We start from the raw sequence: 1,153,433 nt of genomic DNA, 5'->3' as shown, positions 1-1,153,433 counted from the left end.
GAAAATAAAGAAAAGTTCACACAGTCTGAATTGTTACTGAACAGAGCGTTTTAATTCTGTTAATGCCACAGTTGCGGGGGTGGGGGCAGGAGAAGCAAAACAAATCTATTTTGGGTATTCTACACAAAAATCCCGCACACATTGATTTTGTTTGTCCTTCGTTAATGATGATTTGCTTTTAGTTTTGTTTTCTTCAATTTGTTGCTATTTAATCCCTAGCAGAGGAGAATAGTTTCTCCATCATTGAGTTTTATTGCACTAAAGAAATCACAGAACAAAACTAAATGCCAATGCAGTTGCCTTCTAAAGCTTGGTGTACACTGAAATGCTCCTTTATAAATAATTATGTCTCTCTGGCCATTGCACCATTATTGCTTCAGACTTAAGTTCAAAAAGGATGGAGTAGAAAACTACTTTTTTTTGTTGGAAAGTTGGTGCTTAAGTCTTTTGTTCAATAAAATAAATCTGAAGCACAAAAGAGCTCGAGACCATCTTCTTTCATTGCTCTGTATCTGATAAAATGGAGGTGGGAGGCATGGTTCTTTTTGCTAGTGGATACAAGCCATGTAAACAGATGTGACCGCAGAGAAAGGGTGCAGCTGAATAGCTGCATTGTTCGGGCAAATTGCTGAAAAGAGTTTGCGCGAAATAAGTCAAGCTGCTGGTGGAGGGCTGGAAGGGTGACTGCAATAGGTCTGCAAAGCCAGACAGTGCCCGGACTCAAACGTTTCCAATTGAAACATTCTACTTCATGTTATCCTCTAGAGACTTTTTGAATTCAATAGGCTTTTACAGAGGTATGCTGCTTAGTCTCGTGCAGTACAGATGTTTGGTATTCAGATTGAACTAACCCTTAAAAGAAACACGGCACATTGCAATAGCTTTTTTTTACACAATAGATGGGATAGAAATATAACTTTCTGGTTAAGTTTTCTGAATAAATTTGTGAAAATGTATGGATGTCTGTACAATATAATGTACAATCTGTTCACAAAATCCTGTTACCCCCATGTTTGTTTTTACACGGTGCACTGACCAACAACTGAAATGTGTGGAAGAATTATGATAATTGTATTTAGAAATAATTAATTGTACAAGTTTTTAACTGTATTTAGACGTCCAGAGGATCGGTGTGAGCACCATCATTTTCATGGCAGAGAATGATCGGTCGTCGTGTTCGGTCTAACTTCTTCAACCACATGGATGGAGTGACAAGGAAGTTACTGATATCAGACATTGTTACACTTGACTCATCTGCAACAAAAGATAAAAATTCATTGTAAGAAAAACACAGGGGGTAACCAGGACTTTGTGAACATCCTGGACACAGGCCTGGAAAATGCTTTCAAGTTTTATAACTAGGACACTGCAGTGCAAGTGACAAAACATTGCTAATGCCATTATGATGGCACGCCAAACTTCTTTTGACAAATTTACACTCAGACGATAAGACAACCTAATTTGTATTTCTGCTGGAGTCTTCTTTTCTCATGCACTCTTGAGGGTTTAAGAGTCCACAACTGATGTAACTAATGGGATTCTGGCAGGGAACCAAAGGAGAGGGATGAGCAGTGGAGAGAATCTCAGTCGCTTTTACGCGAAGTGATGTCGTGTCCATCAACCTCCCCTTTAGTCTTCTCTGACAGGATTGAAGCTGCTTTTCTTTACATGAATGTGTCCCATGCATTCATGAACTCCTTTTAGGCTGCTGCCTCCTTTGTTGAGAGTTGAAACCCTGTGGCATGCCCCAGCCCTTGCTCAGCTGCCATATGGCGGGAAGGAAGGAGGGAGCCCACACTGGAAAACGAAAGAAAGGGGGGGAAAAAAAATCAAACAGCTAGAAACAGATTACTTTGATTTATTTTGCCCTTAAGTGAAGCTGTTAGGAACACACACGCACGCATACACACACACACACTGGAGTTTCAGTGGCTTGGCGCATCTGGTGCTCTAACCCACAAAACTTGAATCATTTTCTTTCTGCGAATAAAAAAATATGGGGTGGGGGGGAAAGTTCTCCAAAATGAGCTGAACGGGATTATGTTTCATTTCAGCGAGGCAGCAATCTCCATCTCTTAACAACCGCCTCGATCTTACATAAAAGCCCTGGAGCCCACTGCAAATACCGCAGTTTCCTTCCTTTTTTTTTGCGCGCTTTCTTGCTAGTTAAGTAGAGCATGGGAATGGAATCTGCTCAGGAGGATGAACCCAACATGCTTTCCCGCTGCTGCTGCTGTGGGAGAGTTTGGCCAGCTTTCGGATAGTTTGTTAAATGATCCTGAACCCGTCCAAGCTTAATGATGGCAGTCAAATTCCAACAGAGGCTGACACGACACGGTTTGCAGTGGTTTTGTTGGGGGTCCTGGGCTGAGTAGGGGCTGCTTTCTCCTGCTGTCGCTGCTTGCAGGCTCTCTCTCTCTCACTCTCTCTCTCTCTACCCCCCTCTCTCTTTGTCCCTCTGTATCTTTGGGTCAGAGGATTGAATCAGGCCTTGATAAAACCTGGAAAGAGTCTGCAATAAATCGTGAAGTGTATGGGCGACGCTGGGCTCTGATTCACATGCTGCTGGGATTACCATCACATGTTACTTACGAAGGGAAATACCAATGGCAAAACGGGCAGAGATTGCTGCTCACCAGAGTCACAGATTACACAGACTATTAGCTTTTAGAGCCGAAATAGCGTCCTCTCTCTTTTTTTAATTTCACCCACCTTTCTGTTCGGACAACCTGTGCTGTTATTGTGTCCCAACAGCTGAAGGGTAGACGCATTCAAAGCGATGAGCCAAATGTCAGTCTGGGTGCGTTACTGAGGCAGGGGAAGCTGCCCACCAATGTTGGAGGTGTGCAACAGATCAGCTTGACCAGAGGGGCAAATGGAAACTCAGGATCAGAACAACAAGAACAACAACAACAAGATTTCATTTATAGAGCGCCTTTCACGTCGGGAGGACGTCCCAAGGCGCTGGACAGTTGTGTCGGGACCCGAGCAGGGGGGGAAATGGTCAGGGTGAGGGGAGGGAAGGGAGGGAGCGAGGAAGGGGTAGAGAGTCGAGAGGGGAGCTGAAGGCACGGTCAAAGAGAACTATGTACATGTACATGTAAATGCTAACCCCCCCCACCCACCCGCATAAAGTTTAGGGTAACAGTGTTTGTGTCTGTATGGCGGAATGATTCTCTTCTCAAAGTGACTGGTCAGTAAGATTAGACTCCTTCACTAAAATGGATCTCTCTTTGTTCAAGGGAATCACAATCAGGAAAAGCAGTCTTTCAAGTGAACTGAAAGTTGATCTGAGTTTAACTGTAATTTTGCTGAAGCACAGCGAGGGGGTTAAGCTGCTAGATTTTATGGGGTTTGTGGATAGACTATATAACGTGAAAGCCAGTAAAACAGAGAGAGAGAGAGAGAGAGAGAGAAAAATGTGAGCGACATTATAGTTAGAGGCACTAACACGCTGCAGTCAATAACATGGCGCGGTTAGTGAAACAACTACGAACACTGTACATCCCAATGTTGCTGAAGGAGAGTTAAGTATTGGGAACGATCCTTTACGCCAACACACAGCAACTCCTTCAATGTTAGTGTTCAGATTGCTTGAGCATGATGTGCATGAACAGCAGAACAGCTTGATTTGACTTACAATGTTCCGTGTCACTATGCAATAACTTGATCTGCTCACATTTCTGCGCCTATAAAATATTAACGACTGAATGTGTAGGAATATTTAACGCCATATGGAACTTTGCTGCAGTATAACATAATTAGCTGCATTACTGATGGTATTTGGCTGTGCTTTTAATATAGTGACAGATGTCTCTTGTTCCTGGGTGTATACTAAGCAGATTTCCATGGGGGGATTTGCCCTTTGTGAAACTAGGGCTGCTTTTCTCATGCCACAAGTGACTCGTTTCATTTTGGAAGTTGTGAACGAGTAGCATGAATCGAGTTGCATCTTTTCTCAAAAGTTCTCACTGGAACTGGGGTGGTGTTGGGGAAAGGGAGGGGGGAGATTTTAATAACTTTCCTTAGAACTAAAAGGTCAGAATGTCGCATCCATGAAAGGGGATATTACTAGGACAAATATTCATCAGCAGTAAGTCTGACTGAAGAGTGAATGTAGAAGATTGATGGTTCCTGCTTTGTCCTCGCACTCAGTTCCGTTGGGTACCTAACACCTGTTGGATTTCAGTCGCAGGGCAAGGATGAAAAAAATTCAAGTTATCCCAAACCGTTTAAATATTCAAGCACATGCATCCACAAACAACCTCAAATCAACCACCTTATCTCCCCCTATAGATTGACTACCTTCTTTAAAAAAAGGTTTTGCCACAGCTGCAAAACTTGTCTGGGAACTTCAGCAAAAGACAATATTTGATCAGGGTTATGTATGAAGTTCAGCTTTGGTGTATTTTTGCAGTTTTTAAAAAAAATATATACCCATAAAAACCCAGATATGCAGTTGGAGTGGGAAGTGTGGGAAGAGGCCAGGGGGTGGCATGAGTTCATTTCAAAGTAATTTTTTTCACATAGTCCTTGCTGTTTGCTCTATAATAAGCGCAAGTCGTTTATATACTGGTCTTCTCCCAAGCCATGCTTTAAAGTGGCCAGTTACATAAACATATGATGAAGGAAAGACGGCAGTTCTAAAGGAGAGTGTGGGGGTGATTCTTGTTTTAGTTTACTGTCTCGTCAGTCTGTATTACTGGATTAAAGGTAATTGTTGATGGAAAAATATACGTAGGCTGCGAGAAAATAGGGGAACTACAAAATAGTTTTGATTTTCTTTAAAAAAGCAGTGGAGTCCTGTAGCTCAGTGGTTATAGCACTCGCCTCGCAAGTGAGAGATCTGGGTTGGATTCCCAGCAGGGTGAAACCTTGGACAAGTTTCCTTACTCCACACGCCTGATAATAATCCCTCAAGAAAAAAAACAATAATAAAATTGGTCACTTCAATCCACGACTGTCTGTGAGACACTGCTGTGCGCAATTGGCTGTTGCATTTCGCCCACAAATATACAATCAATTCACTTTACAGTATATTCTGTGAAGCGCATTGAGACGAAGATGTGAAAAGCGCTATATCAAATGCATTATTATTATTATTATTATTAAATCGACCTATCTAGACAAGAAATATTGTACCTCAATCTCTAAAAAGAGCGTCTGCAGCTTTCAGGAGAAAAAGGTTCCACCACATTCAACGAAGTGTGACAAACTATAAGTTGGTTAACTTCAGCAAAACGCTTGCAATAAAGTAATATTGGTACTTTTTGATGGGAAGGTGGTGGAAAAATACAACTTCCCACCGAGTGCACTCAACTGTTGAGGTAATGCATCCCCCACACCCCACCTCCCCTCCCCACACACACACAAAAGGTTAAAGGAGCCCGAATGAAAGCAGCAGGCCTTTCTGTATTTTTCCCATCTCTAACAATCTCCTAGACAGAAAAGTCATGGGTACCCTTTCGCCTGTGCACACACATTTCATTGCAGTATTCTTTTTGTCGACGCCCCCTTACATGCTAAGGTATTAACTCCAAAAACAAGGTTAAAGGAACATGAATGATGCCAGCAATCCTTTTTTTCCCCCATCTCTAACATTCTCCTGGACGGAACAGTTGTGGCTGTTCTTTCCCCCTTACACACACACACACACATACACACACACATCACACACAGAGATTTCATTGCAATATTATTTTTGTCGACGCCCCCTTATTCCTCATTCACAGGGGCTCAAACGCTCTGAGGCCAACGTTAAGTCATTCCATTCGCAGTGTCTGAACTTGCTGAGAAACCTGACCGAAAAACATGGGATATCCAGCAGCCTCAACCTTTTTAAAATATATATATATTGATAAGAAAAAAAAGGTAACTTTGTCGTTTGCAGAGACCCTCTTGCACGTGTCGTATTGCCGTGGCTCTTTCTAGGTAACGAGGTCAGGGGTGTGAGGGCGAGATGAATAATGCTCATTGTTGTGTAGAGGAGGCAATAAAAAGCCCCGTGCCTTTCACTGCTGGCTAGTGGGAGCTGCAGGGGTTAATTGTATGAATGCTAATAACTCCGGCTCAGCGGCAGATGCTCGCGTGCCTTCACAAAAATCCTTCTGCAAATTCCTATAACAAAAAAAGAGTGGGGGAGGAGGATGACTGATGTGGTGGCAACCCCCTGTGAACGAGATGCCAGAATCCCAGCTACGTGCCACCTGCCAGATCTATTGTAGTGAGATCTTAACAATAAGAGCATTGTTGATTATATATATATATTTGTGTATATATCTACATTTACACTAAGTGTAGGCACGGGTACACAAAGTCATGGCTGTAGTTCTAAGTGAGACCATTAGATACCACCAACGCAGTATGTAAAATGTAAAAATAAATATATATATATTAAAAAGCTCTCAACCATCCATCAATGAATTTGGTCATTAGCAAATCTCATTTCAACACACAAAGGTCTATGCAGTCTGTCCAACAACATAATTGCGACGTGCGTGAAACAAATAACCTTGTTGAGAATATATAGAAAATTCGCCCTGAGGAACAGAGAGAGAGAGAAACAAAATCCTGCCTCGCTAAAGATACCAATTCGTGATACACGTTTAACTTTCTGTTCAGAACATTGAAAGGAAATACTCTCAGGGCCAGATCCGCCAGCAGAAATATTTCATCAGGAACTGTTCCTTTTCGTAAATGGCCAAATAACGAAGAAACCTTACGAAATACCAGGACGAAGCAACATTGGCTCTTTTACATTTGTTTCATGTTTGTGGTATTAGTTTTGTGTTTTTGTGTTTGTGTCCATGGATTGGAAGTTCCAAGCGATCACAAGAGTTAGTCTCTTAAAGTCATTTGTTTGTGGCACGTTGCTTATTTTTCTGCTTCTGAATGCATATGTATGACTATTTTGTTGTACCATTTCAGGCAGTAACAATCACCCATACCATGCCTAACTTTATTAAAGTCTGTTTCTGATTTGGCAATCTAAGTCTTAAATGTTCTGTGTTATGGCAGAATGCAGTAAAGACTCCATGTCCAACCTAGTTAAACCTGACAGAGCTTTTAATTGTATTGTACTGGGGGATGTGGTCATGATTTGTCACCATGTCTAACTTCATTATGTGTTCATCCGTACTCGGTGCTTTAGACACCAGAGTTTATGTGTTATGCCACAATGTGGAGCAAAATCCGTATCTAACTTTGTTAGGTGGGCAGTTGATATGCTACACCAATGCAAGTTTTTGTGTAACTGCTCATAAGTTAAAACAAGAAACACTCTCAGAATTTAGGATGAAATGATCAATTTTCAATCTTTGCACCTGTATTTTTAAATTTTTGCTAAAATATATTTACATGAAGTGTAGGCACGGGTCCACAAAGTCATTGTTGTAGTCATAATTGAGGCCAAAATATACCATCAAGCAGTGGGTAACAATGTGTTTTATTGCTTTTTTCTATATTCCTCACAGTGATTATTATGTTGTTCAAATCGCATTGCCTTCAATTACACTTTCAGTAAGCATACAGATGAAGCTTGTTGTTAAGATACATATTTAAAAATTCTGCAAGTTCATATTGAGCTTTCTTCTTCATGCTGGGTCACCAAGGTAATATTAATGGTGATGATTGCAGAAGTTTATATTGGAGAACAACTGTCAGGAGAGAAACATTCTCTTTGTGAGGTTGTGAGTCAATACTGAAAATAATACAGTAACAGTTATATGATAATAATCCTATAAGCGAGAGACCTGCGTTCAATTCCAGGCAGGACGAAACCTTGGGCAAGTTTCCTTACTCCACACAGAGCCTAATAATAATCCCTCCAAAACCAAAAACAATAATAAATTGGTCATTTTCAATCTACGACTGTTTGTGGGACATTGCTGTGCACAATTGGCTGCCGCGTTCGCCCACAAATATACAGTCAATTCACTTTACAGTGTGTTCTGTGAAGCGCTTTGGGACATCCTCCTAAGCGCTATATCAAATACAAGGAATATTATTATTATTATATTTTGATACGGAGCCTTTCAAAAATGACAACAGATTGCAGTTACATTAACACATTTCACACAGGATAGTGCCTCCATAGGGCATCTTAAACCACTTTGCAGAATTTACTGTAAACAACAACAAAATTACAATTGTATAAGCGCCCTTCTCGTCGGGAGGGCGTCCCAAGGCGCTAGAAAGTGTAAAGTGTAATGACTGCATTTGGCAGGCAAAGGCAGCAACCAATTTGCACACAGCAATGTCCCACATACAGCCAGGAAGTGAATAATCAATTTTACCTGAAGGATTGTTGGCCAGAACACAGATAGAAACTTCACTCTCTTTTCAAACAGTTGGCAAGTGGTAGAAGAGCTATAAAACACACTGATCAAAACGAGGTGTAGATGAGTAAGTGAGAATCAGGATTATCCCTGATGGCTACAAATTGTGATCCAAACCTGTCTTTCACTATCAACACAATTACTATCTCCCCCCACGCATCCTCACACTCCACCACCACCACCTCAGCACAATTGGTCTGAAACTTGTTTTCAAAATGTTTTGTCGCCATCTTCAACTCCCGGTTTAACATCTGAGGGTTCAAATATTTTTCCCGGATAATATATGCTTATTGTTTCACTGGATATCAATTGAGTTAAGTCTGTGTCTTATTTTTGGATGCACTGAAAATCCACTTTCTGTGATCAGAAACAACAAACGGAGCTCTGAAATCTTTGGGCCCTACTAATGTGCCCCAGATGACAGTAGGTGGAGGGTAAGCTTTTGAGCATTCAAAAACAGGTTTAGATCATAATGTTGGCTTGGGAATCATTGCCCCACAATGATAATTATAATATGAATTGGTTTTGATTTACATTGCCCATTATTGCATTAGTTAGGACGTAAAATATTTGTGGCACAAACCTACATATCCCCAATACAAACCCTTTAAAAATACATATTCCTTTCTAAGCGTGCATCAATGAATCTATCTTTCTTTTATTCTTTTTTTCATCTTCCATTGCCAAATGGTCTTCTTGTATCACGCATCAGGCATTAAGAAAGAAAGTTGATTTCTGCTCTCAGTTCCCTGTCATTGCCACTCTAAAACTAATTATTGGTACCATCTATCTATGTGTTCCCTGTTCTGGAGCACCCATAGTGACTTTGTTGAAATCAAGAGTTCAGATTATGAGGATGCAGACATGTACTGTAACTGTGTCCCATCATTGCAAGTATGGCATGTGATTGCTCCAATGTGCTGCACCCTCCACTGATTTAGAGATGAATATGTTGACGAATAAAGATGGTCACTGCAGTTTGAATATCCGCCTAAAGTTTTTCCACAATTGTGCAAATGTAGATACAGTTCCTCTTTAAGATAGGTGAGCATTGACATAGTACAATAATCTATTTTAGAAAAATAGCAACTTATATTAGAAATTTACCCTAAATGGTAAAATGTTTCGAGGAAAGAAACAAATGGATCCTGACTCTAGATGAGTTTAATGAACAAGAGTTGACGACTGATTGGATTTAAGAAGGCCTCAGAGGTAAGGTGGAGCAGGACTGTGAAGGGGTTTGAAAGTGAGTCCGAGGCTCTTGAAATAAATCCTCTGGGGAATGGGGAGCCAGTGAGCCTGGCAAGGACAGGGGTGAAAGGTTTGTGGAGCTTAGTGTGGGAGAGGACATGAGCTGCAAAGTTCTGAATGGTCTGCAGGCTGTGGAGAGAAGAGTCGGGAAGTTGGCATAGTCTTTTCTGAACGTGAAAAAGAAGCAAGAATGCAGATAGGGTTATGTGACAATCAAAGAAAGGTGATAAGGTATAATAATACTCCTTGCATTTGATATAGCGCTTTATCAGGTCTTTAAGATGTCACACGTTGCTTCACAGAATCTACCGTAAAGTAATTTGACTGTATATTTTGTGGATGAAACCCGGCAGCCAATTGCGCACAGTAATATATTCACAAATAGTCGTAGATTGAGTTACCAAATTATTATTTTTTTAAAAGATTATTTTCATTATTATTTTTATTATTATTATAGTGCTGTATCAGTGGAACCAAAATATTGCAATTCATTTTTAATCAATTATCATCTGTACTATTTACAGGCACAATAAACATATCCGTCAGAAAAACTGAAGTGTCATGGCTCAAAAGGAATAACCACTTTCTCCTTACAATGCAACCCCCAACATTTTAATATCTAATATTAGCTCCAAAGGTTTTTATTAGTGAAATGGTACAACTGGCTCCCAGTACCATGGCAGATTAACTTTAAAATCCATGTCCTGATCTTCAAATCATTTCACAGTGTCACCTCTCCCTACCTATATAATCTCCTGCAAATCTATTCTCCCTCCCGTATCATTCTCTCTTCCAATTAGGAGTCAATTGTTCATTCTTTACTCTCTCCATCCCACCAATCTCCAGCAGGCCTGAGCTACTGGCCTCTGCAACTATCTTCCAAAATCTCTTTGCCTTGCTTCATCCCTCCCTGCTTTGAAGAGACAGATCTTTTTTGACTACGCTTTTGGTCAGCATCTTTAATTAGTCCCTTTTCTCTGCTTGGTGCTCCCTGTCATATCAATTAACCACTTGGGAGACATTTAATCCCATGTTAAAGGTGCCATATGAATGTTATTGTACAGAGATATCCCACATGACAACTTTTTGTATTCTACTCTGTCTGTTTCCTAATTGGCACTAAAAGTGTGTGTCCAGCTACCAGACATAGAACTGACACAAGAAAAAGTGAGTCTTGTAACACTGATCACAGATGCATGACTTAAGAGTGCCTGCTCCTAGTGCTCCATATGTTCCTCATTCTGGTGCTTCAAGTCTGCTTTGTTGTGGAGGATCAAGTGTGGCTGCTCCTGTGGCTCTTTTGGGCAGAATGAGGGCATCTGGTCCTTTTGCAGTCTCTGGCACTGTTACAGTATCTGGCACTGAGTTACAAACATTATGAGCAGCTTCAGAGTTACATTTGCATTGTGATGATGCTGCTTAAAACCTGATGCAAATTTAGAAAGATTTTCACAGAAAGAAGGAAAAAAAGGCAGGTCACCAGCCCTTCTACCCAGAGCATCTGCAGTACTATAGATGATGCTACAAGTACAGCTCCCACTGCTACCAGCTCCCAATCTGTGAATGTTCCAAAGTACCATTTCATTTTCCTCAGGCCAAAGGAGATATTCAGTGCCAAGAAAAATAAACCAACAAAGAAACACCTGTCATCTGGCAACATTTAACAGTTCATCTGGATAGTGAACTGAATCCATTTGCATTAATTGCAAGACTATCATTAGTTGGAAGAAACAAAAGGAGCACATGAGAACATTGTTAATCATGCATCTGAAACAATCTCATGCAAAAGAGCTGTCTTTGGTTCGTAGCAAAAAGGCGATGTTCAGACCATGCCGAGTCAATCTCGGACAACGCAACAGTGAAGAGGAACCTCAATATTGCTCAGCAGAGGTGAGAGCCTTGACCCGCCATCTGCAAATTCCAGTTCCATAGAATATGTGTAATTATGCCCTGGTGTTACCATTCATAAAATTGTTACCATTCATAAAATCCTATTAATTTAAAAACTCTGTTACCTTACTCTCACCCATTACCAACTCTGTATCCCCATCACCCCAGACCTTGCCCTGCTCCACTGGCTCCCTATTGACGAACAGATTGATTTAACGATCCTCACACTAACGTACAAATGACTTCCTGCCCGAGCACTTCCAATCTCTATGACCTGCTTACACACCGCCACTCAGCTGGATCTAGCCTCCTGCATATCTCTCTTCCCCTCCACTCCACCATCGGCGGCTGTACTTTCAACCACTATGTCCCAAAATTATGGAACTCTCTGCCTCAATCCCTCTGCCTTGTTTCATTCTTGCCTGTCATCAGATCGTATCTGGAGACCTTCCTCTTTGACTGTGCCTATGGTCACACTCTCCCCAGCTCAGCATCAAGCATTCCTAGATGTTACCCTGCATGAAGGGCGCTATATAAATGTAAGTTGTTGTTGTAGAGCTTTATTTTGACAAAACAGTAAAATTAATTTGAATTTAGCAGATGACAGGAGCTCAAATTATTTGGTTACTGAAACGTAGTTAATTAGGGGGAGAAAATTTACAAAAGTGATGAGATGTTAAAAGTAGGGACTGGGTGGCATTGCAAGTTTGTATGTGATCCTTTCACTTCTGGGACCTATCGTTTGAAACCAGTTACACTGATTCGATGGGTAAAGGTCTCTTCTGTTTGTTAGCTGTATGGGCCCAATTAAATCTTCAGTCTCAACCCATTTACTAATGTTCCCACAATATAAACTGTGCATGATTTGGCGTTAAATTAATTGGCTGTCTCGCTCCAAGAAAAAAACTAATCCTATCATAATAAAAGTACTCTCAGGTTGTGATTAAGGTATGTTAAGTAATTGAGTAGGGGGAACTTGTGTTATGTACCATTCCTGGTCATACTGGATTTTTACACAAAAGTGTAAAAGTATAGCATTGTTGCCTCTGAGTCAGACGTTTGTGTCCCACATTGGGATTTCGAACTCACAGTCTAAACTGACACTTCAGTGCAGTGATAGGGTCGTGTTGTATTGTTGGAGGTGCTGTCCATCTGATGAGATGTTAAACTGATGCCCAGTGTACCGGTTCAGGTGGATGCTTGAAGATCTCATTCGAAAAGAGAAGGCAATTTCTCTCGGTGTCCTGACCGACAATAAGCCAAATAAAATTGGCTGTTTATGGGACATTCTTGTGAGCAAAATTGTCTGCCATGTTCACCAGCAGAAACACAGTCACTGTACTTCACAGTAAAATCCTGCTAAGTGATTTGAAATATCTCAATGGCCTGATAAGGCTATATCAAATGCAAGGAGTATTATTACTATCACCCTGAGCAGCACATTAATCATGAACTGTAGCTATGCTTACCTCACACAGATCTTCTGCTCGCACAATCTGCACTAAATCCTTGATATATATAAATGTTACAATTGTTTGAGTACCTGGATTATATCACATGTCTCAAAACCTTTATCAATTAGAAGAATATTTTGAAGAGATAATACATTTGTGGAAAAGGTACTAATGTCCTAACATTATGTAAATGAGAGTACTAAATCTTTAATTCCTCTGGATATGATATGGTGATGTGAAATGGACATGTCAGTGGTTCATATAAAGGACATTTATTGGACAACATTCTAGGACAAATAAATTGTAGCAGTGTTCTGGCGAATAGTACTTTGAGAGAGAGAGAATACTTCACGTATCCGTTTGATAGCAAAGAAGTGCTTGTGGGAATGTGGGTTGGAATGGCTCGTGTTCGTGCAGAGAGAGCAAAGGTACTGGGAACGATATCTGAATGCAAATGCAACATAAATGGAAATGACACGGGAGAAGATGATATGACTGTAGGACGAGGCATCGCTAAACGGTTGTTTCTTTCTCTGCCGTGCAAAGAGAGGTGTGTACAAGGTGGAATGTCAGGGGAGGGTGAAACCAGCTGATTGCAAGTAAAAAAAAGTTTAGTGAAAGTGACAGTGGGTTGGAGGGCAGGGCCAGCACTGAAGTTAGCAGCACACCACACGCGTGCCTCAATACACTGGCAATAAAAGATCCTGGAAGAGGCACTAAGCTCTGACGACTGCACGTGTGACACTCTGCCTTTCATTGTCACCCAAAGCCTTCCTTTGTAAAAGGAGATGTTGCTATGGGAAGGTCCACCAGTATTAAACTCCCTGTGGTCAGCATTGTTCCAACATTTTTTAAAGATATAAACGTGTGCACTGCCACCAGCGAGAGACCAATGAATGCAACGTCGAAGGAGTAACAGTGGGTTCAAATCTGAATAAAGTTTGCAGAGTTACAGGGAAATATTGATCAGTTTAAAGCGCTTTGGTGCACTTATTTGATGAATGGGATACGCTTAAAGAATCGGGTACATACACGTGAACTTTGGGGGGGGGGACTTTTTATAAATAGCAAGAAAGAAATATAGCAAGTGCCGCTGTAAATAGCAAGTACTTATGGGTCCCACAATGCTGAACGTTGTTGATTATCTAATAAGGAATTGGGGGAAAAAAAAATATAATTCGTTATTGCTTTTTAGGTGTCAATGCAGTTTTAATGAACTCTGATGCTTTGCATCAGTTATGCATTGCCACCCCTTAAGAAAAAACCCTTTCCCTCCGTTGCTGAAAGTAAATGAGCTTCATTGAAGCTTGAGCTCATCTCTCGGCGGAAAATACCTGTAATACGCTGCCACGGTTGAGGGCAGAAAGTGCTTTGGAGCTGAGCAAATCCCGTGCAAGTAAGTGACTGCCAAATAAACATTGCACGTGAACTGACACACACACACACTGACACACACACGCACACACACACACAAAAACACAGTGTTTTGCAAAAAAAAATAATTATCAAAGCAGAGAGCGTGAACTGATAGAATGATCTGATCGCTGGGAATCCCTTTCAGCAGAAGGCAACGTGTCCCATTGGTGTTTATGGAGGGTTTTCTCTCCTCTCTCTCCCTCTCTCTCTCTCTCTGTGCTGAAGCTGAATGGGTGTAATTATTGGGTCGATTGGCGAGGATTTAGCGCCAGATGGCCACGGGCTTCTAAAGCTGCAGTTGCCCCGTGTTTGCTTTTGCTCCTCATAGAGGATGCTAATTCGCAGCTAAAGTTCTGAAAAGGCCTCCAAATTGTAAAACAGTATTCATGGGGCAGAATGCCCACCGGCGGTGACCCTATTACTGAACACATTCATGAGGCGCCCTCCTTTTATCCGTGATTTTCCACGCGGCGCTCCCTGTATGGGGGGATCAGTAATAGCTTTTAAAAGGCGTTTGAGTGCAGGAGAAAGGGAGAGTCTGAGCTGCGCTTCCACGTCTGTCTGGGATCCACTCAGTGACTTTAAACCCCCCCCCCCCCCCCCCACTCCCCCCCTCCTCCTCCTCCTCCCTCCCCTCCTCCTCTCCCTCTCCCCCTCCTCCACAGAAAGAGAGTCCAACTTCGAGAAAACTTGGGGCACAGTCGAGAGCCATAGAAATGAGAGAAAAAGGGGATTACACCAAGTCATAAAAAGCAACCCCCACCCTCCCCACTCCCCCCCCCCCCCCACACACACAAAAAAACACCCCGAGCAAATGCAGATGGTGGTCGATGAAAAACTTTTTTTTTTGTAGCCACAAAGATTATTTTGCCACCGTTGCAGGTGTTTATATTTGGGGAGTCAGTTTGATGGATGTAGATTGCAGACCATGACAAGATTTTCTTGTCAGCATTTCTGAACTGAGACACTTCATTCACGTGCAATGACAAGCCGGCACGAGAATTCAGCTTGTTTTATTTACTCCATTTTTGGTCCTTTGGAGTGACATTTTTTTTTTTTTTTTTTGGGGGGGACGACGGTTTTGCTGTTTTCTGTGTGTGTGTGTGTGTGTGTGGGGGGGGGGGGGGAACACCGACCAAATGGTCATTTGTTTTCACATCTGACCAATTTGGTTATGGGAGCAGTGGAGTGATGAGTGTCTTATACCCGGTGAAGCTGTGAGGCATTTTGATGTGGTCCTCTCTGGGGGTTAGTGTGTGAAGAATTTCTGGGGGGGGGCAATGGACAGGATATAACATAATAATAATAATCCCTGCATTTGATATAGCGCTTTTCACGTCGGGAGGACGTCCCAAAGCGCTTCACAGAACACACTGTAAAGTGAATTGACTGTATATTTGTGGGCGAACGCGGCAGCCAATTTCGCACAGCAATGTCCCACAAACAGTCGTAGATTGAAAATGACCAATTTAATTATTGTTTTTGTTTTTTGGAGGGATTATTATTAGGCGTGTGGAGTAAGGAAACTTGCCCAAGGTTTCGCCCTCTGCCTGGAATTGAACTCAGGTCTCTCGCTTGCAAAGTGAGTGCTCTAACCACTGAGCTACAGGACTCCACATGGGGGTGAAACGTGACCCACCAAAGAAATACGAGTTAATTTAAGTGTCTGTCTCTCTCTCTTTCCCTCTCTCTCTCTCTCCTCCTCCTAACAGAACAGTTTAATGATCAATCAAGTCAAAAACTGAACGAAAAAAGTCGAGTTAAAACAAACGACACATTCGCAGGGACTGAGGAAACAACAGTGCGATCCTGGAAATAATTCCCAAGATGGGAAGTGGTTGAAAGGAAAGGAGAACGAGAGGAAATGAGAGAGAATATCGAATTGAACGGCTTTGTGTCTCGAGATAGATAACTTTAGGAAAGTCTTCCCACACACAAAAAAAATAACCTCACATGTTGTTGAATAAATGTTCTGAGCGATTAACGAAACAAAAGTGCGCTGTTCTGCAGAAAAGGATGGAGAAAATCTGCAGAAAAGGATGGAGAAAATCTGCAGAAAAGGATGGAGAAAATCTGCAGAAAAGGATGGAGAAAATCTGCAGAAAAGGATGGGAGAAAATCTGCAGAAAAGGATGGAGAAAATCTGCAGAAAAGGATGGGAGAAAATCTGCAGAAAAGGATGGGAGAAAATCTGCAGAAAAGGATGGAGAAAATCTGCAGAAAAGGATGGGAGAAAATCTGCAGAAAAGGATGGAGAAAATCTGCAGAAAAGGATGGAGAAAATCTGCAGAAAAGGAACGAGTGAAAAGAGGAGCAGAGTTTATTAACATTTAAAGGCGCCGAAGCAGAGGGGGGGGGGGGGGGGGGAGAGAAAAGTCCGAGAGAATAGGCAACGATTAAAAAGGCGCTCCGAGCAAATGAGTCTCTTTCTTTACAAACGAGGAGAAAAGTGATCGGGAGATTTATGGGCTCCTTCAGACAACCTGCGAGGAGGTCACACAGCAGCCGTGACTGGGAGCGTCCAAAAGTTGGATCGGACGAAAAGGGAGGGGGGGGGGAGGGGGAGGGGGGGGGGTGAGGGGAGGGGGGGGGGTGAGGGAGAGGGAGGTGAGTGAGGGAGAGAGGAGGTGAGGGAGGGAGGAGGTGAGTGAGGGAAGGGGGGAGTGAGGGAGGGAGTGAGTGAAGGAGGGGAGTGAGGGAGGGAAGGGGGGAGTGAGGGAGGGAGTGAGTGAAGGAGGGAGGAGGTGAGTGAGGGAGGGAAGGGGGAGTGAGGGAGGGAGTGAGTGAAGGAGGGAGGAGGTGAGTGAGGGAGGGAAGGGGGGAGGGAAGGGAGGAGGGAGTGAGTGAAGGAGGGAGGAGGTGAGTGAGGGAGGGAAGGGGGAGTGAGGGAGGAGTGAGTGAAGGAGGGAGGAGGTGAGTGAGGGAGGGAAGGGGGGAGGGGAGGGGGGAGTGAGTGAAGGAGGGAGGAGGAGAGTGAGGGAGGGAAGGGGGGAGTGAGGGAGTGAGGGAGAGGGTGAGTGAGTGTGTGAGTGAGTGAGGGAGTGAGTTGCAGAGATTTAAGAGAAGAGGCTTTAAAGTGAAGGTGTGAGGCGCTTTGCTTTCCCTTCTCTCCGTCACACTGTTAATTCGTCCTCAGACTTTGAGCCTGGACGCGTATGCGATGGGCGCCCATCCTGCCCTGCCTTGCCCTGCCTGCCCTGCCTTGCCTGCCCTGCCTTGCCTTGCCTGCCCTGCCCTGCCCTGCCTTGCCTTGCCTGCCCTGCCTTGCCTTGCCTTGCCTGCCCTGCCCTCCCTGCCTTGCCTGCCCTGCCCTGCCCGCCCCTGCCCTGCCCTGCCTTGCCTGCCCTCCCCTCCCCTGCCTTGCCCTCCCCTGCCCGTGCCCTGCCCACTCTTCGTGACGATGTGGACGAAGTGGAGTGGAGGGGGGGGTGGGGTGTGGTCTGTGGCCCGGGGGGTGGGTGAGGGAGTGGTGTGTGGTGTGAGGGGAGGGGGGAGTGGGGAGTGGGGAGAGCAGAGCCAGGCGATTGGGTGCCGGGCCGGCGGCACGCGTCCTGGCAAAAAGTTTGGGCGAGTTTGAGTGAAGTTTTTCCTTGAGCTCCACCAGAGTGTGTGAGAGGCAGAGAACAGACAGCACAGCCCTCAACTCACTCCCTGGTCAACTGCAACACACAACCCCACTCGTTTTTTCTCTTTTATTTCTTTCTCCTTTTTTTTTCTCTCTCTCTCTCCCCCTCTCTCTCTCTCTCCCTTTATCTTTTTTTTTCCCCCAAAAAAAGAATCGTACGAAACTTTTCTATTTTGTTGTTTTTTTTTCCCCCAAAAAAAGTTTTATTTTTTTTCCCCCCCTTTTTTTTTCCTCTCTCTCTCTCCACCCCACCCCCCCCCCCCCCCCCAAACCAATTCTCTCCGCGGTGCGCCAAAGGAGGGAGAGAGAGAGAGAGAGAGGGGTGGGGAGGGGGGCGTTAAAAAAAAAGTCAGCAGCAAGTAACTAGATGTTGAAACTTTTTTTTTTGGGTGGTTGGGAGGGGGGGAATAGTTTTTTTTTGAGTAAGTGGTAGATTTTTTTTTGTGGGGGGGGGAGGGAGAAAAAAAAAGCAAAGGCTGTTTTTTTTTTTCGTCCTCTTGACTTGTGTCAAAACATCTTCCAGAGCAAATGTGTCCCGGAGTGTGAATGAGCAGAACCGAGGGCTGTGGAAGGAAATCAGCTCCACTTTTGTGCGTGTGTTTTTTTGTGTGTTTTTTGTGTGTGTTTTTTTTTGTGTGTGTGTGTGTGTGTTTGTGTGTGTGTGTTTGTGCTGTGTTTTTTTGCGCGTGTTGTGTTTGTGTTTGTTGTGTGGTTTTTGTGTGTGTGTGTTTGTGTTGCGCGTGTTTTTTCGTGTGTGTGTGTGTGTTGTGTGTTTTTTCGTGTGTGTGTTGTGTTTTTGTGTGTGTGTGGTGTGTGTGTGTTGTGTGTTTTTTTGTGTGTGGTGTGTGTGTTTGTTGTGTGTTTTTTCGTGTGTTTGTGCGTTGTGTATTTTTTTGTGCGCGCGTTTGCGTTCGTGCGTTTGTGCATTTCGTGCGGTGTGTGTTACGACTTCACAAGAAGTTTCCAGCGCTCGGAGGGAGGAAAAAGTGCGTGTGGGGTGGGGTTTGCGGGGTGGGGGGGGGGTTTGCGGGGTGGGGGGGGGGTTTGCGGGGTGGGGGGGGGGTTTGCGGGGTGGGGGGGGGGTTTGCGGGGTGGGGGGAGTTTGCGGGGTGGGGTTTGCGGATAAATAAGCGCTCAGAATTTCTTGTCGTCGTCGTTGTCGTCGTCGTCGCCGCCGCCGCTGTTGTTGTTGTTGTTGTCGTCGTCGCGGCGGAGGCGGCGATGGAGAAGCGGCGACGGGAGGTCGGACCCTCTCCCTCTCCCGCTCCGGCGCCGGTCCGGTGGCTGTGCCTTGTGCTGCTCGGCTGCCTGTGCCGGGAGGCGGCGGCCATCACCGTGAAGTACCGGGTGTACGAGGAGCAGCCGGTGGGCACGGTGCTCGGGACGCTGGCGGAGACCTTGGCCGACGAGCTGAACCCGTCCTCCCAGCGCTTTCGGGTGATGCAGCGCCTGAACTCCTCGCTGCTCGCGGTGCGGGAGGAGGACGGGCGGGTCAGCGTCGCCGAGCGCATCGACCGGGAGAGGCTGTGCAAACCCCACGCCGCCGCCTGCGCCGTCGCCTTCGACGTGATCACTCTGCCCACCGAGCACCTGCAGCTGATCCAGATCGAGGTGGAGGTGCTGGACATCAACGACAACTCGCCCCGCTTCCCCAGGTCGGTCATCCCGGTGGAGATCTACGAGAGCGCCTCGGTGGGTGCCCGGTTCCCCCTGGACAGCGCCGTGGATCCGGACGTGGGGGACAATTCGCTCCACGACTACTCGCTCACCCCCAACGAGCACTTCGCGCTCGAGGTGCGCACCCGGACCGACGGCGCCAAGTACGCGGATCTGCTGGTGATCCGGGAGCTGGACCGGGAGCAGCAGGACAGCTACCAGCTCCGCCTGACCGCCTCGGACAACGGGGTCCCGCGCAGGTCCGGCTCCTCGCTCCTCAAGATCAGCGTCGCCGACTCGAACGACAACAGTCCCGTCTTCGAGCAAACCTCCTACACCATCGAGCTCCTGGAGGACTCCCCCCGGGGCTCTCGGCTCCTCGACCTGAACGCCACGGACGCGGACGAGGGGAGCAACGGCCAAGTCATCTATTCCTTCAGTAGCCACGTCTCCCCCCAAATCACGGACACTTTCAGCATCGACCCGGACAGCGGTCACTTGACCCTCCTGAAATCGGTGGACTTCGAGGTCAGCCAGACCTACGAGATAGACGCCCAAGCTCAAGATCTGGGTCCCAACTCCATCCCTGCCCACTGCAAGATCATCATCAAAGTGGTGGACGTGAATGACAACCAGCCCGAGATCACCATCAGCCTCATGCCTTTGGGCAAAGACGTGGCTTACCTGTCCGAGGCGGCCCCAAGGGACACCTTCATCGCCTTGGTCCGTGTCCAGGACAAGGATTCGGGGCTGAACGGGCAAGTCGCCTGCCACCTGGAAGGCCACAGGCACTTCTGGCTCCAGCAAACCAACGAGAAGCAGTACATCATCAAGACCAACACCACCCTGGATCGCGAGGCCATCCCCGAGTACAGCCTCAAAGTGATCGCAGAGGACATGGGCTCCCCAAGTTTCTCCACCATCAAGTATCTCACGGTCCAACTCACGGATGAAAACGACAACGCCCCTCGGTTTGAGAAGGACACCTATGAGCTGTTTTGGCCCGAGAACAACTCTCCTGGCGCTTACATCACCTCCGTGACTGCCAGTGATCCGGATCTTGGAGAGAACGGGCATGTGACTTACACCATCCTGGAGTTCTACCTCTCCGGGAGCTCCATCACCACATTCGTGACCATTGATCCCTCCAATGGCGCCATCTACGCCCTCAGGACCTTCGACTATGAGGAGATCACCAGGATCTCTTTCACAGTCCAGGCCAGGGACGGGGGAAGCCACCAGCTCACCAGCAACACCACCGTGGTCCTGACTGTGATCGACCAGAACGACAACGCGCCCCTGATCGTTACTCCCGCTTTGCGCAACGGGACAGCCGAGGTGCCATTGCCAATGGGCACCGGGGCCGGCTACTTGGTGACCACCGTTGCGGCCGTAGATAAGGACTCTGGTGCTAACGGCGAGCTGGCCTGCACCATCCTTGATGGCAACCAACATGGGATCTTCACTATGGATGCCAGGACCTGCAACATTTACACCAACAATAGCTTGAGTTTGGTTAAGGAGAGGGAATGGGAAATCGTGGTGGTGGTGCAAGATAAAGGGACTCCCAGTCTGAGCACTGTGGCTACCTTGAAAATCGTCCTAACTGTACCAGAGGACATGTCCAAGAGCATAATTGATGACCAGAGTGCTTTAGATTCCTCCATGATCATCATCATCTCGTTGGGAGTGGTTTGCGCTGTTCTGCTCATCATTATGGCCATGTTTGCCACCAGGTGCAACAGAGAGAAGAAGGACAACAGGTCCTACAACTGTCGAGTGGCCGAGTCTACTTACCAGCACCACCCCAAGCGGCCATCCAGGCAGATCCACAAGGGGGACATCACTCTGGTGCACACAGCCACGGGTACTCTGCCCATCAGATCTCAGCACAGAGCCTCCCCGTCCTCCTCGCCGACCCTCTCGGGAATGGATCGGGGCCAGATGTGCAGCAGGCAAACCCACCACAGCCGCCAGTCACTCAACAGCCTGGTGACTTTGTCGTCTAACCACTTGCCCGAGAACTTCGCCCTGGAGCTCACACACGCCTCTCCGCCTGTCGAGGTGAGCATCTTGGTCATATTGTGCGTTTATAAGCGAGCATTGTTTGTGATATACATGTATCGTGTTCTGGGCGTAATTCTCTCTCATCCCTTGGTCGAAGATTGGGGCTATTGGGAGGCTGTAGCAGGTTGTTGTACAGCTTTACCAGGACAGTGAACAAGATGCTGTGAAAGTTTTGAACAGACCGTTCATTTTGTATCCATAGTCTCCACTTTACACTTTTTACACTTTACATTTTTCTGTGGCCCTTTTCAGAGAAAAGTTATCCACACGACAGGTGGACGAATGGAGAACATTTGCACTTGCAGACTGGTCTCGATTCAGTTTAGATGGATTCCCTGATTTGCCGTATTTTACCAGCAACCCAGTCCCAGCTCTAGATCAACATCAATAAGCAATTTATGTTGAACGTATTTATACACTTAACTCTTTTTGTCATTGTCTCACATTCGGTATGGTCCTGTTGGCAGAGGTACTGTAGTGTGTTCAATGTGATCCCAAACGCATGGATGTAGAGGTAAAAAAAAACAAATGTATAGCCCTGACAACAACATCAACATTACATTTGTACAGTGCCTTTCACGTCTGGAGGTGCATCCCTTACAGCCAAGTGTCTGAAACCATTGCATTGTCATCCGTGTAATCTTCGTACAAGCACTGGCGATCAGCTAACTCACTAGTGACAAAGTCATCACAAAGTTCAGGTCAGGTTCCCAAGTGGAGATCTGAATCATATTATGTGAATGGCAATGATAGGCTCCATTCAATCTATAAACGTGTCATTCACTCTTCATCATCTACAGCTACAGGAGTCCTGTAGCGCAGTAGTTAGAGCACTCGCCTTGCAAGCGAGACACTTGGCTTCAATTCCAGGCACAGGGCGAAACCTTGGGCAAGTTTCCTTATCCCACACGCCTAATAATAATCCCTCCAAAAAACAAAACAATAATAAATTGGTCATTTTCAATCCGTGTCTGTTTGTGGGACACTGCTGTGCGCAATTGGCTGCCGCGTTTTGCTCACAAATACACGGTCAATTCACTTTACAGCATATTCTGTGAAGCGCTTTGAGATGTCGAGAATACATGAAAAGCGCTGTATCAAATGCAAGGATTATTATTATTATCGTGTCCATTTCACGGAAACCAAAAGTCCTTCACAGTGTCACGTAAATTGCTTTTCACTTCTTTCAAAAAACGACTGGGCAGGGAATGGTGGAGGGGGGGGTGAAAGGATTCAACCCAATAAAGTTGGCTCATTTATAAGAAGAGCTAAATGAAATCTCCAGCTTTATGTTTTGTTAGCTATTCTGAAGAGTTTTTCTTTTTAAAAGTTCAAATTCAAAAGACCACTCATTCATTTCCATGTATGCAAAGCTGAAATGTCAGAATTCTGCTGAGATGAGGTTATTTTGTACACAATGTGGTAATGTTGGTGATGTGAAATGGAAGCTGGCCCCACTTGTGGGCACATCAAATATTTCTAGGTCTGTAATATGAGTGAGCAAGAAAGAAAACAAAAGTAATTGTTAAAGTTATTGGTATATATGCTGTGGCAAGCTCCATTTACTGCCCAGCAATGTACTTTAAACTTAACTTCTAGAGTAGCACCCCTACTGCACCAATATGGTATTTTTCATTTCATAACTCAGCTGTTTGTACAGCTTCTTTGCCTCTTTGTTTGCCTGATCTTAATCCTGCAGTCAATTTTTGCTTAGAACAACCATTTCCAGTATAAAACCAATTAGATTTACAGATATTTATATATATATATTATATATACTGTATAAATAAAGTGATAGGCGCTATACCAAATCCAAGGCTCATTTTTTTGTTATTATTATATGTTACAATAGTTCAGTAGTTGCTTTCTGCCAGATTAGTTATGTACAGAGTTCTAAATCTGTTCAAGATCAATTAATTATACCGTAAATTTGCCTTATATTATTGACTGTTTTACATTTTATTGTGCTTAGAATGCTGAAATGAGGAGTGATCTTTTTCAGAATTATTGGTTATAGCTCGTCAGTTACAAAAATGTGATATTTCTGATGCTGGTGTTAGTTATCTGATGCCCTTCAGTGGATTGGATAACAGTATGCACTTCTCCACAGGAATACAATATCTCACAGGACATTATAATAGAAGTTTTTTGTTTTTTTTAATTAAAAAATAGATCGATTGACACTAAGTTTCTTTCATCCTCTCTGTCACCATATAGCAAGTTTCCCAGTTGCTGAGCATGCTGCACCAGGGCCAGTACCAACCCAGACCCAACTTTCGTGGAAATAAATATTCAAGAAGTTACAGGTAAGAATTGTTTTTGAACTTGATTCCTTTCTCTGAGGATTTGCTGTGTGTCAAACAGTGTATGGTATCAATCATTTACCCTTTCCTACCTTTCTCTAGATATGCTCTTCAGGATATGGATAAATTCAGTCTGAAGGACAGCGGCCGGGGAGACAGTGAAGCTGGGGACAGTGATTATGACTTGGGCAGAGACTCTCCCATTGACAGACTCCTTGGTGAAGGTTTCAGCGATCTCTTTGTCACTGATAGCCACCGATTTCACCCAGGTACCATTTATCACATTAGTATTTGTTGTTGTTATGCTGATTTACTTGATAACTTACTTACGTTGTACAACAATACACTTCCAAAGGTTTAGTGGCATTTACTGATAGTTATTTCCCAGGAAATGTTATCCTCTCAATTATTTTACCCCTCCACCTTCTGGAGGCGTTTTCTTTTACTGGGATATACACTTACAGGCGCTGGGCATTCTCAGTATGTCACCCAAGTGACATTTTCCATGCAAGAACCTTTACAGCAAGTGTTGGCAGTCTGTTCAACCATGGGAGAAAGGGGCATCATAGCCAAGCCTGCTCCTGTCCTTGCCCAAGTTCCACACACACAGATCATCCAGCAGGGATCTCTGGTTAGCACAACCCCCAGTATTGGCAGTAATTTCCACTGACATGGCAATCTAACTCTGACTGGAACAGAAATCCTAAACCACTTTTCTTCCTCCCTCATCCAAAGGATCTGAGGCCAATTATAGCAGCTCAACACCTACCTCAGCTGAAATAAGATAATAATAATTAATGATCCTTATGTATAACACTTCCTTTCACATCAGGAGGAAATTTCAAAGTGCTTCATAGGATTTACTGTGACGTGTGTATTTTATAGGTGAACATGGCAGCCAATTTGTGCACAGCAATGTCCGACAGACAGCCATAAAGTGAATTTACTTATAGGAGTGAATCCAACCTGCAACGTTTTGTTCAATATGAACTGGTGTTCCATCAGACGATACCTTTCCTCACTAGACCATTGCGGGGAGCTTGTTTTAATATCTTCTGTCTTTGAATTTTATTGGATTTTTTTATGTTCACTGTTTCTGGAGAACATAATTGGAACATTTTAACATTTTATGACCCAGTGTCAATATCGTGCAATGCCAGACCAGGTCAAGCACTTGATAGAAGCAAGGTATTGCTTGTAATAATATGCTTCAAACCCAAGCTCCGAAGAACTTTCTCTGCTGCGCTAGTGTGACATTTTTACTTCCTGCAACTTTAAGCCAATCTGAATTATTGCCAGTTTAGTAGAATTTGGCATTTTTGTGCTGTGACTTAATTGTACCAGAAATTGGGTTGATTGCTTTCAAACCCATTTGATTAAGATCCTTTAGTGATCGATGGGAGTAGTACTGTTAGTATTGTATGCCTGGTGATAAATGGATTGTGTGATTCCAAGTGTGTAGATCTTAAAATTTCTGTCTCCACCAAAAACACAAGACCTAGTTTAAACAAAGTATCTGCCCACATTGGCAATGCATACATTGGTGTCGTGCTCTTCATTTATCTGGCTCACAGAAAATGTCAAAGTGGTAAATGCCCAGATTTACAAAAAAAACTATCAATTTAGCTTGAAATGGCCACGACTGAGGGTGTCTTCCTTTACAGTGCTGTCTGACATCTGACACTTCCTGCCCTCAGTCACATTCTGTTTTGTAAGATCTCCATGTTTTCTGGTGTTATGCTTTGGTGGAAATGTTACATTCAGTGTGTTCTGGATCTGGAAAAGATTTGGCAGGTTCATTATAAACATTCACTGCAAGTAGTGCTGCAGGAGTTATGGAGAAATGATTATAGTATCTTCTGTCGTGTGTTCAAATGTTTCTGATGTGTTGAAGGATGGCATCATGCATGATAATGGAAAGGTTTTGTTTTATTACAGCAATGAAGTTATGCACAGATGAATGCAAGGTGCTGGGCCACTCTGATCAGTGCTGGATGCCTCCATTATCTTCAGGAGTTTCTGCTGATTACAGGAGCAATTTGTTTAATCCTGGTGAGGACACTCAGCAGCTGCAGGAGGACGATTGCGACTCGTCCGATTCCAGTGGGAAGAAGAAAAGCTTCTTGACCTTTGGCAAAGAGTCCCAGAGTGAAGAGGCAGAGGATTTGGGGACCTCTTCCCTCCTGTCAGAAATGAACAGTGTTTTCCAACGGTTGCTGCCTCCCCAAATGGACATGTATGCAGAATGCAATGAGACCAATAGCGTGAGTTCTTTGGAAAACAAGAAAGGACATTTGGCAGCAAAAACTATGCCATATCCCCAAGGGGTGGCAGCCTGGGCAGCAAGCACAAATTTCCAGAATCCAGTGAGCAGTGTTGGTCTGGCCCCCGTTAATCACGTTACTCCCCAACCTGCCTGCAAATGGTTGCCAGCCATGGAAGAGATCCCAGAGAATTACGAAGAAGATGAGTTTGATAACGTTCTCAGCCAGCTGAACCCTTGCAAACGGGAGAGCAAACACGAACTCATCAATGCCAGTGAACTTGTAGCAGAGATCAACAAACTTTTACAAGATGTCCGGCAGAGCTAGAAATGATTCTGTATATATTTCTTTCCTTCCTTTTTATGGGAAACTGGAAGTTAGCAGTGTCATTGCCAACTATTTGCATTTATCAAGTAAATGTGTCTATGACTTTTATTTTCACATTAAGTATACCAATTTAAGTGTAATTAAGTTTGTATTTTAAAAATACATTTTGTACTCTATTTATATATTATTTTTCCAATAAAACATATTTTTATACTCTTATCATGGTTCTTGTGCAAAATCAGACTTTGCCTTGTAATAAAATGTATTAGCTTGTTAAATTTATTAATCACAAAATTAGTGTTATTTTGTGCATTTTACAAATACTACATTCTAGCCATGTCCCAACACATTTCTAAAGTCCAGTGGAATCCTTTAGAGTAGTGGTTAGAGCACTCGTCTCGCAAGAGAAAGGACCTGGGTTCGATTTCTGGGCAGGGTGAAACGTTGGACAAGTCTCCTTACTCCACATGCCTCAGTTTACCTAGCAGTAAATAGGAACTCAGTTGTTAGTCAATTGGTGGTTCGCTTTTCCAGGTATAATAATCCCTTCAAAAAAAATTATTTGGTCACTTCATCCATGACTGTTTGTGGGACACTGCTGGGCGCAATTGGCTGCTATGTTTTGCTCACAAAATATACAGTCAATTCACTTTACAGTATATTCTGTGAAGCTGTTTGAGACAGCTCGAAGACTTGCTATATCAAATGCAAGGATTATTATTATTAAAATGAAGATGGAAAATATGTCACTGTGATAACATCACAATTTTATATTTGCCTGCATTGCCGTAGGTTATAGGTTTACTGGATGCATGCATCAATGCTGTTCAGATTGATATAAGATGACATCAGTGATCCCAGATTTGCACTGGCTGTCCAGGCTCCAGTAATGTTAGATCATATTGTGTCCAGTGAAGTTAAGCTCAAAACAGATGAACCTTATCATACAAGTATATTTTCCCTGATTTTGTCTGTTCACCAAAATATGAAGGTATGTGTTCCATTATCTAATACAATCACTATGTAGGTATTACTATGTATGCATTTTAGTTATTATTTTAACTTTACATAAACTTTTGTGAAAGGAATATATTTTTACACACACTACATTGTAAGAGGATAATAGTTTGGCTTTTCATGCAATTTAGATCATCCACAATGAGACAAAGTGGGATAACATACAAGTGGGTTGATCTGATGCCTCACTCACAATTTTATCATTGGTTGTATTCAGTGCCATATGACAGATGTTCAGTGTGAGATTATATCTCGCAGCTCTTCATCGTGCACTCTGTATATTTCCATTTTAGGTAATTGGCTAAATCAATAAAAATTAGCTGTCAACTTTTCATGTTAAATAGGAATGAATGATTGGTGCAAATACTTCTTGAAGGTCGTACCATTGTGTGTGGTACAAATGTAATTTTGCTTTCAATTAACGTGGTGGGTATGTCCAATGAGATCCCACTTTTAAATTCCAGGTAACAATGATAACCTGCATTTACATAGCGCCTTTCATGCTGGATAGTGTCTCGGAGCGCTGAAGTTGGGGTAGCTCTTCTTGTGCAATCGATAGAGCTGCAGCATATACACCAGGAATTTTCTGGTTCAAATCCTGATCCATATTGTTTGCTAGTCTCAGCCAAGCCCTTCCTAAGGAGGTTAATGAAGGGCAAACCAGCAACTGGTCCCTTTAACAACAACAACAACTTGGATTTATATAGCGCCCTCCACGCCGGACACCATCTCGGAGCGCTTTAACGCTTTACTGGTTGTGCATGTAGAGGGACCTAACTGGGGAGCGGTCAGACCTATTTGTGATGCTTGCTGAGAATGCCTAGGCTCATACATTAAGCATGGTCACTTGGATGGGGTATCATGCTTAACTTGTGAAGAAGTCTATGTACTTACATTTTTTGGGAAGAGATGTTACCATTGCTTGATCGATGTTCCTGAAACTTATTCATTCAGCCTGACATTTAAACTGCAGAAGGTCACGATTGCATTGATAAAGTCAAAGTTGAGAAAACATTGGTGCAGTAATGATAATTTGTTTCTAGGTATGTTTAGAACAAGCGGAACAAGACATTGGGGAAACAGACACTCCTCAAGGCCTTCCACAGTGGCTCACAGTCTACCGAGTCAAATGCTGACCTGGTATCAATGTATGTGTTAAATTTGGGCTGTTGTGGACTGGACTTCTGGCGATGTATCGGCTCGGTGAGCTTGATAAGGTCTGGAGACAATGACATCTATCTCTGGCTACAAAACTGCGCATTGACATCATATAGCATTTACTTCCATATCTATATGCTCCCTCTTGATGACATCATCCGCAGACATGGGGTCAATTTTCACATGTATGCGGATGACACCCAACTCTATCACTCAGCCTCCACCCTTGACTCCAAGACCACAGAATGTCTGTCAGACAACATGTCCTGGATGAGAGCTACCTTTCTACGGTTGAACCTTAACAAGATGGAGGTTCTCCTGATTGGCTCCCGTCAGCACCTCCTCACCTTAGGCACTGACAGCATCACCATCCATGGTTGCACACTCCACCTTACTAAGCCAGTCCAGAATCTTGGCGTCTTATTTGACCCTCAACTATCCTTTCTACCCCGCATCCGTGCCATGGCCCACTCTGCCTTCCTTCACCTCCGCAACCTCGCCCAGCAAAGACAATGTCTCACACTGCAGGCCCCGTAGACCCTCATACATGCATTCATAACATCCAGGCTCGACTATGCAGACTCCCTACTTGTTGGCCTCCCCAACTCCTTCCTCCATAGGCTGCAGATCATCCAGAACACTGCAGCCCATGTCCTCTCCTGCACCAGGCTCCGTGACCCTATCACCCTCATCCTCAGCTGACTCCACTGGCTTCCCATCACACAGAGGATGCAGTTCAAGATCCTGGTCCTCACCTTCAAAGCCCTCCATGGTCTTGCTCCCCCCTACCACAGCGACTTCCTAACACTCTAACAACCCACCTGCTCACTCTGCTCAGCGGGCTCTGGCCTGCTTCATGTCCCCCACCTCACCCGCCCCACTAATGGCGGGCTTTCACCCACTCTGCCCCCACCCTCTGGAAGTCCATCCTGCAGTCCCTCCACCTCGCCCCCTCCCTTGCCTCCTTCAAGACCCACCTGTTCGACTGTGCCTTCAATCACCTTCCTTCCCCACCTATTGGAATGCAATAACAACAACAGAATCCTGGAGCGCTTAATATGCTGGTTCAACCATGTTAATGACATAGTGTCAGCTCAGACTGGCTTTCCTGATATGTTTCAGCAACAACAACAACAAGATTCCATTTATTGAGCGCCTTTCACGTCGGGAGGACGTCCCAAGGCGCTGAACAGTTGGGTCAGGACCCGAGCAGGGGGGAAATGGTCAGGGTGAGGGGAGGGAAGGGAGGGAGCGAGGAGGGGGTAGAGAGTCGAGAGGGGAGCTGAAGGCACGGTCAAAGAGAAGACAGCACGGAGGCGTCACTTCCTCTTCTGACACATAATAATAATAATAATTGTTGCATTTGATATAGCTGCTAATCATGTCTTTGAGACATCTCAAAGAGCTTCACAGAATATAGTGTAAAGTGAATTGACTGTATATTTTGTGGGCAAAATCCACTGCGTGGACCAACGGCCGGTTGCGCATTGGGCTCTCGGACTTGCTGTTCAGCTGTACCACGGATTGCGACCGGCCTGCACCTGGAGGTGCATTTGTGGATGTCTAAGACACACCCGGATGCTGATTCAGGCCTTGAGCCTCAGGAATGCCTGTGATCGATCGGCTGTTGTAGAGGTTGCGATGACCCAATGCTGGTCACGTGCAGTAGTAGTCGCATGTTTAGAATGTTTGTAAATGCAATGCTACGCCACTGAGATACAGTGCCACTTTTTAAGTATATTGGCAAGTCTAACTTGAAACGCTTGGAGGTTGCTTCCCCCTGAATGTACTACACCATGGGTGGTTGAACAAAAGGCTGTTTTTTTTAAGCACTCCGAGACACTGTCCGATGTGAAGGGCACTACATAAATACAAGTTGCTGTTGTTTAAAATTGGCTCTCATTCGGGATTAAAATTGCAGGATTCCTAAATTAATTTCTTCCTTAATCATCATGCTGTTGGTGGTTAAGAATTGGAATGTATTTTCTAATACTTCTATTTTGATTCCTTATGTCTTAAGTGTGTGTCTGTGAGTAAATAAAATAAGTGGGGTTTTGATAATGGTTCAATGGGTAAATGCACACCATTACGCATTTGTACCGACTGGTAAGAGAAAGAAACAACTTTCATTTTTACATTGCTTATTATATCAGTACATCTCAAAGTGCTTCGCAGTAATTATTGTCAAATATAGTGACTGATTTTATATACAAACATATTTTATAAACAGGGCTCCACATTTTATTTGGAGGATTCTTGGCCGGGAGTCCCTTCACTTTTAAATTGTGAGATGGGATTTTTAACGTCCACCAGAAGACAGGCAGGTGAGGTTTTGGTTTAATAGTCTTATCCAACAACAACAACAAAATTACATTTGTATAGCGCCTTTCACGTCGGGAGGACGTCCCAAAAGATAGTAACTAATAATGCAACATTCCAATATCAATAATAATAATAATTCTTACACTTGGTGTAGTTGTATTCATGGCGTGAGGGCATCTCAAAGGGTTTCCCAGATATACTGTAAAGTGGAGTGACTGTGTTTTATGGTTTAACATGACAGTCAATGTGTGTACAGCATTGCCCCAGAAGCAGATGCATCAGAATGTCAGCCTAGACTAAGAGTTCAAGGCTCGATGTGCCATTCGAACTTGTTGAAAACTCAATTAGGATTAATGGAGCAATTGACCAGGAGCCAATGAGAGGAAGTATAAAAGAACACTGGAAATGGGACAAATTGTGTGTGATGTAGAGTAGCGTTTTATTGAGAAAGACAAAATAAAGAAGATACTAACACACTTGTGACTTATATAACAGAACTCAACATTCTGGCTCAGATGTGAGAGGTGAGCTAAGCACATGATGGTACATGAGAGGAAGATTGCAAGTTTGATCCCTGAGTTAACTAATTTCATTCTGGATGATGTTGGGAGGTGTGCTCTTGTCTCAGTTTCATTGGGCTAAGCTATCTATAAATCAGCCATGTTCCTGGTCCTGATAGCTATCTGGTAACCTCTACTAAAAGGTATGCTTAGTGGCATTGAAAGGCAACCAGATTTGATTTCCTCAAGGTCAAATAACCTATCAACATCCATTGTCTGAAATTGTACATCTGGATTTGCACAACTGTTGGTGTACTCCCTGAGGAAGGAAAAGAGAAAAGGGGAGAAAATTGGAGGAACAAAAACAATGAAATGCAACATTCTTGATTCAAAATTCTAGATATTGTCAAGGAAGCTGGTGGGGGNAGAGAAAATAATGTTTGCATTTCACATCAGAAGTCCTGAAGATTTCACATCCATTCTAAATGATGCACGTAAGCCTCTTTACTTATGATTGAAGACATATTTACAATCAAAGGTCCATATAAATGTCTGGTGTGATTTTCTAGGCCCATTTGGATTTTTGTTTTACTAAAGAGATTCTTGATATTGATTCATGCAGAACTATATCAATTTAATATTCCAAACCTCTGTCTGTTTGTTTTCTTTATGTGATATATATTTATATTATAAAACACCTAGGTTAGGTTTAAAAACATTTATCAGACATTATTCTTTACATAAACAAGGCTGTAATATCTCTGATGCCTTTTCTTCTGAGGAAGACTCTTGCATGGATTTGATGCCTTAACAATTTGATGGAAGAATGCCAAAAGTGATTCTTCCTATCAAATACTCATCTTGATAAGTAAAATGAAGCAGCCACACATGCTACAATTACACTATTATTTTCTTGATGGATTATTGGAAAAGTGCATGTAATCCAAACGTTGTATTCAGTGAGTAAGCACAGATTCCAACCTTTCAAAAATAGTTTAGATATAGGACATCTCAGACAACATCCTTATCTGTTTCTGTGTGCATGCTGCATGTTAAAGAGCCAATTTTCTTTCTTTCTCCCTCTCTCCCTTTGCCTGGTTACCTAAGCTGTAGTTCATAGCTGTCAAAAATTCAAATCTATCAAACTATCTCATTAAAATTCCTCAGTCCTCTAAAAATCCCATACAGTTTCTGTACAAATGGAGTTCAACTGCTGTGGCAAAGCTTCATGGATCCATAAATAAAGACAGTGACTGATCCCTGAAGACTTACTCTTACTATGGCTGACTAAATTTACTTAGAATACTTTAACTTTCCACACAGCTGGGTTCAGCTATAGAAATACTGCACAGGTTTGGGTTTATCATCATTTAACCAAGTTAAACAAGACACACAGACGTTGTCAATTCCACTCATTATTACAATAACAGCTGCACAAAACTGAACTTGCTATAAAAAGAGCTTGTTTTTCTTCCAGCAAACCCAATTTGCTGCAATAAGTAATGCTTGATAAACTCAAGCCCAAAGATGTAAGCTACTACCAAAGTGCCTTTCATTGCTTATGTCAAAACTGCGTTACGCGGGATGATGGCTCTCCTGTTTCAAAGAAGACACTGTCTTAGATTACTACGCACAGTATCAGCAAACAATGGGGCAGTGTCTGTTTAAGACGTAAGTACAATGCCATCCATTTCACTTTAAGTGTAAAGGTCATGCATGGATGTTTTCTTGTTTATTATGCAACCTACCGAGTTCTTTGCAAACAGATGCAACTCGATATTGCTCATTTACCCTCGCAGCATTAACTTGAGGTTTGAACTTACGGAAACCTGTTGGCCTGCCAGTGAAGTTTATTTATTCTAAATTGCTTCCTGGGGGCCACAACACCTTGAGCTGTTCACAATTCACAGGAATAAATTCATATTGTGTTCTTGGAATGTGCCTGGTGATTTGCATTGCTTCACTCAAAGTTTTATAATGCAGCAGGCATTTCCCTTGAATTCATTCGCTGGGAAGGGGGTTTAGTTTTACGCCAGCCAAGGGATATGTTTGTGCTCTTGAGACCCTCTGGGATCGTAATGTTAAAGTGCACTTGCTGCCAGAGTAAGTAAAATAAGAATGCCAATTTACTAAGGCAAGCAGATGTGTAATCTAGGTCAAAGGGAAAAATACTGTAATGTTATTTGCCACAAATATTTTTTTTAGAACTTCTGTTAAAAGAATTGTTCCCATGATGTCCCAGTCCAGAAAGTTCCCATGGTCAATTCATTCTGCAGTCTACTGTATGCTGGAGTTTTACACCATAGGTGATTCAGCCTTATACAGATTATTCTCATCCCTATATTCTGATGTTTAAGTATGTTTAGAACACAACGATAATAGCAATGCTACAGAAATGAGTCACTATCTTCCAGTTACAACCCTATGAAAGATGACACAAAAATGCTCAACTTGACTTTCTTGGAGAGGAAACACCAAACTGCAATGCTATACACAGTAGATTTCATTTCGTGACAGGCTTGAATTTCAGCCAAGGTAAGTAAAGAGAAAATAGATATGCTTTTTCAAGTTTACTTTCAATAGATCTATAATGTAAAAAGAAATCACCAGAGAATGGATTAAACAAACCTGTGGACATTTCATACCGGGAACCCAAACATCACAATTTCTATTATAGGTTTTGCCCTGACATGATTACTTTTCCAGTTCTATCAGTAATAATCACGAATATACACTTGGAAACCAATCGTGAGTCTTACTGTTTCCAGGCTCAATACCCACTCACTGCAACTGCATGATAGCAGGTAACTGGAGGTACTGGACACACAATTGTCTTGTAAGCAATTGAAAACTATGAATTACTAAACTTCACAATTGTTAACCCTTCATTATAACAATCATCACCTATCAATGATAGGGAATACACAGATGAGCAATACCCCACTGACAGCTGTTCGCCTACAAAATACACAGTCGCTACTCCTTGCACTAAATCCTTTGAAGCATTTTGAGTGAGATGTGAAAAGGTACTGTATTGAATCAGGACTCTTATTGTATTACTGGAAATAAAACAACCCCCAACATAAATTAAACCAACTACTTGTTCATCCCAGTTAGAATTGCAATTATAGTGCTGCATTTGGCCTTAACAACCCCTAAATTAGGGAGGAGAAAAATCTGTCTGATCACTTCCCAGTGACCCCTGCTGGAAAAAAAACAACTTGCAGAGATTACATGATGACTGGACTAGGCTTGGCTGCGATACTCATCATCTCATCTTGCCAAAAATCACCGTTTGGCTTTGCATCACTTGGTCCAGGTACCAGATGGTTGCAACCAAATCCCAGCAAAAATCAATGCCTTCAGATTAAGAGGTTAGAAAATAATGCCTCCTTTACTTTACAAGATCTTATGGAGACAGACTCACACTGTAAAATTGGTGTTTTGTCAGCCATAAATTTTCCAAAACAGCACTGGGTTTCAGTTCTCCAATTGCCTCGATATGGAAGAGACTTGACTGCAGTATTGAAAGTGCTGATGCTGCAGCATCCCTCCATATACATCCTTGGTGCAAATGGTTTTCGTGTTGTATCTAAAGAAATTCTTATATTGACCATGTACTGTTGCATTTGTATAGCACCTTTCACGTCAGGAGGAAGTCCCAAGGTGCACAATCAGGGATTTGGAGCCAAACTTAGGGTCGGGATCGGTGAGGGTGGAGGATAGGTGGGTGGCTTACGGCTTGATCAAAGAAGAGGGTTTTGAAACACGCCTTGAAGGAGACAAGAGAAGGAGGGACCGAGGTTAAGGGAATGTGGGATGGAGTTCCATAAGGTGGGGGCAGAAAGGCTGAAGGCCCAGCCGCTGATAGTGGAGTGAGCTGGGTGGAGGACCTGGAGCAGGCCAGAGCCTGCTGAGCAGAGGAAGTGGACAGGTTTATATGGGGTCAGCAGGTCAAAGGTAGGGAGGGGTAAAGTCGTGGAGGGCCTTGAAGGCGAGGATGATATAAATTGTACTGTAATCTGTATTGGTGGACTGGTATCTTTATTTGTGATCTCCACAACCCAAATATTGGTAGTGAAGTTGCGAATTGACCAGGAACAACGCCACTTGTAATTCACAAATATCTCCTGGCCAGTGGGTGCTATTTGTCACAAGACTCCTTTGGAAGTCTGAAGACAATGTAAGAGCAGCAGGGGCTTGTAGTGTGGTAATACTTCCAGCTTGGTGGTACATTTCGAGTCTTTGGACCTGCAATATAACAAACAGCTTTAGAGGGTAGACAACAGTGTGCAGCATCCGAATTAGAAGACACTCTGATCATAAAACTCCCCTAGATTACAATGTCAGGAGAACCTGTCCATTCGTGTACTGACAGTCCCAGCTATCCATTTATAGTTCGGCTTTTAATTTACATACTTTAACTATGATACCCTCTCCAATAGTACTTTCCCTCCAAATGCATCCTCGGTGTAAATAGCTTTAGTGTTGTGCCTAAAGGCATTTCTACATGGACTATGTACTATAGCCGCTCGTGGAAATAATGTCCATCTATATGATCACAGGAAAAAAAATAATAATTGGCTATTTGAAGGTAGTGTGACAAAGCGAAAAGAGGTAAAATATTTGAATTGGATAGCGCTTAGAAGCAGAATGTTTACAACTTGTAGAGGTGATGGCTTGGTGATCGATTGTAGCACTCAGCAGAGCTGCTTGCTGCAATCCATCAAGTGCCCATCTTACTTATTAAGGAGCACATCGATTATTACTGCTCCCTGATCGTAATATACTGGATGTGTTTATGATACTGAAATCAAAGACCCTATCATTAAGTTCAAAGTTTTAGCATGGATGTTGATGCGATTTGTGGGCTGAGACAAAGGGAAGGACTATTTGTTAAGGTTTCAAGGTTGTTTGTTCATCTTGGAAGCGGGAAAAGAAATATAAGCTCAGTTTCAGAAATAAATCTTTTAATACTATTTTCATTGAGCACAGAATGGATTCTGAATTAATAATATCGTGAAATGATATGATTTCTAATTATTGCACTCTTGTAAAATTATATAATGCAATTTACATTTATATAATGCCTTATACACCAGCAGGATGTCTCAAAGCGATTGACACTGCTAGCTGGGTATGATAGTCTTATTATACATTAATATTTGGTGGTTTCGAGGGTTTTAAAGAACTACGGCGTGTTTAAAATGTATCATCTTCCAGTATTAATAGTTACCTGCCATATAAAACAGCAGCAAAATAAAGTGTGGCATATGTGAGATGTCTCACTAAAAGAGAAAGAACTAAAATGATCAAAAATGAGCCAGATTCAAAATGTTTGTCAATGCTTGTAATTAACTTCAAATTTTTAGTCTCAAATGTAGCAATTTCTAGTGGGGTTTGTTTAATAAAGAAACCAGATGTGCATTGCATCAACTCAGGAGACTCCACTCAAAGTGATCCACTTTCAGAATGGAGTTTGCATGAATCAGCAATAATGTGCATGACATATGTACTTGCAATTACTTCATGGAATCTGTATAGTCTTACTGTACATTAATATTTGGTGGTTTCAAGGGGTTAAAAGAACTGTAGAGTGTTTCCTTAATTAAAAAAATTCCCTTTAGATATCCCCACTTATTACACTCTATGTTAATTAATAAGTTAAGCTATTGTATTAAGTATAAAGTGGATGCTCCCCAGATGCTTCAGCAAGATTATCCAGTGAGTATCCAAATCCATAAAGATTGGGAATGTTTGTGCTGTGTCAAGTTAGCTGATCTCAGGTAGTTTCTTGGCTGTGAGTCTAGTTCAGCTAGTCTCATTCTCGCTTCTGCATCAAAAGTTTGTGAGTAAAAGCCCCACATCGAGACTTGAACTCCAGTTTAAGCTAATACTCCAATACAGTGCTGAGGATGTGCTGCATTGTTGGAGGTGCATTCCTTTGGATGAATCATTTACCTGAGAGGTGGATATCAAAGATCCCTTTGCACTATTTGAAAAGGAAGGAGCGGGAAAACACTGGTGGTGAGAAAAATATGTGTCTACTAGAATAATGTACTCTTGGGTGAATTGACTCAGATCGCACATGAGACTGTCCACTTAATATATATTTGAAACCAATGGATCCCCGACAGGATGCCTGCATGAATATGAAATGAATAGATAAAATGAAGTGATAAAAAATAGTGTGCAGATTTATACAGATTAAAGCATCGCGAAAATTAATATTAGAAATGAGTGCAGGGATCAGTTTATTTATTTCTATATTAAAACTTTGGTGAGTTCTACTTTGATGATTCAGCCTTTAACCACCTGTTCATATAATGCTTTGCAGGGTCATAGGATTGTGCTGCGAATCAAATTACTGACCCTAACGCATTTAAAAAATATTACATAATTCTGCACAAACAAAAAATGGTTAGTGTTAGTGTAGGCCTCCTGTTCATTGGTGGTGGTTTGGTTGCCAAGGGAATGTTTCTTGTGCAGGATGAGATTTTCTGCAATGCAAAGACTGAGGGAACTTAACTCCTAGCCCTAAAATAGTGAGATATGCTCTGTTGTGCTCACATACAGAGAAGAAATAGACCAGTATAATAATAATCCTTGCATTTGGTATATCGCCTAATCAAGTCAGAAGGATGTTTCAAAGCACTTCTCAGGATTTACAGTGAAATGGAGTGACTGTGTATTGCAAGTGAATCCAGCAGCCCAATTGCGCACAGCAGTGTCCAGCCATGAAACAAATGATTATTTTATCTGGGGGGATTGTTGGCCAGGACACCTGTAGAAATTCCCTTCTCTTTTCGAATAGTGCCATAGGATTTTTAATGACAACCTGAAAAGATAGATGAGACCTCGGTTTGACATCTCATCCAAAACACAATACATCTGTCAATGCCACCCCCCCATCCCCAGCACTGCATTAGAGTATCATCTTTGACTATGTGAGTTCAAATTCCGGACATGGGGCTTGAACTCACAACCTTCTGACTCAGAGGTGAGAGTGTCAAATAAACACATATTTGATCAAACAGTTCAGATAACATTATAAACAGCAGAGTAGTTTATTTTTATATATACTGTATGTATATTATATATTGTTTAGGAGGTTGCTTGGGATTATCAAGATAAAGGATAGCGTTGCTGTAGAATGGTACACTATCCATTTTTAGTTTCCACTGTAAGTCCTGAGTACTAATAGATCAGATATAGGATAGAGAAATGCAGAGCAAAATTCTCTTTGCTTTACCTAACAGTGTGTTTTAACCTTTGTATCTCTCGTAGTTCCAGAGAATGTCAGGCCTCCTGGGTCAGATTATTCATTCCATTTCCATTCTACACTTTGACACTGAAAAAAACTCTAATATTACAATATAATTTACATTCATACAGTACTTTTCACATTGGGAGGACGTCTCAAAGTGCTTGACACTGCTGGCTGGGAAGCAGAGCTGGGGATAGGAACTAAAGGGCATGGGAGGGGTCATAGAAATGTGTCTTGAGACCAGTCTTAAACAAGAGGAAGGAGAGAATGAGTCCAAGGCACTCTATCCACACTGCGTTTTAAAATTTAAATAGTGAACACTTCTATTTCCTTCTACCTCAAGAATTCCAAGCTTAAAGTCATAATGTGAAAACCTGACCTTCAATTGACTATAAATTGACATCAAGGATCAGCATTTCAGACAGTTAAGAAGCAGGATGCTTATAGATTGATGTGGTCATGCAATTAAAGTGACCTGGATAATGTTTGAGGAGTTTGAATATGATATCAGGCACTCCAACTACTCAATGGGATAAACCACAGGAGCCCTGGGGAAGCAGGTACTGTCAAAATCAGTTTGTACACTGGTGGCATTATTTGATCCTTATAGGGAAGCATTTTCACTGCACCAGTGTGACATTCTCATTTCCTACATTGACCATACTAACTGCTTGGATGATATTCCGTCTGTAAAGAGATTTGTCCTGTGGACTGAATACCCAGTGGATACCCAGTTAATTGTGCCTTAACTCATTTTAGGTCAGTAGAGAGAAAAGTTATCCACTCATTGGTTTGATTTGGAATCAAGCCCAGCTTTTCAAGGTGAAAACACAAAGTACTAACCCACTGACCAACCAATGCCATCAAGTTACTTATGAATGTCAACAGAACCATGGGATTGAATTACAGTCTGAACTCGTATCCAATTATTTGTTATTGTAATTTGCTGGATTGTCAACATATTTTTAAAAAAGTTATACATAGCGTGGTAAGCATGTTTGTTCATCCAGACACAACATCTGCAGTCAATTCACTTTATAGTAGAGTAGAATCCTCTTTAAACTCCAGGATGTAGTTGGGAGAAGTCCAAGATTGATTGACAGTGGACTCCAGCAATTCACGAGAGACTGGAGTTGTGCTGTCAATCAGTGAAGGGGTGGAGGAATGGGGAAGAAGAAGGGAGGGAATGGGAGGAATCAAATCACGATTGATTGATAGCTGAAGGAGCTTGTGAATGCCTATCCTGTTAGAGATGTCAATCACCTAAGCCTCCGCTAATTTGTCTCCTTCCTGTCTAATGGACCAATTAGTGGAGGCTTAGGTGATTGGCAGCTCTAAGTGGAGAGGGAGGAAGTGCCACCTTTGCTACTCTGCTGGGAAGGAAGTGGTAAGATAATTTCCGGTAAACTCTAGCGGCAGCAGCAGATGATTGTGTGAAGCGCTTTGAGACATCTCAAAGACATGATAAGGCACTGTATCAAATGCAAGCAAATGCAAAGATTATATTCAGAACTCTGCAGCCCATGTGCTTTCCTCCTGAGCCCATACCCCCATCTTCGCTTGGCTCTACTCGCTCCCCATTCCTCCACAGCTCAAGTTCAAGATCCTTGTTGTCACATTTCAAATTTTTCCATGATTTCACCTCACCCTACCTCTGTAAACTGACTCAGCCTCTCCCGTGTCTTAACCCTTCAAACATTGGTCTACTTCACATCCACTGCCCTATCCACTGCATCTTTGGCAGATGGGCTTTCAGCCATTCTGCCCATTCTCTGTAACTACATCCTGGAATCCATCCAAATCATTCCCTCCCTATCCTCATTAAAGGCACATCTCAAAACATACTCTGATTGCGCTTTCAATTATGTTTCCTCTCCCCTTCTCTCCTGGCTGCCATACCCAGCCTCGGGTGCCCATCCAACATTACCAATCACTTTGAGACATCATCCTGACATGAAATGCGTTATACAAATGTGAGTTATACTGTTTTGTATTGTTTGTGCAGTAGAGGTAATAGTTCCAAAGTTGATAGGTCACCGAAAATACTTGACATTAGGACACTATAGACTTAGAAGATTGTCTTTGGAAGCAAACTAGCAGCACAACAAAAATAATAGATATTAGATAGCGCTGTTCATGTAGGATTAACTTCAATGCTTCAAAAAAGCTAATTGGTGAATATTTTCATAAAATATGAACGCAGCCATTATTGCAGATGATGAACCTATCCGTCATGATTCATAAATTGAAATTCAATCATAATCTTAGAAACCTTTTGAGATACCAGGAAATAATAATAGTTTGATATTGTGGTTTGTTGACACTAAATCATTCATCAAAATGATAGCCCTCGCAAGCTTGTTTCTGTTATATTGATAGTCGCAAACCTCATAACTGCAGTTCAGTGAAGTGAAAAGTTTAGAAATGAGAATATGGGCAATGCAATACAAAAAGACATGAGTCTCATTTGTTTTTCAGACAAATCATGTGAATCTCCACTTTGGGTATTGATCGTGGATAGATATTTCTTCACAAAGATGAAACCAGAATTTGCATTTTCTAAACATTGTATTGGTGAATCCTTTCAGTTCTATTCATTCCCTAAATGCAGCCTGTGAGATGTTTTCAGAGTTTTGCTGTGATTAAGCTTCAGCTACTCCTGCTATTTTAATCACGATTTGGTGCTCTGGGGTCAATTGATTTCAGGAAAATTGTGGCAAATGAGACAATTATGCTTGCAGAATCAATAGTTCAGCCTTTTCCCATCTTCCTGTAGGTATGTCATCCCTTAGTTTTTTCCACTGCAGCTAATGCTGAAGATTGCAATAAGTGCTCCAAGACACTACCCTGTGTGAAAGCGCTGTATGAATGCAAGTTGTTGTTGTTGATAACCACTGATACCTTTACCTGCACTTACTGTTCCTGAATGTGTATTTACAGGGTCCATTGCTCCATATACGTAATCCCATCAATGTCCCTGTGGAGCTGTTGAAGGGTAGTTGAAAAGGGAATAATAATAATAATCCTTGCATTTGAAATAGTGCCTTATCAAAGTGCCTTGTCGACACGTCTCAAACCGCTTCACAGAATGTGAATTGACTGTATATTTTGTGGGAAGGGAGTTTCACGCTACGTTCTGGCCAACAATCCTCCAAACAAATCAATCATTATTGCTGTGTACAAAGTGGCTTTCAATACATTTGACAAAAAGTACTGTGAAAGTTTTTGAGTTGTTAAATAAAAGCAGTGTGCAAGTTCTTTTTTTAATATTTGTGTTGCATTGATCTCCATTGCTGAGTGCCAGGTTTGTCATGTAGCTATGAGTAACAAAGCAGAGGGTCATTCCTTTGTTTGTGACAGAGAGAAAATCATCATTCTGAGTTGCACTAATCTATAATAAGCCTCAGGTGCCTTACTGCTTGTCCAAACTCTCATATTTTAATCTATAAATAATTTTGAATCCAACCTCCCTCCCTCCCACCCTCTCAAAAAGAAATGGAATTAATTTAGACTTATTGATTTTGCATTGATTACAGACTGGCAGTGCAGGTAAACATACGCTCTCCAAACATAATTTTAATCAATGCCAACTTACTCAAATTAAAAATGTCTTTGGTTTACTATGAGCTGCCCAATTTTGAAGGAGCGATGTGCTCTGACAATGTGATCATAGTGCAAGCGATGTCATATTACAGTAAACCCCCCCCCAATTTACTGGACTCCGGATATCCCGAATTCCAGCCTAACTGGACCAGGCCAGGCTCTGTGAGTGTAGACTGCTGACTCCCAACTCTCCTAGCACTCACCAACACTGAGGTCTCACCATCTTTGCTGGCCTTCACAGTGGCCAGGGATATCGACTTTGACTCCGATTCTTTGAATCCTGCAAGCAGAAAATAGTTTATTCGTTGTGCTGTGCACAATTACGCTGCGTGTTTGCCTACATATACAGTCACTCCACCTCATAGTAATTCCTGTGAAACACTTTGAGTCATGCTTCCGACATGATAAGACGCGATAACAAATGCAAAGATTATCATTATTGGAGTCCTGTAGCTCAGTGGTTAGAGCACTCGCTTTGCAAGCGAGAGACCTGAGTTCAATTTCAGACAGTGCGAAACCTTGGGCAACTTTCCTTACTCCACACGCCTAATAATAATCCCTCCAAAAACAAAAACAATAATAAATTGGTCATTTTCAATCTACGACTGTTGGTGGGACATTGCTGTGCGCAATAGGCTGTTGCGTTCGCCCACAAATATACAGTCAATTCACTTTACAGTATATTCTGTGAAGCGCTTTGGGATGTCCTCTCGACGTGAAAAGCGCTATATCAAATGCAAGGATTATTATTATTATTATCTTCTGCTCGCAGAATTCAAACAATTACAGTGTCGGTACTGGCATTGTAATTACGCTTAGTGGGAAATTCCGGCTCACTGGACCGGATCTCCCCCTCCCTCATTACCCTAACAAGCTGGGGTTTTAGTATCGTGCGAACAGAGATCTAAATTTATTTCTGGTGACATTTTTGGACAAGGTGAATAAAGCATGACCTCTCCCTGATCCAGGCAAGTTTTTTTAATGTAGACCTTGGAAAACACAAAACTACATATCCAAGCACCAATAGAGCCTCTTATTTAAAACAATATAAAAATGTAATGTCCTAAGTGGAACTGTAGCAACAACCAAAAAGCAATCGGACTCAATAAGATCAGTGGCACCTCACGTATCTGAGCACATTTGGAACAAGAAAATTGGATATTTCTAAATCTAAAGGTCGAATGAGGCAAACTTGAACGTTCGATAAATTTAATAGAAATCCTGCCCAACCTGGGAAGATCAACTCAGTAATGCAATAGAGTATTATAAGTGTTAATAAGATGGCTTCAGAATTCTTACATGAAACCTTGCAATAAGGAGCTATAAATCCAAAGGTCAGCGTTTACCATGGGTGATCAATCAAGTTGTACAACAAACTCAAACAAAGAGCCAACTTTTAACAGAATTTTATATTGTTCAATTGAATGAAAATTGGGAATAATATCATAACAGACATAACTTAGCATTCCAATCGATCAGGAAAGTCTACAGGGAATAAATTTGGACCTTAGCCCAGCTGAAGGAAAAAGGCTCCTTCAAATGCTGGACTGTAACCAAGACAATAGTCTCTATTTTCTTTAAATTTGTCACTTTAGTTTTTCTGCAACTCTTTCAAATTCTGCACCACCTCCTGCTCTCCCCCTAACCACTCTGTATCTCCGCCTCTGTCCATATCACTTCAAAACTGGGGAAACCCTTATCCACACCGATGTCACCTCCCACCTCAACTACGTAAATTCCCTCCTTGCTGGTCTCTCCTGCTCCACTATTCACAAAATTCAACTAATTCAAAAATTCACCGCCCGCATTCTCACCTGCACTAAACTTCATACATCCATTATCCCAGTCCTTGTCAAACTCCAGTGACTCTCTATCACAGAGAGGATCGATTTCAAGATTCTCAGTCTTGCATCCCTTCACACTCTGGCACCTCCCTATCTCTCCAACCTGCTCTCTCCCTACACTAGGGAGTCCTGTAGCTCAGTGGTTAGAGGACTTGCCTCGCAAGCGAGAGATCTGGGTTCTATTCCTGGCAGGGCGAAATGTTGGGCAACTTTCCTTACTCCACATGTCTCTGTTTACCGAGCAGTAAGTAGGAAACCGGTTATTAGTCGATTGGTGGATCACTTTTCCGGGGATAATAATCCCTCAAATAACCAATGACAATTTGGTCACTCAATCCACGACTGTTTGTGGGACACTGCAGTGCGCAATTGGCTGCCTCGTTTCACCCACATTACAGTCAATTCACTTTACAGTTTATTGTGTGAAGCGCTTTGAGACATCTAGAAGACCTGAAAAGCGCTATATCAAATGCCAGGATTATTATTACTATTATTACTACTACCTGCTGCCTCCTTTCAACTGGCTCCGGCCTCTTCCTTATCCCCCGGTCTCTCTGCCCCACCATCGGCAGCCGTGCTTTCAGCCACTATGCCCCAAAGCCTGGTGCGTGAGAGTACACAAGCTTCAGAGCTTTGGATGATCTGCAGCTTGTGAAGGGAAGAATTGGGAAGGTCGATGAGGAGGGAGTTTCCATAATCGAGCCTTGATGTGACAAATGCGTGGTTAAGGGTTTTGGCTGCCTGAGGAGTGAGGCAGTGGCAGAGTCTGGCAATGTTGCGGAGGTAATAACTGTAATAGTGGCCGATGGTATGCTGTGAGGTTTTAGCTGGTTAGACTGCAGCAGTACCCCAACGTACACCCTGGGTTGCCCAAGCATGTCACTTGCCAACCTAGGCCTAATATTTTCCAGAATTAGGTAAGCAAGATGCGTCCCTCCAGGGAGAGAGCGTACGTTCCAGTCCAACAATTTATCTCTGGAATTTCCATGCCTAGGTGGGATGCATGGAATTCTCATATTGGTTTGTGTACTCTTAAGCATGGTGATGGGTTTCGATATGTGTCAGACCCTTGGCTGATCCCAAAAAAACAAAAACCAGGCTCTGAGACAGTGATTCAAATATGTCCCAGTGCAATCTGATTTCGAGTAATTTTCTATTTAAAATCCATCATGGAATACAATTTATGAAGAATAAAAATGAATCACTGTGGCATCAAAAATGGATGATATTGCATTAGAGTTGAAATGTCCAATTATTCTATTCCAAGAGTGTCTGATATCAGTGTTGTAAAAGTGCGCTTGTTCAACGCATCGTGGTAGAGAAAGTCCACTATTTCTTTTCTTTTCTTAGCATTTCAGAGTGTGCAGAATCTGTAAACTCTTGAATTCATTCTGAACTCTGAAGCCAGTTTTCTGCAGTTCTTAACAGTACTTATGGAAAATTAACTCCCAAATGAAGACTGTATCTGAAAATTTACCAAATTTCCAGACAGGGTGAAACCTTGGGCAAGTTTCCTTACTCCACACGCCTAATAATAATCCCTCCAAAACCAAAAACAATAATAAATTGGTAATTTTCAATCCATGACTGTTTGTGGGACATTGCTGTGCGCAATTGGCTGCCGCGTTTCGCCCACAAATATCCAGTCAATTCACTTTACAGTATATTCTGTGAAGCGCTTTGGGACGTCCTCCCGACGTGAAAAGCGCTATATCAAATGCAAGGATTATTATTATTATTATATTCTGGATGCTCTGAACGGCTAAAAAAAAATAGACCCTGGTGGAATCCTCCCCCCGATTAAGCATTATATATCTTACAGTGAGAGCTGCAAAAAAAGTGCTTGGCAAGCTGTTGAGTGCAATTCCCTTTTATGCAGAAATGGTTCTGGGATGAAAACTAACATTCAATTTTAACATTTGTGCTAAAATCCTAGATAGGGTTATTTATAAGAAAGTTACTGACAGTTCTTTTTTGCCCACTTTGGACACTTGTCGCCATGCAAACACGATTTTGACCCTACTATTTTCAGCAGCCCTTATTGATTTTTGTGACAACTTATTGAGTGGCCACTTGAGAGGGGCTATCTGGTGGGAGCTGTTTTTCTGGATCCAAGGAAGCCTTTGACACAGTTAATCACACTGCCCTTCTCAATAAATTAGCCGGTTTTAATTTTAACCCCTTCAGAGGTTCCGTTCCTATTTAATGGACTAATCTCAATTAGTATCTATGTCTCAGATAATGTCAAATTCGCTGCCTATGGGCATCTGCTCAAGGCTCAACATCAGGACTTTTACTTTTTCTTATCTACATTAATAATTTCCCATCTGCATATGCAGCCAACCAAGCATTCATATATATGACAATGTCACAGTCATAGTTTTATAAAAGAGAAGCCTATCCTTGATGTAGCAGAAGCATGGTGCTCAGAATTTGTTGAACAGGAGATAATTGGATGAGAAATGTAGTATGTGATAATTATCACTAGTGTTACTAAGCCATTACCTACTACTTTTTTCACCCCTGTTATACCACAGAATATTTTTTCTACAAATGCCTCAGTCAGCTAGTTTCAGAAATGACATGCTTGCCTCTGCATCAACAAAAATATATTTGCTTGTGATAAATTCCTCATGCTACTATTTGTAGGAACTTTGACCATGAGTAACGAGAAAGCTAAATGGTCCTCATGTGTAATCCTCCAACTTACTACATTGTGAATTTAAACTTTGAACTCTATATCATGTTGCCATAAAATATAAAATGTTCAAGACTGGAACTGCAAACTATCAGGTTCTTTGGAGCATTATTGTGCTGTGCCAAAGGGCTGAACTGCTGTTCGTGTTTGATACATTCGCCACATAGCAAAGAGATGCCAACTGAAACTTAGATGCTTCCATACAAATTACAACAGTGATTCTGGGGCTGTTTGCTGGCTATCCAAGCAGATCAATATCGATTATAGTTGGCAGCAGTTTTGCGTCAGGCAACTCTATGCTCTCGCAAAAACTCATGGTTTCGTGGGACCATGAGAAGGGAAGAGAATAGTGGGTATCTTACAACAAATTGCATTTATACACTGCCCTTCATATAGGGTAACAGCCCACAGTGCTTTACAGGGATGGGGTTGGACCTCAAGGGAGCAAGGGAAGGGAAGGAGCGTTTGAAGAGGTAGGATTTGAGATGGGAGTTAAAGACCAAAAGAGAGAGAATGGGAAGAATGAGAGACAGAGGCAATTCCAGGGTTTAGAGGCATAGAAACTGCAAGCTTAGCCACCAATCATAATGGGGAGGAGGATGTGGAGCAAGCTCAAGTTGGGGGTGGGGGAATAGGGTAGAAGATCAGAGAGATAAGGATGTGTAAATTGCATGCCATAGTGGTTGGTTTTGGAGGTGAGAACTTTCAAATGTATCCACTGAGAGACAGGGAATGGAATCTGAGATAATATGATAATAATCCTGCATTTGATATAGCGCTTTTCACGTCTTCTAGACGTCTCAAAGTGCTTCACAGAATATACTGTAAAGTGGTGACTGTATATTTGTGGACAAAAAGCAACAGCCAATTGCGTACCGCAGTGTCCCACAAAGAGTCATAGAATGAATTGACCAATTTTTTTTTCTTGATGAGCGTGTGGAATTTTGTGTGGGCGAGGAGTTTGGTTTCTGACCTTAAGAAGCATGTGGAGTCCTAGTTTTACCTGCACTATTATCCACTCTTGCTTGAAGCAATATGTTTCTCAGCAGCTCGATGAAGGTGACACGGCATGTCATGAAAAAAAATACAGGAAGAAAACGAAAGTATTAGCTGAGTTGTGAAATATGGACCAGAAGCAAGCAAGAGCAGCAGAAATTTCAATCAACTCCGTGACAGTCTGACTATTTATCATTACAGAGGAGATTGAGCTTTGTGTAACATTGCCTTGATCCAATCTTTATTAACGCATTTTAAAACAAAACAAAAAAGAAGCAATAAGTGTTGTTCTCTAATCTGGTTTGCTGCTAGTCAGTTACCTGGTAGTGGATGATCTTGCCAATCAAGTTCTGCATGTTTAGGAATGAACGTAAAATCACCCATCATTTTTCGCCCACAAAATATACAGTCAATTCACTTTACAGTATATTCTGTGAAGTTCTTTGAGACATCTTGAAGACGTGATAAAGCGCTATGTCAAATGCAAGGATTATTATTATAATGACTTATGAAACTAAAACTTTAAAAAGGCATTGCGACAAATAAATAATATATTATGTTTTGGAGGCTGAATCCAATTTTTGATTTTTAAGTGAATTCCCCCCTTAACCACCCCCCCCCCCCCCCCACTCCACACACTGCGGAGATTGTCAAAGTGATGACCAGTCGCTTCTGGAGAGAGATGAGAAGTGACTTGCATAACACTCTCTTAATGATCCTCATTATAATTTAGCATTAAATAATTAAAATACCAGTATTTCAGTGGTATAAACAGAACTTTGTGGAGTCCTGTAGCTCAGTGGTTAGAGCACTCACTTTGCAAGTGAGAGACCTGGGTTCAATTCCAGGCACAGGGCGAAACCTTGGGCAAGTTTCCTTTCTCCACACGCCTAATAATAATCCCTCCAAAAACCAAAAACAATAATAAAAAAAAATTGGTCATTTTCAATCTACGACTGTTTGTGGGACATTGCTGTGCGCAATTGGCTGCCGCGTTCGCCCACAAATATACAGTCAATTCACTTTACAGTGTGTTCTGTGAAGCGCTTTGGGACGTCCTCCCGACGTGAAAAGCGCTATATCAAATGCAAGGATTATTATTATTATTAACACTTTATGGGGAAGAGAATTGCAACACAGAAATATTTCAAGTCACGGTGCTCATTGTAACATTGATCCCTCTGATTTCAGGCCAGGCTTATCTCTCCAATTTTCTCCTATACAACTGCTTTACTCACTCCCCTCCACCCGATTAACTTGAGCTTGCTGGCCATTCCCCACCCTCTCCACGCCATCATCCGTGGCCGAGCCTTCAGATCCAACTCCCTAACCTCTGGATCACCCTTCCTCCAGCACTCTATCTCACCTCCTCTCTTTCTGTCTTTAAGTCCTGTCTCAAAACCTACCTCTTCAAAAGTGTGTATGGACACCTTCCCCCTCCCCTCTCTCAACGTCCGACCCCAATCTTGTACAGCGCTCCAAATTGTCCTACAAGAAGGGTGCTACATAAACATAAGTTATTGTTGTTATTCATTGTGTAAGAGTTAAAGTCATTCATGGTTACTAAATTAAAAATTAATCATCTATTCAAAATGGCTATTTTCTTCTTGAGATTTTCATAATAAACAAAAAGGTATTTAACTTCATATTCATTTCATAAATAAGTAACAAGCAATTATCAAAGTAGAAATGACAGAGAGTAGGAGAGCATTGTGTAAGAGTGAATAAGATCACCAACATGCAGTACCATAATAATAATAATCCTTGCATTTGATATAGCGCCTTATCATGTCTTCAAGACATCTCAAAGTGCTTCACAGAATATACTGTAAAGTGAATTGACTGTATATTTTGTGAGCGAAATGTAGCAACCAATTGTGCACAGCAGTGTCCCACAAACAGTTGTGGGTTGAAGTGACCAATTTATTATACATATACTTTTTTACGGTATTATTACCCCCAGAAAAGCGATCCGCCAATGACTAACATCCGCATTCCTACTTACTGCTAGGTAAACAGAGGCATGTGGAGTAAGGAAACTTGCCCAACGTTTCGCCCTGATGGGTATCAAACCCAGGTCTCTCGCTTGCAAGGCGAGTGCTCTAACCACTGAGCTACACCCATGCAGTGAAGGTAAACAGTTTCTAATTTTCCTTGCTCTGCTGATTTCTGGGTCTTCGCCATCTTGGTGTACGAGACACTGGGCAAAGAGTAAGAATTTTCCCATGTTGTGGAGTGGAAGAAGAGCCCATGGCAATATTTTTGCTGGATGGTGTTCTGCTGGAGAATTGTCCTGACAAACACCTGGATGTGGCTCACCTACTTCCCAATTTAGCTGCAGGAGACAAAAGAGCTGACGAGATCTATAAGAAGGAAAAATGTGAGAGAAATTGAAGTTTTTCATCCCCGCATTAAATTACTGGTGATTTGATGCTGCATAAAGTTACATCATATTGTCATAAGGGACAAAAGTGAAGCAAATAAATCACCATTAAATCATATTGTTTAATGAGCTGAGCAATGCAGCCCACAGTATTAAAAAAAAGCCTCTTTAGCAGGTCTCAATAAGTCACCAGTTCTCACATCAATAGAAATTGCATTTTGCTTTGATCTGAGCATTTCTATTTACAGATAGTGGGGCATGAAATTCTCATTTCCATTCTGCTCAGATTGGTGTCAATCCTGAAATCAATTCCAGTGCCATTGTCAAAACTTTTTATCCAGCCTTTGCCTCATGCCATCATTAGTAAAACTATCTTGTTCTCAGATCACTCAACCAATTTACCACATCATAAATCTTTCAGTCAGAACTGCCTGCCTACCTGGTGCTTTCCATCATCGGCAGTAATCTATGGGAATTCTCTTATTTTCAATATCTAATTTATTTTAAATGTTTGTATCATTTGTGCGACTGCCTTATAAGCTCGCTTACAACATTCAAATATTTATGTTATATCTCTGTCCCGTAACATCTTAAGGTACAATAACATAAATAACAGAGCCCAGAAGAATTCGAGTCCGGAAGAAAACAACCAAGTTGTTTCCATCTTTGAGTATTCATTAAGTTGACCATACGTTTCTGATTTTGGGGGAGAGTCTGCGGATGACGTATTGTATCCCTGGGGCCAAATTTTCCCTGAAGTGAGTTCAGCACCAAACTGAGCAAGAACAGTAACATTCTAAAACCGAGACACTCATCAGAGAAACACAGCCATTAATCCAACAAGCTTTTCCAGTACTGCCGGCATCAGCAATTGTGTTGAATTCCATTTTTTTTATATACATGCCCCTGGATTTGGTTTACAAAATATGGTCACCCTACCTAGGTCTTCGTAACAAATTATTTCAAGCAGAATGCACATTATATATATAAAATTTAATTCTTATTTAACTCAAGCCAAATCAATCCACACTGCTCTTGCACACCTCCTAGTGGCCAGTTTAATAGGTGCATCAGCAAAGTCAAGGGTCTCGACATAAACATTTGGATGCTTTAGTCAAGTTTAAATATTTGAGTAGGCATTTCAAAAAGCTTCTCAGTACATGCTGTTAGCACCCCTCCAGATCCCATTCCCCAGCTTGGCTGCAATATTTGTCTTTCCAGCACTTTGGGGAGTCCTCCTGACGTGAAAGGCGCTATACAAATGTAATTTGCAGTTCACGTTGAAATGCTCCACATTCCTGTATACACCTCTAATGTTGATTTGGTATAAATCAATTGACTGACATTCTACAGACAGTGTAACAGAGTTTAGCTATCTAAATGTAAATAAAGTGAGAATCTGAAAAAAAAACCTTCTCAGTTGCTGGAATGCATCCTCACAAATACTTTTTATTGGAATTGTATTATCACATCCTTGCCCAGCTTTCTTTGAGACCTTTGAATTACTGCTTGTGATTTTTTCAAATAAACTAAATAAAATTTCCACATAACTATGTGTCCAAGATCCAGCCTTGAACACATAGTTATCACTTACATTTATAAGAGATTTTTCAATGAAACGTGTCACGCATATTGCACTCAGATCTAGAAGACAACAGGCAAAGAAGCTGTGCTTCTGGGTCAAGAGTGGGTCAAAAGATGTACCTTACCTTGAAACACAAACCTGGTTAAGGACTGTATTTCCCTTCCCCCGAAACACACACACATATATTCTATGAAATTAAGAAATTGTATTGTTCCTGATATTAGAGATATTCCAAGTTTGGGGTTTGCAATAAATCTTACTGAAGCTATCGTAATTTGTCTTTTCACGAAAAATAATAATAATCCTTACATCTGATTTTAGCACTTTCGATCCAAGAGGGAGTCTTAAACCTCATGTTGGGAGCACGTCTCAAACTGTTTCACAGGATTTACTGCAAAGTGTAGTGTATTTTGTAGGGAAACCTGCAATTTATGCTCAGCAATATCCCACAAACAACCATAAGGTGAATGACTGTATCGAGGAATTGTTAATCAGGACACTGGATAAACTCCCTTCTCTTTTTGGATAGTGCCATGGGAACTTTAAATCCATCTAAATAGGCAGATATTCAGAATCTCATTTTAATGCCTCATCCACGGGACATAAATTCAGTAGAAAGGTGTGCTTCGATTTTCAGGAGTCATTGGATCATGTTTTACACATGAGACTTTTAAAATCATGGAATTGATGGTAAATGGGATGTCATCCCGATGTGAAAGGCACTATATAAATGCAATTTGTTGTTGTTTTGTTAATTACAGTAGTTAGTTAGACTGAAAGCTGTCTTAGCAATAGGAAGCAAAATAGATTATAAATGGATAAACATCTGTCTAGGACAGTGAATAGTGGAGTTCCACAATGGTTAGTTCTGTCTTCCTTCAGATTATAGCACATATAAATCACAGAGTAGTTGATTACTTGATACAATGATACAATGGTAATGATATAATGGTAATGATACTCAGGCAGGTAAATAATACAAGGAAGATAAATGGCATTTGCAAAGATCTTAACCAACTAAACAGACTGGCCAGTGAATAGCAGATGGATTTTAATATGGATGAATCAGAGATATTGGAACAAGATGCATATATAAACTGTGAAGGTGTGTCCATCAGCAGAGGTCAAAAAAAGAAAGAGAAAAGGGTGCGATTATTGATAATTCACTGTAGGTTCAAGGTCATTGTGAAGCTGCTATCAACGAAACTAATAAATGATAGATTTCATTTGAAGTACTTTCTTTACAAATCAAAATACATTATTTTAACCTTGTAGAAATCTTTGTTGAGGCTACATTTGGAATATTATTTGCAGGTTTGGGTACGCTACCTTCAAAAGATTATGGAACTCTTGGTTTATGATAGATCTGAAGAAGTGAACAAGAAGGATTCTGAAATTGACAACTTTATATTTCAAGGACAGGCTTACAGTGCTGAATTTGTCAATGCTAAGTCGATTACAGTAATTCCTTCAAAAGATATGTGGATAAAAATCTGTTTAGCAATGGTATTGGAGGATATAGGAAGATGAACAAATACTACATGGGATAGGATAGTTTCTGTGCTGTTAGGTTGGGGAGAATATGCTGTGCAGAGGGAACGTGACCAAGGTTGTATCGTGCCTTGTTTCAGCGCCTTGGGACATCCTCCTGACGTGAAAGGCGCTATACAAATGTAATCTTGCTGTTGTTGTTATAGTGGCTATTTGGAAATAGATTAATATTGTGGAGATTTTGCTTGAGAATCAAGATGTATCCATACAATATTTCTCATCCACTCCCTCTTTGCTTTCAACCCCATCTGAAGAATCTTGACTGTGCCTTCTGCCTCTGCCACCTCTTCCCTGTCTCCTCCCCTATCTCCCTTACAACTCAGCTCCCATTCCATAATGCATTTTGAAATGTTCTCCCTACGCAAAAGTTCCAATATGAAAGTCAGCCTAGCACTCTCGCTGCTTGTATCAGAGGGTTTGGGGTTCAAGCCCCATATAGGGACTTTGAACTCATAATCTAGGCTGACACTCCAGTGCAGTGCTGGGGGTGTGCTGCATTGTTGGAAGTGCTATCCTTCAGAAGAAATGTTGAAGCAAGATCCTGTCTGACTGCTCAGGTGGACATGAAAGATTCTGTGGCACGACTTGAAGAGAAGGGAGTTCCTCCCAGTGTCCTGGCCAACAATCCTCTAGATAAAGTTGATCATTCACTTCATGAAAAATACAGAATACAGACACCACACTTTACAGGGCACCCCTGTGAAGTGTTATATAAGTGCTTTTCATCCCTTCCTTAGTTTTTTCATTTTACTTATCTACTTTTTAATCTTTTCCATCTTTTCCAAATATAGTATTACTCTTTTCTGAATTCTTCTTTTTACCCAATGTTGGCATTAAGCATTATATCCCAGTCTGATATAACATAGGGCAGACATACTGTGAATCTCTCTTCTCTGTATCCCAAGAAATGAAAGCAAACTACATTAAAAAAAAATTTTTTTTAACCAATTGTAGTTTGTTCCACTTCCAGTTTGTTCCATGGTCTCCAACTCGGGTCCAAATCCTTGACTGTCCAGAACCCTGGGACGTCCTCTGAACGTGAAAAGCGCCATACACACATAATTTGTTGTTGTTGTGTCTCTAAATCAGATTGCCAATTTACTGTGAATTAGTATTGAATACTGGAACGTTCTGTGCTGGAGTCTCATATCCACTGGAAACTGTTCAGATTCCAAACTCATTCACATAGGATGTTGAGAGCTGGCAGAGACACTTTAATCACAACAATCTGGAGTGGATTTAAACTCAGGTCCCTGAGATGAAAGGATTGCATTTTAACTGATATTATCTCCCAATCCCTCTTAATGCTTTCCTTTCACTTACTGGTATACTTTGAAGTTGGTTCTTAGGGTTATCATTGTAGCTAGGGATCAAATACAAATTTTTGACTGTTTCAACTCTTTGGCAAATACAGTACATTATTAAAGTTGTAACAGCAACAATCTACATAGTACCCTTCAAGTTGGGAGGATATCTCAAAGCACCTCAGGCTGACTGGGAGATCAAGCTTGGATTGGGGGGAGAGCTGAGGAGAGGGGTGGAGGAAGGGGGAGCAAAGCACAGTTGAAGCGTTACGTTTTAAGATGTTTCGAACACGGCCAGGAGGGCTAAAGTGGAGGGACTCCAGGATGGAGTTCCAGAGAACCGGGGCAGAATAGCTGAAAGCACATCCACTGATGGTGGGGCAGAGTGGACAGGTGCATGGTGGTGAATGTATGGAACTCGCTACCCCAAAGGGCTGTTGATTCTCAGTCCTTGAACATATTCAAGACTGAGATAGATATATTTCTTATTGCAAAAGGGATTAAGGGATATGGGGATAAGGCAAGGTTAGGTTATTAGCTGGAGTTAGATTAGAAGATCAGCCATGATTGAATGGCGGGGCAGGCTTGAAGGGCCGAATGGCCTACTCCTGCTGCTACATATTATGTTATGTTATATAGCAGGTTATGGTGATGACTAAGCAGAGAGAGTGATCAGGACAGCAGAGCTGCGTGAGGTCATGGAGGTCTGGTGAAGTGAGGCAGTAGAGGCATTTTAAAGTAAGGAGAATATGGAGTTCAGTTCATTGGAAGGTTGGGAAGCCGTGGAGCAGAGGGAATACAGAAGTGACGGGGGGCTTGTGAAGTCTATTGTGGGAGTGGACACAGGCTGCAGATTTCTGGATGGTATACAGCAGTGATGGCCAACCCATGACCCTTGGGCTGGAAGTGGCTCCCCCATCCCACCCTGAATATTTGCACAGGTCTGTTTTTGATTGGTAATATGTTTTCAGTTTTTTTCTTGATTGAATATTTCTTCATTTATGGCGTAAATCAAGACATGTTCAATCAAAAAAATCAATTTTTTTAGCCGACCATAAAGGTCCTCAGCTTGTGTAGGAGGGGCTGGGAAGTCTGGTGAGCAGGGCATTAATTGAGCCTGGAGTTGATAAAGACATGGATAAAGGACTCAGAATCCCAGGGGAGAGATGTTTACGGAGCTGGGTAACGTTTATAACAAATAAAATTAAATCATTCGCTAAAACCCATCAATCTTATGCTATACCCAAGTCGAACCCTTTAGTCATTTCTCACGTCATGTGTTACATTTTCATTTACATGTGAATATAATTATCGGCAAGCACTAAAAGCTCTATTATTTATTGATTTTGATTTTATTCAGAATTAAGCTTCAAGGTTTAAAATTATCAAGGACATTCCTCATTTCTTATTTTTAGGAAATATATATTTTTATTCCCTACTTTTTAAAATTCCGAATCTATTGTAGTCAGATTCCTCTAATCACTGGTCAATCATTATATTGAAGGCATCCATTACACTGAATCCAACAGCTAAGTGTAAGCCCCTCATAAAAAGCCATACTGACTCTCTCTCTCTCTCTTAATAGATGCTTTATTATTACCTACTTCAGGGTGTTCTGAAGCTTCGGTGCCAAGCCAGGATTGTTAAAGCGACATGAAAGGCGCTATATGAATATAAATCTATATTGTATTGTAGCTGCACAGTAGAAATGTACAATCATTACATTTTACAGTAATACCTGTGATCCTCTTTGAAATAAATAATACATAATAATCCTTACATTTGATATAGCAGTTTTCATGTCTTCCAGATGTCTCAAAGCACTTCAAAGAATATATTATAAAATAAATTGACTATATATTTGTGGGCGAAACACGGCAGCCAATTGCGCACAGCAGTGTCCCACAAACAGTCACGGATTGAAGTGACCAATTTATTATTTTTTTCTTTAGCGATTATTATCAGGCGTGTGGAGTAAGGAAACTTGCCCAAGGTTTCACTCTGCCGGGAATCAAACCCAGATATATTGCTTGTGAGGCGAGTGCTCTAATCACTGAGCTACAGGACTCCACGTAATGTTTAATGGCATGATAAGGCGCTATAACAAATGCAACAATTATTATTATTATTATTGTTGTTAGCTCGTTTAGATCTGAGTCCATCATATTTGAACCAACCTCATCTTTCTGATAGTCCCTGCTCTTTTCTCCAATTTAACAGCTATAATATTCCTCTTTTTATTTTCTTCTTAACTGATCCTTTATTTTTAGTATTAGCTACAATTTGTACCTAAGTCATTTCATTACAAAGCCGTGCTTGTCAAAATGTTCCACCTGCATTATGGAACAGAAGAGCAACAAAACTCAACAATAAGAGCCAATCTTAGCAGAACAGAGAAAAGTTTCCTTTGTAATACATTGCTGTCACGGCCATGATTCTACGCTTGCAAAGTACATTCTAAAAGATGTTGTAAAAGAATGGGCACACGACAAGTAAAAAAAACCTTCCTGGAAAAATAGTAATAATAACAGTAACCAAATGTTGCCCTCCAATACGCTATCACTGATACTAGCCAATAATAGGATTATTATTATCCTTGCATTTGATATTGCGCTTTATCACATTGTTGAGGCATCCCAATGCACTTCACAGAATATACTGGAAAGTGAATTGACTGTAAATTTTGTGGGCAAAATGCGGCAGCCAATTGAGCCCAGCAGTGTTCCACAAACAGTCTTGGATTGAGTGACCAAATTGTTATGATTATTATTATTATTGTTTGAAGGGATTATTACCCCCAAAAGTGATATGCCAATCAACTAACAACCAGGTTCCTACTTACTACGAGGTAAACAGGTGTGTGGAGTATGGAAACATGCCTAAGATTTCATCCTGCCAATTGCATAACAATGATAAAATCATCCAAATTAGGAATCAAAACACCAATATACACCAACACCTTTAACCCATGCATTATTGATGGTTAGTCTTTACAACAAGATACAACAACAAGATTCCATTTATAAAGCGCCTTTCACGTCAGGAGGACGTCCCAAGGCGCTGCACAGTTGGGTCATGACCCGAGCATGGGGGAAATGGTCAGGGTGAGGGGAGGGAGCGAGGAGGGGGGAAATGGTCAGGGTGAGGGGAGGGATGGGAGGGAGCGAGAAGGGGGAAGAGAGTCGAGAGGGGAGCTGAAGGCTCGGTCAAAGAGAAATTAATTACAAAGGCCTGGACTACTTGATTGAAATAAACAATCATTCCAGGGCCATCCCATTGTTGACATCAGTGGAACAGACAAGACCAGGAATGGTGGGTCTCCACCATTCAAGGGAATTAAAATAAAGCTGCCTGTACTTAGAATTATTTCTTTCTGTTAGAGATGAGAGAGCTCTTTGAATGCAAAATATTCCCTTTGGAGTTTCCTTTCGCTTTAATGTATTGTTGGTACTGGCATTAATTGAAGGTTTCAGACATGTAGTCTGATCTACCAGACAGGTTTCACTACGCATTTCACTATGCACAGAAAGATATTGCAGTCGGGGGGGAATAACAGTTCACCCAATATTTGGAAATCTTTATCGATTAAGCCTATGGGCCTATATGAACTCACAAATACAATTCTTAGCTTTCTGCTGCATACAAGTGATAAGTACAAGATTCATAGCTGTAGGGATCTTGACTCATTTGACGGCATGATTGAAAACCTCCAACAAAAGTGGGTTTATCTGTGTCAGCACAGATATAAAGAACTCAGCATTTAGCCTATCTACAGCAAGGGATTTATTACCAGCTATCAATGGGATTGCCTGTTTCACTTCTTGTAAAATGCTCTTTTAAGTTTTCCTGTCTCCGGAACGAAGAATGGAAGATTAATTTTTTCAAAAACAAGTTTCTTGAATGGTGCTCCTCCAGGGAAGAGTTCACAGAAGCACATTTGCTCATAAAATAGCATTAAAGTGTTATTGCAATCAGAGTTTGACAAGATGGTGCAATAAAGCTATTGGAATAGTCTGAATCAAGGCTTTCATTCAAATTCCTTGAGAGTTTGGACTCTATGACCAACTCTTGGAATTCAAGAGACATTCTCCCTGTCTGTATAACAGCTAGATGATAAAGTGATCTGCTCAGTGACAAGTGACAGGCCACACTGCCACTTCAATAACACCACTTTGGAATTTCTTAGAAAAAATAGCATTTTTACTAGAAACTCTGTAATACTGTATGACTCCGAACTTAGAAAAGTGTGTTTTACCATCCTTTGTGCTCTTGACGCCACATGAACACCTACCATTATATTATTCTTATTCTTATTATAAATCCAGCTGCAGAGGGAGGCGTGCTGATATTTTGCAGAAGAATGTGAGACACTTGATTTTCACATCAGGCTCCTGTGTGTTGTGCAGTCAGTATAGGATCGCTGTCAGCATCAATCTGAGAGGAGACGTCATCCCCAATGTGTGGCCTTTATTCACACTTTACCAGCCTTCAGAATTCACAATTAGTTGTCCTCTGAATATTGTTCTTAATTTTACACACAAATACGCAGTCAATTCACTTTACAATATATTCTGTGATAAGGTATTATAACAAATGCCGGGATTATTATTATTATAATAATTGGACGGCTATCGATTTTCTTGACAGAACTTTGTTGCAAGAGCACCAAATCTGGTTTGTTAATATTGTAAATTAGATTCCAATATCAGGCAGCAAACACACCTACACATCCCTTTCTATATCTAATCACAGAGAAAAACTACCAGAAGAGCAGGCGGGACCACTTTGGGCATATCTATCTGGAAACATCCAATATAGAAAATAAATGATCCACAATAAAGTCTCAATCTATAGTTCTGCCAATGCTGCTACATGCAAAGACATTGGCAGCAAGCTTCTCCAAGTAGCTCACTTCTAGCCCTCCTGCCGCTTTATGACATTCACCATCAATAACATACTAACACCAAGTCTGACCTAACGTGACCAAAACCACTGTCAATGTGGCTTTTCGGCTGAGCAAACAAATATGGGCAACTATTTACTGAATAGCATGTAACAAGAATTCAACAAGATAATTTGGTGACCACAGTCCCAACTCTCCTCTTCCCTCCATTCCAGAACCAACAAATCGATTAGCCCCATCCTCACGCAGCTCCATTGGCTCCCCATCCCTTGTGGGAAACATTTTGAGACATTCTCCCCCTTAATAATAATAATAATAATAATAATCCTTGCATTTGATATAGCGCTTTTCACGTCAGGAGGACGTCCCAAAGCGCTTCACAGAACACACTGTAAAGTGAATTGACTGTATATTTGTGGGCGAACGCGGCAGCCAATTGCGCATAGCAATGTCCCACAAACAGTCGTAGATTGAAAATGACCAATTTAATTATTGTTTTTGGTTTTTTGGAGGGATTATTATTAGGCGTGTGGAGTAAGGAAACTTGCCCAAGGTTTCGCCCTGCCTGGAAAGATACTATGTACATTTAAGTTGTTGTTGATCTGTTTTTGCTGTTCCTATTATTATTTTTATACCAGGTTTTGCAGGCCTAGGAATACGAACCAGAGTAAGAAAACATTGATCAAAATAATTCCCCAGCACTCTGTCCCAATTTATGAACCTTGCTGTGTCCACTAACATTAGCTCCTGAGCAACACAAAGCCCTAGATTTTCTTGTCTACTTCTCTCCCAATCGAATCTGGCACCTGGAGACCTTTTTTCCAGTTCTCTCCTTCCGAAGTAAATAGCTTACATTTGTATTCGCCTCGCAGATTCTTTTCAATCATTTCTCCTCCTCTCATTTACATTATTAGCAGATATTATAGCACAGTGATTTCTCAACCTGTTCTGTATTATTCTTTGGAAGGATATTTTTAGTTTAACATGTCCAAATGTTCTCTATAGCCTGCAATTTTTTTGGATCAAGGCAGCAGAGAATGAAAAACATTATGTCCGCTTAACAAGCATCACACAGTGTTATCATGACACAGTTAAATTCTATGAATATGCAAAATATCTGCTCTTTCTGGAAATGAATGAAATGTCACAGGCATTTGGAAGTGAAAAATATGAAAACTTTACCATAGGACCTCTTGACGATCACTTTCTTGATAACCCTTTCAATGTTTTAATAATATCATTTTTCATTATTTATTCTACGATTTAAATTTCTACTTTTTAATTGAATTAATTACTTTGCTGGGAAGATCAAAGAATACATTTTGCTTCTGGCAAGTTTTGCTTCTGGAAAGTTTTTTTCTCATTTAGATGATATTTCCTAAACACAGTGGATGTACCTGTTAAAAGAATGAAGCTTTCTTGCGCTCTAATGATCCAGTATTCTTGCAAGAAATGAACATTTTAAACATAGTTAGGAAACTTGCACAGCATGCTGGAAAATGCTTTTCGATAGGCTTCTTTAACAGTTTAACAATGGGCAGCACTGGATTGAAGCAGGAAAAAATTCTATTCACCCAAATGCTTTTTACTTGCTGTCCAGGTCTCCTGAGCATAAAAACAATCCCCCATCTGAGACATTGGATCCCAAGATCACAAGAGAGGTTTGGATGAAGAAGGACCATTGTCCCATTTGATCTCACGTCTAGAGAATACTCACTCTACTGTCCTCCCAGTACAGAATCATACTTTTTTTAAAAAGGAGTCCAGTGGTCTGGCTTCAACCACCCTTCCTGGTAACATGTTCCAGTCATTAATTATCCTCTGAAGAAATAGTCCTGCTCTCTAACCTCAAATTGCCCTTGCAAGACTAAACCTGTGTCCTCTGTGCAACGTATTCTAAGATTCTCAGTAACCAGCTTAGAGTAACTGCACTGAATGCAGCTATTCTCCTTGTGGGAGAACACTCAACATCTGCCTAATGAGACATCTGAATTCTAAAGCTCACCTGTGAGTAAATTACAGGTGGAAAGGTATCGGTGCAATGCACTGGTAAATGATAACACACCAACCTTCTTAACACTGATGTTTTCTGCCAAACTTTAACAAGTAAATAGTTTGTAAACTAATCATAAATGGAAACACATTTATATTGCCTCACATAGTTCACTGAAGCAATATCAATTTGCCAGGGTTGTTTGCAGGTAGTTTTAACATTTTATTTTCAATTTTAGAATGTGCTAGGTTTTCATTGTTGGAATTTATTTTTAAAATGTGCTGATAGTATTATAAGGTAAGTAGATAATGAAACATGAGTTATGTAGTTATGCACATACAGAAATCCTGTTCAACTGAAGCTCAGTGTGCACTTAGGAGCAGTTCACTGGGCTCCAAGGGGTGATCTCTATCTCCCCTGGTAGAAACTTTGAAGAGTTGCCAAACCTGTAATCTTTAACATTCGCCTGAACAGGCAGATGGGATCTCAGTTTCATCCAAAGGACAGCACCTCTGACAAAGCTGCATACACCCAGCACCGCATCGGGGTGTCATCTTAGATTCTATGTGTTCTAAGTCCTGACGTAGGGACCTGAACCCACAACCTTCTGACTCTTACTTTTCAAGAAACAGTGTTAGCATTTGGCAGTTGTCGGTCATAATCGGAAACGCTGTGATACCTTTTGCTGCATTTCTAGTAATTTCTCAGCCAAAACTAAAGATGTGGTGCTTAAAGTCAAAGGCTGTCAGTCAATTTGTATTGTTACAGAAAACCTTGTAAATTGATGCTGGTTGTAATGGTTGTGAGGGTGGTGGGGTAGATTTATAATCACAAAAGTTTTCAAAATGCTTAAAAGCTGATAAAAAAAAACCTGGAAGTATTATCAAGCTTTCCCCAGTAGCTCAGTTGGTAAATGCGTCTTCCAATTTGATACTGAACGTTGCCATGCAAAAAAGGTCCATATTCAATTATTTTGTCTATGCTGAGTTAGCTATTTTCAGCCAGGCTGCGGGAGAGGTGCTACAATTCACCTAAGTATCCCTGGACAAGGGAAGGGAAAACCAGATAGGGTTTTTTNCTCCTGAAGGCTGCCCAATGACTTTTGGTGGAAAATGCTTCTGCTCAGGTGGCAGGAGAAAACAAGATAGTGCTTAGCTGTGATGCCACCCACAGCCACCGAGCTTGCTGCCACGTACTGTCTGCGTTCACACTTGGGTCTGATACTGAAGGGCTGTCAGGGCCTGTGGAGCTGTACAGAAGGATGAGTCAGTGCCTGTGGGCGAGGAGAGGGGGAAGTGGCAGGAAAAATAAGGTCATGCATTAACTGCGAATTTGACTGCAGAAAATGTTTCCGCTATTAGGAGGCCATAGAATTACACAGGTGCATATTGTTACTAGGGAACCTGCTGAGCTTCACTCTCTGCCTCACCAGCATTTTCATCAATCTGTCCAGGGCTTCCCAGGGAGGCAGTGGCATTGAAAATTACATCCCCTCAATTCCCAGCATATAGCATTCACTCTATAGTGAAAAAATTCCATCTAGGAAATTTTAAGACAATTTAAAAGTATGTTAAGTGGCAATTTTTTCAGGGCTGAAACCATATCTGTGCTCATATTAATTCAACCCCTTACATTGTCGGGCTCAGCCAGAAAGTACTGACATTTACCAGCTTGCATGGTTCCAGATTGACATCCAGGGCCGGAAAGAATGTCGATCAATGTTATTCCCCGTAGAGCCGCTCAATGACAGATCTTGTATGTGGCAACAACTGAGAAGCTCCCTGCTGAGTGTGGAGACTTGCTGAAATATGGGAGAAGCAACGGGACCACATTCAGATTTTACGTCTAGTTAACAACCATTTAGGAAATGGCAGTCCAAGTGTTGATATATTTTTGTGTGCTATTAACAGTACTTTTCAGATTTCGATCTTGGTTTCGCACTGTTTAGCACCCATGGATCAAAAGCATGAAATGGGTAATTCTTAGATCTAATTAACTGGAGCCACCCTGCACATTCTGAACTGTTTGTTACATGGCACAGTATACCAGTGTTGAAATTCCCACTTGGATGAGATCTTAACAACGCTGACATACAAAATCCAAAACAATTTGAATCGCCAATTTTTCAAATCTGACAAGATTCCCTGATTAACTTTTTTTATTAATAACAATAATAGTCCTTGGATTTTTACATATTACCTTTCGTGTCTGGAGGACATCTTAACGCACTATGCAGAATTTACTGTGAAACGTAGTGACTTTATTTTATGGGCAAACATGTGTCACAGCATACTAATACACACAGACGAGTTATGTTATCGTGCTGATGATTCTCTCCAAACCTGCTGCAAGGTGTAATATGTATAATGAACTTCCTTGCGTCATATTACCTTGGTGCACTATGCCAAACACACTCATTGGAAATGGATTCAAGTGTAATAGTTTTGTGGAGGAAATAATTTATCTGTTGGACTATCACCCTCTACATGATTGTATCAATGATAGTTGAAACCACAGGTTAAAAGAATCCCACGTGGAACTTAATATTTCGGAAACTTTAACAGTTTTCCAGAGCAACTATGGAAACAGGTAACTTTTCAGGATAGAGAAGGAAATTCAGGCCAATGTGGTGTGCTGGCTCTCTGAAAGTTACCCCATTCATGTGTCTTTCCCACAAAACACAGTCACTTCATTTCAAGCGTATCTTGTGAAGCGCTTTGAGACTTTTTGCTGAAGTGAAAGGCACTGAACCAAATATAAGGAATATTATTACAATCAAACCTGGCTTCAACAACCGCTAGTCTCTGGTCTCTGAGTAAAGGTTTGCTTATATATGTTATGAGGTTTGCTTATATATATATATATAAGGCTGGTCTCTGAGTAAACATTTGCTTATATATGAACCGGGCTGTTCCAGGGCAGTTGGTAACATGGGGTGGTTGCAGAATGGAGGTGGTTGCTTGAACAGGTTTGACTGTTTTTAATGTATTTCTCCTTTTCAGTCACTTATCTAATTTCGCACAACAACAAGCATTCTAGGTAGGGCATTCCATGTCCTAACAATATTCTGTGTAAAAATGTTTCTCCTAATTTCTTTTTTTGCTCTTCTGGTAACTACATTAAATCTATGTCTAGTATTTGATGGATCAAAAGCAATACACTGAATGTTGCACATAGAAATAAGGAAAGGTATTGAAAGCTGCAATGGAGGCAGAAGAGAATATAGAGATGTTTTTTGTTTAAAGAATCATGAAATGTTACAAGATATTTAAACTGATTTACATACGAACACGTTTAGCTTTGCTGTATCCTGAAAGTCTAATTTGCACAATAGTTAGCAGTGAAACCAAGTCATGCGAATGGTGACCATTTACTTGAAATATGTCACTCTGAGCCATGGGAACTCCACGCCAGTGCAATTACTTCCTGAGCGAAGTTCTCATCAGTGGCTCAACGCAAATTCTGACAAGGTTCAAAGAAAGTGATTAGAATAAATATTTTTAACATGTGAGTTGTTAGCATGTGAAATGCCCTACCTAGAATGCTCCCTGGTGTAGGCGAATATTGAAGTAACACAATTTTATAAACAAATTTCCAGTCATAGCAATTCTGGTCACCATTAAAAAAAAAGAGTTAACATATTGATAAAATGCAGCATTTCATATCAAATAATACATTTTTAAACATTATATTTTTTACTCCCATGCAGCTTCCAAATATTTAGCATAGTAAAGGAGAAGGTAAAACAGAATACTTTTGCACTAAAGTGCCATAATTTATCATTGTCTGTCTTGTAAAGATAGATCGCTTTCTTCTATTCACAGATTTGCAAAGTACTAGGTAGAGAGGGTTGTGAGGATCTGCCACTCAAAGGAATTGATCAGGGTTATACTTTCAATCAGGAACTGTCTGAGCCTCAGTGGCACACATTGGACCAGAACTCCTCTGAAAGACCTTGAGACTATATAGAAAAGAATAGGAACATCCTGGAGCAGTGCGGTGGATTACTTTCAGATATTATTTTATGTTAATGGCACGACATACAGTAAATGGAAAGTGAGACAAATATCGGTTTCTTTGCAGAATACAGCGAATGTGTGAAATGTCTTTTCTCATTTGGAAATATGTTACATCTGGACCACATCGATGATTTCTGTCAGCGAAGGCTGAGATCTTTCCGTGAGACAATTGCTAAGCTGTTTCATATGGTAGGAGAGGACCTGAGGGTATTCTCAGTGGTCAGCACCACTTTGCCCATGGCACAGCAGGACTGAGTTTCCATGCGGCGGTTTTCTTTAGATTTCCTTCCGGAGACCTGGTGTCATCAGTCCAAGTGTCCTGTAGCCAACCATCTGTGGATAGTTTGCTGAGGAGTGCCAGGGGGTTTCCACAGGGACCCAAAGAGACAAGTACAGAGATGGCAGCATTTTATGCTGCTGTGAAAACAGAATACTTTTTGCACTCATCTGATACCGAGGCCCCATCTGAGGCCCCAACAGAAAACAGACTAACATACCTGAACAGGATGGGGTTCCATTCCCTCACTCTAAACAAACTCTAACTCAGCAATTTTGTTCACTAGATGATCCAACATTATCTGACATCCAAAACAAGGGTCGTAATCTTAAAATGAGAGCTTGGATTGGGAGAAGTGGTATCAGAAAACATTTCTTTACACAAAGGTTGATGAAAATGTGGAATGCATGACCTCAGGAGGCCTAAGAAGAAAAATCAGAGGAGATGTTTAAACGGGAGATAGATACTTGGGAAGTATGGGTTTTAAGGGAGAGAGAGAAAAGACAGGGTAATGGATTAAAATATCTGCCATGGTCAAATAAACTGGTGGAACAGGCTTGACAGGCTAAATGGCTCTTTTTCTTATGTTCATATGTAAACTTCTAATTCCCAAGACAGACACAAGTTTTTGTGTATGGGTCACTACAACTTCCTTTCCTCGTGTTATTATAATTGGATAGATGGTTGAGTTGAGGGAAGAGTGAATCAGTATGGTTCATTGGGTTTTAGATCAATTTATGTATTATTTCATTTACTCTCCCTCATTTGGCATTTGCAAAGCCAGAATGAGGGTAAGACAACTCCTCTGGGATCATTTTCCCCTGAGAGATGCACATTCAGCGCAACACCATTTCCAACCAGACAGATCTCAGCCTCCTTAGTAATCACTGAGCTCCACAGATGGGTCGTGAAAATCAGATTGAACATTTGTCAGCAGACAATCAAACAGGAGCAATTTACTGGTCTGATTTTCTCAAAAATTTACAACTAAAGCATTTCATGTGGTTCCGTTTCTCTCTAACATCCTGGGTTTCATAGGGTGTGGTGGGGTGGGGGTGGAGGGAAATGATTCCAAAGTTGAACTGGTTGCTAAAAACATAATGAATAACTCTGTAACTGATTAGTGACACGTTTTAATGGAAAGAGCGTAACTCAGTTCATTAAGTGCTCGTTAAAAGACCACATGTTAGTGCTCCAGGACATTAACTTTATCACACAGTGACGCACAAATATGCATCTTATCCCATGTTTCTTGAACATGTAGATATAAGACACAGTTTATTTTTTAATGGACTTCAAAATTACCCCCGTTAACACAGTGCCCAAATTACCCCCAACTTGTGCTGTGCTCAGCAAGGCAAAACAAATCCAAATAAATATTTCAAGTCATTTATAATTTCATAAATTACAATGAATAGAAATTAATTGCATGTCATTGTAATTCTGTGCAATTTGTTTGATAATGAAAGATACCGAAGTTGTTGAAACTGGCTCTTTAAAGAATCTCTTAATTTGGTTCTTGTGGAAGTATACGTGAGGACCACTTGCATTACTGCTGCTGATTTGGAAGTAATGAGACCTTGGGCTGTCATTTAATTCTCATTAGGATATAAACCACCAAATAGCATAACAATTCAACACTAAAATACAGAATGAAGATAACTGGCTTCTAATTGAGCAGCAGGGTGACTTGTTAAGAAAACAATTCAGAGTTACCACCATTTGCAAGACTGAATCTGAACTGGAAGCAATATCTAATAATAATAATACTAACAATAATCCTTGCATTCGATATAGTGTCTTATCATGTCATTGAGACGTCTCAAAGCTTCACAGAATAATAATAATCCTTGCATTTGATATAGCGCTTTTCACGTCTTCTCGTCGTCTCAAAGCGCTTCACAGAATAGACTGTAAAGTGAATTGACTGTGTATTTTGTTGGCGAAAGTATTGGGCGCAATATGGAGCAGGAAGATAATAACATAATGTTTTGAATTCTGGGGATTCTGTTTTGTAGATGAAGATGTCATTGAAAACCTTTCCAATCAAAGTCTTTTATATAATGTAGTAGGAAGCAAAAAAAAAAGGATAGTTTAGTGTCTAGTTTCCAATTTATTAGCATTTCCAGATATATTCGAGGTGAGCAATTCAGCAGTTACTGTGCATGAATGCGTGCAGCCCGCAACCTGCTTGACGTTCACTTACGACGTATTAACAAATTGCACTGGACTTCTTAGCAAGGCAACAGCATCTCCTGAGTGTTGCAACTGTTATCAGCACCGACATCTGTCCACTGCTCCTGTTTTAAAAAAAAATGCAATAAAAAAATGATACGGTTTATCATTTATAAATGATGTACATCAATGTAAGGTGACATGATGTGTGACTCCCAGTGTGGAGTCAGTCACTCACAGCCAGTAGCAGGAGCTGGGCGCGTCGCCTGCAGCATCCCCCCCACCCCCCACCCCCCACCACCCCCAGACCTGGTGCCAGACGAGGCTCAGGACGTGGCAAATGCAGACGCTGCGCGGTTCTGCGGTCACACTCAGGGACCAGTTCACCCACCAGTTCCTCTCGGGAACGCTGGATGGCGCTGTTGATCCATTTCTGACGCACACAGTGCCTGACTTTGCTCCTGGTGGAAAGTGGTCCATCAATCACAGTTGCAGCTTGTTCCTCCCTCCCCTCCACTCCCCTCCACTCCCTCCCTCGAGAAGGTTTTGGATACTGTACTTATTTTAATATCCACGTGTTCCAGTTCTCTTCCCCCATCGATTTGCGAGCATGCACAAGGCATTTTCCAGAACCTGGTCACTTTTGCATGATTAGCAACCACTCACCACTTATTAAATAAACCTGCAGTCTTGCCTGTTTAGAATCGAAAGTTATCTTCAAGCTCTTGGATTAACTGCAACCCCTCCCACACACACACATACACAAACACAAAATCATCCTTGCTATGGGACAACAGTAGACCTATCTGTTGCTTCTCATCAAAAGTCTCTGGCTTGCAGAGACTCTTTTAATAGGCTGTCAGAGTCCCTCTTAAGAGCAGACACACTGGGGATTGCAAGTGAAATCACATTGCCATGGGTTCTGCCATTCCACAGCTCGGAGCTGACAAGGAGCGCAGACAGTGACATGACTTGCACGTTGCTACCTGTTGTAATCCAGCTAATACAAGGAGCTGCATTTTGTTTCCACCTTTAAGTACGATTACCTGTCAATATTGAAAACGGTGATGCAGGATGGAGTGTTACAAGCAATGAACCATTGTTCCGTTGTGACATTTTTTTTTGCCTGCAAATGGTTTTATCACAAGAGGCAGTCTTTCCTCACTCTGTGACATTTTGTCTTCTGACAGTTTCTTTTATGTCTACCCAGAAGACCTTTAACATTTGGGAATTACTATGAAGCTGTGGATTTGACAGCTTTATTTGGAACTGGTATATACAAAATACATTTTTGTGGAGTCCTGTAGCTCAGTGGTTGAGCACTCCCTTTGGAATCGAGAGACCTGAGTTCAATTCCAGGCAGAGGGCGAAACCTTGGGCAAGTTTCCTTACTCCACACAGAGCCTAATAATAATCCCTCCAAAACCAAAAACAATAATAAATTGGTCATTTTCAATCTACGGCTGTTTGTGGGACATTGCTGTGCGCAATTGGCTGCTGCGTTCGCCCACAAATATACAGTCAATTCACTTTACAGTGTGTTCTGTGAAGCGCTTTGGGACGTCCTCCCGACGTGAAAAGCGCTATATCAAATACAAGGATTATTATTATTATTACATGCACATATATATTTATGTATAGACCCCCAAGCCATGCCCAACACTGTATCTGTGAATCAAACCAGACACCATCTCGTCCACCTGAACTTGTAAATATACGAGGAGTCTGATACATTCACAACTACGAAATGTGGTCAAAGAAATGTTCTGGTTGTTGTCAAAGAAATGTTATGGTTGGATCAGTAACATTTCTGGTTTGGGCGAGGGTGGGAGGAAGGATACAAGGTATATTTGGGATTGGGTTGACTCCAATGTGACATGCCTAGCAATTGAATGTCAGAATCAACCCAATCCTCTCTGGTGGTCTTGGCAGACCTGTTCCTGAGCCAGGCAGGTTCGTAGTACTCCAAGGGACTCTTGATGTCAGGCTAGTCAGTCTGGCTTATTAGCAGGAGTTGGAAGGAGCAGACAAGTCACTCAGCTTTACTTAATCTTGCAAAGCTAAAGCTTTAATTGGGCTAGAGTGACCTGACCCACAGAGGTTTTATCTGCTAAACGCCAGCATCCTAAATTACACTTTGGATCCCAAATCCTAAACCTTTGAGATTAGATGATCAAGATGCATCTTTCCAAGAAAAAGCTGCAAACTCCATAGCAGACAAATGGAAACCATACATTTGTGAACTCTCGGTGCTTCAGTTTGAGTGCTCTTAAGCAATTCTGATGGCTTTGAATTCGTGTTAGACACCCGACTGACAAATAAAAACCTAGTTCATGTAGGTTCTCATGGCCTAATCACTGTACTGTACATTGTGAACTACATAGGAAGGATTGCAAAGGCATTACTATAGAAATAATGTCAAAATAGCCTGCAGTGAATTCAAGAGAGTGAGACTGCTAACAGTTCAGGCAGTCAACTACAATCTGTCTTATAATTCAGAGAAATAGGCAATACCTTTCACATTCTCTGCAAGCTGGTGTCCAACTAACTGTAGGTAACTAAGTATTCCTACCAGAATTGAAATTAGGTGCACATGGACCTTGTATCTGGATGCAAAACCACTCAAGAAAAATATGAAGCGGTTCTTGATAGTCCCCCAGGTTATTACATGTATTATGAAAGATGTAGGCATTGACATGGTGTATTGGTATAATTTACCTGTTTTACGTTACACTGATCGTTTTTTTTTAATTGAAGCACAATGTTCATCACTTCCTAGTTTATGTTCGCACCTTATGAGACACAATATGTGTTTCATGTGGGATGCTTTATTTCGGGATGGGGGGGGGTGCATTTTCTCCGTGTGGTGCAAGCTACCGACATGTACCCGAGCACTGCAGCGTGTGATTATTTTCTGTTTGTGCCAAGCGAGGTGACTTTGCAAAGCGTTGCAAGATGTCATTATTGCGCCGTGCAGTTGTGTGAGATGCAAGAATGCTGCCAAAACCCCAAACTTGTTGCAAGCGGCAACACAACGACGAGTCGAGCGTGTAATTATATGCATTACTCAAAATGCACCGCCAATGATGCGTTTTTGTGTGTGTGCATGTGTGTGTTTTTTAAAAAAAAGCCAAATAGCTCTTTCAAATTGAATGTTTATTATGCATTCGAGCTTGGTGTAGTAAACACGCTGTTCAACAGAAGATAAGGTGACACTCCAGTGGATGGTAAATGCGCCAGGAGAGGGAGAAAATGTACCTGCGAATGGCTGATCAGATCCCAGCAAACCAGCCAGGGAGCCATGCTTGACACTGGGAATCTAGTTAGTTCGGGCTGTACGCTTTGAACAGGGTAAGAGGCACTCCTGAATTCTCCAAAAAAACAACATACGTGAATGCTAACTCATGGCTTGTAGCACACTTGGCGAAGGCTAAAGGTCTTTACTCGCTCTCCCACCGGATCGCGAAACAGCAACACGTTTCTTGACAGGTTTGTATTTGTATTTATATCACCCACTCTTCCCTCTTTCGGCAGAAGTTGATCAGGTCGGGTTGGTAGTGTCTTCGTCCTTAATCTGTTCAAATGGCATCCCTTTTTTCGCCTGAAAGAAAGAAAGAGAGGGAGAAAGGGAGTGAGAAAGGGATAGAGAGAGAGAGAGAGAGAGGTCCAGGCTGATGGAGATTTCTATCCCACCTGACGTGTGTTTTGAATTATCTACGGTCCAGCTGAACACAAGAAGCTTGGTCAAGTTTGCCAACTCTTGAGCATCCTAAATCGCTAAACCGCACACTTACATACAAACAGTCCACAAATATAAATTATATTCGTTCACAAATACACGGTCAATTCACTTTACAGGCTATTCTGTGAAGCGCTTTGAGACGTCGAGAAATCATGAAAAGCGCTATATCAAATGTAAGGATTATTATTATTATAAGTCACTCACAAATACTCACTCACATACATGCATAAACACACACAGTCACTCACATTTACACAAACATAAACACACACAGTCACACTCACATTTACACAGACATAAACACACACAGTCACTCACATTTACACAGACATACACACACACAGTCACTCACATTTACACAGACATAAACACATACATTCACTCACGTACACACGACCACAAAACACATCTCCCACACTCAGATCTCCACAGACTTGTGGATTCATAGCACATACTCACACAAACCCGTATAAAGTGAAACACAGAGAAGAAAACAAAGGCAAATCTGGGTTAAGAAGTAAATAGTGAGAAAGAATATCCCTTGAAAAAAACACAATGTTGAAGGCAATCATATTTAATGAGCGTAAATTTACTAAAGGCCACTTTAATCAGGCAGCTGAATTTTTGACCTTCAATAATGCAAGGACATTCTGGTAAAAGTATTCCTTTGGGAAATGAAGAATGAAAATAACATGATGCTCTTAAGTTAGAGAGGTTTTGACTAACATATATAAGCTATATATTGTATGTATTGGCCCAGTGAAACGTAAAGATTAGAAATCAGTTTGCTAAATGATTACCATATAAATAAAGTTCTGCAGACAATACAGTAATTGGAAATTCATATTTTGTTTCTCAAAATGCGCCTTGCTGTGACCCAGACATATTGATACGCAATGACCCAGACAGACATATTCGCATGCAAGTGTGTCTTTTGCTCAAATAAAAACAAAGGTAAACAAATAAAAGAGTGCGCAGAAAGAAAGCCCCGTTAATTGGATGTCAACACATTAGGAGGCGACATTCTTCTTGTTACTAATGAGGATGAGCTGTCACCCCCTCCCTTTCTCTCTCCCTCGCTCCCTCCCTCCATCCCTCACTCCAGTGGTTTCCAGTGGTTAATGAGCTGTGTGGAGATGCCCAGTTCAGTGTTTGAAGGGCTTTTAGCCTGTGTTTCTGCTCTGCCGTGGTGCGCTCTTGTCCTGGCTTCTGTATTTCTCATGAGAAGTGGGTTGATGCAGCAGTCAGATTCCGTACCAGTTCCTTCACTCTGTTTTCAGACTGCCTGCGACCAAACAGAGATGTGAACTGTTCTGCCACAGTGGCTGGAGAAAAGACCATTCAAGCCAGTGACAAATAAACTATTTTGGTTTAGTATTCAGGAGTGGGGGAGAGGGGAGAGCTTTAGGGGCAGCTTTAGCATCCCCCCCACCCCCCCCACCCACATTATAATGCCTTCAGTGGTAAACTTAACACTGACACCAATGCAAGATGGAACTGAAAGTCATCACAGAATCTGCCTCCAGCGACTTGAGAGCTTTGCTCATTTTCTTTGCGGTTTCTCTCCAGACTAGAGCAACAGGAGCACAGAGTACACACATCATCACCGACTCCACCCGGCCATTCACAGATCAGGATATTTTATTGTTCAGCACTAATATATGCAGCTAACTTTTTACCCTTACAATCTGTAATCCGACCTGCAATATGATCTTTTCAAAGAGCCGGCAGACACAATGGGGCGAATGGCCTCCTTCTGTGCTGCATAATTCTATGATTCTATGAGCAAAATGTTTACATGGTACGGGTTAATGAGTTCTCTGTGTCCACGGCCCTCATTGTTCTCAGTATGCGACACACCGTGAAAGATTGCATGCTGAGAAACAGATTGTTTCCTAGGATTCCTCATCACACCGGATCCTGGGCTACGTTTAAAACTGTGACCATTGAGACTCATACAAACGATTATAAATCTGAGAAAGCAGATTAGTTGACAAGGCATCTCACGTCTTTCTTGCAACAATTCAATGAATCCAAACAAAAGCACATCACACTGAATAAGGGAAGGAGCAAGGGATCTCCTCGAGTCCTTAATTTTCCGTGTTTGTGAATGATAACACTGCATGTTCATTGCCGAGAGTAACTTGCTGTGGATTTTGTGCCACGATTTCATGAAGCATAATGTTATGTGTCGGAAACGCATCAATGCTACAACAAAACCCGTCCTCTGCTTAATCTGTAGGGTTTTAAAAGCCAGTGTCCAAAGTTGCAAAGTAGCCTGTTGGTTAAAAAAATGCATTCCCTTCCCTCGCTCCCTCCCTTGCCTCCTTCAAGGCGCATTCTCAAAACCCTCCTCTTTGACTGAGCTTTCAGCCACCCTCCTACCCTCCACCCTCCCCGATCCTGACCTTCAGCTCAGATCCAAATTCCTGACTGTCCATCACCTTGGGACATCCTCCCAAGGTGAAAGGTGCTATACAAATACTGGGTTCCCTAGACCTGGGTTTGATTCTCGGCGGGCGAAATGTTGGGTAAGTTTCCTTACTCCATACGCCTATGTTTACCTAGCAGTAAGTAGGAACCCAGTTGTTAGTCGATTGACGGATTGCTTTTCCGGGGTAATAATTCCTTCAATAAAATAATAATAATGAATTGGTCACTTCAATCCATGACTGTTTGTGGGACACTGCTGTGTACAATTGGCTGTTGCGTTTCTCCCACAAAATATATAGTCAATTCACTTTACGGTATGTTCTGTGAAGTGCCTTGAGATGTCTCGAAGACATGATAAAGTGCTATATCAAATGCAAGGATTAGTTTACATTACAAATGTAATTTGTACTGTATTGTATTTAGTCCGAGCGCAACTTTCACACTAGTTATACAGATTGCTAAAAAGTTAAGCGTGTTGTATGTGGTTAGATTCTCAGTGTCCATTGTATTAATTCCAGCAGTACTTGTACAATGTCAGGTTACTGGCACCATGAATTGAGTTCCCTCACTCTGTTTCTCTGCCTTCCTTGTCACTCACTGATTAACAAATGAAAAAACCATAGACATCCAAGATGCCCAACAAAACGTGATAACTTGACTGTATCCAAAACATTTGATTGGTTTGTGTCATTTATTTAAGTTGAATTATAACTCAGAAAAGAGCAACCCATGTAACGTTTGCAAATGGTTCTGTGTCTTTGTTGACATGCATGGTAAATACAGACTCCCATTTTTTATGCAAAGTTAGTTTCCACAACTTTGCAGAGAGCTATTGAGGGGAAGACGGTAGCTGTGAATGGAATCAAGCAATCTGTGGGCTTTTCCCCACATTGAGTAAGAGTTTAGTAGCTCATGGAGTCCTGTAGCTCAATGGTTAGAGCACTCGCCTTGCAAGTGAGAGACCTGAGTTCGATTCCTGGCAGGGCAAAACCTTGGGCAAGTTTCCTTACTCCACACGCCTAATAATAATCCCTCCAAAAAAACAAAACAATAATAAATTGGTCATTTTCAATCCATATGACTGTTTGTGGGACATTGCTGTGCGCAATTGGCTGCCGCGTTCGCCCACAAATATACAGTCAATTCACTTTACAGTATATTCTGTGAAGCGCTTTGAGACATCTAGAAGACGTGAAAAGCGCTATATCAAATGCAAGGATTATTATTTTACAGTGGAGACTTCTGGAGCTCTGCTTTTGTCCCATCTCTATGGAAGCTCACAAATCTGTGAAACACTGATTGTGCCCTTAGAAATGAGGAAGAGAACTGGACCAAATGTGTTTGGTAGCACTGTGATTCAAATGGCAATTTAAGTTGCTCACGCTCCTCTGAAAGTCCGGCGATAGTGGAGTCAAGAACCCTTTTGCTTAAATCACAGTTTTCATTCAGCCAATGCGTGCCTTGTAAAACATTTACTTTGTAACCACGCCACAGTCAATATAAATCAAAGGCAATTAATAGATTTTTTTTACTCTTGACGGTCGGCTCGTGAGATCCTGAGTAATTGGATACAACCTCGTAAATTCTATCCCAAATATGCCAAATGCAGGCTGTCAAACCAGATTAAAGCTTTCTTGTCCAAAGCGAAGGGGGTGATCTGGAGGTGGGTTGTTCAAATTTCGCACCTGGGAATCTGTTTAATCCTCAACCAGTCAAGCAAAGATCTCATTACTTACTCAAAGAATGAAATGATGGAAAGAAATCGTTTGGGAGTCAATGTCTAACTCCTGTCTCTCGCTTGAGTTAAACAAAACGGTGGAACAATAGCCCTTTCTCTTGGCCTAACTTAAAATCTGTTTGTAAAACCTGACATCAAGCATTGGGTTGTTTTTTTTCCCGAAGTGGGAATCGATGACAGAATCTACTTGTTGACTTTTGAGTGTTTAGAATTATTTCACAATGTTAATTTGATCATTTCAAGCAAGGGAAGGCATGTTGTTGGAAGTCAGGTTTAGAGGACACTGTACTCTCAGTCTGTTCCCTGGTGGAGTTTCTGTACTGACAGAATGTAGTTTACTTTAAAATTTCTCCACTTCATTAGGTACCATTGAAATGGACTAGGCTGCTTTATCCCACCATTCAACTGATTTTCACACTCGTGGTTAACTTTTTTTTATTATTTTGTGGAATTTTCATTGTTTGGGAATATAGTTCATGGGGATACCATTAGAAAAAGTCTGCAAAAATATGTCCACAACAAAAAAAAGCACTTAACAACCGCTCTCATTAGTTCACCTCCTCTGCCAAACATATCAAACTTGTGATAGTGATTTCTACAGTGAAGTTTCTGTATGTCAGAGGCAGCAGATATTTTCAGCAATCATAAGGACAGTGAGAATGAGTGAAAATCAATGAAACTTGGTTTAAACAAATCACCAGATGCTGTCCTTGAGTTCAGAGTAAAATAATTCTTGCATTCGAGACAGCACTTTTCACATCTTGAGAATGCAAAGGGATCTACTAAAAAGGGTTGTGACTATTTTGTACCACAACTTCATAGCCACTATATGCACGATAATGTCCCACAAAGGACCAATTAAGTGAATGGTCAATTTTATCTAGGGGATTATTGGTCAGTACACGAGACAGAACTGTTTTCTCTTTTCCAATCGTACCCTGAGATCTTTATCCTCCAGATGAACAGGTAGATGGAACGTCAGATTAAAGTCTCATCTAAAGAACAGCACCTCCAACAACACAGCGCACATCTAGCTCTGTATTGGGTGTCAGCCTGAATTATATGAGTTCAAACTCCTGAAATGAGGCTTTAACCCAGAACCTTTTGACTCAAAGGCCAGAGTCCTACCAACTGAACTAGTCTGATTGCTAAAAAAGCTAAAATCCTGGAGAAACATTTTGATTCACTGAGGACTGAAAAGAGCTTTAAATGAATTTAGAAAACCATGTGAGAAGCCATGAAAAACTTCTCTCAATCTTATCAAATGAAAAAACATCTTGAGATGGAGCCGCAGATGAGGCTGGCACAAAACTGCATTTGTTTCAGCTTGTTTCCCGTTCAATGATAGGAGTGAGAGGCACCCCTTCCTCAATCGACTCCCACTGGCTCCCTATCTCCCAGCGGATGAAGTACAAGATTCTCATTCTCACCTTTAAATCCCAACATTGTCTTGCCCCAATCTACCTGTGCGATCTCCTTGAACTCTACCAATGCAACTGCTCCATTCACTCAGAAAGCACCAGGCTGCTTCATGTCCCCTGCTCTATCTGGCCCACCATCAGTATGCAGGTATTCAGCCATTCTACAACAACAACAACAACATTACATTTGTATAGCGCCTTTCACGTCAGGAGGACATCCCAAGGCACTGGACAGTGTACAGCATTTCAGACCTGAGCTGGGGTCAGGGGTGGGGGAAGGGGGGTGACCGATGGCATGGTCGAAGAGGAGAGTCTTGAGGCAGGACTTGAAGGAGGCAAAGGAGGGTGTGAGGCGGAGTGATTGGCGGATGGAATTCCAGAGATTGGGGGCAAAGTGGCTGAAGGCTCTCCCGCCAATGGTGGGGTGGGTGGGGCGGGGGACGTGGAGCAGGCCAGAGCCGGCTGAGTGGAGGGATCGGGCGGATTGGTAGGAATTTAGGAAGTCGCAGAGGTAGGGTGGGGGCGAGGCCATGGAGGGCTTTGCAGGTGAGGACCAGGATCTTGAACTGGATTCTCTAAAGGATAGGGAGCCAATTGAGTCGGGTGAGAATGGAGGAGATGAGGTCACGGAGTTTCTACCCAGCTCTCAGGAATTTTGTCCCGGTGACCCTCTGACTCCCTTCCTCCCTCCCCTTTTCCAAGGCACATCTCAAAACATACCTCTTTGACCCTATTTTTGGGAAGCGGTTTGAAGCATCCTCCTAATGAGCTATATAAATGTAAATCTGTATTGTATTCAATCCCATTGGACAGAATTCCTGATTCAAGCATTAAGTGTTCCCCAATTATTCTGATTCATATTGCACAGCACATGGAATATTGCCCTTTTCACACACGTCACTCATCCATTCCATTGTAAAACCCTTGGTAAGAAGGAGAAGTTGTAATTTGCAGTCGGATTGGTGAAGTACAGCTATAATAAATGGCTCTTTTTTGAATAAGCAAACATAGTATTCACAGTCAGATGGCAACATCCCTGGCAAACTAGTTATGTGTGTATCAGGACTGTCGTTATCAGAGACTCATCTCAAAACTGCACAGTACACTCTGTTGCTCTGAGATAAGTAAGAGTAGACACTGAATGGATTTCTCCAGCCTGTTTGAAAACCAATTCCCTTTGAATGGTTCAGTTTTACAACTTCTACCCCGCTCGGCAGTCTGAGGAGAAAATTCCATTGAACCGGATCCAAGGTTAGTTATTTGAATAGCCACCAGGGTCAACCACAGGACTTCCTTTGAGCAGTGAATCTCTTTCAAGAGCTCTTGGCCTGACATCTTGCACTTCTTATGTACCAGATTATCACATTATTGATTCCGGTAATCTGTACTCCAGTATTAGTAATTTAATAATTCCTTCAAACGCAGCATCTTTCTAAAACCCACATAATCAAAATTAAGGCCAGCATGGGACTCAAGAGAGCCAGAAAGTTGTGAATATCAAGCTCCTTTATAGCCTTTTTAAAACAATTAGGCTTTACAGGTTTAGAGGTGTGAGGACCTTGGATTGACAACTCAGTAGGGAAATTCATCATCCTTTTCTTTCTATTGGTTGCTCCACAGAATACCTATAGCAGAAACAACAACTTGCATTTATACAGCACCCATCACGTAGTGTCTCAAGAACTTCCTCTTCAACCGCTCCTTCGATCACCTTCTTACCTCCACCTTCCCTACTCTCCACTCCTGATCCCAATATTCTTGACTGTCCAATGCTTTGAGACGTCCTCTTGACGTGAAACGCGCTATACAAATGTAATTTGTTGTTGTTGATAATATGCAACATATAATGGCTGACAAATGATCTTATTTAATACACACGAACATTAGGCTATGACGTGTGCAATATGCATACTTCTCCCGAGTTTAATGCATTTTAGAAATCGCTGTTCAAACAGGTGTTTGTGTCAAGTCCTGCTATAAACAAAGGCACAACAAACTTTGGCATTGAGCCTTTTGTCTTAAGTGCATGTTCAGTTTTGTGAAAAAATCATGCAATATAAAATCATTTTGAAAATCGGATCCATCGCAGAATATATCTTTTTAGTGGAAAACACTGCGCTGTAATAAAGCAGGAGGGAGAATAGATTGCGTTTGTATGCGAGGCAGAGAAAGATGAAAAAGTAGTCTTCATAAAGGCTGACTTAACTCTCTGGCACATCCCGTTAGATGAAACAGGCTGCCCTGCCGGCTCGGATAAACAGGGTTAGCGATTTTGCTGGATGGATTTTGACCTTGCATACTTTTGGTAATTAATTTAAACAGCATGTTACACTGGAGAATGATGAATGGTGCACTTGTTTATTGTTATTCTTGTTGTAATCATTCTGCCAGATCCCATGTGGATTGGCAAGGCTGCTTGCTCTGAGGTGTATGCACGTCTGTATATGTATGCAGCTGGTTAGCATCAGACCAGCATTTAAAGGAACCTGACTGCCTCCCCTCAGCTCAGCTGCCAAATCTTAAATAGGGTTACTCTCTCTTTTGTCAATTAATAATAATAATGGTCATTAATACTAGAACATCAGTAATGCTTCCAGACCAACCGCTCACTGAAATAGAATTCCGTTAGGTTTCCCAAAATAATTTTTGTATTTTTCCCAACAATGCGAAAATCATCACACGACCTTTAGCACTTCTACAAAGGTTCCTTATTTTTTTTAAAAAAGTGTCCAATTGATTAACTTAGGGACCCGGTTGTTAGTCGTTTGGCAGATTGCTTTGGGGGGGGTCATAATCCATGACTGTTTATGGGGCATTGCTGTCTGCAATTGGCTGCTGAGTTTCACCCACAAAATATACATTTATAAAATCCACTTGACAGTATACTTTCAGATGTCTCAATGACATGATGAGGTGCTATATCAAATGCAAGGATTATTATTATTATTAATAATATACTTCAAACTTTTCACTGTAGTGATAGTAGGCTCCTTGGGTTAGGAAATCAATGCCAGTGGCAATTGCAGCCTTTTCATTATGGTTAGGGATATAGTAAAAGTGCCATTAGAAACTATAACTTTTTTTGAGGATAAGTGTTTGTTTCTTGAGTTATTGCTAGGAAAAAACATTATAATTCTCGATGTACGCCAGTGTTGTCTATTCTCAGACACCATATTAATCCTGGAAAGTTTAACATAATAAGATATCTGTTTGACAATACATTGATAGTTTCTAGGTCATTTGATAGACTTTAAGTAAAGAGCTAAGGTCATTTTACTGCCAGCGATACCTGTAAGCAGAACACATTTCGGAGCATGAAGGAAGAAAAAGTTGTCTTCAAATCCTTTCGCCTTGAAAACCACAACTTTCCAGTAAAACGGTTTCTTTTGAAGCATTCAAGCTGTTGTTTGTATTTTAATTAACTCTTGGTTGCAACCTGTTCCCCCAGAAGTACTGACTTTTATTGGACCAACCTGTTTTTGGTCATTGGGGGTAATGAGTTGCATCTGGAAGAGGCATTGTGCAACAGTACTTGATAGATTTTGTGCTGGACACTTTTAAAGATATATGACCATTTTTCTATTCATTTGCATCATCTAATGCAAAAACAAACATCTAATGTAAAAACAAAGCATGAGACATTGGCATTGCTTCACATTGATGAGTACCTGAATATTTCAGTTATTCAGTCAAAACAAAATCTGTGCTATAAATCATTTGCATGCTTTGGTGAAAAAGGTGCAGCACTGCTTTTTGAGGTTGGAACAGTGTGAAAGGCATGCTGAATATATTTAATTTTGTATTTTCCATTATAAATATGAGCGAATTGTTCACAGGAGCCACTATCCTTTTATTTGAAATCTTAGCTTTAAATTAATCATTCTCCATTTCAAACGATGAGTTTGTGTCCACAAGCGGTCATCCTCTCATGTTCTGATTATTCAGCTTTGAATTGAGATGAATGGTATTGGTGTGATGATGATATCACTTTCACTTTACATAGACAATTTGAGGCTACAGTTTGTTTTGACAAGTTCCAGAAATGTAATGTCAGAAAGAACATTCAAGGATTAAGGTTAGAATTGACCCTCAGATAAACAGCTGGTTTATCTTTTTGTAAGAACAAGAAGGTTGGCAAGAGCAACATTTGACTATGCTCAGTTTGCCATGGAATTCAGCCTGTTCTGTGCATTCATATTCAGAACTGCCAGCAATCAAGTCTTTGCAATTACACAACTTAATGAATAAGGAGAATTCAGCTTAATTGTCTCTTTGCTATTCTTCAAATATGACCGAAGGAGCCTACGTAAAGGCCCATAGGAACCGATATTGGGCATAGGACCACATCAATATACCGTACAATAGGAGGCCATTAGGCTTGTTATTTCCTGTCAGTGTTTGCTTATCCAAAAAGCCATTCAATCCAATCACATTTCCCTGCTCTTTCCATGTACCCTCTAATACCAAATATTTGCATGTGCTTGTCCATTTTATTTAATGTTCAGTTGTACAATACCACTGTCCTTTGGAGGTCTACTTATAGGTATTCAGTCACTGAACACTATCTATTACACTTGTTTCTAAAGCAGTTGGTTCAGGAGTGGAACTTATGTGTGGTGTAAATCTAATGTGGGCATGTGTTTGAATAAATACCCAAAACCTGTTGGCGAAGGTTAGTTGTGAGAATAAACAATTTCCTAATTCTGTTTACAAGTTTAACAAGGTTGAAAATGAATGTTGAAAATAAGCATTGTTTTCTATTTTTATTAGAATACATTACAGTTAACTCCTATCAATCATTCTGTGAAGTGCCAAAAAGCATTTTTTTCAATGTTTTGAAAAATGGCGGAACTTTGCTCCAAACACATGCAAATAAGTATCTGCAAACAGATTGCAGAAAGTGTTGGAGGACATCAACACAGGCTTGGAGTATTGGAAGCTCTGTTGGCTCGTGAGAATTATTTATTGTAATATGCAAGTTAAAATAAATATCACTTGATATAAACTCATTGACTCCATATCAGTAAAAAGCACAAAGATCCATTAATAATACTACAATAATAATCCTTGCATTTGTATAGCACCTTTCAAGTGTGGAGGAAGCTTCAAAGGATATAGTGTAAAGCATACTGAATGCTGTGTGTTTTGTGGGTGGAATTGACACTTGAGAATCTTTGGTATCACATATGGTGTCCTACAGACTGGTTAATTCTACTTTCCTTCTGTTAGCAGTAGGGATTCTGAGTGTGGTTGGGTGGTCGCAGAGAATGCGATAAAGTGAAAGGTGATAAAGCTGGTTGCACGTAGAACATGGTATTGAGTACCATTTGTTCAGCATCATATTACTGGTACGTAAATGGTTCTTCACAACTTAGAGAATGAATTAAAGGAATTTGAAGACACGTGGGGCTTAGATTGTATAATAAAGCATCAAACAAAGTTTAAGTGATTCATTAATGTTATCTGAAACCAGATTAAATTGTTGAATTAAGCTCCTTCCCCTCCGGATACTATATTAAATGCAAGATTATTATTATTGTGTGTGAAACTAAAATGACCACTTTTCAGGCTGTTTACCTTCACATGGTAAGACAAGTGCAAAGACAAGTTCAAATATGGAATAATGAATGGTTTGGCTTATTCTCTGCAATTTTGGGATGATTTTCAGCTAGCGTTAATATTTCCATTTGATGTTTTGGATCTGGTTGTGAAAATGAAATGATTAAGGTACGGTATAGTAAATTTTCGCTCTTGATTTGTTCTCTGTCAGAAATGTTCTTTCTTCTTGCATGTAGGACCCAGGGTTATGGCAACACAAGACATTTTTGAAGTTGGTTCTTGCAGTGATAAAAGATTGCATGCCATATGATAAATATCATGTAATAAAAGGCGTCTTCACATCAAAGAGGTTCTTTCAAGGGAAAAGGTAGTTTGGTCACTGAATCCATGACTGTTTGTGGGATACTGCTGTGTGCAATTAGCTGTTGCGTTTCGGCCACAAATTACACAGTCAATCAACTTTGCAGTGTATTCTGCCAAGCACTTTAGGATGTCTCAATGACATGATAAGGTAGTATACAAATGCAAGGATTATTATTATTATCTTCCGGGTGCTTTGGGATATCCTCCCTACATGAAAGGCACAATATAAGTATAAATTGGACTGTTATATACCTTGAAGTGAACACAATACAATATTCTAATTCAGGCAGTTGCACTGCATAATAACCATCTGAATTCTTTGATTAGATCTCACTCCATTGCACAATTAATTATTCATCAAATATGCTGTTTATTTGGTGGGTGGTATTGCTTTGGTTTTGGTCTATTTTTCATAGAGGTTGTCAGTGCTGTCAACACTTGCCTGTTTGCTGCACAGTGAGGTTCACATCGAGGGATTAATGAACATGACATGATTGTTCCAGTTTGTTAACAGAAAAAATGCTTTCAACAGATTACAAAGATATCCTGCAGCACGTAAATATCATAGATATATATGTGCACCATGTGTCAGTATTTTTTTACTGATTGTTTATTTCCATGATTTATTTTTGTGTCTGCTCTATTTTGCTGATAGGCCAAGCCTTTTATTATGAACAACATTACATTTCATTTCTATTCAGTTTCTCTTATTTTTCTTGCCAATCACTACTTCAAATTAATCTTCTCTGTGAAGGTCTCTGTCTTTGTACCTCTCTCTCTCTCTCTTTCTCCCCTCATTGACTGTTCGAGCTATGCCTCGTTTATTTTCTATTGTGTTTTACCTCTCACACAATGGGGCAAAAGTGTAGCATGTGATGACCTAATTATGACAATGATAATTATCACATCGCAAACCATATTTTTCAGCCTAGCTTCATGCTAAACCTTCTATCTCTCTTCTACTTCTTTTTTCCTCCCCAATCCTTGTAATGGAAGAGAACTATGCCCCTGCTTCCTAACATTACTGACATTGAATTCTTTCACTCAAGCTAAAACTGCTCGGTTTCTATTTCCTTCTGTGCTGTTCAACAGGATCAGCACTCCTCACATAATTACGACCCAGCCTGTGTTCAAAATACCAAGTGCTGAAGATGGACCATATCACAGAACGATGCTGCAGATTAAATTGTCAAGTGTAAAATGAAGGATCGCCCAGTGGGTGAAGGCACTGCCATATGGACTGGCACTAGGCCATATGGTCTGGCATTAGGCCATATTAGACTGGAAGGTTGTAGGTTTCAATCCTTATCTGTGCTGAGTTAGCTGATGATAACAGTTGGGGCACTGCAATTGGTTTCAATGCCTCAGTGTTTGGGATGGAAAACTCAGCCAGGGTTTCTGCTCCTGATTGATGTCCAAGAACCTGTGCCTCAAGGTGTTCTACTATGATGATGAAGTGAAGACATAATGAGACAATATTGTGATCCTTCTCCCCCTCATGATTTAATACTTTGTCAACACTTACTGCCATGGTATTTTACTGCATTTGGAACTGAATACGCACTCTCACTGAAGGAATGCTTCCTTCTTACCTAACTTCAGAGAGGATTAGGTGTAAATTGACAAGAGCCATGGCTTGGAAAAGCTAATGTGTGTTTGGGGGTATTGTTGGAGTTTAATCAATTAAAACGCCATTGCGAGCACTGTCTGGCAAGCTTATCGGTGCTTGCCTGGTTAGGACCACTACCTGTTAGAGTTTGGTTTTGCAGGGTATTAGGAGCTGAGTGTGAAGAATCTTCCCTCCCCTTGTCAGCCCTGCAAATCCTGCAGACAAGCCAGTTTATCATCAGCTGTGCTCTAGAGTACTGGAGACCCACCTGGCTTATGAACCAGTCTAGTGAGACCATCATAGAGGGTTGACTCGACTCTGACATTGCCTTGCCAAGCAAACTTCTCCAAAAGAGACTCAGCTTCTATCCACCTCCACCCCCATCTCTTACACTAAGACTGGGCAAGACGCTATAGTAGAGCATCTCCTGCCCATTGAAGTATAGAAAGAAAAGGAGTCAAAATGCATTTTGGGGGGTGAGGGAGGGATTGGAGGAAATAATTAAAGACATTTGCACAGTGCAAATTAAATTATTTGTCTACAATCAGTCACCCTAGTATCCCCCTTCAGTAAAACTAGAAATTCAACGAGAATTGGTACCAAATTCTCAGTTGCTTTATGCTGTGAGGTAGTAACCAATTGTATCCCGCATACAGCTGCCCAAACTAAAATCCTCCAGTTTCTGTGAAAACAGCAGCAGAGAGAAAACGTGTGTCCCTTCAGAGGTTAAGTCAATCATAGACAGCGAAGTGTGCAAAGAAATGATTGTTAGTCCAATACACTTCCCCGTCTGGTATCAACAGCAGCTTTCAAGTGATGCCAAGCCCATGATAATAATAATAATAATAATCCTTGCATTTGATATAGCGCTTTTCACGTCGGGAGGACGTCCCAAAGCGCTTCACAGAACACACTGTAAAGTGAATTGACCGTATATTTGTGGGCGAACGCGGCAGGCCAAGTGATGTCAAGTCAACCGTGAGGTTGCTTTGCTGAAGGCGCTTGTGCAAGAATGCAATGCAATAGCCCTGACAACGCTTCCCCTCTGGTACCGGTCGGTGTGGCGTTGGGGAGGAGAGAACCGCTCCAATTCCTAGCAGCTCCCAAGATACGCCGTGGACAGCTCCAAGGTAGATGTTGATAAGAGTGTGATTTCACCCCAAAAGAGCCTCTGGCAACAGTGTCCTTGCACGAGTAGCAACAGCGTGAGTGTTGGGAGTGCATGCAGTGTTTTTTTTATATATATATATATATCTGTGCAATGCCTCAGCCATGTTAGAGGAGCTAATCCAGGCAGTGGTTGAGGTATGTTGTCTGCATGTGGACAGCCTGAGTGTCCCACACATCTCTGCGTGTTGTTGTTGAACTGGAGGATCCGCGGCACATGTCTCCAGCAGAGCGCGCCACACGCAGTGGGATCTCGCCTTGTGTCGAGCCCTCGGCCAGGACCAGCTGATCACACACATATTTGTGGTTTAATGAACTATTTCGGCTAATTCTTCCTGGTGGGGGGGTGGGTGGGAGTGGGGAGTGGGTGGGGGGTGGGAGTGGGTGGGGGGGTGGGGGTGGGAGTGGGGAGTGGGTGGGGGGGTGGGTGGGAGTGGGGAGTGGGTGGGGGGTGGGAGTGGGGAGTGGGTGGGGGGTGGGTGGGAGTGGGGAGTGGGTGGGGGTGGGAGTGGGGAGTGGGTGGGTGGGGGGAGAGGGTGGAAGTAGCTAAGATCTCATTATGCGAGGGCTTTTGATGCACTCCGAAAAAAAAAATACTTAACAAAAACCATGTCCTGCTGAAGAGCTCTTGGACCTGTCTTAAAATATCTTATCTTTATATACTATCCATCTGTATATATATTTATATGCCTAAGTGTAACAGCAAGCACCCAGCACGTATCGATCAGAAGGGTGCATTAATGCTCTGATAGACCATAATCTACTGTTTATTGATCAACACATTCTTTTATAAACTGTCTTAGCTCTGGGCGTCTCGTACGTGATGCTGCAATAAATGGAGCTTCTTTTTTTTCCCGACACTAAATAGCCTTTCTCCATCCCAACTCCAACACCCCCCCCCCACACACACCCCTTTAGCTCCCCCCCAAAAAAGAACCAGCGCGATTAAAAGCCGCACAATTCGCTCTTTCTCCTGCAAAATTGAGGAAGGTACCCAGAGAGAGAGAGAGAGAGGGGGGAGAGAGGGGGGGGGGAGAGAGAGGGGGGAAGAGAGAGGGGGGGGGAGAGAGAGGGGGGGGGTGAGAGAGGGGGGGGGGGAAGAGGGGAGAGGGGGGGAAGAGAGAGAGAGAGGGGGGAGAGAGAGGGAGAGAGAGAGAGGGAGAGAGAGAGGGGAGGGAGAGAGAGAGAGAGAGGGGGGAAGAGAGAGAGGGAGAGAGAGAGAGAGAGAGGGGAAGAGAGAGAGAGAGAGTGAAGGGGGGAGAGAGAGAGAATGAGGGGGGGAGAAAGAGAGAGAGAGGGAGAGAGAGAGGGGGGGTGGGGGGAATGGAGAGAGAGAGAGAGGTGTGGGGGGGGGGGGGGGGAGAGAGAGCTTGTGCTTCCTTCAGAGTCAGTCAATGCTCACACCCAGGGAAAGGAACACTACTTACACATTGTGCTTTATTTTGCAATTACGTGTGGTTGGCTTTAAGTGCAGCACCGACACCCTCTGAAGGGAGTCAGATCTCTGCCCTTGTTGGCATTTAACCCCCCCCCCCCCCCCCCACACAAAAAAAAAGCCATCTGGCGCCAGGCTCCTCCAGAGCCCCTTCATCCCTTCCCTTCCCCTTCCCATCCTTCGTAAGTGAACATCCATAGATGATCCACTGGTATTTTACGGACACCGCCAGAGGACTTGATGCATATTTGCGCCGCTTTATCGCACAGCCAACTCCTTGGTACCCCGACATAGTTTGGAAGCGAACATTTTAATAAGAGATCGTTATTATTTGCAAGTTGCTTTTTTTTTATTTGCAAGTTGCACTCGTCGTTTTTTGTCTCTGTGTGTGTGTGTGTGTGTGCAACGGCGTCAGTTCTTTTGCCTTTCGGTGATTATATTGATGCAAAAAAGCCCCTTGGTTTTCTGGTGCGTGTTGTGTGTTATTTTGTGTGTGTGTGTGTGTGTGTGTGTGTGCATTGCTTTCTTCGATTTGGATTTTCTGTCTTGATTTTAAACTACTTCCTTCCGCGTCGCTGTCTCCCGATCTCTCCCAGTGCCAACGTGTGACACCAACTGTGTGGGTGGGTGGGTGGGTGGTGGGGTGGGAGTGGGGGCAGGGTTGCAACCTCACCCCCTCCCCAAAATGAGGAGCAACTGGTTTTCGCTGCCGGATTCGCCTCTCGATTGCTTATTTAAAGCAGCTCTTTGCAGATCTCTGCGCTGGAACAACACCGACTGCCCTGCGAATACCGACCGACCGACTGAATCAGTCGTTATCGCTGAGACCCTCCGTTTCCGACGCCCCCCCCCCCCCCCCCCCCCACACGCGTGACATTTCACCGAGGCAGATAGATGCACTAACGCTGCACACACACACACACGCACACACACACACGCGAAAAAAAAATATGGACCAGTGAATGAAGGAGGACCACACCCGAGGTGGTGCGAATTTGCGGAGAGGGACCTCTTAACGTTTAGCCAAATCGCCTACACGTTAAAAAAAAAAAGATTTGGCGTTGCAGAAAAGTGCTCGGATCGCGATGCAGAGCGATGGTTTCGCAGCCGTTCTCACTAATTCGCATTGATGCAGAATATTACCCATCCGGACAGGCGCTGAAATATATGGCTTTGAGAGAGAAGTATTAAAAGCAGTGCCCCCCCCCCACCCCCACCACCACTCAAAAAAAAAACCGCACACACTTAACACCACAGAAACTAAGTAGATCTGTAACTGCTTTTATTATATATATATATATATATATGTAGTACCATTTTACGAGGGGACGTGAACTCTCGAGAAAGACTCACCCTTCATCAAAATGGGGAGGGAGGTGGGGGAAAACTGGGGGGGGGGGGTGGGGGATGGGGGGGGGTGTGGGGGTGTGGGGGTGTGTGGGGAGGAGGGGGGTGTTGGGGATGTGGTGGTGGGGGTGAAACAGGCGCACGGACCATCCACGATGGATACATGTGGCAACAGAAGAGGGATAAAGTACACGGTGGGCAAAGATTTCCACGCGTAAGTGCGCTGTGATCTGATGAGCACAGGTACCTGTGCGAGTGTGTGTGTGTGTGTGTGTGCGAGTGTGTGAGTGTGTGTGTGCGCGAGTGTGTGTGAGTGTCCATGAACCCTCCGGGCGGTCAGCACCGACTGCCGGAGCCCATTCGTGTGGCTGAGAGTGAACGGAGAGAGAGAACGGAGAGAGAGAGAGAGCCGCCGCCTCTCAGCCCGGCGTCAGATTGGTTGGGATGAGCCTGACACACGGCAGCTGGGTTCCCGGTGGCGGCCAATGCGGGGAGAGGGGCTGAGGGTGTGTGGGAGGGGGGGTAGGGGGGGGGGGGTGGAGATGGGGGGGGGGGGGGGGGGTTTGCCGAGAGGAGCCATTGGTCGGCAGGAAGAGGGCGCTACGCAAAAGCAGCAAAACCCGAGCGGTGAGAGCTCCAATCCGTCAGTGCAGCGCAGGGAACCGGGAGCGACTGGTGCAAACCGGGCAAACCGGGCAAGAAGCGGCGGAAAATAAAGAGGGATTAAAAAAAAAAGAGGGTGGGGGGAGAGTGAGAGGGAAGCGAAAAAAAAAAAATATATCGACCGAGGATCGGAGTTGAGTGCAACCGAAGGCGATCCAACGTCGAACGAGCTCTCCAACACCCGATGCCCCGCGATTGCACCGAGGATATGACCATCGGCTGTGCGGTTGGGTTTGATGCGAGACCCCCCCCCCAGTCCCGGGGAATTTGCGCGTCCCGACACCCGCGGCGGGAGGAGGAGGAGGAGGAGGTCGTGGTGGTGGTGGTGCTGGAGGAGGAGGAGGAGGAGGAGAAGAAGAGCGTCAGATCAAAGGATCTTTCCGCTGCCCATTAAAAGCAAATAAAAGTTCGTCTCGGAAAGGTTGTGCGAGGTTCGCCTTTCCTGCGCCCCTGCGATTGCGGGACTGGTGTCCATGGAAAACGCAAAGGTAGAGAGGGCTCGAAGTTAGCACAGAGCGCGCACCCGCCACCCCGCCACCCCGCACGGCAAAACACGCACAAAACGCGCACACACACACACAAAAAAAAACTTATATTATCGTCTTTATTTTTTTTTCCCCCCCTCTCCCCCCCCCCCCCCCCAAAAAAAAAAAGAGCAAAAAGGGGGGCAGCAAAAGGCGCACATCGGCTTTGGCTTTGGAAATGATTGCGTTATTTGTTCTGGTTTGCGTCTCGGTCGATCGCGTTGCCTGTCAGATCCGCTATTCGGTGCCCGAGGAGCAGGAGCATGGCACGTTCGTGGGGAATATCGCCGAGGATTTGGGATTAGACGTGACTAAACTTTCCGCCCGGAGGTTCCAGACGGTGCCGAGCTCCAGGACTCCCTACTTGGAGGTGAACCTGGAGAACGGGGTCCTGTTCGTCAACGAGCAGATCGACCGGGAGCGCATCTGCAAGCAGAACCCCATCTGCCTGCTGCATCTGGAAGTTTTCTTGGAAAACCCGCTGGAACTTTTCCGGGTCGAGATCGAAGTGGTGGATATTAACGACAACCCGCCGGGCTTCCCGGAGGCGGACATCACGGTGGAGATCTCCGAGAGCGCCTCTCCGGGGACGCGTCTGCCGCTGGAGAGCGCCTTCGACCCGGACGTGGGCAGCAATTCGCTGCGCACGTACGAGATCACCCCCAACAGTTACTTTTTCCTCGACGTGCAGACCCCGGGAGACGGCAACAAGTTCGCCGAGCTGGTGCTGGAGAAAGCCCTGGACCGGGAGCAGCAGGCGGTGCACCGGTACGTGCTGACGGCGGTGGACGGGGGGGCGCCCCAGAGGACCGGCACCGCTCTGCTGACCATCAAAGTGCTGGACTCCAACGACAACGTGCCGGTGTTCGAGCAGTCCATCTACACGGTCAGCCTGCCCGAGAACAGCCCGGCCGGGACCCTGGTCCTCCAGCTCAACGCCACCGACCGCGACGAGGGCAAGAACGGGGAGATCCTCTACTCGTTCAGCAACCACGTCTCGCCCCGGGTCAAGGAGCTGTTCAGCATCGAGCCCCGGACGGGCCGGATCGAGGTGAGCGGGGACATCGACTACGAGGAGAGCAGCCTGTACCAGATCTATGTGCAAGCCAAGGACCTGGGGCCCAACGCCGTGCCGGCTCACTGCAAGGTGCTGGTCAAGGTGCTGGACGCCAACGACAACGCGCCCGAGATCAGCTTCAGCACCGTGTCCGACTCGGTGAACGAGAGCTCGTCCACCGGCACCGTGGTGGCCCTGCTCAGCGTGGCCGACCGCGACTCGGGCGAGAACGGCCAACTGCGCTGCGAGATCGTGGGCCGAGTGCCCTTCCAGCTCAAGTCGTCCTTCAAGAACTACTACACGGTGGTGACCGACGGGCCGCTGGACCGGGAGAGCGCCGACTCCTACACCATCACCATCGCGGCCAAGGACCGGGGCTCCCCGGCCCTGGCCTCCAGCAAGTCCATCACCGTGCAGGTGGCCGACGAGAACGACAACTCGCCCCGTTTCTCCCGGGCGTCGTACGACGTGTACGTGACCGAGAACAACGTGCCCGGGGCGTACATCTACGCCGTGAGCGCGGCGGACCCGGACGTGGGCCAGAACGCCTACATCTCCTACTCCATCTTGGAGTGCGACATCCAGGGCATGTCGGTCTTCACCTACGTGTCCATCAACTCGGAGAACGGCTACCTCTACGCCCTGCGCTCCTTCGACTACGAGCAGCTCAAGGAGTTCGGCTTCACGGTCCAGGCCCGGGACGCGGGCAGCCCGCCCCGGGCCGCCAACGCCAGCGTCAACATCGTGGTGGTGGACCAGAACGACAACGCGCCCTCCATCGTGTCGCCCGCGCTCAGGAACGGCAGCGCCAAGGAACTGGTGCCCCGCGCGGCCGAGCCGGGCTACCTGCTCACCCGCCTGGTGGCGGTGGACGCCGACGACGGGGACAACGCCAGGCTGACCTACTACATCGCCAAGGGCAACGAGCTGGGGCTCTTCCGCATGGACTGGCGGACCGGGGAGCTCAAGACCGTGCGGAGGCTGCCCGCCCGCAAGAAGGACGCCGGCGCCGCCCCTTACGAGCTCCTGATCGAGGTGAGGGACCACGGGCAGCCTCCGCTCTCGGCCACCACCACCGTCCTGGTGGTGGCCGTGGACAGCCCGGTGGACCGCCCGGGGGGGGAGAGGCGCAACCGAGCCGGGAGCCCGAAGGAAAACTCCTTGGATCTGACCCTGATCCTGATCATCGCGCTGGGCTCGGTGTCCTTCGTGTTCCTCCTGGCCATGATCGTGCTGGCCATCCGGTGCCAGAAGGACAAGAAGCTGAACCTGTACGGCTGCCTGGCCGGGGAGTGCTGCTCCTGCTGCAGACAGGCCAGGAACAGGAAGAAGAAGCTCAGCAAGTCGGACATCATGTTGGTCCAGACCAACAACTCCAACGCGGCGCAGGTCTCCACGGACGAAGGGGCCTTCGGACACCACAGTCAGAATTACTGCTACCAAGTGTGTCTGACCCCGGAGTCGGCCAAAACCGACCTCATGTTCTTGAAGCCGTGCAGCCCGGCCAGGAGCACGGACACCGACCACAACCCCTGCGGGGCTCTCGTCACGGGGTACACTGACCAGCAGCCGGACATCATTTCCAATGGGAGTATATTATCAAACGAGGTAAAGACGAAACAAAAACCAAACCAAACCCAAAAAAAAACTAGTCTAAGTCTGGATTTGTACGATCAAGAACGATCACCCCCTCACCTCACCACCCTCACCTCACCTCACCACCCTCACCCCACCACCCTCACCTCACCTCACCACCCTCACCCCACCACCCTCACCTCACCACCACTACCACCACCTCATCCTTCTTGTTCTGTCTATCCCTCTCACTGTCTCTCTCACTGTCTCCTCTCACTATCCCTCTCACTATCTCCTCTTACTATCCCTCTCACTATCCCTCTCACTATCTCCTCTTACTATCCCTCTTACTACTATCCCTCTCACTATCTCCTCTCACTATCCCCTCTCACTGTCCTCTCACTATCTCCTCTCACTATCCCTCTCACTATCCCTCTCACTATCTCCTCTCACTATCCCTCTCACTGTCTCTCTCACTATCTCCTCTTACTATCCCTCTCACTGTCTCTCCACTATCCCTCACTGTCTCTCTCACTATCTCCTCTTACTATCCCTCTCACTATCTCCTTTCACTATCCCGCTCACTGTCTCTCTCACTATCTCCTCTCACTATCCCTCTCACTGTCCCTCTCACTACCTCCTCTCACTATCCCTCTCACTATCTCCTCTCACTATCCCTCTCACTATCTCCTCTCACTATCCCTCTCACTATCCCTCTCACTGTCCCTCTCACTATCCCTCTCACTGTCCCCTCTCACTATCTCCTCTTACTATCCCTCTCACTATCCCTCTCACTATCTCCTCTCACTATCCCTCTCACTATCTCCTCTCACTATCCCTCTCACTGTCCCTCTCACTGTCCCTCTCACTATCTCCTCTCACTATCTCCTCTCACTATCCCTCTCACTATCCCTCTCACTATCTCCTCTCACTATCTCCTCTCACTATCTCCTCTCACTATCTCCTCTCACTATCCCTCTCACTATCTCCTCTCACTATCCCTCTCACTATCTCCTCTCGCTATTTTGCAATCCGTTTCAGATCAGTTGCAGTTGTGGTACCTACGGGTGTGTGTGTGTTTCCGTTTAGAGGAAGGACGGGTGCAGTGATGTGAAATGTCACTCTCAATGCACACACGTCGCACCGACTGACTCCTGCTATTTTGTTTAAGTGACCTGTGACTTGCGGCACAGATTAAACTGCAATGCAATATATCTCTTGCTATTCATATAGGGGGGAGGCTTAACACTTTCACATCCGAATATCCGGCAGAAAAGCGACTCGATGCGTGTTATTGCCCATTAACCACCTCGGTGCCGGCACTAACGCACATCCCGAAGAGCCTTCCGCAATGTTTAATCCTTTGAAACTGCGTGTATGGGCTGCACGCACAGTACGCAAAGAGAGGCGACTGCTTAAAGCCTCTGTAATATTCAATAACCGCATTCTCAGAGAGGGAAAGTTAAAGACCACGACATTGTTTGACCCCCGCAAGGGCTGCCCTGGGTTTTAGAAAGGTGTTCATCGGATGTGATCCCTCGCCATCTGGAGCTTTGAACTGTCCTCCCAGTTCCCCATCACCGTACACAGCCATTACGGGGTCCCCAGTGCCATATTAGTAATGGCAATTGCACTTCTCAGTCTCGATGACAATTTCAAATAAAACCTCCGACACGCGTTAGTTAGTTAGTTAGTTAGTTAGTTAGTCAGTCAGTCCCATCTCATGTTAACTCTTCCCATCTGTGCCTGTGGTGCGGGCACTTTATACTGTTTGCTCGTTTTAACGCCTGTTGGTTGACATTATATAATGACTTATTAAAGACCCCCCTCCCGTCTCTTTTTCCCCCTCCCCCCCTCTCCCCCTCTCCCCCCCTCCCCAGGCAAAACACCAGCGAACCGAGCTCAGCTATCTGGTCGACAGACCCCGTCGAGTTAACAGGTAAACGCAACACACGTGCAAACGGGAGACATCTCTCGCCCGGACCTCTCTCCTCGACGGGGCAAATTGCAACCCATTTTTTTTTAAAAAAAAAGAAAAATAATATGAAAAAAAATTTTTTTAAAGGAAAAAATATTTTTTTTTCAATTTTTTTAAAAAATCTCTGATTTGCGTCTCGTGTCTCCCCACCCCCCACCCCCCCCCCCAAAAAAAAAAACAAAACAAAAAAAAAAAAACTGCCGATGCTTTCTTTCCAGTTCTGCTTTCCAGGAAGCGGACATAGTGAGCTCCAAGGACAGTGGCCACGGCGACAGCGAACAGGGGGACAGCGACCACGACGCCACCAACAGAGCTCACTCCACGGGTAAGTGTGTGCCGTGCAACAGAAGTTTTCCAAATGCTATTGGCGGTGATGGTGGTGGTGGTGGTGGTGTGCGTGCGCGTGTTTTTTTTTTTGTTTGTTTTTTTTTGTTTCTTTTTCTTTTTGCGTATTGTATTATATTCCACGCGGCGCCGAGTGAGCGCTGCTGTGTGGTACCCACTCTGAGCTCCGGATGCGCGACTGTCAGGTGCATCGCAGAAACACGCGAGTTGGAGGAAGAAGAAGAAGAAGAAGAAGAAGAAGGGGGTGTGGGGGAGAGGGGGGGGGGAGAGGGAGGGAGGGGGGGAGGGAGGAAAAAAAACCCCACACGCGTCGTACAGTTTGCCACGAGTTTCTTTTTTACGGGACCGAATCGAAGCCATCGGTTTAAAACGTGTTGTGTGAGAGACACTCCGGGCGATCGTACGGTATCTCAGTCAATTCATCAGTTGGCGAGTTTTTTTTTTTGTCAGGTGGAGTCTCAGAGATAATATATATATATATATATATATATGTGTGTGTGTGTGGGGGTGTGTGCGTGTGTGTATATAATCTCAGTACAGTTTGTTCGTGTGTTAACGTTGAATCTTCATTTGAAATCCCAGTCCATTCTGGTTTTGTTATATATATATATATATAATATAAAGTCAGAGCTCCTGACTTTGAAATAGTTGTATGGTTCGCGTTGTTGAGCTGGACTTTGCAAAGGGCATTGCTGTTATCTCGGTATTCTGGTCAGTCAGTCAGTCAGTTGAAATCCCTGCTTCTTGTTAATATCATTAAACGGATTAAACGCCAAACTGTCCCACAAGAAACGTCTCGCAGTTCAATCCCACTCCTTTCCTCCCCTGTGGGTCGCATTGAGCCATTCCGACCTGTGCTCATTATGGAAAACATGTTTGGTACAAACGGCTATTCAATAGCTTCCTTTATTTCTCTCTCTCTCTCTCTCCTTCTCTCCTTCTCTCTCTCTCTCTCTCTCTCTCTGCCCTCAATGCATATGCGATCTTAATGAGATCTCCGGACATGCATCCGTGTCCATCAGTCCCCCGTTTGCTGGTCGGGCGTCAAGGAATTTGGTCACAGGCGGTGGTGGAGGGTCAGTTTCAGGCAATCCACAGCACACACAGCACTTTGCTGGATGCCCTCTCCCACTTGCAGCTCACGCCAGTGGGATTGAAGTGCCCGTCGCTCCCGAAGCAATCGTTTTGCAAATCTGCTACCCTTTTTTTTGTGTGTGTGTGTGGGTTGCGTTTAACGAAACGACTAAGGGGGGGAGGGGGGGGGGGGGTGGCTTTACTATTGGAATTGCCTGTTTTCTGTGGTACTTCTCTGCTTCAAAATGGAGGTTTATTAAATACGTTCGGATCACAGAAGATGGCAGTAATGTAAAACTAAACTGCCTCCTGGGTTCCAAGTCAGGGACATGTTACACGGGTAGAATTAGGAAAGCAAACTTCTGAAATGTTTTGTGCACTGTGTTGATGAGGAGTGAACACGTTCTGTGGAATTGGTAACTATTATATCGATATGCAATATATCTGTTTGCAAATGCAGGACTGCAATAACTAAGGGAATACTGTATATACGAAGCGGAATTTTATTAAGCTTTGGTGAATGAAATATCTGCCAAATGTTTGAAATTGCTTTTTTTCCGCCCCCCCCCAAAAAAAACAAGGAGCAAACTTGCTTGGCGCTAGGTTTTTGACACAGACTGAATGAACCGATCCTGGTGTGGTCTGAACATCAACATCCCGTCAGGAGTTGTCATGTTATTCTGGACGTCAGTTTGCGATGTTGGGTATTATTCAAACAGCGTTAAGGAAACGATTTACCTGTTTGTTCGGCGTCACGTTATTCAGGGAAAACATTGCAGCCGAAGCTCTTTATAATCCTCAATCTGACTTAATCTTAAGGGTTTGACTGTGTTAGTTCTGCAAATCAAATGGGTCCTGTGTTTTGCACCCTCTTTAAAGGGACAATTCACGCTGATTCCTAACACCTAATATCTCACCAATATAATCGTATGTGTCTTCAGCGACGCTGCCTATTTGATGCAGTGTAACTCTGTGTACTTTACAGTCCGTGTGTGTGTGTGTGTGTGTGTGTGTGGCACAACATGATCTGCTACGTTGGCTGCAGTCGGGAAGAGCACTAAACAGCACTTGCAGTTTCTAGACTTTGGTTTGAATGCTGTTCTGCTCCAAGAGATGACCATCTCCTCTCTCTCTCTCTCCCTCTCTCTCTCCCTCGCTCCCCCTCTCTCTGAAGGACGTAGCCGTCCGTTTTACCTGCAAACGATGTTGAGATCTAGGGCTGTAACGTGGGATCAGTTTGCAGAAATGCTCGGGCAAGAGGGCTGCAAGTGCTTCCCAGTTAGATTGGGTGTGCTCAGCATACACTTTCGTGAGTGATGCAGTGAAACCGTCCCCAGAGGTAGTAGATCTGTGTTACACTCGCCTCTTGGTTCAGGTACACAATGCTGTGTGTCAGCAATTAGCTGGTGGGGTCGTTTGCAGAACCACTCTGACCTCCAAAAGCAATGCATAACCAGGATAACAGTCACGCATATTTGGGTGCTCTCACGTCAGTTCCTCAGTATACTATTGGAACTTCTTATACTTTAGCACTTAATTCACAGTGCTACATGCGAAAGTTTAAGATGGGTGAGATAGTTGAGAAACGTGCCACGTTAATGTAGTTGAATTTTCTTTAAGTTTAGGGCATCACATAGTGCAAGAGTACATTGGCGGGGTAAAACAGAAGAGCCTTTAGTTAGTATCTTCCTTCTTAGCATACTGTAGCTGATATGTGAGTGCTCTCATAACAATGCTTGCATTTGATATGATGCTTTATCACGTTGTCCAGATATCACAAAGGATTTTGCTGTCAAAGGTGATGATTGTATGTTTTTAGGCAAATGAGGCAGCTAATTTGTACACAGCAATGTCGCACCAATAATAATCCTTGCATTTGATATAGCGCTTTTCACGTCTTCTAGACATCTCAAAGAGCTTCACAGAATATGCTGTAAAGTGAATTGACTGCGTATTTGTGGGCGAAACGCGGCAGCCAATTGCGCACAGCAGTGTCCCACAAACAGTCGTGGATTGAAGTGATCATTTTATTATTATTTTTGTTTCTTGAGGGATTATTATTAGGCGCGTGGAGTAAGGAAACTTGCCCAAGGTTTCACCCTGCTGGGAATCGAACCCAGGTCTCTCGCCTGCGAGGCGAGTGCTCTAACCACTGAGCTACAGGACTCCACAATAGCCACAAAACCATTGGTCAACTTTATTGTTCTAATAGGAGGTGACAGAAATTGAAAAATAGTTCATTTTATCAGCACTGTGGCCCTTCAGGTAATGGTAAAAAATGTCCAGTTGTGTCAGTCTGTCTCCTTGACCAGTATATCAGCATTGTCTACACTCCCAGCAATATTGTGGCTGAAATCCGCTAAATGAGGTTCTTGAATTACCGTTAGGTTTGCAGCATTTTGGAAAGACACTGTGTGCAGTACTCAAAATCTTGATTAACCCTTTCTTATCAGTTTCCAGTCCTAATTACGGAGCTCATAAGGAATAAGAAAACGTGCAAAAATTCTTTAGCAAGCAGCTGTTGCACATCTCCTTGAAAATAAATGGACAGTCTGTTATGCAGAGACCATTCTCCCATCTTGTTGTCCCAGAAGGCACATGACCTAGACCAGGCCAAGTGGAGGAGAAAATAGAGGGAATAATATCATGCACATTTAGGAGAATTGTCTAACAGAATAACTCGGTAACTTTAAAGAACTGACTTATTACGATTTATTTACATTAAGATAAATTATGAACAAATGAAACTTATTATGTTTTTTCCCATTTTGCTTCAGATGCCAATTTGTGACTTGCTATGTGAGCTTCCAGGCAGTGAAAGCCATTTATTCTGCTTATTTCCCTTTAAATGCAATTTCCCAATGATCTATTTACAGTTCTCCCCAAAAATATTCAAATTATTGTAATCATTGCTATCAAAGGTTTTTTTAAAAAAATATATATATTTTAATTACACACAGAGGCTACAGGGAGAGGATTAATGGATGCCATTTGACTGAGCTGATATTCATGAGTGAGTTGCAGACAACAGCACCAATCAGAATATTCCGATGCTTTATTGGCATGTACAGTATTCTATTATTATTGCACTACACATTACGGAAGCAGTTATAATGGTTAAAAAAAGAAATTAATTAATGAATGGGTTATAGAGTGGAACTCGTGGCTTCACCATATATAGAAAAATACAAGGATTATTACACAAATCTTTCTCCCACCTCTCCACCAACTTGAGATATTGTCAAACGGCGGTAGGAACAGTCACAGAGCGAATGTCACCATATGTGGTGCAATGTAGAAGAGACACGTTGAGAAAATGCTAGGGCAAGCTGGACATGGGCGATTTGAAGTTATTTATTATTTATTTAAACTGAATATTTAGGGATCAGCGTTAAGATCATTGCAGTAAATAGATCGCGGGGTCACGCAGATCGCCTGGCTTGCTGCAGTCTTCAGAAGTCTTCACGATCTCTTGGATATGGTGGATGTATACAGAGAGAAGTAGGTTACGGGCAAATCCAGAAAAAAGAAACACACACAAAGTCCTTTATCAGTTATTTCAATGCATTGGCGAACACAAGTCACTGACGTTTCACAAAAGGGATACTGTCAAGATGTTCAACCAGCTTTGAACTTTTATGAAAGAACTAAAAAAAAACAGGGAGATAGTGTGAAATCTCCAGATGTCCTTTGGCAGTCGAGGGAGCAAGACTTTGAGATGGAGACATCAGATAGGAAAAATGACCCAAGGCATGGATTAAGCACACAGGGACAGAAAGTGGCCACATATAACAGTGGCAAACGTCAAACGTGACCATTAGAACATTCCTGAATTCTTTCGGGTTTTGTTCAAATGCTGGAAATTTTTAAATGCACAGATGGCGAATACTGAGTGGGTTGTGAAACCAGGGGATCAAACATAAATTGAAATTGAGTGTCGTTGCTGGCTTTTCAGAGGCTTTTCTCCCAAACCCAGGATCGAACCACTCTTTGAGGCATGAATGCACTGGTAGAATGCACTGCCTATCATTTGATTGCATTTCTAAATTAAATCTCTATTTATATAATATATATCTATATATATTTCTATGTTGATAAATGGTAATCGTGGAGGTTTCTGAGAGTTGTGAACTGCAAATGGAGGGAAAGTCTGGCTGGCATTGTGCGAACATTGAGCAGAAGAAGTCATTGAATAACAGTGGGCTTTTGCAATGCAAACCTTTTGCTCAACTCGTACGCTTTAGTAAATGTCATGGTGTTCATGTGAGTTCATTTTAAATATCAGCTTGCCTTTGAAATATTTGAATAGCTGCTGCAATAAAAGCAAAAAGAAAAAGACAATACATACCCCACGTAACTTTTATCTATATATAATATATATATATAAAACATCTATTTCCTTTCCCTGTGTTTAAAAAAAACCCTGTCCTTGATCCAGGCTGCTGTTCACGTACAGACTCTGCAACAGCTCACTGATCAGTAATTTGCTTTCAGACTTCTGCATGGCAATTACTGATGTAAGGCTGTGATCGAAGCTTGCATTTGCATCGCACGGAGCTTCTTCAATTTAACATAAAAAAGTCATTTTGAAGCGAGATTAATGTATGATAACAACCGTGCCTTCCTTCCCTCGCATCATTGTCTAATAGGCGTCGGTGTGCACTATTCCTCAGGCTGGGAGAGATGTCAGGGGAGTTAGTTGGCAAGTATGACACTGATCAGAAATCACTGCACATGGGTGCATATTTCAACGTTGCTGTCAAAACTATCTGAAGTGAGAAAGCTGGTGTCCAGACACTAGGGTTTTTATTGGACAATAGTACTTCTGTTAAGGTTGAGTCTATCACTGGCATCCTTGCCAAGCTTCATTGGCTCCCCATTCCCCCAGAGAATTGAGCTCAAAATCCTCAGACTCCGCAGACCTTGTCCTGCTCCACCTACCCTGCACTGCCCACCCCATCATGGATGGTCGAGCCTTCAGGTTTTCTGCCCACGCCCTTTGGAAATCCATCCCACATCCTTTTGACGTCTCCCTTGCCTCCTTCATGGCCTGTCTCAAGACCCTCCTCTTTGACCATGCCTTTCCCCCATCCTCCTTGTCCTCCACCCCTCCTGATCCTAACCCCCAGCTCGGGTGCAAATCCTTGACTGGCCAGTGCATTGGGAAGTCCTCCCAACATGAAAGATGCTATACAAATGTAATTTGTTGTTGTTATTGTTATTTTGTTTTACCAAACAGTTCTCCCCAAACATGGCAACATGGGCAAACTGCGTACTAATTGCAGCTTTTTGTGATACATTATTTGATATTTGAAGGGATGCGTTTATCAGTTTGTATTCTGCTCTGAATCAACCATCAGAAGCTCGTCCATGTATCTTTGATACTAAACAGAATGGTTGAATTGCGCAGTTTCTTGGATGTGTAGCCTTACAAATCTGATTTTCGCCTACTACAAGTCTAAGGAGAATGTTGGGTGTGTTTGATCCATGTGTGTAGCTGAAGGGAGTGGGGATGGGTGACATTCAATAATATCCCAGTTATTCTATTTGTAAAGCTTTCACCCCCAAATGCTCCAGAAGTCAAGAACAGCAGCGATTTAACTTGCCTTGAGATATTTTCAGATTCAATAGTGAGTACCGGTAAATGCAAGATTTGGAAGTAAAATTGGAGTGTCCCACAAACAGTCGGGGATTGAGTGACCAAATTATTATTATTTCAAAAAAATTGTGATGGGATTCTTACCCCTGGAAAAGCGAGCCGCTAGTCAACTAACAACTGGGTTGTTACTTACTGCTAGGTAAACAGTGGTGTGTGGAGTAAAGAAATTTGCCTAATGTTTCGTCCTGCCTGGGAATCAAACCCAAATCCTCTCACTTGCAAGGCGAGTGCTCTAACCACTGAAGTACAAGACTCCTTAACGTGATGGTGAAAAGGATCCAGAGGGTGTTTGTTTATCAGTTAGATTGGAGATAGCCAACTTCCGGGCGCATGAATAGAATAGTCACAAGCTGGCATCAACAACAGTGATCTGATATTTGATCTGTTCGATGATAATATGTTCTATAATGTGTTGTGTACAGATTCACATAAGAACACCTAACAATTATCAGAACAGTAAAAACATAATAAATTGGTCACTCAATCAATGACTACTTGTGGGACACTGCTGTGTGTAATTGACTGCCATGTTTTGCCCACAAAATATACAGTCAATTCACTTTACAGTATATTCTGTAAAGTGCTTTGAGACGTCTCAATGACATGATAAGGTGCTGAATCAAGTGCAAGAATTATTATTATAGTATCTCATCAGTCAGGCACCAATGATCTGAAGGCTTGCACCATCATTTCAACCACCTGCATTTCCCCTCCCCATAACCTGGTCTATACTTACCCATGATTTATAGAATTAATGCCTGATGGAGAGATGGAAATAGTATCAAATTTCTAAAACATCTAATGAATTATTCGGCGCATTTGGGAAGTTGAAGAAATTTGGTGACTGCACGTTTCTTATCAAGAAATTTGTTAAGGTATTTCACAGATGTGATACCAGTAATATAACTGGGGCATAAACGTATCTGCTCTGACGCCTTCAACATACATATACTTTTGTAAAGGGGTCATAGTCTCTTCGAAGGCAGATTACTGTCTCACAATGTGGCACCATTAAAGCACACATCGATTGAAGCATTGCTTATCAGTGGAAACCCACTAGGCTCCAAATGCATGTAAGAAAACACTTTTGTATTTACATAGACAAACGCCTGCCAATAGAACATGCAGTAACAAGCGCACGTCAATAGCATCTGCCATGGTGTCAAACAGAGCTGAGGAGTGTTTCTCCGTACAAATTAAATCAATTAGCCACAGACTCCTTCAGAATGAGGACGACGCCCGCAGAGAAATCATTAACTCCGGTATCACCATCAATAATTATTAATAGTAATAGTACGGATTATATTTTTGACCTTTACTCGACCGGATTCGATTTGTATTAAGCTTTCTTTACATAGAGGAAGCGTACAGGACCGGGAGGTTTGGTGCAAAATAAATCCTGGGTGATCTCAGGTGCATTGATTCACAGCCCCAAAGGCTGCGTGAGCGCTGAAGGCATGAATCACTGGTGGCTTGTTGTTTTTTTCCGTAAACCTTCAGTCCCATCGTGCGCCTTTTGTTTATACCACACCTTGACATGTTTTATCAGTTTATTTAAGATTTTATTTTCCAAAAGATTGAGGTATCTTAATGTCTCTACTCCGCGGGGATGTGTCATGGAAAGCCACTCTGCCTTGCTCTTGTGACAGAGAGTCATTGTACTGTGTGAAGCATTACGTGGCAGTCGCTGAGTTCAGGAGGGAGGTGGGCTGACAGGTGCACACATTTGGAAGCAGCGGAGAGTAGGGCAAATATCGTTATTTCTGTCATAACAGTGATCTTCAAGAAACAGATGTCAGAAGAAAGAACAAATAACTGCACGAGTGCGTTTTATTTAAAAAGAAGATATCGTGCGAGGAGCACAATTTAAAAGATTGCTAAAAATGCACAATTTAAAAGATCGTTGCCCACGAGAGCGTGCAAGCAAATAATGTGTTGTGCAGTTTTGGGAGCGGGGAAAATAAAAATATACATGTAATCTAATTTAAGAGTTTATTTAAGACTTTCTTTCCAAATAACTAAGGCATCTTAATGCCTTTGCTCTGCAGAGACATTAAGGTGTAAAGAAAGCTTTACATATCAGTCAAATCCAGTTGACTAAAGTAGGCTTTAGAAATGGTCCTCTTGATCATCCCTCGCCCTCTCCGCCCTACAATCGGAGGTCGCGCTTTCAGCCACTGTGCCCCGAAACTCCTCCGCCTTGCCCGCACTCTCCCCTTTTTCAAATCCCGCCTGAAAATCTTCCTCTTCGTCCGTGCTTACGGCCACCTTCCCCCCGCGCCCAGCCCGCCACGGAGTCAGGCTCTGCCACTGTTAAACGCTCTGAGATACTACCCTGCGTGAAGGGCATTATATAAGTGCAAGTTGTTGCTGTTGACTGTGTGTTTGTAGGCAAATTTATGAGTGATGAGTGGAGAGCAAAGGCATTAGGATGTTTTAATGATTTGGGAAGAAAGCGTTAAATAAACTCTTATATTGGCATACAAATATATATTTAGATAAATCTATGATTATAATTTTTGAACTGTAGATTTGTAAGACTATTTATTCTTCTTAAGAGTCTCCCATTTTCCTTGTTTGCTTGAATGCATAGCCTATAAATACAAACAGTTTTTTTTGTTCCAATAGTCAGGAAACTTAAGAAGGCTGAAACCAGTTTTTATATAATAATCTCAGTAGCGAGGAAGAATTTGCTTTGTTTGTCTCTTTCAACTCAAGGTTTTTTTTTATTCCCTCTGTCTTCAATCTTTTGTATTGTAGGATTCCCCAACCCCTTTTTGTGTTTTGTTTCTCCAGTTCATGCTGTATTTTCGTGTACATATGGTTGGGTGAATGAATAAATATGCTTCAAATGAAACAAGCTGCTCTCGTGCTAGTTTACAGTGAGTGCAGTCTGCTTGCTGAGAAAAAAATGTGTCACAGTCTCATTCATTAATGCTAAATTAATAATATCCCACTGGTCTATTCCTTGTAACTAAATAAATGTTCTAATCGGTCAATCCATCTTGTTGACTTAATGATGCCATCCTAAGTTGCTCTTTTGAATCTGATTGCATCCTAACAGAGTAAGAAATGTATAAGTTTCTGGTCATAAATAGGAAACTAAAAGTAAAGACGAACAGTATTTTTAATGCTTTTGATATTGGAATTTGTTTTAAATCGGACTAAAAAAAATGCTATTAATCTATCAGAATGTGAGGTAGGAACATAAGGTAACAGGAGCAATAAGAGAACATTTAGCTGATCGAGATTGTTCCACCAGTTCATTAGATCTTAGCAAATCTTTTGATCCAAATGCCTAGCCTTTCACTGTCCCTCTGAGTACCTTTAGTACCCAGCTATCTATCACTTTCAAGCAGTCCTACTGCCTCTAAAGCTTTCTAGGGCATTTCGCACCCTCACAACCTTTTGTGTGAAGAAATGCTTCCTGATCTCTGATGTGTATATGTAAATTAGGTAATGCAACTGTTAATATCTCAGTTACACAAACAGTGATAATTGGAAAACAGAAAGGCCTGAGGTACTTAGTGAGTAGTGATGATTTGTCTCCAAACTTTAATTTGTGGAGTCCTATAGTTTAGTGGTTACAGCACCAGCCTTGCAAATGAGAGGACCTGGATTTGTTTCCTGGCAGGGTGAAGCTTTGGGCAAGTTTTCTTACTCCACATGTCTCTGTTTACCCAGCAGTAAGTAGGAACCCAGTTGTTAGTCGGTTGGTGGATTGCTTTTCCGGGATAATAATCCCTTTTTTTAATAAAAAATCCATGACTGTTTGTGGGACACTGCTGTGCACAATTGGCTGCTGCGCTTTGCCCACCAAATATGCAGTCAATTCACTTTTCAGTATATTCTGTGAAGTGCTTTCAGACATCTCGAACACGTGATAAGGTGTTAAATCAAATGCAAGGATTATTATAATATTGTATTTTGAATTTCAATATCCAGAATTTGGGACTTTGTGAGGCTTAATTGCTGTTTTGAATTGCGTTGCCAGTATCAGATGAAAATAGTTTACCCCTTTTGCTCACGAGTTATTGCACAGGAATTAGTATTCATCTAACCCCACTGGGTTACTGTCCAGCGACAGGAAGTAAGTAGCCTATACCTTCTGGGATTCCACCTTCCCATAGCACCAAATACTGTGAACTTGACAATTGCTTGAGGCTTGAAATTTATTGTGGTCTTAGTCATAATTCCACTGCTTTGACATTTAAGATCATGCAAAATTTTTGCCCATTTTAATTTGAAAGATGACTCTTTTTATGAAGTGCAGCAAACCAGCTTCTAGATTAAGTTTGAGAATTTTCAGATATTATGCTTGAGGTGTTACCCTGGCTCATTTGGCAGCGTTCTCACTTCTGAGTCAGAAGACTGTGGGCCCAAGCCGTTCTCTGGACTTTGTGCCCACATTCTGACAGTCGAGTGCAGTGCTGGGGATGTGCTGCACTGTTTTCATTCTTTAGAGCAGAATGGAGTTTCCGCTGATGTGCTATGCAACAATCCCTAGTTTAAAAACAGTATTTACTTTATAGCTTCGTACGGGACATTGCTGTGCACAAATTGGCTGCTATGTTTGCCTACAAAGACACAGTCATTGCACTTTATAGTTTATTCTGGGAAGCACTCCGAGTCATTTCAATGATACGATCAGGTGTTATAACAAATGCAAGGATTATTATTAGTATTGTGATCTTATGTTAAGGCTAGGACCATGAGAAGTGTTGGGCACCTAATGACTGTGTGTAAATACAATATATTCCTCATAACTTGACTCTGTCTTAACTTCTCACTACACTTAAGTCATCACACTATCAATACCACTGCTACATATGTCTAAATCACCACTCCCGATAACTCACCATTGAGCCCTTTTCCCTTGGAGAGGCGAGTTATCAGGAGTTCACTGTAAATAAATGCAAAACCCACAAACTTGCCCTGTGGAGATTCTTACAGGCTAGTTCATTGTTCCAAAGAAACTTCGCCAAACACAAAATTATTGAGAAGAATAATCCTGTGAATCTAATGTAGTGCATATGGTATTTACCAAGTACACACAGTATAATTTTCCAGCTTGTACTCTTGTCTCTTGCTCAGCCAATTTCTAGTTTCCCTTCTGTTGCCTCGATATCTGACCCTCACCCTCTCTGTCTATAAACAACTCATAAGTTACGCAGAAAGTGTAAAACGTATCATTGAAAGGGCACAGTCTGGTAACAAAACTCTCAGTTCTACTCAGAATTGCCTGCTGTCATCTCATTTTTAGCATTGAGCTCGGCAACCATATGGTGCGGGAGCTCAGTTTTCATGGATTTGTTTCTGTGATAACTTAACTTTTTGTGCCTTTGCCCTTTTGACTTTTTTCCTCTCTGTTGGCGACACGACGACGGTATCTGGAACAAGCTGCAAGAGGAATGAACATTATACCTGCTGGTGCAGGGACAGACTCTTCTTTTATTGTGCTTGATAAATCTCCTCAATAGGAGTCCCAGAGGAGAGAAGAGGCAGGTTGTAAATAGAGAGCTAGGTTTAATTACATGGCTTCAGGCGCTTCAGTAGCATGAGAACTGGTGGGTTAGTGATAGAGCCGTTTCAGCTGGTATGAAATTATATTATGTACATCTGTTCATGCCCTATAGTTGTACTAACTCTGACTTTAACAGACAAAATGGATCAATTTTACGATCACTTGATCTGTGATCATGTTTGACTTCTAATAGATTCATCTATTAGAAAATTTCTTCTCTGAAAATGTAATCTTCCATTCAATTTGGGGTGTTGCCATCACTGGCTCCTTTTCAATGCCTTCTTTGTTTGCTTCTGATTAGTTTGTTTCTTCTTTTCGAATATCTGTCCATTCGAATGTCAGTGACGGAATGAGGAAAGAGCTGGTTTGGAGAAGTTACTTTTTATTATGTTAGTATTGTAAGAAGGCACATTTTTACAGTATATCTACTGTCGAAATAGCTCAAAGTGTCTAATTACTGTCATATATATTGGTTGTCTTAATAGGGAAGTACGGCAGTTCAAAGTCCTACAAACAGCCATGAAGCGAATGACCAATTTTATCTGGAGGATCATTAGACAGAAAACATGAGAATCTTCCTTCTCTTTTTGAAGAGTCTCATTTGATCTTTGATATCCACCTGAATAGGCAGATAGGATGTCTACTTTAACATCTCAGCTGAAGGATGTCATCTCCTTAAAATCAGCAGTGCTCCTCCAGTATCACACAATATTGTCAGCCTGTACCATGAGTTCAAAAATCCCGATGTGGAGCTTGAACCCATAATCTTGTGACCTGGAGATTAGAGTGCTACGAACTGAGCCCAAATGGCTAATATACCTTTGTTACCTTGGCAGAGGTCACAGTTGAGGGTTGGTTACTTGTCACCAGTAGTTGAAATGGACCAAATAGTGTTTTAATTCTTAAGCAAAAAAAAACGGCTTCACAGTATCCACACCTACCTTTGCTTGAGAATTAGAACATCATTCCAGATCATTCACGCTGAGCATTGTTTCCCAGCCATTGCTAAGAAAGGGAAATCAGCAGTGGGTAGGACATGCAAATTGGCAGCACTTTGTGCCACTGAAAGTGTGTTAAAGCACTTTGCAAAGGGGCAGGTTACCCAAAGCCAAAACAGTCTGGGGACAGAATGCTGCTGTTTGCATAATACTACTGCACAGCTTCTTTTAGGTTTGCGTTTCTCCTGGAGCTGAATTATTCCCTGGCTCTTTTCTGGTGATGAATTGACAGCAAAGGTCTGAAATGCCTAATGGTTCTTAGGCATACGGATATTACCTTAACATTTAAAATTGTACATAACTTTGGAAGATTCTTAAATTAAAACTTAAAAAATTAAACTTAAAAATTTCGAGGCTGCTTTTTCAGAGTCATTGAGAAGAATGGAACAAACCAGCTTCAAAATCAAGACTGAACTGAAGAATTTTCCAAAATTCTGCATAATCTTAAATTGGAACACAATCATCTGCATGCGAAGAACATGATCGCTATGGTGCCTTGATTCATCAGAACTGTTTGTTCTGTTCCGATTTTTATTGCAGTTTCCTCGCACAGTCAGACTCAATGATTCTTCACATAAAGTCCCTCTGATGATTTTATTAGCAGGTGCTCTTTGAACATAACTATTTGAAAAATCATCAGAAAATGACAGAGGAACCGGAAAACCTATTCAGATGAATTGAAATTTCTAAAAAAAAAAGCCACCGTGGAAGTGAGGCTTGCTCTTTCAGACCAAAGTGACATTTTCTTTGGCATTATTGTTTTGCTTTATTTTATTAGGGTTGACTCTGTAGGATATTACTGCAAAATTCCACTGTGACGTTAACTTACAAAGTGCTCCCAGTAATAAGGTGCCCCCGGTTACTGAAATCGTTCTTTCCATTTTCTTCTGTCTTTCTCCCTTTTGCAGGCCGTTCACCCAGATGCATCCTCCTCCAGCAGGGGAGGAGCAGGACAGTCCAGGACGCAGACGTCTCCACGACTGCAGTCAATGCAGCTCTGTGAGCGGCTGGCAGGAGGTGCGAATTGAGCAGGGTGCGTTGGACATTGTCAGTTCTCTCTCTTTCTCGCCCCTGTCCCCCATGACCCCAACCCCCCACACCCCCTCACCATCCCCGAGAATGGAATCCCTCCCTTCCACATAACATGTCCTCTAGGGGGTCTGGCTGAGAACTGATGAAGCTCAACAAACTAAGGCAACTGATTTCAAGTGACAGGCAGCCCTAGGACTTGAACATGTAAATTCCTGGTTGAGAGTCAACCTGAAGCTGCTTGAGCTGCTACTGGGACACCTCACAACTGTCCTTGACATCTTTAAAGGGCAGGATCGCCCAAATAAGTTGAAAGGGTACTTACAATTTAACAGTGGAGCCTTCTTAAGATCGATTCTTATTTGCCAAAACACGAGACTGTGCTATATGAGTGATGTACCAAAGAATGGCATTGTCAGTGACTTTCCTGTTTAATAATTGCTAGCAACCTGTACAATGAAACGTTAAGGGAGCATTGTTGCAAGACTTTTCAGTATGTTTGTCAATTAGGCTGATTGATGATGTTTTCCAAAATGGAATGACATCCTTGTGCCATCAGTATTTACTTGCTCTGAAAAAAATACTTCTATTGTGAAACTGAGAACAGTAATGTGTTGCTAAAGGTTTAGGTTGCAGCAACCATTAATTTCCTGAAGTGTACATTCAAAATGGTGACTACTGTGACTGTTGATTATGTGGGTTATGCCTTGTTTGTTGCAGGAATTTAGTTAGCCCGGCTCAGTCGGTAGCACTCTTGGCTCCGAGTAAGAAGGTTGTGAATTCAAGCCCCACGTTGGGACTTAGAGCTCACAGTCTAGGCTGACACGACAGTGCACTGCTGGAAGAACACAACTTTGTTGGAGTTTCCATCTTTCAGATGTGATGCTTAAACCGAGATCATGTCTATCTGTTTTGGTGGGCGTTAAAGTTTCCACAGTGTTATTGAAAAAAAGAAAGGAGTTTTTCTCGATGTCCTGGATGACAATCCCACCAACTAAAATTGATTTAGCACTTCATTGCTGTTTGTAGGATATTGTTGTGTGCAAATTGGCTGCCATGTTTAGCTACAAAATAAACAATCAACAACAACAACTTGCATTTATATAGCGCCCCTCATACAGGGTAGTGCCCCAGAGCACTTGACAGTAGTGGACACAATGCCGAACTGGAGAGGGGGTGGGCAGTGACTGTAACCACGGTCGACCTGAAGATGGGAAAGGAAGGAACAAGGTAGAGGGATAGAGGAAGAGTGTTCCAGAGTTTCGGGGTTTAGTGATTGAAAGCATAACTGCTAATGATGGAACAGAGGGCACGAGGGATGTGCAGAAGGCTGGAGCCAGTTGAGTGGAGGCAGCGGGTTGTGGGTTGAGGGGTAAACAGATCAGAGAGGTAGGGAGGTGCTAGGGCATGAAGGGATTTGAAAATGAGTGTGAGGATTTTGACATCAATCCATTCAGTGATAAGGAGCCAGTGGAGCTTGTCTAGAATTGGTGTGATAGGGATACAGAGTTTAGTGTGGGTGAGTATGCGTGCGGGGGAGTTTTGGATCATCTGGATCATTACACTTTACAGTAAATCATGTGAAACGTATTGGGATAATCGCCTGATGTGAAAACTGCTATATGAAATGCAAAGTTACTAAACAAGTAATAATAATAATAATCGTCCTTACATTTGATATTGTACCTTACACATCAGGAGGATGTCTCAAAGCGCTTGACCCATTGTACTGTAAAGTGCAGTGATTGTATTTTGTGGGTATATTGTTGTTATTATTATAAACAGGCTAGAAAATTACTAAAGGCATCACAATTACATGCATTTAGTTTGCTCACCTAATACATTAGTCTATGGACAGATCGAGGCAAGTGGTAGATTCATTGTAAAATACAGTATATTTAAACTGCAATTTAGGGATGAGTTGGTTATGCCTTGAAATGAAAGGGTTTGATCTTAACAAATTTCTCGATTTTTTTTCGCTGTAATAATAAAACTGCTGAAATGTTGGTGTGGAACCTATTTCTGCCACTAGATGTCAGTAATTCACTTAAAAATACAGTGCTGTGCAACATTTTCAACACATGCTAAAGACATCTAGTGGCAGCTAAAGCTGTGATTATCAAACAAGCAGTGTGGTTGTAGCTTGATGTAAAGAGTTCTGTTTACATGCATTTTGTGGTTGGAATGCAGTTGTTGACTTCAGAGAACTGCTAAATTTTAGTCCTGGAAGACCTGGAATAATTGAAACAAAATTCAATAAAAAACCAAAAATTATGTACAGCCTGAAAGCATCTTTAATGGAGCAAAATCATTTGAAAAGGGTCCAGTGCATTTGTTTTATGAAACCTATTTAAAAGGTATGGCATGATTCAAATGTTGGGTTTGGGCTTTCTCCACTGTGAATTGACACACTGATGTAAATGATCAGTTTTGGGCACTAAACATTATTGAAATAGGCATTTTACATTTTACAACTTCAGGGTACGTTGGAGCAAGATTACTGAATACACAGATTATCTCCACCCACATTCATTTGTTTTGCATATATTTCTGTTGAGACAGAAAGTGAATATTGGGTTTATTCATTGTCAAGATCATAGGTGAAAAGGAAACCATTGTCAAGTACTTCCACAAAGTACCTAACAGAGAAGGCAGCTGAAGGAATAAATCAATTTCCTCATAATTTTCTCTGCCAATGTTGTCCTCATCTCCTACTCGACTACGTTGTTTTCCCCTCTACTTTATTTGTTACATTTGGTAGTGAACAATGAATGACAGGCTATTCAGCCAAAGTGAAGGAGAAGCAAATTGCATCTGAACCCAATAATGTCCTTGTCATTGGTATCCAAGCATATGGATCTCCTGATTGAACAATGATTGTGGGGTTGGGGTCATCCTTGTAGATTTGTTTCTGTGTAGTACAGAGGCTTAAGTCAGTTGTTCTTAAATCAATTTCCCCCCTCCTATCACCATCACCTAACACATATGTGTATTACCTTGGCTGAAATAAGCTTCTCCACACAGACTGGGGATCAAATCTGGAATCTTTCCACTCTACAGCAGGACTAGGTCGCTGGGTAAACCCACCATGGGAATTTCTGGGTTAAAATGCTTTTAATGCACAGGATGGGAAGAATAAGGTATTTATAGGATTAAGTGCTTTCAAAGTGAAATACTTAAAGAAAGAAGATAACTATAGGGTGCATTTATTGCAAAGAACTCAAGTTGTGATCTTGATGCCATGACTCTAAAGTGTTCTGCACATTTATTTCTGGAATACTTTAATTCCTTTCACTGAAATCTTTTGCCAAGAGCTTCTCCTTCGAGTTTGAAAAAAGACATTTTGATGAAGAGGAAGTAGGCAGAAGGGTACGTATGGAGCATGTCCACTAGCTCCCATTGATTTGAATGACCAGATCAGTTGGGTCCATTCATTTTATTTTTAGCATGGTCTTTGCCAGCAAGCACTCAACAGACACAGCGTTAAAAATAAAATACAAAGATTTGCTTGATCCATTGTGATCAAATCTATGCTGGATGGTGGATGTATTCTGCAAGGATCCCTTAAGTCCCACTCTTTACCTAATGATAGAGCAACATTTCTGCTTCATATCTTCCCTGATTCTCTGTCATCTGTAGAGAAATCCTTTGATTACTGAGGGTCTTTGTGAAACAAAAGCATTTGCTAAATATAATACAAAATTACATTTGTATAGCAACTTTCACATCGGGAAGACATCCCAAGGCGCTGGACAGTCAAGGATTTGGACTCGAGCAGTGGGGGGGGGTTGGGATCAGAGAGGGTGGAGTGCGGGGAGGGTAGGAGGGTGGCCGAAGGCACTTTCGAAGGCGAGGTCAAGGAGGAGGGTCTTAGGACATGCCTTGAAGGATGCAGGGAGGGAGCGAGGCAAAGGGGATGTGGGTGAAGTTCCAAAGAGTGGGGGCAGAGAGGCTGAAGGCCTGACCACTGATGATGGGGTGGGCCGGTGGGGGATATGGAGCAGGACGGAGCCTGCTGAGTAAAAATCCAAGTGGAGGAAAGCTATTTCCTCCTCAGGAATGTAATACCTGGAGGGAATCATCCCAAGCTGCTCTCATACACCTCCTTGTTGTTGGGTCTAGAATGGTGTGTTGGGAGAGAGTCTGCCACCCTCATGTTCTGGGGTGTCCAGGGACATCTAAATTGGGGAGGGAGATAGTAAAAAAAAAATCATAAAACTACTAAAACAAATCTAAGAAAAATTAAATTAGAGTGTAGAATATGTAAGGGATAAATTCTATCCTTCGTATAGAATCATGAGGTAGAGTTCAGAGGTACTAAAGGGTGTGGCAAAAAGGCAGGGCATTGGAATAAAAGATCTGCTGAGATCATATAAACTGGGGGAACTGGCTCGATGAGCTGAATGGCATCTTGTGTTTTCTAATGTTGTTATATTCTAGAAGGAGGCCATTCAGCCTATGGAAACTGAGCTGGTGGGTGGATCTTTCACTGGACCTATTTACTCTCATCCCGATTCCCCGCACTTTCCCCATATCCTTTTAGTTTGTTTCTCTTCAAATATTCATTCAATTTCCTTTTAAATGTTATAAAGCACACCATATTCTAAAAATTCTCTTGAAAAATTTGCATGAAAGACAAATCTTACAGAGAGAATTTGTCAGCCTTCTGTGCCAAACCAATATTTTAGTTGAAAGCTTGCCTGTACAGTCTTCCACAGGGCATAGATCTTAAAGCAAATGGCTTAAGAGCAAAATACATTCAGGCTAATTTTTCTGGGCTTATTTTCTTTTTTGCTTTAGCTTCTTATATATTTCCATAAAGTCCCCTCTAAAGGGGCTTCGCTTAGAGCTCATTCCTCTAAGATTGGGGATAAACATAGATGTTAAGTTAAATTAGACCCAAAGTACTGAAAGCCTTCAGAGAAACATTAGCAAAGTTTAACATGCTATCATTATTCCACTGATTCAAAAGATTCACGTTTTAACATGAAGTCCTGCAAAAAGTCACTTTAAAAGTGTGATCTGGTTAACACATTATCGTGGCCTTGGAAGAAGGTCAGAGAAATTAATCTTAAATGACCATCGACTAAAATTTTAATCTAAGCGTTTTGACTTTAAGCGAGATTTGATCTTTTGGAACAGGTCGTAACCAATACAGTACTATTTTACACCACAATGAATGAAATTTAATCTCACTATTGAATTTAATAGGTCTCCTTATATTGTATTTTGTGCTTCATTGAAAAAAAATGCAAGTGTCAACATTTTATGGAATCAAATCAAATATTTTTAGACTAGAGTATTATTTAACTATAAATGCTATTGCTTATTTCTTCTTCAAAATAGTTTATGGAGCCCTGTCCTTCTTGGGGAGTGGGGGAGGGATAGTGTTGCAGGGGAAATAAGCACAGTCTCCTTGAGCTGAGCTGGCTCCAAGGAGATATGTTTGGAGTCCTGTAGCGTATTAGAGCACTCGCCTCGCAAGTAAGAGGACCCGGGTTCGATTCCAGGTGGGGCGAAATCTTAGGCAAGTTTCAGTACTCCACACGCCTCTGTTTACCTAGCAGTAAGTAGGAACCCAGTTATTAGTCGATTGGCGAATTGCTTTCCAGGGGGAATATTTCCTTCAAGCAAAATAAAAAATAAATTTGGTCTCTCAATCCATGGCTGTTTGTGGGACATGGCTGTGTGCAATTGGCTGCCATGTTTTGCCTAAAAAATGTAGTCAATTCACTTTACAGTATATCATGTGCAGCGCCTTGGGACGTCCTCCCGACGTGAAAGGCGCTCTATAAATGGAATCTTGTTGTTGTTGCTTTGAGATATCTCAATGACGTGATAAGGCGCTATTTCAAATTCAAGCATTATTATTATTAAATGTAGGAAATAAGTGGTCATCTAAGTAATCCTTTCCTGAACCAGGCAGTTTTGCTAATGACAGACCAACCTTTCTGACTCACCAGCAGAACTTGGAGGGTCAGAGATTCTTCCCACTTGACTTCTGCTAACTCTGAAAGCTGAAACCGTAGCAGGTGAGGTAGTCGTAGCTGGACAAGCAAGAGGAAACTTATCAGACATTACGCTCACTGGAAAGCGTGTGTTTTTAAGATGGTTAAACTCTAGCAGTACCCTAATGCACAATCTGAGGTCCCCGAGTCTTGGCTTTTGCCAACCAACACCTCATATTCTCTGGAATGAATTCAAATATGAATTGGTGCCCCACAAGGTTTCACCGAAAGCTTATTCCCGAAGGCGAAAATGAGCTCTGCCAGTCCGTGGCATCTCCATTTGGACACCCCAGAAGCTGATCTTTTCCAAGACATTAATGATGTATCATAATAAGAATGGGAACTGACCTATCTCCTTTCAAACCTGACTTTCCCTCAGACTGGCAGATTCAGGTGGGTGAGTAAATTGCTGTGATTCCAGCCTGGTATATTGACCTACACACTGGGTGCTCCAGTTTCTTCTGAAGTGTGGCGAACTGGTGCATATACAAACAGGTAGCTGTATCTCTGCAGTGCTGCTTGCTCCTCGTTTCAGATGAAATCAGATTGAGCAGATCTCTGTGTTTCAGAGGTTTAGGCTAGTTGGACCAATGGTCTGCTGATGATATTGTTACTGTGGTTTCGGACAGGATGGTAAGATCGACAGGCTGCTTCTGTCTGAAATTGTTTTTAGGCTAATTTAATGAGCCTCATTCATGAATGGTGCATCACCTGTACTCATTACTAGGATATGGCAGTATTCCTGTGATCATGAGGATACAGCTCACTTGGGAGTAGAAACATCACATCGGTGCCTTTATGAGATTGGGAGTGGGATTAAGGTACCCTGTTGGGACTGAGTAGGGGGAGCTGTCTGACCTATTTAGATCACAGTTGAAGTGGTTCTGTTATGGTTTAGGCTGCTGGCGCTATGCAATTTGCCCCATTTACATTGCAGGACAAACGTTTCGGCTCTGATGGTAACAAACATTGCCTGTGTAAGCCTGCATATGCACAATTGTTTGCAAATTGCATACAAGAGAACCAGACCTATGCCTGTGCTCGGAGAAAGTCTTTGCAGGCCAGCGATCTAGAAATAGCATCATGAGTCCGCACAGGTGGGGGCCCAAACTGCCCGAAACTAGAACGAAAAGATTGTCTCCAGAGGCAGAAGGAGAAAGGGCTAAATTGCTGGCTCCTGGCATGCTGAATATGCTGCTGCTTTTGGTCAGTGGCAGAGCTGTCAGTGATTTTGGTGATGCCGTTGAATTTGGTCCTACGTTCTTCTTCAATGTTGCCATTGATGGCAGTGCTGGTGCGTGAATTTTATTTTCCTCTGCATCCAACCCATGCTATAACCCAACTGGGGACTGCTGTATGCTGACGCTAGGTACAAAATATTGCTATAAGTGTTCTATTCCCAACGCTGACATCCTTCACCTTGATGAACCCAGAAGCCATATATAATTTAAAAAGAATAGAAATTCAAAATCCAAATTGAGGAGTTACATGCTGGTATGACGAAGGCCAGGGGAATGAGTGCACATCAGCGCCCGAAGTGGATTTGGAATCTCTATCATACAAACCATTATGGTTTCCTTGTAACAGATAAACTAATGAGGCTATTTTTCTGGTGCCTGATGTCAGCTCATTAGTGTTCTCTGTGTCTTAAAGCTGTATGGATAAGCAACCCTTCTCGGTAATCAAAGCTTGTGTGACTGGCTATGAACGGGCTTTGATATGTATCACAAGCGGTGCCTGCAGTTGCGGCAAGTATAAGTCACTCTGGGTATGAACATGAAACGGTTTCCTTCTCCAACTTAGATACATTTCTTCCAACAACGGCGTAAGTCAGCCGGGCACAAAAACAGATGACCTTTCTGCTTACGTGCATCAATAAGCAGGTTAGTCTTGCCCTTTACAGAAAATGAAGGTTTGCAGTTGCAAGAATTCACAGTGGGGAAAATCTACAACAAAACTCCATCCCCGGTTGACTTTTCTGCCGCTGAGGTACACTTATCAACATTTCTGTGAGGCAGTACTAAAAGATCTTCTTGTTTGTGTTACCGAGGGAAGGAAGGTTTATTAGAATGTTAATATCCCCTTGGCCCTACGTTTTCTCAGTGCAGTGTTACATTTGGACGACTATTGTTCACTGGCTGTACCATGGGGAGAATGACAAGCCTGAGGAAAGGTTGGTGGGCCCTTTCCATTTCGTGTTCATCCAAGTACATAAAGACAGCTCTAAATGAAGGTATTGCGGTTTTGTCTCCGCTCCAGCAGGAGTGAGAGGGAGAAAAGAGGGTGGGGGGAAATGCTAATCACGCCAGGGAAGCATTGGCAGGGATGTAAGTTTTGAAGCAAGTAGGCAACCAATGTAAGTGTGAAATCCTGCAGGCCTCAGTGGACGGGCAGCTTTCCTGATACCACAATGTAATGCCGTCTGTTTCTGATTGTCTTGCCTGTAGGTGCTGATCTCTTTTCCAATTGCACAGAAGAGTGTAAAGCTCTGGGGCACTCAGACCGATGTTGGATGCCAACCTTTGTGCCTACAGATGGTCGCCAAGGCTCTGATTACCGCAGCAATCTGCATGTCCCCGGCATGGACTCTGTGCCTGACACTGAGGTCTACGAAGCTCCAGAGCAGACTGGGGAGAAATCCTTCTCGACATTTGGAAAAGAAAAGTCACATCCATCCAATTTGGACAGGAAAGAATATGATGCGCTTCTGACCAGTACACGTGCACCTTACAAGCCACCATATCTAAGTGAGTTCTTATTTAGTTGAAAATTCACTTTCTTGGGTGTGGATTTTTCTCTGCTTTTAAAGTGACGTATGAATTTTTGGTAAGATGCACGATGAGGAACTGTGATTGAACTACTGCAAATCATAGAATCATACAACCACAAACTTCGATTGTTATATACTTTGATCCGAATTTCTTCATCCCTGCCCGTACCCTTTGTGTTAGCTTTCCTTCAATTTTCTTTTATGTTATGGACCCAGCATCAATAGCATCAGGGCAAAATGTTGGGCAAGTTTCCTTACTCCACACGCCTCTGTTTATCTAGCAGTAAGTAGGAATCCGGATATCAGTCGACATGGCAGATCGCTTTTCCGGGGATAATACTTCCTAAAAAAATAATGTGGTCACTCATTCCATGACTGTTTGTGGGACACTGCTGTGTGCAATTGGCTGCCGTGTTTCGCTCACAAATATACAGTCAATTCACTTTACAGTATATTCTGTGAAGCGCTTTGAGACGTCTAGGAGACATGAAAAGCGCTATATGAAATGCAAGGATTATTAATATTTATTATTTATAGCCACTTCTGGAGAAGCATTTCACATTTTAAACAAATGTGGGTGGGAAAAAATATCCCTTTAATTCTTTCAGTGATATTACTGAAATTATAACAGTAATAATTCTTGCATGTGACATAACACCTTATCACATCGTCGATGTCTCAAAGTGCTTCAAAATGCTATGCTGTGAAGTGTAGTGATTGTGTATTTGTATTACTCCTTTGTTGTTGATTTCACTAACTAGTGGACTATTGACTATCCTTTTAAAAACTTAGCAGAGTTTTGAAAACCTCTATCATATTACTTTTTAATTTACCCTGCTCAAATCTGGTGAATCAGTAAATACAATAGAATAGAAAGTTACATTTAATAATCTCTCACATCAGGAGGCTGTTTCAAGGCATTGGACAGTCCAAGGTTTATACCAACTAATTAAATACAACAAGTTGCACTTATATAGCGCCCTCCAAGCAGAGTAGCATCTCTGAGAGCACTTAACAGTGGATGAGCCTGAACTCTGAGCCGGGGAGATGGCACCAAGCACGGTCCACAAGCAAGGTTTTCAGGCGGGACTTGAGAAAGGGGAGAGAGAGGGAAAGGCGGAGGGATTGAGGGAGAGTGTTCCAGAGTATTAGGGTGTAGTGGCTGAAAGATGCATTTATGTACTTTTTTACTGTGAACTTTTTTAGGTAGATGTTTTAAGTGCTTGAAGTTGATATCTGATTACACTGTCTGCTCAGTTAGGTGTGGTGCATGTGATAGAGAAGTGCAGAGCCAGGAGACCAGAGTTATGCTGTCAGCTCTGTGTCATTCTGTAGCGGGGCTACGTTGTCTGCTAATATTCGCTTATGGCATGTGCAGAGTCCCTGCTGCCATGAATAAATGAATCAACTAATTAATGAATGAATGCCTTTTTAAAGGTTAGTTTAGAGTGGCAAGTCCTGCCAGCTCTTTACTGATGCTAAAAATCTTAATGTTTTAAGGTTTAATGTTCGCTTTGCACAAGCTAGCCTGCAAGTTAGTCTGCAATTATGCTACAGCTGGTGCAATGCTGAATTGATGAGACTACCTTCCTTGTGTGGTGTTACACTACATCTCTAAGTTGGGAACAAAACTTATAAAACTGTTAGTTATATTATGGTGTTTTTGTTGGTTCACCTTGAAAATCACATCAGGCTCAAATATAAGCCTATTCAAGGAATACATTTTTACAATGAATTAGTAAATTCACATATATAAATATAGACACACACACACATATATATATATATTTTCTCTTGGCTACAAAGCTGAATGTCCACTCTGTAAACCAGTATTAAACTTGGACAATACCAAGCGCGGGCACATGCTTAAAGAGGCAATAGATAGTGGAAAATGCCATTGTATTGCACCATCAAGGTCAGCACATTTACAATCAACAGGGAATCTGACACACCCATCGACCAAGGTCGGTAAATTTACCAGTGATCGGAGAATTATTCCCTCTATCTTTGCTAAAGGGAGGGAAAACAGCTGAGGGAGTGAGTTTCATGTGTTTATGCAGCCGACTAGTTTTGATATTATAGTAATAATTAATATAGTTACTGCCCATTTTTAGGCGAACTTGTCGAGTTCATCTTTATACTTGTAGGCGAATTATGTTAAAGGGTTCGCACAACGAACAAAACACATTTGCTCAGTAAAAAGAAAGGTTCTTTGGAACCTCTTCATACATCAGCTAATTTAGACATTCCATTGCAAGAGAAATAAAATCCCTTTTGAAACCTGTTTAAAAGCCAACAGATTTGTTGCTTAATCTTTATATCCCGTATGGAATATAATTGAGAACAATTACTTGCTCGCATGTTTTTTAAAAATACTGTGGGAATGTGAACAATCCTGGAAGGTTTCCTTCCACTGAATTTCATGCTCCAAACTAACTGGTTCATCTTTTCTATGCACAATGCTTCTTCACCACTAATGAGCCTTCACTTTTGGTATTCCTGCGAAATCTATGAACCCATAATTTCACAAATGTTTTCTCTGTGAAGTTAATTGCATTAAAATTTCTTTCTTTCAGTTTGAAGTCTCTTAAAACTGTACATATTATAAAATGTCCTCACAATTTATATTTAATTAAATCATTTTAACCCCATCACAAGCTTAACAAGATCGCACTATTGGGCTTATTCTTATTTCAATGAAGTAGGTGTCTTAGTTTTTAAATGGTTGTGATTTCTTGTTACATGGCTAACTAATTTATCAGTGTAATGGCCATTTATTTCAGCTCAGATGTAGCTGAAACTCTCGCATTAAAATAATGCACTTTGTCAGTTGTTCAGTGGACGATGATAAAAATGATAATCCTTGTTTTTAAGGAGTAAGTCCTTCCATGGTGGACCCACACCATCGGTGGTTAGGTCTTGAGCCTCTCCGCCCCCACTCTCTGGAACTCCATCCGACACTCTCTTCATCTTGCTCCCTCCCTTGCCTCCTTCAAGGCATGTCTCAACTACCCCTAGTTTTGGTCACTCTGGTACCCCTATCCCGTCTGCCCTCCACCTCTCATGATCCCGACCCCTGCTCGGGTCCAAATCTCTGACTGTCCAGTGCCTTGGGATGTCATCCTGACATAAAAGATGCTCTACAAATGTAATTTCTTGTTGTTGTCTTTAATATAGTATCTTATTCAGTTACCAAACTGTCTCAAAACATTTCACAGACTATAATGTGAAATACAGTGACAGTGATAATAATAATAATAAAATCCTTGCATTTGATATAGCGCCTTATCACGTCTTCTTGATTTCTCAAAGCGCTTCACAGAATATACTGTAAAGTGAATTGACTTTATAGTTTGTAAAGGAGGTGGAAGGAAATGTGAATGACATTTCTGGATTGTGTATAAATGTGGTGTGTGTTGATAGAAATTACTTTGCTTAAATAACAAATGGAAATAATTGTGCAGACTTCAATTCTTTGATTAAATCTCAGGATTGTAATTGAAGTGTATTCATGTAGTTTTGTATGGTATTTTGGGATGAGATGGGTCTTTCCATTGCTGTCCATTCCTCCCCTCCTAAGTGAAGTGTATTTCTTGCTACAATTTACAAATGAGTAAGATCATATTATCATTTGTTTAGTGTAATACGCAATCCAACAATGCATTTTTTTAATATAAAAAACAATTCTTTGTCATTTTCATTAAGTCCATGAGAAACATAACTAACATTTGTGAAAGAAAGGACATTATCTATACAGAAAAAAAAACTATTCATATAGTGGTGGATCCACACCATCGGTGGTTAGGTCTTGAGCCTCTCCGCCCCCACTCTCTGGAATTCCATCCGACACTCTCTTCATCTTGCTCCCTCCCTTGCCTCCTTCAAGGCACGTCTCAACTACCCCTAGTTTTGGTCACTCTGCTACCCCTATCCCGTCTGCCCTCCACCTCTCATGGTCCCGACCCCTGCTCAGGTCCAAATCTCTGACTGTCCAGTGCCTTGGGCTGTCATCCTGACATAAAAGATGCTCTACACATGTTTTTCAAATGTGAGGGAATATTCAAATGCAGTGATATTCAGGTTGGTGCTGGCTTATTGTTTGTTCATGCGTGGCTTTTCCATTAATTTATATGAGACAGCAAGGACTTAGAAGAAATTTGAGACAAATAATTCAACAATTTCTAAGTGCCGAGGGACCAAAACCTATCAACAATTATGTAAAGGTGGAGAGTGTAGAAACTGCATTGTGCATGGCTGGAGGAACAAAGATATTTAGCACAAATAGTACAAGTGGTATGAAGAAATAGGGAAGGTTAAACTAAGTTACAGATCTGCAATATGCATGACATGCATCCTAGTAATTCGGTCATGTACACATAATTGGGTCTAATTTGCAGTAACCCACACAATTCCACTAACCGAACGCACGTAACACTAATCGTTGGGGGAGTGGAGATTGGTAATACAATAATGTACACATGAGGGAGTGCAGGTTGGTAATACAGTAATGTACACACATGGAGTGGAGATTGGTAATCCAGGCTGTTTGTGGGACACTGTTGTGCACAATTGGCTGCGACATTTGGCCCACAAAATATACAGTCATTTCACTTCATAGTGTGTTCTTTGAAGTGCTTTGAGACGTCTAAATGACGTGATAAGGTGCTATATCAAATGCAAGGATTATTATTACAGTAATGTACACACGGAAATGGAGATTGGTAATACAGTAATGTACACATAGGGGATGAAGACCGGTTAAACCTCAACAACAACCACAACAAAAACAAGATTACATTTGTATAGCGCCTTTCACGTTGGGAGGACGTCCCAAGGCGCTGAAACATTTGATGAATGGGTGCTATTCCTCTTTCTGCATTATTTATCACTAAGTCACAAGAGTCCTTGGCCCTGCTTCGTTCCTTGTCTTGATCAATGGCTTGTGGGATGACATGTAAAGTGATGTGCTATTTGCTGATGACACCACCCTCCACAGAGTGATTAACTCCCTATCTAAAGACAAGAGGGTATTGAATTGCTGCTGGCAAATATTGACAGAATCGGACAGTAGGCTGACGAATAGTGTGATATCTGCAGCGTTGGAAAGATCAAGTCAATAGTTCTGCCAGAAATCTTAACTGTGATGTTGGCTAGCAACATATGGCTTTTCCATATAAGAGTTCAATCTATTCTTCAGATACAAACATCTGATTCCTCAGCTTGTTAATTATCTCTTAATTTACACGTGGGCTAATGAGTGGAGAAGACGGCTACACAGGCTGGTGTAAAATTGAGAATTCTCCAGAAGTGCAAACCTTATTTATCAGAGAAGAAAAGTTTTGCTAGAAACAATCTGCCAAGATAATGCTGAAACATAATGGGGTATGTCATGTGAAATCTCTGAAAGTAGGAAACTTTACATTTCATGTTGATTATGGGAAATCCCAACAGAACGTTTGATAGATCCCTTTGTCGGTGAGTTCATCAGGCTGTGGAAGATACCCACCCCTTGCTCCTAGGATCAGAGCCGTCTGAAAGTGGCCAGTCCAGTGAACTGGGTGGAGGGTTTCCTCACCACACTGGACTCAACCCTTTCTAACAGCACTGATCTGTGTGGAATTCATGTGCAAGATTATGAACACAGCAGCACCACAAGAGTTTTTTTTATTGCTAAAAGCAGAAACTTCACATGTGCCAGAAAAACAGACTGCTGCAGCAGTATCTCACCATTCCCCTCTAATTCAAAACGTCCTCCCAATGTTAATAGCAATGTTTTATGTATTACTTCTGTGAGTGGAACTCCAACTCAGTGTTGCTGCCTGGAACTTTGCCCTTGTATATAGTAGAAGTTCAAACACAAAGTTAACCACTACTTGCTGAATCAGGGCTTTTCGAGCAGAAGTTGGCTATTTCCCATCTTTCCCACTCACTGCACTCTCAACTTAGGAACATATGAATGCACGAAATCATAAAAGACCATTGCTGTCCATCCGGCTGGTTTTAAAGATTAAAAAAAAATTGCAAGTTATTTTATCTCTCGTACTCCTCAATCTGGCATTGCTAAACTAAATGAAAACCTTGCATTCTGGATGTTTTAAAGGCACAGTGTTCTGCATAAAAAGTGGTTATAAATCTTTAGTTGTCTGTCAAAAGCATGATGGGGATTCGTGAACTAAACTGCAACAAATCATAGTAATCGCCAACAGATGATGTCAATATGATAATGAATGGTGGCTAAGACTCTTCTTTTCCAAACCCCTAAAAGTTTCCCTGAAATTTCATGGAGGAAAATTGGTCCCTTTTAAATTCTTCCCCTCTCTGTAGACATCTCTGAGGACATTTCGCCCACAATATACCCAGTTAATCCACTTTACAGGATATCCTGTGAAGAGCTTTGAGACGTCTCAATGACATGATCAGGTGCTATATCAAAAACAAGCTATGTGGTTTTAGCTGGTTAGACTCCAGCAGTACCCCAATGCACACTCTGGCTTCCACAAGCCTTGGCTTTTGCCAACCTGAGCCTAATGACTTTCAGGAATTAGGTTAGCAGGATGCATCCTTCCAGGGAGAGAATGCGCATTTCATTCAAACAGCCTATCTCTGGGATTTCCATGCGTAGGTGGGATGCATGGAATTCTCATTTTGGTTTGGATCCTCTTAAGCATGGTGATGGGTTTCCACATGTGTCAGACACCGGCTGACTTAAAACAAAAATGAAATGCAAGGATTATTATTATTATTATCACCGTGCTCTCCATGAGCAACCTGTGCCCGTGACTTTTCTCTATCAGCATATTCCCTTGGCAACACAAGTGATGTTTGGAAATTATTGAGGAAATGATGATGTTCTCAGTGGTGTGTTCTCTGTAGTGCTGTATCCTGAGAGTAAATGTGGTACTACAACACATTGGAAGGTATCATAAATTAAACATCTAAAGCTTCATTATTCCTTCAGTGTGTTATTTTATGTCAATATTTGAAGCAGCAATAGCACAGCTAATTGTCAGAAATTGCCTTCTGTTTATATGCAAAAAAAATCCCATTAAATAGTTGCTCTGGAAAATATATTGTATAACAAAGTCACTTTTGTTGTGTTCTACAATTCACACCCATATTTTTTTCCCTTTCTCTCAATCTTAATGATTTTTCATATTCTCTAATTCTCTTCTCCTGGTCTCTCCATTTGTGTATATCACACTCTCTATTTCCTGTTCTTTCCCTACTACCTGGCATCTCTTCTTTCCTGTAAACTCTCTCTTACCTTTTTATTTCCATTTCTCACGAACATTCCTTCTGCCTCTCTCGCTCCCTGGCACACTTTGGCTGTCCTCCTGTCTGAGTCTTGTGAGCTCTCTCTTATTTTCTTTCTGTCTATCCTTCTTTGTACAACGACTTATGTTAGTGTAATGCATTTCACGTAAAAGAAACATCTCAAAGCTCTTTACAGAATGAGACTGGTTAGTAGTTAAATGAATGTTATCATGTAAGGCAAATTTGTGCCAGTAACATCCTACAAAAATGATGAGATGAGTAGCCAATTCAATTGTATTTTTTGAAGGTGAGTTTTTATGAGGAGGGAATATAAGGCAAGAGAACAGAAAGAAAACTCCACCACCTTTCTTTGAAGTAACAATGGCAGTGGTTTTGGTGGGGCAAGTGTTGTTCCTTAATGTCCACCTCGAATACAAGGCAGACAGAATGTAGCTGAATGATTGAATTGAAAAAGGAATTGCATGCATAACAACATTTAGTATTAACTTGCATTTAATATTGAATGTTGTTATGGAGGAAAACACAGCAGCCAATCTGCTCTGAAAGTCTCACAAACAGCAATGTCAAATTCAACTGAATTGTTCCACCAAGTGTCTCCGAGTTCATATTTTTAGCATTCAGAACTCAGGTGAAGGAAACAGATGTAAACATAGTCCAACACCAACATTGAAAACAGTAACAGAAAAATGAAATCGTCCAGAAACAAATGTCAAGCTTATCTTTACTGGTGCAGATTGGCTGCTGCATTTGCCTGAGTAACAATATTCTGTATGACATTGTATTTATTAATTTCTAGATTATGATCCTTTTCTCAATTCAGTCATTCGATTTTATTTGATTATTTGACTGTTTGCATCTTCCATTGCCTGCAGATTGTATGACAGAGTTCTATCTGCTTTTATCTATTCAGTAATCCTTGAATTTTATGTAGTGTCTAGTCATGCCAAAACATCTCAAAGTGCTTCACAGAGCTTTCTTTAAAGTGTAGTGACTTTCCATGCATAGGTGAATGTGGCTACAAATTTGCGCAGAGCAATATCCAACAAATAGGTATGAAATCACTGATCTTTTTATTTGCAGTTTTGTTAGCAAGGACAGTGTTTGTTAACTTTGCCAATTTTAAAATGCTATTATCTAGGTTTGTAGATACCTGTTATACCCTTCATATTTGCCACAGTATAACTGAGGCAGTAGGAATATAATTTGCAAACAGGTGTCTATATAGTATTGACCTTGAATTGACCTTCAGAGCAGGTGAATTTTTTTCTTTCTGCTTCATCAGTCAAATAGTAATGCACCAAATCCTTCCATCAGTTTGTATTTACATTCAATCCTGATAAACATTAATACTTTGCCAAGAAATGTTTTGCTTGGATCAGGATTTCTATAAATTGCAGATAAAAATAGCCAATCAGCAAATCTGTACTCGGAGCCCACTTAATCATTAATTTCAGCCATTTACTTCAACAAAAACAGTAAATACTGAACAAAAAAAAACATGCATTTTACATGAAAGCAATTTGACTTGTAAAATATACCGCTGACTCTTAATGGAAATTGCTGGTGAATTGGCTGTATTTAACACACCAAGCATTAGGCATGGATAATTGGGTATATATTTGACATGTGGATTACATTTTCTCTTCAAATGTTGTCCTGAGATCAAAATTGTTATATAATAACAATAAATGGGAATTGGTTTGCTGCACAGTAATTCTACTGTATATTGTTAGATTCATTAGGAGGGGGATTGGTGGACTTTAATTTGACTTGATAGAAGTGAAGAGGAAATGATTTAACATAAAACATTTATACAATGGAGACCTATAGGAAAGAATTTGATAAACTAAAATTATTTATAATTGAAATTAGTATGATCGTGTTTGCTCCTTGCTCCACCCTGCCTCTGTGAGCTGTTAACCCCATACTGGCTTGTCTGCTCCCTCTACTCGGCGGACTCTGGCCTGCTCCATGTCTCTCACCCTGCCTGCCTCACCATCGGTGGTCAGGCCTTCAGCCTTCCTGCCCCCAGCTTTTGGATCTCCAGCCCACAGTCCCTTCACCTCACCTCCTTCCTTCCTTGCCTCCTTCATGGCCCATCTCAAGACCTTCCTCTTCGACTGCTCGTTCGGTCACCCTCCTACCCTCACCCCTCCTGTACCCAATGCCAGCTCGGGTACAAATCCTGGTCTGAACGGCACCTTGGAATGTCCTTCCATGAAAGGCGTTTTATAAATGTAATTTTTTATTATTGTTGGTGGTGATGGTATTCTGCAGACTTGAAATTTCGGGAGACAAGCATTCAGAGCTCATGTCAGTTTATGAGGGTGTACATAAATTGGCTCCCATGTTTTCTTACAAATACAGTTGCTACACTTAACAGTAAAAATCCTGTGAAGTGCTTTGAAAAACTTTCAGAATTAGAAGATGTTATATCAAATGCAAGAATTATTTTAGTATAAAAATTCCATTAAAGCTACTGTGGTCCACATATCTGTCTCTACAAAATGTTCCCAATCGAATAAATGTTAAGCGAATACATAGGGCAAATACACATATAAATAAATACAAATAAGTATGTCCCAAAAATAACCACAATGATTCAAAGAACTTAAATAATAGCAGGCTTGTGTCACCTTCAGCTTAAAGAATATTGTTAAACTGCTACAGTTCTATGTAGGTCTACTTTCCTCTTCTATAAGCAAGGGTGATGGAAAATATTTTAGGGGCTTGAAATTTTCCACAAAAGTTATAAATAATGTCCAAGTCTTTCTGAAGTCTGCAGTCATTGAATTTTGAACGTGTTTGTAACTCAAAGAGACAAGATAGTAGCCATGAGCAGGATGGAGTAGAGGGTCATATATGAGGCTTATATCTTTGGTTAACTTCAGGTTTTCCACAATATCATTGTGGCTGAAAAGGTTGACTTCTCTTTGCTTTGGTCAAGTCGTACTCCGTAGTTTGTTCAACACTGCTTAGAGCACTTCCACCTGCAATCTCCTGTTTCCCTGCAGCTTTAAAGGGAGGCTGCCCATTTTGATGTCGTTGTTGAAAGTCACTATCTGCCCTTGGAAGTTGGGGAAAGTGCCATTCATAGTGCTGAGCACTGGGCGACACCATAGGAGTAGTTTAGGGGAACACAACAGTTCCAATCACTGTAGGTCTCATAGGGGGGCTTATACGACATAGCAGCAAGAGTGAAGTGGGATCTTGAGGAAAGTTGACATCAAGAGATGTTGGCGTGTGTACATTCAAATTGGTTTTCCAAGTCCATCACAAGGCATGATAAAAGTGACCACAAGCATCATGAAATTACCATTTGCCTCAAAATGACTCCAAACGTTCTGAAAAAATGTTTCCACGTGGCGATGAGATCCAAACATCCTTTTCTTAGATTCAGAAATGTTATTGTGAGGTTTATTCAGGCATTTTAGAGAGACCCTTTTTCCGTGGAAACAAACAAGCTGGTCTTGTCTTAAAGTAAATATTCTCTGATGTTGTGTGTTTAGAGAATGACTAAGATCTCCTATATTTTCAAGATCTAAGAAATATGGACCACTCCAATAGCGCAATAAATTTTAATACCTTGAGTGCAGTTACTTTCTTGTCAATAGCAGTCATGCCTGTTAAGGGTCATCTTCCAGTCCTATTCTTCCTCAAGACAGGTAAAGTAAGTGTAGGATGTAACTGTGCAAAAAGATGTCTGGGCAGAAGAAGATCTGATAAGAGATGCTGTATTAACTGTACACATAACTAACCTTTGTCTAAGAACAAAGTAGTCCTGTCTTCAGCAGAAATTACAGAAAATAAATAGAATAAAAATGAATTGCTTAAAGGAATACATTCCCTTCTTACTCTCTTTGGAGTCTACCACAATGGTCCTGTAGCGTACTGACCTCGCAGGTGAGAAGACCTGGATTTGCTTCCCGGTCAGGGTGAAACTTTAGGCAAGTTTCTTTACTCCACATGCCTCTGTTTATCTAGCTGTATGAAGGTACCCAATGATTAGTCGAGCGGAGGATCGGTTTTCTGGGGTTAATAATCTCTTTTTAAAAAAAAATTTAAAAGATTGGTTACTCAATCCATGACTGTTTATGAAAGAAACACTGCTGTCAGCAATTGGCTGCTACATTTCATCCACAAAATGAATAGTTAATTTACTTTACAGTATATTCTGTAAAGAGCTTTGAGACGTTTCGAAGGCGTGATAAGGCGTTATATCAAATGCAATCTTTATTATTACATTATTAATGGTCCTTTCTACAGTAGCCTATTGAGAAGGGAGTTTCTCTTCGGTGTCCTGGCCAACAATCACCCAAATAAAATTCATCATTCATTTCACTGTAGGAAATTGGGCTGCCGCATTTGCCTACAAATACATAGTCACTCCACAGATGTCCTCTGAATGTGAAATGTGCTATACCAAATATATGGATTAATTTTTACAAAGAAAACAAACGGAATTTACAAGTAAACCAATGATGGTCTGCCCCTCACTATACAAAATACCCATATCTGAAGGTGAATTAAGGTTTTTACAATGATATTTTCAGGCTACAAAAAGGCCAACGGAACTAGGATTTTAAGACGAGTTGCATTATTTTACTTTCTGATTCCATCATCAATTTTACAAATATAAAGATATGGAATTTCAGACCCAACATTGGATTTAACAAATCACAAAGATTTGGTACAAAAATCTATACATTGGGAGTGAATAGAAAGTTATTTGGTGTAATCGAATTATGTATAATAGGATTGAATGAAAAGGTGTTCGTTACATTGTAATCCTATACAATAAATGGGAAATTGTTTGGTATTCTGGAAATTCAATAGAATTTGATCCAATGAGAATATTTTTTGCATTGGATTAGGAGTGAATGAAAATGTGTTTAATATGTTCACATTCTGCAGCGGGGAATAAATGGGAAGTGATATCCTCAATCTGAATTTTAAATTGTGTGAGTGAAATGCAAGATGTTTAATACGGTGAGAAGTTAGAATGCTATTCTTGGATGTGGTAACCCACCTCATTAACATTGAATCCGTGTATAATAATAATAATAATCATTGCATTTGATATAGCACCTAATCAGGTCATTTAGACGTTTCAAAGCACTTCACAGAATTGTAAAGTGGATTGACTATACATTTTTGGGCAAAACGCGGCAGCCAATTGTGCACAGCAGTATCCCACAATGAGTCGTGGATTGAGTGACCAAGTTATTTTTTTGAGGGATTTTTACCCCCGGAAAGAGATCTGCCTTTCAACTAACAACCAGGTTCCTACATACTATTAGGGTAAACACAGGCGTATACAGTAAGGAATCTAAGGTTTCACCCTGCCCAGGAGTCAAACCCGGGTCCTCTCGCTTGCGAGGTGAGAACGATACTGTCTGCAAATTTCTTGCTTTTTACGGACTTTGCCAGCTTGAGGGTCACAATTTGCAATTTGCAAATCTTGCCGCAAATTACTCCGATATTCGCAAAACGAAAGTTGCAATTAAACCAACAAATCTGGTTTCAGATATTGCATTTTAGACCTCCAATGACTGTTTCTTTGCCACTGCCTTAAAGCACAGATAAGTGCAATGAGATTAGAATAGTGTGAAATGTTATCCTTTGAGATTGCTAAGAAAGATTTTTTTTCTCATCATTGAGCAAAATGGATGACTAAATTGTTTGTGATATTTGTAAAATGGCTTGTTTTGATGGGACTGGAAGTAAACAACAAATGCTATTCAGATCAATTTTGTCTAAGATGGACATGAATGGTATAAAATTATTCATTGAATAATTCCAGTTAGGGAAAGGTGTCTGTCAAGTTAGTGCCAAGAAGAGAAAATTGCTTTTCAAAATATATTTCGAAACTCCCCATAAAGCTAGTGAGTAAAAGACATCTAGCACTTATCCCACATTTAGGCAAGTCAGGTTTGCCTCCTGGTTTGTGTTGAGTTAACTGATGTCAGCTGGAGCAGCATCAAGTGTGCTGTCGTGGCTCCATTGCCCTGAGGCTAGTGAGGGAGAAATCAGTCAAGCTTAAATTCGTAGCATGCAGAACGCATTGTCTTAATATTGAAGATGGTGTAAAATTATGGATAATTGCTCGATTTAGCTTCAATTTGGAAACTATTTTGAAACAAAACTGCCATCCAAATGAAGACAGAATTTCAGGCCGCGATCACGATCCAGTAATCCTCTGCTGGAAAGTTTTTATGTATAGGTATCAGGTAACCATAGATTATGCCAGTCTGTGTTGCTCTCCATGATCAAATATCCTGAGAGCGTACAATACAATGCAGCCTAGTTTCAATGAGCTTCAGTTTTCCACGACTCAGATATAATGCAGTAACGCGGTGAACTGGTGGCATTATGTACTGTCTCCTCTTTTCATCTGGAAAGCTTTCTGCTCAGAACACAGAGGGTGAGTAGATCTCAGTGACATCAGGAAGTGAACGCAAGCAGCCTCAATATAAAGTATCCCACTTATAGCAGTTTCATTACATGTACCCTCCCCACCACCAAACTATTGTGTTCTAACAAGACTGTGCGGGGTGGGGAATGCGCAGGGTGGGGGAATGGCTACTGGTGCATGGGCTGTTGGCAACTGTTAAACTGTACCCCACTAAGGGCCAGTGCTTACAAGAGACGAGGATTAGAGAAAAGAGAAAACAAATCCCCAGCACAAAACAATGTACAATTACATTTTTAAATGCACGCCTAAGGCAGACTCATTGGCAGAGTTGATCTACCGCTGGGAAGATAAAGGTAGTCTTGAAGTAGATGGGAAGAAGACTGTGATCAGGCACCATGCCAGGCTTTGTAAGGGAAAAATGTAGGTGAAGCTAATGTAAAAGGTATGGCAGAATGCAAGTGTTTTTTTTTAAAAAAAGACCTAAGGGAAAGTGAAAAATGATTTCAACAATCAAAATAAGGACTGAAAAAATGTCACATTGGTAGTTTTGGTCTGCCTGGCCAAGAATCCTTCAGATAAAGTTAATCATTGATTTCATGACTGACGGCAGGACATTGCTATTTGCAAATTGGGTGCTGCGTTCACCTATGAAATACTCAGTCACTACACTTTACAGAAACTGGGTGAAAAGGTTTGAGATGTTGTTAACATCATAGTGATATCAAAGGCAAGAATTATTATTGTTACTATTAATTTACATGTGACTGACTGCTTCTGTCTTTCTTTCCGCAGCAAGGAAGAGAATTTGCTAGTCCCTTCTGTTGTTGCAGCATGATTTTGCACAAGCCAACGACCTAAAAGAAAATCAAAAAGAAGCATCAACTTTCCACTCCGTCATCCTGGCCGTCGATTTGTGTGTAATGTAATCGATTCCTATAATATTGGAGACAATTTTGCTAATAATGGGATCATATGCTCTCAGCAGGTCTGAGAATGATGCGATTTGGAGACTTTGGAGGTGACTGGTGTGGTCACTTCTCCGACCTGTGTGTGCCTGTTTACAGCACTCAGACTTTCACTGAGCTCTGAGCTCTTTAATCACCGACCGCCACAGGTCGGGCACCAAGAGAAGCCAACTGTACAGAAAACAATCAGACGTGCATTATAAATGCAATATCACTGTTTTAGATGTGACTGTTTTTCTATTTTTTTTGTGATGGAGTGTCCCCCAGATTAAGCCATCGTGACTGTGTCCCTTATGCACAGCGTGTCTTTCTGGTGGTCAGCCACGGGACCCACCATTATCAAAGCTCTGCAGTTCAACAATATTCTGTAGTTTATACAGTGTTACTTGCAAAACGTGTTTACTGTACTCTTTCAAAACTTCTAAATAAAAAGAAATGTACTCTTTTTTTCTTCCTGAAGTGGTGGTGTTCAGTGAAGGGATAACTTGTGATTTGCAAATATCTGAAATCCCATGTTTGTTGACAGCTTCCGTTCTTTCCCTTTCACTCTCAAGACCAATTCAGAACCGAGAAAGAGAAATCGAGAGGGCTGATGTCCGTTAACACTTAAAAGACCCACGTAAATTTGAACACTCGTAGCCTGTTTCTTAATCCTGGCATTAAATCATTTTGAGCTAGTCTATGTGCTGGGTATTTTCTCATCTTGAGTAATTGATCTGGATCCCAAGAGGAACCAGAGATTCCTTTGGTAGACAGCACCGAAGATTGTTTTCCTTTATCTCATGGATATAGCCTATAGATCCCTCTTGTGATGTCTTTTTCACTTCCACTCGGGGGAAAAGGATGGTTATTGTTTGGGGGGAGGGGGAGGTGGGTGGAAGGGGTCCAGTTGTTTAGTCAAATACACTTGAATGCAAATCTGGTGATATTGCATCCTGACAAAGTCCTGGTATAAATAGAACAGGGTAAAACTAGAGGTGAGGGAGTGTTACAAGGGCGTAACACATTTGAGCTCATCTATTGATATTTTATACACCACATGAGTGGTTAAGACATCACTATCTTGATCGAGTCACTGCTCTGCTCGGAGTGACACTTTAAGCCAGCTTTTATATTACATCAGGGTCACTCTTTTTTGCTGTTCAATGAATTCTTGAAACCAATCCTTATTTTAAGCTTCCAAATTTAACTTTTTTAAAATCAAAATAGAAAATGACAAGTTAAGGTGACGAATTGCAGAGAACAGACTTTTTTTAAAAATAAAATATTACGTACAAAATTAATGTTGTATTTTCTCACATTGTTAAATCAGTTCATTGTCAAGAAAAAAACTGTAATACATTATTATTCTATCTATACTGTAGTAGTTTATACGTGCTTAAATTAGTCAGCAAAATTTTAAAACACTAAATAAATAGTATGCTACACTGCAATCATTTGGGTTAAATCAACAAATCGTACAAAATAACAATGCAAATGTTTATTATCATGGATTAAAGTGCTGTTCATTAAAAGTCCCGTGAATGCTTTTTGTCTCTGTATTAATGGTAAAATGCCATGGGATTAGTTATGTTAGTGACATAGTGAGGTTGGAGCGTGCGTTAGTGGCAGTGTGTTGTTGCAGTGTACATATCAGTGACCGTGTGAACTTTCAATGTGTATATTAGAGACAGTGTGAGCCTGGAGGTGTGTGTTGCTGTTAGTATGAGGCTGGAGTGTGTGTATTAGAGACAGCGAGAGGTTGGAATGTATGCTCTGTTCACCATTTATTGGTGACAGGCGTAGGTGACTGCACTTATATGTTTTGTGATTCTGCATCTAACATGAATAATAACCCATATTATTATTAAAAATAAAAACTGGTGCTTAGATATTGGAATGTTTCTCTTAGAAAGCTCATTTCAAAATTGAAAGAACCAAGTCACGTAAATATTTTTTTTCTCCCATCTCGGAGATTGATGTTAAACATCAAAATGCAGCTGCTCTAACTCCGTTCTCTTTTGTCATTTTATGTTATTTTCCCTCTATTCCTGCCACGGGCTGGACTCAGGTTCACTTAGAGGAAAGCAGCAATATGAAAGGAAAAGAAAGCTGAACTTCAATGACTTTTTGCAGCAATGTAAAAACACTGTTTTCTTGATAGATATAATATTCATAGTAGCACTTTTGTGGGTTTATTTCACGGTGACATACCCTCCTTCACCTCCCGACTGTCAACCTTCACAACAGGATCAAATAAGCCTAAGTACATGATGTTTACTGTACTGTTTCAAAAGTTTTTAAACACACACAGAAACAAACAGAATGTTTTATTTAGTTACACACACATTGATACTTGTCTTCTGTTTTATATACGGTGTGCACAAAGAGGACACAGAATGTCACCTTGGCTCAGTTGGTAGCACTCTTGCCTCTGGGTCAGAAGGTTGTGCATTCAAGCTCCACTTTGGGACTTGGCTGGCATTCCAGCTGTATTATCGGAAGGTGTTGTCTTCAATGAGACACTAAATGAAGAGCTATCTGCCTGCTCAGGTGAACATTATAGATCCTGTGACACTATTTAAAAACAGAACAATTCTATTAATGTCACATGCATAGAACATGATATCAGCAATTACCTAATGACCTGAAAGTTGGCCATTTTTNAGTCCACAGGAAGTCAATTCCTCGTGCCTGTGTTTGTCACCTCCCGCCTGAATTACTCAAACGCGCTCCTCGCCGATCTCCCCAGCTCCACTATTTTAAAAATCCAGCTCATTCAGAACTCTGCAGCCCGCATATTTACCCTGCGTGGATGGCGCTGTATAAATGCAAGTTGTTGTTGCTGCTGTCACTTGGTCCAAGTACTCAAGGCTAATGCAGATTCATAGCGCATCTGGCTTTTTATGGACATCTGGAACCAGCATTATAATCAGTGCCTTCTAATAGTGTTCCAGTATAATTATTATTAATAATATTAATAACTACTTGAGAAGCATTTGAGATATTTTGATACGATAAGGTGCCAGAATTTCTTTTTTCTATGATACCTTCCTCATATGCATGATAAACACATATATATATATACACTGGCAAACATACCAACACCAGTTTGTGAATAACTCCACCTTAGCCTCCTACAGGTCACTGTTAGAGAATTCCTCAGCTATGGTCCCCACTGTTTCCTGGTCTACTTGGACTTTGTGATCAATCAAGGCTTTGGGCTCTTGAGCAATGTTGAACCCACCTTTGACTATACCTTTGACCAGGACAGTAAGAGAAAGAAACTTTGATGAAACATACTAGCCCTTATTGGCTCAAGGTGCTGAAGTATGCTATGAAGTAAGGGAAGGAATATCAACCATATTGAACTCAATTAACTCCCAACCTACTCTTCGCCCACAGAATCTCAGGAGATTTCAATTCTTTATATCTGTGAACTATTGCATTAAGAGTTTGCTCCTTGCTGTTCGGTTTTTGCTTGCTGCATCTGCCTGCTGACTTTGTGAATGCCAATTTTTGAGTGTAGCTATGGATCACATGATCAATGAGAGAGGGAAAGTGGGAGCAAGAGAGAGAGGGAGTTAAAAGATTGCTGAAGCCAAGCTACGACAGGCCAAGCCGACAAGGAAAATGATTTACTGAAAAATTTACTTTTCTTCAGAGCTATATTCTCTGATATAAATTTTAATGCAATCTTTACCAAATCCCAATTTACTCAAGACCAAGTCAATACTATTTTAGCCTTTTCTGTTATACATCAGTTTGATTTATAACCTTTTTTTTATATTTCAACGTATTACACATAACAGGATCCCACTGTGAACACATTTGCATTTTCCTAATCTTAAAATCCAGGGAAGGCATCTGGGGAAAGATTTGACTTCTTTAAAAAAGAGCAAGGAAGGTTTGTTTATACCTTAGTGTGAAATATTCACTCTTCCCTCATTCAATAAGGCTGACTCTGAAACATTGATGCATAAATCGATACACATATCATGTTCATAAGTTGGTATATGTCAAACGTACAGACATGCTCCATCTAAGAATTTACAGATTGATTTGTTTAAAAAAAACTGGCTGCACAGCAGCAGAGGTTGATTCAAAACTCTTACATTGGTTGCTTAGATTAACCTTATTAATAATTATTACATTCAGCAACGCGTCTTTCACAAGAGGATGCCCCAAAGTGCTTCACAAGATTTACTATAAATGATTGCATTCAGATGGTAGAGTACATTGTTGGGCTGCTTTCTGAGACCTTACCAATGACTGTTTCATTGTAATTAGTCTTTTTGGCTATTAATCATTATTTTTATTGTGACCATATGCTGAAAAACATTTTGCAACATTTTGACCTCAATTACTGCATTAAATTGCCACTTGGGGATAGGAGACTTGTTCTTTATTAACAAATAATAAGTCGTCCAAATGTCGCCTTCATGACTTTAATGAAAATATTTAGAAATGCTGGAGAAGGTGGCACAGTAACAGTAGCACAATGCATCGATCTGGGCTGTAGACTGTGGAGAGGAAGGGAGGGAGCGAACTTCCAATTCCCCATGCAATGGTTTCTTGATGTTTGCCTGCTGTAGATCAGAGGCCAGTGGTAAGAGCGTGTGCGATCACACACAGCTGGTTCAAGATGTGTGTTTGGAAGAGATTGTTTGCCTGCCCTTTTGATCAGCAAATGGTGAATTAACCAGGACAAAAAAAGTCCTTCAAGCTTTCTTCCTCGAACATTACTGCAAGATTGTTGGAGATATTGCTAGCAATCACTCCTAGAAGCTTTATTGAAACAAAACTCTGACCACTGCAAACTATCCCGACAGTCACAGTTCACTCACTGCCAAATAAGAATAGTAGCAGTAAATCATGGCCATTTTATTTTATAGTATTGCCTCTGTCATACGTATGATAAGACACAAAGGAGGAGGGAGGAATATGGCATACAATGTGATAACAAAAATGTGTGGTAAACATCCCCTTTAAACCCATCCTGAACAAGTTATGTTGCGAGCATCCATTCTTGTCTCACTGAAGATTAGTTTAAATATTCTTTTCCCAAAATGTAAACTTGATGGCATTATCCTTTCAACTTTAAATTATATTTTATTATTGGTTCTGCTGAATAATACATCACAATAAACATGTACAAATGTATATGTGTGTAGATTTTTGTGTTGGTGGTAGTGGGAGAGAGAATTAATTTTTCAATTTGTGACCATGTGCACCAGGGCATCAGTTTATTGTTCCCACTTTAGAAAGGGAGATGAAAATGAAAGCAGTGGATACATTCATTTGGTTGTAGAACTGAGAAAATTCAGTTAAAACCTCTGATCCTTGGTTTTAGCTTATCCCAGTCTGGATAGCAATAAATGTGGTCAAATTTGACTCATTAGTGTCTCTGATTTAGGGAGTAGTATATCAGCCAGAGTTATATGCCTGGTCACTATGAAAAATAGGTGAAGAGAAGCATCAGGATTGACTCATAATCAAATAGACTAGCAATGCCCCTTGTGGGGACTCACACATCAGGAATGTTCACTTAGAGTCCTGTAGCTCAGTGGTTAGAGCACTCGCTTTGCAAGTGAGAGACCTGAGTTCAATTCCAGGCAGAGGGCGAAACCTTGGGCAAGTTTCCTTACTCCACACGCCTAATAATAATCCCTCCAAAAAACCCAAAACAATAATAAATTGGTCATTTTCAATCTACGACTGTTTGTGGGACATTGCTGTGCGCAATTGGCTGCCGCGTTCGCCCACAAATATACAGTCAATTCACTTTACAGTGTGTTCTGTGAAGCGCTTTGGGACGTCCTCCCGACGTGAAAAGCGCTATATCAAATGCAAGGATTATTATTATTATTATTAGAGATTGGGGAATTGCTGATGGCTGTGAAATAGTTTTACAAGAGTGGAAGCAGAGAAAAGGGGAAAACATTTCCAATGATGTTGCTGTTGCCTCCATCGTGCTGGTGACTGCTGAATGAAATGAAGCCCATTTTGCTCCACTGGGCTTTTAAAGCAAAGTGGTGATAATAGCAATATTGAAATGCATGTGTGCTTCTGTAGTTCTGCATCAGTGGGACCACTGCGAAGCGAAGATGAGTAAACCTCTAGAGAACATGTTTTCTTTCTGACCGAAAGACAAACAATAACAAGAAAACGATTTGAAGGTCAAGTAATAATGTCTTGCGCTTCTGAATAAAATAAGTTCCTCCAACGTACTATAGTTCCAGCTACAATCTCCACTCAACCCTGCGGGATCTTAACATTAACTTTAAAACCCTTTTGTCACACAAAAAGCGTTAATGAGTATAAGCCATGACACTTTGTATGCTGCATGAAGCCACATGATCATAGATAATGGCTGAACCTCATCCTGCACAATTAGAAATTGTTGTTGAAAGTGAATAAATGATTAATGCTGTTAGAATAACCCCCTGAGTTTTATTAATATTCATAAGCTAAACCACACCATTATAGACAGGTGTCGCAAAACTAAACATCCTCTGAAAGAGATTCAACTCCATGATGTATTTTGTTGAGAAAACCACAGAATATATATAGACAATAGAATGCTGAGTAACATTACATGCTCACTAACAAGGAATAATTTGTCTCTGTTCTCTGAACTACTTCCCGGAGTCCCTTCGACTCGCAACCTCCGTCCCTCCCCTTCTTCAAGACTCATCTCAAAACAAACCTCTTTGACCAAGTTATCTTTTCCCAAGCACTTTGATGTCCTCCTGATGTGAAATATAAATCGCGTTGTATTGTAATAAAGTGGCCTGGTCATATAGTTTCTATTATGCAAGATGTTTAATTAACCTTTTGAGCAGTATTTAATAATACCATTTTGTATTTACATTGAGCCTTTCATGTAAAAATAAACATCTTGAAGCATTTTACAAATTATGATTGACTGGAGATGAACTCATTGTTGCTTTATAGGCAAACACTGCTGTCAATTTGTGCCAGCAACAACCCATAAACAACAATAAGATAAACTGCTGAAAATGGGGTTAAATTAGGATTAGGAGGGGAATAGAAACCAAGGTAATTGAAGAAATACTCTGTGTTTCTTTGAAATAACAAAGCCACAATGTCCCTTTACATTCACCTGAATCATAAGGCAGATGGAACTTGAAAATAATAATAACACATTCATAAAATGTACCATAAATCTGAAAATACTTAAATGCGTATGTAGAAATTGCAAAATTGAAGTCTTATCTAAAAAGCAGAAAAACCAAGAGGCCAAGCGATCAGCCAATGGTTTACTGGGAGTTGTGTTTTAAAGTGTTAAGTTAATGAAAGAAAGTCCAAGATTCAGTTTCTCAATGTGCACTTTCTATAATGAGAATGGAAGTGCATTTGAAGTGAGACTGTATCCTCCAGACGAGATAAGATTGTAAACCTAAATGATTTGTGATATTATCAAATATGTTCTCCTGATTGTCTGTAATGTTATAATTCCTATGTTTCTACAGCAAAATATGTTTGGCACAAAACAGTTACACACAATTATTGTTTCCAACAGTTAAAAAAATACTAATTGAAAGAGTCACTGCAGTAAGTATAAGATTGGGAAACAAACGGAATATTTGATCACAGATTTATTTCATGTGCTTAGTTTAAACTTCTTACAATTTGCTTTAAAAATCCCAACAGATCTGTGCCAAAATACAATTTGAGGTGTATTGTGTTTGAGAAGAGGCAAATTCTCACTGGAGATAATCTACCAAGACCATTGTGAGATGCTTTCTGGACTAAAATTGGTGCTATTGTGTAACTAGTTCTGTGTGCTAAATTAACACAAGCAATGAATTAAGAAACAAAGCAAACTTTATTGTTTCACTCCACTTCTGTAATCCTTACATTTGGTTTTGGTAATATGCCTTTCAAGCCAGGAGCATATTGTTTGAAGGATTTACTGTAATGACCTTGTATTTTGAAGACAAATGTTGCATTAATGTCTCACAAACAGGAAAAGCTAACTCCCTTCTCTTTTCAAATAGTGCCATGGGATCTTTAACTTCCACCTGACCAAGGTCCCAGAACCTTGGTTTAATGTCTCATCGATAGGTGACACCTCGAACAATACATTGCAATGCCAGTAATGAACTTGAGTCTCAACCTAGACTGTGAGCTTAAAGTCCTGATGTGGATCTTGAAATCACAAATATCTGCCTTAGAGGTGGCAGTGGTACCAACTGAGCCAGGATGATGACAAGTATGAATGTAGATGGCATGAATTGATTCAGAACCTGCTCCAAAAGGCTAAAAAAGGTGCAATAATCAAGTAAGTACAGTGAAATGAAGATCTCAATTTGTGCACATTTCAGAATCAAGTGCTTGACTCAAGCTAAGGCTGATTTCTGCTCAGTTGCACTCCATAATCAGGGATATCAAGGATGAGAGGTTTTTAGTTTTGATGAGAGACTGATGGAACTGGAGCTGTTTCCCTAGAACAGAAAGGGTAGAGAGGTGACCTGATAGAGGTTTTCAAATGAAGAAAGTTTTGATAATGTAAATAGAGAGAAATTATTTCCACTGGGTCAGTAACTAGAGGGTATAAATTTAAATAAAAAATGTGAGATTAGGGAATTGTTTTTACATAGTGGGTTGTTAGGATGTGGAATATCCTGCCTAACGGCAGAATCCCATACTATGTTTTCAGATGAAATTAGATATTATCCAAGAAAGGAAAATAAAAAAAGGTAACGTGGTAATGGCCGCAAAATACAGTCAATCAGTGACATCTCGACAACATAATAATAATATAATAATAATAATCCTTGCATTTGATATAGCGCTTTTCACGTCGGGAGGATGTCCCAAAGCGCATCACAGAACACACTGTAAAGTGAATTGACTGTATATTTGTGGGCGAACGCGGCAGCCAATTGCGCACAGCAATGTCCCACAAACAGTCGTAGATTGGAAATGACCAATTTTTATTATTCTTTTTGGTTTTGGAGGGATTATTATTAGGCATGTGGAGTAAGGAAACTTGATAAGGTCCTAATATCAAATGCAAGGATTATTATTGTTATTATAAAAAGTAGGATAATGGACTAAACAGATAGCTCTTTTAGACAGCCACGCAAGAATGGCCTTCTTCTGTCCTGTAAATGTCTGTGGTCTTTATCTTGTTACCTAAATATACCACCAGGATGGTTTGAAAAATAATTGTTCAAGTGAATTTGCAAAATTAGAATATATACTAATTTGATTCTCATTCATTTCTTTTAAGAAGACTGATAATATCTTATCTTATCACAGTGTTTTCCAGTATTTCTTTTGTTTCCAGTTCAGCAGTTTTACAGGAGAATTCTAGATATTGCACGGTCTATGCTCTGTACGTATAACTTAATAATAATCCTTACATTTGATATTGCGCTTTATAACATCAAATTGGATTAGACTGCTTTGCAGATTTTTCTGTAGAGTTATTGTGATTGTATATTTGTGAAGAGGCAAATAATTTGAAAATAACAATGTTCCACAAATATCCATAAAGTTAATGCTAACTTTATTTGGGGGATTGCTGGCCAGAATACCAGGAGAAACTCCCTTCTTTATTTGAACAGAGCCCTCTTTAACAACCACAGATAGATGGGACCTCTAATTAATGTCTCATCCAAAGGACAGCATATCCAAAATGCAGTGCTCCTCCAGCATTGCACTTGAGAGTCAACCCCAATGGCTATGAGCTGAAAGCTTTGACCTGATGCTTAAAAATAACAAACCTCTGACTCAGTGGCAAGACAGCAATGAACTTTGCTACACTAACACCTTCTCAACCTGCCTGAGAAATACTTTATTGGTTCAATTAAACTATTAATAAAAACAACATTAGATTGGTAAAGCGCCTTTCCTGTCAGGAGGACATCCCAAGGTGCTGAACAGTCAGGGATTAAGACCTGTGCGTGGTAGGGTAGGTTTAGGGTGAGCCGGACAGAGAGGTAGGAGGGCGGCTGAAGGCACAGTCGAGTTCTGGATGATCTGCAGCTTGTGGAGGGAAGAGTTGTGGAGGCCGACAAGATGGGAGTTTCCGTAGTCAAGCCTTGAAGTGATGAATGTGTGTATGAGGGTTTCGGCAGCCTGAGGGGTGAGGCAGTGGTGGAGTCGGGCAATGTTGTGGAGATGGGGGAAGGCGGAGTGAGTCATGGCACGGATATGGGGGAGAAAGGACAGTTGAGGGTTGAACAAGATGCCCAGATTCCAGACTGGCTTGGTGAGGTGGAGTGTGCACCTATGGATGCTGATGCTGCCAGTGCCTGAGGTGCGGAGGTGCGGGGAGGAGCCAATCAGGAGAGCTTCGGTTTTGCTGACGTTCAGCTGTGGAAAGTCGGCTCTCAACCAAGACTTGATGTCTGACAGACAGTCTGTCAGCACGTCAGTTGTCCTGGAATCGAGGGTGGAGGCAGAGCGATGGAGTTGGGTGTCATCTGTGTGCATGTGGAAGTTGACCCCATGTTAACTGCAGAATAAAATGAAAGCAAAAGATTACTGAATTATAATTTGTAACTCTACATAATAATATTGATCTTACCATTAGAATTACCATGTTTAGGATAAACAATGTAATTAAACATTTCTATGTAATTATCACAATTTTCACTTAATAATAATAATCCTTGCATTTGATATAGCGCTTTTCACGTCGGGAGGACGTCCCAAAGCGCTTCACAGAACACACTGTAAAGTGAATTGACTGTATATTTGTGGGCGAACGCGGCAGCCAATTGCGCACAGCAATGTCCCACAAACAGTCATATGGATTGAAAATGACCAATTTATTATTGTTTTGTTTTTTTGGAGGGATTATTATTAGGCGTGTGGAGTAAGGAAACTTGCCCAAGGTTTCGCCCTCTGCCTGGAATTGAACTCAGGTCTCTCACTTGCAAAGCGAGTGCTCTAACCACTGAGCTACAGGACTCCGACTTAACTCAGTAGAACAAAGCTCAGTGGTTAGAGCACTCACTTTACAAGCGAGAGACCTGAGTTCAATTCCAGGCAGAGGGCGAAACCTTGGGCAAGTTTCCTTACTCCACACAGAGCCTAATAATAATCCCTCCAAACCAAAAACAATAATAAATTGGTCATTTTCAATCTACGACTGTTTGTGGGACATTGCTGTGCGCAATTGGCTGCCGCGATCGCCCACAAATATACAGTCAATTCACTTTACAGTGTGTTCTGTAAAGCGCTTTGGGACGTCCTCCTGATGTGAAAAGCGTTACATCAAATGCAAGGAATATTATTATTATTATCCAATGGCGAAGAATCTTAAACACATATAATTTGGTGCCACCTAAACATGACCAGATTTCCTAGGTTAAGATTAGGAGTCAAAAGTTTGCACCATGTTCGGGCCCAGAATTCAAAGACAATAATAATAAGAATAAAAATAATTCTAGCTATTGATATAGCGCCTTATCATGTCATTGAGACTTCTCAAAGTGATTCACAGAACATACTGTAAAGTGTAGTGACTGTATATTTTGTAGGCAAACTGACACTCCAGTACATTGCTGGGTCCATTGCATTGCTCAAGGTGACATCCTTCAGATGAGATGTTAAATTGAAGTCCCATCCGCCTGTTCAGATTCACGTTAAATATCCTTTGGGCTATTTGAGAAAAGGGAGCCTTCTTCCAATTTCCTGGCCAAACTTCTCCCAGATCAAATTGATCATTCACCTCCTGGTTGTTTGTCGGACATTGCTGTGTGCAAATTGGCTGCCCACTTAACTACAATATGCACTTTCCAGTAAATCCTGTGAAGGACTTTGAGACGTCCTCCCGAAGTGAAAAAACACTGTCTGCAATTATTATTACTGCTGCATATTGGTAGATTATTTAAGAAATAAAACCAATAAAGAGAGATATGCCACACAACGAAAAATATTCTGGTTGATAAGAATGCAGGTCAAAGTATTTGCACTGCAGTGTGGGTGTCTGTACTAAGCATAGCCATGCATAACAGATCATGCATCACAGATACTGTTGAGGGGATGGATCAGTTGCACCAGTTGCCCTTAGCTTCCTGAGCCATTGTCTGCCCTGCCATGTACTCAGACAAGGTGGGTGACAAACAAAAAATGATGACCCCAGTGAATTAGTGAAATCAATAGTTCAACTCACCCCATATTAAATCTGATTGACATTACACACTTAACAAATGTGAACCTCCCGTGATGAAAGGATAATGCAATATGTCAAGGCAGTGTTAACATTTGCACTTTTTGGGAACGGTATTTCACACAGTATATTGTGTGATAAGACTAGTTCATTGGCTTCAGTATAATTACCAGTTGTTTGGACCAGATTGCAGCAGCCAGTAAATGGCTCTTTGAGCTGGTCATTAAATCAACACACAAGAACTGTTTAATGCCTGATACATTCTGTGCAAACCAACGGTGCTGGAAATACAATAATAGGGCTATAATTGGTTCTCTGTTATTATTTTGGAACTGTACTGAATGAGACCAATCTGGTTGAATATAATTGAAATGCAAATTTTATTATCTAATGCAATCTTAGTTCAATTTGTGAGGCGGGAAGTTAGTCATATGACATGATTTGCACGTCTTAATAGGAAGATGATAAATTTGGGAACACTGAGCATCTTATATACGTGAGCAACTTCCAGTCACATGATCTCCCCCAACCCATCTTGTATTTATGCATTACAATTGCCAATGGTGTATAGGTGCAATTCTGTAAGTTCTCAATAAATAATTAATTAATAAATTATGAAGTAATTATTATTAGAGACGTTTAGAAGATGTGAAAAGCTCTATATCAAATGCAACGATTATTATTATTAACCATGGATGCATTTGAACAACTTTACAGCATTTTCATTTAACTTAATGCATTTATTGTAAGTCAACTCATGGAATAGGACTCACTGGTTTAGCAGGGATACAATGAAGCAAACCAAGCTATTAAAAATAACTGGGTATTATTATCGCTTCTGAAAACTAATAGCTGCTGCGAAAATGCTATCCTTTGTTTCTCGCAGGAAGCTAATCCAAAATTTAAAAGCTTCAAATTGTAGGTGAGGGTTCTTTCCAGATTTGAGCAAAACTAGTATAATTTTAATTTCACTTCAGTTTCAGGATAAGTAAGTGAAGTATTGGAAGTGACAGTAGATTTGTTATGTTGCATTCCTTTGTGCTGGGCATAAATTGTGGGTTGACATGTTGCATATAATGTAACAGCAATTAACTACCTTTGCGTGTGTCACAAGCTCCAGACCATCCAGAAATCTTCAGCTCACATCCTTGCCTGCATTAGACTCTGAGCCCAGGTGTCTCATCCTCGCCTGCCTCCACTGACTTGGCCAGGAAACTAGAAGAAGGCTCTGTTTTTTCAAATAGCCAATCCAAGAGATTGACTTTTTTAAATTGTTGTCCTTAGTCTTTAAATGCTTTGCAGCCTTGCCGCATTCTACCTCTGTAATCTCCTTTGACTCTTCTCCCTTTGGCACTGCCTCCATCTAACTGCGGCCTAATTCATGCCCCTAGCTATTCCGCGCCACCACAATAGCCAGACTTTCAGTCACTTTGCCACTGCTCTCTGAAATACTTTTCTGAAATCCCTCTGCATTGGCCCTCCCTCTGCTTTCGAATCCTTCTTAAAGATCTACCTTTTTTCTATGCCTTCAGCCACCTCTCTTGCACACTCTATCTTTCTTCCAGCTCGGGTTTCCACTCAGCTACTGGAAGCACTTTGAGACATTCACTATTGCCTTCTTTCTCCTCTTCCCCTCACTATGTTCTCTCACCTCAGCCAGTGGCGACAGATGAGTTACTCGCAGGACTGCCTTTAATTGCTCTAACAGTAACTATATATAAGTATATATCAGTAGGCAAACATGACAATCAGCACACGGCATTGTTCCACGAACAACCATGAAATGAATGATCAATACACCGGGAGAAACTTCCTTCTCATTTTGAATACTCGATTCTTTAAAAACGTCCTTCTCGCTGTGAGGCTGTTAACATCATCCACTTTAACAAGCAGACAGAAACTTGGTCTAACGTCTTGTCTGAAAGAGGGCAACTCTCTCAGCCCTGCACTGAAAAAGCAGGTGAGACTATATATTATAAAGCCTGTGATACACAAATTCCTGAGCCTGATGAATTCATTGCACTGTGTAGTTCTTCTAATACCAGACAAATTTGAGCTTAATTCAATGCAATGATATTTCAGGTTGAAATAACTTGGCGTATTTGTGTTTTAATGGTTATTGAAACAATAAAAAACTGACATTACTTAGCTCACTAATTTTAGCTACTATGTCAAGGTGCATAAACAGGATGGGATATCAAAGAACATACCAGAAAAAATAACAAATCTTTCCTTTAGATCACCTAAAGGAAAGATTTGTTATTTTTTCTGGTATGTTCTAACCCTACAAAAGTTGCATTAAAGCAAGACAAATAATCATATAAATATAAACAATTTACCTCTCATAAAAGAGAATCTTGTTCTCCATTGCAGAGGTGAGTGGAATACATTATTAACAGGGCTGGTGGTAATAAAAAGTCGGAGCTAGTGTTAGTGAGTTTACCCACAGGAAATAGTCACCAACTAACATGGATAAAGCAGGAATTTCTCCATTAACAATACATGCCACTGCCACGATACACAGCTACGTTCACTTTACAGTATATCCTATGACGCATTTTGTAATGTCTCAACGACGTGATAAGACACTTTACCAATTGCAAAGATTATTAATACAGTATTGCAGATGATATTCAATTTTGAATTGTGACACAAAATGGGTCATCTGGAATTAACAAAAAATTCCTATCAAAATTTAGAATATTTTTGGTAATGAGTTAAAACTCACATTCAGTTGGTAAGTATTTTTGGTTCTTTTGAGTCTGTTTCTTTGAATCTATTGTCTGTCAGCCTGGCTCAGCCCTGCCTCTGAGTCAGAAAGTTGTCGGTTAAACCCTCATGAGGGTTCTCTGAACTCGTAATGAAACTCCAGTGGGAGAATGACCTCAGTGTGGAGTTTGAAGAGGAGTTTGAAAGTCTTCTATGTCAAAAATCTACTAAAATGCAGTAACGTGTAAAACCACCCTACATAAAACTAAGATAATCCCTCTTACTTCTACAATGGTAGCCTTTTGTCTATGACGACACTTGGGCACTTCCCAAGTGTCTTTTGTTATTTCACTATGTCTGTGAACATAGGGAAATTTCCATGTGTTGGGACATAAATATGAGCAATTCCTTGTCTGGTTTAAATACTCTTAAATGCTGTGATGCGCTTCTGTATGTGTCAGACACGTAGCTGACCAGGCAAAAGTTATGTTAATATTATATATTTTATGTGATTACTTCATGTGTATTACAACAACATTTATATAGCGGCCTTCATGTTGGGATGACGTTCCAAGGCACTTAACAATGCTGGCTTAGTACTTGAGCTGGGGGCTGGGAGTTGGGGAAGTGGGAAGGGAAAAAATGACCAGAAGCGTAGTCAAAGAGGTAGTTTTTGAAACACAGCTTGAACAAAGTCAGGGAGGGAAGGAGGAATTTAATTGGTTTGTCATATCCTGTATGACACAAGGGCCTTTCCCACAAAAATGTATTTTCCTCCCTTATCCCACTGTAGTTCCGGAGTTCACAGCTGGATTAATGCATTTTATTTCTTAAATTTATAACCCTGAATTGGTTGTTTAGACACGTTATTTTGTTAACCTACTTCAGTTCACAAACATTCACTAAATGCACTAGGCATATTTTTTATGATTACAGTAATTTGAGATTCTGTAAATCAACCAGTCTTCAGTATGTGTGGAATTGGAAAACTACCAGGGCACGTACTCTGAAATACATCTGGGTTCACTTTAAACTGGAATTGCTCATTATCGTCAATAACAAGATCATCTTTGCTCTGATCTTATTCTGAAAAATAGTTTTAACATTTGGTCCTAATGCACCAATTTCCCCTTTGCAATTGGAGACAGTTTCATTGCTGGTAATAATAAATAGTGATGAGTTATTCAAAATAATGCCAACTATTTTTGTTCTAAAAAGAAGTTAAGAGTTAAGGATGACTGCCGAGCTGCATACAGGAAGATGCTGGTAATGCTCTCACACATTTCATGCTGTGCTGTGTTGCCCACCAGGCTCGCAGGGAGTTCCTGAAACCTGCCATCCACCTAGTGAGGGCTCAATCAACAACATCAACTTGCATTTATATCATGCCCTTCACACGGGTAGCGTCTTGGGGTTTGCAACAATGGGGGTGCCTGATGCTGAGCCAGGGGATGGGCGGAGATGACTGTAAGTATGGTTGAAGAGGAAGGCCTTCAGGCTGATCCGAAAAAGGTAAAGGAGGGGGCAAGGTGGAGGGATTGAGGGAGAGAGTTCCAAAGCTTCGGGCCATAGTAGCTGAAAGCACAGTTGACGATGGTGGAGCGGAAATGACGAGGGCCACGCAAGAGGCTGTAGGCAGCGGAGCAGCTGGTGAAGTGGGGAGTAAGCAGGTCGGAGAGGTAGGGAGGTGCCAGGGAATTAAGGGATTTGTAGATGATGTGTGAATTGTGAAGTTGATCCATTCTGTGAGAGGGAGCCTGTGGAGCCTGGCAAGGACTGGTATGATGGATGTACGGAGGTTAGAGCGATTGAGTATATAGGCAGCAGGAGTTTTTAATTAGTTGAATAGTGGAGCTGGGGAGACCGGCAAGGAGGGCATTGGAATAATCAAAACAGGAAATGACAAATACATGGATGACGGTTTTGGCTGCATTGGGTGTGAGTTATGGTGAGGCTGTCAATGTAACGGAGGTGGAGGAAAGTGTCTCTGCTCTTGGCGGATGTCAAATGACCCACTAGGGAATACCCTCCTTGAGGTGGACGTAAATGGGGACTCCTTGGAGCTGAACTGGCTCCAAGGTGACATATTTGGCAATGGAATGTCGGAATTGAGCCCACCATCTGTGGCAGTCTCAATAGACCAGTTCCTGGGCCAGGTGGGTCCGCAGTGCTCCAGGGAACTGCTGATGACAGCAAAGCCAGCCTAGCTCATCAGCAGCATCTGGAAGAGAGGACCAGTCACTGTGGGCAGTTAGCTTCTCTGCAAGCCAAAGCCCTAACTGGTAGGATGGTCCTAGCTGGACAAGCAGCAGAAAAGCTTACCAGGCAGTGCTCTCAGTGGAACGCTATGTGCTTTTAGCTGGTTAAACTCCAGCTGTACCCCAACACAGACTCTTTCTTTCTTCAGAGTTGTCTATGCTGTATTTGACCTTCAGCCTGATACTTGTGTCAAGAATATAAAGTGTTCAACTCCTTAAAACTTATATTGCTCAGTATGATACTATGATAAGCACAATCAACCTCACTGATGCCTGTCTCATTCCAAAGAAAACAATTGCAAAATGACTACAGTGGTTTTTTTAACCATTTGTGGAGATTTCCTTAGTATTATTCATTCAAGTGTCTGTGTCAATGTGGCCAGCACAGAGTTTACTGGATTGTAATCCTTATTTCTTTCTTTAGACATGGTAACTGAGTCAGAACTTGACCTGGTCACATAGATGATGCAGCACTGTCAATCTTCCATGTTTTAGCTTTTCGTTTCTGTAAAACCAGATATTGAAGTCAATAAAAACCATTTAAAAAACACTCTGTTCCACTGCGCAAAATTGATAGTGGGTCTGGAAGAAAGGAGCAAAAGGGTTAGTGACTATTTTTTGAAGTTAGAAATCTGGAATCAGGACGAAGAAAACATAAAAGGAAATACGTAATGACAGCAAGCACAGGAAATGTTTAAAAATGTTTTATATATAATAGTTACCACATTGACTGATCCCCAGTGTACTTGAGGTGAACCCTCCAATGACCCTTCTCATGCCCGCATCCGCCAGGCCAGCCATATCGTGCTTGTATTTCTGGCCCACGGATTGTGGCATTGTACATCTGGTTAGTTGGTTTCATCAAACAAAAAACGAATGTAAAACCTGTGACCCGCTAATAGGCAGTTAAGTGCCCATGCTACAGTCTACGATCTACAAGTCTATTGCACGGCACAGCCGGTTTCTCCGATGCGATCGTTTAAAGCGGTCTCGGAGGTGGACAGGTTCTACTTTCAGAGCACTTTGAACCATCAGGTCAATCAATTAATTAATAGTGTTGTGTGGTGCATGGCTCTTTGAATAAGAAACACTTACTTCTTCAATTTGTTGACCCTCTGACCATTTCTTGGGCTGTTTCTGATCCTGCAATTCTTCCACTTTAATTTCTCGACCGTTCCCAGATTCATCTTCCTGCCTTAATGAAAATTTGCACGATTCTATTTTAACATGTCACAAATTAGTCATTCACTTCATGGCTGTTTGTGGGCTATTGGTATGTGCAAATTGGCTGCCACATTCGCCTACAAATACACTGTCACTTCACTTCACAGCAATTATCTGTGAAGCATTTTGTGTCGCTGCCACATAATAGGTACTATATCAAATGCAACAATTATTGTTTATGATAAATCACTAAACTTATCCCATCCTTTCTCAATTTGTGAGTTAAAAATCTACAGAACTTGTCAGCCCATTTAGGCAGGACATTAAGGAACTATTGGCAGACCCAGGGTTAAAACAATGCTGGGAGGTAGAAGTTTTCACTCTAAAACTAATATCACTGCATATAAATCCATTCACATGAGTCAGACTGTGTGATTAATTCTAAACAGCTGGAAATGAGGAATACATTTGAATTTACAGCTGTCCGACAAGCAGGCTGAACAAACCAAGTTTATTATGGAGTTAGTTTCCTGACGCACAGATTGCACAGTGAAATTGCAGCCAAACATAAATGGGGGAGGAGGACAGGAAGAGGCCTCCGATGGTCTTCTGCTTTCCTTCTCCCCCGCACCTCACCCCCCACTGCATCCTCCCACTAAACTGTCCTCTTTTTAAAGTTTATTCATAAACTGTACAAAAGTGGCATTTTCAACTGACATGATCAGTAAGTTAAAATGAATTCCCAAGATACGGGAAAAACTTTCTTGTCTATTTCTCCAAAACATTTAAGGAGAACACACTCACACATTGTTATTATTTTCTGTTGCCTCCTTTCTACTCAACAGGGGACCTACACTTACATGACTTACAAAATAGTTGAATTTTGTTTTGTCCCCAAAATATACAGTCAATTCACTTTACAGTATATTCTGTGAAGCGCTTTGAGACGTCTCAAAGACATGATAGGGCGCAATATCAAATGCAAGGATTAGTATTATTATCATTACATGATAATCAGACTTGCAGTTGAAGAATGGCTTATCGCATTAGAGCATCTCAGTTCATGCTCACACCTTGAACCACAACGAATGTTCCCACAAAGAGAACGGAGATGAATCATCAATTAATTCCCTTTGGTGAATTTGGACAAGGGAGAAATATTGGCTGGCAATCTAGGAATATTTTCTCCTGCCCTGCTTCTTCATAGTGCCATGGCAGCTTTAATATCCACCTCAACTGGCAGATGGAACCTCTATTTAATGCCTCCCCCAAAGGACAGTATCTTTCACCCACAAATATAAGGTCAATTCACTTTACAGTATATTCTGTGAAGCGCTTTGAGACGTCGAGAAGATGTGAAAAGCGCTATATCAAATGCAAGGATTATTATTATTATTATTATTATCTCCAACCCTGCAGCATGCCTTCCATACTACACTGGATGGTCAGTCTAGATTAAAAGATCAAGTCCTGTTATGGGGTTAACTGCACAAAAGCTACCAATCAAAATCGTAAATGGTGTAGCTCTCTGTATTAACTTCTCCTTTTCTCTAACCCTCCTTGATCGGATGAGTGAAACTGACTGCAGTTCTCTCTTGTGACTGAAGGGGAGCTATAACACTTCAGTGTAAATTACATCAGTACTAAGCTTGACTGAAATTCAATTGGAATTAAAGATGTTGTTCTGAAGATGACTATGGAATGAGCTTCATTGAAAGTTTCTGATTTTCTTTGAATCTCCTTTGAAGGATGTTGCTTTATTTCTGAACCTACAGTCAATTTGGTCCTTCAAACAACTCCTCTGCTTTCCCCTATAGGCCTTTACATATTTTAGTCTAAATGGAATTTGCTGTGTGACTCAGAACAATATTCAAATTCTTGATATTTTGAGGAATTGTCAAATATTTAATCACAACAATGAAAATACAGTGATCTGATTAGCTGTATGAAGTATGTTTAAACTTGATTGAGGACAGGAGCTGCGATTGAACAACAAAAACAACCAATTTACATTTGTATAGTGCCTTTCACGTCGGGAGGACATCCTAAGGCACTGGACAGACAGAGTTTCATCCCCAAGCTGGGGAGGGTGGAGGACAGGGGGGGCAAGCAGGGTGAGGAGAGGGAACGAGCAGGATTATAAGAGGTTAGGAGATCGCAGAGGTAGGGGCGAGCAAGACCATGGAGAGTTTTGAAGGTTTGGACCAGGATCTTGAACTGTAGCCTCTGTGCGATGGAAGCCAGTAGAGTCGGGCGAGGATGGGGGTGATAGGGTTATGGAACCTGTGAGAGGACACGGGCAGCAGAGTTCTGGATGATCTGCAGCCTATGGAGGGAGGAGTTCATGGGGCCGACAAACAAGGAGTTTGCATAGTCGAGCCTCGATGTAATGAAAGCATGTATGAGGTTTTGGTAGCCTGCGGTGTGAGACAGTGAGATGTTGTGGACGTGGGGGAAGGCAGAATGGGTCATGACACAGACGTGGGGAAAAAAGGACAGTTGATGGTCAAACAAGACGGCAAGATTCCGGCTTAGTAAGGTGAAGGGTGCATCTATAGATGGTGATGCTGTCAGCTTCTGAGGTGAGGAGGCGCTGACCAGAGCCAATCAGGAGAGCCTCGGTCTTGTTGACATTCAACTGAAGAAAGTTAGCTCTCATCCAGGACTTGATGTTTGACAGATATTCTATCAGATCAGCAGTGGTCCTGGAGTCAAGGGTGGAGGTAGAGAGGTAGAGTTGAGTGTCATCCACATACATATAGAAGTTGACCCCATGTCTGAGGATGATGTCACCAAGAGGGAGCATATAGATATTGAAGAGGAGGGGATCGAGGACAGAGCCCTGAGGAACGCCGCATGAGACGGACCGGGGGCTAGAGGAGAAACCGTTTGTGGAGATGAAGTGCAGGCGGTGTGAGAGGTACGATCTGAACCAGTCAAGGACAAAGCCGTGAAGGTTGAGGTGAGAGGAGAGATGGTAGATGAGGATAGAGTGGTAGACGGTGTTGAAAGCAGCAGAGAGATCAAAGAGGATGAGGAGGCAGAGGGGGCTCTGGTTGCAGATGGACAGAATGTCATTTGTCACTTTGACCAGGCTATTTCTGTGCTGTGGGCGGCACGGAAACCCAATTAAAGGGGTTCGTGAAGAGAGCGGCAGGGAGGAAGGAGCGAAGCTGGGAAGCAACAACTCGTTCCAGGACCTTGGAGAGGAAAGGGAGGTTGGAGATGGGGTGATAGTTAGTGAGTAGAGATGGGTCCAAGGAGGGTGTTTTAAGGATAGGAGTGATGATGTTTATGTTGGGGTGGGAACAGTACCAGTGGATAGGGAGAAATTTATAATGTCTGTGAGTAGAGGGGGCAAGGAGGTGGAGCTGGGAGTTAAGGAGAGGAGTAGGGATGGGGTCGAGGGAGCAGGTGGTCGGTTTCATGCAGGTTATAGTGGTGATGAGAGAGGAGTAGGAGACAGGTTCGAAGGTGTAGAGGGACGGATGGGTAGGGGCCAGGGTGGGAGAAGGAGATCGGAAGATCTCCTCATTATAATAATAATGATAATTAATAATAATAATCCTTGCATTTGATATTTGTCCATAATATCTCATTGTCTCAAAGCACTTCACAGGTAACTGTCGTTTTGTTTGGTGACCACACATTTTTGGCAAACACAGTGGCCAATTTGCACATAACATAGTGCCGTGCACAGCCATAAAGTGATTCAACAATTCATCTGGACCATTGTTGGCCAGGAGAAGAGAAATTTCCTGCTCTCTTCACATGGCGCCACAGGATCTTTAACATCCACCTGAACAGCTAGACTCTGTTCAATGTTTCATCTGAAGGACTGCACCTCTGACAATGAAGTATCAGCTAATCTGCGAGCTCAAAGTCCTGATGTGGGGCTCGAGCATCTAACCTACTGAAACCAGAAGTTACAAATTCTGTGCAATTTTCTGTCAACAAAACAATTTGAAAGTAACAGAACTTGGGAGTAAAATGTAAAACTTATTCCATGAAAACACACATCAAATTCCATTTTTTTNATTTAAAACACCCCAACATTGTTAGGGTTCACCTGAAGGAACACAAGCAAAATTCATGCATTTTTAATGCATTTGACTATCAATCGGTGATGTATAAATACATCTAATAGGAACAGATGTGTAGCACCTAACCCTCCAAACACGAGAACTTGAAGGACAAACATTCAGGAATTATAGAATGTTTTTATTTGGAATTCAGGTGCTTGCATTTTTGCATCAACAGAATAAATAGCCCTATTACATCAATACGTAGCTGTTTTACCTTGCTGGGGGGATTTTGTTAACCAGGTGTCTGATGCCCATCACTACTTAAAAATATGAAACCTCTATTTAATGTCTCATCCAAAGGACAGCATCTCCAACGCTGCAGAATGCCTTGCATACTACACTGGATGGTCAGTCTAGATTAAAAGATGAAATCCTGTTATGGGGGTTAACTCCGCGAGTGTTCAGAGTATCTAGACTTTGCCTGCTGTATAAAATAGGCACCAAGAATAGCTGGGGAAAATAACAATAGTTCAAAAGAAATGGCTATTTGCCTTTTCATACAACATGAAACAAAAATAAATACAAATCAAAGTTTATTTTAAAAAACGGAACAAATCATTGCTAACCTGCTTTAAATTAAACATGCCAAAGATATTTGCATTATCCAAGGGAAAAGAAAAAATACTAAAGTAAATTCATACCCTAACAGTGAACCTTCCATCAGCGTGTCGTGGAATACTTTCGCATGTCACAGCTTGGTAGCTCAGGCATGTGAAAGCGATACAATGGGTGAGGTTTTAAGAGTCAGTTAGGATTTGGAAGCATTCGAGAGAAGCTTGAGGGGCTTCATGCAGGAAGTGATGGAAGGTATCAGAGAACTGTCCCAAAGTGAGCAAAGTCTCAACATCGGAGGAGTCCAACATCTGCTCGGTGACTAATATGCAGCATCTCCATTCCTCCTTTGAAGCCATCGGTCAGCATCAGAGGTGTTTAGCCCAAGAAATAGCCTGAAATGTGATAAAGTCTTTGTAACATTCCTAGCCAGAACATTGTCACAACCAAATGGCAGAACCCATATGTCACACTTTGGAGAAAGGCTAGCCACCCACTGCTGGGCACTCCAGATTACACCAGGAGATCATTTGAGGTACAGCTCTGTATTGTTGGGTTAACCCCTGTGGAACAGCTCAGCTCTCCACTGCTTGCCCAGGAACAGGAGGCTTCACTTAGATTCCACAGGGCAGATCAAACACCACCTACTCCCATAAACCAGTCAAGTGATAAGGCAGGGCTATCCATCCACCATCCCATTCAGCAGCCACTACAAGTTACATCGTGGAAGTTGTGGGAGGATAGTGCTGTGGATTTTTTCTGATCCAGCTACAATAGCTTGAATATGGCTAATTCCAACTTCACCAAACCAATCTGACAATGATGTCATGGATATGTGGCAGAGTGCGGGTCAGACTCCTGCTCTCTGTCAACTGAGCAGGCAGGTGGGCAGCCTGTAGGGCAGGTGGTTGGGCAGGCAGCAGGGTAGGGCAGGCAGGTAAGGTTTAGGATATGTATATGGCTGATTACTGGCAAATGAAGTTTAACACAAATAAATGCAAGGCATTACGTAGCGGAAGTTAGAATAGGAAATGCATGTATTCCATGGATAAGATAGACCTTGCCAAGGGGGGAGCTGATCAACATAATGGGGTATTAGTTGACCAAATAGCTCACCAAATCAAAACAGCGTGAAGCAACAATAATAAACAATGCAAACAGGATGATGAGCTATATTGCCAAATCAGTTGAGTTTAATTTCCAGATGTTATACTCAAACTACTTAGTGCTTTGGTAAGGTTGCACCTGGAGTACTGCACGGAGTTCTGGCCACTGTGATGTAAGTGGGTTTCTCAGACCCTAGATGTAGTGCAGAGGAGCAGCAATGAGGGCGATATTCACCAATGTTAGAGGAATGAGCTATAAGTAACAATAAGACAAGCTAATGCTTTTCTTAGTCTTTTTTTCTTCTTAGTCTTGAAAAGAAACATCTCAGAGGGTACTTTATGCTGGTATATAAAATGTTCAAGCTGCAAAGGATCAGAAAAACAAGCTGGAGGTTTAAGCAAGAGCAGTAACTGAGCAGCAAAAATAGACTCCACTTATGCTGATTAAATTGTACAGAACAATCTGCCCATTTTCTGTACTCTACAGGCAGTTGATCATTATTGCATAAAGCAACAGTCCAAGAGTCACATGAATTTTACGCTTGTGAGCTTTACTCCAATAACTTCAAATGTCTTGGGTAAAGTAAAAATCTTTTTGCTTTCTATACTTCTCCACACCATTTCAGCAGGTACTGATGTCCAATTGCATGGCTGACTACAGCTCCCTAATTTCTCACCTGAGTGGTACCATCTCATGTCTGAGCCTAGAGACAGAGTGCTGGTGGGCCATTCAACCAAGGACATCACAGCCCAAGCCTGAACCTATTTCGCCTGATGTCCACACATGTGCACTGCGGGGCACCAATTGATGACAGAGCTCCAAATGTCACTGCACCTACCGAGTGCTCATTTCTGAATCACCTGCAACACTCAAATCACAATTTAGGTTGACATGGGAATGCTGCATGTTGAGTCTGGCGCATGTTCTGCCCTCTTCCTTCTCTCCTATTTACTCTTTGCTGGGTTCAGAGCCACACTGCACGATAAACCAAATGTCTTATTAACCAGAATAACGGCAGTTAGAACAGGTCATCCTTTTTAAAACCTTGTGGTCAGGATAAATCTCAACTTCAGTTTGCATCTAAGGAACTCAGTTTCTGGTGTAAGACTCAGCAATTTTATCCAACGAGTTTACCCTTTAATTGCTTTATTTTTGTTTTAATTTCACAAAGCTTGGATGCTGTGCGCAATTTCATGACATATATTTTTACAGAAAAAAGGCCCTATCGGATTCCCAAGAAATCAACAAGCTCATTCATAAAATAGCTTTACAGATATACAGTGAACCAAACTCATTACTTTATCATCATTAAGATTCATTGTAGAATTATTATGTTGCATATCACTTGTAAACATAGAGTTTTGCTTTACACCTCCTAACAAATGATGCCAGGTTAAACCACTGCTGGGAAAGAAGGATTGGGTGACATACTTAAGGCCAGAGGCAGATTAATCACTTGAAACATCCAGATTTCCCCAGCTGTTACCTTTAGTCACAAGGGATTTCAGCAAGAGATAGGTATTTTTCAGTCAAATAAAACAAAACCCAAATACACTGAACCACGTGGGTGTCACCACAACTAATAGCTTAGACGTGCAATGGGCAGTGCTTGGCCAAAAGTATGTTTTACAATAAATAGGCAGTGGTACACTAGTGGCAAGGGAACGTACTAAAGCACATAATGTACACAGAATGACTGGTAAGCTAGAAAAAGAGCCTTAGGTTTTGGTGTTACTTACAGAGACGTCAGTGACATGTACAATGCGGGTATGGCCCACAGCTTTCTGTTAGTTACTGTCCAACATGTCAACACGTTTGAATTTGCTGTGACTGAAAAACAAAATTTAGTCTTGTTTGTGCTGTACCACAATGCATACATTTCTGCTTCCTCCCCCCACCCCTTCACATCCACATAGACTTCCATTGCTTTGACTTTGTGTTCTCAAACTGCAGCACAGGAATTTGATAGGCAGCTTTCAATTCTCAAGTCAAATGAGACCTTTACAAAGGATCTCATCAAGGCTACCCGCCTGCTCCACAACACGAGTGCACTAGTTCTTTGAGACTGAGTTTTGACTGCACCTGTGACACCCTGTGTTGAATTGACGATCAGTTGCTTCACCACGGTTGCTGGGGCAGGTGCTAAAGCCTTTGCTAATACTCGAGGTGTGCTCACTGACAGTCCAGCACAAATGATCTAGATTTGCCTGTAACTCCCAACACACAGCCAGACTCGGATTTGAGAACTATTGCTGCTTGTTACAATTGCCTTCGGCTGCCTTCTGTTGTTATTTCTAATGGTATTTATAGAGCGACAACAAAAGGTTTGTGTATCTTCCCCTTCTGCTTTTTTTTAATATATAACAGAAACTTTGGAGAAGAAGGTATCAATCCCTAGCATGTTCTTCCTTACATGTGTGAGGGGAGATGTTAAGAGCGTAGAGAGAAAACCCACCGCATGTGTCAGTGAGAGCATTTAAAATTAATAATCCTGCAGCTCACTGCTACAGCTGTCAGCACAGAACAAGTAATGCTGTGGTTTACAATGAGCTCTTGCACTTATATATGCAAAAGCAAGCATCCAGAACAAGCCATTCAGTAAAATAGCACAGTAAATGTTTAAACAAAACCAAAATACTGCAGATGCTGGAAATCTGAAACAAAAACAGAAGTCGCTGGGAACACTCAGCAGCATGAGCAGGCAGCATCTATGAAGAAAGGAAAGTGAGTCAACGTTTCGGGTCCATGACCTTTCATCAAAATTGTGTTCTGACGAAAGATCATGGGCAGTAAATGTTTAGTCTTGAATCTGGGGCACTCCCTGCTAATCACTGAGGGCTCTCAAACACACACTGCCTAAGTGCCACCTCAATTTCTCCGCTCTCTCCAGTTTTTCCCTCTCATCTCCTGAAGGCATTTGATGACTTTTTCCACAAAGGTACAGTTCCTGCAGTACATCACCCGAATGACCATTCCCTGTTAAGACCCACTCCCTGTTAAGACCCACACATGAATGTGTGGGATTTAACAGGGAGTGTCAGCTAGTCCACCACAGGGGGACAAAAGCAGCCGAGAGTGATTCTGTCCTCATCTGACTTTCACTCACATGCGTGTGTCAGCCTGATGCAGAGGTAGCGCTCTCGCCTCTCAGAAAGTTGTGGGTTCAAGTCTCACATCGGGACTTGAATCGCATTGTCTAAGCTGACACTCCAATGCAGTGCTGGAGGTGGGTTGCACTGTCGGAGATCCATTCCTTCAGATGAGTTGTTAAACCGAGGTCCCATCTGCCTGTTCAGGTAGATGTTAAGGATCCCATGGCACGCTTCGAAAAGAGAAGGGATTTTCTCCTGGAGTCCTGGCCAACAAATTCCCCAAATAGAAAAAATTGGTTGCTCACTCCATGGCTGTTTGTAGGACACTGCTGTGCACAAGTAGCTGCCACATTATGCCTAGAAAGTACACATTCAATCCATTTTACAGTATATCCTGGGTAACGTTTGAAGATGTCTCAACGACATGATAAGGCGCTATATCAAATGCAAAGATTCTTATTATTATGTGCACTTTTCAATAGGCAGGAATTTCTGGGTGAGGATTTGCTTCCCAAACCTATGGCATCGAGACCATTTTGTAGTACCCCCATTGCATCACAATGATCAGCTCTGTGCAGAGTGGGGGAATCAGACCAGTGCTGTCTCCTTGTTTACTATACTGACTCTTTTTGTTATTAACGGCTCATGATCAGGTAATCTGCCTTAGACTTTACAGGTCACATCCAGGTCATGGAGCTTAATATAATTAGAGTGAATGGGGACGGCACGGTGGAGCTCCTAAGCTTGTGTGAGAATTATGGATCCTGACTGGTATCACAGGGAGGACACAAGTGGTGGTACAAATGATCTCAGCATCCTTGATGTACAGAAGGGATCATCAGCCCTAGTTGCTGCTTCTAATCACTATCCAGTGGCAACTCCAGGAAAGCATGTGTATGGATGTTGGATATCAGGTAAACCAGTGATTTATCTTATCTTACCCTACTCCTCTCCTCTCTCTCTCTCTCTCCATCCCTCCCTCCCTCCGCTCAACTAACTAAGCCTTGCTGTCCATTCTTATCCTATATGGAACGTCATTGGTGACTAAGCTGTCAGTTTTAGCCTCCAATCTTTGGAACTCCCTCGACTGCTCAGTTTTACTTCTCTCCATCTGTTTTGGAGTCCCAGCTTAAAACTATCTCTTTGACTTATGCCTATGATGCTCTTTCCCCCTCTCCTTATTCCCTTACTTGTGTTAGCATTAGGGTGCAGAATTAACATACTAACAGTGGGTCAAAAGGGGTGAGAGGTCATGGAACATATGGAGTCAATACAAAGAACGAAGGTTGAAGGAAACATGATTGGATATGTTAATAATGGGTTGTAAATGACTAATAAGAGATTGGAGGAGGGTATAGAGGGAGTGGGATGAGAGTATAAAGACAGGGAGAACAAAGAAGGAAAAACAGAAGGAAAAGATCGGAGGAGCACGAGGGAAGAGTTGATGGAAGATCAAAAAGCTTGAATACCCAGACAAGACAGATTGGAACCTCGGCTGCTGAACGTCCCGACCCGCGGTAGTATTGCTTTATTGTAATCCCTCCATGGTGTAACTTTATGGAACTAGTAAAGTTTGGCTTAATAGATTTTGCCTAAATGGAATGCTGGGTGACCTTTCTTGATATCCAACACTTGGCATCTGACTCTTTCATTACAAAGTTCTCTGATATATGTGAAGGGCGTTATATCAATGCAAGTTGTTGTTGGTTGACAGAAATGGCCTCCTACCTTGCTGGAATAAACCCCTGACATTCATCCGCAAGAATGATCTGTGCCGGTGTTACCAGCATTTTGAGGGAAAAAAATAGTACAATATGGAGGGAGGGATGCAGGAAGAGAATAAGGGACTATATCAAATGCAATGATTATTATTATTACTGTTAATAATATAATGGAAAGATAGTAGGGTGGGTATTCTGAAAAGATGAGGCAAAATGGGCCAACGGGCATTCTTCATCCAACCCAAGCTTAAGTTTGTGAATAGCTTTGTTACATTGGTAATGATGCAAGGACTATTATTTTATTAAGAAACTCTACAAACCTTACCTCATGAATTCCTGAAGGAACCTGTAATGAAACCGAATGCAATTTAATTGTATTTTGTTTGTTTTTAGCTCACGTCTGTTCAATCAATAAGAAATTGATGTGAGCTCCTGAATTTCTGGGAAGCTCGGAGTAAGAATCCAGCTGTGGAAAGTGCCAGGGCTGATGAAGAGAAGTGTCAGCCCTGTCTCTGTTGTCAGGGTGGCAGCTCCAGACACAGGCACACCTGTTCCATCTGTTAACACTCCACTCAACAGCTATCACTTTGTCTCCTTTCTCCATCAATCTTCAGCAAGACCTTGAAGCTCTTCATTCATCTGAACACAATTTGATTTTAGACTCAGTGACTCATGCTGAAATAAATAGACTTTTTTAAAAAAAATCTTTTTCCACCCTCTTCAGTGATCCCTTTTTTTTAGTTTTTTTATTGATCGCATCCTCTGTCTCTCTCTCTTGGTAGCTGCTGCTCGTACGCACAAACGTTCTTCCCGTCAGTCAGTGTCCATTGTGCCTACTCAAGGGATTTGGTCAGAACCACTCAATATTTTTCTATCACCTGATGAAATCAAAGGTTCCTAAAGGGCTTCAGCATTTAATGGTTAAAGCTGCTCTACATTTTCACAGGGAGGTCACCAAAACGCCTCTGACAGCCTGACATTCAGAAATCTAGTCACACCTTTGCTGGTGCTGACAGGAGGCGTATGGGGATGTAGCGAATCGACTGCGGATGTGAAAAACCAATGAAGCAATTCAGCTGCAGCTGTACATGATCTTACTCCTCTTTTTCCTCAAGCAACTAACATGTAGCAGCCGACACATACAAGGAGGACAAAAACGGGAAAACTCAGCGGGTCAGGCAGCATCTATGGAGAAAGGAAAGTGAGACAGTTCTGACGAAGGGTCGTGGACCCGAAAAGTTGACTCACTTTCCTTTCTCCATAGATGCTGCCTGACCCGCTGTGTTTTCCAGCTCTCTTTTGTGTTTTGTACATACAAGGAGGAGCTGTTCTTCCAACTTATTTCAGAACAACAAACAGAATAGCTGGTTCAACTCTATTAGTACCCAAGCCTTGCTTCTTGCTAACCTGTGCCTAATATTCTCCAGAATTTGGTAAACAGGTTGCATTCCTCAAGGAAGAGAGTGTGCATTTCATTGGAAACACAGACATTTTCATGTAAAGGTGGCATGCATGGAAATCTCAGTCTGGTTTGGATACTCTTAAGCATATCCATGGATTTCCACATGTATCAAACACCTGGCTGCCCAAAACAAAACAACAGGCAATGAGCATAAATTTCTATCATATGACTGAGTGTTCTGTAAGACAGCACAGGTCAGAAGTTAAGGTTTATAATGGGGATAGCATAGCAACTCATCTTTAAATTAAGGTGTAGTAGTGAAGGACAATTAAGGAGAGTTTCTCCTGTGTTCTGGCCAACAATCCCCCAGATAAAATGAATCATTCGCTTCATGGCTGTTTGTGGGGCACAATTATAATAATCCTAATAATCCTTGCATTTGATATAGCGCCTTATCAAGTGATGGAAATATTTCAAAGGGCTTCACAAGATGTATTGTAAAGTGGATTGTATATTTGGTGAAACACAGCAAACAATTGCACACAGTAGTGCCCCACAAACAGTCATGGATTAATTTTTTTTCCATTAGTGATAGTATTCACACAAATTCAGTGGGGACACTCTTTTGAGGTGAAGTGGAGGAAAGCCATATTATCAGAGAGAACAGAGTAATTTTAATTTAAATGTGATTGTGCTTTTTCCTGTCTTGAGACAGCTTGATATTGACACTGCTTAAGAAAAATTGAAATGCATTTGATTCCCCAGCACTGATATCCTGTGTCTTGAGAAGCATAGGACAAAAAATACACTTTTTTATAAACTAGATCACAGAAATATTTTTATGAAATTACTCCTTGGTGAACATTCTAAGTTTTACACAACTTTAAGATACTGAAAATAGAATGTTACACTTTATTTTACCCTTTTCAGTTTAAATTCGCCTAATCCCCAGAGGGTGATGTGCCAACGCACCTTCTGGGATTATGCTCTGTTTCCCTTTTACAATTCAAATTAATGTAATGAATGTTTTTAAAACATTAAAATCTCAGGACAGTGACCTGGTTTGCGGCTGATAAATCACCAGCACAGGGTCTTCAGTGGAGCATCGCATGTTGAAACGTCAATTCAATCATCCAGAGCCATAAAGCTGTTCTGGGAACTCTGTGCTGCTAATGTGGAACCACTCTGTCTGCTGAGCTGTAAGTGTCACTCAAGTGTTTTTTCTGCAGTAACATCTCTTTTTTTGGATCTTTCATCAAATATCAACTCAGACATACAAATAAAGTGACATGATAATGTCAAATGAGGACTGATGGTTTTAATGAGCTGCAGCTTACCATCACTACATTTCTATGAACATTAGCTTCAGAACATGTTAACTGCTGCCATCATACTGAATATGAATTGAATTTATTATTTATCTCAGGATTACTCATTGTTTCCACAGTACTTAAAAGTAAAGGAGATTGAAATTGAGCATTGAATATGAACATGTTGCCACATCTAGTCACACAAGGCCTGTTCTGCTTGCTAAAGCTCTTTGCTCACTACTTGTTCAGTGTAGTTAGATGGAGATAATTTGGGCTATAGTAGCTGAATTCTGGCTAGCTTTAACTGATGTTACTGGATAAAGATGATGCAGAGCAGACAGTCAGCTTTACAGTAAAAGCAAGACAAAGGTTTTAATTACAAGGACACTGATCCGATGACAAACACTAAATTTATGGCTGACCATCAGTCTGGGTTGTTCTTTGTTTAATGGGTCTATTTCTCTGGGTAGGTCAGCAGCTACGGTAACTCTGATCACTGACTGTCCTTGCTTCTCTTTGCTCCTTGTTTTCTTTCCTCTGTATGACACGAGGAACCCATTGTGTTTCAGTCTCTGGGGGAATGATACTAGTGCTTCACAAATGATACTAGTCCCTTTGGGGTCTATGCACATTCTATAGTGAAAATGACTGCCAAAACTAAAAGCAAAGGAAAATAACTGGAATTCAAAACAGTTTACTTGGAGGAGTGTTGCTTTGTAAGAATGCTGTTATTCGGGTTAGCTATTAAACCAGATCTCCGTCTGCCTGTTCAGCTGAACGTTAAAGATTCCATAATACCATTTGAAAAGATTATGGAGTTTCTCCCAGCATCATGGCCAACAATCCTTCACATTAATTGATGATTTACTTCATGGCAGTTTGTGGGACATTTATCCACAAATTGGCTGCTGCGTTTGCTTGCAAATTCACAGTCACTACACTTGACAACAATTCTTGGTGAAGCTCTTTGAGATGCTTTGTTGCAATAGAGCCATAGAAGTTTACTGCACAGAAGAAGGTAATTCGGCCTATCCAGTAACTGGAGCCCAAATTATCTCCTCCTAACTGCACACAACATATAGTGAGGCAAGTATAGTGAGCCTTGTATGACTAGATAAGACAGCATGTCTTAGTGTTCAATTTAAATCTTATTTACTTGTAGGAACTGTGGTAATATTGAATGACGAGGTAAACAATAAATTCAATTCATAGGAGGAGAAATGCCCTAACCTAAACTGAATGCCAATGCATCTGAGGAAATCTGTTTAATCTAGGCAAATAGCCTGCCCCACTATTTGCCCTGAGTATGCCCCTTTGGGGGGAGTTAAGTGGGGTCTCCTTTTGAGTTGATCTGGTTCCAAGGTGACACGCTTGGGAGTGGAATGTTAGAATTGAGTCAATTCTCTGTGGTGGTCTGGGAAATGTTGTATCTGAACCAGGGACTCCACAGTACTTCACGGCATGCTGATGAAAGCTCAAACAGCCTGACTCATCAGTACGACTTAAAGAGGTAGAAAAGTCACTGGGGGCAGGGAATCTTCTCACTTAGCGCATGTTAACCCTGCAACCCAAAGCTACAAGGGATAGCCTGATCTGAATTGGACAAGCAGTGGGAAATTTACCACGCTGAATGTAAGCTGTGCGGTTTTAGCTGGTTAAATTCCAACAATACCAATACCTCTGAGGTCCCCAAGCCTTAGTTTTTGTTGCATACATTCCAATTCCAATACATGGCAATGTACATGTATAAGTGAGATCCATGGAACTCTGTTTGGTTTGGATATTATTAAGCATGATGCCGGGTTTCCCCACGTGTCAGATGCATATCCCTGCAGGAAGAATAGCACCTTTGGGTGAGTTGCTGGGAGGCGGGGAATAGTACCCTGGCCTGAGACAAATCATTTGGTGGAGGAGTGAAAGAGAATGGAAAAAGAAAGTTCTGCTCCTGTTGCATGAACTGACACAACATTGTCTGCAGAGTCTCTGTCCAGTCCCATCCATCCCTGCTCTGTGATACACACTTTGTACTGGACGGCTGGCAGGAGATTACAAGGAGTAATCCAGTCGAGGGGTTCGAATGACATCAAAAGCCGTAGGAGAAATTCAAAGAGAAAGATTGTGATGAATTTAATCAGAGCCTGATGAGAGGTCTGTTCAGGGGTCAGTCAATTAATTCAATCATGGGGTTGCACTGCCTCTGTGGTCTATCACAGGCTAAGATCCAATCGCTGAAAAAAGTGTTATTTATTGATTTATAATATTTGTTACAGTTGAGGCCTGTGGCACTGTTAATTCAGGGAGTCATACTTATTTACTTAAATATGTAATGCAGTTGAAGGCTAAAAAGATTAATTTAATGACTGAAATTTATTTGTATAATGCTTATTGTATTTGAAGGCTGAACAGGAAGAGTACGGAGGGATTTTGAGCAGATTACTGCAAAAGGTAGCAGTTTAACTGGTTATCTGTTTAACTGTTTGAGGATTTGGGCATTTATGTTTAAATATTTATATAAGTATTTATTGACATTACATTTGATCAACAATGTTTCACATTAGGATGACGTGTCACACTGCTTCACATGATTCATTGTACAGTGTAGTGACTGGGCATTCTGTGGATGATTGTGGCAGTCAATTTGCCCACAGCAATGTACCACAAATAGTCATGAAGTGAATGATCAGTTTTAGCCAGGAGATTGTTGCCCACAACATCAGGAAAAATTCCCTCCTCTTTTCAAATAGCTCCATGGGAACTTTAATGTGCACCTGAACAGGAAATGGAACCTCAGGTTACCCAAAGGATGGCAGCTTCGACAATACAACGCTCCCAGCACTGTACTGGAGTGACAGCCTAGATTGTATATGTTTAAAGACCTGAATTATTTTATAATAATTATTACATTTACAAATTATTACATTTACCATGTTCACCCACAAAACACACCTTCCTGTCACTTTGTAGTATATGCTGTAGCGACGTCCTTCCAAAGTGAAAGGTGTGGTACCAATTGTTAGGATTATTATTATTATGGGATTATTATTGTCATTACACTACATTACATATTGTACAATTGACAATTGTTCTCATGGCTGCCGCCAATACATGTAACAATGTTAAGAATTCTTGCATTTGATATAGCGCCTTCTCACATTGTTGAAACATATCAAAGAGCCTTCATAGGATTTTAGTGTAAAGTGTAGCGAATGTGCATTTGTACCATTTGGATCATGTCACACCATCAAATGAATGACTATTCTTTTAAAAAAATACATAAGAAACAAATAAATATTTAAACCTTCCTTTTTTCTCTCCTTTCCTCCACCCTCCACCCCAAGAATGTATTTTTTATTCCAGCGAGTAAGAATGCTGAAGTGGCAATTGCGAGCATCTGAATGTTTCAGGTCAATTTAATTACAGGACATGGTCCTCGCCAGCACTGGGGTCATCTGGGTCCTCCTGTGCCACCAGCACTTGCTACCTGAGTGCTAATGAGTTGATAATTACGAGCTGGCAGCAGCCCCACACATCCTGTGCTCGGGCCCAGGGACTGCCATATGTTACGTTGTTGTGCTCAGAAATCTCCAGCTTCCTACAGGCCAGCATCCTGCTACTCTCTGGCAAGCCAGTCCTCGTCAAACACACGGCACATCACAGGCTTGCATTATAGGAAGTGCATTACATTTTTTATCCACTTCAATTGCACACCAGAAAATGGCCAAGGGCTAATCATTATAACTGTCTATTTATCCTGGATTTCTGATGCATTCACCGCACTTTCATGTCTATCACTACACCATTTCACAAAACTTCTGCCACATCTAAAATACAACAAATCTTCACTGAAAATAAATAGATCTTTTCACCATGTCTACAAATAGCTACTACTATTCACACTACGTGGTATATAAATGTGAGTGTTGCTATTGTTGTTGTTGTTGATGGTGTTATCATAATTTTCTTCGTCACTCCGTCCAAGTCCTAGACATCCCTCCCAAAGTGAGGTGCTCAAAACTGAACTCAGTTGTAGTATTTTTTTTACTGAGGATGCCTAAACTCCTTGCTTGATTTACAATGTTGAACTGTTGTTTCTGCGATTACCAACAACTTGTACATGAAAATCATTAAAAGGTGAGTGTTGATCAGCTGCCCAGAGAGTGGGGAAGGGAAGAGAAGGAGGCAGGGGAGGCAGAAATCATGAATCAGATGGAATCATAGTGGAAATAGCCTTCAAAGGCAGATGACAACATTTTTATTATATTTATATGTGAGATATGGTGGGGAGGGAGGAACGTTTGGAGATAACCGCTGGAAGATTGCGAAAGATGGGCTCAGTTCTGCCCAGAAACCCTCTTGGTAATTCTCTGTTTCGATTATAGAAGTTGAAGCAAGCCCTGCGCCTGTCCCCAAATTATGGCGTGAGTTTCAATTAGTCCAACATAATATAATAAAACAAAAGCTAGCCACACAAAGAAAATGTGAGTACTGGAATAAATATGCTGCGTCATACCCAAACTGTTAAACACGCACATTCATACACAGAAGACTTATCATGCTGGTTATGGGGGGAGGGGGGCTGGCACCTGGCAACTTTGAGAGCCCTGTGCTCTGCCTCCTAAAATCTACCGTTTGGTTGCCAAAGGCTAAATGCTGTTGTGCTTGCTCTGCCTGCTGTGCTGTGAGCCTCTCAGTTGACAGGCAGACTGATGCTTTACTACCCTGAGGAATATTGACAGAAACCTGAGATTACAAACTCTATGCTGCTCCATCCACCTAAGAGCTGCCTGACTGCAACCACAAGCCGTTACCCTAGAGGGGTGGTGGCAACTTCTCTATCAGATGTATCAATGTCGTCTCCCACCCACTTGGGGTTTCCCTTTAACACAGGGAACATGCAAACAGGAGCACAGCACAACACAGACACAAATCATCACACTTTCCTGCAGAGGGGAAAGCACCTTTCATCAGATAGATGCACTCAACAAAAGGAGATAACAGTATCAAAACCATCAGTAATATCTAGAGTGAAACTGGTCTGTTTTACTTTCGCTATTTACATATCAAGTGAATAACATAATTTGGATGTCCAACTATAAAGGTTCTACGGCACTGGAAGAAGAGAGAGAATAGATTGAACTGATTACGTGTTGATATCACTGGATACAGATCTTTAGATGTCACTGGTTATTTAACACAAATTGGTTAAAGACAGACTATGCTTTCTGCTTTGATTTATCACAATTCAAGTTAATCCACCTTCCCTCCCCTACATCTGCACAACACACAAGGCATATGGATTATTAATCACTATCCACTCAATCACCAGCCTATCTCGCTTGTAACCCAAACTGTACTTTAGTGAAATCTTTAATTCACTTTGAAAGAACCTGTTCAAGGCATCAGCATTCAATTGTTTATCCCTTTCTCAGTTATTGGCTGGTGGAAGTGAGTGGCGTTAAATCGAGCTAATACAGATTGGAAGCTGCATCATAGGAGGGATCTGTTACCAGCCTTCTGTGTGGGACTGAATGAAGTCCTTCAAGTGCCAGAGCTCCAACAATAACCCCATTGGGAGAGAGAGAAAAAAGCACAAACATTTGACTCGGTCCCAACTGGGACGTGGTCCCTGTTACACTACGAGTACTGTCACTGAGTGACCTTTCAACCCAAACAAATACTGCAGTTTTGGCAGCAAAGTCAGACACAACCAATAGCTGGTTTTAGTCCTGTGATACACTACCCTCACAACTCCTTCACTGAAACTATCGCAGGCAGAGAAAAAACAACCTACAAGTTAACATCATCAGATCATTTAACCTAACAAGTATTATGTTCACTGTGTAATCACAAATGGTAACATGATTTTAACACAATTACACTGTTTAAGGCTCATTTAGAAAAAAACTGTTAAACATTCTAGAAAAATACAGTCTTCGGTAGTAGCTTGACATCACATTCTTACAACCCTATTACTGAAAGGTCCCTGTATGCATTATCCTTCTTGACAATAAATATGTCAAGCAAGGGTCTAGTGGAGCTTTTACTTCTGTCAAATAAAATCATGTTAGATTTATTCATCTCTGTAACTGTGGCATACCAAGCCATGAGACTACAATGGTATAATGCAATGTAGTATATTCATATATATGTCTCTGGCAAAGGTTTGTTGGTATAAAGGGATTCAACATGTTGGAAATGCCAATTCAATTTTCCCGTATATCCCATACGCTGAAAGACAATGATCTTTACTTTGAATGATTTTAGTTTTCACCGGCTGAGATCATGTTTATCAAGCACCTCAGATGTTCAGTGGCCTCCCTCTGCCTCTACACAGTGAAACATCTTCCTCCAGAGACACAATTACAAATCCTCCTGGATTTGGTTTTAAGAAGCAACAGCTGAAAGGTGAGAACAAATAAGATGTCTCCCAAGGCACGGAGCTGAAAGCACAAGAGTCTGCAGGCTCCATGACTGACATCAGACAACAAAAGCGACAGCGGTATGTATAAACAATGGCAGTATAAGATACATGAATGCCAATTAGGAAAACATCTTTAAAATGATGCCACTCTCACCGTGCTTAAGAGTATCCAAACCAAACTGCTGAGAGTTCATTACATGCATTGTCAGTCTGACTCCAATGATAGCATTTAACATGTTCTTCATAGCTGTGCCACAGCTACAGGGTAATGGAAACAAGAGTTGTAGGTTTGGTCAAAGCTGATATACTCCCTGTCCACATGAATGGGTTGGAAACATGACAAACCATTCTATTTGAATTGTATATAAAAAAAACTATTAAGAGGAAATAATAATATAATAAATAATCTTTACATTAGATGTAACACTTTTCACATCAGAAGAATATCTCAAAATGCTCAACACTGCTGACTGGGCACCCGAGCTGGGGCCGGGAGTCAAGAAAGATGGGGAGTGGAAAGATGACTGAAAGCCGCCCCTCTGATGGTGGATAGGGCAGTGAAAATGAAGCAGGCCAGTGTTCGCTCAACAAAGGGCATGGGTTGGTAGAGATGAAGTAGGCTGTGGAGGTAGAATAAGGCAAGACCATGGAGGGATTTGAAGATGAGATTGTGAATTAGATCTGTCAGTGAATGGGGAGTCAATGAACCAAGTAATAATCCTTGCGTTTGATATAGTGCCTTATCGTGTCACTGAGACATCTAAAGTGCTTCAAAGAATATACTGTAAATACTGCCTATTTTTTGGGTGAAATGTGGCAGCCAGTTGCGCAAAGCAGCCTAAATTCATTCTTAATAGCCTGGGTTAATGAGAAAAAGTTAAGCGATTGCTTGCCAGGACCCCTTGCTCAGTGTCCAAGTGAACATTGGGTGGTGAGGGATTGGGTGGTGAGCTTCTTTTAACCTTCTCCTTAACTCTTCCAGTGAATCATTGTCCGCTTGTTTCCGATCTAATAATCAGCAAGAATAATGTTTTGCTATCTAGCTCTCGGAACATTTCAGAATTTTGAGTACCTCCATTATCTCCCTTGTTAACCTTCCCTGTTCTGGTGTAGAAACTATATTTATATTATATAAAAGATAGAGTATCAGAGGCAGTACATTATTATTAATAATAAAATGCATTTTTCAATTGTGGGATGCTCACATTTCATGAACACAGTGTGCATGTTAAGTTTTTTTNGAACATTTCAACCCAGTGCCGCGTATAACATTTCCATTTACTATCTTTCGTTAGTATTGCCATGTGCAAAAGAAAATTGTTGCAAAGGTTGAATTCATAAAATTTATTTTAACTTCTTTTTATATTCCGACAGTGACTAGCATTTGAGATCAATTGCATTGTTAGTTGCCTGATACAGCATTTTATTGTTTGTACAAAAAGTCAAACTTTCAGTGAAGAGCTGAACTATAGAAATCAGGAAAGTTCAAGGTTTGATGATAAACCCATTTTAAAGCATCTATAATTGAAACAATGTAGCATTTTTTTCTCATGTGTCAATACAATATGGAAACCGATCACCTTGCTGAAGAGTATCCAAACCAAACTGTTGAGAGTTCATTACATGCATGAAATTTTTAGTTTACCTGGAATGGAAAGACACACCATGCACTTAACCACCCAAAGTGTAAATGCAGACATACAATATAATGCAATACATTTTACATTGATACATCACTATTCACATCGGGAAGACATCTCAAAATGCTTCACAGCACTGGATGGACACTCAAGCTGTGGGTAAGAGTTAAGCGGATTGGGAAGGGGAACAATAAATGAAAGCTCAAATTGGTATGTCAAATGCAGTAACAGAGAGTGAATGAGGCTTTCACGTGTGAGAATTGTTATTGACATTAACACTGGTGTGAAATAACAGGGGTGAGGAATAGGAAAGGAACATAATCATATATAATACAGTAATAAGGTCCAACTCTAGAAATTTTCAAAGTCTAGAATAGGAATTATAGGAATGTAGTGGGTTCAAGACTGAAGTCATGACTTTGAGCTCATAGGTTTTAGTCTGATGCTCCAGTGCAATGCAAGGGACACACTGCATTGTCAGAGGTACCATCCTGCGGCTGAGGTGTTAAACTGAGGTCCAGGTCCCCCTGTTCATCTGATTCAAGACTCCATTGCCCGGATCCTAACCTGCACCAAACTCCGCACTCTCATCACCCAACCCTCACCAAGCTCTATGATACCCCTATCTCCCAACAGATTGACTTCAAAGTCCTCAACTTCACGTACAATTCCCAAGCTTTTCCTATCCCCCTCACATATATTCTCTAGAATATAGAAGAATTAGAAGTGATCCTATAGAAACCTATAAGATTCTTAAGGGTCTTGACAGGGTAGATAGTGTGAGACTGTTTCCCCGGTTGGAGAATCTAAAACTAGGGGTCATAGTCTCAGGATTAAAGGTCAGCCCTTTAGAACTGACTTGAGAAAACATTTCTTCAGTCAGAGGGTAGTGAATTTATGGAATTCTCTACTCCAGAAGGCTGTGGATGCTCAGTCATTGAACATATTCAAGACTGAGATCGATAGATTTTTAAAAACTAAAGGGATTAAGGGATATGGGGATAGGGTGGAGAAATAGAATTAGGTAAAAAGATAAGCCGTGATCTTATTAAATGGTGGGGCAGGCTTGAGGGGCCGAAATGGCCTGCTCCTACTCCTATTTCTTATGTTCACCCCTACACTCGCTAACCCAGACCTACTGCACATCTCTAGTCCCTCTGTGCCATCATTAGTGTCTGGTGGCTTCATTTATTATGGCCCAAACCTCTCTCATATGTATTGCGGTGTTCACCTTCAACACAGTTGCTACAATTTACAATAAATCCTGTGATGCCCTTTGAGACATTGCGAGAACATGATAAGGCACTATATCAAATGCAAGGATTATTATTACTATTAATATCATTACTCTGTCCATACTGAACATTTTTATTATTCCAAAGCCTTTACTGTTACTGAAGCTGAACTGCAGGCCATCAGATAGCAATCTGTGAGTGTGTTTATTTTTGTGTGGTACTAGAGTGTCTTGGGTGTATCCACTGACTGATTTCGGGAAACAGACAATCTCATTTTACAATTCTCTCTTACCAGAAAGTGTGCAGACACAGACTGACATCTGATCACATCTTCTGTGACAAGGGGAAATGTGGGGAGACCAACGGACGTTCTATATCCTGACCTTTTCTGGATAGGGTTACTTTTCCAATTGTAACAATGTGCTCTTATGTAACCGCGAAAGCATGGTCTTGAAAATCAATACCACCAACAGATTACAACAATGCCCTTAAAGTTTAACTACACAAGGCAATGAGCCGCCTGCCTCAAAGACTGGTGTAAAGTGAATATGTTCATGCGCTGAATCAGACAATGGTATCATTTCTCAAGCGAGGGAAATTGATTCCTGATATTTATCCAGAGCTGGTTTCCATCCACTGTCTTCAGTTCCTTGCTTGAAGATTATTCTGATAATGTCACGGCCTTTAGGAACAACCGTATTTTAAAACAGGCACGTGGTCAGTCAGGACCATATGAAAGGCATTGCCAAATACATACTGTGGTGGCCCTGCATCACTGTCACTCAGGACTCAAGCAAGTGTAACGGAGCGGTGCACAGGTACATCCGAGAATATGTGCTGAGCTCCGCTGCCTTTTAAAACAAATTTGCATGTTTTTTTTAAACCAGCTTGTCATGCTGTAGCATCTCACAGACCTACACAATTAATTACTGTCCACTGTAGTGACTGTTTTCTAGGCAAAAGTGCACGAAAGTGACAAGAGAAGAAAAAGATGTAAGTGATTGCTTCTTCTTGCATCTCTCCCCCACCCCACCCCCACCACTCCCTTTTCTCACTGTGCTACACTGCACCATTAAGGCCCATTAATTGCTTTACAGACCAAATCACCATCTGCATGGTGTTAACTGATGTTATTGTCCCTGTGGGACACTTTGGGTTGGAAACACTCTGGAGCTACAGGATGGCCTGGGCAGCATAAGGCACCAGAGCAGAATGGATCATCAGTTTTACAATGTAAAATGAACCTCGAATTAAGAGAACTGAGAGTCACGCATTATCTCTTTGAACAGTGCCTGTAACTTAAAGGAAAAGACTGGACTCCAAACATCTACCAGTATTTGAGGAGAACATCAGTGTAGGGTTAAACGCTGGGAGCAAAAAGTACTTACCACTAAATATGTCTCAAGTGATTAGGTTTTATCAGGAACAATTTATTTATTTTGAATAATCCCATTTATAACGCTCCACTGAGTAATTGGTTCTATATTTTAACAAATACTCAGGGAGCCTGAAAGTTAAAATGAATAGAAAACCTGGGGGAGCACTTTCTGTTTAAAGTACTCCCTCTAGATATTGAGGGAAATAATATTGTTAGAGAATTGTACTTTATTTACATTGAGGAATCCTTGCTTTTCCACTGCATCCTCCTGCTGACTGAAGCTCTGCTATGTTTTAGAAATGCAGAAAACTATCTGACAGGCTCTTAAATATAATAATAATAATAATAATAATAATGTGATATAGTGCCTTATCATGTTGTTGAGATGTTTCGAAGCACTTCACAGAATAATAATAATCCTTGCATTTGATAATAGTGACTTATCATGTCTTTGTGATATACTGTAAAGCATAAAGAATATATTTTAAAGTGAAATGACTTTATTTTTCGTAAGCAAAATGCAGCAGCCAATACGTACAGAGGTATGTGGAGTAAGGAAACCTGACTGAGAAATGGGCCTTGGATTGTCAGTCTGACTTAAATGATAGCATTTTGTCTCTAGGTTGGCAGTTGAAGCCTTGTACTAGGATTTGAGTTCATAATTTCGTCTGATGTACCAGTGCTGTCCTGGGGGAATCTGCATTGTAGGATTTGCTGTCTTTAGATAAGGCTTGAAATTGAGATCCCGTATGCCTGCCCTGGTGGATCAGTTGAATCTTAAAAATCTCATGGAACAATTCTGAAGCGGTGGAAGAACCTCTATGTGTACTACGGCCAATGTTGTTCACTTGTTCATTGGTCACTCATCTCATTGCTATTTGTGTGAACTTCCTTGCCTAGATAAACTGTTGATGTTGATTAGATTGGGGTGTCCTACCGACGTGAAAGGCACAATATAAATGTAATTTTGTGTTGCTGTTTTAGATAAAAAGAAACGCACAAAATGACCCATGGCATGAAGTGCTTTGAACTTTTTGGTATCAAGTGGCCTTTTACTTTTTATCTGAGATCGATGGAAGTAGGAGGGATGCTACAGTGGCCCTGGGCAAGAAAGAGGATAGGAGTTTTTGCTCCTGATTAGTATCTAGTCATAACCTTGTGTAAATTAATGTAAGATGAGGGCAGGATTGGCCTAGGCTGCGATGGCCCCAAAATAACCCACCATTACTTGCTGGTCATGGTTTAAGGGGAGTCAAGGTGACATATGATACCCCAGAGTGACTGATTCACAATTTAGTGGCGAAATTATGATAATAATAATCCTTCCATTTGATACAGTGCTGCACTAATAAGCTATCCTGCATGAAGGGCACTATATAAATGGAAGTTGTTGTTGTTATCACATCAAACCATCTCAAAACACAGAGTTTTCTATAAAGTTTAGAGACTGTATTTTGTTAGCAGAGGCAGTGAATATGATATGATAAGGTGCTATCAAATGCAAGGTTTATTATTATTATTAACAATTTGAACAGTAATGTTCCACAAACAGTCATGAAGTGAATGACATTTTTTTTTACCTGGGGATCATTGGACAGGCCATGGGAACTTTAATGAAAACCTGAACAGGCAGATGGAAAAAGAGAAGGTTAAAGTTTTATTGTACAACAGCATCTCAATCAATGAGGGACTCTTCTCTGCACTGCATTGGAGTGTCAGCCTAGACCATGAGTTCAAGATCCTGATGTGTGACTTAAACTCACAATCTTTTGACGCAGAGGCAAGAATGCTACCACCTGAGCCCGACTGATACTTTATATAGAGTCCAGCTGACACATTATATTTAATTACATTATAATTAAACACTATAGATAGCTTGTAAGATGAGAACCTGTAAGTGACATCATTTCGAAAAACAACTTTGTCGAGGAAACAATTTATCACCTGAGATTAATTAAAAATTAAGCCAAGGTCCCTTCCTACCTGCTCAAGTGGACATTAAAGACCATGACACTTATGATATTTGAAAAGAGAAGGGAGTTTCTCACGGGGACCTGGTTAATAATGCTCCTGATAAAATCGGTCATTTACTTAATGGCTCTGTGTGGATATTGCTGTGCACAAATTGGCTGCTGGGTTCACCTACAAATGCAGTCACTATAATTTGCAGTGATTCCCTGTGAATTGTTTTGAGATGTTTTGATGTTATAGGTGCAATAAGCAATACAAAAGGAATTATTGTTATTATTTGTGCTTACTCTTATACACCAGCTTTCTTTCGACTGAGTGACTCTCCACAAGCTAGTTTGTGGCAATAGCTTATTTTATTCACTTCAGCCACACAAGGAGAACCAGGTTTCAAAAGGAATATTTTCCATTTACTGCGGCAGCTACTTACTGATTTAGCAAAATCATTGGAAGCCTCATGTCACTGGTTAAAATTGTTCCCCTGCCTGCTCGTTGCCAGCTACAATTGATAGGAAAATTATAACTGTCAGTAATGTATACAGGCGAGATTATTACAATTTGGAAATTGCAGAAAAATAGTGTCTTATAAAACCCAGTGATTAATCAAAGGATGTTCAAGTGCTTGTTAATGGCTGGCGTGCAGCTAGGTGAGACGTTGTGAAAGAAAAATATGTACTTAAAACAGAAGAGGAGAGTTTTCTGTGTAATATCAGCCAGCGGTGACATTAACATCTGATAACAAAAGGTAGCCACTGTAATGATTTAGCCACAGGAATCAATATCCACTTTCAATATTTGGAAAGCAACTACTGGGAACCCGATTTTACTGGAAAATGAAATGATACAAGCGATTTGGTGCTGAGAAGTAGATATTGAAGGGATGTTTGGTTTATTAAGCAGAAGAGAGTGTTGAGCCTGGAGCTTGGCTTTAAATGAAAGGACTCCAGTACCTTATGCTGTTGAGCTGGGCAACTCTCAAATAAACCAAACAGCGCTGAAATGACATCACCTTTACTGCACAAGGCTTGTTGAGCATAAGATCTCTCTCATATTTTGTCCAAAGCTCTAGAGGATAAAAGGAAAACAGAATGCTTGGTGCAATCAATTCATGTGCTCTGCCCATAACATCTTTGGTGCAAAATTTTACCTGGGTCTAGATTTTTTCTATTAATGTCGAATTTCAGAGTGTCCAAAATTTGGCAAATTTCAATTTGAATTCAATCTGTTTTTTTTGAAGTTGCTTTTCTGTAGTTCTTAAAAGAATATACAGAAAAACAGCTTGAAAATATGAAGGCTGTATTTAAGAATTTGCCAAATTCTGTTTGCTCTGAAATCCTACGTTAATATGTAGAACTTTACCCCTCTAGTTTGCTGATTAATAATCCTTGCTATTTGATATAGAGCCTCATTACATTGTTGAGATGTCTCAAGCATGAAGTATAGTGACAGTTTATTTTGTGGACGAATGCGGCAGCGAATTTCCGCACAGCAATGTCTCACTAACAGCCATGAAATGAATCATCACTTTTATTTGGGGATTGTTGGCCAGGACACTGGAAGAAACTTTCTTCGCTTTTACGCCTACCTGAACAGGAAGACGAGACGTTGGTTTAGCAACTCATTCGAAGGACGGCATCTCCAACAAGTAGTGTCAGTCTAGACTATCAGAGTTCGAAGTCCCAATGTAGGGTTTGATTCCACAGCCTTCTGACTCAGAGACAAGAGTCTACCAATTGAGCCAGACTGACACTTGCAAGTCTGGAGAAGTAGGGAGTCATATTTGCACACATAATGAAATTGACCAGCCACCTACATGGTCCTGGCTTCAGCTATTCCATTTTGTTTGACACAAAGAGACTCATCCTGCTTTAAAAGCACATTTGTTGATGCGGGTCAAGTGTTCTTCTGCTGCCTGCAATAACTTTGGCAATTGTTTCTTCCTGTGTGATTGCTCTTATAAATAACTGTAATGCTGCTCTATATGCATAATTACATTTTATAATGCTATGTTATTGATAATTTAAAATTGCATTTACATTTGTTTCTTACACAAGAGAAGAGGAAATAAATCACTCCATTTAAAGAGCAGAATAGGGCTTCGCCCCGAGCGATTAATTTGAAATACAGAATGAGCGCAACAATAAAAGTTACTAGTGGCAGCACTCTCAGGAACCGTGTGTCTGAAGGTTCTGACAGAAGCACAAGGAGGATGTGGGTTCGAGAGCAACGGGCTGAGGTCTGAAACACAATATTCAGGACAGGAAGTTGCGTTTTGTGACAGTTGCTGGTAACGTTGGATGAGATGTTAATCCAAAGCCCCGTCTACCTGGTCTGTTCTGGCAGGTGTTAAAGATCCCAGGGCGTTGCTGCAAAAGAAAAGGGAGTTTTGTCCAGAGTCCTGGCAAACATGGTTGTTTTGGAGCCATTTCCAGTCACAAGTTGGTGTCACGTTTGTGTCACAAATACACATACACTACACTTCACAGCAAAATCCTGTGAAGTCCTTGGAGACGTCTTGACACCATGCTAATTAATGTGTTAGATAATAATAATATATAATTATTTGATATAGTTCCTTATCACGGCAAGGATGATTATTATTTATTATAACAGGATGTATGTCATGACAACCAGTGGGAAGTCTCGTAGTTTACATTTTCGGTGTAGTTTGGGCCCTTTGGAATATCTTTCCTACGGGTCAGAGTTGATGCATATCAACTAACAGGTGCCATGAGTTATACATTTCTGTTCCAAATATTACTTGTCCACCTCCTCTGCCACCACCCACCCCTTAAACTGCTGAATGCATCCCACCTTTGGATGAATTTGCTGGAATAACAACAGGGTTAAATTAACAGATACATTCAGCAGCTCTCATACTCTGCAAAGTCCCAGTGGGAAAGGTCATCTGAGTGTTAAATGGGGGCTTCACAACAGCGTTCATGTGCGAATTCTTCAAGCTGTTAACAATGATCATTGAGAGTGGTTTTCATCATGAGGCTAACGCTATTCAATGTAAGGTAAAGGTGCTGGAAGGAACTAATCTGTTTAAAGGGTTTTAGTAGACAAATGGATTCTTTCAGTCCTCTGTTTAATGTAATGATTTCAATAGGTCCATTCTCAGACTCCCAGCTTCAACCTAGTAAGACCATTTTTGCCTTTAGATTTAAGATCACACAGATTTGTGGAAGAGACTTAAGTTCAATTTTCACTTTTGAAGTTGATGTTGTTGAGGAGATCTCACAAAAATGCCAGTCCCGACGATTCCGGCCTGTTTTGTAAAGAGCCGGCTTCCAACTGAAGACAGAGTTTAAGAATTTCCCACAGTTTTGTGCGTAGCTTTTAAACCCAACAAAAAGCGCAAGCTGGCAAATTGTTTGTTTGCAAACCCGAAGATATTTGAAACCGCATTGTTTTTTTGCAAATATTTGTGTGATAAATGGCAACTTTATTCTGCATAGGTATTCCTGGAAGGAGGTAGGGAGAGAGAGCGAGAGAGAGAGAGAGAGAGATTGATTAACTAGCTAAACTTACCTCTTGGAATGCACTCGCTTTGCTGTCACTGGCAGCCCTGAAGTTGGTGGCAAATGAGGAAAGTAAACATACATTAATGCCAGTGAGACTGTTTGGTCCATTGCCTTCAGAAGCAGGCTGTGACAGTAATATAAATGAGAATAAACCTGCGGTTGAAGGTGAAAGTGGACACGTAAAGCTTTCATGACCTCCGTTGCCGTCAGCGAAGCAGATTTACTCCCTCTGACCTATGTGGATCTTCCCCAGCTATTAGGGAAGGCTGCCCCCTGACTGACTCACCTGACCTGCGGTGACCGAGCTTTAAGTCATTCTGTCCCCTCTCTCCAAAACCCAATCCCGGAGTCCCTCCACCTCATTCCCTCTCTCCCACCTTTTAAGTTCTCCTTAAGACTATTCTTTTCAACTGTGCTTTTAGTGAGCCTTCAGCCCCTCTGCTTCCTCACCTCCCCCACCATCAGCTTGGGATCCTAACTGTTCCTATGAAATGCTTTGAAATGTTTTGCCCATCCCCACTGACCCTGACCTTCCCCACTGACCCTGATCTTTCCCACTGACCCCGACCATCCCCACTGACCCCAAACCTCCCCACTGACCCCGAACCTCCCCACTGACCCTGAATCTCCCCACTGACCCCGATCATTCCCACTGACTCCGACCATTCCCATTGACCCCAACTCTCCCCACTGACCTCGACCCTCCCCACTGATCCCGACACTCCCACTGACCCCGACCCTCCCCACTGATCCCGACCCTCCCCACTGACCCCATCTCTCCCCACTGATCCCGACGATCCCCACTGACCCCATCTCTCCCCACTGACCCCGACCCTCCCCACTGACCCCGACCCTCCCCACTGACCCCGACCTCCCCACTGACCCCGACCCTCCCCACTGATCCCGACTCTCCCCACTGACCCCGACCCTCCCCACTGACCCCGACCTTCCCCACTGACCCTGACTCTCCCCACTGACCCTGACTCTCCCCACTGACCCCGACCCTCCCCACTGACCCCGACCCTCCCCACTGACCCTGACTCTCCCCACTGACCCCGACCCTTCCCACTGACCCTAATCTTTCCCACTGATCCCGACTCTCCCCACTGACCCTGACTCTCCCCACTGACCCCGACCCTTCTCACTGAGCCCAACCCGGTGTGAAAGGTGGTATATATTAATATCTTGTTATATGCTGTCCCCTCTTGTCACTCTCTCCGTTCAGCAGGCTCCGACCTGCTCCATGTGTCCCGCCCATCCTGCCCTACCATTGGCAGCTGGGCTTTCAGCCTCTCCGCCCCCCCACCTTTGGAACTCCATGCCATAATCCCTTCGCCTTGCTCCCTCCCTTTTCTCCTTCAAGGCATGAGTTAAGACCCTCCTTTTCGACCGTGCCTTCAGCCGCCCTCCTACCCTCTCTGCCCTCCCTCATCCCAACCCTGACTCCCCAAGCTGAGTCCTGATCCCCGATTGTTCAGTGCCTCGGGACGTTCTCCAACGTAAAAGACAAATGTAATTTTGTTGTTGTTGTGACACTCTGAGAAATTGTTACAAACCATGTACAGAGAGTTGTTTATAGCGATCCAGCTGTTACTAAAGCCAAACTGCTATGTGGGTGGGTGGGGGCTGTTCTGCAGTAACGAGAGCTGCTTCTGAAAGCTATTCTTCATTATAAGTGCAGCATTAGTATCCCAATTAACAGACTGAAGATTTGTCCCAGTTTAACAGATTGCAGATCTGGTCAGATTACTACACAGCTTCATTTTACTGTGAAGATAATGTGACACCAGAGGGTGACACGACAAGGAATAAAAGACTCTTTTTCTGATCCCACTCTCGATGATTCAAGCCTGTTTTGGATCGTTACTTCTACACTCCAACTGCCTCCGCCTTTGCAACTGTGACAAACTGGGAAAAGTATGTTCATGTACAACAATCTTATTGATTTTACAATGTTTGTTATACATTCTTTGCTACCTAAAAGCATTGTATCAAGAGGATGTAACATTTTAGCTGTAATATGTTTAATATTAAATGATACAGAAAGTTTATAAATATTTATTGTAATTAGAGGGATCATATGTCACTACAGATTTATTCTTCTGATCATGAACCCTGGACTGGAATCTGTAGGGCAGGAGATATTAAATCAGGCCACAAAACCGGTTGAATGGCTTACATGTAAGTGTGATATTGAAAAGACATATTGCCTGATCTAATTCTGTATGATATCAACCTGCATTAAAAATGGCATGCTGGGGCATTAAATATTTACTCGTGCCTTTTTAAATTTTTTAAATTATCTTCAATGGCACTTATCTGAGAAGTCATCGATCTGGAGACCATTTAGAACAGCGAGAATCTCACAAAGGCAACGCGTTCATCAGATGTGCCAAGGGTTACAATTCGATCCGTGCACCGAGACGTAATGAAGTTTTATTTTAATTGCCACTTAACGTAAGCTCAAATAGAATAGATGCAACTATGTGATGGTAATGGGGCTGCCTGCTTGCCCAGATTTTCATGACTCCAAGGCACCAATGCAAAGAGGGCACAGGTGTCCAGTGTTGTTGTGAATGGCAATTTCTGAAGCAGATGCCAGCAACGAGTTTGTTTTGCACTGACGATATTCAACAGCTGGGATTGAATACAAGGGAAAGGGTGGTAGAGGCCAGGATACTGGACTGGTTTAAAGAACAGCTTGTGGCTGCAATGGGAAAATTGTAGTTCGGAAGTTGTGATATGTGTGATGGCTGGTCTTTTTCATGGAAATGTCTCTTGTGATCTTGTGAGCAATAAGGTCTGTAATGAAAGATTTTGATGCATGATTATCTCCAAGGTAAACATGGTAAATCGACTACAGTCAGACCATTACTGCTGCCAAAACTTATAACCCTTTCATGAGGATGATGTACTCATTTCAAAATGCAAAATTTCATTGAAATATACAAAGTCGTCCTTTTGCCCAATGTCCACTTCAAAGGAAACCGATTTACTGTGTTACCACCTATATGGCATAATTATAATAGTAATAATAATAACACTTGCATTTGATATCGCGTTTTATCACATCGTTAAGACATCTCAAACGGCTTCACAGAATATATTGTAAAGTGTAAAGACTGTGTATTTTGTAGGCAAAACGCGGCAGCCAATTGTGCGAAGCAGTGTCCCACAAACAGCCGCGGATTAAGTGATCAAATTATTATAATTTTTAAAGGGGTTATTAGCCCTGGAAAGCTGTCCGCCAATTGAGTAACAACTAGGTTCCTACTTACTTGTAGGTAAACTGTAATAATAATAATAATAATAATCCTTGCATTTGATATAGCGCTTTTCACGTCGGGAGGACGTCCCAAAGCGCTTCACAGAATACACTGTAAAGTGAATTGACTGTATATTTGTGGGCGAACGCGGCAGCCAATTGAGCACAGCAATGTCCCAGTAGGAGGTGTGTGGAGGAGGTGTGTGGAGTAGGGAAATTTGCCTAAGTTTTTGCCCCCATCTGGGAATCGAACCCGGATCCTCCCGCTTGACACCCAGTTTTGAGGAATGTTGGTCAGAACCTTCAGTGTAGCAACACAGATAGACATTTCCACTGATGGCCATCTTCAACCCCATCCTCAAAAAAACCTTCCCTGGATCCATCTCTGCTTTCAAATTACCATGCCAACTCCAATCTCGCTTTTCTTTCCAAAGTCCTGGAACAAGTCATTGCTGCCCAGCTTGCTCTTTCCTCTCCCTCCACTCCCTCTATGAACCCCTCCAATCAGGTTTCCATGCTGCTCACAGTACAGAAACAGCCTTGGTCAAGGTCATAAACATCATTTTGTCCACTAGTGCCTGTCCACCAGTCCACCACTCTCTGCCTCATCTTCCTCCTTGATCTCTCTGGCAAATATCCCTTCCATTCTGCCACTGTTCGTGCTAATCTACATCTTCACTACGAGTACTGAATGGATCAATTTTGGCCCAAAGATTTGACAAGAATGCTGCAGAATGGGAAAACAAATGTTGAATGACCCCAAAGAGTCAGCACAGTTAAAGGTGACTCACAATAAATACCTGAAAAGAAAACCAAGGGTACAAAAACAGCAAGACCAAAAGGATTTGATAAAAGACAAACAATTTTCAAATCACCAGGGAACAGGAGAGAACATAGACAAACTGAGAACTGAACATCATTAATATGAATCAATACACACCAGCAGACACTGAGGACCTTATAGTAAAGGTTCAATGTCATTCATTCAAGAGAAGATCAAACCTGCATTGTCATAACATGGAATAAATCCCATGACATGATATAAAGAAAGGTCATGTCACATACTCTTTTTTATTATTGAGAATCCTACATGAAGGAGCAAGGCCCACAGTGTAGCACACCACCAATGTTGAAAAGAGTAACAGAGAATCAGATGTTAAGGCTGAGTTCAATTCATTGTAGACTACGGGAGAAGGAATACTGAAGATAGTAAAGCATGCTATAGTCTTGAAGTGCTGGGAAAGGATGAATTAGGATTCAAGGCAATAATTTAAATGCCACGAGGTTCCATTGTGTAGGATGAGTATACATTTGGGATGATCCATTTGAAGTTTGGAGAAAAAGAATCTCAAAGAATATAGTTGAGTGAACAATCATTTTATAATATTGATAAAACATAGAATGACCTGAAAGGTTGTGATGAAGAACTCAATAGATGATCAAAACTAAAGATAAGGATAATATCTTCTCTTCAACAATAAGACTTTTTGATATCCTGTTTTAGGAGAGTAAAGACGTCTTGGAAGAGCTTCCTTAGCTATCAAAGTAAAATTCAATTTTTGGATGATCCTCAGCTTAATGGGAAGTTAAGAGTTACTCAGGTGACAAAACAGAGGGAAGCTTTTTGGGGCTGCTTCAGCAATGGGTTAGATGTCTGAATTTCTTTTGAGATTAGAGGAGATACTTTGGTCCAAATATAGGCATTGAAAGTAAGAGGTGGTAGCTCAAGCTTGTAAGAGATATGAAGAGGTTGAATCTTTCAGCAGCTGTAAGAAGATAAGGATTGTCTCCATTGAATCAATTTAGCGATTCACTGTGATGGGCAAAAGGTTTTGTGTCCTGAGAGTGTGGAACCTGAAGGATGGTGAACAATAAGCCAAGGAGGTCATTGAAGTAGAGAAACGGGAAATAAGTATGCATTGTATAAGAAGCAAAATGATGTATACTGACAGCAATGCAACCAGAATAATTATTGCATTTGTATTGAGAAATATTTTATGCATAAAATACAATGCATAAAGTATTACACAATCAAACACAAAGATTATTATTTTGCGGGTATCAACAGGTCAATTAAGAGTCCGGGTTAATATATGCAGAAATATATAGACTTAGTTGCATTTTGGAAAACAAAATGAGTGCCGGGGTAACAGAAGAATGAATCACACTTCAAATTAACGTTTAAAAGTTCATGATTACTGCAACTTCACCCACAGAAACACATTTGTTTAAATAAGATGCTTGCCCTCCTAAATTTTTTAAATTAGTGTTTATGTACTGTACTATTTACTTAAAGTTTTCATTACTACAGTATTAGTCCTACACATTACAGGGCAGTGTTAATAGTCGAGGGTGCTGCTTCATTATCAGCAATGGTAAAGGTGTGACAAAGCTGCCCTACTTAGGACAACCCAAGAGCTAAACAGGCACCAACTATATAACAAGTACAGTATGTAATGCAGAATCCAGCTTAAATGGAAATCATTTTTGTTAATAACTGGAACCAGGAATTGCAATCAATAAATGTGGCTCATAATGTTTTATGTTCAGGTATTTGTCTGACAGACAGGCACACCAGGGCTTATTATAGCAATGGTTCTGGCTCAGTCCCAGCAACGCAAACAGCTTATTATGGAATCATAGAATGGAATCATTGAACTGTACAGCACAGAGGAAAGGGCATTCAGCCCACTGTTCGTTTATCAGCTCTCTGAACAAGCTATCCTGCTCACCTGACCTTTTCTCGTGCCCTTTGTGATTTTTCTTTCAAAATATTTATCTAATATCTTTTCAAAAGCTATTGTGCATTTTGTTTCAACCATAACTTTTGGCAAGCCATTACATGTCCTCTGCGTGTAAAAAGAATTCCTAAAATGGATTCCTGAGGAACTTGATTTTACTTGTTCAATGGGGAAGGAAAATTACGGTCAAGTACTGTGATTGTTTTTATAGGTAAACATGTCAGGAAAGTCCCACAAGCAGCCATGATGTGAATAATCACTTATTTTGTTGACTAGGACAATGGGACAAATTTCCTTCTGCTGTTAAACAAAGTATTGCGGGATCTTAATGTCCACATGAACAGGTAGATAGGATCTTTGTTTAACATCTCATCTTAAATATGGTACATAAGAACATAAGAATTTGCTAGGTGCAAGAAGACCAAGGTCAATTCCAGCATCCGGCAGTCGCTTGACATGCTGTGTCCCAAACTATATGTTGTATTCTGAGATGTTACTTCCTTACAGAAATCTATCATTTTTTCTTGCAAGAGGTTCCTCTGACAATATAGTGCTCTCCCACTGGGGTTTCAGCTTAGACTTTGAGTTCCGATCCTGATGTATATCTTTACCATATTTCCTTCTTGTAGTATGTCCTTGAATCATCTCAGCTCAAGAGTAGTAATAGAGATAACCATCTTGGGGTATCGTATTCTCTGCCTGCAAGAAAAAAAAATGTTTTTACGTAAAGCTGAGTGCACATTTCAAAATTTGAAATGACCTGAAGATTACTGTTTTGGGTTACTTTCAAATGGCTGAATTTACTGATCATTTTTGTGCTGTGAGTCTCCTTATAAAATGGTTACGAGGATCCACAGGGCAACAAACTAAGCACATTCTGGCAGCAATTATGAATGAGCAATTGCTGTGGCTGAACAGCAACATCAAAGCAAGAAAAACAGATAATGTTGGAGCTGCACAGCAGGTCGATCGGCACCTGAAAGAGAAAGATAGCTCAACGTTCCCAGCGTGACACTTCATTCTGAGTTATGATGAAGGGTCACATCCAAAATGTTAGTCTATATTTTTTCTGCCAGACATTTAATCAACCTACTGTCTGTTGGATAAGAAGTTAAACTGAGGTGTAGATCTCCCAGTTTCCATGCAACTGTTAAGGATTCTATAATACTGTACAGTACAAAAGAAGAATAAAAATGTTCTCGCAGGATCATGGCCAACAATCCCCCAGATATTTTATTCATTTGCCTCATGACCCTTTGAGGGATCTCGTTGTTGAGAGGCTATCGTATTCAGTCACTATAACTGACCCTAATTCCTTGAGAGTAATTTTGAGATGATGTAACAGGGTAAGGGTCTATGAAGATGCAAGTTCTTTCCTTGATGTGCATTTTTGGCATTTTTTGATTGATTTCAGATTTTCTGTTTTCCATTTTCTTATTTAGCCCTATTCACAAATGTTGAATGATTCTTAACTCGGGTTTTTTGTGTTGCTTTCATCGGTGGCATGTGTGGTGAAAGGCTAGGAGATTAGTTTTGTTTTCAGTAGGCACCTTTTCTCCTTTGAATCCAGGAGTGTGTGTGGGGGGGATCTAATTTCGAGTGACTGAGACAATTAGTAAAGAGATGAGGCAAGTTGACAATGCGTAAGTGACGCAAATGTAAATGAGAAAGAAAAAAAAGAAAGTTCCTTGCATTAGATATAGCGCATTATCACATTGTTGAGACGTTTCAAAGTGCTTCACAGAATATACTGAGAAGTGAATTGCGTGTATATTTAGTGGGTGAATAAAAAGTGACAGACAGACAGAAAGAAAGAAAGAAAGAAAGAAAGAAAGAAAGAAAGAAAGAAAGAAAGAAAGAAAGAAAGAAAGAAAGAAAGAAAGAAAGAAAGAAAGAAAGAAAGAAAGAAAAAAGAAAGAAAGAAAGAAAGAAATTTCTAAATGGGCAATGTCAGTAGGCAAGATGACAAACCTGGTGAGAAGATGGAGGGGAAAGAAAAAAAAGCAACGCAAGCCAGAAAATTAAAGAAAGCTATCCTGGACAGACATGGGAACAACGTTGGAGCTAATAGATAAATTTAAGAGATCAACAGTCTATTTTTTGTTTGTGTGGAAAAAGTTGTTTACTAGCTCCTGCTGTGTTCTGTATCTGATGTGAACTTTTATAATGGAATTCCAGATAGCATTATGGACTCAATTGTTATAATGTGGAAAGGTGTTGTGTCTCAGACCTTCTGATGGGCTTTTTTCTCATCCAAGTGAACATCACCAAAGTGTAATTGTGGATCACTCTTCTGGAATGACTCACAGTCAATTCTTACATGCTCTGACTCTGGATCCACTTCAGTCAAAATCATTCTAATATTATTCCTTCACATTTCAACACAGTTGTGAACCACTTCATAGATGCTTTAAAGACAGAGAGTACAATTTCACTGACAAACTGTCACACTTGTTTGCTGTTATCAAACTGATTAACTGGAAATGGTTCTGATTGTCCTCAATATGTCCTCAAAAAACAATACCATTTACATTGATAAAATGCCTTTCATATCAGGAAGACTTCCAAAGGTGCTTAACAATCCTGACTTGGTACCCGAGCTGGGGATAATAGTCAAGGGGGGTGCTGAAGATGAATTCAATTCAATTAAAATCAATGAATGAAAGCTTTGAATTCGCAAGGATCTTATTCATGTCACCTATACTGCGATTGTGTAAGACACTGCCAGACTTACTTAATCATTATCAAACAAAGTACATCAGTTCACTGTGTGCAAAAACAGACTCATCTGCCAGCCACAATATAAACTTTCTAATCATCAGCTACTGCAGACCGGAATTACACCGCCTTTAATCACAGCAAGACTGAAATAGAGATTAACCTGACATTAAAGGTTAAGAAAAATGCACTGATATAATCAAGTGCCCATTGTCATTCTGCTTTGGTGGAATGCATGGAATTCTCCATTTGGTTTGCTCTTAAGCATGGTGATGGGTTTCTGCATGTGTCAGACACATGGCTGACCAAAAAAATCATCACATTCTCAAATCACCCAGTTGAGACATGGAGGATTAGAAAACCACAGAAAGTGTGTTCTGTTGTTGGGTAAAGGTCACACAAGTATAGGCTCAAATTACATACGTGATCTTTCTTTGAGTTACTAGGTAAATGTGAATCATGAGGATATACACTGTAATGAGAGCATGAGGCATACACAATGCTGGGCTACATTATCACATCAGCAGATCCCCAGAAGTCATATTCAAACTCAATGCTGCAAGTAGAGAACTATCTGCAGTTCTGGTTGCCATGACTTTGGAGGCTGCCCAGATCCTATAGGAAATACAGAGGAGACCAATGTAGAGGGGTTATTAAGTCTGGGCTCCTCAGTATTGAAAAAAGGCATCTCAGAAGAGACCTTGGGATTGAGAAAGTAAACCAGGAATAATACTTTTGGATATGTTGAGAGAGCAGAACAACACAGGTTTCAATTTGCAAAGGGTCATTTCATGTCAACCACCAGGAAGAATTTCTTTACGCAGTTGATTCTGATCTCAGGCTTTCTTGGAGACAAAACACCACTGGGTGAAGAAAGCCCTTCAGCCCAATTGATCTCATCCTTCCAAAATATCCATCTTCAAATCCTCCCATCACAGCTTCAAATTGTTTAATAAATGGGTTCAGTGTCCTGGCCTCAAGCACCCTTTCTGATAACCTTCTCGAAAAGAGAAGGGAGTTTCTCTTGGTGTCCCCCAAATAAAATTGGTCATTATGAATGGAGCCGTTCCACACACAGAAGGCCCGAGTGAGTACATTCACCGGATTTACCGGATTTTTGTCCGAATCAACCGGCATATTTAAAACAAGTAAGAATACAATGAATCGGGGCTGGGCGCTTTGTTTGATTTACCCAGGATCCAGGATTGCCTATGTCCACCTAAAGCAGATTCCACTGTACAATGGTTATTATTCTAATTAACAACTGGAAGGGGTTACCAATAACGGTGGCTGAGATCAGGTCACCGGACTCATTTAAAACAAAGCTTGTTGCTTTGACAGAAGATGGTAGGATGGATATTCTGAAACTATGAGATGAAAAGAAATCAAGTCACATCCAGAGACCTTTCTTCACCCGAACCTCTCTTATAATCTGGTGAGACCATTTATATTGTCAAGTAAGAGCAGTTTATTTTGGGGGTGGAACTTATGATATTTCGTAACAGGTATAATCCTTTACATCAAATCAGTTTTGAAATTTCATAATTTTCTGACTGTGTTGGTGTTTTTAAGATCTGAAACTACATTTTTACGGAAAACATCCTGTGAATATGTATACAAATGTGACTAACATTTCAGTCAATATAGCTGTTTTTGCGCCAAATTTACCCAAGGACACAAAAGTAAAGTGTTAGGTTAAAAAAATGACATTTATAATGAATCTGCTGCATCAGGCTTTTTGATTCAATATCAATGCCATTGTTATCTGCATTGCTTTTTACTCTGTGATTATATGCATGTTTTTATAATGGTTGCGGTTTCAAGTTGACAGATGGGCCTGCCTTCCCACATTGCTAAACAAACCAATATGCTTTGTGAATCACTCACCACTGCCAAGTCTGCCTGCCTGAGTGCTGCACAGCAGTTACACAAAGTAACACAGTGTAGATTCCTTACTTTTCATCATTTCTGAGTTTGGTGTGTTGATTTTTAAAAGTCATTTTATTCATTTTTATTTCAATCATACGTGTGCCGTTTTCCCAGTCCCCCTCAATGTTTATGTCTCTTCAAGCAAGTAGAATCGGGTCATAAACACTAGTTTGATTTTTTTGCCTGTTAGACGGTCAGGGTATATTCACTTACTTAGATGTTTTTCCGTGTCATAGTAAACACCAGAGTATTAGTAACTCAGCTCAACAAAGCTTCCAGTAATTGGAAAGATATGTTGGTATCAGGAATCATTAACGTGTCCCTACAAAATATCAAACAACACATCTTTCTCCATTGGTCACAGTGTAGTTGTGAAATGTTGTGCTGTTTTTTTACATGATTATGTAGTTCCAATTTTTTTTATTACTATTGCTCAAAACATAATTTAACCAAAATTATTCCAGTCATTTTAAACTGCTTCAGTAACGTTTATAATGCACAGTGCAAATTTAAAAGTCAGACATATACACAAATGTATGCATGCATAGATGCATGCATCCATAACAGAGAAGGGAATATGGTGAAGGCTAGAGAGGGAGGATTGAGATGGGTAAAGGCTCATGTGTAGTTTAAATACTAACATGGGCTAGTTGGGTTCGAATGGTCTGTTTCATCATTATAGATTTTATGTATGTCAACCTGAGGTCTTAAAGAAGACTAACGCTTGCAATATACAACAGGGCATTAACCAAGAAAAAAGCAAAGTGAAGTCTTCCAAGTAGCAACTCCTTAGAACTGCTAAGAATTATTGCTGTAATTGCCACAATGAAGAGAGAGAGAGAGAGAGAAAGATTAACACAAAGACCAGGCCATACTTTCAACACTTGCACTGAATCTAACTTGAAATCATCAAAGCCTCAGTATTTAGCCCACAAATAATACTTTAGCTCCTGTCCAGTCAGGCTTCATCCAACTGCGTAGTTACTTTGCAATATCAAGTCACGAGGTGTAAAACATTTGAAGTCAATTGCTCAGCACATTTGCTGATCAGTCCATTGGGTCTACTCGTCTTTTATTAAATAAACTTCATCTGCTAAGCACAGGAATATTGAGGTTCAAAACATTGGAGGCTTCATGTCACTCAGGTGTCAATCATGAATTGGCACTCTTGCCGAGATGTCACTGCATATGCAGATGACCTTCAAAGCCAGTGCTGCTTCAGTGGGTGTTCCTCCTTTATCTTATTTGAAATAAACATGTTTCATACCTTTTTGGTAATTTCCAAATGTGATGATTAAAATCTCCATTTTGATCACTTTCTCACCAAGCGTGCAGTAGTAGTTTCTATTATGTCTAATGCCTTTTTTTCAGCGTCTTCTTGCACTGACTGTAGATGTGTAAATACTGGACTATGCCAGATAATTGATCATGTGAATTAAAAGTTTGACATTTCCTTCAAAAACTAGTGGGCCCCATACCTTTAAATCTAGCAAAGCATGTATATGTTACAAAAGGAATTCATGCACTGAAGTAAATTTAATTAAATCATAGGTTGGATATAAATCACTCAGTCCCTCGGGCATTGCCTGGCACTCATTTGGAATCATTTGCTATGTGACAATAGAACCCAGTTCCAATATAACCACCTCCGACAGCGTGAAAGATTTGTCCAAGGACACTTTCATCATTATGGAGTGGAAGGCGTTCATCCCTGGTTCAAATATGTTTTGATAACATCCATGCTCAGCATTTATAAAAGGTGGTTGTAAATAGGCACTGGTTATTTTTCAAGGCATTTAATCGTTTTATTATTTTATTTGCTTCTTGACTACTCTGGTGATAACTATAACTGTTAGGGATTTACATATGTAGCAAACTTTCAAGGGATAGCAAATCTTGAATTGCTATCTAAAATGGCATTTTGCATAGATTGCAAAATTTGTCCAAATTGTGCTTTTGGTTTTGGTCAGCCAAGTGTCTGAGACACATGGAACTCTATTACCATGCTTAAAAGTATTCAAACCAGACTGAGTACCATATATATATGCCGTCTACACATGAAAATGTCCCTGTTTCTGGAAGACACTCTCTCCGTGGACAAATGCACCTTGCTTACAGAATTCTGATCAGTATTAAGTGCAGGTTGCCAAGGCTTGGGGTTTTCCATTTGATATGGTGCTTGTAATATTAAAACCAAGTGTCAGTCTGGCTCAATTGGTAGCACGTTTGCCTCTGAGTCAGAAGTGTGTGGGTTCAATCCCCACATTGAGATCTTGAATTCAGTCTAGCCTGGCAAGGCAATACAATGCTAGGGGTGAACTGCATTGTTGGAGAAGCTATGCTATTCAGATGAGACATTAACCCGAAATCCATCTGCCTGTTCAGGTGGGCGTTAAATTATACTATGCAAAAAGACAACAGCATTGTCCTGGCCAACAATCTCCCAAATAAAATTCATTATTTGTTTCATGGGTGCTTGTGAGACATTGTATTGCACAAATTGGCAAATATACAGTCACTGCATTTTACAGTGAATCCTATGAAGCACTTTGAGACATCCCCCTGATATGAAAGGTGCTGAATCAAGAATTATTATTTTTATTATTATTAACATCTCCAAATATTTCACAGAAATTTGCTGTCAAGTGTTGTGAATTTATTTCCCCAATTCTCTAAGCATATTCCACAAGATATTAGGGATAACACTTACAATTTTTAGTGTATAAGAGAAGTCCTTTTTAAACAACAAAGTAAGTTGGGTATAATTATCACACTTTATTATCCTATTACACATAAATTACAACACTTTTACTCACTCTTCAAGTCTTATAATCCTATTTTTCTATTAATATAATTTGTGTATGTAAATGAGAGACTAATAAATTCACAAATATTTTTACCCAATTAGCAGTACAAATATGCCCTGCAAGTTCCAGACAAATAAGACCTTTAGTTTTGAGGTGTTAGAGGTACGTCTATTGTGGAATGTAAATGAGGTGTAATTAGCATTCTTCATTAATATGTTACATCCCTCAAAATTAGATAGGTGCCTGGGTTTAAAATTAAAATTTGCCACAGAATTTTAATTTCAACTGTCTCCTCTGAAAACAAATATTTTATACCACTGGATTTGTTTGCTGCTTCTGCGGGAAAGTGCAGTTCGATTATTCGGGCTTATACATGAAATGTAGGGAAACCAAGTCTTGATTTTCATGCATCTTTCACTGGTTTTGAGGTATATCTGAACCTATCAATTCATATCCAATGGTAATTTTAGTTCAATAGGCCGCGCCTTGCTGGAACCAGCTTGTACCCATGCAATGGATTTGTGTGATAAGTCGTTGGGCATTGCTTTCTGTTGAATTCATCCTTCCAAAATACCCATTCCTACCAACTTCCCGTTACAGCATCCAAATATTTCTTAAATGAGGCTTCTTCCAATCTTCCTGATAACTGTAATGTTAAGGTTTCTCCTACATGGTGGTTGTACACTAAATAATGCTGGTGTAGGCCTATTCTATAGAATATTTTAACATGACCATTCTGGAAGAGCAAGAGAGAGAAGGAGTTGGTGAATGTTTGAGATTATGTACAGACCTGTCAGTTGTGTATCCAAGTCCCTCTGTTCCCTTACGTACAAGCCTGGTTCTTCCTTTGAGGATCCATGAGTTGAACCTCACAGTGACCAGGGTTCCACTAGAAAGATATACTGATAACTTATGAGAGGAACATTACAAGATTTTATTTGTACTATCAACAACATTTCTGAATCACTGAGTGGTATGGATTTCAGTGACTTCAAAGATAAACCATCTCTAGTAGGCATGCAATTTTTTTTTCTCCAGACTAAATCAGATCCCCGTGATTTTGGAAAGATTAAAAATGTCAATATAAAGAGAGCTAAAGATGCAAGATACAAGCATTCTAATGTCATTGACAAATGTGGGGATTTGTATGTCACACAACTGTGCACAAAATAATTTTAAATTGTGTGCCCTTTTACCAATGTCTGCTTTCCATGGAATAAATGCACATAGTTCAATATCATCCTTAATATTCTGCCTTTTATCTCTAGAAAAGAATATACACACAAAACAACCATTTATTGTTGTACTGATCACATGAAATGTTTCTTTTAGACATTTAGTATAAGTTGCCCAAGCTATGTTTGATACTTTTAGTGCATTTTTACGCCCACCGTATATTCTTTTCATGGAAGTTTGCAGAATTAAAGATGAATGTTTTGTGTGCTTCATGGCTGGCTTCATTTTGCTCTGCATAAATATTTCAAATAAGCATAGAATGTGGATGTGGGATCTACAGGAAATGTTCTGACTTGCTCCTTCATTATTACTTCCAATAATGGTCACCATCTGGGGGAAATGAGTGGAATGACTTAGCAGGAAATCATTAACTTATACTAATTCCAGTTTCAAAAATGTAACACAACCATGACTGCACAAACTTGAGAGTTGGACTCACATGTGCTACAACAAGCCATCTCTCTGAATCTGTTCAAGGCTCTTTGCAATACATCAAAGTATAATTTGATACTTGTTTGATGGGGCACACTTGGTTCTGAGTCAGTTGGAGCCTGGAGACAATGTTCTTACTTCAACTTAACAATTAAGTATTACTTTACCTGTTTGAAAGAGTTAGACGTATTGTCTCATTTAGCCATCTATTTAGGTCACTTAGCTCTACAGATGATAAACTCCAATTTAAAAGGCTATCTGTCTACTTGTGACACAATCTTAGGTCCATTTTGTGGCTAGGATAATGATAACTTAATTGGTTTTCAACAAATTACATATCGGAATCATAAATAATTCAAATCTACAAACTTACAGTCTGGAGAGAGTGCATAATCTGTATAAAAGAAATCAAGGAAGCTAAAATTAAAATATTAGAAAAATCACTTCCAATCCTATAAAGATTTGGTTAAGCAATCTCTTTGCAACCAAGAGCAGCTCTTGAAAGATTTTTTCCAACACATATAATAATCTTCATCGTCTAAATGGCTATTTGGTGTGTAATCTCTACTTACGGGTACAATTACCAGGCAGCAATGAACCTTAGCAATACCATGCTACGTACTCCATCTCAGGTTTTTTTTAGTTTAAATGGGTGTCATAAGATGCCAACAAAAACATAAGTGAACCGGCTGTAACAATGTGCCCCAATGATGCACTTTATCTTCCAAAACATAGCTTTGTGTTTGTTGCTAACAGAAGAAATACTGGTCTATTCGAGCTGATGATTGTTAAAGAAACATTACCATCAGTTACTTGTGGCTTACTGCTTTTATTCTAATAAACAGAGCAACCAATTTTCTACTGCAGTAATAATTTTATGAAATCCTTCAGTCATTTGACATAGGAACCATTTCGTAAGTGTATTCAGTCTCATGAGTTAGTTACACAGCAATACAATATCCTGGGAAAACAAGACTGGGTCATTGAAATGTCCCTATTAGTTGTAAATATTTACATAACAATGACTATTTTCTGCTTTTTAACTAATAATAAAATAATCCTCGCATTTGGTATTGTGTCTTTCACGTCAGGAGGATATCTCAAAGCGCTTCACAGGATTTATTGTAAAGTGCAGTGACTGCGTATTTGTAGGCAAATGTGACAAGCCCACTACTCTCGAATTGCCCAGAATGTTGTTTTCATACACAACTTTAACCTTGCAATCCAGAAATTCTTAGGTACAACTTACTTTCAGGTCTCAACTAAAAAATGGATTCCACCCCCTTCACATTGATTCCCTTTAAATTGGCAATCTCTTTTCCGATTGACCACAAGGATAGCGAACAGACAGAGCAAGAAAATAAATTCCATGCTCGAGCTGTAGGGTGTGCTCTTCTGCAACTGGATTTGAGATGAATTGTTGGGGAGACACAAAGGGAAACCTAATTTGTCATATACCTCTTTCACATCTCAGGATTTCTCTGGCATTGCCTCATTTTGTACTGTACTGTGGCACTGACATTCTTCATGTTTCTGATCCATTTTGTGAAGAGATAACTTGATAACATAAATCACAAGATTTCAAACATTCAGCTTGCAGAGAGACCTAAATAATTTTTGCAGAGGAAGGGCATGGCAATGGTGGAAAGTGATTTTCATTTTAACTATATCACCATTTTACTTAATAATTAGGATTTTCTTGTAACAATGTGCCTGTATGCACTGTGACACCATCTTGCAAATAACTGGGAGAGATTCTGTGATAATTTGAGCAAGACTTCTGCAATATCGCTCTACATTTATTGGCAAATTCAGAAGACCTTGAAGAATGCATGCCTCTTTTAATATAACTAATAGAGCCGTGACATTTTGCAAAGCTTCTGAGGGATCGCTGTAGCTAAAGATTTACGTGAGTATCCTGAAAAGTAGATTTCTTCCTTTAGTGAAACGAATATGGCTGTGGCATTTCATAAAGCTTTCAGGCAGTTTTGACTCCATCGCCACAGTCTTATATAACTGCCCTCTCAGACAGCACATCGAGGGGTAGCTCACCTGAATAGCAATGAGAACCCAAAGGCATTAATTGTCACCATTGTCCGCATCCCTGCTGATACAGAAAGCAGGCAATCTTACGGTCAAATATATCACAGGAAGAAAAACACTTGCAGATCATGAAGAAGTAAAACAAACCCAAACAACTGTCATATTTAAGCACAAGTCATTGGTGTGGTGTAGTGCAGTGCTTTAAATTAAAACATTGTCTCAAACCGTTTTGTAGTCACAAACTGTATGGGTGTGGTGCAGATTTTTTTCATTCAGTTTAAGATCAGTATACGTCAGTGTATTTCAAAATAATGTTTCCCTTTTGTTTCAATGTTTCAATGCCACAAACTCACCCAACGTGATACAATGCATTGAACCAAACTAGTTGATAAGACTATTAATTAATTTGATCTATAGTCCATAAATATTAATGGTGTTTCTTTTTAATATTCTGTCATTTCGACTTTACAAATGCAGAAATAATAGGAGTTGCAAAAGACAAGAAGTGAAAATAGTCATTGGCAAAACTGTATCCAAATATAAATCAATTATTGGGGTGTTTTTTTGACCAATTCTAAGATTTTTTCTTTATATGACAAGTGGTATGCATTTACCATACTTTATTAAGTGCATTCTATCATTCTGTCGTATTGGAATTAGCCACAAACGTATGCCATTAGTTGAGGATGGTAAATTCAAGAACCCATTGATTGGGAAGCACTTCACATGAATGAACAATCTCTGAGCAATGACATGTAAATTTAATCAACATCTCAACAAAAAAATGATTTCACTAGAGGCTATTAACTGAGTCTGCAATCAGTTCAAAGACCTATATGTCATAAATGGCTGATTCGTCTTTTTGTTTTGTTGGAGAAGAATATCTTTCAGAATAAAGAAATGAGGGGGAAGGTAGGAGGTGGAAAATCCGAATTGTCCTTTATGGCAGAATCAAAGGTTGCTTGTTGGTTCTCATCGAGTGTCATCACAAAACAAATGAAACTGATGAGATTTACATTGAGATGTGTCAGCTATTGCGAAATCAGTATTTCCTATTTCAGTGTATTGAATGCTGCATTTTTCTTTTTAAAATCAACTTTGTCCTGTCCAAAACCCATCCCTTCCCTCCCTCCCCTCACCCCCCCACCCACCCCCCCCCCCCGCACCACCCCATTAAAACCCTTCATTAAAATAATGATGACCATTTTGGAGAACATTTGAGTGTTTTATTGTTATTTAACTTTTACGTACAGTTTACATCAATCCAAGAAATATATAGTATAGTTCCCTCACAATCATTCCAACCCAACACCTCCCCATCTGTTCCCACAACAAAATGGAACTTCCAGATGAATAAAACTTGCGTGAGAACGCAATCCACATTTTTAATATGTTTTATTGAATAATAGTTGATTTGAACTGAAAACATATATGCAGTGTACAGTTCGGTCCTCTACATAAACAGCAACCCAGTTGCTAATCAATCTGATTCTACTTTTCAATCCTTTGGTATTATTTCACCATTACGCTGACTGGAGCTTGCTGTATAAACACTTCATAATCTGATATAGTCAGGATAAACAAGTATTAAATGATATTTCTAAGAAGACTGTTAAAAATACCAGTCTTTGAAGCTCATTAATAGCTTGACCTGTCAAATTTAAAACCTAAAAGATCAGCCTAGAAGCATTTGTTTCATCTCTTTCCATGCAAATGAATTTGATACTTTGGCTCAATTTATCCATTGCTTGTGGACAGATTGATTTCAAGAGCTATTTAATTTGCAAACAACAGGGTCTCTCCTTTGCCGTGTTCTGCTGACGCAGCCATCTCTTCTCCCCTGTCACCCATTCATTGTATAATACTGTCATTTCTATTTATGCTGTGAGGTTTTGGGTGACAGTGCCTCATCTTCCTGACTAATTTCTTTCATTGAGGCTCGGGTCAGCGTGTTGGGATGGTACCATGACCTGAATCTCTCCAATGATGCACTTCTGGCTGCTGTAAAATGAAAATCAGATAAAAGAAAGGATTCAGTAACACTTCATCATTGTTCAAATGTAATCATCAATGGTTCCTTTTCTCTGGATCCTTGTAGCCTTTTTTGAAACAATTATGCGAGAGTTGTACACAACAACGGAGAAGACCCAGTCTCCTGAGAATATTAACTAGAAAATCAAGGCACGACTATAGGTCAAAGCAGCACAGGGAAAACAGATGGGGCAGTGAATAGAGGGCATGCAGTAATACATACTTATTAGGCAAAGCCATTTCAGCATGCTTTGGTAAAGGGATGTTGCAGCTATCTTGTGTGTTGAGATATTGATGGCTGCAGTACTCAATATTTTCGTCCTACACTGTGCTGCACATATTATGCATTGACATTAAGACTGCAGTGTTCTTTACCTCTCTGTGTGCCAACACAAAGCTGTACTTCAAAATGATTGGAAACATGTCTGCAGTAAAATATTTTTTCAAACAAAAAATTACATTTATACTTGATAGCCTTGCCACACAATTCTTTGTGCTTGGTGCAGCCAAGCAGTGCATTTAGCACAAAGGAGCTGACAATTTAAGTGCCAGTGTTACATTCATAATATGATTCAAATTCTCTCGCACTCCTTCATCTGTGGGGGATAATTTTAGGCAAGGTCACTGCTGGTCATTCAATCGAACTTCTCAAACGCTGTCAGTTTAAACTGAATTCAATTTAAAATACTGAATGGCGCCCAAGACCATATACAAAATACTATATCGAGTTAACATAAAGGTATGCACAATTGGATTTTATTCATTCATTATCTATGCGGCATTGTTAATGCATGCTGAACAGAAGTTGTACAGTTCTTAGCCCAGTAAATATGGTGATGGAACCATTTAACCCAGATTAACTCGAGAGGTGAGCCTTCACTCTCGCAAGGTAGAAGACTTTACAGCAGCATCAGGATAAAGGTTTGTATCTTGCAGGAGAGGAAAAAAAGCAAACTCGAGAGGTACAGGTCTGATCTCCTCTGAAACAAATCTATCTGTCAATCACGGAGCAATGGTCAAAAGGACCAAGTCTCAAATTCTCCTTATCTCTGGGCTAAAGGAGGAAATAATAATAATAATAATCCTTCCATTTGATATAGCACCTATTACGTTGAGAGGATATCTCAAAATGTTTCACAGGGTTTAATGCAAAATGCTGTGACTGTGTATTTTTGTAGGGGAATGTGGCAGCCATTTGTGCACAGCAGTGCCTCATGATAGCCATGAAGTTAATGACCAATTTTGTCTGGGAGACTACCAGCCAGGACATGGGGAGAAATTCCTTTCTTCTTTCAAATAGTGCCATGGGATTTTGACATCCACCTGTACATGCAATCGGGGCCTCAGTTTAACATCTAATCTCAGCACCATCAACAATGCAGCGCTTCCCAGTATTATACTAGAATATCAGACTGTGAGATCAAAGCTCCGATGTGGAGCTTGAACCTAAAACCTTCTGACTCAGAGTTGAGAGTTGTAGCAAATGAACCAAGCTGACACGTAAATAGGGTAATGAATGAAGCACCAGCAGCAGATGGAACAAAACATAGGGACAACCAATCTTAGTCTTAAGTATTCAAAAACAACTTTTAGGAATATTATTGCAGATTCATAACGAAAATGAATACTCAGCCTTTTTGTGAACAAAGGGGCATAAGATGTTATTTTTACACCCAATTTAATTTCATGGAAACATGTCCAAGTGCAATTGTTGGGAAAATATTAGGGCCATGAAAAATACCAGTTTTTACAGTATATAACATTTCTATCAAACTATTGGGTTTGGTAATCTGCCACAATCTACCAAGGAATTTATTTTGCAGTGGGGGATGAACTGTAAGCGATATAGTTGGCAGAAGACATAATTACACCAATGGGTTGTGTCAAAGGGTGCAGAGATTGTTGTTCATCTCATTCATTGGCCTTGTGCAATGAGAATGTGAAGACAGCAGAGGTATTCAGTAGTGAGAATGTAGAGGGAGTTGAGCACAGATCATATGCTTCTCCACAAAAGCTTTTACCCAATTGAAGAGCGATATTATGAGAGGTCTGAGAGCAGGTTAGCCATCTGCCCTGTCACCTGATAAATAATAAAAACAATAATCCTTGCATTTGATAAAGTGCCTTATCACGTCTTCGAAACGTCTCAAAGCACATCACAGAATACACTATAAAGTGAATTGACTGTATATTTTGTGGCCAAAACACGGCAGCCAATTGCACACAGCAGTATCTCACAAACAACCAAGTTATTATTTAAAAACATTTTTTTTAAAGGATTATTACAGCTGGAAAACTGATCCTCCAATCGATTAACAACCAGGTTCCTACTTACTACTAGGTATACAGAGGCATGTGGAGTAAGTTAATGATGCACAGCACAAAGTAACCGAATGAGATAAATACATAAAATGGGGCCAAAAAGAATTATACCTCGCACAAGTCAACTCCTTAAACAAAAAGGTTAAAGCATTTTTGTTTTAGCAGTGAGTGCTAATAGCACTTTAAGAGAATTCAGTTAGATGAGATATTGAGCCCAGTGAAGAACTAAATTAATATATATGCAATTGAAATGAGAAGATCATTGAAGCACCCTGAGTTAATGACTTTAGCGACTAATATTAATTCTCACACTGTCAAGCTGAGTAACTTTTCCAGGCCAATTGTCCCAGTGATGTTCTTAGCGTTCACCATTTTAAAAGAGTTAAGAAGGAGAAATGGACAAAAACACAAACTTAACGATTAAAGGGGAAATTGCTACAAAAAGCTCTTTAAATCTAAATCTTTTGTTCTGGTCCAGCAATTATATTCACTGAGATATTAGTGCAAAAAAAATCTTGTTGTTGTTGTTGTATCAGTCTGGTTCAGACCCTCGCCTCTGGTTCAGAAGGTTGTGGGTTCAAGCCAGATGTAATTTGAATTTAAGTTCTGAATACAAATGTTGAACTTATAGTTTAGGCTGACATTCAAGTAACAGTGCTGGGGAGCGCTGTATTGTCAGAGGAGCTGACCTTCAGATGAGATGTTAAACTGATCAGGTGGATGTTTAAAATCCCATACACTATTTGAAACTTTCGCTCAGTGTCCTGGTCAACAATACTGTAGATAAAATTTGTCATGCACTTAATAGCTGCTTGTGGGACATTGCTGTACACACATTGGCTAAAGTGTTTGTCTACAATCACTTCACTTTATAGCAACATTATAATTGTTGTATCAACTGCAATTATTCTTTATATTCTAAACTCAAAATTTTCAGTTGTAAGGAGACTCCTGATACACTATTTGACAATAGTCTGTGTTGACTCCAGCAGTTGCCAGAACAGAGACAACTGCAGCTTTCAGTTGCAGCTTTTAAATAACTCAGTAAAAGCAGAATTTTACCCGCCTCAGAAGTTCATGGCAATGCCCTGCTTGCCAACTGCAACTGGGATCTTACTGTGGGTAGAAGTGGTCCTGCACATAGCACAAAACACATCATGCTAGCGAAGTGTCTGAGATTGCCGACAATGACAGCAGAAACCTCAGAAATGACAAGGCCAAAAAAGAAACTGGTCAAACCTCAATTGTCTCTAGGACCTCAGCGTGTGATGGCTTTAGCCCTTAGAACCAATTCACCAATTTCAAAACATTAGCCTACAACTGCAGCACTCACGCAAAAAACAGTCCCAGTTTGACAGCACATTAGCAGATAAGGTTGCTAATTATTTTTCTAATATTGCTGCCATCAAATACATAAAATTCCGTTGAGGCTGTTTAGACCCTCAAGGTTCTTCTCTAACACATTTTTAATGGTGATGAAACTGGAGCATTGAGTTCCGCAAAAGCAGATGCTCCACTTTCTCGCTGTGAAGTTCAAAATTAATTTTGTATCCTAATGACCCAGTTACAACCTATAAAATAGACTCTGTTATTCATACTTTTTTAAATTAGACGGTGTCATTTTAATTATCACCCTTTTTATTGACTGTGCTCTTTACTCCATTGGAAATGAGCACAATTTTGTGGAGTGCTAATTGTAAGGGAAACAGCCATCAGCAGTGAGCTGAGTTGGGGTTGGTTCTAAACTGAGGCCTGAAATTATCATGGCTTTAAGAATTAAAATGGAAGTTTGGGTGGAATTCAATTCAATGTAAAATTAGGTTTTACTCTGGAAGCCAATTTTCCACAGTTCTTGAGCCCGTAAGCAGCTTTACAATAGTCCTATTTGTATAACCTCTCCAGGCCTCCGTCCTAGCCCACTTACTCTTATCTACTGACTGGTGTACTATTGCTATTATCAGGTCTTTCCATTTTATCATCCAACACTGAGTTTTGAGCGCTCCTGTGATATGGAATTGTCTTTCAGAAGCAATTTGCTTTCCTACTTCTCTCCTTGCTTTAATAGCTTTCAAAAGTCCATCTCTTTAACTGTTCCTTTGAATTACTCTAGATTTCTCTTACTTCTTGCTCATTGTCCACTACCTCCATTGTTGAGCTCTTTGAGACATGAAAGGCTGTTTCAATGCAAGCTGCTCTTGGTAAATAATAATAATAATAATCCTTGCATTTGATATAGCGCTTTTCATGTCGGGAGGACGTCCCAAAGCGTTTCACAGAATAGACTGTAAAGTGAATTGACTGTATATTTGTGGGCCAACGCGGCAGCCAATTGCGCACAGCAATGTCCCACAAACAGTCGTAGATTGAAAATGACCAATTTGTTATTGTTTTGGGTTTTGGAGGGATTATTATTAGGCGTGTGGAGTAAGGAAACTTGCCCAAGGTTTCGCCCTGCCTGGAATTGAACTCAGGTCTCTCGTTTGCAAAGCGAGTGCTCTAACCACTGAGCTACAGGACTCCACAGTGTCACAAATGCACTGATCTTGACCGGTGACTGCATCTTATTCCTGTAAGTTGGTAAATGTAGCAGCCAGCAGAAAATTCATACCTTCTCCCCACCTTAACAACAAAGTAAAAGCCTCCAGACTCTCAGCCTTAGCTCACAATTTTCTTCTGTCACTATCAATTCCGGCACAATGAGAAAAAAAGTATTGAGAACGCATCTGAGGAATTAATTAAAGCCAAATATCTCTTGCTGGTCGTACAGTGACCAGATCTAGTATTCATGATTACATTGCTCACACTTTGAATACATAACGCCTGCTTTCAAGCTGTGATATTTGCACCCAGTAAGTCAATTTTTAAAAATCTTTTGTAATGGTACCAATCTAACAAGAACTGTGATGTCTCTTTGGGCTTTGCTTGAATACATAAGAACATAAAAACATAAGAAATGCTAGACGGGAAAAGACCAAGGTCCATCTAGTTCGCCTTCCACCTTCTTGGCGATCACATGCACATATGTCCCAAACTACCTATGTACTATATCCCGTAATATTATTTCCTAAAAGAAAACTATCTAATCTGTGTTTGAAAGAATCAACACTTCCTGCTTCAACTGTCTACCTATGGAGCCTGTTCCACAGGTTCACAATTCGCTCACTGAAATAGTGTTTGCGTAGATCTTTTCTGAATTTACCCCACTTCAATCACAGGCCGTGTCCTCTAATTTTACTATTCTGGATAAGTTGAAACAGCCTGTCATGATCTATATTGTTAGCCCCTTTAGAATCTTAAAGACGTCGTCTCTCAATCTTCCCTTTTCCAGTGTGATGATACCCAATTTACTTATTCACTCCTCGTAATCCAGTCCTTTTATTCCCTCAATCATTTTGATTGCCCTCCTCTGTATCTTCTCGATTTCTTCAATATCCCTTTTCTACTCCGGCGACAAGAACTATACACAGTGCTCTAAGTAAGGTCTCACCAATGATTTATGCAGTGGCAGGATTACCCCACTATTTCAGCTTGCTATTGATTCTTCTGATACATCCCAACATCTGGTTTGCTTTACTTACTGCCACAGTGCATTGTTGGAAGAGCTGCAATTGATTGTCAATCAGGTCCTTTTTATTTTCTATACATATTATTTTCCATACACATTATTTTCCTTCCATTCAAATAATAGTCCCTTCCAGGAATTTTTGTCCCCATGTGAAGTACTTTACATTTCTTCACATTGAATTTCATCTGCCAACGATCTGCCCAATTCCCAAGTATTTTCAAATCCTCCTGTAACCTAACTTGTTCAGCTTCGTAATCTATCACCTTCATTAGCTTGGTATCATCTGCAAGCTTAGCCACGTGCTTGTGACTCCTAGTTTCAGATTATTTATAAAAATATTCAACAAAAGAGGTCCCAAAACAGACTCTTATGGAACTCCAGACTCCATGTGGAACATGTCTACATCTTTCAGACAAGCTGGTCAACCATTAACAACAACTTGCTTTTATATTGTGCCCCTCACACAGGGCAGCATCCCAGAGCAACAGTGTGTTGAGTTACTGAGGACATGTTTCACTAAATATATCTGACTTGTTGGAGCAACAACAACTTGCATTTAGAGCACTCAAAAGTTCAAATGCAGAGATAGTCCGCTTTCCTATCCCCCTCCAAAATGATCCTCTCCCCCCAATTTTACCCTGATCTATCTCCTACTGCATCTCTGTAAAGTGCTTTGAAACAATCTCCTACTTGAAAGGTATTAAAACGAGTAAATTATTTTTTTTCCATTGTACTGATTTTAGCAATTTTGAATGAGTGAAGGATTGAGTGAAACCATTGAATTTTGCTCCCACAGCCTTCTACTCCCAACTTAACTGTTCATCTGACTGGGATACTCAGCAAGTAAGATGCACAGTACAGCTATTTATTGTCCTCATTTGATTCCAGAGTTCACATTCTGATTTGTATTTAATTGCTGGGGGAGCATGGGAAAGTATTCAGGCTGCGATCTCGCGTGTAGCAAGAAATACCACATTTATAACATGAGGTAGGAACACATATCCTGTGCATTGCAGGGCACCTCCATTGTGCAAAAATTGTTATAAATTAACTTGTGCGTAAGAGGAAAAATATTTGTTAGTTAGGATTGAATTTCTACGTCAGAAAAGTAAAGAAGTCTGAATTTCTAGGCTCGTTTTTATATTTATGAATACAAACCACATGCAACATATATTTGATTCTTCAATGTCAGCTCTGCCTATTATTGTGAAGCTGAATTCACTGAGTTTTGGGTTATTCATCCAATGAAATGGAATGGGAGCTGGGTTTACTGTTGTGAGATATGGTAGTCTCACTCTACTAATGTGTTGTTGCAATAGTAATCATGGCTAAATCGGTACCATACCTTAAACAACTGCTCAAATGTTCCACAATTTGTATACGTTGCATGTAACATTATTTCCTTTTAGCTGTGATCTATTTACCACTTAAAAAAACTCATAAACTGAGTTCATAAATGATAAGAATGTTCACTTAGTAATTTGCTGAAGACTCCCAGTTACACTTAATAGATGAATTCATTATGCTGCAGTCATTAGCATTGTCATCTGCTCAACACTACAGTTTAAATTAAAAAAATATTATGTATAATATGAAATTCTGATGTTCTTATAATGAAATATTCTCTTGATAGTTTCCACATTGAGTTCTCGAACATGAATTATACACAAATGGCCCATTTACTCTGGTGGAGAGGTTCTGTTGGCCGCATCCCCACAGCTTTCTGCAACTTTTCAGGGAGTTCAACGGTATTTAAAAGCCAAAAAAACAGTAGCTTAGTCGAAATATACACTCCTAAAGGCACGGTAAGGTTTTTTTCCCAGCTGACACCATCCATAACTAGGGCCATCATGGCTGTGCAAGTGTGCATGCAGATAATGGAAAGCGCATTAGCCTAGTAATTACAATTGATCCACATTATGCTACACCCATCCCTTGAGTTAACAAAACCATTTCAAGGGAATTTTTCCAAAGCAGAACAGCCAACAACGAATACAGTACAATTCCCTGGATGGCAAGGCCATTCCATTACAGAGTCACTTATTTACATTTATATAGCCAGGTCTACCAAGGGATGTTCCTACTTTAAAGCATTACAAGGTTTTCAAGCAATAGCCTGGGACTGTCTAAAATGCTTTGGTAACTGCATTCCCGTATTGTAAGTTTGACTAGTCAAGTAAAAGAGGACAAGGAAATGTCATTCTACTTCAACAGGAACTTGAGACAAGTGTGTCAAGCATCCCTGGACAAAGCAAGACAGGCTACTGCAAGCTTCTGAACATCCATATCTTATGAAGCCTTCTAAGCACTCAAAACAGCACTGTTTCTTCTAGACCTGCAGTTAACTTTGTTCTGTTTATTGACTGATACTAGCCACAAATTGAAGGCTGTGCAGAATTGGACCTACATTATGCTGTTTCTCAATGGAATGATCTTAATGGACTCCAATTTGGGAATGGGGACTCCTTCCAGTAACTACCAGTATGTCATGCTGGGAACTCTATGCCAGAATGGATCTTATTGAAGGTAAATTCCCCCTAGTTCACTGGTGAGTCTAATCGGGACTCACTCAAGGTTACCAAAGGGGATTCCATTTGCGACTCAGAGTCATTATTAATGTATTCCACTGAACACAATTTAGTCCTGTTTCCCCACATTTCCCCTGTACCATATTATGTTTACAGCAGATTTGTCTCCTTCCTCTGTTGTCCAATGTTTATTTATTTGAAATTTGCAGGAACTTTCAATTCTTGCCCATAAGGTCTACAAGAAATTGTGAAGAGAAATGTGTTTCTTAACCCATTCCTTAAAAATTAATAAGCTTCAGGACCATATATTAGAAAGATTTTTTTGATAAACAGAGTTGTGGATATAATTGTTACAATAATTATAACAAGATGGAGCAGTGTTGGAGAGTTTGCTGGTCTCAGCCAGACTACATGTGAAATGATCCCAGTTAGGGGTTAGAAAGGGGAAAAAAAACAACACTCCCCCAGCACTGCACTATGTGAGTTAATAGTCCTGATGTGGGGTTTGAACTCACAACCTTCTCACTCAACGGTAAGAGTGCTATCAACTGAGACGGGCTGACAACTGACTTATTGCCAGAATGAACTAAATGTATTAATTTAGCCATTGCCAATCATATTCAGCAGTAAGCCAATTTCAAAGGGAATTTTTAAGACATTACAAAAACAGTCTCTAAATATCGAGACATGTGTCAATCACAGTGACAGGGAACAAATCAGCTGCTGGGAAAAGCTTTTTAAACATTTTGATATTTTAAATAAGGCTCCAAACAAGAAGCGATTAAACCCAACATTTCAGAAATGTTCTACGAGTTTCAATCATGTGATTTGGAGATAGTAGTTATCAAAGATTAATGGAGAGGGGTGAAGAGGGGGAGCAATCAAGTTTCCCTTTCCTCAGTAAACTCTGTTCTGTTCAAATATTTCCATTTGCAATTCCCACTGTTACTACCAAACAGTGGACTCAACATGGATTATGGAGTAAAAGATAAATAACGGGCCTGTGATTTCTGTTTCTCTCTGCACACAATACACTAGTGGCAACAAGCAAGAGGAGCTCTAATTTTTCTTGCTTACATTTCACTCTAAGTTGTCTGCACTCTTGAAGGTGATGAGCAACCCAAGTCCCCATTGTTTGTGTGTGAGTCTGAACACTGAAATTGTCATTGGGCTGCTGGACCATGGCAAACACTGTGGCCAAGCAAGGTATTTGTTCTTAGTGTGAAGGCTTTTCTCTTAATTGTTTTTCTAATTTACATGAGCCTCCCCGATGCTGACCCCCAGCTTGGGTCCGAAACAATGATTGTTCAGTGCCTTGGGATGTCCGCCCAACGTGAAAGGCGCTATACAAATGCAATTTTGTTGTTGTTTTATTTTTTTAAAATTCCCGAACTGAGCTGGGGTTATTCCTTTTTCTATCTCATTTACCATCTCAGATATTTCTGTAAGGTCCCCTCTCAGAACATCTAAGGCTGAAGAGCTCTAACTTATCGAATCATTCCTCATACCTAAGAACACTGGACAGCCCCAGTGCACTCAGCAGTCCCTTCTGAGAGATTATTCTAATATGGGAATGTGCAGGTATCATTTTATGAAAGGAATGCCAAATCAATTATTATTCTTTCAAAATCAATTTTGGATCATATATGTCAGATTGAAGAGGACTATCAGCTCTCAGTACGGTGAGAACACATTCCTCATAATCCCTGAGGCAAAGGAGTTGCGATTTATATCTTGTGGGGAATAATATCTTGAATGTTTTCTTGCACTGAATGGTAGAAAGCTGGTTTGCACCTGTCATTCCTCTGCACGGCGAGTTCCCTGTCTGTCTTACAGTCAGATGCAGCTGACAAGCCAGTTTGTCTATATCAAAATAGAGTGAGAGAAATGTAGCTTCCCTTCCCCACCTCCCAGAAGCCAGTTACAGTGAGCCACAGACTGGCCAATGGTGTGTGGCGTGGAGCCACCTTGAGGGGGAGGATAGTAAACATGGCTTTGAAAGGTTATGCACCAGTACCTCAAAGTGCATGCTAGGCTGAAGGGTATTGAGTTTTGTGCTGTTTTAAGTCTAGATTGGTGAGAATAATTCTTGCCTTTTATATAGTGCCTTTCACATCGTTCAAAAGTTCAAAGAGCTACACAGGATTTACTGTGTATTTGTAGGCAAAGGTGGCAGTCAATTTGCACACAGAAATTAACACCATGAAGTGAAGGATCAATCTTTTCTGGGGGACTGTTGGCCAGAACACCGGTAGAACACCTCCCTGCTTCAGATCTTTAACGTCCACCTGAACAGGCAGGTGGGACCTCAGTTCAACGTCTCATCTGAAGGATGGCGCCTCCAACAATGAAGCAAACCCCCAGCACAGCATCGGAATGTCAGCCCTGATGTTCAAGACCAGGAGAATTTCCCTTCTCTTTTTTTCTGAGCGCATAGTGAATGTTGAACATTTAAGTCCAGTGTAAATCTTGTAATGTAAGTGTAATGTACACATTTTCATTGATACAAAAGATCACCCCTCTGATTGCTTGGTTTACTTACACTGAGATACAATTTTTTGACTCGGGTTTGGCTGACGGTTAATATTCAGCCCCTTTTAGAGATGTGCATTGCATTATATTGTGCCAGCCACAAAGGTAAACTGAAAAGAATAATTTATTTTTGATCAGAAATACATGGGATACAATAATGGGATGATCAGCACTATATTCAAAGCATTTTCAGGTGTATTCAAAACTTGCCCCATATTCCTTTGTTTTATAACTAGGCAAATAACTGCAAGTATAAAAATATGTGTGTAAAAGATGAATTCTGTCCGTTACAGTTTTTTCAGGCTTTTTTAATGTTATAAACCAGAAATGTTATTAAACCTTTGTTGTGCTCTTAAAAACCTGTAGGGCTGAAATTCCACCTGCTCTTAGCCTGCATGACGATTGTAATAAGATTCTACAGATTTGTGGAACTTCTAAAATTCAACCTTAATTTTGAAGCCAATTCTCATTAATAACTGCAGAAATAATGAATGGGTTCCAAGTTAAGAACAAATTAGAGAGCTCTCTACAATTCTGCCTAACCTTAAATTTTAAGATTAAAAAGGTCTTAAGTAAAAGCAAAGGTGTAATTTCAGTTCTTGTATTCCTTGTTAGGAATACAATAATAGAATCAACAATTGGGATTCTATGGCAATTATTTTGTCTTCATCTTTTTGGTGAGGAGGAGGGAGGAAAATGAAATACTTTCCATGGTATTCATTGAATTACATAGCACTACATAGCAGAGAAACAGGTAATTCGGCCCAACTAATCTGTTCAACCGTTAATAATAAATAATAATAATAATCCTTGCATTTGATATAGCACTTTTCACATCTTCTAGATGTCTTAAAGCGCTTCACAGAATGGACTGTAAAGTGAATTGACTGTTTGTGGGCGAAATACAGCAGCATTTTGCGCACAGCAATGTCCCACAAACAATCGTGGATTGAAATGACCAATTTATTATTGTTTTTTTTTGAGGGATTATTATCAAGCGTGTGGAGTAAGGAAACTTGCCCAAGGTTTCACCCTGCCGGGAATCGAACCCGCGTCTCTCACTTGCAAAGCAAGTGTTCTAACCACTGAGAACTCTGAGCTAATAGTCCACATGAGCCTCTACCCTTCTATTCCCCTCTCCGATACTTGTCTATTCCCTTCTAACACATGTGTACATCATGTTTCCTCTTAAATACATTGATACTTTCTGATGCAACCATTGCTTCCAACATTCTCGCTACCCTCTGTGTAAACATGTTCCTCCGAAATTCTAATTTAGATCTGTTACTGGTTAGCTTATATTTCTGACCACTCGTTTTGGACTCACCAAAAAGAGCCTATTTATGTCCACTTTAATGAATCATTTCATAATTATAAATACTGTGATCAGGTCCCTTCTCAATCATCTCATCTCCAGAGAGAAAAGTTCTAACCTATGCAATCTGCTAACATTTTAGTAAGTCTACAATGGACTCTCTCCAGTTGGCAAGTGCTTCTTGTACCCAGGGACCTGAGAGTACATTGCAAATTGAAAAGTGGGGCCTGTAGATTGGAAAAGCAGCCGATGTATGAACTTCCACTGTGGCTTTAAGGGTTTCAGTCGATACTGAGGTTTTAGAGGTAGCCATAAATCCAATTAACAATTAACTCTATCACCTTACAGAAGCAATGCATTTCACTTATAATTGCTCTAACAATATGTCTGAACTGACTATCGGCCTTGTCACTGTGGTGAACAAAATGGGGAAATGTTTGGTCACTGGCATCGATAATGGCACTGCCAGCAAAAGCCTTTCTTGTTTAGCTTCAGCAATCTCATGCACGGAGAGAAAAAATGCTTCTGGAAATCGTTAAAGGTGACGGTGATAGTGGTGCGGGAGATTCCTCTAATTCCCCTAATCCCACATCTCTTTCCTATTTGTCCCAGATCTTGGGAAGGTGGGAGGCGAAGCCGAACTCCACGATTATTGATGACATTTATCCGGGAAAGGATGACTTTTTTAAAATGACAATGTTGGAGGATTGAAGAATTCTAATAAATCAACATGCCATCAATTCCCCCTGCTATTAAAATCCATTCACAGGCTGTCATTTTTAGAGTAACCTGCCCCTGCATGATATAATCAGAAGTGGCCAGATCAACTTACAATCCTATTTGGATACTCAGAGGACCTGGGAAATGGAGCACCCCCATTACAAATTTCATAAATGATTTTCTCAGTGGCATAGAGCTGCAAGTACAAATCCTTTTAGAATGAATGGGACAATAACATTACACTCTTTGAAACCTTTGTGGTGCTGGGATTATATGTTTCCTGACTGCATTATGCTTAACTGCTTTTGAGGCATTAAACCAAAACTAATGAAAACCAAGGACAGCACTGGTAGGCTTGCAATGATCCAGATTTTCCACTACAGCATATTTGCTTCAGATAATTTCCTCTGAGGCTTTCTGATTTGACAGATTGTTTTAATGCAGCACATACATAGTAATGTTTAAAATTCACAACATTTGCAACATCCTCTCTCAAAGATAAGGTATTGCTCTAGAAAATTGAATTGTGCAAAGTGTAAAAGGACTAAAAGGCTTAAAGGAGCACTGTCCACAGGAAAACAGCAAATTTGTGTGTGTGTGTGCAGTGGGATATTGTTTAGGGAAAATTAAGTTCACTTATCATTACCACTGACAACACAGGCTGATGAGTTTCAGCATGATTTCTATTATGGCGCTGTGCATTCCTAAATAAACAAAAAAAATGTTTGCAGAACACTATTTGCTGAAGACAATCATCCTGCAATTGTATTCATAAATATAGGATTTTTACATTATATACTGACTCTCAGTAGACTCCGAAGCATGATGTTATGGGGAGTGTCCAGTCACTGGTTTCCAAGGTGGAACAAGAGTGGACCCATAACTAAAATAAGACCTTGAATTTTACTGACCATATTACAAAAATCATTCACTCCTTGGCACTGAAGTGTGTTAGACTGGCACACTTGCAAAGTTGCTGGCACTCTCGTCTGTAAGTCAGAAGGGATTTTAACTCACATACTCTAAGCTGACACTCCAATGCAGTGCTGGGGGTGTGCTGCATTGTTGGAGGTGCCGACCTTCAGATGAGATGTTAAACGGAGGTCCCGTTTGTCTGCTCAGGTGGACGTTAAAGATGCCATGGCTCTATTCGAAAAAAAGAAGGGAGTTTCTTCCAACGTCCTGGCCAACAATCCCTCAAAATAAAATTGATTATTCACTTCATGGCTGTTTGTGGGTCATTGCTGTGTGCAAATGAGCTGCCCCATTCGCCAATAAAGACATTTTAGAGTATATCCTGTGAAGCGCTTTGAGATGTCCTGACATAGAAAGTGCTACATTAAATGCAAGAATTATTATACTGTAGGATTATTATCTTAAGGCTGCAATCTTGCTTTGTCATTCAGTAAAAATTGCACAAGCATCATTGCTAAAATCTCTCCTGAAGATAAGTGCTTGGCGATCACTCCCAGAGTGGGTGCATAAGAAGGCAGAGTAATACAACTTACTGGACGACATTCAAAAGGCTCATGTGCACCCATTGTTCTCGATGGAGGAAATTAATGCTCCATAAGAGAGTCCTTCATGAAGCTATATCATTTTCGTGAAGCTATATCATTTTCACCATTAACGAAACATAGGTTATAAATCACTTACCTTTACAAAATATCCAATGTGAGCTTCAAGCAATCATTATTGACCAAGATGCAGTGTGATTGCAGAGGAAACTAAATCCTCATGAGTGCAATTCATTCCGAGATCCCAAACTCCATTTTAGCCCATAATCTCTTTGCCTTTGGAATATAGTGTAAGCTTATCCCACAGAAGAATTCAGAGGGCAAATAGGCCACATTAATTCAAATTCCTTAAGCTTTGTTTTACTTAATTTATTGTACAAATGAAGGAACACAATTCAGAAACAAAAGGAATATATGTACCAACTCATCATGTCCATGGCTTCCCAAACGATCATAGAGAGAATCTGGAAATGGAAGAGAAAAAATGAAATGGACATGGGAATGATAACACTCACAAGTATGACACAGAGACTTTGTAACAATAACAATCTGTTTGTGAAACCATCAAGGAACTTGCAACGTGATAACTTCTAGTGGCTGTTATATCCCAAAAGACACTCCTTGATGTCATCATTTTACCATGTCACCTAGATGCTGTCCCTCACAAAGTTGTTTTCTATTCACTTCGATCAATCCCTATTTCTAACATTGTTGTTTAGGACTGGCCACAGTGTTATTGTAATTACTAGGTCTTAGAGCAATTTAAAGAGATGACCTGATACTGGATCTTTGAAATAGCTTGAAAGAACAGTTATTACGAAAATTACAATGGATTGTGTGGCTGCCTTTCAAGTCTTCCATCTCTGGTTTGAGCCCTGACGGAATTTGCTTTACAATATTTATTTCAATCTTTTTTTTTGCTGGTTGTGGGAGGAAACAGGAAGAAGAGGCAGCCACATTAAATCAAAGGTTTAACTCGACCGTGCTTTAAAATCCACAGGAAATGAAATACATTGCATTTTCCTGACTTCCAAGCTTTGTGAATGACAGATGCTTGACAAGCCACATATCTGCAAATAACATTAAAAAAAAACACAACTCTCCCACCTCGTTATTTACAGCATTTTAATATTTCACAAATTATGATAGTGTCAGTTCGAGTGTGAAATAATAATTTAGGCACAAGAGCATATGGGTAACAGTTTGATCTTCATGCATTTTAGTGCAAAGGACTCCATCCCCTTACAAGTCAATTGATATAGAACAAGCCTCACAGTCTTGGAGTTTCCATTAATATTTCAGGTGTTCACTTGTGGGCGTGTTGGGGGAGGTTGATGGGGGGGAGAAATCAGCCTCAATTAATATGGAAAATTGTTCCATGTTAATCCTGACATTGATCTCAGACAACTAATGCTGCCTTTGTTCTGCTGGAAGCTGAGTGTCTTCGATTTCAACAGCAACGTGATCTTCATAATATCACAAGATTGGTTTGGATGAAGAAAGCCTTTCGGCCCATCTGCGATTTCATCCTTTCAGAACACTCATGAGCACAAAAGCCTGAAATCAGGCATTTGCTTTTTAATATTGATTGTTTTGTGTCTCGATTCACTTAAACTGAGGAAGGTGTTAATTGAGTTGCTTCTGAAAACCATCTCCTCAAAGCAGTGCCAGGAACAGAGTGATACACATTGATTAATCCCCACTGATTGCATCCTGGCAATAGGGACATAATACATATAGTTTTAGCAGTAAAACTTCAGCAGTACCCCAACGCACATGTCCTCGTGTACAAGGCATACATATGCGAAAGTTTCATTCTGGTTTGGATATTCTCAGTGTTGGGTAAATGTTAGAGGATCCCTGTGTTTGCAATCTGAGAGAAGACAGTGGCGCCGAAAGTCAGTAATGGAATGAGGGGCATGTCTGAGGGTGTGTCTGGAGGTGGTGGAGGGTGTGTTTGAGGGTGGGGAAGATGTGTCTGAGGGTGGGGATGCTGTTCTGAGATACTAATTTAGTTCCCAGTACTTTTCTCCTCTAATCATTCTGTCCTCCAGCTCAGAGACAGCAATCATTTCTCAGTGCTGCTATCCAACTTAACCTCTCCATCATATGTGAAGGAAAAAGTAAGTGACTATCAGAAAAAGATTTATTGGCTAATAAACTATAAGCTGAAGGAGCATGGAATGGGATAAGAAGACACAGCAGCACATAAAACTGTGAATGTATTGATATAGGTAAAGATGTAACTTACCTGAATGTATAGACACGCAAATGAACATATAAATATTGACACACATACACCTTGGCACATCTTTATACAAGGTAGAATATGATGGGAAGAGAAAGGGGGTAATGAATTTGAACTTATTTCCTTGAGTTAACTAGGATTGCTAACTCATGTTATGTCAGGCTCACAAGTGCTAACCAATTTTATATGCTGCTGAGTCTTGTATATGGTGAATATATTAGGCATAAGTATATACAGAATAGAGTAGGTCAAAATCCTGGAATTCCCTACCGAACAAAACAATGGGAACAGCAGTACCTCAAGTGCTGCAGCAGTTTAAAGAGAAGGCTTCACCATCACCTTTTCAGGGCAACGAGGAACACTAGCCTTGCCAGCGTCGCCTGCCTACCTCCCCAGACAGGATGAATAAAATAAACATGGTGCTCATATATTCTACGGCCTTATATAAAATGTACAAAATATTGCCACACTCTCACTAATTCATTCACTGGGGTCAAATTGAACAAAGACCGTCTTTATAAATAACCTTTGTTCTCTCTCCAATTCCTCCCACACTTGTCTCTTGAAACCGCTTGCATTTATTTTTACCTTCCAACAGGGTATAATTTGACAGGCCGTGTGTTTCCTCTGGTATCCTGCTTAAGTGGCCAATATTCATGTGTGAGTTTTGATAGAGAGTGTCGGCAAGATATTGAATTGAACGGAATGAAATGGGTGTGAGGCTGCTCAACCCTGTCCTGTCCTCACAATACCTCCTCACACATACGTCTTAGTGTGTGATTAGGAGTGGGAACCTTTACTGATTTTCCTCTCCCTCACCCAGGGGTGATGAGGTCCAGATTGAGATCAGCCAACTCAGGATGAACACGAAACAGACAAGAGGCTGTCTCTGTTTTAATATTTCTGAAACAATGAGAATTTGAATGGATGAAGTCACTGAGCCATAGGGGGAGCGAGACAATTAACAATCATTTTAATATTGTAAGATCTGTACATCATGTGATCCTAATAATGAAAAAAAAACTGGCAGATAATTTGAAAAAGGAATTTAATAAAGCAGAGTGCAGCAAGGAGGTGAGGAAATTACATTTTAGTACAAATTACTGTCTTAATATTCGCCAGAACATATGTTAATTATTTTTCATTATTATCTGAACAGTGCTGTCTAAAAGGTCGTTACGCATAAGTTTTGCGTCATTTCAGTCTTGTTGAAATGAATTGAAGTCAGATCTGATCTGGAATGATCCGATATAACAGAAGTGATGTGAGACAAGTGAAGGAGGCAGATGGATTTGAATCAACCCATGGATTTGAATCAACCAGAGGATCAAGTAAAGGCACTGGCATATATGGTGTGATGTTTCATGGGCAGTGGGCGGATGGGGGGGGGGAATGTAGAACAGACACTGGCCGAGACACTCGGTTACACACTCACTTACTGTTTGTTACACCCAGTGACACACTCACTCACTACCTGAGTCACCCAGTGACACACTCACTCACTACCTATTACACCGTGACACACTCACTCACTACCCGCGTCACCGTGACACACTCACTCACTACCTGAGTCACTTAGTGACACATTCACTTGTTGCCCAAGTCACTCAGTGACACACTCGCACGTTTCCTGAAGTGACAACATTGTTTTTGAGGTTAAGCATGCTTTTCCCCTTGCATTAAATGAAGAAAACCATTATGTGTAAAATATCCACTAAGGCTGGACATGGTTTTGCCTCAGGCACTCATAGTGAACTGCTGACAGTAAATGGCTTTCTCAGAGCTGTAAGAGGAATGTGTGATACCGTATGGAAAGGATAGATTGTGAATGTGTGATTACCCCGTAGCTCAGTTGTTAGTGTGCTAGCCTTGCAAACGAGATTTGGTGGGGCAAAACCTTGGGCAAGTTTCCTTATTCCACGCATCTCTGATTACCTAACAGTAAGTAGGAACCCGTTTGTTAGTCGATTGGTGGATCGCTTTCCAGGGGTAATAATCCCTCCCAAAAAATGGCTACTCCAAGACATCCAAGACTGTTTAGGGACACTGCTGTGCTCAATTGGCTGCCAAGTTTCACGCACAAAATACCCAGTCAATTCACTTTACAATATATCCTGTGAAGTGCTTTGAGAGGTCTCAACGATGTAATAAGGCGCTCTATAAAATGCCAGGATTATTATATTATTATTATGTCCAGGGCAGCCATTCAAAGGAGTGTGTTGCAACTATTCTATGAATATGTTGAATTACATCTGTTTCATGCATTCTTCATTCAGGGACATAGCAGTGATAGGTTGTTGAATAGACACATGCCAACTGTCACTCAGTTCCACAACTATTACTGTCTTGTTGTCACTCTACTGGCATCATCTTGATCTTTCTCCCCACCACCCCCGCACGCACACACACACACACACACACACATAAGCACACCCAAACAGAACATAGTGTAAACAGTGGTGCAAATTTAATCGGAACTTTGACCTCAGCTCAACAACATCCACAGCATTGCATGTCTCCACATAAGTATTAGCACAGCAGAAATACTTACCTGGGAGCTGGAAGACATGGCCAGTTTGGTGGGAGGTCAGAAGGCTTGAGCAAGACACGGAGCCAAGAGTTGTCAAACAAGCAGATGCGAAGAAAAATACCCTAGGGTCTGAGGGGGTGTTGTATGATAACTCCGTGGAAAAATGGTATTGTTCTGAATCATGCAGATCAGGAAGGTGTCAGGTTCAATCTCTATTGCTCTGCCGTTTTCTGATTTTAACCAGGGAAGCTAGGGAAGGTGCTGTAATTGTCCTCAAGGCACTACAAAGAGTAAAACAAGTTGGCCAGGATTCCTACTCCAGAGGCCCGTCCGGTGATCTCTGCTGAAAGTGACACATGCAGATTTTAGGGAGTGGAGCAGATAAGTCTCGAGGTGCAAGTCTGCCTCACTTGAACGGTTCACAAACACTCAAAGCCAGAGCTCACACATGGAGAATGATCACCTGGGTGAGGTATCAGAGAGCAGGTTGCCAAGCCCTGACACCTACACGAGTCACTGATTTCATATGATAATCCTTGCATTTGATATAGCGCCTTATCAGCTCGTTGAGACCTCTCAAAGCGCTTCACAGGATATACTACAAAGCGGATTGATTGTATATTTTGTGGGCGAAATGAGGGGAAAGGGAGAGAAGGATAGATATATATAATATATACTAAAAAGCATGTCTAAAGTTGTTTCAGATGTAGCTCTGTTGAATTGCTGGAGGTTGTCTGGTCTGTAATAGGTACAAAGGAAAATGTCACTGCCAACTGAAATGTAGGTTAATGCCATCCTGCAGGCATGTCATTCAAACCTTCATGTCCAAGCTTACACCGCTAAAAGGGTTAAAGGAAGAAAGGCCAATGGCTTTCATGCACACTGAAGCGGTCAGTAAAACAGAACCAGACAATCTGTAGCCTCGGGAGAAAGTGGTGTTAATGGACCCATGGGAGGAAGGATAAAGTGACCTGGAATGAGGGCCGCTGCTTTACAAAGACTGCCTGAGGTAGAAGTAGCTGTCTGAATACCTGTCAAAACAGCTTCCACTATTCCATCTCGTAACTAACTGATAAGCTCGTGGAATACGCAAGAATGACAGAAAGGCTGACCTTTTGTTGTGAAATGTCCCGACAACATTTAGGAAGAAACCGTGCAATATCTTTAAGTGGAGTTATTCTGACAAGCTGACATGTATAGTGTACTCAGCGTTTAGAAGTGTGCAGCATATGTTCTCATTTGACTTGATTCTCCATAAAAGGGTAAGATCTCATACAAAGCACGTTGATTTTCACATCTTTGCTTGATTGGCCATTGTTAATAATAATAATAATAATAATCCTTGCATCTGATATAGTGCCTTATTCATGGCTTTGAGACATCTCAAAACGCATCCCAGAATACACTGTATAGTGAATTGACTGTATATTTTGGGGGCGAAACGCAAATCAAATGGTAATTTGATTCGCCCTCCTCTTCAACAGTACTTTCGATCTCCCTGTTTCCCCCCCCTGCCCGCCACCCTCCCCGACCCCGACCCTCAGCTCGGGTCCAAAACTCTGTCTGTCCAGTGCCTTGGCATGTCCTCCTGATGTGAAAGCTGCTTTGCAAATATAATTTTGTTGTTGTTGTTGTGGTTGTAATTGATATTACCATTGTTCGCAGACAGCAGAGTGCCGTGTTTAGCTCAAGCCTTTCTTCTGACCACTTGGTGCACCTTGTTAATAATAATAGCAATCCTTGCATTTGATATAGTGCTTTATCATGTCTTCTAGACGTCTCAAAGCGCTTCACAGAATATACTGTAAAGTGAGTTGACTCTATATTTTATAGGTGAATTGTTGCTGCTAAATAAATAAAACAATCACCAGAATAGGGAAAGGAGAAAATAAATCATACACATTGCATCCCTCCTCCTTTTTCTTTCGCTCCAACATACGAGGTTTGTAACAGCAAGTTGCAAGTAGCAAATTCTGATGGTAATCATTCGTGTGCATCACTCCAATGCATGAAAAGCTCTGCTCTGATATAATCTACTAACAGTGATGAGACAATGTATGTCAGGTCTTGTTATAGTTCAGCTTCTGCAGGTCACCATGATTCACATATGGTTCTCGGCAGAACCAGTTATTTCCTACTTTTTGTTAATATAATAGTAATAATAATCCTTGCATTTGACACAGTAACTTATCGTGTTGCTGGGATGTCTCAAAGCGCTTCACAGCATATACTGTAAAGTGGATTGACTATGTTTTGTGGGTGAAACGCGGCAGCAATGTCCCACAAACAGTCTAAATGTATAATAAATAGATATCTAATTTTTAGGCTCCCTCCCCCAAACACAACACTTTCATGTACTTTTGAATTAGATTTTGACTATTATTTGATGACTGCGTTAAAATAGACTGTCGTTCACGTGATTGTGCAGTGCAGATGTTCTAGAATTCAAAGGGCAGGCAGAAATTCCTGGGGAGCTTGTGCACTTGTAATTAGACGCAGGCGACTATAACGGTTAAACAAATAAATCAAACAAAGGCAGAATAATGCTTTGAGAAGGTGTGCACTTTAAGAGATACATGCTGAGGGAAGAGTTGAAAAAGGTGTATTTAGCAGCACAAAATGAGACGAATAATGAGACAAGATCAAAGGAGGAGCACAAAGTCAAGAGTGGTGAAGAAATGAGAATGTAAACAAAATAACAAAAGCGAAACACATATGGAGAAAAACTGTCAGCGGAAATCTGAAATTAAAAAAAGATGGTTTTAGTTACCATCGTTTTGATGTAAATAACTAACAGAAAGCATATTTCTCCTGTATTTTAATCACTGCCATTGTTTTACTTCCGGGGTCCCACTGCTGAAGTTTACTTGCTGCCACAAACAACTCTTAAGTCCAGAACAGAACTGCACCCTGTGTAGTATGCACTCTGTGGAACATTGCCATTGCCCTGGTTACACTGCTCCACAGAGTTTAGGTTTAATTTGATACTAGACACATCCTTAGGTAGCGGCGGACTCCAAACCATTTTATATCCTGAATTCACCCACTGGCTTGAGCCATGTTCAGTTGAGATCAAAATCCCTTCTTTTCCCCTCCAAAAAACAAGATGCTGCACTTGGTTGACAAGCTGTTGTGTCCCCTGCCTACAAATTGCTGGCTCTGGGATGTTGTAGGAGCTGCGTGTGAGAGACAGATTGGGATTGTGACCTTGGATACAATATTAGAAGTTTTGCTGACAGAAAACAGCAACGACATTTGATAATAATTTGTTGAAGGAACTATAAGAATCTTTGTATTTGCATCTGTAACTTTGACATATTTTGAAAGTGCTTCACAGGTACCTGCTGTAAAGCAGTTACTTTCTTCGGTACGGTACAGTAAAGACTGTATGTATATCTGTAGATGAATGCAGCGGCCAATGATCCAAGTTCCACAATAGCCATGAAAAGTGAATGACTAACGTATCTGAGGGACACTGAGGAGAAACTCCCTTGTCATTTGGAATACTATAATGGGGTCTTTAAGTCCACCTAAACAAGCAGACTGTACCCCGGTTTAACATCTCATCTCTGACAATGCAATATACTCCTCCAGTATTGCACTCAACTGACAGCCTAGAATGTGACCTTAAAGTGCTGACCCCACATCAGTCTTTGAGCTCACAGCCTTTGATGCGATTGTGGGATGAAGTGCTATGAAAACATAAGTTCTTCTTCAGCAGATGGAAATGAGCACATGGGTTGGTAAATATACTAAAACAATCTTCCTGTTCAGGCGGACATTACAGATTCTAAGACATTGAGAAGAGAAGAAATCCTGCAGAACACAAGGGCCATTAATTGAAAGACACAGCTTAATGGCTGCTGCAAGTGGCTTTGGGCTCAATTATTTGAATGAAGCCAAAGAGGATTTGGGGAAATAATTGTATTTAGTCTTAACTTGGAAGTTGTGGATCATGAAAAGGGCTTGCTGCCAAACCGAGGCTGGATTTAAGAACTTACCATATTTCTGCATCATATTACATTCTAACACAATGTGACCAATTTTATATTCATAGTATATCGCCCACCTCCACCCCAGCAGGTACCCACCACCAGCTCAGGTGGCTATCTAGCTTTCTCAAGCATTTTGTGTCCAAATGTGAAAGGGTACAATAAATATAAACTGTACTGTATGTAATTTTGTGTAATTCTATGAGTCAATTTGAACATTACGTTATAAGATTTAAGCAGGTGCGATTTAAATCCATATATAAACCATTTTTAAAAATATCTTGTGTAACTGTTCCACTTTTCTTCCCCTCTCTAATGTGCTCGATCTCAGTTCCTTGGGCACCAGCAGCTCTCTGCTGGGGACAAACTCCAGCTCTGCATGGGGCCGAGCCAGCAATTTCCAGACTGGGTCAGTCCTTGTTCAGTGAAAGCATGAAATTCCTGTCCCTGCTGCTAAGAGGGAAACAAGCAATGCCCTCTTCTTCTGAAGGTTCTCACCATGTGGCCTCTCTACACAAGTCAGCCTAGTCAGTTAGTTAGCAGATGTGTGTGTGTGTGTGTGGAGGAGTGGGAAGGGAGTTAGATGAGATTTTGCAACCGAGTTGCACCCTGTTCTCAATCAATGACCACATGTATTTTCCAGCAGGGCTCTAAGGAACAGGAACCTAGTCTGATTCCTTCCCTCCTCCCACTCCCACCTCTCCCTCACCTATTCCTCTTCTCCCTCACCAAGGATACAGAGACAAGTTGCAAACACATCCCCACTTCCCCAAACCCCACTGAAATCAGCTACTTCAACACAAACACCTTTACTGCAAGAGATGAAGAAAACCTCCAGAGTGAAAAAGGTTAATTCTCCACTCGCTCTGGTGCATGCAGTATTTGTGCACTCCTGTGTCAGGACAAAATTAAGCTTGTGGAAGTGCATCCCATGGCATGTCACATTTATTTAATTTTTATTAAATGATTTCCAAAATTAGGAACTATTTCCCGTGACCTCATTTGCATCTTATTCACTGGCGATCTCTTTTAATTTGAGTCTTGCTGCACCTCAGGGGCAACAGCCGAGGGACTCTGATAGCTGAGGTGGCGACACGAGGCAATCTGCCTCAGTGTAGGTTAATGTTTGGCAAACAGAATGAGCTTCAGTGTGGTGAATATTAATGAGCAGATTTTCATGCTCCACCAAAATGTTTGCGTGTTGAATCACGAGTTTTTTTTAAATTAAGTTCACAGGCATTTATTGCAACACTATTAGCCCTCTGCAATGTGTTCATGCTCTGACCCTGATAGCGCTTGAATAACATAGATATTAAACAACTGCACTGAGCGTGTGAGAGGTGGCAATTTTAGCCCTGACCTACAGGAAATATGGGACAGGGGAGCACACAAATGTGGCTTGTGGAGCCTTGTAATGTATTGGTTAGAGCACTCGCCTTGCAAGCGAGAGGACCTGGGTTCGATTCACAGCTAGGTTGAAACGCTAGGCAAGTTTCCTTACTGCAGACACCTCTGTTTACCTGAAGACCCTTTGGTCCAACAGATTTCATCTCTGCACAATATTTTCCCTACCGTCTCCCCATCACCGCATCAAGCTGTTTTTTAAATGAGTCCAGTGTTCTGGAAACAATCACCTTCCTGGTGATCTGTTCAGTCATTGATTCCAGTCGGAGTAAACCAAACCTTATTAAGGAATCCGGTTAGAAATTGCCTTATACAGTATTAGACTCCACTAAGTGCTCAACAGTCTTATCAGCATCATCTGAAGCATGGGGCTAACAGCTGTGAAATTGCTCTCTTGTATCTGCCATATATACAATTCTGCATTACATACAAAGCTTGTACCAGTTCTGTCCTGACCACTGCTATTTGTTGCCACTTCCAGGAATGTGCCAGTACAGTCTTGAAAGACATTTTAAAAAGGGCAGGGCACATTTCAGTGAAAAGTCTTTGCTGTGGGAGGTTGTATCTTTGAGCAGACTACAGGGGATTCCACAAAGAAATAACTAAAAGATAACAGCAAGAAATGAGTGCTAATCCTGCCAACCGCTCCAGCCTCATCTGCAGTTGTAAATGTACCACAGCACAAAGTAGATCAGTGAAAACTCTTTATAATGAACATGCCTGGATTGTCAGTGTTTTGCAGGTCTGGCTTCCTTCCAAATTGTGCACACTCTGGTGAAAATGTTATGATCATCCTTGCATTTGATACACGTTTTATAATGCTGAAATGTTTCAAAGCGCTTCATAGGTAATTGCTGTCAAGTGTAGTGACTGTGAATTGCAGTCAAGTTGCGTACAACAAGATCCCGCGAACAACCATGAAATGAACGAACAATGGATTCAGCATTCAATTATTACATGGAAAAATCTGAATTGTGTTTCAGCAGTGAGAATCGTGTGAGGACGTTTAGTCTGTTTTGCTTCTTGATCTGCTGGACGGTCATCTCAATATATCTTTTTGTTACAAGTAGAGTACTTGGTGACTTAATGGTTTTTCCCTCTCTTCTTCCATGCACATAAGAAGACAAAGATACCTCATCCACAACATACACAGTCAATTCACTTTACAGTATATTCTATGAAGTGATTGGAGACATCTCAAAGATGCGATAAGACGCTATACCAAATGCAAGGATTATTATTATTATCTCACAAAGAGTTTCATCTCTCGTTCCTGTTGCTTGCCATGCATGTTGCATTCAACAGAAAGAGACAGAGAAAGCACCTCTTTATTACACAGCAGTGAGTGACATAATTCATTCCCCCTTCTAAAACACACACACACTGGGACAAGAAAAATCAGATTCTATCAAAGAACCAAAGCAATTATACTGCACAGAATTAATATCGGCAATGGATTTCTTTATGGATAAGATTGGAACAGATCTAGCATTCTGCGTAGGAATAAAAGAAGCATTTATTTTTAAATTTCAAAAGTGATTGCATTAGATGCTCTCCCAATTCTCAGTTAAGACGCTGCCCAGTGTACTCTCAACATGCCCTAGTGGGTGCTCAAGGTAAATGGGAAATAAGCATGAAGTGTATCCTACAAAAAGCAGAAAGGACAGACCATAGTAAATGAATTGACAGAATCAAGAGCACACAAGACGAAACGTCTACCATGTTTATCTTGTTGGAAATTCAGAAGCTATTCAAACGGAAGAGGCTCAAAGAGGCATCCTGAAGCTACAGATGTTTACCCTGTGGGTTGGAATCCAAAGCACCAGAGGCAACTTCGTAACAATATCCAGTGGAGCTATTACTAAGTTGCTGTTAGCAACAGCAGCAGCAGCAGCACTGTGCTATAAACATGGCCAAAAGACAGGATTATCTGAAAGGTTAACGGAAATAGGATGCAATTTCTCCAATGATGAGTCCAAGAATCAATCCAAATCACTGTGCTATGAATATTTTGTTAATAGCTGCCACCCAGTACACATTGCATTTTAACTGTGCCCTTTCCCTTTTTACTTCACTTTATTTTACTCTCTCCTCAGGTTTGACAACCATCAGGAATTTAGTAACGGTTGAAATGAATTGTTTTGTTTTGGCCCTATCAGTAAAATCAATCAAAAATTCTTCAAGACAGTAACTGTTATTGTGCATCCCCTTCGTTAATCCCAGATCCCACAATATCTCTAGCTCCAATGTTGCCTTGAGATTGATATCTTTTCTTAGTAGCACCTGCGATCTTTAAACTAAAAGTCAGGGCTGAACTGGTATGGAGAGTGACTCTGGATGTGTGGGACAGCTGGAGACTGAAATAATGCAAATTCAGTGTTTTCAAATTGTAGTCAAATATCTGACACGCAAGACAGAGAAACCCAGATACACAAAAATTAACAAAGGCAAAGAAAAGCAAATGGGCAAAAGAGACTGAGAAATCAGACGTCATAAGAACAACAGATGGAAATAATAAACATAAGGATGTTAGAAAAAATCAAACTATGATATTGAAGACAAGAGCAACAATGCCAGCAACAACTAGCAATTATATAGTGCCCCTCACACAGGAGAGCACTGACAGAGGGAAAGGAAAGTAAACAAAAAACATTTTCAAAAAATACACATTATTTTAATATTTCCACATTTAAGTAAAATATGTACTTTTCTACCACTTTTTCACTGCCTGAAAGTAAATCATTATTATATCAACTGATATCCATCCTGGCTTCACTTTCTTCTCTCCATTCATTACAATCTCCTACAATAATTATAATATTAATAATAAGAACCTTAATATTTGATATAGTGCCTTTTATTTCAGCAGACTGTTTCAAAGAGCTTTACAGGATTTACTGTAAAAGGTGGTGACTGTGTATTTTGCAGGTGAACGTGACAGCTAACTTGGACATAGCAACGTCCCACAAACAGCCATGAACTGAAAGATCCAATTGATCAGCCATAGAGTAAACTAATCCATCTATGGGTGAGGCACTGCCTCCACCAGCTCCACTTACGCTTTCTATCTGACTCTTCTCTTGGCCAGCCTTCACATATTTCCTGCCCATCTTTTTCTTTGAACATAATTTTTTTTTTAAATGAATAAGTTAACTGAGATCAAAGGAGACTGTCATTTACATGGTGGTGGGGGTGGTGGGGGGGAGAGGGGAGGGAGAAGAAAGAATGCAGAATATCATTTAACCTTGCTGGTACACTTCTTAATTTGTCCACAAAAAGCAGTCACTGCATTTTATAATAAATCTGGTGAAGCACTTTGGGCCGTCGTCCCATCGTGAAAGGCACTGAACCAAATGTAAGGATTATTATTATGGTTAGTTCTTCTCTATAACCTGTGTTTTAAAGTCAGTCCACCCTGGAGCTTCTTCTCACCCAGGCCCTGTCCCTTCTCCTTTGATCCACACTATCAGTGGCCCTCTTACACTTTCAGATATCAATGGCAAGAGGATGTTTCCCACTTGAATATAGGCATTGTGCCAGCTTCTGAGGAGCAGGTCGTTCCACTGCTTCTTGTTTTTTCGCTGACCGAGTACCTGGGACCTCGTGTTTGGAAATTATATCAACTTGGTTCATAGCTTCTCCATGAGTATGGAGGCTTGAGCTGAGGACAGGGGTTGTCAAATATGAATTTAAGCCTAATTTTCCAACCAGAGCTTTTAAGTTGTATTCCTCAAGTCATTCAGTCAGTTGGACAGTATTGTACTTATTGTTCCTCCCAATCTCAAAATATCCTGCTCCAGATGCCCCCTGAATCCTCACTGTGATGAAATCAAAACTCACTCAGCACTGATGTGTAACACACAGCAATTTCAGATGAGATTTCTTAATAAGGAGTCCGAGATCCAAATGGAGACTCCTTGTGGTAAACAAAAAGTACATCAAGCCTACAGGGGGAACATTGCTCTAGATCATATTAGTGGGGAGTCCGCACGTTGTAAATCCTGGCATGTTTACATGAAGTAAATCCTGCGTTACAAAAGAGAATCATATGTGATGCTGATTCTTTTGAACTCATCTCTGAACATCTGTGATCCTAACAGTTATTGCCCCTTCCCGGTTGCAGTGACTGCTAGACCATTTTTTTAAATAAAACAGTCATCCACTAATTCCTTATTAGGAAATCCCTTTTGAAATCACTGCTTTTAAACCCTATTGGCTCCTACTCTAACTCATTTTTTATGAGGATCTTGAGATTGTGTACTTCTTACTTACATCAATCTTCCCTTCCTCCTACAACAATCTGTAGTCTTTTAAAATGTAAACTAACCTCTATTGCATATTGGTCGCTGGATTTGCCTACAAAATACACAATCACTGCACTGTAGAGTAAATTCTGTAAAGTGCTTCGAGACATCCTCCCGATGTGAAAAGAGAAATTTCAAATGCAGGGACTATTATTATTATTCTGAATTATTATTATTTTCAAATTGATCTTTTCCTGTTTTACTACATGGAATATTGATAATTGGTGGTCAGGTGTACTGTGGGATTGTTAGAGGTAAAGCTTTTTAGATAAATTGTTCATCCGAGGACCCATCTAGCTGCTCATGTCCATGTTAAAGAGCTCATGGCACTAGGAAAGAGAAGGGAGTTTCTCCTGGTCACATACCAATTAATTAGTCATTCACCTCATGGCTGTTTGTGAGACATAGCTATGCACAAATTGACTGTCGGGTTCGCCAAAAAATACACAGTCACTACACTAAATAGCAAAGACTTATAAAGCATTTTGAGACGTTCTATGTTTCAGGTGCTACCCCAAGTGTAGAAATAATTATGTTATGTTTAAAGCAATCCACCAGGTTTTGTTCACCACACACAAATCCTCCTGCAGAACCCTTCAGATTTGCACCCAAGGAACAATCTGAGTCCTGTTCAATATGCTGTAAATTAACAAAAAACTCATTGTGATATTCACATTTTGTTTATACAAGGGAATCGGAATTCACTGATAGTGATGGAGGCAGAGAATATTTAGAAGCTCATGTCATAAAATTGCCAAAGCTACGGACGTGCAAGAACCTCAAAGGGGTTTACACTCCAGATTGAAACAGACTTTAATTGAACTAAATTCCTGCAAATAATTTATTATTCTTCAATCATTTTTTAAAATAATCTTTTAGATCACGATTGAAGACGTTTCTCTTTGACTGTGCTTACCATCACCTCTTCCCTCCCCCACCACGGCTCTGCGTCGGGTTCCTCCACTCTTAAGCGTTCTGAAACACTGCTCGTGTGAAAGCTGCTATTTAAGTGCAAGTTGTTGTTTATGTTGAGAGACAGGTAAGCAACTAATCAAGCCACGACCTGATCAGAAGTGTTTCAGCTAGATAGTTCATAGCACGATATTTCACAAAGGTGCATTGAGCATTTTCAGACCCAAATAAAGTACTGGAACATATGTGAATAAAATAAATTGGATGTTCAGTTCCACATGTTATGATGCTTCATGCAAAAGATGCTCTGTTTTTGGATGGAGCTGTTTGTTTTCTTTGAGTGGGATGACCGGATGGTTCTGTACTGAAAACCAGACATTACATTTTTTTTCCCCAAAACACAAGTCCACATGTTCCGTTTCTGTTTGAATCTCATGATGTGAAAATCTTAACAGGCGAGGTCACTGAGATTTTTTNAGTGCCTTTTTCATCAGCAGGAAAATTAAACCATTGAGCTCACATCACAAGCCCATTCCCATTGCCATCCAGTCTCGGGAAAAACATGGCATAACACTCTGTAGCAGGTTATTCAAATCCAATATAAAAATCTACTGAAAATTATAGACAAAGGAAAGCTATTAAATGGTATATAAGTGATAAAAAGTATCAAACAAACAGTTAATTACTTTACTTGGCAGTAATCCCTTTTTTTAAAAAAACTACAGACTTTATGATGTCTAGTTTACATTTTTTTAAGAAAATGTGCAGCCAGCCCACTTGAAACCGGACAGGAGACAATCTAACCGCAACTTGCTGAACCTTCACCTCAACCACTTCCTGAGCCTAACCTCCCCCACAACCTACACCAACAATGAGCTCAGACAAGAACATCCTGATATACTCATCCAACTGCGGAGGGAATGCAACAATACCCAAGAGAACATTCCCAGGGCAGAATTTTGAATATTTGCTTCAACCTTCCACCACATAAAACATGCACATATGGCAAAGTGCCCCCTCCCTAGATATGAGACTTCAACAGAAAAATCATTTTTTCTGCTCTGAAAACTAATTATTCAAATGAACATGTGGTGGCACTGGCACTGTATAACTGCACATACAGTGCAGTTTCTCTTTGACCGTGCCTTCAGCTCCCCTCTCGACACTCTACCCCCTCCTGGCTCCCTCCCTTCCCTCCCCTCACCCTGACCACTTCCCCCCCTGCTCAAGTCCTGACCCAACTGTCCAGCGCCTTGGGACGTCCTCCCGACGTGAAAGGCGCTCTATAAATGGAATCTTGTTGTTGTCGTTGCACATGAAAAAAATAGACGAAAGAAACAAATGTTAAGAAACCATCTTGGTCTCTTCAGTCACACTTTTTTTTCAGATCTGATCAAACAAGAATTACTGTACACTTGCCAATGACTTTATGCTTGTCTCAGCGGAGACAGAAATCTTTCTCTGTGTGCAGGGCATCCAGGTAAGCGATCTATTTGCTGGTGAATTTCACAAATCCACTTCTGAACTGACATTAAGCAGATTTGTTGCACAGCACAAGCTTCTAAGACCCCTTTAACAAGTAGTATGCTGTAAACTAATACGAATCATACTTGCATTTGATACAGCACCTTTCATGTTGGGCGAGGTCTTAAACTGTTTCACAGGATTTACTGTAAAGTGTAGTGACTGTGTATTTTGTAGTGATTTATATCAGAAATGGAACCATACCCTAGCAAAAGGAAACTGGGGAGCAGAAGTTACTGATACCATTTTCTCCAATAATTTTGAGAAGAACGTGGCCTCACAGAGGTAGGTTACTTCCTGTCATGTCACTCTCTATTCTTATATAATAAATAATAATCCTTGCATTTGATATAGTTCTTTTCACATCTTCGAGATGTCAAAATGAATTGACTGTATATTTGTGGGAGAAACTTGGCAGCCAATTGCGCACAGCAGTGTCCCACAAACAATCTTGGATTGAGTGACCAAATAATTTACAACTCCATTGCAAATATCATGCTTTTGTTCTACAAAATCCATTTTAATTTAATCTCTCCTTTTGTTTGAATTGCTGCAAAGCATGATAACATGCAAAATGGCAATATTTTTTTTATCCATTTTCTTCTTGAAATGTATTAGTTACTGTAAATTAAAGCTTATGGAATGGATCAAGAAAAAGGAGATAAGCTGTAAAATATTTCTAAAATCCGAATGCAAGTTCCATTTACCAATACATGCGTTGTCAGTATAATACTTGCATTTGATGTCTCAGGTGGGTAGGTCATCTAAAAGTTTCACAGGACCTCTTCTGAGATCTGCCCATTCTGTCTATATGTAGAAACATATTCCATCACAATGGCTGGACACAAAGTTGCAGTGCCATTTGTTGGACTCTCAGTTTCCAGATGAAACTGGCGGTTAGCAAGATACTAAGTTGAATTTCTAACCTACAACCTGGCACTCCAATGGTCAATTCCGTGGATCTGTGAGCTGGCAATTCATTCATTGAGTGGTGTGGGCATCTTCATGGTGGTGTTGGAAAATGGGGTGGTGGGGGGTGGGGTGGAGGCAGAGGAGTGTCAGGAGATTACATCAGTCAAAACATTAAGATATAGACTGGCTGCAATTTTCAAAGTCAGCAGATCCACCAAGCCTACCCTCTACACGGACTATGCACAATATCGTGAATGCTATCCATCTTAATCTTGGAGGGAGTTGGAAAATCAGAGGTAAAGTTTCCTAGACGTTCGCCAAGCTAATCTAGAGAATCTCCAGAGCACCAATAAAGGTTTGGTCAATAGCATTTCATGGGTGACCTTTCCCTGGTCCCAATAGCACATAAAAATCATTCTGCTCTGTAGAGAATTTGATCAACTGTGGTTAAACAAATAAACTTATTCTTGCTCATGGAAAAATCCTCCCATGTTTTTCCCATGCTTGACTGAGTTTGATTGAATGCATTTGAGGTACTACTGTCTAAGTTTATTTTATTTCCCAAAGAAACTACCCATGTCCAATTCGACCAAACTGAGATCTAAAAGTTATCTGAACTCCTTTCCCTCTGGGCTTCCTCCCGCAATGACCTATCCTCCTCGGTCACTCTTCTCCACTGCTTCCTCTCCTCCACTCTCGATTCCCTTGCTCCCCTCTCTTCCCGAACCGTCTCCTATTCACGTAAATCAACATAGAACAACGGCCACCTCTGCTCTCTTAAAGCACAGGTGCATGGCCCAGAACAGACTTGGCTTAAATCAAACTTAATGGTCCATCGGCAGATCTGGCTGGACCTCATCAAATCTTACCGCTCTCCCCTCACCTCCGCTAAATCGTCGTTCTACTCCAAGACAATCTTGGCTAAGGGTAACCCCAGGCTCCTCTTCTCCATCACCAACCAGCTCCTTGGTCCACCCTCTCATGCCTTGCCCATCCTCACGATGCTGGATTTAATGCTGGACTTGCTCAAATCCAAAGCAAGGGTATCTGTCTGATACACCTTCACCATCTCCCCCTCTCAACCCAGCCCCTACCCTCCTTCCCTCCACACCTTCAAACCTGTCTCCTACTCCTCTCTCACTTCTACTATCTGTCGCATGAAACCGGCAACCTGTTCCCTTGACCCATCCCTACCCTTCTTCTTACCTCCCAGCTCTACCTCCTTGTTCCTCTACTCACACACATCATAAACTCTCCCTGTCCACTGGTACTGTTCCCACTCCATTAAAAACAGCTGTCATCACTCCTATCCTCAAAAAGCGCTCCCTGGACCAATCTCTATTCTCAAACTACTGCCCCAACTCCAACCTCCCCTTCCTCTCCAAGGTCCTGGAATGAGTTGTTGCTTCCCAGCTTTGCTTCTTCCTCTCCCGCCTCTTCAGGAAACCCTCCAATTGGTTTTGTGCCTCCCACAGTACAGAAACAGCCCTGGTCAAAGTGACAAATGACATTCTGTCCATCTGCGACCAGGGCCCCCTTGGCCTCCTAATTCTCTTTAACCTCTCTGCTGCTTTCAACACCATCAACCACTCTGTTCTTATCCACCGCCTCTCCTCTCACCTCAACCTTCACAGCTCTGTCCTTGACTGGTTCAGATCATACCTCTCACACTGCCTCCACTTCATCTCCACAAATGGTTTCTCATCTAGTCCCCACACCGTTTTATGTGACATTCCTCAGGGCTCTGTCCTTGGTCCCCTCCTCTTCAATACCTATATCTTCAATATGCTTGGTGACATAATCAGCAGACATGGGGTTAACTTCCACATGTATGTGGATGACACCAAACTGTACGTCTCTGCCTCCACCCGTTGACTCCAGCACCACTGCTGTCCTGACAGAATGTCTGTCAGACATCAAGTCCTGGATGAGAGCTAACTTTCTTCAGTTGAACATCAACAAGACAAAGGCTCTCCTGATTGGCTCCCGTCAGCCCCTCAACACCTCAGGCACTGACAGCATCACCATCCATGGTTGCTCACTCCAACTTGCTAAGCCAGTCCAGAACTTTGGGGTCTTGTTTGACCATTAATCATCCTTTCTACCCCACATCGATGCCATGACCCACTCTACCTTGCTCCACCTCCGCAACATCACCTGGCTCCGCCACTGTCTCACACTGCAGGCCGCTGAAACCCTCATACATGCTTTCATTACATCGAGGCTTGACTATGCAAACTCCTTGCTTGTCGGCCTCCCCAACTCCTCCCTCCATAAACTGCAGATCATCCAGAACTCTGCAGCCCGTGTCCTCTCCCGCACCAGGCTCCGTGACCTATCACCTGCATCCTCTGAGATGCTCTGTACGGCATGGAGGGCGCTATATAAATCCAAGTTGTTGTTGTTGTTATCCTCGCCCAACTCCACTTGCTTCCCATCACACAGAGCATACAGTTCAAGATCCTGGTCCTCAACTTCAAAGGCCTCCACTACTGCAGCCCAACCAACATTCTTCGGCAGCCCAAATTATCACTGGAGTTCATTCAATGTTGGTGTAAAGCTGGAACCTATCTAACACCAACCTCTTTGGTTCCAATGTGGTGCTCAATCCTGATTCCAAATTGAGAATGGTAATTTGGGAGACACTCCCTGTGTTTTTTGGTTTTAGTCTAGCCCTTCCTCATTCCAGTTTTGAGGGAATGTATATAAGGAATGCCTGAAAACGAATGGCCTGTCCCTAAATGTCCTCCTTTCCGTAGCTCCAGGGCTAAACCTGAGGAAACATATGTTTTCCTCAGACTCAGAGACATCTCTTATAATTCAGATAAAGAAGTAAAGCTTCATTTATATTGCACATGAAATGTACATTAAGGTAATTCCATTAGTACAGCCTTCTCCATAGAATGAACGGAGCAGCACAAAATTTCCATTTCCTACTATAGCATTTTTGGTGAAATGGCCTAATGAGTGCTGAATTATGGGCGGTTTAGTGCTGTGGATGTATGCCCACAAATAAGTAGGTTAGGGCTGCCCAAACTCAATTTAATTACAACTTTTTGAAGCGGTGAGGAGAGCAAGCTTTCATCCCAGCAGTTTGGGCTGCTTTCAAATGTCGAGTCTCAGAGCTCAAAGGAAAATGTCTGAATATATCGTGCTACTCAGTCCTACTTTTTTTCTTTGATCAATACAAATATGGTCATTCCTCTTCTGCACTTTTCCCTCTTGTTTCTCTCAAGCTACTAAAATTGTCATCCCACACATTTCTCTCATTGTTCTCACTGCTTTCAAACCAAAAGTCATGTCACCTAATATTTTTTCCCCTGAACCTCAAAACTACTGAATTCCTCAGACTTCCCCTCATTTTACAATCTACAGGGCTTTTAAAATCCAAGCTTGGCATCTCTTAATCATTCATTTCTGATCTTCTCTTCTGTTGTTTTCAAACTTTCTTGTCTCCTGCACATTAATGCATGTTGACATTTTATTTTCCTCAATAAAAATAAAATGGAGTTCTCATTAGATTATAATCCCTTCCCTTACATAGGATGTAGCACCTTAAAAGTCTCTCAGCTTTGCACAGGTATGTACAATCATGTTTAGTGACTGTACTTGTAGACAAATATTTGTAGACAAATAATTGGCAGCCAATTTGTGCACAGCAAAGTACCAAACAGCAATGAAGTGAATGACAAAGGTTACCTGGAGGATTTGTGACCAAGACAAGGGGAGAAACTCCCTTCTTTTTTCGAATAGTGCTACAGGTTCTCTATAACATCTCCTGATTAGGCAGATTTATGGACTTTTGGTTTAACATCACGTTGCTCCCCCAACATTGCACTGGAGTGTCAGCCAAGACAATGAGCTAAAAGTCCTGATGTGGGGAATGAACTCACAACTTTCTGGGAATGACCAGGAAATAAATCATTTGTTTCTGAGGCAAATCATTTAACTTTGCACCCTGCTAGTAGATAGAAAGGACTATTTTGCTCACTTCTGAGCAGAATATTCTGGTGCTTCTATTAATCACATGTTGGTGAGGGTGATCTGATAAAGGAGTCAAATAAGTAGGAAATTTCATAAAGTTCCCATGTAGAAAACCTGTGTGATAGATGCCATTTTCAAGTATTAGCTCCACTGAAGCAATGCCAATACCTCTTACACAGGAACCATAACCCCCTGAAGAGCCATTACTGACGCATTCTCTGATCATCAAACATTATAAATAAAAGATCCTCAGCTCTGACGTCAGCAGGTGAAAGAAAGCAATTTTTTAAGTACATTTTTTGTGAGCTTTGCTTGGAGCTAGATGAAACTTCTTTGGGAGATGCTTCTTTTTGAAAAAAATAAAGTTGGTACGAGTAGTGGCCAAACTCTGAGTTAGATCCACTTGCCAAGGAGTTCTATTTATCTTACGAGCCAAAAAGTTTATTTTGCTCACTTACAAAGCACAAGGAAAGTGTATTGCATCAGTGATAATAGTACTCTACCCACAGAGCAGAAGTAAGGCAAAACAGTGCCATCTCCCTGAACACTAACTGCCTATATCTCCTTCCATGCTTTCTTATATTCTTATGACAACCGGTGTGTGTAAAAAAAATACTCCTAACATTCAAGTGGTGCCTTTCATGACAGGAGGATGTCTCAGGCTGCTTCACTGGATATAACATGCAGTGTCTTTAAATTTTATAGGCAAATGTTGTAGGTAAATATTCACAGCAACCAACTTATACATAGCAATGTCCCACAAACATCCATAAAGTGAATGACCAACTTGATTTCTTATTGATTCTTTATTGAAATGATTCCTTATTAAAAGCAGTGTTTCTCCACAATGCAAAAGCAGCAGGTTTTTCTTTGCGAGCAAGCGATTGCAACTCCATCTTTTACATTTATTAAATCTGCCAAACAAATGCTTTAACATGATCATATATAGCTAAAGACATACAATTGAAATGATTATTAATTATGGTGGAATAATACCCACAAAAATACAACTGTAATTTCAGGTGCTTAAAATAATAAACAATCTCACTGAAATCTAGCAAAATTACAGTAATAAAATTATACAAAATCTAGATTTCCTTTGAAATGAACCACCTACAAATCCTGCATCAATATGTTATTGAATTACAAAATGTTTATTTATAGCAGCACAGATATTTGAATCACTTATTCTGAGAGTAATTTATACAACGGTAATTACCAGCATTTCATCTGGAAATGTTCTGTGCTCTTCCTTTAAAACTGAGACAGATGGACTAAAATATGAACACCATCAGTGTTATTATAGAAAAAAAGCAGCAAAGTCACAGTTAAGTAAATGACATCTTTTTAAAATGTGCTTATAATTAAACGGGTGCTGTAGCAGAAACCTTGAAACACCACAGGGTTATTTTTAACTGTATCTAAGGACTGTATGGTAGAGTTTGAATTATACAGCAAACTCCCAGGCTGTGGCCCAGTCCTGATTTAGACTCCATAATGCTGGTTTGAGTTGCACCATAATTTTTGGGTGCTTCCGGTTATGTAAGGTTGGTGCCATCTATATTCTAAGGAGAATTTTGAGGTGGGTCTGGTAACTTAAAACAAAACCTTAAGAAAAAAGGGGAAATGTATTAATTACATGGAGAGATTTATTTGCCTTTGAGGCAGTTAACATTGGCAACTCTGTACAATACAAGTAGCATAGATAACTGTGAATAGAAGCATCTCTTAATGATCTTCAGATTTATACTCTTGCTTTGCTTGCCTCTGCAGTACAAAGCTGGCTCTATCTGTGTGATAATGAAATTGGAGAATAGTCACCACTGTTTCAGGCATTTTCCGTATATATATGTCAGCCTGGCCCAGTTGGTAGCACTCTCTCACATTTCAGTGCCACCAGTGTTGTTGTGGTTGGCAGAGGATCATTTCAGTGCTGCTCCATGAGATATGAACTTCAGATTCAGCTATGATATGTGGGACAATGCCATGAACTATCTCAAGGCTGTGTCAAAACATATCACCGTATGTCATTATAGCTTTGTGAGAAAACTGATTTGCATCTCACCGTAACCCCTCAAAAAGGTTTTTAACCGGGTTCAGTCCTAGGATCAGGAGAGGAGAGGATGTTGCCCACTGGAGAAAGATCACAATTTAACCCACACATTGAGTTTTTTTTTGTTCACATACGTGATTTCTCCAGGTTGTTTTCATCCTGGAATTTCTTAGCAAAACCCCAAAATGTTTGGAATGGAATATACAGGCAATTGTAGGACTCAAATACATCTTAGAAAATGCAACAAGGGTATTCAATATAAATAAAACTGGCTTTAATCTTCAGTCAATACCTACAGATTTCCACTGAGTATTCAAACAGGTTTCTGGATTTTAAGCAGGGTGATGCTTAATACCAAGTAGTCACAGGATTATAAAATTGGTTTGGATGAAAAAGACCCTCCTCACTAAACAGAAAAGTAGCCATTTGACCCAACACTAATCTGTCTCACTGCTTGAGAAGAGTATCTTTATCACAGGCAGAGGCTACAGTTCTGGAGAGAACACCATTTGTTATGAACTCCAATTTGCTGGTTGCGGGCAATAATGTGGAAAAAGCATGAAAAGTCACAATTAAAAAGAACTACTGAATAAAAATGTGAAAACAACATAGAAGTTTATATTTACTTTTATCCATAGTGAATATGAAATATAAACCTTTAATACTTTTTAAAAAAATGCTAACCAGTCATACAAATGCATATCTAATACGAAGGTAAATATCACGAATACATTTTGTTTTAAATAAATGAATAAAATAATCGAATACATTTTTTTATAAATCATATCTATCTTCTATTGCTGGTATTTATTGCCATTATGTTCATTAAGTGAAGCAAAATCTGAAATCAAATTTTGAAGTAAATGGCAAAGCAGAATTTGTGCACTGCGAGCAACGAGTTAGACTCAAAGGCCATCCTGTGTTTCCAAACAAACGTGACGCAAGAGTAGCAATTTATAAATGTGTACTGCTATTTTCTTCACAGGGGAAAATACAAAGTCCTTTGCTTCCAATGGAATTTATTAAAATGACAAAAAGCAAAGAAATCAAACAGAATAGTTCATTAATGGGCCAATTATTTTTCACAGTTTATGCTGATTTAATGCATTTTTTCTTGTGCTGAACTAACACAAAGTTTGCAGGGTTTTTCTTTGTTTTCAGATGAGTGTCTGACACATGCAGAACCCAGAACCATGTCTCTAAGCCAAACCTCCGAGAGTTTCACATAAGGTTTTTATTTGCTTACATGGGGTGTGCACTGTTTCCCCTGAGGATGCATCTTGCTTACCTAATCCTGGAGAGTTTAGGTATAGGTTGACAAGAGCTAAGGCTTGCAGGTCCCAGAGTGTACACTGGAGAACTGCTAGAATTTAATCAACTATAACCACACTGGCAATAAGACCTTAAGAACATAAGAATTTGCTAGGCAAAAGAAGACCAAGGTCCATCCAGTTCGCCTTCCACCATCCTGGTAATCGCATGACATGTCGTGTTCAAAACTATATATTATACCCTGAGATTTTCTTTCCTAACAGAATTCTATCTAATTTGTTCTTGAATGAATCAACACTTTCTGCTTCCACTGTCTCCCTAGGGAGCCTGTTCCATAAATTTACAACTCGCTCACAGAAGTAGTGTTACTCTTCCTGTTGCTTGTTTAACTAGGTCTTCCTTACCAGTCTGAACTTTGGCTTGCAGGTTTTCAAGTCCATAGATCATTAAAATCTAGTTTGCAGCTTTGGAAAGCAGCCAGTGAGGTAAATGGGCCTCTGACATTTAGAACAAGAGATTTGGAATATAAAAGAAGGTGCGACTCCAGTAATGTAGACCACTGATCCGACTTCATTTGGTGTACATATAGTTAGGAAGGCTACACTGACCTTGGAGGGTGGCCGGCGATTTTTCACTGGATTAATACCTAGGCTGAAAGCCCTTAGCTATGATGAGAGGCTGGGTAGACTGGGGCTGCATTGCTTAGAGCAAAGGAGGTTTACCAGTTGATTTTATTCAAAGTAATGAAAGGAATTGACAAGCTAGATGGTGGTAGTCTTGGTATCTAGTTGTGGCCCAGAGGTAGAGGGATGACAGGCCAGCCAGCCTAGCTCATCAGCAGATGTGGAGGAGCAGACCAGTCTCTGGAGGCAGGGATTCTCTCCACTCAGCTCCTGTTAACTCTGCAGCCAAAGTCTTAATGTAAACTGTGTAGCCAAAGGTCTGATAAAGGGTCATTGTCCCGAAACCTTGACCCACTTTCCTTTCTCCGTAGATGCTGCCTGACCTGCTGAGTGTTCCCAGCGATCTCTGTTTTTGGTCCTAATGGGTAGGGTTGTTCTAGCTGGCCAAGCAGTGGAAACTTGCCAGAGAGTGCTTGTGATGCAAGCTGCATTGTTTCAGTTGGTTTAGCTGTGGAAAAAGTGCACATTGCATTAAAAACAAAAGGAAATTTCCATAAATGAAACTTTCCTTTTTGTTTGGTTATTCTTCAGCTTGGTTTCTGCGTATATTGAACTGACCTGCTGACCAAAAACAACTTCTGGTAATGGCAAGTATGTCACATACATCACACGGACTCAAGGGAACGGCACTCTGAAAATCAATCGAGTCCGATCAGCATTCCTGAATTTAGGTCATGAACCTCCAGATTGCAAAAATTACCAAGACATAGCTGACTAGATGGGACAAGTCCACTGCAACATCAGGTTTACAATTGTTCAAAATAATAAAATAAAATGCCTGGATTTTATTGTTTGCAATGATCTGCACCCCCCAAACCCACCCCCCCGAAACTCCATTCCCACAATCCCTCCACCTCGCCCCCTCCCTTGCCTCCTTCAAGACCCGTTTCAAGACCCTCCTCTTCGACCATGCCTTCAGTCACCCCCTTAACCTCCACACCTCTTGATCCCAACCAGTAGCTCGGGTGCAGATCCCTGACTGTCCAGCGCCATGCGACATCCTCCTGATGTGAAAGGCGCTATACACATGTAATTTGTTGTTGTTGATTTCTCAGTGGTTGTTAGAGGCCACATCCTGAGATTTTACCCTTTTCCTTCTCATTGGTTAGGGTTAGTGTTAATTGGTAAAATGCCTTGTTGTTTTATTCCTGCTCGATAAAACATGGGCAACTGTCTGGAGCTTGCTCTTTTAAAACCACCATCCATTCAGTAACTGGGCAGTGGTTTGTGTATTGATGGGATGGCAAGATCCTGCTGATCTACCCATTTCACTTCTGTGGGACACTGATATTTTAAGATCACTGGTGTGATGTGGGTACAGAGTTTAGTGTAGGTTAGAATACGGCTGAAACTAAACTAAGTACAGTGTATTTGGAGTAACCATTTTTGCAGCTGAGAGATGGAAGAAGTTATATTACTGCTGAGTTGTGCATTTGGCTGATCTATATCTACTTATCGATATGTGGTACACAAACTGTTAGTTATAATTTTGTAACACCTGTCTCTTATTTAAATTATACTGATTTTTTTGCTGCAATACAAATAAATGTTTTAATTAAACATCTGGAATTTCATAAAGTACCCTGAGCTCCCATTTATTCACTTTCTATACTTGTAGTCTGACAAACACAAAAGCATAGACACAACAACAAACAGCCACACAGATACACAAACTCAAACCCAAAGCGCTTTGGGACGTCCTCCTGACGTGAAAAGCGCTATATCAAATGCAAGGATTATTATTATTATTAAAGACATACACACAAAAATACAAAAACACACCCAAACTCACACACAAATGCACAAACACACATACTGTCATTTGGACGTGACGTAAATTGAGATGCCGTCTGCCTGTTTGGTTTGTCCCACAGCACTAATCGAAAAGAGAAGGGATTTTCTCTTGGTGTCCTAACTCACAATCTTCTCGATGAAAAAACTATCACTCCATGACCTGAGATTTATTATGAAATTCTTGGGCATGCTCTGGGCAAATTGACTGCTATTTTCACCGACAAATACATAGTGACTACACCTTACATTTTGAGACATTCTAATATAAGACGATATATCAAATGCAAGGATTATATTATTTATTTAAGGCTGTTTGAGGTAAATAGTAACATTTTATAAATTGACAGTTTCCAGATATAAGCTGAATAATTAGTTAATAGATGGTACACACTGGGGATTAACAGTTTATGAGAAGTGGGTCACGAAGTGCTGCTGACCACATAAATCCAGCTGAAGCTGTACTGCGAGGAAATATATACAGAATATATACAGGAATCACTGCCAGCTAATAAAGGAAAATCTCTGCGACTATGAAATTCAAATTAACTCCATACTTATCAATAGAAAAACCAATATTCTCTACATCAGAGCTTATAACAAAATAGCAACTGGAGGTGTTGGACGTCCAAAAGTTATGAAGAAATTTAGGAGAATCCACAAGGTATAAATACACACACATATATATACGGTTGTATTAGGTTAATTGAGACATTATTAATACCTTCAATAAATATACAGCATCACATCAATCACAAAATTGAAACAGAAGGAAAACATTTTCATTACAATTGCACAAGAAGGCTACAACTTCCCTGTTCAACTACAACGAGGGGAAGCTCTAGGGGTTAACTGTATGGTATGTCTGTCAGTGCAAGTTTCCACAGACTGAAGATGTGATGATAAATTTCACTGAAAAGTGCCTGTTAATCACAAATGTAGTCAAAACAACAGAAACAGAATTATGAACTGCCGGCAATCAATAAGTTCAGCACTTTGATTCTGACTGTTATGTTGGGATTATTCATCCATTGCACACTAACACATTGATCCTTTGATATAGGATTTTCATTATAAACATTATAAACATTATAACATTATAAACATTATAAACATATAACAAAGATCAGTAATGATAGCAATTGATAATGATAAACTCCACTATGTGAAGAATGAGAGTGAGTTATATTTCCAAACTCTTTTGGCTGCAAAGCTATATGAAAATTATTCCAGAACATTTTGACTGATTGCCTGGAGTACTCTTCAACCTTCGTCTTTTGTTTCAGTTCTGTTGCCTGATCCAGTCGCCAGTTTAAAAATGTGCCACTGTGCAGAATGCAATGCTGATGTAAATGTGCAGCAGCACATTCTTAAATGAGGAAGTGAATCAGGCAGTAGAATTGAAACACAAGGAGAAATGCTGAAGAGGACTGGAGGCAATGAGTCAAGATGCTCTGGAATAATCTCTACTCATGGAAGATAGTGGTGGAGAAGAAATCATCTAATTCACCAGATGTAATCCTCAATGAGTCATGAAACTTATTTCAGACTACATCCATAAATGGGGTTGAAAAAAGCACTCTACAGTTGGGTGTAGAGGTTGTAAAGGTTGGGTGACCACTTCATTACCTGCTGGAAGATGAGTCTTAATTCTCCAGCACGTAAACCTCATCTCTAAGTCAGAAGGTTGAGGGTTCAAGCTCATGTTGGGACTTGGAATCACATGGTCTAAGATGACACTCTAGTGTAATGCTGGATGTGGGGGTGAGGGGTGGGGTATATTGTCGGAGGTTCCGTCCTACAGATGAGATGTTCTGTCTGCCTATTTAGGTGGACTTTAAAGAACCCATGACACTAATTGAAAAGAGAAGAGAGTTTCTCCCGGTGTTCTGGCCAACAATCCCCCAAATAAAATTGGTCACCTGTTCCATGGCTGTTTGTGGGACACTTCTGTGTGCAATTGGCTGCCACGTTTCACCCACAAAATACAGTTAATCCACTTTATAATATATCCTGTGAAGCACTTTGAGACATTCCAACGACGTGATAAGGCACAATATTAAATGCACGTATTATTATTATTTTTATTATAGTGAGCAGGACAGGATCACTATTCTTCAGAGGAAGCATTAAACCGAGATCCTGTCGGCCATGTCCCACTGGGTATTAAAGATCCAATGACAATAATTCAAAGAGTGGGGAGTTCATCCGTTATTATTATTATTATTATTATTATTATTATTATTATTATTATAATATAATATTATCCAGTATCCTGGCCAACATTCCTCTGAATCAGAATTCACCACCACAAATTCAAGCCAGTTCTTTTCTTCACTGCTGTTTAGGGGTGGGGTTGAGTGGAGGGTTCCTTGCACAGATGAGTTGCCAGGTAGCTATACAACAACAATAACACACTTCAACTTGATTCAGTGCATGAAATGCTTTGAAACTTTTTCCCTGATAAAATCCCGTCTCCAATGCATGTATCAGTTTATTATTATTACAAAAGTGTCATTTCTTCCCAACTACGCTCATTCCTCTCCTACCACTCCCTTCACGAGCCCCTCCAATCGGGTTTCTGTGCTGCTCACAGCATGGAAACTGCTCTGGTCAAGGTGACAAACAACATTTTGTCCATCTGTGTCCAGGGCTCCCTCTGCCTCCTCGTCCTCACTACTGCCTTTGATACCGTGGACCGCTCCATCGTCCTCCACCGCCTCTCCTCTCATCTCAACCTTCAAGGTTCTGTCCTTGAATAGTTAAATAAATAAAAATAATCCTTGCATTTGATACAGCGCTTTTTCACATTTTCTAGACGTCTCAAAGCGTTTCGCAGAATATACTGTAAAATGAATTGATCGTATATTTGTGGGTGAAACTTGGCAGCCAATTGCGCACAGCAGTGTCTCACAAACAGTCGTGAATTGAAAATGACCAATTTATTATTGTTTTGTTTGTTTGGAGGGATTATTATTAGGCGTGTGGAGTAAGGAAACTTGCCCAAGGTTTCGCCCTGTGCCTGGAATTGAACTCAGGTGTCTTGCTTGCAAGGCGAGTACTCTAACCACTGAGCTACAGGACTCCACAGGTTCAGGTCTTATCTCTCACACCGCCTCCAATTTGTCTCCGCCAACAGTTTCTCTTCCAGCTCCTGGTGTTCCTCAGGGCTCTGTCCTCAGTCCCCTCCTCTTCAACCTTTATGTGCTCCCCTTTAGTGACATCATCTGCAGACATGGGGTCAACTTCCACATGTACGCGGATGACACCCAATTCTTTATCTCTGCCTCACCCTCGATTCCTGGACAACTGATGTCCTGACAGACTGTCTGTCTGACATCAACTCCTGGATTAGAGCCAACTCTCTACAGCTGAATGTCAGCAAGACCGAGGCCCTCCTGAGTGGCTCGCACCAGCGCCTCCGCACCTCAGGCACTGGCAGCATCAGCATCCATGGTTGCACATTCCACCTCAGCAAGCCAGTTAGGAAACTAGGTGTCTTGTTTGACCCTCAACTGACCTTTCCTCCCCCATATCCATGCCATGACCCACTCTGCCTTCACCCACCTCCGCAACATTGCTCGACTCTGCCACTGCCTCACTCATTGGGCCGCTGAAACCCTTATTCACACATTCGTCACCTCAAGGCTTGACTACAGAAATTCACTCCTTGTTGGCCTCCCTAACTCTTTCCTCCACAAGCTGCAGATCATCCAGAACTCTGCAGCTCGTGTCCTCTCCTGCAGTAGGCTCAGTGACCCCGTTACCTCCACCTTCGCCTGATTCCACTGACTCCCCATCCCTCAGAGGAAAAAATTCAAAATCCTCGTCCTCATTTTCAAGGTCCTCCTCGGCCTTGACCTCTCTTACATCTCTGACCTGTTGACCCCCTATCAACCTGTCTGCTCCCTCCTCTCAGCAGGCTCCGGCTTGCTCCATGTCTCCCGCCTGATCTGTTTTCAGGCTCTCTGCCCCTCACTCTTTGGAACTCCATCCCACAATCCCTTCGCCTTGCTCCCTCTCTTGCCTCCTTCAAGGCATGACTCAAGACCCTCCATTTTGACCGTGCCTTCAGCTGCCCTCCTACGCTTTCTGCCCTCCCTCATCCCAACCCTGCCACCATGCTCGGGTCCTGATTCCTGACTGTTCAGCGCCTTGGGACGTCCTCCCAACGTGAGAAGCGCTTTACAAATGTAATTCTGTTGCTGCTGCTGTTGTTGTGCTACATAGTTCTGTGAACATAGGATACTATTTATCTCAACGAAAATAACACCAGCTCTGCAGTGCCATTTTGTGGACTCCATCGGGCGATCTTGTTTGAAGAAAAGCTCAGAGCGCTTTTTAAAAAAATTATTTCAAGACACATGCATGTTTTAAATGTCCTCTTCATATTTCTTTAGGTTCTGAGTTGAATGGCAGTTTCGGATGTGGCCCTCTGTAAGCACCAGCTTTAGGTTGCTTGAGGAAGGCTAGTACATTCACAATAGACTGAAATGGTCTCATCCATTCCTATACAACAACAAATCACATTCCTATAACACCTTTCATGTCAAGAGGACATCTCAAGGTTTTGGACAGTTAAGGATTTGGACCCAAGCTGGGGGTTGGGATCAGACGCATTCCTATTATTCAACCAGGCTGCAACAATGTCCCTTCTCCAATCCCTTTAAACTGAGCCAGTGTTATCTGAGTGAATCTTATAGCTTTTGCCAGAGGATTCCATGCGCAATGAGGTCAGGCTGTTAAATTTCCTCCCTGGGGTTAAGACAGTACCCACACACCTGATGCACCTGGAGGCAATCATCAGTGCAAGTGGTTCAGAAAAGAGCTCCCAGATCTATTTTGCAGCAAGTCAAAAAATAGCTGTATTTACTGACATATCAAAGAGACAAACAGATGCAGGCCTGCAGGCGATGTTGTCACATGTTGCTACAAAAATGTGTTCAGGGCACAACTTATTCTGATTACTTTCTTCTTCACTTTGTATGTAGGATATGGCAAATGTACTGCTGAGCAGTTGCTATCCCTCTGTGAATGTGTATGTATGAAAAGTGCAGTCCAAAGCCTCACATTTTTCTGGCTTGTGTGAAATTACATACTAAAAGGTATGACATGCATGTAAATACGACAGTTAACATAATAATTATAACTACAGTAATAATATTACCATACTGCATCCATTCCAAAGCCCCAGTCAATGTCTGGCTCTGGTGAACAGCACTCATTCCCTCCCGCCACTTCATCAAAATGGTTGTATCTGAAGCTACCTCCCCCCACCGCCTTTCTTAGCCTGCCTTTGACAGGGATTTAATAAGAATAATAATCCTTGCATTTGATAGAGTGCCTTATCATGTCGTTGAGACGTCTCAAAGTGCTTCAAAGAATACACTGTAGAATGAATAATTGTGTATTTCGTATATTTTATATAGATTTGCACAAGCGCTGTTCAAAGTGATCCCAATGCTGCTCCTTTCTGTGGGAAAGCACCTCATCTAATCTCAGTGACGGCTGATAATAATTTGATGAGAAGTAGCATTGAGTCTATTCCTGGGAGCCATTTTGTTGCATCTTTCCTTTCTTTTCCTCTGCTGAACACATTAGTGCTGGAGGAAGCATTTAATCGTACCGGAGAACAGATTTGGGGAGAGATTCCATCTGGATCCAGATTTGTTCTACTTAGGAAGTATTTCACTCTTAACTTCAAAGTTAATTTTCCGTAGTTTACAAAAATAACTTCACACATTAAGTCTGATTTAACGATTTGCTATATTTTGGATACTCTAAAATGCAACATGAAAAGAACCATACTGGAACCCAGGTGGAAGTTTTCCCCAAGTGATTTGAGATTTCACCAACACGGGGTCAACTTTCACATGTACGAGGTTGAAACCCAAATTGACTTCTCCTCCAGCTGCGACTTCAGTTCCACTGATGTTCTATCAGCTTGTTTGTCAGACATTAAGGCCTGCATGAGCACAAACTTCCTGCAGCTGCACTCTTAAGCGCTCCGAGATGGTACCCCATGTGAAGGGCGCTATATAAATTCAAGTTGCTGTTTTTAAGATAGAGAATGTGCTAAGCTACGCACTGAGTCACAGGGAGAACACACTGTGTCAAGCTGGAAAACACTTCCTCAGGCACCAACCTCCCACCTGTAAATTGCCCAAGTAACCATTCTTTGTATGTGTTCTTACATTTGTGTTTGTCTGTCTCTCATCAAACACCAATTAGGAGGTGCTTGAAGTATTTAGGCAATGACTGATGAAGTAACAACACCAATAACAACAACTAGCATTTATATAGCGCTCTCCACACCGGGCGGAGTCTCAGAGCACTTATTAATGGCGGAGCCTGAGGCCAAGCCAGGGGGAGGGGGAAGGTGAAAAGGAAGGTCTTCAGGCGCGACCTGAAGATGGGGGAAGGAGGGGCGAGGCAAAAGGGTTGAGGGAGGACGATCCAAAGTTTCGGGGCGTAGTGGCTGAAGGCACGATGGTGGAGCAGAGGATTCGGGGGACACGGAGGAGGCCGGACCCAGTAGAGTGGAGGCAGCAGGTACTGCGTGGGGAGAGAGGAGGTTAGAGAGATAGGGGGGTGTCAAGGAATGGAGGGACTTAAACACCAGAGCGAGGATCTTGAAGTCGATCCACTTTGTGACAGGGAGCCAGTGGAGATTGGCAAGGACTGGAGTAATTGGGCTGCAAAGTGTGATGCGGGTGAGAATGCGGACGGGGGAGTTTTGAAGAGCTGAATTTTGTGAATAGTGGAGGAGGGGAGACTGGAGAGGAGGGCGTTCGAGTAGTACAGGCAAGAGATGACAAAGGCATGAACAAGGATTTTGACAGGGTGAGGTATTATCAGAGACAGGTAATGTGACAGTGGTGGAAGAAAACTGTGCTGGTCAGGGACTCAGTATGGGGGAGGAAGAATAACTGGGGATCGAACCTGATGCCTAAGTTGCGCACGGGTCAGAGAGTTTTAAGGACAAATCTGGTAGGTTGAAGAGGTCGGAACCATGGGGCAGAAGATGTTGATGGGAAGCCAAAAAGTATAGCTTTTGTCTTGTTGACGTTTAACTGCAGGAAATTTGCGCTCATCCAGCTCTTGATGTCCGGCAGACAAGTTGACAGAACATCAGGGAACTAGGGGTCGCAGCTGGAGGTGGAAAAGTAGAGTTGAGTGTCATTTGCATGCATGTGGAAGTTAACCCCGTGTCTGTAGATGACATCACCGAGAGTGAGCATATAGATGAGGAAGCGAAGGGGGTCAAGGATGGATCCTTGGGGTACCCCACAGGTGACCGGATGGAAACAAGAAGAAAAGCCATTTGCAGAAATGTAGTGCTGGCAGTTTGTAAGGCAGGACCCGAACCAAGTGAGTGCAGTCACATTGAGGTGGATGACGGAGGAAAGGCTGTGGAGGAGGATGGCGTGATTGACTGTGCTGAACGTGGCAGAGAGGTCCAGGAGGACGAGGAGGCAGAGGGAGCCCTGGTCACAGATAGAAATCATATAGTTTGTGACTTTCATGAGTGCTGTCTCTGTACTGTGGGCAGGTCGGAAACCGGACTGGAGGAGTTCGAGTAGGGAGTGGAGGGAGAGGTGTGCGCAAACTTGGTTGACAACAACGCAAGTAAGTGTTTAAGCTACAAGTTAATGCCGGAAACTGATCAGGCAATCAAAATAATTAGTACACGATCAAGCTACATGAGTTCGGCTTTGCTAAATGTTTTGTACGATGAGTAAATATTACCATCCTACTTACTATTATTTTCTCCTACTGGTAAGATCTTCATGCTCCCAAACCTTACTGTGATTGCCCCCTGAAGAAATATTTATGAATATCTTGTCAGAAATCATTATTTCTGATTTACAACATGGACCAGTTTCATTTGTAGATCGCTATTTCTGAAGCAGATTTCTGCTTAACCAATTAAGATAAGAAATTGTTCAGACTGTCGTCTTTCCACCAGTTCACCAAGACACATTCATGTGAGGTGTTTTTGTATAATTCATAGTATTTGCATTTCTTTCAAATTTTAATCTGACATTTTGCAGCGCTTTCTTTGGTTCCAATTGGGTGGCTGTATTTATTTTAACTTCACACCAAACAAGTTCGGAGTCACTGATGCCCAATGTGAAGAGACACAATTTAAACTGCAGCATTATAATATGTCATTGGAAGCCCTAATTATTAAGATGGTAGGCAATTGTAAAAACAAAATATTGAAACATACCTTATTTACATTGCAGTACGATATATAAAAAAACATATTGTATGCATGACCTATTTCTATCCAATTTAGGTGTCAGCTTGGCTCAGTTGGTAGCAACTCTCGCTTCTGGGTTCAGGTCAGACACTCCCATGTCAGGCCTTTGAGCTTACAGTCCAAACTGCTGGATTGCTTTACTGCAGCAGTCTTGCATTGACAGTGGTGCTGACCTTCAGATTAGATGTTAAATTGAAGATCCACTGTTCTAGTGGTGGAAGTTAAAGCCTCCATGACACAAATCAAAAAAAAAAGGGAGTTTGTGTTTAAAATTCTGAACGAATTTGATAAGGTGGGATATAAATAGACTGTTTCCACTTGTTGGTGTCTCCAAAACAAAACTGGTGGGGGGGTGGGGATGGGAGGTGGATGAATATAACATAGCCACAAACAAATCTGAAAGAAATCTCTTTATGCAGGAGGTCTCAAGAATGTGGAACTTACTGCCAGAAGCTGTGGTTGAAGCAAAAACCATCAATGTATTCAAGAGGAAACTTGATGAATACATGAGAGAGAAGAGAATTGAGGGAGGTGTGTAGTAGAAGGGATTAGGAGGGGCAGAGATTTATGTGAAGTATAAATATTAGCATGGACTAGTTGTACTGATTGGCCTGTTTCCATGTGTATTACTTTATGTAATTGTATTGATTCTTCTTTGCCCTGGTCAACAGCGATTCACAATAATTCATTACGGTATTAACTTTGCAGAAAGAGTTGTAGAGGGAGGGGACAAAGTGGCTGAACACTCACCCACCGACAGTGAGCAGAGAAGGGGACAGGTTGTGTGGGAGGAGGATGAAACAACCCAGAATTAGCTGAGAGGAAGGCGTGACCTCATTGACCACTGTGTCCTGTCAAGTGCATTTGAAGGTCATAAGTGCTTCGTACGAGGATTATAGGTACTAAATACACGTATTATTATTAACTTTAATTTATGCAAAAATGCCAAATCCGTGGCTATTTTGGGTCATAGAGATACCCATCAAATATGTACTAAACCAATCTGACCATAAAAAGCTTGCGCTTTTTCTCTAATGGAGCGCTCATCAGCCTGAGATGTGGCAGTGATGTATAATTATGCAATAGTTAACTTATTGAAGGTTTATTTCAACAGTCAATACCTTGACATAAGCTGTCACAGAGCTTGGCATTGCCATTCAACCTCCTATTCCTGAACTAATGGAATAATTCAAAAGAAGTCAGAACCCATAGACTTTTAGCCATACAAATTAGAGGCATAAGTGGTCTTCTAATTCATCAGAAATATTACCTGCAAGAGCATTGTGTGGTATTTACAAAGCAGGCATGGATGATGGAATAAAAGAAGTGTAGTGGTGCAGTTATATCGCAACGAACATCTTGACATTAGTAGCATTTTAAGAGCACTGGAAGTCGCCAACAAAGACATACTTGTGTTATTTGCACTGCACTACGCTCAGGTACAGAACTGCTGTGCTGACATTTCTAAGCGGGTTTTGTGGTCTGACCTCCAGTGAAATATCAAATGTTAGAACCAATTGTACAGTCAACACTTTTCTAATCCTGGAAAACTAAATGTAATCCAGCAAACCATCTTTGCAATCAGAGTGAAATCAAAGTGATGGGACATTACCTCCTCTGTTTATTCTGCACTTGACCTGCACTGCACCTGCTCGTCCCTCGAACCCTCCGCCCCACATTGGAGGTCGTGATTTCAGCCACTATGCCCCAAAACTCTGGAACACTCTCCCTCGATCCCTTCGCCTTGCCCTCTCTCTTTCAATTCCCGCCTGAAAACTTTCCTGTTCAACCGTGCCTATGGCCACCTCCCACCTCCTCGGAGTCAGGTTCCGCCACTGTTAAGCGCTCTGAAAAGCTACCCTGTGTGGAGGGCGCTATCTAAGTGCAAGTTGTTGTTGTTGACATAATTTGATAAAATATAATAATAATAATCCTTGCAGTTCATATAGTGTTTTATATTGCTGAAACGTCCCAAAGCGCTTCACGGGATTGAGTGCAGAATTGCATAAAAATGTAGTGACTCTGTATTTGGCATTGGGCATTGAATGTCATGAGTATCACAGGTAATAATTCAATCACATATTATGAGGAGCTGCAATGATGTCCCTGTTGTTTACAGTTCTGCGATGTAGAAAATAAATATTTCCCTTTCATAGCCACATAGACTGTTTCACACAACCTGCAAAGCAGAGAACTCTGGCAATTGTTACATTACATTCAGTATTTAACATTCTGCAAAGGCCAATTAGTAACTTGGTAGCTTCAAGTCATCATTGTACAATTAGATTTTATATAATAATGACAAGTCCAAAACAAATCTTCGGACAAAATACCTTGCGAGCTATGAGAAAAGATTTGGGAAGGATCAAATGAAACATGTTACTAGAAAATAAAACAGCTATTGGAAAATTTAAGATTTTAAGCAATGAAAATATGAAACCATCTTAAGGGATATAGAAAAATAAATACCTCTCTGTTAAAAAATGAAGAAATAAGGCAACACCAAGCCACAACCACAGCAACTTATACTTGCATTGGACCTTTCATATGAGTTGAATGTTTCAAAGCAGTTCACAGATATAATAATAATAATAATCCTTGCATTTGATATAGCGGCTTATCACGTCATTGAGACATCACAAAGCGTTTCACAGAATATATTGTAAAGTGTGCATTTTGTGGGCCAAATGCGGCAGCCAATTATAGGATTATATAATATAAATTATATACTATATAACTTATAATTAATAACTTAGAATTTTATAAATTATATGAGAGAGTACTGAACAAGGAAAAAAAGGATTTAAAGATGTTGACCCAAAGCACAGTCAGGGATATGCTTTCCAGAGTTTTGTGAAGGTAGGGAGAGAAGAAACAAGAGGTTTTGGAAGAGATTTCTGGAGGACAAGAATATAGTGGTTAAAGGCTTAGCAGCTGATGGTGGGAAGGAAGGAGAGAAAAGCGAACAAAAGACCAGAATTGGAAGAACAGAGTATTTGAATTCAAATGGCATGAATAATCTGCAGGCCAAGCAGAAATATTTTAAGAGATACAACAAAACAGAGACTAGTTGGAGTTGGAGGCATACAAATGTCCATTGAGGTTACAATACAATACAAAATTACATTTGTAAAGCGCCTTTCATGTCGGGAGGACGTCCTAAGGCACTGAACAGTCAGGGATCAGGACCCGAGTGGGGGGAGGGGGTGGGGGGATTGGGATCAGAGAGGATGGAAAGCAGGGAGGATAGGTGGGTGGCTGATGGCATAGGCGAAGGAGGGTCTTGAGGCATGCCTTGAAGGAGGCAAGGCTGGGAGCATTAATTAAAATTAGCATTAGAAGTGAAAAGAACACGATAGTCAGTTAGAACTGGAGACAAACAACAGATATCCAAACAAATGTATTTTGGCTACATCCATACAAATGGAAGGCCAAAGGCTATATAGATGCATTGAGAGTTAAGTGGGGTACAAATAATATAGAGAATAAGGAGTATCAGAGGTGTTAGACTAAACCTTCAAAGTGTGAGCTTTAAAGAAATGCAAAGAAATACAACAACAACATTTGTATAGCACCTTTCACGTCGGGAGGATGTCCTAAGGTGCTGGATAGACAGAGTTTCAGACCAGAGCTGTGGGTCAGGGTCGGGGAGAGGGGAGGGAGGGGGGTGGAAACAGGGAAATCGAGAACATGGTTGAAAAGGTTGAAAAGGGTCTTCAAGGTGGCAAGGGAGGGGGCGAGATGGATGGACTGCGGGATGGAGTTCCAGAGGATGGGGGCAGAGTGGCAGAAGGCCTGTCCACCAATAGTGGGGTGAGCGAGGCGGGGGACGTGAAGCAGGCCGGAGCCCGCTGAGCAGAGGGAGCGAGCAGGATCACAGGAGGTTAGGAGGTTGCAGAGGTAGGGGGGAGCAAGACCATGGAGGGCTTTCAAGGTGAGGACCAGGATCTTGAGCTGTATCCTCTGTGTGATGGGAAGCCAGTGGAGTTGAGCAAGGATGGGGGTGATAGGGTCGTGGAGCCTAATGCGGGAGAGAACACAGGCTGCAGAGTTCTGGATGATCTGCAGCCTATGGAGGGAGGAGTTGGGGAGGCCAACAAGCAATGAGTTTGCATAGTTGAGCCTCAATGTAATGAAGGTTTTCGGTGGCCTGGAGTGTGAAACAGTGGCGGAGCCGGGCGATGTTGCTGTGGTGGGGGAAGGCAGAGCGGGTCATGGCTCAGATGTGGGGTAGAAAGAATAATTCATGCTCAAACAAGAGCCCAAGGTCCCGGACTGGCTTAGTAAGGTGGAGTGAGCAACCATGGATGGTGATGCTGTCAGCGCCTGAGGTGAGGAGGCGCTGACGGGAGCCAATCAGGAGAGCCTCGGTCTTGTTGACGTTCAACTGAAGAAAGTTAGCTCTCATCCAAGACTTGATGTCTGACAGACATTCTATCAGGACAGCAGTGGTCCTGGAGTCAGGGGTGGAGGCAGAGAGGAACAGTTGGGTGTCATCCGTATACATGTGGAAGTTGACCCCATGTCTGCAGATTATGTTAACAAGAGGGAGCAGTATTTCTTGTATTTCTTTGCATTTAAAATAAGTAAGTGAAGCTTCCAAATCTAGCGACATTGACAAAATATGCTTTTGAGATATTAATCCATATTTAAAGAGTTTTCAACATTATTTTCTTTATGAAACATTTCACTTCGGTCAATGTGTTTGACACGTGCCATTAACACATGCCGCTTGTAATAAGCGCTCTTTAAATCACATTAAAGGAGAAGAAAAGTCCTGGGAGAATACTTTCCATTCAAAGTGCTGACCCAATTTATTGCTAAAAAATAATCTCATAAATATATTTATTATCCTTATTAAAATATTGTTCATTTTCATGGTTTGCAGAACCCTCTTCTCTCCTGAGCTATTCCCATCACATCAGTTACAGTGAAGTAAGTGCACAGGGTAAAAAAATTGCAGTATTTATTCCCAAACCCATTTTGTTCCTTGTACATATAAGGAAAATGTTTAAAGTGCGTTTTAAAATACTCTCATTCCAAGTTGGGAATGAGAAAGGCTTTAATTCTCAATTACCAAGGCTGCTGTTTTTCACTTGGGAGCAGACTTTCAGGTGCTTTACAGAATGGCAATTGAATTCAGCCAATATTCTATGCGTTGGTGTAGAGGCCTGAAAAAAACCTTCGGCTCTGGTAAGCACAGCTTCTAAAGTCAGTGACTACAATCTGCAATTGTTGCAACGACCTGATCTGTTTACTCCTTTCACAAAATGGTCTGTGTTCAATTATTTGTCATTTTTTTCTCCCTACTGGCACATGCCTCCCTGCCCCTGGTCTGGAGTCCTCTTGCTGGGATGAGGTTCCACGGTTGCTAGCTGTCTTCTGGTCTCCAGCCCAAATGTTGGTCTGATTCTTGAAGTTCTTCCGCAGCCGGTATTGATGTTTTTGCCCACAAAATATAGTTAGTTCATTTTACAGTATTTTCTGTGAAGCGTTTTAAGACATCTTGAAGACGTGATAAGGTGCTATATGAAATGCAAGGATGATTATTATTATTTACAACAGCATAACAATTTAATATTTGTACATTGCCATTCACTTCAGGAGATCACCTCAAGACACTTTATAGAGCCAACTGGGAGTCCAAACTGGGAAGTGAGGTAAGGTGGACAAAAGTGTTGGTGTTTAATGGTTACGTGGTTATAAACAAGCATGGTTGTTTACTATCTATCTGCTACCAATTCTCTTTTGTTACTCCCTTAATAGACTGTTAGAATATTGAAGGAATTTTTGTGACATAATGAGGGACTCGCCACAACAGTACTGGGGAACACACACTGGTTGAATAGATCAAACTGCAGCTTCATTCTTCAAGTGAACAGCCTTTGAGCTCACTGAGTTCAGTTGAGGTGGTTGTCCTTTATCAAATTGGTTTAAAAAATACGTAATGCCATCAATAAAACTAAAAATATAACAGGCAATGCATGGAACACAATACTATAATTCAAAAAGACACATGGAAACAATACGCATTAGAAATGAAGCAAAACATGGGTCATATTGTGTTAAAGATAAACGTGGACAGGAATGATTATTTGCTACGAAATGTAAACTTTTTTTTGGTTACGGCTCATTTTAAAGATTGATTCTTGAATACATCATATTGTCAGTTGTTGGTGTTACTGTAATGAGCTCAAGATTGCAATTCATTAAAAATTATGCAGAGACAGAAAAGTAATATTGTTCTGGGGAAAAATAACAATATAAACATGCAGGAATCAATAAACTTAATCAAATGTAACTTGGTCATTTGTTTGCCAGGGTGGCAGTTGCCATGAAGACCGACAACATGTGAATAACCAGAATAAGCAGGGGAGAGAGGCGTATGTTGATGTTAAAGTGCATCCACATGTAATGGAAATTAATGTAGTGTAAATGAAAAGATGCATCAAGATTGAAAAGCATCTCAAGACGGTGTATAAAGTGCCTCTTATGAAAATGTAACAGAGGGAAAATGAACAGCACCTGACACATCAATGCAAATGGCACACAACTGCCTCACATACACAACTTAACAAGATGAGACAGGCAAAATATATGTTTAATCAAATATAATTCATTTCCTCTCCCCATGATACTTGTGTTCAAACAAGAACCAAAATGCCTATGATTTACCATTTGATCCACTAATGGTAATCCAAACATCTCATGTGCACCATTAGCCTGCTGATAGAAAATAAACACATTTCTGGTATTTAGTCTTGCAAACAGTGCAGAGGGCTTTTAACAACAAAGCAACTCAGTGCCTCACAGGTATTTCTACTGGATCTATCCGGACATCTCTAACCTATTGACTCTTTTACATCTAATATTTAGAAGCCTGTTGCAGTGCTTCGATATCCTTTCAAACGTGCACTTTTTAGATAGCACAGGGTGGTTAACTGTCCACTTACATAGAGTTACATAGAACCATAGGGTATGGAAACAGTCCATGCACACTAACTATTCCATGCTGTTGTTTACACTTTGCACAAACCCCATCACTCTAGTTCTCCTCTCCTGTACCCCTCTATTCCCTTCTCCCTCATAGACGCAACTTTTCTCTGAAATACATTGTTGCTTTTTGCTTCAACCACAGCTCGCAGCAGTGAGTTCCACATTCTCTCTACCCTCTGTGTGAAGAAGTTCCTGCTAAACACCCTATAAGATCTGTGGCTAGCTAATGTATATTTATTCCTTCACGTATTAGTTTCATCAAGTTGTGAACTGTCCAGCACAGCACTGGCTGTTCATTAATTTGGAAGATCGCTTCCAAACCAAACGGCACAAGTCTATTTTACAAATCAATTAATTTCAAAAGAGGATTCTGCTTCCACACAAACCCAGCTGATAAAACTGAACTTCTTTGGCTCTAAGACAGATCCCACACACCATGTGCACAGTCTAGAGCTCTTCCACAATGTGACTTCCACACGAGGGATTACTAATTTTGAGTGGAAATCTTTGAGGCATAAGTCACATCATTGGCATCAATTTAGTTTTTGAATTTTGCAAAAGAAGACTACATTAAGTCTATCAAAGGTGTGTTTGGTCCATTGGGATTTATTTGCTCTGGATAAAGTTCAAATAACCTTTTAGTGAGTAAAACGTTCATATCTTCTCATTGGCAAGTGCCTTTTAAAGACTTTCTCCAGCACTATTTATATCACAATGATTTAAATTTCTACAGGTACTGAGCTGGTGATGCTTACAGTATCTAAGTATAATACTAAAATATCAGAGCTCCTTTTACCACAAAAGAATGTGCATCGACAGAACAACATTATCAACATGATACTATTAATATTAATGCCGACAACCTTTTATTTATTGCAGCCCCTTTAAAAAGCCTCTCATCCAATCCAAGCAGGCTCTCAAATGCACGGCTTGGCACAGATGATTAAATGATAATTCTTCATACATTTTATATGACTAATTTTTAATAAGTTCATATTATAATTGTTCATGAGAGTCAGATTCAGTTATATTTAATTCATTTTTAATAATCTGTAGTTTGCTTTTACTTCTGGCAACAGAGAGAGCTACCAAGTATGAATATGATAATAAATTAAACCAAATTAAATAGATAGAAATTCTTAGGCCTTTCTCTCAAGTGTGACCATGCATCAGTAGGTATTCTGTGCTCTCCTGTGGAATCATTGATGTTTGTGCGCATTTTGGTTTTGGGAAATAAATGCGAACATTAAAAATTTAATTTACATAAGTAGTTAATGAAAATGCAGCAAGCGGATTGGTGTGTGAGCATGCACTAATCCCCCAGTGGAGTTCCACATTCTTAGAACACAATTTAATTTCAAGTCCATGTTACCCTCATTCAGAGCTACCTACTGAAGGATACCACGCCTCATCGCTCTGCTTTCTGCCTTGCAATAGACAACATTAAGCTGTTTAAAGCACTCATGCTTCAACAATTTAGGGTAGTAATAGTTTTCTTCCTCTATTTAAGTATTTCCCCTCCTCTTACGACCTCTGCATTTCTCCTATCCGACCCACAGGCCTGATTTACCAACAACTGTGTTGAACAATGTTCCTGAACAATGACCTGAATAATGACCATTTGGTCAAGACACCAAATAAACCAGAATCTGGTTGAAGGGAGAAGAAGCAAGTCACTTTCAGTAGCAGAGGAAATTGGGATGAAATCAAATGAAAATTGGTAAGTAAAGAATATAATGACATAGAAATTTCAGTAATAATTTTGTACTGAATATTAATAATGCAAGTAGCAGAATTAGCAAATTACAACTTTTATGCCAATGCCTGTAGTAACAATTTTCCACAGAGCAAATCACTGTATGGTTTCAAATCAATCTTTTCAAAGCTAAACTCACATTCAAACTGTGGGTGGCTGTAAAGGATATGAAGCTGTGAATGCCAATTTCTCAAAGTGTTTAGAGCTCTCCTACTCTTAAAGCAATTACTTGAATTATTTGACAGAATGTGTTGAAGGCATGTGTGATAGATATGTTGGAACAGAGTAAAGCCACTGCTACCTGAGTGGGAGATACTAGGAACTAATCCCTGTAGTAGGTATCAAGCTATCTTGTTAACAGTGATTGTGCACTGGTGCTTTATAGCAAGTGTACTGACAACAGTGCAGTTGGACCATGGCTGTATAAGTGTAGTATGTGTCCAATAGAATTGATAATGCCTTATTTGCTCATTTCATAGAACATGAGGTATTCAGTAGGGTGCCAGCTGCACTACAGGAGCACCCTGACCAATCTTCACTACTTCCACTTGAAGCAAGTACCAGCCCAGAAACACTTGCTGGAGGAGATGTAGATGTTGAGAAACACATGGGGGCATAAAGGGCATTGATAAAACAGAGGAAATTGTGGTGGAAGGTGAAGAAAATCCATCTAGTTCAAAGCCCAATAGACTGAGAACCTAAAGTAAGCAGCATAGGGTTGTGGGACTGCTTTTAAGCAGAGGCTGGTATTGTACAAGAACCAAACAGAGAAGTTACTTGCTTGCATTCATAAGTCATTGAAAGGTGTTTCTCATTAATGTGGAATACAACACTCAGATATGTAGTACAACCTTCAAATCATCTTATGGAGCACCAGCCACATGCAATGGAGACTTCTATTACATGGGCTGTAAATAGAGGTGAAACATCTCTCCTGCTTTTATTGAAGAGTTATGGTCTTGATTCCAAGTGGCAGTCGGGTGGCTCCAGCCTTCTGGAACTCCCAGTCTCAATCCCTCTGCCTTGTTCCCATGTTTGCTCTTATGTCACAGCTGAAGACTTTCCTCTTCGACTGTGCTTACAGTGACCTCCCTTTTCTCCCTAGTTCGGCATCAAACTACGCCATTGTTAAGTCCTCCAAGATTCTTCCCCACTTGAAGGGCACAAGTTGTTGTTTTTGGAGAACATTTGTAGTCAATCAGAACAGAGCAATTCAGGAACCTCATAGAAGTCTTCAGCGTCTGATCAATGACCTTTGACTAGTCCAATGCGCAGAGTAGCACAGGTACAAATAGTTGGTACACGTGCCAACAACAGTTCTGTGCCTTGACTTAGCCCTGGACAAATCGCTATGGGCTCCACCTGGAGCCAACAGCATCTTCAACATCAGAGACCTTTAGGAGTGATGATGGTCCTTACAAAGGAAGCTTCTTTCCTGTACATCATGCAACTTTAAAAATTGAGTTAAACCAGTATTCTCCAAACAGCTACGACTAGCTTGTGTTCAAAAAAATGTTCTGCACCACCTTTCTGGAGAGGGCTTTGGTTACTTCATTGATGCCGCATGGCAGAAGGATGCAGCAATGAAATGTGCATGGAAGGTTTCTGTGACATAGAAATTAAGGCCATTGGCCACTTTAATTTCCACTGACATTGCTGTATAAATAGAATACTAGCCCTCGTCACCTTTCTCTTGTCAGCCTTGACTCCTCATTTCCTGTTTATCCATAAAGTCCACGTCCTTACTTTGTTCTATCATGGTTATTGCCTGGTGTAGTACCTATTGCCAGCTAACCTCTGAGGAGCTTCACAACCCCAGTCTCTCACTCTCTCCTTCCAGTAACACTAATAATAATAATCGGTACATTTGATATAGCGCCTTATCACATCTTCAAAATGTCTCAAAGCGCTTCACAGAATATACTATAAAGTGAATTGACTGTATATTCTGTGGGCAAAACATGGCAGCCAATTGCATACAACCACGTAACATAATAGTCATGGATTGAGTGATCAATTTTTTTTTAAGGAATTATTACCCCTGGAAAGGGATCCACCAATCGACTAACTATCGGGTTCCTACTTACTGCTAGGTAAACAGAGTCGTGTGGAGTAAGGAAACTTTCTCAATGTTTCGCCCTGCCCAGGAAACGAACCCAAGTCCTCTTACTTGCGAGGCGAGTGCACAAACCACTGAGCTACAGGACTCCCGTGACACCTAGTGCCTTCCTGTCAAAATTACGTTGCAGGATTCTGCTTGTGGTACAATTCATATTCGCCTCCTTCATTATAAAGCCTTTTCGACCTTCAGTTCACAAATGCCTGGTATGACATGATCCTATATGCTTGCTGGCCAACATGCTATCTCAGCTTTGGTATTTTGGACGTATTACTGCTCATTGCCCTCAAGGGATTAACAATGGAGAGATATGATAGAGGGGATTAGGAGGGTGGGGGCTCATGTGGAGTATAAACACCGACATGGATTAGTTGGGCTGAATGACTTTTTTCCATGCTGTAATTCTATGCAACAAGCTGAATATGAGATCTGAAGCAAGTAGCTTTACACTGGAAATGAAAGGAAGAGTGGTATTAATTTTTTACTGGTGGCTACTGTCTGATATTCTGCACCGTCTAATGCAACATAGTCATTAAAACTAACTTACTGATAAATACTTTGCCTGTGGTAGGTTTACATGAATAGCTTGACTTGATATCATTAATAATAATATAATTCTTCTTATTATATTATTATTTATTATATTATTTGTGCTCTGATGTTTTTGCCCCCTCCTTTAATAATAATAATACCCTTTGCATTTGGTATAGGACCCTATCACATCTTCTAGACGTCTCAAAGCATCACAGAATATACTGTAAAGTGAATTTTGACTGCATATTTTGTGGGTGAAACTTTCTTAGGGTTAGGGAGAAAACACAAGTCATCTGTACTCAGCACCATTCCTTCTTCCGTGGCTAAGTTTGTGAACTCGAGAACCATTCTAATGAATGATTATCTTGCTGATCTGCGATGGAACCCAAGTCCATTCCAATGCTTCTGGTCACCAGACCATCATCTGATGTTCGAATCAATTCTTGGTCACTGCCTAGTGCCAGAGTAGTGGCATGCCTGTGCAATGTAACCACTATAGATGCAATAGTATTTGTGCAACATCCATAAATAGATGTTCTTGTCACATGTGAATAATGCCACAGATAGACACGCTTTGCTGTGAATAATGAATTGGGTTTTCATTAATCATTCGTTGAAAGGAAAAGAGACAGACTTCTCTTTGCTGTGCTAGTCATACGAGTACCTAAATATCTCAGTAATTATGCACAGAATACATTAACAGTGGCAGCTATGAGATCAGCACCAAGGAGAAAGAGAGGCTCCTTGTTACACAGTACAGCTAAAGCAAATCATATGCTCCACACCACATGCATATCTCAAGACAGTCAAAGGCCACTGTTCCTATTAAGCGTATATCTGACCTAAGCCTCCCCCAAATTGGATGCCCTTTGTATAGCATTTATAAGGCTTTAAATTGCACTGACAATCTTCTGACAACCTGCATGGAGTTGTCAAGGAGTGCTCTGATAGTATATGCAGAAAGCACGGAGCTACAGAAACTCCTAAAGCAATCGGATTGATTTAGCATGTGGAAAGCCTGCAGGGTATAATAAAAATTGTAACAGCGAAGCACAAGACCAGAAATCATTATTTGTAATAGCCATGGTGAAAAGTATCAGTGAAACACTGGGGACTATGGATGAATCAGCAAAAGTGGCAAAAAGAATATTATTATTAATATGAATTATAATAATATTCAATTATGACCCAATTCAATTACATAGTTACAACATCAGGGAAATCTTTCTCATTTTACTTGGGGCTGATACAGGAGGGGGAGAAATAGATGTACGGTGAAATAGAAAAAAAACAGACGCCAAGCAAACGAAAATAAAATCACAAGATAAATATTAAGAGATAAATGTCAGAAAGAGACAAATAAGAAATAATAGACTTTAATGAACACTGTTTAGTTCCAGCTGGTGACTAACACAGTTAAACAGAAGATGTCAGAAGCTATTACTGAAGGGAAGACAAGACAAGTGGATCTCTATGTGCTGGTGGGATCATGACTGTGGATTTAACTGCTAGTAGTTTTGAAATATTTCATTTATACTGGGGGGTGGGGGGGCGGTCATTTTGTCCATCTGCATTAATTATGCAACTTTGACATCTATGGCAGCTCTGCCAACTGTGCCACATCTGTTATCTCTGCCAATCATTGGAGATTGCTCCATCTGTGGTCATTGTGCAGACAGTACAGACTCTATCTTAAGACACGCAACTCTATACATCTGTATATAATATTCAAACTTTGACCCTTTTCGTCTCCTTCCCCAACAGTACAAAATCTCATAACTGGCCTTATCTTCTGAGACTTTTAATACTGACCTTATAATTGATGTGTCACCAAGGCATCTGATCCATTTTGTAGAAGCCCTTTTTGTAACTAAATATTTTACCATGTCTGTGCATTTTGTGATCACTATGCACATATTCTCATCCATGCCAAAGGTATCACCGGTACAATATAGAACTTTAGAATCTGGAAACCTCTATTCACAGTAAATAATTGTTTTGATGCATATGTCTTCTGTAAAGCTACTGAAAATATTAGGTGCCAAATTGCCTCAGTTGGCAGCACTCTCACCTCTGAAATCAGAAAGCTGTGGGTTCAGAATCAAAGTTGGGACTTCGAACTCACATCTTCTATTCTAGGCTAACACTCCAATGCAGTACTGGGGGTGTGTTGCATTGTTGCAAGTGTCATCCATTGGATTAGACGTGACACCAATGTCTTGTCTGCCTGTTCAGGTGGACAATAGAAAATAAATACCACTTTTCAAAAAGAGAAGGGAGTTTCTCCCAGTATCCTGGTGAATAATCCCCTGATAAAATTGTGCATTCACTTCATGACTGTTGATGGGATGCTACTATGCAAATTTCCCCACAAAATAGAGTCACTCCATTTTACAGTGTATCCTATGAAGCACTTTAAAATGTTCTCCTGATGTGGAAGGTGAAATATCAAATGCACGGATTATTATCATTGATATCTAGAAAAGTCAATCTCTTTATCTCATCCAGATTGCATCAAGTGATCCTATATTATCATCTTAGATAACTCTGTAAAACATGGCCTCTCATAATAATGGCACAACAACAATTGGCAATTTTATAGATGAATTCATTTTGAATGAATACCTCAAACTGCTCCACATAGGTGATGGTGATCCTTGAGCAGGGAATAAACGAAAGGAATCTGAGGAGGTGCACCAAAAGTATTTTCAAGGGAGAAGAGTAATTTGAAGTAATTTTAAGAAATCTTCAAAGGGCAAATGGATAGTGGGTGAGATTTGGCCACCAATGATGGTACTGAAGGAATAAGAAACAAGCAATAAATTTATCAGGAGGGAATTGTTGGGGGTGAGTAGAACTGGAAGAGTTTATAGAGATCAGTAGGTGCAAGATTATTAAATCCTTGAGTTTGATATTATCATGTCATCAAGACTTCTCAAAGCGCTTCATAGAATATACTATAAAGTGTAGTGACTCTTTGTTTTGTTGGCGAAATGCGGCAGTCAATTGCACACAGCAATGTTCCACAAACAGTCATAGATTGAGTGACCACATTTTTTTTTGGAGTAATTATTGCCCCCGGAAAGAGATCCGCTAACCAACTAATAATTGGGTTCCTACTTACTGCTAGGTAAACAGAGATGTGTGGAGTAAAGAAACTTGCATTTGAGAAAGCTTCAAAGAATAGATAGTGGGTGAGATTTGGCTACCAAAGGTGGCACTGAAGGAGTGAGGAACAAGCAGCAAATTTATCAGGAGGGAATTTTGGGGGGTGAGTAGAACTGGAAGAAATGGAAGAGAGTCATCATAGAGTAAGAGAACTCAAGATCTCATCATAAACTTCAAATTCCTTCATGAAGCAAACCTTATGAAGGTCATGATGAGATCTTGATGTTGATCAACTGGAGTACAGTTGATCAACTGGAGCTTATGAGAATGGAGGTAATGATGTGTAGAGCTTAGTATGATAGAGAATACGGGGCTACAGAATTTCAGACAAATTGGACCTCATGGAGGATGGAGATAGGAAGGCCAGCAAAACAATTATGTCCAATACTTCCAGTGCATCATCAAAAGATTTAAACTCTTTCAGAATTCCTAAAAATAAAATTGACCAAACCTATTCCAAGATGCAAATCATTGTCAGGAATGGAAATATAACAATTACTGTATAATTCTGCCACCCAAAGTCACATGATGTACACTAGATTGGCTGAAATCCGTAAAATCTTTGCTGCTATTGCTGATTTTTTTCAAAAAGCAAGAATCTTCCAACAAGGAGCTAAATGTCCTTACTCTTGAGGTCATCAGCTAACAGGATTAGCTATTTGTATGTGCGTGCCTTAGGAAGACTGTAACAATTACTGGCAGATCATTGAAAAGTCAATGTAATCGCCTCAGGAAAGAAGTCTACCATTGTCATTAAGTAAAGGTTGACTGACCTGAAATAGGGTGCAAAGGATAAAGGTTGTTGATGTTAGCATCAGACCAATGGGGCTAGGGAAAGCAAAGGAGACAGGATGCCTTGAAGTCTCAGAGATTCAGTGGAGACAGATGAGCAAATTGGCACTGGTTATTTTTGCATTCAGTGGTATCCAATTCAAAAATGTGTACTCTCATCATGAGCAGGTGCTCTGAGGGTTACACATGCACAGCGGACTGGCCTTGGGACATCTGAGAGAATCCATTAATGGGGGCAGCTGCATGTACTCCATTATTACTGCTGGGCATTCAAGGGTAAACAGACATTGTAGCAAGACAAGTAGTTAGGATATGCAACGTGACATTCATGGACACTTGGATGATGTTGGATGCCCTCATTCCCCCGCTGAGGTTCAATGAAATGAGCCAGTGTCAATAAAGGTAATTGCTGGAGTGACCTTTACATATCCAGGCAGAGCATAGCTGATTGACTTAAGATCTCCTTTGAGCTCATTACAGTGTTACGGCACTGTCTGTTTGTTTAGCTTATACCTCCTGATGACCGAGGTGCCTTCCTGATACAGGAAGGTAGCCCTGGGATGGATTGGCATGTTCCAGTCAGATCTTATTCTCATTTACACATTAATTAAAGAAGAACCAGTCAAAGTGGAATGTGATCGATATGCAGTGCAGTATTTAAGCTGCGTGAGGGTAATAAACATCAACTTCAGTCTCCTACTATTCTATAATCATATGATAGTTGCAACTCTGCAAAGTTTAATTAACCTCACAAACATTCTGTTATGTAGTTGAGCTTCTTTCATTGAATATATTAGACGAGATTCTGCATCTTGTGTATCTCATGTCTCATGTCCAGCCTCAGAAAGTCGACAAACATTTGTGGAAAATCACAGAAAAATAGTCCAAAGTCTTTCATTTTGACAAGTCTTCAAATCTCTCAATGACATGTGTGTGGCGTATGACTAACATTCGGGAGACGTTTCTGATCTGGGACTGTTTAAATATTTCAAATATTTAAAAGAAACTGCTCAACTGACAACATGCCTGCTCAGTTGATGTTGAGACTGAACTGAATTTACTGAGGCTCAGTTTTTAGAAGTGTTCCACTATTTTCCCACAACTGTTGTCTTTGTTGTAGATTACTAAAATATTCATTCTCTTCCCCGCACAGATTCAAGCTGCTCTAACAACTGATAACAAAAAAGGTATATATCAACCCCATCCGATTTTTTCTTCCTCTGGAATTTCGCCTACTTTCAGACCTTTCAATTTTGCAAATATCGCACATTAGACTGATGTCACAAGTCATAAACAGATTATTACACAAACACACAGTAAACAGTGAATTACAATGAATCCTCTGAAATGCTTTGAGACATCCTTCTGATGTGAAAGACGCCATACCAAATGTAACGATTCTTAATATTTTGAATGATGAACGCTGCTGATTTAATTGAGGCTCCTGCATTGAAAGGCTTCCTGAGCCTGACAGAGGGTATTAAGTCCAACTCATGGCTGTCTTTGATATTGCTTCAACAATTTAAGTTTCACTCTTTCAAACAAAACTACCCTACAATCAGCAGCACAGGGCTCCATTCATATAACATGGAGGAAACAGGTCTTTAGGTCACACTGCAGTGGACGGGACAGACTCCGGACATAGATGGTTTGCTATAATGTTACATTTTTTGGTGGTGAGTCTGAATTCTGTTTCTGATAAATTACAGCTGCAGTATCTGTTATCATTTGGAAAGCTTTTTTTTGTCTGCAAAGAGTAATGCATATTTTTTCCTAATGAATGAGCTGATGTGTTTTGGGATTAATTCATACCATCACCAAAGGTCCGTGAGAACTAATCTGTTAAGGCAAACATATGATTATTTTACCACTCAACAGGATTTATAGAAGGTGGCCTTTTTTCAAGGTATTTAGGCAAGTTTTCCCACTTTTGTATTTTCTGATAGTTCTCTCACTTCTGCTTCAGATGTTTTGGATTCAAGCCCCATATCAGGACGTTGAACTCACAATCTAGGCTCACACTCCAGCACTGAACTGGCTGCCTAACTATGTGCATTCAAAATTCCGACGTCATAGTTACAATAATAATAATCCTTGCATTTGATATAGCGCTTTTTACGCCTTCTAGACATCTCAAAGCGCTTCACAGAATATACTGTAAAGTGAATTGACTGTATATTTGTGGGCGAACGCGGCAGCCAATTGCGCACAGCACTGTCCCACAAACAGTCGTGGATTGAAAATGACCAATTTATTATTGTTTGTTTTTGGAGGGATTATCATTAGGTGTGTGGAGTAAGGAAACTTGCCCAAGGTTTTGCCCTGCCTGGAATTGAACTCAGGACTCTTGTTTGCAAAGCGAGTGCTTTAACCACTGAGCTACAGGACTCCACAGTTGAACCCACAGCCTCTAAACTCAGAAGTGAGAGTGATGACATAAGGTTAGGGATTCACTTCACATTCCCTTGAAAAGTCTTAATTTCTTCAGATAAAACTGATCAACATCAGAGTGCTAAAATGGGTAAATGTAAATGAAGCTGTTGCTGCACTGAGGAGATATTTATGCCCTCTGCACCAGTTATATCCTCACTCATACAGTGGTCGCTAATATTCAGGGTGTTTTCTGTTCAAGTCAGTTTTAGTGCATGTTCGTAATCATCATGGAGGACAAATTCTGATGCTGATGGTAGGATGGTTTATATAATTGGAGTTGTGCTGACATACCGCAGAAGCGGATTTGCAGTAAGAGCTTTTATATGTGTAAACATAAGTTGCCATCCTCGCCAAATGTGGCAATGAATTCATTACTTTTCCATGTCAAGGCACTATCTCTCACAGCAGAGCTGTATTAATTATTGCATCTCTGTGCACTACAGCCTTTTTTTAAAAAAATACAAAACACTGCTTTCAGTCTGCCAGTGAAACCGAATAAACACAGTCTGCAAAACATTGCCAAATAAGGTGCCCCTCCTGTTCGAAGGAATCTAGTGGGATAAGGGACTATATTTGAATTTATTTTCTTAAAATCATCGCCTCATGTGAATTTTTTTCACATTTTGTTTGAAAACTAAATTTCATCCCATAAGTTGTATCTTTATGCAATCTTTTACAGTGCAAGCCAGTTCTAACACGCTTCACCATTGTGAGAATTCATACCATTGGAACCCATTCCCCGTGCGCATGCAGCAAAGCAGAGGTGACATTGGCCATTTTTTTATTACGTTTTTTTAATTTTAGCGTGGGAAGCAGCTAACTGTGCATTCACATGTGTAGTCACTCAAATGTGGCTTGTTATAGCACTAGTTGGTATTTTATAGATCTGACTTTGTGACCCACCAATAATTATCTGATCTACATACTGATGAATGTGATCTTTAGCTGCTCAGTTCACTCGGGTGAAAAGGGCATTGATTCTTTTAACCCCAATGAGGCCAATGCACCAGATTTTCTGTAATGTTTGGCTTCTTGACTGGAGTTGCTTTTTGAAACCTCTCACACAGATTGGGGCCCCTGCAGTTGACATGTTGGTGCCCAAGCCAAGACCACCCAGCTTCTTGTGCTCAGGGTTTATGCATCTCAGACGCTGAGAGGTGATTCTGAATTCTGACACTGCTTTCAATACTGTCTTTGCAATGTTTGAAAATCATGAGGATTCTCACACTGGAGGACTATCTGCAGATGAGATGTCAGCCTGAGGTCCAGTCTGCCTGTTCAGCTGGATGTTAAACTTAAAATAGCTCACAGAAAACTGGCCTCACAATAAACGACTGCATTTAAAGAACTTGACAAATTCTGGATGCTTCGAAATGCTAACCAACAACAATAACTTGCGTTTATATAGTGCCCCTCACAAAGGATAGTGCCCCAGAGCGCTTGACAGTGGCAGAGCACAACGCCGAGATGGGGGTAGGTGACTGTAGTGACAGTGGAAGAGGGAGGTCTTCAGACTATATTCATATATATAAATGTTACATTAATAGAGTACATCTAGACCTATGTGGAATTTTATTCCAAGACTCTTTATAGCATTCAAACATCTCAAACTGCTGCAAAATGTAATGATTGTGTACTTCAAGGCAACAGATTAGGTAATTATACTAATATAATAATCCTTGCATTTGATATAGGGCTTTTCAAGTCTTCTAGACATCTCAAAGCGCTTTACAGAATATACTGTAAAGTGAATTGACCGTATATTTGTGCGCGAAACGCGGCAGCCAATTGCGCACAGCAGTGTCCCACAAACAGTTGTGGATTAAAAATGACAAAATTTATTATTGTAATACTAGTCTTTCAAATGCATAATATCATGACTGGAGTCATTCATATAATTATGGTCATTACACTGAAGTGAATTTCTGTGTTGAAATAAATGGGGAAGGAATCAGTCCCATGTCCCAAACCTTGTTAATTGATTTATTGTTGCATTTTTGCCATTTTTATCTTAGAAAATAGAGCATTGTTTGTGGTTCTGTTTTTCAGACCATGGAGTCATGATCAGTTCTGGTTAGATCAGAAGACACAATGTGACTAACTAAGCTGTTAAAATTATTGGAATTAATTTGAAATGTTATATAAGCAAGCTGTATAACAGCTTATTCAATTTAAGTGGGTCATGTTTACCCAGGACATAACGGGTGAACATTGGTACTTATGAAATTAAACATTATGAAATTAAGTAGGACGTTCTTTATGTTGGCTACACCAACATCTGCAGCATATACTCAGCTACATGACAGCTGTTGCATTGTGCTGTTCATGACAATCTTGGCAACTTCCGCAAGTGAACATTTGCAACTGTGCTGCCAGCCTTGCCAGGAACAGACTATTTTCTGTGAAAACTGCTCCACTCCATTCATTTGAGATCCAACCTACACCTCTGTAACACTCAGTTCAGTTTCCAACACTCATAAAAGCTTAAAAAAGCTCCGTCACTCGACAGTGCTACTGCACTACAAATTACCACAGGCATGAAATGAAAACGCTTTGGTGTGACACCAAGTGTCTGAATTAAATTTAAATGCCATGTATTTTAAATGTGCAATTTCAGACCAGATGAGACAAGTTGAGTACTTTTAACTGAAGCAAGTAAAATATGTGTGGAGTTCGGTATCACTCATTGTAGTGCAAGTTAAATTGAAAAAGTAAAGAAGGAACAATTTCATAGGGCATATAGGGCGAAACACATGCTGGGCAAGTTGCCTTACTCCACACACCTCTGTTTACCTAACAGTAAGTAGGAACTTGATTGTTAGTCGATTGCTGGGTCACTTTTCTGGGGTTAATAATATCTTTAAAATATAATTATAATTTGGTCACTCAATCCACGATTGTTTGTGCTTGTGCAACAATATTAAAGGTGATATCAGCCACATGGGCCAGTGGGGAGTTGAAAGTGGTGTGTTAGTGGCTGGTAAACCATGGATGTGTCAACACTGGGTGCCTGAACTGGGTGGAAACACAGTGGGAGAGGCAAGGTCTTGCACACCCTGGGAGAGGCACAGAGAATGGCAAACCCAGATGCCTGGTATCTGATAAGAGTTAGGAAGCATTGCGTTGACATGTCAGAGTTGAAACTTTTGTGTATGAATAAAGCACTGATTCCAGAAATTATGTCTGTGTTCGGACGTTTAGTTCTATCTGACTTTGGTCTGCATTACAGTATCAAATATCTAGAATGCTCAATGCAAGACAAACGTGAGAAAGGTCTAGCACAAACTGTTAGTGTGCAATAACATATTCGAGTAACAGAGGCAATCTCATTATCCTATTCTGATCATGCAAGAAACAAAAGGAAGAACAGACAGTGTGTGTTTGGCTCTGTGTGTGTGTGTGTGAGATGACAACGTATTCTGATAATAGGAGGAAATGAAAGATCAGAAAGAACCATAAATTATTACTGAATAAAATTAAGGTTGAAAACATGGAAAGGGAATTTTATGGATGGAAAGAGAGGAAAAAAGACCGAGTGAAATTAGCATTGAAGGTCTGATGGATGAGGCGACTCATTACGAATCAAATTAAAAACAGAAAAGCTGAAATTGCATTGCGGTTGGATCAGTTTAGACGGGACAATGTTTCAGCAGAAGTAGTTCTGTGCTGAGATGTCGCACCCTTAACATTGGCATTCCTAAATACTGTTTGTGAGAAACCTGATTTTGTTAGTGTTAACAAAAATATATCACCTGCAATGATGAGTATTTCACGCTTAAAAAGCAGCTAACAAGCTCGTAAAACTGTATATAATTCAAAACGTCCATGACAAGACTTCTGAAGGCGGGGGTATGGGATGAAACATGATTTTGTTTTGGTGTGTGTGTGTGTGTGGTCAACCTTTTTGCATTAGTTAGTTCTCGTAATGCTGTGGCAGCATTCAAAAGCTTCCCCTTCATTAAGTTCATTAGCATCAGGTCTGACCTGGAATTAAACAACTTTGATTTGACTTTCTCAGCGGGTTAATGCAACGAGAATTCCTCTTAATGGCCCTTAATGTGACCTTTTAACCGGTCTAATTGTACACTTTCCTTCTTTTTGTGCCTGCAGATTTGACCTCTGCTTTCTGAGAGGTAGGAATGCTCTGCGTTGCACTGAACACAGATGATTTATCCTTTATGGAGTTATCCCCCAACATTTCTGGCCCTATGTACTCACATCTACGCTGTGGTTAAAATTAGTGAAGGCTGGAATGTTGTAACTTAACGGATTGTCACCAAGATTAAGAGTGAGATGAGGTGTTCCATTATAAGGCAGCAGAAACAGATTTGAGACATTCTGATGATTACCAGTCGACAGCTAAAAGCTTTAAAAATGTAATGACTCATCAAGTTCCCTTATTTGGTAATCTGGCCATGTTGTGGCAGGACCATATCTATTTAAATGTCAAGTAACAAAGCATGACGAATTTGATAAAAGCAACACTGACTGATCAACCTTGGGTGAAACAGGTGCTGTGTGGCTGCAGCTTCGCCCCAGAATTGGGTTTGGCATTATTTTCCTTTTAGTAGGTTATCGTTGGGTCTATTAGCCTGTTTCCTGCTACCTGGCCTGTGAAGGGCTTTATATACATGCAAGGTATTGTGGTTGTTGTTTCACCTGTGTTTATCAACCACTTCTGGGTGCAGTCATTGACCAATTGTGGGTGTGGGCAGTAACCGGTTGTGGGCACAGGAGGTGACCAGTTGTGGCTACAACAACAACAACTTGCATTTGTATAGCACCCTTCATGTAGGATAGCGTTTCGGAGTGCTTCAAGCAGTGAACAGTTGTGCCTACAGGCATTATCTGGTTGCATCTATTTCTCAGGCCAATCGCCAAGCAATCTGAAACCCTGTTCTGAACTGAACAGATTTACCAGAATCACCTCTACCCACAGCCATCTCTGAAGAAACAAATCTCGATTCAATCTGTAACATGAACTGGAATATTTTTTATGTTTGGCAGAGCTTGTGTGAACACAGAACATGGGAATACTTAATACCTGGAGTTTTAAAACTGAATATTTGGTATTAACTCACCACTGTCCTGTAGACTGCACTTTTTCACCCTCGTTGCCCCAACCATCCCCACTATAACATTTACACCACAACACCCTTTGTGGACCACCAATTCACAGTGTTTGAGGTTAAAAGTGCCACCCTTCAGATGAGATGTTAATGTGAGTCCCTGTCTGCCCCATTACAGGACTCCATGATGATTGAAGATCTTATGACCTGATTCAAAAAGAGAAGGGAGTTTCTCCCAGTGTCCTGGCCAACAGTCCCCCAGATAAAACTGGTCATGCATTTCATGGCTGTTTGTGAGATAGCTGTGCACAAAAGTACTGCCGTGTTCACTTACAAATACACAGGCACTACCATTTTACAGCAAATCCTGCAACGCACTTTGGGTCGCCCTACTGATGTGAAAGACATTATAATATTAATAGAAATAATCCTTGCATTTGATGTAGAGCCTTATCACGTCTACGAGTCATCTCAAAGCGCATCACAGAATATACTGTAAAGTGAACTGACTGTATATTTTGAATGTGAAACACAGCAGCCAATTGCGCACAGCAGTGTCCCACAAACAGTCGTGGATTGAGTGATCAAATTTTTATTATTTATTTTTGTTGTGTCTTTTTTAAAGGATTATTACCCATGGAAAAGTGATCTGCCAATTGACTAACAACCGGCTTCCTACTTACTGCTAGGTAAACAGAGGTGTGTGGAGTAAGGAAACTTGCCTAATGTTTCGCCCTGCCGGGAATCGATCCCACTTGCGAGGTGAACTCTAATCACTAAACTACAGGACTCCACAGTATAACAATGCAAGATGACGATTATGATAATAATACTTGCATTTGATATAACGTTGTATCATGTCATTGAGACGTCTTAAAGTGCTTCACAGAATGTACTGTAAAGTGAATTGACTGTATATTTTGTGGGTGAAACTTGGCAGCGAATTCCACACAGCAGTGTCCCACAATTAGTCTGGGATTGAGTGACCACATTTTTTTTTAAGGGATTGTTACCCCTGGAAAGCGATCTGCCAGTCAAATAACATCCAGGTTCCTACCTACTGCTAGGTAAATAGAGGCGCGTGGAGTAAGTAAGACTTTACCCCTCCCAGGAATCAAACCTGAGTCCGCTACCTTGCGAGGCGAGTGCTCTAAACAATACACTACAGGACTCCATTATGATTATTATTATTTATTTTTGTTTACAATGGTGCAAAGCAGTAGCACATTCACTCTCAAATGGGTTTGCTTTGCACTACGGGTAAGCAGTCTGTCATGGTTATGTGCAGACCGTGGGAGGTGCAGCAAGCATGTTGGAACAGTAGGTAAGCTCAAAATGCAATTGAATTCAAAAGAGAGCGCTCTTCCTCATTACAGAAATGTAAGGATCATAATTCTTATTAATTTGACTAAAATCATACAACTGTGATTAAAGCAACTAACATATCATCAATTAATTTAAATAATTTTTCAAAGTAACTTATTTGGATCTCATGCCTGAGGTTTATTAAAACAATTAACTTGATCATCTGTTCTAAATGTGTGACTTCAGATGTTTCAATAATGTATGAGATACATTACATTAATTATGTAGATAAATTGTTTTAGCTTCCGTTAAATACTGAGTCAAATATATTCCGCATTTCATACTGTATTTCGCGTTTGCAGTGAAAGGCTGATGTGTGGCATTTTATATTTTGTCCCAAATTGGCCCTATGCTTTGAAGCATAATTTTATTGAAACCACTCCCTAATGCCAACTTTTAAAAGATTCTTTATAAAGTACAGGGCAACCACACTATAACGCAAGTGCCTGGGTAAAAATATACCTGTAAGTATTATAAGCAAGTGTGGAAAAAAAATGGGTCATCAGTCATCACCGCTTTAGTCACTCTTGCATGTTACATGCATGTGCACTTTGTTCATTTCTTTTACAAAGTGACTTTCACAGCACTTCCTACACCACAGTGAGCGGGAAATGATTTCAGCAGTGACCTGGAAGTTGGTAATTCTTTAATTGGCAAGTCAGGGCTGGAAGCCAGGTGTAATGTATCTCCAGTTAATGCACATCCACATTAATACTCATAAAAATCCTTGTAACTGTTATTGCGCCTTTCACGTCAGGAGGACATTTCAAAGAGCTTCACAGGATTTACTATAAAGTGTTGTGACTGTGTGTTTTGTAGTTGAATGGTAGATCCAAGCTATAAATAAATTCACAATCCATGGGGGAGGGGGATTCTAAATGGTTTGTCCCGCACTTTACGTTTTCCAACTAGAAACAGACACAAATGGATCTGGAACTGTTTCACAACTTTCCAATAGAACCAGACACTCACATAAACACCCCAAAAGAACTGAGCTTATCCCTTGGACTGAACAGAAGTAAATACATCATTGTTCAAGAGCTACACCAAGTTCTTTGCCATTCCCTGAAGACCAGGAAATAATATCAGGTATTGCTTGGAACATGTAAATCAGATAGCAGTGATGAATTCTGATAGTGAGATAGCTGTAAAGAAAATAAACTGACTGGGGAGGACAGCACACACTGAAGTCTGTACAAAAGATCAAAGGACACTTTTCCCCATTAGGTGGTTACGTCAAAAGAGAGAGAAAACGAGTACTCAGTCTAGGTACGTGTTTCTTCATTTGCTTCAGGTTCACTACATTTGGCAGAAATTTCAAAATACTAATGCATTTCTACAGGCACAAAAGCATGCGTTCAGAATCCCTCGAGTGAATGTCATTTAAGAGCATGCACATATATATATATAGACATGTTTGGCACGGAATCCTTTCGAGTTTAGGCAAGTCAGTTCGTAGCTGAACCTACATCCAGAAACAAACAAACAACAACAGATTGCATTTATATACATACTGTACTGTAACAGTTAAAAGACTACTTCGCAACTTATTTCATTGGAAATTTATTCAGGAAGGGGTCTCTTCAAGCACCTCTCTGATACTGAAGAGGTTTTGTTGATGTACTGGTAGAGAAATGATTTGCACAGTTTGGTGAGTCGATAGCCAGAGGGCACACATTTAACATCATCACCGGATGCCTCTCTAAATAAGGTTATTGGAATGCTTTATACAGTCAGCAACAATAATTGGCATTTCTAAAGTGCCCTTCATATAGGATAGCATCTCAGAGCACTGTACGTACAGTGGTGGGGTTGGACACCAAGAAAAGGAGTAGGAGGGGGAGGTTACCATACGTGCAGTCGAAGAGGTTGGTCTTCAGGTGGAATTTAAGGATAAAGAGCAGGTGAGGCATAGGGAATGGGCAGAAGAATAGGATACAAGCAGGTCAGAGAAGCAATTAGGACACAGAGGGTCATGAGGACTTGGAATAGCATGGCAAAAAGGTAATGGTTGAAGCAGAATCCATAATAACAAATCTTTGAAAAAGAATAATTACAAGATTGAAATAATAATAATCCTTGCATTTGGTAGAGCACATCATCATGTTGTTGAGACATCTCAAAGTGCTTCATAGAATATACTGTAAAGTGGAATGACAGTGTATTTTGTGGATGAAACACGGCAGCCAATTGTGCGCACACAGGGTGTGGGGAAAGGGCAGGGAGTGAGACTGAGTAAATGGCTCTGTCAGAAAGCAGGAACAGCCAATGGTCTCCTACGTTATAAAATTATTGGGTAACTTTTGTGGCATTCTTTAACCTTTTCCCTGTATTACACAAGGAAAAGATTGAGGAAAACTTGTAAAATTCCTCTTGTACCTCAATTAGTACCCCAACCCCCTTCCTTTGCTAAATACGGACTTGTCTTTACTCACTGTGCTGCTCCCGAACTCCAGTTTCCCACAGCCAGCTTTTCCCAGTCAGCTAAGCTCCTTGCCAGGTTAAGAAATACAAGGAATTGACTTTATATGGCTAACCTGTAGCCTTGCAATGTGATTGTAAGTCGAAATATAATAATTATCCTTGCGTTTGATAAAGCGCTTTACATGTTGGAAATATGTCTGAAGCTCTACACAGGACAGGATATACTGTAAAGTGAAGTGACTGTATATTTTGTAGGCAAACACTGCAGCCAAGCTGAGCACAGTAACATCCCACAAACAGTAATGAAGTGAAATCTAAGTTTTACGAAATCTGTGGGTATTCCTTAAAATAATTCTTGTTCAAATTAAGGCAAGGAATGCATTAAGGTACAACATAGATTTTGTCCCTATGATTCTGTGATTCTATTCTTGGATAGGATTCAGGAAAATAGTTGTCACCTGACAGCTTATGTTTCTCTCACTTTCACCCTCTTGTTCTGTGACAGCGTTTTAACACATATCCTCTGAATTTTTCTTTTACCAAGCTTAAAATATGTTGTTCTGCAAGCTCTTTCTCCAATCTTCACCCCAGCTAATAAAGATTCAACACCCTGCTTCCCACTCCATCTCTTTCTTTTTCTAGCTACTGTGTAAATTCTTCCTTCCCTCAATCTTCCCTTGTTTGCAACATACGCAGGATTTTAAAATCCAAACCTGGCGTCCCCTGACATCAAACTGGCTCAGTTAGTAGCACTCCTGCCTCTGAGTCAAATGGTTGTGGGCACAAGACCCCACATTGGGACTTGAACTCGCTTTGTCTAGGCTGAGACTCCAACGCATTGCTGGAGGTATGTTGCATTGTCGCAGGTGCCATTCTTCAGATGAGACGTTAAACCGAGGTCTCGTCTTCCTGTTCAGGTGGATGTTAAAGATCCTATGGCACAACTTGAAAAGAGAAAGGTGTTTCCTTCAGTATCCTGGCCAACAATCCCCAAAATAAAATTGGTCATGACGTTTTGTGGAACACTGCTAATGCGCAAATGGTCTGCCACATTCGCCTACAAAATACGCAGTAATTGCACTTCACGGTAAATTCTGTGAAGTGCTTTGACGTGCAAAGTGCTATACCAAATGAAGGATTATTTATTACCATCTTAGCACTAAGGTTACCACTTGGCTAGGTTTTTTTCCACAAACTGCGACTGGTTGCAGCTTCCCATCTGTAACTGGCAATGTAACAGGTGGTAACTCTGTCTGCTCGCGAATGGAGCAGGCTCAGGGATGTCAGGGAATGGACAGGTGATTGTCTGACCCTCGGCTCCAAGATAATGGTGTGAGCCTGGGCAGAGCATGAGCAACTTGACATTGATAGCAATGGTGTACAGATGGGCAAGATAGGAGGACTGATAGAAGCAGGAGGAATTTGGGGATAGTGGCCTGGTCACCCTTTGGTACCTCACTCAAATGGCAACTGTTCACGTGTGAGCCTAGGCAGTGAGTGGCAAAAAGATCTTCAATTTTGCAATACAGCCAAGCCTAATCATGTCCTCCACTTGTGAACTTTTAATGGAGATTGTTGGACCACAACCAGAAGCAGACACCCTGCCCAATCTTCCCTTTCATAACCCTGTGGTGATGAGCTCAACTTTACAACCAACCACAATAACAACTTGCATTCAATAAAGCACCGTTCACCTTGAAGTGATTCACGGAGATGGGGAACACCCAGAGGCATGGAGGAAAAATTAAGTGTGTTGAACAAAGGCTTGGTCAACAAGATAGGTTGTCAAGTGGGTTTTGAGGGCAGGGTGAAAAGGTGCAGGAGAATGGTATTTGGGCATAGAGTTACAGATAATGATGGCATTGTTGGAAGGAATGAGGAACAAACAATTGCACAAGATTGGTTTAGATGAAAACCCTTTAGCCCATCTGATCTCATCAATTAACTAGAATCAGAAAACCAAAGTATGCAAGTGGGAGAATAGGGCTGGGGGAGATTGTGGAAACAGTTGCCATCCTGCTTTTTGCAATATATAAAATATACTTAATGCTCACTCACCTTTGTAAAAATATCCCAAGAGTGATTAAAACTATGCATTGCATGTGGCCAGTCATGCTGTCAGCATAAGAGAGTAATGGCCTTGTTTGTCACGTACCAGACCCTAAAGAATTGAACACAAGAATATTTCAAGTGTCCGGCTGAACAGAAAGCACAAATTCAAGGCCGTACAGAAATGAATTTTGCCAATGTCATTTGTTTCTTTTTCAGCAAAGAGTTAGTGTTTTTTGTTGCTTCCAAAAAGACAAGAAAATGCTGGCAAAACGTTCCAGCCAGGGAGGGGATAAAAGCACTCTCTACAGGGCATTTTTTCCCGAATGCAGAAAATAGTAGAGTTGTCAATACAAACTGAATGGAGAAGAGTTCTCTACTCAGCTTTTATACAGCTAATGGTTCTCAGCAGATCATTCAAAATCTTGAGAGAGTAATAAGGCTGGGGTCAAGATAGGAGAGACCCATGGCCACATGAAGAAGGTGAGACGGACATACCTGAAGAAGGGAGCGAAGCAGGTCAAGAGAGAGTGAAGAGAAAATGGGCATGGCGGACAGAGACATGAAGGCGTGCCTGGGGAGCATTAATGGGCAAAGGAGTAAGGGTACAAGGAGGATGAGGATAAAAATGATTTTGATAGTCTTACATTGCAAAAAAATTGTAGCATGTTGGAAGTAGTTAATGGCAACAGTGGCCAAATGCAGGTGACCTTGACCCTTCCCACACTCACAATTTATATAATACAACCTTAAAATATAACTCATATCCGACGACGAGGGCAGCATTGCTGTACCCCAGCCCAGATTAAACGGCTCACTTGTTAAGCATATAAGATTCGCAAAGGTCATTAACTAGGCTCTGGGGCGTGGTGGTTCTTCATCAGATACCAACCTAAAAATAACTATAAAGTAAAAGTTAAAAGGTTGTTCCACTGGCTGGGAATGAAATCTTTAATCTCCTCGCCAAGTACATGAGGAACTGGAAAAAATTCAACCTGGAACAGCCTGAGGGAGAAAGTAGTGACCAGAAGTTGAGAAAGGAGAGGTGGTTCACTCAAACCGGATTTTAAGGACAGGCTTTAAGGGCGCATTTTAACTGAAGTTTCTGTACCACTGAACATAGTAAAATTAGGATGATCGTGTCACAGCGCATATAACATTCTCTAATTCTACTGCAGTCCAGATAAAGGTTTCCCTTTTTTGTGAATATACATTTCAGCCCAGTGTGAATCAAGGTCGTATCAGGGTAGAGTCTTTTAGGAATCCTGTAGCTCAGTGGTTAGAGCACTCGCCTCCCCAGTGAGAGACCTGGGTTAGATTCTCGACAGGGTGAAACCTTGGGCAAGTTTTCTTACTCCACACGCCTGATAATAATCCCTCAAGATAAAAAAAATTGTTCACTCAATCCACTGACTGTTGGTGGGGCACTGCTGTGCGCAATTGACTGCTGCATTTTGCCCACAAAATATAAGGTTAATTCACTTTACAGTATATTCTGTGAAGTAGTTTGAGAAGTCTAGAAGATGTGAAAAGCGCTATATCAAATACAAGGATTATATTATTTTGTTATTATTTAAGTGTCCCCAACAATAATTAAGAGATACAATACTGAAATTTCAACACCCTTATATTTGTTTATCTCCAATTCAAAAGAGCTTTTGTTGACATGAGTCATTCCAGGTACTTATTTATTGTAAGTAGGGAATAAACTGTGTTTGAATCTGTAGTCTTGCATGAGGCTTGTTAATTATTTATTTGTGTCCTTTAGTTCTATAACAACAGTTTAAGCTAAATAATTTGCTTACATGCACAATACACAGACCTTTCAGGATTCAAAAGACTTGGACTAAGTTTTCTTTTGATCATATCTTTTTTCAATGAAAACTAGTTTAATTCTGTAAGTTCCACTTCACAACATGAAGCTCTGAATCTCACAACCAACCTTGTCACTTTTCTCTGAACCTTCCTGATGTGTCATTGTCCTTTCGTTGCCCCAAAACGGCCCAGTTTTCCAAATGTGGCCTCACTGGTTAAAATAGGCTGTTTGACATATAATTAAATACCTTTAAAATGTTTTGAATTACTTAATTTGTCTTCCTAAAAAAGCTTCCCATCAACAGGACATTTTCAATGATTGATCAATAATCACATCCAAATCTTTTCCTGTACCTACCTTGGTTAATGAACACCCATTCATTGTGTACATTTCTTTAGAGTTCTTGCTTCAAGCTCCATTACCTAACACTGCTCCACATCAAAATCCATATCTGTCATTCCTTACATCATTCTTTTAATTTGTCCAGAGCTCTTTAAATGCCACCATTTGAACCCTATCAATCTGCCTTCAAACAGTCACCTGGACCATCAAAGAAATCCCATATTCCGTGTGGCAATTCCACCAAATATTCCTATATATCCCTCTATTGCTTTCAACATGTTTCTGTCTGCTGTGGAAAACCACTGCAATTGAGATTGCTATTTGTTAAATAATAAATTATGTCTGTTAAGTGTCTCATAAGTAGTTATTTATTATTTACAGTAATTCACATTTAAGAAAAGCACATAAAAATCATTACTCAAATATAAGACCCACAAGACCATAAAGAAATAAAAAGTACTTTGCAACCTGACCCCTATTTGACAGATTTCCCCTGGGATACATCTGATAGTTTGGCTTTTACATTTGTCTCTTTCCTTGAAATGGAAGAGACTGGACGTCTGGCACTCCAGTTGTGCAGGAATGTACCCCAACCAAATATATTTATCTGGAGAAACAAGGGTACCATAGGATATTTTTTGTATCTCTCCACTTGGTATCTTCTTAAGTGCTTTACCACTGATAAGGGATTCAAGGACAAGATGACATGATTACAAGATTGTGACTATGGAAGTAACAGGAGATATTCAGAAGAAGTTCTTCTCCCAGAGGGCTGTCAGGGCAAGGAATAATTTCTCAGGGGTCTCTGGTAGACCGTAGTCAAATGAGGGGATTTAAAAAAAGAATTGAACAAGAACCTGCAGAGGAATCAACTCTTGCATACGACCTTAAAATGAGTTCATGTCTGCTCAGATGGACGATAAAGATCCCATGACATTATTTTGAAAAGAGAACAGAGAAATGACTTTGTAAGCCTCAAAACAAGGCAGCACAGAGAACAAAATAACCTGGGGATATTGCGGCTCTAAACTATTGAACTATAATTTGATAACTATGGCTCAACGATTGCACCTTTTTGAGCATATGGAAATTGTCTAGTAGAGCCCATAGAACTCATTGATCCCACAGGATCAGTCAAAAGCAATGCTCAGATATGTAGTGTGACTAGGAGGTGCCTGAGACCCACTTTCCACTTGGGGATGTATGACATGAATATTATTGAGGACAGAGATATTGGCTAAGCTAACAAATGTGATCAAGGAATTGAAGATTGACTCTTGGGGTTATACTGTATAAGGTTTTCATACAATTAAATGAAACACAGGCATATAATAGAAAAAGATACCCACTGACAGTTAAAATGAAAAAATGGTATCAGTCTGCAGCTTTATCTCGATGAAATATCTCTGCCATTTTTAACAATGACAATTGTACTTAATGGGGAATATCAATGCAGATTTCCGCACAATTTAATTTAACAATGGATCGACCAACGATAATTCAGCTCCTCCTATCAAGGGATAAAAATTAAATTATTCCAGAAACTATGATGTACTTTGGATGTTACTTTCTCTACTGAACCTATTTATGAAGTTGGACCATTTCGTCATTGAGATTCTTATAACAAAGACACCCTGTTTTAGGAGCAGCACTTAATTTTTTTACACAAATACATTAAGGCATCAATAAATAAGTTCTGAATTATCCTCCATTTTTGCAGGTCAGTGTTCCTTTTGGCACAAGGTGAAAGGAAGATAAAAGCTTATTTTGCATTTTGCATGTTTTTGAAAAATGCTTCAGGGATTGTTGGTGCTTTAAGGAAATTGAAACTTTGATTCAAAATAATACAGCAGCACCCATACTTCCAATGTTTGATATCCTTGTGATACTGCCTGGATATCTAGAGACTTGTGTCCAACAACTGGGGTGGAGCAACAACCACAACAACTTGCATTTTTATATAGCACCAATCACACTTTGCTCCGAGCAAAGAGATATTAATGTAACAATATGTATTTGCAACACTAATGATAGTTAAGCCTGGGTTACAATATAAGGCAACATCATTATAACATTACTATTAGATGTCAGCCCGGCTCAGTTGGTAACACTCTCGCCTCGGACTCAGAAGGTTGTGAGTTCAAGCCTCACATTGGCACCTTGAACTCAAAAGTTTCAGAAGAAATAATTGTCAATATTTATATACCAACAGTTTGCGTAAACAATTCCACTCTCAAAAGAGCATGTTTGGGTTATTTAAAGGAAGGGGTCAAAAAATGCTGCCAGAATCAGATCCTACTGCACTTTAGCACCTTGTGACTGCTGATTACAGAGCTGGAACGATACCAATACTGAAGTAAAATCCTTACTATTCTTACCTGCCCTTGAACCATAGTGTCAGAAGGCAAATGTGGGGCATCAATAAAAAGATAATATGAAAAAAAAATGATGTTCACCGACTTAAATACAGGTTCTGACACCATGACCTTTCATATAACACATATTACTTCTCCAACATAATCGATAACTTGAAGGGTGCTATAAAACTACAAGTTGCTGTTGTTGTTGATAACCCACATAAACCGTGTCCCTAAAATAGACTGCTTGTACAGTTCTTCAAAGTAGCTTCAGGAAAAGTGTTTTGTGTGATTTTAAAAGAAAAGGCTTTGATTTACATCTGTGTCATGTATCAGCAATTTTACTCATCAAATCCCACAATGATTAACAGGAAAACTGTTTGCAGAGGTCGGAAATGGCCGCAACGTAAATCAAGTTCTGTCCCCGAGAGTATTGATCAAACATGAATATAGTATTTCTGTATTACACTTGTGAAAAATTTAATCCTATGTTTCCAACACGAAAACTGTTTCCCTGAACAACTTTTATTTATGTGAACGTGAGCAACTAGCTGACTGGGGACAGTTTACTGCATCATAATTTATGTATGGTTAGTTCTGGTGTCACTCACATAATATCACCCTGCCTTTGCTGTAACGCAAGTTGTCTCACAATATGACAGTTCCATTCAGTATCTCAGTGTGGTCACTTGCCTGTGCAGGTCTATTATTTATCACCAGTTCCTTGACCTCATTAATGTTTATGTAGCCCAGCATCATCAACGTTGACTTGAAGTTATCTGTATCTCTCACAGTCAGGATGCAGCGCATCACCTATTGATCAATGAAGCTGTGTGCTTCCAGATTACTGTAACTAAGTGAACTTCGATTCATAAGAAAAAGCCTAACAGTGTCAAATGTCATCTTATGCCCAATAAATCTCTGTCTCCTGCTGCCATCACTGTCTGTACCTGCTCCTGTCTGCACAGCCAATATGGCTTTCCTTTTGAGATTTTTACTATAGTAATATCACAAATAGTTTTTACAGTCAGGGTGGGGAAGACATCTAGCATTTTGCAAGCTGTATCCTGTCACAAGAATGTCCAAAGTTAAAAATCAATTTTATCTAAAATTCTGCCCAATAATTTCCTCATTTACCCTTGGCAATTTGTTAGTATGTCATAATTCTTCTGAAAGACAGTATCCAACAAGAACTTAAAATCCATTATCTGAATGGAATAATAATAATGAAACTAAGCACTTGTATTTATTGGGAGCCTTTCATGTAAAATAAATGTCTGGATTATAAAATATAACTGACTTGCAATGAAAGCGACAGTTATACAGGCAAACATGACAGCTAATCTATGCCAGCAACAGTGTTGATTTCAATATTACACAGAATCTACAGCACCAAAGCAGACCATTTCAACCAACTAGTCCACGCCTACAGTCACTTCATACTACAGTAAATACTGCCAAATGCTTTGAGATATCACCACCCCACCCACCCTCCCCACATAAAATACGCTATTTTAAATGCAAGTTTATTACTGTTCATTATTAATTTTATACCAGTCTGAAATAAGCTGTGATGTGGCACTGCTAAGCATCAATGCAATGGTGTCCATTAAGCCATCTTCAAGCTAGCTTCAGGCACAATCACAAACCAGCAGTCAGGGATGGGGATTCACATCTGAGGCCAGTCTTTAGTTATTGGCTGATTCGACTGCAATTGCTAATTGATATAATTATCAGATCACAATTTTCATCCCATTAAATCCACAGAGTCTTTTGTTGAGTACCATTCGGTGAATTATTTTACTTGTCATGTGGGTGGGTATCAGTGGGTGAGAAATGAAACATTTTTGATCACCCAGTGTCAGCATCCACACTGTGAGACCAAATCGAACATGACCAAAAGCTCCTTTTATTTTGCCTTAACGATGACCTTTTGGAAGGATTTCCAATTTCTGCTGAATTATGCAGTGCATGTATGAACACATGTCCACTAAAAGCTGGGTTGAGACCAATTCCACTCATTGCACATAGAATCTTAACAGTAAACAGGGAGGTCAAATGGAAGCAGAGAAAACTTTCATCTCTCTCCGTTGAGCAACACGCAACTCAGTTCCCAGAGGGTGAAGCATAGAAAGCCACCTGATTACAATGGATCTTTTGAAAGGAACAGAGACTGTGATGGCTGATAATCTGAAATGAGAGCAGAAAAAAGGCAGATCAAGCAGCATCTGAAATAGAACCTTTCATCTCCCTCGGGAGACAGTTGAAGCAGGAATTGTTGATTCTTTCAGACACAGATTAGATAGTTTTAGGAAATAACATTATGGGATATAGTATATAGGTACTTTGGGACATATGTGTATGTGACCGCCAGGAAGATGGAAGCTGAACCAGATGGACCTTGGTCTTTTTTTGTCTAGCGTTTCTTATGTTGTTATGGTCACCTGGACTGGAAACTTTAACCTCGAGAAAGACCCTCAGGATAGGGCTGACCAAAAAACCAAAGGCAGTCGCAATAACATAAATGGGTTACGAAGAAGTGCGAAAGGAGGGCTGGATCCTGGACTTAATTAAGAAACATCTGGTAGATGCAATGGAAAACAGTATGGTTTGTGCTCTAGAAGTGTGAGTCCAGCATCAAGACTTAGAGATAATAACCCAGATTGACACTCCAGTGCAATGCTGAGTGAGAGCAGAGGTGCCATCTTACAGGTGAGACATTAAACCAAAGACCAAGGATCCATCTGCCTGTCACGCAGACATTTAAGACTGAATGGCACTGTTCGAAAAGAGAAGAGGTTCTCCCAGAGTCCTAGACAACAACACCACAGTTCAGTGCTATAATAAATGCAGTTTAACATCGTATCCAAAGGACAGCACCTCCAACAATGGTCACCCCCTCAGCATTGTATTGGAGTGTCAGCTTAGACAACATGAGTTTAACGTACTGAAATGCTGGATGTTATTAGAATGCAGTAGATGATACAAAGGTAATCACAGGCAGCAGGGAAGTATTAGAAAAGGTTAAACAAACAGAAAGTAAAACAACTGTATTGACACAGTGAAAAATAGCAAAACATTGCTCAGCTATGAAGTTGTTGAAATCAATATTAAGACTAGAGACCTGAAAGGGAAGGTCATTCACTGATGAACATTTATCTTTTATAAGAGTGTTTACTTTTATGCTTCACCAGCACTAGTGGGATCCTCCATTAACGAGGCTAACTCTAAACTGGTCATAAATCCAGACACGGGAATTTCCATGTATAGGTGGCATACACAGAACTCTCAGTTTGGACTGGATACTCCTAAGCATGGTGATGGGTTTCTGCATGTGTCTGACACCCAACTGGCTCCCAGAAAAACAGCATTGTACGATTGACTAAATATGGAATAGAACAAGTGAGTTATAAGTTGTGCATAGTGATGACCTCCTCAAATATGGAATGCAGAACCAGTCTAGTCTACCCTTCTGCAACATAGAGTGATATGGCAGAGCACTTGGCCCAGCTACTCTATCTTTGGTGCCTTGACGTTGACAACACGTATGAAGCTGATTCATTAAAACATTTAATAATCATTCTAGGGATAGATAGGATCAGATCATCAAACACCCATTCACATCATTCTATAGACAGACAGAGACACAGGTAGAGACAATACAATTTGCATTCATACAGCACTTTTCATATCGGGAATATATCTCAAACAACAACAACTTTCATTTATATAGCATCCTTCCCACAGGGTAGCTCCAGAGCACTTCACAGCACTTCAAAGCACAGCTTTAAAGCACTTTACATGGTTGGCTGAGCACCTGAACTGGCAACAGGGATGTGGTGAGAGGGCACAGGGAGGAAAGATGCCCACAAGTGCAATCAAAGAATTAAGTCTTGAGGTGGGCTTTGAAAGTGTGGAGAGCGGGACAAGTCAGAAGAAATCAGGGATGGGATTACAGAGAAGAGGTGTAGAATGGCTGAAGGTTCGCCTAATTGATAGTGGGGTGGACAGGACAAGGGGCATGAAGCAGACTGGTATTTCCTGAGCAAAGGTTTGGTAGGGCTGAAGGAGGTTGCAAACATAGGATGGGGCAAGGGTGTTAGAAAATAAAATCAGCCAAATCTGCAAGGAAATAACGCTAATTCCTCTAACCAGATATCAGACTGTTTTATTATAATTTGTTCGTTATTCCCCAATATCCCGATGGGTCAGACCAAAGGCCGGTACAATCAACAGATCTTATAACAGAATAACACCACTATAGATATCTCGAGTTCAAGAGTTCAACACTGTGTCTTTCCAGCACACAAGCTTGATTCTTCATGCTTTCAGTCTTCTTGCTTACAGCTTTCAATCTTCCATCTGATATCCTCAGTCTTAGTGTTTCTAGCTCTTAGTCTTCCATCTCCGTAGCCTTGTCTCCGCAGCCCGGGACGGTCCATCTCCCGTATCCTTGTCTCCGCAACCCGGGAAGGCTCCATCTCCCGTATCCTTGTCTCCGCGACCCGGGACGGCTCCATCTCCCGTATCCTTGTCTCCGCGACCCGGGACGGCCCCGTACACAAAGTTATCGGAACTCTTATACCAATATTCATCCAATCATGGTGCGGATATTAGATCACCCGGTCGAAATCATGCCGGGTTCATGTGAACACCTCATGGGGTGTACGTGCCTCACACACACAAACAAACTGTCCTTGAGTTTCAGTCCAGCTGCCCACAACACACTTAACTTAAAAGTTAACCAGTTCGCAACATCTATTATGATTCTAACATTATACAAAAAGTGTAAATTCTAACAAGGGCGTGGAGGGATTTGAATGTGAAGATGCGGATCTTGAATTCATCCATTGGGGTACAAATACCCTTTGCTAGACCTCCCTCTCCTACAGTGACAGAAGTAGTAAAATGTTAATATGTAACATTACTCCTGAAATGTTGCTATTGCACACTGTTCTCAATCCAAATTTTCACTTGAAAAGTTCTCCTCCGCCAACTTTCTTACTGTTCACGAGAGGTGGCTTTGCTGGTTTCCTTTTGAAAAACCACTCATGTCCATGTCTATTAACCTTGTAGGTCTTATTTTAAAAAAAACCTCTTATGTCTGAGATTTTAAAACAATTGAAGCTATTATATCTACTATCTGTGTTACAGTGCAACCGCTGGTTTGATCTCAATTGTTTCTTTGATCTGCTCGCGCCAGACATCTGGTGCAGCAAGATCAAAGAAAACTTTGGAAACCAACCATCACTCATTGGACCCGAGATAGTGCTATTGTGAGGAGCACCACAACGAGGGCAAACTTCACTGACCTCTTAATCTATTCCTATTATATCCTATGGATGTGAAATTGTAACAATCCTGCTGAAATGTGCCACATTTCCCCTGCTATTGTGAATTCCTTGAATCATTCTCTCTCAGAGGCAAATAGGAGAGTGGCCTGGCTATGGTGGTGGGGATCAGTTGCATCGCTAATGTTCCAAGCTTTGATCTTCAATATTTTATCACGACACCACTCCAAAACATAAACTGTCTTGAATAGACCCTGTGTTTCAATCCAACCTTACTTTACCCTGCTTCTGCTCCCTGCCGAGCAGGAGAAAGGCTGCAGACAACACTCCTAATGTAAAATGCATACCTTCCTTAGACTTTCACGGATAAATGTTTCCAACAAGAGCACTGTGACTGATGATGGACAAGTCAAAAAATAATCCTTGCTGAAGTTAGCACTACATTTTTAATATGTAGATTTTTCTATAACTTGCTCAATTCTTTTGCAAAAACGCATCAATGCTGAAACTTGACAAAAAACCCTAATAATAATAATCCTTTTAAGCCTTATCACGTTGTTGAGACATCTCAAGTGCTTCACAGAATATATTGTAAAGTGCACTGATTGTGTATTTTGTAGGTGAAATGCAGCAGTCAATTGCAGACAGGAGTGTCCCACAAACACTCGTGGATTGAGTGACCCAAAACATTTTTTTTNGAAGGAGGAGGATTATTACCCTGGAAAGCGATCCAGTAAACGTCTAATAACTGGGTTCCTACTTAGTGCTAGGTAATCAGATGCGTATAGAATAAGGAAACTTGCCTAAGGTTTCCTTTCCTTTGATATAAAGTAATTTAATATTTATTTTACAGGTGTGCACACCAAAGTTGGTTTTGATTTATACATGGGTGTACTGATCAAGTTGAGGGAGTGATGGTATGAGAAATCAAAGAATTTCTGCTCTGTGGCGCGTGGCAGTGTTAAATGCTTATTGGGAACAGTTAGTCTATGTGCTCTTTGTGCTTATAAATAACTCTGAAGTAATTTTAAACTGTGAATAACATGATGTTATAGATGGAAAATAACCTTTGAAATGACATGAGTTATTTATAAGAGTACTGGGACAGATTTGTGAAAATCACTGAACCAAGATTATCTAAGAAATATTGCAGTACAAGAATTGCTCACAGAGCAGAATCTTCTCTACAAAGTCAGTCGATATAGCGAGTGCAATATAGAACTTTACTGCATTACCACTTCCCCTCCCGTAACCCCTAGCCAGTGCTGTGAAGTTCTTCCAACATGAAAAGCATTATATAAATATCAATTGTATTGTATTACCTTGAATAGCTGAGCAAATTCCAGTTACAGAAGAGCACAGGTTTTGCATGCACTGAAATCAGATACACTTGAAATGATAATATATATATATGCTCACACAAAGTGTCGAGTGGACTTGATCACTTTGATACCCTAGATTTGATCACAATGAGCTTTCAGTTACAGGAAACAATCAAACCCAGGAAAAAATGAGCCCATTGAGACCAAAACTTCCACAGAACACATTCGATTTGCTCTATCAGACTCATCCTGTTCCTTTGTCAAACCGATTCATTGCTTGAGAAAAGGTTCTCCAAAGTTTTACTACGGGCCCTACAAAAAAGTAAATCACTAATCCACATGCTTCAGCCTGGCCAGCAGCCTTCCTCGACATTCGCGGTCTCAGCAGTTCAGAAACCATGCCCGAACACAACAATGATTTATATTTATATAGTGCTTTTCAAGTCAGGAGGATGTCTCGAAGCACTTCACAAAGTTGATGGGAAGCCTGAGCTAGGGGTTTGGGAACGGGGAAAGTGACCAAAGGTACAATGGGAATGATAGGTCTTAAGGTGCCTTTTGAAGGTAGAGGGGAGGTCGAATTCTCCGCAAGCTGGACAAACTCCAGTGCTACTTCATATTATGACCAAATATCTTTGCGTCATCATAATACATGGTCAGTGATACTGGGAGTTTCTCCTGGTGTCCTGGTAAACAAACCCCCAGATAAAATTAGTCTTTCACTTCATGGCTGTTTGTGGAACAATGCTGCGTGCAAACTGGCTGCCACATTGACCTACAAAATACACCGTCACTTTATACGAAATCCTGTGAAGTGCTTTGAAACATCCTCCCAATGTGAAATTAATGCAAAGTATTATTATTATGTTGTTGAAGGAGATGGTGTGAATACACAGACATAGACTTTCCATCAATAAGCCAGAATTCCTGTGTGTGGGGGCACTGGACCATCTGATTTAGAGAAAATACAGCCTTTGTAAAGTATCAACTGGATATAAAAGAGTAGTGTTAAAGTGGTACTATTCACAATGGGCTGAAAAAGGCATGTGATGTTATTATCCCTGGTGATAATTATCACATCATATTTCACATTTTTCACTCATAACGTTCATTTCCTTGTCAGGATTGGTGGTGGTGACAACAGACCCCTAATTGTTTTTTTCAGGATGTTGAAGCCTGTGAATGTGTGGTGTACCCTAAAAGATGTAGAACACACATCAGTCAAGCACAAACACAGATTCTGCCACTTGCTACTCAGAAATGGTACAAATGTGGAACTCTCAGCAGATTGATTTGGAGATTCTGAAGCACAGAGATGGGTTTCTGCATATTTCAGATAACCGGTTAGCCCCAAAATTTTATTGCTACTCGTTTTCTACAATACAGTATAACTTTTGCATTTGATACAGCACCTTACCACTCTGTTGAGATGTCTTGAAGCGCTTCACAGGCTACACTGTAAAGATTGTTTCCTGCGTGCCTGAGCTAAAAGAAAATGGCTGGCAACTGGGTTGCTGACATAGCTTTCTGTTGCTGCACAACACATAATGCGCTAACTTTATTTTATCATAGGAAACTAAAATTTTGGGTAATCCGGTCACCACAAACATTACTTCCTGCCTTGTGCATGCGCAGCACACCCAAAGTGATATAGGCAGTGACCCTTTTAGCATGAAAGCCTGTTGGGCAATGGAGATGAATGGGTCGGATCAGCACATCGCACTGAATGAGGTCCATGCTGCAATTGCATTATAGCCAAATCACGCTGTACAGAAGTGCATTTTAATACAGCCCACTGTAGCATTGTAAAAGGGCTGTTTTTCTCAATTCCTGATCTACTAATCTTTCCTCAGATGAGGCATTATCCAAAGTCTCATCTACTCATTCATGTGGACATTAACCGTCCCATCTTATTATTCAAAAGGTATCTTGGCCAACAATCCTCCAGATAATGTGGTCATTCATTTCATCTGTTTGTGTTATCGTGATGTGAGTAAACTGGCTGCTGTACTTACTAACAAATAATACATTCAACATAAATTATATGTGAAGATTTTTTAGGCATTTAACTTCAGCGGCATGCAATAAATCTTCAGTTAATTCCACATGCAAACAATCTGACTCCATAATTAAAAGTTAAAGTTGGAGTGCATTGACCTGGCAAAATTCAACGCTTATTTTGACATCCCAGCACTATGTTATAAATAGCATAATGCTGTGATAATATTCTGTCCTATTAGAGAGAGGGGCTTGAAGGGATATAGGGAGAAGGTGAGGTGGTCGGTGTGAATTGATCTCCTTCTTCTGTGAGCTGGAGCAGACTTAATGGGCCAAATGGCCTCCTTCTGTCTGTAGATAACTTTGTTTCTAAGGTCTCATCTGCCTGTCAGGTAGACACTCAAGAACATTCATGGCATTATTCAAAAAAAAAGGGAATTTCTTCTGATGACCTGGCTAACAATTCCCCCAAATGAAATTGGTTCATGGTTGTTGTGCGACATTGCTCTGTGCAAATTGGCTGCCACATTCACCTGCAAAATGCCTAGTCACTACACTTTACAGTAAATCCTGCAAAACACCTCCCAACTTGAAAGGCGTTATATCAAATACAAGCATCATTATTGATATAAAACATTCATGAAAAATGACAAGAGGAATGGCACCTGATTTTCAGCTATAGCTCCTCACCTCCACTATTGTTAATTGAGCAGCTGACATAACCAAAGGTAAATCTATTGTTAGTTCTTTCATGCATGAACATCTTGACATTATCTATAATTATTGAATAAAATGATTCCTTGTATTTGATATAGCTCCTACAATACCAAAACATGTCCAAGTGCTTCACAGCTAATTGCTGTAAAGTGACTTTGTATTTCTAGGTGAAGGCAGCAGCAATTTATGCACAGCAATGTCCTACGAACACAACATTCATGAAGGGAACAATCAATCAATTAATTTTGGAAATTGTTGCCCAGGACAGCGGGGGAAAAGAAACTCCCTTCTCTTTTGGAATAGTGTCATAGAATCTTCAATGTCTACCTGAACAAGCAGACGAGCTCTGGTTTAACGTTTCATCCAAATGATCTGCTCCAACAATGCAGGACAGCCTTAGCACTACACTTGAGTGCAGTGGAAGTTGGGTTCGATTTGAACCAAAGGATTGTACCACCAAAAATGCAGCCCTTCCCCAGCCCTTCACTAGAGTGTTAATCCAGACTATGAGCTCAAAATAGTTTGTGCAGTAAAATGTCATCTGACACAGGCAGTTTCCAGGGGTCCATAGGCCACGAAAAGTACCAGATCGTGTTTTATACCAGCTTTCCGAACTGTGAAAGCATGAGCTTTAAATGCACAATAATTGGGTAATTCATAAACTAACAAGGTTACAGGGTTCATGGTCAAAAATAGGAAGACTTCATGGTCATGGCAAGGTTGACTTATGCCAAATATCTTCAGTTTGACTGAAGAACTGCAGAACTAATCACATTATCATAGTAGGTTGAACTCCGCTTTTAAAAATCCAATTAATTTTAACATCATGTAAGTATAACAATCAAGGAGAAAGGTGAAAATAATCATCAACTTACATTCTGCACAGAGTTCCCACAATGACCTGAAATTTTGATTCAAATTAAAGTAAAATTAAACTAAGTGATGTGACACTGAATTTCACAGACTTTCAAGCAGGTCAGTCATGATAAGCACATTTCAAAGGCCTTGTTTTGCAAGATTGTGGATCTTATTTAATTTTCTTCATCAGGACAATTATAATGTAAGAATTGCATTGTTCATAAGATGCATAAGATCAGTGGAAAAAAATCAAGGTTAATACTTAATACAACAACAATAAAATTACTTTTATAGAGCTCCTTTCACATTGGGAGGACGTCCCAAGGCATTGGACAGTCAGGGTCGGGACCCAAGCATGGGGGAGGGGTGGGGTAGGGGTGAGGGAAGGCAGAGAGATGGGAGGGTGACTGAAGGCACGATCGCAGAGAAGGGTCTTGAGACCAGCCTTGAAGGAGGCAAGAGAGAAAGTGAGGCGAAGGGACTGTGGAATGGAATTCCAGAGTGTGGAGGCAGAGAGGCTGAAAGCCCGGCCACCGATGGTGGGGTGGGTCGGTGGGAGACATGGAGCAGGCCGGAGCCCGCTGAACGGAGGGAGCAGGCAGGTTGGTAGGGATGCTTAAAGAGAGAGACAGGAAAGACTGAATTGAAATCTTTGTCCAGCAGATTGTATTATCTCCTCACAAAGGGTATAAATTGCATTGAATATACATAATAATATTAGCAGTAGTATTTGATATGCATTTTCCCACAAAATACACAGTCAATCCACTTTACAATATATTCTGTGAAGCACTTTGCGACATCTCAAGGACGTGATAAGGCTCCAAATTAAATGCATTATATTGTATTATATTGTATTTGATATGTACAGTATATTGCATTTAATGTAGTGCTTTTCGCATTGGAAGGATGTTTCAATGCAACCCACAAGATATACTGTAATGTATAGTGACTGTATTCTGCACAGAACGTCAGTTTCCAGTAGTTCAGAAGCAATCTGAAACCTTGTGTTCTGTGTTAGCTTTTGGAATTCTGAAGCCACAAACTCAGTGCCAATAATTAAATACCTCATTTGGCTGGCTCGTTCAACCTTGCTGCCATTATTATTAATTCTGTGAAAGACGAGCATCATTCTTTAGGTTACAAAGGCACACACTGCATCTTCACCAAAAAAGCATCAAATCATTAATATTTAGAAGTAATTAATTACTACTGATACTATAACGATAGCCTACTAATATGAAAGCAAATATCCATTATTGTCCAAGTATTAAGCAGAGAATTCAGATGACAAGAGTTACTGAAATAAGGCAGCATGCCAGAGCTTACTAGTCAATTAGCATTTATGATTCTTCTTCTGTCCACTTGGATATGAATGAATGCCGATCTTTGAACATCAAATAAAGACTGTGATTTTGAAGACTTGAAGGTACAAGGCGAACTTATGCTGTAAATAGGTTTTAGCCTCGGCCTTAATGTGCAATTTTCTCCCTCAGTATAGCGGATTAACTCATTTCAAAACATCTCTTAAGCTAAAGAGTACTAGGGAGTTTCTTTGTGTAGGATACCTGTCAGTGATAGATAGAACATGAAGAAATGCAAAAACTAAGAACTGGTAATTCATTAGTGATTATTCTGTCAGGGTCATTGAACCTTTTGCTAAAACAATTTAAACTTACATACCTGATTAGAACCTTGAAATGTACAGCCCAGAAGGCTGCCAGTCGGCCCATTGTGTGTGTGCTGCTGTTTGAAAGAGTCCCGTTTTCCTGCATTTTTCCCATACACCTGCAAATTACTCCTTAGCTATCTGTCTGGTTCTCCCATAGAACCATTGAACCATTGAAATTCACAGCACAGAAGGTGGCCATTTGGCCCACCTTGACAGCTAATGAGAATGAAAAACTGAGGTAGATTTATTCATCATGCAAGGATATGAGAAAAGAATATTATGTGTAAAGGAAAAAACACATATGTGATACCTATGGTACTTTTGCTGTTAACCATAAAGAAATTACGCACTTAAGAGGTTTCATAAGCCAAATATTTAACTAGGCCTGTTGTCCGATTGTTTTGCTTGAGGTTACAATTGTCAGGAAGGGAATTCTTCTCATGTTCAGGCAAAGTAAGGACCTGTGTAGTCTTCCCCGACATGACACGAGAAGCAACATTAACCGGTACTTGAGGGCTGTTTCTTTCTGAGTAAGGTTTCTTGACAATTCTTTATTGTTCACAGGGTTCATTTGCTGTTCAGTTCTAAATATATATAAATGCAAGGGACAGTGTTTAACACATCCAGGCTTAATTTCCATTCCCTTCAGCCTTCAAGATCTTTGGCCTTTTTTTTAAACAAAACAGAGGAACTGAATACATTTTATTTTACATTTTACATTTTATTTAAAAAATTAAACAATAAGACACTTTTTATATCTTTAAAGAAAATATAAGCTTTGTCATAGTCTTGAATGGACTTGTAAGATAATAAAATGTTTTACTCAAATTGAAGCCCGACCACAGATAATACTGTACAATTAGATGTTGCCAGCTGGATTTTTTGAAAGGTGCAGACAGACCAATTTTAAGGTGTGCCACAAGTATTGAGATAAGAATAACTAAAATTTTACATTCTTTCCAAGCCGACATGTCCGGCACTTGTAAATGAGCTTGGATTCATGTTTACGCATTCCGAGAAGCCATACGAAAAGCAGTTGTTAAAGCTGTTCTGAAGTATGGAAAGCGGTGAGTAAACTAATGTTTACTGTTATCGAACAGCAAATACGGACTAATTAAAGATTTTACTGGGTTACCGTTTGTCTTCCAAAAAAAACTTTGGAATTTTGGACATACAGTATATAAAAACAGATTCTTTTTGGGGGGTGGGGGTCGGGTGGGGAGCAGCTGATGTCTGCCTCATGTGTAAACCTATCACCGTGCTTAAGAGTATCCAAACCAAAGTGAGAGTTACGTGTATCCCACCTATACATAGAAATTCCCAAAATATTTATTGGAATGGAATGCACACCCTCCCTGGAGGGAAGCATCATGCTTGAGTAATATTGAAGAGTATTAGATGCAGGTCGGCAAGAGCCAAGGCTTGGGGACTCCAGATTTTGCATTGCGGTACTGCTGCAGTCTAACCAGCTAAAACTGCATATCTGGTTATTGAAAGCACGGTTTGGTGAGGGTGGTCTCAGCTGCTGCTTGGCCAGCTGGGACCACCCTAACCATTAGTGCTTTATCTCACAGGGTTGACAGGAGCTGTGCGGGAAGAATCCCTGCCCCCCAGTAATTGGTGTGCCCCTGACCACGAGCCATGGTGGGCAACATGGCTAAGCATGAAATGAATGAGAGGATTGCCAGCATCTTCCTGCCCACAGCTTATACACATCCTATCCCATCGAGTGATGGTTCCACCAGTTGAGCTGTGGAGCTTGAGCAGCAGCTGCTTAGCTCTCTTCAAATCACTCAAGATGGATTCCAAATGCTGGATAAAGAAACATGCGCTCACGAACTCGGTCTCTAGATAATGCCATGCAGCAGCTGTCGCCAAGCTCAAGTGTTTCCTCATCAGTTATCTGATGGACGTTTGTCTTCAGTGTGTTGGGGGGTCCTTTATAGGACAACTTTTGACACGCCAGTCACATTGGTGTTTTCAAGGTCCAAGTCCACTTAACAAGAACACTAGGCTTACTTACTGTTATTTTACTCCACAAATTACACCACCCATTTTAGTTACTATTAGCAATGTACTGCAGAGAAATTCAACTCAGTAGATTCATGGAGCGGAACGTATGCGGAATAATATGGGAATAATATTTAGATCTGGACAAAGGTTTAAGAGGAACTGGGATTCAAGCTCAGGCTTATTGAAGACCGTCTGAATCCCAAGGTCAATTCTCAGCCTTGTCCCCTTTCACACACATTTACCTCTGGTGATTAATAATAACTGGTTGCTTATCACTATTCATTCTACATCCTGATTTCAGTTGCAACATCAATGCAATATGACGTAGGGGGAAAGTATTATAAATCAATGTTATGTTTCATTTGAAGAATTTACAGCATTGCTGAAAGGATGCTTTAAGCAACATTTTAATGGTTTATACTATATAATATAAAATATGTTTCTCTGTTGCTCTACAATCTTGTTTCTTTCAATATACATGTCAAGTCTTTGAGGACTGCAGTGGCATTTTCCTACAATATCCCAGCAAAATCCAGCAGTAGATTTATGTATTTATTATCTTCCAGTCTTCATCCATGTGTAGTGCATACACAGTGATGGGAGTGTTAAGAGGTTAGGAAACCAAGAACTGAATCAAAGGTGAAAAAAATGCAGAGCTGAGATATTGGCTGGGGATTTATGAAAGCTGTTCTCTGTTTTTCATGTATGCCAGATTTATTTATTTCAGTGATTTTTATCTACAGGTATTGCAGTAAAAGAAAGTAAAACAACATTTCAGGGGGATAATTTGATTTTTTTCTGCATATTTGTGTGACATATTAACAGTGTGCTGGAGAAAACCACAACAGCAGCAAATGTCCCGCAAAAAAGGACCCAATTTTTTTTCTGACCTCACTGCTTTGACCCCTGCCTGAACTACCCCTAAATCAAAGGAAAATGGAAAAAAATTTCCAATGTTGATCAATAAAGGTTTGCAGTGTGCGTCTTTGATCAATGAAGGAACAAAGTGATATGGAAGAAAATCCTATTGGAATAAATTATTTTTCTGGCTTCTCTCCAGATTGTGCTATAAAGAGGGACGCATTTCAGGTCTTCTATAATGTGTTGTATAATTTGTAACGTTTTTAAAATCTTGATTTAGTGGATCCTCCTATACCAGGATGGTACTTCCTGAGTGCAAGACTTAATCAGTAAACTTTGATTTCTAGTTTGCTCACTACTCCCGACTTTTTATATTCCTTTGATCGTTGTGTTTAGTGACTTCTCTGAGACTTGTAACTCACTGTTTCTGAGTAAAGCTCCCAGAAAAGGCTGAGATTTGCGCTTCACTAAGGTGAAGGGAACCAGGTGCTGCCATGAATGGCAACACAATTAGCAACTGGAACAGACTGCCAGGAAGTGTGGTTGAGGCCAGGGCACTAGACTCATTTAGAAAAGCTTGATACTGTGATGGGTGGATGACAGGGTGTATATTCTAGAGTGGGGTGGTCCAACCTTTTGGCTGCTAAGGGTTGGATGCCTATTTGAGAAACATCCGCAGGCCACATAAGCAATCTGTTAAACCCACCACCTGCTCCCTTGACCCCATTCCCGCTCCACTCCTTATCTCTCAGCTTCACCTCCTTGCCCCACTTATCACAGACATCATCAACCTGTCCCTCTCCTCTGGCTCTGTTCCCATTCCCCTAAAAATTTCCATCAACACTCCCACTTTGAAAAAATCCTCCCTTGATGCATCGCAGCTATCAAGCTACCGGCCCATCTCCAACCTCCCCTTCCTGTCTAAGGTCCTTGAAAGAGTTGCCGCCTCCCAGCTGCGCTCTTTCATCTCCACCCATGTATTAATCGAACCCCTTCAGTCAGATTTCCGTGCTGCCCATAGCATAGAAACCGCCTTGGTCAAGGTCACCAACGACATCTTGACCATCTGCGACCAGGGCTCCCTCTGCCTCCTCGTCCTCCTCGGCAGCATTCGATACGGTCGACCACTCTATCCTCCTCCACCGCTTGTCCTCCCACCTCAACCTTCAAGGCCCTGTCCTTGAGTGGTTTAGGTCCTACCTCTACCACCGTCTTCATTTTGTTTCCACAAACGGCTTTTCCTCCAGCCCCTGCACTGTCTCGTGTGGTGTCCCTCAGGGCTCTGTCCTCGGTCTCCTCCTCTTCACCCTCCATATGCTCCCCCTTGGTGACATCATCCGCAGACATGGGGTTAACTTCCACATGTATGCGGATGACACCCAACTCTACCTTTCCTCCTCTACCCTCAACTCCACGACCACCGATGTCCTGACAGCTGCCTGTCCGACATTGAGTCCTGGACGAGAGACAACTTTCTTCAGCTCAACGTGCACAAAACTGAGGCCCTCCTGATTGGCTCACGTCAGCGCCTCCGCACCTCAGGCGCTGACAGCATCAGCATCCAAGGCTGCACTCTCCACCTCTCAAAGCCAGTCAGGAACCTCGGGTTCTGTTCGACCCTGAGCTGTCCTTTCTTCCTCATATCCGCGCCACAACTGGCACCGCCTTCCATCACCTCCGGAACATCGCCAGACTACGGCACTACCTCACCCCTCACGCTGCTGAAACTCTGGTCCACGCCTTTATCACCTCAAGGCTGGACTATGGGAACTCTCTCCTCGTCGGCCTTTCCAGCACCTCTCTCCACAAGCTACAGGTCATTCAGAACTCTGCAGCTCGTGTACTGTCCCGCACCAGGCTTCGCGACCACATCACTCCCACCCTCGCTCGCCTCCACTGGCTCCCCATCCCCCAGAGGTTTGAATTCAAGATCCTCATTTTCACCTACAAGGCCATTCACGGCCTTGCTCCCTCCTACCTCTCCGACCTACTATCCCCCTACTTACCTGCCCGTACCCTCCGTTCCTCTGGCTCCGGTCTGCTCCACATCCCCCGCCCCAACCGCCCTACAATCGGTGGCCGGGCCTCAGCCTCTCAGCCCCGAGGCTCTGGAACTCCAACCCCAGTGCCTTCGCCGCCTCCTCCCTTTCCTCCTTCAAGGCCGGTCTCAAGACCTTTCTCTTTGACCGTGCCTTCAGCTCCTCTCTCGACTCTCTACCTCCTCCTCGTTCCCTCCCTTCCCGCCCCTCACCCTGACCATTTTCCCCCCAAGGCTCGGGTCCTGACTCAACTGTCCAGCGCCTTGGGACTTCCTCCCGATGTGAAAGGCACTCTATAAATGGAATCGTGTTGTTGTTGTTGTTTGTGTTTCCCTTCCAAAAACATAACATTTATGCGTTATGGAGGGAGCGGGTCGTCTAGATGAAATGGATGGAGGGGTGGGTGGGGCCAGATGTGGCTGGGGTGCCACCAGGTGGACCACCTTGTTCTAGAGGAATGAGATCAGATAGCCTTCTTTATCTGAACTAATCTTGTGATTTTGTGACAATCCTTTCGTTTTTAGGACCAGGGAGACTGATCTAGCGCATTGATCTCTTTTCAGGCTCAACAGGTCTCATGCGAAATGTGCTTTGACAAACTGAACTAAGTTCTTAGTTGAACCCAAAACTTACCACACTTTGGCACAAGTTGATGCATATGCACATAAATAGCCCCTGGAAAGTTTATAATAATAATAATAATAATAATAATCCTTGCATTTGATATAGCGCTTTTCACGTCGGGAGGACGTCCCAAAGCGCTTCACAGAACACACTATAAAGTGAATTAACTGTATATTTGTGGGCGAACGCGTCAGCCAATTGCGCACAGCAATGTCCCACAAACAGTCGTAGATTGAAAATGACCAATTTATTATTGTTTTTGGTTTTGGAGGGATTATTATTAGGTGTGTGGAGTAAGGAAACTTGCCCAAGGTTTCGCCCTGCCTGGAAATGAACTCAGGTCTCTCACTTGCAAAGCGAGTGCTCTAACCACTGAGCTACAGGACTCCACTTTGTGGAGTTTGTGGATGAAACAAACATAAATTGTTGAAATAGGAAAGTTTTTTCCTGAGATTCAGATTAAGGCAATAAAACTGGCCACAGATGCAGAACATTTACAGACACTGAGCTGAGAATACTTGGTGAGACAGGATGAAAAAAGTTCAAATTATTCAATTTTCTATCAATGCTATTCCTCAATGTAACGAGCATAAAATTAATTTATCCTTACACAAAAAAAATCAATTTATTTTAAAAGGCTTGCTAGCCTTCAAGAGAAAAGTGCCAGCACTACAGAGCATTTCTTAAAAAATAAAACATCTCATAAATTAGATATGTCTCACCCAGTACATACAACAGCACTCTGTGCAATATGACTGATGAGATGGTACAGAATGTTGCAAGGTATATTAACATATAATTTGCATGTAGTTTTTGTGCTGCTATGTACCTATGTCCCTGACTCTTCGGTGGTCTGAATACAAGATAGAATATCTGCCTCAAAAAAGCTTTCACATTAAGATTGAGCCTTTGAAATTGCAATGATTAAAAATAAATACAGTGAAATCATATGTTTTGCATTCTTGACTTCTTCCCAACTCATCAGCATTTCCCTTCAGGACTCCCGAATCACCGCATGAATCTACTCATAATTTGTCCCTAATTGGTAGCTACACACAAGGAAGTCACAGGGATGACTGATATGAGGAACTGCACCATTTCAACTGGCAGTGGTCCTCTAAGGTTTTGGGTACATGTCCTTGCAGATCTATTTTGCACCAATTGTAAATAATTACTTGTATTTACGTAGCAATTTTCACTTAAAAGAATGTCACTTAACACTTAACACTTGTATTGATGCACACCAAAGGGAAAACAATTCTGGCAAGACATTTGTAGATATTACACCACCTCTAATCTGATCTTCCTTTACCTGGGCCTCTTAGCTGCAATGAAACATCGCCAGACTACGGCACTACCTCACCCCTCACGCTGCTGAAACTCTGGTCCACGCCTTTATCATCTCAAGGCTGGACTATGGGAACTCTCTCCTCGCCGGCCTTCCCAGCACCTCCCTCCACAAGCTGCAGGTCATTCAGAACTCTGCAGCTCGTGTACTGTCCCGCACCAGGCTTCGGGACCACATCACTCCCACCCTCGCTCGCCTCCACTGGCTCCCCATCCCCCAGAGGATCGAATTCAAGATCCTCATCCTCACCTACAAGGCTATTCACGGCCTTGCTCCCTCCTACCTCTCCGACCTACTATGCCCCTACTTACCTGCCCGTACCCTCCATTCCTCTGGCTCTGGTCTGCTCCACATCCCCCGCCCCAACCGCCCTACCATCGGTGGCCGGGCCTCAGCCTCTCAGCCCCGAGGCTCTGGAACTCTATCCCCCAGTGCCTTCGCCGCCTCCTCCCTTTCCTCCTTCAAGGCCGGTCTCAAGACCTTTCTCTTCGACCGTGCCTTCAGCTCCCCTCTCGACTCTCTACCCCCTCCTCCCTCCCTCCCTTCCCTCCCCTCACCCTGACCATTTCCCCCCTGCTCGGGTCCTGACCCAACTGTAAAGTGACTTGGGACGTCCTCCCGAAGTGAAAGACACACAATAAATGGAATCTTGTTGTTGATGTTGATGTTGTGTATAACCTGAATCTTACCAAGAATATAAACTAACTCAAGTGACCTCCACATCCCCCAACGTCTCCAGGTTCATGTTTACCGTCTCATGTATTTGAGTTACAACCGCCTTCATAATTCACTGACTTAAGACTTCAGAGAGACTTGGATATTGCTTTACAAATTTGGTGGAAAAAGAAGTTTTGCCTACATCATTTATCACCCTTTTATTTAAATGGCATGATGTTTAATTGTTTAACTTTTAATGTTTAACTGTTTAATGGCATGAATCACTGTAAACCTGCTCACATTTTTAATATCTCTCTAATATCTTTCATTTTTTCTGTTCTTTCCAATAGGAAGATTTATATGTACCTCAAATGATATTTATGCAGCCCTGGTCAAAGTAACAAATGACATTCTGTCCATCGATGACCAGGGCTCTCTCTGCCTCCTCGTCCTCCTTGATCTCTCTGCTGCTTTTGACACCGTCGACCACTGTATCCTCATCCCCCGCCTCTCCTCTCACCTCAACCTCCATGGCGCTGACCTTGATTAGTTCAGATTTTACCTCTCACATCGCCTGCACTTCATCTCCTCAAACGGCTTCTCCTCTTGTCCCCGGACCGTCTCATGCGGCTTTCCTCAGTGCTCTGTCCTTGGTCCCCTCCTCTTCAATATCAATGTGCTCCTTCTTGGTGACATTATTATTATTATTATCATCCACAGATATGGGGTCAACCTCCACATGACACCCAACTCTACCTCTCTGCCTCAACCCTTGATTCTAGGACCACTGCTGTGCTGACAGAATGTCTGTCAGACATCAAGTCCTGGATGAGAGCTAACTTTCTTCAGTTGAACGTCAACAAGACCGAGGCTCTCCTGATTGGCTCCCGTGAGCGCCTCCTCACCTCAGGTCAAAGTAACTTGGTTGCACACTCCACCTTGCTAAGCCAGCCCGGAACCTTGGGGTCTTGTTTGACCTTCAACTATCCTTTCTACCCACCATCTGCGCCATGACCCGCTCTGCCTTCCCTCACCTTCGCAACGTTGCCCAGCTCCGACACTGTCTCACACCGCAGGCTGACGAAACCCTCATACACAACTTCATTACATCGAGGCTCGACTATGCAAACTCACTGCTTGTCGGCCTCCCCAACTCCTCCCTCCACAGGCTGCAGATCATCTAGAACTCTGCAGCCTGTGTCCTCTCCCATACTAGGCTCGGCAATCCTATCACCCCCATCCTTGCACAACTCCACTTGCTTCCCATCACACAGAGGATACAGTTCAAGATCCTGGTCCTCACCTTCAAAGCCCTCCACGGTCTTGCTCCCCCCTACCTCTCCGACCTCCTAACCCCCAACCACTCTGTTCGCTCCCTCTGCTCAGCGGGCTATGGCCTGCTTCACATTCCCACCCCAGCTGCCACTGCCCTGCCAACTTCCAACCCCTTACTACCCCCACTCCCCCACACAATTACCCATCCGACAATTACCATCCCTCTTTCCACACCTTTGAACTTGTCACCCCCTCCTCTGTCTTCAACACAGTAACCTCCATGAAGTCCACCACCTGCTCCCTCGACCCCATCCCCAACCCTCTCCTTAAATCCCAGCTCCACCTCCTTGCCCCACTACTCGCCGACATCATTAACCTCTCCCTCTCATCTGGCACTGCTCCTTCACCGCTAAAAAAAAGGCACTATCACCCCCACCTTGAAGAAACCTTCCCTCGACCCATCACAGCTATCTAGCTACTGGCCCTCTCAAATCTCCCCTTCCTTGAGAGAGCAGTTGCCTCCCGCCATGAACCCCTCCAATCGGGTTTCCCTGCTGCCCACAGCGCAGAAGCTGCTCTGGTCAAGGTCAAAACAACATCCTGACCATGTGTGACCAGGGCTTCCTCTGCCTCCTCGTCCTCCTCAACCTCTCAGCCGCCTTTGACGCTTGGACCACTCAATCCTCCTCCATCACCTCTCCTCCCATCTCAACCTTCAAGGTTTTGTCCTTGACTGGTTCAGGTCCTCCCTTTCACACCGCCTCCACTTCGTCGCGGCAAACGGCTTCTCCTCCAGCCCCCACACTGTCTCGTGCGGTGTTCCTCAGGGCTCTGTCCTCGGTCCCTTCCTCTTCACCCTCTACATGCTCCCCCCTTGGTGACGTCATCTGCAGACATGGGGTAAATTTCCACACGTATGCGGATGACACCCAACTCTACTTCTCAGCCTCCACCCTCAACTCCAGGACTACTGGTGCCCTGACCGACTGCCTGTCCGATATGAAGTCCTGGACGAGGGACAACTTTCTCCAACTCAACGTCAGCAAAACCGAGGCCCTCCTGATTGGCTAACGCCAGCGCCTCCGCATCTCAGGCACTGGCAGCATCAGCCTCCACGGCTGCACTCTCAACCTCACTAAGCCCTGTCAGGAACCTGGGTGTCTTGTTTGACCCTGAACTGTCCTTTCTCCCCCATATCCGCGCCATGACCGGCACTGCCTACCACCACCTCCGCAACATTGCCAGACTCCGCCACTGCCTCACCCCTCAGGCTGCCAAAACCCTCACCCACGCATTCGTCATATCAAGGCTTGATTACGGGAACTCCCTCCTCATCGGCCTTCCCAACTATTCCCTTCACAAGCTGCAGATCATCCAAAACTCTGCAGCTCATGTACTCTCACGCACCAGGCTCCATGACCCCATTACTCCCACCCTCGCCTGACTTCACTGGCTCCCCATTCCCCAGAGGATTGAGTTCAAGATCCTCATCCTCACCTTTAAGGCCATCCATGGCCTTGCCCCCTCCTACCTCTCTGACATGCTGTCTCCCCACCAACCTGCCTGATCCCTCCATTCATCAGGCTCTGGCCTGCTCCATGTCTCCCACCCGACCCGCCCTACCATCGGTGGCCGGGCTTTCAGCCTCTCCGCTCCCACACTCTGGAATTCCATCCCACGATCCCTTCGCCTCGCTCCCTCCCTTGCCTCCTTCAAGGCCGGTCTCAAGACCCTTCTCTTTGAACGTGCCTTTGGTTTCCCTCCCACCTCTCTGCCTTCCCTCACCCCTACACCATCCCTCCCCCATGTTCGGGCCCCGACACCTGACTGTTCAGGCTTTGGGACGTCCTCCCGACGTGAAAGGCGCTCTATAAATTTAATTCTGTTGTTGTTCACCCCACTATTGGCGGGCAGGCCTTCCACCACTCTGCACCCACCCTCTGGAACTCCATCCCGCAGTCCCTCCGTCTCGCCCCCTCCCTCGTCACTTCAAGACCCTCCTCTTTGACCGTACTTTCGATCTCCCTGCTTCCCCCCCTGCCCTCTACCCTCCCCCACCCTGACCCCCAGATCGGGTCCGTAATTCTATTTGTCCAACGCCTTGGGACGTCCTCCCGACATGGAAGGCACTATACAAATGTAATTTTGTTGTTGTTGTTGTTATTGTTGTATGCAACTTTTATCAATGCGCAAATATTTTTCTTTTCTGTTTTCAAAAATGGAATTGACCATTACAGTTTAGACTCAGAGAAGAGAATGAGGAATGCTGATATGCGCACACACATACATACACACATGTTCACACAAGATTTACACGTGGCGCATAATACCATAAAGCTATAGAAATTTACAGCTCAGGAGATCATTTAGCCCATCGTACCTGTGCTAGATCTCTAAAAGAGCTATCAGTTTAGTTAATTTCCCCTGCTTTTTCCCCAAACACTTACCCATGTATTTACACATGAAATACAATAGACCCTATTCCTGGGGTAGAACAGGGAAAACTTTACTTTGCTTTTAGCCCAATCTATACCAGACCTAGCAGTGATTCAAGCAAGTGTTCTGTTACCTTCATCAAAATTCTTCAGCCAGATAAACACCAAAGTTCACCAAATAGTATATCTACATGTCTTTTTTTTAAAAAAATTATGTTAATTTAAGGATTTACTTCAAATAGTTGAAATCCTGTGAACATTTGACTTAATTCCATTTTACATGGTCTGACGAGCTGTTTGATGGCTGTTAAAATTTAATCTGAAGCCCACTCTTTTCGCATTTTTGTGTATTTGTAAAACACATTGACTAATGAGTGTAATACTGTATTGACATTTAGTACCACAGTATAGATTAATTTTCTATGATGAACACAGAACACGTAACATAACTGATTGTATCTTTGTTTTAAAGCCGAACCTTATCATACATTGTGCTTTGACTTCAAATAAACTGCAAAATAGCTGGTGGCCATGTTATATTCATGAGAAACTTGATACTTTCTCTGAATATTTACCTTTGATGTGATTAGCAAATATCATATATGTGAGGGCTGGAGCTTTCACCAAGTGTGACCGAGAGCGAAGCAAACTGATTGGAGTTTAGCCGTTTCAAATGTGCCCAAGGCAAAGCATTTTAGAATGATTCTTAAATGAAATGGTGTGTGTAAAGTAATTAAGCAAATCAGTTCATGTATATATAGAATGATTACATATTTGTGTTGTTTTTCCCAGTTCAATTAATATTCAGACTTATATATGTATTCAAATATATATATACATACATATTACACACCTGCACCCCATGTCATCTTTTCCCATCTTGAGCCTAACACAATGGGCCAAGTGCGATTCAATCACTGAGAGACATTAACGATAGTGAAAATGTCACTAAGCAAATGACTTGTGTAATTAGCGCTTTTTTATGATGAGGAACTTTATGCGATTTGTGCACAACCCAAGCCCTTGACTGTTTCAGCTGATAAACTTTGCATGACACCGATTGGCAGTGTGCTGCTCCTTCTCAGTCCACCGGCAGCAAAGGAGAATGTCCATAATGAGTGAGCATATGTCTCCGACAAATGGCAGATGTTAATTTTCAAGTTCTTGCATCGCATTGACTTAAGTTGATTTTTTTTGTTGCACTTTCTGAAGGCTTAGAACGAAGCAGCAGGGCTGCATTTAATGACTTAGGTCAAGCAGCACCTATTATGCAAAGGTTGCTGTGAAATGCCTCCATGTTCACTACATACATTTTTATTACTTTAAAAATAAGTAATGACTGGAGGAGCCCTTAGCTCGGGGATGATCTCCATTACAACAGTTTTGTGATTTCTCTCCAGAGATTAGCCGAGTACACAAGCTTAGTGGTACAATCACATGTCGCTTCTGGGGAGCAGAAGCGAAATGATGTAATGGACAGATTTATTATCCCAAATATCAGCATCATATTATTTACACTAATATGTGTATAAATCATTTAATTTCCAATTACACAGCACTTGCTTCTCAATTTTATAACCTTTGACAAGGGTATGAGGTTCGTATGGGAATGCAAAATGATTTCAGGAAATAGTGTAAAGAAAGCTTTTGCAGCTGGATAATATAAATGGCAGTAATTAATTTCATAGTTTATCACCACAGGCTTGTTCAGCATATATCACATACTAATTATGCCCTCATTCTAATTATATGATTCTTGGCTGCAAATCAGTTGATAGAATAAACCCTTCAATCCACAGTCTGTTGCTTAGGATGCAAAATGCAAAGGAATTAGAAAAAGTTTTAACTAATAGAATTGTCAAGTTTGACATCCAGCACAATAGCACAGCAAGAAAAAAAACATCATTTAAAGTTGTGACGTGAATTAATATATTTTCAAACGAATCCATTTAGGCTAGTCAGAAATTGTGTTGTTCCGTTCATTTCATCAACATGACCTTTGTCAAACAGGGTGTTAACTGCTGAAGTAGACCCATAAAATTACATTAATGTTGTACATCAGTGCACAACTAGGCACCAGAGCTTCCCGTCTATTCTTTTCGTAAAGCATTGCATCTGAAAGAACAATTAATCTGTAATTGATCGTAGCAGAGCAGTTAAATACCAATAATTATAATGTGAGCCTCACTGTGTTACCAGTGATGACTAACTGTTCACTGCAATAGCTCTTCAATCTATGCACTTTCAATGTTTTTCCTCAGCCTTACAAACAGCTGAGAAATTCAGCATCACTCTTTCTCAAGCTCCCTAGGCTTTATTTAAATCCAGTAGCAATCCCCAGTATTTCAGTATTCACAGTTAAGTTCATTGGTGTAATAAAGTAATCACAAGATCACAGGAATTGAGACTAAATTAATGACAATTTTATTTTCCACAAAACAACTTCTTTTTGAATTGATATATGCTAAAATGGTAAAAACCAAACATGAGTAATAACCAATGCTGTCTGTGTACAACCATAGGGGGCAAAATGAAATCAGCTACAAATAGAAATTGCAAAAAATTGGGTTCAATTGGTGAGAAAAACAAATTCTCGCCAAATCGGGTCCTGTGTCCCCTTAATAAAAAGACTGTGTGAATGGCATGTGGTTTGGCTGATTTACTGCCCATTCTGTGCAATGAACACTACCACAGTGCCAGTAAATTCCCTAAAACTACACCAATGCCCCTTTCATTTTTCTCTCGTGGGCACTTATGGTTGGAAAGCACTAAAATAAAAAGGTTACGCCACTCTTATATATTTTTTTAAAAAGTGGTTGTTAAATTGTTGTGCAGCTATCAAAGGGCTGTGTCTCGAATCCATCTGATTCCTATGTTATTCTAGTCGATATGTGCCAAATCAGTACATCATGGGAGCTCTGTATGCAATATCCTTTTATGGTGATCCGATGACCAAGCATCTGCGATATAAGTGTCCTTCGTGGTCTGGAAGGACACATATTTAATCTGTCAAGTTTCTGCCGCAGTATAGAGCCTATGTGCCCAGTAAGACAATCTCTCTGTTGTGTGCAGGGGACAGTTATGCTTCTGAATCATCCTATTTCTATCTGGGTCTGAAACTTGATGTAAACAAACCAAATGCTCATCTCTGGAGCAGTTTCGATGCCAAATCTCTTTAGATAAATACAATTTTAGTTGCTGAATATGTCCACATTAGATGTTTTCCTCCCCCAGAAATAAGATTCATGCCCAAATTTACTTTACAAGCAGAAGATTCTGTATTCTAATATTCTCTGTGACACGATCACAAAAGGTTATTAAAGTGGACATGTGTTATAAGAATATCCTCACACACGCACATGATAAAAGCCTCACACTTATCTTCAAATCCCTTCATGCCTGGGCACCTCCCTACCGTTCTGAGCTGCTTAATCCCCAATCCACTACCCATCGCCTCCGCTCGACTGGCTCCAGCCTCCTGCTTGTCCCCCATTCCACCATGAAGGCCGTGCTTTCAGCCACTGTTCCCTGAAACTCTGGAATACACTCACTCAATCCCTCCGCTTTCCCCCTCCTTCCCCACCTTCAAGTCATGCCTGAAGAACTTCCTCTTCAACCTGCTTACGATCACCTCACCCTGCCCTCTGGCTCAGCGTCGTGCTCCGCTGCTGTCAAGTGCTCTGAGACGCTATCTGCATGAGGGGCTTCATATAAATGCAAGTTGCTGTTGAAGAGTATGATTTATCCTCTACATAACCATTGTTCTTACCAGTAAATCTGGCTTCTTTCTAGCCTCTCAGCAGTCTCCTCCAGAAATTTTCCCCTTTTCTCTACTGCCTCACTTGGCACATTGGTTCGGTCTATAGTAAGCTCAGTTGCCTGTTTAATGCCAAAAAACATAATTTCAAAGGCAAGAAAGAGGAAAAGGACTTAATTACTTTAGTTTTTCTTTACTCTGTGGTTAAGATCTGCTTTGAGACAATGAGGTTAAGGCAGGGCCTCAGGATGGAGAATCAAACATGGTGGGAATGCTGGTGAGATTGAGATTGACACGGGGCAGTGCTACACAGGGCAAGCGTGAATGAATGCAGCCCATGATTATTTACGCAACGATAACAAGTCTACGGTGTTTCACACCACTTTCCTTGTAGAATTTTGATCCCAGTTTGAACCAAAGAACTAGAGACACTTGCAGCACAGAAGATGCTCATCATGTCGGTGCAGGCTCTTCGAAAGAATGACAATCCAATCAATCCCATTTCCCTGCCTTTTCCCCAAATACCTGCAGGCTATTTATTTTTTAGATTTTTTTTAGTTCCCTCTTAAAAGCTAATATGCATCCTGTCTCAACCATGACCAACTTGATGATTTTCTTGGGTACATTTCCTTTATTATCTGAGCTTGCCCTGGGGGAGTGAAGATACCGTCCTCTTTGTTCACCACAACCCACTACACCCTCACCACCACCTTACATTTTATAAAGTGCGCTTTATGCAGGTAGTGTCTTGGAGCACTCAACAGCAGTGTAGTTTGATGCTCAGTTGAAAAGAGAGGGGAAGTGGCCAAAGGCATGGTCGAAGAGATAAGTCTTCAGATTTGATGTGAAGATGACAATGAAAGGGCAAGACGGAGCGATTGAAGTCAGAAATTCGGGGTGTAATGGCTGAAAGCACAGCTGTGAATTGTGGAGGGTCCCGAGCAGTGTAACATTATTCATGTTGTCAGTGTTATGGTTTTTGCCTCAGGTTGGAGAAGAAACTAAGCAATCTTTATGTTCGATTTTTCCTTCCACTTATCTCCATAAATAATAATTAGCATTGCAATTTTACTTAAGTGGTGAAGTTCATTATGAGATGGTGTATGAGGCAATAAATACTGACTCACTGAAAAAATGCCAAGACTGCAGGCCAAGCTTTTTTCACACTAATGCAGAAGATTTCAAAATGATACAACCTCAAAATAGACATTAGGGATTGAAAAAATGCTCATGGGGCTTTGGGGGGTGTTGGGAGAAGCAACATAATCCTCTCTGTCCTCCCCAGCTCTCACACACCAAATTGCAGCTCACAATTTTTAACCCATTAACTTTTTACAAAAAAAAAGAGAAATAGGAAACAGATGTTGGATCTTAGAAGGCCATGTCCCATTGAGGAAAATGTTTGAATAATATTGCTGTATGTAAAAAAATAACTAAAAGCAGAGGGCAAAAAGTGGCAGCCCAATGCCTGGATTGTGTATATGTGGTATTACTTCCATGAAAGCAAAAGTAGATCTGAATTAGATAGGATTGTGCCAATATTTAATTTATCCTGGAATTAAAACAGAACCTCAACATTTTCCTGATTCAGATCAACTTGGATATAATGTAAAGTGATTTATGTGTATTTTGTGGGCAAATGCAGTAGCAGATTTGCACACAACAATGTCCCACAAGCAGCCATGGAGTGAGTTTTATTTGGGGGAATGTTGGCCAGGACACTGGGAGAAACTCCCTTCTCCCTTTTTTCTTTACAGTATATCCTGTGAAGAGCTTTTAGACATAGTGCTGTGAAAGGTCACTATGTCAAATGCCAGCATTTTTCATTTAATGATAATTGCCAATTGTAGTGTTGCAATAGGAAAGGCAGCCTTATTAAGGAAAATGAGTGTAATGACAGTTTGTTCATTTGTGGGAACAAAGGTTGTATCCTCTATCTCCACCTTTCGGTACTGCAAGTCAATCTTTGAATATTTTACATTTGGCAAGTAAGGTAAAATATTCAACTGGGAATTTCACAGTGATTCCTGTCTTTTTAAGAGACTTTTCTACTGAAACTGATGTGACATTGCTTACCACGTGCTATTACAATGCCCCTTCAAGCAGCAATCTTCAGTTCTGGGGACCAGACGAGGCAGCTCAATGTTAATGTGCAGCAATGAGACCAGAGCATCTCATTTCCCTCATGACAGGTAAGGAGGAAAGGATTTAAGACCTTTCCTGCCACACTGAAAATGAATCTATAGCTCAGACACTGGTCAAAATACATCTCTTTATGTAGCAATCTCTGGTTATGGTTATAAGAAACAGCCCAAGGTCAGAATAAATGAAATATACTGAATCTAAATTAAAAAATGAAACATTGGAGGAACCTTAACCCTAATGTAGGGGAAACAAGTCTAAAATCTCTACACCTTAGTAAGCTCTAAAGCCAGTCTCTCTAAAAACTAATTCCAGATGAGGAGAATGTGATACTTGTTATGTGTGGTGCAACTTTGCCCACAAAATACGAAAAATTACATCATGTGAAGGTATCCTGACCAATAACCCTCAAATAAAATTGGTCATTCACTTCTCGGCTGTTTGTAGGACATTACTTTATGCAAATTGGCTGCCACTTTTGCGTTCAGTATATATTCTAGTCTGAATTATCGATACTTATTTCTGTATTACTGTATATTATTCCTTTTCAAATATTTACCCAATTCTCTATCAAATGTTGTGTGGTGCCTATCCTCCTTGGGGAAAAGGTAAGTAGCGTTACCTTGGAGCTAAGCTGGCTCAAGGCCAAAAGCTGGGCAATGGAATGTTGGAATTGAGTCAACCCTGTCTTGGAAGTCCGGGTGCCGAACCAGGCAGATCTGCAGTACAGCAGAACACCTCTGCTTGCAGCTCAGGCAGCCTGGCTTGTTGGCAGGACTGGGGGACAGACCAATCAATTGTACTAGGGACTCTTCCACTCAGCTCCTGTTAACCATGCAAGCCAAAGCCGTAAGAGATAGGATGGTGCTAGCAGGACAAGCAGAGGAAGCTCGCCAGACACTGCTATCAATGGTAAGCTATGTGGTTTTAGTTAGTCAAACTCTAGCAGTACCCCAGCGCACACTCTGGGGTTCCCAAGCCCACCAGCCAACCTGTGCCTCATACTCTCCAGAATTAGATGAGCAGGCTGAGTCCCTCCAGAGAGAGAGTGGGCGTTCCATTCCAGGGAAATCTCCATGCATAGATAACATACGTATGCGGAACTCGTATGACTAGTGATGGTTTTCTGCATGTTTCTAAAGATTTCTAAATTTCATGACAAGTTTCAGTAAATGGACAAATTGTGTTTGGTACTTACTGCAGTATTTACATTTTCAATGTATGTAAATTCACCATTAGACCTGGGAATTCAAATTCATTGCATTTCATTCCATTTCAGAGTATGTTTTGTTAATACGTAGCTAAAGTTTGCATCTTTCTAAGACTTTTTCCAAGTAAAAAGCCTTACATTACAAGCCGAGTATATTCTCCTTTTAGTCTATTCTCTACCTATTGATTTTCCGTTGTTCAAAATCCAAGGTCAAGATAGAGAGTGGAAGTAACATTTTAAAATACTGTAGTTATAAATTATATTGTTAAAAACATAATGCAAAGTTTCATTCAACTAAGTTTTAGATATTATAATAATATATAATAATAATCCTTGTATTTGATATAGGGCTTTTCACGTCTTCTCGATGTGTCAAAGCACTTCACAGAATATTACAATTGAAAATGACCAATTTATTATTGGTTTCTGTTTTGGAGGGATTATTATTAGGCATATGGAGTAAGGAAACTTGCCCAAGGTTTCGCCCTCTGCCTGGAATTGAACACAGGTGTCTCGCTTGCAAGGCGAGTGCTCTAACCACTGAGCTGCAGGACTCCATTTATATTTCATAAATAGCAGCTGAAATTTCAACATTTCCAGAGTTTCTCTCAGTATGGCCAACAATCCCCCTAACAAAATTTGTATCTGACTATTTGTGGGACATTGTTGTGCTCAAATTAGCTGCTGCATTTGCCCACAAAATATACACGGTTAGACCACTTTGCAATGTATCCTTTCCGGAATTTTTAAACAATGTGACAAGTTAGTATTGTATGCAAGGAATAGTATTATATTATTATGCGTCTGACTGACCAAAAAAAGTGTAATTTTTAACTAGAATACAACAGACATTCTTGGCTAAATATTCTATACCCATAAACTACACAGAAATGGGGAAAAGGCAGGTAATTGGGACTGAAAAGATTGCTCTTTAAAATGCATGATGGTCTGAATGGCCTTCTATGCTGTAAATTTCTATGATTCTATAATTCTATTTCAATAACCCTCTGTCTTGAAACAAAACTCTTCCATTTTACCCTTGAATTCTTCCGGTAATAATCCTAATGTGTCATTCTGAGTGTGGTAAAGAACCTTCCGCAACTTCACAGAACTTTGCTCACCCTTCATCTGTCTTTAAATCCCACCATAAAACCTACCTGTTTGACCAGGCCTATAGTCCCTTCCACCTTCCCCCTTACTCCACATCCAATCTGTGCAGTGCTCCAAGACATTGAAGGACACTATAGAAATGCAGTGATTTCTGTGAGGGGGAAATGTAACCTTTTTCATTTTTTAGGAAATACTTTCTTCTCTTTGCTCATTGGGTCTCCTTATGCCACACATTCATAGCCAATTGGATGGTTTACAATAACAACAATCTAACAATTTGCATTTATATATCACCTTTCACATAACAGAATGTCTCAAAGCACTATGTAAATACTTTTTTAGTCGCAGCTTGAGTTGGAAAGGAAATGGACAGACGAGTAGGGGGAATGTGACTGAAGGCGCAGTTGCACAGAATTACGTTGAGTGATATGAAATGGAAACGGGGCATCCATCCCAACTATTACATGCCCGGGTTTATATTCCACACAAGCCTCCACTCCTCTTATTCCCCTCACCTTTATCCTTCTGTTTAGAGTAAAGAAAAACAAAATGGGTTTTCAAAGCAGAGAGGAAAAGGTTTGGGACCTTGCTTCCATACCTGTGATGTTCCAAAACCAGCAGTTGGGAGTCAAGTAACCTTGCAAAAGAGTCTCTCCAAAACTTGCCTTACAGGGAAATGTTTGGTCTCTGCTCATTGTTCCCCAACAATCAAATGACTGATTTCAAGATAATAACAATCCTTGCATTTGATATAGCGCCTTATCACATCTTCAAGACGTCTCAAAGTGCTTCACAAAATATACTGTAAAATAAATTGACTGCATATTTTGTAGGTGAAAGTTTATTAAACTTATTTATTATTGATTTATCTGTTATTAGTCAATTAACCGATCGCTTTTCTGGGGATGTTAATTCCTTAAAAATATATATTTTGATCACTCAATCCGTGACTGTTTGTGGGACACTGCAATTAGCTGCTTTGTTTCATAAAATACGCAGTCAATTCAGTTATAGTATTTTCTGTGAAGCGCTATGAGACGTCTCGAAGATGTGATAAGGCGCTATGTAACATGCAAGGATTATTATTATTATTAAAGCGGTATGAGGGGGATTGTGAGCACAGACCACATCTCATCCTTCCATACTATCACACTTGAGTGAGCTATAATGGTCTTCAGGACAAATTGAAGACCGAATGCACTGCACTGGTAAGATATTCTGACTCCTCTGTGGGTACACAGTTTCTGGCACAAGTTAGCTCATTAAACTAGAGTTATAAGCAGCAACAGTCTGTGACTGATCCCACACTCTCCTGGTCACAGACCAACCTAAAATTGGAACAATTTCCTTCCCTATAGTATTTTTGTAACTTTCCAGTCGACAGGTTAGCTTGATGACAAAGGAAAAAAGTACTATCTGTTTTACAGGTTCAAAGTGGTGTTAACCTGAGGTGGAAACAAAGCAAGTCAGAATAATTTCTGCATTAGAATTAGTATATTAATTAATACAGCATTGGTATAACCTGGTTCTTTTAGTTAAAAAATTGCACATGAGAAATATTCATCAGATAATAATATTATCCTGTGTGTTTTGTACTTTAATGAATGAGAATTGTTAGCACAAAATGCACAGACAATATTGAATAGTAACTAACAACTGATTAATTATATATACCGTAATTACAACACAAATATTATAAATAAAAATTCTTAAGCTCTAAAAATCCGCATTCACCAAAATATACAATAATGTAATTATTATTACTAGAAGTTAAAGTATGTTATATTAGTGTCAAGTAAGGGGCTTTGAAATTATTAGCTGAAAAGAAATTGCAATCATTTTTCCTCCAGAAAATATTTTTCATTGTCTTTAGCGAATGTATTTATGTGCGTGTGTTTTGAAAGCAAATGCTTTTGTACTGTGCAGTACCAAATAGAACGACTTGTTGACAGTAATTTAATGACAAAAGCACTTGCAATTCTGAGGAAAATGTTTTGTCACAAGTAAATTATGTGTAATTTTTCAAACAGACAGTAATTCAGAAATAATAGTTTTTTTTTGCACTGGTATACCTGCCAGTGATCCTTAGGAAAACAATGCACAAGGCAAATTATATATATATTTTAAAGTAATAGGACTTGTGTGGTAAAGTATCATCTTTTTGAGGTAAATTAGGCTATATCCTAGTATATCACTGGTGATTCTGAGATAAAGTGATTTTGTTTTTGAGCAATCTTCTATAGAGAATCAACTACAAGGAATGGAGAGTTATGGAATACAAACCAGGTTATATCAGATGGTATAACCCCAGATTGCCTAGTTGCTTCTGATTGTGTGGCTGGAATGATGAATGGGAATTGTTTAAGAATCCATTTATTTCCCAACTTCTGTCTTTATTTTGTTTGCTTTTCTCTATTCCTTCCCAGACCCACACACTTCCTGCTACTGGCAACATGATTCTCCTTCCCATTCATTTGTTCTTCCCTGTAGGGAAGTGCTTGCTCTCAGCTGAGCTGAGAGGAGGAAGGATGTCTCAAAGTGCTTAACGCTGTTCCCTGAGCACCTGAGCTGTGGGTGGGAACTGAAGGTGCTGGGGAGGGGAAAGATGATCAAAAGCGCGGTCAAAGAAGTACGTCTTGAGATGGGCCTTGAATGAGGGGAAGGGAGAGAGTGAGTAAGAGGGATTCCGGGATGAAGTTCCAGAGAGCGGGGACAGAAGGGTGGAAATGGAGGAGGTGATAGGTGACTGAAAGTATAGATGAAAAGATCAGTTTTGTTACATCAAATCTATTATGACAGAGCCATTTTATGGTTAGCTGAGCAGCAGTTAGTTGAAACCTATAACAATCGCCATTGTTGTTCCCATCGGAGGCAACTGTTATCGTTATTAGCAGTTTCAATGATAATTAACAGTTTAAGATGGTGCATTTTGTGGTTATAAATGTGAGGGATGCCATGCTTGGAAGTGAGAAAATGTTTCCATTTTGGTCATCCAACACCAGGTCAGGTAGAGATCCTGTTCACAGTACACTAAAGTGAACACGAAAGAGCCCACTGCAGTATTCAAAAAGTGAACGGTCATTTCTGCCTTGGCCCTGATCAATAATCCTTCAGATAAAATTGGTTATTCACCTTATAGCTGTTTGTAGGACATTACTGTACGCAAATTGACCTACCTGTTCATCTACAAACATACACGGTCTCTACATGTCACAGAAACTTATCCTATAGACGCTACAGGATAATCTTGATATTATAGGCACCATATCACATGTAATGCTTGTTATTATTCTTTGTCTTTATTGCTGTAACATGACATGTTTCTTTTAATATCACAACCAAGACCTGAGAACCAACCAAATCAGTTGAAACAGAGAGAGAATCATTTCCCCATACCTACTGACAGTCTAAGAGTTAAGGGGTATTGAACCAGATACATCTTTACACATATATTTCTGGAGGCTGAGCACAATATCAGGAAAAGTGGATCTGACCAGCAACCTTTGCAGACTAACTGTCAAATGCTATTATTTTCAGCAAACTGATGAATTTAAAAGAAAGTGTTTTGGTAACAGATAGAATTTCCAAGACAAGAAAAGGAGAAAAGGGAAACTTAAGAATTTAATAATATTCCTTGCACTTGATATAGTGCCTGCAACATCAAAAGGTCTCAAAGCGCTTCCCAGATAATTGCTGTAAAATACAGTGACTGCGTATTCGTAGGTGTACAGGGCAGCCAATTTGCATATAAATAATAAAGTGGAAGAACAATTTATCTAGGGATTGTTGTGAATGATATCAGGAGCAAAATAATTCCTTTCTCTTTTCAAATCATGTTGGCACCTCTGACAAAGCAGTGCTCCCCTTGCATTGCACTGGAGGGTCAGCCATTGCAATGGATTGTGAACTCCAAGGCCCAACATTAGGGCTTGAACCCACAACCTTCTCACCCAGAGGCAAGAGTTCTGGGCTGAGCTTGCCACAAGGTGTGTGAGAGAGAGAGAGAGAAAGAGACAGACCCACATGCAGAGAGCGAAAAACAAAGAGACAGAGTAACAGAGAGAACGACAGAGATGGGCAGAAGGTCAGCCAGACCCATACTATAATACATACCATAATATATAATTATATATCTATATATAGATATACTGTGTGTATATATAATTATATATCTATATATATCTACTGTGTGTGTATATATAATTATATATCTATATATACTGTGTGTGTATATATATATACTGTATGTGCGTGTGTGTATATATATATATACACACACACAATAGAGAGAGAGATAGAATCTGAAGACCCAATAATTAGCTTGCTCCTTGTGTTTAGAATCATTTGTGGGTAGTGCAGTAAAATCCCCTTGTATAAAATCTCTAAGAATCTTAAAAACAGTTAGGGCAATCAGATCTGAGAATGTAATATCTTTGAATTGGAAAATTACTTAAAAGTCATGGATTTTTCATAACATGCCATCTCACTGCTTGCACAGCATTTGAAGTAATGTGGAAAATGCCACAATTTGCTATTGAAGCACTTTTCCCAACACAACCTTGAAACCATTGCATATAAACAGAAGTCATCCAGTGGTTGCACACAGCGTATACAATGTATACCTGGGAGCAATTGCAAAATTGCAATTTCATCAGTGGGAATGGACGACATCATAAACTCCACTATTAAATTACACCCAATCATTCTCCCTAACATCTGTATTTTTTTTACACATTTCAAATGCAGTATTGAGTGGGAGAGTCTTGCTCTATTTGTTGTTGTGCTGGCAGCAACTGTATTAATGGTTTGTAACATCACTACTTCAAACCTGTCAAGAAACTAGCTGTAACTAGTTGTCACTACCTCACCCCTCACGCTGCTAAAACCCTGGTTCACGCTTTGTCACCTCAAGGCTGGACTATGGAACTCTCTCCTCGCCGGCCTTCCCGCCACCTCCCTCCACAAGCTGCAGGTCATTCAGAACTCTGCAGCTCGTGTACTGTCCCGCACCAGGCTTCGCGACCACATCACTCCCACCCTCGTTCACCTCCACTGGCTCCCCATCCCCCAGAGGATTGATTTCAAGATCCTCATCCTCACCTATAAGGCCATCCACGGCCTCGCTCCCTCCTACCTCTCTGACCTACTATCCCCCTACCTACCCGCCTGTACCCTCCGTTCCTCCGGCTCTGGTCTGCTCCACGTCCCCCGCCCCAATCACCCTACCTTCGGTGGTCGGGCCTTCAGCCTCTCAGCCCCCAGGCTCTGGAACTCCATCCCCCAGTGCCTTCGCCGCCTCCTCCCTTTCCTCCTTCAAGGCCGGTCTCAAGACCTTTCTCTTTGACCGAGCCTTCAGCTCCTCTCTCGACTCCCTTCCCTCCCCTCACCCTGACCATTTCCCCCTCCTTGCTCCCTCCCTTCCCTCCCATCACCCTGACCATTTCTCCCCTCCTCGCTCCCTCCCTTCCCTCCCCTCACCCTGACCACTTCCCCCTGCTCGGGTCCTGACCCAACTGTGCAGCGCCTTGGGACGTCCTCCTGACGTGAAAGGCACTTTATAAATGGAATTTTGTTGTTGTTGTTGTAAGTGGCTATATTGCAATTTTGTGCTCACTATTATATATTATATTTCTTTTCTCTTTTACCCTTACTCATATTCAGAATTTACACGTAGGGAACTTGCACCTAAAACTCCACCACCCCCATTCTCACCCGGATTAAACTCTACATGTACATCATCCCAGTCCTTTCAAGGCTCCACTGGCTCCCTGTTTTTCAACAGGTTGATTTCAAGGTCCTCACTATCACCTATAAATTTCTCCAAGCCCTAGCAGTTCCCTATCTCTCTGATTTCCTCCTAACCCACTGTTTTGGTCACACGCTCTGATCGGCTAACTCGGGCTTGCTGGCCTTCTCCCACCCGACCAATTCCAACATCGACAGACGAGCATTGTGAAGCTGCATCCGTAACTGCTGGATCTTCTACCCTTGAACCCTTCAAGTCACTCCTCTCTATCTGTCTTCAGGTGCTGCTTTAAAACCTACCTCTTTGACCATGCTTTTGATCACGTAACCCATCCCACACTCTCTTTTTCCTGCTTGGCCTTCATCTTTGTCACTGTAAAGTGCTCTAAGACATTATTCTATGTGAAAGGTTCTACAAATTCTACGTTGGTGTTCTTGCTGCATTACAACAACAAAATTACATTTATAGAGAGCCTTTCATGTCGGGAGGATGTTCCAAAGCGCTGAACAGTCGGGTGTAGGGGCCTGAGCATGGGGGAGGGGTGGTTTAGGGGTGAGAGAAGGCAGAGAAGTGGGAGGGTGACCAAAGGCATGATCGGAGGTAAGGGTCTTGAGACCGGCCTTGAAGGTAGGAAATGAGGCGAAGGGACTGTGGGATGGAGTTCCAGAGTGTGGGGGCAGAGAGGCTAAAGCCCGACTGCCGATGGTTACATTACATTAGAATACATTAGAACATACAGCACAGCAACAGGCCATTCGACCCAACTAGTCTTTGCCGGTGTTTATGTTCCATGTGAGCCTCCTCCTGCCCTTCCTCATCTAAGCCTTCAAGCATAACCTTCTATTCTTCTCCCTCATGTACCTATCTAGCTTTGCCTTAAATACATCTATGCTATTTGCCTCAACAACTCCTTGTGGTAGCATGTTCCACATTCCCACTACTCTCTGTGAGAAGAAATGTCTTCTAACTTCCCTATTTGATACATTTGTGACTATTTATATTGATGGCCTCTGGTTTTGGTCTCCCCCAGAAGTGGAAACATCTTCCCTATGTCTACCCTATCAAAACCTTTCATTATTTTCAAGACCTCTATCAGGTCACCCCTTACCCTCCTCTTTCCAAGAGAAAAGAGTCCAAGCATGTTCAGCCTTTCCTGATAGGTATAACCTCTCAGTTCTGGGATCATCCTTGTGAATCTCCTTTGCACCTCTCCAGTGCCTCTACATTCCTTCTATAATGTGGGGACCAGAACTGCACACAGTATTCTAAGTGTGGTCTAACCACGGTTCTATAGACGTTTACCATAAATTCCCTGCTTTTCATTTCTGTCCCTTTAGAAATGAACCCAATGCCTGGTTTGCCTTTTTTTATGGCCTTATTAACCTGCGTTGCTACTTTTAGTGAATTGTGTATGTGTGACCCTAGGTCCCTTTGCTCCTCTACCCCATTTAGGTTTTTATTTTCCAGGATGTATGTGACTTCCTTATTCCTTCTACCAAAATGTACCACCTCACACTTTTCTACGTTGAAATGCATTTCCCATTTAAATTCCCATTTAGCAAGTTTATTAATGTCTTTCTATAATTTGTTGCAGGACGTCACTGAGAGATTTAGAGCCTGAAACACAAATGCTTTATAAATAGATACAGTATTACCATAGATGGATCTGAACTCGGTAGAAGTTGATATGCTTGTACATGTCAATTTATAAAATGACTAACTGAGAAAACATTCTATTTTGTAACAAAGCAATGAATTAATCAACATTGAAGTAAATTATTATGGTAAATTTAGAGACAGAAACAAATAATGGTGATTTTTACCTCCTTAAGTATATTGTACATTTCTGAAAAGTGACAGTAAATTAGTTTATGAAAAAAATCAAAAATTCTGTTCGCATTCCCTCTTCCTTAAAATGCTTCAAATTTTATTAAAGAGATGGTAAAACATTTATGAAATAATGTCCTCCTTCCCTCAAAGTTGTTGTAACTTTAATGTTATTAATAATAGTAATCCTTTCATTTGATTTTGCATTTTGTCATGTTGTCGACACATCTCAAAGCATTTCACAGGCAGACTGTAAAATTTAGTAATTGTGTGTTTGAAGGTCATTGCATTATTTACTATCCATATGAAGTGTTCTTATATAAACACAATTTGTCATTGTCCTCAACTAGTGTGGCTTGGTTTTCAAAGAGTGGATGAAAAACTCTGAATAGATTATTTCAAGGCAAATTTTACGTTCTGTCTGTGTAAAAATATGCAGTTTCTCAAAGCATACAGGAAAATATCTTTGATGTATCTTATCAAGACAGATACGGGTGAACATGCCAAGCAGGAGGTTTTTTTGGATAGTATTCTGGCAAAATTATTTACAAAAAAGTTTCCAGATAACACAAAAAAGCTTTTCTTTCTTTTTTATCTAACAGTTGGAATCTGAAGCAAAAATCGCTCTACAGATAAACAACTGAAGCGACACAGAGGGAGAGAAAGCTATAGACGAGATAGACTGAAAACTGGTCATGATCTCCAGTTAAAAAATAAGACTCCTGCCTAACCACTTACTGTGCTGTATCTGGTGAACTGTATATCCTGGAGTGTGACATTTGTATGAGGGAAGCCATCTGTCTGTGGAGGGGGGCTCGCTCCAGGGCATAAATCACTGGCAGACATCACAAGGGAGAAGGAGAATGTGCAGGTCCTTAAGCAGATATGGATTGGGGATAAATCACCAAGTGAAAAGCATGAAATAAACTGAGGTACGTCAAAACGTGCATTTTAGCCAAATTTAATGAAAAAGAATAAGAGGACAGACAAAAACACAGAGGAAGTATTGCCGCCTTGTGAAACTGCAAATTGCGCAATTCATTTCTCTGCTGTGCCTGAAGCTCAGAGCACAGTACATTCCTGCAAAGCCGTGGACAAAATGAAATACAGCAGAGATGGACAGGGACTGCAGTGTAATTGTGAGGAGGTAAACACGAGTGTTCGGCTATGAGCAGCATAAAGGAATGAGGGAATTCAGACTCTGGGTGGCATAGTGCACAAAGACCCATTTAATAAGGCAAAGCAACATAAAATGATCCTAAGCCAGCCAGTAAACCAAACCAGTGATATTTCCTCAATGCTGATATATTAGGGATAATCTTACTGTGTTAGTGTGCAATTATGTATACCATAATAAATTTTAATTTAAGAAACATTTTTTCGTTTATTTTAACTTTTCTCAAATAAAGTGTAAGTGTTATGCAGTATTTGGTCTCCCCGGCTGTAAATTTTACATGAAAGATTTATAAGCTGAGAAAGTTAATGAGAAAACACATTGCGGGCTTCTTCGGATGCAAATGGTCTTTCTGTGTGCTTTTTTTTCCTAATTTTTCTTTTCCTAAGGTGCAAGATTTCTAACTGGTTTCTTAATAAGGAATGTGAGTTGTACAAATGGGGAAGAGGGGTGCATTTTAGTAACCAGAAGTACATTACATCAACCCTGGGTTGGTACAATTTCTACTACATTTCATATTACGATTTTCTGTTAGAAATGCCAATATCCTGGTTCCAATTTTCTGTTAGAAATAACCATATCCTTTCAAATAGTGAAGGACTTTGTCCTGTTTTATTTAGAATCAATAGAAAAAATAAAAATCTATGGACAGTGCAGTACTATCGCCAATGGCATTAACCTCCATTAGTTCATTGTTGCCATAGTGACAAATACAGGCAAGACCACAAAATTACTGGTGTGAATAAATGTAGGATATACAACTGTGGTGAGGCAGTTTGACTCCAGATATTAGCTTGGTGATATTGGGCAGAATGTCGTTGCTTTCCGTATATGTTGGTTAGCATTACTGGCGATCCTTCATAATTCAGTCAGCTATTGCAGACTAGGTCTGTGTTTGCATGATTCGTGTTTAGCATTGGAGAGAGATAAAAGACGCAGATAAAATGATAGACTGAGATCCATATATAGGGATAAAATGAATTGTGGTGAGATAGAAATGCCGAGTCTGCTCCTCATGATGACTAGAAAGGAACTCTGCAGGCGAATGTAAATCAATACAGTATTAGGTAAGAGATGAGAGACAGCAGACAGTGTTCGTCACTGTGAAGGAAGGGGGAAAGTCCTGGGGAATGAGTTGATTAATGATTCCATGTAATAAAAGAAGTTGTGAAATTGCGACACAAAGTGTATCCGGGAATAAAATCCAGGGAAAGGTAGAGGGATACATGTGAAAAATCGATATATACAAATGGGGGGAGGCAAGATACTTAGCGTTATTGATCATCAATCCATCCTAGATGTAACATTCCTTTAGGAAGGATTTCAGAAGTACATTGTGCCAATTTGTGGTAACTTCTTTTGGAGTGACATTCCCATGAGTCTGCATAACACACCCAAACTCAGTTTGTGTTTGCATGATTCGGGATTAGTATTGGGGAGAGATAAAAGAGGCAGATAGGATGATAAAGACTGAGAACCATATATAGGGATATAGTTCTCAATTTTAGCAATCAAGAAACCCCATTTGGCATCACCACCTTTTCGACCCCATATTATTCCACGTGCTCAAAATAATAATTCTTTGGATAGCCCACGTATGATTTGTTAATCGTTCCGTCCCTATCCTCTTTCAAGAGATATCTCAAAATAAACCTCTTTGATTGCACAAAATGTTGGAATCGAGTCAACTCTCTATGACGGTAGTCTGGTTACTGAGCCAGGTTGATCTGCCCTACTGCCAAGGCCCTGCCAATGATATGCCAACCAGCATGGCTCATTGGTCAGACTACAAGGGGCAGATAAATCACTGGGTGCGGTGGTTCCTCCCACTCAGCTCCTATTAAGCCTACAAGCCAAAGCCCTAACTGTTAGGGTAGTCTTAGCTGAACAAGCACTAGGAAACTTGCCAGACTGTCTAGCTATGTGGTGTTAGCTGGTTAAACTCCAACAGTACTCCAGATGTACAATCTGTGGTCTCCAAGCTTGGCTGTTGCACAACTTGCACAAGCAATAATTTTTGGAATTAGGTAAGACGAGTGAATCCCTCTGGGGAGAGTACGTATTCAATTCCACACACAGGATTTTCAATGTGTAGGTGGTGTGTATGGAAACCTCAGTCTAACTTGGATACTCTGGAGCGTGTTGATGGATTTCTGCATGTGGCAGACACCTAGGTGACCAAAAACAACAATGTGAAAACAGCAAAATTACATTTGTATAGCGCCTTTCACATCGGGAGGATGTCCAGAGTTCAAATGCATTCAGGAGAGGAGGGCAGGGTAAATAACTCAAGAAAATTGGACAAGAAAAAAATAGCATTATCTTAGTAAGCAACAGTAATGGAGCTTATGAACATAACTCAGGGGATTACGTATTTTAGTGTTTGTTGTCAGCAGAAAAGGTCTGATAAAAAAAGATCTGAACCATCGGATCAATCTTAAATCCCTTAAGTAGGTTTTATCATGAGCAAAAATTAAACGCAATAACACCAAGCCACTTCTCCAAGAGATAAACAGATGGCATGACACATCTCCAGTTAGGCAACAGATATTGTCTGCTGAGGAAACAAAACCATTAAGCAGAGCATGACTTCTGATTCTAAACAAGCAATTACTGTAGAAGAGTATTACAGAACTCTATTCCCAGTATGGGGCCTGACCGCTTAGTTCCACTGAACTTTTACGCTTTTATTTTAACACTTTCCTGCATTCTTTCAAGCTCAGGCTCCAGTTACGACACATATTATATTGGGCGGTGATAAAAATACACCATCCAACCTGTTGCATTTTGTCAGATTTGTTCCCTGAACTGTTTAGCTTCCGACAAATTTAACTCATTGCTAGATAGTTGTACAAACTTGTGCCTCTTCATATTCACTCCCAACTGCAAGGAGAGATGAATTGCAATATTTTGCTAGGAGAGTAGTTCGTAAGAAAAATAATAATAATAATCCTTGCATTTAATATAGTGCCTTATCAGGTCATTGCAACATATCAAAAAACTTCATAGCATCATAACACTGCAAAGTGATGTAATTGTGTATTTGGGCAAATGTGACAGTAATGTTCACAAATAGCCGGGAAGTGAATGCCCAATTTAATTTGGGGGCTTGTTGGCCAGGACACTGGGTGAAACTTGCTTCAGGATCAGTTGAGGTTGAAGCAACCCTTGTAGGGCTGTTCTTCCAGCTATTCTTCGTCTCAAGATTAGAAAGGCTAAGTGTCAGCCAGTTAGTATATAATTAGTATTATAATAATAATAATAATAATCCTTGCATTTGATATAGCGCTTTTCACGTCGGGAGGACGTCCCAAAGCGCTTCACAGAACACAGTGGAAAGTGAATTGACTGTATATTTGTGGGCGAAAGCGGCAGCCAATTGCGCACAGCAATGTCCCACAAACAGTCGTGATTGAAAATGACCAATTTATTATTGTTTTGTTTTGGAGTGATTATTATTAGGCGTGTGGAATAAGGAAACTTGGCCAAGGTTTCGCCCTCTGCCTGGAATTAAACTCAGGTCTCTCACTTGCAAAGCGAGTGCTCTAACCACTGAGCTACAGGACTCCACGATATATAGTGCAAGTCTAATGATTACATGGACCAGATGATCTGTAACAGTATTGAGGCTAAAGATTCATTGAAGAAAAATATTCTGAGCTACTAAGGCTGGAAGCCCATAGGTAAATCTCATCTTCAGAAGTGATCTAAATATTAGAACAAGTTATATATCAAATTTCAATATCAAAAGTGGGGCTTTATAACCACTGGTGTTAAATCCATTGAGTGTTCATATAATTGGGCTGGAATTTCTGTCAGGTTTACATGTGGTTCCTTTGGCAACGTTGGTTACTATTGGTATTTCCCATTACAATCATTGCATTACCAAAGACTCTATGTGTGCCCAACTGGAATTTCAGCTGAAATAGTAGCTTATAAAGTGCTTCCAGAACAGCAGCGGAAGCTGTTGTTCAATGCCCAGACTTGGAGTGAATAGCAATGGGAATGTGGGTTGATCAGGGCAGATATTTATGGAATGGGAGATAAGATCAGAGTGCACAGAGCACATGACAGAAAAATAATGGAAAGGAAATTCCATTAATAAGGGAGCATCAGGTGGCACTGTGAACGCTAAATACTGGCAAGAAAGTAAGAACATTGGAAATGTATCCATTCCATTCTATGGCACTGCCACCCTTTATCAGCTCAAATAAAGCATTTCGCCCACATATACAGTCAATTAATTTTACAGTATATTCTGTGAAGCGCTTAGAGACGTCTCAAAGACATGATAAGGCGCGATATCAAATGCAAGGATTCTTATAAAAAACTATAAATAAAACAGCAAACTATTCAACTGCTAGAATAAACCTTAGGAGCACCAGCAAAGCTCAAATAAATGTTTCTTAAACAGGTATCCCTCATAATCTATCAATATTGGAGAAGTTATTATTCCAGAACCTCACATTTGCTTCATATCTGAATTTTTGTGGCAAACAGTTAAGAGCTAAGGGGTGCCTAGTGTTTCAGTGTCTTCTTGTACAATATTTATCCTTTTGAGTCTATTGCAAATTAAGTTTATAATAATAATCCTTGCATTTGATATAGCGCTTTTCACGTCAGGAAGACATCCCAAAGCACTTCACAGAATAGACTGTAAAGTGAATTGACTGTATACTTGTGGGCGAAACGTGGCAGCCAAATGCGCACAGCAGTGCCCCACAAACAGTCGTGGATTGAAAATGACCAATTTATTATTGTTTGTTTTTTGGAGGGATTATTATTAGGCGTGTGGAGTAAGGAAACTTGCCTAAGTTTCCCCCTTCCTGGAATTGAATCCAGGTGTCTCGCTTGCAAGGCGAGTGCTCTAACCACTGAGCTACAGAATTGTTAATTTCATACAAAGTTGTCCAAAAATACAGCAAAAATAAAATAATAAGTCACTTTCTTCTAACAACACCTAATAAGAAGATATTCAGATTTATGTTGTAGCAGTTAATTGTAGGATCATGTGGTTTGTGGGCTCAGACAACAGAAAAAATCAACTGTTTGCCTCAATGGCCAGTAGATCAGAATGAAAACAGTTTCCTGAAATGGAGCTAAGTTTGAAATACAAGATCATCTTCATGACAAAAATAACAGAAAGGAAATTCCATTAATAAGGGAGCATCAGGTGGCACTGTGGCAAGAGAGGGAAAGAAAAGGTCTGTGCCTGCCATTCACCAGGTGGTTAGTTGACAATATCGACCAGGAGATTCCCCACAGGGATGGGGGGGTGATCAAACATTCCCTTTGGGCTGCTCCAGTGAACCTGTAATTGGACAATGACAGAATACAGACCTCGGAATAGGTTATCAATATGGAGAACAGAATGTGACACTGAAGACGCGATGAGGCACTACATCAAATGCAAGACTTATTATTATTATGATTATGAACTCCAACAGTGGGTCAGAAGAAGCACTTTTACCGCTGTGGTTCTATGCATTGGCCATGACAATGACACATGGCTAATAGGGAGAACAAAGCCAAATGGCAAATCACTACACAGAGAAGCATTTTGTCTATGACATGGTAAATAGACATCAAAATGTGTGTGGACACAGGATTGGGTTGGGCTGGGATAATAATGATAATAACAATATATAATCCTTACATTTGATATAGCGGCTTTCACATTGAGAGGACATCTCAAAATGCTTCACAGGATATACTGTAAAGTGGAGTGACTGTATTTTTGTGTGAAAGAAACACCGGCATTGTGAGTAATGTGCCTCACACAGTCATCTAACCTACCAATGTTCACTGGCAAGGGATAAAGTGGGCCCAAGGCTACCTGTGTCTGTCAAACCATACTTTGTGAGTCAGTGTCTTTAGGCGAGGAGGTTGGAGTAAAAAATAGAAAGAGGAAATATTATTTTTTTTAAGAAAAAGGGACAGGCTCATCTAACATGAATAAACCCAAGAGAAGCAACGTTCAATCACTTGGGGATTTCAATTCAGTGTGACATTCAGAGGATCGTGGCAATATTTAACAACAGACATTCTCCATCAGATTTTAACAGGGTTTTAAATATGTATAATGCTTTTCTCGGCCTCATCCACAGATCTTTTTTTAAAAAAATATTGCAGCTATGCAACCCTAAAATGACTTTCAAAAATGATTTGTAGAAGCAATTACAAAGCATTGATGAACCTCAGCGAAAGCTTTCTAAATATCCTGCTTACGGAGACTTTTTTCAGCTTTAAAGTTCAAAGACACTAGTAAAATAAATGCAGAATATTCACATCATCATTTGCATCCAAAATGTTAATGCGTCTCATAAGCTCAAAGGCTTTTGTGATAAAGCAGCAAGAAGTTCAGCCTTTCTGAAAAATATAACGAGAGCCAAAAAAGGTTTTGTTGTCTTAAGGAGTTTCATTTACTCCCGGAGGGCATCATATGTCTTATTAAAGATGGAAATGTCCTTCTTGTTCCTGACCTAGGAAGTTGAAATCCCAGAGTTTGTTTTCTTCACGGCGATGTGTGGTGAATAATTATGATTTTTGTGTGCTCTTTCTTAATGCAATTTTTTCCTGGTGCCCCCATCTCCACCCACACACCCACACAACACAAACACATGCAATACAATCCTTTCTGGTATAGAGAATGGGATGCAACCTGACCATAAAAAGATTTTAAAAGGAAACCGTACAAAGTTTGAAGAAAAGCAGGGAACTGGATTGAGAATAGTTTACTTGGTGAAGCATAGATCCAATGGATAAAAACGCCCTTCTTCTGTGTTGTGATTTCTATGCTTCTAAGAACCTTCAAGTCTGTGGTAATACCAATTTGTAACTGACTGCTAGGAACTAGATAAAGCCAACTCTGAATGACTTAACTTTCAGTTTAATCCAATCCACAGTTTAATCCCCCCCTTTGCCTTCACCTGATATGTCCCCTTGAATCAATGACCGAGACGGAAACTCGATCTGTGAAGAATTGAGGATATGAAAACACATTTTTATCCTCCTATTCCATGCCACAATGGGTTACCAAAACTATCAATAACAATCTCCAATCAAAAGCAAAAGGAATAGAAGGATCTGGTTTACATGTCACGTAAAATAAGAACAAACAAAAAACAGCATTAACAGGATATTGATATTCAGCTGGTGAATATGTGAGGGAACAGCACAGATAATAGCACATGAGAATGCTTAGTACCACCAGCAAGTACACAGTGAAAAATGTCCCATGCTTCACATTTGAACCCTGAGTGGTGAACACAAGAAAAGGAAAAACAAATTCTTGAAAAACAGGAGTTTTTATGCCTCTCCTGCTAACTATGTGTAAATACAAGTATTTACAATGGAATCGCAAGCGCCCTTAATTATATATTCAACAACCAATATAAAAGGTTCCAGACCGTCTGCTTTTATATAGCCTCAATTCAATGAAGTAAAGTACAGGGTGTCCACAAAGTCCTCTTACCCCCTGTTACAAAGCAGCAATACAAGACTATGGAGGAGCTGAAACAAGCTATCAGAAATGCCTTGTCACTCCATCCATGTTACGGAAGATGTCGCACCCGAACATGGCGATGGATCATAATCTGCCATGAAAATGATGGCGCTCACACTGATCCTGTGGACGTCTAAAGACAACAACAAATTACAGTTGTATAGAGCTTTTCACATTGTGAGGCTGTCCTAAGGTGCTGGACAGTCAGGGATTTGGACCCGAGCTGGGGGTTGGGATCAGGAGGAGTGGAGGACAGGGAGGATAGGAGTAGGAGCTTGGCCAAAGGCGCAGTCAAAGAGGAATGTCTTGAACCGTGCCTTGAAAAGCTTCGAAAGCTGCTGAAACCCTTGTTCATGCCTTCGTCACCTCCCGCCTCGACTACTGAAACACTTTCCTCGCTGGTCTCCCCTGCTCCACTATGCACAAAATTCAACTAATTCAAAACTCCGCTGCTCGCATTCTCACCTGCACTAAACTCCATACCTCCATTAATTTGTCAAACTCCATTGGCTCCCTATCACAGAGCGGATCAATTTCAAGGTCCTCATTCTTGTATTTAAATTGCTTCATGCCCTGGCACCGTCCTAGCTCTCCAACCTGCTCTCTCCCAACACTACAACCAGCTGCCTCTGCTCAACTGGCTCCAGCCTCCTCTTTGTCCCCCAGCCCCCACTCCACACCATCGGTGGCCATGCTTTCAGCCACTACGCCCCGAAGCTGTGGTACTCTCTCTCTCAATCCCTTCACTTTGCTCCCTCTCTCCCCATTTTCAGGTCGCACTTGGAAGACCTTCCTCTTTAACCGTGCCTACGGCCATCTTCGCTCTCCCTCTGGCTCGACATCGGGGTCCGCCACTATTAAGCGCTCCGAGAAGCCGTCCGGCATGAAGAGCGCTATACAAATCCAAGTTATTGCTGTTGCTGAAGGAGACAAGGGAGGGAGCAAGGTGAAGAGACTGTGGGATGGAGTTCCAAAGGATGGGGGCAGAGAGGCTGAAGGTCCGACTGCCGATGGTCGGCTGGGCCGGGTGGGGGCTCGTGGAGCGGGCTGGAGTCTGCTGAGTGTAGGGAGCAGACAGGTCGATATAGTGTAAGCTGGTCACAGAGGTATGAAGGAGCAAGGTCATGGAGGGCTTTGAAGGCGAGGACGAGGAGTTTGAACTTATCTTCTGGGGTGATGGGGTCATGGAGCCTGGTTCAAGCGAGGGCATGAGCTGCAGAGTTCTGGATGATCTGCAGCTTGTGGAGGGAAGTTGGGAAGGCTGACATGCAGGTGGAGAAATCGAGTCTAGATATAATAAACGCGTGGATGAAGGTTTTGGTGGCTTGAGGGGAGAGGCAGTGGCGGAGCCCGGTGATGTTGCGGTGGTGGGGTAAACCAAAGTGGGTCATGGCACAAATGTGGGGTAGAAAGGACAGTTGAGGGTCAAACAAGAACCCCAAGGTTCCGGACTGGCTCAGTGAAATCCAGTTAAACACGTGTACTGAATGCAATTAAGTACTTCTGAATACAATTATCATCATTCTTCCACATGCTTTGGGTGTTGGCCAATGTCCCCTCTCGACTCTCTACCCCCTCCTCGTTCCCTCCCTTCCCTCCCCTCACCCTGACCATTTCCCCCTTGCTCGGGTCCTGACCCAACTGTACAGCGCCTTGGGACGTCCTCCCGATTTGAAAGGCGCTCAATAAATGGAATCTTGTTGTTGTTGTTGTAGGAAAAGAAACACGCCCATGTGTAATAGGACTTTGTGGATACCCAGGAATATGGGGTGGATAACCAGGCCTCCTGCGCTCCCCATTACTAATCCGCTGGGAGGAAAGCACCTGTACACAGCAGTGTAAAAGTTTCCACCCCATGGTTTTGATCATGTTATGTTGCGGATAGTTCTAGTCAACAATTTGGCCTCCTTTATAATTGGTGTGAAGAGAAAAACTTTTCATAGACTGCTTCCACTATACCCATAAACATAATCCTCAGGCAATTTGAACTAACGGAATATGGGATAAAATCGATTCCTGTTCTGCACTGTTATTGTTCTGCAGACCTTAAGTAACTGAGGTGCAATGTACCTTTCAGAGACAGAGAATGAAACGTGAAGCTTGCCTCTAGCCTCCTCAGAAGCTGAAACTTTAAGTTTCAGCAAATCGGAAGTCTTACCCTGAGTTATAATCTTACACACATGATTATTTGTAATGGTCAGAGTCACAAAATTAAAATATTCACACTGACAACCTCACAAGTACAGAATCTTACCATTAATCAGGACCATTATTGATGACTGGGCAGTGCAGTGCTTTGGCATGTGGGCAGCCAACTTCTTGGGCTGGATTTAAATCCTTGTCCCTTTGTAATGGGTTGACCGTCTCCTCTTTCTATAAGCTACAAGACTCCTGACTGAAATGAGTTTGGACAGTCACAATGCAGTTTCCAATGGGTTTGACTCCACAGCACAAAACTAATCTAAACTTGTCACAAATTGATCACCTCACCTAGACGAGAGCTGAGAAAGGGGAAAACATCGCATTTATGCAGTGAAGGGTTGCTCATCTCAGGCATTCAAGAAATGTTCCTGTGGTAAAGTGGAGGGAGCTTCTCTCTTATTTTGGCAGCAGCACAACAGATCATGTCATGCTTGTTCACTTGTTATTGGCTCAATTTGAAAAGGATTTCTATTCTGAACACTGACATCCCTCGCCTGGTAGTCACATAAACCTTTATGTTCTCCCAACAATTTATTTATTAAACTAATGTTAGATTCTGTTTTTTTTATAGGGAGTAAAGAAGTCATAAATCTGTCACAATTTACTGTTAACGCTCATTGCGAAAAGGCATGATTAACTTTAACATTCTTTTCATTTTTTTTCCATCTGCGTCTTTTAATTTGTTTAAATAGTGTATAAATAGGGGGAGCTGGCTTACAGGAGTCACTGAGCCTGACAATACAATGAAGCTGAGTTAATATGCACAGTTGAAATGACATGATCACTGAACCACCTCAGCTTAATGACTATCTGTACTGATGTTAATTTGACTCTTTCAAACTGTCAGGCATAGAAACTCCTCCGAGCTAGTTCCACTGATCATACCACCAGCGCTCAGTGTTTATCTGTTTAAATTAAATGCACTGCGCACACACACAAAAAAAAATAAAGTTTACCATATTTCTATGTTAAATGTGAATTTTAAAAGGCATCTTTATAGTGAGATCAACTCTATTACTGAGATGGGAAAGGCAAATTAGGAGTTGACTTCAGGAGAACAGTGTGATATGGCTACACTCATATTGAAGAATAATGCCTGTCTTTTTTAAGTGTTTTGGTGCATGTTTATTAAGAATAATATCAATGTTGTCCCATTTCCATATACGGTAGTTGTGATAAGGCACTATATCAAATGCAAAGATTATTATTTTTATTCTGTAGAAAAGATGTGCTCATAAATAATCCTCATTTTTGATATAACTATAAACAGTGAAACATCTTAAAGTACTCCAGAGGAAATTGTTCTCAAGTGTAGTGACCGTGTACTTCTAGGAAAACCCAGGAAAAATTTGTGCATAGCAATATCCAATAAACTGCCATGAAATAATTGACCAATTAATCTGAACAATGCCATGAGATCTTTAATGTCCACCTGAAGAGGCAGCAGCGACCTTGGTTTAATATCTCATCCAAATGACAGCACCTTGACAAGTTCCCAGAACAGCAATGGAGTGTCATAGAAGCCCAGGAGCTCAAATTTCAACATTGGTTTTGAAGAATTTCAACATTAAAAAAAGAATTAGTTCCATTTCATTTCACATGCAATTCGAGTTATACTGTTGATGGCAAATCACAGCCATACATAAACTGTAAGAATTATGCTTTGCACATAACAGCATAAACAGGATATTAAGGTTTGGATGATGATGTGAGGGAATAGCATGGATAATATTGATCACACAGGAAAGCTCAGTTCCACCATCAGTGGGTAGGATATGGATTTAGCAGACGTGGAAAATGCAGAGTGAAAAATGTGCCATGTTTCACATTTGAACTGTGGAGAACACACAAAAAGGAAAGTAATGTTCTTGGAAGCAAATCAGCCTTCAATACACCCTCTCATCTGTGGCTATCTATACGTTACAAACATTTACTTTACTCACAGGTCATTCTGACATTGCGTACGCCACATATGGCCTGGAAATAATCACTTTGAGAGACAAGGAAACAGCACGGTGGACCAACAGCCTACTTCTGTCGGGAATTATTCCTGTCAAGTCTAATTGCAGTTTTCGTAACAGAATTAGTTTGTATGGAATCTCGCTGGAATTACCATCAACCAGATCTTATTAAGCAATTCTGTGGAGAAATTCCACAGATTAGATACCGATAAGGTTTTGATAGGTTAGACATAGGGAAGATGTTTCCACTTGTCGGGAAGACCAAAACCAGGGGCCATCAATATAAAATAGTCACAAATAGATCAAATAGAGAAGACATTTCTTCACACAGAGAGTAGTGGGCATGTGGAACATGCTACCACAAGGAATTGTTGAGGCAAATAGCATAGATGTATTTAAGGGAAAGCTAGATAGGTACATGAGGGAGAAATGAATAGAAGGTTACACTTGAAGGCTTAGTTGAGGAAGAGCAGGAGGAGGGTCACGTGGAGCATAAACACCGGCATAGACCAGTTGGGCCGAATGGCCTGTTTCTGTGCTGTATATTCTAATGTATTCTAATGTATAATATTACTTGATAGTTTCAACACTGCAGAATTGGTCAGTCTTATTCAAATCCATAGTGTATTTAGTATGAATGACCATGTTCATGTGAAGCGCATGTTAAAAGAGCTTTTCAAGGAACTTTTGACTTGTAATGGAAAGAGCTCCGACAACTAGAGTCACTGCTGTAATTAATTCACATCTGCATCTCAAAGAAACCCACATGTTTCTCATTCAGTTTTACTTTGTCATTGATTCAGCCAAAATATTCAAGAAATAAAATGTCTTCAATGCTCCATGATTAGTCTGATATCTGTTACAATGTGTTCAATTGTCCAGTACTAGAGGTAATGACTGTTCCCTTCCAAAGAGACTCTATGTCTGCTGTAGTTATTGATCCTGGAAACCAACCTTCTCCCCATGCCCATGTCACCACACTATTGCTCGGCATTATATGTTGCTGGTATCTTCTGGCCTAACCACAAGCAAAAAGACATGAGCATCCCTCAAGTTAACCAGCTGATAATCGCTGAGGTTAAACAACAGACTTTCATTGGCTTCACTTGATTACTTTTCTTCATTCATGAGTGCAGTGATGTTCTGTTTGCAAGATAGAACTTAAGTCTCCGCTTGGAGGTGCATCATTTCAGCTTTTACAGTAATGCTCTTTGACTCTGAGACTAGAGGTTGTATGCATCAGTAACAATATAAAAATAATGAATGGTTTGGTACGTTCCATGCTGGATTAGGGGACAGTTGATTAAAGTACAAGTTAATAGAACAGTTCTTTAATTACCTTAAGGTCTTCTCTTCAAACATAGGAGAAGTCACATCATTCATCATAGAGACCAGTAGACAGGATTTGGACAGTACTGCTCTTGAAATTCAAAGCACATTCGAGGAATGCCAGACCTCATTGAGGATGAACGGCGGTCCATTAACCAATTTGGTAATGCATTTTGATTAATTCATCCACTAATTAGTTGCATCTTAGACATATTTGCATGCAACCTGGATACTTATGGTCATAACGATCATACCAGTTATTCCCTGCATAGACTATTAGCCCAAACTTCCCATTATACTTGACTCTATTTTCTTGGCTGAGGTTTCATTCAAGTGCAGAAATTGACTGAAATGAATAAAAACAACTCCCTGTTAAGATTAACCAACAATGAGATTGGATCAACCTGGAGATCTACAAAAACAATTGAACAGACTTGACATTGAGTAGAGCTATTCACAAGAGATCTGCCTTTGGTCCAGCACTAAGCAGGGAGCTTTTTAACAGTAGTTTTCTATAAATAATTGCTCGCAGTGGAAAAGTAAAGGTCAAGTATACTATATATAGATGTTTTTGTCTAAATTACATGCAAAGCATTGCTGTGAACAGCCTGTGATTGTTGCCCATGGTTGAGTATTACTGCTGTCTGCCAATCAGTATAAAATGGGAAGAATCATCAATATGAAGTCTCAAACTGGAGACAGGTATTACTTAAAAAGAGCCTTTTCATCTGAGTTGACCAAAATGTAGTTTCACAAGTGATGGCCAGCATATTATTGTATTGTGAATTGTCACTTGCCCACTTGTATTTGTGTGTGGGTACGTATGCATGACTTGTACAGATACAGCAGCATTTAAAATTAGAATTCAACATCTCTTACATGCAGAAGTACCACAGCAGCAGTTTTAGATTTACCTACCAATAAGTGAACTCATTACAGTTTGGTTATGCAATACCATCATTTGAGAGCAGCATTAGAGGTCTGACAACCCTTTAGGCAAACAGCCAAGTGTATCAGAGGTCATACAATAGATGAGGAGGCGCAATATTAAAACAACTCAATGAGGAGAATACTCCCGTGATATTGACAGTTTCATTAGCAGAGTTACACAAAGTGCAACACGATGGGCATCTTATGTTCATTAACAAAAGAGTGGTTGAAAAAGCAATATTTTGGGCATTATTTATTCTTTTAACTTCTGTCGAAGGTCTTTATTGTAGTATTTCAATGGCCATCACAGATTGTTAGGAAATCAGCCATTCCACGATGAGCATTTCTGAAATTTTAACTGAAGCCTACAATTGTCCTATCTCACAAAAAGTGAATTCTATTTACAAATAAACTGCTAGCATGCAGTTTATGTACAAACATTTTTACTAAACAGGAGTTGTATGTTTTAACCACAGCATGATCTATTTTTAAATCTCCCCTCTTTACCCGTTTGCTTTCTGCATTGCTCTGCTCTATGCTAAATAATATCCTTTGAATGAAAGAAAATTCTCCCACTCTCAGCCTTCCATTCTGATTGTGCCTGAAGCTATGATGTTGCATAATGCACAATGTTGAGGTATTCAGGGACTTTCCATCTCTCCATCTGCTGGAAAGCCTGAGCTCAGTTACTGTCTTCCCAAGGGAACCCGTTTAAAATTGGGAGCTCACAATGCAGGACTACTGGGGTCCGGGTCCAACCATTTATATCACTGAAGAATCGCAGCACATTAGTACCAAAATGCTGCCTCTTAAATACCCTTCCTGGGAAGCCATATCATATCCGCTCTCTTTAAAGTTCTGGAAATTGGTTTGAAAGGTAAAAGTACAATGAAATCCAATCTAAAGATCAAAGAAGCATAATGTTGTTTTGGATGAAGAAGACCCTATGGCCCGTCTGATTTCATCCTTCTAGATTGCCCACCCTGCTGTCTTCCCATAATAGCATCAAGTTTTTTTTAACCAAACCCAGTTCCTGGTTTCAATTATCCTTCTTGGCATCCTGTTTCAGTCACTCATTACCCACTGGGTATTGAAATGTTCCTGCTGCCTATCCTGAAATTGCCCTTTGCAACTCTAAAGCTGTATCCACTTGTTCTACTGTCTTGGTGTATCTTAAAGTATTGTTCTTTTTTTTTCAATGCCATTTAAAATGTTATACAACTCTACAAGTCCTCTCTACGACATCTCCATTCAAGACTGAAGAGCCTTATCTTGACTAATTGTTGCTCGTATCTGATTCCTCTGACACTGGAAATCATCCTTGTTGCTCTCCTCTGTATTGTGTGTCACGAGGACAAGAACTGTAAGCATTACAATAGTTGTGGCCTGATCAGAAAACTATATAACTTGATTATGATGTCTGGAGATCAGAACTCAACTGATTTAGTAATATAGCCAAATATCCTGTCTGTCTTGTTTATTGATGTCTCACACTGTTTTAACTTTGTAAGTGAGAAGTCAACCAACACCCCTAGATTGCTTTTAGCTTCCCTCTTAACAAGTTTTATTTAATCCATGGAATGATTAAGTTTCCTATTTTTACTTCCTATGTGTCGGTATCTTACATTTATTTATATTAATCCTTATTTGCCAGTTATACCCCACATGTACATCCTATTAAGCTCTCTTTGCAGGACCTTTTCTGCTTCCTTTGTTTCTAAAATCCCCCCAAACTTGATGCCATCTTTAAATTTGACTAGCTTACACTGGTTCAGTGGTTCTACGTGAATAACATATTCAGTACAAGGAAAACGAGGTGTCTCCATAGACTCTGAGCCACCCGACTTAATACCTTTTCCCATTTGATTTAACTTTCCCAATAGCTTGCTTTCCTTCAGCAAATTATGAATCCATATCCATGTTTTGCCCTTGATACCACTGATATCAGTTTGTGAAAGATGCTTTCATTTGGTAGCTACTCAGTCGAACACTTTTTGGAAGTCCAGATATACCGCACCAGTTTAAAAATGATGATCTTGATCAGTCTGACTGTGCTTTGCTATGATCGATGACATTGATTACAAATCCGCAGTTGATTTGAATTGTGTGATACTTTTCCCAGAAATGTTCCTACAGTGAAGTGCTGTGTATGAATGAAAGGGCTCCATCCTAAACAATAGGACATAGAGCTGCCCATTGTGAGAGGGGTTGACAGGAAGACTGATATGAACTCTAGTACAGTATTAGGAGGCCTGCCACCTACCTTGATTGTATGTAGATCGCCATTCTTCGTGTTGCTGCATTCTTACTTATGCGAGAAGCATTAGGTGCAGAAAAGCAGTACATATGTACATAATGAAGATATTGGCCAGAGTAATGGCACTTTTCCATTACTGACATATAAAGTTGATGAGTCTGAGACAGCCGTCAAGACAATGTTCAAATGCACTGCAGCTGGCTGGCACATTCGCCAGATTATAAACAGGGCCATTAAAATTATCACTGCAGACTCATTTCAACAGAAATAAACAAAGACGTATCATCATTTGTGCCTGTGCTCCCTTGCATCCATTTATATCCCATCCATTTTCTTTTTAAAACGCATATATTTAATTAATAAAAATAATTTCTGAACAATCAATCACCACGCACTGGTTCACTGTGACAAAAAAAGTATTATGACATATTCACATAGGCCATTCCACTAAACATTGCTCTGGTGTTTGAAAGAAATATCGCAGATAAAGTAAACACATTCTGACAGCAAACGATTGCTGATGTAAGAGTGTCAGTGATGGAATAAATACCATCAGGTTCTTCCATCACAACTGTTGGATGCAGAATGACATCTCAGGCACCACAGTGCACTAAACTGACCCATACTGCCTTCCTGCTGTAACCGTGGCTCATAGCCATTGATCAGTGCCTTACCTGATGCTCGTGGAACCTTTTTTCTCCTGAACGCAGCTCCTGACTGCAGGGCCTCCATCAGGCTATCCATCACACCTGTCTCCCCGCCACCTAGAGACACAAAAAACACCTCATACAACAGCCGCCAGTGATAATTAAAATACAATAATCCTGCATCATCCAATAGCTAAAACACAGCAAGGAGTCAATCTTTCTCATTCAATAACAATTTTTTTTGTGCCTTCAAACAGGAGCTCATCACTATGAGCCTTTTAACATGGGAATAATTCTTTCCTGTAAACATCTTTTTGGCTGGAAAAAGAAACAAAAAAATCTCAGAAACCAGCTCGCTGGGTTAAATCAGTGTGGGTTAACAGTCTTTAGTGCAGTGAATTTCTACTGCAGCACACCAAAAATAATCCAAACAACATTCTCCTTTACACATTCCTACTGTTTTATGATGTTCAGGACATAATAAAATAATCTTGTTAAATAATTTATAATATTATTCCAGGGCTTACAATAGTCAACTTTGAACACAGTGGATGGACAAATCGGATTATAAGCAAAATCTGTTTCTAATACCAAGTACGAGTGTGAACTGAATACTCAATAATCATGTTTTAATTGTGGCAGATTTTTTTCCTCGTAAATACTGGTTGCTTTGTGACTCTCAAAATTGTGCAATGGGCCAACGTATGTGCGTAAAAAGAGCAAACGTTTTAATTGTCCTGCAATTGCACAAATATTTTCTAAAGGTTGCGAATATTCAACTTTTGCTAAAATATCAGCTTCTTGAAGATTGCTCATTGATGATAATATGAATGGTAATAAAACTGGCGAAACATTCTCCCCACTACTTTCAGGTGCTTCAAGATATTGTAGATCAAAAGATCAGAAATGCCCTTTATACCTCTCTGAGCTCCTGAACCAACCTGCACTGAACTAGTCCTTCAAGTGGTTGGAACCCGGACTGTCCCACCAGGAGAAGAGTGCTCCTCGGTGCACTACAAGGTGATGTTGCAGGTGGCTGATGATTCACCTCATCCTCTAGCTCATCTCCTATGCCCCTATCCTCAAGTCTTCAGCAGAAGCCAGCCTCATGCTATTTTGCTGTCCCCATTTCTGAATGGATCATGGCCCACACGCTTCTCACATGCTGACAGACCACTCGGGCCTGGGCTGACCCCACTATTTAATCAAGTAACCAAATATAATCACATATCTTTTATTTATATAAATTTCAAGTGCACATATTTAAATTAATTTTAAGTCTATGAGCCATATAAAAGGAATAATAAAATCATAGAAATTTACAGTGCATAGAAAGTCATTCAGTCCATCAAGCCTACACAGGCTCTCAGAGTAAACTTTTCATTCATTACCAATAATAATAACTGGGCTACCACATGTGAAGTGAGCTAAATACATGCAAGTTGTTATTGTTGTGGCTGTTGTTGCATTTGATATAGAGCCTTTCACATCGGGAGGATATCTCATAAAGTGCTTTGCAGGATTTACTGTAAAGAGTAGTGACTGTATTTTGCAGGCAAATTGAGGAATAATAACCCTTGCATTTGATACAGCACCTTATCATGTCTTCAAGATGTCTCAAAGCTCTTCATAAAATATACTGTAAAGTGAATTGATTGTGTATTTTGTGGGTGAAACGCGGCAGCCAATTGCGCACAGCAGTGTCCCACAAACAGTCTCGAATTGAAGTGACCAATGGGTAAACAGAGGCGTGTGGAGGAAGGAAACTTCCCCAAAGTTTTGCCCTGCCCGGAATGGAACCCAGGTCTCTCGCTTGAGAGGCGAGTGCTCCAACTACTGAGCTATAGGAATGGAAGTTAGTGTATTTTAATAGTTTAAGAATAACAAAAAAATGGGGCAGAAATTTCCATTGGGTCTAGAATTATTTTATTTTAAGTCGTGCTTTACTGTGGTGAATTTGTAAAATTCATAAATACAACCTTAATTTTGAAGTCATTTTTCTGTAAGTTCCTTTTGTAGAACTATAAAATAGTGGCTTTACATCTAAGACCAAATTTAACAATCTACCAAACTCTGAATTCTCTGCAATGCTACATAAATATAATAAATCTAAACCTAGGTGGCATTTTTACCCCTATGTGTCAGAACGAATCATTGCATTCCATCAATTTTATCCATTTACAGGCCATGTACAACGCATCTTGGCATGAACTCCACTCCATCTATTTAATCTCCTAAGGGACATTCTGCATAGTTACTTATTGACAGTTGAAGGTAAGAAAGTAGAAGTCTGGAGCATTGTCCAGTTTCATGTTCATTATTCATTACAAGTCTTTTGTCTGACACAATGACCAAGAAGATTGTCCCATGAAGTATTTATCTATGATACCTAAAGTCTCCAATCCTACTTCTGACCAGAGATTCATGCTGCCCTCTTTTTGAAAGCATTAATCAATACAGCATCAACTGGCTTTGCTGCTCCACTTGTCCATAATTGAGTTTATGGACAATCCTGATTGAAAAAAAATCAGAACATCAAACCTTTGCCAAATGACACTATATTCAAGTACACAAACTCCCTGCTTGTCAGCCATCCCAACTCCTCCCTCCATAGACAGCAGATCATCCAGAACTCAGCCCGTGTCTCTCCTGTACCAAGCTCGGCGACCCTATCACCTCCACCCTCGCCCGACTCCACTGGCTTCCCATCACACAAAGGATACAGTTCAAGCTCCCGATCTTCACCTTCAAAGCCCTCCATGGTCTTGCTCCCCCCAACCTCTGCAATCTTCTAACCCCCTACCAACCTGTCCGCTCCCTACGCTCAGCGGACTCGGGCCTGCTTCACGTCTCCCGTCTCGCCCACCATTGATGGGCGGGCCTTAATCCACTCTGTCCCCACCCTCTGGAACTCCATCCCGCAGTCCCTCCATCTCACCCCCTCCCTTGCCTCCTTCAAGACCCGTCTCAAGACCCTCCTCTTTGACCGTGCCTTCGGACACCCTCCTCCCCACCTTGCTACCGACCCTCCCTGATCCCGACCCCCAGCTTGGGTCCAAAACACTGATTTTCCAGCGCCTTGGGATGTCCTCTTGATGTGAAATGCTCTATACAAATGCAATTTTGTTGTTGTTGTATATTACTGCACTTTCAAATCAGGCATCGCATTCAGCTCAACTTTCACATACCTCATGGCAATTTATCATGCACCATATTCTATACAGTCACTCAAGGCAAATTCCACTCCTAATAGTATAAAAAAACTGGAGTATTTTTGAGGACACCTTATGACACATAATATAGCCACCAGTGAGTTTACATATATAATCCAATGTCAGGATTCTACTGATGTACATGAACTACTTGGAGGGCTCATCAAAACTACTCAACTGAATTGCAGCCTTTGCAACTTTCGACTATCTATCCATTATCCTAAATGTAATCACTGGGTAATATCCATTTATATGCAAGTCAAAATGTTTCAATGAATTATATCAGACAGTACAGGAAATATTATTTTAGCTGCAACAGTAAGCTTTCTGAATTAACTTGCAATGGTGCATTTTTATTTTTAAAAAGACCGCCTTCTTCCACCTCCGCCACACTGCCCACCTCCGACCGTACCTTACCCCAAATACAGCCGAAAACCTTGTGCTTGCGTTTGTCACCTCCCACCTGGATCACTGAAATGCACTCTTTGCCTATCTTTCCAGCTCCACTATTCAAAAGATCCAGCTCATTCAGAACTCTGCAGCCCGCATACTTACCGGGACCAAACTCCGTACCCCTATCTCACCAGTTCTGGCCAGCCTCCACTGGCTCCCCATGACTGAACGGACCGATTTCAAGATGCTCACACTGTGTTCAAATTCCTTCGCTCTCTGTCACCTCCCTACCTCTGTGTCCTCGCTCTCCAATCCACCAACTGGCACCTCCGCTCGACTGGCAGCGGTCTCCTGCTCGTCCCTCGCACCCTCCGCTCAACCATTGGAGTTTTCACTTTCAGCCACTACGCCCCAAAACTCTGGAACACTCTCCCTCAATCCCTCCACCTTGTCCCCCTCTCCCTTTTTTCAATTCCTGCCTGAAAACCTTCCTTTTCAACCGTGCTTACGGCCACCTCCCCGTGCCCCCCCGACTTGGAGTCAGACTCCGCCACTGTTAAGCGCTCTGAGACACTACCTTGCGTGGGGGGAGGGGCGCTATATAAGTGCAAGTTGTTGTTTTAACGTGTGAAACTTGAAACTAAGTTGTAGTCTGGATAATGTGGCCTCAGATGCATAACTTAGATATATGCATGTTGTAAGCTTTCATTAGAACAAACAAGATCGTATAAAGACAACCATCCCGCAGGTGATACAAAAATGCTCAGAGCCTGGCAGGTCCTTTAAGGAGAGTATATATTGAGTGAGAATTGTATCTCCTTAGATACAAATCTTGTAGGGATAAGCACTAATCCAAATTCTGAACACAGAAATATTTCAAAAATAAGGTTCTTTTTATGAATGCCTGAAATTTGATTCAATTTGACTTGGATGCACCTGTTTTTTGATAGGAAAATGAAACTATAGCATGAATGCACAGAAAAAAAATAATATCTCTTTGGATGTATGCAATTCCGTTTTATCTCTTCCCCAAAACTTTCCAACTGTTTTGACAGGTAGTACATGAGCTGAAAATAATAGTTCTGTTTGAAATCTATTGGAGAGTTTGAATTTCATTCCAGCTGTGGGATATTTATGAGTCTGTATCATGTTGTCTTTGCAGTCTGTTGTTAGGTTTATCTCAACGTTTGATTTGCTTCGCATTCTGTGGTCGGCATAGTGAATCGTAGACACACCAAAGCAGAAACTGAATGAAGAAAATGAACTCCATCTAATCATATTGTGTCATTTCAGGGTGTCAGTCTAGTTTAAACAGGAGCACTTTTGCCTGTGAGTCAGAAAGTTGTGGGTTGAAGCCACATGTTGGGGTTTGATTTCACATTCTAGACTGACACTCGAATGCAGCACTGGGGGTGAACTGCATTGTTTGAGGAGTAAACCTTTGGATGTGATGTGAAACCATTTGGTCTCATCTGCCTGTTCATGTAGACATTAAAGATCCCATAGCACTAATGAAAAAGAGAGGAGTTTCTCCCACAGATCTGGCTGATAATCCAAAAATAGTCATCTATTTCATTGCTGTTTGTGGGATACCACTGTGAGCAAATTTTCTGCAGTATTCACCTAAAAATACACAGTGACTACACTTTGCAGAAATTCCAGTAAAACACTTTGAGACTTCTTGACAACTTGGTGGGGCACTATGACAAATACAACAGTTATTATGTTCAGGTGTGTTCTGAGGACAGATATTTTTATAAAAGGATAACTACCTCTGGGTATGTCAAAAAGCTGGAATAAATGGCAGAAGTACAATAATGTTCCTAGCAAAAGATCCATTTGATGTTATTTAAGTGCAATTTCGGATCCAAGAAGATTCCATATGGAAATGTTATTGCAACTGGATGTGGGTGTCAGTGAAATCACAGGGTGCAGTGTATCAGTTAGAGGGGAAGTGCAGTAAAGGCCTTTGAGCTTGGAAATAAGTTTGGATGTTAAGAGCCTTGGTCACTGTACCCTTGTAAGAATTTGTGCTGTTTTTCCACTAGTTTGAATTAATTACATCCTTTGATGTCATATGCAAGTATTATCTGTGGTGATGCAAATCATGTTTATACCAATAAACTGGTGTGGTCAGGACTTGTATCAGTGCCTAATTGTTTCCAATGATTCAGTACAAACTTGTACTTGTTTTGAAACCTGGCTCCAAATAGTACTATGAATATACTAATCACACATGCTCTGTACTGATAATTGCCCATGTGGAATTTTGCCCTCAATTTCCTGTGAATCATAACCAGATGCAAACCTGTTTGAATCAGAACCGCCATAGATTAATTTCCATTGCATCAAAAGGACGGAATGTTTCTTTTTCTCCTGATAATGAAGATAATTTGAGATTTTTTTTGATCGTGTATCAGCTTGCTGGCTCTCTCAACTACACATGCAGTATACATTCAGTAAGACAAAATATTGGGATATCTGCTTAAGTTTCCTGTGAAAGCATTTAGTTAGCCCAATATTATCAATAGTTGTGAGACAACGATTAACTCCACGTACTACTGCAGGTCTAATTGATAGCCACACTCGTCAAGACAGAAGGTCATGACACATTTCCCATTGTGAGCCCAAAGCTCTGTGGAGTCCTGTAGCTCAGTGGTTAGAGCACTCGCTTTGCAAGCGAGAGACCTGAGTTCAATTCCAGGCAGAGGGCGAAACCTTGGGCAAGTTTCCTTACTCCACACACCTAATAATAATCCCTCCAAAACCAAAAACAATAATAAATTGGTCATTTTCAATCTACGATTGTTTGTGGGACATTGCTGTGCGCAATTGGCTGCCGCATTCGCTCACAAATATACAGTCAATTCACTTTACAGTATATTCTGTGAAGCACTTTGGGACGTCCTCCCGACGTGAAAAGCGCTATATCAAATGCAAGGATTATTATTATAAAGCAGGAAGAGAAAAATGGGGCTAAAATCTTCATTGGGTTTGTGCATCTTTCCCCAGAGGTTAATTAACAATGAGAACAGGTTACTAGGAGGAGTGTTTGAGGCTGGGACATTGGATCCCTTTAAAAAGCAGCTTGATGCCTTGATTCTGTGATGTGAGGACATGATGGGAATTCTGGAGGAATGAGATCAGATGGGCTGAAGGGCCATCTTAATCCAAACTAATCTTGTGATCAACCAATATACTATTCTTCAATGTATTGTTCCAACTATAGTCACCAACATGATTCAAGGCTTCAGGTTACCAAATAAACATCAGTGAACTAATTTCTAGCTCAGTCAATTGAGCACTAGATTTGAGACTGAAAGCTGATTCTAATTAGATGAATCTATTAAAGGAAGGCAGATCCTCAGTAATCAATAGGCATCTTTGATGATTAACCAAAATGCCTAGTTATTTCATCAATAAGACTAGTAGTCTACAAGCAAGATCCCCAAAAAAGGGATTAAAATGCTCAGGCAATTTCCTTCATAAGATCTCAAATCCCGGTCAGTAAATTTATTCTTTGATCCATTGATGACACAATCTCACAACTAATTGTGATTTAAATTTCTCCAAATTGTTGTCGTATTTATGCAGCCTTGAGCTCTGCTTCTTGGCCCACCATAACGGATTCCAAAAATTATGTACAGAAACAAACTAAGGAAGGGAGCTGAGAAGGCATATAGAACAATTTATCTATTCATAGATAAAATGTCTTCACATTTCAAAATGTAACAGAAAAGGATTTTGCTTCTATGCAAATGTAGTACAATTTTAATTTTGCCCATAAAGGGAGGTGTACAGCACTGCATAACAAGACTCCCTGGAGTGCTAAATAATATTGCCTGAACATATTAAATGATGCACACCTTCTCAAGAATGAAATTCTGCTTCCAATCAGGAACAGTTTTCATTCTAACCGTGTGTAATTAGTTTGTGAATGTAAAACTTCACGCTTGAAATTGCCAACTTCTGGGATGCTCTGATTATACAAGAGATTTGAAATACACATCAAAACTCTCAATCATTTACTTTGGACACTTAAGCATAGTAATGACTTCCACTTGTGTTACATACCCAACTGATCAAAAGTAAAAAATAAGAGATTTCAAAGTAATAATAATAATTATCCTTACATTTTATTTAGAGCCTGATCATATAATCGAGATGCCCTCTCAAAAGGCTTAATAGGAGTTTACTATTGTTAGAATATACACTTTTGTATACTGCTAGAATCATAATAGATGTTGTGAATGGGTTTGAGCAAGTTGCTAAAACTAGAGGACCTTGGTACCATCCCGGGATACTAATAAGAAATAACCAGTCACTTAAAAGAAATGTACTAATGATCCCACACCACAAAATAATGAGCACCAGATACAGCCCTAAACTGATCAATTCCTCTATCTTAGACAATTAAGGACAATGTGTATGTGCGCTGAGGCACGTACACCCCATGAGGTGTTCACGTGAACCCGGCATGATTTCGGCAGGTGATCTAATGTCCACACCATGATTGGACGAACATCGGTATAAGAGTTCCGTTAACTTTATGGACGGGGCCGTCCCGGGTCACGGAGACAAGGATACGGGAGATGGGGCCGTCCCGGGCTGCGGAGACAAGGATATGGGACATGGGGCCATCCGGGCTGCGGAGACAAGGGTACGGGAGATGGAAGACTGAGAACTAGAAACACTAAGACTGATGATTTCAGATGGAAGATTGAAAGCTGTAAGCAAGAAGACTGAAAGCATGAAGAATCAAGCTTGTGTGTTGTAAAGACACAGTGTTGAACTCGAGGTATCTACGGTGGTATTGTTCTGTTATAAGATCTGTTGATTGTACTGGCCTTTGGTCAGACCCATCGGGATATTGGGGAATAACGAACGAATAATAATAAAACAGTCAGATATCTGGTTGCAAACGGATTATGGCTAATTTTATTTTCTAACTATGAAGGACTGTGTAATTTTAGGCGAAAGCATCTGCAGCAACAAATGTATGCACAGAAATGTCCTGCAAAGCACCATGAAGTGAATGACCAATTTAATTGTTGGTGAAGACACCAGGAGAAACTCCCTTCTCTTATCAAATAGTTCCATGGAATCTTTAGCGACCTGCACAGGCGGAAGAGATCTCGGTTTAATATCTTATCCAAAGGATGATATTTCCAACAATGCAGCATATTCCCAGCACTGCAGTGGATTGTCAGCCTCAACTATGAGTTCAAAGTCAAAGTTCACTAGTCTTGAACCAACAACCTTTTGACTCAGAGGTGAAAGTGCTACTAACTGAGCCATGTTAACACTACTGTAGCACGATACTGGAAAATTAGTTGTTGAGCAAATATGTTTGGAAATGCTTGAAAACAGATATGTAATGAGTCATGTTTTTAAATTCTGATGTTTCATCAACTTAAAAAAAGTTTCTTGTGGTAAATGTTTAAAAAAATTCCAGCTGATGCAACTCACAAAGAGAGATTTCATGTTGAGCTATTTAATGAATGGCTGTGCAAACATTAGTGTGTTAAAGGAGGCAGTGGCAGAGAGTTTTTGGATGTGGGTTCTAGAAATAAGTAATACATAAATAATACTTGCATTTGATATAATCAATTATCAGAATGAAACATCTCAAAGCACTTCACATAACGTATGCAGTTGAGTGACTGCTGTCATGTAGACCAACATGGCAGCTAATCTGTGAAAGTAGTGAGTCACAATCGGCAATAAATTAATCTGTTTTGTTGGTGAATTTGAGTGAGATAGGAATAGTAGCCAGGATACATGGACAGCTCCCTATTCTTTCACATAGGTTGGTGCATCCTTAAAGTGTTTCCTCAACCACCAGAAATAGCAGACATGACCTCAGTTTAAAGTCTTATTTTCCAGGATGGCACCTGGTGGTGGTGCTTGAATCCATAATTCCTCTGACCTGGAGGCAAAGTATTACCAACTGAGTCAAACTGGTTATTACCAGAGCTATTGCTGTGCTCTCGGTTTGACTTAGACTCAACTGCTGTGGTATTTGTTCATGCATTTCAATAAATAAGTTCTTCTGACTTATTTCTTTTTAACTGATAGTTAACTTCCTCTGCTTTTCGCTTCAGGCAATGCAATAGTCGAACAAGTAAATCTAGTCCTGGTGTGGGGCATTAATCCACAAAGTTTTAACCTGGAAGCAAGAGTATAACCAACTGAGCCAAACTGACTTTGATCATGGTTGTTACTTAGGATCTCATGGTGCTTTTGGTCTTACCTAGATATCTGAGGGGGAAATGCTGAGCAGAAGCCTAGGGCACTTCTATAGGAAAACAGCTTCCTGATGCCCTTGTGAGGAAAGAAACCATAGGATTTAGCCATAATTGACCTCCTAGAAGCCACTTCAAAAAGGCTTCCACTAAGGAAAGAACCTTTTTTTATCGTGCCTCACCACATCAAAATTGCTTAAAGTGCTTCACAAGCAATCATGGTTAAGTGTAGTGACTGTTTTTGTAGTCAATTATTTTGTAGGCAAAAGGGAAAAGGAAGTAAGATGCTTCCAAGCAATATGGCTGCTATCAAATAATTTTTTCAAAAATCCTTACATTTGACATTGCATCTTATCACATTGGTGAAACATCTTAAATAGCTTCACAGGATTTACTGTAAAGGGCAGTGGTTGTGTATTTGTAGGCAAGTGCATGCCCTGAAGAGAGAAACCAAGGGAGTTTACCCTCAAATAACAAATACGTTAGTGAATAATGCAATGAGTCATGAACATTATTTAGGATAATGCATGCAAAATCCTGTAGCAGAAATAGAAAAGACATTTATGGCAGATATGCATAAAGGTATCTGACATATTGCTTGAAAAAGTGCCCATCCATCAATGAGGGGTTTTCAATGTGACAAATGGGAAGAAAAAATGAAGTTGCATTGGTTGTGATGCCACATAAGTATCAGACACAACTCAGATGTTGAGGTAATGTGTCTGTTAGGGAAACATGAACCCAAATTCAACTAAATATTTCAGACAAGATCAATGAGGCTAATTACAGATAAAACCAATAATCTAGGTCTGCTAAATGTGCATAATCATTTAATACTACAGGACTGTGGAGTCCTGTAGCTCAGCGGTTAGAACACTCACCTCACAAGTGAGAGACCTGAGTCTGATTCCCACCAGGGCGAAATGTTGTGCAAGTTTCCTTATTCCACACGCCCCTGTTTACCTAGCAGTAAGTAGGAACCTGGTTGTTAGTCGATCGGTAGATCGCTTTTCCGGGGGGTAATAATTCCTTCATTTTTTAAAAAAGTTGTTCATTCAATCCACGACTGTTTGTGGGACACCGCTGTGTGCAATTGACTGCCATATTCCTCTCACAAAATATATAGTCAATTCACTTCACACTATATTATGTGAAGGGCTTTGAGATGTCTCAAAGACGTGATAAGGCACTATATTAAATGTAAGGATTATTTTTAATATTAAAGTATGAATTGAGAGGTCTCTACCCTCTCAATTGATGCTTTAATTTTAAAAATAATCCTTGGATTTGATATAACGCTTTGTCATGTCTTCGAGATGTCTCAAAGCCCTTCACAGAATATATTGTAAAGTGAATGGCCACAGATTCCACTTACTAATTTACATACAACACGACACTGTAAGCACATTCGTGCAAATTAAGGGTGTACTTTAATGATGTTCTTTCGATTCTCAGTTTAAAAGGCTCCTGAATGGGAACCACAGTGTAATCGCAAGAAACAAAAAGTGCTTTGAGATGTAAAGCGTATCTTGTGCAAGCAACCCTGTGTGCATCACATTAACTTGCAAGAAACAGAGCTATATATTAAATTGTTCTGTGTGGGCAAAGGTGCGTGAAATAGAATATTGAGGTGGATAATCAAAATTCTACTTAACGTTGTTTAGTGTGCTGACAAAATAAAAGAAGCCTTCACTTCAAATGCTGGGTATTTGGGTAATGGTCCCTGTGTCTCCAGAAAACCGAACAGCTGTCTCAGGAGAATGTTAGCAATCTTATGAGTCCACAATTTATCCACGGTTCTGTCTGTGAGAAATGATTATTCTAGAAAAGATTCCTTCTGCACTGCTGCTATCTCAGAATGTATTTCCAACAATCTGGAATCTGCTTACAGGTATCTTCAGGAAACTGATGGTCTCTGCAGCAGCCAATAGAAATAGCAACACAACATGAGCAGAGTGACTTCATCTGCTTGTGGGAAATCAGAGATGCTTACTCTGCAAATTGCAAATAATGTTCACATAAGACAGGACAGATTTACCTAATCTTATCAGATTCAGCAAAACATTGACATTTTTCCCTTTGTTACTTCCTACTTCCATCTTTCCTATTGTTTCTTTATCATTGATAAGTCAGCCACTTGTTTTCTTTATCATAAAGGTGCAGCCAGTCAATTACTTTATTTTTGAAGTTGGAGAAAGAAAGAAAGATACACCATTGTCATCTAGTTCACCTCTTTCATTCTGATGGAGGTTTCTTCCAATGGACCACAGGGTTTGAAAGTGTTTGAAAGAATGCCAGGGCGTGACTGAGGGATAAACCCTATCACTGCCTTTTTATGGTTATTGGTGATCAACCTACGTTTAAAGGGAGCTAACAAGCATTGGCCTCCAATCATCCCTGTCACACAGGGTCCTGAGTCTCACTGATTGATATCTTCACCTCCACTTCCACTGCTACAGAACACATCATGAGCATTCGTTCATATAACACTTGAAGCTTGCTGATATAAAGTCACAAAAGCAAGCAGAAGCACTGTTGACCTCAAAGGCTCTGAATAAGAGGACAAGTGAATAGATGCTTAGATTCCTAAATAAATGCACCAGCACTGGCCAAGTGATTCTATTCTATTCTATTGATTTTATTTGCAATAAAATAGCCAGATGGTTGAAAAAGAAAAATGTAGAAGGGTGTGAGAAAAGGTAGAAAAAGTGGAACTAAATGGATAAATCCTTGAGAGAACCAGCCAGCCAGTGGGTTGGACTGAATGGTATCCTTCTATGCGGAAATATTCTTTAATTTCCAAGTACTGTGAAAGAATATTGCTCTCCATGGAATCACTGGTCACAGAACAATACAAGACCATTCAAGCCAATAAGCCTAATATTATTTACTGCTAGTTCCGCAAGTAAAGCTAACTATAATCCCAATTTGTTTCCACCTCATGCTTTATTTGTTCTACCTTAAAGAACTGATTGTGTTTTTTTNCAAGTACCTACAAAGGGACTTGGAAGAACTTAATCCCTTTAAGAAATTAAAAATTAAAGTAGTACTTACTCTGAGCTGTGAAGCCTGAGTAAGCTGCAGCTCGCTGTCCTTGTTAATTTGGTGTACATTACGCTTATTTGTAGGCAACACACTCTGACACCAAAGAGACAAAACACTCTAGATAGTGCCTGCGCATGGTAAATGGATATGGTGAAGCAGTTTTGTTGCCTATCATTCATAATTTCTAATATACAGCAGATGCACTAATCTTTCATTGTGCCACAACAAATTTGGTAGGTGGGAAAGTGGGTAGCATTACACCCAATCTTAGCGTTTGGGGTGGTGTGGGGGGCAGTGGGTTGAATAAAAATAAATGAACCAGAGATCCACTTCCAATCATTATCCAGGTTGCACACTGTGCACATGTAAGTATTATAATATTAATAATAATAATCGTTGCATTGTTGAAACATGTCAAAGTGCTTCACATGATTTACTGCAGAGTTTAGTGATTGAAGGTGAACGCAACAGCCAGTTTGCACACAGCAGTGTCCCAGAAACACTATGAAGTGAATGACCAGTTTTATGCGGAGGATTGCTGGCCAAGACACTGAGAGAAACTCCCTTCACTTTATGAACAGTGCCATCAACTGAACAGACAGAAGGGATTTCGCTTTAATGTCTCATCTGAGTAGTGGATAAGATGCCTGAGGACCCAATCTAGCTCAGATGTGATGCAGGCCACAATTAACACCTATAGCTTTGCCAACACTCACTGTCCAGGCTCAGGCATGAATCATTCCCACTCAGACAACATACTGATGGTGTTCTGCTGGTGAAATCACGCTCTAGTATAAGAAGAGGAAAACGTTTGGAAACATATATACGTTTTAGAATGAATCAATGTTGTTGGAAAGTTCAATACAAAACATATCACTCCACTCCCCAGTCTAAATGAATGGAATAATTATAATTGGGTTGGTTTGAAATGAAAGGTTATAATGTTAGTAAATAGCACTTGCTCATCTTCCCTTCCCATGTTTGTTACTGAGTATCTCAACCACAACAACATTTTCCTTCACATAGGTTGATGTCTCAAGAGTACTTTGAGAATGTCTCGCACTATAACTTCCTCCATGATTTTTGTGCTCCATGGAAACCACATGAAATAGAGGAACACAAACAACGTGGATTTTTGTAGCGCCTCATCATGTTGAAATGTTTCATGTACTCTTGTAATTATTGTCAAGTGTAGTGTTCATAGGAAAAAAACAAGATTTATTTTGGACACAAGAATCCACAAACCCAAGGACCCATAAAAGTAAATGAAGGTAAATGGACACTTAATCTGGGGTCAGGGCAACAAAATAACTCCCAACTCTTTTCAAATCATATCATGCAATCTTTAAAATCCACCAGAACAGTCAGAAGCTCCAAAGTCTAATGTCTCATCTGAAGTTAGTTCAAGTTTGTTACACTGTTCAGGTTATCTAGGCTTGCAACATAAGCAAACCAAACAGCTAGATCCACAAAAAATCACATAGAAATCATAAGATTACAAAACAGTCTTGGATAAAAAATTCCTACGGGCCATTCAATCCTATTTTTCAAGAATACACAATGCACTGTCCTCCTGATTGCAACATCAAGCATTTTGTTTTAAAACGAGTCCAGTGTCTTGGCCTCAACTACTTTTCTTGGCACCTTTTCCAGTCGATAATTAACCTTTCTGTAAAGAAATATTTGCTGGTCTCTGTCCCTAAACCTGTGTATGTTTATTCTGCTATCTTAACACATCCAAAAGTATTGTTCTGTGTTTAGTTTCTCAATCCCATTTAAAATCCTATATACCTCTCTGAGATCTACTCTGAGACATCTCCTTTCAAGACTGAAGAGCCTAAGCTTGTTGAATTGCTCAAATGTTTTCCAGTTAATTCTTCTTGTTACTTGAAATAAGGTCACTTCCTGATGATAATCACCCTATACTGTCAGATCATGTGGTTTTGCTTACAACACATTTTCCCTGCCCCTCTCCTTCACTCAACCAGTGTTGATTTTTGAAAGGTTAACACGGGGTTAAAAAATAGCGCTAAGGCTAAGTGAAGCATGACAACAATAACTTACATTTATATAGGACCCATCACCGAAATCTTCATACATACTTTCATTACATTGAGGCTTGACTATGCAAACTCCTTGCTTGTCGTTCTCCCTAATTCCTCCCTCCATAGGCTGCAGCCCATGTCCTCTCCTGCACCAGGCTCCGTGACCCTATCACCCCCATCCTCGCCCGACTCCATTGGCTTCCCATCACGCAGAGGATACAGTTCAAGGATTAGGAATGTATAAGAAAACATTTTAAAGCAGACAAGCGGGGATGATGCATAAGGAGAAATTACTCTTAATGGGGGAGATTTTTCTCATTCTGTGCTTACAGAACTGTTCATTTATATACTGCTTTCTCTTAATGCATAGCTGAGAAGGTATCACAAGGATAAATATTAACACATGCTGGTTTGTTTAAAAAAGGCTGCAAGCTTTTTATTTGTTCTGTTTTCATTTTACTAATTTTCTCCTTTCATCTCTCCCCAATGTTGACACAGTCCTGCACAGATAAATATTACCAATCTTGTGGTGTGTTTAAAGACTACCATTGAAAGCTTTATTGTTTTTTGAAATTTAGCTTTTCTCAAGTTGTGCTTCATTAATGTACGCAGGTTTATTCACTTTAAACTCTTTGGGGATAGGAAACGAGCAACTGTGACAACATTTTTGGGATGATTTCTTTTTCGGTCGGTTTCAGTTCTTTACGCGTCTGGGTCATTGTCTGCAATAGAGGGAAATATGACCCTCTAAATGGCCTCCAGTCCACCAGTGCTCACTCAGCCAGCCTGTCGCTGGTAGCATTTCCAAAGCTGCACTGGCATTGTCCCAGACATGCAAGCTTCAGCCCTGACCTACAGCAGACCCATTTAAAATGGCATCTGTCAGACCGCGGCTGTGACAGAAAATGCTCAGTCCTCAAACGCTCACACGTCCTTTAGGCTGTTAAACATCTGGATTACAAAACGCCTGTAACTAATGAGCAGCCTTTGTCAAATGTTTCACGAGAGGCAGGATTCCGCCCAAATGTGAGCTAGAGATTGAGTTTCCTGCAAATTCATTTCATATGTAATTTTCGCTCGTTTACCATGAAAGTTCCAGGGTGAGCTTTTGAAGCATTGCCTGGAGAATTTCAGAGGACAAGGAAATAAAGCGCACGTTTCTTCAGCGAGAAGTAATTTACTGCAATTGTAGGTAGCTTTCATTTTTTGATGCCCAACGTTGCTGTGTAGCATGTCAGAAGACAAACTGCAGATTGTACTCTGTCTTAGGAGTTTACCTCTCTTTTTGTGTGACTACAAGATTGTGCTGTTCAAAAAAAAGATGCTTTAGAAGGAGGAGGAATGGAATACGCTGTGTCCTTTTGTCTCACTGAGTTGACTATTATTACCTGCATAAAGAACCTGACTGTTTGCTTATCAGTGCTGCAATTTCAGTGGCTCTGCCTGACTCAACTTAAATCCCTCTGTACCTAAAGGGACAGTTTCATCAATTTCAAAGCTAATGCTATATGAGAACTGAAAAGAATATAAAAAAAAGGTTTCCTAGCAACTGCTCCGAACCTTTGAGAAGCAAGTTAGCTAACCTGTGAAATACGTGCAGGGTTTGTAAATTGGAAGCCTACCCAGTAGCCACACACACACACACAGAGATCCCACTTGTTAATTTGCAAGACTTCATTTACATCCACATAATAACAATTACAGTCATGTGCATTTATATTGCTTTTCATCTCTATGCAACTCTGAAGTAGTGTTGCAAAGATAAACATTAGGGTGTTAGGAATGTAGCTTGCACTTAATCAGATTTTTCTATTTATATTGACAATTTCAGTAAGTGCACTTCAAATGAGCTTATGCTATATTTAGTAAAACATAATTGGAGTAATGCAGCTCGTCAATTATTTACCGTGCATTTTGTACAACAGGATGCCTGCTTATTGCATCCAGTAACAAATACTGGCTTTTTTTTGTACAATAAATGTCACAGGCACTACGTCTCATACTCATCCGTTTGCTCTATTTTTTTAAAATAAATTCATGCTGCAAATATATCATTAGTACTTGAAGTAAACTGTCACATTCGGCCCATGAAAAATTACTTTCCAACTGTAAAATTAAATTAAAGTAATACATTAAGTCTTTTTGTGTGGGCAAAGGTGCGTGAAATGGAATATTGTGCAAATTTGATTCTCAATTATTGCCCTGTGTTGGAGAGTCCAAAAATGATACTCGTGACTTTCTGCTGGTATCCCCCTTTGTCAATGTTCACCGAGAGGATTTCAGAAACTATTAAAATGTAACGTTAAACACAAAAGGTCATTTTAATTATCTCAGCCAGTTCATAAACAATTGGGATTTTTAAAATTAATCACAGCCAGCTGAATAATAATACAACAAATAACAGCAACCTTTTTCATTTATAATTCTGTACACTATTAGTCTAACATAAATCTGAATGCATACATGTCCTGTTAATTATTATTCAATGATTCTGATTCCAATAATTCATAGGAGGATATTTTTTTTCTGATCAGAAATATATCAATAGCCAATAAAGATGGGCGATAGGTTCCACTGCTACACATTAAGAGATCGAATATAATCTATTTTGCTTCATGTGAAGAACCGGGATATATTTAAAGACACCAATTTTAAATGCAGATATTTATATATATATATATATACACACACTCAGATATATAAAAATAGCCCACAGATAGAAAGACAGTCTTTTGAACCTGGCTCCAAGGCACCAACTCTCAAATAGAACATTACATGAACCACATATCCATAAGTAAAACCACAGAGCAGATAAAAACTGTCATTTTCTTTTCTTTTCGGATTTACAGTCTCTCTTTTTAACATGAAGCAGAGCGATATCAATTCAATGTGCTTTCCTTTCCTTGCAATCATTCCTCGTTTTCAGGTTTGCTTCTGAATGGTTGTTGACAAGTGATTCACTAATGTAAAGCATTATGCAAATAGGTCCTTCATCCCCCTCACCTGGTGACCCCCTCCCTCCCCCCCAAGTAGGTTTCCTGGGGCAGTGTATGCATTTGCCAGTCATCTTGCATGCGGGTAGATTCTTGGAGCAGCCAAAGGCAGTTAAGTTAATGGCTGGGTCCACATGCCAATACCTATCACTTCCTATGCACCCATCACAAGGTTCAAGCAGATGTCAATAACATGATTTTGCTTTTCTGCAAACCAGGGCAATATGTTTTACTTTTGTCTTTCCTGCTCCAAATTTCCTTCCCTCCTTCTATTCTGAAGGTGTAGTATCATACCTTGGTGAGAGCAATTGTGCGTCATATACATCCGTTACATCACGACAGAGATAAGGAGCTTAGGGAATTTCTCCACCCAACACTCTGGCTATCATGGTGGTTTGAAAGTACGCTGGGTCAATTAGTGGTTATATTTCTGCTGGCTCCTAGTGGGTTATCAATTATCTAGCGGGCGTTGAAACCTTCACTCGGACACTAGTGCCAATCTTCACCAATGTTTTCATATCTGAGACTGAATCTTAGTCGCCCTGATGTGAAAGGCGTTACATAAATACAATTTTTTGTTGCTATTTTTGAATAGGGAGTGTTGGCTTCTTCACTGGAAGGGGCAACGTTGAAAATTCAGCTTGTTTCTGTCCTCACCAAATGTTCACCTTTGTGTGCTTTCCAGCATGGACCATCGTCTAACAACTGGACTGCTCTCTGCATGGTATCAGTCACTTAAACACAGACCAGTTACAATCTCAGCACTCTTTTATGGCTCAAGCTGAAGGCTTTGAACGTATTGCATTTCTCAGTTGAAATACTGGCCGAGCTTTCACCTGCTCAGTTCTTTATTGGATCTAATGTGGGCTGACCCTCCAATACAACTTGGCGGTTTGCCATCCATTTTTGAGTTACTGAATAGGTAAACAGCAAATTTTCACAGCTTTCAATGCGATCAAACTAATCTGGCCTCTCACATTTCACCAACGATTCCCTTGTTGCATTGGACACTCTTGGCATGGCTCCCACGAACATCTGCCTTGGATTTCACTGCTTGTGGCAAAGCAGACGAACAACTGTGAAATGAGTGCCCAACACCCAAGTCCGTGTACCCTCCTATCAACTCCTCCTTCATTGGTTAAACTGTGCTTAGTTCAAGGTCACTGATTGTTGAGCATCTGAAATGGTCATGACAGCTGTTAGAAAGTCTCTGACATCTGTCCATAGTGATGCAGATCAGCTCACATTCATGTCTGGACTGACATTCACATTTCAATTACTCACTGTTATTTCCAAAAGCAGCCCTGCTTGCGAAAGACCAAGCTAGCGGACGAGTAGGACAGCTGTCAGTTAAAAGTCAGTCCTATGGGCTGATTTTTTTTTGTGTGTGAATTCTTAAACCGGAGGAAGAATTAATGAACCCTACCCCCATTTTCATTTTGGCTGAAGTCTTTCAGGAAAACGAATTATAAATTAAAAGCTGTCCTGATTTTTAAGAAACGTAATTACTTTCCTCGACTGCTAAAGCAAAGAATTTTTTTTTCCCACCCTTTTCCAAAATGGCACAGGGGAATTTCAATTTGAATAACATTATCATTGACAGACCCAGAGTCAAAATGTTTCAAACGTTGCTTCACCAGAGACTTTGGGCCCAATTTGATCATGTTTTGTCAGTGTAAGTGCAATTTTGACTTGTGCAAAGGGCGTCTGGTGGCTGTCACTGATGCTAAATGGTGGTTTCGCTCCAGTTTCATCTCTTCTTCTCTCTCCCACGCAAGAATTTCAGCTATACTGTTCTTTATATGGTCAATTGCAACTGAATGCCAATGTGCATTAGAAAAGGATACTGGGGTAAAGCGTTAAGCGGCAGTCACTTACGTAGACTTGGGTAGAAATGTTTTTTTGGCTCAACAAGACTGACTGATACAAATAAGAACACACATCACTACGAATGAAATCATTCAAAACAAGATATTGCAGTCTATCAAACGGTTGTGTTGCTGCCTATTTTTCACTCACAAGTGATGTGAAGAGAGACGCCTAATTTATACTTTGCACTGCACAACAACAACTTGCATTTAATGTAGTGCCTTTCACATGGGTCGGTGGGTAAAGTCTCAGAGCGTTGTGTTTTGTTGCCGAACTGGAAAGGGAAGTGACAAGGTAACACTTTAGACATCACGCTGTATGTTCAGAACATCAAAACTCTGTTACTTTAACGATACTAAAGAGCAGCGCATACAAATGGCTCTTAATAACACTGATCCTTGCATTGGATATAGTGCCTTGCCATGTCACTGGAACGTTTCAAAGCTCCTCACAGAATTTTACTGTAAAGTTAGTGACTGTGTATTCATAGGTGAACGCAACAGCCAATTCTAAACACCATGAAGTGAATGACCAAGGATCATTATATTGTAATTATTAGTATGTTGGATAAATTCTGATTCCAATGAGCCTGTCCACAGCAGGCAGACTCTGTTTATACCATAAGTAGCACTGTGCAGCAATGAGATAACACCACTCATTCATGAGCAATTTTCACAGAAAACAGGTTTTGTTCAATATAGGCACAGGCAAATAGCTGTGATATACATAAAAAAGCACCTGGTATCAAACAATGTTTTTTTCCACACTATTATCAATCACATTCCTTCAGAGACCTCACCACATTGTTACTCACCAAACTCCAGCGTAATCCTACCCATACTTTTTTTNATCATGTCCTCCCTCCATGAGCTTGCCCCACCCTGCCCCTTCGACCTCCTCAAACCTTCCTAACCTGGCCTCTCCCTTCACTCTGCAGGCACCAACTGGTTTTCTTGTCCCTATCTTACCTGCCCCAGGTTTGCCAGTCAAGCTTTCAGCCATTCTGCCCCCACTCTCTGGAACTCCATCCCAGAGTCCCTCTGATTCCCTCCCTCCCTCACCTTGTTCAAAGTCCGTGTCAAGACCCATCACTTTGAACTCGCTTTCTGTCACTTTTCCCCTCCCATACCCTTCGGTTCCCACCCCAGCTAAACCAGTATTATTAAGCACATTCGGACATCCGCCTGATGTGAAAGGCGCTATACGTTTGTATTGTATTGTCCCTTGATAGTGTCCGGCCCAACCTATTGAATAAAATTTGGGGTCTAATATGTGGTCTATTTCTAATGGGATTCCTCAAGGACTGCCAAGTATGATGTATTGATGACAACCAGAAGTAGGGTCCCTCCCATGTGCTTAAGTTGTATTTATTATTTTCTAGTATTTTAGGATGTCAGTGTGGCTCAGTTGGAATTGCTCCACCCTCACTTCTGGATTAGAAGGTGGTGAGCTCAAAGCCCAATATTGGGTCTTGAGATTAATAGTCAAGACTGACAGTCCAGTGAAATGTCTAGTGACTGCTGAATTATCAGAGGTGCATCCATCGACTTTTGGGATAGAAAAAAGATCTTTTTGTGCCTATTTTAGAATTCCTTAGAATATTCGTGGAGTCCTGTAGCTCAGTGTTTAGAGCACTCACCTCTCAAGCGAGAGACCTGGGTTTGATTTCCAGCAGGGTGAAACCTTGAGCTAATTTCCTTACTCCACACGCCTAATAATAATCCCTCAAGAAAAAGTAATAATAAATTGGTCACTTCAATCCTCGACTGTTTGTGGGACACTGCTGTGTGCAATTGGCTGCCGCGTTTCGCCCACAAATATACAGTCAATTCACTTTACAGTATATTCTGTGAAGTGCTTTGAGATGTCTAGAATAATAATAATAATAATCCTTGCATTTGATATAGCGCTTTTCACGTCGGGAGGACGTCCCAAAGCGCTTCACACAAGTAAAGTGAATTGACTGTATATTTGTGGGCGAACGCGGCAGCCAATTACACACAGCAATGTCCCACAAACAGTCATAGATTGAAAATGACCAATTTATTATTGTTTTTGGTTTTGGAGGGATTATTATTAGACGTGTGGAGTAAGGAAACTTGCCCAAGGTTTTGCCCTGCCTGGAATTGAACTCAGGTCTCTCACTTGCAAAGCAAGTGCTCTAACCACTGAGCTACAGGACTCCACAAGACGTGAAAAGTGCTATATCAAATGCAAGGATTATTATATTATTATTAAATATTCCAGTTAAAAAATTGAGTAAATGAAACCCCACAATATCTCTGGGATGCTACCCTGGGTGAGGCACGCTATACACAAGTTGTTGTATATGTCTTTATGTCTTTCATATCTGTACAGCTAAGAGGGGAAACCACTGCAGTTTTTTTATTTTTGATTCAGCCGTACTTGTGGAAGATACTTGTTCTAACGCCCAGCCTATCATGATGTTTTACGTATTTGTAACACTTTCTGAAATCTCAGAACTATAGAAATGCAACTCACACCTCTAGATTAGCAATGATCTCACAGTCAAGCGAGTGTGACATCTCCAGATGGTTTCCTTCAGAATTCCAGACTTACATTTGTATTTAGTTCAATGAAACACACTACGTGTGCTAGAGATAGGAAAATAGACACTGGCAAGGCAAGCCGAGGTGATAATTAAAATCTCAAAATCTGAAGATACATTAAACCACAAGAGCAAAGGTTGTGCTGTATATAAATAAATGCAGAATACGTCAAATCACAGCTAGATATTAGTTCTTCTTTAGGGCAAATAACATTACATACTGAAGAAAATGTAATTATTTTTATCTTTGCTTATTGTTTGGTAGCTGAAAAGCACAGCATGCTGGTGCAATGTAAGAAAATGGATAACACAGGAAAAGGTAGAACAACAAATAACGACAGGCTCTGAAGGTATAGGAAGTCAGATGACTGGAACAGTTTGCTTACTAGGTACATTTTTCACAGCAGATTGCCAGGAAATAAATGATAAGATATACATTGACATATTCGTGGAGTTCTGTAGCTCAGTGGTTAGAGCACTCGCTTTGCAAGTGAGAGACCTGAGTTCAATTCCAGGCAGGTCAGGGCGAAACCTTGGGCAAGTTTCCTTACTCCACACGCCTAATAATAATCCCTCCAAAACCAAAAACAATAATAAATTGGTCATTTTCAATCTACGACTGTTTGTGGGACATTGCTGTGCGCAATTGGCTGCCGCGTTTGCCCACAAATATACAGTCAATTCACTTTACAGTCTATTCTGTGAAGCGCTTTGGGACGTCCTCCCGACGTGAAAAGCGCTATATCAAATGCAAGGATTATTATTATTATTATTATTATTATATAGTATAATGGATGATGGATGACTGGCAGTGAGATACATTGGAGTCAAGAAATTCAGAGGGTCCAAAGACAAACACTAACAAGGGTTTCCAATGGGTTTGTAATGTTATCAGAAACTGAAGATATTTACTGGCTTGAATCTTGCCTTATTTCTTGAAGCATGCCCTTCAGATGCCATTTTTAACCCTTTGTTGAAGATTATGAACTACATCCGAGGTCTAAAACTCCATCTAATATTAGTCTATGAAATCCATTTGGAAATTTTTTAAACCCAGTCTAATTTTGGAGATCTTAAGAACCATCTTGCAAATTAAGAGTGAATTTAAGAACTTTTCGAATATCTACACAATGTTAAATTTTAAGATTACTTGGTCTTACAGGCTATGGCAAAGCAGAATTTGTGCTTTGGCAACTGGATAATACAACAACGGCTTGTATTTACCTAGTACCCTTCACACAGGATGGCATCTCTCCAAGCATTGTGAGTGCCAGTAGAGGTCAGAATAACATTGGACCTGAAATGAACAATGGTACTGATTTTGTATGGCAGCAAAAGACAAATATGTATATTGGCAGCGGGAGGTACTGGAAGTTTTACTGTTGTAATTATTTGTGTATTTGATAGAGTGCCTAATCACATCTTCGAAACATCTCAAAGTGCTTCACAAAATATTCTTTAAATTTTGTGGACAAAACACGGCAGCCAATTGCGCACAGCAGTATCCAACAAACAGTCATGGATTGATTGACCATATATATATTTTTTTATGAATTTTCTTTAAAGGATTATTACCCCCAGGAAATGATCCACCAATCGACTAACAATTGATTCCAACTTATTGCTTGGTGAATAGTGCCATGTGAAGTGAAGGAAACTTGACTAAATTTTCGTCCTGCCCGGGAATCAAACCCGGGTCCTCTCATTTGCGAGGTGAGTGCCCTAACCAATATAATAATAAAAATAATCCTTGCATTTGATACAGCACCTTATGCTACAAGACTCCACTGAATATCACATTTTTAAATACATGTTCACATTGCACATTTTCAAGTTTGGGATTCTAACCATGGGGATTAAATGTAGCAACGTTTTTGGTCAGCCAATAAAATATATTTTCTTGATTGAATATTTCTTCATTGTCATAAAGCATTAACGTCTACCTAAACGGCAAATGGGACCTCGGTTTGACATCTCATCCGAAGGACATACAGTAAAATCTACACTCTAAAGTCAACTGCTGTAATGTTGTAAAGGATTTCATGGAGGCACAGTGGGCAAATTTCACCTATATCTCTTGACAATAGATAATCCTTTTCACCTTCAGAAGAACATCGTAACGGAGAGCCCTCGTGCAGCTCAGTTGTATCTGAAGCTCCCTTCTTTGGAAATCCTGAATTGCTAATCAGCAATTCCAATCTACAACACATTCATTAAATCCTGACAATCTAAAGACAATCAGTTACAAATAGAACTTGCCCTGCGTAAAATGCTGCTCTGGTGTTTTTTAATAAAATACACCAATTAAACTCACTTGTTAAGTCAAAGCACCTGCCCTTGTCTGTGTTTGCATTTCTTTAAAGTTTCAGCACTGCACTCAATCACTTGCTAATGACATTAAAAAGACTCCCCAACTTGCTCTTTGTGGTGCATTTGGACTGAGGTCATATGTAAGACTCAAGTTTGGTATTGTCTCAGTGCTTCTTTCAGTGCTTTATCCGTGCACAATGCAGTTACATCTTTAGAACATGCCCTGAGAAACCAGCAGAATCTGATAGTGCTGCACCAAACTCTGTTTTCTGTGCATTGCCACATCAGAAAGCTCACATTCCTTGAGGTTTCACATCAAATGGCACTACAAAGGGATCAGAAAACCGCAACATGAAAGTAGCTGCCTGCTGTCAATTAACAGTGTTTTCATGAAAATAAACATAGTGTATTTCACATGAAAAGTTGATTATTCAATATAAATTAACACTAATATCAGATCTCTTGATGAGCCTTGCCTTGAATCTCGGGGTGAAAATGTTAAACTGAGTGCTCCATTTTAGGTCTTGTAGTGCATGACATCACCTAAACCCAGCAGCTGGATTACTTTTCCTGCAATTCACCAAGAAGTGTCTCTCATTCTCTGTGCAAAATGTCCTGCTGGCATTTTTAACAAAGGGTGAGGTAGTGTCTGAATGAAATGAATATACTGTGTTTAAAAACGTTCACTAAAATATTTTGTCTGCTCAGTGAAGCAATAGTCAATGTTTTTTTAAGTAAATTCTTTCAATTTCCTTGCAAAATGTCAGTCCGCCTTTGTTGGTAGAACTCTCGCTTCTGAGTCAGAAGTTGTGGGTTCAAGCACGAAATTGGGTTTCGAATTAAAAATCTAAGATGACACTCCAATACAATGCTGGGGTTGTGTTGTATTGTTGGAGGTGCGGTCCTTCGGGTGAGATATTAAACCGGGGTCCCGTCTGCCTGTCCAAGAGACTATCTGTGGCCGTGTCTTTAGCCACGACGACCCAAAGCTCTGGAACTCTCCCTCAATCCCTCTGCCATGCCCCTTCTCTCCCCACTTTCAAATCCGGCCTAAAGACCTTTCATTTTGATCGTGCTTATGACTACCTCTCCCCCTGGCTCGTTGTCAGACTCCACCACTGTCAAGCGCTCTGGGACGCTACCCTGTGTGAACAGTGCTATATAAATGTAAGTTGTTGATGTTGTAGTTTATGAAAGGGAAGGCTCTTGGTAAATGGAAGGTGCATTGGTCAGTTTAAAAAAAGTCTCAATCTTCTCTCCCACACAAAGAAAAAATATTCAGTCTTTGCTGTAATGCAAACAGTGGGGAAGAGTAAAAAACGAGAGTACTGTGAACGTGGCATGCCGACTGGAACCAGGCCAGACGATTGCATCCTCTGCCCGGTTCTGCAATTTTCCCCTTGACCTGCTGCTGGGCGCAATAGGTGTTCCGCTTTTGTGCACAAATAAGTGCTGTATCCAGCAGCTCAAAGCTGCCCACGCAATGCCTTTGTTCCCAGTCTGCTATTTTTTTTCTTTACAAGATATGAATTGAAAGACTGTCCCTCACTGTCAGAACACTGTGAAAATATATACTGTTTCGTTCTCTTATACGGAGAGAATCGTGAAGTAACTTTAAGGCAATACGTCACCTGGACTGTCCCTGACATTCGTTAATATATCATATGTTTAGCAAGCGACACATTATTCTACCATGTGTGGAAGGCTGGAGCCCTGACCTATGTTAGATGGACAAGTCTTGTATATCCCTGCCTGCTTCATTGTTCTGGCAAATGATCCCCCACATATAATGGGTCACCCACTTAATGGCTGCTTGGGGGACATTGGATTGCTGTGTGCAAATTGGCTGCATGGTTCGCCTACAAAATAATAGTCATACACATCACAGTACATTCCTATGAAGCACTTTGAGATGTCTTGCCAACGCGATAAGGCATTTCACAGGAATATACTGTGAAGTATCGTGACTATATTTTGTAGCTGAACAGAACGATTATTTTGTGGGCACCTTGAACACAAAACCACTGTTTATTCTCAACACCACCCCACCCCCCCTCTTTTCTCAAATAAACATTTCAAAGAAATCAAACTAAATAGAAATATGAAAGTGTTCACAATATTCAGGTTATTTTTGTTAACTGCCTGATATTTTAACAAAAAACAGCTCCTGACAGCTTGATTCTTCTCTTTAATTTATAGAAGAGTACAGTCGCTGCAAGGAGAACCTTTTTCTACAATAAAAATTGGAAAAGATCTACTGGAAAGACCAATTGCTCCTGATGTGTGCTCCCTGCAGCCAAACAGACTGTGAACAAACAGCAAAGCTAACTGTCCACAAAGCTGCAGCTTCGGTGCAATGCACTTACTGGAAACAGCAGACTGCCCCAAACTACACCCACACCCAGGAATTCAGGATTTCATTTGCCGTCACAAGAAATTTCCTTGGGGAGGCAGGGGGAAGGGGATGAAAAGCGGGAAGACAGTGACAAGAGGGGTTGTGCTGATGGAAGTACGTATAATTTGAGATACACAATAACAGATGTGATTGTAGAGCCTCAGGGTGCAATGTCATCAGTCGTTTTTGTCAAATCTCACCCAAAACATGGGGTCAGTTTAGAGAGCAATGCAAAAGATTTGCCACTGCTTTCAAAATGCATTTTTTTCTTTCTCCGGCTAGAATTTGCTTACTCAGCCCAGATGAAGTATTGAACCCGAGACTTTCTCAGTCTGTACAGCTCTCAGTATAACACCAAGCAGACCCCACTGCCATCTCACTCTCCCCATTTGCTTTATTAATAGTCTTTGTTATCGAAATGTTAGTAATATTGATCTTGAAAAAAAAACATCTGTTTTGATCTACAGAACCTTTTGAACCATCTTCCTGCCCTCTTTCACTGATGAGAGCAGCTGATATCTTATCATTTTAGTAACTTCCACCGAGCACCTTAAGATGCTTTTACAGAATACAATAAGTTTGGAATCATCAAATGTGCCACTTTCCACAAACAGAGCATGGAAATCTTCCAACTATAATAATATAATAATAATAATCCTTGCATTTGATATAGCGCTTTTCACGTCGGGAGGACGTCCCAAAGCGCTTCACAGAACACACTGTAAAGTGAATTGACTGTATATTTGTGGGCGAACGCGGCAGCCAATTGCGCACAGCAATGTCCCACAAACAGTCGTAGATTGAAAATGACCAATTTAATTATTGTTTTTCGTTTTTTGGAGGGATTATTATTATTAGGCTCTGTGTGGAGTAAGGAAACTTGCCCAAGGTTTCGCCCTCTGCCTGGAATTGAACTCAGGTCTCTCACTTGCAAAGCGAGTGCTCTAACCACTGAGCTACAGGACTCCGAGAGGCTAACTAACTGGAGGCTTCAGTCCAAAGTCCTCATCTCAAAAATCTGGCAGTTGTGTTTAGAGCTGAAAAGCAGTTGATAATTAGCGACTGAAATATCAGTTTCATACCAGGCAATTATTGCATTGAATCTGTTACAAATATAAATCAATTTTCCCTCAAAACAAAAATATTGTTTAGCCCATGTGCAATTTCACTGACTTCTCGTGTCTAAGCTACTCTCATTCAACTGCTGTCAATGTCACTCTCTATCAGCTAACACATGATTTGTTTCAAAATCAGCGCAGCTCTCCCAGGTGATTTTTATTCTGACCCTACCATCCCCACCCTCCTTAAAATGGAATGCTTCACCACTGCGGGTCCCTTCGGTGAAACTAACTCACGCAGGGTAACTGAATTTAAATAAGAGCCAATAGAGACACTCCGAATCGACGTACACCTCAACTCATACAGTTGACATTCACATTCCTGCAAATTATGGGGAAAACAGTTACCAGAATATAGATACGAAAAGTAAAGATGAGTAGCTCAATGACATTGGAAGGGTCGTTGTGCACATATTAACTCTTTTATTATTTTATTTTCACAGTCGCCTCTACTGAAATGGAAGCACCAAGACAGTAGGACAAAGGGACCTAGGTTTAGAGCTGCAAAGGACAATTTTAGGACAGACACCGGGTAATGTTTCTTTCCCTCATTAAAAAAAGTGTGGTGTTGCGATGGAAGGACAGTAGGGTGGATTTAGGGGACGGAGCAAAGTAACTGCAGATGTACAAGCTGATCTAACTCTAAGCCAGGCCTTGGTAAGGACAGAGGCAGCAAATTGGATGCTTTTCATCGCCTGCCTCTTCTGTCAAAGCTGGACTATAAAAGCAGCGGAAAATTGTCTGAAACATAGCAAGCTAAACACCATTGGATGTGAGTGAATTGACAGTGTTTACCTGGTATACAAGACAATATAGACAGGCAGAAATGCTACTGGCTAGAAAGGAGTCCCAGTTTAGGAATGGGGCTGTAAGTAGCCGAATGAAATAATACTATATGGTTCATTTGTAAACTAAGAAACTGGATTTCAATGCAATGTATGTATGTCTCTGGCACGAGCCCCAACTGCAGTGTTGACTCATTATCAGCATGTGTTTTGTGAATACTATTATTACCTTCAGGCCCTTAATCGATAAAACAAATTGCTCGTTCATTCCAATTTAAACATTGTGCTTTTTTACATTTTTTAAAAAAACAATTCAGCTGCAGCAAACACAAGTGCTTTTCCTGGCCGTTCTGTTGGCTGGCCCAGGAGGGAACACTGTTTCAATTTTCATTTCACCTTTTAAGTGCTGTGAAAGGACAAGAACATCAAAAGCAATTAAAAATAAATCATGCATTTGGTAAGTAGTTTCAGAATTCATACTGTCACAACTCTGTGGACTGGGAGAGAGAGAAAAGAAAACGTGCTTGATCTCTTCTCGGCACAGCTCAGTTTTTGACAGTTTGTTTAGAAAAATCTAAAATATTAAAATGCATTCTCGCAGTCCTCCAATTTTTTTATTTAGAATAAACAATTATTGAAAATTGTTGATTCTGTGAGAGGCCAAAAATCATACAAATTATGTCCAATTTGGATTCTGATTTCAATTCCAGTGATTACTTCCCAGAGGATTGTTGCAACACTGATTCAAATCAATAGAAAGAATCAGGAGAAGGGCTATCCTGATCTGGGTAAGACTGGAGAGTGCATTGGGTTAAGCAGAATGTCCCTTCATCTCCAGAGTTAGAACTCAATTCTAGTCAAAACTGACAGAACCAACAAGATCTTTTTGGTTTTAATCGCTCCTTATTTGAAACACTTTCAGTTAGACTGAACCAATAAATTTTCATTCCATTATGAACCAAGAGATATCTTACCCACCAGGTGACTGCACTCATTGCACTCTTTCCTGATAGCTAAGTACAAATTCCTCTGCATATACACACCATAAAAATGACACACAGAAATGACAGCAAATGCCTGTTTTATTCTTAAAGATCTGCGCAATTTGGAATGATTTTCCATCTGAAATGAGCAAAACTGAAGCCATTCTATTCGGCTCGTACCAGAGCCTTCTTGTCTGTGGGATCGATGAACCTAGTTGCTCACTTTACTGAGCCTGCATGTATCGTCTGTTTGACTCCAGCTCTGCTCCAAACACTAGATTCAATAATTGGGGGTTGGGGGATGTTCTCTTCTATCTCAAGGACACTGCTTGTTTGTGTTCCCATCTCACTTCCCCTGCAGTTGAACCTCTCATCCGTGCCTTTGTGGTTAGAGATTTTGCCTACATCTCTCCTCGTGGCCACTAGTTCCACTCTCCACAACCTCCAACTCATCCAAAACTGCATCCTGTCCCACATTAGGTTCCACACACCGATTAACTTCCTTCCAAGGCTCCCACACGATTGACTTTAGGATCCTCATCCTCACTTTCCAATCCCTGCATTGTCTTGCCCCACTTAAACTAATCTATCTCCTCCAACTCATTCTCCCATCCATGCTCCGCGCACTTGTCATTTCGAGAGGATGTCTCAAAGTGCTGGATATTGCTGCCTGGACACCAGAGCTGTGGATGGGAGCCAAGAGGGATGGGGAGGATAAAGAAAGCTGAAAGCAAAGTCAACGTGGTATGTTTAGATACGTACTTTGAACTAGGGGAGGGAAGGAGCGTGTCAGAGGGAATATAGGATGGAGTTCCAGAGAGTGAAGGCAGAATGGCTGAAAGCCCGCTTGTCAATAGTGGGGTGGAATGGGTGGGTGACATGAAGAAGGCCATTGATCACTGGTCAAAATCCCTTTGGCTTGCTCCTCTTTTCCCTATTTTCCAAATGCTGTTAAAAACCCTATACATAGAACATTTGTTTCATCAACACTCCTGCATTCTCCTTCTTTTCCCCACTGCTCAGTGCCTTCTGTCACCCGTGAAAAGCTTGGAAATGTTCATCTGATGTGAAAGGTGCGAAATAAGCACAAGGTATTGTTGTTGCATCCGAAACACCAAGTGGTCCAAATTGGATACCTTTTGCGCTTTTTCAAATAATCTGAAATGGGCCAATTTAATAGTGTCAGGTGAAGAACTGGGTTTAGTGTCTTTTCTAGCATTCTGGGAATACGTTACAAATTGCATCGAATTGGCTGCTGATTACTTTGGTTTTATACTCGAATAGGGACCTCCAACTGATTAAGGCATTGAATGGTAAGTGCTTCTATTGCCATTTGATATTCCCAGCGCCAGCGCAAAGCCTGCTTATCAAGATTAGTGCTGTCTATAAAGCTATCATTCAAAATTTGATGTGCTCAATTGGCCCACTTTTATGAATTGAGAACGTTTCGTTTTTAGCTGTAAAGATCAATTGTAACCTACATTGAGGGGGGGAGGGGAAACATCAGCATTGAGGCAATCTTCAATTTATATCTCTGGCTCCAAGATAATGTCAATGGCTCGCCTCTTTTTGATATGATGCAATGGTGAGAATTGATTTTTATTTTCAATCTGTAGGTTTCTCCACTCACATAGCATTCCTTGAGATCGGTCAAATATTTGATGCCAATGGGAGTCTCCAACCTAAAGTTAGGTGAATGAAGCTTAGGTCAACTCAAGTTTTCCCTCTGTGGCAATGTCTCATCTCTCCTCACAAACACACTGTGTGGCATGTGTATGTGTGTAGGGTGTGTGTGGTGTCTCTTGTATGGATATATTGTGGTGTATGTGTTTGTGTGTTTAGGATATCACATACAACAGAGTTAGTCGGCACAGTTCTGCTACTACCAGCTCACCAAACTGGCAAATTCAGCTGAACCAAACATAAATTTGGAGACCAGTTCACTTATTCATAGGTCAAGGATTATGTGAAACCAAAGACTCAGTCTGTCTGGTAATCCATATTAACATCATCCAGCACAGAAACACTATAATAATAATAATCCTTGCATTTGATATAGCGCTTTTCATGTCGGGAGGACGTCCCAAAGCGCTTCACACTGTAAAGTGAATTGTCTGTATATTTGTGGGTGAACGCAGCAGCCAATTGCGCACAGCAATGTCCCACAAACAGTCGTAGATTGAAAATGACCAATTTATTATTGTTTTTAGTTTTGGAGGGATTATTATTAGGCTCTGTGTGGAGTAAGGAAACTTGCCCAAGGTTTCGCCCTCTGTCTGGAATTGAACTCAGGTCTCTCGCTTGCAAAGCGAGTGCTCTAACCACTGAGCTACAGGACTCCACTAATACTGAATAGGCTCATTCTGTGCTGTAAACCTTCTGGGAACACTAGAAGAACAGATACAAAATCCTTAGTCAGTAATAAAAATAATAACAAATAAGTTAAGTTTGAAGTACAAAGTCTCCTCAAAAGTGGAAGAAATATATTCGCTGACAAAAGCATAAAAGTACCACCGAAAACCAGCTGTTAAATACAATGGTATATGACTGAATATGTTCCACTTTGGTTAAAGCAAGCTAGAACCTTGTACTACTAATCAGCTCTTTATCTCAAGTTCCGGTGCAAAAACTACCCTGTATCCTCATTAAATATTGTATTTTAACCATTTAAGTCAGTTCCTGTGTTTGCAGATTACTTTAGGAGGATTAAAATAGGTCTTCCTTATTAAAATGTGATGACTATCTGAAATGTAGGTCCTTAGACAGTTATTCCTATTCCTCGCTGTAAAATGTGTAACTTGTGGTGCGACAAAGTTTGACAATTAACTGGATCTGTGCTCTGAAATTATTTTTTTGAACTGGAAAGTGATCTAAGTTCACAGCTAAGCCTCTGGTGCCCTGTTGACATTAGACTCAACAGCAGGTAATGTGCAATCACACTGATCTCTTTACTCTGAATCAGCATGGACTGGTTTATCTAATTCGCAAATTCCAAACTCTCTGTGTCTTTCCGAAACTTGGGTGTGCAAAACATTGCTAGTTGTTGAAAGATGTAATTCCACCAATGCAAGATCTAGTGTAAACAGATCATTAAACTGCAAGAAAACGAACCATGTCAAGATGCACGAGGACTAATAACAGGATGTGTGTTTGGATATTTTTAAAATACAGGTCACGTTGGGTAGGAAAAAGGAAGCTGCCTGATGGCAGTGATTAATACATTTCAAGTGTAAAGCATCAAACGTCAATGTACTTAAGTGGTGATGCAGTGCTGTTTGTTGCAAGCTTACAAGACCATTTTGCCTTAAAATGTAAGATCAAACGGAAATTTGGAAAATTCTAAACTTCAATCTGATGTGTAAGAATTATGGAAAAATAATTTCCAAAAAACATCAGAATTTAAGAATTTATTACAACACTATGAACATCTTCAGGCTAAAACTGGTGAAATTCATACCTCCAACAAATAAGATGGGATGTTTAGAACTCAGTTTGGTTTAGATACCCTAAAGCATGGTGATGGGTTTCCTCATGTGTTAGAAGTATGGAAGTTTCTCTTGGTGTCCTGGCCAAGAATCCCCGAGATAAGATTGATCCACTTCATGTCTGTTTATGGCACATTGCTGTGCACAAATTGGCTGCTATGTTTGCCTACACATTAAATATCCGATGATACAATATGAAAAGGGAAGGGAGTTTCCTTCCAGTGTTCTGGCCAATAATCCCCCAGATAAATTGGAGTTCAGCAAAATGCTATGAAGGCTCCTATAGCGTGATAAAGCACTGTATCACATGCAAGCATTATTATTAATACATCATGATCGTGGTAAGCTTCAGATCCAACTTTTATGTGAGAAAAAAAGAGAAGAATGTGATATTAGATCAGATCCGTTATGAAACATTACGTTTTTCACCTCGTAGCTGTTGAAAATGTACAAGAATATTATTAAGGGGCTGCTACACTATAAGAATCACAATACAGGTTGGTAAAGCAGTGAGTGTACCTCAACACACTTAAACAAAAAATCCTGGCTTCATAAAATACTGAGGTGAAGCAAAAGGAAAAGAATAAATCATGCTCGGTCTGCAGATGACACTTTTCATGAAATGTTTGACAATGATAGTTATAGAAGGAAGAAACCACAGCATTCTCCAAGAAAAAGAACTGACAATGAGCTTCAAGCTACAATCTTTGGCATCTGAAGACAAATATAGTCGACATATTTTCACTGCTGCCAACTTTAGCAAAATTTCCAGCACGCCGAGCTGGCTGCATGACAATACATCAATGGGAACAGCACCAAGTACAAGCATGCACAAACCAATTGCTTATATATCAACCACCCATATGCTGGCATATCCAAAGTGCATTATGCAGAGGCAAAGCTTACTGGCATTGCACAGCTGCACAACCACAGACATGGACGAATGGGTCGTATAATAATACTGTAACAGTGTCCTGAAGGCCCCGGTGTTCAGAATCCTGTAGCATAGTAGTAAGAGCACTCGACTCTCAAGCAGGTGGACCCAGGTTCAATTCCCGGGCAGGGCGAAATCTTAGGTAAGTTTCCTTGCTCCACAGTCAATTCACTTTACAATATATTCTGTAAAGCACTTTGAGATGTCTCAACCATGTGATTAGGTACTAGGATTATTATTATTATATTAATTTGTCTGTACAGGTGGATGCTAAAGATCCCAAAAAGCTATTTGAAAAGAGAGTTTCTGCAGTTTCCTGGTGTCCTGTGCAACAATCATTCACTTCATGGCGGTTTGGGGAATACTGCTGAGCACAAATTGGCTGCCGTGTTTGGCTATGAAATGCACACTTCATAGAAATTTTGTGAAGTACTTTGAGGTGTCACAACAAGCTGATAAGGTACTGTACCAAATGCAAGGATTATTATTAAATTAGACCACCCCCTCGATATTGTAAGCATCCTGTGGTGTCTTATCTTAATGTCATGCCACTTGCTGTCCACAGGCGCTAGCTGATGTGACTTATTTCTATTAAAATGCATCAAGGAATCAGTCTGGGTCACTTACGGCTCTGAGGATCTTTTGATGGGGAAGTTCATATTGTCGCACAGTTGCTTTCCTCCTCAACAGTTCATCAGCTGACTCCATGGAAATTAATTTTGCACACAACACAAAATGCATGCAAGCAAACTTCCTCACACTTCTACTGAATTAACAGTGAAGCTTGTTTAAAGGTATGAAAATCTTACAGCTGCTCTATCATTGAAATGTATCATTCAAATGGCTTATTACAAGGTCACCCGAGATGAGTATTTCCAGGAACTTCCAGGTTCACTGAAACAACAGCAGTATTGATTTTCAACATGGACTCATATTTTTCTACAAAACAAAATAGATGCTGGTCATGATTGAGTTGAATAATACAATCTGCTTATCCTCCTTCCTTTTTTCTGAAGGATAAATGAGATTTAAAATTTTAATTATGCAACCTAATCTTTTACTTTTAATGTTTCATTAATAAGTAATGTATTTACAATTCAGATTTTGCAAGATAATTAATACCTAGATGTCTTTAATGACAAAAAATACAATGCCTCAGTCCTCTCGGAACTTGTCTTTAAAATACTGTATTCAGCCACAAGTTTATAAATAAATCTGTTCAATGAAGCACTGGTCTTGCAAGTTGCTTTTCTGAAATAAACTATTATAAAGCCATAATCAGATAATAGACTAGCATTTAGGTTGATTCATTAAAAGCGATTTCTTCTCACTGAGATTAGTTTGAGTTCTCATCTAAAGGATGGAATAATAGGGTGCAAAATTACAAATAATAATGGCTAATCAGGAGGAGAAGAAAAGGAAAATCATTTGTACAGACTGAAAACACAAACCTTTAGCACAAGACATTAGAAGATATTAACAAGCATACTACCCTGTTCGCTGTGCACTTCAAAATGCCATGTGGTGTGTTAGTGAGACTAACAGTGTATGAAATTCCTTGGCTCAAACCATGAAATGTATTGGATTAGTTGTGGTGGAAATGATGCTTCACATGATCACCGTTTCTCTGTGTTGCGGGGTGGAGTAGGGGGAGATAGATTGGCTGCCATCTTTGCATATGTTACAAAATGCATGGTCGATAGTTTACAGTAAATCCTGTGAAGCGCTTTGAGAAGTCTCAAAGATGTGATAAGGCACATATCAAATACAAGGATTATTATCATAATCATGAATCCCCTTTTTTTCTATCAAAGGCTATTTTGCATAATTAGTGAAGTGCAATAGTTAAGGCTGAGGTGGATAACTCAATAATACCTTTGGCAAAACTACAAATAAGTTATACAAAAATTTAACACAACAGCAAATAATTTAATAATAACTTCTAATTTAGTATGAAGGACGCCCCAAAGTGCTTCACAGGATATACTTTAAAGTGGAGCGACTGTGTGTTTTGGGGGCACTGCCTTCTTTCAGTTTTGCTCAATGTGCACAGATTCTGAACTCCAAATATATCACACTGTGAAAAAGCATGTTTTACTTATGCCAACAAAAAAAGTTGTTAAGCCTGAAATTGTTGAATTTCCTGGATGTCTGTAGTCAGAACTATATTAATACTGCCATTCTCGTAACTGAGCTCTCATCAATGACCTACTTCAGAGGACATACTGTACAGAAAATAATTGGACTTCATTTATAAATTCATAAAGCAATTTTAAATTATGCTGCACTCCAGAATAAAAATCGTCACCGTGAATACTTAAGCCCAAATCACATTAAATATTAAAATATCATTTCTTTTTTCCCTCCAGAATATGGATATTGCATAAACAAATCTGATTTATATACCTTTAAACAACTGCTGCAGGAATGTTGAACTGTCACTTATCCAAACAGCTAGATTGGGAAACTGATATCGCATGCATTTCCATTTTACCTGCACAGATGTGTTGGATAATAGGAAAAACAAGATTTGATAACTTTTGTTGTACTGTAACAATATTTAAAAGGAAATGTTTGGAGGTATTTGTCCTTAATTTGGCTTTGGAACCAATATAGAACTGTTCGATCTGACAGGGAAGCACTGCACAGGAATATTTAACCAGTATTGTATTTTGCAGTGCTGTGCAGGGGCAGTTTGGCTACTAGACCCATTCAAAGCAGGAGTCCTCATTAAACTAATTTGGAGCCATTGCAGGAAACAGGCAACAATTCCCAGTCAATGACATTACTGGAGGGACCAAGGCCAAGAGGAGGCAGGTCTCAGGTCACATATAAGAGCAATAACTTGCTGTGAATAAATATAATTTGAAAATGTTTTTTCTCTATTTTATGGGATAACACGTAAAACAGAACATACATACCTTCTGAATTCTCTTTCCCTTTAAAATAGCTAAAGAGATTGGTTGACAAAATGATTTGGAATGATGTCCTTTGCCACCTTTGACCTGGGATTGAACTGAATCTGGTGCACATTGAATAAATATCCTTGCCTTTGATACAGCGCCTTATCATGTCGTTGAGAAATCTCAAAACGCTTCACAGAATATATTGTAAAGTGGATTCACTGTATATTTTGTGGGTGAAATGTAGAGGTCAGTTGTGCAAAGCAGTGTCCCACAAACAGTCATGGATTGTGTGACCATTTTTTTTTGAGGGATTATTATCTCCGGAAAGCTATCTGTCAACAACTGACTAACAGCCAAGTTCCTACTTACTGCTAGGTAAACACATGTGGAGTAAGGAAACTTGCCCAAGGTATCTCTCCACATGGGAATCGAAACCGGGTCCTTTTGCTTGCCAGGCAAGCATGCTAACCATTATGCTACAGGGTTCCACATGCGGTAAAAATCTTCCGTCTTCAAAGAGATTAATGTTCCTAATAAGAGTTACAACTGAATTCCTGATGTTTTGCATCAACATTGCTCACCATACAATGCTGAGTATCACTACACTTAACCTGAGGATGAGAATAAGGAGCTTTCATGGAGCAGAGGAAATTTGGATCTGTACCTGTCCAAAATCCCATCTAAACTTGGACTAGATTGTTATGGTCAGTGGATGCACGAGGTAAACAGAAATTCTATTAACCTGTAATGGCATCTCTCTTCAATATAAACATTAAAGTTACTAAAATTTATCTGCAGAGCTTACTGTACTAATTATTCCACAATTCTCCTTACTGGTTTCCCCAGTTCCACCATACACAAAATTCAACTAATTCAGAACTCCTCTGCCTGGATTCACACCCGCACAACACTCCTACGCCCATCACACCAGTCCTCGCCAGTCTCCACTGGCTCCCAATTACTGAATGGATTGACTTCAAGCTCCTCTCACTCATTTTCAAATTACTTCATGTCTTCATACCTCCCTACCTATCCGATTTGCTTACCCCCCACTCGATCACCCGCTGCCTCTGCTTGGCCGGCTCCAGCCTCCTGCTTGTCCCTTGTTAACTCTGCTCCACCATCGGTGGTCGTGCCTTCAGCTACTACCCCTGAAACTCTGGAACTCTCTCCTTCAACCCCTCCACCTTGCCCCTTCCCTAAACACTTTCAAATCCTACCTAAAGAGCTTCCTGTTTGATCATGCTTACATGGTCCCCTTCTCTAGCACAATTTCCCTCGTGAAGGCATTATATAAAATGCAAGTTGTCGTTATTAATGTTTCTATAATATTTGTGTGTCAAAAGGTGTCAGCTTTAAGACGTCCTCTGACGTTAAAAAGTGCTATATCAAAAGCAAAGATTATTGTTTTTTTAATTGTTAATTACACTTTACATCGACTTAGTGCATTGCCATAAGATTACTCTCGTGCCCTGGCCAACAATAAAATATACTATTCGCTTCATGGCTGTTTGTGGGACATCATCGTGCACAGATTGGCTGCCACATTCACCCACAAAATACAGTCACTGCTCCTTACAGTATATTCTCGCAAGCATTTTGGGACATCATTTTGACATGAAAGACGCTATATCAAATTAATTATTATTAATATTGCAGCATTTCTCACATTCCGCTTCTCAACAACTGACTCTGATTTATGTATGTGGCTGTGTTGCAAAGCCACTGAACAGAGCGGATGGAGTTTCATCCCGTTTGCTTCACTCAGTCTGGGTGACAAGGCAAGGTAAAGGCAGGTGTCGAAATTCTCATTTAATTCCTTCACAATCCTGTCATTCGTGTGCGACCTCAGGCTGTGCTATCACAGCTCCAGTTTAGTTGTAGAAGTATTATCATGGAAACAGCAAAGTGTCCGTGTGGTGCGTTGCTCTGGGCCATGATTCAGACAGCAGCTGGACTGAAGTACTTTGGAGGCAGGGCAGCCAGCGAGCCTTGTGCATGAACCCATGAGAGATTGGAATCTCTCAGTTGGCAGATAAGGTAAGCGTGCAGCAATTAATTAAGCAGTAAAATCATTAGAAGAGTGACCACACGCAAATTCAGGGCACTTCACATCCAAATCCAGACAGCACGTGACTCTTAAATGTCTTTGTATTACTCAGATGGCTCAGCGGGTACCACATGATGACAGGCACTAAAGAAGAAAGACCAGTGAGGTCTCTGGTTCAAAGATTGGTGTTGCCAGATTTAGCTGATCTCAACAGGGGAAGGAAATTTAGCCAGGGTTCCCACAATTTATCATCGTCCAGTGGCCTCTGTTGGGACGTAATATACACTAGTATATGGGAAGTATATTGGCAACACAGAACTCTAAAATTAATAATAATTGTAAAACTAATTTACTATTTGATTTAGCAACTTTCGTGTCAAGAGGACCTCGCAAAACACCTCACAGAATTTATTATAAAGTGAATTAACTATATTTTGTAGGGGAACACAGCATCTAATTTGCACACAGCAATATTCCACAAACAGCCGTGAAGTAAATGATCAATTTCATCTTGGGGATTATTGTGCTGGACCAATGGAGAAACGCCCTTCACTTTTTGAATAATGCCATGGGATCTTCAATGTCCACCTGAACAGGCAGATAGGACCTCAGTTTAATGTCTCTTCCAAAGGACGGCAAAGTCCCAACGTGGGACTTGAACCCATGACCTTCTGACTCAGAGGTGAAAATGTTACTATCTGAGTCAAGCTGACAACTAAATTCCATCTAGTCTTTACCTATTAATATTGTAAAAGATATTATTATTATCTCTAAGACCATTCAATCTTAAATTTTACAACTGCAGAGAACTGTGAAAAATTCTTAAATCTAGCCTTAATTTGTGATGCAGTCTATTTTTCAGAAAAAAAAGGATCCAAATGAAGTATTATTTTAAAATGTAATTTGAAATTTGGTATGTTGGTGAAATTCAAGAAAAGGAAGAGGGAAGGAGACTATGGAAAAATGCAGGAAAGAGGGAAAGGAATGGAGGAATACAGGAAACAGGGAAGGGAACAGAGAAAGAAATACAGGAAAGCAGGAAGGAAGTGAAGGGAGAAATACAAAATTAAAGCTTCAGAAACTGAAGTGAGTTGGAATTCAAGGCTCAGAGTTACATTCTTAGTCTCCAACCAAGAATTTCCAAAGCCTTGAAGCTTCAAAACAGCACTGAAAGACATATAGCTTTCCTGCAAAATGTTATTGTCCCTTTACAGAGACACGCCTGAACTCAATACAAAAATAAAAAGTACTGCAGGAAACATTAATGGGTTTATCTTGCATCTTTGCATTATGCAGCCTTTCACATAAAGACTCCAGTCCTGATGGTGGTGGTGTGTGTTTGTGGGGTTGGGGGGAGTTTGAATCTTACATCTAGTAGATTAATCAAAGTCACATCACGTTTAAAATACAAAAAAAACTATAGTGAATGATACATATGTGGAACTTTCAGTTGTTTGAACATGATGTCAGACTTCCATCACCAAAAAAATCATATTACCACCTGGTGTGTACCACTGCAACTGTCCTTGTGTGTTTTATTCTGACTGTATTGGTGTGGGTTTAGGGTCTGTTACTGTTTGGAGGTTTTGTTGATACCGCACAATATGCCACTAGAATTTGTTACCAGGGTCATCCATGATCTACTCAGAAAGATTCACTCTCTAAACCAATGCAATATAGAAGGTATAAACTGTATGTAGTTCACCACAAGACCAATGCAATGAGCTTTAGATAAGATGTTGTCATTAAAAAAGAAATGCAATACAACAAGTCACAGTAAGAGGAAATAAGGATATTTAAGTGCTGCAGTCATTTTGATACAAATTGGGGTAATGATGGGAAGTTTCCTTACTCCACACACCATTGTTTACCCAGCAGTAAGCAGGAACCCGGTTGTTAGTTGATCAGTGGATCACTTTTCTGGGGGTAATGATTCCTTCAAAAAACTTTTTTTGAATTGGTCACTTCAACCAACGATTGTTTGTGGGACACTACTGTGTGCAATTGGCTGCCGCTTTTTGCCCACAAAAGGTACAGTCAATTCACTTTACTTTATATTCTGTGAAGCGCTTTGAGATGTCTCGAAGACATGATAAGGCGCTATATCAAATGCAAGGATTATTATTATGATTTACCTTTAAATAGCCAAGTACACAGTGAGGAACAACATAAATAAGATTTTGAACAAAGGTTTCAGAAATGAACCTAAGGAAACATAGCAAGCACAAGATTTAATGCAATCATAAGCAACACATGTATCCATAACATAACATAACTTGTAGGAGCAGGAGTAGGCCATTCAGCCCTCCGAGCCTGCCCCGCCATTCAATCATGGCTGATCTTCTAATCTAACTCCAGCTAATAACCTAACCTTGCCTTATCCCCATATCCCTTAATCCCTTTTGCAATAAGAAATATATCTATCTCAGTCTTGAATATGTTCAAGGACTGAGCGTCAACAGCCCTTTGGGGTAACGAGTTCCATACATTCACCACCCTTTGAGTGAACAAGTTCTTCCTCAACTGAGTGCGAAAGTGCTGGCCTCTGATTTTAAGGTTGTGATCCCTGGTTTTAGTTTCTCCAACCAGGGGAAACAATCTCCCACTATCTACTCTATCATGCCCTTTGATGATCTTATAGATTTCTATAAGATACCCTCTAATTCTTCTATATTCTAGAGAATATAGGCCCAAATTGGTCAACCTATCCTCGTAACTCATCCCCTTCATCCCTGGTAATAACCTAATAAATCTACCCTGCACCCCCTCCAAGGCAAGTACATCCTTTCTTAAATAAGGAGACCAAAACTGTGGTCTCACCAGGGCCCTATACAGTTGCAGCAAGACTTCCCCACTCTTATACTCTAATCCTTTCATAATGAATGCTAACATACCGTTCGCCTTCCTAATTGCTGCTGCACCTGCAGACTAACTTTCTGTGATTGGTGTACAAAGACACCCAAGTCCCTCTGGATGCTAACATATTCCAATCTCTCCCCTTCTAAAAAATAATCCCCTCTACTGTTTTTGCTACCTAGGTGGATGACTTCGCACTTCCCTACATTATACTTCATCTGCCACCTACCTGCCCCATCACCTAACCTATCTATGTCTCGCTGCATTTTTTTAATGTCATCCTCTGTGTTGACACTTCCTCCTAGTTTCGTGTCATCCGTGAATTTAGATATATTAACTTCAATGTCCTCATCTAGATGGTTGATGTAGATGGTAAATAGCTGAGGCCCAAGGACTGATCCTTGTGGCACTCCACTATTCACATCCCTCCAATCTGAAAAGGACCCGTTTATCCCTATTCTTTGTTTCCTACCCGTTAACCATTCCCCAATCCACGTTAATATGCTCCCCCCAATTCCATGGGCCCCTATCTTTTGGACTAACCTTTTATATAATGACAGTCAATTCTTGACTTTTTCTAATGCCAAAGTTCTTTACAGAAAGTAAGTTCAGGCAAGAACAAGAGCTTTTGCAATCATAACCAACACATATGTCCATTACCGGACTTCACTCTTCACTTTCTCTGGTTTACAGAAGTTTTTCCTGCCACAAACCAACAATTTGTTCTACCTTCAAAATCAATTTACTTTGTTCCAATGAATGGTTATGGCTGTTCAAGCTGATAATTCATCCGCTCTCACATTAACAGTATGCTCAAGAGAATCAGGTGCTTTGAAAACATAAGAGCTGAGCAGTAGATTCGAGGAAAAATAAGGCAAGATAGAAAGGAGAGCGGCTGACAATTACAATATTTTCTTATACTTAACTGGTCGCAGAAAGGAGGGCGAGGCAAGACTGTAGAGGGATTTAAAACTGAGAACTCAATCCTCTGGGGGATGGGGAACCAGTGGAGACGGGCTCAAAGAGCCTATAAACAATATCAATTTAAATTATTTCAGGTGCCTGGTCTCAACTATCCTTCCCGTTAACCTATTCTAGTTGTAATTACCCTCTGGGTAAAGAAATATTTACTGGTGTCTGTCCTAAAATTGTCCTTAGCTTCTCAAAACCTATAATCCTCGTATTCTATTCTCTCAGTCCAGCCTAAAGCATTGTTTTCAGTTCACTTTCTCAGTCACATTTCAAATTTTATACACGTGTATAAGAGCTCTCCATTCACCTGCAAAACAAGAAGTCACTCCCCTTTACAGTATATCTTCTGAAGCACTTCTGGGAGTCCTCCTGATATGAAAGGAGTCATATTAAATGTAAGGATTATTATTATTATCTCCTCTAAGATGTTTCCTTTCAAGACTAAAGACTTCTAGCTTGCCTAATTCTTTTAACATTGGGATCATCCTCACTGCTCTCCTATGCCTCTAGTTTCTTGGTAGCCCCCAATTCCCGGTGACCAGAACTGGCCCAGTTTTGACTGCCCCCACCCTTTGTAACTCCATCCCACAGTCCCTTCACCTCATCCCCTCCCTTGCCTCCTTCATTGCCTGTCTCATGATCTTCATCTTCAACCATGCCTTTGGTCACCCTCCTATCCCCACTCCCCCTCTCCTCCACCCCTCCTGATCCCAACCTCCATCTTGCGTACACATCCTTGACTGCCCAGCACTTTGGAACATCCTTCGGATGTGAAAGGTGTTATACAAATTTGTTGTTGTTGTTCTACACAACCCATTCTAAGTTCAAGTCTCAGTGCAGACTGAGCAAAGCATCATACAGCTTGACGATTAAGTCCGTGGTTCTCAACTCAAATGATTTGTAAATTTAGCCAGCATCCGGTTTGCCTTCTTTATTGTTTTCTCCCAATGTCTTGACATGGTGAATAGTGAGCCAACTCACACCTCTAGATCTCTTGGGAAGTTCTATCCTCTCCATGGATTTATGTTTTCTTTTCTTGCCTCCTATATTCAGTCATATATATTTATCTGTATTAAACTTCATTTGCCAGTCATCTGTTCACAATCATATCCTAACAAACTCTTTGCTACCTCCTCCGATTCCACAGTTTCTCACAACTTGGTGTCATCTGCAAATATAACTACCTTGCAGTGGGTCTATGAAACCAGATCATTAATGTGTATTGGGAACAGGAAGGGTCTGACTAAAGACCCTCGAGGTACCTCATTTAATTCCTCCCCACTTCTTCTCCTAGCCAATTTCATGTGGTTCTTTGCTCTGGGATGCTGCCCTGTGTGAGGGGCGCTATATAAATGCAACTTGTTGTAAAATGGAAGTCTAATCGTTTGGATGCCTAGATACACTGTTATGTGGCTTCCCACAGCCAATTTGCGATGTCACTTCCTTAAAAAAGCATATGAGGTTAATCAGTCACAATCTGTACTGGTTATAATAAATAAAAGTAATCATAAAATAATAGTAATTAAAACAATAATAAAACAAAATAAGTTATCATTTATTAGGTTATTTTTATACAGGTAACATTATTTGAAACAAGGAAACTTAGTCAAGTAACTATCCTTTCTTCTTCAATAAAGAAGGATTTTGTGGTGTCTTGTAGTTCAGTGGTTAGAGCATTTGCCTCGCAAGCGAGAAACCTGGGTATGATTTCCGGCAGAGTGAAATGTTGGGCAAGTTTCCTTACTCCACACACCTCTGTTTGCCCAGCAGTAAATAGGAACCCAGTTGTTAGTTGCTTTTCCGGGGGTAATAAATCCTTGAAAAAATAAAAAACAATAAATTGGTCATTCAATCCATAACTGTTTGTGGGACACTGCTGCCGTGTTTCGCCCACAAAATACACAGTCAATTCACTTTACAGTATATTCTGTGAAGGGCCTTGAGATGTCTCGAAGTCGTGATAAGGTGCTATATCAAATGCAAGGATTATTATTATTATTTAATAAGAAAAGGGAAGAATAGAAGGATAATTACCTATGTAAATGAATCATTTAGGTCTGAGATGAGTTTTAAAGATATTTTAAATCATAAACTGTCGTCACGTGTGTGGGAACTCCTGCCTCCATGGGTCAACTGGTTTGCTAAAACGCGAAAAATCCCTCAATATTTAGTAATTGGAGTCAGCAAACACTGGTAAAATCTATTTTAGGATTGACAAAGACATTGATAAACTGGTAACTTTGGGGTAACCATTGGCAATTGGGCCTTCAACCTCTCTGCCCCCCACCATTGAAACTCTATCCCACAGTCCCTTTGCCTTGCTCCCTCCCTTGCCTCCTTCAAGGCACATCTCAAGACTCTTCTTTGACTGCGTCTTCAGTCATCCTCCTACCCTTACCCTTCCTGCTCTCCACCTCTCCTGATCCCAACCCCCTGCTCGGGTCCAAATCCCTAACTGGCCAGTGCCTTGGGATGTCCTCCCAATGGGAAAGCAGCTAAACAAATGTAATTTATTGTTGTTGTTGCTGTTGTGTTAAGCGTTTCTCGAAGTAGAGGGAAATGCAAGGAACATGTCCAGATATCCAGGCACATGTTGGCAGTAAAGCATACAGACTACTGATATTAAAATGAAACTTTTTTCAGAGCAGGTACCAGGATTTCAAGCCCCAATCCAGCCATTGAGCTATAAAGAGAGCAGTTGAATCCTTTGTGCCAGGAAACATTTGATCATAAATTAAACAGGAGTAATTCTTATTACTTAGAATTTGGTGCTTCATTCAGTGTGGAGAGCCTGGAAAATAGTTCCAAAGGCAATAATGTGATGAGAATAGGAAAAGCAGGATCCTGTAACAGTGTTGCTTGAGAATATTTATCAGTGTATCAGGAGGTTTGTTTGGGATTATTAAACACTGAAATATTTAGTATGAGTAATAAAACACACTTTAAATGCATCTTAAGAAAGGCAAACTTTAAAAGCTAATATTTATGCAAGTATAAATGCTAAAGAGGTAAAAGAAGCCTCAAATACAATGCTTAAATGATCTAAAAAATGTTAAAAACCAAATGTAACTTGAGATACATACAGCATGTGAATGTTTCATGCTTTGCTTATGTAATTATTGGTTTCATAAGAACTTGAATAAATTCATAATCTGCATTGAAAAAATAAAATCACTAATAATGGGCTATTAGTAGGGGCCATGACATAGAACCTGAGTTATTGAGATATACACAGCATTGCAATATATAATAGGTGATGTGATAATTGTCACTTGGGATAAAGTTAGGCAGTATCACACGAAGCAGCACTGACAACAATGGTGGGGGCTGACTTTATGCCAAAACCATTGTGCGAAGTGAAGGAGATAAACGGGGCTCTCATTAGAAACCATTCAATAATCAAAGACTCAGCCGGACTACAGTTTTTGGCAATGTGACAATTATCACCTCTGATAATCACATCAAATATTGCAATTTCCGTCCCCTTAGGGATATATAGGATAGGAAAAACCCAATCCATTATGCTTATCCCAAAGTTAAAACAAAATAGAGATAATCTTACACTGACTTCTCTCTTACATCATTCAAATGAATTGTTTTCCAAAATTTAATACATTGCCAATTTATTGTTCAGTGAAAACAAACGACAAAATGGCTAAGATGAGTAAAACAGGCCAGAAAAAAGGAACAAAATTGAAATAAAAGAGAAAACAGGTAAAGAGGTCGGTTGGTCAGAAATAAATCTCTTATTCACACGTAGAAATCAACTACCCATTTTCATAATGCATTGATTTAAACCGTTTCAATTAAAAGTGATGAGCCTAATTGTATACGAAGAATGTCCCAGATACAGTATGTAATTCAGAAGAATTTACTTTAAAATAAATATAATTTATATTCCTTTTTCAGAGTGAACCTTTGCACTCATTAGCATGAGGCATGAGAGAGAACATTTTTTTCCCCCACTTCTATCATCCAATATCGGCAGGTGGAGTCCTGTAGCTCAGTATTTAGAGGACTCGCTTCACAAGCAAGAGACCTGGGTTCAATTCCCGAGCATCGCAAAATGTTGGGCAAGTTTCCTTACTACACACGCCGCTGTTTACCGAGCGGTAAGTAGGAAACCGGATGTTAGTCGATTGGTGGATCACTTTTCCGGGGGTAACAATTGCTTCCAGAAAAAAAATGGTCACTCAATCCACAACTGTGTGTGGGACACTGCTATGGCAATTGGCTGCCACGTTTCGATCTCTCAAAGCGCTTCACAGAATATCCTGTAAAGTGAATTGACTGTATATTTTGTAGGTGAAACGCGGCAGCCAACAGCAGTGTCCCACACAGTCATAGATTGAACTGTAGCATAAGGGAACTTGAGGCAGCGCAGAAGGTGCAAGTAGGATAAGATGTTATTAAAACACCTGCAGTTTGTTACAGCAAGCATCAAATGTCCATCTTCCCCATCAGGTTCCACTTAAATTACAATCTAAGGGTTGATAATCCAGTGAGGGAAGAACTCACCTCAGTAAAGGCCACGACTGAAACACGACATATTTTACAATACAGACTGGGAATACAACGTTACTCTTTCATACAAGCATTTTCTTCTGGCTATGTTTATCTTTGCCATAGTCTCTTCAGGAAAGAACCACCAAAATAAATATTTACTGTTAAAACAAGTTACATCATCAGAATATGATACATCATCAGAATGTGATACATTAAACATGGGGTGATATTGTTACCCATAGGTAACTCCCCAACAGTGAAAGAAGGTGTACCTGGTGTTCAAAGGAAAAGATGTTGTCTTTACACCAAAGCCTATAATCGAATGTAATGGGATCCTTAAGATACCTCAACCCATCTGTGCGCCATTAAAATTTCGGAGATGTCTTCAGAGAAATAGACCCTGGATTTTGGTATCACATGACATCGTAGGTAGAGTTCCAGAGGAAGGATATTATTGCCCTTGAGAGGGTACAGTGAGAAGGAACACAGATGATTCAGAGTATTTGGAATTTAAGTTATGCCAAAAGGTTAAAACGTTGGCCCTGTTTCCTTTAGAAGAGGAGACTCTGAGGTGACCTAATTAAAGTTTTGGAGATCATGAAATGGAATTGACAAAGTTGAGGCAGGCAAATTACTCCCTGTGATGAAGGGTTCAAATACCAGGGCACAAGTACCAGGCCACAGAAGTTAAACATTAGTAATAGGAGTAGGAAAGGAAGTGAAGTGGAACTTTTCACCCATAGAATAATAGACTAATGGAATAGGTTACCAGGCTGGACCACTGAAGTAAGCTATTTAAATGAATTCATGAGGGAATTAAATACATTTTCTGATGAAAGAAGGCAATGAAGAATGCGGTCAAAAGACAAGTAAAAGGGTTGATTTAATAGTTTATTCCTGTTCGTAAACCTCAGGTGTATGTTCTTATCATTTCAGAGCTTGGGTTACTTTCACAGTCTAATGTATGGTTACACTTGCCCCAACTCTCAGACGGTTACATCATGAACTCTCAAGAATAATAAAATATGTTGTTACTCTGGTTAGGAAACACAAATTGGTCTGTACAGTTCTAGTTGCAACAACATAAGTGTACTTTTAGGGCCCAGTAGGTAGTGCAAAAGAGAACAATGAGGATGTGTTAGAAGTGTTAGAAGGACAATTACATAAATTCAGGCTCTTCAGTCTTTAAAAGAAGCATTTTAGAGGGGATCTTTGGAGTAGATGATAAATGATATTGAGGAAGAAACTCAAACAATACTTTCACATACCTCAAAGCAACAGGACAAGTGAATGTACTGTAGTTTCAGTAATGCAAAGGGCAGTTTAGGACAGAAATCAGGCCTTATTTCTTGGCACAAAGAGTGTGGAACAGATTACCAGGAAGGATGGTGGAGGCTGAATGTTGGACTGTTTTATGCTGCAATAGGAAATTTGAAGGGTGGATTTTCTTGAAGGATAAGCTCATAAAGTTCTTCTTCATTCTAACCTCTCTTGTGGTGCTTTATAGCTTCGAAATGAAGCATTTTTTTAGTAGAGCGCAACTCGTCCTTGGTGTATTCCCAAGAGAGTGGATTTTCGCTATCAAATTACTTTGAAATCAGAATCCCTCCAGAGGTTGATGGGCATGATGGGGATATACAGAGCTACTGTGGTTGTTTTCTGAACAAGCACCAGTGAGTCTTTGAATCCATAAGGTATTGACTACTCAAGTGCTTTGGAAAATGTCTGAATGTTTCTTATGAATGATCATTTGAAAAACTCTTTGGAAAATACATTAATTTCATTACAAATCACCTATGTGTGATATATTATATATTTTGCTCGGGTAATGCAAAAACAATGATATTGGCTTTGCTACATTAATTTTATAATAAATGGTATGACGGCATTGTGCAAGTACTTAGGGGACTCACAGCACACATGGTTTTATGGTTTCTAGCCTGTTATTTGTAAAAAGGGTCCAATATTTGATTAGTTGTTTGGAACAGTCAGCTTAAGTGAGTTTGTTAACAAAGTAGTTTGAGTTGTGAGGGCTGAACTTTCATATAACTGACATGGATTTGAATCCTAACCTTCAAAAACATCTCATTCTGATCAGCTGGGGGACTGACACTTGGAAACCCTTGTTGTGCTTAAGAATCCCCAGTTCAAACTAGAGAACTCATAATTTTATCTTTGTGCATTCTGGAAGACCCTCCTCTTCGACCATGCCTTTGATCACCCTCCTTCCCTCCTGCCGAATCCTCCCTCCCCAATCCCGACCCCCAGCTCGGGTACAAAACACTGACTGTCTGGCGCCTTGGGACGTCCTCCCAATGTGAAAGGAGCTATGCAAATGTAATTTTGTTGTTGTAATATATAGTCATTGTAATTTCAGCATTATCACTATGCACGATATGATTGTTCTTGGCATTTTAAAATTCTGGGAAGTTGACAGGGATCAGTCACTGCATTATAAGTAAAGTGTCTGTACTAGGAATCGGGCAATGGTATTAAGCAATCATTAAGGTTAGACATCCTTGGTATGTTAATAGTAATCATCACACCAATCACAAATCATGACATGATATTAGTTCAAAACATTTTTTTGATCAGCTGGGTGACTGGCATGTGGAAACCTATCATTCTGCTTAAGAGTTTCCAAACAACAAATATATGTCACTTACTCATGGAAATTTCCCTGTGTCTGGAATGGAATATGCACAGGAACAGATTGACAGCCACCAAGGCTTGGTGACCCTAGCGGGGTACTGCTAGAATTTGACCAGCTAAAACTTAATTGAGAGTATTCAGATACACATCTGTACCCATTGAGCAATGCTCAACATAATTGCTATTATAAAGTCAACCACTTTCAAACCTGACTTCCACACAGGTACCATTTTTTTTTTAAAAGGCACTAAAAATTAAATGTTATTGTGAGGATATAAAAGAGCAGAGCAGAAAAACACAGTTTTTGGAATTACTTCCCAAGCACCGACAGACTCTTCATAAAATCGAAGCATCATTTCATTAAGTCCCGTGGCTTATTTGCTCATATCACTATTCCTATATCCCACTGAATTCAATATGGGAAAGAAATCTCACCAACCCCACCCCCATAATAACTGATGGCAAAATATGCATGCAGAGCAAAAGTTAAACATACCTGCATTAATGTCCAAAAGTTGCTTTTTCTTCTGCTGTCTTTCCTTCTCACTTTTCTGTCTGAATATCTTAGCTTTCAGCATCTTCTCTTCAGCCTCCCTGTGCTTCTGGTTTTCTTTAACAGCTTGCTGTAATTAAAGAAACTAATAAGAACACTACCGATAAAAAAGCATTAGGCATAATGGTGCAATAATTCATCAAACATTTAATTCCCAATCTGAATGAGTTTTATTTACATATATCCTGCACCTGAACTGCAAACACAGCTTCTCTTTAAGGGTAAGTGAACTGTGCTGTGACCCTATTCCCACTCCTAATGTGCATGCTCTTGCCTACAGCTAGCTCTTTAAAGGACCAGTGGTTGTTGATTTGGGAATGAGACTTACAAAGGCACATGCTTCATACAACCAGAAAATTGGGGCATTTGTCAAACTTTGGTTCTGAGGAAAGAAAAATACGAGGTGATAATTACTGCCATGCGGAAATATTTCTTAAAACTACGCTCACTTTCACCCCCATCACATCAAGGCCTGAAATTCCATCTAGTTTCCGCATGTAAAAATATTTTATCTTCAACTTGAAGATCAGGAGAACTGTCAAGGGTTCGTCAATCTGGTTTTAAGTACTCTTAAAAAACTACAGAAATAAAGAATTTTGCACTATTTTGTGCAATCATAAATTTATCAGAAAAAATTAATTTCTCTAAGACTGTGTAGAACTTCAGGTCAACAGCTTGTTACCTTTTCTACATTGTTGGTGCTGTTTAGGTGGTTTGTATGCAGGCAAAACTGGTAAGAAGCTTGTGCAACTTAATGATTTGCATGTACAGAACAACTCAAAACTGGACAGTATTATTACCCATTTTGGGGGTTTATCATTTTATGTCAACCATGTTATTTATCTCAGAGATATTTCTTTGAAACCTAAATTATTTCCAACAATGTTGATTCTTCTTCTTCCCTCCAATAAAACACACTAATAGACTTCACTTTGCTACCCATAACCTTTAATTACAGCCATAAGAAACATGCCTGTCATAGTTTGTCAAAGTCTAGGAAATATGTAAAGAATTGCTGTCTACTGCCATTGACTTCACATGAACTCTGTCAAAGTCAATAAATAATTGTCAAATTCCAGTAAAATATTTTAATAATTGTTGGGGTGAGCCTCTGACTCTGTTAACACTAGCATTAATGTAGTGGTGATTTTTAGGAGATTCTTACAGATTCTTGCTAAAGTAGGAAGGAAGGGAAAGTGTCCTGCAGGCAAGTTATAGTTGGCTTATCATCATAGGCTATGTGACTGCTCTGCTGTTCTTGCCATAGTGCTGGACCTTAACTCTCGATAAAAATAACATGAATCATATCTGCTGGGGAAATAACATTGGGTGTTATAGAAAATAAGTTGAGTCTGGGAGGAAGATTGCTGTGCTGTGGAGGGGTACAGGCCAGCACTGAACATTGCAGACAAAGTGATGGATGAATACTTTACTCCATTTGTTTGGTAACTTTCAGGAATCGGGGAGTTCATTCTGAGTTTGAAACCACTGGTAAGAATGGAACCAAATAGCCTGTGAAAGGAGCTGCAATGATGGAACCAAAGGCCTTTTCGGTGTTCCATACTTTGCTTGCATTGTTTATATTATTAAGAAAGCTCATGCTCCTCATCACTATTGGCATCAAAGTCTATCTGAGGTGAGTGATGAAATACTTCAGGTTGCTTGGCAAGCTGCAGAGAAACCTATCTCTTGTTCTTGGACTCAGTGCAGTCTGAAGCCATGCAGGGCAGTGGATTTAATAAGAATTATCTACTCATCATAAGACATTGTAGCGATAGGGTTAGGCTGCCAGTCTGTTACAAGATTATGACCAGAGTAAAACCACAAATTGTTAGCACTTTAGCCAGACATTCATATTAAGAGACAGATACAAAAGCTGCTACAAACACACCTGAATACCTTCAACAAATCCAACAAATCCAAAGTCTCCACAGATATCAATACCAACATGCCACACATTTCCTCTGCCTGTAGAATTTCTGCCCCAACACCATCAATACACTGAACCCTGTTTCTTGTACGCACAAGTTGGAACATATTGAAAAACTGCCTGCCTGGTCAACCATGGTAGTAAATTTGCACTGGTAAGATTTTTTAATTGAGTTTCTTTGAGTTTGGCTGGTATTCCATTGTTGCGGTTCTGAAGAACAGTGATCATAGTCGAATCTATCAATGCAACCAGGCTTGAAACCAAGCAAAGTGAGTGCCTCATTGGAGGTGGTTCTCACAGTTATTGGCTGACCTATTTATTGTAGACCTGTAAACTGTGAGAGGGCTGTAAGAATTGAGAACCCAGCATTTTTGGCTTTGCAATGTGAAGAAGATACTGCTTTGAACATCAACCCATAGACATTTTCTTTGACCTCCCACAATAGTAATGCTACCAGCACATAAAATAGAGTACAAACTGTTCAACTTTGCGTTACCAGGGTCATGGCCATTGAGGCCATGGCTCCAGATCATACTCCAAGTTACCATGGCAGGGAGGACATATTTCTAGTTAGATCACCTGACCTCATCTTAACCAGTACAGAAAGAACAAAACCACGTACTATAGGTCAGTTTTCCCATGGTTATTTCACAATGTCAGTACTACTTGACTGTGGATCAACCAATAAGTTCCTGGTGTAAAGACTGCCATTGCCAGTGGAAAGATCAATTTCCGTGATATTTCTTTCTGACTCTCACAGCTCTTACTAAATATGCCTGGACTGTGATATCCGCTGGGCTCTGGATTACTGCTGAGAAGTTAGTGTGACCAATGTAACTCAACTTCTTCTGAGGAATCTCTTATGTGGGCCGCAACTCCCCCCTCACTTATTCTGCCACAGATGTTAAGCCTTTCTTTGTTCAGATTCCAATACCTCATGTTCACATCCTCTCTCCTGCTCCTTTTTCTGGCTGCCTTTCTGCTGCATGTAGTCTCTGTTTAGAGGCTTTGCCAATCATTTCATGCTTCAGACTTCAGTGTTTTCTGATCAGTCTGGTTCTTGCTTGCTTCTCATTTCATCTCCCTGGTCAATTGAACGATTTTTTTCCCTGTAGTGGCAGCGGTCAGTTTTTTAATCTTCAAAAGTTCAGTCCTTGGTTGTTGAGCTGCCACTCTTAACATGTCAGCAATTATAGTTCGCCAATCTGAATCATGCATTCTCAATTCACAGTCTCTTGCTCCAGGCATAAGACAGTGACACCAGCTACTGCCCCTCAAAGATCATTGATCACCTTATAATCTTTAGAATTTAATTTCAAAACTAAATGACTTACAGGCATACCACTCAGATTAAAATGTGATCAAATATTGCAATGACAATTGAACTCTTAAAATATATTTAAAAGAAAAATAGATAGATACTAGGGGCAGGGAATCTTCTCACCCGGCTCCTGTAGGATAGGATTGTCTTAGCTGGCTAAGCAGACAGGATGCTTAATAGACAGTACTTCCAATATCATACCTATGCAATTTTATCTGGTTAAACACCAGCAATACCCCAACGTACACTCTGGAATCCCCAACCCTTGGCTCTGGCCAACCTGGACCTAATATTAAGCAGGATGCTGTAAGCAGAATGTATCCCTCCGGGGAGAGGGTGTCCATTCCATTCCAAACTCAAGAATTTCCACGAGCAGATGGTTTGTCAAATACCAGCTGACCATAAAAATGGATAGATAGACCTATTAAAAGGAATGGGATAGGGCAGGTTTTGAGATTAAAATATCCTTCAAAATGAAATAAGCTGGTGTAACAGACTCGATGGGCTGACTGACTTCCTTTTGTTCTCATTTTCCTATGTTTCTAAACTCAGTGATTCAATGTTCAATTTGCAGTTAAAACAAATCAGTTTCGGCGGGGGCTTAGATACCTCCAACAAAGATGACTGTTATTTATAAACCTCATGCTTTTCTAAGAGATAGATTTCAGGGCAACTTGCCACAATTCCCTCACTTTAGAAAACATTCACCAGTCAATTGTTCAAAGGTCGTCTGTCTCTGTTTCCCTTTTGCCTGAAATGTTAATGTTAAAATCTACAGGACAGACAGCGACTGAAATCCAAAACACACAACTCCCCTCAGCTACATGTTGCCAATTAATCTACATTGATTAAGAACAGATACAACACACCACAGTCCAACCTTTGTTTTAAAATTCAAGCAAATTTTGCACTGTTCCAAGATTCTTTGACTTCTCTCTTTAAATACAAACACACTGAATACACAAACACACACATCTGCTCTCTGCCCTGGAGGGACATGATGATAAAGCCTTGGATAGAGAAGAGCAAATTTGATCTTGTCCTTCAACAGCAAGGACATCAACATCGACAATTTAACATCAAGCATTTTCTTAAACAAGACCAGCGTTTTGACCTCAGACACTTTGACAGCACAATGGGTCAGTATAACTGCTTGCTTACATGAGTCCATACACTGAAATGTTCGTCTTAAAATCTACATGACAGACTGTAATCCAAAACACACTCTCCTTTTCTAGACATTGGAAGTTCGGAGCATTTATTATACAATCCACTGTATTATTATCAGCAAATTTAACAACCCCCTGTCCTAAATTTTGATGGGCAATTTTAAGACAGAATAAAAGAGTTGACAACTTCAATGGCAACTTCAATGACACTGTCTGGCATTTTTTTCTGAAGTTTAGAAACCAGTGCAAAATCAAGCAGGACTGGAGGGTTTGCTACACTTCTGCCCACTGATATAATGAACGATAGGGCTTTGGATCAAAGGTGACTTGAATACTTGTGTAAGCGCCAAGACCATTGGTATTATAGGTATTCATGTGTGATGACAAAAAAAGGGTCCCCATCCAGAGGCAAAAGTGCTACCAACTGAGCCACAGCAACACCTAATCTTTGCATCTTGCCACCCTCTCACATCAAATAGCATTTGCATAGAAAGCTGACTGCCGATCAGTGGCGATGGGTATCGCTGTTATCGCTTTGTCTTTCCCGTTTGAACTCTATCTAGATACTCTTTATCCATGTACCAATGTACCAGCACTCTATCAGATAATTAACCAGCTTGTGGGTCTCACAGTTTCAGCTGATCAGTTGCCACATTCAGTGCCAGATACAGTCGATATTCTAACTGCTGCACAAGATAGACTGCTACCTGAGGTAAGGAGGAATTTAAGCTTGCTTCAGAAAAGAACTGCTAAATAGTCCTGCCACTTACAACATCTACAGCATCGGATCTAGCATGCCAAAGCTGGGAACATCAAAAACAACTAAATCATTTTGTTGGGAGGATTGTCTAAAATATGTCTGAAATTCAAATGTGCTTTGAAAAAATAATCTCTCTTATTTGCTAGTTGTAAATCCTTCTGGAATCTATTTTATTACATTGTTACAAATCCCAATCTCTCCTTACACAAAACATCACAAATAGTTTCTGCCCTGTGAAGAAGAGACACAGGGAATATTTAGTGAACTGTTGTCATATTTGTGTAACAGGTCTTTTATAGTTAATATTTTCACTTCATAGCTGTGTGTGGAACAATGCTGTGCACAAATTGGCTGCTGAGTTCACCTACAATGCACAAATTCACTCACTCTACATTGCATGTGAAAAGCACCAGATAGAATTCAATTATCATTATTTTGCAGTTATTAAAAAAAGATTCTTTAAATGCAACTCAAATTACACAACTCTTAAACCTTATTAACACAAATAAATGGGCAAGAGATTCAATCTTTCATTTCACATAACTGCTTTTTTTAGCATTAATGAAATAATTTTCAATTATTGTCCTGATGATGTATAATAATTTAGCCCTGAGCATACCTCAATTTTTTTTATGAGCTGAGAGAAAATTCTATCCAAAGATGTTGCTTGAAAAAAATCTTTTCGAAACCTCAATAATTTGTCAGATGTAAAACATTTTGTAACATTATCTCAATCTGGTCTCATGCTCCAATGCATAATGCTCCAAACTTTTGAGTTTTTTTTGTACAAACAATTCTCAGCTCATAAAGTCATAAAAGAGGTTCTGATAAAGAAGTCCGCTTTATCCAATTTAATTTTGTGTTTCCAAAATACCAATTTTGCAAATCCACATCACCAATGCCTTTTTTTTAATGAATTCAGTATCCTGATCTCTACCACCCATCCCGATAATCTATTCAAGCTGTTAGTTCTCTTCCTAGAGAATCTGTCATAGAACTCCCATTCAAAACCCTGAACCTGTGCCCAGTGTGCCTTTGTGTATCTTCAAATATTATTGTGGAATTTCTTGGTCAGTTCAAATTACTTTGGCAACCTCACTTATTTTGTATAGGGAGATTCTCCTGGTGTGCTAGCCAACAATCCACCAAATTAAATTGGTCATTCACTTCAAGACTGTTTACGGGACATTTCTGTGCACAAATTTGGTGCCGCATTTGCCCACAAACCACTCCCCTTTACAGTATATCCTGTGAGGCACATTGGGACGTCATTCAGATGTGAAAGGTGCTATACCAAATGTAAGGATCATTACTTTCTTCCCAAATTCCTCCATCTCAAACCATCATCTTTGCATTCAAAACCCGTAGAAAAAGCCAGATGTGTCTTTGGTCATCTACCACACCATCTTGGTCTCTCATGCCATTATGTCAGCATATTGAGATGTTTTCCTACACGAAAGGCATTAGGCACATAACTGTAAGTGCTGTCTGTTGTGTCTCTGCAGAGACTATAGAAATTTAAATCAAGAAGGTAAGGAAGGAAACATCATATTTTAAGTCACCTTGTGGACTCAGCTTTAGAATTGCAAGCCAGTATCTTTTCATAAACAATGTTGTAAGATACTTCTTCATTGAACCTGTGTGATAATTTGACAATTTTTTTTTACAACTTCACTTTTACATCCCTGCACCCTTGTGGACAGTTCTTTGTTGGTTTAAAGATTTTTTTTTAAATACGCACAACTCCCCAACTAGCCCCCGACTTTCCAGACAACACTGATGACACATTTCTAAGCCTCTTTTATCACCAACATATCATTAAAATTAATTAATTCCTCAGGGCTGCTGCAGTCTGAATTTATCCGTCTGAATAGCTCTTTAAAGTAAATTGACGTCATAAGGCGCAATATCAAATGCAAGGATTATTATTATTATTAACATCTGAAGCTTTGTACAACACGATAGAAACATTATACATACAAAATTACATTTTTAAAGTGCCTTTTACATCGAGAAGATATCCCAAGGTGTTGAACAGTCAGGGATTAGGTCCCAAGTGGGGGTGCGGGGGGGTTGTTGGGATCAGAGAGGGTGAAGGTCAGAGAGGGTAGGAGGGTGGCTGAAGGCACGGTTGAAGACAAGGGTCTTGAGGCGTGCCTTGAAGGAGGAAAGGGAGGGAGCAAGGTGGAGGGAATGTGGGATGGAGTTCCAGAGGATGGGGTTAGAGAGACTGAAGGCCCAACCGTTGATGCTGGGCGGACCCAGCGGGGGACATGGAGCAGGCCTGGGACTGCTGAGCAGACTGTTTGATAAAGGGATAGCAGATTGCAGAGATAGGAGGGGACAAATCCATGGAGGGCCTTGTAGGTGAGGATGAGAATTTTGAACTCGATCCTCTGAGGGATGGGGAGCCAGTGGAGCCAGGCGAGAGTGGGTGTGATGGGGTCACGGAGCCTGGTGCGGGAAAGGACACGAGCTGCAGAGTTCTGGATGAACTGCAGCTTGTGGAGGGAAATATTGGGAAGGCCAACAGGCAGGGCATTGGCATAGTCGAGCCTGGATCTAATGAAGGCATGTATGAGGGTTTCAGCGGCCTTGAGGAGTGAAGCAGTGGCAGAATCAGGCAATATTGCAGAAGTGGGGGAAGGCAAAGTGGATAATGGCATGGATGTGGTGGAGACAGGACAGTTGAGTGTCGAACAAGACAAATAGGTTCCTGACTGGCTTGGTGAGATGGAGTGTGCATCCGTGGATGCTGATGCTATCAGTGCCTGAGGTGCGGAGGTGCTCACGCAAACCAATCAGGAGAACCTGGGTCTTGCTGTCGTTCAATTGTAGAAAGTTGACTCTCATCCAGGAGTATCGACATTTGAAGACATGGGGAGTTGGTGCCTTTCTTCCAGGATTTGTTTTGGTGCTGTCATCTTTAAAGCTTACTGTGAATTTATTTCTTTGGTGAAACTTTAGCAACAAAGGTGAATTTCCCCGAGTCAAAGCAGTTAGTTTTCTTTGCTGTTGAAAAAGTAGGAGATTTGTAACATTCACTTGTGTGAAGTAGACTTTTTTTGATTTTAACAGTGAACCAGCAGTGTGATACTCTGAGAGCTTAGTTGGATGAAGCAGTAATGCATGTCAACATCCAATGCCTTGTTCAGTGGCATAATGATTTATGTCACCTTTCAATGCTAAACTATTCAAATCTGACTGCTCTGACGTTATTAGTTACAACTTTGGCTGTTGAGGTGACAATTGAGAAGCCCAGTGTTAAGGTAACCAAAATACTGTCTCTAACCTAATACGAGTATTAGGTCTCTGGCTCAGTCAAAATAGTATTTCAAAATATGTACCCACGTTTGTGAAACATTGTCCTGTCAGATGTTTGCTTAAACCACAAATACAATTTCTTTAACAATCCTGGTAAAAACAACAACAACTTACATTTATACAGCATCCCTCATGCAGGGTAGCATCCCAGGCACTGAGAAGTCTTTCCAATGTAAAAGGCACAACATCAAATGCAAGGATTATGATTATTATTATTTATTATGTGAAATTAACATGGGGAATCTCTTTTAGACTGAGCACTTACTCCCTGCTCATCTTGAAAAGCTTCAATACTTTAATTATCAAAGTTCTAATAATGCTGCCACCTCTCCTCCATATTTCTTACACAATACTGGTTTACCTTACATTTCTCACAGTGAAATCCTCATCTCATCCTCTTGCCATCCCCTTTGACAGTAAAATGTGCCAAAGTGCTCATTAATAGGTACAACAGTTATTGTTTCTTCCTCTCTTCTATTCACAATAGATATTTGTTCAATCAGTATGAACAATGAAGGAGTGTTAGGATGATTCAAAGAAACAACTTCCACCATACTGAGAGATCTTCAGCTCTACAAAGAACATGCAACATGCAAACAGGCTGTTCAGCTCAACCAGTCTGTGCTGGTATTTATACACCACATGAGTCACCCGCTCACTCCTTACTCCCTCTCATACCCTTATGTTTCCTCCTCCCTCATGTTGTATATCTAGCTTCCTCTTAAATGTATCTATACTGTCTGATTAAACCACTGCTTCAGGCAGCAAGTTCTCATCACCCTCTTTGTGAAGTAGTTCCTCCAAAATGAAAAGACAATGACGGTTACGTCTTATAATCACGTCTTATAAGCGCCCTGTGATGCTACTCTGCATGGAAAGTGCTATATTAGTGCAAGTTGTTGATGTGCAATCATTAAAATACAATTTGCTGCAAGTTTATCAATCTGGTGATAATAAGATAGAATCTGGATGAACACAATATATCATCAGGTCAATGCATATTGATCCATAGACTAATTTTCTACTAATCCAAGTAGCAGACAGCGAAGACAGAAGAATTTCCTTGACCAGTGAAATGAATCACTTTGGTACCTTAATCAGATTCGTACTGCAGGTTGTGAAATAATAGCTGCCTGATGACCATCTGTAGTCTAATTGAAGTCAATGGCCATCTGATAGCATATGCTGAGTGACAATTTAGTCTTGGCAACAGATTTTTCCTCATAATACTTCACTCACACACTCACCAAAGAAAATCAATGGGTGCCAGTCTCATTTTCTAATAATGCATTATGAGCACAGTTCTAGTATACAGTCAGGTTATTTTTTCCAGTGGTTAAGTAGCAGACACAATTATTCATTTAAGCACTTCACCACAACTGGTGCAAAGATTCAGCAGCTGATCTTCGTACCTGCCTACTAATGCATGAAAAATGTCGTATTTACATTAGTTTCAAAGACGTCACTTTGACAATCCCATGTTAAACCTTGTGTTTGCTGAGCAAGGTCTTGTTATTTTTTTGAAAACAGGTTATAAAAGCTAAAGACAGCAGCTGTACAGTGTAAGATACTAATCCTAGCAATTGTTTCAATTCTGGTCTTATTAAAATAATATGTCAGTATAAGCATGGGATGAAAAGTTTGATAGTAAAGAGCAGGTGCTACAACCTGTCATGCTAACCACGGATAGCTTTGACTGATTAACATGATATCCACTGTATTTTCTCATGGTCATTTGGTGCTTTGTTAACTGAAGCTATCTCATAGAATACGTAGTAATGAATATTAAATACCTTAACAATCAGATTGACCCAGTTAATCCTCATTAATTAATGAGTATCTTAGTTTCTGCTGGCAGTACACCTAGTCAAATCTATTCCACATCACAAAGTGCATATACCCACTCCATCCCACCATTGGCGGCTGAGCATTCAGTCACCATGCCCCCACACTTGAGAACTCCCTCCCCAAAGGCATAATAATAATAATCCTTGCATTTGATATATATGTTTCATGTCTTCTAGACATCTCAAAGCACTTCACAGAATATACTGTAAAGTGAATTGACTGTATATTTGTGGGCGAAATGCGGCAGCCAATTGTGCACTGTTCAGTGCCCCACAAACAGTCGTGGATTGAGTGACCAAATTATTATTGTTTATTTCTTAAGGGATTATTATCCCCAGAAAAGTGAGACCTGGGTTCGATTCCCGGCAGGGCGAAACCTTGGGCAAGTTTCTTTACTCCATATGCCTGATAATTATTATTATTATTAAAAGTGATCCACCAATTGACTAACAATTAGGTTCCTAGTTACTGCCAGGTAAACAGAGGGTGTGGAGTAAGGAAACTTGCCCAACAATTCACCCTACTGGGAATAGAACCCAGGTCTCTCACTTGTGAGGCGAGTGCTCTAACCACTGAGCTATAGGACTCCACAAATAATGTTTCATTTGTATATCAAGTGAGTTACTAACAGTTTTAAGAGTTAAGCAACTTGTTTCTTTTCTCATAATGTAAGAAATTCCACAGTTTCAGTGCTTTATGTAACAAAATAGAAAATATTGTAGCACTGTTAAAATTGTAATTAGAGCTAGTAATTGGCTATATGAAAGGCAAGGATTATTATTATAACAAATAAAGTTCTGATTTTTTTAAGACAAAAAATGTGAGCAAGGCCTTTTGTTATTGAATGGCTGCGCATAACAACAACAACAACTTGCATTTATATCCCGCATTCATGCAGAGTAGTGTCTCGGAGTGCTTAACAGTGGCAGAACCTGAAACACCGAGCTGGGGGATGGTGACCGTAAGCACAGTCGAAGAGGAAGGTCTTTAGGTGTGATCTGAAAATGTAGAAGGTGGGGTCAAGGTGGAGATATTGAGTCAAAGAGTTCAAAAGTTTGGGGCAGTAGTGGCTGAAAGCATGGCCGCTGATGCTGGAGCAGAGGAAAGAAGGGACAAACAAGAGGCGGGAGCCAGCTGAGCGGAAGCGGCGGGTGGTGGAATGGGGAGTAAACAGGTCGAAGAGGTAGGAAGGTGACAGGGCATGAAGAGATTTGTACACGACTGTGATGATTTTGAAGCCAATCCATTTTGTGATATGGAGCCAGTGGAACCTGCCAAGGACTGGAGTGATGGAATACAGAATTTAGATCTGGTGAGTATACAAGCATTGGCGTTTTCAATTAATTGGATTTTGTGGATAGTGGAGCTGGGGAGACTGGCAAGGAAGGCATTGGAATAGTTAAGATGGTAGGTGACAAAAGCGTGGATGAGGGTTTTGGCTGTGTTGGGTGTGAGGTATGGTCAAAGGCAGGCAATGTGATGGAGGTCCTAGTTAGTTACCGGATGTGGGGTAAGAAGGACAGCTAAGGATCAAACCTGATGTTTAGGATAGACACAGGTTCAGAAATTCATAGGGAGGTTGAGGAGATCAGAGGCGCAGAAGAGAAGAAGCTGATGGGAGCCAAGGAGAATAGATTTGTCTTGTCGACGTTCAACTGCATGGAAGATTGCACTCATCCAGGCCTTGCTATCTGACAAACAAGCTAACAGAACATCAGTGGACCTGGTAGTGGATGACATTGCTGAGAAGAAGCTTGTAAATAAGGAAAAGAAAGGGGCCAAGGATAGAGCCTTAGGGTACAGGAGGAAAAAACATTTGTGGAGACCAAGTGATGGCGGTTGGTACTTTCAATTGTTAATTGGCATTACTATTATTCTATATACTCTGTAGTAACATTTGACATGCTATACAGCCAAGCGATTAGACTTCATAGAACGTGTTGTCTTTTCTGAAAATGGCACCTGTGCCATGGGATGGGGGTGAATGCAATATAGCTGTCTATTACAAAGGCTATAATTACCCCCATCAAACTGTCTGAACAGTTATCTTCAATGTTCTGAGTGTTTTGGCTGTAAGATTGACGTGTGCAGGAGGAATTGTGTAACACAGAACTCAGCTTCTGGAAGGCTAGCAATGTGAGAGCTGCAGGGTACCCCACATGCTCATTCGTTAATAAAATCCATGTTCCCAGGTCTACGCAAATATAGACAAATCCTTATGAGATGGATGAATTTTCTTTTCTTGAGCATCATTTCCAGTGATTTGTTGAACTTTCTGGATTCTATTGCTTTACAATGTTTTTGCCATATAGACAGAAACAGACGTTTCGCTATTTTACTGTGTGTTTTAATAAGTGAGAACTTGAAAATAAAAGTCAGGGTTCTACAATTCCCTGGAACCCAATCTGTGCTTATAAACTGGCTGTTCTTGTTCTAAACTGGGTAACCTTAACTAAAGTTTCAATGAGGCTTCCTATAATATTCCTTTCACTGCATATGTGGAGTCCTGTAACTCAGTTAGAGTATTCGCCTTGCAAGCGAGACACCTGGGTTCAATTCCAGGCAGGGTGAAACCTTGAGCAAGTTTCCTTACTCCACACACCTAATAATAATCCCTCCAAAACGAAACAATAATAAATTGGTCATTTTCAATCCACGACTATTTGTGGGACACTGCTGTGCGCAATTGGCTGCCGAGTTTCGCCCACAAATATAGAGTCAATTCACTTTACAGTCTATTCTGTGAAGTGCTTTGAGACGTCGAGAAGACTTGAAAAGCGCTATATCAAATGCAAGGATTATTATTATTATTATGCAGATTACCCAAGATGTCAGCTTCCTGTGTCTGCTTAATTAAATTAGAGTGTATGTGCTTAACTTCATATACAGTGTATAGTAAAACCAAATGAAAATGTAAGCGGCACATGACTTGAGCATGTGTATTCATTGTGTGGGAGGCCATTATATTTTCCATGAGATGATCAAAAGATAACTTTCTTCTTAGAGTTGGGAAAACTAATTTCCTTTCAGTATTTGCAGTCTCTGCACTCTTCTGTTCCGACATTTGATGATAACTACCACTGGCATAGACACTGTCCTTACTGGATAGTTTCAACCCACGATACCATATTGTCAGTACTGGTTCTAATGCTAATTCCAGCATCAACATGTTCCAATGGGACTTTCTGATTAATCAACTGAAAAGGATCAGTTGGCATAGAATATCACAGCCCTATCCTTCTTGTGCAGCAATGAATGCGAGTGAAGGGAATCCGATGCCTTGAGACAATTTGCACTTGCAGTCAGGAGAAATGGAAAGACTGATTTACACTTTATTTGAGGTTATAGATTGTAAAAAAGTGAGTGGTTAACACCTAATTCAACCTTCCATGCTAATGGACACATTCGGGTGACACCATTAAGGCATTGTGGCACATTAAGTTGTCAGTATAATAATCACTAACATAAAAATTTTACTTTGAGGATTCAGCATTCCTTTGTCACATTATTGCTCATGTGGGATTATGTTGTTTTTTTCCACATACTGAGTTTCCATGAACATATCACAGAGCTCACCACTTAATAACCATGAACCTTTGCTTATTTGAAAGTAACGATGAATCGACTGAAGTTACTAATAAATTTTGACTAAAGTGTGGACAATATGCAAACAATAGATCTTCCACTAGATGCAGACAATAATGGATAAATGGGAGTAATTACAAGCACTAATCTAATTATAAAGGGGTTCAAATGACCTTGTCTATTTACCTACCAAGTATGTTCCCCTCTTTGGATTCAGCATATCTTCCCATTTTCTCAGTCTCACCAGGCCACACTGATCACAGAAGAGGGCAAATGATTGTGACATCCCTGTCATAGGCTCATCAAGAAATATTCGTGAACTGACCACAAGGAATCTCTGCACTGTTTAAAAAATGATAGCTTTGCTGGAGAGTTTGTCAATTTTATTGAGGACAATTTTACTAGATTTATTTGTAAGAAAAAGAAAAAGAATTAACCATTGGGAATTTCCAGTTCAGTTTCAATCCCGATGCAACACAATGCCCTACAACAACAACCTGCATTTACATAGCGCCCCTCACGCAGCATAGCATCCCAGAGCAAAATGCTACATTTTGTGGCATTTCATTACGAGTCACTTGTGTTAATGAACACAATGAATCTGTTTGAAACACGGCAAACTTGACTCCATTGATTGGATACACAGGTACATTTCCATGTGTAGGTGGCATACATATGCGGAACTCTAGATTGGTTACACTGAAGCGTGGTTGATGTATTTCTGCATGCCTCAAACATTCCGCTGACCAAAAAATAAAACAGAATAAAAGCGCTGAAACCAGGCTTCTACGTAAGCTTAAAATGATTGATCACAGACTCTTCTAAGTTTCTGCGATGCACATTGAAAAGTAGTTTCAAACTTGCGAGAATTATTTCTGAATGTAAAATTGTGCTATGATCTATTATTTATTTTTTAAAAAATAGAACTTTGATGAAAGTATTTGTACGTTCCAGACAGACCGTTGGTTAATGAGCCTTGCCCTATCTTACATGTAAAGCCACCCGTCAGATCCAATCTTCTGCAGTATTCTTGATTTTAAGATGACAGACTTGAATTGATCAAAAGGTTATTTGCAATGTATTTAAAAGGAATCCATCACCATTGTGAGCGCACAATTTAGATTTATTAATAATACTAATATAACTTGCATTTCATATAGCAGGTTATCACCCCATTGAAACTTCTGAAAGCACTTTGCAAACATTGCTGTAGAGTACAGTGACTGTATTTTACACAGTAGGTGAACCTGACAGCTAATTTGTGAGCAGAAATGTCCCATGAACAGCACTGAAGTCAATAGCCAATTTTAAATGGGAGACTGTTGTCCAGGACACCGTGAGAAGCTCCCTTCTCTTTATGAATATTACAAAAGGGATCTTTATTGTGCACCTGAAGAGGCAAACATGACTTTGTTTTAATGTCTCATTCAAAGGATGGTACCCATGACAATGCAGAACATTCCCAGCACAGCACTGGAGATTGCGGGAATCATGAAAGATAAAAAAGGAATACGGTTAGAATAAACTTAATTTTCATATGGTTGGTGACAATGCATTACATCTTTCACTTAAGATGTCTTTTACTTAAGTATTATCATCCATATCTAGCACAGCACTCAATGGGGTGAATAGTTTCACATGCTGTAAATGTTTTATGAGAGTCTATAATACACCATGTAAATCATGTGTAAATGCATATGCGTTACGGACTATATTGTAGACTATTTGTAAAGCCATGTGTACAGAGAGAAAACCACAGTTTCTTGATTTTGTAAATAACAATCAAGTGATTTTAACACACAATTTATAAATCTGTTTCATTGACTGTCACTTGCACAATTAAGGTTGCCTGTATTTTTATCTGTAAATATGGGAAAAACAAAGAAAAAGAAAATATATCCCAAATGGCAAAAATCTTAATAATGCCATGTTTAGGTTATTAAAGATGGAAGAGCAGAACATAAATAAGGCATTTGTAGAAAAAGACATTGAATACAAAATAAGAAAGTGTATTAAATTTATAAAATACATGATAGGCTGCAGTTGGATGACTGCTTAGAGTTCTGGACACATCATTATAGACACGATATCAGAGCTGAGGAAAGGGTACAGCATATGTTCACAGAGATGATAATAATAATAATAATCCTTGCATTTGATATAGCGCCTTATCACGTCTTCGAGACGTCTCAAAGCACTTCACAGAATATAGTGTAAAGTGAATTGACTGTATATTTTGTGGGCAAAATGGGGCAGTCAATTGTGCACAGCAGTGTCTCACAAACAGTTGTGGATTGAGTGACCAATTTACTATTATTATTTTTTAGAAAGGAATTATTATCCCGGAAAAGCGATCTACCAATCGACTAACAACCAGGTTCCTACTTACTGCTAGGTAAACAGAGGCACGTGGAGTAAGGAAACTTGCTCAACATTTCACCCTGCTGGGAATTGAACCCAGGTCTCTCACTTGTGAGGTGAGTGTTTTAACCGCTGAGCTCCAGGACTTGCTTGCAAGGTGAATGCTTTAATCATGAGCTACACCAGGGATGAGGGCTGTGGTTCTAAGGATAGATCTGAAATAGTTGAGGTGTTCTTTTCTCACAAAAACAGAGAAGGATAAGAGGGATTCTAATGGAGGTCTTTAAAATTTTCGTTGGTTTTGAGAGGATAAATGTGAAAGATTAGTCCAGCAGCTTGGTGAATTGATAACAAGGGACATACATTCCTGATTGTCACTGGAAGAGTTCAGGTGAAAGATTAGAAAGAAAGCTTTTACTTAGATTGGGTTGTTAGAATAGAAATACTTTCTCTAAAACAATATGGCTATTGAGGCTGAAATCATAACAATGACGAATTCAATTTAAGTTTTTGAAGAGGAATATTATGAATGAGGAAGGAGTAGGGAAATGAATTGGAGTGGTTAGCTCCAGTGGAGTTGCTGACACACAGCAACAAACTACAAACTGTCATGAAGTAAATAATCCTTTTTTATCGAGAGGATTGTTGGCCAGTCCCCACTTTCTCTGCTCCCTTTATTTTTGAATAGTGACATGAGATCTTTAACAACCACCCTTACAGGCAGATGGGACCTCAGTTTAATGTCTCATCCAAACAATCTTCAACAATGCAACGCTCTCCCAGCACTGCACTGGAGTGCTCGCCTCGGCTATGAGTTCAAAATGCTGACCTGTTGTGTGAACCCACAACCTTCTGACGCTAAGATGATAGTGGTACCAACCGAATCAAGCTGAAACCTTGAGTTGATTTATTTTTAGCAAGCTTTTTCAAGAACAAAAATGGCTGACTTCTGAGCCATAAGGTCACTATAGATGTCAATTCCTGCAAAGGCAATGCCACTCATTTCACTTCCAGTGATATTAGAAGTGCAGCTGGGAACTTCCATTAGATTTCATCTTAACCTTCTCTATTCTACCAAAAGAAAACAGCTCACATTTTTCAGATCTATCCTTAGAACCACAGCCCCATCATCCCTGGTTTCATCTGTGTGAACATACATTGTACAATTTGCTCAGCTATACAGCTCTGAAGAGATTCTGTAGTTCAAAATGATAAAATAAAAGCAACAGAGTTTAACCAACTTTGAGGAAGGAATAGGGAAATGAATTGGAGTCCCGTAGCTCAGTAGTTAGAGGACTCACCTTGCTAGCGAGAGACCTGAGTTTGATTCCCAACAGGGCAAAATCTTGAGCAAGTTTCCTTACTCCACATGCTGATAATAATCCCTCAAGAAAATAAAAATAAGATAATAAATTGGTCACGGTTGATTGGTGGATCACTTTTCCAGGGGTAATAATTTCTTTAAAAAATAATAAATTGGTCACTCAACCCATGACTGTTTGTGGGACACTGCTGTGTGCAATTGGCTGTTGCATTTTGCCTACAAATATACAGACAATTCACTTTACAGTCTATTCTGTGAAGCACTTTGAGACATCTAGAAGACGTGAAAAGCGCTATATCAAATGCAAGGATTATTATTTTTATTATTATTAACAACAGTAATTAATTTAACAACCATTTAAGGGGGGGAAATCCTCAAAATGCTCAATGAATGCAAGACCCAGAAGGAAGGAGTTTTAAAAATCTACTGACTTAAAAAAAACATTATTTTTTTTCCCTCCCTCCCCCAAATATTTATTTTTCTATTAGCTGCTTTCTTCTGAATGCAAGTCTTGAACATGAGAGAAACAAGAACAAAAGGATTTCCTTTTGCAATTAAAGCAAAATTTTAAAATAACAAAGACACAAGCCATTATGATATGAATTGTCTTTGTTGACCTACCACAGTTCAGTGAGAAAGAAGTGTTGCATTGCCAACAATCCTATGAAAGGTATGTAAATTCTAACCTTATTCCTTGTCTCTTTACTATTGCATTCCTTAACTCAAAGTGCAACCTCTCAATCTACCCCTATCAAAATGAAAAACAACAAATATGAAAGAATTGCAATACTTCTTGTAGCTGACATTCCAACAGCTCATTCCCAGAATACAGAAAGCATCCAGCACCACATTTCCATGAAAACAATCACAATGACTGAGCTGCCCTTCAAAGTACTTCAGGTCAAATTCAAAGGTTCTGACAAAATCAGATTGTAATTTTACACTCTCGAGTTTGAATCAAAATTGCCTTCATCTATTGGATACATAGTTAACCTCCCCAAAAAGGCAGAGCACATTGTTTTATGGACCATTTACTACTGTTAAGAAGTACAATGGACTACCTAACATCTTTTAAACAACTTTAATTTTAATGTTAGGATGTCACGTTGACCTGGTTACAATCACACTGTAACTGGTGTGAAATCAATGCAATTTGCAGACAGAATTATGCTGAAAATTCAGGTGTGAACGAGTCAACATAATTTTCAAGTCAAATCAATGAAATTCCTGCATTATAAGCAGCCTGAAATTCCAGTTGGCATCACACAGAGTGCCTTTGGCGGTACATGATTATAGTGGGGATCATCCCATTAGAGGCTGACATTGCCGAAGGGTAGACGTAACATACATAGCATTTCAGCCCATGGATCATCACAAAGCATGGAATGTGGACAGATCATTCAACCCCATCAAGTTGGAATACATACTCACTGATCTGACAACAACAATGACAACATTGACGGCAATGTCATCGACAACTTGCATTGTTTGATTGCATTCCTGGAGAACTAAGGAATCCCTCCTCACTTTGGGAACGGTCTGTTGTTTTTGACATGCAGCTCTGAATCGTCTCAATCCACTTGGGTAAAAATGTTAGGTAAAAATGCATGTATTGCCTCTGGCAATGGCGACCACTAATTGAATTGCCCATTTCAGTCACAGATCACCAAAAGGTGTTTATGTCTAAACAACAAATAGAATATTGTATCCTTTAATCTGAATTAATCAAATGTTAATTCGAGATCAACAAAGCAGGAATGCAAAATATTTTCATTAAAATCCCACTGTAATATTTTTATATACGAGAGTTCTAACACTTTTCATTCTGGAAACATTGTTTTGTGAACCTTATCTGGGTGCTATGTGGTGATCCACTTTCTAACTGGCAGGAGAAAAATACCATATTGTAACTGCATTCAGAAGAATCTTAGAGGTTCATTATCACAGATCTGTATCAACGCATTAATCATCTGCATTTTATTTTGTGCTGATTTTTTTTTACTTTGGAGTTCTCTGACAGTGATGGCCAGATTTAATACCAATAGTAGTCTTCCCCTGTATTGTCCCAGAATAAAATGGGAGTATAGTATTCCCTGATTGCTAAAAATAGCAATCTTTCACTAACTCTTCATAATGTGATTTTCTGTTATAAAGGCTTCGCAGAAAATATTGTTATTTTAATGATCATTGTATGTTTAACCATATAATATAGATTCGGAGAGGATTCACATACAGAGTGTGTTATAGAAATAAACCAAGACTGAAAGACAGTTACATGGAGAATACACATACACCACACTCACTCAGACTGCACAATCTGATTTGAACATTTTGTTGTAAAAAATACAGGCATTTGGTTCACAGCATGAAAACCATGTGATCACAGTTCCATTAACACAGCGTACCTGAATGGTTTACTGTAAAAGCGCATAATTCAGAAAAGGAAAAAGGTTTCAAAATGACAATTCTGGCAGCCTTCACACAATGTGTCTGGTAAACTCCACAAACTGTTGCTTCAGAAAAGGTGGGGAATAGAGTTCCAGATTGTTACCATTACTCAGAATCATTCACTCAGAACCATTACTAGCTCCTAGTGGGGAACATGAAAAGCTTCTCATTTCCATAGGTAAAACCCCAATCTTGTCTTATTGCATGAAGGACAGTCCAGTAGGACATGTTTGTAATTATAAGACTCACTTCTACATTAACCATCTTGTCTTGATCATGCCTTTTTACAAAAAATAATTAACCATTCTCATATTTTATACAGCAGCTCCCAACATCATCATCATCGTATCTCAAAGTATTCCACAGAATTTACTCAAAAGTGAAGTGACTGTGTATTTGTAGGTGAACTCTGAACAACATTGTTTTTGACTAACTATTATATTTTATTATATCCCTTTCTCATCCCATTCGGTTCCTACCCTCGGCTTGGGTGCCTAGACAACAGTGTCAAGTGCTTTAAGACATTCTCCCGACGTGAAAGATACAGCACAATAATGTGTATTGTATGATGTATACGTTGAGGAATATTGGAGTGGTTTTAGTTCTATACTCATTTGTTTCTCCAGGTGACTCATATTGCTGCAAATGGTGACAGCCAGTGAATGGTTACAATTTCTGCTCGATAACAAGCCACAAGGCAGGATTAACAACTGTGGGCTAATTGCAGCCAGTCCTAACAATCAATAACCAGGAATAAAAATGGTAGTGCATAATGCATTTCCAAACTGCTATTCAGTATATTAGATATATTTTGATTCCTTTGAACTTTGAACGTAGTCCAATGCTCTATTTACTTTTTTTCACAAGCGTTTCCAAGATGAAAATAGGGTAGTGTTAAATCATTGCTAAAAATGCAATAGAAATCCTGTTCGTGGCTTGACATCTCTGAAGCAAAATGCATTGGGGGCCACCTTGAGGAGCTGGTTTTGTCAGGAAATCAATTTGCATCGCTGTTGGAATGGTGCAAGTGGTCTGAATTGATTTGGTTTCCACTCAAGACTTCTTCAGCTTTTCAATAGCACGTTTGTCTGCCAAATAGTGTTTAAGAAGGGCGTTCCCTATTGTCTCTCTCTGATGCACTTCAAGATGTTCATCCTTTGTTCAAACTATTATATTCATCAGGGCCCTGCTATAACATGGTACTTTGTGTCTATACAATTCCAACCAGTTCTACAATATAGTGAGATCAATGACCGACACTTCGCAATTCATTGAGAGTTCCTGCAGAAAGATGGTGGGCTCCATTGGTACTCAAAAACACCAGCAGAGAGCGGGAAGCCAAAACAGATGGCTTCGGGGTTATCAAATTGTTGCCATTTTTGCCATTTCCTGTGAAATGGGCAACCTTTTTAAGCACCAATGGAGCTGGCACACAGTTTTGGAAAACGTAAATAGATGTTGGATCCAATGCTAAGAGCTAACCGCTGTTATAATGAAGCGCATTATAATGGGATTCTGCTCTGAGTGCAAACTGTTGTTAATGTTAATAAAAAATCAGTTTTATGATAGTCTTTTTAATGGTTCTTTAGTAACAATAAGATGAAACTAACCATGTTTCTGCAATGCTTAGTGGAGCTCTGAGCAGGTTCTTATTTGCACATGCTATCCTCAGTCTAAGGTAAATGCAATTTTAAAGCGGGAAATATAAATAGTAGTCCCAGCTTCAAATCTCTTTACTGCTGTAAGCAATTTCACATGGTTTCCAGCAGTGTAAATAGCCTCTCTACGGAAGTTAGTGTATTATGTGCATAATTTCCAGAGACATACACCCTTCTTTCTCGCTAATAGCTACGTGTATTTTTAATGAACCTTTCATAAAATGAAAGCGAACAATTTATTTAATTTGGCATGAAATTTACGTCTATTTATGATTTTAATGAGTTGTATAGTAAAATCATAATCAGTTTATATTAGACTCTCCCCAGATCCCTTTACATAGTTTCCTCTACAAAACGACCGCAGCCTTGAACTACATTAAGACTAATTTTTATTGATGACTGCCATCAGGAAATTAGCAAACAATGCCCTCTGGTCTCTTGCAATGCAAACCACGTACAGTAAAATGATGAGAATTTTTTGTGTGTTATATTGTGCTTGGTATTTGTATACCATTGTTGCACTTTGTTATCTTTGCTCTGCAGACTTTAAAAAAACACAAACTAGGTGAAGAATGTGCTATAAGCTTTTCATTTGTTAATGTACTTGTGACTGTTCATCATTATTTCAGCAGTGCCTTAGACTACACTTTTGTGCAGTTAAAATCCAATAAAACTGGAAAAGAATCAGTAGAGACCAATCAAAGTGAATCTGTTCACATCCATAAGGCAAAGTCTTATGTTCAAGTTATTAAAAAATAAAAACAATTAAAGCTATTAGATTATTTTTAAAATAAAGCTTTGAAAGGTTTCAGAAAAATGTTGTTTGCTTAGATTATTGTCTCAGGGATTACAATTTTTTTAAATAAAAAAATAACATTTTTATTAAGATATTGTATATAAACCAGGTAACCCCTTAAGAAGGGATTGAACCAAGAGATTACCTTTAATATGTAGACCCAAGAAGGGATGGGATAACACTGATAACCCAAGCAATTGTATAGTTACTAGGCATTACTATATATATATATATATATGATGGCGTAGTTGCTAGGTATACTGTGTATAATTCTTTGCATGTATCTGATCTTATTCCTTGTGCCTTACCACATCATTGAGTCTCAAATTGCTTCACAGGATTTTACTGTGAAATGTAGTGACCAAGTATTACTGGACAAACACTGCATCCAACTTGCGCACAGCAACATCCCACAAACAGCCATGAGGTGAATGACTAATTTTCTGGATTATTTTTTTTCAGGAATGTCGACCAGGACACCAAGAAAAACTCCTTTCTCTGTTTGATTAATGCCATGGGAACTTTAATGGCCACCTGACCAGGCAGGCAGAAGCTTGGTTTAATGCCACTTCCATAAAAAGTATGTTGTAATTCCTATAATTAGAGATGGTGGATATAAGGTTTACAGGTATATGAGTTTGTCGAGCAGAGATTCCACCTGAGTCTATATTTGCTTGATTAATGTAACATAAATAATCGTAATAACAATCCTTGCATTTGGTATAGTGCCTTATCACGTCTTCGAGGCATCTCAAAGCGCTTCACAGAATATACTGTAAAGTGAATTGACTTTATATTTTGTGGGCATAAAGCAGCAGCCAATTGTGCACAGCAGTGTCCCACAAACAGTCATGGATTGAGTGACCACATTTTTATTATTTTTGTTTATTTATTTATTTTTGAAGGGATTATTACCCCCAGGAAAAGTGATCCACCAATCTATTAACAACCGGGTTCCTATTTACTGCTAGGCAAACAGAGGCATGTGGAGTAAGGAAACTTGCCTAACGTTTCACCCTGCCTGGGAATTTAACCCAGGTCCTAACATTTTGGAGAGGGAGCGTGCGGGTGTCGTCGGGGAAAATACAACAAGTAATTTGGTCACTCAATCCGTGACTGCCTGTGGGACACTGCCATGCACAATTGGCTGCTGTGGGAATATTGTTGGGAATATCTTCCTTAAGCCCTCTTGAAATGTCACTGATAAGCGCTTCGAGACATTACGCCATATGAAGGTTGCTATATAAATACAACTTGTTGCTGAACATTCTATGAATACTGTGTAATACTACAGAAGCCTCTACATAATATAACATTTATTTAATCCCTGTACCTACTTAGACTTAACACGCTTAAATGCTACAGATGCAGATCCACAAGATGTCCCATAGTTTAAAAAAAAAGAATGGGTCTAGTTCCATTTCAATGGTCATGACTTGATCCTCTCTAAACATTCATACGTGTTGTAAAAGTCTAATCTAGGAACTAGTGCTCTGTGTAAAACTACCAGAATCTTCAGGTTAATTTGAACATTGAATGTACACAATCATCAATGCAGCACTATCTCACTTGTAACATCACAAGCACGTGGCTCCCAATTACCCCTCAGTTCTTCCTATGCAATAATCTTCTGCTGAACAACTGGGATTGAACCATCAACATTATTGCATATCATTATCCTCATGAGGATTGTGCCTCTCACTTCCAAGTTAGTAGTTCCAACCAGTTTTGAAAAGACTTGTTTTTCTCAGCAGAAAGCAGTGCTCATTGCGGGTTGGAGATTCCTCAGGAGAGTCCAGGCTGTAAATTATGCAGCATCTCGGATGTTTGGTCAGTTCAGGGTTTTTTACTGTTTGTAAGATCAAACTGTGACATTTCCTCATTTTTGCACTGTTGCCTGGAAACTCACTGATATTCAGTAGTGTTTAGCTTCTTTACCATGTTATCTTTCGAGGTGATTTTTTACTTCAGATCATGAGATGTACAAACCACTTAATTATATCAAAAGGTAAGGTTTAAGGCTGTGACATTTTATTCCTTTTCTGTAAGCAGCAAAGTTACTTTTTGTATTACAATGTTATTAAGCTCTAATTTTCACATTCTACCTCTCCCCTCATGCCACTGAGACCCATGTCCATACCTTTATCACACCCAGGCTTGACTATGCTAACTCTGCTCGCTGAACTCCCCAGCTCTACCCCATACAAGCTACAGGCTATCCAGGTCCTGACTATCACCCCATTCTCACTCAGATCTATTGGGTCCCCATCCCCCAATGGATTGAGTTCAAGATCCTTATTCTCACCCTTAATTAACTCCATGGTTTCACCTCGTCCTATCTCTATCACCTCCTCCGACCCTATTCTTCGATCTGCAAGCACCTTCAAATCCCCTGATCTATTCGTCCCATCACTGGCTTCCAGCAATTCTGCCCCTACTTTGTCAAACTCCATCCCTGTGTTCCTGCAGCTCTCTCTCACTCCGCATGCATTCAAGGTATGTCTCTTTGACCATGCTTTCGGTCATCTTTCTCCTCCCCACCCCCCCTTGGCTCCCGCCACCCCCAGCTCAGGTGTCCATCCAACACAGTGAATGTGTTTCGTGATGTTTTCCCGACATAAACGTATTGTATTTTTTTAAAAAAAACTTTGAGTACTTTTTTGCAAGCACCTTAGTTATACCTTAGGCACTTGCACTGATATTCCTATATCTTGGTTCAGTTGCAGATACTCAACAAGGAAAAAAATTGGATCATGATTTTGAGTTTGATTCAGTATTGGATAAAAAGAGGAAATACAATGGGAGAATGGCGAGGTACAATTTACTTCATTCATCGGTGAGGCCCTCATTATCCCTTCTAATGAGGACTCCCTCACGTGGAAAGAATAACAATTTAGCGCAACAGTTGTGGTCTCTTGAGCTGTACGATAGCATTTGTTTCATGGAACTATTTTGACAATTGCAAGCTAACTGCTGCACTCTGTGATCAAATTTCATGCCAGAACAAATGCTTTGCTCTGGAGACCGAAGTAAACATTTAAACTTCATCATAAAAATCGGGAAAAAAATAAAACACAGCTGTACACATAAGGGAGAAGGGAATAGAGGGGAGTGGAAGGGGTATTGGGTGAGGGGATTAGCAGGGGCAGATTCTCATGTGGCGTATAAACACCGGCACGGAATAGTGGGGATGAATAGTTTGTTTCGGTGGTTTACAATCTGTGCAATTCTAAATTCCTTCACACAAAAAGTTCAGATTTATTAAATACAGTATATGAAAAACGCAAAACAAAATCGCACACCACACCATCAATGTATTTAAGGGAATATCTGATGCATACATGAAGGAGAAGAGAATAGAAGGTGCGCAATATTCATTTGAAGAAAACACTGGTTGGCCTGCACAACTCTATGCTGAGTAGGAAATGAAAGAAAAAGGAGATGTAAACTATGATGCCAGACTGCAAATGAAAATCCCCTATTAAACTTTTGAGCGAGAATTTTGAGCTACCATCTCTACTGTGGGATTGAGAAATAGTTTGTCAGCGAAATGCAGAGCTAATGACAGCTCTATTTCATCTTACAATTTAAGATTGTGCAAAATTGCAGAAAATTCTTAAACTCAATCTTGCTTTGGAAGCAGGTTTTCTTTAAACGGCTTCCAAATTAAGGTTGAATTGAAGACGTTTCCACAATGCCATGATATCTTAAATTGTAGGATAAAATAGCCTTACATGCAAAGATTATAATAATAATAATAATCCTTGCATTTGGTATAGCGCTTTTCACGTCGGGAGGACCTCCCAAAGCGCTTCACAGAACACACTGTAAAGTGAATTGACTGTATATTTGTGGGCGAACGCGGCAGCCAATTGCGCACAGCAATGTCCCACAAACAGTCGTAGATTGAAAATGACCAATTTAATTATTGTTTTTGGAGGGATTATTATTAGGCGTGTGGAGTAAGGAAACTTGCCCAAGGTTTCGCCCTGTCTGGAACCTTGTGGAATTTCTGGACCTGCATCTCCTGCAGAGAATCATATGTACATCACGTCAATCCTCGAGAACCAAGCTGTACTGACATCTCAGTTTGGAGCACAGTTTTTTGAGAGCCAATGTGACATACACTCCCTGGGGAGTCAACCTTTATGTCCTGAGGGAACGTTTTCTGACCCAGGGATTTATTTGCAATGCTCCCCCCAACTTCTTCCGCCCTCCCCCCACTAGGAGAGCTTTTTGATCCCCAAAGTCTGCATTTAATGTGGTTGAAAGACCAAATGACTGTATGGCAACAACTCACATTAGTTATAGGTTTCTAGTTTACTTTGGGACCTGCAATGATTCTTTCCAGTGTTGTACATTCCTACATAACTCAGCAGTTTTCTGTGACTCAGTACATAAATATCAAGCCCTTTCGTGAACTTCCATTAGAAGGCATGAAAAAAAAGTACTCCAGTCACTTAGCCTTAGTGTAAACTGAGGATCACACAAGCCCCAGTGTAACTCAACATTTGTACAACCTGCAGGCCTGAACAAACATAACACACTGTTACTTCATTACTTGTATTTTGTGCATTCGAGTGTAAGTTTATAAATGTTGTATCGCATCAGAACCAGTGTGGTATGTCCTGTTTATATTACTGTTCTGCACTGTATATCTCCAAACTACAGCTTAACAAGTTACATGTGTATTCGGGGTAGAGGAGACACTTAGAATGCAAAATCAGCATGTAGCCATGTATCTGTCTGAAATCCTCTCTCTAATATGGAACTCATACAAATGAATGACACTATTTTGCTAATTTCATAGTAACACATTACAACTGGTATTTGTTTGTTTTAAGTTGAAGCTATACCAGATTTACTCCAAAAGAAAAGCTAGACGTGGGTGACGTTTCACTGAATCAACACATTTCAAAACAGTTCCTGAATAACACGGCTTGTTGGGCCAAATTAGAATTCAACCTTAGCATTAAACCTTGTTTTCGAGTCTTTATACAAACTCGCACATGATTTTTGATTGGGGAAGTCTTAGAACTACCCAGAGATTTGATTGTCTGTTGCAGGAACTAGCCAGCATTAATCAGGATCTTAAACACTCGTCTGGAAACATTTCACGCCTTCCAGGATCCAGAGAGTCAATAACTATCATTATCATCTAGAGTGTCAAACAACAGTGGAGGAAACTTGGAACATCACCAGAAAGCCTGTAGGGTCCTAGAGAAAAATCTGGAGAGTTAACTCTGAAGCCTGAATGTGTATAATAATAATAATCCTTGCATTTGATATAGCACTTTTCACGTCTTCTAGACGTCCCAAAGCGCTTCACAGAATATACTGTAAAGTGAATTGACTGCATATTTGTGGGCAAACGCGGCAGCGAATTGCGCACAGCAGTGTCCCACAAACAATCATGGATTGAAAATGACCAATTTATTATTGGTTTTGGTTTTGGAGGGATTATTATTAGGCGTGTGGAGTAAGGAAACTTGCCCAAGGTTTCGCCCTCTGCCTGGAATTGAACTCAGGTCTCTCTCTTGCAAAGCGAGTGCTCTAACCACTGAGCTACAGGGCTCCACACTTAGGGTTAGGGTATCTAAGAACCCTAAAGAAAGCATTAAATAGAGCATTCTGTAGCTGGAACGTATATAGAGGAAAGCCACAAATAAATGTTGATGACTGTTTTTTATCTGACAACGAGCAACAAAAATGTAGCAAAATGGTGTTACGAGGAAAATAGTTTGTTAGGTTGGAGTCTGCTGTGTAGAATTAGATGGCTGTATTGATAATAATAATATTAGTAACAAAAATAACTAATAATAATCATCACCATTCCTGAATTTGATATAGTGCCTTAACATCTTATTGCAAAGCATTTTGTAGGATTTACTATAAAGTATAGTGACTATATTTGTAGGCAAAGGAAGCAGTAAATTTACTCACAGCAATAGCCTACAAACAATCATGAAGGGGAAAGAACTTTTTTAATGTGGATGATTGTTGGCCAGAGAATTGGGAGAAACTCCCTTCTCTTTTCAAATAGTGCTGTGGGATCTTTACCATCCTCATGTATAGGCAAACCAAATAAGCCTCATGAGAAGGACAACATCTCTGACAATGCAGCACTCCCCTAGCTCTGCACTGAACTGTCAGCCCTTACAAAGAGTTCAATCTCCCAAGACTGAAGGCAACGGGTACTGTTTTGAGGAGAGAGGAGGTCAGAGAGGTAGGGGGGTGCAGAGGAGTGCAAGGACTTGAATACAAGGGTGAGGATCTTGAAATCGATCCTCTCTGGGACAGAAAAGCCATTGCAGTCTGGTAAGGACTGGTGTGATCGGGGAGCGGAGTTTTGTGCGGGTGAGAATGCGGGCGGCAGAGTTTTGAATGATCTGGATTTTATGGATGGTAGTGGATGGGAGACCGGCGAGGAGGGCGTTGGAGTAGTCCAGCCGAGAGGTGAGAAAGGCATGGACCAGGGTTTCAGAATCAGAGGCAAGAGTGTTACCAACTGAGCCAGGCTGACACTCTGAGTTATCAGTGGATATGGATTGGGAGTATTCAGCTTTTAGTGCATTTTAAACAGGTTGAAAAAAATGGTCAGTTTAGCTTTGGGCTTAATAAAACTCATCTGTCCTATAACCCAAGGTTGATTCACTCATTCCATGGCAACGCATGTCTAGACTATATATGCTACAAGTTTTATTTGGCCTTCAGTATGCCTTTGGATATATAAGAAACATTTTACTGAAGATTCAAGGAAGTAGTTTCAGTCAACTTCATAATAATAACTACTATAAAATGAATTGACTATATTTTGTGGGTGAAACACAGCAGTCAATTGTGCACAGCAATGTTCCACAAACAGTTATGGATTGAGTGACTAAATTAATGTTACATTATTTATTTGAAGAGATTATTACCCTCGGAAAGTGATCCGTCAATCGACTAACAACTGAGTTCCTACTTACTGCTAGGTAAACAGAGGAGTTCGAAGTAAGGAAACTTGCCTAAGGTTTTGCGCTGCCCGGGAATCAAACCCACGACCTCTTGCTTGTGAGACAAGTGCTCTAACCAATACGCTACAGGACTCCACATGGTTCCAAGACGTTAACTTACATGAAGGGCGCTATATAAATCCAAGTTGTTGTTGTAATTTTATCCCATATAAGGATTCCCACAATCCTTGTCACTTTTTGACAAATGCCCAATGAATGTAAGATGCTAATTGACTCACTGTAGGTCTCCAGCATTGCTGTGAGTTTAATTTTTTCATTGTCTGCAGTTTTGCAAATAAATATTTGTTTTAATCAGAACAAAATAGAGGGATAGGCTGAATAGAGGGATATCGTAAAGGCTGAAAGGATTGGCATCCACCAAAGAGCACTTCAGCTTGGCATGTCATTGTTAAATTGCTAAATGGTGCACAATGAAAACAAATCTTAGAGTTAAGCTTGTAAAGATGGGGTTGAAAATAAATCTTAAAATGATATGCACAAGGGAGACACTCTAACAGGCTATTGAAATATGTTTCTGTCGCAAACGTACTGCGTTAAATGATGATACTGTTTTCCTTGCTGAAACCAGCACTTTATAATCATTCTATTAAAAAATAAATATCAGCTTTATATGACTGCATTTGAATTATGAGCTTATAATAACTCATATCGTTTGATTTTACCTGATGGTAAAGTCTAAATGAAAATTGTAGTCTCTCAGTGAATTTCAGTTTTATTATTAGCTCTGATATATTCCCTTTCTGTTGCAGTATCACAGAAGGAAACCTGTGTTTAAAAAAACAGTTCAGAGGGTTCTAAACAACAGATGGGTACGGACGTATATTGCAAAAAATTTACACCTCTTCTCATATTACTGAATTTGAGCTACATATATAATTGATCTGTGAAGGTGGTCTGAATTTTAACCCTTAGACGGTCAACAGGTAAAAAATAATTTCGCTGGACCAGCTAATTTTGTAAGGCTTTGGTCATGCAGCAATGTGACCCTACATTGAGCATAGCAACAAATACCTCATCAAAATGATTTGATGATACAGTATGATTACAAGTAAAAAAATATATTTAGGATACAATTTAAGTCTGTTCACTCTGTTGCCCAAATACTCTTCTATTTTCTTTTCCTCTTTTAGTTAAATTTTACTTACTTTCTACTTAATTTAACCTGAACATTTTGTCTGTCCCCCGCCCCAACCGCCCTACCGTCGGTGGTCGGGCCTTCAGCCTCTCAGCCCCCAGGCTCTGGAACTCCATCCCCCAGTGCCTTCGCCGCCTCCTCCCTTTCCTCCTTCAAGGCCGGTCTCAAAACCTTTCTCTTTGACCGTGCCTTCAGCTCCCTTCTCGACTCTCTTCCCCCTCCTCGCTCCCTCCCTTCCCTCCCCTCACCCTGACCATTTCCCCCCTGCTCGGGTCATGACCCAACTGTGCAGCGCCTTGGGACGTCCTCCTGACGTGAAAGGCGCTTTATAAATGGAATCTTGTTGTTGTTGTTGTTGTATCTTACTGTCCTAAAAACTCTCACCTTTAAAACCTTTGACTTGTTTCAATCTCTATCAGGGTCCCATCCATCATTTCAGAAGTGGGAGTAACTTTTCGAATTGGGTTTTCATGGCTAAAATTGTCTCTAATAGTTGAAGTAAATGATAAATTGCATGATGGATACAGCTCTAAAAACACAAACTTATAAAACATGTCAAACACTGGAAGGCCTCAGAAAACAGGGTTCTTGAGGAAACCAGTCCACTCTACCAAAATGGTTACATTAATACCCCCTAGTCGCTAAACAAGTTTATTCAATGAGTAGCAAAGTCATAAAAAACAGTGAAGACCACAGTACAGACCTTAGTCTGTGTTGAGTTAACTGATCACAAGCTGGGCCAGCACGAGGATTGCTATCATTCTTTTGCCTTGATTTAGGGAGGAGAAAATCAGACAGAGATATTCGGTAACAGAAAATTAAAGCAACTCTGTATACCCTGTGAAATTCCACATTCGAACATTGTTCACAACTTTATTATGGCCAACTTGACTTCCAGCAACATGTGGGATGGATTGAAGGCTGCACACGCTTAAAGGGCTAGCCTACTGCAGAGTCAAAAAGATATAGCCAGAGCCCAACCAAGTGATGGATAAACATTGCTTCCTATTCTCTAATAAAGGTTCAAGATAATAAAATGGCAAGAATTAGCCAGGTACATCTGAATTGGTCCAATCTACAGCCTCCTTTGTAAAGATTAGGATATTAAGCTTCAAATTGAAACTATCTTCACTATATTTAGGACAGTGAAAAGGTTGACGAAAGATTCCTTGGAATTATTCCAGGCTTCAGGGGTAAACATTGTGATGGAAGACTCAGGCAACTAAACTTGTTTAAGCTGCAGAAAGAAGACTAAGAGTTATGAAAAAGAAAAATGAAGGATATAGGCAAGATTGAGGCAGGCTATTTACCTTGTTCTATATGTGTAAGACTGGAGGGAACAAACACAAAATGTACAAAGCTCTGATGGGATCGAAATTTGGAGAATTTTTTCCCCCACAGGATGCTGGACTGACAGAAACATAATGTATTTAGTACTCTGAAAAGGAAGCTGGATCAACATTTGTTGAGAACAGTGAATGAGAGTAAAAGGGTTGGTAACAGGCATACTTCACTACCAAGGAGGAGGGCTTAGAAATAAATTCCTTGAATTAAGGATCTAAAAGGAGAAGGGAGTGGGAGACAATATGATTGTGTACCAGCTGTGGGGGGAATGAGATGAAATAGGTTAAATGTTTTTTTTCTTGTTCCTGGTTTCTCATATTATCCTGTTCAGGATATTATTATTTTAATATTATGCAGGATTTTATTTATTTAAACAACAACATGCATTTATATAATGCCCTCCACAACAGGCGGCATCTGAGAGTGCTTGTAATTTCACACTACAAGATGCTTTGAAGGTACATGAGGAGAGACTTCCACAGACATTTTTTTGAGATTATTTTCCCCTCCAAGTTACTTATGAGCATTATTCCTCATAACAAGAAGCATGATCAACAATAATTTGTTACAAATTCTACAACAGCTAAACGTCACAAAGCACTTCGCAGGGAATCAGCATCAAGTGTAGTGACTCTGAATCTGTTTTTACAATATAGATAGTTAAGTGAGATTCCAGTTTAGCCGAGCAACTATAGTTCAGTGAGATAAACCAATTGACTTATAATGTGAGGAAAGAACAAATTTAGCTGCATATGTGAGTCAGCTTGGCTTGATTGGCAGCACTCTCACCTCCGAGACAGAAGTTTGTGGGTTCAAGCCTCAGGTCGGGACTTAAACCCACAGTCAGAGCTTCTACTTCAATACAGTGCTGGGGATGTGTTGGATTGTTGAAGATGCTATCCTTCAGATGAAATGTTAAACTGAGGTTTTTCCTGGTGTCCTAGCCAACAATCCCCCATGTACATTTGGTCATTTGCTTCAAGGTTGTTTGTGTGTTAATGCTACAAACAACTGAGCTTCTGCATCTACCTACAAATGTAATCACTGAACTTCACAGTAAATCCTGCAAAGCACTTTGAGATGTCCACCTAGCGTGAAAAGCACTCTATTATTATTATTATTATTATTATTATTATCATGACTTATTATCACATCATTACATTATTATTTGAGTTGCTTTAGGAAACTCACAAACCAGATCCTGTGGGGGTTTTTTTTCCAGGGAATATCTTATTTAGGACTGTTAGATCTCCTGTTTCTCGTGATTTGCTGGGATATAGATGGAAGGCATGTGATCATTATGGCAGGGATCAATTTTACCTTGTTCCAAAGAAAGTACTTTGATAGACCCACCTGCCAGGAGCACAGTGGTGCTGTTGCTCTGGGTCATTAAGAGGCTTTCAGAGTCATGGAGGAGGAATTGTGGTAAATCATAAGCCAGCACAAACCAATTATGGCATAGAACAAGATAGCCTCTTTTAGATTAGAAGCCCATACTCCTTGAAGTGAGGGAGGTATCAAGGATAGAGCCACCAGATAAGACATTGCTTGATTGATGGAGTAGAAATAGACTCGATTAGATGAGCAGAAAAACATGTCACATGGAAATCTATGCGCATTGAGGGAGGGGGGAGTATAAACATTTATAGAATAAAATAACTTGACGCTCATAGCAATATCAATGTCTTGCGTTGAGGTTATGTTCTACAACAAATCCAGTGCTGATTCATAGTAATTAATAATAATAAAAATAATAATCATTGCATTTGATATCGCGCCTTATCACACCTTTGAGATGTCTCAGACGCTTCACAAAATATACTGTGAAGTGAATTGATTGCAAATTTTCACTTTACAGTATATTTTGTGGGTGAAATCAATTTTGCAGCAGAATACAGTGCTGGTTCTAGATTCTGTGAGAAGTTCTCACTGGAGGCTAGTAGGGTGAGGCAATGAGAATAGTTTACACATGCACTCATTCTAAAATATTACCTATAGTTCTCTCATGGATTTGCTTGTTATGTTCTATTTGATACAACTCACTAACCTGCATTGAAATCTCGGTTACCCAGTGTCACATTGTACATCGGTTGTATAAGTGTAATTGATGTACAATGTGACAATATGTTCAGTTTTATATGTGCAGAACATGGAGGTATAAGCAAAGGGTTATAAGTAATGAGATGGTTGTAAAAAAGTCTGTTGAATGTTACAAAGTGATTCAATTTCAGTGTGGGAACATTCAATGTGTTGGGGATGACTAGGGGTTGGGGGAAGGCCAGAGTAATTCACATGCACCACATTGATTCTTGGGCAGTATTTTTTTGCCAAATGTACATTTTCACTGCAATGTGTTTAATCATCTGTATTGATCTAAGGATATTTATGCTATATCATTAGTAACCTACCACAGGATCCATTTCCCAACTAAATAAGGTGAGTGCCCCCACCTACCAATCCCTCTTATGAAGTAACTGAATCCCATAGTTACAAATAAGTTAGATCAGCTAAGAATCAACCAACCTCCCTGTTACTCTTCGGTTAAAGCCTCACATTTTAATTTCAATGTCTGCTAAAGTAGTACATTGTGAAGTCTATTAGGCACTATGTGTCTCATGTCATCCTTTACTTCATCCTTCCTAAACAAATCTATTGTGGTTCTCATGTTTCTTAAATAAGCCCATTTGTAGTAACCCATTCTTGCTGTCAATTAGCCTCTAGGTAAATAACTACTTCCTGGTGCCTGACTTAAAATTGCATACATATCACTGAACTTGTGTCCTCTTGTGCACTATCCTAGCATACATGAAAGTATTGTTCAAGGTTTTGTTTCTCTATTGGATTAAGAACCTCCCTGCCTTTTCATGAGGTGTCCTCTGAACTGTATGCTTTAGGCTTTGTTGGAAATAATCAATGCCTTACTGTGTCTTTTCTTTGTTTTCCAAATCAATAAAGTTAAGCATTAGTCCCTTGCTCTCTGAAATGGAAGTAATTGTTTGTTTGGGGCTTTTGCGTTTACACCGCAGGAGGTCACCACTGCAGGAGGAAATTGAAAATAAAGAAACAATCAAAGTCCTTTTACTGCCAGCTTCTTTGGGGTGAGGAAATATAGAGAGAGCTGGGTGGGATGGTGGTGGTGGGAGTGTTACAAGGATGAGTGATGTGCGAGTCCCACAAACTGTAGCGGTATTCTCAGTGATTTGGGTATTGATCAACATGAAAGTTCAGTGTTGTTACCATTATGTACGACAGAAAACATAATGCAATAGCAATTCTGTGGCAGTCTTAAAGGGACATAAATATTACTTAGATGTTAGCATCCTAAAGAGTAGAAAGATGTTGTTTGGCATAAATGAGGAAACATATATTAATAGACCATTGTCTGCCTCTATGGGTCCAATGATAGCAGTCTCAGATACTTCCTTTAGACCAATCATTGAAAATCACTGGTGGCTATTCTTAGTTCAATCTGAAATGGACTTGTGCCATCCCATATTAGTCAACAGGCTCATTTGTCTGCTTGTCCAAAGTCTGAGATTAACTCAAGCTAAATGAAAATGTAACCTAGTACAGCAAGAAGTGTTTAGTGAAGCTGTGTCTGACGATGCTCCTTGGGACACACTGAGATGTCCATCATTGAAACGATTCCACAGTGTGCATGACCTAGAGTGCTAAGTATTGTCACCAGATGCAAAGTGGAAAAATACTCCATTATCCAGCACTGTCAACCTTTGTTCCTTGCTCCACATATCACACTCAAAGCTAATTCATGTGCCCAGTCCATAAGTAACAAAGCAGTGGAAATTTATAATTAAACATATGCTGCAAAATGCAGGTTCATGCAACAATATAGGTAGCCTTGGAAGCAACTCCTGAAAAGTGGTAATTTTAATCTTAGCAGGAGTATCATCGGGAAAGACAACACAGAATGATGAATGCTGATCTTTGGAAGCAATCTCCAAGCTGCTAAACGTTGCTGTGGTTTTAAAGCAATTGTTTGATAATGGAAGTGCTTAGTGCTGAAACAAAGAGTTCTGAGTGTTCAACATTATCTTTAACACTTGACAAATGATGTCTTTGCTAACTCCAATGTGGTGTGTGTTAAAACCTAAGCCATTCTGCGAATGGGCCATTCAGAGCTGGGGTTTTGAGCAAGCAGTGATTAAATTTGTTAATGGTGTGTGTAGATCCCAGGACATAAAAATATAAATCAATTTATTTTTGCTGGATTCAGGGTGAAGCTGAATCAGCTGATTTGAAGAGAACTTTAATTTTTACCAACAATGATTTTGTTTAATTGGAATTTCCAGTGATCCCTGCTGAGTTATAATGATATTAAAATAATAACAGAGGAATGAACTTTAATCAAATCCTCCAATAATAATAATGATACTACTACTAATAATAATCCTTTCATTTCATGAAGCACTTTATCATGTTGAAACATTTTAAAGTGTTTCACAGGAAATGTTGTAAAGTGCAGTTACTGTGTACAGTATTTGTAGGCCAATTTGTGCATAATAATAAAAATAATCCTTGCATTTGACATTTATCACATCATTGTGATGTCTCAAAACGCTTCACAGGATATACTGTACCTACATCAGTAATTCTGTGACATCAAGTTTGCATATGTACTAATCAGCAATTGTCATGATCTCTGCTAGCTAAATGATGCAAGCCAGGTTAGGCACCTCAATTACAGATGGTTTTGCTACTGGTTTTCTCCTTTAGTTGCACTAAAACTATTTGAGAGAAGATTGCAAGAGTAGTCCAATTTCAGATATGTCTGAATATCTGCCATCAGTTAGTTATTTACCTGATGACATTATATGTCCAAGGTTGTGTAAAATGGCACTGTTCCTTTCATTCCAGAGTCAGATGTTCTCTGTTCAGACCAGCTAGTTACTGTCCTCCTTGAGGGTGGAAAGCAGGGTCTTCTCAGGCTGCTTTGGCTCCAAGGTGAAACGCTTGATAGTAGAAAGGCAGAATCAAGTCAACCCTCTGTGCGGTTGGTCTGAATTGTCTGGTTCCAGGGCAGGAGAGTTTTGCTGTACTCGAGGGCAATTCTGATAGCAGCTTGGTTAGCCAGTCACTGGGGCAAAGATTCTTCCCACTTGGCTTCTATTAATCCTGCAAACCAAGGTCCTAACCAGTAGAGTGATCCAAGCTGCATAAGCAGTAGTAAGCTTACAAGACAGTTCTCCAAATGACAAGCTTCACAGTTTTAGCTGGATAAACTCCAGCAGTATGGAATCACACAATCTGAGGTCCCCAAGCCAAGCCTTCTCACTAACCTATGCCTGACAGGGTGCAATCCTCCAAGGAAAGAGTGCACAATCCTCTCTAGACATAGGGAATTTTTCAAGTGTAGGTGTAATACACATGTGAAATTCTCAGTCTCATTATGCTACTCTTAAGCACAGAGAAAGATTTCCATATGCGCCAGCCAAGTGGAAATCCATCACCATGCTTAAGAGTATGCCAGTGGTGCCATACTCGAAGCATGGCATGGCAAGGGAGATACAACTCTGAAAAGGATTCTGCCAAATTCAACACTGGGAACACTGGTCAATTTTCTTTTTAAATTGCCTTCAGAGCTGTTGTTGCTTGGAGGAGACAAGCCCATGATGTAAAATGGGCATAAATCCAAGCTGACATTAAATCTAGCTTTTTCAAATAATCGCATTCACCGTTTAAAGAGTTCTGTAAAGTGTCAGTCATTACCAATCATGCCTCTGGATCAGATGGTTGCATTGTTACATGAGCTTTAAGTGCAGGCTGACGTACTAGTGCAGGTGCAGGGAAGGGCTGCAATGTCAGTGGTGCTGTCTTTCAGATGAAACATTAAATTGAGGTCCCATCTGACTATTAAGGTGGACATCAACATTCTGTAAAACTAATCAAAAAAGAGAAGCGAGTTTCTCCCAAAGAATTAGTTATTCATTCCATGATTGTCTGCAAGACCTTGTTATGTAAAAAAAATCACTCATTATACTCGACAGTAGTTACCGGTGTATACCACGTGGAGATATGTTTACATGAGAAGGCACTGTGAAAATGCAAGTTCTTTCTTTTTATCTTTAAGAGTAATTTTAACAATAATTGAATCACTTTGTAGAATGCTGGAAAAGAACAAATGAATTTTGTTCAATATCAAACTTCTGCTATTTAGAAGCACTTTGTTCTGTACATGATAATAATGATAGCACCTTCCATCTTGGGAGATGTTACAAAGCACTTTACACAAGTTACTGTGAAGTGTATTGATGGTATATTACCACACCCCACTGTTTGCCTAGCAGCAAGTAGGATCCCAGTTGTTAGTAAATTAGCGGATCGCTTTTTCGGGGCTAATAGGTCCTGGGTTCAATTCCTGGGTAGGGCGAAACCTTAGGCAAGTTTTCTTACTCCACACTCCTCTGTTTACCTAGCAGTAAGTAGGAAACCAGTTGTTAGTCGGTTGGTCGATCACGTTCCTGAGGTATTAATCCCTTCAAAAATAATAATAATAATAATTTGGTCAGTCTATCCATGACTGTTTGTGGGGCACTGCTGTGCATAATTGGCTGCCGTGTTTTACCCACAAAGTATACAGTCAATTCATTTTACAATATATTCTGTGAAACGTTTTGAGACACTTTGAAGATGTGATAAGGCACTATATTAGATGCAAGGATTACTATTTTTATTATTCGTAGGCGAATGCGACAGCCATTTGCATACTGCAATGTTCTACAAACAGCGTGAAGCGAATGACCAATTTTATTTGGGGATTGCTGGCCAGGCACCAGGAGAAACTCCCTTCTCTTTCGAAAAATGCCATGGAATCCTTAAGGTCCAACTGAACAGGCAGATCGGGTCTCCGTTTAACATCTCATCTGAAGGAATGACAGCTCTGACCAGGCAGTACCCCCAACACTGCATTGCAGAGTCAGCTTAGACTGTGAGCTCAAAGTCCCGATGTGACTCAGAGGCGAGAATGCTAAACCAAAGTCACCAAGAGCAGCCCTTGCATGATTCACAATGACTGTCTATACACAGGCATTGGCAGTCTCCCGTGAATAGGTCAATGCCTTTTCCATCAGTGGGTTTTTTGGTGTGCGCCTCAAGGAGAGAACGTTACGGTGAAAACCATTTGCAATTTGTTATATCAACCATTAAAAGTAAAATAAATCAACCCAACTGCAAACACTTCAAGATGAAACATCTCTTGGGTGTCATGTTTTCCAAAAAACGATACAAATTTAGCTCTAAGACAAATAACTTCATAAATTTCACAGATTGCAAGCTTGGCCAGCGATAGACCTTCTTACTTTGAACTGCGGTTCACAGCATACAAATTGCATGGCATATGTAAATTAATGAGGACAACAAAGACGAAGTGGACAGCAGTGATGTTGGATATGCACAGTAATAGATACTGTAAAATGGATGACATAACCAGCAATGATTTAAAAATTGCAATGTTTGAGAGGCTTAAAAGCATTTTTTTAAGCATTAACAAAATCGCCCTTTTGAGTTACAGCCTTGAGCTCCCCTCCAGCTGTTGACTATGTACTGTGTAGTTTTCTTTCTTCCGCTTAAAGTTTTATTTTCTACATTTCTTGCTGCTTCACAACAGGCCCACTGAGCACAGATACGCGGTGCAGGCAGCATGATAGAGGTGAAAGAGTAATAACGCTGCTTGTGATGTTGAACATGAGGAGTACATGTGCATCACTTGGCAGATGCTGAAATATTACAAGCTGTTTTTGTCAGCAAATTATTGATAAATATAAATAGTACAATATAAAAACGATAGTGAATAGCTGACAGTAATTCAATCGAAGGGGGCTTAGCTCAGGTAGTTGTTCAGTATGTGCTTGTCATCTGACCCCTAAGATTACATTCCCATCTTATATTCACTGACAGACCTTCAACATTATTTATAATAATTGAGTACATTTTTGATACCTTTAATGGTGTTGATGGAAGGCTGTCTATTTGATGCCATGGCCATCTTCAATAAATGAATATTCCACGTGATGGGAAATGTCGGGTTATTTGAGACAATGAATTACACAAAACAATTCACTATATGTTTATATAATACTGGTATTCACTAAATATTTATAAATCCATGAGACGTGTTCAGGCAGGGAAGAACACAAATACAAACTCAAACACATTTAAAATGATTTGAAAATACTAAAAGTATTATAGAATTCTGGATAACTTGACATTTACTTTGATTGTAAAACATACTTATAAAAATGCAAAACTCGTAACTAAATTTTCTGTCTTATTCTGCGATACAATACTAATTCATGTTCATTTAGATTCTGGCTGTATCTCTGATCAGCATGTTTTTTTTCCTTCACAGCCTGCATTAAGCTTCTTACAATATATTTCTCCCCCAACTTCAAATAAAAGTAGTAGGCAACACAGCGGTTTGTCAGTGGTTTCAATGGTGTAAAATATTTTTGAGCCAAAAGTTGGATTTGTCTCAGTAATAAACACTGACTTCTGTTCCCTATTAACCCAGTGCTTCCTTTCCTCAGTAGCTGCACTGCATTGTAATATCACCCAGTCAGTCACACAAACTAAAAACACAATAGATTCACAGGGATTTATACCCGGCTTTCTGCAAGAAATCCCAGTAGTGTTTGAGACTCACCTGATATCACAAGACACAAAAGCTCAAATATGCTCAGTGCTGCACCATATAAATTCCTATTGACTCAGATTTGTAACTACAACCATATTTATTTTTCTCTGTTCATTGCCAACTGAAGTGTGGGTATAACCAATTCTGCACTGTGGTCAAACAGCCCTCAATTATCAATGGATCAAAGTGTTGGATATATGGACCAATGTCAAACATACACAATTGTTCCGATGGTTTGATTCATGAGATTTGTAACTCACCTCGCTCTGTAACATTGATTCCCCCTGCTTTTATAGTATTTATACTGACATTCAGTTCATAATGGGCGGAACTTGAACTAGTGCCTGCAGATACACAGCCACTGTGCTTTATAGGAAATCCAGTGAAGTGCTTTGAGATATCCTCTCGACTTGAAAGGTGCTAAAACAAATGTAAGGATTATTTTTAGTGGTAGCTGAGCAGAAAACAGCGAAGAACGCCCAATGCTGCAGTTGTGCCCCTGTGCACACCATTGGTTTACGTGCTGAGTGTTTTTACTGCTCTCAGAAGGGAAGACCAAGTGTAGCTGACGAGAATGGGAGACTGAGGAGGCTAAGGTTTATGGAAAGTAATATCCAGTCAATAGTAGAGGAGGTGCCCTAATGTCATGAAAGCATATATAGGAGTAAGACGCTTTCTCAACTACCATGGAATGCCAAATGTCTTGACCCATTCATTGACAAAATCAATCCTGAGAAGTAGAAGAAAATATGTTGTAAAGGAAACAAATGTAATAGGTGAGGGGTAGGGGTTTCTGTAGGGTGTAGTTTATCACTAACCCTTTATGTTAAAGCAGATGGAAGATCTTACTGGAATTGCCACAGAGTGCATTTTCTTGTAAGATACCTAAAGATCCCAGTTCTCCTGTGTGACTTGAAAACAATGACCTGCGAGGTTATTCAGCTAATTTCTTTTAGTGCTTCAAATAAATCATGCTTCCTGATGATACAGTATTTGGGTTTGATACTGAGAATGCACAAACTAGTCCCCTAGTGTTGGCTCATATGCAAAAATTATGGAAATTGTAACCTTGGGGTAGAATTTGCAATACGTGCTGCAGTAATCATCACCGGTGAGCCAACAAACTTGCCAGTTGTGGGATATCAGTATTTTGCTGAGTTCACCATCACTATATAGCACTCTAATATTGCGATTCACTGGACACCAAGTCCAAGGGTAATCACTGATGGATTTGGGCACAACAATTGTAAATAGGACATACTTATTTAGACCCATAGCTAAGTGGAATCCTGTATGTAGTGGTTAGCACGATTGGCTTGCAAGTGAGAGGACTCGGATTCGATTCCTGGGTGGAGTGAATTCTTAGGCAAGTTTCCCTATCCCACATGCCTCTGTTTACCAAATGATCAGTAGAAAGTTAGTCGATTGGCTGTTCGGTAATAATCCCTCAAAAGAAAATTTGGTCACTCAATCCACGACTGTTTGTGGGACACTGCTGTGTGCAAATGTCTGCCGTGTTTCGCCCACAAAATACAAAGTCATCCAAGTGAACTGGAAATGAAAATCCTTTTTTTCCCAATTTGACGAAAATAAACTGTTGGTGAAAATCAGACAATTGGTCAAAATCATATGGATTTGGATTGTGTGCTTGGAAAAAATCTGATTTGAAGATTGTAGCTTAGGGAAGCAAGATCGCTGGGATTTGTGAGTTGCTGAAATCCAATACCTGCTGCACAGTTTCAAAATGAACCTCACGTCATTTTTGTATGGCATAATGGGAATCGATTTTCATAAAGTCACAATCCCAAGGAATGTAACCTCTCAAACCCCAATATTTATAAATATAATTACAACACAATACAATTTACATTCATACTGTGGCTTTCATATTGGTAGGATGCCTCAAATCTCTTCACAGGGTTGGATGGGTATCCTGAGCTCAGGACTGGGAGCCGAGTAATGGGGAAGGAAAAGGTAATCCTATGAGTCATCAAAGGCCAGGTCAGGAAGGTTGAAAGAGGTTGTAGAGGTAGGGTAAGGTGAGGTCAAATCTAGGGATTACACAACTTCTATTGATGTTTCACATCCTTTCTACCCCACATCCATGCCATGACCCGCTCTGCCTCCCCCCACCTCCGCAACATCGCCTGGCTTCCCCACTGTCTCGTGCCACAGGCCACCAAAACCATCATACAAGCATTCATAACATCCGGGATTGACTGCAAACTCCTTGCTTGTCGGCCTCCCCAACTCCTCCCACCATAGGCTGCAGATCATCCGGAACTCTGCAGCCCATGTCCTCTCCCACAACAAGTTCCGTGACCCTAACTGCCCCATCCTTGCCCAACTCCACTGGCTTCCCATCACACAGAAGATACAGTTCCAAGATCCTGGTCCTCATCTTCAAAGCCCTCCATGGCTGTGATTCCCCCTAACTCTGCGATCTCCAAACCAACCTGCCTGCTCCCTCTGCTCAGCGGCCTCTGGGTCTTCAAACACTCTGGCCCCAGCTTCTGGAACTCCATCATGTAGTCCCTCTGCCTTGGCCCCTCCCTTGAATACTTCCGGACCCATCTCAAGACCCTCCTCTTTGACGTGCCTTTGATCATCGTCCTTCGCCTCCTGCCCTCCATCGGCCCCGATTCCAACCCCCAGCTCGGGTCCGAAACACTGGTTGTCAAGCACTTCCTCCCAAAGGGAAAGGTGCTATACAAATGTAATTTTGTTGTTGTTGTTTACAAGGTAAATTAATGTAACAAATGGAAGGCATAAATTATATAACAAAACCACAAGCAGAAACTTAAAAGATCACTCAGTGGAAAGCATTCATAAGCTTTATATCAGAGGGGAGAGAGGAGTTGTTCAAGGAAAGGTCAGGTGTCAAGCCCAGTCGAAGTTGGGAGAGGCTGACACAGATAGAAGGTTGCGTTACTTTCTTCTTAAATGAATGTTGAAAAGGTTGAAAAAGGGAGGAAAATGTCTCTACATTTTCTCCAACTGAACAGAACAGATGTAATGTGGTCAAAATCTAGCAAGTACTTTTATTTCTGTTACAGCTGGAGAGAGAATAGACAGAATTCTAGGTACATTACTAAGCATCACATTCACATCTCTTTCACATTCAAAAAAATTCTGAGTGATCAAGATCATCCATATTCATACATCCAGACACACAGATGAATCTGTGAGTATCTCTTTGAGCAAAAGAATTTGGAGATGAGGCATTACCTTTTACTCCCACTTAGCAATCTAAGAAATGTTTTCATACAAGGCCTTATTAGCTTTGCAATTCCTCTAAATGAGGAAGGGAGTTTGACTGACCCCAGCTTACAATTGAATATATTTGTTGAGGTATTGAGGACAGATCTAGCGAAGTAGTCATACATTTTCCGAACCCATGAACATACTCTTTGTATTATTGACACAGTCGTGTTTTCACTTGATAACTTATAGTGCCTATCAGTCTTTCTGGGCTGCACTCAATCATTTGCTAATCGTATGGAAGGAAACCATTACATTATTTGCTGCACTATGATCATTTCATTTCACCAATTCAAATAAAGTGGAATGTCCCTGACCATGTCATTTGATCTGAAATTTATTTCGCTTGGGAATATGATCTCTATCATTCACCAGCAACCAAAGTACTCATGAAGTATTTGGCCGTTGTCCCTTGTGGAATAAATAGTAGGTTAAAGAACTAAAGGACACAGACCTGGTTACGCTCAGTATATTACTGTAAGCTGCTGAGTGCAGCCACTTTTCTACAGAGGAAATATTGCAAAGTCCTGCACAGAAACAAAAAAATTGTCAGGGTCAGGCTTTTCTGAAGATCAAACATTAAATTATAAAGAAACTATGTGGAAGCATTGAAGATAGATTCTTGTTGTTGCTTTGCTGGTACACTGCAAGTTTTACCCAGTTGTTTCCTATCTATGTGTGATGCTCACAAGATTAGTAACATTTAGAAGTTGGCAAACTTCTGCCTGTGGTTGAGGCTGTTATAGTTTCACTCATATTAGCACATGGCAGATGTTAGAGAAAGGATGGTATGTAGTGCTCCTTTGTGCTATCCTGTTTGAAGAATGCTGTATAAAATAAAAATTGTCGTTGTTAAGTATCAGATTATATTGAGGGGCCATTCAATAATGTATAATAGTGTCCACTGTTTGTGTTATTTCCTAATAAGAATCTGAATAACCCAAACCGGGACTCATTGTGGTAACAAGAAGCACTTTTTATTATCTATATAGGATCTCTGTTCTGACCTGATCTCCTTCCAGAACCAAATTCCCACAGATGGGTGGAAATTCTAACAAGATTCTTCATTAAAAGTGCCATTAAAAAAAAACACAGAATCCACAAAAACCTAGAGCCAAAAAAAATAGCATTGATGTGAAGAACAGTGAAAAATGAAAGAGAATAAGCAGAAGCCATGTGAGTGTACGTTACATGCTACAGCTATTACAAATATAGGAGTAAAATAGAAACATCCTGGTATAGAATCGTATAGGATCTATTATGTCAAAACATTGCAAAGCACTTCACAAATAATGGCTATTGAATGCAATGGCTGTAGTTGTGAGCAAAAGCATCAGCCAATTTGCACATAGCATTGCCTCACAAAGAGCAATAAACTGAATGATCAATAACACTGGTAGAAACTTCCTCTTTTTCAAATAATATCATCTGGCCTTTATCATTAATTTATCATTAATTGTTGTGCGCAATTGGCTGCTGCCTTTTGCCCACAAAATGTACAATCATTCCACTTTACAGTATATCCTGTGAAGCATTTGAGAGGTCTCGAAAATGTGATAAGTCGCTTCAACAAATGCTAGGATTATTATTATTATTAATAATTTGAACAGGCAGACCAGACCTCAGTGTAACATTTCATTACAAGGATGGTTCTTCCAGCAATGCAGTACTCCACCAGCACTGAAATTGAGTACCAGCCTGGACTGGAAGACCCAATATAGGGCTGGAACCAACAATCGTCTGGTGAGCATGAGCATGCTACCAAAATAGTTCAAGTTAAGCTTGTGATATGAGAACCCTGGAAAGAGAAACTGGATGAGATCAGGCATGTTTTGAACAGGAGCACATAACCTTCTGGTTGGGATCTAAACAGTTTGTTGCACCACCTTAACTCCCAGGATGTCTATCTCCTTAATTTTATTCCAACAAAGTACATAGACCTTCCATTTAAGATGTAATTACTCTTACCAGCAAAACAAGAACAATGAAGTGCCCATGTTATTTGTATCTGTTAAGGAAGTTCCACTCTGTCTTTGAATAGGGCCACAGATGAATTGCACCAGAGATTCATTTATCATTGAGGTTGTTATCATAAGTCAAATCCAATTAATCTATGGAACTGACTACATCTTGGCACTAAAAACGATAGGAGGGAAGCAGGGGAGATCAGTGCCCTTACCAACAATGGAATTCAATTAAAGTAACAGCTTGGGACACAGCTGAATTTTGATAAATGCAAAACTAATTTGCCAAGAAATGTTCAACTTGGATCAGGCCTATGCTTGGATTACGATTCCTCATAGCTGCTTTTAACAAAAGTACTGATTTGTAACCTTACCTATTTAAAAACTTGTACTGTAACTAATTTCAAATAAAACAAGGAGACTATTATTGTGCAACGTAGGATCTTTTACAGGCAGCTGTTAACATTGGAAAGATCACAAGAGCTGACAATAGTCAAAGGTCCATAGCACAAAAACCTGAACACTGGAGACAGAGTGAAGTACCTGAATTAGGAACTTCAAACATCGAGAGTGAATAGGAAGTGATTTGGCACCCTGAGATTCTCTATTTGGATTCCACATGCCTTCATCTGAACTCACAGTATTAGGTAAGCTCTGAGATAAGACCTTATTTTCGAGCAATTGGGATTGTCTCTGTGATCTCGTATTGAACAAAGCTGGCTGATAGAATGCTCAGTCCCACGAGTTTAAAGCAAGTCGACATTCCCAAATGAAACGCCAGCATAATGTCTTATCTTGTTTACTTATTCAGTTGTCTGGGAGTGCCATACTGATCTACGCTCTCAGTGGGCTTAATGCATTTTTTGGGGGGGCTTAAAACACCCATGAAGAAAATCTTTGTTCTCAGCAATCTAAAATACTCCTACTCCCAGCACACATGTATCCACACAGAGGAGTGATCATTTCAAATTACATTGTAAATAGACACCTTTGCCAGCAGTAGTAGTTCCAGTAATATAACAAACAATCTGTCCATCACAATTAGCACAGATAAATTTCAACCTGCTCAGTCTTCCTGGTCAGGTTACATTAAAGATCCCATGTTACTATGTGAAAAGGGAAAGAAGTTACTCCTGGTCTCCTGGCCAACAATCTGATGGCTGTTTAGCAGACATTGTAAATAGTTTTCCGCATTTGTCTAGAAAATATAGTCAGTACATTTTACAGGAAAATCAATAAAATGAAGCACTTTGAGGTGCTATATCAAATGCAAATACTTTTTTAAATTCCTCAGATGTACACCTCGATAACTGTCGACCTTTCTGACATGGTGATATCATTTAGGAGGTACACAAAATAGCTGTTTGTGATTCCTGCAAGGGGGAAACGTAAAGTGCAAGGATAAATCTTCTGAGCAAAACACCATGAGGCTTCTTTGCTTTCTGGCCCCTTTTCCCCAAACTGCCCTTTTGCAAGTATCACAATCTGAATGTTGTTCAATATTCGCAACTAGAAGTTGCAATTAGTGCATCAAATCCAATCAGTGAACATCTCAAATTAGACCCTGTCTTGATACCCATGGAGACCGTAGCAGGAGAAGTGTTCATTGGGGCTGTGACAAGAGCCTAGTGCCCTGAATTGGTCCTGAATGACTATTTAGCGCTGTTCAAACCTTTCAAGGTTGTGAAACATGATGTTTCGGTTGATAATTACCGACCAGTTTCAAGTGAACACAAGTTACAAGGATACAGGTTACTCAGTAAAGATTGGATTGAGCGGAAAGGTTGAAGGGTTTCCATGCAGGCAACAATAACAATAATAATGATAATCTTTACATTTCAAATAGCGTCATGTCAGGAAGATGTCTCAAAAGTACTTCACATGGTACAGTGTGAAGTGTAGTGACTCTATAAATTGTAGCCGTAAGGGACATCTGGAGGTTAAGGTAATTGAGCTAACATTGCAGGATCAATCACTCATCTCTGAACATCTCCTCCTTTCTCTCACCCACTGCGACTTTGACACAACCCATTTATAAAAACATCACTTTTACTTTCAGTTCTATTTGTAGTTACTTACTTCAGTGAGCAGGGGTTAATGGAGTCCAGTGTATAAAATATTCCATTATTACAGTAATTAAGTAGTCCTTCATATTACAGTAGCTTTATTAATGTGAAAATATAATATTGTGCTCTCACCACTGTGTGAGATGAAAATATGTGTAATTGGTTCAACTGACAAGGAACAAGTCTCTTTACTTCTGTCGACGGTCTACCGTTTTTGTGATTTTATTACTTTTAAGATCTGTTATTAATATTATTTTATTTACATATTGAACATCACAAGATCGCAAGATTGATTTGAATGAAGAAGGTCTTCAGTCCATCTGATCCCATCCTATCCCTCCAGACCATCCACCCTAATATCTGCCCATTACAGCATCAAGCTGCTTTTAAAACAAATCCAGTATGTTGGCCTCAACCACCTTCCTGGCATATAATCCCATTTGACGATTACCCTTAGTGTAAGGAAACACTTCTTGGTATCGTGGAGTCCTGTACATCAGTGGTTAGAGCGCTCGCCTTGCAAGCGAGACACCTGGGTTCAATTCCAGGCAGGGCGAAACCTTGGACAAGTTTCCTTACTCCACATGCCTAATAATAATCCCTCCAAAACAAAACAATAATAAATTAGTCATTTTCAATCCACAACTGTTTGTGGGACACTGCTGTGCACAATTGGCTGCCGTGTTTCGCCCACAAATATACGGTCAATTCACTTTACAGTCTATTCTGTGAAGTGCTTTGAGACGTCGAGAAGACATGAAAAGCCTATATGAAATTCAAGGATTATTATTATTATTATTATTATCTGTATTGTAATAGTCCTTTAAATATATCTAAACATATGTCATCTTGTTCTACTGTCTTGGTGCATCCTAAAGGATTGATCTGGGTTTACTCTTTCAATCCCATTTAAAATGTAACAATAATAATAATCCTTGCATTTCATATAGAGTCTTATTACATCTTCGAGACATTTCAAAACAGTTCATAGAGTATACTGAAAAGTGAATTGACTATATATTTTGTGAGCAAAACGTGGCAGCCAATTGTGCATAGCAGTGTCTCACAAACAGTCGTGGATTGAGTGACCAAATTATTATTTTGTATTTATTTATTTATTTTTGAAGGGATTATTAAACAAATAAAGGGAAAAGGGATCTGCCAATCGTCTAACAACTGGTTTCCAATTTACTGCAATCTAAATAGAGGTGTGTGGAATAAGGAAACTTGCCAAAATTTCACCATGCCAGGAATCAAACCCAGGTCCTCTCGCTTGTGAGGCGAGTACTCTAAATAATATGGTACAGGGACTCCACACCTCTTACACATGTCTATCAGGTACCCTCTAAGTCATCTTCTGTCAAGGCTGATAATGATAGAAAAAGAATATGCAAAGTTACTCACTGATTGAGCTGTCTATTCTGCCCATCTTTGGGATATTAATTGTCTTGCTCAGATCCACACCCAATACCCTCTATGATTGTTCTTAATACTAGAGAGAGAAATAGTTCCTCTCACATTTATACAAAACCATTTCAAAATTCTGCTACTCAGTAAATGCAATTTTTACTCTTTGTCTGCATCAGTTTTGTAAATATTTTCAATATTAATCTTAATACTTCATTTAAAAAAGTTACACTATGGAAAAGCAATAATATAACACTGAAGTTGACTGTGTTTGACAAAAACAGCTCCCACAGCCTCAGTATTTAATCAGCCAAGAAACCATTTATAACCCGATTCACTCGGGATCACCACAGGTTATCACTTAATCTCTTAAAGGTCACGCTTTCAGGCCTACAATATTTACAGTATAATCACAGACTACTTACCCTAATGGAAACATATTTGAGGAGAAATCACATCAAGCTGGTTGTCAACAGATTGACAATGTAGTTTGTTGAGACACTGATAATTAAATATATCAAAATGTCACATTCACTTCAGGAATTAGTCAGAAAGAAATTAAATCTGAGAATTCGTATTTTTCCATAAATTGTAGAACTTAAATTTAAGTTTCAACAACAACAACAAATTGCATTTATGTAGCGCCCTTCATATCAGATGGCGTCTCAGAGCGCTTAATCTAAGAAATGCAGCACAAAATGACTGCTCCAACTTCAAGTGTAGCAATTACATGAATAAATATTCATAACAGAGTTTGTTAATTCACAAGGACACAAACTGCGATGAAATGTGCCTCTGATAACGCAACCCTGTACTATTAAGATGTGCGCTTCAGTGTTCTTTCCTTTTCATCAACAAATAGATTATTTTTTTAACTAACTTGACGAGAAAACAAACAACATCTGCCATTGTGTTTGGACCACTTCTCATTACACACATTACATGTAATGTACATTACATGAAGATTAGTGGCATACACTCAAAAACTGCGACCTTGTTAATTGTTTTAATATTGGTGATGAATATCCCATAGTCTACTGTTCTCAAGTGTTAAATCTTCATTTGTTTTCTTGTGATGCTGTAGATGCTGACACAGCAACATGTATAAATAAGCGATAACTGACCTGAACTGCTTTTCCCCCAAAATGCTCCCTACCCTGCAACTCTCCCGCTCTGTCCTCTCTCTCCAGCCTCCTCCTTGTGGAGTCCTGTAGCTCAGTGGTTAGAGCACTCGCTTTGCAAGCGAGAGACCTGAGTTCAATTCCAGGCAGAGGGCGAAACCTTGGGCAAGTTTCCTTACTCCACACAGAGCCTAATAATAATCCCTCCAAAACCCAAAACAATAATAAATTGGTCATTTTCAATCTACGACTGTTTGTGGGACATTGCTGTGCGCAATTGGCTGCCGCGTTCGCTCACAAATATACAGTCAATTCACTTTACAGTGTGTTCTGTGAAGCGCTTTGGGACGTCCTCCCGATGTGAAAAGCGCTATATCAAATGCAAGGATTATTATTATTATCTCAGTGTCTCAGACCACAAAATCACTGATAAAGCCATCTCAGATCACCGTTTCATCTCCCTTAACACCTCAATCCCTTTCCCCATTGCCACCCAACATACCTTCATCTCCTGCCGCCCCGGAAAAGAATCTCCCCCCACTTACTCACTGCTGCCCTGGAGTTGTCTGAACTTCTCCCCCTCTGGCCTATCTCCTGTACTGACTTATCCTGCTCCATCACTCTCCTCCACAATTTCCTCTCTACTATTCTCGATGCCCTTCACCCCTCACCTCCCACTCATGAACATCACCCTGGAACACCAGCCAGCTCAGCTCACTCAAGAATCAGATGTGCCGCCGAACACACCCCGCTCAAATCTGATTTAACAGTCCACCGGCAGATTTGAGTGGACCACATAAAACATTACCAGTCCGCCCTTGCCTATGCGAAATCACCTTTTTATTCCAAGATAATCTTGGAAGCCAAGGACAACCCCAGCCTTCTCTTCTCCACTACCAACTGGTTCCTCTGTCTCCCCTCTCATGCCTCGTCCATTATCTCCACTAACTCCAACTGCGAGGAGATGCTGGATTTGCTCAAGATCAATATCGAGGGGATCCGTTCAACTGACTCCGTCCTCCCAACTGCCACCCTCTCCCCATCTCTCCCTCACACTCTGGCCCCTACCCATCCCTCCCTCCACACCTTCGAACACATCTCCCAACCTGCCTTGAAGGTGAGCACGAGAATTTTGAATTTGATTCTCTGAGGGATGGGGAGCCAGTGGAGTAGGCCGAGGGTGGGTGTGATGGGGTCATGGAGCCTGGTGCAGGAAGGACATGAGCTGCAGAGTTTTGGATGATAGACAGATTGTGGAGGGAAGGCCAACAAGCAGGGTGTTGGCACCCTCCACCCCCGCCCTCTACCATCCCTGATCCCAACACCTTCCCTGCTTCCACCCCCCCCCCCCCCGGCTCCTAACCCCTGACTATTCAGCGCATTGGGATGTCCTCCCGATGTGAAAGGCGCTTTACAAATGTTATTTTGTTTCGTATTGTATACCACATGTTAAATGTCTGCTACATTAATGCGGCTGATATCATGGGCCTAATTTCACCTTAATGTGTTATGCATCTAAGAGAGATATTCTACTTTACAACTCATAAGTAGCAGTCTTATCTAAAGTGCCATCTCACTGTTTAATGTGCAAGGCTGTTCACATAATGTATTCACTGGCAGTTTGTTCGGAAGTGCTTGTATTTTGTTATTATGGTCACCCCACATGCTTTAAGCTTTATTGCTCCAAATTCAAAACTCACAACATGCATTTCAGCGGATCAAGATTTGTTGCATTGAAACTCTTTGGGGATATGGTGCATGAAGTAATACCGAAATATCAGTGCTAAAAGCAATGCTCATTGCAATAAATATATACTTTGATAAGTGATTTGTTGTTTCATTTCAACGATTGAGGAGTTCCACCCTCTATTGCTTTAAAATGGCGGTAAGTACATTATATGACAATTTGGTGACATGATAATAAAAATGAATGCGTTCCCAACATTCTCCTGGCAGTTAACAAGCCACTTGACCCTTGTATAATTCAAAAAGTCCAGCAAGTGCAAAGTTATAGCCGTTGAGTGCAAAATTATGAGCAAAATTGTCACCACGACAACAGCACAAAGCCTCACCAGGAAGCGATCTGGGCATTAATGGTGATGGCACGCAGTCTCCCAGTATACAAAGAAGATGAGAAATAATAATAATATTGGATTTTACATTTGATTTTTGTTGTCTGCTTGGTATTCTGACACATATGGAAACCAATCCCTGCGTTAAGAGTATCAAACCTAGACAGAGGTTCTATGCATTCTACCCCCACAGGAAAGTTACGGTGTTGGAATGGAGTGTGCTCTCTCTCCTCCAGAGTGACGCATTCTCCTTGCCTAATTTCAGAGAGCACTAGGTGCAGGTTAGCAAAAACATAAGAACATAAGAATTAGGAGCAGGAGTAAGCCATTCGGCCCCTCAAGCCTGCCCCGCCATTCGATAAGATCATGGCTGATCTTCAGACCTAACTCTAATTACCTGCCCTATCCCCATATCCACTAATCCCTCTGTTTTTAAAATATCTATCAGTCTCAGCCTTGAAGGCTTGGGAAACGCAGAATATTCATTGGGGTACTGCTGGAGTTCAACCAACTGAAACCACAGAGCTTGTCATTTGATATATGTAACACCTTTCACATCAGGAGGACATCATGAAACACTTCATTAGATTTACTGAAAAGTATAGTGACAGTGCATTTTGTAGGTGAATGCAACAGCTCATTTGCGCATAACAATGTCCCACAAACATCCGTGAATTAAATGGTCAATCTTTTATTTGGGCATTGTTGGCCAGGAAACCAAGAGAAACACCTGCTCTTTTCAAGGAGTGTGGTAGGATCTTCGACATCTCTCTGAATAGGCAATGTGAAAATGGAGTTCAATCTGCAAAAATTAATGGAGGACTTTTGGCATCTCAATATTTGCAAAACGGTTCATTTCAATTTCTGAAAGCCGCTAGAAGTGTAACAAAAAAACATCAGAGAGTGAAATGACTACCAGCATCTACATTTTCACTAAAATTACCTAATGCAGGAATGTCAGCCCTCTATTGAAGGGCAATGTCACAGCGCACTAGTACTTCCAAGTAATATATTAAAGTTTCACAGTCCTAATAAATATTGCATAAATACCTGAGGAAAATATCAGTAAAGGCTGTTGGGAAAGGAGCAGAGGAGCTGGATTGGAGTAGATAGCAACAATGGGAGCTACCACCAGGACCAACAGCAACTCAAAAGGCCCAGTGTTATAATAATAATTCTTACATTTTGTATTGCAGCTTTCATATCAGGAGGAGGTCTCAAAGTGCTTCATTGCATTTACTGTGAAGTGCAGTGACTGTTTTGTGAGAATGGACTTCCTTCTGTACTAATAACAGTCTATGATTCTTATACAGGAGTTGCAGCAGTCTTATAAAATTAGCATAGAATGGATCTGAACAGTAGCTGCTCAAACCAGTCATTTCTTACCAACGCATACTACCGATAAAAGAAAGCAAGAACAATGAACAATCTATTTTTTGCCTTTTCTAAAATACAGTTATTATCTTGTGACACTGAACCTAGTGAGACACGATTCAAAACATCCAAGTAATAGTATTACAAGCTAAGTAATGCTTGTCACAGCTGACAGTGTTTCTCAGATGTTCCTATAGGAACACAACATCAGTGTTTGCTTTTGTTGGAAACTTCCAAGAATTCCCTTTGATTGTGGGTTGAGATGTAATGTTCAGTGGAAGAGTAATCTGCCATTTTCTTTTATTGTTCCAGTAATGGTTGTGTCTCTTAATGTTGAATTCTTTGATGTAACTTTTTCATGTTTTATTTATATTATGGACATATTTGCAGTCACTGTAATTGCTGTCTGAAGTCCCCTGGTTAGGTTTTTGCTGTGTGCCGCAAATCTTTGATTTCCTTTTGTGCAAGACTATGTTTTTATTTTTAGGCAAGACTAAGGAATGACGGGACTACAAGATAAGTTAAAATGTACCCTTCAATTTATTGCTTCATGCAGAGCTAGTGCTATATGGTTTCATAGCTGGTTTGGCTCCTTGTGTGTTCTGAATGTCCACATTCTGTAATAACTATCCCATTATCCTATATGTCTCCACAGTTTAATGAATAACTGAAGGAAATGCAGAAGGCCCATTACCAGTATCTAATATCAGGTGCAATGAACAGCAAGAAAAGGTTTATGGTTTTACATTTTTTCCCCTCTTTTGATAGAATCCCAACCATCTTGTGTTCCGAGTGTTGCCCAGTCACATGATGTATCCCTAAATGAGAAATGATCATCCTTTTACTAAATGTGCAGTCCTGTAGCTTAGTGGTTAGAGCACTCGCCTCGCAAATGAGAGGAACTGGGTTTGATTCCTGGGCAGGTGTGGGTTAGGCAAGTTTCCTTACACCACACGTCTCTGTTTACCTAGCAGTAAGTAGGAATCTGGTTGTTAGTAGATTTGCGGGTTGCTTTTCCAGGAGTAATAAGCCCCTTAAAAAAAAAATAAAAATAAAATGAGGTCACTCAATCCATGACCGTTTGTGGGACACTGCTGTGTGCAATGGCTCCATGTTTCACACCCAAAATATACAACCAATTCACTTTACAGTATATTCTGTGAAGCACATTGAGACGTCTCGAAGACCTGATAAGGCACTATATCAAATGGAAGGATTATTATTATATATCTCCTGTATTTACTTTTCTGTTTTGCAGTCCTTATTTTGAAGATATTATGCCTTGGTCTTGAATTGTATGCATGCTAGGAAACGTGCCTGAATCCAAAGTTTGCAAAGTCTTGAAAACCTTCAATACACAATACAATTAAATCTACTTGTGTGTCAGCCTGGCTCAGTTGGTAGCACTCTCATCTGAGTTAGAAAGTTGTGGGTTCAAAACCCATGTCAGGATTTGAGCTCATTTTGTCTAGGCTGATGCCCCAGTACAGTGCTGGGGGTGCAATGCATTGTAAGATTTGGATACCAGATTAAACCAAGATCCCGTCTACCTATTCTGGTGGACATTAGCAATCCCGTTACACTACTTGAAAATGAAACAGAGTTTCTCCTGGGTCTTGTCTAACAATCCCCTAGATAAAATTGGTCATTCACTCCATGACTGTTGGCTAGAGGCAAATTGGCTGCCACATTCACCCACAAAGTACAAAGAGTCACATTACTTTACTGTATATTCTGTGAAGAGCTATGAGAGTATTCCCAATTATTATAATCAACATCATCATCATTATAATTCAGACTGGGCTCCCTATCTGTATGATGGTGTCATGTTTGGTTCTAGAATTGGTGACATGACACTTGACAAAGAGATATAAAGTTAAGATATTTTTATCTTTGCAGATATAATATAATACAATTCGTATTTATAATATAATAATAATAATAATCCTTGCATTTGATATAGCGCTTTTCACGTCAGGAGGACGTCCCAAAGCGCTTCACAGAACACACTGTAAAGTGAATTGACTGTATATTTGTGGGCGAACGTGGCAGCCAATTGCGCACAGCAATGTCCCACAAACAATCGTAGATTGAAAATGACCAATTTTAATTATTGTTTTGGGTTTTTTGGAGGGATTATTATTAGGCGTGTGGAGTAAGGAAACTTGCCCAAGGTTTCACCCTGCCTGGAATTGAACTCAGGTCTCTCACTTGCAAAGCGAGTGCTCTAACCACTGAGCTACAGGACTCCACATATGGTGCATTTCATGTTGAGAACACGTCTCAATTAACTTCATAGTGCTGGAAAGATGGGACGCAAGCTGGGGGTGGGAGCCAAAGTGGGTGAAGAGGGAAGGGAATAACTACAACAACAACATTCCATTTATAGAGCGCCTTTCACGTCGGGAGGACGTCCCAAAGTGCTGGACAGTTGGGTCAGGACCCCAGAAGGGGGGAAATGGTCAGGGTGAGGGGAGGGAAGGGAGGGAGCGAGGAGGGGGAAATGGTCAGGGTGAGGGGAGGGAAGGAAGGGAGCGAGGAGGGGGTAGAGAGTTGAGAGGGGAGCTGAAGGCACGGTCAAAGAGAAAGGTCATGAGACCGGCCTTGAAAGAGGAAAGGGAGGAATCAAGGTGAAGGCACTGGGGGATAGAGTTCCAGAGCCTCGGGGCTGAGAGGGTAGGGCAGTTGGGGCGGGGGATGTGGAGCAGACCGGAGCCAGAGGAACGGAGGGTACGGGCAGGTAGGTAGGGGGATAGTAGGTCGGAGAGGTAGGAGGGAGCAAGGCCGTGAATGGCCTTGTAGGTGAGGATGAGAATCTTGAATTCGATCCTCTGGGGTATGGGGAGCCAGTGGAGGCGAGCGAGGGTGGGAGTGATGTGGTCACGAAGTCTGGTGCGGGACAGTACACGAGCTGCAGAGTTCTGAATGACCTACAGCTTGTGGAGGAAGGTGCCGGGAAGGCCGGCGAGGAGTTCCCATAGTCCAGCCTTGAGGTGATAAAGCGTGGACCAGAGTTTGAGCAGCGTGAGGGGTGAGGTAGTGCCGTAGTCTGGCGATGTTTCGGAGGTGATGGAAGGCAGTGCCAGTTGTGGCGCGGATATGAGGGAGAAAGGACAGCTCAGGGTCGAACAGAACCCCGAGGTTCCTGACTGGCTTTGAGAGGTGGAGAGTGCAGCCTTGGATGCTGATGCTGTCAGTGCCTGAGGTGCGGAGGCGTGGACGCGAGCCAATCAGGAGGGCCTCAGTTTTACGCACATTGAGCTGAAGAAAGTTGTCTCTCGTACAGGACTCGATGTCGGACAGGCAGCTGTCAGGACATCGGTGGTCATGGAGTTGAGAGTAGAGGAGGAAAGGTAGAGTTGGGTGTCATCCGCATACATGTGGAAGTTAACCCCATGTCTGCGGATGATGTCACCAAGGGGGAGCATATAGAGGGTGAAGAGGAGGAGACCGAGGACAGAGCCCTGAGGGACACCGCATGAGACAGTGCGGGGGGTGGAGGAAAAGCCGTTTGTGGAAACAAAATGAAGACGGTGGGAGAGGTATGACCTAAACCACTCAAGGACAGGGCCTTGAAGGTTGAGGTGGGAGGACAAGCGGTGAAACTATTCAGGTATCTTACAAAATCAGGAAATCCCAATTAGACAGCATTCCAATGAACAACTCACTACAGAATGGGAGTTTCTCCTCTTGTCCTGATCTCCCATTCTAAAATGAAATTCTAAGATAAGTAATGACAGGAGCTGAACAGTTGTTCCTTTCTTGATCATTCACTTCATGGCCATTTGTGGGACATTCCTGCGCAGAAATTGGCTGCCACATTTGCCTTCAAAATATGAAGTCACTTCACTTTACAGTAAAATCCTTTGAAACATTTGTGTGACATCCATGACTTGAAAGGTGTTTCATAAACAATTATGATCATTATCTTGCAAAATATTAGAGCAAGGTCTACTATTTGGAGAAAGGATGGTTATTCAGACCAAATTATGTATGTATACAGAAGTGGTGATAACTTGCTGCCCAAAAAGTTTTTGGATAAATTTTCCTACTGTTATCTTATTTTCTATACTATAGTCAATTAAGTACCTTCCTGATTGTGCTCTCTTCTCCAATAAAAAGAGAAAATACTGTAGTTCTCACTGGTATTATTCCATCAGCTTCTGTTATTTGGTACAGTTTTCAAGTCAAGATAAGCTAAGAGAACTCTGTCACTTCCACTTAGTTTGGGATTAACAAAGCAAAAAAAGTCACAAATAAACTGTGTTAGAATATCCAATTAGAGGAAGGAGCATGACAACTTCTGAGATTTGGTTGTCTGTGATGTTCACTATAAAATCTTTATCTCCAACCACATGAGAGAGGATGCATTAGGCTTCTTTAATGAGATGATCATCTCTTGGGTCTTTGAACCCAACTGGATAATACTTTCTTCACTTACTCGTTGGATTTGACAGAATCTATGCAGAATTGCGGGATTGGTGGGAAACTATCTGGTTTAGAAAAAAAGAGGCTACTTAGCTCACGATATATACAAGATTTCACTGTTGCCAGGGAGTGACTCACTCTCAGTCATACCAGATAGGAGCAACCGTTCTGCTCCAGTAATTATTTTTTCTTAGAATGTTATCTCAGGATGAAGTCATCCGAACCAGCAACAGGGTGCTGCAGGGCTCAGTACGGTTTGCCTTCACAGAATTGATCGGTCCACAGCTGGACTGATCCAGAATGCCACGGCACACGTTGCAGTTCTGACTCAGATCCTGGCTGCCAGGACAATCATTTCTGCAAATGATTCCTGCCGAGACTTTCCTGAGGACACTGCAGGGGCTTCACAGCAGCGGGTGGGCTTCCTTTCAGAATGCGTCTTGCCTGCTCTTTGATCCGTAGAAAGTGCAAACCGGGGCTGACGGAGGCTGGATTGAAATAAAATTCAGAAAGCTGAGGATCCACAGCACCAGACCTGACATTACTCATAGTTGTAGCCTGACGACCATTACCTTAACATTTAACATCAAATTTAACATCGGAATTGTAGAAAATTCTTAAATTCAGTGTTAATTTACAATTAAGTTTTTTTTTAATGTTCTGAAGAAATTGAGTTGCACAATTAAGATTCAGTCTGCGCTATCTTATCTTTTAAGGCAACGATCTTCAGGGGAAGGCCACGAGAAATTTTTGGACCTCAGGTTTCACATATCCGGTGGATGGTGGAGAGAAGGAAAAAGGAAGAATGGAGGGTCATGTGGAGTTTAAACACCAGGACAGATTAGTTGAGCCAACAGAATCTACAGCACTGAAACAGACTTACGTAATAATCAGCCACAAAATACACAGTCACTCCACTTTAAATCCTGTGAAGCGCTTTGAGATAGCTCAACAATGTTAATAAGACGCTGTATGAAATGCAAGGATTATTATTATAATTATCTGTCATGGTCAGTGCATTTAAATACATACATTTAAAGGTACATGCTCAGCTCTTAAAGCAGATCTTAAAGAAGGTACTATAGAAGGGCATTGCAGAAGAAGCTGTTGTTCGAACAGGGTATTAGCATTATCCAGAGACAAGTGAAATCCTGCTTAATAAGATCAGCTCTCATTTCTGTGGCTCGAGCAATGGCTTATAGAACCACAAAAGACATATGCAGTTCAGCAGCCTGATTTGCAAAGCGGATTAGTATTTCCTCTGCATGTTCAACCATGATCCTGTGATAAGCAGCAATGTTGTGGAGAAATGAACAGGCTACAATGATATGGTAGACCTCGAGGATTAACCTACAGCACACCCACAGACCAGAGGAGACAGACAACTCTGCTCAATTACCTTCCTCTTGGATTCATATTCCTCATTGTGCTTACTTTTAGTTGTCAGTCAGTTAGAGACAACAATAACAACAATTTATTTATGTCCTCGTCACAGAATAGCATCTTGGAGCAGTGAGGTAGTTAGAGAGGGGGAGAGAGAGAGTGATAGAAGGAGGGAGTTCCAAAGGTTAGTGGCATAGCAGTTAAAAATTATGTCATGGAGGGGTTGAGGACACACAGCAGGGAATGATAGGTGAAGGTGAGGACCCTGAACTCAATCTGTTTAGCGACAGGAAACCAGTGGAGCCTGGGGTGATGGGCATGTGGAGTTTGGTGTGGATGCGGAAGCAGGCAGCAGAGTACAGTTTATCAGCTGAAATTTAACATCCAAAATAGAAGCACACCATCGCTCCGAAAACATTTAACTTTTTGTGATTGGGCAGACTAGGCTGGAAACCTCCAATACAAACACCCCCTGTTCGATGACAATGTCCCTACACAGATCAACTCTGGGAGAGCAATATTAAGCCAACAATCAAAACTAGAGTAAAATTTCTCACCTCAGGATCCAAGAAAATAGATCAAATCTGCCCGGAGAGAAACAATCCACTTACCTAGAGAGAGCCCTCAGCTGATCGCATTCCTTAAAGCCCCCTTAAATAAATTAAGGATTGCTGCAAGGAATACTCACAGGAATCTGCTTCCATGCCCACAGCACGGAAACAGCCATGGTCAAGGTGACCAATGACAACTCCTCATTCTCCTCAAACTCTCTGCTGCATTTGACACTGTGGGCCACTCTATCCTCCTCCACCACCTCTCACCTCAACCTTCAAGGTTCTGTCCTTGAATGGTTCAGATCCTATTTCTCACACCAGCTCCACTTTGGTTCCAAAAACAGCTTCTTCTCCAGCCCCTGCACCATCTTGTGTGGAATTCTTCAGGGCTCTGTCCTTGGTCTTCTCCTCTTCAACCTGTTCATACTCCCACTTAGTAACATCATCTGCAGACAAAGGGTCAACTTCCACATGTATGCGGATGACATCCAACTCTATCCCTCTGCCTCCACCCTCAACTCCAGGACCACTGATGGCCTGTTAGACACCAAGTCCTGGATGAGAGCTAACTTTCTACAGTTGAACATCAGCAAGAATTAGGCTCTCCTGATTGGCTCACACCAGCGCCTCTGCACCTCAGGCACTGGCAGCATCAGTATCCACAAATGCACATTCCACTCACCAAGCCAGTCAGGAATCTAGGCATCTTGTTCAACCCTCAACTGTCCTTTCTCCCCCACATCCATGCCATGACCCATTCTGCCTTCCCCAACCCTGCAACATTGCCCGACTCCGCCACTGCCTCACCCCTCAGGCTGCCAAAAACCTCATTACAAAAGTCTTCATTACATCCAGGCTCGACTACGCCAATGCCCCGATTGTTGGCCTTCAACTCTTCCCTCCACAAACTACAGATCATCCAGAACTCTGCAGCTCATGTCCTCTCCCGCACCAGGATCAGTGACCCCATCAACCCCACCCTCGCCAGACTGGCTTCCCATCCCTCAGAGGATCGAATTCAAAATTCTCGTCCTCACCTTCAAGGTCTTCCATGGACTTGCCCCTTCCTACCTTTCCGACTTGCTAACCCCTTATAAACCTGTCTGCTCCCTCCACTCCCTCTCCATGTCCCCCGCCTCACCATCGTCAGTCAAGCCTTCAGCCTCTCAGCCCCCACCCTTTGGAACTCCATCTCACATTTCCTTCGCCTCACTCCCTCAAGATGCCCCCCACCCCCAGGTCCTAATCCCGGACTGTTCAGCACCTTTGCACATCGTCCCAATGTCAAAAAAGGGCTTTACATATTTAATTTTGTATTGGATTGTTATACCACAAATTTTGCTCCTCTATCCCAGACTGAAAAAAGTCCAGATTTAATGGAGCTGTGTTAAAAACATAACAAAAAATCAGCAGCTTCAGCGCAGCTCACCTGATAATCCTGATACTTTTACCCTCTGTTCTGATTGCATTTTTTTAAATTGGATTTATTCTTGTGATCCCTCTTTTAAATTGTACTGTTTTAATTCACCAAGATTCTGCCTGTTATATATTTACCACCACATGATTATTGACCACTGAATATTTCTTGAGCACTGACTGCACCAAAATTAATCCACATGATCCTTGATGCACACAAGAGTGTTTGTACTGATTTAAAAAAAGCAGAATCTGAAGCAGCATTTCCCATTTTCTAAACTGGCAGCTGTAGTTGCATGAGCATGTAGTGAGTATTGTGGTAGGGAGTCCCGAGCTTGCTCTGCAGATGTATTGTAGTTATCGCAGCTATTTCATGAGTTATGGTCTTTCAAGGGCAAAGAGTTCTACAGGATACTGCACTTAAATCTGCAGGATATCTTTGCCACTATCAGTCGGTATATCACCGGTTTTGTGTGTGAAGTGGACACAGCATCCATTAACCTGCTTTAACCTGGTAACAAATTTTATTGAATAGTTATAGAATGCAACAATTAATTTATTTTGGAACAGTGTTAAAGAGAGAAGTGGTTGCCAATGGCAGTTTTACTTAGTGCTATACCACTAAAGCATCAGTTTCAATTGCACAAAAAAAGCTTTGAAAATGTATGCAAGAACTGTAGACTATTGAAGAGGGATATGGTACAATATAATGGATTAAAATATGACAGTTTGACATTATTTTGCAGCAATCATGCAGGATCCACATTTTAAAATAGTAAAAGATAAGGATTTATTTTCTTACATGCATTTACTTAAAATTGAACCAAATAGGTACAGAATAAATGTCTTTTAAAAAGTGGTGTTAAATTCCTGTTTTCCTGTTCAGGTAAACATTTTAAAAAATCATGATCTTATTTGGGAAGAGAATGGAGTTTCTTCTGGCTTTCTTGCTAATAATTCTCAATAAGAAGTTGTATTTCAATGTTACCTTATGGTGTCAAAACATCCCAAAGTGCTTTACAATAATTACCTAAAGCGCAATGACTGTTTTTATAGGTAAACTTGCATTTTGTGTACAAATAGCTATGAGGTAAAGAAACAATTTGACAGGATGATGTTGGTTGAAACTCTTTTCTTTCAAATTGTTTCACAGATTATTTAACATCCATTTGAAGAACAGACAGGGCAAGACCTTTGTTCAACATGTCATGCAAAAGAAGAAATCCCCAACATTGCAGGACACCACAGTGCTGCAATGGAGAGTCATCTTGGATCATGTGCAAGTCACAATGTGGAGCTTGAATCAAGAGGCAAGAAAGACACTGATCGAGCCAGGCTGCCACCATATTCATTGGCCATTGGCTGGCTGGCTGGCTATAGGATCTTGCTAACCCAAATGGCTGTCTTATTTGCCTCTGGAACATAGTCATTGCACTTCACCATAATTACTTGTGTTTGAGCCTTCACAAATGTGGTAAGACGCTATAAATGCAAGTTCCTTCCTTCTGTCGTTACTGTAAGTGAATTGGTTATAAACCTAAACATGTCCATTCCATGCAGGTTAATCAAATAGGGCTGAAGTTACCTTCAGTTGAAAGTCATGCCTCTTCTATATTGCAGCTCTGGAGACTCGCCGGATGGGGAACATCTGCCCCTTTTTACAATACCTCTGCACTTCCAGAGAAAGCTTGTCAGAAGTGAGGTTCGGCACATGTATAACCACCCTGATGTGATCACATAAGGTTTATGATGTCGTTCTACTTTCACACAGGCATGAACTGCCTTGCCATTAGAAATACTGTTGTTCTGTCCGCTGTGCAAATAACAATAGCAGAGAAGTTAACTTTGGTCCTGGGGCCTTTCACAATCCCACTGCCATGATTCTCGTAGTGCAGATCACAAAAATAAATCTTGAATGGAAATTTGTGCATGTGCACAAGTCGAATGTAATTTCAATGAAATCAAGGGAAGCAATGGGAAATCGGATTCCAGTTTGGGAAATTTAGCAGCAGGAAAAACTAAACTACCATGCCACATTGAGAATTACCTTCTGAAGTGGACTTGCCTCTGGAGACAAATCCGCTATGTAAAAGCGGCATAATTATAGGTTTCAGCACATCCCGCTCTCTGTTCTTCTCCTGCTTTTATATTCACGCTATTCTAGTGACAACTGTAGCTTGGCTAATTGTACTGGAGTTGTACTCAGTGAAGATGTGATGCATTTCAATAAGGTGAGGAAGGTTAATTAAACGACACTCTGCCCCTTTTAATTGGAGTCAAATGCAACGATCAAGCCTCAGTTGCACAGTCGGCAGAAATGTTTCAAATCAAATTCCAAATAATAATACGTTGACTGCACAGATTATTGTGAATTAAAGATAATTTGCTGGTTTCAGCAACAGTTTCCACGATGTCACCTTAATTAACCTTTTACAACAATGCAAGTCAATTGTTGAAGCAATTTGCTTGGATGTATATGCCTAATCATAATTATCGTTTTCCTGTAATCTAAAGTCCATCTCATTCACAATGGTGTGATATAAAGCACATCATTCCTGTGGGCTGAATATTCTAATGATTACTGTCCCCAAAAGGAAAGTCAGAATTTTCCATAGATGTTTTATTACTTTTCATATCCTCGCCCTTCAAAAAAAACGGCATTACCAGCAGTGATAGATTAGAGTGAGGTACCAACTTTTTAATAATTGACACATTAAAAATGAATTACAACATGAAGTTCTCCCAAATATAGAGACTTCACCACTCAGCTGTGGTGAAAGATCAGAACCGAGTATTTCTCTAGAAATAGATGGAAAGACAATAGAGAGGAGTAACGGACTTAGAGAGGGTGTGTGTCAGCCTGGCTCAGTTAGTTGCATGCTCCCTTTTGAGTTAAAAGGAGGTGGGTTCAAGCCCTATCCCGGAACATTGAACTCACTTATAACGCATGGCTGGGGGTGCAGAGCAGGTTCAGAGGGGCCACCCTTTAGATGAGATGCTAAACTGAGAGCCTGTCTGCTTTTTCAGGTGGAAGTTATAGATCCCACAGCATTATTCTGAAAGAAGAAAGTTACTCCAGGTGACTGGGCCAAAAATCACCCAGATAAAAGTAGTCATTCACTTCATGACTTTGTGTGTGACAAGTGCTACCACGTTCACCTGCAAATTATAGTCACTTCACTTGATAAGATTGAATAATCCTTGACTCTCACCTGCACTGAACTCCGTACCTCCATTACCCCAGTCCTTGTCAAACTCCATTGGCTTCCTGTCACAGAGCGCATCGATTTCAAGATCCCCAGTCTTGTATATAAATCCCTTCACAAGCGCTCTGAGATGCCATCCGGGTGCAGGGCGCTATATAAATCCAAGTTCTTGTTGTTGTTCACACCCTGGTACCCACCCACCCATCCATATCTCCAACCTGCTCTCTCAATAAACTACTAGCCGCTACCTCAATCCCTTTGCCTTGCCCCCTCTTTCCCCATTTTCAGGTCGCATTTGAAGACCTTCCTCTTCGATCGCGACTATGGTCAACTTCCCCTTCGCCCTGGCTTGGCGTCCGGCGTGAAGGGTGCTATATAAATGCAAGCTGTTGTTGAAGTGCATTGAGACATCTTCCTGATATGAAATGCTCTATAGCAATGCAAGAATTTTTTATAGTGGGATCTGAAACATCCTAATTTCAAATGGCATTCCCTTTTTAAGGAATCCAAGCAAATTTCCTTTCAGTAACCAGAGGTGTCAGTCTAACCTTGGGAACGCCGTTCCGAAATTAGGCAGGCATTCCTGTGAGGTGGTGTGATTCACTTTCAGGGTCTTGCAATAATTAAGGAATCAGCATTAATTAGACCCCAATGTTACCATTACAGCGAATGTGATAGACAAACTGGAAGCAAACACCAAGAATCACCTTGACCTCCTTTTCTGTTCTGTGTTGCGTTTTCTTTGATGTGCGTGTTCCCTTAAACAGATTTGGTTGAATATTGAGGATGAAGTGCTCCTATGGGAAACTGTCTGGAAGAAATTTCTGATCTTAACAGTGTGAGGGAGCAGAAATGACACAAGTCGTTAATCTGGAACGATTCAGCGCTCACATCGTTTCAACCGTGTTTACGTTCTTTCAGGTCCTTTACAATATTCCCATCAGAAACTCACTTCAAACCAATGGCTCCAAGACAGTCAGCTCTGACCTCTTTAAAAAGAATACAGAAACATAACCACAGAAGTGCTTGTTCAAGTTAAGCGTTTTTATTTCTAATGGTTTAGTTTAGAAAAGGCACCGTGGCATTCCCTTTGGAGCGCAATGCTATTTAGTGTTAAAACAGCAGCTTAAGATCCCTTAATTGTTTTAATTTATGTTATCTCAAGAGATAAAGGGGGCAGTTGCAATAATTAGAGAATTAATTAATTAACCAAACATCTATCAGCTATAATGCTAAAGTGGTTGAATATGGATGGCAAAGTACAACAGACCAATATTGCAGTCCTAAGAGCACTCACTCCACTATCTTGGGATTTAAAGCCAGAGTTCCAGGACTGACGTTGGAGCCTGCCAGCCTTGGATATGATGAATTGCATTAGCTCTCAACTGTGCTGCCAGATGGAGAGATTCTGGTTAGCATTCCTCTCTACTGGGTGAATTTAAAAAAGGACAGTATGTTCTGCACCATTGCAGACACACAATCTGTTGGCTCATTACAGAGAGGCTGTGGCAGTGATTCTGGGCAAATTCAAGTTGCAAAAAGCCACCAACTATCTGAAGATACAACTTGAAAAAGGATAAACTTAAATTCATTATGAGTCACGCTTCTTCAGTAAAATTGAAACTGAGATGGTCCTGACCAGAAGCCAGCTTTGTTCACGAGGAATTTAGTAGAATACTGTTAAAAATAGAGATAGCATTTTTGATAAGCAAGAGTATTAAACGATGTGGAGAAGGAGGATGTGATTAACAAATATAACCACAACTGGCACTTATATAGCGTCCTCCACGCAGGCCAGCATCTCAGAGCGCTTAACTCTGAGCCTGGAGGGTGGTGAGGGGGAGGTGACCGTAAGCATGGTCGAAAAGGAAGGTCTTAAGGCAAAACTTAAAAAAGGGATGAGCGGGGCAAGGCGGAGGGATTGAGGGAGAGTGTTCCAACGTTTTGGGAGCATAGTGGCTGAAAGCGCAACCTCCAATGGTGGAGAGGAGGGTGCAAGGGACAAGCAGGAGGCCAGTGCCAGTCGAGTGGAGACGCTGGGTGGTGGATTGGGGAGTGAGGAGATCGGAGAGGTAGGGAGGTGCCAGGAAGTGAAGGGATTTGCACACGGAGCCAGTGGAGCCTGGCCAGAACTGGTGAGATAGAGGTACAAAGTCCGGATAAGTATGCGAGCAGCAGAATTCTCAATGAGCTGGATTTTTTGAATAGTGGAGCTGGGGAGACTGGCAAGGAATGTGTTTGAATATTCCAGGCGGGAGGTGACAAACGCATACATGAGGTTTCGGCTACATTTAGGGTAAGGTATGGTTGGAGGAGGGCAATGTGGCAGAGGTGGAGGAAGGAGGTCTTGGTCAGAGAACAGATGTGTGGAAGGAAGGACAGCTGGGGGTCAACCCGGATGCCTAGATTGTGCTCTGGTTCGGTGAGTTTGAGGGGGAGCCCAGGGAGGTTGTGGAGTTTAGATCTGCAGGAGTGAAGACATTGGTGGAAGCCAAAGAGGATGGCTTCCGTCTTGTCCACATTCAGCTACAGTTTGCACTCATCCAGGCCTTGATATCTGCCAGACAAGCTGATAGAACATCAGCGGACTTCGAGTCGATGCTGGAGGAGGCAAAGTAGATTTGTGTGTCATCCGTATATATGTGCAAGTTTACCCTGTGTCTGCAGATGATGTCATCAAGAGGGAGCACATAGATTAGGAAAAGAAGAGGGCCAAGGATGGAGCCCTGGGGTACCTGCGGTGTGGGCGCGAGGAGAAGCCATTTGCCGAGATGAAATGGAGGTGGTTGGTTAAGCAGGACTCGAATCATGTGAGTGTGGTCCCACTAAAGGGGATAAGAAGTGGAGGAGGATGCCGTGGTTGACTGTGTCTGACCGTGAGGAGATGCTGGATTTCTTCGAGTCCAAAATCAAGGGGATCCATTCAGCTGCCTCTGCCCTTCCAACCGCCACTCCCCTCCCATCTACCCACACACTCTGACTCCTACTCATCCATCCCTCCCTCCACATTTTCAAACCTGTCTCCCCCTCCTCTCTCATCACCACCATATCCAGAATGAAACACACCAATCTCAATGACCGACGTCAATCTCTACCTTTCATCTGGCACCAATCCCATCCCCCTAAAAACAGCTACAATCACCCCCATGCTGAAAAAAACCTTCCCTGGACCCATCCCTGCCTTATATCTACCAGCCCATCTCCAACCTCCCTTTTCTTTTGAAGGCCCTTGAAAGAGTCGTTGCTTCCCAGCTTCGCTCATTCCTCTCCTACCACTTCCTTCACGAGCCCCTCCAATCGGGTTTCCGTGCTGCTCACAGCACAGAAACTGCTCTGGTCAAGGTGACATTTTGTCCATCTGTTACCAGGACTCCCTCTGCCTCCTCAACCTCTCTGCTGCCTTCGATACCGTGGATCACTCCTTCCTCCTCCATCCCTTCTCTTCCAGCCCGCACAAATTCTCATGTTGTGTTCCTCAAGGCTCTGTCCTCGGTCCCCTCCTCTTCAACCTCTACATGCTACCCCTTGGTGACATCATCCATAGACATAAGGTCAACTTCCAAATGTACCTGATGACACCCAATTCTATTTTTTTGCCTCCACCCTCGATTCTATGACAACTGATGTCCTGACAGACCGTCTGTCTGACATCAAGTCCTGGATGAGAGCCAACTTTCTACAGCTGAATGTCAGCAAGACTGAGGCCCTCCTAATTGGCTTGCACCAGCACCTCCGCACCTCAGGCACTGACGGCATCAGCATCCACGGTTGGACACTCCACCTCAGCAAGCCAGTTTGGAACTTGGGTGTCTTGTTCGACCCTCAACTGTCCTTTCTCCCCCATATCCATGCATGTCCCACTCTGCCTTCCCGCACCTCTGAGACATTGCCCAACTCCGCCAGTGCCTCACCCCTCAGGCTGCCGAAACCCTCATGCACACATTCATCACCTCAAGGAAACTTCCTCCATCTCGGCCTCCCCCAACTCTTCCCTCCACAAGCTGCAGATCATCCAGAACTCTGCAGCTCATGTCCTGACCCGCACCAGGCTCTGTGACCCCATCACTCCCAGCCTCACCCAGCTACACTGGCTCCCTAACCCTCAGCGGATAGAATTCAAAATCCTTGTCCTCACTTTCAAGGCCCTCCATGGCCTTGTCCCCTCCTACATCTCTGACCTGCTGACCCCCTATCAATCTGCTCATTCCCTCCACTCAGCAGACTCCGGCATGCTCCTGGTCTCCCACCTGACCTGCCTTACCATCGGCCACCGGGCTTTCAGCCTCTCTGCCCCCCACTCTTTAGAATTCCATCCCTTCGCCTTACTCCCTCCTTTGCCTCCTTCAAGGCACGACTCAACACCCTCCTTTTTAACCATGTCTTCAGCCGCCCTCCTACCCCCTCTGCCCTCCCTCACCCCAACCCTGCCTTCCACGCTCACGTCCTGATCCCTGACTGTTCAGCGCCTTGGTCCATCCTACCGACATGAAAAGCGCTTTACAAATGTAATTTTGTTGTTGTGTCGAACATGGCAGAGAGATCCAGAAGGACGAGGAGGCAGAGGGAGCTCTGGTCACAGATAGACAGTACATTGTTTGTAACTTTGACAAGCACTGTCTCTGTGCTGCGGGCTGGGCGAGAATCAGACTGCATACAGCGAGCTGCCATCGTCTCAGAAATTGGCAGATTCAGGATGGATGGATTGAATGGATTACTCCTGTTCCCACATTCCTGCTAAATCCTTATCACTGGTAATCCAATTATAAGGCCACAGCAGAGACAGGTATTTTTTACTATTGGCATAAGATAGAAGCCAGTGTTTACAAAATAAACACTCGTCAGGTCTGTCTTTAAATGAAAACATTGCACTTAGGAAAAAATTGGTTTTAGACCTGTGTAAACCATATGCCATCTACACGTTTTATGCCAGCAATAAAAGCAGAGCTGGCATTGTCTGTGTCATTCAGCAATAGAACTTTTTCACTGACAACATTCAGCTGCATTTTCTTCCCTTCTAAACTGCTAAGCCCTTCAGCTGTAGCACTGTATAATATTATCAACAGCTATGTATCAGAAATCCACCCAGGTGCCAGATTAACTGATTCAAAATACTTAATGCCAGGCTGAGCTATTCCTACCTCAAGTAAAATGTCATACCTCAAATCTATTATTCATCTGTGATTACACCTTATCAGATTGTTAATATGTAGCCAGGAAAACAAATCTACAGTGAGAATAAAACCCTACACTACAAAGGCAGCAATGCAGCTCAGTTATGTGTGGAGCTGTACAGTTGTCTTCATCACATTTCCTTTACATGCAGCACAGGAATTAATGTCTGCACCTTCCAGCAGGGCTGCAAGAACACTCTGTGGAAACAACCATGGTCAAATGTAGGCAATAAAAATTAATTCCAGTTTTAAAATCCAAATGAAATCTGTTAATTTAAACAAACCCTCATTTTTTTTGTCAAAGTGTAATTACTTTATTCACTGAAATGTGTTTACCATATCCGTTTATAAAAGTAAATCCACCTACAGGTTTTTTTTGTAATAACTGGGAAGTAAAATGCATGTACATTTAAATTAAACTGTTATTTAAAATACTTAATATTTTTTTCCCCACAGAGCTTCCAACAAAACTAGAGCATTTCTTCATCTTTCACCCAAAGTAGTATAGTACTCAAGGGTATTGATTAATTAAAGTAGGGTTTAAAGAGAATTGTGAATATGGATTTTATTAAGTGGCAAAGCAAGGGAATTGATTCAATTGATATCTATTTAGGATGTTCCTGTGGTACAGGATTGTGCAGGACCAATGCGTGATGCTACAGAATTCATGTCTCCAATTGCCCAACACTGCTGCATTCACAAACTTAGGCACATGAATGGGAGAAACTGCTGAGAGAATGCTACGCAGTTACTCACGGAGTGGAAGACTCCACTGACTGTTTCCTGCCATTTCTTAAAAGGTGTTTTTGCACTGCACTAATGAAAGCCAAAACAGCACATCAGCCACTGCCTCCCAGCCAAAGGAGATATGTGGCCCAAATGAAACCAAACAGAAGGAAAAGATGAGAAAATAAATTTAAAACATGTTTTTAATTCTCTGTGGCCAAGAGGCACCTCACACTGTTATATAATACCAATATTAGTAGTAATCCTTACATTTGATATAAGAACTTTCATATCTGGAGGATGGCTCAAACTGTTTCATAGGATTCATTGTAACTTGTAGTGACTGTGCATGGTATGTAGGCGAATGTGGCAGCCAATTTGCACAGAGAACCATGAAATGAGTGACCAATTTTATTTGGGGGGGTTGTTGGCAAGGATACCAGGAGAAACTTCCTTTTCTTTTCAAATAGTACCATGGGATCTTTAATCTCCACCTGAACATCCAACAGGACCTTGATTTAATGTGTATTACAGGACGGCATCTGCAACAATGAAGTGCATCCCAGCACTGTATTGAAATATCAGCCTAGACTATATTCAAAGTACCGATATGGGGCTTGAACCCATATCCTTCTGACTTAGAGGCAAGAGTACTACCAACTGAGCCTGGCTGACACACATAAAGCAGATTTATAGATATTAAAGTATTATTAAGCCTATAAAATCAGGATTTAAAAAGAATTGAAGAAACACCATGCATTGGAAGGGTATAAGAGAAAACAAGGATAAGAGCTGGGATTTGGGATTAATATGGATGGTGTTTTAGTGCAGCAAACACAGATACACAAAAAACTGCTGAATTAGTTCCTACTATGTCATACATTTCTATGGTCTCTAATTCCTACCACCGTTTGCTTTCATGGCAGCAATATTCCTCCAATTTCAAACTAAGTTTGCAGACCCTGGATGAAAAAGAGTGAGAAAAGCAGAAATGTTCTATGCAAATGGAGAGGTGTCTGTTTTCCCACCAGATGCCAGCTTGGAAAACTGCTCTGAGTAAAGCTGGTTGTTTCCTGAGCTGTGAGGAACACAGATTGCTGGATTAGTATGCGAAGCTCGCCAAGTCTGACATTTGCTGTTCACACTAAACAGTGCCTAAAGGTGCCACACAGGGGTCAGGGGTGGAAAGTGACAGCAGGCACTGTATGACTGAGTGAAGCTGTTGTAGACGGGCTGACAGAAGGCATTGAATGAATCAGCAAGAACCCTGGCTCATGTCCCAGAAAAACCCCTCCAGTTCTGTTCCACACAAAACGGAAGGGAATGTGAGTCACTGGAACTCAGTTCCGTAATTAAACAATATCTACTGATAAAAATTTAACATCTTTCTGACGTGAAAAATCAAATATATATATCAAATTGCTACATTTCAATGCTTGCTTCAATATTCCTTGAAGCAATTGAGCAAGAATAGGATTGTGCTGGAAACATATTTTGCAGATTCCAATTGTTTTCAACTGCACACTTGAGAACAAAGATGGCTTTTCTTTGGGTTTTAACAACAACAAAATTACATAAATGACATAACAACAAGATGCAGCCAAAGTCAACTGTAATGGGGGCAAGGAGCCCATAAATTTGACCCCCACAGTTGGAGGAAATTGTAATAGGGAACAAACAACAGGATGACAATTGTAGTGTAATTGAGGGAGGGGTAAATTGACCATTCAGTATGTTAATTTTTAACTTTTTCTGCAGTGTGAAGGAGAAACAACCACTATTCACAATGTTCGTGTCAAGATGGCTTAAAGAATGCACCCAGCCCCATGATCTTATCATATATCCTGTGAAGCGTTTTGACAATGACATGATAAAGTACGATATTAAAATGCAAGGATTATTATTAGTATTATTATTAGTGCATCAGGTTAACTCTCACATTTTTTGCTGTGATTGGTGAAGCAGAAGTCCAATGTGCAACAGACAACAACAAGATCACATATGTATAGCGCCTTTCACGTCGGGAGGATGTCCCAAGGAGCTGGAAGGTGCAGACCTGCCATTTTGACATCTGCATTCTAAATGATGTTACAGGGGTGAGCGTGCTCAGTCTCACGTTACTTGGGTGCTTCTTTAACAATATTTCATTGGTGTCATCTGTGTTATTTAACACATTGCACAATTTATACCCCTGAAATAAGAACAACTTGCATTTAGATAACCCTATTCACACAAAAACGTGTCTAGTCATCACTAAGCACAGTTGGAAGTTGACCAAGAGGTGTGAAGAATCCAGAGGTGACAAAAGGAAAGGCTTTTAGGAGATTTTGAAATGCAAGAAGAGGTAGCAAAGGAGGAAGCTTGTAAATTTCTAATGACTGACTGCAAGCCTCAAAATCCCTGATTCAGCAGAGAATGGTTAATTCTGCACTGGAATTTCAGTGTTAAAGAGGGCTGATTACCAGAAAAGGACTCCATGTGGGAGTGAGTTTCCACATGCACAAACATGGGTAAAGTTGCACAACTGATATTCATCATGCGCATCTTGGATTGATGCAAAATATTGTATTCTTATGGTTCTTAATATTTGCTAAAGCATTGAATTAACTTTCAAACATTGTTTCTGAAAGTCATATGACAACATATCATTACAACACGCTCTCAAAGGGGCTCCTTTTTTATTATTAAGTTGATTCTGTTTCAGTATAAAAATTCATTTGTAATTATTTTTCCACCCCCGCACTTCCCCTTCTCTGTAACGCTGTTGAACATTATTATGGTGAAGTAACATCATGAGCTAAGCTGCCCCCATCACACGTCAACTGAAGTAGGTTTTCAGCTCTCAGAAGACCATTCTGTGACTCATGTTGTTGGCAAGTGTCTGAAAAACTGTTTATTTTTGATAACATTCTGTTATTTTTCCTGTGCAGGTAATTGCCTTTGGGGACAATGAAAGCTTTGTGTGGTTTTGTTCATTATTATTTGCAGCTTGACATAAAGGAAACCATTGGTTATTCAACCATTAGCGTTTTATCAATCTGTATTAAAGTACTGCACTGAAATGATACTCACAGGTTTTTCTTAAGTTTCGTACTAACTTTGGGGGGCACTGCTTTTACTGAATTGATACATCAGGGTTCAATCTGTAATACCCATAAACCAGATTTTGTTGTGTTAAATGTGATTTACAATTTGATAATATCACATAGCACTTAATGGCAAAGCATATGGCTGGGAACATCCAAACGAAGAACAGAAAGCAAAATGCAAATTTCATCAAACGTTCAAACGGAGGAGAATGGTTAGGTTAACTAATAGAATCAACAAAACAATACAGAAAAATAACCTACATTGCCTCCACTGCAGTTATTCCAAGTCAGCTTGTTAAAGCTCCTAATTAAGCTCAGTTCATATCCCTGCAAGTGAAGAAATGCAGTCAACCATTTGGGAGTGGGAAGCCTGTTGGCTCCCAACCACATTTGCTGGGGCCAAGGAGAGTTTCAGGAGCTGTGTGAAAGGTGTTCAGTTTTTAAGTTAACATAGAACTGGTCATTTCTTTAAAAGTTACTGGGACTATTGTCCAATGACCAATTTGTTGCGAAAATGGACTAAATTTAAACTGCATATCTGCGTACTGCCAAAACACCTTCTCAAGGTGATCTCAGCATCTGATCTCCAGCATAAATCATTTTTAGACGTTGATTCATGCAGTACTTGCAAAAATGTAAAACAAACTGGGAGTCTGAGTGTGCACTGGTGGTATTGTGGGATAATATTGCCAACTTTTCTGTCACAGTACACAGTCGAGAGTGGGATAATAATAACAGATTTGATAATGAGCTGATAAAAANGGGGAAGCAAGAGATAGAGTATTAAGGAAATCAGTGGAAAACAACAACAACAATTTGCACTTATGTAGCACCCTCCACGCAGTGTAGCGTCTCAGAGCGTCAGGGAGTCAGTGGCGGAGCCTGACTCCCTAGTCGGCTGGAGGTGGCCATAAGCACAGTCGAAGAGGAAAGTTTTGAGGTGGAACTGGAAAGACGGGAGAGGGAGCAAGGTGGACGGATTGAGGGAGAGTGTTCCAAAGTTTGGGGATGAAGTACCTGAAAGCACGACCTCCAATGGTGGTGTGGAGAGTGTGAGGGACGAGCAGGAGGCTGGTGCCAGTCAAGCAGAGGGGTTGGTTGATGGATTGGGGAGTGAGGAGGTCGGAGAGGTAGGGGGTGCCAGGGAGTGAATGGATTTGAACACAACAAATGCAGAGAAAGATCAGAAAAATGTAAATGAAAAAGAATTACAGCACCAGAGAAGCTGCTGAAAAGGGAACAAATAATGATACTTGCATTTGAAATAAGAACATAAGAAATGGTACACATAAAAGTCCATCTAGTTTGCCTTCCATCTTCCTGGCGGTCGCATGCACATATGTCCTGAAATAGCTATTTACTATATCCCATAATGTTATTTCCTAAAAGAAAACTATCTAATCTGTGTTTGAAAGAATCTCCCTAGGGTGCCTTTTTCACAGGTTCACTATTCGCTCACTGAAATAGCACCTTATGTCTTCAAAATGTCTTAAAGCGCTTCACAGAATATACTGTAAAGTGAATTGACTGAATATTTTGTGGGCAAAATGCGGCAGGCAATTGTGCACAGCAGTGTCCAACAAACTGTCATGGATCGAGTGACCAAATTATATATTGATTTATTTGATGGGATTATTACCCCTGGAAAAGCAATCTGCCAATCGACAAACAACCGGGCTCCCACTTACTGTTACATAAACGAGCGTGTGGAACAAGGAAACTTGGCAAACATTTCATCCTGCCTGGGAATCAAACCCAGGGGCAGATACATATTGCATGATACGGTACAGCCTGAGTGCTCTCACCACCTTTAGACTACTTTCTGCCAAAATGTACATTGTTATTTTGTGAAGTGTGAGGCTGTGAATTGATGCTAAGTGCTCTGTGATCTTCAACACTTTGACTCTCAAGTTACAAGCTTCCAGAGAAAAAACAATCACACAACATTTCTTAAAACAGGAATGGTCTGACCTGATTGCCAAGGCTAATCGCCCCTCAGAACAAATAACTTTGTGTGTTCGGGTTTTCAAGCAAATGTCTCCTAAAACTTCCACAGTGCCCCTCAAACTTTTTTAGGTCTCTTAAATTGGATTCTCATGGATTATGCCCCTTTAAATCATTGGTCATTAATATGACTCAATGAGCTCCCACGTGGTCTAGAGGGTAAACCATATAGACCAGAAAATTACAATTAAGCCATCACAACTGGGGCAGTGGATTTGGGGGTACAATTGGCCTTTGTGACCCTGAGTTAGAGGGGGGGGGAGTGGTGGAGTCCAGTGACTTTCCGTGATCACTGCTGGAAGGCACACTTGTGTGTTTGATGGTAGGAAAGCAATCTAAATGAATGTTATGTGTAGTTTTATTAGTGCTAATTATTCATAATCTAAAATGTTACTATTGCATGAAGAGTTGTTATATGTAGGTTTAGTCAGCCTGGCTCAGATGGCAGCACTCTCATCTCTGAATCACAAAGTCAGAAAATTGTGGGTTCAACATCCACATTAGGGCTTTGAACTAAGTCTAGGCTGAAGCTCCAGACCAGTGTTGGGGGAGCACTGCATTGTTGGAATTCCTGTCGTTCAGGTTAGACTTTAAACCAAGCTCCAGGCCGCTTGTACAGGATGACGTTAAAGATCCCTTGACACTATTCAATAGGAAGGAAGTTTTTTCTGTTGTCCTACAATCCTACAGATAAACTTGGTTGTTTACTTCAAGGCTGTTTTGTGGGACCTTGCTGCGCACAAATTGGCTGCTATGTTTGCCCACAAATATACAGACATTTTGCTTCACAGTAAAATCCTATTAACTTCCAATCACTTCAACTGCCCTTCCTGGTCACATTTTCAGATGATAAATCCCCTCTGTGCAAATAGCTACTTCCTGGTGTCTGTTCAATCAGAATCCCTACATATACTGCAACCATAAATAATACATACAGAACCATGATTAGAAATAGCAACTGTGCTGGCAGAACTATTAGAAAAAGGCCTTTGGGTCCAATAAGCCCATCCAATTTTGATTAATCTAAGATTCAACTTTTTGCCTACTCGAAAATTCCTCATTCCCTTCTCTCTCCCATAGGATGTAGACTTTTCTGCCTTTCTTTGACAGATATGCCCTTGCTATACTTACACCAACCCAACAGAACATCTGCACAGCCCTGAGAGACAAAAAGGTCTTCTGCATCAAGGCATTGCTAATGGCCTCAAGGTCTGTTTAATATGAAAAACAACTGCTCCTTTCATGGCACCAAGAGTTTAATGGTGTAGTTTTTTTNACAAAAAGTAAGTAAATGATAACTATATTGATTAAATCCTCAAGCTACAATAAAAAAATTAAAGTCGAGAGATATCTAAATTGCACACATTTCTAAGAGTTATCTAAGGTTACTCAGGTGCTTATTGTTTGTAATCTAATAATGTTATTGTTGTCTAGAGAGGAAACTTGATCTTTTGGTAAGAGAGTAGAAAACGTACAGATGGCATGTGATCACTGCAGGAAACTATGCACGTAAATGAATGGTTCATGGGACAAACACATGATTCATGTAATCTGGGGGCATTGACAGCAGCTCAGTTTTTCTAAGTAGAAGGAAGGATTGATGGCTCTTGGGAGATTTGGAATCCAAAATTCTTCCAGCACCATTGTACCATCCCCATATTACAGCAGAAAACAGGCACAATTTGACTTAAGGACAAATCCTGGGTTTGCACTGAAGAGAAATTTGGGATACTCAAATTATGCTTTCCATTTTTGGGTGTTTGAAGATCTTAAAATGTGCCCCAGTCTGGCTCTGAAAAAAGAGGTGTGTGCTCACAGTATTACCCTGGACAGAGACACAGTATGGTCCTGGAGGAGAAATTGCTGCAAGCCATGTTAGAGCAAGGAGAATATGCTGCATAGAAACCAACAATGGAAATTCAGCCCCTTCAGGCAAGCAGGGAAAGAAATGCAAGAGAATCAGATTTCCCAGTGTTTCCAATGACCTGTACAATCGGGCAAATTATTTTTATATGAAGGTATTTATTTTCATAGAACTGCTATTTGACATCCATGATTAGATCCATTGACTTTTACTTGGACAGAGCTTATCTGGTCATTACTCTTATAGCTCATCCTTCCAATACTGGGGATCATCCACACTGTTCTTTTCTGCACTGCCCCAAGGGCTTGGCTAGTCGCTATATGGCGAAGTGACTGGAACTGTATGTGCTACTCCAGATGTGGCACAATCAAAGCTGTATAAGAGTATACAAACTGTATAGCTTGAGTGTGGTTTCTGGGTATTTGAACTTAACTGATTTGTCAGTATAGCACAGATTTCTGTTTGCTTTTTCTTGGAGATTTGGCCCTGATTGTCACAGTGGGAGCATTCATGACAGATGTTTCTACTCTGCCTACAGCCTGCACAAGTGAAGTCTCCATTCCAAATGTTAGTTGTGTTTTATTCTGCATTGTTAGACTGCAGTGATAACTGCAATTGCTTTGTTACATTGCTCAAAAAACAATATGATCAAACAGACTTTAATGGTGCTCTCCTCCCAGGTATGAATGAGGTATGAATGACATCTCCACACAGTCTTTGTGTATGACCATGTTCCACTGAAATTTGAATTTGATCTGTCAGCCTGGCTCAGTACATAGTACTCTTGAGTTTGGTTCAGAAGACTATGGGTTCAAGCTCCACGTTGGGACTTTGAGCTCAATCTCTAGACTGATATCCTAGATGCAGTGTTAGGGGAGAGCTGCATTGCTTGAGGTGTTGTACTTCAGATGAAACATTAAAGCAAAGTTCTGTCTTCAGATGTCTTCACATCTTTCTATTCATTTATATGAATAGCTATAATGAGTATGTGCACCCATTATGCCATTCCCTTGTTCATCCACCTATCCTGTACTGTAGGAAGTGTTGATGGGCAGGCATATATGGTCCAATGAGAGTATGGGGTATGGGGATTGACAGATGGATAGTCCAATGTATGGTCCAAGTATTCATTGTGTGTATTTGAACTGACCGCACCGAAACTACAACTTTAACAAACTGTGGCCGTAACCTTTCGATCAAAAAATCACTACTTACAGCCGTACCCATGACAATTTAAAAAAATGGATTTTTTCCCAAGTGTCTGGGCCAACAACCCAACAATAAATTGGTCCCTAACCTCATGACTGTGGGGCATTGTTGTGTGCCAATTGGCTGCTGTGTTCGCCTACATATATACAGTCACTGTACTTAACAGTAATTACTGTAAAACATGTGATACTATAGGTGTTAAGCCTAATGCAAGGATATCAATTTTACTATACATCTCATTTTGGGGACGCAGCTTCTGGGCTCACCTCATTGGCAACCTGACCCCTCTTTACTCAAGGGAACTATTACCTCCTCCTCACCAGTGTGCAAATCCTTATTCCAGATCCATCTAGGATTAGTGCATGCGTTTGTCACCTCCCACTTGGATTACCCAAACACATTCCTCGCTGGTCTCCCCAGCTGCACTATTCAAAAATTCCAACTCATTCAGAACTCTGTTGCCTGCATACTTACCCGGACCAAACTGCGTACCCACATCTCACCAATTCTGGTCAATCTCCCCTGGCTCCCTATCACCGAACAGATCTGTGGAGTCCTGTAGCTCAGTGGTTAGAGCACTCGCTTTGCAAGTGAGAGACCCGAGTTCAATTCCAGGCAGAGGGCGAAACCTTGGGCAAGTTTCGTTACTCCACACGCCTAATAATAATCCCTCCAAAAAACAAAAACAATAATAAATTGGTCATTTTCAATCCACGACTGTTTGTGGGACATTGCTGTGCGCAATTGGCTGCCGCGTTCACCCACAAATATACAGTCAATTCACTTTACAGTATATTCTGTGATGCACTTTGGGACGTCTAGAAGACATGAAAAGCGCTATATCAAATGCAAGGATTATTATTATTATTATATCGACTTCGAGATCCTCACACTCATGTTCAAATCCCTTCACTCCCTGGCTCTCCAACCTCCTCACTTCCCAATCCACCACCCGGCGCCTCCGCTCAATTGGCACCAGCCTCCTGATTGTCCCTAGCGCCCACCGTTCCATCATTCAAGCTTACGTATTCAGCCACTATGCCTGAAACTCTGAAACACTTTCCCTCAATCCATCCACGCTACCCTGGTGGAGGACGCTATATAAGTGCAAGTTGTTGGTATTGCTGTAGGATTAGGCTGAAAGACCATTTTTTCTTAAAATTCTAAAATGCATAGAATATTGGTGAAATCCAAATCTGTTCGCAATTTGGAAACTGGTTTTCCACAATTCTTAAAAAGATACCAGCTTCCAAATTAAGGCTGGATTGAAGAAATGTTGCACAATTCAGAGCATTCTTAAATGTTATAACAATACTGATAATAAACCTTGCATTTGATACAGCGCCTTGTCACTTCTTTGAGACTACTCAAAGCATGTCACAGAGTATACCTTAAAGTGAATTGACTGTGTATTTTGTGGGCAAAGCACGGCAGCCAATTATGAACAGCAGTGTTCCACAGACAGTCGTGGATTAAGTGACTGATTTTATTATAATTTTTTTTCGAATGTATTATTACCCCCGGAAAAGCAATCTGCCGATCGACTAATGGCCTTCCTGCTCACTGCTAGGTAAACAGAGGTGTGTGGAGTAAGGAAACTTGCCCAACGTTTCACCCTGCTGGGAATCAAACCCAGGTCGCTTGCTTGTGAGATGAGTGCTCTCACCACTGTGCTACGGATCCCAATATGGTCTAAAGGCTAAGACAAGGTGAAATTTCAGGCCTTCCATAAGATAACATGCGTGATTAATTGGAGATTCAGGTCCTCACTTACAAAGCCCTACATGGTCTCACCCCACCCTACCTCTGCGACCTCCTAACCCCCTACCAATCCGCCTGCTCCCTCTGCTCAGCCGGGTCCAGCCTGCTTCACGTCCCCCGACCCACCCGTCCCACCATTGGCGGGAGAGCCTTCAGCCACTCTGCCTCTAATCTCTGGAATTCCATACCCCAATCACTCCGCCTCACCCCTTCATTAGCCTCCTTCAAGTACTGCCTCAAGACCCTCCTCTTCGACCATACCATCGGCCACCACCCTTCCCCTCCCCTCCCTTCTCCCCCCCTGAACCCAGTTTGGGTCTGAAATGCTGTGCCTTGGGACGTCCTCCTGACGTGAAAGGCACTATACAAATGTAATCTTGTTGTTGCTGTTGTTGATTGCTAAAAAGTAAATCCCAAAGGATCTCAGAGTGACTCACTGGAACCTCACGCAGACAATCATCTAATTTTTATTTTAGTTTGAAGCAAACGTAAAATTACAATCCAAGGTTCAAATGATCCTGGACATAATTCTACTTGCAAGTAGTTTTAGAATTGTAAATTAGGGGATATATTGGATATTGGATTAATCACATTATTTTCGTGACACATGGGGCACCTGACCACATAAACAGCTCTGAGTGTAATCTTACGCGGAGGGTGCCTTAAGTGTTTCTGTTGTTAATCTGAATCGGCGGAAATAAATGAAGTAATTTATCTGTACTTTGCAAAAAAAAATACCATTAACTTAGTATATTATTGTCTCGCTGTTAAATTAATAGGTTGGAGGATTAAAATGCCCTCATGAGATCAATTTTCCTTACTGCTCTCTATCAATTTTAATAGTTTTGTTTTCCTCATGGAAAGGCCAACTAACTCCCTTATTCATTCCTGAATGTGTAAAATTGTTGCTGTGCTGAGCATTAGAAGATAACCACAAAGATTTCCATTTCCCCATAGGCAATTACCTATATACACGTACAGACACAAATATTACAGAAATAAATAAAGAAGATTGTTAAATTAAATAGCTGAAGACTGCTAACTGGAAAGACAATTCCACTGAGATACAGTTCTTCAGAGATTAGGGTTAAAATACATTCAAAGAACAGAATATAGGGAGCTTTACTGTGCTCCGAGCCATACTATAATTGATCTTAGAGTGTTTTCATGGTCTCACTGACTGAAAAAATACAGTTTAGTTCCCCAATATTGAAAACCTTCTTAAGAAGGAAAAATAAATACAAGATTATCTGCTATCACTGTTACTCTAAAAATAAACTGCTTTTGTATGTCTAACTTCATGTGCCTTCTTCCTTTAAATTCTAATCTATATTATCTCATTCAACATATTTGGTAGTGTGGAGCAAGCCCTCAACATAGATCAAAGTGGGAAAAGGATTATATTGGGTAGCCCACAGGAATACAAGCATTTTTGAGGCATCATGATTTCTTAGGAGATCTAACTTGATAATCTGCATGCTTCCTTCAAGCTCCCCATTCCCTGGCAGAATTTCGGAACAATTCATAACTTGCATAAATGCCTTTTAGAAGGAAGTTGGATTCCCATTTTGTGCATTCTAAAATCAATTTGCAAGAATTATTATTATAACAGCTTGCACTTGTCTGAGATCATTTTCACTATATCAAATGCAAGGATTATTCCGAAGGTTCATCTTACATTGTACCCCATTCGCCTGCCAAATACAGTCGTTTCATGTAAAAATAAAACCTGCAATGTGTTTAGAATGTCCTTCTGGCATGAAAGGTGCTACATTGAATGTAAGGCCTATTATTATTATACCAAGTACAGTAAGCTCCCGCTTTTGAGTCTCTTAACCCTAGCTTAGCTTGTCATTACCGCTTAAGACACCATGCTGTCAATATCCAGGCCATATGTTTATTCAAGCATTTATACATACGTCTAACTCTTTACTCTGGATAACTCGTCACTGAGTCATTTTCCCTTGGAGTGACAAGTTACTAGGAATTTATTTTATGTAATGATATTGTATCTGATCTCTTTATATTTTCTACCCATGTTCACAATGCATTAAAATAATATATATAAGAATGAAAATATGGCAGTCTTCGCAAGCAATTTATGTGCAATTTGCATAGATTTGTAGATATTCCAAAAGAGGGAGCTACCCACTGTTGGGTTGAAATTTCACCCGGGTCTAGTTTTGATCTATTGTCATAACATTTCAGAGCATCAGTCTTAACTTTGAAGTGAGTTTTCTGTGATTCTTAAAATAACCTAGAGTAAAACAGCTTCAAAATGAAAACTGTATAGGGGAATTCAGCACATTCTGAAATATAGTAAATCTAAACTCCTGCGGCATCTTAACAACATGCAATTATAGTATTCAGATAAAGATGTCCACATAATTTTCTGTGGACAGAACTCATATCTCCTCAGTGGAAAACATATCTCAGCATAAAGTAAACTAAAGTAAGTAAGTCAAAAAAACACCAATATAACCTTGGATTTCTTTACAATCATTCCATGTTACAAACTAGTTATTAAGAAGACGAGTGATGTGTAAAGCCAGGATTCAGTCACAAGATGATTGAATCTATCTTCTTTCAAATCTACAGTGCATTCCATATCTACCATCTCCTAATCTGCATGATTCCAAGACTTTCTCAAGAGTCACAATATCCCAATAGAATGATAATGTAGATTAATAACATCAGAGGTTTGCTTTCAATACGTAAACTGGAATAGACATCTCTGTACATTTTCAATATAATACAATTGGGCAGAACTCAAATCTCCTCATTGGAAAATATATCTCAGCATAAAGAGAGCTAACTAACTAGGCATAGACAGTCTATTTGCTTACACAGAGTTTTTTTATCCAGGATCGCTAACCGAGAGAAGCTATGTGGTTGGAGGTGGGGAAATTGAAGGATGGGCGGTGTACAATGAATCAGTCCTTATTTAACAAGGACTGTCCTGATTGTAAAATGGGAAGGAATTTCCAGATTTTCTTCGGTGTTCCTTGTGTTAATTAACACACAAGGAAAGCATTAATGAATACCACAAATTTTAGCCCCTGTAATGTCACAGATATCCCCCATCTAACCTCTGAATTTTCTTCTCCATTGAAGCCATTTGTTTTGTGACAGCAAGTATCTTTTTTCTAAAATTCTTCAGTTACTACTATACAGGATCGAAGAACATACGAGAGACTTAAAAGCAGATTTTCAGTGAGACCACTTGCATTCTCTGATTTAGTTTGTCAGACTGCGTTCAATATAGACTGGTTGGGCAGTACTTGGGGGTCTAACTTGCATTCTAAAATTCCATAAGTATTGAGTATGAACTCCCAGGATTGTGAGTTGCTGACTCCAACCCCTTCCTCTCCCACCTCTCCCTGACAACAAATTCGTCACCAATGTCCTTGCAGAACAGAATGCATTCAATCAACCCTGGACAGCGAGATCACAGCTTTACTCTGAGATCTTTGACTCGTAAAAGGGCATCTGTGGGTGTCTCATCTCCCACACATCCAGGTCATTTCATATTCAACGCTTAAGGAATAAAGCTTGGCTCAGAAAGTAAGATTCTCAGCTCTGAGTCAGAAGACTTTTGGTTCAAGCTCCACATCAGGAATTTGAACTCAAGTCTATGATGGTCCGACCTTTTAGTTGCTGAGGGCTGGATGCCCTTTTGGAGAAATCTCCAGGGGCCGCATTAGCAATATTTTGATGTTTCACTTCTAGAAACATAACAACATTTCCAGGTTATGGAGGGAGGGAGCGGTGGGCCTGGTGAAATGGAAAGGGGCAGGGGAGCAGATGAAATCGTCCCGCGGATCGCCAGTTGGTCCATCCCGGTCTAGGCTAACAACATAATAATGGGAATGTGCTGCATTGTTGGGGTTGCCAAAGCCCCATCTGTACGCTGTTTTGGCCAACAATCCCCCACATAAAATTGGTCATTCACTTCATGGCTGTTTGTGAAATAATGCTGTGCACAATCCTATTGGGTTCAAATAAAAATTCACAGTCACTGCAATTTAAAGTAAAATCTTGTGAAGAACTTAGAGACGTCTTGGTGATGTAATAAGACACAAAACCATATGCAAGGATACTATTATTATAATATCTAATTTATATCACATGCTATACCACACCATCTCTATTTTGAATCTTCTCATCTCTATTAAAATTTGACACCACTCATGTGATGAGTAACAATAAGTTCCCGCAAACCCTGTGGCCATTCTTTAACATATAAATATTTAATTTCAACAATAGCAGCTGTTCTGTGAAAATAGATTCAAAACACTGGCTGTATGTACTATTGTGCTTGGGGGTGTATTGAAAAGTGTTTGTATTGTAGGTAGCCCTGAAAATTCCTTTGCTCCAAGTGAAAATCTGATTTTGAGCTGCTAAAAGCAGATCAAAGGATTTTAAATGATCCAGTATTAGATCTTTTAATCTCATTATACTCAGAGTTTCCTATTTATGAAATCGAGTTCCTATTTTTGCTGACTGTAAATCTGTCTGTGCTGTACTCATGAAGTAAACCTAGACAGACCTTCCTTGGTCATAATTGAGCAACTGAACATACAGATGACTGACTGGTTGTTCACATTAGGGTGAAACATATTGAACTGACTGAAGGATAAATAATGTAAAAATATCCGCTGAAAGAAAAAAATCTGAACGTCCACCTAGCTACACAAATCTGGCTTGACATATCACATACCAAGACATATCATCAGAGTACATTGTGTGAAAAATATGGTCAGATTCCTGATCCATTGGTAACTTAAAGCAGGAGATAGGAAGGATTTAATTTACACAGCTGTGCAATCTGTATTGGGTGCTGTGGTTGAGGAAGAACTCAAATTAGCTTTCAAGAGGTACCTACATTGATATCTAAATAGAGTAATTTTCAGGGGTATGAAGTAAAGGCATGGATTGGGCTGATTGGCCTTCTTCTGTACTGTACATTTCTATAGTTCTTATGGATATACATGGTCATTAAATGTATAAATACTTTACTGGTAACCCTCACAAATTCACAAATCAAGCTAAGGAATTGAAATGTTGTGAATTGCTCTCAATGTAACCGATTGAGTCGATAAAGCTTTACACATACGGGAGTAATTATTGTGTCAACTTAAGTAATACTAATGTTAGACCATTCTAAAAGATATAAGAACCAAATACTCTTCAAATATCATAAACTAAGGGTCATGACTAATGGTGATATAAATGTACTTATCTTCCCATGTCGCTTCCTCTGATATTCCCAGAATCAATGGTTGCATTAATACAACTTATGGTCAGCATGTTCAGCATTAACCTGTTTGTACTTAAAAGGCCAGGGTGTAAAGACGATGAATGACCTGATTTACAATTCACATTATGTGTGTGACTAGCTGGCTCAATAAAAAGATATGTTGTAAGTTCAAGTCATATTTCTTGACCTATGAATCTCGTATGCTGTAGGATAACCTAAATCAACTCTACAACACTTATTCAACCATGAGATTTCTACATCAAAGGAAAGAGTGTAACATTCCATTCTTCTCCAAACCACTTGATATTTCCTGAGTTCTGAGAATATTTGCTGGCCTTAACTCTATTTTGCCACAATTGAGTTTTGATAATAGTGCAAAATTGTAATGTAGGCTTAACATTGAGCTTGTAAAGATACTGTCCCATTGACGCTGCTGGATTAACCACAAAGCCTTGATACTCAGAGCTAAATTATTTGACTTGCGATGTGATAATTATCACCCAGCAACAGTGGCACAATAGTTGATCTTCATGCACCCGTTTTATCTTTGCATGCATTCAGTGATCAAGGAGCAGCTGTCATTGTTGCCAATGACTGAGTGCAGCTTTTATCACGGCTTCATGAGATACCATCTTAATATCATGCCATTATCTTATGAAGCAAAGCTGAAAGGCTACACCTGTGATTGTTAACAGCGGAGCTGTGGTCAATGAAAATAAAAATGGTGGCACTCAGAATTTTTTTGGACCCAACTAATGTGCTGAAATTGATTGGGGGGTGGAGTGTCACCACTGTCCCTCTTACCCCCATTGACAGGGATAACTGTGAAATGCCTTAATTTGTATCTCTGTTCATGAGATAATTATCATCAGTGATAGTTTTCACGCCAAAATTCACATACTTTCTCTTAACATACTCACGAAAAGACATAAGAATGCATTCTTTACTATGTACAAGTTCAATCAAGATGCTTCATACCAGTGCAACATACGTGTCTGTTTTATAAATATTTTTGATCTTGCCAGCTGGTAAAGGAGAGAAAAAATGGTGATTCGACAGGGGGATAGAAATAAGGGCAGGATGTGTGGGTGTTAAAGGGTAGCTGAGATTTAGTCACAAGTGCAGCTGCCAGTTTATACTGGCAAGCATCCACATGCGTCGGAGATAACACGAGCACGAGAATTACCCTCTAGTTCCTACTCATTTACGCTAAACTATTTGAGAACAAGGAGTACAGAATAAATTGTTCTCTTTCTATGGGCAATTTATTAATAAGTAATAATCATAAATAAATAAACCTTACGTTTGGTATAGCACCTTTCAGGAGGATGTCCCAAAGTACTTCCCAGAATTTACTGTGTAAAATGTTTTACTGTGTGTTTTGTGGGTAAATGTGACAATCAATTTGTGCACATCAATGTACCACACCCAGCTCAATTAATGAGTGACCAATTTTATTTGGGATTGCTGGCCGGGACACAAGTTAGATGGGACAAAAGATCTTAACTACTGAGTCTGGCTTCTCTTTGGAATCAGTGTACAATGTATAACATTTCTCAAAATCTGGCTTACATCATTAATTGTGAAAATACAAACGATCTAGGTAAAATGTAAACAAATGTAGAGTTACATCTCACCAAGCACACTTGTTGCCCCTTCCCTCGCACACACTTCCACCTTCCATTTCAGGTAAGAACTCTCACATGTCAACATTTTACTGAACAAATGTGACCAAACTCTTGCACAGACTCTTGGAACATTCAATAATAATAACAACTATAATTACATTTATATGGCAGTTTTCACATCAGGAGGATGTCCCAAGGTGCTGGACAGTCAAGCGTTTTCACCTAACCTGGGGCCTGGAATCAAGAGGGGCAGAGTGCAGGTTGGGTGGGGGCGATAGGATTACCAAACTTACAAACTGATTTTACAAAATTGCACATCAATGTTTAAAATTTGAATTAAGCGGACAACAATTAAAATGAATGCTGTGGTGTCTCACGTAACATTCGAGAAATAAATAATAGTGGCAACTAATACTAATAATAAGATTAGTTGAATTTATTGCAAATGGATATCCTTGTCATCATGTCTCCTTTTAAGGGTGGGTCAAAATCTTCTAAACAGTAGATTTTTTTCTCCCTAAAATAAAATATTAGGATAACTTAGGGTCGGCTTTAATCCATTTAACTTAAACATTTTACCAAGTGCAAAGTGTCAACCTGCCAAAGCCATCTCATTGGAAATGGTATTGTGTAGATACTCTCTGACCCCCAATATTTTCAAAGTAAAACACCAACATATTAATTCAACCCCACAGCTCCATTCATTCAACCCCCTGCTTGGAGTAACTGTTCATCTCAATATAATACTAACCCTATGACCTCCAACGCTTTTCCAAGCAGGTGGTCATCCAGCTCTTTTATAAAGGAGCAGATCCAGTTCTGTAGAGTCCATTCTCTGCACATAGACAACCTTCGATCATTAAATACTTTGAGAGAATGAATAAGTAGAGCATTTCTCATCTTGAACTACATTACCTGACCTATAATATAGGGGGGTAACATCCAAATCTGTATTTCTAGCACTAATCCACCTCCATACTATTCAGTAGCAACCAGCAATAAACATTGAACAGCCTACTCTCGCAATCTGCTTGGGCTGAAAACATTTAGAAAGCTTAACAATGTATATACATATATATATATATACACATATAAACACACACATATGTATATATATATATATACACACACGTGTCACTTCCCTATGGATAAACCCAGAATTAAAATTACTGAGTGGGAAACAAATTGGAAAGCAATGCATTTGCATTACGTAACAACACTGTGTTTTGATGGAAAGACTTCCCTGGTGAGAATAAGTATGTAAAATAAACCAAGCACTAAGGTATTAAAAATCAATCGTGAAGTAAACAGCACACAGTCTCACCAGACTAGCTATTTTTTTTGTGGGCACAATCACTGATCACACATCATTGCTCCGAGACATGCTGATTTGCTAGCTTCCTGTGAAATCCACTGTTTATTTCAATATTATTCAAAATGCCAGAAGGTATTGACTCTGTGTCGGTGCACACAATGGATGATTTTTTTAAAAAAATCTTAACTGGTAGAAATGCAGTAATTTGAGATGTATTGAAGTTAATGTAGCCTTTTATGCAAACATGTTTACAATGATACTTTAACTCTTAGACTGCCAAAGCATTCACTTCCCTCGATCTAGGTTTTCCAACTTTTTGACAGTGCTAGAAAGAACCTACTCTTTGAAACAATGATAATAAATGCAACATTTGATAACAGGGTGATGGAATCTCTTTTGAAACATTACATCTTCCACCAGTTCCTCACACTGCCTGTGGATCTGAATGCCCCGCGCATACACAGACACTAGCAACAATATTGCAGTGCTTTAATCCTTAGGTGACTTGAATAAATAATTAAATCACCACCATCCTACCTGTTGCTCAAGAAACACATTATTTTGTGTCATTATGGAGGCGGCATTTGAGCATAGAGTTCGGCTAAGACGTGATTTCAGCTTGTCTGCTTTGAAGATATGCTGAATGAAGAAACACAGCTCTTGTTTGAATCCCTCAAAAACTGCAGGGTCAATTTTGCAACATTTCAGAGGGATTTCACTCGCGTCGCTCCGATTGAAGAGAATGCAATCCGGAAAATAGAACAAGATTGGTATTCCCATCAGACGATATTGTGGATTACTTAATTAAGAAAACCATCAGGAAATGCTGTAAAATATCCCCTAGTTAGGAAACTAAATTATAATAATCTTTGCATTTGATATAGCACCTTATGACATTGTTCAGACATCTCAAAGCATTTAACTGTAAAAGTATAGTGTAAAGTGAATTGACTGTATATTTTGTGGGCAAAACGCAGCACTGAATTGTGCACAGCAGCGTTTCACAAACAGTGATTAAATTTTTTTTAAGGGATCATTACCCCTGGAAAGCGATCCGCCAATCAAACCGGGTTCCTACTTACTGTTAGCGAAACAGGGGGCTGTTGAGTAAGTAAATTTGCCTGAGGTTTCCCTCTGTTCAGAAATCAAACCTGAGTCCTTTGCTTGTGAGGCGAGTGCTCTAACCAATACATTACAGTTGTTGGCCGATTTCAGTGGCATTGTTGGTTTGAACCCTATAGAGTAATGGAGGCTGACTGGAGCCCCAGCGTTTGATTGCTGAGAGTCACTGCTGCTTAAATGTACGCATGTTGTCAGAGGCATGAAATTCCACTGTGATATCAGCTTGTTTTAATATTTCAGGATTGTGGAAAGTTTTCTTAAATTCAATCTTTTACCTGAAAGCTGGTTTTCCGCAGTTCTTAAAAAGGTGTAAGGCTCCCACGTTCAAAAAGAACCTGCGTTCCTCCAGGGAGAGAGTGCGTATTCCGTTCCAATAAATCTCTCGGGTGGGAGGCATTGAACTCTCAGTTTGGTTTGGACACTCATAAGCATGGTGATGAGGTTCAGCATGTGTCAGACACCCGGCTGCTGACCAAGGAATTCAAACTGAATTTGAAAATATGGTCACAGTTCTTGCCGTCTTCATTTTAGGACAAGGCTAAGCGGAACTGTGAGCCTCAGACGAGAAGATGATTGGGCTCGGCGGTGATGAAGTGAACAGCCTACAGACACTCCCTATTGTCAAGGGCAGTGAATAATATGAATTGTTAGTTACTTGGGTGAGTTAACACAGCTTGACTGTGGAACAGGATCACAGTTAGGAGTCCTGCACCTTCACGGGAGGAGGTGAAAAGGGGAGAAATTGTGAGGAGAAAACTGTTGTGGACGGGGCGGGAGTGGAGTCTGCAACGTGCTTCCATCTCAAGCCAGACTGATGCCTAATAATTGTTAACTTATTTGATTTAAGTAGGTATGTTAAAACATATTGATTTTGTTGAGCCTGTTTTACGGTTATTCCCACAGTCGTATTGATCTCTTAAAAAAAAAATCCATAATTTATATGACAAGTTGTGCTTGAACGTGAAGCCCTGTGTTAGAATGCTGGTACTTTTATATTGCATTTCAAAAAGGCACAATAGCAGCAGCTTGAGTGATTTTAGCAAGTGGAGTCTCGGCATGTCGAATGCTGTGAGAATAATAATAATAACAATCCTTGCTTTGATACAGCATCTTTCATGTCATGAGGAAATCTCAAAGAGCTTCACTGCAAAATGTAGTGACTATAGATTTGAAGGCAGATGCAGCAGTCCATTTTGTACAGAGCAATGTCCCACAAACAGTCATGAAACAAGTGACCAAGTTTATTGTGTTTGAGCCCACGGCCTTCTGACTGAGAGGTGAGAGTGCTACTAACTGAGCCAGGTTGATACACGTGAGAAACATTGGAAAGATTTATGTCTCTGTCATTTCACAACACACAACACACACACACACGTTCATGCTATCTTTTATCACATCCAGCCTTGCCTATGCCAAAGCTCTGCTTTCTGGACTCCACAGCTCTTCTCTACACAAGCTGTAGACTATCCAGAACTCTGCAAACTGTGTCCTCTCCCACACCAGGCTCAACAAGCCTATCATCCCCATCCATGTTCGGCTCCATTGGCTCCCTATCCCTCAGTGGATCGAGCTCAAGATCCTCTTTCAGATTCAATTCCCACCACGGTCCCTACCCTACCTCTGCAAACTCCTTCAACTCTACAGATCCATTGCTCCCTCGCTTAACAAGCACTGGCCTGGATTATGTTACCACCCTTCCATCTGTGGGGGCTTTCAGCCATTCTGCCCCCGCTCTCTGGGACTCCATCCTGGAGTCCATTCAACTCCCTCCCCTCCCTCAAGGAACATCTCAACAAGTACCTCTATCATCACGAGTTGAGTCATGTATCCTGGCTCAGTAGTAAACACTCTCGCCTCTGGGGCGGAGGGTTGTGGGTTCAGGCCTCATGTCGGAACGTGGAATCATATCATCTAAGGCAGCTGACACCCCAAACAGAGCTGCCGTCCTTTCAATGAGATGTTGAACTGAGGACTGTTCAGATGGATGTTGGGGATTCTGTGGCACTATTTGAAGGAAGAGGTAAGGTTCTCCTGGCGTCCTGGCCAACAAATCTCCCAAGTACACAGTTGGTTACGCACTTCATTGGCTGATTGTGGGACATTGCTGTGCTCAAACTGGCTGCTGCATTTTCCCCCCATACAGTAAAATACAGCCATCCATTTTACAACGTATCATGTGAAGTACTTTGAAACATTTCGATGATGTGATAGGGCGCTGTATCAAATGCAAGGATTATTACTATCTTTCCCGTTCCCATCGGCTCTCAAACCCAGCTCGGGTAAACAGCTGGCATTGTCATGCACTTTGAGACGTTCTCCCATAGGGAAAGATGCTATATAAATGTAAATTGTATTATACTGTAATCACTGGAGCACTCCATTACTACATAATGCCTCACAAGCAAGAGGACTCGGGTTTGGTTCCTGACAGGGCGAAACATTGGGCAAGTTTCCTTACTCTACAACGCCTCTGTTTACCTAGCGGTAAGTAGGAACCCGGTTGTTAGTTGATTGCTGATCGCTTTTCCAATAATTCCTTCAAAACAAATAATAATAATAAATTGGTCACAACTGTTTGTGGAACACTGCTGTGTGCAATTGGCTGCCAAGTTTGCCCACAAAATATACAGTCAATTCACTTTACAGTAAATTCTGTGAAGCGCTTTGAAATATCTCGAAGACTGACAAGGCGCTATATCAAATGCAAGGATTATTATTATTATTTGGAGGATTGTTGGCTGGGACACTGATTAAAACTCCATTCTCTTTCAGAATAGTGCCATGGGATCGTTAATGACCATCTGAATAGGCACAAGGGTTTAACGTCTAATCTGAAGGATGGCATCTCCAACAATGCAGCACACCCCAGCACTGCATTCGAAAATCAGCCTAGACTATGAGATCAAAGTCCCGATGGGGAGCACAACTTTCTGATTCAGAGTCACGCACCTTGAGATAAAAGGCTGTGAGAATGCAGTACTTGATCCAATACTAATAAACTTCCTTGTCAAGAACTCAGTTTAAAAGACTGGCAAATTAGAAAATAAACAGAAGAATGTCTGATGCTGAAATTGGCACTGAACACTTCCAGCTGAGCTATGCCTCAATAGCTACATATAAATCCTACAATCTACAAGCTTTAAAAACCCAGCTAGGTGTTGCTAAGCTATTTCTTCTCGATTTATCCTATGTCAGCTTTGCTGTTTTGAATCTTTTTCATGTCATGCACCAATGGCCCCAGTACTTCATTTGTTTCACCAATAAAAACAAACATGTAGTGCAATGTATATAATAATAATAATTCTGTATTTTATATAGCACCATATCACATTGGTGGGACTCCTCAAAAAACTTCATGGAATAAATTGTAAAGTGAATTGATTGTACATTTTGAATGCAACAGACAGCGCACAGCAGTTCCCACAAACAGTCACAGATTGAGTGACCAAATTACTGTTTTTTGAAGGGATTATTACTACCCCTGAAAAGTGATATGGGTAATGGTGTGCCCTCTACTGCATGAAAAGGGCAGCACCACCGTAGATTAAAATAAAATAATTCAATCCTGATTATCTGCATTATTAAAGTGCATGTTAAAACCAGATGTCATGTCCTGCTGCTTTGCCCAGCATCTAATGAACATGTTTAAAATCGTAGCACTTCAGGAACTACCACACACACTGTCCAGGGGCCTCATGCTCATGTTTTACAGATGCCTTAACACAACACTTCAAGGCAAAATCACACACCACACAGGGGCTTATAGTCATGTTTAAATCGGGCCGAAGCAACACTTGTGGCTGATCATACAGCGCTCTGGGTCTCAGTGTAAAGCGAAACTCTCCAAATAAAAATCAAACAAAAAAAATACCCTGCAATAAGTGTCATGTGTTGTCCAGTGCCATCCATCCGTGTCGAAGGAACACTTTGAGAATAATCGGGCAGGTTATGTTCTTCTGTGCACGAACCGCATACATTTTGCAGCTGAGAGTTTGCAACAGTTTGAATTGTGGTTCTGAGAGCAAGGATTCCCTTACCTCCCTATCCCAGTTTTGGCACTGATATGCGTGTAACTTAGATAGTGCTGACACAATAATGCATTAGAGATTACAGAATGTTAGGATCTCAAATTCTCTCAACACTTCAAATTTAAAAGGCTGCTCTCCCACGGTGGCTCGTTCTTGCATTCACCTGCCGATTGAGGTTACGTTCTGAGCTGAAAAACCTATTCACTTTGGACAGCTGAATTATTTTTACTCACCCATGTTGTTCGCTCACAGAGCAAGTGTGTTTTAGCCTTGCAATTGGGTGTTTCCAGTTTGCTCTTCTTCAAACAAAAGCCTCATCAGTTTTGATAATGACTGATCTCTATTCTCAGCGTCTGATGGCTCCCCTGTGTTCATTGACTGTGTAGATTTTCTAGCTAAAACTTCTGTCTTCTAAAAGCCAATGTTGACAATACTCAGCGCTACGACTCAATTTGTCAAAGTGTACTTTTTCATGACATTTTTAACATCAACCAGGCCTATTTTCTCAAGTAGAAATACATTTGCATTAATGTACTCTCTCTGTATACAATTGCAAGTCCCCAAGGCAACCGACATATGTTCCAGAGCGCAGATTTTATACCTTGCATGCTGGTGTGACATAATAGTGAATTTAAACAAACCTGCTGTCATCCCTTCTATTTTAACTTTTTAAAAAGTCATGAATCTTGATCTGTTAAATTAAACATTGGGCCTGTGAATATAAATAATGGAGGAGGACATATGTATAACCGATCAGTAGCTTTCCCACTGGAGACTTAATAACTTTGTACAGGTTGAAAACAGCAGTTTTCACAGACAAGAAGGAAAAATAACATTCACTTGAAGTCTATGGTAAACTCTTTTGCAGTGCACAGTGGTAAAGCACATTTGCTTAAGGATGGAAGCGTTTGTTTAAGCATTCCTGGGTACACTCACCAAGAACATGTTTCTGAAGCTGCGGAGATCTCCAAAGAATTCTTCAATGGCGATTTTCTTTGGATCAAAGACAAAGTATTCTCCAAGCTCCTCAAAGTGCTTCTCCATGCTTTCATGCATGATAGCTAGGTTTTCGTACTGTTCCCCAGCACACTGGACAAAGCTGTAGCATTGCAAGTTAAGGAACAAAGAAGAGAGGGAAAATATATACTCATATCTAAGAAGCACAACATAGTCACAACATGTTTAGGAAATTATTGAGTTGCCAATGTGCATTATTTTTTTTAACATTCTATATCTTTTACTAAAATCTTTTTTTGTTAGGCCAATAGCTAACAATTAAATATCTGATGGCATATCTGATAAGTGTCCTCTTAGAATAATGAACAATATTTAAGAACAACATTGCTGTATCAAGGAGTTAGTGACCTTGCCAATCTTTCTTCATATTGCATATTCTGTACTTGTAGGAAATAGTGCAAAACACAGCATTCAAAGTGATAATTATGCCTGATGGTATGACCAGATTGTCAGGATTTTTGCTCCCATTGATGTTCCAATTGATGATTCTTTTTGAAGTTAAGCAGGTATTACGATCACATTGAATCTGTTATGAAATAATGCATTTTGCATTCCCTAATCTTATTCAGCTGAAACTCATGTACTTACAATCCCAACTGTGCCATGAATACTTGATTGTAAATTAGAAATGATAATTTATAATAATAATAATTCTAGCATCTAATGTAGCATCTTATGTTGTTGAGACAGGATAGTGGCAGCCATTTTGCAGAAAGCAAGTGCCACAAACATCCATAGAATGAATGATCAATTTTATTTGTTGGCCAGTAAATCTGGATAATCTCTCTCTTCCTTTTGAACAATGCCATGGGATCTTTAACATCAATCTAGACATGCAGTCGGGGCCTCGGTTTAACGTCTCACCTGAAAAACAGATAGTGTAAGATCACACACGATTTTAAAAAATTCCTGAATTCAATTTTAATTTAGAAGTGGTTATTTTTAAGATCACACTAGATGGATTTCAAGACCCTCACAGTTGTCTTCAAATCTCTTCATGTCCTGGTACCTCCCTTCCTCTCCGACCTGATTATTCCCTACCGCACTACCCATTGGCTCCGCTCAACTCGCTCCAGCCTCCTGCTTGCCCCTCGTGTCCTCCGTTCCACCATCAGTGGCCATACTTTCAGCCACTACACCCCAAAACCCTGGTTAGCTTCCTCTATCCCTCTGCCTTGCCTCATCCTTTTCATCTTCAGGTCACGTCTGAAGACCTTCCTCTTTGATTGTGCCTACAGTCACCCACCCCCTCTCCCCAGTTCAGCATCGTGCTTCGCCAATGTCAAGCGTTCTGGGACGCTATCCTGCGTGAGGGCCTCTATATAAATGAACAACAATGTAAGCGGAACGATATAAATCTTGGATCTCAGGATTGGGTATTAATTGCCCTGCCTCACCAACGGTATAAAACTTACATCTGATACAAGTGCAGAATCTCCATACACCACTTATGTTCATTACCATTCAACAGAACTCCTGATCCAAGCTGAACATTTTTGACAAATTTGTTCCATGTTCTACTATACCAGAATCTCATCTTCTACTCGCTGCAAGGTATGGCAGGGCAGATGCTGGCACTGATTAGACGCCAGGGAATAGAAACAACAGCCTTCATTTAAGTTGCATATATCAATGTTATTATAAAATTAGAGTTTTCTAGATAACCCACCTTTTGTCACAACTGCATGCATAATTTATTTTTTGTTTTTAAAAATAAGTGGAAAATATTTTGGATTCTTCAGAAATCCTCTTGTGTGTTGAGTTTACACAAGGGATTATAAAAATAGGTCAGTGTGTAAAAAAAAAATCACTATGGTGCTCTCACATTGTGCAAAGAATTCAGTGTTTAGCTCGATGAAACTGAACACAGAAGCCATGTTCTGTCAAGTTTTTGGTATAGCAGATTTCATTTCAGGAAGACCTCTCGAAGAGCTTCACCTAGGATATACGGTAAAATATTGTGACTGTATTTGGTGGGTGAATGCAATAGCTAAATTGCAGACAGCAATGTCCCCACAAATAGCCATAATAATAATAAGCCATGAAATGAATGATCAATTATATTTGTGGGAGTGTTTGCTAGGACACTGGGAGAAACTCCCTTCTCTTATTGAATAGTGTCATGTGGTTAGGCAGATCAGGCTCCTGGTTTAACATCTCAGCTGAAGGATGGCACCTCCAACTGTGAAGCACATCCCCAGCACCGCATTGCAGTGGCAGTTTAGACTACATCAGTGATGTGAGGTTTAAACCCACAATATTCTGATTTAGAAACAAGAGTGCTACCAAATTAACCAAGCTGACACACAGTTTGATGAAGAATGTTAATACATTCAATAATACCACTAACGCATGGATGTATCCTTTAATAGAATTAACATCAGCAAACAATTATCTCATCCAAATTGGCTAATTGTGGTCAAGTTACAGTGTCAGATATGATGAAGCCTCTGATTCTACAGTGAGGCTTTAACGGGCATGTAGCAGCATTCTGGTGGAGTTCAGATGAGGACAGACACTTCTCTGGCTCTCAGGCACAGTAAAGCATGCCTCGGATTAAAGACACCAAGAAAAGTTTATAGCAACACCAGCCGATTTCTGTTCCTCAACAAATAATCATCAAAGGAACTTATTCCATTTACTATACACGGTTAACAACAACAACAAGATTCCATTTATTGAGCGCCTTTCACGTCGGGAGGACGTCCCAAGGCGCTGTACAGTTGGGTCAGGACCCGAGCAAGGGGGAAACGGTCAGGGTGAGGGGAGGGAAGGGAGGGAGCGAGGAGGGGGTAGAGAGTCGAGAGGAGAGCTGAAGGCACGGTCAAAGAGAAAGGTCTTGAGACCGGCCTTGAAGGAGGAAAGGGAGGAGGCGGCGAAGGCACTGGGGGATAGAGTTCCAGAGCCTCGGGGCTGAGAGACTGAAGGCCCAGCCACCGATAGTAGGGCGGTTGGGGCGGGGGATGTGGAGCAGACCGGAGCCAGAGCAACGGAGGGTACGGGCGGGTAGCTAGGGGGATAGTAGGTCGGAGAGGTAGGAGGGAGCAAGGCCGTGAATGGCCTTGTAGGTGAGGATGAGGATCTTGAATTCGATCCTCTGGGGGATGGGGAGCCAGTGGAGGCGAGCGAGGGTGGGAGTGATGTGGTCCCGAAGCCTGGTGCGGGACAGTACACGAGCTGCAGAGTTCTGAATGACCTGCAGCTTGTGGAGGGAGGTGCCGGGAAGGCCGGCGAGGAGAGAGTTCCCATAGTCCAGCCTTGAGGTGATAAAGGCGTGGACCAGAGTTTCAGCAGCGTGAGGGGCGAGGTAGTGCCGTAGTCTGGCGACAGGTGATGGAAGGCGGTGATGGAAGGCGGTGCCAGTTGTGGCGCGGATATGGGGGAGAAAGGACAGCTCAGGGTCGAACAGAATCCCGATGTTCCTGACTGGCTTTGAGAGGTGGAGAGTGCAGCCTTGGATGCTGATGCTGTCAGCGCCTGAGGTGCGGAGGCGCTGACGTGAGCCAATCAGGAGGGCCTCAGTTTTGCGCACGTTGAGCTGGAGAAAGTTATCTCTCGTCCAGGACTCGATGTCGGACAGGCAGGCTGTCAGGACATCGGTGGTCGTGGAGTTGAGGGTAGAGGAGGAAAGGTAGAGTTGGGTGTCATCCGCATACATGTGGAAGTTAACCCCATGTCTGCGGATGATGTCACCAAGGGGGAGCATATAGAGGGTGAAGAGGAGGGGACCGAGGACAGAGCCTTGAGAGACACCACACGAGACAGTGCGGGGGCCGGAGGAAAAACCATTTGTGGAGACAAAGTGAAGACGGTGGGAGAGGTACGACCTAAACCACTCAAGGACAGGGCCTTGAAGGTTTAGGTGGTAGGACAAGCGGTGGAGGAGGATAGCATGGTCGACCGTATCGAATGCTGCCGATAGGTCGAGGAGGGCGAGGAGGCAGAGGGAGCCCTGGTCACAGATGGTCAGGATGTCATTGGTGACCTTGACCAGGGCAGTTTCTGTGCTATGGGCAGCACGGAAACCCGATTGAAGGGGTTCGAATAGTGAATGGTTGGAGAGGAAAGAGCGCAGCTGAGAGGCGACAACTCATTCCAGGACCTTGGATAGGAATGGGAGGTTGGAGATGGGCCGGTAGCTTGATAGCTGCGACGCATCAAGGGAGGGTTTTTTTAAGGTGGGAGTGATGGTGGCAGTTTTTAAGGGAATGGGAATAGAGCCAGAGGAGAGGGACAGGTTGACGATGTCTGTGATATGTGGGGCAAGGAGGTGGAGCTGGGAGATAAGGAGTGGAGTGGGGATGGGGTCAAGGGAGCAGGTGGTAGGTTTCAGGGAGAGGATGAGTTTGGTGACAGAGGATGGGGAAACGGGTACGAAGGTGTGTAGGGGAGGATGGGTAGGAGTCAGAGTGTGGGAGGGAAGGGGTGGGTGGTGGGTGGATGTTGGAAGGGAAGTGACCGCAGAGCGGATTCCCTTGATCTTGGATTCAAGGAAATCCAGCATCTCCTCGCAGTGAAGGTTAACCACCAGAAGACACAGAGATTCCTTCATCACTGAGATCCTCTCAGCTCCAGCAGTTTTGCAATAACCCCAAGCGATGGTTCAATTAATCGTTGTACTTTGAGGATCAAGAATAAAAGCCCACGGCCAAGTTCTATACTGGATCTTAAAAAAAAGTAAAGGAACAATGCTTCCAAAGATAATACTTTTGTTCTAATCTGTGCCAAAGAAATTTCCTTGTGTTTTTTTATATCATTTAATTTTTTCCAGGATCTCCAGAAATTACCTGCTTACATTTTCCCTCTAACTACAAACCAAAAGGTTGCCCAAACTCAAGCTTTGCATCACCTAACTGGTGCTTCTTGATATATGGTTCCACTCTCCCTGTACATTCAACCTTGGTGTCTTTACTTTCTCAACAACAAAATGATCTCCGGTCACCACTCTCTCATTGATTTTGCTTTTTGGCTTCTGTAACTGCAGGATAATTTAGGTTGCAGATTTATTTACAGCTCCTATTTGTGTAGGCTCATAGGAAGAGTTTAAAGGAGGTAAAATAATCAACTCTTTTCATTATAATCTGCTGTGCGCTGTACAGTTAATTCATTTTACAGTCTATTCTGTGAAGTGCTTTGAGACGTCTAGAAGACGTGAAAAGCGCTATACCAAATGCAAGGATTATTATTATTATAATCCTCAAAGTTCAGTCTTGTGCCACTCTGCAGCAGTCCATCCAGCAACAAAATGAGTATGGAGGTGGTTGATATTACGAAATATGAAGGGCCTTATATAAATGCAATTTATTTTTGTTGCTGATCAGCAAAGGGTGCAGTGTTTGAAAATCACTTACTGCAGGCAATCATATTTAGAATCTCAGAAGCCCAATATTTCTTAGACTTAAGACTATTCTCTTAAAATTTAAGAATGTGCTGAACTTTGGAAATTGTTAAGTTCTGTCTTAGTTTGAAGGGGAAAAAAGCAGCTTCCAAATTTAGACAACATTTTTTTCCCCCAAAAAAATCTTAGGAATCTTAAGATTTGCAATCTTAAATTTTAAGATAAGTCAATCTTTTTAATAGTAAAACCATGAGAAATGGTGGGCCTGAGAATGACAGGCCAGTGCTTCACCAATAAAAGCTACTCGATTTGCTTCTGGAACACAAACATAAACATAAATAATTTTGCTCCATATATTTCAGTATTCATGATGCTGCGTATTTAACATAAAATAATTTCCACTCTTCAGCTTTTAGGAACAATGGAAGAAATTCTTCAACATTGTATTAACAGCTGTGGAGCTCCTACTACATTACTGCCAAAATATCAGGGCAGGCCCAAAGGCCTGGTAAAAATAGGCCCCAGAAACAACATTAATTTTCAAGACGATGGGCTTCTTATAGAATTTGGAGCGTTATCAGAACATATTATTTCATAAATTCTTGTTTCTAGATCTATCTGGGGACATGTTGCTGCCAAAAACATGCTTTCAGAAGACTCAACCTAGGCAGACAGTTATATTTTTCCTAACAAAGATCCGGGTAAGACCACAACTTGATCTACAGTGCTCTTGGCAAAAGCTAGCTTTGTAGAACAGCACTAATCCATTGCCAGACTAATCCATTGCTTCAGACAGTAAAACCTACTTACATGATAATCTTGACAATGCCTTCCTCCACCGAAGAAGGCGCTAACTTTCTTCCAAATGATTCTGTTCCACTTACAGTAGAACAGCATTTAGCATTATGTAAATTGCTCCACTATATGCTTAGCTAGGACAAACATCTGTGAGTACACATGTAGAAATGTTGGAACAAAGCAAAATATATCTCGCATGGTTAACAATTTAAATGTGCAAACACGCTGAGTGATCTGCTATTTACCAAATAGCCTGTTGAGGCTAACAGAGCAAAGTTTGGAATTGGATATCTAGTTTCAATAGGAGACATTCTGTCTCTTCACGTTTTTCTTGGAAGCCGGTTTTACACAGCTCATCAAAGAACTATCTTCCAAATTAAGACTGAATTAAATTTTTTTTCCACAATTCTGCACCACTTTGAAGACAAAATGACATTGCGGATAAGATGAGATGGAATTTAAGTTTTAAATTTGAGTGCATGAGTTGTAGCCAGTTTGTCAGGAAGGTAGAAAGAAAATTGTGTGTGTATCTGTATATATATATATATATATAAAAAATAATCCTTGCATTTGATATTGCATTTTGTCATGTCTTTGAGATGTCTCAAAGTGCTTCAAACAATATACTATGAAGTGAATTGACTGTTTTTCTTTGTGACTGAATCGCGGCAGTTATTTACACACAGCAGAGTCCCACAAATAGTCATGTATTGAGTGACCAAATTATTAGAAAAGTGATCCACTAACAACCGGGTTCCTACTTACTGCTAGTTAAACACAGGCGTATGGAGGAAGGAAACTTGCCCAACATTTCACCCTGCTGGGAATCAAACACAGGTTCTCTCGCTTGCAAGGCAAGTACTCTGACCACTACAGGATATGTGTGTGTATATATATATCTCCATCAATCCTCTGTTCTCATCAGCCCAATGGGAACAAGTTACACTTCGATAGCATCTTTCAAGTAAAAGAAATGTCTTAAAGTGCACTATAGAATGAGGCTAATTATTATTATATAATAATAATCCTTGCCTATGATATAGCACCTTTCCTGTCAGGATAAAGGCAGAAATAAAACACTCCATGTTCCTTTGTAACAGTGACAGAGTATTATATAATACAATAAGAGGTACAGTATATAGAAAATAGTTTAGAATTTAGCAAGGAACTACAAAAGGCAATTCATGTCTCCATTTTCAATCTCAGTATTATTTTATTAAAAGTGTATGTAAATGCATGCAAATATTAAACACGTTAGACTGGGGCTCTAACATGCAATTTAAATTTCAAAATCACCAAAGTATTGAATATGAATTACCTGAATGTGTCCCTGAAGCAGGATAGTGGTATTTGGTTTGCAATCAGTGGGATAGCAGCTTTTACTCTTTGAGTTTCTTTTGTTTCCTAAACAGGTATATTGCTGGAAGCTGAATCCCATGAACTAAAAGAGAAATCAATAGGATGACCTGAGTTCAGAGATATTAGCATTGAGAACTGTGGTGGAGATGTGGAGGGGGGGCTCCATTTCCAGCATATCTGTAAAATTCATAAAATAATACTACCTTTCACTTTGGAAGGATGTCTCATAGGTTTTACTGTAAAATGTAATAACTGTATTTTATAGGCAAATGAGGCACTCAGTTTCCACACAGCTATGTCTTACAAACAGCCATAAAGTAAATGAACAATTTTATTGGGGTGCAGGAAAGGAGTGGGAGAACTGTTGGCCAGGGCACACAGAAGAAACTCTTTCCAAGTAGTGCCATGGGATATCTTTAATGTTCATCTGACCAGGCAGACGGAATCATTGTTTAACTTCTTACCTGAAGGCCAACACCTCGACCATGCAACATTCCCCATCATTGCACTGGAGTATGAGCCTAGACTATGAGTTTCATGTCCCAACATAGGGCTTGAAACCAAATCCTCTGACTTAGAGGTGAGAGCGTAACTGAGCCAGGCTGACAAATCCAATTGTTTGCAAACCAATTCAATATGATAATAACCACCAGGTGATCATTATCAAATTGACACAAATCACACAGGTAATTTAGTTACCACCAGTGAGAATTAGCACACTGAATCAGTTATGAAGTGTTGCATATTATACCCTGAGCAGTGTCTTACTTATGCAGACCTGCTATTTTGCTGGGAAAGAAATATTTAAAACAAAAGATACATGGAATATGAATTAAGGGCGAGCAATTGGAGTACACGGACTGTTTTTCTCATTGCAATGAATCCCAATCTTCTGGACACACTAGCAAAATATCAGATATGCAATTTTCAAGCATGGTTACATCTCAGTAATTCATCAAAACTGTGCGCAGTTTGAATTCTACCAGTGCTGCATTTTAAAGCAAGCTCTTTGATTAGGATGACATTAAAGAAGACCTGTTTTACCTCTATGCTGATAGTCACTTATAAATAATAGAAAAGGAGATAAAGCAAGTTTCTACTGCACGGAACAAACACCAACAAAATTACATTTGTATCGCGCTTTTCATGTCGGGAGGACATCCCAATTATCAAAAGAAATCAATGGCCAATGTCGTGTGGAAAGAATGCTTTCTGAACTCCAGTAGGCAAAGAGAAAACGATAATAGCCTGCCCAGTACAAAGAATGAGGAGTAATGTCACGAATCCATGACAAGGACAGTGTAAAATTAAAAAAAGTAATTCAATGCTACTTCAGCATACTTCACTCTATTAGCATGCAGTAACATGTATCAACATGGCCTGTGCAATGAATAGACTGGGATTCATTTATCAGGTCAAAGCAGTCCCTTAGAAAAAAAAAATCAGACCGAGGCTGCCAAAAATAATATGGATCCTTATAACTCCTGAAGTTTTCAATATGTTTTTTTTGAAAAAGTGTTTTCTTTGCTGGATGGAATCCATGTCAATGAAATTGATTGTATGTCAGCTAAAACTACTGACGTGCAAATCTGCTTCAGGCCTATGTCCTCTGTAATCTCTATAGGACACAAGTTGGATTAAATACCTGAGCTGCTCTCGCAGGTACCTGCTATTGAGTTCTTCAAAGTAAATTCCAAAGAGTATTTTATCAGTGTGTTTCAGAAATTACTTCAGTTTGGCTGCTATCTGCAAAAATCTGACTGCCCTCAAAATCCCTGGGACACTTCAAAGTTTTCACAATGCCCACCAGCACCTTTTAATTACATTGAAGCCAGGATTGACAACATCAGCCCTGTAACCTAATGGATTAAAGATGAAGCTTCTGGCTGTTATTAATGCAAATCTATCAAACCCTTTTTTGGAGTTCAACATGATCAACATTTAGAGTAATTAAAGAGTTCTCTGTTAATAAACTTGAAGTAGTTCCCCTGATTATTCATATCTTGACTTTCACACCATTTCAAAACAACAAATTGCATTTATACAGTACCCTACATGCAGGGTTTCCTCTCTTAGTGCTGAACAATGGCAAAGTTTGATGACAAGCTGAGGAGAAGGGGAGGTGACCGTAGATATAGCTGAAGAGGAAAGTCTTCAGGTGTGATCTGAAGATGGACAAAAAGGGCACTAGGTCGAGGGATTGAGGCAAAGAGTTTCAGAGGTCCAGGGTGTAGTGGGTGAAGGTACGGCTGCTGATGGTAGAGTGAAGGGGTTGAGGGAAGCAAAGAAATCCTGAGCTAGAACAAGCATTTCACTATGAAAAATCTATCCTAAAGAATGAAACATTAACATTTCACTATAATGGTTGTCTTGCACATAATTAACCAATTTTTGTGATAAAAATACTTGGTTGCTTCAACAAAATATAACCGTTTCAAGAATTGTGCTATATCTGAATTGAGCTTCATATTAATGACAGATATTCAGTTAAAGACAAATGGAGAGTATAAAGCTGCATTATTTCAATACCAATGATTATGTAAAGGGATTTATTGAAATTATACCACAGAGGGAGGCTATTCTGCCTATGAAGTTTTCTCTGGTGCTGCTGCTCCACTGATGAAAGCTCCTCTCAAAAACAACAACTTGGATTTATATAGCACCCTCCACGCCGGGCGGCAGCTCAAGGCGCTTTACAGTAACGGATCCCGGGACCGAGCCAGGGGGAGGGGTAGGAAGGTGACTAAAGGCGCGGTTGAAAAGAAAGATCTTCAGCAGAGACCTGAAAATGGGAAGGGAGGGAGCGAGATGAAGGGAGTGAGGAAGGCAGTTCCAGAAACTCGGGCCATAGTGGCTGAAGGCACGGCTGCCGAGGGTGGAGCGGAGGCCTCGGGGGACGAGGAGGAGGCCAGACCCGGAGGAACGAAGGCAACGGGTACTGTTTTGAGAAGAGAGGTAGGGGGGTGCAGAGGAGTGCAGGGACTTGAATACAAAGGTGAGGATCTTGAAATCGATCCTCTCTGGGATAGACAGCCAGTGCAGTCTGGCAAGGACTGGGGTGATCGGGGAGCGGAGTGTCATGCGGGTAAGAATGCGGGCGGCAGAGTTTTGAATGATTTTGGTTTTATGGATGGTAGTGGATGGGTGACCGGCTAGGAGGGCGTTGGAGTAGTCCAGCCGAGAGGTGACAAAGGCATAGACCAGGGTTTCAGCGGCTTTTGGGGAGAGGTATTGGCAGAGACGGGTGATGCATCGGAGATGGTAGAAGGTGGTGCTGGTGAGGGACCGGATGTGGTGGAGGAAGGATAATTGGGGGTCGAACCTGATGCATAGGTTACGTACCGGTTCGGACAGTTTTAGGGGGAGGTCGGAGCCATGGGATTTTAGACGTTGACGAGAGCCAAAGAGTATGGCTTCCGTCTTGTCAATGTCCAGCTGAAGGAAGTTTGCGCTCATCCAGCCCCTGAGATCTGACAGGCAGGCTGACAGAACATCAGGGGACTGGGGGTTGCAAAGAGAAATAGAGTTGGGTGTTGTCTGCATACATGTGGAAGTGTACCCCATGTCTATGGATGACATCCCCAAGAGGGAGCATGTAGATCAGAAAGAGGGGGCCAAGAATGGATCCTTGGGGTACCCTGCAGGTGACCGGATGAGAGTGGGAGGAGAAACCATTTGTGCAGATGTACTGCAGGTAAGTGCGGCCCCACTGAGGTGGATGTCGGAGGATAGGTGGTGGAGGAGGATGGCATGATCGACTGTGTCGAACGCGGCGGAGAGGTCCAGGAGGACAAGGAGGCAGAGGGAGCCCTGGTCACAGATAGAAAGGATGTTGTTTGTGACTTTCACAAGCGCAGTCTCTGTACTGTGGGCAGGCGGAAACCGGACTGGAGGGGTTCGAAGAGGGAGTGGGAGGAGGAGTGCATGAAGTTGGTTGGCAACAACGCGTTCTAGAACTTTTGAGAGGAAGGGCAGGTTAGAAATAGGGCAGTAGTGGTGGTGGTTTGAGGGATCCAGGGAGGGTTTTTTCAGAAGGGGGGTGATGACAACAGTTTTGAGGGAGGCAGGAACTGATCTGGAGGAGAGACTGGTTGATGATGTCACCAGTAGTGGGCAGAGGAGGGTGAGCTGGGTGACCAGTAAGTTGGTGGGGAGGGGGTGTCGAGCCAGCAGGTGGTGGGCTTCATGGAGGTGATGGTGGGTGAGAGGGAGGAGGGAGAGATGGGGAGGAAGGAATGTAGAATGGGCATGGTGGTCGGAGCAGATGATGAAGAAGGTGAGGGGGACAGAGAGGGCATGATGGTGGGTGACAAGAGGCAGGTGGATGAGGCTGCCTGAGGGATGTTAAGTATTTTAGAAGAAAAGGAGTCCATGACCTCCTTGCACTTGACATTCGATATGAAGATTGAGGAGACCTGAGGTGGGGCACGGAGGAGGTAGTGGGTGGTGGAAAAAAGGATTTTTGGGTTGTGTTTAGCCTCCAAGATGATGTTGGAGTAAAGGCCGTTTTTGCATGAGTCAAAGAACGGCAGTAGCTGTGGAGATGCTCGAGCCACAGTTGGCGGTGAACTGTCAGGCCAGTTTTCCGTCATATGCGCTCGAGCAGACGGGTTTGGGTTTTTTTGGTGGCGGAGATTGTTGTTGTACCAAGGGGATCGGGTGGGTTTGGAGATGGTCCTAGATTTCAGGGCACGAGGGAATTGAAGGTGGAGGAAAGGCGATCATGGAGCAGCTGGATGGCTGCTTCAGGATCTCCACGGGTGGAGGGCCAGAGGGATAGGATATTTGATGATGAGAGGGCCTTTGTGAGGGTCTCAGGTTGTAGCCTTTTCTAAGGGCGGTAGAGGATGGTTGAGGGCTTGGTTGAGTAGAGAGGGATGTGAGAGGAGAAGGAGATGAAAAAGTGGTCCGAGATGGCCTTGTCCACCATGGGTGATGACGAGGTCAAGTGCATAACCACAGTTGTGGGTGCGTGAATTTATATGGAGGGTGAGGTTTAGGGAGGAGAGGAGGGCAGTGAAATCGGCAGAAGTGGTGCAAGGGGAGTTTAGGTAGAGGTTGAAATCGCCCATTATGAGTAGGCGCTCGGAGCAGAGAGACAGAGAAGAGAGGAGGGTAGAGATGTCTGTGTGGCGGGAGCCAGGGGGTTTGGCGGAGCAGTAGACAAGGAGGATTTTCAAAGGGAGAGAGGGGTGGAAGAGGGTGAGGTGCTCGAAGGAGGGGAAGCAGCCAGAGGAGTAGGGGATGAGACCAAGGGAGGCTTTGGAAATGAGGGCCACCCTGCCGCCACGTTGGTTTGGACGGGGGGCTGTGGTGGAAGGTGTAGCCTGGAAGGGAGGCTTTCACTAGTGGGACGGAGTCATTGGGGGAGAGCCAGGTTTCGGTGAGCCCAAGAATGTCAAGGTGCTCGTCCAGGATGAGGTCGTGGATGGTGAGGGGAGGGCTTCTCTTGCTGTTTGGTTTGATCCTCAACTCTCTTTTCTCATTTACAGGTCGGATTCAAGACTTTGAAGTTGATCTGTTGGGATACAGGGAGCCACTGGAGCTTGGAGAGGAATGAATGATGGTGTAATTTGTTCATCTTTGCCAAATTATCTGCCAATTCCTCAATCTCACACCAAATGCCATCCTCACTCACCTGAAGACCCTCACTCATTCCAACTAGATTTTTGTAATGCACTCTTCAACAGTCTCCCTAGTTTACCTCCATAAGCTTCATTTGATCCAAATCTCCACCATCAGCAGCAACTTGCATTTACATAGTACTCTTCACTTGGGGCAGCATCTTGAAGTGCTTCACCACCAAATTCCTCACAAATTCCACATTACACCATCATCCCATTCCTCTCCAGGCTCAACTGGCTTACTAACAGATCAAAGCCCCGAATCCCACCTGTAAATGCCTGCATGCTCCAAAACATCCTTATCACTCTAATCTTTTCCTATTCCATTCTTCTGTTTGCCCCCTCCATGCTATCATCAATGGGCAACCATTCAGTTACTATGCCCTTAATTTCTGCAAATCCATCTCATCCTGTTCTCCATCAGTCTTTAAATCTGATGGAATGACTGGGAGGCAGGCTGCCATGTGGCTGGATTGAATAGCATGAGCTATCCTTAAAAATAATAATCATCCGAGAATTTGATATAACATCTTACCACATCTTCAAAACGTCTCAAAGCATTTTGCGGGATTTACTGTAAGGTGCAGTGATTCTATATTTGTAGGTGAATGCAACAGCCAATTTGCACCCAATAATATCCCATGAACAGCCACAAAGTGAATGATCAATTTTATCTGGGAATAGCTGGCCCAGGGTTCAGAAGAAACGCCCATTTGTTGCTGCATTAGTGTCACAGGATCTTTAAAGTCCACCTGAACAGACAGACTTGGTTTAATGTCTTATCTGAAGGACGTCATTGCCAACAATACAGCACAATCCCAGCATTGCACTGGAGTATTAGCCTGGACTGTGAGTCTGGATTCAGAGACAAAACTTTGCTTTGAACTTAACCAAAAGTTTTAAAATTTGAGGTAAACCAGTTTCATGAAACTGAGTTTTTTTTTAAAATCAGTCATTGTGGAAATGGAGATTGAGCACTGCATAAGTAAATGCACTAGTTTCTGTTGAATACTCATTTCTGGAGCTAAAGACTGGAACATTAGATTTTTGCAATGAGGATTCAGTAATTTCTGTAGAACTATGCAGCATGGGAGCAGAGAAATTCTTTCACACAACCATTGGACAAAAAAAAAAAAAAAATCGCTCATTGCATTCTGTAGCTTTAGCAACAATGCTGAAGATTTCTCCCTTCCCCAGCTGTTCATGGTTTGGTGTCTCATAGCATAGTGGATAGTGTACTCACCTCGGAAGCAAGAGATCCCAGGTCTGATTCCCTGCAGGGTGAATCCTTAAGCAACTTTCCTTACTTCACACCCTTCTGTTTACCTAGCAGTAAGTAGGAACCTGGTTAGTTGATTGTTGGATCACTTTCCAGGGTTAATAATCCTTCTCAGAAAAAATAATAATTTGGTCACTCAACTGTTTGTGGGACACTGCTGTGCGCAATGGGCTGCTGCGTTTCATCTACAAAATACAGTCAATTCACTTTAGAATATATTCTGTAAGTCGCCTCAACGATGTGATAAGATGTTATATCAAATGCAAGAATTGTTGCTATACAGTTGCTGAAATCAGCTTTTTGTAACTAAATCCAGATCTGGATTTAAATCAATCGCTATTCTATCAAGCAAGTGCTGAGATCCTGCCCCGAGGACTGACATGAAACTGGCTTTCCTGATTTCCAAGGTTAAGGTGGTGTCAGTTTGTTTTCAAAGTGAGAATAGAATGAGTCGAATGAATGGAAGTTATGGGAAGGAGTTTCGTCATTGAATTGCAAGGAAATAAATGACTTTTCATGAGAGACTGAACGTGATGACGAGCTACTGTGAAATGTCACAAATATCACATGTATCTGGAGGTGTACATGTATAATGTAAGTGAATAGGAGCACTGGATTTTTTAACAATGCAAACAGAGTTGTGTTGGATTAGAGCTCACCGTAATAGATTTATTTATGGTTGATAATTTAATTAATAATAATCCTTACAATTGATACAGCAGCATTCACAGCAGATCACTCAAATCACTTCACAGTATAAATTGTAAAGTGGAGTGACTAATTTTTTGTGTGTGGTGAATACAACAGCCAATTTGTGCACAGTAATGTCCCATGAAGTGAATGACTGTCTGGGAGACTGTTGGCCAAGAAACTGGGAAAAAAACTCCCTTCTCTTTTCGAATAACACCATGGAATCTTCAACATGAGTAGGCAGATGTGAGCTTGGTTTAACACATCATCCAAAAGACAGGAACTCCTCCAACAGTGAAGCATTGCATTGGAGTGTAAGCTTAGACTATATTAGTTCCAATATGGGGCTTGAATCCACCACCTTCTGGCTTCAGAGACAAGAGTGCTACTAACTGAGTAAGGATAATGTACATTTCTCCTGCGTTTTTACTATTTTGGAGTCCTGTAGAGGCACTCGCCTCACAAGTGAGAGACCTGGGTTCAATTCCCAGCAGGATAAAATGTTGGGAAAGTTTCCTTAATACACACACCTCTGCTTACCTAGCAATAAATAGGAACCCAGTTGTTAGTCGATTGATCGGTCTCTTTTCCGGACGTAATAATTCCTTAAAAATAATAATAATAAATTGGTCACTTCAATCCATGACTGTTTGTGGGACACTGCTGTGAATAATTGGCTGCTGCGTTTTGCCCGCAAAATACTGTAAATTCACTTTACAGTATATTCTGTGAAGCGTTTTGAGACGCCTCAAATGCAAGAATTATTATTATTATTATTTTACTAACTCTCTTCAAGATGTACCTTTGGTCAACCAGCAGAAACCCATCACCATGTTTTAGAACCAAAACATATTACTGGGAGTTCCACCTACACGTGGATATTACAGTCTGCCTGGAATGGAAAGTACACTCTCCTAAAAGGACAGCCTGAAGCACAATGGAATTCAGTAAATGCATTATATCGAGACATGAAACTAAAGTATGTAAGGTGCTAAGTTCAATTGCATGTAATCATTATTAAAAGTTTTGCTACTTTTTATAATTATTACTTTGTTTTTAGTTCTGAACAACTATATTTTCCTCTTGTTCTTCATTTACTGTACTGTGTGTCACATTAATTTTGAAATGACTGGGATTCCTCCCCCTCTTCAACAGATTTCAGGCAGGAGCCAGTTACTCTCTCCTTTCACTAACATACACGCCTGTTACTGTACTTTCTTGCCTATATTAGTAACAGCACATCGTCTCTGCAGAGTCTCACTGGACATCATTGATCCAATTTGCAAATGGTGTCAGATTTACTGATTTGTGAGTTACCATTTGTATTAAATCTCATCATCAAATAACTAAATGAGTGGTTTAGGAGATATCTAGCACAGCTAGTTAACTTTGTCAAAAGCTTTCAAAAAAATCCATTTGAGAATTTTAAAGAAAGGTAAAGTTAATTAACTTAACGGGATTCAAAACTGGCTAAACAATACAAAGCAAAATGTGATGAAAGAATGGGAAAGCTGTATATGAGGGGAGTGAGAAACTTATTGGTATCATCTAATTGAGGAAAAGCAGGAAAATAGAATTTGTTTTAATATCTCCAGTAGGGTGCTGATACAGCACAGTCACAACAGACCAGAAAGCCACCATCTGTGCTGAAATTTTTATATGAACAGATAAGAACGGCAAGCAAACTTGGCTTGCAATTCCGTTCTTCTAATCTCACTCCAAGACATCAGATCTTGTGTTTGTGTGTAGTCATAATCAAATACATTTGCCTTTACAAGAGAATTGGATAAATATGTGAAAAGGAGAAAAGGAGAAATCTAAACAGGTATGATGAAAAGGGCAGGGGGATAGATGTAAATGTCATTCTGCCTCAGTTGGTGGTATTTTCGCCTCAGAGTCAGAAGGTTGTGGGTTCTAAATCAATGCAAGGTTTATTGAATTAATAGCTCTTTCAGAGACCCAGCACAATGGGCCACATAGATTCCTGTGCTGCAGATTTCTATAGTTCCGAGGTTCAAAACTCTTTCCAAAAATATCCTGGTGAGAGTTAAGAACAATGGACAGAGATACAAAGTTGTACCGATCAGTTAGAATCAAGCTACAGAAACTAGGAAGTGTATTGCTCCAGCGATCCCTTTCTAAGGTGAGTGTCTATGTTCATCCAAAAAAGGAAATACCTGACGTTTTTATTCCAGGATTTGGGAGCGCACCGTTTCGGCCCTGTATGGTTTTCAGTGTCAGCTTGGTTCATTTGGTAGCACTCTCGCCTCTGAGCCAAATGGCTTTGGCTTCAAGCCCCATACTGGGATCTTCAACTCGCAAAATCTTGGCTGCAAATTTTACCCCATAACATTTTCCAGCACAATAGAAGTTCCATCATTCAGACCTTCATGTCTATGCCTCTGTTGTATGTTTTATAATAATAATAATAATAATCCTTGCATTTGATATAGCGCTTTTATTATCATTTCCTGCATTACTTAACCCCACACTTAATATGTTGATTCCAGAATTCATCCCTCTAGGGAGAAAGTACACATTTCAATCCAACAATCTATCTCTGGAATTTCCATATGTAGGTGGGATGCATCTAATTCTTAGCTTGGTTTGGATATTCCTAAGCATGGTGATGGGTTTTTGCATGTGTCAGACACCTTGCTGACAAAAACAAATTGACTACTCAGAGGTTACTCATCCAGCACTGCTATGCTAGTAGAACAACATAGCATCTACAGCACCAAAATAGGCCATTCATCCCAACTAGTCTGTGCCAGCATTTATACTCTACATGTCCATCCTCCTCTCCTATATCCTTCTATTCCCTTCTCCCTCATGTACGCATCAAGTTTCCTCTGAAGTGCATTGATGTTTTCTGCTTTAACCACATCTTCTAGCAATACATTCCATGTTATCACCACTCACTATCAGAATCTCTCATCACAAAGAGTTTTACCATTGAGCACCAACTTGTCTGAATCAGACATATTGGCAGACTGACAACTCTGAGTTCAAAACCTGATACACAGAGCATAAATTCTAAAACTTTCCATGCAGACACTTCATAACAGTTATAAATAATATGTTCTTTGGTGGAATACTAAAGATTTCAACTGTCATCCATTGGTTTATGGATCTATGGAAAACATTTTATATATTGCCATCTTAGCCCTACTGTAATAATCAAAATATCAGACAGGCCTAAAGCTCAAAGGGTACTACTCACAGTGCTGTAGCCACATGGAAAAATGCCAACTAAACAAATATTCACAGCAGCTAGTTGTTCCAATCATATTGCATTGTGTATCCAAAATACAGCAATGGACTGATTTTGAGTAACCTACCGAATCTAGATTTACACTAGTCTAATTACTCTTCCCAGAGATGAGCATATGAGAATAAACAGCAGCAGAATGAAGACAGAAAGAATTGCCAGCACTCGCCAACATGCAAAATGTATAGAATAGGTTGAAGTCTTGCAGTAACAGCACTTGAAAGAGGAGGTGCAAAGTACTGCACTTCCATAGACAATTCAGCTGGTTAATCTACAAGTTTAAATGACTGTAGTATTTACTGTTGGTATTTTATAGTGGGATCTTATATAATGCAATAAAGAGGTGGAAATATTTAAATTAAAAATTGTAAAGTTTTTAAAGGACAATTGCCTTGTAAAAATCATAATAAATAATCTTTGCATTTGATATAGTTCCTTTCACATCAACAGGACATCTCAAAAGACCTCACACGATTCACTGTAAAGTGTAGTAACCATGTACTTTGTAAGCAAACTTTGATTGTACCTATCGGTCTCCTTCCCCATCTCTATTGCTCGGTGTCCAATTCCACCACTTGGAAGTACTCGAGACCTTTACCTACGTGAAAGGTGTTGCACAAATGCTTGAACTTCTGCATTCTCAGAATTAATTACCCTAACATCTATCATAGGTTTATGAGTTGCAACTGGGGGATAAATTAGGAATGATTTTCAATTAGAAGGCAGAAAAATGTGTACTGCACCTTTAAGTCAACATGGGATGCACCCTGACAGTTGTCTCTACTGAAATGTTTCTTAGCACAGCAAAAGTGCAGTCAGCATTTGTTTCACTACACCCTAAGGATAGAAACATTTCTACCTGCATTAATAAGTGCACAAATATCTCAGCAGGGAATAGCGTTAGCAATGTAATTTTGTGGAGTAACATTCATTTTCCTTCTTGACATCACCACCCAATCATCTGTTGCCCTGTATATCAAGAGACAATGTTAAAAACTAGTTAAGTTAAAATTCTGCACTTAAAGCAATAAATTAGAGATGTGCATGAAAGAATAAAATCATATTTTTTTATACAAAAAGCAGTATGTTTCAACAAGTTTTAGAAATGTCTACTTGCAAACGGCATCTTAACCAAACTGTATTTATGAAGAGGTTGGCTTTAATGAGAGAATAGTATGGCTTTCACAATTAGTAAAAGCCAAGGCAAAGCATTAAATGCATGTTATTGCCATCTGTCCCGGAGAAAAAAAAACAGTTTGCATTAAAATGTATAATTGTGTGCCCTATCAATTTCATTCTTCATAACGCAGAACAACTTCTTATGAAAATGAAGCATACACAGAATCTAGACAATTACTAGTCTAGAAGCTATTTCTCACTGTTAAAACAAATTCCATGTTGAATTGAGAATGGTGCAATAACATCTGGTATTCCATATTTTCCAGCTTTAAAAAGCATTTACAGGGAAACAGGAATACAGTGAAAAAACACAGGACTTACATTGTGCAATATTCTCAGTCTGGAAACGGTAAGATGATTTGACTATTTAAAGAGCCTCAGATTGTTCGGACGAACTACTGACACATTCTTAAGGCTGCTTTTTAAATCAGAATCACCATTTAGGGAATCCACAGGTCCCAGAGTGTTACAGGGATTCATCAGCAGTGGAGATGGTACAAACAGCCTCCATTTCTCTTACACACATGTATAGGAAATCATTGCAATGGTGACCTTTTATGGGAATGAACAGAATGCTGCGCACCATACTGCGAAATGACGCTTCTCCTCTGCAAAAAAAACACTATTTGGCACAATATCAATCTTATATATTTTCAGATTAGTCAAATAAAAATAATAGCATTAAGAAAAATAAAGCAATCATTTGCTTTTTTTTTAAAAAGCTACAAAATAACAGGATTTCAAAGGTTGCCATGCAATGGAAGAAAGCTCTCCAAAATGTAACAAATAGAAATTTACTTGGGTTAGATAGTTTTAATAAGCAGCTTTTTGGGAAATAAAATTTTGAAATGCACATCACTGGTCTGGAGATTTGTTCAGTTTACAGTGGATTTAATTAAAAAGGCAGGCTCCATTTTGTTGCTCGATAGAGTGGATTGAAAATCTATTAATGATCAATCCTACATATTATTCAAAGATGACAATAAATGTGACAGCTACCTCCTGCTATCTTGAAAGTCAATGCTTCAATATTTCATTTTCATAGACTGAAAGTTTTCAGCAAATGTGTAGACATCATACTGAAAATATAAGTGCTTCCATTTAATGGAGAGAATATTCCACCACGGTCTCCATTTACTCTACCTATATATCATTTTAGAGTGTTCAGATTTTGGCAAATTGTTGAATTCAGTCTTAACTTTAAAGTCAGTTTTTTGCAGCTCTTAAAATGCTTAGAGAAAATGGCTTCAAAATTGACTGTATTAAAGAATTTGCCAAATTCTCGATCCCAGTGGAATTCCTCCCCATAAATTTGCAATGCACAATTTTAAAATAATTTGGCAATCAACATGGGAAAACTAAAGAAAGGGATGCTTGACTTCGGAGGGAATCCAGTGATGATTCACCAGGGTGATAGAACCTAACCATGATAATAGGCTATGTTTTTATGAGCTTATATTAGTTAGAGTAAAGAGGGTGAGGGGAAATCTGATTGAGGGGTTGAGAATAATGAAGGGCATTTGACAAAGCACATATGTAATAATTCTTACTCTTTGGGGGATTCCAGGGCAATTTACATTACATTAGACAATTGAGACTAAGGACATTAGAGCTAAACTGACGGAAAGGGAGCCCAGAAAAAAAATCTTCACACGAAGCATCATAAAAATGTGTAATGGATATCCTCAGAAGTCTACAGTCAAGATACAATACAAATATACATCGATTTCACATGAGGAAGATCTCTCAAGGCACTTAAAATATATGGTAATTTTGCTTAAGGTGTGCACACAGTGTTTATGACATGTTAAATGTTTTGTGAATGGTATCACTGAAATCTACATTCCATATTGGATCCTTTGGTTGCAAGCGTAGCTGCAATTAAATAAATACAGCTAGTATTAAATAAATGCTTAGTAGCTAAGAATATTCAAAGATTTGGAAACAGGAGGGGAAAAGAAATAAAAGAATTAGCACAGATCTAACAGTATTACAAAGAATTAAATAGAATCAGCAGCACTGAAACAGGTCATTTGGCCCAATTCCATCCACCCTCCCTAACCTGCCCCCATAACCCTGTATTCCCTTCTACCTCATGTGTGCAACACAGCAAAGAAGGCTTGAATGAATGAATGGTCTATTTATGTTGCTATGTTTCCATATAATACAAGAGAATAACAATTTTGTAATTTGCTGGAAATGCAACACTTCCTTTCAATATAAATTTCTGGTGCGTACATTTTAAAACCTGCATCTCTAAACCGGTATGTCCAATAAAACTTGCACTTGTGAATTCTGATGATCACATAAATGGAGATATTTATTGTAAACCACTGCAGCAAACCAATGCAGTATAACACAAGGTTAAGCCAGAACAAATTGTGTTGGAGCTCTGCTCCTAATATCACCTGGATGAGGCAATTACGAATAGTAGTTTGATTCAGCACACTGCATCAAAACGGTAATAATATTAATAATTATTATGATAATTCTTGCATTTGATGTAGTGCCTTTCAGACAGAAGGAAGTTTCAAAGAGCTTTACAGGACATACTGTAAAGTGTAGTGACTCTTTTTCGTTATCCACTCTCGTCTCGGCCAAATCGTCCTCCTATTCCAGGTTAATCCTGGAGGCGAAGGGCAACCCCAGGCTCCTGTTCGCCGCCACCAAATGGCTCCTCTACCCGCCACGCCTCACAGATTCTGTCCTCCGACTCCTACTGCAAGGAAATGCTGGACTTCCTTGAGTCCAAAATCGAGGGAATCCACTCAGCTGCCACTGCCCTCCCAACTTCCACTCCCTCCCTACTCCACTGCACACTCCGACCACTACCCATCCTTCTTTCCATACCATTGAACCGGTCACCCCCTCCTCTTTTATCACCACCATATCCTCCATGAAGCCCACCACCTGCTCCCTGGACCCCATCCATCTCCTTAAATCCCAGCTCCACCTCCTTGTTCCACTACTGGCCGACATCATCAACCTCTCCCTGTCATCCGGCACTGTTCCTTTCCCCCCTCAAAACACCCACTATCACCCCCAACTTGAAAAAATCTTCCCTTGACCCATCACAGCTATCAGCCCATCTCCAAACTTCCTTTTCTGTCCAAGGTCCTTGAGAGACCCGTTGCCTCGCAGCTTCGCTCTTTCCTCTCCTCCCACTCCTTCATGAGCCCCTCTAATCGGGTTTCTGTCCTGCCCACAGAGCAGAATCTGCTCTAGTCAAGGTCACAAATGACATCCTGACCATGTGTGACCAGGGTTCCCTCTGCCTTCTCGTCACTTTAGACACTGTGGACTACTCAATCCTCCTCTACCGCCTCTCCTCCCACCTCAACCTCCAAGGTTCTGTCCTTGACTGGTTCAGGTCCGACCTCTCACACCGCCTCCACTTTGTCTCAGCAAACAGCTTCTCCTCCAGTCCCCGCACCGTCTTGTGCGGAGCTCCTCAGGGCCTGTCCTCAGTCCCCTCCTCTTCACCCTCTACATTATCGCCCTTGGTCACATCATCCTTAGACATGGGGTAAATTTCCACATGTATGCGGATGACACCCAACTTTATCGCTGCTTCCACCCTCAATTCCAGTACTACTGGCCGACTGCCTGTCCAACATCAAGTCCTGGACGAGGCCTCTTACACCTCAGGCGCTGGCAGCAACAGCATCCACGGCTGCACACTCAACATCACAAAGCCAGTCAGGAACCTGGGTGTCTTGTTTGACCCTGAACTGACCTTTCTCCCCACAACCGCGCCATGACCGGCATTGCCTACCACCACCTCCGCAACATTGTCAGACTCCGGCACTGCCTCACCCCTCAGGCAACCGAACCCCTTACCCACCCATTCGTCACATCAAGGCTCAATTACGGAAATTCCCTCCTCATCGGCCTTCCCAACTCTTACCTTCGCAAGCTGCAGATTCTGAAGCTCGTGTACTCTCGCGCACCAGGCTCCGTGACCCCATCACTCGCACCCTCACCCGACTCCACTGCCTCCCCATCCACCAGAGGATTGAATTCAAGATCCTCGTCCTCACTTTCAAGGCCATCCATGGCCTTGCCCCCTCCTACCTCTCTGACCTGCTGACTCCCTGCTAACCTGCCCGCTCCCTCCGTTCAGTGGGCTCCAGCCTGCTCCATGTCTCCTGCCCGACCAACGGTGGCCAAGCTTTCAGCCTCTCTGCCCCCACACTCTGGAACTCCATCCCACAGTCCCTTCACCTTGCTTCCTCCCTTGCCTCCTTCAAGGCTGGTCTCAAGACCCTCCTCTTCGATCGTGCCTTCAATCGCCCTCCCACCTCTGTCTTCCCTCATCCCTACCCCACCTCTCCTCCATCCTCGGGTCCTGACCCCTGACTGTCCAGCACCTTGGGATGTCCTCCCGACGTGAAAACCGCTCTATCAATGTAATTTTGTTGTTGTTGTTGTTAGTGAACGAGTGTGAATAGAATTGGGCTCCACTGCCCCATGGTCACTTGCAATTGCTCCATCGATGGGCTTGAACTTACAGGGGATCATTCTTGAATCACACAAGCAACGATGTTAAAACTGTAAATAAATCCAACACGTTCAGAGCTGAATTGCATAACTGAGGGTTTTCAATTGTTCAGATGTGACACAATGTGGAGCAAGAAATAAACAATCAAGTTCCCTATTCTACCTTGCTTGTTTGTTAAGAAGCAAAGTCACTTCACTTCCAATGGTAAAAATGTACCATGGAACAACTATGGTTGTGGAAGCTACTTTGCACAACATCTTTCTCATTGTAATACGATCCCAATGGAAACAGTAATTGTGATTTGCATTGCTATTTCCTCACATAATAGTTTGAAAAACAGGAATATCATAGTGATGATAATCGGCATCGAGCTGGTCTTTTGGCAATAAAGCTTGGCTGCTGTGAAAAATAGTGGAGAGCCTGAGCTAAATTGAATCAGATCAGTCCAAATTAACTTGATCTCTCAGTCAGTGCATTACCTCATCGTGAAGGTGTAGAAATCTGGAAATAGTCACACTAATAGATTAAGACTGGGGATGCGGGCTGATGTTAATGGAAATTCAAACTAGCCCTGCAGGAGCTGAAAAAAGAGCTAGGAGAATCCGCAGGTGCGTGTGCAAGCTAATCCGACAAGTTTAAAACAGCTTCGCAACAAATTTGGCCATCAGTCTACCGTGAAAGGATATTGTCATCTTTTCCACAAACTTGTCGTGCTCGCTGTTTGGCGGTGGAAACGTCATAATGTCATTTTCCAGCTGCTGCACCTGTCTGTCCATCTGTTTCAAGTTCTTCCGCAAGGTTTCAGCAGAAACTGAAATCAGGGATACGAGAAAAGAGAGAGAAAAAAAAAGGTCAGGAACCAGCACTTCAGACATGTACAGAAGCTATTATAGCCGTAAGCACATAAAAATTATTCTGGCCACTTCTTCATCCTGACTGCCCCAATTTGAAAGACTCCCAGGAGATAGACCTTGGAAAGAACCAACCCTGAGAACTGAGCATTGACCTCAGAGGCTATAACTGTGATAGATGAAACTACTGCCATGACCAGATTGCTTATCCAGACATGAACAAAATATAATGGGCAGCTCCCAGTGCAAAACAACTTTGCCCTTTCACTTTAAAACATTTTAGAGTGAATGTGTGTGTATTGGTTATTGTTTTTGCATGTGGGGGGAGGGGAAGAGATTCATTACCTGTAAACACTGAATATCAGTCAGAAACTTTACCCGTTGTTGGCAACAAAAAATTATATACGGGACAGAATATTACTTTTGGCGGTGTTCTAATCTTGTAAAAGCAATGGTGTTTCTTGAGGTTAATAACAGAAGATATTCAAGCCCTTCAGGACAGAGTAGCCCTGAGACAATAACATTTGCAAGAATGCAGCAGGAAAAAAAAAACTGATGAAAGCAACCTTTCCATAGTCAGTCAAACTGCCTCCAGGGAAGCCTGAGTTGAGCTGAGGCACGATAAATATTGATCAAAAAAAATCAAGGCTGCATCAGTAAAGGTCCCACTGGGGATTGGACAAGCACAGCGACATTTTAACTAAGAGCCACTGCAGTTTCTGTTGCTACTCGACTATGAAGCCTTCTACAGCAGTTTATTTCATCGTCTTCCTCTCCCACTACACCCCCTTTCTCCCCACTTCTTTGGATAGAAGTTGCTACATCCCTGCAGATTTTAATAGTCTTCTAACAGACTGCCATGAACTGCTTTTGCAATTTTTAGGCCGCAAGGAAAGTCATCTCATCTCTATTTGCAATGCTACTACATACTGTCACCTTGCCTATAAACCCGATGGTTAGAATGAGAAAAGAGTTGGCCCATCTGTGTTATTCTGTCATCTCCTATAAAGTTTGATAGAGTAATAGACAGTATTTGCATACCAACAGTTCGTTCCATCATGGCTTTCATTTAGGAAGCCAGCAACCATTGCTGACTTGGTAAATTTCACTGCTTTCCGATTACCTTGACAGATGAATTAATTCACTTTGCAACATCAGTTCAATCCTGGACCAATTTAAGCCCCCTTCTCACTTGTGTGCTATACTCAAATAAGTTCCCAGGTTTAAAGTGCCGTAATTAACGACACAGATAATGGTCATTCTATATTATATCTCAAAGAATAATTTGATCTTGGCAAATGCTATCTCCTAACTCATTTATATAGCAGAAGAATTGTTTATGACACAAAATTCAACAGTTGCTTCCACATAAATTTTCCAGTTTTCCTGGTTCCATAGTCAAGATTTAAAACGTCCAATTGGGCCAAATTTTACAGTCATGAACTCCTGACATCCAGGTCATAATTGTAACTTTAAAACAAACACTGGTCAGCTTCATGTCCCTCCTTCCCTGCCCCTCCCCCCACCTCCACTCTGCCAAACCATCAATGGATGATCTTTCAGTCATTCGGTCCCCACGCTCTGGAACGTCCCTCAACTTTACTCCTCCCGCATTCAAAGTCTGCCTTAAGACCAATCTTTTAATTTGTGCTTCTGGGCACTTCTCTCTCTCAGCTGTCTCCCCCCACCGCCCACATCAATTTTCCCCTTCGCCCCCCAGCTTGGACTACCAGTCTTGTAATGTTTAGGGCGCAAGGAATGAAATGCTATCAATATGAAATGGTTTGAGATGTCCTCCTGATGTGACGATATGTAAGCAGTCGTATAAATGTAAATGTGTCGTCACTGTTGACATTCCAATCACATGACCCTAATAAACGGTAGGCGACTTCCTATTATTTAGACTACCTTTAGTCGTCATACTTAGAATCCTTGATATTGAACTTTGAAGGCCATTGCCAAAAAGATCCTATCAATAAATTCCATTTAGAGGAAAGAGACCGCACTGTGCAAAGAAACTGAAGATCTCATTGGTCTTGCATCTTACAGTAAACCTCACTCAGTCACCTTAGGCTGTTCAAAAAGGTTCCGAAGACTTTCTTTACTGAGCCAGCACTTGCCACCAAAAACAACCACAGCAAAAAATTGAATGAGGTGTTAACTAATCATATGCCAACAAATATTCCAAACTTGCAGCACAAATATATTGTTAGTCTATTAACCAGCTTCCAGTGTCTTAGTGTAACTCTGGCAGCTTTTTCTGCAATTCTTTCTCCATTGTTTCTGAACTGCTCATGATGCAATACAATTTAGCTGGGGATGGGAGCTGAGAGGGGGTGGGGAAGGCCAAAGATGATCGAAGAGATACATTTTGAGACGGCGTTGAACGAGGGGAGAAAATGGGCAAGACAGAAGGACTCTGGGATGGAGTTCCAGAAAGTGGGAGCAGAATGGCTGAAAGTCCATCTGCCCTTTGTATGATCCATACATGGTTCTTATTTTGGGTTTAAAATTGATCACATTTATAAGGTTTGCAAAGCATTTTAAATTACTTGAAAGACTCATCTTGATTGTTTCCAATGGGAAAGTATGTTATCAATTCTAATTGTCCTGTTAGAAACAATGAATCAATTTATTGCCTCCACACTGTCAGTTGCTATGTTTTTATTGCACACTTTAAGAATCACACCTTTGCTGGCTTTTTCCAGATGAATGAGTTCATCAGTAAACTTCAACACATCTGGATACCTCTCCTCACAGATGTCAGCCAGAAAGTGCAGCAATGTCATCTTTTGGTCAGCTGACTTGGTGTCCCGTAACTGTAAGGATTGAACAAAAGTTTATTTTAATAGAAAGACAAGTTTCAAGCAAGTTTCTCGCACACTATCTTATGAACGCTTTATTTGTCTAGTAACACAATCAAGAAAGAAAATCAGTTGATGGTATGAATTATACTTAAACTATTTGGTAATTGATCACATTGCCATATTGAATGTTAAGAACTAATAATCTTTGCGTCTTTCACCGCAAGCAGATGTCCCAAAGCATTTCACAGGATATATTATAAAATGCTTTGACTGCATGTTTTGTAGGTGAACACGGCAGCCAATTTGCCCACAGCAACAGTCCACAAATAACCATGGAGTGAAAGATTAATTTGACTTAGTGTATCATATTTCATGCATGTACTAGCAAACTATAGCAACACATTATTAATACCACCAGTATTAAGAGTTACCATCAGAATTACCATCAGTTTTTAAGAGCTATTCTAAATTAATGGAGCTTACTGAAAAACAAATCATTTCTGTAAATTGCATTATTTTCTGATATTACATTCCAATTTTTTAAAAATACCACATTGGGTTCCAAAATGCAGGTTGAGCTATTAGCTTCAACAACATTGTGTACCCCGTTGTCTCCAATGATGATACAACCAAGTTGAAGCCACTTATCCCCACTTGATAGCTCATTCAGTTTACCCAGCAAGTAACTAAGCCATGTGGATTGCTAACGTCCCTGGTTCGATCCCCGGATTATGCTGAGTTTTCTAATCTCAGTCAAAGAAGCAACAGGAGAATGAGAGTTAACCTGAATGCAGAGGAGAAGGTAAACCAGGGTTCCTGTTCGCTACCTTATTAGGGGCACATATGTAGCTGTTGGGGGAGGACGGAATCAGACTCAGGTGTGAAGCAATCTACATTTCAATAGCCTGCTAACAATAGCCACTTGAACAAGAAATCAGAGGATGCTTAAGCACCCAACAAACTGTAGTGCCACTGGAAAGGGAAAAAAAATTAATTTGTATCGTGCCTTTCATGTCAGGAGGACATCCCAAGGCGTTGGACAATCAGTGTTTTGAACCGGAGCTGGGGGTCGGGATCAGGGAGAGTGGAGGGCGGGGGGTGGGGAAGGAGGGTGATCGAAGGCACATGGTCGAAGAGGAGGGTCTTGAGACCGGTCTTAAGGAGGCAAGGAAGGGGGCGAGGTGGAGGGACTGCAGGATTGAGTTCGAGAGGGTGGGGGTAGAGTGGCTCAAGGCCTGCCCGCCAATGATGGGACGGGCGAGGCGAGGGATGTGAAGCAGGCCGGAATCTGCTGAGCAGAGGGAGTGAGCAGGATGGTAGCGGGTTAGGAGGTCGCAGAGGTAGGGGAGAGCAAGGCCATGGAGAGCTTTGAAAGTGAGGACAGGATCTTGAACTGTATCCAGTGTGTGATAGGAAACCAGTGGAGTCAGGTGAGGATGGGGGTGATAGGGTCACGGTGCCTGGTGCAGGAAAGGACACGGGTTACAGAGTTCTGGATGATCTGTAGCCTTTGGAGGGAGGGGGTGGGGAGGCTGACAAGCAGGGAGTTTGCACAGTTGAACCTGGATGTTATGAATGCGTGTATGACAAGTAAAAACAATGTAAAAATAAATCAAAATACTTCAGTAGAGAAGAAACTTGGTGGTTTTTCTAAAGTAAATCCATGGTGGTGGGGCGGGAGATTTACTTTAGAAAAACAGGTTTCAAGTTACCAGGATCGCAGCAATTTAGAAAGCACATATTTATAAGTAGTAACATTAATGCATAATACAGAATCTAAAATGCAATGCATTCATTTACTATGCTAGGGAAAGGTATGCCTAGGTCAGGATTTACAGCTTAGGCAAATATTTACAATGTTCTCCTTTCAAGCACTAAACAATGTTTACTGGAGGAGAGATCCACAATAATAATGTATCTCTGTTAATGTGCAACAACTAACAATATTACATATATCCTAAGGGAAGCCTGTTTGAAATATAAGCCACTACTCTGGTGGAATAACTATAAATCCCCACCAAACGATTCCTTCCTATGCAGTAGAAGCAATACCAACCCATGAGCCCCGCACTATTGATCAACTTACTAGTCTCTACCCTCTTGTCTTCTGGTTAGACAGAAATAATTGACCAGTCTTTTTGATGCTGTTTCACTCCAATCACTTGTCAACATAAGTCTTAATGACTGACAGTGCGGTGGAACTTACTTACCTTCTGCTGTTTACAAGGAACAGGCAAGGGAGATACAATAGCAATTTTTTTTCCACCAAACAGAGTTGCCCTCAGGCAGAAATGTAGGAGATTCAGAGGAGGCGATGTGATTGGAGCACATTCGAGTCCTAATGTCAAAATGCCAGATTCAATCTTGTAATACAAGATATCATGATTTACAAAACACAAGTTTCAGGAGAGCTGAATGTAAGGTAATGGCAGTAAGTTGACCGGAAAGTTTTTATTTTTTTTAAAGATATACAAGAAGGAATAAGATTTGTACCATATTGAAGTAGGACGATAAAATCAAATCCTAGACCTAAATGGTTAAGTCGAAAAGTTACAGTGAGCGCAAAAGTAAAAGTCACCAAACGACTGTATTTAAGGAAAAGTGGAACGGAAGATATTGGAAAACTAATGCAAAGAGAAGCAAAAATAATAATCATGAGTGACAAGAGAAAATTGGAAAATCAACTCACGAAGAACGTTAAGGGAAATGAAGAGATTATCTGAGTGCATTCTTTGCAGGCAAAGTATTAAAGAACAAGCAGAGCCCCTTAAGGAATAAGAGTTTGATAGAGGGGAGGCAAACAGTATGTATTGCTTTGTTTATATATAACAAAAGTGTGTTCCAAAATAATATTCCCAGATAGGCACCTGTAGTGGAGAGGGTGCATCTTATCCATCATTTATATTGTCAGGACCAAAGCGACTTGGCTCCCAGAAGAATAGTGATGTGGAGCAAGAAGACCGATTTATGTTTAAAATTGCAGTAACACGCCACCAAACTGCAATATAAATGCAGTATTAACCTTCAGGCTGCTATGTGTTGGTGCCTCCAATCTCCGTGTACATCTGTCAGGGTGTAAAGATTATGGTTTCAATGATCTCTCTACACAGTGAGAGTCGGGGAGTGCAAACTCAACAAAGGAGAGGAATTGTGAATCAACAAAAAAATGTTGTTTCCAATAAAAATTGTTCATCAATTTATCCTTTTAAAAATAAAAAACAGAAATCATGGTAGTTATATTTATACACATGGTCCAGAAAACAGAAAATTGAGCTCTCTATTTCTCTTTAATTGTTTGAGGAATCGGCCTATCATCCCACCACACATCAAAATAGTTGGATAGTTATTTTGAAATGTGAAAAAATGCTACTTTGCTTGAACTAATAATTAACTCATAATCATAAGAAAACATGACTTGGCTCATCAAACACATCCGTTCAACAAAGCCTCTTGTGCAACTCTAAACAGCTTCTTACTTGAACACTGTGAACCGAAAGTCAAGAGTTGGAATTATTATTTTGTTAAAATATTCCAAGAAATATTCTCCTCTCCAAATAAATTATGAATACCTATGGATTCAACAATCAAACTGAATATTTACAGTTATACATTAATTCAAGCCAAACTTTATTTTGATGTATCCTTTGCTACTGCATAATGCTTGCATTAATTTGCACATAGTTGTATCAAACGTGAATTGCCTGCGATGGGAATGGCAGTCATCTTTCAAAGTTTAATCTTCACATACAACTTGGATAGTGCCATCATCTCATAGGCAATAAATAACCATCTGGGACACTGCTCCTCTCTTAAGTTTTCTGGTAATCTTCCCTCACTTAGTTCCATCTAATTCTAGGCCATGTCTGTACTTATTTTCCAACGAGGCAACACAGAGAACACATAAGCCAATAAGAGCACAAAACCTTATGCATGTCAGAACAACTACAAGCCACTTCAGGTAGGAATGAGAGAAAAAGGACAGGTAAATGTGGAGGACATTTTACATGCAGAATATATGTTTCGTTCAAAGACATCCACACCTACAGAAGCCTTTTAAGATTCAACCTCATTTAATGTTGACGTCCAAATAGCAGTACATGAAAATAATATAATAGTTGACAATTGGATTCTGAGAAGCAACATCTTGAAGTATAGCCAGACAAAACCATAGGTACAGTGCTCCTTGACACTTATTCCCTTGAAAGAAGCTTCAATGGATCCTTCCACACACTGGCCCATGAAAAGCTACTCCCTGAAACATCATAATGTCATTCTAATTTGTCCTTGCATGCCTAAGAGTCCTAGAAGAAGTTGTTCTCCGCTACTCTATTTGATTACATCCATTTACTAAAAGTCTTGCTCCGAAATGAAACAATTTCCTAGATTGAACTTTCATCCAAAATAATATAAAGAGCTTGTCTCTTGTGTGTATCACCAAGTGAGATTTTGTTTCAATCGTAGAAATGGGAGCTTTAATGCATGGATAATCAGGGCTATGATTTTCCGAGAAAACTGGGAGCTCCAAAACAGTCTCATAGAAAACAGAAAAATGGGACTTCAGGACTGCACTCGTTCACAAAGAAAAATAATCTGCGTTGTGATGATTTGTTTTGCGTGAAGCAAATGTGAGCTCATAGGAATTCATACTTTCGAAAAGCACACACCAAATTCAATTGGGAATGACCTTCTGAACTTTCTAGACAAGATAGCATTAAACAAAATTGTTGCTCCCACACTTCCAATAGTTGAATGTTGTATTTGCAGGTCTCCTAAACAATAGTATCAACATGTGATGTGTGATATTTTCATTGAAAATGTGGGCTCTTTGGAATAACTTGTAAACCAGACATGGAATTTCTCAAAATATGCAAATGTCTTATCACATATTACCTATGAGGTGCACTCAGAGAAATTTATTTTTTCTAAAACCTGCTTCTTACCTTCACCAATGCTCAGAGAGCTTCTATCTCAAGTGATAACACTACCCTTCAAAGAGTGGTTAACTGTCCACCTGAAAGACGAGGGATGACTGTTGTGTCCCAGTCCAATAAAAACTCATTTGGACATTGATAGACAAATGTGTTATTTTCAGCAAAGAGAAAACCCAGTCAATAACTCTGTCAAGAAAGATTGATACTGATGTTGCCCACCAACCACTAATCTATAAGGGTACCAAGCTCTCTCTGTTAGAGCAATTTCACTAATCTATAAGGACGCCATGCTATCTTCTTTTAGAGCTATTCTCACTAATCTATACAGGCCCTGTTAGAGTAATTCGGGTGCTTGGCTTGTAATAACATCTGAACTAGTGCTGCAGGAATAGAGTGACAAAATTAGATTAAAACATGGAGAAACAATGGGAGAACTCAATCTTACTTGGTCCCATTAGTGATTTCAGTATTCCACAAAGGTTATATTTGTTCAGTGAAGAAATATGCCCCCATTGAAAAGGCATCAGGGAAAACCCATCACAAGCTTTTCGATTCAACAAAGTAATGTAAACTAATGGAGTGCATGAGGTTGGATTTAGATTGATTGCATTAATTGCAATCTCTTTTTTTCAAAGGTCGAGTTGCAAGATTTATGCAAGTTAGGCAAAGCTTGAAAAAAGCTAACATGTAAATGCAATTAATGCAAAAAATAGAGTTTGTGAAACTCACTTACTGCACCCCAGTATCCTATTTCTGGTCAACATCTGCTCCAAACAGTATCATGCAGAATTTACGGTCAGTTCACTGGAAAAGATGACTGGAATGGGTTACGGGAAGGGTGGTTGAGGCCAGGAGGTTGAATTCATTTAAAGAAACAGCTTGGTGCTGTAATGGAAAGATGGCAGGGTCGGTATTCTGGGAGGACTTGCCAAAGGGCTTTCTTCATCTGAATTTCTTTTACTGAGGAAATAGAAGACAAAAGTCCTATGATGCCATAGAATTCCTAAGGGGTCAGATGAAGGCTCTGGGCACCATCTTTGAAACTTGAAGAATCTTCTCTCATTTTAAGCCAATTAATTACTGTTGGCTGACATGTTCATTCAGAGAGGCTTAGTGCCCTTCTGCTGCCTTAAGGTTAACAAATGTTGCTCCTACTAATTCCAATGGCTGACAGATTGGGAGGAATATATGTGCTTGATCTGTTACAGAGTTCCAATATCATTAAGACACTCCCTAATTAATGTCCACATTACTTATAATAACGTTTGGCAGCAGTTCTCCTGTTTGGTTTGGGATCTTAGGCAAAGCTTTATTTGGCCGCCAAGTTAGTAGTAATAATGATGAAACATGCATATTCTTTGGAAAATGCATTACTACTAGTACTACTAATAATGCACAACCTACTGTTCTTTCTCCAAACCAACATGAAAACAGATGCCTTGGAGTCAAAGGCAGTCAACCACAACCAATGCACACAGGAAAAAGGAAAAATACTCTTCTGCTGCAGAACTGGCAAGAAAAAAATCACATAATGGCAGAAGAAATACAAAAGAACAACATTTCCTAATCTCCGGGGAGGATGCCATTATTCATATTGGGACAGGTCATTTCAATCCAAATGATCTGACTTGAATCACATTCCACGTATTTTCCGAATTTATTTGAACTATCCTAATTCAGATCAATTTGGAGGTCAAAATCTACTCAGAAGATCATCCCAAGCTACCATTATAACAGAGGACGAGGTTCATTTGATAAGACTGTTACGTTAATTACATTTTAATAATTTTATAATTAAGCCTATAGCCCATTAGGACTGACAAAACAGATGATGATGTCTCTTTAATTGTGCAGCACATTACACCACAGCAGGGTGGTAATTCTCAAGTAGCTGAGTAAATGTTTACTGCAAAATGACTCAAACAAAGCAAAAATCAACCTAAAATGCCATGTTCCAACTTTATCCCATATCTAATTAGTAACTAGAATGGCTTTATTTTCACATTAAAAGCATTTCAGGAACAAAGCCAAAAAATGCCAATTATACATAAAGGGGAAATAATATAGCAATAAACTTGCAAAGCAATTTTACCTTTAAAAATACTGAAGGGATTATGGATACAGGATTTCATTGCATGGTTAAAAAGTAACTGTATATCTTGGATCAGTGTTCATAAAGTGGAGTGATTAGAACTGTATCGATGCAAATTCAAATGTCATCAAGAAACAAAACCATTTGCCTAGCTTTTAATCAATTTTTTTGGCACCAGACACTTTTAATTTTTCCCATGGCTACAGTGATGTTGATTGTCAAGACACTAAAAGGTGCCACACATTATGGTTTAGGTCTTGCATGTCCATAAAATGTACTATTGTGGATGCAACTGCACTTTTCTAACTGCAGTTAGAATGTCTAAGAATGTTGGTATGTCTAACTAGATTATGCAAGGCGTTGTTTTAAAGAGGACTCAATAATTCATTGTGATCTCAAAGAGTTTGGGGAAATTCCAGTTGATGTTAAGGGAAGCCACATATGCCTGTTCAGTGGACATTTAAGATCCCACGACACTACTCAAAAAAAGGGAGTTTCTCCCGGTGACTTGGCCAACATTCTGCCAATGTCAATATTCCAGGATATCATTTAAACATGTCACAGGGATCACTGTTATATGTATTAGTCAAAACTTCAACGGCACCTTGTTACACCACAAGAGCAAGCAGGCTGCAGATTCCAGGATATGTAGAGGTTTATGTGAGGTTGTGACTCAGGAGAATTTGCCTCGAGTCTTCATTTAGTCCATTTATGCAGCATTTTAAAGGATCCAGAACTTTGCAAATTGTTGAGTTCAGACTTAACTTTGCAGTCGGTTTTGTGTAATTCTTAACTAAACTGATTCAAAAACATTTTCAAAACTCAAGCTGTATTTAAGAATTTGCCAAATTCTGGACTCTCTAAAATGCTACTTAAATAGAATAACTCTAGACCCGGGTGGAATTCTTGCCCGTGGCTACCTACAGATTGTTGGTGCTGAATAAACATCAATCCAAAGTTAACATTCAGAGCTGTTTCACCAGTTTACACTGCAAACATTGGTTACAAGTTGCAAACCATTCTGTGTGTATGGCTTTTTTGTCCCAAGCACTTTTGGAATAAATTGAAACCTTCCCCCCAGGCTGAAAAATTTATGGTTGACCGGCAAAGTTGAATTATTCATATCATGTTCTGAATTTATCAAGGAAATTAATTCTATATTTTTACTTGTGCAACAAAAAAGTCAGCAGGGTTTTGTTTTAATGGCAACAGTTGATCTGCTTCAAACTGCAAATATTATTGTTTTACAGCAAGTCAGTGGAGAGATTGATTACAAATGCAATAGCACTTTATTTGCTGGGAAAATGCTCCCATTGTGCTCAGTTTGCTGTGACCCGCTCTGTGTTGTAATTTTCTCTTTAAATCCCACCAACTGCTGATAATCCCCAGGTAAAAAAAAATTGCTAGCGATCTATGAATGATCTCAGTCCTGTTCACAACATAGCTCCATTTTATAAGCAACGGCATCTCCCATATCCATTGCACTTAATGAGAGATATAATCAGATGCCCAATACATGAATTCCCTCAGGCAAGTGGTTTTCAGGACAGTGGCAGGTATAGGACAGTAATTCATTGGACACAAAATTACATATTAAACAATAGAGGGTCAAGAATCTCCCTGGAAACTAGCATGCTATCCTGATCTGTACTAGGATTTATTTAAAACTTGTGATGCTGAGCCTGTGTATAATTCAATAAACCATCTGAAATATCAATCTTGATCTACAAAGTTATAGCAAACTGTTTTGAGAAAAATAAATGGTTTTCCTGAAATCTTGTACAACATTTCAGCACACAAGTCCATTTGATCCACTGTGCCTGTAATGGTTCTCATAGAAACCTATCCTTGTGCATCAGCCTGGCTCAGTTGGTAGCACTCTACCTGTGAGTTAGATATTTTTATATTGAACTTATACACTCATCACATGTAACCAAAGAAATTTACAACAGGCCATTCAATCCATTGTGTCTGTTGTGGCTCTTTTAAAGAGCAATCCACACAAGATCACAGAAGATCAAATGATTGGTTCAGGTGAAGCCCATCTGATCTCCACAACACCCATATCACAGCATCAGGCTGCTTTATAAATGAGTCCAATATAGTGGCCTCAATCACTCTTCCAGGCAATCTGTCTCTGAGTAATGAAAATCTTCCTGACATCTGTCATCAATTTGCTCTTTAGCAACCTTAAACCTGTAACTTTGTTAATCCCATTTAAAATGTTGTACATCTCTTTGAGGTCTTCTCTGAAGAGCCTTAGCTTGTAAATCAATATATTTGAGACAAAATGTTATGCATATAAGAGGGAGAAACAAATAAAGGGGTATAGGAGATGGGAATAGGAGTGATGGAGACTCATATGGAGTACAAACATTGACATGGACTAGTTGAGGCTGTTTCTGTGTCGTAGGATTCGGTTTAATTCTAGGTAATTATGCTCACAAGTCACAAACTCACTAAACAGTGGGAATCTGAATAAACCAAAATATGGTGATATGGACAAATGTCTAATGGGTTCAATGTGTCATTTTCATATTAGGAACCTGGGCACAAATTCAGTCGCAAGAATTGAGCTGAAAATCTATCCCTGTTTGTTAAATACATTTTTTTAATGCTATGCTTAATGCCTCACTCAAAAAAATGCAATGGCAGCAACTCCCCTAGCAATAGATTCCACCAAATCAAGATTTATTGCATTTCCCTAGCAATAATAATAATCCTTACAGTTGATATAGCACCTTATCACGTCTTTAAGACATCTCAAAGCATTTTAAAATGTGCAGAAGTTCGCAAATTCTTCAATACAGTCTTAATTCTAAGCCTGGTTTTCTGTTAATTCTTTTAAGAGCTTCAGAAAAACAGTTTCACAGTTAATAATAATCCTTGCATTTGATATATTTCCTGATCACATCTTCGAGATGTTTCAAAGCACTTCACAGAATATACTGTAAAGTGAAATGACTGCATATTTTGTGGGCGAAACGTGGCAGCCAATTGCACACAGCAGTGTCCCACAAAAATCGTGGATTGAACGGCCAATTTGTTATCATGATTTTAATTTTTTTTAAAGGAAATATTACCCCTGGAAAAGCGATTTGCCAATCAACTAACAATCAGGTTCTTACTTACTGCTAGAGGCGTATGGAGTAAGGAAACTTGCCCCCCAACATTTTCCCTGCTGGGAATCGAACCCAGATGTCTTGCTTGCGAGGCAAATGCTCTAACCACTGAGCTACACGACTCCACTGAGCTACAAAATTCAGCTAAGACTGAATTCAACAATTTTGCCAAATTCTGCACTCTCTAAAATAATACATAAACAGAATAAGTCTGGACCAAGATGGAATTTCACCCACCAGTTGGGAATGGGAGGCTGAAAAGATCATCAGGGCTTCCCTGGAGCTGAATTGTTTCCAAGGAGACATGACTGCTGAAGCAGCAATCCAAGATATGTATTGATGATTGAACAACCTGCTCTCAATACCCCTCAAAGGCACAGACGTGTCATCAACCCTGAGAGTAAATGCTCCAATAAACAGGAAACTCATAGGTCGATAGGTATAGTGGTTAATTTCACTCAAAAAGAGAGATTAAAAGATAGCTTAACCAACAAAAGGAAAAACAGCTCCAACTCACCTACAGCCACTTAGGCTAAGAAAAAAATTGATTTTTACAGCATCAGAATGTCAAAATGTTTCTAATCACTTTACAGTAAATACTATTTTTGTATGCAAATCATTTATCACACACAGAGGTTCCACAACCAGTTAGTTATTTGTTGGTTTGTTGGCCAGGACACCAGTGACATCTCTTCTTTTTCGATGGCGTCACAAAATCTATAATGTCCATCCGAAGAACAGGTAGATATGAACTGGGTTCAAAATTTTTATCTGAAGGACTCGACCTTAAACAAGTTCAGAAAGAGAGAAATGGGAGGTGACTGTAGAGATGGTCAAACAGAAGGTCTTCTTGTGTGATCTGAAGATGGACAAAGAGGGGGCCAGGCAGTGGGACTAAGGCAGGCAGTTCCACAGCTTCAGAGCATAGTGACTGAAAGCATGGTCGCTAATAGCAGAGTGGAGGGGACGTGAGGCATGCAGAAGGCAGAGCATATATGCAAGATCTTGATATTTTGCATCAACATGCATAAACCCATCATGATGTTTAAAAGTATCCAAACCAGAACTGAGCACCTTCACATCGAAATTTACCTGGGTCTGAAGTGGAACGTGCACTCTCTCCCTGGAGGCACGTCCCCTGCTTACCTAATTGTGGAGAGTATCAGGCACAGGTTTGCGAGGGCCCAGTGTGCATGTCAAGTTCAACTAGCTCAAACCGCAAAGATTGCCATTGAGAGCATTGTCGGGCAAGCTTTCCAGTAATGAATGTATTAATTCAAAGCATGAAAAATCTAAATTCAGTCAGCTGCATTCCAAATGCAGAATGTGAAAATTGTATTTTCCCTTGAAGATGAGGCCATTTAGCAACCTATTAAATACATTGTATTCTATACAACACATTATCATGTAATGTTGCAGCACACTGCAGGGTACATACACAAAATGCTTGATTATATGTATTTTTTAACCAATTTTCTATATTTCCTGGAATTAAGACTTTATTTCAAAGACATCATACACCACAACTTGGGAACACATCAGAACAGAAAATAATGATTCTCTACATCAACAGACTATTCCAAGATACTATCTATAGATTATTAAACCCCTCGGTTTAAATCTGGAATACTTCTGTCTGGGTAGCAATTTTATCATAAATAATGGATTGGGGATATCACTGAGCACATCTTGTGCACTATAAAAGATAGACTCTCTGTATTTCAATGCTGTTTTCTGATGTTAAATAAGTTAGAAAAAAAGTCAATTAATTAGGCCTTCAGCCTTTCTGCCCACACCCTCTGGAACTCCATCCCACAGTCCCACCGCCTCGCCCTCTCTTGCCTCCTTCAAGCCCATCTCAAGAACCTTCCTTTTTGACCACGCCTTCGGTCATCCTCCAACCCCCACCCCCCTTGCCCTCCACTCCTCTCAACTCCAATCCCCAGCTCAGCTGGGAACCCTTCACTGTCCAGGAGTTGGGTGAAGGGCATTCTATAAATGCAATTTGTTGTTGTTGTTACTTAATTATCATTAAATCATGAAGGAATCCATAGAATGATCCACGTTACACAAAATCCAATATGTTTTGGGCGTAAACATATTTTTCAAATAAAACCTATTATTGGAGAACTTATTTCTGTATAACAGCAAATGCAAGCTTTATTGCATTATTGAATGTCAAAGATAATCTTTTGAGTACTGACTGATTGCTTCATTTTTGCACTTTCCATAGTATATTATTTTCTAACATCTGGCTAATGTTGGAGAGCATATATTTCCCTTGAATTTATCACAGCTTGTGTAGTAAAACAAAGATTTCAGGTGGGATACATTACTTAAATTACCTGGTTAGCAACATACTTCTGTCACATTATTTGATCAAAGGAGAAAGTTTTAACCATAATATGGCTAATATCTCTCACCTAAAACCTTTCTATTGAAGACACTGTAATCAGTGAAAATCACTTCCTCTCTAACATTAACCAGCTATTAGAGACAAAGCAAATACATCAGCAGGAAGTACTAAACGAAGTGGAATTATAGAAAATGAGAAGAGGACAAAGTGAATTGAGCACTCAGAGCATCCAAGAGGGAGGAATTTAGCAAAGTCATTCTTAATTATAGAAACACAAAAAAAGTGTTCCAATCCATTTTGAAAATGGATGGAAATTGCATCCAATAAATTAATTATCTTTTGCTTTGGAAAACACAAGTTCTTTAATGCTTTTAAAAAATTACAAGTATAATTATGTATAAAGGCTGACTGGAAGTCAAACCATGACTTCACCGTAGGATATTACCTGAACAGTACTCTGTGTATATGCAATGCATTTCTTTCTCAACTTCTCCAATACAAAGGTAAATGCTGAATTTTAGTATTTTTATTAGTAGTAATACTAATAATCCTTGCATTTGATATAGCGGCTTTCACATCAGGAGGATGTCTCAAGCACTTCGTAGAACATATTGTGAAGTGAAGTGCCATTGCGGGCAAACATGGCAGCCAATTTGCACATAGCAATGTCCCACAATCAGCTAATGTGGTGAAAGAACAATTTTAATAAATAATAATCCTTGCATTTGATATAGCACCTTATATGGTGCCTTTCACGACAGGAGGAATTAAAACACGCCAGCAGGCGCTTCCAAACACTTAGCATGGGATGGGCTTGTGACTAAATAATTACATTTGCAGCTTTTATTAAAAAGGCTGCGTTTTCTTTTCCTTGGAATCTTCTTTTCCTTATCTATATGCTCCCTCTGGGCAATGTCATCCGCAGCCACGGGATAAACTTCCACTCGTATGCAGATGACACACAATTCTAATTTGCCTTCTCCAGTACCAACTCCAGGTCCATCAATGTTCTATCAGCTTGTCTGGCAGATATCAGGGGTTGGATAAATGTAAACTTCCTGCAGCTGAATATGGACAAGATGGAAGCCATACTCCTTGGCTTCCATCAATGTTTTCACTCCTGCGGATCAGAACTCCTTAACCTCCCTGGGCTCTCCCTCATACTCACCGAATCAGTGCATAATCCAGACATCCAATTCGATCCCAGCTGTCCTTCCTCCCCTACTTCTGGTCGCCTTCTTCCACCTCCATGACTTTGCCTGCCTCCGACCGTACCTTACTTCAAATGCAGTCGAAACCCTCGTGCATGCGTTTGTTACCTCCCGCCTGGATTACTCAAGTACATTCCTCGCCGGTCTCCCCAGCTCTGCTATTCAAAAGATCCAGCTCGTTCAGAACTCTGCTGCCTGCATGCTTATCCCAGACCAAACTCCTCACCCACCTCTCACCAGTTCTGGCCATCCGCCACTGGCTCCCCATCACCGAATGGATCGAATTCAAGATCCTCACATTTGTGTTCAAATCCTTTCACTCCCTGGCACCTCTCTACCTCTATGACACCCTCACACCCCAATCCACTACCTGGCGCTCAACTGGCACCAGCCTCCTGCTCATCCCTCGCATCCTCCACCCCACCAGAGGTCGCGCTTTCAGCCACTACGCCCCTGAACCTCTGGAACACTCTCCCTCATTCCCTCCACCTTGCCCCCTCTCTCCCCTTTTTCAAGCCCCCCTGAAAAGCTTCCTCTTCGACAGTGCTTACGGCCACCTCCTCCCTCCTCGGAGGCAGGCTCCATTAACAGGCTCCAGTTAATGCTCTGAGACAAGGTGCTAAATAAGTGCAAGTTGTTGCTGTTTTCCCTAGAACGCAATTCAGCACTTTATTATGTAGTGTCCCAGAGCGCCAAACCAGCACAGCCCAATAAAATAATAACAAAATAATAACAATAATCCCTGCATTTGTTACAGTTCCTTTCATGTCAGGAGGATGTCTCAAAGAGCTTCACCTGATTCATTGTAAGATTAGTGACAGGTATTTTGAAGGCCAAATGGTTGGAACCCCACAGTGACTTTGGTAAAGACTGGGTTTAACCTTTTGAGAAATGCATCAGCATTTCTGCACCAAAACATAAATATACAAAAAAAAGTATACAACGTCAATCATTTTATATTTATATAAAAAAAGCTTTTCACATTGGGCGGAATATCCCACAGAAGCATTGGGGAGTCTGAGCTAGAGGTAGGAAGATGGACCAAATAACTCGTCAAAAATAAAATTCTTAAGGTGGGCTTTACAGGCGTCGAGAGAGGAGTATAATATGTTTACATTGTTAAAATTACTAATATACATTAAAATAATTAAATATTTTGACCATGTATTATATTCATATTAATGCTGACAATATAATTTATGTGTTTTAAAGTATGTAATTTGAAGAGAGTAATTTTCAAAAAAGGTTTTGTGTGTATTGAAATATGCCCCAAAAAATCTCATGTTAATGAACGAGATGGACAATTGTATGATCTTAAAAAAAATCTGCTCGTAGCCCCAGCTGCCTCCTTGAACAAATTTTCAGCATCAATGATGAAGTGCAAATTTTATAAAGTGCATCAAGCTGTCTTAATCTGTAAGACTAATGCCAGGTCTTATTAGCTTAAGGCAATGTGAGTTGCTTCTTATAGAGGTCTGGTGTTATTTTGATTTTCAGATGTGGTAAAAAGAACACTGAGAAGTGGTTTTGGAACTACTGAGATTTTGGCAGCATGAAATATGGTTTCAGAGATGAGCAATGAAACATGTCTCTGCCCTCAAGAAAGCAACATCTTAGTCAGAATGTGGTTTATCAATTTAGAATCAATTTTTAAAAGTACTCCTTTCTAAACCGTCAGAAAATAATCGCAGTTCAGGCATACACGCAACACAGAAACTGTATCAGCCACAAGCATGTTTTTATTCTGCAGCTCTCAAATGATAACTAATTTATCTCATAAAATGAAATATTCATCTTTAGATCATAACAGCACCTGAAGCTTATTTTCAGTCACGACAAACACTTGCACTGTTATATGCAGACAGTACAAGGTAAATTAATTCTCGAAAATGAATAAAAATTATTCATCTCTCAAAAGCTCATTAAGTACACAGTATTATATGAGAATAAAGGTTTCAAGTGAATACTGAGCTAAATTATTTATCATATTTCCTTACCTTTTCTAAATCTTTTTCCAAGAAATGGCCCTCTGCCCCATTTAACCCTCGTGTCTATTATTGATCGGTAACAATGCCTGTTACCAGGTCATTGCAAATACACTATCATATGACCCTCAGACAGTGTTAATCACAATTAATGGTAGTACCCGCATGACTAAAGCAACAGATTAACAGATTCTTTGCTCTAACCTAGTTAGAGCAACAGTGGAAATAGTCACACAATTTATAAAAGATAGTTAGTTAACACCTTCCAGGCCACACAGCCATTATACACAATATGATCCCCAACCAACTCAACCCATCCCCTTGTGAGGTAAAATAAATAAACTAATGCGATGAAAATCGAGATAAATGGCTCAACCTGCTACAGGATTAAGTGTCTTGGCAGCGTTCATTGGTTAGACTGGGTGTGTGCATTTGAGAGCTTAAAAACTACTTTTACACACAAAACAGCAGCACAAGGAGACCAATAAAGAATAAAAGTTGTCACCTTAATATCCTGTAAATTTAAAATAGTAAAGTTGGCTCATAGTTCTATTCTATCAAATTGATATTAAAAAAAAGCTACGTTTTGAGTTGTCACCAATCTACCTGCACACAAATAAAGCCAAGATATTCTTGTAGGCAGCCATGGCAAGGATGTATGACTTTCCCCTGGGTTCAAGCTTCAGAACTGAAGTTTACTGTCCAGGCTGACAGTCCAGTGCTCTCTTTTTTATTGGAGGGGGGGACAGAACACTGCTGTGTGGGAAATGTATTTCAGGTGAGATGCTAATTGGTCATTAAATTCATTGTTGTGTGCAAATTGGCTACCAATCAGCTCCAAAATAGTTACTATGCTTTAAAGAAAGTCTTGTGAAGCACATTTTGATGTGATAATGTGAAATGCAAAGATTATTACATTAAGATGCACATCAATACTTACTCAGCACTTTTTGGTTGACGATAATTCACAAGGGGAAAATTAATCCCCAATTAATCTGAGGGATTGTTGGCCAGGCTTTTAGGAGGAACTCCCGTCTCTTCTCAAATAGAGCAATTGGATATTTAACATCCACCTAAAAAGGCAGATAAGACCGTGGTTTACCATCACCTCTAATAATGCAGCACCCCATCAGCATTGGATTGTCAGTCTGGACTATGAGCTCAAAGTTCTGATGGTGCTTGAATTCACAATTGTCCAATTTACAGGCGAGAATGCTGCCAACCGAATCAGGCTGATGTCTTTATTCGATCCAGTCAACAGCTGACACCTCTGCCGAACCTTTTATTTAATGCTCTAAACTGTCTCTTCGAGATCATGCTACAAGTCATACAGAATTCTTCAATGTACTTTGCAATCAGTATGTGACAGAAGAAAGGTCAACACAGTGACTGTCGGTGGTATGAAATCAATTGTTCAAATATCAATCATACTTAGTTATTCAGATAAATCATGATACACTCTGAATTGACTATGACATATAATCAGGTTCAATCCAAGTCAGTTCTGCTTATATAAATTATTTTTGGGTCTCCCTGGGGCTGAGCTGGCTCCAAGGTGACGTGTTTGGCAATGGATTGTCAGAATAGAGGCAATGCTTTTGTTGCAGTCTCAGTACTCCAGCTCCTGAGTCAGGTGGGTCCCGAGAAGTTCAGGGCACTGCTGATGACAAATCAGTCAGGCTGGCTGATTGACAAGACTTGGGAGAGGCGGACTTGGGGCAGGGATTCTTCCTACTCAGCTCCTGTTAACCATGCTAGCAAAAATCCTTATGGGTAAGGTAGTGCGAGCTGGACAAGCAGCGAAAACTTGCTAGATATTGCTTGCAAAGGTGTGAATGATCCCCAGACCTGCCTCTCACCAAACGGTGCCCAATACTTCCTAGACAGAGCTAAGCATTTTGTACCCCTCCGAAATTCAATTTCAGGCACAGGGAAATGCAAATGTGATGTTTTTGTGGAACTATGAATAATTTGGTTTGGAGACTCTTCAGCATGTTGATGGGTTTCCGAATGTCAGACAAACGTTGAACAACAAGAAAGGAAAATTTTAGATTTGACCAGATTGTGATACAAAATCTTAACACGTGAAAATCAATGTAACCTTTTGCTATTTATAAAGGTGGGAGATTTGCAATAAGGAAGATTGAGGCTGATATGGATTAGTGATGTTGCAAGGCTCATATAATCAAATAATTTCTTCCTGAAAATTATTTTTTTTTCTCATACTTTAACAAAATACTATATTTAGCTTCCATACATTGAAACCTAAAAGTGATGGGAGGTATGTTTTTNAAACTTTGTACTATATGTATTATATTTGCAAATTTTCACAATGTTACTTGCTCAAGTTTTTGATCGAGCACTTGTTCCAAATTCAGCGCATTGTGCAAAATACAATATTTTGACTGTTATTGGCTCACGTTTATGATAATGGTGAACTTAGCAGCACAGACCACTTTGGCTTGACCTCCAAGTCTCATTGATTATCCAGACAGACTGCTTAACCATTAAGGCCACCTTGGATTACTGCAGCAATGCCAGCCTTTGGTAGTCATATCTCCTCGGAGCCAGTTCAGCCGAGGGAGGTTCTGCTTATCTCATCGCCAAGTAAGATATATGTGAAATATTATTCAACTCTGAAGGATAAAAGACTAAGTAAACCAAATGAAAACCCATACTTTCTGGCCGTATATCTCGTGTTCAACAGACCCAGCATTTTCTTTTTCATTTGTAACAGTTTGAATAGATGCACACGACTAAGTCACACATGAAGAAAAGACCTTCCAAGTTAGTCTGGTTGAACTGTTTTTTTTGTCACAGGGAATGGGAAAATTGCTTCTGACCTTTTGTGATGCACAGAGAAGCATGACTCGTTTTTTTCTTTTTGGTGTAGTGAAGAGGTTGAACCCAGATTAATAAGGAAAGACAAAAATGAGCTGCATTTGGACCAAAGAACGTTGCATCACAAATACTCAGACTTCAAGCTTCCGAACCAACTTAACTTTTCCACCATTGTGTCATGGAGTGAACCAGGGTGAAAGAACCTCCATTAAGGAGGCCTAATCAAAAACACAAACAAGAAAGCTGTTAGTATTTCCACGTAAATAGAACCTGGTTAAACAGGCACAGTCCGGATCTTACACAACCCTTATCTCCCCAGTAAAATAGATCATTCCCTTCATGGCTGTTTGTGGGACATTGCTGGCTATAAATTGGCTACCACATTCACCTGGAAACACACAGTCACGACACTTCACATTATATCCTGTAAAACGAGATGTTTTAACGTCTTGATAAGGCGCTGTGTCAAATGTGAAGATTATTAACAATAATAATCATCTTAATCATCATCCTTGCATTTGATATCGCACCTTATCACGTCTTTGAGACATCTCAAAGCACTTCATAGAATATACTGTAAAGTGAAGTGACTGTATATTTTGTGGGCGAAACGCGGCAGCCAATTGCACATAGCAGTGTCCCACAAACAGTCGTGGATCGTGAAGTGACCAATTTATTATTATTATATTTTTGAAGGAATTATTACCCCCGAAAAAGCCAATCGACTAACAACCGGGTTCCTATTCACTGCTAGGTAAACAGAAGCATGTGGAGTAAGGAAACTTACCCAACATTTTGCCCTGCCGGGAATCAAACACAGGTCTCTCACTTGAGAGGTGAGTGCTCTAACCACTGAGCTACAGGACTCCACATATTATTATTGTTTGTCAAATTATATAGGAGGTGATGGGAATTCCATTTGCTGACAGTTTCCCTTTTAGCATTCACTTCTTATGGCAGCTCAAAGAAGATTCCTATTATGCCCTTCCAAACACTTCGTTCTGAACTCAATATCACATGACTGAGAATTACAGGAGCCAAAGTGATTAGTTTTCAGCTGCCTCCCCAAATCGTCAATACCGTGTCAGAAACAAAGAAAGGAGGCTTCTTTGGAGTATACCAATAATCCTAAAATCTCGTCAAGCCTCTGAGGTAGATCTTAGCAAGCATTTTAAATCAGAATTCTAAAACAAATAGGCCCATACGAATTAATGAATAAAAGGATCCTTTCATTTTTGCACAGATAAGGGAAATGCTGGCAATTCTCCTGGCTGGTATGCATATTGAACTGTGCAATGTCTGATCATGACTAAGCCAGTATGGGAGAGAAGCTATTGCGTATTCATCTAGGAATATGCAGGGTTCAATTACTTGCCTTTTAGAGTTTTGAACAGTCTTCCAGTATTGTTCTTAAACAATGGAATGCAATAAAGATAGTCTGGCATGTTTGAGAGGTTTGCTGGCATCTGAAGAGTTTAAGTCAATTTTAAAATAATAAGTTTGCCTATTAATCTGTTAGGCATCTAAGAGGAGCCACGGTTAATATTCAACAGTTATTAATTAATAAACCGAGATTGATAAAAAGCTTTAATGCTTTTATTGAAGAACTCGACATTGTAAAATAAAATAGACCATTCACGACTCTACCTGGGTAAGAATTTAGTATATCCTCTGGCAAGCACTGCAAGTTTCCAGTTGGGCAGAGTCAATCTGCAGTTTGTGAAGTTGTTTCAGTCCATTTTTCTTCTAAATTGATTCTGTTCATATTTCTCTCTCCAGAGAGGTGAAAGAGATCATTTGACTCCGAAGGTAAGAGCATCGAGTCACCCATTGGTTTGAAATTGAGACTGGGAGTCCTTCATTTATGGATCTGACTTATTCTTAATCAACCATGGGAGGGTAAGAAATTCTGTCAGTCAGAATAGAATTTAGGATGAATCCGATGAAGCATTGAACTACAAGGCTAAGTTTATCAGGATACTGAAATCAGAATCTCAGACAGCAGTATTGCTCCTCTGAGAAGTGTAGTTATGTCCTTACCTATGAAGCCAAGTTGCGTATAGATGAGATCAGTTATGCTACTAAACTTGTTTCCAATTCCGCAATGGTCAGATTTTCTCTTCAACAAATTAATATTCAGAACACAATCTTCACATAGGAAGGATCATTGCCTCTGGTGTATGTACATCTATTAACCAGCAGTTCACCATAGAGTAGCCTTCAAATTAAAATGAATAAACACTCAAGGTGATTGACATAATCCTGAAAACTAAATCGGATAGTTTTAAGAACTAGACTGATCATTTCCTGCCTATGATAAAAATAAAAAATATACAAGATTCAAATATCTCTCAAAGTTTGAGATGTGAGATATTGCTGGGCCATGTCCTGTCTTTTTTAAAAAAAACACCTTCACAACAACAACAACAACAAGATTCCATTTATAGAGCGCCTTTCACGTCGGGAGGACGTCACCCATTCCTTTGAAATAAAAATCACTTTACTGTTTCAGACTCTCTATTGCAATAGCATGATTTGTACAGAAAGTGCAAATAAAATAATTCTTGCATTTGATGTAGAACTTTATCATGTCATTGAAATGCCTCAAAGGGCTTCACAGAATGTATTGTATGATGCAGTAACTGTGTATTTTGTAAGCAAATTCAACAGCCAATTTGCACACAGCAATGTCTCACAAAGCCATCAATTCAATAATTATATTGTGATCTGGAGGATTGTCAGCCAGGACACCAGGAGAAACTACTTTCTCTATTGAATAGTGCTAATGGATCTTTATTTTCCACCTGAACAGACAGATAGTACTTCGGTTTAATATCCCATCCGAAGGATGGCACCTCCAACAGGACAAAAGCCCCCAACATTACCCTGGAGTGTTAGCCAAGACTGAGCTCAAAGTCTCGAAGTGGTGCTTGAACCCATAACTTTCTGACTCTGAGGCAAAAATGCTACCAACTGAATCAAGCTGATACTACTTATAAATACTTATAATCTCAAAACGTCTCAAAGCATTTTACATGAATTAGAGTCAGGTTTAGTAACTGTGTTTGTAGGTAATGAACAGGGCAGGGTGAGATGACTGACCATCATAGCAGCAAAGAATTATACAACACAGAAGGAGGCCATTCAGCCCATCATGTCTGTGTTGGCTCTTTGAAAGGAGTTATCCAATTCAATCTCATTCCCCCACTCTCCCCATAGCCCTGCAAACTTGTCGTCCCCAAATAATTATCTACTTCTCTCTCAAAAGTGGTTATCGAATCAGCAATTTGATTGAGGCATTCTATTCGAGATCTGAACAACTCGCTGTGTGAAAAAATTTCTCCTCCTTTCTGTTTCTTTTAACAACTATTTTAAATCGGTGTCCTCAGGTTACCGACCCACCAGCCAGTGGAAATAGTTTCACCTTGTTCACCCTATCGAATCCCCTCATCATTTTGGAAACTTCTATTAAGTCTCCTCTTAACCTTCTCTGTTCCAATGAGAATAATCCTAGCTTCTCGAGCCTATCCTGATAACTGAAGTCCCTCATTCCTGGTACCATCCTGGTAAATCTCCTTTTGCACCCTCTCCAAAGCCTTGACATCCTTCCTAAAGTGTGGTGCCTGGAATTGAACACAGTACTCTAGCTGAGGACGAACCAGTGTTTTATGAAAGTTTATCATAACTTCCTGACTTTTGTATTCTATGCCCCTATTTATAAAGCTTAGTATCCCGTATGCTTTTTTAACAGCTTTATCTACCTGTTCTGCCACATTCAAAGATTTACTTATACAAACCCCCAGGTCTCTCTGTTCCTTCTCCCCCTTTAAGATTGTACCATCAGCTTATATTGCCTCTCCTCATTCTTCCTCCCAAAATCCATCACTTTGCATTTCTTCACATTCAACTTCATCTGCCACGTGTCTGCTCATTTCACCAGTCTGTCTATGTCCTCTTGCAGTCTGCTACTATCTTTCTCACTGTTTACACCTTTTCCTAGATTGGTATCACCTGCAAACTTGGAAATTGTACTCCCTGCCCCCAAGTCCAGGTCACTCATATAGATCAAAAACCCCTGGGGACACCGAGGCACACTTCCTTCCAGTCAGAAAAACAACCATTGACCACGACTCTCTGCTTTCTGTCTCTCAGAGAGTTCTGTATCCATGCTTCCACTGTCCCTTTAATACCATGGGATTCTATTTTGCTTACAAGTCTCTTACATGAAACTTTAACAAACGCCTTTTGAAAATCCATATAAACTACGTTAACTGCACTACCTTCATCCGCCTTCTCCGTTACTTCATCAAAAAACTCTATCAGGTTTGTTAGACTTGATTTGCCTTTAACAAATCCGTCTTGGCTGCCTTTTATTAATCCATACTTTTCTAAGTGAAAATTTATTTTGTCCTGGATTATAGTCTCTAGAAGTTTCCCCACTATTGACGTTAGGCTGACTGGCCTGTAATTCCTGGGTTTATCCTTCGGCTCCTTTTTGTACAGGGGAGTAACATTTGCAACCCTACAGTCCTCTGGCACCACCCCAGTGTCCAAGGAGGATTAAAAGATTGTGTCAAGAGCCTCCGTTATTTCCACTCTTACTTCCCTCAGCAACCTAGGATGCAGACCGTCCAGACCGGGTGACTTATCTACCTTGAGTACCAACAACCTCTTTAGTACCTCCTCTCAGTTTATTCCTATCTTAATCAATTTCTCTACCTTCTCCTCCGATACTGCAGAATTGGCTGCATCCTTTTCTTTTGTGAAGACAGATGCAAAGTACTCATTCAGTACATCAGCCATGCCCTCAGCCTCCACAAGAAGATTTCATCTTTGGTCCCTACTTGGAGCCATCTTTTGACCAACCTTTTAGTCTTTATATGCTTATAAAACATCTTAGGGTTCCCTTTTATGTTACCCGCTAATTTTTTCTCATACAATCTCTTTGTCCCTCTTATTTCCTTTTTCAGTTCTCCTCTGTACTTTCTATATTCTAGTTGATTATCGTTTGTATTTTGGACCTGACATTTATCATAAGCCTCCTTTTTCTGTTTTATTTCAATCCCAATTTACTTATTCATTCAGGGAGGTTTGGATACCCTACCTTTCCCCTTTGTAGGAATGTATTTGTTCTGTTCTCAAACTATCTCCTCCTCGAAGGCTTCCCATTGCTCGTTGGATGCTCCACTTGCCAATCTTTCTTTCCAGTTCAACTTGGCTAGGTCCCTTTTCAACTCATTGAAATTAGTTGAGTATATTCATCATTGATTGCTCCTTGTCCCCTTCCATAAGTACTCTAAACCTAATGTTTTTGTGATCACTGTTGTCCAGATGCTCTCCTACTGAAACCTGATTCACTTGCCCCACTTCATTCCCAGAACGAGATCCAGCACTGTTTCCTTCCTCGTTGGACTGGAAACATACTGATCCAGAAAGGTATCCTGCACACATTTCAGGAATCCTTCCCCCTCCTTGCCCTTTACACTGTTATTTTGCCAGTCTATGTTAGGATAATTGAAATTCCCGATTATCACTAATCTATTGGTTTTGCATCTTTCTGAAATCTGCTTGCAGAATTGCTCGTCTATCTCCTTCCCACTATTTGGTGGTCTAGAGTATAAACCTAATAGAGTAACAGTTCTTTTTTTGCTCCTTAACTCTAACCAAATAGATTCTGCTTTTGGACCCTCTAGCACATCGTCTCTTTCCAGGGCCATTACCGTATCGTTGATCAATATTGCCAATCCCACACCCCTCCTTTGTTTTCTTCCCTATCCCTCCTGAATACATTGCAGGTAGGAATATTCATCTTCCATTCTTGCCCTTGTTTGAGCCAGGTCTCCTTTATTGCCACTACATCATAACCCCATGTGGCAACTTGAGCCTGCAGCTCACCAATCTTATTTGTCACACTCCGTGCATTTAGGCACGCCCACTCCAAGACTGACTTAGTCTGTTCTCTTCTATCTAATCCCTCCTTTTACTGTATTACTCTGTATTACATTGCTATCTATTTGTCTTTCCCAGCCCACTATGTAACTTGTTTATTCTCTCAAATGCTACATCCTGATTCCCTTCCCCCCTCAAAATCAATTTAAACCCTTCCCTACAGCACAAGTTAATCTCTCTGCAAGGACGTTGGTCCCAGCCCTGTTCAGGTGTAACCCATCCACCTTGTACAGGTCCCACCTGCCCCAGAACTGGTCCCAATGATTCAGGAACCACTTCTCAAGCCATGCATTCATATGTTTGATCCTGCTGTTTTGATACTCACATTTACGAGGCACTGGGAGTAATCCAGAGATCACCACTTTTGAGGTCCTACTCTAGCTTTTTCCCTACCTTCTGATACTCTCCCTGTAGGATCTCAGCCCTTTTTTTCCCTACGTCATGGATCCCAACATGGACCACGACTGCTGGATGTTCCCCTTCCCCCTGTAGAACGTTTTGCACCCGTTCCATGATGTCTTCAACCCTGGCACCAGGGAGGCAACATACCATGTGAGAGTCTTTGGTTGCAGAAATGCCTGTCTACTTCTTTCACCATTGTGTCCCCAATGACAATTGCATTGACATTCTTCCCTGGGTCCCCCTGTGCATCCATTTGCTTTTGACTCCCCTCCCCTAAGTTGTCATCTCCCTGACCGGTATTCAGTACTGAGAATGGGTTTGTGAGTGCCATACTCTCAGGGGATTTCTGCATTGCCCGTTCCCTTTTCCTACCATGCCAGGTAGTCACTCACTCACTCTCCATCTGAACCCTCTGTGGCTGTGGGGTGACCACCTCCTGAAATGTTTGATCCATGAACTCTTCAGCCTCCTGTTATGCAATGACACCAACCTCTCCTCGAGCTCAGAAACTCTGAGCTCAAGCTGGAGCAGCCAGAGGCACTTCCTATACATGTGTCTGCCCAGAGCACACAAAGCATCCTAGAGTTCCCACATGGCACACATAGTGCATGCAACCAGTCTCAGCTCTTCTGCCATATTCACAAACATGTTTTATTTTGTTTTAATATAACTTATATATTTTATAATTATGCACCTCTTTCACCCTCTGCACCAAATTCCCATTCTCACTAAATTCCTTAACAGAATTCTCACTCTGTTCCACCTCACTCAGTTCCTCCTCATGCCGCTGGGGTTTTGCTCCTTCTCATTTTTTTGTCTTCAATGGGCTCACAGCTTTGGTCAATTTATGCACTCATGGATCAAAGATAAGGTAGACAGGCAGATGGTAAGAATACTGCATGCCACAGAGATAATATAATGCAAGGGGAAAATGGTGAACTGGTCAGCACTTAACCTGAAGGACATTTGATACAACAAAAGCATCTGCATAGTGCCCTTCACCCAGGATAATATCTCAGAGAACGGGTTACTCAAAGTAATTTGATGTTGAAAAAAAAATGCTTAAAAGTCCTGATTTTTTTAAAAAGGAATAGAGTTTTATCCTCGTGTCACATCTTTATTGGATTTGGTTTGAAGAAAAGGGTTTTAGTGGATTATTCAACTGAGCCTTCACAAAGGACATAATACAAAGTAATAATTGTGTAAAGTGTTACATTTTAGCTGAAAGTCAGCTTGCGAAATAAGTATGAGCCGCTGCTTGTTCAATAATTTCCTGGGTGACTCGCATCCCTTTGTAGGACAATGATGAATAAATACATGTTGTTCAGCATGAGCGATGGTCTTCATATTTCCATAGAGAAAAGCAGCTGTTCTTACACATTAAAAAAGTATAGCTGATATAGCTGGGCTAAAATTAGAACTGATCATGTTTCTGCCATGATATACAAGCAAAGGGCATATCTTGACACCAGCAATATCTCGGATAATGAATACTGAATAAACACAATTTTAAAAGAATGCTTAGACAGTTTCTAAGTAGAAGATGGATAGTATCTGCAGACCTGGATATGTTCAAGCCGACCACAACAACAACATTCATACAGCATTTTTCACATTGGGAGGATGTCCCAAGGTGCTCAAAATGGCCTTGAAGGAGGCAAAGGGAGTGGGCGAGGTAAAAGCCGATCACAGAGCGGACAGGCTGGGGTGAGCAAGCCATTGCCTGCCGAGTGGATGGAGTTTATAGGCTATTTTCTCTTCAGAGAATGCAGAATACAGTACTTTGAACACAAGAGGACAGATATTGTTCAGCATCTTCCAACATGGAAAATATTATTTGCTGCCATTGTTCTAGACTTGTGCAGAGATAAAGTGAAGCATGTTATAGGAAGTGCTCTTATAACAAGAACTTGCATTGACAGAGCATCCCTTATGTTAAAAAACTTTTTTTTTGGTCAGCCGAATGTCTGACACATGCAGAAACTCAACACCATGTTTAATGGTTTCCAAAGCAAACAGAATTCCACGCAACCCACCTACACATGGAAATTCCAGGGTTAGTTTATTGCAATGGAATGCATACTATCTCCCTGAAAGTATTAGTCACAGGTTGGCAAGAGCCAAGGCTTGGGGACCTCAGAGTGCGTTGGCTTTCTGCTGGAGTCTAACCAGATAAAACCACATAGGTTGCCATTGAAGGCACTGTCTGTTGCTTGTCCAGCTAGGACCACTCTAGCCGTTAGGGCTTTGGGTTGCAAGGGCCACAGGATCCGAGTGGGAAGAGTCCCTGCTCCCAATGACTGGCCTGCCCTTCCTAGTCCTGCGTCCGAGCCAGCCTGAAAGTATGTTCCAAACACCTGACTAATGTAGCGATGGAGCCTGAGCAAGGGGGAAGGAGAGATTCAAAGATGTTGACCAATACCACAGCTGAAATATGTGTCGGGTAGGTTACGGACATCATGGTAAAAGGTAGCAAGGTAATGTGACTTTACAAGAGAGCTCCAGAGGACAGGAACATGGTGGAAATATCAACACAATGTGGCTTAAGCTCTGGTCCACATATCAGCATTCAACGAGGACATAGCATAGGTTGTCTAACTTCCAGCACAAGGGAATGCTAGTAGCATCCTGATTTCTGGGTCAAAAATCAGTGAATAAATGTATAAATTCCCTGTGCAGCTAAATGTGAGCTAATGGTTTCCACCTTTTACCTGAAGCCCCAATTATTTCACCCCAGAGAGGTCTCAACTCTGAAAAATTTTGGTTATGGTTCGAGGTGATTGGCTCATCATCTGGACTTTTCCACCCAGAGTCTGTCCCTGCAAAATACATGGTGAAGTGCTGATAGTATTCTACTACCCTGAGGTAGTATATTGGCTGTAATCCTCTTCTTTGAATGACAGCAGCAAGGGCACAAAGTCAATATCTTTCTTGGCCTCCCATGTATTTTTGGACACTCCTGAAGAAAGCAAAGTCTCTGTAAATTCCTCTTTATTGTTCCTGATGGAAAACTTTGTGAGAGATTTAGGATCCCACTGAGTTTCAGAAGAGCGCAACCTCTGGTTCTATTGGGTACTGAGGTTTAATGTAGCTACCTTCAAGGCAATGATGTGACTCTCTTGCATGGACATTTATGGATTCAATTCAGAACTAACCACCTGTGAAAATTTTGTTACTGATACAATCCTCGACTTTCAATGAGCTTAAACATAGAAAAAAAGTCTAAAAAGATCACAATCAATATAATTTCCACATCTTGGGCCATGCACCCAATATGAAAGGTGCTATATAATGTAAATTTGTATTGTATTAAACTGTTACTGTAATGCTTTATGTGAAACATGGCTGGGTCCGATACATATTTACTGATGTAACATACGTGCATATGCATATAGAATATGTACATATACTAGTCATGCATGTAAGCATTGCGTGTTTATAGATATATATACATATATATATGATTGGCAAATTAAATGAATCCACTAACTTCACATTAAATGTGGCTCCTTGGCCATGCACAACAGCATATTAATAAAAATGCTTTCAAGAGAAACTACAGATTAAGGGATATGGGGATAAGGCAGGGTTAGGTTATTAGCTGGAGTTAGTTTAGTAGATCAGCCATGATTGAATGGCGGGGCAGGCTCGAAGGGCTGAATGGCCTACTCCTGCTCCTACATGTTATGTTACATTGTTGAATCCTGCACAAAAAAAAATGGAGTACAACTATAACTTGGAAGTCCTGCAAGTGCTGTGTGTGAAGCACTTCCCAGCTAATTGCTACAGGAATACCATGAAAAATCTAGGAAGAGGTTTGATGTTTGAATTACCCTCCTCCTCACCATCTCCACCCATCATCAGAGACGTTCATCATTTGGCTTTCCCCTTCCTGTTAGGATCTCTCCTATTCACACTGGTAATATGACTCATCCGTGAGTTCCATTGGAAATCCCACAGATGCCTGTCCTGGATGGCAATTAGATAACATCCAAAGCAACAAAAACATTCAGCACTTGGCCTAACCTGAGGACTGCTTCCTTAGGTACATCCCAAATGTGCTGAACATATCCTGTACAGCTGTTTGCTAAAGTTTTGTTCAGGGCAGCCATGGGAGCGTTCAAAATAAGTCGATGCAGGAGTATTAAAGCTATGAATATCTTTTACTACGCAAAGGATGTGCTTATTCACTGTTTCTCCTCAACCTCTCCTGAAAGCAACTGACCATTTCTGCTGTATGATTCCACAAGCCATCAGTTGTCCTCAGTGTTAGCAAACCATTTGATGATGGAGTGCTTTGCAATCAAGCCCAATGCCATTCTGATTCAAAATACTCAAGCTTATTTTCCAAAAAGGATCATTTGAGAGGAATAAGGAGTAGGAATCTTAGGTGACTGTTCCTCTCGTTTTGTCCAGTGTCACACTCTGCTGGGTTTTTCCCTTATTGGGTAATTGGAGAGTTTTGGAAGATATTTTAAATATTTTTTTCTTCTCCCAACAATGAGTTAGGGGCACATCATTATACTGAAAATACTTGCCAGCTAAATAGGAATAATAATAATCCTTGCATTTGATCTAAAGCCTTATCACTTTGTTGAGACGTCTCAAAGTGCTTCATAGAATATATATGTAAAGTTGAATTGATTGTACATTTTATATGTGAAATATGGCAGGCAATTGCAAACAGCAGTGTCCCACAAACGGTTGTGGATTGAGTGATCACATTTTTTTTGAGGGATTATTGCCCCCAGAAAGCGATGCACCAATCAACTAACACCTGGTGCCTACTTACTGCTTGGTAAACAGAGGCGTGTGGAGTAAGCAAACTTGTCTAAGGTTTGGCCCTGCCAGGAATTGAACCTGGGTCTTCTCACTTGCGAGGCAAGTGCTCTAATCATACACTACAGGACTCCACAAGCTATAGTTATGCTCACTTTAATATAAATGAGTTCTGGCCATTTGAGCAGAACAGATGAGCTTGATCGTCAGCAATGTTCACTTTCTGCCTTCTATCATGATTTTCACATCAATGTGACCTGGTTGCATCTCTTATGTGAACATGCCAGTCTTAAGACACTGGACCTTTTATTGGCTGCTAAAACAAAATGCTTCCACCCAGTTCTCAGCCCAGAAAAACAGTAGCTTTCTTTTTAAAACATGCTTCTGTTTCCATGTCTGAAACAGAAGACAACGGGAGCTGTAAGGCAGAAGACTAATGAAAAAGGATTTTAGGGAAAAATAAAAATGCGATATGCATTAGATAAATATATTGTATAATATATATAGATAATCCTTGTATTTAACGTAGCGCTTTTTCACATTTTTGAGACGTCTCAAAGTGCTTCACAGAATATATTGTAAAGTGAATGTTAGTGGGCGAAACACGGCAGCCAATTGCATACAGAGGTGTCCGATAATATAAATATTTATATGATATATAATACTCATATAATCTCATACATATCACATTTGTTTGCATTGTTATATATGTATAGATAAAATATAAATATATGTATATTGATAATAAAATTAAAATTAAAGGCAGACTACAGTACTAAACTGGGGAAAAAGACAAACTAAAGATTTCATTTTTCATTTGAAAGTTTTTGTGATATCTATTTTGCTACATTAAGGTTAACATTAGAGCAATGAAGCCATCATAATTTTACGACTGTAATCTCGGTGTCCTTATTCAGGTTTTTTTTCGGTCAGCCGGGCATCTGACACACGCGGAAATCCATCACCATGCTTAAGTGTATCTCAATCAAGCTGAGATTTCCATGTAACCCACCTACACATGGAAATCCCAGGGATAGATTGTTGGAATGGAATGCGCACTCTCTCCCTGGAGGGATACATCCTGGTTACCTAATTCTGGAAAGTATTAGATGCAGGTTAGCAAGGGACAAGGCTCGGGGACTCCAGTGTGTGCGTTGGGGTACTGCTGGAGTCTAACCAGCTAAAACTGCCCAGCTTGCCATCGATATTACTTCCCCGCTGCTTGTCCGGTTAGGACCACCCTACCCATTAGGACTTTGGCTTGCAGGGTTAACAGGAGCTGGTGACTGGTCTGCCCTTTCAGTTCCTGCCGATGAGCCAGGCTGGCTGTGCTGTCTTCATCAGTGCCCCGGGATACTGCAGACCCACCTGGCTCAGGAACTGGACTATCGAGACCCCCACAGAGGGCTGGCTGGATTACGACATTCCATTGCCATGCATGTCACCTTGGAGCCAGTTCAGCTCCAAGAAGCCCCTGCTTCCTGTTCAGCATCAAGGTGATTGAGCATAACATTTACAAGATCAGTCTCAGAGGTTACAGAAGTCTCTAGAGGCTTGAGGCAGTTTAGGGATTAAATGGTACTAGAGCAAGATCCCGAATAAAATATTTCCTTTAGACAAAGGCGACAGCAGAGTAACACATACAGCATTAAGCTGTATTGATTCTTTACATGGTTCTTTCTCTGTTATGTTATTGGAAGATATAAAAATAACATTAACGAGAGGCACTTATTGCTTAACATGAATCATGTGTTAAGAATTAAAACCTGTCTAGTTTGTTATGCAGAAAATTGCTTATTCTAGTTCAGAATGTAGCATAAATTATGATATGTTTATCACCATTATACAAAGACACCAAGCACAATATACAGCATGCTATATTCACCGAATCAGCATAGTAAGTGTAAATAATAAGCTTTTGGCAAGCTAAAGTCTTTTTTAGGAGATGGCATTCATATATCACCCGAGTCCTTGAAACTCTGAAAGCTGCTGTTATTCACATCTATTTAGTTCCACAAAATACAAAAGGCTATAGAATTTTCTACCATAAAAATCAAAGCATCATTCAGGAAAATATTCAAGTATTATTTTTATGTTGAATGAGTAATTTCCTAACATAAATGTATTGATGGACTGCAAATGCATAAACATACACATACACACAACAATAGCAATTGTCCTTTTGTTGTTGTGTTTCTAACACATGCTAGAAAAACATGTTTACTGCATGTAAAAAAAAATTACAAAACATTGTCAGGGCATTTCCACTGGCTTTCCCAAACTTTACCTAAAATCTTAGACAGTAGAGATTTGCCCAGCCTGAGTATTTTCTTCATTGATACTTTGGATTTTTTTGCTAGGAAGGTCTAAATCCTGTATTATAGGAGATTTTCCCACCCATATAATACAGGAGATGGTTAGCAATATACAAACGTACTGTATGTAGTATGTAGTATCAGGGAAATGTTTGGAGAGATAAATCGCTCCTTCCTACGTTCGGTGGTGTTTAGACTCAACTTTGCCATTAAGGATAATTTTTAAAGATAATTTTACTCAAGAATCATTCTTTAATTATTGTCGGCAGTAGTTCAGGAAGGGAATGTGTTGAGGACGTCTATTTTGACCCCTATACCTAATAATACAATAATAATTTTTGCATTTGATATTGCACCTTTCACATTAGGAGGATGTCTCAAAGCATTTCAGAGAATTTACAGTGATTGTATTTGTAGGTGAACATGGCAGTCATCTTGCTCACCACAGGGCACTCCAAACAGTCATGAAGTGAGCGACTAATTCAAAGTTCTGACAAATCTTCTTTTCAATTGTTCCAAATGTATCCTCGATACACACTGCGAGACTCAGGGCCTGTCAATATGACTTTCGAGTGTTTGGTTATATTATTCAGGTTGTCTCCATAATTTAAAAGAGATAAGGGAATAATGCATACTGAATTCCAAAACATTAACATTAAGGGGAGATAAATTGAAGTCTGGGCAGACTGAGTAAGAGAGGGAGAGAATTCACTGTGGCTTTTGCAGGACAGAGTGAGAAGAATATCATAGCTGCATTTAATACCATGCCTCATAATCCCAAAGAACAAAAACAACTTGCATTTATATAGTGCCCTTCACGGGGCAGTATCTCGGAGCGCTTAATATTGGCTGAGCCTGACACCGAGCCAGGGGGAGTGGGGGGTGACTGTATGCACGACCTAAACCACTCAAAACATGTCACACAATATGTTGCTTCTTGAAGTTTAGTGACTGTTGTTAAGCAACTAAACAAAGCACCTGATCTTCACTCAACGAAGTCCCAGAACCACAAAAGGCTAACATAAAATTTCTTCACCTTCTCATTCAAAGGACAGCACCATCTTCGGTACTGCATTGAGTTACAGTTTACGTCATAAGAATATGCCCTACTGACAGCCTTAGATACAGAGGGCCACCTTGAAATGAGGAAGGTAAAGAGTCTGACACTTAAATGGAATGGATTCTGCAACAATACTAAACACTAGTAGAACTCCTCACGTGATTTGCCATTTGAAATAACGGGGTGAAAAATTGTGATGTTTTGTAGCAGATTTGATGTGATCATTGAAACAACAACAACAACTTGCACTTTTATAGCGCCCTCCACGCAGGGTAGCGTCTCGGAGTGCTTGAAACATCATATTTCTCCATTTTACCTCTATTTAGAACATATTTATCTTTCTGTGAACGCAAAATCCCTCCAACGTCTTGTCCTACCCTTCCTCTGTGACCTCTTTCTACCCTGCCGACCTGGCCACTCATTGACCTGCTTCACGTCCCCACACTGTCCACTCCACCATCGGTGGGCATGCTTTCAGCTATTATGCCTCTGCTCTTGAGAACCATCCTTTCTAATCCCTCCGTGTAGCATTAAAGTATATTTGACCACCAACATTTATAGGAGCTGTAGGATTGAGACAGTAAACCCAGAAAAATACTTTCTGAGATAGTAGAACAAGTGGACAAAGCCTTAGGGTTACCAAGAACAGTTTCAGAACAGATACCCAGAGGGAAATTAATGACAGGACACTGGATTTGATGCTGGTATGTATTTGAGAAGGATAAGCTGAAGGGATTTTTTCATCCAAACCAATCTTATGATCTTGTGATGCATACATATTATAAAAAAAGCAGACCTTGAAGTGAATAACAATAATAATAATGATACTTATATTTGGTATGAATTAGGTTTTTTAAACCTACATTTGATATAAATTACAGTTGGTATAAAATAAACCTGCTCCCTCTCGCAAGCAAGCAAAAACTGTGTATTACTCAAGGATGAAAGAGGCCAAAAATAACCCCAAAATCCTATTCTCCACCATCCACCACTCCCTCAAACATCCTCAATCATTACATCAAACGCCAAGTGTGAAGAGGTCATGGACTTCCTTACTTCTAAAATAGAAAACATCCACCTGGCAGCCTCATCCTCCTGCCCTGCGGCCCCTACCACCCTCTCCATTCTGTCTCCTTCACCCACCACTCATCTTCAGCTCATACCACGACCCCCATTCTACATTCCTTTGCCCCATCTCTCCTTCCTCCCTCTTATCCTCCTGATGAAACCCACCACCTGCTGCCTCGACCACTTCCCCACCCAGCTGCTGATCACCCAGCTCCCCCTCCTCTGCCCACTGCTGGCAGACACCATTCAGCAGTGCCTCTCCTCAGGATCAGTGCCACTCCCCCTCAAAACCGTTGTCATCACTCCCCTCCTTAAAAAACCTACTCTCGATCTCTCCAACCTCGTGCACTACCGCCCTATTTCAAACTTCCCTTCCTGGCCAAAGCTTTGGAATGTGTTGTTGCCGACCAACTTCACGCACACCTCTCCCTCTGCTTCCTACTCGGACCGCTCCAAGTCCAGTTTCCGCCCTGCCCACAGTGCAGAGACAAAGCTCGTAAAAGTCACAAACGATGTCCTCTCTATTTGTGACCAGGGCTCTCTCTGCCTCCTCATCCTCCTGATCCTCTCTGCAGTGTTTGAGATAGCTGATTGCACCATCCTCCTCCACCGTCTCTCCTCCATCATCCACCTCAGTGGGACCGCACTTGCTTGGTTCGAGTCCTAACTTACAAACCACCAGCACTACATTTCCGCAAATAGTTTTTCTTCTCGCCCCCGGCCAGTCATCTATGGAGTATCCCAAGGCTCCATTCTTGGCCCCCTTCTCCTTCTCTTCATGTATCCTTTGAACTTTACTAGTTCCTCAGCTTGTAATGAAAACCTGGCCATGTGTAAATGCAAGTTGAATTTCTACAGGTACAATTTGTGTACATAGCAGGAAACTTTCTGATTTCTTCTAGTTTTTTTTCACACTTTTAAATTTGATTTAAATTAAAGTTTTTTTTAGCAGTGAGATGAGTTTCATTCCAAAGTTCATGATAAATCAATTCATTTAAATTACTGTATACGTTTTATAATGTGCTTCTTCTTGGGCTTTCACTCCACAATTTAATATTCATAAATTTTAGGGGCATTACTATAAATATTCTATGAACAGTCTATGAGAAAATGTCAATGTCATACATTTCTGCTGTGTTTTAACTGCAATGATAACATAATTCATTTTATTAAGTGAACTTTATGGGCTCACATAAAATAATACCACATAGTTATGTTCAGGACCTGAAAAGTGAACTTAGTCCATTTGCAATGTAAAGTGATGCATGTTATACTCCTGAGAAAACATTATTGTGCTATTTACTCATTTGAAAGTTAGTGTTACAATTTAAGCTATGATTCACCCTCAGGAGCACTGAGATAAGCATCCATGAATCATTAGATTATAGGTCTCAGTGTTCCATCTGTTTGTCAACAAACTACACAGTTAGTGCACTTTACAGTATATCCTAAGAATCGCTTTGAGTCATTGATGTGAAAGATGCTATATTAAATGTAAGGATTATTATTCAGTTTCAGAAAATCTCAAATCCAGGTCCATCGAGGTCCTGAGCCCATTATTGATGAGGATAAGTTATTGCCCACGCAGTCCATTAATGCTAACAATATGTAGAAATTCCAATAAGAGAAGTGCTGCTTGACCAAGTTATGGGCGATGAGTCAGAGCAGGTCTGGAATTTGAATGTGAGGGGAGCACTGTGGTGCCAGTGACCATGGTACAATAAGGTTCAAAATAAATATAGAAAAAGAAGTAGACAAGACAAGGACAAAGAGTGTCCTGTTTCCATGCTGTACGTTCTTCGTAATTATAAGGAAGATCATTGCTGGACATGAAGCATGTGGAGAAGGAATCTTTCATGTTGGGGGGACACTCAAAGTCCGCCAAGAACAAAGAACTTTAATGTAATTGATTGGAGCTAGCTCAACTCAGGTCCCGAAGTTGCACAACATAACATGCTAATTCATTGTCCAATGCTACTCTGGTGCTTTTCTGTGTAACAAAGTGGGAATAAATTCAACTGCACGCCAAAAAGAAACACCTTGTCTACTAATCATACATAGTAACAACCAAAATTATGAGTAGTTGAACTTTCAATGCCGCATACAAATATAATCAAACATTAGTGGTTTTATTGATAGGTAGCTGCTGGAAATAATGACAACTTGCACAGCTGGAGAATGGTTATAAGACTAAGCCTGATGTGAGACAGACAGTGATCACGCACATTGCATCCGGAAGCTGTCTAAAACGTTCCTCTTTGAGTGTTTCCAGAAAAAACTATATTTTTCTACTCTTCCTTCACTGTATCTGTAGATTACTCCAAGAATTCACGTTATGCGGTGTTAGCAAACAGGATGCTGTACCGTTTTAGTAAATCAGACTTCAGATCCCCAGAAGTCATACTCACTGTATTGTGTTTTATACTGCACACAGTTCTGGTCATAATAATAATAAATAATTCTTACATTTGAAATAGCGCCTTGGCACGTCTGTGAGACAGCTCAAAATGCTTCACAGAATATACTGTAAAGTGAATTGACTATATTTTGTGGGTGAAACACGGCAGTCAATTGCGCACAGCAATGATCCACAAACAGTCATGGATTGAGGGATTAATTTTTTTTTAAGGGATTATTACCCCTGGAAAAGTGATCCGCCAATTGACATGATCAGTTAGTTCCCTGGGAGGCTGCCTTGGAATGACCGAAATAATTGTCAAGCTGATAATCTGCTGAAGGATTGTGAATGTTGGTGAAATATATGGTGTGTGTGCACAAGAGCACAAGTACAAATCAACAAAGAACATTTTTTTGTCTATAACCACTGCAGGAAAGAATATAATAAAGAGAATTGGAGCTTGGATGCAAGCCTGTTTGACACCGTTAATGGTGTAGGCGTTTGTCTGTCTGCAAGGATCCCACCAATGGTTCCATTATGAAGTTGGTGGATTAGGCTGTTGAATTTAGTGGAACAGTTAAGCTTGCCAAGGAGTCGCCAATCGAGGATCTACTCCATTTACTGTGCTACGATGCTTTTGGCAAGACGATAAAGGCAATATAAATAGGTCTACCCTATATCTGGTCAACTGCAATTGGAGGTGCATGGCAGTCTTGGGTGCCGGTAGAAGTCCAAAACTATAAAGTTATCTAAAAAAAAGTCTCATCCTATTAATATTTAAAAATTCAAAATTTTATGATGGCATCAAGTTATCTGTGATAATTTTTTTTAACTGAATGGAGCAGAAAGTTTGAGGGATGTTACAATACAGTTAAATCAATGAAAGGGTTTGGGAGAATAAATTGTGAATGACTCTTTCCGCTGGTAGGAGATTAAAGGATAAAAGGGCATGAATTTAAATTTTTGACTTGGAGAGTAAAAAGGAAATGATCAGAAGAAGTTCTCCCAGAAGATTATTCGGATATAAAATGATTTGCAAGGGATGGCTGTTAGAGCTGAATTGACTGGAGCATTGAACAAACACAATGCAATATAATTCACATTCATATAATGCTTTTCACCTCAGGAGAACATCTCAAAGTGCTTCACACAACTGACTGGGCATCTGAGTTGAGGGGTGTGGGGGGGTTGGGGGGGTGGGGTTAGTTGAACAAGCATGGTCGAAGATAGTAGTCGTAAAGTGGAACTTTTAAGTGTGAAGGATTCAGTGAATCCGCAATCGAATTCCAGAAATTGTGATAATGACTGAAGTTATGTACACAAATAGTGGAGCGGATTAGTCAGGAGACACAAAGGAGGCCGGTGTTCACTGAATGAATGGAGCGTCCGGGTCGGTAGCCTTAAATAGAGTCAAGGATGTAGGCTGTGGAGGGATTTGAATCGGGGAATGAGAATCTTTGATCTGCTTGGGGTTTGGAAGCACGCGGAACCGAGGAAGGATGGGGTTGATAAGCTCAAGGAGCCTGGTGTGGGGGAGACCATGGAGTGCAGAGTTCTGGATGGGCTGCAGGTTTTGGAGAGAGGATCTGGGTAATCAAGTGAGCAGTGCATTGAATAATAAATGCTGGACGTGATGATGGTGTGAATGAGGGTCTTGGCAGCGGGGTAGAGGTAAATTCACTTTACAGTATACTCTGTGGAGCACTTTGAGACATCTAGAAGAAATGATAAGGCACAATATCAAATGCAAGGATTATTATTATTATTATTATGTTTGTTCCCTCCCCATTCTTCCTGAAGCATATGGTTCTAAAAAGGTTAAAGGTAAATGCACGGCAGCGCTATCTAAAGAAACAGACGATCAGATTGATGGGTCCGAGACAATGCACATCTATTCATTTAAAATGGAACACGGAGATTCTCTTACACCAAGACAAATGGAGAAGATTAATAATAGCATCTCAAGATAAATGCTGGAGATGCAAATTACTCTGCTGTGACCACTTACATATGCTAGGGAGATGTTCAGTCTTGGAAACAGCAATCAGGATACTAAAGATAATTTTCTCTTGAAAATCATTTTGCTAGCCGCATCTAACAGCTCTAGGTCAAGCAAATAATGGTTTCATCCTCCCAGCTGAAAATATGACATTGCTGCTTTTGGGACTTTTGTTGAATAAGAAAAAGGTCAGGTTGGCACAGAAGTACAGAAAATCTCCAAGTATTATGTAATGCACAAAATGTATTAGTTGACACATGAGATGAGAAAGCATTACTTTCTTGATGAAAGGCAAAATGAACAATTTGAAGAGATATGGGTGTCTGTCAATTCTGTCAATCCTTCAGCTGGAAAAAAATCCCCTGAATGTCATAGTGCATCAACAAACAGATCACAATGTTCATTTAACCACTAACAGAGAACGGAGCTTTTTTTGCTTTAATATGCATCACATCATGTCAGGATTGATTGAATTCCTGTAAGGGTTTTTTCATGTTATGCTTTTTCTCTTGGGTACACTTTTTACCCCTTCGAGTGCAAGCAAAAGCCTGGCTGCTTACTGGCCTGTGCTTTCATTGAAACTCTGCTCATAAAACATGTATTTTAGCTTTATGGTACACATGGGCACCTCTGCGCACATCAATCAGACTACAGAGAAGTGCCTATTAATGTTAATGACTCATGTTAACAATGCAAATTGAATGTTTAAAACATCGGTCTTCAAATTCACACAAGCTGGAAGCTGAAAATCATGGCATGAAAGCATGCAAATTTATAATAATGGAGGAAAAACTGTTACTCAGCAGAAAATGGACATTATGGTGCAAAGATTTTTTGAAGGAAAATGCAACAATCTTTTGCACCACAAAAGGTACCATAAATGTCGCTGCTTTACAAAGTACAGAGCCCTAAATATTCTCACACGTTTAGCCTTAAGATCATTCTCTTAAAACTTAAGATTGGGAATCATTTTTGGAAAATTCTTAATTTCACTCTTAATTTCTAAACTGGTTTTCTGCAGTTCAATCTTTTTTNGAGAGTGGAAAACCGGCTTCCAGGATAGCACTGAATTTATGAATGTCCCAAAATGATCATAATCTTAAATTTGAAGGCAATGTTCTCGAGGCTGGGAGCAAGAGAATATCCGAGACCGAAATCACTACAATCTCCCTGATTAAAAGGTGCCAGGGAAGGGAAAAGCGGAAAAACAAATTGTGGTGTTGGAAGACACTCTATGTGTACCATTGAGTAGATCTGGAGACAGTCATCAGTGGGAATCAATAGTCAGTGGGATTGACTTTGAGGATCAATCAAAGCATTGCTGTGGAATGAAAAAGTGACATTCCGTAAGAGACCCCCTAATTAGTGAAAGTTGTATCAAATCTGTTTTGATACATAGCATTTTACTACCTATTCCTAAAGCTTGCCATGGATCTTAATAGCCCCCAATTCCAATTTAAGCTCAGAAGTTTGTGCTCATTCTTAATTTTCAAAATATTTTAATAGTGGCTTGTCATTCGAGCTTTGGTGCTGATTCCCAGACAGCCTTCCATAATCAGTTGTCCAAATCCATGCAAACAAATCAACTTCACATTTTATTCAAACCTTGTCTTCTCTTCTTCATCAGCATATACAGAGATCAGAGCAACAACAACGACTTTCATTTATATAGCGTCCTTCATGCCACATGGTTTCTCGGAGCGCTTAACAGTAGAGGAGCCCGATAACAAGTCAGGGGGAGGGGGAAGGCACGGTCGAAGAGGAAGGTCTTCAAGCGCAACCTGAAAAGGTAGAGAGTTCTACTGCTTTGGGGTGTAGTGTCTGAAAGCACGGCCTATTATGGTGGGGTTGAAGGCCGGGGGACAAGGAGGAGGCCGGAGCCAGTCAAGCGGAGGCAGCAGGCAGTAGTGTAGGGAGAATGTAGGTTGGAGAGATAGAGGTTGCCAAGGCATGAAGGAATTTAAATACAAGAGTGAGGATCTTGAAATCGATCCGCTCTGTGATAGAGAGCCAATGGAGTTTAACAAGGACTGGGCTAATGGAGGTACATAGTTTAGTGCGGGTGAGAATGCGGGCAGCGGAGTTTTAAATTAGTTGAATTTTGTGAATAGTGGAGCAGGAGAGACCAGCGAGGAGGGCATTTGAGTAGTCGAGGCAGGAGGTGACGAAGGCATGGACAGGATTTCGGCAGCTTTTGGAATGAGGTATTGTCGGAGACGGGCAATACGATGGAGGTGGAGGAAAGCGGTCCTGGCCAAGGACTGGATGTGGGGTACAAAGGATAGCTGGGTATAGAACCTGATGCCTAAGTTGCGCACGGGTTCGGTGAATGTTGGGGAGACATCGGGTATAGGGTGAGGAAATCTGAACTGCAGGAGAGAAGATCTTGATGGGACGCAAAGAGTATGCCTTCCGCCTTGTCAACATTCAGCTGCAGGGAATTCATGCTCATCCATGCCTTGATGTCTCTCAGACAAGCTAACAGAATATAAATGGACTGGGAATCGCAGCTGGAGGAAGAGAAGTGTGTCATCAGCATACATGTGGAAGTTTACCTCGTGTCTGCGGATGACATCATCCAGGGAGAGCAGAGGGGGCCAAGGATGGAGGATTGGGGTACCTGGCAACTGACCCAGCGGGGGTGAGAGGAAAAACCATTGGCTGAGATGAATTGCTGGCGGTTGCTTAAGTAGGACTCGAACCATGTGAGTGTAGTCCCACTAAGGTGGATGAGGGAGGAGAGATGGTGGAGGAGGATGGCGTGGCCGACTGTGTCGAATGCAGCAGAGAGGTCCATGAGGACAAGGAGGCAGAGGGAGAGGTTGTAATTTGTTACTTTGACGAGCATTGTCTCTGTGCTGTGGGCTGGACGGAAACCGGACTGGAGGGGTTTGGGTAGGGAGTGGAGAGTGAGGTGTGACTGTATTGAATAGGAGCACTGACAGGCTGGTTCCTCGATCATTATCAGTTCAGTTTGTCTTCACTGACTCTGAATTAGGCTGGCTGGGATATGCACATGCATTTACTGTCTGACCCTTTGCACAGTAAAAGTCTTCCAAAATTCACTTCCCTTGACTCATTAGAAAAATGTCCACGTAGACAATACCCTAGTCTAAGGTACATGAGAAAAAGTCAGTACAGCCAAACCTGTTCAAACAACCAACTCTCTTCAGCAACCACCCACTGTTAACAAACACCCTGGAACAGTCCCTTCAGTTTGCATTCTCACACCGATAAACCCTTCCTCCGTGGTCACCCTTTTAGAAAGGACACTTTGGCCTGGTCCCCTGAGAGATTGTTGAAGACAGGTTTCACTGTAGTAGAATGGCCTTAGACTGTATGCAATGGAACACAAGATCAGTGAACCAATTTAATAACAACCAAACAGGCACTATCTCCATTTACTTCATCAATGAATGATTAAAATGACCATACTTTTAATAGGAGCTGCCATTTTTTCCTGTTCCTGAAAAGTTGGAAAATTAAATCTAACATTGACCCAACCCTTCCACTAAACAACCACTTAGTACTTATAGATGTGGCAAGGAGAGCAACTTCAACTTGCCTTCATGCTTTATAATTTCAGGAATCTCCAAGATATTATTTTTAGAGGGGTATGATGGCACTTTTGAATGATCAATGGATAAGCTGTTTATGAATGGTCTTATAATAATCCTTGCATTTGATATAGTGCCTTATCATGTCTTCGAGACGTCTCAAAGCTCTTTGTAGAATATACTGCAAAGTGAATGGACTGTATATTCTGTGGGCGAAATATGCAGCCAATTACGCACAGCAGTGTCCCACAAACAATTGTGGATTGAGTGACCAAATTATTTTTATTTATTATTGTCTTGAGCCACACAACAACAACAACAAGACTCCATTTATTGAGCGCCTTTCACGTCGGGAGTACGTCCCAAGGCGCTGTTGGGTCAGAACCCGAGCAGGGGGGAAATAGTCAGGGTGAGGGGAGGGAAGGGAGGGAGCGAGGAGGGGGTAGAGAGTTGAGAGGGGAGGTGAGGGCACGGTCAAAGAGAAAAAGGCACGGTCAAAGAGTCTCACATGTGAGATCCACTAACTGGATTTGTGTCCTTAACTATAACTTGTGCTTTGAGAATGCTGGATTGTGGGTTTTCGCTCTATTTGCAAAATTATACATCTCAAGCTAGCAGAGCGTGAGAAAAATGAGAAGCAAAATACAGTCCGTTCCATTTGATGACCAATTTTGTAGTGAACATTATTGACTTGAGATTCGAGAATTACCCTTTTGCCAGTCTTGCAATTCCATCTTCGTGAACTAGATGACACACTTGTGATTCAAATCCAATTTCTGAATATTCTATTTTAGACCATTAGACTATGATGATCCCAGGTTCAATGCCTGCTCAGTAATAAAATCAGCAATGGCTATTACAACTGGCTTCAATGTCATGAGATAGGAAGAAGAGTTTTCTTCTCTTTTGACATGGTAAGTCAATGATACTTACATTTGGTGAAGTATCTTTTACGTTGCAAGGGCATCTCAAAGTGCTTCGCAGGATATGGTATAAAATGTAATGACTGTGTTTTGCAGGCAAAATGCACAACCAATTTCTGCACAACAATGTTCCGCAAACAGCCATGAGATGAATGATCAATTTTATCTGTTGGCCTAGGCACCAGGGGAAAAAAAACAACTCCTTTCTCGATGTAACAAACTACAGGGGATTGAGCATTTTTTTCAGCTTTGTGACTAAAGTTATTGTAATTTTTCTACACACTAGCATAAGATTGAGATAAGCAAGATTGACAGAAATCATGGCTAAAATGGTGAGTAGAGAGGCAGGGCAGTGAGGATGAGACAATGTATCCTTTACAAAGAATACCATGAACCCAGCTTCAACTCCTTTCAAGTTACAGAGAGCTGTAGTTTGTGCTCACTAAGCATGATGGATCAGAACATGTACCACTTGGAGTTAAAAGCTGTGTGGTCATTGACTTAGGTGAACCCACTGCAATTGGAAGACATTCTATCTACACTGAAGAGATTCGGTAATGAGCTTGACACATAAATACAAGTTGCCTTCCAACTAGACTATGATAGATCATACCAATACATAACCTCTCCCCCAATGGACTCAGCAAATCTGTTGGACATATGTCTACCTGTAGACGGCATATCCACCTCTCTGGATAGCACTAGCCAAGATCTCAAAGTACTTTCCTATCAACATCTGTCTATAATTCCCTTTTGGCCATCCAGTCTTGGCTCTCACTACTTCTGCCCATTTAGCAGAATCCTCACAGAATACAACAACAACAAGAAAATTATATTTGTATAGCGCTTCTCACATCAGGAGGACGACCCAAGGCGCTGGAAATAATAAGCGGAAACAAATAATCATTCTTCTTATTCAAGACAAGCAAGAAACAATATTTATTCTATTTAATTCAGTTAAAATTGCATCTTATATCAAATAACACCTGTTTCAATTAGGAGCTTCAGAGACAATGTTCTTTTTATCCACACACACACACAGCCAAGAAATAATCCACTGATATTCTGTGGCAGACTTACTTAAGTCATGGTTATACCAATCAGAGGACAAATTAGAGTAGTCCCTAAATATAGCTGCTCCAAATGCAAAATGGTTGAGTTAAAACGATTGTTGAAAGACGCCTATAAAATAAAACACTTGAAAAAATGTAAAAGGAACAAAAGCTGCTTGCAGCTAATACTGAGGATTACAATGTGGAGACATCAGACAGGTAAATAGTATTGGATTATTTGAGGGAAGAAAATTAATTAGGTATTAAGACCCAGGATGAGTTTTTAGAAAAAAAGCAAATGATGACACTTGACATGAATATCAAGGCTGGGATGAGCGGAAATTTCTTGCTGCTGAATGTCAGCAAGATGGAAACCATACACTTTGGCTCATGTCGGTCTTGTCTCCTGCGAGTTTGAGCTCCTCAACTTCCCCGGGCTCTCCCTCAGACTCACCGACCCCATGTGTCAATTAGGCGTCAGGTTCGATCCCCAGCTTTCCTTTCTACCACACACCCATTCTCTGATCAGGACAATTTTTTTCCACCTCTGTATGTCATATTACCCACCTCCTCTGAAACTCACAACCAATGCAGACGAAACCCTTGTCCACGCCTTTGTCATCTCCTGACTGGACTATTCCAATGCCCTCCTTGCTGATTTCCACAGCCACACCATACACAAAATCCAATTGATTCAAAACTCTGCTGCCTGGATACTCACCTGCACAAAACTCCATACACCTTCAATCCCTCAAACTTGCCCCCTCCCTCCCCACTTTCAAATCCTGCCTAAAGACCTTCCTTTTTGATCATGCTTACAGTCACCTCCCACTTTCCGCTACCCCTGGCAAATAATGACATGGATACATGGTCTGAACATCTAAATAAACAAAACACAGGGCTGGTGAACAGTTTTAAAGAAAAACTTTGTGGTATCTGAGTTACTCACCGTATTATCTGGGAGTATGGCAAGCATTTGAGGGCAACTAACTTCAACAGATAGTTAGAAAAATTATGTGTGCAGGAGAAAATTGAGTTTGTAGATATATGGGAGTAATAGGGTCACGGAGCCTGGTGTGGGAGAGGATATGGGCTGCAGAGTTCTGGATGATCTGCAGCCTTTGGAGGAAGGAGTTGGGGAGGCTGATAAGCAGTGAGTTTGCATAGACAAGCCTCGATGTAATGAAAAAGTGTATGAGGGTTTGGGCGGCCTGTGGTGTGAGACAGTGTTGGAGCCGGGCAATGTTGCGGAAGTGGGGGAAGGCAGAGCGGGTCATGGCGCAGATTAGGGGTAGAAAGGATGGTTGAGGGTCAAACAGAACCCAAGATTCTGGACTGGCTTAGTAAGGTGGAGTGAGCAACCATGGATGGTGATGCTGTCAGCGCCTGAGGTGAGGAGGCGCTCATGGGAGCCAATCAGGAGAGCCTTGGTCTTGTTGATGTTCAACTGAAGAAAGTTAGCTCTCATGCAGGACTTGATATCTGACAGACATTCAGTCAGGACAGCAGTGGTCCTGGAGTCAAGGGTGGAGGCAGAGAGTTAGAGTTGAGTGCCATCCATATACATGTGGCAGTTGACCCCATGTCTGCGGATGATATCACCAAGAGGGAGCACATAGATATTGAAGAGGAGGGGACCAAGGACAGAGCCCTGAGGAGCACCACACAAGATGGTGCTGGAGCTGGAAGAGAAACAAACCGTTGTGGAGATTTTACAATCCTGCTTGATCTTATATTTTGGGACAAACCAGTCTTGTTGGCTAAGTCTGGGTGGATTTTCCAGCCTCTTGCAGCTCAACAGCTCTCAAGATAGTAGAAAAATGATTGAGACTCCCTTTATAGCATGGGAAGTATTGATAGCTGCATCTGCAAACCTGGATATAATCCAAGATCTAATAGTATTTAGCCTAACCTGACACTCAGATCCAGATGTAGAAGTGTACAGCTGGTTTGAAATGCCCCTGTGGATAGCACATCTATCTGAATGCGAAAATATGGGATCCATTGGAACATAGTTCAGGAATTTCAGGACAAAGGAAATGATGGTTAAAATAGATATCCGCATGTAAGACGTTTCCAAAGTCCTTTAGTAAACTCTCTAATTACAAGATCAAAATATTGATTCAAAGGAAGAAGGCTTCTTTGGCCTATTTGATCTCATCTGTCCAGAATACCCACTCTACTCTATAACAGCATCAAGCTTTTGTTTTTAGAATCTGATTTCACCCATCTTTCCTGGTAACCTGTTCAAGTCATTAATTACCTCTGGATAAACACATATTACCATTGCCCTTTTCTTCACTGAATCTGTGCCCTCTTGTTCTGCTGCTCTAGCATATTTGAAAGCATTGTTTGGAGTTTATTTTCTCACTTATATACATCTCGAAGGAGCTTATGAGACATCTCTGTTCAATGCTAAAGGGCCCTATCTTTTCTATTCCTCCCATATTTTCACATCATCGCTAGGCTTTTAACTTGATTGCAAGTTCTTTTTGACAAAGGACTCTCCTGCTCTCCAATTAATTCTTAAAGCATCTTGTTTGCTTCATCTATTACAACCCAGCCTGCAATGCCTACAGGAAGTAGTCAGCTTCCCCTCCAACTTGCCCTTGTTTAATGCCTCTTAAATACTGGGAATTGGGTTATTTGCTTTCAAAGTAGTGGCCATTTAGAGTTTGTAACCTTCCGTTCTTCAAGATCTCAGAATCTCCACATTCAGTCGCTCCTTTGGGGAAGAAGCTCCTTACAGTTGCAAAAACAGATTTAGGATACTCTCACTTGTTCAAACTTCATTACAACTTTGGAACCTTAACTCTGTTGCTTCCTGTTAGGGTATTTACAATATTCAGATAGATGTGCTATCCACAGGGGCATTTCAAACCAGCTGTACACTTCTGCAACTGGACTTGAGTGTCAGATTAGGCTAAACACTACTAGATCTTGGATTATATCCAGGCTTGCAGATGCAGCTATCAATACCTCCAAACTGAGCCCATGCTGTTAAGGGAGTCTCAGTCATTCTTCTACTATCTTGAGAGCTGTTGAGCTGCAAGAGGCCGGAAAATCCACCCAGACTTAGCCAGCAAGACTGTTTTATCCTAAAATATGAGATCAAGCAGGATTGTGAAATATTCTTAAATTCAGTATTCATTTTAGAAAATAATTCCAGTAGATATGGATTTTAGGTGTGTGTGTGACTGAATTAGGGACAGAGAGAACGCTTTCATTTTATTGTGCCTAATTGTGTTCAAATGTCTCAAAGTGCTTTACAGTAATTACTGTTGAGTCCAGTGACGTTGTTAGGCCAATGTGCACAGCAAATTAATGTGAAAGTAATTTGGGATATTGACAGATGGCTAAATGATCTTTGATTGGCATGTACACTAGTGTTGAATGGTACCTTTGCATAATAGGTAGAGTACAATAAAAGGGTATGGGAAACATTGTCCAATGAGTAATTGGATATGATTGATGAGTTATGTCAATTTGAGATAACCGTGTGAGACACTTTGGATTTATACATGAGGGAAAGGGGAGTAGAAGGATAAGATATAGGCAGAAGTAGAGGCTCATGTGGGCTATCAACAATGGCATGGACTAGTTGGGCCTGTTTCCATGCTATGAACGTATCATGTAATTTTTATATAAATGCAAGTTGTAATTTAAGAGGGGAACCAAATTTCAAATTGTTGGGTCTTTAAGAACTCAGATTTAGCAGCAGAAAAGTTTTGTCAGTCAACATTTGCGGGCAATCATTCATAATGGGAGAATCATAGAACATTCCCAAAGATCAACTTTCATGGACATCTTTGGTTAGCTAGAGGTGCAGATAATGATCAGAGCTCAAGAAGCATCAGCAGAAGTATTGCAAGAATCTTCTTACAGTTCCAGTGATCAGCTGCAGGCCATGAATACGGGCAACAATCACATTTGAGAGCACTTAGTTGACAGTGTCAACACAGGCAGCAACACATATACAATAAGTCTCTGGGCCAGGCTACAGTGATACCCATCAGTCTTCAACAGCACCACATAAGGTCAACAGCAAGCAGATGGTTTTTGGGTTCACATGTACATAAAGACAGAAACAATTGATCAGTCTGCTGAATGGTGCTCATCTTCCAAATTATTCAGGGGCTTAGTTCCCAGTTCCTCTCTAGTTTACAAGTGCTTATTTGGCAGGAATATTAATTGGACATTTCCAGGCTTCTTGATTGCTTTGTTATGTAACAAGCTACAATTTATCAATATCAGGCCATTTTGTAGGGTGAGCACCATAAAGTTCTCCCCAACTTGTCCAAAGGCTGTTTTAACATGATGGTTTTCCCAATTGAAAACAAATCTTATGGTAAGATTGTCATTTTGCACAGTGAATGCATGAGAAATGACACACAACATAGAGATAGCCTGTAAAACATCATTCTGTAACCATTTTTCCTTTCTTTTCAAAAAGAACTACTGAAAATACTTTTTCAAATTGAGACTGAAGCAACAAAAAAAGGCCATCAGTCCTACTCAATCTTAAATTTTAAGTTGACAGTCTCACTCTTCCACAGAGTTTATAGATTTCCTCCCTCCTCATGTTGTCAATGTCCCTCATAAGCAAATAATTCCGATATTTAGCATTTCATGGCCATCCCACATAATATTTCTCCTTCAGTTGGAAAATTCTCTGTTCCACCACAATCCGTCCTCACCTCAGTATTGTTTTTTTCCTAGATTCATAAGTGGATGCGAGGAGAGGAAGTTAAACTGGACAGGAAACCTGCTCTTTGAGCTTAATTGGTTTGGTGAGCAAACTGTGGCACTAACATTTTCAACAGCTGAAATTTGGGCAGTGTGTCCCATTCGGTGCTTACGGACTACTAAAATACTAGAGCCTTAATGCCTGTTCTTATGGATGTGATGAAAAGATTAATATCAAGTGCAAAATAAATCCCCTTCATCATTAGTGTATCAAACATATTTTGTAACATCATTATGGGAGAGCTCGTCAAAATATTTACGACTTGCGTCCGTGATCAAGATTTAAATAAAAATGGACAGCCATCCGAGCCATCCTCCCTATGTGAAAAGCGCTATATAAATGTAAGTTTTTTTGTATCTGTAATGTACCTGGGAATTGAAGGTTGGCAGGTTGATTGAAGTCCAAGGGTTATGGTGGTATTCTTCAGTTTGCCTTCTTTCCTCAATTCCCCAGCAAATTATAGGTACAGCCCACTATTACTACCCGATCAGACCTTCTGTTACTATAAAGTCTGCCCTGAGTAACATACATGACTTCCCAAAGTAGTCCTCATACAAGCATACATTCAATAATAATCCATTTTACTATGATTGACTGTGAGACCTTGCTGGCACAAATGGTTCCTGCATTCCCTTTCAGAAAAAATAGTCACTATACTTGGCATTGATTGCCTGTGAAATACCTTGGGTCATTTTAATGTGATCTTATGTTATAAAAAATGCATGTTCTTTTCTTCTGTATACTCAGTGTACCCTGGATTTGAAGTTAAACTTGATTAGGCAATGATTTGCTATCTCATTGAAGATAAAATAGTTCACTCATTCAGAAATACATGCCAAAAGTTGATTCATTACTAATTAATGTAACTTTTTTGCTTCAGAGACCTTAGTGAAGATTGAACTTAAAGGAAAATTGCCATTACTATTATTGTAAACAATTGAAGCATACATAAACTTGCTAATCTCTTCCATTTTCCCTCACTAAAATGTGAGCTATGTGGAGCTAATTTACTAAAATACACCCACGTGTCCATTTCCAATTGAAGTCTGCCAATTTGTATTCTTATGCTTATAATTCATTCAGTACAATCTGCCAATTTGTTCTTGGCATTTTGCGATAGTTTATTCATTGAAGTCTGCCAATCTGTTTACACTGTTATGTTAATTAGAATATGTTCATTTGATATAGTTTCATCTCTCACACACTGAAATCAGCTGTGCCTGTTCAATTTTTTTGTCCTTCATTAAATGTATTACTTTGTTTCTATTTATCCATACACAGTAAACACACAAAAGGAAAAGCTATGGGCAAGGGAATAGAAAAGAAAATATGCACAAGAAAAAATGACAATTGCTGCATTTCATTTGTACGCTCCATTACTGTGTAGTGATCTGGTGAAAACAAGTTCTTATTTGTAGCCAAGAAAAAAATTACTTTCTTTGAATATTGGTGTACTTCCAAATGACATTGACAACTGAAATGATTGTATGTGATTGTTTTCCCCCTAAAAAAGTCAGAGTAATGTGATCAAATCATCCTTTTCTGCCTGACTGGCCTGTCTGACACAATGTATGTTATTTTTTAATGCTCCTGTAAGCTGATGTACACTTATGAAACAAATGCATTGAAGGTATCAATAATCTATCGCAACGCAAGCAGAGTAAAGTCAATCTACAATTGATTTTATAAATGTTTATCTAATTCCCATTGATAAATAGGAGCATAAGGACAGGACACGGCCATTAAAGCCATCAAGCTTCTTCCAACACTTTATCAGATCATGGTAGATCTTTTAATTTCATATTCCTACCTTTTCTCTATAATCCTTGGTACTCGTATAAGCCTCTTACAGTTCCATCTCCCTTTTAAACATCCTCACTGATTTTCTTGTATGACCTAATGCGGCAGAATATTCCACATTCTCACAACCCTCCTTGTAAAAATAAAAGTGCTGAGCCTCATTAAACATAGCATTTATCAAAAAAAATGGACCTGGTTGAATTATCTACAAGCATGTTATGATGTTGGGTTTTCATCTTGGATACATTTGGAAATAAATCAATTATTTGAAGATCATTTAAAGAGGAATTATTTTCAATTCAGATGAAGCTGCTTGTTCAGATGGACGTTAAAGATCCAATGGCACTATTCAAAAAGAGAAAGCAGTTTCTCTCGGAGACCTGGCCAATAATGCCACAAATAAAATTGGTCATTTCATGGCTGTTGCTGCACGCAAATTGTGCAACATTCACCCACAAATACAAAGTCACTCTACTTCACAGTAAATCCTGTTTTGGCATTTCTTCCCAATGTGAAAGGCACTATTATTATTAATAATAATGCTACAGAAGAAACTACATAGCATAGAACAAAGTACTCAGATCACCACTAAAGCTTTTCAACTGTGACTTTGCTCTGCTTTTCAGCACGTTGGACACAAGAAAACTCATGAAAAAAGTCACAAGCCAAAAAAGATGTGTGAAACAAAATGCCACATGGCATAAAAAGAGGTTTGTTAGGCTACGGTCAGATAGGCCAATTTCAATGTGTTAAATGTTTGCAAACAAACAAAAATCATCTTCATAATGGTTCCAAACCATTCCATCCAAAAGATAATAATAATAATCCTTGCATTTGATACAGCACTTTTCACGTCTTCTAGACATCTCAAAGCGCTTCACATAATAAAATGCAAAGTGAATTGACTGCATATTTTTGGGCGAAACGTGACAGCCAATAGCGCACAGCAGTGTCCTACAAAAGTCGTGGATTGAGTGACCAAATTATTATTGTTTTTTTTCTTGAGGGATTATTACAAGGCATGTGAGGTAAGGAAACTTGGCCAAGGTTTTGTCCTGCCGGGAACTGAACCCAGGTCTCTCGCTTGCAAGGCGATTGCTCTAACCACTAAGCTACAGATAATCAAATAGAGAATCAAATAACCAAACTGAATCAATTGGCAATAATAAAACTAAAATCACAGTTTTGCTGTACACAATTTCTAAAAGAGAAAAATGGAAAGAACAAAACAGTATTTGTGGTACAAAGGATCTGTATTTCAAAGCTGCCAAAATCAACAACACTAGTTTTATGCACAATAATCTTGGTGGAAATATTTCACTGCCAAGCTGAAAGGTTACACAAATCTAAAGCTAAATTCTGCTGACAAATTAGACATTTCCTTTTTAAATCTCTGTTATTTTATGCAGTGCTGATGTGCATCTGGAGATAAAATGCAGGTTTGAACAAGTTATTCTGTACAGAGGAATACGTTCTATGAAACTATTCAAGATTACAATTCTTGCCAGGAAAAGCAGGTGGCAATTCAATTCCATTGGCACTCCACATCGTATAATAATCCTGAGGCCATGTAATGGTTCATTGATCTAAGTTCAATAAGTAAAACAGAAACAGTGCTGCTTTGAGATAAGAGATTCCAGCTCTTCAACCAAACACTTAAAACTGGCTTTTAAAAATTAAGAGTTTTCTTATGATTCCGACAGGGAAAATCTTACAACCACGTAATGTGTTTTTGTTGTTTTTGGAATTGTTCGATTATGTTGCTCACACCCTAACAAAAAAGTAAGAAACAAAAGGTAATAAAAAGCAATGTTAGTGAAATAAAGTTGCACGTACATTGATGAAGCAACTCTTCAGAAAATATTTTAATGCAAGCTTCCCTGGAGAGCATTGGAATCAACAATGCAGTGTAGGCATATACAAAACTGGTGCGAGTGCTGCTGTCTATAATGGATCCTGTTGAAAAGGATGCAATGACGCAAGTCAAAAAATTTAAGGCATGACAAAATCCACAAGTTCAGCTCAAATGATCTGCGAAGGCCAGACACTAAATTGTACCACTTTTGTCTCCTGCAAATGTATCTAGCTTTCATTATATATATGTGTGTGTATCTTATATGATATACATATCATATGGTTAACTGTGATTTTGATTAAAACAGTAACTCTTGCCTTGATACACTGAACTGGAGTGGAGATGAAGTGCAGTCATGACAGCATTAATGACAATTGGAAGCAATGCTGCTCTGATGCTCACAGAAGGGTATAATAGCTGATTGTGACATCCATAAAGCAGATTAGCAACATCCTGTGATGCAAGGAGATATAATCAGCCTCTCTCCTGGTGGTTTACTACGTAATTATGCAGTTGGCACATATTATTCCACATGAAATAGATCCTAACCAATGACAATGCTTAAAAGGGTCAGCTTTGAAACATAATCTTTTAAATCACTACTTTTATGACTCTTACACTAACCAGTCAGAGTGCAGAAATGCACTGACTCATAAATAAATACACCAATCATAGTTTCCACATAATAAATTACATGAGTTTGTTTTAAAACATCCCTTCCTTCCACCCTTGCAATCCAAGAACACCAGCACTCTGCTCCTCTCCAATACCATAGCACTACATAAATCAATAAGGGAGGGTGGGAAAGGAGTATTTTTATCTTACTAAAGTGGCTTATGTGTCATTGGGTCTGGTCTCAAAACAGAAATCACAAGATTGATTTGGATGAAGAGGGCCCTTCTGCCCATTTGATCTCATCGTTCCAGAACACCCACCCCCATCACAGCATCAAGCTGTTTTTATTTAAATTACCCCAACATACTGGTCTCAAACACTTTTCTTGGTAACATATTCCATTTATTCATGCAAAGCTGTTAATCACATTGATCTGAAAATGTCATACCATGGTTGATCCTGTAATGTTGGCTCAACTACCTTAACATCCAACATGTTTCTTATCTTCCCTATCGAAAACACTATTCTTTTTTTAACTATCTTCTATCTTTCCTAAGTACGCTGAACAGTCAATAGTGGGATTGGTGAAGCCTACCACTGAAAAAAGCCTCATCAGAAGCTTATTCTCTAAAGAAAATTATACTAATTAGATCATTCTAATTTGCTGTAGATATAGCATTTTTTGTGGTCCCCAAAAAAGTGATCAAAACAAGCTCCAGAAACTCCAATCACTCAGTTATTCCATGACACGGCTTCTTTAAATGACCTCTAATGATAATGGGAACATCGGAGCTGAAGGAGACCATTCAGCCTGTTAAGCCATTCTGTTAGATCATGGCTGATCTGTAAGTCAGTGCAATATCTCTGTTTTTTTCTCCATAGCCTCTGATACCCGTACCAGTCAAGTATTGATCTATTTTCCTCTTAACTATTTACACCGACTCTGCATTTCTGCATTAATATCCTTGGAGGAAGTGTATTTCACAATCGTACAACAATATTGAGTTGTGATTCAGATTCTCATATTTTAATAATAATAATTGCATTTGATACAGCGCCTAATAACAGCATTAAGATGTCTCAAAGCATTTCACAGGATACGTCATTCAGAGGGTAAGACATTAATAAGCAGCTTCCACATCAATAACAGCATGCAGAAGGCATTTAAGACTTCAGCCTCCTGAATATTAATATATATCAGTTAATTATATTGGACTTATTAGAGGTCAATTCACAGAGTACTTTGCAGGGGAGGAGTTAAACATGACAGTTACAACCCCCTGGATAGTTCTGTGTCTAGCAACTTCACTGATAATCAATGATAGCCACTGAAGACGATTACTGACATCTAATCTGCTGACTATTTATTTTGCAAAGCTGGTGATTATAGAATCATACAAATTATAGAAGCATAGAAATGATATAGAAATTTTAAAAAATGATCACATGAATTATGTATCAAATTGCCCCTTTGTCAGTTTGTAAATACTCACTATCTAGCTAAGTCCTGATGTGAAACTTGAACCCACAACCTTCTGACTCCAAGGCAAGAGTGCTACCAACTGAGCCAGGCACATGTTGGATTGGATCAATATTTTTTTAGTGAGGGACGTGGGGAGATGGCTACTTTGGAATTCTGTGACTTGATGTGACTTAATCATTTCTCCTTTCTTCCTGTTTTTTTTTCTCTTTTTTTCTCTCATAGTTCTCTCCCACCACAGAAACCTTTCCAAATCAAGCTTGTGGACATTTGTTTTCAGCTTTCACTCAATCGCCGGATGAAAGATAAGTGGGAACAGTCTCAAGCTTGTACTCTGAGTGAAGAGCGCTATTTGAATCTAAATTGTTGCTTCTGAGTAATGCAACATTGATTTTCCTGTTCCTTTGGTACAGAAACTATGCGGAACATCTCATCACAGTGATACAGCTGAAATAGTGAAGTCAACAAATGGAGAAATGCAGGTGGAAACCCAGTTCAAACCCATTCTGTGCAAAGCTTGAGTTCGTCTCTAGATTAGGATAAAAATCAACAGTTATTCAGACCACACTTGTTAGTTTTTAAGGCAACGCTTAAGTCACACTTTCTTGTTTATAGTTCAGCAATAGTTAACTGAATGTTCACCAGACAAGGTTTGTGTTATTGTGGTAAACCTTTCCTAGGGACCTGGTAAGTCCACAGAAAAATTCCTCGGAGGGATAATTTAAGTGCAGACCGAGTTCAGTTAAACTTTTAATATTCCTTAGCAGTCTCCGCACACTGTCATTACAGCTGGAGGAGGCGCTTCAACATTGTCTCTGATCCGTGTCCTCCAGACAACAGAGCCGATAACCAAGTGAAATGAAAATGCAAGAGTGTCAATTTAGATTCATGCTTAACATTTCACTATGTCCTTTGCTTCAGATTTATCTCAGCAAAATGAGAGGAAACTTGTAGCCCGTACATGATCAAAAGACTCTGTGAAATTATATCAATCTGCCTCGGATACGATGAAAATCCTCAGCCATATGTTCAGTGATCAAATGTGTCCTTCACACTTGCTCCTCCCCACTTCTGAATCTCTGCTCAGCACTACTAAAGAGAACTTGTATATGAATCTTCATTAGGGCCTGAAAGCACAAGCTGTGTTGGTGCTTGATACAGTGTGGAGGAGGCTTGTGATGTGTGCTATCAATGGAATCATTGCAATTCTAGACTTCCCTTTACCATTTTTTAGTGGAGCCAATGTCCGATACGCCATAATGTAATAAAAGTTGCAGATAAAAAATTCAGAAAATAACCAACTGGCTGAATGATTGCACTTTCAAATGATATTAAAATATCAAAATGAAGTGCAGATAAAAGGACAAACTGTGAACGCTGGAAATCCAATATAACATGTTGGAAACGCACAGCAGGTTGATCAGGATCTGAAGTGAATTCCAGGTCGATGGGGATTAAGATGTGCTCTATCTATGACTCTGCAGCATCTCGCTGGCAAAAGCACATCTGTCTAAAACAGGGCTCTTTCCATGAGAGTCTGTATATCACACAATCTCATTGAGCCAAAGTCTCGATAGGTTGTGTGATGATCAGGGGTTTTCGTGGTGAAAACTCTTTTGAAGTTGGAGAAGCTTTTGCAGGGAGGCTTAAGATAGCGACTCAGTTAGAGTGAATTTTAGATCCCAAGAAATTCTGGTGTGACCCTTCAACCCAATTGTTAGAGAGGCTAAACAGTTATGGAAACGGAATATGGATATGGAAATAACAGCAAGACATTTGAACAAAATTTACTTGGGATGAGCGAGACAGTGAAAGAGGCATCGAAACCAAGCTGAGATTTCCATACATCCCACCTACACATGGAAATCCCAGAGATAGATTGTTGGAATTGAAATGCGCACTCTCGGAAAGGAAAGGAAAATGTTGGGTCATGGATAGAACACAGGGAGATGAGGGATTTGTGAAAATAATGAGGACCGGTAATCAACCTCTCCATCTCAGCACAAGAGAAGGACAACAACATAAACGCAGTTCTCAAGGTAGTAGAGTAAGAAAACAGTCATTTGTGAAGTTGATGGATGAAGCAAAGAATGAAATGATATTGGTAACTACAATATAGAGCGACCATAATCTAGAAGTGATGCTGCTGAACAATGGTTTAAGAAACGTATTTAAAATATGATGCCGGATCAATAGGAGCAGTGGTCATTAAGAGCAAATGGTCAAAGGAGCATTGAATTTCACAGAGATATTTGTGATCAAGGGCAAAGCTGAAGGGGGAATTTAAAGTGCTTTATCCAAATCTCAGCAATAGCATAACATTTTATGGAGTCATACAGACAATGTGCATTCAAAAATAAATGTGTTTTTTTTAGTGTTCTGTTCCTGATTTTGCTCCACAACAAAGGTGTCGTGCTTATTTACCAAAGCTCAGTTTGTTTGGAGGTGAACAGTGATATATGCATATAAAAGGATATAAAAAAGGATATTTTTAATAAAAACAAACCAGAAAATGCACTGAATGTTGCAAATGTATAGCAGGGCCAATGGGTATTGGTTATGTGGACCATTTGAGGGGTAACCCTGAGTTCTGGTGAAGGGTCACATGTGAAATGTTAGCTGGTCGTCCTTTTTCAGATACTGTGACCTCGCAGATTTATCTGCCTTTCATTAGTGATACAAACTATTTCCTTGGTTTCTGATTCTTGACAGGAGGAGCCATTGCCTGAGCAGGAGCTGGGGATCTCAGAGGGAGTCACCAGCTGGAAGGCAGAAGTGAAGAGCCTGAGAGGAAGAAGGAACTAGGAGAGAAGTGTCATATTCAGTCTGAAGGTTATGTGGATGTTACTTTAGCAGATTTTTCGCCTCTCTCGTTGAGGAAGACATTTACATAAAGACATTTATGGGAAAAGTTTTGCACTGGAAAAGTGCAATTATGGCTTTTGCACTGGAAAAGTGCCTCTTCTCAGTTGATGGATCCCCCTTTTTATACTTCAGTTGAATAAGACAATTCCCTGAATTACATGTACGCAACTCTTCCACAAAGATAAAGCATGGTACTGGTTGGACTTATCTCTTTGCAAGCTATAGAACTGTAATTTTGCTTTGGTTTGAATCAAATGGCATTCCCTTCATTTAGCCAACTTCCTCGACCCCACTGCGTAGTTTCAACCCCAGAAAAAACACAAAACAGGGCACTATACTGGAACATAAAATGACGAGCTGTAGGTTTATCACCATAATACTCCACACAGTATGACTGTTTTCATATTTGTATCAAGCGGATGTTGAGAAAAATAGACAGATGCTTCACCACAGGGAACTAGGGAAGAATAGAGGGCAAATCACCTAGAGCTATTATCACTTAAGGAGCAGCTAGAGATTGATGAATACTTCAGAGAATCCTGGAAAGGGAAGAGGAGTGTATACTCCACATTAACCCCCACGCACGCCCACCCCTCCCAATTGGATGCAATCTTATTTTTACACATGTTCCTGACACTGATGCTATTTGTTCATGTGTGAAAAGTATTTGTGAGTAAACAAGACAGGAGAAAAATCGATCCTTTTGGGTCACATCTCATACAAGCCAGAGGCCATGCTGGGCCTGCTGATCAGGTGGCATTTCTGCTCATTGTCAATGATTTTGAAGCTCTGCTTATCCTACAGCTTTCAAAGTTCATGCTTGTTGTGTATCTGCGCTTGGTTCCACTGTGCAATTGCTGATGCAAAAAGGGCATATCATTTATCCTGGCTATTATTTTTCCAGCACAAAAGCTCCCACCTCTGATCGCTGGATTCAACTCAACTATGAATAATTTGAAATGTTATCACTTGGTGCAAAAGTGCCTGATACAAATCTTCTTACAATTTCTGCCTCTGATGAACCACATGGAGCGCTAAGTGTTTTGCTGATATACTACCATCCAATGGATGGACAAAAGCGGGGTGGATATCCCAAGAGTATACTGTGGAGTCCTGTAGCTCAGTGGTTAGAGCACTCGCCTCTCAAGTGAGAGATCTGGGTTCGATTCCTGGCAGGGCAAAACTTTGGGCAAGTTTCCTTACTCCACATGCCTAATTAATAATCTCTCAAGAAAACAATCAATAATAAATTGGTTACTTCAACCCAAGACTGTTTGTGGGACACTGATGCCGTGTTTCAGCCACAAAATATACAGTCAATCAAGTTTACAGTATATTCTGTGAAGCGCTTTGAGACGTTTAGAAGACGTGAAAAGCGCTGTATCAAATGCAAGGATTATTATTATTATAATTCAGTTCAAGTCATTCTGATTTAACAACAACAAGCAGGTTAGCATCTTGGAGTGTTTAAAACTGAAAGAAATCAACCAGAGTGATCTTGCAGTATAAACAGCAGTTTCTGAATGTTCCTGGTGAAAAATACCTTGAGGTATCAATGATACCCAGCGCCTTGGGATGTCCTTCCGACGCGAAAGGCGCTATACAAATGTAATCTTGTTGTTGTTCCTGTTGTATTTTGGTTTATTTATTGCCCATCTCCCATTATTTTGTTACACAATAAACCATTTCTACTGCAACAGCAGTGGTGAACAAACTGTTACGAATGAAGATTCCATTTGAGGATAATGGTAGATCTACAAGGATATGTAGGAATCGCAAGACATTGTCTAGGAGCAAGGAACCCCTAAGTCAAATATCGGAGAGCACAAATTAAAAATTAGGTAATTTAAAGCAAAGAGTGAATTCACGTGGAACCTTTTTTTACACAATGATATCAAAGCATTCCAGAGGCAATTCAATCTATATCTGGAAATATAAAAGGATCTGCAAGAAACCAGCTAAGTGCCCATTGAGAATAAAAAAAACAGATTTGTTGGATTTAATGGACTTTACCTGCATTTTTATGTTCGTACAGGAAGAACTCTCCTGGGATGAATGGAAAGCCTGATCAGAAAAGTCCCAGTATTCTATCTGAAAAGCTTGGTTTTGTGGTTGATCTTTCTCATCTACTCTCAAGGTTAAAAGTTTACGTTGGATTTAACACATTGTGTTCATATCGCAGCCTTCGCGGAGAGGAACATTTTGAAATGTTAGACAATGGGAGCAGTGGACAACATGCAAAACGTTGAAGAAATTTAAAGGTGATCTCAATGAATATTATAGAGATAGGTTTCAGGAGGATTTTATAAACAGGGAGAGAGGGTGAAGAGTAAAGTATTTTTGGAAGACATTTCCAGAGGAAGGGAAGACTCAGCTACCAATGGTGGGAAAGAAGCAATGGCGCTGGAAATCAGGAAGAACATAAAGGTAAAATGCAGTGAAACCATCATGTAATAATAATAATGGTCCTTAGATTTGGTATAGACCCTTTCACATCAAGAAAGCATCTCAAAGTGCTTCACAGGATATACTGTTAAGCAGAATGACTGTGTTTTGTGTGAGAACACAGCTTGCAATTGCAAACGGCAATGTCCCACAAATAGCCATGTAGTGAATGAACAATTTAATTGGAGGATCATTACCAAGGACACTGGGAGAAACTCCCTTTTCTCTTTGAATAGTACCATGCGATCATTAATGTCCACCTGAACAAGAAGACAAGGGAAGGTATAGGGAACCAGTGGAACTTGGCAAGGACAGGGCTAATTGAAATGCAGGAAGTTGTGTGAGATAGGACTCAGGCCGAGTTCTGGATGAAATCAAGTAGGTGAAGAGTGGAGCTGGGGATTGTGAGGCCAGCACAGTGAATTCTGTCCTAAAGATTACGTAGGTATGGGTAACACTCTCAGCAGTAATGGTGATGGGATAGGGCAGGAAGCAAGCAATCTTTCAGGGGTGGAAGAAAATGCATCCAGTGATTGATTAGATGTGGGATTGAAAATTCAGCTCAAGTTTGAATAGAATGCTGAGGTTACATTATTAACAGGGTCAAATGAGTTGGCAGAGTTGTAAGAAGATTATCATCAAACATACATTGTTAGTGGGGTATGAAGCTCTTAAGGATCTAATAGTTCCTCGACTTTATCTTTACAATCTATTCCCAGCTTGTTTTGATTCAGCTCCAGTTTGGACAACTTGCCAGGCAACCTGTATCATTGTTTTGGCAGCTTCAAAATCCAACAAATTCCTCCAGTTTTTGGTGAGGTTTTTCGGAATGTTCATCAGGCTTTTCTTTGAAAACACAAGATCTTTTTATATATTAGAATCTTCCAACATATCGACTGGACAGTCTGGAATGAATCCAGAACACGTACATCTATAGTGTTTAGCAAATGAAGGGGGCCTGAAGGCAATACTATTTCTTGAATTTTCTTGCCTGGAAGCAACATTAACTGGAATGTCTAAGGAGAGAGACTAGCATGCAGCAGACCAACCTAGTTGAAGAAGTCAGTCTCCACCATTGTATTACATGACCTCAATGGCGGTTTGATGGCTCCCCCAACAGACCAAGGTTTCTTTGCCAGTTCTATCATATGCCGTGGAATATTGGCACACATGCCTGTCTCTCTTTAGCTTTAGATTGCATTCCAGAGTTTCTGACCTCCATCTACTGAGGACTTCAAAACCTTGGCTTCCATCTACACCTTCTGGGCACCAATTTCTGTTGCCAGGCAGATTTCAGAAGTCTAGCCTTTAACTTTCTGTCATGTTGGTTTTGCTTCAGAGGTTCTCACAAACTCCAGCTGCACACCTCCACAAGTCTACAGTTGAACACACAGAATCCCTCTTCATTCTGGAGTGAATCTGATGCACGTTCATCTGCGGAACTCGTGCTTATTTTGCATTTTGACCCAAACCCATTCATTCAAATACAAAAATAGCACCTGGGACAGACACAAACATCTTTCAGATTCTATCAAAGGAGCTTTTGATGATAAGGCTTTACGTAGAATGTGATCTCTCCTCAAATCTTGTGCCTGACTTTTCATCTTGGTCGATGAAGCATTTACAGATTTTATTGGTTATTTTGAGACAAGAAACCCATTCAGTTCACAGGCGTTGTGCATCAAGAAAGTGAGGACCATAAGGAATAATTTATAAATGTCAGTCTGCCAATAAAACTGCAACAGAAATTGAAGTCAGTCAAGGTGTAAGATTTTCTAATGCAACGGTAAAAATATCATGTGGGATTCTTGTGGGAAAGTGGGAGATTAAGATGGATGGCCCGGTGGTCTGCTCCTGCCTGATATACTTTCTATGATGTCTAATTGGCAAGATATTCCGAATATTTTCAGATTCAGAAATCCTTTTGCAAAACTTGCAAATTAAGACTCTCACGTTACTAATATCATCATGTTAATTTCAATCTTCTCCCATTCATGGCAGTGCTGAAGAATATGACCCTCATGTGGTGATTTGCTTATACTTCACAACCATTCTCTGACAGCTGGCCTCTTTAGAATGGAAAAGCCCTGTCTCCAGAATTTCTGATGATGTTTCCTCCTCAATCTATACCAAACATGCCACATGCTAGATTATTCACATCATTCACACTGCTCGTTGGCACAGCAATGTCCCACTAACAGCCATAGAGTGAGTAACCAATCTTATTTGGGGGATTGTTGGCCAGGACATCAGGAGAAATTCCCTTTGTTTTTAAATAGTGCCCTAACATCTCTTCCGAAGGCTGGCAACTCCAACAATCCAACACCTTCCCATCATCCCCACCCCACCCCCACCCAGCTAACTTACTTGTCAAACTGGTTGGCACTTCTTAATTGACACAGGTGTCAAATAGCACAGAATTTCTCCCCCTTTGATGCTATAGGTGCTACATCGAATGCAAGGATTATTAATATTATACATCGTAAATGATGATAATGCTAAAAAGATTTGAAAATTGATTTTTGGGAAGGCACTGTGCCATGGAGCATCTCTATAATTAGCAATTAGTTGTAAGGTTGTATTTCAGCTCCCTCGATGGCTCAGTTGTGAAAGCCACTGCCTCGTGTGAAACTGAGCCAATCACACCCCAAGGGTCCTAGTTTCGCTTCCTGATCTATACTAAGTTAGATGATTTTAGTCATGGTTGCACTCATGGTCCTTCAATTTGGCTCAGTACCCCTAGGCTAGGGAACAGAAAATCGTTAGTCAATGCTCCCTCTTGTTTGATTGTAAAATATATAGTCGCTACACTTGTCAACAATTACCTTTGAAGTGGTTTGAGACATTTCAATGTTACCTGCCTATATCAATGCTACTTTCTCCAATTATCTTGGAGAACAATCCCCCAAATAAAAGTGGTCATTTGCAACATGGTTGTTTGTGGGATTTTGCTGTGCACCAATTAACTGCTTGCTTGCCTATACATATGCACTGGGTACACTTCACAGTGAAATCCTGTGAAAAGTTTTGAGGTGTCTGATAACGTGTTAATGTTATGATTATGAACACAATTATTATCAAGGTTTGCAAGTTATTATCTCTACCTAGTCTTTCCTACTGTAACGTATGGATTTTTGGATGGGGACTAAATCAGATACAGTTGTGATGTCCTGAAATGTGGAGTGAGGAAGGAAGGGGGAGGGGCAATCAAAGTAAACCAAAAAATTATATTTATATTGCTAAATTGGTAATATGGATTTATACTCCTCGTGCTATTTTTCAGAGTGCAAAAACACGTAGTGAGTTAGAAATTGGAAACAATTTCACAACCGGATTTTAATATCTGCAGTTAATACGTGCATGTATTAATCATGCAAACTGAATTTTCAAGATGGTGCATAGCTTAATGGAGAGAGGAGAAATATTCAACAACAACAATTTACATTGATTTGGAACCTTTCATCTCAGAGGTCTCAAAGTGTTGGGCGAGCGAGGGGAGCTGAGGAAGATGGGATGACTGAAAGCTCACCCAGCAATGGTGGGACAGATCAGGTGGGGGACCCTAAGTGGAAGTAGTGGTCAGGTGAGTAGGATTGCAGGAGTTCACCGAGGTAGCGTGTATGAGGCCATGGAAGGAATAAATGTGAGGATGATCTTGTATTCGATCCACTGGGCGATGGGAAGTCAGTGGAGCTGAGCGAGGAATGGGGTGACAGGCTCACAGTGTTTGGTTAGGGAGGACAGGAGTTGCAAAGTTCTGGATGGTCTACAACTTATGTAGGGAAGAGCCCGGGCAGGAAAACCGACCACCAAGGAAGAGCAAGAGTCTCCATAAAGACAACATACTAAATGGATTTACAATTTGCTATAGGATTTACAACTAAGTGTTCTCCTTAGGCCAGAGAAAGTTACAGGGAGATTTTAATAGAGGTGTTCAAATTTATGAGGGGTTTTGATAAAGTAAATAAGGAGAAATTATTTCCACTGGCAGGGGGGTCGGTAACCAGAGTACACAGATTGGCAAAATAACCAGAGGGGAGATGAGGAGAAATTTTTTTATGCAGCGAGTTACGATCTGGAATGCAATGCCTATTCAATAATAACTTTTGAAAGGAGATTGGATATATATTTGAAAAGCAAAAAATATTGCAGGGCTATGGGGAAAGAGCGAGGAAGTGGGACTAATTGGATAGCTTTCAGAGAGAAGGCACAGGCATGATGGGCTGAATGGCCTCCTTCTGTGCTGCAGGATTCTATGACTGTATAACTAGCAAATCTCGAATGAGCTGTGACCATCTTTAGAACTCTGCAAGGATATTGATTTCTTGGGAGTCTGGACTGAACTGTGTGCCTGAGCGGCAGCACATCTGTAATTCTCCTGGGATCTACTTGCAAATTCTACATTTATCTTGCAATTTAGACCCCACCTGTATCAACGATCCCCTCACATTTACCCTAGTACAAAGCAAAATTAAATTAAAGTAATAGACTGTGATTAGACCTCCTTTGTGATCATATTACCATATTTGCAGTGTAAACAAAACATCGCATGGTAAGTTGTTGAACATACAATTGTGGGCTTGACCTATAAAACTCAATTACACCTCCAACATATGGCATCAACCTTGTATTCAAAGGTTTACTGCTGAGTATCCTCTACAGTAAAACCTATAATTAAACTTGCATAAATATAGCTGTATAAATACATCAGAAAACAAGAAGACAGAGTTAGTGGAATATGCAGCAAGGCTGTAAAAGCTTTTGATCATACAAAGAGACGGGTATAATATGGTAGATCAATAAAGAGGGCCTCTCAGATGTGTTCTCTCTACATTTCTTTGTGTGTCTCATTTATTTAATCCACCTTTTCATCACACTTCATGTAGGTCAGATCTCACAGCACAGAACATTCCTATAACGTGTGGCCTTAATACTGACCAAGCTCTGCTCAAACCAAGGCTTAATATCATTCATTCACATTCAAAGTACCAATCCTAATGCCTTTGTGCAAATCCCAAGTACTGTAAATTACATAACCATCTATAAACTCTAACAGAAAATAATTTGCCCAGCTATAATTTTATTGCAAAATCAGTTTGTTTTGTTTTGTACATTTGTTCATTTTTTTTAACATTCTGACATTCGATGCCCATTTCAATGTTTTGTTTGCAAAATATACAGATGTGTTTTTGCGCAGCGAAAGGATAAACTATCCCAATATTTTTGGATGAGAAGACAGTACCCATGATGTGCAAGTTTTACATTTCTTCTGTTTTGCTACTGACTTTGGGAAACTAAGGATTTCGGTGACAGGTATTTTTGAAGTCTGGGCTGTCAGAGACTGACCCACCATCTTCTATCGAGAAATGAAAAGACAAGAAGGGGAACAAACACACTGGGTCACTTAGCTAAACAACGCTGTTGCCGTATTGACCTGTACAGAAGGGCCAAAGCATAACCCAGACAACTAAGGCAGTTGAGTCTCATATTTGTTTAAGGAGGGGGCTGGACTATTGGAGGGCATGCTAAAGGAGGGTATAAGGAAGCATGAACAGAAATATAAGATTTTAAAAGGTACTTATTTTGGTTTTAAACAAGTGATGCTATGCAGGAAAACATTTATTGAAGTTCTCTGAGCAAATTGCATTTTTGATTTCCACCACAGAAGGCGTCCATTTCGAGGAAAACAGGAAACTTCAGCCCTTTTGAAAAAGGATTTGACTGTTGACAATTGTGGGAGAGACAGTTGTGAAAGGGTTAAACATCTGATGATGTATGTGCAATAAGTTTTAAGCAGCCCGTCTCTACACTCAACGTCAACAGCCAACACGTTCCTTTACAAACATGGTGTTCCGTTTCATCTGTGTGCAAGCAATAATACAATAATTAATAATAATAATTGCATTTGATATACTGCCTTTCATGTCAGGGGATGTCTCAAAGCATTGGCAGAATATCATGACTATGTCATTTGTACTCAAAAACTGCTGCCAGTTTGAGCCCAGCAGTTTCCCACAAACAGTCATGAAGTGAATCACCAATTTATCTGGGGGATTTGTTGGCCATGATGCCAGGAAAACCCCCCTTCTTTTTTCGAGTGTCATCATGAGATATTTAACATCCATCTGAACAGATAAATGGGACCTAGTCTAACATCTCATGCGAAGAATGGCACCTCTGTAAGGGTACTCCTTTGGGATCTTCAAAGTCCCAAAGTGGAGCTTGAACCCCGAGTTTTCCTGACCCAGAGGCGAGAGTGCTACTAAATGAACTAGGCTGACACACGTTTGGATCCAAGAAATGACTGAGACTAAAGAAAAAAATATGCCCCACATCTTATTGCAACCCAGCTGATTTTACCAAAGGATGATTCAAAGTATTTCTTAGCCAGCTTTCCAATATTGTTGAGCCTGAATTATTTAGCACTTTTAATACTGTTGATTGCACTAGTTTCACTTTGCTTTGTGTGTTTACCATATGAAGTAATTTAAAAGCCAACTATCAATAACCCTGCCAATTTGAAGCTTCCAGTGCCTGAGTTTCATATATTGATCCTCAGAGCTGAATCTGCGACATGCAAGTTTTAGATTTATTTTATTCCCATTTAAAAAATCAAGGGCAACCCTATTTTTACCTTGAAAGAATCAAAGCCGTTTCACCCACAGAAAATACTTACAGAAAATAGCGTATATTCAGTGAAGTTCTTTGAGGCATTTCAACAATGTGCACTATAACAAATGCAAGGATTATGATTATTATTTTAAAGTCAAATAGTTAACAATAGTTGGAACCAGCTGACAAGTGTGGTGGGCGCTGACTGCTTTTTAAAAGATTAATTGTACTTTAAAGTGCAGAAGAAGTAGCTCTGTAGTTCTTGGGTATCTTGGTTCTGAACTTATTCTATACATTAAGCTATTGCGATTCTTTTAGGACTTCAGTGTTTTGTGTTAAATGTCTGCTTCCAATCAGTGCTTTAAATTCAAAGTCACATTAGGAGGATGCCCTCAGTGCCTTGAAAGGTGCCCTACAAATGAAATTTGTTGTTGTGTATACATACAAATGACTATTACTGATTGAAATGCAGAGCAATCAAGGAGACGTATTGACAAATATTCTGAGTTTTACGACAGTTTCTATGTTCATTTGAGGGGTCTTGCATTTCATTTCACACCAGAGCTGCTACTCCCTCATTCCACCATAAAACAATTTATTCACATGGAAATGAAAGGAAATGCTGCGACTGTACAGCTCGTCTCTCATTCGCTTTATTGCTAACCTGCTGTCAGAAGTTGAATTTAAAGCACTGAATGGAAGTGGACATTTAACACAAGACACTGAAGTCCCAATGGTTTAATGTACAGAATAAGTACAGATCGTAGATAGTTTAAGCCGATGTGCTAATAGTCTATGGAACAAAGGTCTTTTTTTTAATATATATTTTAAACAGAATTGTTATGAATCTGTAAATCTGTGGCCGAATGACTCTTTGCAAACAGAAGTTACAGATCTTTGACAATTCAATACAAGATCTATTCTGTATAGCTATGCCCCCTTCTGTTCACTTGGCTGTAAATTCTGAATTGTTGCTGCAATTTGTCAATGTGCTCTGCAAGGCAGATCCACAGTAAGTGGCCAGAAATGTGAGGAAATGAATCACACCACAAACTCTCACCAAAGACAAATACAATTCATAAATGGCTAGGACACTTCTGACTAATTAGAGGTGTGAGTTGCTGATGCAAGAATCAGGTCTCAAATCATTAACACCACACTGTCAATAAAAAGAAAGTGGACTTCCCACTGATCTGAGTGTGTTTGGCTACTTGTCAACCCATCTATGCTCTTTATAAAACCAAGCATCAGACTGTGAGGCTTATGCCACCGCTCTTTCGCCATTTGAAACTCTCTTCCTCTGCCTCTGTTGCAGTTCACTTTGGGTGTACGTTCATGGCTACTGTCACATTAACGGACTGTATTGAGTGCTACAGTGGGATTTAAAAGAGCAGCAGCTTCTGACCTCAGTTTGCTTGGCTCTGCTTTGAGCAAATAACGGATGATTCTTACACTGTGCTAAACTGTTCAGGGAGCACAACTGGTTTCTATAAACTCACGTACTCTGGAAATCATCCTCTAACTATCTGATGCTACGTCCTTCTACATGTTACACATTTTATCAAGTGGATTACTACATTATTTAACACAATTTTCCCCTCCAGGGCCTCACTAAATCTTAACATGTCTCATTACACAAAGAACTCGAGTCAGATCTTTTCTGAAATAAAATGGATAAAAATGAAATTGAAGTACAATGTATTTATTACAACGTAGATCATCGTGGTGACCAAAGAACCTTTTGCTGGAAACTTGTAAGGGGCTGCAAGTTGCAGTATACCATTTTGACAGATATACAGGGAACAATATATCAAAGTTATCCTCTTTTCACCTACCGACAAAAAAGACCGATGTGTTTTTACCCCAATCCTGTTTCCATTGGTTCCACTTCTTCCAATTGCAGCTTGCTGCATGCTATTATAAAATGGCAAACCAGTTATGATGAGAGCAATACAATATAATTTACTTTTCACGTGGGGAGGACATCACAGCTCTTTACACAGCTGAGCACAGGCTCAATGTTGATCAGTTGTGATGGTGTAGGCCAACAGAAAAGTGCGGCCGCAATTTTTTCACGGAATCTGCTACAAACACACATTCCACTGCAATCAACCTCCTCCACTACAAACAAGCCCTCCTGCTAAATACGTGTAAAAATGCAGCGAGAGCAGGAAATGGGCTTTGCTCACCCCAAGACTCAGCCATTGAGATTGTCTGTGTGTCTCACTCTCCAATGTTTGTGTGTTTCTGTGAGTCTCTCTGTGTGTCTCTCTGTATTTGTGCGTCTCTGAGTGTGTGTCTCTGCATCTGTGAATGTCTCTGTCTGTGAGTGTGTATATGTATCTCTTTCTGTGAGTGTGTTTGTCTTACAGAAAAATGTGAGCAAAATGTCTTGGTACCTATCCTGAAATTGCCCTTTGAAACTCTAAATCTGTGTCTTGTTGTATCTGAAATTATTGTTCTGGGTTGACTTTCTCAGTCCCATTTAAAATGTTATATACCTCCGCAAGATCGCCTCTGAGACACCTCTTTCCAAGACTAAAGGTTGTCAAATCATTAGTCATAGCTCATTCCTCTAACATTAGGGATTATCCGTGTTGCTCTCCTCTGTCTCCTTATGTCACAGCAACTGGAACCATACACAGCACTCAACAATGCCTGCTGGATGTTTTGGGATGCCCATTTGAAGTGAAAGGTCTGTCTAACTACTGCAGCTCAGCTTGCATTATCATTAATAAGTTGATCAGCAGCCAATGGCTCAGATTTGCCACAGACTTGTTTGCCATTTCTGCCCCAGAGAGACTCCATTTACCTTCTTCGACTCCCCGCACCACCACAATAAAAAAACACAATTAATTTCACCAAGTTTGAATGAAGGACTGGTGTATCCAACCCAGGCCCCCAAATTCTATCGATTCCAAGACTGTGAGACCATTGGATCCATTCAAGTTATTTTTTTGTACAAAGTAAGGACAAAGGCAACAATCGATTTATTGTGGGAGGACTGCTCTTGTACAGACTGGCTTCAATTGACTGCACAAAACACATCAAGTCTACCAGAAGACAGAAAGGTTAAACCTAAACATTACACAATTAAATTACCAATCATTTTAATAATTGTAATAATTGAAGTAAATGATGCATATTGCATTTTTAAATCCAGATTATAATCAGAGGAAGGGAAATCAGAAAGTCAAGACAATTAAATCTCAATATTTGCTTAAAAAACAAAACTCCTAAAAAATCAGAGGGGAGTCATTGAATTTCAATAAAATGTTTGCTCGACTTGATATTAATAATTCAGATTTTGGCAATGAAAATTAATTTGCAGTACATTAGTTGCCTCACACCTTTTATTTTTACTCTCTTTGCATTCTTCCTTTCACTTCACTTTCGCTTTTCAGCTTAACAAATAATATTGCCATGTTATGACTATTTGATAAAATTACTATATGTTACGGTTTCTAAGTTACAATTTCAGGCATATCGTTTGTCCTGTAAATATAAAAAGTGACTTGTGCACAGGATTGAATTATTAGGATGTGGATTGAAAAAGCTGATCTGTGCATTGCTCACTGTGGCAAAGAATTCATATCCCATGGGACACGAGTTAAAAATTACTGAACAAAAGTTGCATTTTTAAAGCAGTTTCTGTGTCTTGAGGACGTCTCAAAGCACATCACACAGCTGACTTGGGACCTAAGCTGGGGGAAAGAGGAGTTGCAGTGGGGTAAAGGGGAGCTGGGGATAGATGGGGTGGTGTGGGGGAGAGAAACAGGGAAAGACTGAAAGTACAGTAAAAAATATAGACCTTAAGGCAGGCTTTAAAGGTGGGGAGAGAGAGGGCAAGGAGGAATGATTCCTGGATGCAGTTGGGGTCAAAATTGAGTGGGGATATGAAGCAAGCCGCTATTATCTGAGTGGAGGGAGCAGGCAGGGTGGCAGCATTGAAGTAGGTCACAATGTGAGGATGAGGATTTTGAATTCAATCCACTCGGGGATGAGGAGTCAGTGGAGTCAAGCGTGGAATGTGGGTGATAGGCTCATGGAGCCCAGTGCGGGAGAGGATACATCCTGCAGGGTTCTGGATGGCACCAATTTAATTAGCGAATTAGGAGTAATAAAATGTGTCAGGTAGATTTGCACGAAAGGTGAACAGACATGCAAAATAATTTATCAGTTTATACAGCAGACGGCATAAATGAGTTTAAGAGGCAACAAGCAGGGATTCAGGAGTAGCTCGTGATGACATTTTTCAAAAAACATCATGCCTGTGCCTAGTAATTCCTGTTCCAAAAAAGTTAATTTGATTTAACCAAAACAATTGTTGGTTCTATTCTGTATTGGTTTTTATTTAGGTCAAGCACTGAACCAAATCTCAGCTGGTTTTGCAAGTGCATGTGTGTCCGAGAAAAAGAGTTTATGTACGTGAGACAATGTGCGTGAGAGAGTGTTTCTGTTGTGAGTGAGACAGAGTCCATTTCATCTCCACGAACGGTTTCTCCTCTAGCCCCCGCATTGTCTCGTGCGGCATTCCTCAGGGCTCTGTCCTTGGTCCCTTCCTCTTCAATATCTATATGCTCCCTGGTGGCATCATCTGCAGACATGGGGTCAACTTCCACATGTGTGAGGATAACTCCCAACTCTACCTCTCTGCCTCCACCATTGACTCCAGGACCACTGCTGTCCTGAAAGAATATCTGTCAGACATCAAGTCCTGGATGAGAATGTTCAGTTGAATGTCAACAAGACCGAGGCTCTCTTGATAGGCTCCTGTCAGTGCCTCCACACCTCAGGTGCTGACAGCATCACCATCCAAGGATGCACACTCCACCTTCCTAAGCCTTCTAGAACCTGGTTTGACCATCAACTATCCTTTCTACCCCACATCCGTGCCATGACTTGCTCTGCCTTCCCCCACCTCCGCAACATTGCCCGGTTCTGCCGCTCTCACACCGCAGGCTCCCTCATACATGCTTTCATTACATCCAGTCTTGACTATGCAAACTCACTGCTTGACGGCCTCCCCAACTGTTCCCTCCGTAAGCTGCAGATCATCTAGAACTCTGTAGCCGGGGCCTCTCCTACATCAAGCTCTGTGACCCTATCACCTCCATCCTCGCCCGACTCACTGGCTTCCCATCACACAGAGGATACAGTTCAAGATCCTGGTCATCATTTTCAAAGCCCTGAGTGGCCTTGCATCCCCCCTACCTCTGCAATCTCCTAACTCCCTTCCAACCTGCCCTTACCTCCACTTAGCGGGCTCTGGCCTGCTTCATGTCCCCGGCCTCACCCGTCCCACCATTGGTTCTGCCACTCTGCCCCTACCCTCTGAAACTCCATCCCACAGTCCCTCTACCTCACCCCCTCCCTTGCCTCCTTCAAGACACATCTCAAGACCCTCCTCTTCGACTGTGCTTTCGGTTACCCTCTATATAAATGCAATTTGTCGATTTTGTTGCGCTTATGTGTGTGCTAAAAGAAAATGTGGACAGTGTATGAGATTGTGCGAGTGGTTATGGGGGGGCGGGAAAGAGAAGCAGTGATTTTCATCTGAATAATCTTACCCATGGTTCAGGAATAGTAAAGCATCGCTAGATGGCTTCTCTTTAAATGGATGTTACCCAGAGTAGGGCATTTCCTATCGCAAGTCCTACTCATTTAGAAATGTAATATTTTTATACCTCATCCCCCGTGTGTTTATTGGCAGTTTTTGGTGATGCAGCCAAAAGGAAGAGGAGGGAAGGGAGAAGAAAAAGTTGAACAAACATAGTTCAGTTTTCCATAGCAATTTGTAGTATAATAAATGCTTGCAAAAGAATGTCCTGGTCACTGGAAGCACCATATATGTACTTAGGTATACAAAAAAGAATGAGCCCCATGAAGTCTTTCATATTGGGAGGACATCTCAATGCACTTTGCAGCATATACAGTACAATGTATTGATTTGCATTCTGTTTAGGACTCCTGGTGGGAAATATTGCAAATTAGAGAATTTATACATCACTTGAAAACAAAAATGGCAACAGCCTAATTCGCAAAATCTAGACAGTGGATGAAGTCAGACAGTATCATCAGTTAATACTCCTCAATTAATTTGTGGGACCCAGAGAGCGAAATAGTGAGAGAAATGAAATTTAATCTCAAACGTAAGAACTATTTTGGTTTTGGTACCCACTCTGCTCCAACTCCAAATCCTTTTGTGATAAGCAATATAATTTGACATATTTGCTTTAGAGCTGCAGTTTAATGGAGTACGAGTTGTTATATAGCCTTAGAAAGGATAAGCCTGTGATGTCATCACAGGACATCATGACATTTTGCAGTGTAAACACGGAGCTGGACAGAAAATCCTTTTCTACCATTTGTAAAATGTCATTGCACTTAGAGCGGACAGAGCACTCCTATCTGGCTCGGATTTGTCAGCAGTTGAGTTGCTGAAGGGGAATGCATTTGCTGTACGATATTCCCTGACTTTTCTTTTTCTGCCCACTGCAAACTCAAGTGCAAATTTAGCTTTACAGGCACAAAAGCAAATAAGCCTGGCCTGATTTGTAAGGCAACAAAAAACAGCTAAGCAAAAAATAAATAAAAAGCTTCCTCTTACTGAATCAAATGAGAATATTCTCTGCCATTTGTCAAACAGAGTGCAAGTGAGTCCCAGGCCTCAATACAAAAGCCTATTTACAATAAATGGAAGGTTCAAAGCAGCAGCAGAATTGCAAACAGCTATAGTTGATCTATTGCTGGTCAACAAAGAAGCAAAAGCTGGTCAGAAAAAAGAAATGAGGTCTGCTGTGCTGTATTCGTGTGTCCAATATAGATTTATATAATATATTTCATGCTCATCAAGGTGATGGATGTGAATACATTAATTACAGGATAGACTGTTCTGTTGATCAAAAAACATTTTATGGGAAACTGCAGTGATTGTACACAAGGCTGCTGGTTAGCTGGTTTATTTATGACTATTTATATTGGCTTTATTCTAACACCTTTAATTAAGTCTAAACTTTTAGTTTAGTATCCTGCAGTCCCACTGCTGTGATCAGCCTCTCAAACACTGCCGTTGAGAAGGGTTATTAGAGAGGGCATCTCCAATACACCCAGGAACACTCAGTGCTTTAAATATCACAAGGTTGAAAAATGGGCTTCCTGTGTTAATTAGCACATTGTACATTATAAATAATGATGATAATCCTGACATTTGATATAGCATATTTCACACCAGGAGGAATGCTGGACAGCACTTCACTATGAAGTGTGTAGTGACTGTGTATTTTGTAGGCGAACGTGGCTGCCAATTTACACACAGCAATGTTGGGCAAACAGCCATGCAGTGAATGATCAATATTAGTTGAGCGATTGTTGGCCAGGATACCAGGAGGAAGTCCGCTTATGTTTTGATTACTGCAACGGGATCTTTAAAGTCCATTTGAATATGCAGATGGGAACTTGGCTTAATATCCTATCCGAAGCACACCTGACAGAGGTGAGAGTAACACCAAGCGAGCCAGGCTGATGCCTAAACTTTCAAAATAAAAGATTTCCAACCAAGTCAGAGGGGACCATTTTGGGTACGAATGTCACAAAGAAACTTGTGATAAACAAAAAGGCTTTTTCATTGTCATGTGTAAAGACTGGTTATGCCTCATATGACTTGACCATGAAGACTTATGATAATGCCAAAAAGAATGTTGCTTTCTGAACATGAAACACATTCTATTTTTTCCTAATAATGAACTAAAATAAAAATAAATTCAAGCTTTCCTTTCATTCCACCCGATGTAATTGAAAATTCGCAATGTTGTGATAACCAACCGTTAATTTTTTNGTTAAAATGTCCTTCTGGTGCTCAGAGGAGTGAATGGATTCCATTGTAACAGTTTTCTGCTGAGAAAGTGAGCCTGACTTGTGATGCATTGCAACATCAGGATTTACTTCCCATCCAATTCCCATTGTTCACAGTTTAGAATTGGAGCGTGACTTTTCATGAATGGACTATTGTACGAAATATATTCTCTTCACTGACAGCCAACCTTTCCTTGCCACTGATGTTTCAAAATAATAATAATTACATTTGATACAGCGCCTTTGGGGCATTGGGAAGACGTCACAAAGCACCTCATAAGATATGCTGTAAAGTGTGTATTTGTTGGCAAATACAGCAGTCAATTTAAACACGTAAGCCAGTTTGCACACAGTGATGTCCCCAAAACAGCCAGGAACTGTGTGATACTCATTCTATGGCTGGTTGTGGGACACTGCTTTGTGCAATTGGCTGCCACATTTAGTCACTGCGCTTCACAGTAGTGAAGTGCTTTGGGATGTCCCCATGACGTGAAAGGAGCAATGCGAAATGTGACTTAGGAGAAAAATGACAATCAGTCCCTTCCTTCTTGTGCAGAGGTTCTTCATTTCCACATCAACTGACTCACAAACAGCAAAGTAGGTCAGTTTCTGGCTTGTCAAACTACGCCATTGTTAAGTGCTCCAAAATGCTACCCCACGTAAAACGTGCTATATAAACAATTATAAGTTGTTGTTGAAGTCGTCGTTGTGTCACTCATTCAAGTTAACTAAAAATACTCTACGATTGCCTAATTGTTTTGATTTTTGCCTGTGTTTTTTCATAAAGAGCAGCAGTACTATATGTATCAAACCAGAGAAGCAATGTTGCCATATCATGGATTTCCCATAACAGAGTGAAATTAAATGCATCAAATAAATACAATGGGCATTGGGTTTCATGAGTTAGAACACTGTACAAGTCATGAACAGTTTGTGATGAAGTTTTTGCAGTCTATTAAGTGGTAACTAAGTTATTATTATACTCACTGCCAGTCGCTTTCTTACAAATGGAATATAAACGGATTAAAACAACAATTTGCAATCATGTAGTATCTTTCACAAAAGGAGAACGTCTCTAAGTGCTTGAGGCTGAGTGGCCTGAGCTGGGATAGAGATTGGACAAGTGAGTGATTGGGTTGATTGGGTGCGTGACTGAAGGTGCAATCAAACAGAACGTTGGAATAAAAAAGTAATAATAATCCTTGAAATTGATATACAGTGGAGCCTGTTTGATTTGGACAGCGGTTAACTTTGTGCATCTTTTCGAACAGTGCCATGGAATCTTTCACATCCACTTGAACAGGCAGACAGGACCTCGGTTTAACATCTCATTTGAAAGACAACACCTCTAACAAAGTAGCACACCCCCAGCACTACATTGGAGTGTCAGTTTTAGACTGTGATTCCAAGTCCTCAGACAAAACAGCAGGTCCCAATTAATTTCTATTGTAAGCCTGTTTAAAATATAGCTGTTTGTTTGGAAATAAATCTGGTTAATTTGGACAAAATCCCGCACTGGTGATTGCTGCCGTATGGCACTTTTCGACAATCAACTCACTTGCGCATTCAGTGAAGATTAGCTCATCCCTCTTTTCACGCACCATTAAAACGTACTAACATAGGAGCGGCACCCTTGAGGATTTGCTAAGCGTGGCAACATGTGGGGTGGAGTGGAGTCCTGTAACTCAGTGGTTAGAGCACTTGCTTTGCAAGTGAGAGACCTGAGTTCAATTCCAGGCAGGACGAAACCGTGGGCAAGTTTCCTTACTCCACACGTCTTATAATAATCCCTCCAAAAACCCAAAACAATAATAAATTGGTCATTTTCATTCTACGACCGTCTGTAGGACATTGCTGTGCGCAATTGGCTGCCGCGTTCGCCACAAATATACAGTCAATTCACTTTACAGTGTGTTCTGTGAAGCGCTTTGGGACGTCCTCCCGACGTAAAAAGCGCTATATCAAATGCAAAGATTATTATTATTATGTGAAATCCACTTGTAGGTGTATTAGCTTGGTAGCATTCTTGCCTCTGAGTCAGAAGGTTGTGTGTTCAAGCACCATGTCGGGACTTGGAATCACAGTCTAATACTGACACTCCAACGTAGTGCTGGGGGTGTGTTACTTTGTTAGAGGTGTTGTCTTTCAAATGAGATGTTAAACCGAGGTCCTGTCTGCCTGTTCAAGTGGATGTTAAAGATTCCATGGCACTGTTCGAAAAGAGAAGGGAGTTTTTCCCAGTGTCCTGGACAATTATCCTCCAAATAAAATTGGTCACTCAATTCACAGCTGGTCTTGGGACACAGCTGTGTGCTGCTGCAGTGGCTTATAAATACAGTCACTACATTTCACAGTAAAATTCTGTCATACTCAATTATACGAAATGCAATGATTATCATTATTATAATAATATTGCACCTTTCTTGTGAGGAGGATGTCGCAAAGCACTTCACAGGATTTACTGTTAAGTGTAATGTAGTGTAGTAACTATACTTTAATTAGCAGAGGTTAAAGCTGAAAACACAAGGAACATGCAACAGCACACCAATTGGCATGTGAAAGAAAAAAAAGTAGCTATTAGGTCTGACCGTCTATCAAAGGTAGCTTATGTGAATCCAGTTCTGCTGAAGGGTCAATGAGATAAAAAGACTGTGGGCAAATTACAAAGAAATGATGAAAAGAAATGCTGGAAATGGAAAATAAAAAAGAGAAAATACTGAAAACCCACAGGAGTTCTATCAGCATCTGATCAGCCTAGTTGTGATTGAAAGGTCAAACACAAAACATTGACCTTTCTCTTTTAGACACTGGACAATTTGATTATGCTTACAGAATACTTGTCTATTCCAGAATTTCAGCATAGTTTTCTCAAGTTTTTCTTTCAGTTGGCAGGAAGGACTTATTTAATGAATCCCCATTGCTTTATGTAAGCTTTCAGGTTACAAGGATCATGGCCAAGAGTTTCTCAAAAGAACATTACTGTTTTGATTTATGTGTGCAGTATTTCAACTTTGCAATAATAATCCTTGCATTAAAAGCAGCACCTTATCATGTTGTCTTAACGTCTGAAAGCGCTTCAAAGGATTTATTGTGGAGTTCAGCAACTGTGTATTTTGTACACAACCATTTGCAAGTGAAAGCTTCTCATGTTTGATGTCATTTTTTAATTTTATATACACTCACTGCTCTTGGATTTCTTTCAAGGTCTGTTTTCACAGAAGGGGAGGCAAAAATAGAAGCCACAGCTCTGAAATTCCACCTGTACTGCGGGGGAAAAATCTATTCACTTGTATTTTGGATGCTAGTTTTTCACTGTTCATACATTTTTTTTTGCAAATTAAAGCTAAACTTTTATCAGAATTTTGTGTGATCTTGAATATTAATGACAACATTTGAGCCACATTGCACACTTCTATATGCATTTGTCTAAATTTTTGAACCACTGAAAATTGCAACATGTGATCTGTTAATAATCACTGGTGATAACTGTTACACTGAGAGTAGTTGCTAATTAAAGACAAATGACTGGCAACTGTAAAACCTCTCTCTCTCTCCCCTCCCCCTCCTAACTCCTAACTCTTCAGTTGTCATCTTGGCTTAATGGTAGCATTCTTGCTTTGGAGCATGTATTTGATGTATTTGGAGCATGTATTTGATGTACATGCATTTGATGTATTCACATCTCAAAGCGCTTCACAGGATATACTATAAAGTATACTAACTGTGCATCTTGCAGGTGAGCACGATAAGTATTTTTCACCCCTTCGCTTCTGTTTAAACCTGGCCTGGAAGGGGGTGAACTTTACCGTCTTAACCTTCATTCTCAGCTCTCCTGTGGCTTGATTTTTTTGACTGGTGAGTTGCAGCTTCCAAAATAAAACTCTCACCATTTACTCAAGTTGTTTCTGATTTCATGCGTCACTTAAAGACGAGTGCTCTACAAGTTTGTCTTAACATAACATAACATAACATGTAGGAGCAGGAGTAGGTCATTCGGCCTTTCGAGCCTGCCCCGCCATTCAATCATGTCTTACAAATTTAATGAAAGATTTATAGCTTATGTGGTGGAGCAAACAAAGGTGATAACGTTTTAGCAGTTAATTAATGATGACAATACATAACTGGGAATAAGAGATGACAATTCTGAACTACTGTATGTATACATGTAGACTGGCTCAGTTGGTAGCACTCTTGCGTATGAGTTAGAAGGTCCTGCAAGACCAATGTCCTTTTTCGGTCCATGCCTTCAATCATCCTCCTTCCCCCACTGCCCTCCACCTTCCGTGATCCTGACCCCCAGCTCGGGTCTGAAACATTGATTGTCCAGTGCCTTGGGATGTCCTCCCAATGAGATAGCTGCTATACAAATATAATTTTGTTGTTGTTGACATACAGTTGCACTGTTTGAGGTTGCTGCATTACTGGAGGTGCCGTCCTTCAGATGAGATATTAAACCAAGATCCCATCTGCCTTAATAGTTGGATGTTAAGGATCCCACGGCTCAATACAAAATGAGAAAGGAGTTTATTTTCCTAGTGTACTGGCCAACAATGAAATTGGTCGTCATTTCATGGTTGTTTGTGGGACATCGTTGTGCGTAAGTTAGCTTCGGCATTCACCTAGAAAATGCAGTCAATGCACTTACAGTATAACCTGTGAAGTGCTTTAAACCACTCCCACGAACCACAACAAGAAATACAAAACAAACAACAAATTACATTTGTTTAGCACCTTTCATGTCGGAATGACAACCCAAGGTGCTGGACAATCAGGGATTTGGACCTGAGCAAGGATTTGGGATCAGGAGGGTTGGAGGGCTCAGAGGGTAGGGGTAGGAGGGTGGCGTGCCTTGAAGGAGGCAAGGGAGGGAACGAGGCGAAGGGAATGTGAGATGGAGTTCTATAACATGGGGGCAGAGAGGCTGAAAGCCCACCTACCAATGGTGGGGCAGGCCAGGTGGGGGACATAGAGCAGGCCAGAGCCTGCTGAGTGGAGGCAGCAAACAGGTTGATATAGATTTTGCAGTAGAGCAGGCAGTCATTCAACCCATTGTGTCTGTGCTGTCTTGGGTCTTTTAAGATGACTCTTTCCCAATATGAAAGGCACTACAATAATAATCCTTGCATTTGCTACTGGGTCTTTCACATCAGGAGGATGACCCAAAGGGCTTCACCGGATATATTATAAAGTGTGATGATTGTATTTATAGGAGAAAGCAGCAGTCGATTTTGGATAGTGCTATACCAAATGCAAGGATGATTTTTAAAATCATATTATTATTGCCTCCGTTCGGCTATGGCTACTGCAAGCTGTATAAATGCCAACCTCCATGATCAGGAGCATGAATTAAGGGCAGAAATCTTCAGGCACCCGGTGCTTGAAGCCTCCATCAATATGCAGGTTTGTACTTTACACGCTAACACCCTAACAGGCATCAGTGTAAATCGCTACTGTCTCTATTATCTCCTTTCTTCAAACACTTGGGAGTTTTATCATTACTTTTTCCATGCCACAAAGAACTCGTTATGAAATGGTGTGTATTTCTCCACCAAGTTTTAGTGGGTATCAATATTTTCTGCATTTTGCTTTCAAGCAAAATTTCCCTCCAATAAATAAGTAAATAGATCATGAATAATGGAGTTACATTTGGTAACTTTTCAAACAAATCCAATTTCGCTGCTCCCAAATAATTGTAAGCAGTCGTGGCTCAGACCTCACATTTTCTACGTTTTGGGATCTTGATTGCCACCAGGAATTATGAACTCTCTTAATGCAAGCAAATTTGTGCCATCAAACCAAATGAACTTCAAATATAGTAACATCCTCAACAGAAATCTCTCTTTAAAAATGATTTCCCCACAGCACAATTAGCACTGCAAAATATAATCGCAAAGTACATAAAGTCTCAACGGTATAAGTCAGATAGCAGAAAGCATCTCAAATGGTTACATTTCCTGGAGCAGTGAAGGCAACTGAAACAACGTGCAAGGTGTGTAGCACTCTCAGCTCTGAGTCAGTGAGCCATGAATTCAAGCCCCACACCGGGACTTTACACTCAAATTGGCTGACACTCCAATGGGTGCCTTCAAATGAAACATTAGCCGAGGTCATGTCTTCCTGTTCAGGTGGCCTTATCATATCTCGGGTAACCCTTCTAATATCTGCTAATAGCATTGATGGATCTCAGACACAATGTCGAATTTGGTAACAATATGATAGCACACTGACTGGTCCCTGGATGTGCTAGAGTGGAGCACCTTTGCGCCCCATTTCCCCATCCCAACACACATCTCAATGGTTGCTCTGAGAATCTCGCTGCAACTTGTGTTGGATCTCTGTCTCTCCAATCACTGGAGTGCATTGCCAGTTAGTGGCAAATGGGACTCCAGTTTATCTAATTCCCATTACCCAAAAGTTTGATGCACAGTGAGCTTTTCAGAATGACCACAGAGTGGCGTATCATTGCACAGTGTGTGTCGGGGAGTCCATTTTCAGCACAATAGGAGACTATTCAGCATGTTAATTATCATAAGGTCGCTGAATGTAATGGTATTATTTAGCACCACCGGCCTGAAATAACACATCACAACTTTGATCCTGATGGTAAAGTGCTTGCCAAACATTTATCGCTGAAGAAAGAAGAGCTAGGACATCTTTTCCAGCACAATGATTTCACCCGCAAGTGACCTAGTTTTACATCTTGTGTTTTGACTTGCATCACTGTGTAATGTGTTGCGCAAACAAAGGAGAGCAGGTTTGCCCAAGATGTTTCATGAAGATGACGCCCCTTTTAAATACTCTTTAATTATTTTTTTCACACCCGGTTTGCCAATTGCAATAAGCGTGAGCTGCGAGCAAACTATGCTGCCTTTCAGCACAAGCTCCATTTGGTGACTGGGTGCACAATGTCTTACTTTCAGCAAGCAGTGGGCTATGAATAGACCAGTGACAAAGTTCCTGAGCACCAAAGCTCATCATCCTACGTATGTACTTACAAACGCTCTAGACTCAGTTGCTGAACAACATCTTCACCTGCGTTTTGCATGTCCCAATCCGATGATGCTTTTGCCATGAAAGGGTTTCAACTTCCCTCCCCTGCAAGAGCAATCCCATTTCCCTTCCATGGATGCTGCTATAAATGGATCTTGAAGCCTTTACTGCCTATAGCAATGAAGCCTTCAATCTTGAAATGTTGCTACAATACTGCTACACCAGGGTTACATAACTTCACCTCATCGATTCCTAGAACGCATTCGATATCATTGTTGCACTGTGCTTTTCCATCGCATTTCGGAAACAATCTATATTATGAATGCCGCTGTCTTTTTGTGGGACAGAAGAAACCAAATCATAATAAAAATTACAATGCCATGGGAGGCAAATCTGTCCTCTTATATGAAACGGAAAAAAAAAAATTCTGGCATTTTCAAGCAGATTCAAGACAGGAAGGATCCCTGCGGTCCTTTTAAAGATCAGATTAATCTAAGTGTTACATTCCTTCTAGTTTCCAGGAATATGGGGAGGCCACTTTTGATAAATGAGGTGAAATTCCCGTGCAAGTAAAATCAATCTCTTCAGAAGACCCTGCAGTATTGATCTGTGTAATCTGTATATTACTAATTTCTCAGGATTTAAGCTTTGATAAAGTTAAAGTGCTCAGCATAAAGCCCAAAGTGTTTGATTTAAAGCAGGCTGGGTGGTGGTGGTGGGGTGGGGGGGAACTAAATGCTGCTGGTGCTAAATAAGAGCTTTATTTGAAATTCAAGTCAAACTATTTTTTTACAAGACTCAGAGTATACCAGAGTCTTTGTTCTCCGGGGAAGAGATGGGTGCCAGTGAAAGTACTAATATACAATATATCAAATGGATGGAAACATGCACATTGAATTTGTGAGTGGATGAAGAAGATAGAGTATTCATTATGTAAGAAAGTAAACTGTTTATATTAAAGGGCACCTTGAATTTTAAAAGAATCAAACAAGGGGAGCTTCGGTGTAAAAACTTGTGATGGCATTTCAAACAATAAGCAAGGCAATCAATCAGTGAAGAGGCAACAGAAGAATTAATCTTATGAGGGCATGATGATGTACCAAAGTCCTTTGGAGATGATTGTAAAGGTAGAATATTTTAAATGAGTAGAAACCACGGCTGTCACATACAAAGGCTCAACAGTTAAAAACATTTAAAGATAAGATGCTTTTTTTGTTTCTTCGCACTTACTGCACCATTATAAGCCAAGAGAAAAGGGCATGGAAAAAACAGTTTTTTGTATTAAGTACCAGAATCAATTCCACTTAACTGAATACCAGACACATGAATTTTTCTGTGACGTGAATAGAAAGTGAGTAGACATGCCAAACCATCCCCCAGCTACACCCATTGAATTGATTCCAGCGAACCGCACAGGTTGAAGCTGTAAATTTCCTCACTAAGCATGGAGCGACTAGCGAGAATGGGAGTGATCATTGCTGAATGTGACCCTGTCACTTTACATTTATTATTATCTTTTTAACAATCATTTTTCGAAACACTCCCTTTCGAGAGCCCCTCCTTGGAGCCATTTATGGTCTCACAGATATTTCCTCTAAATGATTTTTCTTCTCTCTCCTGTCTATGTTGCAAGTTTCATTGCTGAAATTAAAGACACTTTGCACAGACTTTGGGCAGACAATGTATGCATGTATTTCCATTAATTCCAAAAGGTATGTAATAGAAAGTGTGCACGTAACATCTAATCAAAGATGTATAAGAAATTGCAGAACAGAAGACTCTTAAGGTAATATTTTAACATGAAACCTTGGCAAGTGATGATACATTTGCAGCCAACAGTTTATTCATTGAACACTAATCATCTATCAAACACGCAGCTGGAACGGGAAAGATTTAACAGGGATTTCACTGAAATAAAGCATAGGAACACGGGAATGCTATTTCCTGAATAAATCTAGTGTAAATTCATTCATACTTGTAGTGTGGGCTTGTTTCAGACATCTACCAGTGCATCTGTTGCACTGCACTTGAGACCAACCTACAACTTTAGTATCTGCATACAGCAGTGGTTCAACGTCAATTGCAGGAGAATCCAAAATTCAGATACATTTGCCTACAAATACATTCTCACTGCATTTCACAGTAAATTTAGTGAAGAGCTATGTGATGTTCTCTTAACATGAAATAAACTCTAATCAATTAGAAGGATTATTATTTCTACATTATAAAAGAACTATACACTTCAGCGCAATAATAAAATAAATATTTGGCTTTTAGCAACCAACATTTATCACCATCTTATCCTGAAGTTCATGGTCTTTAACTTCAAGATCTATCATGTGCAGATTTTTAGAAAAGTCTCTATTTGGAAGCCAGTTTTCTGCAGTTCTTAAAAAGAGCCAGTTTTCAAATTTAGACTGAATTTATATTTCAAAATTATACGCAGGATAACAACTTCACTCGAAATACTTTTTTTATTGAGTTAATGCGGTTAACTAGTAGTCCAATGCCACGATCTGCAAGGCAAGTCCAATATGTGCTATGGTGCCAACCAACTATGGCCAAACTTTGTGACAGAGTTGGTGGTTCATGGGGTTGGGGAAGAGAAATGAAACATCAAGTCTTATAAGACATTGACTGTACAGATATTTCAAACAGTGTATTAACACTGGACAGTCCACAATTCTCACCCCACACACAGCAGCCACATTTCTTCCCAAACCTCCTCATGTTTTGGGATGGAAGAAATGTAAAAGAAAATATCTAGAGGAGTATAATACTGGGAAAGGTAAAGAATGTTTTCCAGTGCAAAATATACTGAAAATACTTTGTGATTTCACTTCTCAAAGATTGCCCCTCCACTCCCCACTTTAAAGCCTTTTCAGACTTTTTCTTCAATTGCACTTTTGCACACACTCCTTCTCCACACACCCTTCCCCCCACCTCCGCCCCCACACACAAAATTCAAGTGCCGAACCGAACTAGATGGGAGAAATATCCTCCTTTGAGACATCTTCCTGACATGATGAAAGGTACTGTTCCTTCCTTTGAGGAGATGCCCTCCTGAATGAACGTTGCTATATGTAAGTATTGTAATTCACCAGTCTCCTTTTTGTTACTGGAAACTTATATCCATTCTATCATCCAGAGGACAAACCCGACAATAAAGTGATGCTTCATTGTTGTCTGGCTAGCATCAAGCAGAATAGGAAATACTGGTCCTTGGTACCAGTCACAAGAATCAAATGCAACTGTCTCAGGCTGCCTTTCAGTTTCAAAATGAAAAACATCCCCTCATAGCAATTTGACAAATACTACCTCCCAAAGTACCACAACCTGTAAGTGCCAGTTGACAAAATGATTTAGTTTTATACATAATGCAGTCATTGTATTCGGTTATATTACTACTATTTGATTATTATTCTATATGTATCATATTATTTTATCATTGTCATATGATATTATTATTGTATACAATCATGTATAATTCAAGTTGTACCTGAATAGCTAAAAATATTAAAATACAGTAAAACTCACATGAGTAGTGTCAGTGAGGACCACAACATTTAATATGACTTACACAAAGTCCAAGTTCCAGGCAAACTGGTATAAGTTGTACAAAATCTGATTTAAACAATAATGTACTCTGCACATGCGTAACTCAATGCAGCTGGTATGCAGTGATGAGTCAAAAGTACGTGTCACACAATCCAATGGGTCTTGACCCATTGCCACATGGGCAGGTACATTGAATGGCAATGAATCACGGGAAATGAAGGTATTCCGTGCATGCGTCGATGGGTCAAGACTATGTTTCCTGCGATTCATTGCAGCCGGTAAGTGTATGAGTGCAGTGTTATGAGGGGCGCAGTGTTATGAGTTAGAAAATTATTAATATGACCAGTGCAAAGAGATTCAAGTGGTTTTGATAGGAAAATGAATGGGACTCAGGTGGATGTATGATTAATAATAATAATAATGATGATGATGAGTGTGAGCATCTTGAAGTGAATCATTCTGTTATAGGGAACCAATGGAGCCTGGTAAGGATTGGGGTGATGGGTTACCGAGTTTAGTGCATGTGAGTATATGGATGACAGAGTTTTGAATTAGCTGGATTTGATGGATAATGGAGCTGGGGAGACTGGCGAGGAGGGCATTAGAATAATAGAGGTGGGAAAGAAGTGTGTGAAAGAAGTGAGACAGACATGGCATTATACTATAAACAACAACAAATTACACTTGTATAGCACCCTTCACATCAGAGAGATGTCCCAGGGTGCTGGACCCAAGCTAGGAGTTGAGGTCAGAAGGGGAGGAGGGCAGGTGGTGGTGGGGGTTGGAGGGTGGCCGAAGGCACGGTTGACGAGAGAGGTCTTAGGACAGAACTTGAAGGAGGCAAGAGAGGGGTTGGGGTGGAGGGTAAGTGGTTAGTTAGTTAATTAATTTTGCCCACAAATATACGGTCAATTCACTTTCCATTCTGTGAAACGCTTTGAGACGTCTAGAAGACGTGAAAAACGCTATATCAAATGCAAGGATTATTATTATTATTATAATAGAATTCCAGAGTGTGTGGGCAGAGATGCTGAATGCCCAACCACCAATGGTGGGGCAGGAAGTGCGAGCGACCTGAAGCAGGCTAGTGTCTACCAAGCGGAGGGAGCGGACAGGCTTATGTGGGGTTATGAGGTTGGAGAGGTAGGGGGGCGCAAGACCATGGAAGGCCTTGAAGGTAAGAAGGAGGGTTTTGTACTTGATCCTCTGAGGAATGGGGAGCCAGTTTAGTCGGGCAAGAACGGGAGGTTGATAGGCTCTGGGAGCCTGGTGCCGGAGAGGACACCAGCTGCAGAATTCTGAATAATCTGCAGCTTCTGCAGGGAAGAGTTGGGAAGTCCAGTGAGCAGGCAGTTGGTGTAGTCAAGCCGGGACCTAATGAAAGCGTGGATCAAGGTCTTGGCGGCCTTCAGAGAGGCAGTGGTGGAGGCGGGCAATGTTGCGGGGGTGTGGAAAGGCAGAACGGATCACGGCATAAATGTGGGGTTGAAGAATATCTGAGGGTTGAAAAGGACACCAAGGTTTCAGATTGGCTCGGTGAGGTGAAGAGTGCAGCCATGAATGGTGATAGTGTCAGCGGCTGAGGTGAGGAGGCGCTGCTGGGAGCCCAATGGGAGGGACTCTGTTTTGTCAACATTGAACTGGAGGAAGTTGGCTCTCATCCAGGACTTGATGTCCGACAGACAATTAGCCAGGACATTAACGGTCCTGGAGTCGAAGGTGGAGGCGGCCAGATGGAGTAAGGTGTCGTCTGCATACATGTGGAAATTGACCACATGGCTGCGGATGACATCACCGAACAGGAGCACGTACGGATTGAAGAGAAGGGAACCGAGGACAGAGCCCTGAAGGACATCACATGTGATAGTGCGGGGCTAGAGGAGAAGCCGTTGGTTACCAGGGAATGCAGATGGTGGGAATGGGAGGAATAGAACTAGGCAAGAACAAAACCACTGAGGTGGAGGTGAGATGAGAAGCGGTTGAGAAGAATAGTGTGGTCAACATTATTGAAAGCGGTCGAGAGGTCGAGAAGGACAAGGAAACAGAGACACAGGTAGACAGAATGTCATTTGTCACTTTGACCAGGGCTGTGTCTATGCTGTGAGCAGCATGAAACCCAGATTGGAGGAGGTCATGGAGGGAATTCGGAGAGAAGAAAGAGCGAAGTTGGGAAGCAACAACTCGTTCCATGACCTTTGATAGAAAAGGAAGGGTTGAAACGGGGTAGTAGTTGAAGAGTAGAGATGGGTCAAGGGAAGGTTTTTTGAAGGTAGGGGTGATGATGGCTGTCTTTAGGGGGATCGGTATGGTTTCAGTAGACAGGGAAAGGTTAACAAGGTCTGTTAGTGGTGGGGGGGGGGGGCAAGGAGGTGGAGCTGGGAGGTGAAGAGAGGGATAGGGATGGGCTTAAGGGAGCAGGTGGGTTTTATATGGGAAATGATGGAGGTGAGTGAAGAGGGGGAGATAGGGTCAAGAGTGGGGAGGGAGGGAGGAATAAGTGGGGGTGCTGGAAGGGGAGCAGAAGGTGGGGGGATGGTGATTAGAGGTGGCAGAGCGGATCCTCTCGACTTTGAAATTGAGGAAGTCCATCATCTCCTCACAGTTGGTGTTGGAAGAGAAGATGGCAGAGGCATGGGAGGGTGGACGGAGGAGTTGGTTTGTGGTAGAAAAGAGGAGTCGGTGGTTATCCTTAGCTTCCAAGATGATTTTGGAATTGAAGGATGACTTAGCTGAGGTGAGGGCAGAGCAGTAGATCTGGGGCAGTCCTGTGAGATCTGACGGTGAACCGTTAACTTGGATTTGCACCAGATGAATTTGGAACACCTGAGATTTGAGGGAGCGGAGGTGGCTGATGTACCAGCGGGATTTATGCGAATAAGAGGCAGCTCGGAAGATGACTGGGGCAAGCGTGTTGAGGATAGCCTAGAGGGAGTTGTTTAAAAAGGTGCCCAAAGAGGGTAGGTCATTGCAGGAGGAGGGCCTGAGGGGTAGGAGTTCAGATGCTTTCAGAGCAGCGGAAAGGGCATGGAGGGGGATTTTTCTCCAGGGGCAAAAGGAGATGCACGTGGGGTGAGTGGCAGGGAGGGGGGTGGAGGAGATAAGGGAGATGAACTAGTGATCTGAAATATCTTTGCCAGTGATGGTGACATCAGAGACAATAAGGCTCCGGGTGATCACCGGGTCTAGCGGGTGGCCATGGATGTGAGTGGCGGAGTTGATGTGGAGGGAGAGGTTGTGAGAGGAGGGAGGAGAAGTCAGCAGATGTGGAGCAAGAAGGGGTGAAGTGGAGATTAAAGTCGCTCAAGATGATGAGGAGTTCAGAACAGACGCAGAGGGAAGACAGGAGGGTGGAGATATCAAGAGAGGAAAGTGGAGGAGGGTTTGTGGGAGGGCGACGATAGATGAGGAGGATTTTTAAGGAGAGATTGGAGGAATGGTAGAGAGTGAGGTGCTCAAATGACGAGAAGGATCCAGAGGAGTAAGAGGATAGACCCAGTGAGGACCTGGAAATGAGGGCAATACCGATGCCACAACAGGTGGGTCGTGGGTCTTGATGGAAGGGGCATGATTACCTGCATGATAAAGCTGAAGTGACTGAAATGAAAGTTGCCTCATAAAACATTTACATCACAGGAGAATTGTGGGGGAACAGACGTGGTAAGAGGAAAACAATCATTTTGCTCAGACAGAAAATGCAAACCAACCATTCGGATGCACATTTAGAAGAGCACAGGGCAGAACAGAAGCATATCTGATTGGACAGGTTAACTGTTCCTGCCGTGTGCGATGTGCATTGCAACATGGCACATTAATCACTTCCTTCACAGTTAATTTGTTTTTAGTATTCGTAAACAGGTTAGGAAAACAATTAACAGTCTAATGTTGTTCAGAAGTTTGCTTCCAAACATTTACATTGCAGCCCATTGGTCTGTACGGTCTGACGCTTAGCTTGGCTGAAGCCTCTGGAGGGCAGGGTGACTCACCTTTCACATGTCTGTTCTGTGAAACAATGTGGTCATTTTAGAAGTGAGAAAAATGCTCCATTCAACTTATTCCTGCGTTTTCCCTTCCGGCCCCTTTTCCACGACATGGGGTCAACTTCCACGTGTATGCAGATGACCTTTAGCTCAGTGGTTAGAGCACTCGCTTTGCAAGCGAGAGACCTGAGTTCAGTTCCAGGCAGGGCGAAACCTTGGGCAAGTTTCCTTACTCCACACAGAGCCTAATAATAATCCCTCCAAAACCCCAAAACAATAATAAATTGGTCATTTTCAATCTACGACTGTTTGTGGGACATTGCTGTGCACAATTAGCTGCTGCGTTCGCCCACAAATATACAGTCAATTCACTTTACAGTGTGTTCTGTGAAGTGCTTTGGGACGTCCTCCCGACGTGAAAAGCGCTATATCAAATGCAAGGATTATTATTATTATTATGACACCTAACTCTATCTCTCTGCCTTCACCCTCGACTCCAGGACCACTGCTGTGCTGACAGAATGTCTGTCAGACATCAAGTCCTGGATGAGAGCTAACTTTCTCCAGTTGAACGTCAACAAGACCGAGCCTCTCCTGATTGGCTCCTGTAATCTCAGGCGCTGACATGATCACCGTCCAAGGATGCGCGCTCCACCTCACTGAGCCAGTCCAGAACCTCGGCGTGTTGTTTGACCCTCAACTATCCTTTCAACCCCACATCCGTGCCATGATCTGCTCTACCTTCCCGCACCTCTGCAACATCACCCGGCTCCAGCACCATCTCAAACCACAGGCCTCATACTTGCATTCACAACATCCAGTCTTGTCTATGCAAACTCCCTGCTTGTCAGTCTCCCCAATTTCTCCCTCCATAAGCTGCAGATCATCCAGAACTCTGCAGCCCCTTATCCTCTCCCACACCAGGCTCCATGACCCTAACACCTGCATCCTCGCCAGACTCCACTGGCTTCCCATCGCACAGAGGATACAGTTCAACATCCTTTTTCCTCTCCTTAAAAGCCCTCCGTGGCCTTGCTCACCCCTACCTCTGCAACCACCTATTCCCCTACCAACCTGCTCACACCCAGCCTGCTTCACAACCCCGCCTCGGCCGCCCCACCATTGTCAGACGGGCCTTCAGCCACTCTGCCCCCACCCTCTGGAACTCCACCCCACAGTCCCTCTGCCTCATCCCCTCCCTTGCCTCCTTCAAGACCCGTCTCAAGACCCTCCTCTTCAACCGTGCCTTTGATCACCTTCTTACCCCCACTGCCCTCCCCAATCCTGATCAACCGGTTTGGGTCCAAAACACTGATTGTTCAGCGCCTTGGGACATCCTTCCGACGTGAATGGCGTTATACAAATGTTTGCAAATGTAATTTTGCTGTTGGTCACTCAGTCCACAACTGTTTGTGGGACATGGCTGTGTGCAATTGGCTGTTGAGTTTCGCCCACAAAATAGACAGTCAATCCACTTTACAATATATTCTGTGAAGCGCTTTGTGAAGTCTCAATGATGTGATAAGCCGCTATATCAAATGCAATCATCATCAAATCTGCAGTGCAGTAGAGTAGCACAGATAGTGCCACCGAGCAAATATTCCCTGCACCATTCCTAGTACACTGATGCTCTTCTGCTCAGAGGCAGGTCATCATTTGATAACATGCCCTAAGTGTCATCTAATACTTTCAGATCATAATTGGTGGAACAATAAAAGCTATGTTTAAAGGAAATCTTTGTCTAATTTTACTTTGCTTGTCTCCGCTGGCAGCACTATTGTCTTTGGGTGAATAGACTTGGGGTTTAATACCCATGTCAAGACTTGAGCTCAAAGTCTGATGACACTCCAGTGCAGTATTGAAGGAATGTTGTTTGTCAGATGTCATCGTTCGATTGAGATGCTAAGCTAAAGTACTGCCTACCTTTTCATATGGATTTTAACGATCTCATGACAATATTCAAAAAGAGAAGGGAGATTCTCTTGGTGACTAGACAAGTAATCCTCAGTTTAATTAATCATTCACCTTCTGGTTATGTGTGGGTTGTTGCTGGCACAATTAAGTGCCATGTTTGCTTTCAAAAAAAGGCAGAACATTTGACAATAATCATTTGTGAAGCACTCTTGAGAATTTCACTCAATAAAGGACTATAAGTAAAAAAACTTCTTTCGTTCCAAAGACATAAAACAATGGCATAAATTCCTACGTTGCAAAAAATGTTGGATTGTAAAAGCAATTTTTAAAAGGCACATTTAATGAAATAATACTGAACATTGAACTAACCTTTACGTATGAGTTTATCATACAGTCATTCTGCTTTAAGCAGTTTAGTCACCTACATTTCCCAGTGTGGGCTGCTGAATACTACTGGTAACCAGTGCCTGAACTCTGGATACGTTTTTTTGCTCTTTCCTAACTCAGAGTCTCTGAGGTCAATTGCACCATCCTGACTGCTTCTCCAACTGAGATTATCTGGCTCAGCCCAGATCAGACATTGAAACAATTACCAACTTTGTTGCCCTGCATTACTCAAGGTACATTTATCCTCTAAACCACAGGGAAGAATTATCCACTCATTAAATCTTTTTGTGGGGAAATTCATGATGTGTGAAGTGATAATTATCACCAGTGACATATGAAATTATCTGGAGGCAACAAACAGCTCTGCCAACAATGCTCTGAGGCACAGTGGGTACAGGCACAATGGGCCAAATGGTTTCTTTCTGCAGTGAGGCAATCTGGAGCAGGGAGTTTCTCTCAGTGTCCTGTCCAACATTAAACGTACACCATACAGATCACTGTTAACATAAGAACATAAGAAATGATAAACAAAAAAAAACAAGATCCATCTAGTTCGCCTTTCACCTTCCTGACCGTCGCATGTACATATATTCCAAACTACCTATGTAGTAAATCCCATGTTATTTCCTAAAACTATCTAATCTAATGCGTTTGAAAAAAATCAACACTTCCTGCTTCAACCATCTCCCTGTTGGGGTATATTCGTTCCGAATTTGCCCCCTTTTAATCACAGGCCGTGTCCTCTAGTTTTACTATTCTGGACAAGTTGAAACAAACTGTCATGATCTATATTGTCAAGGCCCATTAGAATCTGAAAGACAACAATTATGTTGCCTCTCAATCTTCTCTTTTCCAGTGTGAACATGCCCAATTTACTTAGTAGCTCCTCATAGTACAGTCCCTCCATACTCTCATTCATTTTGGTTGCCCTCCTCTGTATCTTCTTGATTTCTCCAATATCCTTTTTTGTACTGTGGTGGCCAGAACTCTACATAGTACTCCAAGTATGGTCTCACCAATGATTTATACAGTTGCAGGATTACCTCACTATTTCAGCTTGCTGTTGATCTTATGATACATCCTAGCATCTAGTTTGCTTTACTTACTGCCTCAGAGCATTGTTGGGAGAGCTTCAATTTATTGTCAATCAGGACCCCAGGTCCTTTTCATTTTCCATACATATTATTTTTCTTCTGTTCAAATAATAGTCCCTTGCCTTTTGTCCCCATGTGAAGTACTTTACATAAGAGCATAGGAATTAGGAGCAGGAGTAGGCCATTCAGTCCCTCGAGCCTGCCCCACCATTCAATAAGATCATGGCTGATCTTCTAACCTAACTCCATCTGCCTGCATTTCTCCACATTGAATTCCATCTGCCACCAATCTGCCCAATTCCCAAGTATGTTCAAATGCTCCTGGAACCTTGTTCAGCTTCGCAATCTACCACATTCATTAGCTTGGTGCCTTCTGCAGATTTAACCACAGTGCTTGCGACTCCTAGTTCCAGATCATTTATAAAAATATTAAACAAAAGAGGTCCCAAAACAGCCCTTGTGGAACTCCACGGTAACATTTTCCCAGTCTGATGACATTCCCTGTACCACCACCCTCTGGGTTGCGGTCAACCAGTTGCACATCCATTGTAATATAACTCAACTGATTCCGCTTTCTTTACTTTCAGTACCAGCCTCTCAAGAGGAACTGTATCAAAGGCCTTACTGAAATCCAGATATGCAACGTCAACAGCATTATCCAGCTCCCTTGTCACACCGTCAAGGAAAACCAGTAAATTAGATTGGCAAGACCTCCCTTTCATGAACCCAAATTGACTATCATTTATATTTTTATTTCTGTCCAGATGCTCCATGATTTTATCCTGAATTAGAGTTGCCATAATTTTACCCACAATGGACGTCAAACTTACTAGTCTGTAGTGTCCTGGGTCATTTTTGTTATCTTTCTTAAAAATAGGAGTAACATCTGACTTTCTCCAATCCCCTGGCAGCTCTCCAGTATTCAGTGATTTTTGAAAGATTTGTGCCAGAGTTACTGTAACATAAATATATGTAAGTAATATATGATACATGATGAATGGATTGCAAATCTCACAAAAAAAACTTTTTGCACTATTTCACTCTATGGGTGGCAAATGCAGTATGTGGTGCGATAACAATGTGTAACACAGTTTACCTTCTATTTTAACATACATTTTATAATGGATGAGGAGTCGAGACAAACTATCTCTTTCCTTGCTGACCATCCTTGCTATGGAGCTGCCACGAGAAACCATCTAAAGGGAGTAATGCATCACCCTCTAAAATTGTTTAATGCAGCCAGTAAATTGCAAGGCTTCTTCAGATACTAGAGTTAACGTAGGAAATTTACTGTCTTTCGGGAAAATTGTGGGGAAGAAGAAATTTGTGGGATGCTGAGTCATGGCTCAATGTTTCAAGCCAACACACCATACTTTGCCCATACATCCTATTTTAAATAAGCCATTTTAATCGTCTGCTTGTTCCAGAATTAGAAAAGTCAAAGGAGTTCACGCTAAGCACTAAACATCGGATTTAGCCTAGTCTCATTATATTCAGCTTATTCGGTATTTAGCACATATTTGTCAGGATGGAGTGTCTAGCCGGGTGCGATGGTTGAGGCAGAATCCATATCAGCTGCCAAGAGGGAATTAGATGTGTAAAAGGTGTAATTTGCAGATGTTTAGAGAAAAAACAGGTAACTTGAACTGAATGGATTGCTCTTTTCAAACAACCAGCTCAGACATGACAGGACAAATGGCCTTCCCGTGTGCTGTCAATTTCAATGGTTAACGGGGGCTGTGCTTTAAGAGGCTATTTTGAATGAGATTGCTTAGTAGAGAATACAAGTGGACCTCGTTATTTAATCGGAAATACATAACGCACGTCACACTGACTCATGGAAATTCTGATGCAAAAGTAGATCCTGTCAGTCAATGTGACGGACTCCCCGATTCCTCATTAAACAGTCCTGTTGGAAATGGTTACATATTGGATTTCTTAAGAAGCAAGGCTCTGCAAGATACAACTTTGAACACCAAAGAGTTCAAAAACATGCAATGTGATAATTTATTATTGGTGGGAATTATCTTTGTTGCTAAAAGTTTTGTTGCATTGTTGTCACTTTTAAAGCTCTCCACGGTCTTGCTCATTCCTACGTCTATGACCTTCTTAAACCCTACCAATCTTACCACTTCCTCTGATCGGCAGGTATTAGCCTACTTCACGTTCCCCCATTCAGCCCACCCCATCATCAGCAGTCGGACTTTCAGTCTAGTCACTCCCAGTCTTTGGAGTTCCTTTGCCTTGGCCTTCCTTTGCCTCACTTCATAATTGTGAAGTCCTGTAGCTCAGTGGTAAAAACACTCGCCTTGCAAGCGAGACACCTGGGTTCAATTCCAGGCAGGGCGAAATCTTGGGCAAGTTTCCTTACTCCACACGCCGAATAATAATCCCTCCAAAACAAAGCAATAATAAATTGGTCATTTTCAATCCACGACTGTTTGTGGGACACTGCTGTGCGCAATTGTCTGTCGCGTTTCGCCCACGAATATACGATCAATTCACTTTACAGTCTATTCTGCGAAGCAATTTGAGACGTCGAGAAGACGTGAAAAACACTATGTCAAATGTAAGGATTATTATCATTATTATTATAACCATTTGTGGGAAATAGCCCTGCACAAACTGGCTGGAGCATTTGCCTATGAAATACACAGTCATTCTAATTTACAATAAATTCTATGATTTGAGATGTACTACCAATGTGAAAAGCACTATATGAAATATAAGGATTCATATAAGTATTAGTGAAAGACTGAAGTCATAAACAGCTACAACATAGCTGTTCTCTTAAGTTCTCTTAAATTCATGTTAGGTCAGTCACAGGGAGCAGAGAATTTGACTTTTATTCGCAGTATTTCAACCTATTTGATGGACAGTTGTGCCGTTTACCACAGTTGGCTTAAGCACTTCATATAATAACCTCTGATTTTGATAGAGCACCTTTCACGTCAGGAAGATATCCCAAAGTACTTCATTGTAAAAGGTAGTGACCTTGTAAGTTGTAGGTAAATGTAGTAGTACAGTAATATCCACAATAATATCCAACAAACAGTTATGAAGCGAATGACCAATTTTATTCTGGGGCTTTGTGAAATGAAAACAGAAATCACTGGGAACACTCAGCAGGTCAGGCAACATCTATGGAGAAAGGAAAGTGAGTCAACGTTTCGGGTCCGTGACCCTTCATCAGAACTGGGGCAGGTTGGGAGGGAGAGGCTTTTAAAGGGAAACAGAGAGGGGGGAGGCAGGGCAAGGAAAACAATGGAGAAAATGGGGTAGAGGGCAGCTGATGATAAGTTAAAGCAGTGTTAATGATGCAAAACAAAGGGGGGGATTGCAACAAAGCAGGGGAATAGAGGTATTAATACTGCAAAACAAAGGGGGGGAAAATTGTAGCAAGATAGGCAGACTAGAGAGAGAAAAAGTGTGTCTGGGACCAAGATGATATGGTAATGCCACTTCAACTCTCCCTCCCACTCGCACTCTGACCTCTCCATCCACAGTCTCCTACGCTGTTCCAATGAGCCACAGCACAAGCTCGAGGAAAAACACCTCATTTAGCTGCTAGGGACCTTCCAGCCCTCTGGCCTCAATATTGATTTCAACAATTTCAGACCATAACAGCTCATCTTCCCCCTCTCCCTCGTCTGTGACCATTATCATATCATCTTGGTCCCAGACATATAATTTCTCTCTCTGGTCTGCCTGTCTTGCTGCAATTTTCCCACGTTTGTTCTGTAGTATTAACACCTCTTTTCCCCTGCTTTGCTGCAATCCCCACTTTGTTTTGCAACATGAACACCGCTTTAACCCATCATCCCCTGTCCTCTACCCCATTTTCTCCTTTGTCTTCCTTGCCCTGCCTCCCCCCTCTTTGTTAGCCCTTAAAAGCCTCTCCCTCTCAACCTGCCCCAGTTCTGATGGAAGGGTCATGGACCTGAAATGTTGACTCACTTTCCTTTCTCCATAGATGTTGCCTGACCTGCTGAGTGTTCCCAGCAACTTTTGTTTTTGCTTCAGATTTCCAGCATCTGCAGTATGGTGCATTTTGTTTATTCTGTGGATTGTTGGCCAGGACACAGGGAGAAACATCCTTCATTTTTGAGTTGTTCCATGGGATCTTTAACGTCCACCTGAACAGGATTCCAGAACTTAGTTTAATGTTTCATATGAAGAACGGTGCCTCCAATAATACAGCACCATTCACCTCCACAGGACCGAATTGAAGTATCAGCCTGGACTACATGAGGTCCAAGTCCCAACATGGGCCTTGAACCCACAACCTTCTGACTCAGAGGTGAGAATGCTAACAACCGAGCAAGGCTAACACACTTCTTCCATATTTAGATTACAGTCAGGTCTGGGGAATCTCCTATGTTTCTGAGCCAAGCAGGCATGTATGTTTCAGCTTACAGTACTAACAATAGTAATAATAATATAATTATTATTATAATATAGTATCCTATATTCAAAATGAGAAGGGACCTCTTCCTAGAGTCCTGGACAACATTCCTCTAGAAAAATTGATCACAAATTCCACAATTGTTTATAGGATCTTGCGGTACACAAAACAGATGCAACATTTGTCACAAATACACAGTTACTATACTTGGCTGGAATTCCCAGTGAATTGCTTTGAGACTCTTTGATCTTATAAATGCTATGTCAAGTGCAATAATTATTTTTTATTAGTAGTTTTAGTAATTACAATTAGACTTTAGATAAAGGAGGCCCCTGGCAAAAATTTGAAAATTCCCAAATTTACTTAATCTCTTTTTTTAGAGCTGCAGAAAATATAAGATTCTGAGATTCCTTGGGCCTTTGGACCACCCTCAGAGATAGGAGATTCTGAAAAACACACTTTCAAACAACAGTGACTTGCTTTCATATAGCGTCCTTCATGTAGGATAGCATCTCATAGCGATGCACAGTGGTGGGTTGGATGCCAAGCAAAGGAGAAGGGGGAGCTGATAATAAGCACGGTCAAATGGGGCATTTAAGGATAATTAAAGAGGGTTGAGGCAGAGGGATTATGGCAGAGGGTTCCAGAGGTTAGTGGTTCAAGGTACGGCCACTGATGGTATATCCATTGATGGATTAACATAAATGTATAAAAATCAATACTTCACTTCTGCTCCTCCTATTATATTTACATACATAGTATTTTTCTATTTGCTCCATTTCCTCAACTACTTTATTCTCTCTCCTTTTTTTTTAACCTATTTCATTCTTCCCTTTTATAACTTTTCTAAACTTTTGTTCAGGCTGAAATACGTTTTTAAACCTATATAAATCCAAGGATGTGATTGCGAGGCTGGAGTCAAAGCCCCATCTTGTAGCAAAGAAAAATACTCTACCATAATAGCACCTCAGGGTGTCATTAGGTAATGGATGAAGAGCCAACATCTGTTTTCCAAGGAAAGTCTGCTGCCATTTCAAGGTTACAGTTATGATCGATACACATGCAGAAAATGATTCGGTTTTGGTAAGATTGATAATATGCATCAATTCTGGTCAATTCATATTTGTATGACGGGCTTGAGGGACAACAAGCTTTTCACCTCTCTTGTTTGTTGTTGCCCGTTTCTCATCCCTGTAGAGTTGACCTGGCTCTATTTTGCCTTCCTTCCTTCCTCTCTCTTTCTGTCTAGTTTTAACTCAATTTGACAGAACCAAACCTGAGGCTTCAGTCTTGGGTCTGGCCTGTAATTGTAACACAGTCAGGCCTGAAGCATCAGCCCAGCTTCTGGAAAATGTATCAATATCATGTTAAGCCATGTATAGCACTATATAACAAGCAAATTGCCTGCAGAGTAACATTTGGTAAATTCTGTAAGGAAAGTAAATCGCCTACTGACCATTTGATTGTGTTTTAATAAACTGCTTTGGTCCCGTCTGCAGCTGTGTACTGCATTCCATCCAAACCCACTGGGAAAAGACTTACAAAAAAACATCAATCCTGAGCATATGGTGTTACCCTGGCTAAAGGCACCACAAACTGAACAAAAAAACACTTTGTCCTGCAACCACACCAGATGCAACACCTGTCTCTTCCTTGCTTCCTACACTTTTGATTTTGGCCCTAATCTTTTCCATGTGCGAGTGATTTATAATGAAACTCCTATATTATAGATTGAAAGTTCTGTTCACAGTGCATTCATCTCCCAAGCTGAAACACTTGGCTGAATATCTGAGTTCTCTCTGTAAACACAACAACAACAACAAGATTCCATTTATAGAGCGCCTTTCACGTCGGGAGGACATCCCAAGGCGCTGTACAGTTGGGTCAGGACCCAAACACGACTCTGATCTCCTCCAAGATGTATCGACCCTTCTGTTCCCTCAAATCTTTCCATCCTAGTTTTTTTTTAAAAAGAAAACAGTTATAAGACGGTGCTCTTCAAGTTTGAAAGCTTGTGTTGGACTTAGCTTGAGCAGTGCAGGAGGCAATCAATACTGTCTTCCTGTTATGTGTCCTGAATGTATTTCCTATACATATTACTGACTACATATGTCAGTCTGTTTGTCTTGATATCCTACTCCCATTTGGAGTTACATGCTTTCCATCCTTTCCATCATCTTTGTGAAAAGCCTCAAAATATTTATCTTATGTGAAAGGTGCATTATAAGGCAAGGCTGGAACAATTTCATGTTATATGCAGCTCTTCAACACCTCTTCACACACTTCACACACCTGTAATAGACAGTGTCATTGTAATGTCTGTTTTCTTGGATGAGTCTAACTTGCCCTCAATCTAGTGGAGGGTTCTCCAACCGACTTTCTTTAGATCTGGATGAAGGTTCACAGCTGAAACACTAAGCTAAGCAAGTTGCGAGGATGTTGAACTACAGCGGTTGAGGCAGAATTCGTATTAGCTTTCATAGATTCACATGCAATGTACAGCATGGAAACAGCCCACTCGGCCCAACTAGTACGTCTCCACCCATTCCTTACTCCCTCCCAAACCCTTCTATTCCCTTCTTCCTCAGTTTCCTCTTAAATGTGTCCTTACTATCTGATTCAACCACAGCTTTGGACAGTGAGTTTCGCATTCCCACTATCCTCTGTGTGAAGTAGTTCCTCCTAAATTTTCCATGAGATCCCCTAGTATTTGTGTCCCTCCCCCCGCAGACTCCCCAACCAGTGGAAACAGCCCTTTTTGCTAACATTGTCAAGCACTTTTATAATTTTGAAAACCTTCAGTCAGTCTCATCTTAAAAATCTCTTCTCTTGGGGAAAAAAAAGCCTAAACTTTCCAGTCTATCCTGATACCAGTAACCTGCTAGCCCTGATAAAAGTTTGCTGTACTCTTTCCATCGCTGCAATATTCTTCCGGTGGTATGGCAATTAGGTAAAGAGAACTAGATAGATACCTAAAGAAGAGTAAATGACAGAGGTATGGGGAAAAGACACATAAAGGGGACTGAAAGGACTCCTCGTAAAAATAGGCAGCAGAAAAACAATGGGTCTTCTTCTGTGCTATATATCTATGGTTCTACGGATTTGATCGGATAATTACGGAGGGACTAGAGGTGAAAACTGTGGACCTGTGATTTGTTAATTAACATTGTAATCAGTATATAACTAATGACACTAACTGGTTAAAGACACTGACTAAAGATAAGACTGTGAACTATCACATCTCTATTACCATAGGCTGACCTGTAGCTAGCCTGATGATTGGATTGCCAGTCAGCAGAATATCAGATTTGCTCTGATTTTATACAATCTTATTTTATTGCTGTACCACAGAGGGTTTGTTAAGATATGGAAAAACTCACAATAAGTGGTTGTCCAAGTTGCGACCCTAACAATATTTGAAAGAGAATTGAATAAAGCCTGAGGAAAATTAACAATACAAGTTAACGACAAACAGCAGAACAATGTTAGAGAAGATTGCCCCAGTGAGGGAGCTAGCAACAGCTAAGACAGGTAACGGAGCTAGCATGAGCACAATCATGGAATGCCCTCTTTCTAAAACGCAAACATTCTTCACTTGTAACCTATTTTCATCTCTCAGATGTTGTTTGACCGTTACATATATGTTATTTTTATTGCCGATATTTAGTTATTCTCAAGACCACTTTTACAAGTGAAACGCACTATACATGTAAATTGTATTGTACTTGTATTGAATTGTGTGGTAATGTATAAAAGGGTACTATTTCCTAGTTAGGAATATTGTACTATATTATTGCATGTCTGAAAATTCATTTCTCAGTATCAGCAGAAAATATTATAAAAATATGACCAACTTGATTTGCATACGTAAATGAGGTTAATAGCATAATCCATTACTGTGTTCTCCAACTCCATAATAATTATACTTTCTATATTTCATTAAAAAAAGATAATTTATAGTTTTAGAGTTATGGGGAAAGTCTATTTTAATTAAAATTGGTAGGTTCATATTAAAATGCAATTTGTAACAGGTCCCACATAGCTTAATGTTTAAAAGCTTCACTTTCATAAATAGTTTGGTGTTATTAATAAAAATGATTTACAATGACACTGATGCTAGTTGCTCCTCCCTTGTAATGAGAAGGCAAACAGAATGGCATTATCCAAATCCTCTGCTAACAAACTCTGTGGTAGAAATTTTATCTGGGTCCAGATTAGCTCCATTTATGTAGAATTTCAGAGTATTCAGAATTTGCCAAATTCTTGAATGCAGTTTTAACTGTGAAGATGATATTCTGCAATTGTTAAAAGAAATTGTAGAATACCAGCTTATAAAATGAAGGCTGTATTTAATAATTTGCCAAATTCTGCAGGCTCTGATATACTACGTTAATAGAGTAAATTTAGACCTAAATGGAATTACTCCCCACATACTGTGATAACAGTGGCTGTAGAAATATAGTGTTACTCCACAGCAAATCATGTAAAGTGCTTTTAAGACGTCTTCCCAATGTGGATGGGTGTAGAACAATGCAATTAGTATTATTATTATTATTAGTGTTCTCTTAAAAATCATTTTTGTCTGGAATTCCACCCAGCCTTAGCCTTTTTAGATTCTCCTTTCTCTCTTGCCTCCTCCCTTCCTTTCTCTCATCTCTGCTCTACTCCTCTCTCTTTCTCTTTCGCCTCTGCTTTAATCCTCTCTCTCTCTCATTTTATCTTTTTCTCTCACCTCCTCTCTAATAATAATAAAATGTGTTCACTCAATCCAAGACTCTTTGTGGGATACTGCTCTTCACAGTTAGCTGCTGCATTTCGCAAACAAAATATACAGTCAATTCACTTTACAGTATACTCGGTAAAGTAGTTTGAGTCGTCTCGAAGACGTGATTAATATTATTGTTTTGTCTTAAAACTTAGAATCATATGATTTGGGGAAAATTCTTCAATCCAGTTTTAATTTGGAAGCCAGGTCGTTTTAAGAACCTCAGAAGCTTGGCTTCCAAATTAAAACTCAATTGAAGATTGTTTTGCACAATTACGCAGTCTTATATTTTCGGAGCAAATGCCCTTGGCAGGCAAAGGCTAGGTGAAATTGCAAGCTATAACATGGTTAGCATTGTTTTTCCTCCATGCAGTTCATTACCAGAAGGATTACAGGAATGAATTTGTTTCCATGAATTCATCATGCAAGAGTCAATTTACTATCAGCTACTTTTCTCATGTTAACAAATTGTTTATAATGCAACCCAGATTCGGAGGTTGGTTTGTTGCTGTTCAGCTGTCAGGTTCAAGACACAAGTTGGCTAATTCAGAAAGTAGACAATGAATTTGTTGGTACATTAACAAGAACAACAAATTGCATTTATGTAGAGCCTTTCACATCGGGAGGATGCCACAAGATGCTGGACATGCAAGGGTTTGCACCCAAACTGGTGACTGGAGATAATAGGGATGGAGGGCAAGCGGGGTGGAAATGAAAGGGTGACCACAGGCATGGTCAAAAAGGAAGCAAGGCAGGGGATAAGGCAAAGGGACTCCAGGATGGAGATCTAGAGGGGGGACAGAAAGGCTGAAGACCTTACTGCTGATGATGGAGCGGACAAGGCAGAGCATACCAGTGACCTCCGAGTGAAGGGAGCAGGCAGATTGTTTACGTTTTTTGGAAATGGTCACAATTGTCCTTTCAGTATATTTTGTGGGTGTCTTTTCCAGACATGTCAACAAATCCTGTGAAGCAGTCCTGAGATTTGGTTCATGGTAGATATCAGAGGTTAGGTTTTATGGTGTCATATGTAGTTATACACAAACATCAGGAAATTTGGGGACTAGGGATTTTGGAATTGTCCTATCAGGAAAAATACAATTATAACAATAATAATGCTTGAATTTGATATAGAACTGTATCATGTCGCCAAGATGCCCAAAAAGACTTCACAGGATTTACTGTAAAGTGTGGTTACACTTTACCAGGCAGTCGAGACCTTTGTTTAATATCTCATCAGGACGACATCTCCAAGAATGCAGCACACCCCACAGCACTGAATCAAGACTGCTAACCTAGATTATATGGCTTGAACCCACAACCTGTTGATTCAGAGGGAAGAGTACTACCAATTTATCCAGGCTAACACACAATAGATGATGATAATAATAATAATCCTTGCATTTGATATAACGACTTATCACGTCTTTGGTCTCAAAGCGCCTCATAGAATATACTGTTTAGGGAATTGGCAGTATATTTTGTGGGTGAAACGCGGCAGCGAATTGTGCACAGCAGTGTCCCATGAACAGTCTTGGATTGAGTGGCCAAATTCTTTTTATTTATTTTGAAGGGATTATTACCACCGGAAAAGCGATCTGCCATTTGACTAATGACTGGGTTCCTATTTACTGCTAATTAAACAGGCGCGTGGAGTAAGGACACTTGCCCAACTTTTCACCCTGCTGGGAATCAAACCCAGGTCCTCTTGCTTGTGAGGTGAGTCCTCGAACCACTGAGCTACAGGACTCCACATTTGGGGACTAGGGATTTGAGAATTTTCCTACCAGGGAAGGTGCAGTTATAACAGTAATATTCCTTGCGTTTGAAATAATTACTTATGCCATTCAAAATGTCTTTCACGTTCTGATTCTATTTACTATGCTCCAGCACAGTGGTTGCCAACCTTTTTGGTCAGCCAGCTAAATAAGTTTTTCTTGATTAACGGCCACACCATAAATAGCATTACTCAGGAGCTACTGGAAACAAAATATTGATTGAACACAGACTCACCAAAACTAGTGGGAATGTTCCGTGGCCAATTCTTGACGCCTCCTCGGGCCACCTTTGGCCATGGGTTGGCCATCAATGCTCTTGCACGAGTGAAACCTCAGCACTTTGATCTGACATTGCCTGGCATTGGAATGCATCAATTTTAATTTGCCGATGTCAGGCAAAAGGTTTAAGCACCACCAGTTTATTTCTTTGAATTATTACCAGGGCACCAGAAACATAGTGCAAATAGGACTAATGGCAGTCAGATATTAGTGGCAGTCAGGAATGGTGTGCTCAACATTTGTTTTAAGATGAGAGCACAACATAATAAATTGGTAAAATACTCAAGGTGCTTGCGTAATCTAGTGACCATCTTCCTTTCAAGTTCCATTCCAAAAAATAAAGCATTACTTTTGCATCAGGTTGCAATCATCCTGCAGCTGACTTTTTTGGTGCTTAATTCCTACTTTGACCCAGTTACTAATACACTTAAATCTACATTGGTGGCATGCTCTATGGTATGAACTGATTACCTGCTACCAAAACTAAAATAGAATAAATCTGCTAGGGAAACGAGGTACGGGACAGGCAAATGTATGCAATGCAGCATCAATGGCTGCCAAAGCAATTCTATTTTCAGCCCAGTAGCCCTTACAGAATACACAGAAAAGTGCTGAACAGAGGAGACCCTATAGCACCCCATCATGCCATTTCAAAAGTCAATCATTAATTTAAGAATGATTTCTCCTAAATGAACAATTGTCCTTAATTGTCCTCAAATAGAGATGATCACAGAGATGCAACATTATTTCAATTCAACTTTACATTTGAATTACGACATTTTGAAATGAAGACTCATAAATTGAAGCATTGGACAAATTTGAAATGTATTTAATTGTATCATTAAATATGATTATCCCCCCAGCCTTAGAAGTAAATTCTGAGTAGAGAAACTTTGATTCCTATTAACATTGTAGTATCTAGAGTACCACAATGCCAAAGACTTGATTGGAACAATGGTTCATGCAAAATACACCAAATCAAAACAGGTATTCTATTCTGATTTACATTGAAGGAAGATTCTCCTGTTTCCCAGGCCCCCAAATATAAAAAATTGCTTGCAAAGAACACAGATATTACACTTTACAGAAAATCCCGTGAAGTGCTTTGAGCTGTCCTCCTAAATCGAAAAGCATTATTTCAAATGAAAGGATTATAGTTACTGGGATTGAAAATGCTGCATTCACAAATGAAAAAAATTGTAGCCGGTGTCTTTAGTGACATTTCTCGCTGAGAAAAGGACCAAACCAAGCTGACAAATTCAGAAAGCAAAACTTCTTTTTTGGTGAATTTTATAGTAAATCCTGCAATATCAGGTGCAGACTATTATTATTAAATTATTAATATCAAATTATAGTAATTATTAAATCATTATTACCCAATTCTCCACCTTCCCTGGACGCTGAAGACCGTTGCACCTTGAATTCAGGAAGATCACAAACTGTTCTTGTTCAGCTTTTTCTCACACCCACAATCTGCCCCAAATACACAATCTACCCATTGTTCCAAAATACTACAGTGCAGTAATAAGGTATCGTGTATTTTATTCTATGTGTAGTATTCTGTACTATATTGTTCTAATAATGCTGATATACTCTGTAAAAAGAAGCAGCAGACAGAACTGAAGGAACAGAAGTTATGGAGTCCTGTAGCGTATCGGTTAGAGAACTTGCCTCGCAAGCGAAAGGACCTGGGTCCAATTTCCAAGCAGGGCAAAACCTTGGGCAAATTTCACTGGGGGGAGGAGTGGACTTTTAACAAACACTATGTAATGTTTTGGTGTTTCATGCTAAAAAAAATTCCCCAGTGGAATTTGGTGTGTTCTTTAACAAAATACATCTTAAAACTATTGACCCAAATTCTGTCACAATCAAAACAATTTTTGATAGAGAATTGCACAGAATTTTGAGACTTTAGATGTTTTAAGGCACAAAAGTTCTTTGCAGTTACAAAAAGTGGGGCCACAAAAGGAGGGAAAACAAAAAATTCAGTCATTATTTTAAGAGCTATTAATCACGATTAGATTGAATACTCCTTGATTCTAAACTTGTGTAATTAATACACTTTAAGAGGTGATTAATGTACAGTATTATTTGTTTCACACGAGGCAATACCAGGTGTCCACACTAATCCAGAATTGAGTTTATCATTAATTAATGTATTTCTTCTTTCATTATAGCTTATTATTATTCTGGAAAGCCTTTGTGTTCTCTGACTTTGCGCAGAAATAAAATAACAGGTTTCTGCAGAGGTATGTTTTATTGGTTATTAATACTTTTTTTGCAGTATTGCACATTTCATCCACTTAAGTAAAACTATGCACTGCTCCATAAATCCTAGCCACTGTTATCACTAAATAACTCAAATGGAGTGCATCGCCCGCTGAATTAAATTTGCCAAAGGAATATGACGATGTCTGTACACTTAAACAGGTTCAGTATATGTGAACTTAGATATGCACCAGTGATCTTTATACTTTTTTTTTAGACAACAATATTTTATTTAGCACTTCCATAAATGGTCATGGCTGACATCTCATTTCTAATCATAAGTATGTTGAACAGGACAAAGAATATCAGAAAGATGGCAAATTTACAGTTGTTTTCTTTTTCCATAACTCCTCAAAATTCTAGTATTTACCTAGTACAATAAGCCAACCTTTAATATTTTCTTCTGTTTTATCCTTGGAAGGCTGCCAAGTTACTTGGATGTTCAAAGTTAAAAATGCCTACATCCTCTCAGTGCCTCTAAATCACTACATTTTGCAAGATGCCATGAGGACTTTCAATGCTTTTTAAACTTTTTTTTTATCATGACAGTTTAATGACCTTTTAAGGCAATTATGTCGCTGCAATATTGCTGTTTGACATTGTGCACTCATATCCAATGCCACTTTGCAAGAATCTGCAGAAAACCATGAAAGAGTTCGAAATGAACTCGTAACACAGAACGTGTGCACCACCAAAGTGAATGTGATGGCCAGTGGACCGAGTTTCAAAGTTTTCCATTTCCTTCATGAAGAAAAAATAAGTCCAATACATTCCAGCGATGTTTATATCACTCGTGTTTGGAAACAACAACAACAACAAAACATTCAGTTCTGAACTAAATGAGTTGAAATAATAACTTTTCGGTCACTTTTTTTGTTGCCCGGAGCAATAAAGATACAGGTGATGAGTATCTCACCATCAGACTGTTCTGCCAAAAGAAGATAAGATTAATCTTATTATATAAGATTATATATATCTTCCAGTTTTCTCCCATTCAATTATTTCCCTAGTGTCACTGTAAGGCTACCCATACAACAAAGACAAATCTTTGTTTCTGTGCCCCAATATTTTAAACTTTGCAGAGTGAGATGTCTGAAATACTGAGCCAGTTATAGGTCAAAACCCCTTAGCATCAAAGAATTAACTTTTTTTTCCCAGAGGAACTCACTTTTTAAAAAAAAACAAAGGCACCACTTTCACTGGATAATAATAATATAATAAAAATCCTTGCATTCGATACAGGCCTTATCACGTCTTCGAGGTGCTTCAAGGGGCTTCACAAAATATACTGTAAAGTGCAGTGACTGTATATATTTTATGATTGAAACACGGCAGCCAATTGCACACAGCAGTGTCCCATAAGCAGTTATGGATTATGTGACCAAATTATTATTATTTTAAGTGATTATTACCCTCCCCGAAAAGTGACCTGCCAATCAACAGCAACGACAAATGACATTTGTATACCACTCTTCACATCGGAAAGACATCCCAGGGCGCTGGGCAGTTGGGAGATTTTGGACCCGAGCTGGAAGTCAGGAGGCGTGGAGGGCGGGGGGTGGCCGAAGGAGAAGGTCTTTAGATGGCACTTGAAAGAAGCAAGTGAGGGGGAGGGAATGTGTGAGAGGGTGTTGTGTGAGCAGAGATACTGAATGCCCGATCGCTAATGGTGGGGCGGGAAGTACGGGAAACCTGAAGCAGGCTGGTGTCCGCCAAGCGGAGAAAGCTGACAGGCTGATAAGGGGTTATGGGGTCGGAGAGGTAGGGGGGGAGCAAGAACGTGGAGGGCTTTGAAGGTGAGAACAAGGGTTTTGTATTCGATTCTCTGAGGAATGGGGAGCCAGTGAAGCCGGGCAAGAATGGGGGTTGATTGGCTCGCAGAGCCTTTTGCGAGAGAGAACACGAGCTGCAGAGTTCTGACAATCAACCAACAATTGGGTTCCAACTTACTGCGAGGTAAACACAGGCATTTTAGGTGCTCTAACCATTGAGCTACAGGACCTGAGATGTCCAGAGCATGTCAGGTAACAAGGGGAACTGGAGCTTATTAGTCCATGGATTGCATGTTACAGCAAATTAATAACTTTCCACAGTGTCCACATCCCAAGTCCTTCACTGGGTACTCTTGAAAAAAAACAGTCAATGGAATTAATGGCAATGTAAACAGACAATAAAAAAGAGACAAGAACATAAACAACAGATAAAACATAGAGCCTGAGGGAGCAGTTTCCATCTGGAAAGACCCATAAACATGTGGCCTAATTAGAAAGTAACCATGGACCTGCACATTTCTTTCAAGGAAGAGCAGGTATTTCATATTCTATCAAACAGCTACAGGCACTATCCCATTTATTTTAAACAGAAAGTTGCTCAGCTTTGCCGAATGCCTGAAAGTAGCTTTTTAACATTACTAGAAGTGTCAGAGGCATTGCTCAGTTCATCACCAACATTTTTTTCCAACAATCATGAGATAGTCATCAATGTCTCTGAAACCTATACCACATTCAAACCTGTAATAACCGAGGATAGCAGCAGCACAGTGTTACCTGGGTAAGCACACATTATCGAGCAGTATGCTTTTAGGATAATATAAAAGAAATAACTGCAGGTTATGGTATTTTTCTTGAACTGTTTTTGTAGGCACAAATCTGAATAGCCTTAATGAAGCCTGACTATTTTGATATTCTGAGTACATAATGCTCCACCTTGATCTTAATCAAATTTACAGTTTCACATTAGTAGCTAAGGACAAAATGCTGAGGGTGAAGTACATGCACGTGTGCTGGTGAGATACAGCACACTTGCAGGCATCAGATCACCCAAGAATACCGCAATGCAAAGCGTGCTGAACAAAATAACTTCGGGAAAAGAGCAGCACAAGCCAGATATGAGGGTTACGGGGCCTAGAGTTATCTTTGTCATTATTCAGCTTCTCTCCAGCAAAATGCAAGCTGATTTCTTTCAGTTTTTCAGCAGGGTGGGGAATAGCTGTTCATTAATGAGTCTGGTAGCAAAAGTGAACCATCTCGATATGACCTTTAGATACTGTACAAGGGAAGAAATAATTAACGGATGTAATTGATAATTTCTGTGCGGCTTGTTAAAGATGTAACCTTGCTTTATCTTTTAGAGCTGACTGGAGAAAACACACAGTCGTTCTTTCTCAGACTTTGTCAGTTCATTAAACATTTCAACAGAGTAAAAATTATCTAACTGCTCTCACTTAGCCCTTAAAAAGAGCTATTTGTACACAATCAGTGGAAAAATATTTGCTGTACATATAATATTGCAATATTGTATAGCCCACAGGATTTATTTTTCAAACAAGAAAACATTTCAAACATCTATCTAATAATAATAATCCTTGCATTTATATAGCTCCTTAGGCTGTTGAGATATCTCAATGCGCTTCACAGAATATACTGTAAAGTGAATTGTCTGTATATATTTTGTGGGCGATATCTGCTTTTAATGCAAGTACAACCTACCAGCATTTAATTATTTTAAACAACATAACTCTTTCCTCTCCTCACTCACTTTCAATTGTATTGTTTAATTTCTAAATTTAGTTTGTTCCATTTTTGTTCCCCCTGCCTTATGCCTCCCAACTCCTGGTCCGTGCTCCTCTTACCATCCAACTGCTCTCACTTAACACTTAAAAAGAGCCACTTGCATTCATTCAATGGAAAATATTTGTGGTACATATAATAATGTTACAAAATGTCCACAAATAATGGTTACCCTCTCGTTTCCACATTGAGTCTCCTCACCTGGCTGCCACATACAAACAACCAGTAGGCGATGCAAAAGAGGGGTCAGGAGCAGGAACCCTGGCAGATTTTCTCCTCTTTAACCGTAGTAAGAGGACCAACTTAATGTTTCCGTGTTTTAAATTTGTTCTGATTTAGTGTTCAGTCGACCCACAGAGTCTTATGTACTTTGAGACGTCTCAACAACATGATTAGGCGCTATATCAAATCCAAGAATGATTATTAATATTATCTAACCTTATCCCTCCATAACATCCACTCTACCATTCTCCCTCCCTCTCCCATCACAGCATCCCACCGGGTAAATAAAAACTTCTTGCAGTATGTTCTGAAATGTTGTCGCAGTATGTTCTCGACAATGCCAAACCATGTCCTACTGTTTTACTGCCTTGGTGCATCCAAATATATGTTTCTTGGTTTACTATTCCTATTTAAAATGTTATACATTTGTATGAGGTCCCCACTGAGTCATCTTCTCGCAAGATTGAAATAGCATTGGAGTATAGTCTGATGAGCACCATGACCCATTATGGGATGAAACAGTGTTTATTCTGCATGTGAGTCATAAACTTCATATACACACAGAAGTCGAACACAAGCTCGAGTTGTAGATGGGGGAAGCTGAGGAGGTTGGATGGGGAAAAGGTGGTCAAAAGTAGGTTCAAACGAAAGGTCATCGGATAGGCTTTAAAGATAAGGAGGCAGAGGGACCCCGGGAGGCAGTTTCAAACAGCAGGAACAGTTTGTCTGAATTCTTGCCTACCAATGGTGGGGCGGATCATAACGGGGCCATAAAGCAGGCCAATGTTTGATGAACAGTAGCAGCAACTAGAGTTGTAGGGTTTCAGGAGGTCACTGAGGTAGGTGGGGGCAAGGACGAGGAGGAATTTGAACTTGAAGATGAGGATCTTGAATTTGATCTTGTGGGAGACGGAAAAGCAGTGGCACCAAGTAAGGATGACAGTAATAAGAGTATGAGAAAGGATATATGCTGCAGAGTTCTAGATTTTGTGTAGCTTGTACAGTGAGGAAATGGGGTGTCTGGCAAGCAGGGTGTTCAAATCATTGAGATTGAACCATTTGATACCAAACACTGTTGAAACCCTCATTTGCAGTTTTAGTTACCGCTCAACCAGACTTTTCCAATGCACTGCTCTCCGGCCTCCCTTGTTCTACCAATCATAAGCTTGAGCTGATACAAAACACCGCCACTCATACCTCAACAACACACAAAATTCCTCCTGCTCATCACCCCAATTCTCGCCAACCTCCACTGGCTCCCTGGCTCCCAATGGAAAGGCTTTGAGATCTTGATCCTAATCTATAAATCTCTTCAAGTCCAAGCACCTCCCTATCTCCTGACCTTCTCCAACCCATTTCTTGTGGTTGCACTCTCCGCTTGGCTAGTTCGGACCTGCTGTGCATCCCCTACCCCCTCAGCCCCAAAATTGAGCCTTCAGCTACTATGCCTCTAATCTGTTCTCCTCCTTCTAACCCCTCTTGATCTTGTTGTTGTTGATCAGTCTTTAAATCTCACCCAAAAACCTATCTCTTTGATTGAGCCTATGATCACCTCTTCCTTTCCCACTCCTCCTCCCACTTCTCCCTTTTTTGGTGTCTGACCCCATCCTTGTGAAGCTCTCCAAGACATTATTGTACATGAAGGACGTGATATAAATGCAAGCCGTTCAAAGCATCATCAAAATGAGCAGCGTACAATTCACTGTGAACAACAAACAACTAAATTACATTTGCATCATACCTTTCATGTTGGGAGGACGTCCCAAGGTGCTGGACAATCAGTGACCTGAGCTGGGGTCGGGATCAGGAAAAGTGAAGGGCAGGGGGGGAAGGAGGGTGACCGAAGGCATGGTCAAAGAGGACGGTCTTGAGACGGGTCTTGAAGGAGGCAAGGGAGGGGGCAGGCAGAGGGACTGCGGGATGGAGTTCCAGAGAGTGGGGGCAGAGTACTGGAATGGGCGAGGTGGGGGACGTGAAGCAGGCCGCACCCTGCTGAGCGGAGGTAGCTGGCAGGTTGGTTGGGGGTTAGGAGGTTGCAGAGATAGGGGGGAGCAAGACCATGGAGGGCTTTGAAGCTGAGGATCAGGATCTTGAACTGTATCCTCTGTGTGATGGGAAGCTAGTGGAGTCATGCGAGAATGAGGGTGATAGGGTCACGGAGCCTGGTGCGGGAGAGGACACGGGCTGCAGAGTTCTGGATGATCTGCAGCCTATGGAGAGAGGATTTGAGGAGGCTGACAAGCAGGGAGTTTGTATAGTCAAGCCTCGATGTAATGAATGCACGTGTGAGTCTCGGTGGCCTGCAGTGTGAGACAGTGGCAGAGCCGGGCAAGGTTGCCGAGGTGGAGTAAGGCAGAGCGGGTCATGGCATGCATGTGGGGTAGAAAGGATAATTGAGGGTCAAACAAGATGCCAAGATTCCGGACTGGCTCAGTGAGGTGGAGTGCGCTTCCGTGGATGGTGATGCTGTCATGACAGCGCCTGAGGTTTGGAGGCGCTGACAGGATCCAATCAGTAGAGCCTCAGTCTTGTTGACGTTCAACAGTAGAAAGTTAGCTCTCATCCAGGACTTGATGTCTGACAGACATTCTGTAAGCACAGCAGTGGTCCTGGAGTCAAGGGTGGAGGCAGAGAGGTAGAGTTGGGTGTCATCCGCATACAGGTGGAAGTTGACCCCATGTCTGCGGATGATATCACCAAGAGGGAGCATATAGATGTTGAAGACCATCCAATATGCTACGTGTAAGACTCATTGTTTGGTTTACAGACGTGGATTCTCATGGGAGTATTGACATTGTATGTTAATTTTGCTTGCTAATCATTGCTGATTTTTCACCTACAAATAAATTGTCTTTTCAACATTTTCCGAACCTGAAATGCACTATATCAAGTGCAAGGATTATTATTGTTAATTATTATTATTAATACTAGAATTGGTGAATACTACAAGACAAAAGTGTATTAATTTAAATTTGCTATATATTTATTTATTAAGTACTATAAAAATGTGAAAATAGGTACCGACTGTATTAGGCACAAATAGAAACATGCACCAAACTACAACAACAAGATTGCATTTATAGAGCGCCTTTCACGTCGGGAGGACGTCCCAAGGTGCTGGACAGTTGGGTCGGGACCCGAGCAGTGGGGAAATGATCAGGGTGAGGGGAGGGAAGGGAGGGAGCGAGTAGGGGGTAGAGAGTCGAGAGGGGAGGTGAAGGCACGGTTGAAGAGAAAGATCTTGAGACCGGCCTTGAAGGAGGAAAGGGAGGAAGCAAGGCGAAGGCACTGGGGGATGGAGTTCCTAAACTAACAGGTTTAAAAGAGCAATTAGTTAAGAGTTAGGAGCAAAATTTGTAGGTACCCTTTACATCTAATATTGCAATACTCATACCATGTTAAAAGAAAAAACAATTGAAATGGTGTGTACCTGCACCATTATAGCCAACCTGTGGAATCCTGTAGTTTAGTGGTTAGAGTACTTGTTTTGCGAGCGAGAGGACCCAGGATTGATTCCCGGGCAGGATGAAATCTTAGGCAAGTTTCCTTACTCCACAAGCCTCTGCTTATCTAGCAGTAAGTGGCAACCCCTTTGTTAATCGATTGGCAGATTGTTTTCCCAACCAACTAGAGTGAGAATCACCCACCTGAAATCTCCCTTGGGCTCAGCTTATATCTACACACAGATCTATGTAACTGTAATTACTTGGATAATTTAGAAGTTTTAAGGAGGCGGAGAGGGTGAGATTATACAATGCTATACATGTCATAGTTGTCAGCCTGGCTTAGTTGGTAGCACACTCATCTCTGAGTCAAAAGGTTGCAGATTCAAGATTCAAGGGTCTTTGAACTCACAGTCTAAACTGATACTCCATTGCAGTGCCGAGGGTGTGTTGTATTCTTAAACGTGCTGTCATTGATGAGATATTAATCAAAGATTCTCTCTGTTCTGGTGGATGTTAAAGAACTCATGGTACTATTTGAAAACAGAAGGGAGTCCTGGCCAAAAATCCCCCAGATAAAATGGTCAAAAATTGGTCATTCATTTTAATCGCTCTTTGTGGGACACTGCTATGCAAAAATGGCTGCTGCATTCGACTGCAAAATTTGAATCCTAGGCACAACATCAAATGCTACATCAAACACAAACTTTAACAAAAAGGCCAAGAGTTATTGTATAATTATCTCCTATTATCTTTGAAAATAAATGTTCATCATCTGGTCACCTATTAGATGTATCAAAACAAACGAAGGAAGTCATTGTGTAAGCCAAAGGGAGCAATCATTTATTTTTTCCAACCTTTCAACTGAGAACTAATATGCAACCTGAGCTACAAATGAGCAGAGTCCAAGGATTTCAGTCTCTCTCTTTGTTTCCCTGAATTATTAGATCTTGAGATGGATCATTTTATCTGAAGTACTCTTAAACACTCTTCCTCTATCACTCCACCTTGTCCCTTCCTTCCCTATCTTCAGATCGCGCCTGAAAATCTTCCTCTTCAACCGTGTCTATGGTCACCTCCCCCCTCCTCCCGGCTCCTCGCCGTGCTCCGCCAATGTCAAGCGATCTGGGATGCTACCCTGTGTGAGGGCTGCGACATAAATGAAAGTTGTTAAATATCCCTGCTTTCTTGAGGAAGAGAAAGTAACTGAACAGATTACTGTGATCTTTGACATAGTTCAATGCCCGAAGAGGCTAATGAAAACAAAATGCAGGATTTGTTTAGTTCAGGTTGTGTTATTTCATGTAAATCTTTCCATTGCTGCATCTGGAGCACAAAACCTTCTATTCCATCTACTCTACCGGCTTGTGTCCCAATGAAAACCTTTTATCTCTGTCAACTAACTATATCTAGGACTTAATCTACATCCGAACAAGAAGAGTGCCTGGCCATTTACTGGGGGAACTGGTCAATAAGGTCATTGATTGTTTGATATTGGCTTTCGAGATGTAATCAGTAACTGCCTCACTGTCCCTTAGCAGATCTTCTCAGTCCTCAAGTGGGTCTATAGAGTTTCCTGGCATCCTATTACTGAGAAGTTAGAGAAAACCCTAGCATTCCAAGCTCTGGACTAAAGACAAATGTTCCACATTATCCAATTGCACAGTCACAGCTCCAGGCTGCTGATGAACTTACTGCCACTGTTCAATCTGACTAGTCCTCACGTCTTTGGAGATATCACCTGTTGTATTTTCGTGCAAAGGCATAGTGGTCTCATTTATGAAGTATCCAAACTGGATTTGATGTGGTAAATGGGAATTCAGGTTTGCAAGCTTTGAAAACCATTTCATTTGTAAGCTTCCGAAATTTTTAAAGTCCCCAAAAGGATCTCAAGAAAAATAGCAGGAAGTTTTTCTTTATGGAGAGGGTAATCAATAAATCGAACAAATTGTCAGGAAAGGGGGTAGAGGCTAGGACACAAAACCATTTAAAAAGCAGCTTGATGCAGTGCTGAGGGGATGGTAGGATGGGTGTTTGGTAGTGATGAGATCGGATGGGCAGAAGGGCCTCCTTCATCCAAACCAATCTTGTGGGAAAATAAACAAGGGTTTGGTTAATAGTTTTTCAATTGTCGTTTTTTTCCTTCTGACTTGGTGGCTTTCTGAATGACCAATTAACTGTTTTGAGAATCTAGCAAATTGATAGTGTTCTGCGATCCCCAAAATTGGATAATTGTCAGAAAATGAATTATCAGCTGCAGCATATACACAGTGATCTGAGAAGAAATTAGATAGCTATTAAGATAACTTTGGTGGAGGGCCTGAGTGGTCTAGACCCTATCAAAGTTTGGGAGATGTCCAAGGTAAGATAATAATTCACTAACATTTTTTAACAGTAAAATTCTAGAGTTGCTGGAGTCTAAAGTGCAACATTCACAATTTTTGCCAGCAAAGTCTAAAGAAGACCACAAGCAAACTAAGCATTTTGAAATTGCAATTCACCATTTGTTTCAGAATCCTACAGCACAGAAGGAGGCCATAAGTTCACTGTAAATTTTCTCAGCCCGATAGCTGCAAAGCAGAAGTCATAATAACTAGCATAATTTATTTGGTTTTGAACCTGCCTAAGCCTTACTGATATAGTAATAATAATAATAATAATAACAATACTTGCATTTGATATAGTGTTTGATCACATCTTTGAGAGGTCTCAAAGCGCTTCACAGAATATAGTATAGAATGAATTGACTATATTTTGTGGACGAAACACGGCAGCTAATTACGCACATCAGTGTCCCACAAACAGTCGGGGATTGAGTGACTACATTTTTTTAAAGAAATTATTACCCACGGAAAAGCGATTCGCCAATTGACTAACAACTGGATTCCTACTTACTGTTAGATAAACAGAGGCTTGCCCAATGCTTTGTCCTGTCCGGGAATCAAACCCAGGTCCTCTCACTTGTGAGGCGAGTGCTCTAATCACTGAGCTACAGGACTCCTAGTGATTTATATATATACAGTGAAATGTTTCAGACTAAAACCATTCTATTTGAAAAATTAATATCTACAAATATAAACTCAGGATATGTATTCATGTTGAGATGCACACGTGTTAATTAAAGTTTTGTTTATTATCTGGTGGTAGGAATTTTTTAATGTTTTGTATTCTGGACTTTACACAAAATGATGGATCATGGAAAACAAAAGCTTAAAGGTTATGTATATGCAGAGAAGTTAGATATGATCAGATTATTGCCTCAGGGTGGGTATGAGCTTCATATGGTAGGGTTTAAAATATTCATACTGAATAGGAAAAATAGACTAGGAGGGATGACACTTCTAATAAGAGTAGATCTGATGGAAATCAAAGGCAAAGATTTAACCTCAGAATAAGGAAGATTGCTTATCTGTATGGAAACCTATGGAACCAGTGAAGGAAGTGAATAACTAGAAATGGTTACTGTCCACTGGGGCAAAAAATACAAGAATCAAATTGCCAGTATTTAGCAGATTTAAAAAAAAATCAAATGTATTATTACCTTAAATCTAAAAAACATTGCACATACAGAAAATATATTATTGTGTTTCCTAAAACATATGAAATGCATTCTTCAACACATTTAATGTTTTAGAAGTCTGATAATTATAGATTTCTTAGCAAAATTTCATTAATAAAACAAATTAAATATCATAGAATTACTGGAGTAAATAAGAAGGGCAGTAGAAAAGAGAGAAGGTACAATTAAATGTGATTTATAATTGCCATAACATTAAATGGAATGATGTTGGGAGTCACTGAATCAGAGCTAAGAAATCAATGGAGATTTTGTAAGCTTGTTTCTTGATGTATGATATTAAAAGGTGGGTAAGAAAAGAATTATTTTACTTCAAAAAATCACAAGAGAGGTTCAGACAAAGAAGATCCTTCTACCCTTTTGGTCCTATACTTTCTGAATGCTACCTTAATATGTTTTCTTCAGAGAATCCATCTATTTCCTTCAAGAGACCATTGTCCTGGCCTCAACCACCGCGTATCCTGTCAAACTATTTCTACACACGGAACACTCTTATGCCGTGGTTGGCGAGTTCTGTCTTGCCCATGTAGTACATTTCCACCTAGTTTCACTTCCAATATTCCAATAAGTATTTATCTGTTTGGACAATAACCTTGAAGTGGATAAACACTTTGACTTTAGTTAGATTTCATACTGTATTGATCTGCTGGTACAGTATTTTGTTGTGAGCCTGAGATAGTAGAAAATGGGGAGCACTTGAGGACGAACAATCAGAGTGACAAGATCACAAGAGAGGTTCAGATGAACTTGTTGCAAAAGTTGTAGCAGGGGAAAATAAACCACAGGCCTGAAATTCCACCTGGTCTTCGCCTAGAAGTAAGTCTATGTTGTTTTAAAGCTAAAGTGTCAAAGAAATATGGAAAGCTCTTCAATTCAGACTTCATTTGGAAAATGGTTCTTTTTAAGATCTGCTGAAATCGACTCCCATATTAAGCGTGAATTTAAGATTTTTTTCACATTTTGCATAATCTTAAATGTTAAGACAACATGATCTTACAGGCTAAGGCTAGGTGGAATCTCAGGCCTCAGAATTAAGAACAAGCAATTTCAAGGCAATAAAATAACTGGGGAAAATCAATCTTGGAATAAGAAATTGAACGTGTATAGAATATTTTAAGGGTATGTTGCCAAGGGTGCAAACAACATAAGGCAATCTAACTTGCATATTTTGACACCTGGATTGGTTACTTTAATTGCAATTTTTGTTTTGGGAAATTTAAGGCCATTGAATCATAAATCCCCGGCCTCAGTTTCTTGCTGGTTTTTTGTTCATCGGTATGTTTGTGGATTTTACCAACCTGGGAGTTCATGACTCGCAAGTAGTAAATTTACCGTAGAAGGAATGTAATACGAACGCATAATTAGCTCCCATTCTAATAATACATTATAATACATTATTATGAGAATGGGAGTAATTATTATTAATAATTATTATTATACAGACATTGAAGGGTAAAAATAAAAATCTTGATTTAGGTGGTTATAATAATAATAATAATCCTTGCATTTGATATAGCGCTTTTCACGTCAGGAGGACGTCCCAAAGCGCTTCACAGAACACACTGTAAAGTGAATTGACTGTATATTTGTGGGCGAACGCAGCAGCCAATTGCGCACAGCAATGTCCCACAAACAGTTGTAGATTGAAAATGACCAATTTATTATTGTTTTTGGTTTTGGAGGGATTATTATTAGGCGTGTGGAGTAAGAAAACTTGCCCAAGGTTTCGCCCTCTGCCTGGAATTGAACTCAGGTCCCTCGCTTGCAAAGCGAGTGCTCTAATCACTGAGCTACAGGACTCCACAATATATATAAAGGGACAGGAGCAAAAAATACCTTTGAAAAAGAAATCACAATTTACGAGGGGAAAGTAATGATTCTGCAGTTCTTTTATGGTTTGTACCATATCATCCCTTTAAGAAAGTATTGCATGATGGAGACTTCAAATGAGTTGAATTGGAATGAGAAATGACGGAGTGTATGGAGAAAATGGGAGTCAGTAATGAAATAGTCATGAGGAAACCTGGGACACTGAAGGCTTGAAAAGCACTTGGTCTAAATGGGCAATGTGAAGCTCATTGATCGCAGGTGGCAGCAGAGTACTGGAAGATAGCAAGTGTGACAATTCAATCTCCGAGAGAGGTCAGAGACATGATCCTGAAAATTACAAGTCCGTTTGCAAGGAAAATTACTGGAGTCCATTATAAATGAAACAATTCAAGAGAATCTAACAAGTAAAATCCCCCAGGAAAAGAATCTGGAGTTTGTGTTGATCGCGATAATATTAATAGCCTCAAAGTAATTAGAATCCCTAAGTTTGTAGATGACACAGAGATAGGCAAGAAAGCAGAATGTTCTGAAGAGGTGACAATAATTCAAGCAGGTCTACACACTCCCAATAAAAGAGTAACTAAATTGTCAAATGTTAATTGTAAGAAATGAAAGGTAATAAAATGCAAGCAAGATTATTATTGAAGGATATTATCATGAAATAAAGTGAAGAAAAAGTTTTTGAATGTATTTTAAAAGTATTACTGTATGACAGCAGTTATTTACATATACATACAGATCTGTAGAAATTTACAGAATAGGAAAAGGCCATTCAGCCCATTATGTCAGTGTGGCTGCAATCAAAATAAACAGTCTCTAATCTTTACAGTGAATCCTATGAAGCGCTTGGAGACATCCTTCTGATGGCACTGTATCAAATGCAAGGATTATTATTATTATAAATGCCAGAGTACAATTAAATTATTCAAGTTAGATGCAAGAGAGTAGCTATGAAAAATGTACTCTGAACTACTTGTGAGAAAAAATTCTGAAACTCACCACTCCCATGTTCGAAGAAAATTCCTATATTAATTTTATGTTTAATCAAATCTCGCTCAAAAATTCAACAAAGGATTGGATTTAACTGTTGGTTGAGCATCACACTAAAATCTTCACCTTGGTTAATGAGCATTCCGTACATTTTCCAACTGCCATGCTTCCTATACCAGCGTACATTGCTGTACATTTTTCTACATTAAATGCCATCTGCTTTTCTTTAACACATCTATATCACATGCCCGGTTTCCTTTGGACATTATCAATCTCTCTTATAGTGGTGATCTTCGTGTCAAGCACAAACTTGATAATATGACTGAACTGCCCTCATCTGTATAAATTATGAACAATATAAATAGCAGAGGACCCAGAACACACCTTTGCAGCTGTCCATACAATCTATTTGTCATAATCTTCTGTGTCCAATGTCCATGCTGAATTTCAGTCCAGTTAGTTAATTTATCACTCAACCTGCACACCCTTACCTTTTGTAAAAAGCCCAAATGTCAACCCGGAGAAATGCTTTCAGTAAATCCTTTCTCCCTCTCCCCTGCTTGGAGTGGACTGGGTGGCCTGTTTCTGTGCTTTATCACTATACATAATTCCAAATGATTCCCTATCCAAAATCCCTTCACCCTCCGAGGGGGAGAACCCTGAAGGATTATTTTGTTCCCAACTCACAATTGGGAAGGAAATAAGGCCTCTTGTCATGTATCAAATGCAATCCTAGCTGAGCGATTAGCTTATTGAGTACTGGATCGAAATACTATAAAACTAATAACAGAATCACATAATATTTTTGCAAAGCTTGGACAAAATTAGTACTTATTTCCCAATACATCCGTAGATAAAAATCCATCATTCATGTAAAAGAAATCCATAAATGCATAGTTTCTGCATTAATCTAGAAACCATTTATGAACACTGCAAATATTGTATGTTATTTCTGTACCTAATAGTTATGGATTCTTTCACACCAAATATAATAGTAAACGCTTGGGAACACTAGTGGCCACAGGGGTAACTATTAGAGTTTAACCATCTAAAACTACATAGGTTGTCATTGAAAACTTAGTGCAGCTTGTCCAGCTAGGATCACCCTACTATTAGGGAATGGTTTTGCAGGATTAACATGAGCTGAATGGAAAGAATCCCTGGCCACAGCACCCCAGACTGTCACTTCATGTCCTATTCATGAGGCAGGAGTACTGCAGTCCTATAGGCTTAGGAACTGGGCTAAGAGACAACAACAACAACAAAATTACATTTATAGAGCGCCTTTCACGTCGGGAGGACGTCCTAAAACGCTGAACAGTTAGGTGTCGGGACACGAGCATGGGGGAGGTTTAGGGGTGAGGGAAGGCAGAGAGGTGGGAGGGCAACCAAAGGCACGATCAAAGAGGAGCATCTTGAGACCGGCCTTGAAGGAGGCAAGGGAGGAAATGAGGCAAAGGGACTGTGGGATGGAGTTCCAGAGTGTGGGGGCAGAGAGGTTGAAAGCCCGGCCATCGATGATTGATTTGATTCTGACATTCCATTGCCAAGTATGTCCCATTGGAACCATTTCAGCTCCAAGGAGACCTTGGGTGGGGGTGGGGGAGGTAAGTGGAGTCTCCTTGTCCGTTGAGTTAAAATTTAATATTATGCATAGTTTTGGGATGCTGCTTTAAATCCAGTCTTCATTTGCAAGCCAGTTTGCCAAATTTCTTTTAATGTGCATGACCCATAGGCTCATTTGGATAAACTCACTGAGCCATCAGGCAACCCATAGAAACTTAACACAATTGCATAATATGAAATGCTTTATGCTGTTGAAAACCGCCAATTTTGTATATTTCTCTGGGTAAAATAGATAATTAATGCAGAATAAACATTCATATGGTACAAACGCTCATTGAACAAGCAAGTGGAGCCTAGGTTTCCTGATAACTTTCAGGTCTTTAACACTGCTTGAATACTGACTTCATAGAGGTTGAAACTGAGATTGGCAATTTTGGATGGAGTTTCAGAGGGTCAAGTTGTACCCCATCTACTCAAAGGACTTCAAAGGATGCACTATAAAGTGGTGTGACTGTCTGCATTCTGTAGGCAAACACAGCAGTTAATTTGTGCACAGTAATGTCCCACAATCAGCCATGAAGTGACTGACCAATTTTATATAGGGGATCATTGGCTAGGATACCAGGATAAACTCCCTTCTCTTTTCAAATTATGACATCCACCTGGATAGGTGGTCCAAAGGACACCACCTCCGACATTGCAGCACACCTCCAATACTGCATTGGAGAGTAAGCATAGATTGAATGGATTCCAAGTGCCTTTGTGGAACTTGAACCTACATATTTCTGAGTCAGGTGAGAGTGCTACCAACCGAGTCAGGCTGAGACACATTTTGACTCCGCAGTCTGATTTTCAATGAATGATCAATATTCACAGAACAAATTCCTTCCTTCTGCCACCTTAGTTAATGGGTAACCCTTCATTGGACAACCTACTTCCTATTGCAGGGTCTATTTAGTTCCCATTTATCTGTAATTGAAATCCATTCCTTAATCACCCATTTAGCTGAGAATGAGAGATTTTCTTTTACCTATGTATTTTGTCCATAATGTAGTCAATTCACTACATAGTATATTCTGTGAAGAGCTTTGTGATGTCTCAAAGGCATGATAAGTTGCAATATCAAATGCAAACATTATTATTGACTTTGTTTACTCATGTGGAAATAATCAGATTCCAACAATTGCTATACCTTTGGTTCTTAATACTGCTGCTTTTCTTGGTTTTGACATCTGTACTACTGTTGATCTTTTTTTTGATGTAAAGGGTTGATAGTACAGTAACAAAGCTTGTCCTGATGTTAAATTAGCTTTATGACTGCAACATTAGTGTTCACTTCAGAATCACAGTCAAAAAAACAGAAATCTTACTAACCCATCAGGCACAAGGAGATTGTCTATACCCTTAGCTTGCCAGAAAACTTTGAATGTTAAAATGCTAAGAGCAAGGGACGATTTAGGCACAATAAGGTTGCTTGACTTGGAATGGGAATGCAGAACAGGAGGATAGGAATACAGAATTATAAAGTCTTGAGCAAGATTTGAGATGAAAGAGAAATTCTACCCCCAATCAAATTAGTAGCTACTTCCAAATAAAGCAACTATTGTGTGCTGTTTAACACCTTCAAACATTAAAACAAGAACTGTTTAGAAACTGGATTGTGAATTCTAAGGATAAATACATAGAAGAAGATTGAATATACTGCAGAACACAATGGACCCTTAGATATAGGGAGGGTGAAAGTGCTGTGACATGGAAAGCAATGGGCCAGAGATGTCAAGTAAGACAGTTATTCTTATGCTCTAGTTAAATTATACAGTTGGGGGAAGAGGACATTTTACGGCATAAACAAGACTTACTGGTGCCAGGAATTACCAATTAGATTTCTCTTCACACCTGTTGACCACTGCTTTCTGACACCTCAAAAGTGTTCATTCGCTCCTTCGAATAAAAAGGATGGAACTCCCTCAACATTTCAATCATGCTTTCCCACAACAAAATACAATATAATGTTGTCTATTGACACATTACTTCAACACATCAGGTTCCGTTTCTCTCTATCTCTCTCTGCCCAGTCATTTATTTAATTGTTGATGCTTTTTGATGAATGCACAAGACATGACATTCAAAACCTTTTACAGGGTTTCAGACCTGGTGAAGAAGCTTTTGGTGACTGAAGCTTTAATCAGCTCCTCCAGATGGCCCTGGGACAACCATGTTTTTTTGACTGATATAGATAAAATTCCACTCTCTGTAACCAGCAGAGAATGAAGAAATAACTCATTGTGTGCATTAATACCCAAGTAGGCACTCAACATCTGCAGTGAGTCAAGCCCATGACCACAAAGCAACAAGGAGAGCTCCCCCTAAGGCTTTGCAACACAGACAAAATGGCAGGATGTCAGGTTTACTGCTCATTGAAAAGAAAAACCTTTGAGTGTAGCTAATTGTGTGAACGTCAACAGGGACACATGTACACTCGGTTGCCTTTTGTGTTAAATGTTTCATTTTATTTATTTTCCTTATTTACCATAGGGGTCTGGTGCAAACCAGCTCATGTTTCTGGCCAAAATTGATTTTTTAGTTTCAAGTTATTTCAAAGGTGTCTTAATACTATATCTCAATACTGTTCAAAAAATGTTTTCTCTCTTTATTTTTTTCCCATTCCGTAGTTCTCCCCTCTCTAGGTGATGAGTCATTTAAAACCCTCTTGCATCCTTTTCTATTCCACTGTCTTTTCTTCTGGTAAACTCTGTGCTTGTGAAAATTAGGGATGTCAGTGATAAAATATCTGGAATGCTCTTGCATTCTGAGCACCTTGGGGGTGAAATTCAGCTGGTCACTGCAGTTCCTGACCTTACTTCGAGGTTTCGTTTATAATGAGGCAATTCCATCCTATTACACACATCTCTGGATTCATTTAAGAAACAATTTGATGTGGTAATGGGAGAACTGGAGAATGGGTATTCCAAAAGGAGATCAAATGGGCCAAAGGACCCTTCTACATTCAAATCTTTTGTAATCTTGCCAAATATGTATCTTTCCTCACCTCACCTCTCTTTCTCCCCCCACCCTCTTTCCCAGTGTCGGCATCAAGCACACTGAGTAAACAACAACTTGTATTTATATAGCGCCCTCCACGCAGAGCAGCGTCTCAGAGCGCTTAACAGTGATGGAGCCTGACTCTGAGCTGGGGGTGTGTGTGTGTGGGGGGGGAGGGGGAGGTGACTGAGCACAGTCAAAAAGGAAGGTTTTCAGGTGGGACTTGAAAAATGGAGAGAGGGGGCAAAGCGGAGGGATTGAGGGAGAGTGCTCCACAAACACATGGTGAGAGGCACCTATAGTGGGGTTTGGCACCAGGTCATTATGTTGAGCACCAACTACAAATGAAGAAGAATTGTTTGATGAAAGTCTTTGAGAGAGCGGCACAGAAAAGTAATTCAGCACGACTTTGAAAATCAACCAGAACTAAAAAGTGAGCTGTTTTCAGAACAGGTTTAATAATTATTGAATGCACTGTGAAGTCCATTACGAAATATTGTACTTTTTCTCCTTTTTCATCTATTCATAAAGACTGATTATGTGTGTGTGAACCCCGCAACCCCCCGCCACAACCACACACAACATACACACACAATAGAGGGGAAAACTGCCTTCGGATGCAACCTTTCTGCTGAAGTCGGGGGAGGCAGGGGGAATTCTCATTATTTGAATCAATGGGAAAATGCATTGCTTCATTACAGAATTCGCGAAACATTCATAATTATCAAATCTGTTGGTCAATTGCTATTTTGCATCTTATTAACGTAATAGTAATAGGTTTGAGTCATGTACATTTATTATACTTCTAAATCAGGGCACTGGAGCTTCCTCAAGGTGAGTCGTAAAGTAAAATTTGAGGCAGGTGGCTGAATTCTTTCTGAATCATCTATTACTCAGTGTGATGTACCCTGTATCTGGGGGTGCACTGCCTGAAAGCAAGAGCCAATCAAACAACAGAAACGAACGGATTTCACTTTAGTCTAGTGTATCCGGGAACGCAAATGTCAGGAAATAAACATGTGAACATTAGTAGAATGTTGACGGTTTCATAGCCTGCTTACGAATAGTAAAAGCAAATTAACTGTGAAAGAAATGATTAACACAGCACATTCCAAAGCACAATGCACAGCGGTAACCATTAACAATCCAGCATATTCTTGTCGGCTGAACTGTGCTCTCGATAAACATATTTCCTGACTGGGGACAGTCATCACTTTCCTGTAATTGCAGTCACTTTCTCTCAGTTGGTTTTTCAAGCACACTGGCAGGAAAAGGTCACGTGGCCCTCTCTGCAATCACAGCACCAATGTGCATCCAGTCACGTCCTACAGGTGTACCAGCAAGTTGTAGGTGACCAGTTACCATTTGTCACTGGAATCATACAGCGGTATCATATGATTATAACATAGATAAATCATGGTCTGTGGATCTCCATAATGCATCTTCCAAGTAAACAGTGAATCAGTTTGTAATCTTACGGGACAAGACATTTGATATCTGGTCATCCATTCCCTCCAGTGGTCACTTGTTGGAAACATTGTTATTACAGAACTTACTACAGACTCTGAGTACTGCCATGTTCTGAAAAAAACAGTATTTTTTGCAAACATGGCATTTCAGTTCAGTTGGTAAAACTCTTGTTTCTGGATTCATAGTTCGTGGATTTAAGCCCCATTTCAAGCCTTTGAACTCATGGCCTAAGATGACCACTCCGGTGAATGAGATCTTAAATCAAGACCTCACCTGGCTGCTCAAGTCGACATTGAAAAGAGAAACTAGTTTTTCTTGGTGTCCTGGCCAACAAGCTTCCAAATAAATTGATCATTCACTTCATGGATGTTTGGTAGTAAGTACCTTGCTGCCTGCAAATTGGCAACTGAATTTGCTTACAAACCCCCGACACATTTGAGAACTTTTGATGTTAGTCACTATATCAAACACAAAGAATATCATTAGATGTTGAGAAACTTAACCATTACAGAAATAATATTGGATTCTGTTACTGAACAGCCCAAAAAGAGACTCACCTACAGCCAATCAACAACAACAACTTGGATTTATATAGCGCCCTTCACGCCGGATGGCAATCACATTGAATTGTTGGATTTATGAACACACGATACAGCTGTCTTCAACTTATACCACATAAACTTGTTAACAGATGTGCAATAAGTCTTAAAATCTTAACCGAACACAATTGTTATTGCACATCGGGTCACTAATGTTTTCTCTTTTACACACAGTTCCAGCAACAAAGCTCTGCATTTGTCCTTGTTTATAAATTAAATATTGTCTGATCTTCAAACGTAATTCAGCAAAAACGCCTGCCGAATGTTTATTCATTCTACATCTCACCACTATTTGACCTGGCCTGCTGCCTTTCATAACCAACCTCCACACCTTCCCCTGTTCCCACCATCAAGCACACAAACAGCAATACCCCATGTACTGTTGTATCACCACTGTTACATACCTGCTCTGAATTTTTTAATAGAAAGCAATGACATCACAGAAAGCTACCTGAAGGAATTGGAGTCCGACAGTGCTGAGGATTGAATTCACATCAGTAGATTAACCTACGTACACTTAGTTCAACTATAAATGACAGTTTAGCTCCCTCATGCTGTTGGGCATAAGAACTCATCCAATCCCATTCCCTGCTTGATGACAACATTCCCAGAAGTACTAGGATTCAAGTATATAATAGGGACCCTTGTGTAAAGCCAGAGCTGGGCAAGAAAATGACAGACCTTAACTGTCATTGTGAATTGGTGATCATGGCTTCATCGTTCTCTCTGTTTCACTGATGTGACAGCAAATGTCCAGAGGTCCCTGATGCTTATCGTGGATTTATACTGTTTATGTGACAGCAAGGGAATTGGAAGTACAATAAAAGATTCAGCCATTACAATCCACATTTGATAATCTCAAGTGTACAGAAAGCTGGACACATGAATCTCATGGAGGTGTAGATTGAAATTCTGCAGCTCTTTTGGAGCTGAAATCGAGAGAGAGAAGAAATACACAAAGACTATATCTTCAGTTATCTCTGTACAGTAAAACCCAACTGATTTTGGATTTGGCAAGGAAAAGGTCAAAACAAATAATTCATCAAGGTTTGGGATCTGTGTCTGCTTCCATCACATTTCAATGGAAGTTCTCAGATCTAAAACGATTGTCTGTGCTACTGAAATGATGTGCTCAGGCTTGTTTTATTTTTTTTCAACACATTTGCCCTTGATATTGATGGCAGATCCAGAGAAATTTGTATCTTCTTCGGCCATCCAATGTTGTAAGATTTTAGCTCAAGCTATGTGACAGTGAAATAAACACTAATATCCCGCTACACAAATCTATCCACGATCAGAAGTAACTATTACTGTACCATTAATCCAAAACTATCATCTGAATAAATTGTTATTTTATTGCAAGTACTTTAATTTTGTACCATTGGTAGTGTTTCCCTCCTTATAGTTCCTTTTCCCATTTTAGATTTGATCCTGTGTTTTTCTGATTTCTGAAAAATTCCAGGCCAGCTATCTGAATATGGACTAGGAAGCTAGTATTAAATAGCCCATTTTTAAGGGAGTGTAATGATTAAAATTAACACTGCACCAGTTAGTAGCATTCATCCAACCATTTGCTGTTTGGTTTCAAGTTCCAGTTGATTCGCTTAAAGGGATAACACCAATTCCTTTGTAAGATCAGTTATATTCTCATGTAACCTGAAATTGGTTCGCAGCAGGCGCCACCGAATATTTTAACACCAATAACAATAGCAATAATACTTGTGATCAGTCATCTGATTCCTATAAGCTTTAACTCTTTTCACAGACAGTTGTGTGCTGTGAATGTGTGTCTAGTGGGAATCAGGATGGAGCTGCCCAGATTATGGGTTCCTTGCTGGTTTTGTATAGTAAATATGAGGTGGGTTATCTACTTACTTTGCAGAGGAAGCTTATGTTGAAGCCAAATGTTCCAGCTTTCTGCGAGCCGGAGTTCATGTAATTTCCAACCAGCAGAACCAGCTCCAGCAGTTTGCCAAAATGCTCGCTCTTTCTGACTTCTTCGCAAGCTGCGGTCACCGAGACAATATCCGGTTTGATGGTGTTGATCTGCTCCTCAAACTGGAGCTTGAACTGAATGGCAGCTAATCGAGTGTGCAGTCTCTGTACACAGCTGATCTGCAGAGGAATAAAAGACCTGATTCATTAACAGAAATTGCTAAAATAAACATAGGATAAGGAACGCATGGGCAGAGATGTAGAGATGTATCACGTTTTGTAACAAATTTGATACAATAATGACCACAGTTAAATCAATTCACAGACACAGTGCTAGATAAGTTACATTTGCTGCTGAGACCAAGTTGGAGAACTGTGGAATGTCAGGAGGCAGCTAATGTATCACAAAATGCTTGATGGGATATACACGTGGCCTGATGACTGTTAAATTAAGTTCAATACAGATAATGCAAGGTAAACATAGCAAGCACATACCATCGCTCTTTCTAAATCCTTTGCTGCCTTAGCTGCTTCCATAGTCACTGCTAATTTTCAGTGCCATCTGAAAATGTAACTACTTTACACTGCAAAGTGATTCTATGTGATAATTATCACGTTGAATGTGTTACCACCTGTTGCATGGATTGGATTGAACTTATCAAGGGAGAAGCTGAAAGAGACTAGGAGTATAAATTGACACATCTCTCAACATGTCAATACTGTGCGAGGTTGCAATAACCAAGATAAACAGGATGCTGGGCTATATTGCCAAACCCCAAGGAGGTTGCCCATGCCCAGGACAAGCTAGGTCTCTTCTGTCTTGAAATGAGACATCTCACAGGTAACCGTAGCAAGGTGCAATGAATTCTGGACAGTCTGGCTTTGACATCCAACTGTTTTATTCATGCATCTGGGTCAAGATTTATTAATGTATTGTTCAATTATACGTAATGATCCTGTACATTTGGACTGGTTTGTGTAGATCCTTAATATATGAGCGAAGGATGGTTAAAATTGAGCACATCCCATAGGATCACTAAATAATTAATGAGAACTACAACCAATTATCATGTGACAGTGTTCTGTAACTGTGTGACGCTAACCACAAATGACAGCGCAATAACTGAAAATAGACTATTACTATTAAGGAGACTAAATTTTTAGTAACATTTGAGTCCAACAATAAGATCTACATTAACAGAATCCCTCCTGGACATGTGCTGGTGCCCTGGCCCATGAGTGTTAAAATGTTAAAAGTAGGACAATGCAACAAGGAAATGTACATCGCTAAAATCAACCCTTGCATTTACATGTGGTCCTTCTTCCTGCAACAACCTGAGTAGGACAGACCTAATAAATCTTTATAATTGGTTGCATCCAAGTTTTGAAATTGACATTGGCGTCTCAGGAAACTGAACAATGGGGTTAAAGTTCTACTTGTGCTACAGAACCTCACTCAAAAGTACGTAATGAGAATAATTTCTCTGGGGACAAATTCCACTCTGGTCTTTATTTACTCAGAGCGTGCAGAATTTGGATTGAATTAGAATTTGGACAAATTCTTAAATACAGCCTTAATTTTAAAGTTGGTTGTAAGCTCATTTAAAAGCTTCAGAAAAAAATATTCAAAGTTAGGACTGAATTCAATGATGTACCAAATACTGCAAATCAAAATCCTGAGAAAATAGAGTAAATCTAGACTCAGATGGATTTTTCTTAACCGAGTAATGTTAAACATCTTTGGTGGTAATTTTATTCGTGGCATAATTGTCAACCTTTAGAGTTTCTGCTGGTTGTCTTTGAGCAAACTGCTCACAAAGAAGAACTTGTGTTTTTATTGTGTCTCATTACATCCAAACATCTCAAAATCCTTCACATGTAATCACTGTCAAGTATTCCCCCGCTCCCCCACTCAAAAATGCACAAGAGTATCAGCTTACACCTTGAGGTCAAGACCTGACATGGGGGATGAACCCATCACCTTCTGATCCAGAGGCAAGAGTGCCATTACCTGAGCCCATTCTGACAGTTAGAATTCATAATGAGAAAGTGCACAGGAGAGATGGCTGACCATCATTAAGCCTTCCTGCTAAAAAGCTATATATGAGCATGGTACCAAAAAGCAACAGTGGAATCATAGCCTGGAAGGAAAAGAGGGAAGTTGTATTTCCATAGTGTCTTATTGTGTTGAAATATCTCAATGTCCTTTACAATAATTGCTATTGAGTGCAATGATTAATTTTGTAGGTAAATGTGGCTGGATGTACACATCAAACAGCTATGCCATGAATGATCATTTTTCCTACAAATTTATTTTACTATGTATTGAAATAGTGCCATAGGATCTAGCGCAGACTAGTTGGGCCAAATGGTCTGTTTCTGTGCCATATTATTCCATGTAATTTGATGTCCATCTGAAGAATGGGCAGACAAGACCTTGGATTAAAGTAACTGCCTGAGGTAACAAGTTACTGCCTTCAAAAAAATGGGAGACAATTGGTGGGAAAAACAATCAAAAAAAGTACCAGGTCTTCAGAACTCTTTCTGTTGAACACCCACAGTTTAGCCCTTAAGCCAAGTTTCAAAATATGTTTTTTCTTCTCGTCAATGGGAGTTCAATCCAGAGATCAATATTTGTTCATGCATTACATATTTTCAATAAAATGGACAATAAAGATAAAGTCATATAAAATTGTGGGAGTTTGAACTCATACCTAAACTGATACCCAAGTATAATGCTGGGGAATGTTGCATTGACAGAGATGTTTTCCTTCATACGGGATGTTAAACCAAGATCCTGTCTGCTGTGGAGAGGCCTTGGAAGTGAGGAAGAGGATTTTGAATTCTTTCCTCTGAGGGTTGGGGAGCTTGTGGAGCTGGGTAAGGGTGGGGTTGATGGGGTCACAAAGCCTGGTGCGGGAGAGGACTCGAGCCGCAGAGTTCTGGATGACTGTAGCTTGTGGAGGGAAGAGTTGGGGAGGCCAACAAGGAGGGAGTTTCCATAGTCTAGCCTTGAGGTGATGAATGTGTGTATGAGGCTTTCTGCAGCCTGAGGAGTGAGGCAGTGGCGGAGGTGGGGGAAAGCAGAGCGGGTCATGGCACGGATATGGAGGAGAAAGGACAGCTGAGGGTCGAACAAGATGCCCAGGTTCCTGACTGGCTTGGAGAGATGGAGTGTGCATCCATGGATGGCGATTCTGCCAGTGCCTCAGTTTCAGAGACGCGGGCGCGAGCCAATCGGGAGGGCCTTGGTCTTGCTGGCATTCAGCTGCAGAAAGTTAGCTCTCATCCAGGACTTGATGTTGACAGGCATTCTGTCAGGACAGCAGTTGTCCTGGAATCGAGGGTAGAGGCAGAGGGATAGAGTTGGGTGTCATCCGCATACATGTGGAAGTTATTCCCATGTCTGCATGGAGCATATAGAGGTTGAAGAGGAGGGGGCCGAGGGTAGAGCCCTGAGAAACACCACACAAGTGCAGGGGCTGGAAGAGAAACCATTGGCGGAGACAAATTGGAGATAGTATGAGAGATAAGACCTAAACCATTCAAAGACAGAACTTTAAGGTTGAGATGAGAGGAGAGGTGATGGAGGAGAATGGAGTGGTCCATGGTATCAAAGGCAGCAAAGAGATCGTGGAGGACAAGGAGGCAGAGGGAGCCCTGGTCACAGATGGACACCTTGACCAGAACAGTTTCCGTGCTGTGATGGGTAAGCGTCGGAGTATGGGGGGGTTGGGGAGAAATAGGGAGGGAGTGGTGGTTGGGAGGGCGGAGGCAGCTGATCAGATTCCCTTGATTTGGGACTTGAGGAAATCCAGTATCTCCTCACAGTCAGAGTTAACAATGGTGGACAATGAAAGTGATTGCAGTGGTAAAAATGGGCAAAGGTGTGGAGGAACTTGAAAGTCAATATGAGGATCTTCAAGTCAAACCTCTGCATTTAGTGTAGATTATTACACTTAATGCTGCAACTGAATTTTCAATATGGGGATATCCAATCTTAGTGGCTTTAACATGTCTGACTGTTGTAGATTAAAGTACACACTTCCTTAAGTCTTAGAAACATAGAAACAAGTGTAGACTATTCAGTCTCTCAAGCCTTTTCCGCAATTTTAAGATTATGCCCCCCTGTTCTAGATTCCCGCATCAGAGGAAATAGTTTCTCTGTACCTACCCTATTGAATCCCTTTATTACTTTAAATGTCTTATACAGGTTAAAGCCACTAAGATTGTATATCCTCATATTGAAAACAGGTCATTATTTGTTCTTTCTGAGATCAGCTGCTGCCTGAGTGTACTTTTGAGGTTGGGAGCTTTTCTAAACAGCAAATTCAGCGAGGCAGCTAGATTGCTAGATTTGAATTCAAAGAGAGTTATTTTTCTCTCCCTCAAAGTCAGCTCATCAAAAAAGATATGCATATCTCAGGGTCCATTTGTGCATGAGAATTATGTTGTACTGAATAGTTTTCAATAAAGTGTCAGAGATTGTGAAAAGGCCAGTGTTTAAATGCAGGCTTGGTGTAGCAAAACATACGAAAATTATCCAATCACTCCTGCGCAGTGAGGGAAAAGTACCAACAAGCCTACTCAAGCACAAATCTCTTCCGCTGCAGTTATATTACGTGCTTTATATCTCACATCGAGTGACAGCAGAGGTGGTGACTGCTGCTAGTGCGACAGAGCTACCAACATGGCACGATTTTTAATGAACAATAGACTTTTCACGGGTTACCTCATAACATTTGAGCACCAGTCGTTCATATTTCCCGTATCAGAACAAGCAGAATTACTCAATAAAGCAACACAGCTTTTGTCCTGAATCATACCAACTGCAATGCTTTTTGTACATTTGTTTTCTCCTCACAAAATCACAAATGATCGGGCAATTTGATTTTAAAAAATTCCTTGCATTTGATATCATGCTTTATCAAGTTGTTGAGTCACCGCAGTTTACAGGATTTTATTTTGATCTCAAAACTCATCAATATTCACCCAATTATTCCCCCATTACAGCATCAAGCTGTTTCTTAAACATGTCCAGGGTCTTCCCCTCCACCTGCCATCCTAGCAACCTGTTCCATCTGTTAATTACCCTCTGTTTAAAAATTCCAATAATGTTCCAGGTTTAATGGCATTTTCTGATTCTATTTCACCTCCAACAGGTATGGGGGAAACATCATTACGCTTCCATGCTTTGGAATGCATTTATGCATAAATGTTCGTCTTGCCTTTCCATTTACAGATAATATTGTGTCTGTGAATTGTAAATCAGGAACAATTGTTGAGAAGTCTATTTTAGTTTTATTTTTCAGAAAGAAGTGGGGGACGGGGTGTGCAATGAATACATTTAATTCTATCAAAGCTGGGACCAATTTTGATAGTGAAACTTACTTTAGATCACTTACCAATTCAGAAAGGTTTGGCTTTCCTGGACTGTTTTATTTTATTGAATAAGCTAAGTAGGTAGTCACCCTATGGCAGTAAAACTTTGCAACCATCAATAGAACCTAAAGTGCAGGTTTGGATTAATATGTCCAACAGTGTCCAACAAATTACAAATGATTCTGTAATCCTTTTCATTAGATGATATAATAAAGGACACAATATGCTTGAACATGATTTGTTTAATGGGATATCAGACCAATCTGCAATCTAAACATATCAAAATCGTTCAATCAATTGATGACTCTAAGTCAATGTTCAAAACCATACCCCACTTATCCTTTATAAAAACATTTTTTTTGTTTTTATATATGTATATATGTATTATTTATGTGTTAGACTACATGCTCCTCACTGCAAATTATTCCAGTACTTCTGTGGACATCTGTTTTCTATGTTTTATTTATAATTTGCAAGATTTACTGCAGAAAATGGCAGCTTCTCAAATACAGTAGCTGGCACTGGCTGGACACAATGCAGTTAAATGTTGGCTGGCTTCCCTACTTTGCTTTCCAATGGACTGGCAGTCTCGGCTGGCAGCAATATCTAAAGAAAACAGTCTCTTCCATTGAGAAAGCAGAATTTATGATCCCCGGATTTGTGCTTTGCCAGTCACAAGCAGAATTAACAGTCTCCTGCTTTTCGGCAGCACGTCAGTGCCTTTCTGCATGCTCCGTTAAGGCCATCTACAGATCATTTTCTGCATTATAAGAGGATCCATAGCTCATCTGTGAGCGGGCACTGATTTTTCAATTGTACTCTAAATAATTACACCACTTCTTAATTATTATTTGAAAGCCGCTATCAATGTGTGACAAGAGAGCAGAAGATGACTGGGGGGAAAAAAACAAAACGCACAAACACACAAAACATGTAGATGTGCACGTGTTGTTTTAAACATGACCTGAATGAGACATGAAAGTAGTCATGTTTTTCTCCATTATAATCATGCTGACTGCAACAGCCAGAAAGTTTAGCTGAATGGGCAGCATGAACAGGCTTTATTGTCTGCCCCCAATCCAAGTCTGCATTCTAAACAACCCATGTTCCCTCAGCTGCCCAGTCATGCCCTGCTTCAGGTTAATCTGCTGGGGATTCAAAACATTCACACTTTGCCTTTTCCCCATGCATGGAGTCTGTGATCTCCCTACTGGAGAGGATTGGAAATCTCTGAAATTCATGGTCAGGAAAAGGTTAACAGATCGAACGTGCTCAGAGCATTAAAATGAAAGGTTTATATAGAAAGGCCACTGACATAATTTAAATATATATATATATGATGTGGCTGAGCATTATTTCCTGGCTCTCACTGAGTGGTGAGTGGTTTGCTTGCGTGAATAGAACAGCTTGGTGCCACCATGCAATTCTTCTTAGGCAACTCTATTCAAAATAACAGCCTTGTTAAGTCAATGCCTGCCCATTCTTACCGTATAAATATCTACATGTCCTAATAAATGTGATATGTGCATATTGCAAGCAAATTATAATAGGAGAGCAATAATTCACACTTGCCACAAGCTTATCTTTTTGTACTGAGATTTGTTCCCTGACAATTTACCTCCTTTTTATCCCCCAGCCCCACTCACTCTGTCCAACTCCTTGTTTCTTCTATTCAGGGATCAAAGATGCCACCCACATCCATTTTCTTTCTCTCGCTCTGCTAGCTCCCTTTCAGTGACATTAATTGACATACCATCAGCTGGTTTGGTTTAGAGTCAAAACCATTATACCCACGACTCTATAGTAAGAATTATAAAAGGCTACAAGGAAAAATATGGAACTAAATGGGGAATGGGACTAAATGGATAGCTTTTTCAAAGTCAGCACAGAAACTATGGGTCGAAAAGCCTCCTTCTGTACTGTAAATATCTTTGGTTCTGTGGGTTACAAAAAAAACTTCCTAAACTGCAGTTTTGCCTCGGGCTGGCTTGTTTTGAACGTATATCCTCTACTTCTAAACACCCTAGTCTACGTCAAACAACCTGCTTACATGTCAATCATACACATCAATTTGTTTTGTATTCGGACAGTAACTCAAAACATCATATAGTGCTGAACCCAAATAACACACCAGATCACCCGCCTTCATATTTTCCCAATATTTCAATTTGCATGATATTTTCAACCTTTATTATTGTAAATAAATAATTAAAATGCTAAATGATGTCAAAACTCAGGACATAAAAAATGGTGAATAAATAAAGATTTTTGCAAAAATATTTAAATTGCTTCTTTGCATGAACTCCCTCTCTCTATCATTAATTCATGCTGAACATTCTGATTTAAGAATATTTATGTTTCACTAGATATTATTCAACCTGAATACCCAAAAAGCACTAATACCATCCACTTTTCTTTAACACCTCTATTCTACCTTTTCTTTTGCACTAACAGTGGTAGTTCTCAATCATGTTCCTTAACGAGTGTCAACTATGAAGTCACTTTGAATCTTAAGGAATTCAGAATAATTTGTGCTCTGGTGTTTCACCATTTTGTTACCCTTATTGCATGTTATTTCATAGCGAAGGATGTCTCTCCTTGGTGTCTCGGTGAACAGTGCTAAACAAGATTGACATTCATTTCAAATCTGTTTGCGGGACATCACTGTCCCCAAATTGTCCGTCACCTACAAACACACAGCCACTCCAATTTACAGAAAACTTTTTGGACACTTGGAGATATTTCAACCTCATAGGAACTCACTCAAATGCAAGGAATATTATTCTTATATTTCCTATACAGCTGAAACCATGCTGCATGTGTTAAATGAAGGTTCATCTACTGCAAGTGTAAGAGGTAAGATACATCAGGACTGTTTGCTGGTAAATTTAACACAATAATGATTCTTGCATTTAATATTGTGCCATTCACATCGAGAGGGTATTTCAAAATTGCACAGGTACCTGAGCCAGAAGACATTAATATTAATCCTTGTGTTTGATATAGCCTTTATTATGTCTTTGAGACATCTCACAGCGCTTCACAGAATATAATGTAAAGTGAATTGACTGTATATTTTGTGGGCGAAATGTGGCAGCCAATGCACACAGCAGTGTCCCACAAACAGTCATGGATTGAATGTCCAAATTATTCTTATTACTTTTTTTAAGGGCTTATTGCCCCAGAACACAATCCGCCAATTGACTGACAACTGGGTTCTTACTTACTGCTAGGTAAACAGAAGCGTTGTAGAGTAAGGAAACTTGCCCAATGTGTCGCCCTGCCCGAGAATCAAACCCAGGTCCTCTTGCTTGGAGGTGAGTGCTCTAACCACCAAGCTACAGGATTCTAGATGGGAGGCGAAGGAGGTGGGAGGGTTAAGATGACCAAAAGCTCAGTCAAAGAGGTACGTCTTGAGACAAACCTTGAATGAGGAAAGGGAGTGAGTTAGAGAAACTCTGGGATGGAGTTCCACAGAGAGGAACAGAATGACTGAAAGCCCACCTACTGACGGTGAGTCGGACAGGGTGGGGGAAATGAAGCAGGCCAGTGCTTTCTGAGTGAAGGGAATGACTGGGTCGGTAAGATTACAGGAAGTCACAAAGGTAGTAATAATAATAATGATCCTTGCATTTTGATATAGCATTTTTCATATCTTCTGGACATCTCAAAGCGCTTCACAGAATATGCTGTAAAGTGAATGAACTGTATATTTGTGGCCGAAACACAGCAGCAATTGCGCACAGCAGTGTCCCACAAACAGTCATGGATCGAAAATGAACAATTTATAATTGTTTTGTTTTTTTGGTGGGATTATTATTAGGCATGTGGAGTAAAGAAACTTGCCCAAGGTTTCGCCCTGCCTGGAATTGAACCCAGGTGTCTTACTTACAAGACGAGTGCTCTAACCACTGAGCTACAGGACTCCACAGAGGAACAGAATGACTGAAAGCCCACCTACTGATGGTGAGTCGGATAGGGTGGGGGAAATGGAGTGGCCAGTGTTCGCTGAGTGAAGGGAATGACCACGTCGGTAGGATTATATTCGTTTCTCTAGTACAGATGAAGGGGAAGAATTTAAAGGTAATTAAGAAGATCTTGAATTCGATCTGCTGGGGGATAGGGAGCCAAGCAAGGAACAGGGTGATAGGCTCACAAATATACGGTCAATTCACATTAAAGTATATTCTGTGAAGCACTTTGAGACATCTAGAAGATTAATGCTTTTTCTCATCTTCATTATGGTAGAAAATCTGTCAACTCTAGTTTCTCAATTTACAGTTGATGTGGGTAGGGACACTTCCATTACAGCTTTCCTCACTTTGTTACACACTGCCTACAACCTGTATGGATTGGATTGTTTGTCAAAAAGTGTCTAAGAATAAGTTCACACAAACTATGAAAACCTAAGGCTTTCTATTTATTAAAAATCCAGTCTCTTCTCGGTTACTTCTGATGCCGCTGGTTTGACTAAAGGAAGCAGAGTTTTTAGGGGAACTAGGTCAAACTGGGGGGAGGAACTAAACACACTGATTCTGTACTATGACCTTCTCCAATTTTCTGTATATACTAATCATCTGGATTTGAAAACTCAATGCAACAGTTAAATTTGGAGGAAACCGCCGAATCAGAGGAGGCAGCAAAGGTCTTACAAAGAAAGCTTGATAGAGTATGCACTTGGGCTGATGATACTAAGCTAGGAAAAGTAGTAAACAGTGAGGAGGATAGTAGCAGACTGCAAACGGACATAGACAGAAATGGACAGACATGTGACAGATGAAGTTTAATGTGGAGAAATGCAAAGTGATGCAATTTAGGAGGAAGAATGAGGAGAGGCAATATAAGATGATGGTACAATCTTAAAGAGGGTGAAGGAACAGAGAGACCTGGGGGTTCATATAAGTAAATCTTTGAAGGTGGCAGGACAGGTAGTAAAGCTGCTAGAAACGCATACGGGTTATTAGGTTTTATAAATAGGGGCATAGAATACAAAAGTCAGGAAGTTTGATCAACCTTTATAAAACACTGGTTAGGCCTCAGCTACAGTACTGCGTTCAGTTCTGGGCACCACACTTTAGGAAAGATTTCAAAGCTTTGGAGAGGGTGCAAAGGAGATTTACCAGGATGGTACCAGGAATGAGGGACTTCAGTTATCAGGAGATGCTAGGAAAGCTAGGATTATTCTCCTTGGAGCAGAGAAGGTTAAGAGGAGACTTAATACAAGTTTTCAAAATTCTGAAGGGTTTCGATAGGGTGAACAAGGTGAAACCTTTTTCCACTGCTGGGTGGGTCGGTAACCCGAGGGGACTGATTTAAAATAGTTGTTAAAATAAACAGAGGGGAGGTGAGGAGAATTTTTTTTACACAGTGAGTTGTTCGGATCTGGGTTGTGGAAGCCGATTCGATAACACCTTTAAAGAGAGTAGATAATTATTTGGGGGGGACAAGTTTGCAAGGCTATGGGGAGAGCGATTGATTTGGAAAGCTCTTTTCAAAGAGCCAGCTCAGACACAAGCTTCTGTGCTGTATAATTATATGATTCTATAATTCTATGATGGTAAATTAAGTTCAACACAAATAAATGCAAGGTATTGCACTTTTGTAAGAATAGGAGGCACATGTAAATTGTAGATGGGCTCCATGAATAGGATAGAAGATGCCGAGGGGAAACGGAAAGAGACCTAGCAGTATTACTTTTCTCATCGCTCACTATGTCAAAACAGCATGAGACAGAACAAACAAAGCAAACAGGAGCTGGGCTATATTGCTAAATCGGTTGAGCTCGGATCCCCCAGTCATACTTAGGCTGCACAGTGCTCAGAAAAGGCTGCACCTGGAGTATTGCACACGGTTCTGGTCATTGTGACAATAGAGAGCTGCCCTGACTCTATAGACAGTGCAGAAATCAGTAATAAAGATGACCCCTAATGCTAGAGAAATGAGCGTTAAGCAGTAATTAGACAAGTTATTTAGTCTTGGTAAAGACAAAACCACTGGGATCATTGGAACCCATATAGTTTCTGCTGACCTCACACCCATCATCACAGTTGGTACCCTAATCCACATATTTGTCACTTTCCGCCTTTATTTTTCCAATGCCCTTCTCACCTGTCTCTGCAACATCACCATTCATAACATCCAATTAGATCAAACCTCTGTCATCCATTTCCTCACCCATATTAAACTCCACATCCCAGTCCTTGCCAGAATCTCAAGATTCTCACACTCGTGTACAAATCACTTTATGGATTGGTAACTATCTAACTCTTGAAATTGCTTTCATCCTACTCCTCTACCCATCCCTTTCATCTGGCCTCATGCATGTCCCTCATCCCCTCCACTCCACCATCAGTGGCCATGCTTTCAGCCACTCTGCCATGAGACTCATACTCTGACTCAATCCCTCCACTTCCTCCTTGGCTTGGGGTCTAGCCCCACCTGTTACGCACTCTAAGACACTACCCTGTGTGAAGAATGCTACATAAATGCAAGTTGTTGTTGTTGCTGCTGACAGTTCAATACAGTACTAGGGGGTTGCTGTATTTCTGGAGGTGCTATCTTTCAGATGAGATGTTAAATCAAGATCTGCCTGTTCAAGATCCTATGGCACTAATTGTAAACAGAAGGGAGTTTCTCTTCTCTTCAGCCATGCCTTCAGCTCCCCTTTCGACTCTCCACCCCCTTCTCGCGCTCTCCCTTCCTTCCCCTCACCCTGACCATTTCCCCCTTGCTCGGGTCCCGACCCAACTGTCCAGCACCTTGGGATGTCCTCCCGATGTGAAGGTGCTCTATAAATGCAATCTTGTTGTTGTTGTTTCTCCCAGCGTCCTGGGCAACAATCCCCCAAATAAAATTGGTCATTCATTTTATAGCTGTTTGTGGTTGTGGGACATTGCTGTGTACAAATTGGCTGCAGTGTTTCAACCACAAGGCACAAAGTTACTCCACTTTACAGTATATTTTGTGAAGTTCTTTCAGACATTCTACCTACGTGAAAGGCACTATATCAAATGCAATTATTATTATATTGTTTTACTGTACCCCATCTTCTCCAGTGGCTTCATTTGCCACAAATATTTTATACAAACTTTATGCCACTTTTCACACACAGTATAAAATGCAAAGATTATATTATTATTTGCAGCATATCTGACGTTAAGATACCGACATGTCCAAAGGTCAGTAAATTATGCAGTTAAATCCTTCCCACCCCAAGTTATCCGACACCACAACATGCCAGATTAAACAGCCACTGGCAGAAGCTTGCAACTTATAAAGAATGTTATTTGATGTGGAACTCATTATATTGTGTCAAATACAAATTTCACGTCAGACATTCAGGCCAGACTGTTGATATAGGCTGCTTGCTTGCTTCTCTTTGATTTCTTCCATCTACAAATCTGCTGGATGTCTCCATTGCCCTGTTAAATTTTATTCTTTAATGCTGGAATTGGTTTATTCTCCAGTCCTGGGAATTGCATAACGTCTAGCATAGCTTCCAAATTTTTGCTGCTGAATGCACAGCTTTGGGTTTCTATCAATGATTCACGACTATGAGCCATTATTCCTTCCCTCATAGAAATCAAAGGCACAACACACTTAACTGAATTATCATTGCAATGACAATGAAATTGATCCAGTGGCCAGCATTCTTAGTCCAAGCTGACATTACACTGCACTACCAGGAAAGCACAGCTTTGTCAGAGTTTCCAGCCTTGGGCAATGTTCAAACAGGGAACCTTCAGGTGAAAGATTGAAGTGTGTTGACTCATTGCTCACAATGTCAAAAAAAAGTGCAAACTAGCAATAAACAAGGCAAACAAGATGCTGGGCTATATGTCCACATCAGTTGACTTCTGATCCCCAGAAGTCATGTTCAAGCGACGAAGTGCTTCCTGTTTTTTATTATTGTATTCTTTGTCCTCATCACTAAATGTGGATTCCGCATCCGAGCTGCTCAGCAATTCATCTTGCTTTGATTGCACTTGTTGTCTGCAAAGTCAAATCTTCTTGTTTTGGAAGCTTACTGTGTATTTTGTCAACCCTGATTCCAATCACTTGCAATCTGGTTCTTAATAATTTCTTCTCTGAGTGCTCCATAGTTGGTTGCATATCTTGCTTAATGATCTTAATACCACACAATATTGGGTGAATGGTTCTGTAGACCCTTATTTTCTAGAACCAAATTTATATCAGTGAACTTTGAAACCTAACTGTGTTTGTTCTATTTGCTTCTGAATCTCAATCTAGATAAAGCGCTTTGAGAAGTCCTCCTGATGTGAAAGATGCTGTACCAAATATAGCAACTGCATTTGTTGCTCAGCCTTGGACTTGCCAGCTTCAACAATCAGCTTTATGTCTAGCCTCACTGGTTAAGATATAGCCTTTACTTCATTGGCTGCTTGTTTATAGACTTGTATTTCTTCTGCTTGTCTCTTTCTATGCCATGTCATCACTCTGTTACAACATTACGTGGGGCCGTTATAGCTCAGATCAATACCACAACAATGTAAGTAATCAGTGGAAACCACACTGTTCTTCTTCACAGTTACTCTTACCCAATTTCAATTCAGAATGCAATTAAGTGTAAAATATGAATTCATCTCCAGTGAAACAAAACTTTGTATCCAAGCCAATTTGTTCCTTACCAAAATAAATTAATGCAATACAACATATTTATTATAATTTGCATTTGATATAGTGCTTTATGCCATCATTGAAACACCTGAAAGTGCTTCACAACATTTTACACCACCAATACATTGTTATGAAATGTCACAAATTTAAGCTCTTAATTCGAAATTTACAAATGCACAACAGTAACTATGTGACAGAGAATGCTTGTTTTGATGCTGTAATATTTTTGCCTATATAAACTTGCAGTTTGGGCAATTAAAAAGGTGCTGCATCTTCTTAACATTTTACCCACAAAGTTATTATTATAATTATATATTACGTTTCGCCCACAAAATATACAGTCATTACACTTTACAGTTTATTCTGTGAAGCACTTTGAAACGTCTCAAAGACGTCATAATCAGGCGCTCCTTACCTCAGGCACTTACAGCATCACCATCCATGGTTGCCCACTCCACCTTTCTAAGCTAGTCCAGAACTCTGGGGTCTTGTTTGATCCTTTCTACCCCACATTTGCACCATGACCTGCTCTGCTTTCCCTCACCTCCGCAACATCGCCCGGCTCTGCCACTGTCTCACTCCGCCAAAACCCTCATTTATTTTTTTATTACATCAAGGCTCGACAATGCAAACTCATTCTTGTTGGCCTCCCAACTCCACCCTCCATAGGCTGCAGATCATCCAGAACTCTGCAGCCCATTTCCTCTCCCGCACTAGGCTCTGTGACCCTATCACCCCCATCCTCTCCCAACTCCACTGCCTTCCCATCACACAGAGGATACAGTTCAAGATCCTGATCCTCACCTTTAAAGCCCTCCATGGTCTTGCGCCCGCCTACCTCTGCAACCTCCTAACCCTCTACCATCCTGCTCGCTCCCTCCACTCAGCGGGCTCCGAACTGCTTCACATCCCCCACCTCGCTTGACCCACTATTAATGGGCGGACCTTCTGCCACTCTGCCCCNACCCTTTGGATCTCGATCTCACAGGCCTTGCCTCCTCCCTCGCCACCTTCAAGACCCATCACAAGATCCTTCTCTTCGACCGTGCTTCCGATCTGCCTGCTTCACTCCCTGCCCTCCACCCTCCCTGACACTGACCTCCAGCTTGGGTCCATAACTCTTTGTAAAGCGCCTTTCCTGACATGAAAGACACTTTACAAATGTAATTTTTTTTGTTGTTGTAATGCGCTATATCAGAATGCAAGTATTATTATTATCACCAAAGTTGGGTATTTGCACCTGTAAAAATTATAATAAAAATCTTATATTTGCTACAGCATCATTCACATCAGGAGGACGTCTCAAAGTGCTTTACACGAACTGGGAGGAAGAGGTAATATGGATCAAAGGGCTTTCTTGATCCATACTTCTCTAATGAGCCTGTGAACTGTGCAATTTGTTCCATGAGGCATTATGACTGTGATCCCATGACTTTACAATTAGCTTGTGATATGATTCACAATTAAATGAAATATGGCATTTTCTCCAATTTTGAATCTTAATCTTCAAGTTGAAGGCATGGATATTGCTACATTTCATGCAGCACATTCATTCAAAAAGCCCAAATTCTCTTTGCTAATTTTTTTATGAAAGGCTGCTCCATTAATTGTTTAACAATAATGATTCTTTTTTATATATATATATATAGTTTTGAGGTCTACATGCACACTTAAGCTGATTAACAATCTCATTTTTTACCTTTGCAAATGCTAAAATGTTAATTGTTCATTGAAATGGGCCAATTTAAAAATCTCATTATTTAATAACGTTCAATCTAGCCAGGTTACACATCACTCTGAACCTCTCCAGGCTGCTTCAAAACTACTGTCTTTGACCTACAACAGGCCTGGCAATATTCTTCTCATGTAGAAAGCCTAATGAAAATAGGGGTGAAAAATGCAATTTTTCACCACAGATATCAAATCATTTAAGGCATATTGGACTTTTAGTCACAAAATATTAACTGGTTTGGATGTGAACAGTGCAGTGACCGTATTTGCACATGAGTGCAACAGCTAATATGTACACATCAATGTCCCAGAAACAGCCAGCAAGTTAATATTCATATTTATTAAGAACAATAATCCCTGCATTTCGTATAGCGCCTTTTATGTCATCGAGACATTTCAAAGTGCTTCGCAGGATTATATTGATTGACTGTGTATTTTGTGAGCAAAACACAGCAGCCAGTTGCACACAGCAATGTGTCATGTGGAGTGACTGGCCAAACTGGGGGATTGTTGGCCAGGACATCGGGAGAAAACCTCTTCTCTTTTCGAATAGTGCCATGGTATCTTTAATGCCCACGGAATGGAACCTCGGTTTCAGCATCTCCTCCGACAATGCAACACCCCCCAGCACTGCATTGGAACGTCATCTTAGACGATGTGATTCCAAGTCTTGACATGGGACTTGAACGCACAACTTTCTGAGGCAAGAGTGCTATCATTGCACTATGCTGATGTAAGGCTGTAGGTTGATGGCTAGAACAATGTGAGAAACCTCCTTCTCTTTCCAAATTGTACCATGGAATATTGAACATCAACTCAAATAGGCAGACCAACCACAGTTTAACATCTCATTTGAAGGATAGCAACTAGAAAAATGCAGCGCTCTTCCTTCTCACCAAAAAAATTAAGTGACCTTAAGGTTCAGCATTTGTTTATGTCATTATATAATGTCCCAACAGATCCGTTTGTCTAAATGTAGTACAAAAAGGCTCATTCAGTCCTGAAAGGGTTAAGCACATGTGTTCTTTTCTGAGTCCTCTATTTACAAAAAAGTGTGCAATATTTACATTAATTGCTCCCACTGATATGTAATGTCTGTTTTATGTTATTCTATCAGGGTCTTCTCAAGGTTAAATAAGGCTAACTATTTACAATTAATATTTTAATTAAGAAAGCATTGTTCAACATTTTCAAAATGTATCTTCCTTTCTAAGATTAAAAAAAATATGTTTACTTTCGTAAGCTTCACCATCTGATGGGCAACACACTTCGATGGTAGCAATTAATATAAAATTGCCATCTTTAGCAGACAAGAGCTTTTTTCTCAATATTTCATGGACATAACTAACAGCAGTAAATGCATTTTTAATGTAATAATGCATTCTGGAGCTTTGAATTATTTCCTGAGAAAAAGAGCATATTGAACAAATTATTCAGTGATGACACACTTAATGTTTCAGAACACGAAAATGTGTCACTTTAACAATTCAAATTATGAACTACCAATATGCTTCCTCTGTGTCACTTTTATAAATCTTGCCTTTCATTAATTATGGTTTGCCTTCTCATCGGTTAAACTGCAGCGTAAGAGCCAAAGCTTTAAAGCTGCCTATTGTTTTGTCACCATCACTACCACCGTACAACACGGTTGCCTTTGTTCATGCATATAACTGGTAGGACATGCTCAGTTGTCATTTTTTGTAATAGGATGGAGTTCAAGACATAATGATATCTTGTTTCTTCCTTACCGATAGCTGCCAGAAAAGCAACTGCATTGCATGCAAGCCCATTACAGCAGACAGCACTGCATTTATAGCTTGTTACACAGATATGAAGTGGCACCATCCTTTCACAAAGTGGATGATGGTAAGCTTGCCAATGTGTTCTGTTTTTTTGGCATTTCACATATTCATGCACAGCAAAATATTCATACTATCTCCATGCCTCAGTGATCAAACCACACAATGCTCAATGCCATAACAGCCCTGTGAATTTAATTTTTAATCTAATTCAGGATACCTTAAAGATGGCAGTAACTTGTGACATGGAAAGGTGCACATTAGCAGAGGCAGATAATGGAAAGGATTTGTGCATGATTATTATTCATACCCAGAAAGCATCTCTAATGTGAAGCAGTATGCAACAATGCAAAGCAAGCAACGGAAAGCATTTGGAAATCATTGGATTACAGTGCAGATTAATTTCTATTTCAGATTCTCTTATGTGTAGATCAGAAACACTTTTTATGTTTTTCCCGAGACTTTGTTGAAGTAACATCTCTTCTACAGCACCTATACTATTATGTCACTGCAACAAACCGGTGCATTGAATGGTCCTAGATATATGACAAGTATGCACTAAATCTGAAATCGAACTCAAGAATGAATTGTTTCCATTGTTTATCTGTCTCTTTTACATTGCAGCAAAATCTAAATTAGAAAATAAGGTAAAAATGGGTTAAATTGCTTCATCCTCACATGCATTTCAGGAATAGAAAAACCAAGAACAGTGAAGCCCAATCACAAGAAAGCTTCTAATAAATCACTCATGACTTGCCACTTGTGAGCTTTCAAGCCTTCTTCTCTCACAATATAAATTGGGTATTGCATTGTTCCCCAAAGTATATCATCGATTAATGAAACATCACAAGTAGAAAATAATTTATGAAGGTAAACACGTTGTAGTATAAATCCAATTTGATGAATACTGTACTACCTCTGCTTTTTTGTGTTTGTGTATGCTCCGATGACCAAACCATACAAGATGGCTGTGCCTTAAACTGCTGGAAGGATATTATCATTCAAAACAGACAGTATTTTACTGAAAGTGATAGCATAAGTGTCCACCGTTTAAATGTTTTATTTTTCTGTTGATCAGCATTCTTCATTCATTACAGGTCAAATTCCAATCCAAATATGTGTAGAGTTAATGACAGAATAGAGAGAAAAAAATATCACAACCTGTGTTAAAAACAGTGAAATTGCAATGTCTTTTTCTCCAATGTTAAAAATTTCACCTTAGTGACATAAAAACCTTAATCCGCATTCATTATCAGGTGAGCAGCATTCAATTTATTCTGTGAATTCCATCATTTTTAGCCTAGATTATTAATCTTGTCTGTTGAACAATAAAATGTATCCTTTGGAGGAAGGAATTAAGTAACAGCAATGAACAGCTAAAAAAAATCATTCTTATTGGGGGATATTTAGTAGTATTTCTTAATGAGACTCCTTTATAATTGAGCAGAGAGCCCAGCAGCATGAGAAGGGAACTGAGTGAGGTAGAACAGAGTGAGATTTCTGTTAAGGAATTTGGTGAGAGTGGGAATTTTTCAATAAGAGAGACACCAGAGAGCGAGAGAGAACTCTTTCATTCAGCAGAAGAGTGGGAAATCTTTCTTGAGATTGAGGCAATTTTCCATGTAAGCAGACAAACAAGTCAATTAGCAGTTAATCATGGGATAGTTGTTGGGGATTAACAAAAATTTGCTGACCAGTCGAAACTGGGTGCTTTTGTTTGAGTCCTATATAAAGGAGAAGACTTACAAGAGCCTCATTTGAGAAGACAAACAAGTTGCATAGAAGATTCGGAGAGACGAATAGTAACACAATAAAGAGTAGTCCAGAAAAAGGAGGGATTAGATGGGGGAGAAATGCAGATCAGACTCAGTCGGTCTTGGAGTGCATGTGCGTAAATGCATGGAGTGTGATAAATAAGATTGGTGAACTGCAGGCTCAAGTTGCAAGATGTGGTTATGATGTAGTGGCAACAACGAAGACCTGGCTGAAACAAGGGTAGGAATCCGAGCTGAATTTTCCTGGCTACAATTTATTTACAACAACAAGATTTCATTTATAGAGTGCCTTTCATGTCAGGAGGACGTCCCAAGGCGCTGGACAGTTGGGTCAGGACCTGAGCAGGGGAGAAATGGTCAGGGTGAGGGGAGGGAAGGGAGGAAGCGAGGAGGGGGTAGAGAGTCGAGAGGGGAGCTGAAGGCACGGTCAAAGAGAAAGGTCTTGAGACTGGCCTTGAAGGAGGAAAGGGAGGAGGCGGCGAAGGCACTGGGGGATGGAGTTCCAGAGCCTCGGGGCTGAGAGGCTGAAGGCCCAGCCACCGATGTTAGGGCGGGGGATGTGGAGCAGACCGGAGCCAGAGGAACGGAGGGTACAGGCAGGTAAGTAGGGGGATAGTAGGTCGGAGAGGTAGCAGGGAGCAAGGCTGTGAGTGGCCTTGTAGGTGAGGATGAGGATCTTGAATTCGATCTTCTGGGGGATGGGGAGCCAGTGTAGGCGAGCGAGGGTGGGAGTGATGTGGTCGCGAAGCCTGGTACGGGACAGTACATGAGCTGCAGAGTTCTGAATGACCTGCAGCTTGTGGAGGAAGGTGCCAGGAAGGCCGGCGAGGAGAGAGTTCCCATAGTCCAGCCTTGAGGTGATCAAGGCGTGGACCAGAGTTTCAGCAGCATGAGGGGTGAGGTAGTGACGTAGTCTGGCGATGTTTCGGAGGTGATGGAAGGCGGTGCCAGTTGTGGCGCGGATATGATTTAGGAGGGATAGGGAAGGAAAAAAGGGGGGGGGCTGGCAATATTGATTAACGACACGGTTATTGCCCTGGAAAGAGACAATGTGCTAGAAGGTCCAAAAACACAATCTATTTGGTTAGAGTTAAGGAGCAGAAAAGGAGCTGTTACTCTGTTAGGTGTATACTCAAGACCACCAAATCCACCAAAGATAGATGAGCAAATCTGACAAATCTGTCAGATTTCAGAAAGATGCAAAACCAATAGAGTAGTGATAATCGGGGATTTCAATTATCCTAACATAGACTGGCAAAATAACAGTGTAAAGGGCAAGGAGGGGGAAGGATTCCTGAAATGTGTGCAGGATACCTTTCTGGATCAGTGTGCTTCCAGCCCAATGAGGAAGAAAACAATGCTGGATCTAGTTCTGGGGAATTAAGTGGGCCAAGTGAAGCAGGTTCCTGTAAGAGAGCATCTGGACAACAGTGATCACAACATCATTAAACTTAGCGGAACAATCAAAGGTGAAGATACTCAACTTGAAGAGGGTTAATTTCAGTGAGTTAAAAAGGGACCTAGCCAAGGTGGACTGGAAAGAAAGATTGGCAGGTAAAACAGCTAATGAGCAATGGGAAGCCTTCAAGGAGAAGATAGTTCAGGGACAGAACAAATACATTCCCACAAAGGGAAAAGGTAGGGCATCCAAACCTCCCTGGATGAATAAGGAAATTGAGATTAAAATAAAATAGAAAAAGGAGGCTTATGATAAATGTCAGGTCCAAAATACAAAAGATAATCAAATAGAATATAGTCTTGCAATCCTCAGGAGTACAGACGAGAACTGAAAAAGGTAATAAGAGGGGCAAAGAGATTGTATGAGAAAAGATTAGCGGGTAACATAAAAGGGGACTCTAAGGAATTTTATAAGCATATGAAGAATAAAAGGTTAGTCAAAAGTAGGGTGGGTACAATTAGGGACCAAAGAGGAAATCTTCTTGTGGAGGCAGAGGGCATGGCTGATGTACTGAATGAGCACTTTGCATCTGTCTTCACAAAAGAAAAGGATGCAGCCAATGCTGCAGTATCGGAGGAGAGGCTAAAAAAATTGGATAAGATAAAGATAAACCGAGAGGAGGTACTAAAAAGGTTATCGGTGCTCAAGGTAGATAAGCCACCTGGTCCAGATGGGATGCATCCTAGGTTACTGAGGGAAGTAAGGGTGGGAATAACGGAGGCTTTTGTCACAATCTTTGAATCCTCCTTGGACACGAGATGGTGCCAGAGGATTGGAGGATTGCAAATGTTACTCCCCTGTACAAAAAGGGGCCATAGGATAAACCCGGGAACTACAGGCCAATCAGCCTAACGTCAATAGTGGGGAAACTTCTAGGGACTATAATCCGGGACAAAATAAATTTTCACTTCGAAAAGTATGGATTAATAAAGGACAGCCAAAAGGCAAATCAGGTCTAACAAACCTGATAGTTTTTTGATGAAGAACAGAGTGGGTGGATGAACGTAGTGCAGTTGGTGTTGTTTATATGGATTTTCAAAAGGCACTTGATAAAGTGCCACATAAGAGACTTGTAAACAAAATAGAAGCCGATGGTATTAAAGGACAGTGGCAGCATGGATACAGAACTGGCTGAGAGACAGAAAGCACAGAGTGGTGGTGAACGATTGTTTTTCTGACTGGAGGGAAGTGTGCAGTGGTGTCCCCCAGGGGTCGGTATTGGGACCACTGCTGTTTTTGATCTATATAAATGACCTGGACTTAGGTATAGGGAGTACAATTTCCAAGTTTGCGGATGGTACTAAACTAGAAAAAGTAGTAAACAGTGAGGATAGTAGCAAACTGCAAGAGGACATAGACAGACTGGTAAAATGGGCAGACATGTGGCAGGTGAAGTTTAATGTGGAGAAATGCAAAGTGATGCATTTTGGGAGGAAAAATGAGGAGAGGCAATATAAGCTGATGGTACAATCTTAAAGGGGGTGAAGGAACAGAGAGACCCGGGGTTCGTATAAGTAAATCTTTTAATGTGGCAGGACAGGTAGATAAAGCTGTGAAAAAAGCATATGGGATACTAGACTTTATACACAGGGGTGTAGAATAAAAAAGTAGGAAGTTATGACGAACCTTATAAAACACTGGTTAGACCTCAGCTAAAGTACTGTTTTCAGTTCTCGGTACCACACTTTAAGAAGAATGTCAAAGCAGTGAAGTGGTTCAAAGGAGATTTACCAGGATGGTACCAGGAATGAGGGACTTCAGTTATCAGGAGAGGCTCGAGAAGCTAGGATTATTCTCCTTGGAGCAGAGAAAGTTAAGAGGAGACTCAAGAGAAGTTTTCAAAATTATGAGGGGATTCAATAGGGTGAACAAGGAAAAACTACTTCCACTGGTGGGTGGGTCGGTAACCAGAGGCCACCAATTTAAATTATATGTTAAACGAAACAGAAGGGAGGGTGAGGAAAAAATCTTTCACACAGCGAGTTGTTCAGATCTGGAATGCAATGCCTGAAAGGGTGATGGAAGCTGATTCGATAACAGCTTTTAAGAGAGAAGTAGATTATTATTTGGGGAGGACAAGTTTGCAGGGCTATGGGGAGTGAGCGGGGGAGTGGGATTGATTTGGATAGCTCTTTTCAAAGAGCCGGCAGAAACACGATGGGCCGAATGGCCTCCTTCTGTGCTGTATAATTCTATGATTCTTCTATAAGGAATGATTCACTTAAGAAACTGCTTGATGCTGTGATGGGAGGATGGTAAAATGGAAGGAAGAGATCAAATGATCTGAAGGATCTTTTTCGGGCAAACATTTCATGAATCTTGAGTCTTGCAAAGAAGGGATCTTTCTATTAACTGGAAGCATGTCACTTTAACCGTGAGAACTTCACTTCCGTATGATCTATTTCTGCAGATTGGCCAGAAATGCTATCTCTGTAGGACAGCAGGAATAATAAGATAATATAAATATGGAAAAAAGGAAAGTTTTTTTTTAAGTAAGTGTTATTTATTTTGTATGTAGCAAAATCAGAGATTCAGGCTCAGTAGCTTCAACATATTTCTACCATATATCCAGTACTTGCACACTTTCTGCAGTTGGTCACATGTGGGATTTGTAAATAGGGTGATGACTCTTCAGTCAACATAATAAGCAGCAGGCAAAGCCATTAAATAATTGTGATGGTTTACACTGCAAATGTTGCTGAATCTGCATTAATATCAGTTGAGTTTGGTCAGAGCAGGGTGGCAAATTGCTGGTTTGACTAAAAATGTTACTAATATTTTTAAGGACATGTAGCGCAGGTTTAAAATAATACCTGATATGAACACTTTAATAATTGTTCTTACATATATAGTTCTCACATTCTATATATAATATATAATATACAAATACAATCTATATATATTTATATATATATTTAAATTCAGAAACATTATAACCAATGGATCAAATTTAAACAAAATGGGGAGAAGGGATTTTTTTTGGTCCAATTTATTTTCCTTTAAAGTTCATAGAACAATTCATTGCTGCAGCCTAGATACAAGTTATTCAGCCATTAGGTTTTTCTCCACATGAGCCATCCACTCTCCTGCTTAATGTCAATATGTTTTGTTTTAAATATTACTTCATTATTCCTCCTCTTCAAATATCCATCTCTTCCTTTCCAAAATAATTGATTGGAATCTACCTCAATTTGTTTGCGCCAGACAATTCCATATCCTGTCTAAGAAATTGTTCCCAAATGCTTTTTAACAATTTTATTACATGTTATCACGTTTTTGAAGAATCTCAAACTGTTTCATAGAATTTACAATAAATTGTACTGAATGTGTATTTGTATACAAACAAATTATCAAAATTGTGCACAACAATGTCCCACAAGCAACCATAAAGTGAATCAGAAGCACAATTCACATGCATATATAGTCCTTTCATATAAGGAGCACAGGAGCACATTGCTTCATGCAACTGACTAGGAGCTGAAGAGAAAGAAAGATGTTCAAAAGAGAGGACAAAGAGATAGATCTTAAGATGAGTTTTGAAGGCAGGGAAGGGAAACTGGGATGGAATATGAGAGAAAGAGCCCACAGATAGTGAGGCAGCGCAGGTGGGGAATAGGAAGCATGTCAGTAATTGCTGAGCAGAGGGAGAGGCCAGGGGATTAGAGCTGCAGAAGATCCCATTAAGGTGGTACAAGGCCATGGAGACATCCAAAAATGAGCATTCAAATTTTGGATTTAATCTGCTTGGGGATGGAGAGCTATTGAAGCAGAGGGAGGATGGGGCGATAGGATCATGGTGCCTAGTGCAGGAGACGACTGGGCTGCAGATTTATGGATGGTCTGCCCCTTTATAGGGAGGTGGTGGGGGTGGCACGGAGGTCGTAAAGATAATAGAAAACAAAAACAGAAGTCGCTGGGAGCACTCAGCAGGTCAGGCAACATCTATGGAGAAAGGAAAATGAGTCAACGTTTCAGGTCCACGACCCTTCGTCAGTCCAGGGGCATGTTGGGAGGGACAGGTTAAACGTTGACTCACTTTCCTTTCTCCATAGATTTTGCCTGACCTGCTGAGTGCTCCCAGCGACTTATGTCTTTATTTTCAGATTTACAGCATCTACAGTATTTTGTGTTTTGTAAAGATAACAGAGCCTGGAGGTAATGAAGCAGTGATTTCATGACCAATTGATCTGAGGAATGTTGGTCAGGCTATCAGGAGAAACTCCCTTCTCTTTTTAAAAAATACCACGGGATCTTCATCGCTTGGCTGAACAGGGAAGCGGGACATCAGTTTAACATCTCATCCGAAGGACAGCACCTCCAACAATGTAGCCAAAATTCCTTAGCATATGTTACACACTAAAGTTGTCAGGACCTCACTCTAAGGTGATTTATGCTGCGACTGTGTCAGCAATCTGAAGCCTCACCTTCCTGACTGTGGGCTGGTAGCAGTTAGGTAAATCTCAATCCATCAAAGCAGTATGGATACAGAGATAGCTATCTTTAATTACTACTATCCACTCTTGGACAATTCTTCACAACAAGGCAACTATACTGTCAATTAAGTACTTACCACTACTCCAAAGCGCTCAGGCTCAGCCAGGTCATCGTATTCATCCTTTAGTTCAGCCAAGAAATTCAACTGTTCCTGTTCAGGAAGCTGCTTTATCAGGTTCTGCAGAGAATGACAGTGTATTCACTGTTATGTGAAATGTCACAATCCAGACTATTGTTCCCTAACCTTTAACACAACCGGCAGCAACAAAACAGGAATTCAACATTTTATGTTACACAGCTCAGTATTATTCATCTGCATCTCATCCCATGTCATTGTCACACAGCTTTTCTTCTCAGTCCTTCATATCTTACAGAGTTTCATTGGTCAGGTGAAAGCACTGCAATATAATGATGGAGGGAGGATATCCCATATTCTTTACTAGTTCGAGAGATGGAGCTCAAACCCCGCCATCTGCTCAAACATCTGAAAAAATCTATTATTGTGGTTGTTATTTTAGGCAGTGCAAAACTGTTACTGGTTAATATGCTGAAGTCTGATTACCTAACAGTTTGACTTGTGATGATGTAGGTTCATACAGCTATAATGGCTCTTCCAAACAGTTTATGCTTGAATTTTGGGTTCAATTGTGGGTGAAGAAATAAAACACTGAACTTTGTAGGTTTTAATTGACACGGAAAGCACCAGATTACACTTAGAAAATATCCAAATCACTTCTGATTAGGAAATAATACAAACCATTTAAAAAATAACATGTCCAAAGTAGAATTAAACACTCCTTGTTATCATTGTTATCATTCTTGTGATTAAATCAGTTAAGAATGATTTAGAGGGTGTTAACTGTTGTTCACAGTTTGCTGTCTTGAGTGTTGCTGTTGGAAGCAGATTCATGAATACCCATGTTATTTGTCATGCCAGAAGTCTTTCTATGAAAAAAGGGTAACAAGAAAATATAGCGGAGTGAAAATTGTGAGGTGTGATGTGATAATTATGTTGTTAAAAAATTAGTTAAGTTGGCACCTTATTAATAATGATAGCAATAATCCTAGAAATCTGATATAGTGCCTTTCACGTCAGGAAGAGTGCTTCACAGGATTTACTGTAATGTGTAGTGACCAAGGATTTTGAAGCTGAACGTGACCAATGATGTGCTTATTAAAACATTGCTGAAAATGCTGCCCTGTTGATAACTGAAGAAAATGAGCTGTCCGTTGATGTAATGCCTCCTAACCTCCCTCCCACCCCTCGGCCACTGTATATTGGTTTGTCTCGATCCCACTGACTTGCCGTTTCATGCCGATTTGCGGGATATTGGCTATTTTGTTGAATTAAGTTAGTAATCTGCTCATCTGCTGACTCATGTTACAACTCAGGGGATGTCAAACCCATTGTGTCTGTGTCAGACATAGGTTCCAAGCGCTATGACGAAGGGTTGGGGGTTTGGGGAAGTTACACCCTTTGGACCAGTTGTTAGTTTTAGTTATTAACAGGATGAAATTTTCAACAATGTGTTGATTAACACTTCAGAATATTAACCACATCATGAGTACAACAGAATATCAGCTGATCTTTTTCCAGCACATTGACCCACTGCAGATTTCAATGCAAAGAGTCATACAGCAACGATTCACAGCGGGATTCATAGTTGATAGTAAAGTGTTCTGAGCCATCCTCCCGATCTGAAAAGTGCTATCTAAACGTAAATTTCTGTTGTTGATTCACAAATACAGTATTCCTGCTGGTAACTGACAGTACATCAAGGCTGATTCCTTGGAGATTTGTAACCTATTTCTAATGTTTTGGATTGACCACGCCATTATAAATTCAATATCAATTTAAATCCCACTTAGTAAGAAATTAGGATCGGGATTTTGCTGAGGATCCAGGTCCACTGGGAAGTGGGCTAAGACAGTCTAAACTCATTTAGAAAAGGATCCCAAATCAAAGAGCAGAGATGCATTCCTTCAGACAGGGCTGTATTCAAAGCCAGATCCCAGAGATGAAACAGCGGTGTGCAACCCAGTCTCAAAATCCAGTCCTTCTCTGTTCTTAAATGATTTCATGACGATTGGACTCAGCAGGTCTGCTTTGCCAATGGGCCTTGCAATCATGTCTATGGGAACAAGTCACTTCTTCACAGACACAAACATTTTTCCATTGTAATAAGATTAAACAAGGTCCAACTCATCCACACAGGCTTTTCATTTTGTTGCTATTAGTGCAGACACTACTCGAGAGGACGATGCACTGAATACAGTAAGCACGTTCAGCAGGCACAATCAATCATGAGAATATACTTCCTCAGCAGTAACTCAAGTGGACAAGCAACCAGCTTCTAATGAATTCACTGGAATCCTGTCCACAAGCTCCTGCGTGTAAAAAAAACTTACGCATTCATAGATCTTGACACGTTTTGAATGCAATTTTTCTTATTAGTAATACATTTTCACAATGTGACAGGTTTGTCATTCACTCTGTGATGTTGAGTGCACCGTTTAATTTCTGCCGGCTTTAGGTGGACTGTGGAACATTAGGCAAAAGGAGGATAGGAGTTTGCAGATATTATATATTGGTTGTCAGGGTGCAGTATTCCGCTGTATAATTGCCTGATGTGGGTTTGGGTAATATTTTGTATATTTTGGGGTTTTATATTAAGTGGTTTAAGTCTCCTGAACTGGTAGTGAGCACATATATGGGCAGAAGCAGTTTATGATGCCTCACAAATCATCCATCACCGAGCTATTTTCTGTTTACATCTTAAAGGGGTTTTAAATTCAATCGAGTAAGCTCAACTAAATAATGGTCAATACATCCACATCTGTAAGTCTGCCCCCCCATCTGCAAAATTAACTGAAACATTATAAGTAACTGAAGACATATTGTACACATCAAATTCATGCTGGTGAACTGGCGGTTTATCTGAAAAGAGAGTCTGGTATCATGCCAGAGAAAGAACATGGAGAATCCATGTCCCGATTTGCATACAAGCATCCTGATGAAGGTAGAAAATAATTATGCACAGTGACTGATTGCCAGATCAATTAATATATAGTAATCCTTGCATTTGACATAGAGTCTTAACATGTCTTCGAGAAGTCTCAAAGCACTTCACAGAATATACAGAATATATAATTGGCTGTGTATTTTGTGAGCGAAACGTGGCAGCCAATTGTGCACAGCAATGTCCCACAAACAGTCGGGGATTGAGTGACCAAATTATTATTATGATTTTTTTTTTGAAGGGATTATTATGGCCAAAAAAACGATTCACCAACGGGTTAACAACCGGGTTTCTATTTACTGCAAGGTAAACAGAAGTGTGTGGAGTAAGGAAACTTGCCCAACATTTCGCCCTGCCCGGGAATCGAACCCAGGTTCTCTCGCTTGCGAGGCGAGTGCTCTAACCACTAAATTGTTAGAGAAAATTACCCTCTCAATTTGCCTCAACTGATTTCTCCTTGCAGTTTTGTACCAGTGCACTGCTGTTCAAGTCACAGTGGAAGAACAGCCATCTGGCCATCATTACACTTGAACTTGACCTGTAGCCATAACTGATTAGCTCAGTTGGTACATTCACTGCCTGCTATGGAGCTGAGCCACATAGACCTGGAAGGTTGCAGTTTTCACGTGTTGACTTAGGCTGAGGTCTGACCGAATGCCTTTCTGACATTCACCCTCTAGGCTCACATGGGAAGAAAGATCACTTTCTTTGGAACCTACGGGAACCTCGAGATCACTTTGGTTACACCTTAGGAAATATTCCTCAAAAATCCTTTCAGCTATCCCAATTTACATCTGGATACCGTAACCAAAATAAATTTGAGATGAAAAATTTTACATTTCAATACAAATCAACTGTGAATTAAAAATTGGCTGTTGAACAATACCTGCCCCCACCCCCCCATATACACACACACCAAGACAGCTGGACATTACTCTCTCAATTGTAGCTCCAGCGTTCGACCACGCTATCCTCCTCCACCGCTTGTCCTCCCACCTCAACCTTCAAGTAACTGTCCTTGAATGGTTTAGGTCGTACCTTTCTCACCGTCTTCACTTTGTCTCGACGAATGGCTTCTCCTCCACCCCCCGCACTGTCTCATGTGGTGTCCCTCAGGGCTCTGTCCTTGGTCCCCTCCTCTTCACCCTCTATATGCTCCCCCTTGGTGACATCATCCGCAGACATGGAGTTAACTTCCACATGTATGCGGATGACACCCAACTCTACCTTTCCTCCTCTACTCTCAACTCCACGACCACCGATGTCCTGACAGCTGCCTGTCCGACATCGAGTCCTGGACGAGAGACAACTTTCTTCAGCTCAACGTGCGAAAAACCGAGGCCCTCCTGATTGGCTCACGTCAGCGCCTCCGCACCTCAGGCGCTGACAGCATCAGCATCCAAGGCTGCACTCTCCACCTCTCAAAGCCGGTCAGGAACCTCGGCGTTTTGTTCGACCCTGAGCTGTCCTTTCTCCCTCACATCCGCACTACAACTGGCACCGCCTTCCATCACCTCCGGAACATCGCCAGACTACGCCATTACCTCACCCCTCACGCTGCTGAAACTCTGGTTCATGCCTTTGTCACCTCAAGGCTGGACTATGGGAACTCTCTCCTCGCCGGCCTTCCCGCCACCTCCCTCCACAAGCTGCAGGTCATTCAGAACTCTGCAGCTTGTGTACTGTCCCGCACCAGGCTTCGGGACCACATCACTCCCACCCTCGCTCGCCTCCACTGGCTCCCCATCCCCCAGAGGATTGATTTCAAGATCCTCATCCTCACCTACAAGGCCATTCACGGCCTTGCTCCCTCCTACCTCTCCAACCTACTATCCCCCTACCTACCTGCCCGTACCCTCCGTTCCTCTGGCTCCGGTCTGCTCCACGTCCCCCGCCCCAACCGCCCTACCATCGGTGGTCGGGCCTTCAGCCTCTCAGCCCCCAGGCTCTGGAACTCCATCCCCCAGTGCCTTCGCCGCCTCCTCCCTTTCCTCCTTCAAGGCCGGTCTCAAAACCTTTCTCTTTGACCGTGCCTTCAGCTCCCCTCTCGACTCTCTTCCCCCTCCTCGCTCCCTCCCTTCCCTCCCCTCACCCTGACCATTTCCCCCCTGCTCGGGTCATGACCCAACTGTGCAGTGCCTTGGGACGTCCTCCTGACGTGAAAGGCGCTTTATAAATGGAATCTTGTTGTTGTTGTTGAATGTTGCTTCACAGAATAGCCACTGCGGTCAGTCAGTATCCAATGTCAGGATTTTAAAGTCAGTCACGGCTGACAATCCAATACCGTGCTGAGGGGATGACAACACACTGCATTATAATAATAATAATGTTAGAAGTGCTGTCCTTACAGATGAGATATACAATGGAGGTCCAGTCTGTCTATTCAGGTGGATGGTAAAGATCCAATGGCACGAGTCAAAAAGACAAGGGAGTTTCTCCTAGTGTCCCAGCCAACAATTCCTCAGATAAAACCTGATCATTCACTTAATGGTTGTTTGTGAGGCACTGCTGTACACAAAACGGCTGCAGGGTTTGCCTACAAAAGGCACACTCAGTACATTTTACACTAAAGCATGAGAAGCCCTTGAAGACATCCTCCTAGGATGAAATATATGAATGCAAGGATTATTATTAATTATGATTATTGAAAAGAATCAGACCAAATGGAGCATGAGGTCCAGTAGTCACAAGTGGTGAAGGTGAGCCATGAAAATTGTGCTCTGAGACAATCTGCTTCTGCAGTGCGTCAGCGTGGTGTTCTTCTAGTTTGCAGAAGTCATCCCTTTTGTATGGATTCTGATTCTTTATTAAGGTTTTTCTTTACAAATCTGAGAAAATTACACATGGAGAGATGTTGGGGCCTGGAATGCCCTGCCAAGAAAGATGATAAATGCAACAACAACAACAACAAAATTACATTTGTATAGCGCCTTTCAAGTTGGGAGGACGTCCCAAGGCGGTGGACAGTGTACAGCATTTCAGACCCGAGCTGGGGTCAGGGTCTGAAATGCAGAGTCGATTGTATGTTTGAAAGAGTGAAGTAGACAGGTATATTGAAAGACAGAGGCTAGAAGGGTATGGAGATAGGGTGGGTCAGTGGTACTGAATGGACACCTTGCTCTGAGAGCCGATGCAGACTCGATGGGCTGAATGGCCTCCTTCTGCACTACAAATATCTATGATTCAATTTGAAAATTGCCCTTTCTAAACGGTAATATTTTGTAATAAAGTGGCGGAGAATCTGGCTTCTGTTTCGAGTCCTTGCAGAAACCCATAGTCAGGACCTGATGCAGAGGTTACAGAGTGAGACATGTTCCCTGAGAGGATAGCGGTCCTCCATCCATCGCCTTTAAAACTCAGACTGATGGCAGCACACACACCACAAGCTGTGGCAGCATAGCATTTCCTCTGTGGCAGTGTGGAATAGTATTATAGTGATACAATCTTGTTCCCCCTCCACCCCCATCCCCAGTATTTTTAATATGTGGCACCAGAGAGATAGGGACAGGCAGCTCATCAGTCATGTTGAACAACTTGGGACGGCTCATGGCACTGCCTTGAGGGAGCAAAGCAAAGGGGCTACAGAGCATGTAAAATAAACTTGCCAATAGAAGCAGCCCAAGGCTTCCCGTTTCCTGATCCCATCCTTTTCTGCACGCACTATTCAAACCTGGTACCTCACCCAAATGATAATTTCTCATGTAGAAACTGAGACAGGGAGTATCAGCAGGCTACTTTTACCATTTAGGGACATTACAGTGGAGTTCATTCCAGTCCTAACCCAATGCTTCACATCTTACAACTCCTTTTCGGGCAAACGAGTCCCCCTCCAGTTTACAATGAAGAAAAATGTACAAAGAATCTACAGCACAGAAACGGGCGACTCAGCCCAACCTGTTCGTGCCAGTGTTCATGCTCCGCTTGAGTCTCCACCCACTTCTTACTGCCTCCCCTAACCTCTATTCCCCTCTCCTCATGTGAAGGTCTAGCTTCCTCTTGATGCATTGACACTGTCTGATTCAACCACTGCTTCAGACAATGAGTTCCACCATCTCATTACCCTCTGCGTGAAGTAATTTCCTAAATCCTCCTAAATTATCTTTTAGATCCGGTTACTGAGCTCTTCAGAGGTACATTTTATCACGGGAACATGGGGAGGAGAAGATGGCCATATGGTTTATTCTAATTGAGAAAAGAGCAATAAAAAAAGTTATTTGTATGTGCAGCTGATTCCCCATGTTTAGATGGCAATACAAAAAGCCTCTGAAAGTATCTCTGAGTATCCCTTTACACAGCTATCAGGCTCTGTTTCAATCTGGATTGTACAACCTAATAAAAATGATTCACAGCAAGAGACCATTACATTTCATCACTGTGGGCATGAGAGTCAAAAGGAAGTGCAATTAGATGTTACTCTCTTTTATAGAATTTAATCCCAGGATCCTGTATGGTAATCGCCCGTTTTATAAAGTCAATTCACTTTACAGCATATTCTGTGAAGTGCTTTGATAAGGTGCTGTATCAAATGCAAGGATTATTATTATTATTATTAATTGTGTTCCCAATATCCCGGGAATCATTGAAGAGAATCCCAGGATTTCAGAATTCAATAAAGGCCAAGCCTGGATGGAAGCTGAGGGCAGGTCTTCCCACTTGGCTTGAAGTGGGCCACACGTTGCATCAAGGAAGAGCCAACGGGCAGGTGTCTAAACCTCCCGGGGGCTTTCCCTGCATAAGAGCGCTCTTTCTGAGGTACCTCACTGGTGTGAAGAATGATTGCAGGCGTCCTAGATGAGGTAACGTTTGGAATCCCGGGATTTGGGGCATTAAAATCCTGTAGTTATACAATACTGAAGGAGGACCAGGATTGCACCCCTTAAGCAAGTCGCAAAATACTGCAGACGCTGGAAATCTGAAACAAAAACTCTGTTCTGATGAAGGGTCGTGGACCTGAAACGTTGACTCACTTTCCTTTCTCCATAGATGCTGCCTGACCTGCTGAGTGTTCCCAGCGACTTCTGTTTTTGTTGCAACCCTTAATCTGGGTATCGTAACTGCTAAGAAGCAATGGGGGAGGCCAACAAAAGTTTGGATCTAAAATTGAGCCACCTTTGGGTAGAAGGAAAGTGAAAATAATTGCTTCAGACATTGAAAATGTGTTCAACCCCAATAATAATAATCCCAGGACCAGGATATAGAAAATTATAGGTCAGAAGGAGGGTCATTCAGTCCATTGTGTCATACAAGTTCATACTCTAGGCTAACATGTGACTGTCGTGCTGGGAGAGTATTGATTTGTCAGATTGTCAGAGATGCCGACATTTGGATGAATAGCTAAAATAAAGTCTCATCTATCCTGTTCCACTTCTTGTTCTTCCTCAACTTACATGGACATATACAGATTAATAACATTTTATTTCAGTAATAATCCTTGCATCTGGTACACAATCAAACCGGTCTTTAACAACCACTCAGGATAATGGGCAAAAGTAGCTTTTATATAAGGGTGGGCTCTGAGTAAGGATGTGCTTGCGTGAGAGCTGGGCTACCCGGCTGTTTCGAGGTTATTGAATGGAGATGGATGCTTGAACAGGTTTGACTATATCAATGTTATATTGTCGAAAGTGACAAAGCAGGATCTTACTCTAAAGTGTGTATTTTTTAGGAAAATGAAGCAGCTAATTTTTCGATACTCACAACACTTATATAGCACATTTCATATGAGCAGCGTCTTGGAGCACTAAACAGTATTATGGTTTCATGGGGAGCTGGAAAGAGAGGGGAGGTGACCAAAGGGATGGTTGAAAAGGAAAGTCTTCACGTGTGATTTGAAGGGGCAAAACGGAGGGATTGAGGCAAGGGGGTTCCAAAGATTCGGGATATAGCTGCTGAAGCACAGCTGCCAGAGGTGTAGTGCAGGTAACAAGGGATGTGCAAAAGACATAAGCCAGTTGAGCAAAAGCAGTGGGTATTGGAGTGGGGTGCAAGCAGATCGGAGAGGTAGGGCGGGGCCAGGGCATGAAGGGATTTGAAAATTAAAGTGAGAATCCTAACAATGATGCTCTTGGGAAAAGTGGTTGTAAAATTAACATAAATTCAACAGATACCACAAACCCAGTGTCAAAAANTATCTCACTTATGAATTTAAAAAATGACCTTCTCTGACTTTTTCTTTCTTCATTTTAAACTGCAGGACTGAGTGGCTTCAATCCCCAAACAAAAAGAAGAGCTTCCCTAAAACGTTGCTTATTTAAGGATTGCTAAACAGCATGCCACGTTTTGAAAAATGAAGTCTCAGCTCGTAAAGGTTATTCATCATCATGAAGTGGAGGAAGCATAATGTGCAGATATGCCAAAGGGTGAAGGAACATTGGAAGGATGATAAATCATCGGTCACACACATAAACTACCCAAATCCACAGTCACTGACCTTAATCCAACATAAGTATATGAAGAGAATGCAGCAGTGAAGATAATCCAGACATTACGGTGACAGAGTAGACAAGCTGCCAATAAAGTGAAGTGAAATTTCGGATTCACCGGAGAGCACGGAGAGAAAATAAAAAAAAGCAGCATCTCTAGAAACAAATAATATGAAAACCCCCAAAACCAACGACAAGCAAGTCAGTAATGCAATTTCTACTGCCCATGTGCACGAGTTAATTTGTGAACAGTTGAATCAAACATACTCTGGGAAGAGGGAAAAAATACATGCCACCCCCTTAGTTATTATGGCACCATGGTAGAGTGAGCCATGTTCATTTGACCCATTCCCTTTCCTACTTTTTTCAGTTCCCCTTCTGAAATCACCACCTCATGCTGGGATTTGGGTTCACAATAAGGGACCACCCTTTGTTGTCACATAGTGAAATACTCTGTGACATTTAGAGCTGATCTGGCGCTCTGAAAATGTAGCTCTTAATTTCCTTCCAACAAAAGTCGAGAATAATTTGTCTTTGAAAGAATAGAATTCTATGTGTCTTGTATGTTAGGAGAATTTAGGACCGATATATACCTCCTAGCTTCAGATATCTCGCACAACTAACTATTCTTTCTCTAAAAACCAAGCCAGTGAGTGCAGGAAACGGTATGACCATATGTGCAAATTACAGAGGAGTCAATTCCTACGCTTGCTCTCACAGGCAAAAATATCCATTCATGGTTACTGAGGAAGCGAGAGGTTCACTTACCAAGTGAGCGAGTGACAGAAGAAAAGATATCAAAGCCGGGAGGTATAGATCAGTCCGAAGTTGACCTAACATACAATACATGTAGAATTCTGTTTTTTTCCAAGACAAATGATTCTCAACTTCTGTAGGAAAGAAATTAAGAGTTTGCATTTTCAACATTCCAGATTAGCTCAAAATGTCACAAACACTTCACAAGTGATTAGTGTCAAGTGTAGTGATTCTTTTTGCAGGCAAACATAGCAGGCTTTCATACCAGCAAAGTCCCGCCATGAGGTGATCACTTAATCTGAAGGACTATTACTCAAAACACTGGAAGAAATTCTCTTCTCTTCTCAAACAGAGTGTTGATATCTAAACATCCACCAGAACAGTAGAAAAACGGATCTGACCCACTCCAGAATCAGAATACCTCAAAACAGAGTTCCCGGGGCTCACTATGACCCCTGTGACAATTCGACCTTGTAGCCCCTTTGACTAGATACTTATTAATAATAATGAATGATAATCCTTGCATTTGATATAGACTCTTTCACATTAGAAGGACATCTCAAAACATTTCATAGAATTTACTGTAAATTGTACAGACTTTGTATTTTTGTAAGCAAAGCGACAGCCAATTTGCACACAGTAATGTCCCACAAACCACCATAAAACAAATGACCAATTCATCTGGAGAATTGTTGGTCAGGACACTAAACGAAACTCCCTTTTCTTTTTGAATGAGGTCTTTAAACTCCACCTGAACAGGGCCTCAATTTAATGTACTATGCCAAAGATTGCTTCCAAAAATGCAGCCCACCTCCAGTATTGCATTGGAGTGTCACTTTACAGTAAAAAGTGCTGCAAAGTGCTTTGAAAAATTTTGGTGATGTGATGGTGCTCTATATCAAATACAAGTTTTATTATTATTTTATTATTATTATCATAACCCATGTCATATTCTCTATCGCAGCTAACCTCACAAGAGAAAGGGAAATGAATATTTAGTGAAATACATACAGAACAATTATACATATTGACTATTCCCTGATATTAAGATTATGGTTCAATAATTTAATCTCGAGATTCTGCTGGCATTCATGCACCATTTTGACTTCAAGATCCTCACCCTTATCTTCAAATCCCTCCACTCCTCTGCACCCCCCTACCTCTCTGACCACCTCTCTCCTCAAAATTGCCTCCGTTCCTCCGGGTCTTGCTTCCTCCTTGTCCCGAGTCCTCTGCTCCAACCTCGGCGGCCGTGCCTTCAGTCACTATGCCCCGAGGCTCTGGATCTCTTCTTCACTCCCTTCGCCTCGCCCCCTCTCTTCCTATTTTCAGGTCTCTGCTGAAGACCTTTCTTTTCGACTGCACCTTTGGTCACCTTCCTCCCCCTCCCCCTGGCTTGGCCCCGGGATCCGTTACTGTGAAGCCCTCTGATTCGCCATCCGGCGTGGAGGGCGCTATATAAATCCAAGTTGTTGTTGTTGATTTGGTTGCCACCATCAGAACACCTCAAATTGATCAATTAACTAGTTACCGCAATGGTCTGGTACACTCTTTTCAATTTATTTCCTATTTGGAGTTAAGGCACCTTGTTGAGGCACATCTAAGGGAATTGTACTTTGCATCTAACTTGCTCTGTGAATACCTACTCCATGCTGCAGCACTGACATCTATCACTTTGATGCACATAAAAATGTACTCCTTTTTTTAATAGATCCACTCAATTGAATTAATATCTTGAAACTCACTGCTGTCAGCCAATATTTATTTAGAACTAAAAATAGTACAGGAACAGTCTGTTGAAGAACTTTCCCGTTCACAGCCTGAGGACTACCTTCAGTTCTTTAAAGAGTTGTTAGCATGTGCCACTCAGAGTGCCGACCATCCATTTCCATCAGGTAATCTACTGATAGGCAAGCCCTTCTCATACGAATTACATTCTGGATCAGAAACTTCTATTAGTAATTTGACACAGTGCATCGCAGAAAATGGGGATATCTGAAGCACAAATAACACGGTATTCCAACCTTCATTGTGGTTACAAACTTTTAGGATTTTGATCAGTCTCAAGGTGAATAATAGCTGGAAATGTGGCCATCTATAATGCATTGCAACTTCTATGTATAATATATATATATATACACATACATAACATGTGGGATAAAATTCCACCCAGATCTACTTTATTAATATAACACTATAGAACATCAGGAATTTGGCAAATCATTTAATTCAAACTCAACTTTGAAGCCGGTTTTATGGAGTTCTTAAAATAAACTTACAGGAACCTGGCTTCAAAATGAAGGCTGTATTTACAAATTTGCCAAATTCTGGACAATCTGAAATAGTACATAGACAGAGTAAACAGAGCAACTCTAGACCCAGTAAATTTTATCCCTATCCCTCTAATGTTCAGGGGAAATGTTCCAGATAAGGTCACAAAGCCAAAAGACAATAAATCCATCGGGACAAATGAATTAAACACCAAGATTTAAGTCAAACATACGTCTATCTTGTCGAACAAGATGACAGACATATTGAGGGAATCAATGAAAAATGGGGAAGTCTTAACAGATGCTAGTCTCTATCTTTGCCAGTTCCCAGACAATCTAGTCCCCTCAATTTTTCTGCTACATTGCCACATCATCTCGGCTTTAGATTTCAATGGATTTTTTCATTAGCTAATATCTCTTTGGATACCCAGAAGGTGAAGGTGAAGGGAACGTCTGGATGCCTTAACGAACACCCCACACCCCACCACCACCCCACATCCCCTCCCCCCCCCCCCCCCCCCCCGCCCCCAAATAAAATTAGTCATTCACTTCATCACTGTTTGTGGGACAGTGTTGCAAATTGGCTGTCATATTGGCCTACAAAATATACAGACACTGTGCTTCACAATAAATCACGTGAAGCAATTTGAGATGTCCTCCTAAAGTGAAAGGCCCTATATCAAATATAAGTATTATTATTCTGACCTTGTGACATCCTCCCAACTTGAAAGGCACTAAACCAATGCAATCTGTTGCTGTTGTGATTTCTTATTTTTTTCAGCTGCATTGCACACAGCCACTGAAATTTATAACATGCTCCTTTTTATATGCAAACTATCGCTTCTCTTTACTTCAACACTGGTCACTTAGTCCTCTCCGCTGAGAGATATCCCCTTTATCCAGCACATTTCCAAATTAATGTATCACTCCTCCCACTGCAATTCATATAACCTCTTCACCCGATGCATGCAACCTCCTTCCATTTCCCATTTTAAATGTTCATTTTGTATCTTTCTAAGGTACACTTTCTTCCTTCAGACAGAAAATAAAAACAACCCAAAACACTGACCTCTCCTTGACACTTTGTTCAACAAACAAGTGTGCTTGCCTTAAATGAGACAGTTTGTCCCCTGAAGAGAAATGAAAAAACTTGTCATCATGCTTGTGACTGGGAGATTGCAGAAGTCAGGCAGCTCCAAGGCACAGCATTACACCCACAAATGATGTAAAGTGCACATTGAATCATCACCCCGCAAGTCCAGTGTGCATCACACACATTGTAGGGACTCTGAAATAAATATACATGCAGCTTCCCAGCTTCTGAGAGTCTTTTGTTCTCCCCACCCCTTCCCACAACTGAGAGCAGGGAAGCTGACAATTTACCTTTGGTGCTCTGTAACTACCTGTACTTTCGTTCTCTACCACTTTCTTTGAACTCCCTCACTCTATCCCTTTGTCTCGCCCCCTCACTTCCCATCGTTAACTCTCATCTCAAATCCTATCTCATCAAATGCACCTATGACCACCTCCCTCTGCCCCTTGCTGGGTGACTGACCCCATTCTTGTAAAGCATTCCGAAACATTACCCTATGTGAAAGACGCTTTGCAAATGCAAGTTGTTGTCTCTGATAGTTCCTCTATTGCTGTAACAAAAGCAGCTCATCATGCTCACCCCCAACCCCTTAATAGTTTACCCAAGTTTATGAATTCACAAACACACGTGCACAGACATACTATAAGTGCATCACTGGACATTCAACTATTCACTGTATTTTCACAAATCAGTCCTATCTAAGTATGTAAGCATCTCTTTCCATTCTGCCTGTTAGGCAGAAATTAAAATCCCATGGCACTATCGGAAGAGTGAAAGAAGTTTCTCCCTCCCGATGCCCTGGCCAACAATCCCCCAAATAAAATTGGTCATTCACTTTATTTTTTGTTTGTTGGATGTCGCTGTGCTCAAAATGATTGCTATGTTCGACCACAAAACACACAGTATATCATATGAAGTGTTTTGACATGTCCTCCTAATGTCTATATCAAGTGTAAGGATTACAAAGATTCTTGCACAGCTGTGTTGAAGCTCAACTGGGGGTTTAACAATAATAATCCTTGTTTTTGATGTAGCACCTTTCACATCAAGAGGATGACTCAAAGTGTTCATCATAGGATTTAATTAACAACACTCAAAAAACAGATCAGTTACATCAATTGTGACTTCTGCAGTGTGAATATCAGAAGTGGTTCTATTTGTGAGATGCACAAAAACAGCTGAAAAGTTACCAGCTTGAACATTCGCAATTTGCCATTTCATGAATATCACAAGTCATATTGCTTCCGATATTCACACTCCGGAGATTGTAAGAACACAATTCATCCAGTTTGGGGACAAGGTGCCTTGGATCTCATGTGTAGTAACTGCTGCACTAAATACATACATCAGTTGGTATTTAATATTCAGGGCGACAATTGTCCTGATAGTAGGCATTAAAACTATTCTGGAAGTAATTACGCACAGTTTGCCTTGAACTGCTTAAATGCTATTTTCTGAGAGGTTTGCATGGTAATTTACCACCAACAGTAAAGTTGAACCAATAAAACCTAATAGCTTTAACAAGCAGAAAATGACCCACTTGATTCTGTTAATGAGTGCAAGTTATATTTTGCTGTGGAAAATGTTGGAAGATGGCAAGCAAAGCTGCAGCAGTAATGCATTGAATCTCCGAGAGCTGAACCTTCACATCATTAAACTATCTATTCAAAGGCAAAGGTGGGATATGGCTTCAAAAAGCCTATTAAGGATTTAAATACTTGTGCTAAAATAACCCTCATGCCCAATTTAACAGATTGTGAAATCAAAAAGGACAAAACAAACTGCAGAGATGAGCTTCACTAAGCTAATATCTTGGGATGCAAGACTATGATGACAAACAATAATCCTTGCATTTGGTACAGCATCTATAAGATTGAGAATGTATCAATATGTTTCACAATATTTCTGTGAAATGTAGTGACTGTGTATTTGTAAGTGAGTGCAACAACCAAAGTGCACACTGCAATCTTCCACAAACAATGATGTGAATTATTTTTTATATTGGTTTGCTGACAAGTTACTGGAGATAATATCACAGGACCTTTAAGATTCATCCGAACTGAAAACGAGACCCAAGTTTAACATGTCAAGTTTAGCATGGCACCACTGACAACACAGCGCTTCTCCAGCAGTGCACTGGAGTGGTAGCCTAGACCTTGTGCTCAAAGTCCTGACGTGGAGTTTGGACCCACCACCTTCTGATTTAGGTCAGAATGCAACCAGGCTGACACATGATAAATGGAGAAAATGGTGATCATAAAAAAAATGCACACACAAGAAAGAAGCAAAGCACTCCACACACAGAATCCTCAGGTTCTGGTAAGTTATTTTTGAACAAAACACGTTGTCATTTATCTGCTTTTCAAAGCTAGTTTAGTCATCCAAAAAACAAGTTCATTGCCTGAAGCAGCAGTGGAAGACATCACAGTCTAAAGTCATATGGTGATATCTACCCAAATGATTCATCCACCTCTACACAAATGGCTAAATCTTCTGAAGGTGTCTTGCGAGTGCTTAGTAATTTATAAAATATAATTAGAGAAGAGTTCAATTACTATCTGTGTAACTTTGCATACGTTATTGTGTCTTATAAAGCAAGTAGTTAATAAAATGACAGATGGTTTAAAATCCCCTGTGATTAAATTACTTCACTGACAAGAGAAACAGACCCATATTAGAAGGGCAAGACTGCTTTTTCCTTAGAGTCTTTAATGATGCACTGATCTTTCAGAGACCTAGCACAGGCACGATGGATCGAATAACATTCTTCTTATTTGTACGGTTCTATGATTCATCAATTCACTGCACTCCACACATAGTAGTTTTGCCTTTACCTGCAGATGTGTTCAATAAACAGGGTCAGCAATCAAGGAGTGTGTTGACCGAAACTGAACTAAAAATTCCTTTTACGTGGCGAGACTTGAAATCTGTAATTGGCTTGAAAAATGTGCAGAATAACTCAAGGAGCTCCACCCACAGTTAAAAGTGCACAGACTAAACAGGCTCAGCAGACAGATCAAGAGCTTCCCAACAGAGTGCGGAAAAGTGTTTCAGGTCACAGAGAGCATTGCTCCAACCCAGACATTTAAAACAGTGCGCAGGGCAAATCTAATGCCAGGAATTTTACACAGTACAGATCAAACGTTTTCTGGAGATAAAAAATGTAAATCTTCTCCACTTCTTGTGAATCTGCCCCAAGATTTTTCTCTTTTGGTTTGTTGTCCTGTAAGAATCTTTTCAGAGACAGGCTAGGATAAAAACAGTTCTAGGTTGCCTCCTCCTGTATATGTCTTAGGTTATAAGCAGTTTCATAAGCAACACATTAGGTTCTGGTCCTTTTGGTCTTTCTGTACCAATTGTTTCAACTTGCTGGTACCTCTATAGACAGCGCATTGGAGAGATGAAGCTCTGGACAATATAAATTGCAGCATTTGACATCCATTACTGTGGACGGGAGAAATAACTATCGATTCACCTGGAGGAAGCTAGAGGCTATATTCACAGACAGTGTACCAGTGCGGTTGAAGATGACCCAGGTGTACCTGGGAGTGAACATAAAGCTGCTTTGCACAATTAGATTCTGGTAGAGACACTATTAATAAAATACTGTCTTGTTCCCTATTTGGCAATGATTGTCACCCCTTTGGCCAGTTACTCCGATATTGATGGGAGCTTTACAGAGGAAAGTGAAGGAGAGAGTACCTTCTGTTCAAACTACTATTTGAATTACATACAATAAAATCCCCCTCGATCCCCCAACACCCCCCCACACACACAAACACATATTATATATATTACTGTAAAATGTAATGACTGTATTTTGCAGGCAAACTTGATAGCCAATTTGCACACAGCAATCAATGTCCCACAAACAGCCATGACGTAAGCAACCAAATTAATACACACAACCCATTCCCTAATTATCACTGGAGTTAATGAAAAGAAGGTGCCGAGTTGTGGTTAAAAACAGGTCCTTTATAATTGCCTTCAAATACAGGTTTGAATTTCTTTTGCCATCCCTCAATTTCAAAAGAGTTTCTTCTTTAGCAGCAGAAGAGGTGAATGCCAGAATGGGCTAACAGGAAGATTCTTCAACAAAAGGAATGAGGTCCATTTATTGTGGGTAGAATTTGTTAATCATTTATTGCTGCGTTTCGCCCACAAAATACAGTCAATTCAGTTTACAGTACATTCTGCAAAGTACTTTGAGACGTCTCGATGACGTGATAAGCCGCTATATCAAATGCAAGAATTATTATTATTATTTCTAAGAGGAAGCACTGTGCACAGAAATTATGCCCTCGGTCTTGCTTTCCATAACAAGTTATGTTGTATTTTAATAGTCTTGGGAGATGAAGTCCTCAGGCTCTAAAACCTTTCATATTAGTTTGGTTCCACAAGAATATAAGATTATAATAACAATAATAATCCTTGCATGTTTTATTTTGCGGGTAAACATTGCAATGAACACAAATCAAGTGGCACAAGTTACCAAACCACAGCTGGACAACCAATAAGAGATGGAAACCTATTCCTAGCTTTTCAACAACAGCAATTTAGGATATGTGACAATAGTTGCTCTAGAGGAACAACTGGGCTAAGTGCAGTCTGAATGTGATCAGAACAACAACAACAAAGTTACATTTATAGAGCGCCTTTCACGTCGGGAGGACGTTCCAAAGTGCTGAACAGTCAGGTGTCGGGGCCCGAGCATGGGGGAGGGGTGGTGTAGGGGTGAGGAAGGTAGAGAGGTGGGAGGGAGACCAAAGGCAAGGTCGAAGAGAAGGGTCTTGAGACTGGCCTTGAAGGAGCCAAGGGAGGAAGCAGAGAGGCTGAAAGTCCGGCCACCTATGGTAGGGCAGATAGGGCGGGAGACATGGAGCAGGCCAGAGCCTGAAGAACGGAGGGAATGGGCAGGTTGGTAGGGAGTCAGCAGGTCATAGAGGTAGGAGGGGGCAAGGCCATGGATGGCCTTAAAGGTGAGGACGAGGATCTTGTACTTAACCATCTGGGGTATGGAGAGCCAGTTGAGTCGAGTGAGGGTGGGAGTGATGGGGTCACGAAGCCTGGTGCGCGAGAAAACCAGACTAAGTTGGAAAGCTTGAGCTAATTCTTGGGAAAGGATTTCAAGAAAAATGCTTTTATGCTCAAGTGTGATAAATGTTTAGAATAATGCAACAAATAAGGCAATTGGTGCCAATAAAGTATTTTTTTTCAAAACAAAGTTTTCCTGATGGGACAGTTAATATACTGGAGGAATAAATTTTAAGTTTCTAATCCCTGACGTTTCATGTGATTTTCTATAACTTTGAACCAAGATATGAAAGCCATTTATCTCACCTGCTCTTTTCATTAAAGAAAACCTGTGGTCTTGAATAGCAGAACATTTTAATATCAACTGAGATTAAACGACTTAAAATTTCAATATGTGATTGTTTTGTGCTCTTCAGCCAACTGCATAGAAGCGTATTTACAAAGGAATGGGTGTAAGTCTGTTGTTTGCTCCTTTCCTGAAATTCTGCACAAGGTTAGATGTGCAAACGACCAGGTCAAGTCCAGCGAGAGCTACTGTGGTTAAGAAAAGCCTGATGCACCATTATAAAAAATGAATAGCGATATTTCAACACAACTACAAATTAGCTGTATCAGATGAAAAGCATTCACGTTTATAACGGTCTTGGCACAACTACACCAATTCTTCACTGTGTTGTTCTAAAGTAACATATCATGCTAGAGCATAACTTTTTTTTTAGTTTTCATTTTAATAGGTTGTGTTATTACTGCAGAAATAAAGTAACTTCATCACAATATATTGCTAATGACTTAGGGAACCAGGACGTTAACAGAGGCAGGAGACTGCGCGGAATTATTTGCATGAAGAAATTAGCAGTGATGTCCACTAATGTGCCACCTTCATAAGTTTGAATTTGCATCTTTGGGGGATAACTAACTATGCGGAGATAACCAGAGGTATATTTACCAGGAGGAATCAATTCATGTCACTGCGCAAGAAATGGAGTCCTGTTGTGCTTACGAGTAAGATCACCTGGGTTTGATTACCGGCAGGGCAAAATATTGGGCAAGTTTCCTTACTCCACATGCCCTCTGTTAACTTAATAATAAGTAGGGACCCGGTTGTTAATCGATTAGCAGATCACTTTCCCAGGGATAATAATCCCTTAAAAAAATTAAATAAATAATAATAATTTGATCACTCAATTCAGACTGTTTGAGGGATATTGCTGCGCGCAATTGGATACTTTTCTTGTGATCAATACCCAGGTTTGATCACTGGATTCTTGGGACTGAATGATTCTGGGTGTGAATGGTTCTGAGGGGAAACTAAGTAGGCATTTATGGTGTCTCCTTTTTTCAATGTGTCATTCAAACAATAAACCTACACATGGATCAGTCCTACATAAGACACTGCTACCTCCTACAACAACTTGCATTTATATAGGGCCCTTTAAGTAGGGGAACATCTCACAGTTCTTTACAAGGAGAGAGGGAGAGAAAGTGTTCAGTATGAGGATGAGCAGTATTGGGACAGGGAGCCTTGCAAGGACTGGGTTGATGAGCAGCAGGGGTTTGGTGTGGGTGAGGATGTGTGTGGAGGAATTAGGCAAGAGCTGAAGGTTGTGGAAGGTGGAACTAGGGAGACCGGCAAGGAGTGCATCTGAGTTGCAAAGTGTCAATGTACATAAGGATCGAACAATGTGGTGGAATCTGGCAAAGATAAAGACAGGCATTCTTGGTCTTAGTCAAACATGAGGGAGAATGGAGAGTAGAGGATAGAACCAAACATCAAGATTGGGCACTGATTTAGTAAGTTTGAGAAAGGGGTCAAGGAAATTGAATAGATCAGAGCCAGAGGTGAGGAGACATTGGCGGAAGCCAAGGGTGAGAACCATGTTGAGCTGCAAGAAATTGAGGCTCATCCAGGTTTACAGGCTAATCTTACCAGCATGTGGAATATCATGCTAAATTCACAAGTCTTTGGAATATATCTACCAAACAGGACAATATTGCAAACACACTGGCATAATTCCAAATACAGTAAAACTTCATGATGAGAACATTCTATTGATGGCAGGAGTAAAACAGTGTAGAACAAGAAACCTGATTTTAAAAACACAGGGGAACCCAATTGCAACCTTTGTGATAGAGTGCTGCCTTACTCAGAGTTTAACTAGAAGCTTACCTGACTTCCACCACTGACCAGTTATCTTCCCTCACTGAAACATGGCTGACTTCTGAATACTCAAGTGTCTGCTGATGTCACCCCCTGCACTATGCCAGCAATGCAACTTTTCCATACTGTGTAGGTATCACGTGTAGGAAGTAACATCAGCAGGGTTTCTTGAAGGCATGTGGAGAATGCAGGAAGTGACGTGTGTGCAGTACAAAACAATTGACATCAGCAACACTTTCTTCCTGCAAAAAATGTACCTATGTACTATTGCAGGAAGTGATGTCAGCAGTGATTTGATGACTTGGAAGCAAGACATTTTTAGTGCTTCATTTAGTATGATTTTTGTGAGTCACTACACCCTGATATTTTATCAAAAAAGATAAAAATAATAGTTCCAACAAATACAATACAACGATACAATGATGATCCAATTTTATAAACAGAGTAAAGACTTCATTAATAACTGTAACTGTTAAAGATTTTTCTCTACCGATCATGATTTATCTTGGGCGTCCTGCTGACTTCCTTGAGAGAACTGAATGTTAGATCACAAAGTCTTATCTGAAAGACTGCACCTCTAACAATACAACACTCTACTGGTGTGCCAGGTTAGAATATAATCTCAAATCCCAATTTGCAATTTGAACCTAGAACCTTCTGACCCCGAGATAAGAGTGCTGACAATTAAGATGGGTGCACTCACACAAAGAATGAACAAGATTACGAGAGGTATGGAAGATGAAGGCCGTTTGACCTTATCATCTTTCTGTTTAAGCGTCATGTTGTTTCTTAAGTGGATCCACCATGCTGGCCTCCGCCCTCTTCCTAATAATTTGTTCCACTTGTCAATGTGCAGTTTGTGTAAAGAAATGCCTGGTGTCCATCCTAAATCTGCTCTTCACTTACCTGTACCAATTTGATCTGCTTGTCCGGGGCATCTGGAAGTATCATTCTCGGTTTACTTTCTCATTCCTATATAGCATCTTATATATCTCTCTAAGGTCCTTTCTGAGATGTCCCTTGTCAAGGCTGAAGTATCTGAGCTTAATTAATCGTTCCTCACAGCTCAAGTAAATTTAAATTAATGAACCCAACAGTGAAAAAGAGCTAAACCAATGTCCTTACTTTTTAGTTATTAATCTACCAATGTAAGTGTGCAATAAGGCTGTTCACTCACACTGTCTGGTACATTAATTCATCCAAGCTATTTACCCTAACTAGCATATCAGCACAAAATGATAAAACTATGTGTTTGGAGCACCCGGAATAAACAGAATAAAGGTGAAAAATGACAATCCTATTCTTTTTTGACAGTCTGCTTTCTTTGAAGGACAGGAGACCTCTTTAAGAATGATCCTGAAAGTGTTGCCTATCGCTCCGTTCTCTAACGCCAGTAAATCTTTTGTTCCATCCTTTGAATAGGATTTTCCATTTGAAGAGTGAAACGAAAAGTCCACAAGAGTATGTTAGATCCCAGTGAGACTCTCATTGAAAAGAGGCGCTGAAGGTCATTTCCCCCTCTTGAAACTGGGAGATGCACTTTATCCCTTCCATTATTCTGTCAGCTTTTCTGTAATTTATAACCACTAGACATCAACTGCCCATCCAAATATTGAGTACAGAATGGTAACATTTAAGTGAATGATTACAGATAATTGGAATCCCGCCGTGAACCCTACACCTCAAGACCAGTGTGGTGTGTTATAATCTGAAATTCTGTTTCAATCCCAACATCACATTTATTTTTTAACAGCAAATACATATGAAGCCTGAGGGAAAAATCAATACTTTTTTTTAAAAACAAAATTACAGTGGGAGAAGCTTGTAGTGAAAATTGGTGCAAGTTAGCCTTAAAGTTTTTTGCAAGTCCCTGAAATTGCTTCAGACTCATCCTAAAAGAGACAATTTTTGAACAAAAAATTTACCTGCTGTTGATTCAGTTCTACAAAACACTGCATTGTATTTTCCAATAGAATTTTGTATGTTACTGAAAAGAAATAGCAGCAGCTACAGGTTTCCAAATAATGCCTGCTTGTTGTAGGATTTTAGTTGCCATTATTGCACTATGAAATAGCTTTGCCAATAGGTATTTTTTCTCTTACTGTAATTTAAAATAAAACTTCTGCCTGATCCCATGAGCCATTCCACCATCAACAACCTATTAGCATTTGATATTCTACACGCACGTCAGAAAGTGTGAAGAAGATGTCCTAAAGTCCCTGTGGAGACTGAAATGTCTTGCATTCACAACAACACCTGGCCTCTCATCTACTGTGCTACAGAAGGTGTATATAAATAATCCATGGGTAAGTGAATCCACTGTCTGTCTTAAATGATTTCTAGTAGGCTGCTTCTTTCCCCTCTCCATTTTGTTTTTCTCCAGTCAAGCTCGCTATGGTTACCCTTACTTTAGGTGCCTATAAATGCTGCAGACGTGACAGCATTTAGTATCGACAGTTTTGTCAAACCCGTTAGCATTTCTCAAACTCTGGGGACAATGCAATTCTCAGTTGCTTTTCTTTAAAATAGTAGTTCAATGTAATAGCTGTGAAAAAAAGATGGAAAAGGACACTTGAACTAGATAATTGTATTGTGTGACATCTATAGCTGATCAGTGGAAGGCTAAAGCTTAGAAAAGTCCAGTAATGTCCTTGGGAAATCCAAGTTAACTTTTCAGAATTTACTGCCGACTTTACAATGGCATATTCAACTTTGAATCATGAACAACGAATCCTCCCCCCACCCCCACCTTAATGGTTCAGTATTAATTTAGAAAATAATATATACAGGGTAAATAATGGCATATTTACAACATCAATGGGCACGTGCATGACTGAAAGAGGCAGTTGTCCACTTTTGGTTTGTTTTCACTAGCAAATGTCATGACTGATGATAACTCAATGTGCAGTTGATGGACAAATGAGTGAATGAGTCGGGTATTCTTGCTTGCGAGACGAGCGCTCTGGCCACTAAGCTACAGGACTCCACGTTTGATGGGACTTTCAAGCCTGCAGCAGGCTGAGTTGTTTTGAACCCAGGCCGGGGAGGTGAAAAGCAAAAAAATATTTTTATCGAAAGATACAAACACGGAAGGGTTTGCATCACCTTGCAAGCTACTAAAAGGTACGTTTAAGTGTCTGTATGGATCACAACGATCTCCATTCACCCGACACCTTTCTCATATCCCATCCCTCGCATCTCCAGACCGTAAAGATAAGAGAAGTGGAGTCCCACTGATCTGGTTAGAGCACTTGTCTCGCAAGCGAGAGGACCCGGGTTCAATTCCTGGGCGAAGAAAAACCTTTGGCACGTTTCCTTACTTCACACACATGCTTCTGTTTAGCAGTAAGTAGGAACCTGGTTGTTAGATGTTTGGCTTTCCGATGCTAATAATCCCTCAAAAAAAAATTCCATCATAATCACTAAATCCAAGACAGTTTGTGGAACACTGCTGTGTGCAATTGGCCACCACCTATTACCCACAAAATACACAGTCAATCCATTTTACAGTATATTCTGTGAAGCGCTTTGAGACGTCTCAAAGACGTGATAAGATCCTATATCAAATGCAAGGATTATTATTATAAAATGGGGTCAAAGCACAACATTTGCGACTTGGATTGCACAGGATTTGTAGGTATTGTATTGAGTGCATTATGTTGGCCTTCATGGACTCTGCTCTGATGTAAGCAGAAGTAGATAACGTTGGAGCAGAGTACTGCGGGTTGGAGTGAAGCACAGGGAGCTACCAACACACTTCAATATTTACCAGTCCTGTTAATCCAAGCTGTGAATATACTGATTTTTGAGGCCCGCTCATTGAGGTGTCACAGAGGGTTTACTGGCCAACCACGTTGTGTGTGTGGGTGGATGGGTGTGTGGTGTTGGTTATTATCCCAAAGTTTCATTCAGGAAATTAAATGAGTGGCAGACTCCATGTTAGGGTTAGTTAGTGTGTGCGTGGGTATGTGTGGGGGTTGGTGGGTGGGTGGGTGTGGATGTGTGAGTGTGGGGGTGGGGAGACAGAGAGAGAGGGCAAGGAACAGGGAAATATTTCTTCCAACATTTTCTATCATAAAAGGCTTATGAATTTAAACCTGTGTTCTTCTAGTTCTGTTACAGTCTAAGTCAAACAACTTATTTGTGACTACCTAACAAATATGATCAACCTCTTAACGTCTTTGATACCTGGATCAGATCCATTAATTCACTCCAGTAAAGTCAAGTGCAACTCTGAAATTCCATCTTCATGACTTAGATCTTTAAAATCTGGAATTATCCTTAAGTGAAAGGTGCTATACAAATGTAATTTGTTGTTGCTGTTATTATACCTTTGTAAATCCTCCCCAATGTGACTTTTGAATTTAGTAGGCCCCAACTTACACATAAAATTCAAACACATCCTCACCAGTGGTTTATCCTAGGTTAGAACAACTCAGAGTTGAATGCCCCAAGATGTCACTTACCATTTGATAACAGCTTTACATTGACTGGAAACTTTCAGCAAAAAATCAATCATCACACTCAAATCCTTTTCCTTTTCCACCTTTGCTAATGTGCACTCTCATCACGTACACATTTTCTGTTTCCTGTTCCAATATGCATTCATCTACATTAAAATCCATCTGCCATACTTTAGCCCATCTGCTTAATTGGTCTAGATCTTTTTAAATGCTGTTTATCTCCTTTTTGTTTGTCACCTGGCCACATAGCTTGGTATCGTCAGCAAGTTTTATAATATTACAAGACATCCTATCCTCCAAGTCATTTTCAACAGTATGAACAGCCAGTGACTCAGAACAGACCCCTGCAAAACGCCACTAGTCACTGCCCCCCAGTGGATCTTTTTCCATTCATCATCACGTTCTGATTTCTGTTACCAAGCCATTTTTCAATCCAGCTCACTAATTTGCGATCAGATGCAGAGTAAACCTCTCACCACTATATGCCACAACAATGAACCTGAATCCCAGCCTCAACCGACCGCTTCCTAGTGCACTTCTGTAAATGTTTCAGTTCAAATAGGTCCTCATTGTTGCTTTGTGAGGTTGCTTGTCAATTTACAATACACTTTTGGAACAGATTTTGGCTGTGAGATGCTGCTCGACTAAGTCGAATGCTAGGTTGAGCTTGCCCAGACACATGATCGCTATGACCCTTGGAGCTGCCAAACAGTCAAATGCATTGCATCTCAGTTCCATTAGTCGAATGTAAGTATATTATATCCAATACCCCTTTCTATCCCCTTTAGCCCATCTGCTTGATTGGTCTAGATCTTTTTAAATGCTGTTTATCTCTCTTATGTTAATGTACCAAGGGAACAATTGCTATGTGTACCGAGTGATATATTCTCCAGCTATTTGAGTATCAAGCCCACAGTTCTCAGCTGGCTGAATGATTACCAACAATAGAGTATAGTCTGCCTCTCCACAAAGTGGGAACACAGCAACGTATTAGAATGATTGAATAGTGTGAACAGCCGTCAACTCAACCCCAACTCGTCACTGCCCCTCAGTGCTGTCCAACTACGTTTTAGCAGGAGCGTTTGCGCTTCCTCACGGGTGATTCTATAATCCTATTCATTGGTTGTTAGGGAAATAGTTCAGGGCACCTGTGATTCCCTACATGTGTTTGCACAAGGTTTACACAATCGCAATGTAATTTAGCATGCAGATTAAAAAAAAATTAAAAGGCAACTTGTAAAAAATAAAAGTGCTGAATGCAAAACGACCACAATTTGGGTGAAACAAGCTCTTTGACCCATTTGATCTTATCCCTCCAGAATACCCACTATCCTCCCATTGCAACATCAAGCTGTCTTGCAAATGAGCCCAGCACCCTGACCTCAACCACCCTTTCTGGCACCCCAATTATTTGGCTCATTGGGCCCACTCTTTCCAATGCATCATGTAATCTGAATTATAATGCAAGCATTTTTGTTTGGTCTGCAGAAGGATGAAGATAACCACAGTTAATAATTACAATGGAGATATCTTTGAAATCTTCTCTGATTCCCAAAGGCAGTAGAGTAGCTCCCGAATATCAATGTAACTAACCAGTTACATGGATGACATAGTTTTGATTAGAACAGTACTTGTTCCTTGGAAATCCATAGGATGTTTGATCATCAATGCCATTTCTGATCTGTATAACTTCAAAACCCCTTTCAGAAAAAAATATGTTCTCCTGCTTTTTAAAGGAGCCAATTGGCACAGGTAATAATGCAGTTTTTATTGGAATCTATTTCAAATATCTAAGAAAAGATGTTGCTCACAGAGCAACTTATATTTTAAAGTTAGGAATTGAAAATTGTGGTAATTATTACGGGTGCTAATTAAAAATTATCACATGATTGAACATTTTGGCCAGGTGTAATGAGGTTCGAAAAGTAAATCATGCTTTGATCTGAACAGCAATGGACTTTAATTTGTAGTAATTCACAATGGAATTGTTTAGAAATGGAAATAGACCTGTGTGAATGGAAGTGGCTTCTAATAACTGGAAGTGCCAACCTGCTGGAAGTCTGCGCCGTCTGAATTTGCATCCAGAATTGCTCGGGCCTTCGGGAATTCTAATGGGATTTATTTTCACGTAATCTCATAAAGAAATACCATAAATTGCCTTAACCCAAATGAACGATGTACCAGTGAGCTTTACTTTTCACATTTCACAGTCAAGGGGTAGAGGAGGAAGGGAGGAGGCAACAGAGCTGAAACAAAGACTTCCTCAGCCAATGGATATCTATACACACATTAAATCCTATACACGCTTTCAAATCCTGCCTGAAGACCTTTTCCGATTGTGCTTATGGTCACCTCCGCTCCCTCTCCCCCTGGTTTGGGGTCAGACTCTGCATCTGTCAAGCACTCTGGGACGCTACCCCGCTTGAAGGGTGCCATATAGATGCAAGGGTTGTTGTTGTTGTTCAATGGGGGAAAGAGGCCAAGAACAAAAGTGAGCAGTATTTTAGCAATGAAAAATCTCAAGCACCCAGGATGTTGCTAGCCAGCAGTTGAAGGTCGTCATCTGCCAGCGGGACGCCCGGCACCACAACCACCTTCTCGGAATTCCCACTGAGGATGAACATTAGGGAAGAGGCCACAATGAGAAGGGATCCGCTTCTTGCCCATTTGAAAGTGAATCATAAATCTAACCCCATAATAGGTACTGACATAAATGCTATATGAGGAAATGTGTCACTCTGCTCAACACCTCAGATGCGAGCATGTTGTTCTTAAATGTACATGACATCTAAAGAAGCAATACATGCATGCTGCTAGATTCAATAGTTGCTTTAAAAATGCTTTTGTTGCATTTTAAACCCCACTCTGTTATTTATACTGGAACATCGCACCACTTTTATCTTGATATTTCCATCATTGTACAGCCTAATCTCCTCTACCACCAGCAAGCAAGCTTGAGGGACCACTGACAATGTAACTGTGACCACTAGGTCGGGAGCCCTGGGAGCAGTCCCCAGCCAGGATCCTCCCTTCAGCGTTGAAATGGGAACAGCTACCTCAAAAGCAAGAGAGTCTTTAAGACAGTCAGAAACCTGCCTTGTCTAAAACCAGGTGATGCCAAGGTTTTGCTTAGCACTGTCTCAGTTCAGCGCAATGGGATGTCCTGCTGACCTGAAGCGTCGGGTACAAATGTAATTTGTTGTCGTTGCTCACTGTTGTTGATGCTCACCAGCAGGACTCTTACTGCTCATCACAATATTCAATGCCTTACTTGAAAATGTATGTTGATCTGTGGGGAATTAATTTTCTTAGGTATTTGAATTATCTTATTGCGCTGCCTGTCATCTCACCCTGAAAAAGTGGATATTCACTCCAATTTACAATATGTGCCTGAGAAGCACTATGAGACTTCTTCCTGGCATGAAAGATGCTATACCAAATGGAAGGATTGCTTTTTATTATTCTCATAAAAAGGCACTCTCATCAGCCAGCTATTTAAATAGAAACACGTGATACACTTTGAGGCACATGAGCAGCTACATTGGTATGCTCTTGACTGAGACTTTTTCTACAGATGCAAGGCCAAAGAGAGGCACAACCCACATTAAATATGCATTAAGTACTGTGGTATGGCACACAGTCAGATCTTCTAAACAAAATGTATCAAAATTCCTCTGGATTCAAAATTTGGCAAATCCCTCCATTCCCTCAATCCCTCAGACAGACACAGAGCAATGAGAGTCAAAGCTTTATTGGAGGATCAGAATATATAATAACAAATAAATTAGATTAATAACCAGTATTAATGTGTGTGGGGGGGGAGAGTAGAGAAATTCACTAATGTCTGCTTACCATGAGGAAAAAATACAAAGCTTGCCATTTATAGATGAACTCCAACCCCAGACATAAACAGTGATCTTGGCTCAATTGTGCAAAACACCTACTTCTTCCATGAAGGAGAATAAAGAAGGCCCTTTGTCCCATCTGATCCCATCCCTCCAGAATACCCATCCTACCATTCTTTCATTAGAATTAAGCTGCTTTTTATAGGAGTTCAGTTTCCTGACCTCAACCACCTTTTCTGGTAACCTGTTCCAGTCATTAATTACCCTTTGTGTAAAGCATCAATGCTTCAAAGATAGTTTACTTGCTGTCACTAAGTGGCTGTACTTGCAGGCATATCTTTTGTGCAGTCTCTTTGCTCGGTGGTCAGCATCACAACAGTGACAGTTGAAGCAAATTACATTTTGTCAGATGTACAAGCCATAAACTGGAACCCACTCCACTCAGCAACAAAGTATTTATCCTTATTTATGATTTTACTCTGAGGTTTACAAGCAAATCATTGCAGGGAAAACAAGCATCCTTCCATCAATATTTTGTGCAACAGATTTACATTTTGTGAACTGGAGCATGAACACAAAAACAAAATTGACAAGCTGAAAGTTCTTCTAATGGGACAAAGATGAATAAGTACAGTTCATAGGCTCAAAATCAACAACATTAAGCTACATTTATATGGTGCCTTTCATATAGTGTAATGTCCAGGGAACTGTACAATGATCTGGTCATACGTCAAGCAAGTAGAGGGGGAGTAGGAAGGGGTGGACGACCATATATGCAGTCAAAGATGTAGGCTTTAAGACAGGACTTAAAGTTAAAGAGGGGGCAAGACAATGTGGTGGAGGGAAGAGTTTGAGGTGTAGAATAGGAAGGCTCCGTCATTGATGGTACAGAGAGAGGGATAGGAGAAAACCCGAGAGATAAGGAGGTTCTGGGGCATGAATGGATTTATAGGTGATAAGGGCGAGGACCTTGAAACTGATCTGCTGTGAGCCAAGTAGTCAGTGTTGCTGGTGAGGACTGGAGTGATGGGTGTGCAGAGTTTGGTGCGGGTGAGGCTGCCAGGGGAAGGGGGAGAGGGGAGTATCTCATAGGGTGGAGCTTATGGATACTGGAGCCAGGGTAATCAGCGAGGAGTCCATTAGAGAAGTCAAAGCAGGGTTAATGGAGCACATCTTCATACTTAAAATAAGATCAAGCACTTGCTAGAAAGGGGAAAGGAATTATTGTGCAGAAAGGTTTTGGAAAATGAAAAATAAAGACAAGGTTTTGAATTTGGGACTTTTGACAAAACAGTGATATTAGATCTTTACTTCGATACCAACCCTTATTAACGCCATTTATTACCGCTAGATTTGTTTTCTCCAATGCTCTTCTTGCTGTCATCCCCAGGTATAACATCCACAAGCTTCATCTTAATCATCTCCACTTCCAATTTTACCCACAGGAGGATTTGTATAATGTCACCCACATGCTCGTCAGGCTCCACTGTTTCCTTGCCCCTCAGCAGATCAACTGAAAGACCTCACCTTCTTTTACAAATCACTTCACTCCTTCACCCCTCTCTTCCTCTGTTTATCAGACTCAATTCCCTGCTCACCCCTCCGCTCAGCAAACTCAGGCCCTACTGCACAATCCTCATCCTTTCTGCCTGAACCTTCAGCTACTGTACCACTATCCTCTGGAATACACAGTCTAAATCACTCATTTGTCTCCGTCTGTCTTAAAAAGTCTCCAGAAAATCTGCTATGGTTATCACCCACCTCCATCCCCATCAGTATCTGGCACCGACTTTGTAAAGCACTTTGAGACATTACCCTACGTGAAAGATGCTACATAAATGCTGGTTGTTGTTCTGTGTGTACAAATGAGGTGAGCAAACTTGGCAGTATGGCTGGAAAATTGCAAAATCTTCAAACATCTGTGGTCTCTGTCACAGGACTGAATGTTGGCCCACTGGACTGTGGAGTTTTCAGAATCTGTCATGCATTGTTTCCTGAACAAGCAATCTTTCTATTGTGTAGAATTTCTCTCGGACTTGTGACCAATGCATAATAGATCTATCTGTACATTGGATAAAAGCCTCCTTTATCCCATACCCAGAGGAACACAAGAAATCTTACATTCAAAACATTCCCTTCTGCACTTGAAGCTGATCCATTTACTGCTAATAAGTAAATAATAATCCTTGCATTTGATATAGCACTGTATCACGTCTTTGAGGGTCTCAAAGTGCTTCACAGGATATACTGTAAAGTGGATGATTGTGTATTTTTTAGCAAAATGCAGCAGGCAGTTTAGTTCATACACACTAGTGTCCCACAAACAGTCTTGAAGTGAGTGACCATTTTTTTTTATTTCGGGGATTGTTGGCCAAGAAACCAGAATAAACTCCTTTCTCTTTTCGAATAGTGCTGTGGGAACTTTAACATCCACCTGAACAGCCAGGCGGGACCTCAGTTTAACACCTCATCCAAAGAACAGCAACTCTGACCATGCAACACACCTCCAAACTGCATTGGAGTGTCAGCTTAGACTGTGTGATTGCCAACGTGGGGCTTGAACCCTTCTGACTCAGAGGCAAGAATGTTACCACTGAACCAGTCTGACACACTTATTCCATCTCACCCATGTCATAACCAGCTTCATTTTGAACTATTTAATGCCCAGCTTGTTGATACTTCCAAACATTTATCAAACGTAGAGTGGAAAACAAAGTTTTTCCTAATATCAGTTTTAAAAAGGTGTTATTTTAGATTTATGTCTCTTTGTTCTGCTTTCTCAGTTTGATTTAAAGAAGTATTCTGAGTTTACTCCATCTATTTTATTTAATGTTTTATATACTGCCATCTCTCTACCACCTTCTTGCTAAAATATAAAGATGTAGCTTCTCAAATATTCTCACATAGTTAAACCTCCTTGTACTCAGGATGACATTTGCTGTTCAACTCTGAACCCTCTAAAGTAAAGACATTAAAGTAGACACATTCCTAATTCAAAAGCATGTAGTTTTGTTTGTAGTGAAATACATGCTGAATTGCAACACAGCCACAGATGTTTATGTGATGTGTACACTCTGTGAAAGGAAGTGTTGAAATGTCAGGGTAACAGATTACATGCACATTATTTGCCCAGTTAGGTATTGTTTATGTCAAGTACAACAGGATTACATTGTTCTGTATTCAGGCTCAATTCCTTTACAGCAGAAGAGGACAGAGAGCAACCACAACTGATGTCACCAAAGAGGCAATAATTAGAAAACATTGAAGATGACACCAAATTTGAAAAGAGACAACAAATTAACTCTAACGGCAAGTATTGTGGTAGTAGGTCTAATGAGCAAATGATCTGTTCTATCTACATTTTAGTCTTGTTTCTGAGCCATGTTATTGATGTGGACAATTGAGTTGCAGCAGCTTACTGAAAACTGCATGCTTGATATGATTGCTTACATGTTACACAGTCCTTCTGGGCATCACGTTTATGTATCCCAGTTTACTTTTTAGAAATGAGATTGAGCCCAGGGTGTAAAAGGGGCCAAACCACCAGGCACCAATTCATCATTCATTCCTTTCATTCATTGACATCCTTAGCAGTAGGACTAAAGGAACCACAGAGGTAGAGGTCAGATAGACAGAAGGAAACATAGGGTGTGTCACAGGACACTGGCAAGTCAACAGTGTTAGTAGTGGTGGTTCTGTGGGAGAGTTTCTGGGGACCATGAAAGTAAGGAAAAGGGCATCACATGAGGAAGGTGATATAGAGGACCTTGGGGACAACACAGTTGAGGGAGATAGTGTAAGCTGAAGTGTTAGGTTGGAATACCTCAACAAGCAAGGCCAACTTAATGTTAAATATACAGGAGAGTGTGTTTAATTTTATAGCAAAGGGTGGTCTGGATATAATTAGGAGATGTCTGAAATTAAAAAAAAGAACTCGCTGACACTCCAAGAATGCAAGCAGAGCTAAGGTATTCCCACACCACATATTACCTCCAGGTGAACACAGGAAAATTTCTCATGAAGCCTGCAGCTCTGCACAAACCTTAAAAGTCTTAATTCGCTGGTTAGTGCTATCAGTGGCAAAGAAAAATAGAGAGGAGAGTACTGTAAATCCAGCTTTCAACTGCAAGTCCGATTCCCCTGACCTGACCCCTGTCTGATTTGACCTGAGAAGAACTCCCACACAAGCCCAAAATGGAGCGAGAGGCAACTCGCATTAAGTCGAAGGTGAATAAAAGGCATGAACAGCATAACAAGAAACTATAAATTACAAATGTACCTCCCAGAGAGTAAGACTAGATAATTGGGTCACTGCTCAATTGCAGCAGTTTCCACTCTGCGGCCCTATCTCAAGTGAATGTCCCCACAGCTCCAAATACATCACAATGACTGACAACCCACAACAGAACAGCAGACAGCAACACAACATGCATTGATTGATCAATCATCTTGAAAAAAAGTTATCGTTATATTAAAAAAAAGACTCTACAATCAAAGGGCAGAAACATGGAATTTTTGATATGTTTCAAACCCCGTAAAGCTTCACTTTGAAGAATTTGGTGTCATTTAATCTGATCTTCAAAAGCTATCAATATGGTTTTAGGCAATGCACTTGGTTGAAGTTATTAGCTTCTTCCAGTCATCTATAGCCTTAACATTGTTTAAATCTTGCCTATGGAGTTCATAGAAAATTTGTGGTCGGGAGCTATGATTACGGCAACTGATACGACTGTTTCTGATATACTGTATATGATAAATAAGCTACTGACTGGAAGCACTAAAGCTAAAGTTTGTGTTTACACCAACATCACTGATTTTACCTATAAACAATTCCCTCAATGTAAAACAATTGGAAACAAATCCAGTATGATCCCCATAAGGGCCGGGGGTGGGGGAAGTTATGGTAAGTGGTGTAACGCTTGTTTTGTTTCCATTTGTGATACAAAGCTCCAATATTTGTAACTCCGGCAAAACATACAAAACATACCATGTTTAGACCCCAATGTTACCACTTAATTCAAATGATCCTTGCATTTGAAATGGCGCCTATCATGCTGTCGTCTTAAGGGTCTTAAAGTATTCTAATAGGATTTCCTTCACAAGAATGGGTAGCAACTGTGAATTTTCTGGCAATTAAATCTGCATTTGTATTTGTATTTCAACTGCAAACAAAAGTATATGAATTTCAAAGTGAATGATAGTTTGTGTGACATTGCTGTCTGTAAATTGGCTGCTAACTCATTTGCCTACAAAATACAGTCACTACTTGCAGTCACATCTTACATTATATCTTGTGAATCACTTTGGGATGTTCTCCTAGTGTGAAAGATGTTATAACGAATGCAAAAATATTCATGATTATTTATTATTTATAATGACAGTTACTGGAATTTAAGACCTCCAGAGCCAAATTCCGAAGAAAGAATAAATGTTCCCAAAAAGTATTCAAACTTTCTAGATTCAAGAGCCTTTTTCTGTTATCTTGAAAAGTAGCCTTTTCTTCCCACTGATATTCTGTGCTGAATAAATGGTAGCATTGGGAGCAGAACACTTGTACATTTAACACAGGCAGCATAGAGATTCTAATTCTCTGCAATGTGCTTTCCACTCAACATCCAGAAAGTTCCCACTACTGTATCAGTGTGACAGTTTCATTTTCCTCATCCAATCATCCTCCTGACTTGTTTGAATGAAATTGGTCTATTTAGGGCCAAATTAGTGGTGGTTTTGTGCTGTGGATGGCTACCTGCAAAAATACAGTTTCATACTCTAATTTCACATTGGACCCATTACAGCCAACAGAGAGAAGGAGAATGTTATTGCATCTGTCTGGCTGCATTCAAGCCCAGCTCCTGCAATTGAAATGGCAGTATATTAACCTCACTATGCCATCGAATTTCCCTTGGGCAACAGCCTTGTTTCTATGGATAAGTTCCATCAGTAATTTAGTAGCAAACTTACAATTTTCTTATATCAAAGATTACAGAATATACTAAAGCAATAATTATTGCCCGATCATCTTTGAACTGAATGGAATAAGGACAGAAATCCGATTAAAACTGTAGAAGGATCAACTATGCTATCCTGACATTATGTTATTGTTAAGATTCATTTTGACGTTAAAGTGGAACTGCCTCACCTATCTGACCAAATTGCCGTGCAATCTGATTTTATCCTTCTGGAACACTCACCCCAGTGTCCCCCCAAAAATCATCAAGTTGCTTTTTTAAATGGATCCTGTTACAACTTTAAACCTATGTTCTTTTGTTCTAATGTCTAGCTCGGGTTTAATTTTCCAATTCCACTTTTATTTAGAATCGAAGGTCAATGTTTTTAATGCTCTTAGATACAAGTCCATTGTCTTGGAAAGCCTTTTTTCCACATTCTACTACCCCAACCCTACAGATGTATAACGTTATTAGTTCTGGGGTCTGTTTAGGTCACTGCAGCACAAATGGTAATGCATCAAAACAGCAGCAAATCTGGCACTTGCATTCAACCTCTCCAGTTATAGGATGTTAATCAGGTCCTCATTACATCAGTCAGAGTTGGCACAGTAACAAATTAACCTTTTGAGTTCTATCCGTCCTCCTTGGCTTCCACAATTACACACTTGTTTCTTTTGTTTCATATAATTTCTGGGGGAAAAAATAATTTTCTTTCATATTTGAATAAGAAATTAAGAATGAAAAAAAATTGAACAAATGTGGAGATTTTATTTTATTTATTTTCAATGATTTTCACCACCAAAATCTCTTATTACACATCTGAACATTGCCCGCTTAAGTCCTTACTGATTTGCACTGCAACTCAAATATTTATCCAAGATTTTGTCACCTCTAGACTAACTTTTTCCAATCCTCTCGTCACCAATCTCCTAAACTCTACTTTTTTCTTTTGGATGCACCGAGACAACAAAACAAGAGGGCACAGATGCAGAGGGTACTTTCTGGACAGACAACTCTGTTTGTAAAATTTTTCTTTACTCAGCGAGCAATTAACACCTAGAACAGGTTATCAGGGAGGGTATGTGAGGCCAGGACACTGGACTCATTTCAAAAACAGCTTGATACTGTGATGGGGGAAGAGAAGGATGGGTATTCTGGAGGGATAGGATCAAAGGGTTTGAAAGGTCTTGTCTATCTGCATTTTGTTTGTGATCTTGTGTAAAAAATGAACCAGAAGTACATGAGAGGCAAGGAATAGAGGGGAATGGGTGAAGCTGGGGTTGGGGGAAGAACTAGGATAGATGGATGGATGATTGGATGGATGGATGGATGGATGGATGGATGGAGACAATATTCGGAGTTAAAAACAGCAGCTTGGACTAATTAGGCTAATTGGCTTGCTTCAGTGATGTAAATACTACATTCTGCAACCTAACTAACTTTTGTCCAGCACAAGACTCTACACACCAGATATTCCCTGGAACTCTCTTCCAAAACCATTACACCACTCCAGATCTTTCCCTGCATTCTAAAATCTGCCAGAAGGATGTTGGGGGGGGAACGCTCTCACACACACACACACACGTTGGGGAGAAATACAGTGTGTGATGTGACAAGCACACAAATATTTATCACAAGGGTAGAATTGTGATTGTTTTGTGTCTTGTTCGACAATAGGTTTGGGTCTAAAGCCCCCCCAAACACTGCACTTGACCTCTGAACAATCTTTTCTCGCTCCAGTCTTTTCAGCATTGCTTTGTTCCAGGTTTGGTTGTAAGAAAGTGGGTGAGAATTTGTTTCGACTCCGAGCCACCAGAACCAATCTTTTACCTTAAAATGTTACAATTATATTTAAGTCACTGTCTTTGGAATTTGAAAATCTGGCATTTTCGGGTTTTTAAAAGAGCCATCACAGACATAATAGCCCTGGTGGCCTTCATCTCTGCTCTAAGTTCCTATGGTTCCGACAACCACTCAATAACTAATGGAGAATCCTGTCAGTGACCATCAGAAAGTGAAAGCCAACTAATCAAATTCCCACAATGTACTTCCGGACTTCGGAGCAGAAATGCCCAGTTACCAGGAGGATTCCATGTCAATAACTGAATTGCTATAAGTGAATCCCACTGTGAACACTTACCTTTATGACCTCAAAGACTGAACATGTTCAAAAGCAGACAGAGCAAGTATATAAAGATTCTCTTACTCCTTTGATATATTTCTACCTAACTCAAAATCCCAATGACACAACATGTATCCATGTACCTTGCATTGCTATTATCCTAATAAGACCTCAGAGTGAAATGCAGTGTGCTTTGCATGAGTTGCTACCCTTGCCATGGTTAATTACAGTAAATGCCTTATAACTCATCACTCCAAGGGAAACAGGCTCAGTGATGAGTTATCCAGAATGGCATATATATAAATACACAAATAAATGTGGCTGGGACATTGACAGCATAATGACATAAGTGGAAGTACAAATTACAATAACAACAACTTGCTTTTATAAAGCACCTCTTATGCAAGGTAACGCCCTCAGAGTGCAAAATTAAGCCAGGGTCAAATTATTAGGAGTTTACTGAATGTGGTACAGAAAGGATTACAGGCACATTGTATTAATACTTTTACAATGGCTTAGCTCATTGTAAACAGTACATCAGGCAGCCAGATTTATCCACCTGCTGTAGGTTGTACATTTGCTCCTTTAACTTTAAATGTGTACTATTGTGCTTCAAAAATATTCCTAAAAAAGCTATGCTCATTTTTACAGTTTTATTATGATAATGCTTACTTTGATCAGGATTAAGGAAAATCAGCAATTTACTTCTGTAGCAACGAACCCTATACTGTGATAAAAATTAGGCTTCCCTGAAGGAAACTGCGAGTCTCTGATTCCATTGTGCTGTGGGCAGTGCGGGTAATAAACAGTCAAGTCTTCCCCGCAGGGAGGCAAGTCAGGCTGTACCACAGAATATCCTATCTCATAAATAAAAATCCTTCATTTATCTAACTCAATTTAAAAACGTTAAATAAATTTTGTTTTAATTAAGCTACCTTTTTGCATTCTAGCCTTATTTTGTTTCCCTATGTGCAATGGAGTTCTTGAACTTTGCAACCTGTTTTTCTTACATAATGGCATTGTACATCTCAAGAAGCAGTCGTGTGTTTATCTCACTGTTTCTTTTAAAACACTGGCTCCTTTTGATTAATAATCCTGTGGCTATGTATTCAAAAGGAGAGGATTTATAAACATTGCTATCACCTCTGCTTCATTTCTTCAGCTTGTACACAGCAATAAACAACGTCAATATATAAAACAATCAGCTACAGAATTAGACACAGAATATTATGCTTCATACAAAAAGCATAAAAAATCAGTTGCACTGTGATAGCTGATATGGAGGTCATACCCATTGGCAATTCAATGCTCAAATTGAATCAGATATGACAGATAATACTCAACTCCCTTAACCAATTTTCTTCCAATAATACTTAGCACTGGCTACAGACAACTGAATAAAAACAAGCACAGTTTGAGACTATAAAATGTCGAGGGTCCATTTTAATTTTATGGAAAACAAAATATTGCATATCCAGAATTTGACAATTTTGTTTAAGAAAATTTGGGCTTAAATTCCTCCACCCACTCCATCCCACCATCAGTGACTGAGCCTTCCACAACTGTTACCCACTACCATCACCCAACCCTATGGACCACAAATTCTCTGTCGCACTGCCTCACAAACTGCCTTTAAATCCCACATAAAAACCTACCTCTTTGACAGTCCCAACAGTCAGCTCCCACCTCCCCATTCTCCCTTGCTTGGCATTCACCACCATCCCCGTGAAGCACTCTGAGATGCTTTCCTATGTGAAGGGAGCATTGACATCTCATTTTAACGTCTGATTACTTTAATTCTTAACAAAAAAAGGTATTTGATTGCAGTAGTATATCTACCGTAACTTGTGTTGCAATGAAATGCTGCCAAAGTCCCCTCTTTGTACCAATATCCTCCATAGACACCTGTGGACAACTACATCCATAGGCTTATAGACCCTTCCTCCATGGGTCATTGCAACCTCTCGATGTTTGACTGTATAGGGCATCATCAGGCCTCTAGGCACCGTCGACCCCATGCAAGACAAAGCTCTGAAGCATTACATCGGAAGAGCAAATGTCAATGGACAGTTCAAATTTAATTACTTTTCACAGATTGTCGTAAAGTGAGGTGAATAAGGGGAATGTTGTCAACAAATTCAAGGGGGAATTAGACAGCTAAGTGATGAAAATTTCGAGTAAGGGTTTTGAAGATATAAATAATGTATGATTAATGATTTTACTTTCGGACCAGACAGATGAACCATTAATGTCCTGCACATTCCTACATTCCATTACAACATTTCTCACCAAGAGTTTCAATTTCAGGCTGAATACAATATCGACATGGTCGCTCCCTTTGCTCGGTGAGCATCGGCCAGCTTCATGCTCTCCCTCACCTTATTTAGACATTCCACCCCCGTTCTCTTCGTCCCAGAGTCCATCTGACCTGCTCCCCCCCTTGCCTCGTTGAAGGCACGTCTCAAAACATACCTCTTTGACTGCTTTTTCAGTCATCTTTCCCTTCTACACCCATCTTGACTCCCGCACCCAGCTTGGGTACCCATTTAGCTTTCTCAAGCACTTTGAGACATTCTCCTGACATGAGGTGTGCTCTATAAATATAGTTCTGTTTCCCCCCCCAAAGGTTTTGGACTCGTAGAAGATTGAGAGTTCAAGCCCCACATCTGGACTTTAAGATCTCAATGTCTCAGCTGATGCTTCAATACAGTGCTCAGGTGCAATCATTTAGATGAGAAGTTCAACTCAGGTCCTGTTTAGGTGGACGTTAAAGCTCCAGGAACTCTTTAAAAATAGAAGGGAGCTTTTCCTGGTCAGGATAAATTGATAATTTACTTTGTGGCTGTTTGCGATTCCTTACTGTGTGCACTGCATTCATTAACAAACACAGTGGAATCCGCTTTTGCCAGACGCCTGTTAACCCCGGACCCCAGGTAAATCGAACAAAAATGCCAACCCCTGAATTATTTGTGTTCTTACCTGTTTTAAATATGCCGATTAGATCAAACAAGAATCCGGTTGATCCGAGTGAAATGCCACACTGGTCGGCCCTCCGGGCCTTTTGTGTGCCATGAGGGGCTCCCGGATGGAGATGGGGGGGGGGGGGTCTAAGATTGATTGACAGGGGACTCCCTAGTTGGGCTGTCGATCAGGATGTCGTGACTCGTTGACAGCTGAGCCACTTGTGATTGGTTGGAGCCCATTCATTCCCAAGCGTCTTCCAGGCTGTCAAACACCTCAATGCCAATGGGAACGGCAATGAGAGGGAGGGAGCACCTCCACCGCACTTGCAGCCAAACAAAGATGATTATATTTTCCTGAATTCTGTGAGGGTATTTTAACTTTAACTCGGTAAAGTAGTTCAATTTTAGATAATTATTCGGGGAGGATAAGTTTGCGGGGGCTACGGGGAGAGGGTGGTGGAGTGGGATTGATTTAGGTAGCTCTTTTGAAAGAGCCGGCACAGACATGGAGGGCTGAATGGCCTCCTTCTGTGCTGTATAATTCTGTGAACTCCAAGGTTAAAATATCTGTCCTGTTTGGTAAGTTAACATTGCTTCCGTCCCAGGTTAATCCTGGAGGCGAAAAGCAATCCCAGGCTCCTGTTCTCCACCACTAACTGGCTCCTCCTCCCTCCCCGCCGCGCCTCGCAGATACTTTCCTCTGATTCTCACTGCGAGAAAATGCTGGACTTCCTCAAGTCCAAAATCGAGGGAATCCGCACAGCTGCCACTGCCCTCCCAACTTCCAACCCCTCCCTAACCCCACCCCACACAATTACCCATCCCTCCTTCCACACCTTTGAACCTGTCATCCCCTCCTCTGTCTTCAACATGGTAACCTCCATGAAGTCCACCATCTGCTCCCTTGACCCCATCCCCACCCCTCTCCTTAAATCCCAGCTCCACATCCTTGCCCCACTCCTTGCTGACATCATTAACCTCTCCATGTCATCTGGCACTGTTTCTTCACCCTTCAAAACAGCCACTATCACCCCCACCTTGAAAAAACCTTCCCTCGACCCATCATAGCTATCCAGCTACCAGCCCATCTCAAATCTCCTCTTCCTTGAGAGAGCCGTTGCCTCAGAGCTTCGCTCTTTCCTCTCCTCTTATTGCCTCCATGAAACCGCCTCTCTCACCTCAACCTTCAAGGTTCTGTCCTTAACTGGTTCAGGTCCTACCTTTCACATCGCCTCCACTTCATCGCGGCAAATGGTTTCTCCTCCAGCTCCCGCTCTGTCTCATGTGGTGTTCCTCAGGGCTCTGTCCTCGGTCCCCTCCTCTTCACTCTCTACATGCTCCCCCTTGGTGACGTCATCCGCAGACATGGGGTAACTTTCCACATATATGCGGATGACACCCAACTCTACCTCTCTGCCTCCATCCTGAACTCCAGGACTACTGGTGTCCTGACCGACTGCCTGTCCGACATCAAGTCCTGGACGAGGGCCAACTTTCTCTAACTCAACGTCAGCAGGACTAAGGCCCTCTTAATTGGCTCGCGCCAGCACCTCCGCACCTCAGGCACTGGCAACATCAGCCTCCATGGCTGCACGCTCAACCTCACTAAGCCAGTCAGGAACCTGGGTGTCTTGTTTGACCCTGAACTGTCCTTTCTCCCCCACATCCGCGACATGACTGGCATTGCCTACTATCACCTCCGCAACATTGCCAGACTCCGCCACTGCCGAAAACCTCACCCACGCATTCGTCACCTCAAGGCTTGATTACGGGAACTCTCTCCTCATCGGCCTTCCCAACTCTTCCCTTCACAAGCTGCAGATCATCCAAAACTCTGCAGCTCATGTTCTCTCACGCACCAGGCTCCGCGACCCCATCACTCCCACCCTCGCCTGACTCCACTGACTCCCTATCCCCCAGAGGATCGAGTTCAAGATCCTCGTCCTCACCTTTAAAGCCATCCATGGCCTTGCCCCCTCCTACCTCTCTGACCTGCTGACTCCCTACCAACCTGCCCGCTCCCTCCGTTCATCAGGCTCCAGTCTGCTCCATGTAACAATTTTCATGAGTTCTTGTTTCATTTCATCAGTAAATAGAGTCAACAAGGCCAAAGGTTAATTTTCCAAACTACTGCACAATGACTGATAACCCCACAGCACAGCTCTGAAGCACTGTTTATCAAGTTGCCAGTTTAACTCAACAATCAATGCACAACAAGTCGCCGAATTCCTCCCCATTTCTTCCTCTCCTTGTCGGTCTCCCCAACACTTCCCTCCACAAGCTGAACATTATTCAGAAATCTGCAGCTCATGTCCTCTCCCGCACCAGGCTCCGCGACCCCATCACCCCCACCCCTCCCGGCTCCATTGGCTCCCCATCCCTCAGAGGATAGAATTCAAAATCCTCATCCTCATATTCAAGACCCATCACGGCCTTGCCCCCTACTACATCACTGACCTGCTGAGCTCTATCAACTTGTCCGCTCCAACCACTCAGCAGGCTCTGGCTTGCTCCAGGCTTCCCATCCGACCCTCCCTACTATCGGTGGCTGGGCTTGCAGCCTCTCTTCCCCCCTCTCTGCAACTCCATCCCGCAATCCCTTCACAATCCCTTGCCAATTCTCTTGCCTCCTTCAAGGCATGACTCAAGACCATCCTTTTTGACTGTACCTTCAGCCACCCTCCTACCCCCTCTGCCCTCTCTCATCCCAACCCTGTCCCCCACGCTCGGGTCCTGATCCCTGACTGTTCAGAGCCTTGGGACATCCTCCCAATGTGAAAGCCGCTTCATAAATGTAATCTTGTTACTGCTGAATTCACTCTTCCATGGAACACCAGCCTCCTAGAGAGAAATCAGCTTTTACACCATCTCAGCAAATTGCATTGAGTTTTTCTCCCATTTTTTGTCTGTCACAATTTTGTTGCAATTTCCTCTCAGTTCAGATTGGAGTTTTTTTGCTGAGTTCATAATAGATGGTTGTGTATTTGAGCAAATCCGCAATCAGAAGATTCCCCCTTGCATTCTTCAGATTCAGCTGAATCTATCTCACAGTGCCTCTTTTATCTTAGGTGCCATTTTCCACTGTACCACTTGCTGCCTGTCCAAATATTCAATTGGCTCATTAACTTGTTGTTTTCAAAACGTACAACTGCCTTGCTGAGGTATGGTGATGATTAAATGCTGTTGTTATTGTTGGCATTATCATGGGTGGGGGGAGGGGTGGGGGGATGATGTTTCGGTATTAAAGCAGCAACTTTGTGGATCTATGGACAGATTTAATAGTATGGTCAGCATATGGAAAATCTATGTCTGATTTCTAGGCAAAATACATCACATAAATCTTAGTGATAATGGCAAGCTGGAATAGAGTTCAGCTCATTTGGCTCCAATATATCCATAAAATATGAGCTTTCAGTAACATGGTGCTTTAGTTTAGGCTGCTGAAATTTTGCAACTGCGTCCTTCTCTTCCTAAACTCTCCCAGATCCTTGTTCGATGATACACTAAGGACTCATGTCAGCTCTGTTACAAAGTAGGAATGAAAATATTGGATATCAAATGCTTCAACCGCCCTTTCTTACTGAATTACTTATCATGCTAACTCTGCTCCAGTTACTGAAGGTTAGCTGATTGCCTTAAGGGAAATTATATCCTGGATCTTTATTGAAAGCGGTGACTGCTGCCTTTCTAAATATTGTGACATTGCCCTGACACATTTTTACTTTGGCACAACTTATTCTATTCAACTCTTTCACTAAACACTGCAATTCCCTTCCATCTCTCTTCGTGGCCCACATTAATGCATCCATGTGTTTATTGACTTGTAAATTATTCAAGTATTGCATATATATTATGAAATCATATAAAAGTGTACAGCACACAACAGATCCCTATTCCTTGCATTGTTCTGTAAGGTCCGCATTTTAATCTCATAAATCAATCTGATCCCCACAACATTAATGTAAAGGGGCAGAAACATTTTTTAAAAAAAAGACCTTTTGCACATCAATCTGTTGGTACCTTCCCTTCATTGAATAAACAACTATTTCAATTGGAAAGAGCACAATTCAGTTGCAGATAATGCAAATACCTTCTTAACTCTTTTATAACACTGCTGCCTTCCATTTGTATCCATGAAAATAAATCCTACCTGGAGGTACCGAAAACAATATTGACAATAATCCTTCTTACAAAAAGGGTACCAATCAAGTTGGGTGATGCATTGCAGTATTGTTTTCTACGTTAACTGGTGTTTTTGTTTCATGAGTAACAGCTGAACTGAAAGGACTCTCCTGATCCAAGTATCATACCATGATTAAAAATTATACGCTGTTTCCTGCATTTCTGCTTTACAGAAACACACAGTGTCCCAATGAACTGGTCACATCATGCTAAATGTCTTCAGGTCCAACATCATTCTTATCTTTTTTGCCTTTAGAGGTTAATTGGAACAACTCATATTTGAAGAAATCTGTGACCATATCAGCAGGAATTCAACAGTGCTCTTTGATTTCTGTCTCACAGAGCCTTTTTTTAGAAAACAGAAACTCATCCGATTATTGTTGAATATGACTGGAAGCTTGGAAGCAAAAGTCAATTACCATCTCTATGTTTAAAGCAGAACATCATCTTCTGTAACTATATCAATGTGGAATCCACAGTTGTCATTTATGTTGATATTTTATTATGGGGTGGGTATCAGCATAGCTCAATCAGTTGTACTCCCGTCTCTGAGTCTTATGATACTATTCAAAAGAGAAAGGTGTTTCTCCCTGCTTTTTGGACAATTCACCTCTGGAAAAAANTTATATTTTGCTTCATGATAATTTGTGGAACATTGCTCCATACAAATCTACTGCCAAGTTTGCCAAAAAATTACACAATCACTACACTTGATGACAACTACTTGCAATTGATAAAAAAAAAGGTGTAAGCCAAAAACGATAATTGGAAAATTGTGCAAAAAAAACAATGTGCAGTGTATTTCTTCAGGAAAAAAAGTATTTTTCATGAGGGAAGAATATGTCCAACATGGTGCTGAATCAATTATGCTCACACTGAAAAAGACAAATAGACATTAAAAATGAATCGAAGTGATCCAGGGATAGGATGATATAGTACATTAACTAATTGGACTTTTACTTCTGAGACACGTGTTGGTACCAAACACAAACATATGGAATGGAAGCGGTCCTTCTCTGCTGATTTTACTGCTCATATTTGCCACAGTTAATTTCTACTTTTCACCCAGTTCCTAATAGGCATCAATTCACAACTCGAATCGGCCTTCAAATCTCTCACAAAGAAGCCACGAGATGATTGATGCAAAAGATAAAAGAATTCATGCTGATACACTGGGATGCGGTTAAGGTGATGATAGACTTGCCCACCAGTATGCTCAGCACATACAGAATCCAACTATGAAGCAGAGTAGGTAAACAGAAGTGGCTTTATTGAAAAAAAAAGCCCTTTTGTGAATAAAAATTACAATGTGTTTCTCTTTCGGTAAATACAGCGTGGCTCAGTGGTAGCGCTCTCACCTCTGAGTCAGAAGACAGTGGGTTTAAGTTTCACATTTGGACTTGAACTCACAGTCTGAGATGAGTGCTGGGGGATATGTGCATTGTCAGAGATGCCGTCCTTTAAATGAGATGTTTAAAACAAGTTCCCATCTGCCTGTTTAGGTGGACGTTAAACAACAACAAAATTACATTTATAAAGCGCCTTTCACGTTGGGAGGACGTCCCAAAGTGCTGAACACTCAGTGTCGGGGCCCAAGCATGGGGGAGGGGTGGAGTAGTGGGAGGGAGACCAAAGGCAAGGTCGAAGAGAAGGATCTTGAGACCGGCCTTGAAGGTGGCAAGGGAGGAAACGAGTCGAAGGGACCATGGGACGGAGTTCCAGAGTGTGGGGGCAAAGAGGCTGAAAGCCCGGCCACTGATGATCGGGCGGGACACATGGAGCAGGCTGGAGCCCGCTGAATGGAGGGAGTGGGCAGGTTGGAAGGGAGTCAGCAGATCAGAGAGGTAGGAGGGGGCAAGGCCATTGATGGCCTTAATAGTGAGGACGAGGATCTTGAACTCGATCCTCTGCGGGATGGGGAGCCAGTGGCGTCGGGCGAGGGTGGGAGTGATGGGATCACGGAACCTGGTGTGTGAGAGTACATGAGCTGCAGAGCTTTGGATGATCTGCAGTTTGTGAAGGGAAGAGTTGGGAAGGCCGATGAGGAGGGAGTTCCCGTAATCAAGCCTTGATGTGACGAATGCGTGGGTGAGGGTTTCGGCAGCCTGAGGGGTGAGGCGATGGCAGAATCTGGCAATGTTGCGGATCCCATAGCACAATTTCAAAACAGAAGGGAGTTTCTCCCGATGTCCTAGCCAACAATCCCGCAAATAAAATTGATCATTTGTTTCATGGCTATTTGCCGGGCATTTCTGTTTGCAATTGGCCTATCATAGTGCCTTACAAATACATAGTCACTCCACTTCACACTAAAATCCTGTGGCATGTTCTCCCGATGTGAAAAGTGCTATACCAAATGCAACAATTATTATATTATTATTCATTATTATAAGTTTTGCATCCAAGCACCATAATACAATAATTTAGTTTCTAGACTTTTACTAAAAAAATCGAATTACTAACCTTTCCCCCCAACCTGCCTTATGACATGACCAACCCAAATTTATAATAATAATAATCCTTGCATTGAATATAGCGCCTTAACCTGTCTTTGAGACATTTCAAAAACATTTCACAGAATATGCTGTAAAGTGAATTGACTGCATATTTTGTGGGCAAAAAGCAGCAACCAATTGCACACAGCAGTGTCCCACAAACAGCCATGGATTGAGTGACTAAATTATTATTATTATTTATTCTAAACTTCAGAGGGTGTGTTCTTGTATCGGGAGATGAGATTCTTTCTGAAAAGATCAATTATATGCTTAGCTCCAGGATTACACTCTGGCCTGCTGGCTCCCACAGTCAATTTAATTGAAGACAATTAATTGCTTCTTTATTGAAAGAGTTGATCAACACAGAATATAACAGACAGTACTCTCAGTGGCAAGGTAGCTTGTTAAAACTCCAGCAATAATCCAATACACACTCTGGGAACCAAGTTTTGGCTCACACCAAACCTGTATTTAATATTATCCATATTTAGGTAAGCAGGGTGTACCCCTCCAGGGAGATAGCACACACTCAGGTCCAGATACTGACATTTGCAATATGTAGGCAGCTTAAATATTTGGAACTCTTATTCTAGTTTGGATGCTAAAAAGCATGGTGTTGAAATTCCATATTGATCATAGACGGACAGGCACCCAGCTGGCTAACACCCCACCCGATGTACTGTATCAATATAGGATTCATTGTACCAAAATATAAATATACAGCTATTTCAATCATTCATACTGGATCCTGTCGTTCCTCAATATCTTAGTTGTGTATCTCACAGTATTCCTATATTTCACTAAGATCGAAGGAATGAAGGGGGAGTTTGAGGGTGAGAGAAAGTGGGGTCTCCTTGGAGCTGAACTGGCTCCAAGGTGACATGCCTGGCAATGGAATGTCAGTACTCCATGGCACTGCTGGTGACAGCACAGCCTGGTTCATCGGCGGGACCTGGAAGGGCAGACCAATCACTGGTGGCAGGGAGTCATCCCACTCAGCTCCTGTTAACCCTGCAAGCCAAAGCTCTAATGGGTAGGGTGGTCCTAGTTGGACAAACAGCAAGAAAGCTTGCCGGACAGCAATATCATTGGAAAGCTATGCCATTTTAGCTAGTTAGACTCCACCAGTACCTCAACACACTCTGCGGTCCCCAAGCCTTGGCTCTTGCCAACCTGCACCTAATACTTTCCGGAATGGTGTAAGCAGGATGTGTCCCTCCAGGGAGAGAGTGCGCATTCCATTCCAACAATCTATCTCTGGGGTTTCCATGTGTAGGTGGGATGCATGGAAATCTCAGTTTGGTTTGGATATTTTTATGCATGGTGATGGGTTTCCGAATATGTGTCAGACATCTGGCTGACCAAAAACACAAAAAAATTGATCAAAGCCACAGATAAAGAAATATATTTTCAAAGCAGGAAGAGCAGGTTGTGTAAGGCAAAGGGATATTGGGAGAGGGATTCCAGAGATCTGCAGCACAATGACTGAGGATACTGTGTTTATTCACAGACAAAGACTACTAAAGTTTATAGTCGTGCAGTCTTATCAGTAAAAATGTGCCAGAGTTAAAAAATATATCTGCCCTGAGAACCTGAATTGACCTTCTTACGACAGTATTTTCTATTCATTCCAAACATTTTGATCTACATTAACCTCTGAAATCTATCATGCATCTTTCTTTTTTCTTCTTTTAAATATCAATGACCAATTTGGGAAGTTTGGAGCAACCTTTTTTTTAAAGTCTTCTTCATTGTCTGAAAACCTCCTTATTTTGTTTGCTAAGACTTTTTTTTCACAAAGACACTGGCCCTTTTAGTCCTCTGTGCCATTATTTGCTACAGGTTAAATCCACTTTACAGGGTTGACCTTAAGAGCTTTTCTGTAGTATTTATACAGATTCAATCACTGTGAATTTCAAATAACTCATGAATATCTAAATTCTATGTACATTACACTCTTTTTCTCAATTAATTTAAATTGACTTGCACACATTTTGTTCAGCCAGGTATTATAATATATGTACATTTTCAAGGAATGTTGTTTGAAACTTCCTGAGAAGCACGACTATGAATAAACCATTTTCCTGCAACCAAGTCTATGGCAAAAAGGCCTCCATGAGATCACAAGATACATTTAGTGCTGATTGTTTCAAATTAGAAAATGCCCAGTTTTATTAGACTGTTTCATGAATGTCTACCCAGTTTTATTGGTGTCTACTGGTGGACAGTCAAGATTTGGGGTGAAATGTTCCCTATTATAATAAAATAATAATAAAAATCCTTGCATTTTATATATAGCACTATTCATGTCAGGACACATCTCAATAGGATTTTACTGTAAAGTGGAATGACTGTGTATTTTTTAGGTGAATGAAGCAGCCAATTTGAACCAAGCAATGTCTCCAAACAGCCGTGAAATTTATGGTCATTTTTATCTCAGGGATTATATGCCAAATATTGGGAGAAACTCCCTTTTCCTTTTGAATCGTCTCATGGGATCTTTAACGTCCACCAGAACAGGCAGTTGGGACCTTGGTTTAGCGTTTCAACCGAAGGATGGCACCTCCAACAATGCAGCGCATCCCCAGCACTGCACTGGAGTATCAGATGTGGTTATGAGTTCCAAATCCCTACGTGAGGCTTGAACCTGCAATCTCCTGACTCAGAGGCATAAGCGCTCCCAACAGAGCCAGCCCGACACCCGTGACCTTTTGTTATTCTGCATTAAGACAAATAGGTTAAGGAACTGCAGGTAGATTTCAATCCAAATAAATACCAGGTAATTCAGGCTGAAAGCAGAAACACGAACAATGCAATTAACAACTGTGGAAATGGAAGATTGTTCTAAGTGTGGTTACTAACCAAACTGATCAAAACATAACAACAGGTACTGGGATGCATTGCAAGGGTAAATGAAATCATCTTGTTTTGATTCCATATACATTATCAGGAAATCTACACTTGTAATACTGGGGTGAAAGTGATCAGAGGTTTTCTTTTAATTGCTTCGGGATGTGAGAGTCACTGGAAGGCCCAGTATTTATGTCTTTGTTCATCCCTTGTGGCTGAGAAGGCGATGACGGGCCTTCAATTGACATAACAATTTTCATTTTGATCATCACATTGTCAAAAAAATATGGGCGAGGCAGTTGATTAAAATAACCAAGAACAGAGTGATATAGAAGAGGGTATTAGGAGGTGCGGAGGGAGGCCTGTGCAGAGGCCTGTGCGGAGTTTAAACATCGGCATGGGCTAGTTGTGCTGTATGCCCTATTTCCGTGCTGTAACATTCCATGTAATTTTATGTAAAGCCATTATCCATTCACTTGGAAGCCGCACTCTGACAGTAACTCTGGTGTAACAACCAGAAGAGGGAGAGGGAAAATCATAGGCATGGACAGTTGCTAATTATAATAACCAGTGAAAACCATCAAATACACCATGCAATTATCACCCTGCTAATTGTGTGCAAAGTTTCTGAAAGAGCAACCAGGATTTCCATCGCCAACAAATGCAGTTACTAAACATCTTCGGGGGAGATTGAATACTTTATCTTCTTGCACATTTTATTATACGATTATAAATCTCTCTCAGGAAGATTGAACTGATCTGCAAAATGATTGACTTAATCTAATTTGTATCTAATTTGTAATTTTCTAACAATTGACTCAGTTGTTACATTACGTCGTTTGCAGTACATAATGTGAAACGCTTTGAGATGTCCTCCCGGTGAGAAAAGTGCTATATCAAATGGAATTATTATGATTATTATTCTGTAATTTTGCAGTTTGCTTTCAAAGCTCCAAGAGAAATGCTGCATACTCAGCCTGCTCTGGCACATTGTTTGTCAGCAGCTGAAAATGTCTTACCTGTTCACAAACAGCAAGAAAGCAAACGTCAGCAACAGCACATGTCCTTCAGCTCACATTGTGTTCAGCCAATATGTTGTGCTGGCTCCTTGTTCTGCTGTAGATGGCAGCCAGTTTAAATAGATGGGAATATAAACCATTTTCCCACAGCATCTTAATTTTGACATTGTAGGACGATGGTTAATACTTCGCTTTTTGGTAAATATTTATCGACCTTGACATTATTAGGAATTTCCCCAATTATAAGCTTAAGGCACAAAGATTGGTAAGTATTCTGACACGTGGAAACTTGACCTTGAAAGCGTCGATATACAATTTTGTGTTTGTGTGTGCATTTGTGAGCAGAAATAAAATGTCATACCAAATTTCTGTTAGAAAGCTGACACTGGAGCACACCTTGAAAAGTTCTGGTCGCTGTTCGTAAGTCCAAAACACTGTTCACTAGACAGCAAAGATGATGATGCCCAGTGGGATGCCCAGAGATGAGCTTTGAGGGAATTAGATCAACGTAGGACTCATTAACCTTCAAAGCCTTTCTAAAGAAATAATTTCAAAGGAACTTTACAGAGTTGTATAACGAGCTAAATGGGAAAGAGAAAGTAAACCCGGAATAATATTTTCAAGTTTGTCAAGGCAGCAGGAAATGAGGGCACATCTTCAGCGTTGTGAAGAGCAAGTTTAGGATCGATGGTGGAAAATACTTATTTACTATAGAATGTAAGGAACAACTAGAATGGGTTACCAGGAAGGACAGCTGAGGTTAGGGTTTTTAACTCAGTTAAGAGATATTTGAAACTGCAATGGAAAGTAGCTGGGTGAGTTCTATTGAAGGAAGAAATCAAATTGTTCAAACAATCTTAACTACACTACCTTTTTCATTGACTATTATTCCTGATCTGGGATCAATTGATTTCAAAACTCCAAAAAGCATGTGTTCAAGGACTCTGCCCCTCACGTCAATGAGCCAATGATAGAACATTTATTTTGTCATACAAAAAAATTCTAGTTACAAACTATGAACAAACTGCAACAGTAAGCTTTAGAAATTTACAACACCAAAGAAGGCTATTCAGCCCATTGTGCCAGCACTGGTTCTTTAAAAGAGCAATCCATTCGGTCCCATGTACCTGCCTTTTTCTCCATTTGCCAATATCTTTCATCAAAACACAGTACTATTGAGTGCTTACTATTTTTTCTGACTAGTACAATGGAATGCCACTGTTAAAATAAGATGGATAATAGAAACTCTCCATAGAGGAGATGAGATCAAACAAAGTATATCAATACTGAAGGGGACCCTTTGGAGTGGAATAGTGCAATTTCATTGGGAAGTCAATGCTATAGGAAGCAGACCACATGACAGCATTGATTTGCTGAAGGGCTAGGCTCTTGCTTTTAGCACTGAGATGCTGTTGCAGTAGTACATTCAACAATCTGCCAAGTATTTGGCACTCTTTCAAGTTGTTAATATAATTGTTTGAGTACCTAAAATCCCTTTGATTTTTCTACAATCACATTACGACATGTTTCAGCATTCCTTTACCTTTCACGTTCTCTCACCTTTCACATTCTTCCCCGACTCCTGACTCCCCCCACCCCTACCACACACACACACACGAGCACACGTATCCTGAATAAGCAACAGCATTACCCAGTACAAATATCTATCTGCACTTCTTCTTACCTGAACTAAAGATTCTGTGAGTTTCTCCTCATTTACTTCCAGAATGGCGTTCCTTATCTCGTAGTATGGCATGCGGAAGGATCCTAGGAATATGGCTTTTGAGAGGGAACAACAACAAAAGGAGAGAAAATCTGAAATGATGGAAACATGCTCAGTGGATTAAAAGCAGGAGTCGTTGAAATCTGACATTCACAATTTTTTTTAATAAAGAGTGATGTATTAATCATTACAAAGAAGCAATTCATCAAAATAGAGCACATCATCAGTTTAAAAATATATCTATAAATCAATATTTCAAAAAAAAAGTACTCACAAAGGTTTTGTGCTGTTTTGTTATCCAATATCTTGAGTTCTTTGACTTTTTTCTTCAGCGATCCTGTTTTCTTAATTTCCCCCCCAGAATCTTCTCTTCTTGCTGTGTGAATAGAGGACCATTGTATGAGATGGCAGTCTTATGCTTTCTACTGAGAGTCTCAATATTTGCCTTTTGCTACCCTTTATTGCTGACAGGCTTTGGAGTCTTCACTTCAAACATCCAGTTGTGTTTTTAGTGCTAAGAAATGCCTTGAAGCTGGAATTAAATGCTAAGGAAGGGCAAGCCAACAACTCCTTAGGAGATTAAAAAGTCCTCACACAGGCCTGTTGTTCTCACATTAAAATTTGCCCCTTCATAGATCTCACCTCAACACTCTGAGATAACATTTGCAATGTCCTTTAATGTATTCCTTAACTTATCACAGTATTAACAAGGTTTATTGTGAGCTTAATACATCAAAAGTACATGAATGTAAGAGAGCCAGTGGGAGATCTAGAAGGGAGTTTAGAAGGACCTTATTTATGCAAATGGTGGATCAAAATGGGGAATTTATTGCCAGAAGCTATGGTTGAAATAGAAAGCATCAACATGTACAATGTTGTTACCAACAACAACTGCTTGCATTTATACAGTGTCCCTCCTGCAGGGTAGCATCCCAGAGCGCTAGGACTAGTTTGGCCTAATGGTCTATTTCCATGCTGTATGTAATTCTGTGTAAATCTATATAATTCAATGTGATTGTGAGCTTCACACTAAACCTGGTGTAATGCATTGAATGGCCAATGGTGACATGCCTGCCCCCCTTTTCCAATGTTCCAATTTTCAAACTATTCTGCTACCAGAAATCTGAGGTATTTAGTTTTTGACCATAAAGTTTTAAACTTTTTTTTCTCCGACTCCTGATATTATGGGAATTATCTTGACGTGAGTGATCAAAATCATACTCATGCAGCCTCAGAAAAAAAATATTTAACATTCGCCTCGCAGGCGAGAGGACCCAGGTTCGATTCCTGGTTATGGCAAAACCTTAGGCAAATTTTCTTATTTCACATGTCTGTGTTTACCAGCAGTAAGTAGGAACAGTAAGTTGTTAGTCAACTGGCCGATTGCTTTTCTGGGGGTAATAATCGCTTAAAAAATAATAATAGGTTCACTCAATCCACGACTGTTTGTAAGACATTGCTGTGTACAACTGGCTGCCATGCTTTGCCCAAAATGATACAGTGAATTCACTTTACAGTATATTCTGTGAATTAAGTTGAGATGTCTCAATGACGTGATAAGGCACTATATCAAAATACAAGCATTATTATTACTATATTGGCACTATCCTTATATCCTCCAATGCTGCTCTCCGAGAGATACCCCTTCATTCTTTTTCATCAAAAGTTTCCATTTCTAGAATATAACTCCATTAAAGGCATCAAGTTCTGCTTCAGAGAGCTGAAAGATCAGTCAGCATTCCATGTAGCGATTTTGACGATGCGTGGTTATAATGTGGAAATCCCATTAGGCATTGTCAATGTCGTTGCGATGGAACACCAAGTGAGATTTCATCCCTCAGTTGGCAAGAAATGTGAACTGTCTCAGTACTCTTAAATTTTGCACAATGCATACTTTTGTTCCCCAAAGCAGATTGCAATAAAGGAAGAGTTACATTCCTTGGGATTTAAGCACTTGCTAATTTTACAATTAATTAGACAATTTGTTTTGAGATATAGATTTCATAAGACAATCCTGTATTCTTTACAATAAGTTATAACATGATTTTGAGAATGGGGGCTGCACATCAGGCCAAGCGGCAAAACCTAAGGCAAGTTTCCTTATACCACACGTCTCTGCTTACCAAGCAGTAAATAGGAACCCAGTTGTTAGTCGATTGGAGAATTGCTTTGTGGTGGTAATAATCACTCCCAATTTTTTTTAAAATTGTTCAGTCCAAACCACGACAGTTTGTGGGACTCTGCAGTGCGTAATTCGCTGCCGCATTTCGCCCACAAAATATACAGTCAATCCACTTTACAGTATATTCTGTGAAGGGTTTTGACATGTCTCGACGATGTGATCAGGTGCTATATCAAATGCAAAGATATGTTTTATTATAATGATGGTGAAAGAACACTGCTGATGACTGACCAACTTCCATGCTCGTCGGCAGGACTTGGGAGGAGCAGAATGGAAGATGGGCGATATTGTGGAGGTGGAGAAAAGCAGAAGGAATCCCTGTAAGAAATGTAATAGATGGATCTTCATTGTGTTCCACTGATAAACCCTGAATGTGAGGGACTAGAGTAGAATTGTTCCTGGAAGTCTCCAAGCATAGTAATCAACAATGTATTGGGGATGACAAATTAATGAACGGTTAATTAATTAATGAATTAATTAATGACTGGCTTGCCAAAGTCAGTAAAAGTTCTGAATCAAAGGAGACATCCAGCAATGACATGCTCTTTAAACTGAACTACTTTCAACACCCTCTGCAGGTGGGTATCAGCAAAAAAATAATTTGAAAAGGGAAGGATCAGGATATTACTGATTGCTGTGCTGGTCAAGGTAAGGCAAGCTCCAAGAGAATGGAAATGAAAGAACCCGATATCAAGAAAAGATGAAAGCTGTCAGATTTAAAAAGCACACATGAGCTAAAGGTTCCCCCTCCTCCACACAAAAATAACACCATTACTGCGCTGTGCAACTAACTCCAACTTTCAAGCATTTCCAGATAGCACCAATTGCAGAGAAGGATTTTCAAACACATAGATGTTTGAAAGGCTTATTCTTTCAACAGAAGGAAATATGCACCAACCAACATTATGTCAAATTCTACATCTAGTTCAATGACTGCAAAAGAATTAGTGAACTTGTCATACATATTCAAAATTGGCACTAGACATTAACTTCACAAGGGAAATTAAAGGAATCCATAGGGACAGTGTTTTGAAGACTTGAAATTATCAAATCTTACTTTAACTGATAGATGTGCACACATAACATTACTTTGTAGAATTTTGTAGATGTAGATTTCAGAGTGTAAAGTCCACTGGCTTTAATTTCACAAAGCATGGATTGTGTTAATACCCACATGGTGTATTAGCTGTAACTTACAATAATGATGTAGATTTTGCCTGATATTGAGATGATTTCTGATACCAAATGGAAAGCTAGAACTATAACAACAACAAATTGCATTTTATCAGCACCAAATGAATTGTTCCAGTTGAATCCAATGCACTCTTTATATCAGAAAAATATCACGAAATGCTTCACAGGGCAGTGACTGTGTATCTTGTACGCAAATGCAGCAGCAAATTTGCATTCAGCAACATACTACAAACTGTTATGAAATAAATGACCAATTTCATCTGGAGAATTGGTGGGTAGGACACCGGGAGAAACTCACTGCTCTTTTTTAGTAATGGCATGGAATCTTTGAAGTACACTTGAACATGCAGACTGGACCTTGGTTCAATGTCTCTTCCAAAATACAGCACCTCCAACAATGCAGCACACCCCCAAGTGTCAGCCAAGACTGTGCGTTCAAACTCACAATGTGAGGCTTGAACCTACAGCCTCCTGAATCAGAGGTGAGAGTGTTACTAAAGGAGCAAGGCAGACATCTAATTTAAATTACCATTTTTATAATAATTTTAAAAATTCTATTGTAAGGCTAGATATTTATTTTGAATATAAAAAAGTAAGAATATTTCTAAGGTACGTCGTTACAAGGCATGGAGATAACTAACCTGAATATAGTTTGAATACATGAATTAAGTATATTTGTTGGAACTCAATTAACAATGTTCAATTCAAAATTCCTGACTTACGACAAGCTTAATATTTGACAAAAATTATCACAGACTATTTGCTCTGGGGATTCTAGGTTTGAATCCCCAGAGCAAATGACTATCATTTAAAAACAGTCATTTTCAATAGGGGAATTTGATATGTTCTACATATTCACAGCGGAGTATCTCAAGGGAAATTTATGCATAACAAATTATGACCACGAAAAAATCTTATGTGAAGGAAAACAGGCCAACTTGTCTTCCCAGCTACAGATGGAAAGCATGGAGTTAAACAGAAAAAAGTGCTGAAGTGAGAATCAAAATACAAGTCTGAATGAATGAAAAATGATCAAAGTCTGTATCTGATCAAAAGATGTACAACCAAACATCATGTATTGATGTTAGCATCCCCCAGTAAGAATACAATTATATTAATTAACATTGATCACCAAATTGCCAGGGGAGTGCAGGGAACCTTGGAAGACAAATAGATTTTGCTTTTGGTTTTCTTTATCTCACTGGATTATGGTCCTAGCTCTGGCCTGGAAAAAAGCCAGTGCTCACAGTGCAAAGGACGGACATGTTGCCCACTTAGGGAAATTATTTACGATTTGGATTCCCATAACTACACTGACTCGGCTGCTCCATTCATTCAACAAAAATAGGCCAACTCCATTTCCCCGCCAAACATGTCCCACAATTTGAGACATTTCTTCCCCTGCTCTCTGGAACTTCATCCCAGAGTCTCTCCAACTTGCTTCCCTCCCCCTCCCCCCGCCCCATTACCCCTCGTTCCAGCCATATTTCAAAACATACCTCTTTGACCGTGCTTTCATTCAATTTTCCACTCCCCTACCCTGCTTGGCTCCCACTCCCAATTCAGGTGCCCACCTTTGTCAAGCATTTTGAGATGCCCTCCTTCTGTGAAAAGTGATAAATAAATTCAAATTGTATTGTACTCCACGCTTTCCCTTGGAGGAAATTTGCACCAAGATAAACAACAGATTGAGATTTTGTTGTGATCCAATCCACTGCCTTCTTACCCTCAGTATAGACAACGGAGGTGAAAAATACTATGTTTCATAACTGATTCAAATGTAGTAACATATGGATTTCTTCCAGGAATATGACACAAAAAGATATGCTATTAATGACTAAGTGCAGTATCTTCGCTATGGAAATGGATTTTGTATGCTAACCATAATGTTACACCTGCCTGGCACGTGACTGTATCTGTCTACAAGTAATTCAGTGTGACACAGTGCTTAATAGAAATAACCATTCAAAAAAATATTTTTTACATTAACAACGACTGTCATTCATTAACTGCTTCAAAAATATAATTTGTTGATTCTTGCTAGGTTTAACATTTCACAAACGATTAAATAATAACTTTCTCACAGCCTTACACATTCAAAGACTGGATGTCAACACGATTTTAAGATGATGTTCTCTATTATTCATCCTGCATTTTGTACAGAATTATTTCAGGTAATTTAAAGGTCATAGATTGACAGATGTGAATTACGATTACTGAACAACTCTTACAGACAAAAGTAATATCTGGTGTCAATAGGCATTGTACTTATAACTGCGGTCATCAATGAGGATATGCTGAACTCTCAGCTGAGAGCTAAGAGCTTCACTCTGCTTTGTGAAAGGTAATTTTTCAAAAGGCTTCACAATTTTAAGTTGCCTATTCATAACAGTACATTTTTGGAACCTTCAGATAGCTTTCAAAAAGAAGCCCAACAAAATCGTAATCACGTTTTCTTCAAAGCTCCTACAGTAAAAATAGCAGACTGTGTAGATCTGTATTCTCAGTCTGTTTTTCTTATCAGGAATGTCCTCAGGGTTGTCAGACAGAACGAGTAGGAGCAACGATTCCTTTCACAGATAAAAAGGGTAAGCATGAGGCATGCTGCAGCTGAGGTTCAGGAATGAAGGAAAACTATTTTGCTACAGCGTATTAATTGACTTACATGGAACAATTTACATCAGCAAACACAAAACGTTGCCAGATCTGACATTACCTTTTGTTCAAATTCTGAAGGCTCAATAATTTTGTGCAATATAATGTATTAGTGATGATAAATGAATATTAATATTTAAATTGACTTACCAATTTAAATAATTACACATTTACTTCAGTGCTATTTGTTTTCTGCAAAGAAATGTTATTCATTGATATTTGGTGCGGGATTTATTTAAATATGCGATACAATTATAGATAAAACATTAACATATGGAGGCTTTTTCCTTTAAAAAGCTTTCCTTCTCAAGCCATATATGAATGACATTTCAAACGTGATGGAATATTGTTGAAGTTTTATTGGAGAGGCTCACTTTGTAGAAAGAAGATTTTTAGCATTGAAACCAATAACCTCATCATAAATGATCAACATCCCAGTAGAAGAGTCAATTCAGATATGGGACCAGAAGATATTCCACTCAGTCCAACTCGGGCTTTAAAGATTGATATCAATCATTAATTTAATACAATTTAATGTTGTTGTTGAAAACAAAATTCGGGATGGAAATGGAGTTGGCCATTTCTGCCTGTTTAGGCCTTAAAGATCCCATGCGCTTGTTGAAAAAAGGGGGCTTCTCACAGTGTCCTGACTGACAATCCCCGGACAAAATTGCTTATTACTTCCTGGCTGTTTGTGGGGCATTGCTCTATGCAATTTGGCTGCATTCACTTACAAAACACAGATACTACACTTTACAAAACAATCCTGTCAAGTGCTTTGAGATGTCCCAATGTAAACGCAGTAGAAATGTAAGGATTATTTATCTCAGTTCTGTTTCTGAGATCTTATTGACAAAGATAAGCTTTCACAATTGCCGATGTAACAACAAACACAGCTTTTCAAAGTATATGTTTGGTGAAAATTCTGATATATTTTGACACAAGGTACCACATCAAAAATAAGCATTACATTACAAAATAGCTGGTTTCAATTCGTTCATAGGACAAAATGTGCTTTGTTTGTTATCTTGGTTTTCAGAACAGGCAGGTGAATCCTCGCTCACTTCAAATAAACAGCAAGGCTGAGAGATTCATGAAACACTGATCACCTCAGAGAGTCATGGTAGAAAGCACATTCTTCACCAACTAAAATCTAAATGTCAAAATGAAAAAAATCTATTTAATTTGAGTCATACTGCATAAAAATAAGATAATTTTGTTTTGTTTTCATTTCCTTTCTCCTGAAGATTCAGGCTCTTTCTAGGAAACGTTTCCACAGTCGGTGTCTTGTCCCTCAGCCAAGTTACATTCGTTATGTTTAAACTAGACAAATGAATTTAAGTGCTTCGAGATGCTACACTGTGTGAAGGACGCTATCTATATATACATACATACGCACAAGTTGTTGTTACAGGGCTTCACAGTAGAGCTAGTTTTTATTCCCTTATCTGCTGTGTACAAAAAGTGTGTGGGGAAGGGGTTGACTTCTCCATGCATTATAAGGGACAACAAAGACGCTTGTAGTTCTCCTGTTATTGTATGAGCTGAGATTAGCTAGTTCAGAAATTGATCTTCACTCTGGGCTGGAGAGTTACAAACCGGCCTTCAGAATATGGTAATCGGTAAAATGATAAAATGTTTTAAAACATTGTTCTTTTTCTTTATTCTCACAAGTATAATGTAATACCATCACAGATAGCCATTTAAAGAGTTAGAATTCAGTGCATCCTATAATGGCGCAGATTAATTCAGGCATTTGAAATTTCCATAAAACACACCTACTTCCTGCAAGTCCAATATTCGCTAAATTATCTTGCTTCTTCTCTCCCATCCATTTCTTAAGCTTTTCATACCCTTCATTAAAAATCATGTAGCTCTGATGAAATCCCATCTTTAATTCTTAGATCCAAATACTGAATAAGATGCGATTAAATTCCTTGTTTGTAATGATGGAAAAAGGTCAGAGATGGTCCACGAGTGAGCAGGAAGTCTAGAGTTTAATTTAGGGGTTGATTGGACATCAGGAACTACAAGAGCAAAGTGGTTTGTGAAAATCATCAAAATACTGAGATTAAATTAGGCCATTATTATCATTTTCTTTTTATATGTATTACGGGTCTCAACAAAATGATAATTATGCTTATGACAGCTCAAAGGAGGACTAAAATTGGGACTGAAAAGGTCATTGGAAAGCCATCTCTGCAGAGTAATACTGTTACGTAAGGGTTTAATAAGGGAATTATTTTATTTTACAAAAGCTGAAGCAAAATGATGAGGGATTTAGAGGAATCCAATGTAGATTAGACGATGACTATGGTTTTGTTGCTGAGAGCCAATTTTAAAATCTGATATGAAGCTGGCTGGCCTTATGACACTAGGTCAGAGGAGCTCTATTCCCCATGCAGCCCAGTATTCCTGGGCATCATTGGATGAGATGTTAACCAATGTCCCACCTGCCTGTTTCAATGGGCATGAAATGATCCTATGGCACTATTCAAAAAGAAAGGGAGTTCCTGGCCAACAATACCCAAAATCAAATTAGTGAATACTTCACAGTAATTTCTGAAGCGCTTTGAGACGTCTTGTAAAAGGTTCTGAATCAAATTGAAGATTATTATTATTATTAATAACATTTTATTCCTTTTCTGTGACAAAGGAATTGTAGGATCCAATGATTTCAATGAACTCAATGAGCAATTAACTTATTGATGAGGAAAGACAGGAAAAAACAGGGCTGGGTTACCTGAAATAGAGCAGCGAAGGATGAGAGGAGCCTGATAAAGTTTTTTTTTTAACACAGTAAACAGGGATTTTGATAAAGTAAGCAGGGGGAAATTATTTCTATCTGTCAATGATTTAGTAAGTGGGGGGCATAGCTTTAAGGTAATTAGCAATAAAATAAAGGGAGAGGTTAATGCAGGCTGCTGCATTAAATTCCACCTGCTCTGTATAACGCCTGCTAGTTATCACAATCCTTCTGGTTATACCAAGCTCGACATTGAGACCTGTTTTTTCCTATTGATTCTTACCCCGATACAGCGATCATTGAAACAGATCTAACGATCTGCAATCAAGTCAAAATGGCGGGGTTGTTCGGCAGTCAATCACGGGGGCATCGAGCAGCTAAACAGCAAACCAACGCTCAAATATCCGAGCGCTGGAGAGTGAGAGCATGCGGCAGGTAGTCGCTCGCACAGCCCACTCCTCTCACCACACTCCATAAACCAGCTCCTCTTTCCCTTCTGTAGATGACTGCTCACCATGCCTAACCCTTGGCCATTTCCTGTAGCTCAGTGGTTAGAGCACTCATCTTGCAAGCAAAACACCTGGGTTCAATTCCAGGCAGGGCGAAACCTTGGGCAAGTTTCCTCACTCCACATGCCTAATAATAATAATCCCTCCAAAAAACAAAACAATAATAAATTGGCCATTTTCAATCCACAACTGTTTGTGGGACACTGCTGTGCTCAATTAGCTGACACATTTCGCTCACAAATATACAGTCAATTTACTTTCCAGCATATTCTGTGAAGTGCTTTGAGATGTCTAGAAGATACGAAAAGTGCTATATCAAATACAAGGAGTATGATTATTATTATTATTGTAAATGTTTATAGCGAACACCTAGATATAAGCTCCCAGGGCATTCATTATACCGAGGTCAGCCTGTAGGTTGTTTACTCAGAGAGTTGTTACGACTATGGAGTGCCCTATGTTTCGCTGACCATGCGTCCTAGATTTCCGGGGACAGACCCCAGGTGAGGTATTGTGTCCTTGGGGCCAAATTTTCTCTATCTTGAGTTCAGCAACAAGCTGAGCAAGAACAATAGAATTCCAAAACAGATACATTCATCAGAGAAATACAGCCATTTATCCAACAAGCTTCTGTAGCACTGCCAGCATCAGGAATCATGGTGAGTTCAATTTTTTTTAATTTGTGTCCCCGAATTTGGTTTACAAAATACAGTCACCCTACCTATGTGGATCAGTGAATGTGGCAGAATCCATTTTAGATTCCAAGAAGGAAACAGTTACGTATCTGAAATGAAGAATTATAAAAGGGTATGCGGAAAAGGCAAGACTAAAGATTATGGATAAAATGGGTTGCTCTTTAAGAGAATCAGTAAAGGCACAGTGGACTGAAAGGCCTCCTTCTGTACTGTTCATTTTTATTAAAAATTATCTAAGGTTGAATGGATCTAAAAGTGCATTTCAAAACCATTGCCATTGCAGTTAATCCTCCTTCCTCCATGCACTTACATTCTCCTCCATTATCCAATTAAGTAATGGGTCCAAATAATTCCAACGCTCTAATTTTATCCAAATGAACAAAAATTTAATTTAAGTCCAATAACTCCAAACGTCACTTTTTGTTTCGCTGGTGGCTCTCTTTAAGAGATTCAAGCTTCAGCCCAGGGCACCCATTTAAAACCTATTTGTGCATTAGAGCAGGGTCTCATTTGCAGGCCATCTGTATTAGTTCACATAAAATGTGCTGGACCATTCTAAGCAGTCAAATATGCCGCTACCTTTAATGATCCAAACAGCAAATACAATGAGGCAGGAAGGGCACATGCCAAGCTTTCAGAAAGCCTTCAAAGGATTCATCAACCGGCAATTTAGCTCAGTTCGTACCATTTCAATACACCAGAGAGAGCAGGAATCACCAGCCGTAATGAAGAAAGGAGGCAACTCTATAGTTATATTTTGCTTAGGTTTAAACTTTTCATTCACAAGCTGAAATCAGAGATGAGTCTTAAATTCACTGTTACATTATTCCATTGAAATACTTACTTACAGCATGTGGCAGAAAGTATTCAGAGAAATCGCAGCGTATGAGGAGAGCATTGAGGCTCTGGTGCCTTTCCCCATGCTAATTTTCCTATTGGAGCTATCTACTGCGATCCAAATGAATCTTGAAGAGTGAATCTCATCTTCACCCCATTGTGACCATGATTCAGAGACCTAGATTCAGAGTGTTGCCATTAAATCCTGGGATTCATTGGATATTCCCCATCTCATCTAGCAGTTATGCCAAGGAACAGCAGAGACACAGAAAGTACGAGAGGAGTATAATATTTACCCACCCAAATATCCCGGCGAGATACAAGACTGTGAGGAGATATAATACTACAGCACTGATGTCTTAGCAATGAAGGAAGAACAAGTCTTTTCATAGAAATTCCTCAACAATTAGAATGGTCCCAGAATTTTTTTATATATGACTTTATTTACCACATGTGGATACCACTAGCAAAAACTTGAACCCAAACCAGCAACACAACTCCTCTGCTTCTCCTCCAATGACCTTTCAGTGATATATGGCTGGTCCTGACAGCCCTATTTATATATTACTAGAGGGGATGGAGAAAACATGCTTACTTAACACAATTTTGCAATGTGCATTAGAAATCTGTCTTCTTCAGGTCAAATCAGGGGTGCACCGTGACTGAACTTCAGTGAAGTGATGGTGTTTTACATCCAAAAAATAACCTCGGGAATTTGTAGATATTTTAACCACATAAGTCTTAATTTGCTCTCCAAATTCCATTACCTTCGCAATATAATAGGCATGCAATTTCAGCCCAACAAATGGGCAACTTTGAACTTAGACAGGTTGAAATTTTGAGGGTTTTTTCATTATAATTTTCAGTTGTTTATGTTTAGTGGAGTAAAACATGGTGCCAGTCTATACTGACGGTTGTCTGGTTGCTAAGCAAAGGATATTAGAAAAAGGGTCATTCCTTGTTGCTAAGCCAAAAATGTCATAAAATGTCATTTCCTGCTGCTTTGTTGGTGATAGTCTGCTGGCAATTCTGCAAATCTTAGTTGAAAATGAAATGGAGCGAATATCATACTCCGATTAAAAAAAAAATATTTTGACAAGTATGGAGGGGTAAGGTTTATCTGCAGTTTTACCTTAATTTGGTTTCTGTTCATGAAATATCAATCAAAGCTGTAACCAAGTTGGTTGCTCTCATTCTCAATTACACACAGAGATAAACAAGGCACAGTAAAGTGAGTTGTCACAGAACTTATTAAAATCAAAACACAAAATAATCAAATGTAGCCTTCCCAGTGTTTTATTCCAATAATCACAAAGCACTATTGTTCAAAGTGACAATAAATCTGTCACTGGTTTCTTTGGGCACTGTTGTGAAGCAACAATCTTATTCAATTTCTTTTTGGGCAACAAAAGGTGGCTTTTTGTGGTCAGTGAACGATCACAATGGTGATATGTCATTTATGTCATCGTATGTCAGCATCAAGCACCATCTTGCCAGAGACAGCATGAATTGTATGCAGTGTTAAGATCCATCTCTCCAACAGTGCATCTCAATCACAACATTAAAAAAGCACTGACTACTGCATCACTGAGACTTTTTCATTTACCCATCACTAATCCTCATGACTTCTCAGTAAACGACTTCTAATTTAATGTTGAATTTTGAGTAATTCTTTGCACACTTGACTAAAGTTTGGGTTCAAACTGTTCAAATTGACTTTGCTTAGGGCTCAATGGCCCACAGAAATTTTTTTGTCATCCTATCAGACTTGGTTGAATTTGAACAGGAATCGTAGATGAAAGGGCAGTGTTTAATAAAATACCATTGTTAACCGATTACAGAACCCTGATGAATTTGAGACACAAACACACTGGAGCATAGGCAGTCCTGGAGCTGCACTGATTGAAGAGTGGGGACCCATTAGGAGAGACAGAGTTAATTCCTAGCTTAAGTTTCATTTAAAAATTCAATTACAGACCCGATGAATTTCAGCATTTTTTTCACTGATGCCATTTACAGGGTACATTATAAAATCATAGATACAATGCAGGAGGAGACCACTGAGTTTGCAACGGATCTCAGAACAATAAATTGCATTTGTATAGCACCTTTTACATTGGGAAGATATTCTAAGGCATTGGACAGTGAAGGGTTTGCATCCAGTTGGGGATTCGAGTCAAGGGGTGGGTGGAGGGCAAAGGGTGGAGTCAAGCAGGTTGGAGGTGGGAGAATGACCAGAGGCATTGTCAAACAAGGAAGGTCTTGAGATAGGCTTTGAAAAAGGCTGGGAGCAGAAAAGCCTAAGGTCCGACCACTGATGACCATCCAGTCCCATTTGCCCTACCTTATCCCATGGCCCTTCAAACCGTTCACTTTCTTGTATCTTATACTCAATCCTCGGATGGGAAGAAGAAGAGGAAAATCTAGCAGGTCAAGAACAATTTATATATGACAGAAATTCAGCTCATGTTCAGTTCACTCCATGGGAAAACAAATTGTGGCTGTGGAATATCAAATACACAGATTATCTTAATTTGACAGAGAAAGCCTGAGGGGAGTAGATAGCAATGATAATCATACTGGTGTCAAAATTACAGTATTCCTCAACACGTCATTCCTTATTTAAAGAACAAGGTTTAAATTATATTCTGAAATATCTCCCTTCCCATCCCGCCAACGTCTGAACAATAATAGCGCCCGAACCAGACTGAAAAGCCCTGGGCACTGAATTTCATCTTTAAGTGGATCATTTTTGAGCGCCAATAAGGAAATGACTAAATCTGAGTTTTGGTGTTACTTTGTGAGTAAGTCAAGAGAGGCCACCTTCAGCACTCACAAACAGCAAAACGGGCCCAAGGAAATCTTTGGGACCAAAGTCGATTCAAAACCTAATCACTGTGCTCAAACCGCAAAGCAGTCGGTAATTCAATATTAATAATAATCCTTGCATTTGATATAGTGCCTTATCACATTTTCGAGACGTCTCAAAGCCCTTCCCAGAATATTATAAAGTGAATTGACTGTACATATTGTTTAGGACCAGAAATTTCAGTGGTATGATATTATTTACCATTGTTGTTAATAATCACATTGCATTACCACATCCCCAACGAGTTTAACAAAAGGGCAATAAGCAGATTGAAGCTCATGGCTTTAATTCTGGCACAGGCGATCAGTGACCGGGACAATAATAGTTAGTGACCCTGTTAACTTTTGTGTCAAGTTTAACACAAGCATTTATTTCCTGCCTCTTCCTTTATCTGTTCAGTCATTTATAGTATTGCAGAAATATTTTACAATATTTATTAAAAAAGCTGTTCGGTCCTAACATTTGCTTGCAGTAAAAATCAATGCGGACTTCCTTCAGATAAGAAACTTAAGCTAATTTCCCCCCCTTGCACCCCCGCCCACACACAGACATTATTTTCCTTTCAAATTTACTTCTCATGATAGATGCCATTCACTAGTGCAACCTGACAATTTGGCTAATCAGAAGTTCGTGTAATGCCTTTACTTCATGATGAGCATTAAAGTAATGCTCTTTTAATGCCTCCTCCTAATGACGTCACACAGTAAATCAACACACAAATTTTTTTTTGCACCTCGTTGATCTGGTGGATTTAATTTAACCACTAAATGCACTTCTTAATAGCAAAATACATCTGCTTTTATCTATTTGGCCAAATCGGCTTCCATCGTCTTTCTTAGCAGGAGAAAAACAATAGTATGTGTGTATAGCATACAGAAGCTCAACTCCAGTACTGTTAATTTACCATCATTATTTCCTTCCAATTTTTTTTAATTATTATTTATTCAGCCATTTAGGCATCCTTCGGATGAAACCTTAACCCGAGGTCCACTCTGCCTGTTCAAGTGGATGTTAAAGATCCCGTGGCAAATTCAAAAAGAGAAGGGAGTTTCTCTCAGTGTCGTGGCCAACAGTGCCCCAAATAAAAATTTATTTCATGACTGTTTGCGGGACATAGCTGTGGTAAACTGGTTGACTCATTTGCCCATAAGAATATACAGTCACTATATTTAACAGTAATCCCTTGAAGAACTTTTGAGGCATCTCAATAATGTGATAAGGCACAATATAGAATGTAAGGATTATCATTTACATCAGTGCAGCTCTGTTAGCAATACTCTCACCTCTGGCTCAGTGGGTATTAGACGTGAGTTTCTCTTAGCCTCACTGAAAAAATATCAGGCCCTTTGTGGTATCAGAATATCCTCATGGGACTATTTTGACTCATGTGAAGTATAAACACTGGCATGGACTAGTTGGGCCAAACGGCCTGTTTCCATGCGGTAGAATTCATATATCTGAAAATGTCTTGGGCAACAATCCTCCAGAATAATTGCTCATTGACTTCATGATTGTTTGTGGGACCTAGACATGGATGGGTATCCCATTGACCTGCAAAACGTACTTGACATTAATTACTGGAAAGCACCTCAGGTGCTATAAAATGTGAATTCTTTGTATCTGCATACACATTTAGAGGCTTGGAGCACAGGCATTTTGCAAAGGGCAAAGTCATGAAAATTCAAGGACACTTCAGAGTTACTCGACTCCCTGCATTATTTAAGATATTTTCTTTTTTCTGTCACAAGGCACCAGTCACAATGCCAGCCATGAAGAAATAATATTGGTCTTGCCTTCATTGTGAATGTCCATTGCTCTCTGATGCTGCAAGGAACCATGCCAGCAGCCCAATTATTTTGGAAATAGTACACTTCAAGCAGAGGTACTAAAGCGTGTAAAATAATCACCATCTATGCTTAATGCAGAACAGTGAATATTGGCACCAACTTCTCTGTACAAATCTAAAATCGGACTCCAAGGAATTCAGACCAGAAAACATATTCAGAATGCTAACAACAGCCTAGCGGCTTTATTCGTAGAACAGAATATCATTCATGGGGCCCGGAGTTTTAGCTGTTATTTCCAACTTGAAGTGAGATTCCAGCAGTGAGTTTCTTCAGCTCTTAGCCTCACTGATAATATCAAGCCCTTTGTGGTGTAAGAATATTCTATTTTGTTGTAAGCAAAAATTTATTGGCTAAACCTTACACTTGAGCCTCATTCCCTATTGAGCCTGATGCATAACCAGGTTCAATAGAAAATTGCGGAAATAATTGCCAAAAATTGCAGGGAAATTTGAGAAAGTTTGCGGAAAAGTGCTGGGAGTTGATTACTGCTACTGAGGGGTACATTTTAATCCAGTGTGTTTACTCTCGGAAGTCACCATCTCCTGCCTCTCGGGGCCGCCACTGAACACAGACACAGAGAGAGACACATACTCACAGGCACTGAGAGAAAGGCACACATATAAATACATATACACAGGAGAGAGACACACCCACCCACAGTCGCACACATCACAAACACACACTCACACAGAGACACACACATACAGAGTAGAGAGAGAGACACACAGACAATATCAACAGCAGGGCCTCGGGGTGAACGAAGCCCATTTCCCGCTCGCGCCGCACTGCGCGTCTGGAGCTCCTCCTCCCACAGTATCGGCGTTGAGTAAACAGCCGGCAGCAACTTGTAGAGGCTCGGAGCCAAGCACACTGGAGTGTTATGGGTTGGTAGCAGAGGGACGATGTAGTGGAGGAGGGTGTTTATAGCAGATACCGTGGAAAAATTGCAGCTGCATTTTTCTATTGGCCCAGCGCGTAGCCTGAACTCTGTATGGGGCTCTATCTCTCAGAATCTGCTATCTGTAAAACATGTAGGTCTTCGTTCGCTGCAGTTCACTGGATTTTGTTTCTTATTGAAACTGATATCTGATCATTATTGATTTTCTTGCGTGTTTAGAGTTTGTTTTGGTTTTGGGGAGCAATGCTTTGACAGCGGTAATATTCGGTGGTACAGGTTTAGAAAAGGATTCTCCAGTATAAGGTTACTGATAAAGGTCTGTAAATTTAGTGATGGTGGGACAATCATACCCACGCACAAACCTTTTTTCTTCATGTGTACAGAATGAAAACCACACAGAAACTGGATGAAAGCATCAAAAGTGCAGTTACAGTTCCACTGCCTCCATGTAAGATTTTTAATTTATCACTAATCAGATTTAGATTACGAGTTTATTTTACTCTGAATTCACACCTATGAATTACTCAATATTAATTACTTATCAACAACAACAACAAAATCAAATTGATAGAGCGCCTTTCATATCGGGAGGACATCCCAAAGCGCTTTAATAATAGTAAATAATAAGAATCCTCACATTTGATATAATACCGTATTACCTTGCCATGGCATCTCATAGGCCTTCAACAACAATAACAACAAAATTACATTTTATAGCGCCTTTCACGTCGGACAGGGTATACTGCACCGCAAAGAGGCATAACTGTATTTGTGGGTGAAATTTATTTCATATCCGAACCTTTTCATTCAAAACAGATTTATACCATCAGAATCCCATAGGTAAAAGAATGATGTGCTAACTCAATATCACTTTGCCTCTTGTTAATTCTGCTTGTAATCAAAGTAATATTATTACATCTAGTTTTCCATTCATTAAGCATTTTACTTGCATTAAACATCTGCCTGGGATGTGACTATAACAACAGAATAACTGCTAATGGCAAATGCCAAGTATTCTTGGATAATGAATGAACTTTGTGCTTAAGAACTGTTGCAATATCATATGCCGGGGTCTGTTGAGATCTGCCATTACTTGGATTAACAATGCAGCAATTCTACCAGTATCTGGTCCATCTGCCAAAACATCTTTCATCCATGTAATTACAATAACCCTGTACTCAAAATGAGCTACTCTGTATACCAGCCAACCTTGTCCACTCAGCCAACAACCCTCACCAGTGTTTACCATTTGCATTGCATTTCATTATTACTTCACTTAACTTCCTTTGACTTTTTCCCTCGCACATTTCAATATGGCTACATGTCATCCAAATGCACGGGTATTCAGATGTTGAAAGCAATCCCGAACAAACTTACATTCTGGTTCCGTTCATATTTGTGTGAGATAAATGTGCATGACCAGGAATGCAAGCTAAAATATAGCTCGTACACAGTACAATTCTTTGATCAGGACAAATGCAGGTTTCTTTTTAAAAACTGCTTCGACTCAGAGCTTTTTCTGGGAGATCAACTCATAAGGCAACCAGCATTCTCGGTGTGTGAGTTCTAAAGGAAACAGCCCAGCTCGTATTGAAACTGTCTTGATTATTCTTAAAGTTGCATTATGGCAGCACCATTTGTTTTCAGGCTGGCTTGATTACAGCTTTCTACACAAGCTCACGTTAAACACTGCCATATCAGGCATCATATTGCCACACGACCGATAGATCTCCTGTGTCATAAACTATTATGGTAGAGATAATGCATTTCATTGACTCGTTGCATTAGAAATTTCACTTTTCTCCCTTCACAAACCTTTCCAGTTTCACTTTCTACCAAGTTAGGCAGGGGGGAACAGTGGGATAAGAGGAGAAAGCAAAGGTCCTAAAAGAGAGCTAGATATGGAATTCAAATGGGCTGATAACTGACAAATGAAGCTTAATACTGATAAATACAGAATCCAAGAATAGGAAACATAAGTACCCCATTATGGGATTGCATTTCCCAAAGGGGGAAGCTGAAAGAAATCAAGGGGTTTTCGTTGACTTGTCGCGCACTATGTCAAGACAATGTGAGGCAGCAATAAACAAGGCAAACAGAATGCGGGGCTATATTGATAAATTGGTTGGGTTTAGATCCACAGGTGTCATCCTCGGGCTGTACAGTGCTCTGGTCAGACCACACCTTGAAAACCTCAGACAATTCTGGTCACCGCAACAAACAGTGGCTGCCCAGACCTGATACGGGGTACAAAGGAGAGCAACAAGGGTTATCTCCAATGTTGGAGGAATGAGCAATGAGCAACAATTAGACAAGACTCTTCAGTTTTGAGAGAAGATAAAAAAAACCTCATAGACGTGTACAAGATTTTAAATGGGTTTCAAAAGTAAGCACAGATTGATATTTCAGGATGCATCAAGACAGTGGAACAAAAAGATGTAAAGTTCAGAAGTATAAAGGGCAATTGCAGGACAGATACCAGGAAGTTTTTCTTTAAGCAGAGGGTAAACAACAATGGAACAGATTGCTAGGAAAGGTGTTCGAGGCCAGGAAACTGGACTCTATTGAAAATCAGCTTGATGCAATGATGGGGGGAGTGGTGAGGGGGGGGGGTGACAGGGGGAGCGATAGGGTGAGTGTTCTGGAGGGCTGAGATCAGATGGGTTGAAAAGCCTTCTTCCAACCAGAACAATCTTATGATATAGGAGGACAATAAAGGCTAAATTGCGATGATGATAATAGGATTTGCTAATACCGCCACCATCTTGTCCTCGGGAAGTATCTCTTGCTTTAATAAAAAAGGATAATGAATGACTCACCAGGGTGTGCTATAAATATTTTAAAAAAGTTCAGTAACCCAACAAATATTAATTAGCAGACCTGAGAATATATAAGCAGCATTACGTTAGGCATGCACTAATGTTTACAGCAGGTAAGGTTTGTTACTTTATCTGAAAACTGTGAAGCATACTATCATGGCATTGTTTTTCATTTATAACTCGTGTAAATTTTTAAAAACATTGTCTGAATTAACATCACAAAAACTTAGAAGAATATACCATTTGCTTTCCATTCAATTCTTTGTCGTACAGCAGACTTGACTGCTATTGTGGAACTCAGAGTTTAAACTAATTTGTTCAAACAAGCATTCACCAAAAAAACTAATTTACTGTCGAGTCATTGTTCTTTCACTGAGCATAATTTTCCATTCAAGCTACAGTGCAATACCTCTCGAATGTCATAAACCCCCATTGTGGTTAATGGTGCCAGTGTTCTGTTTGTGCAATCAATATATATGTGTGACTTAACTAGTCTATGCATGAAACCTACTAAATCCTTATTTTTTTAAATAAAAGCAAGGCAGCAGACCAATAACATTTAAATTGAATGCAATCACACCATCAACCTGGAGATTGGCATGTTTACAGCTGACACGGGAGAAATTCCAAATTTCTTTCATATTGCAGCTGCCCTCAACTATACAGAGCAGAACCAACGATTGCTCTACCGACATGGGAGATGAGTGTGTGGTACAGTGGTGGGGGAAGGACACCACAAGATTACAAAATTGATTTGGATGAAGAGGGTTCTTTGGTCTTTTATTTAAAAAGTGCATCATAATATGTTGCCTTTATTCTTCTAGATGTTCATGCAGTTTTACTCTAAGCCAGCACAGTGATTATACCACTGCTAAAAATCTGCAAATTAAAGAAATCAACAAACATTTGTTGTGAATTGCAAGTCCTGGGCAGATACCAAGAAGTGTTTCTTTACACAGAGCATCGTGATGAACTGAAACAAATCAACAGGAAGAGTGGTTGATGTCAGTACACTGAATATATTTAAGAAACAGCTTGAAGCTGCAATGGGGAGATGTTTGTGTTGGTATTGTGCAAAGATGGGATCAAACAGAACAAAGGCATTGTTTATCCAAACACCTTGTGATTTTTTTGAAGTATAGACTGGGAGAAATTTCCTCCACCGTGTCCACAGAGCAGCCTTATTTAATGCTACAAAAATAGTCCATTTTAATAATTTGTCACAAGGCTAAATTTCTTTCCCTGTGACTCAACGGTGCAGTAAAGATTTTTTTTTAATTGGCAATTTGAGAAGTAACCGAAGTGGGGAGAGTGTCTCCATTAGTGAGGCCACATAGCAACTCTGAGAAAATTCAATTCTCATCAACACAAAACATCAGGCGACCAAATTCCAAAGTTTGCTAAAAATCGACATTTGCTTGTGCCATACCAGCCCTTAAGATTTTAACTTCGATCTTCAATAACCAGAATATTAAGCTGGAATAAAACATTTAAGGAATAAAGCATGCATCAGCTTTTATAAATGAAATAAGGCATTACATCCTGCACAATTACGATGGCACAGACTGATTATTTTTAGTCAGCTGGGTGTCTACAACATGCAGAAATGTATCATTCTGCTTTAGATTATCCAAGCCAGACTGAGAGTGTCCCTGTACACAACAACAACAGCAATTTTCATTTATATAGCACCCTTCACAAGGATAGCATATTGCAGTGGGGTTGGACCTGTGCAAGGGAGAAGGGAGAGGTGACCACAGGTGCCTTACCATGTCTTCGAGACATCTCAAAGTGCTTCACAGAATATATCGTAAAGTGAATTGACTATATTTTATGCGCAAAAGCAGCAGCCGATTGCGCACAGCAGTGTCTCACAAACAGTCATGGGAGTTACAGTGGGAGTTAATGAGATAAAGAGGGAGTGAGGTGGATGGATTGAGGTAGGGTGTTCCAGAGTTGAGGCTGAAGGCACGGGTCATTGGTGTAGGCATGGGGAGGTCAGCAGACCTGTGTTAGCAGAATAAAGGTGGGTGGCAGAGGAATGTGGTACATGCAGGTCAGAGAAGTAGGGAGATGCTAGGGCAAATATATGTCATTGACACATAGACATTTTCCTGTGTCTTGAAAGGAATACACACTTTCTCTCTCTCTTTCTCTGGAGAGAATGCCCACACTTGCAAATCGAATTCCAGAGAGTGTAAGGGCCAAGGCTTGAGAACCCCGGAGTTTGCATTGAGACACTACTGGAGTTCAACCAACTAAAACTGCATACCTGCCCTTGAGTGCATTATCTGCTTGCTAGGAACTCAGGCTTGCAGGGCAAACATGAAATGAGTGGGAATAATTCTTGCCCAGAGTGCATAGGCTGGAAAAGAAATTTCCTAACAGAATTATTTTCGCCTATCTCCCCTCCACCCTCATGGACATGCCATACTTATATTGATACCATAAGTGTCAGTTGTTTATTCTATTCTTCAGGTTTTTGTCTGAGTACTGTGAAACTGGTGCTGAGAGATTTAAATAACTACTCAGAAAATGAACTAGCTTACAATTCATTCACCCTCTCTCCCTTTTGCACAGCCTCCTTTCTGCACTGTCTCCAACACTAACAGTTGGAATCAGTGTTGTCAGGCAATGGTTCTAATTTGCAACCATGCTGTGACATTGTGCATTACTGGGAAGCGTCTCATAATTTTTTTTTCCTCTTATTGTAATTCACACCACATTTGTAATGGAAAGGGAATACTTAACGGCAAGTAGTTGAGTACAGAATGTACAGAACTCTTTAAAAAGGACATAGACAAACCCACATGCATTTGCCCCACTTGTAAGTTATTCATTCCTTTCTCTCGTGGGATGAGTTCTGAACTCATTGCCTTGTCATTGAGTATCCTAATTATCCCATGTACTTTACACTTGCACTTATAAATAGAAACTTAGAGATACCTGAATAGCATGCAGCAACGTTGACTCAAATCACCAAGAACTACCACTAAGTAAGCACTTTTTTTACAATGCAAAATTCTCCTTTGAGTCAATAAGAAAATTGCAAGCTAGCCCTAGCCATCACTCCTGCAGATTGCACAGCAAATGCCAAGCTACAACTATACAGACCCAAACTACAACTCAATAATAATTCCACCAGCTCTGGGAGCCGGTGCGGATTTCACTGTAGATTCCTATTATTGTATGTAACTTGGCAGTACACTGCGTCTTTGTCTACGCACCAGTCACTGCAGTTCAAAGTAATTCACAAGGCAGGAGTTTTAAGATATTGATTGCTACTTCTAAAGAGCAGTGTAGGATAGACTCTATGAAGAGGTTTGAGAACGTTGGCATGATAAGGCACAGCATCAAATGAAATGTTTTTTTTAATTTGATTTTGCAAATAGACGTACAAATCTCTTTACTAAAATCAAATTGTGTTCGATTTAGAAAACTCATTCAATAATGTATATCTTCAATTTGAAATACATAGATATTAAGCATCTAAAATCTCATTACGTTAAATCGTTATATAATCTTGGATTTCTCGAGATGGATATTTTTATCAAAAAAAATTAACCATTTTATTTTCTGTACAACTGGCTTGCTGCCTCAATCAGAAACCTTTAGCTTGTTTCTCTCAGGATTACATAGGTTGGAATATTCCCTGCATCCTTTACAAGTATTGCAACCTTTTCTCTTTTGAGATTCAGTAGAAAGTGCTTGACATAGTAAAATTTCTCTCAGCACTTCATACTGTGAGTCACTTTGAAGTGTGGTGACTGTTATATCTGCAAACGTGACAGCTCATCTGCACCAGCAACATTCCCTGCACAGCCATGAGACGAAGGAGAAAAATAGGTCTGCTTTTGATGAGTTTGGATGAGGAAGACATCAACCAGAAATACAGGATAATTCTCCAGTCTTCTATAAAAGAATACAATGCAATCTTTAATATTCACTTCAGTCACCAATACAAGGAGATGGAAGCTCAATTCATCATTACCCCAAAGAATGATGCAGTGCTCCAGCCATATATCATTGGTATGTCAGCCTAGAGAAACTCATCTGCTGATAAGGGGCAAGAACCTAAATAGCTTATTCGCATGTCACGTATGAATAAACGTTGTGGTTCAAAAATTAAAGGGAACAAAAGAAAATCCTTCCATTTGGTACAGTAGCTTATCACGTTGGGAGAACATCTCAAAACGCTTCACAGGATTTAATGTGAAATGGAATGTCTCTGTATTTGGAGGCGAACACGGCAGCACAATTGCACCCAGCAATGTCCCCCAAACAGCCACGAAATGCTTGACCAATTTTTATTTGGGGAATAATTGGCCAGGACACTGGGAGAAATTCCCTTCTCTTTTTGAATATTGCTATGAGGTCTTTAACATCCACATGAACAAGCCGACAGGACCTCGGCATCTCATCTGAAGGATGGCACCTCCGACAATGCAATATACCTCCCCGCACCCAGCATTGCATTAGAGTGTCAGCTCAGACTATGTGAGTTGAAGTCCGGATGTGGGACCTGAACCCATAACCTTCTGACTCAGAGGTGAGAGTGCCACCACTGAGCCAAGCTAACACGTTTGGATTGCTATGGAATTCATTCTCCACCATAATGGTAAGTGACTGGGGGATGAGCATCAATTTGCAATTACTTCTCGCGGTGACTCAATTAGGCCTGGTCATGAGGAGATGAAGTTTATCCAATATAAATGAATATGCTGCTTCAATATGAAACATTTAGTGAGTTACGAACTCATACAGTGGAGACATACACGTGAAGCATTATTAGTTTCTTAATCCCATAAGAAACATGGTATAGCTATGTTACACATTGGTCTAATGGTGAGGGAACATAGATATTTATCACAATGATCTAAACGGTGAGTCTATTCACAATCCATTCTAGTCTCCGAGATGCTATCCTGCATGAAGGGTGCTTACACATTGTAAATGCAAGTCGTTGTTGTTAACTTTGTCTTTGTATGGTTTTGGAGTTTGCAAAGACTCAGAATGCTGGAGCTATCCTAGATGAAATTGAAAACAATAATTCTGAACAGACATCCTTCTGAATTGTATTTATTTAGCCAGGATGTCTTTTGAGCTCAATTATCATTCTTTGTCAGAACCCAGCACTACATTGATGCAATAAATGGAATAAACCCATTTGCGTATTCCTGATAATAATCATGCACTTTCTGAACTTTGTTTCTGTAGCAGATACCTGTTCAACAGTTATTCACAAGTAACTACATGATGCTCAACTCAATTTTGTGATTCACAATAGAGTACAAGTGGGGGATTATACTGAAGCAATAAACTTGTTGATTTCAGCCACGTTCAAAAGAAATGCTAGAAATCATTGCAGGCGCAAATCAATGCAACATATCACAGTATCTCCCTGCCAGAATAAAGATGCTCCTTCAAATAGGTAATTATAATGAATGTGTCCAGAAAAATAATATAAGAATTGTGCTGGAAATGCAAAAGAAAAATGTTTTTCAGCAGCCCGTTCTCACTGAACCTTTAAACATATGTCTTTAGCTCCCTCACACTCCAGTGGGTAAAGGTACAGCTTGACACAAAGCTGGCCATACGATTACAGGTTCAAGTCTTCGTCTGCTCCAATCTTTGCGCAGTGCTGGGGGAGCGCTAATTTGTTGAAGGTGCGTCCTTCAGATGAGATTCTAACCTAATCTTATAATAATATAATATTCCTTGCATTTGATACAGCTTAATATCTGCATTCTTACCCGCACCAAACTCCGCTCCCCGATTATCCCAGTCCTTGCCAGACTGCACTGGCTGCCTGTCCCAGAGATAATTGACTTCAAGATCCTCACTCTTGTCTTCAAATCCCTTGACTCCTTTGCAACCCCTACTCTCTGACCTCCTCTCTCCTCACAACAGTGCCCGTTGCCTTCGCTCCACCGGGTCTGGCCTCCTCCTTGTCCCCCGAATCCTCCGCTCCACCCTCGGCGGCCGTGCCTTCAGCCACTATGCCCCGAGCCTCTTCTCTCCCTATTTTCAGGTCTTGGCTGAAGACCTTTCTTATCGACCGTGCCTTTGGTCACCTTCTTTCCCCTCCCCCTGGCTCGGCCCCGGGATCCGTTACTGTGAAGCGCTGAGACGCTATATAAATCCAAGTTGTTGTCGTTGTTAGCCCATCTTTGAGACATCTCAAAGCGCTTTGCAGAATATATTGTAAAGTGAATTGACTATATATGCGGACGTGTTGCTTAAATTATACTTAAATCATGTGAATTAGTTATAATAGTATTGGACATAAAATTTCTTTGAAAATGATGTTTATTTTAATAATGAACATTAAAGACGATTATTAAAGCCAAACTATTTGCCTCAGAAAATTACATAGAAGTCATATCAAATACAAGGAATATTATTATATTATTATTGGTACACCAACAATACACCAGTGCTTTGGGACGTCCTCCCGATGTGAAAGGCGCTCTATAAATGTAATTTTGTTGTTGTTGTACGCCAAAACCAATGTAGCCATTTATCCTGTTACTATAACTGATAAGTTTGCCGTTCAAGCTTACCAACAGAGTGAAATCTTAAAGATAGCCTGCAAAGATAGCCTGCAAACATTGCTGTGCGCAATTGGCTGCCGCGTTCGCCCACAAATATACAGTCAATTCACTTTACAGTGTTCTGTGAAGCTCTTTGGGACGTCCTCCCGACGTGAAAAGCACTATATCAAATGCAAGGATTATTATTATTATTATTAGAATGCCAGCTTCTCTCTGCGGATTCCACAAAGTTTTAATATTCTTGTAAAGTTTGCAATGGATACAGGGAAACTTCTTTACAGCGCGCCTGACTGCTTCCAATGTTATATACCAACCTTCCCTCTATCATACCAATCTTCCCTCTCCCTCCATTCAGTGGGGAATGGCTTGCTCCATGTCCCCTACCTTACCAATGGAAATCGTGCCTTCAGCTTTTCTGTCCCCACCCTCTGGAACTCTATCCCCGAATCCTTCTATCTCGCCCCTTCCCTCCTTCAAGGCCAGTCTCAAGACCTTTTGTTTTGATTGTACCTTCGGCCACACTCCCATCTCCACCTCCCCTAACCTGCACCCCTCTGAATTCCACTCCCAGCTTGGGTGCAAACCCTTAACTGCCCAGCGCCTTGGGACATCCTTCCAATGTGAAAGGGACTATCTCCATGTAATTTGTTATTGCTGTTTATTGTTATATAGCTCCCTTCATTGGGACGTCTTGCAATGCTTGCAGTGTTTCACCGTGATATAAGCAAAATTTTAATAAATGGCCAATTACCACCGTGTCAAATCACTTCTGACATTACTTTATGCACGTCGTGAGCATACGTACTATGTGCAGTGTGCATCGCTAGTGTCGATTCCTGTGCTATATTCACAGAATGAATGGTAACTGTTTGCTGCCAAACATGCAGCATAAATACACATTAAATATATGCTCCAGTTCCACAAATGTTACAATTATTTTTTCACTTAAAAAAAGTACCACCTTTCCTCATGGGAGCACAGATGGTTTTATTTATTGTAGTTTTCTGTCAAAATAATTAATAATAAAATAATTCTTGATTTGATGTATCACATTGTTGAGGCATCACAAAGTGCTTCACAGGATATAACGTACAGTGACCTGAATGTTTTCATCATCTTCCCTCCGTGCCCCAGATCAAGTGCCCAGTCAGATGTGTGAAGCGTTTGGAGACAGCTTCCCGATGTGAAAAGCGCAATAAAAATGTAAATTGTTGTTGATAACTGAGTCTTCCCATCCCTGGTAACATCTGTGTAAATCTGCGCAATACTCTTTCGAATGCTACAATACCCTTCCTGTAATATGGCGACTGGACCCGCAATAGAAATGTGGTTTACAACAGGGCTTTATATAAATTTAGAATGACTTCCCTACTTTCATACTCTATTCCTTTGGACATATGCTATCTGCATTCATCATGTCCTTGACCACCTTTGCTGCTACTGTTCAGTTTCTTCTTCTGTAAGGATTACTGTTTTTTTCTATTATCTTCATACCTGCTTTGCCCTGCAGTAGTCCTTATTCACCCAAAGTGCTCCATATTGATCTGAGGGATATCTTGATAATTGATACCTAAATGTTCATCCCTTGAGTACTTCATGGCAACTGTTAATGCTTTCAACTATTTTCCTGTTTGGATTATTCCTCCCACCCACCCTCCCCCCCAACTGCTATATCCCTGCATAAGCTTAATAAATATTGGGGGCAAGAAGAGGGGAAATGCCTCTTTAAACTGGCACTAAAAGACGCTAAAATCAGAAAATGAGAAACTGCAGCCTCCTATTGGGATCCTTTAAATAATGGCTGGCCTCTGCCACAATCCTTTTCAACAGATGTTTTCAGCTCAGAAATGTAGCTTTGCTATCCCTTGTATCAAGGCACATACCCATGTATGAGTCAGTTTAAAAGTCGGGGGAACAGATGGGAGGTTGTGGTTAAAAAATATTCCTTTTTACTGCGACCCACACTGCAGACAGAACAGAACCATCCTTATGCAAATAAGAATGATTTTGATTAAATGCATTAGTATTCATTAATTAACTGCTTCAAGCTTTTTAAACTGAGCTGTTTTTAAATGTTAAGTATTTCTCTGCTCCTGCAGATCTGGAAGATGATGTTTCGCTTTCACTACCAAATCTTAAATGGATGCAAATCTGAATTGAGAAAAGTACTTTTACCTCAACAAACCTGTTTGCCTGCACAGACCATGTACAATTTGCCATCTGACCAATTGATTGAATCTCCGAGTGATGCAACCACACGTAAGGACCCAAAGAAGCACAGCTCTGTGAAATGTCGTCTAACTCCTTGAATTAATAAATCAAGCAAAACTCCAGAGTATTAATTTCATTTTACAGTTCATACTCTTCAACTCCAACCAATTGTGCTCCACAGATGACTCATGCATGGTTCCAACCACAAAGCATTTAATCACCTAGTTCTGTCCTTATGCCATCAACCTTAAATTCCATTCTTAATCAGATATTAATCTGACTCTTATTTAAAAAAGACAAGCTAGGGTTCTTCATTCTTGAAAGGAGATGTCTCAGAGGGGACCTTATAGAGTTATACAATAGTTTAAGTGGAGTTAGGAAGTGGGGTCCTTACTCCCTCCCAAACCCTCTATTTGCTTCCCTTCCCTCTCGTGTTTATCTAGCTTGGTCTTGAATGCATCTATGCTATCTGATTCAACTACTGCTCAGGCAGAATTTCACAATCTCAGTGGCGAACAGGAGGGTCTTTAGGCATGCCTTGAAGGAGGCAAGGGAGGGAGCGAAGCAAAGGGAATGTGGCATGGAGTTCTAGAGGGTTGGAACAGAGAGCCTCAAGGCTCGATTGCCAATGGTGGGGTGGGCCGGGGTCATGGAGCAGCTCGGAGCCTACTAAGCAGAGGGAACAGACAGGTTGATAAGGGGTTAGCAAGTGGGAGAGGTAGGAGGGGCAGATGCCATGGAGGGCTTTGAAGGCGAGGACGAGAATTTGTCACTCTGTGTGTGAAGTAGTTCCTCTTAAATTTGCTCTTCGATCCCCTAGCCCCTATCTTATACTTGGATTTCCTGGAAGAATCTTAAACAATGCTCTTCAGATGAAAGGGCAATAAAATCAGCCGAACATTTAGACAACAAATGGGAGTTTCTCTTGCTGGGTCTAAGATACTGTGACAGTAGCATCTGTTCTGGAAAAACTAAAATAGTCTTGCAATTTTTAACACACACTTTAAAGAATGTACTGAAGATTGCATCATGTGACGTGATAACTGTCACATCGCAGAAAATGCCGATCTATTGACCATCAAAAGAGGTGTGATCTCCTCCTTCTCATCCCCCCATTTCCACTCACTTTGTCACGATGTTTGGGCCACTTACAGCTTTCAGTGGTTTTGTAAACTCAGGCAGAAACCTATTCATTCATATGCTGATACCAATTTAGCATGTTGCAATTTTCACCATAATGTGAAGTTAATCTAATTGTTGGCTTTGTTTTGAATATTTAATGGTAATTTTAGTCAAAGAATTTGAAGAATTGCAGCTGTAATGCATATTCTTTAGCCCTACCTGTCAAGACCTGTCATTACACTTATTTATAAAGCCGCAGCTTTCACATGTTTTATATTTAAATTTTAATGCTACATTTTCACCATCTAGTTTTCGGAAACAATACAGCTGAGAACACTGGTCGATGGGAAAGAAATATTCAGATTCAAATTCCCTTTTATCAATTGCAGGAAAGATATGTAAATGATATCAGACTGGTTTGTGAAAGACACTACAGCAAATGTAAGCATTATTATTTTATTACTATAATATTATTATTTGTAGGCAACCATGGCAACCAATTTGCTCAAAGCAATACCCGCAAAAAAGTGAATGACTAATTTCATTTGGGGGGATTGTTGGCCAGGATATCTGGAGAAAGTCCCTTCTTTTCCAATAATGCCAAGGGATCTTCCATATTTACCTGAACCGGCAAATACATTGTCACGACACTTCACAGTAAAATCCTGTGAAGAACTTTGAGACATTTCAACAACTTGATTAGGTGTGATATCAAATGCAAGGATTATCATTGTTAATAATAATAACTTCCTAGCAACCAGATAAGTGGCTATGTGAATAATTTGGGGAGAAAAAATAGCAATGAAGAGGATCTGTGATATTAAAAAGTGGGCCAACAAAAATGCAATGGACTCTAATATAAAGAAACCATTTGACCTTTTAAAGGGATTAAAGACCTGGAGAGGGTTCATAGAAAAGCAAACAGGATGATTCTAGAACATTTTGCTCCAAATTATCAGGAGAGAAAATAAGGAGTTGAAATGGTAACCGCTAGGAAATAAAAAGAGAACATAATCAGGAATTAAGGTGGCTTAAGTTATGTAGCACTAAGGAAGTCACGTAGACCTGAGCAATATGACTCAGACAATGAGACCAATGCATGGATTTGAAATTCTAAGATCTCAAGAAGACAAGATGAGTGATCAACCCATAGACCTTCCCCCACCCACCCCCCCAGAAAGCACCCAAAACCACATATGTATATATGCCAAATAAAAGTTGAGCATCAATTATTAATAACTTGGGGTTAATTAATTCCTCAGAACGATCTGTATAAGTATCTATTCTAAAACAGTATTAAATGATACAAGGCTATTTGTGATCAGAAAAGATGAAGACTTTTGTTTTCTGTGTCACTGATGTTGCCAACACGGCTGAATGTTGCCTTCATTGGAAAGAAGGTCAGAGTTCAATAATAGACCTATGAATGGAGGAATATTCGAAGTTTTGATTTGTTTATCTTTGAGATCAGGCAATATCTCCACAGTACTTCTCTCCTTAAGGTAAGCTATGGCAGCCAATTTGCGCACAGCAATGTCCCACAAACAGAATGATCAATGTTATTTTATCTGGGGATTATTGCTAAGGACACTGTGGAAAATTATTTTCTCTTTTCAAATAGTGCACGGGATCTGTAAATGTTCCCTTGAAGAGGCAGAGCAGACCTTTGTTTCAAGTCTCATCTGAAGGACAAGACCACCGACACTACAATGTTTGCTCAGCACTGTATTGGAAAGTCAGCCAAAATTATAAACTAAAAGTCCTGATATGGGGCACAAATATCTACCTCGGAGGTGAGAATGCTGCCATCTGAGATGACACCTTAAATAACATATTAGTGACACAGGAGAAAGGGTGTTAATTCAAATCAAGTCTGAGGAGATTTTGCTGGCCTCCTGCTGTTTGCTAACATCCTTTTATTAACTGAAGTTAGATTTGCACTGCCCAATGCTTAGAATTTCAAGTGTGAGTTAATTTGAATTGCTCATCTTTAACACAATATCCCATATTTATTAGCAAGCCCACCCAGTTTACTTATATTGCTACTTGTGTGAAAGGTTTACATCCATCAGTGGGCAGCCGCTAATACATTAGCGGAGATCTGTGGTTAAAGAGCATCCTGTTTAATTTAATGCCAGTAACATAACCTTTCAATGATTAAGTCCTTGGGGGGCTTTTTCACTAACTGTAAAAGGGGAACTAGAGAGGTGTGACACTGCATCTCTGCTTTGCACAGCCTGTCTCCCAAAATTTCTAATAACAGCCAACTGTACTCAGCAAAGTATCTGCAGACAGCTCTTTGAAACACGCAGGAACAGAGAAACCTATTAACTGAACAGAATTTGCCAGAAGAAAACATGCAGACACAATATCAGACTGCAGCATTTAATTAGTCAAGACTCCAGAAATGATTATTGCACAGCACTGCAAACTGAAACAAATTTGGTTGCAGATAACATTTGATGATATGTACAAAGGTGTGCCCAAATCACCATAGAAACAGCAGAAGAAATGGTGGCATAGTATCAGGGGCATTTCTGCAGACATATCTATTGAGAATTATTTTTATTCTCCACTCACTTGGTTTGATTTTAATTTCATTCATGGCAGGATTATATGGCTGCTTACGATGATTTATACAATGGAATCATTTATTGCAGAAAGTCTTTATGAACACGCTGGAAATATTACTACATTAAAGAGCTAAAGTTATTGTCCGCTGTTACACACAGCATTTTTAAAAAATGATTTCAGAATAGGTTGCTGAACTGTGCTAAGATTTAACATTTAGCTGGTACAGAACATAAAAAGGATATTAATGGTTGCCGTGATAGCTGCTGTAGAGCTTCAGTCCAACAACCATCTTCTGTGGTGCAGCCAAGGTGTTCAACCAATACTTAAAAGATGGGAAAAGGAATACAGTGGAGCTTTATTGAAACACAAGGTTTCGGATCCATAAAATCACAATCTGTATGAAAATGAAGTGTGATAGCAGGTTTTACTGTAAATGAGCACGATTGACTCACTTCCTGCATGCTGGTTGATTTCCTCCCCTAAACGAAAACTGGTTGACTTTCGTTTATTGGATCACCGTCTGCATCACTTCCTGGTTTCTGCGCATGAGCAATGCAGAAAATGACATTGTCGTTGGCAAATCAAAATGGCCTTTCAGACCATCAGATCTTTTCCAGCTTTGTTTCCTATTTTCCGGATGTATAGCAAAGCAGGAAGTGAGGTTGGAGACCATTTGGTGACCTTAGCGCAAAAAGCCAACGAGTGCAATGGAAGCTGGCCGACTGGCTTCACACATTCACAGTAAACAATGTCCACAGTGCAACCACATTATAAGCAAATGTAAGCTTAAGTGAAGCACTTTATAACAGGGCTGTACTATAATATCCTCAACTGGACAAGTCTCCAAAAACACTTTGTTTTTATTTTCAAAATATGGGGGCAGGGGCTGGGGGAAAATTGCATCATGTTATCACTAACTATAATTACTATATTGATCAAAAGCTGCCAAGAGCTAACACTGGTATTGGGGTGTATTATTCCCCCAACTCAGAAATAAGTATTTACTTTTCTTTATTCCATTTATTCCTTAATATCACTAGTAATATTAGTACATGCTGCATTGCCCCTCTACCTAGATAGATTATGTACCAGAGGAAATGCTCAGTTTGCATCCTTCCTTCCTCTGGTTATTATTCGTATTAATAAATGTTCTAATGCAATAGAGATTATGACAAATAAGCACACCAGAAGATGGGAAAATCTCACCTATTAAAATAGTGGGACTGATTGGTGTGGTTCATCACATCACAGAAGTGTACTTTGGCTTCATTCCATCCAGATGTGAATACATGGAGTGCTGCACAACAGTACACAGACTATCTGCATCTGAGCTTTCATGCAGAATTAAAGTCAGGCTGTGATGTTGATGAAAAGATTTTGTTATACATGGTTACCAGATTTGTGATTGTTCCCAAGCAGTGGCCGGTGGAGAGATCTGATCCTTCTAAATAATGGGTTACAGAAAGGGACACATGCACTCACTCAAGTATAGGCATAGAGAGAGAGAGGATACATAGTACTTAACAGTACACACATACAAATTGTTGAAGAGGCATAGAGAGAGACGTGCTCTCACTCCCACACACACTTCATGCAAATAGACAGAGATACAGACATTGTAGGCACTGGATTCGGTGCACATTTCTATCATTCACTAACTATTGATGCTTATGGGGAAACCTGAGGAGAAGCTCTTCTGACTTCATCCAGTCAGCAATCCATCCATTACACAAATTGGGGAGAGTGATTCCTCCCTTTCATCGCCTGGTAACTTTGCAAGAAAAAGCTTTCATGCAGAGAGTTGTCTTCACTGGACAAGCAGCAGGATGTTTGTTAGACAGTGCTCTCAGTAGTAAGCTACCAACTGGTTTTCGCTGGTTAAACTCCAGCAGTACCTCACCGCACATTATGCCTTGCCAACCTGTGACTAATATGGGAATTGGACAAGCCATGTGCATCCCTCTGAGGAGAGAGTGCACACTCCATTCCAGATACAGTGAAAGTAGGTGGTATACATACCTGTAACTCTCAACCTGGGTTTGGATACTCTTAAACTTGGCGATAAGTTTTCACATCTGACAGGCGCTGGTTGACCAAAAAAAAACAGATACTGGGCAGAATGGTTTGGAAACTCGGTCAGCTTCAGCATAGAGGAAACAAATAGAAAATGTGATGTTTTATGAAAAATATTTTTAAAATATATATGCACAAAAGTGCTCATTCCCCTAGTGGGTTTAACATGTTGCAGTTATCTCCTTATGTATACTGTTCCTCTAAGATTCATAGAATCATAGATATTTACAAAGCAGAGGGAGGTTGTTCAGCCTCATGGGTCTGCATGAGCTCAGAGCAAGTTTACTTTCAATCCGACTGCCCTGCCCCATCCCTAAACTCCTTCAAGCCTCTAACTTGTAATGCTTTACATGACAAATTGAGCGTTTCAAAATCCAGTAAATAAATGATGTACATTTTGCATTCCAAACATTACTGAAATGGCAATAACTAAACTGATTCTGTCTGACAGACCGTAGAATGAAGGATCATAAAAATTTACAGTACAGGAGTAGGTTTTTGGCTCATCGCGTGTCTCTAAAGAGCTATTGATTTGTCTCACACCCCCCTCTCAGCTTCCCCTAACTTTCAAAAATTCACCTCTTCAAATATTTTTCTAATTCCCTTTTAAAAGCTTTTATGGATTCTGCTTCAAACGTCATATTCCATGCCCTGATACCTCTCTTTGTGCAAATAAATTGTCCTAAACTCTCCTTGGGTTTTATTCGGCGTTGATATTAAATTCTATATAAATGTTAAATAACAAATACATGTTAAAATCTGCTGCTTCCTTGCTTAGTTCTGTGTCAATTTGTGTAGACTAAGTTCTCCAATACATTAGTGCAATGTCCATTACTACAATAAATGAGGCTAGGAAGCACTTAAGAAAAATGTATTTGAAGTCATTTATATGAACATATTGCTTAGTAAACAATAGTTGCCAAATTTAATTAAAAAATGTACCTTTTACAAATCATTTTATTGGCACATATTTCAATTTTATCTTTTTTATATCAAACAGTTTCTTTTAATGTTTATGAATATGAATTAGCACTGACAAAATTATCACATTCCTTGCTTATCCTGAGAAGGCTTGATCTGGTGCTTGCGCCTCCAAAATATTAACATATTTTGACTATTCGATCTCAACACACTGGCCTTTTTTCCTTTGGCAAGACGAATGAACACACAACAAAGATATTTAGAAAGGGCGCCTTGGAGGAAATTTGATTGTTCCAAAAATGCGTTTCATATGGTTCCCTTCTCATGGGGTAGCCATCGTTTTGATGGAGAAATTCTGGTTTATCAAAGAGTCTTACAAAAGAAGGGAGGAGGTGTGGTAAACTGACCCTCTACAGGATTTCCTTGATATTTCCACCAATTTCTCGCAATTGTAAAGCATCCCTCCTGCAGGCAACATATTCCAATACATGCAGGTTTTCCACCTATAATTGGCAAGCAAAACACAGCTAAAAAGAAAAGGAGCTGAAAGGAACCTCAAGAGTACTAATTTTCAAACACACCACAACTTTCTGACTGAACTGAAAAGAAAAAAAACATCTGAAAGAAGCTGGGTGTTTTGTGAAACTGCGCATTAAAAAATAATTCAGTCAATATCAAGCGTACTTTTGCACCATGGACACAACTTTGTTGTTGTTTTTTTTATGATTAAGTATCGCTATCACCAGTGTTTCATAACGGAAGGAGAAATGCATTTTCAATCTAAATAGGACAATTTTCTCCTGCGGGCATCTGGTTATTTTCAATTCAAAAATGTTCCTATGTGAGCCATACTACTGTATGCAGAAAGAATTTACTGCTCAGTGGTCGAATATTGATGCAGCATCATTGTTTGGTTTAATGCATTTGAACACAGATAGTAGGAACTACTGAGGGGAATAACCACCCTAACATTGTTATGGGTGTCTCGTGGTTTTAGTGGTTCTTCATTACATAGCTATAATTCATTACAGAGCTTTAAATATATATATTTAAAGAATTCATAGTCTTCAGTGCAATTTAGTAAGGAAATGCTTCAATTCTTCTCTGAAACCTTTTCCTCTGTATTGGCAGGCAACAGTTAGTTTTTAGAGCCAGGCTTTCACATTCAAAATGGATTTTTCACATTTATTCAAAACTTCAAAACACACCAAGCCATTTAGGATTTTATTTTTTTAAATATAATCATGATAAAACTATTATGATGGTGAATCAAATTAATAACAACAACAAGGATTTATCTTGCGCCTTTCACGCCGGGCGGCTTAATTTAAGAAGTAAATGTTCTATAATGTTTGAAGGAAAATGGCATTGACATTAAAAAATAAAGTGAGTCTCTTGAATTTTCTACTGATCGATTGCTCAAGCTGCGCATCATAGGATGAGTCAGAACCAAATGGGAATTTACAAACTGGGTGAACTTATCTATACTAATAAAGACAAAGTGTCTGTCTGTCTGTGTATCCCACACAATAACCAATTGACATAGAGACTTGATTTATACTTCATCGGAAAGGTCTTGCATCTGACAGTATCATGGGCATATTTGTTTGGGGGGGGTCTCCTATCTGATGAGCTATATTAAAAAATGCTTTAATTATGCCCCCAAAATGAGGTATGCTTCATATTCTCTAACTATGTAGCGACAAAGAAAAGCACACACCATTCAGAGAGATACGTCTATATTCTGCAACAAATATATGGCCTTTTTTCTGGTTTTCGTGAGATCTGGAGACCTCCCATGCGGGATAGACAGAGAGAGAGTCTGAGCGAGAGAGACTGAGATAGTGAGAGAGGTACTGTGAGAGAGAATATATTAAAGGAGTCCTCCCAAAACAACTCTTCCCATAAGAGTCCTCCCAGCTGAGTATAAAGACAAAATGTCTGTCTGTGTGTCAACCTACATTCTACATTGGATTCTTTGGTTGCAAAGCATCAACATGCACAGCTAGTCTGAATTAAAGCTAGGGGGGAAGGAGTAAATCCCTCTCCAAAAACCAAAGAAATGAACAGAGCAGATACATTATTTATGGATATAGGATCACTGAAATTCCGAATTGGTTTACAGCAACTTGTAAAAATAATAATAAATTGTGCTAAGAATGAACGCACAGACTGCAATGCTGCAATCGATCAATGGAAAGCCTGCTTCCAGGAACTGAGGCTAAGTGTTGCACTAAAGTCCTACCCTTTGCTACTTGTTCTGTTCTAGCGCAATGCTGTGCGCAATTGGCTACCGTGTTTCCACCCCCAAAATAGAGTCAATTCACTTTACAAAAATTCTGTAAAGCCCTTGGAGACATCTTAACGACGCGATAAAACTATATCAATTGCAAAGATTCTTATATTATTATCTCAACAAGATCTACATCTGGAGCCAAGTTCCCCCACATCAGCCTGATGTCCTTTTGATTACCATCCCCATCTGGGACTTATCAAGGAATCCCATTGGAAATTGCAATTTGAAAAAAAAAACAATTGTGGGCAAAATAAATTCGACGAATTCACGAAAGAGAGAACAAAAACAAAGCGTGCAGCCACCTGTTGATATACAGAGAACTGCAAACTTATAAAATGATTTATGTCCTTCAACGAGGAGAGGATCTCAGAAGTGGTGAGTAAAGAGATTCCCGCGGATTCAGGATTGTCCTTCAGTTTAAGAGATCTCCGATTCCACTAAGGAGTCCAAATGAAATATTGAGAAGAATTTTTGTACCTTGCACGGCAGAAAACTGTGCCTGCAGTCAAACCCGTTCATTACTCTGCTGTTTTATATTAGGCTATCGTAGAATTCCATGTGCCATACTGTTTCATACGCATCTCAGGATTATTTGTTCCATTTTATTTTACAAATTAACGTGTTCAATATCTTATTCTCGAATGACCACACCCCCCAGCCCCCCACTCCTGCCCACCACCACCTAAGTGTAACTTGAAATTCAGATGTAATCACATTGAAACCTTTTCGGACACAGACAAAGTATAAAGAGCTAAATAGCTGCTTGAATACATCAGCATGTGGGTAGCCCACAGCTTTGCCCTTTGAGATAAACCTTTAGTTCTTTTTCCATGTTATTCTATTTTTCTCTCTGCAACATCTCCCAACTCCCCACTCTCTCAACATTTTATTTTATCTTCTTACAGTGGAGGATTTTCCCTTGGTCTTGTATTCATCCGATTTAGAATTCTGTTTGTACCCTCAATTTCTCTTGTGATCCTACTTGATGCTGAAACCTTCTTTGCATCCTAAATTGGGTATGATAATAAGAGAGCTTCACAGAGTTCTTCAAAGCTGAGAAACCCATTCAGTGTAACAAATTAGTTAAAGAAATCGCATGGAACATTTTTGCATCAGCATATCTTTAAAGAAATTCCTGTGTACGGATGGAATTGAACCGCAGCCTTGACTAATGTAAAATAAAGGGATGCTGTCACTTTGAAATTATACAACACAACAAAAATCAGAATTCATAAATTTTGGATCACACTTGGAGTTGGAGCAGAATTAAGTTGTTAAAAAAAAGGATTTAATAGCTTACTTGAAAAATGTTTGCATCTCTAAATCCTTTAACCACACTGATCGTGTGTATGTTTTGATGCAGGCAGTCAACAGAGTTTCCATGTAGGATCTCATATGTTGCACCCAGAATTACATCCGTCATCTTAAACATGGACCTAGATCAAAGGTCACCAAGATCCTCAGAAGAGCTGCCAGCCTTTGAAGTTTTGTATCCCTGGAAGGCTTTTTTTAGCTCTGCTTTTAATGTATAATTAGTTGTTTTGAAGATTTCTGCCATCATAGACTTGTTGAAATGTGCAATGGCACTTATGTCAATAAATTTGTTAGTGATACGAATACTTCCCCACAGCTCTATTGCACCGCTACACTTACAATTGGTTAACCCTCTATTGTCTACTTCAGATACTTGAGTACATTTCTGGAGCTAGGCCTAGTTACAAAATGATATTTCGGTGGAAGAGAATGAACAATAATCCTTTATGCTGCAGCCAACTCCAATTCTGAGATGTTGTGGTTCCGGTAATTGTTTTATTTCATGGTAAAATGTAAGACCATTGAACTTTCAACCTCTAAATCCTCAGTCTGAATATCCCAGGTTTGTGGAACGAGACACTTCCTCTTTCTGAGAATTGTGAGCGACGTGAGATTGGATTTGGATCAGAGAGCAGATGCGCACCATCATTATCATCATCATAATAAATAATAATCTCTATATTTAATTCAGCACCTTACCTTCAGGATTATGTCTCAATTCACTTCACATATCCATGCTGTGTGAGGTGGAGTGACAGTTTATTTTGTAGGCAAATTCAGCAGCCAATTTGCACAGAGCAATATCCTACAAATAGCCATGAAGTGAATGAGGGATTGTTGGCCAGGACACGGAGAGAAACTTGCTTCTCTTTCCGAATAATGTCATGGGATCTTTAACATCCACCTGAACAAGCAGACAGGCCTTGGTTTAACTTCTCATTCGAAGGACAACCCCACCAATAATGAGTTCAAATTCCCAACATGAATTTTTTTTTGAAAAAGTTGAAAGTTTAATGGTCAACATAGAACTGAGTCCTGTAGCTCAGTGGTTAGAGTACTCGCCTTGCAAGCGAGACACCTGGGTTAAATTCCAGGCAGGGCGAAACCTTGGGCAAGTTTCCTTACTCCACACGCCTAATAATAATCCCTCCAAAACAAAAATAATAAATTGGTCATTTTCAATCCACGACTGTTTGTGGGACACTGCTGTGTGCAATTGGCTGCTGCGTTTCGCCCACAAATATATGGTCAATTCACTTTACAGCATACTCTGTGAAGCACTTTGAGACGTCGAAAAGACGTGAAAAGCGCTATATCAAATACAAGGATTATTATTATTACTATTATGGAGCTTGAACCCACAACCTTCTGATTTAGAGGCAAGAGTGCAAACTGAGCCAAACAGATGTAATGCTTGTAAATCCAAAACACGGTTTAGATTCATCGGTTCCTTTATTTACACTTCCACTCTTTTCCACAATCTGCCCAGTCACTTTCCCAGCATCCTTTTATACTTGCTTGCTTCTCCTCGTCAATGTCCAATTGCCAATTAAGTCTTAAAGCAATATGCAACAGCAGAAAGCAAATGACATTAATTTGAGAATGGCATTGCAGAAGCTCAAGTGAAAATATTGATCTGTGCAGTCAAACTGTTGGCTGGTGATTAAATTGATATAATTTAACAATGGAGATAAAAAGGTAATTCTAATTTTAGATAATCTTCACTTTACTTGATGTGTAATGTAGATGCTCAATGCTATCAGTGGATATAAAAATTCACAAATATGGTAGGCAAACATCACTTTCCTATCTTTCAACAACAACAATAAATTGCATTTATATAGCGCATTTCATGTCAGGAGGACGTCCCAAGGTGCTGGACAGTCGGGGTTTGCACATGAGCTAGGGATTGGATTCAAGATGGGTGGGGGCCAAAGGGGTGGGGGTGGGAAGATGACCGAAGGTACAATCAAAGAGAAGGGTCTTGAGATGGACCTTGAAAGAGACGAAGGAAAGAGCGAGGCAAAGGGCCTCCAAGATGAAAGTAGGGTCAGAAAGGCTGAAGGCCCAACATCCCAATGATGGGGCAGATTTTAACTATCTACTGCTGTCAGCAAGTGTCATTTTCACATTAATAAGAGTGTTCAAAACATCCTCCAAATAATGACAAAATTCTCACATTTTGTCCATCTGCAACCCGGGCTCCCACTGCCTCCTCATCCTCCTTGACCTCTCTGCTGCCTTTGAATACTCTATCCTTCTCCACTGCATCTCCTCTCACCCTAACATTCATGGTTCTGTCCTTGAATGGTTCAGATCATACCTCTCATACCATCTCCACTTCATCTTCACAAACGGTTTCTCCTATAGGCCCCGCATTGTCTTGTGCGGAGTTCCTCAGGGCTCTGTCCTTGGACCCCTCCTTTTCAATATCTATATGCTCCCTCTTAGTGACATCATCCGCCAGCATGTGGTTAATTTCCACATGTACGTGGATAACACCCAACTCTATCTCTCTTACACCACGAGCCGCTAAAACCCTCATACACACATTCATAACATTCAGGCTCGACTAACCAAACTCCCTGCTTGTCTGCCTCCCCGACTCCTCCCTCCATAAGATGCAGATCATCCAGAACTCTGTAGCCTGTGAACTCTCCCGCACCAGGCTCCGTGACCCTATCACCCCATCCTTGCCCAACTCCATTGGCTTCCCATCTCACAGAGGATACAGTTCAGAATCCTGGTCCTCACCTTCAAAGCCCTCCATTGCCTTGCAACCCCCTACCTCTGCGACCTCCTAACCCCCTGCCAACCTGCCTGCTCCCACCGCTCAGCGGGTTCAAGCCTGCTTCACGTCCCAGGCCTCGCACGCCCCACCATTGGCAGGCAGGCTTTCTGCCACTCTGCCCCCATCCACTGGAACTCCATCCATCAGTCCCTCTGCCTCATCCCCTCCCTTGTTTCCTTGAAGACCCTTCTCAAGACCCTCCTCTTTGACTGTGCCTTCAGTCACTGTCCTTCCCCCCCATTGCCCTCCATCCTCTCCAATTCCGAACCCCAGCTCAGGTCCAAAACACTGACAGCCCAGCGCCTTGGGACATCCTCACGACGTGAAAGCACTATACAAATGTGATTTTGTTGTTTGTTGTTGTTGTTGTTATAAACCAAGCCTTATTGCTGGTATTTTTCACTTGGTAGTCCTCGTGCCTTCTGGTTAGAAGGTTGTGGATAAAAGACTGATCCTATGGTCTAGGTTGATATGCTATTTCAGCACTGGAGGAAAAGTTCTGAATTTTTGGAGTTACTGACCTTGAGATTCAATGTTAAATCAGGGTCCAACCTGTCTGTTTCTTAGGTGCCCTGACCAGCAACCCTCCAGATTCACCATTTGGGTGTTTGAAGGAACATGCTACTGCAAATGTCTGATATGTTTGCTTATGCAAATCATCAAATTTCATTGGACAGCAATCACTTATGAAGTACTTTTCAACCTATAAAAATGCAAGTCCTTTCTGTAAACAAGTAATGTCTCAATTTATAGTGGCAATCTTAGTTCACATTATCCTCAACTCAAATGTTATGTGGTGTTGCAATGAAGGAAACCTCATCTGTGAAATCCAACCAATTAATAACAATGATAATGGTATATCACCTTTCCTGGCGGCAGGACATCTCAAAGCGAATTGTAGAGGAATGAGTATTGAAATGATATTCTGGATTGTCATTGAGGATTTTTCCCCAATAGATTTTAAAAAAGGGCAGAATCCAGGGTAATCACTTTTCCCTCCTACATAGTGCATTGGGGGAACAGACTCCCAAAAATCTGGTAATATTGTATCAGTTGCTCTGAGGTAAACACATTGTCTGTGCTGCTTGTACCAAAAGGGTGTACAGAGTGTCTGCGGAGGGAGGGAACCTAGATTTGAATGCTAGAAAGTGAGAGAATAGAAGAATTTGGAGGCAATTTTCATATGGACTATGGTGTATATGCCCTTTTCTTGTTCTAGGCTTTCTAATTGTAGATGATCTGTTGAAGAAACTGGATTAATGGACTGAAGAGCTGCTTCCAATTCAGTGTTTTTTGATGATGTGAAAGCGAGGTTCCTGGTAGAAATGGATAGAATCCAAGGAAAGCGAAGGTGGCAATCAGCATGTTTGGAGAGGTAGGTTTGAAGCGGGACATTAAGACAGAACAAGAGGAGGGATGGAAGATTGAAGGGAAGGAGTTCCAGAAGCGAGGAGCATAGGATCTGAAGGCTCAGCCACTGATTGTGGCCTGGAAAGGACAGGGGACCCGAGTTAACTGAGTGGAGAAGGTGGGGTGGGCAATAAATGTAAGCATCCTTGCACTTCTCTCTGTATAAACCTTATATAAGTTATTCATCTCAATATAGATGTTGGATTCTCACTCGGTCTTGTTCCATTTCAGGACTTTGGGTTTCAACAGCAGGTTACAACTTCTGCCAGAATTTGGTGTTCAGAGACAAAATGTTCTGCTATTTTCCCCCAAAAAAACTTCCTAACAAAGTCAGTTGAAAAATGAAAGGCAATAACCAGCCCCCTGCTTCTTTATCCTGGCAAAGCAATCGGATTGTGAGTGGTTTTCATACTTCTGAAAGATCTAACATTGATGAAAGCAAAAGTACAACAAACTCTGAAAATGAAGCAAAGCCACCAGCTGAGTGTGAGAATAACACAGTACGATTCTTGTCGACTCAATGGAAAGTTCAGCGAAACCTTTTCCTGCTAATGTAAGGCCTGCTGCTAAAAGAAGTATGCAGCCCAAGCATGAAATTCTGCAGAGAAAAGGTTTGACACTAAATAAGTGGCTGTGCAAATAAGCTTGTTTCCTGTCAGCCTCAATATACTCAAGAAGGCCACCCCCCAACGAAGACGCAACACTGAGCAAGCTGCACTCAATACACCCAACACAATCACTGACTGTACCGCACGCTGGGGTCAGTGACCAACTCATCCTCCAACTGAATTCCTTCTGAATCTGAGTTGATTGTATATGAAGGGTATTCAATATTATGGATTTCTATGACTTTTTTATTATATAGATATATAAAAGAAGCTTGCAACACCCATACATATATAGTGTATATATATATAAAAAATACATATATAATATATACCCAAGCAGGAAAGAGGGAAATAGTTTGGGGAAAAAGAATATTTCCCCAGTGCAAAACATCTTTATTTTTGTTGTTAGAATTCAGAAAATAGTATTGCCTTCCCTTTATTAAATTAATCTGAATTGACAGCAAAAATCACTAAATGCTGCTGGGCACCTTTTAACACTGGTTTATCAGTCAGAAATAATTAAAAATGACTCAAAACCATTTAGTCTTATGGTCTCAAGATCACTCCACTGTTTTACATCTCTGCTCAAATCATGGGAAGAGTGAGATACACCAAGACTGTTGCTCACATCATTCTTTCATGTGAATTCATTTCATGCCTGTGACAGCATTTTTGCAATCAAATAGTTATATTTTACTTTCATGTTACTGAAAATAAAGCCTTACAATAAATAGGCAATGGACAGTTCTGTGGCACACATACACCAGCACTAGAATGGAAGACAATGTCTTAGGATACTTAGAAAACTTGATGGATAAGATGTCCAAAAATATCTTGTGCTATTATCCAGATGATACAGTATTCAGGTACAATCTTTGCATCACTTTTTCTTTGTTCTGATGAGATTTGAACCAATGCAGCAACACATTTGCATGAAAGATACAAACCAGAGTGACAAAACGCATTATCAAGAATCGATAACAAGTCACTCACAAGTCCAGCGCCTTGGGACGTCCTCCCAACATGAAAGGTGCTTTAGAAATGTAATTTTGTTGTTGTCGTCATCATTGCTGTTACTCTGAAGCACATTAAATGTGGTTATGTAGGGAAACATGGCAACTATCTGTGCCAGCATTAAACCACAGCCAGCAATGAGATGAATGAGCAATGAGTGATTATTTTTATTGCAACGAGGAAGGAATATTAGACATGACACAAGGAAAGCTCCCATGTTTCAACATACTGTCGTGAAAAGATTAACTCCCCACCAGAACAAGCAGATGGGACTGGTTTATCATTTCTTTCGAAGGATAGCACCTAAGCACTGTAATACGAGAGATGCTGAGTTCAAGTCTAAATGTGTGGCTCAAATGGGTGTGCCAACCACCTGACATTATAAAGTTATTATTTGGAAGAACAAATAACATAATAATAGTTGACAGAGAATAGTACACAACAACTTGCATTTATATAGAGCCCTTTACATGGGCTAGCATCTCAGAGCGCTTGACATTGGTGGAGTATGACACTGATCCAGGGGAGAGGGAGTGGGGAGGTGACCGTAAGCATGATCAAAAAGAATTTCAGGGCATAGTGGCTGAAGGCATGGCCACCGATGGTGGAGCTGAGGTGACGAGAGACAAACAGGAGGCAGGAGCCAGCCAAGTAGGGGCAGCGGGTGGTGGAGTGGGGGATGGTAAGAAAATCAGATAGGTAAGGAGATACCAGGGCATGAAGGAATTTGAACATGAATGAGAGGATATTGAAATCCGTCCGTTCGGTAATTGGGAGCCAGTGGAGCCTCGCAAGGACTCGTGTGATACAGGTACAGAGTTTTGTGCAGGTGAGTATGTGGGCGGCGGAGTTCTGAATCAATTGAATTTTGTGTATGGTGGAGTTGGGGAAACCAGCGAGGAGGGCATTAGAGTAGTCCGGCTGGGAAATGATGAAAACGTGGACAAGGGTTTTGGCTTCTTTGGTTGTGAGTTATGGAATGAGGCGGGTAATGTGATTGAGATGGAAAAAAGGGAACGGGAATGGAAAGCTGGGAATCAAACCTGACGCCTAAGCTATGCACGGGTTCGGTCAGTCTGAGGGAGAGCCCGGGTATGTTGAGGAGCTCAGACCTGCAGGAGTGAAGGAGTTGATGAGAACCAAAGAGTGTGGCTTCAGCTGCAGGAATTTTGCGCTCATTGAAACCTCGATGTCCGTCAAACAAACTGACAGGACATCAATGGACTGGGAGTCGCAGCTGGAGGAAAATAAGTAGATTTTTTTGTGTCACCCGCATATGTATGGAAATTGCGGAGGAGGATGGCATGAACGACTGTGTCGAACGTGATGGAGAGATCCAGGAGAATGAGGAGTGAAAGGGAGCCCTGTTCACAGAGAGAGAAGACGTCATTTGTTATTTTGATGAGTGCTGTCTCTGTGCTGTAGGCAGAACAAAAACCATACTGGAGGGCTTTGAGTAGGGAGTGGAGGGAGAGGTGTAAGCAAAGTTGATTTGCAACGACGCGTTTCAAAACTTTGGCCAGGAAGAACAGGTTTGAGATGGGTCTGAAGTTTGTGAGAATGAAGAGATCTAGCGTATGTTTTTTAAAGAGGAGCAATGACAATGGTTTTGAGGGGGCGTGGGACAGAGCCTGAGGAGAGGGACTGGTTGATTATGTGAGTCAGCAGTGGGCAGAAGAGGGAGAGTTGAGTGACCAGAATCTGGGTGGGGAGGGGGTCGAGGCAGCAGGTGGTGGGCTTCATCTGGATCATGGTGGAGGAAAGGGGGAGGAAGAGATGGGGGCAAAGGAGTGTAGGGTGGGGCCATGGTAGGAGCTGTGGTTGGAGGTGAAGATGAAGAAGGAGGCATGGGGGAGGGGGGGTTTGTAGGTGACATGGGGGTGGGCAGAGGAGGAGGGGACAGCCAGGCGGATGTTATTTATCTTAGAGATAGAGAAGTCCGCGATCTTTTCGCAGTTGGCATCTGAAGTGATAGTATAAATGTATAGTATATAGTACATAGTATAAATGTAACTTAAAATGTAATCAATGCATGAAACACTTACATTTTACTGCTATCATCTGAACCCATCAATCCATCACTGGCTTATAATGCGTAGTGTTTGGTGTTCTATGGTAATATCCAGTGAAATAAAACGCGATTAGCATGGCAGCTCACATTGTGCTTTGCAACAGTATTTCAACTCAAATTATGAAACCCCAAGGATGCATTAACTAGCGTATCTGCATATTAGGCTATTCTACAGCAAACAAAAGTTAACTACACACACTATGTGTTTTACCCTCAGAAGTAATCGCGTGGAAAACCAAAAATACATTGACCCTGGAACTATATATTCACTGTATTAGCTGAGTGCAGAGAAAAGGCAATCCACGATTGTTCGTCTCTATCTTCATTCCAAACCCTTAGCATTGGAAAGCTTTACAGAACACACAATTCAGGGTCAATCATGAATAACACTTGGTTGAAATAATAATGATCCTTGCATTTGATATAGCGCCTTATCACTTTGTTGCAACGTCTCAAAGTACTTTACAGAATATATTGTAAAGTGAATCGACTGTATATTTTGTGAGCAAAACACAGTAGCCAATTGCGCACAGCAGTGTCCCACAAACAGTCATGGATTGAATGATTAAATTATTATTACTTTAATACTGGAGGATTGTTGGCACACTATCACATTACTCAGTACCTTCTGAACTGGAGGACAGATCATCAGAGAAACCAAATCCCACTTAGCTCAAGCCTCCGAGACGCTTTTGCAAGATACTTGAGCATATTGGTGTATCCGAGAAATGTGTTTGCCAGCTACAAAGAATATTTGCTAACTCTGTTAGCTGTGTGGATGTGAATGAAGTCTCTTAGGCTGGTTCCAGAGAGCAAACGGTGTCATCGTGTCCAGCAGAGATGTTCATTGACACCTGATACTTTTAATTGCAGTGCAGAATGGATAATGCAACAACCTGATCAAATGACATCCCCAGTGTTCAGAGTTATGACGTGTCCTTTCTGGATCCAGAATGTGTGGATATCTGGTTGAAGCAAGAAAATCTGGCGTCCTGCAAGGCATGAGAGAGAGTGCCAGTAGGATCCATTTGCATATTAGTGTGGATGTGATGAAAGATATGCTTGTTCAGAGGAATAAACACTAATGACTAAGTCAATATTTATTATATATTTAAAAAGAGCAATATCTCATTATTAAAAGTCACTGGAATGTGAGCTCAATTACATTCTACTTTCCACACCGAGAGATGGGATAGCACATCTGGATGTCTTGTTGCCTGTAAGGTCCCTGGATGAAAAACATGACACACAGGCTGATAATTAGCATTAGTGCTAACAATCACACTATCGCAAATGTTGACCCTACCAATATCTGCCTATCCTCTCCTTGACAAGGGGTGTGGGGGGGTGGGGAGTAGAAATAGGGATTAAAGATATCACAAGTGATAAATACATCACAGGTTACATTCTTCCTGCATGAAATGCAGCCCAGCTCCTTGGAATGTCCTCCCGGCGTGAAAGGTGCTGTACAAATGTAATTTTGTATTGTATGAAATTAGTTTATCAATCTTAAATTTGGCTGGAACTGGGGATGGAATCATCATACAAACCCACCCTTCACATGGCCATCTCAGTTGTAGAAGTACAGGACGACTGGAATGGGAGATTGAAAGAAACAGATTGGTGCAATGGAAAGGGGTAAAGAGGATGCATTCCTTTTAAATCAGGGTGTTTGACACGTACAGAAAGCCATCACCATGCTAAGAGTATCCAAACCAGACAAAGTATGACACAAGTGTATGCACCTACAAATGGAACCCTGAGTACCGCTGGAGTTTAACCAACCAAAATGCTTAGTGTGCTATTGAAACCACTGTCTCTCGAGCTTCCTGGTGCGTTCTAGCCAACTGTTAGGGCTTTGGTTTGCAGGCTTAACAGGAACTGAGTGGGAAGAATCCCTACTCACATGGAGCAGTCTGTCCTTCCAGGTCCTGCTGATGCGCCAGGCTGGCTGTGCTGTCATCAGCAGTGCTTGGAGAACTGTGGACCCTGTACTGGGAACCAAACTACCGAGATCGCCACAGAGGGTTGATTCAATTCTGACATTCTGTTGCCAAACATGTCACCTTGGAGACAGCTTAGCTCAAAAGAAGCCTCACTTGCCTCCTCCCCAAGGAGGATAGTCTTGGATTGGCGTTGACACATATTGTTGAGCAGAAGAGAGAGCGAGCTTCACTCTACAAAATAACCATATTGATCTGGACGAGCTGGGTGCTGTCATTGGCAACTGCAATGGATTCTATTTGTTAGTCTTAACATCCTTCACATTGATAAGCATTCACCAGAAAAAGCCTTCAATGATTTCATGTCTACATCCAATTGAACAATCTACGTGTTTACTCCAGCTATTATTTTTTTTAATCCAAGTGGACCTTGTCTGCTGCCAACCTGCATCAAATACTGTGGAGTCCTGTAACTTAGTGGTTAGAGCACTCGGGCAGGAGGAAATGTTGGGCCAGTTTCTTTACTCCACACGTCTCTGTTTACCCAGCAGTAAGTAGGAACCCGGTTGTTAGTTGATTGGTGGATTGCTTTTCTGAGGGTAGTAATTCCTTCAAAGACATGATAAGGCTAAGGATATATCAAATGCAAGGATTATTGTGATTACTTTCCAGAATTCGGTAAACAGGATGTGTTCCTCCAGTGAGAGAGCACACATCCCATTCCAACAATCTATCTCTGGAATTTCCATTTGTAGGTGGGATGCATGGAATTCTCAAATTTGTTTTGGATACTCTTAAGCACAGTGAAGAGTTTCCGATGTGTCAAGACACCTTACTGACCAAAACAAAATAATAATCCAAGTGATCTAATTACTGTACAACATTTGAATTAGGATTCCAAGCAGTTTGGATACCTAATCACATGTTTGCAATACTATTGCTACTTTTATTAATAATAATCTTTGCATTTGATACAGCACGTATAATGTTGAAATGTCTCGTAAAGTTTCATAGGTATATATTGTCAACTGAAATGACTGTGAGTTTGTAGACACACAGCAGCCAATGTGCACGCCCCAAAGTCCTGCAAACAGCCATGAAGTGAATAATCACTTTATTGAGAAGCGTGTTGGCCAGGACACCGAAAGAAACTCTCTTAAGAGTAAGCAAAGAATGTGCTCTAAAAGTTACTGAAAGTAATTTCATCCTTTGCACATAAAATGCAACACTTCTTTTTATCTACCTGTCCAGTAACTCCCCTGAAATATGGAGGAGTGGCAAAAGTGGCAGAAGCACAAAACACCTACAATTCATTCATCTAACATAAACATCGAGCTGTGTTAAAAGTATTACTTGTATCTGCATTGCATGTGTTCAATACCACACCAGCAATCTTTTGATTACAACAACAACAACAACAAGATTCCATTTATAAAGCGCCTTTCACGTCAGGAGGACGTCCCAAGGCGCTGCACAGTTGGGTCATGACCCGAGCAGGGGGGAAATGGTCAGGGGGAGGGGAGGGAAGGGAGGGAGCGAGGAGGGGGGAAATGGTCAGAGGGAAGGGAGGGATCAAGGAGGGGGGAAATGGTCAGGGTGAGGGGAGGGAAGGGAGGGAGCGAGGAGGGGGTAGAGAGTCGAGAGGGGAGCTGAAGGCTCGGTCAAAGAGAAAGGTTTTGAGACCGGCCTTGAAGGAGGAAAGGGAGGAAGCAAGGCGAAGGCACTGGGGGATGGAGTTCCAGAGCCTGGGGCTGAGAGGCTGAAGGCCCGACCACCGATGGTAGGGCGGTTGGGGCGGAGGACGTGGAGCAGACCGGAGCCAGAGGAACGGAGGGTACGGGCAGGTAGGTAGGGGGATAGTAGGTTGGAGAGGTAGGAGGGAGCAAGGCCGTGAATGGCCTTGTAGGTGAGGATGAGGATCTTGAATTCAATCCTCTGGGGGATGGGGAGCCAGTGGAGGCGAGCGAGGGTGGGAGTGATGTGGTCCCGAAGCCTGGTGCGGGACAGTACACGAGCTGCAGAGTTCTGAATGACCTGCAGCTTGTGGAGGGAGGTGGCGGGAAGGCCGGCGAGGAGAGAGTTCCCATAGTCCAGCCTTGAGGTGACAAAGGCGTGAACCAGGGTTTCAGCAGCGTGAGGGGTGAGGTAATGCCGTAGTCTGGCGATGTTCCGGAGGTGATGGAAGGCGGTGCCAGTTGTGGTGCGGATGTGAGGGAGAAAGGACAGCTCAGGGTCGAACAAAACGCCGAGGTTCCTGACTGGCTTTGAGAGGTGGAGAGTGCAGCCTTGGATGCTGATGGTGTCGGCGCCTGAGGTGCGGAGGCGCTGACGTGAGCCAATCAGGAGGGCCTCGGTTTTTCGCACGTTGAGCTGAAGAAAGTTGTCTCTCGTCCAGGACTCGATGTCGGACAGGCAGGCTGTCAGGACATCGGTGGTCGTGGAGTTGAGAGTAGAGGAGGAAAGGTAGAGTTGGGTGTCATCCGCATACATGTGGAAGTTAACCCATGTCTGCGGATGATGTCACCAAGGGGGAGCATATAGAGGGTGAAGAGGAGGGGACCGAGGACAGAGCCCTGAGGGACACCACATGAGACAGTACGGGGGGTGGAGGAGAAGCCATTCGTCGAGACAAAGTGAAGACGGTGAGAAAGGTACGACCTAAACCACTCAAGGACAGTGCCTTGAAGGTTGAGGTGGGAGGACAAGCGGTGGAGTAGGATAGCGTGGTCGACCGTATCGAATGCTGCCGATAGGTCGAGGAGGACGAGGAGGCAGAGGGAGCCCTGGTCACAGATGGTCAGGATATCATTGGTGACCTTGACCAGGGCAGTTTCTGTGCTATGGGCAGCACGGAAACCTGACTGAAGGGGTTCGAAAAGAGAATGGGTGGAAAGGAAAGAGCGCAGTTGGGAGGCGACAACTCTTTCCAGGACCTTGGAGAGAAAGGGGAGGTTGGAGATGGGCCGGTAGCTTGATAGCTGCGACGCATCAAGGGAGGGTTTTTTCAGGGTGGGCGTGATGGTGGCAGTTTTTAAGGGAATGGGGACAGAGCCAGAGGAGAGGGATAGGTTGATGATGTCGGTGATATGATTAAAATGCTTACTTCAGAAATGAAAGTATAAAAAAAAGGCTGATGTGTCCCAGCAATGTCTGATTGATGAAAGAACCATCCATAACCATCACTCTTTTCACTGAAGGTGTCAGCCTGCTTCAGTTGGCAGCACTCTCACCTCTGAGTTAGAAGGCTGTGGTTTCAAGCCCCACTTTGGGAACGTTAAGCTCAAAGTTTACACAGACACTCCATTACAGGGATGGGGATGCATGCATTGTGAGAGGTGCCATCCTTTGGATTAAATTTTAAAACCAGGTTCCATTTGGATGAAATGTTAAATCAGGTAGATGTTAAACATCCCATGGGCACTATTCAAAAAGAGAATGGAGTTTCCCAATGTCCTGATCAACAAACCCCCAGATAAAATTGTCCATTCACTTCTTGCCTGTTCATGGGACATTGCTGTGTACGAATTGGCCGACGCATTAGTCTACAAATATACAGCTACTACACATTACAGTAAAATTCTGTAAAATCGTGGCATCCTGTAGCTTAGTGGTTAAAGCACTCGACTTGCAAGTGAGAGTCCTGGGTTCGATTCCTGGCAGGGTGAAACCTTGGGCAAGTTTCCTTACTCCACACGCCTGATAAATAATCCCTCAAGAAAAAAAACAATAATAAATTGGTCACTTCAATCCACAACTGTTTGTGGGACACTGCTGTGCTCAATTGGATGCTGCATTTCGCCCACAAATATACAGACAATTCACTTTACAGTATATTCTGTGAAGCACTTTGAGATGTCTAGAAGACGTGAAAAGCATTATATCAAATGCAAGGATTATATTAAATCCTGTGAAGCACTTTGAGACATCTCAGTGAGGTCCCGTAGCGTAGTGGTTCGTGCATTCACCTCGCAAGTGAGAGGACCCAAGTTTGATTCCTGGGCAGGGCAAAATCTTAGGCAAGTTTACTTACTTCGCACGCCCTTACATAGCAGTAAGTAAGAACCGATTGTTGGTCAATTGGCAGATTGTTTTCCAGGGGTAATAATCCCTCCAAAAGAAAATTGGTCAGTCAATCCACGGCAGTTTGTGGGACACTGCTGTGTGCAATTGGCTGCTGTATTTCGGCTACAAAATACACAGTCGATCCACATTACAGTATATTCTGTGAATGGCTTTGAAACGTCTCAACAATGTGATAAGGTGCTATGTCAAATGCAGGGATTATTATTAATTCTTATTCTTATTATTATTGGGCCTGACATTGACCTAAATGAATGAAGAACAAGGATGAATCATTCAATAACCTCTAAAATACTGTGCTAAGATGCCACTGAAGCACTGTAATGCGGACACCAGTGGCAATGGCCAGATGTATGGGTCCAATCCATTGTGGAAGGAACCTTAATCAAAGATTGATTTGACTGTTTTCTCTCCCAACGTTCGATGACGTGATGAGATAATGAGCGCCAAGCTATAATCACCAGGAGACTGAGCACATCCCAGGCAGCAATTTTTCCCCCCACTTACATTATGACAAAGTGCAAACCGATCATTCTTAAGAAGATCATTCGCATTCCACGTGGCCTGTGAACCACATTATTAACAGGGTCTACCACCAGGAATCTGAATCAAGGCAAACACTAACTAATTAAAACATTTTATCGCTGTGGTTAATGACTGTGACAAATTAGGCACTAATTTGTAACCAACTTGGAAATCATTGATACTTAGGAATGGAAATGAGCTGACTATTTATTGGCTACTCTTCAGCAGTTTTTTTTCTTTCTCGCTCTCTGCTTCTAATTATTTACTGAATATCTGCTAATGGGGTAACCAAATTTACTAATTGAAACTAACGTGTAAATACGCTTTATTGGTGTCAGCAGTCAAACTAAATTTAAAATCGTTATTTGACATTAATAGCCACTGGATAGGTCAGACTCATAGTAAGTAAAAGAGTTACTAATTAACAGATTGCTATTCAATAGAACATTTTGCAACTTGTTAATTGCAAAGCCTTTGTTCAATGTTTCACATCACGCTCTTGTGTCAAGATGGCAATGAATGAAAGGAAAAATGTTGTATGTTGTAGGAATGTGTAAGATGTATTCCAATTGTTCAACAGTTATGGCAAACCACCAATGCGTTAAATTATCGACTCCAGGACCTATCATAGCTATTTTTGGTCAGCCGGGTGTCTGACACATGCCACACTTAAAGAGTATCCAAACTAACCCAGGAATTCCATGCGTCTCACCTACACATGGAAATTCCAGAGATAGGTTGTTGGATTAGAATACACACTCTCTCCCTGGAGGAAAGCATCCTTGCATACCTAATTCTGAAAAGTATTAGGCGCAGGGCTTGGGGATCCTAGTGTGTGCGTTGGGGTTCTGCTGGAGTCTGACCAGATAAAACTGCACAGCTTACCACTGATATCGCTGTCTGGCAAGCTTTCCCACTGCTTATCCAACTAAGATCACCCTTCACATTGGGGCTTTGGATTGTAATAGGAGCTGAGTTAGAAGTCTGACCTTGCAAATCATGCTGTTGAGGCAGGCTGGCTTTGCTCTTATCAGAAGTGCCCTGGAATATTGCGGACTGCCTGGCTCAGGAACCAGACTATCAAGACCGCCACAGAAGGCTGGCTTGATTGCAGAATTTTGTTGCCAGGCATGCCACTTTGGAGCCCGTTCAGCTCCACGGAGACCCTGATTACCTCTCGCCGATGAGGATAGTCATTATTTCCAGTGAGAAATTACAGTTCAGTGGAGATTAGTGAAGGGGTGGGTTTGTCAATCCAATATCTGTTTTTACTCAATAATTGGCTTGAGGTTATTGCAAGACTGAAGCTCTAATTTTTCCTTCTGCTACTTTCTCAAATATTCCTTTCATTCCCCAAAGCAGACATTTGGCCTATTGAATGGCTACACAGCAGGGAATTGTTGCTTGATTGATGGCTTTTAGTATTTCGCAGGAGTGGGTATTTTTTGTGCAAGTGAGAACCCAGAATAATAATAATAATCCTTGCATTTGATATAGCGCTTTTCACGTCGGGAGGACGTCCCAAAGCGCTTCACAGAACACACTGTAAAGTGAATTGACTGTATATTTGTGGGCGAATGCGGCGGCCAATTGCGCACAGCAATGTCCCACAAACAGTCATAGATTGAAAATGAACAATTTATTATTGTTTTTGGTTTTGGAGGGATTATTATTAGGTGTGTGGAGTAAGGAAACTTGCCCAAGGTTTCGCCCTGTGCCTGGAATTGAACTCAGGTCTCTCACTTGCAAAGTGAGTGCTCTAACCACTGAACTACAGGACTCCAGAAGGCAAGTGTGGGCGATAAAACACGGCGAGAGTTTCTGTTCATAACAGAACTTATTTTTGATTTCACCCAACATCCACACACACACAATCCCACTCACATACAATCTTCCTAGCAGAGGATCCACTGGATGAAAATGTAGAGAAACAATTTGGTTGGATTTCCACTTCTCTAACCTGGGATCATGCTGAAGTCAATTCAAGTTCCTCAACTAATATCAACTGGCTGCAATAACAACCAATAACTGCTTGTATCTACGTGCATCAGTTTCACACAGGGTAACCTTTTCACCTGATTAGTGATGTAAGAGGCAGAATATGTATCTTTTGGTGCAGAAATGGATTTATGTCTTTGATTGGCAGCATTGGCTATTTTTGGGAAAATCATTGCTGTGGAAAATGTGTGACCGTACTGGCACGATGGGCTACTTCACTGTGCACGTGTGGATATGGGGTGAGGACAGTATCAGGCTCGGCTGTGATGCCCGTTCTAAAGTAGAATAACCTGCCAGCATTCAATGTTAGGCCTCACATATGAATAATGGTGACCTGGACCAGCTACTTGAGATCGATAATGGGACAGTATCCCAAGCTGGATGGACAGGGAAGAAAAGGCCAAAAAGTCCTCAGGAGAGAAGAGGACAAATTAGAGAAAAAAAATGGAGGAGTAAAAAGATAAGAATAAAATGCTATAAGATGGACAATAATTGACAAGTAGCAAAAACGTGCAGGATGTACGAGGATTTACGAGCTAGCTCATTTGTAATAAAAATATATTGTAAAGAATGGTAGTTGGTATCTGGATGGTAGATGGTAGAATTTGGAGGAACTTTGGCCACAAGCGGGATTCAAATCACGATTGAGCGTCCAGACACAAGATGAAAAAAAAGAGCAGCGAGCTTAGTTCTGACAATGGGTCATTGTCATCTTGCTCTTCTCATCCTTCAGGTGGATGTTAAACATCCCATGACACTATTCGAAAAGAAAAGGAAGTTTTGCCTGGTGTCCTGGCCAACAATCCCCCAAATAAAATTGGTCACTCACATCAAGGCTGTCTGTGGGAAATTGCTGTGCAAAAACTGGTTGCTGCATTTTGCCCACAAAATACAGACAATCCACTGTACAGTAGACTGTGTGAAGCTCTTTGAAAGATCTCAACGACATAAGGCGCTATATATATCTAATGCAAGGATTAACATTATAGATGCTGCCTAAGTTAAAGTGCACTTCTACAGTTGGTGCTTTTACTCCAGCAAAAGTATCTCAGCTCATAAACATTACTTATTCGCAGCTGATCCATGTGGTGCAAGGCATTAAGAACCGATTACAGTCGGACCGTCTTATAATCCGATGGTTTGCATGTATAAAATTAGACCCGTGTTATAAAATGTTTTGATACACAGCATCTGCGGGTTAGTAGTTTGCATCATCTGGTCGCCAGTAACCGACCAGCCAGTCAACGATGGAAGGTGCAAATGCAATGCTCTATATTGCAGAACTAATTGCGTACCCATGTTATACATAGTACCATAGAAATTTACTGCACGGAAGAGGCCATTCAGTTCATCATATCTGTCATTTATGGACCCGCAAGAGTAGTGGAAATAACAGGAAATAACAGGGGAAATAATCTATCTCGGACTCGTGCTTTTCATTTGAAAAGGTAGTAAACTCACACGTTTGTTGTGTAGTCAACAGCATTGGTGTGAAACCCTACATTTATTGATGCAGGTGGCATCTCTGTCATTAGACTTTTACAGTGGCAGAGTTATGAGCAGCGAGTAATAAAATCATCACACAATGCTGCCTTAGACGCCAGCAAGGTGCCTCAGGCTCCTGATTGGAGGACCAAATGTAAAAAAGAAAAATATACAAAATATGTATTTACGTTTATTTTTTAAACTTAGAATCAAATTGCAATTGCGAACCTGTGGGTGCACAGATAAATTGTAACTGTGGAATCTCAAGCCTGAGTTTTCAATCAGCCTGTTTGCCCCCGATAACAGTCAACTGGAGTGCCACGTATCATTGTGTCCTGGCCAACAACAACCCCCTATAAAATTGGTAATTCACTTCCTGGCAGTTTGTTGGATGTTGCTGAGCAGAAATTGGCTGCTGCATTCACCTGCAAAACACACAATCGCTACCCTTTACAGTATATTCTGTGAAGTGCTATGAGATGTCCTCCCGACATGAAAGGTGTTCTACCAAAGGTAAGGATTATTGTTATCTCAATCAATCACCTTCCCTCACACACATTGGTTCCCCGTTTCTGTAGCCCAAGAGGAGAGAAACCATTGTGCATGTCTTCACTTTAGTCTCAACCTATCCTCACATCCAAATCTGTTCTTGTGAAGATACTTGCACAGCTCTTTTTAGAAGCACTTAATGATCACATCATCAATTACCTTTGGCACAAGTTTATGCTATGTAACCACCACTCTCTGTGGGAAAAATAATTCTTCTAACCTCTAGTCTAGTTGAAAGCTACTTAATTTAAAATCTATATTATCCACTTCTCCCGAGTGTAAGTTAAAGAAGCTCCTCAAATCAATAATCTATGTTTTGCATTGTAAAAATAATAATGATCTTTGCACTTCAAATAATGATGTTATAGCAGTCTGAAGTCAAAAATGTCAAAGCACTTCACATCTGATTGCGTTCAAGCCAATTTGTGGACAGCAAGATCCCAAAATAAAACAATCAGATTTTATTAATAACTTTTTTTTATTGCCAAGCACATTTTCAATCTAGCTCACTAATTTGTTATTAATTCAAGATGCCTTAACCTCCTTTAAAAGCCTCATTGGATATCTTCTACAAATACAAGTTTCCATTAACAAAATGTAATGGTTATTTTATTAGTATTACTAGTTTAATTATCTATTGGATGACTCTTTGTGCAAATATATTGGTCAACACCTGAAAGAATTTCAATAGATCTGTGGGACTTAATCTATTGCTTCAAAATTCATGTTGCCTTATATATATGTGTGTTACGTTAACCACTGCTGGCCTTCTATTTGATTCGTGCAAAGCATTTCATCCCCTGCATGCCAGACTTACTGATCTATCATATCTATGTCCTCATCACTTTATTTTATAGAATGAGAAAATACTCAATATCCTCCAGTCATCAAATATCTACCCTGTTTTGAAGGAACTTGTAAACTTACTGTGTTAATCAAACCTTGCTTTCATCCTCTCAGTTCCTTGTGGATACTATGGTGTATCCCATCTGTTTCAGGTGCCTTGCAAATATTTATTTCCTTGCATTTCCTCACAACATCTGCTTTATTTACTTCTACATATGTTACACATTCTTTAGCCAAATTTAGTGGATCAGGATTTAGTCCAGTATTTATTATTGAAAACTGATACTTATAATTAATGTAGCACATCTTAAGCTCTTTGTGAACTTCATCGCTCTGTCAACTTTTATAGCCAAGAAATAAATTCTTCAGATCATACATTTCTCTTCCATTGCCTTTTGCAACACTTATTCTGATGATCATCAAATGACTTTCTCATGATCTCCAAGTGTTCACAAGGGAAGGTTTGAATGAAGAAAGTCTTTTGTCTCAAATTATCTAATTCTTCCACAATTCCAAGCCTACTGTCTACCCATTTCAACACCAAGCTAATCCTGAATAAACAAGTGTTCTGTCTATCCCTCTTGGTAACCCCTTTCAACCTCTTATTATCCTGTCGATAAATGAATACTCCCTGGTGTCCGTCCGTCATAGAATTGCTTTTCACTGCCTCATTATTTTTGTCTCCTTTCCTCTTAAATTGAATATGCTTAGATTTAAGTGAGATCTTAGATTTAAGTGAGATCTTAGATTTAAGTGAGATCTTAGATTTAAGTGAGATCTTAGATTTCACTTAACGCCAGTGGTGGCCAACCCATTCCTGCCAAACATTTGCACTCGTCTAGATGAAGCCGTTTTAAATCAATGTTTTGTTTCCAGTTTTTTCTTGATTGAATATTTCTTGATCTATGGCATAAATCAAGAAATATTCAATCAAGAAAATGTATTTGGTTGGCAGACAAAAAGGCTGCCCAAGGGGTGAAATCCAATGTTTTATCATGACGTTGATTGCAGCTGTCAGATTACTATTGGAACACATTCTTTTCACACAAAGAGTTCTGGAAATGTATGATTCACTTTCCCAAAAGGTCGGAAACGTTGCAATACTTACGGAGGTAGATGAATATTTGGTTGACAGGATTGTCAAGTAATATGGTGAAAAGGCAGCAAAATAGAAATGGGAAGGAAACTGTCCCACCACTGTCCAACTGGTCCATCTCCTCTTCCCCACACTATATTACCTCCTTACCAAGGGTACACCCACATTTTTGCAACTACAGAGGTAAAGCAGTGCCCCCCTTTGGCTACAACTAACACACACCGCACAAACCTCAAACTGTTCATCTAATTCAACTAGCATTGTTCTAGGGCTGGAGGATGAAGGAGGGGGGAAGCCAGGCTTCAATTCCCCTGAACCAAGCTCTATCAATACCTGGAGGAACAGATTTTCTTCAAAGAAGGTTGCAGCAGTTATTTGATTACTCAGAGAGAGCCAGGGCAATCTCCCAAGGTTTCATTATGAAGTGCAGAGTACAGACTATGGTAATGGCATTTAACAGTGAGAAATAGGTACTTAGAATAAACATTGTGAAGAGATTTACAGACAATATGCCACTGAATGACATTAGACCTCATAAAACTAAAACCTATTTGATTTATACTGCACACTATGCAGTAAAGGTAGAGATTTAAATGAATAAAATATTGTGTGTGGAATATTCATGCCACTTGTCCAACATTTGACTGTATCAAAAGGAGCACATATTAGTACACAAGGAGTTGTACACTGCTATGCTTGATATGACACCCCAGTTCTATGTTTGCTGCTGAAAGAGAATACAAGAGATAGTGAGATATAAGGATACAATTTGCGGTTTTCCTTAACACATTCCTTAATTAGCTTGAGGAACACTTGCAGATTTGTTCCTTAATTAGACTTGGTGTAATTTTTCCCTTACTTATCTCAGTAATGCACATGCTGCTTATTACTCCGATTGCTCCCAGACTTGGATCCGCACAGCTTCTCTTTCATATTAGCCACCGTCAGTCCAGGATAAAAATAATCCCCCACAGAAACCATATGACAATGTCAATATCCCAATCTTGACTGTTGGAATATCTATAATAATCCCTCAAAAAAAAAGAATTGGTCATTTCAATCCACGGCTGTTTGTGGGACACTGCTGTGCACAATTGTCTTCCGCGTTTTGCCCACAAATATACAGTCAATTCACTTTACAGTATATTCTGTGAAGCGCTTTGAGACGTCTAGAAGACGTGAAAAGCGCCATATCAATGCAAGGATTTTTATTATTATTATTACTATTATTATTATTATTATTATTAATGCCAGTCCTACTCTCTGGACCATGTCCATTCTTCTCCCTCCTTCATCAAAGTGCAGACCATTCTCCCCTCACACTGCCAGCCATTCTCTCTCCACAAAATGCCAACTCTTCTCTCTCCACAGATTGCCAACCTTTCTTTATTACTTCAAAGTGACAGCCGTTCTGACCTCATACAATGCCAGCTCTTCTCTTTCCAGGCCTACCCAAACATTGTTAATGTAAACATAATATTTGCACTCTTTATTTCAATTAATAATTGGAGGGGTTCCCAATTGGAGGGGTTCCCTTCATGAACCCCTCCAATTGGGTTTGTGTGCCGCTTACAGCACAGAAACAGCCCTCGTCAAAGTGACATATGACATTCTGTCCATCTGCGACCAGGGCTCCCTCTGCCTTCTCGTCCTCCTTGACCTCTCTGATGCCATCGACACCGTCAACCACTGTATCCTCATCCACTGCCTCTCCTCTCACGTCAATCTTCATGGCTCTGTTCCTGACTGGTTCAGATTGTACCTCTCACACAGCCTCCATTTCATCTCCTCAAACGGCTTCTCTTCTAGCCCCCGCACCATCTCGTGCGGCATTACTCAGGGCTCTGTCCTTGGTCCCCTCCCCTTCAATATCTATGTGCTCCCTCTTGGTGACATCATCCGCAGACATGGGGTCAACTTCCACATGTATGCGGATGACACCCAACTCACCTCTCTGCCTCCACCCTTGACTCCAGGACCACTCTTGTCCTGACTGATTGTCTGTCAGACATCAAGTCCTGGATGAGAACTAACTTTCTTCTGTTGAACGTTTACAAGACCGAGGCTCTCCTGATTGGCTCCCTTCAGAGCCTCCTCACCTCAGGCGCTGACAGCATCACCATCCATGGTTGCACACTCGACCTTACTAAGCCAGTCCGGGACCTTGGGGTCTTGTTTAGCCCTCAACTATGCTTTCTACCCCACATCTATATCATGACCCGTTCTGCCTTCCACTACCTCAGCAACATCACCCGGCTCCGCCACTGCCTCACACTGCAGGCCACCGAAACCCTCATACATCATTACATCAAGATTCGACAATGCAAACTCCTTGTTTGTTGGCCTCGCTAACTCCTCCCTCCATAGGCTGCAGATCATCCAGAACTCTACAGCCCGTGTCCTCTCCCACACCAGGCTCCTATCACCCCCATCCTCGCCCGACTCCACTGGCTTCCCATCACACAGAGGAGACAGTTCAAGATCATGGCCCTCACCTTCAAAACCCTCTATGATCTTGCTTCTCCCTAACTCTGTGACCTCCTAATTCTCTACTGTCACCTCACTCAGCGGGCTCTGGCCTGCTTCACGTCCCCCGTTTCGCTTGCCCCACTATTGGCAGGCAGGCCTTCTGCCACTCTGTCCCCACCCTCTGGAACTCCATCCCGCAGTCCCTCTGGCTGCTCCCCTCCCTTGCCTCCTTCAAGACCCATCTCAAGACCCTCCTCTTCGACCGTGCTTTTGATCTCCCTGCTTCCCTCCATGTCCTCCACCCTCCCCGATCACGACCCCCAGCTCGGGTCCAAAACTCTGTCTGTCCAGCGCCTTGGGACATCCTCCTGATGTGAAAGGCGTTATACAAATATAATTTTGTTGTTGTAATAGTGAACTGATAGTACCCTTACAACCAGATGCTAGGAGGAATACAAGTGCACTTTAGGATGACATACCCTTTCCACATTGCTTCCCTCTACAAAGCAAAAGGGTCTGGTGGCAACTTAACCCATCCCCTATGATACGACAATCAAAGTTGTCAACTAGGCCATTGGAGAATCACAATAGAGCCAGTAGAGCTCCACAGTGATGCCAGTCACCCTTCTTCTTGATTATCCACTTGTGGATTTACCTGCTGGATGCGCACGTTCCTGCAGGAGTTATTACTGAGGCAAGAGCTTCTTTTCCTGGTCTCAGAAAACAACATGACCAGTTGGAACCTTGCAGTCACATGTGGCTGCACTGGGATGCAGCTGCAGAAAGTCTTTCAAATCAACACACATCTAATCAACCATTAAAAGAAGCAGAGCTCTGGAAAACCAGCGGCAAATATATATATATATCTATAATATATATTATTTTTTGGGGACCTTCATGTGTCAGCTGCTGATTGAGTCAAAAATGCCAATGATAAAGCTTTTACAAAAGCAGTAATATGTTTGGGTCATTGAGATCTGGAGCTCTGTGACCTGAAGCTATCTGAAATGACAGTATCAGCTTTCCAAACCTTATTAGGCCAGGTTGCTTTGAGGTGCCACTGACTTCTTGGAATCACCAATAGGACTCTAATAGAAAAACCACAGGGCAGCCACTATACTGCTATCACAAACCTCAACAAAATATTTTGTATTAATATTTCAGATGCATGGAAGAACATGCACCCCTTGCCAAGCACAACATCCAGGAAGACAACAGCTGAGACTGATCTTCAGCAAATCTTTCCATGTAAACGTAATGCTTTCTGGCTCGCAGCTATAGACTAGCTAGGTAACTGAAGGAGGGCTAAATAAAAGGACTGACTTAATATTCAATTCATGATTAATAAAAAAAACTAGCTTGAGCTGCAGGCCACATGGCTGGCATCTCTCATTGTGGATAAAGTGGGCAACTAGCCAGGATTTCTACTAAGTAACTATAAAATGTATGAATCTGAACAAGCCTACCTATTAATCTCTCAGATCAGCTTTATAATAGTATAGCAACTAAACAAGCTCCAATATTTACCCCCACCCCCCAAATTACCTACCACTCCTTATTCTAATGAACACTGTTGTGCATAAAACTCTGCTTCAAAGAAACATCTCATTCCCATTTAAACATCGCCTATTCCAAAAAGACTTATCCCTTTCTATGTGGATATTAAAAAAATTCAGTTCTGAGCAGTTCTTAGCCAAACGATCCAATGTTGACCTCTATTTAACTTGCAATGCCTCAACAACAAGAACAACTTGTTATATAGCGCCCTTCACAAGGGATCAAGTCTCAGTGTCCCTCCTTTACATTATGCACATGCACCCACATACACAAATCTGGTGAGTCAAAAGAATGAGCACAATTACAAAGAAAAAAAACTTTTTATAGCATTTTTATAGGAACGTATTACATCAAATCCTCCCTAAGAATTTTAAAGTCGTTACTATCAAGTGCAGTGACTTTTTTTGGTGGCAAACCCAGAAACTATTTTACACACAGCCTATGAGGTCAATGATCAATTCCTTGTGGTCATGAGCAATCTATGAGAAGGAGATTAGCGGGCACTTGTTTAAAAAAAACTCAAATGTGGATTTTGCAGATTTGTTATTTTCCAAGCTGGAGGAAACTGATTAAGTGGGTCAATCATGGAGGTTTCAGGCTCTTACATGGACTACTTTTTCAAACACCTTGTGCAATGAATCAGCTTTCCCTCTCAGGAATGGTTAAAATGCACTTTTCCTGTTCACACCCCACAACAAAACAATTTGCTGTCAAAGACCATGGAGGGTATGGTGTTGGCAGCCATTCTGCAGATATTCAGAACAAATTATCTTCTCTGTTAGCTGAATAAAAGGTGACACGTGAGGCAACCAAAATAGCTATAAAGCATATGAGAATGTAAAGATTAATTTAAAACAAAAATAATTAAAACTGAGATCTTCTTAATCCTCTTTTCTGAATTGTTGTTTAAAAATTGAGTTTTCCTCCTGGTTGTCTTAGCTTACATTTCTTTATTCAGATTCAACCCCCAAACTCCAAATTAATTAGCTGTTCATCTCATTGTTATTTGTGGGATGTTATTGTTGCAGAATAGCTACCATGTTTGCCTCCAAAGAACATTCAGTGTCAGCCTGGCTCAGTTGGTAACTCGCTTGCCTTAAGACAGAAGGACTCTGAGCTCCTAGTCTATGTTGACACTCCAACGTAGTGCTACAGGCTTTTGGATGACACCCTGAACCAAAGTTCTACTTGCTTGTTCAAATGAACATTAAAGATCCTATGGCACTATTCTCCCAGTGTACTGGCCAACAATCCTCCAAATAAAATTGGTCATTCATATCATGGCTATTGTGGAACATTGCTGTGTGCAAATTGGATGCCATGTTCATCTACACAGTCACTGCACTTTACAAAAAAACCTTGTGAAGAGCTTTGAGATATTTTGACAACATGGTAAGGTACTACATTGAATGATATTACTATTATTCACTGCATTTTTTATTTATATCATTCTTTAAAGCACTTATTTATTTTATTGCGAGAGATGCTGCATTAATCTGTAAGCTGTAAGAGAAATACCATTTCTTAGTCATATATTGAATGTTTGTTTCTTTTATATCTTCTCCTTATGAATCTATATATAGACGGAATGTATAAAAATACAAATCTATTGACTTTAGCATCATCCCACCACCATTTTCCATGAAATGTGTTTTTCTTTATCTGATTTTATTTTTTTTAAAAATCCGATTCTGCCGTGATCTGAGGTTCTGCAGGACAAACAAAAACTCATTTTGGAGCAATCAAACGCGAAATTTAAAGCTGTGCTTCTGAAAGTTCTCGGCTCACATTTTAGATCTTAAAGAATAGCATTAAAATGTAGACTAAGCTAGGCCTCTGCAAACCTTCTCCTCACACACATACACAATGGATTACTGTACTCGTTAAAGGTACTTGCATTGACCTTTTTGGTTCTGTAACAATCTCTACAACGAGTAAATTACTCTTATAAAAGGCATTCCTTATTTCATACAGTAGCTCATTGTTTATAAGACCATTTACCAAAAACAATCCATTAGCATTAATCCATCGGCCAAGCCCACCAGCTGCAGTTGCATATGACTGGGAATTCCTGTAAACTCCTGACATGGGAAAACATATATAGCTACTATATCGTCCAAATGACCCATTTCTACAAAAACTATTTGTTTTATGGTCAGCGCCAGAATATCCAAACTTTGATAAAATGATTGATTCCATTATTTTAATGCAAGGATTATCTAAGAGTATTAAAGTACACCAATACACTGATGTGGACTAAAGCATGATTAGTGTATGCTTGACAACACATTGGTAATGTGTTCACAAGTATATACTGCAAGGATCCTGCAATCGATTGATGCAGGGAATATATTTGAAGGAAAAGCAGCATGAAACAGATTGAAATCTTTCATTTCCCAAATGTTTTTTCTTTAACATAAAAAATTCCAGTTTATTTTCCTTGCATAAATATGCCACTCACAAAAGTAAAAATCACGAGTGGGTGATTTGCCTGCAGGGCACTTGAGGGATATTAGTAGTGTTTACTTATTTTCAATCTCATCAAAATGAAAAAAAAATGGATAATCAGGTTAAAGTATGAGGCTTTATCAGAATTTTCTGCAAATGACAAAATGTTTTATTGTTCTCAGCTAACCATTCTATAATATCCATCTTATAATATCTATACATAACAATTCATGAGCAATGCAAAATAAACAGACAAGTGTTTGCAATGCTTCAATAGGTATTCACGATTCAAAGGCAAACAGCAACAACAAAACAACATTTGTATAACGCCTTTCATGTCGGGAGGATGTCTCAAGGCGTTGGACAGTCAGTGTTTTGGACCCGAGCTGGGGATTGGGAAAGGTGGAGGGCCGGGCAGGGAAGGAGGGTGATCGAAAGCACGGTCAAAGAGGAGATTCTTGAGATGGATCTTGAAGGAGGCAAGGGAGAGGCAAGGTGGAGGGACTGTGTGATGGAGTTCCAGAGGGGGAAGGCAGAGTGGCACCTGCCATTGGTGGGGCGGGCGAGGCGAGGGACGTGAGCAAGCCAGTGCCCGCTGAACAGAAGGAGTGGGCAGGATGGTAGGGGGTTAGGAAGTCACAGAGGTAGGGGGAGCAAGACCATGGAGGGCTTTGAAGGTGAAGACCAAGATCTTGAACAATATCCTCTGTGTGATGGAAAGCCAGTGGAGTCAGGCAAGGCTGGGGGTGATAGGGTCACGGAGCCTAGTGCGGGAGAGGACATGGGCTGTAGAGTTCTGGATGATCTGCAGCCTATGGAGGGAGAAGTTGGGGAGGCCAACAAGCAAGGAGTTTGCATAGTCAAGCCTAGATGTAATGAATGCATGTATTAGGGCTTCGGCGGCCTGCGATGTGAGACAGTGGCAGAGCTGAATGACATTGCAGAGGTGGGTGAAGGCAGAGTGGGTCATGGCATAAATGTGGCGTAGAAAGGATAGTTGAGGGTCAAACAAGACCCCAAGGTCCCGGACTGGCTTAGTAAGGTGGAGTGTGCAACCATGGATGGTGATGCTGTCAGTGCCTGAGGTGTGGAGGCGCTGACGGGAGCCAATCAGGAGAGCCTCGGTCTTGTTGACATTCAACTGACATTCTGTCAGGACAGCAGTGGTCCTGGAGTCAAGGGTGGAGGCAGAGAGCTACAGTTGGGCGTCATTCGCATACATGAGGAGGGGGCCAAGGACAGAGCACTGAGGAACGCCGCACAAGACGATCCAGGGGCTAGAAGAGAAGCCGTTTGAGGAGATGAAGTGGAGGCGTGTGAGAGTTATGATCTGAACCAGTCAAGGACAGAGCCATGAAGGCTGATGTGAGAGGAGAGGCGGTGGATGAGGATAGAGTGGTCAACATTGTTGAAGGCACCAGAGAGGTCAAGGAGGACGAGGAGGCAGAGGGAGCTGTGGTCGCAGATGGACAGAATGTCATTTGTCACTTAGACCAGGGTTGTTTCTGTGTTGTGGGTGGGATGGAAACCCGATTAGAGGGGTTCGTGAAGGGAATGGTGGGAGAGGAAGGAGCGAAGCTGGGAAGTAACATTTCATTTTAGGATTGGAGAGGGAAGGGAGGTTGAGATGGGGCAGTAGTTTGAGAGCAGTGGTGGGTGCAGGGAGGATTTTTTAAGGATAGGAGGGATGACGGCTGTTTTTAATAGGATGGGAACAGCACCAGTGGACAGGAAGAGGTTTATGATGCCTGTGAATAGAGGGGCAAGGAGGTGGAGCTGGGAGGTAAGGAGAGGGGTAGGGATGGGGTCGAGGGAACAGGTGGGTTTTCATGCGGGTTATAGTGGTGGTGAGAGGGAAGTGGGAGTTCGAAGGTGTGGAGGGAGGGATGGGTAGGAGCTGGGTTGAGTGGGGAGATGGGGAGGGGGTAGTAGATGGATGGGCAGAAGTAGCTGAGAGGATCCCCTCAACTTTGGATTTGAGGAAGTCCAGTATCTCATCGCAGTTGGCATTGGAGGTGAGGAATCGAGAGTGGTGGAGAGGGAGCTGTGGAGAAGAGTGACTGAGGAGGATAGGTCATAGCTGGAGGAAGCCCAGATGGGAAGGAGTTCAGATGACTTCAAGGCAGCCGAAAGGGAGGGTGGGGGAGATTTTTTTCCAGGGGCAGAAGGAAATGGAAGTGGCTTGGGTGGCAGTGGGGAAAGGGATTGAGGAGTTAAGGGAGATTGAGCGATGGTCCTAGATCGCTTTGTCGATGATGGTGAGGTCTGAGACAGTGAGGCCCCAAGTGATTCCGGGTCGAGGGGGTGACTGCGGAACAGGGTGGCGGAGTGGATGTGGAGAGAGAGGTTGAGGGAGAACCATAGGTGCACTTCCTTTAATAAGAAATCCAGTTAGAATTCCCATTGAATTAAGGGAACTCCACTCTGAAAATAGATCTTGCTGCAGTGGAGGTCCTGTGGGTTTGCATCACATAATTCTGATCCCAGAAGCAGTCCCGATTTATTCATTCTGGATTTCGTATTTATCTATGAGATTCTCTCAGTTTGTAGCACGCTCGCCTTTGGTCAGAAAGTTGTGGGTACAAGCACTTTGACATAGTCTAAATTGATAATCCAATGCAGTTGATAATCTCTAGCATGCACCTGCTTTTTCAGGGGCATGTTAAAGATTCCATGGCACTACTCGAAAAAAGGATGTTTCACCTAACGAACAGACCCTCAAATAAAATTGGTTATTCACTTTATGGCTATTTGTGGGGCATTGCTTTGTGCAAATTAGCTGCAGCCATTGCCTACAAATGCATCAATACACTTTAATTCCTGTGAAGCACTTTGAGATATTCTCCTTATTCCTCATAATACAAAATGCAAGGATTATTATTATTATTAAGAATCCCTAAGAAAATTCTGCAAATTTGACTCTGTTGACAGTCTGACCAGGGATAGTGACACCGTAAATAAGGTCACAAGCAACGCGGACACAAGCAAGCCTTTCACACAGCAGGAGCTCACACTGCAGAGTAAATATTCTGCTCATTCCATAGGTGCATGGCCCCCATTAGACTTTAATCACGACTTTCAATTGATTTGTAAACGCAGCATGCACCTGCCAGACAAGAAGCACTAAGTCATATGTGGTGAGTTTACTTTTTACATTTGTGCATGAGTGAATATTGATCCTGGTTGCAATAGCAGACGTGCAAACAGTACAACTATTAATCGTTTACAGTATTCTTCAATGGAGCCGTTCAAAGAAGCATTCCTTCCTGAAAGCCCTCGTCTACCGTAAAATCACTGCCAGTGATTGAAGTAAATAAGCCATATTTCAGCCTTGCCACTCCTGTTTTGGAAACTGTCTCTGTGTGAAGCCACAGAGAGGTTTAACTTCATCTTAGCTACTCTGACATTTTACTGAAAGCAACAACTTAGAGAACATTAGGAACGTTACAATGTCAATATATGCCTCAAACAATCAGAAACCTGCCTTCCAAGGTGTGAGACAAGAAAAGGGAGAAAGGAAGCCTTAGAGATAAACACAACAAAAAGTCAAAGTAGAGGTGAATATGTCAGTATTAATTTAACTTTAGCATTGTGAAAATTGTTAAAGTAGTGAATATTTCAATATTAATTTAATTTTGAGGAATATTCCTGAAAGGGATGTGGATTTTCCCACCACTTCATCTCAGACTACTTTATTAACATGAAAAAGGGTCGTGGACCCGAAACGTTGACTCAATTTCCTTTCTCTATAGATTCTGCCTGACCTGCTGAGTTTTCCCAGCTATCTCTGTTTTTGTTTATTAACATTTTTGTCTTTGAACTTCCTGCTTCTTTCCAGGATCAGCTTCAGTGAGCCACAAACTCTCTCCCGCCCACTCCACGACTCCTGCTACACAAGCCAATTACTGCTTCCATTCCTGCTCATAGCAGGAGGAAGAGCATTGTGACAATGTGTGCATCCCAAACTTCTCAGTCCCATTGAAGTGGCATAATTATTTCACAGGCGCTCGGAATGACAGCAGAATTCTCTCCATCAGAGTTAGAATGAAGATACAAATGTGACAGACATGGCTGAAGGGAAAGGTGAACGTGAACTACACAGCAGGGAGTTGAGGCACATCGTACAGACTCCAATAGGATGTGTGCCAAGTGAAGAGCAGGGGAAAGTTTGAACCAAGAGTAGACTGGTACAGATCACTCATCTAAATTAGGTCTGGGAGGCAGGATTTTTAGGAAAATAATCACCAATCTGTACGCAAATTGGCTGCTGTTTACCTACAAAATATGCAGACACAACACTTTAGAGTCTATCCTGTGTCGCATTTTGAGACATCCTTCTGATGTGAATTGGCTATATCCAATGTAAGGATTAGTATTAAAACACAGTTCCACCATCTTCTCTACTTTTTGCTGATGGAAGCCTCCTGTGGGATATGAAAAGTAAGAAACCGCTAACCCGACGGGGCTGTCCTGCCATGTGATGGATAATTGTTAATGCCAACAGTAGTTAAGGAAGGCTGCAAACTTATAATAATAATTTCGCCTTATCACGTTCCTGAGATGTCTCAAGCCATTTCTCAGGATTTACTGTAAAGTGTTGTAACTGTGTATTTGTGGAGGTGAACTTTAACCCAATGTAAGTTAAATTGCATCCTTGGGTTTCTAAATGCTACTGGGAATATACAGCTTCCCCACACTCTTGTTGAGGAGAGAAAAAGATAAAGAGGTCACTATCATTTCTATATTTTTTCTCTAAAAAGGTTTGGTTATTAAATGTGTAGTATGTGCACAAAGCAAGATGGATTTTTGCCGGCTAGTAAAGGGATTTGTCTTTCATACTCCTGCTACTCTTGCTTTTTTAAATGTCATCGGTGTGAAAAACCTAATGTTATTTCTTTCCATTTCATTTTTGTATTACTTTCTCTCTGGTTTTGTTCTCCTTTTTAGATCCATGATTTAAGCTCAGCAAGACAGAGTCGTACTGGAACAATGTGGGACCTGGCCATTAATCAACCTCCTGCAGTTCATCAGCCAACAGCTTAGTGCCAGTATGGAAATGTCGAGTTTTACTCAATTTAATACCTAGACCTGTCATCTAAGATATACTTAAAAAATCACACATTTCTAAAGGAAAATGTGTAGGGGCTCTAATTACTGAATACATTCAGTCTGAGTCTGAAATAATGTGGAGGGGAGTGTAACAAACCCTGCAGAATTAGTAGTAGGGATTCCAAACATTTCCTTTCAGTTGTTCAGCACATAATAATAATAATCCTTACATTTGGAATAGTGTCTTTTGGGAGGGCATCCCGAAGAGCTACTGTAAAGTGCAGTGACTGTGTTTTCTGTGGACGGACATGGCAGCCAACTTGAAAATAGCAATATTTTTAATAATAATAATAATAAAAATAACAAACAGCCATGAAGTGAATGACCATTTTTTTAATTTAGGGGATCCTTGGCCTGGCACCAGAGAAACTCCCTTCTCTTTTCAAATAATGCCATGAGATAATTAATGTTTACCTGAACAGGTAGATGGAGCCTCAGCTTGATGCCTTATCTAAAGAACGGAATCTCCAAAAATGCAGCACACCCCCAGCACCAACTTAGACTATATGAATTCCACGTCTCAACATGGGACTTGAACACAATCTTCTGACTCAGAGGGGAGAGTTCCACCAACTGAGCCAAGCTGACATACAAGGGCATAAATTTCACCTGGGTTCAAATTTACTCTATGTAACCTTTCAGAGCATGCAGAAGCTGTCAATTTCCTCAATACAGCCTTAATTTTGTAACTATTTTTCTGTAAATGCTTTTAAGAGTTACAGAGAAAGGTCATCAAATGTAAGACTGAACTAACAATCTACCAAATTCTGTATGTTCTGAAATGCTAAAAATAAACAGAATAAATCTAGATGCAAGTGGAATGTGCATCCCATGATGTGATATTTTACAAACAGTTATACCTGATTTATCCCCACCACAGAAAGAGAGACAAGTACCTACACAAAGAGGTCACAGTTGCACAGACAGTTTCACAGACACAAAGCTCACTAATTTCCTGCTTTTCCTCCGCCTATTTGTATAGATTATATGAAGTGGTATGTTTCCGTCAGATCGTTCATGCAAAACAATACTGTAATATGGTGGAATCAACTGAAACAATAACTGATGGGTGAAAGGAGCCTCGACTTCCCTTTTTCTGACTGATTATTTATAAACTGTGGGCCACTAGTCTTTGATTGTCTTGTTACCTGCAGAAATATATATAAAAAATTCCCTGTGCAGTGTGGAGGTGCCTTTGATGACAGCCCAATTGATCTAAGAAATGATTAATATTTGAACAATATCACACTTCTCTTCTCACCCCCCACCCCTCACAATGATGCAAACTAGATGCTCTTACAATGCTGCAGGTTCAGATTTTCCTTACCATAACTAATTTTGATTGTTTGATTGTAAAGAAAAGGATAACAGCACACAGCAGAAAAATGCCCCAACACAAGTAAAATACATGCCCAGATGAAAAGAGAGAACAAATACAAAAGTTGCCCTGATGCAAAAGAAAAGACTTTTAGACACTCGCCAATGGGAAGTGAAAATAATAGAATTGGAAACACTAGTGGGTTCTCACTATGGGATGGTTAAGCTTAATACTAAATACAAACTTCATACTTTCATAACGTTTTCCAATAATATCTTCACTTTTCATCTGCAAAAATACAAGGTATATAAAAGTGATCAATTTTGTGGAACTCCTAAACACATTCTTATTTTCTTATTCTTATTCATTCACATTTTATTTAAAGTGTGGTGTTAAACCGTATTTTAAAATTGCCCTCATACAGTCGAAGATGACACTCCAATGCAGTGCTGGGGATGAGTCTCATTGTTGCAGAGAGGTGATATATAAATCTGAGGATTGACTTTGTCTCGAATGTAAATTTGCCCTTGATATGTTGGCTCAATGATCCCATGAAAAACGTAAACAGTTGCAATCCAGCTCAGATCAAACACTGAGTAACTGGACTCCTCCCTCTCCACATCCCCATCAGACAAGATAAAACAAATCACCACTTTATGGATCATCACAGTAGACTACACCACTTTCCCAGCAGATCTATCCACCATCAAAAAAAAAACTGCTCCACTCCACAGCCCTAGCAACCAACTCCAATGCCCCAGCAAATTGCTCCAGCAGATCACGCCAGTGTTCCAGCAGATTGCTCCAATGGCATCCTCCATCGGCCCCCATACCCCAGGACCACTTCAAAACTCTAGCATACAATGGTGGCCTCTATTACTCTTGGAAGCTTTATGTTGTTGATACACTGGACAATGTGGGTATGTGCACATACATGGAATATATTGGCATGAAAATTATGATCGATGATCTGTTCATTAACAATGGTGATGACAATAATCCTTGCACTTGATATAGCGTCTTATCACGTGATTGAGATGTCTCAAGCGCTGCATAGAATATATTGTAAAGTGGATTGACTGTGTATTTTGAGGGTGAAAAATGGCGGCCAATTGCGCACAGCTAATTGTCAATGATATGATAGCTGTCATATCATTGGCAGTTTTGCCTTGTTGATTTCTAAATAGAGCAGCCAGTCCAATGAGTGTTCCTCCAACTCCATCACAATGGCTACACCTGCTGCACCAACTCTCAGAGTGCTTTATATTTACTCAGTAGCTGGATTCCAGAAAAAAATGAACATAAATGAATACAAATAAAATATCAGAGTAACAGGCTCTCCAATGGATGTGAAGCACCATACAATTTGGAATGTGTCACGAAACTAACCATTCTGATAACAGCCTCATGGTAAAAGGCATTTGGAAACAATTAGTTTACAGTTTTGCAGCGCAAGATAAATGTTATTCTATATGAAATACATCAAAGACTTCTTTCCTTTGTTCATATTCATGCACACATACGGCAAGACACACAAACAAGCAGGCACACATAACAGTGTGCATACATAAAAATCATCCTTACATTTGATAGAGCACCTTTCACGTAGTGTTTCACAGACTTAGCTATAAACACCTTGAGATATCCTCCTGTTGTAAAAGGTGCTATATAGATGTAAATTGCATTATGTACTATAAAATCTGGTGATTGTGTATTTTGTAGGTGAACATACAGGCGTACACACTTATAGACATACAGGCATTCACAAATATACACTGCGATTTCTCTGAGGCAAAATGAAAAGTAAATCAATGCAGTTCAAGTCAAATAATTAGAGCAAGTCTCCCGTCCACTGACTTTCATACAATTAAAATCCCATTCACAGCCTTAATTGTAAGACTACTGGAACTTGAATCTATCTTTGCTAGATGTTATGCTACTTCTTTTGGATTTCCACATGTAATGTCTAATAAACAAATAGTTCAACCCCCAGAAACTGGCCTAACGAGGGTCGCATGCCCTGGACCAACCGGGTAAACAGACGGATTATAAACCATGAGGTATTTTGTTTTAAAAACAGGAATTGTTAGAGAATGTCTTAGCACCACTAAAGGGTAGAACTCGTGTCTATTAAACAGTGGATGTTGGGAACTCCTGATTGAATCCATTCAGCACTGAAATCGAAGATGCCAGATTTTACATCTTCTTTGTTTAAATGGACCTTCCTTATCAAAATAACAACAGGAAAAAGATTACCTCTCTTAGGCTTGATCTCCTCTCCATTTCTCAATTCTTCATCCGACTCGACAGTCTCTTATATTTTACTCTAGTTCCTGGCCTGTGATCTCCATTTATTTCTGTCCTGTCTGCCCACAGTTGCCACAGAATGCATTTCTTGCTCTTTGACCTGTCATCAAAGTCTCAATCTCCTACCCACTCTATCCTGAAGCTCCAAACTATTAGTTGGCTGTATTACAGGACTTCTGCCACATAGTTTAATATAGCTTGTTTACTGCCATTTCCAACTCTTAATACATTGCTCAAAATTAACAACTGAATCCTGTTCCGTGGTTGCTTTCAATATAAAAAGATAAGATGGGCACAGTGATTTGTGAAAAATAAATCATCCTGTAAACTCAGTTTATAGTCCACATTTGCCCTTCATGAGCTATGTTGGCCAATATACTTTAGTGGATTTTAGGCTGATAAATTATCCAGCCCTAAAGTATATGTTATACACAACAAGCTCTATGTTGTAACGCTCTACACTACAACCTCTGACATCAAACACATGGCTCATGGCTGCCTCGTTAATACAGAACACATTCTAATATTCTCCCCGACAATGGTTCCCAGATACAGTGTCATAAGGATAATAGGTCCAAATTTATCGTGCACTGAAAACACGATTTATGTTTGGATAGCTGGGAGCCAGATACATTATGTTTTGGTCAGCCAAGTGTCTGACACATGTGGAAACCCATCACCATGCTTAAGAGTATTCAAACTAAGCTGGGAATTCCATGCATCCCACCTACACATGGAAATCCCAGAGATAGATTGTTGGAATGGAATGCGCACTCTCTCCCTGGAGGGATACATCCTGCTTACCTAATTCCAGAACATATTAGGTTCAGGTTGGCAAGAGCCAAGGCTTTGGGACCTCAGAGTGCGTGGTGGTGTACTGCTCTGACCAGCTGAAATTAGATAGTTTGCCATTGATATAGCTGTCCAGCAAGTTTTCCTGCTGTTCAGGAACCGATCTACCGAGACCGCCATAGAGGGCTGCTTGATTCTGACATTCTGACTAAGCACTCTGAAACAATACACTGCGTGGAGGGCGCTATTTAAGTGCACGTTGTATTGTTGTTGTATCCCATTGCCAATCATGTCATCTTTGAGCCAGTTCAGCTCACAGGAGATCCCACTTACCTCCCCAATAAGGATGATAGGATAATCACTAGTTGGTTATTCAACATATATGCAATATATATACGGTGTATATATATACATAATCTATCAGATGAATGCAGAGTCCTTTACCAGGCTTAGGAAATTCTAGTTCCAGCAATTGAAAACTTAAAATAGCCATTTGTTATTTCTGAGTGCACATTTGCTCCCAGGTCACACAAACACGTCTATAGAATGCAGGTGTAGGCTGGCAGAAACCAAGGCTTAAGTAATCTTCAATTTATGCATTGGGGTTTGACTGGGTTGCCTTCACAAGCAACTAAAACCGTAAGACATGCCAGCATCAGGTACTAGAAAAATTCCTTCTTGTTCATCTAAGACCACTGTACTTATTAAAATGTTGACATGCAGGGTTATCAGGAATAAAATGGGAATAATCCCTTGATGGAATGTGGATTCCAAGTGGCTCATCAATCATCAGCAGTACAAAAATCGTATAATCACTTGAAATCCTTCAGGCCCAAGTGTGCAAATCCAGCAGCCAACAAGATGTCTGTCCATTTATTCACATCAAGCTCTGAAGTAGAAGTGGACTCAGGCACCTTTTTTGTACAAGTCCCCAAAAATCCACTGGAGAGCATGGTTGCTGGACTCATTTACCTGCACAGAATAGATCATGTTAGTAATCTGAATGAATCAACATATTTGTTCAACCAAAACACGGTTGCTGACATTTGGTGTGGATAATGGGCTCCACGCCATTATCCATGTTTGCATACAAACAACACACTTCACTGTAAATGCCTCACCACCTCAGGCTGCCGAAACCCTTACCTACGCATTCCTCATACCAAGGCTCGATTACGGAAACTCCCCCCTCATCGGCCTTCTCAACTCTTCCCTTCACAAGCTGCAGATCATCCAAAACTCTGCAGCTCGTGTACTCTCACGCACCAGGCTCTGTGACCCCATCACTCCCACCCTCGCCCGACTCCACTGGCTCCCCATCCCCTAGAGGATCAAGTTTAAGATCCTCGTCCTCATTTTCAAGGCCATCCATGGCCTTGCCCCCTCCTACCTCTCCGACCTGCTGACTCCCTACCAACCTGCCCGCTCCCTCCGTTCAGCGGGCTCCAGCCTGCTCCATGTCACCGTTCAACCCACCCTACCATCGGTGGCTAGGCTTTCAGCCTCTCTGCCCCCACACTTACCCCTACCCCACCCCCATGCTCGGGTCCTGACCTCTGACTGTCCAGCGCTTTGGGACGTCCTTCTGACGTGAAAGGCGCTCTATAAATGTAATTTTGTTGATGTTGTTGTTTGATGTGCTTTGAGACATCCTTCTGATGTATATCAAATGAAAGACTTATTACAATTGTTACAGCATACGTGCTTGTGTATGCGTTGTTCCAATGGTTAACAAGTAAAGGCCTCACCCCCAGTCAATATTTATGTGACTTTTTGTTTTAACTCTTGGCAGCTGATCCACATTGCACTTCTATTTGCTATGCAGGCACAGCAATGGTTCATTTTACATAGGCCATGTTTTCAGCCAAGCAACTAATTGGGGCATCTCACGACTGCAGTGCTTCACCAGAGAGGAGCTCACAACGTCCTATTTTAAACATGGATCACCACAACCAATGAATGTTTTTATAAAACTATTGAATAATGTTCTCTTGACGTCACAAGCAATTTTGCTTTAATGACAGATCAAATTCGCATCATGTATTCTATTTGTAACAGCAGGTGTATTGCCAATGTGCACCCCAGTAACTTTTCCCAATTGATGTATGGTAATACAGAATAAAATACACCGTGCTGCTTGAAGCTCACCCATGGCCCCAGGTATCTGGATGTGCTTGAAACCAACTAGTCAAAAAAAAACAACTCTTTAACCCTTAACTGCTGACAGCTCCATTGAGACTCCAGTCTCTGGACCGATCTTGTATATTGGCAGCTCAGGCGCTGTGACGATACACAAAATATTAATGTAACAGAAAATGAAGCAACCGTTTTGTATCATACCACTCGCACCGCCTGCACTTCATCTCCTCAAACGGCTTCTCTTCTAGACCCCGCACCGTCTCGTGCGGCATTCCTCAGAGCTCTGTCCTTGGTCCCCTCCTCTTCAATATCTATGTGCTCCCTCTTGGTGACATCATCCGCAGACATGGGGTCAACTTCCACATATATGCAGATGACACCCAACTCTACCCCTCTGTCTCCACCCTCGACTCCAGGACCACTGCTGCGCTGACAGAATGTCTGTCAGACATCAAGTCCTGGATGAGAACTAACTTTCTTCAGTTGAACGTCAACAAGACTGAGGCTCTCCTGATTGGCTCCCCTCAACACCTCAGGTGCTGACAGCATCACCATCCATGGTTGCACATTCCACATTACTAAGCCAGTCCGGAACCTTGGGGTCTTGTTTGACCCTGAACTATCCTTTCTACCCACATTTGCGCCATGACCTGCTCTGCCTTACCCCACCTCCGCAACGTCGCTTAGCTCCAACACTGTCTCACACTGCAGACCGCCAAAACCCTCATACATGCCTTCATTACTTCGAGGCTCGACTATGCGAACTCACTGCTTGTCGGCCTCCCCAACTCCTCCCTCCACAGGCTGCAGATCATCCTGTGGAGGGAGGAGTTGGGGAGGCCGATAAGCAGTGAGTCTACAGCCCGTGCCTTCTCCCCCGCTGGGCTCCGCAACCCTATCACTCCCATCCTTGCCCAATTCCACTAGCTTCCCATCATACAAAGGATACAGTTCAAGATCCTGGTCCTCACCTTCAAAGCCCTCCACGGTCTTGCTCCCCCCCATCTCTCCGACCTCCTAACTCTGTACCACCCTGTTCGCTCCCTCCGCTTAGCGGGCTCCAGCCTGCTTCACCTCCCCCGCCTTGTTCATAAGAACATAAGAACATAAGAATTAGGAGCAGGAGTAGGCCATTCGGCCCCTCGCGTCTGCCCCGCCATTCGATAAGATCATGACCGATCGTCTGACCTAACTCTAATTACCTGCCCTATCCCCATATCCCCTAATCCCTCTATTTTTTAAAAAATCTATCAGCCTCAGCCTTGAAAATGTTCAAGGACTGAGAATCTACAGTCTTCTGGGGTAGTGAATTCCATAAATTCACCACCCTCTGAGTGAAGAAATGTTTCCTCAACTCTGTTCTAAAAGGCTGACCCTTAATTTTAAGACTGTGACCCCTGGTTACAGATTCTCCTACCAGGGGAAACAAACCCTCAGTGTCAACTTTATCCAGCCCTTTAAGAATCTTATATGTTTCAATAAGATCTCCCCTAATTCTTCTGTACTCTAGAGAATACAGACTTAGTTTATTCAGCCTATCCTCATGGGTCAGTCCCCTCATCCCAGGAACTAACCTAGTGAATCTACGCTGCACCCACTCTAAGGCAAATATGTCCTTAGAAGGGGTGCACTATTGGCGGGTGGGTCTTCAGCCACTCTGGCCTCACTCTCTGGAACTCCATCCCGCAGTCCCTCCATCTCTCCCCCTCCCTCACCACCTTTAAGACCCACCTCAAGACCCTCCTCTTCGACCGTGCTTTTGATCTCCCTCCTTCCCCCCCACTCCCCTACACCCTCCCCCACCCCGACCCCCTGCTTGGGTCCGTAACGCTGTCTGTCCAGCTCCTTGGGACATCCTCCCTCTGTGAAAGGCGCTATGCAAATGTAATTTTGTTGCTGTAATAGTGAACTCATAGTACTCTTTGTTGTTGCAGTATACAATATATTCTGTGAAGTGCTATGAGAAGTCTCAATGACATGATAAAGAGCTATATCAAATGCAAGGATTATTGTTATGCTGTCGGTGTTGTTGTAAAGCTGCTCAATTGTGAAAGTAGCTTCAAAGCAACTCAAAGTAACTTTGGCCCTTAAGAATAAATACAAATGGATAGGTTTAAAGAAATATGTTTATCCCATTTCCTTCATGTTCTTGCTGTCTTTAGTTTAACTATTCTTTATCTAAACTATTCTTTTATACCTGCTTCTGACTTCAAAATCGACACTATGATAAGGCGCTATATCAAATGTAAGGATTATGAAATTCTCACCATCTATTCTTGGAGTTGGGAGCAATGTATATTATGGGAGCAATGTTATCATTAATGAAATATGACTTTACAACCAGTTTTGCCACCGAGAAAAAAGTGATGCAAAAGATTGACAGAATTGTACTCAAAAACACTTCTCACCGGTCTCCCTAGCTCCATATTCAAAAAATTCAACTCATTCAGAACTCTGCTACCCGCATACTTACCAGACCAAACTCCGTACCCCCATCTCACCAGTTCTGGCCTGGCTCCATTGGCTCCCCATCACTGAACGGATCGACTTCAAGATCCTCACTCAAATCCATTCACTCCCTGGCACCTCCCTACCTCTCCGACCTCCTCACTCCTCAATCCACCACCCATCGCCTCCGTTGAACTGGCACCAGCCTCAACAACAACTTGCACTTATATAGCGCCCTGCACACCGGTCTGCATATCAGAGCGTTTAACAATGGCGGAGCCCAAGGCCAAGCTAGAGGGAGGGGGAATATAGGCGCGGTTGAAAAGCAAGATCTTTGGGCACGACCTGAAGGTGGGGAAGGACGGACAAGACGAAGGGGTTGAGGGAGGGAGTTCCAAATTTTCGGGGCCTCCTACTTGTCCCTAGCACTCTTCGCTCCACCGTTGGAGGTCGCAATTTCAGTCACTACGCCCCAAAGTTCTGGAACACTCTCCTTCAATCCCTCCGCCTTGCCCCCTCGCTCCCCTTTTTCAAGTTCCAATTGAAAACCTTCCTTTTCGACCATGCCTACGGTCATCTCCTTCCCGGCTCAGAGTCAGACTCAATCCACTGTTAAGCGTTCTGTGACACTACCCTCCGTGGAGGGTGCTATGTAAGTGCAAGTAATTGTTTAGGCTGTTGAAGCTGGAGAGCAGGAAATGATGAAGCTGGAAATGATAAAATCTTGGATAAGGATTTCGACCATTAAGAGGTGAGGTAGTAGCAAACATATTGCGTGTAGAGGAGGAAAATAGATTTGGTCAGAGTCTGGATGAAAGATTTGAAGGAAAGGTGAGGTTTGGAGTGAGCAATCAGGAAGATCATTACAGTCAACGTCTAAGGTGAGGCAGCGCAGATAGAAGATGAGCATTTGTTCTATTTTGTTCATGTTAAGTTGCAAAAAGTTAAGGCTCATCCTGGACAGCTGTCTTTCTGAACAGCAGTGGTCTGGAGTTGAGGGTTGCTGCACCAGAGGGGATTTCAGGCCACAAGAATCAAGGCCAGGGACTTCCCGAGTGTAACATACATTCAAGGAACTTAAGGTGGAATCTCATATGTAAATGTCTGCAACAGGGATCTTTCCACTTTTTTGCAGTTCCACAGGCATTAGAAATTGTCTTTAAAGCTTCTTCATTGACATTCCTTACAGACTTTGGCCTGATACTAAGCTGTGAGGTGCAGCTGCTGTTTGAAACTCTAACAACTCTATTAATAATCTTACAGAGCACTCTCTGAACATCTGTCCGATCCTGTAGAGTCTTGACATGCAGTAAATGTTGACATCCTGTCAACCGAGCGCCCTGCCAGCAGTGTCAGGTTCCGAGCTAACAGTATTGAGCTCTTTGAGATGTCTTCTGATGCGAAAGGTGATATATAATAATAATAATCCTTGAATTTGATATAGTGCCTTTTCACGTCTTTGAGATGCTTCAAAGGGCTTCACAGAATACACTGTAAAGTGAATTGACTGTATATTTGTGGGTGAAACGTGGCAACCAATTGCACACAGCAGTGTCCCATGAACAGTCGTGGATTGAGTGACCAAATTATTATTATTTGCTTACAGAGCGGAATTCCCATGGAGAATTCAGACGAAGGAAATCCCATTTCAAATTGCCAAATGTTAGACCTTCATCCCCCCCCCACTACTGACCCCTCTTTCCCAGGGTTAAGAGTAGCCCGATAGGGGCTGCAATTGGTTAGTGCTAACACAACATATCAGAGATACCGACATATAAATATGAATTGTTTTGTACTGTAATTAATTCTATGTCCCTAACCTAAAGACATCTCTTCTCTGTCCATCTGTCTTGCCCCCTCTCTACCTGTCTTAAAATCACGCCTTAAAATCTACCTCTTCAATCGTATCTATGGTCACCACCCTCTTTCCTTTGTCTCTTACTTGGAGTCTGACCCTGTCCATGTAGAGTGCTCCGAGCGGTTACCCTACACGAAGGACATTATACAAATGCAACTGATATTGTTATTAAAGTATTTGATGAAATAATGGATTTGGAGCTGATCTTATCACACAATAGCTGGATTCCTGTAAATAGGAGAAAAAGCTCTGAAACATCAGACTCCCAAGAGTGGCCTATGCTGGGAACAGCCACTGCCCACAAATCAGGTCTAGCACAGCGCAGACAGATTCCATGAAATGTAGCTTCACAGAAAATCCCCGACTGAATGGACAGTGGATTAGAACGATGTTTACTATCGTTTACGAAAGTTAATCGGCAGCACTTCGTCCACAAAGCATTAATCTCTCTAAATTGATATTCTCCCGTTATATTCACGCAGCAACAGAGCAGCACCTCCGGACTGACACAGAGACATCTGCTTGGTCAATATAAATAAATGTGAACTTCATCATAATTAAATCAATTGCTTTAAAAGCTAAAGTGTAGCAGGCAGAAATGATAACTCAACAGCAATTTGCCAAGCTTTTACAGAGATGTCAAACAAATAACTGCAGGCTCCATAGATGCCACAGTGTTAGCATGCACATGTATGTACATGAAACTTCATGTACCCCGTATACTTTGCGATTGCCGATAAATGCTAAGTTTTTGCTGCTTCATAGAATTTTACAGCATAGAAGGGGACCATTCAGCCCCTAGTACTTGTACTGAATATGTAAAAAGTAGTATTTTTTATAAACAAACATGGGATTTAATAGCACAGATTTTTTTTTAAGAAGAAGCTTCTGCATACAGCTTGGTAAACAGAAGCAGGTGGAGTCCTACAGCTTTGTGGTTAGAGCACACGCCTCGCAAGCGAGATGACCTGGGTTCAATTCCAGGGTGAAACGTTGGGCAAGTTTTCACCCCTGTTTACCTAGCAGTAAGTAGGAAACTTGTTGTTAATCAATAGGCGGATCACTTTTCCGGGGGTAATAATCCCCTAAAAAAAATATGGTCACTCAATCCACAACTGTTTGTGGGACACTGCTGAGCACAATTAGCTGCCACATTTCACCCACAAAATATACAAGTTAACTTACTTTACAGTAAATTCCGTGAAGCGCTTTGAGACGTCTCAAAGACCTGACAATGCACTTTATCAAATGCAAGAATTATTATTATTATTACCATCCCTGAAAGATTATATTAGTTCTCTCCCCTGCTCTTTCCCCTTATTTTTTAAATTCTTTTTCAAAGATTCCACCCATGCACTCTTATTTCCTGATTCACCAAGGTAAACAAGCTAAAACTTAAGAATAACCATTGATTCACAAATCTTACAATTGAACCCTGGCTTGTTTCCTTTGATAGACATGATTTCATCTTTAATCATCATCATCACCACAACAGCAAACAATCATTGTGTCCTTGGGAGTATTTGTTCAGCACCGCTACAAGCTCCAAACAGTTAGATATCAAGTTACTTTTTGAAAGAGTTTTAATCAAACACATGAGCTGCTTTATAGTTTGTTCCACATATCCACTACTGAGTGTGTGTGTGGAGGAGGCAACATTCTTTCTGATCTGTAGTCTTGCCTGACTCTGACTCATTGTAAGACCATATTCTGCATCTCATACTCCAAGACAAATATCTTGTTTCAATCCGCATTTTCTATGCTTCTTAGTATTTTAAAGACCGTGTGTTGTCATTTCCCCTCTCTTTTTTCAAACCAAAACAAGTTGAGCTCTGTGATCCTTCTCTTACATCTCACACCCAAGGTCCCAGAATTATCCTGGTGCTTCTCTGAACCTTGTTCTCATGTGTAAATGTCCTTTTGAAGACAGGATACCAAAAAACACACAAGTTTACAATTGTGGCCTCACCAGCTACAATCTGCACAAGTGAAGAATAACTTATTTTGAATTTGCGGAGTCCTGTAGCTCAGTGGTTAGAGCACTCACGTTGCAAGTGAGATACCTGAGTTCAATTCCAGGCAGGGCGAAACCTTGGGCACGTTTTCTTACTCCACCCGTCTGATAATAATCCCTCAAAAAAAAAAAAATTGGTCATTTTCAATCCATGACTGTTTGTGGGACACTGCTGTGTGCAATTTGCTGCCGTGTTCGCCCACAAATATACAGTCAATTCACTTTACAGTATATTCTGTGAAGTGCTTTGGGACGTCTAGAAGACGTGAAAAGTGCTATATCAAATGCAAGGATTATTATTATTATTATTATAGTTGAAGTCAAATGCTTTCTAATCCCAAGAAAATAGTTCTTTTAACTTTGTTGAAAAGCTTCACATGATCCAGAAAGCTTCAGTAAATGATCAATACATCACATGTTGTTCTATTTATGTATTTTTCCAATTTTGCTAATCACCATGGTTTCATTGTGCACACATAAAACATTTCTGGATGTAATTTAAACAATCACTGCACTCTACAGCATATTCTGTAAGGCACTTTGAAAAGTCTTCCCTACGTGCTTTACAGGGAGGTAGGAAAGAATTATCTACATTAAGATCCATCTTTCATTCTCCAGCCACTGTACTTAAATTGGGCTACATCCTTTGACAATTGATCCAACTCCTAAATTATCAACCAGTGGCTTACCTCTTCTGGCCTTTGTTGTAATAATTTTCTCCTTCCTCATAAGTATATTATATATTTGATCAACTCTGCATTGCAGATTACAATGTCAAGAAGAACCCATTGATTGCTCGAGAACATTTCTTAAAATCCCCACTTCACCTTACACAAGGTGTAAGAATTTTATTTGACTTCGGGCAAATTAAAATGCCCTATAATTAACATGTACTTCAAGGCTATTTGTAGAACATAGTTGTGCGCAAAATTGGCTGCTGCATCATCCACAAAACACAGTCTTTCTACTCTTCAGTTTATCCTGTTAATCCTTGAGACCTTTCATTAGGTAAAATACGCCATCTCAAATGTAAGGATTATTCTGATTATCACAATTACTGTAACCCCTCTCGTTGGCTTAAACAGTGTCCATACATTCAGTCACCCTTCACTTATTATTTTATTGTGGTTATTTTTGATAGTTTTTTTTGCACTGATTGTTCGCCTATAGTTATACCCTTCCCCTCAACATAGGGCAGTCAGTTACCAGGGCATAGAGTCATAAGATAGCCACAAGAAGAGGGAAAGGAGAACTTGGGGAATTTTTCACCCAGAGAGTAGTTGGATTGTGGAATCTCCTGCCGAGTACGGTGGTGGAGGCAGAGTCCATTGTAGCTATTAAGAGGGAAGTGGACAGGCCTATGAAGGAAAGGGGCTTGAAGGGGTATGGAGAGAAGGCAGAAAGGTGGGAGTAAATTGTTCTCCTTTCTCTGTGAACCTCTGCAAACTCAATGGCTTGAAGGTAGCTGTAGATTGCTACGTTTCCATGTTTCTAATTGGTGGCATTGCCTTCTTCAGCAATAATACCAATCTTTCAGCCATATTTCAATGATGTATCCTTGTGAAGTAGTTTATCCCACCTTACCCCCATTTATCACAATCAGTTATTCTGCTAAATCTTTTACCTCATCTTTAAACAAAATTTTACATTTTGTGATGCTACAAAAAAAATCTAAAATTTGAGCCAAACCTTCATTACTTTCTAAACTGATTTTACCAATCCTTTTCTGAACAAGATCTAAATTGCAAGTAGTATAATATGTTTAAATAATAATAATAATTTCATTTGAAATGTGCCTTTCACGTCAGGAGCATGTCTCAAAATACTTCACAGGATATACTATAAAGCGGAGTGACTGGATTTTGTTTGTGAATCCAACCGTCAATTTGTACACAAGATCGGCCCGTTTGATCCCATCCTTCCAGAACAGCGATGCCACCATCTGCCCATCACTGCATCAAGCTGCTTTTTAAATGAGTTGTGTCCTGGCCTCTACCACCTTTCCTGGCAAGTGTTGATTGCCCTTCGAGTAAAGAAAAACTTATTCCTTTTCAACTCAAAATCTATATCCTGTTTTTCTACTATTTGGTGCATCCTAAATTATTGATCTGGGTTTACTTTTTCAATTCTATTTAAAATTTGGTACACATTGAAGCATCATGGGTGAGTTGCTCTTGATGTAAGAATAATGTATCAGGGGAATGTACTTTTGCTTAGCTGTACAATGCAAAACTGCTGACCATTTGTACCTCTGTGTAAACTTTGCAGTCGTGAAACACAAGTGTCAGAATTTTAATGAGTAATGTGTGAACATGTCCTGTAAACTGCTGAGACATCCCTGACCTTGTCTATTGTAATTGTGAAAAGAGATGAAACAGATGGTCTATGTGAAAACAAGATGGGAAAAGAGAGGATTTTGTCTGTGGAAGCAAGATAAGGAAATGGTATATGTATGTGTAATAATAGATGATCGTATGGTCATGATCAGAACAATGCACGGCTGGCCTTATTGTGATGACCGGAGCAAAGAAAGGTCACAAAAACTTGTTGATTCCTGGGTACAAATATTGGGCACTAACAAGCCTGAAGCCAGAACAGACCTGGGAAAGAAGTTGATGATGAAGAATAAACTCCTGTAACTATTATTTTTATTCTCCAGATTGGAAACTATACCTTTCTGAATCATGCACGTTGCTTTATAAAGGTTTCTTAAACAAAACATTCTGTCTCTATGATCTTGATTATCTTGGTGTCAGAAAACACAAAAATACGCCAAAAATGTAAAAATCCAGTGTCAACAGCCTCTATGAAGTCCCTTCTGAGTTGCCTTCTCTCCAACTAAAGAGACCTAGCTTTTTGTCTAATTGTTGCTTGTAGCTTATTCCTTTTAACACTGGGGATTATCCTCATTGCTCTCGTCTGCACTGCCTCTGAAGCCTGGTCAGTTCCCTTGTCACGGTGACCAGAACTATATGCACCAAATAGTAGAAAAACAGGATATAAATTTTGAGTTGAAAAGGAAGAAGTTTTTCTTTACGCAAAGGGCAATCAACACTTGCCAGGAAAGGTGGTACAGGCCAGGACACAACTCAGCCTGAATATAATATCTAGTGATTTAAACTACTGTTGTCCAATATGTTTGGAGTCCTGTAGCTCAGTGGTTAGAGCACTCGCTTTGCAAGCGAGAGACCTGAGTTCAATTCCAGGCAGGGCGAAACCTTGGGCAAGTTTCTTATTCCACACGCCTAATAATAATCCCTCCAAAACCAAAAACAATAATAAATTGATCATTTTCAATCTACGACTGTTTGTGGGACATTGCTGTGCACAAATGGTGCCGCGTTCGCCCACAAATATACAGTCAATTCACTTTACAGTGTGTTCTGTGAAGCACTTTGGGACGTCCTCTCGACATGAAAGGCGCTATATCAAATGCAAAGGATTATTATTATTATTATGTTAGCCTCTAGTCATATGTGGCAAATTGGGAATGTAGATATAGCAAAATTGCATTTTTGATTTGTAAATTAAAAATGAGTAATAGATACTATGTAATTGTGTGAGTGTATGTAGGCATTTTTTATTAAAATTAGTGAATGTGGCTAAAATGGTGTGGCGATTGCTACTGGACAACACTAATCTAAGCCTAACTGATTTAGTAATATACCAATTGTTTATTGCAGTCTCACACTGTTTTGAAATACATGTAGCAATCAATGTCCAACATCATCAATGAAGTGAATGATCAATTTTATCTAGGCGACTGTTTTCCTTGACACAGGGAGAAATTCCCTTCTCTTTTCAAATTGTTTTCATGGGAGCTTTAATGTCCATCTGAATGAACAGGGACCTTGATTTAATGTCTCATCTGAAGGACAGCATCTCAACAATGCAGCACACCCCCAGCACTACATTGAAGTATCAGCCTATTTTTTGAAAAAAAACTCGAAGAAATGTTTTCCATTGCGCTTTTACTTCTTCATTTGGAAATTTCTTATGTCCCGACTTGAGCAGTAACTATTCATTTGCATTTTAGATGCCAGGTAGCAGAGAGCCACAGATTACCAGATTCAGAAAATGCATTTTCTTATACAGTTGGAAAACACATTCTATTCACTATTGGGACTCCGATCACAATAATATATGGAAAATATTCATCACCTTTTCCAAATGAAGGCTCTTTTAGTTCACAATTCATGAGCTTCACTTCATTATCTTCATTATCTTATCTTCTGAAACTTCAGAATTCACTTTTGTGGAAGGCACTAATTTAACTGAATATGTAATGAGCTCTTAAGTATTTTCTAGAGAGAGGAGAAAAAAAGTTATGATGTACAGGACTCAGGCTTTGTTTCAGCTTCTTTCTATTTTTGGCAACTCTGTGGTGAATGTGTAAAGCATCACGTGCCAGTTATCACCCTTTTAGTCTATGTTCATCCAGCTATTGTGCACCTGACAAACTAACTCCACTTTTATCTGATCTACATCTGGACAAGGGACCTATGTAACTCAAAGCCAGCCCAGTCTATTCCCCACTTTACAAGCGTCCGTCTCCAAACAATTCAATGTTCACTGTACCTTTTAATTCACCGGCTAACCTGGGATTCACAAATCCATAATCCACTCCATGTGACACTCCATTCATTTCTTCATCTTTAAAAAATGTGATGTCAATGAGTCGATCAATAAAATACAAGTCTTATTTCAGCTTCAGCTGCAGGACAGATTTATGCTTAGCACAGCATCAGCTGATTATAATGAAGAGACACATGGAGCACACGTTAATAGAGAGGATAGGAGAATATGCTTAATACTGTGGACGTAGTTATTCAATGTGTGAGTAGAATGGTAGGCAATGTTTTCTTCATATTTACCTAAAGGAATTGGAGGCCGTATGAGCTTGTAATCACTTCAGTGATGTATACACAAGCACGCAATTGTCAATAACTGCTTCTTTTCAAGGTTTATGATTTTTGTCGGATATTAAGAAAAGGCTTTATTTTTTTAAAAAAATCAATTAGATGAAGTATTGAATTGCATCAACCAGATCGCTGCAGTCTCTCCTGCTTCATTGCTCCAGAGGCAGACAAATTCAAATCATCACTGTTAATCTATAAAATCAATTGAATGCTAGCCAAACTTCAAGTTTTAATATTGAGCTTCTTAAAATAACTTTTCAACATACACAAATCCAACCTTAAAATATAGCTCCCACTGACTACAGGACTATAGTCTTCATGGCCACATTTCTCTAGTGGGGAAAAAAGAATGTAAAACATCAGGCTTAAATCTATAAAATATAGCAAATGTTTGCCTATCATTCATTTTTTAATAATGAGCCCTTGAAGATGCCAATATTCCAACAGACATAAATCAAACTTAAAATCTACTGCCTGCAAGAATCATTGAAACAAAATTTGGCACATTAATAAATCCATTTTATAAAAAAGCTGGTCACAAAGTTCTGAACAAATCTACAAATTTTGTTTCAATGATTTTTGGACAGTGTCAACCTACCTTTAATATTGGACTGATGTCTATTGTAATATTACTGTCGTCAAGATCTCAATCTTAAAGGTTTCAGCCAGGCTCCATTGGTGGCACTCTCTCCTTTGAGTCAGAAGGTTGTGAGTTGAAATCCAAAGTCAGGACTTTGAGCTTGTAGTCTTGGCTGATACTTCAATGCAGTGCTGGGGGAGTGTTGCATTGTCAGAGGTAACATTGTTTGGATGATATGTTAAACTGAAGTCCCATCTGCCTGTTCAGGTGGATATTAAAGATTTCATGGCACTATTTGAAAAGAGAAGGGACTTCTTAATAATAATCATCCTTGCATTTGATATAGCGCCTAATCATATCTTTGAGACGTCTCAAAGTGCTTCACAGAATATACTGTGAATTGAATTGACTATATATTTTGTGGGCGAAACATGGCAGCCAATTGCGCTAAGCAGGGTCCCACAAACAGTCCCTTGTTTGACCAAATCATTATTGTTATTATTTTAAGGGATTATTATCCCCCCTAAAAATCAGGTTCCTACATACTGCTAGGCAAACAGAGGCATGTGGAGTAACAAAACTTGCCTAATGTTTCATCCTGCCTGGGAATCGAACCCAGGTCTTCTCGCTCGTGAGGTGAATGCTCTAACCACTAAGCTCCAGGACTTCAAACTGAGCTACAGGACTCTTCGTAGTGTCCTGGTCAAAAATTCACTCGAGTAAAAAAAAACGTCGTCATTCACTTCATGCAGTTGGTGGGACACAGGTGTGCACAAACTGGCTGTTCGCCAACAAATAGTCAGTCACTAGAGTTGCAAGGATTATTATAATTATAAATAATATGCTTGGACACCTTAGTAATAAAAACTAGAAGATACATTTCTGTTTTGCTAAACACCTATAAGTTAACGCTAGAAAATATCCACCTACTGAGAGTGACTCAGTGCCAAGATGATTCTTAGACAGTCATAGGACTGATCGATTTAGAGATAATAATAATAATCCTGATATAGCATCTTATCACGTCTTCAAGACTTCTCAAAGCATTTCATAGAATATACTGTAAAGTGAATTGACTATATTTTGTGAGCAAAATGCAGCAGCCAATTGTACACAGCAGTGTTCCACAAACAGTTGTTTGTGATTATTTTATTATCAGGCAAAAGACTACCATCAAGAAAATATAAATGGTTGAACAAATTAACCATTTTGACCATTTTAGTGAACCTATCTATATGTTTTAAAATAAGCACTAAGACTGGTTTAAATATCATTCTTCTATTTACCATTCTGGGATCAGTAACGTGTTCATTCAGATACAGTTCATTCAATTCTCATAAGGTGGTACAATTTAAACTATACCTTGGGTGAGAATGAAAAGGCATTTGAAAGCCTGGCTGCATTCTGATTCTCCAAGTATGGCTGCTTGCCTGGTTTGTATTCCACATTGAAGCCATCTGATTTATATTCTGTGATGATTCCTGTCTGGTTTGTACTGCATAGTAAATTATGTTTGGTTAGTGTTGCATGGTGAAACCTGTTTGGTTAGTGTTGCACGGTGAACTCTTGGTATTGCAAAGTGAACTCAAATTTCATTTGCATTGCATGATGAATGCCATCTGGTTAGCATTGCATGGTGATCTTGCAGGGAGGCCTGCCTGCTTTATACTGCACAGTGAACACTGAACTCCAGAGTAAATGGTAACTGTATTCAGCATTTGCCCATCAATGGACTAGAAAATGACATACATTTTTCAGTTTTGAAAGCTGTGCTGTTGCAAGAAAATACAGTGTGTGTATCCAATCCCCACTCAAATTCATTCTCAGAGGTGCAATTTGCAATAAACAGTCACCACGCTGGTCAGTAATTAACTGTGAAGCACTTTGTGTTGATTTATGATAAGGCGCTGTAAAATATAGTTTATTCCTCAAACCTTCCGCAAGAGATGTTTCACCTGTGTGGAGGAACAAATGTATCTAATTCCAATGCTTTTAAGTGCTCTTACCATGCTTACTTTCAAAAGAATTGATCTGAACTTCAGCACCATGCTGAGGTATTGTTGGTATCTGGATTGAAATGCTAAATAAAGTATGGATCTCATCATAGCACAATACTGTAGCTGTTGCCCAATCACTGTGATTTAGACTCAAATGTAATCTTCCTAAACCAAAAACAGTGAAAGTTTAAATAGATTCAAATGCTCATTCTTGCAAATGGCATAAAATCGAGCCAGCCCTGGTGAGAAATTGGCAAATAGTAGATAACAAATCACAGCCAGACAACAAGCTAAAACAGGATGAAATGGACCAAGAAAGAATATATCATTTTTAGAGGAAGCCATTCCTGCAGCAAAATAAAACATACTTTTTAATGGTCATTATTATATCCCAAACATTCAGGTCTGCAATCCTACCAACCCGGCTGCAACCTTTGCATGTGTGTAAGGTGTTTTCTACTAAAATTAGTGCATGCGGCTAAAATGGTGTCTCTGTAGCCACACTTGTGGTTAGTCAGTGATTTTGACTGGACAACACTGCACTAAATACTCATTTTTTGTTCTGTCAAATTTTTTAAACGTCTTATGTTAGAAATGGATTATCTGGGTATTTCTTTTTAACATTTGAGTTCCTCCAGTATTCCCCCAAAATGCCACTGAAATGCTGGGATATGCCTGGCAGTACTGGCTGGGTTAGTGACTTCAGCAACGATCTCTGGATGAAGCTATTTAAATTTAGTGGATGAAGGTTTTCCACAGGAGTTATCGATCAAGATGCCTCCAGGAGTGGAGGGTAGTGCTTTTACATTGTGATAATTATTACATCCTATCCCACATTTTGAACCCCAGGATTTCTTTGAGGGCTTGTTCAATAAAAAGTCCCTTTGAATTCTAGTTTATCCAGTGAGAACTCCACCTGAGGAGTAGAACATGACAGAGTGATGTACTTCTTGTACAGGAATCTACTTCTACAGGAGTACTTCTACTTCAGGAATCCCATTAGGAAATGGCACAAATGAAACCCCAAGATTTCCTTTCCAACATTCTTGATACGTGGTCACCTTATGCTGATTACTCCCATCCCTTAATTCAACAAGTTCCATTTATATCACATCCTCCTTGCATGACAATGTCTCGGAGTGCTACCATGAAAATACCTATTAAAATGCATGTCTTGAGTTGGCATGTACCCATTTACTCATTGACACATACACCCAAATGGAAAACATAACTGTAAGCAGGAGGCAAGGCTAGAGCATAAAATAATTTTGTTAAAATTAATTTTCCTGGCAAAGGAAATGTCAGAAGCAACTTTCCTGCCCATCCGTAGATAGCCAGCAAAACAAAGGATGGTGAGGGGGGGGCGGGGGGGCAGGAGGGAGAAACTGTTGGCTAACTGCATGGTGGAGGGAGGGTGAGGCTTGCTGATAGAGGAACAGGCTCGAGGAGCTGAATGGCCTACTCCTGTTCCAATATTCCTAGAAAGGGTGTCCTGAACTATGCTGTTCTTTCATTGTGGGATTTTCAACAATATCCAATTACAGTGGCTTGATCCTCTTTTATAAGGGCATGGAGTTGTTTCTGAAAACAATGAATTGTGAGGATATTCAGGAATGGATGCTAGATTGCTTTCCATTTCTTCCATTTTATTTATTTATCTTATTTACTACTTTTAAAGTCTGTAAATGTAGAAATATTTGCTAAGATTCATATAGCATTCATAATTAAAAGCTAAAATCTTTAAATAGAAAAAAAGAGCTAATGTGATTGTTGATATATTCTCATTCTTATTTTGTGGAGACTAAAATGCGATTAACAGTGGTTTATTGGCAGCCCAGGTTGGTTGCAGCTTGCACATTTGTACATTATATAAATAGCACATATTGCAGAATAAATTCAGAAGGAGCCAAACTGGGTGCAGCTGGAATTTGTGTGAACTGAGAAAGGTACTGTTGAGGTCCACCGATAGGAGATAAGAAAGATGATTGTAAATTGGTGCCAAGACTCGATTGACCAGTTGTCTTTTGCTACCTCTAATATTTACTATGCTGATAGGGAAAAGTACAAAATATGCATGACTTCCAAATGCAAGAGTCTACAAATCAGTGAACTCAGAAAGTTCAACCAACAAATGTAATACTCTTCACATAAAATCCACAAATTGTTCCTTTCCCTCGTGGAGAAATACAAGAGGGACTGCAGACGAAAGGATAATTTCTGCAAGTTTTCCTACATGGAAGCTACAGTTTTTATTATAGAACAGATTATTTCTTAGTTTGCAGGTGACCTCTGTATATCATATATGTGAAAAAAATACCATGAAGATTTTTTCTTTAGACTAAATATGCCATGGAATTAAGTCATGCGTAAACCTTAAGTAGAAAGTTTGGCAAGCTGAAACCACACAAAGCCAATTTGGACATCTCCTCCTATTCTTATTGGCACTGAAAGATAAGAGCAAAATTGGCCCCAATTCAACAAATACAATCTCCAGGGCTAAGCTCATCTCATTAGTTCAAAGTCAATGCTACTCAGTGAGCTCATGGTTATCCTTGCAACACTTCTCCCCTACTTTGCAAACATGTGGTGACAGGAATAGTAGGACTGACAGCGTTAATTATTGAACCAGACCTAGCTACGGCAATCGAACATGATATTGGTTGGAAAGCTTTTGAGTCAGAATGAATGCAGTTGAATTTAAAGTGAGCACATCATCAAATCTACAACCCCACCTCAGATGCTGAATGAATTATAATGACTGCTTTGAGTTTATAACTCCAATTGAATGCACAGCAATTATGCCTTTCCCATCCAAACTGCCTGCTAGTTAAGAAACAGAATAAATGCTTAAAGCTATAATTCCCACATTAACTGTCTGGTTTGCAAGTTAATCTGCCTGTCTGGACTCTTGTATAGACTATGATGTTGAATGCAGATTTTATCCAATTAAGTTATGTTGAATGAGGGCACATGTCTTGGCAGGTTAAAGAGTGGGCACAATAAGAATGCTTGAAGTCTTCAGTTTAATTCATCAGGATTGTTCCTGCTTAGTTCAAGACTCTTCTGAGTAACTAGTTCACAACATGTGTGCAGAGCGCTTAACTGTATGGTGACTTGCATTGTAGTCAGCACAAGCAGACAACCATCTGGTGCTTCAACCTCAGTTCAGATTTTGCTGTCTTATCCATTTGACATCAAATGCATGCCCATTTGACATCTTCTCATCCCTGTTGGCTCCCACACCCAGGCAGGGCCAAGCCAGCAATGTCAACTCCTTTGAGGCATCCTCCCGCTGTGAAAGGAATTATATAACTGAAAATTGTACTGTACTTCATTGCATTTCTTGTTAAATGCATGAATTGTGTAACTGCCTCAGCACCAAACATGACCATCAACCTCTTATAATTAATACAACCAATACATATTCAAGAAAAAAGGCTCAGAAGTCAACTAACAACACGAAGATGCCAATAATTTTCTCAGATGTGTGCACATGTAATACTTTATGTACTTTATTTTATATGATAACTCAAAGCATACGTGTGGTACTACATGAAGCTACGCTAAGCATTAGTGATGCTAAACCTGGAGTAATTTCAACAAACAAACAAATTAACAAGTAACTAACAAACTGTTCACAGGAGCTTCACAGATCAATAAAATGAACTTTTATTTTTGTTCACAGGTTTTTTCTTATTTGCAGAATCACTGTTGACACGGGTGTTGTGGAATTGCTGTCTGGAATGTGTTTTTTGTACTCATTGTCCAGAGGTACTGACTCAATAAACAGGTCAAGATCCGTAATGAGCCCAATTCTGCCAGAAGCCTTATTCCGTCAGAACATGTAAACATTCAAAGTAATACTGACCTTTTTCCTTTTTCCCTGTTGTATTATTTTATGCTTTCGCAGCAAGGATAAATCTATCATTATCCAAGCATCCCTATCATACAAGATTATGGGTTCCTGGTGAATGTTGCTCAGGTCAGGGGAACACAGCCCTGTAAGTACTAGGCATTTGAATTACTTTCAGATTTCAAGTAGAGAACTTCCAATATCTGGCACTGTGAAGCAATAATCCAAGAGACAACACAGTTCCTCTTTCCTGCCCTCAACAAGTGCAATGACCAAACATTTAAGCTCCATCATTACTCTCATCGAGTCTTTTAACATTTGAATGCCGCGCAATTGTGAGCAAGTGTTTCTTTCGTCAATGGTGAAATTCAGTGACTTTCTCTCCACAGAGTAAAGCACACTTTAAATAACAAGGCAATGACTTTGTGAAGAAGAGGGGAACTGCATTAGAAACCTGAATATTGACAAGCATTGTCTCCCTTCCCCCACCCTTCCCACAACACAAGTTCAGTGCATTAGTATTCTTGCCGCTCTGCAAGATCCAGTTTAATTCCTGATCAGTGGCCAGAAGATTAATCAGTGGCTAATTTCAGGAATGTCAAATGACAACAGCCAATTGCTCAGTTTGTTAATGGGATTATCTACATTAATGAATCAATCAGTGCTATATTAAAAATGCTAACATCTTTTTACACTTGATGTTCTTGACACAATTTTAGTTTCATACTGCAAGTTGAAACCACCCAATAATGAGCCGCTTGTTCTTTTTTTTAAAAAAAGCACATTTTCTTTGGGTTTAGCAGAAACTTTTACTTTAATAAACAAAGGCAAAAATATATCTACATTTTTCAGCTTAATTCATTTTGAAAACTAAAGTGGCTTTCTGTGAGGTCTGAGGCCACCAGAGCTCTGTCCTGTGTGGTCTTCCATCAGAAGGCATTACTCTAATGAAGGCACAGTCAACATGCAATGAGCCAGCTGGTGGCAATGCTCTTTATTAAAAACATCAAGTTCAATGTCCTCTAAATATTATAAATAGTACTGGCACCCAGGGAACTTTAGGCAGTAACCTGCTGACAGCTATTTCAATATTCTTTATATACTTAACAGAGGAGTTCTAACCACTATATTACGTTATGAGACACAGGCTGCACTAGTTCAACACAATCTTTGAATCAAAACTGATGCACACTCTGCAGTTTAACTGCAGTTTCAAGAGAGCGATTAGTTTGAAGATCAGTGTCAATTCGCTTGAGGACAAAGTCTGCACTACTTCAGATTTGGTGCAGCTGTAGTACAACTTACAGCTGGTGTGAGCTTTTGAAACTTAAAGTGAAAGGAGTTCAGGGGTGAGCTGCTGGGCACCCTTAACGTGTTTAATGTTTCTGAGGACTGACAAGCCCATCAGTCAAATAATCAAATAATAATCTTTGCATTTGATGAAGGTCTTATCACGTCATCAAGACATCTCAAAGCGCCACACGGTCACTTCATAGAATTCACTGTATCTATAGGCAAACACATTAGCTTATTTGTGTAAAACAATGTCTCACAAACAACCATGAAGTGAATAATCAATTCCACCTGAGGGATTGTTGGCCAGGACACTGAAAGTGAACTCCTTTACCTTTTCGAACAGTGCCATGGGATATTTAACATCCACCAGAACATGCCAATCTTTGCTAACACGATAAATTAACTTGCTTTCTGGCACCGGTTAGCAGAACATCAACCGTAAGCTAAACAAGCAGAGGTCCACTTTGTTTAAGGAGGAGGGCAAGGTGGGCATCACTGTTAAAAGCCGATGTGTCAGCTCACATTATTGATTTCTCTTACAAAAATATTGTGTTTTCAATTATGTTTTCTAATTATCTCACCACTGGCATATGCCCATCTGCCTCTGGTCCCCGGCTCCTCTTGTTTGGGTGCGAATCCATAGGCACTGGTTGTTCTCCAGTAGCCCATCCAAGTGGCCATTGTTCAGGTATGAGTTTGGACAGAGTGTCGGCAGACAACTAAACAATAGAGGGTGTCACAGTTCAGCTTGAACTCTCTTCATACATGAGCACCACAGCATAGGATGCTGCGGAAGGACCAGGAACTCTGGACGCTTTATCTGTTTCCTCGGCTGCGCTTGAGTGATCAAGTGCTCTGAGATGCCGTCTGGCGTGGAGGGCACTACATAAATCCGAGTTGTTGTTGTTGTTGTAGCTGCCTCACTCCACTCTTACTGGGATTATAGCCAAGCCGTGAGGTGAAACTCACTTACTAAAGAACAGTCTTGTTTTTGCACCAGGACAATTTGCCGTGCATTCACTTGAAGAAGATTTTTGTGTCCGTGTAAATAAATGTATGCGGAAGCAATGATAATGACTGGATTAGTGATCAGCAGTGAGAAGTTGTGATATTTGCTTGGTTCAACCGAATTTAGACTTCACCAACTTTTAAAGTCCCCTAAAAAGTGAAACATTTGAACTTCTATTTTTAACTTATCTCATGTCGACAGTGCAAAAAAAACAGGTTTCAGTTAAGTCATCGCCCATAAAGATAGATTGAGATATGACAAAGAGATACCCACTGCAGGTTAGGATTAACTTTCCTTTCTACCCTATTGGAGGCCCACAGCACCAGTCCAGGTTCAGTCATGGTTAATTGGATAAGGATTATGTATGAAAATAACTGATAAGTTCCACTTACAGGTTCATTTATCAATTTGAAGGCAAAGGTATATGAATGCCTTAGAGAATGCCAGGTAGTATTGTACTACAAAATGAACAGTTTTTCAGCAATCATAAACACAATGTTTAACATGTTCAGTTCTTCTATGGAATCCTTTCTTGGAAATCTCATACTGTTTAAGAGTTAACCAAATTGGAACATTTGATATTCAAATGGTCTAATTTGGGGCAAATATACAAACAATGGCATAAAAATAAAAATAACCCTTGCATTTGATATAGCACCTTTCATGTGAGGAGGATGTTGGAAAAGCACTTACAGCAATCAGAAGATTGATAGTGAAGGGTATTGAGTCATTCCTTTCATCCCCTTATCCTTCATTGAATCCTATAGCTCCAGTGTGGAAAAGGTACATTTATTTTCCATTTTTATCTTATATATTTAGAGTTTCAAAGAAATGGGTAAAGGAATTCTGCCTGAGTCTAAGCTAATTCCTTAGGATTTCTATTCAATTTCCTTAGAAATTCTTAAATTCTGCCTTAATTTGAAAGTTCTTAAAGAACCCACAGAAAAAACGGCGTCAACATTAAGACCAAATTTAAGAATTTACCAAATTCTTTGCTCTCTGAAATCCCAAGAAAACCAGTGCAAGTCTAGACGCAAGTAAAATGTTTCCCCGAGGAACTTAAGTAAGGGTATCAGGTAAAACTCTGTGATCAAATGCAGGGTTTGCAGTTGCAGTAGTCCACTTAGACATGAACAATCAATAGAATACATATATATATACACACATAGTGTGTATGTGTATTATAATTTATAGTGATTACTCTCGTTAGTTCAGTTTCTGGTTTTGCTTCTCATGGTAGGATCTGCTCGCGTAGCTCCTGCTATTCTGATGGGGGTGGGGCAAAAGGATGCTGCCTTGCAGTGCTGTTTCTCTAATCGATGGAAGCTCAGGAGGATGGATGGTGCATCGCTCTAATCTCTAGTTGTGCAGTGAAGAGGGTGAGAGGTAACCATACGGTAATAGCTCATTTGTTCATCTGATTGCTGTAAGTTTAATTTGGGTCTGGTAGACATCCTTATAGAAACAATGCAGTGGCTTGTTCTTGAACAGTTTCATGGAGATAGAGGTAAATAGCCAAGTAGTAGTGATATAACTAATCCATTTATACAAGGTCAAGTACAAGTGTGGATGGTGAACTCATTTTACAGATGAATTCATTTCAACCTCCCACCCAAATAATAGTCCAGTGGTTCCATATTATCTTCTCTTTAATATCGACATGCTCCCGCTCGGTGACGTCATCTACAGGCATGGAGTTAAATTCCACATGTATGTGGATGACACACAACTCTAGCTCTCTGTCTCCACCTACAATTCCAGGACCACTGCTGTCCTGATGGATTGTCAATCATACAGCAAGTCCTGTATGATAGTTAATGTTACCCACTTTAATGATGACAAGACTGAGGCTCCCCTACTTAAACCAAGGCTGAGCCTTCTCACCTCAGACACTGACAACATCAGTCTTCACAGATGCATACACCTCCTCTTGGAGCCAATGTAGAACCTCAGTGGTTTATTTGACTCTCGATTATCTTTTAAATTCTACATCCGTGCTCTGACCAGTTCAGTTGTCCCCCACCTCTGCAACATTGCCAACCTCTGCCACTACCTCCCTTTGGGTTGCCAAGACCCTTATAGATGCTTTCATCAAATCTGGGTTTCACTATATTAATTCCCAGCTTGCCAGATTTCCCAACTCTTCCCTCTGCAAGCTACAGATTATTCAGATCTCTCAGCTTGTGGGCACTTCCACACCAGTCTTCACGAGCCTATCACCCCTATCCCATCTGACTCCACTGGCTCCCCATCCCCCAGCGGATCGAGTTCAAGATCCTCGTATCACTTTTATAATCCTTCCACGGTCTTGCCCCTGTAACCTTCTAAAACCCTCCCAACCTGCCCGTTTTCTCTGCTCAGTGGACAAAGGCCTACTTCATGTCCTCACCCTGCTTGCCCCACCATCGGCCTTTCTGGCCCCACTCTCTGAAACTCCATCTTTGTTGGTTGGCTATTTATAGACAAATGTCAATTTATTTTTCATTGTTATTTACATAAAGGCCATGGTACATTTTGCTTGTAATGCTCAATTTATTTTCAATTATTCAGGTCAGGCAAGACGCCAGTTATGTCACCTGTCTTAAATATTGTAACCACATTTCCTCGTTTCCAGTGTGTCTTAACCTCCCCAGTAGAAGCTGATTCCCTCAAAATATCTTCACTTACCGAGCAAAGCAAAAATAATAATAATCCTTGCATTTGATATAGCGCTTTTCACGTCGGGAGGACATCCCAAAGCGCTTCACAGGAGACCTGTAAAGTGAATTGACTATATTTGTGGGCGAACGCGGCAGCCAATTGCGCACAGCAATGTCCCACAAACAGTCGTAGATTGAAAATGACCCATTTATTATTGTTTTTGGTTTTGGAGGGATTATTATTAGGCTCTGTGTGGAGTAAGGAAACTTGCCCAAGGTTTCGCCCTCTGCCTGGAATTGAACTCAGGTCTCTCGCTTGCAAAGCGAGTGCTCTAACCACTCTAATAATGCCATTACCCGCAAGTGATCTGCTACATCTTGTTCTATGGAAAACTGTCTCCTGGATATTCATTAACTTGGCCCCCAGCCTGGTTATTCATTCTGCAAGAAGGAGCCATCAGTTGTGTAACGAACCAGTTAGACCCAAGGAACATTGCTTAATCAAATCTGAATCCAGAGAAAATTTGGGAAAGTTCTGCACAGCTGTGAAGTTATCCATCAGAAATGGCAGACAGTAACTCCAAAGTCATAAACAACAACAACAAATTATATTTGTATGGTGCCTTTCACGTCGGGAGAACGTCCTAAGGTGCTGGACGGTCGAGGGCTTGCACCCGAGCCAGGGGTTGGGATCAGGAGGGTTGGAGGGTGGGGAGAGTATGGGTAAAGTTCACAGTAAAAGTTAGTTACCATGTTATACTAAAATCACTTTTTATTATATTATGTAAAATAACTACCGCATGATATTTTAAGTTCTCTGTGAAGGCTACCCTGCGTGAGGGGCGCTATATAAATGTGAGTTGTTGTTATGATGGTAAAAATAGCCATTGCAATAATGTATATTTTCTTTGCTTTACATCCCCATGTTTACAGCACCACAGTGACCTCGCAAACCTCACACTATGAGATTGCAATTATCCTACTCTGTAGCAGAAGGCAAAAGGAATCCAGTTCCTGGCAGTATACGGTTGAGCTAAATTACGCTATCAGTTTTATGGTTCCTGAAGAGAACAGAAATAAATCAGAGTTCCAAGCAAGCCTTTGTTTAGTCTCCATGATGTACTCAGGGATATTTTCTAAATGTTGCAAAACATGCTGCTGACACAGAACCCAAAGGGATTAAAAAGAAACTAATGATGTGACATTGAAAGAAATGTAGCCTATATGTCACTGTACACAATTGTGGCAGCAGACAGTAAAATTACTATTCATAATACAGGCAGCACTGGTTCACAGGAACTGCTGAGAGCTCAGAAATCTTGAATCATGAAACTCAAACGCTGGGAATTTAATAGCTATCCAATAATAATGAAAAAAGGGGAGAAAAGTAATTATTGAGTAAATGCAAGTTAAAGAGCTGTTGCTGGCTGGAGTCTGAAATATAGCACAGCTTAATTTAATGACATGAAGGCTATCAATACATGCCATAAATAGGAATACAATGGTCAATTGAAACTGTGATAGATTAATTTTAGAAATTAAGTTACTGTATTTTTCCTGTATTTATGACTGTCTTGATATTGGCTGGCAGTCCTAAACAGTCAGCCCAGATGCAGAGCTTGTTGTGACTGTTGAGAGCATAGAGGCTTTGGTAGCCAGATCAGCTCTAGGCAGACCATAGCTAGCTGGTGTTTGTGGGGTCAGCATGATGTAAAACAGATTAAATGGGACTGAATCATATGAATCCTTGCATTTGCACCTTATGTCAAAAATTTCAAAAGTACTGCAATTTGCAGCATCTGTTTATTTGTAGTCAAATGTGACAGTCAATTTGCACACAACGCCCCACAAACAGCCATGAAGCAATAAAGGTTTTTTTTATTTGGTAAATTGTTGTCCAGTCTCTTGGTATAATGCAATGAGATCTTTAATATCCACCTGAACAGGCAGACAGGACCTCAGTTTAATGACTCATCTGACGGACGTTACCTCCAGCAATGCAGCACATCCCCACTACACTGGACTGTCAGCTCCATGTCTCACAATTAAGTAACAGAGTTAAGCTTAGTGAGGGTTAACTTAAATTAAGTTCAGTAAAGGTTTAGTGCTGAGCTTGGAGCTTGTTTTTTTTGGTCAGTCAGGTGTCTGACACACGACCATGCTTAAGAGTATCCAAACCAAACTTCAATGAGACCCTGTTTACCTCGCCCCAAGGAGGATAGCTCTCTTCTTCACATAGAATATGGCATAAAAGACGCAACCCTGGAATGTTTTCAATGTATAGGGAGGCAAATAATTGTAGGTAAACCCAATAATACAATTTACATATTCTACACTAACCTTTCTATTCCCCAGATGATATTCCCACACAGTACACCTTCACAACGTGTCAGAGTGGTGAGCTGCAAGAGAAGTCGCTAATATAGCGGGGAAAATTGTGGCACATGATGTGATAATCATCAGCGGTGCTCATTATCACGTCCGAGAAATTTTCCTCTGGTCAATGTCTGGGTATAACTGCCCCTCCCCTGACATTATGAAAATAATTGGGCTCGAAGATATTTGTGGCCACTTTTGGAATATTTGGAATTCGAGCGTAACTCAACAATAGGAATCTGGGGTATCAACAAATAGCACATCGCATGTCACATAACAAATCTTGCTGGTAAATGGTAGCATGTCACATTGATTCATTAAAACCCCTGTCCAATGTATCTGCAAGTAGATCTCAGAATGTCGGTTGGATTGAGGCACAATAGGCAGTCCTGTAGCTCAATGGTTAGAGCACTCACCTCGCAAGTGAGAGACCTGGGTTTGATTCCCAGCAGGGCAAAACCTTGGGCAAGTTTCCTTACTCCACATGCCTGATAATAATCCTTCAAGAAAATAAACAATAAAAATTTGGTCACTCGATCCACAACTGTTTGTGGAACACTGCTGTGTGCAATTTGACAATTGTCTCACAAACAGACGTGCATTAAGTAACCAAATTATTATTATTATTTTAACATCGAAAGATTCAACTTTTGTACGAATTTGTCTGCAAAATATTCAGGCACTGCACTTTACAGTAGATCCTGTGAAGCGCTTTGAGACACCCTCCTGACACGACAAGGCACTATTTCAAATGTCAGGATTTTTATCATAATTGTTTGGTAATGCTTTTGCAACATATAAAGAAATAAGATTGATCTTTCAGCCTTCTTAAATGAATTGGTTATTGAAATTTTAACCTGCGCGATTTTAACTGGAGTCATTTAATGCACATGTTGAGATCCCCACGCCTTAGGTCTTGCCAACCAGTGACTAAACTCTCTGGGATAAGATAAGCAGGATGTGTCTCTCCAGCAAGAGTGTATGCACTCCATGCTAAACAAATGGAAACTATACACAAGTAAAACTCTGAGTAGTTTGGTTTGGAGACTCTTAAGTGTGGTGATGCGATAGACACCCAGCTGACTGAAAAAAATCTCAAGTTAAATAATTTGCCTTCAAACTACATATGGTAAAGAGTGATTGATTACAGTATGATGGAGTACATCTTAGAAAATGGGCACTAATTTAACATGGACTGTCTTGACCCACTGTTGCAATAATGGCTGGTGGGCTTTGGCTCTGCTACCAATGCTCTGTGCGTTTCTATAATTGATGCAGTGTTGCATGTCCCTCCTGCATAGTACTCATGTCATATGTTGTCAAGGTGCCAGCTAGCTGACAGTAAACCAGAAATAGAGCAAGTGAATGATTGCCCTTAGTTCACTGAATGATTTTTGTTTCAGATTGATATTTTCCACAGTGCCTCAATTCCCATTGCTCAGGGTGAGTCTTACCATCTCTGTGGACTGCACCATCAGGCTACAGACAACAACAAACCCAACAATTTACTTGTGCTGAAGCCTGGAGATGGTCACTATGTGAAGGGTCAAAATACAGTACACTGGGTCTAATTTGCTTATGTATTGGGCAATTGTTTGTTTCTATGCTTCACCTTGCACTAGTAACAATATAAATAAGTATTTCATTTGATCTAGTGCCTTTTATGTCAGGAGAACGTCTCAAATCACTTTACAGGATTCACTGTAGTTTGTAGCGACTGTGCATTTTGTAGTGTTGGGACTGTCAGCCTCCTCAGATATTAGGCAAAATTATGCCCTTTTTCCTATACGTTTCAGATTACATTTATATAGCGCCTTGGGACGTCCTCCCGATGTGAAAGGCGCTATGCAAATGTAATCTTATTGTTGGTGTTGTACTTGCCATGAATCAATTGTGTTGTGTGCTCTTAGATTATAGAAACATTTTTACAGTGTCTTACCATGTGAAAATATCTTGGTGTTCATTGTGAATGTGTGTTTTTTCTAGGAAACAAAAACCCATTTACACTGGCACGGTAATTGATCAATTCATCTGGGATATTCTTAGCCAGGACACCATCAGAAACTCCCTTCTCTTCTTGAATAATGCGATCTTTCATTTCCACCTCGAAAGCAGATAGGACCTTGATTAACCATCTCATCCAGAAGACAGCATTTGTGACAATGTGTACTGGAGTGCTTGCCTAAAGAAAAAGGACTTCAAGGTCCAACATATGTCTTTCATCCCATAACCCTGTGATCCGGAGGCTAGAGTGTTATAACTGAACCAAGCTAACATACAAGCTAATGAGTCTGTTAATTTGCCCTGCTTTTAATGTATTGCAGGCCAACATTGTCTGTACTGTGATATCAATGAAACCATTCAATATCAATGAAACCATTCAATATCAGATAGGATTACTCACAATCCTACTTTCAGATCCACTCTGGCTGTGCATTATCTGAGCACATTGAAAATAACCTACTGCAGTTGGTCTGTACTGTTTTGTAGGAGAAGAAGAAACAGACGGGGCCAAATTATAATGGCCTTTTGGTCTGAGCAGATGGGAATTTTTCATGTGTTGTTTTATTTAGACATCTAAATAGGACCGGATATAAGGGCTCTGAGGATGGAGAGGAATACATGATTCAGGTACTTATGTTATATAGAGCCTACATTTCTTCACATTTGATGATCTCACTCCTTCTCAGGCTTGTTGTTTAATTGGTAAAAAAAAATTGAAAATTTTACAAATTACTTTTTATCATCCTTGTCAGAAGCAGAAAGTTAATTTACATCAAATTTCCCAGTCTCTTCAAGCAAATTCTGTAATCTCAACATAATTATTCTACACAAACCAGAGTGATACAGGAATGGGTGTCTAGGACAGCTTCGAAACACCTTTTGAGGTTTCCTAATCGAGCCCCACAGCTTGAATCCAAGTAATTATCCCACTAAGTTACAAAAAAGGAACAATGATTTATTAATGGGAAACTTTAGTTTGTCACGTTTGCCCTTGAAATGCAATGCAAGAAAGTGCTACAACTCTCAATGTAGCATATTCTGCCAACTGATTATATACCTTCAGCCATCGATAATTTATAAGTTTACATCATGGCTTCCAAGTATTTTCCTACATAAGGTTACATTTATTGCTGGATCTATGGCACCCAAATAAGTTTTAATTTGTATTCATTTCATATATTTATCTTAGCTGACAATAGTGCATAAATATTGGGAGGGGTGTGGGGAGAAAGAAAGCAAATGTTTGTGTCCGATCTTTAATAATACAGTGAAGGGTATTGATTCAAATCCTTCCAGAATTTATTGTTGAGTAAATTACATAACTAGGTTCTGTAGAGTATGTGTCTGATCTCTGACAATCTGGTGTAGTTAGTCAAAACGCGAAATGTGGCTGTATTAGTACAGAGGCGACAAAATGTAATATCTGTAGCAAGAGTGACACATAGCAACCTATGGGAACTCCAATCCATAAGTAAATTTGGATCGGTGTGATTGACCATCAGGAATCAATATTATTGACCCCCATTATAATAATCCCTCAAAATAATAATAATAATTTGGTCATTCAATCCATGAAAGTTTGTTGGACACTATTGTACGCAATTGGTTGTCGTGTTTCGCCCACAAATATACAGTCAATTCACTTTACAGTGTATTCTGTGAAGCGCTTTGAGATATCTAGAAGACGTGAAAAACACTATATTAAATGCAAGGATAATTATTATTATGATCCCAACTTCTAATTCTAATTCATACACACACACACACACACACACACTACTACTATGGGAAAAGTTTGTTGTTTAAGGATTCGATCCCTAAATATTCTCATGGTCTTAACCTTAAACCCATTGCCCACCAAAAAAAAATGCAGAACGTTAGAAGATTTTTAAATTCAGACTTAACTTTGCAGCAAATTTTTCATCGCTGCACTGATTTTAAGGATATTTTTAAATTCTGCACAGTCTTAAAAATGAAGGGGAAGACCATATCCTATACTTTGGGTCTCAAATTCCCCAAAAGCCATTTTGATGATGTAAATTCCACATCAAGTCCATCCTGACAAAATTAACCCCAGCTTTAAGGAACTTGCATCTGGCCTATTAAACTTCCATCTTTTCCACATCAAAATAACTTGAAAAGATTGTCATACATCTGTGGTTGTAGTCATAACACATAGAAAAAGCAAAGCTTATTTGATCATATAAGCCCCCTCATCTGAATAACTCATGTACAATTTGCACTGTAATTGACTCTCCCCAATTTATAATGCCTCCTGTGGAGAAAGGCAAAGAACCAAAGTGAACATCTTTCAAGAAGGGATGATTCAAAATTTATCCCCAGACAGCCCCAGATTCTCCTTTGTCATTTTTAATAACTAATTAAAAAACAGTTCCATCTTTAAAATATTATCAAATCCAGCTTCACACGAGTTATGTGAATTTTAATTCTCCTAAGGCTTTGAGTGACATCGATGAGACTGTTTTGAATCTCTATATACTCAGAGAAAATATACTGGAGAAATACGAAGCATTAAGGGCCATTCATTTTCTTTCTGTATTCATGCTGCCGGACTCCACGTGACTCGATATTCTGCTTTCTTTTATGAAAAATAACATGCTGGCACCTCTCGAGATCAGTTCTGATGAGATTAAATCTTTTCTCTGGTAAATGCAAGCCTTGCTTCGTCAAAGCTGCTCTGCGCTTTGCAACAGTTCCACATGATATTTTGTCTCTTCACTCGAAAATGACATGCCATTGTATGAAAGAATGAAAAATTGTCCAAAAAATACTGCAAAGAAGCATTATTTTAGACAAGCTCTAGCACAAATCAAGATATGAAGTGCAGGCTTCACTGATTTATTGAGCTCACACAGCATGATAATCTAGTGCAGGTGACTTGTGGAAGATGAAAAATCACAGAGAGTGCCATGCTGAAGGTGGAGGAAAAACATACTCCTCAAGGCTCAGGGGAGTAGGCATGTAAAGAGAGAGAGAAGATGGAAGCGAATCCACATTGAGTGGATTCTGCTCCAGCAGCCACTGGCTAGGTTTCTCTCTTACATGTGTTTTCAATTACTCAATTCACAAAGGAGGCAGGAAAAAGCCTTTTTACTTCAATTCCAAGCTCACTGAACTGTATTCGGAAACTCATGCATTCACCATCATACGGTAGAAAAACCCGGAGGACTGTCACTTCACCGTTGCATCCCCCAAATACAGCGATGCCAAGGAAATATAAAAAAGAGAGATGATTCGAGAGGCTCAACCACTTCCTCAGCAGGGAATTGCTATTCAGAAAAAAAAAGCAATTCTGGCCCAGTTAATAAATCCAGTGTTGATGTGCTTTTGGTCTAGCTTGTGAGCACACTGTTCAAATGAATTAAATGCATGCTGCTAAATATGAAACAATATTGCCTCGCACTGTCAGGTTTTAAAACTTAGTGTCATTTTCAGCTTCATTAACACTGAAGCAGAGATAAAAACAGAACACAAGAATTGCTGACTTATTTTGGACAACCTAATTCCGGTATACAAGGTGTCAGTTTGGCTCATTTGGTAGCACTTTTGCCTCCGAGTCAGAAAGCTGTGAGTTGAAGCTCTTCTTTGGGACTCTGAACTCGCAGACTAGGCTGACACTCCAATTCAGAACTGGGGTTGCACTGCATTGTTGGAGGTGCTGTCTTTCAGATGATACGTTAAACCAAGGTCAATTCCGCCTGTTAAAGATCCTATGGCACTATTCGAAAAGAGATGGGAGTTTTTCCCCTGATGTCCTGGTCAACAATCCCCAAATAACTCAGACTAAGTCACTGCATGGCTGTGCGCACAATTGGCTACTGTATTTGCCAAAAAATATATACTCAATACACTTTAGAATCCTTTGAAGCACTTTGAGATGTCACGACTGCGCGGTAAGACGCAAAATCAAATACAAAAATTATTACTAGATTATCTGCTAGTTCAAACATAAGTGCCTTCATGCTTTGTCTGATATGTAACTGCATTGATTTGAGTTGTCTAAATGCAATGCAGCACAACTTTGACATCCACACAAACACAGGACTCCAAATATTTGACATTTTTCACAGCGACTCCTCACCATTTTGTTTATGTATTTTTGATCTCAATTACAACCCAAGCACAGAACCCCACATACCAGATTATTGTCCATTTATTCCTATTGATTGCAACATTTAATGGAATACACTACGATGAGGCTGTACAATTCTCCCATGTTTGCACTGTTCACCTCTGGTTCTTGGCTCCACAACTTAGAGAAATCCTGATCCAAGCAAAGCATTTCTTTGCCAAGTATTTATGTTTAGCAAGGCTCATCTGTATAAAATAAGTGTTGTGGAAGAGTGAGCAAGAACTGGAAAGCTGCCATTTGTGCACTTTGTGCTGACTTCTACTCTTCATGTTTGGCTCCAGGTTCATAATCCAACTAAGTACAGACATAGTTTGCATGTCCATTTGGGTATTTAAGGCATCTACTTTCCCTAAAGGGGTGATACATGCAGGATGTGATAATTATCACCAGCAGAAGTTAGTATATTGTGGAGATAACCCAGTCTATAATTACTGCAGGGAAATAATCTTCAGTTGGTCCTAAAGATCCAAAGATTTCCGTTCATACTCTTGCCATTTAATAATGTGGAAAATAGCCTTGCTGGGCTTACTCATGAAATACTCTGATTGAGTTTTAAATAGGAATGAAAATGAAAAACCCAGATCAATACTTTATAATGCATCGAGATGGTGGAACAAGCGGATGCAGTTTAAGAGTGTAAAGAGCAATTTCAGAACAGCTACCATCATGTTTTTCATTTTATGCTTCTTAAACTGGTTTGCGTGCTTCCATTATTTAGAGGTGGTAGATATTGCAAATTCTCTTTTAATCTCTTCCCTTAAAAGAATGGAATGTTTTAGCAAGACCACAATTTTGACCTCATCGTCTCACACACACAAACTATTCTTCAACAACAATCTGCAAACTCCTCAGAATTGAAACATTTCCCCATAGAGACCCTTCAAACTAAAATAGTCTACCTCTCCAGTGTGCTCATCTTCCAGTGTTCAACCTTCAATGTTAAGTAAATGAGACTGGGAGTAAACAAAACAATGTGAACAAAAAAAGGCATCTATCTCAGCTAAGCTCGCGGGGAGACATAGACCAATACTATCAAAATCAGTCAGCATGACCCCCACCGCCCTATCAACTTATGTAAGGAGTGTTTTATGCAGGAAGACTAAAAAGTTGTGATATCATTACAATGTCTAATAAGTCTAACAGAAATGATGATTTTTTTTTAGATAATAGGGTAGCTTCAGGACTTTTTGGTCAGCCTGCACTTGGCAAGGTTCATACACCAACTGAATCACGAGTACCTCCTGGATTCAGAGAGACAAACCTCCCACTCATTCCACCGACCAACCGATGAGATATACCTCTTTAGTCATGAACATTTAAAACGGAATCTTACCTGCAACCTCCTTCAGCAGAAGCCAGAATGAAAATTTCATTTAATCAGTAGGCTTCCCAATACAGATTAGCATTATTAAAAGATAAAAAAAGCATAAACTTATCACCCTGCTGGTATTTTAATCACACTCCATATCCTTCGAGGATGATAGCAGATAGATGTGACAGTCTATCAATTACTGTCACCTCACAGCATAGAAAAACACATGTGCCCCTGGCAGCATTTTATATCATCTGAGCTCATGTACTATCATTAATTTGGGCTCATTTTTCACCTTTCCGAGCCCTACCATATTCCTCTCTAGTGCAACGAGACAAGCTATTTATTAACATGGGCCTCAAAGATGGGGTTACTACGAGGTAATGGATAAATGAAGACATTAAATCACTGAACTGTTCACAGACATCTCTTCTATTCCCCTTTCCAGCTTTCAGAACCAATGGTACTTGAGGATAAAAGGAAAACATGAAACAGAATTCATCACTGCAATGAGCATTGAAGCTCATCGTTGCAGGATCCCATATTTTTCTAATAAACCAGAACCATCACAACTCCGCCAACATGGATTCAGGGAATTAGATAAAAGTTACTAATACAATGCCCTTGAGCTAGTGTACATGAAAACAGGGTGCTTTTCATAGCCTGTCCTAGTTTCACATTCTTTTCTAGAGCTTTCACCTAAGGCCTGTCTGCTAAACTACAAAGCCTTATCGTTTACCCGTTAAAATACACGTTATTCTGCGCCTTATGGGCATATCATGGTTGAAGGGATCACAGGAATGCTATCACATGCAATGCTAGGCTCACATTGTGAAGGCACTCACATTCTAAGATCTTATCTAACAATGATTAAACTTGACAGCCAAGTTGGCAGCTATAGTGAGGAAACAACAGGCCACTTAAAATAAATCTCAGGATACAAACTACAATACTTTCATATACTGAGGAGTGATCTAGAGGTGACAAGGGAAGCAGTTGACAAATTTGCATTGTGTTGACAATTTTGTATTTGTATTGTGACTTCTGAAATACATACCGTCGAATGAGAATTGCTCCAATAATAGATTTTGAGAACGTTTTACATTTGTCAAAACTGGCACCAAATATTTCAAAGGAAGGATCACTATTTAAATTAGTCTTTTTTTCTCCACACACACAGGAAGTCAAATAAGTCAGCCCAATTCAGGTGGATTGCTGTCAGTTGTAGGCTTGAGATGTACAATTAGAGAAAATCACAAGCTGCTGAAAGCCATACTTAATAAGCACTGGAATACATTAGAGCTTTTCAGATGACAAATGTGTTCCGGCTAAGTCCCCACTATTTCTCAAGGTGATGAGACCCCATGCCTCTTTGAGATATCTACTGTCTCTTTGTGGGCAGAATCCTTGTAAGTACTAAGACAGAATGAACTCAAACATTGTATTCACCAAATTACACTGAAAAGTAGTTGTTTTAAGATAACTGATATTACACTTGTTCTTTTATCGCCCCTAGAATTTCCTAGAAATAAACCATTTAAAAGACATTGGTCCTTCATATCATGACTGTTTGCTACGCACTTTGGACGCCATATTTACTTTTTCACTACACTTAACAGTAATTATTGTGAAGCACTTCAAGACATTTCGACATAGTAAGATGCAAATGTAATTATTTCTCCCTCTAACTCTGTGTGTATGTATATCTCTGTCTTCTAATTTACACCATCTTGTTAAAGAACCTTGCAAGGGATAAACTCCACAGTGCTAAACTGAAAGGTTTCCTGGATAATTCTCCTAGATTTGAAACAACTATATGTTTTAATAGTTTCATAGAAGGCATTTCTCAATCTCATCATTGAAGTGGTCAGGATACAATTATTAAAGTCTCCATGAAAGACACCTAACTGAATAGCCTTGATTTTGCCTCTGTACATTTTTCCATCTTGCAAGACTTGTTTTTTTTTTGCCAGACAAAACAGCCCTGTTGAGATCAGAAACAAGAAACTAGAATACATCTGAAAAAATGTCATGTCCAACATATATATTTTATGTGGTCATAGAGGCCTGTGAGATTTTGACAGTCAAGACATATTTTTTAACAAAGCCCATAGCTATTCAGACAAGCTGGAATGGCAGTCTACAAACCACATAGCTCAGAGTTCAAATAAGTGGTCAACTCCCCAAGAAGACTGAAAATAGGAAATTAGCTCTAATCTCTACAATGGGCAACACTTTTTAAAAAAAATTTTTTTGTTCCTTTAGTTTGTTCCTCTCTATTTTTACATTAAAAACCAAACCTTTTTTCTAAACAAAATGAGAAAGAAAGCAGGTAGTGGGAACCATAAAGCACAACACCTTTCTAGATAGGAGCACATTACCCATTACGGCTTTGGCTCTCAGGACTGTCAACACCTCTAAATCTCATCAATGAAGTGAGACAACAACAACAAGATTCCATTTATTGAGCGCCTTTCATGTCGGGAGGACGTCCCAAGGCGCTGTACAGTTAGGTCAGGACCCGAGCAAGGGGGAGAATGGTCAGGGTGAGGGGAGGGAAGGGAGGGAGCAAGGAGGGGGTAGAGTGTCGAGCTGAAGGCACCGTCAAAGAGAAAGGTCTTGAGACCGGCCTAGAAGGAGGAAAGGGAGGAAGCAAGGCGAAGGCACTGGGGGATAGAGTTCCAGAGCCTAGGGGACAAGCTGGTCAAGCATCAACACGTGGAGTCCTGTAGCTCAGTGGTTAGAGCACTCGCTTTGCAAGCGAGAGACCTGAGTTCAATTCCAGGCAGGGCGAAACCTTGGGCAAGTTTCCTTACTCCACACGCCTAATAATAATCCCTCCAAAAACCCAAAACAATAATAAAAAATTGGTCATTTCCAATCTACGACTGTTTGTGGGACATTGCTGTGCGCAATTGGCTGCCGCGTTTGCCCACAAATATACAGTCAATTCACTTTACAGTGTGTTCTGTGAAGCGCTTTGGGACGTCCTCCCGACGTGAAAAGCGCTATATCAAATGCAAGGATTATTATTATTATTATTATTACTTGTAGATTGTCACACACGCACATCTCATTGGAGTCAGTCTGTCTTCTAGCATACTCCAAGAAGACATGCTCACTCCCTGATGGAGAACCTCTTCAGACGGTTTTCATTTTATCATCCTCAATAGGATGAAGGGTTGAGTGACTTACCCCACCCGCCCCATTTTCCCAAATAATTTCCTGATTGTTCATACCCAAAGTGGAACAATCTCCATCAAGTGAAATACTTAAAAAGCTCATTTTGGTAATAAATACAATGCCTCAATGTTTAGAACAGATAAATATTGGGAGGACCATTTTGAACGATAAACTGTCACCTAGTTCAAAAGAGGAAAAGAGTGCATGGTAAATGATGAGTTTCCATTGATTATGAATCTGACTGTCAGTTTAAATGGAGAAATGAGCAAACTAGACAAGCAGTGCGACACTCACCACCTGAACGGAGGAAAGGTGTGATTGCCCTCAAGAGGACTGGGAGATGAGCAACTAGCATGATTCCAAGGAAGCAATCCAAGTTATTGGAACCTAGGAAAGTTAAGATTGATCTCTTTGGAATTGGAAATGGAACATTGGTGTGACAAAACTGTCGTGTTGCAATTTAGAGGATTGACAAGTTAATCCAGACACTATTGCATAGATTTCAGCATCAGGCAAGGTAAATTAACAATTCTTACATTTTGGCAACATAGATGGAAAGTTTTACTAAGGGAAAAATATGTATGGTGTAAGTTATGATACAACTTACATTTATATAGTGCCTTTTACTATATCTCAAAGTACTTAATGCTGGATGGGTACACAAGCGGGGATGATATTTGACGTCAATGGGAAGGGGAAAGATGACCGAAAGCTTGGTCAAAAAGAGGTACTTTCTGAGATGCGTCTTGAACAATGGGAGGGAGGGAGGGAGCCAGAGGAACTCCAGGGTGGTGGGGTGGATAGTGTAGGAAATGTGAAGTTGGCCAATATTCACTGGGCAAAGGGGATGGCCAATTATTATGAAAGGTCATGATGGAAATAATGTTAAGCAATATCAGAGACCATTAGGGAAAGAAAAGGGAACCAATGTAAAGAAATAAAAACTTTCTTGGTTTTGCAATTTTTACGTTTAAAAAAACTACCTCCTAAGTTTTCTATGGAAGTCTACATTTTTTGCTGTTTCCTTTCAAATGCCCCAAGTGCATTAAAAAGAATAATTTCTCACATGATATTGGATATATGTAGCTGTAAAATACTTTTTCCACTTTCATCTGCCGAGTCAGCCAGAAAAACAACCAACAAGGAGGAAAGCGAACATGAGGGTTACAAATGCACCAATTACTGTGCTAATTGTGGCTTCACTCGTGACTGGAATTGAATTCACTTAAAAACAACTGGCAATCCAGCAGGATAGATTTTCATTGGAGTGAAGTTATGATTGCGGCTCCACTGAGAAACAACCTGAAGCATCTGACAGAAAGTCACAAACCAAGCTTCCGGTCACAAAATAATAATAATAATAATCCTGGCATTTGATATAGCGCTTTTTACGTCGGGAGGACGTCCCAAAACACTTCAAAGAACACACTGTAAAGTGAATTGACTGTATATTTGTGGGCGAACGCGGCAGCCAATTGCGCACAGCAATGTCCCACAAACAGTCGTAGATTGAAAATAACCAATTTAATTATTCTTTTTGGTTTTTGGAGGGATTATTATTAGGCGTGTGGAGTAAGGAAACTTGCCCAAGGTTTCGCCCTGCCTGGAATTGAACCCAGGTCTCTCGCTTGCAAAGCGAGTGCTCTAACCACTGAGCTACAGGACTCCAAAATGGACTAAACTGGGTCTCGAACGCTCAAATCTTTGCAAGATGATATTTTTAGCATTTGCAAGCTCAGTCATGAAATAGAAGCCACAATTACAACAAATGAATTAAGGCTTGCAAATGCAAGCCTCCCCACAATTGAACATTAATTGGAAATTGGACACAGAAAGACCATAGAGAATACCACCTGGACGCAGAAACATTCACGTAAATAATAATACAAATACTTGTAATTGATATAGAGCCTCATTACGTCATCAGGAAGTCTCAAAATTCTTTACAGGTTATACCGTAAATTGCAGGAACTGTTGTTTTTGGGGGTGAAAGCAACATGCAATTTGAACAGAGCAATGTACCACAAACAGCCGTGAAGTGAATGAACAATTATATCTGGGGCATTGTTGGCTTGGATGCCAGGAGAAACTCCATTCTCTTTTTGAATAGTGCATATAGGTACAGTAAGAGGAAAGCGCTCCGAAACACCGTACAGCATGAAGGGCACTATATAAATCCAAGCTATTGTTGAAAGTCTTTCAGAGTTTGGACCAAAGACACTGCTGGGGAGAAATTCCAGCTGGGTTTAGATTTACTCTATTTCTGAAGCATTTTAAGAGACTTCTGAATTTGGCAAATTGTTGAATCAATCTTAACTTTGAAGTCAATTTTCTGTACTTCTGAAAATAATTTAGAAAAAACAGTGTTATAATTAAAGCCATGTTTAAGAATTTGCCAAATTCTGGAGGCTTTGAAATACTACACAGAGTAAATCTAGACACAGGTGAGATTTTTTTCCCAGTTGTCGGACAAGATTAAAGGCAGTTTTGTTTGCACTTGGCTTTGCTGTAATTGACTTGATCGTGTTTCAAGCTGATACTGGAAGAAGTATCCCATTTTCCTGCAATAACGTCTCTTGCCTTGAAGAGCACAAACATGTAAAACAACAGATCAACAACTAAGTTGTATGGGAATGAAAGGCAGTGGAAGCGCTCACTGGAAGCATCTTGGGAAATCTTCATTCATTGTAAAAACAGAAGGAAAAAAAAAACTGACGCTATCAGTCTGAAGATGCACATTGGCTTTTAAAAACGTGGTAGTGTTTAGTCAATAACAGTGGTGTGTCATTGGGTAATGGAATTAAGAATCAATTCATTTTGCTCACCTTGTGTCCTTGCAACAACCAGCAGTGGCTGCTCAATTCATTTGCATAGACAGGTTGTAAAATATAACATTCAGATCCATATTTGTTACTAAAAATGAAGATATACATTTGACTTTTTTGCACATGAAATTGGATATATTTTTTATTCCAGCAAATGAAAGGGGAAATTCAGTCCTAGAGGTGAACCAATTCCTTAAATTATTTTGTTCAGTTTTCTTCATTGTGTGTGTCAGCCTGGCGCAGTGATAGCACTCTCGACTCAGAGTCAGAAGGTTGTGAGTTCAAGCCCCACGTCAGGACTTAGAATAATTAGTCTAAGATGGCACTCCAAATAGTGCTCAGGGAGTGTTGTATTGTCAGAGGTCCTTTGAATGAGGCGTTAAGCCAAGATCTGTCTGCTTGTTCAGGTGGATGTTGAAGGTCCCATGGCAGCTTTGACAATGAGAAGGGAGTTTCTTCCAGTGTCCTGGCCCACAAATTCCCCAAAAATAAAATTGGACACTCACTCCATGTGGGACAATGCTGTGTGCAAACTGGCTGCCACATTTCACTCAGAAAAAAACGATCAATCCACTTTACATCTTGTGAAAAGCTTTGAGATGCCTCAATAACACAATAAGGCAATGATTGGATACAATGATTATTATTATACAGTAAACCTCACGTAAAAAAACAAAAAAAATTGGTCACTGACTGTGGAACGCTGCTGTGCACAATTGACTGCTGTGTTTCATCCACAAAATATACAGTTAATTTACTTTATATATTCTGTGAAGCACTTTGAGATGTCTCGAAGACATGATAAGGCGCTACATCAAATGCAAGAATTATTATTATAAGTCATATCAGTTGGGGCCATAAAATCAGATAATCGATAATCCTCACTGTGTGTAATTCAAGGTAGCTGATAAGTGTGTGTGCGACCGGTCAACTCTATGTGTCACACAATTCAGTGCAGTCGACTGGTAATTGTGCACGTGTCGATGGGTAAGGATGTCATTTCCCGCGATTCAATGCAGTCGGTAAGTGCAGGAGTAATGGAGGATAAGAGAACGGCGTTCAGAGTTAGGAGACAATTTGGTTTATATACAATATGACTGGTGCAAAGAACTCTGAGTAGCTTTGATAGAAAACTGAATGGGATTCGGGTGTATATACGACAGGCATTATATGATTTATCAATATAATACTTGTGAGTTTTACTGAATTATATTATTATATTTGTATTTATTAAAATGTTGGTCTCGTCTCTTACTTTCTCCTGTTGTAAGACACTTTTGGGAAGAAATTCTATCAGGGTGTAGTTCTGCCATGTAGATTTACTCAATTTATGCAGCAATTTAGAGCATCTAGAATGTAACAAATTCTTAAATACAGCTTCAAATTTGAAGCTGGTTTTCTGTTAAGTTTCTTTTAAAAACTACTGAAAAATGACTTCAAAGTTAAGACTGAATAGAGCAATTGTCCAAAATGACATTTCCGAAAATGTTACATAAATGGAGTAAATCTGCATCCCCAGTGGAATTTCACTGTCTGCATCATTGTGGCAGACCGTTGCTCTGCTCCCCGCACTTCAGTTATAAGTATTGTATTACTGATACACAGCACTGCAATAGACTAATTGCTTCTTTGTCAATCGTTAACTACAGTAATTAAACTGATACCAATTTCCTATAGTTTTTACTTGGAACAACATATCAAGATAATCTAAATGCTCAAAGTTATTGAGCACAGAGTGTGCTGATCAGAGGAATAAGAAATTAATAAGAAACATTCAAGACAGTTAAACACAGCAACAATTGTCGTGAAGGAGAACATTAAATATGGGTTTCCAAGTATCCATCTGGACTTCAAATGGTGTGTTGATCATGAGGTGCATATACATGAGAACGCATCCTGTACTACACACCATTGTAAAGTTTGACCAGAGCTATGGAATTTTATTTCAGTCCATAAACTATGATAAGCACAATTTAGAATAACAATAATAACCCTTGCGTTTGATATAGTGCTTTACACGTCTTCTCGACATCTCAAAGCGCTTCACAGAATAGACTGTAAAGTGAATTGACCGTATATTTGTGGGCAAAGATCAAATTGCATTTATACAGCACCATTTACGTGGGGTAGCGTCCTGGAGCGCTTAATGTTAGCAAGTAGCAATAGAATATCTCAATCCCTGTATCAGAGAATACTTATTTTCCTGTTCAGAATGTGCTTGGAAATAGAAGAGTAATCCAGAGGATGAATCTCACAAATATCATAGAGACACATTGTTCTATGCTGAGGGACCTTGAAAAGAGACATGGAGAGATGCTCAGCCCATCATCTTCCTCTCTCTTACCAATCTTGAGGGCTCACCGTTGACATAATAATAATCCTTGCATTTGATATAATGCCTTAACTCGACGCTGAGACATATCACCTTTCCCCAACAGAAGGGGAGCACAGAGTACACCATTATAGGAAGATAAACACATTTCTTTAAAAACTATATCGATCTCCAACTTTTTCTATTTCTTTGATGCACTCTCCTAATTCTAAAGCAACAGGAAGCTCATCTGTTGGAAAAGATTCCTGGGAAGAAGTTGAGCAGTATCATTGCAGATAATGTATTGTGACCATCATGTAAATGTCAACAATGTTTTCAGGTATGGTTGATATGGATGCACATATAAGACTTAGATCAGTTCCTGAAGTACCTTTCCTTCAAGTATTAATGGTGGATATACATTGTAATGTTCTGTTGCTTTTTACTACCTGGGAATGCAATACTGATGGGTCTTGTGACCCATTTGCTACTGTGCATTGCTTTCTAGCTACTAATAATTCGACATTTCAATTTAACGTATCACCACTGTCAGCCATCCCATTGGCCTTAATCTCATATACTTGTCTATTACATAGAATAACATCAAATACCTTTCAGAAATTCTGGTAAATAATATCCACATCTTATTTCTGTCCACCATATCTGTGCTTATCATGATCATCCTTGCATTTGATATAGCATTTTTCACATCTTCTAGACGTCTCAAAGCTCTTCACAGAATATACTGTAAAGTGAATTGACTGTATATTTGTGGGCAAAAGGTGGTAGCTAATTGCACACAGTAGTGTCCCACAAACAGTCGTGGATTGAAGTGACCAATTTATTATTGTTATTTTTCTTGAGGATTTATTATCAGGCGTGTGGAGCAAGGAAACTTCCCCAAGGTTTCCCCCTAATGGGAATCGAACCCAGGTCTCTCGCTTGGGAGACTAGTGGACCCTTCTCTGCTCCCTAACTAATGACCCATCTCCAACCTCCCTTTCCTCTCCAAGGTCCTGGAATGAGTTATTGCTTCTCAGCTTCGTTCCTTCCTCTCCTGTCACTCCCTTCTCGAATCCTTCCAATCAGGCTTCCACGTGGCCCACAGCACAGAAACAGCCCTGGTCAAAGTGAAAATGACATTCTGTCCATCTGCGACCAGGGCTCCCTCTGCCTCCTTGATCTCTCTGCTGCATTCGACACAGTCGACCACTCTAATCTCATCCACCACCTCTTCTCTCATCTCAACATCCACGGCGCTGTCCTTGATTGGTTCAGATCATACCTCTCACACTGCCTGCACTTCATCTCCTCAAACAGCTCCTCCTCTAGCCCCTGGACCATCTTGTGCATTCCTCAGGGCTCTGTCCTTGGTTCCCTCCTCTTCAATATCTATCAACATGTATGCGGATGACACCCAACTCTACCTCTCAACCTCCACCCTTGACTAAAGGACCACTGCTGTGCTGACAGAATGTCTGTCAGACATCAAGTCCTGGATGAGAGCTAACTTTCTTCATTTGAATGTCAACAAAGTCCAGAACCTTGGCATCTTGGTTGACCCTCAACTATTCTACCGATCCCACATCCGCACCATGATCCGCTCTGCCTTCCCCCACCTCCGCAACTTCACCCGGCTCCGACACTGTCTCACACCGCAGGCCGCCAAAACCCTCATACATGCCTTCATTACATCGAGGCTCGACTACGTAAACTCACTGCTTGTCGGCCTCCCCAACTCCTCCCTCCACAGATTGCAGATCATCCAGAACTCTGCAGCCCGTCTCCTCTCCTGCACTAGGCTCCGCGACCCTATCACCCCCATCCTTGCCCAACTCCACAGGCTTCCCAACACATAGAGGATACATTTCAAGATCCTGGTCCTCAGCTTCAAAACCCTCCATGGTCTTGCTCCCCCCCACTTCTCCGACCTCCTAACCCCCCACCACCCTGTTCACTCCCTCCGCTCAGCGGGCTCCGGCCTGCTTCAGATCCCCCGCCTTACTCGCCCCACTATCAGCGGGTGGGCCTTCCGCTGCCCTACACCCACCCTCTGGAACTCCATCACACAGTCCATCCGTTCTCGCCCCCTTCCTTGCCACCTTCAAGACCCACCTCAAGACCCTCCTCTTCGACCGTGCTTTCTGTCTCCCTGCTTCACCCCCTGCCCTCCACCCTCTCCGACCCCCAGCTCAGGTCCAAAACTCTATCTGTCCACCATCTTGGGACGTCCTCCCGACGTGAAATGTAATGTTGTTACCTGGTTGGTCACCACTGACTCACCTTTATTACTCAGTATCAAATCCTTATGCTATCCTTCATTAATGTTTCAGACATATTTTCTGTAATCATGTTGTCTTGCAGTTTGATTGACCAACCTAAACTCTTTTTTTTAAAAAAAACTATGAATAACTTGCACTGTTTTTGAGCATTCTGTCCAAAATTCAGTGATCTCTGAAAAATATCTGCCAGGAGACTTACAATCAGCTTGAGCTAATTATTTTAGAATGCTAGTACACAGGTTTTCTGAACCACAAGTCTCACCTATCTTGATTATTTGCAATCTCCCTTATACATGTGATGTCAGTTAACCTCAGATGGTAGCACTCTCAGCTCCAAGTTAGAAGATTGTGGGTTTAAGCCCCATATGAAGATATTGAACTCACAGTAAAGAATGACACTCCAATAAAGTGCTGCGTGGCAAGACGTGCTGTCCTTTGAACAAGAAATTAAACCGAGGTCCCACCACCTGTTCAGGTGGCCATCAAAGAAAATAAACAGGGATTTCAAGGCTGAAGCACAAATCCCCCAAAACAACAAGCCTTGCAGCTGTCAATCACATGAAAATGCTACAGCTGTAGATAAAGGAGTCACAAGTTGCTCCCAGGAATTGTGCATCGACTATGCAAGATCTTTAATTTTGCATCAGAAGCCAATTGCACAGAAAGAAAAAAAGCTTCCATTCCTGATGTAAATCGTGGAATTGACAAGTAATCTCCTGATCTCCATATGTGTGCAGTTGGTGATGCTTGACACCCCAAGGATGGCACTTTTGGAGTAGAATTGCTGCTGTGTGCAACTGTTGTTCCATATCTCTGTGGAAATGGATGAGACTGCTACCTCAGTGAAACAATGCATCAGTCACTTCTCGAGTGCAGGTGGAGATGGTTCTCTCACTGATGCTCAAAAATAGCTCTGGTAGATGGCTACAATGGATCCAATAGCAAACAAGTTCAGACCAATTTTAATATTCAAAACCAGTGGCAGAACAACACCAGCCATAAAGGAGCCATCAGGTTCTCTGCCTCCATTTGATGGTAAATGATTATAAAATTGCAAGATCACTATCGTAATATAGCCTTCAACCTTCTTCATCTACACTTTCTCAGTCAGTCTCAAGTATCACATTTGCATCATCGTTGCAGATCTTTGCCTGAGTGTGTTGTGCCTGTGTGCTTGCAACTCTCAAGAATCTCCTATCCCTCATCCAAAGGAAAATGACAGGCACAAACAGCAGTAATAAAACCCACTATACAGTCCTATCTTGCTGTGTTACAAATTCAAAGTTCAATCCATCAATACCATCTCTGAGCTGGACAAATTGTCCGAGGCCTCTATTGTAATTACTTACTAACATGGCTCACTTTAACCAATTTCAACTTAAAAGCTTAAGCAGTGTTTTAACAAAAGGTGTGCCAACTCCTTCCTGATGTCAGAGACATTGACCAAGCTGGTTGTTGTTGACTGACCCAGTACAGCTAATTCTAGCTGTTGTGCAGAGGAATGTAGGAATACGTGGGCCCGGAAAAGCACATTGTTTTTGTATTGTGTTCTCTCTGGCTGGTCCTGAAGTAAATACATGTATGTGTATACAATAATAATTATAATCCTTACATTTGTATGGAGGCTTTCAAGTCAGAAGGATGTCCCAAAGTGCTTCACAGGTGTGATGGTATATTTTTGGGGCAAAACGGGGCTGCCAATTTGCACACAGCAATGTCCCTCAAACAGCCATGAAGTGAATCACTAATTTCATTTCAGGGATTGTTGGCTAAGACACCAGGAGAAACTCCTTTTTCTTTTCAATATATGTATGTACTTTTAGACCAGCCAGATATAATTTATGGAAAATGCATAGAAACAGAAAAAGATTTTACATTACTCTATCTCCCATACCCATATGGATTTGTGTCTGAATAACTCTCTTGAATGTATTGCTTCCCTGACCAGTCTATTCCACTTATTCATCACTCTCTCTGTATAGTAATTAACTGTCTGTTCACCTTTCCTTCTTCTGAAAGGTGTAAACTTCCACATGTATGCAGATGACACACAAATCTACTTTGCCTCCTCCAGTATCAACTCCAGGTCGCTGATGTTCTATCAGCTTGTCTGATAGACATCAGCGTCTGGATGAGTGTAAACTTCCTGCAGCTGAATGTGGAAAAGACAGAAGCCATCCTCCTTGGCTCCCATAAATGTCTTCATTCCTGCAGATCTGAACTCTGCATCCTCCACGGGCTCTCCCTCAGACTCACCGAACCAGTGCGCAAAATAGGCGTTCGAGTTGACACCCAGCTGACCCTCCTTCCCCACATCCGGTCCCTGAACCTTAATGATCTGTTTCACATGCTGACAAATAACATGTGATAAAGTGCAAAGAGTAATAAAGATTTCTGCCATTTGATGGAATAAGCACAAAAAGCATAGGAGTGAGCCCAAATATAGGTTACTTTTCAACTATTTATTTTGTTCACCAATGCCATGGAATCTAAGTGGGGCAGCTTCATCTACTTGAGCTCCTGGCAGGTAAATAAAGGTTTCTATGAAACCTTAATGGAGTCAATATTCTGTTTCCTATATTCCCGAAGGGACACAAGACAGTGACACAGAATTAGCGTCCCTCAGAACATTTTGTTCAGCAATAATGTACGGTCCCACGGAACTGCGCCTATTTTGCACATGACATTAAGCTGAAATAGCAGCAACACTTAACGATGCACCATCATTACTGTGAACTAAGCTGCCATGAGGACAATCTCTGTCAAGAACATTAGAGATTCCTGCAAGAATATAATAATGCAGAAGTATCATTGCCTGTAAAATTTGCTCTGATCCCACTTACAGAAGACATCACAAAACATTCAGAAAAGCTGCAAAAAAATCAGTCATGCTTTGTTCCATTCCAATTCTCAAGAAGTGTCCTGAGTAATCATAAACAAATGCTATTTATTGGAAGTTGTTTCAGCAGTGATTGCAATGCAACTACCCAAGAATTTAGTTATTCAGCAGAATAATAAAAATGACTGACAGTACTAACTGAGTTGATATAAGTGACATCAACAGGACCTCACCATCTTGCCTAGAGTGAAGCTGGTGATCACTCAGCAACTAATCTTTGATTTTATTAAGGCAACTCTTTGATTTTCTTTTAAGAGATTCTACAGCATGCACACACACACACACACACACACACTATACGTCCACCCTTTGACAGCATGGACACAGAACTATGGTTGGGAGTTGGTGTTGGCCACAAGATAGACGCAAGAGGGTACAAAATATTCTGCAAGATGAACTATGTGAGATTAGGTGTGTTGCATTGTCAGAGGTGCCGTCCTTTGAATGAAATGTGAAACTGAAGTCTTGTCTGCCTGTTTAGGTGGAGCTAAAGATCCTATGGAACTATTGAAAATGAGAAGGAAGTTTCTTCCAGTGTCCTGGTCAACAGTCCCTCAAATAAAATTGATCACTCACTCCATAGTGGTTTGCGGAACATTCCTGTGTGCAAACTAGCTGCCGCATTTGCCTCCAAATACAATCAAACCACTTTACAGTATATCCTATGAAGTGCTTTGCGATTTCTCAACGACATAAGGCGTTATATCAAATATATGTATTATTATTATTATTAATGAGGGTGAGTGTAACCACTGCTGAGAGGGATCTGCAACAGCAGAAGGAGAGACCAGTGAATTAATCTGGGCAGAAAAGAATAAAAATTAGAGCAAAGAAATATAAACTGTAAACTTCTGTCATTCCCAACTCAAATGAGTAAGTAGACATACTTTTTTTCTGGTAAATAAGAGAGGCTACAGGAAACTGTGGAATGTGTGAGATGATTTCTCAAGAGAATTCAGTGGAAAGTAAAAATAGAAAAACAGAGGAAGGTCATTTTAAAGATTTGTGGAGAGAAATCCACCTGGGTCTAGATTTATTCCATTTAACTAGCATTTTAGAGCATTCAGAACTTGATAAATTGTTGAATTAAGTCTTAACTTGCAAGCTTTTGTGTAGTGTCTTAAAACAAACTTAGACTTGCATCAACATTAAACTGTATCTAAGAATTTGTCAAATTTTGGATGCTCCAAAACGCTAATCAAATAGAGTAAATCCAAGATTTACAAAACTGAATATGTTCTGAAAGAAAATATATTGAGGGGAAAAAACAACTTGGGAATTTCAAATGATAAGACAAAATGTAAACAGGCTCTTAGTCTCACAGCTTTATGCGATCAGAAAGTGCCACCCCACCACACACACACACAAGTTCAAAGTGGTGGATACTGTATTTGGGACTTATTCCCAACAGCAGCTGATCTTACAAAAATTAACTGAATGAGTGTCTGGTTGAAAACAGAATAAAAGAATAGATACAAACTGAAATTATTCCATATGACAAATGATTGATTTGCCAGGGCTCTGTTGTGTGTGTTTTGTTTTTTAGGTGGGGGTCTCGGAACCAGGCAAGGTTTTAATAGTACGAATGGAGAACTATTACAGAGATGTTGCTAAATTAAATTAATCTCAGGAATTCTGGGAATCTCTGATCATACCTGTCAATGAGTGCTGTCATTGAGCCACACTGACACACAGATGGTACAAGTGGGGTGAAAACAATGACAGAAACTTCCTTATTCCACCATTTGTTATGTTCTTAACAGAGAAGCATATCTGAATGTTGGATAAGTCAGAAACTGTCACAAAAGTTGACCTTTGCCCATGGATCCAGAACATAAAGACTCATTTTGTTTCAGAAACAAAGCTGAAGTTTTGCACACCTGATGTTAACTTGAATCTTCAATCATATGTCTCAGCCGACACACTTGAAAGTCTGCTATGTCAATTTGGGGATAGGAAGCTGCTAAATGTGCTTTGGGTTGTTTTTATAATTCCTCTGAAGCAACTTCATCAAATTTCAAATAGCATTTTTTACATTGAAGCTTAATTGAGTCACATACTTCCCTGGTTGAGAGTACAGGCTGAATCTAGACTTTTTGCCAGTACTGTTCTGTAACCAGCTGCTCCAAGAAGTGTATGAACAACAACAAATTGCATTTATATAAGGCCTTTCTCGTCAGGAGGACATGAACAGTCAGGATGACGTCCAATATCCTCTTTCCTGTGAGCAGTGCCTACTTTCACTGGGTGAGCTTACAGTATGAAAGACTGTTGCATAAGGAATGGGAATGGATTTGATATAGCACCTTTCAAATTGGGAGACTAACTGAAAGCTCTTCACAGGATATAGTGTAAATGGATTGACTGTATATTTTTAGGTGAAACATGGCAGCCAATATGCATACAGCAATATCCACAAACAGTCATGCAATGAATAATACCTTTAAACACTACCAAAAATATGTTTTATGAGGGACCCCAGTGGAAACAAAGCTCTATACCCCAATCTGGCTGTCCTTCTGCACCCCAGCATCCCGGATCCTGGTCAACAATCTTCCAGATAAAATTGGTCATTCTCTTCATAGCCATTTGTGGACACTGCTATGTGCAAATTGACTGCCAGATTTACTACACTACACTTTGCAGTAAGATCCTATGGAGTACTTTGAGATGTCTTGATGACGTGCTGAAGCTCTATATCTAATTGAAGGATTATTATTACTATTATAGCTGTAACACTAGTTTTTTGCCATTACTACAGAAATATGTTGGCACCATTGAGGTGTGGTGCGTGATGGGATAATTATCATTGACAATGATCAGCACACTCATAACCACATTTTCACTCATTATATTTGACCTTATAGTCTTTAAATTTTTATAGGATTATAAAAAGGGATCCAGGCAGTCACTGGGACCAGCTTGATGCACTTTCCCTATAGATTATCGCAGCCTTTATGGAAACATCAAATGCATCATAACATTGCACTGATACTGATCAAAAATAATGCCATTCATTATGTTCAACAGCGGTCCCGCTCCGAGATATCGAGCAATAGGTGGGAAAGCTCATTAGCAAACACTCCTTTGGATGGTTGAGAAGAAAGCTTTCCGCTTACAGCAGGGAACTTTCAATGCAAGTTTTTGGTTCTTTCATTCATGGTGGCAATTCTGACGGAAACATTTAGAACAGCACAACTATGGAAATTATGGAATTATTGTGGGGGTGGGGGAGAAAGTGTGCAGTAATGAAAACTTCTGCAAACAATGAGATTGAATTGTAAATGAAATCAGTGAAAGCTAAAAGAATATTTTTCGACCCAAAGCACAGTGGGAAAATGCACTTGACATTTGCACCTTCAACATCCAAGCAGGACATGACATTTTAACATGAAATATGAGAGAATTCTTAATAAGGCTTGCAGAAATGTTAATGTTAAAAAAAGAAAAAGCAAATTTAACACAATGGCACGCAGATATCATCAGCACCATCTTCATTAACAAACGTTTTTGAAGAGTAGCACTACACTCATCAGTACTGCATTCTGTTACAAATAAAATTGCTGTGGCATACAATTACATGTAGATCTGTCTTTGAAATAATTAGCATTCAATGATAGTTGCAAAACAACTGAATTAAAACCACACTGAAATATAGGAGAGAGAGAGCAAGTTACATTGAACTATGAAGATTTGCAGGCCCACAAGATATGGCCATAATCCTCACACGATTCTGATGCAAATTGAAAAACACAATGGTGAAGATTGTCAAGAAGGTTATTCTGAGAATAATAATCCTTGCATTTGATATCGCTCTTTTCACATCTTCTAGACATCTCAAAGCGCTTCACAGAATATACTGCAAAGTGAATTGACTGTATATTTGTGGGCGAAACGGGCAACCAATTTGCAGACAGCAGTGTCCCACAAACAGTCGTCGATTGAGTGACCAAATTATTATTTTGTTTTACTTTTTTTCTTGAGGGATTATTATTAGGCGTGCGAAGTAAGGAAACTCCAAGGTTTCCCCCTGCTGGGAATCAAACCCAGTTCTCTCGCTTGTGAGGCGAGTGCTCTAACCACTGAGCACATCCTCCCGACATGAAAGGCGCTATACAAATGTAATCTTGTTGTTGTTGTTGGAACTACAGGACTCCACGACAACAGAACAATAATTTGCATTTAAATAGCACCCTTCGCATGGGGTAAAGACTCGGAGAACTGAATATAATATAAACCACAGAATAAGGCCCTTCAAACTCACTCTTTCCACTCACAATGAAAACCTACCTCATCGTAAACTGCACTCTCCTCAGGGAAAACATCTGCACATACTCCCAATATACACAATACCAAGTTAAAAACAAGTGAAAATTCATCAATTCCTATATCTGTTCTACTGAAACTCCTCCCTTTGTTGACACTTCCCTCAACCCTAGCAATACAGACCTGTGTGCTGGGGAGTGATTGCTTACCTCAGTCTGCACCTATAGCTGTAACCTCCAATGTGGTTCTTAAGCAAATATTTATCCAATTATTTGTTGAAGTAATAATGAACGCAGAATTAACAGCCTTTGTTCTTAACTGAAGAGGTTTGTATGGTGGTAAACTTGCTGCAGTCAGATAGGTTAAATCAGATGCATAATTCTTATGACAAACATAGTATATGAAACATATATCAACCAGATTTGATACATATAGTGGATTTGTGCTGTAACCAATGGGTGAATCCGGAATGAAAAGTTGCCTAGAACATAGGTCTGTTACAGATCCAACATGAAAAGTTAGTAACCTCTGCAATGGCTTAATAGCATCACTTTAAGAGAAAAACAACTGATATTACATTTCCATAGGGTAACACTTTTTACGTGCCAAAAACAAGGTGGAAAGAGCACCAGATTAATAGGCATTTGAAAGAAGATGAAGTCAACATTTCAGGTGTGTCTGTGTCAAAAGAAAATGTGGTCACTGAATTGATGTCTGGTTTTGGGACACTGCTGTGTACAACTGGCTGCCACGTTTCATCCACAAAATATACAATCAATTCACTTTACTGTATATTCTATGAAGCGCTTTGAGACACCTCGATGACTTGATAAGGTGCTATATCAATGTTAGGATTGTATATTATTATTTTAACTACTCAAAGTGCTGTGCATTTCCAGTATTTCTCATGTCCAGAATTTGTGGGGGGGTTTTCTCTTCATTGCTTATTTAAAGCATAATTCCTCAATCTTTTCTCCCTCAATGATTTCAAGGATGGGTATTGCTCCGTGCACTGTATTATGGGATAAGGATACCAAACTCATTATATACTAAGTCCAACAACTTCTGAACAATCAACTTAATTTGGACCTAGCTATATATTTCCCCAATTTACCCAGATCCAGATCTTCACCCACAGATAGTCGAGTTTAATAACATGATAGTAAATTGTGAATCTGTACTAAGTGAAGCAGGATTGCAGCTGACTGATCACCATGCCAACTGAAGGGAAAGTTGTCTACCTCTCATATGATAGAACCACCTCAGTATGGTATGGAAGCTCAGAGTTCAAAGCACGCATTTCAAAGTGATTAGTGTCGCTCTTCACGGATCAGGCTCCATCTCATACAAATGCTCTCAATACCTAAATCAATGACCACGCTGTTTCTGCTACATGGTAAACATTGTCCATTTTAATCAAATACAAATCCAGCTACATATTTCAATTCAAAGTAGGAAAATGGCTGATTTGGGGAGTAAAGGGTTTCGCATTTTCCTTTGTTTTTTGCTGCAGATACTCTCACCTGTGGTTATGCTGTAAAATTGTTAATGACACTTTCCTGTAATAAATCTCATAAATGTTAAACTTGTAATAAACCTGCAATCACCTCCCATGGTCCGTTCAAAGCATATGTTGGCTGCCTAGGACACTTTTGTTACAAAACCAACTTTTGTTACAAATGGTTCTACAATAAAATCAGAAACAATACACAACGAACAAACCACATATCCATAGAATACCACAATCAGGGAGATTTGGGGTAGAGCCAGAGAGGCTGTGAAAATAATGTAAATCAATGAAACTTCTAAAGGCAGTTTACTATATGATATAAAGGCCATAATAATAATGCACATTTATCAAGCAAGCCATTATAGCAAGAGGATATCTTACACTGTGCAAAAAATGTGCTTTTTTCACTACATATTTATAATGGGATTTGACATTGTAAAGAAGTGGTAAGGAAAAAAAATCACTGATATTAGCAAAGAGCGTTTGATAAAAGATGTCACAAGTGGTCTTGCATCAGGAATGCGTAACTACAGATTTGAGCGCATCTGAACTTGCTTAGTAATGTGTACTTTAGTCTGGCAGAAATCTTAAGCTTAAAATCCTTTGCAGTGAAGATAATATAATGTCACTGCAGGATTGACTGCCGTAGGAGAGTTTTAGCTGGTACTGGTTTTATTCCCCAAATTGTCTCTTCCCCCCACCCCCAAATACAATGACATGCTGGTGTAGATTTCACAGGTACTGGCAGGCTCTCAGGTATCTCATGCAGCCATGCTTCATTTGTGACCCTGGACAATGAACATTGGTAAACTGTTCAACTGCAGAATGTATCACAATTTCACAGCTTCACCCAGAGGCCAATCTCTAGGATACAGACCACCATGAATTTTGCAACTGGAAAGGGAGGTGGGAGTGTTAGTCACTGATATTTACAATGAGCAGGATAGTAATATTTCAGTTTATAAGTAAAGTAATGTGTAGTTTACCAATTCCAAAGGGTTTTCTTTGCTCATTTAACGAAAGTTGACCAGCAATTTGAATTTTTTTTTAGAGGGGTCGACAGGGTGTCTGATTGACACGTGCAGAAATCCATCACCGTGCTTAAAAATATCCAAACCAAGCTGAGATTTCCATGCAGCTCACCTACACATAGAAATCCCAGAGACAGATTGTTTAAATGGAATGCGCACTCTCTCCCTGGAATGACGCATTCTGCTTACCTAATTCCGGAAAGTATTAGGCACAGGTTGGAAGAGCCAAGGTTTGGGGACTTCAGAGTGTGCATTGGGGTCCAGCCTGCTAAAACCGCATAGCTTGCCATTGATTTGAATAGCTGGTTACAAATTGGGAAACATTTCTGTAAGAATGAATTCACATATTTATGCCTCGACCAAATAAAATTGGTCACCCAATTCTTGGCTGTTTGTGGGACATTGCTGTGGGCAAAGTAGTTGTACATTCGGCAAGGACATACACAGTCACACCACTTTACCTGTGAAGTGTTTTGAGATATCTCGATGTTCGATTAAATGCAAGGATTATTATTTCATTGTTATATTGTTATAGACCACATGCTGAAAATGGTGACCGATAGGGCACAGCTCAAAGGACAGCTAAATTACAAGTGCATTATAATTTAGAATATGCATTTATGTACATGTGAAGCATAATACTATGCATTACATTTATTATGTGAAGTCTGGCAGAAAGTGTGATTAAATAACCACATTGAAGTGGTACGCCCGTTAATTTTACTGCAATGAACTTCAATGAGGCTAATGTGCATTCAAATTGTAATTGTTGCAATGCGATATGAACTCATGTAGAATGGCACACGCACGACTGTGTGTTGATAATGTCCATCAGTTTCCAAGTATCAATTTTGCTAAGTGTGAAATCTGAACTGTCCAGAAGTATGAAGATAAAGTACGTCAGTTATTTTATAGTGTGTAGTTATTCGGCTAATGTTACTGTAAATTTTGGGTCGCTTCCTGTAAATATTATGAGCATTCTATGTGAATTTAGCAGCATGACGTGCAGCACTATCTGAGGAATAAGACATCTATTGGCAACATTGCAAAGTTTCACTGCCAAGGAGAGAGTGAGGAATTAAACAACTAAATAAGATAATGTCTACAGCTCTGAAAAATTTCCTAGCATTTCTTTGGTGAAATCCTGGCACCAGCCTACATGTTGTAGAGAACTATCTTGGAAGAAACATAGACATGGAATTATTGTTTCTGATCCATTTGTATCCCGTAGACAACAAACCAAATGAACATGCAGAACTGCCTCCCCCACGTGGCACGGAATGAAGAGAAAGTATGTGAGATTTTTAACCGCTGGCTCTGAAGCAATGATTGATCCCTTGTAACCATCAGGATATTGCATGGTCATTCACTCCCTGTTGCACTGCACTCTTGTGCCCAAATGTAAACAGCAGCTTGAAATTGAGCCATAAGGACACAATGATTACATATTCATGGACAGAACTGCATCCAAAATAGATGTCTGTACACTGTGGTGTGGAAGATTAATGAAAAATGTTTTACGTTGAATTTGTTCGAAAAATTGCATTTTTCATTCCATAATAGCAGCAAAAGGTACAAAAAAATCCTGAATCAGACTCATTACTGTTACTAGAGAATACTATCTTCGGATGTACCACAAAACTTCCACTTGTGCCAATACTTAGCTGAATGTGTGTATTATTTCTGTGTAGTCCTGTATACATACATCTTCATTGTTGTCAGGATTTATATAGATTGTCACTTTTTGAATAATAAGGTTCAAATGAAAGTCAGAATCTATAGAGACCATTGTACAAAATATACTTAAAAACATTTGCAGGACAAGTACAATAGTTAATATTAAGGCAATGTCCATAATATCTGGAGACAAACATAATGGACATTGCCTTAAAATTCATTTTCACTTTCAGTTGTGGAAACTGATCAAAAATATCTGACAAATGTTTGCAGCAAAGATTACTCATTGCAAAATGATTACTCATGCAATGACCTCCTTGTCAGAATTCATAATACAATAAAAATAGAAAGTTGTGGACATGCACAACCAATCAGCATTTAAAACAGAAAGCTATTTCACATTCTAGGTGCAACTTTTCATTAGAACTGAAATGTTTAATTCACTTTTATTTTAACCTAACTTTGTCTTTCAGGCGTGGGTTGACACAGTCCTGTTTCAAATTTTGCCATTTTGTTTTAGATTTTTAGTGCATTCTTCTCGCTGATTAAAATAATTACTTTCATTGATTTCTCCTCCTGGGATTTCCCCATTGCCCCAAATCTTTGATTGAGATTTCAGCATTGCCTCCAAAATTTAGCACATCAGAGCTTGATTAAAACGATATGCACTTTTAAAGCATTTTTGTATTAAAGGTGTGAATTTAGCTTAATTTCAGGTATCTGCTTATTGTCTTATTATCTCCTTATTGACCTTGCATTTATTACAGTGCCTTACCACGTCATCGAAACAGCAACAACAAAACATCTCAAAGTGCTTCCAAAGATTTTACCATGAAGTGTAGTGACTGTGTATTTGCAGGTGAACATAATAAATAATAATCCTTGCATTTGATATAGCGCTTTTCACGTCTTCTAGACGTCTCAAAGCGCTTCATAGAATATACTGTAAAGTGAATTGACTGTATATTTGTGGGCAAAACGCAGCAGCCAATTGCGCACAGCAGTGACCTACAAACAGTCGTGGATTGAGTGACCAAATTGTTATTGCCTTTTTTTCATGAGGGATTATTACCGGGCATGTGGAGTAAGGAAACTTGCCCAAGGTTTCACCCTGCTGGGAATCGAACCCGGATCTCTCACTTGCAAGCCGAGTGCTCTAACTACTGAGATACAGGACTCCACCTAACACCAATGTGCACATAACGATGTCCCAAAACAGCTCAGAAGTGAATGACTAATTTTATCAGGTGATTTTTGGCCAGGACGATACTCCTTTCACTATTAAATTTGACAATGACAAAGCTACCATTAATTGGTCACATTTGATGATGGTTTATTTAATGACGATTCACTCAGAAAACATACTTTATCCATATGCAAAGAAGAACTCTACCCTTTCCCTTACGAGTTTGGATATAAGCAAAACTGTCAGAATAGGCACAACCCAAAGACCTTCAAAACAATTACGATTTTGATTATCCCTGAATGTTTAGAATTTCCTGAGCTCTTTGGATCTGCCATTGATCCTTCAAAGAACTAGAGATTAACTAGTTACATGTTTTTAAATGCATTTTCCTTTTGCTTCTCAACCTTCCCTTCTCCATCCATCATTGCAAATTCACCGGCTATTACTTTTCTAAGTAAACAGGACACAGTAAATTAATGCTAGTTCAGCAGCTCCAGAGGATTCCAATAGTTCACACAATGTATGTGTGTACGACTATGATTCAATTGTGCCTGTATTATGTTTGCTGATCAAAGATATAGCGCAGCCTCTCAAGGTTAGAACTATAACCTTCATGCTTCAATACGTTTTCTGAATAGGACTGCTTACAAGACGATGGTAGATAATAATCTTTGAATTTGATATAGCGCCTTATCACGTCTTCAAGAGCTTCACAGAATATACTGTAAAGAGAATTGACTATATATTTGTGGGCATATTGCGGCAGCCAATTGCGCACAGCAGTGTCCCACAAACAGTTGTGGACTGAGTGACCAAATTATTATTATTTATTTATTTACTTAATATCGAGGAACAGAAGAAATCTTGGCAAGGAAATAAATTGATCAAGATCAGCAGAAACACGAAGGAGTGGCCAAAAATTACTGCACTAAAAACAACGTTATGGCTCCCCCCAGATGGTTCAGAATTACTGCCCAGTATGAAACTCAGTCCTACAGATCAGGAAGGGCCAAGGTTTTTATCCTTTGGGCCAGTTGATCTCATCTGGGATGTCAGCAGGAGCACTGCACTTGGCCTGAGGTCCCCCTTCTTTGGCAATGCCATCAAGGTTAGAGCTATAAGACAAATCAATCAGATTTTTCTTTAGGATAGCTCACAATTGAACAACCACAGAAATTACAACCTAGAAGGATGCCATTTGGCTCTTCAGGCATATACTGGTGCTAACTATTCCATTGGAGCATGTACTTGAAAACTGTTTTTTCTCATACCTTTTTACATTGTTTCTTTCCAAATAATTATCCATTTACTTTTTAAATGCTGTTGTGGGTCTCAGGGTCAGAATTCCACCTAGTTTTAACCTGCAAAACCATCTTGTCTTAAACTTTAAGGTGGTACAACTTAGTAGAAAATTCTTGAATTCAGTCTTAAGTTGGAAGACTTTTTCTGCAGTTTTGTTTAAAAAAAACCTGCTTTTAAAATTAAGACTGAATTGAATAATCTTCCACAACGCTACATCATCTTCAATTTTAAGACCAAATTATTTTAAGGGTGAAAACTCAGTGGACTATTGGGCCATCCACTTCCATGCCCAAACCCTCCACAGTCCAAGATGCTATCCAGTGTGAAGGGTGCTATATAAATGAAAGTCATTGTTTTGTTTTGAGACACAGCTTTACAAAGGATGAGGGAGATGGTTCTTTTCAATAAACCAGTGTGCATGAATATTTGGGTCTCAATAAGATTCCACAAGGCTGTGAGGTTCCAAAATGATTCTTCTTAACATATCCATACTCACTCACCCATACAATAACAACGACGTGTATTTATATAGCACCCTTCACATGGGTAGCATCCCGTAACACTTCCACACAAAGGAATGAAACTTAGGGGATGTTACAAGAAGCAAATGTTACCTTTAGAATTGTATCCCAGCACATGCCAGCACCTTTTTGAGTAAGTACACTGACTATGACCACAATTGCAATATTCCCTCATTAGTCAGTCCTGCTTTCAAGTATAGGCTATTTATCTACATCTGAGAGACCAATGTGTGATATGCTCACCAAAAAAGAACACTTAACACATTCAAAAGGGTCCTAAATAAAGTGTTTTGAGACATTTATGTTATGCGAGAGCTGCTTTATAAACGCAAGTTATTTTTCTTATAAATAAATTGGTGAACCCAGGGCTGTGGCCATCATAAATTTATTTCTAGTTGCAGTGCAGTTTCTAAGTAAAGCTCTAGTACTGTGTTACTAAATGTGTTTGCATAGCATGGTGACATTATATTAGTAAATTACCCACAGTCTGCCTCAGCATTTTATAAACCTGACATTTCTTCAGCAGACTTCACTAAAACATTGGTAAATATTTAGACAGTGAATGTATAATGAAACCATATATATAGCCAGATTGGTTCTTCTAGCTTTCTCACTCACTGAAGTGTACAGATTGACAATTGGAACGTCAAATTTACTGCCATGTGTCTATTCCATCCCTCTACTACTAGTCATAAATGTGTATTAGGGACAGTAAAGAAAATGAATCATACGAAAAAAAATTGCAGCATTTCTTTACCTGTTATCTGTCTTAATGAACACATGGTAAATCACTTCAATATTGCTTCTTAGAATCATAGTAACTGAAGCATAAGAGATGTAATTCAGACCATTGACCCAATGCCGGTCTAAAATGTTCCACTACATCCAAGAATTCTAAAACTAATCCAACGAAGAAAGGAGGCAATACTAATTCTTGCATTTGATGTACAATTTTTCACATTGGGAGGACAACCCAAAGCGCTTTACATGATTTACTGTAGTGAATTGTGATTGTGTGTTTGCAGAGAGTCTCGACATTCACATTGATACTCAAGTGTACATGTGTGCCTGGGTTGGGGGAGAAGATTAATAACTTAAGAAAAGTGATAACGACAGCCTGACATTGTTATAGCCAATGTCTGCTATTATTACAAAGATAAATGACTAACTGGTTAAGCACTCTAAGATGTTACACCGTGTGAAACCACCAAAATGGTGTAAATTCTGCTTGGACATGCATGAAAATTGATAATAATAATGATTTGACTTAATAGTGCCTTATCACATTGCCGAGACATCTCTAGGTGCTTCATAGGATACAGTGTCAAGTGGTGTGACTATTTTGTGGGCAAACCCATTAACCAGTTGCCCAATTTTGTCTCACAAACTGGCATGGAGCGAATAATCAATTTTATTTGGGAGATTGTTGGCTATGACACTGGGATAAGCTACTTTCTCTTTTCTAATACTGCCATCCCCTGAAAACGCAGACAGGTCCTTGGTTTAGTGTCTCAGCCGAAGACCTTTTTAGAGTGTAGCTCCCTTGGTTATTTCCATTCATTTTCCAATGTGAGAGCTACATATAGAATTTTCAGAAACTATATGGCATGGAAATAGGCCATTTGGCCCAACTAGTCTGAGCTGGTGTTCATATTCAACACAAGCCCGCATCACTTCTATTCCCCTCACCTATACCCTCTTCTCCCTTATATGTGCATTGAGTTTTCTCTTAAATTTACAATGATTTTTGCTTCAACCACAGTTTCTGCCAGTAAGTTCCACATGCTCACCAGTTCCTCTCAAGCTTCCTATTCAATGTGCATGAATCCTGTACAAATCCAGGTTGTAACTCCTGCAATCTGCATCCCTCAGTTTCACTTTCTTGCTGTATTTTCTCATTCACATTTTGCACAATTTGTCAAACAAATTGCCAGTATCTATTTTCCAAAATTTATAGGGCCATTGCAACACAAATGTAGAAAATCTATTTTGCTTGTGAATGCTCAATGGGTTGATGAATAGATGCTTAAATATGAACAAACTGGATCTTAAAATATGTGATTCTCTCAGGATTGCATCCATACGGACTTGATAGTATGTGTTTGTCCAAAGACTAGCTGATTATTTCCAACAAACCTGCAAGCACAACTTTATTGTTTCAACTGTCTCCTATGAGTATCAGACTGTCTTGTTTTCTGCTGGCAAGATTTTCAGAGCAAATTTTGGTACAAAATACAATGTAATCTCAATATCTAAATATTAATTTTAGCTGTAATACAAGAGTCATCTGAATAACTTAACTTAACATCCAAACCTATTTGATATTGTTTCAATGCTTCATAACAACAATAGGATACAAGGAATTTTATCCCCATTTGCTGTGCCCAACTGTGCTATCACGTTGGCCTATAAATACACAGTCACTCCATTTCACAGTAAATCCTGTGAAGCAATTTGAGACAAGCTTCTGATGGGATAAGGTGGTATAACAATAATAATTTGGTATACCAAATGCAACGATTATTATTATTATTAATTAAACAAGCTCCTCTGTTTTTCCTGTGACATTTGCACATCTGACACCATATTTCAATTGCTCGCTTCCATGCAAATATCTCCATTGCCAATGGCCTCCTTTTCTGATCCAACATCACAACATGTTTCTGTCTAGTTCTCAGGGACAAACATAAAACAAAGTAAAAAGGTACCTTGTAAATACAATGCAGTCTTGATACGATGCATTATTGAAGAGCCATTAGATCTTTAATACTAATAATAATAATCCTTGCATTTGATATAGCGCTTTTCACGTCGGGAGGATGTCCCAAAGCGCTTCATAGAACACACTGTAAAGTGAATTGACTGTATATTTGTGGGCGAACGCGGCAGCCAATTGCGTACAGCAATGTCCCACAAACAGTCGTAGATTGAAAATGACCAATTTATTATTGTTTTTGGAGGGATTATTATTAGGCGTGTGGAGTAAAGAAACTTGCCCAAGGTTTCGCCCTGCCTGGAATTGAACTCAGGTCTCTCACTTGCAAAGCGAGTGCTCTAACCACTGAGCTACAGGACTCCAACAGGGGAGGTTGGTGAAATGATCCCCAGAAACAATGAATGACTGACTGAGCATTTACTACTTCCTTAAGTTCCGTACAGAACTTAACAATGGGCCGTGAATTACTCTATCTCAATCACTCTGTTGCTGCAACATTGTTTAAATGACTGTAACTGCACACTTCTGCACAGCTGTTCACGGGTGAGTAGATAACTTTTTCTGTTTTTACTTCAAATGAAATTATTGTATATAATTAAATGCACCCTGAGAATTATACGGAAACTGGCAATCCCTGAAATGCTGGGTTCTGTGTGGGCAGCAAGTTGAAAAGAACCACCCACCGGTATTACAACTGCTTTGGGCAAAAATCATTTCAACAAAATTGTGGAAGGATTGTTTACCCCACGGTATTTAGACTCGAAGATCTGTAAGCAGACTATCACTGGGTCACATCAAATGTGACCACATTTTTCACCATGTGCAATGTTACAGTACAGTAAGAGGCCATTCGGCCTTTCAAGCCTGTGCTTTTTTTCTCTCCAAATAAAATCCTTAATCTTGTCTCACTCTCCTGCTTACCACCTAGGCCCTTTAATATTCCGTGATTTCAAGCAGCTTCTGAAAGAATCCTTCAAAAGGAATGGGCATCAGAAAGCAGAGTAAATAAAAGAATGCATAGTTATGGTTTAACATTAAAACACAAAGTCGGAGATTGATTCTGTGCTGATTGCAGTTCCTGCAAGTCACATTATAGACTTCTTTATTCTGCTTTTGTGGTTCAAACATTTTGCTTTCATTTTTGAACTTCAGACCAAACCTCAGCACTGACAGCTACACCTAACATCTGATGGCAGACTAGACAACATGCACAGGCAGCAGGACCTGGAAACACAGAGAGCAGCGATTTTTTCTATTTGACTTCTGTCAAACCCAGAAATCTGCTACCAGTTGAATTCCACAGGGGTCTGTTTTGGGACCTCTTTTGTTTAATATTTTTATAAATGATCCGGAACTGGGTGTCACAAGCACTGTGGTTAAGTTTGCAGATGACACCAAGCTAATTAAAGTGGTAGATTTTGAAGTTGAACAAGATAGGTTTTGAAGGATTTGAACATACTTGGAATTGGGCAGATCAGTGGCAGATGATATTCAATGTGGAGAAACATAAAGTACTTCACATGGGAACAAAAAATCCTGGAAGGGATTATTATTTGAATGGAAGGAAAATAACATGTATGGAAAATGAAAAGGACCTGGGGGTCCTGATTGAAAATAAATTGAAGCTCTAACAATTCTCTGTGGCGGTGAGGAAAGCAAACCAGATGTTAAGATGAATCAAGCAATCAATAGCAAGCTGAAATAGTGGGGTAATCCTGCCACTGTATAGATCATTGGTGAGACTATGCTTAAAGTACTGTGTACAGTTCTGGTCGCCTCATTACAAAAAGGATATTGGAGAAATTGAGAAGATACAGAGGAGGGAAACCAAAATGATCGAGGGAAGGGAGGGACTGGACTATGAGGAGCGACTAAGTAAATTGAGTATGTTCACACTGGAAACGAGAAGATTGAGAGGTGACCCGATTGCTGTTTTTAAGATTCTAAAGGAGCAAGACAATATAGATCACGACAGGCTGTTTTAACTTGTCCAGAAGAATAAAACCAGACGACACAGCCTGCGATTGAAGGGGGGTAAATTCAGAACAAATCTACAGAAACACTATTTTAGTGAGCGAATAGTGAACCTGTGGAACAGGCTCCCTAGGGAGATAGTTCAAACATTTCTTTTAGGAAATAACATTATGGGACATAGTACATAGGTAGTTCGGGACATATGTGCATGCGACCACCAGGAAGGTGGAAGGCAACTAGATGGACCTTGGCCTTTTTCCATCTAGCATTTCTTATGTTAAACCTGCAAGTCAAACCATTAACATGTAGGGTGGTCCTAGCTGGACAGAACAGGCAGAAGCTTGCCACACAGTTCTCTCAAGATATGCCACTGCGGTTTTAGTTGGTCAAACTCTAATAGTCCCCCAATGGATATTCTGAAGTTCCTGAGCCTGGACTCTCAACAACCTGCGTCTAATTCTTTCAGGAATTAGGTAAATTGCTTAGGGAGAGAATGTGCACTCCAATTCAGACAAAGGGCAATTCCTTAGGGGAAGATGGCATACACATGTAAAACTTCCAGTCAGGTTTGGATACTCTTAGCATGGAGATGGGTTTCCGCACGTGCACCCCAAAACATTACACATAGAGCAGGTGAAAATAGTATGAAAAAGTATTATATTGAGCGGAGATTGCAGTATAGCGGATGGTTAGCGGTGAATTATAAATATTCAATGTTTCTTTTGTCTTTTTTGTGCACTCATAATCATATGCTCAAACTAACCTGGTATAAGAATGGACATCTGCAATTCACACTTGACCATTTACTGCTCTATAATGTAATCCAGAGATAGAAATGCAACACGATTGAATGAAGGGATATCATATAATAGAAAATAGATTCCATTAGTACCCACCAATTAACATTAGCGCACTAAGCATTTAGATGGCTTGCTTATTCCACACTAATAGCATTTGTCATGTGCAATAAAATAGGTGAAAGGTTCCTTTTTTTTTAAAAAAAAAGGACTTGAATCCAACAAATAATAAAGCAAACATTGACTGCCAGACGTGTACGTCTACAAGGATACAAGGATCATCTGTAACCCTAGACAATTTGAGAGAGAAGCTTTTAAACATACCAATCATCCAACACCATAATATACAGCAAAATACAAATACAATAAACTTTGGATAACCCATTACTCTGAGGGAAAAGGGCCCAGTGACAAATTTTCTGATGTGACAAGTTAACCATTGGTCTTTACCTTATGCTCCCAGTCCACATGGCGTTGTTCTCTCCTGCTCGCTCAGCTAGCACCCGCTCGCTGCAAACATTGTTTCTGAATGTGTGCAGCCGACCTCCACCGACCAGCCACAGGATAGGGCGGGAGGCCTTTACGATGCAAGATGCCATCTTACAGTATGAGTTTTCCAATCCATTTTACATTGTATGTACTTACAAGAATTTCTATAATGCGATGAGTTACATCGAAAGCAGAGTGACAAGGCAAGTGATGTCCCTTTTAATAGTTATATGAGTAGCGGTCAGGATATTGATGGCATGACGACTTAAGTGATAGTAACAAGTTAAGACAGGGCGAGTTATCCGGAGGTTACTGCAGCCGTCTATGAATAACATGTTAACATCACCTTTATAACGCCATGACCAATGGAAGCCCAAGGTTCAATAGTATTCCTATAACGTGTAGCTCTTTAGAAGAACTGAGACCCACTGCAAGGCATGATATCCAGTCCTATTGCTGGCCCCAACATATCTGAAGGCTTAGTGCTGCTGATGGTTGCTACCTTTTCTCCTGCAGCTTAATGGTCTGAGCTCTCACCAACTTCATACGTGCGACATTTAACATTCTATAATTACTGTTCCATACTTTTGTTTACTTGTCTTGCAATGGTCAATTTGTGACATAAATTATGTTTTCGCAAAAGCTTATCTTCCCGGTGATTATTAAACTGGTATATTGAAATCACTGGCCTGAATAACAATTCACATGTAATAACCTTTGTTAAAGGCCAAATTAATTTCCCTGAAGAAATCCTCTTCTATGTGTAAATGGTTCAACCAGCAAATGTGTAAAGGGAGAGCTGCATGAATTTTAATGTCTGCCATTCATTATCTGCCATTCATGAAATGGGATTTAAAGATAGATTGAATGAGGTAGAGGGTTCCAGAAGTTAGTGGTACAGTGGCTGCAGGCTCGAGGAATGCACAGCAGGTCTGTATTAACTGAATGAAGGGAGTGGGCTGAGGAATGGGGAGCAAGCAGGATCTCTTCTTCTCACTGTCACTTATTATAATATATAATGTTGTTAATATCTAAATGTGATATATTACAGCAAATATTGATGTTGGTACTTTACACTCCACTTAACTACTGTGCCACAAATGTAAAGATTTGAGGGAGATTACAGCAACAACAACTTGCAGTGCCGTTCACAGGTAGCACTTTGGAGCACTGAAAATTTTGTCACATAATCTTTGGCATTTGGATGCTGAAGCTGGTACATATGTATAAGCTTGTTTTTCCACATGACGTGTACACTGAAATGTAAGTTTACAGATGTGAGTTTAATTCAGTGTACACAAATGAAAAACAACACAATACTTACCTTCAGTGGTTTTGAATTGAACAATGAATCAATTTAACTGGGTGCACTCAGGAAGCACATCTTACAAACCAGCCATTGTGCATCTTCATCAGACACTTTCTCACTGTCAAGTGAGACGCTGCTTCCTGCTGCAATCACACTTGTCCTCTTTCGTTTCAAGACTTTACCACCATTTCTATTGCTCAATTTGCTTATGTGCTGCTCAGCACTTTACTTTGAAGAAGTTTGTTTTTTCTTATCTTCACCACATTGCAATTGATTTGTTTTGCACAAAGAGCGTGGTCAGATAGCTCGATGGAAAGTGGCACTGAGAATTACTTAATACAGTGACACGTGAACATCTCTCTTGCAGGAATAAAGATGTCTATGGATCCCAATCTGAAATTCTTGAGAGATCAATTTAATACACTTAACCGCTTCTATAAATGCAGAGAGCAAAGACCACCTTACCCCTTCAAGTTAGATTGACAGATTGGTTAACTTAGGTTTGAAGTGCATCCTCCGCACTATGCATACAACCATCGATGGCCAAGATTTTAGATCGAGGTCCTAACCCCTGGAAATCTCTCCCTCTGTGCTCCATCACTTCCTCCACAGATTACACAAAACCTACTTTATCATGAGCTCCTTTCCAGCATTCAACACCTGCTATTATACAGATACTCTCTGAAACCCAGTCAGGGAGAAACCTTGCAGAACAATAGCAGCAACATTAAAAATAAACAAGTATTTACGCGTTTAACTTCTCGTAGCACTTCCGCAATGACACCGAGCTGGAGAGGGGAGGAAACCAAAGGCATGGTCGAAGAGGAAAGTCTTCAGGTATGATCTGAAGATTGGCATAAAGGGAGCAAGACACAAGGATTGAGACAGAGCATTCCAGAGATTCAAGGCATAACAGCTGATAACACAGCAGCCAATGGTGGAGCAGAGGGGCCGAGAGACATGCAGAAGACTCAAGACAACTGAGCCAAGTGGGCAGGTAGAGGAATGGGGTACAAGCAGGTCGAAGAGGCAGGGTGAACTGATTTGAAAGCAAGTGTCAAGATCTTGGAATCAATCTGTTTGCAACAGGGAGGCAATGGAGCCTGGCAAAAAAATTTAGTTATTTTTTATTACTCTTCCAATGAAGCCTGTGAGAAGACAAAGGTTACTGTTCTGCAAGGCTTTTGGGAAAAAAAACAGCCTAACTAATTGCTCTTGTTCCCCCCTCATGGTTCACAATTGCTACGAATGCCTCGTGAGGCCATTCTAAAGCACAGTAACATATTGAGGTCTTCTGGCTGGGGGTGGTGCAGCAATAAGGTGTGTAAAACAACTTTGGGTCACTTATTTGCCATTTGATGGCAGCTGTTATTAATATTTCTGTATGATGTTGCTATTTTAATTTCAGCATTCAAGGAATCACAGATAATTAATTCATCTAGAACAATTCTTCTCGGATTCATTTTTTTNAAAAATCACTGGTCAAAGGCAGCAAATTAGTCTCAGTCATGCCCGATTTAACAAATCTTAATTTTTCACAAAAATCAGTGGCAGAATCTTACAAAGATCCACCGCAGAAAAACTGAGATTAATTAAAGTCATGCTTTTTTTAAGCATAGCTGCACCAAAATAACATATAGGACAGGAAGGTTCAATTTGTGTACTTTCCTCCAATCGTACTATAAATTAAGAACCATTCTTCAGGATTCTCAAATTACACTTCACAATATTTAGGCCTACCATTCATTTCATGGAGCCAATGTTCTTCTTCAATCCCAATGAGTATTCAATCTTGTCGCTGCCCCTGATATACGTTGGGATCTATCTGAGGCTTTGTTGCACTGTAGAACCATAAAATTGTAGAGTACAGAAGAAAACCATTCAACCCTGTATTTTGTGTATACTGTCCCCTTGAAAGAGCAGGTCATTCAATCCCATTTACCTGTGTGAACCAAAACTCCTGTGAATTACTCCCTTTTCCTTATCTATTTGGTGGCCTTTTGATGGTTTTTAATAGCAAATATGAACCTCATTGCTGCTAAATTTTCAAAACACTTGAACTAGTGAACCTGGGACTACCATCCTGATGTACGTCAATAGCACCACCAGTCAATGTTAAATACAATCTACTGCACTCAAGTGTATGTCTGAATGCAGACCTTATTTTAATAAGCAACATTTTCCCTTATTCATTGAAGGCTGTCCACATCCGACAGACCAGGAACATCAATGTTTTAATTCCAATATCATAATTCAAATCTTCATTTATTCTTCCCTTGCTCATCATCGCTCAGTGTGCATATTAATAGACAGAGAAATGAATCAATGTCAGGGATGGAGACATTCAATCAGTTGACTTTTCGTTCAGACATTTCTTCCTAGATATAGTATGTCAATGTGTCACACATTTCACTGTATCATTCTAATAAAAAGCTTTGTGGCCTATTTTTACATGGGCAGTTTTAGGGTTTTACTCTGAAAGTGAAATAAGCTCTACGTCAGCTACTTTCCAGTTGGAGCTCCAGAAGCTTTATTAGTTAAATTCAACTTCATTGGTGTTTGAGTTTTTAATACCTGAAATTATGGATATTATCAGGTCATATTATATGTAATTTTATTTTGCTTAAGCCTGGATGGCTCTTGGAATTGGAGTCATATCCCTATCTGAGTCCAGATATTTTTTGTAGGAGATTATGGTATCAATATTGTGCTACTGCTCAACATAACCCATTCCTTATTCAAGGAACACTCTGAATTCTGAATGGGTTAAACCAGTATTCCAGAAAAGTCACTCCCCCCCAGCCTGCTCCAAGAATGGCAAGTGCTAGCATTTCTGGACACGGTTGAGTCAAATTATTGTTCCAAAATCAGGGGTGAGCACGGAGAGGAGGAATATGTATAATAATTTGACCACGATTTTCAATGATGCGATAGCACATGTTACTATTTCACCCCCAAATTGATTTTAACAGGTTGAATAGGGAGCAGCTATTTATACTGCTAGGGGCGTCAATGACAGGAGAACACACATATGACAGTTAAAAAGAGCAAAAAGAGAGCTTAGGAGAATTAATTTCACACAAAAACAATACTAAAAAATTACATTTATGTCTAGAGGATGTCCCAAGGCACTGAAAATGTTAGAATGTGCTGCCAAGTAAGGTGGCAAAGGCACAGTCCATTGTGAGTATCAAGTGGGAAATAGACATAGCCTTTCTGAGTCAACTGGAGGAGAATAACCAACGGTATATTGATTTACTACACAATTGCAGGAGGATGCACTTGAGTGTTAACAAAGCAGATTATAGATCTTAAAGCAGAAGCTAGGTAAACAGAAGTACTGGCAATAATATTGAGCTTATAAGTGCTGACACGATCAAAATCTTTGGCTATCAGAATCAAAAACAGTATTTCACCTATGACGATTCCAAATATCCCAGCACTTTTGGGATGTCTTTATTCATTAGAATACCTTTATTCTTGTGAAAGCCTTGAAGTGGTAACATTTTTAAAGTTCTCTCACCATGCCTGTCTATCACTGTATCTACAACTGAGCCCAATACCAGATACAATACACAGAACACATGTGATATTTAGGTTTTCATGGCTGCAGCCATTTTATATACAAAACAGAAAAGGGAGGTCTTTTTATGTAATTCTTTATACATAAAATATCAAAACACCTTATAATGTCTATTGTCAAATGTAGTGATTGTTTATTTGTAGCCAAATGATGCAGCCAATTTGTGCTCCACTATCCTACAAACAGCCATTAGGCAATTGATCAGTGTATTCAGATTTTTAATGTCCACCTGAAGGCTGGACCTCTGTTTAACATCTCATCTGAAGGAGGATACCACTGACAATACAGTATTGTACTGCAGTGATATTAAAGATACAAGATAGAAATCAGCATGAGATATGAAAAGGAAATGGTGTCATACGTCTGTTTGTTTTTTCTTAACCTTTGTGCATATCTCTCTCTCTTCCTTCCCACCTCTCTGTATAAGTCTTCCTTATACTTAATTGATTCAGATAGCAACTTCTCACACTGCTAGTTCACATTCTTCCTCAATAAGATCATAATACCAAATGCCTTATGTGCACCACTGAAAGAATTGCCTAAACCAAACATAAACTGCATTCTGTTGTGGCTCATGCCTTCTTTATTAAATCGTGGCCTTGTGAAGAGTTAAGCTACAGCAGTGATGTGCAACAAAATGAATTTTCTTGATTGAATATTTATTTATGGCATAAATAAAGAAAAATTCAATCAAGAAAAAAAATTAACACACACTGCAGATCAAAGACAGATTTTTTACCTGGACTTGTGCAAATGTTTGGGGGCTGCTTCTTTTACGGGCCCCATGGGCCACTTCCAGCTCGTGGGCCATAGGTTGGCGATCCCTGACCTAAAACCTCAGCCCCAGTCTAACATAGAGTCCCGAACATTTCCATTTATTAAACTGAATAGATCAAAAAAAAATTCTTCAAAGCTCTGCTTCTAATATATTGATTGCAAAAATAACAGATATTACACTTCACAGTAAAAAAAATTCTGAAGCGCGTTGAAATGTTTTGACGATATGATATTTTTGAAAATCAAATGCAAGGATTATTGTTAAATGAATTCTAGTATGCCATTTGTTAACATTCCTAACTCGCCCTTCTTGGTACCTTCCATCATAATTAAGCACTTCAAGATGTTCATTGTACATGAAAGGTTTTAGTACAAATTGCTGTTCTTCAATGCTTGTGTCTGTTTATGGAACAAGCAAGCTAATAGAATTGAAATGACGACGTCAAATTGCGTGGGAGAAATTTAGGAGAAATAAATGAGAGAATTTAGTATTGTTCAATCGAAGGGAGACAAATGATTAAAATGAGGTAAGTTTTGAAGGGATTTATGATGTATATTTAGCTCTTACAGACACTGCAGTAAATCAATGACATGGTATGTTTGAAAGATACATTAGACGTCACTTGTAGACTGCAAATTCCCACACATTGTACTTCACAGGAGACAGTTTGTAGAGCACTTATAATCTCATGTTTGAATAATGTATCTCAAGTGTACTAACAGAAGAATGAGCCTTGATAGATTATTGGTTTAAAAAAATCAAAAAAAAATTTTGTTCATTTAGTACCAATTCTCTGCAGTTTGAAGCCATTTTTCAAGCTTGTCTAGCCTTGAGGATGTGGAACCATTAGGTTTGTATCAGGATGCGGAAGATTGAGGCAGATACCTGCAGTTATGTGTCTACTGTTGAGGATTTCTTTCATTGTTGGAGATTCCATTGATTGGATTCGGTCCAGTCTGCTTGTTCAAGTAGACCCTAAAAATCTCATGGTACTATTTGATAAAAGCAGCGGGTTTCCCCTGGTCCTGGCCAACCATTATTATTAATAATGAAGTGACTGCAATAGGGAAGGGAGAAGGTAATAAAAGAAGGGCAAAAGGCTCATGAATGCCTTCTGTTGGCTTGCATGGGAGTTTGGAGGTACTTTGTGCCCTGCTGACAAGAGGAAAAGCATGTTGATGTCAAACACTAATAGCCATGTGCAGACCCCAATGTAGTTTTGCAATTGTATTTCTCACATTAGGGTAAAACTTGAGGTCATTTGCAAGTGTTTCTTGGGTTAAATAAGGAACATCGATATCTACCAGTAGGTAGAGCACTCCTTTGCAGATCTCAGCTCAATGATCGCTCAAAACTTAATTCTGACCTGGGCAGTGCAAATGTCTCTCTTTATTCTGATAAAGTATATTGAACAATCAAGAACAGTTAAGTTACTAAACATTGCCAGTGACTAAACATTGCACTTTTTTTAAAAATGTGAAATTCAAAACACCAAGAGTTGGGCAATCTGGAAGAGGGTGATTCCACTTCACTGGAGAGACTGTTCCACCTATTGCTAGTCATCAGTTATTCCTCATTTAACACAAGGAATGATTTAAGACTCCCGCAAATTTTACTCAACAACAACCTTGTAAGCACAAAATGATTCTTTCTGCAGCAATTAGTTTCAACTGTGACCAATGAGTTTGCCCAAAAACCACAGTCACTGCAAGTTACAGAACATCCTGTGAAGTGCTTTGTGAAGTGACTATACCAAATGTAAGGATTATTACTAGTATGATTATTATTCACCCCCTTTGGTAAAGTATATTCAAAATCTAGTCAATTGTACATCATCTGCATTTTAATCTTTAAAACATTTATACTGAACTGGACATCAGGGATGAGAATACCAGACATATATGTATAATGCTCTGTGATTTTACAGGCAAAATTAAATTTCCTCAGCGTGCAAGGAAAATTTAACTAAACATTTTAATTTAAATTGGTGGAGGATGAAGGGGGAGAGTAACAGGGAGGTAACAATTTTGTGGTGTAATGGATTCATATGGTTACTGCTGCTGACGCTAACAAAGTCTGGGATGCGAGTAGAGGAGGATGTATACACAACAACAACTTGCATTTATAGAGCGCCATTCACGCGGGGTAGCATTCAGGAGCGCTTGCAATTCCATACGCTGGCAAACAAATCTTTATAAACGTAGACACATTGAGTCGTCATAGATTCCTTGGCTGCACACATTCCTCTCGAGTTTGACAATCTCTATACTCCATCTCAATGATATCCATGAATTGACAAACAACTGAAGCAATTTATGGAAGAGGGAGAGGTGGAGAGATGAAGCAACAGGCAGCAACTCCCATTGAAAAGCAACTAGTTTCGTGGCACCAAATTTCCCAAGATCACATTCTGAATACATCCAAGGACACGTTGAGTCCACATACAGGTGATCAGAGTACACAGGCCTCCATGTAAATAAATTTGAATGCCAGTTTGCAAGATACTATTCCTACTGTATTTTTGTGCTCAGACAGTATCCCTCTAACCTGCAGTCCAATGCTGTGATCCATCAAACAATAGTCCAATCACCAACGTCGCAGGCTTTCGGGCTCAAGTACAGTGAATGGCTTTGGGAAGTGGCCGGAACTAGCACACCCACAGAGCAGTCAATAATTCACATGACTAATCCCTTTGTCAACTATTGTGTCTACTAAAATAGCACCAAGACATTGCAGTCTTCACCCCAACCTTTTGCACGTATTGTGTGTATTTGTGTGTGTATGCATGTAAGTGCACTCGCAGCACTTCCTCCCTCCTTCAATCAATAAAGTTACAACAACAACAAAATTACATTTATAGAGGGCCTTTCACGTCGGGAGGATGCCCAAGTCAGGGGCGGGACCCGAGCATGGAGGAGGGGTGGTGTAGGGGTTAGGGAAGGCAGAGAGGTGGGAGGCCAACCGAAGGCACGATCGAAAATGAGGGTCTTGAGACCGGCCTTGAAGGAGGCAAGGGAGGAAGCGAGGTGAAGGGATTGTGGGATGGAGTTCCAGACCGTGGGGGCAGAGAGGCTGAAAGCCCGGCCACCGATGGTAGGGCAGGTTGGGCGGGAGACATGGAGCAGTCCGGAACCCACTGAACGGAGGGAGTAGGCAAGTTGAAGGCCGGGGCCGATCTTCAGTTACAAACTGAAGATTGACCCCATCCAGCAACACAGTCGAGTTCCATTTAGTGCTCCTCAAAAAGCTATCGGTTTGGATAAAGCATAGTGCACGATGAAGGAGAAAGGAAAAGAAGAAGGGGAATAGGATAGGGTGGGCTCATTTGGATGCCTTGCTCAACACACAAGCACAGCAGGTTCAGTGATACAAGCAGCAAACCCTGAAGTAGTTGCCAGAGGCAGCTCTATAAAACACCCTGCTCTAACACGGGGTCTCATTTTAAGAACAACCACATAATAACGAGTTTGGACTTTGTCTCAACCTCATTTCCTCTTCCATTTTGGTTCAACCCTGCTGTTACAATTCAAATGTACATTTATATAGCGCCTTTCATGTCAGGAGGCCATCCTAAACCACTTGTTTCATGTTCTCGCCTCGACTGCCCCACATTGACGGGCGGCCTTCTGCCACTCTGACCCTACCCTCTGGCACTCCATTCCGCAGGACCCCCACGACGGCCTCTCCCTTGCCTCCTTCAAGACTTATCTCAAGACCCTCCTCTTCAACTGCGCTTTCGATCACCCTGATTCCCCCCCCTGCCCTTCAGCCTCTTCAATCCTGACCCACCAGCTCGGGTCCGAAACACTAACTGTCCAGTGCCTTGGGACGTCCTCCCGATGTGAAGGGTGCTATACAAATGTAATATTGTAGTTGTTGGCTGGGTACCCAAGCTGGGAATGAGAGCCAAGGTGGGGTGTGTACTGTAATGTGATCCCTTGTTCATAACCAAGGTTTCTCAATTTAAAAAAACATTGTGACGGTCCACTCAGAGCCTGAAGTTTACTTATTTCAAAGTCTATAAAAAGATTGCTGTCCGTACCAGCAGCTCCAGTCAACCACAAATGCTATAAATCATTTTGCAAGATAACACTGATCACAGAAAAACACATTGCTTTAGAAAGAGTGGCTTTGAAAACCCACACCACCACAAAGGTCTTAGTCACTACAGGTAGATGTCTATCTTTATGCGCAAGTAGTGTAAAAAAGGAAAAAGGTTCAAAAGAAACAGAAGCAACATTAATTGTAAAGTGGGCAGAAGATTTTGAACAAACTCCGAGTGAACTTCCTGCAGTATATTAACTTTTTTTGATATTGTATGTATTACATGTTGTTCAGGAGATGAGAGTAAGTGATAATGATTAGAACTAGAGAAATTTACTGCACAGGAGGCCATTTGCCTCATCGTGTTTGTCCTGGCTCTTTTAAAAAGCAATTATTTCAGTCCTGATTACCTGCCTTTTCCCCATATCCCTGTAGTTTACTCACTTTTAGACACGGTTTCAAAGCAGCCTCAACGATTGCTGTTTTAACAATAAGAAAAGGTCAGACCCATGAATGTCCATTGATTCTGATCTCCGTTAAGAACACTGGGATCCAGAGCCAAACTATGTTGAAGTTTTGCTGCAAATTTTATGGTAGCCCCATACCTGAACAGACCAAATGAATGTTAATCGGTGCCTCCATTCCTTTATTTACATGCCAAACTACCACCCCTCTCTGCCACTTTATTTGAAAGACTAGAGGACAAAGCAATCAGTCAGAACACATTAAAGGAATGGAAAGCAACCTGCACATATTAACACAATGGCTGATACAAGGTCCTTACCCCTCGTCTGCAAAGAGAAAATGCGAGAAAGCCTGGTGAAAAGTTCGGGATTTTCAAACTTCTCCTCGTTTGTGTTTGCCCAGAAACTATTCTCTTTCATCTCTTCTGGCCGTATCTACAGGGGTATGAGAGGAAACATTATTAATGTTATGGCAATAATTGAAACTGTTTTCACCACAGACTGGCAAAGCTAGAATCGTTCTAAGGGAGCAGTTAAGAGAAAAAGAGCTGCAATTTGTCACTTGCTATTTGTGGACAGTGAAGCCTCCTCCTTGCACTCGCAAAGGAGTTTTAAGGAATGCTAAGCCTTTCAAGAATTGGTCTATCATACCACAGAATGTGTACATTTTCAAACAATCAGCGCCTTGGGATATCCTCGTGACGTGACAGGCACTATACAAATGTAACTTTGTATTTCTCTTAGGATCCACAGGAATATCTGTCCTGAGAGAAAACTGAGTTCTTGCCATTAAATAGTAACATTATACTAATCCAACCAAATTGATAATGGAACAATGATGAGCTAATGTGAAATGAGCTGAAATAGGAGTAACAAAACTCAGACAATGGTGCATTGTTGAGGGGACAATTAATCTTAGGGAGCAAAGAAATACAGCGTGTAATATATCAGAATATGGGGAGGGATAAAATGTGGCATGTGATGGACTTTAAATAAATCATTTTATATTCTGTCCTTAACAACCCATTTGAGGCGAAACTGGGGTAACCAGCATACTTCAGGAGAATAATTTCTCCCTCACTTTTTCTGAAGCGATTTAGTGCTATTATTCTTTTTGTTAAAATTATGGGAGGGTGCAATTCTTAGCAATTTTAAGATGATTCATAACTTACGTTTTTATACTTTTAATTTTTTTTCAAGCCACTCTCTGGCATTCCTTGCCTCCACATTCACCCCAGCCTGAGATTCAAGATTTTGCTGAGGGACATAATGCCTATACCATTTATCTGAATGAATTGGATCAGGCTGCATCTACACCAAAGTGGATCATGTCCACGTGTTCTGAGGCTCCAGCATGAATTGCTTTTGTATTACTGCATGTGATTGGCACCAAGTGTAGGTTCATGCATTCAATTGCTATAGAAGTGTGGCATAAACTGCTCCTAACAAAATCTAGTCCAACAGATCATTTTTTTNGAATATAATAAATAAATAATTCCTACATTAAACATATCAGGAGGATGTCAGGAGGATGTCTCAAAGCACTGCACAGGATGTACTGTAAAAGACCATGTCTTTTGTAGTTGACCGTGATAGCTCATTTGTGCACATCAATGTTCCACAAACGACTATGAAGTAAATAAATAATTTTATTTGGGGGAATTGTTGGTCAGGACACCAGGAAAAACTCCCTTCTCTTTTTGAATAGAGCCAAAGGATCTTAAACGTCCACCTGAACAAGCAGATGAGACCTAATCCAAAGGACGGAATCTCCTTCCGACCCCCAGCACTGCATTGGAGTGTCAGCCCAGACTGTACAAGTTCAAAGCCACAACTTGGGGCTCGAACGCACAGTCTTCTGAATCAGAGGAAAAATGCTACCAACTGAACTAGGCCGAGTCAAACGGTTTCATGTAATCAGACACGACTGGAAAAGTTAAGATAACAATAAAGGATAAAGAGTCAATTCTTCTTTTTGAAAGGTCTTGCCTGTCAATTTCAAACCAGCTCGCGCTCAGTTGGATTTTCAGTCCAATAACATTTACTCAAATAACATTCAAACATTGAAATGAAAATTGAATCAGAGAGATGTAATCACAGGGACACGTGGACAGGATGATGCATTTTAAATTCTTATGTTCTTCAACGTTGCCCAGGAGAAAGAAGTGCTGTCTTTTTTTGGGAAAAAAGTTATAACTGATTAAAATGTGATGCAAATTAATTATCAGTCAACAAAGCACAACCAAAAGTGCTTCTTCGCTAAATAACTTACAGTGAGCATCGTGTCATAAATAGCAATCAGATAAATTAGCAATCTACAAGTAATCAGAATTAGCAGGACAGCAGATAGTGTTTCTGGTAATCAACAGAATGTGCCATTGCCTATGCTGCTGCTAATAATAATCCCTCCCAAAAAAACGATAATAAATTGGTCATTTTCAATCCACGACTGTTTGTGGGTCACTGCTGTGCGCAATTGGTTGCAGCATTTTGCCCACAAATATACGGTTAATTCACTTTAAAGTATATTGTATGAAACACTTTGAGACGTCTAGAAGAAGTGAAAAGAGCTATATCAAATGCCAGGAATATTATTATTATTATTACAAGACTGGTCTGTTCGGTCCTGAAACCCTTAATATCAGTCTGTAAAGTAAGCAGCAACTTCATACCGTTTTCAGAATTTAACAAACAGACTCACAACACATCGCTGCTGGAACCTATTCTCACAAGTGCACACTGAGAGTATGCATCTAACATGCATCTCATCTCTCCAGCGCTGATCACATAACTCTGTGTAGGCCCAGGATTAAATCTGGGGCCATCATAGTCTCCAAGGCACAGCTACACACTAAGTACATTGCTGAACCATCAGAGAAGTTAAAAATGTATTTTTATTGAAATTGTATGCTTTAAAATATAGTGGAAGCTGGTTAAGCCAGACACATCAGGGATGGCCATTTTCACCTTCTTGAGTGGTGTCTGAGGTTAGCCAAAATACCATTCCTGTCCAGCAGAGGAGCCACCCACACCATATATTATGATGATGATAATAACCACTTAAAATACTCTCAGAATTCAGTAAAATATATTTGCCTTTGTTTGGCTATAATTTTTTTCCCCCCTTTTTTGATCAGCTAAGCTGACCAAAAAGCTAATCTGACACATACAGAAACCCATCAGCATGTCAAAGAGTATCCAAACCAAGCTGAGAATTCCATGTATCGCACCTACATGTGGAAATCCCAGAGATAAACTGTTGGAGTGGAATGCACACTCTCTTCCTTACCTAATTCCGGAAAGTATTCGGTACAGGTCAAGGGGAGTCTATGGTTTGGGTCTCGTTTTCTTGCAATGGTCTAACATTTGGAGGACAAATGGATCTCACATGTAGAGGTCTATTCCATAGGAAGCTGCCTTCAACAACAACAACATCAATGCACTTATATGGTGCCTTCCACGCAGTGTAGCGTCTCAGAGCACTTAACAGTGGCGGAGCCTGATTCCTCCGAGCCGGGGTGGGGGGAGAGGTGGCTATAATCACTGTTGAAGAGAAAGGTTTTCAGGTTGGATTTGATAAAGGGAGAGCGCGGGCAAGGCAGAGGGATTGAGAGAGAGTGTTCCAGAGTTTGGGGAGACGGTGTCTGGGGAGACAGACGAGAAGTGTGATGGAGTAATCCAAACGGGAGGTGACAAACGCATGCACAAGGGTTTCGGTTGCAATTGGGTTAAGATTTAGTCAGAGGTGGGCAATGTGGTGGAGGTGGAAGAAGGGGGTCCTGGTCAGGGACCGGATGTGGGGGAGGAAGAACAGCTGGGGGTCAAACAGCATGCCTAGATTGTGCACTGGTTCGGTGAATCTGAGGGAGAGCCCAAAGAGATTGAGGAGTTTAGATCTGGGGGAGTGAAGGTGGAGTCCTGTATCTCAGTGGTTAGAGCACTCGCTTTGCAAGCGAGAGACCAGAGTTCAATTCCAGGCAGGGCAAAACCTTGGGCAAGTTTCCTTACTCCACACGCCTAATAATAATCCCTCCAAAACCAAAAACAATAATAAATTGGTCATTTTCAATCTACGACTGTTTGTGGGACATTGCTGTGCGCAATTGGCTGCCGCGTTCGCCTACAAATATACAGTCAATTCATTTTACAGTGTGTTCTGTGAAGCGCTTTGGGACATCCTCCCGACGTGAAAGGCGCTATATCAAATGCAAGGATTATTATTATTATAAGGTGTTAATGGGAGCCAAGGAGTATGGCTTCCATTTTGTCCATATTCAGCTGCAGGAAGTTTACACTCATCCAGGCCCTGATGTCTGCCAGACAAGCCGATAGAACATTGATGGACCTGAAGTTGGTACTGGAGGAGGAAAAGTTGATTTGTGTCATCAGCATACATGTGGAAGTTTACTCTGTGTCTGCGGATGAAATTGCTCAGAGGGAGCATATAAATAAGGAAAAGAGAGGGCCAAGGATGGAGCCCTGGGGTACCCCACAGGTGCCCAGGTGGTGGCAGGAGCAGAAACCATTTGCTGATATGAAATGGAGGCGGTTGGTTAAGTAGGATTTGAACCATGCAAGTCCGGTCCTTCTAAGGTGGATGAGGGAGGAGAGGAGGTGGAGGAGGATGGCGTGGTCGAAGGTTTCGAATGCAGCAGAGAGATCAGGAAAATGAGTAGGCCGAGGGAGCTCTGGTCACAAATCGAATATCAATTGTGACTTTGACTAGTGCTGTCTCTGTGCTGTGAAGAGGGCGAAAACTAGTCTGCAGGGGCTCGAGGAGGGAGTGGAGGGAGAGGTGTGAAGAAGTTGACCTAGCATTTGCTTGAAGACAAATGCTAGGAAAACAGCCAAATTCTTATAGGTTTGATTACGAGCACATTTAGATAAGCCAGGCTCAGTAGTGACTGAGAAAAGAAATGTATTGGTACCTGTAGGCATTAGCCAACACTAAGCTTCCTCCATACAGAGACAAATTTGAATCTTGTATTATTGCTCAGTGTTGTACAGAACCACCCCTGGCAATCCTCAAAGGGCTGAAAGACAAGTGGATCCTAATTAGAGCTCTGGATAAACTGAAAGGTCATTGACTATTGGACTGAGTTCTGGTTGTGAAGCTGCTGGAGTTAAAAACCGGCTGTGGGCTGGCAGCCCCAGTAATTCTAGTAAGCCATGGCTGGGTTTCCATTCAGATAGCCCCAAGTCAAATCCCAGCATTTGCTGATGTTCAAGCCTGGCTGTTGAATCCTCTATTGATTTTTACCTAGGCTGTAAGATGAAACACCCCACCCACAGTGACAGAGCACTTAATCTTGGGGATGGGAGGAGGAAACGAAAGAAATACAATTGACAGTGCAGCCTCTGCCATTCCGCTAAGTGGATCTGCTTAGGACCGTGGGCTCAGAGAGAGACGTATTCCCATTAGTGAAGGAAAGGCATGAACAGCCGAGATTGCTATTTAGCAATGGGACGCTTCATTGAAGTGGGAAGCACTTGAAATTAGGAGACAAGGGAAGGAGAAATAAGGATGGAGTGTACTCACATGGACAAGAAAACAAAACTGAACTGGTTTAACAAGGAGCACTGGAGATTGATATTTAATTTTAATAACCTCCTGAGCTAAGAAAAGCAAAATTGTTTCTGTACAAATCACAACACAGGAGGAAACCATTTGTTTCATTGAATCTTACTGACAGCTCACTGAACCTGTGCACAATCCAAGTATTAGGTTTGATCCCCTGGTGTCACATCAGGTCCTTGACCAGGACTGGTTTCTTGCACCTCCGTCACAGTGCCCATCTACTACCATACTTTACACTCACGCAGCTGAAACTCTCATCCACACTTTTGTCACCTCCTGCCTAAATTTCACGAATGTCCTCCTCGCCAGTATTTCCAACTGTACCTTTCACAAAATTTAAAGGATTCAAACTCCTCCACCTGTATCCTCACCCATACCAAACTTTGCACTTCCATCACCCCAATCCTTGCCAGGTTCTATTGGCTCCATGTTGTAGAACAGATCTATTTCAAGATCCTCAAACTCACCAACAAATCACTTCATACTCTAGTACCTCCCTACTTCTCCAAGCTGCTCATATTGTTCTCTTCTGTCCTTTCCCATCTTTCAACTGTCTCTGAACTGGCAGCTGAATTTGCACTCTCTCTCCAAAGGGATGTGTTCTGCTCATCTAATTCCAGAAAGTCTTAGGTGCCGGTTGTCACCTTAGTCTTAGGTGCCAAGGGATGGGGGCCCAGAGTGTGTGTTGGTGTACTGCTGGAGTGACAAACTATATGGTTTTAGCTGAACAGCTAAAGGTTTCCCATTGCTTGTCCAGCTAGGAATATCAAATTCGTTAAGACTTTGGCTTGCAAGGTTAATAGGAGCTGAATGGGAAGAGACCCTGCCCCAATGACTGGTCTGCCCTTCCAAATTCTGTCAATGAGCCAGACTGGCTGGGCTGTCATTAGCAGAAAACTGACCCAAATGCATACAAATTCAAGCCAAATCTAAACCTTAGAACACCCTTTGGATAAGAAATTAGAAGAGAGACATATTCATCAAAGACATCTTCATCATGAGAGAAATCTATGCTGCTCTTATGGGAATAACTGAATTTGTAATGTGTGGCATTTTCAGAGCTCTGTTTTTGTTAAACAGTTACCAAAGGTGCAGGAAATCTGTCTCGAGCGATAGCAGGATTGCAATATTTGCTCCAAGATCTCATTCTTATGATAAATATTTATTGGGATTTATTTGGCTAGATAGAATTTTTCTACTGTAAGTATTGCTAGGAATCTATTAGCAAACATTTCCCAAACCAACTATAAATGACCTTTAACAATTGCAGTATTCTTTATTTTTATAACCAATAATGATAAGCTATTTAAAGCATTGCATCTAATTGCTGTGTATTAAAGTAAGATATTTTAGAAATGCATTTACTTCAAGTTAATGATTAACTTTACTGAGGACATTCAGGGACTTGGAGATGAGAATTAATTTATTGTTGGTAATAAACCTCTCATTTTATTTCAAAAATCGCAATGAAACTGCAGTTGAGTGGGCTGAATGGCGAAGGCAAGTAGTGCGCTGAAACCCATGACTCAAGAGTTGGTTTGAACAGTACACGCAATGACATTTTGGTAGTGATAATTTGGTAACAGCATTATTTAACATATTCAGCAAGTCCAGTTTCCTGCATTATAGGATAGTAATAATCCTTCCATTGAGTGCAGCTCATTATCATATCATCAAAATGTCTCAAAGCTATTCAGAGGATTCACACTGTAAAGTGTAGTGATCATGTATTTCTAGGTAAACCAACAGCCAATTTTACATAGTAGTATTTCACAAAGAGCCATGGAGTTAACAAACATTTTTTTTAAAATCTGGGATATTGTTAACCAGAACACTGGTAAACACTATTGCCATAGGAGAGAAGATGACAAAGGCACGGTCTTGAAATGAGCCTTGAAGAAGGCAAGGAAGGGTTTGAGGTAGAGTGGCTGAAAGCCCAACCAAGGATAGTGGGTGGGAAACATGGAGCAGGCCAGTCCCTGCACAGCGGAAGGAGCAGACAAGTTGGTGAAGTTTTAATAGGTCCCAGAGGTAGGGTGGAGCCACACCATGGAGTCAGACCGTGGAGTCCTTGAAAGGTAAGGACAAAGATCTTGAACTCAAAGTGGTGATCAGGTCACAAAGCTTAGTGTGGGAGAGAACACAAGCTGAATAGTTCTGAATAATCTGTAGTTTGTGGAGGGAAGAGTTGGGAAGTCCAGCAAGCAGGTTGTTAGCACATTTTACAAACAACAACAATTGAATTTACAGTTAATTGACTTAGCACCTCCTTCCTCCACTTCACCAAATTGCTACTCTTACCAAATTTCTGTTCTTGAAGTCCTCACTCTGTTCTCACTCCATTCTCTGGTAAGTTCTTGCAAGTATCACCTTTTTATAACACCCCCAGACAGAACCAGTTTCAAATGGTCACCTAACACCTGGTCAGTGACTAATTTCCTGTTAACTGCCAACTGACTTGCAATTAAACTTACAACCATGTTTAAATTTCAATTTGATAAAAAAAATCAAATCACTTTTGCCTATTTTTATCAAGAGTTTTCAGTTGCTATTTTTGGATTTGATGGACTGGAATACAAAGATTTGCAAATGTTTTATTTGTACTCATACTTATGACAGTTCTGACTCGAGCACTGTTATGAATTAAGAGTAAGCTTTCTTGACAAAATACCTATACAGGTTTATCAGCATTCAGCAATTTATTGTCAAAATTTCTATGTATGGGGTTGGAAATGTTGTACGTGACATTGTAGCCATGATTTGGAATGGAAATAAAATGAAGTGGTAGAAATACAGATAATAATGATATTCGTTGCATTTGATATTCGGCCGACAATGTGGAAAATCTCAAAGATCTTCATGGGGAATTGCTGTCAAGTATCCTGTAGCTCAGTGTTAGAGCACTCTTCTTGCAAGCGAGAGACCTGGGTTCAATTCCAGGCAAGGTGAAACCTTGGGCAAGTTTCCTTACTCCACACGCCTAATAATAATCCCTCCAAAACAAAACAATAATAAATTGGTCATTTTCAATCCATGACTGTTTGTGGGATACTGCTGTGCGCAATTAGCTGCCGCGTTTCGCCCACAAATAAACAGTCAATTCACTTTACAGCATATTCTGTGAAGCGCTTTGAGACGTTGAGAAGACGTGATAAGGCACTATATCAAATGCAAGGATTATAATTATTATGTTTTGTATTTGAATGCAAACTGGTTGCTAATTTGCTTACGGCAATGTCCCGCAAAACATCTGTGAAATGATCAATTGATCTGTTGACCAGAAATTGAAAAAAATATAGTGCCATTGGATCTTCAACCACATGAACAATTATATAATAATAATAATCCTTACATTTGACATAGCACCTCATTACATTGTCGAGACGTCTCAAAGCGCTTCACAGAATATATTGTAAAGTGAATTGACTGTATATTTTGTGGGCAAAACAGTCTTTTAAATAGGGCTTCAGTTGAATGTCTGATCTGAACGACAGTACCTCTGACAATGTGACACTCCTTGTATTGCACTGGAGTGTTAACCTGGACAATGAGCTCAAAATCCTGTTGTGAGGCTTGAACCCACAACTTTCTGAATCAGAAGTGAGAGAACGACCATCTGAGTCAAACTACTGAGTTTGGAAGTGTAAAACTGATAGAGAGGTGCTCTGAATAAGATATCTGAATCTGAACATTTCAAAGAAACATTTGAAATAGCAGTGGATCTACAGTGAAGTATTTTGCCCCCCAAGTGCTTGGGTACTGCTACTTTTCAAAAGAGATGAGGACCTCCAAACCCAAAGTGTTCAAATAGTACCAAATTTGGACCTGAAGTGACTCAATTTTGGTCACGTTAAATTCAAAACACTTCTTATTTGAACAGAATGGTCAACATAAATAAAGCTCACTTGCAACAGAGTGTGAAAGATACAGGCTTGATGGACTGATGTGAGCAGATGAATGCCTGGAAGCGGATATATGTTTACAACAACAACGTGGATTTATATAGCGCCCTCCACGCTGGACGGCATCTCAGAGCGCTTCACAGTAACGGATCCCGGGGCCGAGCCAGGGGGAGGAAGGTGACCAAAGGCACGGTCGAAAAAAAAGGTCTTCAGCAGAGACCTGAAAATAGGAAGAGAGGGGATGATGCGAAGGGAGTGAGGAAGGCAGTTTCAGAGCCTCGGGGCATAGTGGCTGAAGGCACAGCTGCCGAGGGTGGAGCGAAGGACTCGGGGGACCAGGAGGCGGCCAGACCCGGAGGAACGAAGGCAATGGGCACTGTTTTGAGGAGAGAGGAGGTCAGAGAGGTAGGGGGTGCAGAGGAGTGGAGGGATTTGAAGACAAGGGTGAGGATTTTGAAGTCGATCATCTCTGGGATAGGCAGCCAGTGCAGTCTGGCAAGGACTGGGGTAATCAGGGAGCGAAGTTTGGTGCAGGTGAGAATGCGGACGACAGAGTTTTGAATAATCTGGATTTTATGGATGGTAGTGGAGGGAAGACCGGCGAGGAGGGCATTTGAATAGTCCAGCCGAGAGGTGACAAAGGCATGGACCCGGGTTTCAGCGGCTTTCAGAGAGAGGTATTAGCAGAGACAGGCGATGTGTCGGAGGTGGAAAGAAGCGGTGCTGGTGAGGGACCGGATGTGGGGAAGGAAGGATAATTGGGGGTCCAACCTGATGCCTAGGTTGCGTACGGGTTTAGAGAGTTTAGGGGGAGGTCAGGTAGGTGGAGGAGGTGAGAACCGTGAGATTTTAGACGTTGACGAGAGCCAAAGAGTATGGCTTCTGTCTTGTCAACGTTCAGCTGAAGGAAATTTGTGCTCATCCAGCCCCTGAGATCTGACAGGCAGGCAGATAGAACATCAGGGGACTGGGGATCGCAAAGTGAGATGGAAAAATAGAGTTGGGTGCCCTCCGCATACATGTGGAAGTGTACCCCATGTTTGCGGATGACATCCCCAAGAGGGAGCATGTAGATCAGAAAGAGGAGGGGGCCAAGGATGGATCCTTGGGGTACCCCACAGGTAACCGGGTGAGAGTGGGAGGAGAAACCGTTTATGCAGATGTACTGCTGGCGGTTTGTGAGATAGGACTCGAACCAGGCGAGTGCAGACCCACTGAGGTGAATGACAGAGGAAAGGCAGTGGAGGAGGATGGTGTGATCGACTGTGTTGAAAGCGGCGGAGAGGTCCATCAGGACAAGGAGGCAGAGGGAGCCCTGGTCACAGATAGAGAGGAATTTGTTTGTGACTTTCACAAGTGCAGTCTCTGTACTGTGGGCAGAGTGGAAACCGGACTGGAGGGGTTTGAAGAGGTAGTGGGAAAAGAGATGTGCGCAAAGTTGATTGGCAACAACTCGTTCTAGGACTTTTGCGAGGAATGGCAAGTTAGAAATGGGGCGGTAGTGGCTGGGGTTTGAGGCATCTAGGGAGGGTTTTTTGAGGAGCGGGGTGATGACAGCAGTTTTTCAGGAGGGCAGGAACTGATCCGGAGGAGAGTTTAGAATTGCAAAGGGTACTTTTAGGGCAGACACCAGGAAGTATGTCTTTACCCAGAGAGCGACGACTGGAACAGGTTGCCAGGAACGACGGCTGACGATAGGACGGTTGAAATAATTGCAAAGCAACTTGATGCGGTGATGGGAAGATGGTAGGGTGGGTATTCTGGAAGCGTGAGACAAGGTAGGCCGAAATGATTTAAATTTGATCTTGTAGTCCCAGCAGAAATATTCTGTTCATTCTTTGACTAGGGCACATCATCCTAGGTAGAGCGTCTGGGACATCTTTAAATAATTCCTAGATTGTGACGTGTTGCCATTAAGTGCTGTGTCATGCACATGAAATATTAGTTTGGATTTTCACTAATTAATCTTGAGGGCAATTTCCAATCCTGCTATTAGAATAATGTGAAACATTTACAAAACACTTAATTGATCAATTATAAGGAAAACTCTATTGATAAAATGACAGCTTATCATTGCAGTTAATACTTCACATTATCGTATTAAACCAACTCACTCCATTCCGTTGCAAAAATCTTCTTCAGTCAGTTCCCATTCACTATTAAGCTCTTCAAATAGATTGCCTTGCATTTTTTTTTGGGGGGGGGGGGTGGGTGGGCTAGGTCTCAGACACATGACCATCACCATGGTCAAGAGTATTCAAACAAGACTGAGAGTTCCACATATCTATGCCACCTGCACATGGAAATTTCCTTTTGCCTGGAATGGAAGGTGCGCTCTCTCCCTGGAGGGATGTACGCTGCTTGCTTGCTTATTTTTAAAGCGTATAAGGCACTGGTTGGCAAGAGCCAAGGCTTGGGGACTTCAAAGTGTGTATTGTGGGAGGGTGAGGGAAATGACTCCTGGAATCTAACCAGCTAAAACCATAGAGCTTACTGTTGAAAGCAATTTCTGGGACGTTGCCTCCTGCTTGTCCAGCTGGAAGTAACTACTGATGAGCAGCACAGCTCAGCATGAAAGCATTGAGAGCTTTCTCCTGCGCACAACTTGTACATACATAAAGCAGTGGTTCCCACCAGCTGGAACATCTAATTACCAAAAACACAATAAATCTTGCAATATATTGGGGTTAGGAGGATGTGATGCGATGATCATCACAAGGTCAGAAAATGCAGTTGTTCTGCACTCGTTGGAACAGGCTGTTACGAATAAAAATTTAGGTCGCCAGATGATTATCAGCAATGATAATTGTCACATCATATATTATATCTTTGCTCAAAACCTCATAAGCTACTTTCATATATCAATACGGTATTATTCTAAACCTTGCATTTCTTTCATTATTGTTGCATGCCTCACACACTCCAATATTAAGTAGCTTAGAGTAAACTGTATAAAACAATAATCATAATCCTTGCATTTGATACAGTGCTTTCCACATCTTTGAGACATCTCAAAGCACTTCACAAAATATACTGTAAAGTGAATTGACTATATTTTGTGGGTGATACGCGGCAGCACAGCAGTGTTGCACAAATAGTCATGGCTTGATATGACCAATTTATTATTATTGTATTTTGAAGGAATTATTACCCCGGAAAAGCGATCCGCCAACCGACTAACATAGTCAGAGGCACGTGGAATAAAGAAACTTGCCAAACATTTTGCCCTGCCAGGTCTCTCGCTTGCGAGGCAAGTGCTCTAACCACTGAGCTACAGGACTCCACAGTGCTCCACAGAAATTATAGTACCGAAGCGTTTAAAGGGAATGCTTCTAAATGAAATAGTTTAATGTATTTTTGAAAACCTGTTGGGCTTTATGGAGTTCAATGTCCCAGTCTATGTTGTTTATCTCAATGTCTACAATAAATTGATTAAGAAGCTGTTTGTCTAACCAGATTGGATAACATTGAAAGCCTTTGCTGAGTAGGAGAACCAAAGGAAGTTTGTAAATTTGTCTGTCGAGAGGAATAGGATTGTATGTGCTTAGAAATTTATATGATGGTGTTTCATCATAGATACCACGAGAGTGCACAATGCAGGCTGATTAATAAAAACACCAACGCAGAGGAATAATTTAATTTGGACTGAGACATTTGATGTATGGTACTTTTTACTCAATCTGCTTATAATGAAATGCCAGGGCTTTTTTTTCTTATTAAAATTCAACCACAGTGGTCAACTGTGTTGTCAGAGGATCTGGATTAAGCAGTCAGTGTGAATTGTCCAATGTAGGATTCTGTAATTAATGTGTTAAATAATATCTCAAATTATATTTGCGATGTTTATATATATTTGAAACATATCAATCTCATATGAGGAGAGCTGGTTGTGACTAGCTTCAAAGAAGATCCTTGCTCAAGGAGGAGAAACAGAAGAATGTTTACAAACAACAAACTGTTTTCACTCTTTATCAGTCATTTTCTCATGGAAAAATGGTCTGCAGTTGGAGAGAGCTATGTTGTTTTTACAAAGGAACCATCTTGCAAAAGACAATAGGTGAATGGTCACCCAACCATTTGAATCGATTTGGAAGAAAGAATTGAAAGAGAGGGATCGAATTGGCCGTAATAGAATTGGATGTACCATAATAACTGGATACTTTTGAGTGATCGAATTGAACAAACAACAATAATTAGATACTTTTGGGTGATATCGAACTGGGAACCATGCAACAATACTTGGGATACCTTTTGAGGACTTATATTTGGATTAAAATAGACATTGGACATTCCTACTCTTTTTCTTCCGCAGGTTAGGTCAACTTAAATCGTTGTGAACTATGCATCGATACGCAAGCATTATTGTGATGTACTCTTTTAATTACTTATAACGATTACTAATCTGAATTAATAAACATCTATATTTTTGTACAATATTTGTGTCAATCCTTATTTCACCGCAGGGTCACAAATTTAAATTAATCTTTACACCAATACAATTCCGGGATAAGGTAAATTCACATTCACTCATCTTCCTGAATTAAAGATTGAACTACAGCCCTTTAGCATTAAGATTACATTGTTATACGCAAGTTGACTGAAGCTCTTGCATACAAATACACAGTCACTACACTTGACAGTGAATCCTATGAAGCGCTTTGAGACATTCCCCACAACATGAAAGGTGCTTCAACCATAATAATCCTCGCAGTTGATACAGTGTCTTATCACTTCTTCGAGATGTCTCAAAGCACTTCACATAATATATTGTAAAGTGAATTGACTGTATATTTTGTGGGCAAAACACAGCAGCCAATTGCACACAGCAATGTCCCACAAACAGTCGTGGATTGAGTGACCAAATTATTATTTTTTTGAAGGAATTATTAACCCAGAAAAGTGATCCCCCAATCAACTAATATCCGGGTTCCTATTTACTGCTAGGTAAAACGAGGCATATGGAATAAGGAAACTTGCCCAACATTTCCCCGTGAAGGGAATCAAACTCAAGTCTCCCGCTTGAGAGGCGAGTGCTCCAACCACTGAGCTACAGGACTCGATTGCTCAACACAATGCACCGAGTTGAGCAATCATTATTCAGGACATCCTGGGAAAAAAATACAAGGTCCTAATGATATATGTCCCATAACTGATATCTCAACCTTCACCATGACAAATAAAACTTTTATTTAAATCAAGTGTATTGTATTTTCCGACCCTAGAAGTAATCTAAGACTCCATTACGGCACTCATCATGCCACCCTTTTTATGTCTGGCTACTCTTGTAAATAAGATTGAATCCGGATGACTTCCCATATCCCTCTTCATAACCCTTACCTTTCTGCTGCAATTCACTTTTATTAAGGATCCTGGAGGCAGAGCTAAGAGTGAATGCCTACCATATAATGGATTAAATGATTTTGCTGCTTATCATTTTTACAAAGCACTTCTTGGAGCAAGGAAATAAAACAGTGTTACAATACATTGCACCAATTTCACATTTGATTCTTGCAACTGAATGGTTACAAAATATATAAAGATAAAAGAAACACTGGATGCTAGGGATTGGAACTAAAGGTAGAAAATGCTCAAAATGACAAGCAGGTCAATCAGTATCTCCTGCTCTGATGAAGAGTTACACCTCAAACATTAACCTGGTTTCTCCTCCTCGAGAAGCTGATTGATCTGCAGGGTATTTGTAGTATCTTCAATTTGTATTTCTGTACCAAATCGGTCAGCATCAGTGCGTTTAACGATTGATTTTTTTATTAATAGAGAAATTGGAACACAATGTGTGTGAAGTTGGTTGCAGGGACATTGAGCAGTCTGAACGTCTATGGTTGGAGATGGGATATTCCAGGCAAAATAACTGGGATACAATTAATAACTGCGAGAGAAATTTAATGAGAAATGTAGTATCTGGACAGCTTGCTCAGTTGGTAGCAAAGGAGAGTCACACCACAGACTAGTGAAGACATTTAGACATTGACTGGTCTTATTTTTCGACAGTGTTAATTCACACCAACGTAACTAAGCACATCAAAGTATCAGTCTGGCTCAGTTGGTAGCATTCTTACTTGTGAGTCAGAAGATTATAGGTTCATGCCCCACGTCGAGACTCTGAGCTCGTAAAGTCTAACCTGACACTCCAGTCCAGTACTGGCAAGAACATGTTCTTAAGCGTGTTACATACATACAGCACCACAACAAAGTAATCTGGATGCCATTACAAAGGGTAGAGGCAAACTTTGTATACACAATTTGAGTGGCAATCAGACAAACTTCGATTCACTTTTACAGTCACACCGTCAAAAAAAAGGAAAAATTTTTTTTGAGAAAATCTTTTTTTGTCGAGTTCAATTTCAGAAACAAAAAAATCTGAGTATTTGATGAAAACTGGACATTGTTGGAACAAACAATGTGTGGAATATTACTAGCACAAAGGCCGCACTGCTATGCTTTTGTGTGAGCTGGAATTTCACATCTCACAAAAATCCCTTCATTTTTAACTTGAAAAATCTATTAACAGGAATTACAATTAGAAAACAAGGCACAGGCCCATCCCCGATAAATTTGGTATATACAAAGTCTAGTAGTACGGAACCATACAGATCTAAGAGAACCGAGGTTTGATCAGTGCTAAGTTAGTTGATCTTAGCCAAAATGATGCCAGGGATCTTCCACTCCACAACAAGATTGGGTCAGGATACAAACACACTCCAGATCTCTTGGTTGTAATTTGCAGAAATGTGTGAAATCTGGGCACATCTTTGTTAGGCTCAGATGCAATTCCCTATGCTTCATTGTCATTCATATAATAGTAAATAATGTCAAAAGTCTTCGAGACATTTCAAAGTGCTTCGAAGAATATAATGTAAAGAAAATTGACTATATATTTTGTGGGTGAAACGCGGCAGCCAATTGCGCACAGCAGTGTCCCACAAACAGTCATGGATTGAATGACCAAATTACTATTTTATTTTTTTTTCTTGAGGAATTATTATCAGGCGTGTGGAGTAAGGAAAATTGCGCAAGGTTTTGCCCTGCTGGGAATCGAACCCAGGTCTCTCACTTGCGAGGCGAGTGCTTTAACCATTGAGCTACAGGACTCCACTTTGCAGATGAATATTGCTAACTTTCACTGTCTGGACTTGTACATGAAGCATGACCATTCATGTAGGGCTGCTAACACCTGCATAACTATAGTGAGGGACTTGATGGCAGAAGGGATGAAATAAGGAAAGGAAACAAAGTAAAGTCACAAGCAGTTGCGGATCCAACTTTACACTTACATTTAACACAAATATAAATATGTTATCAGTACTAAGATTTTTTTTATTGGTGAGCGAGGTTAGGCCTGCTCACCCCTATTAACCAAATTACACCGTAACATTACACTTAGGTTGTCCCCACAGAGAAGCCCCAAACTCCACAAACTCTTCTAGACACCAAATTGTCAAAGGACAATGTAGACCTGACCCACGTCTTCACGACCACCATCCTTAAAAAAATCACTGGTGTCAGGGATGCACTGCCTGACTCAGTTCCTTTCCAAACTAATGTTGTGAATGCCCTCATCTTTACATTTCCAATGAGTTTCAGAAATAGAAACTCAGAGAAGAAGAGTCTGGCATTATTAAAACATACTATTATAGGAGCTTTTAAGTGCAGTAGTTGAGAGGAGTGAATGAAGTAGGAAATTAGTCCTACTCTCCTGAATAAATCATGCGAATGAGAGTCCACTGAGTAACAAACAAAATCATTTAAATGGTTTGTACTTCCAAGCGAACTGTGCATCAATATTATGTCTCTGGGATGCTCTGGGACACTAACCTGTGTGCAGAGCGCTACATACATGCAAGTTGTTGTTGTACTGTTGTCCCGCCTATGTGAAACACACTATACAAATATAATTTGTTGTTGTTTCAGTTTGTTGACAATTTTAATTAAAAAAATCCAACTCAACAAACAATTTTTTGATATTTTATAAGAAATACTAGATGGGAGGTTGAGACATGAAGAATGATAGACTAGTTTTTCAGCTCCCTCAGTTGTCCTATTGGTTCACATTGATAATTAATCTATATCTGATCCCATAAAATGGAAAAGTGAGGAGGCATCTATTTTCCAAGTAAGTGCAATGTAAAGAAAATATCCATTAGACACAGGCAAAAGGTGAGACACAGTGTGACTCATACTGCGCAAAACAATGAGCTTTGCATCTTTGGATTTTAATATAAATGAACAATCAGGTCAAAATACAGAACCAAATTCGTATGGCAAGGTAAATTGAATTCTCACCAGCGCTAAGAATTGGTTTAACTCATGCACACATCTCATTTTATACAGTGTTTGCTTAATCCCCCTCAGCACACTGAGTACTGCCTTAATTACTTGTTTGTGGTCACAGCTTGTGCTGTTTGCATAATCCTCTTTTACATGCTTAGTATTTTCTTAACTACCTATTTCTGTTATAGTTGATGATGTACCATCAGTTAATCCTTCTTTATATTTAGGCAAGAGAACTGCTCACTGACTGATTTTTTTTTGCATTAATAATATCCTAAGGCCACAAATATGGGCTTTCGCTAATTCTGTACAAGGAAACAAAATCCTTTAATCACTTCTTTCTTTCCTAAAAACAACACTTGAATAGGGAGATTATTGTTTTAGTCAGAAATGTCTTTGTTGACAACCATATTACCATCTCACTGTCCCCTAAAATATCTGCTATTCCTGGTTCTTGAGAGTCAAACTTTTTATCCAGTCATTGGCCTCAACAGCCTTTCTTTTGAATATTTTATTCTCTGCCTTGTTTAATATTTGTCCCTCAACCATTATACAACAACAACAAAATTACATTTATATAGCGCCTTTCACGTTGGGAGGACGACTCAAGGCACTGGAATGACAGAGCTACGGACCCGAGCTGAGGGTCGGGTTGGGGGAGGGGGGAGGGCAGGGGGGAAACAGGGAGATCGAAAGCACGGTCGAAGAGGAGGATCTTGAAGGTGGCGAGGGAGAGGGCGAGACAGAGGGACCTTGGGATGGAGCTCCAGAGGGTGAGTGCAGAGTGGCGGAAGGCCCGCCCGCTGATAATGGGGCGAGCAAGGCAGGGGATCTGAAGCAGGCCAGAGCCCACTGAGCGGAGGGAGCAAACAGGATGGTAGGGGGTTAGGAGGTCGGAGAAGTAGGGGGAGCAAGACCATGGAAGGCTTTGAAGTGAGGACCAGGATATTGAACTCTATCCTCTGTGTGATGGGAAGGCAGTGGAGTTGGGCGAGGATGGGGGTGATAGAGTCACGGAGCCTAGTGCGGGAGAGGACACGGGCTGCATGTTCTGGAGTTCTGGATGATCTGCAGCCTGTGGAGGGAAGAGTTGGGGAGGCCGATAAGCAGTGAGTTTGCATAGTCAAGCCTCGATGTAGTGAATGCATGTATGAGGGTTTTGGCGGCCTGCGGTGTGAGACGGAGCCGGGTGACTTTGCGGAGGTGGGGGAAGGCAGAGCGGGTCATGCTGCAGATGTGGGGCAGAAAGGATAGTTGAGGGTCAAACAAGACCCCAAAGTTCTGGACTGGCTTAGTAAGGTGGAGTGTGCATCTATGGATGGTGATGCTGTCAGCGCCTGAGGTGTGGAGGCGCTGACGGGAGCCAATCAGGAGAGCCTCGGTCTTGTTGACGTTCAACTGAAGAAAGTTAGCTCTCATCCAGGACTTGATGTCTGACAGACATTCTATCAGCACAGCAGTGGTCTTAGAGTCAAGGGTGGAGGCAGAGAGGTAGATGCTCACAGTATAATTATAATTATACTCACAGTATAATTATTATTATTTTTATTTTTGGGGGGGATTATTCCTGGAGAAGCGATCAGTCAATTGAATAACAACCGGGTTCCTACCTAGGTGAACAGAGGTGTTTGGAGTAAGGAAACTTGCCTAACATTTCACCCCACCTGGGAATCGAACCTAGGTCCTCTCACTTGTGAGGCAAGTGCTCTAATCAATACCCTACAGGACTCCCAAATTCTTCCATTCAGTGTTAACTTGCAAATATTTTACTGCTCCTTTATAGACAAGTGGTTAACAAGTTGAGAGTGGATTGAAGAGTTGTTCCAAGATTCTTCACAATCTTTTTGTACAATTGTCTTAACACCATGAAAACCTTGGACCTCGGGAACGGAGATACTGGCTGAGTTTTCTGGCCCTATTCTATTATTTCCTGCTGGATTCATTCCTAATCTGCTGCTGATTTATACAGAAGCAATTTTAGGTATCTGAGTGCAAGAGAAGACACACTGAACTCAATTAATTCATTTGTACTGCTCCTTACTGCAGTGCAAAACAGTAAACTCCACGCTGACTTAGCAAGATATGGCTTTGCAACTTTTCTAGTTATTTTCCACTTCTCATTTGTACGCCCGAAGGCAATAGTGGCATCTGCTGAAAGCTCAGGGGTATTTCCATTAAAGCCCTTATGCTTGTGCACTGCTTAAAGCCCTTATGACATCTGTTTGCTTGCTCAGTAGAAGCGAGAAAACAGATAAGGGTCTCTTACATTTAGCAAAGGAGGCAGACGGCAGGGACATCAAGAAAAAGAGCAGTGAGTTTTAATTTTAAACACAGTAGTAATATATTGAATCACAAGTGACAATTTGAAATGAGTTCTGGTTTGAGCAGTTGCAGTGGATAATCAGAAATGTTAATATTTACACTTAGAAAAAAAGCCACTTAGTCCTTGTTTTTGGAAAGAAATTTGTACCGTATCTTTCGATGGTAGTGGGAAAAGGGATGATGAATTGGAGCACGACATGTACTGTAGGTTTTACCTTATACCAACCTTATGAGGCGAGAGTGCTACCCACTTTGCCTGCACAGAGATTTGCCTTGAGAAAGCATATTCAATATTGTAAAGTGTTAATAATCCAGTATACATACCACTGCAGAATATTATTTGCTAAACAAAAGACTGAATTGACAGTGCAATATTGCACAGTCCCACTACTATATAATACTCAGTAGAACAAGGTGTGTCAGTTCTCAATGATCTGAAGGAGGGAGTTTCTCCAGGTGTCCCGGCTAACAATCTCCGACCTCCAGATAAAGTTACTTCATGGCTATTGGATAGTGCTATGAGTAAATCAGCTGCTGCATTCACCCACAAAACACAAATTCACCCCATTTTACAGTGATACCTGAGCAGCTTTTTGAGATGTCCTTGTCACGTTAAAGACTTCTATCAAACGTAAGAATTATTATTATCTTTTTTCAAAAGCTATCAGTGACTGCACAGGTCAGCCTTACTGGCACCTGTTAACAAAGCACTGTAGGCCAGGGTACCTTTTCGCCACAGACTCAGATTCTTCTTAAAATCTAATCTATCATTAATAATATTTTTTTGCATTTGACATAGTGACCCACTGAACTTCGCCAGATGGGTACAAATGTGTATTTGTAGGCAAACACAAGAGCCAATTTTGAATTTTGCACGAAGCAATGTCCCACGAACAGCCATGAAATGAATGATCAATTTTATCTGGATGATTGTTCGCCAGGACACAAGAGAAACTCCATTCTCTTTTCAAATACTGCCACGGAATCTATATCATCCACCTAAACAAGCTGGCGGCATCCTGGTTTAACACCTCACCTGAAGGACAGCACCTCCAACAATGCAGTGTTCCCCCAGCACTACACTGGAGTATTAGCCTAGACTAAAAAGGAATACAGATAAGCTGAGGAAAATCTCTCCGTTGTGCACTTGACTATTTTCAAAAGGTTGAGTGTCCTAACATCAGTGAGCACAACAAATGACACATTAGAGAATTGCAATGTACTGTAACATATTGTGTTGTATCACATAGTGTTGAATCAGCCAGTGTCATTCACTCCAGTGATGAGCAAATCAGCCCCCGGTTTAGAAATTTAATTTACTTATACATCCCAAAGCCATCATCAACACTTCTCACTACCCACTCACCTCTATCATGATGACACATTAAGCAATCTACCCAAAATTTGTTTGAAAGCACTGCTCAGATTGGTTGGAGGTTGAGTTGGGTGAATCGTCAGCCAGTATTTAAGTGACATCAGCAATCATAGCCTTCAGTCATTTATGGTCTCATTTTTGGTGCTTCTATGTTCTAATTGGAAAAAGTAGGGTAGGGAATGTTGCAGAAATATACATTAAGTTATAACAAGGACACAGGTGTCACCCTGGCACTGTTGATAGCACTCTGACCTCTGATTCACAAGGTTGTGGGTACGAGACCCATTTTAGGACTTGAGTTCATAGTCTTAGCGAACACTGCATTGCAGTACTGCAATGCTAAAGGGCCGTCCTTCAAATGAGACAATAAAACAAGGTCCTGCCTGCCTGTTCAGATGGATGTTAAAGATTTTATGGCACTATTCAAAAAGAGAAGGGAGTTTTTCTCGATATCCTGGCCAACAATCCCCAAAATAAAAATGGTCTTTCACTTCATGGCTGTTTGTTGGCCATTGCTGTGTGCAAATAGGCTGACACATTTTCCTACAAATACGCAGTCACTGCACTTCACAGTAATTCCTGTGAAGCACTTTAAGACATCCTGACGGCGTGATGAGGTGCTATATCAAATGCAAGGATTATTAAAAAAAAAGTTTTAACATTAGGGTGTAAGAATCAAGCAAAGACAAAATAATAACAGTTGTTTACAATTTTAGAGTGCTTTATATTCAGCAAGTACGTTCACTGTGCTGGTTGGCATTAAGATTAATTTCATGAAACTTTTCATACCATAAGATTAATGCAGAAATGGTAGATGCGATGCCCATGCAGATATTTAGCATAGAGAGAGAGACAGCATGTGTCAGAAAGTCTGAAGGACCTTGACATACGAATGTGTCATTTATCACATTTAATAAAGTCCCCACTCAAACAACAGAGTTTAATAAAGTAGGCCAATCAGGGCTCAGACGTATTATGTTGAGGAATATATTAATAAAATTTGACATTTTTATGCCTTGCTATTTCTGAGCTCTGCTGTTTGAGAAGCCTTGTTAACTATTTAGTGGAGGATCTTTCCAGCCCTAACAAGAGAAAGCTACGTGAAATCAATATTTAATATGGACTCATCTGTGATTTCCAGGCACACTGCTTCCATCAATAATCAGCACGCAAGATCTTAGCAAAACCTTAGCTAGAAATAACAAACTCGAGCTTAATGCATTGTATTAAGCTGATATTTATACATTTGGCAGCCTGAATAAGTTGCTTCTGCGTCATAAGGTTGGGGTTCAAGCTTTGTTTCAGCACTTGGAACTTATATAGTCCAGCCAGCCTGACACTCCAATGTCTTACTGGGGGTGTGCTATACTCTTGGAGGTTCTATCCTTTGGATAAGATGTTAAACCCCATTCCCGTCTGTCTGTTCAGGTGGACATTAACGATTTCATGGCCATATTTGATATTAGAAGTGTTTCTCCCGGTGTCCGACCCAGATTACATTAATCATTTACTTCATGGCTGTTTGCTGTTATTATTATTATTTTTATGGTTGTGAGACATTGCTGTATGTAAATTGGTTGTAAACCAACTTCTTCTCTTCAATGAGAAAAGAATAATACCAGCGTTCAGCATTTTCCAGGAATGATAAGAAACAACTGGCCAGACAGCAAAACGGTTTCCGATCTTGTTCACTTTCCCAGACTCCTGGGTGTAATAGGCCGTCCCCACATGGCAATGCCGGTGCCATCAGCCATTTCCCTCAGTGTGTAGCTGGTCGGTATTGCTGACAAATTCTTCTCTTAGCAAATGTCACATTGCTGCTGTCAATACATGACTTGTCCATCAAAAGACGTGTCATTTTGAGCAGAATGGCAAACTATAAGGCAGCCTTTTTTGGAACCATGGATATCCACAGAACCACAGAAATGTACAGCACAGAGAAGCCCATTTGGTCCATCGTGTCTCTGCTGTCTCTTTTAAAGAGTAATCCTTTCAATACCATTTATCTTCCTTATCCCCGTTCCGTTTAAACTACTCCGGACATCAGCCAACTCCTACCAGTACATCTACCATTTTTGCCAACATCATGCTTCAATGCATGGGGTACATTGTCAAGCAAACATTGAATTTACTGAAGCTCTAAGGAGAGTCTGCAATAAGGAACTTTCTCCCCCAATCCCTCTGTCTTGCCCCCTCCTTCCTCTCTTTTAGAGCATGACTGAAGACCTTCCTCTCTGACTGAGTTGACGGTCATCTCCTCCCCCCCCACCACCCACACCACCTGCATGGCATCAGGTTCCACAAATGTTAAGTAACCACGTGAAGGGCGTTATATAAATGCAAATTGTTGTTGTAATAATACAAATTTTGTTTTGAGGGATTATTATCAGGCGTGTGGAGTAAGGAAACTTGCCCAAGGTTTCACCCTGCCAGGAATCAAACGCTCTTCTAGTATGTACAGGAGTCCTGTAGCTCTAACCACTGAGCTTCAGGATCCTGTACATACTATAGAAGAGCGTCTGAGTGACTTGTATAACTGAGCTATGGGAAATCCTGATGAGGAGTTCCAATCATCTGCTACGTTCACAAGAATGGGGCAGTTTCATTCAGCAACACTTCTTTCCTCAATGTAACTTTTGGCCTATCTTTGTTACAGTATGTAACCTCAGCTCATCATCTGTGCCTTGGTGCCACTGACAATAGACATCACACAAAGTGGGAAGGCTGCCAATCCCAGCTTTCCTCAATTGCAGCTGAGCAGAAAGAGAAAAATACGCACCCACACACCACACACACACACACACACACACAGAATATCTCACCCAATCAGGTCTCTGACAGGCTGGAAGCACAACGTGGCAAATTTTTCCATGCTGCTTTTAGACTCGCATGGATGTAAATAACTCCTCTTAGGAAAGGAGATGTGTTTAATTATCTTACATAACAGGCTTTATCCTTAGAGCTTCAGTAAATTCAAGGTTTGCTTGACAATGTACCCCATGCATTAAAGCATGATGTTTGCACCAATGCTAGACTTGCTGATGTCAGAATTAGCTTTCCTTTTTAATTCAAAGCCCTTGATATTAAATTGTGTATGAATTTAACTGCCTTGCACAGTCCAGAACAGTAAATCCTTTAAGCTAATTCCCCACAATGATGTCATCTTTTGTTTAAAGCAAATAAAAACAAAAATGGAAGAAATAAAGGTTGCTGAAGATAATCATTCTAAACCACTGTAACTGTTTTACATGTAAAACACAGAAGCCTTTGAACTCTTTGTGGTATAGGACTTAAACACCAGACGATTGTCATCGGCAACTAGGACAGAAACACAATGGGTGAAAATTTGTTTTCTTAATAGATTTGATGTGTTATTTAATACAGACTTCCTGTCAATAACTGAAGACTGAATCAACCCTCCTAACTTCAGCACAAAAGTTAGGCCAGAAGTCAGTTCGAAGATTTTAGTGGCACCAGTACTGTTTGGGCGGCTGTGAAGCACGGCAAGAACAATTTGCATTTAATACAGCGCCCTTCACATAGGAAATGTCTCGGAGTGCTTTAGAGTGCCGGGGTTGGACACTGAGCAGGGGAGAAGGGGAGATGACCATAGGTGAGGCCAAAGTAGTAGGCTTTTAGGAGAGACTCATGAGGAGTTCCTGGCATCTGCTAGCCACATAACGTGGGCTCAATTTTGTACTTGTTAGTGACTATCTCTTTTGGCAGGGTAAGCTGATCTTTGTAGTTGTGTGGCCTTCAAGGTGTTCTGCCTGGCCATGGAATATGGCAATCAAGTCAATCCTCTGTAGTGGTCTCAGTAGTCCGGTTCCTGAGGCAGACAGGTCCACAGGACTCCAAGGCACTGCTGGCTTATTAACACAACTTGAAGGAACAAACAAACCGGCTGCCGAAACCCTTGTCCAAGCCTTTGTCACCACTCAGCTGGTCTCTAACACTCTCCTCGCCGGTCTCCCCTCCTCCACTATTCACAAAATTCAACTCATCCAAAACTCCGCCGCCCGCATTCTCACCTGCACCAAACTTCGTACCACAATTACTCCAGTCCTCGCCAATCTCCACTGGCTCCCTGTCACAGAGCGGATCGACTTCAAGATCCTCACTCTAGTGTTTAAATCCCTCCATTCCTTGGCATCCCCCTTATCTCTCTAACCTCCTCTCTCCCCACAGCAGTACCCGCTGCCTCCACTCTTCTGTGTCCGGTCTCTTCCGCATCCCCCGAATCCTCTGCTCCACCATCGCCTGCAATGCCTGCAGCCACTACACCCCGAAACTTTGGAACTCCCTCCCTCAACCCCTTCGCTTCACCCCCTCCTTCCCCATCTTCAGATCGCACCTGAAGACCTTGGTCTTCAACCTTGGTCTTCAACCATGCCTACGGTCCCTTCCCCCAGCCCCTGGCTCGGCCTCAGGCTCCGCCATTGTTAAGTGCTCTGAGACGCCGCCCGGCGTGGAGGGCACTAAATAAATGCAAGTATATACATTCAATGTTGAACTAATTTTTTTTACAATCCTCAAGCAGCCCACTTGGCAGGCCTGAAATTCCACCTAGTTTTAACCTGTAAGACAATGTTGTCTTTTTGGCTTAAAGAAAGGGCTTTTATTGTACAACAAACACAAAACCCAGAAATTAACAATTGTATTTGAACAGATTTACATACTTATGTACAAGTATGAAAGAACCAAGTTACAAAATAATTCTCCTAACATTTAAGGTTAGTCAGAATTGTGCAACGTTTTGAAATTCAGTCTTAATTTTGAAGTTGGCTAGTTTTAGAAACTGCAGGAAAACAGCTTCTGATCCATTGATTAGTTTCTACAATTCTGAGGAATCCTTATAAAATAATAATTACACACTTAAATTTGGTACAGCACCTTTCAAGTTGAGAGGATGTCCCAAACTACTGTAAAGTGCACTGAATTGTGTATTTGTGAGCAATTTGTTTTAATAGGAATCATAGCAAAATTGCAGTGCAGAAGCTATTCAAAGTCCTGAATTTTAAGACAAAATGGTACGACAGACTACGAATAGGTGGAATTTCTGACCTGGAATGTAATTTAGTAATAATAATCCCCTCACTTGGGAGAATTGTCTCAAACGTAGGATATACTTAGAGTGACTGCGTATTTTGTGAGCACACAATAATAGCAAACTCCTCAGCTAGGTATGCACAAACACAAAGGATTACAATTGTAACTGAAGAATTATAGTGACGACTTAAAAAGTGTTGATAGAAGCATCACGATGCCAGACCACAATGCAGCATTAAGCTCCATATTTTCCTCTGTTCAAAGAAGCTGCCAAGACATTGAGCTCAGAGTTGTGTACTCCAGGGCAAGAGGGTGCACCAGAGCAAGAAGAGATAATAAAAGAACTTTCTGATTGGTAACTTCAACCTTCATGAAGCTCATGATACGATTGTTATAGCGGATACATTGTAGGATGGATTTGTGGTTCTCTCATTCAACATTCCAGTCCTTTCCCCATCCTGGGAACCAATTAGAGGTGACAAAGGATTAAAGGGATTGTTTTCAAGGCTGAGAAATCATATGGAACTGTAAACTGAGGCAATTCCTTTGAGCCCTCTGAGAAGAGATTTTGTTCAAGTTCTGTTGTGAACTGTGCCTTTTGCAACATTTGAGGTGATGCATTTGAAGTAACTGAAGCAGTGGCCACCAGCAATCCCGCAGGCGGTGCCAAGCTGTTGCAACTCTTCATCTACGCATTGCAGAAACAACAACAACTTGCATTATATAGCGCCCCTCACGCAGGATAGCATCTCAGAGTGCAGTACACATGCAAGTACTTACAGTCCAGCACATGAACATATTAAATCTTTGATAGAATTGAGTGAGTTTTATACTTTAAAATATGAATTGGAATTCTTTTTACAGGAATCATAACAAATGAACAGAACGGTGGCCCATCATGTCCACGTTATTCCCCAGCCAACTATCTGCTCTAAATATTCTGTATTACCATATTCTTTCCCCACATCCTTTCGCATTACTTTTCTTCAGTTATTTATCCGATCAATGTTTTCACGCTGTGATAAATTTGTTTTCAATGGACATTTGTATAAAGCCAATCTATGAAACATTTCACTCTGTGTCACAACAATGTTCCCGCCTTTTGGGGATTTCTCACTCTTGCAGCTTTGCAAACCACTGGCATGCTCAAATGCGAGTCCTTTTTAGAATTAATAGAAGGCTTGATAAATATGCGGCGGAACAGTAGATAATAATAATAATCCTTGCATTTTATATAGCACCTTATCACATCTTCGAGATGTCTCAAAGTGCTTCACAGAATATTCTGTAAAGTAAATTGACTGTATATTTTGTGGGTGAAACGATAGTTGATAAAGTTTGTGAGGGGATGACAAAAAGGAGCAATCTGAACTAGTTTGTCAAAGAACATCACATGACCTACAACATGATCCAAGCAACAGTTTCAACATTATAAATAGTTTAACCATCAGCCACGAGACGTTTAGATGATGATTCATACACCTTTGATTGTTGTTTCCAGAATAAGGATAGCATACAATACAAATTTACATATATTGACAATCCTGGCTTGACACTTGAGCTAGGGGTGGAAGTCAATGGAGGTGGAGAGGGGAAAGATGACCAAAGGTGCGGTTGAAGCAGAAGGTCTTAAGACAAACCTTGAAAGAGGTGAGGGAGGATCAAGTCGGAGAGATTTTGGGATGGAGTTTAAGAAGGTGGGGAAAGATAGGCTGAAAACTCAACCGCCAAAGGTGAGACATGTGGGATGGAAGATATGAAGCAGGCCCCACTGAATGATGGGACCAGGGGAGGATAGATTTGATTTCACAGTTTGCTGCTCTAATTTTATAAAGCAGGAGCACCAGAGACATGGGGAACTTTTGTCAGTCCAGCTTCTGAAGAAAGAGACTTTAGTATAACTTTACTGGACTTGAAGACATAAATCATATTGGAACACATCATTAGAGTCTCTTGCTAGCAACATCATTGGAATAAAAATAACACACAGCTTACCTTGCTTGCTAGACAAATAGCTAGTAGTTAAATGATCAATTATTCTATGAGAATGATGGCCAGGACACCAGGAGAAACTCCCTTCTATTTTCAAACAGTATCATGTCCACCTAAACAGGCAGACGAGAGCTTGGTTTGACAGTCCACCGTGAAAATAGCACCTAAGACAATACAGCTCTCCCTCTGTAATGTAATGTAGTGTCACTCTGGACTACAAACTCATATTGCTATATTTTTGCTTGAAACCACAACTCTCTGACCTTGAAGTGATATTGCTACCAAATGAGGCAGGCTGAAGTAGGTTGATTAGAATGTCAATAAAAATATCTTCAGAAAAGAGGATGCGAGTCAGTGCACTCAATTGGCCATGTACCTCAGTTAGGCAGATATAGAATATATAGAACCGTGAGAGCCCTGAGCAAGCGGGTCACAAGAGTCATAGAGTACATCCTTACCAGTCATACCATTATGGAATTTAGTCCAGGATAAATCCTGATCTCACTTATTATTGCTGGAACTCATTTTCTCAATATCACTTGATGGAATTCAACTGTTGTAACATTTTCATCCACCCTCCTCCAAAGCACAATTTGTTTTCTTTGAGAATCCATGAAGAAGGTCACATCCTCACTTATGATATTAATAATGATGAAAATATAAAATGTTGTATTTGATAAAGCGTCCTTCGTGTCGGGTCTCAAAGTCTCAAAGTGCTTCGCAGGAATCTACGGCAAAGTCCAGTGACAGGGCACTCTGCAAGCAAACATGCAAGTCAGTTTTGTGCACAGCAATACCTCGCAAATTGTCATGAAATGACTGATCAATTTTATCTGGGGGATTGATGGCTAGGAGACCAGAAGAAACTCTACTTTTCTTCTCAAGTAATACCTTTAACGTCAACCTGAAAAGGCCGACAGGACCTCATTTTACCGTCTCGTACAAAGGCAGCACCTCTAAGAATGTAGCGCACCTAAGATCTCTATGAGAGTATTAATCTGGATTATGAGTTAAAATCCCAATGTCGGTCATGAACTAATAACAACTTGTAGTTATATAGCGCCCTTCAAACCGGACGGCGTCTCAGAACACTTGAACCAACAACCTTCTGAGTCAGAGGTAAATTGCTAAAGGTAAGAAGCTATGCTGACACCACCTTCCTAGCAGTCAGTAGCAGATGTAGAGGAAACAGTTAAAAATTAAGATTCCAAGCTATAAAAATAGGCACTAAGATACAAGTTATCATTTATCAGTTTATGAAAATTAATGAAAGGATAGCAAACCTCCACTGGAATAAATTACTGAATACCAAATCTCTGTTCATTTACCATGCGCTTAAGCATAGCGATGGATTTCCGCAAGTGTCAGACACCCGGCTGACCAAAACAAATTATTTCACCATGTCCTTTTATATTTCATCCACTTCAAATGTTTGTCTAAGCTGCTGACACCTTCCACGTCAAGTACATGAATTGTCTTAGAATTAAATAACTGTGTATCTGGACCAAATGATTATATACTGATGGAATGGAGGCTTATTATGAAAGAAATATCAAGGTGAAATTTACAATCTGTGTTCTTTTGATTATCACATTGCTGATTAACACAGTCAAGCAAGGTCAGTTGACATCTAAAGACTAAGATATACATTTACATTTATCTAGTGCCTTTCATGTAAAGAGGATGTGCCAAGGATCTCTCTCCACCTCTCCCACTCTGACTCCATCAAAGTACTATAGATGAGCTCAAAAATGGCCATTAGATTTACCAGCCTGGAGATTCTGTCTTGCTTCTGGTTGTTGAGTTAACATGTTTCATGAACAGCACTCCATGATGGGCCAAGTGAGTAACTTCAAACTCAAAAGGGGACGGGAGTGGGAGAGGTCACGCACTCCGGCCTATCTGTAGTTTTGACAGACTAATGATAATGGTTTATGAACAAAAAGATCATAGAGAGATTCACTTCATGGCTGTTTCAAGAACATTGCTGTGTGTGCAAATTAGCTGCCATAGTCACCTACAAAATACAGTCACTATACTTTACAGTATATCATGTTATGCACTTTGAGACATGAACTGAAAGAAGCTGTAACAAATGTAAGTATTGTTATAATAATCCATGTGGCAGCTGAAACATGGTTCAAAATTGCTCCAAATATATTTATTTTTAGAATTCCTAAATTTCTTGTTGACATTTTTTCATTCACAGAAAGAGGATCAATTGTCAAACTGTTGACAGTTACCTGATATGATACAGACAGCAAAACTAGTCCTTAATACAATGAGAATAATGAAGGATTACAAAACACTGCTGGTGGTATCAGTATGAGTAATTAAATCATCAGAAATCAGGCAGGGAAGTGATCTACGCAGGAAAATGACAATGGTACAGACCTATGAAATGAATCCAGTGAATAGCAGCGGTATGACTGACAGCAAGAGAAGGAGAAAAGGCAGCGAGGGAGGCATTCAAGCAAACAGGCTACCTACCTCGGAGCAAGATTATATGAAAAATAATATTTCTCTATAATCCTCAGCACCGATTTGGAGACAAATTTTTATATATGGGTTTGTCACTTGCTCATGAGATATCTGCAGCTTGATCTATGATAGATCAGCAGATTCATCCCCAGTTCGATTAGCAACAGATTACATCCCAAAGTCTGTAATGGAATCATACAATAAATAATATGTCTACTTTTTCATATTCACATCCATAGCCATTCATTTATGGAAGCTGCGAATATCATCTCTGCCCGCGCACTGAACTGATTGCACATCAATTATCTGCATAATTTTTTATTAAAATGATAAGTGACAAATAAATTCAGAAATGTGGTTTGATTCATGAGGTGCAGAATAGTACGTAATGTTTTTGTGCTTCCTAAATCATCACAGGGGGAAATAAAACCTGGAGAGAATACATTCCCAATTGAAAGTACATTGTACAAAATAGCAGACTGAATGCTTTTAGCAATAAGTGCATTACACGTTTTACTTGGAATAAATTATATCCTTTTAAAAGGAGCATTTGTTGAGCTAAGGATTCAATAATATACTCTGCCTGATAATACCAAATTCTGTTCATGGCTTTCAAATCATTATACTTCATTACATTCATCAACAAGATTGTGTACAAACCTAAAATGCCAGAGTCTAATATAAATATAAAATCTTTGCATTTGATACAATGCCTTTTCACATCATCAAAACATTTCAAACAAATGTTACTGTGAAGTGTATTTACAGGCAATGCGACAGCTAAATTGTGCACAGCAATGTTTCACAAACAGCCATGTGGGAATTACTAATTTTATTTGAGGGATTGCTGGCCGGGACACCAGGAGAAACTCCCTTCTCTTATTGAATAGTGTCATGGGATCTTTAACATCACCTGAACAGACAGACAGGAACTGAGTTTAATATCTCATCCGAAGTACGGCATTCCCAAGAATTCAGCGCCCTAAGCAACCTCTACTTAATGAATGAATGTAAGCATTGTAAGCATCTTTACAGTGATGGAGGCACCTTTACAATGTATTACTTTAATGCTTCCTATGATTTCAGTTGTGGTTTTAAAAAGCTGCATCGATTGATTTGAGACTGACACGTTTTAATTAGGATAAGCTGGTGCAGCACAAGCACTCTTCCTGTGTAGCTTGCAATTTTATAGTTTGTATTCTACTGTATAATGTTTTGATGTATCCAACTGTACATTGCATACCGTTTTTTACTCTTATTCAGTACTTCGGTCCCTGCATCTTTACCATTACAGGATGGTCCCAACTCATGGGATTTGATGACCAAGTAGCTGTATCTATCAAAATCACAACAATGGTACGGTTGAAGATGGTCCTCTCTCCAATTCAATCATACCTTCTCCCCATTAGGGCATCCATCTGTTTCTTACACCTGAAGCGTCCTGTACTATTGCCTTGGCATATCTGAAAATATTATCGTGGGTTTACTTTCTCAATCCTATTTATACACCTCAATATGCTACCCTCTGAGACATCTTTTCTGCACTTTGGTACTGAGCTTGTGAATTCACACTTTCCTACCACAAAACATTCCCCTCAGTAATGCCCAAGTCCTGGCAAATGTTGTACAATGAAGGTTACAGGAGTACTGCAACTCAGGTTTCCTGTGTGCATTGAAATGCACAGCCCTCCCATGTCACACAAAAAAAGCATATTACACAACTTGAGTGCTGAGTCTCAAGATACAGTACATTGTTTTGTCTTGTTATGCACTAATGGCTACTGATCATAAATTAATAGAAGAATGTAAAAGCAGCTCATATTTTTCTATCACTAAATCAAAGATAAAATGTTACAACCAATGCAGCAGTGATGAAAATAGAAAGGTTCCTCTGAATGATCAAAGCCAAAACATTAGCCTATCTTTCTCTTTCAAACACCGATACAGCTTTGATTCATTCTTACATTTTTACTGGTTTTCTTTTATTTAGATTTCCAACACATGAGATTTTTTGATTTCTCCCTCAGGAGTGCTTTTGGATTACTCTTTCGAATGAGTAAAACAGGCATAATAGATCTCTGTGTTGCCCTTTGAAAAAGCAATTCATTCAGTCACATTTACCTGTCTTTTCCCCATACACCCGCAAATCATTCCTTTCTAGATATCTATCCAGTTCCCTCTTGAAAATATGGATCCTGCCTTGATCACCATTCCAAACAGGGCATCCACATCCTAACAACTCTCTGTGTAAAAAAATTCCTTTTAATCTTCTTCTTTGTTCTTTTGCTAATCATCTTAAATTGATGCCCTCTCGTTGCTAACTCACTGACCAGTAGAAATAATTTCTCCCTACTGACTCTCTCAAAACTCCTCATAATTTTAAAGTCCCCTATCAAGTTATCCCTCAAGGTTCTTTGTTTCTGTAAAAATAGGCCCAGTTCCTCCAGTTCCTGAAGTTATCTATATAGTCCACCAATGGCTCCAAGTCAACACGTTTGGTAACGAATGTCAGAATCGAGCCCACCCTCTCTGGTGGTCTCGTTAGTCCAGTTCCCGAGTGTGCATTCATTCCAATAAATATCACTGGAATTTCCATTTGTAGGTCGGAGGCATGGAACTTTGTTTGGTTTGGATACTCTTAAGCATGAGTTTCCGCACGTGTCAGACACCTGGCAGACCAAAAAAAAAGTTTCAATTATATTTCTGTTTTATGGCCCTCAATGCACAAAGCACTAAGGCAATTTTCCACTTGCTCTGCTTAGCTGTCAATCACGCAGCATCTAAATGCTTCCATAATGTGCACTGAATGACTGGCAAATCTGTACAGGTGGTATGTACTCAATATAACTGCACACTTTTTTAATTGATCAATCAGTTAAAAAAAACAGAAACTATAAAAAATTTTAATTCTTAAATGTCAATCTTTTTGAGTCATCAGTGACAGTGCCAAGTAGTTGTACAGTGCATTGTATACTGTTGAATGGGAAATATTACCCAAGTATAGTAAACTATAAAGCACTTGAGATGTTTACAGGGAAAATGTTAGCCTCGTAGACTTATTCAAGCGCTCTGATACATTACCTTGCGCGAGGGGCACTATTTAAATGCAAGTTGTTGTTGTTTGGAACAAGGTGAAGAGAAACATTCAAATACAGCAGTGCATGCAAAGGCATTTTCAAAGATGTGCATAAAAATCTACGAAAAGGGCATCTAGTTCCCATCATTGTGCCCTACCATCTGTGACCTCCTGCAATCCTATAGTTCTGGCGCTCCCTTCGCTCAATGATCATCAGTTCGGTGGGCAAACGTTCAGTCATTCTGCTGCCACTCTCTGGAACTGCATCTGGGAGTCCTTTTGACTCACCTCCTCCCTCCCCACTTACAAAGCTCACCTCAAGACTTACTTGACTGTACCTTCAATTATTTTTTCCCCCACCCTCTTCAGCTTCCCCTCTCCCACTGCCAAACCCCTGCTTGGGCATCCAGCCAGTTAAGTAAAGAGCTTTGACATGTCTTCCTGACGTGAAAGGCACTTATATAAATGCAAATTGTATTGTATGTGTGCAACACTATTGCTTTCAGAAACCGTGACAATAGGTGCTTCAAAATAATATATGTGAAATGTTCTAACTCAGGGGCCATCCATCATTTTCACCAAAGTACTTGGAGGAGGGGGTTTAATACCCCACATTTTGCCACATAACAAACATTGATGGATTAGCAGTACTCTCTAAGTTCACCCTTGGAAGGGGAAGGAGGCAAGAACTTCTTTATATAATTGTGATAAAGACAATTAAGGGTATCCTGTAAATAACTCCGAACCAGGACATTTCTAATATGTACGCTACCACATGACCTTCTAGGAAAATATATATTCGAGTGTGAATTTCAATAACACGATCACAGAAATAAAATTGCATTCAACCTTTATCCTACATTTGGCTTAGCTCAAGACAAAAGGAAGTTTGAAGTCATACTGTACGATGAAAATTAGATGGGCTTCACAGAGATCAATAGGAAGTGGTTTCTGACGTGTGACATTCTTGGGTCATATGATGGAATAAAAGATAAAAGCCACAGCGAGGAGAGCAGTCAGCCAGTCAGGAGCAGAGGCAGGAGAGAGATAAAAAAACAAGCGACCAGCGATAAAATTAAAAAGTAACGTCAAAGCGACGTCACAATAAAAACATTTTGAAAGAGTAAACTAACAGCTGACACTAACTACTAACTAACAGTAAACTAACACTAACTACTAATTAACAACACTAAAAATAAAATAAATTGAAAAAAGATTAATTAAGAATTTAACTTACAAAAATAATAATAATTAATTAAATAAAACTTGAATTCACAGGAGGGGGTGGGAGAGGTGACAATGGCGTGGCAGGTGTGCGAGGACTGTAACATGTGGGATTTGCTGGAGGGCAGTCTGAGCCCGGGCGACCACATCCGCAGCAAATGTCTGCAACTGAGGCATCTCCAGCTCACTGTGTCTGAGCTGGAATCCGAGGTGCGGACATTGCGCAGGATCAGGGACAGTGAGTGCTTCCTGGATAGTTTCATCCTGGAACCAGTCACTCCCCTGAGGCTCAGGGAATGTATAGATAATAGTATCAGTCAAGGACAGGATAGAACTATTAAACTATTCTAGCAAAGCCCCACAAATTACTGCTTTTGTTTCAAGATGATTCGGGACGAGACCAAAACAACTCATCAGAGGCAACATCCTAAAAGAGTTCTCGGCAGCACGTTAAATAGGAGCTAAGTTATATCCCATGTATCTTTAGCACGTATAACAATAATAATAATAGGAGATAGTGCCTTATCACATTTTCGCAACATCCCAAAACGCTTCACAGAATATACTGTAAAGTGAATTGACTGTATATTTTATGAGTGGGAGCCAATTGTGCACAGCAGTGTCTCACAAACAGTCGTAGATTTGGTGACCAATTTTTTTTTAAGGAATTATTACCCCCGGAAAACCAATCTGCCAATCGACTAACAACCGGGTTCCTACTTACTGCTAGGTAAACAGACACATGTGGAGTAAGGAAACTTGTGAGCCAATCAGGAAGTGCTCAGTCTTGTTCACATTCAACTGTAGGAAATTTGCCCTCATCCAGGACTTTATGTCCGACAGACAGTCTGTCAGGACAGCAGTGGTACTGGAGTTGAGGGTGGAGGCAGAAAGATAGAGGTGGGTGCCATCCGCATACAAATGGAAGTTGATCCCATATCTGCGGATGATGTCACCAAGGGGGAGCAAGTAGATATTATAGAGGAGAGGGCCAAGGACAGAGCCTGGGGGACGCCAGATGTGACAGTGCGGGGGCTGGAGGAGAAACCGTTAGAGGCAACAAAGTGGAGATGGTGAGAGAGATAGGAATCGAACCAGGCAAGGGCAGGTCTGTGAAGATTAAGTAGAGAGGAGGTGTATGAAGATAGAGTGACCAACAGTGTCGAAGGTGGCAGAGAGGTCGAGGAGGACAAGGAGGAGCCCTGATCACAGGTCTGTGAAGATTAAGTAGAGAGGAGGTGTATAAAGATAGAGTGACCAACAGTGTCGAAGGGGGCAGAGAGGTCGAGGAGGACAAGGGAGCCCTGATCACAGATGTTCAGAAGGTCATTAGTGACTTTGCCCAGGGCTGTTTCCGTGCTGTGGAAACCGGATTGGAGGGGTTCAAAGAGGGAATGGCAAGAAAGGAGCAGAGCTGGGATGCAGCGACTCGGTCCAGGACCTTGGAGAGGATTGGAAGATTAGAGATGGGGCAGTAGTTGGAGAGAAGGGATGGATCCAGGAAAGGTTTTTTCAAGATGGGGTTGATGACGGCTGTTTTTAGGGGGGTGGGAACTGAACCGGTGGACAAGAAGAGGTTGATGACGTCAGACAGGAGAGGAGCCAGAAGGTGGAGCTGGGAGATGAGGAGAGAGGTGGGGATGGGATCGAGGGAACAGGTGGTGGGTTTGAAGCACTTAACAGGGGTGTAGATTGACATTGAGTTGGAAAGAGAGGGGAAGTATCCTAAGGCATGGTCGAAGAGGAAAGTCTTCAGGTGTGATTTGAAGATGGCCAAAGAGGGGGCAAGACAGAGGGATTGAGGCAGAGAGTTCCAGAGATTCAAAGGATAGTATCTGAAAGCATGCCAGGCAATTATGGAGTGGAGGGATGAGGCATGTGCAAAAGATACAAGCCAGTTGCGGAAAGGTGGTGGGTTATGGAATGGAATGTGAGCATATTAGGATATATTTAGATTTAATTCTATTAATTTTGAACAGAACTATATTGATGGATGAATTCCAGTGTGGTTTTTGGTGATGTCTCACCACAAACCATTTTTACCAGTTGTCAGCCAAGCTCAGTAGATAGCACTCTTGCCTTTGGTTTGGAAGGTTGTGGCTTCAAGCCCTATATTGGGACTTTCAGTTTATAATCTAGGCTGGTACTTCTATATAACACTGGAGGAATGCTGCATTGCCAAAGGTGCCATCTTTCAGATGGAATCTTAAACTGAGATCCCCTCTGCCTGTTCAGGCTGATGTTAACAATCCCATGATACTATTCAAAATGAGGAGTTTCTCCTGGTGTCCTGGCAAACAATCCACCAGCTCTTGAGTAATCCTGCACTTCAACAGTGCACGTGGCAACGATGCTGTGCACAAATTGGCTGCCGCAATCACCTTCCTTTGCAAATGAAATTTGTTACTGTTCCTGTTACTGTAATACAGTTGCTACACTTTATAGAAAAACTGTGAAGCATGTTGAAACATTTTGACGTGATAAGATGCTATATTAAGTGCAATTATTATTACTATTACCAACCCTCCACCTCTAACACTTTTCCTCCTTCAGTAAGCAGGTGGAACATTGTCAGCTCCAATTTTTTCCAATGGCAATCTTCCACTTGCGGGAGATTTCCCTACGTGCAGTATGCCTGGGATTATTCTATTTCCCCTAAGCTGTGATGGAACACTCTGCTTATAATGGTACTTGGGCTCATTACAGGTCAATCAATGCTCTATTTACCTCAATCCTTGAAATAACCTTTCTTAAATTTTTCCCAATTGTTCGTTTTCCTTTTCATTCTATTCTAATTGAATCTATGAGCTTAATAGCAACAATTCACCTCTGTCAGAGCATACAAAAGAGGCTGCTGCAATAATTTCCATTTCAAACAGTGATAGATGCAAAGTTACCTCTTCAAAGCGAGGGCCATCACTGCCTGATTTCATTATGACGTTCAAGAGCCTTCTTCACACCTTGGCTCTTCATTATACCCATTGCCTGTTGTTTCATTAAAATGTTATCAATGAGGCAACCTCTTCACAAATTCCAATGTCGATTGCATGCAGTCCAATTGTTTTGTGGACATGTAATGTCCTCACCTTCAGTGTGATCAGATTGACATTATATTAACCACGTGGTTTTGATGGAAAAGGACCTGTCTGTCCTGTTGGGCCGGGGGACGGGAGGTGAGGTAAGACGCAGAAAAGTCATTTTTAGGAGATCAGCAGGTCAAGGTTGAATAGTACAGATGTAACTCTGCACACTGTACTCTTTCCATTGCTGTCATCTCCTTCTCATAGTGTGGAGACCAGAAATGGTTACAATACTACAAATGTGGTCTAACCAAGGTTTTGTATAAATTCAACATCAATTTTATACTATATCCTTCCCCAATATCCCATTGGCCTTTTTATAGGCTTACCTACCCATGTGGCTACTTTCAAAGATTAGTGGATCTGAATCCCCCAGATCTCTTTGCTCCTCTCAGACACACATCTTCCCACAAATTTTATAGCTTTTCCTAGATTTCTTAAATCCCTTTGTGAGTTTGTGCTTAATCTGCCCATGTTCCACTTAGGCATGTACATATCCTACACCGCTCTGCAGCCCCCATCCAACAGCCTGCATAATGTTTCTAAACAATGTCCATTTAGTCTTGGTACAAGAGAGCAGTTCACTTCAATGCAAAAGTTGATCATCTGAAACCAAACACAACCTGGAATTTACATTACTACCTCTGGATGTGATTCATCGTCCACTGTGCAAACTGAAGGCTAATAAAGGTAGAGTTAAATGAGGATAAAGGCCATGTAAAGAAATAACAGGAGAACCTCAACTGCCTCAGCTATGACAAGGCACTAATTACCGTCCAGTTTGGCACTGTGCCAGGTTAATCACCAAAGTATCTCAATAAAGCAGGGGAATAGTTGGCAAATCTGTTAGAGAGGAGAAAAGAGCATAAAAGCATATGACTGGAAGTTAAGTGACATTTGGACTGCAGTACTGTATTTGGACATACAAAATAATAGAATTGCTATTGTTTTTTGCGTCCCTGTTTGCAGAAATATTGGATCTTAATTCTCACCTTCCTGTTGGCAGAAATATTGGATCCTAGAGCTGTCAACACATCAAGAGACTCCCTGACTAGAGCTGCTGGTAAGTATACACAGCTTACCATATATTCCCCCTGTATACATAGATATATTACATAAATTCAGCTCTGAACATCATAGGAGAACAAGAGTTTTCTTTACACAAAACGTGATTATCACAAGACCCAGGAGTGCTGTAAATGCTGTATTATCTCCAAGAACTTTCCTTTTATTGCATTTTTTTTGGTGGGTTGGGGTGGGGTCGGCTGAGGAGGAAATTTGCTGGATACTTTCTTTCTCAAGGCACTTTGGCGATGTAACACCAAATAAAAAAAATCATACAACTGTGTTATTTTGCACATGAACCAACAATAACTTATATTTATGAAGAGCCCTTCTCGCAGGGTAGCGACTGGGAGCAATTAACAGTCTTGGAGCTTGACGTCAAGACGGGAAGAGAGGCGGTGACTGGAGGCATGGCTGAAAAGAAGTTCTTCAGGTATGATCTGAAGTCAGGCAAGAAGGGGGCAAGACGGAGGGATTGAGGCAGGACGTTCCAGAATTGGGGAGGATAGTGGCTGAAAGCATGATAATCAATGCTGGTGCGGAGGGGCCATGCAGAAGACCAAAGCCAGCTGACAAAGTGGGTGAGTAGTGGAATGGGAGGAGAAGGCTTGTGACATGCAAAGTGATGTCAAAATGTGAATCTAACACTTTTTGAGCTGTCGAACGACATGCTGCAGACTTCCAACATTTCGTTTTCTTGTGCACATAGCACTGCTGTTGACAGATGCAGGAGACCATGGGGAAGGGTACAACAGATGTTGTCACATGAACACCAGCTGCAACTCTCTATTTTTCATTAAAAATGTATTTTAGGTAATCACAATTATTCTCCTCTCAGATCGAGTTGGTATTTTTAGTGTGGGAGAAGAAGGAGGAAAAAGGATAGTGTTGTTGGGCTTTTATTTCCTTTTCTGACCAAAATATCAAAGGAACGGTGACTTGTTTTATTCAGTACAGCCTGCGCTAGAGAGGATTATGTTGTCAGAACAGCTATGAAGAATAGAAGTTTTGTGTGAAGCTGCTTTATGCAAGTGCGCGGTGAATTGAGATAAGCTACAGTCTACTTTGCTGCCTGAGAAGATAAATCAAGCCTTAAGAATACAATATAACCTATATACATCATAACTTATACGGCTGTGTAAAATGTATGCAAACACCCTGTATAGAACATGCCTCATTTAAATATGCAAACTATCTAAATATCAAAAAAAGGAAACACAAACCTTGGTAAACTCAACTTGTGGAGATCTAGATAACAAGCTTTTATCACCCACATCTTTCTGTCTCTTATCCGCGTCCTGGGAGCTGAATTATTTACTTTTCTTTCCATCCATCAATGCAATAATTTGAAATAATTCCCTTCTTTGTTAAAAAATAAAGAATATTTCTGGAAAACTCAGCACTTGGAGTGAGTACAGATCAAAGTGCAAGGAATGATTCTGCTCAGTCACTCCCAGCTAGTCAGAATGGATGCATTAAAGGAAGAGATTCACCAGATTGAGGACTTTTGTTCAAGGTTAAAATCGAGGAATTGCTCAAGTACAAAACTCCATCATAATCCAATCAAGGTGAATTATGTGTAAAATGTGTGTAAAGTACTCAACATGGTGCCTTCGTTCTATTACCAAACATATCTTTCTGTTTTACTCTGATTAATAAGTACTATGGTGTCAGCTTGGCTGGCTCAGTTGGTAGAACTCTCGCCTTTGAGTCAGAACGTTGTTGTTTCAAGTCCTACATCAGGCGATGTTAAAGATCCCAGAGTACTATTCGAAAACAGAAGGGAGTTTCTCCCGATGTGCTCGCCAACAATCCACCAATTAAAAATTGGTCACTCACTTCCTGACATGAGACACCACTGTGCACAAATTGGCATTCACCACAAAATAAATTACAGTCACTATATTGTGCAAAATAACAACAAGTTGAACCTATATAGCGTCTTTTGCATCAAGTATATCTCCAGATGTGAAAGTTGCTATATCAGTTGAAAGGATTAATATTTATTATTATTATGGCTGACTGCCCCCAAGACTGTGCTATAAACTCAACAGCCAAAGATACACAGCTACTTCTGCAGTGACTAAATCCCAACCGGAAAAGTGTTTTTTTCTGTCATCTCTGGAGACAGCAGCAAAGTAAATATCTGCCATACTAGTAGTGCATGTTGCCACTTTGCTCAGGCCACATGCTGGTTGAGCTGTGAGTCTGCTCCTGCAGGTCTGTGATACTGTTCTCAATCATTCAACTGTGAAGATTTTCCCCAGGCATTGGGGAATGCAAAGCCCTTGTCCATAGCTTTGTCATCTGAAAGTTATTACAGGGAGACAGACAGACAGGGAGAAGGAAGAATCATTTTGCATATCAAAGATTTAAATAAAAGAAAGAATATATGAGATCCTTGGGGACAGGCTTGGCTCCAAATGGTAAAAACAGCATGTTTACTTGTACTTGCTTCTATTCTTTAATTATTACATTTGTATTAAAACCTTTCAAAATGTTACAAAGCAACTCATTCTCATCACCACTTATTTTACTTCATGTAAAGTGAAATTCTGTCTCGGAGGACCTTCTGATAAAACAGTGTGTGTTCGTTTCTGTGTGAGTGTGTCTGTGTCTCTCCTCTATATATGTATGTGCTTATGAATGTCTGTGTGAATGTACCTGTGTCTCTCTCCTGTCTGTAATGTGTGAGTGTGTGTTTCTGTGTCTGACTGTGTCTGTGTCTCTCTGTGCATGTGTGTGACACTATTCCCATGACACTATTCTCTGCCTGTGAATATACGTGTGCGTTTCTGTGTCTGAGTGTGTGTGTTTCTCTATCTGTGTGTCTCTGTGTGTGGTGCCAGGCTCCAAGACACAGTCAGGACACTGGTGAGCAATTCTGGGGTTTGGCGGATCTCCAGGCCTTCAAATGTTGTGAGGGGTGGAAACGGGCCATTCTGTTTGGTCCTGCGCTGGTGTTGCCCGTGTGGGACACAGTTTTTTGTTTAAAGAAAGCATTCATTTTTGCAACAATCTAATAATATGTGTGCTTTCTTCATGTTTAGATATCATCAATGAAGTGAAAAAAATGTAAGTTGGCAGTAAAATGTACCTCAATAGCAGCAACCAAGCCCCTGCAATTTCCCGCAAGATTTGTTAAATCTCTCCCCACAATTTCTGACAAATATTTCTGCATTTTCTATTGGCCCTGGCTATTACTCATTCTGAACAAGCTATAATAAATAATATTCCTTGCATGTGATATAGCGCCTTACCATGTCGTCAAGACATTTAAGTGCCTCACAGGATGCACTATAAACTGACATACCTATGTAATTTGTGGGAGAATGTTGTTGGGAGTTCAATGTAGCTTTCAAAAGGAGAGTAGACAGGTCTATGAATGAAAGAGGCTTGAGTAGTACGAGAATAAGGCGGGTGGTGGGATTGAATTGATCTTCTTGCACTGTGAGCTGGTGCAGACTCAATGAGCCGAATAACCTCCTTCTGTGCTGCAGATTTCTATGTTTCTATGGCCCCACCTGAGACTTAGAATTCACAGTCTAGACTGACACTCCAAGGCAGTGCTGGGGGTACACTGCATTATCAGAAGTGCCATGCTTCAGATAAAATGTTAAACATAACATTGTCTAAAATTGGCTGCCTAACAAATTGGATGTTAAAGATCCCATGACACTATTCAAAAAAGAAAGGAGTTTCTCCTGGCGTCCTGAGCAACAATCTCCCAGGTAATAGTTATTAGTGACTTCATTATTATTTGTAGGATACTGCTGTGCACACATTAGCAGCTGTGTTCATCCACAAATACATAGTCACTACATTTTTAAAGTAAAATCTGTGAAAAGGCACTGTATCAAAACTGAGGATTATTAACATATGCAGTGAAAATGTTGTTCCAGTGGCTGGAAAGCAAAAACATTTCTCTTGCTTAACATAAAACACCCACTACTGCAGCAAAATTAACTGTGGGAAGCCTGAGGGAGAATCCGTTCTCCTGAAGAATTATCCCAGTGATAATTAAAGAATGCAATGTATTTAGGAGAACTAAGATTTTCTCCTTGGTATCATTCCAGTTATTTTAAACCTTTTGAATTTGTTCTAATTTACAAGGAAATTTTCATGTGTAGGTGGCATGCATATGTGGAACTTTGAATCTGGTTTTGATACTCAAGCATGGTGATGGGTTTCCACATTTGTCAGACATCCAACTGACTAATATATATTATATATTTTCCTTGAAAGAAGTCGCCACAAAAATATACAGACAAATTCACTTTACAGTATATTCTGTGAACCGCTTTGAGATGTCTCAATGACACAATAAGGCGACATATCAAATGCAAGGGTTATTATTATTATTATTGGTTGGTCCTCATCTATTTTTTTTAAACATTGTCACTGTTAGGCTTTTTGGCACCTTGGTACTAACAGAACTGTTTTACACTGTTATTATTGGGCATTGTGGTCCTCTTTAGGTGCGTAATCGAACAAAATGTGCCAATACAAGCAGGAAACATCGCTTACGAAAAATCTCCAAAGCAACAAAAATGCTTCCCAGTATTTGGTCCTTAAGTGGCATCGGCATTCCATTCAATTCACTCAGATTTCCTTCCAGTCCATTACACTCAACATTTCAGTATTACATTTGCGGAGTTTGCTGATTTCTATGACAACCCTTAAAGTTCAAGAAGGTTCAGGGATCAGGGAAACTGCCTGAAAATAGCCACCCTCCCTTCGTATTTTCAGTCAAGCTTAAGCAGCCATGGTTCCCTTTTGCAGCCTTATAAGTGTTGCTGATACAGAGTTGCTCTGTATGAAAATATGACCTGCTTAGCAGACTTGATTTTTTTAAAATGCAATTCATTACTGTTCTACAACCGTTGAAATCTCACACAGATGAATGCATGCAATACCGGAGTCTTGCTGCTTTCTGGTAAGATAAAAAACAATCAGAAGAAAGCAAACGCACATACTCGATTGTCGCACGTACTTCATTGTCGCATCCTCATTAATAGAGTGAGATTTGAATATACTGCTTCTAACCTCCGTTGACTCAAAAAAAANGCAGCCAAACGTGTAATGCATGCAGTCTTTTAATTGGCAGTCTTGTTTTCAGGCCCTACGATAGATGAAACATCACAATATGGACAACGTATTTTTGTTGTTTCAGTATGTACACCATCACCTCTGGAGCTCACTGACTCTACCACCCAACTCACCCTTAACCCCCCCATCTATTTTCAAATAACAACTTAAAGTTGATGTTCCCCCCACCTCCCCCTTTTGCTGGTTGTCAGACTCCATCACAGTGAAGGGCGCCATATAAATGCAAGTTGTTGCTGTTTTTGACCATGTTCACGGTCACCTTCATCTTTCTAACTCAGCATCTAACTCCACTAGGCTGAGGCATTCCAAGACATTTCCCTAAATGAAGAACTCCATATAAATGCCAGTTGTTGGTGTTCAAAGTAAAACTTCCAAAATAAACATGTTTTACCATAAAACAAAATGAGTTTTACATTTTCATAATGTTCAACTCTTTCTATAATTAAATTGATTTTGGCCTAACAATGGATCGCAGCTTTTTGTGGAGTTCCAGGGTGTACAGAGTGCAGTGACCATCTTGAAAGGATTATGAAAAATGAAATATTCCTTGAAGTTGATATAGCGCCTTATCATATTATCAAAATGTCTCAAAGCAGTTCAAAGCATTTCTTGTAAAAAGTAGTGACTGTGTATGTGTTGATGAATGTCACAGCCAATTTGAGTATGTTGCAATGTTGCACAAACAGCCATGAGGTGAATGATCGGTTTTATCAGGGGAAACTTCAGCAATTCGCCCATAAAATGCACAGTCAATCCACTTTATAATATATTCTATTAAGTGCTTTGAGATGCCTCAACAATGTGATAAGATGCAATATCAAATGTAAGGTTTACTATAAAAATCCAACTCTCTGGGGTCCCCAAGTCTTGGGCTAAATAGTACCCAGAGTTAGTTAAGTAGGGTATGTCCGTCCCTCTGTTGGGAGTGTGTATTCCATTGTTGCCATGGGAATTCACACGTGTGAACGAAATGCATATGTAGAGCCCTCAGTTGGTTTGGAAATTCTTAAGCATGGTGACGGATTTCCACATGTGTCAAACATACGCCTGACCCCCCCCCAAAAAAATGCATAATCTATTACTTTATCAACTCTTAACAATAATAACCACAATTCTTAAATGTGATAACAGCTCCTGCTGCCAAGATTCCTGAAAGTGTATTACAGAGTTTTACTGTAAAGAGTGTGAAATGACTGTGTATAAGGCAAATATGACAACCAATTTGTAGCAATTTTTTTTCCCTGCTACTCATCCCCCTCCCCTGAGTCAAACCAAGTAAAACTGCACAACAGCCAATTAATCATGTACCCTCCTCAAACACCCTCCTCAAACATCTGGCATGACATTTCCAAGATTCCATCAACTAGAGAGCCACCACCACCAACAACTTTAACAACCAAAAAATCGCAATAACTACCCTATTAACCAAAAAAAAATTATAATTTCTTTAAGACTTATTAGACATTGCAATGGTATCACAACGTTTTGATTGCCCTGTATATCGTGCCCTTCAAGCAGGATCTAATACCTGAAAACTTATCTTTATTATTCCTTTGTATTTTTAACCAAGTATTCACCTAGCTTACTTTGCTGGCCTTCTTGACAGTCAGTTACAAGTCTTAAATGAGTCATAGTTTTTACTGCACAATGTTGGCTGGATTAACGCTTTCACCAGCCTTTTCATACCACTTGCTGCAATTCCATTAACTTGCCTTGTTTTTTGCTCAACCTGAAACGAAAGGTGAATAATCATAGTATTCTTGTGGACACCAAAATGAGTTTCAAGCCAACAGCTAATCTGTGCCTTGACCCACCTCCACAAAATTCCCTGTTTATCCCCTACCTGATGATTGCAGGGCGTCTGTTGCTGACATCTCTAACAGCACCTTTGTCATTGCTAGGCTTAATCACTCTAATGTCATTCTCACCAATCTCTCCAGCTCCATCATTTATACGTTTTTAACTAATCAAAACTCCATGGCCCCAAGACCTCTTTTGTGCAAGGTTTCACACGTTACTCTGTTCTTGCCAAGCTCCACTGGCTATCTGAACTTCCATGGATCATCTCTATAATCAATGCCCTTGTTCTGCCCTAATTGTGTAATCTCCCAACCAGAGACTTGTAATTTGCTGACTCTGGTTAATCCCCATTCCCTCTGCTTCTTCATCAGAAGACACTATTTCAGCCTATTCGTTATAGAAACGACTTAAATTGACTAACTCTCCAAGTCTTCAAATGCCTCCTAAAAAAACGGACTCTTTTATATGTACCTCCCACTTCTTGCTCAACCATTATCAAACATTTCTGCCCATGGCAAGTTTTAGTAACCTTGCCCTCGCTCTCTGGAACTCTCTCCCTACATCTCTCTGCCTCATTTCCTTCTTTACAGCTCACAAAATATGCATAAGTATACTCACTTTGCCCACAAAATACACACAAATACACTCACTTTACCAACAAAATATACTGTTACATTATTTTACAGTATATAAACCCAGCACAAAGGGATATTATCAAAATACCCCTGTAAGAGAACGTCTATTCAGCCTTTTGAGATGGAGGGAATGATCGAGAACCCTGGAAATAGTAGTTGTACAATAGGAGAGTGTATACAATTTAAAGGATGAATTGGTGTCATTAATAATAATTCTTGCATTTGATATAGTGTTTTTCACGTCTTCTAGACGTCTCAAAGCGCTTCGCAGAATAGACTGTAAAGTGAATTGACTGTATTGTGAGTGAAATGCGGCAGTCAATTGCGCACAGCAGTGTCCCACAAACAGTCGTGGATTGAGTGACCAAATCGTTATTGCTTTTTTTTTCTTGAGGGATTATTAAGTTGAAAGCGTTCAGTAAAATGCCCTCCATCTCACCTAAAAAACGGATAGGATCTATTGAACTGGGTGAACTATCACTTTATATTTGCCAAATAGAGGATATACACTATACAATAAGGATTTCAGCAAGCAGATAGAAAAATGTGCTGCTGGGGTTGATGAACTCTGATCAGATATATAATATATATTAATAATAATCTAATTATAGGTCTCCAAATCTTCAAGACAAATCTCCAAGGCAAGACTTGCATGAAGGGCACAAGAAAACTATGCTTTCTGTTACTAATGATGATCAAAGATAATCGGCCCAGTCCTGAGATAATGTGAGCCTCAGGGTGATTGGCTCAATGCCTGTGCCACAAACAAGAAAAGGTTCAACTATTTTCTCAATGTTGGGAAGAAAGGGATTGGAGTTTAAGGAATTCTATTGCTGACCTGGCCAGCAATCTCTCAAATAAAATTGGTCACTCACTCCATGGCTGTTTGTGGACATTGCTGTGTGCAAATTGACTGCTGAGTTTTTCCCACAAAATGCAAAAATGCCCATGATCCACTTTGCAGTATCTTTTGAAGTGTTTTAAGATGTCTCAATGACATGATAAGGCGTCATATCAAATGCAAGTGTTATTATGATCCAAGAACCACAAAAGGCTCGAGGGAAAGATAACAGAGTGTGCTTTTGATTCCAAACACGGGGAAGTTTGCATGTTTACATGCATGGAACTCTCAGTCTGGGATATCCCCCCCTCCCCCTGGTTTGGTCCTGGGATCCGAATCTGTAAAGCGCTCTGAGACGCCCTCCGGCGTGGAGGGCGCTATATAAATCCAAGTTGTTGTTATATACACTTAAGCATGGTGATGGGTTAAGCATGTGTCAGACACCAGGCTGACCAAAAAGAAAATTAATCTACGACATGCAGAATGAAAATCTTCACTTGCACATTTATTGAGGTGCTGTTCAGTCCTTAAAAAACTCAAATATTCAGGTAGCAACAGCCTGTGTTCTTTCTGAAAATTAATAGCTTGATATACTTAACCCTGGGATAACATCCATGTAAATTACATCCATATGACACTCAATGGGATAATAGAAGGTAATTACCAACCAGCCACATTCATCAAACACCTTGGACTGCTGGTCGTGTATCAAGCGAGACAATTTTTCTTTTAAATCTATAAACAGTTTTGGTTCCCTTGGGACTTACATACAAGTTACCTGAGATATCATGAGGCAATAATGGAATTCAACCTTTGTGTTAATTTTAACCTATTGTATTTGGTATTGCGATAAATACAAATTGTTTTCATTTTCAAAAAGGTGTCCTGATGGTAAGGTTCCCTCTTCAAGAGCCTGCTCCAACTGACAAGCAACATAAACATCTGTCTATCCTTACCTTCCCCATGGAGATGGAGGCTTCCATCTTTGCATAATAGATTTTTATTGGTTATCAGGATTAGCACAGTGATGTTAGCAGTGACTGCTCAGAGTATTTTGATATCAGGGTTATTGTCAATTATCACTGCAGGAATCTTTGTTCTCTAAACTGTCCTCTATTATTTAGTAGCAATCTCCCACTTGTTGCAATGACTTGGAATTCAGATAAATAGCTTTTACCTGACCCAAACCCATACAACTATTTTTGAATTCACCGCTTCACCCTAATTCAGTTTTACTCTCATCGGGTTATGTCATCTGCTGGAGTACAAGAAGATAGGAACAGGAGTTGACCATTCAGCCTGTTCAGCCCAGCTCCACCATTTCATTCGATCATCGATGATCTCTAAGTTGATGCCATATTCCTGCTGTTTCAGAATATCCCTCGATACCCCTGTTTACCAAATATTCACCTCCTACTCTCTTAAATATTTCAATTGACCAGGTATCTATAGCCTTTTGGGGTAGTGAACTTTACATTTCTACAGCCCTTTGTGTTTTCACCAGTCACCTTCAGTTCTTCACACCAATAGCCAGCGTTTGCTGCTTCCGTAGGCATAAGCTTAATTTTAACATAAACTTTAAGGGAATTACCAAATGACCAAAAAGGGGAGATTGAGAGAATTTATTTTACACACAGATTTGTTAAGGGATCTGTGATTGAGCCAGAATCTGTATTTAGCTTTTAAGATGGAATCAGATACACAGCTGAAAAGGATAAATGGGAAAGGGTTTAGGCAAAAGGCAGAAGGATGGGAAGGAAGGAATAATTCGTTCAGGGGGTAAGAACAAGCATGATGGTCCAAATGATCTCTGACTGCGGTGTAAACGTCTACAATCGGTAGGGTCAGTACTGAAACATTGCTCTTGTGACTGGAAATAAAAGAGGCTATATTGATACTTAAAAATTACAGAATGCACATATTGAGTCTTCTGCAGGGCTACTCTCCTTCCAAGGCTATTGTTAAGGACAGGTTTCAAGAACATCTATTCGCCACATTTGTTGTTGATTACAATAATGCATCCGCCCCTATCTGTTCTAAAACAGCAAGTGCTGATAGCGACATCTTTGTGTAAATTAATCATAAACCTTTGTAACTAATGTTTAAATAGTGTACTGACAGGCTCTTTCTTTAAAGGGCACTGACAGCATGAAGACAAATTAGCAAATTTTGGTTTTGCAGAGAGCTGTTATTGCTATCATTATGTCGTGCAGAAACAGCAGCATGAAGTATTTTGCCATTTGTGTTATCACACTATGTTTATGCAAACACATGTTTTTTCATGAACGAGATGCTCTTTTGATAAATAAAATTGGTCATTCACTTCATGGCTGTACATGGGATATTGATGTGCACAAATTGGTTGCTGCATTCACTTAGAAAATACAGTCACTTCACTTTTTAGTATTTCCTGTGAAGAGATTGAGACATCCTGCCCGACATGAAAGGTGTTGTATTAAACATAAGACTTTTTAAAAAAATTGTTAGACCCTCCAAATATACGATGTGGTAAGTGATAGAATGAATTATTACATATTGACGTATTATCGCATAAGACAACAATAATAGTAATAATAATACACTGCATTTCCTCCACCCCATGTACATTAAAGGGAAAGGAAAGTCAAGGGAAATATTTTCTCTTCTAAGTAATCCTGCTAGATTTTACCCTGGAGAAGAAGATCATTCGGCCCATCGTGTACTTGTTTGAAAAAAACACTCTTTTGTACACTCAGGTTTCCATTTTTACATAGTAGTTTGCTTTTGATATCCTGTAGTAACTTACACACATTAAAATCATAATAATAATCCCTGTAATTGATATTTCAGGAGGAATTTAAAAGCACTTGACAGCATTTACTATAAAGTGTAAGGACGGTGAATTGTTTTGTAGGCTAACACGACAGCCAATTTACACACAGGAATAATAAACAGTTTTACATTTTTACAGCGTCTTTCACATCGCAAGGACTTGGGGGGGAGCAGGTGACCAAAACCGCGATCGGAAAGATAGATCTTCTGTGTCATAAATTTCTATGCTTCTATGGGTCAATTGTTGGCCAGAACATTTACTACTGCCAACCAAAATGACTACCAAACAAGTGTAATTATTTGCAAGAAAATCATGGTTAGATGCAACTGTGGGGATCCTCATTTGTCCCTTTCCACACAATTACACTCTTTGTGGCAAGCTGCAAGACAGTTCCTTGCTCAGTCATTCGGGTTTCCTCCATAGCATTAGATCCATCTCCAGTCACCTTCATGTAGCAGCAACATTTTGTTTTATCTGGCTCCAGAGCAGTAAAATGCTAACAACCAGGCTCCCACCTCTCTGGGCTCGATAAATTCTATTAATCTAACTGACTATTTTTCTCCACAGGAGAATAGTAGGGGGCCCGAAATGATTGTTCTAAAGGACTTCTTCAATCAGTTAATCACCTCAGTATCCTGACGATGCTCTCTGCAGCTCTTTGCACTTCCCGCTGTTTATTCTGCTGTTGTGTAAAGCTTATCACTGATACTCAGAATGAGGAGGTTATAAAATTAAGCCTGTAAGTTATTACCATCCCATTGGCATTAATTTCCCTAAGATTTATATGATGTGCTGAGATTTTTTACAAGTACACACAAAATACCAATTAATGTCAAAATCAGAGGAGAATCTCGCAATTTTCTGCCAACATACAAATCCAATGTTCCTTGCACCCAATACAAGGCTACTAACACCAGGGAAAGAGGAGAACTGGGTCAATGGTTCTCTGTCACGTCACCGCAAAATAATTATTTTCTGTAATTAGATGATGGAAAAGGAAAAAGAAGTTGTAATTAGCAAGAGTTGTAATTAGCTATGAGCCCACTTTATCTTTACTAACTTTTCCTTAAAGGGATTTTGCCTTTCTGAAGTTGTGTTCAACCAAGTTCTTATACAACGCAATACAATTTATATTTGCATAGCGCTTTTCACGTCAAGAGGATGTTTCAAGGTGCTTTATACAACTAGACACCCAAGACTGGGAGGGGGAGGCTGAAGAGAAAGATGACCTAAAGCACAATCAAAGAGTAAGTCTTGAGAAGGGCTTTAAAAGTGGGAGCGTTGTGAATAAGTCAGCGGAACTCTTGGAAGGGGTTGCAAAATGCAGAACGGCTGAAATATTTACCACCCACAGTGGGGCTGATCATGTAGGGAGTCATTAAGTAAACCAGTGTTTGCTGAATGGAGGGAGCAGTCAGGTTAGGAGGGGAATTGTGGGGAAACAAAAATACGTTTCATTTTTGCCGCTATGACAATGCATGAAAGTGAAGCATTCTAACCCACTGTCAATCACTATTCTGTGCTGCACTTTTGTACAAAAAAAGTTTACAAGATCACAATAAAGGTATGTTGAAGAAGAACCTTCAGCTTCTCTTACTAGCTTAGATTTAAATCACGGTTAAATATGATCAGATTGATATTCAGGATAAAGTCTGAATCAACGCCAGATAGTTTACAGTAAGGCCTCCATTATATACAGTCAATTATAACATATAAAATGTTTTATATGATAAAATACGTAAAATATACAGTCAATTTATTTTACAGTACATTTTGTGAAGTGCTTTGAGATGTCTCCAACGACATGATAATGCAAATGCAAGGATTATTATTATTATAATATTGCAGGACTGCATATAGTGCAGGTGCACCTTGGACTGAAAATATGCTACATATCTGGATTCCAACTTATAGCGCACAGAGGCCTCTCACTGTCCCAGCAACCTACGCAAACCCTCGCTAAGATCACTGACGTCAGGGGTGATGCCATTAGTTATCTGCTGACCAGCGATCACTATACCTGCTATAACACAGGGTCCTAATTTATGGACCCAAACCATCACATTATAACAGGTTATAACTTATGTTATGAACTCTGATTTGACACCTCTTGCTTATGACTTCTTCACTGATGGAGAAACCATGTAAAGCACTTGCTTAGTAGCACCTCTCTCACACTTGTATGAATCCTAAAGGCAGGAGGATTTATTGCACATTTTTCATTTTGACCCATAAATTCTACCATATTCCTCTGAGTGTTAATAAAAGCCGAGACACATCCTCATCATTCATTTACGCATTTATACTACTTGCATATTATATCTCGCACTGACTGAGGAAATGAGCTTCAGTGGTAAAGAGCTCTTGGCTCTGAAACCGTCATGATAATGTTGGGCTCTTGATCTTGATATTAGCCCCCGAGCTCTCTTTGGAAACTGCGACTTGCTATGAAAAAGATGGCAAAACCCAATGCTATATACATGCACTGGATCTATAATATTTTAAGTGACAAATTCGGGGAATCAGGTAAAATAAGGTCTCCCACAAGCTCATTGTTGTTTAAATACAGCAGTGCTAATTATCCAGATGAACAGAAGGGAGTTTCTCCCAATATCCTGGCCAGCAATTCCCCAATTATTAGATTGGTCATAGATTTCATGGCTGTTTGTGGGATACTGCTGTGTGCAAATCTGCTGACGAACCTCACTACAAAATGCACCTTCCTCTTTTTGTGACGAGCTTTAAGAGGTCCCAATGATGAAGGCTGTGTACCAAATGTAAGAATTATTATTATTTTTATTATATCCATTTATTTGCATTGAATCTCAATGCAGAAGTGGATGTGGGGCTTTGAGATACTAACAAAAAATGAGGTAAGGAAGCTGGGACACTGTGGTACTACAGACAGTTATCTATCTATGTACAGTAGAGCTATGTGGTTTTGTCTGGTTGAACTCCAGCAGTATTCCAATATACATTCTGGTGTCCCCAAGTGTTTAATCTCACAAATCTTTGCCGAATACTCTCCAGAATTAGGCAAAGAAGGCACTTCTCTCCAGGGAGAGAATGCACATTGAGTTCCAGACACAGGAGTATTTATGTGTAGACCACATATGTATGTTGAATTCTTAGTCCAATCTAGTTTGGATACTCTTAAGCAAGGTGCTCCTAATCCTAGCATTCATGGAGTCCTGTAGCTCAGTGGTTAGACCACTCACCTCGCAAGCTAGAGGACCTGGATTCAATTCCCAGGCAGAGCGAAATGTTAGGCAAGTTTCCTTATGCCACATGCCTCTGTTTAACTAACAGTTAAGTAGGAACCTGGTTATTAGTTGATTGGCAGATTGCTTTTCCCGTGGTAATAATTGCTTCAAACATTTTTTAAAAATTCAAGACATTTGTGGGACACTGCTGCATTTTACCCACAAATATGCAATCAATTCACAATACAGTATATCCTGTGAAGTGCTTTAATACATCTCGAAGATGTGATAAGGCCCTATAGCAAACGCAAGGATTGTTGTTGTTGTTATCCTCCTGTTGGTGTATTAAAACAGGGACACGTAAGAATGCATGTTGACTTGGTGATCGTTCTTCCAGCTCATGGCTCTAATGTCTGGAATTTTTAATCTTTCAAAGGGATTCACTTGTAACAAGGGCTTGAGGTTAAGAATGAGAAAGTATCAGAAGCAAAGATTTTGTCAATCGATTCGGGTTTTTAACCAGCCTTGCATTTTGATTGAAAAGATGATTATAAACCACCCTTTGGAATTAAAGTTGACTGTTTAAGGACTATCTTGGAGGATGTCCTGAGGCACTGGGTGTAATAAAATTGAAGGGTGTTATTATTTCTTCAAATTAACCAAGTTTGTTGATGTCACTACAATAAAAAGGTTTAAAATATATTGCACTGAGAAAACAATAACAACTTGTAGTCATACTATGTCATTTACGAAGCCTGGCTCAGTCAGTGGCACTCTTACTTCTTTTTTTCTCTGTGAATGTGTGTGTGTGTGTGTGTGTGTGCACGTTTGTGTGTGTGAGAATGTTTCTGTCTCTGTGTGTGTGTGGTGTGCATGTGTGTGTGCCTTAGTGTATGTGCATGTGTATGAATGAGTGTGAATGTGTCTCTTATGTATATACATGTATTTGTCAGATGATAATAATAATAATCCCTACGTTTGATGCAGTGCCATCACGTCGGATATATATATATTTAGATATATATTTTATTGACCCTTCCTGAAAACACACCAAAGATGGTATCAATACTGTTTCTTGTTTGATCAACATAATGCAGCATGGAAGAGCCTTTCCTTCCTGGTATATTTACCTCTTCACATTTAACACTACAATGAATGACGTACATGCCTCCTCAGAGAAATCCCCAAAGCAGATATCAGCGGAGCCTGGGATTTGAACTCAGGTTACCCAGTTGGGAGGTCAATGCTGTAGGTTTGGAATTGGTGGACTAGCAACGAGACCCTCATTGAGGATGGTGAAGTGAACTTCTGCCAACATCTGGATCTGAGGGTAGACATAATTTCTTATTGCTGGCATGGAGCCACTAGATAATTTTCTCTGTTAGAGTGAGAGAGACACCTTCTGTTATGTTTGTCAGGTGGGTCCCATTGCAGAACCCTGCTCCTTCTTTCTGTTGGTCACATAGGAGCATTTGACAGAAAAGTGTCTTGTTTTCATGACCTTTACATAATGAACATGCGGAATTGTGTTTCCCCATATGTCTTTTTTTTTAAAATAGCACTTTACAACCACGGTAAATGTCTAGTGGAAAGACAGCTGGAGTAGAGCAAGCGAATGGCACCAAGCTGAGAAATGCTGATGGATGCAAAAGACCAAGGCTGCAAGCAGCACTTCCTGGGGTTGGGAAGGATTCATCTGTCACAGATGGAGACGGTAGTGCACATGGACAACATGAAGGAAGTGGGCAAAGCGGGCTGAAAGGTTAGTCAGGGGAAGTTTAAGCAACTGACTATTGCCAAGGTTGTTGGGTTGGACTCTTCTGCAGTCCCCATTCAGATTATACTTTCAATATTTGCTCTGCATATTGTTGCAGCAGCAAGCGAGGACAAAGGAAGGTTGTTTGTGCCCCTTAGCTTCTTTTTGTGTGTTTTTTTTAATTTGACAGACTGCCAAAATGATCAGTATGCATCTCCGATGCAATTAATTCAAACCATTTATATAAAAATTCAGGTAGTGTCGTCAGGTTGATCTCATGTTGCACAAAAAGCTAATATAAATACTGGAATCAAGCAGCAAATCAAATTTGTTAGCGTCTTAGTATAGCTTTTTCCTAAAGTGTCGAATCTGGGGGAAATTTTTCGGTACATTTCAACATGTTTTTATTTTCAAATAAGAACCTCCTCTTATAACGCCCAAAACAAGAATCCACATTTGACAAGTCATCTCTTGTTCCAGATATTTCTTGACAGTAATGCACCGAGTCAGGTCTCTTTAGCCTGAAGACGATCGTTGATTAAAGTAAAATGTTCCGAAATAAAATTTGCCCGCATGCCCACTAAACTCTAGTTAATGATTCAAATCAGTCAAGTGTGGAGTGACCTCTGTGATGTTCAGAACGTGTCTGCAATGAATCTTCCAGGCACACTTGAATCATTTCACTTTTTTATATTTGTAAGGTAATCACTGTGACTAATGTCCTACTCATGTAAAAGATGCTTTGAATGAAGCAAAAAATCCAAGTCAGGTGTAAAGGTAGAGTTCAATTCATGTGAAAAGCCTCCCACCATACTGGCACAGTGGCACGTATTACTACTGAATAAACATTTTTTTTAATAAACCTTTTATCACGCTGAGCATTAATGATGATTAATGCAGTAAAAAATCAACACTGTCAATGACATATAATTTCTATCTGGTTCAGTTATGCTGACTAAATAAACAGAAGGTTGGCGCCAGATTGCTTGTTTTGGGTATACAAGGGTGGAACATGTACCAGCTGATGCAATCCCTAAGTAACAGAAAATAGAGAGCAGGGACATCTGTAATATTATTCTGCAAGAAGGAATGATAAGTGTTGCAGTCCCTGCTGAATGTACATATGGAGCTGGTGCCGTCCCCACAGAGTTTTGTCACTGGGAACAGATTGAGCCTCATAATCAGATTCAACTGCTAATGGGAGATGTTTCACAGTGGCTATAAAGCACACACAGCTATACTTCCAGGTAAAACCTTAATCTGACTACTGTGCATTATGCCAAATGGCAGTATTTATGGAAATCCACTCAGAGAAGCTAACACCGCAGAGCTCTACGCCCAGTAAAACCTTAATCCAATGGTTGCACTTAATGCGAAAGAGCAGGATACTTGAAAAATAAATCTATCAATAAAATAAAATCTATGCCATGCATTGTAAAGCAATCATCGTCTGCAACTTATCGTTCCAGCAATTTTGGCAGTGTTTAAGGACAGCGTACAGTATTATGTTACTGACTTCTCCCACCTTTAAAACACACCAACATACTGTGTAATCAGGGAGACCTGGTGAGCCATGAGGTTATAAAAGTGTTCTCTTCATAACGGGATTCAGTCTGAATTAAGCCCATATTGATGGGAAGGAAATCCTTGTGTGTGTGGTGGCAGTTGATTTAGATTAGTATTCCATTAAGTTGCATTGAAACATGATCCCCTGCAATGGGAAACAATAGCAGCACTGACATTTAGGGATAAAGTGTTCTGAGACAATACCCATGTGAAGGGTTCTATATAAATGCATGCTAGGGATGATGAAACCTCTCTCCATTCTTGGCTTCGGCACACTGTTTCCATCTGAAGAATTCCCTGGTACTGTTTCCGTTCGTAGAGTGCGGGATTGAGCTTGTTTCAGATCCAAACATTTTGCGGATGTCGGGGGGTGGGGTTCATAATAAAAAAAGTCCTTTCATGCCAGGACGATGTCTCAAAGTGCTTCACAGGATTGATTATGAAGCATAGTCGCTACGTATTTGTGAAGAGGGTCACATTGCCGTTCTTTGGATGCCAAACTAAACTAAGGCCCCACTCTGCCTGCCCAGGTGAACATTAAAAACACCATGGCACTGATCGAAAAGAGGAAGGAGTTTTCGCCGGGGTCCTCCTCAACAATCCCATAGATAAAATTCACTTGATGAATAACCTTCAGGGGGCTCCGACCTCCTGTTTGCCCTCAAGCCCTCCGTTATACCATCGGTAGCCGGGCTTTCAGCCACTGCGCCCTGAAATCCTGGAGCACTCTCCCTCAATTCCACCACTTTGCCCATTCCTCCAGGTTGCGCCTCAAGACCTTCCTCTTCGACCTCACTTGCTGTCACCTCTCCCAACCCCCGGGGTTGCACTTTATCACTGTCAAGCTCACTGGGACGCTACCCTGTGTTTGGGTCGCTACATAAATGCAAGTTGTTGTTGACTTGTTGGGGGACTTGGCTTTTCGCAAATCGGCCGACATATTTGCCCACAAAATACAAATGGTGACACCACTCTAAAGTATTTCCAGTTAAGCCCTTTGAGTCACTTTGATGCTGTGATAAGGCACAATATCAAAATGTAAGGATTATACTTATTCATTATATCCAAAAACTGTCAATAATTATCTACTGAAATTCTTATGCTTCCTAACAAATGTAATGTGATATTTCCATTTGATGAAGCTTGGCTATTAGTAAGCAGTAGAATGCAAAGTACTGTTGACAGGTTAAAATCTTGATTAATATTTTAGAACATTTTTATTAGTCATTATAGGGATGACAATAGACGAAGAGCTTTGTAATAGAGATCTGCATAATAAATAGCCTATAGACAGAGAATTCACTTGCATATAGTACATTCTATCTCAATACTAATAATGATTCTGTGTATTAAACACTGATAAGTTTAAAATCCACAATAGCAAAGAGGAAATGCTTGTAAACAGGTCGTTGTTGATGGAGAAGAAGTTTGCAGTTCAGATACGAGTAAGATCAACAGGGAATTTGCTTAATAAGTGGGATGGGATGGAATCCCAGCGCCTTGGGACGTCCTCCCGTCGTGAAAGGCGCTCTATAAATGGAATCTTGTTGTTGTTGTTGTTGTATACCTCTGGTACTATTTTATTGTATTTTTATTAGTAATACAAATGGTATTCACTGTCCATATGGAAGATAAGTGTTGCACCAGCTAGTCAGGAGCCCTATGACATGCTATCTCTATATTTGTTTGGATGAAAAAGCCCTTCAGCCCATCCAATCTCATCCTTCTGGTACACCCATCCTCCCATCACCACATCAAGCTGCTTTATAAATGGGTCCACCGTCCAGGCTCAACCACTTTCCCTGCCGACCTGTTCCAGTGCTTAATTATCTTCTGAGAAAAGCAAAACTTCCTGGTATCTGTCCTATAATGGTGTTTGCAACTTTAAACCTACGTCCTTTTGTTCTACTTTCTTGGTGCATCCTAAAGTATTCATCTTGGTTTACTTATTCCATCCCATTTAACATGTTATACATCTCTAAGAGTTGCCATCTGAGTCACCTTCTCTCATAAATTTCACCCACAGAGTATACAGTCAATTCACTTTACAGTGTATTCTGTGAAGCGCTTTGAGACATCTCAACGATGTGATAAGGCGCTATATCAACTATAATAATAATAATCCTTGCATTCTGGAAGTAAATAATCCCATCACTTGTAAATCTACATCTGCAAAAGAACAAGGTGGAAAATGAAGGGATTGATCCAGGCTGAGAACAAAAAAATTTCTGAGGACACAGTGATTTCTGAGCTGCTGGAGGCTGGGAGTGGGAGGTTGTTGTCAATCAAGGGAAGGGTTTGAAAACTGGAGATGTGGATATTGAAGTCGTTTTACTAAGTTGACTTTGGGGTTCGGAGAATCGCCGTGTGGGCAGTCTCCTACCAGGAGAGAGCATGAGTGGAGTAAAGTCTACAATGCTGTTTGGTTTTACGTGGATTGTGCAGCAGGTAGATTGATGTACTGATTAACAGTTTCTCATTTCAGGCTTTCTTATTTTCTTAAGTAATATTAATTCTCACATCAGTGTCAGTTGGATAAATTAAAATATAATACCCAGTTAATAATTATCTCAAAGCAATAGAATATGCAGTCAGTGCTATAACTTGCTTTGTTATTTCAGGAGAACAGTGTGATATAAAATTTCCAGTGATAATAGTAGTCATTGTACGTAACATAGGGCCTTATGTTAACATCTGAAAACACTTCACAGGATTTACTATAAATTGTAGTGACTGTGTATTTGTAGGTCAGCAGGGCAGCTAATTTGCACAAAGTATTGTCCCACGAAAAGCCAGAAGAGAATGATCAATGTTATCTTGGGATTGTTCATCAAGACAAACTCCTTTCTTCTTTGTATAGTGCCATTGGATTTGTAATGTCCCCCTGAACAGGCAGACGGGACCTTGGTTTAACATGTTATCTGGAGGATGGCACCCCCAGGACCAAGTGTCAGAGTAGACTATATGAGCTCAAAGTCCTGAGGTTTTGCTTGAATCCACAACCTTCTGACTCCGAACCGAGACTGCTGCCAACTCAATCAGACTGACACCTGACATTGGTTTGTTATATTCGCTTAAGTCAGTGAGAGACACTGAAGAGAAAAGTGAACTTTTTTAAAAGATATAAACATTCACACAGAAACTAAACAGGTTACCAAGAACATATTAACTGAGTCTTTCTGGTGTGACATTAAGTCACTCCTTGGAAAACACTCCTGTTTTTACACTAACAGAGGGTTTTCGATGTTCATTTAATTCATTGTACAGCAGCAAGCTCCAAGAAAGAAAGCATATGTGTGGCTCTTAAAAACAGGGCAGGAAACCAAAGCAAGCTTAGAAACGCAAGCATAAGAAATCTGCACAGTGCTCCTACACGTCTCTCTTGAATAAGAGTCAGCCAGGTAGTTTAGCAGACTTACTGGCGGTGGTGAGTGCAGTAAATAAAGATTGATCACAGTGCTTTGTTTTCATCATAAAAATATATTTTCCTAACCTTCTTCTTTCCTCTCCTGAAGGCAGATATTCACATGGTTCAATTCCATGGGCACAATTAGCCTTTCAGCATCTCACCCCAGTGACATTTTTTGCAGTGCATTAAACTGTTGAGCCATTAGAGGTGCCTTGAAAATAGGAATTTTATTGACTTTTTAAAAAAAACACCCTTCGAAGCTAATGAAAATTAGCTTGAAGCTGTTGTGTAGTGTTATGTTACCATTGTGGTATTAAACCAGTGGAAATCTGATTTCTGTTCCACTGATATTTCCCCACAGATGTGCTGTAAAAGACATTAGTTAATTTCAGCGCAGTGAGAGAAAGGATTATCTGTCAATTCTGATTTGCAATTGTTAAGCACCGCTACTGCAAACAATCCTTACATTCAAATAAAAACAGAAATACTGGAAATCTGAAACATATATAGAAATATTACAGACCCACATTATGTCAAACAGTGTACAAAAGAGAAAGGTAGGTTACTGCTTCAGGCAAAGATGTTCATCAGAACAGAAGCAGCAGGCTGAAGAGCTCCTCGCTCTAGGATGCAGCACAGTGATGGAAACAAGCAAAACTTTGGAGAGGTTAAAATGATGAAGACACAAAGAGATAGTTGATGCACCATCAATGGGATTGTGCATTGTTGTCAATGGAAGACTGAAAAAACGAAAGCAGCTCCGATAGCAGTTCATTGAGCGATAAAAACTACCAGTGAGCATCAAAAATAGCAAATCAGGAGAGGGGGGAAAGTAAATAGCATGGGATAACATGGGGACAAAAGATTTTGCTGTGTGCTGTGATTGCCTACAAATAAACAGACACTACAAGTTACAACAATTCCCCGTGAAGCCCTTTGAAATGTTTCGACAATATGGGTGCTGTATCAAAAGCAAGGGTTATTATTATTCATAATACACGTTAAAGCAAATGTTTACATCTGAAGAGTTCATTTGAAAAAAATAAGCTTCTGCTCCTGAAGTTTGCACTGGACTAGGTTAAAGTGAGCAGGAGACCAAATATAGAGAGAGCTGAATCAGAACTGGAGATGAAATTTTACTAAGGGTCTGAGAGGTCTGTATTTACAATTCGCACAGAGATGCTTAGGAAAATAATCTCCTATATTATGTTGCAAAGAATATTTCTGCAGTGATTTCAGCCAACGCTACAATTGAAAGGGAACAAATCAGTTAAGTCTCTTAATCCTGATCACTATAAGTGACCACAATGGAATGCCATACCTTTGGACAGTGGGGTTTGACTGTGAAGCCACCCAATCATGATTGAATGGCATGTCAGCACTCACGTATCTAACCTATCACATGATGTGGTCAGGAATTTGGCACAAGTTGGTAAGAACCAAGGCTTGAGGACCCAAGAGTGTGTGCTGGTGTACCACTGGAGTCTAACCAGCTAAAACTGCATAGCCTGCCATTGAAAGTACTGTTCTGGAAAGCTTTCCCGCTGCTTGATCAACTGGGACCAGCCTATCCTATAGGGCTTTGGTTTGCAGGGTTAACAGAAGCTGAGTGAGAAGAAACCCTGCCCTTTCAATTCCCATGAAAGGGAGGCTTTCATCAGCAGTGCCCTATAGTACAGAGACCGCCACAGAGGATTGGCTTGATTATGATATTTGTGCTCTCTCAATAGGTGTCTTGCAGATACTAAGAACTCCCTGTGAGCTCCCTGGTGGACAACACAGCTCAGCATGAAATGCATAAGAGCGTTACCACTGTCTTCCTGCCCACAGATCGGAAACACATCCCTATCGATTGATGGGGAAACCTAGAATGAATCAGCACCTTCAGGAAAGAAAATTGCAGTCAAAAGAGTTGTTCTTTTTCAGATAAAAATTAATTACAGTGCTAATTAGTTGCACCGTCCTTCCTAAAAATCAACCTCTGGAACTCCCTCTTTCTATCCGCCACCTAATTCCTTTGTTATCCATCTTTAAATCCCAATTTAAAACCTACCTCTTTGACTGCATCTCTGTTTACTTCCCCTCTTCCTCTTTCCCTTAACTCTTGCTCAGCATTTGACCCCGTCATTGTGAAGCACTCAGAGATGTTACATTACATGTAAGGTGCTATTGCTGTTGCTATTGTTGAGCTTAGTTTTGGATGAACCGCTGTGTTTGTGCAGTGAAACTGTCCTTCTCAGGACAGTGAGAGTTATGTTTTACAGCTGGGTGTGGATCTTCTGCAAGAACTGTGACATTGGTAGCTTCCCCTAGGCCAACTAACATTACACTAGTCAAACTGAATTGCTTTGACCTGTTGTATGAGAGTGCATCTTCAAAGCAGATATAAAGAGCATTCGTCAGTCAGTGCTGCCAGCTCAATTAGGCAAGAAGGTTTAATGTGGTTCACAAACTTGAAAATAAATGTTGTATTAGAGAGATTTACCCGTTTGCTAAATGACTGACACACAGTTTACAAATTATTGATTAGGTCTGAAATGTGGATTTGGGATGCAGAAATTTTGCTACAAGTTGGAAAGCGATAAATACATAACTTATTTGCCAAATCGTAGCTAGATAGTAGTGGTAGTGCTACAATCTTTTCATCTCTCACTCCCCTTTCGTCCTCCCTGGTAAGGGAGTGAGTTAGCAATGTTTGACAACCATGGAATGATGCTCCAAGTAATAAGAATAATGAAGTCAGATGATTTCAAAGAACCAAAGGAGAAGAAAATTGGAGGAGACAAAAACATTGGCAAGAAACTATTCGCTAAGAAGTATTCTACATGTTTCAGATTACGCTCAACTCAGGCTTTCTACAAAAAATTGTAAGCTTGTACATTAGGGCCCACTTAATTATTCATCCAGCAATTTAATTCGATTTTAAATAGAAAACAAATTTAACATAAAAACAGATATCTGATACGAACGCGATTCGACTTTGAAAGCGTCCTGCTGTCTTCGAATTAAAATTGGCAGTGAGTTGGCTTCATTAATCGTGTTGAGAATTTTCCTTAAAAAAGAATATTAAGCAGAGTTCCCTGATGGTTTGGCAATAAATGTACCACCTGGTGTTTACCTATATCCAAAGCTATAGAGATCAGGAAATCCCCAGATTTGATGCCTGATCTGTGTTGAATTTGCTTATCTCGCCCAAGGGCAGCGGCAGAAGCATTACTATTAACCTGAACCTCTCTCCCATCCCAAAAAGTAGAACAGTGACTATCCCCGAAGCCCTGTTGGAACTGCATGCTTGTGATTGATGGGTGAGACTGCGGCCAGGCTTGGCTGGGCAGACTCCATCCCTTTGCCATTCAGCCCTTGAAATTCAACTGTGAGGATCACATGTAAGGCGATCAGTTATAATAGTAACAGGGTGCCAATCAGACTCTCTATGATAAGTGGCCACTTCCAGGGGTGGAAGCAGTGAAATAGATTGAATAACTGCAAAGCATTTTATCCATCGTCCTCACTTTAAAATCTCTCTACCGTCTTGCACTACCCGATCTCTGTGACCTCCAAAGCCCTACCGATCCGCCCGTCACAACACTAACCATTGGGCCTTTAGCCTTTCTGACCCCACTCCCTGTAACTCCATTCCCAGAGTCCCCTCGCCTCACCCTTTGCCTCACTTCTCAAGACCCATTCCAAAACCTTCTTCTTTGACCACGCCATCGGTCATCTTCCCATCCGCATTCCTGCCTCGGCACTCACCCCTCCCGTATCCAACCCCCAGTTTGAGTGCTAATCCTCGCCTATTCAGTGCCTTAGGATGTCCTCCCGACATGAAAGACGCTATATAAATGCATTTGTTATGGTTATTCATTGGTCAGGATTGTATACTCCATTGTTACTCCAAAATACTACAAAATGGCAGTAAATGAGAACTGACTGGATCAACATTGGTATTAGGTACATTTTAATCTGAACAGTTATTTGAATGGTAATGATTCTATTGATAATAGATAATGAACATGATTGCAATGGCATTAATAGTGGGTATGTTATACTAACTGTTTATTCTGAATTTGTGATGTTCATTCCATTGGTACCTAAGTTTAATCTCTCATTTACCTCCACCCGCACTCTCCGGACATATATTTGACTTTTTTTTACTGGGGTATTGGCCTATCAATCTCAAGCATTCTTTGTCACATATGAATAAGGCCCCATTATTCACATACAAATTTTGACAGCGCTGCAGGCAAGTTGATCACAGGGCATTTGCAGTGGAGTAAAATTCTATTTTCAACTAACTCCCACATGGCGCACCACCAGAAACGATAGGACGCCCCCTAACCAGGGCACAAAGGTCAACTCTGCCATTCTTATTATCGCTACAGTTGAGAGCACATCACTTAAAATAGACAGACATCAACCCTGGTACCCGTACAGCTCGGATACTCACTGAAATACCTTACTGAACCATTGGAACAGTCTGTTGAATTTTATTTTATCATAATACTATGAAACTGATTTAAATTTGCGTGTTTTGTCTCCTTCTCTACTACGGCATTGAGCGACGCAGGCTCCATGGTGGCCAGACATCCGATTCTGCCTTCAAAACACTCATTATTCGGTGTCAGCGGATTGTACATGAGCAGAAGCGGGAATCTTAGCTGATTTCCCTCTCTCTGTAGCCTAAGGGTACTGAAGCCAATTGTGTCCTCAATTCTCAACCTCTTCAGTTTTTAAACCTCTCTCAATTCTCAATCGCTTCCCTGGCTGAGATTTGTAAATTTAAGGCAGAGCTGAATGCAATGATGACACTTTTCTAGATCTGCATTGAATGTATGAATCTAAGCCAGGGAAAAGGTTAACAGAATTAAGAGAGGATAAGAATTCAGAAATCTCTAGGCACTGGGTTTACAAACAAGCCAGTGGATGGGTTTCAGGGTATGGCTTACCACACTTCCCAAATAACAATGAGTATTTTATTTGTTAATGACAACTTGCAAACAATCTGGCTGCTGTCCTATAGTAACTGCGCCAAGTGATAACTTATAGCTTCCTTACGTTTACAACTGTTGTTGCTCCCTGGTTTAATTTATTTCTCGAAGATATTATATATATATTATACTTTCCAGTGTTTCTTTGCATTTAATTTCCTACCTTTTTACGGTTATGTGTGCACTGTGTTCTGTATAATATGTCCACAGACAAGGATGAATAGTTTCAAATTTAAACTCTTACAGCAGACGTATATCTAGGGAATTCTTTTACTGCTGGGTTGGCCATTTTTTTAAGTTAGCACTTCACACAACGTGAGGCTCAAGAATGAGCTAATTTTGCAGGGGAAATAATGCAATGGGATTTCAGGAGGAGCTTTATATAATGATTCCTGCATTTGTTATAGTGTCTTATCAAGTTATCAAACCATTCTTGAAATGCTTCACAGGATTAAACTATAAAATGTACTGCAAAAAACAATAATAATTTGGTCACTCAATCCACGACTGTTTGTGGGACACTGCTGTGTGCAATTGGCTGCTGCATTTCGCCCATAAATATACAGTCAATTCACTTTACAGTATATTCTGTGAAGTGCTTTGAGATGTCAAGAAGATGTGAAAAGCGCTATATCAAATGCAAGGATTATTATTATTTGCAGGTGACTATGGCAGCTAATTTGCAAACAGCAATGTCCCGCAAACAGCTATGAAGGGAATGAACAATTTTATTTAGATGAATGCTGACCAGGACACCAGGAGAAACTCCCTTCTCTTCTTGAATAATAATAAACCTTGTATTTGATATAGCACCTTATTACGTCGTTGAGATGTCTCAAAGTACTTCACAGGATATAATGCAAAGTGGGTTGACTATAGATTGTTTTTTGGGGCATTAATGAATAGTGTAATTGGATCTTCACGTCCCAGATGGGACCTTTTTCATCCAAAGGACAGAACCTCCATTTGCAGCACAACCCCAGCACTGCATTGAAATGTCAGCCTATGAGTTCAAAGTCTCGACATGGGACTTGCACCCCACAACCTTCTGATTCAGAAGTGAGAGTGCTAACAAATGAGCCAAACTTCAGCAGGACTTAAGCACTTTTCCGATGTAACAGATTTTCAAACAACATTGTTCTTGTTTGACAAAGTGACTTGGGCTTTGGAGTCGAAGGACGAGAGCCTATTTTTCAAATTGATCATGTGTAAATTTGTTCATATATTATTCCTAATTGCCTAATGAATAGATCCTCCAAATGTTGTAAAGTTAATACTTGAGGGCTTTGAATTATTGAAGAAAGAGTGTTTTCTCCTGAATGTGATATATAGGTGTAAATTGCATTGCATTACATAATTGGTGAATATTTTATTCCTAATACATAATGGATATACCTGCTACAATTCATGATTAGGAATTGACAATTTTGTGTTAGAGAGAAAAGTTCAATTTGTATATGGATTTGAACTTGAGTAGGTAAGAAATATTTTCTCTGTCTATGGTTATATTCTTTAACATTTTCACTACACTGAACTCAATGGTTTTGAGTTTTCATCTCTATCCAGATGAAAGCTGCTGATCTAAATCGCAAGAAATGAAACACTATCTAACTTTCCCGCCCACATGTAGCGCAGCCTGTGATTGTCACTGCTGGTGCACTTGTGTAACTGAATGAGAAGACAGAAATCACACGCTGCATAACATAATTTACATTACACAAGATGTGAGCTGCAAAATTTTACAGCATGTAAACGTATAAACATTGATAACTCGGGAGCTAATTCATCTTATGAATTTATAGTGTCCTGATCTTGAGCATTATTCCAGTCATTCCAGACAGGAAATTTCCATGTGTAGATGACATATATACATGGATCTCTCAACCTGGTTTGGATACTCTCAAGTATGGTGAAAATAATAAAAATCCTTGCATTTGCTTTAGAGCCTTATCACGGCGTTGAGAGGTCTGAGGTCTCAAAGCACTTCACAGAATATATTGTAAAGTGAATTGACTGCATATTTGGTGGGTGAAATGCAAAAATATTTTTAAATGTTTTTTAATGTATACAAATATATTGTATAATTTGTGGCATCCATGTGTCAGACATCTGATTGTTCCCCCCAAAAATGATGGGAAGAAGCTGGATATGGCAAAAGTACTGGTTGTAAACAATCATAGTAGGATGCGAACAGCTATAGATTCAACACTAATCCAACAGTCCCATATCTTTGTCAGCCGTCTAATGTAGCTTTGTGGCACTATTTATTTACAATAGACAGTTTTGACACAAAATGCCTTTAAATTGGTATTGATGATGGGAGCAATTTGATTTCCATTGAGTCATCCCAATTAATAAGGTTAAATTATAGTATTAACAACATTTATACCAAATGCCCTCTTCCCACTGACAAGAGTACCAGGTGGGTACCAGAGAAGGCTCTTTGACTCATCCATCATTGCTTACCTTTAAAGACATGTTTTACAACATAGCTTGCTCCAGTTCAATGTGATTTTTGTGTCTCGCAGCTGCAAACGTGCAGTCTTAGGACTGGGAGAAGTTCTATAAGACCACATTGATCTCTTCAAACTCAGTTTTGTACCAGCTCTTTAGGATGCCTCCCTACCCAAATGCAAGCCCCATCTTGGATGCAAGCCCTTGACTGTTCAGTGTCTTGGGATGACCGCCTGATGTGAAAGGTACTATATAAATGCAATTTGTTGTTGCTGCTGCACTGATAGAAGAACAAGAAAACACAGGTTTAGTGCTGCAAAGACAATTTCAAGGCAGCTGCTAGGAAGTTTAAAGTCAAGTGGACCAAAGGACCTTCTTCACCAAAAACTAATCTTGTGATCTTGTAACTGCAGCACAAACTTTTAAAACTTTAGGATTTAAAGTTTCAAATCTGGGGTGAGTGGACTCATTTTGGAGTTGCTGTAATAACCAATTCACTAAACACAGCCAGCAGTCAGACACTGGTTGAGTGGAAATCTGAGCAAAGGCATCAGTTTGTGTGCACAGGGTTCCGTTTCACTTATACTTGGCTTTCTTCTGCCTATATCCCTGTACTGCAGCCACCATGCTGAGCCAGTGATCTTAGTAACACTGAGCAGGCCTATTTAGGAAGCAACTCGCAAGGGACAGGAGTGAAGGTTGTTGATCATGTGGAAAAGCTGTTGCGATAGATTACCAGGAAGGGAGGTAGAGGTCTGTACAATAGAGTTATTTGACAAACAAGTCAATGATACCATGAGAACATGGTAGGGTGGGTATCATGTTTCTGTCAATCATGTTTCTCTCAGCGCCCTGGCCAACAATAAAATGTTCATGGCTGTCTGTGGGACATTGATGTGAGCAAATTCACTGCCACATTCACTACAAACTTACAATCACCTACAGTCATTGTGTACAATGCATCCTTTGAAGCTCTTTGAGAAGTCCTCCTGATGTGAAAGGCACTATTTCAAACGTAAGGATTATTATATATTATTATTAATAATTCCAGGAAGACCAACAAGTCAAAATACTATTACAGTGTCTAATAAGTCTTAAATAAATAATGATGTTTGTTTTGCATTTAGATAATAGGGTATTTATCATGATTTTTTGGTCACCCTGTTGAAAAACAGTATAGGCAGAATAGCAAAGCAGCTTTCCTGAGGCAGATTATTGTTATTAATAATAAGGAAGAACAAGATCAAATGGACCAAACAACCTCTTAATCTACATCACTCCTTTGATTTCTTGTAAAATTGAGTCACATTCCTTTTGTGTAGCTTACAGAATAACAAAGCAGCTTTCTGGAAGCAGGTTAATGTTGACCACTTTAATGGTGTCTACTGGGTGGGCGACATGGGGGACCACCAAAGAGGTTGTAATGAGATTGGAACAGGAAACCAGGCAAAAAAATGTTGCTATCAATCCGTAAAGACGAAAAAATTTTGTACAAAGGCTCTACTAAATTTTCTAATTCTTGTTCATAATAAGTATTCTAAAGCTACAATTCCACAACATAACAAGTACAAAGGGAGGCCACAACGATCATGTTAAAAGATAATTCAAATATGGCACTGAAAACTAAAGAATATTTTGGTTTTGAAAAGAAAATCTTTGAAAGGACAAGGTTATATTAAGAAAGCTGTAATATATGATGGTGTGGAGCAGCCAGACAAACAATTTGATCTACAATATCTAACACATGATAAAATCTAGTCTATAACAGCCCGCTTTGGCCAGACTTCAGATGACTTTTGTCTGATTCAGGTCTGTGTCATTAAGTTGACAATAATAATCCTTGCATTTGATATAGCACTTTTCACGTCGGGAGGACGTCCCAAAGCGCTTCATAGAACACACTGTAAAATGAATTGACTGTATATTTGTGGGCGAACGCACAGCAATGTCCCACAAACAGTCATAGATTGAAAATGACCAATTTAATTATTGTTTTTGGTTTTGGAGGGATTATTATTAGGCTCTGTGTGGAGAAAGGAAACTTGCCCAAGGTTTCGCCCTCTGCCTGGAATTGAACTCAGATCTCTCGCTTGCAAAGCGAATGTTCTAACCACTGAGCTACAGGACTCCACAGAAAGTTAATGTAACAACACAATAGTTAGTCTCTATGGATAGGTTTCACTGACACTTATATGGAGACTTTGCTGCAATGCTATTGGGATCTTACATATGCTATATTGTTTTGCATTTCACCAGGCAATTTTGGAATGGAAATGAACTTGCTGCAGCTTTATACTAACCTTTCTGTAGCATTGCTGATAAATTGATTCTCAGCTTGAATAAACAGGATCACATTTTCATAATCTATCTGGTGTCTAGTTCAAATCAACAAAGGCAAGATATTCTTCACACGTCTTAGTATGACACTCAAGCCTTCAGGAATAGTTTGATGAAGTTTCTCCGAATGTTCAGGTTGAAACTTTACCACTAACTTCTAATGAGAGATGATTTGTAATGGTTCTGATGCTATTTTACTGTGACATGGTATGGTAATAGGTTGCGTATTTTTTTACCTTTCATATCTTGATATGAATAATAACTTGGATTTTGTTTTGCAAGATAATAATAATCCTTGCATTTGATCTAGCGCCTTGTCACGTCTTCGAGACCTCTCAAAGGGCTTCACAGAATATTCTGTAAAGTGATATTCTACGATTGAAGGGGGGTTAATTCAAAACAAATTTACGGAAACATAATTTTAGTGAGCGAATAGTAAACCCGTGGAAGAGGCACTTTCGGGACACAGTTGAAGCAGCAAGTGTTGATTCTTCAAACACAGAGTAGATAGTTTTCTTTTAGGAAATAACATTGTGGGATACAGTAAATAGGTAGTTCGGGACAAATGTGCATGGAACCACCAGGAAGGTTGAAGGCAAACTAGATGAATCTTTTTTTTCATCTAGCATTTCTTATGTTCTTGTGAATTGACTATATATTTTGTGGGCAAAACCTGGCAGCCAATTGCACACAGCAGTGTCCCACAAACAGTCATGGATTGAAGTAAGTAAATTATTTGATTGTTTTCCTTTTTTTAAAAGGGATTATTATCCTAGGAAAAGTGATCTACCAATCAACTAACAGCTGGGTTCCTACTTACTGCTAGGTAAACAGAGGTCTGTGGAGTAAAGAAACTTGGGTAACAAATTAAACATACATCCTCTCGCTTGCGAGACGACTGCTCTAACCAATACGCTACAGGACTTTTCCAGATGTCAGAAAACTATATCAGTGTCTTACCTGAGACCAGTTCGCTCTTTTCAGTGGAACCACAGGCTTGTATTCTTTTTTGGGTTGCAGACTGTGACGTAACCCTGGAGCAATCTGAGCAGTGTTGGTTAGTCCTCCAGGTGGAACAGGGACCACCGCACCTAAGGGGAGACGTGGGGGAGGTGGAGGAGGTGGAGGGGGAAACAATGCTCCAACACCCATTGTGGAAGGTGGAAGAGGAGGGCCCTTAATGCCCAGCAGAGGTGAGGGAGGAGGACCAGTGAATGCTAGCGGAGATGGCAGAGCAGGACCTCCATTGCATGGCAAAGGAGGTGGGATAGGAGGAGGGAGACCTCTGGTAAATGGTATATGTGGTGGTGGAGGGGGAGGGCCATTGCCTGGTGGGGGAGGATGATTCCCAGCCCCTGGTAGAGGAGGTGGAGGAGGTGGGGAGGGAGGAGGAATTAAATCCTTAATAGCCTGTGGAGGAGATGGTGGGAGAAATCCAGTGTCTGTTGGAGGATAAAGACCTCTAGTGCAAGGAGAAGGAGAATGTCCAGTACCTAGTAATGGTGGTGGCAGGGGAGGAGGTGGAGGAGGAGGTAGCCCTCTAGTGTTAGGTAGAGAGGGTGGCAGAGGAGGACCAGTACAAGGTGGAGGAGGAAGACCTCCAGTACCAGGCAGATGGGGTGGCAGCTGAGGACTTCCAGTGTTTGGTAACGCAGGAGGGAGAGGAGGAGGGGGAACTCTAGCACTGGGTAGACAAAGTGGAAAAGCAGATGCACAGACACCTGATAAAAAAGGTGGAGGAGGAGGAACAGTGCCTGGTGGAGGAGGTGTGGAAGGAGGCATAGTGCCTGGTAATGGAGGAGGTGAAGGAGGAACGGTGATTGGCAATGGGGGTGGGGAAGGAAGTACAGTGCCTGGCAACAGGGGTGCAGAAGAAGGTATAGTATCTGGGAGAGGAGGTGGAGAAGGAGGAAAAGTACGCAGAAGAGACGTAGGAATAGGTGGAACTGTGCCTGGTGGAGGAGGAAGAGGAAGAACTCGAGCACCCAGTAGAGGATATGGAAGTGGACTTCGAATGCCAGAGGCCAAAGGAGAGGAACCGTCTGTAGTTTTGAGAGGAGAAGCAGGGGGAAGGTCACCAGTACCAAATGGAGGTGTTGTTGGTGGCAACAGAGCAAGAAAGGTAGGTGGCGGAGGAAGATGTACAGGAACTGGTAGTAGGAGTGAAGGTAAAGGAGGCGGGGTGGGTGGTGGGGGATATAGTCCAACACCTGGCAGGGGTGGTGGTGTTGGTGGCAGTGGAGGGATAAAATATTGACCAGTGCCTGGAAGTGGAGGTGGTGTTGGGGGCAAAGGGAATGAATGATGTCCTGTCTCTGGCTGTGGAGGAGATGAAGTAGATAGAAGATATTGTCTGGCACTTGGTTCTTCATGAAGAAAAGTTGAAAGCTTCTGCTGTCCAGTGTCCAACAGTGAAGCTGATTGAGCAAGCGAAGAATGTTGCTGAGTTCCTTGCAGTCGAAGGGGTGAAGGAGGTGGGAGATAACATTTAGTAGCAGGCAGGGGAGGTGGTGTGGGAAGCTGATGATCTTCTGAACCCGTCTGAAGATGACCTTGAGTTCCACCTGGCTGTGATGCCATAGATCGTTTTCCAAAGCTTGGTAATATTGGAGATGCCGGTTCTCTAGCAGCAGGCAATGCCAAAAATGAAGGATACCTTTTAACATCAGAAAAATAGGATGATGCAGTGACTGGAAAATGTGTGTCTAACCCCGATGAGGGGAAAAAAATCTCTGAGGCAGTTGGCTTCATGCATTGTGCACTATGGGAAACAGGGACAGCAGGAGCCTTGGCAAGTTTAGGGGAGGATGGCAGGTGATGTGGTGACAGAGGCATTCGTTCAGCACTTAAAGGAGTAGGAGGGGGAGGCGGCAGACAAGGTGGGGGAGGCAACCCAGTGTGATCCGAAAGTGGAAGAGCTGGTGTGAACGGTTGAAGACATGCTTGGTCAGATATTGGAGATGACGGCAACATCAAGAGGTCTTGACTTTCCTCTTTATCGTTCGGAAAGTAAACTTTCATCTTCATTCCTTGCAGATCTTCAGTTAACTTTGCAATCTGAAAAAATATTCAATGATATCCACACGTCAGAGATGCATACTATTTTCATGTATATCCTGCATTAACATTTCTCACTTTGAATTCAACCTCACAATCACAGCATTTTCAGAAGGAATAGTGCTCAAGAGTTTGCCATCCATAACACTGCATATTTCTCTCTCAAATAGTAAAAGAGGGTAAAAGGTATTCATCATCCCCAATACAGTTAAAGCCTTCCTTCAGGCTTTCAATTATGGCAACGATAAAGCTATTTCACCTTTTCATCTTTTAATTTTAGAGTGTATGTCAGCCAGAACAATTGACCTGCTTGGAATAATCAGTCTATTCGGCTGTGATGCAAGCTTCAAGAGTCACAGCTAACAAGTGCTGCCACTCTTTGCATTTCTGATTTATTATCTTTTTGTCAAATGAGGTAGAAACAATTTAATTTGCATAGGACACAGCTGTTAACAAAGCAATAAAGAGTACGCTATACTTGTTTGGCACTTCCCATAATTCTTTTTAACGACTTTCAAAAAATAAATTCAGAAATACCAATAGTCAAGAATTATAATATGCACAAATGGCTAATGAATACTTAAATCAAACATCTATCCTTTTAGCCTTTCACCTAAATTCTGAAAGATGATCTATAATAGAAAATGTATCTAATATAATATTGAAGCACTTGGATTATCTTGTGTCACATTTTACAGGTATAAAATATGAACATTCGTATCATAGTACCTAATGGATTCTGGCTGAAACTACCAAAAGCTGAATTACATAAATACACTGTTATTCAATCGAATACAGAGTATTGTTTTGTGGATTATTTGATGTCAGCTGGGAAACACTCTGGCATTTTCACAGCCTTTATTTCAGGATTTGGGATCTTCTGGACAACCAGTTGCAATTAAAGCTTGCGAGATCACAGACTGCCAGAGCATTTCACACACTTCACGATCAATATTCACAATTCAGAACACTAAGATCAAGAAAGAGAAGAGGTATGTGACATAAGTGAAACGCCTGATCGCAAATATTGTCCCTTTGTCTTTAAGATATACATTGCAAAGCAAGGACATTTACACCCAGGCAGCATTAAAAGAAAATTTACTTCTTCATGGATAGATGATATCTTCATTAAAACACTGCAGAAAACTGGGAACATTATGCTAGATATAAGTTTGAATTGTAGGCAATACTGAGCACCACTTGAAAAGAGCAGCACGCTGGCAAGAAATAAAGCAGAAGCTTCTTATAATCAGGGTTTTCACTGTATGCACATTAAATCCTAAGCTGCACATGCAGTTGTCTATTGCCCTCAGCTCACTTTAATGCTATTAACTTCTGCCAATATCGGTAAATAGATTTTGATTGGAATCTGTATTGCATAGAAATCAGAAGAATTCTTAGCATCTCTAATGCACAGTGAAGTCGTATCTGCTAGCTTATTCAACAGCAGCTATTGATCCCGCAATACCTGACAAATTATCTACTTATTTATACACGACTGTCCAATGTCCACACAGAATTAACAAACAGAATTATACAGTGCTGTTGTATTTATATTCTATTCGACTAAAACATTTTAACAGCGTTCAAATGAAGTAAAATGGCTTCACCTTTTTCCTCGATCAGAAAACTAAGATCCTAACAGTGACATCTGCCAGGGTTTTAACTGCTCAGTTAAAACGTCAGCAGTAGATTACTTTAAACTGACACATTTCATGGCTTGCTGTGATCAGTATTTCCAAGCTATTAATTTTGAAGACTATAAAATAGACATGGATGAATACTTTTTAACTGCCCAGCTTTCCCCCAAACTTTTAATTCTCACTTGTCAACAAGCTGGTGGGATGATGACAGGATGGGCTGAATGGCCTTCCTCCATTCTGTATATTTCTATCACAACTGTGTTTTACATAAGGATACCACTATTAAGATAATAATCCAATTCTCACCTCCCGAATCAAAGTGTCACTCATCCAAACAATAGCTAAAATGTTGCTTTGTTCCAACCACAGCTATCTTACGTTTGGTATAGTGCATTTCACATCAGGAGGATCTCTCAAAGCCCTTCACGGGATGTAAAGTAAAATATAATTACTGTGTGTTTTGTGGACAAATAATCTACAACCAAAGAAACCTGTTTTACATGACACTACATATTGAACCCTCTCTCTGACATTCTCATGTTTTGCCAGCATAAGGTTATCACTATTAAAATATTAATGCAACAGCTCACCGGATTGAAATGTCATCCATGCAAACCAAACAATGGCTAAAATATTTGCTTCATTGCAAGCAGCTTCAGATCTGCAATCGTGTTGAGCAGTTGCATAAAGCAATAAGAACACAGGAATATAAGACATTCAAGCAGATGGCAAAGGTAGCGTCATCATAATTTGTGGGCACAACAGGTTGGTGTAAAACACCTTTTAATTACATTCATCTGTACTTGCATAGAATTTCAATAAAAATAAAAACCACACCATAAAATTACAGGTTTACATAAGGAGAAAAGTGATGGTGTTCTAATACAATTCTCTTCTAATGATACCAAGCTGTTTTATAGCTGAGCACTTGGGACTTATTCTACTGCAGTAATTTTACAGAAAAATAAATTCACAGAAATGCAAAAGTTTATTGTGGTGAAAATGTTATTTTATAGCCAGGAAATTTGATAAAGCTGATTGTTTAATAATGTTTGTGGGATTTTAATCTAGAACAGCTTGTGTTACTTTTACTCTTTAATGCACAGCTAGCTCCTGGAGAGTTTGGATACTAATGATTCTATTACCTTGCAATTATGTCTCATAGCAAGAAATACTGCAGCAATATTACGGCAATAATGAATGAGAAGTTATGGTGGTTATCACACATTTCAGCATGCAAGGATTCATTTTAGTACCTGTAATGGATACTGATTAGGGAATGCAGGCTTTCTGAAGCTTGACTAGGCAGACTGGTTTAGTTTGAACAGGAATAAATCCCCAAAATTCAATGCCTGAACATAGCGCAAAAAAAAAACAAAGCAGAAGCCTTGCTGTGTGCAAGTCTGAGGTAAGGTAACCTTATTTTGTAAAACAAATCCAGGGACATGTATTAAAAAAATGAACTCACCACAACTGCTGATGTTGGCAGTACTGGAAAAGCATGTTGGATTAATGGCTGTATTTCTCTGGTGAGTGGATCTGTTTTAGAATGTTCTTGTTCAGTTTGCAGCTGAGCTCAAGCAAATTTGGCCAAGGACATGATACCTCATCCAAGGGCTATCCCTGGAAATTGGGGACATATGTTCATCCTATCTGAGGCCCAATTTTGCTCCTGTTTTAGCCTAAAGATCTTAACAGATCGTGTAAATTTTTTTGGAACAATCTTACATAGTTTTAATTTGGAAGTGTTTGTTTGTCACAGTTTTTCTTTAAGATTTCCAAATTGAGTCTGATACATTTTCAAAAATTTCACAAGATTGGTTCTTTAATAGCATTAAAAATCACACTCTTGGAAGCTCCCTATAGCTTTCAATAGCCAGTGTGATTTGTACTCTCTGTGCTTATATAAAGGTGTGAACTGCACTGTCTAAACCCCCATTTAAATTGGTATGGAATTAATTTAAAAATTGCAGAATAATCACAGCAGAAATATAGCCCCTTATGTTTGCTTTGTCATAATTCTGGAGTATTTTACCTTCTATAGCATTTTAAAATGTACTTTCCATTGCACAATGCGTGTTGCAAACGTGCTTCCCATATTCACGAGATGTGACAGAGCCCTACCTGGTAACGACAGACCAATTAGTCTGACCTCAAGAATAGGAAAACTGAAAAATCAATCATTAGAAGCAAACTTGAAGAAGACCTGTAATAATAAAGTAATCATAACCCTTGCATTTGATATCGCGCCTTTCAAGTCGGGAACATGTCTGAAAGCATTCCACAGGATTTACTGTCAAGTGTAGTGACTGTATTTTGTAGAAAAATAATTAAAGAAATGAGAGCCAGCCAGCCAATTTCTGAATGGGTACATCTTGACTGACAGAACATCAGAATACAGAATACAATGTCAATATGTTCACCAAGATATTATTATTATTATGAATAATGTTAGTTGCCCAAACCTGGCAGAAATGCCTTGGCTCCTACCACTTTGAATGCTGGCCCAGTAAGAATTATTTTTGAGTGACGAAAACATTCAAAGCGGCCTAACTTAATATAAGATAGAAGAACAATAAGCCTGGAGAGGACATTTTCCGTACTTGCAAATACAACAGCCACTTGCATTTATAAATTGCCCTTCCCACAAGTAGCGTCCCAGAGACGTTTAACGACAATGGAAGATGACAATGAGAAATGACACCAGTTTGCCTCTTTAAAAACATGCCTAGCTATGACTTTGTAAGATCTTGCATTGGCAAGCCCTTGTAGCCTTAGGACAAAATGTATTTCTAATGAATAAAAACGCATGCATCAGGTCTCCACATCAATAATTGTGAAGATTGGTACAAGCCCCTAGGTTAGTATCTGATTTGAAATCATGTAGCCTTCAGGAAAACTGTGGAGAAAATGTTCATTTGCATTGTTGCTCTCAGAAAAGGATAGTTTTCCAAAATATTTGTGATGAGAATTGTATCCTTTTGGCATAAGAAAGAGAGAAAATTGTTGTATACAGTCTGTTAGTAATTTTTATTTTCTGGAATTACCTGAGAAAATACCAGGGATGAAGGCATTTAGTGATAGTAAAATGTGAATAAACATGTGAGCTATATTGCTTAGAGGCAAGTAGGGAGGGAGCTAACTGAGGTCTTTAATATAATGGAATTGACAATCAGGGCAATCAAGAACCCGGAGACATAATCTGAAAATTAGCATTAAGGCAGTTAAACATGAATCCAGGAAACATACTTTTGAATAAAGGGTTCTGGGAATGTGGAACTCCCAGCTACAGCAGGCTACAGATGTAAAATCAATTGAAGAGTTTAAGCGGGAGATAAATAAATACTTGGAAAGTGACATTATGAAGAGATGTGGAGTAAAAGCTGGGAAATTGGATAAGAAAGATAAAGAGCTGCCGAGATCTAATAAAATCACAGAGCAGGTTAGGCTCAAAGAGCCAAGCCTTTTTTTATGTCCCCTTTAATAAGTGATTTTCTACGAAGGAAATGTTTCAATGGTAACTATGAGACACTTTGCAGAGAATAATCCTTGCATTTGATATAGGTCTTATCACGTCTTTGAGGCGTCTCAATGCGCTTCACAGAATAGATTGTAAAGTGAATCGACTGTATATTTTTTGGGTGAAACGCTTTGAGAATAAGATAATGTGTATATATAATGCAGAATTATTCTCAGATTTACGAGAAAAATGAGCGTTTTACTTTATTTTAGTGAAAAGATGAAAATGTTAAGTTTTCTTCGGGTTCAATAAATTAGAGAGTCCTAAAGTGTAGTGGTTGTCGCGCTCGCCTCGCAAGCGAGTGGATCTGGGTTTGATTCCCGGGCGAGGCAAAACATTAGACAAGTTTCTTTAATCTACATGCCTCTGTTTACCTAGCAGTAACAACAAAACAACAAAATTACATTTGTAAAGCCCTTTTCACATCGGGAGGATGTCCCAAGGCGCTGAACAGTCAGGGATGAGGACTTGAGCGTGGCGGAGGGGGCAGAGTTGGGATGAGGGAGCGCAGAAATGGTAGGAGGGCGACTGAAGGCATGGTCAAAAACGAGGTCTTAAGTCATGCCTTGAAGGAGGCAAGAGAGAGAGCAAGGTGAAGGGATTGTGGGATGGAGTTCCAAAGAGTGGGGGCAGAGAGGCTGAAAGCCTGGCCGCCGATGGTCGCAGGCCAGAGCCTGCTGAGTGGAGGGAGCGGACAGGCTGATTAGGGGGTCAGCAGGTCAGAGATGCAGGAGGAGGCAAGGCCGTGGAGGGTCTTAAAAGTGAGGGCGAGGATTTTTAATTCTGTCTTCTGAGGGATGGGGAGCCAGTGGAACAAGGGGAGGGTGGGGATGATGGGGTCACGGAGCCTGGTGCAGGAGAGGATATGAGTTGCAGAGTTCTGGAAGATCTGCAGTTTGTGGAGGGAAGAGTTGGGGAGGCCAACAAGGAGGGAATTTCCGTAGTCAAGCCTTGATGTGACAAAGTAAGTACATGGAGTCCTGTAGCTCAGTAGTTAGAGCAGTGCCTTGCAAGCAAGACACCTGGGTTCAATTCCGGGCAGGGCGAAACCTTGGGCAAGTTTCCTTACTCCACACGCCTAATAATAATCCCTCCAAAACAAAACAATAATAAATTGGTCATTTTCAATCCACGACTGTTTGTGGGACACCGCTGTGCACAATTGGCTGTCGCGTTTCGCCCACAAAGTACAGTCTATTCTGTAAAATGCTTTGAGACGTCTAGAAGACGTGAAAAGCGCTATATCAAATGCAAGGATTATTATTATTATGAACCTGGTTGTTAGTCAATTGGCAGATCGCTGTCCGGGGAGTAATAATCGTTTAAAATATATAAATAATTTGGTCACTCAATCCACAACTGTTTGTGGGACATTGCTGTGCGCAATTGGCTGCCATGTTTCACCCACAAAATACAGTCAACCAACTTTCCAATATATTCTGTGAAGCGATTTGAGATGTCTTAACGACATAAGGCACTGCCAAATGCAAGGATTATTAGATTATTGTAATTAAACAAAGCTCTGCAATCAGTTTCAGATGCCATTGTATTTTTGGAGCACATGAGCTCAAAATTACAAAATAAAGCCCTGTTACATCTTATGATTTTGTTCAAAGGCATCTATAATGGACCCTTTATATTTGAAAAATAATACTTCCTCCATCAATGTCTTATTATTAAAAACCAAAGTAAAACAATTTGTCACCAGCTTTCATACATCAGACTATGACTACATTGCTGAAAGTCAAAGCAAAAGTACTTGTTTCAAAGAAATTGTGTTATTTTTCTTGGAACAAAACTCAATAGCTGAGGCCTTTTAGTCTAAACAGTTTATCATCAGTCTAATTGTGGCTTTAAACATGAAATGACTTATTGCAAAATATAAACATTGTGTCACAAATCACTGTGGGTGTGTGAGGTAGCCTGCTTACAAATACAACTTTATAATCCTGGAATTCCATCCCTTTCATTTCAATGTATTTACATTACAGTGGAACTATTGCATGACTCTAGCTGCTGCTACATTCGATTTTTATTAGCATAATTCATTAAATGTCTATTTTGCTACATTTCATTTCAGCAAACAAAACGATCATGAGGATCGTTAGTCTGTTTTGCCTTTAAGCGGAAGACTGGCTTTCATGGTCTTGATCGATTGTTGTTTTTGACATTTCACAACAACAACAACTTACATTTGTATAGCGCCTCTCACGCAGGGTAGCATTCCAGAGTGCGTCATGTGGGACACATGAAAAGCAAAATGTTTACTGCCAGATTTTACTGACGTTGCCGTGCTGTTCTTTACAGGTGTCAGCAACAGATCTAATATGGTGTTGGTGCATTCCAAAGCAAATGATGTGAAGGAGCTAAGCCATCAATTCGTATGCAATGCGTGAAGAAATACAATCAAATTGAAAGGTTGTCATATCAATTGAAACAAAGCTTGCATTCCTGAGCCACAGTTGTAATCATGCCTATGTCTTTCCACTTACATTTCTTCTTTGCTGAAGGACATCAGGGGAAGTTGTCATATTAACAATATGCATATGTACAGAATCCAATAAACCAAAAGGGAGTAAAAGTTTCCAGGACCACAGCTGAGCCTTGGGGAAGAGCATAGCAACTATTTAATTTAAGGCAAACATTCTCAGTTCCACACAAAAAACTATTTTTCTCATTTAGACCCAATGGAGAAGGATGATTTGATAGAATTACCTTTAGGTTTGGAATGTGCCTTTCAACAGGCACTTGAACGAAAACAGACTTGAAAGGACAGAAGGTATTAGCAAATGGTATAAATCCTGACAGGTGCCACAGCAGTGGGCAAAATACAAGCTCATCTAGGGGGACTTCTGTGGCAAAAGAACCCCTGACTGCAATCAGGCCAAACTTAGAAACGTTGATACCAGCACTCACAAAGCATAGGCTTAATTTAGGATCTAATGGTGTTTGGCTCAATGGGATACTTGAGCTGAGCTGTGAAAATTAACTGCCAATCTGAAGTGTCCCTGAGAGAAGCAGATCTCTGCAAATATATTTCCAGGCAGGATGGTAGAGTGAGCAGAGGTATTGAAAATTCCCTAATCAGGTATAAATTAGAGAGAACATCTGAAATTCGAGTCTGAGACCTTCTTCCAAAGATAAATTTATAACCAGAGGGATCAACTTTGAGGCAGGGTGCCAAGATCCTGAATTGAATGTCATGGTAGGTCTCTCCATACCAAGGTTCGTATAATACCTTATGTAGCTATTAAGTGTTGAGGGAATAACAGGAATGAACTGAATAGGCCATATGAGAGACAATACTGAACACTTACTTAGCAAGAGATGGGGCTAATAAAACAGTGTTATTTTTTACTATTTTATTGAAAAGAAAACTGATGTAAGAGCACAGGAATGGGACTCAATGATGGACCCTTAGAAAACATTCCAGCCAGAAAATGTTGAACAATGGAAGTGATACCACGCCAACTAGGAGTTGATCTTGAAACATGGTCTCATCAAAAAAAAGCTCCCTAATTCCTATGCTATGGAATTCATTTCTCAATTTTTGCTGGCCAGAAGGATAAGCAAGATAATTCCCTTTCAACATTTTTTTTTAGGAAGAGTGCATTTGCTAATGTACAGCAGCCACATAATAATGTGACACTTGGGTGCAATATCTCAGAGGCCTTATTGAAACCAAGCACATAAAACTGACTCACTTCCAGAGTATCAGGTCATCACTGACGTCACTTATAGATAGATAGAAAACACCACAGATGTCATTTCCTGCATGTTGCCCATGCTGCAACACTACCTGCCTGCTGTACATGTGTGCTATCCACCAGAAGCCACGCTAACTTCCTTCATAACGGGCATCGACAAAAAAATTTTCTTGCATAGGAATGCATGCAATGCTGCTCATGGCAACAGAAGCTCATCTCAACAGCAGCATTCCAGTTAACAGCAACTTTGTATAGCGCCCCTCACACAGGGTAGAGTCCCAGAGTGCTTTAAAAATTGATCATCCATCTCACGGCTGTTTATTGGACGTTGATGTATGTAAATTGATTGCCGGTTGCAAATTGTTTGGAAAAAGCAAACAAATTGCAGTCACTACACTTCATTGTAAAATCCTGCGAATCTCTTTGAGATATCCTCTGCCACAAAAGACCCAATATCAAATGCAAGGATTAGTATTTACTATTACACTGACCGATAACCAAAGATACAGAAATGAAAGTTTTCCCATGAAACACCCTCAGGGGTCTTCTGAAGTAGTCAAAGCTGGCAGAGTACATGGAATGTGTTGCTATATCAATTTTATAACATAACTGGCTTCATAAAATCAGTCTGAGCTTCTTCTCCAATTCTTTCACCTAGCAGATAATTCAGTGGAGAAGATGGAGTCATACCTCTTGCAGTATCACCAGAACTATTCACAGCCCTCATTTCCACAAGTGCACATCCCTGACCAGTCTGTACTTTAGATGTGAGATTGATGCTGTGGAATGATGAGCACACAATTCATCCCACCCTCCCACAAGCCAAGGAGGTCTGGCACAAAAGCTTACAGTGTCTATGAGGTGAAGACTGAGCAAATGCTGAATGACAGGTAACTCATTAAAAGTGAAAAAGCTGGGAACCACTGAGCTACATGGAGTGCTGCCCATAATCTGATAGAAAAAAACAAGTCTAAAATAATGGGGTGCTGGATAACATGGGACAGGGTTTTTGAAAGTATTTTGCTAAATTGCTGAATAATATCAAGCCATTAATAATGCAGTGTGATTTATGAGTCATGCTTTTCATATTCTGCATGCAAACAAAATGCATCACAAACCTTGTTCTCTTTCCCATTTGTGCAGGAGCATGAACACATATGCACTGAATTGTTGGCTGTTTTCCCCCTGCTCCATCACACTATCCTAAAAAGCCATGTGACATCAGGTCGTGCTTAGGAAATGTAATATTTTAAATGGTTATTATCTTCTGCACCAGATGCATGATGTCATCTAATTTACCAGCTCATGTGGTTCTCATGAATACTGCACAGAGGTAAAGTACCTTCCATCTTTCAGTGTCTTTTCTTTCCTTGCTTTTGGCTTGATTAGAGGAAAATTCACGAGACATCTGTTTATTTAATGGCTTTAATTTTAGGCTTTGCAATGGAGACATTTATTCCCATGATGACAGGCATCTTTACAAGCATTGCAGATTGCCAAAAAAATTCCTGACTGATATTCTTCAGTTTCCCACATAAAGTAACAGCTTTCATTGTTTAGGAAACGTTGTCCAATTTGAAGTTAGCATTCAAGACTCCCATCTCTTCCCATTAAACTCATCTGCCTAACTCGCCATTTAAGTATATTAAAAATGTGTGGGGAGAAATTCAACCAGAGCCCAGATTGACTCCACTGTTGCAGAGCATTTGGCAAATTGTCGATTTTAGTCTTAATTCCAAAGTTTCTTTCCCTGTAGTTCTTAAAAGATCTTCCAGAAAACCAGCTTCAAAACTTGAGCTGTATTTAGGAGTTTCTGGAGAACCTAAAATCTACATAAATTGACTAAATCTAGCCTTCTCAATTGAGAAAAAAAAATTGGGCTTTCTCAATGCAATTGAGAGTCTTGAGAGTATAAGCAGTGAAATATTATTCCTGTTGGTGAATTCTGCATAACTTCTGAATTGTCACTGGAAGAATTAAGGGACAAGAGTAGAGGATTGTATTTAGCTAGTGGATAACGAGAATATGTAATGCCTTGCCACAAGTGACTATTGAAGCTATGACCATAGCAACATTTAAAAGGGATAAATATTGAAAGAGGAACAATATAAAACAAGGATTGGGGAAACAGCAGGAGTTGGGATTTAGTAAAAGATTTAACAGTACCGTATTTGTGTTGATCCCTCTCTGTGCTTGAATTTTATGATTAAAATAATGTTTCCACAGCACCAACATTCTGCCTGTCAAAACAGATTCAATAGGCCAGATATCTTATTCTCGACCGCCTATTAAAATGTAATAATAATAGCAGTAAGAATTACATTTTGACACTGACCATATATTCGATGGCAGACACGGAAGCCAATTTCTGCATAGCAATGGTTCCACAAACAACCATGTAGTGAAAGCAGTTTTAAGTGAAAGCAAAATGAATGTGAATCAAGATTCTGTTTCTTGCCTTCTCCATATCAGTCTGTAATTGGGGATTTAGAAAAGAATCTGGTAATTTCCCTTTTGTATTCTCAAATGTAGGTCATCGGTTTCAATATGACCTGCAAAAGAACCTTTTTAAAATTGCTTTACGTCCATTCATTCTATTATTTTGCATTTCTTTCCTCTGTGTTTCACACATTCAAATTTATTTCATAATTTTAGCTTTTTTAAACTTTATTTTTCAATTAATTTAAAAGAGTGTTGGGGGTGGGGAGATGGCATTATCTAAACATTTGATACACATGCCAATAGCTGAAAGCAATTCCATCATAATTCACTCTGTCCCTCACCTCATTCAAGGTGTGAATCAAGCCTTTCAGTCTTATTTCCTCTCAGCTCCCACCCAAGCTCGGCTGTCAAGCCAGTATTGTCAAGCAACTTGGGACGTCCTCCCAATGTGAAAGGTGCTATATAAATGTAAATTTGTATTATATTTGTATTGTAAAAATATTCACTCCTCCTGTGAGCAACCCGTCATATAAATCCTGCCCCACAGAGGACTTCTCCCCCTTCTGACTGACTTCACTCAGTCTCATTTATTTGTTCTGATGACTACTGATCTAATCGATTTCGAGAACATTTTAAACAGTTTTATACACACATGTGCCTTCAGAAAACCTTTCAATTGTTGCACAGTGTTGAGTCTCCTTCAATGTAATAAGTGGGGGAAAATGGCAGTGCTACATGAGAATGTACCTTCTGAACAGTCTCATCTGAGCAGCAAGAGATAACAGTTGGCCCTTGCACAGGGAGAAAGGTTACTTATGACATTCAATAAAATAGAATATAAGAATTTGGAGACTATACGAATAGTTATTGGAATTTATCAACATTATTAATCATTTTGGTTTGGATTTTGGCAACAATTCATATCAATGTGCTCTGTCCTATGAAGCAATGAATGTGTTTGTGAATAGATTATAATCTAAAGAGTACCAAACATACAATCATACTTCAATTGTATGGTCAAGGCGGATGGCCTAGCCTTTAATTGGGTAAAATAAATGAAGATAACTTGCCAAGGGAAGGTATTCGTCTCACCTGTTGTGAGCGAGGCAAGTCTACAATATTTTGCAGTGTCTTAACCACGCCTTCTCCACTGCTGCCACGACCCAATTCATGGTCATCGTCCATCTCACTACCAAGCCTGGGGTACTAGCCATGGAAGAAACATCCTTCTTATGGCTTCACATAAGAAATACTTGAGTATAAAGTAATGAGGTTATCTGTGACACTTGTCAATGCCCAGGGAGTACTGAATTTTCCTGAGATTGAATGGTCTCAGGCTAGCCAACTCCCCCTGTACTGATTGGACTGCTCTAAATCCTACTTTCAGTGTATGGCAACATAGAAATTTGGTGCAGGAAGAGAAAGCTCCCAAATACAGAAGTGTAAAGGCAGGATTTTACGCTACACCAAAAATAATTGATTTTACTGTGCTTAAATTAGCTGCCACATTTGCCCATAAAGTACAGTCACTGCACTTTACAGTAAATCCTATGAGACGCTTTGGGACAATACCTGATGTGAAAAGCGCTATACCAAATGTAAGGAATATTATTATTAATATTATTATTATTATCTCAACACTTCCTCTAGAATCTAATTCCCTTTAAGTTCTCCATCAGGTATCATTCTGTGTCCGAGAGGGTCGCTGCCAACATTCTCTGAAGCTTCTGCCAAAGCCAATTCTCTAACCTGATAATAAAGTGCATAAGAATCTCTGATATTCTCTAAGCCCTGTGGTGATGCGAGTTACCTCTGCTCAGTGCTTCTGTCTGACAACTTAACTATGATCAGAAACTTACCGTAGGGGAAAGGCACAAGGCGAAAAGCTCTGATCTCCCACTGGCCTAAACAATGAGTCATATATTTGTATTCAAACATGATGGGATGAAAAATGCAATGCAGTCAATAGCAATTTGACAACTGAGGTCTACTGTTAAGTATAGTAACTGTGTATTTTGTAGGTGAAAACAGCAGCTAAAGTCAACACAGAAACACAAATTGCACCCAGCGCACAGATTTACTGATCGTCTATTTCGTACACAAATACATCAATCAGCTCGTTTGCACACAGAATGTCCAATAAACAGCCATGAAGCAAATGTCAACTTTAGCTGGGAGAATTGTTGGACAGGCATTGGAAAAGATCCCCTTTTTTTTTTAAGCACTGCCAAAGGATCTTTGATTTTCAATTGAACAGGCAGACAAGACCTCAGATTAAAGTCAAACCCGAAGACAGTATCTCACTCCAACATAGTACTCCCCTAGCATTGCACTGAGTCAATCTAAACTCTAAATGGAGGTGCTTAGATATGATGAGAGACTCGCTATAATGACAGATGGAATGAAAGATCTTCCTCCTTAATACATGTTCCAGAACTAGAGGTAACGCTCTCACTTCCAGCTGGATATGCGGAAGCACTTGTCCCCACAGAGGCTAGGGAACATCTGGAACTGTTAATGTCTGTGTAAATAGTGTTCACTCATTGAAGAGAAATTTACACAGGGTTCTCAGGCAAGAACAGATCAGCAGTTACAGCCAGCAGCACTAAATGTGCCACACTGACATTGTGTGGTAGGATATCGGATCAATTTGGTCAGCTTCCGAGTTCGTAAGAATTCAATCCTTCCTTGGAGCTCACTAGTCTGCCTTTGGCAATCAGGGAGGAATTATCCAAAATGATGTTTTACCCACAAACTGAACTTATTCTTTTTTTAGTTCACCTTCTTTTCCCGGGGGGGTGGGGGGAGGGTTAAACAGTAATAAAAACTGGGTGGCCAATAACAAGAACATTTAGGAGTATTGGGTGAGAGGTAGACTGGGGACATTCTCCCAGAATTGAAATCAATAAGCTTCTGGACCTTCTTAATAATAATCCTTATTTATTTGATACAATGCTTTTAGTGTCACGAGGACATCTCAAAGCACTTCTCAATAAAATGTAGTGACTGTGTATTAATTGACAGCCAATTTGCACGCAGCAATGCCCGACAAGCAGCCATGAAGTGAATGATTAACTTCACCTGAGGGATTGTTGGCTAACGCACCGGGAGAAACTCCCTGTTCTCTTTCGAATAGTGTTTTTGGATCTTTAGCGCGCACCGGAACAGACAAATGGAACCACAGCTTAATATCTTATTGGAAAGACAGCACCTTCATCAATACAGCACTCCCCCAGCACTGGAATATCAAGCTAGACAATGTGAATTTAAAACTCAGAAACATGACGTGAACCCACAACATTCTGAATCAATAGTGAGACTGATCTAGCAGTGTCTCAACTCACACTCCAGGGGAACCAAAGTCTTCACCTTATAATATAATAATCCTTGCCATATCATCAAAAGAGCCATATCATCTCTTCGAGACACCTCAAAGTGCTTCACAGAATATATTATAAAGTGTAGTGACTGTATATTTTGTGGGTGAAACACGGCACCCAATTGCATACAGCAGTGTCCCACAAACATTCATGGATTGAATAAACAAATTATTCATTTATTTATTATTTGGAGGTATAATTACCCCCGGAAAAGCGATCCACCAATCAACATATAATCAGATGCCTACTTACTGCTAGGTAAACAGTGGTGTATGGAATAAGGAAACTTGCTTAAGGTTTCACCCTGCCTGGGAATCAAACCCAGGTCCTCTCGCTTGCGAGGGAGTGCTCTAACCAATAAGCTACAGAACTCCACTGTGCTTTATACTGGCTGAGATTTGGTGAGCAGAGCATGTCCCTCTGGGGAGAGATTGCGCACTCCAATTCAGTCACAGGGAAAATTCCAGGTACACATGACATTCTCAGTCTGGTTTGTATACCATAGCAATGGGTGTCTGTGCGTTTTGGACTCGGGTACCCAAAAAGAAAAAAAATGACCATTATCACATTGCAAGTTACGCCCCCTCTCCCCAACCCCAATATTTCGAACCCCCGTTGAAATCATACACAAGAACTAAGTTGGTGTATCAGTTTATAGTTCTGCATTAGTGCCACCTTTTCGTTGAAAAAGGCAGAGACACCTTACAATATTAGCTCAGTGACATTTATAGTTTAATGATTCCTATATATCCTGGTAGGATGATTCCCTGGAAGAAAAAAAAAGTAAAAATTAATGAATTAACATAAAGAATTGCTAAAAAAAACAACTTTAGCCTCAGTGAAGCAGTGCTTTAGTTTTTGCCCTGAAGTCATCTCCACAGTCTTTTCCCCCTGTCTGGGCACATTTCCTTTATTAATACACTAATGACCTCGTTAACTGATCATTATGTGGCCATTATGTGCTTCACACTACCTTTTCCTGAATAATTACTTATATTTTAAACTTCGGGTAATATCAGTCTGTTCAAAGGAAACATGGAACTTCATAATAATCCTTGCATTAGCTGTAGTGCCTTATCACGCCATTGGAATGTCTCAAAGCACATCACAGGATTTACTGTAAAGTTCAGTGTCTGTATATTTTGCAGGTAAATGTGGCAGCCCATTTACACAAAGTGATGTCCAACGAACAGCCATGAGGTGAATTATCAATTTTACCTGGTGGTTTGTTGATAAGGACACCAGAAGAAATTCCTTTCTCTTTTCATGCAGTGCCAAAAGATCTTTAATATTCAATTGAAAAGGCAGATGGGACTTCAGATTAAAGTCTTATCTGAAGGATGGCACCTCCTATGTAATGTCCCCCAGCATTGGACTGGATTATCTAAACTGTGAACAAAGGTAAATTTCAAGTGCCTTTTTTGTATTTTGTAGTTAAATTTGGCAATCAATTTCCACATAGCAATATCTCACAAACAGCCTTGAGGTGAATGACTCATTTATACCTGGGGATTGTTGGCCAGGACACTGGGAAAAACTTCCTTCTCTTTGAGTAGTAATACTTTAAAGCTGACCAGAAGAGGTAAATGAGACCTTAGTTTAATTTTTTGTTGAGCGAATGCACCTCCAACAATGCAGCGCTCCTCCAGCACTGTATTGGAGTGTCAGACTGTTTGTTGAGTTCGATGTGGGGTGTGAATGCACAACTTTATGACTCAAGAGGCAAGAATGTTACCAAATGAGCCAGGATTCTTCCCTTCTTTTGTTGCTTTATATGAATCTATGATGATGTGTTGAAGATGAAGACACAACTCATAAAATGGAAGGAGTCCCGTAGCTCAAGTGGTTAGAGCACTCGCCTCGCAAGTGAGAGTCCTGGGTTCGATTCCCGGCAGGGTGAAACCCCAGGCAAGTTTCCTTACTCTACATGCCTGATAATCATCCCTCAAGAAAAAAAACAATAATAAATTGGACACTTGTGAGATACTGCTGTGCGCAATTGGCTGCCGCGTTTCGCCCACAAATATACAGTCAATTCACTTTACAGTAATATAATAATAAAATAATAATCCTTGCATTTGATTTAGCGCTTTTTACATCTTCGACGTCTCAAAGCACTTCACAGGATAGACTGTAAAGTGAATTGACCATATATTTGTGGACAAAAAAATTCTGTGAAGTGCTTTGAGACGTCTAGAAGATGTGAAAAGCGCTACATCAAATGCAAGGATTATTATTATATTATTATTTATTATTATAAAAAGGTAAAAATGCTGATCTCACCAAAGGACAGCCAAGGCTGGAAATAAAAATAAACAATGAATGTTTCAGCACAGAAACCAGTTATTCGGCTTAAATCTACACTAGTGCTTTTTTTCTAAGACAGAAGATAGTTCAGCAGGCCAGGAACTACATATGATAGATACTTTTACAAACAACTAGTTCTAAAGAAAAGCACTTTTTCATTGTAAAAACTACTTCACCAATACTCTTTAAAAGATTATGCTTTAAAAGAGCTAGCACAGACACGATGGGATGAATGGCCTTTGTCCATGCTGTAAATTTCTGTTTCTTTTCCCCAATCATAGTCATGTTAGCAGCAGCTTTTACCTATTACTCTAACTGATGGGTGCAATGCAACTGTTCACAGTTCAGACTTTTAACTTAATTCGGTCTAATCCAAAAGTTTTCAAATCATCCACTCAGCCACTTTGAATAGAAAGTTTCGCCCCTCCGCTGCCTCAAAAACTTCTTGAAGCTTATCCATGGTTGAATAAGCTGCTTTCAGAGTAAAAGACTATTTAGCATGTCAACGGTCTCCTTGACTTCCACACTCCTAAAAATTACCCTCAACGTATCAGTTTAATCTAGCAGAACTGGTGCATTCATGGATCAGCGCGGCATTAAGGTTCTGTACCAAGGACCAGCAAAACTTTATTAACTTCCCCGTTTCACAAACCATGGTTTAAACACGTTGGAAATTAAATAATTAAATGAAGCAATACCTGCAAACACAAGATAATACTGGGGGTCAGGGCTTCCTTTCACTAAACATTGTCTGGGCAATTTAAACTTTGTACTGTGAATAAGACTACACCAAACACGTAGGATAAATTTACTCAATGAATTAAAGGGAATTAGTTCAGTCAGCTCTGTGCATGCCATAGCAGAGGGCATAATGTAGAAGGAATGCACTACAATTCTCTCGTGGGAAGGAGTAGGAAAAATCTGACCCTGTAGAGAATTCATTGTTACAGCAATTAATTCAATAACTGCTGCAAGACTTAATTTAGCACTATCAGGGGTGCATTATCTGGGTACACAACTAGAAGCAATTATTAGTTTAATTAGACTGCATTCGCCATGTTGCCCTGTCTCCCTTTGTTCAACTGCCAACCAATTTTCAGAAATTGTCAAGCAAGAGAAATCTGATTCCAGAACAGGCTAATCTGTAACTGAACCATCTCACATCAAAATGCTTGCAAAGTTTGTTTTTTGTGTCACCTAACAATCACTCAGTTCATTGAAGGAGAACTTTTGAATAAAGATTAGCTTAAAAAGCAGCGGAGGAACATGCCTCCTTTGGGATATTATGTTTAGTAAATTGTGTTTACATCAATCTTTAGTAAAACTCTCTGCTCTGCTGTTAACCCAAGATTTACTAACATTAGGGTGCAGTTTGTAACAGTTGACAAATACTTATTTTTACCCCATATGTAGCCTTTTTATTCCAAACTATTAGTAACATGAACCAGAATAACCTGCACAACATCAGGGGCTCTCCAGGAAACACCATTTTTCAGAGCAAACTTCAACATTTTAATCAGAGGTTACTTTTCTTTTGAGAAGGGCCAAGAGTTCCTTTCAGGGACACCAAGGCGGTAGGTCAAGAGAGAGATCAAGGGTGCGAAGGGGGCAAGTTTAAGACAGACACCAGGAAATGTGATGTTCTAGTGGATGGAGTTTCAGCGCCTGCACGAGGAGATTTGAATCTCGGTCCATGCAGTTTCCTTGTCTTATACTTCCTGAGTTTCCTTTGGGAAGCCCAAATCGGCCTCAGGGTGGAGAAGAATCAGACACTGTTCCTGCCCCAGGTCCTTCTATCAAACCCTCTACTGTGCGTGTGTGTATGTATATGGCAGTCAGGTGGAGAGAGGTCAGGAACAGCTGTGATAGTTTCTATAGCCCAAAGACGTGGCGACACTCACTTCCGAGGTTCAGAGATGAATAACAACCACTTGGCTGAGGCACGAGAGGCCAACCAGTGCCTGTGGAACCTCACCCCAGCAACAAGCGGTGACCAGACCAGGAGCAGAGAGAAAAGCAAGGTCCTGTTCAGGGGGTGTTAAAGAACCTATGATATTTCAAAAAGAAAATAAATTTGTTTCTGGTGTCCTGGTCAACAAACCTTCAATTGAATTGGTCCTCCAACTCCTGGATGACTCTGGAGCATTGTTGTCTGCAAACTGACTGATAAGATCACCAACAAATAGACAGTCACAACAACAATCTGAAGAGACGACTCCTGAGGAAGCAGGCAGAGGAGTCACCAACACTGACCATCATTCAGCACATAAGGGATGAAATGCTGCAGGATATCTAATAAAAGTTGTATTGCATTGCTCTTGCCCTTCTGATCTAATACAAAACGTATTTCTCCATCTGGACAAGCAAATTTTATAATAAGATATAGTTCCTTATCACATCTTTGAGATGTCTCAAAGCGCTTCACAGAATATACTGTAAAGTGGGTTGACTATATTTTGTGGATGAAACGTGGCAGCCAATTACACACGGCAAAGTCTCACAAACAGCCATGGAATGAGTGACCACATTTTTTTTGTTGAAAAGCTTATTACACCCAGAAAAGCGATCCGCCCATCAACTAACAACTGGGTTCCTACTTACTGCTAGGTAAACATAAGCGTGTGGAGTAAGGAAACTTGCCCAACATTTTGCCTTGCCTGGCAATCAAACCCAGATAAATGCGTCATCTGAATACTACATATGTATTAGTGGGTTGCAACTCACACATACATCTGAACAGAAATATTTATAAAATTATTGCATTTTATAACTGAAGCTTTATGCGGTGGTACCCATGTGTAATAGTGTTATTGTTCAAACATAAACTCTTAATGATTGATCAACTTTGTTTAGCGATTCTGTTTGTGTTTGTACAAGGGTTAGACCTCATCAGAGCTGGTACCTTGTCAGCTTCTGAATGATCCTTTGGTCAATGTCATAAACCAGAGGCAATAACCACTATTAAAGGGAGCTTGTTGAAAAGTTACCACAACAGCAGCAACTGTGGGGGCTGTGGGTACAAATTACGTAGTTAATTAAACAAATACTACAACTGAAACAGAAATATTCTGGATCATGTTTCAGAACCATGTTCAGCATCATTAAATTGATATCACTCCTTAAATATTCAAATGATCTCCCTAAGCCACTTAGCAACATTCTGAGAATTCTTTATCATATTTTAGCCTATAAATAGGGTGAATATATTAGAAAATATCCACCGGCTGTTCTCTTATATCTGACCCTTGTTGGAAAAAATAAGACTAAACCTTCTTACAAATGTTGTGCATGTCTGAATGCTGCAACAGAGGAATGGAATTTGAGTGTAAAATTATTTTAAAAGCATGTGCACACCTAACTGATATTCCAATTGGCTCGATAACAGGTGTGGCACAGAATCCAAGTCTGCTTTATTAAGAATTGTATTAGTGTGTTAAAAAGATAATTGTAATGGTTTTGTGCGTGAAACTACATTGCCTTGCACAATGAGTAAGATGCAACCATTGAATACAAATTATGCTGATGTGAGTTGAATCATTAAATCAGAATTATTGCATTTAAGAAGGACAATTCATAGAAACCAAATAATTAAACAGAGCTCATCCAGTAAAGCCTTTTTTTTAATTGAAGACTTTTGTTCATTAGAAACTAGTATTTATCTTATGATTTACTTCCAGTAATGTTCATTGCTTTCTTTATTACTCAACATTTTTTATGAACTGAATAAAACAGTGCTTAGAATTACTAGGTATAAATCTGTGTATGTATAAGGCAAATGTGTCTGTACTAATTTCACATCAAGCCTTCTTTTTATGTGATGCTTATTCAATAATTTTCCATGAAATAATGTCCTTTTGAAAATTGATACTAATATCAAATTTGAATAGTTTTCCATATATTTCCACTATTAAGCTAATTAAATATTCAAATCTCCACAAAAGCAACAGTGCCTGTTTTATTTATACTATGCATGGTTACCAAGCAAAGCTCCTCATGTAGAATATTAAAAATTGGATTTAAAACAAAAAAGACTCCTTTGATCTTTATCAATGTGTTAGCTCAGATGGTTGGAAGTCTGTGCATGTTTTAATTCATGATGAGGTTTTACCAACTAATCAGGAGATTATTCGATGGAAAACATTTTTAAAAAAAGCATTTTTAATATGTTGGTGGCATTTTTTTTCTAACATGTAGTGTGTAAGATTAGCTTCAACACATTTTCCTTTTATTTGTGATTATGAGCAGCAAAATGAGAATACATTATATTGATGTGATATTTGTGGCTATTGAGTTGGATCAGTTGAATCATTCAAAAGCATCTAAGCAGTAAAACATTGCTGGGTGTGGGAAGAGAGCTAGAAATATGATTATTAATAAAATATCTGATTTAGAATAATAGGTAGCAATGGCACAGATGGGTTTGTTATTAATATTAATAATAATACTTGTATTTAACACTGTGCCTTTCATGTCAGGAGGATGTCTTAAACCGCTATGCAGGATTTACAGTCATGTGCAATGACTGTACTTTATAGGTTAATGCACCAGCCAATTTGCTCACAGCACTATTCCACAGGCAGCAATTAAGTGAATGACTTCCAATTTATCTGGAGAAACTCCCTTCATAGGACATCAGGAGAAAATCCTGAGGACATCAAGAGAAACTCCCTTTACTTTTCCAGTAGCGCCATGGGACTTTCAACATTTATCTGAAAAGCCAGAAAGGACCTCTATTTAAACTTCTAACCTGAAGAACGGCACCTCTGTCCAATGCATTGGAGTATCAGCCCAGACAACCTGAGCCCAGATAAATGTCAACCCAGACAATGTCACATGCACAGGACTGCATTCGATTATCAATATTATTAGGCCAGATGATATAAACTCAGTGTCCCAACATAGGGCTTGAACTGGCAATAGGTGTGCTAGCAACTTAGACTGACTGACAAATGTGTGGACAGTGCGAAGATACACATGATTGTGCATGGGCTTTGGTGCTGTGAAGATGAGTTGACTATTGGGACAAGTTGATCCAAAAAATCCTGGTTAAGGAGGGATTAGGGAATAAAATTTAAAAAAATAAGATATAGTGATTAATTGAGATAGAAACATGGAAATATTCTGCTAAAGAAGTGGGCCTCATGATTTAAGATGAATTTACAAAACAGGGGAAAATGCTGCATTATTGGAAATGCCGTATGAGAATTTAAACTGAGGTCCCATCTGCTCTCTAAAGATGCTGTGACAGAATTCAAAAAGAGAAGGGCGTTTCCTCCCAAGTCCTAGCCAACAATTCTTCATATAAAATTGGTCAACCATTGCAGGGCTGTTTGTTGGACAATGCAGTGTGCAAATCAGGTGCCACATACACTGACAAAATGCGCACTTTGCAGTAAAATTCTCTGATGCACTTTGAGACGTTCTCCCAACTTGAAAGGTGCTGTATCAAATACAAAGATTAAGCCAAATATGAGCTGGAGATAAATTAATCTTGAAGCCTTTGCCCCTATTCCTATCGCATTTCCTGTGTTTGACAATAGCCTGAGAAGAGTCATATGTTATATGAAACTAGGAGGGTCTCCAATTATCCACAACACTTTGTATACATGGGATCAATCAACCATTATTGGACCGAAGGTTGCACCTATTTCCCCTTTGATTGCCTCTCCCATTTAGTAAGAACAGTATTGAGACATGCTAAACATCTAGGAATATATTCTGTGAAGCGCTTTGAGACTTCTTGAAAATATGATAATATCAAATCCAAGGATTATTATTATCTATTTTATGGGAGAATGTCCTTCTTGTCCCTCCTTGTCGGCCTCCACAAGCTGCAGAGATTCCAGAACTGTGCAGCTCATGTCCTCTTCCGCACCAGGCTCCGTGAGCCCATCACCCCCACCCTCGTCCAGCTCCACTGGCTCCCCATCCCTCAGAAGATAAAATTCAAAATCCTCATCCTCACAATCAAGACGCTCCACGACCTTACCCCCTCCTACCTCTCTGCCCTCCCTCTTCCCAACACTGCCCCCCCATGCTCTGGTCCTGATCCCTGCCTTGGGTCATCCTCCCGACGTGAAAGGCACTTTACAAATGTAATTTTATTGTTGTATGTGCTCCAAGGAACAAAACCCCAGTTATTTGTATCATTTTGTATTGATTTATTGATTCAACTGTTCAATTTATCTTCAAAAAGAGTTCCACACAAGCATAAATCCAACCATTTAAAAAAAAAGTTAAGCACGCATGCCACTTCAAGGTCCTCATGTGTGCATCACAGCAAAAGATCCAAAATGTTAAACTATGCTGGCACGTTATGGGACTGGCAGGCAGAGAGTAATGCAGCTGTTGGGCTAAGGTAAATGTCTAAGCACAATATAAACCGTCTGAATGTAATATCAGATCAAAACATTTGAAAGTGCATAACATTAGTTATGCTTGCTCCTTCTGAATTCTCCGCCCCTGGAGTCTCTGAGTGACTCCAACATTAAGGGTTGTAAACATTCTTTGTTGTCTTTTATCCAACTCGCTTCTTTGTTCTTCATTAATGAAATGCAATAAATGAAGCCTAAATGCCTGACTAATATGTTGCCACTTGATGACAGCTTTGCAATCTTTCCTCCTTATTTGCATCTTGTATATAAACCTAGAGCTGCAACCACTTAACTTTCATGTGACCTTGATTTTTTTTCCCCCCTCCATATTTTACATGGGAGGCTCTTTGTTAAGACTACTCTCAACCGGTTACTAATTACGTTGAAAGACCCATTAGGAATCTAGAAAAACAGGAGCAGGAAGGCTCGAGCCTTTTCAAAGAAGTGAGAGCCTGTTCTATCAGTTTATTAGATCTCGGCAGATTTTTTAATACCAATGCCCTGTCACCATACCTGTTTATGCCTCCACAACCCAAGTATCTGTCAATTTCCTGTTCAAACATGTCTCTCGAATCGACCGCTGTAGTTTTCTTGGGATAAGCATACCACATCTTCCCAATTCTTTTTGTGCTGAAATGCTTCCTGATCTCAGTTGTAGGCTCTGAATTTTAGGCTATGTCCCCTTGTAAAAAATATCCTCTACCAGAAAAATGAGTCATCCACTATCTAACCCATTAAGTCCTTTCATTATATTAATTACCTCGATTAAATCACCCCTTAACCTCCTCAGCTCTAAGGAATATAGTTCCAATCGACCTGACCTCATAACAGCTAAACTCCTTCAGAACAGCTATTAATATAGTGTTCGCTGCTGGACATCCTCCAAGGCTGGTATATTTGGCTGCTGCATTTCACCCATACATTAGTCAATTCACTTTACAGTATATTCTATGAAGCGCTTTAAGATGTCATGAAGACACGATAAAGCGCGATATCAAATCCAAGTATTATTATTATATTCTTCCTAAGATAGGGTACCTAAACCTGAATACAGTACTCCAAATGAGATCTGACCACTGTCATCCACCCTGACCCCATCTTATATTTCTTCCACATGTGCCATGTCCCAATTTACACTGCATGTTTAGCATCACATTGAAATGGCACAGATCCGATACAAGAGACATCATCTATTCAATTATGAGCCCCATTCTTGGAATTACTGCCAGGGAATTGCTTTGGAATGGAACAGATACCATTGGCTGCAGTATAATTGTGTTTACAGCACAGACGATTCCCGCAAAATGTTTAAACTCAGTTTTAAGAACAGTATTTCCATCAGGTTTTTTACCATTCACAGGTAGTTGCACATGTGCAGAGTTCTATTAGGTATGGGGCAGGTGTGGTTCACAGTAGGTGAGCCAAAATCAAGTCTGTTATACCAGATCTCCTGACCGCTGAAGTTGTGTCAACCAGTATATAAGGAGAATAATATGCTTTACTAGGCTCCCTACTTTTATACTTGAAAATGCGTTTACATGTAAAATGTTTTAATAGGCTTTGAGGTTTTTATAAGCGCAAGGGGACAAATTGATTAAACGTACCAACCTTGGCATAATATCACACCAAGCATATTAATGCTAAACCTTGCATATGATACAGCACCTTCTCATGTCAAAATGTCTCAAAGTGCTTCACAGAAATGATTGTAATGTGTAGTGTCTGTGTATTTTTAGGAGAAATGACAGCTAATATGTGGACAGCAGTGTCCTGCTAACAGCCAACTTAATGACCAATGGCTAAATTAACTGCAGGATTCTTTGGTCAGGACTTCTCTTTTCGAGTAGTGCTGTGGTTTGTTTAACATCCACCTGAACAGGTAGATGTGACCTTGGCTTAGCTCTTCTGAATGACAGTACCTCCGATAATGCAATGTTCACCCAACACTGCACTAGAATGTCACTCTACATTATGATCTCAAAATCCCCTGAATTGGGACTTTAACCAACAACCTTCCGATCCAGAGACAAAAGTAATATGAAATTCACTCTGTATGAAGTGGAGTTACCCCCCACTCATTCATTGTTGTTGCTCACTGCAATGAAGATCAGGTAAAACCTCAAATATCGCAGCATCATATCAATGAATTCACCCTCAGTATCAATAAAGATGTGAGGCAAAAGCCGACATGGGAAGAGAACCTTATTATGAATATCATATTAATGACACATTTGCTAATCACAGATACCAAATGGAAAGCAAAAAGTGATTTAGGAAGTCATAGACAGACGAAAGGTGCCATTCACAGGACAAAGAGCTGTCAGGAATGACCTCAGTAAAGATGTTCTTATTACATACATGCATACATGAAGCAGAGAAAACATCTCACGCTAGCCTTATCCTCAAGGTCAAAGGAAAAGATTAAGATAACAGTAACTAAACATGGTAAGAGGATTGTTAAGGAACAACAGCTCTCTGGACTCATTGGCACAGTAGCTGCAAACAAGCTTAAATTGTAATTAATCACTAGTGTTACAACAAAACTATAGATCCATCTACATCAATTACAAGAACTGCTGTCGCAGGACAAGAATAGATCAGGACAGTGACGAGGTCACCAATGGAGTCATAACTCAACCCCTGTTGTGCAAACTGTGTTATTCGAGATCAGTTTAGCTTACCTGAGTTCTTTTTAAATCAGATGGATTTGATTTACTAAATTGGCTGGCTAATACTTTATCTACGCACTATACAATGCCAGATGCCACATGTCCCACCTAGTTTTCTTGTAATTTAAGATTGTGTAAAATTGTGGAAATTCCTTCACTCAGTTTTAATTCATCTCCCATCACCTCCCCTCCCTTTCCAACTCAATGTTAAACGACTCTGCTATAAAGTGCTCTGAGATGCTACCCTAGTGAAGGCCACTATATACACGCAAGCATTTTAAATTTTAAGTCAAAATCATTGTCAAGGTTAAGAATTTTAAGTCTCATTTGTGAGTGTGTGGCACTATTTCACATAGCATTACATAAAGTGATGTGGCATGGAAACCCTAATTGGTGTTTATACTCCACACAAGTCCCCAGCCCCCCAATCCCCTTTGTTATACCAATCTATTCTCTTCTCCCTCAAGTATACATCAAGTTTTCTCATAAATACATTGACATTTGATAAACGTGCAAAACATAGGTATGACACTCAGCCTTACGAAAGGATAAAATTGTCTTCCAGCAGTTGGTAGTTCAGTGTGAACAGTTTAATTAACTAAAACCTTTCTGAAAATCGTTTTTTCTGTCATTATATCGATGTTTATTCAATAATAATCCTCGCATTCGCATATAGGGCTTATCACATCTTTGAAACGTCTCAAAACGTTTCACAGAATATACAGTCAAGTGTAATGACTGTATATTTTGTGGGCAAAACGTGGTAGGCAATTGAACACAGCAATGTCCCACAAACAGTCGTGGATTAATTGACCAAATTCTTTATTTATTTGGAGGGATTATTACCCTCAGGAAAAGCAATCCAACAATCGACTAACAACTGGGTTCCTACTTTCTGCTAGCTAAACAAACACGTTTAAGGAAGGAAACTTGCCTAAGGTTTCAGCCTACCCAGGAATTGAACCCAGGTCCTTTCGTTTGCAAGACGAATGCTTTGACCAAATACGTTACAGAAATCCACAAGTTTATTTAAGCATTGAATTGTAATCAGTGAGGTTTAAGGCCTCAGCCAATCATCCACCGAGATAGTGAAAAGGACAGAATTTACCCCAATATGATAGTACTACTAGCAACAATTATGAACATGGATACTGTAATTATCAAACCACATATTATTTTTCACACCAACGTGCTATGTCAGTTGGAACTCACTCAAGAGTTGAGAAGGCAACATTCATCACAGGAGGCCTGAAATTCAATCCAGTCATAGCCTTCAAGAGCATTTTGTCTTAAAACTGAAGAGCACACATAATTGTGGACAATTCTTCAATTCTATATAATAATAATTCTTGCATTTGATATGTGATAGAGTATAGTGTAAAGTGAATTGACCTTATATTTGTGGGCGAAACACGGCAGCCAATTGTGCACAGCAGTGTCCCACAAACAGTCGTGGATTGAAAATGACCAATTTATTATTGTTTTGTTTTGGAGGGATTATTAGAAGGCATGTGGAGTAAGGAAACTTGCCCAAGGTTTCGCCCTGCCTGGAATTGAACCTTGGTGTCTCGCTTACAAGGTGAGTGCTCTAACCACTGAGCTACAGGACTCCACAAATCCTGCCTTAATTTGAAAGCAACCAGTAGTTTCTGAATCAGGGTTAAATCTGCACAAAACAGCAGGAAGGTTTGCCAGATAGTGCTTTCACTGGAAAACTGTATTTTTAGATCCAGCAGTTACCCAAACACACACTTTGGATCCCTAAGCCTTGGCTCTTTCATAATTAAAAAGTATGCCTGATACTTTCTGTGTCCTACCATAGAGATTGCGCATTCCATTCGAATAAACGGGAATTTCCATGTGTAGGTGAGATGCATGGAACTCTGTTTGGTTTCGATATTCTAAACATGGTGATGGTAATGGATAATTCAGTAAAAGATGGGTGTGTGAGGAGTGTGGCCTACTTCAGGGAAAAACTGGTAGTAGACATTGGTATCTACACCCTGGCCAACAATCCTCCAAAATATTTGTTCTTGTCCTCTCAGCGGTCTGTGGAGTTTGCTGGCCTAAAATGGCGAAAACAGTAAGCAAATATTTCAATGTGATAAGGCACCATGAAAATGCAAGCTCTTTCTTTCCATAGTCAAAGCCACAAACCTACATATTTAATTTGAGCAACTTGATTTAAGTAGATGTGAAACAATACCTGTTTGTTCCTGCTTCATGCCTCTGGTGTGTAAACTTCTCACATCTGTATAATTTGGATTGTTATGTATTTTTAGCAGTACTCCTGTGCATTTGCTGCATCACACTGTTAGCAAAGAACTTCCCATTTGCTGGGCACTTACAAAGCGCAGTATTGCAGAAAAGGCATGCGGCTGCCAAGATTTTGCTGAATACAGCGATTAATCATTCAAATGGAAGAGCAGGCTTGCAGTCCCTGCAATATATCAATGTTCAGGATTCAAATGAAGGCACAGACCTGCACATTAGTATTCCTATGCTATCAACTAAACTTTGTGGATCTGCAATTTTGAAGAGAATCGAATTAAAAGATACATCACCTTCCTTTATTGACCCATAAACAGTGCAAACGCCACCCTGCATTCCTACTAATTACACATACTGCAGCATTTCTTCATTCATTATTGGAACCGCGATAACAATTTGCCAACCAGATTTCAATGCTGCTCTCCTGTCCTGCAGAATCAGAGAAAATTACAGGCCAGAAAGAAGTCATTCAGCCCATCAATTCTGCACAGGTTTTCAGAACAACAGGTTCATACAATCCAACTTGCTGCCTTCTCCCGATACCACCTCAAGTCTCATTCATATATCTGTCTATTTCCCTCTTGAAACTCACAATGGACTCTACCTTGACCACCTTACTTGGCAGGGTATTCCTTGCCCCAACGACTCTCGGCGTTGTCCTGTCCCCTCGCCTCCAATTCCTTCATGACGGGCATCTATGTTATCCTTGTACAGATTGCAAAATCGGATAAAAGGACAGACTTTTCAATGATGTGATAATATCAGTAGTAACAATTATCAATGGAGATAATTATCACATTACACCTAGCATTATTACTTCACTGTGCTCTGCTCATTAGAACTCAGATTTCTTGCAAGGGACCAAAACCAACACAGATGGTTCTCAGAGCTTAGTTGTACTTACTAAGGTGACACTATCACTAAATTGCTTCCCCTCAGTTTAACTTCAAACACTTCCAACAGATAAAGTCATTTCCAGACACCCATCCAGCTCTACAGTTGTTCGTTCCACCTGGACTTCCTTTTTAATCTTCTACAGATTCCCTATTCTGATCCTGATCTTTTGCTTTTAACTCTCTTCTGTCCCCACACAGCTCAACTACTGCATCATTTTCTAATAATTTGCTACAGTTCATCTCTCACAACTTTTATCCATGTCTGTTCAAAGCTACCAGTTAATCCAATTGTGGCCAACCTTTATATTTGGCCAACAAAATACATTTTCTTGATTGATGCTATAAATTAAGAAATATTGAATCAAGAAAAAAGTAACAGCATACTAATCGATCGAACACAGACTTACCTAGATTTGTGCGAATGTTCAGGGGTCCACTTCTTGACAGCCCTGGGGGCCACATCCGGCCTGCGGGCCACTGGTTGAACACCGCTGATTTAATGTTGGCTTACAAAATGCACAGCCACTACAATTTATACAAATCCTTTGAAACAATTTGAGAAATCCTTCCAATATCAAAGGCTCTAAATCAAATGCAAGGACTATTATTAATAATAATGTATTTTCCATCAAATCTGTACTGAGTCTTGGTCTCTTTCAGTTGCTGGCTGGTTTGTAACCCCTGAGTTTATTCTGAATATCTACCTCTCAGGGATAAAATTTGCTATCTAACCTCCAGGTTAGGCTTTTGAATTTTAAACCTATGCCCTATAGTTTTGCAAAGTCAAATAATCAAATAATCTCAGTTTTAGCCCTCAAGACAGTTAACTTTACATTTAAATTCATTGTGAAATTTAGAAGATTTTTAAAGTTGGCAGATCTGGACACATGTGAAATTGATACATTATACACGGTTCAACTGTAGCCAAATGTTAGACTTTAATATCATTGCTGATTGAATCACAGATATTACTTCTGTTCATGTCGAATCAGTTTACAGTGGGAGCTGGCGATCCCTCACTGGCTGCTGAGGTTTCGCCTCACACAAGAACAACATGCCGTTCAAACATCCACGTTTGAAGGACAATCTTAACTGCAGAAGGCAAAGTCCGAACACTTTGACTGAGAGAGCTACAGAAATGATTGGGTGTCATTTCTTGGCAGAGATATTTTTAATTGCAGACGCGTTGGAACCTTCGATAGAATATAAACTGTGAAAAGTTCTGAAATTGCAAAAAAAAATCTTCTCAGGAAAAGGCAGAAGGTTTACTTTATCCCTTTTACACTGTACATTTAACATTGATATGATGTACTTTGTACAATTCAAAGTATAAATGCATCAAAACTCAGTTTTATGGCCAGCAATTTACATCCGAGCCCTACTCCAAGCCATGCTTGTGAACTCCTCCAGAATGTGATGCCAGAATCGCAACCCTGACTATGGAAAAGATCTTTTAATACTTAAATACAAATAAAATTCAATATTCCTGGACACTCCTTAGACCTTTAGATGTCACACTCTACGGCTCTTAAATAGAAGTGAAAAAAATATTCAACGCTGGTTCCAAAAGCTCTCTTCAACACCCACCAGAGAGATAGGGAAATCGAAACCTGAATTACTGTTCTGAATTGTATTGCTCTACCAGTGGAAGTGTTGAATCATTAGCAGTATATAAGGGGCACAAGTGTCTGCTGGCCCTGCACGGAAACCAGTTCTCCTAAATAATGGACCAGTTTCACTCACAAACCCAGACATTTTTATGGCTCCCTCGCCAACAGAGAACTGGAATAGAAGACTACCAAATAAATGACTCAATAAATGCAGACTTTCAAATCAATACAAAAGACCCAAAATTCAAGTCCTTCGAGCTCAGATCCAAGGTCGAAATGAATGTCGGATATTTCGAGTCTTCAAATGAAAGGAAGTCATATAAGAATAAAACACATTTCCTAACCAACATGATAATTTGTTTGGAATCTAAGAGCCTCAATAATTAATTCAATTGATTGACTAATGACTGACATTTATGTGCTGTTCTTTGTCCAAATCAATTCACCGCTCATGCTAAAACACTGCAAAGCCTCAGCAGCATTTCACTTCTGCACACTCTTACAAGTCACTGAAATCTGAAGCACTTTCTTATTAAGTATGTCAAGTCTGTGTATTTTTTTTAATTCAGATTTTGACAGCAATTCTCAGAAGAATGATTTCTAATGTCTGGCAGTTTGTAAGTACTATGATACAGCAGGGAATAGCATTCAAACCCTCACTCAGCTTGTTGCCATTTCCTGGTTATGTTCTGGTACTCAAGGATAGTTGAGCACACATTGGCAAATAAATGGATTGGTGATGGCTTCCTTTCATTTGATGAGCAAGTGATGGAAACGATAAAATCCAAATAGTGGTTTAGTCACCAACTACCTATCTTTCTAAAATAAATCAAATTTATCATGTAATTATGGCAGAATCAGCTTTGGCCATTGCCCATTAATTGACATCAAGGGACCACAGGGATTGACGTCAGTGAACAAACACATAGCAGAATGTTGCCAAAAGTGTCAAAAAGCAGATTCCCACATAACTCATGGAAGCAACCCATTTTTAAAATGTATTTAGTGCAATGGAACAGCAAATCAATGATAAGTGGCAGGCAACTGTGAAAGGCAGGAAATTTCCATAATTAGCCCACCACATATCCTTCTTGCAATTCTAGTGCCTGTGGGTTATGCGGTCAGCTCATGGAGTTAAATCCTATTAAAAGCTCACTGCGCCAAGGTTGATAGTTTACCGACAAGTGGGAAAAGCACCTCAGAGAGTTTTAACATTTTTCATTCACTGTAATGCATTATGAAGCAACACAAATTATCTTTTTTATTATAGGGTTACTCCCTTATGGCACAATATATATTTAAAACTAACCTTTACAATTGAACTTTCTTGAAAAGATCAGAGTGTTGAGACGCTTAACCAGCCTGCTCCACCGATCACACTCTGCTAGACTGCACAATTAATCAGAGTCTAATTTGCGGTATTTCTTAAGAGGTTGCTTCTTAAGAAATATGTGACCATTGTCTTTCTGAAACATCGAATGTAGCGGGAATGCATGCTTCAGGAAATTCATTTACACATTTCTTATCAAGAAATTTGATAAGAAAGAATACAAATTAAACTCCAGTGTGATGCAATCTTGTTAGGTTGGGATGGACCTGAGAAAGCTGACTGTTTAGTTTAAGTCATTATGAATAGCTTCAAGTTAAAGAAGCATCCATCAATTTCAACAATGCCTTCATTTTATAACATGCCTTTAATCTCATCTGGGATCCTCAGTTCAACATTTTATTGCTGATAAAAACATTAGCTGCACTCACTACGCACTGTTTGTAGACAGCACACATAAGGCATAAGTTTGAGACTCAGCACTAAAGGATTTTGAAATAGTAAAAAGCATCATGTTTAATTAGTGTGACACACACCCACCACACACAGAAAAAGAGTCAGTCAGTAGGGACACATGTCAGTCTCAGTGTTCATTTTTCTAGAATTATTTTTTAAGGTGTGTGCATTGGTAGCATTCATAGCTCTGAAGGTCGTGGGTTCAAGTCCATGTTAGGATAGCTTCATTGTCTCAGCTGATAGTCAATTGTTGGAGGTGCCATTCTTCAGATGAGATATTAAACTAAGTTCCTGTCTGCCCGTTCGAATAAATGTTAACGACACCACTTGAAAAGATAAGAGAGCTTCTCCCCCAGATAAAATTGATCATTAATTTAAAGGCTGTTTGTGGGACATTGCTGTGTGCAAATCAACTTCTGCGTTTGCCTACAAATAGACAGTCACTGCACTTTACAGTAAAATCTTGTGAAGTATTTTGAGACATTTGACCAACACGATAAAGTGCTGTAGCAAATACAAGCATTATTATTATAACTGGCCTTGCATTCAGTATGTCAGTGTCTTGGGAATGTCCTCCCAGCATGAATGGTGCTAAATGAACGTAAATTTTTAATTTGTTGTATGTAACTACCAGACTTCTCTTCCCACCTACAGTGAAGGAAGGAGTCCAGTGATATAGTGCTTACAAAGGTTGTTTCTCCCTGCTATGGTTACAGATTCAAATCAACAGTGTCTCAGGGCTAAAACCCACCGTCTGATCAATCTTATCGGCTCCCTGGATAGAGCATCTCTCTCAGGAGACCATCTGACATTCTGTTGCCTTAATCAGTGGATAACATGTCTCTTGTCATTCAGACCAGAGAAAAGCACTTTAACTGGGAGCCATCAAGCAGTCTTCAGTCTCACCCAACCTGACATGTCCCCTGACCTATCTTAAAGAGAAAGGAATGCAATAAAGGAGAAAAAGATTTAAATAAAAGGTCACGGTTTTCTTCAGAGCAAATTATGCGACCCCTTTCTACCTTTTCCCAAGGGAATCCGATAACTAAAGTTTTTCCTTGTATCTGCATGTGCGCCTTCTGAAAGGTGTAAGTTGTAAGCCTGTGCAGATGCTGGCTTGAGCATATGCTTGCACCTATGCATCGACATGTACTGCTCACTGTACAGTGAGAGGGTCTTTTAGTAACATCACATACACAACGACATATCATGTTAGCAACGTGAGCATCTAAATTTCCACATCTGCACTTTCAAGGTAATCTCATTTACCGACACTTTTTCACACACAAAACTGCAATTGGCAGCATTATTATCCATATTTTGCATCGGTATGGTCCATAAGACAATACATGACTGATACCAAACATGCATCATAACTGCAGTACAAGGTTACAAACATTACAGCATGATGGTTAACAAGAATAATGTGTGTCCAGTAGATTGTTCTCTTCAACCATTCATTCTCTTCATTCCTATTAATCAAATACTAACGAAAGTATATGTCATGCTCACCAGTGTCAGTGAAATATCTTACAAATGGACGAGAAACAAAACATTTATTGACGTATCTGAAACAAATTTTCATTTGGTGATAAGATGACTGGAAGCTGCTCGAACAAGCTCCATGTATCCTGATACTGAATATTGTCGAGCAATAATCCCATGTTCACTGTGCTGCATCAGATTCTCACAACCCTGTTAAGTGCAGCATCACTGGACCACTTTACTATTTCATAATGTAGGTCTGAGTATTGCTCTTGTTTAAAGTACTTAGATCTGCAAGTCAAGTAGTACTTAAAACAAGCACTGGCTGGGATGCTTGCGTATAAGGCACCAACCTTTGTGTAAAGTGCATAATGCGGATATGCAACAACAGAAATACAGCAGTATATACAGTAAACTCCTGATAATTCAACCCCGGCTTAACTTGTCACAATAACTCAAGTCATCATGTTGCCAATATCCCAGCCACATTTATTTACTCACCACTAAAAATAACTCTTTACTGAGCCCTTTTCCTTTGGAGTGGAGTTATCAGGAATTTACTGTATGAAAAAGATAACAACTAATTACATTTGTTGGGAGGATGTCCCAAGGTGCTAGACAGTCAGAGATTTGGACTCAAGCAGGGAGTTAGGATCAGAAAGGGTGGAGGGCAGGGTGGGTAGATGAAAGGCGCGGTCTAGGAGGAGGGTCTTAAGACAATCCTTGAAGGAAGCAAGGGAGGTAGCAAGGCGAAGAGACTGTGAGATCGCGTTCCATAGGGTGGAGGCAAAGAGGCTGAAGACCCAACTGCCAAAGGGGGAGGCGGCTGGGTGGTGGGGCGTAAAGTAGGCTGGAGGCTGCTAAGCGGACAGGTCAATATGGCGTTAGCAGGTCACAGAGGTTGAAAGAGCAAAGCTGTGAGGGGCTTTGAAGACAAAGACGAGGATTTTGAACTCTATCCTCTGGTCCCAGAGCCTGGTGCGGAACAGGACATGAGCTGCAGAGTTTAGGGAAGCATTGGGAAGGCTGACAAGGGATTTGGCGTAGTCGAGCCTGGATGGAACGAAAATGTCCCAAAGTGGACAGTGAGCAAGAACTATGAAGGGGGTTTTAGTGACTGAGTGCACATTTGAAGAGATGGTACCTCAAGAGATATTTGGAAGTTAACAATCACAATAACAACTTGTATTTAATTAGCATCTTCAAGCGGGTGGCATCTTGGAGCACTTAACAGTGGCAGAGCTTGATGCCAAGCTGGGGAGAAATGGAAAGTGATCATAGGCACGGTCAAAGAGGCAGGTCTTCAGATGCGATGAAGGCAAAGTAATTTTAATTCTAGACATTGTGTCAAAGACCTTCGCAATTTTTTCAGCAAAGTATACTTGTTGTTGTATTTGACTTTATTTGTGGGCAAATGTGGCAGCCAATTTGGACACACCAATATCCCACAAACAACCTTGAAGTGAGTAACCAATTTGTGACCAGGAAGTCAGAAAAGGCAAATGGGATCTTGGTTTAAAATCTCATCTGAAGGATGGCACCTCCAATGGTGCAGCATTCTCCAGCACTATATTGGAATGTTATCAAACTCCTTGACACAGAAGTGTAATCCACAACCTCTGAGCTAAAGGTAATGGTTGCTACCAACTGAGTCAGGCTGACAAGCTTTGGAAGAAAGTTCTGGAGGACAGAGTAGTGATAGCTGAAGGAGTGCTCCTCCAATGGTTGAAAGAAGGAAAAAAGGCATGAGCAATAAAGCACAATTGGAAGAATGCAGACTGCAACACATAAGCAGAGAGGATAAAGCAGAGAAAATGGAATCTACTAATGAATCTTACTGATGTAAAGGAAGCCAATAGAGATGGGAGCATGTCTACAATGCATGGAAATTAGTTTGATAGATAATTACTTTAAACAAATATTCCCATTAACGAGATATCCATCAAGTAGCATATGCCACATTCTGTATTACATGAAAATTGATTTATAATCATCATCATTTTAATAGCCATAAATTGCCTCCATGAGATATCTTATTGCCAGTCCAAGAGTTATTCTATCAAATGTTGGAAGTGTTCACCTTTGGGCAAAAAATTGCTCAGCCCTATAGGAGGGTGAAGCACTTTGAGACATCCGTCCAATGTAAAAGGCACTATGTAAACGTAAATTGCAAATCATAGAAACTGTAAGTCGTACATCTGAGGATGGCATTTTGTTAAAAGATGTATTTCAAAAGTTACTTTCACAAACTTGAATCTATAATAAAAATAATTTAATTTAACACAATCATATGCAGATATACTTCTAACAGATGCCACACATGGTTCATCGGAGAAAGCAGTGGTAAAAGTTTAGATGTCCAATAATGAAACCAAAGCTTTCAGCTTTGTTATATTCTATGATGATGGAGAATAACATAGCTGGCAGGCATGCTGGTAGCTCAGCTTGCAATAATAGTTGTAAATAGTAGCACAGATGGCGTTCAGTCTGCACTAAAAGGAGGTACATCATAAACCCACCACTGGGAAACACCACGACTGGCTTAACAATTTCACATTTTCAAACTGTAGTGTGCTTAATTATAATCAGTAACGACACGCTGACAGTGTACTGAGTGAGCTGTACTGTTACCTACTCCACTGTATTGTCTAGTTTATATGTTCATTCAAGTCGTGCACCGACCAGCTGAGCTTTAAGTCACTCGGTTCAATTCTAAGCAAAGTAACTCAACATTGCCCCAATTGATGTATTGTGGCCTGATTATCTTTTTTTTCTCAGACATGCTCCTGTACACGTTGAATGTACCTCGATCACAATTAGCTGCTCAACTCAGCTAATAGTTTAACTATGAAAAGTAGTCAGAAAAATATTATATACTGACATTGTGAAAAGGCAGGAAAGTGCAAATGGATTATACAAAGTTACCACAAAATGGTCCATGGCAGAGGTAGCTTGGTGGACCAAATGGCTTTCTCCAGTTCCTAAACTCCGAGGTTTTCTCCACCTGCAATTAACTGCACTTTAGCCAGGTCTTTCAGAATTCAAGGCCCTGACAGACACAACAAATCTTCGCCAAAAATTCTCCAATTTGTCCAAGAAAATGAGCTGTGGATTCTCCTGAATGTATTCTCCAGCATCTGTGGTACAATGCTCCAGTAGTGACGTGCCAGAGCGCTCCTCACTAGATTATCCAGACTTTCTCAGCAACCAAAAAAATGTTTGTGAAGAATAAAACAGTATCTAATTTCTGTGACATTCTCAACAAAATAATTAGGAAGTAACGAAATTTTGGGGGAAATGTAAGATGCATTTCATTAGAATGTATTCCAAATTCCATAGGCCTATTCTGTGATGCAAATATTTCCACTTAATTACAGTAAAATCCTTATCCTGTCCATAATAACGGGTGGGCTTCCAAGCAGCTTTTTTTCCTTAATCAAATTCCATCTTTTTTGAGGCTTTTAACATCAGTGCTGAGTTATGAGTCACATATCCTGACGTAAACATGCTAGAAGCTATTGGCAAGGACTGTCATAGTACAGGGTGTCCGCAAAGTCATCTTGCCCACTGTTACAAAACAGCGATATGAGACAATGCACAAGCCAAAACAAGCTGTCAGAGACGCATTTCACCTCATCACTCCATCCGTGTTTCAGAAGATGTCACACCGAACCTGGCAATGGACCATTATCTGCCATGAAAATCATGGCACTCACACCAATCCTCTGGACGACTATATACAGTTGAACACTTGTATTGAATACAATTAAGTACTTATAAATACAATTATCATGACTCAGTTGTTGGTGGATACACTGTAGGGGAGAAAAAAGTAGCAGGATTTTGTGGACACCCTGTGGAACGTGCAGAAACTAGGATGGGCAAACTGTTCCTCAAGTGGAAAACTCGTTATTTTCAAATATTGCTGCTGTCAGCTTTAAATGTCTGTGTAGCTCCTCTCTTCGGAGTTTTCTCTCAATTTAGCATGGAGGACACCCTTTACTGCCAATGAGTCCTAGTCTTTAGAAGCATTTGGAATTATGGAGTAATCTTGGAACCAAGCTATTATTGTAAGTGCTTCCCTGCACAAGTTTGAATTGTTTTAAATTTCACCCATAAACTACATACAGCCACATCACTGTACAGTAGGGGTTCTCAAACATTCGCAGCTCAAGGCTCCCCAATGATATTAGGCATCCTGACTGCGATCCTCACACAACAAATCCATAGAAACTGAGTACCTGACTTTAATTGCAAACACGATTTTAAAAGAATTAAAGAAAATAAATAAAAAGTAATGCTTACAATATTAACGTAGACATCACACAAACTCTGGGTTCAGCCTGTGAAATGAGTGTGACTCACCTCTTCCATCATTGACATCATTTGACCCATTTGATTAGATTTCAATGAGCAGCAGATGGTTCCTGGAGCTGCAGGAACAGGGATTGGGTCGCAGGGACCGAGGGCTGTGATTGGTCTGTGAGTGAAGCTGTGATTGGTCCATAGAGAGTATGGGATGGGATTGGTCCACAAGGAGCAAAGGCTGTGATTGGTGTGTGAAGATGGCGCTGTAATTAGCCCATAGGGAGCAAGCGCTCAGGTTGCTGGTGATGGTCTGTTCCATTTGCCATCTCATGCACCCCAACCCCACTGTAACCATCTCCACGATCCCAGGGGTCCACAGGAAGCAGTTTGGGAACCAATGCTTTGCAGTATATCATTTTGAAATACTTTGAGATGTCTTAATGATGTGATAGAGTGCTGTATCAAATGCAAGGATTATAATTCCTAATATATACATCATGTACAGGATAGCAGTTCATAATTTGCTGGATACTCTGTGTGTGTATGTGTGTCGGGGGGAGGGAAAGGGGATATTTCAGAATCTTTGTTCAAGCTAGTATTCTCTTTCAACACAGTATAGCTGATCAAAATGTCTGAACAACAAAGTAATGAAATTCCTTTATTCAGAACTCTGTAGCCCATGTCCTCTTCTGCACCAGCCTATCACCCCTGACCTAACTTGGCTCTGCAGGCTTCTCAACCCTCAGCAGAGCAAGTAAAAGATCTTCATTCTCACATTCAAATCCCTCCACAGCTTCATTCCACCCTACTTCTGCGATGTCCTGTAACCCTACTGACCCAGTTGCTCTCTTTACTCAACAGTCGTTCAATCCACGACTGTTTGTGGGACACTGCTGTGCGCAATTGGCTGCCGCGTTTCACCCACAAATATACAGTCAATTCACTTTACGGCATATTCTGTGAAGCGATTTGAGACGTCTAGAAGACGTGAAAAACGCTATATCAAATGCAAGGATTATTATTATTAGTAACAAGCACTGGCCTGCTTCAAGTCCCCCGTCCTATCTGCCCTGTCAGCAGGCAGGCTTTCAGCTGTCTTACCACCACTCTCTGGAACTCCATCGTGGAGTCCCTCAGACATGCCCTCCTCTCAAAAGCCCACCTCAATTCTTACCTCTTTGACTGCACTTTCAGTCTTCTTTACCCTCCCCATGCTCTTCAGCTCCCAGTTTAGGTGCCCAGCCAGCAGTGTTGAGTGCTTTAAAATATCCTCTCAAAGAGAAAGGTGCTATATAAATGTTAATTGTAGTTTATTGTATCTCCTCCCTCTCATTCATCTCACTAAATAGCAGTCAGAGGGCCTCTCACATGGCAGGTTGCAATTGGCTTTGTCACTTCCCACTTACCGGGAGGATATATGCATCTCCTGAAATATTTGAGTACTACTGAATTGACACAGTAAATGTTGGAAAATCCTTTGGATGATATTTTAAAACAAGGTCCCATCTGCCTATTCAGATGAACGTAAAATATCCATGGCATTGTTAAAAAAAATAGAAGTGAGTTTCTCCAGGTGTCCTGACCAAAATTGGTCCAAATAAAATTGTTCATTCACATCATGGCTATTTGTGGGATGTTGCTGTGTGCAAGTTGGCTGCCATGTTCGCCACAACATTTTACAAGGTCTTTGTGAAGCACTCTGAGACCTTCTCGACATTATAAGTGCTGTATCAAATGCAAGGATTATTATTAATGTCATATTTGCTGCTCTTCTCTGCACTGCCTTCAGGGCCTCAAGAAAGAAAAGAATAGCAGAGAAAAGCTGTACAAGTCAAGACAACATATTTGACTGGGTTTCAAATATCTGTAGGATGAATAGAGGACTGGGTGAGGTAAGAGTTGTTATAACCCCTATGTCAGTCTTCTGCATTTTTCCATTTTTTATCTCAATTAAATTGTAATTACCCCACTCCGTGGGGAAGACGTGTATCCATTCCTTTTATTTTCCTGTCCCACTGAATGCTTCATGTGCTTTAACAAGCAATACACAGGGACAGAAAGAAAAACTGCCTCAAAAGCAGACCACATAATAACAGACAGCGTCTTCAATGTGGTGCGATAGACATGCTCCAAGGGAATCCTCCTGCCCCATGTCATCTCAACTCATGCGTTCCATTAAAATGGATACACGCAGGGCTCCCCCCATGGAGTCCTCTAATTATAATTGTTTTAAAAAGCAAATAACAGAAGAAAAAAATCCGTAGGAGACCGATGTAGAGCTAGGTAAACATCATTTCTCCACTTACCCATATACTAAACGACTGGTGCAGAAGCGAGCGGACAACATCCCTTGTGGTGAAATCAAAGTACAGGTATAGATGCTGGCTATCAACAAGAACACAAAAAATATAATAAACCATACATTTAACATAGTGCCTTTTTGCATCAAGGGGATGCTTCAAAGCACTTAAAGGATATACCCCAAAGTGCGAATGATTGTGTAACCTGTGGGCCAACATAGCAGCCAATTTGCACACTGCAAATGCCCTACAAACTGCCACGAAGTGAATGATGGAGTAGAGAAATTCTCTTCTCTTTTCGAATAGTTCCATAGGAATCTTTAGTGTCCACCTGAACAGGCAGATGGGGCTTAGTTTAACGTCTCATTCGATGGACAACACCTCCAACAATGTAGCACATCCCCACTATTGCCTTAACTGGATAGAAATTCAGATGGTGGAGATGAAACAGCAGTGTGACTGCATCTCATTATGGATAGAAAAGCTTATTTTTATAAAAATGTATCATGTTGAAACATCTCAAAGTGGTTTAACAATAGTGAAGTGTAGTGACTGGGGATTTTTTGGCAAAAGAGGCAGTGATTTTTCTCACCATAAGTTCCTATAAACAGCCAAGGGGTGAATGATCAATCAATCTGGAGAACTGTTGGCCAGGATACTGGGAGAAACTTTCTTGGCTATTTGAATAGCACCGCAGGAACTAAAGAACAGATGGGAGCTCAGTTTAATGACTCATCCATGAAATGCTACCTCTATCAATTCAATACTATCCCAGTACTCAAATCACCAGAAAAAAATATATTCAGGACAAGGAACTCACAGAAGGCATCCTGCAGGGTATTGCTGAGAATCTCACCTCGCATACGAGAGGGAGTGGGCTCGAATCCTGGGCAGGACAAAACGTTAGGCAGGTTTCCTTACTCCACACACCTCTATACCTAGCAGTAAGTAGGAACCCGGTTGTTAGTTGATTGGCGAATCGCTTTTCCTGGGTAATAATCCCTTCAAAAAAAAATGTTTTTAAATAATAATAATAATAATAATTTGGACATGACTGTTTTGGGACACTACTGTGCGCAATTAACTGCCACATTTCACCCACAAAATATGTAGTCAATTCACTTTACAGCATATTCTGTCGAGTGCTTTGAGATGTTTCAACAACGTGATAAGGCACTATATTAAATGCAAGGATTATTATTATTATAAATTAGTTGGGCTGTATGGCCTGTTTTCTTGTGAAAGATTCTACGTAATATGTACAATTCTATACAGCCATCTTCTCAGTATTATACTGGGAAATTCCATTATTTGTACAAAATTTGGTTGAGGAAATGTCCAAACAGGAAAGCAACAGAGTAAGTTACAGAGGAAGGATATGTTATCCTTGACGTATGAGGAAAGAATAAATAAGCCACTGTTCAGAAAATTCAGCTCATTCAAAACTCTGTCGCCTGTATTCTCACCCGCACCAAACTTTGCACCCCGATTACCGCAGTCCTTGCCAATCTCCACTGGCTCCCTGTCACAGGGTGGATCGACTTCAGAATCCTCACTCTAGTGTTTAAATCCCTCCATTCCTTGGCACCCCCCTATATCTCTAACCTCCTCTCTCCCCACAGTAGTACCTGCTGCCTCCACTCCATTGGGTCTGGCCTCCTCCATGTCCCCCGAATCCTCCGCTCCACCATCAGCGGCCATGCCTTCAGTCACTACACCCCAAAACTTTGGAACTCCCTCCCTCAACCCCATCACCTCGCCCCTCCTTCCCCATCTTCAGGTCGCGCCTGAAGACCTTTATCTTCGACCGCGCCTACGGTCATCTCCCCTTCCCTTGGCTCGGCCTTGGGCTCCGCCATTGTTAAGCACTCTGAGACACCACCCGGCTTGGAGGACACTATATAAATGCAAATTGTTGTTGTTGCTTTTGTAAGAGGCAAATATAATGGGATTTAGAATAAGAGACAGGCTGCATGGGGCTTTTCCTGAGAAAAAAATCTTACTTTGCATATTCTAAACTATTCCAAAAACGTTTAGTCTTCTTCCCAACAAGATAACAACTGAAAGTATGTTACATTTATCAGTAAATAAGCATATTTAAAATAGCTGGCACAAACACGCTAGCACAATTGGCCTTCTACTTTGCTTTAACTGTGCTGTTGCCCCCCCAATTCTGCTCGGCACCCACCCTCCTTTGGCCCCCTACCCCAACAGTTCCAAATCCTGGACTATGCACTCCATATGTGAATGGACATCATATAAATGTAAATGTGCTGTAATTTTCTATGAAAAGAGGCTAATGAGGTTAGGACTATTGCCATTGGAGCAGCAAAGATTGCAGGATGATATTATTGAGAAAGGAAAAATACTAATCATTGGTATGGGAGTCGTGGACAAGAGGGAATGAATTTAGGATTGGAAGTAGCAGAGTAAAAAACAAGAAATTCAGACTTTCTCCTCACAGAATTATGATTAGAATGGATTGTTTCTTGGAATATAAATTAAAAATATATCCTAGATACATGGGTCATCTTGGCTAAAGAATAATGAGTCATTGTTTCTGCTTCAGAAATAAATGGGGTAAATTTAACTGGGGTAAATTAGTACAAGGAAACAAGTGTTAAGAAAGACATCAAATTCTGCCCCATTAAATTCAAGGGCAAACAGGTGCAGCACCGAAAGGGTTAAATTGTCACATACCCATGAGAGTGCAGTACGATGGATGAGTGGAAAATGTGATACCATAGGCATTGATATGTGATTGATCACCGCAACACAAAATAACATTTGCCTAACCAAGTAGAATTCATCCCCTGAATACATAAACAAGGTTTAAATCCTTGGTTTATTTCAGTCGGTCGATTTCCAGCCAACTAAAATATTGTACCATTTACAGGTCAATATGGTCATGCTTCCTTTCTCCCAAACCCTATTCCCCCATATCTGGAATGATTTAGGGGTGAAGTAGTTATGAGCACTTTGAAAAGATGACAAGAATACTTTGATGTGATGCTCAGGGAAATTCTATACCAGTATATCAGAAGATGCAGATTCACCCTGAATGTGCAAGGATGAATAAGGATTCAATTAAATTAAATTCAGTTTGCATATCTTTGAAACTCATTAAAGTGATGAATAAGGGTGGCGGAGAAAGGAATGTCTATTCTGCTTCCAATGACAACACTAAGCACTCATACATCAGAGATGGCATTGGCTGGCAACACTTCAAGGCTTCTTTTACAATGACCCAACTATATGCCTCAACTGGAAAATCAGCATAATGTCATTAACGCACCAGGAGATTTGATATTCTAAATAAGAAGATCTTGAAGCCTTTGATATATAGGAGCGGAGAGCGCTGAATTAAACTGTGACAGGAGAGCAGTTTGGGTACTCGGGAAAAATTGTTGAGCGTTTGAAGGAATCAAATAATTTGGAATCCTCAACAGTCACTGTTCGTGACAGGCAGGTTTTGCTTGCACTGAGCTGGCCTTTGGCCTGTCTGTCAAGAGCTGTGGTACAATTAACAGTGACTGAGAGTCACCAGCTGGTTGAGACAATAGGCTTTGGTGTAGTCTAAATTTGCGAGACTTGGTGAGTGGATTTCTAAATAAGTGAATCCCACACGTATAGTGTCTGACCCTCTGGAACCGCTAATCTTATTTCCCATCTCTGTGAATTCAGTGTCTAAGAGTCTTAATCCTTGCTTTTGTTGTAGTCTATTCATATCAGGAGGACCTCTCAAAATGGTTCAAGGAATTACTGTGAAGTGCAGTGACTGCGTGTTGTGTAGGTGAACGGAGCAGAGATCCAAAAGGTCAGCTAATATACGACTGCCATTTATTTACAAATCCTTCAGCCAATCTTAGATTTTTTTTCTCTCGTGTCTCATTGGCAGAGGTCAGGAAACAAACATCCTAACATGCCATGTGATTGCCTTGTGGAGAGGCTTAGAAGAAGGAGAAGATGGACAGAAAAATAAAGTTGCCAAACAGAATCTAAATAAACATAAAAAAGCATAGAGATGATAAGACTTTACAATACTTAAACCTCATTGATCTGAAACAAGAAGCTTCTACAAGCTCCTTGATGAAATCATCGCACAAATATATGTTTTGAAATTGAACGAAAGTCAGAAAAAAAATATTAAAACAACACTTGTTTTTTTTCCATGTTGGATTTTAAAAAATATTGAAAGCTATGCCCTTCAATACCCATGCAGCCGTTTTTAATGTGTTTGGTATATGCTGTTGAAAGTTGATAAGCATAGGCAGAGAGCTCCAATCTTAACAAAAGGTCACCATCCTCAGAAATGCACTGTGATTTTGCTAAATAAAATATTTATTTGATGCCCTTTCAATGCTGATATTGGCATATCCATCTAACCAGTGGATGCTCACAATCTCTATTGGTCTTTCTAATCTCTACAGTGTTTTAATCTAGGTAATTTCTCTTCCCTGGTATTCCTGCAGAGAAGACAGATCAGCAAACCAATACAATTCTATGTAAATCAGGATTGATGCAGCTTCAAAACCAAACATGCATAAGGAATGAACACTTAGGTTTAAAATTTTACTCCATCTGGACAATAAGCTATCAGATGGTGTCTATGTTGATTGCAGATCCACTGATGTTCTGACCACCTGCCATTAAGTCCTGGATGAGCCTCAACTTGTACCAGCTAAAATGGGCAACAACAACTTATATTTATATAGCGCCTTTCATGCAGAGTACTGGTTTACAGGGATGGTGTTGGACATCGAGTAAGAGAGAGGGGTAAGCGGGAAGTGGCCATTGGCATTTTCAAAGATGTAGGATTTGAGGAGGGACTTAAAGACTGAAAGAGAGAAGGGGAGAAAGAATAGTTGAGAGAGGGAGGAAAACCTTGATTCATGCTTTCATAACCTCCAGAGTCAACTTTTCAAATGATCCTCCCTGCTGGTCTTCCCATCTCCATTCACAAGTTCCAGCTCATCTAAAACCGTGGCGATCACATCTTCACCTGCACAAAACTTTGAATGTGGAAAACTCCTGTCGTCATCAGGTTCCGCCGTCTCCCAACAATCAACTTCAAGGTTGTCACACTTAGCTACAAATCTCTTCATGCCCTCACACCTCCCTAACTCTGTGATCTTCTCCAGCGTCGCTCTTATGCTGGGCCCCTTCCTGCTCAATATCCACAAATGGCAAGACATTACTCTACCTGAAGAGAGCTCTATAAATTGAACTTGCTGTTGATGTTGTTGTATTCCTACCTGGATTGCCAGTATCTTTACTTTGTGGAATTGAAACAGCTTTTTTCACACATAAAGCCACTTCAGAGTCTGTTACAGTCTTACCTTATCTTGCAATTTGAACATTTCCTTTTGCAGCAGCATATTTTCAATATCAAGTGCATCCTTTTTCTTGATAAAATCAGCTTCTTTTTTCTTCACGGCTGCCTGAAGTTCTTGCCTTGCTGTTACCTCCGCTTCAAACTATTAAAGACAAAAGTGAAATGTCTATTAGTGGTGTTAAGATAAAGAAGTTTTGTATTATGTGTAGGCCTTCAACTGCATATTGCACAGTCACTACACGTTGCAGTATATCCTGTGATGTGCTTTCAAACATCCTCTTGATGTGAAAAGCTCTTTATCAAATGCAAGGATTTGATATACATGTTAATAATAATAATTTCTCGACTAATAATATTCAGAGTAACCATAATGCTGCATTTCTGCTGCACTTTTACTGGAGAATTGCCTTTTGTCAGCAATTTGTTCAGTATAAGTGGGGCAAAGGCAGGAAGAATCATTCTGGAACACTGTTTCTGATACTATTTGGAGGAGAAGGTTTCAGGAACAGAGCAATTCATATCCATTACAGTTTAAATGTGACCAAATCTTCCCTGTTGTCTACTCAAAATCTCTCAGGTGACCACTTTGAGGTTATAATTTTTTTTAAACGTTACTGAAGAGCTGAGGAGACAACTGACTGTTTAACCCAATGGGGTAAGGTTTGCTCCAACATCAGGACTTTAAGGTCATAGTCTTGGATGACACTCGTGTGCAGTACTGGAGGAGTGCTGTAATGTTGGAGGTGCTATACTTTGGATGAGATATTAACAGAGGTCACTCTTCAGGTGGATGTAAAAGATACCATGGCAGGAATTGAAAAGTGAAAAGAGTTTCTCCTGGTGCTCTGGCCAACAAATTAATTGTTTAATCCATGGCTGTTTGTGGGATGTTGCGATGCGTAAATTGGTTGCCATGTTCATCCACAAATACACAGTCACCATACTTTACAATGAAATCTCGTGAAGCACTTCAGAAATCTCAATGATAATATTAACTCACTACATCAAAGGCAATGGTTATTACTATTTTTTAATAAGTGTCAAGCACCTTATATCTCAGGAGGAGCACATGGAGAATGTCCACTTCAGATGCCAAATCTAGCACTTTCCTTTCTGAAAATGTGATCACTTCAAATCACACACAAAAACCTGAACAAAGTCGGTGGTGACTTGGACAGCATCCTACTACTGCAGGGAAATGATTGACATGAATGAATCGTCCCATAGACCAACCGACAAATGTCGCCACAGTTGGACAACTACTGAATTGATGTTCAGGACACATAGCCAGCCAACCATTGTGGAAATCAAACAAGCAGAACATAGAAAAAAAATATGCATTTTTTTTAAGAAAATAAATATCTACCTGACTGTCATTGTTTTTTGAGTTGCTTATGTGATAAGCTTATAAAACATGGAGGCATTGAAATCGTTGGACGATACTTGTGAGGAAATACAAAACCATAATATGATTACGGTCTGGCAAAATCATGATGGTCTTTAAGAAAATAGAAAATGTAGACCATGATAAGCTGTTTTATCTTGTATTGAACAGTAGAACCAGAGTGTACGGCCTGCGATTGAAGGAGGTAAATTCAGAACAAATCTGCAGAAACATTACTTCAGTAAGCGAGTAGTAAACTTATGGAACAGACTCCCCAGGGAGACAGTGACAGTTTTTGTTTCTTTCAAAAACAAATTAGGTAGATTTCTGCTAAAAAAAATCTCAGGATACAGTATATAGTTTGAGACATGAATATCATGTCACTACCAGGATGGTGGAAGGTGAACTAGATGGACCTCGGTATTCTTTTGTCTGGCAAATTCTTATGTTCTTCTAAAGGGCATCCACAGCAACCATATCTAAGCAGTCCAAGATGCCATCTGGCACGAAGGGCGCTATATAAATTTTGTTGTTGTTGATTTGACTTTTATCAAAGGGGATTAAAGGGGCGTCGTACCTGATTGTACAATATCCCAGATGAGCAACACAGCGGTTTGTCACGTAAGAATATGTGTCTCTGAGTGAGCTCTGGCCCCTGGCAACTCTGTCAACCTCCTCCCATTCAGGTCTGAATTTCCATCTATTCTGCGAATCTATTGTTCAGTTACAGAGCAGAATGGGCTGCTGAACAAGATATGGCTGTTTTCTCACGTACTTGGCTGGAGAATTGCATACCAGTGTGAGAGTGAGTTTGTGTGTGAATGTGTGAGAACCAGGGCACTCAAAAGAGAAGATGAAATAAATGAAGGATTAAAAAACCCAAACAACTCCATTCCAATATGTCACCAGTTGTCTGTTTCCACCTCAGTCTTTGTACTCTACCTTTGTACAGGGTACAGTTTGACAGTATTGTTGTCACTGAGCACTATTTAGGATCTTAGTGATATTCTTTTCAGTTTAAGACAGACAAGTACTACATAGACATGTCCATACTCATACGAACCTCACATATTTGACAGTACTTTTTCACTTTGCCATTCCCTTCATACTGCAACAGAGCTGTCAACCCCACGAAAATGTTAACAGTGACATTTATGGTCAGTAAGAGGGATATGATTTGCAAGCCCATTTACAGCAGTGTTCATGTTTGAGAGTGACACACAGCAAAACAGGTTGCATTATACTTTTCAACCAAATTGAACAATTGTCAGTCTTAAAGAGTGGCACTTGGCAGGACTGCTGCAATGAATTTGAGATACAATGCAATTATTTACAGTATACAGATTACAACTTTAAAACATGACTTTTTCAGCGAGCAAAGAGTTATGTGTCTGGGAATATGGGTTTGCGAGGGAATAAAGGGTCAAATGTAATACTGTCATAGAATTAAAACCCTGTAAAAGTAATTCTTGCTGCGTCAGAAAAAAATTGCATAAATGTACAGTAAAGAGTGAGATCAAGGGTTATGAGCACAAGCTTAAACTTGAAGAATAAAATACTTCATGGGAAATGATGGTTCATGCATTGCTGGGCCCAGGTGAAGGGTTGTTATTTGTGCAGGTCAGGTATCCAGGACTGAACTGTGGCAAGATAGGGATGAATAGATATTCTTGAGTTTTGCTTGATTACCTTTGGGAAGCAGACGATATTTCCCTGCCTGCCCATTCTTCAGCTGGACATTATAAATAATAATAATAATAATCCTTGCATTCGATGTAGCACTTTTCTTCTACACATCTCAAAGCGCTTCACAGAATACACTGTGAAGTGAATTGACTGTATATTTGTGGGCAAAACGCGGCAGCCAATTGCGCACAGCAGTGTCCACAAACAGTCATGGATTGAAGTGGCCAATTTTATTATTGTTTTTTTTTTGAGGGATTATTATCAGTCATGTGGAGTAAGGAAACTTGCCCAAGGTTTCGCCCTGCCAGGAATCTAACCCATATCTCTTGCTTGCGAGTGAGTGCTCTAACCACTGAGCTATAGGACTACCCTGGCTCTATTCAAAAATGGAAGGGAGTTTCTTCTAGCCAAGAGTCCTCTGGATGAATTTATCATTCACCTCACTCTGTGGCAGATTCCTGTGCACAAAATAGATGTTGCATTTTCCTACAGAAAAATGTCACTACACTTGACTGTGAAGTGCTTTGAGACATTTATTATTATGAATAATGCTCTGTTGGTATTGAAAAAAAATTCATTCATTCATTGGTTCAGAACTTTCCCTCAGGAGTTCAGCAGCTTGGGTTGAGGTCCATAAAAAGTTTGTTGTACATAGTTTTGTTACAAGTGGGATTGTTGAACTTCACTGATTCAATCTATTCAGCCATAAGAAACAGAAGACTTCCTAATATCATGAAAACAGGTTTGGAGTCACAGGAAAACACAAGGTAAGATACTCTGCACCTTCAGTTCATAGTGTGGTTTCCTGTTTTCCCTACCGCAAATTGCTTTGCATGCATATCTGGACCTCATAGAGATGTATGATAATAATCCTTTTGATCGTGGAGTCCTGCAGCTCAGTGATTAGAGCACTCGCTTTGCAAGCAAGAGACCTGGGTTCAATTCCCGGCAGGGCAAAACCTTGGGCAAGTTTCATTACTCCACACGCCTGATAATAATCCCTCAAAAAAGAAATTGGTCATTTCAATCCACGACTGTTTGTGGGACACTGCTGTGCGCAATTGGCTGCCGCATTTCACCCACAAATATACAGTCAATTCACTTTACAGTCTATTCTGTGAAGCGCTTTGAGACACCTAGAAGACGTGAAAAGCGCTATATCAAATGCAAGGATTATTATTATTATTCTTGCATTTGCTGTAGGGATGTTTAAAATGGGAATGAAAAGTAACTTCCAGAACAATATTTTAGAATATTTTAAGACAGCAGAACAAGAGCAAATGAAACAGACACCAGGAGCTTCTTTACCCAGAAGCTGATTAACAACTGAAACAGGTTGTCAAATGGGGTTATTGAGGCCAGGATTTAAAAAAAAACAACTTGCTGCATTGATGGGGGGGTGGTACAATGAGATTGCTGGAAGGATGAAACCAATTAGTTCAAGACCTGGAAGGAGGTAGACAGTTTGCTATTCAATGGTCCATTAAATATGTGACCAAGACAATGGCATCTGAAAGCACATAGTTATTTCAGGCACAACAGGAGAAGATGAAGCCCTTGATGAGGCAGATGACAGAGCAATTGTACCGATGCTGAAACTAATTACAGTATTTGCAAGTCTTATCTGTGTGCTTATCTTCAATGTGCTCTGGTGTAATGTTTCCATTTTCTAGTCCCCATCATTGACTTCCCTGCAATGAATGCTCATTATCCTGACTGTGCATATGACTCTTGTGTGAGAGATACAGAGAGGGAGAGAGCCTCTAATAGTGGTTCTCTTGGGGGGAAAGGGGAAGAAGGAAGAGGAGGCAGAGAAAAGCAGCCTTCTTACTGACACCTCAATGCCTCCGAAGGCAACAGGTATTCCAATGCCTTTGAGTGAGTATGGAGGTGGTTGGAAATGTCATGGGATCTTTGCCCTCATGATTCCCTGGTGCCATCACCTAAGTCTTCTCCAAGACTTTAAATGAAACAAGCACCCAAGGCCAGTTGACTATCAGAGCTTCCTCCACCAGGATTTTCACAAACTCAAGAAGAGGAAGGGGGTCAAGAGGAACTAGGTTGTGCCCCACTCAACCTCTCTTGGCTTGGTGGTAACAACACACTCGTAGCTCAGGCCTCTTGTGAAGCCCCAACAACTGTTGTCTCATTGTATTCCACTTCAGCAACGAGTGTTGTAGAAGATTCTTGTGACAAAGATTTAGATCTAAGGTGTCTCCCAGTTCCCTCTCCTCTGCCACAATCTGGTATATCAGACTAGTAAATAACAACAACAACAAATAACTCATTCCATTTGTGTAGCACCTTTCACTTCAGAAGGATGTCCCATGACACTTGACAGGAAAGGATTCGCACCCGAGCTTGGGGTTGGGATCAGGAGGGATGGAGGACTGGGATGGGTGGGGGTATGGTGTCGGAAAGCACGGTAAAACAGGAGTATCTTGAGATGGGGCTTGAAGGAGGCAAGGGAAGGGGTAAGGCAAAGGAACTGCAGGATTTCCAAAGGGCGGAGACAGAAAGCTTGAAGGCCCAACCGCCGATCATGGGGCAGGCAGGGCGGGGGATATGGAGCAGTCAGAGGCTGGTGAGCAGAGCTTTGGATATTTGCAGAGCTTTGCTCTGTTTGAGCAGACTGTAGTACAGCTGAACAGTGTAACTCAGTGTGTACAGCTTTAAGTGTAGGTGGTAGTGTCAAACAGTATTTACAAAGTGACTGCAGCTCATATATTTTCTCATTTATTTGCCCAATGAACTATTCTTCTACAAAGTTTGGGTTATCCCATTTCAAATAATTTTCTCTGCCACTTCACTTGCCCGCAAGAAATAGATGAGCTCCCTGAAAATGACAAAAACATCACAGAGGGAAACAACACCAAAGAAGACAAGTGGTTTACAGAGTTGGACTTGTAACTAGTGTAGCTCAAATTTTGCCATCCTGCTCTGTGATTTTCCATGAAAAATGAAATCACTATGGGAAGCGTTATCTATTTGCTTTCTATCAAAGGCATTAACCTTCTCATTCCAACCATAGATGGTCATTCTGTCACAAAGCTTCACCAGTCATCCTTAATAATCTTATAGAGTATTCCCAGCACAGATGCATCCAGTATCTTTGCTTGTTTCCTGAAGTGTTTACAACAACCAAACTGTGAGACTACAGTCCATAAAGTAAGACTTTATTGACAGTATCTTTTGAAGATTGGTTGGCAGCCCACGGTGTACAATAAATATTTCCCAATTCTTTAGCTGAAATTGAAGTTTTAGAGTGGAATAAATGTTCAAGGTCCGTGTGTAATCTTCAAGCTACACTTGGTGATTGTAACTTAAGCCTGGACTTAGACACAGGGCTGTCAGTAATAAAGTTTTAAATTTTGAAATCCTAGCTGATGGACACTAGTATGTTGTTTATCTTGTTCCAGAATGTGAACAAGTGAGGCAGAGAATTCTTTCAGTATGAGACTTCTGAGACTTACCATTTTCTCCAATTCCACTGTGCTCTCTTCACTTACTTCCACTCGACCACTGTCAATCATGTTATCTGCCGGATAAAGAGAAGTTCAATTTGGCAGAAATTTCAATTTATAACTTGTGCACAAAAGGACAATCACGCCACAGGATATGTTAACATCAGATGGTTTGCAAAGGTCATTCCAAAGTAGTTATGGTAGCTGAATTGAATTGGCTTCATTGCAAAATTCTGTTCATGCATTTTCCTTGCTTATTTGAAATTACTGATTGAAGCAGATATTACCAGCATTTCATTTTAATATAAAATGTAACCAACAGTTCAGTAATGCAATATTTACCATTGATTATTCTCATACATACTGAGATCCAGCAACCCATAAACAGATAATTTTCTATAAGGCAAATTTACATCAGTTATGTGGATGTAGATGTCACACAATTCTTTGATCACTGTTAAATATTTACAATTCTGGAGCATTGGCCACGACTTTAGAAACTGCAAAATCCATGAAAATATATAGTAATCATTGGCTGTCAGTGCAAGAGCTCATCTGAATACTTTCACCTTAGAATTGTGAAATATTACACCCCTATAATCTTGAAAATGACTTCCTACGATTAAACCATTACAGAACCATCAGAGAGTGGATTGTGGTGCCTGGGAGGCTCGCATTTAATAATATAATAATAATCCTTGAATTTGATATAGCACTTGTCACATCAGGAGGACATCCCAAAGCGCTTCACAGAATACACTGTAAAGTGAATTGACTGTAGATTTGTGGGCGAACGCGGCAGCCAATTGCGCACAGCAATGTCCCACAAACAGTCGTAGATTGAAAATGACAAATTTATTATTGTTTTTGGAGGGATTATTATTAGGCATGTGGAGTAAGGAAACTTCCCAAGGTTTCGCCCTGCCTGGAATTGAACTCAGGTCTCTCGCATACAAAGCGAGTGCTCTAACCACTGAGCTACAGGACTCCACGAGGAGGGATTCAGGTGGCAGAATCCATAACGCACGAGATCAACAAGCAACAATCTGGAGAGTTTCGTAGCTGTCATCTGAAAACTGAGAGAGATCACAGCTTTAAAATAATTTTGACCCACACGTTGAGGAGAGGCATCAATTTCAGTGAAGTCATATGAGACACAACTGGGCGGGATGATGCCGCAGCACAATTCACATCACATGATTTGTGTTTGCAAACAAATAAAGACAAACTTTTTTTTTAACCCATCAAGACAAGTGCCTCTTGAAGCTAACTAATTGCCACTCTTTATTTTACAGAAGAACATGGAAAAAGCATTAGACAAGAAAACACCATTTGACCCATCCTCATCTATTTATCCAGCACTCATTGCCTCAGGTGACATAACATATATTGTATAGAGTGAGGTTTTACATTCATGCTCATTTATACTGTTTGTTTGGCAATGAATCAACATGATATTGGCAACATGTCAACATCTGAATAATGCCTACGCCTGAACTTATCAACTTATGATTCGTTTTTTTATGTTTACTGCGAAAACTAATCTAGCAATTTAAGCATTTTAAAAGGTCACTGTATAAAGCGCTGAAATCGCACCAATTATGGAGTTCAAATGGGTAACCATTATCAATCTTCCAATCTCCTGTACTCTCTATGAAGTTTGGGACTCTGAAACATTAACTTATAAGTTGGATGTTAGGGCTCATCCTGGTTCAGTTGATAGCAACCTTACCTCTGAGTCAGAAGGTTACCGGTTCAAACCCCAAGTCAGGACTTTGACCTCACAGTCTAGACCAGCACTCCAGTGTAGTGCTGGGAGTAGGCTGAGTTGTCAGAGGTGCTGTCCTTGAGATGAAACATTAAACCAAGTCCTGTCTCCATGTTGAAGTGGATATTAAAGATCCCATGGCACTATTCGAAAACGGAATGGAATTTCTCCAAGTATCCTGGTCAATAACAGCCAGATAAAATTGATCATTAAATTGATGTCTGCTTGTGGGACAATACTGTTTGTAAAGTATGGTCCTGCCTGAATATCTGTCAGAAATCAAGTCCTGGATGAGAGCTAACTTTCTTCAGTTGAACGTCAATAAGACTAAGGCCCTCCTGATTGGCTCCCGTCAGCGCCTCCACACCTCAGGCGCTGACAGCATCACCACCCAAGGATGCAAACTCCACCTTATTAAACTAGTCCAGAACCTTGGCATCTTGTTTGACCCTCAACTATCCTTTCTACCCCACATCCATGCCATGACCTGTTCTGCCTTCCCCCACCTCTGCAACATCGCCTGGCTTCGCCACTGTTTCACACCGCAGACCACCGAATCCCTGATACACGCATTCATAACATTTAAGCTCGACTATGTAAACTCCCTACTTGTCGGCCTCCCCAAATCCTCCCTCCATAGGCTGCAGATCATCCAGAACTCTGCAGCCCGTGTCCTCCTCTGCACCAGGCTCCGTGACCCTATCACCCCCATCCTTGCCCAACTCCACTGACTTCCCATCACACAGAGGTCCACACCTTCAAGATCCTGGTCCACACCTTCAAAGCCCTCGATGGCCTTGCTCCCCCCTACCTCTGCAACCTCCTACCCCCCTACCAACCATCTCACTTCCTCGGCTCAGCGGGCTTCGGCCTGCTTCATATCTCCTGCCTCGCCCACCCAACCATTGGCGGGTGGGCCTTCAGCCACACTGCTCCCACCCTCTGAATTCCATCCTGCAGTCCCTCCACCTCACTCCCTCCCTTGCCTCCTTCAAGACCCGTCTCAAGACCCTCCTCTTTGACTTTGCGAAACAAATGCATTTTGTTGTTGTTGTTGTAAAGTGGTTGCTGCATTTGCCTACAATACAGTCACTACACTTTACAGTAAATTTTGTGAAGCACTTTGATGTTGTGACAAGGCACTATATCAAATGCAACGATTATTACAATTCCTTTTTTTTATTTTGAGCATATCTTTAGCACTCAGTTTGCCTGGAACAGGTGCACATGTCTGTCTTCTTCTGATGGAGCAAAAACTGATAATTATGCTTTAGATCGGTTGTCTTATCACAACTGCACCTATACTGCAGCTGATCTACCTATGGCTGTGTTATTGTGATAACCTTCTGAAGCAGTAAATTCAAAACAGAAGTAACACTGTCAGTAGCACAATCAGAATAGCTCATCTGCATTATCAATACTTTGATTAGATTTATTCCAGAACTGTTAATTATTCCTGTGTTTCTTCTATTAAGTAAGCACCCACCCATTCGTAAACCAAAGTACCTTTAAACTTGACTTCTTCAGTAACCTATCAGTTGGATCAAACCCTGCTTGAGCAATAAGTAGCAGAGGGGGTTGTTTAATGGATGAAGTACTGATCATTGGTGAGGATAGATTTGGAATACTTGTTTTTTAAAAAAGTGATTCTTACATTTTATATAACATTTTAAATTCATGAGGGGAGCACATCTCAATGAGCTTCACAGGTTTTACACTAATGTATAGTGATTGTATTTTGTATTTGGATACAACAGCCAATTTGCATATAACGTCCAAAAAAAAGCCATGATGTGAGTGACCATTTTTATTTGAGGAATTGTGGGTCTGACACGAGGAAAAACTACTTTCTCTTTTTGAACAGTGGCATGGGATCTTTAACATCTACCTGAATAAGCAAACGGGAGCTTGGTATAACATCACATTGAAGGATGGCATCTCCAACAATGCAGCCCTCCCCCAGCATTGCACTGTAGTATGCAAATTAGGAATCCTACTTTCTAAAGGCCATTAATGCATTGGAGAATTGTGAGAAAAATCACTAGGATATTTTAGAAAATAAGATTTTCACTTCTACGAAGAGACTATGAAGATACAAGTCAAGGGTGAGAAGGAACTTAATTCAGGAGAGGGATTGATAATGTTTAAACAGAGCTGTCAGTACAGAACTAAAGGACATGGGGACAAATGTAATGTGATTTAAGCAAGACTTGAGGTTACAAAGAATTTATTTTCCCCATGGATCTGTGAATATATGAACAGACTTCCAACTAAAGAAGTTAATACTATGTTGATTAACAGCTTTCAAAACGGCTGAATTAATATCTGAAAGGATACGTGATTGAGGGTTATAAGAATAAATATGGATAGAGATGATTGAATGCCATATGGCTCCTGGGATGGGAGGAAAAACATCAAGGGAAGGAAGTGACTGATCAAGGACTAATAATGTTGACTTCCAGCATCGTTGTGTGTTTCACTTTGCAAGAACATATGGATTGCATTTCTACACTTTCCCGCCTTGGCTAAGGAGACAGTGGAGTGAAAAATGCAATGCATCAGGACCGATTTGATACAAAATTGTGATTTCAATTTCCTCACCACCCTCCCTTTGCAACTGCAGTGAAATGGTTGGGTCAAAGCTCATAAAAATCACTGGTGTCTACACTCTTTGTTCGCATGAGGAATGGCTGAAAAGCAATTTCGTGAATTTGCGAGATATCACATGAAACAGTACTGAAACGCAATGTTTTACCATTTGAAACAACAATGGCAATTTTGGCCTTATTGTTTCAACAGAGCCAGTGTCAGTGAGCTTCACTTACCCAGCCTCATGGCAATGGTAGGGGCTATAGATGGTCTCAAGAATTCAGCACAGCAGCAGAGCTTTGTGATTGTGGAAAACATCACATTTTTCCCTTCATTTTGTGGTCATTTTTCCCTTGACGTCCACAGAATTGTTTGGTTCTGAGGCTTTATTGAAAAAAAACGTAGATTGCCAATTTGGTTGTCATTGAACAGGCCTGAAATTTGATGTTGACTTTTCCCATCCAGGAACTACATGAGCCCCCCCACATAGTGGAATTACACTTTATACAGTCGTCTTTTAAAATGCTCAAATTTTTCATACGCACACACACCAAATCACGTAACAAAAGAAAGAAACTGGATCGCAACCAATGTGAGAATCCTTAGAGTAATTTCTTGAAATCTTCCCATGGTATCTACAACCCGAAATTGGATCTAGTGTCAGCCTATAAAGCTAAGTTAACTGCTGCCTTAAGACTAAGTAGAATTGTGGAAAATTCTGAAAAATTATGTCTTGAGCTGGAAGTGGCTTCCTTTTAAGAACTGAAGAAAACACACTTCTAACAGATGAGCGAATTTCCTACAATTCTGCGCAATGTTAAATTCGAAAACAAAATGGTGGTACAGGCTAAGACAAGGTGACACTTAAGGCCTTTTCTGTTTGCTGTTAATGGTTGGGAACGGCTTCACCTAATGTTAGATTTCAGGGGTCGGTGGGATGGGGTTGTAGAGTGGTCATCAGGAGTCGTACAAGGTCACGAATTGTGAATCCTGCTGGCCAAATAAATAATTTAATGTCACTGACCTCTTGGTAATGTTCACAGGAAGCGATTAATAATTCTGGCGCTAAATACAAGTTTTACCAAGGAATTATTGTAGTCGATCACCATGAAAATCTAAAGCTTCTCTCTCTCCACATTACTCTCTCATTCCATCTGTCATATCATTCACGCTTCACCTCTTAAGTGCTGCCTTAGGCTTCAGTGCTCTAACTCACGTGTAACTTACCAAGCAGAGTGTGTTCCTACTACTTCATTTACATGAGTCCCCCCATCTCATTTAAGCTTACCAGAATGGGATTTGTTATTCCTTCTAAAGCAGTTAGCCTCGAAGCATTTGGTCTCTCACTTTTTAATTGAATTTAATTGCTGTCAATTACCATTAATTTCCCTTGTTTTATTTCACATGGGGTGTTCCAACTTACTCAGGTGATTGAGGCTGGTATTGAAGACTGGTATTGTGTTTTGATTCTGGGGCATCTTTGGGGTGAGGGAGAGTGGGGGTAGGGGTCAATTGGCTTCCTTCTGCACTGAAATTTCTATGATTCTATGACTTTACATATGAAAATGCCGTTGATGCAAGCAGCTTCATGTTGTCCATTGTATGTCGGTTAGTGCAGTCTGTCAATCTTCCCATCCCTCAGAGGTTCGAGTTCAATATCCTCATCCTCACCTTCAAGGCTCTCCATGGACTTGCCCCCTCCTACTCTCCAACCTGCTAACCCCTTGTCAACCTGTCCGCATCCTCCGCTTAGCAGGCTCCAGCCTGCTCCATGTCCCCAAACCGGCCTGTTCCACATCGATGGTCGGGCCTTCAGCCTCTCTGCCCCCACCCTCTGGAACTCCATCCCACATTTCCTTTGCTCGCTCCCTCCCTTGCCTCCTTCAAGGCACGCCTCAAGACCCTCCTCTTCGACCATGCTATTGGCCACCCTCCTACGCTCCTTGCCCTCCGCTCGGGTCCTAATCCCTGATTGTTCAGCACCTTTGGACGTCCTCCAGACGTGAAAGGCGCTTTACAAATGCAATTTTGTATAAAGTTGCCATTCACTTCTTGACTGTTCACTCCGTGTGCAAATTGTCTGCCCTATTCATCCGCAAATACACAGCAATTATACTTGATAACCATTACCTGTAAAGCACTTTGAGACACTGATGTTATGGATGCAATATCAAATGCAAGGATTATTGACAAGGTGTCTCTTCCACTTCATTTTTTTCTACGTTACTTGAAAAATCTGCTAATATTTAGTATTAAGCCATTCATTTTAAAATCTGGATGGTGTTAAGCATGGTGCTGAGTTTCTGCCTGTATCAGACACCCGGCTGACCAAAAAAATTATAATCAGCACAAAAACACTTCATTGTGCAATGATTGTAGTTCAGGTCACTACAAATCAGCTTTAGAAATGTAAAGTGCTTTATGATGAGTTCATATGCTATTTTTGTGTTTCCAATTGTGTCACGTTGAAAGTTGTTTGGCGATCGGTACTTTTGTGTTCTATTTAAGATTGATCCAGTCTTTTGTAGGATTGTAATTATCATTTCATTAACATTAAAGGCAAGACAAGTGAACATTCAGATCAGTTACTTTAGCTGCTGAGAACATCTACAGGAACTGATGAAGCTGAATCAACCTGATAATTAGTGCCATCAGTGACAAGTGACAATTCAAGGATGTTCACCCCAGCAGGTCATTTGCAGAGCATCTGCATTTCTAATGAGGGATTTTGCTGTTTGAATAGATGGAACGGTGGCCTGTAAACACAACCCACTACCAGACATTCTTTCAAAACTTCTGTAACACATTTAATTATTGAAAGCCCACACACACAGCAAAGTATGAATTTACAATGCCTAAAATTCCAAATTGCTCATCGCCCAAACCATTTTGGGCAAATGTTTGCAGGAGAACACAGTCCTGAACTCATTTTACCACATGCTGCTGGCAAAACCACAGCAGTTCTGCCAACAGCTGTCTCCCAAGTTATTTTCTTCCTACTTTCTGTGGGAGCGCTGGAGTTACGGATTTGTAAGTTGCAAATTTTTTTTGCATCGTATGTGGAGTGCTGTAGCGAATTGCTTACAGCACTCGCTTTGCAAGCGAGAAGACCCGAGTTTCATTTCTGACCAGGCAAGTTTCCTTACTCCGCATGCCTCTGTTTACCTAGCAGTAAGTAGGAACCCAATTGTTAGTTGATTGACGGATTGCTTTCTGAGGTTAATAATCCCTTAAACAAAAGTGGTCATTCAATCCACGACTGTTTGTGGGATGTTGCTGTGTGTAATTGGCTGCCATGTTTTGCCCACAAAATATACAGTTAATTCGCTTCACAGTATAATCTGTAAAGTGCTTTGAGACGTCTCGACAATGTGATACGGTACTATATCGAATGCAAGGATTATTATTATCATTTCTCTCTCTCTCGCGTGAATATGAGAAACACAAGAACATTAACTTTTTTTTAATCATTTTCTAATAATAATAATCCTTATGTTTCATACGGTGCCTTTCACGACAGGAGAATGTCTCAAAGCACTTCACAGAATACACTGTAAAGTGGAATGACTGTGTGTACTGTGGGCAAAAATGGCAGCCAATTTGTGCATGGTCAGAAACAGCCAGAAGTGGCTTTCTCTAAGATATTATTCACTAAGAAATAAGGTATCAAAAAACAAGCTCCGCTCTTAATTTGGTTTCATTTCCAGGCAGGGCGAAACCTTGGGCAAGTTTCCTTACTCCACACGCCTAATAATAATCCCTCCAAAACCAAAAAAAAAACAATAATAAATTGGTCATTTTCAATCCATGACTGTTTGTGGGACATTGCTGTGCGCAATTGGCTGCCGCGTTCGCCCACAAATATACAGTCAATTCACTTTACAGTGTGTTCTGTGAAGCGCTTTGGAACGTCCTCCCGACGTGAAAAGCGCTATATCAAATGCAAGGATTATTATTATTATTATTATTATTTACGCAACAGGTGATTTCACCTGTTAGCCCACATGTGCTTTTGATCCTGTAATGTATTCCTTGTCATCATTTACTCTGTATGATTGGTTGCCCGATCGTGGGATACTTGTGAATATAGATTTCTGTTTCATTCATTTAATAAATAAGATATCAAAGTAGACTGCAATTTTGTTATCCTTTTCAATGTCAAATTGTGTTCAGAATTAGAAGGTTTCATTTGGATAACATCTTTATTCCACTTCAGTAATAAAAAGACATGTTTTCTGCTTCAGATTGTTGCATGAAGTGCCATCTTAAATTTTTTTTGTAATTTGAAGCAAATAGCATTTCATTTCCTTTGTTAGAAATGTCAGAAATTAGCAGCTCCTTCAACCATCTTTTATGGTTTCCACGATAAGGTATTGTTATTTCTTCTGTGTTATTTCTTTGATGTTATCAGCTGAGGTGGTTTTTGATGAATATATTGTCAAAAGAGATACAAAAAAACCTAGAAAAGAACAGCTGATCTAAGGGTGATTTGACTCATCTTCCTTCTATTGGCAAATGGTTCTTGCCTCATCACACATTATGAGGTTTAGTGTGTGATAATTTCTAATGGGATTCCTTAATAGGCAAACCAGAAGTATGTCATGTCAATTCTCAGGAACTCTGCTCTAATGGGATCTATTTTCAGAGCAGAGTTCACCCAAGCCAACAAGATGAATGTGACATATTTCTAGTTAGCAGACCCTGAGTTTCCTTATTAAAGAACCGCATGTTACAACCTCAGCACCTGCCCCACCATCCCCTCCACCTTCCCACACCCCCCCACCACCAGCCCACCACCTGCCCCCACCCCCCTAATATTCTGGTACCTAAAAGCTCCTGACCTATCCAGAATTACTTGACTTCACTGAGCATCTCTTTTTTTACCACCCAACAACAATTACTGCATAGCTCCCATGATGAACTATGCATCAGGTTAAATACCTAGCATATTCACTGCTGTAGAGAAGAGAAAAGAAGATCACAAGATTGGGTTGATTGAAAAAGGCCCTTCGGCCAATTTGATCTCATCCTTTCAGGTGCTGTTTTTAAACAAATCCAATGTCCTAAGCCTGAACCATCCATCCCGGCAACGTGGTCCAATCATTAATTTATTGTTTAATCAAAATGAATGCCACAGTTCCCTTGGTTGGAATAGACACTCTCCAATGTGGGAATGGGTCCTACAGACCCCCAAATTTCAGATTACAACCAAAGTCTTCACTGAGTTGCTCTACAGCCAAATGCTCGAGCTCTCAAGGCTGCTCTCAGATGTTGCTTTCTTAGATTATACTTTCTCTTCCTTAACAGGATGACTGAGTTTGAGAACTCATTGTTATCGAGAACCACAGCTACACGTTCTGTGCCCCTCATTCTGCAGGACTGTGTGTTGGCATGGTGCTGTGCTACAAGACTGCCAGACAATCTTCACAGTTCAGATATAGAGCTTCTTATCGAAGATATATATATTTTTTAATTAATTCTTTTTTAATATAGTTTTCTCATGTCTTCAAGACATCTCAAAGTGCTTCACATAATATACTGTAAAGTGAATTAACTGTATCATTTTTAGGTGAAATGTAACAGCCGACTGTGCACAAACAGTGAGTTACCAATTTTTTAAAAACTATTATTACCCCCGGAAAAGCGATCCGCCAATCGACTAACTGTCGGGTTCCTACATACTTGCATAAATATTACTCTTTTCTTGCTATTAAATATTAGCTTCTCCAATGCAATTTACCCTTTCTGTTTCCATTGAATCTGCCTGATTCCTGGTAGTTTAGCGGGAAATAGGAAGGAATTCAGTACATCTTTTAGTGATAATGGAGCAATCTCTCTGACCCCCTGCAGTTAAATGAATGAATGAAGCTCCATTGGGACAGTGTAAATGTGGGGCAACCTCATAGAAGGCTCAAACCTTTGTGGCTTTTGAGATATCTGATCCCTGGCACCTGCAGGAATGAGAATAGAGGCAGCCATCTACTTTCACTTCTCTGGAGAGGAATTGAAATAGCCATACGATAATTCTATGGCTATTTAGCATGTAGGTTCAAAATTTTATCAATTCTTTTCCATGCGGCTTAACAGGCAAATCTATTCTATGCAAATCAGTTTCATCCGTACTAAGGATGATGAGTAAGAACCACTGTTATTATGACTTGTATGCCACGTTCTTTAGGGGTCTTCATCTCCTTCACCCCCCTCCCCACCTCCACCAGACCCACCACCATCTTCTACCGCCCCTGGAAGAAGTTACCCCCACAATCCCTAACCGCTGCCTTGTAGTCCTCTGAACTCCTCTCCCTCTGGCCTTCAACCCTCACTGACCCCTCTTCTCCTCTCACCCTCCTCCACAACACTCTCTCCTCCACACTCGATACTCTTGACCCCATCACCTCCCGTACTGTCTCCTACTCTCGCTCCTCCCTCTGGTTCACCACCCACCTCCGCTCACTGAAGAGCCAGGTGCGGGCTGCTGAACGCACCTGCGTCAAATCTGGCCTAACGGTCCACCAACAAATCTGGCTGGACCTCCTCAAAATCTACCGCTCCACTCTAGCCTCGGCCAAGTCGTCCTTCTACTCCAGGATAATCCTGGAGGCGAAGGACAACCCCAGGCTACTGTTTTCTACCACATCCCGACTCCTCCGTCCCCCCCGCCACCCCGCGCAGGTCATCTCCTCCAACCTTCACTGCGAGGAGATGCTGGATTTCCTTGAATCCAAAATCAAGGGAATTCGCTCCGCGGTCACTTCCCCTCCAACATCCACCCACCCCCCACCCCCTCCCTCCCACACTCCGACTCCTACCCATCCTCCCCTTACAGTTTCCTACCCGTTTCCCCACCCTCTGTCACCAAACTCATCCTATCCCTGAAACCCACCAACTGTTCCCTTCACCCTATCCCCACTCCACTTCTTATCTCCCAGCTCCACCTCCTTGCCCCACATATCACAGACATCGTCAACCTGTCCCTCTCCTCTGGCTCTGTTCCCATTCCCTTAAAAATTGCCACCATCATTCCCACCTTGAAAAAACCCTCCCTTGATGCGTCGCAGCTATGAAGCTACCAGCCCATCTCCAACCTCCCCTTCCTGTCCAAGGTCCTGGAACGAGTTGTCGCCTCCCAACTGCGCTCTTTCCTCTCCACCCACTCATTATTTGGAACCCCTTCAGCCGGGTTTCCGTGCTGCCCATAATACAGAAACCGCCCTGGTCAAGGTCACCAATGATATCCTGACCATCTGTGACCAGGGTTCCCTCTGCCTCATCGTCCTCCTCGACATATCGGCAGCATTCGATACGGTCGACCACGCTATCCTCCTCCACCGCTTGTCCTCCCACCTCAACCTTCAAGGCCCTGTCCTTGAGTGGTTTAAGTCGTACCTCTACCACCGTCTTAACTTTGTTTCCACGAATGTTTTTTTCCTCCAGCCCCCGCACTGTCTTGTGCGGTGTCCCTCAGGGCTCTGTCCTCGGTCCCCTCCTCTTCACCCTCTATACGCTCCCCCTTGGTGACATCATCCGCAGACATGGGGTTAACTTCCACATGTATGCGGATGACACCTAACTCTTCCTTTCCTCCTCTACCCTCAACTCCATGACCACCGATGTCCTGACATCGATGTCCTGCCTGTCCGACATCGAGTCCTGGATGAGAGACAACTTTCTTCAGCTCAACGTGCGTAAAACTGAGGCCCTCCTGATTGGCTCGTGTCAGCGTCTCCGCACCTCAGGCGCCGACAGCATCAGCATCCAAGGCTGCACTCTCCACCTCTCAAAGTCAGTCAGGAACCTCGGTGTTCTGTTCGACCCTGAGCTGTCCTTTCTTCCTCATATCCGCACCACAACTGGCACCGCCTTCCATCATCTCCGGAATATCGCCAGACTACGCCACTACCTCAACCCTCACGCTGCTGAAACTCTGGTCCACGCCTTTATCACCTCAAGGCTGGACTATGGGAACTCTCTCCTCGCCGGCCTTCCCGCCACCTCCCTCCACAAGCTGCAGGTCATTCAGAACTCTGCAGCTCGTGTACTGTCCCGCACCAGACTTCGGGACCGCATCACTCCCACCCTCGCTCGCCTCCACTGGCTCCCCATCCCCAGAGGGTCGATTTCAAGATCCTCATCCTCACCTACAAGGCCATTCACGGCCTCGCTCCCTCCTATCTCTCCAACCTACTATTCCCCTACCTTCCTGCCCGTACCCTCCGTTCCTCTGGCTCCGGTCTGCTCCACATCCCCCGCCCCAACCGCCCTACCATCGGTGGCCGGGCCTTCAGCCTCTCAGCTCCAAGGCTCTGGAACTCTATCCCCCAGTGCCTTCGCCGCCTCCTCCCTTTCCTCCTTCAAGGCCGGTCTCAAGACCTTTCTCTTTGATCGTGCCTTCAGCTCCCCTCTCGACTCTCTACCCCCTCCTCGCTCCCTCCCTTCCCTCCCCTCACCCTGACCACTTCCCCCTTGCTCGGGTCCTGACCCAACTGTACAACGCCTTGGGACATCCTCCCGACATGATAGGCACTCTATAAATGGAATCTTGTTGTTGTTGTAAGAACCACTGTTATTATGACTTGTGTGCCACGTTCTTTAGGGGTCCTGCAATTCAGATTTACAGAGTCTATGTCTAAATTAAATTCAATGCTCATCCCTGCTGCATTGTATGATGCTTTTTGGTTGGACTAGATGCTTCTAAAAGATGTAATGGTCCATATCATGTGGGTTTGCTTGATATCCTTTAGAAAAATGGTTTAATAAAACTTATAATGAAAATTTCCATCTAGTTGCTTTCTCTATCAAATCTGTTGCAGTCAATGACAATGATAGCCTTTCTGGCAATACCCATCTATGCTGTATAAATTGGTAACTTCAAAAGAAAGCTTTCCAATGTCAACAGATGACAGGTTTTGTACTGTGTATAATCCATCAAATACCGCATACGTGCAATTTAATAGAGATATTGATATTACCAGATGAAAGGACATTTACAAAGGAATAAACCTCACCACAATGAAAATGTATCTCAGTCTAATGTGCATAAAATATTAGATAGGAATATAATCCACATTCTCACCCCCTCCCATCTATAAACTAAACTGAATTGGTCTGACAGAAATGAGTTCTTGCTTCCAATGTGGAACAATTGCAGAGAAACCCATGTGCCAACTTGTGGGCTTAAATTCAATTGCCACTCTGTTTCCTTAAGTAGACAGATCCCATGGAAAATAAATGAGATACACCAGTCCCCATCGAAAATGAATGAGTTCTGCCAACTGAACAATATCTGTGTGTTGATCATTACAGAAATTCTGCCCATCCCCAATATCTAATAGAGAGCAACACAGTTTCAGCTGCTCTCTTTTGTGTGACCCAGGTTATTTTACATTCTTACAATATTTTGTCCACTTTCACCCACTTTGGGTAGGGCATTGATCATCTGCACAGCATACGGCTGAGTGATCAAGCAAAAGATTAAAAACAATTCACTGAACATCGTACATTGGCACACCGTGCATCAGGTCTGAATTCATAATTGATTCTGTGTTAGAAACAGCTACCTGCAATAAATGAAATATATGATGTCTTGACCTGTGATCCTTAGAAAGGAATTCTTAACTTTTTATCGAAATATTAAGGAATGCCAAGACAGCAGAAAGTGAACCCCACAAAATGAAACTCTTGTTTAAACCTAAGATGCAGCTTTGACTTGTAGGATCAACAGAGTTATCAGTGGAAGAACCACTTCATCCAATGACTAATCTCCCCCTCCATATCCTGCCGATGAGCCAGGCTGTGCTGTCGTTAGCAGTGCCTTGGTGTACTGTGGACCCGCCTGTCTCAGGAAATGGATGGCCGAGACCACCACAGAGGGTTGATTCAATTCGAACATTGAGCTGCCAAGCACATTATCTTGGAGTCAGCTCATCTGATACTGCTTCACTTAATTTCTGCACCCCCCCTACCTCCCCCCACTCCACCGCCAAGGAGGTTAGTCACAGTGATCAGCGCTTTACTGGTTTACTGGGAGAAATTCGATTGTTCATAATTTGATGATGGTCAACGGAAGGGGCACAAATAAAGATTGACGTAGATGATCTGTGAGCGGAGCCAAGTGGAACTGGGCTTATTTTCATTGGAATGGCAATTATGAGGTTAAATCTGGAGCAGAGAGTCATATACCAGTGGGGAGGAGACAAAAATAATTGGACATACTGTATTTCCAATGAAACAAAAAGGAATAATTTACAGGTTATGGAGAAGACAAGTACATTGGACTGATTGAATTCCTCTATCAAAGCACACAATGGACCAAATACCTCTTCTGTGCTGTATTTTCTATATTGCTATGCCACTGAGAAATTTATCTGCAACAGTGAGGAGGTTCTGTGACCAATCCCGGGGAAACCAGTGGGGAGTATATGATTTTGTTGATTCCATATAAAAGAGGTGGAAAGAGGAAAACACAAAAATGAAAAAAAGGGCAGTGAGAAAAACTCATTCCTCAAGGCTGGTCATTTTACCTTCAGGACTTCATTCATCGCACTATGGCAGGTGTCTGATGCTGTCTTCCTCAGGAGACTCAAACTAATGCTTCCCACTGATTCACAAACATCGCAGTATAGACCTCATTGCTGGCCTCATGGGAGGTGGGTCACTGTGCTTTCAGCATTGCAAGTTCAATGGTCTCAGCTCCAACCAAATCCCAAATGATCAAATTAGTCGAAAGCACTAGTCTCTTTTCTTGATGATGTTTATTAAAATTTCCAAACATGTAGAGTAAATAACCATAATTGTTGTCAGCCTTGATAAAATGGATGTTTATATTCTGTTGATGGTATTTAACTAAAACCAGTGTTTCAAATCATTAAGGGATTATTAAGTAGGACATTATAAACGCTTCTGACAGGACACAAACTTAGAAATTCAGAACCTGAGGTTATAGGCATCACTTTTAATGAACTTAAATAGGCTTGTACTGCGTTAGTATAATGCTCCAGGGAATGAGCTGCCTGAATGTAAAATTCCATGACTCTCATTTCTAATGCTGTATTTTTAATGCTGTATTTTTATGGATGGTGGGGAAGGCGGGATAGCTTCATACTAAGTCTTGTTTAAACGTGGATCTTGGAAGTTTGTTTTTTAGCACAACATCTGAAATAGCTGGTTTTCTGGCACAATTAGCAGGAGTTTTCTTTATTTTTATTCTGCTGCAGTCTGAAGGACAAAATCACTGACAGTGAGCTCAGGCAGTTGCAACAGCCAAGTAAGTTTTTTTCTTCTCACTCTTGGAACGATTTGTCATGTAAATGGTGTCAGCTTTGTTTTATGAAAATTTGAAAGCAGCTTTCTGCATGATTGAAGCCTTTGTCAGCCTAGCTACCTCATGTATCTGACAAATGTTACTTATCTCCATAAGATTGCAGTGGGAATGGTGAGACATGAATTTGTTTATCCACCTGCAGACTTGTGCGCCTGTCAGGGGTGCTCTGCGTAGTGGTTGGTCGATTTCAGCGTGTCTGGGCATGGAATTGCATTAACGTGTTGCAGTGCCTCTATTCCATCATGACCTGCCCTTTGCAATTATCTCGGTAGCGAAAGAAGTTTGGTATCTGAGCTGGCTCCAATCGTGACAGCCTGCTTTCCTATGTAACTGGAGTTGGAAGATCAATTTTTAAAGTGCAGTAGTCACGGCTTCCACTTTGCAGATAGAAGTAAAAGCAGATAGGGATCTGATCGGCCATGGAGCCCCAATAATTACTGTTTGCCTTCTTGAATTCTTACATATCTAAAAGAGGGGACAAGGAGTCTACACCTCTGTAGATGATAGATTTCTACCCTCTATTCAACACGTCAAGAGTTGGGCCTGTGATAGAATCTTTGGATGTGCAACACTGAAGGAGACAGTTTTGTTTTCAAATACTATAATAATAATAATAATCGTTGCATTTGATATAGCGCTTTTCATGTCTTCTCGATGTCTCAAAGTGCTTCACAGAATAGACTGTAAAGTGAATTGACAGTATACTATCTTTCATTATCTTGCCTTTGCATTTGATAGAACACCTTTAATGTCAAAGATTCTACCAGTCTCCTGGCTAATATTCCCCAAATAAATCTGGTCAAACATTCATAACTTATTGTGGGAAATTGCCATGCACAAATTACTGCTGCATTCACCTACGAATACAGTCGCTACACTTTACAATATATCCTGTGAAGGGCTGTAGGACCTCCTTCTAACGTGAAATGGGTTAGATGAAATGCAAGGTTTATCATTATAAATCTAGGTTTGTACAATAATAGTGATGTTTTACTTCTGAAAGTGCAATGATGAGTTTGGTCAGACTTCTAAACCTATAATTAATAAATAGGTTTGAAGTCTGAGTGAAGAAGAGAGTGAAGAAAATCAGAATATTAATAGTGGAGACAAGACAATAGACAAGTTATTTTGTTGTTGTGGCTACAGTTAAATTTTAATCCTCTATTCCTTCTATTTGTGATCTCTATTCCCTGATTTTCTGTCTTTCAGGTTACTGACACCCAAATGTGAAGGAATCAAATTCACATTTACAAATGGGGTAAGAAGCACCGACCTTGTGAGTCTGAGAGATCAAATTAGGTAACTGTTGTAGTTTAACCAGCTTAAACCACATAGCTCGTCATTTTGAACATTGACTGACAGGCCTCCTGCTGCTTGTCCAGCTGGGACCACCCTACCAGCAAAACATCATTTCCCCAAGGCCAGCTGTGTTGCCTTCAGGCATTTCTCATACATTGGAACTTTTGAAAACCACCACCCAACCTTATCTGTTTGGCAAACTAAGCAAATTCAAATTAGAATGACACACCTGTTTATGGATATCCCAAATTAGATACTCACATCCACTGAGCTTCTGTTATCTATCGCTTATCTCCTCATTTTAAAGAGTGAGTTAGGCATGGCGTCCCTTTCTTAAACCTTTTCTGACTTCTTTCTTATCATCCCATACCTCATTATGGGATGATAAGAATTATTCTGCAGTATTGCATAAACAAGAGAGTGGGGGCTTGTGTGGAGTATAAACACTGGGATTGATAAGTTGGGCCAAATGGCCTGTTTCCATGGTGTAGCTCTCTCTGTAACTCTACACATATTGTCCCTATGATTGATTTCATATAAAATTCAGAGTTGCCAGCCTACTGTTCTTAAAATCATTTCATTGACCTATTTTATAAACAAGCATTTGTACTCTGACAATTCTCATGCATCACTCCCATTTCTCACGGTTTTATAAAATACTCTTTAGAATGTACCCAATTTCACTAATCACTTCCTTACACAACCTACCTTGGATGCCTCGTGTTCTCAGACTGTCTGTCTGTCTGTCCCCTCTTTCTAGGCGATCAATATTTGCATTCAAAAACTGTCTTTTGAAGCACTGTAATTGTGCAATTCCTTTTTGCTAAATCATAAATGAATATTATCTTTTGAGTATATCGCAACCTTTTTTCTGCTCTTAATTTACATGAAAACATTGAAATAACAGACCAATGAATTGAAACGGATGTTAAAAAAATTATTAGCAGCCATTATTTGAAATGGCAAGCTGTGCTATTTTCGCTGGATAAACTTCGACAAATCCCCAATCCACACTCTGCGCTATTCAAGTTTGACTCTTGCCACCCTGCAACCAATACTCTTTGAGTTTAAGTGAGCAAGGTCAGCCTCTCTGGGGAGAGAATATGCATTTCATTCCAAAAAAGGAAAATGTCCAGGCAAACGTGAGACTCTATGTTGTTTGGTTTGGATATTCTCAAGTATGCTGATGGGTGGTGATAGGTTTCCACATACGTCACCCTGCTGGCTAAAACAAAATACTAGTAGGACTTGATAGGATGAAAATTATAGTCCTTGCCCAACACAATCAGTCATTCTCGACCTTCAATTTAAAATCCTTGCATCTACTGTGAGAGGATTAAATCCAAAATATACTTCTTATCTCTCAAAGAAAATGCAAATACCAACTGCTATGGTAATGGAAAAGCAGCAGCATAAGGAATATTCTAGAGAGACATACTGTGAAGACACCAGGGGATATTGGGAATTGTACATTCATGGAATATATTGGACATTTTTGTTGATAGCCATTTTATAACTGCTTCAAACATTATATGCTGCTGGATTTTGTCCAAGAAAGAACTTGTACTTTTATAGTGCTTTATAACCACCAAAAGTATACATTAATGACCTGGATTTGCAGTCCCATTGTGAGATAATTAAATTTGTAGGTGATATCAAGTTGGGGGGGTGGGGGGAACTCTGGAATCAGAGGAGGCAGAGAGAGCTTGCTAGGGTATGCATATGGGCTGATAACTGGCAAATTAAGTTTAATACAGATAAATGCAAGGTTCTACATATAGAAAGTAAGAATAGGAAACACATGTACTTCATGGATGGGATAGAATTTGAGAAGCTGAAATAGATCTAGAAGTGTTAATTGGCTCATTGTTTACTGCGTCAAAAAAGTACGAGGCAGCAATAAACAGGGCAAACAGAATGCTGGGCTGTATTGTTTAATCAGTTGAATTTAGATCACCAGAAATCATACTCAAGCTGAATAGAGAACTGCATTCAGCTCTGGTTGCCATGATATAGGTGGAAGAGCAGACCTACTAGGTCTGAGAGTCAGTGCAGAGGAGTGTAACAAAAATGATCCCCAAAGTTAGACAAATGATTTAAATATGGGTTTGCCAAGCAAGGACTCTTCAGTCTTGAAAGAAAGCATCTCAGAGGGGACCTTATAGAAAGATACAACATTCTTAATGGGATTGAGAAAGTAAACACAGAACAATTCTTTCAAATGCAACAAGGCAGTAAAACAAGGGGATAGAGGTTTCGAGTGGCAAAGGACAATTTCAGGACAAACACCAATAAATATTTCTTGTGCAGTTCTGTAGCTCAGTTACAGTACTTGCCTCTCAAGCGAGGGGATCTGGGTTTGATTTCCGTGCAGAGCAAAACATTAGGCAAGTTTCCTTAATTTACATGCCTCTGTTTACCTAGCAGTAAGTAGGAACCCGGTTGTTAGTCGATTGCTTTTCCATAGTTAATAATCCCTTCAAAAAAACAAAAATATGGACACTCGCTCCACAACTGTTTTGTGGGACACTGCTGAGTGCAATTGGCAGCCATGTTTCGCAGACAAACACAGAGTCAATTCACTTTACAGTATACTCTGTGAAGCACTTTGAGATGTCTCAAACACGTGATAAGGCGCTATATCAAACACAAGGATTATTGTTATTATCAAGAGGGGTGTTTCACCCTAGGGTAATTAACAACAGGAACAAGTTAACAGGAAAGGTAGTTAAGACTAAGATGCTGGACTCTTTTAAAAAGAGAAGTCATTGGGAACACTCAGCAGGTCAGGCAACATCTATGGAGAAAGGAAAGATCCATAGATGCTACCTGACCTGCTGAGTCTTCCCAGCGACTTCTGTTTTTGTTTCAGATTGCTTGTTGTTGGCATGGAACATGGTTTGGTTGGTGTTCTGAAAGAATTAGATCAAATGGGTTGAAAGATCTTTTTCATCCAAACTACTGCTGTGATCTTGTGATGTACTGAATCACAAGATACTATTGCAGTTGCTTTTAAAAAATAATGTGAAATAACTTGAGCCGCTGTTCTCTGTAATGACACTCTGGTTAGGCAGATACCTGCAGCAGAAGAAGAGGAAAAATAGCAATTGGCCACAGGCAAGAAACAATGTTGAGATAATTCTTCATGTGTCGGTGAGGGAACATCAAATGTCCATTATAGTCGCTCACATCACCAATTTTTCAGCATCATTGGGAAGGGCTTGGGACCGATTAGCATTGAATCATGGGGGGGGGGGGGGAAGGAGGGAGTTCTGAAAGAGTTTTGTTTTACTCAGTTAGGTTGCTGACACATGCAGAAACATATCACCACGCTGAAGAGTATCAAAACCAACTACTGAGTTTTGCATCTCTTTGGAAAATTCCCTTTTGTCTGATATTGAGCACGCACTCCCTCCTCAGAGGGATATACCCTGCTTTCCTTTTCTCACAGATGTTAATAATAAATAATAAATACTATCTTTTGATTTGATATGGCACCTTTCATGCTGGGAAGCCATTTCAAAGCACAAGTTGTAAAGTGTAATGACAGTGATTTCAGGGCAAACCACCCCAGCTGATATGTGCACAGCAATATCCCGCAAGCAGCCATGAATTGGATGACCAATTGTATTTATGTGATTGTTGGCCTGGACACAGGGGAGGGAAACTACAAAACTCCATTCTCTTCTCAAATAGTCCCATGGGATCTTCAACCATCGACCTGAACAGGCAGAAAATCTTTGACGAATAAAAAAGCAATTGAATTATTTGTGACAAAATTAAAGTGCAATGTTGGGACTTGATTTTTTAGAACATCCTTATACATTTTATTTCAAGGTTTTGTGGAACATACTACATGCAGCCAATTAAATTAATTACATTTTAAGAATGTCATGACTAATGCTAGTGTGCTGCTGCTGCATTTACCTGTTGTACCATTTTGAGATCATTATCATGGAATCATACAATTACACAGCACAGAAGGAGGCCATTCAGCCCATTGTGTCTGTGCCAGCTCTTTGAAAAGAGCTATCCAAATCAATCCCACTCTCCCACTCTCTCCTCATAGCTCTGCAAACTTGTCCTTCTCAAATAATTACCTACTTCTCTCTTAAAAGTTGTGAATAAGTTAAATTGTTATATTTTTACTTTCACCTTGTCAACCCCAGGGCAGCTATATAATGGGAATTATTATATTAAAATGAACCACTGAAATCTACAGCACAGAAGAAGATCATTCAGCCTATCATGACTGTGCCAGCTCCCTCAAGAGCAATCTTTTCAGCACCACATATCTGCCCTTTGTAGCTGGCTCTTTTTAAAGTATCTGTTTAGTTCCCTCTTGAAAACCAATATGGATTTTGCTTCAACTATTGTTCCTGGCAGGGCATTCCACAACCGAACTACTCTGTGCATGAAAAGATTTCTCTTCCCCATTTGGTCGTTTACTAACTATCTTAAATTGATCCCCTAATTAGAATTGAGGCAAATCCCTATTGACTTCAATTGCTATATAACTAGACTCTCTGCTCTCACTGTATAGCACATATATGTAGCAATAGCATACATTTTCTCCAATTTGAGGAGAAAAGACAGCTTATTCAAAAAGAGAAGAGTTTCATCCAGTGAACTGATCCCTGCCAATCCCCAGATAAAATTGATCATTTACTTCATAGATGTTTGGAACTTTTCTGTACCCAAATTGTCTACCGTGTTTGCCTAAAAAATACGCAGTAACATCACTTTACATGAAATGCTGTGAAGTGTTTTGAGACATTCTCCTGACGTGCAAGGCACTATATGCAAAGATCATCATTAAAATCGTACCTTTGCCTCTATATTAAGCAGCAATTCAGCAATTCACTTTAGCGCAAGTTTCACCATCGCCACTTGAAAGGCGCTGATGTGAAAGGAGCAATATCAAATGCAAGGATTATTATTTTCATTATTATTAATAGGGTGCAAAACCCTGACTGTCCAGCACCTTGGAACATCCTCCTGACATGAACAATGCTATACAAATGTAATCTGTTGTTAATTATTGTTATTCTATAGCAGCTGGTTGCCTTCTGGTACCTTACCATTGTTTGAGTATGAGGCTTGGCAATGAGTATCACTCAACTGAAGAGGACTTCACTGATCTCTACTGCTACCCACTGCTACACATGCAATGGAGGTTGATATAGAGTGAGCAGGACCTCCTGGTGGGTTTCTTCCCTCGGAAGCCCAGGACCAATTTAGCCTTCCCATAAAAGACAATCAAACTCAGCATGGACCAGGATTACAAACCAGCGAGTTCCCAGGCAATAAAGTGCAGCTCTATCCAGTACTCCATCAGGGAAACCCCAATTTGGATTAAAGTTGCAGACATGTGCTTTAATTCCATAATGACTTTCAATAGGGTGCCTCTGGAGTGATAATAAAAAATTGCTATTGTGCTTCTCATTTCTACCTTGGATCACCAGTTTGCAAGGAGGTTTCACGTGGACCTGAGCAGTAGCAACAAGCAGCAGCGACAGAGAATATTTGAGAAGGGTGTCAGCCATTGTAATCTCCAGGAGGAGGAGGAAGATGAAAAAGATGATGCTTGAGGGGAGGGACTGGAAGAGAAATGGGTCCTAGGGGAACAATGACTGACTGATGTTCTGCACACCCTTCTAAAAGCCCCGGTCAATGAATGATAGTCTAACTCTGCGGACAGCACTGCAACTGCACAGCACCACTCAGATCGTGGCATCTCAGAGGTCAAGGGAGATGACTGAACAGCATTCGGTGAAGCATCAACTGCTGGAGAAGTGAGGAGTATAGAGTATAGCAGCACCTTCACAAAGGGTGTCTCAAGGTCCAGCTGCCTTCTATTTCCTAGATAATTGAATTGAGGGGAAGGACGAAGGCTGGTGATCACTACCTCTCTTTCCCTTTTAATATTATTATTATTTTACTCTGAGGATGCACCAACTGGGATCCACTCTCTTTCCCTCTAACATATGGATGGGATGCACAGTGGCACAATGAGTCAGACTAGTCAGCACACGCAGATAAAGCACTGGTTCAGAGCTAGTAAGGCACTAATGAATACATACCACGTGAACACTGATTACAAGCATTATGGAGCTAATTACTGTACACAGTTTATTACTTAATAATAAAATATAGGTTTGCATAGAGCATTGTGTCTACAATTCTTGCTGATGGACAAAGTTTCAGTTTATGAGGATGTAGATCTTATCCTAAACTTGAACAAAACCAAGGCATTTTTAATGATTTTCGGTGGTCCTCCAATAAGCAGCCACAAAACCCTCTCAGTGATTACAATTTTGATATACTTATTTTCACAGCACTTCATAGGATTTACTGTTTTGTGTAGTAACAGTATTTTGTCGATGAAATTTAGGATGAGAAATTACATGATTCTTTTTCCATTAACTCTAAAATTAAGTCAGTGGGTCTTAATTTACTTAAGTAATGTTTAGCACATCTCATAAATAACATAAGCAGATGACAAAGAGTGTGTCAGTATAGAATTCAAAGGACTTTGATGTCAATGTAAATAGCACTTTATTGTGATGGAGAATCATAATCTTCCTTTTGGCCATCTGTTATTCTTTGTACAACATTAGGTTATGCTTTTTTCTGTCAGTTAAATACAAGAGGGTGAGAGAACTTTGAAACTTACATTCACTGCCTTTGATCATTTGTCTGGAGATTTTATAAGGGAGAGGGGGCAAATTATACGAAAGATCTTTGAGTCACCATTGGCATGGATTGTGCACATAATTGGAAATGACAGTGAACCAAGGGGATTCAGGTAATTTAGAATTTACGCCTTTCTTCCGATCATCTATCAGAATGATAAAGTCTTTAACCAAACTCTTTCAATAAACCATTTTCCTATTTATTTTAAGCTTTTCTGCTATCAGTGATGCCATAGAGTGGATAGAGAAATATATTGTATGAACTCTCATCTTCCATTTGGCGCAGTTCCAAGAAACTGCAGTAGCAATTAATTATAATGTATTAAGTCTCCACGCACGAATGCAGCAAGCCATTGCGTGGAGTAATGAATGAACAGTGACCAATTACATTCAGACTTTGGTTTGGTTTCAGGCAGGGGATAACAGTGGCCTTTGCATGGAGATGCTTCTCCATGCAAGGGGCACAACATAAATGCAAGTTGCTGTTGTTCATCTTTGGGCAGGTCAAACCAGATGGCAATTTTGCTCTTTTGGAAAGAAATGGAGATTTCTAACTTAATTCCAAGCACTGGAGGAATCATTGTATTCGCATTCATTAATTGAAAAAATGAATCTCAATGCCTTCTCATAAAATCTGAAAGAAGTTTAATACTAGATTTCTAGTTTGAAAGGCTTGTTTTTTATTCTTTGCCAAGTATTCAGAAACTATTGGCAAATGAATGTATTCTGTCTTAATTTTCATTGCACTTGCTCATATTAAATTAGATTTTTTTTAAATAAAGAGGCACCTTGTTATAGCTTAGTAACCTTAGAAGGTTAATTGTTTTCCTTCTGGTGATATTAATTTAGTCAATGTGCACCAGTTGCATGAACAAGGTCAATGAAGGTAAAACATGAGATGTAATGACACAGATATTCTGCAACAGATATTATCGTCAGATGCCACCCTTACTTAAGTACTGCAATGTCAGCACACGAATAGTGGGACTAACTTGACAATACTGATACAAACCCCCACTGGACCTGCAATGCAAGTACATTTTGTTGGGAAATAAATATATATCTAAACTTCCACCTCTCAGCATCTCTTTAAGTTGTTGGAGTAAGTTTGCTTACTCCACACACATCTGGTTAAATAGCAATAAGCAATTTCACAATTTAGCAGTAAATAGGAACCTGGTTGTTAGTTGATTGGCGGATCGCTTTGCAGGGAAATAATCCCTTCAAAAAGATAAACAAATAAAATAATAATAATTTGGTCACAACTGTATGTGTGTAATTGGCTGCTGTGTTTCACCCACAAACTATTCAGTCAATTCACTTTACTATATATTCTGTGAAGCGCTTTGAGATGTCCCAAAGATGTGATAAAACGCTACATCAAATGCAAGTATTATTGTTATTATCAAAAGGGGTGTTTCATCTCTTCTTGGAGTTTACTAGGAAGGAAGGGTGCAAATATCAAGATGTCCCAACAACTTGGTTGAAGCATAAAGCATTAGCATAATTAAGAGGAAACTTGATACATATATAGAGGACTATAGGAGTGATGGAGGAATACAAACAAGGCACGAATGAGTTAAGTTGAATGGCCTGTTCGCGAGTTGTATCAGCTACATAATTTTATTTGGCAGAGTCTTTTTACAGGAGATGTTGGGACTCAGTGAATGCCTCCTGCTAGTATATTAACAGCAGGAAAGTCCAAAAAGCCATTGAAGGAACTCATTAATTATCACCTAATGTAAATATAATATTGTCCAAAACAGTGAAAACAGGTAAAGTCAAGAGCTCTCGGAAGCAACCAATTCTCTTGACACTGCAAGTGCAGGCAGGAGAGGCTGAGCTAACAAGCCACATTAGACCAGAAATCCCACCGAGTGTTAGTTGGTCAAATTGTTTTGCCTTAGAATTTGCAATCACACAGAACTTTAGAATATTGTTAAATTCTGGCTTAATTTGAAGCCAGGTTTTTTTTAAGAAATGCAGAAAAATGGCTTCTAAATTAAGACTGAATTGAAATAGTTTCTGCAACTTTGCAACATGATCCTAAACTTTGAGACAAAATGATCTTAAAGACTAAAACTAGGCAGAGGTTTAGGCCCTTTATTGATTGACTTCTCCTTCAACATTTACTACAGTTCATATACTGGAGTTGGGTCCTGTTTCTGGAGTCAGGAAAAAGAGAGAAAGTGGCTCCCAGAGACATGGATAACAGGTCATGGCTGTTGGTGGGACATTGCTGAAACAAGGAAGCAGAAGAAAGTGAGTTAAAACCAAACCAAGCAGGTTGATGTTGCACTGGATCATACATGTTGAATGTGACATGGAGTGTTAACAAAGACAAGAAGTTTGTCACTCAACGTCTCTGCCTATGATTATGAGATTTAAGCAGAAGCACAAACAGAATACAAATGGTGTCTCTGTTAATTTTTTTTGTTGGGGGGCATGATTATTACGTACCTCCATGAACTAGTCTTTGGTAATGTACATCTTGTATCCGCTCTTCCTGTTATTGTATATTGTACACAGATGGATATTACATTGTTTGCAGTTTCTCTACAAATACTCTGACCCTCTGATGTAACAAGAAAATACTGAACCATGGAAATCAGTGTTGATTTGTCACCGACATTCAGTCAGCAGTGTAAGGCAATCTTGAAAATGTGACCAAGGCATTTGAATAAAAAAATTACTTTTCCACATTTATTATTCAGAGCTGTTATTCTTATTCTTATTATTTGTTATGCAGACCTTTCGATGTTGGATAGGTTCTGCAAATCTTGCCCACCATTTGAAGTGTGGGATTCCCTCATCAATTTTATCAATCCCAAACTGTCATAAATAGAAACACCTTTAGATACAGCAATGAAGTGGGATGAGAGTGGAAAATAAGAGCTTTAATAGCCCAGAATGGATCAGATTCAGTGGTCACTAGCAGCAAAGATAGAGGGAGTGAATGAAATATTTGCATTTGCAATAGTTGCATTTTGACCATAAAATATACAGTCAATTCACTTTGCAGTATATTCTGTGAAGCGCTTTGAGACATCTCGAAGACGTGATAAGGCGCTATATCAAATGCAAGGATTAGGATTATTGCCATAGCATTTTACCACATTGAAAAGTGTGGCACATAATAAGTTACTTCACAGCATGGTGATTGTTACACAGACAAACAACAGCTAATCTGCAACACCAAATGTGTTGTCCGTCAAACAGCAGCGAGAGATAAACTGAAGCTCTACACTTCCAACTGGTGGAACCACCTCTCAATTCATATATGTCTGGATGGAGTGGGGGGTGGTGGGGGGGATCCAAGCTGTAGGACGCAGGATGGTTTCAATGCTCTCATCCATTATTTCATGCACAATTCTTCGATGGTGTTTCCAGTACCTGGAAGGCTCGAAGATATTTCTAGTACCTGCTATCCACCCAGTGAGTGCTCAAACCTGTGCTTGTTGGATATCCAATCGGCAACTACTAATGACTATTCTAGGGGATTAGTGGGATCTTCTTCGGGCTGGGTTGGCTCCACAGTGACTTGGCAATCACTCATTCATTTCATGCTGAACTGTGCTGAATCAGAATTGCATCACTCCACTGTGGTTTGATTCCTGAGCCAGATGGATCTGCCAGACTCCCAAGGCTTTGGTTCATTCGTTGAACTTGGGGGGCAGACAAGTTACTCTGGGCAGAAATCCTTCCATCTCAGCTCACATTCTATCTGGTGCAGTGCTTGACACTACAACTTTCTGATCCAGAGGTGAGAAAGCTACCAACTGGGCCAGGCTGACAACAGGAATTATTTAAAAAGCAGCAATGCATTGGAGTCAAGTGCAGGATTGCTGCATGTCATTCATTAGGACTGACGATCTCTGATTTTGGTTTGAAGATGTGATTCATTTTGATGTATGTCATTCTTAAAAATATATATAAACATGGCCCTATAGCATTAAATGGGTTCGAGATCTATGTCACTCTTCCTGATCACAAATATCACTCCTAACAATTTTTCCACACTGACAGCTCTGATTACAGTGTGTGCAACCTAGTGATTCACTTTGCTTTGCAGCTCAGCAATCTTTGAAAGTGACAGCGGTGAATTGGAGAGTGGAAGGATGCAGTCTTGATTCAGCGAGAACTTGCAGCAAGTAACATTTTAAAATTCAAGGTCAACCCGGCTCCTGCCAATGTTGCACTGCATATTATGTAGAATAACATAGACCCTTACAGCACAGAAATAGACCATTTGGCCCAATCATTCCGAGCCTATGTTTAATTGGCTTGGACTAGTTGTGCATGAGCCTCTACCTCACCTAAGCCCCTCTCTTCCTTTTTCCCTCATATACATAGATATTTTCATACAGATGGATATACTGTGTAATATAGGCAGTTGACGAGTTGTCTCAGTGACAACAAGAACTCTCCCAGACTGTCCTTACAATGTTTTGCTAACTTGATTTCAGAAAAGCTTTGGGGCCTGTTATTTTTAATGTGCTACAATCATATCTTTACACACAATACCCAAGTTTACTTCAGATCTATGCATTCTCTCAAAACACAAACAAAAGGACATTGAAAAGATGGGTCAGCATCCAAACCTCCAGGTAAATCAATTAAAACAATCCTGATAATTATTTCAACCAACATTTAAATGGAAAAAGAGGACAGATGGACTCTAAATGGGAAAATACAGCTGCTGTTCTTATTGAATTCATTGGAGTACTGAGTGTCTTACCAAAACTGCCTTTCATACCCGTGATCTGGGCTTAAATCAAATCTCTAATTATTTTGTCTTCTGGCTGTAAAGATCCTGTCTAAAATGAATTTTGTAGTTTGAAACACAGTTATTAGTGGCTGCATAGCTACAGTTGAAAGCAATATAATTATCACTAATTTGCCATCTTATCACAGTTTATGTTGTTGAGATGTCTCAAAGCAATTGTCAGGATTTCAATGTGAAGTAAAGTGACTGTGTATTTATAAGTGAATGTGACAGCCAATTTCAGCTCAACAACGTCCCACAAGCAGTCATGAAGTGAGTGACTAATGTAATTTGGGGAATATTGGTCAGGACCAACAGAAGATGCTCCTTATAAACAAAATGCAAAATACTGAAGATCCTGGAAATCTGATACAAAAACAGAAGTTGCTTGGAACCCATCAGCAGGTCAGCGACTTCTGTTTTTGTTGTAGAAGAAATTCTTTTTCTTCTCGAATTCTGGCAGGGATCTTTAACATTCACCTGAACAGGCACATGGAACCTCAGTTTAACATTTCATCTGTAGAACGACACCTCCAACAATGCAGCACACCTCCAGTCAGTATTATAATACTAGATTGGGAATTCTACATCCCAACATACTTCTTCAATCCACAACCTTCTGACTCAGGTAAGAGTGCTATTAATTGAGCCAGACTGACACCTTACCTTATTTTGATTTTCACCTACCCACTGTATCTTCAATCCCATCACTTTTCAGAAGCAACTCTATTTCCTTCTTGAACCCATTGAAATCATTCATTACGATAGCCTTCCTTACTTATTTCATAAGTCTATGACACTTTGTGCAAAAAAGAGTTATGCCTGGCTTCCCCCTTTTTATTGCTAACTTTATTATTTTAAACCCGTGACCTTTGGTACCTGAACCCTTAAGCATAGCAGATAATTCTGCCTGCATCTGCCTTGTCAATCCCCATCATAATGAAACTGTGAATTGGGTCACCTCAAATTCTCTTTTTTTACAAAACAAACAAAAACAATTTTCTTAACAAGCCACACAGTGTGCAATCCTACTATCTGGAATCATCCTCACTGCTCTCTTCTGCACCCTCTCAAGGACAATGTCTTATGATGAGATGACATAATGTGCCATCAGTCCTTGAGACAGACCAATACACTATTGTCAGATTCATTGCTGTATTTCTTTACCTAGAAAGTAATTAACAACTGGAACAAAATTGCTAGTAAGAATTGAGGTCAGGATTCTGGACTCATTTAAAAAACAGTGATAGAAAGACATTATGATTAGAATTTTGAAATGATGAGATCAAATGAGTCAGAGGGCCTTCTTCATTTGAATCAATCTTATGACCTTCTGTAATGTCATTTTAGGGTTCTCACCATTTACAACTTTGTCTGAACCCCTTGAATCAATTGCTGCCTTGCAGTCACTTTCAGGAATTCATTATTCTACATACATCACAAATCCTTTGTTCCCCGTTTTTTCAAAACGAGACTTAATTGTTTTATTTCATAGGACAGCCCTTGAACTACCTCTCATTCATGTCACAAATTGCCTCTGCACATTATATTTGACACTCATGGAGCGGGATGAATAGCAGTTTCAACAGGAGGCCTTGTGACTCCTAGTAAATTCAATTAGGAACACAATTCATGGAGGTGCACCTTCTCAGGAAAGATGACTATAACATTTTAATATTAGTGTTCGCTCATAATCATGAGTCCTTGAGGACAGATTCCTAATAGATACCACATCCTTTCATCACAACAGCTCACGATTGTCTGAATTTCGCTTGATGGATAGGTATGTGATTTTGCATTGTTTTGCCTCTTTTGTCGTGTGATGCTGTAATAGAGAATATTGCTTCTCCCTTTTCAAATGGAACCCAGGGATGAACTCAATTGAAAATGTTAAGTTCTTTAATGTTATCATCTGAAATGTGTCTCAGGGGATTCGAGTTTCTGTTTTAACCAAAATGTGATAAACTAGGGAAAAAAAAGAGAATTGAAGGCAAAACCACAAAACCACAAAAACAATTACAGCAGATGATCCACACATTTTATCTCAAACTAGTAAAACTGTGATACAGTATTCCACCTGCAGGATGGTATTATCACCTTCTCAGTAACAATTAAACCTTTCCCATCCATTGGTTCCAGACAGTAATATTGCATCCAGAGAGAGGAATGACGAAGGGAGTGAGCATAGCTACTGTAATCCAAGTCAGGTAGGAAATGGTTAATCTTTGTACCATTGAGTCAAAAGGCAGAGCTGATCTCCCTCTCTCCACCACCGAGACTAATTGAGATTCCCCAAAGGGATGAAAGTATATGTAGTGTCTAGAGTTTCCACCTGGCCCGTTTCTAACTGTAACGAGCAATGTTTTCTTGAGCTGGATGGTTGCGAATTCCAACCAGCACCAGAGTGGCTGTGTTTTTTTTCAAATAAACCCTCTTCCTCCTCCACCCCCCGCCCCCCACCCTGATGTCTCTCTGGGGCTCCCAGCTCCATTGCTCAATATTATTATATTTGCATTCACTTGGCTAATCAGCAAATCTTGACTCATTTAATCAGGATATTGCAAACACAAAAATACAAAGCAGCCGGCAGCCTCAGATATAAAATCTTGCATGCACGTCTGTTCCGTTCCCACTTTTTCAGGGTCACTTCTTGGGTGAGAGGTAATTTGATCAGTATGAATGCTGCTGAGAAAATCTCTTCTGAGAAGAGGAGTGTTTAGTGGCAGGAAGGAGAGTCACAATTGAGGCGAGAGTGCGAGCCAGATATGGACAAAAGAGCAGAGGAACAGGTAGTGAGGGCTAGAATGAACAAGGGGTGGTAATGTGCAAAGGGGCGTTGGCTGTGCATATGGAGGATGGAGGAAATAATCACTGAGTAACAGCAAGCAAACAATACAGGGTGCACCTTAGGGGGAAATGGTCAAAGTGGACAAGAGAAGAGGGACTTGACAATAATAATAATCATCCTTGCATTTGATATAGCGCTTTATCACATCTTCGAGACATCTCTAAGCGCTTCACAGAATATACTTTGAAGTGCATTGACTGTATATTTTGTGGTTGAACGCAGCAGCCAATTGTGCACAGCAGTGTCACAAGAACATAAGAACATAAGAATTAGGAGCAGGAGTAGGCCATTCGGCCCCTCTAGCCTGCCCCGCCATTCAATAAGCTATTCTAACTCCACCTACCCACCTTATCCCCATATCCCTTTATCCACAAGAAATCTATCAATCTCAGTCTTGAATATGTTCAAGGACTGAGCATCTACCGCCCTTTGGGATAGAAAATTCCATAAATTCACTACCCTCTGAGTGAAGAAGTCTTTCCTCAACTCAGTGCGAAAGGGCTTACCCCAAATTTTAAGACTGTGACCCCTGGTTATTCCAACCAGGGGATAAAGTCTCCCACTATCTATTCTGTCGTGCCCCTAAATAATCTTATAGGTTTCTATACGATCATCTCTCAATCTTCTATATTCTAGAGAATATGGGCCTAAATTGCTCAAACTATCCTCATAACTCATCCCCCTCATCCCTAGTATCAACCTAGTGAATCTACGTTGTACCCCCTCCAAGGCGAGTACATACTTTCTTAAATAAGGAGACCAAAACTGCACGCAATACTCTTAGTGCGGTCTCACCAGGGCCTTATACAGTTGCAGCAAGACTTCCCTACTCTTATATTCTAACCCTTTTGTAACAAATGCCAAGTGTCCCATGAACAGTCATGGATTGAGTGACTAAATTATTAATATTTCAATTTTAATTTTTTTTGAAGACCAACAGTGAGGTCAAAATCTTCAGAGTATCTCCATCAACTAGCATGGGAGCACCCTCACCACAAGGTCTGAAATGGTTCAAAGAGGATGCTAACCAATGCCTGCTCAGAACAACTAGGATGGGCAATAAACCTTTCCCACTGGTTCCAATGCTTTTCTCACTCGACCCATTCCTACAAGGGCCATTCTTTCTCATTGCAGATAGTCAGAAGTTCAATACACTTGGCACAATGATGCCTGCTCACATCTGAGGTTGTGACTCCCATGAAAATAATCTAACCACGTTCTGAATAAGTTGAAAAGGTCTGATTTTAAAATAATCGACAGTGGAAGATTTTTTTCAACTTTGAAAAGAATCGAAAGAAACATAGCTATATAACTGTATATACACGTATATTTACTGACTACAGTTACATGTGGAGTTATGACAATTGAAGAAGCTTTTGTGCTATGTTTATGTCTTACCCAACAAGTGATGCACGTTGACAGGAAACTTTCTGCAGTTGAAGTCAGGATCTGCACCGTGCTTCTGTAAAACGATCTGGGCCACACACTCCTCAATCAACCTGTAATACAGTGACCTAGAAAAGAGGCAAAAAAGATTTTGTTATTCTCATAACTTTAATAATCTGCTAACCAGTTGTGGTAGTAACTGTTGCTAAAACAAGCTGACCTGATATTTTATATGTCAGTGTAATTTGTAATGGTGCTGGTGTTTTTTTTTAATTATCTCTGCCTCATTAATTTTGATTTGTGATACAGAGCTTCTCTCTGTTATTGAAACAAAGACAGTGAAATCCCTTTGCTGACAGCCTACCCTTTATTTCCCTATCAAACCACTTTTCAGACTGTCTCTGTTCTTAAGGGTAGAGTCGGTTTTCAAGCTTCTTCGCTTGTTCTAACTGTGACCTTCATATCTATGAATCTTTAAAGATTCAAAAATCTGGGAACTGATATTCTTTTCTTAAACAAAGCAAAATGCACGTTCATTGACAATATGAGTAAAAGAGGTGACAGCTTGGCTCAGTTCGTAGCACTCTCGCTTCTGAATCAGGAAGTTGCGGGTTCCCACAATCTCAAGATTAGTTCAGATGAATAAGGCTCTTCTACCCATCTGTTCTCTTCCTTCCAGAATACCCAGTGTACCATCCTCCCAACACAGCATCAACCGTGCCCTGGCCTCAATCCCCCTTGTTGGGAACTTGTTCTAGTTATTTATAATCCCCTGAGTAAAGAGAAAATTTCTGGTATTTGTCCTTAAATTGCCCTTTACAACTCTCAACTTATGTTGTCTTGACAACTGTCTAGGTGCATCCTAAACTATTGTTCTGAGTTTACTTTTCAATCCCATTAAAAAAAGGTTATGTCTCAGAGGGTCCCTATATTTGGGATCCTCTGAGACATCTTCTCTCAAGATTGAAGAGCCCTAACTTGCCTAATCACCTCTCATAGCTGATTTCTCCAACACTGGTGATTATCTTTGTTGCTCTCCTTTGCACTGTCTCTAGAGCCTGAGCAGCCCTTTATGTCACAGTCACCAGAACTGTATACGGTAATCCCACAGTAAGCCAGCTTCTAAAATGCTACTGGGATTGCCTGATAGGTCTCGGTGGTATCTCCGTGCCATCAATGTTTGAAGCCACTGATGATCTGTACCTGCACTTGCAGTTCAGTACTAATAGTGAACTGTCCATGTAAGGCTTCATAAACTAGATAGCACAACACAGTCACAGCCTTTGTGATAAGTAGGAGCATCCACAGACACTGGGGGGTGAAGAGATTTGTAAGTAAGTTTGAGGACCTTGAAGTCAATCCTTTCAGACACAGACATGGCAATGCATGACTATTAACCATTTTCAGTTATCACCTCCCACTTATATTTTGTGACCTTTTCCATCCTGACTAACTGCAGGTCTGAGCTAAAATATAGTTTCCGACGTGCCTTTCACTTGTGTAATCTGCAAAAGTTTCTCCTTGTTAGCTTTCAAAAGCTCAAATGACTGTTCTTTTTCTTTACACAAATTTTTGAGTGGCAGTAGGTAGGAATGTTCAAGGTTGTGTTAAATGCGGATGATTTATTGGTTTAAATATTACTTAATTATAATGCCCTCATTTTTCATGTCTACATTTTTGCTAAGATAAGTGAATCAAGTATTGTTGACCTGCAAGTTATTTTTGAGCACTTTATTTTTGCTAATTTGTTTGTTTCCTATGTGCATTAGAATGTCAGGTATCCAACTATCACATGTCCATTTATCCGCATCAGGTTCTGATGTGAAAGCGAATGTTGGACTGCGATAATTGCAAAAAAAACCACCACCGTGCATGTGTACGAGGTAGCTAGGCCACAAATTACTCAAACATTGTGAACTGGCAATGAGAGGCTAAGTGTTCATTTAACGGCATTAGTGTAGGGATAGACAGGGAGAGAATCAGAGAGATAAAGATAAAAAGCTAGAGAGACTCACAGAAGGGGAGAAAGAGAAATAAAAATTCGGAAAGAAAGGGAATGTTAGAGAGAGAATCAGATTAAAAGAGAAATAAAGAGAGAATGAGGGTGTTAAGGCTCCTTATGAAAGATTTGATTTAATTTCCAATTTAGTCAATTTGTACTTTGTGTTAGAACCAATTATCTGCATCATTTGCTTATCCACAATGGGTCCAATCAAAATGCAGATCACTGCTCTCTACTGTATGTATATCTTTTCCTTCGGCATTTCTTAAAATATAGGTACTCCGAAATACAAGCCCAATTATGTCCTAGATTCAATTTCCCAAGTCTATTTAATTATTTTTATAGAAAAGGTTCTCTCACAGTTAGTTCAAAGACTTTCACATCAGTAGTTCTATTAAACCAGCCTTTATCAAGACGTCAAATCTAATGACAGCAAGGGTAAAAGTGTGCATCAGACTTCAAGGTTATTAATCAAGTCTGGTGGACTGCTAAACATTTAGCAGGTACCTCTTACCATGCTTCACACATGTCACAAAGGAGTCATTTATACCTGTAAGGAATTGCTTGTTTTTGAACCCTACCCTTTCAGATGAACGCTGGGATATTAAAGTCCCTCATCATTCATGGTAGTAATCTCCTTTATTTGCCTACATAGCTTGCCATCTACCTGTTCAGGTCGAGCAGGAAGTCAATATTATTGTTTTCTTGCCCTTATCATTGCTAATATCCACTCAAATTGACTCTGTCATCTTCCCTTCTGCTGCAGCATCCACCCTGCTGATGATTTCCCTTATTGTTATTTTTTTTCATCTAGAATCTTTCTGCAAAATAATCTGTCCGGCCCCAGCGCTGTCTTGGGCCCAAACTCCACTCGCAGATGTGTTTCTGTGATGTTAGTAAAATATCCACTCATTGCATTGTATGCTGTTTTAAGCAGCATGTGTTTCAACTCATTCTCATTCCTGCTTGAACAATTCTTTATTTGGCTTGGTTTTGTGCATTCCTTAACTACCACCACACTGCCACCATGTAAATGATTTGTTCCTTTGCAGATCTCAGCATTTGACGTTATTTCTTACATTTGAAGCAAGCATTTTCTGTTATGGAAATTGCAGAGTTCTAGGTTTATTTGGCTTAATAGAGATCAACCGCATTATTATGTGAATTGTTACAAAGCGAGTCCTTTTATAGCAGAGAAGGCTGTTGACTGGTAGTTTGCTATACTAGAAGTGCAGTAGACTTATCACGTTTGAACTTGCTATGCATGCGATGAGCAGGAAGTGCATCTGATTGACTGGAAGTGACAATAGAGCACTTTTGGCACATAGTAAACATGCACAATGGATTGTGATGTTACATCAGTGGCAACTAATCTTTTAATGTTTTGCACCAGTTGGTTAGCTTCCCATCTCGTTCTCTGCACACGTTTCTCACAAATCACAGAAACTGATGTCAGGAGCGATTGGGTAATCTGAAAGCATTGAAAGGACCTGAAGTTACGGACCCAAAACCCCATTAGAATGGCATTGATCTGCAGCTATTTTTTTGAGGGTTGGTGTGTCAACATAGAGCCAAAATCAACCATGCCAACATTTCAAAATTGGCTTAAGAGGCCTTGGGCTGAGGCTTTTAGATCAATTTTGGAAAAAGAAATATCAAATAAAAAATAGAAGAGACCACTCTAGTGTAGACAGTTTACAAAGCAAAAAATACTGCTTTAATTTTTTTTAAATGGCAGCCGCTGGGATATGGAAAGGAACAAACTATTACAAAGTGGGGCTGAAGGCATGCTTTTCAATGTGATTTGTTTTTTGTTCCTCGAATAACACTATGTCCTATAGGACAACAGCTTTCCATTGGTTATTTATGTTCACCAACATTTTAGCCTCTTTCCTTCCAAATCTAGTTGAAATAAATCCCAGCTGGTCTTTTAATATTTTGCATCAACAGGTTACCTCCCCATCCAGTTCTGTGCAGATTACCTGATACATGAAAAGATTAACAGTCACAGCACGGTTCCTGCAGGTTTACTGAGAAATAAACTGCAGTCAATTGCATGGAAATTCAGTGATTGATGATTATATGTAGAACAATAACATTATGTTAAAATATATTATTAAAATGGTAGTATAATAACAATTAGTCCAGTTAGTATCACATATGTAATAATAAAATATTATTATTATTATTATCAGATGTACAATGAATGATAAGTAGCTTTCTGGAGACAGAGGTTCATCGTTAACAATTCTGGAGGCTGCAGGGATCAATAGCCACAGCAACACAGCTTGTGTGGTGTTGTTTTAGGTTCCTGCAAATGGCTGCTAAAAAACAGCGAGAAAGAAGCTATACATAATCAGCATAACAGTCTGACTGCACTATGAGCATTAGTGTTATTTCTGTAGTCAGTGAGCCAACTTGCAGCATTTTTAACACTGGGCCCTGAGTTTGACATTTTACAGATCAAGGTGCAAAATGCCTTTTTTTGTTTCACTGTTTTATTATTTATATCACCAAAGTTTATGCCATATCAAATGCAAGGATTATTATTATTATTATTATTAACATTGAAATGCCATGACTTTCAGCCCACACAGTGAACTTTGAAGTGGTGGAAGTTTCAACATTCCCCTAGCATAGGGTGACCAAATATTCCTGATTTCCGGGCACAGTCCCCAAATGAGATATTGTATTCCTGGGGCCAAATTTGCACTGTGTTGAGTTCAGCAACAAACTGAGCAAGGTCTAAAAAAGTCTAAAACCGATACAATCATCAGAGAAATACAGTCATTAATCCAACAAGCTTCTCCAGTACTGCCTGCCAGCAATTGTGGTGAGTTCAATTTTTTTNATGTCCCTAGATTTGGTCGACAAAATATGGCCACCCTACCCCCTGGAAAATTATCATTTTCACAGGATCTTGGTTAGAAATAGATTTGCAAGCTAGCACATATTATTGTTAATCTGCACGTAACACATAACAGACAGGATTATTTTTGAATCAGCGCTATTTTAAACAAACCCACATCATATTTGGTCAATGACATACATATTCAAGAAAGAGTTGATTTGAAATGTGCTCTCTAATAGTCAAACATATTGAGAGAATATGGAATTTTACCAAAGAAAAAACAATGAAAACAAAGTAACTTGTATTTTAAAGCACTTTATCGCATCAAAACATCTCAAAGCACTCAGAAGCAAGCAATTAATGTAGTAAATGTCTTTTTGCAGCCATTTGTAGGAACCTAAAAAATAGTTATTACAGGTGAATGACTAATTTATCTGGAGGATGGTTGGACAAAATACAAAGAGAAACTCCCTTCTCTTTTCGAATAGTATAAAGAGATCTTTAACATCCACCTAATCAGGTGAGCACAACCTGCAATTTAATGTCTCAACCAAAAGACAGACAAGTATGTCCAACATTGCAGTCCTCCTCTGCCAGTATTGCACTTGCAGGGCATGTCAGCCTGTACCTTGAGCTCAAGTTCCAATGTGAAAAGATGACCTGAATAAAATTCTCCCTCTTCCCAAAGAAGATCAGGTTCTGGGAGATTGTGGTGAAGCAAAGTTCATGACAAGTCCTTCCCACAGAAACCACATGAGGTGCAAAAGAGTGAAATGCTTTTCCACAAGAAGGGAATGTTATCTTTCTTGTGGCTGACTTCAAAGTGGCAATGACAGAAGGCTGGCACCAGCTCACCTGCCTACCGCCTTGGCATGTGGTTCAGTAAAAAGTATGAGAGAGAAAAAATTGGTTTTATTCTTTAAATAAGACATGTTTTTAACTTCACCTCTCGTATTAATTGTCAAGTATTAATTTAAAACATTAATTTAAAACAGATCATTCACCAGGCTCCGTGACCTGATCAACCCCATCCGCGCTCGGTTCAACTGACTCCCTGTGCCCCCCAGAGGATAGAGTTCAAAATCCTTATCCTCATCTTCAAAGCCCTCCATGGCCTTGATGCTCCCTCTATCTCTGACATGCTAACTCCACATTGACCTGTCCGTCCCTCCGCTCAGCAGACTCCGGCCTGCTCCATGTCCCCTGCCCGGTCCGCCCCACCATCAGCAGTCAGGACTTCAGTCTCTCTGGTGCCATTATCTGGAATTCCAGCCCACAATCACTTTGCTTTGTTCCCTTCCTTGCCTTCTTCAAGGCATGTCTCAAGCCCCTCCATTCATTCCTCCAACCATCTGCGTCCGTTCAAACCTTCAACTAAAACTCATTTAATCTCCTGATGAAATGTTCTGCAAAGTTTCTCTTTGTTCCCCAAACGTTAAATCAAGCAAAACTCTAGAATATCTGTTCAATCTCACATCCCATGTTATCAATCCTTGACCAATTGCCGTCTTTGGTATGATATTTCCAAGGTCCTAACTGTTTAGCAGTCACCACATCACATTCCACATAGCTCTTTTATTATCTATTTTTTTCCTTATAACCTTCAAACCTGTTACGAACCAGATAAACATTTGTTTTTTTTATTTTTTAAAAAGGTGTTATCAATGCAATATTAATTGCTTTGATTTGGAGTCTATTCTGAACACCCCTGAGGAGAAGATCATTCCCTTCTAATCTCAGCAATGTTTGAGGCTGTTAATGTTTTACTCATGTCCTCTAGGTCTGCACTCCACGTTCTATGTAAATATATTTTTTGCAATTTACATAATCCATTTCTCTCAACATTTTGAGAATCTATATTGCGCTCCCTTCTCAATCTTCCTTTCTCTGAAGAAAATACATTCAGTCCTGCAAGTTTAGCTTTAGAATATAAAACTGAGTCTAGATTGTCTTTATTTTCTTAGCATTTCAGCCTGTCCAGCATTTGGCAAATTCTTAAATACAGTCTTTATTTTCAAGTTGGTTTTCTGTAAGTTATATTAAGAATTCCAGAAAAATGGATTCAAAGTAAAGACTTAATTCAACAATTTGTCAATGTGTAGAGACTCTGAAATGCTAAGATATTGTACCAAACGTGAGCTCACCCATCATCCATATCAACTTCACAAAAAACTGTCATACAGTCTGATGCCATGTCCCTGCTTGGTAACTGCAAGTCTTATGATAATTAGCTGTGTTGACAAGAGATTCACAGTGACTTTCAGTTAACAGTCAATCATCAGACACAAATTATTTTTGTTTTCCCTCTTTGCTAAAGGACATACTTCATCTAGGCTGTATAACTTTACCTACATTAAAATTCATCTAACTTCCCCTATCCCATCCACTTACAGTAATTGGTCCAGATCCTTTGAATACTATCAATCATCCTTACACTTATCATCTGGTTGCAGAGCTTCTTATCATAAGCAATATTTATAAAATTACAAGATGTGGTAACACTCCGAAAAGGCTTAAACAGTCGAGGACCCACTGATCCCAGTGGATCTCCACCAGACACTGTCCTTTTCCCATTTATCATCCACTTCCGTTCTTTCATTAAGCAAAGTTCCAATCTAGATAGTTAACAAGCCATCAATTTCTAGAGCTTTAACCTTCTTCTGAAAGCTTCACATGTGGGAAATTTATCAAATGCATCTGAAAGTCCAAGCAAATTTTATTCAATGCATTGCCCTAATGTGCCGTAACCTAGCAATCTAGATACTTCCTCAAGATGAAGAGCAAAATGTATATTGCGAGTGTGGCATAAGCCATTACAACGATACAAAAAGCCAACACTAAAAGAGAAAACACTGCTCTTTATAGAGTAAGAATGGGATGAGAGAGCATGTGCGCTCAAGGACTCAGTACAGTAATGGGTTAGATTGTTGTGAAATTGATAGTAACATTTTGATTTGCTGTCATGGCATTGTTAAACCTCAGTACACACAATAAGAATGTTAAATTTAGGATCTGGATCACGTCCTTCACACATTTCCACATCAAACCAGCCTCAGAATCATCTCAATTTAAACTCGATTTGGACAACATTTTTTTTTGCAAAATAATTAAACAGCTATTGACTATTCCTCAGAGGAGTGGGAGTGGTCCAATGAAAATCATAATCTGAAACATGGACACCTCTGCTGCTTTTAGTGCAATCTCTCCCTATCTGACCCTGCTTCCACATGCCTGCCCAAAGGGTTGCTGTGCTGTAACTTTCTTGGTCTCAAGCACATGGGGTAGGGCCATGACTGAGGGTCCAAGGATAGCAGTGTTGTTTTAATGTTTCCTGTCACACTGCAAAAGAGCAGTCAAGCAGAAACAGCTATAAAGCAGTATAAAGGAGGGGCTGAGGTAGAGTAGAGAGCGAAGGATAATGAGATAAAGAGGTGATGAGTAGTTTGGATCTGAATTCAGAAAATTGACAAGTAGATAAAAGGTAGATGATCAGTAGACAAGTAGATGACTAACCGATGAATATCCTCTGGGGGAGAGGGGAAGCTAAGCATGTGTCTCCTTGAAGCTGATCTGGCTTCAATGTGACATGCTGGTAACAGAATGTCAGTGTCACATCAACCCTCTGTGGTGGCCTCGGTAGTCCAGTTGCTGAGCTCGGTGGATCCGTAGTACTCCAGGACATTGCTGATGACATCACAGCCAGTCTGACTCATCATCAGACTAGTCACTTACACTTAGTTCCACTAACCATGCAAACAAGGACTCTTATCACTTAGTTCATTTAACCATGCATGCCAAACCCCGAATGGTTAGGTTGATCCGAGCTGGATAAGCAGCAGGAAAGCTTGCCGCACAGTGTTCTCAGGGGCAAGCTATGCAGATTTAGCTGGTTAAACTCCAGCAGTATCCCAGTGCACACTTTGGGATACTTAAACCTGATCTGTTGCCAACATGTGCCTAATACTCTCTGGAATTAGGTAAGCAGGGTGTATTCCTCCAGGGAGAGAGTGATCATTCGATTCCAGATATGTAAAAATTTCCATGTGTAGGTGGCATACATAAGTGAAACTCTCAACAACAACAACTTGCATTTATATAGCGCTTCTCACACAGGGTAGCATCCCAGAGCATGGTTTGGATATTCTTAAGCATGATGAAGGGTTTCCATGTGTGCCAAACATCCTGCTGACCCCCCCAAAAAATGGTAATATCAAGTTAAACAAACTTGAATGTGAATATATAATTTGTTGTGATACCATGAGTTGAACTCAAGCAGAAGAAGTAGGTATTCTCAGTATACTCCACCTAGCTCCTTTGTTGACACGACCTAAGATAACTTCTATCCCTTTCGCTTTAGTCCATTTCACTAAATTGGCTTGCGCACCTATAATTAATTGTGATTCAATTTTAAAACATAATTATTCTGGAGGAGAACAGTGCTCAGCTCTCATCAACAAATGCACTGTGTGAAGACACAGAGCACAATAACGCTCAAAAACACTTTGTGTTTGTTTAAACATGCTGCAGCTTTGTCTTTTGAAGCATTAAACAGTTCTGGGCAATTGCTCTGGGCAACTTTCCATCTAAATTAGGTATGAATCCAAAGGAAAAAAAGAGTTTAGGAAAGAGAAAGAGCTCTGAGGAGATATTTAGTGAGGTTGGGGTGGTGGTTAGGAGAGAACATTGGAAAAGTAATAGGGCTCTGAAATGTTGGGAAAGATGCATGTTTTATTAGGGTTTAGAGGCTTAATTCAATTTTATCCAAATGAATCTCAGAATTGCGCTTGATGTAACACAGATCAACATGTGCACATTATATAACACACACAAAACATGCAAAGACAAAACTAATTAATTTACAAATTATGATCACAAATACATGAACCTAAACAGACTTTACTGGCAGGCGTGGTGCCTGAAGGAAGAGATTGAAAATATGGCTCAGGAATATATTACAGTACGGGATTTATCTGCATTTTTTATTTGTGAGTGTGTCATTGAAATCATATCAAGAAAAGGCACATGAGGTCAAACATTAGTCACTTCAATGAGGATGCAGAAGAACGGATTCTGTATTACACATTCATGCATTTATTTTGCGTTTACTTTTGCAGTAAATTTAGTAAATCTTGTTTCTCCTGGTGCCCTGGCCAATGGTCCCCCAAATAAAATTGGTCACTCACTCCATGGCTGTTTGTGGGACACTGCTGTGGTCAAACCGGCTGCTGCGTTTCCCCACACAAAATACAGAGTCACTGGACTTTACATTATATTCCGTGCAGCGCTTAGTGATTGTGATTCCTGCTGTGTATTTGTGATGACATCTTAGAGTGTGTTTTTTCCACTCCGAAACCTTGTGCCCTCTTTACTTCTGGCTGTTTCCCAAGCCAAGAATTCTCACCAGCTTTCCTATCTCTCAGTTACCAGTCTGTCAACATTGCTACCCATGTTCAAGTTCAAAGTCACATGAATGGTTTGATGAAATAGTAAACAACAACAAGATCTAACATGCATTGATTTCTAACAGGATTTTTTAAATAAGTATGCAAAGTACATCATTCTGATTCACAGGAACTGCTTTCCAGAAGTGGTTTAGCATGACATACTTCTGGTTACCAGGAGGCGTAGCTACTTGGTTTCCTTATTACAAAATCCCATAAGGAATTGCTGCAATTATTAGATTCCACTATGAACATGAGGATGAAGTCTGCACTGATACGGAGAGTAAGGGAAACAAATAGAATGCAGTTTAATTAATGCCTCTCTCATTCCATTGCAAAAATTGCCTTTATCTCATTAACTGTTTTATTCATGCCCCTGGGACTACAAAAAACAAATAAACCAAGAGCTTATGCAACCCAAGATGATATTTCTCCATTTCAACTAATATGTTCCAAATACACAAGATCAACGTCTCAAAGCTGACATTTAAATAAAATCCACAAGATGCTGTAGCTCTACATCTTAAGCCACTGGAATGAAAAGGTAGCAGGCACTCAATACTGAAAACATTGAGCCTGAGACGTTTGTATGACAAGTGACTGTCCATGGCATTTCACTGACAGAGATCAGAGTCGAAAAAATCCTGTCCTCCCATCAAAGAGACGTTCAACTCCAATGAGAGCAAAAGTTGGATATGCAGTCCAGCAACATTAAAGTGCCTTGAAAGAGGAGCATGCTGGCTGCTGGCTATTGGAAAGAAGTGGACTGATGTGTTAATGTCACAGAAAAGACAGCATTTTATGAATTACATTTTATTTACATTGTTTTTTGAACCATTGCCTCCTTATAATCCTTTCCTTTCATCCCTACTTCCCTATTTTCTTGTTTTCACTGTACACTATTCACCGGTTGGCAATCTCATGCCTCAATTGCTGCACAGTTCTTATCCAACTAGCATACTTGGTACATAGTGAGATGCATTGCATATCAGTGCATTCCCCGACCCCCTACATCCATCTCAATCTCAAATGTGGCGTGTGTGCTAACAGCGAGACAAACAGTCAAAACATTTAGGAACTTCATCTGAATGATGTGCATCAATGGCATTCAAGGCTGTGGTTAAAACATTTTTTTNGAATTCAGTAACTGGGGACTGAATATCAGTGAGATGAAAAAAAAAGTACTTCACATCTAGAGATACATCATTCAACTTTATTGCAAATAGAAGTGTGCACTACATGAGGAAAAAAGATATCAAATACACCATGCAGGAATAATGTGTTAGTTTTTCAAATCATTTCATTCAATGCACGTGCACTGCGAGAATGCAGGTGACTAACTCCTTTGAAATACAGTAATCAGAACAAATATTAAAGAACATTAAGCACTTAAATTTCAGCTCGCTGCTTGAGTTTTATTAAAAACTTGGTTTTGTTTATTTTCTCCTGTAATTTTCTCTCCTCCTCTGCGTAGATTCTTGTGCCGGATTTCCACAAGCCCCGGCTCATTCTCTGCTTACCTTGACCAAGTTGCAATTTTTCATGTGGGTGCCCACAAAGTGAGTGCTGGCAATTTTTTTTCAACTACATGGAGCATCAGAAAAATTCTATTGTATTCATCGAGGTGTGACATGCAACTCCATCCTTTTCAGAGCAATGGAGAGCTGGGTAGGAAATAAAGTTGTCTATTTCAATCTGAGGATTATGCAGATTGGAATTCATCTTGGACTGTGATGATGTGATCACAAGGTCTTATTATTTTGGAACTTAGCATCGAGAGATATTCTTTGCCGATTCCCTGTCCAATCCACTAAATAACTTGTGTTCTTTTGTTAAATCTTTCACTAAACTGGAAATGGACTCCAAAGATTTGCCGAGCCTCCAATTAGACAATTTATCTCGTCCTGAAGTCCAACAGTTATAATTGTGCTTGATGTACAATAGTTGTGGTTGTTTTATCATTTTGGTAAGCTTCATTTTTGTAGACCAAATTATTGCAGCTAAGAAAGGCTTGTGGTCTCTTCTTGTTTTGGCCAAAAAGACAGTGATGTAATCTATAGCTTTCTCAATGCTGCCTATCAGCATTTCAAATGCAGCCCTTTGCTCCCTTGCCACTGCAACAGAAGGCTTCCATTTTGAATGAAATATTTATTTACAACAACTCACACCAAAAACAACATTTATTACTATAGTAGTAACTGAAATTGTGTCTGAAAGAAGCACAGTTTGGTTGAGGCCATTGTTAAAAGTGGCCATCTGCTCCTGCTAGTTGGGGATATGCCATTGGCTGGAGTACTACCATAAGAACATAAGAATTGCTTGGCAAATGAAAACCAAGGTCCATCCAGTTCGCCTTCCACCATCCAGACAGTCGTATGGGCATGTCATGTCCCAAACTATACCCTATCCCAAGATATTATTTCCTAAAAGGAACCTGTCTAAGAATGAAAGTTGACACCCGCAGAATCGCAAGCTGATCGGCTAAAAAACATTAGGGTACATTCAACTGAATGCCTCAGCTCCAACACACAGCAGGATGGGGAATAACCACAGCAAACACAACACAGCCATTTGATACTGAATGATTTCACAAGTTCTGAAGGAAATTCTCCATCTGCTCATGAGATCCAACCATCTTGTCTGCAGTACCTAAGAATAACATGACGGCATCGAAAAGTGTGATTTCTGAATCTTAAGGCTTTTTGAAGGTCTGATTTTGTGATGAAATAGATAAGCTGCTCTAGCCTCAGAACAACTTTTCTTAAAACTGGTTTCTCATGAAACTGTGAGCTTAGAAAAGAAGTAACATCCCCCAAGGTTGTCAAGGTCTGTCAAAAGTGAACACTTGTTTAAAGAGCAATGTTACGTCAAATGCACCAACCTAATTATCCTCTGTGTCTGCTGACCCTCAAAGCCTCGATAGTGCAAAGATGTGGGATGTACAAATGAGGTCTGTCTAATGGGAGGTGAATGTCTGCACACAGAGCTGAAATCTGTCTAAGGCAAATAAATGGATGGGTGAAAGCTTAAAAATCTAAAAAGAAAGGATGCTTCAGTTGAAGGAATATGTTTTGATAGACCCTGCTTTCCAACCTGCCATTTCCGGCCCTTCTACAGTAGCCTATAGCATGATTGCGCCAACACATCACAGAAGTAAATAAACACGTGTTTTAAAGCTGAATTCCATCTGAAACAATGGAATTCACAAAGTAAAGTAACACTGGCCAATTCTTCGGCCATTAATAATGGCAATTAAAGATTTTACAGTGCTGGCAGATTTTTTTNCAACACAGGAAGAAAGTCCTGAGGAATTTCTCTGGGATTGCGCTATTATACTATCCAAGTTCCGTAATTAACTCCATGAGTGTTTGTTCAGCATTTTCCCCTTCATATTGGACAATATTAAGGAAGAGCTGGGATTAAAACATTTATTAATCTATTAGTTCAGAAACGATCTGTTTGTATGGGTAACATGTCCCACACTGTCATTGGTGTTTGACAATGGGCAAACCTCGACACATCAAATTCACTGTACCACATACTGAGATGGCACAGGTGGGCAGACATCTGGGTCTAGATTTATTACTATTTTCTCAGGAACTCAGAATATCCATAAATTGGCAAATTCTTAAATATAGCTTTCATTTGAATTTCATTTCTATCAGTTTCTTCATAAGAACTAAAGAAGGCCAACTTCAAAATTAAACCTGAAATCAATGGTTATCAAATTCTTGGATGCCCTGTCCATACTAAGAAAATAAAGTAAATCTAGACCCAGGTGGAATTTCTGCCACACGATTGTGCCAACTGAGTTCCCTAGAATATAAAGCTGTTCTTCTCCATCTAAGGGATGACTCAAAGGTAGATTTGGCAGAGCCTAAGAGTCCTGTCTCATCCCTCAATTAGAAAATAGCACAAGTGCCCTGGGCTTCTGAATAGAGGTGGAAATTTTAAAATGAAAGCTGTGTTGGCTGTTTAATGTCCTTGCAGTGATGGTGAACAGAACTGATCGTGGCAGCAGTCCATGGAATTCCCTGGATTGAGACATGATTTAGACTAACAAAACACAAAATACTGCAGATGCTGGAATCTGAAACAAAATCAGAGAGAGCTGGGAAAATTCAGCAGGTCAGGCAGCATCTATGGAGAAAGGAAAGTGAGTCAACGTTTCGGGTCCACGACCCTTCGTTAGACTGTGCCTTGCAAATCATTCTAGATTAACCCTGTTCACCTAATTCATAGTTCTCACATTTTGGGGTTTTTTCTAAGATTGCCACCAGGAATTTTTTTTCTAGTTTGATTCAGCACCAAATAATTGTTCTATTCCAGCCAGTTCCTAGTTCATTTTTTTTTGCATTATGTTGCAGGAATTTGTTACCCGATTAATTCTGTTCAGAAACCGGCTCAAATACCCAGACAGATGAAAGGAACGGATTTTGAAACTCTAACAATGCTCCATCAACGAGACAGCCATTCTGCAACTGTGAACGCTTTATTAAAGAAATTCTATTGAGCCACATTTAGAGCTAAACTGTTACACTACACATGCACATAACATAACATGTAGGAGCAGGAGTAGGCCATTCGGCCCTTCGAGCCTGCCCCGCCATTCAATCATGGCTGATCTTCTAATCTAACTCCAGCTAATAACCTAACCTTGCCTTATCCCCATATCTTTTAATCCTTTTTGCAATAAGAAATATATCTATCGCAGTCTTGAATATGTTCAAGGACTGAGCGTCAACAGTCCTTTGGGGTATCGAGTTCCATACATTTACTTTGAGTGAAGAAGTTCTTCCTCAACTCAGTGCGTAAGGGCTGGCCTCTGATTTTAAGGTTGTGACCCCTGGTTTTAGTTTCTCCAACCAGGGGAAATAATCTCCTACTATCTACTCTATTATGCCTTTTGATGATCTTATAGGTTTCTATAAGATCCCCTCTAATTCTTCTATATTCTAGAGTGAGTTCAGCCTCCAGTTGCAACTGCTGATAATACCATTGCTGTACATTTGCTTGTGGTATAATGAGTAGTCTCACAATTGTTATAAGCTACAATTAGAACATTTGGTTCAATTAGATATTCCCGTGTGAGTGAAGAGTACCATGAACATTTTCATAAAATGAGATAAGCATCATCTCTTTCAATGTGAAATCAAATAATTTATGTGATGAAGAAACTACACCTTGTTGGATGATTGCACTGAATATGCAGGTAACCCTTTGGAACCGCCTTTCCTTCTGTTCCCTGCCCCCCCAGAAAATTGCAAAAGCCATTCTCCCTGCTTGCCTCTGCCCACATGTGCACTATGTATACAGAAAAAAGGAGAAAAACTAATACACAAGCAGAGAGCATCTGTCGGACAGTGAACCATCCTATAATACTAAGCGTGGAATATTTCCCCAGCCCCAGACTACTCCCAATTGTTTTGGTGTGTGTGGTGGTGTGTGTGTGTGTGGTATTGATTGCCACTTGACTAACAAGCGGGTTGCTACTTTCTGCTAGATAAACAGAGGCGGGTTGAGTAAGGAAACTTGCCCAACATTTCGCACTGCCAGGAATCGAACCCAGGCCTCTCACTAGTAAGACAAGTGCTCTAGCCACTGAGCTACAGGACTCTTAGAGGTTAGAATGAACTCCCTTTATCTTCACTGCAGCACCTGGCTCATTCAGAAACACAAATACAGTTCACATTCGACTTCATGAAGATGAGACAATCCAAAGTGTTTTTAAACTGTTTATTTGTTCATCTATTCCCCAGGGTCTGTCTTAGCCATTATAAAAGATTTAGGAATCAACAAGACTTCAAGTTTCCCCTTTCCTCCCAGGTCCACCTCCTTGCTTTCCTACTCACAGGCATCATAAATTTCTTCCTGTCCACTGGCAACGTTCCCACCTCTTTAAAAATGGCTGTCAATAAATAAATAATAATCCTTGCATTTGATATAGCATGAATTGACTGTATATTCTTCACTCCTATCCTTAAAGAACTCCCACTGGGAGCATCCCTGCTCTCAAATTACCACCCCATCTCCAAACTCCCTTTCCTTTCCAAGGTCCTGGAATGAGTCATTGCTTCTCAGCTTCTCTCCTTCCTCTCCTGCCACTCCCTTCACGAATCCCTTCAATCGGGTTTCCGTGCTGCCCACAGCACAGCGACAGCTTTGGTCAAAGTGACGAATGACATTTTGTCCATCTACGATCAGGGCTCCCCCTGCCCCTTGTCCTTCTTGACCTCTCATCTGCCTTCGATACCGCTGACCACTCTATCCTCATCCACCGCCTCTCCGCTCACCTCAACCTTCATGGTTCTGCCCTGGAATGGTTCAGATCGCACCTCTCACACCATCTGCACTTCATCTCCACAAACGGCTTTTCCTCCAGCACCCACACGATCTTGTGCAGAGTTCCTCAGGGCTCTGTCCTTGGTCCCCTCCTTTTCAATATCTATGTGCTCCTTCTTGGTGACATCATCCGCAGACATGGCGTCAACTTCTACATGTATGTGGATGACACCCAACTCTACCTCTCTGCCTCCACCCATGACTCCAGGGTGGAGTCAGAGACATAATGTGCTGACATAATGTCTGTTAGACATCAAGTCCTGGATGAGAGCTAACTTTCTACAGTTGAACATCAACAAGACTGAGGCTCTCCAGATTGGCTCCTGTCAGCGACTCCACACCTCAGGCGCTGACAGCATCACCATCCATGGTTGCACACTCCACCTTACTAAACCAGTCCGGAACCTTGGGCTCTTGTTTGATCCTTAACTATCCTTTCTACCCACATCTGTGCCATGACCCACTCTGCCATCGCTCACCTCCACAACATTGCCCGGCTCCGCCACTGTCTCACACCCCAGGCCGCCGAAACCCTCATACATGCATTCATTACATCGAGGCTTGAATACGCAAAATCCTTGCTTGGCGGCCTTTCCAACTCCTCCCTCCACAGGCTGCAGATCATCCAGAACTCTGCAGCCCATGTACTCTCCCGCACCAGGCTCCATGACCCTATCACTCCCATCCTTGCCCAACTCCACTGGCCTCCCATCACATACAGTCAAGATCCTGGTCCTCACTTTCAAAGCCATTCATGGTCTTGCTCCCCCCCTACCTCTGCAACCCCCTATACCCCTACCAACCTGCCAGCTACCTCCACTCAGCGGGCTCCGGCCTGCTTCTCCTTCCCTGCCTCACCTGCCCCACCATTGACGGGCGGGCTTTCAGTCATTCTATCCCCACCCTCTGGAACTCCATCCTGCAGTCCCTCCACTTAGACACCTCCCTTGCCTCCGTCAAGACCAGTCTCAAGACCCTCCTCTTCGATCGTGGCTTCAGTCACCCTCCTTCCCCCCACTGCCCTCCACCCTCCCCGATCCTGACCCTGCAGCTCGGGTCCGAAATACTTGTCGATCTTATTAAGAATATTCATGGGACAAAGTTTCTAACTGTACCTGAACCCTGTTTGCCGCCATTATTTTAGACATAATAACATAATACTAAAAATAATAATAATAAAAAAATGATAATCCTTGCAATTGATTAGGCATCTTTTACTTTAGGTGTATGTCTCAAAGTTCTTCATTGGATGTATTGCATCGTTTGAATGGCACTACATAAATGCAAGTTATTTTTGGTATACTGTAAAGTGTATGACTGTGTATTTTCTAATGAATGCGTAGGATTAGGAAAGGTCTTTGGAAAACGTTTTCCCTATATTATAAATGCATGAGGAAGAGGTTCTGAAAATACTAATTGATTCTATTATAATGGTTTTTAATGTAATGAATGTTAATGTAGCAGACAAGAGAATGATGGCAGTTGTGAAGTGGACTAATTCAGGTTAACTGGGTCTAAGGAACACGGAGAGTGCAGGTTGCATTCCACATGATTAAATCCATCTCCTCACAGAGAGGGAACATGCTTTATAAAGCACCAGTATAATCACAATCCTGGGAGGCAATATTACACAGATCTATTGAGCTACACACATCTCATAATTTGTGAAGAGCTTCACATTTTATTTCAGAAATATGAGTCGCCTCCACTGGAGTTCGAACCACGAGTATGACTGAGTTAACAATGGTGTTTTATAACCTGCAGTTACATTTAAAAACTACTGCTGGCATTTTGTTCATTAATTATAAGCATGAAAATACATCAAAGATACAGGGTAACTGAAGTTCAACACACATAAAGGCTGACATCAGCTGCTTGAAGTCAGGGGGACAATTAAGAATGGATGCAAGGCATTTCTAAGTTTATCTTTCATGCAACTGCACAAATTACTTCACAGTCTGACTGAAAGTCTGTCCACTGCATTTCCAATAGCTCTTCCAATGAGGCACTGCCCTTCTGGTGCAAGATAGATGTAAAACTAGTTGACAAAAAATTCTCTGCACTATTGGAAAATACTACGTTTGAATGAAGCCAAAGGTTGTTGATCTCAGCAGCGGAAACCCCAATGATCTTCTACGTTCCAAGAAATATACAGCTCTGATCCAGTAAAAAGACCAAGTCAAAATTACACATTCATAATGTGTGTGAAATCTGTCAAGCTGCTAAATGTAGCGATTTAAACAATAAGCTTGCTAGAATAAGTTGATACTCTAGTACAGTCCTGGGGAAACATTGCACTGTTGGAGAATTTTCCTTCAGGTGAGATATTGGTTTCATTAATAAGACTAATATCATGAGGCATTAAATTCAACAGAACCTCAACATACGCGCTAGGATCCCCAAGCCTTTGCTTTTTTGTTATTGTTTGCTTTTGCTTTTGCCAACCCACACCTCATTCTCTCCGAAATTAGAAAAGCTGTGTGTAATCCTCCAGGGACAGAGTGCATATTCTATTCCAGACACATGGCAATTTCCATGCGTGGCTAATAATAATAATCCTTGCATTTCATATAGCTCCTTATCACGTCTTCTAGACGTCTCAAAGCAATTCACAGATTATACTGTAAAATGAATTGACTGTATATTTTGTAGGCAAAATGCGGCAGACAATTGCGCACAACAGTGTCCCATAAACAGTCGCGCTTTGAGTGACCAATTTTTTTTTTTGAAGGAATTTTTACCCCTGGAAAGCGATCTGCCAAACGCCTAACAACCGGGTTCCAACTTACTGCTAGGTAAACAGAAGCATGTGGAGTAAGGAAACTTGCCCAACATTTCGCCCTGCCGAAAATCAAACCTAGGTCTCTCACTTGCGAGGTGAGTGCTCTATCTACTGAGCTACAGGACTCCACATATATAGTTGGCATATATATGTGGAACTCTCAGTTTGGTTTGGATACTCTTAAGTAAAGTGATGGTTTTCTGATGCGTGAAGACACCCGGCTGACCAAATAAATGAGATGTTAAACTGGGGTCTCGGACCATCACTTCATCTCCCTTAACTCCTCAATCCCTCTCCCCACCGCCATCCAACCTACCTCCATCTCCTACCACCCATGGAAAAAAATCTTCCCCCCCCTCCCACTCAGCTGCCTTGGAGTCATCTGAACTACTTCCCCTCTAGGCTTCCTCCTGCAACGACCTATCCTCCTCGGTCATTCTTCTCCACAGTTCCCTTTCCTCCAATCTCAATTCCTTTGCTTGCCACACTTCCTGAACCATCTCCTACTCACGTAAATCACCATGGTACACCAGCCACCTCCACTCCCTTAAAGCACAGATGCATGTCGCTGAACGCAACTGGCTTAAATCGAACTTAACAGTCCATTGGTCCATCTGGCTGGACCTTAACAAATCCTACCGCTCTACTCTCGCCTCCATTAAATTGTCGTTCTACTCCAAGTCAATCTTGGAGGCCAAGAAAAACACCAGGATCCTCTTCTCCATCAGCAACTAGCTCTTCTGTCCACCCTCTCACACTTCACCCATCGTCACCTCCAATGCCAACTGTGAGACGATGCTGGACTTCCTGAAATCCAAAGTGAGGGGATCCGCTCAGCTGTCTCTACACCTCTACTAACCCAACGCCCATCTCCACCTCTCACCCTGGCCCCTACCCATTCCTCCCTCCACACCTTCGAACCTGTCTCCCCCTCCTCTCTCACCACCACTGTAACCCGCTTGAAACCGACCACCTGCTCCCTCAACACCATCCCTACCCCTCTCCTTACCTTCTAGCTCCACCTCCTTGCTCCTCTACTCACAGACATCATAAATCTCTCCCTGTCCACTGGTACTGCTCCCACAAGTAAGGCAAAATCCTTGCTTGTTGGCCTTTCCAACTCCTCCCGCCATAGACTGCAGATCATCCAGAACTCTGCAGCCCATGTCCTCTCCCGCATCATCACTAAACGAGTACTTTGCATCTGTCTTCACAACGGAAACGGATGCCCCAAATGCCACAGTATTGGATGACAGGGTAGATGACATAGATCAGATTACTATAGACAGAGAGGAAGTTCTGAAAAGATTGACTGGACTCAAAATTGATAAGTCACCAGGACCAGATTGGTTTCACCCAAGGTTGCTGTGGGAGATACGGGTTCAAATAGCAGAGGTTTTGGCCATTATACTTCAATCATCATTGGACACAGGAGTGGTGCCAAGAGACTGGAGAGTAGCTAATGTTACCCCACTCTACAAAAAGGGGCAGAAAGACAAGCCTGGAAATTACAGGCCAGTCAGCCTAACTTCGGTAATAGGAAAGCTACTGGAGACCGTAATCCGGGACAAAATAAATCTCTACTTAGAGGAACACGAGGTAATTAGAGACAACCAACATGGATTTGTTAAAGGCAAATCTTGCCTAACAAATCTAATAGAATTTTTTGAAGAGGTGACTGCGAGGGTTGATGAGGGAAATGCGGTGGACATTATTTACATGGATTTTAAAAAGGCTTTTGACACAGTATCGCATAAGAGGTTAATAAAAAACTGGAGGCCCACAGTATTAAGGGGACAGTAGCCGTTTGGATTAGGAACTGGCTGAGTGACAGAATGCAGAGGGTGGTGGTTAATGGGTGTTTCTCGCAATGGAAGGAAGTGTGTAGCCGTGTCCCCCACGGATCGGTATTGGGACCACTGCTCTTTCTAATATATATTAATGATCTGGACTTGGGCATAGGGAGCACTATTTCCAAGTTTGCAGATGATACAAAGTTAGGTAGGGTAGTAAATAGTGAGGAGGACTGTAACCAACTGCAAGAATACACAGAATGGTGGAATGGGCTGACATGTGGCAGATGGATTTCAATGTGGATAAGTGTGAGGTGATACACTTAGGTAGGAAAAATGATAGGAGGCAATATAGGTTTGGTAGCTCAATCTTAAAGGGAGTGAATGTACAGAGAGATCTGGGCATTCAAGTAAGCGATTCATTGAAGGTGGCAAAGCAGGTAGATAGAGCAGTAAAAAAGGGCATTTGGTGTACTGAGCTTCATTAGTAGGGGCATAGAGTATAAGAGTAGGGAGGTTATGCTTAATCTGTACAAAACACTGGTTAGGCCTCAGCTGGAGTACTGCGTCCAGTTCTGGGCACCTTACCTCAGGAAGGATATTAAGGCACTGGAAAGGGTGCAGAGGAGATTCACGAGAATGATACCAGGAATGGGGAAGCTTAGCTATGAGGACAGGCTGGAAAAGTTAGGACTTTTCCCATTAGAGCAGAGAAGGTTACGTGGGGACCTGATAGAGGTCTTCAAGATCATGAAAGGTTTCGACAGGCGAGATAGGGAAAAGTTGTTTCCGCTGGTAGGTGTGTCTGTGACTCGTGGTCACAGTCTTAAGATATCTACCAAAAGAAGCAGAGGGGAGGTTAGAAGAATTTTTTTCACTCAGCGAGTTGTTAGAATTTGGAATGATCTGCCTAAAAGGGCAGTGAAGTCCGATTCGATAACAGCTTTTAAGAGAGAACTGGATAGGTATCCGGGGAAGATGGGTTTACAGGGTTATGGGGAGAAAGCTGGTGATTGGGGTCAGTGAAAGTGACGCTTTGTCAAAGAGCACAGACTTCATGGGCCGAATGGCCTCCTTCTGTACCGTAACATTCTATGATTCTATCAGCCTCCGTGACTCTATGACCCCCATCCTTGCCCAACTCCACTGGCTTCCCATCACACAGAGGATACAATTCAAGATCCTAGTCGTCACCGTCAAAACCCTCCATGGTCTTGCTCTCTCCTAACTCTGCGATCTCCTAAACCCCTACCATCCTGCCCGCTCCTTCCGCTCAGCAGGCTCTGGCCTGCTTCACATCCCCCACCTCACCTGCCCCACCATTGGTGGGCAGGCCTTCTGCCACTCTGCCTCTACCCTCTAGAATTCCATCCCACAGTCCCTCCACCTCAAAACAACAACAAAATTACATTTATAGAGCGCCTTTCACATCGGGAGAACGTCCGAAAGCGCTGAACAGTCAGGTGTCGGGGCCCGAGCATGGGGGAGGAGGATATGTAGGGGTGAGGGAAGGCAGAAAGGTGGGAAGGAGACCAAAGGCTTGGTCAAAGAGAAGGGTCTTGAGACTGGCCTTGAAGGAGGAAGGGAGAAAGCGAGGTGAAGGGACCATGGGATGGAGTTCTAGAGTGTGGGGGCAGAGAGGCTGAAAGCCCGGCGGGTCGAGCGGGAGACAGGGAGCGGGCAGGTTGGTAGGGAGTCAGCAGGTCAGAGAGGTAGGAGGGGGCAAGGCTATGGATGGCCTTAAAGGTGAGAATGAGGATCTTGAACTTGATCCTCTGGGGGATGGGGAGCCAGTGGAGTCGGGTGAGGGTGGGAGTGATGGGGTCATGGAGCCTGGTGCATGAGAGTACATGAGCTGCAGAGGTTTGGATGATCTGCAGCTTGTAAAGGGAAGAGTTGGGAAGGCCGATGAGGAGGGAGTTCCCGAAGTCAGGCCATGCTGTGACGAATGCGTGGGTGAGGGTTTTGGCAGCCTGAAGGGTGAGGTAGTGGCGGAGTCTGGCAATTTTGCGGAGGTGGTAGTAGGCAGTGCCGGTCATGGCGAGGATGTGGGGGAGAAAGGACAGTTCAGGGTCGAACAAGACACCCAGGTTCCTGACTGGCTTAGTGAGGTTGAGTGTGCAGCCATGGAGGCTGATGCTGCCAATGCCTGAGGTGCGGAGGTGCTGGTGCGAGCCAATCAGGAAGGCCTCGGTCTTCCAGACATTGAGTAGGAGAAAGTTGGCCCTCGTCCAGGACTTGATGTCGGACAGGCAGTCGGTCAGGACGCCAGTAGTCCTGGAGTTCAGGGTGGAGTCAGAGAGATATAGTTGGGTGTCATCCGCATATATGCGGAAATTTATCCCATGTCTGCAGATGATGTCACCAAGGGGGAGCATGTAGAGGGTGAAGAGGAGGGGACCGAGGACAGAGCCCTGAGGAACACCGCACGAGTGAGGGGGCTGGAGGAGAAGCTGTTTGCTGCGACGAAGTAGAGGCGGTGTGAAAGGTAGGACCTGAACCACTCAAGGTCAGAACCTTGAAGGTTGAAGTGGGAGGAGAGGCAGTGGAGGAGGATTGAGTAGTCCATGGAGGAGGCAGAGGGAGCCCTGGTCACACATGGTCAGGACGTCGTTTGTGACCTTGACCAGAGCAGTTTCTGTGCTGTGAGCAGCACGAAAACCCGACTGGAAAACCATCTTGCCCTTGCAAGGAAACCCCCTCCCTTGCCTGCTTCGAGACCCATCTCAAGGGCAAGCAAGGGAGGGGGTGCTTTCGATCACCCTGCATCCTCCCTGCCCTCCACTCTCCCCAATACCGACCCCAGCTCAGGTCCAAAACTCTGATTGTCCAGCGCCTTGGGACGTCCTCCCAAAGTGAAAGGCGCTATGCAATGTAATTGTGTTGTTGTTGCTGTCTGTCTAATCTGCATGTTCTTCAAATGGATGTTTAGTAATTCCATGACACTACGAAGGTAGTTTCTCCTGGTGCCCTGATCAACGATCCTCCAGATAAATCGGTTGTTCACCGCAAAGCTGTTTGCAAGACCTTGTTGGTTCAAATTGAGGATGGTCTCCTACAAAAATGTATTTGGCATTAATGACTAGTGAAGTACTTTGCGATGTCTCAGCAAGGAAAGGCAATATAAAATTGCAAGCTGCTTTATTCATTCTTTCTGCAGTACTGGAGCAAGTTAACATCACACGGTCATTGTAGATAACCAACATGATGCATTTAGACTGAATACTGCAATTTCAGGAAGGAATCAAAATGCCTTTGGTCATGAAACAGCACATCTTCACTTCAGTGCAACAGCAGATACCATATCAAGTGTTGCACATGGCGACTAAAGAACATTAGAAATGAGTTGTAACTGGGAAAAGGTGTTACTCGTTGGACAAGATAAGCTCAGACTGATAATTATTCAGTTCATTCACAATTACTTTGCTGAAGAAATATAAATAGATAAAGTCCAGTCACAGCTTGTGCCCTCAACGAGATGACACTGCTGAATTTGCTGAATTTAATTAACAAGCACCTTTGGCTTCTGAAAGACTTTATCGTTGAAAACGGGCATCAATTTTTAATATATATCCAAATCTGATATTCTATCCTGTATAATATACAATATATTTGATATATAGTACTATACATACATAGAGTATTATATATAGTATATTATATATATGCATCTTATCAAGATTGAATCAAAGAAAATAATTTATTTCATAGTGAATTGATCTTAGACACAAATGCCAACTTGTAGCTTTTTAAATGAGGAGCAGAAATATATCAGCAGTCTTCAAATCTGAACAAACAAATCAAAGATAAACCTGGATTAATATAACAGAATTACAGTTTAAGTTTACATCATGTCTTCCACATCGGGAAAGCACCTGAAAGCACCTGTGTATTATTTTACTTGAAGCTATACATTAACTCAATAGAATAACTGGAATGTGTTTATGTCTCTGATCTAAGCAAATTATTAAATATAGTACATGCATTTTGTTCAAGCAATTGTTAGCCCCCTGAACTTTTACTGATTAAATACCATAACCAGTAAGCCGTGTAATGCAGGATTTTGCCTGCAAAATACACAGTTACTACTCTCTGTAATAAATCCTGTGAAGCACCTTGAGGTGTTTTGATGATGTGGTAAAGCAGTAATGCAATTATTATTATTGATTATTATGAAGACTTTTTGGGAGTTAGGAAAAAAAAGGTACCCAAATTATGTGTCATTGACTAAACCAGCGTAGGATTTCTTTCTTAATTCAGTAAAACCTGAAGTGTGGAAGGAGCTCTGTTTATTCGTAACATCGTGCAGTGCTTCGTAACAGCTTCTTATTGGTCTACATCAAAGAGTCCTTTAAGAAAAACTTAAAAAAACAAAGAAACAATCTGAGGACAATATAACGCAGTACCATGAGGAAATGAAAGAATCCTGCTGTGGCGTGGCCGACTTCATCTTAAGTATTCTTTTTTGAATGCAACACCAGTTGGTGTTTGTTTACATGGAAACTTATCAGCTTGAGGCCAGCTCGTATGAATCTGATTAAAATACCTCAAAGCACTTGTGGTTTTCACTGATTAAAGAAAAGCAATAAACGAAACGTGCTTCAATGGTCATGAAAATCTCGGGTCTTCTTCACACGACAAAGACCCACAGGTCAACCTTTGGGTCTTTCAGATTCTCCCAGATTCTCCCCATCTCCCCACCCGCATCATAATCATCCCAGAATATGTGGCCAAGCCTTCAGCAATTATGTCCCCACCCTTTGGAACTCTCTCATTCCATCCCTCTGTTTCATTCCCCGATGCCACCTAAAAACATTCCTTTATGACCACCCCCGCCCTCTCCTCCTATGCTCAGTGTCCAATACTATGGTTGTGAAGTGCTCCAAGATGTTATCCAATGTGATGGATGCTACATAACAGCAATTTGTTGTTGTAAAGTCTATTGTATTCGGTTCAGGTTTCACATTTTTGGTTCCTAAATACTCAATCGATATTGGTAAGAGGTTTGTCAGCACAGTAGTAAATGTTAAAATGTCAACAGAAACTGAGAATTTAAGATCAAAATCTTCAAGGGGGAAAGGGCTTGAGTGCAATGGCCTAAGGTAAAGACAGGTAAATGGGACTGAAAGAATTGCTTTTTTAAAAGAGCCAGTCTGGACAAAATGGGCCGAATGGCTTTCTTCTGTGCTATACCTGGCTACGGTTCTAATACGATTTTTCCATAGCAAATCATTGGCTAAAGGAGTATAGGACTGGAGAAAGAACATTTGCACATCCATCTGACTCACCCCAAAGTCAAAATAAATAACTAAATAATTAGACATTACTTTATACTCACTGGCTGATTAATTCCCTTTTGAGTTTTCTCCTACAATCTCTCTCCAAGCTCGTGCATTTTATATATTATCACTCTGTGAAAAGCAATTAAATTTGATCTGAAGTATCTGTTCAACTTCTCTTCTGCCTCTTTGAATTTGGTCCCCTTGTTTTAGAATTTTAACCATGTTAAACGTTAATGGGGTTCAGTTTATCTCTACTCTTTTGAACACATTCGGAATGCAATATTTCAATAAGATCTTCTCTGAGCCTTTCCTTCTTCAGTGTGAATATTTTCAGCTTGTGTATAGCTTCTCCTCATAAATCAGAATCATCTTCTCTCTTTTGCCAAGTTGATTGGGTCCCTGCCATTCATAGTCACTGGATTTAGAGTACTGGCAGACCTATGATGTCTTTAGACTTACTGAATTGTGTTGTGTGTGCATGGCACTGAGAGAAGACTGCAACTGTCTCAGTCTACCCTATGATAAGAGGTGCAGCAAAATGACTTCACTGAGAGAGATGAGTCGCAGTCAATGGATACTAAATCCCCAATAGACCCTGATCACAGGTTTCCCATACTCAAGTTTTTCTGCCTCTGTGAAGCATTTCGAAACGTATTCCTTCGCGAAAGGTGCTTTGTAAATGCAACGTACTGTTTGAATTGATCATGCCAATTAGGCAGGTGTACACTTTCATCGCAGCAAAGCTTAAAAACAACAAAATCTACAACTTCATGCAACTGATGACAGTTCTATCACCCATAGGAAAAAATCCACCGCTTTCAGACCATAATGATTTACTCTGAATAACCCTTGTACTGAGTGCAAAACACGTTCAACAGTGTGGCAGCAAAATGCACAAAAATGGAAATGGTGAGTTGTTAATGGTGGTAGCTCTTACCGTACGTAGTAATCGCCGCGAATAAGGAGGAGATGGTGTAGAATGGACAGGAAATGCTGTTCCGCTGGCGTGTCCTTTATGAGATTGAGCAGCACTTGGTAAACTTCATTCACATCTTTACAGGGAACGTCAAGAAAAAAAACTGTGAGGAAATCGGTGTTTGCTTAAGGCATAAACCTGCAATGTCTGGTCATTTCCAAGGATTTCAGGCAGTCCGAGAAAAGTTGGTAACAATTCTAAAATAAATACATCATCAACAGATAACTTTGCAAAAATAGCATCTTTGGAGTCTATTCTCGCCCCTGTCTCGCCCCCAAATAATACATTCCACTTCAAAGATAAGTTCAACCACGAAATGATGACTGAGTGTCTGCTTGATGATGAATTGTCACCCAAGGTTAGGTAATTTGCCTGCAGTGCTCCACTGTGATATCAGGGATTTATTGTTCCAGCAGAGCTGGGTGTTAATCACAAATCAGCAGCCTCCAACCAATATCACAACTCGGCTCATGCTTTCTATAATTTATCTTTTGATAACACACACCAAATGGGTGGTCTCTTATTTCTCAAAGAGCAACTAAGTCTGTATTAAAATAAAGGAGCAATCATGCTCTCAGGTCAAACAAGTTCTTGTTGGTCAACGTGACGTTACATGCAATTCTTCAGAGGAGTCTTACTCAGTGTCCTGAGAAGAAGCACTTTTTCCGGCTGGTACGAGATGCCATATTTACTGTTATTTTTTCTGACAATTGCTGTTGGTTGGCCAATGGTTATGTGTGTGGGTATATGTGTAGGCATATGTGTATGTGTTTGGCTTTGTGTGGGTATATATGTGTGTGTCATTTCTGTATTGCAATTGACAAAACAATGCAAATTTACATTTAGAAAGTGCTTTTCACGTCAAGAGGGCATCCCAAAGCACTTAACGGTATCGGCTGGACACCCAGTACTAGTTGCAAGCCGAGCGGAGTACAGAGGGGAAAGACAACCTAAAACAGGTAAGTCTTGAAAAGCACCTTAAGTGAAATGAGGTAATCAGCGGAGTACAACACATGAGATTATGTTCCTTTTGTAAGAAGTTTGTGAAGGAACACCAGGAAGTGGTGCCCCATTCATGGTCGGAACGCCACCACAAAATTAAAGACAAAAAAACGAGCCCAATGTAATAATATTCCTTGCATTTGATATAGCACCCTATGTCTTCAAGAGTCTCAAATGCTTCACAGAATATACTGTAAAGTGAATTGACTGTATTTTGCGAGTAAAGCGTGGCAGCAGCACAGCAGTGTCCTACAAACAGTTGTGGATTGAGTGACCAAATTATTATTTTTTTTTGAAGAGATTATTAATGTAAGACACATTTATGCTGGTCTTGCAAAATTTCCTTCAGATCTGTTTCACCAGTGAGATCCAATGTGATTTGTGTACTGTCCAAGAGGAAACCATAATGGATTTACTATTCCCCTGTAAGATTTGGGCATTTATGCAGATGGTATTCTTCCCAATCTCAGCCTTGCTGTTAGGTTTGGAGGTGACCTATGCCTGTGCAACCCTACAGAAACCATGGATGACTCAATGTGGAAACTATTCCAGGGTCCATATCCAATGGCACTGAGTGTGGAGACATACCTCAATAACGTCACCAACAATAAATGAATGAACAAACGCCCAGACAGACCCAACAAAAATGTTCAGGATACAATGGCCTTTCAGGATTTTTGGATGGAACATTCTGTAGGATATAATTTGTAATGTTTTCTTAAACCTGTTCCTTGGTCGAATTAACACAAGGAATGGGTTAAGAAACATCACAATTTCTACCTATATTCTCAAAGTGTCGTTTGGAATCTTTCTCTTTGTGTCCCACATGTCATTGAGGATGATATAATCTCATAATAATAATATCTTTACATTTAATATTGTGCCTTTCACATCAGGTGGATGTCCCAAAGTGCTTCATAGGATATACTGTAAAGTGGAGTGGTTGTATTTTTGTGGGTGAACACGGCAGCCAATTTGTGCACAGCAAAGGGCAACCAACACCTATGTCCTGGCCAACAACCCCTTAGCTATTTTAGCTGAGGGATTGTTGGCCGGGACACTGGGAGAAACTATCAGAAAAGGCAGATAGAGTATTTTTTAACGTTCTAACCGGCGGATGAAACCTCCAACAAAACAGCACACCCCCAGCACGGCACTATATGGTCACCATCTTATACTATGTGAGTTCCAAGTCTTGACATGGGGCTTGAGCCCACAACCTTCTAACTCAGAAACGGTAGTGCTACCAACTGAACCAGGTTGACACATAAGAATATCAGCTCATCAGAATATTTCAGACCCCAACCAGTTTCTGTAGAAAGTGTAAAAGGTTAGAACAGGATATAGTTAACCAAGGTGCCAGCGAATACATATCTAGTTGTGAAACAGTAATTACTTCTTCACATTCCCAGCGTACCTTTTTTAAGTCCTGTAGCAACAGTGGGAAAAAATGATCTCTTGAGAGCAATTCTAGTTCACAGGAAGGCTTCTACATGTAATAATCACCTCTGTGCCTCCATGCAATTCCTGGAATATAGGACGAAACATACACTGCGGGATGTGTTTTCTGACTGAATTATTAAAAAAATGCAAATGCATAAAACAGGCAATAAAAGAACAAATAGATGAAATTTCTTGGAAGAAGTTTTCCCATCAGCCATCTTTGTCGTTGGATGGTGCATGTCAAGGAGAGACCGAGAAAGTAGATGGAGAAAACAAGTACTTGTTTATCAGAAGATTTGACTCTTCATTGTAGTTTAATTAACTCGCCAAGTACCTCCAATAACTGGGATCATGGTAGGTATTTCATATAACATTTATAACGATATCTATATATCTTATCCATTGAGATAAACATACTCATCTCATCTGAAATTTCATTTGTTATTTTATTAACCAATTTACATTTTTTAATAATTCAGCCAGAATACAAATCCCAGGAATCAGTCCAGGCATACGAGAGATTATGACAATATAGAGAGGTAAAAATCCACCTGTGTCTAGATTTATTCTGTTCATCTTCAATTTTAGAGGATCCAAAATTTGGCAATTTCGTAAACACAGCCATAATTTTGAAGACGGATTTCTTCAAAATAAAAGAAAGCTGACTTCAAAGTTAAGACTAAATTCAATAATTTGGCAAATTCCAAATGCTACATAAACAGAGAAAATCTGAACCCAGGTGGAATTTCTCCCCTGTTTGTTTGTGTATGTACATAAGGGAGGGAGATGAGAAAGAGAAGGGAATTCGGCTTCAATAATAAATAATCCTCGCATTGGATACAGCGTCTTATCACGTTGAGACGTCTCAAAGCGCTTCACAGAAATGAATGTAAAATGAATTGACTGTATGTTTTGTGGGTTTTACCTTTAGAGTCCATACAATACGTCACTGTTTTCCCCTCCCTGTCCCGTTCTGTCTTCCAGCTCCCAGTTTGGGCTCCCAGCCAGCTGTGTGATGCAGTTTAAGACATTCTCGTGACACAAAATGCTCTATATGAATGTAAATTTTTGATGTCTACAATAGTACATCTCCTTTCATCATATTTTGCCTGTTTCCTCACAAAGGTCAGACTTTAATGCACTGCAAATTGGTCCAGCTTTCAGATGTCTGAATAGTATGAAATAGTGAAATAATGCACCACTTAAAATCCTCTGATTCATTGTTTACGTCTTGCTAAAGGGTTCTTGGCCAAATGTGCAAACAGGAGTCCAGGTAACCTAGTGACCCTACGTTGACTATCAAAAATATGAATTCTATTATTTTATTTGCAAAAAGGATCCATTGAAAGGATCCAAAAAACAATAATAAATTGGTCACTTCAATCCACAACTGTTTATGCAACACTGATGTGCAGAATTGGCTGCCGTGTTTCGTCCACAAATATACAGTCAATTCAATTTACAGTATATTCTGTGAAGCGCTTTGAGACGTCTAGAAGATGTGAAAGCACTATATCAAATGCAAGGATTATTATTATTATTATTATTTTGCATCTTGGGCTAACAATCCATGTGCAAAATTTGCAACCTGGTTACCAATGTACAAACGAATACACCCTGCATTGTGTAATGCAAGAATTACAGAATTACCTGGAATCTTTTCCTTTGGTGGTTGCTTACAGAGTTACAATTGCCTGCAATTCCTGCACTTGCATATGGTTAGCCCAGCCTGCAAAATTTGCACATGGTTTGCTAATGCAACTCACAGATTCAATCCCATATTGTACAATTGCTGACAATATACTTTCATTATTATATAATAATATAATATAATATAATTCATTATTATTATATAATTCATTATTATATAATTATTATATAATTGCTGACAATATACTTTATTCCACAGTAAGTTTTTGGTATTTCTTTTTGAGTAAAAGTTACATTGTTGCCCATGTGTATCCACCAATTCAATACTGAGAGGAGTGTAAATGAGATCAATCTACATGGCAATAAGGCGTGCTGTGCATACTTGTAGGCGATATTAGAATTGATGCCTGTGAATACACTGCCCCTATGTCTACAACAACTGATGACAGAGCAGCAGCACGACAGGCAAACTATTCAGCAGACAATGATGCATTTTAATAAGAAGCTAAAGGAGAAGAAACATTGGTTTTCAGTCAATAACTCCCTGTAGCAATGTAGCTTGCAGTGTGAGCTCAGTAGTGACAACCAGGCTAGGGTACTGTTCACCAGAGCTCCAGTGAGTCACCTGTGAACCACAACCTTTTAACTTTACTCTGCGCTGTTCACTCACATTTCCCATTTTAATTAGGCAAGTGAAGTTGCCTACGGCACAAGAGGAGTTAAAATCAAAATGAATAACTTTTACCCTAACAGGCAGAGAGGGATGCCAAGCACAGAAATTTTTCAGCTTGGACAGGAGTATGCATAAATACATTTGTAATTTATGTGGAGCCATTTATGTAGATTACTCTGTGATTTACTTACTACGAAATTGATTCCCTATTTATTGACCCATTATTAATATGCAGCAACTACAACAGCAAAAGAAGAGTTTCACAGCCATTTAATGAATAATGATAATCTCCTTTCATCCAAATACTGCTTATTTGTGTCAACAGCACAGTCTCTTTGGGAACCCGTATAATAATAACTATGCAGGATAAATTTACAGGGTTATAATTCAATGATGAATTCACAGAGTGGGTTATAACCTTTATCCTTTCAACAGATTTATTTCATGCTATTACCATTTTAAGTGTGTCCCGGGTGTCGCCAGTTAGAAAAAGTATCAAAGAAATTACTCGTGCAAACTGCATGGCTGCCAAACACACACCCGGGGAATAGTTTCCAGCCAGTGGTGGAGAGATACCCGCCTTTCATGAAATGAACACACCCACCAGAGCTGAACCGGGATAATCACTGTTCAGGATCTCAATGTGCAGAAAATCAGCCTGACCTTATCACACACAATTGACCCAGCAATCCAAATGTGCTCCTGGAAAGGTGTGCATTACACTTCAAGAAATATAGCCCGTACACTAGATGTGTCCTTTTATTGTTCAGGATATGCTGCCCGGTAAGGCTTCAGGAAAACACCAATCCATCTCTATGTGATACATGTCAAAATAGCAGGGCGGATATCACCAATGAGTTGAATGCCATCTCCACAAGCTGAAGAATCACAATGTTAGAGAATGGCACCATGAGGCTATGAGCCTCAAATAAATCTTGCCTTTAGTCATCTGGGTTTGAATACCATTAGTTGGGCCACAAGTATTTTATCCATGCATTTGCTAATAGGACCAGGGAAGTTATTGTCTCCCTGGGGTGGCTGTTTTTTGCATTGATTTCAGATGATCAACTGGCTTCCATGTTTCGCCCACAAATACACAGTCAATTCACTTTACAGTGTATCCTGTGAAGCGATTTGAGACGTCTCGAAACGTGATAAGGCATTATATCAAATGCAAAAATGATTATTATTATTACTATTATTATCTTAAAATTCAAGATTGTTGCAGAAATCAACAATCTATGTAAGTTACACAACTACCCACCACTTGCTATTTATTTTCTACATTTTTCCTCTTACCCACATGTGCATTCATTGCACGGAATTGTCAGGTTAGTTAATGGATGACTCTTCCCTTTGGGAGAGGGATCCATTATAAGGGGATTCAGTCTTAAAAACAACCAGGATGATTAAAACTGAGGGCATTGAGCATTTCTTCACACAGAGGTTTGTGAAGATGTGGAATTCTCCGCCCCAGAAAGTTGCAGAGATGAAATCAATAGGAATGTTTAAAAGAGAAATGGACAGATACTTGGATAGCAGTAGTATAAAGGTTATGATGAAAGTGCATTGGGATTAAAAGATCTGACAAGATCTAATCAACTGGTGGCACAGGCTCGATGGGCTGAGTGGCCTCCTCCTGTTCCTGTTTTTTTTTTTTACAGGCGAATTCCAATTATTTAATACACTTTAAAATACCTTTCAGTCAATCCATAGCCCCTGTTAAACTTATATAGTTTTAAATTGCTGCATAATTATTGGAGCAAAAGTGTAACTGGAATCCTACTTACAGTATGCTAAACTTATACTAACCTTTCTTCCCCATCACCATTGTCTAATTTTCCTCTCAGCACTCCAAACACTATGTTAATGTCTAAATCGCTTCAGATATTAACATATTATTCTTTATCATACATGACAGAGTTATTATGTATTTTTTTCCTTTCAGAGACTTGTTTTCATTTTAATATCTGAGACGAAAGAGCAGCTGAACCTAAATTATAATTGTAAATAGGCTGCAAGATTCGCCCACCCATGAATCAGCTGAGTTTCAGTAACTTGCACATTACATTCTCTTCCAATTTGACCAGACAATTCAATGGGCTTTGAAGCATCTACTATGGGTGACATATTCCACATATCTTAATGTGTATCATATGAAATTTTGCACAACTAACAATCTGATTCTCCAAAACAATATTTTAAACTGGCCTGCTTCATATTCCCCAACGTATCCCCCAACCATTGGCAGGCGAGCCTTCAGACATTCTGCCCCCATTCTCTGGAACTATGTCCCCAAGTCCATCCAACTCACCACCTCCCCACGCATTTGACTGTGCTTTGGGTCATCATTCCCCCCCCACCTCCTCTCTCCACTTCAGCTCCCACCCCCAGCTCAAGTGCTCAGCCAGCTGTGCAAGCTATTCCGAGACATCCTCCCAAAATGAAACATCATTCAAATGTAAAATAAATATAAAAATTGCAATGTGAATGGGTCAGTCTTAAAGGCAACGCATGGAGTGAGTAAAGTGGCAGGATAGGAAATGGCTGCTGATCTTAATGTTTTGTTCTAAATGGCCCCCTTCTGTCCTAAACATGGCTATTTATGTTTCCAGTTTCAAGATAGATCCCAGCCATTAACAGTGAAAATGCAAGAGTGGGATTCGTTCTTCCAAATTTTAGATTAATGATCAGGCTAACAGCCACTGTCTTTGGAGATTTTGATTTACTCAGCAAATAGTATACACAATCCAATATTCTGGAATTTATATACCGTCTGCTGATTAGGCGGATGTTGGTAGGCTAATTCCACTTGTCCAAAATGAGGGGGTGTAAGAATAGGACAGTCAGTAGCAGATCAACAGCTTGCATTTATATAGAGCCCTCCATACTGGGCGGCATCCCAGGGCACTTAACAATGGCGGCACCCGACACTGAGCCCGGGGGAGGGGGAAGGTGACCATGGGCATGGTCGAAGAGGTAAGTCTTCAGGAGCAACCTGAAAATGGGGAAAGAGGGGGCAAGGCAAAGGGGTTGAGGGAGGGAGTTCCACTGCTTCGGGGTGTAATGACTGAAGGTATGGCCGCTGTTCGTGGATCAGAGGATTCGAGGGACAAGGAGGAGGCCGGAGCCAGTAGAGCAGAGGCAGCAGGTAGTGCTGTGGGGAGAGAGGAGGTTGGAGATAGGTGGGTGCCAAGACATGGAGTGGTGAGGATCTTGAAGTCGATCTGCTCTGTGACAGGGAGTCAGTGAAGTTTGGCAAGGACTGGAGTAATCGGGCTGCGGAGTTTAGTGCGGGTGAGAGTACGGGCAGCAGAATAGTGAATAGTGGAGGAGAGGAGACTGGCGAGGAGGGTGTTTTAGTTGAGCCAAGTGATAAAGGCGTGGACAAGGATTTCAGCAGATTGTGAAATAAGGAGGAACCTCTTCATGTAGAGATTGATGAGAATTTGGAACTAACTGCTGAAAGCAACATTGTATAAGCAAAAAACATCAACATATTTAAAGAGAAACTTGATGCGTATGTGAGGGAGAATTTGAATAGAGGGGTAAAGGAGAGAGTGTTTGGAGGAGTGGAGGCTCAGGCGGAATATAAACAACGACATAGACTACTTGAGCCAAAAGGCCTGTTTCCATGTCATATTATTGCAATTCTACATAGTTAAAAGATGACTGGAAATGTAAAGATAACAGCACTGTTGCTTTGTTATTTAGAATGATGAAAGAGAACGTTACATTCAGCTTTGCTGCCATGTGTACCTTTCAGACTCTGACCAGAGTAATCATCAATATTAGTCCTCGACATTTCTCAAGTCACTGTTGCTTTGCTCAGCAAAATATCTCATTACATCAGCTTCCCAATATCCTGCAACCACCAACAAACACATTTCTTCTTTACCTCCATCGACCTCTTTTCAAGATCATTCTGCATCTGTCAAGAAGAGGCTTTTTTTTTTTTTACACAGTTTTTTTGGCATCAGAAACAACTGTTGAAGATGAGTTTGTAACGGCATTTAAAAAAGGAAATGGATAAATACGAGAGGAACCAGAACATTAAAGGGATAGGGAAATAGCAGGGAATGGTCTTAAGCAGAGAGCTCCAGTGTGGGAGCTCATACTAGCACAGACATAGAGAGTGAAATTTACCTATTATTTGATGTCAAGTATATCATTGTATCAAACAGGTCAATGGTTGATATCATTGTGTACCTTGTTCCGAATTATGCTGACTGTACCAGTGACACATTTATATCCCTGCCAACCTGGGTGAGACATGAGGTTAGGTTAGGAAACTGAGTGGGGACAGCTGTTACCTGATACATTCGTGGAAGGATATCGGTGCTTGTGTCTCCACATGTAACCAGTGTTCCAGAATCTCTGACAGATTATCCTGGTCTGTGTACCTGAAAGCTGCTGGAGATTTGTGCTCTCTGCAGTTGCCATTTTGTACCTGTGGAATTACAGCAGCTCCAATCTAACTAATATCACATAAATTATTCCAGATGAAGTTCCAGAGAATGGGGACAGAACGGCTGAACAAGATGTTGTTGTTGAAGGTTCACTGTTTGTGGGGCAGATTGGGTGAGGAACACAAAGCAGGTCAATAATTGCTGAGAGGAGGGAGAGGCCACATTAGTAAGACCTCAGGAGGTAGCAGAGTTTAAAAGTAAGAACAATATCCTTGAACTTGATCTGCTGAGGAAATGGAGAACCAACAAACTAAACCTTAATCTGCCTCATATACAAATAAAAACAAAGTAGGAACAAGTTTGAAAGCTTTCAATAAAAGTAAGGGTTTCCTATTTCCTAAACATAGACACACCAAATCTTTTTGGATCCATCCAATTTTAACAAAAAACAGAACGGTATCACCCAATTTATTCCGACTATAAATGCCTACAAAATATTTGGTCACAACACGTACGGTAAAAGTCCTGTGAAGCGCATTGAGACGTCTTCCTATTGTGTAAGGCACTATATCAAACCAAAATTCTTATGATTGTTTAGATAGAAACGAAACCTGTAATACACAAATTAACTCAATTTTCCTCACTTGTCACGGGCATGAAACCTTTTGAAGCCAGCATGTGGCTTCAGAGGACAAATCCATCACCAATGACCTTCAAATGTTGAGGAATGTATTTATTCTGACGCTAGGAATCTCACCACACTGGTCCTGAGGTTAACGTATTATTCGTTATCATATATGACAGAGTGTTATTATGGTTTTTTTTCCTTTCAGAGACAATTTCATTTTAATATCTGAAATGAAAGAGCAGCTGAACCTGAAATTAGAATTGTAAATAAGTTGAAAGATTCATCCACCATTATGTACCAGCAAATCGGCTGCTATGGTTCAGTAAATCTACAAGAAAGAACGAAGCTGTCACATGTCCATCACATGGACCCCACATTCTCTTCCAATGTGGCCAGGCAGATTTTGAGACAGCCCAGTTTGTATTCCACATAACATGTGTTTATGTGTATTTTAGAATAATAATAATAATCCTTAATAATCCTTACATCTAGTATAGTCTTTCAAATCGAGAGGATGTCACAAAGCCTTTCACATGGTATACTATAAAGTTTAGCGACCGTGTGATGTGTAGGCTAGTGCGGCAGCCAGTTTGCACACAGCAATGTCCCAGTCACAGCCGTGAAGTGAATAAATCATTTTATTTGGGGGATTGTTGGCCAGGATCCCGGGAGACACTCCTCCCCTCTCTTTTCGAATAATACCAGGGATTGTTAGCTTCCACCTGAACAAGCAGACGGGACTTTGGTTTAACATCTCATTTGAAGGATGGTATGTCCTTATGTAATTCTGCACAACTCACAATCCTATTCATAGCAGCATTGCCTTTTTAACACATCAGTCTTGTGTAGCACGACTATACAAAGTAGAATAAAGAGAATGAGAAATGACTACTATTTGAGTTTTGTCTCCCTAATCATGTGAAAATGAAGGAGGATGTTTTTCAGGATTATGAGTTGTCTCTTATACTTGTAAATTATATCCTGTCCCAGTGATGCTTCTGCTTACCCACAACCTGTATTGTATTCCGATCCATGTTGACATAACTATGTTCTCACAACATGGCCAGCAAGACAAATGTTAAAAGAAAACAAATCCAAACTCAAGGAGTGAAATGTCTGTTCAACTTATTGTTCAAGATCCCATGACACTATTTGAAAAGAAAAGGGAGTTCCTCCCAGTGTCTTGGACAACATACTCCCAAATAAAATATGCCATTCACTTCAAAGCTGATTGTGGGACATTGTTGTGTGCAAATTGGTTGACACATTCAACTACAAAATACAAAGCACTAGATATTACAGTATATCCCGTGAAGTGCTTTAGGACATCATCCTGACATGGAAGGCATAATGCCAAATGTAAGGATTATTCTTATTCCTAATATTTATTTAAAGTCATTAAAGGATTCCCTACCCCATTGACCAACAATCAGCATATTTTTACTTTTTAACCTACAAAGTATTTTCTCAACAGTATTTGCTGGGAAATGCAATCGTTTACATTTTGGGCAGAGAGAAATCTAATTTATAGTTTTTCCTAAAATGAGGGATCTTCTTTGATGTCCAGCTGAACAGGCAGACTCGAGCCTTACTTTAATATCTCATTAGAAGGATGGTACCTGCACTGCATTGGATCATCAGCCTAGACTATATGAATTTGGAGTCTTGACGTCAGGCTTGAGCCCACAACTTTCTGATTCAGAGTGCTGCCAACTGAGGTAGAGACCCAATAGCACCAGCCTGTGACACTCCCAGGTCAGTGGGATGTCGTGTAATCCTCCATTACATTGTATTTTTGCGCACTGTTGTAGCACTATGTTCTTTTCTGATGTTGGGGGAGGGAGGAGTCTGAATATTGATTTCGCCACGCAGAACATGAAGTTTTATTGAATTTATGACAACTGACTTAAAGACCTATCAGGCAATTTTTAAAAGTGATTTACAGGAAAATGTATTACCTCATATGTTTTGTTACAGTAAGAGTGGAATTTGCAATATCAACCCTTGTCTGTACAGGTACTTGCATTGTTAATATTCTTCTAGGTGTCTACAACTTTGGGTTGAGTCAGGTCATGCCTCACATAATCTTTTGGTCTAAGAAGAAACTAATTCACAACCATTCCTCACAGACAGCCATTCACTAATCCATACTAGTTCACAGTAAAAAAACCTCAGTCGAGCACGTGCAGAGGAAGGATACTGCAGGACATAGGGGAAGAACAGGGAACTGGGATTTGGATACATAGCTTCTTGGAGGTTGAAACATCATGAAAAAAGTATTCTGAATGGCCTCTAACTGTGCTGTACATCTCTATGGTTCTAACCTTAGTTATTGCAGTGTTCGAATACAAAACACTCAGTAAAAAATAAAAAAACTGCACAGCTCCAAGTAATGAGTCACAAACTCAGTCCAAAACATTTGATATATTTAGGTAAAATACTAATTCAGGAATGTTTAAAAGAGAGATGGATGGATATTTGGATGTTTGGAGGTTACAAGTTATGGCAAAATGGTGGGGGAGGGGGGGCATTGAAATTGAACTGCCATAATCTATTTTAAGTAATCTTTCCCTTCCTAACCCCCACCTCAGCTCCAATCCTCATCTTTGGTGCCCGTTCAGCAAGCACTTTGAGACATCCTCCTGAAATGAAAGATACTATATAACATTCATAGTAATCCTTACATTTGATATCGTGCCTTTTCACATTGTTGAGGCATCTCAAAGCGCATCACGGAGAACACTGTCAAGTGAATTGCTTGTATATTTTGTGGGCGAAGCGGAGTAGCAAATTAAGCACAGCAATGTCCTACAAACAGTCATGGATTCAGTGACCAAATTATTATGATTTTTGTTTGAAGACTTTTTTTTGAGAGTGAGAGAGAATGAAGATGGAGTGAGAGAGAGGGGAGATGGAGAGAGCGAAGAAATGGAAAGAGAGAGAGAGAGAGTAGATGGAGAAACAGGGAGGAGATGGAGAGAGAGTTAGCCAATGCTACTGTCAGTTTGTGTGTGGACCAGGCGTTGATTATGGATCTGTACCGTAATCTCTAAGGAATGGCAATACTCATAATTTCAAGTAATTGTTGCTTTCAAATGATGTGTACAGACTCGGACACCTGCAAATATATCACAACTAACCTTTGGTACTAATTGAGTGAACCTCTGACCCAATTTGTAAATTCTTAATGGTTCCCAAACCTATTAGCCCCTAACCTCGGTAAATCTCTAGAGTACCCAATGTTAAAAACTCCTCCCTCAATAATGTTCAAATCAGCCAATCTTATCTAATCCCAGAGAGAGTCCCCAGAGCAATTTTCCTAATGTTTCTATCCGCAACTCTTTTAATATTCAAGATCACCCGTACAAAATCACAAGCTTATACTTTAATTTATGAAAATGCTCAATGCAATTATATTATGGATGTATAACATTCTGAGTGAATTGCAGATTAAAGGACAAGGCAGAAGATACTTAAGTGAAATGAAAAAGATCAGGAAGGATTTCTGTAATAAGAAAGTGGAAAATGTATAATGCAATGCATTAGAGAAGTAGAATTTGTCTTTCTTGTATTGAGGCCAGTGATATAAACATCAAGCCCGACAAATTTTATTTTTTATATATAGTGCTCCTTATACTGATAGCTGGTTAAGCGCTGTATGTGACATTTCCCTTGCTATCCCAGTTGACAGCACTAAGCACTTTATGCTGAGTGAGGTTTCTCACTGGGTACCACCATCAGCTGCCCTGCTCAGTGCAGCGCTGCATCTGAGTGCGGCACAAACGCATATGTCAAGTAAAATTTTCATTGTCAATTTGTCTGTATCTCACAGTAGAGACTCTCAAAGCTGTGAAAACATTGCATTTTGCACTAGTAATCACCGTATACCAAAACCACAGAGTTACATACGTCATTACAAACCCTGATGAATGGTCATTTGATCCAAAGGCTCAATAAAAATCACATGGCAGATTTCCTCCTGACAGTCCATACTCTTGTGTGTGGAAAATAAGTTTTTCAATCTCCAGCTCTGCGTGAGAATAGGTGTATATTTGCATTATGATTTTTGGCACAATTTGCAACGTCAGCAAATCACACAAAAAAAATTTAAAAAAAATAAAAGTAGGTCAAAGAGTTCATCTCTCATGGCTCTGTGAGCAGGTGGATTCAAAGCTGAGCAATGCAGAACCAGAAAGAGTCCAGATTTGAACCGTAAAATTGTGCTTTGGTTAATAATAATAAACCTTGCATTTGATATAGCGCTTTTCATATCTTCTAGACGTCTCAAAGCACTTCACAGAATAGACTGTAAAGTGAATTGACTATATTTTTGAGCAAAATGCGGGAGCCAATTGGACACAGCAGCTTTTGTCAATCTCTCTGGGCTGAGATAGGGGGAGAAACAAATCAATCAGCACATATGTACGCATTGGCTGTCAGCACCTGACCGAGCTACGGTAAACTCAGCCTGAGAACAACCCCATTGGTTGAATGGGCGAGGTTTCAGAGGGCAGACAACACTTGTTGTTTGCTTAACCTCTTTGACACATTCACTATATGTGAAAGTCACGATTTAAGTGTAAGTTGTTGTTGGCTGATCACTTCCAGGGCCAAAAGGAATAAATTGGGAGATAAAATGGGGGGAAAGTAATTGGAGTTAAAACTTGAGGATTGTGTCTGTATCCGAATGAATGTTATAATAATATTCCTTGCATTTGAGCACCCTATCATGTTAATGAGAGGTCTCACCAACAGCCAGGAAATGAGTAACTGACGTTAAGTAAGATCCATACATTTCCACGCTCTCCATTACTTTCAAACTGGTTCCCCCAGTGACTGCTTCAGCATTCACTCATTAATCCAAAATATACCTATATATTTTTAAAATCAACAGAAATAGAAAGACAAAGGGTGTTGAAGATTAATGATAATTTCCCACTTAACTTTTAAAGCGTACTAATAGTAACTCTCAATCTTCAAGCCCCTTTCACTTCATTATTTCTATTATATGGTGCTTCATGATATCAACATCCATTTCAATTAAGCAGCTCAGAATTGCAGTATTTTTAAACAAACGATTATAAATGGCTTGCTCTATTCATCTGCTTGTCATCTTTGGCTTTCATCCCAGGATGGCAACGTGCAGCTGCTGTGTGGCATGATCTGCCCTCGTTTGGCAGAAAATGCAACGAATGGAACAATTTCCCCCTTCACTCCCCCAAGGGAACCATTTACAGACTTCACCATTAGTGTAAAACCAAAGGCTGTGGTGACACGGAGAGAGGTGGGGACAAGCACAGGCTAGTGCGGTGGATAAGATTGGGGCCATTAGATGTTTTGTCCAAAGTAGAGGACACACCAGAGAAAAAACAGTGCTGCATCATATGACATGTGTGACCAACGATAGAAAGTGGCTAGAAAAGCTGTGGACAAAACGTGGATTATAGGGGAAAATCCAATGGGAGGGAGTATTAAAATAATAAAAACACTTGCATTTTACTTTGCACCTAAAATGATGAAACATTTCAAAGATAATTACAATCAAATCTTGTGAGTATTCTGTAGGCAAATGCAGCAACTATTTAGTACACAGCAATGTCCTACCATGAAGCGAATGACCAATTCATTAAGAAAAATGCTAGCCACAACACTGGAAGGAACTCTCTCTCTCTCTCTATCACATAAGATCTTTAACATTCACCTGAACTGGCAGACAAGGCCTCAGTATTAGGTCTCTTCCAAATGGTGGCACCTCTGACAACCACAGCATTGCACTGGAGTGTCAGCCTAGGCAACAACAAAACATTACATTTTCACGTCAGGAGGCGCTGGACAATCAGTGCTTCGGACTTGGCCTGGGGGATGGGATCAGGAAGTGTGGAGGGCAAGGGAGGAAGGAGGGTGACTGAAGGCACGGTCGAAGAGGATGGTCTTGAGATGGGTCTTGAAGGAGACAAGGGAGGGGGCGTGGAACGTGAAGCAGGCTGGAGCCCGCTGAACGGAGAGAGCGGGTTGGTCGGGGGTTAGGCTGTTGCAGAGGTAGGGGGGAGCAAAGCCATGGAGGGTTTTAAAAGTGAGGACCAGGATCTTGAATGTATCCTCTGTGTGATGGGAGCCTGGTGTGGGAGAGGACATGGGGTGCAGAGTTCTGGATGATCCGCAGCATATGGAGGGAGGAGTTGGGGAGGCTGACAAGCGGGGAGTTTGCGTAGTCGAGTCTGGATGTTATGAATGCATGTATGAGGGTCTCAAAGTCCTGAGACCACAATTTTCTGACAACAGTGCAACAACTGAGGCAAGCTGACTTGACTACTTTATATCAAACACTTTCCTAGCCCCTCTCCAAACTAGGCAACAGTGCTTGCTCACTTCCAGTTCTGCTTGTCAGGCCGTCTTCACCTCTGATGGACCTATCAGTCAAGCCAACGGCTCACCTGGATGAAAGTTTGACAAACCGCCCCTCCCCAAATAATATGTTCAGCCGCCGCCAATGGGAGTAGACCTTTCAGTCTTTCAAGCCTAATCCAGCAGATTTGAAAAAATATTTTTTTTACTTGGGCTGAGAATGTTAAAAGGGTTGACCTGATGTTGATCTACATTGTTATCAGGGGTTCTGACAAAGTCACAAATTACAATAATCACTAAAAGAATTAGATTAGGTGGACTATGGACTAAAACTCAAGTGCACATTTGATGCACTAAATGGTCTGTTTCTGTGCTGTCACATACAATTATTCTATATACTCCAAATTAATTCCGAACCAAATCCTCTTTTAAAAGGAACGTCAAAGCCTTTGCAGGTAGGCTCAACAATGAAATACACCCCCCAATGCTGCATTGGAGTGTCATCTTAGACTATACGAGTTCAAGTCCCAATGTGGGATTTGAACCCACAACCTTCTGAATCAGAGGCAAGAGTGCTACCACTGAACCAAGCTGACACATTCCTGTCACTTTGATCCCACCATGATGCGTTCAGGCTTGCACAAGATGTTCAACCTCACCATTGACAGCAAGTTACAATAGCCTGTTTCAACTCAGCTTGTGCAATTTGCAACAAACATTATTTTCTCCACAAAAATGCAATTGCGGAATTTCCTAAGTTTCTATTTAGAACAATACATCCATATAATGAAATGTTAATAGTTTTTTTATTTCGCTCAAAAGTACTGGATCATGTAGCAGTGCCAAGAAACATCATTTGTATTGCTTTGTAATGAATAATGTATCAGCGGGGTTCAAGGATTCATTTTATATCGCAAAGTCGGTGATAAATTTAAAAAGATTAAATTAAATATATCGACCTGAGTGTGTTGGTGATGATAAAATCTGGTTGGATTGTGATTTATTGTGCTGGTGGTGTAACAGGCTTAAATGATCAGAAAGTGATAGACTAACTCAAGTTAATGTAATCTCCCACCCCACCTCAGTAACTGGCTATAGTGGTTCTTTTATATGGCTGTCATGTTAGACAAAATAGCTGAGTGGCATAAAATACATGAGCAGCATCTACTGAAATCAGTGACAATAAGCACCTGAACACTCAGCAATGTTACCACCCATTACCAAGATTGGTGTGCAAAGCAGTAATGAGATAGTATTGCCCTTCGCTTATAATAATAATCCTTGCTTTTGATACAGCGCCTTATCACATCTACGAGACGTCTCAAAGCGCTTCACAGAATATACTGTAAAGTGAACTGACTGTATATTTTGTGGGCGAAACACAGCAGCCAATTGTGGACAGCAGCGTCCCACAAACAGTCGTGGATTGAGTGACCAAATTATTATTTTTTAAAACATTTATATTGGAAGAAACATCCCACATTTTTGTTAAATACGAAAGATATAGAATCATAGAAATTTATAGCGCAGGAGGCCATTCATTTGGCCAATCGAGTCTGCACCAGCTCTCAGAGCAACCTGTTCATTCAATCCCACAGCCCTGTCTCATCCCCATAATGGGATTACTGTTTTTCATATACCTGACTGCTTCCCTCTTCAACTCCCCAATGGACTCTGACTCTACCACCTTCCTTGGTAGGGCATTCCATGAGCCAAAAATTCTCTGCATTAAATTCTCGATATTCTGAAATAATACCACATAAATAGAGCGCATCTAGACTCAGGTGGAATTTCTCCGCACTTATGTTACAAACCTTGGATGGAATATTAATTATGATTAAAATAACTGCATATTAATGGACTATAATGTTGCATGAAACTGTATTTGAGCCAATTTGCACTTGCAAATTAGGTTATGATCATGGTGCTTAGTCAAAATATTTGCTCTCGTAAACTCCTGAAAATGTAACACTCGCCTCAGGGAAAGTTAAAGGAATCAGTAGAAGCATGTGCTTATCAATTAAACATGCTACTTTAGACGATTTTCAAATCAGATTAGTTTCAATACTAGTACACATTTTCTCTACATATTCAATCTTTGCCAAATTTGTAAGAAAGAACTGTTAAGCTAAAAAGGACAATATGGCATCAATTTATGCTAATTTCAGGCACTAATTCAATTAATTTGAATACAGCTTTTATCGGTAATGTAGAGACCTTAAATCCTATCTTTGTAAAATCTGGGATGTACATTTGTTTTGTTAAGTGGGAGGAAATATTAATGAGGTATGTTGATTGCAACTATCTGCATATGTAAATTGTTGATTATAGACGAGAGCAAAAAACATAAATGCCTTTTATGCAAGCAAAGTACTGCAGAATTGCTACGCTTAAAGGACAACTCCAGCCTAGTTATAATTAAAGAAGAACCTCAGGGAACAGAATGTACGCAAGTCAATAAACATCTCCCACGCACTAAATACATGTTGAGACTGCACAGAAACGTTTTTCTTGAGCACAACACTGCTTCGAGAGGTTAACTTATTCTGAAGGAATTTTTTTGAAAAAATACTTTTTTCTGTAAAACAATCCCCCCCACCCCAAGAACGTTTAATGTTGTTTGTGATTTTACAATATATAAAAACTAATATATGAAACTGGATAACTGCTGAATACCTAGATTTGCCCACTGTTTATCAATGGCTTGATATTTTCTTTTCTGTGCTTTATTAATTCGACTAGTGTGCTAAATATTAAATGTTTATCTGTACTGTGTCCCCACGTTGGTGAGTGTTGATGGGTGTATTTTGCTGGCTGCTGTTTTGCTGAATCGGAATGGACTGCTATTGTGCCAGTTTAATACTATGTTCTTAATAGTTTGCTTCCCTGACTGACATTTATTCATTAATGTTCATAGGTGATTACGCATCAGGTTGGTGATGTGTTTCCTTTGTTGTGACTGGGTGAGAATGGCATCCTTCAGTATGATTGTAGACACACACTGTAGTGAGTATTGTGCCATGAATACATCGATCCGACCACAGCTGTTCGTGTCAGATTCAACACGCAGCTCACTTAGGCCTTAACACCAGGAAAATGCCATTTTGTCTTTTTGATTTACAGGCACCTTGCTGAGGTTGGGGTGGCACAGCATGATATCCTTTCTTCTCTGGGATCCTAATCTGAATCTAATCCAAACGGAGAGGGTGAAAATCCTTTCTCCTATCTGGCTGCTGCAATACTTTCAGCAATCTCCATCAAGTCACCAAGCACTGTTATTTTATGTGACAAAGAGCACTTAATTCAACATAGTTAAATATGTTGAACTAGTTTCATAGTTGAAACTGAGGTGAAATTCTAACTCTGCGAGGGAAAAAGATATACGGGGAAGGGGCAAGAATTATGGTATTGTAATCAAGTGTTCTTCTAAGGTTTGGGTTACTATTTGACAGACTGGAAGGTGTTTTGCTCTACATCTGTCCAGTGTTTGATACTGAGATCTATGAATTCTGATCACTAAACAACAACAAAATTACATTTGTATAGCGCCTTTCACGTCGGGAGGATGTCCCAAGGTGCTGAAGAAGTAATCATTTACTGTAACGGGAAATCCCATTGTAAATTCACAACATAAAGATCACTATTTTGAAACAATTTTGTGTGATAGACCTCACTGCCATTGGGCACCAAAGCAGAGAGGTTTTCCATTCTCCAACAATGCATCATTCCCAAGCACTGCATTAGAGTGTATGCGTCTCTCTCAGTGACTGCGAGTGTGTCTCCCTCTCTTTTTGGGTCTCTGTGTCCATATGTGGTGCCAGCCCTGAGAGACAGAAGATGGTGTGTGACCCCCCGCCCATCCCACTCCCCACGTCAAGAGTTGTTAAATAATAATAATCCTAATAATCCTTGCATTTGATATAGCGCTTTTCACGTCGGTAGGACGTCCCAAAGCGCTTCACAGAACACACTGTAAAGTGAATTGACTGTATATTTGTGGGTGAACGTGGCAGCCAATTGCGCACAGCAGTGTCCCACAAACAGTCGTAGATTGAAAATGACCAATTTATTATTGATTTTGGTTTTGGAGGGATTATTATTAGGCGTGTGGAGTAAGGAAACTTGCCCAAGGTTTCGCCCTCTGCCTGGAATTAAACTCAGGTCTCTCACTTGCAAAGCGAGTGCTCTAACCACTGAGCTACAGGACTCCACGAAGCAAATCCTTAAAGAAGCAATCAGCATTTTTTTGTTGCAACAATCTAGTATGTTTTTTTTATGTTTAATTTTTATCAACCAAATGAAAAAATGTAGCAGTAAAATGTACCTCAATAGCCCCAATCAATCCCCACAATTTCCCCACAAAGTCTAGCAAAGCCCTCAACAATTTCCTGCAAGATTCGCAAAATGCTCTGCAATTTTTTGTTGCAAAAATGGCCACACTTTTCTGTTGGCCCAGGTTATATCCTCAAAAGATAGCAAATTATCTGCATCTTCTAAGAACATAAGAACATAAGAATTAGGAGCAGGAGCAGGCCATTCAGCCCCTTGAGCCTGCCCCGCCATTCGATAAGATCATGGCTGATCTTCTGACCTAACTGACCTGACCTTTGCAAGCGAGAGACCTGAGTTCAATTCCAGGCAGGGAGAAACCTTGGGCAAGTTTCCTTATTCCACACGCCTAATAATAATCCCTTCAAAACCAAAAACAACAGTGTGTTCTGTGAAGCGCTTTGGGACGTCCTCCCGACGTGAAAAGCGCTATATCAAATGCAAGGATTAATATTATTATTATTATTGTAACTCTAATTACCTGCCCTATCCCCATATCTATCCCTCTATTTTTTTAAAAAATCTATCAGTCTCAGTCTTGAAGATGTTCAAGGACTGAGCATCTACAGCCTTCTGGGGTAGTGAATTCCATAAATTCACTACCCTCTGAGTGAAGAAATGTTTCCTCAACTCTGTTCTAAAAGGCTGACCCTTAATTTTAAGACTGTGACCCCTGGTTATAGATTCTCCTACCAGGGGAAACAGACCCTCAGTATCTACTTTATCAGCCCTTTAAGAATCTTATGTTTCAATAAGATCTCCCCTAATTCTTCTGTACTCTAGAGAATATAGCCCTAGTTTATTCAGCCTATCCTCATAGGTCAGTCCCCTCATCCCAGGAACTAACCTAATGAATCTATGCTGCACATCTACTAGGGCAAGTATGTCTTTTTTTAAATAAGGAGACACAAGGAGATTTTGCTCAGTTGAAGAAAATGACATAAAATGATACATTATAATAGTAAATTAATTTGGCTTATTCAGAATTCTGTGGGTGGAGTTGTGTTTTAATAATCGTACATTATTATTATGTATGTGCCGGTTGCCTTGAGAACATAATTTGAGCAATAATGGATGTTGACGTGTTCTTTCTCGGCAAAGTTGGGATAGCCTGGGTGACTGCGAAGTGAAATAAAAAGTTAAATCTGTCAACCTTTCAGTCTATTCTTGGTTTAGTAAGATAGGACGTACAAGTCCCTTCATTTTAGTGACTTATTCACATTACAAATGAAGCTAGAGAACATCAATACAGATTTTACGAACAGGCAAATAATGCTTCTTAAAAAAGGGACATCAAAAGTGAAGAGAAAATGTAAGAGGAGAATTTTGTTTAGCAAAAGGGTGATTATTGTGTGGAAGAATGTATTAGCACATGTAGTGGTACAAGGAACTAGACAAAATCATGGAAATTAAGAGCGATATCAAGTAATAAGACAGATATGTTGTAGAAAACTTCTGAAAGTTAGATATACGGGCTTGATGGATCAATGGTCTACACCTACCTGGTTATTATGCTTATGTTACTGTCATAAAATGGGGCTCCAGTTGGGTAGGTGGCTGGGGTAGAGAAGCAGTCATCATTAGTTTGTTCTTCAAATCTGAATTGTCAATAGAATAGTAGACAATGCACAGCACTAAAACAGGCTATTCACCGAGCTAGTTACTGCTAGTGGTAACACTACATGTAAGCCTCCATCTTCTAACCCCACCATCTCTTCCAATAGCGCTCTATTCTCTTCTTCCTCACATATGCATCGAGTTTCCTATTAAATGTATTGATGCTTTCTGCCTAAAACAAGGATCTTGACCTTCGCAAATTATGATGACCTTCATGTTGTTTAGACACTATGGTTTGATATATTTGACTTTAGTGATTTTAGTTCTTATCCGAGTTTTAGGCACAATATGGGTGCGTGTGTGGAAGCAATTATTATTATGATGATAATAATAATTGCACCCAGCAATAATCCTTTCATGAAATAAATGGGTAGATAAGCTGGTGCACAACCTTGTTGGTTGCCTCTTAGACACACTAAATGCAGATGTGTTCCATCCATCCTCCCACAAATTAGAACTATCCCCACAAGATACACAGTCACATCACTTTATAGTATATTCTGTGAAGCGCTTGGAGACGTCTCTATAACATAATAAGGTGCTATATCAAATGCAACGATTATTATTGCATTTTATCCCCATTGGAGCCTTATCGCCAAGGTCAATAGAAACTTAATTTTCAGGAACAGGAAGAGAGACAACAACAAACAACAACAATTTGCAGTTATATAGCACCCTCCAGGCAGGGTAGCTTCTCAGAGCGCTTAACAGTGGCGGAGCCTGACTCCGAGCTGGGGGGAGGGGGTAGTTGGCCATAAGCATGGTCAAAGAGGAAAGTTTTCAGACGGGACTTGAAAGAGGGGAGAGGGGGGGCAAGGCGGAGAGATTGAGGGAGAGTGTTCCAGAGTTTTGGGTGCGTAGTGGCTGAAAGCACAACCTCTGATGATGGGGCGCAGGGTGCAAGGGACAAGCAGGAGGCCGGTGCCAGTCAGTGCCGGGTGGTGGATTGGGGAGTAAGGAGGTCGGAAAAATAGGGAGGTGCCAGGGAGTAAATGGATTTGAACACGAGAGTGAGGATCTTGAAGTCGATCCGTTCAGTGATGGGGAGCCAGTGGAGCCTGCCAGAACTGGTGAGATGTGGGTATGGAGTTTAGTCCGGGTCTGTATGTAAGCGGCAGAGTTTTGAATGAGCTGCATCTTGTGAATGGTGGAACTGGGGAGACCGGTGAGGAGTGCGTTGGAGTAATCCTGAGTGAGGAGTGAGTTGGGGAGACCATCATACAGACCATCAAATTTAGATTTTTCTCAATCTCATCTTCCTGCTTTCATGCAACCTGCCCCTGAATCCCCTCTTCATCCAAATCTAATTTTCTCTTGAACTCATTTCCATTACCGCTGTAAATTGTGACTTGTGATGTGGTAATTATCACAATGCTGATGAATGAAGGTAAACAGAGCCAGTCGATAACAAGACTGGTTGCTCTGTCAAACACCTAGCCTTAAATAATTATAAAGCTGCCTTCAAAGGCAGCCTGGCAAACCTGCCTCATACAGTATTTCAACAAAGTAACCAGTGAAGGTGGAGGAGACAGACAGGACAGTTAGAGATTTTACATGCATTTGATAAACCAAGCATACAAAGAGGAAATGAATGAAGTGTCATTTCAGATTCCCTATCACTAGATATGCATATTCCCCAAAGAAACTAAAGCCCCAACAATTCTCTAACCTCAGTCATTTGCTATAGCGCCTTTTACGTTGAATGGATATCTCAAAGCTCTTCACAGAATTTATTGTAAAGTACAGTGACTGTGGAATTTGTAGATGAACGCAGCAACTAATCTTGCACATAGTAATTCCCCCCACAAACAGCTTTGAAGTGAGTGACTGATTTTGTTTGGTGGGTTGTTAGCTAGGATTTCTCTTTTAGAAAAACGCTGTAGGATTTTAATGTTTTAACCTTTACAGGCAACTGGGACCTTTCAAGTCTCATCTGAAGGGCGGCACCTCCAGCAATGCATTACACCCCCAGCACTGCATTAGTATGCAAGACAAAACTGTGAGTTCAATGTCCTAATGTGGGTTTGAACCCACATTCTTCTGACTTAGAGGTAGGAGGGCTACCAACTGAGTCAGGCAACAATTAGTTCCCTTTGGGCATCATCTTTTAATTCTACTTTTGGCTCAGAATCGAGTTGTGATTTTAGCTCTGCAGATGTACTTACATTCATATAAGTGTGTATAAACAAAATACAGTCACTACATTTTACAGTATATGCTGCAAAGCACTTTGTGAAATCATCCCAATGTGAAAGGTGCTTTATCAAATGTAGGATAATTATTTTCATATTGTACAAAAATTGGGGGTGAAATTCTATCCAAGTCTAGATTTACTCTATATTTTCAGCATTTCAGAGCTTCTGGAATTTGGCAAATTGTTAAATTCAATTTTAACTTTGAAGCCAGATTTCTGTAGTTCTAGAGCAATGGCTTCAAAATGAAGATGATATTTAAGAACATGCCAAATTCTGGACACTCTGCAATGCTAAATAAAAATGCATTTGGACCCAGGTGAAATTTCAACCCTATTAATGGGACAGATCAGCAGTGCCTTGCGCATCAGGCAGCAGATCTCTGCATGATGGACTTACCATCCTTGGGACAAAGGTAATTGCCATAATAATAATAAACCTTGCAATTGATATAGTCCAAGACATTGTCCCGACATGAAAGGCAAGATACAAATGTAATTTTGTTGTTTTTGTTATTGTTGTGCTTATCATGTCTTCAATATACAGTATATACTGTAAAGTGACTGTTTTTTTTGTGTATGCAAAACGCAGTAGCCAATTACTCACAGCAGTGTCCCACAAACAGTCATGAATTGAATGACCAAGTTATTCTATTTTTTTGAAGGTAATATTATCCCCAGAAAAATCATCCTCCAATCAACTAACAAACGGGTTCCTCCTTACTGCTAGGTAAACAGAGACGTGTGAAGCAAGGAAACTTGTCGAACATTTTGCCCAGCCCAGGAATTGAACACGGGTCCTCTCTCTTGTGAGACAAGTGCTCTCTCTAACCAATATGCTACAGGACTCCAAAACATATCACAGGATATACAAGTCAAGGCGATTCATATCGAATAATTACAATCTCTCCTGCCCAACCACCTACCATCTCTGAATAACAGTGTCGGCTAATAATTACAATAGGGCATCCCATCAGGTACCATATCATGGCATCAGTGCAACAGCCAAAATATATGAGACATGTCTGTAGGCAAGTCACTCTGCTTTACGTATTGCAATTGTTTACAAGCTGGTAATATAAATAGTTGCTGATATAGGGATTTTTTTCATTATAAGCAGTTATATGATTGAAACTACATTGCAATTTTGTTTCTCTTGCAGCTAACCAAACTATTGACCCAGATGTTTATGGATCCTGACTGATCACTTTTGTAGCCGTCTGTAATAAGCTCTGCAGTAATTTTTTCCCAATTGTGAAAGCCACCAAAATGGTGCCACATCCCAAATTGCGCTATTGGGATGGTTAACATTCTTTATGTATTTTCATTCAGAATATGGAAGCTTTAAAGCAACTATCCCATAGAGATTTTACTCTTCAACCATACCTATGGTAACCTTACTTTTCTTCCCAGCTCAGAGCCAAACTACGCCAAACATTGTTAAGCACTCCGTCCATAAGACATAGAAGCAGGAGTAGGCCATTCGGCCCCTCAAGCCTGCCCCGCCATTTAATAAGATCATGGCTGATCTTCTAACCTAATTACATTTACACGCCCTATCGCCATATCCCTTAATTCCTCTATCCTTTAATCCCTCTATCCTTCTGATATGCTACCCTGCGTGAAGGGCGCTATATGAATACAAGTTGTGGTTGTATCCCAGTAGTTGCTCCCTTTTAATAATTTGGGACCAAATCAAATGCACCAACCCTTCCTACTTGTATTTTACAGATTTGTAACACTTGCAATAAATTCCCCTGTTCTCCGAGATCTCAACTTATTTCACCCAAAAAATGCAATCAATTCACTTTACAGTATATTCTGTGAAGCGCTTTGAGACGTCTCAAAGATGTGATAAGGTGCTTTATCAAATGCAAGGATTATTATTATTATTAGAGCGGTGCATTTGCCAAATAATAATCCTTCATTGTGCACCTGGAATTTCTCATGTATCGGTCTAAGATGAATTCTATTCAGTTATGAGATTATTTGATGAATGATTTACGTTCCATGGGCAGGTTGTTCCATTTTTTTTTACAGCATATTGCAAAGCGAAGGACCGAAACAAAACTGAGATGAAATATTAAGGGAAGCCCAGTGTGTGCTGCTGTAATTGGAGAATATTTTCCAAGAAAAAAGGGCAGTTATAAGATTGAAGCCACATTGCAATTTTGTTTCTCTTGCGGCTCAATTGTTACTTCTCATATCGAGAATAAAATTGCTGCCGGCTGCTTTTAATAAAATAAATCAATTGCCACGGTTCTGTGGGTTATTAAGGTTTATAAATATATGTTAACGTGCACCTATGGTTTAGTGCACAAAAAATACATTTGTTCCTGCAGTTTCTGCAAAATCAGAAACCTATAGCAGTGAAATTATTCAGCAGTAAGTCCAGAATTCCCTGGCTTTTCTGTAACAAGGATGCAGACTGTCATTTACGAGGGTGTGGAATCCCATAGGATAGCAGTTAGGACACTCACCCTGCAAGTGAGAGGATGCGAGACAAAACCATAGGCAAGTTTCCTTACTCCACACACCTCTGTGTACCTAGCAGAAAGTAGGAACCTAGATGTTAGTCAATTTGCAGATTGTTTCCAGGAGCAATAATCCCTCAAAACAAAATTTGGAGACTCAATCCACAATTGTTTGTGGGACACTACTATGCACAATTAGCTGGCCCTTTTCGCTCATAAATTACAGTCAATCCACTTACAATATATTCTGTGAAGCACTTTGAAATGTCTCAGCTACGTGATAAGGCACTATATTAAATGCAAACATCATAATTATTATTACAACAATGATTCCAAAGAGACTGTTCTGCAACCTTGTCCCATGTACTCCATTCTGTTCCACTTATTGTCTACTATCCTTGTACGAGGGCGTGTTGAGCACCCATACTGAACCCCTGTCTTGTGCCAAACTTTCTGCGAATTCTCTCAACTCCACACAGGTGAAATTATTGCCAACAAGTGAACCTTCTAGAGGTATAAAAAATGTCAAATGAGATTAAAATGTAAACCCAGAACAATGCTTTAGGATGCACCAAGACAGATAAATAAGATAGTATAAGCTGTAGTTGCAAAGGGCAATTTCTGGGCAGACACCAGGAAGTATTTCTTTTTCCAGAGAGTGATTAATGACTGGAACAGTTTTCCAGTAAGGGTGGCTAAAGTCAGAACACTGGACTCATTTTTAAAAAAAACAGCTTGATACAATAGAAAGTTGGTAGGGTCAGTATTCTGGAGGAATGAGACCAAATGGACAAAGAGCCTTCATCACCCAAACCAATCTTGTGATCTTGTGATTTATTCTGATTGTTGTGCAATGGTTTAATATCACAATCAGGAGCAAAATCATTGGGTTTCTGCCTGCAGCTCATAAATATTCACCCGTTCAGAGCTGCTAACTAATTAGAGGAAAGCCCCGGCAAATATACGGGATCAGCAAATTCATGGAATCAAAAAATATATGGGATCCCTGCTTTCAAACACTGAAAGTGAATAGTGAGGTTCCCGTAAGTCAGTCAGCTGTTAACTTACTGTCAAAAGGATTTCCCCGTCAGCGATACTGAGCTGCTAGTTAGTGAAACCACTAACAAAATGCAATGGTAGCAATGCAAAATGCTACCTCACTGTCTTAGCATTGACCGTGTGGAATAATTGTGGAAGCTAAACAAGCATGCTATTTCCACAATGTAAATTTACCCACAAAATGACACAAATACTGTTATGCTTTACATTTACAGTTTCAGATTACAATCCCTGCCCTGACTAACGAGTCTCTCCTATACAGCAGATGAAATTTCTTTATTTTCAACTTTTTTGCTGAATACTGAGCAATAAAAAAATCTAATTTGTTAACTTCGTGGAACAGAATTCACCAATTAGTTTTCATTCCTCCACCCCATTGTACCCAGAACCATTGCTGTTCCTTAGCATACAGGCTTTCAGACTCCAGAACCACAAGACCCATCACACTTCAAACTCTTTCCAATTCCAGGGCTCAAAATGCTGTGACTGTTTGCTGTTCAAGACATGAATTGTACAACTGCAACAAGGTATCGAGATTTCGATGCTTTTTTTTCCAAATTTTAAAAATCCTATACCCTGTGTTGAAACCAGACATTAGGACATGCCAGCCTTCTTCAGCTGTTAACAACTGAATTGTGATTCAATATGCATCTAACCAGCAAGCTTCAGAAGAAACTCAGAAACCACTCCCTCCAATTTTTCTTGTTCGGGGCGCACGCACAAAAATAAACACCAAGAAGTAACCAATTATCATCCAGTTTAAAGTTCAAAATGATGGGGGTTCATTTGCACTCTTTAGCCATTTCAGTCCCACACGAAAAATACCTCCTGCTGCCTGAAATGACATGCACGTCGGTAGCAAAAGTTAAGTCGGTGGGACATACTTACCTCTATTCTTAACTGCAAGAATCGCAGATTGATTCCAAATTGGGCAGAAAATAGACAAATGGGATAATTAATTCACAATGGCAAGCACATGTTCTCTGCCTAAATCTGGCAAAAATAAAATTAAACATCATTTCCCTCCGACACTGGAGATTGCACCAAAATACAAGAAGGGAAGAGCCATTTTAACCTTTACTTTTATCCTCAAATGCCAATCTTAAATAAGTTGATGTTTGTAAGGACATCTGGTTTGGACAAGCTTAACGTATGGCTCTCAAACTTGGCCAATAATATCGCTATAGGCTCACTCTTGCAGTTTGTTGCAGTAAGAGCAGGTTATGGTCTGATCAGTGCTGTAAATGGAAGGGCTTGTTTTGTCTTTATTTTCTCAAATACAATTAAGATGAAGGGGATGTTTACGCAGTTGAGTCTTCACCTTTTGCTACCAAAGCAAATAATTTCTCATTTATATTTAAATATATTAAAGCCTATAAAATGTCTCATTTAGGAACAGGAGGTAGGGCTCATTCAAACAGATTGGTGAATGACAATGATAGAGAGTGTCGACATGGAGAAACTACTAAATGAATACTTTACTTCCATCTTCATGCTGGAGGTCAAGGATATGTTATATGAAGTACAGGAAATACTAGAGGCTACTGAAGGCAAGCATACAGCGATTATGAGATAATAGTTATTTGTCAGACAAATCAAAATAGTAGATAGAGTAGGAGCTATTGATATCTTCTCATGAATTTCCAGATGGCACTTGATAAGGTACCAGATTAGAGATTGTTAACTGAATATTCAGGTGCATGGAATTGATGGAAAATTGTTTGGGATAAACAAAATAATGTATCAATGATTGGGGCTGAAGAGAGACAATTCTTCTGACCCTGATGATGTTCACTACAGTGTATTAAAAGAAATTGACAAGTAAATTGGAGTTGAATTAGTTGTAACCATTTAAAGCTCTCTGGATCCTGGAGCAATACTGGAAGATTGGAAGGCAGCAAACTACAACAACAACAAGATTCCATTTATAGAGCGCCTTTCACGTCAGGAGGACGTCCCACGGCTCTGTACAGTTGGATCAGGACCCGAGCAGGGGGAAAATGGTCAGGGTGAGGGGAGGGAAGGGAGAGAGGGAGCGAGAAGGGGATAGAGAGTCGAGAGGGGAGCTGAAGGCATGGTCAAAGAGAAAGATCTTGAGACCGGCCTTGAAGGAGGAAAGGGAGGAGGCGGCGAAGGCACTGGAGGATAGAGTTCCAGAGCCTCGGGGCTGAGAGGCTGAAGGCCTGGCCACCGATGGTAGGGCGGTTGGGGCGGGGGATGTGGAGCAGACCGGAGCCAGAGGAATGGAGGGTACGGGCAGGTAGGTAGGGGGATAGTAGGTCGGAGAGATAGGAGGGAGCAAGGCCGTGAATGGCCTTGTAGGTGAGGATGAGGATCTTGAAATCGATCCTCTGGGGGATGGGGAGCCAGTGGAGGCGAGCGAGGGTGGGAGTGATGTGGTCCCGAAGCCTGGTGCGGGACAGTACACGAGCTGCAGAGTTCTGAACATGACTTTATTATTAAAGAAGGAAGGAAGTGACAAATTAAGTAACAAAGCCAATGAGTTTGACATCAGTAATGGACAAATGATGGGAATCCATTATCAGTGACAGAATAAAGGAGAACCAGAGGGACAGTTCACTGCTCAGAGAGATGTGTCTGTAAAAGATGAGCCAAGTATCAATAAGCTAATGGAGTTCTTTGACAACCATATCAAGATAGTAGATATAGCAGGAGCTATTGATATCTTCTACATGAATTTCCAGATGGCACTTGATAAGGTACCAGATAACAGATTGTTAACTGAATGTTGAGGTGCACGGAATTGGATGGAAAATTTGTTTGGGATAAAAGGACCAATCTCCAAATGCAAACAGAGACAAGAGTGGTGTCCTCCAGAGATCTGTACATGGTTCTCTGTGTTATCATTTTATAGATTAATAACTTGATCTAGGCATAAAGGGGAAATGTCTAAGTTTGTAGATGACACCCAGCTGCAGTGAACTGTCAATGCAGAAAATTGCAGAGAGACACAGATTGATGAAAGAAGATGGCTTATCTATGATGAGAGACTGAGCACATTTAGGTTTCTCGAGTTGAAGAGGTTAAGGTGCAGTCCTATTGAACCATTTACAAAAAAGGGACAAGGTCAATTGAGAATCCAAAACAAGCCACAATCTTGAAATTAGACCTAAACTGGTTAAAAGTGGAAGCAGACAGCATTTCTTCACACAAAGGGTTCAAGAAAGCCATAAGTGCAGAATTAATTGAAACTTTTAAAAGATACCTAAATACTTGGGAAGTAATGGTACAAAAGGAGTAAAAACTTTTAATGCAGAGCAGGCTTGATAGGACAATTCCTGTTTCTGTGTTCCTTATAAATGGGCACTCAGGTGAATTGTTATTATATTATTAATATCATGGGTCAACATTCTCACATTTGTTGCATGCTTATGTTCCAAAATGCATCTAAATCAAAGGATTTTTCATTCCCAAGTTGCTTGTTCTGCCATTTGTATGTAGAACAGAGTGAATATTATTATTATATCCATTGACCTCTGACACTACATCCAATCCAGGTGAAATTTCAACCAGTGTATCAATTCTTCTTTCTGTCAGGAACAGAAACATTTCACAACACAACAAGCTCGTGTCACTTCCATGATTTAGAGGAGCAAGAGACCAAAATTACTACTTTCACATTTTGAGAAATTAAGCAAGACCAAGCTTCATTTACGGTCCTTTACACTGAAACGGCAGGATGAAATGCTCCATTAACACTCATTATTCTGCTTCTAAAACTTATTTCCATAAAGCGTTACCTCACACCATATGATAGAATGAAGTTCACACTTAAAGGTTTTTTTTCTGGCAAAGAAAGGACAATATGAGTAAATATTTGATACTGGGAAAGAAAACCGAAACAAATTAATATATTTAGTGAATGAAACAAATTGACAATGTCAACTGGAACCATATCTGGATAACACAGTTGGATGCAGCAAATTGGATGCACACGCAGATTAAGGCTTTGATTGTTCGCAGATGGTGACATTTTTGTGTGTTTCTTTTTACAAAAAAGTCTATTTTCCCCGGAGAGGGGGGAAAAGAAATTGGCAGAGGTGTTTATCCCATTGATCACTAGAGCTTTATATAGAAGTGAGAAGACACAATTGCCTGCCCTTTGCCAAGAAAAAAAAATGTATTCCCGATTAATTAATGTGACTTTCAAAACCTATCATCTATCATCTGTAAAAGGATATTCTAATTCCATCCGAATGCCCTCAAGGCGGTTTGTGAACTCATAATAATCTTCTTCGGAGTGCTCATCAAAGACTTGCATTTGGACCTGGAGTTCTTCATTCTCGATAATCTTCAGTTTCTGCCGTAAGAAAAATGACCAAATCCTTGTTAGTTTATCATCTGCTTTCATCAGCCGCTCGATGTAACACATACTAAATTATCTTACACTTAAAACGAATGCCACGCTGACTAAGCACCTTAATAGAATGATCAATTGGAAACGTTAGTTGCTTAATATAAATTCAATCAACTGGCCATTTTATAAAAAATGTTTGTCGAGGCCCTTTCTATGAGTACGAATCACTTCACAGATACAGAAAACATATTGTGTCCTGTAAAATTAGAAAGCAATTCATAAAATACAATAAAACAACACGTAAACATCAGGGTGCTTTATCAGGAGGCATCTGTCAGTATTTGTCCCTGAGGAAAAAATTTCAAAAANCAGCTTGTTCAGTAATAAATGTAAGATAGTCTGATCAGCAGAAGTGTGATTACTCTATACTGAACGCAAGGAGAAATGCAGTCACAGCACTTTTTGATAACCTTATAAATTCTGAAGATCTGTGAATGTAGTTTTTGGGGAAATTATACAATCATTAGTCCCTGAACTGCTGAGCCTTTCTCTAATATCCGCTCAAGGCTACTCTGACCAAAAAACATCTATGAATGCACCATCCATACACACCATTAACAAACACCAGAGGTCAGGCTGCCTTGGATTCATTCCAGACTTTAGCTGAAGCCAATGCAAACAAATTTGTTTTGTTTTCAATCTGTCTCATCAAAGCATTTGGCTCTAAAGTTACAACAGGTGTCCTCTGTGGAATCATCCTATAAATGGGACTAAGGTGGCAGGTGATTCTTTTCCCAAAAAATAGATTCATCAAAAAAAATCTTTACAAGGAATATCTGGTGGCAGCGAGTAAAACGCATTGCCTTTCCACATCTGGAATCTGAATTTTGAATCTCGCCCAGACTAATAGGACAGCATTTTCCTCTGTCATTTGGCTCCAGTGGTTCTGTGTATCATGTGTTTCCAGGAAGTTTCAACCAACTGCACTCAACTGTTCAGGAATGAATGGGTAATATCTTTCGGATGGATGGCAGGGTGGTTGGAGTGAAAAATGCAAAGGGTAATGTAGTGCAAGACGGAAAGCTCTGGTAAAAATGGGGCTCAGTTGAAGCTCTGCTCTGTACCTACCCACGATCATACTCCAGCGCACTGCTGATGGCAGCACAGTCAGCCTGGATCATTGGTAGTATTGAAACGGCAGAACAGGAGTCCGGGCAGGGAATCATCCCACTCAGCTTCTGTTAACCCTGCAAGTTAAGCCCGAACGGGTAGGATGATCCTAGCTTGACAAGCAGTGGGAAAGCTTGCAAGACAGCAATATCAATGGCAAGCTATGCGATTTTAGCTGGTTAGACTCCAGCAGTACTCCAATGCATACTCTTGGGTCCCCAAGCCTTGGCTCTTGCCAACCTGCACCGAATACTCTCTGGAATTCGGTAAGCGGAATGCATCCCTCCAAAGCCAGAGTTCACATTCCATTCCAACTATCTATCTTAGTAAATGTAATAAAGTAAAACTCAACTTAGAAACCAACTTAGGGAACAATAAATGCAAGTTGCCATTGTTACAATCTTTGTTGATCCTCTTTTTGAGCTGGGCCAGCCAGAGTAAACTATTATCTCAAGATAACCTTTTTTTTCAGTAGTGATATAAGATCTTTAACATCCACCCAAACAGCAGATGGGACTTTGCTTTAACATCTCATCCTGATGATGGCACCTCCAACAATGCAGAGTGTCATACATTGAAGTGTTAGCTTCAATTATATGAGTTTAATGTCTGGAGGAGGAACTTGAATCAGAGGCTTGCAACTCAGCCTGGCTGATACCTTAAATGAGATGTTTAGTGTTACCCACCCTTGAATTTTTTTTACCTAATACATCTCATTATATATCAGCCGATGAATCGGATTGTAGATCTTAACCTGAATTTCATATTGTTTGAACAAAGCAATTATAGAGTGGATGAGGTGAAATATATGGTATATTAGTTAGGCTACCTTATACTGGGAAAGAGTGAATGATGGACCAAAATACCACAGGGTATATATAGGCCTCATCATGTGTAGCTGTGAGAGTTGCAGAGGAAGACAAAAAGAGAGTGAAAGGTCATAGGAAGTTCAATAAATACTGGTGCATGTCATCAATTTGAGGTCAGATTTATAGTTACTTGTGTAACAAGCACATTAGGCATATAGGACATTTCGATCTTTTAATTCAGTGATTTAATGAACTTTGTCAGTCCTTGAAGCACCCATTATATCTATTATGAAAAGCACACTGAGGAGAAATGATGCAGGACAAGCATTTTGGCCAATTTATACTTTCTGCTAATGATAATATAGAGAGAATAATGAATACCCAGGAGGGATTTCAAGAGAATTATCTCAGCAAAAGCTTTCACATGATGTCATTAGATGCAAGAGTGAAGCCTGAGCAGTTAATAAAGACAAGTCAGCTTGGCTTTGTTGGTAGCACTTTTGCTTTTGAGGCAGAAGGATAGAGGTTCAAGCCCCACATATAGGTGTGAGCTCAATCTAAGCTGACATTCAAGTACAATGTGGGGGATTGCTCCATTATCAAGGTGCTGTCTTTTCGATGAAATATTAAACCAAGACATTATCTGCCTGGAATGTTGACCAAACTCAATGGTTTTGATGTACACTAATGAAGCAAGGCCTAAAAAAAACTTTCAAGCTCAACTATTGTGGTGATTCAAGGGAGGGTGGAATGAAACCCCTGCAACTACCCTCACCTCTCCAACGTCAGCAGAATCATCGGGTTTGAGGATTTGTGCCATTCTTTTTTCTTGATCACGTTTTGTCAGGACAATTGTTTTTTTTCATTTTCTATGTATTGGTCCGTCATCCTGTTTTGCCAGATGTAGTCTCATAGCTATCATTAACATTCAGGCTATGATGAAGATGTAATGCTTATGATCCCTGCACGTTTATTGAGAGTCAGTTATTAACTGACAAATATAGAGCAACTGAGAGATTCATAGGCAATACTTATTATATCCCCTTAAGCTTTTTCACTTTTGATGAGGAGATATTACATATGAAATGAAGTTTTAAGTCACTGATCATCCATATAGTCCCTACTAGCACTCCAATGCACTGCTGTGGGTATGCTGCAGTAGGTGAGACGTTAAAATCAAGTCCCATCTGCCTGGCCAAGAGGACATTAAAGATTCCATGGCACTATTCAAAAAAAGTTTCTCCCAATATCCTGGTCAACACTGTTCTGGGTATTGTGATAATGATAATAATCCTCCACATAATAATACCTTACCACATCATCAAAACACCTCGTGGAGCTCACAGGATATACTATAAAGTGAAAAGTCTGTAAGGGCTTTGAGATGTTTCAATGATGTGGTGAGGTTTTATATCACGTGGAGGATTATTATTATTACAGGCACAACATGGGAGCCATTTCCATGAACAAACAACGAATGATTAATTTTATCTAGGGGATTGTTGGCTAGGTCACCGGCAGAAACTCCCTTCTCTTTTTAAATAGTGTCATGGGATCTTTAATGTCCACTTGAAGAGGCAGACAGGACCTTGGTTTTTAATCTCATGTAAAAAACATCTATGACGCTTCTTTTTATTCTTTCTCCAATAGTTTTCCCAATAAAGTCATATAAGCTAGGGTAATTTTATGGACTTTTCCCCCTAAAATGCAGTCCTTCACCTACAAAATGCGGCATCCTTTAAACAGCAAGTGTTGTGATCAAGAACAAAAGCAATTCATAACCTGTAAAATAATAAGAGGGGCTGAATGGGCTCGTTCTGTTCCTGTTTTACTCTGTTCCTACGGTTGGTCAAATGACCTTTTCTCATCATCTCTTTAAAAATCACTGGAGAGTTGTAGAGTTTGCAGCAACAGCATTGTTTTCCAAAAGGCAAAATCTCTCCTTCGTGTTGACTTGTTTTTGAATATTTGTTTGAACAATGAGTGTCGGCGACACCACTGGAAGAATTAGCTTGGAGGAGCAGCAATGATCACTCATACGGGGCCCGAATTATCAAGAGAGGAGTACCTTGGTCACTAACCCTGGGGTGTTTAGCTTCATTTGCGTATGTTAATTCGTCTTCACTTTCAAGGCCCTCTCCTACCTCCCTGACCTGCTGACTTCCTACCAACCTGCCCGCTTCCTCTGTTCATCGGGTTCCGGCCTGCTCCATGTCTCCCGCCCGACCCACCCTACCATCAGTGGCCGGGCTTTCAGCCTCTCTGCCCCTACACTCTGGAACTCCATCCCACAGACCCTTCGCCTCACTGCTTCCCTTGCCTCCTTCAAGGCTGGTCTCAAGACCCTCCTCTTCGATCATGCCTTCAGTCGTCCTCCCACCTCTCTGCCTTCCCTCATCCCTACCCCACCCCACCCTCACGCTCGGGTCCTGACGCCCAACTGCCCAGTGCCTTGGGACGTTCTCCCGACGCGCTCTATAATTGTAATTTTGTTGTTGTTGTTAATGCAGTTCCCTCATAGAGTCAGATTCGGTATCTTCACCAAGCCTGAACCACCTGACATTGTCTACACTACTTATTGTTTAAGTAGAATTATTTAAAATCATTTAAAGGGAGATAGGAATAAACAATATGCTGCTAAAATTTACCATGCGTTTGTGTTTCATTTGTGTTTCTCTTTGGTTATTTTTTGTCTAGCTTTAGAGGAGGGATGATAAGATTTCCTAATTCAGATACCCATGTTATCAGCATTAAGCACTCCCAGAACAGATACTGCAAATCTTGTAGCAGATCAAAACTCTCTCCAGTCTGTATCAATGATGAAATATGCTTATATTGGAATTCTCTATGGATTTAAACCGTTTCTGTCTATGTGGCGTGATGCTATCTGATTTTTAATGCAGCAGGCTGATCTGTTATAAGTGCGGAAGGAAACAATGGCCAGCTTTAGCGAGCAGTGCATTTTTTGCCTAAATGCATCCACACCACAATTGCAGAAGAGCACCCCCTACTGCATTAGTGTGCACTGTGATTTTCCACAACAGCCATGCTGTCAGAATGCGAATGCCATCATCATTGCCAAATAAGGAGTCGCTTTGTGTTGTAGGCCTATGTTCACTGGGGAGCAGGTTGACACTGTTCAAACACACTTCAACAGACCATTCAGAAGAGACTTTCATCCCTTCAGTCTGAGCTGCATTCAAACTCAGGTCCCAGAAGTAAAAAGTGCATTGTGTTGACCCACTGTGACTACCTCAGTGTCACAGTACTTTACTTCTAAAGGGCTATTGGTCAATAGAATCATTCTTAAAATGACGCTCTTTCACTAAGGTTAATTTAATGTTACTGTGTATCAAACTTCAATTGAAACTTTTCTCTCAAATCCTTCAATAGTTTTCTCTTCAAACAGGAAGATTTTTATTTGAACAAACAATAGAGCTGCATTGAATCATATACGATATATTGGACATGTCAGAGAAGCTGCTTTAAGTTTAGTTTGTGCTAGAACATTTCTGTGCTCATGCATTAAGTTATTATTAGTTGGCTCTGCTCAGGTGTAACATCAATGCCCCGAGACACATGAGGAAACAAGAAAATAAATATTAAGAAACAATTGTTTTAATTTAATAGCACATTATTAATACATTCAAAGTTAGAAATGTGAATGTTCCCTCTGTACCTCAGCCTTAATCGTGTCTAATGGCTGTTATAAGTGGGTGGAAACAATTAATATTAATTTGTTCCGTGTGACAGAGAGAGCTGTCGACCAGAAATAGGCAGCTCGGCATTAAGTCGATTCATTAACATGTGCTTATACTGGAATCGTATGTCGATCTGTGTTATGTTTCTGTGGTGTGACACTCTCTGGCTTCTAAGCAGTTAAACGTTGTGAGATAATAAATGGAATTTGGTTCACACTCACTGGCAGGAGTTGGCTTAGCCCAGAACGCAGCAGTTCACTCCTCAGATGGAATCTCAGCTCCAGCTCCTCGGCTTGGGTTAAGAGGGCGTTAATAAGCTGCATGCACGCCACCTGAACAAAGCAACATACCAGCAATCTTGTTATCACCACCACTCGGAGCATACAGCACTGTCAAAATGATTATGTGCAGTGACATGACTAATAATTGTACACAGTGCATTTTACACCAACAACATACACCAATGGGATGTTACAGGCTCCAGGGTACGGCTGTATTTGTTTCATTAGTTCAAACGTAATTAGTCTGCACTTCAGTCATCCGGGCGCAACTTACCTTTTTGAAAATTAGTCATGATTTTTGGGTAGCACTGACACCCAGCTCCCTAAATGATTTATTATTTACTGAGGCACACTGCTTAGACATGATTGCAATACAAGGAGGCTGCATCATACAAGCACACGTACAAGAAAGCGTTGTATCCTATCCCATATAAAGTCAGTTCCCATTAAAAGTTATGACAGTGTTGTTCTTCCCAGAAAATTGTGTTGTTTCTCAGGAGGGATTTATACAGATTGACAAAGAACCATCACAATTCTTATTGTCATTTTGTCTTATTGTGAAAATGTGAGATATTACTGAATAACAATTGTTTAACACAATTAGCTATCTGCTAAAAAACAACACAAGGTGTATCACAGCCTACGGAGGCCATCCATTGTGCACCTCCATAAATCCAGTTGTACCTCATATTTAGATGTCAGCCAAGTTGCTCTCTTGCCTCTGAGTCTGAAGGTTGAGTCTGAAGCCGCATTGGAGCTTTGAGCTCATAGCCTAGACTGACGCTCAAATGCAGTATCAGTAGAACAGTGTCAGAGGTGCTGGCCTTCAAACGAGACATTAAACCTGACTGCCTGTTCAGGTGGACATTAAAGATGTTATGGCACGATTCGAAAGGCGAATGGACTTTCTCCTGGTGTCCTGGCCGACAATCCCCCAAATAAAATTGGTCATTTGCTTCATGGTTGTTTGTTGGAGATTGCAGAGTGCAATTTGCTTCCATGATTGTCTACAACTACTCAGTCGCTACATTTAACAGTAAATCCCGTAAAGCGCTTTTTTTCAAAATGTAATAAGGTTCTTTAACAAATTCAAAGATCACCACTTACTGGAAAGAATGTAAAGGAGTTAAAGATCTTCTACATGTTTTATGGACCTGTTCTTTAGCCAAGATATATCGATATTGAGATATTAGAGGCATAATCTTCACCTGTCTTGACTATTATCAGTCTATTCAACTTCCAACTCTAAATTTTACCCTCTCAAGGCTAATATGCTAAACAGTAAATGTGTAGCTGTGGTTCAACAGACAACACCTTCTATTCTACCCAAAGGCAAACAATATGTACTAAATCACCTTTTTCAGTTAAACGATAATCCCAAAATAAAAGATCATTATACACTGATCCCATCATAAACACATCACAACAATCATTACTATTTTTAGTGATCAGGTTATGTATGATGGGTCATTTTCACCAAGCAAAGATTTCTCATAGGATATCTCACTGAAATATCTAAAGGATACAGTTTGACTGAGAGCTATTAAAAGATTTGACATCTCTACAACAAGAGACATAGACTCAAGCTCGGAAGAGGAAAGGTAAACAGACAGTTTATACTTAACTTCTCAGTGAGTGTTGAATAAAAGGACTGACCGGAAAGTCAGTGAAGGCATGCTCAAGCAAAATCAAGTTAGAAATCCAATACACGTGGTTTACATGGATTTTCAGAAGATTTTTAACAAGGTACCAGACAAACGTGAGTAAGGTCAGGCCATGTGGGATCAAAGGGAAGATAGCTGAATGCTTTGAGAAGCGGCTACAGAGTAGAAAACAAAATGTAGGATTTAACGACAATTTCTCAAAATGGATAGATTGGGGACAGTGGTGCTCCTCAGCGATCTGTTCCAGAACCATAACTTTTCATCCTGTATATAAATAATTTGGACATAGGAATAGAGGGAGAAATCTCAAAGTTTGCAGACAATGCAGAGGTAGGGAGTAATAGTAAATACCGAGGAGGATCAAAATAAAATACAGGCAGCTTTGATAGGATTGCTGACTGAGCAGACAAGTGGCCAAGGGGGTTCAATGAAAAAAGTGTTCATTAGTTCATTTCAAAATGACAAATGTAGAATGAACCTAAAACTTAAAGGGGGCAAATCCTAAAAGGGAAAAAGAATTTGAAGGATCTCAGAGTACAGATCGTCAGGTCACTGCAAGCAGGAAAAGTCATAAAAATGCCAATGAAACCTTGCGGTTTATACCTAAGGGAACAGAGTATAAGGATACGGAGGTCCTGTTGAATCTATACAAAACAATGGCCAGCCCACAGTTGGAATACTGTGTGTAGTTTGGGGCTCTTTGTTTCAGGAAAGATGTTAAAGCGATGGAGGCAGTACACCAGTGAAGATTCACCAGGATGTTGCCTGGAATGAGGAAATGCAGTTATAGTGAAAGGCTTGGTAAACTGGAAGCTTTTTTTTTTAGGAGCTCAGAGAGCTGAGAGGGGATATCATAGAGGTGTACAAGATGATGGGAGGCTTGGATAGGCAAGGAAAGATTATTTCCGGTGGTCAGAGGTTCTAGAACTAGAGGGCATAGTTTTAAAATCAGAAAAGAGAGGTCCAGAATGGAGATTAGGAAACATTTTTTCATATGCGAAGATGGAATTCTCTGCTGCAGTCAGTTGTAGGGGCAACAACCAGGTGCACTTTAAAAAAAAGGCTGGACACATGGTTAAGAGAGAATAAAGTTGAGAGATATGGGGAAAAAGCTGAGATATAGGACCAAGAATAGGATCTAAGATAGGCATTAGCCGGTATAAATGCCAGCAAAACTGGATGGACCGAATGGCCTGTTTCTAAGCTGTACCATCTATTAATCTATGAAAATAGATAGCTACTTAATATAAGCCCTAGATATTTGAGATATAGCGCATGATCTTTTTTGAAACTTGTCAGAACTACAATGGTCTTTTCAGGTCTTGTACATTCCTATGTTCACCCACTGGCACAGTATCTACTCACAAATCATTTATAGCAACACAAAATACTACATTTTGAATTTACCTGAAATGTGATTTCCTGCCCGTTTTACTTAATCACTTGTGACTGCATTATGTAGAACCCCTTTGAAGCATTAGTATATTCTGCAATTCATATTGATATTTATTTATTGTACTCAAACCCAACTGTCTTTCCAAGAATAACATTTGCAAAAAAGACAAATATATACAAGGAAATTAATTTTCATGTAATTCACTGTGAAAAATAATCTGTAATAATGCCGGACCCATGTTGTAAATCCAATATATTTCAGTTCCAAGGATATGAAATCAATAATACTTTGTCCTACTTTACCTTCAAGCAGTTGCCGGTACCACAGCTCTATATCAGTAAAAGATTTGATTTGGGAACGAGAAAAAAAAGTTTCTCTCCTCCATCTGTTGATTTCACATCACACACAAAACATAGTTAGTGAGAGTAGTTAGGTGTCCCTCAACTGGCTGTGTGGATCATGTCTTGGAGTTACTCTTCTTCCCTTTCTTTGAGTTATTAAATATTTGTAATACGGACATTTTCAAAATAAATATTTCAAAATTCATATTTTAGACATATTAATATTTAAGAAATTAATATTAATACTTGAGTTACAGAGAGTCAAATAGAGCGATATACTGTGGAAACAAGTCATTCAGCCCAACTAGACCACATCAATTTTTATACTCCACATGACCCACGACACTTTACAGTAAACCTTGTGAAGTACTTTGAGACCTCCTCCTGACCCGAAAGGCACGATATTAAATACAAGGATTAATAGACATTATTATTTTTGAGGCGCCTGATCACCTAAATCCCCTTCTCTAAACAGCATGATTGAAACCAAATATTGTGGGAACTTGCAAAAACAACTGACTGCCCCCCTACCAAACTGTGGCAAGTGGAACAAACAGCTACTGATCATTTTAAGAATGAGGACTGGATGATGCCATGGGTCAGTATGCTATCTTTTTCACCCCAAGTCCAAACAAAGCAATTGATGTGATTATTTTCTTTCTCTATAGGATTCCTGGGTGCTACCTGAGAGTTTTATTCAATAATCCTTCCACAATGAGGAAGAAATTTCATAGCACTTTTCTTTATTGGAGGTGTGATCTGTTCTTGACCACCTCTCTTGGGATACCGAGTATATTGTCATGTATATTGGCATGACAACAAAATGAGCTTTGGCCGTCTCAACCCAATTCCAAGTGGGAATGGACACACAGCACAAAGATCTGACTAAATTAGCAATCTCACTTGACACGGCTGTAAGCATTGTTGGTATGGGAGATAAACACAATCACCCTGGTATGGTGGGGTTTCTGTTCTACACTTCAGGTTAGATGAAGGCAGATTGCTGTGGTAGAACAAGATCTGAGCTCTACATCTGAAACTACAGTACTCAATGTTCACATTGGGTATGAATGACGATAACTACCGACAATCTTCTCATAAATAAGCAAAATAATTTATTTCTATAGAAAATCACTGAAGTATGTTCATATGCAAAACTGTCTATTTATTGAGGGGGATGGAATACCGCCAAGAATTTATTACGTATAACAGCATCTAATCCAGGGGTTCGGATGACAAATAGGGCAGTTCAGCCTTTGATCTTCTGCATTATGACATCTAAATCCCTTGACTGGATTGTTATCTTGTAATTCACCAAGAAGCATCCATTTCCCTCCATGTAATTTGGGCTATGAACACAATAACGTGTTTAATTTGGGCAAAGAAAGATACATGTATCATGAATTTAGCTTTCAGTCAGAATACATTGTGTTGGTGCTGGAAAGATGCAATACCAAGGAGCATCAAGATAGGGGTATCCACTGGAAATGTTTCCACACTGTAAGTTATAACTCCCAGAGATGCTGTCAGAGGTAGGTGATGGATAGAGGCTATCAGGCACCCTTGCCACAGGGAGATCAGAAAGAACTAAGGTGAGCAAATGCAATATCTACTGCTGCAACTTCAAAAGATAATGATTCAAACAGACCAGCATTCACCCCGCCAACCCCATCAATTTCTTCCGTGTCTATGTGTTTAATCTCTGAGCAGGGAATCTGGCCTTCCTGATTTTGGGGGTGAGAGCCGTGCTGTTGACTGTCCACTGGCTGTTCAGTGGGTTGTCGAATAATATTCCTGACATTTTGGATATGATTTCTTTTAACAAATGTGCAAACGGTGCCTCACCCTATGAGCGCTCCTGAACAAGTTCTGTTAGTGGAGTTAGGGAGGATGTGAAACCTTGTGCGTTTGTCGGTGAGTTTGTGCCTCCAGGGTTCATGTGGAGCCTGACATTACTGATCAGCACGGTTTCCTGATACGGTTTCTATGGATATATCAGGAATGCTGTGCAGGTCAGGCTGCAGCTGACTGCTGGGAAGCCCACGCCAATTTACTCACAAAGCATTTCTAACTGGGCTCCAAAATTAGCAACACACATTAGTGTCAGTACATTTTACATTCAGTCATGTGAGATCTTATCACAGTTTTTTTTAAACCAGGCCATGGGTCCTCTTAGGATGATAATAATCTGATACGATCATTAATTTGAAAAGATCAATAGTCAGGATGGTGTTCAATCCCACCCGGTTCAGTTTGTAGATGGTGGTCTGTAATCAACAGGACACAATGCCTTCCGAGATGCTGGGATTAAGAGAAGGAAATTAGATGTGGAGGGTAGGGAGAGCAGGATTGAGTCAACCAGATAGATGAACATTATACATTTTTATGCAATTATCTTCATGGTCATTTACACAGAAGAACTTTATTCCTGGAGGCCAAGGGGCTAGAGTGGAGTCCCCAGAGAGTAGCTTTGAAAGGAATTTTGAAAAGCAGCTTGAAGAAATGTAATGTTATTTACTCTTTCCATGGTTCCTTATGTTCATATGTTCGACACTGTTTGAACTTTAAATTTATATTCTCTTCTGGAGCAGCATTAGCATTAGACCACCTGTATACTGTCTCCGCACAGAAATGGTATTTTGGGAGAGAACTCAAATATAGAGGAATAAATAAACATGGGTGGTTATATATATTCATGCATACACACAAGCTCAATGAGCTAGAATAAAGGCGAGTTGGTACAAGTAGAAAATGCTTTAGGGATTTCCCCCATTTTGGGCAGCTCTCTTAGATTCTTTCATCTCCTCTCCTTGCTTTCCGAACCCTCTTAAAAACCTAGCTCTTTTCAGCACCTTCCTGTTCTTCCTGCTCAGTGTTACCTATTGTTTTTGTTAAGTACTTTGACATAAAGTTCCATTCATTTGGAGACTTTCACATGTCAGTGTTCTGCAATTTCAGTTACTCTCATGTACATTATCAGGTTATAGAAGAAATTTGCTGTCGTTCAGCCTTTACTTAAGTCAAAAAAATAAGTGGGTCACTCAATCCCCTAGCTGTGCGCAACTGGCTGCCACGTTTCGCCCACAAAATACAGTCATGCCACTTAACAATATATTCTGTGAAGTGCTTTGAGACATGATAAGGCGCAATATCAAATACAAGGATTATTACTATCATTGAAATAATTTCACTAGCAGTGTATGTTAAATGTAGTTTCCGACTGCGATGAGTGTTCTGATGATGTTAAGAAATGGGTTCAAAGGTAAATCATTTTTAAAAAAAACATGCACCCAACACACGAGAATCCTCTGACCGTTGCTTTAGCTCTTGTATCCTTCTGACAGCGAAGGTGCAGGTGCAGTTTGCTTCCAGTCGGATGTTGGGAATTTTCTCAGAGAAACATTCAGGAAGGACCGTGTTTGGAATGAAACCAAGAGAATACAAGGCCGTCACTTTCTGCAGAGACTGTCGCAGCAGTTTTTTTGTGCCAATTTTTTGATTACTTTGCAAAGTTAAGAGGCAGCGACAGAGGATTGGCGTTATGACATGGACACGATCACACCGATACGTGGAAAGGAATGTTTTATATAGACAAGCGGCAATGGCAATTTAGGATGCGGGAAAAAAAAAGACATCATCAGCTAAAAAAAAAGGGAACGGATGAGGATCCAAGGGAGCAGGAGAAGTGAGTTGTTAAAATAAAAAGTGAAGTGTTGATAAAAGGAAAATATACGGAACTACAGCTCACTGCACTGGGAACATTTATTTGTTTTTTGTTTTCCATGCTATGTGCAAACCATGTGTAAACGTACACGCACAGAGAAATTACAAGTTCCCATTATGAATTGATTTAACAACCAATCCTTTTCATTGTTTGATTAAATAATTGAGGGTTCTTGTACTTTTCTCTATACACATGGTTTAACACATGGAGCATAATAATCCTTGCAGTTGATATAGCGCTTTTCATGTCTTCTCGACGTCTCAAAGCGCTTCACAAAATATGCTGTAAAGTGAATTGACTGTGTATTTGTGGCGAAACGCTGCAGCCAACTGCGCACAGCAGTGTCCCACAAACAGGCGTGGATTGAGTGACCAAATTATTATCTTTTTTTTGCAGGATTATGATCCCCGGAAAAGGGATCTGCCAATCGGCTAACAACCGGGTTCCTACTTACTGCTAGGTAAACAGAAGCGTGTGCAGTAAGGAAACTTGCCCAACGTTTCACCCCCCGCCCCCCGGGAACAGAACCCAGGTATCTCACTTGCGAGGCGAGTTCTCTAAGCACTGAGCTACAGGACTCCATTGTAATAGACCCCAGTGTTGATCTTATACAAAGTCATTGCCACATGATTTTAGGCACATAATAATAATAAATTGGTCACTTCAATCCACAACTGTTTGTGGGACACTGCTGTGCGCAATTGGCTGCCGTGTTTCACCCACAAAATATACAGTCAATTCACTTTACAGTATATTCTGTGAAGTGCTTTGAGATGTCTCGAAGTCATGATGAGGCGCTATATCAAATGCAAAGATTATTATTATCTTAGAAGACTCAACGCAGTAATATTCTGTACAACTATGATTAGGTAAAAATTCCATCATTCAATTACACCCAAATGTCGTTTTAGAAAGGCAAAACTCTGCTCATCAAAACATCGCCTGCCTCTGGTACTAAATCAACCTCAATACAGCCCAAACTCTTATCCACGCCTTTGTCATCTCCAGCTTCAGCTGTTACAATACAATGTTTGCCGACATCTTAGGCTCCACGAGCTGCAGATCATCCAGAGCTTCGCAGTTCACCTACTCTCCATAATAGCTTCTACAAGTCCACTGCCCTCTTTAGGCTCCCTATCCTCCAATGGATTGAATTTAAGATCATCAACCATACCATCTATTCCCTCAATAGCTTTACTCCATCATACCTCTGCAATCCCCAGATGTTCCCTCTGTTCCTTCAACTTTTGCATGTTCCATGACCGCTGCCTGCTCTACCCTACCATCAGCGGATAACTTCAGAACTATCTTCCAAAATCCCTGTCTCACCCCCTCCAATCTGCTTTCAAATGCCTTCTGAAGACTAAACTCTTTGAATGCACTTTCAGCCACTTCCCCTACTCCTCATATCACCCATACTATCTTCATAAAGTGACTTTCTCCCTATGTAAAAGGTTCAATACAGGTGCAAATTGTTCTGGATCCTTAAGACCGTTGTTTTCAACTGTGCTATTGGGTACCTTATCCTGTCTCCCTTCCTCAGCCTTCTCATTCGCAGCTTGGCTCCCAGTCGGCTCTGTGAAATGCTGTGAGACATCTTCCCAATGTTAGAGCCTCTTTAAAAATCTCAAATTGTTATTGTTCATCCTGACAAATAGCTGTGCATTGTAGTGAACAGCATTCCTGATGTTAGGGCTTATTTACAATGACAATCAAATTACTGAACAGCTGAAGTTCAGCCCAAGAAAAGCAACAAAATCCACCCAAATATATAAATGAAAGTAACTAATTAAATCCTCCTCCTGTATGCTCTCAGAGTTTTTTTCCATCACTCAAAGCCTTATTGCTAGTAATATCCTTCTGACCTTGTACACAACTGATAGCAGTGGATGATTTCTCTAGAATGGTGTACTGTACTGGTTAGAGTGCTTGCCTCACAAGCCAGAGGACCTGGATTCGATTCGTAGGCATGTCAAGACTTTAGGCAAGTTTCCTTACTCCACACACCTCAGTTTGCCTAGCAGTAAGTAGGAACCTGGTTGTTAGTCCAGGGGTAGTAATCCCTTCAAGAAATAAAATGATAATTTGGTCACTCAATCCACGACGGTTTGTGGGACATTGCTGTGCGCAATTGGCTGCTGCATTTTGCCCATTAGATATTCAGTAAATTCACTTTACAGTATATGCTGTGAAATGCTTTGAGACGTCTCAACAACATAAGGCGCTACATCAATTGCAAGAATTATTATTATTTCGTTTTTTTATATCAAACAGGAGGTCAAATTGGTTTCCTGCCTCTAAACGGTGTTGAAGCAGAAATGTATAGCATACAGAAAGTGTTGAACCATGTGCAAACCAAACGTAAATTTGTGAACAGCCCCCAGAACAATGCAGGTGCTTCACTATCAGTTTGAGCCACATGAAGTTCACTGTTCAGACATGCTACAATCAATTGTAATACATTTTATAGTAGTAATTTAGAGCAATAAAGTGCTGGATACATTGCTGCGACAATGCTTTTTACCCCATCATATCGTTGCAATCCCCAGGTGTTCCTTCTGCTCCTCCAACTTATTCAAAGGATGTGCTTGTGTCATGTCAGGAGGATGTCTCAAAGTATTTTCATGGGATAGTAGTACTAAATAGTAGTCATTGTGTATTTTGAAGGCGAGTGCAACAGCCAATCTTCGCACAGTAATGTTTCTCAAACAGTAAAGAAGTGAATGACGAAGTTAGCATACCTGCAAACTGCCCATAATTGACTCTGTGTTTTACCCTTCTGAGGCCAGTGCTGCTGAAGCAAATTGCTTCATCCTAACTGCTGCCCGAGCTGGGCTTTCATAGCATTGAATAAGACACGGAATCCAGTCATCACACAAGGTTTGTAAGAATCCTCTGACTGAACCGCACCTTCGTGCTTGGGATGCATTTTTCAGTGTGGATTTCTGTAGCGTATTGGTTAGAGCACTCGTCTCGCAAGTGAGAGGACCTGGGTTTGATTACTGGGTGAAACATTCAGCAAGTTTCCTTACTCCACATGCCTCGGTTTACCTAACAGTGAATAGGAAACCCCGTTGTCAGTCGATTGGAAGATTGCTTTCTGGGAGTAATAATCTCTTCTCAATAAATAAATATATGAATAATTAATAATTTGGTCACTCAATCCATGACTGTTTGTGGGACTCTGCTGCATGCAATTGGCTGCCACATTTCACCCACAAAATATACAGTCAATTCATGTTGTGGAGTCCTGTAGCTCAGTGGTTAGAGCACTTGCCTTCCAAGCAAGACACCTGGGTTCATTTCCCAGCAGGGCGAAACCTTAGGCAAGTTTCCTTATCCCACACGCCTAATAATAATCCCTCCAAAAGAAAATAATAAATTGGTCATTTTCAATCCACGACTGTTTGTGGGACACTACTGTGCGCAATTGGCTGCCACGTTTCGCCCACAAATATACAGTCAATTCACTTGACAGTCTATTCTGTGAAGCGCTTTGAGATGTCGAGAAGACGTGAAAAGCGCTATATCAAATTCAAGGATTATTATTATTTATTATATTGTGTGAAGCACTTTGAGATGTCTCAACTAAAATATAAGGTTGCTATGTCAAATGCAAGGATTATTATTCTTATGGAACTGAGAGCTGCACTGTGCACCTGTTCCGGGCACTTTGTTGTAGCAGTTTCTCTCGTTGTTGATAAAGTGGTTTTCCAATGTTCCACATGACAAGGTCCTATTACCAAGAGTAAAAAATACTGCAGTTCAGTCTCTGGATGACTTGGCTGAAAGCAAGCTGTGATGGGAGGAGCAGCAGCCTGAGTGAGGGTCTGAGCAGCCCACATACTCCCTTTCTCGTGGTTTCACTTTCTTGCAGATATGACAGCATTCATCATTGTTCTCTACCATCCTGCCATGTACCAAGACCTGAATTTTCCGTCTTACGAACAAGCAATTCACAGCATCAAGGAGAGGGTATTATCTCAACCTGTGCCACTGCCTTCACTCAACAGCGCTCTGCTGCTCCTACTGTTCTTACAGTGTCGCTTCACACAGAGCAAACCTGTTCACCTCTTTTGTGAAAACAAAGGAAATGACTGAGAACTCGCTTCAATCCAACCAGCACTGATTTTTGTGTTGCATAGTTATGGCAAGATAACTTCTTAAAGCCTTTTTTTCGATAGGCTGGGACTTTCATCCTCTTCCTGAAATACATACTGGAAATCTCGCAATGCTTGGAGAAGCATTGGGTGCTAGATTCGAATAGCAGCTGCACATTTCAACACAATTAAATGCCATTCAACAAAGCATAGATTCAACATTGATCAAAGATTTGTAATCTTTTTGGAAATGCCTCTCAAGCTTGCACTAACACATGGTTATTCTGATACACTTTTGCTCACTTTTGCGCTCACAGATTTATTGTGCTTTATATTATTGAAACAAATTTTCTTTATATATGAACAGTAAGTTTTTAAAAAATAAGTATATATATATACATATAGTCTGTCCTTCCTCTAAACAATAAAAAGAGATCCAAGGATTGATTTTGTGTTGTTTGTACACTTATATCCCAAGGTTTAAATGGTTTATAGGAGTTTTCACTAACCTTTAATGTTTTATATCACACACAGCATGTTTATTGATCTATGCTGAATTATTCAGTATGCCTCAATCCACTTTACAGTTTAATGCTGCATTCAAACTCTGGTCTCTTGCAAAATAAAACAAACGTGTGGATAGGCTGAAAAGCAACTCTCTCAAAGTTCTTTGCACAAATGTACAACTTGTACACTGAAAGTCACATTAAGATAAGTTCACCATTAGGATCCAGGTAGTCTGAATCAGAAACATGTCCTGCAGGCACATGCATGATATGTGATGCGCTGCAGGTGGCCACTGGAGAGATGGGCCATTCAGCTTGTTGTATCTGGCAGACAATCGAACATATAAAGACATAACTAAGCAATGAATCAGAAAAACAAAAAACAATAATAAATTGGTCATTTTCAATCCATGACTGTTTGTGGGACACTGCTGTGTGCAATTGGCTGCCGCATTTCGCCCACAAATATACGGTCAATTCACTTTACAGCATATTCTGTGAAGCCCTTTGAGACGTCTAGAAGACATGAAAAGCGCTATATCAAATGCAAGGATTATTATTATTATTTGTCTGGAAGGACTGTGAACGTTCTCCCTAATCCTGGAAAGTATTTGGCTCAGGTGGGCAACAGTCCAGGCTTGGAGACCCCAGAGAGAGAAAACTGCTGGAGCTTTACCTGCTAAAACCATGTAACCAATAATGATGTTTTAAAGGAATGGAAACAAGTTTTATCATTAAAAAGGTGACCAAACCAGCTCAAGCAATTACAGACCCATTAGTCGAACAACAATAGGATATAAAATAATGAATTCCATTCTAAGGGCAGGTTACAACAACAACAAGATTCCATTTATAGAGCGCCTTTCACGTCGGGAGGACGTCCCAAGGCGCTGTACAGTTGGGTCAGGACCCGAGCAGGGGGGAAATGGTCAGGGTGAGGGGAGGGAAGGAGCGAGGAGGGGGGAAATGGTCAGGGTGAGGGGAGGGAAGGGAGCGAGCGTGGAGGGAGTAGAGAGTCAAGAGGGGAGCTGAAGGCACGGTCAAAGAGAAAGGTCTTGAGACCGGCCTTGAAGGAGGAAAGGGAGGAAGCAAGACGAAGGCACTGGGGGATGGAGTTCCAGAGCCCAGGGGCTGAGAGGCTGAAGGCCCGGCCACTGATGGTAGGGCGGTTGGGGCGGGGGATGTGGAGCAGACCGGAGCCGGAGGAACGAAGGGTATGGGCAGTTAAGTAGGTTAGAACAATAACTTAATGGGAAAGAGCAAAATGGATTTTGAAGGGGAAGATCATGCTTGACAAAACTCCTTGACTTCTTTTGAGAATTTTACAGATAAATTAGTTGGTGGCACTCCCTGTGATATAATAATGCATTTAGACTTTCAGAAAGCTTTCTGACAATGTTCTACATGAACGAGTTCTAATTAAACTAAAAGCTGCACAAATCCTGGGTAGAATATGGGACTAGATTGAGAAACTGGATAAAAAGCCACATGATCATTTCTGACTGATGTTCCAGTTACAAACTTGTAGTAAAAAAGCTGACGCCTGTTAAGATGTGTAATGCCACACTCGGGGGAAGGAGAAAAGCTTTAAGACATCACGTGCGAGGGTGAGAATTTAAGCCCACTGAGATGCTGCCCCACTTGAAGGGCGCTATGTAAATGCACGTTGTTATCGCTGTCTATTGCTTCAAAACTACATAAACATCCTGGATACTGACGTCAATTGTAAAATAGTCACTTGGTAACAATGAAGAAAGAGCAATGTAGCCAGAGAACACAGGAAAAAGATTTGCAGAATGTTTTAAACCATTTAATTGGCAGCAAAGTAGCAATTGAAAATTAAGGCTGATAAATGAGAAGCCCCCTGATGTCCCAGTGAGCAAACGTACGTTGTACCAGAAAGGAAAAACGCAGTTTAAAGCCCAATCTGTGCTAAATTATCAACCAGGAAAGCAGTATGTTTCTCTGACTTCTCTCGACTTCAAGATCCTCACACGTGTTAAAATCCCTTCACTCTTTGGCACCTCCCTATCTCTTCGACCTCCTCACTCCCCAGTTCACTACCCGGCACCTCCGTTCAACTGGCACTGGTCTCCTGCTCGTCCCTAGCATCCGCCGCTCCACCATTGGAGGTTGAGCTTCAAGCAACTGCGCCCCAATCCCTCCACCTTGCCCCCTCCCTCCCCTTTTTCAAGTTCTGCTTTAAAACCTTCATTTTCGACCGAACTTATGGTCATCTCCCACCCCACCCCCACCCCCCAGCTCGGAGTCAGGCTCAGCCATTGTTAAGCGCTCTGAGACGCTGCCCTGTATGGAGGGCGCTATATAAGTGCAAGTTGTTGTTTTTCTAATTAAATGACCTTGAGATCCGTCAAGAAAAGAGGACTGAGGTGAGATATTTCCCCAACAATTAATGAGGATAAATATCTTTGATGAACGGTCTGCAGACCACAATGGAAACTGGGATGTTAAATATCTTTGAATTGGATATGTGACACTGATCAATCATACAAATGACAGAGAGGTTCCCTGTCCATTGCTCCCCTCTTTCCTGACAGTAAACTATGCAGTATTGTCAAGAGGACAATTTGCACAAAGTAAGTGAAGACTGTTATGATGCTTCGAGCTCAGACAATCATTCTTTAAGGGACAAGAAAAACTTAGTTGAGCAAATTGGATATTTTTTTCCACAAATAACTCCGCAGTGCCCTAATCCAGATGGATCCAGATTCAATGTTTTATTCTGCCAAACTTACTCTAGGGAGAACTCAGGAAATTATTTGAACCCAAAAGAACTTGAAGTGGATGCAGTACAGCTTAAATCAGCATGACCGCCAGTTTTAGCACAGTAATCTTACCTCACAGCAATTGAAGAAATGGTCTATTATAAATGAAAGTATCCTTGCATCAAACAAAGCAGAGCTGGTTTGGTCTCTCTAGCATCCCTTATTCAATAGCAAGGTTAATACCCAACCAATGTAGGTCATCTTTAGACAAGCAGAATGGGAGCCAAGCCAACCTAAAAGAAAACCAAATCTTGTGCCGGAGCTTTTAACATCTACTTGTTCATTCTAATAAGCCAAAAAAGGTTGCACCGCAGACAAGTGAGGGTTAATCAAGAAGAAACAAACAAAGTCTGTGTATTGAGAGACGTTGGGCTCTAAATTGAGGGAATCTGAAAAGGATTTGGAAACATAAGGCCTTTGGTCACCCTTCTACTTCTACCCTTCCTGCCCTGCACCCCTCCCGATCCCAACCACCAGCTCGGGTGCAGATCCCTGACTGTGCAGAGCCTTGGGACGTCCTCCTCACATGAAACGCGCTATATGAAATGTAATTTGTTGTTGTAGTGAAGTATCACAGCCAAATCTCTAGAACTCCAGTCGAGAATGCTCTCATTTGCTTGGACTTCTCTGAAATCAAGATTGTGTTTGGCTGTGATCCTTCTGGGATTTGCTAATTGTGAGTCCTTTTGCAAATCTTACACTTTAGACACAGATAATTGCCACTTTGAAGCTGTCATGCAACAATATATTTTTCTATTTATTCCATCTAAGACTACCCAAGGATACAGAAAAAAACCCTAAACAATCAATTGTAATACTGTGCACCAGCATTCAAATGAGTTGGGAAAAATAGGAAATGCTAACCTTTAAGATCCTGGATCCAGTTTTGAACTCAAACATTTTCATTGTTTTAAAGTCGGTGTGTGTATATACGTATGTGTGTATGTACAGGAAGAAGTGAGTGGACGGGGAGAGGACATTCCCATGCTCAACCAGTCTTTTGGAATAGATGGGAAAATGCAATGTTCTGGATACATTTGATGTGGCAATTATCATATTGAATCCGTCATGAAATATCACATTTTCACCCCATTGTTTATTATTGTCACATGGAGAAAATAGATAATAAGTTAGACCGTAGCAGAATTTTCAGGTTTACGACCACTAGTAAACATGTTAACATGCCCCAAGGCAACGTCTGAGCCTGTGATCTGTCTAAAAAGTTTTCCTCTGAGTGCCAGAAAAATCAGAAGAGTCTACTGAAAGCTTTTGGCGCTATCAACATTCAATTGGGCACTTTAGTTTTATATTGAAGTTGAAGTAAACCCCTCAATCCTTCATCCATCACTTTAAACTGAAGACATCAAGCCCTATTAAAGTTTTGTTACTTACCAGATGACAGGCCATTTGGTGACATGCAGAAACGGCCAAGAACACAGAGCTTCACAAATTAATCCAGACTCTACAATGCCATAAGGATGAAACAGACTCCAGAGTTAGTTCCGCAACCAGTTAGCATTTTACAAGATTACAAAGACAATGTTCTCCTTTGATCTTCACATGCTTGTTGGTTCAGCTTTATCAAAACAAAGTGCTGAAACTATTCACATCTAGCAGTAACTTCTGCAGGCTTTCAACAAAACCCACTTCTGCAGTTTTCCAACAAAATGCACACTTCCCAGGTAAACTGGCTTTCAGTGTTACAGGTTGTTTGCTTATCAGCTTGATTTTATTTGATTAAATGTGACCAATGTGAGATGAGTTGGGTTTCCCTGTTTATACTGGTAACTATTGGACAACCACGTGGCTGTAATAATAAATAATAATAATGATGTATAATAATATATAATCATTGCATTTGGCATAGCATCTAGCCCATTAAAACTCTTCACAAAAGGCTGTTCACTACTTACTGTTAAATGTAGTGAATATATATAACATGATTGCCAATTTGTGCACAGCAATGTCCCACAAGCAGCCATGAAGCGAACAACCAATTTTAGTTTGGAACATTGGGAGAAAGTCCCATCTCTTTTGAGCAGTGTCACAGTTTTCTTTAACGTCAAACTGAACGAGCTGACAGGAGCTTGGTTTAACATCTCATCTGAAGAACGGCGCCTCCAACAATCAATGTGTGTGCACCAGTGTTCCGCACGTGTGCATATTATCGTTCAAGCATTTCAAATACAAGGATTGTTATTATATTGGAAGCTGTGTGTATAACGGGATGCTAAACATTGGGTTGGCAAGGTTATGGTACATACTGTGCTCAATGGCAACTTGTTACCGGTGTTAATTATATGAGAACCTCGATTAACACTTCCCTCCTCAACTCACCTTCTGCTCGTCTCTCTCTCTCCCCTCATCTCACTCCCTTCCCGTCCATACTCACTTCCCTTACTCAACACCTTCTCCCCTCATTTTCCTGATTCAACTCTACTGCTCTGGCCACTCATCTCCTGAACCCTAATGTCTGTGAACACTGGCTTCTCTGTCATTCTGAACCAGAAAGCTGCTTCACTTTTCAAGCAGCAGGATTCAGCCTCGGCGCCAAACGACAGTTAAAACCTGCCAACCCATGACAGGAAGGACAACGTCCATCAGCTCTGGCCTGTCTCGTTAGCTTTGACAATGGTTAGAGGGTGGGGGAGGTGGGAATCATACAGGACGCTTCACCTCACAACGTGCGAGTGTGCTGTGTGGCCGGTCAGACTGGAGCAGCGCTGGCACACGTTGCAGCTCGCTCTCAAACATCTCTCTGTCCCCCGATGGAAACCGGAGGTGTTAAAGGATGACAGGCCTTATTATCATTCATGATAATAATAATGCTTGCGCCTTACCAGGTTGTTGAAACGAGCTCAAGGGGTTTCACGGGATTTACTGGAAAGGGTAGAACTCTGTACTCTGCTTAAAAAAAGGAAGGAAAAAACATTAATACTTTAAAAATCAGAAATAATACCCAGCTCTAGATTTAATGCTTGAAGTTTCACTCTCTCCCATAGTTCCTAATTCTATACAGCTAAGAGTTCAGCAAGCAACCTAATAAACCCTTACTGTAACACAGACTCACTTTACACAGAGAAAGGAAAATATCTGGAGGCAGTGGTGGTAGATTAGTTCAGCAAACTGAAGAAGGAATCAGACAGCTGTCAGGCAAAGGAATCTATGAAAGATAACTCAACGTGGTCCCCTGCCCCACTTCCAATCCACCCTCCAGACACACCTTGGGACCAGGCCTTCAGTCTGTGGGACGTAATTTGTGATGTTACTTAACACATTACTTGTATCACATAATAATAACAATAATAATCCTTGCATTTGGTACAGCGCCTTTCAGATTGGGATGATATCTCAAAGCAGCTTCATGGAATATACGGTAAGGTGCAGTGATTGTGTACTTAGAAGCAAACACATCAGGAATTTCTGCACAGCCATGTCCCCAGAACATCCACAAAGTCAGTGACGAAGTTTAGCCTATACATAACGCAAGGATGCTGACAGATCAGTGAGAGAAGCAGACTGAATAGGATCCATCTGTTACAGAGCTCACACCTCTATAAAATGAGGAACAAACTGGGAAAGCGCCATGGAACATACTGTTATACTGATACACCTGAAATTGATCTCTATTGTGACAACATTGTGTCTCTTCACAATGAAAGGAACTGGAAAATTGCTCCATCAGATCAGCTGCCTTTAGCTCCAGACGGTGATGTATTACAGCAGGAGAGGCACACTGGCTTTGAGATTTGCTTTAGCTGTCGATGCTCCATGCGAATGCTATGCTGTCAGCACCTGGACAAGAGTTTCAATCTAGCCCAGGCTGAAGTGGTGAAAGCTTCATCTTTCCTTGTCAGTAGGTGTTTTCCTTGTCACTTTCAAGGTCATCCATGGCCTTGCCCCTCCTATCTCTCTGACCTGCTGACTCCCTACCAACCTGCCCACTCCCTCCATTCAGTGGGCTCCAGCCTGCTCCATGTCTCCCGCCCGACCTGCCGTACCTGCTTTCAGCCTCTCTGCCCCCACACTCTGGAACTCCATCCCACAGACCCTTCGCCTCGCTTCCTTCTTTGCCTTCTTCAAGGCCGGGCTCAAGATCCTTCTCTTCGATCATGCCTTCAGTCGCCTTCCCTCACTCCTACTCCACCCCTCCCCCATGCTCGGGTCCTGACCCCTGACTGTCCAGCGGCTTGGGACGTCCTCCCGATGTGAAAGGCGCTCTATAAATGTAATTTTGTTGTTGTAGTAGGTGTCACAAATAAACCGAGACAGGCTAGTGTCTCAACTTATTTCCCAGTGATTGCAGGTCTGCACAAGATTGAATGCCCATAATTTAGCAATATGGCATTAAACTGCCACTCTCAACCACAGTTACCACAATGATGACTGGATTGGGAAAAGGTAATGTCACACTGTGCAACAATGAGATGTTCTCCTGAAGTCAGGGTTGAAGTACATTATTGGAGCAGAGCAGAGATGGCTTCACTTTGATTCTGTCCTCCGCTGTACGTGATGTGGATATTGGATCTATTCCCTTGCATTGACATCCCTCGTCTTCACTGAAGACATCCTGCTCGCTCCCTCCACTCAGTGGGCTCCGGTCTGCTTCACGTCCTCCGCCTCGCTCGCCCCACAATTGGCGGGTTTTCTGCCACTCTGCCCCACCATCTGGAACTCCATCCCGCAGTCTCTCCACCTCGACCACCCCCACACCCTGTGCCTCCTTCAAGACCCATCTCAAGACCCTCCTCTTCAACCATGCTTTCGATCATCCTGCTTCCTCCCCTGCCCTCCACCCTCCTTGATCCCGACTCCCAGCTTGGGTCTGAAACTCTGTCTGTCCAGCGCCTTGGGAAGTTCCCTACCGTTTCTCAGATATGTTTTAATGATTCCAGACGATTCAACTAGACAACCTATATCCTACCCTGGTGTTAGAATCAACTTTACTTTATTGGAAAGCTTTGTAAACCCAATTTAAAAGCCAATGCGTGGGGGCTTCTCATTTGCTCTTTTACAAAACTGCATGGCAAAGGTCACTTGGTCCTCTATTCCAATTGCAGTCTCAAGGATTGAAGACTGCCAAGAAGAAGTGTACATCAAGAGGGAATTATGTATAGTTGCAGCACCAACCCCAGGCTTTCATAAGTTAGATGAGCTCAGCATGGATTTGCTGATTTATTGTGGCCTTCATGTTGCTTTACATTAAATGAAACCTTTTTATCTGGGGAATTTGTTGGATTCTCCGCAACCCACACAATTTACCAGAAGACAAACTTGGATGGATTATGAATAAGTCTTTGTGATCCACCCCCTATTATCAAATTGTACCACAAACTGATTGATGCAAATCTGCTGCTTTGAAGTCGCATTGTCAATCAATGAGCAATGAATTTAAGCAGATATTTAATGCTCTCAAGCTCTTCCAGCTGTATTGTCATACCTCAGAGGCAAAGGAGGAATAATTTAGCCAGAGGCTTTATATTTGTGAGACCAAGATGGATTTCAACTGTATACAAGTAGGCAATGATAAAATTATTTCTTGACCTTACGCACAAACTAAATTATAAATAATTCAAAAATGTATTCACGGAATAAATTTCTGCTGTGTATTCTGTTCAAAAGTCACGAATCGGCTTACCCGTGCCTTTTTTTAAAAAAATCATAATGTATCCCTTAATATTCATGAAACAAAGCATTTTGATTAAATCACGGAACTTTTGGAACAATATTTGAACCAAAGTAATTTTGTATCAATACTGATGGTCATTTGCTTCACCAAAGAACATTGAGAATATTTTTTGTTGAAAAACTGTCTTAATAAAAATGACCTTGTAATTCTAATTTTGCCTGGGAACTATGATATTTACTTTCATGTTAGGTGGCTTTCCAGAGAGCTTCTCAAAATCCCAAACCACATAAAGCAACAACCTTGTTAATTCAGAGTTTTCAGATTAGGACTTAATTAAGTTTCTATTCAGGTTGAATGCACTGTGTATGCAGTTAGTGATTCTTTCTGAATGTAAATTAAAACAGACCTCTCTCTCTGGCTCCACATCAATAATTAAAGTGTCGTGATCCCATTTTACCTATCCTTTAAATATGCAGGGAAAAGTTCACTTCTATTCCTTTCCAGTGATTTCTTTCTACTCCACTGTATAAAATTCCTTGGCTCATCCTCATTTTGATCAGGAACAACATCACTCTAGGATTTCTAACAAATTGCCTTAGAGGACAAAATGTAGGTTCTAAATAAACAAGTTGCCTGATATTAATTACTCAAGTTTCATACAACAGCAATTTTAGGTTTCTTCTGTCAAAATCCTTGATGCTGAGTCAACACTCGCCCTTAAGAAGTAAAGAACAAAACGAGTAAACGGATTTGTACAGTTATTATTAATTCCACTTTTCAGTATGAAAAAAACTATGAAGCACTCTGAGATGCATCAGTGCCATAATCAGGCATCATATCAAATGCAAGGATTATGATTATTATTATTATAAAATGGCATATTAAGGTGTTTGCTGTGATTCTAACTTTCAAATATATGCATTACAAAAGAAGCCTCTGGTTAAAAAGCTTTTGTTTGGAGACTTTGTTAAAAGTAAACTGAAAGGCCAATTCTAAGGACAATGTTAAATAATAGTTGATCAGGTGTCAGGAAAATGTCCAAATCTTTTCAAATAATGCCATGGGATTTTTAATATCCACCTGAACAGGCAGATTGGAACATGATTTCCGAAGGACAGCACCTCCGACATTGCAGTGATCCTCAGGTATTGCACTGGGCTGTCAGAGAAAACTATGAGCTCAAAGTCCTGTTGTGGAGCTTAAACCCACAACCTTTTAACACAGAAGTGAGAATGCTAACAACTGAATCATTTTCATATTTTAGTGACAAAACAGACAAAAAGAAGCATTGTGCTTAATTATTGTTAGCATCGGATACATAAACTAACACACAGATCTGAATTTCAAAATAACTCTACCTCTCTGCCTCCACCCTCAAATCCATGACCACTGCTGTCATCTGTTAGACATCAAGTCCTGGATGAGAGTTGACTGTCAACAAGACCGAGGCTCTCCTGATTAGCTCCTGTCAGCGCCGCCACCCCTCAGGCGCTGACAGCATCACCATCCATGTTTGCACACTCCACCTTGCTAAGCCAGTCCGAAACCTTGGGGTCTTGTTTGACTCTCAACCATCCTTTCTACCCCACATCCGTGCCGCGACCACCTCCGCAACATCACCACTGTCTTACGCAGTGGGATCCCGAAACCCTCATACATGCATTCATAACATCCAGGCTCGACTACTCAAACTCCATGCTTGTCAGCCTCCCCAACTCCTCTCTTCATGGGCTGCAGATTATTCAGAACTCTGCAGCCCGTGTCCTGTACTGCATCCTATCACTCCCATCCTCGCCCGACTCCACTGACTTCCCATCACACAGAGGATTCAGTTCAAGATCCTGGTCCTCACCTTCAAAGCCCTCCATGACCTTGCTGCCCCCTACCTCTGCGACCTCCTAACTCCCCCAATCTGCCCGCTCTCTCCGCTCAGCAGGCTCCGGCTTGCTTCACGTCCCCCGCTTCACCCGATCCACAATTGGCGGCCAGCCTTCTGCCACTCTGCCTCCACCCTCTGGATCTCCATCCCACAATCTCTCTAACTCACCCCCTCTCTTGCCTCCTTCAAGACCCGTCTCAAGACCCTCCTCCTCGACTGTGCCTTCGGTCACCCTCCTTCCCCCACCTGCCCTCCTCCCGACCCCCAGCTCGAGTCTGAAACACTGAGTGTCCAGCGTCTTGGGACTTCCTCCCGATGTGAAAGAAGCTGTACAAATGTAATTTTGTTGTTGTATTATCTGAACAACAATTAATTTCACTAAGTGAGATAACAGTCTTGATCTATGCTCATTACCCAACACCAAACCCTTTTATTCCCATGAGAAGAAATAAATCTTCACGTACCAGCCAACTGAAGAAGAACATGCATTTTTCCAGCATCTTATTGTGTTAAAACTACTCAAAGGGCTTCATATTAAATATTGTCTCATGAATTTACAATTTTTGGAGGCAAACACAGCAGTTGTTCTAATAATTTTTTTAAAAATCTCTGCATTTGATATAATGCCTTGTAACATTGTTGAAAAGTCTCAAAGTGTTTCACAGGATTTTACTGCAAAGTGTAATAGACAACTTGCACACAGCAATGTACCACAATCAGAAACATGAGATATTTTGTCTGGAGGATTATTGACTAGGACACAAGGAAGACCTCCCTTATCTCAACAGAGTAATTGGATCTTTATTTCGGCTCCAAGAATGAATGGGGCTATAAAAATGCAAAATTGTTGTTTATTTGAAGACCATCTGATGAGTTTAATGTCCCATTTAAAGGATGGCACCACCAACACAACAACACTTCCCAGTACTGCGCTAAAGTGTCAGCCTAGTTTGAGCTGTAAAAAATAACTTTAAATATAAACATAAAAAATAGTTGAGTTCATGAACCCACATCCTTCTGGCCCAGAGGTGAGATTACTAACAATAGAGCCCACATTGCCCAATTTCAGGTAAATGTATGTTTATGGATTGTGATTGTTCTAATACTTTATATTCTGAAACCAATAATTTCTGATCACTAAACTAATGGTTTCTGAATATTGAATATTTCCATCAGTTAGTCCTTGGTTGTTTTCACGTAAATAAAAAACACCTACAGTGAGTTTCACACATGTATGGTTTCACTTCTGTGTCAAAGAAATATTACTTCATAAAATCATGGAAATTTACAGCGCAGAAAAAAGCCATTCTGCATCGGTTCTCACTGCAAGGTGTTCATTCAATCCCACTGCCCTGCCTTATCCCCAGACCCCTTCAGGCATCTATCCTTCATATACCTTCTTACTTACTGATATATTAGCTCATTCCACACACAAGCAGTATAAAAGGTCTATTACAGTGAATGTCATTTTGTATGAAAGCTGTGATAAGGAATGTTTAAGTTAGTTTCTCTTAAAGTGGGAGCCATAAGCAATGTGTTTCATAACAACAATAATACTTTCATTTGGTTTAATGACTTTCATGTTGGGAAGACGTCCCAAAGTGCTTCACAGAATGTACTGTAAAGAGACTATGGGCTTTGTGGGTGAATATAGTAGCCAGTTACATATCAACCAGTTGTACCGAGGCTCAAGGCATATCAGAGAGTATAACGCAAACATCTATGTAAACAATGCAAGTTATAAAAAAAATCAGGCATATTTTCAACCTTTCAACTCCTCTCAGGGCCGAACATTTCAGGCCTGCCTTCTGTGTAAACTGTTCTGCTGCCATCAACAACCAGTCTCAGATTACTGTCATGCTGGGCTGGACTCTGGCTGAGAGGCTGGCAGCATTCAGGACGAGATGAGTGCACACGAGAACCAGGTTCAGACACCGATTTCATCACTGAAATCTGAAGTGTCATTTCCCAAAGTGAGGGAGTAAGACAAGCAGATATAATGGACATCTCCTGTCAGATAGAGCTATGCTTGCCCACAAAAAAAACATTTTCATAAGAGCTAGACCTTTCTATTAAACATACTTTCCCTCCATTGTACTGTTCTTATTTAACGTCTGAGATTGAGTCCCATATAGTAAATTTAATTTTCTACTGACAATGGGTGAAATAGGAACCCATTTGAAAGAATATGTTACTCAGGACAATATGTTGTGTTTAATGCAGGGCTGCACTCTCCACAATCGCCCTGTACAACAATGGCAAACATCTTTTACGCGAATGCCCTTTGCTTTAACCAATTTATTCCAAACTTGTTTTTTCTCTTCATCTTTCACAGTCTATCAACGTCACTCTTCTCAAAATGAATACTTTGAATGAAAATTCGATGGGTTAGCTGGAGGTGATGAGCACTGTAATAATATTCACAAATGTAAACCTATTTGTTCTCCAAATAGGTATCTTGACTAACAGATGGCTGGCAGTGAGTTATGAGGTGGTAATTAAATCACACAATTCTGATAAAGTCATAAAACCACAAGAGTGAAGTGCGAACAATTTATGCGAGTGTCAGTGCAGCCTCCAGATTGGATTATAACCTCAGGTTTACTGTTCAAATCTATCTAAATTTTTATATTAAAAAAAACTTTTACTTTATAATAAAGGACGCACCAAGGATAACCTTATTCTTATCCTTCAAAGTTTGTATCAAAACAACAGCTGTCTTTCATTTAAAAATAGCTTCTTCTAACTCACTTTTCGCCTTCTTTCCTGAAAGTGCTAACTTGGTTGCACACACGTCTTTCTCCAACTTCATACAAACATTTTCCAGGCAAGTGTGGGGTGGGTCGTTCGATAAGAATCAGGAGCAGAAACTCTAAACCAGGGCACTGAGGTAGATTGTAGCATCTCCCCTGCTGTCCTGATTCAGATCAGTTAAAACAAATCATTTTTAAGTATCAATATTTTTTCTTCATTTCTCTGTACAGCCATACCCGATGTCACAAGGTAATGGTCTTGGCTCCAAAGGAACTTTGGGTCAGGTCAAGTCTGTGTGCAACTGGCTGCCATGTTTTGCCCACAAAATACACAGTCAATTCATTTTACAGTGTATTCTGTTAAGCGCTTTGAAACGTCTCAAGATGCGACAATGTGCTATATCAAATAGGTATATCGTGCTATTATCTTTATTCTCACTGTTAATCTCAATACTCTGGCTAGTGCGACTGGTACAAAAAGAGCAAAGTAACTATTGCATGTTTTGACTGAACAAAGTACCAGCTTGCCTATGGGAGATCATATTTTATAAATAATCTTAAATTTGAAATAGCTTAATGTAGATCATTTACATCAGGAGGATGTCTCAACGTGCTTCACAGGATTTACAGTAAAACAGTGGTGACTGTGTATTTGAACAGCAAACACAGCTGCCAAGCAATATCCCACAAATAACCACAAAGCGAATAACCAATTGTATTTGGAGAATTGTTGACCAGGACACCGGAAGAAATTCCCTTCTCTTTTCGAACAGTGCCATGGGATCTTTAACGTCCACAGCACCTCAGTTTAAATTCTCATGCAGTGCAGTGCCAATGGATGGCCTCCCTCAGCATTGCACCGGAGTGTCAGCCGAAACAACGTGAGTTTAAAGTCCTGGCATTTGGCTTGAACCCACAAACGTCTGACTCAGAGTGTTCCAACATGAGCCAGCTGACACATAAATGTCAAATGTGTTACACTAATCATTTCAGAAACCTCAGAAGACTGGGAATCAACATAAGTGTAGAAATATGCCAAAATCAGATCCATGGATCAATCTAATACAGTCTTCATGTAATCACACAAAATAATCTGTTATCGGTGGTAATTATTATCTTTCTCCCTCTCGCTCTCTCTGTTTATTAATATTTGATTCCCTGAATTCCACTGCCTGAGGTTAAGAAAAAAGGTTTGGTTCATCTAGCATCATTGAAAAACAACTCTACTTACAATTTTGCTGAAAAGTGACAGAAGATTTATGTGTTTGTATTCCTGTGTGTGTGCAGACTCCCAGTGTGTCAGGGCAGCCTTTTCAGCATTGGTCGGGGCTTTGGGGCTGAGCACACAATCAAAAGGAAGAGATGAAAAGAGATTTGCACTTAAGTAAACGGTGCTAAATAAGCCTTTTACAACACTACCAAGACACTTACTCCAAATAGAGAAGTGCGGAATTAGAACAAGATTCTGATTTTAAGAGACTCAGAAGATCTTTAACTTCGAAACTGACTCTGGGTTTTGTGACGCAACACTTTGCATTGTACAAAACCTCCTTTCCGCAACAAGTTACATTTGGATAGCGCCTTTCATGCCCCTAGGTGCTGGACAGTCAGGGAATCACACCCAAGCTGGTTATCAAGAAGGGTAGAGAGCGGAGGAGGTAGGGGTAGGAGGATAACTGAAGGCAGGTTAATAAGATATTCAATTTCCATATCCAAAATGCTATTTAGCTTGATAGACTGGACTTTCTCTTTTTGAATAGTGCCATTCATCTGAAAAGACCTTGATTTAATATCTCATCTGAAAGATGGCAACTTCAACAATGTAGCACACCTCCCTCACTACACTGGTGTCAATTGAGACTGTGAACTCTGTGTCCTTGTGGCTTAAACCCACAACCTTCCAACTCAGATTCAAGATGCAGATTAACATGTGATTAATAAAAATGCAATGTACAATAAAGCTCGCACGAGTCATCTCTTTAGAAATCGTATAATCGCCCAAGTCAAACAGACACACGAGTCTCATTCAGTTTCCCATCAAAAACTATTTAGATTTCATATTTTATAATTCAGATAAACGGCTAAATCACAACAGTTTCTTGATCTCAAATATTCCTAAATCCTATGCAAATCATCTCCTGACTCGTAACTCCGCTACCAGCTGCATTGAAGTACTCATGTGCAGTGTTCCGGTTGAAACAAGCGCGGGAAACAAAGTCGTGATCTGTCACCTCATGCGCACTTACCAGCTGCAGTGATGAAGTACTGCCTATGCAGTACAGTACAATGTATTCCATTGAAACAAGTGCAGTGTGAATGTACTTGTTTACTGTTATGCGTTAGTCACATAAAATCCGCTAAATACAAGTTTGCCTGTAACTCACTCATCACATAAGTCATATTAAATGTTATGGTCCCGACTGATGCGACTTATGCACAGCTTACTGTATATTCATCCCAGGAGCCTGTAAACCACTGCAACCTTGAAAATTGATGCAATTTTTAGCCTCTGACTGAAACATCAGAGCATCATTTATAACATGGGTCACTCACATTTCACACAGCTCTGTTTATTTGGCACAATTAAGTTAATACTAGTCATCTTATATCTTATACATTATCAAAAAGTGCTACTGTGAGTGAAGGATACCTTCAAGGCTGCCGGGGTCTTATTCTTCAAACCTTCAAGCAATGGCGCAAACCTCTCTTTGTTCGTCCTTTCCCCACAAAGAGAAAGTGCATCAAGAACCCTTTCTTGGCTGAATTCAGAAGGGGAGAGGGGGAAAGAGGACAAAGACTTACTTTTTTGAAAAAGAGTTAAAAGGTACAACCAAATAACTTTCACTGATCAAAGAGCCCTCAAATATCTAAATCGATCCTGAACGTTGATTTCTGCTCATATGGAAAAAAAAGGTTGTATTGAATTCTCCTTCCAGAGCTTTGAATATAATTTTCCATTAGCTTTGAAATGGAACTCCTTTGCTGTTAAACCTTTGATAATTCAAAGTGTAAGGGGATGCAGGGTTATCATTCAGGAGGCAAGGACTCTCTGATATGGAGTTCCTTTGAGATTATAAAGAATTGTTCGTCTTCTGCAACATGCTCTTAATTTATTCACGTTGCTATTTTTTTTGAAAAATGAACAGCTGGACCAAAATCCCCCAAACAATTATTATTCTTCAGATACTTTGAATGCTTTGAGTGAATTGGATATAAGATGCATTCCACCCCCCTAGCCACACACCCACACAAGTCTGTAGAACATCAATACTTGTACTGCCAATGTGGTTTCCAAGATGAAACGTAAGAAGCTATCGGAAATCTTACATGTTGTCAGGATCTGGTAGGATGCAGAGAGCAGACAGCAGTCGCACAGAGTCTACCATCATTGCCGAAAAGACTGGATTCAGGGCAGTAGCCAGCAGGATGATGCCGTCCTCATATTCCAACATCCGTCTTAAACCATACTACAGAGAGAGACACGCAAAGAATAGAACTGAATGGAAAAGGATCAGAGCTGTATTTTACAAGCAAAGGGGGTTTTGTTTTCTATCTGTCCATGTTACAGGAACAGTTCATTTCTTTTCAGTCATGACACCTTGAACATCAGAGCCATTTTGGTGTAAAGACTGTGGCTAAAATACCTAATTGGTAATGCACAGGATCACACTGATTGGCCCCTGTGAGATGAATCCCATTATTAAGGTAAGTGACTGGGATGGTCCCAGATTTAATTCCCCCCCACCCCAGTCTATTCTGAATTAGTTGATCTCAGCTGGGGTAACAGTCAAGAAGCTGGTTTTGGTGCTTCAGGTTAGGCTGATGTGAAGTCTTACTCCTGACTGCTATTTCGAGGTGGGTGAGGACAAGATCAGGCTGGGCTTTGACATCCCTTCACCCACCTTTTCCATCAAATAGTCTGCTAACACTCACATGGGACTAAGGACTACTTAGCGACGTACAGAGGGTGAGCAGTACCCATTAAACTGCAGCCCCATTGACGGAAATAAAGGGGTCAAATCTCTTTAGGAAGGGAAAGGGGAAATTCACTGCATGTTGGGGCGTTATATGCTGACTGACAGCACTGAACGCATTATGGATGTTACATGTGTGAGATATTTTACTAAACACGGGATATATATTATTATATATAACAAATAATGTGATTTTCAGTTTGAATTCTAAATCATTAAAAGTGGCACTATGATTGAGGAAAAAAATTATATTCACACTTTTTACAAGCGAGACGGAAAGTGTTTTTCCATTTTCCAGTCACTAAGAATAAAACTCAATTGAATAATCAGGGAAGATGTTGAATTTGATGAGTTCATTCAAGCTATTATTGCTGCCCACCACAACAGCTCTTACCGTCTCCAGCTATAATTTCTACTTGGTTGGATATCAAACATCAGATTGCTATGCAGGCTCATTTGGTGTAAAAAAAACTGAAATATTTTGCCAACTTTATTTTAATAACAAAAGTTCAAAAGCAAAAGAACAGAACAGATGAATCCCAAGCTCATCCACTGCACTGATAATTTTCAAATGTTATTAATCTGGAGGTGTAAAACAAGGAGCTACACTAAGAGAGATGCACAGGGGACAGCAAATTATATACGGAGAAACTTTAATGGGGAGGAAGGCAAAGATCATAGTGCAAGACAATATCAAAGTTAAAAGATAGAGAGGTAGATAGGTTAAAATGAATTTGGGGCTATCAAGCTTGGACTTTTTAAACATAGAGGAATTTCTAACCGCTCCTAGCAAGCTCCACAGTGTTGGTGTACTTAAAAAGAAAGAAGCAAATAATGCGATCATTTTTTTTATTTCAACTTAGCTAAGGTGGTAGGAGGAAGAGGATGTGGGATGAGTTATTCAGAGCTTTGAAAGAGCAGGGGGCAATGGCTACAATAACAAATTTGGAGGTTAATTTGTTATTTATTTAGTGGCGATTAATAGATTAATAGATTTAGATGTGCCCATAGAGCAGTTAAACTGAGTCTGCTATCTCGAATGTTCACTTGGTTGAGGTACACAGTACAGCAGTGATGGACCGCATGCCAGTATGAGATAGCACCAGCAGGAGAAAACTGGAGGAGGATTTTTTGCACAGAACAGGTTATATAGCAAAACATTAAAAGCATTTTTAAACAGCATTTTTAATGAAACAAGTATTACAAGGGTTTGGGGCACTAAAATAATGACAAAGTTATGGATTGGCATCTGAGCTCACACATGAAGGGTAACACCTTCATGAGTGGAGCGGATGAAACAAGAAAGAACTGAGAGGAAAATTATACATTCTATTTAATAATAATAATCCTTGCATTTGATATAGCGCTTTTCACATCTTCTTGATGTCTCAAAGCGCTTCACAGAATATACTGTAAAGTGAATTGACTGTATATTTGTGGGTAAAACGTGGCAGCCAATTGCGCACAGCAATGTCCCACAAACAGTCGTGGATTGAGTGTCCAAATTATTATTTTTTAAAACATTTTTTGAGGGATTCTTATCCCCGGAAAAACGATCCGCCAATCGACTATCAACCGAGTTCCTACTTACTGCTAGATAAACAGAGGCGCGTGGAGTAAGGAAACATGCCCTACATTTCGCCCTGCTGGTTGGTAATAGAACCTAGTTTGCGAGGTGAGTGCTCTAACCACTGAACTTCAGGACTCCACATAATCAGAAATGGGAGAAATCTTAACATAACCAGTTTAATTTCTCAAGAATCTAGCCAGAATTGTTATCCTTTTGTTTCCTCTGTAAACCCACTTAATTGTGATTGTTGTTCATCCTATTTATTTATTTAAGAGTTAAACCTGCAGATTAAGTCCCCCTTGCTTATCTGTAGATCTTAACAGTTAGGCTATTAATCCAAACAGCACCAATTAAAATCTCCACTGGGCTGACAAACAAGACAGCACAAACTCTCCCCACTGTAAGATGAAAAGAGCACATGTGCAAACCTGAAACCAGCTGAGAGCTGTTGAATTTCCTGTCGAATTTATTGTTATTCTCTCTCACATCCTTTAAAGCCAAAAGCCCAGAGTACAAGGCTGTTTGTGTATTGAGGGAATGGAAGCAGAACTGCACAAGTGGATCCAATCCAAGCATCATGCACGGAGGAGAAGTGCTGCTGTGACTTGCAGTTGGTGTTAATGCTGTGGATGGATTAAACGCTCACACATAGTATAAATGATTCACCCACCTTGTTGTTCATGAAGGCTTTGAGGCATCGGATGATCTCGTGCTGGTTTTTAAAATTGTTCTTCTCCAGACTGTTTTAATTCAAATAGAGGCATGTTTAGTTTGGTCACAGCCCTTTTTGGTTGATTTGCACAACTCAAGCAGCTATTGAAAGACACTGCCATCCCTGTGGGCAAAATCTCACACTAGAGTACAGCACATATCATAAGCAGAACCCTTAAGAGACAAATGGGAAATCAATCCAGTTTTTTTTAATATTTGTGTGTCAATGGCGAGTGCAGCTGACAGGGATGTGTAATCTTCAATTTTCATCAAAGAGTATTGGTTTGTGAATTATCAAAGAGTCCCATGCACTTGTTGGAACTTCTAAAAAGCCATTGAAACAACCTGTAAAAAAGGGACAAGCACCCTCTTCCTGATCAAAGTATTATTAAGAACAATAATGATCATTGCATTCAGTGTAGCATGTAACGTTGAATCATCTCAGAATGTTTTACAGTATAGTCTGAGCTCCTTTCCCTTGGAGTGACACATTATCAGGAATTCACTGTAATTATTGCTAAGTATAGTGACTGTATTTGTAGGCAGAGTGTCAGCCAATTTAGTGTCCCACAGACAACTAGGAGGTGAATGACAAATTTAACTCATGAACATTGGGAACACTCCCTTCTTTTTTGAATACCTGTAGTACTATGGGTAAGGCTGTAAGTAAATCACAGCTTGGAAACCACAACTTTTTACAACATTTAATGACTACAATAAATAGGTGTTCCCAATAGCACACCTGTCCATCAACTGAACCATCCACCAGTTATTAAACATTGCAACAAGTTTCAGTTTGCAGAGGACGATTTTCTTACAGCCTTAGCCATGAGATCTTTAATATCAACCTGAGCAGCTATATAGACATTGGTTTAATGTCCCATCTGAGGCCCATTCGCCTCTTCATATTGGTGAGGTTCAGGAGGCCTTCTCATATTGCTGAGGTGAATGCAGTCTCCTCATATTATTGAGGATAATAGTCAGTCTCCTCATATTATTGAGGATAATACAGGCAGTCTCCTCATATTATTGAGGTTAATGCAGCCTCCTCATATACCTGAGGGTCAGATGTTTCACTCAGCAATTCCTCCAGTCATATCAACAGCGCTCAGCTTAAATAATCAATACAACTAAACAGAAAAAAAGAATGATAAGGTTAATCAATGTTTTATAAATGGGTGCATCTGGTCTTCTTATTATCATGTGAAATACACATTATGTTTCTTTCTCTCACATAAGGACCAAGCTGTCAATCAACTATTGATACATATATTGCATTTTTCATTATATTACTTTAGCAAGAATGGATACTGTGCAAGTGATGAACAAAATATTTAGGGAAGTGAACTACAGTAAACTCCACTGTTTCTCCCCCCAAAGTTTATAATTTCCTGGCAGGCCACTTGCATCCATGTATATCCTTCAGGAAGGATGTATTTTCATGACTTCAAGCAATAATTGATGCTGTCAAGTGGATCACTCCAGCACGAACTAGCCCAAAGCGTAAATATCTCATTGATCAGCACTGAAACTGAATGGTTCAAGAGTTATTGAGTTCCAACGTGTTGCCTATCAAAGCCCTTTCTTTATTACCACCATTACCTTCCTGAACACGTGAATTTTTCCAAAGACATTCACAGGGCGATTAAGAAACAATTAGCAGAACAAAAATGATTTGAATGAGCCCTTAAGTTTCAGGAAATTTCTATAGTTTCAGCAAGAAAATGATTTTACAATTAAAATGCCTAAAAATATCATCTTGGGCATGAATTCCATTAACTAACTTAAAAACAGGAAGGAGAAGGTTTGTTTGTAATGACAGGTATTGAGGCACGATTTTTCAGTGACCTACAAACTGATCATTCACTACATTGATGTTCGTGCGACATTGCTATGCATAAACTGGCTACAGCATTTGCCTACAAATGCACAGTCCCTACACTTTACAGTAAATCCTGTGACATGCTTTGAGATGTTTTGATGATGCGATATAAACAAGAGGCGGTTAGAATGCAAAACGTAATGATCCTACCTTGGGGATTCTTGTAATCTTTTCAGAATATACAAGAGTAAAGGCAGACCCTCTGTGCCAAAGTTTTCAACCCAGCTGCACAACAGTGGAGAATAAAATAAATCTCACCAATATTGTTATGAAGATAACTTAAGAAATCGAGTTGTTCACTAAAGCAAATGCCTGAAGTATCAACTGTTCAATGAAGGAAAATGGTCCAGTTTCAGAACTTCATCCATCTTTGTTATTTGTCATTTCTCAAAATTCAGATTGCTTCATGTTGTTCTTGGTTTATAATAATTTGTCAGATTGTAGAATTTACAATTTGTAGAACTTATAATTTTTACAGAAGGGGACTGTGAATTTGCTTTGTGAACATATTTTACAGGAATTCACACCTAACATTATGTACTACAAGCATTGTATTACGCAAGATAACTTTCTTTATTACAGAACATTACAGAATAGAAACAAACCATTTGGCCCAACTAGTTATACTCCACATAAGTCTAATCCCCTTTTTCATACCTGTATTCCCTTTACCCTCAGCTATACATCAAATTTCCTGTTAAATATATTCATGCTTTTTACTTCAACAAGTTTCTGGCAATGAATTCCACATTCTACATCTTCTATGCAAAGAAGTTCCTCTTAAACTACTTTTTTGATGCACTACTGACTGTTTTATATGTATAGCCCTCTTGTATTAAATGTTCTGAGACGCTACTCTGCATGCAGAGCACCATATAAATGAAAGTTGTTATTGTTGTTTTGGACTTATCAACAAGTTGAAGAAGCTTATTAATGTCTACCTTATTGAATCCTTTCTACCTTCAAGTCTCCTTCCAATTGTTTCATCTCCAGAGAAAAACTCTAACCTGGTCAATTTTTCTTGCTCGCTGTATCCACTCTCTTTCTCTCTTATTTAGATAAAACACTACTCTGCTAATTGACTAATTCTGAGTTGGGAACTTCCATAAATTGGCAAAAATAGCAATGAAAAGGAATTCATTTAGGACCAAGTCTTTACCATGTCAATAACAGTTAATTATCCTTACAAGGAAGATGCGTTTCATTACCAGATATGTCCATCACCTCCTAGATCATCTGGGACTTTTTTTTAATCACTAAACAAAAAATCATTACCATTTGTTTTTCAGTACTCCATTCAGCATCTCACATTCAGGTGGGTTGACCCCAGTTTTTGTGCAAAGTCTACACTAAAAAACTTGATAGAGGAAATCCCTCCACAAATCTTCAAGACAAGGCATATAGTTGAATGAAGGATGGGTGAAGGTATGTGTGAAGTTTAAACACTGGCACGGACTAATTGGGCCAAATGGCCTGTTTGCATGCCGTTTTGTTCTATAGAATTCTATGTGTATTGTTAATTTATTCCCTTCATTACTTAATCTTCTTTGCTTAATCTTCAAAATGTGTTGTTTTTGTGTGGTCACCTTGCTTTAAAAGGTTATTTTGTTTCTTACCTAATTTTCAAGACATGCATTTATCCCACTTGTTTTCCTAGTTTTCTCAGCTTACCAGTTAGTGTTGGATAAAACACTTTCTGCAGCCAAAAAAGGACAGTCAACTTGCTCCAAATCCGGAACCCTAATTCTATTTGTTTCACAGTTGTTTTTTGCAGCTTCTCTCTGTTGAGACACCTCTCGGCAGATTATAATAATAATAATAATCCTTGCATTTGATATAGCACTTTTCACGTCTTCTTCTGTAGATTCTGTATTCAGATCTCGCAAATTGAGGGAAAATTGGTTTGCCAGGGTTGAAAGCTATTGATTTTTTTGTTATGTTGCTGAGACAAGTGCTGTAGTGCATAATCATTGCCTTGTGTTAATGTTGATGGACATCCAGACAATCTGGTTTTGGATCCATTACACTGTCTCTAAAGACGACTCCTCATTAGGACCTATTGTCTAATCATATATATAGGAGTCTCTTTTCTATTTGTGGATCAAAGTTTATTGTTATTAAGGCACTTCAACTTTCAGTATTTGGCTTCATCTTTGACTTCAAATTAAATCTGGAAATTATCTACGACCAGTAATTGATCAGCACATATAAATACTGTACTTCAGGTTCACAAATTCCGGGGTTTGGTATTCAAAACACAAAGTGACCAATTTATTTTCAGTATGGCTAAAAAATATCATGTAAAACTATATATATAGGAGTCTTTTGTTGAAATTGTGTCTATTTGTTCGCTGAAAAGTTGCAACTAGAAAAGACCAAGCCAGAATTAGTTATTATTATTGCAACTACTGAGATTTTATTTTTCTCTATTAATTATGATCATATCCCAAATTGATAATGAAATAAGCTTCATGAATAAAATAATATTGGAGTGGCTAAAATACTCCTCAAAGTTCCTCTGAAGATCTTAATAGAATTTTTTTTAAAGGGGTAATGATTTTGTTTGTTGTTGCCAGTCACACTGGGGTCCAAAATGTACTAGTTGCAAAAGGATGCACAAAATATTTACACACATATCTTCTCAGTAGGAAGTGGTGTTCCGATGGGATCCGTGTTAGGAACGATACTGAAACGTTATTGATGATGATAATAATAATAATAATAATAGAAAGAGTACGTTATTTAGACGTCTAGAAGATGTGAAAAGCGCTTTATCAAATGCAAGGATTATTATTTATTATTATTACTATTTGCCATATACAAAAATGATTTGGATTCAGATATAGGGAGTATGCTGTCAAAATTTGCAGATGACACCAAACTGTGGGGCTGTAGTAAACAGTGAAGGGAATTATAGATAAATGCAGGTAGACATAACAGAATTGGCAGATAAATGGCAAATGAAGTCTAATGTAGGAAAATGCAAAGTAACTCACTTTGGCAGGAAAAAATAAAGAAGCCCTCTATAGACTATGGAACGAAGCTAAAAGGAATAAAGGAGCAAAGAGAACTAAGGATTCATATCCACATTTAAAAGTAGCTACATAAGGCATTAAAATTGGCCAAATAGGGTTTTGGGATGTATATCCAGAGGGATAGAATATAAAAGTGAGGAGGTGATTTTGAATTTATACAAAACTTCAGTTGGACCACATTTGGAGTATTGTGTCCAATTCTGTTCTCCACAGTCTAAGAGGGATATAGTAAGGATGAAAAGATCATAGTGTACGTTTATTGGTATGATAACAGGGATTGCAGGTTACTGCTATCAGGATAAACTGAATAGTTTGGGCCTCTTTTCTCTAAAGAAGAGACTATTGTTAGGGGGAGGCAAATGAAAGGGTTTAAAATAATAAAAGATTTGATAAGGTTAACATAAATAGCTGCTTCCACTGGTTTAGATTCCATAACCCAGGTCCCAAATTTAAGATTGGGACTAGGGGATCTGAAAGAGAATTTAGGAGGAAATACTTCACATAGAGGGTAGTGAGATTGTGGAACACGCTACCTGAAGTGGTAATTGAATCAGATAGTGCAGATGCATTCAAGAGGAAACTAGATCCTTGACAAACTTTAAATCACATCCCAAGAGGAGGAACTTCCTCTTTGACCTTCTTTATGGCCACCTCACTCTTTCCCTGGTTTGGGGTCTAGCTCTATCTCTATTAATCACTCGAGATGCTTCCCAACATGAAGGCGCAATATAAATGCAAGTTGTTGTTGTTGTATAACTGTACCAAACACAAGTGCAGAGGCACCTGCATCTCCAGAAAGTAACTTCCATTGCTTGTATTAGTGAGGCAAATGACAGAAGTGTGGTGTCCTGGTTAATATCAATCTGATGCATGATACAGTATATGATCTGCATACGTATCTTACCTGACAGGATTGCTGGTCAGAGAGACACGCAGTGACTCCAGACATCCGAGTAACTCTTTATCTGAGATTCCAGATTTCAATTCATAGATGTAAATCTGCGGAGATTTTACACAATCACTGGTGCTCTTCTGCCCCTGAAATGAAGTCACAATTAAAAGATCAATAGTTAAAACAGCTTCCAATTTGTCAACTCAAATAAACTAAAGACACTGGAGACATTTTCGGTACTAATTAAAAACTGCAGCGGAAAATAATTTCTCTTCAAATTGTCAAGCGTCCTGAAGGAAAGTCTATCAACCTTTATTCTTCACAAATACAGGGCTCCTATTAAGTGTTATGGTTATAACCAGCTATGATTGACCACAGATGTGAAACTACACCAGAATTCAGTAAAGATTATTTTTGGACAGCCGGATGTCTGACACATGCAGAAACCCATCCCATGTTTAAACTATCCAAACCACACCAGGGTCACATCTTATTTACCTTGCCAATCTGAGTTTTAAGCTTAGGTTGGCAAGTGGCAAGGCTTGTGGGCCCCAGAGTGTGCATTTGGATATTGCTGGAGTCTAACCAGCTAAATCCGCGTAGCTTGCCATTGAAAGCACTGTCAAGCCAGCTTTCCTGCTGCTTGTCCAACTAGAAACGCCTTACTAATTTGAGCTTTGGCTTGCATGGTAACCGGAGCTGAGCGGGAAGAATTCATCGCCCAGTGATTAGACTGCCCCTTCTTCGAGTCTTGCTGATGATCCAGGCTGCCTGAACTGTCATCATCAGTGCCCTGGAGTACTTTGGACCCGCCTGATTCACATAATGAATGAAGTAATGAATACTTTAAAAGAGACTAGAAAGGCAGTTCAAAATGAGGAATATAAAAGGTACAGGGAATGTCTGGGATTTGACTTAGAGTCTTACAAGGAGAAAAACACCAACATAGAACTGATTGGACAAATTGTCTGGCTTTTTGCTGTAACATTCAATGTTTAGCAGCATTTAAAATTCTACTTTAATTAAACCTTTATGTGAACATAATTGGAATAAAATACATTTGAAGTCCATAACTGATATTATTACAAGGCTACTTTAATTGTAAATTCATTTTAACAATTTATAGCAATGTGACACAAAATGTTTAAAGAAAGCTGTCATAAAATAAATGAATAATAAGCACCCTACAGGATTATCCTGCCAAATGAAACACGGCTAAATAATTTATAGAAAGGATATTCTTTTTTATTTTAACATATTTAGTACCATATTTTCATTACATCTCAGCAAACACATATGGAGCTTATGCTTTCCTTTCCTGATGCCTGTGCCAATATTGGTTTAACTATTCACAGTTGCACAATGTCAGATATATCCACGTCATTTTGCTGCAAATTGTGATAACAGTATTTTGTGTGAGCTTCAACTTGTACATTAAATGGAAGTGCAGAGGCATCATGTGTACATTATACTGATGGCATCATGACAATGAGCTGGGATGCCTTGCAGGGAGAAAAGGAACACGAGGAGGCTATTCAGTCCACTGAGTCTGTTATTAGAATCATAAAAATTTACAGCACAGAAAGAGACCGTTCGTCCCATTGAGTCTACACTGTCTCTCAGAACAAAGTGCCTGTCTTATCCCCACATCTCTATCTTTTTTGCACATGTCTATTTCCCTCTTGAAACCCACAATAGACTCCACCTCTACTATTTTACTCAACAGGGCATTCCATACCCCCCAACAATTGTCCAAGTGAAACCATTTCTCCTAAGCTCTCCTTTCATTCGTCTTGTGACTGTGGTCCCTAGTCACTGACCCCTCTATCAGTCAAAATAGCTTTTCCCCATTTATTCTGTCAAAAACCCTCATGATTTTGTACGACTCTTATCAGGTTCCCTCTGAATCTTCTCCACTTCAATAAAGATTTCACATTAGATGCACTTTGCTACCAAATTTAACATAAAAGCCTGCAAAGTGTTAAATTTTAAAAGAAGATTGTCCTAATTATCCTCATGGTCAAGTGGGTAAATTCTCCCAGTCAGCTTATGGTTTTGCACCATTATGTTTTTTACAAGAGCTTCAGTGTGGCAGATTTTCAAAAGCCAAGTCACTTAAAATCACCATTGCCAATGTAAAGCATCTACTGTGCGCAATTGGCTGCTGCGTTTTGCCCGCAAAATATGCAGTCAATTCACTTTACAGTATATTCTTTGAAGAGCTTTGAGATGTCTCGAAGATGTGATAAGGTGCTATATCAAATGCAAGGATTATTATTATTATTATTATCTCCCGCAACCTACCAACTAGACAGGATTTGAACATCTGCAAGGTTCAGTCTATATAAGAATAAGAATAATCCTTGCATTTGATATAGTACTTTTCACGTCTTCTAGACGTCTCAAAGCGCTTCACAGAATATGTTGTAAAGTGAATTAACTGTATATTTGTGGGCGAAACATGGCAGCCAATTGCACACAGCAGTGTCCCACAAACAGTCGTGGATTGAAAATGACCAATTTATTATTGTTTTTGTTTTTTGGAGGGATTATTATTAGGTGTGTGGAGTAAGGAAACTTGCCCAAGGTTTCGCCCTGCCTGGAATTGAACCCAGGTGTCTCGCTTGCGAGTGCTCTAACCACTGAGCTACAGGACTCCACCCACTGAACCTATGAAGGACTGACCTTGAGAACCTAAAGGTTTTAGTTCAGACTGATGCGGGAGCCAAAGATTCTAAGCTTGAGTATTTGTAAGGATCAGAACATTGCTTACTGATATTGAAACAATCAAGTTCAGCTTTGAGCATCTGGAGAGAGCAGGCAGTTAAATAGGTATTGGAAGTCATCCAGGTGAGAATTCACCATCTGCAGAGCTCTGCCCAAAATGATTTAGTCAGAGTATTACAGTTTTCATCACTATTTGAGTCGTATTCATTTTCTTATGGTTATCAATTGACAATGTCAGTCTGGCTCAGTTGACAGCATTCTCGCCTCTTGAGTCAGAAGGTTATGGCTTCAAGAACCACATGTGACTTTGAGCTCACACTCTATGCTATGCTGACTCTCCAATACTATAGTGTATTGTCAGAGGTGCCGTATTGCATACAAGATGTTTAACTGAGGTCTGTTTGCTTGTTCAGATGGATGTTAAAGATCCCAAAGCACTATTTGAAAAGAGAAGTGAGTTTCTCCCAGTGTCCTGGATCACAGTCCTCCAGAAAAAAATGTAGACTCACTTCATGGCTGTTTGTGGGACTTCACTGTGAATAAATTGGCTGCTGTATTTGCCTACAAATACTACAATAAAGTATGTCTCCCACAACAAGCTCTCAAGAACTTGGCAACAACCCAAAGTCTCATCGAAGTAGCGTTCTCGCAGGTCAACATGACTGCAAGTTACGGTAAATCCTACAAAGAGCTTTGAGACATTTTAAAAGTATGGTCACTGAGGGATTAAGCAACACTGGGTCATTGCTGCAAAATACCATAACTCACATATACAGATTATGATGCAATAAACACTAGGTTTACACAAAACAGATTCAGACAGAGTATCCAGTAAAACATGGGTAAGATTTTACTGATGGTAACAGATCAAAGTGTTTAGTAATTGATTTCTTCTTCAGAGTTAAAATAAAACTTACATCCTTACAGCTTGTTAAGCTTCTAGACATTCACGTATGAAAAAGGTCTTTTCAGGATAAGGGTAGTCTAAATACCTCGACACCAAGAAAATGCCTTTGGGTATAGAGTACGTCTCCCACAACAAGCTCACGAGAATTTGGCAACATCCCAAGATCTCATTGAAGCAGAGTTCTTGCAGGTTGACATTACTTAATGTGGTCCCTTTGTAAATGATGCTCCTTTATGTCCCTAGCAGCTTTTCCTCAGATCAAGGCATCATTTAAGTGACTAGTGCTTTCTCAACCTCAAATAGGAGAGCGACAGTATAAAGCAGTTCGAGTAATATTCAAGACAATCAACAAGCATGCATGATAATTAATTCATATGCCATGTGGATGTTAATGGAGCTGTGTATTTTATGACTGTGAGAAGCAATGTAATTCTCCTGAGACGTATTTGCTTACATTTGTATAATAATAACAATAATATATATATAATTATATAACTAATGCAACGATCTCTGGGATCAAAAGCAATTCTGCATTAATACCTTCTGTGCACAGTGAAAACTACAGCTGGAAATATATTAAACAAAACACAGCCGGAAGCTTAGGCATTGATGAAAGCTGCTGCCAAAGCCCTAGCTACTTTTAAAACAGTCTGTGTGAAACTTGGCTAGTTTCAAACCTCCTCAAGTCAACACGTAGGTCATTTATTTGTTTAGCCGAATATAATTTCTGACTCATGTTTCACTGAAACCCAAGAAACATCAATCTTCCCTCTGCACTTCATAATGTGTCCCTCCACTGTCAGGGAGTACCTTCTGAGGTTTCTGGCTGTCTTATTTGTTGGGTAGTGTTGACAAATTTCTCTGTTCCTCTTGAGCATATTGCTGTGGTGCACTTACAAGGACTGCCAAGGTTTCATTATTCATGTGTGATCCTGGACAGTGAGAATTATCAGGCTCCTTGATCAACAGAGGCATACCAATCGTGTCCGATTCTGTCCTCTGCTGACATATACACAAGCACACCATCTGGCCACTGATCAGAAGCAAAATTCCTGGCTGATGTTTCCCCAATTGCACAGTCCAACTGTTGGCAAGCTGAAATCCATTAATTCAGCACAGGCCATATTCCAACAATATGGTTTAATGCTACACTGCTACTGTATTTATCCACTAGTCCATTGGGAAGCTTGGTGTAGTTTCAAAAGAAAAGTGCTGTTTTTGCAAAACATATGACAAATGCAATGTGGACGCAGAAGTCCATCTAGAAAATAGCATTTTGACTGCATGTTACTTTTTGTACCAAAGCAATGTAGAATCACATGGAATGTTGCAGCATTCAGCCCAACTAGTCTATGCCAGGGTTTATACTCCACGCAAACCCCCACCCTCTCTTATTCAGCGCCTTGGGACGTCCTCCCGACGTGAAAGGCGCTCAATAAATGGAATCTTGTTGTTGTTGTTGTTCTATTCCCCTCCATTTTACCCTTCTAATTCTCTTCTCCCTCACGTATGCATCAATATCTGCTACTAGCTACCTTATATTTTATCTTATGTTTATGCCGCCTTGTTTTGGATTCACCAACAAGCGGAAATAATCCATCCACTTACACTTTATCAAATTTTTTTACAATTTTAAACACGGTAAGAAAATCTACTTTGTGTATATTTCAACAGTAGTATATAAAATCACCTAGAACAATTCTAATTATTTACATTCTTAGTGGAGAATTGTTAGTATAAATAAAATTGAAGTATAAAATTAACAAAATAATTCAAAAGAAAAAAATCTTTTCTGGATGTTACTCTACATATGTGCCTTAAGGGCGACATAATTTTTAATTGAATGATTGCAACTCAATTTCTGTTATCATTACACCGCTTCCTAAAGTAATTCCAAATATTGTTTAATAATTGAAATTAAAAGAGAGTGTTTTCAACAATCTGTCTGCCATTTATTAATATATATTACATATTATGTAGTAATAAATTGTGTGGCATTTTCTGCTGAGCTCAGTTCTAATTTGAATGACTAGACAACATTATTTCAAAATGCCCAAATATATATTTACTACATTTATACAGTGCTATCAGTTTGTCATGCGGTTTATTTTGTCCAAACTGCAATAGGATTTTACAGCTCAGAATTAGTCATAAAAACCTGAACCCTTGAGACTATAGCCTTCCACATCTAATTTTGTTCTATTATGTAGAAAAATACAGTCACCTTTAGTTGAATGAAATTTACTACAGCAAATTAATACACCAATTGAAGGATAGAATGAACTTAACCAAAAGGGCGCTCTACCATGAATACCTTATGTAGTTCTACAAGGTCCAATGAATGACAATATAGAGGTATGCATGGCCTTGCTTTCTCCTACTTCTCTGACCTGCTGACTCCCTACCAATCTCCCTCCGTTCGGCAGGCTCCGGTCTGCTCCATGGCTCGTGCCCGATCCGCCCTATCATCGGTGGCCGGGCTTTCAACCTCCCTGCCTCCACACTCTGGAACTCCACCCCACGGTCCCTTCGCCTCGGTTCCTCTCTTGCCTCCTTCAAAGCCGGTCTCAACACCTTTCTCTTCGATCATGCCTTTGGTCTCCCTCCCACCACTCTGCCTTCCCTCACCCCTACACCACCCCTCCCTCATGTTCGGACCTCAACACCTGACTGTTCAGCGCTTTGGGACGTCCTCCCGATGTGACAGGCGCTTTATAAATGTAATTTAGTTGTTGTTGTTTTATGGTACTGAGATTGAGTCCAGGGTAAGACTATTAATAAGTACTATGAAGGTATATACTTAAGGCTCCCAAATCTACATGATTTCTTGTCAGTATCACTCAACAACAACGTTAAAAACAAATCTTTCCAATTTAGCTACGCTCTTCTTAACTCTGCCTTTTGAGTGCTTTAGGTGTTCACATTCTTGCCTCTGAGTCAGAAGAATGTGTGTTCAAGCTACCAGCGTCATGACTTATAACTCATAGCAGAGACTGGTACTTTAGTGCACTGGTAGATAAGCGCTGCTTTGTTGGAGGTACTATTCTTTGGATGAGATGTTAAACCGAGATCCTGTCTGCTTGTTCAGGTTTAACATCCAGCAATGTTAAATACAATTATAAACTCGGGGCTACTTCTGCAATTTGGGCAATAACTTAATAACTGCAGTTCAGAAAATACAGACATTACGGCTGAGTGGCAAACCTGAACCCAAAGTGGCTTAGATTGTACCAATTTCTGTAAATCAACACAAAGCTACACATTTGAGTGGGTCTGACAGTTTTACAAAAAGCGGTGATACTCGTAATATAAAAAATAACAAAGTTCTTCTGCGTTTCACGCTGCCTGATTTTGTATCCCACAATAATTTTCCTGTCATGCAGCAAGCCACAGTTGTGACTGTAGCCATGATGATAAATGAAAGCACTTTGATTGCAAACATTTTTAAAGAGCAAGTATGTTGAAAGACATCCAATTCCGTGTGGCACTGATAAGAGTCCGAGATTTCAAGTTTAAAAAGGATATTAACCCTGGTTGTTCACGTTGTTGCGACCACAGCATTTCTAAAGAGCACAGAATATGCAAGTATAAATACTTGATACATGCCCCCACAGCATAATGATAACAGTTCAAGATCTCCAGAGGATTTATCTCTCCTGAAGGGGTCGAGTTAATCGCTGCTGTTACTTGAACATTTCCATTTTGTCCTTCACACTGATCTGAGCAACTTCAGAACCTGTATGTTGAGCCCATAGCCAAGTCTACATTTATCGTAACGTCCATCCCTATTCCAATATTTCTTTGATTGTACCCTTGAACTGAATGTACTATTAATGCCATTAGGAACAAGGTAGGGAATACCTAAATCCACTTCATAAAGAACCTTTGTGGGGCTGCAAACAAAGATTTTCAGCCCATCAATTTAATTTATCTGGGTCATGAAGTTATTTCCCTGCCAGTCACACTGATAATCACCCCATAATAGCATCACAATATCACTTGCACATCACTTGTGATTTTGAGCGAAATTTCTGACCCCTTGTGTTGCCTGGGATTATGTGTTGATATGTGACTTCTGCCTATGGCATTACTCATGAAGAGCTTTTCTTGAGGTACAGTGTTGAGTTAGGAGCTATCACATACTTCAATGTGAACATATAACTGGTCTGCTGACCTTATTTCTTGAGCCAGGAAATCCTAATGAGGATAATCCTGACTGAAAATAGTACAAGCAGTGAGTCTGAACCAAAGCAGAATAAAATGCAAGGAGAGTTGAGGGGTTTCCTAAACCCACTCCTACCCCTTTCGCTAAACTGTCTCTGCCCTCCTTCATACCCCTTCTCTCCTCCATTCCACCATGATTGGGCGTGCTTTCAGCCACTACACCCCGAGATTCTGTAACTCTCTGCCTGAATCCCTCCACCTTGCCCTCTTCTTGCCTGTCTTCAGATTGCACCTGAACATCTTCTTCTTCGGCTGTGCCTATGGTCACTGTCCCTCTCTCTCTTAAGTGCTCCAGGATGCTACCTCATATGAAGAGTGCAAAAAATGCAAGGTGTTGTTAGCCACTCAATTCCCTCCCAGGAGAAGCAAAAAAAAACACCGTGATTAGACGATGCTTATTGAATGAAAACTTCCCTATCGTGATTTTGAAACGGTATCATCATGGCCCCACTTTTCCCCTGAGCTTGTGATCCAATTTGAGTTCACTTTGGTGTTTGACATTGATTTGTTCCACATTGCTTAACTCTTTTGATTTTGGGGGGCAGTGGATAAACTAACGTTACTCTCATAATTCTGAGTTAGCCTAAGATTGTGCATCATCAGCAAAACACAACCCATCATTGAAAAACAGCTACCTGCAATACCATGTTTTGTTAGTTTCATATAAATATGTATTCCGAGACATGGCTGGACTCTGGCACATTTGCTTGAGCAGTTCATTGCTGCACTTTCCAGATAATGTTATCACATTTACTGCCCTAAAGCAAGAGAGAGAATAAGAAATATTTTTACTGTCATTTTGCACTGTAGAAACTATTATACATGTGTAGTACGAATAAGTATTGAAATTAGAATTGTTCCTCCCCCCCATATTATTGCTTTTATGATACTGATTGATTGCCAGGTATAACTAAATGCTTATTGGATTAGATGTTTTGCTTGGTCATTTATGTGAGTCCATTGCACAGGAAATGTCACTGCTTTCCAACAGGCAGATTGAACAGTGAGTCGCACATTTCTCCTTTGTAAATATTATTTGTAAGCCCGTAACATAATCATAGTGAAATTAAATGACAAAACTGTATTAACTGATCACTAACCATGACAACAATGAGCAACACAACAACGGGGGCTGAAATTAATCAACTTGTAACCGTGGCTTTAACAGAAATTGGGAAGATTTATCAAAAGTTGGCATCAAGATAATTAGTTACTGAAAGAGAAAGCTTTGCCGAGCACAAGGCTCTTTGAGATCTACTCTAATGACTAGCTAGTGACTGTCCCCCTTAAGTGGGAGGTAAATGGGGTCTTTCTTGGGGCTGAGCTGGACCCAAGGCCTGTGCCTGGCAACAGAATGTCGAAATCGAGTTGATCCTCTGGCAGTCTTGGTAGTCCGGTTCCTGAGCCATGCGGGTGATCAGCACTCCGGCCTGGCTTGTTCCAAGGCCAGTCGCCTGAGGCAGGGATTCTTCCTACTCGATTCTTAATAACCTGGATTCTCTAAGGGCCAGGGTGGTCCTAATCGAACGAGCAGCACGAAGCCTGCCAGAATATAAAACCCAATCTGATGTAACAGAGCTGACCTTAGCTTTTTACTACAGCAATTGAAATGAAGCCATAGTTATTGCAGAATCTCTGCCACCAATGCCCCTAATTCACATAGCAAACAGTACTGTAGAACATTTAAAAAATGTGTTAAAGGTATCTAATAGATGGTGAGCACTCCACTCGCTGTTTAATTAAGATCCTGCATAAAGGGGAAACACCATGAAACCAAGCCTAATGTAAATTGTTGAAGCTTCCTTGAAATCCTCAGCTATGTTTAGTTTAAAGAGTGACTGATGATTTGAATAAACAATTGCATTTTCTATCTCTACAATCCATTCCATGGTCTTAACAAAAAGTGGCTTTTATCCTTTTCCTTTCTCTACCCCCACCACCCCCAATTCTGTTCTGATATATATTTCCGAGGACGGTTGTGAGGGGACCTTATCGAGACGTTTAAAATTCTGAAGGTATTCAATAAGGTGGACTTAAAGAGACTGTTTCCACGTCAGCAAGTCTATAAGAAGGGGTCATGAATATAAGGTAACGGATCTAAAAGATACTGTGGCAATATTGGAAAAGAGAAGGGTTTTCCTCATGGTGTTTTGGCCAACGATCCCCCAAATAAAATTGGTCACTCACTCCATGGCTGTTTGTGGGATATTGCTGTGTGCAGCTGGCTGCAGCGTTTTGCCCACAGTCTTTTCTTTAATTAATCAGTTTGGCTGTGTCTGACACATACAGAAACCTATCATCATGCTTAAGAGTATCCGAATCAGACTGAGAGTTCAGTGCATACCATCTATACATGGGAATTCCCATGTCTGGAATGGCACTCTTTGCTTGCATCCTGCTTATCCCAATCCAGAAAATATTATGCGCAGGTTGGCAAGAGCCAAGGGGACCCCAGAGTGTGTATCGGGGTATTGATGGAGTTTAATCAGCTAAAGCTGCATAACTTGCCATTGATTAAGATTTGTTGTTTGTGCAGAAGACTCATTTCTAATATAAAAGCAGATAGATACCAAATTATTATTGTGGCTGAGTTGGTTTAATGGTTTAATGAGTTGGTTTAATGCCTCACCTGAATCAAACCATCCGCTTGGTCTTATAGATATTCCTAATTTTGCAGGGGGTCTGCCGAGTGTCTGACACTTGCGGAAACCCATCACCATGTTTAAGAGTATCCAAACCAAGCTGAGATTTCCATGCATCTGACCGACACATGGAAATTCCATGAATAGTTTGTTGGACTAGAATGCGCACTCTCTCCCTGGAGGGATGCATCCTGCTTACCTAATTCCGGAATTATTGGGCGCAGGTTGGCATCCGGAATTAGGGAAGCAAGATAGGTCTCTCCTGGGAGAGAATGCACATTCCATATTATTTTTAAGAACAAGTTTTAGTTTCTCCCTCGTCCCTATTCACCAAAAANTACGAATATCAGTTAATTTTGTTTTCTTACTAATTGCTATTTGTAGGATGTTGGTGGTGCTGAGTAGGCAGTATGTTTGCTTACATTAGTTGAAGTAACTACGCTTCAAAATAATTAATTATATGAAAAGCTTTGAACATTTCAGCATGGTAATGCATTATGTCAAAAGCAAGTATTATCAAACACAGACAAAGAATGTTGTAAGTAACAATGGCAACACATCGTCAATTTTACAAGCAGTTACAGCTGACTTGCATTCTATCCATATCTGGCAATAAGCAGAGCAACTGATCAATTGGCGATATATTACCATCGCAGAAAGGCATTAAAACTGACGATGAATGCTCCAAATGTTATGCAATAGATTTCCTTTGTTTACTCCATTGTGCATTTAAAGCAAGTGAGTATCATGCCACAATACCAGTTCTTAGAACCAGAGTCTGAATGTCAGATTGTTGCATACCATTGGAATAGATTCCTGATTATTTGGTGTATCTATCTACAAACTACCTAAGTGGGGATAAAAATTCTAAGCCATGCTGCCAATTATATTGCAGTCTGTCAATGTTTGCTGAGTGGTATCTTCCTAGAGCACTTTCTCTCTATTTTGAGGTCACTTTGTTACCTCCAGAGGTCAGATAATACCTCTCAGCCGGTAAGATACGTACCTCAGGTGCTCTCAGCGATAAATATGACACTCTCTCAGACTTCAATCAATTAAGCATTTATTGATTGTTATCATCAGACAATAGTCAAGTTAGCAAGGCTTGAATATTACATTTCATGTTTAAACATATTTCATCAATAAGCAAACTCTGTAGAAGAATCCAATTATATTCACACCTTTCTGCAAACCGCCCTTTTTATACTCATTTCCAGTAATAATAATCATCCTTGTATTTGATATTGCGCCTTATCACATCTTCAAGACATCTCAAAGCGCTTCACAGAATATAATGTAAAGTGAATTGACCGTATACTTTGTGGACAAAAGAAGTTAAAGGTGTTTGCTTCAGGTAAGGCAGACAGCAGAGGGTTCAACACTCAGCAGGGGATTCAACATGGAGCTGGGACAGCTACAACAACAAAATTATATTTTAAGCAGGTCAGAGAGGTAGGAAGATGCACAAAGTGATTTCTATGTAAGTCTGAGGATCTTGAAATCGACCCATTCTTCAATAGGGAGCCAGTGGAGCTTGGTAAGGACTGGGGAGCTGGGACTGTGGAATTTAGTATGGGTAAGGATACAGACAGCGAAGTTTTGACATAATTGGATTTTATGAATCATGAAGTTGGGGAGATAGATGAGGAAGTATTGGAAAAATCGAGGCAGGAGGTGATGAATACATGGATAAGGGCTTCTGATGCTTTAGGTGTGAGGCATATTTAAACAAAGAGCATCCCGGAAATGTATGTATGTCTGCCTGCCCCCATAAAGGGGGTGTGGCAGGGAGTGAGGTAAAGTCTCATTGTCCTGTTAAAATGACGGCAGAGCCAGGAAAAGCCCACCCGTGTAACTGCCCCCTGTAGAAAAAAGGGAGCAGAGCCCTGGCAGGGATGGCGCGGTGACGTGGGTAGGACTGGCTTGGTATACAGTGTATGTGTACGAGTTTGTGTTAGCGAGATTTCCGGGCGTGTGTTTGAGTAAACATGTGCCGTACGGTGCACATCTGAAAATGGCAAGTGGGCCTTATCATATCAGGGTATGTGCAGGCGCGCACATAGATGCAGTACACACAGGGGAGATTCCCAACTGTCTTAAAGGGAGCGTCCCCCAAAAAATGTGTGCACAACCTGCGTGCTGTAAACCTGTCCACACTCTCCACTAAGAGGGGAGGGATGGGGAGGGTGTGTACAAGACCCCAGTTGTAACTGCGCCCTGCAAAAGGTGGCAGAACCCCGAGGCAGGGAAGCCTTGATCCCTTCACCAAAGTGGAGGAGTGAACAGAGGCCACCCCACCACAAGGGGCCGGGTCTGTTGTGCTCTGTAACTGGATAATAACATGTTGCTTCTTCTTTTCTGTAATGGGTTCGATACTGTCTGAGACAAGAGTAAATATACATCAACAAATAAATATAGATATATATATATTAAATTTTAAAAAAATGTGATGGGAGTGTTTGGTGGTATATGAGTAAATAATTAATAAATAGGTGGAATGTAGCCTGTGTCTTTTCCTGGAACAGACTCCGAGAGTGCATCATCCTCATCCACTAATGGCTAGGATTAAATCCAGCACGGATGGAACAAGTGAAAGCCTCAGTATCGGCTATTAGGGGAGGTATGAGTTTGCGCAGTCTCATCTCAGTTCCTAGTGGGGTGTAAGCTCACACAATAACACTGCCCTTGATTTGATGTAGCAACTGGTAAAATTGGAGTGATTGTAAGCGAGTGTAACTTTGTAACTTGACTTGGAATGGTTGATGATGAAACCGGATGCCTGAAATGAGAAAATACTTACATCCATCAACTGAATGAGTCTGCATAAATGTTTTTTTCAAATGGATCAATGTCTTAGTGAGAGAAATGAATGCACTGAGGAATCGCAAATTGAAGAAAGTTAATGAATAAAAAGTGGAATTATCAACAAAATAGTGGTCAACATTGAATTATGAGTAAAGGAGGCATCTGTTCAAATGGAGCAAGCAGTCTTGTAAACAGTTTACTATCTTGTCACAGTATGGCAGATTATTGCAAAAAGATTTAAAGAAAAAATTGGAAGAAAATAGAAAATGATTTGCAAAATAAGACCACAAAAGGATTATCTTTGAAACAAATCACCACTAAACACGGCAGTATATAGTAGATTGAATCTTCATTTAAAAGGATAATTTATGTAGCTCTTGAAGCTCTCTTTGTAAAGGATACGAAGGTGACGGAAAGGCAGTCGATGTTTAATATACAGAGCAATCATCATGTGCAAGCTAGGCAATTTCTACAGACCAGGGAGAGAGAAATCAAATCAAAAGACAAGCCACTCCAGGTCTTTCTTGTGCACACTCAGCAGCCATTTGCACAGAATTATCAACGGGAGATTGGGAGCAGACAATTTGGCCAAGTAAATGAAGTAAACAGGGAGGGATTATTTGTTGTTGTTGTTATTTCCACTGGTTGGTGAGTCAGTAACTTGAGGGCACACATATAACATGATTAGCAAACAAACAAAAGGAAGAAGTTAGAAGAGGTTGTTTTACATAGAGGGTTGTTAGGTTGTAAAATACTCAATCTGGAACTGTTGTTTAAGTAGAATCTATGTTAGCTTTAAAGGGGAAATGGATAAATGTCAATAAAGAGAAATATTAAAGGGTATGAGGAAAAGGCAAGATAATGGGACTAAATTGATATGTTTTTTAGAGCCAGCATAAACATGAAACACATAAAACTCCTTCCATGTTGTAAATTTGCTGTAAACAGGGCTGGATTGTATAATGCAGGTAAACCCAACCAGAGCAAACATTGTGAAAAAAAATGCTTAAAAACAAACCTTGTCTCCAAAATCTGAATTCTTTGAAATGTGAAAAGGCGCATTTAACTGGGTTCATGTCAAGTAACTGAATACCTTCTCAAATGGAAATGAGAGTCTCAGACTAGATTGTCCTTTTAGACTTCAAAAAAGTACTTAGGGAAAAGAGTCACCAACATTTAAAATGATTGAATACAGGAAAATGTTTTAGCCTCACAATTTTGTTTCCTCGTGGTAGACTTGAAATTCAACACAGTAATTTCAACTGAGGAACATTGTACAGACCTGAAGATGCATCCTGAAATGACTTTACACATTTACTAATTGATAGTCTTATCCTATTCTCCCACTTCATTCAAAATCCAGCATAATTTTTTTAAAAATCGTTACAATGAATTAAAGAACACTTAATCAGAGGCAAAGATAAATGTAAACAAAATGCATCCTAATTGATTAGTTAGATTTGTAAATGATTTTGGAAAATTGTGGCACACACGGTGGCATTTCAGGCCCGAAGGGGAAGAAAGCCAGACTCCACAGTCAGATTGAGAAACATCAACTAAGAACCCTTCAATTTGGCAGAGAAACAAAGTTTATAATCCTATAAATAACAATCCTTTCCTTTGATCAAGCTTCTTACATATCAGGAGGATGTCTGAAAGCAATTCACAGGATTCTCAGCAAAGTATTTGTAGACAATGTGAATTCAAAGTTTCAATGTGAGGCTTGAACCCACAACCTTCCGACTCAGAGGCGAGAGTGCTACCAACTGAGCTGGCCTGACACCTCCTCAAGTTCTGCTGAGGTTGTTCCAAAGCCTCACAAAACTAAAAGAATCTTCCATGGGCTGTGAAGAGCATCAGCTATTCCACAAGGTCTTTAGGTAAAGCTTAACGTAGTGACAAGACCCAGAGTGTGATTTTAGCACTAGTTTAGCATTTGTCAAAATCAATCCACAAGTGTTTTTTTGTTAGAGGAAAAAAACAGTCTGTTGACCTTGGCTGTGTCTCAATCAAAGAAGACAAGGAGCTCAGAATTTGTTTCTAACAAACTGAGAATAAAATGCAGAGGATTTTTTTCAAGTGCAATTTGTTACTCACAGAGGGAGAGGTCTTGATAGATTATTCATGTCCTCCCACCACCCCCCACCCACTATAAACAAAGAGTTTCAAAAACTGCTTTGAACCATTCAACGGCAACATTATTCTGGTTTCCCAACTTCAATATTTACTTACTTTGCAGCCTGTTAATAGATTATTTAGTTCGTTAGCACAAAGTCAAGGGCAAGAGCAGTCACCAAGTAGAGTCATATGTAGACTGCTGTATTTCAGGGAAGGTTATGAAATGTTCCTCATTTTCCCTATCGAAACCAAAATAAATATTTCAGGATGATTACATAGATTTCAGAGAACACTGGAGTTAACCAGATTTAAACACAAAAGTAATCATTCACTTCATGGCTGTTTGTGGGATAATGTTGTGTACAAAATTTGCTGCTGCGTTCACTTACAAGATACACAATCACAACACCTTACAGTAAATATCTGTGAAGCAATTTGAGACACCCTCTCAATGTGAAAGGTGCTGTATCATATCCATGGATTATTATTGTTAATAATAATCAATATTTAATTTTGATATTTTTGACAACAACTTTCATTTATACAGCTTCCTTCAGATAGATAATGTGTTAGGAGTGTTTCACAGTGGTGGGATTGAACAATGGATAAGGGAGAAGGGGAGGTGACCATAGATGTGATTGATGAGGTGGATTTAAAGGTTGGATTTAAAAACAAATAGGGTGGGGGAGGCAGGAAGAGGGATAAAGGCAAGGAGTTCCAAAAGCGAGGGGTTTAGTGACTAAAGGAACATAAAACACAAACTACTTAGATCAACCAAATAGTATGACGTAAGAATTCAGTAACCTTTCACAAATGTGCCATGTTCCAGTAATATCAATTACTGTTGTTTAAATGCATTTATATAAAACTACCAGATAGGGTTCAGCGTGGATCACAGAACTTAAATTCAGAGTGACCCAAGCAAGAGATGATTTATTATTTTGCAAATGTGCTGACATACTTGGCTTTGAATGGTGTGCTATCATGGATAGGCACAGATAATCATTTAATACAGATTTACAGACCTATTTTATCGCGTAGGTATGATACTTCATGTGTTCAGGTAGCAAGTAGGGATTAGTGTAAAAGTAGTAAACTGGAGTGAGCTCAAGAGAGTTACCAGAGCTTGTCTGTGGATAGTAATAATATTTGTGAACATTTGTTGTTCACAAATAATATGAAGCAATTTTGTTTTGTAACATTATAATGTTTGATATTATAGGTGTTGATAACCGTAAAAGCTAATTAAAAGCAATTATGTCCATTGGAACAATTAAGTCAAAATGGACTGAGGATTATCACAAGGATATTAACTCTTAGATTGCCAGCAGATCAAGGAAGTTGCTGCTCTACAGTGCCCTCCATTTTCAAGTTGATATCCTGTAATTCTTCAGTGCTATGTGTACAGAGTAAATCTACAACAACAAATTGCATTTATATAGCATTCCAATGTGCTTAAAGTCCCGGTTAGAGTTTCTCCACATGTAAGTCTTTTGGATAGGGGAATGTGTCAGTGTACACTGCCAGACATTATAGCAAAAGCTGAACTGTTCAGCGAGACTGAAGCTTCCTTTGCTTTTCAAGTTTTATTATGCTAATAATTCTATGCACGGTTCACTCCGTCCTAATAAATTCATTAACTTTTTTTTTCCCCCTGCAGGCTCTCTCAGAAACATAATGTCATTATAAATAGAAAACTCCCTCCAAACAAAATGTTGTGTTATTGTGTTTCTGTACGTAGAACCCATTACAGAAAAACATTATTTTTCAAACTGCCATTTTTAAATTAACAAAACATCTTTATGCCAAATTCTGTAAGCCGACCTACAATACAGTGATCATTACGTCTTAAACTTATTACCATATGAACCGCAGAATTTAAAAGTAATCAAGTTGTTGGCATTGCTGTGCCACAGCATTGCGAGCTATTGAAATGAAATGGGATGCAATTTATTCTATACCTATACCATTGTTGAAAAACATGAAATGATAATGTGAAACATATGACGCACGACATTTCTATTTCACATATAACAGAATTCAAATGTGAATAAAGCCACCAAAATAAACCAAACACTCCTAATGTAAGGCAAATAGGAGCACTGAGTGGCATCCATTGATACATCAGCCCTCTACTCTGCAGGGGTCTCCTAGACAAGGAGCTGACCCATATTAATTGTTAACTTAATCATTGGTTCAGTGCAAGGACAGGATTGCTTATAGTCCCTGAGAAGGACTCCTTTTAGGCTGAACATCCTGACCTTCCTTGAATCATGAATATTCCTGCCATTTTGCAGACTGCTGCCTGGTTTATTATCTCTTAAAATCTGCAGGAATGATACGCAATAGAATTGCTGATTATCATGTATCAGAAAAGCAGAGAAAGATGCTGGGAAATGAAGTGTTGTTTATTTTAAGGAATTGTCAGCACTGTGTACACAGCAGGGAAAGGTCAATTCTTTTCAATATATACCTATAATAATCTGCATTGGTACTCACTTCCACAGAGAGATAGGCAACAGCATCTTGTGATAAAATAGGAATTGGCCCCTAAATACTTTTGGATCTTGTTGCGTTTAACAGACTACATGGGGCTACTTTCTTAGGTTGGAGTTTATACACTATGCAAATTCAAGGCTGATGTGGAGTATGTGAAAAACATAGTGATGGTTTAAAAATAATAATAACCCATGCATTTAACTAGCTAAATATTAAATACACTTCACATTGATTTCTAGCATGAAAACCTGCTATTCGGCCCAGTGATTCCATCTTGGTGTTTGTACTCCATGTGCTCCACTCTCCACCCACTCCTTGCTCCCTCCCTTCTATTCCCTTCTTCCTCGTGGTTCTACCTCGCTTCCTCTAAAATGCATCTCATTTATTATTTAATACAGTGCCTTATCCCATTGTTAAGACGCCTCAAAGCGCTTCACAAAATATACTATCAAGTGGATTGACTGTGTATTTTGTGGGCAACACACAGCAGCCAATTGCACTAACAGTGTCTCACAAACAGTCACGGATTGGACCAAATTGTTTATTTTCTTTGGAAATAGATAGAAATTTGGACAACTATTTCACTGAACCTTGGTTGTGCAAACTGCTAATTCCTTTAAAGTCACTGGATGGTGGCTGATACACATGAAAACAGTATGAGCCAGCTACTTCTGAAGAGAGCGGAGGTAACGGATCACAAGATAGCAAAATATCCTGCTGGTCCTGTGGAACAATTATGGGACCCAATTATAGTTTCTTTGCCCAGAAATCCCCACAGAAGGCATTTTTATTTACCTGGCAGGAGAGGGAAAACAATATTGAGCAGCCAAGTCATCACAACCCCCATTGGTACTCATTGGCACAGAGGATGTGAGATTAATTTAGTTAATCATTAAAAAGTATCATTACCAGAGGCTTACAAAAAGTTGTCTCGGCTCTTGCTTGGGGAACAAGGAAACCGCAACAACACAGAAGAGAAATGTTAGTTTATGGATTTGTTTTATAATTAAACACAATTTAAATACTACTTAGCCTAACTTAACTGACTGTGAAATTTGCTTCCAACATACACAGTCACTGTCTATTACAATAAATCCTGTGAAGCACTTTGAAATATCCTCCTTGTGTGAAAGGCACTATACCAAATGCAAGAATGATGATAATGATTATTATTATTATTACTACTACAGAAGATTGGATCCAAATCAGTTAGGATTCCACTTATTAATTCAGCTCTTTCCTTTACTGGTGTTCACAATGTTATTGAAGCCCAAGACAATGGATTGTAGTATCCTGCACATACAAGAACCTTGACTTCATTCATCCTTATAGGAAATTCAATTACACTCGTAATAAATATGCTATAATGTGGAATATTAAAATTGAGCTTGAACAAGCTTAGCTATTAAACTGCAGTTGGTCAAAACGACAATTACTTTGGAAACATATTATTCAATAATAAGGTAGAGTGATGGATAATATGTACATGACTTCACTCATTTACTGATTTTCTTGTAAAACCTCAGCACTTGGCAGTGTTTGCACTGCAGCCTCCGGTTCCACAGAGACAACAGATGACATTACTGGAGCTGTGACGAGTGAATGGAGACTTGGAACAAACATCATTACAATAGAAGTGCAAAGTCAAGCAATTTTGTTGTACATTGTGCTATACAGCGTATTGCAGAACACTGCAACAACACTGGATTCTTGTCTGTGAAACAAGTTATCAAACCAATGAAGATAAATCAGCAGACGAGTCAGAAAGACAAAGTATTGTTTTCTAATTTGTTATTTCATTATGTAATGTTTTGCACACTGCATTAGTATCATTTGTACACCCAGCATGGCAGCTCAAATGACGACTCAGTCAATCTAGGCTTTTACACATCAATTCTGACTTAGCAAAGCACTACCTTTATCATAATGATAATAATCCTTTTGTTTAATATAGCGCTTTTCACGTCTTCAATTGTCTCAAAGAATACATAGTAGAAGTAAAGAGAAAACTTGAGAAGTTCTGGAAATGCACAGCAAGTCAACCAGCATTGAGGGAGAGGTTAATATTTTGCATCCTGCTTCTGGTGAAAGGTCACGCCCAAAACATTAATTGCTTTCTCTTTCAGATGTTCAGTGACCAGCTGTGCTTGTTTCCTTATTTTACTGGCAAGAACCAGAATTTCATATCTGGAGATCAAGCAGTGCCACAGCTTTTAAATGCTAAACATAGGAAATGCAAAGGATCAGTGACAGAGGAATAATTACCAAAGCCTGGTAAACATTTTACAACAAAAATAAAAAGCATTTTTTTTCAAGAGCAGCTTTGAAAAACTTGGAATTTACATTTGCTGCACCTGGCTTTTGCTATTCATTGAAACAGTTTGATTTGCAGTTAAATGAACAAAAACTGCCTCAAAATAAACCGATTTGTATATAAAGTACACTTGAGCTGATTTACAAGTATAGTATTTAGCACAACAGTTCAGTGTTCCAAATTTCTGCTAAAAACACAATAAAATAGAACAGAAATCTATAAATGTTGGGATAGGAAAACTAGTTCCCCCTTTCTCCAGATAAGCCTTTGTGATTCTGAGTAGACTACAAAGACAAATAAATAGATGAGTAAGTATCTGTGTAAATCTTGACTATATCTAATGCCCAATTTATACTTGAAATAGCTTTCACCAGTAAGGCAATTACAAGTAGGTGACAGCATTTATATATCTCTCTCCAAAATTGCAGTCGCTGAGATCTGAAGAGTCCACATATAGAACCATAGATTGTTATAGCACAGAAAGAGGCCATAGTACCTGCTGACTGTCCGAAAGAGCTCTTTATTCACTTCCATTCTTCTTTCCTCTCCCCGCACACATTTTCATTGGGGAGAAATTCCACCGAGGCCCAGATCCACTGCACTTACAGTATATAGTGTATCAGAGCATCCAGAATTCTGAATACAGTACTCCAGATGTAGCCTGGCAAGAGCACTGTACAGCTTGGCTATGGCAATCCGCAGATCTGAACTCAACTGATTTGGCAATATAGCACAGCACCCTGTTTATTGCTCCCTCACATTGTATGGACATAGTGAGCTCAGCTGACACCCTCAGATCTCTTTCAGCTTCCCCCTTTGGCAACTAAGCATGTGCTCAGAGCTCCGCGCTCTGTCACCAAATGCTGGTAAGGTTTAGCTGGTGAGGTTTATAATGTTACTAAAGAATTAGGAGATGCCAAAAGTGCCAGTGAGAACAACTATATAGCACCTTTCATATAGGAAGAGTTTTCAGTTGTCACGTGGGATAAGATTGTGAAGGAATTCAAAGGTCTGGATGAGGGTTTAAAGGAATCATTTGCTTAATGACTTTAATTGGGTTTTAGTCTGGTACAATTAAAGATCACAAACAGCAAATTAGATTGATACTATTATAGCAATGTTTTTGCAAATTGATGCAAACATTTTAGTCCACCCGGTCCAGATTATTCTGTTTATGTAGCATTTCAGAGCATCCAAAATTTGGAAAATTCCTAAATACAGCCTAAATTTTGAAACCAGTTTGCTGTAAGTCATTTTCAGAACTACATAAATAGAATGAATCTAGGCCTGGTTAATTTTTGCTGAAATATAGCATTAATGGACTTCATAAACCACTTATTTTAATGGTCAAACTCAATATTCCTAAAATTACTTATCTTAAAATTAAACTCAGTTTGAGTTCATTTCAAATTAAATGGATTTACTATATTATAGACACGTGGTTTCTTAAATAATCTGTTACTTACAGGGAACAAATTGAGGATTTACTAGTCTCCAGGTGCTTTTATTATTAACATAATCTGATATTTGTTATTTCATGTTGTTGTTACCTGCATTGTAATTGCTCTCACGTTACTAATTCTCTTCAAATCATTTTAAAACAATCTGATCGCAATGAACACAACATAGTTAACTGGTCTGTAGCCGTTAAACAATGTGCAGTAATTAAATACGGTACAGCTGAATTACAATGAAAGTTGGGTTACTTTATTATTCATTGGAAGTTAATGGTTCCCATCACCTGCATGTTTTTGCACCAACAATGCAGATATGGTAAACTGAAATCCATCTCATATAGTCAGTATCTCAGCTGTCAAACAATAAACTTAATGGTTCAAAAAAAAGCTGTCCCAAAGGCATGATGAATTTATTCACTGGGTTCCTGAGCAAAACAAATTGGAAAGGCAAGTTTGGTTTCCAGTGTAATTTGAATTACCTGTCACAGCTGGAATGGCATGAGAGGTGTCTTGGGTAAGGGAGGGGAAGACGAGCCAAGATTCCTGCTCTTGAAAGCTGTCCAGCAACCTTTGTTGTGGTCACTATATCGGGACAAGATATAGTACACCTGCAAAGTACCTGCAGTCAAACAGCCTGCCAGCACTTGCTATCAAGTCTCG

At 40.5% G+C, this 1,153,433-nt stretch overlaps 2 protein-coding genes, 2 long non-coding RNA genes and 1 other non-coding gene across 5 annotated transcripts; 4 read left to right on the top strand and 1 right to left on the bottom strand.

Annotated features, from left to right (window-relative positions):
• Positions 1-19,065: 19,065 nt before the first annotated feature.
• Positions 19,066-26,871, top strand: pcdh18a (protocadherin 18a). The gene is made up of 4 exons (XM_007897698.2): positions 19,066-21,692; positions 23,913-24,001; positions 24,101-24,267; positions 25,937-26,871. Exons 1-4 carry the CDS (start codon positions 19,194-19,196, stop codon positions 26,587-26,589), a joined length of 3,408 nt encoding a protein of 1,135 aa, XP_007895889.2. The 5' UTR covers positions 19,066-19,193; the 3' UTR covers positions 26,590-26,871.
• A 63,456-nt stretch (positions 26,872-90,327) lies between these two features.
• On the top strand, positions 90,328-134,733 carry pcdh10a. Its single transcript, XR_006085384.1, has 5 exons — positions 90,328-92,850; positions 94,698-94,756; positions 95,014-95,120; positions 117,880-118,179; positions 132,685-134,733. It is a non-coding gene; the product is annotated as a protocadherin 10a (long non-coding RNA).
• A 64,221-nt stretch (positions 134,734-198,954) lies between these two features.
• Positions 198,955-1,123,014, bottom strand: LOC103181334 (protein diaphanous homolog 1-like). The gene is made up of 23 exons (XM_042340721.1): positions 1,122,979-1,123,014; positions 1,122,344-1,122,483; positions 1,121,667-1,121,775; positions 1,094,179-1,094,289; positions 1,088,140-1,088,280; positions 1,087,721-1,087,803; positions 1,065,221-1,065,357; positions 1,056,101-1,056,215; positions 1,028,683-1,028,798; positions 996,010-996,074; positions 989,471-989,608; positions 941,340-943,436; positions 870,357-870,471; positions 719,835-719,936; positions 719,522-719,616; positions 667,274-667,375; positions 641,861-642,100; positions 513,832-513,961; positions 510,978-511,102; positions 486,172-486,336; positions 391,081-391,207; positions 340,289-340,378; positions 198,955-199,731 (listed from the first exon to the last, which is right to left on the bottom strand). The coding sequence occupies exons 1-23, from the start codon at positions 1,123,012-1,123,014 to the stop codon at positions 199,604-199,606; spliced, it is 4,707 nt and encodes a 1,568-aa protein (XP_042196655.1). The 3' UTR covers positions 198,955-199,603.
• LOC103181308 lies at positions 735,662-747,699 on the top strand. The gene is made up of 3 exons (XR_488195.1): positions 735,662-735,978; positions 736,376-736,440; positions 747,465-747,699. It is a non-coding gene; the product is annotated as an uncharacterized LOC103181308 (long non-coding RNA).
• Positions 1,104,610-1,104,681, top strand: trnag-ucc. The gene has a single exon. It is a non-coding gene; the product is annotated as a tRNA-Gly (tRNA).
• Positions 1,123,015-1,153,433: the final 30,419 nt, after the last annotated feature.

The sequence above is a fragment of the Callorhinchus milii genome, unplaced genomic scaffold (genome assembly GCF_018977255.1).
Source record: "Callorhinchus milii isolate IMCB2004 unplaced genomic scaffold, IMCB_Cmil_1.0 Scaffold1, whole genome shotgun sequence".
NCBI classification, from domain to species: domain Eukaryota; kingdom Metazoa; phylum Chordata; class Chondrichthyes; order Chimaeriformes; family Callorhinchidae; genus Callorhinchus; species Callorhinchus milii.
This window is presented reverse-complemented; position numbering and strand designations above follow the sequence as displayed.

Excerpts from the sequence above, each read along its gene's own strand:
- pcdh18a (XM_007897698.2), top strand. The coding sequence starts at position 19,194 with ATGGAGAAGCGGCGACGGGAGGTCGGACCCTCTCCCTCTCCCGCTCCG. Across the intron at positions 21,693-23,912 it reads ACGCCTCTCCGCCTGTCGAG|CAAGTTTCCCAGTTGCTGAG; the intron begins GTGAGCATCTTG and ends GTCACCATATAG. Across the intron at positions 24,002-24,100 it reads AAATATTCAAGAAGTTACAG|ATATGCTCTTCAGGATATGG; the intron begins GTAAGAATTGTT and ends ACCTTTCTCTAG.
- LOC103181334 (XM_042340721.1), bottom strand. The coding sequence starts at position 1,123,014 with ATGGGGCTGCAGTTTAATGGGTACTGCTCACCCTCT. Across the intron at positions 943,437-989,470 it reads TGTTCAAATTGCAAGATAAG|ATTGCAAAGTTAACTGAAGA; the intron begins GTAAGACTGTAA and ends ATATTTTTTCAG. Across the intron at positions 486,337-510,977 it reads AGTTTGTGGAAAAGATGACA|AGCTTTGTCCAGTGTGCTGG; the intron begins ATATCCTTTCAC and ends TTGCAATGCTAC.